The sequence below is a fragment of the Capricornis sumatraensis genome, chromosome X (genome assembly GCF_032405125.1).
Source record: "Capricornis sumatraensis isolate serow.1 chromosome X, serow.2, whole genome shotgun sequence".
NCBI classification, from domain to species: Eukaryota; Metazoa; Chordata; class Mammalia; order Artiodactyla; family Bovidae; genus Capricornis; species Capricornis sumatraensis.
This window is the reverse complement of record NC_091092.1, coordinates 81,149,224-82,218,903: the sequence shown is the minus strand read 5'-3', so window position 1 is coordinate 82,218,903 and position 1,069,680 is coordinate 81,149,224. Positions and strand designations below refer to the sequence as shown.

The 1,069,680-nt window shown below is 38.2% G+C and overlaps 1 protein-coding gene across 1 annotated transcript; it reads right to left on the bottom strand.

Moving 5' to 3' along the window:
- Window positions 1-468,330: 468,330 nt before the first annotated feature.
- Window positions 468,331-1,062,534, bottom strand: OPHN1 (oligophrenin 1). The gene is made up of 24 exons (XM_068962396.1): window positions 1,062,432-1,062,534; window positions 1,062,129-1,062,286; window positions 897,320-897,415; window positions 851,920-851,981; window positions 832,197-832,268; window positions 783,363-783,464; window positions 773,424-773,534; window positions 766,697-766,801; window positions 764,225-764,354; window positions 761,626-761,729; window positions 743,307-743,398; window positions 738,317-738,395; window positions 735,634-735,667; window positions 735,028-735,090; window positions 730,522-730,596; window positions 621,151-621,235; window positions 615,855-615,913; window positions 614,610-614,715; window positions 588,095-588,254; window positions 507,988-508,135; window positions 491,151-491,474; window positions 473,614-473,779; window positions 472,486-472,536; window positions 468,331-468,364 (listed from the first exon to the last, which is right to left on the bottom strand). The coding sequence occupies exons 2-24, from the start codon at window positions 1,062,280-1,062,282 to the stop codon at window positions 468,331-468,333; spliced, it is 2,412 nt and encodes an 803-aa protein (XP_068818497.1). The 5' UTR covers window positions 1,062,283-1,062,286; window positions 1,062,432-1,062,534.
- Between the last annotated feature and the right edge of the window lie 7,146 nt (window positions 1,062,535-1,069,680).

The following is a 1,069,680-nucleotide window of genomic DNA, read 5'->3' as shown; positions in this document are numbered from 1 at the left end:
TTTTTAAGGGCAGGGAGGGAGCAAACATTAGTGCCTCTTTGGTAACCTATCCAAAAACAGACTAAAGGACTTTGCTGGTGACTGACTTATAAGTTTTGTGGGGTTTCCCCCTCCACAATATACATGTTTAGAACAGTGGAAGATAATTTTGAAAAATAATGGGATTATGGGTCCTTCAGTAAGTGATTTTTATAAACAGAACTAGCTTTCCTTTCATGTAGTAGTTGCTGAGCAAATTCTTAAAGCTCCATCATTGAATGGTTGGAAATGGAGCTGTCTTGGCCACTGTGTTTGCTAGTTCTGATGTTAGCTTATCTGAAGATGTGAAGCCCTTGCTGAGAAGGGAGCATTTAAAGGATTAGATTTTGCACTAGAGGGACAGCAGGCAGAAATCCTCATTTCTGCCCACTTTGAATGGCACAAAAAATTTCTCTGCAGTTTAAGGCAGAAGGTTGAAATATATTGTAAATGAGTATTTGTATCCATGTTTCAAAATTGAATTATATATATATAGATATAATGTGTTCTAATAGCTTTACCTCTCTCTGCACCTTTATATTTGGTTCCAGGTCATAGCTAATACCATGTACTTGTAAGAGAGGCCACAGCTACATTTTAGAAGCTCTCTCAGAATGGAAAAGACACCTGGCTTGATCAGATAACCAAGAGATCTCTGTTCCTATTGAGGCCTGACTCAGGCCTTGCAAAGGAACAGAGAAGGGAAAAGGGTAGGGTACATTATGTGTTGCACTTTACTAGCCCAAGACAGATGAATGTGTAAAGGGTGGTGAAGTCCCATTGAAACGGACTGGGATTTACCATAGGGAAGGCCCATACTTGGGGGCAAAGACCCACCAAAACGATTAGCCAGTGGCCCCCTAATGGGACCTGTGCAGCTGGAAGAAGAAAGGGTATTCTTTGTTCTTCATCACCCCAGTGAGAAAAGGGCAGTTTCCTGCACTTGGGAACCTGGAGCAAGTGCTCCATTTCAAACAATTCACTCACCTGCAATTGAGGTGCTCTTGCTACTGGGTGTCTATGTGCTCTAATTCTGATTTTGGATATGTTCTGTAAAGATTTTGACAATGAAAATGTGTTTCTATTTGTTAAAAAATTATCAGTGTACTAGAAGTAGTATATCTGTAGGTACAGGTCCATCTCTGCCCACAGGTAGGGATGTTTTTCTTCAGAGATTGACATTGGGGTCTGTTGCCCAGAGCCTCCCAATCCTTAACCTTTTCTAGGTGAAGGCAGGAAAATCCACAATTAGTCACTCCTCTAAAAACACTTCAGCTGAGGTAACAAACCATTCAGAATGTTCCCATTCCAAAAATAAGTGGTAAATATTTTAATTTAACAGGTAAAGTTTTAAAGGGAAAAGTAGCCTTTGACTCATCTTTGATTTTTCCTCATTAGATTTGGCCATAAAATAAATGATACACATTGATTGGTTTCCAACCCCAATTCAGTTGAGCAAGAGTACTGGTTCCTTTCTTTATCCCACTTCTCTCTTAGCTTTTTATGGAATTAAATGAGAAGCTATGGTCTGAGTAGCCCTTGTGGTTTAAAACAGTTTGCACATGCATTACTTTAAAAGGCTGTCACATAGCTACAGATTCCATTGGCCACCAATACTGGAACTCACACCCGTTCCCAAAGGAAAAGAAATTCTGGAATGATACTGCTTCTCTGTTGGTGCCCTCCTGGGCTAATGCTTCACATTTTGGAACTCTGTTCCTTGTACAGTAGATAAACCAAGCCTGCAGTCTCTCCCAGCTTTAGCCCTTGGTGTTGTACTGCAGTGATGTGCCTGTGGGGTTGTTCAATCCCATATGCCACTCAGGTGCTGAGAGTACCCACCATTGGGATGACCCAAGCTACAAAAATAGTTTCTCCCCCCATTCATTGACACCTTTCTGCTTTTCCCTAGACTGGAGTATTGATTAGGGAGTGCCTCAGACATGACATTCTTGGGCTGTCCTCGAGGTTAATTTGGCAGCAGAAGAGAGCAGATTATGTAACCAGATATAAGAATTTACTTTATGCTGAAGGAAAAATTTAAAAGAAAGAAAGCATCATATAAAGTTTGTTTTTTTTTTTCTTTTAAAGAAACATTCATTTTGCTTGAAACATCTTTCGATGGGGCTTCAGTTCTCACAACGACACTTGGCCTCCACTGGGCAGCAGAACCAGCCCCAAGCACTAGTGTTCTATTCTCTTTTTGTAATCTTGGAAACTTTTGTTGCTCTAAATACAATTAAAAATGGCAGAAACTTGTTTGTTGGAGTACATGTGTGACTCTGGGTTTGTCTCTGTCTCTGCTTTCAGAAATGTCATCCATTGTGTAAAATACTGCCTTGCTGGCCTGCCAGCTAAAACTTGGCCACAGCCCCTGTTGTGGCTGCAGGCTCAAGTTATTGTTAACAAAGAGACCCAAGAAAAGCTGCTAATGTCCTCTTATCACCATTGTTAATTTGTTAAAACATAAAACAATCTAAAATTTCAGATGAATGTCATCAGAGTTCTTTTAATTAGCTCTTTTTATTGGCTGTCTTTATTGAAGTCGAGCTGGTATCATGCCCAGTGACTTTTTAATGCTACTTTGATTTTCATATATTTTTAAAAATCTTTGCACAGGGGTTATAAATTTGTCCTGCTTTGGCCTTTAGCATAGTTTGACCTGGGACCACCAAAATATCAAAGGGTCTGTGCTAGCAAGCACAGATGGACGCTGGCTGCCCATTACAACATCTCATCAGAAAACCTGAGTTTGTCAGGAGAAAGCTACACAAAACCCAGCTGTTCACCCTCATTCTCATCTTCGTGGGAGCATAAAATAATTGGAGGCTTCACAGCCCAGTTCTTGCCAAGCTTCAGATTAAGCTGGGCATGTTCACATCCTCAGTGATTTTCAGGGCCAATATCATCCTTGACCACCAATGTAAAACCTGAGCCAGCCTTCTTTAGGGTTTACAAAAGTTCAAGCAAAGCCTCCTCCCATCTCCTCTCAGTGTGAATACTTAACGAGATCCTAAATTGAACTCTAGGCTTGAGATACAGGCCATCAGTGAAGTGTGGCAGATGTATTAAGGAATAATCAGAATAATCTGTGTCCTCACATACAATAGGAGTTGTCACAGTGCCTCTTTACTAGTCCAGCTTGGGGATTCAGTAAAAATGTATATGATCCAACTGGTGGGCTTATTGCTGTGGCTTTGATCCCTGCTAAAATGCCAGAACCCCTGGGGCGGATCTTACATTGAGCCATGTTTATCATTACCTCACAGTAGATGCATTTCTCAAACTTTTATGGAGAGCAATGCTTGATAGAGAGGAGAAGAAAACAAGAGCTTCTTAGGATGTGTATTTGTGTGTGTCTAAGTAAAGGGAGAGAATATGAATGTTTGTGGGTTGTGTGTGGAAGTCAGAGTCTGCCTCCAGAAGAGTCCCATCTGACCATTGCTTAGTTCCACTTCTCTTGGACCTACAGAGAGTGACCTAACAGCCACCCTACCTGGTTTCATTGACCACTCAGCTTGTGATACAGTAGTTATCATCATCATAGATTTTCCAAAATTATAACAGCACAGAGGTCAGGGGTAAAAGGTCACCTAGTGGATTAAAAAGAGCCTGGAGGCAGGAGTCTTATATGTGACTTAATCATGATCATATAGTGTATAGCTAGAATTCTGGCCTGCTGATTCACTATATGATACTGGGCAACCCTCTGCCCTTTTCTGTACTTTAGTTTTCTCATCTATAAAACGAATGTGCCTGAAGATATGAAATAGAACTAGAAGAGATGGAGAGCCCCTTCCAGTGTAGATACTACAGTTATTGCAAACTACAGCAACACTTTAAAAAATTGTAACATAAAGGGGAAAGCAAAGGGCCTTTTATTATCCCTAGAACACATAGTTTTGTAACTAGAATTCTGATGTTTTGTACTCAATAAAAATTTACCAAACACCTGGGGCAGGGGGTCAAAAAAAAAAATGAATCCTGTGTAATAGATGCTGTCAACCCCCTTGATGGATGGGGATACTACTCAAAAGTAAAATAATTTGTTTACCATTTAGATAATCTCATAAATAGCAGAGATAAGTAGGATTTAAGCCACAGTCCATGCTTTCAGTGAGTTTACAGTCTATTAAATACCTTAGACCAGGCCATTCCAGGACTTAAACCCATCACATCCATCCCAAACCCTCCCACATCTATCCTCCAAACAAGATTGTACTAACCCTTGATTTGTAATTATTGCCTTTTAGAGCTAGAAGGGGTCTTAGATAGCATCTAGCCCAAATTTTACATTCTTCACATGAGAAAGTCCAGGCACAAAACTGTGGCAAAGGACTAGCTCTAGCACACCAAGCTCACAGCCCCTTCAGGTGCCTGCAGGCACATCCCCTTGCATACTGGTGCAGAGCCTTGGTTAAAGAGCCTCCACTTTTCATCTGTGGTTCCCATGTACACAGCCCAAGGATCTCTACTCCAACTGCAGTACCTACTTTACTGACTCTCAGAGGTTTTCTTCGTATCACTGCAGGAAAGAGTGAGATGAGAGAATTACTGGGGGAGCTGGAATAGGAACTGTAGAAGCAGTGAGAAACATTCAAAAGACACCCTGAAGTATGAAAACCTAGTTTTCTGAGTTAATAGGCAGATGCTGACAATTCGAACCCTCAGATTCTTCTGCCACCATTTTTCAGGCCACAACATCCCCTCTTCCTTCAACTTCTTTCCCAAGGTGCTTCAAGCAAGAAGACCATTTGCAGAACTTTGAGTGCCAAGCAGCAAAACTACCCCAAAAACTGACTTAAGCCAGACTCTATGCAAATAGTCCCCCAGTCCACATTGGAGCACTTCAAATCTAAGACTGAAAAAGAGGTCAACAGAGCAGAAAGGTGCTGTGGGTGTCACACATTTACCACCTGAGCAGAGATGCTTGTCCCCAAAGGAAACAAGTCCTGATGCCTAAACACAGTGCCAAGAGTAGATAATTTCAAAGTTGGACTAATAGTATGAGAGAATCCCACCACCTCAAAAGACTCCTGGGACTCTTCACAAGGGACAATATGCAGTTATATGATACACTTGTTCTTTCATTTATTCAACTATCGTTTGTTTAACCACTATGTAATTGACATAAGAACAAAATAGACATGGTCTCTGTCCTCATGGAACTTCTAGTCTAGTAGGACAGACAGACACAGACAATTGTAATGAATGCTATGGTAAGAGAAGGTATGCTAAGGTATGCAATATTCTGTTGGGGTGCAGAAGAAGGGTGCCTAGCCCAGTCTAGTGGGAAGGTCAGAGAAGACTCCTTAGGCTGTGTCCAGGCTGTGATTCAAGTTCAATGAAGAAAGGGTTGAAGGGGAGAAAGGGGCATTCTTTCTCAGGCAAGAGACAGCAACCTTGCAAGGGAAAAGACAAATAGTCTAGCCTGAGTGAAAAAGTTTGAAAAAGAGGGTGATTGTGAGAGAAGAGAATAGAGAAAGAGGCAAATGCAAAAGTCAGTGAGTGCACATGTGTCACACTGAAGAGTTGAGCCTTTATTTCAAGGTTAAAGGAGAGCTATATAAATCCTTGCCACCATTTCAGTTCCCAGACAAATGATTTCATCTATTCCTCATAACATCCTGAATTCAGGCCGGCCAGAGATCGAGCCTATTTTGCAGATAGGAAAACTGACACTCAGAACAGTGATGTGATTGGCCCAAAAGCTGTTCTGAATAATTAACAGTCCTAAGTCTGAACTGGAAGCCCTGAATCTCCTGATTTCCAGTTTTAGGCTGCTCACATTAGAACGATCTATCAAAAACCTGGAGCTGGTATAACTCTTTGAATGTATTCAACAGTCTCTGTGGTGACAGCATGCACTGTTTACTATGCCACATATACCTACCATGGCCTTCCTGCATGCATGCTAAGTCGCTTGAGTTGTGTCCAATTCTGTGAAGCCCTATGGACTGTAGCCTGCAAGACTCCTGTCCATGGGATTCTCCAGGCAAGAATACTAAAGTGAGTTGCCATTTCCCTCTCCAGGTGATCTTCCCAACCCAGAGATCAAACCCATGTCTCTTACATCTCCTTCATTGGCAGGCGGGTTCTTTACCACTAGCAACACCTGGGAAGCCATTGTCTTCCTGAGGTGACACTCACTGGCACTAGTTTTAAAGATGGCAGACAAGACATCCCAGAGAGGATTATTAGCAGTTTCATAAGGGATAGTTGATGCTGTGGGAAGCCTGCCAATTTGGTGCTCTATGGATGTGGGGCCTCATTCATTCATCCAAAGAGGAATGTCAAAGAAGATGCTGGACAAAAATATATAACATTTCACCTTCCTAGAGGTAATGGTATCTGACTCAGGTCTTGGACAATGACATGAAAATTCACAGGAGGAAATGCAGCTGAGCAGGCAGGAAAGAATATATGTATTCTGCTTTGGAACAAAGCAAAAGGAACTAGTAAGAAGTAATAGTTGGATGAATCTGAGCAACGTTCCATTGTGAAAAGCCTGCATGTCCTGCAAAGAAATGAAATTTCTTCTGTAGGCTAGTCATTCTCAGTTAAGACATGTGAAAGATAATGGCCACATGTGTAACATTCTCTCAAGGGAGCCTCCAGGATTATATGCAATACCTGATACATAACTATCATTTAGTCCCTTTCTCTCCCACTTAAGAAAGCAAATATGAATACAAGTGAGATTGACAATATTGAAGGGAAAATCTTGAACTTCCTATAGTATAAATAACAAAGAATTCTACCAGTTTCAATGCTTAGGATATTATCAACATGCTACTTGCCACACCTAATAAGTAATGAGAGAACACCAGTTGAGATAACTAAGGACTTTTGAACAAAGCTATAACATACTTAGTTTCAGGATTTGAAACTTATGTTAAACCATATTGTATAAGAATACAATAAAAGGTGACACAGAGATTGACTCAAGGGAATAGTGATAGTAGTAGTAGTGGTAAATGTATTGAGCATACACTATGTGAAAAGAAGTGCTAAACAAAGATCTTTATATTGTGTCTTACATAATTCTTACATTAACCCTATGAGTTGAGCACAATTACTCCCATGATATAAATGAAGAAACTGAGTTCCTGACCCAAATTATTTCTGGCTCAGACCCAAGATTACTTCTAAGTAATAAATCCTGAACTCTAAAGTACATTTATTGTCAAAGCCTACAGTTTTGATCACTGCCATATAGTTTGCTTGTTTTATTTATTTGTGATTTTCTCAGTCTTTGCATAGAGGCCAAAAGAACTGAAAGCAGGCTGCATTACAGATAAAAATAAGGAAATAACAAATGGAATTGTCTTTACAACTACCCATCTCAGGAGTGAAACTGTTGTCTGGTATGAGCCCATGATTTCTTCAGAGCAGCCACCTACTCCCCAAACTTCAAATGAGTACTTTTGGGACGAAAAATTGTCTTCTCCAGCCCTACCATCTCCCAAATGTCTTTCCAAGCCTCTTGCTTTCATTTCTGTCTCTGGTTAGAGATCACTGGAATACAGCAATTCACTGGGTGTCCACAAAGCCTATGAGCATCTTTGTCTATAAAGGCATAATGGCATTGGATAAGAAATCAGAATACCAGCTTCTGCCATTAACCAGCAGGTGAACTTTAGCAGTCCTCTACTTCTTCTGGTCCTCAGTGTCCCCATCTGTAAAGCAAGGGAGGTAAAGACTAGGCTGGTTCCTTCTCTTATAAGCCTTTTTAGATTCTGTGAAAGTTTTGACTAAAACCAGAATTTTGTCAGTCTGGGAATTTCCGGCTTTATCTCACTCCAATGCCTGTAATCTTATTCCTATATTTTAGAATTTCTACCATAGAAAAAGCTTATAGTTTTTGCTGTACTTGCAAATGTCCAGTCATCAGAATTTTTGGCAACACACTCAGTATTACACTGCTTGTGTTCCACAACAGCCTCCACCCTACAGCATGCCACCTTGGCTAAGACACCTGCCAGTCTCAGCGATAGTACATTTCTACTAATACTTCTTGGGTCATTCTGTACCTGGACAATTTTGATATGGACCAGAGACTCTGATAGATATATCTCTTATCAAGAATAAACATGGGCGGTTGTGACTGTCTGGGGAGTCTCTGAGATGGAGGTGGTATGGACTTTATTAATGGTTCAGATCAGAAACCAGTGTATAGGCAATGCCACTGTTATTGTTCAGTCGCTAAGTCATTCCCAACTCTTTTGAGACCCCACAGACTATAGCCTACCAGGCTCATCAGTCCATGGGATTACCCAGGCAAGAATACTGGAGTGGGTTTCCATTCCCATCTCTCACAGATCTTCCCAACCCAGGGATCGAACCTGTGTCTCCTGCATTGGCAGGCAGATTCTTTACCACTGAGCCACCTGGGAGACCCTAGGCAATGCCATTATATAAGCACTAATGGACAAGAGACCAGACCAATGTCTTCCTTTTGGGAATAGAGCAATATATTCTATTAGTCTTCATTTTTGTGGTTCCCTTCATGTGAAATGATAGCCTTCTTTTCTGCCTAAGTTAATCTTTCTTATCCATTAAGGGCTCAGCTCAAAAGCCAAATCCAGTATGTTTTCCTGATTTCCTCACTGGGAAATCAGTTTTCTCTCCTTTTAACTTTCAACCTCCTTCCCCTAAGCCCACACTATTGCTTTGGCTTGCACTTAGTTGTAACAATAGCAATCCATTGTCATTTAAATAGTGCTTTATACATAATAGAACTTTGATATCAGCTATCTCATTGGAGACTCACATGAACCCTATAAGGAAAGTGCAGCAGGAATTATTAATATTCCAATTAAATATGTGACAGGAAGAAAGCATTGTTATTTTAGAAGCTGGCTAAAGACTTTTTATTTCTAGCAGTGTGTTTTACTAGATACCCTGAATGACCATCCCAATGAAATCAATTAAAATATAAGTTAAAATATAAAATGAATATTTTAAAATAATATTTTAAAATTCACTTTTTAATTAGTATGATAATAAAAAAAAATATCCATGGTCAAAAAGGAAGTTAAAGCAGGAACTCTGGAAGTAATTGAGTATCAAAGCCAAATTTGAATTTCTACATTGATGACTGTGGTTTTTAGTCCTAATTCAAGATACTAATGACATCTGAAAAACCAAAAGATGAGATCCCAGATTGGCAGTTCTTACAGATGATTGGCACAAGCAAATCCTCTGTAGAAGAATGCAACTTTCATTTAAGCCTCAAAAATTTCTATGTATGAAATCCCAAAGAAAATGAACATCTCACAGTAAAAATTTACAAAATATACAAAGAAACAAGACACCCTGTGTAACAACCTTCAGAAACAACAAACATCATAATCAGACCTACAGATCATAAAATATAAAACCATCACATTTAGAATATAAAATTTACTTTATGTAAAGTGATTAAATGTCTTTATAAAATAGTTAAACAGAAACAAGGAAGAACAGAGTATAAGGGAAAAAAAGCATATTAGAAAAAGAATAAAATAGAATCTCTCAAACTAAAAAATAGAATAGTAGAATTAAATATATACTGATAAATTAGAAAACATATATATACCGCTAAAGAGAGAATTAGGGAAATGGAAGATGGATGCAAACAAAGTATCCATAATATATAGCATAAAAAGTGGAAAATATCAGAAGTTAGGAGATAAGAAAGTAGTGCAGATAAACCTAATATATATCTAACTAGATCTAATACATATATCTAACTAGACTTCCAGAGCACAATCATGGAGCAGGGAAAAAGGCAACATTCAAAGACAAAATAACTGAGAATTTGTCAACATTGTTGAAAGACATTCATCTTTAAGACCTACAGTCCTGACAAATCCCAAGCTAGACAAATAAACGAAATTCACATGAGACACATCACAGTGATGTTACTATAGAATGCTAAAGAAAAAGAATATTACAAAATCAGTCAGTGAGGGCGGGAAAACTTGAACAAAACACTAAAAATAAATTATATTAAGTATCAGTTAGAACTGGACATGGAACAACAGACTGGTTCCAAATAGGAAAAGGAGTACATCAAGGCTGTATATTGTCACCCGGCTTATTTAATTTATATGCAGAGTACATCATGAGAAACACTGGGTTGGAAGAAGCACAAGCTGGAATCAAGATTGCTGGGAGAAATATCAATAACCTCAGATATGCAGATGATACCACCCTTATGGCAGAAAGGGAAGAGAAACTAAAAAGCCTCTTGAAAGTGAAAGAGGAGAGTGAAAAAGTTGGCTTAAAGCTCAACATTCAGAAAACAAAGATCATGGCACCTGGTCCCATCACTTCATGCGAAATAGATGGGGAAACAGTGGAAACAGTGTCAGACTTTATTTTGGGGGGCTCCAAAATCACTGCAGATGGTGATTGCAGCCATGAAATTGAAAGATGCTTACTCCTTGGAAGGAAAGTTATGACCAATCTAGAGAGCATATTCAAAAGCAGAGACATTACTTTGCCAACAAAGGTCCATCTAGTCAAGGTTATGGTTTTTCCAGTGGTCATGTATGGATGTGACAGTTGGACTATGAAGAAAGCTGAGTGCGGAATTGATGTTTTTGAACTGTGGTGTTGGAGAAGACTCTTGAGCGTCCCTTGGACTGCAAGGAGATCCAACCAGTCCATTCTAAAGGAAATCAGTCCTGGGTGTTCATTGGAAGGACTGATGCTAAAGCTGAAATTCCAATACTCTGGCCACCTCATGTGAAGAGTTGACTCATTGGAAAACACCCTGATGCTGGGAGGGATTGGGGGCAGGAGGAGAAGGGGATGACAGAGGATGAGATGGCTGAATGATATCACCGACTCGATGGACGTGAGTCTGAGTAAACTCTGGGAGTTGGTGATGGACAGGGAGGCCTGGCATGCTGCAATTCATGAAGTCACAAAGAGTCGGACACGACTGAGTGACTGAACTGAACTGAATAATAATAGTAGCAGAAGAGAGTGGTAAATGACTTTTGATATACTGAGAGAACTCTCTACCCAGCAGAACTATCATTCAAGTTAAAATAAAAATGTTTTAAATCAGATCTTCCATAAAGGCAATTCTAAGTGATGTACTTCAGATATTTGGAGAAAGATCTTAGATAGAAGATTTGAGACCTTAGAGTTAATAGTGAACAAAGGTATTCATAAACATGGATAAATCTAAACATACATTGACTATAAGCAAAAATACTGTGATTTCTATCTAATATTGTGAGAAAAGAGCAAGATAGAATTAATTTGGAAACTGCATATATATTGATAGGGAGTCATTACAGTTATAAAAGTTAAGTCCTTAATTTGCTAAGAAAGAAGATAAAGATACTCACTAACTTTATTTTTATCCAGTTATTTTATTTTTCCAATTTTATTGATATATAATTTACACACAGAACTCTGTAAGCATATGGTGTACAGTGTAATAACTTGAGTTTCATATATTGTGAAATGGTTAACACAGTAAGTTTAGTTAAGATCCATCATCTCATATAGATACTAAAAACTGCTTTTTCCTTTATATGATGAGAACTCTTAAGGTCTACTCCCTTAACAATTTTCAAATATACTAAATGGCAATCTTACTATAGTCATAGTATAGTCATACATCCCCAGTACTTATTTATCTTATAACTGAAAGTTTATGTATTTTGAACACGTCCATCCAATTTCCTTGCCCCTCACCCCTGCCTCTGGTAACCACAAATTTGATTTCTTTTTCTTTGAGTTTGGTTGGTTTTTGTTTTGTTTTATTGTCTTTTTTTTTTTGTTTCTTGTTTTGTTTTATTTACATTCCACATATAAGTGACATGTATTTGTCTTTATCTGACTGATTTCACCTAGCATAATCCCCTAAAGATCCATTCATGTTGTCACAAAAGGCAGGATTTCCTGTAGCTGCATAATATCCATTGTCTATATATACCACAACTTTTTAATCCATTTATCTGTCAACAAATAGTTAAGTTTATTCATATCTTAGCTATTCTAAACAATGCCTCTATGAATGTGAGGGTGCAGATATCTCTTCAACATAGTGTTTTTGGATATATCCCCACATGTAGAATTGCTGGACCATCTGATAATGCTATCTTTAGTTTTTTGAGAAATCTCCATACTATTTTTAATGTTTTGTATATGGGACTGTTTTCTTTATTTCTTTTCCAGACTTGTTGTTAGTGTATAGAAATTCTGATTTTTATATGCTTATTTTATATCCTGCAACATTATTGAACTTGATCAAATGCAATGGCTTTCTGTTGCAGTCTTTAGGGTTTTCTCTATAGAAAATCAGGTCATTTACAAATAGAGACAATTTTACTTCTTCATTTCCAATTCAGATGCCTTTTCTTTATTTTTGTTGCCTGACTGCTCTGGTTAGGACTTCCAGCGCTATGTTGAAAAGTGGTGGTGACAGTAGGTACCTTTGTCTCATTCCTGATCTTAGAGGAAAAGTTTTCAACCTTTCACCACTGAGTACAATATTAGCTGTGGGCTTGTCATATATAGACTTTATTATGTTGAGGTATGTTTCTTCTATATCTAAGTTGTTAAGAGCTTTTATATGAATGGATGCTGAATTTTGCTCCTTAACTTTAGACTTTATTGAATCAAATATCTACATAATATTTTTGAAAATAATAATCAGAAAGTTTGATAGTCACAGAATGGAAAATATACACTAGGCAAATACCAACCAGAGAAATCTTATTTATTTATATTATTGATAGACAAAATTATATGACAAAAGCATTACTACAAATAGATAAGTTTGTATTGATAAAAAGTCCAGTTTACCAGGAAGATGACATCATTTATAATTTGTATGCCTTTCATAAAAAGGCCTCAAAATACATAAAGCAAATATGAAATGACACAGTTAACAGTCTTAATATATAGTAGGTGATTTTAACATATTTCAGTCATAAATTGACAGATTAAAGAGACTAAACATAATAAGGATAACAATAAGGAAAAGTTTTGAGCCACAAAATTAAACAAAAAGATTTTTTTGTCATATGTAGAGCTTTAGACTCAACATTGGGGACTGTATATTCTTTTTAAGCACATGTAAAACATGTTTGAAAATAGTCCATGGGCTACGGCAATGGTCAGGAAACCATAGCCCTTTGGTGAAAATCAGCCTGCTGTATGATGCTTTTTTCTTCTTTAATAGCTTTATTGAGATACAACTTACATACCACACATTTCTCTCATATAATTCAGTAGATTTAATAGATTCACTGAGTTGTGTGTCCATTGACACAATTATGAAACAATTTCATTGCACCAAAGGAAGCCCCATACCTCTTAGCTATCACCATCTGATCTCCCCATACCCTGTCCCTCCAGCCTAGGCAACCAATAACCTACTTTTCTCTTTGTAGATTCACCTACTCTGTACATTCTATATAAATGGAATCATAAAGTGTTTGTCCTTTATGACTGACTTCTTTCACCTAGCTTAATGTTTTTAAAGTTCATCCATATTGAAGAAGGTATCAATGTCATTAGTTTTATTGTTAACAGAATTTCATTACATGGACAAACTGCAGTTTGTTTATCCATTCATCAGTTGATGGATAATTGGCCTGTGTATACTTTTTGGCAGCTATGATGCATGCTAACAACACTTATGTATACGATTTTGTGTGGACATCTGTTTTCATTTCTCTTGAGTATATACCTATATGTGAAATTGATATATCACATGGCAACTCTTTGTTTAAAATTTTGAGGAACTGCCAGCCTATTTTCCATAGTTGCTGCAACAGTTCACATTTCCACCAACAGTGTATAAGGGTTGCAAATTCTCCATATCCTCAGCAGCACCCAATAACTTTTTTTTTTTTATTTTTATCATTGCCATTTTGGTGGGTATGGAGTAGTAGCTCATTGTGGGTTTGATTTTAACTTCCTTGATGGTTAATGGTATTGGCCATCTTTTCATGTGCTTGTCCATGTGTACATATTCTTTTGAGAAACATTCATTCAGGTCATCTGCCCATTTCAAACTGACATGTCTTTTTATTATTGAATTGTAACATCTTTTATATATTCTAGATATAAGGCCCTTATCAAATGTATCATTTGCAAAAATTTCCCCTTATCCTGTAGAATATCTTTTCACTTTCTTGATAGTATCCCTGAAATGCAAAAGTTCATTGTGATAATGTCCACTTTATTACTTCTTTTGTTGCTTTTGCCTTTGGCATCAAATCTAAGGTATCATTACCCTAATTCATGGTCCCAAAGATTTATGCTTATCATTTCTTTTAAGAATTTTACAGTTTGAATTGTTAAATTTAAGTCTTTGAGTTAATTTTTAAACATAGTGTGAGGTGGAAGTCCAATTTCATTATTTTGTATGTGGATATCTGGGTGTCCCAGCTCCGTTTCCTGAAAAGATTATTTTTCCCCATTGAATTTACTTAGCACCCTTGTCAAAAATCAATTTAAAATATATTTAAAGGTTTATTTCTTGACTCTCAATTCTATCCCGTAGCTCTATATGTCTGCCCTTAAACAAATACTATATTCTCTTGATTACTGACACCCCATTATATCACCATATGCATGAAAATCCTACAACACGTCTTCTGTCAAAATCCCCTTAATGACTCCTTTCCACCCATTTCTTCTCTAGGGCTCAGGATAAGATATGCCCACGTGGCAAATTAATTTAGTTGGTTCCAGGTCCTCATTCATTTTCATTATCCTTCCTTCCTCTCTAATTTTATCTTTCATTCTGTCTTTGTCTCTTTTTCCTATCTGTTCCCTTCCCTCTCAGTTGCCCCACCTATCTCCTTCCCTCTTTTTTCTCCCTTTCCTTTTATTTTTTCCTATCTATCTTTTTTCTCTCTCTATTGTTTTTCCTTCTCTTGAGGTTTTTTTTTTCTTTATCATTTTACTGCCCATTCTGCTCTCCCTGTTCAGTCTTACTCTCTCCCCAATCTCAATCTCTCTCTTCCCCTAGTCTTCAGCTGTGAGCTCTCCTAGGTCCCGTATTTTAGAATCTTGCCAATTCCTGCTAGGTGCCTGTGCAAAACCATCCAAAGAATGTAGTTAGCTTTGAATTGTACTAGGGCCAATCTCTACATCAAAGAGATCTCAAACATTGCTCCAAATATTTCAATTTAGCAAATATTTATAGAGAAACCACATATATCAGACATTATGCTCAGTTTCATTATGCATAATTTCATTGACTCTTCACATCAAATTTGAAAAGAAATAAGGAGCTATTATCCCCATATTACAGACAAGGAATCTGAAGTGAGAGTTGAAGTTCATTGAAGAAAAGAGGCATGACAAGAATTGCATATGAGAATGAAGATTTGTGTCTGGTTCCATAATCCATGCTATTTTTACTGTGCTGGGCTGGGAATGATCACTATCTATCCCCAAGAGCTAAAACCGAGAGTAGCAGTAGAGCATAAGTATAAAGATAGGTTGGAAGGGAGAGGAATAGCCAGGTGTTGTATAACCCCTAGCTCCCATCCTGCCCAAGTTTCCAACCAAATTTTGCCACATCCTTGACTTCACCCTCAGACCTCTTACTGCCACAAGTCCTTAGCCAGTCTTGATCAAGGGAGAAAGAGTCTTAGAATTTTTATTCCTTTCAGTGAATGCCGCCTGGAAAGAAGTTAACACTCCTCAAACTGAGACCTGACATTGGGTTACTATGTTATATCTACCACTTCTACTAGTCTTTTGCTGCTAATTGAATTTGACACTTGGTGGGTGAGGATTAAGACAGAAGCATCTGTGTAACCCTTAAGATTCAGTATTCTGTCCCCTTACCTCATGGTTGTCCAATGCATAACCTTGGCCTCTTTCCTGGTTATCTTGCTTCACACATCTATAGGCCTGGAACTCTGAACACATGGTCATATCTACCTCCCAATCCAGCCTTCCTCCTCTTAGAGTAGTTTTCACTCCTGTGCCTTCCATTCTTCCCATCTGTTACCCACAGCCAGGTCTTTCATCACTTATCATGCAAGATGTGTAGTAGCCTACAACACTTCCCTGCACTGACTTGTCAAGACCAGGCTACCTGTATCTACTAGGCCCTAAAATTGCAGTCAAGATAGCCTTCCCTTAGGTTATCTTCTTCCTACCAGGCCCACATCACCAAGGTCTTGGGGACCCTGGAATTCTTGCAACTAAGTCATGAAGAAATCAGCCTTAAATGAAGGTTTGAGCCTGATCTCCTCCCCCACCACATTATCTTGCTTCTACAGCCACAATCCAGACTGGAATTAATTAGGTAGTACATGTTTTTCAGGTACAGCATAACCTTTCCATGGGGAACTCTGACTGACAGATTCTAATTTATAAGCTTTATTCCAGTGCATAGGCAAACACTGCCATGCTCAGACTGTATCTTTTGAAGGTTATAGCATTTAAATCCTAAAGCTCTTAATTTTATTGGAAATGGGAGAAAAAATGTCATACAAATATTTCATTTTGAAGCATAATGATTTCAACACACACCTCTTACTGCAGTAATTGCCACCCACCCATTTGCATCATAATTTGATAGTCAGTTATAGAAGGGCCTAACTTGCCATTATGTCTGTTTTTGGTGTCTTAAAGCAACAGAAGTGGGCTTTCTCTACCCCATGATAGTTTTCAGAATATTAGCTTCCCTGTATATACATGGGAATATTAGCTTCCCTGTATACACATATTGGGGGTGAGGGAACCTGTATACACATATTGGGGGTGAGGGAATTCCTTTTGATGCAAGTTTTGTATTAAGTGTAAACTGGAATATCCTTCCAAATATACTGCAGCCATTGAAACTTATTCCTGGGTTAGAGCTCCCTGGCAGGCTAGCTGGCAGAAATGCTTTGATCATTCCATCCTAGATGAAGTAAATGTTGCCTAGAAGGAAAAGAAGAAAGAGAAACCAGCAAGCGGAAGGGCACAAAGAGTTTGGAACTAAGAGAGCTGAAGGGAGAGAGCTTGGAATCCTAAGAGGGCCATTGGACAGAAAACTCCAGTGAGAAAGGCTGAAAAGTGAGACTGGGGGCAAAGACTATGCTGGTTAAAGCAGGAATGATATGAGAATGGAATAGGAAGTAGTGGAGCAGATGTCTGGGTAAAACATGATTCAAGAGAAAAGGCTGGAACAAGCAAACTGGAAATGATAGAATAGAAATCAGAGTTGGAAGAGCTGCCTGAGGAGCAGTTCTAGCCAAAATTCTGGTGGTGGCATTCAAACCTGCAATGAGTAGCCATATTTCTTGGAAGATGACAGGGGAAGAGTGAACCACTCAACTAGAGGTTAGTTTTTAATAGTCAGAAGTTTGGCTTGAACTTCCTGTCAGAGTGTATACACATGTGTCACTACAGTGGCAGAATTTATCCTTGTCAGTGCAACAGGCCCTGGATTTGTCCACTAAAACCTTGCCCAAAGGGGAGGTTGTAAATAATGACTTAAGAAGCCAACTGTTGAAGAGAAAAGGGTTGGAGATGCCTTTCTTACCTTTTAATTCCATATGGAGTCTTCTCTTTGGCACCCCTTCTCTTCTTCATCCCAAGAAGTCTTCATTATAGTCAGACATACCCATCTTCCAGCTCCATTTCCATCACCAGATGACAGTGGATGAGTCACTTTATAAGCCTTAGATTCCCTTTCTGGAAACTAAAAATAATATCACAATGTTATCATTGAGGTTTCTCAGCGTTAAGTGAATTTAATGCAACCCTTTCTCCTGCTGACCAGGAAAGAGCAGTACAGTAAATCCCAAGATTATAACACCTCTTATCCTTTGCTGCTGGGTGGTCTGGGCTTTGGGTCAAATTGTTCTTCTATTGGACAAGTGGAGCAAGGGTCTGATAACCCCTGTCACATTGAAGATAAGATAGATGTTAGGGTAATGGAAAAATTACCAGAGTGAAGGCCATCCTCAAGTGGAAGTGGAAAAGAGATAGCAGCTATAAGTATGTCCAATTCAGCTGAGAGCTCAGCCTCTTTACTACTTCTACACTGAAACAGAAAGTGTCATTGATCTACATCAGGTGGGAGTTGTCTGGTTCTGAGTCATCCAGTTTTTCTGACACCTGGCACAAATCCTTCTCCCTCCCTCTTCCCTGGCTCTACTCTACTCTTTGGAATAGCTATAGGAATGATTCTTTCCGGGGCTCTACTAGGCCTCCAGATTTCCACTTTCTTTACCAACATTTGTGGCCATGTTAGTGAGGGTGCATGTGTGCATGCTAATTCACTTTAGTCGTGTCTCACTCTTTGCCACCCTACGAACTGTGGCCTGCCAGGCTCCATTGTCTATGGGATTCTCAGACAAGAATACTGCAGTGGATTACCATGCCCTTAGCCTAGATTTTAGTAAATATGGGAGAGGGCACTAGAATTTGTAGAATGCTGAGCATATTCTGAACATAGCCAAATACATTACATTTGTTATCTCATTTAATCTGTGCAAAGGTCTTTCAGTTCAGTTTCACTTTCAGTTCAGTTTATATCACTTTCAGTTCAGTTCAGTCACTCAATCATGTCCAACTCTTTGCAAGCCAGGGACTGCAACATGCTAGGCTTCCCTGTCTATCACCAACTCCCGGAGCTTGCTCAAACTCATGTCCAGTGAGTCAGTGATGTCATACAACCATCTCAGCCTCTGTCATAATCACTTTACAGATAAGAAAAATATGACAGATAGGAATATGACAAACTTATGAAAAGTCACATAGTTAAGAAGCTACAGAGTCAAGATTTTGGCTTTTTGACCCCAAATCCAATGCCCTTGCCACTGTGAACACCTCTGGGAAAGCCTAACCTTCAGTTTCCACTACAGTCAGGCCTATGTAGCAAAAAGTCCCCTTCTGATTTCATATATTCATAGGCCATCACTTATGGTGGAGATGAGGAGACAATTACAGATAACTTTCTCTCACACTAAGCATTCTTTTAGTTTGCATGCCTCAGCTTAGATAATCAGGGAGCAGGTACTGATAACTCCTATTTTCACTGTTATTCCATAGATCTCTCAGCTTCTCAGTATCTGCTTGAATAAGCTGCCTTCTCTGACCTGGACCAGATGCCACAGTCCAGAATCCTTTCTTTCTTATTCCCATCCAGTTGCCACTATCCCTTGTAAGACCAGCTGTCACTCTTATTTTTCATCTAGAGACCCCTGGTAGACAGGCAGAAACACCCCGATTGTTCCAGTCTGGATGGAGTAATTGCTGCCTGGAAGGAAAGAAACCTTAGTCTTATACCCACGGATGCCAGAAATGAAGCCTAAAGGTCCACCTCCTGTGCCCTTCATTGTTTTCTGTGTATGAAGTTAGAGTTTCTAATAAGGTAGGCCACCAAAGTTAACTAATTTCTGCCATTTGACTCTGACCTGGCCCAAACTAGTACCCTGGAAGAATGGTGAACCAGCCATGCCTGAGAGCTCAGTCACAGCTGCTCTGGGAGCCCACAGCTTGTGTCTGGCCCATTCCCTATCCCTGCAGTTTTATTAGCTTGATTTTTTTATGTGCTTTTTAACTTCCTGAATGCAGCCAAAACCAACATCAAATAACTTCAAGGAACACAAGTTCATGATTTCTCAAACCCCTAGTGCTCAGCCCCCCAAGTCACTTAGAGGCAGGGTGGGTAGAATGCACCACAGTTTTCCCCTTGCCTGTCTTTTTAGAGGGTGGAGAAGACTGCTGCTGTTCTGTGAGCTATTCTCAGACACTGCCGCCTCAGAACTCACTGAGAGAAACGGTTTCGGGTCACCATAACCCAAAGAGCAGGAGGAGGGAAAGGGAGGGAGGAGAAAACCCAGCCAGCAAGCAATCCTCAGATTCCAGCCTCCCTGAGGCCATAAGTGCTGGGCCTAATGGTCCTGGCCAGTGCCTGCTGGGAGGAACAGTTGGAGAACCCAACCCCCTGCCTGTTTGCCTCCTTGCCTTACTCACTGCTTTTCTTCCTTTCTCCTATTTCCTTCCAGGGCCAGCTAGGAACTAGCATTCTAGCAGGCCTCCCAAATGGGCTTCAAATCCCAGCCACACCAAGGGATTCAGCAGTCCTTTCCCTTGAACTCTTAGTGAAGCCAAGAGCTGCAGACAGGTCTGGGAAGTTTCCCATCCCTGCAAGCTTGGCACCAGGCCTGAAATCAGATGCAGAAGCCAAGCTGCCTGTGTTGAAGGAGTTCCTCAGCCTAAAGAAATTCAGAAAACAAGTTCATATTATGGCTTTCCTGAACCCTGCTGCTAGGAAGTATAGGCAGGATTCTTGGATTGACTGGACAGAGCTTGGGCCTGTTAGTAGATCCATGTGCTCTAGTCCTGAGTATGTATATTTGAAACATTCTTTTCCTTCCTTGGTCTCAGAATCTCCCAGAAACATAGCAACTTCCTTTGATCATATTCTCTTGAAGTAGAAACTTTCTAATTTTTTGAAAATAGATTAATATGTTGATATTTTGCTTGTTAAGACTTTGATGAAGAGATTTTTGAAATAGCAATGTAAAGCAAGGCCATATGACAAAAGAAAGGCAATTCTAGAACTTTTTTTTATGCTTGCTTCCTTAGCAAACAAAGACTTAGGCCCTGCTTCTGTGTCCCACTATCCCATTAGAATCTGCCGAAATCTTTGCTGATCTCATCTGTAATGTGGACAGAAGGTCTCTAGATACCCGACTACCTTAACACTCTATTATTATTTAGCCTCTGAGTTTTCTTTCTTACCCTTCTTAATGAGAATATTTAATAGTTTAATATTTTCCTTTGTGCATAATTATGAATCTATATATTTATAAAACCTCCATCTCTATCTATCTTTCTATTTATCTACTTACCTACCTACCTACTTACTTATCTGTGTTAAGCATAGCATCTAGTATATGAGTTTCTTAAAAACCATGGGGCTTCCCTAATAGTTCAGTTGGTAAAGAATCCACCTGCAATGCAGGAGACCCCATTTTGATTCCTGGTTTGGGAAGATCCACTGGAGAAGCAATAGGCTGCCCACTCCAGTATTGGGCTTCCCTGGTGGCTCAGTTGGTAAAGAAGCTGCCTGCAATGCGGGAGACCTGGGTTCAATCCCTGGATTGGGAAGATCTCCTGGAGAAAGGAAAGTGTACCCACTCCAGTATTCTGGCCTGGAGAACTCCATGGACTGTATAGCCCATGGGGTCGCAAAGAGTTGGATACGACTGAGCGGCTTTCAGTTTCTTACAATTAACTAGATGACAATTCTTATTTTGATTATAATCACTTTTTGTGGGCCCTTTTTTCATAAAATAAGCTGAAAATGTAGGTTAATCTAGAGACAGATCAGATAATATAGAAATTCTTATTCAGATCCCCTATTTCCACACTGATCCTCCCCTCCCCCCAACATTGAGAAGTCAGAGACAGGAAAAGAGAAACTTGAAGGAAGCTCCAGGCAGTCTTGTGGCTTCTAACACAGCAGGGATAAAGGCAAGAGAGGAAGGATTTAGGGCACCTTCCCATCTATTTCTCTTCATTTATCAGGTTATATCAGAAGTTCTCAAGCTTCCTTGGTTACCAATGCCCTTAGCATCTCATTATTTTTTTTTATAGTGTCTGTAAGCCTAAAGAAATATCCAATAGTCCCATTTAGTAGATAGTCAAGTTCAAACAAGTTGAAAAATTCATGCCTTAATAACTTAGTAGCTACTTGGAAATGATACACATATATTAAAAGAGAAATATTGATACACATGTTAATATACAGTAATATATAATTTTATTTCATTTTAAATAATCATATTTTGGGCAGTGTATAATTTCTCAGATCCTTGAATCAGTTGATATGACTACTTCCATTTCCTGTTCCATAAGGATTTTCACACAATACTTGATTTTATCATGACAGCCATGAAAAGGAATGTTGCACAATAAAATGTTGAAATTTTTAACTATCTTAAGCTAGTAACTTGCAGGATGTCTTAAAGATGTCAAGTACTACTGTGTTTCCCTCAAAAAATTAAAATATGTTACATGCCCCTGTGAGTTCACTGTGGTACCCTGAAGAACCTCAATTCATAATTTAGCAACCCCATCATTATATTCTTGGGCCTTCTTAGTTGTAACTGCCTCATTTTCCCCTCCATTGGCTGACATGTCTTTTCTTAGCTCTGTTTCACCAGCATGTCCTTTGTTGCAATTGCAATCTAAGATAAAATAAAAAGTATGTCTATATCATCCATAAAATTGCTGCTGAAGATGTGGTCCATTTGCCCCTTCCACTGCATAGAGCTGGGGATATTTTTTTTTTTAATTGCATATCTGACTTGCCCATCAAAAAATATTTTAAATTTCTGATAACAAATATTTTAAAATATTTGTTGTTTTAAAAATATTTTAAAACCTGATAACAAGTGATGGTAAGAATATAAAGGGAACTCTCATATACTGCTGGTGGAAATACAAATTGATATAAACACTTTGTGAAGACGTTTTGAATTATTTATTAGAGAGGGACATGTTGTTCAGTTTCTAAGTTGTATCTGACTCTTTGTGACCCTATGGACTGTAGCCCACCAGGTTCCTCTGTCCACAGGATTTTCCAGGCAAGAATACTGGAGTCAGTTGCCATGCCCTCCTCCAGGGGATCTTCATGACCCAGGGATTGAACATCTCCTGCATTACAGGTGGATTCTTTACTGCTGAGCCATCAGGGATGCCCAAGAGTAGAGATGACAGAGAATCAAATCAGTAAACTTGGGGATGAAACAATATAACTCACATAATATGTATAACAGAGAGAAAAATGAATATGTGGAGACCTGTGGGACAATAACAAAAGATCCAACATTTGTATCTTTGGGATCCAAGAAATGGAGGACAAAAGAAAGTGATACATTTTTAAGTACTGATAGGAAATAACTGTCAACCTAGTTTTCTATATCCAGCTAAATTATACTTCATTATGCAAGGAAAATAAAGACATTTTAAAATGAATAAAAATTGAGAGAATTTGTCATCAGCAGACCTAGCTGAAAAGAATGGCTAAAAGTTCTCTGCATATAAAGTAAATGATGACAAAAGAAAGCTTTGAACCATTTAAAGGAAAGAACATTAGAATGGGTAAAACTAGGGATGACTATAGTAGACTGTCTTACTTCTCATGAGTTTCTTAAATCAATATTCATAAGCAAACCAAAAAATCTAAAATCTGATATAGTGCTCAATGTATGGAGAAGAAATACTTAACAAATTATGTTTTTAAAGTGGGGGAGGTAAAAGCATCTAAAGAAAGTAAAGTTGATACACTTAAATTGAAATAATGAAATGGTAATAGCAGAAAACTGTGATAAGTTATGTAGGTATATCAGTATCTAGAGCCACCACTAAGAAAATGATACAAAGTGATGTAATTTAAAAAACACACTATAAATAAATCAAGATAGAATACTAAAAAAATGTTCAAGTAACCCAGAATAATGTTTAAAAAGAGAGAGAGAATGGGAACAGAAAACAGATCAACCAAACAGGAAAAAATATGACAGACATATATCAATAATTATGTTAAATGTAAATCGTCCAAATATAATTGAGACAAATATTCCCAGAATGAAAAAATAACTTATGCAGTGAAATACTTTCTTTGGGAAACTCTTTAGATACAGTGACATCACTACGTTGAAAGTAAAAGCATGGAAAAGATAGGCCATATAAACATTAATTTAAAAAGAACAGCTAATAATATATGATGAAGAACAATTCAGAGCAAAAAAATTACTAAAGGGACTCCCCTGGTGGTACAGTAGATAGGAATCTGCCTTCCAATACAGGGAATAGAGGTTCAATCCCTGGTTTGGAAAGATTCCATATGCTGTGGAGCAACTAAGTCTGTGGGCCACAACTACTGAAGCCACATGCTCCGGAATGAGTGAGCGAACTGCAACTTCTGACCCTGCATGCTGCAACTACTGAAGGCCATGTGCCTAGAGCCTGTGCTCTGCAACATAAGAAGCCACTGCAATGAGAAGCCTGTGCACTGCAACTAGAAAGCAGTCCTGACAGTTATATGCATTTCATTCTAAAAATGTTCATGGATTACACAAATCATTTTTATGCAGCTTTCTACATACATGCTATGTATCATAATGAAAAAATTACTTGAAATATATATTGGATCATTTTTATTCACTTGCTTAAATTTCTCCATTGATTTCCTTTGTACATAAGATGAAATCCAAACTCCTCAACAAAGCTTATGGGGCCTTCTTCACCTATCATTTTTCTCCTTATGTTATGTAGTCCTGACATTGTTTTTGTTGTTCAGCTGCTAACTCGTGTTTGACTCTTTGCAACCTGGTGGAGCGCAGCACACCAGGCTTCCTTGTCCTTCCCTGTCTCCTTGGGTATTCCTCAAATTCATCTCCATTGAATCGCTGATGCTATCTAACCATCTCATTCTCTTCCACCCCTTCTCCTTTGCCTTCAATTTTTCCCAGCATCAGGGTCTTTTTCAATGAGTCAGCTCTTTGAATCAGGTGGCCAAAGTATGGGAGCTTCAGCATCAGTCCTTCTAGTGAATATTCAGGACTGATTTCCTTTAGGATTAACTGGTTTGATCTCCTTCAGTCCAAGGACTCTCAAGAGTCTTCTCCAGCACCACAATTCTAAAGCCTCAAGTCTTGGGTGCTCAGCCTTCTTTATCGTTCAACTCTCACATCCATACATGGCTACTGGAAAAACCACAGCTTTGACTCTACAGACCTTTGTTGACAAAGTGATGTCTTAGCTTTTTAATACACTGTCTACGTTTGTCATAGCTTTCCTTCTAAGGAGCAAGCATCTTTTAATTTCATGGCTGCAGTCACCATCTGTAGTGATTTTGGAGCCCAAGAAAATAAAATCTCACTGATTCTACTTTCTTTTATTCTATTTGCCATATAGTGATGGGACCAGATGCTATGATCTCCACTTTCAAACGTTGAGTTTTAAAAGCCAGCTTTTTCACTCTCCTCTTTCACCCTCATCAAGAGGCTCTTTAATTCCTCTTCACTTTCTGCCATTAAAGTCATATCATCTACATATCTGAGGTTGTTGCTATTTCTCCCAGCAATCTTGACTCCAGCTAGTGATTCATCCACCCAACATTTTGCATGATGTACTCTGAATAGAAGTTAAACAAACAGGCTAACAATATACAGCCTTGACATACTCCTTTCCCAGTTTGGAACTAGCCAGTTGTTCCACATTCAGTTCTAAGTGTTGCTTCTTGACCCGCATACAGGTTTCTCAAGAGACAGGTAAGGTGATACGTTCTTGGCATAGTAAAGTTTTTTTTCAAGTCTTCCCACCACAGGATTTTTGCATGAGCTTTTCCATCAGCTTGGAGAGTTAGTTTTAGCACTCTCCCTGTCCTTCACTTACAGATTTAACTCAAACCTCAAAGATTTTATCAAATTCAGTTATATGCATTTTCTCCCTTATTAACACTTTCATAATTTATAATAAAATATTTTAAATATTTTGAGTATGATCTGTGTCCTCCTTAACCCCTTGACCTCCAAATCATAAACTCTGTGACTAGAATCCTATTTATTTTGTTTCCTACAGTGACTAGAACAGTGCCTGGCATCTAGGACATTCTCAGTATGTGTTTGTGGAATCAATGGAACAAAATTTCATTATGTCACCTTGTGTTACTTTTGGAGGTAACATACTATGCTATAAAAACTTTTACAATGAAATTTATCAAATCTTGATCAAATATTGATTCTATCATTTACTAGCTATTGACTTAAGGCAGGATTATTTACTTCTCCATTCCTTAATCTCATCATCTTCAAAATAAAACTAATAATTCTTATCTCATAAGGTTGTCACAAATTTGAAAAACAGTATTTTATGTCAAGATGCCTATCATAATGATGAAACATATGAAGCACACAATAAAATTTTTCCTGCATGAATTCCCTTTCCATTTAATCCAGGAAAAACTTTGTTACTCCTAAACAACTAATTTTCTTTTAACAAATATGGAAATTATATAGTTCACTATATGTCCCTTTTTCTCTAGCCTCTAGGAAGCTCAAGCACTAAGCTTCTAAGTGCAAGTAGTACAAGTGCTTCAGTAACACTAGATAATCTCTAAGGACACTTTCAAGTCTCTCTCTTCTGGTTCTTTTCAGGACAGTACTCGGTATAAAAGAAGAACATTTGTTAAATAAGCCTCTGTAAACTTACTGAAACTTTCAACTACATGCTTTGCAAACATGGAGCAGATGGTTGCCTATTGGAAGGACTGATGCTGAAGCATAAGCTCCAATGCTTTGGCCACCTGATGCGAAGAACTGACTCATTGGAAAAGACCCTGATGCTGGGAAAGGTTGAAGGCAGAAGGAGAAGAGGGTGACAGAGGATGAGATGGTTGGATGGCATCATCAATTCAATAAACATGATCTTGGGCAAACTCTAGGAGATGGTGAGGGACAGAGAAGCCTGGTGTGGTGTAGTCCATGGGGTTACAGAGTCAGACACAACTTTCAACAACATGATCTGATAGGCCTAAGCAGGGTTGCAAATATAGTTTTTCATTCCCATGTTTATCCATTTACAGATGATGTTTCTGAGACAGTATTTAAGTTCTGTAGAAGAAAGTGGTATGATCAATTAGTGATTTGTACACAAGCACAGAATGGGGTGTTATTGTTCAGTCATTCAGTTTTGTCTCTTTGCCACCCCCTGGACTGTAGAATGCCAGGCTTCCCTGTTCTTCACCATCTCCTGGAGCTTGCTCAAACTCGTCCATTCAGTCAGTGATGCCATCCAATCAACTCATCCTCTGTTATTTCCCCCTCCTCCTGCCTTCAATCTTTCTCAGCAGCAGGGTCTTTTCCAATGAGTCAGTTCCATGCATCAGGTATTGGAATTCCTTGCATCATACTATTGCTAAAGTATTGGAGCTTCAGCATCAGTCCTTCCTCTGAATATTCAGGGTTGATTTCCTTTAGGATTGACTGGTTTGATCTCCATGCAGTCTAAGGTACTCTCAAGAGTCTTGTCCAATACCACAGTTCAAAAGCATCACTTCTTTGGTGCTCAGCCTTCTTTATAGTCCAACTCTCAAATCCATACATGACTACTGGAAAAAACATAGCTTTGACTATATGGACCTTTGCAGGCAAAGTATTGGGTAATGAGGCATATTTACTGCATGACGATCATTTCAGATCTTGTCATATATCTTCCCAATACCTGACCCAAAGCCTGAAATTCCACTCTTCATGTTTCATACTTTTGGGAGGAGCCAAGGGAACAACCTGAGACTTATTAGCAGGCCTCATAGCAATAACTGATTGAGAGCCAGCTGACACCTGATAATAATGGCACATAGGAAAAGACTGGCTGCTGAAGGTTCATGGAATGGAAGAGAAATGAAGTTTCCTATCTGCCTACTATATTCATTGCTTCTCTGGACCTCCTGGGCTACCCAGTCTTTAGAAGCCACTACACAGAGGTAATTGCTGGTAGCCACTATTCAGAGGATGAGATGGCTGGATGGCATCACTAATGCAATGGATAAGAATGTGGGCAAACTTCAGGAGATGGTGAAAGACAGGGAGGCCTTGTATGCTACAGTCCATGGGATTGCAAAGAGTCGGACATGACTAGGCAACTGAACAACAACGACTATGCAGAGGTGATAGAGCTGGAATTGACTCACTTTGGTCCTTTAAATCATGTCAGGTTCTAAGGCAAGTCATATGATGCCTTTGGGCCTCAAAGAACAAAAGACTGTAGAAAATAATATATTGACAACCTTGTTTCTACATACTGGCTAGGAAGACTTCCCTTCTTCTCTTTCTTACCCTTTCCCTCCTTCCTTCCTTTCTTCCCTTTTTATTGCCTCTTCTCTGCTGTCCCCAGTCATCTCCCTGACTTCTTTTATACGGTTTCCTTCCCAAATCCTTGGGCTTCCTAGGTGGTGCTAGTGGTAAAGAACCCATCTGTCAGTGCGGAAGATGTAAAAGATATGGGTTTTATCCCTAGGTCAGGAAGATCTCCTGGAGGAGGGCTTGGCAACCTACTCCAGTATTCTTGCCTAGAGAATCCCCATGGACAGGATAGCCTGGTGGGCTACAGTCTATGGGGTTGCACAGAGTTGGGCATGACTGAGCTACTAACACTTCCACAATCCTTAGTCTGTGTCTCCTCTAGAGCCATCAGGATATGTCTCTAGTTACCTTCACACCCTGGGCCCTTTTGAAGAGTTTTGATTCAGGATTTATGATTTATAGATGCCATGTGATTACTCTCCTCTTGCCTGAGACTCAGGGCAGGTTAGTATGGTCTTCTGCCCTCATTAAAGTAGGAGCTTTGTGAGGGAGAGATGGTGTCTTGCTCACACAGGGCCTGACATTGAGGAGGTGATTACTGAGTGAACATATTTAGACTGAATGAATGAATGAGCTGCAAGAAAATTTAATAGTCATCTAGCTGAAGCCCCTGGTCTGTATTTTATTACATATTGTATTACAAATGAGGAACCTAGAATCAGGAAAGGGAAAGGTTACACAGTGACTTAGGGGGAAGAACTAAGGCTTAATCCTAATCCTTTAGATCTTCAGACAAGGGCTTTTTTTGCTAAAGAAAACACAGATGTTATGAATTTAAGCCTTGGCTCTGCTGCTTTCCTAGCTGTGGTAACTCAGTCCTACAGAGAATTTCAGTTTCACTCTGCAGCTATTCTCAGTGCACCCTCACTTCCTGTCTGTTGGGGCTGCCTGCCTATCTAGCATGCAACAGAGAAACTTGACCTGTGCTACTCCATAAGGCAAAGCTAGGGCAAATGAGTGACATTTAATGGAGAGGCAAATTTAGATTCAATTTAAAGAAGAATTTTCTAATAACTTAGGTATCAGTCTAGCAACAGCCTGGATAGACTGCCTTGTAATGTGGGCATGGTCTCAATTAATGGGATGGGGACAGAGGCTGGAAGGCCCTTTGCTAGGGGCTTTGGAGAGGCATTTCTTGATTCTTCCATCTCTGAGAATTGATTAATTCATAAGTTAAAAAAAATCTTTAAAAATCTTCCAGCGGATCCCACTGCCTACCTTGGTGTTTCTCAAAGTGTGGTTTATAGACCCTCTGCATAAGCATCACGTGAGGCACCATGTGGGACCCAAGCCCCATCCTATGCCTACTGAATCTGAATCATTGGAGAATGGTATGTAGGAATCTGAATGTTTACCAAATTCCTTGGCTAGCTCCTACCCACTTTAGGAGCTTATTTGCACTCCAGAACCTGCACCATTTTGTCATACTAAATATTGACTTCTTTCCTTCCTATCTGTGTTTCCATAACTCACCCAAACATTTACTTTTCCTTTCAGCTTTTTCCCAGATGCTTAGCCTTGTGACCTTTGGCAAATTACTTAATTTCTCTGAGATTAAGAAGCCTGGCATATAACGCATGTTCCTTATATCTCAATTTCTTTCTGCCTTTTACTTCCTTCTTTAGTGTTCTTTTCCATTCTGGACCCTTGGTTTTAAACTCCTTCTTGTAATTTGTCATGATCTCCAGTACACTGATTCTCCACTCCCCTACCTGTTTTAGCACATGTGTGTATACACACACACACACCAACAGTTAAATAAAAAGGGAAGAAAAAAATCAACATAATTGAGAATCATCTGAGTACTTATTATACAGCAGACCCTCTGATAGTCACTGGAGCTACAAAGATAAATATATCATGGTCTCTGCCATCAAAGTGATCACTTTCCAGTACAGGAACATTCACATATACAACCTGTTCATCCCACACCCAGAATGCTATTGGAGCTGAGAAAGAGGGATCAGTACAGGAACATTCACAATACAACCTGTTCATCCCACACCCAGAATGCTATTGGAGCTGAGAAAGAGGGATCACGTATTCTGAACTGCATGTGAGAAGGAAAGAGGATCAGGGAAGGCAGTAAGTATCTACAGGTCAAAACTTCAGAGAACCAAGTAGTGTGTGAAGAGTGGAGAGAGAATATTCAGGTCAAATAGCAAATGTACAGCACATTTGGGGAATATTGGCAGGATTAGTGGTTTGGAAAGTACCCTGAGTGTGAGGTACCTGAATGCTCTCCAGATGGAGATGGTACGTAGATAGTTAGATAATATCTTTCTGAAGTTTAAGAGTAAAGTAGGACTGAGTTCAGTTCAGTTCAGTTCAGTTGCTCAGTCATGTCCGACTCTTTGTGACTCCATGAATCGCAGCACGCCAGGCCTCCCTGTCCATCATCATCTCACGGAGTTCACTCAGACTCACGTCCATCGAGTCCGTGATGCCATCCAGCCATCTCATTCTCTGTCATCCCCTTCTCCTCCTGCCCCCAATCCCTCCCAGCATCAGAGTCTTTACCAATGAGTCACCTCTTCACATGAGGTGGCCAAAGTACTAGAGCTTCAGCTTTAGCATCATTCCTTCCAAAGAAATCCCAGGGTTGATCTCCTTCAGAATGGACTGGCTGGATCTCCTTGCAGTCCAAGGGAGGCTCAAGAGTCTTCTCCAACACCAAAAAGCATCAATTCTTCGGCACTCAGCCTTCTTCACAGTCCAACTCTCACATCCATGCATGACCACAGGAAAAACCATAGCCTTGACTAGATGGACTTTAGTCGGCAAAGTAATGTCTCTGCTTTTGAATATACTATCTAGGTTGGTCATAACTTTTCTTCCAAGGAGTAAGCATCTTTTAATTTCATGGCTGCAATCACCATCTGCAGGGATTTTGGAGCCCCCAAAAATAAAGTCTGACACTGTTTCCACTGTTTCCCCATCTATTTCCCATGAAGTGATGGGACCAGATGCCATGATCTTCGTTTTCTGAATGTTGAGCTTTAAGCCAACTTGTTCACTCTCCTCTCTCACTTTCATCAAGAGGCTTTTTAATTCCTCTTCACTTTCTGCCATAAGGGTGGTGTCATCTGCATATCTGAGGTTATTGATATTTCTCCCAGCAATCTTGATTCCAGCTTGTGTTTCTTCCAGTCCAGCGTTTCTCATGATATACTCTGCCTAGAAGTTAAATAAGCAGGGTGACAATATACAGCCTTGATGTACTCCTTTTCCTATTTGGAACCAGTCTGTTGTTCCATGTCCGGTTCTAACTGTTGCTTCCTGACCTGCATACAGATTTTTCAAGAGGCAGGTTAAGTGGTCTGATAGTCCCATCTCTTTCAGAATTTTCCACAGTTGATTGTGATCCATACAGTCAAAGGCTTTGGCATAGTCAATAAAGCAGAAATAGATGTTTTTCTGGAACTCTCTTGCTTTTTCCGTGATCCAGCAGATGTTGGCAATTTGATCTCTGGTTCCTCTGCCTTTTCTAAAACCAGCTTAAACATCAGGGAGTTCATGGTTCACGTATTGCTGAAGTCCTGGATTAAGGACAGATAAACATGAAGGTAAGACTTAAAGCTTTGAAATAGAAAATACCAGAGGGTTAAAGTGAGTGATCAGGGAAAGGTCTAGTTTTCAGAGGTCTCTGTTTTGGAACTCTGATCAGCCCAGAGAAGCTTCTGGAACATTTCTTAAGAGACACAGATGTATAGAACAGGCTTTTGGACTCTGTGGGAGAGGGAAAGAGTGGGATGATTTGGGAGAATGGCATTGAAACATGTATAATATCATATATGAAAAGAATCGCCAGTCCAGGTTCAATGCATGACACTGGATGCTTGGGGCTGGTGTACTGGGACGACCTAGAGGGATGGTACAGGGAGGGAGGAGGGAGGGGGGTTCAGGATGGGGAACACGTGTATACCTGTGGTGGATTCATGTTGATGTATGGCAAAAACAATACAATATTGTAAAGTAATTAACCTCCAATTAAAATAAATAAATTTATATTTAAAAAAATAAAAAGAGTTATTCAGGTCTCATCAGTGCTTCCCTAGCCTATGCAGTATTAGTTAGAAAAAAAAATCCTTTTTAGGCAAACCCATTACATGTTCTTTCAAAGAACACAAAGTTGTCCCTTTTGGGTGGATGCAGCACTATAAGTGAACAGTCACCAGATAAGACAATCTCTCTAAACTAAGCAACTTTGTTGTCTAATAAATAGTGAAACCCTACAATGTGTCTTTGAGTATACCACCACCAGGAAGGTGGATGTAGGTGAAAAATGTCTTCAGGTACCCATCTGGCCTTCCCTTGGAGAGAACTACCCAGACTCTCACACAATGAGCAGGGCTTCAAGTCCTTTGCTTTTGCTGGAAAAATTTGAAATTTTCCCCAGAATTTCATGGTTCTCATTCAAAGGCCACTGGCTTTGGGATTTGTGTTACTTCACCAGGGAGAAGTTTCCCTGAGGAAACTGTAGAATAATTCAATGAAGAATGTTGGGGTTTTGGTATCATTTTAATAACCACTCAATAGAATAATCCTGAATGATCTGCAGCTCTTCTGTGATGTTCATCTTTTTCTCCCTCAACCTTGTGACTGAGTGAAAGGACTTTGTAGCATCCTTAAAAGCCCAGCTACTCAGAGATGAATTCAGATTTCCTGGATCTAGGCCATACAAACATGCTGCTTGGTCAGGTTCAAAATCACTGAACAAGCTGCTACCTGGTCAGACTCATAATCCCTGAATGACACCCCTGGGATGGAGGCAAAATGTAGGTGATCCAGGAAGGAAACTTAATGCCAGAGTTGGGCACCCAGAATAGTACCATAACAGTTGTAAAAGGGAAACAAGTGGCACTTGTTTGAGGCTAGGGCTAAAGCCTCAATTTAAAGTCATGCTGGACTTACAGGTCAGGTCAATGGATTCTAGCTGTTCTTAGAGAATAAGATTAGAATAAGGCAGCACAATAGGAAAAGTTCAGGGTTCTTTGTTGTCTACAGCTGCTCTACGAGCTGTGTGCCACATCTTCTCTGCCTAAACCAGAGAGCTGGCTTGAGGAACAGCTATGCATGCAGACCACATTCCTCTCCCCCACCCTTTTCTTAGCTAGGATGAGCATGTAATTAGACACTGGTTCTGCTGACAGGAGCTGTCAGCAGCAGAATGGGTTGCTGATAACAAGGTATGTCAAATACGCTAGTGCTGATACTGACATACAGAATCCAGTGGAGGTTGATTAAATTTTGTCCACTGGCCCATGCACTAGGACCCAAATGCTGGTGAATATTTTGTGCCAGCTTTGGTCTGTGGGGCTTGCTATGTGGGAATAAACCCTGTCTTGCCACAATTCTCCTTGGCAGGAATATGCTCCAGACTACAGGTCAAGAGCCTCAGGTTATAACTATGGCTCTGTCACATATTTAAAATATGGCCTTTAGCAAGTCGTTTCCTTATCTGTATCCCAGTTTCTCCATGAATAGCATGACAGATTTGGACCCTTCTAGTTCCATTGTTTCGTGACTTCCCAGAGACTCTGACTTGGCCTATTCTACTAGTGTCAGGCCTTTCCCTCTCTTTCTCCCTCACTTCCTACTCCTGTCATCTGCACATTCTTTAGAGAAACTTCTTGCCTTAATTTGTGGCATTATCTATCCCAGGGAAAACTCCTATATTTTAATGAGTCTTTATGAGGTAATACCTTAAACCAGTGTTTTTCAAACTGTGGGTCACAGCAAAATAGTAATTATGATTATGAAATCAACAAAATGAGCAACAACTGGCCCTTCTTAAAAATGAAATAGAATAAATAGGAAGTATAACAGTGATTGCACATACTAAAGATACTGAAACTTTTATATTTGGTCAAATATAAAGCTGCCAATATTTAGCAATTTTGTCATATAAAAGCTTCAATCCACAAGTACATGAAAATATATATATGAAGATACATGCAAGTAGACACACAGGTGAAAGCATTCATTGGTTCACTGTATAAAATGAAATTTTTACTGTGGGCCAAAATTAGAAATGTTTAAAGACACAGCCTTAAACAGAGGAGATGGCTAGAGGTGAGCCATAGGTAAACCACTGGGGAAATGATTTTGGGCATAGGTATTTTGGGATTCAGCACTTCTCAAAGAATGACAACAACTCTCTCTTATCTGTAGAGTCTTCCAGTTCTATTTATACACTAGTTCTGGTGTATTTTAGGTAGTCCTAACCTCCCTGACAAGACAATGGAATGTATTCAGGGGACCTTTTCAGCAGAATCATATCTTAGAAAGGAAAAGGTCAACTGGGCCTTCTAGGATTAGTGAAATGTGGCTTCCATCTTTGGTCCTCAGTATTTGCTGAGCCACTAGACTCCATTCATTCTGGTGCTCCCTACAAGTGGTAATAACAAACAGGACACTCCAGAACTCTCAAGGGACAGGTAAATTGGTCTGGTATTCCTATCTCAAGAATTTTCGACAGTTTGTTGTGATCCACACAGTCACAGGCTTAAGTGTAGACAATGAAGCAGAAGTAGATGATTTTTTTCTGGAATTCCCTTGCCTTATGATCCAATGGATATTGGTAATTAGATGTCTGTTTGGTTCCTCTGCCTTTTCTAAAACCAGCTTGTACATATGAAAATACTTAGTTAATGCACTACTGAAGCCTAGTTTGAAGGATTTTGAGCATTACCTTGCTAACATGTGAAATGAGCACAATTGTGAGGTAGCTTTAATATTTTTGACATAGATCTTCAGGATTGGAATGAAAACTGACTTTTTCCAGTCCTATGGTTACTGCTGAGTTTTCCAAATTTGCTAACATATTGAGTGTAGCACTTTAACGACATCATCTTTTAGGATTTGAAAAAACTCAGCTGGAATTCTGTCACCTCCACTAATTTTGTGGTAGTGCTTCCTGAAGCCCATTGACTTCACACTCCAGGATGTCTGGCTCTAGGTGAGTGATTACACCATCATGGTTGCCCAGGTCATTAAGACCTTTTCTGTGGAGTTTTTCTGTATATTCTTGCCACCTCTTCTAAATCTCTTTTGCTTCTGTTAGGTCCTTGCCATTTCTGTTCTTTATTGTGCTCATCTTTCCATGAAAATTTCCTTTAATATCTCTAATTTTCTTAAAGAGATCGCTAACCTTCCCCATTCTATTGTTTTCCTCTCTTTCTTTGCATTGTTCATTTAAGAATGTCTTATCTCTCCTTGATATTCCTGTAACTCTGCATCCAGTTGGATATATCTTTCCCTTTCCCCCTTAGTTTCCACGTCTCTTCTTCCCTCAGCTATTTGTTAAGCCTCCTCAGACAACCATTTTGCCTTTTTGCATTCTTTTTCTTGGAGATGTCTTGATCACTGCCTCCTGTACAATGTCATGAACCTCCATCCATAGTTCTTCAGGCACTCTGTCTACCAGATCTAATCCTTTGAATCTATTGATCACCTTCACTGTGTAATCATAAGGGATTTGATTTAGGTTATACTTGAATGGCCTAGTGGTTTTTCCTACTTTCTTCAACTTAAACTTGAAATTTGCAATAAGGTGCTGATGATCTGAACCACAGTCAGCTCCTGGTCCTGTTTTTGCTGACTGTAAACAGCTTCTTCAAAGACTATCAGTCAGTCAGTTCAGTCGCTCAGTCGTGTCTAACTCTTTACGACCCCATGAATCACAGCACGCTAGGCCTCCCTGTCCATCACCAACCCCCAGAGTTCACTCAAACTCACATCCATCGAGTCAGTGATGCCATCCAGCCATCTCATCCTCTGTTTTCCCCTTTTCCTCCTGCCCTCAATCCCTCCCAGCATCAGAGTCTTTTCCAATGAGTCAACTCTTCGCATGAGGTGGCCAAAGCATTGGAGTTTCAGCTTTAGCATCATTCCTTCCAAAGAACACCAAGGACTGATCTCCTTCAGAATGGACTGGTTGGATCTCCTTGCAGTCCAAGGGACTCTCAAGAGTCTTCTCCAATACCACAGTTCAAAAGCATCAATTCTTTGGCCTCAGCTTCCTTCACAGTCCAACTCTCACATCCATACATGACCACTGAAAAAACCATAGCCTTGACTAGACAGACCTTTGTTGGCAAAGTAATGTCCCGGCTTTTCAATATGCTATCTAGGTTGGTCATAACTTTTCTTCCAAGGAGTAAGTGTCTTTTAATTTCATGACTGCAGCCACAGACTATAATTAATCTTATTTTGATTTTGACTGTATGGTGAGGTCCATGTGTAGGGTTGTCTGTTGTGTTGTTGGAAGGGGGTGTTGCTATGACCATTGTATTCTCTTGATAAAACTCTGTTAGCTCTGCTCTGTTTCATTTTGTACTCCAAGGCCAAACTTGCCTGTTACTCCAGGCTTCTCTTGTCTTCTTACTTTTGTATTCCAATACCCTGTGATAAAAAAGACATCTTTTTTGGTGTTAGTTCTAGAAGGTCTTTTAAGTCTTCATAGAACCATTTTACTTCAGTTTCTTTGGCATTAGTGGTTGGGGCATAGACTGCTGTGATTTTGAATGGTTTGCCTTGGAAATGAAACAAGATCATTCTGTCTTTTTTGAGACTGCACATAAGTACTGAACTTTGGACTCTTTTGACTATAAGGGCTACTTCATTCCTTCTAAGGGATTCTTGCCCACAGTAGTAGACATAATGGTCATCTGAGTTAAAGTCTCCCATTCCTGTCCACTTTAGTTCACTGATTCCCAAGATGTTGTTTATTCTTGCCATCGCTTGCTTGACCACATCCAATTTACCTTGATTCATGGATTTAACATTTCAGGGTCCTATGCAATATGGTTCTTTACAGCATCGGACTTTACTTTCACCACCAAACACATCCATGACTGGGCATTATTTCTGCTTTGTCCCAGCCTCTTCATTCTTTCTGGCACTATTTCTCATCTCTTCTCTAGTAGCATATTGGACACCTTCCAACCTAGGGGCTCATCTTCCAATGTCATATCTTTTTGCGTTTTCATACTGTTCATGGGGTTCTCAAGGCAATAATATTGGTGTGATCTGCCATTCCTGGCTCCAATGGTCCATGTTTTGTCAGAACTCTTCACTGACCCTGTTTGTCTTGGGTGGCCCTGCACAGCATGGCTCATAGCGTCATTGAGTTACACAAGCCCCTTTGCCACAACAAGGCTGTGATCCATGAAGGGTTATCCTTAATATAATTTAATTGTTCCTAAGATAAAGGGGGACCTTAAATCTTTAATGACTACAACCTGGTGTTAACCACATAAATCAATTCCATAATTGTGGGAGATTTAATTTCTTGGCTGAAATCTTCCTTATTGCTCTAAATGAGCTTGACTAACTTAGAAGAAGATGGTGATTGCAGCCATGAAATTAAAAGATGCTTACTCCTTGGAAGAAAAGTTATGACCAATCTAGATAGCATATTGAAAAGCCGAGACATTACTTTGCCAACAAATGTACGTCTAGTCAAGGCTATGGTTTTTCCAGTAGTCATGTATGGATGTGAGAGTTGGACTGTGAAGGAAGCTGAGTGCCAAAAAATTGATGCTTTTGAACTGTGGTATTGGAGAAGACTCTCGAGAGTCCCTTGGACTGCAAGGAGATCCAACCAGTCCATTCTGAAGGAGATCAGTCCTTGGTGTTCTTTGGAAGGAATGATGCTAAAGCTGAAACTCCAATGCTTTGGCCACCTCATGCAAAGAGTTGACTCATTGGAAAAGACTCTGATGCTGGGAGGGATTGGGGGCAGGAGGAGAAGGGGACGACCAAGGATGAGATGGCTGGATGGCATCACTGACTCGATGGACATGAGTTTGAGGGAACTCCGGGAGCGGGTGATGGACAGGGAGGCCTGGCATGCTGCAATTCATGGGGTTGCAAAGAGTCGGACATGACTGAATGACTGAACTGAACTTAGAATAAATTCATATTTTATTGCCAGGGTCAGAGCAGCTATTATTAATTGGCCAAGTAAGAAGGTCCCAGCTAGTAATATTAAGATAGCCTAAATAGAAGTGAACTTTCTTTCTTCTGAAAAATTTTTGAAGGTCATCCATTTAGAGCCTTGGAGTGGACAAATCCACTAAAGTAATGTAGAAGTACTAGACACAGATAATTGGCCAAAACCCACCAACTGGATTGATTAAAAAACAAACAAACAAACAAACAAACTAGCACAGGATTGTGTCCATGATAGAAAATATTTGATCTATATGCAAAGGTGCAAGAAGTCAAGAAAACATTATAAATGACTACACAGATCAGGTCCAGCATCTTGGGTAAGCTGTCTGCTTCTGATGTCATCATCTTCTCCTAGTGTAGTTGTAGTTCAGACAGCCCTCTAAATTGTCTTTTCCAGTATACATAATCCCATGTTACAAGTCCCAAATTTACTAAGATAAGGTTAAGAAATAAAATTTAGAGTGTCTTTTTATTAATTCAATTAACTTTACATTAATATAGCATAACAGCAAGGAACTATCTAGGAAGTAAGTCAGTAAATGCAGACCTACATCAACAAAACTGGAATTAACATCCACTGAAACATGATCTTTTTCTTTTCAAAATTATCCCCATTTCTACCAAATATATCAAAATTAAGACTAACCTGTTGCAAAATAAGTCCGGTCTCAAAAAAACTTGGCCTGATAATTTATATAACTATAATTGATATAGACTTTTGCTTACTGAATTTTTTTATAGTCTTAGACTGAACTTAAAAAAACTCTCATGGCTAGGAAGGTCACACCAACCAAGGGCTTATCACATATCTCACCTATCAATCTAGGTGAATTCCTCCCTTTATAATGTCTCCAAAATATCTTGAGATTTCTGTACCTGTTGGTGAGATAGCTTTCCTAACTTATCTGATAAATCTGCTGGAAACCTAAGAGTTTACAGTCTCTAGAGGGAGCAGATAGAGAAAAAAGATAAATGTTTCAATTCTGCTTACAAAAGTATAATTTACCAAATTACTGTGTCATAATGAGTTTAAGGGAAAACTTTTCATTACACCTATAAAATACAGTTTCAAACCAGTAATTTTCCAGACAGAAACCATAAAAATTATAACCATTTTCACCAGTTCACTCAGTCTTGTGTAATTAATTCTTTTTGTTAACAGTTTTACAAAACCATCAGGTTTTCCCATTAGGATTCTTTAATTTCTTACCGAGTTCAGCATTACTGGCTGAAAGTCAGAAAATTGTATTTATCCTGAAGTTCTTTCTGTTATCCATCTTGAAGAGGAAGCATTTTTACAAAGAAATCAGAATAAAACTGCAACTGTCTATAATGACAAAGATTTAAGAAAGCACATTTAAAATCTGATTACAATTCAGTTAACAAAGTAACTTTGTTACTGCTGTGACATACAACACTTTCAGATAATAACTAGAATTATGACTGATAACAATTTGCCAGAACATGTCAGAATTTTAGGAACTTCATATAAATTTGAGAATATCTATATTAATAACATTTACCATTCACTATAACCTGAGATTTATTACTCATTTGACAATACTTCCCATGTAATTTAATGTATCAAATAAACCTAATTAAACCTAGTTTAATATCTCACTTTGGAATGTTTCAAGGGCCCCTTGAAGCATCCCAAATTTACCTAAAGGTCAAAGGCTTTATTAAATTTTGATTTAGGAAGTTTTTTCAATAAATATCCAAAAGGTTTAAAACACTTAGTCAGATAGGATCATAGGTCACTTGGAAAAAATAAAGTTTTTCACTCAGCAAAAGTAGCAATAAGAAATTTATGGCAAAACCAATACAAGACTGTAAAGCAATTAGCCTCCAATTAAAATAAATACATTTATATTAAAAAAAATCAAAGGCAAATACAGAGTCGATCACTTAAAAGTATAATAACTTAAAACATGTTAACAAATGCAGTTCAAAATCTTAAGAAAACTTAGTACCGTGCACAAAATTCTTCTCTCAGGATCCACTTTCCACAAACATTTCTATAGCTATCACTTAATTTGTCCATTAAAAACAGTTACCTGTAAGTCAGACCTACTTCCTTTTCATTCAATAAAATGCAACTCAATTTCTCATGTTTTTTTTTTAATTGGAAGCTAATTACTTTACAATATTGTATTGGTTTTGCCATACATCAACATGAAACCGCCACGGGTGTACACGTGTTCCCCATTCTGAACTCCCCTCCCACCTCCCTCCCCATACCATCCCTCTGGGTCATTTTACTGAAAACACATATCCTTATTTTCCTTAAGAAACAATGAACTAACTTTTATATTAGCATACTTAAGATTGCTGAGTATAAATATCAGTGATAATTTCTTCCTTTTTTTAAAAATATAAATTTATTTAATTGGAGGTTAATTACTTTACAATATTATATTTGTTTTGCCATACATCAACATGAATCTGCCACAGGTATACACGTGTTCCCCATCCTGAACCCCCCTCCCTCCTTCTTCCCCGTACCATCCCTCTGGGTTGTCTAAGTGCACCAGCCCCAAGCATCCAGTATCATGCATTGAACCTGAACTGGCAATTCGTTTCATATATGATATTATACATGTTTCAATGCCACAGTGATAATTTCTAAAATACATTCACTTTCTTATAGAGAATATCTCAGGATGGTACCAAACATATTCATTAATTGTTCAAAATACCTTTAGTTTCTCTGTAAGAGGAAGCCAGTGGTCAGTAGTTAATGTTTCAGTATCTTATTTTATTTGTAAGTGATATAGCTATTCAATAATCTTCCGTCACTTAATTTAGCACAACCCTAGAAATTCGATTTACCAAATTCTGTATAGAATGCAACATAGCTACTCTTAATAGAGTTTATTTAAAAGCTCTTATCTCATTTACATTTTCCTTCCTTAAAATTTTGTTCTATTATTTACTTTCCTTGCTAACAAATTTGTAACAGATATAACAAGATTTTATTTAACTTATATTAAATCTAAGCACACTGAAATTACTATACTTAATATCATATTTAATGGTTGACTCAAGACATGTCTATATTAGTTAGATCAACAAACTTAAACAAAACTCCCAAATACCAATTTAATATTGAATACTTCCCAGTTCACCTGAAACTGAAATTCATTTAGCTTAATTTCTCTTGTATTTAGAATTGTTTGATTTGTAGGCACTTACTTTTCTTTTGTTTGGTGATGTTGTTTAGTCCCTAAGTCATGTCTGACTCTTTTGCGAACCACCAAACTCCTCTGTCTATGGGATTTCCCAGGAAAGAATACTGGAATGAGATGTCATTTTCTTCTCCAGGGGATCTTCCCAACACAGGGATCTAACACGTGTATCCTGAATTGGCAGGCAGATTCCTACCACTGAGCCACCAGGGAAGCCCATTTAATTTCTTTTAGTTCAGTTTTTCAGTAATGTCCGACTCTTCGCGACCCCATGAATCACAGCACGCCAGGCCTCCCTGTCTATCACCAACTCCCGGAGTTCACTCAGACTCATGTCCATCAAGTCCGTGATGCCACCCAGCCATCTCATCCTCGGTCGTCCCCTTCTCCTCCTGCCCCCAATCCCTCCCAGCATCAAAGTCATTTCCAATAAGTCAACTCTTCGCATGAGGTGGCCAAAGTACTGGAGCTTCAGCTTTAGCATCATTTTTTCCAAAGAAATCCCAGGGCTGATCTGTTTCAGAATGGACTGGTTGGATCTCCTTGCAGTCCAAGGGACTCTCAAGAGTCTTCTCCAACACCACAGTTCAAAAGCATCAATTCTTCGGCACTCAGCCTTCTTCACAGTCCAACTCTCACATCCATACATGACCACAGGAAAAACCATAGCCTTGACTAGATGGACTTTAGTCGGCAAAGTAATGTCTCTGCTTTTGAATATGCTTTCTATGTTGATCATAACTTTTCTTCCAAGGAGTAAGCATCTTTTAATTTCATGGCTGCAGTCACCATCTACAGGGATTTTGGAGCCCCCCAAAATAAAGTCTGACACTGTTTCCACTGTTTCCCCATCTATTTCCCATGAAGTGATGGGACCAGATGCCATGATCTTCGTTTTCTGAATGTTGAGCTTTAAGCCAACTTTTTCACTCTCCTCTTTCACTTTCATCAGGAGGCTTTTTAGCTCCTCTTCACTTTCTGCCATAAGAGTGGTGTCATCTGCATATCTGAGGTTATTGATATTTCTCCCGGCAATCTTGATTCCAGCTTGTGTTTCTTCCACTCCAGCGTTTCTCATGATGTACTCTGCATAGAAGTTAAATAAGCAGGGTGACAATATACAGCCTTGATGTACTCCTTTTCCTATTTGGAACCAGTCTGTTGTTCCATGTCCAGTTCTACCTGTTGCTTCCTGACCTGCATACAGATTTCTCAAGAGGCAGGTTAGGTGGTCTGGTATTCCCATCTCTCTCAGAATTTTCCACAGCTTATTGTGATCCACACAGTCAAAGGCTTTGGGATAGTCAATAAAGCAGAAATAGATGTTTTTCTAGAATTCTCTTGCTTTTTCCGTGATCCAGCAGATGTTGGCAATTTAATTTCTGGTTCCTCTGCCTTTTCTAAAACCAGATTGAACATCTAGAAGTTCACAGTTCACATATTGCTGAAGCCTGGCTTGGAGAATCTTGAGCATTACTTTACTAGCATGTGTGATGAGTGCAATTGTGCCATAGTTTGAGCACTCTTTGGCATTGCCTTTCTTTGGGATTGGAATGAAAACGGACCTTTTCCAGCCCTGTGGCCACTGCTGAGTTTTCCCAATTTGCTGGCAAGTTGAGTGCAGCACTTTCACAGCATCATCTTCCAGGATTTGAAATAGCTCCACTGGAATTCCATCACCTCCACTAGCTTTGTTCGTAGTGATGCTTTCTAAGGCCCACTTGACTTCACATTCCAGGATATCTGGCTCTAGATGAGTGATCACACCATCGTGATTATCCAGGTCGTGAAGATCTTTTTTGTATAGTTCTTCTGTGTATTCTGGCCACCTCTTCTTTATATCTTCTGCTTCTGTTAGGTCCATACCATTTCTGTCCTTTATTGAGCCCATCTTTGCATGAAGTGTTCCCTTGGTATCTCTAATTTTCTTGAAGAGATCTCTAGTCTTTCCCATTCTGTTCTTCCCCTCTCTTTCTTTCCATTGATCGCTGAAGAAGGCTTTCTTATCTCTTCTTGCTATTCTTTGGAACTCTGCATTCAGATGCTTATATCTTTCCTTTTCTCCTTTGTTTTTCACCTCTCTTCTTCGCACAGCTATTTGTAAGGCCTCCTCAGACAGCCATTTTGCTTTTTTGTATTTCTTTTCCATGGGGATGATCTTGATCCCTGTCTCCTGTACAATGTCATGAACCTCATTCCATAGTGCATCAGGCACTCTATCTATCAGATCTAGGCCCTTAAATCTATTTCTCACTTCCACTGTATAATCATAAGGGATTTGATTTAGGTCATACCTGAATGGTCTAGCGGTTTTCCCTGCTTTCTTCAATTTGAGTCTGAATTTGGTAATAAGGAGTTCATGATCTGAGCCACAGTCAGCTCCTGGTCTTGTTTTTGTTGACTGTATAGGGCTTCTCCATCTTTGGCTGCAAAGAATATGATCAATCTGATTTTGGTGTTGACCATCTGGTTATGTCCATGTGTAGAGTCTTCTCTTGTGTTGTTGGAAGAGGGTATTTGCTATGACCAGGGCATTTTCTTGGCAAAACTCTATTAGTCTTTGCCCTGCTTCATTTCGCTTTCCAAGGCCAAATTTGCCTGTTAGTCCAGGTGTTTCTTGACTTCCTACTTTTGCATTCCAGTCCCCTATAATGAAAAGGACATCTTTTTTAGGTGTTAGTTCTAAAAGGTCTTGTAGGTCTTCATAGAATCATTCAACTTCACCTTCTTCAGCCTTACTGGTTGGAGCATAGACTTGGATTACCATGATATTGAATGGTTTTCCTTGGAGATGAACAGAGATCATTCTGTCATTTTTGAGACTGCATCCAGGTACTGCATTTCAGACTCTTTTGTTGACCATGATGGCTACTGCATTTCTTCTGAGGGATTCCTGCCCGCAGTAGTAGATATAATGGTTTCTAGGCCAATTCAATTACAGCTTATTTACAAATTAACTTCAGCAATGCTATCCAAAGAGAAAGACATACTGAGACATATATATATATTCACGGAGACACAGCTAGAGGTGTACCTTCATTTTCTAAACTTAGTCATGAATCAGATATGTCAATATATAATTCACAAGTTTATAAAACAAAGCCACAAAGAGTCAGACATGACTGAGTGACTGAGCATGCATGCAGTTTATAAAATATATTTTTAAAGGCTTCATTCCCTCTCTTCTTTTTCTTTGCTCTAGTAATTAGAGATGGTCTACATAAGTGACCCTGAGTCCTCTGGTCTCAAGGCACAGGGAGCAAAAATCAGGTTTTCCTAATTCAGACTTATTTCATATATATATATATATATATATATATATATATATAGATATAGATATAGATATAGATATAGATATAGATATAGATATATAGATAGATATATATAGATATAGTCAGATCAGTTCAGTCACTGAGCCGTGTCCGACTCTGTGAACCCATGTCCTATAGCATGCCAAGCTTCCCTGACCATCACCATTTGCTGGAGCTTGCTCAAACTCACGTCCATGAAGTCGGTGATGCCATACAACCATCTAATCCTCTGTTGTCCCCTTCTCCTCTTGTTTTCAATCTTTCCCAGCACTGGGGTCTTTTCCAATGAGGAAGTTCTTCTCATCAGGTGGTCAAAGTATTGGAGTTTCAGCTTCAGCATCAGTCCTTGCAATGAATATTCAGGACTGATTTCCTTTAGAATTGACTGGTTTTATCTTCTTGCAGTCTAAGGGACTCTCAAGAGTCTTCTCCAACATCTCAGCTCAAAAGCATCAATTCTTCTGCACTCGGCTTTCTTTATAGTCCAACTCTCATAACCACAATGACTACTGGAAAAACCATAGCCTTGACTAGATGGACCTTTCTTGGCAAAATAGTGTCTCTGCTTTTTAATATGATGACTAGGTTGGTCACAGCTTTTCTTCCAAGGAGCAAGTGTCTTTCAATTTCATGGCTGCACTCACCATCTGCAGTGATTTTTGAGCCCAAGAAAATGAAGTCACTTTCTGTTTCCATTGTTTCCCCATCTATTTGGCAAGAAGTGATGGGACCAGATGCCATGATCTTAGTTTTCTGAATGTTGAGTTTTAAGCCAACTTTTTCACTCTCCTCTTCCACTTTTATCAAGAGACTCTTTAATTCTTCTTCACTTTCTGCCATAAGGGTGATGTCATTTGCATATCTGAGGTTATTGCTATTTCTCCTGGCAATCTTGTAGAGCTTGTGCTTCATCCAGTCCAGCATTTTGCATGATGTGCTCTGCATATAAGTTAAATAAGCAGGATGACAATATACAGCCTTGATGTACTCCTTCCCCGATTTGGAAACAGTCCATTTTTCCATGTCAGGTTCTAACTGTTGCTTCTTGACCTGCATACATGTTTCTTAGGAGGCAGGTAAGGTGGTCTGGTCTTCCCATCTCTTGAAGAATTTTCCACAGTTTGTTGTGATCCACACTAGACTTTGGCATAGTCAATAAAGCAGAAGTAGATTTTTTTTTTTTTCTGGAACTCTCCTGCTTTTTCTATAATCCAATGGATGTTGGCAATTTGATCTCTGGTTCCTCTGCCTTTTCTAAATCCAGCTTAAACATCTGGTTGTTTTCAGTTCACATACTGTTGAAGCCTGGCTTGGGGAGTTTTGGTCATTACTTTGCTATCCTGTGAGATGAGTGCAAATGTGCAATAGTTTGAACATTCTTTGGCATCACCTTTCTTTGGGATTGGAATGAAAACTTTTCCAGTCCTGTGGCCACTGCTGAGTTTTCCAAATTTGTTGGCATATTGAGTGAAGCACTTTCACAGCATCATCTTTTAGGATTTGAAATAGCTCAACTGGAATTCTGTCACCTTCACTAGCTTTGTTCATAGTGATATGTCCTAAGCATCACACTCCATGATGTCTGACTCTAGGTAAGTGATCACACCATCATGATTATCTGGGTCATAAAGATCTTTTATGTATAGTTCTGTGTATTCTTTCCACCTTTTCTTAATAGTTTCTACTTCTGTTAGGTCCATACCATTGCTGTCCTTTACTGTGCCCATCTTCGCATGAAGTGTTCCCAGTTATCTCTAATTTTCTTGAAGAGATCTCTCAGTTCAGTTCAGTAGCTCAGTCGTGTCCGACTCTTTGTGACCCCAGGAATCACAGCACGCCAGGCCTCCCTGTCCATCACCATCTCACAGAGTTCACTCAGACTCACGTCCATCGAGTCCGTGATGCCATCCAGCCATCTCATTCTCTGTCGTCCCCTTCTCCTCCTGCCCCCAATCCCTCCCAGCATCAGAGTCTTTTTCAATGAGTCAACTCTTTGCATGAGGTGGCCAAAGTACTGGAGTTTTAGCTTTAGCATCATTCCGTCCAAAGAAATCCCAGGGTTGATCTCCTTCAGAATGGACTGGTTGGATCTCCTTGCAGTCCAAGGGACTCTCAAGAGTCTTCTCCAACACCACAGTTCAAAAGCATCAATTCTTTGGCACTCAGCCTTCTTCACAGTCCAACTCTCACATCCATACATGACCACAGGAAAAACCATAGCCTTGACTAGACAGACCTTAGTCGGCAAAGTAATGTCTCTGCTTTTGAATATACTATCTAGGTTGGTCATAACTTTTCTTCCAAGGAGTAAGCGTCTTTTAATTTCATGGCTGCAGTCACCATCTGCAGTGATTTTAGAGCCCCAAAAAATAAAGTCTGACACTGTTTCTACTCTTTCCCCATCTATTTCCCATGAAGTGATGGGACCAGATGCCACGATCCTCTAGTCTTTCCCATTCTATTGTTTTCCTCTAATTCTTTGCACTGATCAATGAGGAAGGCTTTCTTATCTCTCCTTGCTATTCTTTGTAACTCTGCATTGATATGGGTATATCTTTCCCTTTCTCCTTTGCCTTTATCTTCACTTCTTTTCTCAGGTATCTGTAAGGCCTCCTCAGACAACCATTTTATATATATATGTTTTTTTTTTTTTTTTTCTGGCTGACTTTCTCTACTGGTTGCAATTAAACTGATTGGGGGTTAGCTAACCTAGAGTGGCATTGTGTACTTAACTGGCACAATTGAAGTTTCATAGTTTTTGTAAATACCCCTCTATTTTTTTCTTTTATTAGTTCTGAAAAGTTGGTAGGCCAGTGTAACAAGTGTTAGTGTATAGCTCAGAACAACCTAGATTATCTTTTTGACTAGAATAGCCAAATCCTCATCTAAGCCTTCTAAAAGGCAAAATTAAGCAAAGCATCATTTTGATGGTTAGAGAATGACTCAGGTGTTAAACCAGAATATTGCTTAGCTTTTTGTTTTTATAATCCTCCTTTGCTGGAGAAAGTGGAGCAGCAGAAGGCGGAAGGGTTGTAAGAGAGAGAAAAAAAAAAAAGCATCTGGCCAAGTAATTCAGATAGAGGAGGATACCTTGAGTGAGAGACAGCTGATGATGAACTGCTAGCAGTCTTTTTGTTGTTGTTCTGATATAGTTTCAAGAGAAGCTTCTAGATAGCAATTGAAGTAGGCATTCCATTCAATCTGTTTGATCTTATGGCCACTTTTTCTAACTATGTGTGCATAAATATTAATTTTGGGATATGAAAAGAACCCCAATTTGTTCATTTTAGGTTGGGATGTCCTTTAGTATAGTCTCCCCAATTAAGTAAGTACTTTCAAGTATAAGTTTTGTACATGTATAACTTTGGGTGAGGTGCTAACAGGCTGGCTTTCTGATGCTCCTTGTAAAAGTATCAGATCAGCCTCTTATCTAACCACTCAGCCCAGACTACTCAGTCTCCTACGGCTGGGCAAATCCTGGTATGTTCCAACCATTCCCTTGGGTGGGTATTCCCTTGGTATTTTTCAACACTGCCCCCCACCCCCCACCCCGCCCCATGCAGTATTTTTCAACTGGAAGGGGGCAGGTAACATGCTCCACTGCCAAATAAAACTCAGGATCTTCAACCAATATGGGAGATTTGAGAACAAGGAGGTGGATTCTTGCCTGGAGAATCCCAGGGATGGGGGAGCCTGGTGGGCTGCCATCTATGGGGTCGCACAGAGTCAAACACGACTGAAGTGACTTAGCAGCAGCAGCAGCAGCAAAGGGCTGTTGCTGGTACCAAGACTCTGGTTCCTCACATAGTTTAGGCAAAGGAGGAAGTCTACTCTGGATCCCTCGTTGTCACCATAAAACTGCTGCCTTAAAAAAAATGCACAACATGAGAGTTGCAAGTTAAGTTTTATTGGGGGCAAAATGAGGACTGCAGCCCAGGAGGCAGTACCTTAGATAGCTCTGAGAAACTATTCCAAAAAAGTAGGGGAAAAGGTCAATATATATGTGATTTTGGTAAGGGAGGAATACATGCAACCAAGCACATATTTTCCCAGAAGGTTTCTGCTGATCTCATGAAGCTTCTGCTAGTTATAAGAAACAGTCATCACCATGGAGGATTTTACTGCTTTTCTGGATATGGGGAGATATAAGAATTGGGCTCATAAAATTGGCTTCTGAAGATATTTAACTGTCTGAAGTCCTATCCTACCAGTTTTTCCCCAGACAGAGTACCTCATTTCTGCTCTCCAGTTTGAACTCCTTTCAGGGCATATTGAAGGCCATCAGTTACAGCAGCACATGACTTAATCCTTGTACAAATAGATAGGTAGATAGCAAACACCCATGGCAAGTGCTAATTTGTAGTTGATAGATTTTAGAATTGTTAGACAAGAAATTTAAAATAATTACAATTAATATGTAAAAGACTAATGGTAAATGTGGACAACATTCAAAAACAGGTAAGTACTGAAAGTAGAGATATGGAAATTCTAAGAAAGAATCAAAGGGAAATTCTAGGAATTAAGAATTCCTAGAAATTAAGAATCAGTAGAGTGGACACAGCCAAGAAAAGAATCAGTGAGCTTGAAAATATGTCAACAGAAACTTCCCAGTGTTAAAAAGAATACTACAGGCCCAAAACGGCATCATTTATGCTGAAGTGTATGATACTGAACCAGATTTAATACTTAACCTAATTGCAGTTTTTATCTTCCCCAGAAATGTAATCTTAATCAGCCTGAAATTTTGTTGTCAGCACAATTGGAGGTAACCTGTCACAGGAGCCCTCTTTATGTGCCAGAGGAAGAAGACACAAGCTGTGCAATGAAAACCCATACTGTTCCCTTCCCCCAAAGTATTTCCTGACCCCAAATACCCCTTCTTTTCTTTTACTAATGAGTTCCTTGCTCTATCGTCCTTTTCATAGTAACCCTCCATTTTGTACCGCTCTTCAAGGTGCCTTTTCAGTTGCTAGACAGCATGCTGACCAATTCATGAATTCTAAAAAAAGCCAATTATATCTTCAAATTTACCTGATTGAGGTGTTTTGTTTTTTTTTTTTAACCAATTGGTAGCAGTCATGGAAAAAACACAGGATGTGGTGCCCTGTTGACACTTTTGAGTCCAATGTCTTTCTCACTGTTTCTCATAGCCATTGGTGAATTCCCCTTGGTTTGAGTTCTGCTTTCTTTGTGGTAAGCTCCCAATCTAATTGGTTTTCTATAGCTCTCTATTTTGAGTGGAAAATCCTAGTCACTTGATTTTTTTTCCCCTTGTTTAGTTTGTATCTCCACGTTTGCTTGAAATCCTTCCTCAGATTCTACTTTGAGAACTAGTGGCAGCAGCTGCAGTGCTCCATTTTCTTGGAATCAGTCTGCAGCTCTCATTCTTTGGGGCCTGCTGGTTTATTCCACCCTCCAATCCTCAGGTTCCACATAGGGAACACTTGATTGTTGCTGGCCTAACTTGGACTGGGTTCAACCTAAAAAACAGACTATGTCTGGGATTAGACTGGATCCAATTTAGGCTATAGTATTGTTTAAATCCTGGCCCTTGGTTTTGTTCCTGGATTCCATATTGTGAACTCTTGATGCATAAGTTTGTGGTTCCCCATTTGTTTGGAATCATTCCCCAGGTTCCATGTTGGGAATTGTTTGTGGCAGCGCACTTCTCCATTTTTGTGGGATAAATATCTATTCTTTGAGGTCTGTTGATTCAATCTTTTCTGTAATTTCTAGATTTTTTGTTTTTTGATGAGTTCTGTTAATGAGCACATAAGGTAAAGGCTAAATGGGAATCTCAGAAGTGAAAAAGCTACAAAAATCGGTGGGCATGAGACAAGCATTTAAAATCTGACAATACTAGCCACCTCAAGAAGACTCCCTTGATTAGATAACTTGGTCACAAAATAGGTTAGATTGACACTAGGTCACACACCAACCTCAAGAAAATTTCTGTGCAATGAGGTATACTCTAAAGCACCCCATAATCCCCAACCCTGTGGCATATCATTCTTAGGTATTAGTTTGGCCCTGAGAAACCCAAAGTCTGAGCACAAAAAAATGTGATCATTTATATCCAAAGATTTGAGTGCACCATCTTTCATCACACCTGCTTATTTTATGTTTAACAATTATAGTCCTAGAAGCTGCAGTATCTAACAAGATGGTAAGATTTTACTATTAATAAAGATAATCTAGAATTACAATGGCCATTATGAGTAATGTTCCAAATAGGTAAGATAATTTTAAAAGTGTACCTAAAACTGGGCCTCACAAATCAAACAGACAAAATGAAACACTTATTTAAATGAGTATGCAGAAGACTCCAGAAGTTTTTAAAGTTCTAAAATAATCTCATTGAAAGATTAATTGCCAAAAGTACTGAAAAATTAAATACACAAAATGTACCTGAAACAACACCTAGGCATCCCTCATTTCACTGTCCTAGGGGTCTATTATCAAAGCACTAACACCAAACTTAATGTCTATTACAACTTGGATACTGTAAAAGAGAGTGTCCTCAAAAGCACTATGGAAATTCTTCAACAGCAACTTAAATATGCTCATATGGGGCCATTCCAAAGTTGATGAAACTTAGAGGGAATTGCTTAAGGGAATATCCTAGCAGTTTATCAAAAAATAAAAAAAATCAGCCTTTTTATCACTCAGATCACAACACAGTTCTTGGGGAACTGGGAAAAACTGTCTTTATCTTGCAAATCTCTTTAGGGTCAAAGGTGTGTCTCTAGATATAAAGTTCACCCGCACTTTTTGCCAAACCTCTCCTCTTCATCTCAAAATGCTTTTAAAAACAAACTAAAATAAATAAACGTATATTTTTAAAAAACAACCAAGGTAGTGGAAACAGAATTTTCCTGCACTTAATATGTACCTTTGTAATGTAGAATTTCTACCCCTATCTTCTCTAGGACCTAAGAACCATTCTTTGAAAACACAAAATTTAGGCAGAAGCTTCTTCTAAGAAAAGAAAAAACAAAAAGAGAGAGAGAGAGATTTGGAAATTGAAAAAAATGAAAAATCTTAAGCGTTTTCTCCACAAACACTAAGATCTCTCTGTTGCATCTGTCTTTATGTTATGGGGAAACACTGACTGAAACTGCGCACTCTGGCTGTGTACCACAGTAACCATTTGTATGAGGTATTTTATGACAGGAGGTCTTAGTAAGGAACATAGAACTAACAATCCACCACCAACTTGAAGAATTTGGGAAAAGTCAAGAGAAGCCACATGTCATACCAACCTCCCAGAATCCTCCTTGCTGGAATCCATCTTGGCTGAGCAATGCCTGCATCATCAGGAAGAACTGAGTCAGAATGACTGGGCAGATACAACCCAAAAACTAATCCCATCACCATAGACCTAAGACTATGAGCCTCGTGGCAGAGCAGTCTTCCTGAATGCCCTTAACCTCTTGTGCTCCACCGGGATGCCCATTTCCAATAAAATCTTGTTTCATCAACACATGTGTCTCTTCCAACAATTCATTTCCTAGTGTTAGTCAAGAGTCCCCTGTAAGGCCCTGGAAGGTGTCTCCCTTTCTGGAACAGTTCTATGGGTTTGTATAGATAGATGATAGACAGATAGATAAATAAGAACCCAAATGCTTTTGAAGTTCATATATTCTGGAATGATCTGCAGTAAATACATGTTAGTTTAAGTTTGCTAATTTAATTGAAGCAGGCATGTCTTTAAAGTTATCAGCATTAAATAAAATGTAGATAAACAACTTTCATTTTACCTAGGTTTATTAGTCAAATAAATTCCTTTTATCATTGTTGCAAAATTTGTCGCCAAAAGTAATTAATTAATTAAATACTAGTATGACATAATTAGTAATTCATAATTACTCACATGAAATTAGGGATTCTAAGGGTTTAAATTAGAATATAGGTAACTGGATTAATATTAAAAATAATATATACAAGGAAAATAGAATGTGTTTTGGATTAAAGAAAGATAAGAGAAATGAAATGCATTTTTGTTAAGGAAAATGGGAGTAAATTTGCCTAAACTAGAATTTCTAGTTATTTCAAAATGAGAAGCAAGAAAATAAAGGACAAGCTAAATGCATATAGAAAGAGAGAGAATTTTAACTTGTGTAATAAAACTGGCTAATATTGAATTGTTATTGTAAGGGTTACAACAAGATGGGGAACACGTGTATACCCATGGCAGATTCATGTTGATGTATGGCAAAACCAATACAATATTGTAAAGTAATTAACCTCCAATTAAATAAATAAATTTATATTTTAAAAAATTAAGCAATAAAACAAAAAATTCATTAAAAAATTTCTATTTGCTTACTCGTTTACAAAACAGAAACAAATTCACAGACACAGAAAACAAACTTAGATAGTTACCAAAGGAGATGCAGGGTGGTGGGATAAATTAGAAGTTTGGAAAATCATATACAAACTACTATATATGAAATAGACAAACAACCAGGTCTTAGCTTACAGCATAGGGAACTATACTGAATATCTTGTAATAACTTGCAATGAAAAGGAATGTGTATATATATATATATATATATAATCTGAATCACCTTACTGTACAGCAGAATCTAACACAACATTGTAAATTTAAAAATAATAAATTGAGCTTTAATATCAGTAATGTACTTATGTAAAACAAGTTAATGTCCTTTTATTTGCTAAAAGTTTCTTGGATTATTGATCTGCTCTTGATAATAAGAGATTGTGAAAAGTTTTCTTTACCTTTGAGGTAATCTACATAAAAGCAAAAATTCTTGGTTTACTAAAAATATTTTTTGTTTTAAGGTGTCTTAATTGGGTCTTTGATTACTTAAGTAAACCAAGTCTTCTTAATACTAACAGACCTACCTAAGTTTTGCTAATAGATAATTAAGTAAAGGTTCATAGTAGTCTGTGATTCTATTTAGGCAAATATTTCAAGACTTTTAAATTTATTTTTGGCAAACTTTCCAAAATCAAATTGTAACTGAAGTATTTTGACAGCAGACTATGAAATTTCCCAGAGGATTTCTGGAAAATTTCAAAAGAATTTTTCTCTCTCCATATAAAAAGGGAGCTATTAAACCAATAGGTGCTTCCAGGTGGAGCCAGTGCAGGAGACATAAGAGATGTGGGTTTGATCCCTCGATCAGGAAGATCCCCTGGAGGATGGCATGGCAACCCACTGCAGTGTTCATACCTGGAGAATCCCATGGACATAGGAGCCTGGCGAGCTATAGTCCATACGGTCTCAAAGAGTCGGACATGACTGAGGTGACGTAGCATGCAGCATGCACAGGCGTATTTGATATATTAAATTACATGAGAAGCATTGTCAAATAATTGATGCTAAATTGATTATATTTGTGTAGACATATGTTATTAATACAGATATTCCAGAAATTGTGTAATTCTTAGAAATCTGATATACTCTGGTATAATGTTTTCACTTGTAATTCTAGTTTATTATCTTTAATTATTGTATGATGTCCTCTGAGACCCCAATCAGAAATGGTCAATGAGCAAATAATCTTCTTAATGTTTTTTCTTACCTTCTGACATTGCTGTCATCAAAACTGAAGCCCACACTAAAAGGATACACCAAAAGTATCAGGGAAATGCCCTTACTGGCTTTTATGTAAAATCAGCAGCAACAGAATCTATAAAGATTATAGCACATGTAGATGAAGTCCATTTTGCTTCTGGAAAAAAATAAACCCTCATTGCCAGGCTTTTGCCATTCTGATGTCCTTGTAACATGGCAATAGTCTGCTTCTGAATCAAACAAATTAGGATGGGTTAACAATGGGTGTAAATTAAATTGAAAGTCAGGGCTATGAGAAACTCAAAATAATCACTTGGTTCTTCACGGCTGCCTGGCAAATCTCAATTTTTGGCTTTTACATTACTTCACCCATCATAGTGCATTTAAGAAAAAATATTTTTGTCCTCAGAGGCTTGAATTTTAATAACTGCAACTGGACTTCATTCAACTGCTACTTAGTATGGGTTATCAATATGTTCTTGTTATAGTGTTTATATTTTCTGGATGGGTTGAAGAATTCCTCCTGTTGTAAGGCCAAAGTCCTTAAGTGACAGATAAATTGTTAGAAGATGTATTTTCCACTTGGAATATACCTTCCACAATTTCCAGTGACTAAAGCACTCCCTTCACTGGGTAAATCATATAAGTCTAAACAAAAGTCTTTCAAACTTATTGGATTTATCACTATCCCTAATTATCAGGCAAGGTTGAGAAAACTAATGGAAAAACAGGGGTCAAGTAGGACAAGTATTAATAACATGAGACTGAATGAAGTAATGAAGAAATTATAATTTTTATGAATTCATTTAAAATATAACTGGTTCTTTAATGCTTTTTTTCCCAGATTTAAATAAATCTTTTCTCTTAAGTTAGCAACTTTGTAAGCTATAATATTATGAACAAAGATGAAACATTTACTTTTTCCTCCTTCCTGGTCCCTCCAGAGTTAAGAAATTCTCAGTGAGTATCACTGACTCGATGGACGTGAGTCTGAGTGAACTCCGGGAGTTGGTGATGGACAGGGAGGCCTGGTGTGCTGTGATTCATGGGGTCACAAAGGTCGGACACGACTGATCGACTGAACTGAACTGAACTGATTCTTTATTTTTGGCTGCACTAGGCAGCATGTGGGATCTTAGTTCCATGACCAGGGATCAAACCCATACCACCTCAATTGCGAGGGTAGAGTCTGTAACCACTGGACTACCAGGGAAATCCTTCAGTGAGTATTCTTTATCTTGGGTTTCCCAGGTGGCACTTTTGGTAAAGAACCCACCTACCAATGCAAGAGACATAAGAAACACAGGTTTAATCCCTGGGCTGGGAAGATCCCCTGGAGAAGGGCATGGTAGACACCATTATTCTTGCATGGAGAATCCTTTGGGCAGAGGAGCCTGGTGGGCTACACTCCATGAGTTTGCAATGAGTCAGAAACAACTGAAGTGACTTAGCACATAGCACACACATTCTTAACCTTATATAAATAATCAGGCTAAGTTCATTACAAAAAATGGCTTTACTGTGATTATCTTTGATTTTAAAAAAATGAGGGTAATTGCAGAGAGGAAAATTGAACTTTTGTAGGTATCAAATTCTAGTCCTGTTAATTGTCTTTGAGGTTTTGTTACATGTCTATAAATTGGACTGGATCCTGAGTTCTTGTAGTTTTCTCAAGTATTTGGTTGCAACTTACCAAATTAACATTTCTAATTTTCTCCCACTTTTCTGATTTGTAATCACTAGGAATGAAGGCTGTCTTCAAGTCCCTTTATCAGGGACTTTACCAATTGCTCCTAAACACTGACACTATTACAAAACTAGAAAATATAGAGCCTTGGGAACACATCTCATAACTAAGGAGGATTCCAACTGACATCTGGCCCTGTACAAACTCTAGACACTTCTAAACAAACCAGTATGTTTTACTCATACAATTGTTCTCCTAATCTAAGTTAATAAGACTATGTATTTGTTTGGAAACCAGCCTTTCTTCAAGCTTCATGTCAATCCTTTTATGGCACAGGATGACTCATCTTGTGCCAATGTTATCTCAAGATACATGTTGTGGTTGAGGGGCCTGGTGCCACTCTCTGAGTGTTGAGACATTTCCTTTCTCTAATTAGCAGCCTGCTAGTCGGTATATAACTTCCTGCTAAAGACTAGCAGGTGGGGGCACTCTTTCTCCCCCTTCTGATGTCTATGTTAGAATCTTTCTCTATCTTTTTTCTACTTTAATAAAACTTGATTACACACACACATACACAAATCATATTTAGGAGGAAAAGAAGTAGCTGACATTGAGGTAGACTGTTTACACCCAAGAATGGATCAATACTTCACACTTTACCTAAACATAAAATCTTTTCTTTCATTACTTTACTCTGGTATTGGCCTAGAAAGATAACACCAACATTCATATCTCTCAGGCCATTGTTATAGGGGCAACTTCTGGAATTTAGAACAACTTTTTTTTTTTTTTTCAGGTCAGGAGAAAATCTAACTAACCCCTGGCTTGAATAGGCAAAGGCAGTAATTCCTGTAAATAAATCAATTAGTAGTGCCAATGTAAGTAGTTTTGAGGCAAGAGATAGATGGGCCCCAGACTGAACAGTATCCTCTGTGGACAGATACTCCAAGATGAACAGGAAAAAGATCTGAGCCCTGCCCAGATAAAAGACAGCAACAACATATTTCTCATTCTAGAGGTCAAGGAGACATTCCCAACTATACATACTCAGAAAAGTTCCTGGAGGTCAAAAGGAGAGAGATGTCAATCTATCCATTGGCCTCTTCACTGGAATCCATCTTGGCTAAGAGATGGAGGATCCTGAGATACACCAAATATGGACTCAGAATCAGGCAAAGCAAGACAATTGGCCAAAGGAAATCCAGATGAAAGGCCCACGTAAGTAATTCAAACTACTACGAGGGTGCAACTCTTTAAGTCCACGCATGTGTCTATCTACACATACTCCTTTTCTTCCTAATAAACACTTTACTTGATTCACTACTTTCTGTCTTTGTAGGAATTCATTTCTGCAAAACTGAAGGGCCAGGACCTTGTCACTGACCATTGATCTAGTTGCTAGCATTTGGTTCTCTAACTACCATCACCTGATCTCTATCTCTGGCCAGAAACCAAAGCCCAGTTTCAAGCTGCTGCAGGCCAAGGTTCTCAAGATCACATTGTGCCCTGACACAATTTGTCTTTGTCTGTCATGGTTACCATTCTCCTTGGTCCTATGAATGCTTAGGTAGCTGACACATAAACTAGCAATGCCCCTTAGGTGATCTAGCTGTGCCCCTAAATATTCTAGAAAATAAAATACCAGGAGGAATTTATAGTTCAGGAATAGTTTTCTTTAGCACAGCCATATTTTCCTGGTTAGGAGTAAATACACCTTTTTTTTTTTTTTTTAATTGAGCTACATCCAAAGATGACAGATAGTTAAAAGTACAGGAAAATATGCTGAACATCATTAATTATTAGAGAAATGCAATTCAAAACTGTAATGAAGTATCACCTCACATCATTCAGAGTAACCATCATCAAAAAGTCTACAAACAACAAGTGCTGGAGAGGATGTGGAGAAAAGGGAACCCCCATCCCCTACACTGTTGGTGGGAGTGTAAACTGCTACAGCCACTATGGAGAACAGTATGGAGTTTCCTTAAAAAAACTAAACATAGAGGTACCATATGATTCAGCAGTCTCATTTCTGGGCACATATCTGGAGAAAATCATAATACAAAAAGATACATACACCTCAGTTTTCCTTGTAGCACTGTTTACAATAGCCAGAACATGGAAACAACATAAATGTCCATCAACAGAGGAGTGGATAGTGAAAATGTGAAGTGAAGTGAAGTTGCTCAGCCATGTCCAACTCTTTGCGACCCCATGGACTATACAGCCCATGGAATTCTCCAGGCCAGAATACTGGAGTGGGTAGCCTTTCTCTTTTCTAGGGGATCTTCCCAACCCAGGGATCAAACCCAGGTCTCCCACATTGCAGGCCAATTCTTTACCAACTGAGCTACCAGGGAAGCCAAAGAATACTGGAGTGGTAGCCTATCCCTTCTCCAGCGGATCTTCCCAACCCAGGAATTGAACTGGGGTCTCCTGCATTGCAAGAGGATTCTTTACCAACTGAGCTATCCCATATACATTAATAGAATATTTATTACTCAGCCATAGAAAAGGATGAAATAATACCTTTTGTAGCAACATGGATGGAACTAGAGATTATCATACTAAGTGAGGTAAGTTAAAAAAAGACAAATATTATAGATGTCACTTATATGTAGAATCTAAAAACAATGATACAAATGCACTTATTTACAAAGCAAATAGAGTTACAGATGTAGAAAATAAGCTAATTTTCTATTTACTGGGGTAAAGAGGGGAGAGGGATAAAGCAGAAGACTGAGACTGACACATACATACTACTATATATAAAATAGATAACTAATAAACACAGGGAACTGTATAGCATGGGGAACCCTACCTAATACTCTGTAATGGCCTATATAGGGAAAGAATCTAAAACAGAGTGGATATATGTGTATGTATAAGAGATTCACAGCAGGACCTTCAGTAGCTCAGTTGGTAGAGCAGAGTACTATAGTGAGATTCATTTTGCTGTACACTAACTAACATGACACTAACTAACTCCCGAAACTAACACAACATTATAAGTTATACACACATTATATACAACATTATAAGTTATAATACAACATTATAAGTTATAAAATTCCAGACTAGTTGATTAAGATCATAATTCTGAGGGTTTAAACCATAATTAGATTAAATTTAGGTTTGGTATCATGGGCCTTAACAGAAGTGATGCCATTTTGGGCCTGTGATTTTCTTTGCAATAATCACTGCCCCCCTTTTGATCAGACTCTCAGCTTAACCAAGAGATATGATCAAGATTTAAGGAATTAGCATTACTCCCAGCTACCACGCTGTTGCTTTGATGATCTTTGTCATGTTACTTATTGTCATGATATTTTTGTTTAATCCTCCTGATATTCACAGATCACAGTTCCAAGTTCATAATCCTTACGTTGGAGTTACTCTCTTTGTTTCCTTTTTGATGTTCCAGACTTAGGGTGATCATTTTTCTGGTGGTTAATGGCTGTGGACATGCTTTAAATAAAACTTTTAAGAGTATATGACATGCTGTAGTTCCCAAGACCCATCAAAGAAATACCCTATTGATAGACTCATCCTTTTAAACCAAGGATGTAGCACTATTTCATTGCTCAGTGACTTTATGAACTGACTTTCGACTTCCCCAGAAGTGATGGGAAGCTACTCAATTAGTGAATTGCTTATTAAAGCAAATTAGATCTTCAAATTTATTCAGTTGAATTTTTTTAATATAAATTTATTTATTTTAATTGGAGGTTAATTACTTTACAATATTGTACTGGTTTTGCCATACATCAACATGAATCCACCACAGGTATACACGTATTCCCCATCCTGAACCCCCTCCCTCCTCCCTCCCTGTACCATCCTTCTGGGTCCCCTGCTAGAACCTCCAAACAAGCTCTCAGTTGAGTTTCTTAAACACAGCATAAAATGCAAAGAGGGCTTCAGGTGGCTCAGTGGAATCTCAGGAGAATTTTCCTGCCAAGGTAGGAGACACACATTTGATCCCTGAGTCAGAATGATACCTTGGAGAAGGAAATGGCAACCCACTCAAGTATTCTTGCATGGAAAATCCCATGGACAGAGGAGCCTGGCTGGCTACAGCCCATGGAGTTGCAAAACAGTCAGACATGACTTAACAAATAAACAAAAATAAACATGCAAAGAGCAAAAAGCAAATCAGAGTATCCAAGAACAATGAGAATATCAAAAAGTGGACTTGAATTACCAGAGAAGAAAGTAAAAATGGAGCAGAATAAATATTTGAGGTATTAATGGCTGATAACTTTCCCAAATTAATAACAAACACTGAAACACAGATTCAGGAGGCACAGAGATCTTATCCAATGAGGTAAATGCTCCTCAAATGCACAGCTAGATGTGTCATATTCAAAATGCAGAAAACCAAAGACAAAGAGAACATCTTGAGAGATGTCAGGAAGTGGGGGTTAGTGTGATAGAAAGAATATCTATAGGTGAACAAAGATAATAATAATACCAGACTTCTCATCAGATACCATGCAAGCAAGAAGAGAGTGGAGTAAATAATTTAGTGTCTTAAAAAAAAACCTGTGAACCTAGAATTCTATCCAGCAAAATGATCCTTCAAAAGTAAATGAAAAATGAAGACTCTCAGATGAACGAGAACTGAGGGAATTAATTGCCAGCCAATTTGCTTTGCAAGAGATTTTAAAAGAAGCTATTTAAGAAGAAGTAAAATATAGGTCAGAAATTTGGATGCACATAAAGAAAGGAAGAGTAAAGTAGAAGGAATAAATGAAGGTAAAATAGATTTTTTTTAAAACTCTGAATTGATCTAAAACTGTTTAAAGTGATGTTAGTAACCCTGTCCTGTGTTATTATATAATAGCACATAGGAAAGTGAAGTTAGAATTGAAGACATGAGGGCTGAAGAAGATGGAGGAGGAGTAAGATGGGGTGATCACTGGCTTCCCCACAAATATATCACAAATTAATCAGAACAACACCTACAATCACCTGCCTCCCCCAAAATATACTAAAATTCATCAGAATATGGAACAACACCTACAGAACAACTTTTCAACAATAATAGAAGACCTCAAACTTCCAAAACAGCAAGCCAATCTCTTTAGAACAAGGTAGGACAAAAGATAAAGACATAAAAGGAGACAAAGGATTTCAGGACATGGATGTGTGCCCCAAGGAAGAAAGTCATGAAGGGGGAAAAGCTTCTGCACACTAAGAAACTCCCTCACAGGTGGGGCCAGGGAGGAACTACAGAACCTCAGAGTGTGGTACAAAAGTTGGGGCTCAGAATGCAAAACACAGAGAAAATTCACTACACAAATCACTGCCAAACATCACTTCTCAGCTCATAAGCCTCAGCACAGAGCAGAGGGTAGAGGAAGGGAACTGAGAGAAGTGGCTAACAAGTTTTGGTCTGCAACAAAGGGCAAGGGTTGGGAACCAAAGCTCCAGTGAAGATCCCAGGGAGAGGTCAGATGTGGCAGCCTTGAGGATACACTGAGAGGGCTACTTTGACAAGGTTGCAGAATTAGACATGACTGTCGCTGCCAAAGCTGGGGAAGATGCCTTAGGCAGCAGACAAAACACTACTGATGCAGTCCTGACCCCAGGTGGCAGCTACCACCAGGCTGTGATCAGGCACAGATCTGGGTGGGGAACAGACTGTGAACTTTAGGGGCAACTGTGAACTTTAGGAGCAAGAACAAGCTGGAATAAGGCCATATCTGAGGCTGAACTGACCCCACACTGCCCACAACAGGCCAAGAGCCCTTCCTAGAAATATTAGAGGACCTTGGAGTAAGTCTCATTGAGTGTTCTGGGCTGTTAAGTGTTGCCCTCACCATGAGTCTTGGAGACTTTTCTTCCTCACTGCGTGGCTTGGGAGGTCTTCATGCTATACTAAGGGTCGAGCCTGAACCCTTGAGGTGGAGGACCTGAGCCCAAGAATTTGATCCACCAAAGAACTGCTGACCCCAGGGAACATTAATAGGCAAGAGCCCTCCCCAAAATCTCCATCTCAAAACCCAAATCAAGCTCACCCAAATGCCAGCAAATGACAGTGCCTGGATGCCCCATGCCAATCCTTCAACAAAATAGGAACATTACACTGCACATTAGCAGACAGGCTGCCCAAAGCCGTACCAAACCCATAGACACTCCAAAACTCACTATTGGACACGGCACTGCCCTTCAGAGAAACAAGATGCAACTCCATTCACAAGAACATAGGCAAAAACCCCCTAATTGGGAACCTTCAAAAGGCACTGGTCCATCCCCACCCACAGAGGCAGACTATGCAATTAAGAAGAACTAAAACCCTCTAGCCTACAGAAAGGAGATCCTAAGCACAATAAACTAAACAAAATGAAAAGACAGAAAAATATGCAGCTGGTGAAGGAACATGGTACAAACCCTCCAAACCAACAAACAAGGAGGAAATGGGAAGTCTGCCTGAAAGAGAATTCAGAATAATGATAGCAAAGGTTTCAAAATCTTTTTTTAATTTAAATTTATTTATTTTAATTGGAGGTTAATTACTTTACAATATTGTATTGATTTTGCCATACATCAACATGAATCCACTACGGGTGTACACGTGTTCCCCATCCTAAATATACTGCAAACATGGATGGAGAAGATGCAAGAAATGTTTAATGAGGACCTAAAAGAATTAAAGAATAAGCAATCAACAATGAACAATGCAATAACTGAGATCAAAAATACACTGGAGAGAATCAACAATTGAGTAACTGAGGCAGAAAAATGGATAAATGAGCTGGAAGATAGAATGGTGGAAATAACTGAGGCAGAGAGGAATAAAGAAAAAAGAATAAAAAGAAGTGAAGGCAGCCTCAGAGACCTCCAGAATAATATTAAGCACCCCAACATTCAAATCATAGATGTCACAGAAGAAGATAAAAGGAAAGGGCATGAGAAAATATTTGAGGAGATTATAGTCAAATACTTCCCTAAAAAGGGGAAGGAAATAGCCAACCAAGTCCAGGAAGACCAGAGATTCCCATATAGGGTAAATCCAAGGAGAATCACATCAAGACACATATTAATCAAGCTAACAAAAATTAAACACAAAGAACAAATATTAAAAGCACCAAGGGAAAAGCAACAAACAGCATAGAAGTGGACCTCCATAAGGCTAATAGCTAATCTTTCAACAGAAACTCTGCAGGCCATAAGAGAAAGACAGGATATACTTTAAGTGATGAAAGGAAAAAAAAATCTCACAATCAAGATTACTCTATCCAGTAAAGATCTTATTCAGATTTGAGCAAAAAAAAAAAAAAAAAAGCTTTGCAGACAAGCAAATGCTAGGAAAATTCAGCACCACCAAACCAGCTCTTCAACAAATGCAAAAGGAACTTCTCTAGACAACAGAAAACACAGAAAAGGTCTACAAAATCAACCTCAAAAGAATAGAGTAAGTGGTAATAAGATCATTAATTCTTTAGACTTTCTGCTGGAATTAATTTAAGGGTATCTGATTAGACACATGGTGAACAGAAGACCGAGATGACCTTCGAGTGACAGTGTCATTATTTTCTTATGACTTTAGCTTGGTGATTAAGATGTGATTCTGTTAAAACTAAATGGCATAAGTTATTAGTTTACCAAATTGGAAATTACTTTAGTGATTGTTGCAAATAAATATGAAGCCATAACAGAAGTCATAATTTTTATTTTGGAGTGCTACTTGACAGAATACAAAGAGGTTATTAGAAAGATGTAGAACTATTCAATATTTAATCATGCTTATTAATGATATTTATTATCAGTGTTTTTAATATGGGAAATTTTTTCACCTCCTCTTAAGAAGAATAATCTTTATTGATTAAAGATGGGAAATGGTTAAGAAGAAACCAGTTCTATTTCAGATCTTTGACTATATTATGTATGCATTATATCAATATGTTGAATTTCATTTTTCATAAAAAGTATTGATAAATGAAGACTTCCCTGTATCTAAAATGGTAAGGAATCTGCCTGTGATGCAGGAGACCAGGGTTTGATCCCTAGGTTTGGAAATTCCTCTGGAGAAGGGGATAACAATCCACTCCAGTATTCTTGCCTGGAGAATTCCATGGACAGAGAAGCCTGGTGGGCTATAGTCCATGAGGTCGCAAAGAGTCGGCCACAACTGAGTGACTAACACACACAAACAATAGGATCATACTTATCAATAGTTACCTTAAATGTAAGTGGACTAAATGCTCCAACCAAAAGACACAGATTGGCTGATGGATATAAAAACAAGACCCCTACATAAGCTATGTATAAGACATCCACCTCAAACCTAAAAGACCTAGACACATACAGACTAAAAGTTAGGGGCTGGAAAAAGTTATTCCATGCAAACAGAAATCAAAAGAAAGCTGGAGTAGCAGTACTCATATCTGATAAAATAGATTTTAAGATGAAGACCATTACAAGAGAAAAGGAGGACACTACATAATGATCAAGGGATTAATCTGAGTAGAATATATAACAATTATAAATATATATGCACCCAACATAGGAGCCTTACTATATATAAGGGAAATACTAACAATAATTAAAGGGGAAATCAATAGTAACACAGTAATAGTGGGGGTCTTTAATACCCGACTCATACCAATGGAGAGATCATCCAGACATAAAAAATTAATAAGGAAATACAAGCTTTAAATAGTACATTGGACAAGTGGACCTAACTGTTATCTATGGGGCATTTAATCCAAAAACAATAGATTTCCTTTTTTTCTTAAGTTCATATGGAACATTTTTCAGGATAGATTACATCCTGGGCCACAAATCCAGTCTTGGTAAATTTTTAAAAATTGAAATCATTTTAAGCCACTGCTGGGCATACACACCAAGGAAACCAGAATTGAAAGAGACACGTGTACCCCAGTGTTCATCACAGCACTGTTTATAATAGCCAGGACATGGAAGCAACCTAGATGTCCATCAGCAGATGAATGGATAAGAAAGCTGTGGTACATATACACAATGGAATATTACTCAGCCATTAAAAAGAATTCATTTGAATCAGTTCTAATGAGGTGGATGAAACTGGAGCCTATTATACAGAGTGAAATAAGCCAGAAAGAAAAACACCAATACAGTATAGTAACGCATATATGTGGAATTTAGAAAGATGGTAACAATAACCCTGTATGTGAGACAGCAAACAAGACACAGATGTATAGAACAGTTTTTTGGACTCTGTGGGAGACGGAGAGGGTGGGATGATTTGGGAGAATGGCATTGAAACATGTTTAATATCATATATGAAACAAATCACCAGTCCAGGTTCAATGCATGACACTGGATGCTTGAGGCTGGTACACTGGGATAACCCAGAGGGATGGTACGGGGAGGGAGGAGGGAGGGGGGTTCAGGATGGGGAACACATGTGTACCTGTGGTGGATTCATGTTGATGTATGGCAAAACCAATACAATATTGTAAAGTAATTAACCTCCAGTTAAAATAAATAAATTTATATTAAAAAAATAAACATCTTTTCTGATCACAGCACTGTAAAATTAAACATCAACTACAAGACAGCAACTATAAGAAACACAAGCACAAGGAAGCTAAACAATATGCTTTTGAATAACCAACAGATCACTGAAGAAATAAAAAAGTAATCAAAACATACCTAGAACCATTGACACTGAAATAATGACAACTCAAAACCTGTGGGATGCAGTACAAGCAATGCTAACAGGGAAGTTTATAGCAATACAAGCCTACCTCAAGAAACAAGAGAGACATCAAATAAACAACATAATTTTATTCCTGAAGCAACTAGAAAATGAAGAACAAAAAACACCAAAGCTAGTAGGGGGAAAGAAATCATAATGATCAGAACAGAAATAAATGGGAAAAAAAAAGAGAGAGAGACTATAGTAAAGATCAATAAAACTAAAAGCTGATTCTTTGAGAAGATAAACAAAATTGACAAACCATTAGCCAGACTCTTCAGAAAGATTCACATCAATAAAAAAAGAGAAATGAAAAAGGAAACAACAGACAGCACAGCAATACAAAAGATCATGAGAAAGTACTATGAGCTACTATATGCCAATAAAATGGACAACCTGGAAGAAATGGACAAATTCTTGGAAAAGTATAACCTTCCAAAAGTGAACAAGGAAGAAATAGAAAATATGAACAAACCAATCACAATCACAGAAATTGAAACTGCAATCAAAAATCTTCCAACAAACAAAAGTCCAGGGCCAAATGACTTCACAGAGGAATTCTAACAAATGTTTAGAGAAGAGCTAATAGCTATTCTGCTCAAACTCTTCCAGAAAATTGCAGAGGGAGGAAGACTCCCAAACTCATTCTATGAGGCTGCCCTCACCCTGATACCAAAACCAGACAAAGATGCCACCAAAAATAGAAAATTATAGGCCAATATCACTGATGAACATGAATGCAAAATCTTCAAAAAGCTTTAGGAAACAGAATCCAACAGCACACTAAAAAGATCATACATACATCATGATCAAGTGGCTTTTATCCCAGGAATGCAAGGATTCTTTAATATACACAAATAAATCAATATGATTCACCACTATAACAAATTGAGAGATAAACACCATCTGATCAACTCAGTAGAAACAGAGAAAGCTTTTGATAAGCTTAAGTACACATTTATAATTAAAACTCTCCAGAAATTAGGAATAGAAGGGACATACCTTAACAACCTCAAGGTCCATCTGGTCAAAGCTGTAGTTTTTCCAGTAGTCGTGTATGGATATGAGAGTTGGATTATAAAGAAAGCTGAGTGCCAAAGAATTGATGCTTTCAAAATGTGGTGTTGGAGAAGACTCTTGAGAGTCCCTTGAATTGCAAAGAGATCAAACCAGTCAATCCTAAAGGAAATCAGTCCTGAATGTTCATTGGAAGGACTGATGCTTAAGCTGAAGCTCCAATACTTTGGCCATCTGATTCGAAGAACTGACTTACTGAAAAATGCTTTGTTGCTGGGAAAGATTGAAAGCAGGAGGAGAAGGGGATGGCAGAGTGTGAGATGGTTGGATGGCATCACCAACTCGAGGGACATGAGCAAGCTTTGGAAGTTGGTGATGGACAGAGAAGCCTGGCATGCTGCAGTCCATGGGATCACAAAGAGTCAGACACGACTGAGCAACTGAACTGAACTGACCTGACCTCAACATAATAAAAGGCCATATATGACAAACTCACAGCAAACATCATCCTCAGTGGTGAAAAACTGAAGGCATTTCCTCTAAATTCAGTAACAACACAAGAGTGCCCACTCTCACCACTATTATTAAACGTATTTTTGGAAGTACTAGACACAGTAATCAGTGAAGGAAAAGAAATAAAGTAATCCAGATTGAAAAAGGAGAAGTAAAATTCTGTTCGCAGATAACAGGATTCTCTATCTAGAAACCCTAAAGATGCCATCAAAAAATTAGTAGAGCTAAATGATGAATACAGTAAAGTTGCAAGATACAAAATTAATACACAGAAATCCTTTGCATTCCTATACACTAACAAGGAAAAATCAGAAGATAAATTAAGGAAAAATCCTATTTGCTGTTGCAACAAAAAGAACAAAATATTTATTAATAAATTTACCTAAAGAGACAAAAGATCTGTGTGCAAAAAATTATAAAATACTGATGAAAGAAATCAATGATGAAAAGGAGATGGAGAAATATACCATGTTCTTGGATTGAAAGAATCAATATAGTGAAAATGACTATACTTCCCAAAGGAGCCTAGATTCAATGCAATCCTTATCAAACTATAAATGGTATTTTTCACAGAACTAGCACACAAATTTCACAATTCGTATGAAAACACAGAAGACCCAAATAGCCAAATCAATCTTGAGAAAGAAGAATGGAACTGGAGGAACCAATCTTTCTGACTTCAGACTATACTACAAAGCTACTGTCATCAGGACAGTATGGTTCTGTCATAAAATCTGAAATACAGACCAGTGGAAAGGGGTAAAAATCCCAGAGATAAACCCATGCACCTATGGATACCTTATTTTTGACAAAGATGGCAAAAATATACAATGGACTATAAACAGTCCAAGTGGTGCTGAGAAAACGGGTCAAATACCTGTAAAGAGATGAAATTGGAACCCTCTAACACCATACACAAAAATAGACTCAATATGAATTAAAGACCTAAATGTAAGACCAGAAACTACAAAACTCTTAGAGGAAAACATAGGCAGAACACATCTGACATAAACCACAAGAAGATCCTCTAAGACCTACCTCCCAGGGTAATGGAAATAAAAACAAAAATAAACAAATATAGCCTAATTAAACTTAAAAGCTTTTGTACAACAAACGAAACTGTAGGTAATGTAAATAAAACCCTCAGAATGGGAGAAATTGGTATCAAATGAAACAATTAACAAAAGATTAATCTCCCAAATATACAAGCTGCTCATGCAACTCCATACCAGAAAAAAAAAAAAAAACAATCAAAAAGTGGGCAGAAAACCTGCAGGGCAACAGTGGAGAAATGGACATAGAAAATAGACTTATGGACATGAGGAGAGGGGAGGAGAGGGTGAGATGTATGGAAAGAGAAACATGGAAACTTACATTACCATATGTAAAAAAGACAGCTAATGGGAATTTGCTCTATGGTTCAGGAAACTCAAACAGGCACCAAGAGGGGTGGGATGGGGAGGGAGATGGAAGGGAGTTTCAAAAAGGAGGGGATATATGTGTACCTATGGTTGATTCATGTTGACATTTGACAGTTCAGTTCAGTTCAGTTCAGTTGCTCAGTCGTGTCCGACTCTTTGCGACCCCATGAATCACAGCACGCCAGGCCTCTCTGTTCATCACCATCTCCCGGAGTACACTAAGACTCACGTCCATCGAGTCAGTGATGACATCCAGCCATCTCATCCTCGGTCGTCCCCTTCTCCTGCCCCCAATCTCTCCTAGCATCAGAGTCTTTTCCAATGAGTCAACTCTTTGCATGAGGTGACCAAAGTACTGGAGTTTCAGCTTTAGCATCATTCCTTCCAAAGAAATTCCAGGGTTGCTCTTCTTCAGAATGGACTGGTTGGATCTCCTTGCAGTCCAAGGGACTCTCAAGAGTTTTCTCCAACACCACAGTTCAAAAGCATCAATTCTTTGGCACTCAGTTTTCTTCACAGTCCAACTCTCACATCCATACATGACTACTGGAAAAACCATAGCCTTGACAAGACGTACATTTGTTGGCAAAGTAATGTCTCGGCTTTTCAATATGCTATCTAGATTGGTCAAAACTTTTCTTCCAAGGAGTAAGCATCTTTTAATTTCATGGCTGCAATCACCATCTGCAGTGATTTTGGAGCCCCCCAAAATTAAGTCTGACACTCTTTCCACTGTTTCCCCATCTATTTCCCATGAAGTGATGGGACCAGATGCCATGATCTTCGTTTTCTGAATGTTGAGCTTTAAGCCAACTTTTTCACTCTCCTCTTTCACGTCATCAGGAGGCTTTTTAGCTCCTCTTCACTTTCTTCCATAAGGGTGGTGTTATATGCATATCTTAGGTTATTGATATTTTTCCCAGCAATCTTGATTCCAGCTTGTGTTTCTTCCAGCCCAGAGTTTCTCATGATGTACTCTGCATAAAAGTTAAATAAGCAGGGTGACAATATACAGCCTTGACATACTCCTTTTCCTATTTGGAACCAGTCTGTTGTTCCATGTCCAGTTCCACCTGTTGCTTACTGACATGCATACAGATTTATCAAGAGGCAGGTTAGGTTAAGTATTCCCATCTCTTTCAGAATTTTCCACAGCTTATTGTGATCCACACAGTCAAAGGCTTTGGCATAGTCAATAAAGCAGAAATAGATGTTTTTCTGGAACTCTCTTGCTTTTTCCATGATCCAGTGGATGTGGGCAATTTGATCTCTGGTTCCTCTGCCTTTTCTAAAACCAGCTTGAACATCAGGGAGTACATGGTTCATGTATTGCTAAAGCCTGGCTTGGAGAATCTTGAGCATTACTTTACTAGCATGTGTGATGAGTGCAATTGTGCAGTAGTTTGAGCATTCCTTGGCATTGCCTTTCTTTGGGATTGGAATGAATACTGACCTTTTCCAGTCCTGTGGCCACTGCTGAGTTTTCCAAAGTTGCTGGCATATTGAGTGCAGCACTTTCACAACATCACCTTTCAGGATTTGAAACAGCTCCACTGGAATTCCATCACCTCCACTAGCTTTGTTCATAGTGACGCTTTCTAATGCCCACTTGACTTCACATTCCAAGATGTCTGGCTCTAGATTAGTGATCACATCATCATGATTATCTGGATCGTGAAGATCTTTTTTGTACAGTTCTTCTGTGTATTCTTGCCACCTCTTCTTAATATCTTCTGCTTCTGTTAGGTCCATACCATTTTTGTGCTTTATCAAGCCAATCTTTGCATGAAATGTTCCCTTGGTATCTCTAATTTTCTTGAAGAGATCTCTAGTCTTTCCCATTCTGTTGTTTTCCTCTATTTCTTTCCATTGATTGCTGAGGAAGGCTTTCTTATCTCTTCTTGCTATTCTTTGGAACTCTGCATCCAGATGCTTATATCTTTCCTTTTCTCCTTTGTTTTTCACCTCTCTTCTTTTCACAGCTATTTGTAAGGCCTCCCCAGACAGCCATTTTGCTTTTTTGCATTTCTTTTCCATGGGGATGGTCTTGATCCCTGTCTCCTGTACAATGTCACGAACCTCATTCCATAGTTCATCAGGTATTGTATCTATCAGATCTAGGCCCTTAAATCTATTTCTCACTTCCACTGTATAATCCTAAGGGATTTGATTTAGGTCATACCTGAATGGTCTAGCGGTTTTCCTGACTTTCTTCAATTTAAGTCTTTATTTGGCAATAAGGAGTTCATTATCTGAGCCACAGTCAGCTCCTGGTCTTGTTTTTGTTGACTGTATAGAGCTTCTCCATCTTTGGCTGCAAAGAATATAATCAATCTGATTTCAGTGTTGACCATCTGGTGATGTCCAGGTGTAGAGTCCTCTCTTGTGTTGTTGGAAGAGGGTGTTTGCTATGACCAGTGCATTTTCTTGGCAAAACTCTGTTAGTCTTTGCCCTGCTTCATTCCGCATTCCAAGGCCAAATTTGCCTGTTAGTCCAGTTGTTTCTTGACTTCCTACTTTTGCGTTCCAGTCCCCTATAATGAAAAGGACATTTTTTTTAGGTGTTAGTTCTAAAAGGTCTTGTAGGTCTTCATAAAACAGAAAACAGCAAAAATCTGTAAAGCAATTATCCTTCAATAAAAATTTAAGTTGGTTAATTTATTTTAAAAAGTGGGCAGAAGACCTAAACAGACACTTCTCCAAAGAAGACACACAGATGGCTAACAAACACATTAAAGATGCTCAACAGTACTCATTATTAGAAAAATGCAAATCAAAACTACAACGAGGTATCATCTTACCCCTGTCAGAATGGCCATCATCAAAATATCTACAAACGGTAATTCTTGGTGAGACTGTTGAGAAGAGGGAATCCTCATACACTCTTGGTGGGAATGCAAATTGATGAGCATCTGACCCTGGGCCTTTGTTTTTTTGGGAGACTTTTTATTATAGTTTCAATTTCTGTGATTGTGATTGGTTTGTTCATATTTTCTACTTCTTCCTTGTTCAATTTCGGAAGGTTTTGCAAATTGGAGAAAAGAATGGAGATTTCTTACAAAACTAGACATATAACTGCCATATGAACCAACAACCCCGCTACTGGGCATATACCCTGGGGAAACCATAATTGAAAAAGACACATGCACCCCAATAGCACCAGCACTATTTACAATAGCTAGGACATGGAAGCAACCTAGATGTCCATCGAAAGGTGAGTGGATAAGGAAGTTGTGGTACATATACACAATGGAATATTACTCAGCTATAAAAAGGAACATATTTGAGTTAGTTCTAATGAGGTAGATGAACTTAGAGTCTATTATACTGAGTGAAGTAAGAAACAAAAAAATATATTGTATACTATGGCATAAATATGAAATCTAGAGAGATAGAACTGATGATCCTACATACAGGGCACCAAAGGAGACATGGACATAAAGAACAGACTTTTGGACACAGTGGGGGAAGGAGAGGGTGGAATGATTTGAGAGAATAGCATTGAAACATATACTTTACCATACATAAAATAGATAGCCTTTTGCAGTTCGATGCATTATGCAGGGAATGCAAACAGGTGCTCTGTGATAAACTAGAGGGATGGAAAGGGGAGGGAGTGGAAGGGAGTTTAAAGAGGGTGGGGACATATGTATATCTAATGTCTGTTTATGTTGATGTATGGCAAAATCCATCACAATATTGTAGTTATCCTCTAATTAAAATAAATAAATAAAAATTTTAAGAAGTTAAATGAATGACAACAATGTTATAAAGGAGGGTTTGGGGATACGCTAAGGTACTTATACTGCACATGAAAGTGGTATAGTGCTATTTGAAAATGGATTAGCTGCAAATTAGCTATATTTGGTTCATGGGGGTCACAAAGAGTCAGACACGACTAAGCGACTGAACTGAACTGAACTGAACTGAAACTAATTAGATTAGTTGTATTTAATGCCAGATAGGTTATTTGAAAGTCGACTTAGATTAGTTGTTCAACATCAGAACCACTAATTTTTTAAAAAGTATGATTGATGTGTTAAGAGAAAAGGGAAAATTAAATTATATAAAATGCTCAAAGTAAAATGCTCCATTACAACCAGAAAAAGCAGAAAAGAGGGGAAAAGGAAAAAGAAAGTAAAGAGATGGGAAATGATACATTGAATATAATGAGAAAAAGGCTTTTACATAGTTAGAGCTCAATGAATGGTAGCTATGAGTTCTTTGTTGGAGTTTTTGTTGTTGTTATCAAACTTGGAGCTCCTAGAGGGCCTGGACCTAATCTACTTTATCTCTGCTTTGCAAATAGCTGGCATGGATCAAGTGGGGAAGAAAAGTCAAATCAATTCTCATAAAATGGATTAATTGACCACTCTGTGCCATACCTTATTTGGGAAAGATAAAGATGATTTAGACTCAGATTCTGTCCTTGAGTAGCTCACAGTCAAATGGAAAAGAGGGACTTTCACTTTTTCAATAAATATTTATATGTAAGTCTATAGTTGATGTATGGCAAAAACCATCACAATATTGTAACATAATCCTCCAATTAAAGTAAATTAAAATAATTTTTTAAAGAACAGTGTAATGGGAGAAAATAATAGCAAATGAAGCAACTGACAAACAACTAATCTCAAAAATATACAAGCAACACCTGCAGCTCAATTCCAGAAAAAAAACGAACCCAGTCAAAAAATGAGCCAAAGAACTAAATAGACATTTCTCCAAAGAAGACATACAGGTGGCTAACAGACACATGAAAAAATGCTCAACATCACTCATTATCAGAGAAATGCAAATCAAAACCACAATGAGATACCATTTCCCGCCAGTCAGAATGGCTGTGGTACAAAAGTCTACAAGCAATAAATGCTGGAGAGGGTGTGGAGAAAAGGGAATCCTCTTACACTGTTGGTGGGAATGCAAACTAGCACAGCCACCATGGAGAACAGTGTGGAGACTCCTTAAAAACTGGAAATAGAACTGCCTTATGACCCAGCAATCCCACTGCTGGACATACACACCAAGGAAACCAGAATTGAAAGAGACACATGTACCCCAATGTTCATCGCAGCACTGTTTATAATAGCCAGGACATGGAAGCAACCTAGATGTCCATCAGCAGATGAATGGATAAGAAAGCTGTGGTACATATACACAATGGAGTATTACTCAGCCGTTAAAAAGAATTCATTTGAATCAGTTCTAATGAGGTGGATGAAACTGGAGCCTATTATACAGAGTGAAATAAGCCAGAAAGAAAAACACCAATACAGTATGCTAATGCATATATATGGAATTTAGAAAGATGGTAATGATAACCCTGTATGCGAGACAGCAAAAGAGACACAGATGTATAGAACAGTCTTTTGGACTCTGTGGGAGACGGAGAGGGTGGGATGATTTGGGAAAATGGCATTGAAACATGTTTAATATCATATATGAAATGAATCACCAGTCCAGGTTCAACGTATGACACTGGATTCTTGGGGCTGGTGCACTGGGACGACCCAGAGGGATGGTACGGGGAGGGAGGAGGGAGGGGGTTTCAGGATAGGGAACACGTGTTTATCTGTGGTGGATTCATGTTGATGTATGGCAAAACCAATACAATATTGTAAAGTAATTAACCTCCAATTAAAATAAATAAATTTATATTAAAAATAAAATAAAAGAACAGTGTGATAAGTTTTTCACATTTTGGGGCCTTTGAAATTGTGAGACATCTTGAGACTATTGGTGACTTAAGTGTGTTGTAATTTAATCTACAGTATGTTTTTTCCTCTGTATTATATAAAATGACAATGTGGTTTCATTCAATGGCATCTTATATTTGATAAAATATGATAATAGATTATGCACAAGGTCTTCAACAACCTTAAGCCATGGGTTTTATTTATGAGAAAACTGAAGTTTAGAGAGGTTAAGTAATTTGTTCAAGGTCACACAGCTGGCAAGTAGCAAGACATTATATTATATGTCTAAAACTCCTTTCTCTTTTACTAGAACTCTTCAAGAACTGAGTAGGCATTCAATATCACTTTGAATGTTGTAATAAATGAATATATAATAGTAAATATCAGTTTTTAAATAAAGTATTTGATGATATTTTGTTGCTGTTTCTTCATCTGTAAAACAGAGTTAAGATAGCTATGACATTGAGTTGCGACTCTTCAATGAGATAACTCCAGATAACTCCAGCTCTAAGCATAGTGTCTGGTGCATAGTGTGAACTTACTGAACTATGAGATGGTAAAAAAGGAAGTCTGAACTAATCAACTAGAGCAGATTGGTAGCCTTAATTGTTCCACGTACTGTTTTATTGATATAGCCTATCAGTGCCTTAGCTTTTGTGGATAGTACTATCTCAATATTAAGCCAAGCAACTTATTGCCAATTTTCAGAACTGCTGCTACTGAGTCCTGACTTTGCAGCTTGTGATTGTACCTGTACCTTTATCCTCTAGCAAAATTATCTCTCTCTGCTTAGATCTTTATTGTCTCAGGCTCAGATGGTTGTACAGTCTCCTAACAGGTTTCCCTGTCACCATTCTAGACCTCCTCCCTTCTATTGGCTTTCAGGTTTCCAGATTCTGAGAGAATGGCCAACTCTACTCCAGCTCCCTCAGGAATTTGAGAGAAGTGGAAATAACAGTGGAAGGCATCAGAGGATGAGATGGCTGGATGGCATCACTGATGCAATGAACATGAACCTGGGCAAACTTCAGGAGATGGTGAGGGACAGGGAGGCCATGGCTTGTGTCCATAGGGTCACAGAGAGTCAACACCATTGGGTAACTGAACAACAATAACGATAGTAGAAGGACTGAGATGAAAGATGATCACTACTCCACCCCAGGGCATTTTATGGAGAATGATGTATTTTCTTAACTGATTTTCCTGTTTCCAGGTGAAATGAGAGGGAATGGGGCTGGGCACAACCAGTAAAAGAATAACATGGTCCTTTAGGATACAACATAAACTCATTAGAACAAACTAGATCCAAGATGGTGGAAGATTCAACTTCCAGAGGACCTTGAACCTTATTATATGTTCATTGTAAAGCATTAGCATCTAAATAACATGCCTACCAGTGCCATGAAAGTTCTGAGGCAAACCATAAAAGGCCAAAAAGTGAGTGTTGACTCAATTCCTGGAAATCCCCACCCCTTTCCCAAAATAGTTGGAATAATTCTTCTACTCATTATCCTATGAAATTACCCAACCACACTGCATTTCAGGGCCTATCACCTTCTGAGATGGCTCACACTCTGTGGATTGTGTTCTTTCCTAAATAAATCCACTTTTTATCACTTTGTCTCATTGACTTCATTTTCTGACAAGGCATCAAAAATCTGAACTTCATTAAGACTTGAGATCAGGTGTGTGATTTCAATTAAAGATCAGTGGGATCAAGTCTAAACTTGGATTTGACTGGGTTTAAGTCCCAACACGTGGGTTGAAGTTCCATCAGAAATGCACAGTTTCGCAGGTGCTCCCCTTCAATTTATCCTCTACAAGCCACCAGAGTGATCTTTGTAACAGAGATTCACATGTCAGTCCCTTTCTCAAAACCCTTCAGAGATATCCCTTATTCTCTAGAATAAAGTCCAAGTCCTGAACACAACACTCGAGTTCCTCTGAGACCTGGCCAAAACCTCTAGGCATTTCCCATCTCATTAACAGTAAAAGCTAAAATTATTATGGTAGCCTGAAAGACCCTACATGCTCTAACACCTTGCCCTGCCTCATAACCCTAACCTTTCTGACCTGTGTTTAACTATCTACCCTACCTCATTCTGCTTCAAGCATACCAGTCTCCCTACTTTTTTCCTTGAATATAACGTGTGTACTCACATTGGAATATTTATACTTGTCACTCCCTTTTCCAGGAACTCTCTACCCCTGGATATTCATGTGGCTCACTTTTTTAAGATCTTTATTCAAATATTACGTTCTCAGTGCTTGTATTTTATTTAAAATGATATCTCCTATCCCCACACATCTCATCCTTTTTTTTTTTTTCTTTATTGGAGCAGTGGCTGCGCGGGTGCAGGAGGGCCGAGAGGAGCTACTCTACGTTCAAGGTCAGGAGGGGCGGTGGTGAGGAGATACCCTTCGTCCAAGGTAAGGAGCAGCGGCTGCACTTTGCTGGAGCAGCTGTGAAGAGATACCCTACTTCCAAGGTAAGAGAAACCCAAGTAAGACGGTAGGTGTGGTGAGAGGGCATCAGAGGGCAGACACACTGAAACCATAATCACAGAAAACAATGAATCTAATCATGTGGACCACAGCCTTGTCTAACTCAATGAAACTAAGCCATGCCGTGTGGGGCCACCCAAGGCGGCCAGGTCATGGTGGAGAAGTCTGACAGAATGTGGTCCACTGGAGAAGGGAATGGCAAACCACTTCAGTATTCTTGCCTTGAGAACCCCATGAACAGTATGAAAAGGTGAAATGATAAGATACTGAAAGAGGAACTCCCCAGGTCAGTAGGCGCCCAATATGCTACAGGAGATCAGTGGAGAAACAACTCCAGAAAGAATGAAGGGATGGAGCCAAAGCAAAAACAATACCCAGTTGTGGATGTGACTGGTGATAGAAGCAAGGTCCGATGCTGTAAAGAGCAATATTGCATAGCAACCTGGAATGTTAGATCCATGAATCAAGGCAAATTGGAAGTGATCAAACAGGAGATGGCAAGAGTAAACGTCGACATTCTAGGAATCAGTGAACTAAAATGGACTGGAATGGGTGAATTTAACTCAGATGACCATTACATCTACTTCTGTGGGGAGGAATCCCTTAGAAGAAATGGAGTAGCCATCATTGTCAACAAAAGTGTCCAAAATGCAGTACTTGGATGCAGTTTCAAAAATGACAGTATTATCTCTGTTTGTTTCCAAGGCAAACCATTCAATATCACGGTGATCCAAGCCTATGTCCCAACCAAAATGCTAAAGAAGCTGAGGCTGAATGGTTCTATGAAGACCTAAAGACCTTTTAGAATTAACATCCAAAAAATATGTCCTTTTCATTCTAGGGGACTGGAATGCAAAAGTAGGAAGTCAAAAACCACCTGGAGTAACAGGCAAATTTGGCCTTGGAATACAGAATGAAGCAGGGCAAAGGCTAATAGAGTTTTACCAAGAGAATGCACTGGTCATAACAAACACCCTCTTCCAACAACACAAGAGAAGACTCTACACCTGGACATCACCAGACGGTCAACACCGAAATCAGATTGATTATATTCTTTGCAGCCAAAGATGGAGCAGCTCTATACAGTCATCAAAAACAAGACTGGGAGCTCACTGTGGCTCAGATCATGAACTCCTTATTGCCAAATAAAGACTTAAATTGAAGAAAGTAGGGAAAACCTCTAGACCATTAAGATATGACCTAAATAAAATCCCTTATGATTATACAGTGGAAGTGAGAAATAAATTTAAGGGACTGATAGACAGAGTACCTGGTGAACTATGGATGGAGGTTCATGACATTGTACAGGAGACAAGGATCAAGATCATCCCCATGGAAAAGAAATGCAAAAAAAGCAAAATGGCTGTTTGAGGAGGGCTTACAAATAGCTGCAAAAAGAAGAGAAGCAAAAAGCAAATGAGAAGAGGAAAGATATAAGCATCTGAATGCAGAGTTCCAAAGAATAGCAAGGAGAGATAAGAAAGCCTTCCTCAGCGATCAATGGAAAGAAATAGAGGAAAACAACAGAATGGGAAAGACTAGAGATCTCGTCAAGAAAATTAGAGATACCAAGGGAACATTTCATGCAAAGATGGGCTCGATAAAGGACAGAAATGGTATGGACCTAACAGAAGCAGAAGATATTAAGAAGAGGTGGCAAGAATTCACAGAAGAACTCTACAAAAAAGATCTTCACGACCAAGATAATCACAATGGTGATTATTAGAGCCAGACATCCTGGAATGTGAAGTCAAGTGGGCCTTAGAAAATATCACTATGAACAAAGCTAGTGGAGGTGATGGAATTCCAGTGGAGCTATTTCAAATCCTGAAAGATGATGCTGTGAAAGTGCTGCACTCAATATGCCAGCAAATTTGGAAAACTCAGCAGTGGCCACAGGACTGGAAAGGGTCTGTTTTCATTCCAATCCCAAAGAAAGGCAATGCCAAAGAATGCTCAAACTACCACACAATTGCACAATTAAAGTAATGCTCAAAATTCTCCAAGCCAGGCTTCAGCAATACGTGAACCATGAACTCCCTGATGTTCAAGCTGGTTTTAGAAAAGGCAGAGGAACCAGAGATCAAATTGCCAACATCTGCTGGATCATGGAAAAAGCAAGAGAGTTCCAGAAAAACATCTATTTCTGCTTTATTGACTATGCCAAAGCCTTTGACTGTGTGGATCACAATCAACTGTGGAAGATTCTGAGAGAGATGGGAATACCAGACCACCTGACCTGCCTCTTAAGAAATCCTTATGCAGGTCAGGAAGCAACAGGTAGAACTGGACATGGAACAACAGACTGGTTCCAAATAGGAAAAGGAGTATGTCAAGGCTGTATATTGTCACCCTGCTTATTTAACTTTTATGCAGAGTACATAATGAGAAACGCTGAACTGGAAGAAACACAAGCTGGAATCAAGATTGCCAGGAGAAATAGCAATAACCTCAGATATGCAGATGACACCACCCTTATGGCAGAAAGTGAAGAGGAATTAAAAAGCCTCTTGATGAAAGTGAAAGAGGAGAGTGAAAAAGTTGGCTTAAATTCAACATTTAGAAACCGAAGATCATGGCATCTGGTCCCATCACTTCATGGCAAATAGATGGGGAAACAGTGGAAACAGCATCACACTTTATTTTTTTGTGCTCCACAATCACTGGAGATGGTGATTGCAGCCATGAAATTAAAAGATGCTTACTCCTTGGAAGGGAAATTATGACTAACCTACATAGCACATTGAAAAGCAGAGACATTACTTTGTCAACAAAGGTCTGTCTTGTCAAGGCTATGGTTTTTCCTGTGGTCATGTATGGATGTGAGAGTTGGATGGTGAAGAAAGCTGAGTGCAGAAGAATTGATGCTTTTGAACTGTGGTGTTGGAGAAGACTCTTGAGAGTCCCTTGGACTGCAACGAGATCCAACTTGTCCATTCTGAAGGAGATCGGTCCTGGGTGTTCTTTGGAAGGAATGATACTAAAACTGAAAGTCCAGTACTTTGGCCACCTCATGCAAAGAAAGATCCTGATGCTGGGAGTTATTGGGGCCATGAAGCGAAGGGGACGACAGAGGATGAGATGGCTGGATGGCATCACCGACTCGATGGACGTGAGTTTTGGTGAAATCCAGGTGTTGATGATGGACAGCGAGGCCTGTCGTGCAGAGATTCATGGCATCGCAAAGAGTCAGACACGACTGAGCAACTGAACTTAACTGAATAGCATTTAATATAAACCATTTTTTAATTTTATTATCTGTCTCCCTCTACTGGAGTGTAAATTGCATAAAAGCAGTGATTCTTGTTTATTCTTTACTGTCATATCCTTGACATTCCCTCAACCTTCTCATCTAGATATATTAATAGTTTTCCCCATCTCAGTGCAATGCCCTATATTTATCCTTTGGATAGCACTTATAACGCCAGACTATTATTTTTTCTCCTTGTCTGCCTTCTGCACTATGTCTAGAGCTCCTTGCAAGGTTTTCACTATGTCAGTGTCTATTGTTTAACTGAATTTTACAGGTGGGTTTTGTAGCTGATGTGCAGGACTTTGCACTTAAGTAAGACAAATGCATCCTTTTAGCTGTGGCCCAGAACTCCAGTCTACACACACCCTCCTTGGACTGATGATCACCTCCTGGGTTATTGTCCCCTAAATCCACTCTTTCATAGCTTCTTGGCATTTGTGATTTTGTTTGGCATGTTTTCTAGTTCAATAAGGCAACTGGCAAAATTATTATATACTAAGGTAGGATTGGGGGTAGGGGAATACCTTGCGGCAAACTATCAAATGTATCATCTGAAAAGACTATTCTATTTCTAAATGCTGTATAAGTGCACTCATGCAGTCATTCCAGGCATACCTGCCACAACTAGTCATTAAATTGGCCTTTGCTGTTCTCTTGGCTTGTCCATAGGTAGGCAAAAAGTCTTGACTCATCCCCCATATACACACATCCCTCTGGGCTTTAATACTATTGTCCCAATAACCCAGGATTTTCAGAGGTCTGAGGAACTGCAATATTAAGACATGTAAGTCATCATATATTGCCAGAGGCTTACCATGTCTTAAGACCTGTGAAGAGTAGCCTGAGAGCTTTTGAGGGGAGGCACCTTACCTTATTCACCTCTGTATCCCTAAAATCTGGAAATTGGAAAAGAGTGTGGTGCAAAATAGACATGCATCAGATGATTAATAGTAAATGGATGAGTGAATGAATAAACCAATAAATTAAGCTGCTCACAGTCTAGAATACAGAGGAGGAAAGAGAACTATTTGTTAGAATCATTAACCAAAAAAAAAAAAATCATATCTAGAAACCAAGGACTGAAAGTAGAAAACCATGTGAAGATTCTAGAGACCATGTGCCTTCCCATTCTTTTTAAATTTTTTACCAACTTACATTTTCCTGAAGAAATTATCAAGAAGTGACTCAAGGCTCAAAAGTAAATCTAGTGTTGATGAGAATATGGCAAAATGAGAACTCATATTCTGTCTGTATTTAGACAGAATATGAGTATAAATAATTTTAGGGAAGCAGTCCTAGCTCAGCAGTTCCATCTCCAGGAACTGAACACAAGGAGAAAAACAGGCTATTTATTAGACTACAGGCTTCAGGATGATGGGAAACAAGTCTGCTTTGTCCATCATATTTCTCTAGAGCTTAGCATGATAAGAACTTGTAAGCATTCAAACTTTTGTTGCATTTCTTTTTATTGGGGATGGTTTTGATTACCACCTCCTATACAATATCATGAATCTCCATCCATAGTTCTTCAGGCACTCTGTCAATCAGATCTGATCTCTTGAACCTATTTGAATCTCCAAGAAAAAGAAATGCAGAAAGGCAAAATGACTGTCTGAGGAGCCCTTACAAATAGCTGGAAAAAAAAAAAAAAAGAGAAGTGAAAGGCAAAGGAGAAAAGGAAAGATATACCCATCTTAATGCAGAGTTCCAAAAAAAAGCAAGGAGAGATAAAACCTTCCTAAGTCATCAATGCAAAGAAATAGAGGAAAACAATAGAATGGAAAAGAGTAGAGATCTCTTCAAGGAAATTAGAGATACCAAGGGAACATTTCATGAAAAGATGGGCACAATAAAGGACAGAAATGGCATGGACGCAACAGAAGCAGAAGGTATTAAGAAAAGGTGACAAGAATACACAGAAGAACTATACCAAAAAGATTCTAATGACCCAGATAACTATGATGGTGTGATCACTCACCTAGAGCCAGACATATTGGAGTGTGAAGTCAAGTGGGCCTTAGGAAGCATAACTACAAACAAAGCTAGTGGAGGTGATAGAATTCCAGCTAAGCTATTTCAAAGCCTAAAAGATGATGCTGTGAAAGTGCTGCACTCAATATGCCAGCAACTATAGAAAACGAAGCAGTGGCCACAAGACTGAAAAAAGTCAGTTTTCATTCCAGTCTTAAAGAAGAGCAGTGCCAAAGAATATTCAAACTACTGCACAATTGAACTCAGTTCACATGCTATCAAAGTAATGCTCAAAATTCTCCTAGCCAGGCTTCAACAGTATGTTAACTGAGAACTTCCTCATGTTCAACCAGGATTTAGAAAAAAAAAAAAAAAAGGATTTGTTCCTGTTGAAACAAATGAAGGATTTCTAGTAAAGCTGCAAGATATAAAGTCAAAATACATAAATTAGTTGCATTTCTATACATTGATAATGAAATATGTGAAGAAGAAATGGAGAAAAATCACTGCATTCACAATAGCCTCAAAAACAACAAAATATGTAGGAATAAATTTAACCAAAGAGATGAAAGATCTGTATGACAAAAACCATGACTTTATTTAAAGAAATTAAATAAGAAACAAACAAATACAAAGACATCTCAAGTTCATGGGTTGAAAAAATTAATATTAATATTAATATTGTTAAAATATCCTGGATACTCATGGGCATGTCTGGGCCAGTTTCTTGTGGGGGTCACTGCTCCTAACTCCTGGGTCCTGGTGTGCACAAAGTTTTGTTTATGTGCTCCAAGAGTCTGTTTCCCCAGTCCTGTATAAGTTCTTATGGTTTTATGGTGGGGTTAATGGCGACCACCTCCAAGAGGGCTTATGGCATACCCAGGTCTGCTGCACCCAGAGCCACTGCTGACCCATACCTCCACAGGAGACACTCACAGTTCTGGCTCAGTCTCTTTGGGTTGGGCGTGCATTTTGTGCCCTTCCCAGGTCTGAGCTGCTCAGGTGACCAGGTGCTTGGTGAGCACACTGTCTCAGGTGGGCCGTGTGTCAATCACCTCCGTGGTTCCGGCTGCTTGGTTTCCCAGGTACACCACTAGAGCACCATCTCAGGTGTGCTGTGTGTCTCCTCTGGAGAGCTGATCTCAGGCTGTGACCCTCCTGGTGAATGTCAACCATCCAGGATCTCAGGAAGACATGGTTAGCAGGTGGGACCCTGCTCACACTTAGGTGGCAGATTCCATCTCTGGGGCTGAGATTGTAGCAGCCCCTTGCCTTCTGGCTCTGATTGCAGCAAGCCTGCCTCTCTGCCTCTGGATCGGGAGGGGCTGGTGCATAGCCTACTAGCTCTCCTTTGTTATTACCTCAATCCTTTGTTCTGTGAAGGGGGCAGGATCCAAGTTATGTTTTTAGATTAGAGTCTTTCATGGGAAAGTACTCTTTTCCAAAGTTGCAGTTAGGTGTGTATTCTGTGGTTTTGTTTTGTTTTTTTCTTTCTCCCATTTATGCTGCCTTCTGAGATTCCAAAACTCCCTGCAGACCTGCTTGTTGGATGGTTCCTGCTATGTGGAAACTTCTCCTTCTTCACGACTCCCTCCCCAGGACAGGGCTCTGTCCCTAAATCTTTTATCTCTCTTTTTGTCTTTTATATTTTGTCCTACCTCCTTTTGAAGAGAATGGGCTGCCTTTCTGGGTTCCTCATCTCCTCCACCAGTGTTCAGAAGTTGTTTTGTGGAAGTTGCCCAGACATGCCCATGAGTGTCCAGGAGTCTCCTATGGAAGCATGGGTGGGTGATGGCCTGCTTCAGGGTAAGAGGCACTGAGTGCAACAGTGTGTGCATGGGACGATCTTCCCTGGTGGCTCAGAGGTTAAAGCGTCTGCCTCCAATGCAGGAGACCCGGGTTCGATCCCTAGGTCAGGAAGATCCCCTGGAGAAGGAAATAGAAATCCACTCCAGTATTCTTGCCTGGAGAATCCCATGGATGGAGAAGCCTAGTAGGTTACAGTCCATGGGGTCGCAAAGAGTCGGACACGACTGAGCGACTTCACCTCACCTCACCTACCATTATCTTCATTATATCCACCATAGTTTGGAATCAGATCCAGCAATAGGGAGGGAACAAAGCCTCAGGCATCAACAGAAAATTGGATTAAAGATTTACTGAGCAAGACACCTGCCCATCAGAACAAGATCAAGTTTCCCCCTCAGTCAGTTTCTACCATCAGGAAGCTTCCATAAGCCTCTTATCCTTATTCATCAAAGGGCAGACAGAATGAAAACCACAATCACAGAAAACTGACTAAACTAATGACATGGACCACAGACTTGTCTAGCTCAATGAAACTATCAGCCATGCCCTGTAGGGCCACCCAAGACAGATGGGTCATGGTAGAGAGTTCTGACAAAACATGGTCCACTGGAGAAGGGAATGGCAAACCACTTCAGTATTCTTGCCTTGAGAATTAAATGAATAGTATGAATGGGTTAAAAGATATGACACTGAAAGATGAACTCCCCAGGTCATTAGATGCCCAATATGCTACTGGAGAAGAGTGGAAAAAATAACTTTGGAGCCCTCAAAAATAAAGTCTGTCACTGTTTCCACTGTTTCCCCATCTATTTGCCATGAAGTGATGGGACCGGATGCCATGATCATCGGTTTCTAAATGTTGAGTTTAAGCCAACTTTTTCACTCTCCTCTTTCACTTTCATCAAGAGGCTTTTTAATTCCTCTTCACTTTCTGCCATAAGGGTGGTGTCATCTGCATATCTGAGGTTATTGCTGTTTCTCCTGGCAATCTTGATTCCAGCTTGTATTTCTTCTAGTTCAGCGTTTCTCATGATGTACTCTGCATAAAAGTTAAATAAGCAGGGTGACAATATACAGCCTTAACGTACTCCTTTTCCTATTTGGAACCAGTCTGTTGTTCCATGTCCAGTTCTACCTGTTGCTTCCTGACCTGCATAAGGATTTCTTAAGAGGCAGATCAGGTGGTCTGGTATTCCCATCTCTCTCAGAATCTTTCACAGTTTATTGTGATCCACACAGTCAAAGGCTTTGGCATAGTCAATAAAGCAGAAATAGATGTTTTTCTGGAACTCTCTTGCTTTTTCCATGATCCAGCAGATGTTGGCAATTTGATCTCTGGTTCCTCTGCCTTTTCTAAAACCAGCTTGAACATCAGGGAGTTCATGGTTCACGTATTGCTGAAGCCTGGCTTGGAGAATTTTGAGCATTACTTTAATTGTGCAATTGTGTGGTAGTTTGAGCATTCTTTGGCATTGCCTTTCTTTGGGATTGGAATGAAAACAGACCCCTTCCAGTCCTGTGGCCACTGCTGAGTTTTCCAAATTTGCTGGCATATTGAGTGCAGCACTTCCACAGCATCATCTTTCAGGATTTGAAATAGCTCCACTGGAATTCCATCACCTCCACTAGCTTTGTTCGTAGTGATACTTTTTAAGGCCCACTTGACTTCACATTCCAGGATGTCTGACTCTAATAATCACCATTGTGATCATCTTGGTCGTGAAGATCTTTTTTGTAGAGTTCTTCTGTGAATTCTTGCCACCTCTTCTTAATATCTTCTGCTTCTGTTAGGTCCATACCATTTCTGTCCTTTATCGAGCCCATCTTTGCATGAAATGTTCCCTTGGTATCTCTAATTTTCTTGACGAGATCTCTAGTCTTTCCCATTCTGTTGTTTTCCTCTATTTCTTTCCATTGATCGCTGAGGAAGGCTTTCTTATCTCTCCTTGCTATTCTTTGGAACTCTGCATTCAGATGCTTATATCTTTCCTCTTCTCATTTGCTTTTTGCTTCTCTTCTTTTTGCAGCTATTTGTAAGCCCTCCTCAAACAGCCATTTTGCTTTTTTTGCATTTCTTTTCCATGGGGATGATCTTGATCCTTGTCTCCTGTACAATGTCATGAACCTCCATCCATAGTTCATCAGGTACTCTGTCTATCAGATCTAGTCCCTTAAATTTATTTCTCACTTCCACTGTATAATCATAAGGGATTTTATTTAGGTCATATCTTAATGGTCTAGAGGTTTTCCCTACTTTCTTCAATTTAAGTCTGAATTTGGCAATAAGGAGTTCATGATCTGAGCCACAGTGAGCTCCCAGTCTTGTTTTTGATGACTGTATAGAGCTGCTCCATCTTTGGCTGCAAAGAATATAATCAATCTGATTTCGGTGTTGACCATCTGGTGATGCCCAGGTGTAGAGTCTTCTCTTGTGTTGTTGGAAGAGGGTGTTTGTTATGACCAGTGCATTCTCTTGGTAAAACTCTATTAGCCTTTGCCCTGCTTCATTCTGTATTCCAAGGCCAAATTTGCCTGTTACTCCAGGTGGTTTTTGACTTCCTACTTTTGCATTCCAGTCCCCTAGAATGAAAAGGACATATTTTTTGGATGTTAATTCTAAAAGGTCTTTAGGTCTTCATAGAACCGTTCAGCCTCAGCTTCTTTAGCATTTTGGTTGGGACATAGGCTTGGATCACCATAATATTGAATGGTTTGCCTTGGAAACAAATAATGATAATTCTGTCATTTTTGAAACTGCATCCAAGTACTGCATTTTGGACACTTTTGTTGACAATGATGGCTACTCCATTTCTTCTAAGGGATTCCTGCCCACAGAAGTAGATGTAATGGTCATCTGAGTTAAATTCACCCATTCCAGTCCATTTTAGTTCACTGATTCCTAGAATGTCGACGTTCACTCTTGCCATCTCCTGTTTGATCACTTCCAATTTGCCTTGATTCATGGATCTAACATTCCAGGTTGCTATGCAACATTGCTCTTTACAGCATCGGACCTTGCTTCTATCACCAGTCACATCCACAACTGGGTATTGTTTTTGCTTTGGCTCCATCCCTTCATTCTTTCTGGAGTTGTTTCTCCACTGATCTCCTGTAGCATATTGGGCGCCTACCGACCTGGGGAGTTCCTCTTTCAGTATCTTATCATTTCACCTTTTCATACTGTTCATGGGGTTCTCAAGGCAAGAATACTGAAGTGGTTTGCCATTCCCTTCTCCAGTGGACCACATTCTGTCAGACATCTCCACCATGACCCGTTTGTCTTGGGTGGCTTAGTTTCATTGAGTTAGACAAGGCTATGGTCCATGTGATCAGATTGGTTAATTTTCTGTGATTATGGTTTCAGTGTGTCTGCCCTCTGATGCCCTCTTGCCACACCTACTGTCTCTTACCTTGGACGTGGGGTATCTCTTCATGGCTGCTCCAGCAAAGCACAGCCACTGCTCCTTACCTCGGACGAGGTTGCCCCTCCTGACGTTGAACGTAGAGTATCTCCTCTCGGCCCTCCTGCGCCCGCACAGCCGCCACTCCTTGGACTTGTGGTTGCTCCTCTGGGCCGCTGCCTCTGACCCCAGAAGATGATATGGAGATTCCTTAAAAAACTAGGAATAAAACCACCATGTGAGCTGACAATCCCACTCCTAGGCATATACCCTGAGGAAACCAAAATTGAAAAAATACACAAGTATGCCATTGTTAATTGCAGCACTAATTACAATAACTAGAAAATGGAAGCAACCTAGATGTCCATTGACAGATGAATGGATAAAGAAATTGTGGTACATATACACAATGGAATATTACTCAGCCATAAATGGAACTCATTAGAGTCAGTTCTGAAGAGGTGGATGAACCTAGAACCTATTATACTGAGTCAAGTAAGTCAGAGAGAGAAAGATAAATATTGTATTCTAACACGTATATACAGAATCTAGAGAAATGGTAGTGAAGAATTTATTTGCAGAGCAGCAATGGAAAAATAGACATAGAGAAGAAACTTATGGACATGGGGAGAGGGGAGGAGAGGGTGAGATGTATAGGAAGAGTAACATGGAAACTTGCATACTATATGTAAAATAGATAGCCAATGGGAATTTGCTGCATGGCTCAGGAAACTCAAACAGGGACTCTGTATCAATCTAGAGGGGTAGGATGGGGCAGGAGATGGCAAGGAGATTCAAAAGGGAGGGGATATATGTAAACCTATCGCTGATTCATGTTGAGGTTTGACAGAAAACAACAGCATTCTGTGAAACAATTATTTTTCAATAAAAAAGTAAATTAAAAAAAAATGAAACATGCATCCCAATGTTCATTGCAGCACTATTTACAATAACCAAGACATGGAAGCAACCTAAATGTCTGTCAATAGATGAATGGATAAAGAAGGTGTGGTAGAATACAGACAATGGAATGCTGTTGTTGTTGTTCAGTTGCTAAGTTGTCTCCAACTCTTTGTGACCCCATGAACTGCAGCATGCCAGGCTTCTCTTTCCTTTACTACTTCCCAGAGTTTGTTCAAACTCATGTTCATTGAGTCGGTGATGATATCCAACCATCTCCATCCTCTGTTATCCCCTTATTCTCCTGCCCTCAATCTTTCCCAGCATCAGAGTCTTTTCCAATGAGTTGGCTCTTTACATCAGGTGGCCAAAGTATTGGAGCTTCAACTTCAGCATCAGTCTTTCCAATGAATACTCAGGGTTGATTTCCTTTCAGATTGACTGGTTTGATCTCCTTGCATACTTAATTACTACTTCGGCATAAAAAGGAATGAAATCATATCATTTGCAGCAATATGAATGGACCTAAAGATTATATTAAGTTAAGTGGGCCAGACAGAGAAAGACAAATATTTGGTTATACTTATATGTAAGATATATTTTTAAAAAGACACAAATGAACTTATTTACAAAGCAGAAATAGACTCAGAAAACAGACACAGAAAGTAAACTTATATTGCCAAAGTGGAAAGTTGATGGAGAGTGGCTCAGCAAGGATACTTTAGGAAGTTTGGGTTAAGATATACACACTACTATATATAAAACAGGTAACCAACAAGACCTACTGTATAGCACAGGGAACTATCCACAATATTTTGTAATAATCTATAAGGATAAATAATCTTAAAAATAATATATATATGAAAATATATATAAGATATGAATGAGGAGGACATGGCAACCCACCCGAGTATTCTTGCCTAGAGAATCAATATTGACAGAGGAGCTTGATAGGCTACATTCCATGTGTAGCAAAGAGTTGGACACAACTGATCATAGCATGGCATATATATATATATATATATATATATATATATATATATATAGAATGCATATATATATATATATATATAGAGAGAGAGAGAGAATGTATATATAAACACACACACACACACACACACAGATATATATATATATAAATGGATCACTATGCTCTACACCTGAAACTAACATGACATTGTAAATCATTTTAATCAAAAATGTTTCATTTTTTTTTATTTAAAGAGCTTCTGCTCAGAAATGGACAGAATTAACAAAATGAAAAATTAACCTAGAGAATGGGAGAAAATTTTGGCAAATCATCTATCAGATAGAGGAGGGCGTGGCAACCCACTTCAGTTATTTTTGCCTGGATAATCCCATGGACAGAGGCACCTGGCAGGCTACAGTCCATAGGGTCACTCAGTCGTGTCTGACTCTTTGTAACCCCATGGACTGCAGTACACCAGGCTTTCCTCTCCATCACCAACTCCTGGAGTTTACTCAAACTCATGTCCATCGAGTGGGTGATGCCATCCAACCATCTCATCCTCTGTTGTCCCCTTCTCCTCTTGCCTTTAGTCTTTCCCAGCATCAGGGTCTTTTCCAATCAGTCAGTTCTTCACAACAGGTGGCCAAAGTATTGGAGTTTCAGCTCCAGCATCAGTCCTTCCAATGAATATTCAGGACTGATTTGCTTTAGAATTAACTGGTTTGATTTTCTTGCAGTCCAAGGGACTCTCAAGAGCTCTCCAATATCACAGTTCAAAAGCATCAGTTCTTCAGTGGTCAGCTTTCTTTATGGTCCAACTCTCACATCCATACATGACTACTGGAAAAACCATAGCCTTGACTAGATGGACCTTTGTAGGCAAAGTAATGTCTCTGCTTTTTAATATGCTAAGGTGTATAACGAATGATTTCAGTGAGCCCAGACTCTTGCGTCTTCTTTAGAAAAGCACTAAGTTCTTTAACTTGGGATATCTGATTTTCTTTAATTTGCAGTAATCTTTTGATGTTCAGACCGCCTGTCCTTTGTTGCAAAACTTCTATAATTCCTGTCTCCCCCCCCCCCCCCGCCTCATTGGAGCAGTTTTCTCAGTGTTACTTGAGATGCTGTCTTCCCCCTCCACCAGCTTAAGTCTTAAAAATTTCCATTAAATGAAACATAACTCTAAACTTTTATGTTTTGAATATTTTTAAAATTCACAGCAACACAGTGTGATGTAAAAAAAGAAATCTAATGGGAATTCAGGCTGCATTAATATAACTATAGTGTCAGATCAAGGTAAGTTACAATTCCTTTCCATTCTGCCCTGTTTAGCCTCTTACTGAAGGGCTGTATCCAGCTCTGTTTATCATACATCTATAGGGTCGTATTTGAGATCTGTTCAGAAAGAAGTGTACAGTCAGAGGAGGGAGCTAAAAGGGTTGTGACTTTCTATGCTGGAGAATAGAACTCTTATGGGAAGTGGTCTTTGACTTCAAACCTCTAAGGAGCTGGTAAAGGCAGAGAAAGAAGATGAGTTCAGGAAGCCCCAGAAGGCAGAGTTAAGACCCATGGGTAGAAGCCATAAGGAGACAGATTTCAGCTCACCAGGAGGAAGAGCTTTCTGAATGGGCTACAGATGTAACAAGTTGCCATTATGCGGAGTGAGCTCTTGTCATGGGAGATGTTCAGGAAAGCTCCAGACAATTGATTCTTTAGGATGTTGCAGAGGAGAACCACATTTCAGCTAAGGAGCATAGACATAGTGTAGGTGGTTTCTTAGCCTTCCCTCAACTGTGTGCCTAGTTTTCTGGGCTCTATGAAGCTGAGAATTTCCCCTGTACAGGCTCAAAAATAGCCTGTCTAACAGTTCATAGAGGCTGAGATACCAACTTCTGTCTCAGAAGATTCTGTGGGATGATCCACAGCCTTTCCTCTGGGAGTTCAGAAGCTTATGTGCTGAATTATCTACTGACAATTTACTTTGCCATTTGGAATTACAAAAAGCATCTTCTACAAACTGTTTCTCAGGATGAGAATTGAGAACCAGAGGAAGACTGAGAGAAAAACTGTCAAATATTATGATTAGGTCAGCCAGTAAGGGTAGACTGAGAGGAGACACATAAGATGGGCTTGGAGACAGGCAGATGACAATTAAGACAAGCGCAACTTGCAATGAAGGTGAGGCAGATGAGGAGAGGAGTGAGGAGAGAACAAAAGAAGCCAACCTGCTTAAATTGAACATCTATTGGACTGTCATTACAATGACAAAGCTCTCAGTCTCATGTACTTGGTAGTTAACCTTTGAATTTCTGAGTTTCATAAGTACCAATCACTTCTGAATTCATTCTACCAAAGGATGCTCAATTGCAAATAAATCTATCATGTATGCTTCTTATGGATTATATCTTTGTTTTACATGAGGAGAAAACACAGCACTTTCAACTTCCACCTATGGAAAGATCCCACCATCCAAGGAAAACAGAAACAGGTCTAGACTGATATAACTTCCTGACTTCCTACACTAGCTCCCAGTCTGGCCCTTGTACATGGTCACCAACTTTATGACCAGGAATGCCACAACCTCACCATGGCATAGGGTGGGGAGAATGAGCAGTGGCTGTGAAGGCATGCCAAGGAGATGGACAGGTATTCAGCTATACCACACACTTGCCACACAGTACAAGAAGAGCCCAAGAGAATTCTCAAAGTGAGAACTTCCTATAAATTGGGCACTCCCATTTTTTTTTCCTCTTATTTAATCCTCATTCATTCATTCAACAGCTTTTCATTGAGAAGACACAAAAAATCAAACACTGTTATAGGTGCTGGGCATACAGAAATGGATGAAGTAGCCAAAAGTCCCTATCCTCAGGCAGCTGACATTCCAATAGAAAATTGGGAAAGTAATAAGCAAACAAATGATAAAGTATGCAAGAGAGTGAAAAATGCTATGAAAGAAATGTGAAGCCTGAAAAAGAGGAATAAAGAATGCCCAGTGTGGTACTGTCCTTATTTTACAGATAAAATAGCTGAACTTTGAGACATGATTTGCCTGTCACCATCCTGGCAACTGTTGCATCTGATATTTAAATGAAGTTTGTGGGACTCTTTCCTTTTTGCAATACTGCTTCCAAGGGCACATAGCTAAGGAGTTGAGAGCTAGAGCATTGACCTGGTGGCAGGGTTTGGGGGTGTCCTATATTAGGCATGAGATTTAGGAAGAAGACTCTGGTGGGGCCTAACGAACCCACTAGTCTAACAGTTTTGCCTGCTGGCCAGGGCTTCAAAAAGAGATTTCAGCATCACCCTAGACAGGGCAAAAGACAGCCAGGTGAAGTATAGCATGATAGAGAAAGCTATGATTCATATGTACTTGGGGCACAGTTCTAGTTCCTTAAGTTCTTGTGCTGACAGGTCTATCCCTCTTTCTCTCTCGATCATAGGACCCCTTTTGTGTCATCAAGGAGTTAAACTTGATGAATTTTCTAAGATCTTTTCCCCTTCTGATATTTCATGGGCCACTAAGCTTAGTAATAGAAGACAGCCAGTTACTAAAAAAATTCTGTAAGATTCTTTATTTGGCATGGTTCCTCCATGGTCCACAAGTGAGTAGCACTAATACCCAAAGTTTCTTGACACTTAGCTTTAGGGAAGGCTAAAAAGCAAAGAGATGAGGAGGTTGTGTTCAAACACAGAGTTAAAGTCCAAATGGGCCTATGGGATAGAACTTAAGAATGCTAAGTCAGTCATAATACTGGAAGAAGTAAGCAGATCCTGGAGTCAAAGAAAAATAGGAAGAAGAGGCCTCAGACAGACAAACATAAGGCATTCAGGCAACTTCCTCAGCAGACTTCTGGATTTCCTGATTATGGTTCCCTCACATTCTCCCCTCCAGCCCAGTCTATCACTTATAAATGCAGTCTGGACTACACTTGCTTCCCAGCTCTAGCTTAGTACTGTCATTACCTTCTATCCTTCTCTGTGCCCAGGGAACTACAATTTGAAGAGAAAGGTTTAATAGATTATTACATAGTGTAAACAGTGTCTCCTTTTGTGTCAGAGGTATGAGTTCTAGTCCCAGTTCTGCTCCTAACTAACTCTGTCAGCTTTGGGCAAGTTCTCCATCCCCTTTCTCAGTGACTCATTTGTAACTTTAAGGGTTTGGAATGCTTCTTAACTTTTTGTGGGATCACAGATTTCTGAGAATCTGATGAAGTCTGTGAATGTAGATGCCACAATTTTGAATAAAATTTTAGGTGACTCATGGATCCCCAGGCTAAGAATCCTTGCCTGATAGTTAAGAGCTTTTTCAGCTCTAATCTGTGGTTCTGTGATCTGGGTATGAGACCAAAGTCTTCCTGCCCCTTCCAGAGGAAGAGGAGGAGGAATTCACCTTCCAAATATATCTCTTGGTCGGTGTTTCCAGCTGCTTTTGGCTTTAACTCATGACACTCTGGCATTATGTTGAGTTCCTACTTCTCCCACAAAGCCTGAAACTGAGTTAAGTTCAGTTGCTCAGTCATGTCTGGCTGTTTGTGATACCATGGACTGCAGCACACCAGGCTTCTCTGTCCATTACCAACTCCCAGAGCTTGCTCAAATTCATGTCCATTGAGTCAGTGATGCCATCCAGCCAACTCACCCTCTGTCATCTCCTTCTCCTCCTGCCTCCAATCGTTTCCATCATCAGGGTCTTTTCTAAGGAGTCAGTTCTTCGCACCAACTGGCCAAATAACTGGAGCTTCAGCTTCAGTATCAGTCCTTCCAATGAGTATTCAGGACCGATTTCCTTTAGGATTGACTGGTTTGATCTTCTGGCAAGTTTCAAGTCTGATCTCCTTGAAACAGTAATAAAGACAAAAACAGGGTGCTACAGTACCCTTCAAAATTCAATGCCTCTGAGCTCCCTTCTTATGACTTCTTAAGTCTCAGTCCAAAATTAAACAGTAGTAGGAGGGCTTCTGGTCTAGACAATAAATGACTCTCCAGGAGAACTTGTTTGTTCTTCCTGTTGGCAAGGCTTTTCCAGACTGTGTTGTCCTCTGGTGGCTGTGAACTTGTATAGGTGCTTAGTTGAAGTCCCCAAGCTTTAATAGCTGTATAGGGACAGGAACAAGTTGGTAACAAACCTAAGGGAAGTCCCAGAAGGAGTTGAAATTTTGTCCATAGCTACTGCTATAAGGCAAGATCAGAATTTGGGCTGTGGATAATGAAGGCTGGGTAGAGTACCATAAGCACATACTGAAGTTAGCCTGAGTAACTACTGACTTACAGCCTTGAAGACATTATCGTTGATTCTAGGGAGGCTGTTCTTTTCTTGCTCCTTGCTATTCTATCCCTGGGACCCTGAAGTAGAGCTCCCTTTTTATGACACTGCCAATATATTAGGCATAAGTAAGGAGAGAGTGGTCACAATGGATAGCCAGGCCTCCAGAAACAATGAGGAGTAGGACTCCTTCCCCAAGATCAAAGAATCTCATGTCTTCTTTTGGGCTCATACTTATATAGCCAACTGTTTGTTTGGCATCGCAAACATAGATGTGCCACATTTTTTTTTTTTCCTAAACTCACCATATCCCAACTTAACTCATCACTTCCCTTTCCTAAACTATTTGTATCAATTAGGAAGTTTTAAGGTATTGCCAACAAAGGTCCATCTAGTCAAGGCTGTGGTTTTTCCAGTAGTCATGTAAGGATGTGAGAGTTGGACTGTGAAGAAAGCTGAGCACTGAAGAATTGATGCTTTTGAAATGTGGTGCTGGAGAAGACTTTTGAGAGTCCCTTGGACTTCAAGGAGATCCAACCAGTCCATTCTGAAGGAGATCAGCCCTGAGTGTTCTTTGGAAGGAATGATGCTAAAGCTGAAACTCCAGTACTTTGGCCACCTCATGTGAAGAGTTGACTCATTGGAAAAGACTCTGATGCTGGGAGGGATTGGGGGAAGGAGGAAAAGGGGACGACAGAGGATGAGATGGCTGGATGGCATCACCAATGCGATGGATGTGAGTTTGAGTGAATTCTGGGAGTTGGTGATGGACAGGGAGGCCTGGCGTGCTGCAGTTCATGGGGTTGCAAAGAATCGGACACGACTGAGTGACTGAACTGAACTGAACTGAAACAGAAATTAAGTAAATTGATTAAATTATGATAAAATGTATAAAAATTTGTTGCCTGTAACAGACATACTGGAGATGGTCACATATGTTGGCCAATACATTCACTCAATAATATCAAGAATCTAGGTCCTTTCCATCTGTTTGCTCTGTTATCATCAGTATGTCAACTACTCCTCTTATGATCAAATAATGGCCACAGTAGTATCACACATTAAGTTTTCATGCAATAATGTCCAAAGACTGAAAGACAGGGCAATTGTTCCTTTTGACACCTTTTAGAGAGAGTTAAATCTTACCTAAATCTCTGCAAAAAATTTCTCTTCACTCATCACTAGCAAAAATTGTACCACATGGTATATACATTACAAGTTAGGCTTAGATTCAGCAGCAACACAGTAGAAAAACAAACAAATCAAAACAGATGACCTAAGTATGATAAAAATTGTATCCATAAGAACAGAGGCAAGCAGTTCAAGGCTGAAATCATCAGAGACCCAGAATCCTTACAGCCTTCTATTTTGCCATCCTTAGGGACTTCCCATATCTACATGATCCTAGATAGCTGGTGAAGCTCCAGTCATCACATCCATATTCAGGAAGGAAGATGGAAGAAATAAATGTAAAGGTATATTCTCTCCATTTAAAAGTCTTCCCAGAAGCCCCATACAATTAAATTTCATTGGCCAGTGTCATCACTCCACCCAACTGCAAGAAAATCTGCCAGTAATGTACCAGGCTAAAAATTGGCACTCTATTGCTAAGAAAGAAATGGAAAATGGATACTTGGGGTTGACCAGTGCTCTGAAGAACAAACTATTTTTAAACAATCACTGGCAAAGGAAATTAAATTTCCATTATTAGTTTATCCCAGTGGCCCGTAGCCAGGGGTGATTTTGCCCACTAGGAAATATTTGACAGTGACTGGAGGCATTTTTAGTTATCACAACTTGAGGAAAGTATTGCTATTAGTACCTGGTGGGTAGAAGCCCAGGATGCTGCTAAACATCCTGCAATGCAAAGGACAAACCACTGCATCAAAGAATTACCTAGCCTAAAATATGAATTAGGTGGAAAATTGAGAACCTCCAGCTTAGACTTATCAAGATCTACCACATACCTACCTCTAGCTCTTGGGCTGAAGAAGGATCCAGGCTTCTCTAGGTTTCCCTAGGTCAGTGAATGGTAAGTAACGTATCCAACTGCCCAGGCAAAAATTATGGATCTGTTTAAAACTCTATAGTAGCTTCTCATTGCTCTAAGGATAAAGACAACACCCCTTAATATGACCTGAGGGAACCTGTATGGACTGGGCCTTATCAGTTTTATAGCATACAAAATTGATGAAGGTTAAAGAGGAGAGCAAAAAAGCTGGCTTAAAATTCAACATTCAAAAACTAAGATCATGGCATCCAGTCCCATCACTTCATGGCAAATAGATAAGAAAGAATGGAAACAGTAACAGACTTTATTTTCTTGGTCTTCAAAATCACGGAGGATGGTGACTGCAGCCATGAAATTAAAAGATGCTTGCTCCTTGGAAGAAAAGCTATGACAAAGCTAGACAGCATATTATAAAGCAGAGACATAACTTTGCCAACAAAGGTCCACATAGTCAAATTTATGGTTTTTCCAGTAATCATGTATGAATGTGAGAACTGGACCATAAAGAAGGCTGAAGGCCAAAGAATTGATGTTTTCAAGCTGGTGCTGGCAAAGACTCTTGAGAATCCCTTGGACAGCAAGGAGATCAAATCAGTCAATTCTAAAGGAAATCAACCCTGAATGTTCACTGGAAGGACTGATGCTGAAGTTGAAACTCCAGTACTTTGGCCACCTGATTCAAAGAAATGACTCATTGGAAAAGACCTGATGCTGGGACAGATTGAGGACAGGAGGAGAAGGAGGTGACAGAGGATGAGATGGTTGGATGGCATCACCGAATAAATGGACATGAGTTTGAGCAAACTCCAGGAGACAGCGAAGGACAGGGAAACTTAGCATGCTGTAGTCCATGGGGTTGCAAAGACTCAGAGACAACTGAGGGACTGAACAACAACAACAACAACTCTCCCCATGCTCTCTGTGGTCCAACTGCCTTTTTGTTTCAGTTTCTCAAATGTCTTATAGTCTTTCCCATCTCTCCTCATTTGCATCATATAGATCCATCTTGCATAGATTAATAGCATTAGTGGTCTCAATTTTTCACTCTTCCATATATCCATGCCCACTGGCATTTAATATTGTAGTATTCTTCCACTCTCACTAAAGACCTGCATATCTTATTTGCTTTAGCCAATGGAAAGTTAGCATAAGTGACAGTGCACCAATTTAAAACCTAGACATTGAGAAATATTTTATGTCTTCTCATCCTTGTTATCAAATTCAGACTTAAACAGAAGAAAGTAGGGAAAACCACTATACCATTGAGGTGGAAGTGACAAACAGATTCAAGGGGTGATATCTGATAGACAAAGTGCCTAAAAAACTATGGATGGAGGTTCGTGACATTGACAGGAGGCAGTAATCAAGATCATTCCCCGCCCCCCCCCCAAAAAAAAAAAGAAATGCAGAAAGGCAAAATGCTTGTCTGAGGAGGCCTTACAAATAGCTGAGAAAAGAAGAGAAATGAAAGGAAATGGAGAAAAGGAAAGCTATATCCATCAGAATGCAAAGTTCCAAAAAATATCAAGGAGATATAAGAAAGCCTTCCTCAGGGATCAATGCAAATAAATAGAGCAAAAGAATAGAATGGGGAAGACTACAGATTCCCTTCAAGAAAATTAGAGATACCAAGGGAACATTTCATGCAAAGATGGCACAATAAAGGACATAAACATTATGGACCTGGCAGAAGAGATTAAAAAGAGGTGGCAAGAATACACAGAAGAATGATACAAAAAAGATCTTCATGACCTAGATAACCATGATGGTGTGATCACTTACCTAGAGCCAGACATCCTGGAATGCGAAGTCAAGTGGGCCTTAGGAAGCATCACTATGAGCAAAGTTAGTGGAAGTGATGGAATTCCAGATGAGCTATTTCAAATCCTAAAAGATGAAGCTGTGAAAGTGCTGCAGTCAATATGTCAACAAATTTGGAAAACTCAGCAGTAGCCACAGGACTGGAATAGGTCAGTTTTCACTACAGTTCCAAAGAAAGACAATGCCAAAGAATGTTTAAACTACCTCACAATTGCACTCATCTCACATGCTAGGAAAGTAATGCTCAAAATTCTCCAAGTTAGGCTTCAAGAGTATGTGAACCGAGAACTTACAGATGTTCAAGCTGTATTTAGAAAAGGCAGAGGAAGCAGAGATCGAACTGTCAACATCTGCTGGATCATAGAAAAAGAGAGTTCCAGAAAAGCATCTACATCTGCTTTATTAACTATGCCAAAGCCTTTGACTGTGTGGATCACAGCAAATTGTGGAAAATTCTTAAAGAGATAGGAATACCAGATTACCTTACCTGCCTCCTGAGAAATATGCATGCAAGTCAAGAAGCAACAGTTAGAACTGAACATGGAACAACGAACTGGTTCAAAATTGGGAAAGGAGCATGTCAAGGCTGTATATTGTTATCCTGCTTATTTAACTTATATGCAGAGTACATCATGTGAAATGCCTGGCTGGATGAAGCACAAGCTGGAATCAAGATTTCCAGGAGAAATATCAATAACCTCAGATATACAGATAACACCACCTTTATGGCAGAAAGCTAAGAGGAACTAAAGAACCTCTTGATGAAATTGAAAGAGGAGAATGAAAAAGCTGGCTTAAAACTCATTCAAAAAATGAAGATCATGGCATCTGGTCCCATCACTTCATGGCAAATAGATGGGAAACAATGGAAACAGTGACAGACTTTGTTTTCTTGGTCTCCAAATTCACTGCGGACAGTGACTGCAGCCATGAAATTAGAAGACACTTGCTCCTTGGAAGAAAAATTATGACTAACCTAGACAGCATATTTAAAGGCAGAGACATCACTTTGCCTACAAAGGTCTGTCTAGTCAAAGCTATATTTTTTCCAGTGATTTTGTATGGATTTGAGATTTGGACCACAAAAAAGGCTGAGCACTGAAGAATTGATGCTTTTGAACTGTAGTGTTGGAGAAGACTCTTGAGAGTCCCTTGGACTGCAAGTAGATCAAACCAGTCAATCCTAAAGAAAATCAATCCTGATATTCATTCATTGGAATGATTGATCCTGAATTTGTAGTTCCCATAATTTGGCCATCTGATGCCAAGAAGTAAGTCATTCGAAACGACCTTGATGCTGGGAAAGATTGAAGAAAGGAAAAGAAGTGTACGACAGAGGATGAAATGGATGACACCACCGACTTGATCGACATGAGTTTTAGCAAGCACTGGGAGTTACTGATGGACAGGGAAGCCTGCCATGCTGCAGTCCATGGGTTCGCAAAGAGTCAGACATGAATGAGCTATTGACTTGAACTTAACTGATCGCTGTTACCAATCCAAAACAATCCCAGACATAATCGGTAGAACCTCAGATGACCTGCTGATATTTGAATGCAAAGTAAATGCTTATTGTTATATGACATTGAGATTCTGTGATTTTTATGCAGCATTAATGTGGCAGGATCTGACTGATAATCTCCTCAATCCAATATTACATAGATTTTGTTTATTCTAGTGCCTATCATACCACTGATTCATTTCTGACATTTAAAATATTCTAACTAGTCTCCCTATTTCTAGGCCTTCCCTCCTCCAGCTAAACCTCCACACTGCTTCCATAATTGTCATTCAAAACAACACAAAACCCCCAATAATCATGTTACTATCCTGCTTAAAATTCTTCACTATGTCTCCATCGCCTTCAGGAAAAGATCCAAACCCATAATCCTCTCATTTCAGGCTTCCTTTCTATGCTACTTTTACTTTTAAAACCTCATCTGCTCTGTCCTCTCTGGCATCCTCCAATTACAATGCTCAAACCTTTTCTGTATTTTAAAGCCTATATACCATTACTCTTCCCTCTGTTCCCTTTATTTCCTTCATTTGGATAATATCCACTGTCAGTTTTTTGAAAGTGAAGTCGCTCAGTTGTGTCCGACTCTGCAACCCCATAGACTGTAGCCTACCAGGCTCCTCTGTCAGTTTTTTAGGTGAACTCAAATATCAGCTTTTCTGTGCAGCCTTCCCTGATTCCCTTCACTTCTTCTCAGATAGAAGATATCATGCCTCTCCTTTGTGCTTCCATGAAGAACTGTTTAGCTCACATTTCCTTTCACCTTGGGTTATAATTAGTTCCTTAAGCAGTCACCTTCCACACTCCCTGGGAACTTCCTCACGTTATTTTTCCCCAGACTCCTTCCTCACTCCCACAACCTCCCCATATCTAACACAGAACCTCAAACAGAATAAGTAATGTGTGTTGCAAAGAAAGAATACTCTAATTTTAAGCCCTTAATGATAGACCTTTAAGGTATTATATTAGGGGCAGTTCAGTTAGTTCACTTCAGTCACTCAGTCACGTCTGACTCTTTGCGACCCCATGGACTGCAGCACGCCAGGCCTCCCTGTCCATCACCAAGTCCTGAAGTTTACTCAAACTCATGTCCATTGAGTCAGTGATGCCATCCAATCATCTCATCCTCTGTGGTCCCCTTCTCTTCTCGCCCTCAATCTTTCCCAGCATCAGGGTCTTTTCCTATAAGTCAGCTCTTCGCATCAGGTGGCCAAAGGATTGGAGTTTCAGCTTCAATATCAGTCCTTCCAATGAATATCCAGGACTGATTTTCTTTAGGATGGACTGGTTGGATCTCCCTGCAGTCCAAAGGACTCTCAAGAGTCTTCTCCAACACCACAGTACAAAAGCATCAGTTATCAGTTCTTCGATGCTCAGCTTCCTTTATAGTCCAACTCTCAAACTATCTTCCCTTCCCTGCCTTCACATGTCCAACCATAAATGTCCACTAATAAGAAAGTAATTGGGATAATGAGCTCTCCTTTGGAAAGTTATATAACCCCTGGGAGCAGGGAAGAGTCTTCATTAGTGTGTAGGTCTTTCCTCTCATGTACTTACCTGAGATAAGTTAACAAGCACTTTGTTGTATAAAGAAATTGAGCAAGGATGTTGTATAGATTTTTATAGGATGCACATTCCAGCTGTAAGGGATGCCATTCAGATAGATCCATGGTAGGGTAGGAAGGAGTTGGGGCTAAGTATGGTGACTCTGAAACACCGGTAACAGAAGGGAGAGTAACCAGAGAGTACTGAGGAGGCCAAGAGAGGAGAAGAGAAGTGAAGAGAGATGAGACAAGGAGACGAGTAATAAAAAACAAAGGCTGGAGTCTATAGCAATTTTTCCATGTGCCTCTGGCCTACAAGCCTTTATTCTGCAGCAATATTTGTACATGAAGACCATGATCCCACACAGAATTGCCTTTACAGTAAACACACAATTTGTGGGTTGTCTGCCTACTAAGCCCCTGGTGCCAGATAGCCTCAGCCTTTGCTTCCATCTCCAACTTTATGCTTCAGGAAGTTTCCAAATACTTCTTAGTCTGTGTCTCAATTTTCCAGCTTACCACTGATTCTCTGTGTGACCTTGGATGGATATGTTCTCCTCTTTAGGTTTCTGGGTCTCCATTTATAGTGTGAGTGAGGGTTGATAAAATGATTTAAAAGGATTTGGCTCAAGGATACTGTGTATCTCTGATTCCATAATGGTAAGGTCTGTTTATGAATGTGAGGGTGTAAGTATGTATATGAATTTGGACACATCTCTGCCCCTTAATGTTATTTAAGTTAAAAAATGGGTATATTTGATCCAAATAATCTCTTAAGGCCCTTCTAGGTTTTAAGTATCATAATCCCACAGTTCTGCAGGCCAAGCCATTTCCTTTAAGTCAGATCCTAAGGCTTCTCCTATTTTTTTTTAAATATATTTATTGTCTTCCTATCCATTTTCCCTGTAGCTCAAGGATGCTTCCCCTCTTGCAATTCCCAGTAACATGAAGACTTCCAGGCCCTGCCCTAGATCTGGGGAGCTGCATTCCCCTCTGGCCACACCACTCTCAGCTCCAAAGAACTATAAAAATGCCAGCTGCTTGGAGCAGTCTCCCACTGCTAATAGGTTTTTTCCAGTTATCTTGAGAAATTAAATTATTCTCCAAATAAAGTCCACTTAGGTTTATAATAAATGTGATTTAAGTGAAAAAAATTATCACTCTCTTAGGCTGAGAAAACCATTCCAATCTCTCCAGGGAAGAAATACCTTTATTAACCAGGGCCTCTCCCAGACTCTTCAAGGCAAGGACTTCACCCTGGGGGTTGCACTCAGATAAATACAAAGGCTGTTGGACTGGAGTCAGCTCACAACTAGCCCCAGCCATGCTGGGAAACACAGACATTCAGGGCCCACTGAGTCCTCAATGGGATCATCCTAGACAGCTCCCTGCCTTCACGATGAGCAGCCTTTCATCCAAGCCAGACAGTTGAGAGAGATCTCTCCTATTTGTAAGGATATTTAGTCAAGGCTATGGTTTTTCCAGTGGTCATGTATGGATGTGAGAGTTGGACTATAAAGAGGATTGAGTGCAGAAGAACTGATGCTTTTGAACTGTGGTATTGGAGAAGACTCTTGAGAGTCCCTTGGACTGCAAGGAGATCCAACCAGTCCATCCTAAGGGAAATCAGTCCTGGGTGTTCATTGGAAGGACTGATGTTAAAGCTGAAACTCCAGTATTGTGGCCACCTGATGTGAAGAGCTGACTGATTTGAAAAGACCCTGACGTTGGAAAAGATTGAGGGCAGGAGGAGAAGGGGACGACAGAGGATGAGATGGTTGGATGGCATCACCAGCTCAACGGACATGAGTTTGGGTAAACTCTGGGAGTTGGTAATGGACAGGGGGGCCTGGTGTGCTGCAGTTCATGGGGTTGCAAAGAGTCAGACACGACTGAGCGACTGAACTGAACTGAACTTGGATATCTCATTACACTGTTTATGCCACAATTTAAATATCTGTAAGGATTCTTAAAGATCATCAGATCTAACTGCCTTATTGAAGAGATGGGGAGACTGAAGCCTAGGGGGAGAAAGGACTTGCTTAAGGTCACACGGTCAATCAGTGGCAAAGCTAGAATCTTCTCAACCTGTGGAAGAGCAACAATCACATAGTAGTTTGATTTTTGCAAAATTTCCCTACCACATTCTTTGCACCTTATCAACCAGTGCTCTAGTCTAAATCATCCTTGTCAGCTTTTGGTTTTGTATGAGTCCCCAATTTCTGGATGCAAGGGAAACTATCAGATAGTGGGACCTACACCTTTCTATGATCTGGCACAAAGCATTTACCAGCCACACCTGATTATGCTTGGGACCTTGGTTATCTAACAGCATAAGCATATTATGAGCCCCTGGTATTTTTTTAATGACTCCTCTGGCTGAATTCCCAGCCCCTTTATCCATAATCAAGGACAGCTGCCCCATCCTTCCCACAGAGAGGAGCTGCTATCACCCATGAAATTTCTGCTTCTCCCTAAGGAATACCTCTAAGAGCATGCCACATAGAAGAAACTGGAATGGAATTTTTCAACTCTGGAAAACTTGGTGACTTAGCACTTTTCCATTCCAACTTCTGTTCTCCTCAGAACCCACCCTTACAACCAGTCCCCTATGCTGATAGTTAGCCTAGTGCATTCTAGAACCATTTTGTTGTTCAGTCACTCAGTTGTGTCTGACTCTTTGTGACCCCATGAACTACAGCACCCCAGGCTTCCATGTCCTTCACTATTTCCCAGAGTTTGTTCAAACTCATGTCCATAGAGTCATTGATGCCATCCAACCATCTCATCCTCTGTCATCCCCTTCTCCTCTTGCCTTCAAACTTTCCCAGCATCAGGGTCCTTTTCAATGAGTTGGCTCAGTGCTTCAGGTGGCCAAAGTACTGGAGCTTCAGCTTCAGCATCAGTCCTTTCAATGAATATTCGGGGTTGATTCCCTTTGGATTGACTGATTTGATCTCCTTGCTGTCCAAGGGACTAGCACCATATATTGTCATAAACAAACCAGGAGGCCTGGTGATACATTTTAGGACAGTGTGAAAGAGGGACTTATAAACTCAGTCACTGCAAAGTCTAGGGCACACAGAGAATATGATTCCCATTGCTACATTCTATATTCATTCATTTATCAATAGTTCACTCATTCCTTAACAGTCACCAAGTTTCTATTGTGGTCAGGATATGTGTGAAATGCTGGGAACAAAGAAATAAAGCACAAACCATTATCTTCAAGGAGTTTGCAGATTAGTGGGAGTAGGTATGACAGTGTTATAATAAACAGTGATTTGTGTCAGATCAGGGTTAGGTACAAAGTGTTGAGTATATATAAATGTCTTATTTTGCTTAGGGAATTCAAGCAACATTTCATGAAGGATATAATTTTTCAGTAATTTTGTAAGGACAAAGGGAGTTTGCTGACAGACGAGGAAAAGAGTGCCCCAGAGGGACTACCATATCAAAAGCCCATGGCTGAATTTTAATAACTACCACTTATTGGAAACCTACAATGTGTCAGGTACTTTATGCATTAACTCATTTAATCCTGACAGTAACCCTATTAAGTAGGTAATATTGTAACCTTATTTACAGATGGGTATCTGAGGGACAGAAATGTTAAATGACTTGCCCAAGGGTATTTTAACTAGGAAATAGGGGAGGCATTACTTGTATCCAAACAGTTGGACTTCAGAATTGGAGCTGTTAACCACCACATGATATTGCTTCTTTCAGACAGTATTGGGAAGCAACTTTACTGGCATGTAAGACTGGAGGAGTAGAGACACAGAGGGTGAAAATGTCAAGAAGCAAGTTGCAAAAATTCTACTCAAAAGGTCATGTAGAAAAACAAAAAGGAGACATTAGAATGTGGGAGGCATTAGCATTAGTTATGACTTTCAGGCACAAATTCAGGTCTATGTGGAATACCCCATTTATTTACCTCTGTGTAAAACATTATTATCCCCTCCCAAGGAGACTTATGCAGGTGTCCAGAAAAATGGAAGAAGGACCTCTAATATCCAGTTTCTCGTGGCCACCTCTGACACCTGCCAATACTTGGCAACCTGATGTGAAAAACTGACTCATTAGAAAAGACCCTGATGCTGAGAAAGATTGAAGGTGGTCTCCTCCCTTTTTTTTTTTTTTTTTGCAAATCATCAAAGCTTCTTAATCTTCTTGAAAGGAGATGACATATTCCCATGGTCCTATTTCAATCACCTTACTCAGACTACCTCACAGTATATGTGTCACACATATAGAAGGGAACAACAGAGGATAAGATGGTTGGATGGCATCACCGACTCGATGGAGGTGAATTTGAGTAAGCTCTGGGAATTGGTGATGGACAGGGAATCCTGGCATGCTGCAATCCATGGAGTCGCAAAGAGTCGGACACGACTGAGTGACTCAACTGAAAGTCTATGAATGAGGCAAGTTGGAAATCGCTTGTGGTAATAGGGCCCCAGGCAACTGCTGTCTTTGGCCTTGTTCTGGAAAGAGTTTTGTTAGGCTCAACAGAGGTAGTATTTGAGATGTGGAAGGAAGCTAGGAGGGAAAAGAAGTCATCTCCTGAGATGTGGTGCCAATGAGGCACCACTGAGTTACCTCAGAGATGGTTTGTCTTCTGGCCACAAAAATTTGCTTTTGAAATTTGACTTCATTAATAAGATTTCTTTTTCCATCATTCTTTCTGTTTATCTTTTTTAGCAGTTATTTTTTTTGCGTGTGTAAAATAGCAGTCACTTTCACTTACGATGTAAAGAAGCAGAAAAGTTGTGTGGCAGACACTGCTTGTCCTTACCCAATATTCATTCTCCTCTCCTTTCTGCCTAACAGAAAACTCTGGGCCCAGAAGCGATGGGGAAAACCTACATCTCTTAGCTTCCCTTGGTTTGCAGAGGGTAGCCAGAAGACTTAGTTCTGACCAATGATATGCAAGCAGAAGTCACTGTGTAGCAACTTCAAAAAAGAGTTTTTAAAAGAAGGTAGACTCAATGGACACATAACTTTTTGCTTTTCCTGTCCTTTCTTCCTATCATGCAGACATGATACCTGGTGCTACAGGGGCTATCTGTCTTATATATAGACTCTTATACCTGACACTGCAGGAAAGAATAGTAGAGTATAAAGACACAGGGGCCTGTTGGCAACCAGTAACCAAATTTCTGTCTTTATGAATTTGTTTTTTCTGGATATTTCATATAAATATAATCATGTAATATGTGGTCTTTTGTGTCTGGCTTCCTTCATTTAGCATAAAATTGTTAAGGTTCATCCATATTGTAGTTCATTCATACTTCATTCTTTCTAATGGTTGAATAATACTCAACTGTATAGATACATCACATTTTGTTTGTCCATCCATCAACTGATAGCATTTGGTTTATTCCAGGTCTTTAGCTACTACGAATAATGCTCCTGTGAATCTAGAAGAATTGAAGGTCATATAGTGACTCTATATTTAGCATTGTAAGAAAGTACTGGATTATGTAATGAGGGGCATTTTTAAGTATGGGAAGTTTTAGGTTTATTTTTTGGATTTATTTGGTGAATATAGCTACCAAGAATCTACTCTGTGTATAAGAAGATGAAAATATTGGGTTGGCCAAAACGTTCGTTCAGAACCCAAATGAACTTTTTGGCCAACACAACATATCAAATAAATACAGTTCAGGTAAGATGAAAGGGAAGAGGTGCTTCATTTTTGCTGATGGAATCAGAGAGGGCTTCAGGGAGAAAGTGTCATTTGGTTAATCCTTGAAAGATGAATAAGATTTCCTTAAGTAGATGAAAGGGAGTGAAATAGGAAGGACAGGGTTTTCCAAGTAGCAGGAGCAGTATAGCAAAAGCAGCAATTTTGGAAAGGATGTGACAATGTCAACTGAAGCACAGGCTTCAGAAAATGATGAGTTGATTAGTAAAGGAAGGCAGGGCTAGATCATAGAAAGCCTCAAATGCCATGCAAAGGATTTGAGAGTTTATTTCACCTATGGCTGATTCATGTTGATGTTTGACAGAAAACAGAAAAATTCTGTGAAGCAATTATCCTTCAATAAAAAATAAATTAAAAAAAAACAATGAAAAGCCACTGTAGATTTTTGTTAATACAAGTTACATTTTGAGTTGGGTGTTTTAGGAAACCCAATACTGGTGCACTGTTTTTCTTTCCATAAGATTACTGTGACATTGACTAGAAGATGAAGCTAGAGAATGTTAGTGCTGTGAAACATGTACTATGAAGTATTCTGAGTAAGGTGATTAAAATAGGTCCAAGTGGAGTACAGAAATATATGTGTCTACAAATTCATGGGAATAGGTCATCTCCTTTTAAGAAGATTAAGAAGCTTCTATGATTTTCAAAAAATAAAAATAAAAAAAGACACAGGGGCCTGAATATCCAGTGGATCTTGGACTCTAACACTTGATTTCTTGTTAAATATATATGCATGTATATGAACCCTGCTTGTTTAAACCTCTGGGTTTGTTTGTATGTTTGTTTGCTTTTATTAGTAGTAGTTGTTGCCAAATGCAACCCAGATTGGTAAGTTTGCATACCTTCTTAAACTGGAGTTTAAAGAATAGTGGGATAACATAATCCTCTAAGAAAGAGATGAAAGAGGTGATACTGAGGGGAAAGTTGGAGGAAGGCACTCCTTCCTTCCTGTAGGCCTTTCTTCCCAAGCTCCTCTTTATCCAAACCAGGGAATTTCTTCTGTTCTGATTAAATCAGGGAGGCTGTTCCCTTACAAGGGGTGGCAGTGAGAAAGAGCCTTCAAGAGAGAGCGAAATCCAGGAGGTAAAATATGGGCATCTGATACAAGCTGTACTTTCCCTCCTACATCTCTGTCTTTTGGAACTCTTCTCTGGCAAAACCTAGGATGTTCTCTGTTCTATTTCTTTTTAAATATGCAAATGTAATGATTTAATGACTACAAACAAGACAAAGTGATAAAAATGTGCTTCTTTTAGAGATTGGTGACAATGAGATGTTTAGCTATAATTTTCCCATACCAACTTGAAACAATATTAATATTGAATAAACACCTTCACGAATGAATCATGAGTGATGAATACACACAGAGTTTGAACAAAGCAAATCATAAATTGAAAATTATTGGAATTATTCATATTTCAATTCAACATGTTTTTCGTATTTAAAATTTGATACCTGTAGATGATCACAGTAAAATGATTGTATTTTCAGACATTACAGATAAAGTATATCATCATTTATAATCATTAAAGTACCACTTAAATTAGAAAATATTGCTATATCACATATCAAAAACAAAAATCCCAGTTTGTTTAAAATATAATAAACATTTTGGAGCCTTTCAAGATGGTGGAGAAATAAGACGAAGAGATCACCTCCCTGCCCCCCAAATACATCAAAAATCTATCTGCCTGCGGAACATACAGAATACCTCATGAATGCTGGCAGAGGATCTGAGACATCCAAAAAGGCAAACCAATCTCTTCAAAATGAGGTATGGCAAAAGATAAAGATTTAAAAAGAGACAAAAGATTTTGGGACAGGGACCTGCACCCTGAGGAGGGAGTCGTGAAGGAGGAAAAGTTTCCACACACTCGGAAACCCTCTCATGGGCAGTGTCGGAGGGACTTTTGGAACCTCAGGGGAAAGTGCAGTGACAGGTGCTCTGAAGGCAAAACTAAGAATTCACCACAGAGATCATTGCCAAGCAGCACTTCCCAGCAGAGAGGCGGCTCACATGCCCATGTTTGGAGTCAGTAGGGGCTGGGTGCTCAGGCTCGGGCTTCAGAGGTTGGACTTCAGGGAGAATACCAGGGTTGAATTCCATGAAGATACTCTCAGGGAGCTAGTATGACACAACTGAGGGAGCCCAGAGAAAAGCCTGGGCCTGCCAGAGAGGCAAAATGTTATTGCCTCAGGAATGCTCTCTCTGCATGCGCAGAACACAGGACCTTACATTTGCGAATGCCGAAGGGGGATGAGCTGGCTGTGACTCCAGAGGTAGAAGAGCTGGTGCCAATGCCAGAGGTGGAAAACAGGTTGCTGCTACAGTCTCAGCTGCCGGGAGCCAGCGTGAGGAACTCCGCCCATGGCAAAGGTCATGAGGAAGGAGCCTTGGCATACGCAAAGGCGTGATCAAGCCTCAGGAAACCCCCTGTTCCCGAGCATCTAACCTCAAAACCAGAGTCTGTTTTATGCTCTCACCTACACCTCTGACTTTATGGGGGGCTCTCCTCCATAACCATTTCTCTCTGAGAAGGAGTTAACTTGCAGCTCCAAGGCAATAAAAATTCCTGGGCGTGACAAGAGTGGTTCAGCTTACGGACTGCTCTGAAGGTTATCTAGCCCACTTGTATAGGTTCGTCCGGCCACATGTGATTGTTTATAGCCTCCCAATCTGAGAGGCACAAGATTTTTTAGACTTACTAAAGGCAAATTCTTTTGGGGAGTTAGAAATTATTAGTATAGTGGGTTGGTTAGGAATTATATTGGTGAAGGGTTTTTCATTTGTTGTGTCAATAATTGCTGTTAATTCCCTGCTCTGGGTGGGACAAGGATGTCTCAGGTCAAACCTCTCTGCTGACAGACTAGCTTGTGTGACAGGATTATCCATACTCCTGGCACATGATTGTTTACTACCTCTCAACCATAAACAGCACAGAGAGTTTTGGAGTATTTTGAGAGTCTTAATTAGCATAGGGCTTTTTCTTCTTGTTGAGTCAATGATTGCCGCCAGGCCTCCATATCCTTAGGCACCTGGGAATATATTAATCAATGTATTTGGACTACAGAAAAGGAAATATAGTAGTTTTTAAGGTTAGCAATACTAGACTTTTTGAGTTAATGGATTTTCTCTTTTGTAATAGATCACTGTACTTTGTTATAAATCACTGTGTCCTTGCTATGTAAAAATGTAACTATTCATATCTTAAGACTAAATAGATCTTAAGGGGAGCATTGGTGAAAGGATTTTCATTTGTTGGGCTGATGTTTGCTGCTAAATCTCCATGTTCCCTACCCTTATAATGAATATAACTAACATATAGGAGAAATAAGTATTAACCTTTAAGCATATAGGAGAAATAAGTATTAACCTTTAAGACTAATCATGTTAACCTTAGGTTAAATAAATTCCTTTCTTGATTGTAACTCACTACACCCTCACCCTATAGGAATGTAACTTTATTTGGAGGGTGGTGCCTGGTTTAAGAAAAAACACTCTTGGAAAAAATAAGTTTTTTGGTTATCAGAAAGAAAGGATCATAAAATCCCTAAGACCTTTTTATGTGAAGCACCTGATTTTGATAAAGGTCAGGACTGCTGACCCCCTCTTCCCCGTGACTCTGTATTCATCCCTATGTGTAACAAAAGGTATATAAGCAAACCCCAAAATAAAGAAATCGGATCAGTTTCCGGAAAGACTGATTCCCCCATGTCGCTTCTTTCTTGCTCCCATTTTTCTGGCTGAATTCCCATCTGGAGCATGGATGCTATTCCACGTAATCCAAGTTATTCAGCCTCTTTTTCTCCACTAATCTTCCTACTACACTATCCATTTCTAATCTCTCTATATCTGTGATTAAATATGTATTTTTCCAAAGATGCTGACTCTGTCCCCACCTTCGAATTCCCTGGATCCACTGGGGCTGGACCCCGGCACTCAGCCCCCGGGTCACAGGTGCCACCAAGCTGTGAGTGGGCACGGGTTGCTGCCCATATCTTCCTGGGAGCCTGAACAGCTGGGTTTTGCCAAAGGACCCACAACCCAGGGCCAACTCCCCCCGGGGAGGTACACAAATTTCTTTAGACTGTGGCTACTTTCTGCAGGTCTCAGGCATGGCTGGCACTCTGCACACACCCCAGCTATGTCTACCATACCCCTCTCTCTCCCTAGCTCAACTAAGCAAGTGAGCACTAATAAGCTTCTACTTTCACCACTCCCCCATGTCTGGATAGAGAACAGACACTGGAGGGTGACTTACAAGCAGAGGCTGGCCCAAAACCAAAGTGGAACACCAGAGGCTGTGTGAGTAAAAGAGAGAAGGGGAAAGTGCTTCTACAGCCACAGGTACAGTAGATTAAATCTCCATAATTAGCCTGAGACCATGGAATTTAGGGGCAACTGTACACTATGAGAGCAGTTACAAGCTGGAGTAAAGCAAGTTCTGAGTAAGAGCTGATCCCCACTGCCCAAAAGAGGTACAGAGACCTTCATAGAATTATTGGAGAACTTTCTAAGTAGGAAAATTGGCTGGAACATATTGTATGGAGAGAAAATGAGAAATCACAAGGATATTCTTCTTACTACCACTCTATATTTTCCCCAGTATTTCCTATTTTTATCATTTTCATATTGTTCTAATGTTTTTTATTATTTTTTTAAATTTTTATTTATTTATAACTGAACATTTCCTTTTTAAAAACACCTTACTTTAAAAATAAATCTATTTCATCTTCTCCCTGGTTTTACAGTACTGTTTAGTTATACTGCATTTTTATCCTGTTTTTTATTTTGTATTTTTGCTAGTATAATTTTTAGTACTCATTTTCATTTAGGGTTTGTTTATTGGCTAGATTACTCTCTTCTTGTTGACTCCTGTTTTTCCCAACTTTTCCCCCTTTTTTGTCTCCTCTCTTTACGTGTGAGTCTCTTTGGGTGTTCTTTGCTGTTGACTGTCATTTTACCATTAATATTAGGATTTTGTCTTCTGTGCTATGTGGCCTATAACGTATTGGTGCTATAGTAAGGAGTTGGGCCTGAAACCCATGGTGGGAGCGCTAAGTCCAAGCCATTGGACCACCAGAGAACTGATGACCCAGTTGAACATTAATCAGTGAGAGCCCTTCCAAAGGCCTCCATCTCAACACTAAGACCAAGATCCATGCAAAGACCACCAAGCTCCAGTATCTGATGCGTCATTCAAAACCTTTAGCCAAACAGGAACAGAACCCTTCCCATTAACAGAAAGGCAGCCCAAAGCTATACAAAACCCACAGACATCCAAGACATATTACTGGACATGGTGCTACTCTTCAGATAAACAAGATCCAGCTTCATCCAGCAGAAAAAAAAGGCACAAGTTCCCCAACTAGGATACCCTCAATGCATTGGTTGAACCCTACCCATGGGGAGCAGACACCACAATTAAGGGGAACTACAATATTCAAGCCTGTAGAGAAGAGACTCAAAACATAGTAAGTTAAACAAAATGAAAAGACAGAGAAACATACAGCAGATGAAGGAATAGTAAAAACCCACATGAATAAACAAATGAAGAGGAAATAAGCGTCTATCTGAAAAAGAATTCAGAATATTGATAGTAAAGATGATCCAAAATCTTGGAAATAAAATGGAGGCACAGATAAGTAAACTGGAGGCACTTATCAAGAAGATGCAAGAACTGTTTAACAAGGATCTAGAAGAATTAAAGAATAGACAATCAATAATGAACAACACTGAGATGAAACAATAACTGAGATGAAAAATACACTAGAAGAAATGAATAGCAGAATAACTGAGGCAGAAGACTAGATAAGTGAACTGGAAGATAGAATAGTGGGAATAACTGAAGAGAGCAGAGTAAATAAAAATGAATAAAAAGAAATAAGGAGAGTCTCAGAGACCTCTGGAACAACACCAATTGCACCAAAATTTGAATTATAGGTGTCTCAGAAGAAGAAGACCAAAAGAAAGTATATGAGAAAACATTTGAGGAAATTATAGTCAAAAACTGCCCTAACACGGGAAAGGAAACAGCCACCCAGTCCAGGAAGCTCAGAGTCCCATACAGGATAAATGCAAAGAGAAACATGCCAAAACACATTAATCAAACTAGCAAAAATTAAACACAAAGAAAAAAATATTAAAAGCACCAAGGAAAATAACAAATGATTATGCAATTTGATCCCCATAAGTCTAACAGCTGACATTTCAACAGAAACTCTCAGGCCAGAAGGGAGTGGCAGCATACACTTGAAATGATTAAAGGGAAAAATAATTGCAACAAAAATTACTCTCTCCAGCAAGAATATGTTTCAGATTCGAAGGAGAAATCAACAGTTTAACAGACAAGCAATAGTTAAAGAGAATATAGCACCATGACCACCCAAAGAACTAAAGAACCTCTTTAAAAAGGTGAAAGAGGAAAGCTTAAAATTGAACATTCAAAAAACAAAGATCACGGCATCTGGTCCCATCACTTCATGGCAAATAGATGGCAAAACAGTGGAACAGTGTCAGACTTTATTTTGGGGGGCTCCAAAATCACTGCAGATGGTGATTACAGCCATGAAATTAAAAGACGCTTACTCCTTGGAAGGAAAGTTATGACCAACCTAGACAACATATTAAAAAGCAGAGACATTACTTTGCCAACAAAGGTCCATCTAGTCAAGGATATGGTTTTTCCAGTGATCATGTATGGATGTGAGAGTTGGACTCTGAAGAAAGCAGAGCGCTTTTGAATTGATGCTTTTGAACTGTGGTGTTGGAGAAGACTCTTGAGAGTCCCTTGGACTACAAGGAGATCCAACCAGTCCATCCTAAAGGAAATCAGTCCTCAATATTCATTGGAAAGATGATACGCTGAAGTTGAAATTCTAATACTTTGGCCACCTGATGCGAAGAGCAGACTCATTAGAAAATACCCTGATGCTGAGAAAGACTGAAGACAGGAGGAGAAGGAGAGGACAAAGCATGAGATGGTTGGATAGCATCATCAACTCAATAGACATGAGTTTGAGCAAACCCTGGGAGATAGTGAAGGACAGGGAACCCTGGTGTGCTGCAGTCCATGGGGTCTCAAAAAAGTGAGACACGACTGAGCAACTGAACAACATCTTTTCTCTTAGTGCTTTCAAATATTTTCCTGTTTCTTTGACTTTTGATATTTTAATTATAAAGTTTATTCAGTTTATCCCTATCAGGTTCAACCTATTGGGGTTTTTTGGCCTCATGGATGTAGATGTCCATTTCTTTCCCCAGATTTGGCAACTTTTCGGTCATTACTGCTTTAAATATACTTTCTGTCCCTTTTACTTTTTCTTCTTTTTCTTGGATTCAACCAATGAAGACATGGTTAAATAATGTCCCAAGAGTTCTATAGGTTTTCCTTTTATTCTTTCTTCTCCCCTGACAGTAATTTCAAATACTCTGTCTGCTAGATCACTGATTCTCCTGTATCATCAAGTCTACTGCTGATTTTCACTATTTAATTCTTCAAGTTAATCATTTTATTCTTTAGCTGTAGCATATCTGAACTGGTTTTTTATGGTTTATATTTTTGTTATTGATCCTATCTTTTTGTTCATACATTATTTTCCTATTTTTGTTTAGTTGTCTGTATTTACATTCTTATAGCTCACTAAACTTCAGTAGGATTATTCTGAATTCTTTATCTCACAGTTCATAGATCTTCATTTATTTGGGATCAGTTATTGGATCTTAATTAGAGTCCCTTTGTGGTTCTATGTTTCCCTGATTTTTCATGATCCTTGATTCCTTACATTTGTATCTGTATATTAGAGTAAGTGGTCTCCTCTTCCTGACTTTACAAGTTTGCTTTGGCAGGGAACCCTTCACAACTCTTCACCTGAACAGTCAACTCAAGTTTCGGTCCTTGTAGTGTGACCTGATATCATCTGGCAGGTGGGGATTGCTATGTGTGTCCTTCTCTGGGAGAGCTTACTGCTCAAGCTCGAGGTCAGATGGAGTGCCTCTTGCTGAAAACATTTGAATAAGACCTCATGCTTGCTTCCCTGTCCAAGTGAAGCTATAGGATGGGCTCCATGATTTCCAATTTTCTCTGATAGATTTTCTGGATGGTCAGGAGTGGGTACTATATTCATAGTTTATAGAACTATGAATTAGTTCTTCTGTCCATGCAGGGCAGCAGAATGGGTACCAAGGCCAGCAAGTCTTGTAGTTTATGGACTCAAGTCAAGTAGAACTATGTACGGAATTCCGTGGCTATATGGGCCCACTTACTTTGCTCTGTTGTTAGGGAGAGTCATTGGCTTGGATATCTGCTCAAGTGCCGCCTTAAGCAGGGGTTTAAGGATGGATAGATTACTCAGCTTAGTATATACGGTTATTAGGTTTCCTGTTTGAGCAGGCTGAAGGGTGTATGTAGCAGTCGCTGAGGCTACAAATTAATTTCCCTTCCCAGGTGTAGCCACCATCAGTTCAGTTCAGTCTCTCAGTGTGTCCGACTCTTTGTGACCCCATGAATAACAGCATGCCAGGCCTCCCTGTCCATCACCATCTCCCAGAGTTCACTCAGACTCACGTCCATTCAGTCCATGATGCCATCCAGGCATCTCATCCTCGGTCATCCCCTTCTCCTCCTGCCCCCAATCCCTCCCAGCATCAGAGTCGTTTCCAATGAGTCAACTCTTCGCATGAGATGGCCAAAGTACTGGAGCTTCAGCTTTAGCATCATTCCTTCCAAAGAAATCCCAGGGTTGATCTCCTTCAGAATGGACTGGTTGGATCTCCTTGCAGTCCAAGAGACTCTCAAGAGTCTTCTCCAACTTCACAGTTCAAAAACATCAATTCGTTGGCACTCAGCCTTCTTCACAGTCCAACTCTCACATCCATACATGACCACAGGAAAAACCTTAGCCTTGGCTAGACGGACCTTAGTCGGCAAAGTAATGTCTCTGCTTTTGAATATACTATCTCGGTTGGTCATAACTTTTCTTCCAAGGAGTAAGCATCTTTTAATTTCATGGCTGCAGTCACCATCTGCAGTGATTTTGGAGCCCCAAAAAATAAAGTCTGACACTGTTTCCACTGTTTCCCCATCTATTTCCCATGAAGTGATGAGACCGGATGCCATGATTTTCGTTTTCTAAATGTTGAGCTTAAAGCCAACTTTTTCACTCTCCTCTTTCACTTTCATCAAGAGGATTTTTAGCTCCTCTTCCCTTTCTGCCATAAGGGTGGTGTCATCTACATATCTGAGGTTATTGATATTTCTCCTGGCAATCTTGATTCCAGCTTGTGTTTCTTCCAGTCCAGAGTTTCTCATGATGTACTCTGCATAGAAGTTAAATAAGCAGGGTGACAATATACAGCCTTGACGTGCTTCTTGTCCTATTTGGAACCAGTCTGTTGTTCCACGTCCAGTTCTAACTGTGCTTCCTGGCCTGCATACAGATTTCTCAAGGGGCAGGTTAGGTGGTCTGGTATTCCCATCTCTTTCAGAATTTTCCACAGTTTATTGTGGTCCACACAGTCAAAGGCTTTGGCATAGTCAATAAAGCAGAAATAGATGTTTTTCTGGAACTCTCTTGCTTTTTGTATGATCCAGTGGATGTGGGCAATTTGATCTCTGGTTCCTCTGCCTTTTCTAAAACCAGCTTGAACATCTGGATGTTCATGGTTCACGTATTCCTGAAGCCTGGCTTGGAGAATTTTGAGCATTACTTTACTAGCATGTGAGATAGAGCATTCTTTGGCATTGCCTTTCTTTGGGATTAGAATGAAAACTGACCTTTTCCAGTCCTGTGGCCACTGCTGAGTTTTCCAAATTTGCTGGCATATTGAGTGCAGCACTTTCACACCATCATCTTTCAGGATGTGAAACAGCTCAACTGGAATTCCATCACCTCCACTAGCTTTGTTCGTAGTGATGCTTTCTAATGCCCACTTGACTTCACATTCCAAGATGTCTGGCTCTAGATTAGTGATCACATCATCATGATTATCTGGGTCGTGAAGATCTTTTTTTGAATAGTTCTTCCATTTATTCTTGCCACCTCTTCTTAATATCTTCTGCTTCTGTTAGGTCCATACCATTTCTGTCCTTTATCGAGCTCATCTTTGCATGAAATGTTCCCTTGGTTTCTCTAATTTTCTTGAAGAGATCTCTAGTCTTTCCCATTCTGTTCTTTTCCTCTATTTCTTTGCACTGATTGCTGAAGAAGGCTTTCTTATCTCTTCTTGCTATTCTTTGGAATTCTGCATTCAGATGCTTATATCTTTCCTTTTCTCCTTTGCTTTTCACCTCTCTTCTTTTCACAGCTATTTGTAAGGCCTCCCCAGACAGCCATTTTGCTTTTTTGCATTTCTTTTCCATGGGGATGGTCTTGATCCCTGTCTCCTATACAACGTCACACACCTCATTCCATAGTTCATCAGGCAGTCTATCAGATTTAGGTGCTTAAATCTATTTCTCACTTCCACTGTATAATCCTAAGGGATTTGATTTAGGTCATACCTGAATGGTCTTGCAGTTTTCCCGACTTTCTTCAATTTGAGTCTGAATTTGGTAATAAGGAGTTCATGATCTGAGCCACAGTCAGCTCCTGGTCTTGTTTTTGTTGACTTTATAGAGCTTCTCCATCTATGCCTGCAAAGAATATAATCAATCTGATTTCGGTGTTGACCATCTGGTGATGTCCATGTGTAGAGTCTTCTCTTGTGTTGTTGGAAGAGGGTGTTTGCTATAACCAGTGCATTTTCTTGGCAAAACTCTATTAGTGTTTGCCCTGCTTCATTCCACATTCCAAGGCCAAATTTGCCTGTTACTCCAGGTGTTTCTTGACTTCCTACTTTTGCATTCCAGTCCCCTGTAATGAAAAGGACATCTTTTTTGGGTGTTAGTTCTAAAAGGTCCTGTAGGTCTTCATAAAACTGTTCAGCTTCATTTTCTTCAGCATTGCTGGTTGGGGCATAGACTTGGATAACTTTGATATTGAATGGTTTGCCTTGGAAATGAACAGATATCATTCTGTCGTTTTTAAGATTGCATCCAAGTACTGCATTTCGGACTCTTTTGTTGACCATGATGGCTACTCCATTTCTTCTGAGGGATTCCTTCCCCACAGTAGTAGATATAATGGTCATCTGAGTTAAATTCACTCATTCCAGTCCACTTTAGTTCGCTGATTCCTAGAATGTCGACGTTCACCTTTGCCATCTCGTTTGACCACTTCCAATTTGCCTTGATTCATGGATCTGACATTCCAGGTTCCTATGCAATATTGCTCTTTACAGCATCGGATCTTGCTTCTATCACCAGTCACATCCACAACTGGGTATTGTTTTTGCTTTGGCTCCATCCCTTCATTCTTTCTGGAGTTATTTCTCCACGGATCTCCTGTAGCATATTGGGCACCTAATGACCTGGGGAGTTCCTCTTTCAGTATCCTATCATTTTGCCTTTTCATACTGTTCATGGGGTTCTCAAGGCAAGAATACTGAAGTGGCTTGCCATTCCCTTCTCCAGTGGACAGGCCTAAAGTTAGTAAGGCTCTTGTTTGGGAACCAAACTAAGCACAACTGTCACAAAATTCCCCAGACTGGTGGGCCATTGCTTGACTTTGCAAATGGGCAGGCTGCCTGCTGGGCTCTCCACTCAAGTGCCAGTGTAATGAGGGTTGTAGGATGGACTACACAGATTCCTGGGAGTTCTGATTAGGTTTCCTGGTAAGGTAGGGTTCATGGCTATACACGACTATGAGGGCTATGGACTACCTTATCTGTCTATGTAGGCCTGTAGAACAGGCCCTGAGGCTGGCATGTTTCTTGTTTGGGAACCACATCACACTCTTCTCTTGGATGCTATTAGACTTGGTAGACTTCTAGATGCTCTGACCAGGCTTTCTGATCAGGTGGGACTGGGAGCTTCATTAAGCAGCAGGCAGAACTGTTAACCTCTCTGCACCATGGGGCAGCAGAACAGCTCCAAGTCTGAAAAGGCATGTTGCTTGAGGATCCTGAATCAGGCAGACTTGTGCCCTGTCAAGTTCTCTGGTAAGACCGGGCCACCGTCTTGGCTCTAAAGATGAGTAATTCTGCAGGTTGAGATTTCCATTTGGGTGCTGCTGTCAGTAGGAACTCAGTCTGCTAAGACTCAAGTGCTTGTTGATGAAAGCCCCGTCTCTATCACTATCTGACCCCAGTAGTCAAGTCCCACAGATACTCTGGTGATCTCATGAGGCAAGATCTGAGTGGATCTTCTGAGAAGTAACCCACAACATTGGAGCAGCTGAATGTCCACCTTGGGCTCTCTTTTTCCCAATGAAGACGCTGTAAGCTCATGGGGGCTCTCTCAGTGCAGTGCAGTGACAGCTAAAACTGAGTCAATTCAAAGAAACTTAACCTGTCAGGGTTATAAGTTTGATTAGAGTAGACTATATAGTCTAATGTCCTATGAATATGGAAATAGAACTCAAGCATAAAATTTAGTAGTAATACCAAGCTTCATACTCTTAGTCTAGTTTTCTTTCTAATATGCCTGGCCCAGAGAACATGCATGGGGATCATTCACTAAAGGAAAGAATAAATGGGTTAATGTTATACCTAAACTGAAACAAGTGGTTCTGACAATGCTGTGGGAATGGAGATAAATAGAGCAGGCTTATTAGTATCAGACCAGAAACTTTTAGAAGACAAGAGCAAGGTTTCCTGATCTCTTCCTACATACTTATTTTACTTTAATATAGCCCAATAAGAACTATCAGAAACCTAGAAAAATGCCTAATGAGGACAATGAATGATTCTGTTCTCAAAAAACTCTGTCTCTGGCTCTTTGCCTTTCTCTGTTCCTCTCTCTCTCATACACACACACACTTCCTCTTTTGCCAGGAAGCAGGTTATCCTGTAAGGAAGCTGGCATATTGTGGCATTAAAAAGAGCACTGGAGCTGGACTCAGAGAATTCTAAGATTGGATTAAAGCTCTGCTACTTACAACCTGTATGACACATTATGTAACTTTTCTGAACTTGTTTCCTCATTTGTCCAATGAGAATTAAAAAACCTCCTCACAGTGTTGCTGGGATGAGTAGATGAGATGATCTAATAAAAAGTTGATTACATAATGGTTAATAATGTATTGAGTCCCTATATGACCAACCTAGATAGCATATTCAGAAGCAGAGACGTTACTTTGCCAACAACGGCCCATCTAGTCAAGGCTACGGTTTTTCCAGTAGTCATGTATGGATGTGAGAGTTGGACTGTGAAGAAAGCTGAGTGCTGAAGAATTGATGTTTTTGAACTGTGGTGTTGGAGAAGACTCTTGAGAGTCCCTTGGACTACAAGGAGATCCAACCAGTCCATCCTAAAGGAGATCAGTCCTAGGTGTTCTTTGGAAGGAATGATGCTAAAGCTGAAACTCCAGTACTTTGGCCACCTCATGTGAAGACTTGACTCATTGGAAACGACTCTGATGCTGGGAGGGATTGGGGGCAGGAAGAGAAGGGGACGACAGAGAATGAGATGGCTGGATGGCATCACCGACTTGATGGATGTGAGTTTGAGTGAACTCCGGGAGCGGGTGATGGACAGGGAGGCCTGGCGTGCTGCGATTCATGGGGTTTCAAAGAGTCGGACACAATTGAGCAACTGGACTGAACTGCACTGAGTCCCTATAATAGAAATTAAACTAAAATGACTAAAATAAATAGGGACTTTGTGTCACTAACAAAAATCTAGAAGTAGATCTCAGAGGTGTGGGACAACGGTTTCACAAAGTCATTAAAGACCAGATTCTTGTGGTTTTTGACTCCACTAACCCAAGCATATATCTTTTTTTCTTTGTGCTCTCATGTTGACATCACTTTCTAAGCATGAAATGGAGGAGGACAAAAAGACATTCCAGCTGAGTCTATCACTTTTCACCAGGAAATTTGTTTCTGGAAGCCCCAATCAGGGATCTTTTGCTTGTATTTCATTGACCACAACTGAGTCATATGGCTAATACTAGCTGCAGTGAGTCTGGCAAAGAGAATTTTAAGTCAGTGCATTGTTGACCCTAGTTAAATCATGATTCTATAAGGAAGAAGGAAAGAATGGATAAATGGTAGGCAACTTGCAGAGTTTATTACAATGGTGTATCTGAAAGATTTTATACATAAGGACAGTCTGGGATGTAAGAGATGTTCAATAAATGTGAGTCATTGATCTCTGAATCTGAGAAAAGTTCAGCTGATGGATGAAGACAAAGTCATTCTGGCCTATTGGATTGGGGTATTCAAGAGTCAGATTTTCAGACTGGAGCTCCCCACCAAGGTGTCTACTTACATTTTGTTTCTTAAAGAATTTGAAAGATATTGGGGAAATACCTGAAAAAAAAATAAGAAAAGATTGTAAAACCTCACACCTCAAGATCTTTCCTACTGACTTCAAGCAACTCCTGAAATTATCATTCAGCTTATTCTTTTGAACTAAGGCATTGCATCTAGTTTAAGATACCAACTTGTCACCTTAGAGTGGATAATATGTTGGTCTTTTAAGCCCTTTGCAAATCATCACAACTAAAAATGTAAGACATAAGATATGCCCTGAAAGAATGATGATGTGGGTACTTATGGAAATGTGAAGATGAGGCGTAAAAAGCCCAAACCAGGGGAAAACTCAGGGTAACTCTGTGAAGACAGACAATCAGATTTATACTTAGATGGTGGGCACAGGAACCCACAGAGTAGTATAAACCCCTAAAGATCAATTTATTCTTTTCCTCTGGAATCAACCTGCTCAGTCATCATGATCAAGTTTTTAAGCCATTTGTGGGACACAAAGGCCACCAACAGGTTTTTCATGTTGTCATGTTCTACCCTGTTCTCCAATTCACTGACAAAGCTTAACCTAACTTTCTTTCCTATTATCATGGTTGAAATCCCTTTATGGATAAAGAAGGAAGGCTAGAACAAGAGTCAGGAGATTCAATTTCCAACTTTGATGCTGATTTTTTGATAACATGGGGAAGTTGTTTAAAATAAATATTGCAAAGTTTTACTTTTCCCATCAGTCAAGTGAGGATGAGAATCCCCATCTAGCTCAGGGGATGATTGTGTACCATCCTTCAGATAAGTGAAAGAAAGGGCTTTGAAAGGAATAAATCCTGATGTTTAGTAAAAATGTAATACATTATTTTCTGGGCTTGTTGTTCAGTCACTAAGTCATATCCAATTTTTTGCAGCCCCATGGACTGCAACACTCCAGGCTTCCCTTCCTTAACCATTTCCCAGAGTTTGCTCAAAGTCATGTCCATTATGTCAGTGATGCCATCCAACCGTCTCATCCTCTGTCATCCCCTTCTCCTGCCTTCAATCTCTCGCAGCATCAGTCTTTTCCAATGAGTAAGCTCTTTGCATCAGGTGGCCAAAGGATTGGAGTTTCAGCTTCAACATCAGTTCCTCCAATGAATACCCAGGACTGATCTTCTTTTAGCATGGGCTGGTTGGATCTCCTTGCAATCCAAGGGACTCTCAAGAGTCTTCTCCAACACCACAGTTCAAAAGCATCAATTCTTTGGCGCTCAGTCTTCTTTATGGTCCAACTCTCACATCTATACATGACTGCTGGAAAAATCATATCTTTGACTAGACAGACCTTTGGTGCCCAAGTAATGCTTTTTAATATGCTATCTAGGTTTGTCATAGATTTTCTCTCAAGGAGCAAGTGTCTTTTAATTTCATGGCTGCAGTCATTGTCCACAGTGGTTTTGCAGCCCAAGAAAATAAAGTCTGCCACTGTTTCCATTGTTTCCCCATCTATTTGCCATGAAGTGATGGGACTGAATGCCATGATCTTCATTTTTTGAATGGTGAGCAAAAAGAGAGGGCACTTGACAAAGGTTTTAACAGTTTTCTCCTGACAGCTCAAGGGGGAAAATGGCTCTAGACAAAATCAACCTATTATTATTATTTTTAACATAAATTTATTTATTTTAATTGGAGGTTAATTACTTTAAAATATTGTATTGGTTTTTCCATACATCAACATGAATCCTATTATTAATGGGGCATGATATTAATTTTAGCTCTAAAGTGCTTGAGACATAAGGCTTATTACTTAGCTTGATCATTAACAGAAAAAATAGCAGATGACACTTGGATAATAAAGGAGCAATAAAGTATCTAAAATGGTTATTAAGGAGTTACTTGTTGAGCTATCAGGAAGAGTACTGAGATGGTACAATTCCCAGAGTCCATAGATTCAGCTCCAGGTACTTAGGCATAAGGAAGCCCAGAAAGAAAAGAGACTCAAGGATTCTACTTGTTTTCCAATAGAGAGAAGAGGTGGAGGGATTATTGTCTTTTTGGTCTCTGAGTAACATAACCCTGAAGTCTCCTTTTCCCCAATGTCCTTCAGTTTTATGTTAAGAAATATCAATTGGTACTATACTTACTGGGCTTCCCTGGTAGCTCATTAGTATAGAATCCATCTGTCAAGGCAGGAGATGCTGGATTGATCCCTGCATCAGGAAGATCTCCTGGAGAGGGAAATGGGAACCCACTCCAATATTCTTTCCTGGGAAATTCCATGGACAGAGGAGCCTGGAGGGCTACAGACCATGGAGTCACAAAAGATTAGAACATGACTTAGTGACTGAATAACAACAACAACAACAATTATAATTACTACTGTGGTCGACACATTATTCTTTGTGCACTAGATGACAATCTTGACACCAGCCACACCCACAGTTTCTTATAGATAGCTGGCTACACCTTTAGATCTTGGTCTAGGAAGACATGACTATGCTTGCATGCATAGCCAGAGCTATAGCTATTAAAATATGAATGCAAAATTAATTAAATGCAAACCTATCCATAGACTTGCATATGACTTGTGATATTGCCTACTTCAAAAATTTGATTGGGGAAATTCTCTATTCTTAAGAAGTTAGTTGAACTAAAAAATATATAGAGAAGGAGACAGTTAGTAGGAAGACTAGAATCTGAAAGATGGTGGTAAAGAGAGACAAGGGTAACCTTCATGGGCCAATTTTCAGCCTAAATTCTATGAAAACAGAGCCACATGTTTAGAGTTAATGAAAAGAGTGAGAAACTGCCTATAATTGAAATGTGAAATCACAGACTAACTAAGGGGTAGCTGCATTACCATCATAGAAAACTACTAGAATGAGGAACCAGTTGCTGAAATCTGTGAAACATTTTTGACCCATTCTATAGTTCCCTTTTACTGAACACTAGATGATTTGCTTATCCTGTGCTCCTGGGAACATGTCCCTAAAATAAGTCTATCATACTTAAAGAAACAGTGAGTTTATTATAATCAAAAAACTAAGTCTATATATAGAAACCCTTAACCTCTTGCTCTCTTCCCAGTCTCTGTTTTCTTATAACTTACTCCTTTTTAATCAAAATGTTCCTTCTTCCACAACATTTCCATATTCATAAGAACTCTTCTACAAAATATGTGAGGTCCCATATTCTTAATATGCTGCTACTCAAGTCCCAAGTCTTATATTTCTAGCAATTGTTAATATTTGTATGGAATGTTCACATTCCTTTAAAAATTTTTATCTCATAGCCCTGAGAGGTGGACAAGGTAGTTGTTCTTACCTTATTTTTCTTTTTTTTGTTTAATTAGAGGATAATTGCTTTGCATATTGTGAGTTTTTGCCATACACCAGCATGAATCGACATTATGTATAGATATGTTCCCTCCATCTTGAACCTGCTTCTCATCTCCCTCCCCATCACAGCCCCCTAGGTTGTCACAGAGCATATGCTTGGGGTTCCCTGCATCATACATTGAACTCCCACTGGTGATCCTTTGTACATATGGTAAAGTATATATTTCAATGCTATTCTTTCAAAGCATTCCACCCTCTCCTTTCCCTACTGTCCAAAATTCTGTTCTTTATGTCTGTGTCTCCATTGGTGCCCTGCATGTAGGATTCTCAGCACTATCTTTCTAGAATCCACATGTATGTGTTGGTATATGATATTGATCTTTCTCTTTCTGACTTACTTCACTCTGTATAATAGGCTTTAGGTTCACCCACCTCTTTAAAACTACACAAATGTGTTCCTTTTTATAGCTGAGTATATTCCACTGTGTATATATACCACAAATTCCATATATCCATGCACCTGTCAATGGACATCAAGGTTGCTTCCATGTCCTAGCTATTGTAGATAGTGCTGCAATGAACAGTGGTGTATATTTGTCTTTTTTATTCTGGTTTATTCACAGGGTATATGTCCAGTAGTGAAAATGCTGGGTCATATGGTAGCTTTACTCTGAACTTTTTAAGCAATCTCCATTCTGTGTTCCACAGTGGCTGTATCAAGTTGCATTCACACCAACAGTGTAAAAGGGATCCCTTTTCTCTACACCCTCTCCAGCATTTAATGTTTGTAGATTTTGATGATGGCCATTCTGACTGATATAAGGTGATACTTCACTGTAGTTTTGATGTGCATTTCTCTAATGATGAGTGACGTTGAGCATCCTTTCATGTGTTTATTAGCCATCTTGTATGTCTTCTTTGGCTAAATGTCTGTTTAGGCCTTCTGTCCATGTTTTGACTGGGTTGTTTATTTTTCTGGTATTGAGCCACATGAACTGGAGATTACTTTTTGTCAGTTGTTTCATTTGCTATTAAATTCTCCCATGCTGAGAGTTGTCTTTTCACCTTGTTTATAGTTTCCTTTGCTGTGCGAAATATTTTAAGTTTAATTACACCTGATTTGTTTATTTTTGTTTTTATTACTATTATTCTAGGAGATGGGTCATAGAGGATCTTTGCTGTGGTTTGTGTCAGATAGTGTTTTGCCTATATTTTTCTCTAAGAGGTTTATAGTTTCTGGTCTTACATTTAGGTCTTCAATCCATTTTGAGTTTATTTTCTTGTATAGTGTTTGGAGGTGTTCTAATCTTATTCTTTTACATGTAGCTGACCAGTTTTCTGAGGACCATTTGCTGAAGAGACTATCTTTTCTCCACTGCAAATTTTTGCCTCCTTTGTCAAAGATAAGGTACCCATAGGTGGGTGGATTTATCTCCAGGCTATCTCATTCCATTGGTGTATATTTCTATTTTTATGCCTGTACCATACTATCTTGATGAGTGTAGCTTTGTAGAATTGTCTGACATCAAAAGCTTGATTCCTTTCTTTCTCAAAATTGCTTTGGCTATTCGGTGTCTTTTTGTGTTTCTATACAAATTGTGACAAAGCACTGGTTTGCAATCAGAAAAGGAGTAGCTCAAGGCTGTTTATTGTCACCCTGCTTATGTAACTTATAGGCAGAGTTCATCATGCAAAATGCTAGGCTGAATGAAGCTCAAGCTGAAATCAAGGTTGGTGGGAGAAATATCAATAACCTCAGATGTTCAAAAACACCACCCTAATGGCAGAAAAATAAGAGGAACTAAAAGAGCCTCTAGATAAAGGTGAAAGAGGAGAGTGAAAAAGCTGGCTTAAAACTCAGAATTCAAAAAATTAAGATTATAGCATCCAGTTCCATTGCTTCATGAAAAATAGAGGGAAAAAAAGGAAACTGTGGGTTTTATTTTCTTGGGCTCCAAAGTCACTGCAGACTGCTACTGCAGCCATGAAATTAAAGGATGCTTACTCTTTGGAAGAAAAGCCATGACAAACTTAGAGGGCATATTAAAAATCAGAGACATCACTTTGCTGATAGAGATCCACATAGTCAAAGCTATGTTTTTTCCAGTAGTCATGTATGATTATGTGGTTTGAAACATAAATAAGGCTGAGTGCTGAAGAATTGATGCTTTCAAATTGTGGTGCTGGAGAAGACTCTTGAGAATCCCCTGGCCAGCAAGGAAATCAAACCAATCAATCCTAAAGGAAATCAACTGAGGATAATATTTGCTGTGGGTTTGTCATATATAGATTTTATTATGTTGTGATATGTTCTTTCTATGCCTACTTTCTGGAGACTTTTTTTTCATTTAATCACAAATGGACTTGGAATTTTGTCAAAGGCTTGTTTGCATCTATTGAGACAATCATATGGTTTTTATCTTTCTATTTGTTAATATGGTGTATCACACTGATAAAGCACACTTGATCATGATATATGATCTTTTTAATATGTTGTTGGATTCTGTTTGCTAGAATTTTGTTGAGGATTTTTGCATCTATGTTCATCAGTGATATTAGCCTGTAATTTTCCTTTTTTGTGGCATCTTTGTCTGGTTTTCATATCAAGGTGATGATGGCCTTGTAAAATGTGTTTGAGAGTTTTCCTTCTTCTGTAATTTTAAGTTTTTACCTAGGATAGGTGTTAGCTCTTCTCCATTTTTTTTTTTTTGTAGAATTCACCCATGAAGCCATCTGGTCCTGGGCTTTTGTTTGTTGAAAGTTTTTTATTTATTTATTTTTTAATGGAAGGATAATTGCTTTACAGAATTTTGTTGGTTTCTGCCAAACATCAACATGAATCAGTAATATGTACGCATGTGTTCCCTCCCTCTTGAGCCTCCCTCCCATCTCCCTACCATCCCACACTTCTAGATTGTTGCAGAGCCCCTGTTTGACTTCCCTGCAGTTTGTCCATGCTTGTTATTGGTCTGATCATATCTTATATTTATTCCTGATTCAGTTTTGGAAAGTTATGCTTTTCTAAGAATTTTTCCATTTCTTCCAAGCTGTCCATTTTATTGGCATTTAGTTGCTTATAACAGACTCATATGATCCTTAATGTGTCTGTGTTGTCTGTGGTATCCTCTTTTTCATCCCAAGTTTATTGATTTGAATCTTTCTTTTTTTCTTCATGAGTGTGGCTATCAGTTTGTCAATAATGTTTATCTTCTTAAAGTACAAGCTTTTAGTTTGATGGATCTTTGCTATAGTCACCTTCATTTCTTTTTCATTTATTTCTGTTCAGATCTTTACAATTTCTTTCCTTCTACTAGCTTTGTGGGGTTTTTTGTTCTTTTTCTAGCTGCTTTGGCTGTAAGAGTTGATCCTTTATTTGATGTCTCTCTTGTTTCTTGAGGTAGGCTTGTATTGCTATAAACATCCATCTTAGCACTGCTTTTTCTACATCCCATAGGTTTTGAGTTGTCATGTTCTCATTCACATTCATTTTTAAGCATATCTTGATTGCCTTTTTGATTTCTATAGTGATTTGTTGCTTATTCAGAAGTGTGTTTTTTAACCTCCAAGGGATTGATTCTTATACTTTTCTTTCCTGTAGTTTATATCTTATCTTACATCATTGTGATCAGAAAAGATGCTTGTAATGATTTCAGTTTTATTTTTATATTTACCAAGTCTTGATTTGTTGCACAGGATGTGGTCTCTACTGGAGAAGGTTCCACTTGCCTTTGAGGAAAAAAAAAAGTGCAGTCTATTATTTTTGGGTGAAATGCCCTGTAGATATCAATTAAGGCCAACTGATCCAATGTATCATTTAGGGCTTGTGTGTCCTTATTAATTTTCTAGCTGGATGATCTAACCATCAGTGTGAGTGATGGTTGATATCTCCTTAACTAGTTCAGTTCAGTTCAGTTCAGTAACTCAGTTGTGGCAGACTCTTTGCAAGCCCATGGACTGAAGCACTCCAAGCTTCCCTGTCCATCACCAACTCCTGGAGCTTGCTCAAACTCATGTCCATCAAGTCGATGATGCCATCCAACAATCTCATCCCCTGTTGTCCCTTTTTCCTACTGCCTTCAATCTTTCCCAGCATCAGAGTCTTTTCCAATGAGTCAGTTCTTTGCATGAGGTGGCCAAAGTATTGGAGTTTCAGCTTCAGCATCAGTCCTTCCAATGAATATTCAGGACTGATTTCCTGGTTTGATCTCCCCACAGTCCAAGGAACTCTCAAGAGTCTTCTCCAACACCACAGTTCAAAAGCATCAATTCTTCAGCACTCAACTTTCTTTATAGTCCAACTCTCACTTCCATACATGACTACTGGAAAAACAAGACAGACCTTTAACTAGACAGACTTTTGTTGGAAGACTGCTTTTTAACACCACAGTTCAAATGCATCAAATCTTCTGCACTCAGCCTTCTGTATGGTCCAATTCTCACATCCAAACATGGCAACTGGTAAAACCATAGCTATGATTATATGGATATTTGTCGGTAAAGTATTGTACCTACTTTTTAATATGCTGCCTAGGTTGGTCATAGCTTTTCTTCCAATGAGCAAGCATCTTTTAATTTCATGGCTGCAGTCACCATCTGCAGTGATTTTGGAGCCCAAGAAAATAAAGTCTGTCACTGTTTCCATTGTTTCCCCATCTAGTTGCCATGAAGTGATGGGACCAGATGCCATGATCTTAGTTTTTCAAAAGTTGAGTTTTAAGCCAGCTTTTTCACTCTTCTCTTTCACTTTCATCAAGAGGCTCCTCAGTTCATCTTTGCTTTCTGTCATAAGGGTGGTGTCATCACATATCTCAGGTTGTTGATATTTCTCCTGGAAATCTTGATTCCAGCTTGTGATTCATCCAGCACAGAATTTTGCATGATGTTCTATGCCTATAAGTTAAATAGGCAGGGTGACAATATACAGCCTTGACCTATTTCCATCCCAATCTGGAACCAGTCTACTATTCCATGTCCAGTTCTAACTGTGGCTTCTTGGCCTGCATACAGTTTTCTTAGGAGGCAGGTAAGATGGTCTGGTATTCTCATCTCTTTAGGAATTTTCCAGTTTGTTGTTAAGCACACAGTGAAAGGCTTTGTCATAGTCAATAATGTAGAAGTAGATGATTTTTTTTCTGGACATCTCTTGCTTTTTCTATGATCCAACAGATGCTGGCAATCTGAACTCTGGCTCTTCTGCCTTTTTTAATCCAACTTGAACATCTGGAAGTTCTTGGTTCACATACTGTTGAAGCCTGGCTTGGAGAATTTTGAGCATTACTTTGCTAGCATGTGAGATGAGTGCAATTGTGCAATAGTCTGTACATTCTTTGGCATTGCCTTCCTTTGGGATTGGAATGAAAGATGACCTTTTCCATCCCTGTGGCCACTGATGAGTTTTCCATATTTGCTGGTATATTGAGTGCAGCACTTCACAGCATCATCTTTTAGGATTTGAAATAGATCAAATGGAATTCCATCACCTCCACTAACTTTGTTCATAGTGATGCTTCCCAAGACCCACTTGACTTCAGACTCCTGGATATTTATCTCTAGGTGAATAATCACACTATCGTGGTTATCTGGGTCATGAAAATTTTTTTTGTATAATTATTCTGTATATTTTTGTCACCTTATCTCAATATCTTCTGTTTCTGTTAAGGCCATACCGTTTCTTTTATTGTGCCCATCTTTGCATGAAATATTCCCTTTGTATCTCTAATTTTCTTGAAGAAATCTCTAGTCTTTCCCATTCTATTGTTTTCCTCTATTTCTTTGCATTCATTACTTAGGAGGGCTTTTTTATCTCTCCTTGTTATTCTTTGTAACTCTGCATTCAGATGGCTATATCTTTCCTTTTCTCCTTTGCCTTTAGCTTCTGTCATTTTCTCAGCTATTTGTAAGGCCTCCTGAGACAACCTTTTTGCCTTTTTCCATTTCTGTTTCTTGGGGATGGTCTTGATCCCTGACTCATGTGCAATGTCATGAACCTCCGTCCATAGTTCATCAGGCACTCTATCTATCAGATCTAGTCCCTTAAATCTATTTCTCACTTCCACTGTATAATCATAAGGGATTTGATTTAGGTCATACTTGAATGGTCTATTGGTTTTCCCTACTTTCTTCAATTTAAGTCTGAATTCAGCAATAAGGAGTTCATGATCTGAGCCACAGTCTGCTCCTGGTATTATTTTTTACTGACTTAATAGAGCTTCTCCATCTTTGACTGCAATTAATATTATCAATCTGATTTCCCTGTAGACCATCTAGTGAAGTCCATGTGTAGAGTCGTCTTTTGTGTTGTTGAACTCATGAATGTTTATTAGTGGCTCCCCATAGAGTTTATCAATGAAGTTTTTACCCCTTATGTCTTTGCATTCAGTCTGTATCCAGCTGATGCAATCCTTACCCCCTCCCTCCTCTCTACCACCAGCTGCCAGTGCTCAGTATCCACACAAGCAAACAGCACAGGACTGTGGTGCACACACGTAAGATTCCTGTGGTATTCCACTCCCACTATGCATGTGTTCATGAATAAGCCCTCCAGCTGTGCACCTACAACCCACCTCCCACCATTGGCCTCCACTGCCATACACATGCTCATGGCAAGACCCTACAGCCATAGGAGTACACATTGATAGCAAGAGTCCCCACAGCTTCTAGTGCATTCATAGCTGATCCCAAGTCCTTATACTGGTTCTGGCTTTTGCCACTATGTGTGTATCAGCAAATGACACCTGCCACTACAAAGGCAACTGTAGCTGGCCCCTGAAACCAAGTGTAGACATGCCGCCAGTTCCAACCAAACCACCACCTGCTTTGGTCCCTAACCACTGGACCTGAAGTCACCACTGAGGACCATAATAGACTCTGCAGGCTCAACAGAACCTTTGAGAACTCTCCAAGAACCACACAGTTGCCAATGTCTTGGAGCACAAACTGAGCTAATGAAGTATAATGTCCTCTGAATACAAAAATGCAGCATGCCCTGAACCACTAGAATTAGGTTCACAACATGCTCTAGTGTGCCCCTATCCACAGATAAACACATTTCCTTACTGAAGTCAATGTATAAAGTCTGGAAGAGGTGGAGCCTTCTTATTCTTCTTCTTCTTTTTTTAAAATACATATTTACTTATTTTAAAGTGAAAGTGAAGTCACTCAGTCGTGTCTGACTCTTTGCGACCCCCATAGACTGTACCCCACCAGGCTCCTCTCATGGGATTATCCAGGCAAGAATACTGAAGTGGGTTGACATTTCCTTCTCCAGGGGATCTTCCTAACCCAGGGATTGAACCAGCATGCCCTGAACCACTAGACTTGGGTTCACAACATGCTCTAGTGTACCCCCATCCATAGATAAACACATTTCCTTACTGAAATCAAAGTATGAAGTCTGGAAGAGGTGGAGGATTCTTATTTAAAAAAAAAATTATTTACTTATTTTTTCTTGCTTCAATAGTATTTTAAAATATAAATTTATTTTATTTTATTTTTTAACTTTTTAAAATATAAATTTATTTATTTTAATTGGAGGTTAATTACTTTACAATATTGTATTGGTTTTGCCATGCATCAACAGGAATCCACCAAAAAAAAAGGGATAAGGAGATTAAATATTTGATAAACATTTCATAATATTATAAATATACTAATATAATAATAATTAAGAATTAAAAATACTTACTCGTTTTAATTGGAGGATAATTACTTTACAATATTGTAGTATTTTGTGCCATACATTGGCATGAATCAGCCTTGGGTGTACATGTGTCCCCCAGCCTGAAACCCCCTCCCACCTCCCTCCCCATCCCATCTCTCAGGGTCATCCCAGTGCACCAGCCCTGAGCACCCTGACTCATGCATTGCACCTGGACTGGATATCTGTTTCACATATGGTAATATACATGTTTCAATGCTGTTCTCTCAAATCATCCCACCTTCGCCTTCTCCCACAGAGTCCAAAAGTTTTGTTTTGTTTTTTTTTTTAATCTCTGATTCTCTTTTGCTGTCTCACATACAGGGTCATTATTGTCATCTTTCTAAATTTCATATATGTATGTTAATATACTGTATTGGTCTTTTTCTTTCTGACTTACTTCACATTGTATAATTGGCTCCAGTTTCATCCACCTCATTAGAACTGATTCAAATGTGTTCTTTTTAATAGCTGAGTTATATTCCATTGTGTATATGTACCACAACTTTCTTATCCATTCGTCTGCCAATGGACATCTAGGTTGCTTCCATGTCCTAGCTACTGTAAACAGTGCTGTGATGAACATTGGGGTACACGAGTCTTTTTCAATTCTGGTTTTCTCAGTGTGTATGCCCAGCAGTGGGATTGCTGTGTTGTATGGCAGTTTGGTTTCCAGTTTTTTAAGGAATCTTCACACTGTTCTCCATAGTGGCTGTACTAGTTTTCATTCCCACCAACAGTGTAAGACAGTTCCCTTTTCTCCACACCCTCTCCAGCATGTATTGCTTCTAGACTTTTGGATAGCAGCCATTCTGACCAGAGTGAGATGGTACCTCATTGTGGTTTTGATTTGCATTTCTCTGATAATGAGTGATGTTGAGCATTTTTTCATGTGTTTGTTAGCCATCTGTATGTCTTCTTTGGACAAATGTCTGTTTAGTATTTTGGCCCATTTTTTAAATTGGGTCATTTATTTTTCTGGAATTGAGCTGCAGGAGTTGCTTGCATATTTTTGAGGTTAATTCTTTGTCATTGCTTCATTGACTATTATTTTCTCCCATTCTGAGGCTGTCTTTTCACCTTGCTTATAATCTCCTTCATTGTGCAAAAGCTTTTAAGTTTAATTAGGTCCCATTTGTTTATTTTTGTTTTTATTTCCATTACTCTGGGAGGTGGATCATAGAGGATCTTGCTTTTTTTTATGTGAGAGAGTGTTTTGCCTATGTTTTCCTCTGTTTTATAGATTCTGGTCTTACATTTAGATCTTTAAATCATTTTGAGTTTATTTTTGTGTATGGTGTTAGAAAGTGTTCTAGTTTCATTCTTTTACAAGTGGTTGATCAGTTTTCCCAGCACCACTTGTTAAAGAGATTGTCTTTTCTCCATTGTATATTCTTGCCTCCTTTGTCAAAGATAAGGTGTCCGTAGATGTGAAGATTTATCTCTGGGCTTTCTATTTTGTTCCATTGATCTATATTTCTGTCATTGTGCAGGTACCATACTCTCTTAATGACTGTGCCTTTGTAGAATAGCCTGAAGTCAGGCAGGTTGATTCTTCCAGTTCCATTATTCTTTCTCAAGATTGCTTTGACTATTCGAGGTGTTCTGTAAATCCATACAAATTGTGAAATTATTTGTTCTAGTTCTGTGAAAAATGCCATTGGTTGCTTGATAGGGAATGCATTGAATCTATAGATTGCTTTGGGAAGTATACTCATTTTCACTATATTGATTCTTTCAATCCATGAACATGGTGTTTTTCTCCATCTATTTGTATCATATTTGATTTCTTTCATCAGTGTTTTATAGTTTTCTATATATAAGTATTTTTTTTCAGTAGATTTATTCCTAAGTATTTTATTCTTTTCATCGCAATGGTGAATGGGATTGTTTTCTTAATTTCTCTGTCTGTTTTCTCATTGTTAGTGTATAGGAATGCAAGGGATCTCTGTGTATTGATTTTATATCCTGCAACTTTACTATATTCATTGATTAGCTCTAGTAATTTTCTGATGGTGGTGTCTTTAGGGTTTTCTATGTAGAGGATCATGTCATCAGTAAGCAGTGACTTTTACTTCTTTTCCTTCTGCATTCCTTTGTTTCTTTTTCTTCTCTGATTGATGTGGCTAAAACTTCCAAAACTATGTTGAATAGTAGTGGTGAGAGTGGGCACCCTTGTCTTCTTTCTGACTTTAGGGGGTGAAAGGGATCAAAGTCTTCAAAGGTGTATGTTGTGCTGGTACTTGTTATTCAAAGTAGATTAATTTGAATATGGAAGGCACTGACTATTTTTTTTAAGATAGCTGACTTTTTGGCAGTTGTTTCACAGAAATCCTTTGAAGCATTAGCATGATGTGCCAAACCAAACTATGTTTTGAAGCAAAACAGATTAATAGGGTTCATTCTCTAAATGCTAGAATTGTTATTTTCAATAAATAGTACACTGATTTGGAAATATGCAAGATTTTTAATATCTAATAATTCTGTGGCAATTAAATTATTCATAAACTTCGTTTGGAATGCAAGGATAGGTAAAAGATTAAGTGAAACAATGTAAGTAATACCAGACCACCTCACCTGCCTCTTGAGAAATCTGTATGCAGGTCAGGAAGCAACAGTTAGAACTGGACATGGAACAACAGACTGGTTCCAAATAGGAAAAGGAGTAGGTCAAGGCTGTACATTGTCACCCTGCTTATTTAAGTTATATGCAGAGTACCTCATGAGAAACGCTGGACTCGAAGAAACACAAGCTGGAATCAAGATTGCCGGGAGAAATATCATAACCTCAGCTATGCAGATGACACGACCCTTATGGCAGAAAGTGAAGAGGAGCTAAAAAGCCTCCTGATGAAAGTGAAAGCGGAGAGTGAAAAAGTTGGCTTAAAGCTCAACATTCAGAAAACGAAGATCATGGCATCTGGTCCCATCACTTCATGGGAAATAGATGGGAAAACAGTGGAAACAGTGTCAGACTTTATTTTTGTGGGGTCCAAAATCACTGCAGATGGTGACTGCAGCCATGAAATTAAAAGACGCTTACTCCTTGGAAGGAAAGTTATGACCAACCTAGATAGCATATTCAAAAGCAGAGACATTACTTTGCCGACTAAGGTCCATCTAGTCAAGGCTATGGTTTTCCCAGTAGTCATGTATGGATGTGAGAGTTGGACTGTGAAGAAGCCTGAGCACTGAAGTACTGATGCTTTTGAACTGTGGTGTTGGAGAAGACTCTTGAGAGTCCCTTGGACTGCAAGGAGATCCAACCAGTCTGTTCTGAAGGAGATCAGCCCTGAGATTTCTTTGGAAGGAATGATGCTAAAGCTGAAACTCCAATACTTTGGCCACCTCATGTGAAGAGTTGACCCATTGGAAAAGACTCTGATGCTGGGAGGGATTGGGGCAGGAGCAGAAGAGGACGACAGAGGATGAGATGGCTGGATGGCATCACGGACTCGATGGACGTGAGTCTGAGTGAACTCCAGGAGTTGGTGATGGACAGGGAGGCCTGGCTTGCTGTGATTCATGGGGTTGCAAAGAGTCGGACACGACTGAGCAACTGAACTGAACTGAACTGAAAAGTAGAAAAAATGAGACACTAGTTAACATTTCATGAATGGCAGTGATGTGTAAGATACAATAAGCTGTGAAGGAGTAGTGAGTTAGTGGGGAGAGGAGGACATGAAACTTATTTTTTGAAATAAGAGTCTGTAGGTTATCTTAACATAATAAAAGCCATATATATCAAACCAACAGCAAACAGTATCCTCAATGGTGAAAAATTGAAAGCATTTCCCCTAAAGTTAGAACCAAGACAAGGGTGCCCACTCTCACCACTACTATTCAACATAGTTTTAGAAGTTTTGGCCACAGCAATCAGAGCAGGAAAAGAAATAAAAGAAATACAAATTGGAAAAGAAGAAGTAAAACTCTCACTATTTGCAGATGACATCATTCTCTACATAGAAAAGCCTAAAGACTCCACCAGAAAATTACCAGAGCTAATCAATGAATATAGTAAAGTTGCAGGATATAAAATCAACATGCAGAAATCCCTTGCATTCCTATATACTAATAATGAGAAAATAGAGAAATTAAGTTAACAATTCCATTCACTATTGTAACGAAAAGAATAAAATACTTTGGAATACATCTATCTAAAGAAAGAAAAGGCCTATATATAGAAAACTATAAAACACTGGTGAAAGAAATCAAAGAGGACACTAATAGATGGAGAAATATACCGTGTTCATGGATTGAAAGAATCAATATAGTGAAAATGAGTATACTACCCAAAGCAATCTATAGATTCAATGCAATCCCTAACAAGCTACCAACGGCATTTTTCACAGAGATAAAACAAATAATTTCACAATTTGTATGGAAATCAAAAAACCTCGAATAGCCAAAGCAATCTTCAGAAAGAAGGATGGAACTGGAGGAATCAACCTTCCTGACTTCAAGCTCTACTACAAAGCCACAGTCATTAAGAGAGTATGGTACTGGCACAAAGACAGAAATATGGATCAATGAAACAAAATCAAAAGCCCAGAGATACATCCATGCAACTATGGACACATTATCTTTGACAAAGGAGGCAAGAATATACAATGGAGAAAAGATAATCTCTTTAACAAGTGGTGCTGGGAAAACTGGTGAACCACATGTAAAAGAATGAAACTAGAACACTTTCTAACACCATACACAAAAATAAACTCAAAATGGATTAAAGATCTAAATGTAAGACCAGAAACTATAAAACTCCTAGAGGAGAACACAGGCAAAACTTCTCCGACATACATCATAGCAGGATCCTGTATAACCCACCTCCCAGAATATTGGAAATAAAAGCAAAAATAAACAATGGAACCTAATTAAAATTAAAAGCTTCTGCATGACAAAGTAAACTGTAAGCAAGGTGAAAAGACAGCCTTCAGAATGGAAGAAAATAATGGCAAATGAAGCAACTGACAAAGAACTAATCTCAAAAATATACAAGCAACTCCTGCAGCTCAAATGTAGAAAAATAAACGACCCAATAAAAAATGGGCCAAAGAACTAAACAGACACTTCTCCAAAGAAAATATACAAATGGCTAACAAATACATGAAAAGATGCTCAAAATCACTCGTTATCAGAGAAATGCAAATCAAAACCACAATGAGGTACCATTTCATGCCAGTCAGAATGGCTGCTATCCAAAAGTCATGAAACATGTATAATATCATATATGAAATGAATCACCAGTCTAGGTTCAATGCAGGATACAAGATGCTTGGGGCTAGTGCATTGGGATGACCCAGAGAGATGGTACGGGGAGGGAGGTGTGAGGGGGGTTCAGGATTGGGAACACGTGTACACCCGTGGCAGATTCATATTGATGTATGGCAAAACCAATACAATAGTGTAAAGGAAAATAAAATAAAATAAAAAGTCTACAAGCAATACATGCTAGAGAGGGTGTGGAGAAAAGGGAATCCTCTTATACTGTTGGTGGGAATGGAAACTAGTACAACTACTATGGAGAACAGTGTGGAGATTCCTTAAAAAACTGGAAATAGAACTGCCTTATGACCCAGCAATGCCACTACTGGGCATACACACCGGGAAAACCAGAATTGAAAGAGGCACGTGTACTCCAATATTCATTGCAGCACTATTTATAATAGCCAGGACATGGAAGCAACCTAGATGTCCATCAGCAGAGGAATGGATAAGAAACCTGTGGTATATATACACAATGGAGTATTACTCAGCCATTAAAAAGAACACATTTAAATCAGTTCTAATGAGGTGGATGAAACTGAAACCTATTATGCAGAGTGAAGTAAGCCAGAAATAAAAACATCAATACAGTATACTAACACATATATATGGAATTAAGAAAGATGGTAATGATAACCCTGTATGCAAGACAGCAAAAGAGACACAGATATATAGAACAGTCTTTTGGACTCTGTGGGAGAGGAAGAGGGTGGGATGATTTGGGAGAATGGCATTGAAACATGTATAATATCAGATTTGAAACGAATTGCCAGTCCAGGTTCGATGCATGATGCAGGATTCTTGGGGCTGGTGCACTAGAACAACCCAGAGGGATGGTATGGGGAGGGAGGTGAGAAGGGGATTCAGGATGGGAAACACGTGTACATCCGTGATGGATTTATGTTGATGTATGGCAAAACCAATACAATATTGTAAATTAATTAGCCTCCAATTAAAATAAATTAATTTAAAAAAAGAGTTTGTAGGAGATAATCAGAGTTGTATTCTTACTCACATTCTAATAAACGGAGACTTTGTTTTCAGATTTTTCAGGTTGGGATTCTTCTAGTTTGAACCTCAATAATGAGATGTATCAAAGAGCCAGGCATTTGCAAGTTGATTATCAGTGTCCATTGGTTTCACACTCAATGACCAAAAATCAGTCAGCATCCACAGAATTTGGACAGATCGCCTTAATAAATAAAGAAAAGGTGAATATTGGAATCACACGCTCCATGACCTGTATAAGTCTCAGCTGCCAGAACACAGAGAAAGCAAACAAGGTAATGAAGCCCAGAGCACTCAGCCCTGGGCCACCTGGACACTGATGTTTCCAAAATCAGATTTTGTGGCAAAATCAACCTTGCGCTAACTCCTTTTATGCAACCTACAGCCAAACACTATTTCTTAGTAAGGTGTTTGCATTCTTCCTCTGGCCATAGTAAGGCAATAAATGACAAAGAGAGCTGGAGAAAGTAAGTTCATTTAGGCTAGTATTTAGCATATACCTGAGAGTGGGTGGCAGGATTATATTTAGAATTTTGGGTCTCGTTGGGAGACCTAGGTAGACATCTAGAGATTGCCTTCTCAAAATGTGGCTTCCTAGCTATATTTTTATATAGATCTGTATTCATAAGTACTAGCTATAAGTTATATTAAGTATGACTGCAAAAGCACTTCTAAAACCAAATACTAAAATATTTCTTGTGTTTTCTATGACTATATATTTTACAATTGGCTTTCCCAGTGATAATGGGAGTCATGGGAAAGTTGCTACATAGTACCTCCTCAGTTGTATCCACCTAGTATATCAACTTGTTTTATTATTTGTAATGAATTAATATTTAAGAAGGGATGTTGGTTTTAAGCAGTGCTGTACCATTTAAAAGCAGCATATAGAAAATTAATTTTTATTCTACTGAATGCCCAGTCTATTAAGTAACCACATTTAATATGTATTGTCCATAAATATGAATTAATTTAGTGCCTTTAATCAGTCATATTATTAGGGCTATAGTAAGAAATTATAGTTTCTTTTTTCACTCCTATAGTTATTTATTTTATTTTATTTTTCCTTCTTCAACTGTAGAAGTTACCTTTGCATTTACAAAAGATTCTAAGTTATCTCCTAAAATAGTGACTACAAGCTATAAACTCAAAGTGCTTTAAAAAAAAAAATCTCTACAAGTGACTTGTTTTTGCTCTTGTTTCCCAATAAGCTTGGTAGGTCCAAGAAGCACAAATTCATATAAAACACCTACATGAGTCCCTTCAACACTGGAAGATGTGAAATAGGAAAAATACCAAATAAATAGAAGCAACTTCAGACAGTTCACGTAGATCATTTCTCTTCTCAGTCGATACCTTCTTAGAGTAACTAGCAGAGTCTACTCATTCAGGGTCCCAGGATTTGTACATGTATTCATTTCATAAGGATTTATTCTATACTCGACCCAGAAAGTTTTATATCCTAAATGTTTCTGGAAACACTCCCCCAGCTCAGGCCTGCATCACCTTTTTTATTTCATTATTAATGCCTTGAGATTCGTCTCCCTCCATTTATTTGTATGCCCTTCAAATTCATCCCTCCCATAGTGTTTAGAGTCACCTGTCTCAAAGCACATGTGACCATGAACCACTCCTCAAATCACATTAATATCTAGACATCTTAAAGTGACACATGATGGTTTCATAATCTGACATCTACCTGACTCTCCATCTCTTGCCTTTTCTCTCTTTTGCTCTGGAATCCTGAACTGCTGATGATGCCCCCGTCTCCTATCCCAAATCTACATGAGACTGCAAAACACACAAAGCATCAGGGAAACATGACATCAACAAAAGAATACAGTAAACTTTCAGTAACAGATATCCAAGAAATGGAGATTAATGAACATACACGAACTGGTTGACAAATCATTCAAAATAACAATTCTAAAGACGTTCTAAAGATCTGGTAGACAGACTGAACAATTATGGGCAGAATTTTGACCAAATCCATCCAGAAGAAAAAGAAATACAAGAAGGCAAAGTGGTTGTCTGAGGACGCCTTACAAATAGGTGAAAAAAGAAGAGAAGCAAAAGGTAAAGCAGAAAGGGAAAGATAAACTCAAATGAATACAGAGTTCCAGAGAATAGGAAGGAAAGATAAGAAAGCCTTCTTAAGTGAACAATGCAAAGAAATAGAGAAAAACAATAGAATGGGAAAGACTACAGATCTCTTCAAGAAAATTGTAGATACCAAAGGAACATTTCATAAATAGATGAGCACAATAAAGGACAGAAATGGCAAGGACCTAACAGAAGCAGAAGGCATTAAATAGTGGTGGCAAGAATATACAGAAGAACTATACAAAAAGGTCTTATTGACCTGGATAACAATGGTGTGGTTGCTTATCTAGAGATAGACATCCTGGAGTGTGAAATCAAATGGATCTTAGGAAGCATTACTACAAAAAAAGCTAGTGGAGATGATGAATTCCACCTGAGCTATTTAAAATCATAAAAGATGATGCTGTTAGGAGGGTTACATCCAATATACCAGAAAATTTGGAAAACTCAGCAGTGGCTACAGAACTAGAAAAGTTCAGTTTTCATTCCAATCCCAAAGAAGGGCAATGCCAAAAATGTTCAAACTACCATACAATTATGCTCATTTCACATGCTAGCAAGGTAATGCTCAAAATCCTTCAAGTTGGACTTCAACAGTACTTGAACCATTTGAACCAAGAACTTCCAGATGTACAAACTTGGGTTTAGAAAAGGCAGAGGAACCAGAGACCAAATTACCATCATTCTTTGGATCATAGAAAACACAAGGGAATTAAAAAAATAAAAATTAACTTCTGCTTCATTAACTACACTAAAGCCTTTGACTGTGTGGATCACAAAAAAATTGTGAAAAATTCTTAAAGAGATGGGAATACCAGACCATCTTACTGTCTCCTGAGAAACCTGTATGATGGTGGAGAAGGAACAGTTAGAACCAGACATGAAACAATGGGCTGGTTCACAATTGGGAAGTGAGCATGTCAAGGCTGTATATTGTCACTCTGCTTATTTAACTTTTATGCATATTGCATCTTGCAAAATGCCAAGCTGGATGAATCACAAGCTGAAATCAAGATTGCTGGGAGAAATCCCAACAACCTTAGATATGCAGATAATACCACCCTAATGTCAGAAAACAAAGAGAAACTAAAGAGCCTCTTGATGATGGTGAAAGAGTGTGGATGAACTAGCTTAAAATTTAACATTCAAAAAACTGAGATCATGGCATCCAGTCCCATCATTTCACGGCAAATAAATGGGGGAAAAGTGGGAACAGTGACAAATTCATTTTCTTGGGCTCCAAAATCACTGGGGATGGTGACTGCAGTCATAAAATTAAAAGATACTTGTTCCTTGGAGAAAAAGCTATGACAAACCTAAACAGCTGAGACTTCAATTTTCCAACAAAAGTGTGAGTAGTCAAAGCTATAGTTTTTCCAGTAGTCATGTACTGATGTTAGTATTGGACCATAAAGAAAACTGTGTGCCAAAGAATTTATACTTTTAAGCTGTGGTATTTGAGGGAACTCTCAAGAGTACCTTGGACAGCAAGGAGATCAAACCAGTTAATCATAAGGAAAACGACTCTGAATATTCACTGGAAGGCCTGATGCTGAAACTCCAATAGTTTGGCCACCTGATGTTAAGAGCCAACTCATTGGAAAAGATTGTGATGCTGGGAGAAATTAAAGGCAGGAAAAGGGAATGAAAAGCAATGAGATGACAGGACGGCACTTACCAACTCAATGAATATGACTTTAAGCAAACTCTGGAAGATGGTTAAGGACGGAGAAGCCTGTCCCTTCTGTGTGCTGCAGTCCATGGGGTCACAAAGATTCAGACATGACTTAGTGACTGAACGACAACAAAGATGCTCAGAGAGCAAGAGAACACATAAAAAACCACTTCATGAATTTAGGAAAATAATACCAGAACAAAATGAGAAGTTCACCAAAGAGGAAAGAGAAAATAATCAAATAGAAGTTTGGGGTTTAAATAAATTCATGACTATATTGAAGATTTCATTCAGTTCAGTTCAGTTGCTCAGTCGTGTTTGACTCTTTGCAACCCCATGAATCGCAGAACCCCAGGCCTCTCTGTCCATCAGGGAGTTCACTCTCCCAGAGTTCAGCCAAACTCATGTCCATCGAGCCAGTGATGCCATCCAGCCATCTCATCCTCTATTGTCCCCTTTTCCTCCTGCCCCCAGTCCCTCCCAGCATCAGAGTCTTTTCCAATGAGTCAACTCTTCGCATGAGGTGGCCAAAGTATTGGAGTTTCAGCTTTAGCATCATTCCTTCCAAAGAACACCCAGGGCTGATCTCCTTTAGAATGGACTAGTTGGATCTCCTCACAGTCCAAGGGATTCTCAAGAGTCTTCTCCAACACCACAGTTCAAAAGCATCAGTTCTTTGGTGCTCAGCTTTCTTCACAGTCCAACTCTCACATCCATACATGACCACTGGAAAAACCATAGCCTTGATTAAACGGACCTTTAGGGAGCATCAAAAATAAACTGGACCTCGAAAAAGAAAGACTCAATGAAATCTACCACAAATAAATTAAAATCATGCAGTCAAAAAAAGAAAAAAAAATGAGTGAGAAAGGCTATGGAATATCATTAAGGGAAGCAATCTACAGATTATTGGAATTCCAGAAGGAGAAGGGAGCGAGATTGGGTAATAAAACTTTATTTTAAAAATAATGGCTGAAAAAAAAAAAAAAGGCTGACAATTCCCTAAATCAGAGGAGAGATTTGTACGTTCAAGTTCGTAAAGTTCAAAGATACTCAAACAAATTAAACTCACAATATGTTAGTGACAACTTTCATTTCTTTCATCACTGTCTTATAGTTTATTTATTTTGCATACAAGTCTTTTGCCTCCTTAGGTAGATTTAGTCCTAGGTATTTTACCCTTTCTGTTGCATTGGCCAACGAGATTTTTTTCCTTAATTTCTCTTTTTTGATCTTTCACTATTAGTGTGTAGGAACACAAGTGATTTCTCTGTGTTAATTTTGTATTCTGTGATGTTGTTAAATTCTTTGATTAGCTCTAGTAGTTTTCTGATGGCATCTTTAGGATTATCTAGATACAGTACCATGTCATTTGCAAACAGTGACAATTTTACTCATGTTTTCCAACCTGTGTAATAAAGTTTTATTAAAGTATAAAGGAGATAGATAAAGCTTCTGACACAGGCATCAGAAAGGAGCAGAAAGAGTACCCCCCTGCTAGTCTTCAGCTGGATGTTATATAGTCACTAGCAGTCTGTTAATGAAAGAAAGGAATGTCTTAAAACTCAGAATGGCATCAGGCCCCTCACCCATAAGATGCATTTTGGGATAATCTTGGCACCAAATGGTTCATCCTGGGCCATAAAATGATTAATTTGAATCTTGAAGAAGGGCAGATCACCATACAAATAGTTTCATTTACATAGATTAGGGGAACAATATCTGAGTATAACATACTGGTTTGTCAAGTAAGTTCTGAGCCAAAAGGCGAAACCAACTTAAAGTTAGAGTTTGGGGTAAATGCATAGTACATTAGCATAGCTTAAGCCAAATATTTCCATAAGAAAAAGGCATTGGTTATCTCTAGGTTTGAGAATAGTTAACTTCAGGTGAAACCAGGTGTCATTATGGCAACACAGTATTTTAAGAGAAACCTCCTTTTAAATTTGTATAGAGAAGGGAAAAATATCGCTAGTTTGTTTCCTCCTGCCCCTTAAGAGAGATAAAAATGTCTGACAGTTGCAGGCTATTTCCTTGTTTGGAAACCCCTGGCCTTCCTGCCTGTTACTCTTTCATTCCTCTCTTTTCTTTTAGGAGAATTATGTTGCCTCATTTTATTTCTTTTTCTTTTCTGATAGCCATGGCTAGGACTTCCAAAACTATGTTGAATAATACTGGACATCCTTGTCTTGTTCCTGGTCTTAGAGTAACAAACACTAGAAAAGTTGCTCAACATCACTAATTATTAGAGAAATCCAAATCAAAACTACAACAAGATATCGCCTCAGGCCAGTCAGAATGGCCATCATTTAAAAATCTGCAATCAATAAATGCTGGAGATGGTGTGGAGAGCAGGGTAATGTTTGGTAAAATTCTCCTGTGAAGAAATCAGCCCTGTACTTTTGTCTGTTGGTAGCTTTTTTATTACAGATTCTATTTATTTACTTTTGGCTGCCCTGGGTCTTTATTGCTGCATGTGGACTTTCTCTAATTGTGGCAAGTTAAGTCTACTCTTTAATGGAACTGAACAGAATTCTCATTTTGGTGGCTTCTTTTGTTGGATTGCACAGGCTCTCGGGGTTCAGTAGTTGTGGTGCACAGGCTTAGCTGCCTTACAGCATGTGGGATCTTAGTTCCCAGACTAGGGATTGAAACTGGGTCCCCCACATTGGCAGGTGGATTAACCACTGGACAACTAGGGAAGTCCCACTGATTCTAGTTTGATAATATTAATAGTAATTGATTGTTCAAGTTTTCTTCCTGATTAGTCTCAGAAGTGCATATGATTCTGGGAATTCATCCATTTTTTTCTCAGTTGTCCAATTTGTAATCATAAAACTGCTTGTGATATTCTCTTATGATTGTATATTTTTATGTTGCTTGTAACTTCTCTTTCATTTCATATTTTGCTTATTTGGGTCTTCTCTGTTTTTCTTCTCGATGAAACAGGATAAGAATTTCTCAATTTTTTTCTTATCAAAAATCCAGCTCTTGCTTTCATTGATGTTTTTAATTTTTTGGACTCTTCTCTTTTATTTACTGCCACTGTGATGGTTATTATTTCCTTGTTTCTGCTGTCTTTCCACTTTGCTTTTTCTAGTTCCTTTAGGTGGTATGTTAGGTTGTTTATTTGAGATTTTTCTTGTTTATTGAGGTGAGCAGGTATCACTATAAATTCCCTTTTTGGAATTGATTTGGCTGAACCACATAGATTTTGGAAAAATTTTACTTTTAATCATCTAAAGGAATTTTGGGTTATCTCTTTGATTTTTTGTTGACTCATTGTTCTTTTTAACAGCATGCTGTTTAGTCTCCAAATGTTTGTGAGTTCATTTTTTTCCCATTTTTCTTCCTGTAATTCATTTCTAGTTTCATACCATAGTTGTTGGAAAAGATGTTTGATAAAAAATCAACATACATAAATTTATTAAGGTATGTTTTGTATTCTAGCATGTGATCTATGCTGGATAACATTTCATGTGCACCTGAAGAGAATGTGTATTTCCAGAGGACAAGTAGGTGGTTACCAGAGGGTAGAGGTGAGTAGAAAAAAATAGGTTAGGGAGTTTAAGAGGTACAAACTTTCCATTACAAAAAAATATAGTTATTAAATGTACAATGTGTGGAATATAGTTAATTATTATGTAATGTCTTTCTTTGGTGAAAAATGGTTACTAGAATTATCATAATGATCATTTTGAAATGTACAGAAATATGGGATCAGTATGTCATGTAACAAGAACTATCATTGTATTGTAGGTCAATTATACTTCAAAGACAATCAAGCAAGCAAATAAGCAAACTCATAGAAACTGACATCAGATTTGTGGTTATTAGAGGCAGGGGGCAGGAGAGAGGGAATTGGGTGAAGGGATTTAAAAATACAGACTACCAGTTATAAGATAAATAAGTACAAGGGATATAATGTATGACACAATACAATTAACCCTGTTGTATGCTATATATGAAAATTTTTAAAAGAGTTATCATCACAAGGAAAACAATATTTCATTCATTTTTTATTTATATGAGATGGAGGATATTAACTCAACTCATTGTAATAATAATTTTGTGATGTATGAAATACAAATAATCATGCTATACAACTTAATCTTACATTAAATAAATATTGTATATAATTTATATCAATAAAAATGAAAGAAAAGTGAAAATTAAAATTTTTAAATGTTAGAAAAAGAGAAAAGAATGTGTATTCTGCTATTTTATGGATGAAATTTCCTGTAGATATCTATAATACTAAGTTTATCTGGTCTAGTGTGTCATTTAAAGTCACTCTTTACCTAATGATTTCTGTTTGGATAATCTATCCATTGACATAAGTGGGATGTTAAAGTTTCCTATTATTATTGTATTAACATCAATTTCTCCCTTAATGGCTGCTTGTATTTGCTTTATATATTTTGATGCTCCTTTATTAGATGAATATATGTTTAGGAATGTTATATCTTCTTGCATTGATGCCTTTATTTTTATACAGTATTTTTATGCCTTTTATTATAGATTTTTAAAAACTTGTATGTGTCTAATATGAATATTGCTATGCTACCTTTCTTTTTACTTATGGAATATCCTTTATCAGCCTCTCACAATGAGTCTCTTCTAGGCAGCATGTAGATAAACCTTACTTTTTCAATTGGGCATCCTATGTTGTTTGGAGCATTTAGTCCACAAATATTTAAAGTGATTACTCAGGTATGTACTTATTGCTATTTCATTTTTTTTCTGATTGTCTTTGTAGTTCCTCTTTGTTATTTTCTTTTTCTTTTAGTATATTCCTTTGTGGTCTGATGATTTTCTTTAGTGTTCCATATGGGTTCCTTTCTCTTTATTTTGTGTTTATCTATTATAAGCTATGATTTGTGGTTACCATGACATTTATAATGTTGACCTTTAACTATGTTGACCTTTAACTATGTCTGAAAGTGAAAGTGAAAGTTGCTCAGTCGTGTCCAACTCTCCACGACCCCATGGACTATACACTCCATGGAATTCTCTAGGTCAGAATACTGGAGTGGGTAGCCTTTCCCTTCTCCAGGGAATCTTCCCAACCCAGGGATTGAACCCAGGTCTCCCGCATTGCAGGCAGATTCTTTACCAGCAGAGCCACAAGGCAATATAACTAAACAGCTATGTCTACTTGTTTCAAACTGACAGTTAAGTTCAAACACATTTTAAATGTCTACATTTTTCACTCTTTCCAAACATTTTATGTCTTTTGGTGTATTTTATACCTACATGCCTATTTCATAACTGTTTACTGCACTTATAAATAATTGTATGATTTTTTTCCTTTAACTTTCATACTATCTTAAGTGTTTGATCTCCTACCTTCTTTATATATTTGCTTTTACCAGTGGATTTTTCCCTTCCTATGCTTTCTTATTTCTGGTTACAGCTTTCTCTTTTCAAAGAAGAATTAGAGAAGCCCCTATAACATTTCTTTCAAGGTCAGTTTAGTGGTAAAGAACTCCTTTAGTGTCTGCATGTCTGAAAAATTCCTTCTCAATTTCAATTCTGATTGATAGAGTACCCTAGGTTGTAGGTGTTTTTCCTTTAAGCCTTTTAAATATATCATACCCTGCCCCTCTGGCCTGCAAAGTTTCTGCTGGAAAATCAGCCAATAGCCTTATGTGGGTTCCCTTGTGTGTAACACTTTGTTTTTATTTTACTGCATTTAGACTTCTCTAACCTTAGCCATTTTAATTATGATATGTTCTGGTGTTAGTCTCTTTGCATTCATCTTGATAGGGATTCTCCATGCTTTCTATACTTGAATATCTGTTTCCTTCTTCAGGTTCAGGAAGTTTTCAGCCATAATTTTTTCAAATACATTTTTTACCCCTTTTCTCTGTATTTTCCTTCTGGGACCCCTATAGTGTGAATGTTAGTACACTTGATGTTGCCCCAGATGTCCCTTTCAGTATTCGTTTCTTTTAAAATTTATTTTTCCTTTTTGCTCTTTTGAATAGGCCATTTCTATTTTATCTTCCAGATCACTTACACATTCTTCTGCTTCACTTAATCTGCTATTAATTCCTTCTAGTGTATCTTTATTGTATCCCTCAGCTCTGACTGGTTCTATTTTATATTTTTCTACTTTGTTAAAATTTTCTTTGTGTTCATCTTTTCCTCAATTCAGTTAATTTTCTTATCATTACTGCTTTGAAATCTCTATCAGGTAAACTATTTATCTGTTTCACTAGGAGTTTTTCAGGATTCTTTTCTTGTTGGAAACGTACTCCTCTGTCTTTTCATTTTGATAACTTTTTCTGTCTCTATGAAATTATGTCTCCCCTCAAGGTGCACTGACAGCCATCAGGTAGGCTAGGCTGGAAACAGAAGCTCTGCACCCAGAACCAGGTGCAAACTGAGGATTCTGCTAGGATGAATGATGATCACCATCCTATCTCTGGGGCTTTATGTGCTGGAGCATGGGTTCTGAGGGATTTGAATTTCTCCCTGTTGTGATGGAAGTCTTTGCTTTATTTGGAGGTGTTCTTAACCACTGAATTTGAGGCTGCATTTTTATATTTGTTTCACTTTTTCCTCAGTTTGCATGCTTTGGTTAGAGATGAGGTTTAGCCATAGGGATTGGAGCTACACTACTAAACTCTTTCCACTTCTTTCTTGGTACATGCATTTGCCAGCTATGGTAGTCTCTGCCTTGGCTTGAGGCAGGGCTGGTGCCTGAGCTGGTTCTGCTCCTTCTCCAGTGTGCACACACATATAGATACCAGCAATGGCTGCCTCTACCTGGGTAGAGATAGGGTCAGAGCCTAAGCTGGCTCTTCTCTTTCACAACAGGGTCCATGCGCATTTGCCATCATGACCTCCCTCTTTGTTCTGGCAGTGCCAGAACAGGAGGTGCTATAGTCAGAGCCCAGTGTAGACTGGGGGGATATGCTAGGTATTTCTGGCAGGCTGGCCAGAACACCAGGCAGTTTTTAACCTTCTATATCTATACTGTGACTGGAAGCAAGCAAATCTGTGTATGCACTATTCAAGAGTGGAATCTCAGTTTCTTACCGTCCTCTGGTAAACCTCACTGGTTTTCAAACCAGCTAAGAGGGCTCATCTTTCTGCTATTGAACCCCAGGGCTTGAGTGCCTAATGTGTGTCATAAACTCTTCACACTACCCCCCACCCCAGGGATGATCATAAAGCCTAATGTATCACCCTACTCTTCTGGGTCACCTGCTAGAGTTGTGGGTCTAAATTAGATAGTTTCTCCTCCCCTCCTGAGACTCTATATGGTTCTCTTTTTACAGCCTTGGATGTAGAAGAGCCATTCTACTAGTCCTCAAGTCATTCTCAGTGAGAGTTGTAGTTTTGAAGTGTACATAAGAGGAGACAAGCTCAGAATCTTCCTACTCTGCCAAAGTGATCCTGCTCCAACTGCTACCATTTTAATTTCAGTTAATAGGAAAGGTCCCAGCCAAAACAGTAAACTAGGAAAAATGAATAAAAATTGAAAGCATTAAAACTTTTAAACTGCTATTACTTACACAAGATTATTAATATAGAACAAAACAAAAGGAAAGTCATTAAAAGTAAATTATTAGAATTAAATAGTAACGTTGCTTGATGAAAAATGAATATGCAGAAGTCAACTGCATTCTGATACCCCCAAAACAAGAAAGTAAGTTTAAAATTTAATTGAAAAAGATACCATCAAAAATATGTGGAGGGCCTTATGCTTAGAGAAGTAAAACAGAGAAAGACAAACACTGTATTTTTCACTTATATATGGAATCTAAAAATTAAAACAAATGAATACATACAACAAAACAGAAACAGATTCAGATCAGAAAAAAAAAATAGTGGTTATCAATGGGGAGAGGGATGGGAGGTGGGACAAGATAGGGGAAGGGGATAAATTTCAGCTGGTAAAGAATCCGCCTGTAATTCAGGAAACCTGCATTTGACTCCTGGGTTGGAAAGATCCCCTGGAGAAGGGAAAGGCTACCCACTCCAGTATTCTGACCTGGAGAATTCCATGGACTATATAGTCCAAGGGGTCACAGAGTCGGACATGACTGAGCATAAACAAAATTTTCACTTTCACTAGAAAAAAATAATAAGATACAAAGATGTAATGTACAACACAGAGAATACAGACAATATTTTATAAAAACTTTAAGTGAACTATAATCTGAAAATATCATCACTATGTTGTACTTCTGAAACTAACATAATATTGTAAATTAACTATATTTCAATTAAAGGAAAGAACAGAAAAAGGGGGCTTGTTTCTTCCTTTTAAGGATATGACACAGAATTTGCATGTTACCTCCATTCCCATTGCATTAATCACAATTTAGTTTTATTACTGTTTTGCTACTATGTAATAAGATTAAAACGGATATTTAAGAACTTGTCACTTTTAACATTTAACCCTATTTATCATCCAAATATGTGGTCCTCTCCCAACACATCAGACATGTTCAACCCTGTCTTCAAAAGAAAGACTTGCATCAAGTTCAATGTCTCTGAGTAGTGAGAAGTTAGCTTCATCATGTATAGATGTGGCTTCCTGTGGTGATGACAGTATACTAATGGACAAATTATTTGTACACACACAGTATACAATGAAGGAAAAGGAACAATATGCCTGAAATAAAAAAATATGTAAAAGAAAATAGGAGATTACACAGAAGTCACTGATCTTTTATATTTTAAAATATAAAATTATCAAATTCTGCTGGGTAGGAATTGTTAAAGCTCTCTTCCTTATTGGTGAAGCATTCTTAATGAGCTCATGTTTCTGAAGTATTGAAGGCATTCATTCCCTTGTCCATTATCTTTGTTGGTCCTTGTCCCCCCACCCCCCCGCCACCCCGCCAACTTTGGAAGGTTCTCCTTTATCAGTTATCCTCTAGTGAACATTTCTTCTCCACTTCTAGAATCTTATCTCTCTTCATGGAATTAACAGTTAAATCTGACAGCATCCTTCTCTTCCATAAATCTCAGAACTTTACAGTCTCAAGTGTGTACTGAAAGACCAGTCAGCATGCCAGTTGGTTGTTGGGCTACTGCAGAGAAATAATTATAAAAGAGAGTTGCCTAGAGTCTACAAACTTCTAGAATCCCTATTAGACAGTAGTAATGTTTAGATTGCAAAAGCCTGGAATTAACTAAATGTCTCCTGATAAGGAAATGACTAAATTATAGCTTATACATATTATGTATATGTAGTCATTAAATAGTATAATATTGGCTTATATGAACTAGAGTGGAAAATGATTCATATGCTATTTACGTGAAAGCATAAGTTTTAGAGGCATATATATTACACTTTTCTATTTATAGTACTGATTTTAAAAAGCATGCATGCTTGTCAATTCATGTCTGAGTCTTTGGGACCCAGTGGACTATAGCCCACCAGGCTCTTCTGTCTATGGGATTCTGCAGGCAAGAATACTGGAGTAGGTTGTCATGCCTGCCTCCAGGGAATCTTCCCAATCCAGGGATCAAACCCACATCTCCTGTGTTACCTGCGTTGCAGATGGATTCTTTACTACTGAGTCACCAGAAGTGTGTCGAAGTGTTAGTTGCTCAGTCGTGTCCAACTCTTTGCAACTCCCTGGACTGTGGCTCACCAGCTCCTGTGTCCTAGGGGTTCTACAGGCAAGACTACTGGAGTGGCTTGCCATTCCCTTCTCCAGGGGATTTTCCCAACCCAAAAATCAAACACAGGTTTCCCACATTGTAAGCATATTCTTTACCATCTGAGCCAATGGGGGATCCCTTAAAAAGAAGAGAACAAGATAATATAGAAATATATTAAAATTATTAACTCTGGTGAAGAAGTATGAATAAGACTAAAGTGATAGTAGTAAAGGGAATCTCTTCCTTCTTAAGTATTCATATTATGGCAATATTTTACTGTTACAAAACTCATTTTTAACTCCTTACAGTTCCTGTTACCCTAGAAAATTTCCCCCATTTCAGAGTGTTTATGAAATACTGTCTTATTGCCCCAAAAAGAGACCACAAAAGAATAACAAGTGATAAAAGCTATTTTTTGGATTTTTATTTTCAATATAGGCTTTTGAATACCAAGAATCAATGTCTACTAAATGGTCTGTAGATTAGGAAGAATGAATAAAGGCATAAGAGCCTGTTATTCTACTCTAGTGGTGAGAGTTAACAATCTAGACATAGGGATTCAGAAAGGAAATGAGACACAGATCAGTGGGGTGGGGGGGAGTCACTCAGAGGGCCCCAAAGCAACCTGGTCCCTCAAATTGATAGAGAAACACAAACCACCCAATGGGTTTGTGCAGCTGAGAAACATGTATGTTTGTTCCACTTTCCGCTGCTTTTTAAAAGGTGTATAAGAGAGCAATGTTAGTGGCATGGAGTACCTAGGCAACTGGGCATAAACTCACTGAATCCTGTTTTCAAGGGCCAAAGCTAAAAATTTTATCACAAGATATACTGAAACCAAGGGAAGTTTCATAAGCATTGTGATCAGGTTGAGAACCCTAGAGAATTTTCTCAGAACAATGAAAAGAGATTGGTTGGGGTCCCACAATTCTCAGTAGAAGTCAGTAGGTTATAGATGTCAACAATTAGAGACTAGGTAGCTTATCCAACCTGGAATGTACCACCTTGTTAGTCTCCTAGAACATAAAATCAAGCCAGGGAAGGTGGGAGGAAAATAACCCTGAATTACCTTGGACTTGATTGGAAAAAAAAGAAGCAAATTTGATTTAAGGGGATTTCAATCTAGATACTAATTTAAGTTTTCAGTTACACAAAATAAAGTCATCTTCAACAAACAAAGCTTGTGGTCTATAAGAACTTCTAACTTCTACATTATTCTAAATTGTTTGATTAAAATATAGATTTATAAACAACAAAATAAGATTTACTAATAATAGATCTTAACAAAGAGAATATAAGAGAGTATTGAGAATATTTTTAACAAAGGGTATTGAGAACATTTTTAAGAAAAATAATATAAAGCTATTTTAATTTTAAAGTGATTAACATAAGAGGATAAGGAAAGATGACATAATGTTTTAACCAAAAACATAACAGATATATTATTAGAATTTATGAGCCATTGCTGTTGTAGTTGATTCACTAAGTCGAGTGTGATTCTTTGTGACCCCATGGACTGCAACCCCCTGGACTGTCAGACCTCTCTGTCCTCCAATATCTTTCGAGTGTGCTCAAATTCATGTCCATTACATTGGTGATGCTATATAACCATGTCATCCTCTGTGGTCCCCTTCTTCTGCCTTCAGTCTTACCCAGCATCAGGGCCTTTTCCAGTGAGTCGACCCTCCACATCAGGTGGCCAAAGTATTTGAGCTTCAGCATCAATCCTTCCTATTCAGGGTTGATTTCCTTTAGGATTGACTGATTTGATCTCTTTGTGTCCAAGGGACTCTAAAGAGTCTTCTCCAGCACCACAGTTTTAAAGCATCAATTACTTAGCACTCAGCCTTCTTTATGGTCCAACTCTCACATCCGTGCATGACTACTGGAAAGATCATAGCTTTGATTATACAGACTTTGTCTGCAAAGTGATATCTCTGCTTTTCAATAAACTAAGTTTGTCATAGCTTTTCTTCAAAGGAGCAAGCGTCTTTTAATTTCATGGCTGCAGTCTCCATCTGCAGTGATGTTGGAGCCCAAAAAAATAAAGTCTGTCACTGTTTCCAATTTTTCCCCATCTATTTTTCATGAAGTAATGGGACTGGATACCATGATCTTCATTTTTTGAATGTTGAGTTTTAAGCCAGCTTTTCACTCTCTCTTTCACTTTCATCAAGACGCTCTTCAGTTCCTCTTCATCTTCTGCCATAAGGGTGGTGTTATCTGCATGTCTGAGGTTATTGATATTTCTCCCAGCAATCTTGATTCTAGCTTGTGCTTCATCCATCCCGGCATTTCACATGATGTACTCTGCATATAATTTAAATAAACAGGGTGACAGTATGGAGCATTGACATACTCCTTTCCCAATTTTGAACCAGTCCATTGTTCCATGTCCAGTTCTAATTGTTGCTTCTTGACCCACATGCAGGTTTCTCAGGAGACAGGTAAGGTGATCTGGTATTCTCATCTCTTTAAGAATTTCCTACAGTTTTTTTGTGATAGACACAGTCAAGTCTTTAGCATAATCAATGAAGCATAAGTAGATGTTTTTCTGGAATTCCTTTGCTTTCTCCATGATCCAATGAATGATAGCAATTTGATCTCCAGTTCTTCTGTCTTTAATAAATCCAGCTTGTACATCTGGAATTTTCAATTCATGTACTGCTGAAGGCTAGCTTAGAGGATTTTGAGCATAATCTTGCTAGAATGTGAAATGAATACAATTGTGCACTTGTTTGAACATTCTTTGGCATTGCCCTTCTTTGGGATTGGAATGAAAACTGACCTTTTCCAATCCTGTGGCCACTGCTGAATTTTCCAAATTTGCTGGAGAAGGAAATGGTAACCCATTCCAGTATTCTTGCCTGGAGAATCCCAGGGATGGGGGGGGCCTGGTGGGCTGAGGTCTATGGGGTCGCACAGAGTCAGACATGACTGACGCGACTTAGCAGAAGCAGCAGCTGGCATACTAAGTGTAGCACTTTAACAGCATCGTCCTTTAGGATTTTAGTAGCTCAGCTGGAATTCCATCCCCTCCAAGTACTATAGCTTTGTAATAATGCTTCCTAATGCCCATTTGACTTCACACTTCAGGATGTCTGGTTCTAGATGAGTGAGCAACCATTGAGGTCATCCAGTTCGTTAAGACCTTTCTTGCATCATTTTTCTGTATATTCTTCTTAATATCTCTTCTTAACATCTTCTGATTCTGTTAGGTTCTTACCATTTCTGCCCATTATTGTTCCCATCCTTGTATGAAATATTCCTTTGACATCTCCAATTTTCTTGAAGAGATCTCTACTGTTTTCCATTCTGTTGTTTTCCTCTATTTCTTTGTATTGTTTAAGAAGGCTTTCTTATCTCCCCCTCATATACTGTGGCATTCTGCATTCACTTGAGTCTATTTTTGCCTTTCTCTTTTGCCTTTCACTTCTTTTCTCAGCTCTTTGTAAAGCCTCTTCAGACAACCACTTTCCCTCATTGCATTTCTTTTTCTTTGAGATGGTTTTGGTCATTGCCTCCTATACAATGTTATAATTTTCTTCCCATAGTTTTTCATGCACTCTGTCTACCAGATCTAATTCCTTGAATTTATTGGTTACCTCTTCTGTATAATCATAGAGGGTTTGATTTTGGCCAAACTTGCTGGTTATTCCAGCTTCCTCTTCACTTCCTACTTAGTTATTCTAGTCCCCTATGAGGAAAAGGACATCTTTTTTTTGGCGTTAGTTCTAAAAAAGTCTTGTAGGTCCTCATAGAACTGATCAGCTTCACCTTCTTTGGCATTAGTACTTGGAGCATAGATTTGGTTTACTGTGATGTTGAATGGTTTGTCTTGGAAAAGGACCTAGATCATTCAGTTGTTTTTTGAGACCGCACCCACATACTGTTTTTGGAGTCCTTTGTTAACTATGAGGGCTACTTTATTTCTTTTAAGATATTCTTGCCCATAGTAGTAGATAAACTGTAATTTTTAACAAATAAATATTTTAACAAGCTAATACCTTCTTTTATACACTAGAAATAACCAATTAGAAAATGTATCAAGAAATAATCTATTCATAATATCAGTGAACATTAGAAAATATGATGGCATAAACTTTATGTGATATGTGTAGGAACTACATGAACAAGGTACAAAATTGTGAATGACATAATGATAAAATTCATAAGTAAGGATGAGTACCGTATTTCTGGATGGAAGATGAATAAGAGTATTTCTTATCAGATATTAAAATATATTTAACATGACTGTATTATGATTGTATGGTACTAGTATAATCTCAAAGGAATAGAGCAAAAACCCAAGGTAAGGTTAAAAAATATATCATAGAGGAGTATGTCATCATCATGACAATATAAATTATTGCCAACTTTAGTTCTCCTCACATGAAGACTAACTAGCAACCGTTTATAGACAAGACCTCATTGTGAAAATCCCAGAACATGAGGGTGAGGGTGAAAAACTCTTCTTGGATCACAGAGACTGAGGAAGACCATATGTAAAGAGTAAGACAAATAGCTACACTCTAACCACAGAACAGCAACACACTGAGAGGACCAACCGTACCACCCCACCCCCCACCCCCAGAGGGCCACAATTTCTCTAGTAAGATGAAAGAACCTCAAGTTAACCTCTAGCTTTCAAAGCACTGTGGCATTGTTTCCCAGGCGGCCCACTTGTTTTTCACTTTACAGGGACCATTGGAGCATCTGTAGAACCTGAATAATGGAGATCCAACTGGGATAGAGAAACAATCAGCACTTAGAGTTTGGCAGATGACATTCCTCCTCAAAGGTGGAACAGAATAGAGATCCCAACCACCAATCTTTCTATCTACAGAGACCCACTATTGAACCCATATAGCTAAGGAGTTCCGTGTACAGTTCTGCCTAATTCATGTACAGAATTCTTCCTAGTTCTGCCTAATTCCATGTACAGTTCTGCCTAATTCATCCAATAATCCATACAGGCCTTAGAAGCCAGACATGTGAAGCTAATTTGTAGGCTTGTTTAGTGCTAAATACCACCTTTAGACCTATCCAAACAAGAAACCGACTCAGAACATCTAGGAAACTGCATAGCTTATCCTATAGCCTCACTTACAATGATGATCTAATAGAAATCCCAGTCAGTGGTTCTGCTCATCTGCAGAGACAAGCCAGTGTACCTAACTGTCCAGGGAGCTTGGTGGCAGTTCTGCCTGATCCAGGTCACCAACCAGTGAGTCATACTGGCTGAGGAGCCTGTTCTATGGCCTTCTCTCAACAAAGAAGTGGATTAAAATCTCCATCTACAGCTGAATATAGCCTACAATCCAGCCTGGCCAGGTAGCCTTGCCAGAGGACCAGTGAGGCTGTGTGGCCCATTCTCCACCCCTACTTATGATAAAGCAGAGAGCCCGGCCAGCAGTTATGTTCACCCTGCACAGCTAAATCAGTGACCTTTTACTGTCCACGGAATGCAGCCAGAAGTTCTGCATGATTCAAATCCCTAACAGACTAGTTATACTGGCTGGGTAACTTGTTCTATGACTGTATCAAAACTATGAAACAAATTTGAAGTGGTACTTATCAATAAATATAACCTCTAGGCCCAACTAACAATGAAGTCAAACAAGAACATCTAGGAGGCTGTGTAGCCCATCTTACAGTTAAAAGGATCCTGAGCAAGGAGCCCAACTAGTGACACTGTCCATCTGCAGAACTAAATTGATTTATTTATCCTGGCAGGGAGTATAGTGGACAGCTTTGCTTGATTCAGGAATCCAGTCATTGAGCCATAATAGCTATGGAAATATTTCTAACACATTGTCAGGAAAGGAAGCAAATTTATATTCCTGCCTGACTGCTAATTATAGCATGCAGTGCCTCCTGATTAGGAAGGTTGACCAGAGAGTCTAGGCACCTATGGAGCCCATCTTACAACCATGTTTGAGCAGGGAACCAAGCCAGTAGTCTTATCCAACTGTTACCAGCCAGCAGATCTCAGGAAGCAGTCTTGCCAAAATAGAGACAATAGCAAGCCACACTTACCCAAAGATGTTACCAGCTGAATTTTCCATAATCCTAAAATGAACTGACTGATGAAGAAGAGTTACTGCCAAAGTGAATCTGTAATGTCTTGACGAAGAGATTATTTACTCAAATGCACAGATATTAATGTAAGAAATGAAGTATCATCAAAAATCAGGTAAACATAATATCACCAAAGAAAACTGATAAAGTTCCAGTAACTGACCCTAAATAGAGATCCATGAAATATATGACAAAGAATTCAGAACAAATCCTCTAAAAGGAGTTTAATTAATGACAGGAACATAGAAAACTAAGCAAAATTAGAAAAATGAATAATGAAAAAAAGAAATAGAAACCATCAGAAACAAACAGAAATCCATCAGGTGTAGAATGCAATAAGTGAACTGAAGAATTAAAGAATTTCAACAGCAGACTCAATCAAGTTAAAAAAAGATGTAATGAATTAGAAGATATATCATTTGAAATTATCCAGTGATAGGGAAAGGTAAAATTTTAAAAATGAAAAAGAGTTAAAACAGCCTAAAGCATTAATAAAACATGAGAAAAGAATAAATAAGCATTATAGAATCCTAGAGGGAGAAGAAAAACAGAGAGAAACAGAAAATTTATTTAAAGCAATAATGGCTAAAAATTTCCCACACATGTACAGACAAGTGAATATTCAGATTCATGAGACTAGAGAACCCCAAATAATTTTAACCTAAAAAATGGATATACTGAGAAACATACTTAAAATTTCCAAAGTAAAAGAACAAAAGAGCAGCAAGAACAAAACAGAGCAGCAAGACAGTATATATTATGAACTTCCATAAAACTATAGGGAATCTCTCAACAGAAACTGCAGACAAAGAGAATGGGGAATGATATTTCAAAATATTAGAAGAAAAAAAGACTGTCAATTAATATTACTATTCATTGAATGATACTACTACCTGGCAAAACTGTCCTTCAGACATGAAGGAAAGATAATGATTACCCCCCAAACCCCGAAAGCTAGGGAAGTTCATTACCACTGGACCTAATTTATCAAGTAATGCTAAAGGTAATTCTTCGAAGGAAAATAAAAGGATTATAGTGGGTAATGTAAAAATATAGAGGTATATGTGTAAAACTCACTGATGATGGCAAATATACAACTTCAGATTGTCTAATATTTCAATGGTACTGCATAATTCACTTACAACTCTACATTTACAGTTAAAAATGGCAAAACCAATACAATATTGTAAAGTAATTAACCTCCAAAACAAAAAATAAACAGAATCCAAAAAAATCCATACTAAGAATAACTATAGTGACAGTAATTTGATAGTAGATACAAAATATCTAAAGATGTTAATAGTGATTTTAATAACAAAAAAGTGAAAAGGGAGAAATTATAGTACAAAGTTTATGTGTGCAAATGATGTTATCAAGTTAACATAAGATGCTATCAATACATTTGTAAGCCTGATAGTAACCAAGATAGAAACATTTGTAGAAGATATACAAAGTATTATGATTAAGAAATCAAAGTGTACTGTTAGTAATTGTAATCAAATAACAAAAGAATATAGCAAGATGAGGAGTCAAGATGGTGGAATAGGAGGACACTAACAAGTACAAGTACATCTACAAATGGAACAATTCTCACAGAGCACCTGCTGAACACTAGTAGAGGACCTTAGACACCTAAAAGGACAAGAAAAATCCCACACAACTGGTCAGGATGAAAGAAAGAAAAAAATCAATGGGAAAAGAACAGCTCCCCTGAAGAGAGGGGGCAGAGGTGAAGGAAAGGAAAGGTTCCCACATTAAGAGAAGACCCCTCACAGAAGGGGAATAAACTGAGAAAGAGAGGGACTTTGGAGGGGAATGCAGCAACCAGTCTGTGGAAGGCAGAATAGAGTAGGATCTATGCACTCGGTCTGTGCTGCTTTCCTGTGCACCTCAACCTGAGTTGTGAGTCTCCTGGTACAGAGAGGGTCTGGGTGTTGAAAAGTGGACCTTGGAGACTGAACTCAGGGAGGGGACATCAGTTGCTTTGAGAAGACATTCTAAAAGGAAGGGAGTGGGGAGCTCCACAACTCGAAAATTTTGCAGAAGAGAGCCAGGCCTCCATAGACGCAAGATGTCATTGTTCAGTGACACACAAGGGGAAGGACCACCATTGCAAACTTCTTTCCCACCCAGCAGCTTCTGCCTTCATGGACACCCATCTGAGCAGATTTTTACCACCTCAAGCTAAAGCATAATTTGGCCCTCATGGGCCCATATGCTACCCTTGCCAGGACCTCCTGGGGAGTCAGCCCTGGAATGGCCCAATCTGAGACAGGTGTTTGCAAATGTTGGCAGAGACTAGGTGCTAAATGTGGGGACAGGAGAGAGGACCTAGGGAGAGGACTGCAGTTGACTGTAAAGAGATAGCCTGAAGAGATGAGAGTGAGGAGCTCCAGGACTGGGAATGCTCCTAGAGGAAGTGTGATCCGCCTCTGAAGTGAGGAACCACTGTTGAGTGGCATGCAAGAAGTGGGACTGCCATTATGGACTCTCTCCCTAACAAGCCAGCCTCTGCCTTCACAAGCACTAGAAGGGACTCCCAGCAGAGCAATCCCATCTCAGTCTGTTGCAAACTCCTGCAGGCCTCTGCCACCTTGGGCGTTAGAAGGGGTTCCCATCAAAATAAGCACACACACCCCAGTTGTGGCTGCTTTGTCCGTTCTCTGCCTTAGTGATTATGTGATTCCCAGTTTGTTGCTGCTTCTTGTCCCTCCCATCTAAGTGAGAAATTGTGCCCCAGTCAGTTCTGACTTTGTCTCCTGTCACCTAGGGTTTTGGTTTTGAGGCCAAAACCAAAGCTGAATCTCAGGGACTGTGTGAGTAAGGACGAGGACCTGAAATCTGTCCATACAGCTGCACAAGCTGCAGACTAAACTCCCATGATCAACTAGGGAAACCTACTGTTTGAAGAATATCTGAATAAACAAGTAATCCCACAACTGAGACCAAACTAGCTTTACCAGATGTGGAGTTTATGGGCAAATATACATGGCAGTTGGGCCAGGACAGAGTTTGAGATTGCCCCCACAGTGCACAGAGGGGATCCAGAGATATACCTAGAGGTATTAGAAGGCATTGTGGAAAGGCGGAAGTCAGCTGTGTTTCACCATTAAGGGAAGGAGACTGACAGTAGAAGCCCCAACAACAACAAAATTTGTTAATTTATTTATTATATTTTTTAAATTTATGTTTAGTTTAATATTTTTTTTTAATTTTAATGTTTTTTAGAGTTTTTCATGTTTTTGTTTAGTTATTTTAAACTTTTTTCTTCTATTCAGGTTTTTTTTTTTTCTTTTTCTTTTTTTTTGTTTTGCCTTTATCTTTTTTTGATCATTCTTCAGTGTTTCCTTTGCATTTCTTTTAAGTTTACTTTTTTTTTCTTTTCTCATTAGCTTTGCTTTTATTGTTTGTCTTGGTTTTTGAGTTCTATTTGGTTGGTTGTTTTCTTATTTTATATTTTCTTTGACTTCTTAATTTTTGTTTTTGTTTTTTTGGAGGGGAGTGTTTCTTGTTTAGTTTTGATTGATTTTAATTTTACTATTTGTCTTGAGTACTGTTTGATTGTTTTGTTATTTGTCTTGGGGGTTTTGATCATCTGTTTGTTTTCTTTTCTTTTCTTTTTTGGCCATGATGCATGGCTTGAAGGATCTTGGTTCCCTGGGAAGAGTTTGAGCCTTAGCCCCAAGAGAGGGAGCACCAATTCCCAGCCCCAAGAATTACTAATAGACATGAGCTTTCCTGGAGGTACTCAAGACTCAGTTCCATGCAACTGCCTGCAAGCTCCAGTGTTGGTTGCCTCAGGCCAAACAACCAGAAAGACAAGAATACAGCCCAACCCATCAGCAAACAGCTTGCAAAAAGTTATAGTAAACTCATGGACACCCCAAAACACACACCCTGAGAAGACATTGCCCATCAAGGGAACAAGACTCAGCTCCACCTACCAGAGGCCAGGAACCAGCCCATTATACCAGGAAGCAAACATAAACCCCCAACTACAAGACAGCAGAAGCAAGACGAACTACAATTCTACAGCCTGTGGAAAGGAAACCACAACATAGTAACTTAGACAAAATGAGATGACAGAGAAATTTATTGAAGATGAAGGAATAAGGTAAAAACTCACAAGATCAAACAAATAAAGAGGAAATAGGCAATCTACCTGAAAAATTCAGAATACTGATAGTAAAGGTGATCCAATATCTCAAAAATAATATGAAAGCTTTGAGAAGATAGAAGAAATGTTTAACAAGGACCTAGAATAACAAACAAGCAAACAAACAGACAGTGATAAACAACACAATAAATGAATTGAAAAATGCACTAGAAGTAATCAATATCAAACTAAGTGAGGTAGAAGTAAACAGAAAAATAAAGTGGTGGACATAATTGCCACAGAGCAGAATAAAAAGAAAAGAATGAAAACAAGGACAGTCCCAGAGACTTCTGGGACAACATTAAGTCCACCAACATTTGAATTACAGGAGTTCAATAAGAAAAAGAGAAAGAAAAAGAGTCTGAGAAAATATTGGAAAAGATTATAGTTAAAAATTTCCTTAACATGGGAAAGGAAACAGTCACCCAAGTCCAGGAAGTATTAGAGAGTCATATAAATCTACAGGATAAATCCAAGTAGAAACACATCAAGGCACAAATTAATAAAACAGAAAAAATTAAATACAAAGAAAAAATATTAAAAACAATGAGGGAAAAGCAACAAACATACAAGGGAATGACCATAACGTTATTAGCTGATTTTTCAGCAGAAACTGCATTCCAGAAGGGTGTGGCAGGATATATTTAAAATGATGAAAGGGACAAAACAACAGCAAAAATTACTCTAACCAGCAAGGCTCTCATTGAGATTTGATGGAGAAATCAAAAGCTTTACAAGCAAGCAAAAGTTAAGACAGTTCAGCAACACCAAACCAGCATTGCAATAAATGATAAAGTAACTTATCTAGGAAGGAAAAACAAGAGAAATACAAAGACCCATAAAAATAAACCCAAAACATGTGAGGAAATGGTAATGTGAATAAACATCTCAATAATTACCTTAAATTTAAATGAATTAAATACTCTAACTTAAACCCCACAAAAGCAAGACAGACATATATGCTATCTATGAGAGACCCTTTTCCAACATAGGAACACATACAGACCACAAGTGAGGGGATGGAAAAAGATACTACATGCAAATGGAAATCAAAAGAAAACTGGAGGAACAATACTCAAGCAGACAAAATAGATTTTAACATAAAGACTGTTATAAAAGACAAGGAAAGACATTACATAATGATCAAGGGATCAATCTAAAGAGAAGATATAACAATTGTAAATATTTTTGCACCCAACAAGGAGAACCTCAGTAAATACAAGAAACACTAACAACCATAAAAGGGGAAAGCAACACTAACACAACAATAGTGGGGAACATTAACACCTCACTTACACCAATGGACAGATCGCTCAGACTGAAATGTAATAAGTAAACAGAAGCCTTAAATTACACATTAGGCCAGATAAACTTAATTGATATTTATAAAGCATTCCATTTGAAAGCAGTAGAATAAACTTTCTTCTCAAGTGCACTTGGAACAGGATAGGATATCTATGATATCCTGCTAGATATCCAGGATAGACAGACCACATCCTGGGTCACAAATCAAGCTTTGGTAAATTTAAGAAAATTGAAATCACATCAAGCATCTTTTCCAACTACCATGCTATGAGATTTAAGTCAACTACATGAAAAAGAAAGCTATAAAAGACACTGACACATGGAGGTTAAAGAGTGTGTTACAAAACAACCAATGGATTAACGAAGAAATCAAAGAGGAAATTTAAAAAATATCTAAGTTATGATAAAAACTCTCCGGAAAGTGGGCATAGAGGGAAACTACTTCAATATAATTAAGACCATATACAACAGACCTACAGTAGCAATCATTCACAATGGTAAAAAACTGAAAGCATTCTCTCTAATGTCAGGAACAAGACAAGGATATCTGTTCTCACCACTGTTATTCAACATGTTGGGTCTTCCAAGAAGTTTGTTCAGGTTTTTCCATTATATCTTACAGAAAAATCTAAGCAAAGTTTTTGGCCAACCCAATAGATTTAGATGTCCTAGCCATAGCAATCATAGAAAGGAAAAAAAAAGAATCAAAATTGGAAAGGAAAAAGCAAAACTGTCACTGTTTGCAGATGACATGATACTATGCACAGAAAATCAAAAGGAGGCAACTAGAAAAATACTGGTACTATTCTAAGAATCTGGCAAATTTGTAGAATATAAAATTCATTCACAAATGCCTCCTGCATTCCTATACACTAACAATGAAAGAACAGAAAGAGAAATTAAGGAAACAATACCATTTACCACTGCAATAACAACAGCAAAATACTGAGGAATAATCCTACCTGAAGACATAGAAGACCAGTACTCAGAAAGCTATAAGATACTGATGAGGGGGGAAAGGAAGATGATGGAGGAATAAGAAAGGGAGATCAATTTCTTACCCACAAATACATCAGAAATTCATTTACATATGAAACAACTCTTACAGTACACCTTCAGAACACTAGCAGAAGACCCTAGACTACCGAAAATGCAAGTCAATCTCTTTAGAATGAGGTAGGGCAAAAGATGAAGATAAAAAAAAGAGAAAAGTATTTCTGGACAGGGACCTGCACTCTGGGGAGGGAGTCATGAAGGAGAAAATTTTCACAAACTCAGAAACCCCTTCACAAGTGAGAACAGGAGGGAACTTCAGAACCTCAGAGAGGAGCACAACAGAAGGTTCCCAGAAGGCAAAATGAAGAGAATTCACCACAGAGTTTGTTTCTGAACAGCACTTCCACCTGAGAAGTGGCTCACATGCTTGTGCACATAGGAGAAGGTGGGACACAGAGTGCCAAGGCTCAGGCTCGGGTATCAGAACCCAGGGAGAGGACCATGGTTGACTGCCATGAAGATACTCTGAGGGGGCTAGTACAACAGCTGAAGGAATCCAGGGAAAAGACTGGGTGTCACAGAAAAGCAGGATATCATGTCATTGGGACACTTTAATTCCATGCACATTCACAGTGGCTGTGTGCCCTGGTGGCCACCAAAACCAGCAAAACCAGTAAGAGTGCCAGCAGCAGAATTAGAAGTGACTTGCAATTTACAACCCCAGAACAGCAAACGTAAACTAATAGCCACTGTCAAAGCCAGCAAAAGTGCCTGAGGCAGCAGACACAATGCCACCTCTGTGATCCTGACCCCAGAGGTGGCAGCTGCCACCAATCTGTGATTATGCACAGGTTACTGCCAACACCTTCCTGGGAGCCCAAGAAGCTTGGATTTTCCTGGGGACCCATGACATTGGACCAAATCCTCTGGAAGAGTGCACAACTCACCTCAAACTAACAACTGGCAAGTTTCTACCACTGGAGGCACTCATTGGTACATCTCAATTGCAGCTGCCTTACCACTCCCTCTCCCCGGTTGGGGTGAACAAGGGAGCCCTAATAAGCCTCAAACTTTGGCCCCTCTTTCCTCAGGAGCAAACACTGGAGGACAGCCTACAAGCAGAGCCAGGCCCAAAACCAAACCAGAACACTAGGGAATGTGTGACCGAAAAAGAGAAATGGAACTAGTTACTGTATTTGCAGGGGCAGTGTATTAAATATCCACAAACAGCTTGAGATTGTGGACTCTAGGGACAACTGTAGACTTTGAGAGCAAGTACAAGGTGGAGTAAGGCCAGATTTGAGAATGAGTTGACCCCACACAGCTAAAAACAGGTCCAGAGACTTTCCTAGAAATATTGGAGGATTTTGGTGTGAGTGTCTTTAGGTATTCTAGGCTGTTGAGTGTTGCTTTCACCAATAGTCTTGGGATACTGTCTTCTGTGCTGTGCGGCCTGTGACGTCTTGGTGCTACAGTAGGGGGTTGTGTCTGAACTCCTGACATGGGAGACCAGACTACAGGACTGTGAATCACCAGGGAACTCCTAACCCATGAAATATTAATTTGTGAGTGCTTTCCCAAAGGCCTCCACCTCACCAATAAGACAAGGTGCCATCTAAAGGTCAGCAACCTGCAGTGCTGAATGTCCCATGCAATCCTTCAGCAAAAAAAAAAAGGGGGGGGGGCACAAAACTTTACATTAGCAGACAAGCTGCCTAAAGCCATAACAAATCCAGACACCTAGACACCCCAAAACTCACTACTGGACACAGCACTACCCTTTAGAGAGACAAGATCCAGCTCCACCCACAAGAATACAGGCACAAGTGCCACCAATCAGGAAACCTTCACAAGGCACTGGTCCAGCACCACCCATCGAGGGCAGACTCCACAAGTAAGAGGAACTATGACCTTCCAGTCTGCAGAAAGGGGACCCAAAGCACAGCAAATTAAACAAAATGAAAAGACAGAAAAACATGCAGCAGATGAAAAAACATGGTAAAAACACACAACCAAACAAATGAAGAGGAAATAAGCAGTCTACCTGAAAAGAATTCAGAATAATGATAGTAAAGATGACCAAAATCTTGAAAATAAAATGGAGACACAGATAAGTAGATTGGAGTCACAGATTGAGATGATACAAAAAATGTTTAATAAGGACTTAGGAAAATGAAAGAATACACAACCAGCAATGAAAAACAAACACTGAGATTAAAAATACACTAGAAGAAACACATAGCAGAGTCACTGAGGCATAAGAATGGGTAAGTGAGCTGGAAGATATAATGCTGGAGATAACTCAAACAAAGCAGAATACAGAAAAATGAATAAAAAGAAATGAGGACATTCTTAGAGACCACTGGGATAACATTAAGTGTAACAACATTTGAATCAAAGTAGTCCCAGAAGAAGAAGACAATAGAAAAAGCATGATAAAATATTTGAGGAGATTATAGTAGAAACTTACCTAAAATGGGAAAGGAATTAGTCACTCAAGTCCAAGGAGTCCAGAGAGTCCCATAAAGGATAAACTGAAGAAGAAACATGCCAAGACATGTCTTACTCAAACCAAAAAAAAATCAAACACAAAGAACAAATATTAAAAACAGAAATGGAAAAGCAACAAATAATATACAAGAGAATCCCTATAAGAGTAACATGTGATCATTTAACAGAACCTTTCCAGGCAAGAAGGAAGTAGCATGATATACTTAAAGTGATGAAAGGAAAAAAACCTACAACCAAGATTACTCTACCAGCAAGGATTTCACTCATTCAAAGGAGAAATCAAAAGCTTTACAGACAAGCAAAAATTAAGAGAATTCAGCACTGCCACCACCACTGTAAAGTTGTAATTCAGCTTTACTACAAATACTAAAAGAACTTCTCTACATAAGAAACACAAGAGAAAGAAAAGGCCTACAAAAACAAACCCAAAACAATAAATGGTAATGTAAATGGACTAATTGCTCTAACCAAATGACAAAGATTGGCAGAATGGATATGAAAATAAGGAACCCTACATATGCTTTCTGCAAGAGATGCAACTCAGATGTAGGGATATAGACAGACTGAAAGTGAAGGGCTGGAAAACACATATTTCATGCAAATATAAATCAAAAGTAAGTGGGAGTAGCTATACTCATATCAGATAAAATAGACCTTAAAGTAAAGACCATTACAAGAGACAAGGAAGAACGTTACATAAAGATCAAGGGATCAACCCACAAAGATATAACAATTGTAAATATTTATGCACCAAACACAGGAGCACCTCAATACATAAGGCAAATGCTAACAACTATTAAAGGAGAAATTGACAATAATACACTAACAGTAGGAGATTTAATACCCCACTTGAACCAACGGACAGATCATCAAGACAGAAAATTAGAAAGGAAACACAAACTTTAAATGATACATGGATCATTTGGAGCTGATTAATATTTACAGGGCATTTCATCCAAAAACAGTAGATTTCACATTTTTCTCATGTACATAGAATTTTCTCCAGGATAGACTAGAAATTGGGTCAGAATTTTAAAAGCTGAAATAATTTCAATCATCTTTTCTGACCATAACACTATAAGATTAGATATCAACTACAGGGGAAAAAAAAAAAAACTATAAAATCTACAAAGACATGGAGGCTAAACAATACACTTCCAAATAACCAACAGATCACTGAAGAAATCAAAAAGGGAATCAAAATATACTTAGAGACAATGACAATGAAAATATGACAAATCTAAACCTATGGGATGCGGGGGTGGGGTGGGGCGGGGAACAGTGCTCAAACGGAAATTTATAGCAATACAAGTCTACTTCAAGAGAAAGGAAAAGCATTGAATAATTAGTTTCACATTACACCTAAAGCAATTAAAAAAAGAAGAACAAAATCCCCAAAAGTAAGTAGAAGGAAAGACATCAAAAAATTAGAGCAGAAATAAATGAAAAAGATATAAAGAAGACAACAGCCAAGATCAATAAAACTGAAAGCTGATTCTTTGACAAGATAAAATTCACAAATCATTAACTAGACTCATCAAGGAAAAAAAGAGAGATGATTCAAATCAATAAAATTAGAAATGAAAAGGAGAAGTTAAAACAGATAACACACAAATACCAAGGATCATAACAGAATACTATGAGCAACTGTATTCCAATAAAAGGACAATCTGGAAGAAATGAAAAGATTTTTTAGAAAAGTATAACCTTCCAAAGCTGAACCAGGAAGAAATACAAAATATGAACACACCAATCAGAAGCACAAAAATCGAAACTATAATTAAAAATTTTCCAACAAACAAACTCTAGGGCCTGATAGCATCACAGGCAAATTCTATGAAATGTTTACAGAAGAGCTAACACTGAAATTCTCAAACTCTTCCAGAAAATTGAAGAGAAAGAAAACTTCCCGAACACATTCTACTAGGCCACCATCAACCTGATACCAAAAACAGATTAAAAATGCCACACACAAAAGAGAAAACTACAGGCCAATATCATTGAAAAACATAGATGCAAAACTCTCAACAAATTTCTAGCAAACAGAATCTAACAACACATTAAAAGAATCACACATCATGATCAAGTGGGCTTTGTCCCATGGATGCAAGTATTCTTCAATAGATGCAAATCAATCAATATGATACATCATATTAACCAATTGAAAGATTAAAAAAACATATGATTATCTCAATAGATGCAGAGAAAGCTTTTGACAAAATTTAACATTCATTTATGATAAAGAACTCTCTAGAAAATAGGCATAGAAAGATCATACCTCAACATAATGAACACCATATATGACAAACCCACAGCAAACATTAATCTCAATGGTGAATAAATGAAAGCATTTGCACTAAGATCAGGAACAAGATGAGGGTGCCCACTCTCACAACTATTTTACAACATAGTTTTGGAATTCTTTGTCACAGAAATCAAAGAACTAAAAGGAATAAAAGGAATCCAGATAGGAAAAGAAGAAAGAAAACTTGCACTTTTTACAGATAACATATATATAAAGCCCTGAAGATGCCAGCAGAAAATTACTAGAGCTAATCTATGAATATAGTAAAGTTGCATGATGTAAAATTAATACACAAAAATTCCTTCATTCCTATACACTAACAATGAAACATGATAAATAGAAATTAAAGAAATAATCCCATTCACCATTGCAACAAAGAGAACGAAATGCCTGGGAATAAACCTACCTAAAGAGAGAGATCTTTATGCAGAAAATCTTAAAACATTGATGAAAGAAATCAGAGATGACACAAACAAATGGATAGATAAACCATGTTCTTGGATTGCAAGAATCAATATTGTGAAAATGACTATAAAACTCAAAGCAATCTACAGATTCAATGTAATTCCTATCAAACTACCAATGATATTTTTCATAAAATTAGAACAAAAAATTTCACAATATGTATGGAAGTGCAAAAGATCCTGAATATCAAAAGCAACCTTGACAAATAGAACTGAAGGAATTAACCTTCCTGACTTCAGACTATACTACAAAGCTACAGTGATCAAGACAGTATGGTACTAGCAGAAAAGCAGAAATGTAGATCAATGGTACAAGACAGAAAGCTCAGTAGTAAACCCACGCATCTATGGGCACCTTATCTTTGACAAAGGAGGCAAAAATATACAATGGAAAAAAGACAGTCTCTTCAACAAGAGGTCCATCAGGAAACTGGTCAACTACATGTAAAAGAAAGAGATTAGAACACCTCCTCTACCACACACACAAACAAACTCAAAATGGATTAGAGATATGAATGTAAGATCAGAAACTATAAAACTCTTAGAGGAAAACATAGGCAGAACACTCTATGTCATAAGTCACAGCAAGGTCCTCTATGATCCACATCCTTGAATAATGGAAACAAAAACAAAATTAAACAAATGGGACCTAATTAAACTTAAAAGCTTTTACACAATGAAGGAAACTCTAAGCAAGGTGAGAAGACAATCCTCAGAATGGGAGAAACTAATAGCAAATGAAAAACTGGCAAAGAGTTAATATCCAAAATATACAAGCAGCTCATGCAGCTCAATACCAGAAAAACAAACAAACCAATCAAAAAGTGGGCAAAAGATCTAAACAGACATTTACCCAAAGAAGACATAGCGAAGATGGATAAGCCAGATGGCTAATAAACACATGAAAAGATGCTTAACATTGCTCATTGTTAGAGTAATGCAAATCAAAACTACAATGAGCTATCACCTTAAAATGGCCAGAGAGGCCATCATCAAAAAAAAACCTACAAACAATAAACAGTGGAGAGTGTGGTGAAAAAGGAACCCTCTTGCCCTGTCAGTGAGAATGTAAATTGATACAGCCACTATGGAGAACAGTATAGAAATTCCTTAAAATCTAGGAATAAAACTACCATGTTGTGCTGTGCTTAGTTGCTCAGTCATGTCTGACTCTTTGCATCCCCATGGACTGAAGCCTGCCAGCCTCCTCTGTCCATGGGGATTCTTCAGGCAGGAATACTGGAGTGGGTTTCCATGCCCTCCTCCAGGGGATCTTCTCAGACCAGGGAACAAACCCAGTTCTCCCAGATTGCAGACAGATTCTTTACTGTCTGAGCCACCAGTGAAGCCCAAGCACAGGGTTCCTCCTGACCCAGGAATCGAACTGGGGTCTTCTGAATTGCAGGTGGATTCTTTACTAGCTGAGCTACTTGGGAAGCCCCAAACTACCATATGACACTGCAATCCCACTTCTGGGCATATACCCTGAGGAAACCACTATTGAAACACACACCCGTGCCCCAGTCATTCCAGCACTACTTACAATAGCCAGGACATGGAAGCAACCTAGGTGTCCATTGGCAGATGAATGGATAAAGAAGTTGTGATACATACATACAATGGAATATTACTCAGACATAAGAAGGAACATATTCAATTCACTTTAATGAGGTAGACAAACTTAGAACCTATTATACTGAGTGAGAGAGATGAGATACTTGTGCTCAGTTGAGTCTGACTCTTTGGGATGCTATCGACTAGCCCACCAGGCTCATCTGTCCATGAAATTTTCCAGGCAAGAATACTGGAGGGGGTTCCATTTCCTTCTTCAGAGGATCTTCTGGACCCAGGGATCAAATCCAGGTCTCTTGCATCTCCTGCATTGGCAGGCCAATTCTTTACCTGTAGCACCACCTGAGAAGCCCTATATAGGGTGAAGTAAGTAAGAAAGAGAAAAACAAATGTTATATATTAGCATATATATATGAAATCTAAAAAGATGACACAGATAAGCCTATTTTCAAGGAAGCGATGGAGATGCAGACATAAAAAACAGACTGGTGGACAGGGTGAAGGAGGAGGAGGGACGAATTGAAAGAATAATGCTGAAACATGTACCTTACGATATGTAGAAGAGATAGCCAGTGGGAATTTGCTGTATTATTCAGAGAGCTCAAACCTGGTGGTCTCTGACAACATAGAGGAGTGGCCTGGGGTGGAAGGTAGTATGAGGTTCAAGAGAGATGGGACATATGTATACCTATGACTTATTCATGTTGATGTATGGCAGAAACTAACAGAATATTATAAAGCCATTAATCCTCCAATTAAAAATAAATCTCAGAAAAAATCCTGATGAAAATGTCAAAGAAAACACAAACAGATGGAGAGATATGTCATATTCTTAGTTTTGAAGAATCAATATTGTAAAAATGACTATACTGCCCAAAGCAATCTACAGATTCAATGCAATCCCAATTAAATTACCAAAGACATTTTTCACAGAATTACAAGAATTCTACACTTGATATGGAAACACAAAAGACACTGAGTAGCCAAAACAATCTTGAGAAAGAAGATTCCTGGAGGAATCAGGCCCCTTGACCTCCAGACTATACAAAGCTACAGTCATCAACAACAACAAAACAAGTGGGATACTTACAGAATAACAGAGATACAGATCAGTGGGACCAAGTCCAGAAATAAAGCCACACACCTATGCCCACCTAATCTATGACAAAGAATACACAATGGGGAAAAAGCAGTCTCATCAATAAGTAGTCCTGGAAAAGCTGGAAAACCACATGTCAAAGAATTAAATTAGAGCACTCCCTAACACCATGTGGTGTGTGTGCTCATTAGTGTCTGATTCTTTGTGATCCCATAGATTCTAGTCCACCAGGTTCCTCTCTGTGTGGAATTTTCCTGGCAAGAATACTGGAGTGGGTTTCCGTTTCCTACTCCAGGGGATCTTCCCACACCTGGGATCAAACCTGCATCTCCTGTCTCCTGCATTGGCGGGCGGATTATTTACTACTGAGCTACCTGGGAAGCCCATCCCTAACACCATACACACACAATAAAAAAAAACCTCAAAATGGATTAAAAACCTAAATGCAGAGGCAGATACCATAAAACTCTTACAGGGAAATATAGATAGAACATTCCAGCATAAATCTCAGCAAGATATTTTTTCTGTCCACCTCCTAGAATAATGAATATAAAAGCAAAAATAAGCAAATTGGACCTAATTAAACTTAAAAGCTTTTGTACCATGATGAAACCATAAACAGGATGAAAAGACAAAACTCACAATGAGAGAAAATATTTGCAAATCAAACAACCAACAATAAATTGATCTCCCAAATAAACAAACAGCTCATGCAGCTCAATATCAAAAATATGAACAACCCAGTCAAAAAATGGGTAGAAGACCTAAATATACATTTTTGCATAGAAGACATATAGATGGCCAAAAAACATATTAGAAGATGTTCAACATTATTAATTATTAGAGAAATGAAAATCAAAATTAAAATGAGTTCTCACCTCACAGAAAACTGAGTGGTTGCTATCAAAATTATATAAACAATAAGTGCTGCAGTGTGTGGAGAAAAGGGAACACTCCTACACTGTTGGTGGGAATGTAAATTGTTGCAACCACTATGGAGAACAGTATGGAGACGCCCTAAAAAAAAAAAACACACAATTAAAAATAAAGATACCGTATAATCTAGTAATCCCATTGCTAGACATATAATCAGAAAAAAAATCATCGTTGAAAAGGATGCATGCACTCTTATGTCCATTGCAGCACTATTTCCAGTAGCCAGCACAAGGAACTTCCCAATTGCCCATCGACAGAGGAATTCATAAAGAAGATGTGGTATATACATATATATATATATATACACACAATGGAATGCTAGTCACAGAAAAAAAATAAAATAGTGTCGTTTCTAGAGATGTGGATGGACTTAGAGATTGTCATACAGAGTGAAGTAAGAAAGAGAAAAATAAGTATAATACTAAATATCATATAATACCACTTGAAAGTAGAGTCACAGATGTAGAGATCAAACTTCTGGTTACCAAGAGAAAAGGAGTGATGGGATGACTTGGGAGATTGTGACTGGCATATATTCACTCACATGCGTGCTAAATAGCTTCACTCATGTTTGACTCTGCAACCCTATGGACTGCAGCCCACCAGGCTCCTCTGTCCATGGGATCCTCCAGGCAAGAGTAATGGAGTGGGTTACCCGGCATTCCTCCAGGGGATCTTCCCGACCCAGGGATCTAACCCGCATCTCTTCTGTCTCCTGCATTTGGCAGGTGGGTTATTTACACTAGTGCTACCTAGAAAGTCCATATATTGATTACTACATATAAAATAGATAATTAAATGAGAACCTAATGTACAGCACAGGGAACTTTGCTCAGTGTTCTGTGATGGCCTAAATGGGAAGGAAATCTAAAAAGGAGTGGATGTATGTATGCATATGACTGATTCATTTTTCTGTACAACAAGAAACTACCACAATATTATAAAGCAAATGTACCCCAATAAAATTTAATTTAAAAGAAGTTGATGTAGATTAGTTATCAAATCTTCTAGGAAATGATTATTCAACCAGCTGGAAATCAATATAACTTGCATATTTGCTATACATCTCTCCATTAATCAACTAGGACACTATAAATGATTTTTTGTCTAAGATACTAAGAGGTACATTCACTGCTTTGATCTTCCAATCCAATCATGCTTTAAAACAAAGAAGTTATTAATCAATCCTATTTATACTTCACCATTCATATTTTCTTGAGCACCTTTCTTTCACCAACTCTTGACTTTTCCTCCTGGCCTGTGGCTTACCTAGCATCAGACATTGGTCCTATCAAGAAGCTTCCTTCCTTCTTTTTTTACTCTAACTGTACAACGCAGCTTTTGTCTCCCTAAATACATTATCAGTTCAGTTCAGTCACTTAGTCGTGTCCAACTCTTTGCGACCCCATGAATTGCAGCATGCCAGGCCTCCCTGTTCATCACCAACACTTGGAGTTCACTCAAACTCACATCCATTGAGTCGGTGATGCCATCCAGCCATCTTATCCTTTGTCGTCCCCTTCTCTTCCTGCCTTCAATCTTTTCCAGCATTGGGGTCTTTTCCAATGAGTCAATTCCTCACATCAAGTGGCCAAAGTATTGGAGTTTCAGCTCCAGCATCAGTCCTTCCAATGAATATTCAGGACTGATTTCCTTTAGGATGGACTGGGTGAATCTCCTTGTAGTCCAAGGGACTCTAAAGAGTCTTCTCCAATACCACAGTTCAAAAGCATCAATTCTTCGGTGCTCAGCTTTCTTTATAGTCCAACTCTCATATCCATACATGACTTCTTGAAAAACCATAATTTTGACTAGATGGACCTTTGTTGGCAAAGTAATAACTCTACTTTTTAATATGCTGTCTAGGTTGGTCATAGCTTTTCTTCCAAGAAGCAAGCATCTTTTAATTTCATGGAAACGATCACTATCTGCAGTGATTTTGGAGCCCCACAAAATAGTCTCCCATGGTTTCCATTGTTTTCCCATCTCTTTGGTATGAAGTGGTGGGACCAGATTCCATGATCCTAGTTTTTTGAAAAAGTTGTGATCACTTGAGTCATATTTTAAGTACACAATGAACTGTTTCTATTTCATCAGTAAAGGTATTGATCATTAGAAAACAAGGTAGCAAGGTAGGAAAGAAGAAGCAAAGGATATACAAAGAGTCAGAAAGCAATAAAGAAAATGGAAATAGTAAGTCTACCTATTAATAATTAGTTTAAATTAAAGGGATTATTATAGTAAAAGATGTGGGATTGCTGAATTGATTTTTCAAAAGCCCAGTAGCCAATGATATACTGCCTACAAAAGACATTTTGGTTTTAAAGACACATATAGACTGAAAGTGAAGGAATGGAAAAAATATGAAGTAAGGGTAGCTATAATTATATCTGATAAAATAGACTTTAGGAAGAAGGTCATTATATAATGATAAAGAGGCCAATTATTGGTAAGAAAATATACTGGAAAATTCTATCCATCCAACATCACAGCACAGAAATGTATAAAGCAAATATTAAAATAAGTAAAATGAGAAATAAGAAGCAATGCAATACTTTAATACTCCACTCTCAACAATGAATAGACAATCCAGACAGTGAATTGATAAGAAAATAATGGATTTCAACATTTTAGAGTAAGTGGACCTAACATACATACATAGAATATACCACCCCAAAACACCAGAATACACATTCTTTTAATGTGCATATAAAACATTTTCTAGGCTGTATAATCTTTTAGGCCACAAATCAAAAGTGAGCAAATTTAACAAGATTGAAATCATATCAAGAATCATTTCTGAGGCTCAATGCATGAGACAGGGTGCTCAGGGCTGGTACACTGGGATGACCTAGAAGGATGGGATGGGGAGGGAGGTGGGAGGGGGGTTCAGGATGGGGAACATATGTACACCCATGGCGATTCATGTCAATGTATGACAAAACCACTACAATACTGTAAAGTAATTAACCTCCAATTAAAATAAATAAATTTATATTTAAAAAATAAACTAGCAACCAATTGACAGGAAGAAAGCAGAAAAACCACAAATAAGAAATTAAGCACATCCAAAGTAAACAATGGGTCATTTAAATCAAAAGGGAAATTTTAAAATTTCTTGAGAGATAGGAAAATGAAAATCAAATGTACCATAAATAATGGCATAAAGTAAAAGAAGTTCTAAGATAAAGTGGATTTTTTATTCATGTTTTTGTTATTGACATACAATCAATACATAACATTAGTCCCACGTTTACAACATAATAATTCAATACTTGTATATATTGCAAATTTGTCACCAGAATAAGTATAGTTAACACCCATAACCAAGCATAGTTACAATTTTTTCTTTTGAAGAACACTTTTAGGTTCACAATTTTAGTAACTTTCACTTATACAATTCAGTTTTATTAACTATAATCTCCCATGAAACATGTTACATAACCATGACTTATTCATTTCATAAGTGAAAATTTGTACCTTTCACCACTTTCACTCATTTCTCCCACACCCATCTCCCCATCTTCGGCAGCCTCAACAATCTATTCTCTGTATCTGTAAGATTGTTGTTCTCGTTGTGTAAAATTTCATATGTAGGCAAGATCATATTGATATTTCTCTGTTTCTCTGACATTTCACTTAACATTAGCAAAATGCCTTCAAGGTCCATCCATATTTTCACAAATGGCAAGATGTCCTTCATTTTAAAAGTTGAAATACATATACATATGCATACACATATGTATCTCCCAGAGGAGAAATGGCAATCCACTACAATATTCTTTTTATTTATTTATTTTTAATTGAAGGATAATTGTTGTATAGTATTGTGTTGGTTTCTACCAAACATCAACATAAATCAGCCATATGTCTACCCATGGATAAGTTTACCTTTGTCTTAAAAATTCCATGGATAGAGGAGCCTGGAGGGCTATAGTCCACAAGGTCACAAGAGTTGGACATGACTGAATGACTGATCACACACACATGCACAATCATATGTGTGTGTGTGTGTGTGTGTGTGTGTGTGTGTGTGTAGCTTTCCTAGGTGTTGCTAGTGGTACAGAACCCATCCACCAATGCAGGAGGCATAATAGACATGGGTTTGATTCCTGGGTTGAGAAGATGCCCTGGAGGAGGGCATGGCAACCCACTCCATTATTCTTGCCTGGAGAGTTCCATGGACAGAGGAGCCTGGCAGGGGTTGCAAACTCTAAGACATGACTGAACAACGATGCACATATGCACATACTTATTTTAATTTTGGTGAGTGTTTTCTGGCTAGTTTGTAGTTCTTCTTCTTATTTCTTCTTCTCGTGTTCCTTTCCTTTGTAATTTGATGATTTTCTCTAGTGCCAATGTTTGGATTCCTTTATCTTTGTAGTAGATACTATAGGTTTTTGCTTTGTTGTTAGCATGAGGTTTACATGCAACAACTTATATTTATAAAACAGTTTTTTAATGCAAACTAGTACAGCCACTATGGAGAACAGCGTGGAGACTCCTTAAAAAACTGGAAATAGAACTGCCTTATGACCCAGCAATCCGACTGCTGGGCATACACACCAGGGAAACCAGAATTGAAAGAGACACGTGTACCCCAATGTTCATCGCAGCACTGTTTATAATAGCCAGGACATGGAAGCAACCTAGATGTCCATCCACAGAGGAATGGATAAGAAAGCTGTGGTACATATACACCATGGAGTATTACACAGCCATTAAAAAGAATACATTTGAATCAGTTCTAATGAAGTGGATGAAACTGAAACCTATTATGCAGAGTGAAGTAAGCCAGAAATAAAAAAACCAATACAGTATACTAACACATATATATGGAATTTAGAAAGATGGTAACAATAACCCTGTATGTGAGACAGCAAAAGAGACACAGATGTATAGAACAGTCTTTTGGACTCTGTGGGAGAGGGAGAGGGTGGGATGATTTGGAAGAATGGCATTGAAACATGTATAATATCATATATAAAATGAAAAAATAAAATAAAATTATTGTGCTTATGTTTACTTTTATTATTTTCTTTTAATCTTCATACTATAAGTGATTAACCCATCTCCTTTACATTAGATTATTCTAAATTTTACTATGTGTTTACATTTACCAGTGAGATTTATACTTTCATATGTTTTCCTGCTACTAAAGCTGCTCTTTCTTTTCAGCTTAAAGAATTCCCTTTAAAATTTCTTTTAAGTCCAGCTCATAAGTAATAACAAACTCATTTACCATTTGCTTGTCTGGAAAACTTTTCACCTCTCCTTCAATTTTGAAGGCTAACTTTACAAAACAGAATATTCTTATGGGCAGTTTTTTTTTTTTTTTAATCACCTTGAATACATTGTAATGCTTTCTTCTGAACAGTAAAGTTTCCATTGAAAATCTGCTGATAGTCTTATGGGAGTTCCCTGGTACATAATGAGTTGTTTTTCTCTTGCTGTTTTTTTTAAGATATGTCCTTGTCTTTAAAGATTTTTTCTATATTTTTAATTTTCACTTGGAGGATAATTGCTTTACAACGTTGTGTTGTTTCTGCTATATAACAATGTGAGTCAGCCATAAGTATACATATGCCCTCTCCCTCTTGAACCTCCCTCCCACCCTCACCCCATCTTACCTCTCTAAGTTGTCTTTAGCTTTTGACATTTTAACTATAATGTTTTTGTATAGTTCTCTGGTTTCATCTTCTTTGGAACTTTCTGGGCTCTTTGGATCTGTATATCTCTTGCTTTCCTCATGTTAAGGAAGTTTTCAGTCATTTTTTCTCCAAATAAGTTTTCTACCCCTTTCTCTCTCTTTTCTCATTATAGGACCACTACAATGGGAATGTTGGTCCTCTTGATGATGTCTCACAAGCCTTGAAGCTGTAGTCATTCTTGCTTCGTTTTGCTACTCTGAGTCCCACTACCCTGCCTTGGAGTTAATTTATCTTTTCTTCTGCTCCATCTAATCTTTTCTTAAACCCCTCTATTATATTTTTCAACTCATTTATTGTTTTCTTCATCTCTGTGATTTTTATTTGGTATTTTACCATATTTTCTATGTTGAAATTCATACTTTGTTCATCCATTCTTCTTCTTGAGCTCATTAACAACTTTATGAGCATTATTTTAAATTCCTAATTAAGTATATTACATATCTCTTATCAAGTTATTTTTCTGAGATTTATTTTTGGTTTTAAACACATTCCTCTATTTCTTCTTTTCCCTTGACCTTCTGTTTTGGTTTCAATGCACTGGATAAAACAGCCACTGTACCAAATCTTTTTTAAGATTTATCTATTTATCTATTGACTGCAGTGGATCTTTATTGTTGCACATGGGCTTCCTCTAGTTGCAACGAGTGGGAGCTACTCCTCATTGCAGTGTGCAGGCTTCTAATTGTGGTGACTTCTGTTGTTGCATAGCATAGGCTCTAATTACACAAGTTTCAATAGTTGGAGCACATGGGCTCAGTAGCTGTGGCTCATGAGCACTAGAGAACTGACTCAGTATTTGTGATGCTCAAGTTTGGTTGCTCCACAGTATGTGGGATCTTCACAGACCAGGGATTGAACTGGTGTCTATTGCACAGCACAGCAGATTTTTAACCACTGTATCACCAGGGAAACCCCTGATCCCAGTCTTGAAGGAGTGGTTTCATGTTGGAGATTAACCTTATTGTTCAACCCTGCCTAAGCCCTAGGCTGTCTCTCAAACCTATGTACTATAGAAGTAGACTACTTCATTTTATTGGATCCCAATAGTTCAGGGAGTGGTGGCTGCACGGGTGAAGGAGGGCCGAGAGGATCTACTCCATGTTCAAGGTCAGGAGGGGCGTCTGTGAGGAGATACCCTTCCTCCAGGTAAGGAGCAGTGGCTGCACTTTGCTGGAGCAGCCATGAAGAGATATCCCACGTCCACGGTAAGAGAAACCCAAGTAAGATGGTAGGTGTTTTGAGAGGCATCAGAGGGCAGACACACTGAAACCATAATCACAGAAAACTAGTCAATCTAATCACACTAGGACCACAACCTTGTCTAACTCAATGAAACTAGGACATGCCATGTGGGGCCACCCACAATGGGCAGGTCATGGTGGAGAGGTCTGACAGAATGTGGTCCATTGGAGAAGGGAATGGCAAACCACTTCAGTATTTTTGCCTTGAGAACTCCAAGTATGAAAAGGCAAAATGATAGGATACTGAAACAGGAACTCCCTGGGTCGGTAGGTGCCCAATATGTTACAGGAGATCAGTGGAGAAATAACTCCAGAAAGAATGAAGGGATGGAACCAAAGCAAAAACAATACCCAGTTGTGGATGTGACTGGTGATAGAAGCAAGGTCCGATGCTGTAAAGAGCAATATTGCATAGCAACCTGGAATGTTCAGTTCAGTTCAGTTCAGTCGCTCAGTCGTGTCCGACTCTTTGCAACCCCATGAATCACAGCATGCCAGGCCTCCCTGTCCATCATCATCTCCCGGAGTTCACTCAGACTCATGTCCATCGAGTCCATGATGCCATCCAGCCATCTCATCCTCGGTCGTCCCCTTCTCCTCCTACCGCCAATCCCTCCCAGCATCAGAGTCTATTCCAATGAGTCACTGCTTCGCATGAGGTGGCCAAAGTACTGGAGTTTCAGCTTTAGCATCATTCCTTCCAAAGAAATCCCAGGGTTGATCTCCTTCAGAATGGACTGGTTGGATCTCCTTGCAGTCCAAGGGACTCTCAAGAGTTTTCTCCAACAACACAGTTAAAAAGCGTCAATTCTTCAGCACTCAGCCTTCTTCACAGTCTAACTCTCACATCCACACATGACCACAGAAAAAAAATCATAGCCTTGACTAGACAGACCTTAGTCGGCAAAGTAATGTCTCTGCTTTTGAATATACTATCTAGGTTGGTCATAACTTTTCTTCCAAGGAGTAAGCGCCTTTTAATTTCATGGCTGCAATCACCATCTGCAGTGATTTTGGAGCCCCAAAAAATAAAGTCTGACACTGTTTCTACTGTTTCCACATCTATTTCCCATGAATCAAGGCAAATTGGAAGTGGTCAAACAGGAGATGGCAAGAGTGAACGTCGACATTTTAGGAATCAGTGAATTAAAATAGACTGTAATGGGTGAATTTAACTCAGATGACCATTATATCTACTCCTGTAGGCAGGAATCCCTCAGAAGAAATGGAGTAGCCATCATGGTCAACAAAAGAGTCCAAAATGTAGTACTTGGATGCAATCTCAAAAATGACAGAATGATCTCTGTTCATTTCCAAGGCAAACCATTCAGTATCACAGTAATCCATGTCCATGCCCCAACCAGTAATGCTAAAGAAGCTGAAAATGAACATTTCTATGAAGACATCCAAGACCTTTTAGAACTAACACCCCAAATAGATGTCTTTTTCACTATCAGGAACTGGAATGAAAAGTAGGAAGGCAAGAAACACCTGGGGTAACAGGCAAATTTGGCCTTGGAATACGGAATGAAGCAGGGCAAAGGCTGCTAGTTTTGCCAAGAGTCACTGGTCATAGCAAACACCCTCTTCCAACAACACAAGAGAAGACTCTACACATGGACATCACCAGATGATCAACACCAAAATCAGATTGATTATATTCTTTGCATCCAATGATGAGAAGCTCTATACACTCAGTAAAAACAAGATCAGGAACTGACTGTGGCTCAGATCATGAACTCCTTATTGCCAAATTCAGACTTAAATTGAAGAAAATAGGGAAGATCACTAGACCATTCAGGTATGACCTAAATCAAATCCCTTATGATTATATAGTGGAAGTGAGGAATAGATTTATGGGACGAGATCTGATAGATAGAGTACCTGATGAACTATGGACGATGGAGATTCGTGACATTGTACAAGAGACAGGGATCAAGACCATCCCCATGGAAAATAAATGCAATAAAGCAAAATGGCAGTCTGGGGAGGCCTTTCAAATAGCTGTGAAAAGAAGAGAAGTGAAAAGGAAAGAGATAAGCATCTGAATGCAGAGTTCCAGAAAATAGCAAGCAGAGATAAGAAAGCCTTCCTCAGCGATCAATGGAAAGAAATAGAGGAAAACAACAGAATGGGAAGACTAGAGATCTCTTCAAGAAAATTAGAGATACCAAGGGAACATTTCATGCAAAGATGAACTTGATAAAGGATAGGAATGCTACAGATCTAATAGAAGCAGAAGATATTAAGAAGAGGTGGCAAGAATATACAGAACTGTACAAAAAAGATCTTCATGACCCAGATAATCACAACGGTGTGATCCCTCACCTAGAGTCAGACATCCTGCAATGTGAAGTCAACTGGGCCTTAGAAAGCATCACTACAAACAAAGCTAGTGGAGGTGATGGCATTCCAGTGGAGCCATTTAAAATCCTGAAAGATGATGCTGTGAAAGTGCTACACTCAATATGCCAGCAACTTTGGAAAACTCAGCAGTGGCCATAGGACTGGAAAAGGTCAGTTTTCATTCCAATCCCAAAGAAAGGCAATGTCAAAGAATACTCAATGCGCTCATCTCACACATTAGTTAAGTAATGCTCAAAATTCTCCAAGCCACATTTCAACAATACGTGAGCCGTGAACTTCCTTATGTTCAAGTTGGTTTTAGAAAAGGCAGAGGAACCAGAGATCAACTTGCCAACATCCGCTGGATCATCAAAAAAGCAAGAGGGTTCCAGAAAAACATCTATTTCTGCTTTATTAACTATGCCAAAGCCTTTGACTGTGTGGACCACAATCAACTGTGGTAAATCTGAAAGAGATGGGAATACCAGACCACCTGACCTGCCTCTTGAGAAACCTATATGCAGGTCAGGAAGCAACAATTAGAACTGGACATGGAACAACAGACTGGTTCCAAATAGGAAAAGGAGTACATCAAGGCTGTATATTGTCACCCTGCTTATTTAACTTATATGCAGAGTACATCATGAGAAAAGCTGGTCTGGAAGAAACACAAGCTGGAATCAAGATTGCCGGGAGAAATATCAATAACCTAAGATATGCAGATGACACCACCCTTATGGCAGAAAGTGGAGAGGAGCTAAAAAGCCTCTTGATGAAAGTGAAAGAGGAGAGTGAAAAAGTTGGCTTAACACTCAACATTCAGAAAACGAAGATCATGGCATCTGATCCCATCACTTCATGGGAAATAGATGGGGAAACAGTGGAAACTGTGTCAGACTTAATTTTGGGGGGCTCCACAATCACTGTAGATGGTGATTGCAGCCATGAAATTAAAAGACTCTTACTCCTGGGAAGCAAAGTTATGACCAACCTAGATAGCATATTAAAAAGAGACATTACTTTGCCAACAAAGGTCCATCTAGTCAAAGCTACATTTTGCTAGTGATCACGTATGGATGTGAAAGTTGGACTGTGAAGAAGGCTGAGCGCCAAAGAATTGATGCTTTTGAACTGTGTTGTTGGAGAAGACTCTTGAGAGTCCCTTGGACTGCAAGGAGATCCAACCAGTCCATTCTAAAGGAGATCAGTCCTGGGTGTTCTTTGGAAGGACTCATGCTGAAGCTGAAACTCCAAAACTTTGGCCACCTGATGCCAAGAGTTGACTCATTGGAAAAGTCTCTGATGCTGGGAGGGATTGGGGGCAGGAGGAGAAGGGGACAACAGAGGATTAGATTGCTGCATAGCATCACCGACTCGATGGACATGAGTTTGTGTGAGCTCCAGGTGTTGGTGATGGACAGGGAGGCCTGGCATGCTGTGATTCATGGGGTTGCAAAGAGTCGGACATGACTGAGCGACTGAACTGGACTGAATAGTTTAGGGTGTTGGATATGATTTAGACACTGAACAACAACAACAAAACCTGTCAATGTCCCAATCAGGAGGATCTGAGTCAGCACTGAGATTAAGGCAGACTGGAATTCAGACACTCAGGAAGGTACTTTTAAAGTATGGAAATATACACAGTGCTGTGAGACTCTGCACAATATCTGCTGGCCACCAGATCCAGAAGATATAGAGTAGTCCAAGGAAAGGGTTGCAAAATTAGAGGTGCCAGATAAATTTAGAAATTTCTTTCTGAAATATACCAGTGACCAGGAGCGAGGCAGAGGGATAGTCAAAGATGGCCTCCACTTGCCTCTGTCCATAGGCAGCACTTCAGTATGTCCCTAGATATATGCCAAACCAGTAGCCTTCCCTTCAGCTCAAAATTCTGGGACCAGCAAATATGCCTCTTTCACAGAAAATGAAGTGTTATATTTCATTCTGCTCTCTGTGCTGTAGGCAGCTGAGAACTACTTCTCTGTTTGCATGAGTCTCATATTCCCATGGGACCCACAAAAAAGCCCTGCTGGCCAGCAAACAAGGGGCTTTCCTTGGGTGGCAGACACCAAAAGCAGAGCACCAGGTGTAAAAAACAGGGCACAAGAAGTGTGTACAAGTTCAACTCTAGGAGATACTAGAAGAAGAAATTTTATGGAAATAATTGAATACATCAAGAAACAAAATTCAAATAATAATCTAATTTTGCACTTCAATAACTACAAAAATATGGAACTCAGCCCAAAGGTAATTGAAGTAAGAAAATAACAAAATTATAGCATAAATAAATAAAATAGAGACTGAAAAAATAATACTAATCATCACCCAAAGTAAAGACTTTTTCTGAAATGTCTTTAATTCTTTGAAAATGTAAAACTATTAGCTAGACTAAGGAAAAAAGAGGAGTTTAAAAAATAAAAACAGAAATGAAGTAGGAGTTATTACAATCAAAGACACAGAAACTCAATCATAAGGAAATACTTTGGAAAATTATATGTTAACAAAATGGAAAACCTAGGAGAAAGGGATAAATTCTTGGAAAAATGAAGCTGTCAAAACTGATAAGAAATAGGATATTTGAACAAAAGAGTAATGAGTAAGGAGATTAAAACTCTAAACAGATCAACAAAAAGTAAGAATATTGAATCCATAAAGAAAAAATTCCCAACACAAGAAAGCTTAGGAATAGATGGTTTCACTTGTGTATTTTAACAGACATGTAAAGAAAATTATTGACAATTCCTAAATTCTTCCAAAATATTGAAATGCGAAGATTCTCCAAAACTCATGTTACAAAGCCAGCATTACACTTATACTAAAGCAGATAACACAATATGAGAAAGAAAACTACATGCTAATATCTCTGAAAATAATAGACATAAGCAGTCACCAAGAAAATACTAACAAACTGAATTCTATAGCACATTACAAGGATCACATTGCTTGATCAAGTGGTATTCATATCTAGGATGCAAAGATGGTTGAACATAATCAAAACAATAAATGCAATATATCACATTAATAGAATAAAAGATAAAAATCAAATTATCTCAAGAGATGCAGAGACAGTATTTGACAAAATTCAATAGCCATTCCAGAAAAAAAAAAAAAAGTACCTTTAGTAAATTTGGTATAAAAAGAACTACCTTAGAGGGAGATCAAGATGGTAGAGTAGGATAATGTGGAATTCATCACCTCCCAAAAAGCACATCAAAACTACGTCTACATGTGGAACAATTATCATAGAAAGCTAACTGGAAACTGGTAGAAGAGCTCCAATACAACCAACACTGCAAAAAAGATCTTCATATAACTAGGTAAGGTGGAAAAAATACAACAGTCAGTACCTGTGCCCCTAGTAGGGATCTCTAAGGGAGAGAAGGCACACACAGGTGGACATTTGCTCTGGGGAGTGAGAAAGTCAACTCACAATCTGGACATCCTAGTCCTGGTGTCCTGCATAGAGGAGACACACACTCTTTCCTACTAGGAAATCTACTGAGCCAGAGAGAAGGGTTGAAGAAGCCTAGACTCTACTCTTGAAATACATGAATGTTGGCATGCTAACAATGAGGACAGAGAGAGCCTTAGACTGGTGCCTTCCACCTTGCTGTACTTTCCAAACTGAAGGGACTGACATTCTAGACCCATTCATTCCATACCACAGCCTGGCATGAGATCAGGGCAAAGATTCTGTCTGGCTACTCAGAAACAGACTGGGTTACCTGGGGTGTGATCAAGGAGGAGGAGCCATAGAAACCATTGACAGTGTGTGTGCTGGGTGGTGCCACAATTAGTTCAGTTCAGTTCAGTTGCTCAGTCATGTCTGACTCTTTCCGACCCTATGGACTGCAGCATACCAGGCTTCCCTGTCCATCACCAACTCCTGGAGCTTACTCAAACTCTTGTCCATTGAGTTGGTGATGCCATTCAACCATCTCATCCTCTGTCATCCCCTTCTCTTCCCACTTTCAATCTTTCCCAGCATCAGGGTCTTTTCAAATGAATCAGTTCTTTGCATCAGGTGACCAAAGTATTGGAGTTTCAGCTTCAGCATCAGTCCTTCCAATGAATATTCAGGACTGATTGCCTTTAGGATTGACTGGTTGGATTTCCTTGCAGTCCCAGGAACTCTCAAGAGTCTTCTCCAACACCACAGTTCAAAAGTATCAATTCTTTGGTGCTTAGCTTTCTTTAAAGTCCAACTCTCACATCCATGCATGACTACTGGAAAAACCATAGCTTTGACTAGATGGACCTTTGTTGGCAAAGTAATGTCTCTGCTTTTTAATATGCTGTCTAAGTTGGTCATAGCTTTTCTTCCAAGGAGCAAGCATCTTTTAATTTCTTGGTGGCAGTCACCATCTGCAGTGATTTTGGACCCCCCAAAAATAAGGTCTGTCACTGTTTCCATTGTGGTGGTGCCACAGGAATTTCCAAATGCTAAGTGGTGAATATCAGACAAATACGCCATGTGAGAGAACTTGATCTAACTATGTAAAGACAGTCCAGATAGCCTGGGGTGTGATCCAGGTGGAATTTCAGAGTTCATTGCCTGAACGCACATAATGGCAGAGGATTTAGCCATAGGAGACGTTGTCAGTGCTCACACCAGGCAGCATCACAAGAGCACGTAGCAACTCAGTGCTAAAACTTGGGCAGACAGGCCATGGCCACAACTTTACACTAGATCTGGGAAGAATACAACAAGGAACTTTGCTGCTACTGAGCAAAAACGAGGACTCCTCAGTTTTGTGGGTTTGCTGTGACCCCACAGGCCCCAATTGCTTCAGCAATCATATCCTTTGGGGGCACGGCACATACTCAAGGGTAATGAAGCCTTATGGATCATGACTTTCAGAACTTCTCCTCCAATTGGGAGCAGACCCACCCTTGGCAGGGTGGTGATAGCCATGAAGCAAAAAAGAAGCCCCACCTCACATCCAGCAAGTCTAGATACTACAACACCAACCACACTCCCTATCACTGGGAAAACTGACAACACCCTCTGAAGAAAGATGGGGCTGGCATGCATATCAGAACAAGACCTCATGCAAAAAATATTGGATGAACACAGTATACACAAGAATACCCCAACACAAAAACACCCTTTTAAGAACACAGTAGATAATTGATATTCCCAAATTCATACAGACAGAGAAATTAAAGTAAAATGAAAAATCAGAGGAACTATTTGAAATTACAAGGACAAGGGAACTCCCCTAAAAGAAAAAATAATAATAATAAGAAACAGACCTCACCATTGTCCTAGACTCTGAGTTCAAAAATGAGGTAATTAAAATGTTAACTTAATTAAGAAAGATTATCAATAGAAATGCAGATTACTGTAACAAGGAATTAGAACTTATAAAAATAAACCAATTAAAAATAGACAAATTGCTGAGATAAAAACCGATCTAGAAGCACTGGATAGCAGATTAATTGCACAGAATGAACAAGTAATCTGAAAGTAGAATAATGGAAATCACCCAATCAGAACAGCAACAGAAAGACAATTTAAAAATGAAAGCAACACATCAGATTTATGGGATAATATTAAGCCTGCCAACCTATGCATATTAGGACTTATAAGAGAGTAAGAGAGAGAAGCTGATAAAAATGTATTTGAAGAAATTATGGCTTAAAAATTAAAAAACTTAAAGAAGGAAAGAGATATCCAGGTACAGGAAACACAGAGGGTCCCAAAGAAGATGAACCAAAAAAGACTTACAAAAAGATATATCATAATTGGCAAAATTTAAAGGGAGAACTCTAAAGGCAGCAAGAGAAAAACAAAAAAAGTCAGTTATAATAAAATCCCCATAAGGCTATCAGCTGATTTCTCTGTGAAAAATTTGTAGGCCAGGAGGGAGTGGCATTTAAATACTAAAAGGGAAAAATCTGCATCCTAGGATACCCTATGTAGAAAGATTATAATTTAGAGTAGAAGGAGAGAGTAATAATTTTTTAGATAAGCAAAAACTAAAAGAATTCAGCAATACTAAACCTACCTTACAAGAAATATTAAAGGGCCTTGTCTAAATAGAAAAGAAGCAGGAATCTATTAGAAAGGGAAAATCACAATAAGAAAGGCAAATATATAAAAGTATTAGCGATCACTTTAAAAGCCAGTACATGAAGTTAAAAACAAGAAAAAATTGTAAAAGTTACTATAATTGTAATTAACATTTAAAAAGCATGAAAATAAAATACGATATCAAAATCACAAAGCATGAGGGAGAAAAGTAGGAAAATATAGATCATTTAGAATATGTTTGAACTTGTATAACTGTCAGTTTAAAGCAAGTAGATATATTTATGGGTTAATAAACGAGCTAAATGGTAACTATGAATCACATACAAAATAGATTCACAAAAATAAAAAGAAAGCAACTTAAGCACACTACAAAAAAAAATCAACAAACCACAAAAGGAAAAACAAAAAGAAGAAATGAACAAAAACGAACTATAAAAACAACTAGAAAACAAGGATCAACATGGAAGTTAGTGTATACCCATCAGTAATTATTTGAAAGGTCAGTGAACTAAAAACATACAGAGTGGAAGACTGGATTAAAAAATAAGAACCTACAATATGCTGCCTACAAGAGACTCATTTCAAGGTAAAAGAGACACAAACTGAAAGTGAGAAAATAGAAAAGGATATTTCATGCAAATGGAATGGACAGAAAAGTAGAGGTTTTAAAATAGATTTTAAAACAAGTACCATAGATTTTAAACAGATTTTAAAACAAATACCATAAAGAAAGAAAAAGATAGGCATTATATAAGGTTAAATGGGTCAATACAAAGAGAAGATATTATACTCATTAATATTCAAATAATACATCCAAAATATGAGCACCTAAATATATAAAACCGTACTAACAGATATAAAGGAGAAATGGATGAGATAGTAGGAGAATTTAACAATCCACACACATCAATGGAAAGATCATGCAGACACAAAATCAATAAGGCAACAGAGGTTTAACTTATGCAATAGACCAGTTGGACTTAACTAATACCTACAGGACACTATTGGAGAAGGCAATGTCACCCCACTTCAGTACTCTTGCCTGGAAAATCCCATGGATGGAGGAGCCTGGTAGGCTGCAGTCCATGGGGTCGCTAACAGTCACACACGACTGAGCGACTTCACCTTCATTTTCACTTTCATGCATTGGAGAAGGACATGGCAACCTACTCCAGTATTCTTGCCTGGAGAATCCCAGGGATGGGGGAGCCTGGTGGGCTGCCGTCTATGGGGTCGCACAGAGTCGGACACAACTGAAGTGACTTAGCAGCAGCAGCAACAGGACACTATATCTGAAAAAAATAATAGAATGTACAATGTTTTCAAGAGCACATGGGGTGTTCTCTAAGAAACCACAAACTAGGTCATAAAAAAGCCTTAACAAATTTAAGAAGATAGAAATTATCTCAAGAATCTTTTTTGAAAACAATGATATGAAACTAGAAATCGGCCACAGAAAGAAAAATGGGAAAGGAGTGAATGTATGGAAACTAAACAACACACTGTTAGAAAAAAAATGGCTAAATGATGAAATCAAAGAAGAAATCAGAAAATATCTCAACACAGTTGAAAATGAAAACACAGCCTTATAAAATCTATGGGATATAGCAAAAGTAGTTCTAAGATTAAAATTTATAGTAATACAGACCTTCCTCAAGAGACAAAAAAAAAAATTTCAAATAAACAATCTAACCTACTACCTAAAGGGATCAGGAAAAGAACATATAAAACCAAAGGTCAGCAGAAGGAAAGAAACAATAAAGATCTGAGAGGAAATAAAATAGGGATAAAATAGAAAAGATCAATATAAAAAAGAGCTGAGTTCTTAAGATAAAATTGACAATCCTCTAGCTAGGCTCATCAAGAAGAAAAGTGAGGAGACTGAAATCAATAAGATAAGGAATAAAAGAGAGTAAATAACAACCAACTTATACCACAAATTACAAAAAATTATAAACAAATATTATAAACAGTTATATGCCAACAAATTGGACAACCTAGAAGAAATGGACATGTTTCTAAAAATGTAAAACTTGTCAAGGCAGAGTAAAAAGGGAACATAATTGAAACAGACCAATAGAGTCTGTAATTTTAAAACTCCCTCCAAACAAAAATCCACAACCAGATAGTTACACCAGGGAAATTCATTCAAACATACAAAAAAGAACCTATACTTATCCTGTTCAAAGTATTTCAAAAAACTGAAGAGATGAGAACACTTTCAAATTCCTTCTATGAAGCCACCATCAACCTGGCACCAAAACCAAAGATAACACACAGAAAATTACAGACCAATATCTTTGATGAATATAGATGTAAAAATTCTCAAAATATTAGCAAGCTGAATTCAACAATACATAAAAAGGATGATCAAGTGGGATTCACTCTGGGATCATGGGACGGTTCAACAGATACAAATCAACTAATGTAATAAGGAACATTAACAAGAAGAAAGATAAAAATCGTATGACCATTTCATTGGATGCAGGAAATGCATTTGACACAATTTAGCATCCATTTATTTTAAAAACTCTCACCAAAATGGGTGTAGAGGAAACATATATGTACAAAATAAAAGCCACATATGACAAATCCATAGCCAACATTGGTAAAAAGATGAAAGCCTTTCATTCACATTCTCAGTGGTGAAAAGAAATTTAGCCTTTCTGCTAAATTCAGTAAAAAAAATAAAGATGCCCAGTCTCACCACTTCTACTTAACATAATATTGGAAGTCCTAGACACAGTAGTCCAAAAAGAAAAAGAAATAAAATATATTCGAATTTGAAGGGAAAAGTTAAAATGGTCACTATTTGCCAATGACATAAACACTAATATAGAGAACCCTCAGTCTCCATACAAAATTATTAGAACTAATAAAGGAATTCAACAAGGTAAGAGGATATAAAATTATTATACAGAAATCTGTTGCATTTCTTCACACTAAAATGAAATATTGGAAAGGAAAGAATAAAACCTTATTTAAACCTTGTCACAAAAAAAAACAAAAACCTAGAATAAACTTAACCTAGGAGATAAAAGACTTATCCACTCAAACCTATAAATATGGATAAAGGAAATTGAAGATGGTTCAAAAAAAATGAAAATATATTCGATGCTTTGGAGTTGGAATAATTAATATTGTTATAATGGCCATACTATCCAAATTAACCTACAGATTTAATGCAATCCCTATCAATTTCCCAAGACATTTTTTTCACAAAGCTAGAAGAAATAATCCTAAAATTTACATGGAACCACAAAAGACACAGAAATGCCTCAGCAATTCTGAGGAAAAAGAACAAAGCAAGAGGCATAACCCTCTTGGATGTCACAAAATACTATGAAGCTACAGTAATCAAAACAGCATGGTATTGGTGATAAAAAAAACTTACATGTAGGTCAATGGAACACAATTGAAATTCCAGAAACAAACCCACATACCCATGGCTAATTAATCTATGACAAAGGAAGCAAGAATATACAATGGAGGAAATACAGTCTCTTTAACAAATGGTGTTTGGAAACCTCAACAGCTACCTGTAAATCACTGCAGTTAGAACACTTCTCACACCATATATGAAAATAGTCTCAAAATATTTTAAAAACCTAAATATAAGACATGACACATAAAACTTCTAAAAGAGAACTTAAGCAAAATATTTTCTGACATAAATTGTAGAAACATTTTTTAGATCAGCCTCCCAAAAGGAAAGAAATAAAAGCAAAAATTAACAAATGGGACCAAATAAAACTTACAAGCTTTTATGCACAGCAAAGAAAATCAATAGAATGAAGAGACAACCTATGAACTGAAAGAAGATATTTATAAATTATGCTACTGACAATGATAATATCCAAAATATACAAATGGCTTACACAACTCAATATTTAAAAAAATTCAACCCAATCAAAAAATGGGCAGAAGATCTACATAGACATTTTTCTGAAGAAGACATACAGATGGCCAGCAGGCACATGAACATATGCTCTGCATTGCTAATTATTAGAGAATTGAATGCAAAACTACAATGAGTTATCACGTAATATGTGTCAGAATGGTTGTCCTCAAAAAAAATCTACAAATAATAAATACTGAAAATGTTTAAAGATAGCCCTTTTATACTGTAGCTGGGAATGTGAATTGGTGCAACTATTTTTGAAAAAAGGTGTGGAACTTCCTTAAAACTAAAAATAGAGCTACTATATGATTGAAAAATCTCATTTCTAAGTATATATTTGGAAAGAAGAAAATCTCTAAACAAAAAACACTTCATTGTTCATAGCAGCACAATTTAAATAGCTAAGACAAGGAAACAATCCAAGTGCATCAACAGATGATTGAAGAAGATGTAATACATACATACATACATATATATATATACATATATATACACACACATATATATATATACACACACACACACACACACATATATATATATATATATATATATATATATATATAATGGAATATTACTTAACCATAAGAAAGAGTGAAATATTGCCATTTGCAGCATTATGGATTGACCTCAGACAGTTTAGTCACTCAGTCATGTCCGACTCTTTGCGACCCCATGAATCACAGCATGCCAGTTCTCCCTGTCCATCACCAACTCCCGGAGTTCACTCAGACTCACGTCCATCAAGTCCGTGATGCCATCCAGCCATCTCATCCTCGGTCGTCCCCTCCTCCTCCTGCCCCCAATCCCTCCCAGCATCAGGGTCTTTTCCAATGAGTTAGCACTAGCATGAGGTCGCTAAAGTATTGGAGGTTCAGCTTTAGCATCATTCCTTCCAATGAACACCCAGGACTGATCTCCTTTAGGATGGACTGGTTGGATCTCCTTGCAGTCCAAGGGACTCTCAAGAGTCTTCTCCAACACCACAGTTCAAAAGCATCCATTCCTTGGAGCTCAGCCTTCTTCACAGTCCAACTTTCACATCCATACACGACTACTGGAAAAACCATAGCCTTGACTAGACAGACCTTTGTTAGCAAAGTAATGTCTCTGCTTTTCAATATGCTATCTAGATTGGTCATAACTTTCCTTCCAAGGAGTAAGCATCTTTTAATTTCATGGCTGCAATCACCATCTGCAGTGATTTTGGAGCCCCCAAAAATAAAGTCTGACACTGTTTCCACTGTTTCCCCATCTATTTCCCATGAAATGGTGGGACCAGATGGATTGACCTAGACAGCACTATACTTAATTAAGTAAATCAGAGAGAGAGAGAGATATATGATATCATGATATGTGGAATATAAAAAATAATACAAATTAAAATATAAATCCTAGGCTTCCCTGGTAGCTTAGAGGGTAAAGAATCTGCCTGCAATGAGAGAGACCTGGGTTCAATCCCTGGATTAGGAACATCTCCTGGAGGAGGGCATGGCAACCTACTCTAGTATTCTTGCCTGGAGAATACCCATGGACATAGGAGGCTGGCAGGCTACAGTTCATGAGGTCGCAAAGGACAGACATGACTGAGTGACTAAGCACAGCATGATATATGCTACAATATGATAAAGATAATTTTAAAAGGAGTAAATTTCAGATGAATATCACTTATAAATATTGATGCAAAAAGTTCCGTGTACACCCATGGTGGATTCATGTTGATGAGTGGCAAAACCAATACAATATTGTAAAGTAAAAAAAAAAAAAAAAAATCCAAAATAAAATTTTAGCGAGCAGATTTCAACAGCAAGTTAAGAAAAAATCTATTAATATAAACTACTACATTAATATATTAATAGATCTGAAAAAACCTTTAAAAACATTCAACATTTGCTGCCAGAAACTAGGATGAGAGGAAATGTGGAAAAAATGCTCAGTGACTATAGGGCTTTATTTTCTAGTGATGAAAATGTTTTGTTTCTAAATTATGTGAATGTTTTAAATGAAATGTGTTCACTTTAAATTGTTATTTTTAAATTATGTGACCAGGTGGTGCAGTGGTAAAGAATCTGCTTGCCAATGCAGGAAACAAAAGAGACGTGTTCATTCCCTGTGTCAAGAAGATCCCCAAGAGGAGGAAATCCAACCCACTCTAGTATTTTTTTTTTAATTTTTATTTCTACTTTATTTTACTTTACAATACTGTATTGATTTTGCCATACATTGACATGAATCCACCACGGGTGTACATGAGTTCCCAAACATGAACCCCCCTCCCACCTCACTCCCCATATCATCTCTCTGGGTCATCCCCGTGCACCAGCCCCAAGCATCCTGTATCCAGCATCGAACATAGACTGGTGATTCATTTCTAACAAGATAGTATACATGTTTCAGTGCCATTCTCCCAAATCATCCCACTCTCTCCCTCTCCCACAGAGTCCAAAAGTCCACTCTACACATCTGTGTCTATTTTGCTGTCTCGCATAAAGGGTCATCATTACCATCATTCTAAATTCCATATATATGTGTTAGTATACTGTATTGGTGTTTTTCTTTCTGGCTTACTTCACTCTGCATGATCAGCTCCAGTTTCATCGATCTCATTAGGACTGATTCAAATGTATTATTTTTAATGGCTGAGTAATACTCCATTGTGTATATGTACCACAGCTTTCTTATCCATTCATCTGCTGATGGACATCTAGGTTGCTTCCATGTCCTGGCTATTATAAATAGTGCTGCAATGAACTTTGGGGTACATGTGTCTCTTTCTATTCTGGTTTCCTCAGTGTGTATGCCCAGCAGTGGGATTGCTGGGTCATCAGGCAGTTCTATTTCCAGTTTTTTAAGGAATCTCCACACTGTTCTCCATAGTGGCTGTACTAGTTTGCATTTCCACCAACAGTGTAAGAGGGTTCCCTTTTCTCCACATCCTCTCCAGCATGTATTACTTGTAGACTTTTGGATAGCAGCCATTCTAACTGGTGTGAAGTGGTACCTCATTGTGGTTTTGATTTGCATTTCTCTGATAATGAACGATGTTGAGCATCTTTTCATGTGTTTGTTAGCCATCCGTATGTCTTCTTTGGAGAAATGTCTATTTAGTTCTTTGGCCCGTTTTTTGATTGGGTCGTTTATTTTTCTGGAATTGAGCTGCATAAGTTGCTTATATATTTTTGAGATTAGTTGTTTGTCAGTTGCTTCATTTGCTATTATTTTCTCCCATTCAGAAGGCTGCCTTTTCACCTTGCTTATATTTTCCTTTGTTGTGCAGAAGCTTTTAATTTTAATTAAATCTCATTTGTTTATTTTTGCTTTTATTTCCAGAATTCTGGGAGGTGGATCATAGAGGATCCTGCTGTGATTTATGTCGGAGAGTGTTTTGCCTATGTTCTCCTCTAGGAGTTTTATAGTTTCTGGTCTTACATTTAGATCTTTAATCCATTTTCAGTTGATTTTTGTGTGTGGTGTTAGAAAGTGATCTAGTTTCATTCTTTTTTCACTATATTGATTCTTCCGATCAATGAACATGGTATATTTCTCCATTTATTAGTGTCCTCTTTGATTTCTGTCATCAGTGTTTTACAGTTTTCTATATATAGGTCTTTAGTTTCTTTAGGTAGATATATTCCTAAGTATTTTATTTTTTTCATTGCAATGGTGAATGGAATTGTTTCCTTAATTTCTTTTTCTACTTTCTCATTACTAGTGTATAGAAATGCAAGGGATTTCTGTGTGTTGATTTTATATCCTGCAACTTTACTATATTCGTTGATTAGCTCTAGTAATTTTCTGGTGGAGTCTTTAGGGTTTTCTATGTAGAGGATCATGCCATCTGCAAAGAGTGAGAGTTTTACTTCTTCTTTTCCAATTTGGATTCCTTTTATTTCTTTTTCTGCTCTGATTGCTGCGGCCAAAACTTCCAGAACTATGTTGAATAGCAGCGGTGAAAGAGGGCACTCTTGTCTTGTTCCTGACTTTAGGGGAAATGCTTTCCATTTTTCACCATTGAGGATAATGTTTGCTGTGGGTTTGTCATATATAGCTTTTATTATGTTGAGGTATGTTCCTTCTATTCCTGCTTTCTGGAGAGTTTTTATCATAAATGGATGTTGAATTTTGTCAAAGGCCTTCTCTGCATCTATTGAGATAATCATATGGCTTTTATTTTTCAATTTGTTAATGTGGTAAATTACATTGATTGATTTGCAGATATTAAAGAATCCTTGCATCCCTGGGATAAAGCCCACTTGATCATGGTAGCAATCAGAATCCAACAACACATTAAAAAAACCACTCTAGTATTCTTGCCTGGAGAATCCCCGTGGACAGAGGAGCCTGGTGAGCTACAGTACATGGGGTTGTGAAGAGTCAGACAAAACTGAGCAACTAAGCACTAATGCATATTCAAAACAAAAACACAACTACAGACATAGGAAAAAAACTTATGGTTATCAAGAAGAAAGGGAAAGAGAGGGACAAATGGGGAGTAAGGGACTAAGAGATAAAAACTATTATGCATTAAATAAATAAGCAGCAAGGTTTTATTGTATAGCACAGGAAATTATATTATCTAGTAATAACCTATAATGGAAAATAACCTGAAAAAAAATATATATATAATTGAATCACCTTTTTGTACACCTGAAATAACAAAATATTGTGAATCAACTATATTTCAATTTAAAAAGAATTATCTCAATATATAAAGGCAATATATCACAAACCCACAGTTAATATCATCAGTTCAGTTCAGTTCAGTTCAGTCGCTCAGTCGTGTCTGACTCTTTGCGACCCCATGAATCGCAGCACGCCAGGCCTCTCTGTTCATCACCATCTCTCGGAGTTCACTCAGACTCACATCCATCGAGTCCATGATGCCATTCAGCCATCTCTTCCTTGATCGCCCCTTCTCCTCCTGTCCCCAATCCCTCCCACCATCAGAGTCTTTTCCAATGAGTCAACACTTCTCATGAGGTGGCCAAAGTATTGGAGTTTCAGCTTCAGCATCATTCCTTCCAAAGAAATCCCAGGGTTGATCTCCTTCAGAATGGACTGGTTGGATCTCCTTGCAGTCCAAGGGACTCTCAAGAGTCTTTTCCAACACCACAGTTCAAAAGCTTCAATTCTTTGGCACTCAGCCTTCTTCACAGTCCAACTCTCACATCCATACATGATCACAGGAAAAACCATAGCCTTGACTAGACGGACCTTAGTCAGCAAAGTAATGTCTCTACTTTTGAATATAATATCTAGGTTGGTCATAACTTTTCTTCCAAGGAGTAAGCATTTTTTTAATTTCATGGCTGCAATCACCATCTGCAGTGATTGTGGAGCCCCCCAAAATTAAGTTTAACACTGTCTCCACTGTTTCCCATCTATTTCCCATGAAGTAATGGGACCGGATGCCATGATCTTCATTTTCTGAATGTTGAGCTTTAAGCCAACTTTTTTACTCTCCTCTTTTACTTTCATCAAGAGGCATTTTAGCTCCTCTTCACTTTCTGCCATAAGGGTGGTGTCATCTGCATATCTGAGGTTATTGATATTTCTCCCAGCAATCTTGATTCCAGCTTGTGTTTCTTCCAGTCCAGCGTTTCTCATGATGTACTCTGCATATAAGTTAAATAAGCAGGGTGACAATATACAGCCCTGGCATATTCCTTTTCCTATTTATAACCAGTCTGTTGTTCCATGTCCAGTTCTAACTGTTCCTTCCTGACATGCATACAGATTTCTCAAGAGGCAGGTCAGGTGGTCTGGTATTCCCATCTCTTTCAGAATTTTCCACAGTTTATTGTGGTCCACACAGTCAAAGGCTTTGGCATAGTCAATAAAGCAGAAAAAGGTGTTTTTCTGGAACTTTCTTGCTTTTTCCATGATCCAGCAGATGTTGGCAATTTGATCTCTGGTTCCTCTGCCTTTTCTAAAACCAGCTTGAACATCAGGGAGTTCACAGTTCACGTATTGCTGAAGCCTGGCTTGGAGAATTTTGAGCATTACTTTATTAGCATGTGAGATGAGTGCAATTGTGCGGTAGTTTGAGTGTTCTTTGGCATTGCCTTTCTTTGGGATTGGAATGAAAACTGACCTTTTCCAGTCCTGTGGCCACTGCTGAGTTTTCCAAAGTTGCTGGCATATTGAGTGCAGCACTTTCACAGCATCATCTTTCAGGATTTGAAACAGCTCCACTGGAATTCCATCACCTCCACTTGCTTTGTTTGTAGTGATGCTTTCTAAGGCCCACTTGACTTCACTTTCCAAGATGTCTGGCTCTAGATTAGTGATCACATCATGATTATCTGGGTCGTGAAGATATTTTTGTACAGTTCTTCCGTGTATTCTTGCCACCTCTTCTTAATATCTTCTGCTTCTGTTCGGTCCATACCATTTCTGTCCTTTATCGAGCCCATCTTTGCATGAAATGTTCCCTTGGTATCTCTAATTTTCTTGAAGAGATCTCTAGTCTTTCCCATTCTGTTGTTTTCCTCTATTTCTTTGCATTGATCGCTGAAGGAGGCTTTCTTATCTCTCCTTGCTATTCTTTGGAACTCTGCATTCAGATGCTTATAGCTTCCCTTTTCTCCTTTGCTTTTCACTTCTCTTCTTTTCACAGCTATTTGTAAGGCCTCCTCAAACAGCCATTTTGCTTTTTGCATTTCTTTTCCATGGGGATGGTCTTGATCCCTGTCTCCTGTACAATGTCACGAACCTCATTCCATACTTCATCAGACACTCTATCTATCAGATCTAGGCCCTTAAATCTATTTCTCACTTCCACTGTATAATCATAAGGGATTTGATTTAGGTCATACCTGAATGATCTAGTGGTTTCCCTACTTTCTTCAAGTCTAAATTTGGCAATAAGGAGTTCATGATCTGAGCCACAGTCAGGTTCTGGTCTTGTTTTTGTTGACTGTATAGAGCTTCTCCATCTTTGGCTGCAGAGAATATAATCAATCTGATTTCGGTGTTGACCACCTGGTGATGTCCATGTGTAAAGTCTTCTCTTGTGTTGTTAGAAGAGGGTGTTTGCTATGACCAGTGCATTTTCTTGGCAAAATTCTATTAGTATTTGCCCTGCTTCATTCCACATTCCAAGGCCAAAATTTCCTTTTACTCCAGGTGTTTCTTGACTTCCTACTTTTGCATTACAGTGTCGTCCACTGGAGAAGAGAATGGGAAGCCACTTCAGTATTCTTGCCTTGAGTACCCCATTAACAGTATGAAAAGGCAAAATGATAGGATGCCAAAAGATGGACTCCCCAGGTCATTAGGTGCCCAATATGCTTCTGGAGATCAGTGGAGAAATAACTCCAGAAAGAATGAAGGGATGGAGCCAAAGCAAAAACAATACCCAGCTGTGGATGTGACTGGTGATAGAAGCAAGGTCCGATGCTGTAAATAGCAATATTGCATAGCAACCTGGAATGTCAGGTCCATGAATCAAGGAAAATTGGAAGTGGTCAAACAAGAGATGGCAATGGTGAACGTCAACATTCTAGGAATCAGCGAACTAAAATGGACTGGAATGGGTGAATTTAACTCAGATGACCATTATATCTACTACTGTGGGCAGGAATCCCTCAGAAGAAATGGAGTAGCCATCATGGTCAACAAAAGAGTCTGAAATGCAGTACTTGGATGCAATCTCAAAAATGACAGAATGATCTCTGTTCGTCTCCAAGGCAAACCATTCACTATCACAGTTATCCAAGTCTATGCCCCAACCAGTAACGCTGAAGAAGCTGAAGTTGAACGCTTTTATGAAGACCTACAAGACCTTTTAGAACTAACACCCAAAAAAGATGTCCTTTTCATTACAGGGGACTGGAATGCAAAAGTTAATATCATACTTAAGGTGAAAAACTGAAAGCATTTATTATAAAAATTTCAGGAATAAGGACAAGGGTGCCCTCTTTCAGCATTCTATTCAACTTAGTCCTGGATGTCCTAGCCAGAGCAACTAAACAAGGAAAAGAAATAAAAGGCATCTGAATCAAAAAGGAAGAAATAAAATTGTCTTTGTTTGAAGATGATGCTACGTTATATAGAAAATTCTAAATACTCCACCGAAAACATTTTAGATACAATCAAAGAATTTCAGTAAAGTTGAAGGATACAAAATCAATGTAAAAGAATCAGTCGTGTTTCTTAACTTAACATGAAATATCAGAAGGAAATTTAGAAAACAATCCCATTTATACCAGCATCAAAAACAATAAAAAAATACTTAGCCAACATTCATTGGATCATTGAAAAAGCAAAAGAGTTCCAGAAAAACATCTACTTCTGCTTTATTGACTATGCCAAAGCCTTTGACTGTGTGGATCACAATAAACTGTGGAAAATTTTTAAAGTGAGGGGAATACCAGACCACCTGACCTGCTGTCTGAGAAATCTGCATGCAGGTCAAGAAGCAAAAGTTAGAACTGGACATGGAAAAACAGACTGGTTTCAAATCAGGAAAGGAGTATGTTAAGGCCGTATATTGTCACCCTGTTTATTTAACTTATATGCAGAGTTCAACATGAGAAATGCTGGGCTGGATGAAGCACAAGCTGGAATCAAGATTGCCAGGAGAAATATCAATAACCTCAGATATGCAGATGACTCCACTCTTACGGCAGAAAGTGAAGAAAAACTAAAGAGCCACTTGATGAAAGTGAAAGAGGAGAGTGAAAAAGTTGGCTTAAAGCTCAACATTAAGAAAATGAAGACCATGGCATCTGGTCCCATCACTTCATGACAAATAGATGAGGAAACAGTGAGAGACTTTATTTTGGGGGGCTCCAAAATCACTGCATATGGTCAGTGCAGCCATGAAATTAAAAGCTCCTTGGAAGAAAAGCTATGACCAACCTAGACAGCATATTAAAAAACAGAGAGATTATGTTGCCAACAAAGGTCTGTCTACTCAAAGCTATGGTTTTTCCAGTAGTCATGCATGGATGTGAAAGTTGGACTATAAAGAAAGCTGAGCACAGAAAAATTGATGCTTTTGAACTGTGGTGTTGGAGAAGACTCTTGAGAGTCCCTTGGACTGCAAAGAGATCCAACCAGTCCATCCTAAAGGAAACTAGTCCTGAATATTCATTGGAAGGCCTGATGCTGAAGCTGAAACTCCAATAATTTGGCCACCTGATGTGAAGAACTGACTCACTGGAAAAACCCTGATGCTGTGAAAGATTGAAGGTGGGAGGAGAAGGGATCGACAGAGGATGAGATGGTTGGATGGCATGACTGACTCAATGGACATGAGTCTGAGTAAGCTCCAGGAGTTGGTGATGGACAAAGAAGCCTGGCATGCTACAGTCTATGAGGTCACAAGAGTTGGACATGACTGAGCAACTGAACTGAACTGAGGAACAAATTAAACTATGGGAGTAAAAGATCTCTGCAGTGAAAACTATAAGATATTGATGAAAGAAATTGAATCAGACACAACTGAAGAAAAATACATCTTATGTTCATGGCTTAGAAAATTAATATTGTTAAAATATTAATGTTACTCAAAGTCATCTACAGATTCAATGGAATCCCTATCAAGATATCAGTGGCATTTTTATAAAAATAGAAATATCCAACCATACAATTTGTATGAAACCACAAAAGATCCTGAACAGCTAAATCAATCCTAAAAAAGAAGAGCAAAGCAGAAAGTATCACACTTCTTAATTTTAAACTATATTACAAAGCTAAAGCAGTTTTAAAAATATAGTATTGGCATAAACACAGAACAATGGAAGAGAACTAAGAGCTTAGAAATAAACCTATGCATATTTGTTCAACTAATATTTGACAAGAAATCCAAGAATATTTAATGCTAAAGATGGCTTCTTCCAAATGGTTTAGAGAAATTTGGATATTTAAGTGTGAATAAATGAAACTAGGCCACTATCTACACCATTCACAAAAATTATCCCAAAGTGGATTAAGGACTTATATGTACAACCTTAAGTTATAAAATTCCTAGGAAAAAATAAGGGAAAATCTCCTTGATATTGGTCTTGGCAATGATTCTTTTTTTTTTTTTTTTTTTGCATATGATACCTAAAGTACAGGCAATAAAAGTAAAAATAAATAATCATGGCTACATCAAAGTTAAAAGCTCTTGCACAGCCAGATAAATAATCAGCAGAATGAAGAGGCAACCTATGGAATGGAGGAAGATATTTGCAGTTCAAATATGTGATAAGGGGTTAATATAAAAAATTTATACATAACTCATATAATAGCAAAATCATCATCATCACCATATATTCAATCATGGCCTCAGCCTAAATAGTGATTTTTCCTAAGAAGGTATTCAAATTGCTAAGAGACGCATGAAAAGGTGCTCCACATCACTAATCATCAGGGAAATAAAAATAACACTACAATGAGATACAGCCTCACACTTGTTAGAAAGGCTATAATCAAAAAGACGACAAATAACAAGTGTTGCCAAAGATGTAGGAAAAAAGAGAACCTTAGGATACTATTGATGGAAACATAAATTGGTATATCCACAGTGGGAAAAAAAATATAGAGGTTTCTATAAAACTAATATATAGTTATCAAATGACACAGCAATTCTACTTCTCGGTATATATTTGATGGAAATAAAATCAATACCTTGATGAAATATCTGCACCCCCATGTTTATTGCCACATTACTTTCAGTAGCCAAGACATGGAAACAACTTGTGTCCATTGTTAGAGGACTGAGTAAAGAAAATGTGATGTACATATAAGGAATGAAATATTATTCGACCACAAAAAGAAGGAAATCTTGCCATTTGTGATAACATGAAAAATCCTGAAGGTGTTATGCTAAAAGTGAACTGTCAGACAAAAAAGACAAATTTCATGTGATCTCACTTATATAGGGAACTAAAACATCTAAACTGAGAAACAGAGAATAAATTGATGGCAGCTGGAGTTGGGGATAGGCGTGAGTAAAATTGTTGAAGGAAGCAAAAAGGTACAAAATAGATTTATAATACAAAGTTACAGAGATATATTTAGCATGGTGGCTACAGTCAATACTGTATTGTATATTTGGAATTTTCTAAGAGAGTAGATATTAAAAGTTCTCATCACAAAAAAATCAATTATGTGAAGTAATAAGTGTTAACTAAAGTTATTGTGGTTATCATTTTGCAATATAGTCATTTATCAAATCATTATGCTGTATACCTTAAACAATAAAACTAAAAAAAAAAGAATATACTGCGATTTAGTGTAGAATTAAGACAGCTTCCATATCAATAGGGAATGTATAGATTACTAAATAAATGATACTAAGACAATTTATTCATTATTTGTGTTTGTCACAGTGGGCTTGTGACAGAGTTCAGGTCATTGAGATGCAAGTAGAAGACTTTAGATTGGGCTTCTAGAAATGCTCTTTAAGTCAAAATGATTCATATTGCATATTTTTTCACTCTCTGCCCTTTCTTTTTTCCTTATGTTTAAGTGTATATGATACAGGAAATAGAGTAGCCATCGTACTGTCTTGAGAAGATATAACTAACCACAGGCAAATCATATGGTACCTTTGTTAGAAAGTGAAGGTGTTACCTCCACACACAGGGTCAATTAATTTCAGCTTTAACTTACCCCCTCACTGGGCATCACTGGACAGTGAAGATTGTCACAACCAAATATGACAGTCCAGGCTGAGTGGAAGACCAGAAACAGATTCAATTTCTCAGAACATGAAAGTGGCACCTACAATGTACTTATCATTATGTGAGAAAAATAAGACCCATAATAAATAGAAAATACCATTTTTTATTGTTTAACTTATATGGGTAAATACATTGTTTAACTTACATATCTATGGACAGGGCTCTTTGGTGAGGGCCATCAATGACAGGGCAAGAAGAAATCTATATCTTTTTCTGGGCACTTGGGAAAAATGGATTTTCCCTTGTTATGTGAAGTGCTTATTTGAAAATTGGGAAGAAATTGTTGGGTTTGGTTGCAAAAAATGTAAAATAAATTATTTCTTAGAAGTTTACTTCCCTCTAAGATGCCAAGAAAGAAAAAAAGTGATGAGCTCTTATAATGGCCCAACAGATATTTGAGTATGGTCATATAAACCAAGAGTTTGCATAAGCTGGCATTTTTGTGTTCCTTTATCCTATCAGTCATGTTCTGACCCTGGACTGGGCACACACAAGCCAGAAAATACATAGTGGTAGAACTTTCTTATTGTCTGCATAGTGCACTTCCTCCCTGATCTCCCAACATCTGTCTCCTAGACGGAAGACCACAGTCCTAGTACTGACTTCATCATGGAATCCTGAGAGCATGTCCAGTATTCAAGAATACTTTCTTACAGGCTGTCCCAAAGTTAGTGGGATGAGTAAGGGTTACACTAAGACTTGGGACTGATGTAAAAGTCAGTATCTCAAACAAGTAAAAATCAAAGCCAAATGTATTCTCAAAGCACTTATCCAAAGTGGCTCATCCCAGTCAACAAATATACAAACCATATACTGCCACTAATAATCCACCATCAATCCACTCTCTTATGATATTCTGTACTAATCAGAGTACTCCCTCCCACCAAGCCCAGATAGAGTCAGATAATACTTTGCAATATGGTGTTCCAAGCAGTCACAACTAATTGATTTTCCAGTACATTAAATACTATCTATGTGTCACTCTGGGACTGGATAGAAAGGGAGAATCTAAACACCATGAAGTAATGAGATGGTAAATGAGGATCAAGACAAAAACAGAAAGATTAAAAAATTGAGTGCAGAAATGTAGCCTTCAGAAGGTTTGTGGAAGGTAACTGAGGATTAGACAAGGAAAGGACAAAACTGCTAGGGTTGCTGATTCAGTCTAGACAGGGGCATTTAAACAGTGCTCTCTTATAGGAGCCTTCAGGAGACAAAGCCTGTAGGTAATGCAAGACTGAAGGTCAAGTCAGATAATTTTTATGTTGGGACTATGGAGAAGAGAAAGGAAGCAAGAAAAGAGGACACTAGGTTTCTAGCCTATGTCTGGTCAAGTTTTCTAGGAGTTTAAGCATCCTATCCCCTGACTCTGGCTTGCATTTGCTGGACTATGGCCTATAATGTAAATATTCTTATTTCCTCAAAACCTCTCTGGACTGGATCCTGTACTCTTGGCCCCTTTCTATAAGGCTGTTTTATAAAATTTGTTCCTTCAGATTTTTTGAGGCCTATTTACATTGATACCTTATTCTGTCAAGCTCTGAGCTGATTCTGAAAAATAGAATCTGCTCAACTGCTCCTCAGAAAGATGTTTCCCTGAATGGACTTCAATTCACAAGGCTAAACTTGCAAAAGTCCCTCTTTATGAGGCCACAGTTATTTGGAGGCCCCCAAAAAGCATTCAAGGTTTTTTTTTCAGAAACTTATCAAAAGAAATTCCTTAGAGACCGAACATCATCCTTTGTTATGTCCCAAACATCTTTCAAAACTGAGTAACCCATGGTTTTAAGATTAGGTACTTGTGTGTTTGATTTTTTTCTACTCCCTTAGGATGAGTATCCTGCTCTCCAGGGGCAATTGCTGCCTCCATGCCTCTATTGGCTCATTTGTTGTCCTTTCTTTTTGTCCCAGAGTCTAATGTTTATTATCAGTTACAAAATTGTCCTCACTATATTTCCCAGGAGAGCTCAGACCTTTGTTTAACTGATTCCCCTGGTTTTAGTATCTACTAGCTTGAAATTCCAGAGTTGGGTATGTAGATTAAGCACTCTGCAATAATAATAATAACACATGTGTAAATAGAGCAGTAAAGCTTTTAAGGCACGCATGCTCATGATTTATTTTAATCCTTCCCTGTGAAATAAATGGATCAGAGGTTATTATCCCCATTTTCAAAATGAAAAAACTATGTTCCAGAGAAAGGTTATGACTTGTGCAAGGCCACATTGTACAACTATGTAATTCCCACTCTAATGTTCTTTCTGCTCTGCCATGGACCTCTGAATCAGGATAGTTTACACCCACAGTGGGATCAGCTTTCCACTGACAAGCCGTTATTTCCAGGGCCAAGGAGCTGGCAGCCTTAGAGCCCATCTGGTCTCCAGTGGATGAAGCTTTCAGTGATTGGTGACAGGCCCCACCCTCCAGTCCACTCCATTAGGAGCATTCTGTCTGAACTGCTGGAAGCACGCAAAGCTCTGCAGTATGTGAGTATGCAGCAGAAATCTGCTTTGCATTTGCAGTTTGAAAACTGCAAACCCCGAAGCACTGGATTGGGGCTCAAGAGGCATGAGAATGTTTGAGTGTGCCCACAGTCTAAGAAAAGGGAAACATTTCCAGTGCCAAATTCTTGGAAGAAGACAGGGAAGGTGTATTTAAAACAGAAACTAAAAAGATAGAAGTAAGTGCTAAAGTGGATCATTGAAATCCACCATGCACCATTTTTCCAGATGAGGGAACACTGAGACATAAAAGATGGAAGGGCCTGGTTGAGGTTCTACTATCAATACCTGACAGTGGTGGTGGGATTTGAATTCAATTTGTGTGTCTGCAACCTGGTACTCTCTCCACTGTACTGCACTGCCATGCTAGGTGCCCTCACAGGAAATTTTCCTATTCCTGTTCATGTCCTTCCTTCCCTTAAGTCAAGGCCTAAGGTGCTCAACCTTCAAGTCCCTAAGAGACACTGGTGAGGAAGAAGCAGGCAGCAGTGGTAAAATGACTTTGGCTTGCTCTGCATGTATGATGAGAGAAGATGAAGGTTCCAGTTTCCAGTGTGCTCAGAAGAACAGCAGTTCCTGCTGGCTTTCAGGCTAGCTTATTTAAATTGTTTTTACATTATTTAATAATTCATAGCAAATGATTGATAATGTGCCTCACTCAGATACTCAGACAAAGAGATTTCTGATACCATGACTCTGTAAGTGAAATAAAAAACAACCTAGTCTTGGCAAAATCATTACCTGAAGTATAAGCTAGAAAGCCTCACGATTGTTCACAGCTAAATATCTGGAGAAGGAGGCTGTGGCTAGGTTCAAATTCTGAATGTGCCTCCCAATTGCCTTGTGAATTTTGGGTCGTCATTTAAGTCTTTGTTTCCTCTGAGAAGGAAGAGATGCTGTCTATTTTTCCAGTGCAGGACTATGAAGGATTGGGATTGGTTCAAATGTCTCTTTTCCTCTTTGAGCCTTAGTTTCTACATTAAATCATAAAGAGATGGATTAACTATTACCTAAGTTTTTCCAGTAGTCATGTGTGGATGTGAGAGTTGGACTGTGAAGAAAGCTGAGTGCTGAAGAATTGATGCTCTTGAACTGTGCTGGAATTGGTGCTGGAGGAGACTCTTGAGAGTCCCTTGGACTGCAAGGAGATCCAACCAGTCCATTCTAAAGGAAATCAGTCCTGGGTGTTCTTTGGAAGGAATGGGGCTAAAGCTGAAACTCCAGTACTTTGGTCACCTCATGCAAAGAGTTGACTCATTGGAAAAGACTTTGATGCCGGGAGGGATTGGGGGCAGGAGGAAAAGGGGACTACAGAGGATGAGATGACTGGATGGCATCACCGACTTGATGGACATGAGTTTAAGTGAGCTCCGGGAATTGGTGATGGACAGGGAGGCCTGGTGTGCTGCAATTCATGGGGTCTCAAAGAGTCAGACACGACTGAGCGACTGAACTGAACTGAACTGAAGGGCCTTTCTATTTCTGAAAGATTTCTTTGTGACTTCACTGCACGCTCATACACACTTTGAAATGCTTTAATTTTTAAAAATCATATTAATACAATATTATAAATTTACCATGCAACAATAAGAGAATGTAAACAACAACATAAAAATAAAATAGAAAATAAATTAGAATTTCATTACTTAGAGATAACTATTGTTAAAATTGAGAGCTATCTACACTTCTAAACATTTTTCTATGCAAATTTGCCTGTTTATTCTGTTTCAATTTTTTAAAACATACAATCATGACACACAGACTATTTTTAAATAAATTTATTTATTTTAATTGGAGGTTAATTACTTTACATCATTGCATTTGTTTTGCCATACATCAACGTGTATCCTCCACAGGCCACAGGTATACACATGTTCCCCATCCTGAACCCCCCTCCCTCCTCCCTCCCCGTGCCATCCCTCTGGGTTGTCCCAGTGCACCAGCCCCAAGCATCTGCTTTTTTCACTATGGAGTGCATCATGAATGTTGCATGGAAAATGTATGCCAATCTTCATGCTGTGGATTTAAAATGAGGAGACCTCTGTTCTCTTTCCCCACAGAGTTTCATGCTAGTGAGGGACTTATTTCTTCAAAACCTCACTAATCCCCTGTTTGTTCATACACACACACACAAACACACACACAAACATTTAAATATATATTCAGTTCAGTTCAGTCGCTCAGTCATGTCCGACTCTTTGCGACCCCATGAATCGCAGCACGCCAGGCCTCCTTGTTCATCACCAACACCTGGAGTTCACTCAGATTCACGTCCATTGAGTCAGTGATGCCATTCAGCCATGTCATTCTCTGACGTCCCCTTCTCCTCCTGCCCCCAATCCCTCCCACCATCAGAGTCTTTTCCAATGAGTCAACTCTTCGCATTAGGTGGCCAAAGTATTGGAGTTTCAGCTTTAGTCCCATTCCTTCCAATGAACACCCAGGGCTGATCTCCTTTAGAATGGACTGGTTGGATCTCTTTGCAGTCCAAGGGACTCTCAAGAGTCTTCTTCAACAACACAGTTCAAAAGCATCAATTCTTCAGCGCTCAGCCTTCTTCACAGTCCAACTCTCACATCCATACATGACCACAGGAAAAATAGTACTTAAAAACAATATCCTTCTTTTCATTTTCTGTGCCTAGACACTTCTGACCTTCTTCCATATCCTATCTGTAAGATAAAGCACTAGATAAGAGCCCATAACCTGCTATTTAGCTATCTTTTGTCCTAACTCTCTTCTGCCTGCAATTGAAGTATGTAGCAAACTTTCATCCTCATTCATGGATGAATAAATGTACCCAAGCCCATTTTTGCAGATTCATGAGAGGGAAAATGCCACAATTCAGCGTCAAACTTTCACTACTTTCTCTAAATCAAAGCTCTATTTGACAGTTATCTTGAGTAAAATTAGCATTTATTTTACACTTGGCTAGTGACCTTTGTGTATGCATCCCATTTTGAGAAATCTGAAAAAACAAACAAACAAAAAAATGAATGGCATCCTGATATTTAACTATGAATATATATATACACACACACACACACACACACACACACATATATATATATATAAACTACATTTCCACATTGTCAGTTGAATTGGCTACAGGTTACCTTATTGTAACTATGTCTCATATTTATTTTTAAAATTCCCTATTGTTGACTATTTAAACTGCTTCCTTTTTTGTCCAGGTTATAAGATCCACATGGTGAAAATTACAAAGTGCTGATAAAAGACATTGAAGAAAAACTAGACAGCAAAAGAGACACAGATGTAAAGAACAGACTTTTGGACTATGTGGGAAAAGGTGAGGGTGGGATGACTTGAGAGAATAGCACTGAAATATATATATTACCATATGTAAAATAGATGACCAATGCAAGTTCGTTGCATGAAGAGGGCACACAAAGCCAGTGTTTTGAGACAACCCAAGGGCCCGGTGCGGAGGGAGGTGGGAGGGGGGTTCAGAATGGGAAGACACATGTACACCCATGGTTGATTCATGCTGATGTATGGAAGAAACCACCACAATAGTGTAAAGTAATTAGCCTCCAATTAAAATAAATAAACTAATTCGAAACAAATAAAACCTAAAGAAATGGAAATACCATGTTCATGGGTTGGAAGATTCAGCATGGTAAAGATGTTGATTCCTAAAATAATTCCAGCAAGATTTTTGCATATGCATAAAAGATTATGCTCTTGATAAAATGTAAACATAAAGGCAAAGAACCTAGACACGCTAAAATAATTTTGGAAAAATGCTATAAAATGAGAGTAATAATTTTATGAGATATGAAGTCTTCCTATATAGCTACAATAATCAAGGCTGCAGTACTGTCTGTGAGTAAATATAAAGATCAGTTCAGTTCAGTTCAGTTCAGTTGATCAATCATGTCTGACTCTTTGCGACCCCATGAATCACAGCACGCCAGGCCTCCCTGTCCATCACCATCTCCCGGAGTTCACTCAGACTCACGTCCATCGAGTCTGTGATGCCATTCAGCCATCTCATCCTCGATCGTCCCCTTCTCCTCCTGCCCCCAATCCCTCCCAGCATCACAGTCTTTTCCAATGAGTCAACTCTTCGCATGAGGTGACCAAAGTACTGGAGCTTCAGCTTCAGCATCATTCCTTCCAAAGAAATCCCAGGGTTGATCTCCTTCAGAATGGACTGGTTGGATCTCCTTGCAGTCCAAGGGACTCACTCTCAAGAGTCTTCTCCAACACCACAGTTCAAAAGCATCAATTCTTCGGCACTCAGCCTTCTTCACAGTCCAACTCTCACATCCATATATGACCAAAGGAAAAATCAGAGCCTTGACTAGACGGACCTTAGTCGGCAAAGTAATGTTTCTGCTTTTGAATATGCTAACTAGGTTGGTCATAACTTTTCTTCCAAGGAGTAAGAAGTACTCCAAGTAATTTCATGGCTGCAGTCACCATCAGCAGTGATTTTGGAGTTAAAAAAAAATATAGCCTGACACTGCTTCCACCGTTTCCCCATCTATTTCCCATGAAGTGATGGGACCAGGTGCCATGATCTTCATTTTCTGAATGCTGAGCTTTAAGCCAACTTTTTCACTCTCCTCTTTCACTTTCATCAGGAGGCTTTTTAGCTCCTCTTCACTTCCTGCCATAAGGGTGGTGTCATCTGCATATCTGAGGTTATTGATATTTCTCCCGGCAATCTTGATTCCAGCTTGTGTTTCTTCCAGTCCAGCTTTTCTTATGATGTATTCTGCATAGATGTTAAATAAGCAGGGTGACAATATACAGCCTTGACATACTCCTTTTCCTATTTGGAACCAGTCTGTTGTTCCATGTCCAGTTCTAACTGTTGCTTCCTGACCTGCATACAGATTTCTCAAGAGGCAGGTTAGGTGGTCTGGTATTCCCATCTCTTTCAGAATTTTCCACAGTTTATTGTGATCCACACAGTCAAAGGCTTTGGCATAGTCAATAAAGCAGAAATAGATGTTTTTTCTGTAACTTTCTTGCTTTTTCTATGATCCAGTGTATGTTGGCAATTTGATCTCTGGTTCCTCTGCCTTTTCTAAACCAGCTTGAACATCAGGGAGTTCATGGTTCACGTATTGCTGAAGCCTGGCTTGGAGAATCTTGAGCATTACTTTACCAGCATGTAAGATGAGTGCAATTGTGCAGTAGTTTGAGCATTCTTTGGCATTGCCTTTCTTTGGGATTGGAATGAAAACTGACCTTTTCCAGTCCTGTGGCCACTTCTGAGTTTTCCAAAGTTGCTGGCATATTGAGTGCAGCACTCTCACAGCATCATCTTTCAGGATTTGAAACAGCTCCACTGGAATTCCATCACCTCCACTTGCTTTGTTCGTAGTGATGCTTTCTAAGGCTCACTTGACTTCACTTTCCAAGATGTCTGGCTCTAGATTAATGATCACACCATCATGATTATCTGGGTCATGAAGATCTTTTTTGTACAGTTCTTCTGTGTATTCTTGCCACCTCTTCTTAATATCTTCTGCTTCTGTTAGGTCCATACCATTTTTGTGCTTTTTCAAGCCCATCTTTGCATGAAATGTTCCCTTGGTATCTCTAATTTTCTTGAAGAGATCTCTAGTCTTTCCCATTCTGTTCTTTTCCTCTATTTCTTTCCTTTGATCACTGAGGAAGGCTTTCTTATCTCTTCTTGCTATTCTTTGGAATTCTGCATTCAGATGCTTATATCTTTCCTTTTCTCCTTTGCTTTTCGCTTCTCTTCTTTTCACAGCTATTTGTAAGGCCTCCCCAGACAGCCATTTTGCTTTTTGCATTTCTTTTCCATGGGGATTGTCTTGATCCCTGTCTCCTGTACAATGTCATGAACCTCATTCCATAGTTCATCAGGCACTCTATCTATCAGATCTAGGACCTTAAATCTATTTCTCACTTCCAATGTATAATCATAAGGGATTTGATTTAAGTCATACCTGAATGGTCTAGCGGTTTTCCCTACTTTCTTCAATTTGAGTCTGAATTTGGTAATCAGTGGAACATAATAAAAGCATCAGAAATAGACCCACAGAAATATGCTCAACTGAGTGTTTTAGAAGGTGCAAAACAACTCAATGGAAGACAGATAACTTTTTCCACAAATGATGCTGGAGCAGTTGGATATTCATGGACAAAAATAACCAGGAACTTTGATCTAAAATCATAGCTTATACAAAAATTTATCAAAACATCATCAACTTATATAAAAAACACAAACATTAAAATTTTTGTAAAAGTAGGAAAAAAATCTTTGGAATCTAAAGCAAGCAATGAGTTATTTGATTTGCCATCAAGGCATAATTCATCAAAAAAATTGATAAGTTGGAGCTCATTAAAAAGATAAAAGCTTTATTTTCTGAAAGACCATGTAAGAAGAATGAAAAGACAAACTACAGACCAAGATAAAATATTTGCAAAACACATATCCAATTGAACATATACATATATACATATATATATAGGCTTTCCTGGTGGCTCAGTTGGTAAAGAATCTGCCTGCAATGCAGGAGACCCGGCTTCATTTCCTGGGTCAGGAAGATCCCCTGGAGAAGAGAATGGCAACCCACTCCAGTATTCTTGCCTGGAGAATTCCATGGGCAGAGGAGCCTGGCAGGCTACAGTCCACGGGGTCACAAGAGTCGGATACGACTTAGCGACTAAACCGCCATATATATATATATATAAATATATTCAATACTAAAATTGCTTTTGCCATGACAGCACTGATCAAGTCCCCAGAGAAACTCATGACTATTACTTAAAAACAATCATTTAAAGACACTGGAAATGGTCTCAAGGGCAAACAGCAAATGAAACAATATCTATTCAAGAAAAGATATGAAAATTAGATACAAAAGTCAAGAGTCTGTTTGAATCATTATCGAACTCTCCTATTCTGCTACCAGATTAGTAAGATGAAGATGCCATTCTAAATAACTGCAGCTAAGAATACAGGGTTCCCTCTTCCCCCAACTACCAGTAAGACAGCATTCTTCCCTGGAGGAACAGGACTGCAGGAAACAGCATTTCTCATGTTGCCACCACATGCTTGTTGCTGAGGCTAAATACAAGTTGTGTTCAGTCTAGAGGTGGAGGCTCCCTTATGCATAACCTCTACATATGGAATGGAGTCTATACCTTGAGCATGGCATGTTGATAATACTGAAGTACCAATAGCTTTCACTCTAGCATGTGAGATAGTGGTTCAACACCAAGAGGAACAAGATGAGAGGATTTCAGGCTACTGACCAGCTTCCTCACCACCACTGACAACTCAGCTTCTCTAATAGGATTGTCACTCAGACATATGCTTGCCATTGTGGCAGCTCCAGAGCCTAGCTCAGAGATTTTGCTTGGGTAGAAAAGGAGGATTTAAAACTGATACCTTTTAATCCCTTCTTAATGGAAGCAACAGTGGGTAAAGAATCTGCCAGCAATGTAGAAGATGCAGGGAGATGCTAGTTTGATTCACAGGTAGGGAAGCTCTCCTGGAGGAGGGCACAGCAACCCACTCCAGTATTCTTGCCTGGAGAATCCCATGGACAGAGAATCTGGTGGGCTGCAGTCCATGAGGTTGCACAGAGTTGGACACGACTTAGGCAACTTAGCATGCAATGGAAGCAACTTCATTCATGAGAATATGGAAAAGTATAAAACTAAGAGTACTGTCAAACCCATTGAGGTTGTGGTAAAGGGAATTGAGAGTAAATTCACATATCTAATGAACAAACAATATAAAATGTAGACTGGATAATTTGGAGGATAAAACTAGGGGAAAAGAGAGCCAGGAGGAGCTCTGTTGAGGTCAGAACAAATATCAAATACTAATCACTGAAACAGTTCCATAAAAGGAGCACAATTTTATTATATTAGTTTTTAGGTGAATTTTACACTCCATCACATTATGTAAGCAATAGATCAATGAAGGACCAATTAGTGGAGCTTAGCAGCTGAATGGAGAAGGCAATGGCAACCCACTCCAGTAGTCTTGCCTGGCAAATCCCATGGATGGAGGAGCCTGGTAGGCTGCAGTCCATGGGGTCGCTAGGAGTCAGACACGACTGAGCGACTTCACTTTAACTTTTCACTTTCATGCATTGGAGAAGGAAATGGCAACCCACTCCACTGTTCTTACCTGGAGAATCCCAGGGACAGGGGAGCCTGGTGGGCTACCGTCTCTGGGTTCACATAGAGTCAGACACGACTGAACTGAAGCAGCAGCAGCAGCAGCAGGAGCAGCAGCAGCTGAATATTGTCAGAGAAAGAGAGGAAGCAAGTCCTACCATTACCACTATCATTCCCTGGTAACCATAGACATACCCAAAGTTTCATCTCACTGAGGTATATCAGAGATTTAAAACTGAAAAGTTGGAATGTAGTAGACTTCAGTAAAATAATTAAGACATTCATTAAACAAGTTAATAATAATAACAACTTCCAGGATAGGAGGCCTAGTACACATAATTGCTAAAACATATAAAATTTCCAGTTTCCAACAAAAAATATTACAAAGACTACAAAGAAATAGGAAAACATGACCATAAAAAAGAAAGCAAGAGAAACTACCTGTTAGAGTCACTATATGTTAGATTTAAGAAGAAAATATTTTAAAGTAGTCATTATAAATGTGTTCACAGAAACAAAGAAAAGTTTGAATAAAGAAGTAAAAGAAAATATGAAGAAAGTATTGATCAAAATGATTATAAATATATAAGAAAAAGAAGAACAAGCAAAACCTAAATTCAGCAGAAGAAAGGAAATAATAAAGATCATGGAGGAAACAAAATAGACATTAAAAAACAGAAGAAATCAATAAAATAAAGAGCTGGTTCTTTGAAAGAGTAAACAAAAGTGATCAACCTCTGTCCAGGCCCACCAAGAAGGAAAGAAAAAGAACCCAATAAACAAAATTTTTAAAATGAAAGAGAAATACCTCCACTGATACCACAGAAATGCAAAAAACCCTAACAGAAAACTATAAAAAACTATATGCAACAAATTTTGCAACCTAGAAGAAATGGACAACTTTCTAGAAATATACAGCTCACCAAAATTCAATCAACAAGAAATAGATAATTTGAACAGATCAATTAGAAGAAGTGAAGTAGAATCTGTGATTTTAAAAAACTCCCTACAACAGTAATTAACCTCCAATTAAAATAAATAAATTTATATGAAAAAATTAAAATAAGTAAAAAAAAAAAAAAAACTCCCTACAGAAAAAAATCCAGGACCAGAAAGCTTTACACATGAAATCTATCAAACATACAAAAACTTATACTGATTCTCCTCAAAGTCTTCCAAAAAATTTAAGGGAAGGGAATACTCACAAGGACATTCTATGAAGTCACCATCACCCTGATACCAAAACCAGACAAAGATGCCACCAAAAAAAGAAAATTACAGGCCAAAATCTTTGATGAAAATACATGCAAAATCTCAACAAAATATTGAAAAGTCAAATCCAACATAAAAAAAGATCATACGCTATGACCAAGTGGGATTCACTCCAGTGTCACAAGGATGGTTCAACATATGCAAATCAATTGATATAATACATCACCTTAACAAATGTCAAAAATCACATGATCATCTCAATAGATGCAGAAAAAGCATTTGACAAAATTCAACATCCATTCATGATAAAACAAATAAACTCTTTCCAAAATGAGTACACCAGGAATATTTCTCAACATAATGAAAACTACATATGACAAACACAGCCAATATAATTGTGAAAAGCTGAAAAATGTCAAGTGAAAATCACTCAGTCATGTCTGACTCTTTGCAACCCCATGGGCTGTATAGTCCATGGAATTCTCCAGGCCAGCATATTGGAAATGTTAGCCTTTCCCCTCTCCAGGGAATTTTCCCAACCCAGGGATCAAAGCCAGGTCTCCCACATTGCAGGCAGATTCCTTACCAGTTGAACCACCATGGAAGCCCAAAAAGCTGAAAGACTTCTGCTAAAATCTGGAATAAAACATAGATACCCACTCTCACTGCTAAAATCTGGAATAAAACATAGATGCCCACTCTCACCACTTATTCTGTCATTTCATTTTCTATGTTGTTGTTTATTTTATTTTTTGATTAAAGGGTAATTGCTTTATAGAATTTTGTGGTTTTCTGTCTTACATCAACAAGAATCAGCCACAGGTAGACTCATGTCACCTCCCTCCCATCTCCCTCTCCATCCCACCCTTCAGCCTTGACACAGAGCCCCTGTTTGACTTCCTTGAGTCACACAGCAAATATATGGAATATAAAATATGGCACTGATGAATTTATTTTCAGGGCAGGAATGGAGAAACAGACATAGGGAACAGACCTATGGACATGGTGGGAGGAGAGCAGGGAAAAGGTGAAATGTATATAGAGAGTAACATGGAAATTTACAATACCATATGGAAAATAGATAGCCAGTGGGAATTTGCTGTGTGACTCACCGTTTTTATTCAACATAGTATTGGAATTCCTAGCCATAGCAGTTAGACCAAAAAATTTAAAAAATAATAAGTACCCAAATTGGAAGGGAAGAGGTAAAATTGCTACTATATGCAGATGGTATAATATTGCATATAGGAAAGACTACACACAAAAACTACTAGATCTAGTAAATGAATTTGGCAAAGTAGCAGGACACAAGTTTAACATTTAGAAATTGATGGTATTTCTTTACACTAACAATGAAGTATCAGAAAGGGAATGTAAAAAATATGCCTTTTAAAAATTGCACCAAAAAATACCTAGGAATAAACCTGACCAAAGAGGTGAAAGGCTTATAGGCTGTGAACTATAAAACATTAATAAAGGAAATTAAAGGTAATTCAAAGAAATGGAAAGCTATCCTATGCTCTTGGATTGCAAGAATTGGCATTATTATAATGTTAACTCCACCCAACTGAAAGGTCCGTTTTCATTCCAACCCCAAAGAAGGGCAATGAGAAAGAATGTTCGAACTACTGCACAATTACACTCATCTTACACACTAGCAAACTAATGCTCAAAATTCTTGATGCCAGACTTCAACAGTATGTGAACTGAGAACGTCCAGATGTTTAACCTGGATTTAGAAAAGGCAAAGGAATCAGAGATCAAATTGCCAACATTCAATGGATCATAGAAAAAGCAAGAAAATTCCTGAAAAAAAAATCTTCATCTTTATTGATTATGCCAAAGCCTTTGACTGTGTAGATCACAACAAACTGTGGAAAATTCTTCAACAAATGGCAATACCAGACCACCATAACTGCCTCCTGAAAAATCTGTATGCAGGTCCAGAAGCAACAGAACAGGACATGGAACAATAGACTGGTTCCAAATTGGGAAAGGAGTATGTCATATTGTCACCCTGCTTATTTAACGTATATGTAGAGTACATCATGTGAAATGCTGGGCTGGATAAAGCACAAGCTGGAATAAAGATTGCTGGGATAAATATCAATAACCTGAGATATGCAGATAACACCTTTTTTATGGCAGAAAGAGAAGAACGAAAGAGCCTCTTGTTGAAAGTGAAAAAGGAGGGTGAAAAAGCTGGCTTAAAACTCAACATTCAAAAAACTAAGATCATGGCACCTGGTTCCATCACTTCATGACAAATAGATGGGGAAACAATGGCAACAGTGACAGACTTTATTTTCTTGGGCTACAAAATCACTGAGGATGGTGACTGCAGCCACAAAATTAAAAGACACTTGCACCTTGGAAAAAAGCTATGACCAAACTAGACAGCATATTAAAAAGCAGAGACATTACTTTGCCATCAAAGGTCTGTCTAGTCAAAGTTATGGTTTTTCCAGTAATCATGTATGGATGTAAGAGTTGGACTATAAGGAAAACTGAGCACTGAAAAATTGATGCTTTTGAACTGTGGTGTTGGAGAAGAATCTTGAGAGTCCCTTGGACTGCAAGGAGATCCAACCACTATATTCTGAAGGAGATCAGCCCTGGGATTTCTTTGGAGGGAATGATGCTGAAGCTGAAACTCCAATACTTTGACCACATGATGCAAAGAGCTGACTCATTTGCAAAAACCCTGACGATGGGAAAGGAAGGCAAGAAGAGAAGGGGATGACAGAGGATGATTTGGTTGGGTGGCATCACTGACTCGATGGACATGAGTTTGAGCAAGCTCCTGGAGTTGGTGATGGACAGGGAAGTGTGGCATGCTGCAGTCCATAGGGTTGCAAAGAGTTGGACATGACTGAGTGACTGAATGCAAAAGCAATCTTCAAATGTAATGCAATCCTTATCAAATTATCCATGACATTTTCCACAGAACCAGAGCAAATAATCCAAATATTTGTATGGAACAATAAAAGACCCAGAACTGCCAAAATAATTCTGAGGAACAAATGTAAAACAAGAAGTATAACTCATCCAGGCTTCAGACAATGCTGCAAAGCTAAAGTACTCAAAGCAGTGTAGTACTGATACAAACATATCAGATCAATAGAACATGACAGTGAAACCAGAAATGAATCCACACATCTATAGTCAATCAATCTTCAACAAAGGAGACAAGAATATAAAATGGGAAAAGACATTCTTCTCAGCAAGTGGTGCTAGGAAAGTTGGAAAGCTGCATGTAAATCAATGAAGTTAGAACACATCCTCATACCATGCACAAAAATAAACTTAAAATGGATTAAGGACTTAAACATAAGACATAACACCAAAAAACTCTTAGAGCAGAGACAAAACATTCTCTGACATAAATCATGTCAATGTTTCCTTAGGTCCATCTAGCAAGGCAATTGAAATAAAAGCAAAAATAAACAAATAATACCTAACCAAACTTACAAGATTTAGCACAGAAGATGAAACAATAAACAAAACAAAAAGACAACTAGGGAATGGGATAAAATATATGCAAATAATGTGACTGACAAAGGCTTTAATGTAGAGTGACTGAGACAGCTCATTCAACTCAACAAAAATACCAAACAAATCAATCCCCCCCCCAAAAAAAAATGAGCAGATCTAATAGACATTTCTCCAAGTTGCTCAGTCGTGTCTGACTCTTTGTGACTCCATGGCCTGCAGCATGCCAGGCCATGTCCTTCACTATCTCCTGGAGTTTGCTCAAACTCATGTCGATTGGGTCAATAATGCCATCAAACCATTTCACCCTCTGTTGACTCTTTCTCCTCCTGCCCTCAATCTTTCCCAGCATCAGAATCTTTTCCAATGAATTGGCTCATCACATCCAAGGATGGCCAGTAGGCACATAGAAAGATGCTCAACATTGCTCATCATTAGAGAAATGCAAAACACAACTACAATGAGAACAACCTCACATTGGTCAGAATGGCCATCATTAAAGGTTACAAATAAATGCTGGATATGGTGTACAGAAAAGTGAACCTTATTATAATATTGGTGGGAATATAACTTTGTGCAGCTCCTATGAAAAAGAGTATACAGGTTCCTCAGCAAACTAAACATAGAATTACCATATGGTCCAACAAACCTATTATTGGGTATATACTCAAACAAAGCTATAATTCAGAAAGAAACACACACCCCTGTGTTCATAGCAGCACTATTCACAGTAGCCAAAACATGGAAACAAACTTAATGTCCATCAAGAGATGAATGGATAAAGATGTGGTGCATGTATACAATGGAATACTACTCAGCCACGAAAAAGAACAAAATAATGCCATTTGCAGCAACACGGACACTCCTTAGAGATTTACATACTAAGTGAAGTAAGTCAAAAAGAGAATGAAAAATGCCATACGATATCACTTATATGTGGAGACTTAAATATGATACAAATGAACTTATCTGCAAAACAGACTCAAAGACAAGGAGATCAGACTTGTGTTGGCCAAGGGGAGTTGGGGGAGGGAGACTGATGGACTTGGAATTTGGGTTTGATCAGTGCAAAGTATTACATTTAGAATGGATAAACAACAAGGTCCTACTGTATAGCACACAGTACTATATCCAGTCTCCTGTGATAATGGAAAACACAATGGAAAAGAACATTTTTTAAAGAATGTATATATGTTTAAAACTGAGTCCTCTTGCTGTACATCAGAAATTGGCACAACATTGTAAATCTACTATACTTCAATAAAAAAGATAATGCATAAATAGATAGGAATTTTTTTTTAAACTTAAAGAATCAAATTTTTAAAAAGAACCAAATGTAAATTCTGAACTTTAAAACTGCAATAACTGACATAAAATTCTTACTAGAGGGGTTAAACAATAGATTTGACAGGCAATAAAAATAATTAACAAATTGAACACAAATGGATAGATTAACAGAGCTAAAGAACAGAGAAAAAGGAATGAAGAAACATTAACAGAGCTTTGGAGAAATGTAAGACAACACTGAGAAAGTTAACATGTGCCTAATGGGGATAACAGAAGGAGAGGGGAAAAATAAGATGAAGAAACTTATTCAAAGAAATAGTAGCTGAAAACTTCTCAAATTTGTTTAAAAAATTATAATATACATATCTAGGAAGCTCAACGAAGACCAAGTGGATAAATTCAAACAGACTGATAAACAGACACATGATGGTAAAAGGCTGAAAATCAGCAATAAGAAAATCTTGAACACTGTAAAAGAAGAAAATATTTTTATTATAAAAGAACCCCAATAAGGTTAGAAGGTGATGTCTCAGAAGAAACAATGGAAGCCAAAAGGCAGTAGGATAATGTATTCAAAGTGTTCAAGGAAAAACACTTTCAACCAAGGATTCTACATACAGCAAAATTAATATTAAAAATTAAGCCAAAAGAAAGACTATACAAATAAACAAGAATTGAGAAAACTCATTGATAGAAGACTTGCTTTATGAGAAACACCTAAAAATGTTTTTCAGGCTGGAAAGAATTGACTTCAGATGATAATTTGGTAATTTAAATTTGCATGAAGCAGAAGAAGATACTTGTAGGTATTCTTATGTAATTGTAGTAGACACCATTAATACATACTTTACTCATTTTTCTCTTAATTCATTTAAATAGAAATTGTTTAAAATTATATATATCATATATACTTGATGTTACATATGCAACTATCTAAAATTATATATTTATTGTTGTTCAGTCACTAAGTCATATCTGACTCTTTGAGACCCCATGGACTGCAGCTTGTCAGGCTTCCTTGTCCTTCAACTTCTCCTGGAGCTTGCCCAGACTCGTGTCATCCAGCCATCTCATTTTCTATTGTTCCCTTTTCCTCTTGCCTTCAATCTTTCCCAGCATAATGGTCTTTTCTCATGAGTTGGCTCTTCACATCAGGTTGCCTAAGTATTGGAGCTTCAGCTTCAGCATCAGTCCTTCCAAAGAACATGCAGGGTTGATTTCCTTTAAGATTGACTGGTATGATCTCCTTGAAGTCCAAGGGTCTCTCAAGAGTCTTCTCCACCACAGCACAAAAGCATCAGTTCTTAGGGGTTCAGCCTCCTTTATGGTCAAGCTCTCACATCTGTACATGACTACTGGAAAAACCATGCCTATAACTATATGGGCCTTTGTCCACAAAGTGATGTGTCTGCTTTTTAATACATTGTTGAGATTTGGCATAGCTTTTTTTCCAAGGAGCAAGAGTCTTTTAATTTCATGGCTTCAGTGATTTTGGTACCCCCCAAAATAAAATCTGTCACTGTTTCCAATTTTCCCATTTATTGACATGAAGTGATGGGACCAGATGCCAGCTTTTTAATTCTCCTCTTTCACTTTCATCAAGAAGCTCTTTAGTTCCTCTTCACTTTCTGCCATTGGGTAGTATCATCTACATATAGTGTATATTATACTGTGTATTATATATTATAAAATTCTTATATAAATTGTATGCAGTCTTATTGAAGTTTACTTGATTTACACTAGGCAGAACTTGGAAAAAGTGCTTTAATTTTCTTTAAATAAGTACCTATGAGTAGAACTGCTAGATGATATGGTAGTTTGTTTGTTGTTGTTGTTGTTGTTGTTGTTTTGATGAACCACCATACTGTTTCCACAGTGGCTCAACTAGTTTACATTCCCGCCAACAGTGTACTAAGGGTTTCCATTTTTGCAGTCCTTACCAGCATTTGATATTTGTAATCTTTTGTTGATAGCCATTCTGACTGGTGTGAGGGGATATCTCATTGTAGTTTTGATTTGCATTTCCTGAGGATTAGCAATGTTGCATGTTTTCTCATAAGCCTCTTGGTCATCAGTATGTCTTCTTAGGAAAGATGTCTATTCAGATCTTTTGTCCATTTATTGACTGGGTCGTTTGTTTTTTGATGTTGAATCTTATGAACTGTATATATTCCAACATCTACTGGTTATATAGCATGCAGATACATTCTCCCATTAGGTAGATTATCTCTTTTTGTCAAAGGTTTTTTGGGTTTTGTTTTGTTTTGTTTTGTTTTTGCTACGCAAAAACTTTTAAATTGGGTCCCATTTATTTTTGCTTTTATTTCCTTTGCCATAGTAGACAGACATTATAAAAAAATTATTGCTACAATTTATGTCAAAGAGTGTTCTATGTTTTCCTCTAGTAGTCTTATGACTTACAGTGTTAAAATTAGGGTTTTAATTCATCTTTATTTTCTTTTGCATAAAAGAAAATTTTCTTTTGCTGTGAGAAAATATTCTAATTTCATTATTTTAACTGTAACTGCCCAGTTTTCTCAAGACCACTTATTAAAGAGACTTTCTTTTCCCCACTGTATATTCCTGCCTCCTTTGTCATATACTAATTGACCACAAGTGGGTTGATTTATTTCTGGATTTAGTATTCTGTTCCAAGGATCTATATGTCTGTTCTTATATAAATATCTTACTGGTTTGATTAACATAGCTTTGTAGTGTAGTCTGAAGTCGGCACATGATACCTCAGCTTTGTTCTCTTTCTCAAGATTGCTTTGGAAATTCAGGGTCTTTTGTTGTTCCATATAAATTTTAGGATTATTTATTTTAGTTCAGTGAAATATGTTATGGGTATGTTGATGGGATTGCATTACATATGTAGATAGCTTTGTTTAGTGTGGAAATTAAAGCAATATTCATTCTTGCAATCCATGAATATGGAACATTATTTCTCTGTATCATTTTCAGTTTCATCAATATCTTATCATTTTCAAAATATGAGGCTTTGTTCCTTTGTGTTTTATTCTTTTGGGTAGGATTTTAAATGGGTTTGTTTTTTATATTTTGTCTTGGATAGTTCATTATTAATGTATGGGAAAGCAACAAGTTTCTGTATATTAATCTTCTGTCTTGAGTTTTACTGAATTCACTGATTAGTCATAATAGTTTTTTTGGCAGAGACTTTGAGATTTTATATAATGAGATTTTCTATAGTGGCATGTCATCTGCCAATAGTGACATGGTTTTATTTCTTCCTTTCCAACTTAGATGCCTTACATTTCTTTCTTTAAAAAAATCAATTTATTTATTTTAATTGGAGGCTAATTACTTTACAATGTTGTAGTGGTTTTTGACATACATTGACGTAATCAGTCATGGGTGTACATGTGTCCCCCATCCTGACCCCCCCTCCCACCTCCCTCCCCATCCCATCTCTCAGGGTCATCCCAGTGCACCAGCCCTGAGCTCCCTGCCTTACATTTCTTTTTCTTGTCTGATTGTGTGATTTTTAAAAGCTTCAAGTACCATGTTAAATAGAAATGATGAGAGTGGACATCTTTCTTTTGTTCATGATATTAGAGAAAAAGCTTTCAGCTTGTCCCCACTGAATATAGTGTTAGCTATGGGTTTGTCAAGTATGATCTGTATTATAATGAGGCATGTTCCCTCTATATCAACTTTCAGTTCCGTTCAGTCGCTCAGTCGTGTCTGACTCTTTGTGACCCCATGAATCACAGCATGCCAGGCCTCCCTGTCCATCACCAAATCCCAGAGTTCATTCAGACTCACATCCACCGAGCCAATGATGCCATCCAGCCATCTCATCCTCTGTCGTCCCCTTCTCCTCCTGCCCCCAATCCCTCCCAGCATCAGAGTCTTTTCCAGTGAGTCAACTCTTTGCATGAGGTGGCCAAAGTACTGGAGTTTCAGCTTGTGTTATTCCATGAATGGATACGGAATTTTGTCAAATGCCCTTTTCTACCTCTGTTGAGGTGATAATGTGATTTTTATTATTCTTTTGTTCATGTGGTATAGCACATGGGTTGATTTGTGGATATTGAACTATCCTTGATTCTTGGAATACATCCCACTTGACCATGATATTTTAAATATATTGGGAGGTAGTTTGCTAATATTTTGTTGAGGAATGTTCACCTATGTTCATTAGGAATACTGGTCTGTAAATTCTTTGGGGATAGTGTCTTTGTCTGGTTTTGGTATCAAGGTTATGGTGGCATCATAGCATAAATTTGGGAGTGTTCTCCCTGGAGAAGGGAAAGGCTACCCTCTCCAGTATTCTAGCTTAGAGACTCCCATGGACTGTATAGAGTCGGACATGACTAAGTGACTTTCACTGCTTTAATTTTCTTTTGGAATAGCTTGATAAAGATATGTATTAGTCTTTATACCTTTGGAAGGATTCCTCTGTGAAGAGGCACAGTTCTGGATGTTTCTTTGCCTAGAGTTTTTTTTTTTTTTTTCCCTAATTCAATTTCAGTAACATTGATTGGTCTGTTCATATTGCCTATTTTTTCCTGATTCAGTCTGTGAAGATTACATGTTTCTAGAAATGTATCTATTTCTTCTTCTCGGTTATATGTCTAATTGTTGACATATAACTGGTTTTAGTATTTGCTCGTGAATTTTTATATCTCTGTGATATTGGTTGTAATTGCTCTCAATTACATCTACTTCTGCTTCATTGACTACACTAAAGACTTTGTATGGATCACAACAAACTGTGAAAAATTCCTAAAGAGATGTGAATACAAGACCACCTTACCTGCTTCCTAAGAAACCTGTATGCAGATCAAGAAGCAACTGTTAGAACTGGGCATGGAGCAATGGACTGGTTCAAAATTGACAAAGCAGTTCGTCAACACTGTATATTAACAACCTGCTTATTTAACTTCTATGCAGAGTACATCATGTGAAAATGCTGGGCTGGATGAATCACAAGCTACAATCAAGATTGTGAGGAGAAATATGAATAACCTATGATATTCAGATGACAACACCCTAATGGCAGAAAGTAAAGAGGAAATAAAGAGCCTCTTGATGAGGGTGAAAGAGGAGAATGAAAAAGCTGGCTTAAAACTCAACATTCAAAAAATAAAGATCATAGCATCCAGTCCCATCACTTCAAGGCACATATATGGGGAAAAAATGGAAACAGTGACAAACTTTATTTTCTTGGGCTCCAAAATCACTGAAGATAGTGACTGCAGGCATGAAATTAAAAGACGTTTGCTCCTTGGAACAAGAGCTATGACAGACAGTGTATAAAAAAAAATAGAGACATCACTTTGTGAACAAAGGCCCATAGAGTTAAAGCTATGGTTTTTCCAGTAGTCATGTACAGATGTGAGAGTTGGACCATAAAGAAGACTGAGCAATGAAGAATTGATGCATTAAAATTTTGGTACTGGAGAAGATTCTTGAGAGTCCCTTGGACAGCAGGGATAGCAAACCAGTCAATCCTAAAGAAAATAACCCCTGAATGCCCATTAGAAGGACTGATGCTGAAACTGAAGCTTCAAACTTTTGCCAGCTGATGCGAAGACTGACTCATTGGAAGAGACCCTGATGTAAGGGAAATGAGAGCAGGAGGAGTAGAGAGAAACTGAGAATGAGGTGGTTAGATGGCATCATCGACTTAATGGACATGAGTTTGAGCAAACTTCAGGAGATAGTGAAGGACAGGAAGCCTGGTGTGATGGGGTCCATGGGTTAGGAAAGAGTCGAACATGACTGATTGAACAACAAATTTTTGTCTTTATTTTTTCACATGAGCAGGGTCAAAGGCTTATCACTTTGGTTTATCTTGTAAGAAAACAGCTCTTTCTTTCACTGATAGTTTCTTTTATTTTGGCCTCTGTTTTATTTATTTCCTCACTGATCTTTATTGTTTCCTTCCTTCTACTGACTTTGGGCCATATTTACTCTTATTTTTCTAATTTCTTCTCATGATAAGTTTCATTAGTTGAGATTTTTCTTATTTCTCGAGTAGACCTGGGTTACTGTCAACTTCCCTCTTTACACTGCTTTTGCTGCATCTGATAGATTTTGGAAAGTTGTGTTTTGATTTCAGTTTGTCTCAAGGGATTTGTTGATTTCCTCTTTCATTTGTTCATTAACTGATTGGTCTTTTAGTAACCAACTGATTTGGTCTTTTATGTTTAGTCTCCAAGTATTTGTGTTTTTCCCATTTCTCATTCTGTAATTGAATTCTTGTTTCATTCCATTCTGGTTTGAAAAGCTACTTGATAAAATTTCTATCCTCTAAAACATTTTAAGACTTGTTTTGTGGCCTAACATTGGATCTATAGTAGAGAAATCCCTTATGCACTTGAAAATAATCTACACTCTCCTGTTTTTGCATGGAATGTCATGTAGATAATTATTAAGCCCTATAGTGTATTATTTCATGTGGAACCTTTGCTACTTTATTGGTTTTCTCTCTGCATTTATCTGTCAATTGATGTCAATTCCCTACTATTGCTGTATTATTTTCAATTTCTCCTTTTATGTCTGTTATTATTTGCTTTATACATTAAGGTACTCCTATAATTAGGAGCATATATCAATGAGTATAATATTATCTTCTTGTATTGATCTTGTATTCATCATTTTATAATGCTTGCTTAATCTTTTGTTATGGACTTTATTTTAAAGTCTACTTAGTCTGAGTATTGCTATCCTTGCTTTCTTGTTATTTCTATTTACATAAATATCTTTTTTTCCATCCCCTCACTGTCAGTCCTTATGTATCTTTACATCTGAAGTGAGTCTCTTGTAAGCAGCATATAGATGGTTCTGATTTTCATATGTAATCAGCCATCTTATTAATTTTGATAGGAGCATTTATTCATTGATATTTAAAGATGATTTTTAGCCAATTCTACATAATTAAGATTTATACAATTTTCACACAATGGTAGGATACAAATTCTATTCACTTTCCCATAGGCTATAAACTAGGAGACACTGGAACATATCCAGAGACATAGAATAAGGTGTAAAAAATTCACAGTCTAGAGATGTTGAAATCATAGAGTCTGTTCTCTTATCACTGTGGAATTATGTTAAAAATCAATATTAAAAGATTAAAAAAAAAAAACACGAATTTTTCAAGGAACTTCCCAGGTGGCACTAGTGGTAAAGTACCTCACTGCCAAAGCAGGATACATGAGATGTAGGTTCAGTCACTGGATTGAGAAAATCCTCTAGAAGAGGGCATTGCAACTCACTCCAATATTCTTTCCAGGATAATCCCATACAGAAGAGCCTGGAGGGCTAGAGTCCATAGGGTCACAAAGAGTCAAACAAGAATGAAGTAACTTAGCATGCATGCATGCACTTATTTTCAAGTGCAATGTGACATTTACCAAGAGAGATGTTTGACTTAGCTACTGAAAGCCTCAATAAAGTTAGAAGACTGAAAAAACACAGAGTAATTGAAAAGAAGAATGCATTTAAATGAGAAACTGATATCAAAATTAGAAATTAATGTCAAAGATAATTTTAAAACCCATGTATTTGGAAATTAAATGCCCACTTTGAAATGATAGGTGTATCTAAGAAGTCATACAAAGGAAAATTAGAAAGTGTTTACAATAGAATAGAAATGTAAAGAGAATTTATCAAAATTTGTTCCATGCAGCTCAAGTTGCGCAATGCAATTAAATGCAACGTGGAGTCTTGAATAAGGTATGAAAACAAATAATGGACATGCATAAAATTTTGTGACATTTGAACAAAATCTGTACTTTAGTTAATTTACTGTGTGACATGTTGATTTCTTTTTTAAAAAATGTAGTATTTCTTTATATTCTCAGAATTGGAATAGAAGTTTCAAGTCTCATTCAAATTTTTTTAAATAATTAGATAATAAACTTTCTAGACTGTTAGCAGAAATACTAGATGCCAAAATACCTGGAGTTATATCAAATTTTTGAGTAAATATAAATTTGAAATCTAGCATTCTGTTCATACTAAGTCAATAAAATGGAAGCAAAGTATAATTTTTGGCTATGTAAAAATTTATGTTTCATGAAATATGTATATTATATTATGTATACTATAAACATATGGGCTTCCTGATAGCTCAGCATCTGCCAGCATTGGCAGGAGACCCTGGTTCAGTCCTGGGATGGGAAGATACCCTGGAGAACGGATAGGCTACCCACCCCAGTATTCTTGGGCTTCCCTGGTGGCTCAGACAGTAAAGAATCCACCTGCAATGGGGGAGACCTCGTTTTTGATCCCTGAGTTGGGAAGGTCCCTTAGTGGAGGGTATGGTCACCCACTCGAGTATTCTTGCCTGGAAAATCCCCATGGACAAAGGAGTCTGGTGTGCTGCAGTCCGTGGGGTTGCAATGAGACAGATAGGACTGAGCAACTATGAACAGCACACACACACACAAACACAAGCTTTTCTACTCTGCTTGATAAAGTCTTGAGAAAGGCAACAAAAAAAGAGATGGAGAAATTGTAAAACATAAACTAAATCTCAATGAAATGATAGCACTGAATATGAAATAGAAAAAGTGAAACAAATTAGATAAAAGTAAATGATCATCATATAGTCCAGTTGTTTTTAAACACGGATGCTCATTAGATACATATCTGGAGCTTTGGAGAAAAAAGAAATACCTGGGCATTTATATTATTTAAAAAATTTCAAGATAATTCTGATATGTATCTGAATCTTAAAATGTGATTACAGATTTTTCTAGTAATGTTTTATTGATATTGGACTTCCTTGGTGGCTCAGATGGTAAAGAATGTGCTTGCAATGCCGGCGACCTGGGTTTGATCCTTGGGTTTTGAAGATCCCCTGGAGAAGGAAATAGCATCCCACTCCAGTATTCTTGCCTGGAGAATCCCATGGACAGGCTACAGTTCATGGGGTCACAAAGAGTAGGACACAACTGAGTGACTAACACTTTCACTTTCACTTCACTTTACTAATATAGAATTCTATTATTTTTTGTCGACCAATCATGATACAATGGTATCAAGCAAATAATAACTACATAATCACAATAGGAAAAGATGTTTATCAACTTTCCCAATCAATAATCAGAACCAAATTAAAAGATAGTTAAAATCGCAAGCCATAATTGAAACATGATTAATGTAACAATATAAAATAATTACACACAATGTGGGGAGTTGAGTAGAGAGATGCGGTAAGTGGAAGTGCATACATGCACAGGTTTTCATCTACCCAGGCAGTCTATGGTTTTGTTTGGTGCATTTAATCCATTTACACTTAAGGTAATTATCAATAGGTATGATCTTCTTACCTTTTTCTTAATTGTTTTGGGTTTATTTTGTGTAGATCTTTTCCTTCTTTTGTGTTTCTTGCCTGGAGAAGTTTCTTTAGCATTTGTTACAGCTTGTTGGTGCTGCTGAATTTTCTTAACTTTTTCTTGTCTGAAAACTTTTGATTTTCCATCAAATCTGAAAGAGATTCTTGCTTTTTCAAGTTTTCTTGGTTGTAGGTTCTTCCCTTTCATCACTTTAAATGTATGATGACATTTTCTTCTGGCTTGTAAAGTGTCTGTTGAAAAATCAGCTAACTTTATGGGAGTTCCCTTTTATGTTATTTGTCATTTTTTTCCTTGTTGATTTCAATACTTTATCTTTGTTTTTAATTTTGTTGCTTTGATTACTATGTGTCTCTATGTATTCTTCCTTGGGTTTATCCTGTCTGGGACTCTCTGCACTTCCTGGACTTGGTTGACTATTTCCTTTCCCATGTTAAGGAACTTTTCAGCTGTTATTTCTTCAAATATTTCCAGGTCCTTTATCTCTCTCTTGTCTTTCTGGGACTCCTACAATGCAAATGTTGGTGCATTTAATGTTGTCCAGAGGTCTATTTAGTTCAGTTCAATTCAGTCGCTCAATCGTGTCTGATTCTTTGCAACCCCATGAACTGCAGCACACCAGTCCTCCCTGTCCATCACCAACTCCCGGAGTTTACTCAAACTTTTGTCCATTGAGTCGGTGATACTATCCAACCATCTCATCCTCTGTTGTCCCCGTCTCCTCCTGCCCTCAATCTTTCCCAGCATCAGGGTCTCTTCAAATGAGTCAGCTCTTCACATCAGGTAGCCAAAGTATTAGAGTTTCAGCTTCAACATCAGTCCTTTTAATGAACACCCAAGACTGATTTCCTTTAGGATGGACTGGTTGGATCTCCTTGGAGTCCAAGGGACTCTCAAGAGTCTTCTCCAACACCACAGTTCAAAAGCATAAATTCTTTGGCTCTCAACTTTCTTTATAGTCCAGCTCTCACGTCCATACAAGCCTACTGGAAAAACCATAGCCTTGACTAGATGTACCTTTGTTGGCAAAGTAATGACTCTGCTTTTTAATATGCTGTCTAGGTTGGTCATAACTCTCCTTCCAAGGAGTAAGCGTCTTTTAATTTCATGGCTGCAGTCACCATCTGCAGTGATTTTGGAGCCCCCCAAAATAAAGTCAGCCACTTTTTCCACTGTTTCCCCATCTATTTCCCATGAAGTGATGGGACTAGATGCCATGATCTTAGTTTTCTGAAAGTTGAGCTTTAAGCCAACTTTTTCACTCTCCTCTTTCACTTTCATCAAGAGGCTCTTTAGTTCTTCACTTTCTGCCATAAGGGTGGTGTCATCTGCATATATGAGGTTATTGATATTTCTCCTGGCAATCTCAATTCCAGCTTGTGCTTGTTCCAGCCCAGCGTTTCTCATGATGTACTCTGCATATAAGTTAAATAAGCACAGTAACAATATACAGCCTTGATGTATGCCTTTTCCTATTTGGAACCAGTCTGTTGTTCCATGTCCCATTCTAACTTTTGCTTCCTGACCTGCATACAGGATTCTCAAGAGGCTGGTCAGGTTATCTGGTATTCCCATCTCTTTTAGAATTTTCCACAGTTTACTGTGATCCACACAGTCAAAAGCTTTGGCATAGTCAATAAAGCAGAAATAGATGTTTTTCTGGAACTCTCTTGCCTTTTTGATGATCCAGCAAATGTTGGCAATTTGATCTCTGATTCCTCTGCCTTTTCTAAAACCAGCTTGAACATCTGGAAGTTCACGGTTCATGTATTGCTGAAGCCTGCTTGGAGAATTTTGAGCATTACTTTTCTAGCGTGTGAGATGAGTGCTGTTGTGTGATAGTTTGAGCATTCTTTGGCATTGCCTTTCTTTGGGATTGGAATAAAAACTGACTTTTTCCAGTCCTGTGGCCACTGGCTGTCTTCATTTCTTCATTCCTTTTTTTTTTTCCTGTTATGTGGCAGTGATTTCCACCACTCTGTCTTCAAGGTCAGTTATCCATTCTTCTACCTCAGTTATTCTGCACTGATTCGTAGTGTATTGTTCATCTCTCTTTGCTTGTTATTTAGTTCTACTTGATTTTGGTAAACATTTCATGCATCTTCTCCATTCTGTTTCTGAGATCCTGGGTCATCTTCACTATCATTATTCTGAATTCTTTTTCTGGAAGGTTGCCTATCTGCATTTCATTTAGTGGCTTTCCTGGAGGTTTACCTTGTCCCATCATCTGGGATATAGTCCTCCACTTTTTCATTCTGATTAACTTCCTGTAAAGTGGTTTCCATTGTAGGTGCTTCAGGATTGTGGTTCTTCTTATTTCTTCTGTCTTCCCTCTGGTGGATGAGGCTAAAAGACTTTTGTAAGCTTCCTGTTGGGAGGTACTGGTGGTGGCAAAATCTGAATCCTGCTCTGGTTTTCAGGGCTGTACTTAATAAAACTTTAATCATATTATCTACTGATGGATGAGTTTATGCTCTCTCCCTGTTAGTTGTTTAGCCTGAGGCAACCCAGCTCTGGGGTCTAGGGGCTTTATGGTAGGGTTAATGTCAACCTCTAAAAGGACTTATGCCAAGGGCCTCCTTCCAGTACTTTTGCTCTCAGTGCCCCTATTCCTGCAGGAAGCCACTTCTGACCCACACCTCCACCATAGACCCTCAAAACTAGCAAGTAGGTCTGGTTCAGTCTCCTTATGGAGTCACTGCTCCCTTTCCCTGGGTCTTGGTGTGCACAAGACTTAATTTTTGCCTTCCAAAAGTGGAGTCTTTATTTCCCCCAGGGTCCCATGGAACTCCTATAATCAAATCTTGCTGTCAGAGTCAGATTCCTTAAGGATTCCAAGTCCCTTTGCCAGATCCCCAGGCTGGGAAGCCTGATGTGTGGCTCAGAACCTTCACAATAGTAGGAGAACTTCTTAGATATTATTATTCTCCAGTTTGTGAATCACCCCCTAGTGGTTTTAGGATTTGATTTTATCATGTTTGTGTCCCTCCTACCATCTTATTGTAGTTTCTCCTTTGTCTTTGAATGTGGAGTATCTTTTTGGTTGACTCCTGCATCTTCCTGTTGATTATCATTCAATACTTATTTGTGATTTCAGTTTTCTCACAAGAGGAGGTGATCATACGTCCTAAAGATGATTTTTGATAGGTATGTACTTATTGACATTTTATTGCTTATTTTACGGTTTCTTTTGCAGTTTTCTTTTTCTTTTGGCTTCATCCATTTTTTTATACATTGTCTTATGAATGAAACTACTTTTTTAAACTGACAGTTAAAAACATTATAGGACCTCTACATTTTTACTTGTTTCCATGTCTTTTGTTTTTTTTGATATAATATTTTACATCTTTTGTTTTTTGCTAACTCTTTATTGTAGATCGTCAGTTTTATAATTTTTGTCTTTTAATCTTCATACTAGCTTTTATAAATTGATTGTTCCATAGTCTTTATTGTATATTTGCCTTTACTAGTGGGATGTCTTATGAATTCTTACTTCTTATTGTAAATATTTATTTTCCACTTAGAGAAGACACTTTTACACTTTTCATTGAGTCAGTTTAATACTGACAAATTCTTAGCTTTTTCTTGTCTAAGAAGTTCCTTATATCTCCTTTAATTCTGAATGTTAGACTTGCTGCACAGAGTATCCTAGATTTTAGGTTTTTCCCTTTTAGCACTTTAAATATATCATGCCATTCCTTTATGGCCTGAAAAGTTTCTGCAGAAAAATCATCTGATAACCTTATGGGGATTCCCTTGAGTGTGAATCTCTCTCTCTCTCTCTTTCTGCATTTAGAAATCTCTCTTTGCCTTGAAATTTTGTCATTTTAGTTATAACATGTCTTGATGTGGGTCTCTTTGGGTCTATCTTTTTGTGATCTCTGTAATTCTTGTACCAGAATATCTATTTCCTTCAGGTTTCAAAAGTTTTACAGCCATCATTTCATCAAGTACATTTTCAGCCATTGTCTCTGGCACCCAATAATGCTTGATATTGTCCCCAAAGTCATATAAACTATCATTTCATTTATTTATTTACTGGTTGTTCTTATTGGGTGATTTCCATTATTCTGTTTTCCAGATTATTTATGTTTCTCTTGTTTCATATAGTCTGCATTTTATTTATTTTGCGTGCTTTTTATTTTGGTATTGTATTCTTCAGCTTGACAGGTTCTCATTTTAATATTTTTAATTCCTTGTTAAACTTCTCCCCATGTTCATCTATTCTTCTCCCTATTTCAGTTACCATACTTATTGCTAATTTTTTGAATCATTTATCTGGTAAGTTACCTCTGTTTCATTAGTATTTTTAGGATTTTTCCCTTGTTTTTTGATTTGGGACAAATTTCTGTCCTCTCTTTTTCCTTAACTTTCTGTGTCTCTGTTAAGTTAGTTGAAATAGTTACCTATCTTGTTCTTGATATGGTGTCCTTGTGTGGAAGTATCCTTATGCAGTCTTCCAGTGTTCTGTGGCTTTGTTGGGAGTGTTGGATCTGAAGTTAGAATGGGTCACTTCTTGCCCCAATGTTTACTGACAGCTATCACCTTGGTGGGTGGTAGGGCTGGAGATAGAATGGATATATCCCAATCCAGGTGTAAACCAGAGTTTCTTTTCTAAACTATCATGGAGAGAACTCGGTCTTAAAGTGCTGAAGCTGAAGCCCTGAGAATCAATCTGATCTGGTTTATTCCCTCAATATGTGCGCTCTCTCTCCACCCAGACATAGCACTTTCTCACCAGAGGGGAGCAGCACTGGTCCAAACAGGGGCCAGAGTGCATGCTCAGCATGAGATGTGGCCTGGTCTGTGGCAGTCTTAGAACACCAGTGAACTCCAGACTGCTCCCTATCGGATGCCGCCAAGAATGCCAGCAATGGTCATTCTTGCTCAGTTTGGCTGTTGTGCCAAGTCCAAACTGCTCCATCTCTAACAATTGCATACCCTCTTCAGTAGTGGCAGGCTTCTCCCTTTTATGAAGCTGCAACAGAGCAAATAGGGCCAGAGTGGGTCCTCAGCATTGGCCTACACACATGCTTGGGGGTCCTGGCCCATTAGTCAGAGTTCCAAACCTCTCCTAACCTGTTGCCAAGTGAATGCCAGTAATGGACACCCTTGCCTTATTTGTATGCTGTACCAAGTATTGGATGCTGTGCCAAGTTTCAGTTGGCTCTGTCCTCCGAAACTGTACTCTCTTTGGCAATGTTAGCCTTTGCCCTAGTGTGGAGCTGCTCTGGGCTAAATGTTCCAGAGCAGGCACTCATTGCCAGAAGAGGAACTCATATGCTGAGGTGGTCATGGAAAAATGACCAGAGTTGCAAGCACTTTCAATCTTCTCCCTCCTCCTTGTACCTGGGAGTAAGTAAGCATATGTGTACTCTTCACAAGTACAATCTCAGTTTCTTTCATCCCTCTAGTAATTCCTACTGGTCTTCAAACCAGCTAAGGTGACTCAGTCCTGGTGCCATACCCCAAGGTTGTGGTGCCCAATGCATAGTTCAAATTGCTCACTTCCTGAGGTAGAATCTCTGAACCCAAGATATCCCTCTCCTCTTCTGTGTCCTTGCCTAGGAGCATAGGTCCCAACCTGTTTCTCTTCTCTTCCTATCCAACTCCATGTGGACCTTTTCTTACAGCCATGGTTATGTAAAAGTCTTTCTGACAGTCTCCAGTTTATATTCAGTTTGAATTGTTCCAAGTGTAGATGTGTTTTTGATGTGTTCATGGGGTGAGGTGAGCTCAGCATCCTCCTACTGTGCTATCTTGATCTCCTTCTATATATATTGTTTTAGAATACTGATTTTTAAATGAGTTAAAAGAAAAAAAGTAGTAAAATAAGGGAATAAATATAAACAATTCATTTTATGTATAAACATATTATATGTAATGTATTACTTGGTCTGTGACACACAGAAATTAATGTATGGGTAATATATTTGCCAATAACAGCACAGAGTAATTGGATATAAACAAAGTTGCAGTGGGCTTAGAAAATTACATAATAGACAATATAATGACATACATAGGTAACAATAATTATAACCATATATTATTGCATTCATAGTGTCAATAGAAGTAATATGTACACCAAAATATAACAAAGAAGAAAAGTGAATGTAGGTATACAAGCATAACATTTCAGCATATAATCTTGGAATTTAATAAAGATCTGAAACTGGTTCTAATAAGAGATATGGTGAACACAAAACCACTAAAAAATAATTCAAAAATATGAAGAAAAATCATTAATGAAAGTAAATTCTACATTAGAAAATATTCACTCAACACAAATAAGTTGGTGAAGGAAAGGAGATTCATAAAGATATGAGATTTTGGAACACAAAAAGATGGCAGAGGTAAATCCAACTATACTTGTAATAATTTAAAATGTGAATGGTACAAGTAATTTAACCAAAAGATAGATTAAAAACATGATCCAACTATACTTTGTGTATAGAAAACAAATTTTTGATTTAAAAAGCACAAATTGAAAGTAAAATGGCTGAACTACATATCATGCAAAAAACAGGAAAACTGGAGTGGTTATACTATTGTCAGGCAAAGCAACATTAAAACAAAGCTTTGCTGGAGATTTCCCTTAAAGGAAAAAAATCAGTCACAAAAGACCACATACTATGTGATTTTATTCATAGGAATTTCACAATAGTAAAATCTATAGAAACAGAAGGCTTCCCAGGTGGCTCAGTGATAAAACATCTGTCCACCAATGCAAGAGACATAGGTTCAATCTCTGGGTCAGGAAGATCCCCTGGAGAAGGAAATGGCAATCCACCCCAATATTCTTGCCTGGGAAATCCCATGCACAGAGGATCCTGGTGGATTACAGTCCATGGGATCACAAAGAGTCAATAATGACTTAGCATCTGAGCATATAAGCATGCATAGAGACAGAAATAGACTAGAGTTGGACTTCCCTGGCAGTCCAGTGGTTACGACTCTGCACTTCCAAAGCAATGGGCACAGGATAAATCCCCGGTTGGAAATTAAGATACGGCATGCCACCATGTCATGCAGCATGGCCAAAACAATTTTTCAAAGCTAGATTGAAGAAAGAACCCTAGGTGTATCAGAAAGTAGCTTAGTGTCTGCTTGGATCTAAGTTGGGTAAGGCAAATAGGAAGATGAATAGGAGGAAATAGTTTAAAAAATATTTGATTCTTTTCTTTATTGATGAAAATATTATAAAGTTGAATGATAATGATTATACATGTCTGTGAACATAAGAAAACTCATTGAATTGCATACTTTATGAGTGAATTGGATGATATATGAATTCTGTCAAAGAAACTCTTTTAAAAACAACTGAACAGCAAAGAAAAATATATAATTAGAAAATAGGGAAAATATATGTAAAAAGAAATTTTACTAATGATATACAAGTGGCAAATGAACAGATGAAAAGATGTTCAATATAATTTTCAACCAGGGAAATGCATACTAAACCACAATGACATATCATCATATATGTACCAGAATGACTAAAATAAAAAATATTTACAATACCAAATGATGACACAGATGTACCAGTCACTCACACAATTTTGATTGGACTGCAAGATATTACAGCCACTATGGAAAATAGTTTGACAGTTTCTTAAAAACTAAAGTGTGGCCATCACTTGACCTAGCAATTGGACACCTAGGCATTTATTTTTTTAAAAAGAAAAGAAAACTAATGCTCCCAAAGAAGCCTATAAACTAATGACCATAGCATATTTATTTGTAATATCTTAAAACTGGAATCAGCCTGGATGTGTCTCAATTGGTGAATGATAAAAGAAAAAAGGCTAAAGTAGCACTCAGTTCAGTTCAATTCAATCGCTCATTCGTGTCCGACTCTTTGCAACCCCATGAATCGCAGCACACCAGGCCTCCCTGTCCATCACCAACTCCCGGAGTTCACTCAGAGTCATGCCCATCGAGTCAGTGATGCCATCCAGCCATGTCATCCTCTGTCGTCCTCTTCTCCTCCTGTCCCCAATCCCTCCCAGCAGCAGAGTCTTTTCCAATGAGTCAACTCTTCGCATGAGGTGGCCAAAGTACTGGAGTTTTAGCTTTAGCATCATTCCTTCCAAAGAAATCCCAGGGCTGATCTCCTTCGGAATGGACTGGTTGGATCTCCTTGCAGTCCAAGGGACTCTCAAGAGTCTTCTCCAACACCACAGTTCAAAAGCATCAATTCTTCAGTGCTCAGCTTTCTTCACAGTCCGACTATCTCATCCATACATGACCACAGGAAAAACCAGAGCCTTGACTAGACGGACCTTAGTCGGCAAAGTAATGTCTCTGCTTTTGAATATGCTATCTACGTTGGTCATAACTTTTCTTCCAAGGAGTAAGCGTCTTTTAATTTCATGGCTGCAGTCACCATCTGCAGTGATTTTGGAGCCCCAAAAAATAAAGTCTGACACTGTTTCCACTGTTTCCCCATCTATTTCCCATGAAGTGATGGGACTGGATGCCATGATTTTCATTTTCTGAATGTTGAGCTTTAAGCCAACTTTTTCACTGTCCACTTTCACTTTCTTCAAGAGGCTTTTTAGTTGGTACTCAGCAATAAAATAGAACAAATTATTGAAACATGAAACCACTTGAATGAATATCCAAGTAATTATGCTAAATGGGAAAAAAAGGCCAATAAGAAAATGTTATACAGCGTATTACTCCACTTAAATGATACTTTTGAAATAAAAATTTAGGTTAGGTTTGAAATAGAGGAAGGAGGCAGGGGGATAGTAGGTCTGGTTATAAAAGAGCAACATGATAAATCCTTGGAATAGATCACTAACTTGTCTCTGGCATGAAACAGGGATGTTGAGACTATCCGTAATTTGACTGTGATGTGTCTATAGGAATCTATACCATTGATACAATATTATAGAACTAAATATACACACCTAGGGGCTTCCTTGGTGGCTCAGTGGTAAAGGAGACCTGGGTTCCATACCTGGATTGGAAAGACCCACTGGAGGAGGACATGGAAACCCAGTCCAGTACTCTTGCCTGGAGAATTCCATGGACAGAGGACCTGGAGGACTACAGTCCAAAGTATCACACAGAGCCAGAGAAGACTGAAGCAACAAAGTAGCAGCAGCAACATGCACGCCTAGTTGTTGTCTTTCAGTCGCTCAGTCATGTCCGACTCTTTGCAACTCCTTGGACTGCAGCACACCAGGCTTCTCTCTCCTTCACCATCCCTCAGAGCTTGCTCAAACTCATGTCCATTTAGTCGGCGATGCTATTCAACCATCTCGTCCTCTGTCTTCCCTTTCTCCTCCTGCCTGCAATCTTTCCCATCACCAGGATGTTTTCTAATAAGTCAGCTCTTTCCATTAGGTAGTCAAAGTATTGTAGCTTCAGCATCAGTCACAAATGAATATTCAGGACTGATTTCCTTTAGGATTGACTGGTTGGATCTCCTTGCAGTCCAAGGGACTCGCAAAAGTCTTCTTCAACACCATAGTTCATATGCATCAATTCTTTGGCACTCAACTTTCTTTATAGTCAACACTCACATCTATACATGACTACTGGAAAAACCATGGCTTTGACTAGACAGACCTTTGTTGGCAAAGTAATGTCTCTGCTTTTGAATATGCTATATAGGTTGGTCGTAGCCTTCCTTCCAAGGAGTAAGTGTCTTTTCATTTCATGGCTGCAATCACCATCTGCAGTGATTTTGGAGCCCGGGAAAATATAGTCTGTCACTGTTTACATTATAAATATAGTCTGTCCATTGATTTCCCTATCTAGTTGCCATGAAATTATGGGACTGGATACCATAATTTCCATTTTTTGAATGCTGAGTTTTAAGCCAACTTTTCACTCTCCCCTTTCACCTTCATCATCTAGACACACACACAAATGATTAAAAATCCAAAGAAATCTGAATAAGATCTACTGTTGCTGCTGTTCAGTCACTAAGTCAAGTCTGATTATTTGCAACCTCATGGACTGCACATGCCAGGCTTCCCTGTCCTTCACTATCTCCTGGAGTTTGCTCAAACTCATGTTCATTGAGTCAGTAATGCCATCCAACCATCTCATCTTCTCTCACCACCTCTTCCTCCTGCCCTCAATCTTTCACAGCATCAGGGACTTTTCCCATGAGTCGGCTCTTCACATCAGGTAGCCAAAGTATTGGAGCCTCAGCTTCAGCATCAATCCTTCCAATGAATATTCACAGTTGATTTTCTTTAGGATTGACTGGTTTGATCTCTTTGCAGTCCAAGGGACTCTTAAGAGTCTTCTCCAGCACCATAGTTCAAAAGCATCAATTCTTAGATTGTATCAATGTCAGTATCTCCAATATTATGCTATAGTTTTGCAAAATGTCACCATAGAGAGAACCTAGACAAAGTACACAAGGAATCTTTCTGTCTTACTTCTTACAATTGCATGTAAATCTACAATTATGTAAATTAAAATTTCAATTAAAAATAATCCTAATGAACTTTCTGGTGGGCCTCTACAGTCTATCTCACTTATGATTTCAACTAAAATCTCTGGACAAAAATGCAAAAAGCAACTATCTGAAAACTTTAAATAGTTAATAACAGTGAGTAGATTCATGAAGGAATTAAAACCAGAATGATCCCTATGGGAGGGAGTTTACTGGATTTTATCCCCATTTTCCTTTCTTGGCTTTGTCCTTAAGTCAGGCCTAGTGCAGAAATACACAGCAGGCAGGGACAGCAAAAACTCTGAAAGAAACATGTCTTGCTGGCAGTAGGATTGGGAAAGAAGGTCATCTTGAGCCAGAGAGTGTTGAAATAAGCCCTGTTTTTATCCTTTTTTCCCCCTCTGGTTCTCTCCAGGCCCTGAATCAAGGGTAGCCTCAATCATACAGTTGTACTGTAGCAGCTGTGGTACAGTGGTACCTAAAGCTACAAGAGAAAATTCATCTTTTTTGTTGAAGAAAAGGGAATAGAAGATCCTGTGGTTCTGAGACTGTCTATACAATTTTATCTTTTTCTCCCACTTTTTCCCTCTGAGAATGGCCTCAGATATATGTAACTGCATGGTACCATGAGTGAATCAAACACTGAAAGACAGACCATCTTTGCAATTAGAGTATAACTAGATTGTAAATCCAAGGAATCTGTAAATCAGCCTCATTCTCACTTAAGGTAATCCAGGTGAGGGGGATAAAACAACCTAGATAGGGCAAAACTGAGCAGCTATCCATGGGCAGGAGAGAATTTGTGAAAGTTCAGCCTGCCTGAAGGGGGATTCCCACACACCCATCAGAATGGGTTAGAGACAACTTTGGATACAGAAGAGAGGGAAGAACACACCAAGGCACCCCCCCACCCTTGCCAGGATGACACTTCAAAAGTCTAGGCATTTGACCACAGCAGCATCAACTTTTTTGGCAGAGAAGGTGGAAAGTGGTGAATGTTTCCATGAAAGAGGTGAAAAGTGAATTTGGTAAGCGACTGTCCAGATACCCAGATGTGCATGTCATAACTGAAGCAACCCCTTTCTCTCCAAAAGCATTTGAGTTGCTGAAGAGGGCCCTTCATGTCTGAAGTAAGTGAGGCAGCAGATAAGAATATCAAAGAGCATTAAAAGAATGTGTTCCCTGATGTTTACTTCAGGACTTCAGAAGGAACTGTGCTCAGAGAACTCTAGGAATACCTCTACTCAAGGATGCCTCCACTAGGCCTATGGGTACCATGAAAACCTGATGAAATAAATCCACAATTCACCCCAGTCTGCTGCCAGGCCCTTGTGATGCTTCTGAGTGCACTTATGAATGTAAGCTCTGGTAGACACAGAATGAACTCAGAAAAAAGCAAAGTCCATGGGCAAGGGAGAAACCACTAACATGAGCTATAATGCCACCTTCTGGAAAACAAAATAAATAAAGCTAATAGCCAGCCTGCTAAATTGCACAAAACAAAAAAGGTATCAAAAACTTAATTAAGGATCTATCTGTTACTTCAAATGCTAAATCCAAAGCACATACCTACAAACACTAAAAACATAAAGGAAAAATTATATAAAAAAATTATAATTATCCAGCGACTGAACTCAAAGGCACAGAATATTGTGATCTAACTGATAAAGAATTCCACAATAGCTATTATGAAGAAATTCAATGAAGTACAAGAAACCTCATAACACAATTCAATGGACTCAGGAATAAAATTGATAAACCTAAGGAATTCTTTATGAAAGAGGTTGCAATTATAAAAAAGAACCAAACAGAAATCTGGAACTGAAGAATTTGATGAAGCGAAGAATGTAAGAAAGCAAATCAGTACTAGGACAAACCAGATGGAAGAAAGAATAGGTGACTTGGAGGATAGAAATACAGCAATAACTCAGTGAGATGAAGAGAAAGAAGTAGGACATTTTAAAAGTGAAGAAACTATGAGAGTTATCAGAGTCTATAAGAGAGGCAAAAATTAGAATAATTGGTGTCCTAAAAAGAGAAAAGAAGGGGAAGGAGGTATAGAGTTTAAAGACATATATACACTATCATGTGTAAAATAGATAACTAGTGGGAAGCTGCTATACATTAGGTTGGTGTGAAGGTAATTTTAGTTTTTGCATTGTTGAAATTTACTACTTGATATTGGAATATATTCTTAAATAAATGTGATTATGTTATATGCCATTTTAAAGCACATGTCTTGCTTTACTTTTTTGCTAATGACTTATTACTTGCTGTGTATTTTATATTTGTTTTATTATTATTTAAATAATGTTAGACGAAAATTTGAGTGGTTTTCTTATTTGAATCAAAAATTGGTTGTAAAGCAGTGAAGAGAACTTACAACATCAACAATGCATTTGACCCCAGAACTGCTAACAAAAGTACAGTGCAGTGGTGTTTCAAGAAGTTTTACAAAGTTTTGAAAATGAGAATTGTAGTGGCTGACCATCAGAAGCTGACAACATCCAGTGAGAGCCACCATCAAAGCCAATCTTCTTACAACAACACGAGAAATTGCTGGAGAACTCAGCATCAGCTATTCTATGTTATTTGGCACTTGAAGCAAATTGAAAAGGTGAAAACGGTCAATAAGTGGATGCCACATGAACTGGGTGGAAATTAAAAAAAAAAAAACAATGTGTTTTAAAGTGTTGTATTATTTTACTCTATGCAACAATGAACCATTTCTTGATTGTATTGTGATGTGTGACAAAAAGTGAATTTTATACGACAACTGGTGATGAAGACCAGCTCAATGGTTGGACCAAGAAGATGATCCAAAGCACGTCCCAAAGCCAAATGTTCACCCATAAAAAGGTCATGGTCACTGTTTGGTGGTCTGCTGCTGGTCTGATCCCCTAAAGCTTTCTGAATCATGGCAAAACCATTACATCTGAGAAGTATGCTCAGCAAATCGATGAGATGAACCGAAAACTGCAACATCTGTAGCCAGTATTGGTCAATAGAAAGAATCTAATTCTTCTCAATGACAATGCCTCCCCAACTACACGTTGCACAACCAGTGCTTCAAAAATTGAACAAACTGGGCTATGAAGTTTTGCCTCATCCACTATATTCACCTGACCTCTCTACAATTGACTATCACTTCTTCAAGCACATCTAAAACTTTTTGCAGGGGAAAAGCACTTCCACAACTAACGGGATACATAAAATGCTTTCCAAGAGTCCGTTGAATCCCAAAGCATGGACTGTTATGCTACATACAAACTTATTTCTCATTGGCAAAAATTTGTTGATTGTAATGGTTCCTATTTTGATTAATAAAGATGTGTTTGAGCCTAGTTATAATGATTTGAAATTCAACATCTGAAACCGCAATTACTTTTGCACCACCTAATAACAGAGGGGTACCATGCTCTGTGATGACCTAGAGGGGTGGGTTGGGAGGGAAAGAGAGGATCAGGAGGGAGGGAAGATATATACAAACACACACACACACGTGTGTGTATATATATATATATATATATATATATATATATATATATATATATATATATATATAATTATGACTGATTTGCATTTTTGCCATGTAGAAACAAACACAACACTGTAAAGCAAGTATTCTCTAAAAAAAATAAAAGAATAAAATAAAGAAAAAAAAGAAAAGAAAAGAAATAATAACTGAGAACTTCACAGACGTGGGAAAGAACTTTTACATACAATCCATGAAACTACCACAACACTCTATTATCTCAATGCCAGAAGACCTTCTCTAAGTCACATTATGCTTGCTTTTAATCTATTTTATTGAAGCATATTTGATTTATAATTTGTGTTACTTTCTGACATACAGCAAAGTGATTCAGTTATACATATATATAATGATTTGCACTTGTTAATCTCAAACTTTCAATTCATCCATCTCATTCTCCCCTTCCCCTTGGCAACCACAAATTCTGTACCTTATGTCTGTGAGTCTGTTTCTGTTTAAGTTCATTTGTGTCATGTTTTAGATTCCACATACAAGTGATATCATATGATATGTCTTTCTCTTTCTGAATTTGTTCACTTAGTATGAAACTCTCTAGGTCCATCTGTGTTGCTGCAAATGGCAATATTTCATTATTTTTTAATACCAAGTAGTATTCCATTTCATACATATGTACCACATCTTCTGTAGCCATTTATCTGTTGATGGACATTTATGCTGCTTCCATGTCTTGGATACTGTGAAGAGTGCTGCTATGAAGATAGAGTTGAATGTATCTTTTTGAATTATAGTTTTGTTCAGATATATACCCAAAAGTCAGATTACCAGATCATATGGCAATTCTATTTTTAGCTCTTTGAGGAACATCCATAATCTTTTCCATAGTGGTTGCACCATTTACATCACCACCAACAGTGAAGGAGATTTTCCTTTTCTCCATGCCCTTTCCAGTATTTGTTAATTGTAGACATTTTTTAAAATAATGAACATGTTGACCAGTTTCAGGTGGTACCTCAAGCTTGCAAAACTTTCAGTTTTGGTTTGCATTTTTTGCAAGGGGTTAAAAACAAGTCATTGATGAATGATAACAAGTTTTAGTACAGTTCATGCAATTACTTATCTGCATTGGAAAGTTACTGTCGAAATCACAAAATGTATGCTCTGTCACAAGATTATATATTAAAATCACTTCTTAAATTACTTTATATTTGGTGCTGACAGAGCTCTTGAGAAAGTTCTATACAAACTGAAGGTTATAGAAATTTTAAAATTATAATCTGAAAAAAACATACAAAACTGTGTAAACAAAAAGAAGCTTTAGAGTTGCAGGGCATTATAAAATCCGTAATGTGGTTTAAAACAAAACAATCACCTCTTGTATGTTTTAAAAAATAGCTAGTATAATCCTAAAAGTTCAGAATTGTGTTGTCAACAGCAAAAGGCCCTGGGTGTGGGGAGGCCACACTGCCCAGGGAAGGGGGGTGGGGTCCTGCAGCTGTCAGCTCGAGCCCACCACCCACATGCAGGGACAGGGAAAAGATACCATGACCAGTTCCACCTGGGAGGGGCTCTAGCACTAATGCATTTACAATCCTCTTTCATCTACCCTGTTAGAGAGGAAAGCTGCTTTTAAAAGAGATTATCAACAGTATAAATTCTGATAAAGCACTGAGAATTAGGTATGAGATTTTTGGCACAAAGCACTTTTAAATTTAACCTCATTTTGCAAAATATCTACCTGGAATTTCTCATTTGAAAATAAAACTTAGAACATACACATAACTGTGTAAATGGTTTCATGAATGAACAAGTTAGATTCCACGTTTCCTTAAACACTGCACATACCTTCCTTTACTCCAGAACGAGGGATCTGCGTGAATACTCAAACTACCACACAACTGCACTCATCTCACATGCTAGTAAAGTAACACTCAAAATTCTCCAAGCCAGGCTTCAGCAGTACGTGAACCGTGAACTTCCAGATGTTCAAGCTGATTTTAGAAAAGGTAGAGGAACCAGAGATCAAATTGCCAACATCCGCTGGATCATGGAAAAGGCAAGAGAGTTCCAGAAAAAACATCTATTTCTGCTTTATTGACTATGCCAAAGCCTTTGACTGTGTAGATCACAATAAACTGTGGAAAATTCTTCAAGAGGTGGGAATACCAGACCACCTGACCTGCCTCTTGAGAATCCTGTATGCAGGTCAGGAAGCAACAGTTAGAACTGGACATGGAACAACAGACTGGTTCCAAATAGGACAAGAAGTACGTCAAGGCTGTATATTGTCACCCTGCTTATTTAGTTTATATGCAGAGTACATCATGAGAAATGCTGGGCTGGAAGAAGCACAAGCTGGAATCAAGATTGCTGAAAGAAATATCAATAACCTCAGATAGGCAGATGACACCACCCTTATGGCCGAAAGTGAAGAGGAAGTAAAAAGCCTCTTGAAAGTGAAAGAGGAGAGCAAAAAAGTTGGCTTAAAGCTCAACATTCAGAAAATGAAAATCATGGCATCTGGTCCCATCACTTCATGGCAGATAGATCAGGAAACAGCGGAAGCAGTGTCAGACTTTATTTTTGGGCGCTCCAAAATCACTGCAGATGGTGATTGCAGCCATGAAATTAAAAGACGCTTACTCTTTGGAAGGAAACTTATGACCAACGTAGATAGCATGTTCAAAAGCAGAGACATTACTTTGCCGACTAAGGTCCGTCTAGTCAAGGCTATGGTTTTTCCTGCGGTCATGTATGGATGTGAGAGTTGGACTGTGAAGAAAGCTGAGCACTGAAGAATTGATGCTTTTGAACTGTGGTGTTGGAGAAGACTCTTGAGAGTCCTTTGGACTGCAAGGAGATCCAACCAGTCCATTCTGAAGGAGATCGGTCCTGGGTGTTCTTTGGAAGGAATGATGCTAAAGCTGAAAATCCAGTACTTTGGCCACCTCATGCGAAGAGTTGACTCATTGGAAAAGACTCTGATGCTGGGAGGGATTGAGGGCAGGAGGAGAAGGGGACAACAGAGGATGAGATTGCTGGATGGCATCACGGACTCGATGGACGTGAGTTTGAGTAAACTCTGGGAATTGGTGATGGACAACGAGGCCTGGCATGCTGCGAATCATGGGGTTGAAAACAGTCAGACACGACTGAGCGACTGAACTGAATTGAACTGAATAAGTAGCAAAGTTGAGCATTTTTTTATGTGTCTATTGGCCATTTCTTGTTTTCTTTAGAGATATGTCTATTGAGGACTTCTGCCCATTTTTTAATTGGGTTGCATTTGTTGTTCTATTATTGAATTATATGAGCTCTTTGGATATTTTGGAAATAAAACCCTTATTGGTTATATCATTTGCAAGTATCTTCTCCCAGTTCATGTGTCTTCCAATGAACATTATAATGAAAATGTCAGAAATCTATAAAAAAAAGATATTAAAAGCAGCTAGGGTAAAAAAGAAAGTAACCTATAAAAGAATCCTCATTAGAGAGGGAGAGGGCGGGATGATTTGGGAGAATGGCATTCTATCATGTATACTATCATGTAAGAATTGAATCGCCAGTCTATGTCTGACGCAGGATACAGCATGCTTGGGGCTGGTGCATGGGGATCACCCACAGAGATGTTATGGGGAGGGAGGTGGGAGGGGGTTTCATGTTTGGGAACACATGTAAGAATTAAAGATTTTAAAATTTAATAAAAAAAAATAAATAAAAGTAAAAAAAAAAAAAAGAATCCTCATTAGGCTATCAGCAGATTTCTAAAGACAAATTTCAAGTCAGGAGAAAATTGTAGCTGTTCAGTTGCTCAGTTGTGTCTGACTCTTTCCGACCCCATGGACTGTAGCATGCCAGGCTTCCCTGTCCTTCACTATCTCCAGGAGCTTGCTCAAACTCATGTCCATTGAGTCAGTGATGCCACCCAACCATCTCATACTCTGTCCTCCCCTAGTCCTCCTGCCCTCTATCTTTCCCTGCATCAGAGTATTTTCTAAGGAATTTAGAAATTTAGGGTATTTGGCTCTTCACATCTGGTGGCCAAAGTATTGGAGCTTCAGCTGCAGTATCAGTCCTCCCAATGAATATTCAGGGCTGATTGCCTTTAGGATTGGCTGGCTTGATCTCCTTGCAGTCCAAGGGACTCTCCAGAGTCTTCTCCAACACCATAGTTCAAATGCATCAATTCTTTGGAGCTCAACTTTCTTTACGGTCCAAGGCAATGACACCCCACTCCAGTACTCCTGCCTGGAAAATCCCATGGACGGAGGAGCCTGGAAGGCTGCAGTCCATGGGGTCGCTGAGGGTCGGACACAACTGAGCGACTTCACTTTCACTTTTCACTTTCATGTATTGGAGAAGGAAATGGCAACCCACTCCAGTGTTCTTGCCTGGAGAATCCCAGGGACGGGGGAACCTGGTGGGCTGCCGTCTATGGGGTCACACAGAGTCGGACACGACTGAAGTGACTTAGCAGCAGTAGCAGCACATCCATACATAACTAAGGGTAAAACCATAGCTTTGACTAGATGTACCTTTGTTGGCAAAGTAATGTCTGTTTTTTTAATATGCTGTCCAGGTTGATCATTGGAGAAGACGATGGCACCCCACTCCAGTACTCTTGCCTGGAAAATCCCATGGATGGAGGAGCCTGGTAGGCTGCAGTCCATGGGGTCGCTAAGAGTCGGGCACAACTGAGCGACTTGACTTTCACTTTTCACTTTAATGCACTGGAGAAGGAAATGGCAACCCATTCCAGTGGGCTGCCGTCTATGGGGTCGAACAGAGTTGGACACGACTGAAGTGACTTAGCAGCAGCTAGGTTGATCATAGCTTTTCTTCCAAGGAGGAAGCGTCTTTTAATTTCGTGGCTGCAGTCACCATCAGCAGTGAATTTGGAGCCCAAGAAAATAAAGTTATGTTACTGTTTCTATTGTTTCCCATCCATGCGCCATATGTGATGGGACAAGTTGCCATGAACTTTGTTTTCTGAATGTTGAATTTAAGCCAGCTTTTTCACTCTCCTCTTTCACCTTCATCAACTTTAGTTCCACTTTGCTTTCTGCCATAAGGGTGGTGTCATCTGCATATGTGAGATTATTGATATTTCTCCCAGCATCTTGATTCCAGTTTGTGCTTCATCCAGTGTAGCATTTCCCATGATGTACTCTGCATATAAGTTAAATAAACAGGATGACAATATATGGCCTTGTACTCCTTTCCCACTTTTGAGCCAGTCCATGGCTCCATGTCTTGTTGTAACTGTTGTTTCTTCACCTGCATACAGGTTTCTCAAGAAGCAAGTAAGGTGGTATTCTGGTATTCTCACCTCTTTAAGAATGTTCCAAGGATCTTGTTATCCACACAGCCTTTGGTGTGGCTTTAGTGCAGTAAATGAAGAAGAAGTACATGTTTTTCTGGAGTTCTCTTGCTTTTCTATGATCCAAAGGAAGCTGACAATTTGATCTCTGATTCCTCTCTATTTTCTAAATCCAGCTTGAGCATCAGAAGTTCTTGGTTCATGTACTATTCAAGCCTAGCTTAGAGAATTTTGAGCATTAGTTTGCTAGCATGTGAAATGAGCACAATTGTGTGGTAGTTTAAACATATTTTGGCCTTGCTTTTCTTTGAGATTAGAATGAAAACTGACTATTTTCAGCCCTGTGTCCACTGCTGAGTTTTGTAAATTTGCTGGCATTTTGAGGGCAGCAATTTAACAGCATCACCTTTTGGAACTTCAAATAGCTCAGCAGGAATTCCATCACCTCCACTAGCTTTGTTCATAGTGATGCTTCCTAAGGCCCATTTAACTTCACATTCCAGGATGTCTGGCTCTAGGTGAGTGATCACACCATCGTGGTTATCTAGGTCATTAAGATCTCTTTTTTTGTATGGTTCTTCTGTTTATTCTTGGCATCTTTTCTTAATGCCTTCTTCTTCTGTTAGGTACATACCATTTTCGTCCTTTATTGGACTTACTTTTGCATGAAATCTTCCCTTGATATCTCTAATTTTCCTGAAGAGACTTCTAGTCTTTCCCATTCTATTGCTTTTCTCTATTCCTTTGCAGTTATCACTTAGGAAAGCTTTCTTATCTCTCTTTGTTATTCTTTGGAACTGTTCATTTAGTTGGGTATATCTTTACTTTTCTCCTTTGCCTCTCACTTCTCTTATTTTCACAGCTATTTGTAAGGCCTCCTCAGGCAATTCTTTTGTCTTGTTGCATTTCTTATTCTTGGGGATGGTTTAGATTACTGCCTCTAGTATAATGTTATGAGCCTCCATCCATAGTTCTTCAGGCATTCTGTCTATCAGACCTAATTGCTTGAATATATTTGACACTTACACTGTAAAATCATAAGGGCTTTGATTTACATCATACCTGGTTGGCCTAGTTGTTTTCCCTACTTTCTTCAATTTAAGTCTGCATTTTGCAATAAGGAGTTCATGATCTGAGCTGACTGTATAGAGATTCTCCATTTTTTAGCTGCAAAGAATATAAGCAATTTGATTTTGGTATTGACCATCTGGTGATGTCCATCTGTAGAGTCATCTCTTGTGTTTTTGGAGGAGGGTGCTGCTATGGCCAGTGCATTCTTTTCTCAAAACTCTGTTAGTTTTTTCCCTGTTTCATTTTGTACTCCAAATCCAAACTTACTTGTTACTCCAAGTATCTTTTGACTTCCTACTTTTGCATTCCAGTCCCCTATGATGAAAAAGACATCTTTTATCAGTATTAGTTCTAGAAGGTCTTGTAGGTCTTCATAGAACCACCCAACTTCATCCTTTCCAGCATTACTGATTGGGGTGTAGACTTGGATTACTGTGATATTGTATGATTTGCCTTGGAAACAAATTGAGATCTTTCTGTCGTTTTTCAGATTGCACCAACATACTGCATTTCAGGCACTTTCGTTGACCATAGGGCTACTCCATTTTTCCTTAGGGTCTTGCCCACAGTAGTAGATATAATGGTCATCTGAATTAAATTAGCCCATTTCTGTCCATTTTAGTTCACTGATTCCTAAAACATTGATTTTCACTCTTGCCATCTCCTGTTTGACCACTTCCAATTTACCGTGATTCATGGACTTAACATTCCAGATTCCTACACAATATTCTTCTTTACAGCATCAGACTTTACTTTCACCAGAAGACAACATCCACAATGGGGTGTTGTTTCCACTTTGGCTCAGGATCTTCATTCCTTCTGGAGCTATTTCTCTGTTCTTCTCTAGTAGCATATTGGGATCTGTGGGGTTCATCTTTCAGTGTCATATGATTTTGCTTTTTCATACTGTTCATGGGGTTCTCAAGGCAAGAATACTGACGTGGCTTGCAATTCCCTTCTCCAGTGGACCACATTTTGTCAGAACTCTGCACCATGACCCATCTTTCTTGGGTGACCCTACACAGCCTGGCTCATAGTTTCATTGAGTTAGACAAGTTTGTGATCCATGTGACTAGTTGGTTTCGTTTTCTATGATTGTGGTTTTCATTCTGCCTGCCCTTTGATGGATGAGGATAAGAGGCTCATGGAGGCTTCCTGATGAGAGGAACTGGCTCCCGGGAAAACTGATTCTTGTTCTAGTGGGCAGGGCCATGCTCACTAAGTCTTCAATCCAATTTTATGCTGATGGGTGGGGCTGTGAGAGTGGAATGATATAACTTAAGTATTGAGAGGCCTGAAAATTACCAACCAAGACTATCTTATCCAAAAAGTTATCCTTCATATATGAAAGAAAAATAAAAGTTTTCCCAGACAAAAGCTGAGAGAGCTCACCACCAAAATACTTACCTTGCAAACAATATTGAAAGTTCTTCAAGCTGAAATGAAAACATGTTAATCAATGACATAAAAAGACTCTAATAAGTTTAAAAATAATCAGAATTAGGAAACTGTCACTGTATTAGGATGATGTGGATTATAGATTGCTGCTACTGCTGCTAAGTTGCTTCAATCTTGTCCGACTCTATGTGACACCATAGACGGCAGCCCACCAGGCTCCCCCATCCCTGGGATTCTCCAGGCAAGAACACTGGAGTGGGTTGCCATTTCCTTCTCCAGGATTATAGATTATGATGATGTTAATCACTTAACTATTTTATGAACCTGGAAAGAAAAGAGTAGTGGGAATAATCATAGCTACTAAAATTTTTAATAAATATGCAAGATAAAAAGTGGTAAGTTGTGATATTAAAAATATAAATCGGAAAAACATAAAAGGGGAGAAGTAAAGAAGGTAGATCATATATGGGCAATAAATGTATGCTGCTATCAACATGAAATGTGCTCTCTTATCTATGAGAATTTTTATTTAAGCCATATGAAAATCACAAAGTAAAAATCTAGAGTTGAGTCACAATACATAAAATGGGAAGGCAGAACACACTACAATGGAAAACCACTTATTTGCCAGTAGAAACAGGGAAAAAGAAATGATGGAGATCTAAAATCAAAAGAAGGCAAAAAATAAGATGGCAATAGTAAGACTTTAGATATAAATAACTATTCTAAATGCAAATGGATTGAATTCATCAATCAAAAGTCATATTGTGGCAGAACAGATACCAAAAAAAAGAGAAAAATAAGACCCAACCATATGCTGCCAATAAGAATCTCATTTCAGCTCTAAAGATACTCATAGACTTTACATAAAAGGAAAGAAGAAGATATTCTAAGCAAGTGGAAACCAAAAGGAAAGGGGGTTATCCACAGTTATATCAGACAGACTTTAAAGCAAATACAGCACTGAGACATAAAGGTTATTATATAATGATAACAGGGTCAATATATAATGATAACAGGGTCAATATATCAAGAAGATATAAAAACATAAATACATAATCACCCAACATCAAGGCTTTACCTCGTGGCTGAGATGGTAAAGAATCAGCCTGCAATGCAGGAGAACTGGGTTCAATCTCTGGGTTGGAAAGATCTGCTGAAGAAGGGAATGGGTAACCACTCCAGTATTTTTGCTTGGAAAATCCCATGGACACAAAGGAGCCTGGTGGGCTACAGTCCATGGGATAGCAAAGAGTCAGACATGACTTAGCAATGAAGCATGCACACAACATCAAAGCATATAAATATATTAAGCAAATACTAACAGATATTAAGGGAGAAATATAAAGTAATACACTAAGAGGGGACCTAAATATCCTTTCTTTTACAGATCATTCAGACAGGAAATCAATAGTGAAATGTTAGAACTGAGTGATACTTTAGAACAACTGAACTTATCACAAATATATAGAACATTCCATTCAACAGTGGCAGAATACACATTCTTCTCAAGTGCACATAGAACATTTTCCAGGACAGGACAGATGATATAAAACAGATAAACATCTTTTCTAAGAAAAGTGATATAATACCAAGCTTGTTTTCTGAATATAATAGTACAAAACTGGAAATCAACAGAAGGAAAACTGGAAAATCTACAAATATATGAAAAGTAACCACAGTTCTGAGCCACTGATGGGTCAAAGGGGGCGGGGGGAGGGAAGAAAGAAAGAAAAACTTATGTAAAAACAAGTGAAAGTAAGATCTTCCCTTCTAACAAGTTCCCAGGAAATGCAATGCTATTGATCTTGGGGCTGCATTTTGAGAAACAGTGATTCAACGCATGAAAATGTGAAAGCTCAGCAAGATGGCATCACTAGCCTGAGTCTCACAGCCAGTGAGTGATGAGACAGAAAAGGTAGAGAAGGTTGTTACAGAGACCTACAGAATTATTAATCAAGGATACACTCAATGTTGAGAGATCAAGCCCTGAGCCTTTGGAGTAGGAACACTGACTCTAAGACCCTAGACTACCAGAGAACTAACCCTAGGGAGTATAAAATAGTGAGAACTCACACAAAGGAAACCATTTGAATACAATACCCAGCATCACCCAATCGCCAGTAGCATCCTGTGCAGGATGCCTCATCCAAACAACAAACAAAACAAAAATATAAATCCAATAATCAACAGACAGGATTACCACCTAACTCAGCCTTGCCCATCAGAGGAAAAACAAAACAAAAAACTCAGCATAAATCTCACCCTATACGAAGCTTAAATAAATCACTGCACCAAATTTAGAGGGACAGAAACCAAAAGGAAGAAAGAATTTAACCTTGAAGCCTGTGAAAAAGAGACCTCAAACACAGTATGTTAAAAAAAGAAAGAAAGAAAGAAAAGGCAGAGAAATACTGCACAAATGAAGGAACAAACGGGAGACACAGAAGTCCAAATAAATGAAGAGAAAGCAGGAAAACTACTTGAAAAAGAATTCAGAATAATGATAGTAAAGATGATCAAAACCCTTAAAAACAGAATGGAGAAAATTCAAGAATCAAATAACAAAGACCTAGAAGAACTGAAGAATAAACATACAGAGAGAAACAGTACAATTACTGAAATTAAAAATACTCTAGAAGGAATCAACAGCAGAATATCTGAAGCAGTAGAACGAATTGTTGAGTTGAAAGATAAAATGGTGGAAATAACTTCTGAAGAGCAGAATAAAGGAAAAAGAATGAAAAGAACTGAGAATAGTTTCAGAGACCTCCATGACAATATCAAACACACCAATATTTGAATTATCAGGGTCCCAGAAGAAGAGAAAAAGAAAGGGTGTGAGAAAATTTTTGAAGAGATTATAGTTTAAAATTTCCCCAACATGGAAAAGGAAATAGTCAATGAAGTCTAAGAGGTGCAAACAGTCCCATATGGGATAAACCCAAGGAGAAACACACTAAGACTAATCAAACTAACAAAGATTACACACCAGGAAAGAATATTAAAAGTAGCACGGGAAAAGCAACAAGTAACATACAAGGGAAACCCCATACATTTAATAGTTGATCTTTCAGCAGAAACTCTGCAGGCCAGAAGGGAAAGGCAGGATATATTTATAGTACTGAAAGGTGAAAATCTACAACCAAGATTACTCTACCTGGCAAGAATCTCTTTCAAATTTGATGGAGAAATCAAAAGATTTTCAGACAAGCAAAAGTTAAAAGAATTCATTACCACCAAAAAAACTTTACAACAAATGGTAAAGGGACTTATATAGTAAAGAAATACAAGAGAAGAAGATGATCTACAAAATCAAACCCCAAACAATTAAGAAAATGGCAATTGGAACATATATATCAACAATTACTTTAAATGAAAATGGATTAAATGCTCCAACCAAAATATACAGATTGGCTGAACGGATAAAAAAACAAGACCCCCCCCCAAAAAAAGAAAAGAAACAAGACCCATATATATGCTGTCTATAGGAAACCCACTTCAGATCTCAAGACACATACAGTCTGAAAGTGAGAGGATGGAAAAATATATTCCATGCAAATGGGAAGCAAAATAAAGCTGGAACTGCAATCTTCATATCAGACAAAATAGACCTTAAAATAAAGAAAATTACAAGAGATAAGGAAGGGCACTACATAATGATCAAGGGATCAATCCAAGAGGAAGACATAACAATTGTAAATATCTATGCACCCAACATAGGAGCACCTCAATACATAAGGCAAACACTAACAGACACGAAAGAAGAAATTGACAGTAATGCAGTAATAGTAGGAGGCTTTAACACTTTATTCCCACCAACGGACAGATCATCAAAACAGAAAATTAATAAGGAAACACAAGTCTTAAATGATACATTAGATGAGATGGATCTCATTAATATTTTCAGGACATTCCATCCAAATGCTGAGAATACACCTTCTTCTCAAGTGCACATGAAACATTCTCCAGGATAGACCATATCTTGGGTCAAATATCAAACCTCAGTAAATTTAAGACAATTTAAATTGTATCAAGCATCTTTTCTGACCTCTACACTATGAGACTAGATATTAATTACAAGAAAAAAAAACAGTAAGAAACACATGGAGATTAAACAATAGGTTTCTAAATAACCAACAGGTTACTGAAGAAATAAAAATGGAAATCAAAAAAAAATTCTAGAAACAAATGACAATGAAAACACAACAACTCAGAACCTGTGGGATGTAGCAAAAGCAGTTCTAAGAGGGAAATTTATAGGAATACAATCCTACCTCAAGAGACAGGAAAAACATTGAATAGACAACCTAATTTTACACCTAAAATACCTGGGGGAAAAAGACCCCCCAAAAATCCCAAAATTAGCAGAAGGAAAGAAAACATCATAGCAGAAATAAATAAAAAATATTTGAAAGGAACAATCGTAAAGATTAATAAAATTAGAAGCTAGTTTTTTTTTTAAGACATAAACAAAAATTGGCAAATCTTTAGCCAGACTCATCAAGAAAAAAGAGAGAAGAATCAAATCAACAAAATTAGAAATGAAAAAGGAGAGGTTACAACAGGCAGTGCAGAAATACAAAGGATTATGAGACTATTATGAACAATTATATGGCAATAAAATGGATAACCTGGAAGAAACAGACAGATTCTTAGAAAAGTTCAATCTTCCAAGACTGAACCAGGAAGAAATACAAATTATGAACAACACAATTACTAGCACTGAAATTGAGTCTGTGATCAAAAATACAAAAAAAAAAAAGCCCAGGATCAGATGGCTTCACAGGAGAATTCTATTAAACATTTAGTGAAGAGCTAATGCCTATCCTTCTAAAACTCTTTTTAAAAATTGTGGAGAAAGGAGCACTTTCAAACTCGTTCTATCAGGCCACCGTCACCCTGATACCAAAACCAAAGACAACATACAAAAAGAAAGCTACAGGCCAATATCACTGATGAACATAGATGCAAAAATCCTCAACAAAATTTTAGCAAACAGAATTCAACAACACATTAAAAAGCTCATACACCATGATGAAGTTGGGTTTATTCCAGGGATGCAAGGATTCTTCAATATACACAAATCAATCAATGAGATACACCATATTAACAAACTGAAAGAGAAACACCATATGGTAATCTCAGTAGATGCAGAAAAAGCCTTTGACAAAATTCAGCACCCATTTATGATTAAAACTCTTCAAAAAATGGGCATAAAAGGAATCTGCCTCAACATAGTAAAGGCCATATATGATCAGCCTACAGCAAACATTATTCTCAATGGTGAGAACCTGAAAGCATTCCCCCTAAGATCAGGAACAAGACAAGGGTGTCCACTTTCACCACTATTATTCAACAAACTTCCTGGAAGTTCTAGCTACACAATCCAAGAAGAAAAAGAAATAGTGGGAAGTGGGAGGGGGGTTCAGGATGGGGAACTCATGTACATCCATGGCTGATTCATGTCAATGTATGGCAAAACCAATACAGTATTGTAAATCAAAATAAAGTAAAATATTTTTAAAAAACTATTAAAAAAAATTTTTTAAAAAAGGACTCCAGATCAGAAAAGAAGTAGCAAAGCTCTCACTGTTTGCAAATGACATGATACTGTACATAGAAAACCCTAAAGATAGTATCAGAAAATTACTAGAGCTAATCAGTGAATTTATAAAAGTTACAGGATACAAAATCAATATACAGAAATCAATTGCATTTCTATATACTAACAATGAAATATAAGAAAGACAAATTAAGGAATCAATCTCATTCACCATTGCAACAAAAAGAATAAAATATCTAGGAGTAAACTTACCTTAAAGACAAAAGAACTGTACACAGAAAATTATAAGACATTGATGAAAGAAATTAAAGACAACATAAACAGATGGAGAAATATTCCATGTTCCTGGGTAGGAAGAAACTATATTGTGAAAATGATTATACTACCAAATGCAATCTACAGATTCAATGCCATCCCTATCAAATTATCAATGGTAATTTTCATAGAAATAGAACAAAAAATTTCACAATTTGTCAGGAAGCATTTAACAGGGGGCTTCCTGTGTGCTGTTTTGGATCTGTCATGAATCTTCTGTCCCTTATTAATTCCTATTAAGTGGAGTAGCAAACTACTCCCGGGGGCTGAAGAATGCCTGCATTTCCTTCATCAGTTTTCCCATACGGTGATAAGTAACTATTTATGACCCTCTTCCTTTTTATGAACCATATGGTAAAAGTGATTATTTACAACCCTCTCTCTTTGATATGGATCTCCTTATGTTTTCTTTAATAATTTGTAAGTCTGGACTTCTGATTTTTATCTCTGCTGAAAATAGCTACCTTGTAAGACAGTATAAATACCCACACAATGTTGAATAAAACACCTTTGCTCCATCAGAGCTTGGGTCCCCGTGTCTGTCTTTCTTTCTCTCTCTCTCTCTCTCTCTCTCTCTCTCTCTCTCTCTCTCTCTCTCTCTCTCTCTCTCTCTCCCCCCTCTCTTTCAGGCAATTCTCTGGAGCTCAGAAACCCGACGTGCTCACTCTCCTGGTCAGGCTTCTAAGACCCTCTTGAGAAAGCGTACTGTGTCTTTGTGAGTGATGCAAGCCCTGTATCAAGGACTTTATTGGTTTTCTGCATAAACCAAGGAATATCAGCCTCTTTCTCTCTCTCTTTTACTTTCTTATCATCGACTCTGGACCACAAGATTCTGGTCCATTAAAGGACCTCAACAACAATTCACATGGAAACACAAAAGACCCAAATAGCCAAAGCAGAGTTGAGGAAGAATAACAGAGCTGGAGGAAATAAATGTTCCTGACATTCGATTATACTACAAAATTGGAGTCATCAAGACAGTATGTTAATGGCACAAAAACAGAAATATAGAGCAATGAAACCAGATAGAAAGCTGAGAAATAGACCGATGCTCCTATGGATACCTTATTTTTGACAAAGGAGGCAAGAATATACAATGGTGCAAAGACAGCCTCTTCAATAAATGGTCCTGGGAAAACTGGACAGTTACATGTAAAAGAATGAAACTAGAACACTTCCTAACACCATAAACAAGGATCAACTCAAAATGGTTAAAATACCTAAATGTAAGACCAGAAACTATAAAACTCTTAGTGGAAAACATAGGGCAGAACACTCAATGACATAAATCAAAGCAAGATCCTCTATGATTCACCTCCTAGACTAATGAAAATAAAAACAAAATTAAACAAGTGGGACCTGACTAAACTTGAAAACTTTTGCACAACAAAAGAAACTATATGCAAGGTGAAAAGACAACCCTCAGAGTGGAAGAAAATAATGGCAACTGAAACAACTGTAAAAAGATTAATTTCTAAGATATACAAGCCGCTCATACAACTCAATAACAGAAAAACAAACAACACAATCAGAAAGTAGGAAAAAGACAAACAGACATTTCTCCAAAGAAAACATACAGATGGCTGATAAACACATGAAAAGATGCTCATTATTAAAGAAAACATCACTCATTATTAGACAAATGCAAATCAAAACTACAATAAGATATTTCAGTTCAGTTCATTTCAGTCACTCAGTCATGTCCGACTCTTTGCAACCCATTGGACTGCAGCACTCCAGGCCTTCCTGTATATCACCAACTCCTGGAGTTTACTCAAACTCATGTCCATTGAGTTGGTGATGCCATCCAACCATCTCATCTCCTTCTCCTCCTGCCCTCAATCTTGCCCAGCATCAGGATGTTTTCAAATAAGTCAGCTCTTTGCATCAGGTGGCCCAAGTATCAGAGTTTCAGCTTTAGCATCAGTTCTTCCAATGGACAATCAGAACTGATTTCTTTAGGGTGGACTGGTTGGATCTCCTTGCAGTTCAAGGGACTCTCAAAAGTCTTCTCCAGCACCACAGTTCAAAAGCATCAATTCTTTGGTGCTCAGATTTCTTTATAGTCCAACTCTCACATCCATACATGACTACTGTGAAAACAGTAGCCTTGACTAGACGGACCTTTGTTGGCAAAGTAATGTCTCTACTTTTTAATAAGTGGTGTAGGTTGGTCATAACTTTTCTTCCAAAGAGCAAGCATCTTTTTCTTTCATGGCTGCAGTCACCATCTGCAGTGATTTTGGAGACCCCAAAAATAAAGTCTGCCACTGTTTCCACTGTTTCCCCATCTATTTGCCATGAAATGATGGGACTGGATGCCATGATCTATGTTTTCTGAATATTGAACTTTAAGCCAAGTTTTCACTCTCCTCTTTCACTTTCATCACGAGGCTCTTTAGTTCTTCTTCACTTTCTGCCATAAGGGTGGTGTCATCTGCATATCTGAGGTTATTGATATTTCTCCTGGAAATCTTGATTCCAGCTTGTGCTTCATCCAGCCCAGCATTTCCCATGATGTACTCTGCATATAAGTTAAATAAGCAGGGTGACAATATACAGCCTTGACATACTCCTTTCCCTATTTGGAACCAGTCTGTTGTTCCATGTCCAGTTCTAACTGTTGCTTCTTGACCTGCATACAGACTTCTCAAGAGGCAAGTCAGGTGGTCTGGTATTCCCATCTCTTGAAGAATTTTCCACAGTTTATTGTAATCCACACAGTCAAAGGCTTTGGCATAATCAATAAAGCAGAAATAGATGTTTTTCCGGAACTCCCTTACTTTTTCGATGATCCAGCAGATATCACCTCACACCGGTCAAAATGGCCATCATCAAAAAGTCCACAAGCAATAAATGCTGGAGAGGGTGTGGAGAAAAGGGAATGTTCTTGCTCCATTGATGGGAATGTAAATTTATACACCCACTATGGAATACGGTAAGGAGATTCCATAAAAAAAAAAAAAAAAACTAGAAATAAAAGCACCATATGACCCAGTAGTTATAATCCTAGGCATATACTCTGAGCAAACCAAAATTGTATGTATCCCATGTATCCCGTTATTCATTGCAGCACTGTTTACAATAGCTGGAAGCCAGAACATGGAAGCTGGAGAAGGCAATGGCACCCCACTCCAGTACTCTTGCCTGGAAAATCCCATGGATGGAGGAGCCTGGTAGGCTGCAGTCCATGGGTTTGCTAAGAGTCAGACATGACTGAGCGACTTCACTTTCAGTTTTCACTTTCATGCATTGAAGTAGGAAATGGCAACCCACTCCAGTGTACTTGCTTGGAGAATCCCAGGGATGGAGGAACCTGGTGGACTGCCATCTATGGGGTCGCACAGAGTCAGACATGACTGAAGTGACTTAGCAGCAGCAGCAGCAGCAGCAGCAGCAGCAGCAGAACATGGAATCAACCTAGAGGTCCATTGACAGATGAATGGATAGAGAAGTTGTGGTACATATACACAATGGAATATTACTTACCCGTAAAAAGGAATGCATTTGAGCCTGTTCTAATGAGGTGGATGAACCTAGAGCCTATTACACAGAGTGAAATAAGTCAGAAAGAGAAAGAGAAATATCATATATTAATGCATATACACAAAATCTACAAAAATGGTACTGAAGACTTTATTTGCAAGGCAGTAAAGGAGAAACAGACATAGAGAATAGACTTATCAATATGGGGAGAGGGGAGGAGAGGGTGAGATGTATGGAAAGAGTAACATGAAAACTTACATCACCATATGTAAAACAGATAGCCAGTGGGAATTTGCTGTATGTCTCAGGAAACCCAAACAAGGGCTCTGTATCAATCTAGAGGTGTGGGATGAGAAGGGAGATGGGAGGGAGTTTCAAAAGGGAGGGGATATATATATATATATACATATACCTATGGCTGATTCATGTTGAGGTTTGACAGAAAACAACAAAATTCTGTAAAGCAGTTATCCTTCAGTTAAAATATAAATAAATTTTTAAAATTAATGAAAGTGGAAACACAGCATATTTAATTATATAGTATGATGGAAAAGCAGTTTCTAAGAGGAAATGTTATAGAAATAAATGCATATATTATGAAACTTTAAAGATCCATAATAACTTTGAATGTAAATAGGTTTAGCCACTATGGAAAACACCATAGAAGTTCCGAAAACACTAAAATTAGTGCTACATATTACCGATAATTCCCACTTATTGACATATATCCAAAAAAATAAAAAAAAAACTAATTAAAAAAAAGAAAAACTAAATGCTCCACAATATTCATAGCAACACTATTTACAATAGTCAAGACATGAAAACAACCCTAGTGCCCATCAACAGATGTTTGATTTAAGTGTTACAATATAATACTATTCAGCCATAAAAAGTGCTGGAATATCATCATTTGTAGCAACCTGAATGGACCTAAAACATATCATATTAAGTGAAAGTAAGAAAGTGAAAGAAAAATATTATATGATATCACTTACATGTAGAACCTAAAAAATTTAAATGAATCTATTAACAAAACAAAAACTCACTCATAGATGTAGGAAAAAAATTATGGTTACCAAAAGGGAAAGGAAGAGGAGAAATAAACAGGAGTATGAGATTAACAGATACAAGCTACTATACATAAAATAGATAAGCAAAAAGGATTCACTGTATAACACAGGGAACTATATATAATATCTTATAATAATCTATATAAAAATAATCTGAAATATGTATATACCTCCAGTAAGTCTACATATGAACGAGTTCCATTCTGAGAGCAGGTTCATAAGTCCAATTTGTACATAAGTTCAACAAAGTTAGCCCAGGTACCCAACTAATACACTTGGATATATAGTACTGTATTATAATAGGTTTAAAATACTTTCCAAAAGGATAATTGATAAACAAACACAAACAAACATTTTTAATCTTATAGTACAGTTTCTTGAAAACTATAGTAGTACAGTACAAAACCGCCTGAGCCACCAGGGAAGTCCTACAGTACAAAAGCTGGCATACAGGTCCTGGCATCAAATGAACAGGTAAGAAGAGTTACAAATGGGAGGAAGATCAGGTGGGACATGTTAGAGTTGAAAGATCATCAGCAGTAAGAAACAGAGGGCAATCTACAATGTCACTCATGCTTGATGTTGATGGAAAACACATTCACATCTTTGAAAGTCTGCAACTTTAAGGTTCATATGTAGGGGACTTGCTGTACATATATAGCTGAATCACTTTGTTGTACAACTAAAACAAACACAATAATATAAACCAATCATGCATCAGTAATAAATAAGTAAATAAATAAATTCTATAACCTAACTTTAAAAGTCAAGGAAATAAAATAAAGGTCAAGGAAATTTTTAAAAGTAATCCCATATTTAGCTGAGGAAAGGAAGCTAAAAGAAAAGAGCTGAAAGAAATTTAATTGAGAACAAAAGGAAAAAAAAAACCAGAATGGATCAGCAAAACTAAGGGCTGGATTTTGAAAAAGATAATCAAAACTTTAGGTATACAGAAGCAAAAGAGATTAAGAAGAGATGGCAAGAATACACAGAACTATCCAAAAAAGATCTTAATGACCCAGATAACCATGATGGTATCATCATTAACCTAGAGTCAGACATCTTGGAGTGTGAGGTCAAGTGGGCCCTAAGAAGTATTGCTACAAAGAAAGCTAGTGGAAGTGATGGAATTCCAGCTGAGCTATTTCAAATTCTAAAATATGATGCTGTGAAAGTGCTGCACTCAAAATGCCAGCAAATTTGGAAAACTCAGCAGTGGCCACAGGACTAGAAAAGATCAATTTTCATACGAATCCCAAAGAAGGGCAATGTCAAAGAATGTTCAAACCCCCATTCAATTGTGCACATTTCCCATGCTGCCAAGGTAATGCTAAAAATCCTTCAAGCTAGGCTTGAACAGTATGTGAACCAAGAACTTTCAGATGTGCAAGCTGGATTTCGAATAGACAGAGGAACCAGATATCAAATTGCCAACACCTGTTGGATCATAGAAAAAGCAAAAGAATTTCAGGAAAAAAAATCTACTGCTATTTCATTGACTATGCTAAAGCCTTTGATTGTGTGGATCATAACAAACTGTGAAAATTCTTAAAGAGATAGGAACGCCAGACCACCTTATCTCAGGTTTCTTGAGAAATCCGTATACATGTCAAGAAGCAACTGTCAGAACTGGACATGGAACAGTGGACTGGTTCAAAATTGGGAAAGAAGTACGTCAAAGTTGTTCATTGTCACCCTGCTTATTTAAATTATATGCAGAGCACATCAGGTGAAATGCCAGGCTGGATGAATCATTACCTTACATCCGTGGCGGATTAATGTTGATGTATGGCAAAACCAATACAGTGTTGTAAAGTAAAATAAAGTAAAATTGTTAAAAAAAAAAAGACTGTTAGTATAAATATCAACAACCTCAGATATACGGATGATACTACTCTAATGGCAGAAAGTGAAGAAGAGCTAAAGAGCCTCTTGATGAGGTTGAGAGAGGATAGTGAAAAAGCTGGCTTAAAACTCAACATTCATAAAACTGTGATCATGACATCGGGACCCATCACTTCATGGCAAATGAAGAAAAAGAGGAAGCAGTTACAGATTTTATTTTTTAGGGCTCCAACATCACTGCAGACAGTGAATACAGCCATGAAATTAAAAGATGTTTGCTTCTTGGAAGGAAAGCTATGACAAGTCTAGACAGCAAATTAAAAAGCAGAGATATCACTTTGCCAACAAAGGTCTGTTTTGTCAAAGCTGTAGTTTTACCAGTACTCATTTACAGATGTGAGAGTTGGACAGTAAAGAAGGCTGAACACCAAAGAATTGATGCTTTAGAACTGTGGTGCTAGAGAAGACTCTTGAGCATGTCTTGGACAGCAAGCAGATCAACCCAGTCACTCCTAAAGGGAACCAACCCTGAATATTCACTGGAGGGACTGATACTGAAGTTGATGCTCCAATATTTTGGCCACCTGATGTGAAGAGCCACATTGGAAAGGACCCTGATGCTAGGAAAGTTTGAAGGCAGGAGGAGAAAGGGACAACAGAGGATGAGATGGTTGGATGGCAGCATCAACTCAATGGACATGAGTTTGAGAAAACTCTGGGAGGTAGTGAAGGACAGGGAAGCCTGGTGTGCTATAGCCCATGGGTTTGCAAATAGCCAGTCACATCTTAGACACTGAACAGCAACAACTAAGAAAAAAAGAGAGAAGATTGAAATAAGTAGATGAAACAGAACACATTAACATAATGCTACAGAAATACATAGGATCATAAGAATTTACTGTGAACAATTATATGTCAACAAAACTAGTAACCTAGGAGAAATGAATGAAATCCTAGAAATACAAGACTAAATCTGAAATAGAAAATCTAAAGAGACAAATATAGTATATGGAGATTGAATCAACAATCAAAATCTTCCCAATGCAAAACAAAAATCCAGTACCAGATTGCTTCACTGATATGCTATTATCAAAAATTTAAAGGAAAAATAATAAACACTTATCAAACTTTTCCACAACTTTGAATAAGAGAGATCACCCCAAACTCATTCCACCAGGTTAGGATTACCTGACACCAAAGCCAGATTTGACACTATGAGAAAACTACTGGCCACTGCCCTGATGAATATAAATGCAAATATTATCAATAACATATAGCAAATTGAATTCAGTAACTCATTTGAAAGCTTCCACCATGACCAAGAAGGACTTATTCATTAGATGCAGTGTTTAACTTATGAAAATCAATAAATGTAATTAATGCATCACATTAATAGAATAAAAGAAAAAAATTACACGACGATTGCAATAGATACAGGAAAAAAAATTGACAAAATATAGCATCCTCTCATGATAAGAAATAGAAAAGGACATACAGAACAAAAATCACAGGTAACATCATACTTCATGGTGAAAGTTTGAAAGTTTTTCCTCTAAGAACAGAAAAAAAAAAAAAAAGGATGCTAATTCTCACCCCTCATTCTATATAGTATTAGAAGTCTTAGCTAGAGCAATTAGGCAATAAAAGCATCCAAATCAAGAAAGAGGTAGTAAAATTGTTGCTATTTGAAGATGATATGATTTTGGAAATTCACAAAGACTCAACTGAGAAAAGGTTGGAACTAATCAACAAATTCCAGTAAATCTGCAGGATATAAATCAAGGTACAAACTATGGTTGCATGAATTTCTATGCCCTAACAACAAAATATCTGAAAATGTAATTTTAAAATTCTATCCTATATAACAATATTGCAATTTATAGCATTAAAAACGATAAAACAGCTAAGAAAAAAGTTATCCACAGAGATAAAATATCTATAAAATGCAAATTACAGGCTTTATTGAAAGCAATTGAAGACACAAAAAAATAAAAAGACATCCATGTTCATGGATTGGAAGAATTAATATTGTTAAAGTGGGCGTACTATAGAACCCATCTATCAATTCAATTCCCATCAAAATGACCATGGAATTATTCACAGAAATGGGGAAAAAAATCCTAAAATTTGTATGGAACCTGAAACGACCATGAATAGCTAAAATAATTCTAAGGAAAAAGAAGCAAATTAAATATGTCACACTTCCTGGTTTTAAACTGTACTATGAAGTTATAATGATAAAGATTGTATGGAGTTTGCATAAATATAGACTAATGGAGGGCTTCCCAGGTGGCTCAGTGGTAAAAAAAAAAACAAGCAAACAAACAACAACAACAACAACAAAACTCACTACTTATTAAAGCAGGAGATGTAAAAGACCCCAGTTTGATCACTGGGTAAGGAAGATCCCCTAGAGGAGGGCATGACAACCCACTCCAGGATTCTTGCCTGGAGAATCCAATGGACAGAGGAACCTAGCAGACTACAGTACATACATAGGGTTGAAAAGAGGTGGACACTACTGAAGCAACTTAACATGCACACATGCAGACTAATGGAACAAGTTAGAGATTCTAGAATTAAAGCCTTACATATATGTCAGCTAATATTCAAAATCAGGTTGGTTATATTCTTTGCACCTGAAGAAAGGTGGAGAAGCTCTACACTGTCAGTTAAAAAAAAAAAAAAAAAAGATTAAGAGCAGACTGTGGTTCAGATCATCAGCTCCTTATTGAAAGATTCAGCCTTAAATTAAAATAGATAAAACCTCTAGGCCACTCAGGTATGACCTAAATGAAATTTCATGATTATACAGTGTGAAATGAAGTGAAAGTCACTCAGTTATGTCTAGCTTTTTGTGACCCCATGGACTATAAGGTCTATGGAATTCTCTAAGCCAGCATACTGCAGTGGGTAGCCTTTCTCTTCTCCAGGGGATCTTCCCGACCCAGGGAAAGAACCCAGGTCTCCTGCATTGCAGGGGGATTCTTTACCAGCTGAGCCACAAGGGAAGCCCAAGAATACTGGAGTGGGTAGCCTATCCCTTCTCCAGCCGATCTTCCCAACCCAGGAATTAAGCCGGGGTCTCCTGTGTTGCAGGTGGATTCTTTAACAACTTAGCTATAGGGGAAGCCCTGATTATACAGTGGAAGTCACAAATAGATTCAAGGGATTAGATCTGATAGTGTGCCTGAAGAACTATGGTCAGAGGTTCATAACAGTGTACAGGAGGAAATAACCAAAATCAATCCCAAGGGGAAAAAAAAGCAAAAAGGCAAGATGGTTCTCTGACGAGGCCTTACAAATAGCTGGGAAAAGAAAAGAAGCAAAAGGCAAAGGAGAAAGGCAGAGATATAACCAACTGAATGCAGAGTTCTAAATAAGAGCAAGGAGAGGTAAGAAAGCCTTCTGAAGTGAACAATGCAAAGAAATAGAGGAAAACAATAGAATTGGAAAGACTAGCGATCTTTTTAAGAAAATAGGAGATACTTAGGGAACATTTCTGGAGAAGGCGATGGCACCCCACTCCAGTACTCTTGCCTGGAAAATCCCATGGATGGAGGAGCCTGGTAGGCTGCAGTCCATGGGGTCACAAAGAGTCCAAAATGACTGAGCGACTTCACTTTCACTTTTCACTTTTCACTTTCATGCATTGGAGAAGGAAATGGCAACCCACTCCAGTGTTCTTGCCTGGAGAATCCCAGGGACAGGGGAACCTGGTGGGCTACCATTTATGGGGTCGCACAGAGTCGGACACAACTGCAGCGACTTAGCAGCAATGGCAGGGAATATTTCATACAAAGAAGGGCACAATAAAGGAGAGAAAAGACAAAGATCTAACAGAAGCAGAAGATATTAAGAAGAAGTGGCAAGAATACACAGAACTGTACAAAAAAGGTCTTAATGACCTGGATAACAACAATGGTGTAGTCACTCATCTAGAGCAAGACATCCTTGAGTGTGAAGTCAAGTGGGCCTTAGGCAGCATTAAAATGAATAAAGCTAGTGCAGATGATGAAATTTCAGCTAGCTATTTCAAATCCTAAAAGATGATGCTATTAAAGTGCTGCACTCAGTATGCCAGCAAACTTGGAAAACTCATCAATGGCCACAGGTTTGGAAAAGATCAGTTTTCATTCCAATCTCAAAGACAGGGAATGCGACAGAATGTTCAGGCTACCACACAACTGCCCTCATTTCACATGCTACCTAGGTAATGCTCAAAATCTTCCAAGCTAGGGTTCAATAGTATGTGAACTAAAAACTTCCAGTTGTACAAGCTACATTTAGAAAAGGCAAAGTAAGAGGGGTTGCAAGATGGCAGAGGAATAGGACGGGGAGACCACTTTCTCCCCCACAAATTCATTAAAAGATCGTTTGAATGTTGAGCAACTTCCACAAAACAACATCTGAACGCTGGAGGACACCAGGCACCCAGAAAGACAGTCCATTGTCTTCGAAAGGAGGTAAGACAAAATATAAAACACAAAAAACAGAGATAAAGGACTTAGGGATGGAGACTTGTTCTGGAGAGGGAGTCATGAAGGAAGAGAAGTTTCCACACAATAGGAAACCCTCTCACAGGTGATTTAGTAGGGAGCTTTGGAATCTTAGAGGGCAACATAGTCAGAAAAAAAAAAAAAAAAAACAGAATATGCACCTAACCACAATAACTTGCAGAAAAGTAGCTCAGACGCTTGTATCCATCAGCAGTGAGGGGGCTGGGCAGAGAGGCATGGGCTGCATCATTAGTCCTTAAGGTAAGAACCAGGTTTGTATACCCTGAGGACAATCTGAGGGGGCTAATTTGACATAAGAACCCTAACCATGGGATCACCAAAGAGATGATTAAAAAAAAAAAAGGACCTTTCCCACGAAAGGCTCTAACACTCCATGGTGTCCCTTGGCATGCTCACAGAATAAAGGATTGTGCCCTAGCAAATACCAAAGGAGAGAAAACCAGCTGCCATTTATCACTCTCCCTCATCACGAGTAGAGAGGCACGTGTGTGATGGCCAGAGATGGAAGGCAAGGAATTGCTCCAATCTCAGCCCAAGAGACTACATCTTCCACCAAACTATGAGCAGGCTGCCAGTTGCTAACCATGTCTTCCTGGGATCCTGGATTGTTCACATCTGCCAGAAGTGTCACAGCCTGAGACCAGCTCCCCAGAGGGGACACACAGCACACCTGGTACTGTGCCCTCAGGGCACACCCAGGAAGCTGAACGTCTGGGATCAGGAGGTGCATAAGACAAATGACCCACCTGGGACAGTGTGCTCATCAAGCACCCGGTCACTTGAGCATCTTGGACCTGGGAAGGTTACAAAACGCACAGCCCATCTGAGTCTGTGCCCTTGCAGAGCACTTGAGAACCTGAGTGACTTATACCTGGGAAGTGCACAAAACGTAGGGCTCACTTGGGACAGTGCTCTTGCAGAGCACTGGAGGCTGAACTGTGTGGACCTGGGAAGTACATGCCACCTTGGGCTGTGGCAAACCCAGTGTGGTCCATCCACTGTGAGCACTCCCCACATATGCCAGCAATATTTATTTTCAGTGTTCCTCCCTCTCCACAGCACAACTGAACAAGTGAGCCTAAATAAGTGGCCACCTTCATTCTATTGTGTCAGGCCAAAAATTAGACACTGAAGAAACTTGCAAACAGAGGAAGTCAAGATAAGCAAAGAAGGGGAAACCATCCCAGAAGTGACAGGTGAAATAGATTAAAACCTTGCAGTTAATGCTGAAACTGTGCATTTGAGGGGCACCTATATATCTTGAGAACAAGTACGAGCCAGAACAAGGTACTATTTGTCAATGAACTGAACACACACTGCCCACAACAGATCCAGAGAAGTTTCTAAATATTTTTTTACTATTATCAACTTTTTTTTTTACTTTATTTTACTTTACAATACTGTATTGGTTTTGCCATACATCGACATGAATCCACCACAGGTGTACATGCGTTCCCAAACATGAACCCCCCTCCCACATCTCTCCCCACAACATCTCTCTGGGTTATATTTTTTAAAAATCTTAGTTCTTTATTACTCCTTTAACTTTCATTTTTATTGCTTACAATTGCCTATTCCACAATTAAGAGGAACCATGAACTTCCAGCCTGTGGAAAAGGCACCTTTCTTTTAAAAAAGCTATTTTAAAAACAAATTCTACAGATTTTTTTTAAAAATTGTGATCAGTTTTGTTTTGTATTTTTTAGATTGTATTTTTGAGAGTCAAACTTCTGTTCTCAGCTTTTAATCTTTGCTTTTTGATATTTGTTATCAGTTTTGTACCTTAAACAATCTAATCTTCAGTATCCATTTTCACTTAGGGATTTGATAACTGGCTTGATTTCTCTCTCCCCTTTTGACTCTACCTTTTCTCCTCCTGGCCACCTCTATTGCACTCCTCCCTCTTCTCTCCTCTGTATAACTCTGTGAATCTCTCTGGTTATTCCTGGCTGTGGAGAGTTGTTTCACCATTAACCTAGGAATTTTATCTTCTGTGCTGAATGGATGGATAAGTCTTGAGGCTACTCAAGTAAGAGAAGGACAGAAAGCCAGAGGCAGGAGGCTCAACTCCAGAATTTTAGAACATCAGAGAATTCCTGGCTCCAGGGAACATTAATAGACAAGAGCCCATCCAAAAGTCTCCATAGCTACACTGAAACCAAGCTCCACCCAAGAGCCAACAAGTTCCAGTGCAAGACACACCATGCTAATTATCTAGCAAAACAGAAACGCAACCCTGAACATTAAAAGGCAGGCTGCCCAAAGCCATACTAAACTCATTACTGGATACTTCATTGCATTCCAGAGAGAAAAGATCCAGCTCCACACACCAGAACACAGACATAAGTTCCTCCAGACAGGAAACCTTGGCAAGCCATTGGTCCAACCCCACCCATAGGTAGCAGATTCCACAATTAAGAGGAACCATGAACTTCTAGCCTGTGGAAAGGGTACCCCAAACACAAAAATATAAACAAGATTAAAAGACAGAGAAATATCCAGCAGGTGAATGAACATGATAAAAATCCACTAAATCAAACAAAAGAGGAGGAGATAGGGAGTCTACCTGAAAAAGCATCCAGACTAATGATAGAAAAGATGATCCAAAATCTTGAAATAAAATGGAGATACAGATAAATAGACTAGAGACAAGGATTGAGAAGATGCAAGAAATATTTGACAAAAACCTAGAAGAAATAAAGTCAATCAATAATGAGCAATGAAATAACTGAGATTAGTAACACTCTGAAGGGAACCAACAGTAGAATAACTGAGACAGAAGAGAGGATAAGTGAGGTGGAAGATAGAATGGTGGAAATAAATGAAGCAGAGGGGAAAAAAGAAATTCAAAAAATGATGACAAACTCAGAGCCCTCTGAGACAATGTTAAATGCTGCAGCATTTGAACCACAGGTGTCCCAGAAGAATAAGACCAAAAGAAAGGGCATTAAAAAATACTTGAGGAGATAATAGTTGAGAACTTCCCTAATATGTGGAAAGAAATAGGCACCCAAGTCCAAGAAATCCAGAGAGTCCCAAACAGGATGAACCTAAGGCCAAACATGCCAAGACACATATTAATCAAACTAACAAAAATTAAACACAAAGTACAAATATTAAAATCAGCAAGGGAAAAGAAACAAATAACACACAAGGGGATCCCCATAAGAATAACAGCTGATCTTTCAATAGAAACTCTCCAAGCCAGAAGGGAATGGCAGGACATATTTAAAGTGATGAAAGAGAAAAACCTACAACCCAGATTACTGTACCCAGCAAGGATCTCATTCAAATATGAAGGAGAAATCAAAAACTTTACAGACAAGCAAAAGTTGAAAGAATTCAGCACTACCAAACTAGCTCTTCAACAAATGCTAAAGGATCTTCTCTAGACAGGAAACACAGAAAAGGTTTATAAAAAAGAACTCAAAACAACAAAGTAAATGGCAATGGGATCATACTTATCAATAATTACCTTAAATATAAATGAGTTAAATGTTCCAACCAAAAGACAAAGACTGGCCAAATGGATATAAAAACAAAACCCTATATATGCCATATACAAGAGATTCACCTCAAATCTAGGGACATATACAGATTGAAAGCGACAGGCTGGAAAAAGTTATTTCATGCAAATGGAGACCAAAAGAAAGCAGGAGTTGCAATATTCATATCAGAGAATATAGACTTTGAAATAAAGACAAAGCAGGACACTACATAATGACCAAGGGATGACTCCAAGAAGAAGATATAACAATTATTAATATATATGCACCCAACATAAAAGCACCCCAACACATAAGGAAAATGCTAAAAAATATGAAAGGGGAAATTAAAAGTAACACAGTAATAGTGGGGGACTTTAATACCACAGTCACCTACAGATAGATCAACCAAACAGAAAATTAGCAAGGAAACACAAGCTCTAAATGATACAGTGGACCAGTTAGACCTAATTGACATCTATAGGGCATTTCATCTAAAAACAATGGATTTCACCTTTTTCTCAATTGCACACACAACATTCTCCAGGATATATCACATGCTTTCCCACAAATTTAGCCTTGGTTAATTTTAAAAAATTGAAATCATTTCAATCATTTTTTATGCTAACAATGAAGTAAGATTAGCTATCAACTACAGGAAAAAAAAACTATAAAAAAACCACAAAAATATGTAGATTAAACAACACACTTCTGAATAACCAACAGATCATGTTAGAAGTTAAAAAGTAAATCAAAATATGCATAGAGACAAATGAAAATTAATACATGACAACCAAAAATTTATGGGATTCAGTAAGAGCAGTGCTAAGAGGGAGATTCATAGCAACACAAGCCTACCTCAAGAAAAAAGAGAAACATAAAATAAACAACCTAACTTTGCACCTAAATTAACTAGCAAAAAAGAACAGAAGGACCACAAAGTTAGAAGGAAAGAAACTGTGAAAATCTGAGCAGAAATAAATGAAAAATAAATGAAAGAGTCTGTAACAGACATCAACAAAACTAAAAATTTTTTATCTTTTTTTTAAATATTTTTATCTTATAGACAAACTGTTAGCCAGACTCAAAAGAAAAAAAGGGAGAAGAATCAAATTAATAAAATTATAAATGAAAATGGAAAAGTCACAACAAAAAACACAGAAATACAAAATATCATAAGAGACCTCTATGAGCAATTGTATGCCAATAAAGTGGTCAAGTTGGAAGAAATGGGCAAATTGTTATAGAAGTGTAACAAGGGGTTTATTCCCAAGAAGTGAGGATTCTTCAATATTTATAAATCAAGCAATGAGATATACCATATTAACAAATTGAAAGATAAAAACCATATGATTATCTCAATAGATGCAGAGAAAGCCTTTGACAAATTTTAACACCATATATGATAAAAACTCTCCAGAAAGCAGACATAGAATGAACATACCTCAACATAATAAAAGTCATATACAACAAACCCACAGCAAACATTAACCTCAATGGCAAAAAATTGAAAGCATTTCCTCTAAAATCAGGAACAACACAAATGTGCCCATTCTCACCAGTACTATTCAACATAGTTTTGGAAGTCCTAGACACAGCCATTAGAGAAGAAAAAGAAATAAAAGGAATCCAGATTGGAAAAGAAGAAGTAAAACTCTGTTTGCAGATGACATGATTCACTACTTTGAAAACTCTAAAGATACCACCCAAAAATTTCTAGAGCTAATCAATGAATATAGTAAAGTTTCAGGATATAAAATTAATACACAGAAATCCCTTGCATTCCTGTACACTAATAATGAAAAAAAGGAGAAATTAAGGAAATAGTTTCAGTCTCCAGTGCAGTGAAAAGAATGAAATACTTAAGAATAAATTAACCTATAGAAACAAAAGATCTATATATAGAAAGCTGTAAAAGACTGATTAAATCAAAGATGACACAAATAGATGAAGAAATATATCATGTTCGTGGATTGGAATAATCAATATAGTGAAAATGAGTATACTACCCAAAACAATCTAGACATTCAAAGAAATCCTTATCAAGCTACAAATGGCATTTTTTCACAAAACTGGAACAATTTCACAGTTTGTGTGCAAGCACAAAAATAACCTCGAATAGTGAAAGCAATCTTGACAAAGAAGATGGGAACAGGAGGAATCAACTTCAGACTATACTACAAAGCTACAGTCATCAAGACAGTATGGTACTGGCACAAAGAAATATAGATCAATGGAACAAAATAGAAAGCCCAGAGATAAAACCAAGCACCTATGGACACCTTACCTTGACAAACGAGGCAAAAGTATACAATGGAGAAAAGACACTCTCTTTAAAAAGTGGTGCTGGGAAAACTAGTCAGCCACCTGTAAAAGAATGAAACTAGAATACTTTCCAACACCATACACAAAAATTAACTCAAAATGGATTAAAGATCTAAACATAATACCAGAAAGTATAAAACTCTTAGAGAAAAACATAGGCAGAACTCTGTTTGACATAAATCACAACAAGATCCTCTGTGACCCACCTTCCAGAGTAATGGAAATAAAAACAAAAATAAACAAATGGGAACTAATTAAGTTTAAAATATTTTGCACAACGAATGAAACTATAAGCAAGGTGAAAAGGCAGCCTTCAGAATGGGAGAAAATAATAGCAAATGAAGCAACTGACAAAGAATTAATCTCCAAAATATACAAGCAACTCATGCAGCTCAATAACAGAAAAATGAACAACCTAATCAAAAAGTGGGCCAAAGAACTGAATAGACATTTCTCCAAAGAAGGCATCTGCTAAGTTGCTTCAGTCGTGTCCGACTCTGTTCGACCCCATAGACAGCAGCCCACTGGAGTGGGTTGCCATTTCCTTCTCCAATGCATTAAAGTGAAAAGTGAAAGTCAAGTCTCTCAGTTGTGCCTGACTCTTAGCAACCTCATGGACTGCAGCCTACCAGGCTCCTCCATCCATGGGATTTTCCAGGCAAGAGTACTGGAGTGGGTTGCCATTGCCTTCTCTGAAAGAAGGCATACAGATGGCTAAAAAACACATGAAAAGAATGCTCAACATCATTAATTATTAGAGAAATAGAAATCAAAACCACAATCTCATGCCAGTCAGAATAGCTGCCATCAAAATCTACTAACAGAAAATGCTGGAGAGGGTGTGGAGAAGAGGGAACCCTCTTACACTGTTGAGGGAATGCAAGCTGGTACAGCCACTATGGAGAACATTGTGGAGATTTCTTAAAAATTGGAAATAGAACGTGTTATAGTTAGTTAGTTAGTTAGTTCAGTCGCTCAGTCGTGTCCGACTCTTTGCGACCCCATGAATCGCAGCACCCCAGGCCTCCCTGTCCATCACCATCTCCCAGAGTTCACTCAGACTCACGTCCATCGAGTCCGTGATGCCATCCAGCCATCTCATCCTTGGTCGTCCCCTTCTCCTCCTGCCTCCAATCCCTCCCAGCATCAGAGTCTTTTCCAATGAGTCAACTCTTCACATGAGATGGCCAAAGTACTGGAGCTTCAGCTTTAGCATCATTCCTTCCAAAGAAATCCCAGGGTTGATCTCCTTCAGAATGGACTGGTTGGATCTCCTTGCAGTCCAAGGGACTCTCAAGAGTCCTCCAACACCACAGTTCAAAAGCATCCATTCTTCGGTGCTCAGCCTTCTTCACAGTCCAACTCTCACATCCATACATACAATCCAGCAATCCCATTTCTGGGCATACACACTAAGGAAACCAGAATTGAAAGAGGAACAAGTACCTCAGTGTTCATTGCAGCACTGTTTACAACAGCTAGCACATGGAAGCAACCTAGATGTCCATCAGCAGGTGAATGAATAAGGAAGTCATGGTACATATACAAAATGGAATATTACACAGCTATAAAAAAGAATGCATTTGAGTCAGTTCTAATGAGGTGGATGAAACTGAAGCCTATTTTACAGAGTGAAATAAGTCAGAAAGTGAAACACCAAAACAGTATATTAAGACATATAAATGGAATTTAGAAAGACAGTAACTATGATCTTAAATGTAAGGCAAAAAGAGACACAGCTATAAAGAACAGACTTTGGGACTCTGTGAGAGATGATAAGGGTGGGATGATTTTAGAGAATAGCACTGAAACATATATATTACCATATGTAAAATAGGTGACCAATGCAAGTTCTATGCATGAAGCAGGGCACTCAAACCTGGGGTTCTTGGAAAATCGAGAGGGATAAGTTAGAGAGGGAGGTGCGAGGACATTTCAGGATGGAGGGGCACATGTGCACTCATGGTGGATTCATGTCAATGTACGGCAAAATCCACCAAAACATTGCAAGTAATTAGCTTCCAATTAAAATAAGTAAATTAATTTAAAAGAAGAAAAGCAGAGGAAGCAGATATAAAATTGCCAACATCCATTGGATTATAGAAAAAGCAAGAGAGCTCCAGAAAAACATCTGCTTCCACTTCACTAACCACACAAAAGTCTCTGAATATGTTTATCACAACAAACTGTGGAAAATCTGAAAAAAGATAGGAATACCAGATCACCTTACCTGCCTCCTTGTGTATATATGTCAATAAGCAGCAGTTAGAACTGGACATGGAACAGTGGACTGGTTAAAAATGGGGAAAGGAGTACATCAAGACTTTATGTTGTCACCCCACTTATTTAATGTATATGCAGAGTACATCATGTAAAATGCTGGGCTGGATGAATCACAAGCTGTAATCAAAACTATCTGGATGAATAACCTCATATATGCAGATGCCAACAACCTAATGGCAGAAAGTGAAGAGGAACTAAAGAACCTCTTGAAAAAGGTGAAAGAGGAGAGTGAAAAGCTGGCTTAACACTCAACATTAAAAAAACTGAGATTATGGCATCCGGTCCCATCACTTCATGGCAAATAGATGGCAAAAAAATGGAAACCACTACAGACTATTTTCTTGAACTCCAAAATCACTGCAGATGATGACTGCAGCCATGAATTAAAAGATGCTTGCTTCTTGGAGTAAAGAGGCTGTATATTGTCATTGGGGAAGGCAATGGCAACCCACTCCAGTACTCTTGCCTGGAAAATCACATGGACAGAAAGGCCTGGTAGGCTGCAGTCCATGGGGTCGAGAAGAGTTGGACATGACTGAGCGACTTCACTTTCACTTTTCACTTTCATGCATTGGAGAAGGAAATGGCAACCTACTCCAGTGTTCTTGCCTGGAGAATCCCAGGGACGGGGGAGCCGGGTGGGCTGCCGTCTATGGGGTCGCATAGAGTCGGACCCTACTGAAGCAACTTAGCAGCAGCAGCAGCATATTGTCATGCTGCTTATTTCGCATTACATGCAAACTACATCATGCAAAATGCCAGGCTAGATGAAGCACAAGCTGCAATCAAGATTGCTGGGAGAAATATAAGTAACCTCAGATATTCAGATGACACCACCCTTATGTCAGAAAGCAAAAAGGAACTAAAGAGCCACTTGATGAAAGTGAAAGAGGAGAGTGAAAAAGCTAGGTTAAAGCTCAACATTCAAAAAATGAAGATCATGACATCCAGTACTATCAGTTCATGGCAAATAGATGGGGAAACAATAGAAACAGTGACAGATTTATTTTCTTGGGCTCAAAATCAATGCAGATGGTGCCTGCAGTAGTGAAGTTAAAAGACACTTGCCCCTTGGAATAAAATCTCTGACCAACCTAGACAGCATATTAAAACGTAGAGACATTACCTTGCTAACAAAGTTCCATCTAGTCAAAGCTATGATTTTTCAGTAGTCATGTATGGATGTGAGAGTTAGACCATAAAGAATGCTGAGCACCAAAGAATTGATTCTTTTGAACTGTGGTGTTGAAGAAGACTCTTGAGAGTCCCTTGGACTGCAAGGAGATCAAACCAATCAATCCTAAAAGAAATCAGTCTTGACTATTCATTGAAAGGACTGATGCTGAAGCTGAAGCTCTGATACTTTGGCCACCTAATGTGAGGAACTGACTCACTGAAAAGACCCTGATGCTGTGAAAGATTGAAGGCAGGAGGAGGAGGGAATGACAGAGGACGAGTTGATTGGATGGCATCACTGACTCAATGGACACGAGTTTGAGCAAGCTCTGGGAGTTGGTGATGGACAGGGAAGCCTGGCGTGCTGCAGTCCATGAGGTCACAATGAGTCAGACACAACTGAGAAACTGCACTGAAGTGAATTGCTTCTTGGAAGGAAAGCTATGACAAACCTACACAGTGTATTAAAAAACAGAGACATCACTTTGCCGACAAAGGTTCATATAGTCAAAACTATGGTTTTTCCCTTAGTCATGTACAGATGTGAGATTTGGACCATAAAGTAAGCTGAGTGCTGAAGAACTGATGCTTTTCATCTGTGTTGGTGAAGATGTTTGCAAGTCCCTTGCATAGCAAGAAGATCAAATCAGTCAATTTTAAAGGAAATCAACCTTGAATATTCATTGGGGGGACTGATGTTGAAGTTGAAGCTCCAATATTTTGGCCACTTGATGTGAATTGTTAAATCATTGGAAAAGACTTTGATGTTTGAAAAGATTGAAGGCATGAGGAAAAGTGGATGACAGAAAATGAGATATTTGGATGGCATCATCGACTCAATGGACATGAGTTTGGTCAAATCTTGGGAGATAGTGTTGGACAGGGAAGCCTGGCATGAGGCACTCTATGAGGTCACAAAGAGTTGGACATGACTGAGCAACTTGACAACAACAACAATATTATACAAGGAAGTCAAGAACACTCAATTGACAATAAATTAGACCCCTATCTTACACCAATCACAAAAGTTAACTTTAATGGATTAAGACTTAACCTACCAGAGGGATGATACGGGGAGGGAGGTGGGAGGGAGGTTTAGGATGGGGAACACGTGTACACCCGTGGCAGATTCATGTTGATGTATGGCAAAACCAATACAATATTGTAAAGTAATTAGCCTTCAATTAAAATAAATAAATTTAAATTTAAAAAAAGACTTAACCTAATATATAATACCAAAAACTTCCATAGGAAAGCACTGCGAAAAATCTCCTTAACATAAATGTTGGTAATGAAATTAAAAGACGCATACTCCTTGGAAGAAAAGTTATGACCAACCTAGATAGCATATTCAAAAGCAGAGACATTGCTTTGCCGACTAAGGTCCGTCTAGTCAAGGCTATGGTTTTTCCTGTGGTCATGTATGGATGTTGAGAGTTGAACTGTGAAGAAGGCTGAGCGCCAAAAATTGATGCTTTTGAACTGTGGTGTTGGAGAAGACTCTTGAGAGTCCCTTGGACTGCAAGGAGATCCAACCAATTCATTCTGAAGGAGATCAACCCTGGGATTTCTTTGGAAGGAATGATGCTAAAGCAGAAACTCCAGTACTTTGGCCACCTCATGTGAAGAGTTGACTCAGTGGAAAAGACTCTGATGCTTGGAGGGATTAGGGGCAGGAGGAGAAGGGGACAACAGAGGATGAGATGGCTGGATGGCATCACAGACTCGATGGACGTGAGTCTGAGTGAACTCTGGGAGATGGTGATGGACAGGGAGGCCTGGTGTGCTGCGATTCATGGGGTCGCAAAGAGTCGGACACGATTGAGCAACTGAACTGAACTGAATGATTTTCTAGATGAACATCAAAACCACAGACAACAAAAGCAAAAATCAACAAATGGGGTATATACAACTTAAAAGTTTCTGCACAGAAAAACAAATTATTAACCAAAGAAAGTGTAACTTGTAAAATGGGAGAAAGTTTTGCAAACTATATATTGGATAAGGGGTTAATATCCAAAAAATATAAAGAACTATTACAACTCAATAACAAAAAACAATATAATTATAAAATGAGCATAGTGACTAAATAGACATTTTTCCAAAGACATCCAAAAAGGCCAACAAATGCATGTAAAAGTATTCAGCATCACTACAATCTCCTGGAGAAGGGAATGGCTACCCACTGCAGTATTCTTGCCTAGAGAATCCCATGGAGAGAGGAGCCTGGAGGGCTATAGTCCTTGTGGTTGCAAAGAGTTGGACACGACTGAACTAACACTTTCACTATCAATTACCAGAGAAATACTAGTCAAAATCCTGTTAGAATAGCTATTATCAGGAAGACAAGATCTAACAAGTGTTGGTAATTATGTGGATAAAAGGAACCTTTGTGAAATGTTGGTGGGAGTTTAAGTTGGTTCAGCTCCTATGGAAAACAATATGGAGGTTCCTCAAAAACTTAAATATATATCTGTCATATGATCCTGCAATTCCACTTCTGGGTATACACATGAGGGAAATGAAAATAGGATATTAAAGAGATACATTCTTTCCCAGGTTTACTGCTGCATTATTCACCATAGCCAATACCTGGAAATAACCTAGGTTCCCATTAGTGGGTGAACAGATAAAGATATATGATTATATAGGTAGATAGATAATGATATAATATATAAAAATGATCTATATAAAATATATATAGATGTGTATACACACACACATATATGCATGTGTAGAGAGACACAGAAAGAATAGTATAGAATGATATTCAGCTATGAGAAAGAAGGATATTCTGCCATTTGCAACAATGTGGATAGACCTTGAGGGCATTAAACTAAATCAGATAATTCAGAAAGTGAAAGCCAACACTGTATCATATTATTTACATGTGGAATCTAAGAAAAAGTCAAACTCACAAAAAAAAAAAAAACAGAAGAAATGGGGGTATAGGACAGATTTTTTTTTTAAGGGTATAAGCTTGAAGGAAGTAGCTAACAAGTCTTAAAGATCTAATTCACAGTATAGAGAATATAGACAACAGTACTCTATTAATATAATAATCATCAAAACTTGCTAAGAGACTAGAACTTAATTATTCTAATCATTAAAGAGAAATGATAATTATGTATTTAAAGCAAACTGGGGTTCAGAATAAAATCAGAAGGTATAACATTAAGGTTGCTGCAGTCCCAGAAGGGGAGAAAAAAGATATTAACAAGAAAAAATTTGAAGAAGTTATCTCCAAAGTTTGACTAAATTTGGTAAAAGGCAAAAATCTATAAATTCACAATTGCACACATTTAAATTGTATACTTTAAATATGCACAGTGTTTTGTGTTTGAATTATACCTCAATGAAACTTTTCAAAAGACCTGTCAATGTTAAAGCTTAGTTTTACACATGAATTACTTCACTGTTAAAAACAAGATATTAGTATTATTATTCATTAGAGTAATGCAATTAAAATCATAGTGAGGCAGCAATATACAGCTACTAGAATAGTGAAAGTTTTTTTTTTTTTTTTAAATAGCAGCAATACTATATGCTGAGGAGAAGTAGGAGCAACTGGAATTAACATACATAGCTGATTGGAATGGAAATTGCTACAGCCACTTGGAGAAACAGTTGTTTCTTATAAAATTAAATGTACTTTCACCATATGACTCATTAATTCTATTCTTATGCATTTACCTAGGAGAAATGAAAACTTATATTCACAAAATAACTGTACAGTGATTACAGTAATTTTATTTGTAATCACCAAAGCTTGAAAAATCCAAATGCAATTTAATTGGTGATGATGGATAAAAAAACTGGTACATTAATAAAATGTGGCACTACACAGCAATAAAACATATGAAATGTAGATTAATCTCAAATATATTAGGATAAACAAAAGCATATTGTATAGTATGACTACATATTTTATAATTTAATTTATATAACATTCTGGAAAATGTTTTAAAATTTCATTTATGTTATAAATTTCACTTATATAACTACAGAAATGGTTTCCATTTGTTGGAAATGAACTGAAGGCTCAAATACAAAGTGGCAACACAAAATAATTTTTTCAAAGAATGTTTCATCTTAACTGTGCAGGTGATTGAAAGATTTGCAGAACCACACACCAAAAAAATTAAATTTTAATGTATCAATTTTTAAAATAATAATTTAAAATATAAAATTAAGAAGTGCCACCACAGCCAAGTCTTGTCACCATTCTTAATATTTACCCAAAAATATTCCTAGACATATATTTCCTTTAAAAATATGCACACATTTGAAGATCTTCAAAAATATACTGTATTCTCCCAATGAACCGACTAGATTATCTTTCACCAGAGAGCTGTCCTGGAGATAAAAAGGTGACAAGTATTTCACCTTAGGTTCTTGAGCAGAGCTTGTTTAAATTTAATGAGCTGATGTTTTGATTAATAGTGTTTTCAATACCTATAATGATCATGGATTGTAGACATTTACACCTTAACAGCTAAGAGGCTTAGATCTGAACTCAGAAACTGCATACATGCAAATCTGAGCTAAAAAAATGCCTTAGCTATATGACTCTGAGTAAGTTCTTTAACTTCTTCAAGCTTGAGTTTCCTTACACATATCATGAAAATCAATTTATGCCCATCTCAGAGGGTGTCATTGTTTTTGTTCCATGGTAAATAATAAATAGTAATAAAAATGTTAGTTGTTGCTGATACTGATGATGATGATGAAGATTTATAATTTGAGAATTCAACAATATCTGTTTAGCAGATGTATAGCATAGGAAGTTCTACATGCTTGCTTCTTACACTGACCCCTTCTCAAGAAGCAGCCTTAGGCAGTTGTTTCTGTATAAGATTGTCATGCCATGTGACATGGGACCCTGATATTCTGGCCACAAGTAACTGAAACAGGGATCTATGCAAAACCCAAAAAGAATCCAGAACAAAGTTTCTTAACCTATTGAGGATAATGAAATTTTTTCCTGCTAAAAAAGCTACTCATTAATTCAATTCAGTTCAGTTCAGTCGCTCAGTCATGTCTGACTCTGCGCCCCCATGAATTGCAGCATGCCAGGCCACCCTGTCCATCACCAACTCACAGAGTTTACCCAGACTCATGTCCACCGAGTCAATGATGCCACCCAGCCATCTCATCCTCTGTCATCGCCTTCTCCTCCTGCCCCCATTCCCTCCTAGCATCAGGGTCTTTTCCAATGAGTCAACTCTTCACATGAGGTGGCCAAAGTATTGGAGTTTCAGCTTCAGCATCAGTCCTTTCAATGAACACATTAATTATACTTTGCCAAATATTTTAGGAAGTCTGTGGCCCTCTTAAATATCCCTCTAATCCAAATGCTGTATGACATATACTGACACAAAAACAAAAAATATAGATCAATGGAAATGCATAGAAAGTTCAGAGGTAAAACCATGCACCTATAGTCACTGAATCTAAGACAAAGGAGGCAACAATATACAAAGGAGAAAAGATAGTCTCTTCAATAAGTGGTGCTGGAGAAACTGCACAACTACATGTAAAAGAATGAAATTAGAATACTCCCTAACACCATACACAAAAATAAACTCAAAATGAATTAAGATCTAAATGCAAGAATGGATACTATAAAACTTTTAGAGGAAAACATAGGCAGAACACACTCTGACATAAATTGCAACAAGATTTTGTTTTCATACACCTAAAATAATGAAAATAAAAAATGGGACCTAGTTAAACTTAAAAGCTTTTACACAGCAAAGGAAACCATATGCAAAATGAAAAGACAGTCCTCTAGGTTATTATTGAACCCCAGTCTGAGTTCCCTGAGTCATACAGCAAATTTCCATTGGATATCTATTTAACACATGAAAATGTATGTTTTCATGGAGGGGTGGAATGGAGAGGGAGGTGGGAATGATGTTCAAGTAAGAGAGGATATGGGTAAACCTATGGCTGATTCATGTTGGTGCTTGGTAAAAACCAATGCAATACTGTAAAGCAATCATCCTTCAATTAAAATTTTTAAAAAAGATATAGAAAAGAAAAGACAAGCCTCAAAATGGGAGAAAATATTTCCAAACAGAACCACCAACAAGGGATTAATCTCCAAAATATACAAACAGCTCATGCAACTCATATTAAAACAAAATAAAAAATGAAGATCTAAACAGACATTTCTCCCAAGAAGACATATAGATGATTAAAATGCACATGAAAATATGCTGAACATCATTAACAATTAGAGAAATGCAAATCAAAACTACAGCGAAGTATCACCTCACACAGGTCAGAGTACCAGTCATCAAAAAGTCTACAAACAACAATGATGGAGAGGATGTGAAGAAAAGGGAAATCCGCTACACTGTTTTTGGAAAAGTAAATTGCTACAGCCACTATAGATAACAATGTGGTGGTTCCTTTAAAAAAAAAAAATTAAAAATAGAGCTACCATATGATTCACCAGTCCCATTCCTGGGCATACATCTGAAGAAAACCATCATTTGAAAAAGCTTCCTCAACACCTCATCTCTTGAATTATTGAACTGCCTTGTGGCCAGCAGAGTGAGCTTGGAGTCAGTAACATATTGTTGGTTATAAATTCTGTGTTGTTCATTAGATCTTTAGAACTTATTTATCTTCTAATTGTAAGTTTGTACACTTTGACCAACATCTCCCAATTCATTCACTCTCCAGCCCTTGTAATTACTATTGTACTTTCTGTTTTTATAAGTTTTTTCTTTTAGATTTTACATGTAAGTAGTACAGTACTTGTCTTTTTCTGACTTATCTCACAGATCATACCCTCTTCCAGTTCCATGAATATCGTCACTATAGTAGGAACACCTTCTTTCTCATAGATGAATAATATTTCATTGCGTTGGATGGCAAGGAGATAAAACCAGTCAATCTTAAGGGAAATAAACCCTGAATACTGAATACTTCCAACCCTGTTGGAAGAACTGATGCTGAAGCTGAAGCTCCAGTGTTTTGGTCATCTGATGCGAACAGCTTACTCACTGGAAAAGTCCTTAATGCTAGATGGCATCACCGATGTAATGGACCTGAACTTAAGCAAGCTTCGGGAGATGGTGAGGGACAGGGAGGTCTGGCATGCTGCAGTCCATGGGGTCACAAAGAGTCAGACATGACTGGGTGACTGAACAAAAACAACATAAATAAGTACCACATCTTTTTATCCATTCATCCATTAATGGAAATAGGTTGTTCCATATCTTAGCTATTGTGAGTAACAATGCAATAAACATTTGAATGTGGTTATCTTTTTGGTATCCTGATTCTCTTCCTTTAGTTATATACTAAGAAGTAGGATTGCTGTGTGATATGGTAGCTGCATTTTTCTTTGAAGAACCTTCATATTGTTTTCTGTAGTGGTTGAACCAATTTATATTCCCACCAATGGTGCTCAGTGGTTCCCTTCTCTGCACATCCCTGTCAACACATGTTATCTCTTTTTTCTTAATTATAACCATTCTAACAGGTGTGAGGTGATATCTCATCTTGGTTTTGATTTGCATTCCCTTAATTATTAGTAATGTTAAGCATCTTTTGATGCATCTGTTGACCATTTGAAGATGTTCTTTGGAAAATTGTCTGGTCAGTTTGTCTATTTTTAAGTTGATTTGGTTTGTTGTTGTTGTTATGGAGTTGTATGAGTATTCTGCATGCATTTTTATATTGACCCTCATCTAATATACAGTTTGCAAATATTTTCTCCCATTCTGCAGGCTGCCTTTTCATCTTGGTGATTATTTACTTTATTTGCAGAAGCTTTTTGATTTGATGTAGTCCCACTTGTTGATTTCTGTTTTTGTTAATAATGCTTTTGATGTTATATCCAAAATATCATTGCCAAGACAAATGTCAAGGAGCTTATTCCCAAAGATTTCCTACATAAGTTTTTGGTAACACATCTTATAGTTAAGTCCATAATCCATTTCAAGTTAATTTCTTGAGTGTTATAAGATAAGGGATCGATTTCACTTTATGTGATTATCTAGATTTCCCAGATACCATATATTGAGGAAACTATTCTTTCTCATTGAGTAAACTTGGCTCCATTCTCAAATATTAGTTGATCTCATATGTGTGTGCAGGGATAATTTCTGGGCTCTATATTCCAATCCACAGTATAACATGTCTATTTTTATGCCAAAACCATACTGTTTTATTAATAATTACTATGGATTTACAATATAGTTTGAAATCAGGAATTGATATTAATATTAATTATTTTGATCCATGAACAAGCATATCTTTCAACATGATTGTATTTTTCCATTTCTTTCACCAAATTATTATAGGTTTTATTGTACAGATCTTTAAATTGCTTGACTAAGTTTATTCCTAAGTATATTGTTATTTATGGTGCTATTGTGTATGGTAGAGCACTCTGTTTCTTTCCAGATATTTCTTTGTTCAGTTCAGTTGCTCAGTCATGTCCGACTCTTTGCAACCCCATGAATCACAGCACGCCATGCTTCCTATCCATCACCAACTCCCAGAGTTCACTCAGACTCACGTCCATCGAGTCAGTGATGCCATCCAGCCATCTCATCCTCTGTCGTCCCCTTCTCCTCCTGCCCCCTATCCCTCCCAGCATGAGAGTCTTTTCCACTGAGTCAACTCTTCACATGAGGTGGCCAAAGTACTGGAGTTTCAGCTTTAGCATCAGTCCTTCCAAAGAAATCCCAGGGCTGATCTTCAGAATGGACTGGTTGGATCTCCTTGCAGTCCAAGGGACTCTCAAGAGTCTTCTCCAACACCAAAGCATTGATTCTTCGGCGCTCAGCCTTCTTCACAGTTCAACTCTCACATCCATACATGACCACGGGAAAAACCATAGCCTTGACTAGATGGACCTTAGTCGGCAAAGTAATGTCTCTGCTTTTGAATATACTATCTAGGTTGGTCATAACTTTTCTTCCAAGGAGTAAGCGTCTTTTGATTTCATGGCTGTAGTCACCATCTTCAGTGATTTTGGAGCCCCCCAAAATCAAGTCTGACACTGTTTCCACTGTTTCCCCATCTATTTCCCATGAAGTGATGGGACCAGATGCCATGATCTTCGTTTTCTGAATGTTGAGCTTTAGGACAACTTTTTCACTCTCCACTTTCACTTTCATCAAGAGGCTTTTTAGCTCCTCTTCAATTTCTGCAATAAGGGTGGTGTCATCTGCATATCTGAGAGTATTGATATTTCTTCTGGATATCTTGATTCCAGCTTGTGCTTCATCCAGCCCAGCATTTCTCATGATGTACTCTGCATTTAAGCTAAATAAGCAGGGTGACAATATACAGCCTTGACGGACTCCTTTTCCTATTTGGAACCAGTCTGTTGTTCCATGTCCAGTTCTAACTGCTGCTTCCTGACCTGCATACAGATTTTTCAAGAGGCAGGTCAGGTGGTCTGGTATTCCCATCTCTTTCAGAATTTTCCACAGTTTATTGTGATCCACACAGTCAAAGGCTTTGGCATAGTCAATAAAGCAGAAATAGGTGTTTTGCTGTAACTCTCTTGCTTTTTCCATGATCCAGCAGATGTTGGCAATTTGATCTCTGGTTCCTCTGCCTTTTCTAAAACCAGCTTGAACATCTGGAAGTTCACGGTTCATGTATTGCTCAAGCCTGGCTTGGAGAATTTTGAGCATTACTTTACTAGCATGTGAGATGAGTGCAATCATGCAGTAGTTTGAGCATTCTTTTGCATTGCCTTTCTTTGGAATTGGAATGAAAACTGACCTTTTCCAGTCCTGTGGCCACTGCTGAGTTTTCCAAATTTGCTGGTATATTGAGTGTAGCACTTTCACAGCATCATCTTTCAGAATTTGAAATAGCTCCACTGGAATTCCATCACCTCCACTAGCTTTGTTCGTAGCGATGCTTTCCAAGGCCCACTTGACTTCACATTCCAGGTTGTCTGGCTCTAAATTAGTGATCACACCATCATGATTATCTGGGTCACGAAGATCTTTTTTTACAGTTCTTCTGTGTATTCTTGCCACCTCTTCTTAATATCTTCTGTTCTGTTAGGTCCAGACCATTTCTGTCCTTTATTGAGCCCATCTTTGCATGAAATGTTCCCTTGGTATCTCTAATTTTCTTGAAGAGATCTCTAGTCTTTCCCATTCTGTTCTTTTCCTCTATTTCTTTGCATTGATCGCTGAAGAAGGCTTTCTTTCTCTCCTTGCTATTCTCTGGAACTCTGCATTCAGATGCTCATATCTTTCCTCTTCTCATTTGCTTTTAGCCTCTCTTCTTTTCATAGCTATTTGTAAGGCCTCCCCAGACAGCCATTTTGCTTTTTTGCATTTCTTTTCCATGGGGGTGGTCTTGATCCCTGTCTCCTGTACAATGTCATGAACCTCATTCCATACTTCATCAGGCACTCTATCTATCAGATCTAGGCCCTTAAATCTATTTCTCACTTCCACTGTATAATCATAAGGGATTTGATTTAGGTCATACCTGAATGGTCTAGCAGTTTCCCTACTTTCTTCAATTTGAGTCTGAATTTGGTAATAAGGAGTTCATGATCTGAGCCACAGTCAGCTCCTGGTCTTGTTTTTGTTGACTGTATAGAGCTTCTCCATCTTTGGCTGCAAAGAACATAATCAATCTGATTTTGGTGTTGACCATCTGGTGATGTCCATGTGTAGGGTCTTCTCTTGTGTTGTTGGAAGAGGGTATTTGCTATGACCAGTGCATTTTCTTGGCAAAACTCTATTTGTCTTTGCCCTGCTTCATTCCACATTCCAAGGCCAAATTTGCCTGTTACTCCAGATGTTTTTTGACTTCATACTTTTGCATTCCAGTCCCCTATAATGAAAAGGACATTTTTGGGGGGTGTTAGTTCTAAAAGGTCTTGGAGGTCCTCATAAAACCGTTCAACTTCAGCTTCTTCAGCATTACTGGTTGGGGCATAGACTTGGATAACTGTGATATTGAATGATTTGCCTTGGAAATGAAAAGAGATATTCTGTCGTTTTTGAGATTGCACACAAGTACTGCATTTCTGATTCTTTTGTTGACCATGATGGCTGCTCCATTTCTTCTGAGGGATTCTTGCCCGCAGTAGTAGATATAATGGTCATCTGAGTTAAATTCACCCATTCCAGTCCATTTTAGTTCACTGATTCCTAGAATGTCGACGTTCACTCTTGCCATCTCTTGTTTGACCACTTCCAATTTGCCTTGGTTCATGGACCTGACATTCCAGGTTCCTATGCAATATTGCTTTTTACAGCATCAGACCTTGCTTCTATCACCAGTCACATCCACAACTGGGTATTGTTTTTGCTTTGGCGTCATCCCTTCATTCTTTCTGGAGTTATTTCTCCACTGATCTCCAGTAGCATATTGGGCACCTACTGACCTGGGGAGTTCCTCTTTCAGTATCCTATCATTTTGCCTTTTCATACTGTTCATGGGGTTCTCAAAGCAAGAATGCTGAAGTTGTTTGCCATTCCCTTCTCCAGTGGACCACATTCTGTCAGACCTCTCCACCATGACCCGTCCGTCTTGAGTTGCCCTGCGGGCATGGCTTGGTTTCACTGAGTTAGACAAGGCTGTGGTCCTAGTGTGATTAGATTGACTAGTTTTCTGTGAGTATGGTTTCAGTGTGTCTGCCCTCTGATGCCCTCTTGCAACACCCACCATCTTACTTGGGTTTCTCTTAGGGGTGTGGGGTATCTCTTCATGGCTGCTCCAGCAAAGCACAGCTGCTGCTCCTTACCTTGGATGAGGGGTATCTCCTTACTGCCATCCTCCCTGACCTTCAACAGGGGATGGCTCCTCTAGGCCCTCTTGTGCCCGCTCAGCTACCAATTCTCGGGTTGCTCCTCCCGGCCGCTGCCCCTGGCCTCCCAGCGTGGGGTGGATCCTCCTGGCCGCCACCCCTGACCTCAGGCGCGGGGTGGCTCCTCAGAGCCACCGCCCCTGGCCTTGGGCGCGAGGTGGCTTCTCCTGGCTGCCCCTGGCCTCAGACGCAGGGTAGCTCCTCTCAGCCGCCCCCCCGACCTCGGACTTGGGTAGCTCCTCTCCGCCGTTCCTGTGCCATCACAGCCTGGCACTCTCGGCCGCTGCCCCTGACCTCAGACATGGGGTAACTCCTCTCCCCTGCACTTAGGGTGCCACGTCACAGCCGCCCGCGCTTAGGGCGCCGGGTCGCAGCCAAAATGCCACTAATTTCTTTGTGTTAATTTTGTATCCTGCAACTTTACTGAATATGTTAATTAGTTCCAACTTTTTTTGTTGTTGAGTCTTCAGGTTTTTCTATTTATAAAACTTTGCTGCTGTTGCTGTTTAGTCACTAAGTCTTGTCCAACTCTTTTGTGACCCCATAGACTGTAGCCTGTCAGGCTCCTCTGTCTATGGGATTTCCCAGGCAAGAATACTGGAGTGGGTTGTCATTTCCTTTTCCAGGGTACTCTCCCTACCCAAAGATCAGACCTACATCTCCTGTATTGGCAGGCATATTCGTTACTGCTGAGCCACCAGAAAGCCCCAAAAGATAATTTTCAATAACAACAGTTTTAGACTTCTACTGAAGTCTAGTTATTAAGACTCCATACTTCCAATGCAGGAGGCACAGGTTCAATCCTTGGTTAGGGAACAAAGATCCCACATGCCACACAGCATGACCCAAAAATCCAATTTTATGTCCTCTTTATGATTTAGATGTATTTTTTTCTTTATCTTGCCTAATTGCTCTAACTAGGACTTCCAGTACTGTTTTGAATAATGATTGTAATAGTGGGCTTCTTTGTCTTGTTTCTAATATTAGAGGAACAGTTTTAAATTTATCGTCATGGATATGTCAGCTGTGTATTTGGCACCCCTGACTTTATTATGTGAAGATGTGTTCCTAGAAGTAACAAATTGCTGAAGGTTTTTAATCACAAAAAATGGCTGAATTTTGTCAAATGATTTTTCTTTATCTATTTAAGTGACCATATAACTTTTATTACTTATTCCATTAATAACTTTTATTATTTATTCTATTAATGTGACATGTCACATTTATTTTATTTATTTTGGACCACAATCAGAACCCGGGGTTAAATCCCACTAGATCATACTTGATTCTTTCCATGTGAATTTTGAAATTAAAATATAGTTAATTTACAAAATTATATTAGTTCCTGGTGTACAGCTTAATGATCCAGTACTTTTACAGATTATATTCCATTATAGGTTATTACAAAGTAATGACTAAAATTACCTTGTCACTTCTCTATTTTATACATAATGGTTATATCTGTTAATCCTATACCCTTGATTTGCTTCTCTCTCCTTTCCTCGTCCCTTTGTAACCACAAATTTATTTTCTATATCTGTGAGTCTATTTCTGTGTTGTAATGTGTTATTGAATTCAATTTGGCGTTATCTTGTTGAGAATTTTTGCATCTATATTTACCAGGGATAGTGTTCTCAAGTTTTCTTATTGTGTCCTTATGTGGGTTTGATATCAGGGTAATGCTGGCCTCATAAAATAAATTTGAAAGTATCCTTTCCTCTTAAATTTTTTTGGAAATGTTTGAAAAGTATTGGAATTAATACATTTAAGGAGGAATGAATACATTCCTCCTTAAATGTTTGCTAAAATTCACTAGTAAAACCATCTGCTCCTGGGCTTTTTCTTTGTTGGAAGGTGTCTGATTACCATATTTTTGTTGTTGTTGTTGTTGTTGTTTATTCACCTTACTCTTTATTGGTATATTTGGATTTTCTATTTCTGATTCCATTTTGGTAGGTTGTATGTTTCTAGCAATTGATTAATTTCTTCTAGGTTATCAAATTTGTTGGCATATAATTGCTAATATTAGTCTCTCATGATTACATTTTTGTGATATCACTTGCAATGTCTCCTCTATCATTTCTGATTTTATTTTTGTGCCTTTTTGTTTGTTTGTTTTTTGCTTTATATAAGACTAGCTAAATGTTTTTTAAAGTTTTTTATCTTTCCAAAAAAGGAAGTTATTTTTCTTGGTCTTTTCTACTGTTTTTTTTGTTTGTTTGTTTCCATTTCATTTATTTCCATTCCAAACTTTGTTATTTACTTCCTTCTGCTAATTCTGGCTCTTTTTTTTTTTTTTTTTTTTTTTTTACTCTTTTAGTTCCTTGACATATAATGTTAGGTTGTTTATTTGAGATCTTTCTTTTTAATGCACACCTTTATTGGTATAAATGGCCCCCTGAGAACTCCTTTGGCAGGAATTCATAAGTTTTTGTGTGTTCCATTTTAACTTTTTCAAGATATTTTTAACATTCGTTTTTATTTCTTCAACCCATTGGTTATTTCATAATGTTTTTTGGTTTCCACATGTTTGTAAATTTTCCAGTTTTCCTCTTATTTTGTTTTTAATTATTTTATGCATTTCTTTATTTATTTTGGGTGTGCTAGATGTTTGTTGCTGCATAGGCTTTTCTCTAGTTGTGGGGACCAGAGGCTACTCTCTAGCTGTGGTATTTGGGCTCCTTATTGTGGTAGCTTTTCTTGTTGTGGAGCATGGGCTCTAGGATGCATGGGCTTCAGTGGATGTGGTACATGAACTCAGTAGTTGTGGTTTGGGGGCTCTAGAGCACAGGCTCAATAGGTAGGGTGCATGGGCATGGGATCCTCCTAGATCAGGGATTGAACTTATGTCTCCTGCATTCTCAGATGGGCTCTTTATCACTGAGCTACCAGGGAAGCTTTCTTCTTGTTTTTAATTTCTAATTTCATATCACTGTAGTCAGACAAGTTCCTTGGTATGATTTCAATCTTCCCTAAATTTGCTAAGACTTGTTTTATGGCCTATCATATAATCTATCCTATTGTATTTTATGTACACTTGAGAAACATGTAAATGAAATGCTGTATATATGTTTGTTAGATCCACTTATCCTTATGTTTAGCCCAAATCCAATGTTTCATTGTGATATTTTGTCTGGATGATCTGTTCATTGCTGAAAGTATTGTGATACTCTAGTATTATTGTGTTGTTATTTATTTCTTCCTTCAGATCTGTTAGTATTTACCTAGTATATTTAGGTGCTCTGATATTGAGTGCACATATATGATTGGTTTATCTTGTTCATGAAGTGACCACTTTATATAATGATCTTTCTGTCTTTTGTTCCTGTTTGAGGCTTAACATCTATTTTGTCTAATAAGAGTATTAATTCTCATACTTTCTTTTGGTTTCACCTGCAAGGAATATCTTTTTCCCTCCTTCCACTTTGTTGAACATATGTGTGTCTGCAAAGGTGAAGTAGATAGCATATAATTGGATTTTGTACTTTATCCATCCAGCAACTCTGTGCTTTTTAATCCATCCATTTAAAGTAATTATTGACATATAAGCTATTACTGTCATCTTATTAATTGCTTTCTGCCTGTTTTGTAGTTTCATTGTTTCTTTTTATAATTTTTAAATACTTTAGCATGAATTTTTTAAAAGAAATTTATTTATTTTAATTGGAGGCTAATTACTTTACAATATTATAGTGGTTTTTGCCAAACATTGACATGAATTAGCCATGAGTGTACATATGTTCCCCATCTTGAATCCCCCTCCTACCTCCCTCCCCATCCCATCCCTCAGGGTCATCCCAGTGCACTGGCCCTGAGCACCCTGTCTCATGCATTGAACCTGGACTGGTGATCTCCTCTGTCTCTTCCTAAACTTGTGAATTGGTTAATGACCATGGTCGTATGCGCTGATCTGATTCCTCTTTTTACCTTTTGCAAATCTACTGTAGGTTTTGTTTTGTATTTACCATGAGGTTTACATAAAATATCTCACTTAGGAAGTTCATTTTTAGCAAATAGCAAGTTAACTTCAATTGCATGAAAAACTATACTTTTCCTCCTTTTATGCTTCTAGTGTTAAATGTATCTCTTTTTATGCTGTGTATTCATTAACAAATTATAGTAGCTACAGTTATGTTTGTTACACTTTTTAGAATCTTTATATACAAGTGCTTAAAACAGCACAATATGTATGATTATAGTTTTATAAATATGACTGGATATTTACCTTTGCCACTATGTTGTATATTGTACTATGTTTTCATGTTACAAGGCAATGTTTTTTATTCACCTTGAAGAACTTCTTAAAAGATAGCTGTAGTGGTGGTGAACTCTCTCAACTTTTCGTTTTCATGAGAAAGTATTTCTCCTTCATTTCTGAATATAACTTTGTCAGTATTCTTGGATGGCATTTTTTTCCCCAAATTTTGAATATATCATTCCACTCTCTCCTAGGTTGTCAGGTTTCTGCTGAGAAATATACCTAATGAGGGTCCTTATGTAGGTTACAATATTTTTTTTTTATTGCTGCTCTTAGGATATTCTCTTCATCTTTTCATTTTGATGGTTTCATTATAATGTGTCTTGGAGAGGTTATTTTGGGATCTGGGGCTTCTTTTTATGATAAATTATTGGAGTATAGTTGATTTACAAGGTTGTGTTAATTTCAGGTATATAGCAAAATGAATCAGTTATCTGTATACATATAACCACTCTTTTTTATATTATTTTCCCATATAGGCCATTACAGAGTATTGAGTAGAGTTCCCTGTGCTATACAGTAGGTTCTTATTTGTTATCTACTTTATACACAATAGTGTGTATATGTCAATCCCAATCTCCCAAATTATCCCTCCCCTCTTATTCCCTGGTAACCGGAAGTTTGTTGTCTACCTCTGGGACTCTACTTGGATAATTTATTTTGAATTATGATAATGGGATGATCTATTTACTTCATAAACTGAGATGTCCAAGCCTCTCCCAAGGTTTTGGAGTTTCTCATTACTATTTTTTCAATAAAAATTTTGCCTCATTTCCCTCTGTTTTCTTTCTGGTGCTATAGTGATTGTGATATTTTTCTCATTTGATGATGTCCATTAATACTGCATAGCTTTTTTCTCTATTTTCAGTCTTTTATTTTCTTTGTTCTCTCCTGACTGTGTTATTTTAAAGTTCCTATGCTCTTGATCATAGATTCTATCTTCTGTCAGGTCTATTCTGCTTCTAATGTTCTCCATTGCAAGGTTTTTCCCATTCATTGAATTCTTCAGCTCCCGAATTTCTGTTTAACTTTTTTATGAATTTTATCTCTTGGTTAAATATCTCAGTTAATTCGTGATATTTTTCTTGAGATTATTGAATTGTCTTTATGTATTTTTATATATCTTACTGAGTTTCCCCAAAACAGCTATTTTAACTTCTTTATTGGGTAAAGTATAGAATTCTGTGTCTTTGAGTTCAGTTACTGGAAATTATGGGTATTTTTTATGTTTCCTTGATTCTACTTATTCCTTGGTGTTTTTCATTTCTGTTTTTGTAATTGACATTACACCCACCACTTTCAGTCTTTTTTAGTTGCCTTCAAGATGGAGACATTTTCCATTGGTCCTGCTTATTTCTGAGACTTTCTCTGACTGTGTGGATACATTTGTTTCACACTTCTTATTCCATCTTGTAGCAGAATTTTTTTAATTACATGACTTTGGTCTTACACTTCACCAGGCTGGCTGTTTGAAACCTTTCTTTTGTTTTCAGAAGGTAATCCTGCAGCTCAAGTTTGTTGTTTCACTCTTACCCACAGGCCACGGCCTATTTTCTGCATGCACTCTTTGTCTACCAGAGACTGCACTTGGACAAGAAGCTCATTGCAGAGTGGGAGGATGTGTTGATTTAACTCTCTGAGCATTAGTGTGACTGATGACCAGATGGGGAATCTTCAGACGAGGCTGAACCAATGGCTAATGGGTAGGCTACTTCCTCAAATCCTAAATTCAATCAGTAGAAATAGACTCTCGTTAATACCCTCATACATTTAACTTCCCTTTTCTGGATCTCCCTCACCCTACCAATAATGGAGGTCTCACCTCAATACTCTGAGTGCTGTGGCAGAGAAATGGGTTTCTTTCACAATGTCCCACACAGCTGGGGCATCTGGGCACTTACTCCCCATTCTTTTTTCCCCAAAAGTATTGTAGTTATTGACTTGTTCAGACTCATACTGTGCCACCTTGAGGCAAAGTTCCTCTTACCCTCCCCAATGCATCAAAATTCATATTTTTGTTCCATTGAAGTGTTTGAATTTCTCAGGATACCTAGACTTCTACAAAAGTTCGCCTGTAAGTAGGTATTAGCCCAAGTCTTCACTCTATAGGTTTCCCCACACTGTGGTGAGAAGGGTGGAACTGGTTCACAATTACCTGCTTATTCCACAACCCATACTGAGATCTGTTTGCATTTTATCTGATTCAAATGTGGGAGTTATCCCCTAACTTGTACAGAGTTTCAAGTGCCCATAGAGGATGGCATATTTTATTGTTAAAAGGGAAGGAGACCAAATGAAGAGGTCTTCTTTTAAATTAGAGGGTAAATTACCTTAAAATATTGTGATCTTTTTGCCATACATCAACATGAATCAGCCATAGGTATACATATCTCCCCTACTTCTTGAACCCCCCTCTCACTTCCCTTCCCATCCCACCCCTCTAGGTTGCCATAGAGCACCAGCTTTGGGTTCCCTCCATCATACATCAAATTAACACTGGATATCTATTTTACATGTGGCAATATATATGTTTCAATATTATTCTCTCAAATTATCCAACTGTCTCCTTCTCCCACTGTGTCCAGATGTCTGTTCTTTATGTCTGTGTCTCCTTTGCTGCCCTGCAGGGAAGATCATCAATACTACCTTTCTAGATTCCATATATATGCATTAACATATGGTATTTGTCATTCTCTTTCTGGCTTACTTCACTCTGTATAATAAGCTCTAGATTCATCCACCCCATTAGAACTGACTCAAATGCCTTCTTTTGTATTCAGTTCAGCTCAGTTCAGTCATTCAGTCATGTCCAACTCTCTGCGACCCCATGGACTGCAGATGCCAGGCCTCCCGGTCCATCACCAACTTCCGGAGTTTACTCAGACTCACGTTCATCGAGTCAGTGATGCCATCCAACCATCTCATCCTCTGTCATCCCCTTCTCCTGTCTTCAATCTTTCCCAGCATCAGGGTCTTTTCAAATGAGTCAGCTCTTTGCATCAGGTGGCCAAAGTATTGAAGTTTCAACTTCAACAACAGTTCTTCCAGTGAACACTGATCTCCTTTAGGATGGATTGGTTGTATCTCCTTGCAGTCCAAGGGACTCGCAAGAGTCTTCTCCAACACCACACTTCAAAAGCATCAATTCTTTGGAGCTCAGCTTTCTTTACAGTCCAACTCTCACATCCATACACGACCACTAAAAAAACCATAGCCTTGACTAGATGGACCTTTGTTGACAAAGTAATGTCTCTGCTTTTTGATATGCTGTCTAGGTTGGTCATAACTTTCCTTCCAAGGAGTAGGTGCCTTTTAATTTCATGGCTGCAATCACCATCTGCAGTGATTTTGGAACCCAAAAAAATAAAGTCTGCCACTGTTTCCACTGTTTCTCCATCTATTTGACATGAAGTGATGGGACCGGATGCCAGGATCTTAGTTTTTTGAATGTTGAGCTTTAAGCCAATGTTTTCATTCTCCTCTTTCACTTTCATCAAGAGGCTTTTTAGTTCTTCTTCAGTTTCTGCCATAAGGGTGGTATGATCTGCATATCTGAGGTTATTGATATTTCTCCAAGAAATCTTGATTCCAGCTTGTGCTTCATGCAGCCCAGCAATTCTTATGGTGTACTCTGCATATAAGTTAATTAAGCATGGTGACAATATACAGCCTTGATGTACTCCTTTTCCTATTTGGAACCAAATAAAGAACCAATATTTTATATATATATAATTGAGTAATATTCCATTGTGAATATGTACCACAACTTCCTTATCCATTCATCTGTTGATGCACATCTAGGTTGCTTCCATGCCCTAACTATTGTAAATAGTGTTGCAGTGAATGTTAAGATAAATGTGTCTTTTTCAGTTATGGTTTCCTTAAAGTATATGCCCAGTAGTAGGATTTCTGGGTAGTATGGTAGTTTTATTCTTAGTTTTTTAAGGAATCTCCATACTGTTTTCCATAGTAACTCTATGGTGGGAAGGATAGATATCTTATGCTGCCATGATAGACATGTCACATTTATTTTAGTGATTTTTGTTATCATTTTATTAATTCTTTTATTCTGCTAGTTTTGTTTTTATTTTTGTCTCTTTTTTCAAGTTCCTTTAGGTAGAGACTTAAGCTATGGATTTGAAACTTTTGTTCTTTTCCAATGTAAAGAGTTGGCATCACACATTTCCCTCTCAGCACTGAATTAGCTGACTGCCACATTTTTTGATACGTTGCATTTTCATTTTCACTCAGTTCTAAGCATTCATTTAAATTTCCTGTAAGGCGTCCATTTGACTCATGGATTATTTATAAGTATATGGTTAATTTACAAGTTTTTCATAAATTTTCTATCATCTTTCTATCATGATATCTAGTTTTATTTCATTATGATTACAGAACTCTTTGTATTTTCAATTTGAACTTTTTTAATGAAGGAAATTCCTTAATGACTGAGGAAATTGAACAGTTTTAGTATGTTTATTGGCTACTGAGCTAATCTCTTTTCTAAAGTTCTTCAAACTTTTAGCCCATTTTTCTTGGGTTGTTAATTTTTTCCTTATTGATCTATAAATTTTCATATATTCTAAATATATAATTATCAATATTTGTTGCTAACATTTTTCCCACTATGTATCTTTCTTTTTCCATCCTCTTCTTAAGGTATAAATTGCATTAATAATTGCAATGTCGTATAATATACCAATTTTATGCTTAGCATTTGTGTCTTATAAAGAAATCATGATGATATTTTCTCATATTTTCATCTGAAAACATTGTTGCTTTACCTTTCATATTTTTCCATGACCACTTCACTGTTCTCCTCAGTTTGAGCTTGGCAATGTATCTAGAGAGGCCAGGACCTGGGAAAAAATGCCATGTAGAGATGCATAGGTGACCTAGGGGCCCTGAGGCTTAGCCCAGGTGAGGCAGTTGTGGCCATTCTTGGTACTTATTCAAGCTGTTCCCCAGAAGCAGTTCAGAATTTTGAACAGCAGTGCTGCTGTTGAATTTCCTGTGATCACCTTGCTCTATGCCCCAGCCTAAATAGAGCAAACAATTCAATCACACTCACTCTTTGCCACAGCCTAACTAACACTAGATCTGGAATAGCCACAAAAGTGAGAAAGATGCAACCATGGATTTCCTCTTAGCAGAGCCACAAGTACTTATACAGAGCACTGGACCTTAGTAAGTGCATGAACCCCATTTGCTTCAACACTTCCCTCCTTTGAGGCAAAAGCCCCAGTGTGGGAAGAAGGAAACACTTGGAAGGAAGCTGAACCCGGCCACTGACATGGTGGTCACAGACACTGAGCAGAGAGGAAGCCTGCCTCACACCTTGTGCAGGCTCCAGCTCTCCCATCATTAGCCACCTTGGTGAAAGTAGCCAACACACCTTGAGGAAAGATGTGACTGGTGACTACATCAAATTTAGCTGTCTCACAGAAAATAATGCATGCATGCAGTCTATATGTAGGGAAGTTCCCACATAAAAACACACATTCAAGACCACAATAGGTAACAGTGGTTAACAGTTTCAGTTAAATTCAGGGATGGAGAAGGTTAAGGAAATTCAAAAGTCTTTCAATTGAGAGAACATGATAAAAACCCTAAAAAATAAATAATGAAACAGAATCAGACAATTTACCATATAAAACAATTTTTTAAATGCTAACAAAAATGTTAACTGAGTTAGGGAAGAGAATTGATCTAAACACTGATCTTTTTAACAAAGAATTACCAAATATAAAGAAGACTTTATCAAAAACAAATTCAATATTTGAGATCAAAAGCACTCTAGAAGCAATGAATAAGAGACTATATGACAGAAGAACACATCACAATAGCAGACATAAAGACAAATTTTAAAAATGGAAACTATAAGCAAGGTGAAAAGACAGCCTTCAGAATGGGAGAAAATAATAGCAAATGAAGCAACTGACAGAAAATGAATCTCAAAAATATACAAGTAACTCATGCAGCTCAATTCCCAAAAAATAAATGATCCAATCAAAAAATGGGACAAAGAACTAAACAGACATTTCTCCAAAGAAGACATATAAATGGCTAACAAACACAGATGGCTCAACATCACTCATTATCAGAGACATGCAAATCAAAACTACAATGAGGTTCCATTTCAAGCCAGGCAGAATGGCTGCTATCCAAAAGTCTACAAGTAATACATGCTGGAGAGGATGTGGAGAAAAGGGAACTCTCTTACACTGTTGATGGGAATGCAAACTAGTACAGGCACTATGGAGAAAAATGTGGAGATTCCTTAAAAAACTGGAAATAGAACTGCCTTATGAGCCAGCAGTCCCACTGCTGGGCATACACACTGAAGAAACCAGAATTGAAAGAGCCACGTGTACCTCAATATGCATTGAAACACTGTTTACAATAGCCAGGACATGGAAGCAACCTAGATGTCCATCAGCAGATGAATGGATAAGAAAGCTGTGGTACATATACACAATGGAGTATTACTCAGCCATTAAAAAGAACACATTTGAATCAGTTCTAACGAGGTGGATGAAACTGGAGCCTATTACACAGAGTGAAGTAAGCCAGAAAGAAAAACACCAGTACAGTATACTAACACATATATATGGAATTTAGAAAGATGGTAATGATAACCCTGTATGCAAGATAGCAAAAGAGACACAGGTGTATAGAACAGTCTTTTGCACTCTGTGGGAGAATGGCATTGAAGCCTGTGTATTATCATATGTGAAACAAATCGCCAGTCCAGGTTTGACGCATGATACAGGGTGCTCGGGGCTGGTGCACTGGGATGACCCAAAGGGGTGGGATGGGGAAGGAGGTGCGAGGGGGGTTCAGGATGGGGAACACATGTACACCCGTGGCAGATTCATGTCAATGTATTGCAAAACCAATACAGTATTGCAAAACCAATACAGTATTGCAAACTAATTAGCCTCCAATTAAAATAAATAAGTTTATATTTAAAAATAAATAAAAAGTAAAAATGAGTGCAGCATAAGTGTTCTCTCATATAACAACAAACTTGGAAACATTCACATTATAAGAGTTCCATGAGGAGAGAAAGAGAGAAAACAGTATTGTAAATGCATTGGAAGTAATTATGACTGAAAACTTGCCAAGCTTAAAGAAGGAAAAAGATGTCTAAGATATGTCATAATTTAATGGCAAAAGTTTTAAAGAGATAATTCTAAAGACAGCAAGAGGAAAGCAGTCATATACAAGGGAATCCCCATGAAACTATCAGCTGATTTCTCTGCAGAAATTTTGCAAGCCATAAGGGAGTGGTGTGATATAGGCAACATGCTGAAAAGGAAAACCCTGCAACCCTGGATACTCCACCCAGCAAGATTATCATTCAGAATAGAAGAGTAATAAGAACTTCTTAGACTAGCAAAAACTAAAAGAATTAATCAATACTACATCTACCCTAAAATAAATATTAAAGTATCTTCTCTATAGGGAAAAGACGTAAGATATATAGGAAAGGGAAAATTCCAATAGGAAAAGCAAATATATAGTAAGGATTGAAGGTCACTCAAACCTGTACATGCGTTAAAAGACAAAAAATTATAAAAGCTACTATAACCACAGTAAGCATGAAATAAGCGTGAAAATATGATATCAAAACAGCAAAATATAGGGGAGCATAGTAAACAATGTAGATCTTTTAAAAATGTGCTTGAGTTTAAATGACTACCAGTTTAAATCAAGTAGATGTAATTATGGTTCAACATATTTGAACCCCATGGTAATGACAAATAAAAAAGCCTGAAATAGATGTACAAAAACTAAAATAAAAGGAACCCAATCATACTATTAGGGAAACCAATCAAACCACAATGTGAAAAAAGAAATGAACAGAGAGGAACAACAAAAACAACTGCAGAACAAATGATAAAATGACAATAATATATACTTTAACTTTCAATGGAATAAATGATTTGATCAAAAGACATAAGGTGGGAATTCCCTGGTGGTCCAGTGGTTAATAATACAGGTTTGATCCCTGGCTCAGAAAGATTCCACATGCTGCAGGGCAACTGAACAATGTGCCACAACTACTAAAGACTACATGCCCTAGAACCCATTCTCTGCAACAAGAGAAGCCACCACAAAGAGAAGCCCATGCATTGCAACTAGAGAGTAGCCCTCAGTTGCCGACTAGAAAAAGTCCATGCACAGCAAAAAAGACCCAGTGTAGCCATAAATAAATAAATATAGAAAAAAACACAATGTATTAAAAGACAAAGAGTGGCTGATTAGATAAAAATAACAACACCCTTCAATATGCTGACATCAAGAGACTAACTTCAGAGCTAAAGACACACAGAGACTGGAAGTGAGGGGAAAGAAAGAGATGTCATTGAAATAGCAATTACAAGAAAGCAGGGATAGCAATATTCATATTGGAAAAAATAAGCCATAAAATAAAGGCTATCTCAAAAGGCAAACAAGGTCATTAAAAATATAAATGAGAGTCGCATAAGAAGAGAATATTACTTATTTTAATGCATACACATCCAATACAGGAGCATCTAAATATATAAAAAAAGTACTAACAGACATAAAGGAAGAGCCTGACAATAATACAATCATTGTAGAGAAATTTTACACTCCACTGACATCAGTGGACAGAAAATCAATAAGGGCATTGAAACAGAAAATTGATCAGGCAATAGTGGTCTCAAATAAAATGAGAGACTGGTTGCACTTAATTGGCATCTACAGGACATTATATCCAATACAGCAGAATATGTGTTCTTTTTAAGTGCACGTGGAGCGTATTCTGTGATAGATCACATAATATGTTACACAACAAGCTTCAACAAATTTAAGATAATAGAAATTATATACAGCGTTTTTTTCTGACCATAAGAGTACAAAACCACAAATCAAATAGAGAAATAAAATAGGAAAGAACAAATACTTAGAAACTAACTTGCATGTTATTTTTAAAAATCAATGAGTAAATTATGACATCAAAAGGAAATTGAAAAAAAAAACTTTGAAAAAAATGGAAACACAATTTTCTAAAATGTATGAGATACAGCATAAACTGTTCTAAGAGTGAATTTTATAGTGACACAGGCCTATTCTAAGAGTGAATTTTATAGTGACACAGGCCTACTCAAGAAATAACAAAACTCTCAAACAAACTAGCAAGCCTGCTATAAAAGAAGAAAAAAATCAGTAGAAGGAAGGAAATAATAAAGATCAGAGAGGCTTTGAGAAAGCAATAGTAAAGATCAATGAAACCAAGAGCTGATTTTTTGAAATGAAAAACCTTTGAATTGATAAACCTTTAGCCAGGCTCACCAAGAAGAAAAGTGAGTGGACCTAAATAAACAAAATAAGAAATTACAGAAGATAAATAACAATTGATACAACAGAAATGCAAAAAAAAAATCATAAGAGAATACTATTAGCAGTTGCATGCCAATGAATTAGACAACCTAGAGGAAAAGGATATAGTTCTAGAAACATGCAGACGGCCAAGTCTGAATTAAGAAAGAATAGACACATTAAAAAAAAAATGTTGGAGGAATAAGATAGGGAGATCACCTTTCTTCCCACAAACACATCAAAGATTCATCTGCATACAGAACAACGCCTGCAGAATAGCTTCTGAATGCTGGAAGAAGACCCTAGACTTCTAAAAATGTAAGCCAATCTTCTTAGAATGATGTATGGCAAAAAATAAACATTTGTATAATATCATATATGAAACGAATCACCAGTCCAGGTTCGATGCATGATACTGGATGCTTGGGGCTGGTGCACTGAGACGACCCAGAGGGATGGTACAGGGAGGGAGGAGGGAGGGGGGTTCAGGATGGGGAACACGTGTATACCTGTGGCGGATTCATGTTGATGTATGGCAAAGCCAGTGCAATATTGTGGAGTAATTAGCCTCCAATTAAAATATATAAATTTATATTAAAAAAAATAAAGAATTTCAGGCCAAGGACCTGCACCAAGGGGAGGGAGTTTGGAAGAGGAAATTTCTCTGCACACTAGAATACCCCCTCACAGGTGGGGTCAGGAGGAGTTTCAGAACCTTGGAGGTTTTTGCCCTCTGACTGTAACAACGTGCACTCAGAAGGCAAAAGAGACAGAATTCACCACAGACATCAGTGCCAAACAACACTTCCCAACCCAAAAGCAGCTCACATGCCTCCATCTGCAGCAGAGTGTGGGGGTGGAGTGCCAAGTAAACGTGAAAGTGAAAGTCACTCAGCCTCAGTGGTGTCCAACTTTTTGCAACCCCATGGACTATACAGTCCATGGAATTCTCCAAGCCAAAATACCAGAGTGGGTAGCCTTTCCTTTCTCCAGGGGAGCTTCCCAGGTCTCCCGAATTGCAGGTGGATTCTTTACCAGCTGAGCCACAAAGGAAGCCCAAGAATATTGGAGTGGGTAGCTTATCCCTTCTTCAGTGGATCTTGCTGACCTAGGAATCAAACCAGGGTCTTCTACATTGTAGGCAGATTTTTACCAACTGAGCTATCAGAGAAGCCCAGGCTTAGATGTCTGACACCAGGGAGAAGACCAAGGTTGGCTATCATGAAGCTATTCTAGAGGGGTTAGAAGGACACAGCCGACAGAGTTCAGGAGAAAGACTGGGCATCCAAGAGTGGCAAGAGGTTGTTATCACTAGGACTCTAAATCCATACTCAGTGACAGCAGCTGAGTGCCTGCTGGTGGCCACCTAAATAGGAAAAACCAGTCAGAGTGCCAGCAGTGGAATTAGATGTAAATGCAGTTTAAGATCCCAGAGGAGAAATGTAAGCTCCTAGCCACCACCAAAGCCAGTGTTAAGTGCCTGAGGAAGCAGACAAAATGCTGCTGCCATGGTCCCAATCCCAAAGGTGACAGCTGCCACATGGCTGTGAGCAGGCACAGGTTACTGCCAATACCTTTGTGGGAGCCTAAACAGCTTTGCTCTTCTTAGGGAACCACAACCTGGAGCCAGTAGGAGAGTGCACAACCCAGATTGTAAAACTATCTGGCAGGTCTCAACCACTGCAGGCACTTCCCAGTATATCCCAGTCTTGACTGCCTAACCCCTTACTCTCCCCAGCCCAAGTGAGCAAGTGAGCCCTAATAAGCCTGAGCCTTCACCCTCTCATGTCTGGGTGAGGAAGAGTCACTGGAGGGTGGCCTGCAAGCAGACTTGGGCCCCAAACCAAACCAAACACCAGGGACTGTGTGATGGAAGAAAGTGAAAGTGAAAATATTAGTTGCTCAGATGTATTTGGCTCTTTGCAACACCATGGACTGTGGCCTACCACACTTCACTGTCCATAGGATTCTCCAGGCAAGGACACTGGAGTGGGTTGCCATTTCCTTTTCCAGGGGATTTTTCTGACCCAGGGGTCAAACGTTATTCTCCTTCATTACAGGCAGATTGTTTATTGTCTGAGCCACCAGAAAAGGGAATTAGCTCCAGCAACCAAAGGTGCAGTGGATTAAATCCCCACAATTACCCTGAGACTATGGACTCTAGGGAAAACTGTGGACTTTGGGAGCAAGTGCAAGCTGGAGTAAGCCAGATCTGAGACTGAGTGGACCCCACACTGCCACAACAGATCCAGAGATCTTCTTAGAAATATCGGAGGACTTTGGTGTGAGTTTCTCTGAGTGTTCTGGGCTGTTAAGTGTTGCTTTCACCAATAGTCTTGAGGTTTTGTCTTCTGTGCTGTGTGGCTCGTGAGGTCTTGGTGCTATGTAAACAGTAGGGCCTAAATGCCTGTGATAGGAGACCCAAGTCCAGAACTTTGGACCACCAGAGAACTCCTGCCTCCATGGAATATTAATCAATGAGAGCTCTCGCAAATGACTCCGTCTCAACACTAAGACCAAGCCATACTTAAAGGCTAGCAAGCTCCAGTGCTGGATATCTCACACCAATCCTTCAGCAAAACAGGAGCACAGACCTGCACATTAGCAGACAGGCTGCCCAAAGCACTACCAAACCCATAGACATACCAAAATACACTACTGGACATGTCATTGCACCTCAGAAAGACAAGATCCAGCTGCATCCACAATAAAACAGGCACAAATTTCCCCCAATCAGGAAATCTTTCCAAGATATTGATTCAACCCCATCCACAGGGGCCACACTGCACAATTAAGAGAAACTATGACCTCTAGCTTACAGAAAGGAGACCCCAAATACAGTAAATTAAACAAAATGAAAAGAGAAACATGCAGCAGATGAAGGAACATGGTAAAAACCCATGAGACAAAACAAATGAAGAGGAAATAATTGAGAGTAATGATACTAAAGATGATATAAAATCTTAAAAATAAAATGGAAGCACAGATAAATAGATTTGAGGCTATTGAGAAGATTGAGAAGATATAAAAAAATGTTTTAAAAGGACCTAGAAGAATTAAAGAACAAACAATCAGTGATGAACAATGCAAACACTGAGATTAAAAGTACACTGTAGAGAACCAACAGTTGACCAACTGAGGCAGAAGAATGGATAAGTGAGCTGGAAGATAGAATGGTAGAAATAACTGAAGCAGAATGAAATAAAGAAAAATAATATAAAGAAATGAGGATGGTCTCAGAGACCTCTAGGGAAGTATTAAGTATAATAATATTCAAATCATGGGAGTCCCAGAAGAAGACAAAAGGAAAATACGTGAGAAAATATCCAAAGGGATTATAGTAAAAAATTTCCCTAAAATGGGAAAGGAAATAGCCACCCAAGGCAGGAAGCCCAGAGTCCCATACAAGATAAACCCAAGGAGAAATACACCAAGAAACACATTAATCAAGCTAACAAAAATTAAACACAAAGACAAATATTAAAAGTAGCAAAGGAAAAGCAATAAATAATATACAAGGGGATTACCACAAGGCTAACAGGTAATCTTTCAACAGAAACTCTGCAGAACAGAAGGGAGGGGGCTGGATATACTTAAAGTAATGAAAGGAAGAAAAACTACAACCAAAATTACACAATCCTGCAAGGATTTCATTCAGATTCAAAGGAGAAATCAAAAGCTTTACAGCCAAGCAAAGTTAATTCAGCACCACCAAACCAGATTTACAACAAATACTAAAGGAACATCTCTAGACAGAAAAAAAAAGAGAAAGAAAGGGCCTACAAAAATGAAAACAAACCTAAAACAATAAATGGTAATAGGATCATACAATAATTAGTGTAATCAATAATTATATTAAGTGTAAATGGGCTACGTGCTTCAGTGAAGACACAGAATGCCTGAACGGATACAAAAACAAGACGTCTATATTGGTTGTCTACAAGAGATCCACCTCAGACCAAGAGATACATACAGACTGAAAGTGAGGGCCTAGAAAAATATATTCCAAGCAAATGGAAATCAAAAGAAAGCAGGAGTAGCAATACTCATATCAGAAAAAATAGACTTGAAAATGAAGACCATTACAACATAAGACAAAGAGGGACACTAAACAATAATCAAGGAATCAATCCAAGAAGATATGCATCTAACATAGGAGCACCTCAACACATAAACCACATGCCAACAACTATTAAAGAGGAAATGGACAGTAACACAATAATAGTGGGGGACTATAATACACCACCCATACCAATGGACAGATCATTCAGACAGAAAATTAATGAGAAAACACAAGCTAAATATGACACATTGCACCAGTTGGATCCAATTGATATCTACAGGGCATTTCTTTGATCTTCTTTCCAGCCAAAGATGGAAAAGATACAGTCACCGAAATTGACCAAGAGCTGACTGTGGCTCAAATCATGAACTCCTTATTGCAAAATTCACACTTCAATTGAAGAAAGCAGGGAAAACCACTAGGCCATTCAAAAAAGTGAAAGTTGGTCAGTCATGTCCAACTCTTTGTGACCCCCATGGACTATAGTTAACCAGGCTTCTCTGTCCATGGAATTCTCCAGGACAGAATACTGGACTGGGTAGCCATTCCCTTCTCCAGGGGATCTTCCCAACTCAGGAGTGAACCCAGGTCTCTCACATTGCAGGCAAATTCTATACCACCTAAACCATCAGGGAAAGCTCAAATCTAATCCTTTATGATTATACAGTGGAGGTGACAAATACCTTCAAGGAATTAAATCTCATAGGAAGAGTGCATGAAGAGCAAGGGACATAGATTTGTAAAATTGTCCAGGAGGTGATGACCAAAACCATCCCCAAGAAAAAGAAATGAAAGAATATAAAAATGTTGTCTGAGCAGGAAGCCTTACAAATAGCTGAGAAAAGAAGAGAAGAGAAAGGCAAAGGAGAAAAGGAAAGATATACCTATCTGAATGCAGAGTTAACAAAGAATAGCCAGGAGAGATAAGAAAACATTCTTTTTTAAAAAAATATAAATTTATTTATTTTAATTGGAGGTTAATTACATTACAATATTGTATTGTTCTTAAGTGAACACTGCAAAGAAACAGAGGAAAACAATAGAATCGAAAAGACTAGAGACCTCTTCAAAAAAATTAGAGATACCAAGGGAACATTTCATGAAAAGATATGCAAAATAAAGGTCAGACAGTAAGGACCTAACAGAAGCAGAAGGTGTTAAGAGGTGGCAAGAATACGCAGAAGAACTGTACAAAAAAGGTCTTAATGACCAGGATGGTCAATGACCAAGGTCACGCCATGATGGTGTGACCACTCACCTAGAGCCAGACACCGTGGAGTGTGAAGTCAAGTGGACCTCATGAAGAATTACTATGAACAAAGCTAGTGGAGCCGATGGAATTATAGCTGAGCTACTTCAAATCCTTAAAGACGATGCTGTGAAAGTGCTACGCCCAGTAGGCCAGAAAATTTAGAAAACTCAGCAGTGGCCACAGGACTGGAAAAGGTCAGTTTTCACTCCAACCTCAAAGAAGGGCAATGCCAAAGAATGTTCAAGCTATTGCTCAATTGTACTCCTTTCACATGCTAGCAAGGTAATGCATAAAATCCTTCAAGTTAAGCTTCAACAATATGTCAGCTGAGAATGTCCAGATGTACAAGCTGGATTTAGAAAAGGTGGAGGAACCAGAGATCAAGTTGACAACATCTACTGGATTATTTTAAAAAGCAAGAGAATTACAGAAAAACATCTGTTTCATTGGCTATGCTAAAGCCTTGACTCTGTGGATCACAACAAAATGGAAAATTTTTTAAGAGATGGGAATATCAGACCATGTTACCTGCCTCCTAAGAAACTTGTATGCAGGTCAAGAAGCAAAAATTAGATCTGGGCATGGACCAATGGACTGGTTCAACATTGGGAAAGGAGTACATCAAGGCAATATATTGTTACCCTGCTTATTTAACTTCTATGCAGAGTACATCATGCCAAATGCCAGGCTGGGTGAAGCTCAAGCTGGAATCAAGATTGCTGGGAGAAATATCTATAATCTCAGATATGCAAATGACACCACCCTAATGACAGAAATTGAAGACAAACTAAAAAGCCTCTGGATGAAGGTGAAAGAGGAGAATGAAAAAGCTGGCTTACAGCTCAACATTCAAAAAGCTAAGACATCACTTCATGGCAAATGGAAGGGGGAAAATTGGAACCTGCGCCAGACTTTATTTTCTTGGGCTCCAAAATCACTGTGGACAGAGACTGCAGCCATGAAATTAGAAGACACTTGCTTCTTGGAAGAAAAGCTGTGACAAACCAGATGGCACATTAAAAGCAGAGCTATCACTTTGCTGACAAATGTGCATATAGTCAAAGCTATGGTTTTTCCAGTAGTCATATATGGATATGAGAGTTGGACCATAAGGAAAGCTGAACATGAAAGAATTGATGCTTTTGAACTGTGGTCCCAGAGAAGATTCTTGAGAGCCCCTTATACAGCAAGGAGATCAAACCAGTTAATCTTAAAGGAAATCAACTGAATATTCATTGGAGGAACTGATATTGAAGCTCTAATACTTTGGCCACTTGATGTGAAGAGCCAATGTATTGGAAAAGACTTAGACCTTGGGAAGGACTGAGGGCAGAGCAAGTGAACAACAACAACAAAAGGACACTTCATCCAAGATATAGTAGATTTCACTTTTTTCTCATGGCACATTCTCCAAGAATTTTGACCCCACATCTTGGGTCACAAGTCAAGCCTTGGTAAATTTTTTAAAAAGATTAAAATTATGTCAACTCTTTTCTGAACATAATGCTATAAGATTAGATATCAACTATAGGGGAAAAACTATTAAAAAATACAAATACATGGAGGCTAAACAATACACTTCTGAATAATCAACAGATCACTGGAGGTATCAAAAAGGGAATCACTTCAGTTCAGTTCAGTCGCTCGTCCTGTCTGACTCCTTGCGACCCCATGAATCACAGCACGCCAGGCCTCCCTGTCCACTACCAACACCCAGAGTTCACTCAGACTCACGTTCATCGAGTCAGTGATGCCATCCAGCCATCTCATCATCTGTTGCCCCCTTCTCCTCGTGCCCCCAATCCCTCCCAGTATCAGAGTCTTTTCAAATGAGTCAACTCTTTGCATGAGGTGGCCAAAGTACTGGAGTTTCAGCTTTAGCATCATTCCCTCCAAAGAAATCCCAGGGCTGATCTTCAGAATAGACTGGTTGGATCTCCCTGCAGTCCAAGAGACTCTCAAGAGTCTTCTCCAACACCACAGTTCAAAAGCATCAATTTTTCAGTGCTCAGCTTTCTTCACAGTCCAACTCTCACATCCATACATGACCACTGGAAAAACCATAGCCTTGACTACATGGACCTTTGTTGGCAAAGTAATTTCTCTGCTTTTGAATATATTATCTAGGTTGATCATAACTTTTCTTTCTTCCAAGGAGTAAGCGTCTTTTAATTTCATGGCTGCAGTCACCATCTGCAGTGATTTTGGAGCCCCCAAAAATAAAGTCTGACACTGTTTCCACTGTTTCCCCATCTATTTCCCATGAAGTGATGGGACCAGGTGCCATGATCTTCATTTTTTGAATGTTGAGCTTTAAGCCAACTTTTTCACTGTCCTCTTTCATTTTCATCAAGAGACTTTTTAGTTCCTCTTCATTTTCTGCCATAAGGGTGGTGTCATCTGCATATCTGAGAGTATTGATATTTCTCCCAGCAATCTTGATTCCAGCTTGTGCTTCCTCCACCCCAGCGTTTCTCATGATGTACTCCACATATAAGCTAAATAAGCAGGGTGATAATATACAGCCTTGACATACTCCTTTTCCTATTTGGAACCAGTCTGTTGTTCCATGTCCAGTTCTAACTGTTGCTTCCTGACCTGCAGATAGGTTTCTCAAGAGACAGGGCAGGTGGTCTGGTTTCAGAATTTTCCACAGTTTATTGTGATCCACACAGTCAAAGGCTTTGGCATTGTCAATAAAGCAGAAATAGATGTTTTTCTGGAACTCTCTTGGTTTTTTGATGATCCAGAGGATGTTGGCAACTTGATCTCTTGTTCCTCTGCCTTTTCTAAAGCCAGCTTGAACATCTTGGAGCTCACGGTTCACCTATTGCTGAAGCCTGGCTTGGAGAATTTTCTGCGTTTTCTAAAGCCAGCTTGAACATCTTGGAGCTCACGGTTCACCTATTGCTGAAGCCTGGCTTGGAGAATGTTGAGCGTTACTTTACTAGTGTGTGAGATGAGTGCAATTGTGCGATAGTTTGAGCATTCTTTGGCATTGCCTTTCTTTGGAATTGGAATGAAAACGGACCTTTTCCAGTCCTGTGGCCACTGCTGAGTTTTCCAATTTTGCTGGTATATTGAGTGTAGCACTTTCACAGCATCATCTTTCAAGATTTGAAATAGCTCAACTGGAATTCCATCACCTCCACTAGCTTTATTAGTAGTGATGCTTTCTAAGGCCCACTTGACTTCACATTCCAGGATATCTGGCTCTAGGTGAATGATCACACCATCGTGATTATCTTGGTCGTGAAGATCTTTTTTGTATAGTTCTTCCATGTATTCTTGGCACCTCTTCTTAATATCTTCTGTTCTCTTAGGTCCAGACCATTTCTGTCCTTTATCGAGCCCATCTTTGCATGAAATGTTCCCTTGGTGTCTCATTTTCTTGAAGAGATCTCTAGTCTTTCCCATTCTGTTGTTTTCCTCTATTTCTTTGCATTGATCATTGAGGAAGGCTTTCTTATCTCTTCTTACTATTCTTTGGAACTCTGCATTCCATGGGGACGGTCTTAATCCCTGTCTCCTGTACAATGTCATGAACCTCAGTCCATAGTTCATCAGGCACTCTATCTATCAGATCTAGGCCCTTAAATCTATTTCTCACTTCCACTGTATAATCATAAGGGATTTGATTTAGGTCATACCTGAATGGTCTAGTGGTTTTCCTTACTTTCTTAAGTTTAAGTCTGAATTTGGCAATAAGGAGTTCATGATCTGAGCCACAGTCAGCTCCTGGTCTTGTTTTTGTTGACTGTATAGAGCTTCTCCATCTTTGGCTGCAAAGAATATAATCAATCTGATTTTGGTGTTGACCATCTGGTGATGTCCAATGTGTAGAGTCTTCTCTTGCGTTGTTGGAAGAGGGTGTTTGCTATGACCAGTGCATTTCCTTGGCAAAACTCTATTAATCTTTGCCCTGCTTCATTCCACATTCTGAGGCCAAATTTGCCTGTTACTCCAGGTGTTTCTTTACTCCCTACTTTTGCATTCCAGTCACCTACAATGAAAAGGAATAAAAAAAATAAATAAATAAATAAAAAGGGAAATCAAAACACACCTAAAACAAATGACAATGAAAACACAGCAACTCAGAACCTATGGGATGCACTGAAAGGAGTGCTAAGAAGGTTCAGTTCAGTTCAGTCACTCAGTCGTGTCCGACTCTTTGAGACCCTGTGAATCGCAGCACGCCAGGCCTCCTTATCCATCACCAACTCCCAGAGTTCACTCAGACTCATGTCCATCTAGTCAGTGGTGCCATCCAGCCATCTCATCCTCTGTCGTCCCCTTCTCCTCCTGCCCCCAATCCCTCCCAGCATCAGAGTCTTTTCCAGTGAGTCAACTCTTTGCATGAGGTGGCCAAAGTACTGGAGTTTCAGCTTTAGCATCATTCCTTCCAAAGAAATCCCAGGGCAGATCTCCTTCAGAATGGACTGGTTGGATCTCCTTGCAATATATGGGGCTGTCAAGAGTCTTCTCCAACACCACAGTTCAAAAGCATCATAGTTAATGGCAATATAATCCTACCTCAGAAAATGAGAGACATCGAATAAACAACCTAAACTTATACCTAAAGCAACTAGAAAAGGAAGAACAACAGCAACAAAAACTCCAATGTTATTAGAAGGAAGGAAATCACGAAGATCAGAGCAAAGATAAAAGATGAAGAAATGAAGGAGAAAACAGCATAGATCAATAAAACTAAAAGCTGATTCTCTGAGAAGAAAACAACATTGAAAAATCACTAGCCATACTAATCAAAAAAAAAAAAATGGAGATTCAGTCAACAAACTTTGAAGTAAAAAGTTACCACAGACAATGCAGAAATACAAAGGATCATAAGAGGCTACCATGAGCAACTATATTCCAATAAAATGGACAACCTGGAAAAAATGGACAGTTTCTTAGTAAAGCATAACCTTCAAAACCTGAAACAAGAAGAAATGGAAAATATGAACAGACCAATCACCAGTTGTAATTGAAACTGTAATAAAAATTTTTCCCCACAAACAAAACTCCATGCCCAGATGATTTTGCAAGTGAATTCTACCAAGAGATTGGGGAAGAGATAATATCTATACTGCTCAAACTGTCCAGAAAATTTCACAGGAAAGAAAACTATCAAGCTCATTCTATAAGGCTACCATCACCCTGATACCAAAACCAGACAAAGATGCCACAAAAAATAAAACTTTATGCCAATATCACTGATGAGCATGGATGCAAAAATCCTGAACAAAGTTCCATCAAACAGAAACCAAGAACACATAAAAAGGATCATGCATCATGATCAAGTAGACTTTATCCCAGGGATGCAAGGATTGTTCAATATATGCAAAGAAATCAATGAGGTAGGGTATATTAACAAATTGAAATGTCAATAAATGAAAATAAACCTTTTGACAAATTCAATACCCATTTATGATTTTTTTAAAAATAGTCTCAAAAAAAGTGACATAGAAGGAACATGATGCAACATAATAAATACATGACAAAACATATATAACAAACCCACAGCAAACATTATTCTCAATGGAGAAAAACTGATGGCATTTCTACTAAGGTCAGGAATAGGACAATAATCACAACTATTATTCAACATAGTTTTGGAATACCTACCCACATCTCTCAGAGAAGAAAAAAGAAATAAAAGGAATCCAAATTGGAAAAGAAGTAAAATTCTCACTGTTTGCAGTTGACGTGATACTTCGCATAGAAAAACAAAGATGTCATCAAAAAATTCCTAGAACTAATCAAGGAATATAGGACAGTCTCAGTAAATAACGTTAATAAGAAATCCCTTTCATTCCTATATACTAAGAATAAAAATATCAGAACAAGCAATTAAGGACAGAATTCCATTCACCATTGCCAAAAAGAAATAAAATACCTATGAATCAACCTACCTAAATGGAAAAAAGGTATATGCAGAAAACTGTAAGACACTGATGAAAGAAATCGAAGATGACACAAACAGATGACACAAATATCATGTTCCTGAATTGGAAGAATCAATATTGTGAAAATGACAATACTACCTGAAACAATCTACAGATTCAAACTACCTATGATATTTTTCATAGATGTATAGCAAAAAAAAAAAAAAATTTCACAAATTGTATGGAAACACGAAGGACACCAAATAGCCAAAGCAATTTTGACAAAGACAATCAGAGCTGGAGGAATCAATCTTCCTGACTTGAGACTATACTACAAAGTTGGGTGGGAGGGGTGTCAGGATTGGGAACACATGTACACCCGTGGTGGATTCATGTTGATGTATGGCAAAACCAATACAATATTGTAAAGTAACTAGCCTCCAATTAAAATAAATAAATTTAAATTAAAAAAAAACAGTATAGTATTGGCACAAAACAGAAACATAGAACAATGGAACAAGATAGAAACCCAACACATCTATGGGCACCTTATCTTTGACAAAGGAGGCAAAAATACACAATGCAGAAAAGACAGCTTCTTCAATATGTGGTGCTGAGTAAACTGGATAGCTATATGTAAAAGTATGAAACTAAAATACTTCCTAACACCATGCATGTGTGCTGTCATGTCTGACTCTTTGCGACTCCCTGGACTGTAGCACCCTTATGGCAGAAAGTGAAGAGGAACTAAAAAGCCTCTTGATGAAAGAGAAAGAGGAGAGTGAAAACGTTGGCTTAAAGCTCAACATTCAGAAAAAGAAGATCATGGCATCTGGTCCCATCACTTCATGGCAGATAGATGAGGAAACAGTGGAAACAGTGTCAGACTTTATTTTGGGGGGCTCCAAAATCACTGCAGATGGTGACTGCAGCCATGAAATTAAAAGACACTTGCTCCTTGGAAGGAAAGTTATGACCAACCTAGATAGCATATTCAAAAGCAGAGAAATTACTTTGCCAACAAAGGTCCATGTAGTCAAGGCTATGGTTTTTCCAGTGGTCATGTATGGATATGAGAGTTGGACTGTGAAGAAAGCTGAGTGCCGAAGAATTGATGCTTTTAAACTGCGGTATTGGAGAAGACTCCTGAGAGTCCCGTGGACTGCAAGGAGATCCAACCAGTCCATTCTAAAGGAGATCAGTCCTGGGTGTTCATTGGAAGGACTGATGCTAAAGCTGAAACTCCAATACTTCAGCCACCTGATGCGAAAAGTTGACTCATTGGAAAAGACTCTGATGCTGGGAGGGATTGGGGGCAGGAGAAGGGGACGACAGAAGATGAGATGGCTGGATGGCATCACTGAAACGATGGACATGAGTTTGTTTAAACTCCAGGAGTTGGTGATGGACAGGGAGGCCTGGCGTGCTGCGATTCATGGGGCCGCAAAGAATCGGACACGACTGAGTGACTGAACTGACTGAACTGTAGCCCATAAAACTCCTCTGTTCATTTTATTTTCCAGGCACAAATACTGCAGGGGATTGCATTAACTCTTCCAGCAGATATTCCTGACCCAGCAATCGAATCCACATCACTTCTGTTTCCTGAATTGGCAGGCAGTCTTTAACATTGCAACATCTGGGAAAACCTAACACAATACACAATAATAAACCCAAAATGGAGTAATGACTTAAATGTAAGGCCAGAAACTATAAAGCCCCTGGAGGATAACATCAACTCATGGATCACAGCCTTATTGTGGTGAAGTGGTTTGCATAATTCAATGATATTATGACAATGCTGTGCAGGGCCACCCAAGGTCAACAAGGCATAGTGGAGAGTTCTAACAATACTTGGTCCACTGGAGAAAGGAATAGCAAATCACTCCAGTATTCTTGCCTTAAGAACCCTATTAACAGTATGAAAAGGCAAAAAGATTTGACACTTAAAGTTGAACTCTGACCCCCCCCCCAGGTGAGTAGGTGTTGAATGTGCTATTGGAGAAGAGTGGAGAAATAGTTACAGAAGGAAGAGGCTGAGCCAAAGCGGAAACCATGCCAAGTTGTGGATGTGTCCAGTGGTGAAAGTAAAGCCTGATACTGTAAAGAACAATATGGCATAAGAATCTGGAATGTTAGGTCCATGAATTAAGGTAAATTGGAAGTGGTCAAACAGGAGATGGCAAGACTGAAGATCAACAATTTTGGAACTAGTGAACTAAAATGGATGAAAATAGGCGAATTTAATTCAGATGAATAGTATGTCTACTCCTGTGGGCAAGAATGCTTTAGAAGAAATGGAGTAGCCCTCATAGTCAATAAAAGAGTCTGAAAATGCAGTGCATGTTAACTCACTTCAGTCGTGTCCAACTCTGTGCAACCCCATGGACTGTAGCCCACGAGGCACAGTGGCACCATAGCCCATCAGGCACCAGTCCATGGGATTCTCCAGGAAAGAATACTAGAGTGGGTTGCCATTTACTTCTCCCCAAAATGCAATACTTGTGTACAATCTAAAAAATGACAAAATGACATCAGTTCACTTCCAAGGCAAACCATTCAACATCACAATAATCCAAGTCTATGCCCCAATAACTGATGGCAAAGAAGCTGTTGACCAGTTCTGTAAAGATTTGCATAGAACTTCTAGAACTAGCATCAAGAAAAGATGTCCTTTTCATCGTAGTGAACAGGAATGCAAAATAAAAAGTTAAGAGATACCTGGAGTTACAGGCCAGTTTGGCTTTGGAGTGCAGAATGAAGCAGGGAAAAGGCTAACAGAGTTTTGTCAAGAGAACACACTAGTCATAGCAAACATCCTCTTCCAACAGCACAAGAAACAACTCTACAAACGGAGATTACCAAATGATCAATACTGAAATAAGATTCATTATATCCTTTGCAGCCAAAGATGGAGAAGCTCTATACTGTTAGCAAAACAAGACCTGGAGGTGATTGTGGCTAAGATCATCGACTCCCTATTGCAAAATTCAATCTTAAATTGAAGAAATTAGGGAAAATCAATAGGCATTGAAGTATGACTAAATAAAATCTTTTATGATTATACAGTGGAGGTGATGAATAGATTCAAAGGATTATTTCTGGTAGATAGACTGTCTGATGAATTATGAACAGAGGCTTGTAACATTGTACAGAACGAAGTGACCAAAATCATCCCAAAGAAAAGAAATGCAAGGAGGCAAAGTGTTTGTCTGAGGAGGCTTTACAAATAGCTAAGGAAAGAAGAGAAGCAAAAAGCAAGGGAGAAAGGGAAAGATATATGCAACTGAATGCAAAGTTACAAAGAATAGCAAGGAGAGATAAGAAGGCCTTCTTAAGTGAACAATGCAAAGAAGTAGAGGAAAACAATAGAATGGGGAAGGCTAGAGATCTCTTCAAGAAAATCAGAGATACTGGAAAAGACTTTGATGCTGGGAGGGACTGGGGGCAGGAGAAGAAGGGGACGACCGAGGATGAGATGGCTGGATGGCATCACTGACTCGATGGACATGAGTCTGAGTGAACTCCGGGAGTTGGTGATGGACAGGGAGGCCTGGCATGCTGCGATTCATGGGTTCGCAAAGAGTCGGACACGGCTGAGCGACTGAACTGAACTGAACTGAAGGGAATATTTCATGCAAAGTGAAAGTGAAGTCGCTCAGTCGTGTCTGACTCTTTCAACCCCATGGACTGTAGCCTACCAGGTTCCTCCAGCCCTGGATTTTCCAGGCAAGAGTACTGGAATGGGTTGCCATTTCCTTCTCCAGGAGATCTTCCCAGCCCAGGGATTGAACGTGGCTCTCCCGCATTGTAGGCAGATGCTTTACCATCTGAGCCACCAGGGAAGTCTGAGCCACCAGGAATTTCATGTAAGGATGAGTGTAATAAAAGATAGAAACAGTAAAGACCTAACAGAAGCAGAAGAGATTAAGAAGAGGTGGCAAGAATACACAGAAGAACTATACAAAAAAGTCTTAATAACCCAGAAAACCACGATGGTGTGATCACTCACCTATAGCCAGACATCCTGTAGTGTGAAGTCAAGTCAGCTAGTGGAGGTTGTAATTCCAGCTAAAATATTCAAAATCCTAAAAGATGATGCTGTTAAAGTGCTGCACTCAATATGCCAGCAAATTTGAAAAACTCAACAGTGGCCACAGGACTTTAAAAGGTCAGTTTTCATCCCAATCCGAAGGAAGGGCAATGCCAAAGAATGCTCAAACTACTGGACAATTACACTAGCTAACAAACAAGGTAATGCTCAAAATCCTTCAAGCTAGACTTCAGCATTATTTGAAACATGAACTTCCATGTTTACAAGCTGAATTTAGAAAAGGTAGAGGAATCAGAGAATAAATTGCCAACATTTGTTGGTAAGAATATTCCAGAAAAACATCAGCTTCTGCTTCATTGACTATGCTAAAGATTTTAACTATGTGGATCACAACAAACTGAAAAATTCTTCAAGAGATGGGGATACTAGACCACCTTACCTGCCTTCTGAGAAACCTGTATGCAGGTCAAAAAAACAACAGTTAGAGCCTTACACGAAACATCTGACTGGTTTAAAATCGGGAAAGGAGTATGACAAGACTGTACATTTTCACCTTGTCTATGTGACTTATATGCAGAGAACATCAGGCAAAATGCTAGGGTGAATGAATCACAAGCTGCAATAAAGGTTGCTTGAGAAATCTCAAAAACCTCAGATATACAGATAATACTACCTAATGGCAGAAAGTGAAGAGGAACTAAAGAGCCTCTTGATGAGTGTGAAAGAGGAGAGTGAAAAATCTGGCTTAAAACTCAACATTCAAAAAGCTGAGATCGTGGCATCTGGTCTCATCAGTTCATGGAAAAAAAAAAAAAAGAAGGTAAAAAGTGAAAGCAGGAGCATACCTGTGGCGGATTCATGTTGATGTATGGCAAAACCAATACAATATTGTAAAGTAATTAACCTCCAATTAAAATAAATGAATTTATATTTAAAAAATAAAATAAAATTCATTCCCAGTCTGCCAAAAAAAAAAAGTCAAAGCAGGTACAAATTTTATTTTCTTGGGCTCCAAATTCACTATAGACATTGACTACACCCATGAAATTAAAAGACGCTTGCCCCTTGGAAGGAAAGCTATGACAAAATTAGAGAGTATATAAAAAATCAAAGACATCACTTTTCCAACAAAGGTCCGTATGCTCAAAGTTATGATTTTTCCAGTAGTCATGTATGGATATGAGAGTTGGACCATAAACAAGGCTGAGCACCAAAGAATTGATACTTTCAAACAGTTGGAGAAGTGTTGGAGAAGACTCCTGAGAGTCCCTTGAACTGCAAAGAGATCAAACCAGTGAATCCTAAAGACAATCAGTTCTGAATATTCATTGGAAGAATTGATGCTGAAGCTGAAGCTCCAATACTTTGGCCACTTGATGCAAAGAACTGACTCACTGGAAAGTACCTTGATGCTGGGAAAGCTTGAGGGTAGGAGAAGAAGGAGACAACAGAGGGTGAGATGGTTGGATGGCATCACTGACTCGATGAACATGAGTTTGAGCAAGCTCTGGGAGTTGGTGATGGACAGGGGACCCTGGCATGCTGCAGTCCATGGGATCACAAAGAGTCAGACATAACTGAGAGACTGAACTGAACTGAACTAAGCTTTGCACCTTAAGAATGGGTAAACAAACAAGGTCTTACTGTACAGCACAGGGAACTATATTCAATCTCCTAGGATAAATCATAATGGAAAATAATATAAAAATAGTAGGTATATATTGCTATATTTAAAATGGATAACCAACAAGGAGCAGTTGTTAGTACAAGGAGCTCTACTTAATGTTTTGTGGCAGCCTAGACAGGAGGGGAGTCTGGAAGAGAATGGATGCATTTTTATATATGGCTGAGTTCCTTTGCTCTTCACTTGAAGCTATCACAACATAGTTAATTGGCCATACTCCAATACAAAGTTTAATTTTAAAAAATGATGTGAAAAATGCAGATGGAAAAATTTTAATGAGCAAAATAAAAACTATGGTGCTGAAAAGTACAATAAATGTAAAAATTACTGGAAGGGCTTAGCAACAGATTTTAATTTTGGCAGCAAAAGAATCAGTGAATTTAAAGGTATTTGACTTGATTGGAATTTATTCAGTCTAATAAGCACAAACAAAAGGGAATGTTGAAAAGTTAACAGAGCTTAAGGGATTTATTGAACATTATCAAATATACCAACATACATGTAAAGGGAATCCCAAAGGAGAGAAGAGATAAAGGACACAGAAAGAGCATTTGAAGGAATACTGGCCCAAATTGCCCAAATTTGACTAAAAACATTAATCTACACATCTAGGAAACTCATTGAACTTTTATCAGATCAGTTCAGTTCATTTCAGCTCTTTGTGACTCCATGGGCTGCAGCACACTAAGGTTTCCCTGTCCATCACCAACTCCCAGAGCTTGTTCAAACTCATGTTCATCGATTTGTTGATGCCATCCAACGATCTCATCCTCTGTCATCCCCTTCTCCTTCTGCCTTCAATCTTTCCCAGCAAGAGGGTATTTCCAAATGAGTCAGTTCTTTGCATCAGGTGGCCAAAGTATGAGAGTTCAGCTTCAGCATCAGTCCTTCCAATGAATATTCAGGACTGATTTCCTTCAGGATTGACTGCTTTGATCTCCTTGCAGTCCAAGGGACTCTCAAGTCTTCACACCAAAGTCCAAAAGCATCAGTCTTCAGCTCTCAGCCTTCTTTATAGTCCAACTCTTACCTCCATACATAACTACTGGAAAAACCATACCTTTGACCAGATGGACCTTCATTGGCAAAATAATGTCTCTGCTTTTTAATATGCTGTCTAGGTTGGTCATAGCTTTATTTCCAAGGAGCAAGCATCTTTTAATTTTATGGCTACAGTCATCATCTGCAGTGATTTTGGAGCCCAAGAAAATGAAGTCTGTCACTGTTTCCATTGTTTCCCCATCCATTTGCCATGAAATGATGGGACCATGATGCCGTAATCTTAGTTTTTTGAATTTTGAGTTTTAAGCCAACTTTTCCACTCTCTCTCCTCTTTCACTTTCATCAAGAGGCTCTTTAGTTGTTCTTCGCTTTCTATCATAAGGGTGATGCCATCTGTGTATCCGAGGTTATTGATATTTCTCCCAGCAATCTTGATCCCAGCTTGTGCTTCATCCAGCCTGGCGTTTCTCATGATGTACTCTGCATAAAAGTTAAATAAGCAGGGTGACAATATATAGACTTGACATACTCCTTTTCCAATTTGGAACCAATCTGTTGTTCCATGTCCAATTCTAACTGTTGTTTCTTGACCTGCATAAAAATTTCTCGGAAGGCAGGTAAGGTGGTCTGGTATTCCTATCTCTAAGAATTTTCTACAGTTTGTTGTGATACACACAGTCAAAGGCTTTGGCATAGTCAATAAAGCAAAAGTAGATGTTTTTCTGGAACTCTATTGCTTTTTCAGTGATCTAACAGATGCTGGAAATTTGATCTCTGAACTTTTATAAGGCAAACTAAAAGATTTCCACCCATAGATATACAGAAAATCTATTAAAAGTCAAAGCAAAGAATAAATTTCGATAACAGGAAAGAAGCAACTCATCATATAAAAGGAAACCTCAATAAGTCAACAATTCTTCACCGTCTCCCCCCACCCCCACCCCCCCGCCCATGGAAACTATGGAGGCCAGAAGGATGTGAAATGACTTGTTCAAATAAAATATGTTTCAATTCTATATCGGTTCTATATCCAGCATAGCTTTACTTCAAAAATCAAGGAGAATAAAGACATTCCAAGATAAACAATGGCGAAAATTTATTGCTAGCAAACCTGACCTATAAGAAAAACTAGAAGAAGTCTTTCAGGCTGAAATCAAAAGACATAAAGAGTTATTCAAATCCATATGAAGAAATAAGTAGGAATAAGAAAAACACACTGGCAAATATCAGTTTACTGTAAGTATTTTTAGTGGCTCTTTTTTCACCCTATCTCATTGAAAAAACAAGTGCATAAATTATTATAAATCTGTGTTTATGGGCATGTAATGTATAAAGGTATAACTTTGTGACCATACCAGCACTAAGAGGAGGGAGGTAATAGTGATATAAATTTTTAAATAAATTGTATTGAAAAAGGATTCACATCCTGGCTTGCAAAAATCCATTATCATTTAACATCTGAATCAACTATGGGCTCCATATCTGAGTCAAGGGGAATGAATACAAATGCTGAATTATTCTCCAATGACCACTTCAGAACTGGCATGGGTAATAATGAACACTGAAGAACCAGGGGCTGTAGAGAAGGCTAGACCAAAGTGTCATTCTCTACCAATAGCCAGGAACCTCCAGGGTTAAGCTATAAACTTACTTACACTTCTTTGGCAGGGAAGTTTTACTGTTCCTGTCCATTGAGACTTGATAATTATTTTGTACCAATGACTACTGTGTGTTTCTAATTATTCCCTTTTCCATATGAAAGTATTATTACATTTGTCTGTTCCTACTTCACCAATATATTTTGGATTTGGGAGATGAAGAGGTAAATAATATATCCCACAGTTTCTAGATCACTAGACTATATGACGATACATTCAAATCTGATAGAACTGTGTATAGTCCAGATATTCTGGCTTTAGGGCCAAATTTAGCAACTGGGAGAAAATTTGACTTGTCTTCCCTGGGAGTGGGTGATTGTGCCCTATGTCGAGAGAAGAACTTAGGTGCTCAAGTCAAAGGAAAGTATCAGTAAAGACTTTTAGTTTCTTCCCAATTATCCATCTCACCTTCACGATCTCCCATTTCCCCTGGTTGGAATGTAGATATGATGATAAGGACTGAAGCAGTCATCTAGCACCATAAGATGGAAGTCATGTTTTATTTTAAATGACAAATAACAAGGTACATCTCACTGTCAAATCCCTATACCTATGATGTCCTGGGATAAATATAAGCAGTCTATCATATGAGAGAGAAATAAATATTTCTCTCAGTTAAGCCATTGTATTTTGAACTTTATATTAGTCAGTTATTCATCCTAAATAATACAAGATATGTGTGTTGAGAAGTGCAGTTTGAAATCAAGTGGTGAGGGAAATTATACAATGAGAACAAAACACAAAGTAATACCTCAGTCAGTCATTCTACCACAATTCTCCACAGAGGAAGAGGTGTGCTGAGTTCTGACAAGTCTCTAAAGAGGCTTCCTCTAATGGCTCTTTTCTTTTTCTGGAATCAAAATGGCTTACTTAACAGTTGTTTATTCAGAGTAGGAATAGAACTATGGTATTATTTTGTGCTGTGAGTTTGGGAAATCGGTCTCGGAAATTTTAAAGAGGAACCCCACTGTCATCTCCTTTCCTCTGCTCATCATTTTGAGTGGGTCCTACAGGGCTCAAAGAGGTTTAAGTTATTAGCTAAAATTACACATCTAGGAAGACACAGAGGCAGAACTGGAACTCAGGTCTGCCTGATTCCAAATTATTTTCTCTTAGCCTCTATGCTTTCCTAACTTGTGACTGTAATCTGCCTCCCACGGACAGACTTCCTGGTTAGTAGAGCAGTGAGGTTCCTCTTTAAAATTTCCAAGGCCAATTGCCCAAATTTACAGGACAAAATAAAACCACAATTCTATTTCTACTCAGGATAAGCAACTTTAAGTAAGCCATTTTGATTCCAGAAAAAGAAAAGAGCCATTCGGGGCAGCTCTTTAGAAGTAGCGGGCACTGCCCTGATTGGCTGTCTGCCTGACTGACTCTCAACTGAACCATGACTATGTCTCATACCTCTACCGCTGTGCTTGGCCTGCCTGACTGCATATCTGGAATTGGCCTCTATTTTTTTTTACCATATGGGACTCATGCTGAGTACCTATGCCCTCTTCTGCATTGTTGCAAGAAAACATCATGTCTTATATTCTGATACCAAGCAACCCTCACATTCTTCTATGCCTCATCTGTTTGGGCATAGAAGAACAAGCCTTTACTTATCTTCTAGAAACATATGTAGACTGATAGAAAGGGTATGAGGAAGGTCTTCTGCTTTGAGATACCAACTACCCCTTGTGCCTCAGACTGAAGTATGGACGTTCAGTTCAGTAGCCCAGTTGTGTCTGACTCTTTGTGACCCCATGGACTATAGCATGCCAGGCTTCCCTGTCCATCACCAACTCCCAGAGCTTGCTCAAACTCATGTCCATCGAGTCAGTGATGCCATCCAACCATCTCATCCTCCATCATCCCCTTTTCTTCCTGCCTTCAATCTTTCCCAGCATCAGGATCTTTTCCAGTGAGTTAGTTCTTCGCATCAGGTGGCCAAAGTATTGGAGTTTCAGCTTCAGCATCAGTCCTTCCAATGAATATTCAGGACTGATTTCCTTCCGGATTGACTGGTTTGATCTCCTGGTAGTCCAAGGAACTCTCAAGAGTCTCCTCCAACACCACAGTTCAAAAGCATCAATTCTTTGGCACTCAGCTTTCTTTATAGTCCTTATAGTATAGAGGTATTTCTTATAGTATAGAAGTATGGAAATCTTATATATATTCTATGGAAAGTATATAAGAATTTTGTATAGTATAGAAGTATGGAAATTTCAACTGAATCATGACTGTGTCTCATACCACTGTGCTTGGCCTGCCTGACTGCACATCTGGAATTGACCTCTATTTTTCTTACCAGATGGGAATCATGCTGAGTACCTTCCTATGCCCTCTTCTGCATTGTTGCAAGAAGACATCATTTCTTTGATTTAAAAATATTATTTTCTTACATTGGATTTTAAGTAAATAATTTTTAGCTTTCTTTTTTATTTTTCAAATTACAAAAATATAACACATTTACAGGAGATTTGGAATATACAGAACAAAGCTATATATAGTTCTACTATATATTACAATTGTTTGATTTAGGTAGATAAATTAAGATTTTTAGTAAGAGTTTAAGTATCAAATTCTCATAAATTAATAGAATGAATGTACAGAGAAGTATAAAAATATAGTAGACCTGAAAAGCATTATGAACCAATTTGACATAATTAAGATTTTTACAATTTTCACACAACAGTAGGATAAAACTTCTATTCAAGTTCCCATAGACTATAAACTAGGAGACACTGGAAAATATCCAGAGACATAAGTTCAGGTGCAGAAATTTCATGGTCTAAAGATATTGAAATCATACAGAGTCTATTCTCTTATTACTGTGGAATTATGTTAGAGATCAATATCAAAAGATATTTGAAAATAACCCACATGTTTTCAAGTGTGACATTTATAAGAGAGATCTTTGACTTAGCCATTGAAATCCTCAATAAAGTTAGAAGACTGAAAAAAACACAGAGGGTGACTGCAGAGAGAAAAGCATTTAAATGAGAAATTAATATCAAAGATTTTTTTTAATCCCATTATTTGGAAATTAAATGTGTGCTTCTAAGTGATGGGTATATCTAAGAAGCCATAACAAGAAGTTTTAGGAAATACTTGTAATAGAAGAAAAATGAAAAGAGAATTTACCAGAATTTGTTTCATGTAACAGAAGCTACTCAATGCAATTAAATACAATATGAAGCCTTGAATAAGATATGGAAACAAATAATGGACACTAGTGAAAAACTTTGTGAGATTTGAACAAAATTTATAATTTAGTTACTAATTCTATATCACATGTTAATTTTCTGTTTCCTTACAACATAATATTTCTTTATATACTCAGAATTGGATTAGAAGCTTCAAGCCTCATTCAAATTTTGTTTTTAATCACTAAGATAATAAACTTTCTAGACTTTTAGCAGTAATGGGCTATGCTGTGCTTAGTCATTCAGTCATGTCAAACTCTTTGCAACCCCATGTACTGTAAGCTGCCAGGCTCCATGGGAATTTGCCAGGAAGAATACCTGAGTGGGCAGCACATCCCTTCTCCAGGGGATCTGCCTGACCCAGGTATTGAACTGGGGTCTCCTGCATTGCAGGTGGATTCTTTACCAGCTGAATTACCAGGGAAGCCCTTAGCAGTAATACTAGATGCCAAAATACATGGAACTATATCAAAATTTTAAGTGACTGTAAATTAGAATTCTAGCATTCTATTCATACAAAGTCAAACAAGTGGAATCAAGATATCATAATTTTTTTAGCTAGTCAAAAATTTGTAAGTTTTCTAAAATATATATATAATACACCCATTTTTTTAAGTCAAGAACTTCTTTTATTTTAAAATAAACATTGAAGATTCCCCCTTTCCCCACCACCCTACAAACTTTTGAATATGGAATGTTCAATAGCCTATCCATTTTAAAAGGTTACAAAACCATCAAAAACTCCAGTTGTCTAATGATGAATGTTTGAGAATAGTTTTATGGGTTTAAGTAGATGAGCACCTACCGGAAAAGTCCTTAGCTAAAGGCTGAAAACTAAATTCAATTTCTGCACAGAAAATACCATTAACTCAGTAGCCTTTGCTTAATATAGTGAAGTGAAGTGAAGTCGCTCAGTCATGTCCGACTCTTTGCAACCCCATGGACTGTAGCCTACCAGGCTCCTCCATCCACGGGATTTTCCAGACAAGAGTACTGGAGTGGGTTGCCATTTCCTTCTCCAGAGGATCTTCCTGACCCAGGGATTGGACAAGGTCTCCTGCATTGCGGGTAGACGCTTTACCATATGAGCCACCAGGGAAATTCCCCTTGCTTAATATAAGGTGGGGTTAATTCCCCATGAAGTCAAAGTGGGATACAACAAGCAACATTAAGTTCATAGGCACACAGAACTAGTGCTTCAACTGCTGGCACAAATTTCAACATCGTACATAAATTACTAAACTGTCCATTGTCATCAGACTTGGGACTCTCCCTATACATATCTATGGGAAGGAATCACCATTTTTAATATAAATACCTCCATGTGAAACAGATAATTCAGTTAGGGTTAGACAAAAGATAAGGGCAAGTACTGTAGAAATAGCTGCTGGAGATAACCATAAAATTGGTAACACTAAACTGCAAGGGGTGAACCACATAAGCTGCTAACTGTTGAATGCCAGTGTTTCAAGGTACAACTTTTATAAACATGTTTTATTTGTTTGCTTATACCATCAGAAGTGAAAGCTGTTGACTGTCATTTCCCTAAAATAGGGAAATCAGTCTAAAACACATACTGGTGCTTTCCAAAAGATAGCAATTTAAAAGAGTGGCAGCAGCAGGCATTTGATATCTTTTTCTTTTAAAAACTTTCAGGCTGCAGGAAAAACATGTGACCAAGAGTGTTATGCTTATCCATTAGATTTTCCTCAGTGCCTGTAGCAATTAAGGTGACAAGACAGCAAAATCCAAGGATTATATACTATCAATCCTTATAAAAGTCATTTTCAAAGAAACTATTAAGTGTTTGAAAGGTATCTAAATATTTCACATTAAGTACAGAAGTGGCCATCCAGATTATATCCCTTAATTGTTCCATATTTTTCAAAAAGTGCCACTCAAAGCCTAATTTTGCATTCCGTCTTTGTCTTATGCAGTATCAGCTGTTAAAAAGTATGTGTCTTACACATGTAACCCAAATATTTATTACAGCACTGTTTATAATAGCCAGGACATGGAAGCAACCTAGATGTCCATCAGCAGATGAATGGATAAGAAAGCTATGGTACATATACACAATGAAATATTATTCAGCCATTAAAAGAATACATTTGAATCAGTTCTAATGAGGTGGATGAAACTGGAGCCTGTTATACAGAATGAAGTAAGCCAGAAAGAAAAACACCAATACAATATACTAATGCATATATATGGAATTTAGAAAGATAGTAATGATAACCCTATATGCGAGACAGCAAAAGAGACACAGATGTATAGAATAGTCTTTTGGACTCTGTGGGAGAGGGCGAGGATGGAATGATTTGGGAGAATGGCATTGAAACATGTATATTATCATATGTGAAATGGATCGCCAGTCCAGGTTTGATGCATGAGACAGGGTGCTCAGGGCTGGTGCACTGGGATGACCCAGAGGGATGGGACTGGGGAGAGAGGTGGTAGGGAGTGTCAGGATGGGGAACACATGTACACCAGTGGCTGATTCATGTCAATGTGTGGCAAAACCATTACAATATTGTAAAGTAATTAGCTTCCAATTAAAATGAATAAATTTATTTAAAAAATAAATAAAAGATAAAGCCAAAACCTAAAAAAAAAAAAAAAAGTATGTGTCTTAAACCACAGCCATCTGGCTAGAGGATGAATAGTGCCATGTCAAAGCCTAAGGTTGATACCCAGACTTGTACATACATACATTTTTAATATATATGTATACAAAAGCTTTTCTACTATGCTTGATAAAGGCTTGAGAAAGAACATTTTTTTAAAAGATGGGTAAATTGGAAAATGTAAACCTGAATGAACTGAAGAGCACTGAATGTGAGATAGAAAAAGTGAAACCAACTTGATAAAAGTAAAATAGCATCATAATCCAGTTGTTTTTAAACATGGCTGCTCATTAGAGACAAATCTGTAGCTTTGGAGAAAAAAAAAAAAAACAGGAATACCTGGGTGTTTGCATTTTTCAAAAAATCCCAAGATAATTCTGATATGCATCTGGATTTTGAAAAGGGATTACAGGTTTTTCTATCAAATGGTAATTTTAGTGATATAGAATTCTATAATTTTCTATTGAATTCTATAAAATTCTATAATTTTCTATTTTCTATTTCTATAATTTTCTATTGTATTAAGCAATAATTGTATCATGATAAAATTATTGTATTAAGTAAAAATCACAATAGTAAAAGGCATTTATCAGTTTTCACAATCAATAGACAGACAAAAAGTAAAAGATCACTACAATTGCAAGCCATGATGGAAACATGATTAATCTAACAATATTAAATAATTACATACAATTTGAAAGATTAAGTAGAGTGATGTGGTAAGTAGAAGTGAATACACGCACAGATTCTCATCTGCCCAGGCAGTCTATGAATATGTTCATGCATTTGATCCATTTACATTTAAGGTAATTATCGATATGCATGATCCTATTGCCATTTTCTTAATTGTTTTGGGTTTATTTTCTGTATGTCTTTTCCTTCTCTTATGTTTCCTGCCTAGAAAAGTTCCTTTAGCATTTGTTGTAAAGCTGACTTGGTGATGCTAAATTTTCTTAACTTTTGCTTGTCTGGAAAGCTTTTGATTTCTCCATCAAATCTGAATGAGAGTCTTGCTGGTAGAGTATTCTTGGTTGCAGGTTCTTCTTTTTCATCACTTTAAATATATCATGCCATTCCCTTCTAGCTTGCAGAGTTTCCATTGAGAAATCAGCTGATAATCTTATGGGAGTTCCCTGGAATATTATTTGTTGTTTTTCCATTGTTACTTTTAATATTTATCTTTGTCTTTAATTTTTGTCAGTTTGATTGTATGTGTCTCAGTGTGTTCCTCCTTGGGCATATCTTGCCTGGGATTTTGTTGCCAATTTCTTTTTCCATGTTAGGGAACCTTTCAGCTATTATCTCTTCAAATATTTTCTCAGGTCCTAACTCTCTCTCTTCTCCTTCTGGGACCCATATAATGTGAATGTTGGTGCATTCAATGTTGTGCCAGAGGTCTCTTAGGTTGTTCTCATTCTTTTCCTATATTCTGTCCTACAGCAGTGATTTCCACTAATTTGTCCTCCAAGTCATTTATCTGGTCTTCTGCCTCAGTTATTCTGCTATGGATTCTTTCAGTGTATTGTTCATGTCTTTTTTTAGCTCTTCTAGGTCTTTGGTAAACATTTTTTGCATATTCTCCCTTGTTTTCCTGAGATCCTGGATCCTCTTCACTATCACTATTCTGAATTCTTTTTCTGGAGGTTAGCCTATCTCCACTTCATTTAACTGTTTTTCTGGGGTTTCATGTTGTCCCTTCTTCTGGGACATAACTTTCTGCTTTTTTATCCTGATTAACTTTCTTTAATGTGTCTTTTGTTCTAGCTGCTGTGGGATTGTGGTTCTTCTTACTTCTGCCTCCATCTGGTGGAGAAGGCTAAGAGGTTTGTGTAAGCTTCCTGATGGGGTTGACTGGTGGTGGCAAAAACTGGATCTTGCCCTACTGGGCAGGGCTGGGCTCAGTAAAGTTTTAATTCAATTGTCTGCTGATGGGTGGGGCTGGCTCCCTGTTAGTTGTTTAGCCTGAGGCAACCCAGCTCTGGGATCTATGGGCTCTATGGTAGGATTAATGGTAAACTCCAAGAGGACTTATGCCAAAGGATCCCTTCCAGGACTACTCCTGCCAGTGCCCCTGTCCTCATGCTGAGCCACTGTTGACCAATGCCACCCCAGGAGACCCCCCAACACTAGCAAGTAGGCCTGATTCAGTCTTCTGTGGGATCACTGCTCCTTTCCCCTGGGTCTTGGTGCACACAAGAGTTTCTTTGTGTTCTCCAAGGTAGAGTCTGTTTCCCCCAGTCCTATGGAAGTCCTGTAATCAAATCGTGATGGCCTTCAAAGTCAGATTCCCTGGGAATTCCCAGTCTCTTTCAAGCCTATATGCCCAGGCTTGAAACCCTGACATGGTCGTCAGAATCTTCACAAGAGTGGGAGGATTTCTTTAGTATATTGCTGTCCAGTTTATAGGTCACCTACCCAACAGGTACAGTATTTGATTTTATCATGATTGAGTACCTACCACCATCTCATTATAGCTTCCTGTCTTTGGACGTGTGCTATCATTTTTTGGTGGGTTTTTCAAAAGCTAGTTGCAGTTTTGGTGTTCTTGCAGGAGGAGATGAGAACACATCTTTGTACTCTGCCATCTTGAACCCAAAGTCTTAAGTAAATATTTTAAGAAATTAACATTAAATATTTTTTATGCACCTAGCTTTGTGCTTGGGACATAATGTGTGTTATCCAAATAGCTATCCCTTTGTAGCTAGGACTGATGATGACTTCTATACTAAAAATTTCCTCCTCTTCTTTGCTGTTCTATCTCTAATGGGCTGAGTGTTGAGTACTGATTTGTCTAAGTTTAAAATGTTGTTTCATTGTCCTTGTCAGTGAGTGTTTTAAAGATGGGCTTGTAACCCAATTTTGAAACATGAAAAGTCTTCTTAGAAGCATAAGAGAAAGTATAACTCCTTTTCTTTTGCTGAATCAGGTTTATCAATAGCTGGATTACTCAGTGATATATGAGACTAGATAATTCTTTGTTGTGTGGAGCTTTCCTTTGTGTTAGAGAATAGTTAGCAACATTCATGTTTTCTAACTTCAAGATGACTGTAGCAACCCTTCTGATTTGTGACAATTCACTGATGTCTCCAAACATTTTCAAATGTCCCTTGGGAGGTAGAGTTACCACTAGGTGAGAGCCAGTCTGCTACATGTCATTAGCTCTAAATGTGATGCCTGAAAGTGTGGCATCAACTTGATTACTGAAGGGAGCTGACCTTGAGAAGAGCTGACATACTGAGAATATGATAGCAGAAAGGTGGAAAGAACCTGGGATCTTGTATTTGTATAACCACTGAATTACCAACCCTTGAGTTGCCTTACTTAGGACTTCTTCCTAAGAAAAATTGTGGAGTTGGTACTATTTGCATCAGGTGAGTTGAGATTTTATGGTTCCTTGCAGATATTCCTTTCATCTTCCTCTTTAAGCTCCCTCTTTCCAACAGAATCTTATTGAACAAAGGAATTGTTAAATAATACAAATCTTGACTAAAAAAAATTAGAGGAGATGAAGGGATGAATTTATATCACACACTCCTCAGCAAAGGAATTCAAAGTTACCATCAATGACCATATTTAATATCTCAAATTCATCCTTTCTCTACTTAGTCATACACTGTTCCCATATCTCCCTCATTTTTTCCTTTATGAACATTGTGCTCAATGTTCACATGCTCCTTCCTTATGAAATATGCAAAGAAATTCTGCTCTACCTTAAACTTGGAAACTATCCTCATCTCATTGAGAGAAAATACTCTTGAGATTAAATAGATCCATCATCCTCAGATGGATAGATCATTTCTTTTCATGTCAGCATACAATCACGGGCCTCAGGTAATGAGTAGAACAGTTTGTAAGGAGAGTGTTGAAAGGAAAAGCAAATTCTTATTGGTACAGGAGCTGATACCCTGATACAGGCTTCCATTTTGCCTCAAAACTCTCGTCTTCTGTTTCTTTCTCCACATGGTTTAGGGGAAAATTGGAAAATAGATTGAGACTCAGGAAATGTTAGTTCCAGGTCCATCACCAATTATTTGCTTGCCTTTAGGAAAGTTACATGACTGCTATAGAGTTCCAGTTTAACAACTTGTAGGATTATCTGAGTAATTTATAAGGACAATGGCACTGACATTCTTAAATCTCATAATGCAAGATATCTAGTTCCTAGTTGAGCTATCAGTTCAGTTCAGTCACTCAGTCATGTCCGACTCTTTGTGACCTCATGGACTGCAGCAGACCAGGATTCTCTGTCCAAAACCAGCTCCCAGAGCTTGCTCAAACTCATGGCCATCGAGTCAGTGATGCCATCCAACAATTTCGCCCTGTAGTCTCCTTTTCCTCCTGCCTTCAATCTTTCCCAGCATCGAAATATTTTCCAATGATTCAGTTCTTCAAACCAGGTGGTCAAAGTATTGGAGCTTCAGCTTCAGCATCAGTCCTTCCAATGAATAATCAGGACTGATTTCCTTTTGGACTGGCTGATTTGATCTCCTTGCAGTTCAAGGTACTCTCAAAAGTCTTCTCCAACACCACAGTCCAAAAGAAGCAATTCTTCAGTGCTCATCTTTCTTTATGGTCGACCTCTCACATCCATACATGACTACTGGAAAAACGAGAGCTATAATTATACAGACCTTTGTGAGCAACGTAATGTCTTTGCTTTTTAATATGCTGTCTAGGTTGGTAAGAGCATTTCTTACAAGGAGCAAGTGTGTTTTAGTTTTGTGGCTGCTTTCACCATCTGCAGTGATTTTGGAGCCCAAGAAAATAAAGTCTGTCACCGTTCACTGTTTCTCCATCTATTTGCCATGAAGTGATGGGACCAGATGTCATGATCTTCATTTTTTGAATGTTGAGTTTTAAGCTAACTTTTTCACTCTCCTCTTTAACTTTCATCAAAAGGCTCTTTAGTTCCTCTTTGCTTTCTGCCATAAGGGTGGAGTCATCTATATATCTAAGGTTATTGATATTTCTCCAGGCAATCTGGATTCCAACTTGTGCTTCATCCAACCTGGCATTTCGCATGACATACTCTGCATAAAAGTAAATAAGCAGGGTGGCAAATACTGCCTTGATGTACTCCTTTTCCAAGTTGGAACCAGTCTGTTGTTCCACATCCAGTTCTAACTGTGGTTTCTTGACCTGCATACAGATTTCTCAGGAAGCAGGTAAGGTAGTCTGGTATTCCCTTTTCTTTAAGAATTTTCCAGTTTGTTGTGATTCACACAGTCAAAGACTTTGACGTAGTCAGTGAAGCAGAAGTAGATGTTCTTCTGCAATTCTTTTCCTTTTTTCTATGATGCAATGGTTGTTTTCAATTTGATCTGTAGTCCCTCTGCCTTTTCTAAATCCAGCTTGAACATGTGGATGTTCTCAGTTCATGTACTGTTGAAGCCTGGCTTGGAGAATTTTGAACAGTACTTTGCTAGCTTGTGAAGTGAGTGCAATTGTGTGGTAGTTTGAAGATTCTTTGGGATTGCCTTTCTTTGGGATTGGAATGAAAACTGACCTTTTTCAGTTCTGTGGCTCCTGCTGAATCTTCCAAATTTGCTGGCATATTGAGTACAGCACTTTCACACCATCATATTTTAGGATTTGAAGTAGCTCAGCTGAAATTCCATCACCTCCATTAACTTTATTCATAGTGATGCTTCCTAAGGCCCATCTGACCTCACACTCCAGGATGTCTGGCTGTACATGAGTGATCACACCATCATGGTTATCTAGGTCATTAAGATCTTTTTTGTATACTTCTTCTGTGCATTCTTACCACCTCTTCTTTATAACTTCTGCTTCTGTTAGGTCCATACTGTTTCTGTCTTGTATTGTGCCCATCTTTGCATGAAATATTCCCTTGATATCTCTAATTTTTTGAAGAGATCTCTAGTCTTTGCCATTCTGTTTTTTTCCTCTATTTCTTTGCATTGATCACTTAGGAAGGCTTTCTCATCTCTCCTTGCTATTCTTTAGAACTCTACATTCAAATGGATATAGCTTTCCCTTTCTCCTTTGTCCTTTTCTTCTCTTCTTTTCTCTTTGTAAGGCCTCCTCAGACAACCATTTTGCCTTTTTGCATTTATTTCTCTTGGTGATGGTTTTGATCACTGCCTCCTGTACAATATTTCGAACCTCTGTCCATAGTTCTTCAGGCACTCTGTCTATCATATCTAATCTCTTGAATCTATTTGTCACTTTCACTTTATAATCACAAGGAATTTGATTTAGGTTACACCTGAATGGTCTAGTGGTTTTCCCTATTTTCTTTAATTTAAGGTTGAATTTTGCAATAGGGAGCTGATGATCTGAGCCACAGACAGCTCCCAGTCTTGTTTTTGCTGACTGTATAGAGCTTCTCCATATTTGGCTGCAAAGAATACAATCAATCTGATTTCAGTATTGATCATCTGGTGATATCCATGTGTAGAGTTGTCTCTTGTGTTGTTGGAAGAGGGTGTTTGCTTTGAGTGTGTTTTCTTGACAAAACTCTGTTGGCCTTTGCCCTGCTTCATTTTGTACTCCAAGGCCAAACTGGTCTGTTACTCAGGTATCTCTTGACTTCCTAATTTTGCATTCCAGTCCCCTATGTTGAAAAGGACATATTTTTTTGGTGTTAGCTCTACAAGATGTTGTAGGTATTCATAGAACCATTCAACTTCAGCTTCTTTGGCATTAGTGGTTGGGGCATAAACTACTATTACTATGATATTGAATGATTTGCCTTGGAAATGACCACAACCGGGTATTGTTTTTACTTTGGCTTGGCCTGTTCATTCTTTCCTGAGCTATTTCTCTGCTCTTCTCCAATAGCATATTGGACACCTATAGACATGGGGAGTTCATCTTTCCATGTCCTATCTTTTTGCCTTTTCATAATGTTCATGGGGTTCTCAAGGCAATAATACTGATGTAGTTTGCCATTCCCTTCTCCAGTGGACCTCATTTTTTTTCCCCCCAGAACTCTCCACCATGACCCGTCTGTCTTTGGTGGCCCTAAATGGCATGGCTTATAGTTTCACTGAGTTAGACAAGGCTGTGATCCATGTGATCAGTTTGGTTAATTTTTTTGTGATGATGGTTTTCATTCTGATGGGAAAGGATAAGAGGCTTGTGGAAGCTTCCTGATGGGAAGGACTGGCTGTGGGGGAATCTGGGTCTTTCTCTGATGGGTGGGGCCATGCTCAGTAAATCTCTAATCCAATTTTCTTTTGATGGGTTAAGCTATAAGCCAAGATATTGTTCTATAATGTGAAAGATGATGGGAGAGAGCAAGAATTAGAAGGAAGGAGTGAGGAAGGAAATCCAACTTAGCAGTAGGATGAGCAGTTGAGGAGTCATAACAAGCAGCAAATAAAATCTCTTTGGAGAAAACTAAGTCAATATCACCTTGGAATTCCAAAAAGGCCTACTACCAGAACTTCAGCTCAAGGCTTTTGTCAGGACTAACAATACAGCTGAAATACTTATGAATTATTTGATCTCCACTCCCATCAATATGGCTTTTTACATTGCTGAACCAATGTCTGCAATTAAAGCAACATAATGTGTAACAGTCATTTTGATGGTAATGCTTGAATACAGAACTCTCTGGCTAGTATGCTGGGGAGAGTTCTATTGCCCAAGTTGTTTATATAATTACCATAGAACCCTTGAAAGACCTCAGGGGTGCCCCATGGCTCTATCCTTTTTCTCTGGCATATTCAATCTATTTGATTACTTCTCAGCATCAGCTAGTCTTTAATAAGCTGCATTTTTTCACTTCACCATTATGCAATTCAATGACTGCTGTGGAAATAAGAACACTTACATTCTAGCTCTGAAGATTCTTGGAAATGAACAGGGAATGATTTATAGCTTAGGGATAGAGGCAAAGAAAGAAAGGTGTTAGAAAGGATTGGGACTTAGGCTTGACTCTGCCACTGAATCTCCGAAGAGCTTTGGCTGGTCAAGATCTTCCCCTCCTTGAGTTCCAATTACCTTAACAATAAAATGTGAGTGATGGCCTGGATTAGTAGACTTGATAATGTACTTTTAAAATCCAATAATTCTGTGGAGTTCTTCAAGTAACACATGGAAAAAATAATGTCTATGTGTGTCTGTGTGTTTATATTCTTTGTGAGACTTCCTTTTTATTTTTTTGAGACTTCCTTTTTAAACACACACACACACACACACACACACACACACACATATATATATACATATATATGTATATATATATATACATATATATGTATATATATATATATACTTTTCTTCCTCTTCTTTAAAAGTTACCCAAAAAAATAGTCAGCCAGATAGTCTTTAAGAATTTTGGCTCCTTTGACATTCTAGAATTATCATTTTTCTAGCACTGAGCCTCATCTCTCTCTCCCAACTAGCCTCAGAAAACTATCATTAATGGAGGGAGTGGTAGTGGTGAAAGAAAGAGAGTTTATACAATACCTTGGATTATGTTGTGCTGCTGCTACTGCTGCTAAGTTGCTTCAGTCATGTCCGACTCTGTGTGACCCCATAGACAGCAACCCACCAGGCTCCCCCATCCCTGGGATTCTCCAGGCAAGAACACTGGAGTGGGTTGCCTTTTCCTTCTCCAATGCATGCAAGTGAAAGGTGAAAGTGAAGTCGCTCAGTTGTGTCCAACTAATTAGGGGGAAATCATTTCTAAATCTGAAATAGAAGAAAATTAAAAGAGAGAAAAAGAGGGTGGAGACAAGCATAGATTCCCTTAACTGTGCATAATACGTTGTGAGATTACCTATTACGCTATCACAATGGACTAAGAAGCCTCTTTCTTTCTACCACCAGTGTCCTCCATACTTCTTTATAATAGAGCTTGACTACTCAAGAAAAGTTCTTTTAGAGGTACTCCATAAGGCTATCCCATTGTTTACATTTTCTTTTTGTTTAAACTGGAAAGAAATGTTTTCTTTTATTATTAAAAAGTAATACAAAGAAGTGATATCAGCAAAAATGACAAGGGCTGGGAAATTCAGAGCTTGTCCTTCTACAGAAACATGGGGAAAATTGTCATAATAAACTTTTTGGCTGAAACCTAGTAGGAATTCTTTGCTATATCTTACCTTACACATTCCATATCTCACCTTACACTTTCCATATCTCCCTTGTCTGACTTGGCAGTCTTGAAGATGGCATCCTGCCTTTATGGTGTTGCTTACTGGTGCTAGAGGGAACAAATTAAAACTTATTCTCAAATAACCGTTTTGATGCATTTGCTAGCTCCCAAAAAGACTAATGTAAAGGAAAGTGAAGTCGCTCAGTTTTGTCCAACTCTGCGACCCTGTGAACTGTAGCCCTCCAGGCTCCTCCATCCATGGGATTCTCCAGGCAAGAATACTGGAGTGGGCTGCCATTTTCTTCTCCAGGGCTTCCCAACCCAGGGATCGATACCACATCTCCTGCATTGCAGGCAGATGCTTTAACCTCTGAGCCACCAGGGAAGCCCAACTCGGAGGTGGCACCACAGGTCGAGTCAGCCAGACAACACCACACAGGAGCCAGTGCATGGGCCCAGGTGGGCGGCTCCAGCGGCAAGGGCCAAATCAGGCGCCAGCTGGTGGCCCAAAAGCCCAGAGCCCCACATGCGTCCAGAGACCCAAAGTCCTCAGAGCAGACACCAAAGGAGACCGTGTCAGCAATGTAAAGGGCTTACCTTTATTTTACCTGACTTGAATGCTCTTGGTGTGACAAACACAAAAAGTGTTTGTCAAAAATATTTAGACAAATAAATCAGCCATTGCTGCTCAGGACTAAGGATATCAATCAGGGCAAAGAGTAGACACACCCAAAGCCAGAAAGGAAATATGTGGAGAAGTAAAATGCTTTGAGGAATAAGAGCTTTGGAAGCTTCAACATATCCTTGAGAATCTGTAAGTCCACATGCATGCCCAGGGCAGAGCATACACTCAAAAAAGACCTAAGAAAGTCCTAAGGTTTTTTCCCAGGCAAGAATGCTGGAGTAGGTTGTTATTTCCTTCTGGAGGGGATCTTCCCTAACCAGAGACTGAATATCTCCTGTTGAGCAGGTGTATTCTTCTACCACTGAGCCACTTGGGAAGTTCAAATAAAACTTTATGGCTATGAATTTAAGCTGTTATTTCTAATCCCTGAGGTAACCAAAAATTAGTAAATATATAGAAATATATTTCAGAAAAAATTGAAATAATACACTATAAAAACCTACTAAATTACAAAAGAAAGCATTGAGAGAAATTGGAAAAGCAAAAAGTATGAGACATAGAGAAAATAAACAGCAAAATGGCAGGAATCTGTCCTTTCTTATTAGTAACTAAACTGTAAATGAATTAAACTCTTAAAAGGCAAACACTAGAGAAATGGGGTTCACTTGCTCTTGTGGTAGTCTCTCCCAGTGCCTGCAGAACCAGGAACTGGCATATGGGCGTTTTGGCAGCCTTGCCCCACCATATGTGGTTGGGGCATGTCAAAGTCTTAGCTAGCCTGACAGGGTCCACAGTAGATCCAGAAACATATTTAGAAGCACTGGATGTCCTCTTGGGGAGGTGGGGTTTTTGTGGTTCACTGTGGGTGTAATGACACATGGTGGAGAATGCCTGGAAAAATATTCCTATTACTATAATTCTTTGTTTGTTTCACTTTGTTCTGATGTTGATGTTCTTGATTTTATTTTAATGTATTATTTTCTTATTTTTATATATTTTTACTTTTTGTTGTTGTTGTTGTTGTTTTGTCTGGGTTTTGTTCTTTAGTTTTTTAAAAAATTATTTAAAAAAATATATATTTTTTATTTTCATTTCTGGTCACTTTTATGTGTTTTTGTATACATCCTTTTTTCCCCCAACTTTGCTTTCTGCTGTTCTTTATTTTTCTTTTTTTTTTCTTTTTGTTAATTTAATCCTTATTAACTGTTCTCATTGTTGAGTTCTTCTGTTTGTGCTCCTGATTTTTTTTTCTTCTCTATCTGCTTTTTTTTTGTTTCAGTGAGCTTGGTTTTGTTTTCATTTGCCTTGGATTTAGTGTATCTGTTTTCTTTCTTCTTTGTGTATGTGTGTGTTATGTTGTTGTTATTGCTGTTTGTTCTCATTTTGTTACTTGTCTTGAATATTTTTTGGCTGTTTGCTTTCTTTTCTATTTTATGTCTTTCTTTTCCTTCTTTTTTCTCTGGCCACACTTTATGGTTTGTGGGCCCTAGTGCCCTGTGAGAGGTCAGCCCTGGGCCTTCAGGGTGAGAACACCAAGTCCAGGAAACTAAATTGCCACAGGACTCATAGCACAGAATATTAATCAGCATGTACTCTGTTGAAGACATTCATCTCAAAACCAAAACCTGGCATCACCCAACTGCCTGCAGGCTCCAGTGCTGGACTTCTCACACAAAACAACCAGCAAGACAGGAACACAGACACACCATTTGATGTGGCTTTGTCCATCAGTGGGAAGTGACTCAGCTACACCCACCAGAGCAAAGGCATCAGTCCCTTGCACCAATAAGTCCACACAAGCCCCTGGACAAACAGCATCCATCAAAGGTCAGACAAAAGAGCCAAGAGAAAATATGCCCTGCAGGAAGAAGAATATAATCAAAATAAGCCAGAGAAAAAAAATCACATGACAAAAAAATACATTGTGGAGAAGCAAGGATAAACCAAGAAGACCAAATGAATGAACAGGAAATAAGCAATATTCCTAATAAAAGAATTCAGATTAATGACAGCAAAGGTGATCCGAGATCATGGAAATAAAATGGAAGCATGGATTGAGAAAATATAAGAAAAGGTTCACAAGCACCTCGAATAACTAAATAAAAGAAACAAACAAATATTAACAATACAGTAACTGAAATGAAAAATACACTACAAGGAATCAGTAGCAGAATAACTGAGGCAGAAGGATGGATAAGTGAGCTAGAAATTAGATGGGAAAATAACTGTCAAGGAACAACGTAAAGAAAAAAGAATGAAAAGAAATGAGGACACTCAGAGACATGTGGGACAACATTAAATGCCCCAACATTAGAATTACAATGGTGTAAGGAGAAAAGAGAGGGAGAGAAAAAATACTTGAATAGATAGTAGTTGAAAACTTTCCTGACATAGGAAAGGAAATAATCAATCAATTCTATGAAGCACGAAGATTCTCATACAGGATAAACACTAGGAGAAACACTGAGATACACATTAACCAAACTAACAGAAACTACAAAGAAAAATATATTAAAAGCAGCAGGGAAAAGCAACAAATTTGGGTTCGTCAAAAAGTTCATTAGAGATTTTCTTTAACATCCTACAGAATTATCTAAATGAACTTTTCAGCCAAACCAACTACATACAAGGGAATCTCCACAAGTTTATCAGCTAATTTTCCAGCAGAAATGCTACTGGCCAGAAGAGAAGGACAGGGCATATTTTACTCTACCCAGCAAGTATCTGCTTCAGATTCAAAGGGGAAATCAAAAGCTTAACAGACAAGCAAAAGCTAAAAGAATTAAGCACAATCAAGTCAGCTTTATGACAAAAAAAAAAAAAAAACTTCTCTAGGTGGGAAAAAACAAGAGAATAAAAAGACTTACAAATAGAAACACCAAACAGGGACTTCCTTAGTATCCAATGGTTAAGAATCTGCACTGCCAATGGAGGGGGTTCAGATCCAAGTCACTTAAGAAAATGATAATAAGAATATACATATTGATAATTACCTTAAATGTAAATTTATTAAATGATCCAACCAAAATACACAGATTGGCTGAATGGATAGAAAAACAAACCAATATATATACTACCTACAAGACACTCACCTCAGACCTAGAGACATACACAGCCTGAAAGTGAGGGGATGGAAAAATATATTCCATGCAAATGAAAATCAAAAGAAAGGTGAAATATTAATACTCATATCAAAAAAATACTTAAAGATTACTACAGGAGACAAGGAAAGAAACTATACAATGATCAAGGGATCAATCTAAGAATATGCAATAATTTTAAATACTTATGCACCCAATACAAAAGACAAATGCTAACAACCATAAAAGAGGAAATCAACATCAACACACTAATACTGCAGAAATTTAACACCCACTGACACCAATGGATAGATCACCCAAACAAAAAATTTGTAAGAAAACACAAGCCATAAATGACACAGTAGACAAAATAGAGTTAATTGTAATTATAGAACATTCCATAGGAAAGTAATAGAATACATTTTCTTCCCAAATGCACATGGAACAGTCTCCAGGATAAATCAAATCTTGGACCACTTTACTTCAGTATATTTAAGAAAATTGAAATCTTATCAAGAATCTTTTATGAACACAAGAGTACATGAAAAAATAATCAGCTATAGGGGAAAAAAAGGAAAAGATACAAACACAGAGAGGCTAATCAATATGCTAATAAATATCCAAGAAATCACTGAACTAATCAAGGAGGAATTTACAAAAAAAAAGAAAAGAAAAGAAAAAAATGACAATGAAAAGATGATGACCCAAAACCTATAGGATGCAACAAAAGCATTTCTAAGAGGGAAGTTTATAGCAATACAATCCTATCTCAGAACAAAAGAAACAAATAAATAGACAAACTAACCTTACACCTGAAGAAACTATAGAAAGAAGAACAAAAAAAAAAAAAATCAAAAGTTAGTAGAAGGAAAGCAGTCATAAAGATCAGAGCAGTAATAAATGAAATAAAAATGAAGAAAACAACTCCAAAGATCAATGAAACTAAAAGTTCTTTCATAAGATAAACAAAACTGATAAACCATTAGCCAGATTCATGGAGGAAAAAAAAGAGGACTCACATCAATAAAATTAAAAATGAAAAAGAAGTTACAAGTATTGTCATATAAATACAAAGGATCATAAGAGACTAGTACAAGCAACAGTATGACAATAAAATGGATAAACTGGGGGAAATGAACAAATTTTTAAAAAGTACAACCTTCCAAGGCTGAACCAGGAGGAAACAAAGTATGAACAGACTAATCGCAAGTACTGAAATTGAAACTATGATGAAAAATCTTCCAACATAGAAACGTCCTGGAGCAGATGCCTTCAATGATCAATCCTATCAAACATTTAGAGAACATTTAGCACCTGTCTATCTCAAAATCTTCCAAAAAAATGACAGAGTGAGGAACACGAACAAAGTCATTCTAAGAGGCCACCATTACACTGATAACAAAGCCAGACAAAGATGTCACAATAAAAGAAAATTACAGGCCAATATCACTGATAAACATATATGCAAAAATCCTCAACAAAATGTAGCAAACCAAATCCAACAATGCATTAAAAGAATCAGATACTATGATCAAGTGGAATTTATCCTAGGGATTCAAGTTTTCTTCAACATATGCAAATCAATTAATGTGATACATCACTTCAACAAATCAAACAAAAAATATGATCATCTCAATATATGCAAAAAAAGCTTTTGATAATATTCAACATCAATTTTTTATTAAAAATTCTCCAGAAACTGTGCATAGAAAGAACTTAACTCAACATAATAGAGGGCATATATGACAAATTCACAGCAAACATCATTCTCAATAGTCAAAAAAATGAAAGCATTTATCTCACCACTATTATTGAACATCATTTTGGAAACTCTATACACAATGGGGAATAAAAAGAAATAATGGGAATCCAACTTGGAAATAATAAGTAAAACTGTCACAGTTTGCAGATAACATGATAGTTTACGTAGAAAATCCTAAAGATGCCACCAGAAAACAACTAGAGCTTATCTATAAACTTAGGGAAGTTGCAGGATCCAAAATTAATACACACAAAACTCTTGCATCCCCATACACTAACAATGAAAGATCCAGAAGGAAAAATCAATGAAACAATCCCATTAACCACTGGATCAAAATTAATTAAATATCTAGGAATGAACCTATCTAAGGAGACCAAAAACCTGTACTCAGAAAACTAAACGATCTTGATTAAAGAAATGAAAGATAACACAAACAGGTGTTCTTGGAAGAATCAACAATGTGAAAATCAAAGCAACTGCAAATTTAGTGCATACATATCAGATTACCAATAAATTTTGATAGAACTTGAATAGAATATTTTATGACTTGTACAGAAACACAGAAGACCCTAAATACCCAAAGCAATCTTGAGAAAGAAAAAAGGAGCTGGCCAAATCAGGCTCTCGGACTTCAGACTATACTACAAAGCTACAGTAATCAAGATAGCATGCTACTGGCACAAAACAGAAATATAGATCAAGGAAACAAGGTAGAAATCCCAGAGATAAGTCCACCACCTATGGTCACCTAATCTATGATAAAGGAGGAAAGAATATACATTGAAGAAAGACAGTCTTCAATAAGTGGTGCTGGAAAAACTGAACAACTACATGTAAAATAATGAAATTAGAAAACTCTCTAATATCATACACAAACATAAATTTTAAATGGATTACAAACCTAAATGTAAGGCTAGACACTATACAAATATAGAGAAAAACATAAGCAGAACAGTCTTTGAGATAAATCACAGGAATATCTTTTTCGATCCACCTCCTAGAGTAATGAAAATAAAAACAAAAATGAGCAAATGAAATTTTTTGCACAGAAAAGGAAGACCATGCACAGAATGAAAACACAATCTTTAAAATGGGAGAAAATATTTGCAAATGAAGCGACTAACAAAGGATTAACCTCCAAAATATACAAGTAGCTCATGCAGCTCAATATCAAAAAAGTGAACAACCCAATGTAAAAATGGACAGAAGAGATAAATAGACATTCTCAAAAGAAGACATACAGATGGTTAAAAAGCACATGAAAAGATGCTTGACATCACTAATTATTAGAAAAATCAAAAAAGAACTGCAAGGAGGTATCACCTCACAGCAATCAGAATGGCCATCATCAAATAAAACAAAATACAAACAACAAATGCTGGGGAGGGTGTGGAGAAAAGGGAACGCTCTTACACTATTGGTAGCAATGTAAATTGATAAAGCCACTATGGAGACCAGTATGGAGGTTTCTTAAAAATTAAAAATATGACCCAGTAATAAAATAGTAGTAAAAAATACCATATGACCTAGTAATACCACTACTGGGCATATATCCTGAGAAAACCATAACTTTAAGTGACACATGCACTCCAATGTTCATAGCAGCACTATTTATAATAGCCAGGACTTGCAAGCAATATAATTGTTCATCAACAGAGGAATGGATAAAGAATATGTGGTGTATATATATATATATATATATATATATATATATATATATATATATATGTATATATATACATAGCATTATATATATAGTGATATATATATATACATACACATATATATATAGCTTTCCTTTTTCTCCACACCCTCCCCAGCATTTGTTGTTTGTATTTTGTTTTATTTGATGATGGTTATTCTGATTGCTGTGAGGTGATACCACCTTGCAGTTCTTTTTTGATATATATAATAGAATATTACTCACACGTAAAAAGGAACAAAATTGTCTATGGTCCAATTTTAAGTCAGGAAGAGAAAAACAAATATTATATATTAATGTATATATCTGGAATCAAGATAAATGGTACTGATGGATCTATTTCCAGGGCAGGAATATAGATGCCCTGGACATGGACTTGTGGACACAGCAGGGCATGGGGAGAGTGAGATGAATTGGGAGATTGGAAGAGATATCTACACTACCATGTGTAAAATAGATAGCTATATGAAATCTGTTGTATAGCACTGGGAATCTAGCTCAGTGCTCTGTGACAACCCAGATGAGTGGGATGGGTGGCCATGGGAGGCAGGTCCAAGAAGCAGCTTATATATACATATATATATACGTATATATATATATATATATATACATGTATATATATGTATACATGTACATATGTGTATATATATATAATGTGTATATATATATATATATGTTGTACAGCAGAAACTAACACAACATTGTAAAGCAATTATACTCCAATTAAAAAAAAAAAAGACACATGATCCCTAATGTTCATTGAAGCACTATTTTCAATAGTCAGGCCATAGAAGCAACCTTAATGTCCATGAACAGAGGAATAGGTAAAAGAGATGTGTTTTATATATGGAATATGAGAGAGCTGAACCATAAAGAAGGCTGAGTGCCAAAAAAGTGATGATTTTGAACTGTGTTGTTGAAGAAGACTCTTGAGATTCCCTTGGACTGCAAGAAGATCAAACCAGTCAACTCTGAATATTCACTGGAAGGACTGATGCTGAAACCAAAGCTCCAATACTTTGGCACCTGATGTGAAGAACTGACTCATTAGAAAAGACCCTGACGCTGGGAAAGACCGAAGGCAGACGGAGAAGGGGGTGACAGAGGGCACAATGGTTGGGTGGTATCACTGATTCAATGGAAATGAATTTGAGCAAACTTCAGGAGACGGTGAAGGACAAGGAAGCCTGATGTTCTGCAGTCCATGGGGCCACAAAGAGTCAGACATGACTGAGCAACTGAACAACAATATCAATATTATCTTGGAATTATTTGAAAAATATAAATGTCCAGGTACTGCTTTTGTCCTTCAAAGCTCCAGATGTGTTTCTAATGAGCAACCATGTTTAAAAACAGCTGGACTATGTGATGATCTTTCACTTTTTCTATTTCATATTCAGTGTTCTCATTTTATTTAGTATGTTTTACAATTTCTCCTTTTCATTTTGTTGCTTTTGTTCTTCCTTAACAATAGTAGAAAAACTTTTGTGTGCATATATATATATATATATATATATATATACACAATATATTTTTTAGAAAAATTTTGCCTAGCTAAAATTTATATTTTGATTCCACTTGTTTGACTTTGTATGAATAGAATGCTATTAATAGATTTCTAATTTATACTTGGTCAAAAATTTGATGTAGTTTCATGTATCTTGGCATCTAGTATTATTGCTAAAAGTCTAGAAAGTGTATTATCTTAGTGATATAAAAAAAAATTGAACAGGGCTTGGCATCTCTAATCCAATTCTGAAAGTATAAAGAGGTACTATTTTAAGAAAAACAGGAAATCAACTTGTGCTGCAATATTGCTAATTTGTTCAAATTTCACAAAATTTTATGCTAGTGTCTACTATTTGTTTTGATACCTTATTCAAGATTGCACACTGTATTTAGTTGCACTGAGCAGGTTCAGCTGCATGCAACAAACCTGGCAAACTATCTTTTCATTTTTATTCCATTAAAAATATTTTCTAATTTTCCTCATTATGGCTTCTTAGACACACCCATCATTTAAAAGTGATGAGGTGGAGAAATCTCTGTTTCGTTCTTTGGCCCATTTTTTGATTGGGTCATTTATTTTTCTGGAACTGAGCTGCAGGAGCTGCTTGTATATTTTTGAAACTAATTCTTTGTCAATTGCTTCATTTGCTATTATTTTCTGCCCATTCTGAAGGCTGTCTTTTCACCTTGCTTATAGTTTCCTTCCTTGTGCAAAAGCTTTTAAGTTTAATTAGGTACCACTTGTTTATTTTTGCTTTTATTTCCATTACTCTAGGAGGTGGGTCATAGAGGATCCTGCTGTGATTTATGTCAGAGTGTGTTTTGCCTATGTTTTCCTCTGGGAGTTTTATTTTTTCTGGGCTTACATTTAGACCTTTTTTAAAAAAAATAAGTTTATTTCTTTTAATTGGAGGTTAATTACTGTACAATATTGTATTGGTTTTGCCATATATCAACATGAATCCACCACAGGTATACACGTGTTCCCCATCCTGAACCCCCCCTCCCTGCTCCCTCCCCCTACCATCCCTCTCCATTTTGAGTTTATTTTTGTGTATGGTGTTAGAAAGTGTTCTAGTTTAATTCTTTTACAAGTGGTTGACCAGTTTTCCCAGCACCACTTGTTAAAGAGAATGTCTTTTTTCCATTGTATAGTCTTGCTTCCTTCTTCAAAGATAAGGTGTCCATAGTTGCATGGATGTATCTCTGGGCTTTCAACTTTGTTCCATTGTTCTATGTTCTTTCTCAAGATTGCTTTGGCTATTTGAGGTTTTTTGTAAACCCATACAATTATTTGTTCTAGTTCTGTGAAAAATACCATTGGTAGCTTGATAGGGATTGCATTGAATCTATAGATTGCTTTGGGTAGTATACTCATTTTCACTGTATTGATCCTTCCAACCCATGAACATGGTATATTTCTCCATCTATTTGTGTCATCTTTGATTTCTTTCATCAGTGTTTTATAGTTTTCTGTATATAAGCCTTTTGTTTCTTTAGGTAGAGTTATTCCTAAGTATTTTATACTTTTTGTTGCAGTGGTGAATGGTATTGTTTCCTTAACTTCTCTACTTTCTCATTATTAGTGTATAGGAATGAAAGGGATTTCTGTGTGTTAATTTTATATCCTGCAACTTTATTATATTCATTGATTGGCCCTAGTAATTTTCTGGTGGAGTCTGGCTAACAAACACATGAAAAGATGCTCAACATCACTCATTATCAGAGAAATGCAAATCAAAACTACAATGAGGTACCATTTCACGCCAGTCATAATGGCTGCGATCCAAAAGTCTACAAGCAATAAATGTTGGAGAGGGTGTGGAGAAAAGGGAACCCTCTTACACTGTTGGTGGGAATGCAAACTAGTACAGCTACTATGGAGAACAGTGCGGAGATTCCTTAAAAAACTGGAAACCAAACTTCCATGTGACCCAGCAATCCCACTGCTGGGCATACACACCAAGGAAACCAGAATTGAAAGAGACACGTGTACCCCAATGTTCAATGCAACACTGTTTATAATAGCCAGGACATGGAAGCAACCTAGATGTCCATCAGAGACAAATGGGTAAGAAAGCTGTGGTACATATACACAGTGGACTATTGCTCAGCCATTAAAAAGAGTACATTTGAACCAGTTCAAATGAGGTGGATGAAACTGGAGCCTATTATACAGAGTGAAGTAAGTCAGAAAGAAAAACACCAGTACAGTATATTAACACATATATATGGAATTTAGAAAGATGGTTATGATGACCCTATATGCGAGACAGCAAAAGAGACACAGAAGTATAGAACGGTATTTTGGACTCTGTGGGAGAAGGCGAGGGTGGGATGATTTGAGAGAATAGCATTGAAACATATATATTATCATATGTGAAACAGATCGCCAGTCCAGGTTCAATGCATGAGACAGGGTGCTCAGGGCTGATGCACTGGGATGACCCTGAGGCATAGGATGGGAAGGGAGGTGGGAGAGGGGTTCAGGATGGGGAACACATGTACACCCATGGCTGATTCATGTCAATGTATGGCAAAAAAACACTACAATATTGTAAAGTAATTCACCTCCAATTATAATAAATAAATAAAATAAACACAGTTCCACTTTTGACTAAAAAAAATAAAATAAAAGTGATGAGATTGTTAGATAGCATCACTGACTCAATGGATATGAATTTGAGCAAACTCTGGGAGATAGTGAAGGACAGGGAATCCTGGTGCGCTGCAGTCAATGGGGTCGTGAAGAGTGGGACATGACTTATCAACTGAATAACAATTTAATTGCCAAATGCATGGGATTTTGTTTAAAGTATATTTAATATTATTTGTGATATTAATTCTCACTTTGATATTAATTTCTCATTTAACTTTTCTCTTCTCTGCAATTACCCACTATGTTATTTTCAATCTTCTAACTTTATTGAAAGTTTCCATGGCTAAGACAAAGATTTCTCTTGGTAAGTGTTATACAGCACTTTAAAATATGTGGCTTATTTTCAAATGTCTTTTGATAATGGTTTCTAACATATTTCTACAGTGATAAGCGAACAGACTCTGTGTGATTTCAATACCTTTAGACCATGAAATTTTTGCACCTTGTTTATGTCCCTGGATATTTTCCAGTGTCTCCTAGTTTATAGTCTATGGAAACTTGTATAGAACTTGTATCCTACTGTTGTATCTTAAATGTGTTGAATTGGCTCATGGTACTTTCCAGGTCGACTGTATCTTTCCAATTTTCTGTGTATATATTCTATTGATATTGAAATTTCAACTTGCTTTTGTTCAGTCACTCAGTCATGTCCAACTCTGCAACACCATGGACTACAGCTTCGCTTCGACCCAAGGACATCACATACTGCAGCCATGGACTCCAGGCTTCCTTGTCCTTGACTAACTTCTGGCTTTTGCTCAAACTCATGTCCCTTGAGTCGATGATACCATCCAACTATCTCATTTTCTGTTGGCCCCTTCTCTTCTTGCCTTCAATCTTTGCCAGCATCAGGGTCTTATCCAATGAGTCAGCTCTTCAGGTGGCCAAACTTTGGAGCTTCAGCATCAGCATCAGTCCTTCCAATGAATATTCAGGGTTTATTTCCTTTAGGACTGACTGACTTGATCTCCTTTCTGTCCAAGGGACTCTCAAGAGTCTTCTTCAACATCACAATACAAAAACATCAATTCTTCAGCACTTAGCCTTCTTACTGGTCCAACTGTCACTCCATACATGACTACTGGAAAAATCATTGCTTTGACTAGATGGACTTTTGCCATCCAATTGATGACTCTGCTTTTTATTATGCTATCTAGGTTTGTTGTGGAGAACGAAATCCCAACCCACTCTGGTATTCTTGCTTAGAAAATCCCATGGACCGAGTTGTTTGGTGGGCTACAGTGCATGGGGTCTCAAGAGTCAGACACAACTTAGTGACTAAGCAAAGAAACAAACAAACAAAGGTCTCTCAAAGCTTTCCTTTCAAGGAGAGAGTGTCTTTTAATTTCATGGCTGCAGTCACTGTCCACAGTGATTTTGGAGACCAAGAAAATTAAGCCTGCCACTGTTTCCATTTTTTCCCCATCTATTTTCCATGAAGTGATGGGGCTGGATGGCATGATCTTAGTTTTTTGAATGTTTAATTTTCAGCCAGCTTTTCCACTCTCCTCTTTCACCTTCATCAAGAGGCTCTGTTTTTCCTCTTTTCTTTCTGCTGTTAAGGTGGTGTCATCTTCATATCTGAAGTTATTGATATTTTTTCTGGCAACCTTGATTCCAGCTTGTGCTTCATCCAGCCTGGAATTTCACATGATGTACTCTGTATATAAGCTAAATAAGAAAGGTGACAACATACAACCTTGACATACTTATTTTCCTATTTTGAACTAGTCCATTGTTCCATGTCCAGTTCTAACTGTTGCTTCTTGACCTGCATACATGTTTCTCAAGAGGCACATAATATGGTTTGGTATTCTCATCCCTTTAAGAATTTCCCACTGTTGTGATCCACATAGTCAAATGCTTTCATATAGTCAATGAAGCAAAAGTAGATATTTTTTCTGGAGTTCCTTGTTTTTTCTATGATCAAACAGATGTTGGCAATTTGATCTCTGATTCCTCTGCCTTTTCTAAATCCAGCTTGTACATGTGGAAGTTATCAGTTCATGTACTGTTGAAGCCTCACTTGAAGGATTTTGAGCACCTTGCTAGCATGTAAAATGAAGGCAGTTGTGCAGTAGTTTCAACATTCTTTGGCATTGCCCTTCTTTGGGACTGGAATGAAAACTGACATTTTCCAGTCCTGTGGCCACTGCTGAGTTTTCCAAATCAGCTGACATATTGAGTATAGCACCTTAACAGTATCATCTTTTAGGATTTGAAAAGCTCAGCTGGAGTTCCATCACATCCACTAGTTTTGTTTGTTGTAATGCTTCCTAAGGCCCACATGACTTCACATACCAGGATGTCTGACTCTTGGTGAGAGCCAGAAATTCCAACTAAAAATCTAAATTCATCTACTTAAAAAAATAATTTCATCATATGGTGGAAATATATGTAACTTTGATCTTTATTTTTGAAGTCTCCTTTAAGTGTTATCATACTTTCATAATCTAAAAATCATGTAAGAAACGAAGTGCCAGTCTATGTTCGATACAGGATACAGGATGCTTGGGGCTGGTGCATGGGGATGATCCAGAGACATGATATGAGGTGGGAGGTGGGAGGGGGATTCCGGATTGGGAGCTTGTATACACCCGTGGTGGATTCATGTCAATGTATGGCAAAACCAATACAGTATTGTAAAGTAAAATAAAGTAAAATAATAATAATAATAATAATAAAATAAAATTAAACTCATGAGAAAAAAATAAAAATAAAAAAGAAAGAGAATATATACATATATGTAAAAGAAAATAAATAAATCAGATGCATTCTTTACACTAACAATGAAATATCAGAAAGGAAATGTTAAAAAAAAAAAAAACCTTTAAAAATTGAATCAAAAAATACCTAGGAATATACCTGACTAAAGAAGTGAAAGATTTATATACTTAGACAATGAAAACAAGAAAATTTAAAAAGATTTGATCTTCCCAGGTGGCACTAGTGGTAAAGAACCCACCTGCCAGTGCAAGAGAGATGTAAGACATGTGAGTTCAATCCCTCAGTTAGGAAGATCCCCTGGAGGAGGGCATGGCAGTTCACTCCAGTATCCTTGCCTGAAGAATCCCATGGACAGAGAAGCCTGGTAGGCTACAGTCCATAGGGTCAGAAAGAGTCAGACACCACTGAAGCGACTTAGTATGCAAAAGGATTTGAAGAAATTAAAAAGATATCCCATTCTTTGGTTTGGAAGAATTAATTTTGTTAAAATGGCAATACTACCAAAGTATTCTATTAAAATTTTCCATCATTTCAAACATTCTCTCTTTGGTGAGATATCACTCTTCAGACATATTTTTCTTGATTTAATATATTTAAAGTAGACTATTGACAGTCTTCATCTAGTAAGTTCAATATCTGGGCCTTCACAGGGAAAGTTTGTACTGATTTCTCCATATATAGGTCATATTATCTTGTTTGTCTTGTAATTTTCATTGTTGAAAGCTAACATTTTGAATATATATTGACAACTCTAGAAATCAGATTTTTACATCTCATCAGGATTTGTTCTTGTTTATGTCTATTGTGATGAATTTTTCTGCTTATTGACTTTTTGAACTAATTCTGCATTCTTTTTTCTTATGGTCATTGACATCTCTGCTTGGCTAGATTAGTAGTCAGGTAATGATTGAACAGAAATTCTTTTAAATGTCTGGAATTAACGAGCCTTCAAGTCGTTGGCAATGGGATCTGTGTATGTATTGGGATATGACTTCAACACTCAGCCATGTAGCTGACAGCTATGCCTTAGCCTTCAGTTCTTATTTGTGCAGAGCTTCAAGTTTAGCCAGAGGTGAGAAATTGGGGCCTTGGCATGTTTTTCCTAAGCATGCACACTGCTCCTTGTACATGCACACAGCCTTAGAGATGTATCTGGTTTTATAAATTCTTAGAACTATGTCATAGCTTTTCAAAGCCCTTATGGATATCTCATTGATCATCTTTTCCTTAAAGAATTTTGTTTAACCTATTGTTTGCCCCAATTGTTATCCATCTCCTCAGGCAACAGTGAAGTTAGATTACCTCTAAATGCTTTCAGCTGATGCCCCCAGTGAAAGATCTTTTCACACAGGGCAAGCTTGAGTCAATTCAAAGATATCCTTGCAGGTGGCATTTTCAACCCATATACAGGTTAATAAAGACAGTTCTCTGGGAATGAAGCTTTGAAGGAGAACATACCCCATTCTGCTGCCTCCAGTGGTTGCCATCCTGAATTGGTTTACACTGTGATTGCAGACTCAGTTTTCAAGGCTACCACAGAGCTGACAACAGAGGAATGAGAATAGGTCAACTTGAACTGCTGCAAATCTCACTGTTTACTGTTACTAAGATTCATCCATTTTTCTTAAATAAATACTCCCCAGACTGCTGTCTGTGTGTGTGTTCAGTGCTCACTCGTGTCAGTCTCTTTGTGATTCATGAAATTGTATCCCACCAGGCTCCTCTGTCCAAGGGATTTTTCAGGCAAGAATCCTGGAGTGGTTTGCCACGCCCTCCTCCAGGGGATCTTCCTGACCCAGGGATCGAATCCACATCTCTTATGTCTGCTGCATTGACAGGTGGGTTCTTTACCACTGAATCACCTTCAAAGTCCATCCCCAGATTATACAAACATTTAATTTCCAGAATTTTGGAAAACATGAAGTTGAACATTTTGACAGTTTTCTTATTGATTTTTTTTTTTGTTTGAGTGGAGAGTTTTTGGAGATACCTAATCTTTAACTTTTCTCAACATCCAAGAAATAGTTTTTACACTTTAAAACTTTAATTATTTATGTATTTGCATTTGTATTGTTTATGCCCCCTTTCTCTTATCTTAATGGCAGTTACTTTGAGGCTATCTGAAACAACCTGATCTTTGGTGCTAGGCTGGCTACCACTGTCTGACTGAAATTTTTCAAAAGAGCTGGCTTGAGAAAGTTTGAGGGCCACTTGGTTATCTCCTGCTGAAGCTGCTTCTTCAGAGTTACCACTTAAATCAGCTTAAGTGTGTCTCTTTCACAAGACTTTGCTAAAAGTGGCAAGAAGCAGCTAACACATTATAACATGATATTTTGCAACCAGTACCACTAGGCAGCTAGAGACTCTTTTAGAATGTGATTTGTTTTACAAGAATGAGTTGTAATATAATTCATAAGTGTTTTGCCATGATATGACTAGGATTATCAGCTTTCTAACTTGCACTGTTTGTGTTTTCTATGCGTGCTACTCATGCTTAATACTGGTAGTATCTCAACTCTGGTAACAAATTCTGTTAGTGAGTATACATGGTTGGTTGATTTAACAGAAAGTCACCCTAAAATATAGTGCCTTAAAATAGAGTCTTAATTCTTATAAATTCAGGTCAGGAGCTCAGGGTTAGTATAGATACTTAATAGTGTTGAACACTTGCAGTATGGACATTTGAAGATTGAGGCCCTTTCTATATAATTATTATGCTATTCTTAAAAATGCCCAAATATTCAATGATTGTTCCAGCTTCCATCATCACTCCTGCATTTCAACCATCAGGAAGGGGAAAGAGAAAGAAGGAGGAGAATATTCTTTACCTTAAAGAGAGGAACTGGTGGTTGCACGTATTGATTTGGATCACAGTCTGTTGGCCAGAGAGCTACACAAAGCTGAAAAGAAGCCTGGAAAATATATTATTTATACTGGGTGGCCGTTTGCCCAACTGAAAGTTGGGGACTCTGTTAATAAGGGGAAAATGGAAGAATTGATATTGAAGATTAGCTATAGTCTGAATACCCTCCAAGAAGTATCATGATCATGTGTTCGCTTGTGTCAAAGGAAGTCTGTGTTCCTGAACAAAAAGAAATTGTCTGCAGAGAACTCACTTTTCTGGTTTTCATCATCCTAAATGTTTTGAGGTGGGGAAGGATTTGGATAGACGAAGTGAGGAGTGAAATAACTGACTTCTGTGTGAGAGTAAAAGCACTAAGAAAGAGAAATTTTCATAGATTAGGAAAGGGATTAAATCTGTTTTCCCATAGGCAGAGAGCATCCATACCTTGATCACTGGCTGAGCCTTACAATTATTGCAGAATGTAAGTGAGTGGTGGCATGGAGCACTCTGGAAATATGGACCTTATATATAAGGATGCTAAGCCTCAGTAAGGTTTGACACACTTTATCTGGCATAGGAACTTTGTGAGCTTAGAGCAAGAAGATTTGCCAGCAATGATGGATTGAAGACTGAAATGTTTTCTCCCATTTTATAGATACCACCAAAATTTTCTGGATTTTTGTGAGACCTTTGGGAGAAGAAGGGATCTTTCTAGCATTGAGGGTGAATTTCCCATCACCCCAGAAGGGATTCATTTCAAGTATATATAATAGTTCTTATACAGTTAAGTATGTGGTGTAAGATTCATACACTTCTGAATGAGGAGAAACTTTGGAGTATATGGGCCCAGCAGAGATTTCCAAGGTAAGGGATCATTTCTCTTTGGAAACTCAAAACACAACAGAACAGTTGATAGCTCCAGTTACAAGGCCCAAATTAGGTCATAAAAAACAGAGTGGGAGTAGTGAAATTCTCATTTATTACCTCAACTAGAAGGGTCCTCCTGCATCCCACAGTACTTGAAGGAGCTGGAGGCTGGCTATACAGCTGAGGAGGACTAGTTGCTCTCCATTTCCAAAGAGCAAGACACTGAAGGAATAGACTGGAGCAATTGATGAAATGGAGGCCAGACACAGGGAAATATTGCTTTTCATAAGCACCCAAAGGGGTAAATGAGAAAGTCCAGGAGGACTGCTAAAAGTTTTCCAGTGGATTTCCATTTTATTCAGAGGAAAAACCAAATGACTTACTATGGTTGTTAAGAGTCTACATAATCCTGTTATTCTCCTATTTGCTCTCCCTGGCTCACTTTGTTTCAGTCACACTGATCTCCTTGCCATCTTTCAGACACATCAGGCATATTGTAGCTTTTAGACCTCAGCATTGACTATTCCCTGTGTCTGGAAGGCTCTTCCTTTAGAAAACAGCATGTCAACCTTCCATACTTCCTTCTCATTCCTCAAATTTCATTTACTTAGTGAGGTCTATATCAAACACCTTATTTAAATTACAATCTTCCTTCTCTCAGAACTCCTGATATCCCTTACCCTGTTCTATGTTTTTCATTGCATATAAGCATACGTGATTGTTTGACTGATTGATTCAGTTTATCGTTTTCATTTCTCTTCACACAATAGAATGCAAGCTCTATAAAGGCAGGGATTGTATTGTTTTGTACACTGATGAATTTGAGCTCTTGGAATAGTGAGTAGCACATACCATACAATAAATATTTGTTGCATGAATTATTATTTTATTTTTATTTTTTTATTTATTATTATTTTAATTGGAGGCTAATCACAATATTGTAGTGGATTTTGCCATACATTGACATTAATCAGCCATGGGTGTACATGTGTTCCCCATCCTGAACCCCTCTCCCACCTCCCTCCCCATCCCATTCCTCAGGGTCATCCCAGTGCATCAGCCCTGAGCACCCTGTCTCATGCATCGAACCTGGACTGGCGATCAGTTTCACATATGATGATATACATGTTTCAATATCATTCTCTCAAATCATCCCACCCTCGCTTCCCACAGACTCCAAAGTCTGTTCTATACATCTGTGTCTCTTTTGCTGTCTCGCATATAGGGTCATCGTTACCATCTTTATAAATTCCATATATATGCATTCAGTTCAGTTCAGTTCAGTCGCTCAGTCGTGTCCAACTCTTTGCGACCCCATGAATCGCAGCACGCCAGGCCTCCCTGTCCATCACCAACTCCCAGAGTTCATATGCATTAGTATACCGTATTGGTGTTTTTGTTTCTGGCTTGCTTCACTCGATATAATAGGCTCCAGTTTCATCCACCTCATTAAAACTGATTCAAATCCATTCTTTTTAATACCTGAATAATATTCCATTGTGTATATGTACCAGTGCTTTCTTATCCATTCGTCTCTGACGAACATCTGGGTTGTTTCCATGTCCTGGCTTTTGTAAGCAGTGCTGCGATGAACATTGAGGTACATGTGTCTCTTTCAATTCTGGTTTCCTTGGTGTGTATGCCCAGCAGTGGGATTGCTGGGTCATATGGCAGTTCCATTTCCAGTTTTTTTAAGGAATCTCCACACTGTTCTCCATAGTGGCTATATTAGTGTGCATTCCCACCAACAGTGTAAGAGGGTTCCCTTTTTTCCACACCCTCTCCAGCACTTACTATTTGTAGACTTTTGGATAGCAGCCATTCTGACTGGTGTGAGATGGTACTTCATTGTGGTTTTGATTTGCATTTCTCTGATAATGAGTGATGTTGAATATCTTTTCATGTGTTTGTTAGTCATCTGTATGTCTTCTTTGTTGAAATGTCTGTTTAGTTCTTTGGCCCTTTTTTTTTTTTTTGATTGGGTCATTTATTTTTCTGGAATTGAGTTGCAGGAGCTGCTTGTATATTTTTGAGACTAATTCTTTGTCAATTGCTTCATTTGCTATTATTTCTCCCCATTCTAAAGGCTGTCTTTTAACCTTGCTTGTAGTTTCCTTCTTTGTGCAAAAGCTTTTAAGTTTAATTAGGTCCCATTCGTTTATTTTTGCTTTTATTTCCATTAGTCTGGGAGGTGGGTGATAGAGGATTTTGCTATGATTTACGTCAGAGAGTGTTTTGCCTATATTTTCCTCTAGGAGTTTTATAGTATCTGGTCTTAAACGTTTAGATCTTTAATCCGTTTTGAGTTTATTTTTGTGTATCGTGTTAGAAAGTGTTCTAGTTTCATTCTTTTATAAATGGTTGACCAGTTTTCCTAGTACGACTTGTTAAGGAGATTTTCTTTTCCCCATTATGTAATTATTGACTCCTTTGTCAAAGATAAGGTATCCATAGATGCATGGATTTATCTCTGGGCTTTCTATTTTGTTCCATTGTTCTATAATTTTGTCTTTGTGCCAGTACCATACTGTCTTGATGAATGTAGCTTTGTAGTAGCTGAAGTCAGGCAGGTTGATTCCTCCAGTTCCATTCTTCTTTCTCAAGATTACTTTGGCTATTCAAGGTTTTTTGAAAAACCCATACATATTGTGAAATTATTTGTTCTAGATCTCTGAAAAATACTGTTGGTAACTTGATAGGGGTTGCATTGAATCTATACATTGCTTTGGGTAGTATACACATTTTCACTATGTTGATTCTTCCAATCCATGAACATGGTATATTTCTCCATCTATTTGTGTCATCTTTGATTTCCTTCATCAGTGTTTTATAGTTTTCTATATATAGGTCTTTTGTTTCTTTAGGTAGATTTATTCCTAAGTATTTTATTCTTTTCGTTGCAACGGTGAATGAAATTGTTTCCTTAATTTCTCTTTCTGTTTTCTCATTGCTAGTGTATAGGAATGCAAGGGATTTCTGCATGTTAATTTTATATCCTGCAACTCTACTATATTCATTGATTAGCTCTAGTTATTTTCTCATGGTGTCTTTAGGATTTTCTATGTAGAGGATCATGTCATCTGCAAACAGTGAGAGTTTTACTTCTTTTCCAATCTGGATTCCTTTTATTTCTTTTTCTTCTCTGATTGCTATGGCTAAAACTTCCAGAACTATGTTGAATAGTAGCGGTGAAAGTGGGCACCCTTGTCTTGTTCCTGACTTTAGAGGAAATGCTTTCAATTTTTCACCATTGAGGATAATGTTTACTGTGGGTTTATCATGTATGGCTTTTATTATGTTGAAGTGTTTTCCTTCTATGCCTGCTTTCTGCAGGTTTTTTTGTCATAAATGGATGTTGAATTTTGTCAAAGGCTTTCTCTGCATCTACTGAGAAGATCATATGGTTTTTATCTTTCAACTTGTTAATGTGGTGTATCACATTGATTTGTAAATTTTGAAGAATCCTTGCATCCCTGGGATAAAACCCACTTGGTCATGATGTATGATCTTTTTAATATGTTGTTGGATTCTGTTTGCTAGAATTTTGTTAAGGATTTTTGCATCTATGTTCATCATCTATGTTCATATTGGCCTGTAGTTTTCTTTTTTTGTAATCTTTGTCTGGTTTTAGTATTAGGGTGATGGTGGCCTCATAGAATCAGTTTGGAAGTTTATCTTCCTCTGCAATTTTCTGGAAGAGTTTGAGTAGGATAGGTGTTCAGTTCATTCCAGCCCAGTCTCTCAGTGGTGTCCGACTCTTTGCAACCGCATGAACGGCAGCAAACCAGGCCTCCCTGTCCATCACCAATTCCAAGAGTCCACCCAAACCCATATCCATCGAGTTGGTGATGCCATCCAACCATCTCATCCTCTGTCATCCCTTTCTCCTCCTGCCCTCAACCTTTCCCAGCATCAGGGTCTTTTTCAATGAGTCAGTTCTTTGCATCAGGTGGCCAAAGTATTTAGTATCAGTCCTTCCAATGAATATTCAGAGATGGTTTCCTTTAGGACTGCCTGGTTTGACCTCCTTGAAGTCCAAGGGACTATCAATAGTCTTCTTCAACATCACTGTTGAAAAGCATCAGTTTTTCAGTGCTTAGCCTTCTTAATGATACAACTCTCATATCCATACACGGCTACTGGAAAAACCACAGTTTTAACTTTAGGGACCTTTGTTAGCAAAGTAATGTCTCCCCTTTCTAATATGCTCTCTAGGGTTTGTTATAGCTTTTCTTTCAAGGAGCAAGCATCATCTGTCACTGTTTCCATTGTTTCCCCACATATTTGCCATGAATGATAGGACCAGATGACATGATCTTCATTTTTTGAATGTTGAATTTTAATCCAACTTTTTCACTTTGATCAAGTGGTTTTTTAGTTCCTCTTCACTTTCTGCCAATAGAGTGATATCATCTTCATATCTGAGGTTATTGATATTTCTCCTGGCAGTCTTGATTCCACTTGAGCTTCATCTAGCCCAGCATTTCACATTACATACTCTGCATAGAAGTTAAATAAACAGGGTGACAATATACAGCCTTGACATGCTCCTTTCCCAGTTTTGAACAAATCCATTGTTCCATGCCTGGTTCTAATTATTGCTTCTTCACCTACAGGTTTCTCAAAAGGCAGGTGAGGTGGTCTCATATCCCCATCTCTTAGAATTTTCCACAGTTTGCTCTGATCCACACTCTGGTCACTCATTACCGACACCTTTTCTGACTCTTTCCTCCCCTGGGTTCCTTGGCACTTAATTTCCTACTATGGCATCTTCTATTTTATTTTCACATGTTCTTCCCAGGTGCTCTCATTCATCAATGGCCTTATAAATGTCATCTGTAGGTAAACAACACCTGTATTTAAATATCTAGCCCATATTTCTTTTCTGACATTATATATCCAATTGCTTATCTAACATCTCAAATAGAAAATTTTGCAAATGTTTTAATCTTAATATATTCCAAAAGGATTTCTTGATTTCCACTACCCCTTCAAAACTTCATTATCTTATGAATCTCAGTAAATGATACAACTATCTATCAGTTACTCAAAGCAGGAATTTGGGAATACTCGACTTCTCCCTCTCTGTGCTTTAAATTTTCTTGAGTAATTTCTTTTTATTCTACTTACAAAATGTATGCTATACCCATGCTCTTGTCTCCATTTCCACCACCACTACCTTATTCCAAGCTACCGTCATTTCTTGCTGAACTTTTTGGTCCTATTGCCTTTACTGCTCTCTCCACTTAATTGCTACAAGATAGACAGAGTAAACTTTTACAAATGTAAATTGGATATCACTCCTCTGCTTTAACCTCACAATTATTTCCCACTGCACTTGGAATAAAATCCAAATTCTACATCTTGGCTTACAAGGTCTTTCATCATTTAACCCATGCTTACCTCTCCAACTTAATTTTATACTTCCCCCTAATTTTTTTCTGCTCTGCTGTTCTTTAGTTCTTGGAATACTTCCTAGCATTAGCAGTTTTGAACATGCTATTACCCTTTCTTGATGCTCTTTCTCAAAATGTTTACTACTGTTACTCTTTCAGGTCTCAGCTTAATAGTTAAATATTCTCTGAGGTTTCTCCTAAACAAACAATCTACAAACAAGGTTAATAAATTTCCTGTCTTCCACCACATGATTATTCTCCCAGTACTTGTTTATTTTTATAGCATTTCAAGTTGTGTGTATATGTTTTTATTTATTCATTTATTTACTTGTATATTCCCTGTGCTCCCTACTGGGCTACTAAAATCCATAAAGGGAGAGATATTTTGTACTCACAAATATACACCAAATTCCTGCACATTCCTGTCACATTCTAGGGATACAACATATGCTTCTGGAGGAACTGAACTAAAATATCAGTTCAAATATCACCATGGCTCATCTATTAAGATAAGAGATAGAATTTTCTAACTTTTTAGTCTATGTGTCCTTCTTACTCTGACATGCTATAACTCTGTAATTTCATTATTCCATTAAATTAAAATTTTCAGGCTCCTTGGTGTAAATCTCTGTAGTTATATTCATTCAAAAAAGAGCTTATTTAAAAGCTGTGGTTTCAAAAATATGTCTACTATATAGCACAGCAAGAGACTCTCTGCTCTTAGATCTTAGCATCCAAGATGGAATAACTTATGTTACTCTCCTTTCTCACATAAAAAAAAAATGAGAAGAAAAGAAATAATTATGTAGTATTTTTCAGCCATGTGCTGACTATTCTCACATCCAAAATCTTGTTCACTCTCCTCAAGTTTTTGGTTGTCTGAAAAGGGGAGATTTATCTCCACCTTCCTCAAATCAGGATATATATATATATATAACTTCTTTATACGTCCATCCATCCATGCACACTTAATTAGTTTCCATGTCTCAGCTATTACAAATAATGCTTACATGGTTCTATGAATATGCTTCAATTCATAAAATAGCTCTTCAATATTGTTTTTGTATCCATTAAATATATTCCCAGAAGTGTAATTGGTGAATCATATGGTAATTCTATTTTTAATTTTTTGAAGAATCACTATACAGATTTCTATGGTTGCTGTAACAATTTACAATCTTGCTAATAATTCAGAGGATTACCTTTCTTTTATAACCTTGCCTACATTATCTTTGGTCTTTTTGATTATAGTCATTCCAACAGACATGAGGTGATATCTCATTGTGTATTTGATTTGCATTTCCTTAATGATACGAGGAGAATGAAAAAGTTGGCTTAAAGCTCAACATTCAGAAAACGAAGATCATGGCATCTGGTCCCATCACTTCATGGGAAATAGATGGGCAAACAGTGGAAACAGTGTCAGACTTTATTTTTTTGGACTCCAAAATCACTGCAGATTGTGATTGCAGCCATGAAATTAAAAGACACTAACTCCTTGGAAGGAAAGTTATAACCAACCTATTTAGCATATTCAAAAGCAGAGACATTACTTTGCCAACAAAGGTCTGTCTAGTCAAGGCTATAGTTCTTCCAGGAGTCATGTATGGATGTGAGAGTTGGACTGTGAAGAAAGCTGAGTGCCAAAGAATTGATGCTTTTGAACTGTGGTGTTGGAGAAGACTCTTGAGAGTCCCTTGGACTGTGAGGAGATCCAACCAGTCCCTTCTAAAGGAGATCAGTCCTGGGTGTTCTTTGGAAGGACTGATGCTAAAGCTGAAACTCAAATACTTTGGCCACCTGATGCCAAGAGTTGACTCATTGGAAAAGACTCTGATGCTGGGAGGGATTGGGGGCAGGAGGAGAAGGGGACGACAGAGGATGAGATGGCTGGATGGCATCACTGACTCGATGGACATGAGTTTGGGTGAACTCCGAGTGTTGGTGATGGACAGGGAGGCCTGGCATGCTGAAATTCATGGGGTCACAAAGAGTCGGACACGACTGAGTGACTGAACTGAATGATTAGTTGAACATCTTGACTGCTTGTATATCTTCTTTGGAAAATGACTGGGTCCTTTGCACGTTTTTAACTGTATTGTGTAGGTTTCTTTGCTATTGAGTTTTATGAGTTCTTTGTATATTTTGGATATTAACTCCCATTAGATAAATGGTTTTCAAATAATCCTTTTTCATGCCATAATGTTTCTCTTTTCATTTTTTCTGCATTTCTTTTACTGTGCAGAAGCCTTTTATTTTTATTTATATATATATATATATCTTTTTTTTTAATTTTAAAATCTTTAATTCTTACATGTGTTCCCAAACATGAACCCCCCTCCCACCTCCCTCCCCATAACATCTCTCTGGGTCATCCCCATGCACCAGCCCCAAGCATGCTGTATCCTGCGTCAGACATAGACTGGCGATTCAATTCTTACATGATAGTATACATGTTAGAATGCCATTCTCCCAAATCATCCCACTCTCTCCCTCTCCCTCTGAGTCCAAAAGTCCATTATACACATCTGTGTCTTTTTTGCTCTCTTGCATACAGGGTCGTCATTGCCATCTTTCTAAATTCCATATATATGTGTTAGTATACTGTATTGGTGTTTTTCTTTCTGGCTTACTTCACTCTGCATAATCGGCTCCAGTTTCATCCATCTCATCAGAACTGATTCAAATGAATTCTTTTTAACGGCTGAGTAATACTCCATTGTGTATATGTACCACAGCTTTCTTATCCATTCATCTGCTGATGGACATCTAGGTTGTTTCCATGTCCTGGCTATTATAAACAGTGCTGCGATGAACATTGGGGTGCATGTGTCTCTTTCAATTCTGGTTTCCTCAGTGTGTATGCCCAGCAGTGGGATTGCTGGGTCATAAGGCAGTTCTATTTGCAATTTTTTAAGGAATCTCCACACTGTTCTCCATAGTGGCTGTACTAGTTTGCATTCCCACCAACAGTGTAGGAGGGTTCCCTTTTCTCCACACCCTCTCCAGCATTTATTGCTTGTAGACTTTTGGATCACAGCCATTCTAACTGGTGTGAAGTGGTACCTCATTGTGGTTTTGATTTGCATTTCTCTAATAATGAGTGATGTTGAGCATCTTTTCATGTGTTTGTTAGCCATCCTTATGTCTTCTTTGGAGAAATGTCTATTTAGTTCTTTGGCCCATTTTTTGATTGGGTCGTTTATTTTTCTGGAATTGAGCTGCATAAGCTCCTTGTATATTTTTGAGATTAGTTGTTTGTCAGTTGCTTCATTTGCTATTATTTTCTCCCATTCAGAAGGCTGTCTTTTCACCTTGCTTATATTTTCCTTTGTTGTGCAGAAGCTTTTAATTTTAATTAGATCCCATTTGTTTATTTTTGCTTTTATTTCCAGAATTCTGGGAGGTGGATCATAGAGGATCCTGCTGTGATTTATGTCGGAGAGTGTTTTGCTTATGTTCTCCTCTAGGAGTTTTATAGTTTCTGGTCTTACATTTAGATCTTTAATCCATTTTGAGTTTATTTTTGTGTGCAGAAGCCTTTTAGTTTGTTTAAATCCCTCTTGTTTGGCTTCTATTTTGTTTGCTGTACTTTGAGTATCACTTCCAAAAAACTAATTGCCAAGAACCATGTCAAGGAGATTTTTCCTGTCTTTTCTTTAGGAGTCCTGTGGTTTAATATATTACATTTATGTCTTTAAATGATTTTGAGTTAATTTATGTTAGTGGCATAAGATGGGGTCTAGTTTCATTCCTTTTAATGTGAATATCCAATTTTCCCAGCACTATTTATTGAAGAGACTGTCTTTTATCCGTTGAGTATTATGGGCTCCCCCATCAATTATTGATTGACCAGATGTGAACAGGTTTATTTCTGAGCTCTCTATTCTGTTCCATGGGTCCATGTATTTGCTTTTATGCCAGTACCATACTGTTTCAATTGCTATAGTTTTTTAACAAAACTTGAAATCAGAAAGTATATGTAATCCACTTTGCTCTTCTTTTTCAAGATTGTTTTGAATATATGGATTCTTTTGTGGTTCAATCTAAATTTTAGAATTTTTTCTATTTCTGTAAAAAATACTGTTGGTATCTTTATTGCATTGAACTGAATCTGTATGTGGCTTTTGAAAAACATTAATTTTTTGACCCATGAACATAAGATACCTTTCATTTGTTTGTGTCTTCTTGGATTTCTTTTATCAGTATCTTGTAGTTCTCTTTTGGTTAAATTTATCCCTAAATATTTTATTGTTTTTGGTGATACTGCAAATGGATTATTTCCTTTATCTTTCAAATAATTCATTATACACTACGATTTTTGTATGTTCATTTTGTTTGCTGTGAATTCACTAAATTTGCTGATCAGATCTAACAACTTTTTTTTGGTACAATCTTCAAGATTTTCTATATGTAAAATTATATCATCCACAAATAGCCAATTTTACTCCCTCCTTTCTAATTGTGATGTCTTTTATTTCTTTTCCTTGCCTGATTGCTGTGACTAGGTCTTCCAGAACTATGTTGAATAGGAGAAATGGAAGTGGGCACTCTTGTCTTGTTCTTGATCTCAAAGGAAAAGCTTTCAACCTTTCACCATGGAATATGATGTTAACTGTGGGCTTGTGATATATGGCCTTTATTACACTGAGTTATGTTCCTTCTCTAATTTTGTTTTATCATGAACCGATTGAATTTCACCAAATGTATTTTTTTCTCTTTTGAAATTATCATGTGATTTTTCTTTCATTCTATGCATACAATGTATCACATTTATTGATTTGTACATGCTGAACCATTTTTACATCCCAATGATAAATCCCTCTTGATGGTAGTAAATTATCCTTTTAATGTTCAGCTAAATTAATTTGCTAGTATTTTATACAGAATTTTTACATCTATGTTAATCATGAATATTGTCCTGTAGATCTCTTTCTTGTGCCCTTTTCTGGCTTTGGTATCAGGATAATGTTATCCTTGTAAAATGAGTTGGGAAGTGTTACCTGTGTTCAACTTTTATGAAGAGCATGAGAAGGATTGATACTGATTCTTTAAAAATTTGGTTAAAATTCACTGGTGAAGCCATCTGGTCCAGGATTTTTCTTCACTGGGAAATTCTTGATTTATTGATTTAGTCTCCTTTCTATTCAGACTTTTCTATTTCTTTCTAATTCAGTCTTGGTAGATTCTATGTTTCTAAGAATGATTCCATTTCTTTTAGGCTGTCTAGGTTGTTACTGTATATATATTGATAGTATCCTCATAGGCTCCCTTTAATTTCTGTGGTGTCAGGTATAATGTCTCCTTTTTCATTTATAATTTTGTTGACTTGAGTCCTCTCTTTTTTCCTTGGTAAATATAGCTAAGGGTTGTCAAATTTGTTCATGTTTTTAATCTTAGTTTAGTTCATCTTTTGTATTGTTTATTGTTTTCTTGTTGAGTAATTCTTCTCTTGTTGTTGTTCAGTCACTCAGGCATGTCTGAGTGACTTCTGTACTCTGCATAGAAGTTAAATAAACAGGGCGACAATATACAGCCTTGACATACTCCTTTCCCAGTTTGGAACCATGTTCCCAGTTTGGAACAATGTTCCATGGACAGTCTTCCATGTCTGGTTCTAACTGTTGCTTCTTGACCTGCATACAGATTTCTCAGGAGAAATCTTTCAAACATTCCAACTCACTTGTAGCTAAGATAGAGGGAAAAGGATTTGGTCACACTTCAACTGACCTAAAGGGATGGGTGAGATCAAATGTGGACAAAGTTTCCTAAGTTTAGCATCTTAAAAAATTTGATGAACTTGGGCAGAGAAGGAGGTGAAAATCCAGAAGAGGTAAATATTGGCACAGTTATTGAAATATGTTCCATTCTATCCAGTGTTTGCTTTCCAATTAGTTGTTGGGAGTTAGCTGTATAACTCTCTCCTTGAATCCTATGATCCTTGGACACCTTGTGTGTCCCTTTGTTTTATGTGTGTGTGTGTGTGTGTGTGTGTGTGTATGTGGGGGGGGGGATGTTGAACTGACAGAACCACCTCAATGTCAAGTCTTTGTCTCTCAAAGAATCTCAACTACCACACTTGGGAGGATCTATCTGTAGAATTAGCTAGTTGAATGGCTCTCAATCATGGCTATTAACATCAGAATTTTCAATGATAGAGGTGAACCTTTACAAAAATATCAGTCCTTTCAGCTTTATCCCTAGAAATTCATATTTGATTAGTCATGATTGGGACTTCAGGCATCAGCATTTTAAACAATTCATAAATAATTCTAATGTGCAGTCAAGGTTGAGAACCACTGATACAGTCCAATCTTTTCATTGCATGTCAGCAAATTGAGGCTCACAAAGGTGAAAAGAAATGTCAAAGATGTCATAACAAGTGAGTGAAATAAACTCGAGTATAAGTCTTCTCATTTCTAATCCTGTACTCTTTCTAGTGTTCCACACCGCTTCTCCATGTAGAAAGCAAGTACAGTTCAGAGTTCCCTCAAAGCATTACACTTATCTGGTTCTATATGGCTTGATGCCTACTACTACCACTTCACTTAAACTTCTTAACATACACCTCATGTAACCTTACACTCAAAGAATGAAAGGTAAAGTGTGGAAGAATGGCTTCTTATGTGAAGTGACATAGCCTTGTGTCTGACCACTCCCAACCTGAAGGAGCCCTTAACACTAGCAAATGGGAAAGGTTTTTTTTTTTTTTTTTTATGAGATAATTCTGGACATTTTTATTTGTTTTTTTTTTTAAATATTATTTATTTTTTAATTGAAGATAATTGCCTTACAGAATTTTGTTGTTTTCTGTCAAACCTAAACATGAATCAGCCATAGATATACATATATCTGCTCCCTTTTGAACCTCCCTTTCATCTCCGTCCCCACTCCACCCCTCTAAGTTGATACAGAGCCCATGTTTGGGTTTCCTGAGACATACAGCAAATTCCCATTGGCTATCTATTTTACATATGGTAATGTAAGTTTCCATGTTACTCTCTCCATACATTTCACCCTCTCGTCTCCTCTCCCCATGTCCATAATTCTATCCTCTACATCTGTTTCTCCATTGCTACCCTGCAGATAAATTCTTCAGTACCATTTTATTTACTTTTTATGAAGATTTCCCTCAGTAATTAAATATGGTTGCAAAGTCTATTTAAAGATCTAATTTAATTAACTAATCCCACATTATTGTTACACTTAGGTGCTTTCTAATTGCTTTGCTATTATAAAGAGGGCTTCAATGAATTTCAAAGTATAAAAATATGAGTAATAATATTTTTAATCTTCAAGTTGATCTTATGAAAGATTCTCTCTCTCTCTTCATCACTTTGTTGTGTCCAACTTTCTGTGACCCTTTGGACTGTAGCATGCCAGGCTCCTGTGGCCATGGGATTTTCCAGGTCCACTGGAGTGGGTTGCCATTTTCTTCTCCAGGGGGTCTTCCTGGACCAGGGATTGAACCTGTGTCTCCTGCATTGCAGGTGGATTCTTTACCTGCTGAGCCATCAAAGATGTAAGCTGTCATGTCAGTAGGTAAAAATGGTAAATTCTTCACATTCTGCCCAATACTGAGCTATCAGTCTTTTTAACTCTTTACCAATCTGACAAAGGGGAAAGTGGCAACATTTTAATTGCACTTATTTTATTACTATTATTTTCCAGGTCTTTAATGGCAATTTCTATTTCTTGCAGTTTCCCTATTCATGCCTTTTGCCCTTTATGATATGAAAATTTCTAAAATGAAAACTTTCAAGATTCTCAGTACTTGGTGAACATGTCCTTCACTAGAGTGTGAGTGGGACTTATGAATATGATGGGTAGTTGATATCAGGTTACACTATATTACAAATATGATGAGATAGTCAATGTCACAATTACTTATAAGCCCTTGAAATAGCATACTGAAAAAGGATTCTTTGCAGAAGTAAACTGTCGTGTAATCAGAGGGCCACATGGCTTAGGCCTGAGGATGGAATCTAGGAGTAGAGAAAAATCCTTCCCTCTGCAGTTGGCAGCAAGAATATGGATACTCAGTTCTACAACCACAAGGAATAAATTCTGCCAATATCCTCCATGAGCTTGGAAGAAGTTCTTGAGCTCCAGTGGAAGTGGTATTCTGAGACCTCAAAAGCTAAATTATAAGAAGCCTTTCAACTTCATCTGGTTCTTTTGCAGTGTTCTCTAAGATCCAGGCTCTAAGCTGTGAGAAAGCCAAACCACATAGTTAGATAAAATGTAGGCATCCCCAAAGACAACCTAATCTGTAGCATCAACTGCCAGTCATACAAGTGAGCCATCTTGGACATTCCAGCCTCGTTGAGCTCCCAGCTGATTGACACCTTAGTAATCCCAGATAATTACAAGATATAATAAGAATAATCATTGTCTTAAGCCACTATATTTGTTTATTTGTTATGTAAAAGAAGAACAGGAACAGAAATTGTCATTTGAAATAGATTTTAACCAATGTAGACAAATACCTGTTGCATCTTTTATACAGTAAAAGATAACTAAAATGTATATGAGTATATTTAATCATTTTAATAACCATAGAGAATAAATACAATTATTATCCCTATTTTACAAATGGTGAAAGGAAATAAGTAATTTGTCTAAGATCACAGGGCTAATAAATGATTAAGCCATAATTCAAATTCAGATATTTTCACTACAGAATCCATAATTCTAACCAATATGCAATAATGCTGCTTATTAACACAAATGAAAAAATCTAAATAAAACATTGACAAATTAAGTCAGTAGCATATTAGGAAAATAATAAAGCATAGCTAAGTGAAGTCTGTCTCAGAAATGCAACGACAGAAAATCAGGAAGTCTATCTTTAACAGATTAAAGGACAAAATATTACATGATCATCTCAACAGATGTGGAAAAAGTAGTTGGTAAAAATCTCACATCCATTATTTCACAGAAAAAAAACCTTGGCAAGCTAACATATAACAGAACTCCCATAAGTTGAAAATATGTCCTTCAAGAAACGTGCAGGACATATGAAGCATAAAGTTGAAATAAAATCATTTTCATCAAAACCAGAAAAATATCCAGATAAACCTACAACAAAGAATAAAGATGTTTTCAAAGAGGAACAACTATCATATTAAGAAAATTGTTTTTCAGTTGCTACGTTATGTTCAGTTTATTGCAACCCTATTGACTGCAGCACGCCAGGCTTCCCTGTCCTTCACTATCTCTTGGAGTTTGCTCACACTCATGTGCAGTCAGTGATGACATTCAATCATCTCATCCTTGTCACCCCCTCAATTTTTCCCAACATCAGAGTGTTTTCCAATGAGTCAGCACTTTGCATCAGTTGGCCAAAGTATTGGAGTTTCAGCTTCAGCATCAGTCCTTCCAATGAATATTCAGAGTGATTTCCTTTAGGATTGACTGGTTTGATCTCCTTGCAGTCCAAGGAACTTTCAAGAGTCTTCTCCAGCACCACAATTTGGAAGCATCAATTTTTCAGCACTCAGCCTTCTTTATGGTCCAACTCTCACATCCATATATGACTACTGGAAAAACCATACCTTTGACTATAGGGACATTTGTTGGCAAAGTGATATCTCTGCTTGTTAACACACTGTCTAGTTTTGTCATAGCATTTCTTCAAAGGAGCAAGGATCTTTTAATTTTATATTACCTATATTAAGAAAATATGTAGCCACAAAATATAAAAAATAATAGCTTTCCTACGAATCATTCATTGTCAATTAAAAATGTAAGAGTTATATAACTTATAATCACAATAACAACATAAAAATAAAGAAATTAGAAATAAGCATAAGAAGAAATACTCATGGCCATTGTAGAGAAAAATATGAACTTTCACTGATCATCTAAAGATGATCTAAGTAAACAGAGAGCTAGACCATGTTCATGAATGGTAAACTACTATATGGGTAAAACTCTTTAAAAAGTGCAATATGTACATGTATAATTGATTCACTTTGCTGTACAGAAGGAATACAGCACTGTAAACAAGTTATACACAAATAATTTTTTAAGAAAATGAATGGTAAACTAGGTATTGTAAAATTATTCTATATTTAAATTATATAATATTTGTTAGTTGTATCAAATCATTTCATACATAGACTACTTACTCTGAAAATTTTGAAACTTGATAATGGTACAAATTTTGTAAATGTTTAATGAACACTGGAAAGTAAGATTTTGTCTCTGTTTTATAGGGTAAAATGTTCAATATAGTTATTAATAATTACATGTTTCAAAAGCCTTGTAGCCTTAATAATATTTGGCTACTTGACCCTTCAAAAACTGTGTTATATTAAAATTTCACACTACCAGGTTTATTTCTATAAGTTTGTACCTCTACAGAAATTTCATTTTATATATTCAAGTACCTTATTAGCACATAAATATGCCTTATAGTTATCTACTAATTGGAAAATTAATTTAAAATGCCTTCACACTATATGGCAAAATATAATGCAATAGCTAACAAAATAACAAAGCCATTTTAATCTGCCTCCTAGAGTAATGAAAATAAAAATAAACAAATGAGACCTAATTAAATTTAAATAAAAAGCAAAAGAAACCATTTACACAGCAAAGGAAACCATAGACAAAAAGAAAAGACAACCCACACAATGGGAGAAAATATTTGCAAACAAAGCTACTGACAAGGGATTAGCCTCCAATATATACAAAAAGCTCATGCAGCTCAATATTAAAAAGAAAATCCAATCAAAAAATGGGAAGATCTAGATATTTCTCCAACAAAGACATATAGATGGTCAGTAGGCATATGAAAAGATGCTCAATATCACTAACTGTAAAAGAAATGCAAATCAAAACTACAATGAAGTATCATCTCACACTGGTCAGAATGGCCATCATAAAAAAATCTACAAACCATACATACTGGAGAAGATGCAGAGAAAAGGGAACTGTCCTATACTGTTGGTGGGAGTGAAAATTGGTAGAGCCATTAGGGAAAACAAACAGTATGAAGTTTCCTTAAAAACTAAAATGGAGCTAATATATGATCCAGCAATCTCACCCTTAGGCATGTATCAGGATAAAAACCATAATTCAAAAAGATGCATGTATCCAAATGTTCATTGCAGCACTATTCAAAATAGCCAGGACATGGAAGCAACCTAGCTGCCCATTGACAGAGGAATGGATAAAGAAGATGTGGTACATATATACTATTACATATATATTTGGTACATATATACTACTCAGCCATAAGAAAGAAGGAAATAATACCATTTTCAGCAACATGGATTGTTGCTAAGAGATTGTTATACTGAGTGAAATGTCAGACAGAGAAAGACAAATATCATATGATATTGCTTATATGTAGAATTTAAACAATGGTACAAATGAATCTATTTACAAAACAGAAACAATAGCACAGATGTAAAAAACAAACTTACGGTTACCAAAGGGGAGAAAGGGGGATGGGATAAATTGGGAGATTGGGATGGATATATACACACTACTATATATGAAACAGATAACTAATAGGAAACTATTATATAGCATAGGGAACTTTACTCAGTACTCTGTGATGATTTATATTGGAGCAGAATCTTAAAAAGGGTGGATATATGTATATGTTTAACTGATTCACTTTGCTGTACAGCAGAAACTAACACAACATTGTAAATCAACTATAATAATAATATTCATCCTCAGTCGTGTCTGACTCTCTGGGACCCCATGAACTGTAGCCTGCCAGGCTCCTCTGTCCACGGGAATTTTCAGCAAGAATACTGGAGTGGGTTGCCATTTCCTTTTCCAGGGGATGTTCTCAACCCAAAGATTGAACCCGTGTCTCTTGTGTCTCCTGCATTGGCAGACAGATTCTTTACCAAGTGCACCACCTGGGAAAACAACTACAGTCCAATAAAAATTAATTTAAAAATATAAAATTAATTTAAAAACATAAAATTTAATTTATAAAAGAATAAGTCAGCACTACATGGAAAGGGTTTCAACACATTAAGTTAAAGTTACAATGTGTAGAAAAGTGCAAAATTAATATTTGTGAAGAAAAAATGATGTGTGTATAAATACATAGATCTCTGAAAATATATACAAAATTGGATAACAGTTGCATTAAGAAAGGGGAACTGGGTGACTGGGATCAGAGGAAGAAAGTCAGAATTACTTTTAATTGTATATCATTTTATGTCATGTGATTTTCCTTTACTCTGTTCATCTACTTTTCAAAAAGTGAAGTAAATTGAAATTTTTAAATTATATCCAATAGTAAAACAAAATATTTTAAGTAGGAAAGAAGTCACCAAAGGAAATGAATCACCAATTTACAGAATAGAAATATGTATGTCTAATGAACATATGAGAAAATACTCAACATCATTAGTAGTCAGGAATATGCAAACCAAACAATTAAAACAATAAGTTTTATTTCTCACGCATTAGATTGAGAAATATTATGAAAGATATCATTTTACATCTTGGCAAGAAGGTGGGTAAATAGAAACCTACTTTCACTGCTGGTGGAGATGAGAATTGCTCTAATCATTTAAGAAATCTATTTGACTGTAAATAGAAAAATGGAAAGCTCACATACCCTAGGATCCAGCAAATGTATTTCTTTAATCTCTAGTTAAACTCTTGTACATATAGGGACACATGTAGAAGGATGTTTATTGCAGTAACATTCGTATTAGAAAACAGTTGGGGAAAACCTAAACATTCACTCTATAGCTGTGGTATATGTACTATATATATATATATATATATATATATATATATATATATATATACACACACATACCTATATATCATGTACATATATATGATGTAACGGTGCATGATATATATGTACTCTTGAGAAACCTGTATGCAGGCCAAAAAGCTACAGTTAGAACCGGAAATGGAACAACATGGACTGGTTTCAAATTGGGGAAAGAATACGTCAAGGCTATATATTGTCACCCTGCTTATTTAACTTCTATGCAGAGTATATCATGTGAAATGCCAGGCTGGATGAAGCAAAAGCTGGAATCAAGATTGCTGGGAGAGATATCAATAACCTCTAATATGCAGCTGACACCACCCTTATGGCAGAAAGCAAAGAACTAAAGAGCCTCTTGATGAAAGTGAAAGAGGAAAGTGAAAAAGCTGGCTTAAAACTCAACATTCAAAAAACGAAGCTCATGGCATCCAGTCCCATCACCTCATGGCAAATAGATGGGGAAACAATGGAAAGAGTTAGAAACTCTATTTTTTCTTTTTCTCCATAATCACTGGAGATGGTGACTGAAGCCACAAAATTAAAAGACACTTGCTCCTTGGAAGAAAAGTTATGACCAACCTAGACAGCATATTAAAAAGCAGAGACATTACTTTGCTGGCAAAGGTCCATGTAGTCAAAGCTATGGTTTTTCCAGTAGTCATGTATGGATGTGAGATTTGAACCACAAAGAAGGCTGAGCTTTCTTTCATCAATTGAAGAGTTGATGCTTTTGAAATGTGGTGTTGGAGAAGACTTGAGAGTCCATTGGACTGCAAGTATATCAAACCAGTCAAGCCTAAAGGAAATCAATGCTGAATATTCATTGGAAGGACTGATGCTGAAGCTGAAGCTCCATTACTTTGGCCATTTGATGCAAAGAGCCAACTTATTAGAAAAAGCCCTGATGCTGGGAAAGATTGAAGGCAGGAGGAGAAGGGGATGACAGAGGACAAGATGGTTGGATGGCATCACCGACTCGATGGACATGAGTTTGAGCAAGCTCTGGGAAACGATGAAGGACAGGGAAGCCTGGAGTGCTGCAGTCCATGGGGTCACAAAGAGTCAGACACTAGTGAATGACTGAACAGCAACATATGTACATGATAGACTATATAGAAAAAGTAATGCATTATATGTTTGTAAAAACATATAACCAGTCAACATAAAAACTTATAAATATCAATTGATCCCTAAAATATAACATCAAATAATATTACTGATGTACACTTTTAAAGCACACACAAAACATTACTATATATTGTTCATGGATATAGGAATATGTAAAAAAGAGGAAAGCATGCATTAAATTAATGATCACAACTGCTTAGAAGGAAAAAAAAGAGTGAAATGGGAATGAGGATAGGAAAAAAGTGAGATTTAGCTTTACCTATAATAATGTACTTAGACTAAAAACACTTGAAACAAATATGATAAAATGGAAAATAGCAGCATTAACTATTTCAATATTAATTGCCAATTCTTCATGATTAATGGAGATGTTTGTTCTACTTTTCCTGAAATTTCTGTTTGGGATCGCATGTACACCCATGGTGGATTCGAAATAAATTATTTTTTAAAAAAAATTTCCCATATAGTAAATATATCCAAAAGTCATAAAAAATGTATTTTTGAACTAACAGAACAAATAATTAAACTGAGGTCGATCTAACTTTTAGTCTATACTTTTTTTTTTCTTTCTCCCTCTCTGTTTCAAGTAATAACAGAAAATCTGATTCCTCACAGTACATGATACCCATAAAATACAGAGAACAGCAACAGGTAATGATTCAAATGATCAATAGATTCCAAAAGATCCTGCAGTTAGCAATAGAGGGATTACTGGACATATGGTGTACAGTGATGGAGAGGCCTGGAATAGAATTTCCTGAGAGATCCGGCAACATCTTAAATGTCTGTCCATGGGCAGTGGAGAAAAACAGGTTAGAGCAAGTGTGAGGTTGGGAAACATACTATGAACTGGACTAGGATCTGAAGAACTGAGTTCTCAATATCTGTTACACTTTCCAAGCTACAGTGAACACATTTCACATTTCAGAACTTCAAGTTAAACACTAAAATAAAATGAATGTCTGCTCACATCTGCCAACAATTAGAAGAGATACTGGCTCTGACTCTAGTTGTGTCTCTTATGGGAAGAGATGTTGGCTAGGACCCTAAAACTCCGATTCTTTACCAGCTGCAGACCATCATACTAAATCCTCAAAGAACATAATGGTTAGATGACAAGCTGACACTCTAGGCCAACATAGAATTTTTATTCCATGTCAGGGGTCTAGACCCAAATTCCAAGGTTGTTTCCTATCACTAAGATCAGAGTTTATCAGGTTGGGCTGACAGGGACCAGATACAGGGCTAAGCAGCTTGTCCTATGCCCTCCTTCCTCAAAAAGCCCTCAGAATTTTACAGAGATCATGGTTTTCTGGATCTAATTGCCATAATTACTAGTGGCGCCCCTGAACAGTGAGCCCAAAGAAAAAGCCTCTGTTTAATTCTTGATTTCATGAATCCAGTGACCTCATTTTTATATCTTAAATGAGTCTGTTTTGCTGTTGTCTCTTTTGTTAAAAAAGAGAGAGAGAGATGAAGAGAGGAGAATAGGAGAATCTTTGGACTCCCCCAAGGGGTTAGAAAATGCCACTATTGCTGTTCACATAATGTAGAGGTCTTATAAGACAGGAAAGTTGGGAATCTGCTTCATTTGGATATTTGAGTGTCCTTTAGGATTATATTTTACTTTATTTTTTAGCATAAATAGAACTAACATTTCCAGAGCATCTATTTTGTGTCAAGAACTTTAGACATACAGCATGATGGAATGAGCTGAGAGTATTCCAGGTAAGGATGAAACAGAGAACATAATACCATAGCAGCAGTAGCCATATCTACTTCCCAGAAAAAGACCAGTATGGAACAATCAAAGACAGTAAACTTCCATTAAATACAATAGGCATTGGGATCTAAAAGGATCCAGTGAGGATAAAATGCTAAACGAATGAGGGTATAAAGAGGATATTATTGGCCATTGATCATTCTCAGAACAAACCAAAATTTAGTTTAATTTACACAAGAAAGAGAACTGGATTCAGCCAACTAAAGAAGAGGGCTAAAAGGAGCTCAGTCAGGATTTTGGCCTGCCAGTTGACTAATAGAACATCATTCACCCAAGTATGTGAGGCGTATGTGAGGACTTAAGAAATTAAGTAACATAGATCTGATCAGCCACTGTGTAGTAACAGAGCTCAGACACAAAATAAACATTCATTGGTAGTTATTAATTAGGAAATGTTACAGACAAAAATATAATGATTATAATGCCAACCAGAACTACAAAATATCTAGGAATAGATTGAGTGAGTGAGTGAAGTTGCTCAGTCGTGTCCGACTCTTTGCGACCCCATGGACTATAGCATACCAGGCTCCTCTGTCCATGGGATTTTCCAGGCAAGGGTACTGGAGTGGGTTGCCGTTTCCTTCTCCAATCTAGGAATAAACATAACAAGAAATATGTAAGACATATATGAAATAAAAACCAATAAAACATTATTTAACAATAAAAAAACCACAAATAAGTAGAGAGACATGTCCATTTCAAAGACAGAAAATATTAAAGAGATGATAATTCTCTCAAAATTGCTCTGTAAATTTAAAGAGATCTCAATAAAATCTAATATGTCTTATTTAAGTGGAAATTTTAAAATTTGTTCTCAAGAAGAAATGCACCTATATATATATATATATAATATTTTTGAAAATAAAAGTAACATAAACATTTTCCCATCAGATATCAAAACATGAAGCTTTAATTATTGAAAAAGTATAATCAGCACAAGAACAGACAAATCAATAGAACAAAATGGAGTCTAGGAACAGACTATATGTTTATAGCCATAAACATAGATAAAGATATGAATTGATATGTAACAAAGATGGTATTTTACATTAGTATTGAAAGAATGGTTGAGTTTACTAAATAGATTGGGAACAATTGGTCATATTATTTTTAAAAAAAAGAAAGAAAGAAATCCCCATCTGATACCAGTTACAAAAGTAAATAATTTCACAGTAATTAAACAGTTAAATGTGGAAAACAGTTATTGATTTTAGCAAATAATTGTAAATGTGGAGTATGAAATTCTTATATAAGATTAAAAATCCTAATTTTAAAGGAAAAGATTTATAAATTTGACATCAAAATGCAAAAACTTTCTAAAACAAAAAGCAAACATAAAATAAAACTAATAGATTTAGAAAATTATTTTCATGGAATTAACATCTGGAATGTAAAAAGAACACTTACAAACCAAGATAGAAAAGAGAAACAATTCAATTGGAAATGGAGAAATAAGAAAAGCAATTCACATAATAGGGAATCCAAAAGGCTAAAAAACAAATTAAATGATGCTCAAAGATCACTTATAATATTGGTGATTCTAATCTAATTAGAATGCGATCTGTTCATCCATCAAACTGACAAGAATTTTAAATGATGGTAATATAAAATACTGATGAAGGTGATGGGAAAAACATTCTCATACATTGTTGATGAAAATATAATAAATTCATACAGAACTTTGTGGAAGGCAGGTAGTGTTCATTAAAATTAAAAAAAATTGTATGTACCATTCAATGAAGTAATGGCATTTGTGAAAGACTAAAAGATAAATATTTGTACATAAAAAAGCGTGTATAAGAAGCATTTTCAAAAATGTTTGATGTGAGGTTGCAGTTCAAGCAGAGTAGAAGGATGTGTGTTCATCTCTTCCGGCAAGAATACCAAAATTGCAACTAGCTATTGAACAACCATCAACATGAGGACACTGGAACCCACTGAAAACAGATACCCCACGTCCAAAGACAAAGAAACTGCAGCAAGATGGAAGGAGGGGTGCAATCATGATAAAACCAAATCCTATAACCTTCTGATGGGTGAGTCACAAACTGGAGAATAATAATACTAAAGAGGCTCCCCCACTGTTGTGAAGATTCTGAACCCCATGTCAGTCTTCCCAGCCTGGGAATCTGACAAAGGGACTGGGAATACCCAGGGAATCTGACCCAATGGAATTTGATTACAGGACTTCCACAGGACTGTAGGAAACAGAGACTCCAGTATTGGAGGGACTGGAGGGACAAACAAAATATTTCACACACTAAGACCCAGAGGAAAGGAGAAGTGACCCCACAGGAGACTGAACCAAAACTACCTGCTAGTGTCAGAGTGGCTCCTGTGGAGGTGCAGGTCATCAGGGCCTCACTGAGGTAGAAATTACTAGGCAGTCAGTGTAGAATTCTGAAACCTGGGTCTTGTTTGCAGTAAATATCCTGCTCCATTGTTCTGAATTCCTGGAATGTGTCTTTAGCCTGATAAATTATCAGCACTCAGATCCAGGAAAGAGCAGAAATTAAATTATGTTCCATATGCTTGAGGGAAAAACAATTGGAGATCATTAATCTTAAACCCATACATCTGGTTCATGGTAAAATAGCCAGAGGGCATGAAAAAGGGTGGTAATTTAATCCAAGAATCAAGAGAGGCCATAAAGATGTTAGGTATCTTGACCTTAAATTCATTGGTTAGAAATAATGTGATTTAAGGAAGGATATAAAAACTGCTTTAAGTGCCACCTTGAGGGCACTCATTACCCCCTCCCAGTGTCTATGCTAAGAGCTTTGCACTTGCCTCATCTTTAATAAATCCTGTTTGCTTGCTACCATGAGTGTTTGCATGTTTGTGGATTCCATTCTTTGCTCCATGGACAAGAACTCGGGATTCCTGTCTCATCTTTTGGGGGCTCATCCAGGATTCTTCAATGCCTACTCAAAGTAAACACAGACACTCTCAACACTGTCATTCACCTCTTGTTACCTAATCTAACTGCAGGTCTCTTGAGCCACTCTTTGTTTCACAAGCCTGCATGAATTCCAAAGGCAGACAGAGTTAGTAGACAGTGGCCTCAGGTCTCGGTATTGGCCAGTCAACCGACCTGGAGGTGCTGAGCAAAACCTCTGCTAGGCTGCTGCCTCAGTGAGAACCTCCAGACATCTATCATTTCTCTTTCCTAACATTTAGAGGTCATGAGATTTTTCACTTAAGGTAGGATCATTTTGGAGTGTGGGTAAATGCTGCAAAACCTTGTGCACTGCATAGCTTGCTTAAGGGAAACTCCACTTCAGGCATACCCAATGTTCAAGAGCATAGGAAGTCCACCTATGCTATAAAAACATGGCATGTGGAAGTCTCACTCTACCTATCTCTAGGTGAAAGCGAAGATAGAGACAGGAAGAGGACAAAGGCCCAGGGCACCTGGACAAGGGTGGTCAAGCTTTGGTCCACACCAAAGTTGAGGGAAGCATACGTTATTGGTGCTTCTTTGCTCCCACTCCTCAAGTAGGAGACACCCTCTATCAGAGGAACCAGTGAAAAGACAAAGAGTGCTGTATGCTGGTCTTCTCTCTTTCAGATAGAAGCAACGTCTTCGAGTTCCCTACCTGGCTCAAAGTGGATGCCTTTGGCATGTATACTGAAGAACTGGAAGAAGTTTGACCCTCAGACCCTGTTAAAGATGTGTATAATCTTTTTCTGTACTGAGGCATGGCCTCAATATGATCTACCTGATGGTGAAAAATGGCCCCCTGAAGGCTCACTTAATTATAATACCATCCTCCAAATAGACCTTCTTTGTAGAGGAGAAGGAAAATGTTCAGAAGTCCCATATATATAGGTTTTCTTTGTCTTGAGAGAAAACACCCTCTTAGGCAGGAGTTGTGGGCTTGTTCCTTCTATGTTACCTATAACTTACACCAAACCCTTGGGTTCAAACTCTCCCCCTTATCCAGGGCTGCCCAATCCTAGCCAAGAGGAGCCACCACAATCTCTGGCAATGCCTCTGGAACCAGCAGCAGCTCCTACCCCAGTGGCTCCTAAACAACTTTGGTAATCTCTAGGCTGTATCCTTCCCTCCTTCCATTACAGGAAGTTCCTAATGGGGACTTGGGACCCATGCAAAACCATATCCTTTTCCCTCTCCAAGAAAAGACAAATTAAATTAGACCTGGGAAGCTTTACTAGAGATCCTGATAATTATATGTGTTTTCCAGAGTCTAAGCTAATCTTTTGAAATGGCAAGGAAAGATATGCTAATCCTGACAATGAAAGAAGTAGAGTAAATAAAAATGCCCAGGAATGGGGAAACGAATGGTACTCTATTAACATGCAGGGGAGAGCTGACAGTGAATCAGCCTGGTTACCTACAGGACTCCAGGCAGTGCTCATAGCTGATCCTAATTGGGCACACGACAAAGACAGTGATGACTGGAGGAGAGTTCACTTCACCGCTTGCATTAAGGCTTTTGAAGATTGTGAGCTAAGTCTTTAAACTACTCCAAACTATCTGGATTGACTCAGGAAAGGGAGGAAAATCGCATAGCTTTTCTGGAAGGGCTCAGGGAGACACTGAGAAACTACACTTATTTGGACCCAGATTCCTCAGTTCAGTTCAGTTCAGTTCAGTTCAGTCGCTCAGTCATGTCTGACTCTTTGTGACCCCATGTACTGAAGCACATCAGGCTTCCCTGTCCATCAACAATTCCTGGAGCCAGCTCAAACTCATGTCCATCAAGTTGGTGATGTCATCCAACCATCTCATCCTCAGTCATCCCCTTCTCCTACCCTCAATCTTTCCCAGAATCAGGGTGTTTTCCAGTAAGTCAGTTCTTTGCAACAGATAGCCAAAGCATTGGAGCTTCAGCATCAGTCCTTCCAATGAATACTCAGGACTGATTTCCTTTAGGATTGACTGGTTTGCTCTCCTTGCAGTCCAAGGGACTCCCAAGAGTCTTCTCCAACACCACAGTTCAAAAGCATCAATTTTTCAGTGCCCAATCTTCTTTCTGGTTCAACTCTCACATCCATACATTACTACTGGGAAAAACCATAGCTTTGACTATATGGACCTTTGTGAGCAAAGTAATGTCTCTGCTTTTTAATATGCTGTCAAGGTTGGTCATAGCTTTTCTTCCAAGGAGCAAGTGTCTTTTGATTTCATGGTTGCAGTCACCATCTGCAGTGATTCTGGAGCCCAAGAAAATGAAGCCTGTCATTGTTCCAATTATTTCCCCATCTATTTGCCATGAAGTGATGGGACTGGATGTCATGATCTTCATTTTTTAAATAATGAGTTTTAAGCCAACTTTTCACTCTCCTCCTTCATCAAGAGGCTCTTTAATTCTTCTTCACTTTCTGCTATAAGGATGGTGTCATCTGCATATCTGGGGTTATTGATATTTCTCCTGGCAATCTTGATTCCAGCTTGTGCTTCCTCCAGCCCAGCGTTTCACCTGATGTATTTTTCATACAATATAAAGCATTGACGTATTCCTTTCCCAATTTGGAACCAGTCCATTGTTCCATCTCTGGTTCTAACTCTTGCTTCTTGACCTGCATACAGATTTCTCAGGAGGCAGATAAGGCAGTCTGGTAGCCCCATCTTCTTAAGAATTTTCCAGTTTGTTGTGATCCATAAAGCCAAGGCTTTGACATAATCAATGAAGCAGAAGTAGATGTTTTTCTGGAACTCTCTTGCATTTTCTATGATCCAATTGATGTTGGCAATTTGATCTCTGGTTCCTCTGCCTTTTCTAAATCCAGCTTGAACATCCGGAAGTTCTTGGTTCACATACTGTTGAAACCTGGCTTGGAGAATTTTGAGCATTACTTTGCTAGTGTGTGACATATCCCAGGGGGCCAACTTATCCCTAAAGACTAATTTATTACTCAATTGGCTCCAATTATTTGGAGGAAACCAAAAATTGGCCTTCGGCCCCAATATGGATTTAGAGTGTCTCCTAAGAGCTGCCATATCAGTATTCTTTAACAGAGATCAAGAGGAGCATAGGGGAAAAGAGAGGAGAGAAAACAGAAAGGCTGAAGCTCTTTTTATGGCCCTACAGGGAGTTAACTTTAAGACTCCAAAGGTGGGAGGATAAAAGCCAAATGCTAGAGTCTGTTTCCATTGTGGGAAGGATGGACACTTTAAGGCACAATGCCCTCAAGGCAAGCAGAGGCCACCACAGTGGCCTTGCCCCATTTGCAAAGGAGATCACTGGAAGAATAACTGTCCCCAGGGATGTAGGTTTCAGGGCTCAGAAACTCAGACCCAGGATCAAGACTGACGGAGCCCAGGGCTTCCCATTTTGGCTCCTGGTCTCATCATCGCACAGGTGCCTTGGGTGACTCTAACTGTAAGAGGCCATCCTGTTAACTTCCTACTCAATACAGGAGCCAATTTTTCAGCCCTCCTCTCTAATCTGGGTCTTCCTTATATTAAGTCAGCTGCTAGAGGTGGCATTTCTGGAAAGCCGATTACAAAATTCTTTACACAGCAGTTGAGTTGTAACTGGCATTTTATTCTTTTTTCTTATGCCTTTCTGATAATACAAAATAGCCCAACCCCCATCCTAGGAAGAGATATTCTATGTAAAATTCACGCTTCCATTCATATGGAAGTGGAATCTACAGAAAACTTATGCTTATCCCTGACAAAAGTAGAAATTAACCCTGAAATCTGGGCAACCGGAGGAAAGATAGGAAGAGCCATCTCAGCTCAACCAGTACAGATAACTCTTAAAAATCCTAATAACTTTCCTCATCAGAAGCAATACCCTCTAAAGCCAGAAGGAAAACAGGGACTCATTCCCTTGATTAAAAATCTCAAAGGGCAGGGGCTCTTAATCAAATGTAACAGCCCATGTAATACACTTATTCTGCGAGTCCAAAAGCCTAATGGGAAATGGTGTCTAATTCAGAACCTCTGCCCCAGTAAAGAAGCAGTAATTCCATTACATCCTGTCATGCCTAACCCCTATACTCTACTCTCCCAAATCCCAGAAACAGCCACTTATTTTACCATTTTAGATTAGAAGGATGCCTTTTTTTTGCATACCCTTAGCTCAAAGTTCACAATTTTTGCTTCCTTTTGAGGATCCAACTAATTCCTCTACTCAGTTAACTTGGGCAGTATTGTCTCAAGGATTTAGAGATAGCCCTCATTTATTCAGGCAGGCTTCAGCCAAAGACCTAGCTGCCTTTGGACAACTGAATCTTCAAACTCATTCAATATGTAGATAATATTCTCCTTTGTGCTGACACAGAGAAAAAATGTAACCAAGCCACCTGTGACCTTCTTAACTATCTAGCTCGATGTGGCTACAATATATCAACATCCAAAGCTCAAATGTGCCAAGAAGTCAGATATTTAGTATTCAAACTCTCCCATGGAGCAAAAAATAATGGAATCCACTTTACAACATAATCTCCCTAATACTATTAGACAACTCCATGGTTTCCTTGATATAACTGGCTACTGCTGGATTTGGATTCCCAAATATGAAGAGCTGGTTCAACCTTTATATAAGTTACTAAAAGAGACTCAACAATCAGGACAAAAGATATCACAATGGGAAAATGGAGAAATACATGCATTTAAGACTTTAAAACAAGCTTTTCTTCAGGATTCTGCTCTCAGCCTGCCTGAAGGAGACCAATTTAATATTTTTGTAACATAGAGATCAGGAATAGCACTGGGAGTTCTAACTCAGCCCAAAGGAAGCCCACAATAATCTATTTCTTATTTAAGAAAAGAGCTCGATTCTGTAGCCCAAGGATGGCCACGTTGTCTATGAATAGTAGCCTCAGTAGCTCTATTAATTCCTGAAACTACTAAGTTAATTATAGGCCAAGATCTGACAGTCTATATTCACATGATATCTCTGGAATTTTAAACTCTAAGGGAGGGCTATGGTCATCTGACAATCGGAAGAATTCTACAAAAAAGATCTTCACGACCAAGACAATCATGATGGTGTGATCGCTCACCTAGAGCCAGACATCCTGGAATGTGAAGTCAAGTGGGCCTTAGAAAGCATCACTATGAACAAAGCTAGTGGAGGTGATGGAATTCCAGAAGAGCTATTTCAAATCCTGAAAGATGATGCTGTGAAGGTGGTGCATTCAATATGTCAGCAAATTTGGAAAACTCAGCAGTGGCCACAGGACTGGAAAAGGTCAGTTTTCATTCCAATTCCAAAGAAAGGCAATGCCAAAGAATGCTCGAACTACCGCATAATTGCACTCATCTCACACGCTAGTAAAGTAATGCTCAAAATTCTCCAAGCCAAGCTTCAGCAGTACGTGAACCGTGAACTCCCAGATGTTCAAGCTGCCTTCAGAAAAGGCAGAGGAACCAGAGATCAAGTTGCCAACATCTGCTGGATCATCGAAAAAGCAAGAGAGTTCCAGAAAAACATCTATTTCTGCTTTATTGACTATGCCAAAGCCTTTGACTGTGTGGATCACAATAAACTGTGGAAAATTCTGAAACCAGATCACCTGACCTGCCTCTTGAGAAGCCTATCTGCAGGTGAGGAAGCAACAGTTAGAACTGGACATGGAACAACAGACTAGTTCCAAATAGGAAAAGAGTACATCAAGGCTGTATATTGTCACCCTGCGTATTTAACTCCTATGCAGAGTACATCATGAGAAACCCTGGGTTGGAGGAAGTACAAGCTGGAATCAAGATTGCCGAAAGAAATATCAATAACCTCAGATATGCAGATGACACCACCCTTATGGCAGAAAGTGAAGAGGAACTCAAAAGCCTCTTGATGAAAGTGAAAGTGGAGAGTGAAAAAGTTGGCTTAGAGCTCAACATTCAGAAAAAGAAGATCATGGCATCTGGTCCCATCACTTCATGGCAAATAGATGGGGAAACAGTGGAAACAGTGTCAGACTTTATTTTTTTGGGCTCCAAAATCACTGCAGATGGTGACTGCAGCCATGAAATTAAAAGACGCTTGCTCCTTGGAAGGAAAGTTATGACCAATCTAGATATCATATTGAAAAGCAGAGACATTACTTTGCCAACAAAAGTCTGTCTAGTCAAGGCTATGGTTTTTCCAGTGGTCATGTATGGATGTGAGAGTTGGACTGTGAAGAAAGATGAGCACCGAAGAATTGATGCGTTTGAACTGTGGTGTTGGAGAAGACTCTTGAGAGTCCCTTGGACTGCAAGGAGATCCAACCAGTCTATTCTGAAGGAGATCAGCCCTGGGATTTCTTTGGAGGGAATGATGCTGAAGCTGAAACTCCAGTACTTTGGCCACCTGATGCGAAAAGTTGACTCATTGGAAAAGACTCTGATGCTGGGAGGGATTGGGGGCAGGAGGAGAAGGGGACAACAGAGGATGAGATGGCTGGATGGCATCACTGACTCGATGGACATAAGTCTGGGTTGGTGATGGACAGGGAGCTCTGGCGTGCTGTGATTCATGAGGTCGCCAAGAGTCGGACACGACTGAGCGACTGAACTGAACTGAACTAAACTGAAGGGATGGCTATGGTTATCTGACAATCGGCTTCTCAGATACCAATCTCTGCTCTTAGAAGGACCCATAGTTCAGCTAAAAACTTGTTCAGCCTTAAACCCAGCAACATTCCTTCCTGAGTGATTAGATAAGAAGCCAGAACACGATTGCCATCAAGTCCTAGCTTTAAATTATTCAGCCAGGGAGGGCTTAAAAGATAAGCATTTAGAAAATCCTGATGAAACTATGTTTACAGATGGCAGCTCCTTCGTGGATAAAGGAGACCATAAGGCAGGTTTTGCAGTGGTCACATTATCTAAAATTTTCTAGAGTAAAATTTTAGCACCTGACCCTCTGGTGCTAAATTAGCTGAATTGATTGCTTTAAGCAGAGCCTTACAGCTGGGGACTAATGAGAGTGAACACCTATACTGACTCTAAATATGCTTACTTAATCCACCATGCTCATGCTGCCATGTGGAAGTAAATAAACTTTAAAACCTCAAATGTCATCCCCATTAAATACTACCAAGAAATTATGCACCTCTTAGATGCACTTAAGCTACCCAAAGAAGTGGCAATAATATACTCCTGGGGGCATCAAAGGGATAATTCTGACATAATGGAGGGAAATAGGAGAGCCAACTGACAAGGGAAAAAGGCAGCCACCCACCTTTTAATACTCAGGCTTCCCTCCTCTGTGATAAGTTTCCCACTGACATAAAACCCAAGTATTCTCCCGAGGAACTTCAATACTCTTTTTCTCGTGAAGATTCTCTACTCCCCTCTGAATGACTTCAAACAGAAGATGAAAAACTTGTGTTGCCCTCTCTCTAGCGCCCAACAGAAAATTCTTAAAACTCTACACCAAACTTTCCATTTGGGAATTGAAAATACTTACCAACTTCCTAAGAGTCTTTTCAAGGGAAAAGGATTAATACATTTTTATTAATAAGTTTTTATTAATCTTGTTTTTATAAGCCAGATTGTTAAAGGATGAAAAGCCTGTCAGAATAATTCCCATAACAACCACTCAGTTCTCCCAGGCTTACAGTGTACAGGAAGATATCCTGGAGAGGACTGGCAGATAGACTTCACTCATATGCCAAAAGCCAAGGGACATCAAAAACTACTGGTTTGGGTTGACACCTTTACCAGGTGGATAGAGCCATGAAATTAAAAGATGCTTGCTCCTTGGAAGAAAATCTATGACCAACCTAGACAGCATATTGAAATGCCCACAAAGGTCCATATAGCAAAAACTATGGTTTTTCCAGTAGTCATGTATGGGTGTGTGAGTTGGACCATAAAGAAAGCTGATGCTGAAGAATTGATGCTTTTGAACTGTGGTGCTGGAGAAGACTCTTGAGAGTCCCTTGGACTGCAAGGAGATCAAACGAGTCAACCCTAAAGGAACTCAGTCCTGAATATTCATTGGAAGGACTGATGCTGAAGCTGACTCTCCAATACTTTGGTTATATGATGCAAAGAGCCAACTCATTGGAGAAGACCCTGATGCTGGGAAAGATTGAAAGCAAAAGCAGAAGAGAGCAGCAGAAGATGAGATGGTTAGATAGCATCACTGACTCAATGAACATGAATCTGAGCAAATTTCAGGAGATAGTGAAGGACAGAGGAGCCCAGCATGCTGGGGTCCATGGGGTCACCTAAAGCCAGACATAATTCAGCTACTGAACAATAATAACAAGACAACCTACTTAAGGAGATAAAAGACCTGTACTCAGAAAACTGTAAGACACTGATGAAAGAAATCAAAGATGACACAGAGATGGAGAGATATACCATATTCTTGGATAGAAAGAATCAATATGATAAAAATTACAAATACTCCCTGAAGCAGTCTATAAATTCAATGCAATCACTGTCAAATTACCAATGGCATTTTTCACAGATTTAGGAAAAAATTTTTTACAATTTGTGCATGTGTGCTAAGTCGCTTCATTTGTATCCTACTCTTTGTGACCCTATGGACTTTAGCCTGTCAGGCTCTTCTGTCCATGGGATTCTCCAGGCAAGAATACTGGAGTGACCCCGGGATTGAATCTCTGTCTCTTATGTTTCCTGAAATAGCAGGTGGTTTTTTTGCTTGTTTGTTTTTTACCACTATCACCACCTGGGAAGCCACCAAGAAGCAATCTACAAATTCAATGCAATTCCTATCAAATTACTGATGGCAGTTTTCACAGATTAGAACAAGAAACAATTACAATTTATATGGAAACACAAAAGACCCTGAATGACCAAAGAAATCTTAAGAGACATGGAAGTGATGGAATCAGACTCCCTACTTCAGAGTAAGCTACAAAGGTAGTCATCAAGGCAGTATTGTACTGGCACATAAACAGAAACATAGATCAATGGAACAGGATAGAAAGCCCAGGGATAAACCCATAAACCTATGGTCACCTAATTTATGTCAAATCAGGCACTAATATACAGTGGAGAAAAGACAGTCTCTTCAATAAGTGGTACTGGGAAAAACCCATAAACCTATGGTCACCTAATTTATGTCAAATCAGGCACTAATATACAGTGGAGAAAAGACAGTCTCTTCAATAAGTGGTACTGGGAAAACAGAACAACTCCATATAAAAGAATGAAATTAGAATAGAATCCCTTGGACTGCAAGGAGATCCAACCAGTCCATTCTGAAGGAGATCAACCCTGGGATTTCTTTGGCAGGAATGATACTAAAGCTGAAACTCCAGTGCTTTGGCCACCTCATGCGAAGAGTTGACTCATTGGAAAAGACTTTGATGCTGGGAGGGATTGGGGGCAGGAGGAGAAGGGGACGACAGAGGATGAGATGGCTGGATGGCATCACTGACTCGATGGACGCGAGTCTGAGTGAGCTCGTGGAGTTGGTGATGGACAGGGAGGCCTGGCGTGCTGCGATTCATGGGGTCGCAAAGAGTCGCACACGACTGAGCAACTGAACTGAACTGAACTGAACTGATAACACCATACCAGAGAAGGCAATGGCACCCCACTGCAGTACTCTTGCCTGAAAAATCCCATGGACAGAGGAGCCTGGTAGGCTGCAGTCTGTGGGGTCGGGAAGAGTCGGACACGACTGAGCAACTTCACTTTCACTTTTCACTCTCATGCATTGGAGAAGGAAATGGCAACCCACTCCAGTGTTCTTGTCTGGAGAATCCCAGGGACGGTGGAGCCTGGTGGGCTTCCATCTATGGGATCACACAGAGTCGGACACGACTGCAGCAACTTAGCAGCAGCAGCAGCAGCATAACACCATAGACAAAAATATATTCAAAATGGATTAAAGACCAAAATTTAAGGTCAGACACTATAAACTCAGAGGAAAACATAGGCAGAGTACTCTTTGACATAAATTACAAGAATTTTTTTGACCCACCTCCCAGATTAATGAATAGATATTCATATATAATGAATATAAAAGCAAATATAAATAAGCAGGACCTAATTAAATTTAAAATGTTTTGCACAGAAAAGAAAACTATAAACATAACAAATAGACAACCCTCAGAATGGGATAAAATATTTGCAAATAAGGCATCTGATGAGGGATTAATCTCCAAAATATACAACAGCTCATGTAGCTCAAATCAAAAAAATAAGCAACCCTACCAAAAATTGGGTGGAAGACCTAAATAGACATATCTCCTAAGAAGATATATAAATGGCCGACAAATACATGAAAAGATGCACAGCATCACTCATTACTAAATAAATTCAAATAAGAGCTACCGTGAGATATCACCTCACAATGATCAGAGTGACCATCATCAAATAATCTACAAACAATAAATGCTGGAGAGAATATGGAGAAAAGGGAACACTCTTGTAATGTTGGTGGGAGTATAAATTGAAATAGCCAGTATGGAGAGCAGTATAGAGTTTAAAAAAAAAAAAAAACAACTAAAAATAGAACTACCATATAACCCAGCAATTCCACTACTGAGAAAACCATAATTTTTAATAATACATACACCCCAATTTCATAGCAGCACTATTTATAATAGCCAGGACAAGGAAGTAACCTTAAATGTCCATCAATAAAGGAATAGATAAAGATATGGTACATATGTAATGGAAAATTGCTCGGACATAAAAAGGGACAAAATTGTGTCATATGTAGAGACATGGATGGACCTAAAGTCTGTCGTACATTGTGAAGTAAATCAAAAAGAGAAAAACAAATATCATATATTAATGCATATATATGGAATCTAGAAAAATGGCACAGATGAGCCTATATGCAGGGCAGGAATAGAGACACTGGCATAAATGGACATGTGGACATGGTGGAGGAAGAGGGTGGGATGAATTGGGAGATTGGGACTGACGTATGTGCACTGCCATGTGTAAAAGAGACAGCTAGTGCAAATGCTGTATAGTACAGAAAACACATCTCAGTGCTATGTATTGAGCTAGATGGGTGGAACTGGGGTGGGGTGTGAGGGAAGTTCAAGAGGTAGAGGATATATGTATACATATAGCTGATTAATTTTGTTGTACAGCAGAAAGTAACATAACTTGTAAAGCAATTATATCCCATAGTTTTAAAAAATTATTATGTTTTTTGCATTGTCATAGAAATTTTAGATTCATCTTGCCAATTATTTTAAAAATGTACTAAAATTTCTATTTAAATTATGTTGAATCTGTAAAACAGTTTAGCAAGACTTGACATATTAATAATATTGAGGCCTTCAATTCATATACATAATGTATCTCCACATTTATTTAGTCCTTCATTTATTAATCTCAGCACAGTTTTAGTAAGTGTTTAATCCTAAGTGTACTGTGGTTTTAGTGCTATTTTAATTTTTTTAATAATTCATTTTCAAATTGTTTAACATGCTTATATAAAAATGTGAGATTTACTTCTTCCTTTCTAAAGTTTATGCCTTTTTGTCCACTTCACTATTATGATGAGTTGGATCGCCAGTACAGTCTTGAATAGAAGTGGTGAGGGCAGGAATTGTTTTATTTTATTTTTTGATATTGAGGGATGTCCTCAATATTACATCATTATAAATAATTTAAGCTGTAGTTTTACTCACAGTTTCCTCATTTTGGCGAAGTTGTACCTATTCCTATTTTCCTGAGGGATTTTAATCATGAATTGTTTTTCATTTGCTAAGTCATGTCTGACTCTTTGTGACCCCATGGACTGCAGCATGCCATACTTCTTTGTCCTTCACTATCTTCTGGTGTTTGCTGAAACTCGTGTCCATTGAGTTGATGATGCCGTCCAATCATCTCATCCTCTGTTGCCCCCTTCACTTTCTGCCCTCAATTTTTCCCCACATCAGGGTCTTTACCAATGAGTCGGCTCTTTGCATCAAGTGGCAAAAGTATTAGAGTTTCAGCTTCAGACGGATTTGAATCATGAATGAGCCCTGAATTTCGTCAAATAGTATTTCTGCACTTATTAAAATGATATTTGTTTGTTTCTCATTATTCTGCCAATATGGTAAATTACACTGAATTTTCAAATGCAAAACCAACCTTGCATTTCTGGGATAAGCCCCACTTGGTCACTGTGTACTGCCTTTATGTATATTGTTTGACTTGAGTTGCTAATATTTTGTTAAGGATGTTTGGATCTATATTCATGAATTTTACTGACCTGTAATCTTATTTCCCCATCCCTTTTTTTCTACCCCTCCTCCTTCTCCTCCTCTTTTTTCCTTTATATTTATTTATTTTAAATGAAACAAAGATAAATATCTTTAATGAAAAAAGGTACAACTCACAAAGAATATAGACATCATAAAACATTAGACACCTAACAACAAAGAAAAAAAGATATATAAAGCAAAAGTCAGATGATATTAAGGGAAAATAAAAAATATATAATCATAGTGAGACATATTAATATTTTTCTGAATATTTTATCAAGTGCAGAAAAAATAAGAGGAGTATATTAAATGTTGTCATATTGATAATTTTAAAATATTTTTATATTTAACTTTATTAATTGTATATCCTACGCAACTATATTTAAAATTTTATATCTCACACATTGTTATTAGATATCCATAGGACATTTAGAAAAACTGGCAAAAAAATAAACAATAAAATTTCAAAAAGTAGAATTATTTTTTCTGTGTGATTCAGTTATAAATAGACACATATATTATATTTGAAATTATTTTGCATTATAGGTTATTACAAGATATTGAGTATAATTCCTGTGCTATACAGTAAACTTTTGTTGGTTGTTGCACATCTATCTTTAAATTAGAAATCTAGCATTCTATTTACATTAACTCAAACAAATAGAATCAAAATTTCATAAATTTCAGTTAGGCAAAAATTCACAAGTTTTGGAGAGAACAAGATGGCAGAAGAGTAGGTGGACATGGAGTACATCTCTCTCCATGGATACATCAGGAACACAGCTTCAGACACAGAAGTGCATGCAGAACACCAGCTGAGAGCAAACAGGAGTACCTGACCAGTGGATAAGAATATATAGAACCATGCAAAACTCCATAGGACAAAGGGACTAGGGGAAAAAAACAGGAGGGTTAGTAGGACTGGACCTGCCCTCAGCCAGTGGGGGAACTGAAGCAGGGGTCCAATCCCCACATTGGGGCAATTGTCTGAGTCAGAGGAGAAACATTTAAAGCTAAGAGTGAAACAGCTGATTTGGGGCAGCCTAAGTGGAATGAGAATCAGACAGTCCTTGAGCAGTCATACATACCCTGGATAAGGATGCAGGTCCCCTGGAAGGTACAGCAACTGGGAGCTGGAGTTTAGGAATTATGGCGCAATCCCAGGGTGAGGGCTGCTGTTGACTGTGGAGAGACAGATCGAGGGGATGTGAGGGAGGAGACTGTGGTGGGAAATGCCTGTGGAGGAAAGCTGGGCAGCCATGGAAGCAAGGCGATACTGCTGAGTCATGCATCCGGGTAGAGCCATCACTATAGCCTCTCTCTCCCCACAGGTCATCAGCAGCAGCTAAACAATAGAGAGGCTGGCCCATCAAACACCTGATGTACTGAACTACAGAGTAGGACCCCATCCAAGGTGCCCCTTTAAGTGTCTAATGAGCCAATGTACAGAGTAGGACCCCAGACAGGGAGGCCCTTCTATGTGCCTGATGCACCAAATTACAGAGAAGGACCCCAGGCAAGGGAGCCCTCTAAGTACCTGAATAGAGGGAGCTACAGAGAAAGACTGATCAAAGAGGCCTTCACCAGCTACAAGAGGCTTGAAAAAAGACTCTGATAGGGCCATAACTCCTGCCATGGAGGCAGTCCATGTCCCTGAACACTTGACACCACCAGAGTCCCAGCAAGCCAAACAGCTGCACCACTTTCATGCTCAACTCTTACTGGGGCTGAGCTGCCACAGGCAAAAAAAAAAAGTCTTGTGTGTCCATGCGTGCAGGATTGCTTTAGTAGTGTCTGACTCTTTGCGACCCTGTAGACTGTGGTCTGCCAGCCTTCTCTGTCAGTGAGGGGGGTTCTCGAGGCAAGAATACTGGAGCATATTGGCCAATACTGGTTGCCCTACCCTTTTTCAGTTCAGTTCAGTTCAGTCGCTCAGTCGTGTCTGACTCTTTGCAACCCCATGAATCACAGCACGCCAGGCCTCCCTGTCCATTACCAACTCCCGGAGTTTACCCAAACTCATGTCCATCGAGTTGGGATGCCATCCAGCCATCTCATCCTCTGTCGTCCCCTTCTCCTCCTGCCCCCAATCCCTCCCAGCATCAGGGTCTTTTCCAATGAGTCAACTCTTCGCGTGAGGTGGCCAAATTATTGGGGTTTCAGCTTTAGCATCAGTCCTTCCAATGAACACCCAGGACTGATCTCCTTTAGGATGGACTGGTTGGATCTCCTTGCAGTCTGTAGTCCAAGGGACTCTCAAGAGTCTTCTCCAACACCACAGTTCAAAAACATCAATTCTTTGGCGCTCAGCTTTCTTCACAGTCCAACTCTCACATCCATACATGACCACTGGAAAAGCCATAGCCAGAGCACTATATTTCCTGCTTCCCTAGCCACCAACCCCCCTGAGTACCTAGTGCTGCCAGAGCCCCTGCACCCCAAGCAGCTGCACCACCTCCACACCTGGCCCTGACAGGGGCAAACCCAAGTCCTCCAAGGCAAACTCAGAAGCAAATCCCAGTGGACGACACACATGCAGAGGTCGAAATAAAACCATAATTGGAAACCCAGGGGCAGTGTGGCTAAGGAAGAAGACCCAAAACCTTCTTGCCAGCTGTACAAGGTGAAAATTAAATCTACACGATCAACTAGGCAGACTCTGCACCTATGGAATTTATGAAAGGTCATTGAGAGTGCCCACAAAAGAAAACACAGTTCTGATAGTTCTCATAGCTGTGGACATTGGAGGCAAGAACACACAGGAGTAGGACCAGATCAGAATCTGAGCTTCCCACACAGCAGAGGTCAGCACAGTGTTGGAGGGCATCCTAGGGAGGTGAGGTGGACTGTGACTCCCAGTGAGGGAAAGTGCTCTGATAGCAGCGACTCAAGAAAAATATTTATTACTGTTATGTTTTAACTTGTTTTGTAGATTCTTTTGAATATTTTTCTTTTTCTTTCCTTTTCCCTCACTCTGTTGTATTTGTTGATTATTGGCACTATGAAATCCAATTAAGTTTTTTAGCTTTTTTTTTTCTCAGTCACATTTTTTGCTGTTGTTATAAACCTCTGCCCCCACATTGGGCTTTTGCAGTTCTGTGGAGTTTTCCTTTTTGTTCTTTTATAATTTTTTTAAACCTATTATTATTATTCTACATTTATTCATTTGTTTGCCCTGCCTACTGTTATTTGCCCCTTGTAGTTAATCTTTAATGTATATAAATCTTTATCTACCTCTATTTAACTTTGTATATCTATTATTTCTTTTCTTTCTTTCCTTTCCTCTTAACATATTTGTTAGTTTTATTTTTATTGCTTTATTCCTCAATTGGCAACTTGCTTTAGTTTTATTTCCCAATTTGTGTTTTAGTGAGTTTTCTTCTGGTAGATATAATTTTTCATTTCCTCTGTTAGCCAGTTCAATCTATTGTACTTTATTTTTGTTGGACTGTTTTGATTTTGCTTATGGGTGTATATGTATATGTGTATATTCAGTCACACTTTTTTTATTGTCATTATAAACTTCTGCCTCTATTTTGAGGTTTTGCAGTTCTGTGGAGTTTTCCTTCCCTGCCCCCCACCTTTTTTTTTCCTTCCTCCATTTTTTTCTTCTTTTCTCTTTTTTATAATTTTAACTTTTAAACCTATTATATTTTTTCTACATTTATTCCTTTGTATAGCTTTCCTACTGTTTTTCTCACCTTGCAGTTAATCTTAATGTATATAAGTATTCTTCATTTACCTCTATTTAACTTTGCATAGCTATTCTTTCTTTCTTTCCTTTCCTATCAACATATTTGTTAGTTATATTTTCATTGCTTTATTCCCCACTTGGCACCTTACTTTATTTTTGTTTTCCAGTTTGTGCTTTAGTTAGTTTTATTCTCAACGCATAAATATATTTTTTTTAATTTCCTTTATTTGCCAGGTCAATCTTTATTTTTGTTGGACTATTTTGACTTTACTCATGGGTGTATATGTACGTGTGTATATTCCATTATTTTAATTATTATTTGCCTGGTTTTGTAACCACTATTTGTCTTGGGTTAATCTTTGGTTTCTTCTTTTCTTGCTATTTGTTTTAATCTCACTTAATGCCATAACAAAACACTTAGGGAATCTTTATTCCTGACTAGAGATCAAGCTCTGAGCCTTTGGAATGGGAGCACTGACTCCAAGCCCCTAGACTACCAGAGAACTAACCCTAGGGAGTATCAGATAGTGAGAACTCACACAAAGGAAACCACTTGAATGCAAGACCCAGCATCACCCAACCACCAGTAGCACTCTGTGCAGGATGCCTCATCTAAACAACAAGCAAAATAAAAATACAAACCAGATCATTAGCAGACAGGAGTACCACCTCACTCAGCCTTGCCCATCAGAGGAAAAATAAACAAACAAACAAAAACTCAGCACAAATCTCACCCTATATGAAGCTCATACAAACCACTGGACCAACCTTAGGAGGGAAGAAACCAAAAGGGAGGGAAAATTCAACATTCTTCAAGGAAAGAATTCAACTTTCCTTGAAGCTTGGGAAAAGCAGACCTCAAACTCAATAAGTTAAAAAAAGTAATGAAAAGGCAGAGAAATACTACACAAATGAAGGAATAAACTAGAAACACAGAAGTCCAAATAAATGAAGAGGAAACAGGAAAACTATCTGAAAAAGAATTCAGAATAATGATAGTAAAGATCAAAAACCTTGAAAACAAAATGGAGAAGATGCAAGACTCAATTAACAGAGACCTAGAAGAATTAAAGAATAAACATACAGAGATAAACAGCACAAATGCTGAAATTAAAAATACTCTAGAAGGAATCAATAGCAGAATATCTGAAGCAGAAGAACGAATCAGTGAATTGACAGATAAAATGGTGGAAATAACTTCTGAAGAGCAGAATAAAGTAAAAAGAATGAAAAGAACTGAGGATAGTCTCTGAGACTCCTGGGACAATATCAAATGCACCAATATTCGAATTATAGGGGTCTCAGAAGAAGAAGAGGAAAAGAAAGGGTATGAGAAAACTTTTGAAGAGATAATAGTTGAAAATTTCCCAAACATTGAAAAGAAAGCAGTCAATGAAGTCCAAGAGGCACAAAGAGTCCCATACATGATAAACCCAAGGAGAAAAATGCCAAGACACATACTAATCAAACTAACAAAGACTAAAGACAAAGAATATTAATAGCAGCAAGGGAGAAGCAACAAGTAACATACAATGGAAACTCCATAGGCTTCACAGCTTATCATTCAGTGGAAACTCTGCAGGCCAGAAGGGAATGGCATAATATATTTGAAGTACTGAAAGGGAAAAATCTACAATGAAGATTACTGTACCCACCAAGGAGCTCATTCAAAACTGATGGAGAAATAAAAAGCTTTTCAGATAAGCAAAAGTTGAGAATTCAGTACCACCAAACCAGTTTTGATCTTCCCTGGTGGCTCAGAGGTTAAAGCGTCTGCTCCAATGCGGGAGACCGGGTTTAATCCCTGGGTTGGGAAGATCCCCTGGAGAAGGAAATGGCAATCCACTCCAGTATTCTTGACTGGAGAATCCCATGGACAGAGAAGCCTGGTAGGTTACAGTCCACGGGGTCGCAAAGAGTCGGACACAACTGAGCGACTTCACCTCACCTCAAACCAGTTTTATATCAAATGTTAAATGGAATTATATAGTCATGAAATTCAAGAGAAGAAAAAAGATCTACAAAATCAACTGAAAACAATTAAGAAAATGGCAATAGGAACATATATATCAATAATTACTTTAAATGTAAGTGGATTAAATGCTCCAACCAAAAGAAAAGACAGGCTGAATGGATACAAAAACAAGAGCCACATATATGCTGTCTACAAAAATCCCATTTCAAACTTAAAGACACATATGGACTAAAAGTGAGAGGATGGAAAAATATTTTTATGCAAATGGGAAGCAAAAGAAAGCTGGAGTCACAATCCTCATATCAGACAAAATAGGCCTTAAAATAAAGAAGATTACAAGAGATAAGGAAGGACACTACATAATCAAGGGATCAACCCAAGAGGAAGACATAAAAATTGTAAATATCTATGCACCCAAAATAGGAGCACCTCACTACATAAGACAACACAAACAGACATAAAAGGAGAAAATAATAGTAACAATAATAGGAGATTTTAACACCTCACTCACACCAATGGACAGATCATAAAAAACAGAAAATTAATAGTGAAACACAAGTCTTAAATGATACATTAAATGAGAGAGATCTCATTGATATCTTCAGAACATTCCATCCAAATGCAGAAGTATACACCTTCTTTTCAAGTGCACATGGAACATTCTCCAGAATAGACCACATCTTGGGTCACAAATCAAACCTCAGTAAATTTAAGAAAATTGAAATCATATCAAGCATCTTCTCTGACCACAATGCTTTGAGACTAGATATCAAATACAAGAAAAAAAACTGTAAGAAACACAAACACATGGAGATTAAACAATACGTTTCTAAATAGCCAACAGGTTACTGAAGCAATTAAAAGAGAAATAAAAAAATTTCTAGAAACAAATGACTATGAAAACATGAAAACACAAAACCTATGGGATGCAGCAAAAGCAGTTCCAAGAGGGAAGTTTATACCAATACAATCCTACCTCAAGAAACAAGAAAAGCATCAAATAGATGATCTAACTTTACACCTAACACAACTGGGAAAAGAAGGAGAAAAAACACCAAAATTAGTAGAAGGAAAAAAAGCATAAAAATCCTAGCAGAAATGAATGAAAAAGAAATAAAAGAAACAATAGTAAAGATTAATAGAACTAAAAGCGGGTTCTTTGAGAAGATAAAATTGACAAACATTTGGCCAGATTCATCAAGAAATCAAATTTAAAAATTAGAAATGTAAAAGGAAAGGTTACAACAAGCAAAGCACAAATAAAAAGGAATATAAGAGCCTATTATGAACAACTACATGGCAATAAAATGAATAACCTGGAAGAAATGGACAGATTCTTAGAACAGTTCAATCTTCCAAGACTGAACCAGGAAGAAATAGAAATTACAAACAACCCAATTACAAGCACTAAAATTGAAGCTGTGATCAAAAGTCTCCACAAAATTAAAAGCCCAGGACCAGATTGCTTCACAGGAGAATTCTATCAAACATTTAGAGAAGAGCTAATGCCTGTCCTTCTAAAACTTTTTTTAAAAATTGCAGAGGAAGAAACACTTCCAAACACATTCTACAAGGCTACCATCACCCTGATACCAAAACCAGACAAAGACAACACAAAAAGAAACTACAGGCCAATATCACTGATGAACATAGATGCAAAAATTCTCAACAAAATTTTAGCAAACAGAATTCAGCAACACATCAAAAAACTCATGCACCACGATCAAGTTGGTTTTATTCCAGGAATGCAGGGATTCTTCAATACATACAAATCAATCAGTGGGATACACCTTATTAACAAATTGAAAGATAAAAATCATGATAATCTCAATAGATGCAGAGAAAGCCTTTGAGGAATTTCAGTACTCATTTATGATTATAACTCTTCAAAAATAGGCATAGAAGGAACCTACCTCAACATAGTAAAGGCCATATATGACCAGCCTACAGCAAACTTTATTCTCAATGGTGAAAAACTGAAAGCATTCCCTTAAGATCAGGAATAAGACAATGGTGTTCACTTTCACCACTATTGTTCAACATAGTCCTGGAAGTCCTAGCTATAGCAATCAGAGAAGAAAACGAAATAAAAGTTATTCAGATCAGAAAAAAAGAAGTAAACCTCTCACTCTTTGAAGATGACATGATACTGTACGTAGAAAACTCTAAAGATAGTATCAGAAAATTACTAGAGCTACTCAGTGAATTTAGGAAAGTTGTAGAATACAAAATCAAGACACAGAAATCACTTGCATTTCTGTATACTAACAATGAAAAATCAGAAAGACCAATTAAGGAATCAATCCCATTCACCATTGCAACAAAAAGAATTAAATATCTAGGAATAAACTTACATAAGGAGACAAACAATTGTGCAAGAAAAATTATAAGACACTAATGAAAGAAATCAAAGATGACATAAACAGGTGGAGAGATATTCCGTGTTCCTAGGTAGGAAGAATCAATATTGTGAAAATGACTATGCAACCAAATGCAATCTACAGATTCAATGTGATCCCTATCAAAATACCAAAGGCATTTTTCACAGAACTAGAACAAAAAAATTTCACAATTCGTATGGAAACACAAAAGACCCAGAATAGCCAAAGCAGCCTTGAGAAAGAAGAATGGAGCTGGAGGAATCAACCTTCCTGACTTCAGATTATACTACAAAGCTACGGTCATCAAGACAGTATGGTACTGGCACAAAAACAGAAATATAGACCAGCTAAACAAGATAGAAACCTCAGAAATAAACCCATGCACCTATGGGTATCTTATTTTTGACAAAGGAGGCAAGAACATGCAATGGGGCAAAGGCAGCTTCTTCAATAAATGGTTCTGTGAAAACTGAACCACTCCATATAAAAGAATGAAATTAGAATACTTTCTAACACCATGCTGCTGCTGCTAAGTCGCTTCAGTCATGTCTGACTCTGTGCAACCCCATAGACGACAGCCCACCAGGCTCCCCCGTCCCTGGGATTCTCCAGGCAAGGACACTGGAGTGGGTTGCCATTTCCTTCTCCAATTACACAAAGATAAACTCAAAATGGATTAAAGACCTACATGTAAGGCCAGAAACTATAAAACTCTTAGAGGAAAACATAGGCAGAACACTTGATGATATAAATCAAAGCAAGATCCTCTATGACCCACCTCCTAGAGTAATAAAAATAAAAACAAAAGTAAACAAGTGGGACCTGACTAACATATAAGCTTTTGCACAGCAAAGGAAACTATAAGCAAGATGAAAAGACAGCCCTCAGAATGGGAGAAAATAATAGCAAATGAAACAACTGAGAATGGATTAATTTCCTAGATATACAAGCAGCTCATACAACTCAATACCAGAAAAACAAACAATCCAATCAAAAAGTAGGAAAAAGACCTAAACAGACATTTCTCCATAGAAGACATACAGATGGCTAACAAACACATGAAAAGATGCTCAACATTGCTCATTATTAAAGAAATGCAAATCAAAACTACAATGAGATATCACCTCACACAGGTCAGAATGGCCATCGTCAAAAAGTCTACAAATAATAATAAATGCTGGACAGGATGTGGAGAAAAGGGAATGCTTTTGCACTGCTGGTGGGACTATAAATTGATATAGCCACTAGGGAAGACGATATGGAGATTCATTAAAAAACCAGGAATAAAAGCACCATATGACCCAGCTATCCCACTGCTAGGCATATACCCTGAGGAAACCAAAATTTTAAAAGACACATGTATCCCATTGTTCATTGCAGCACCATTTACAATAGCTAGAACATGGAAGCAACCTAGATGTCCATCAACAGATGAATGGATAAAGAAGTTGTGATACATATACATAATGGAATATTACTTGGCCATAAAAAGGAACACATTTGAGTCAGTTCTGATGAGGTGAATGAACCTAGAACCTATTATACAGAAAGAGAAAGATAAATATCATATTCTAACACATATATTCGGAATCTAGAAGAATGGTACTGAAGAAGTTATTTAAAGGGCAGCAGTGGAGAAACAGACATAGAGAATAGACTTATGGACATGGGGAGAGGGGAGCAGAGGGTGAAATGGATGGAAAGAGTAACATGGAAACTTACATTACCATATGTAAAACAGATAGCCAGCGGGAATTTGTTGTATGGCTCAGGAAACTCAGGGTTCTGTATCAACCTAGAGGGGTAGGATGGGGAAGGAGATGGGAGGGAGGTTCAAAAGGGAGGGGATATATGTATACCTATGGCTGGTTCGTGTTGAGGTTTGACAGAAAACAGCAAAATTTTGTAAAGCAATTGTCCTTCAATAAAAAAATAAATCAAAAAGAAAAAGAAAATCCTGTTGGCCGTCAAGGTCAGATTCCCTGGGGATTTCCTGTCCCTTTGTTGAGTCCTCAGGTTGGGAAGCCTGATGTGGGGTTCAGAACCTTAACAACAGTGGGATAACTTCATGGTATTATTGTTCTCCAGTTTGTGAGTCACCCACCTGGCAGGTATGGAATTTTATTTTATTGTGATTGTGCCCCTCCTACTGTCTCACTGTGGCTTGTCTTTTGTCGTGAGGTATCTTTACTTTTTCTTTTTTTTTTTTTTTGTAGGTTCCAGTGTCCTCTTGTCAATAGTTATTCAACAGCTGGTGCTCTGGCAGGAGGAGATGAGTGCACATCCTTCTTCCTCACCATCTTGAACTGGAAGCCTTTTTTGTTTGTTTTTTTCCTTTTTTAATGCCTTTATCAGCTTTTGGTATTGAGGTTATACTGGTCTATTAAAATGAATTGGGAAATCTTCCTTCATCTTCTATTCTCTGAAATTTTTTTGTGTTATAAATTGGTATTATTCATTCTTTTAATGTTTGACAGAATTCAACAGTAAAAATATATGAATGGCCTTGCAATTTTTCTTTATGAAAGAGCTATTAATGATAACTGCAATTTCTTTAATAGACATAAAACTATTCAGATTTTCTGTTTAATGTTGAGTCAATTTTGGTAAATTAAAAAAAATAAATTTCATTTAAATTGCTCAAATTTTGGAATAGACTTGTCCATATTATTGTATACTAGTGTTTGTAAGAAATGTAAGTGGTAATGCTGCTTTCATTGCTGATTTGTTTTCCTTGTTTAGTCTTGCTAGAGTATTATCAGTTTGTTGAATTTTTTTATTTGTTGAACTTTTAAAAATTATTTATTTATTTATTTGGCTGTGCTGGGTCTTAGTCATGGCCTGCAGGATCTTCAACCTTCATTGCTGCATGTGGGATCTTTAGTTGTGCAATGCGAACACTTAGTTGTGACATGTGGGAACTAGTTTTCTGACCAGGGTTCAGACCTGACATCCCTGCATTGGAAGCTTGGAGTCTTAGCCACTGGACTACCAAGAAAGTCCCTATTTATTAAACTTTTTAAAGGAACTAAATTGTGGCCTTCTTAATTTGTTCTATCATTTGCTTGTTTAATATTTCATCTATTTCTGCCTCTATCTTTATTTTTGTATGTCTTTTTCTTAGTTTAGTCATACTTTACTTTGTTTCTTTTTCCTAGATTCTCAAAATTAAGCTTCAGTTCATTAATTTAAAACATTTCTTATTTTCTAATTTAAACATATAAAGTTATAAATTGCCATACAAGCACTGCTTTTAGCTGGATCCCACACATTATGATATGTTGTATTTCACTGTTCCATTCAAACTATGTTCTAATTCCCTTTGTGATTTCTTCTTTATTTAGAAGTTTATTGATTAATTTCTAACTACTTATTGTTTTTCTAGCTATCTTGCCACATTTGTAGCTTAACACTATTATGGTCATAGAACATTCTCAATATGATTTCATTCTCTATATGATTTAAATTTCTCAATTTATTGCGACTTGTTTTATGAACCAGTCTCTTGGGGAACTTGTTTTATGGTCTCTCAGTGAATGTACAATGAGCACTTGAACAGAGTATGCAGTCAGAAGATTTTGCATAGTCTTTTCTATAAATTTAAATGTCAAGGTGTTTGATTGTATTGTTTAGATCCACTATATCTTTACTGACTTTTTGTTTTCTTTTTCTATAAATTTCTGAGAGAAAGGTAGTAAAGGTAGTAAAGGCAGTAAAATCTCTTACTACAATGGTTCAATTGCCTATTTGTCCCATAAGCTCTGCTAGTTTCTGCTTTACGTACTTTGAGGCTTTTTTATTAATCGTATCCATGTTTATGATTTTTATTCCTGATGAATATGTCATTTTGCATTTATGAAATAGCAGTCTTTGGGGTTAATATTTCTTTTATGGAGTCTATTTTATCAGATATTAATATAGCCATTTCAGACTTCATATGATTATTTGCCAGGCATAGCCATTTGAATCCATTTTCTTTCAACCTTTCTGAGTCTTTACGTTTATAGTGGGCTTCTTGTAGATAACATATAGTTTGATTTGTCTTTTTAATTCATTTTGATAATCCCTACCTTTCAGTTAGAGCACTTAGTCTATTAACATGTAATGCAATTAATTGAAATGGTAGGATTTAAGAATATTATTTTATTCTTTTTTTTCCCTATTTTTCTCTTCTAGCTTTTGTCCTACTATTTCTTTTTCCTGTCTTGTTTTGGATTTGCTAACTTTTTTCACTGTAAACATCTTTTCATTTTATCTATTAATGGCAATCCACTCCAGTACTCTTGCCTGGAAAATCCCATGGATGGAGGAGCCTGGTAGGCTATAGTCCATGGGGTCATGAAGAGTCAGACACGACTGAGCACCTTCACTTTCACTTTTCACTTTCATTCATTGGAGAGGAAATGGCAACCCACTCCAGTGTTCTTGCCTGGAGAATCCCAGGGACAGTGGAGCCTGGTGGGCTGCCATCTATGGGGTTGCACAGAGTCGGACATGACTGAAGCAACTTAGCAGCAGCAGCAGCAGCAGCAGCATTTGCATTTTTAAGTGGTTATCCTACAGATTGTAGCATACATACCTAACTTCACCATGTGTTTGGAGTTCATAGAAAATATAAAATTGGCAACATATACATTTATTATTACAGCAACCCTCAATCTTTTATACAATATTTAATACATATAGCTATGTATACTAATCTACATACATTATAAACTTAAGTCAATCTTATTCACACACATATACAGTAAGTCGTGTTTTAAAGAAAGTAAGAGGAAAAATACTTTTTTTAAAAAATATAAATTTATTTAAATTGGAGGTTAGTTACTTTACAGTATTGTATTGGTTTTGCCATACATCAACATGAATCCGCCACAGGATATACGTGTTCCCCATCCTGAACCCCCCTCCCTCCTCCCTCCCCATACCATCCCTCCTTATCATGTGAATATATATATATATATATATATATATATATATAGCTTAAGCACATCTGTGTATATTCATGATGCAAAACCACTCCACAACACATCCCGTCCTTTTCGTTTTCAAAATAATTAGCACATATCATTTTCCCACCTGTCTTCTTGATAAACTCAACCAATTCCAATATATGCTTCAATTCAATTTAGAAAGTTTTAATTCCCAGTGTCTCCCAGGTAAAATGACAGGTATAGAAGGTAGCACTGTTTAGTGAAAAGAGGAAGATTGGCTTTTGAATAATAGGACCTCAGCTCAAATCTAAATTCTGTCCCTTACTAGCTGTGTGATCTTGGGCCAGACATTAAGCCTTCATTTCTAGGTTTATACAATTAGAATTACAGTACATTCATCGGGGTTGTTGTGGGAGCCAAATGAAATAGGGTTTATAAACATTTGGCAAATAATGACTGAAAAAATAAATACATATTATTTACCTCTCCATCATAGACAAGAGTTGGGGAACTTCTAGATACAAGATTTTCTAGTTTATGATTCAGCCAATTGAGCCTTGTGCTTAAGGAAGAGCACCTGTAGCCACCACATCTGAGTGTAAATTCTAATCCTGCTGCTTCCTGGTTGTTTTTTTTTTTCAGCTCTAAAACTGAGATAATAATTATGATGATAACACTAATAGCTATCCAATGATAGACTTAAATGAATTAATATGTGTACATACTTATGATAACAAATACATAGTAAGTGCTCAATAATTGTTACTGTTCTCATTCTCCATATGTACTTTTGAAGTTTATAATGGAATATAAACTCTATAAGTATAGAAAAATTTGGTCTGCTTTATTCACTGCTGTTTCCCAGCACACGAACAGTTCTTAGAATACAGTAGGTGCTTAGTATGTGTTTGTCGAATGAATAAATTAGTCATGTTTATCTTCTTTCCTCACCCACACAAGTCTGGTGACTGAGCATTAGTATTTGACATGACCAGTAATCTGACAGTCAAGAGCAACAGAAGACAGCTTTTCTCCCATATCTCCCACATCTCCCACATCTAGCCTTTCTCCCACATCTCCTACATCTAGCCTTTCTCCCACATCCAGCCCAGCCTACACAGAGTTGTTAGCACCTCTGCAACTAGATCCTCTTGTTGACATGGCAGCTGTGCTGTAGTCTTGGTAGCAGGATACGTCAAAAGGAAAATTATGGTGCTTTCTTTTCTCTGGATATTGGTATCTAGAATGAATAGGCATGTCTGTCCTAGACATGTTAACTGTGATATCTGTCACATATGTACAGTGTTTTCTAAGGGAAGAAGCCCTTCCAAAGCCCTATTAGGGCCATCCTTAGGTAACTATGCTTTGGGTCACATGATGTGCCCCCTCTCCAACTTAGCCATCACTAACTGAACCAAGGTGACCACCTAACTAAGGGGAAAAAAAACTATACATAGGCTACCCAATTATAGGTGTAATCTGACATCAAACGTTGACCTAAGCCAATTAAGTTATCTCACAGAAATTTGAATTAGGATGTTCTAAGAAAAGAAATCAGTTAACAGCAGGCACAAAAGCTGAAAGATCATGATGAAGAAAGACTGGAAGAATCATGAAGGGTTATTATAGGCTAGCTGTGCTAGTCACTTAGTCATGTCCAACTCTTTGAAACACCATGAGTTATAGCCCACCAGGCTCCACTGTCCATGGAATTTTCTTGGCAAAAATACTGGAGTGGGTTGCCATTCCCTTCTCCAGGGGATCATTCTGACCCAAGGATTGAATTTGGGTCTCATGCATTGCAGTCAGCTTCTTTAGTGTCTGAGCCACCAGGGAAGTCCATTATAAGGTAACTACAAGCCAAAATTAGAAGAGAATAGAGTATATTAGGGAGCAAAAGTTAGCAGTGAAGAAAAGATACAGAGAAAAGAATGGAGCAGATACTGGGTCATGTTCATAACTGCATATAACAGATGATAGAATCTAGTACTTCTATCTAGAATGACCAGAAAAGCTGGATAAAACAAAATATTCTATTTGAATGTAATAGAAAACTGAGACAACAGAAACTAGAGAAGATAACAATACAGAGATAATATTAACTTGTAGGGGTGAACAAAGTTTTGTAGCCACTTCTACCCTGGTAAAATTTGCCTGTTCTAGGTATGGATATGGACCTGGTAATCCAGTAGTCAGTAATGTGGGCTGCTGCTGTAGGTCATAGAACCAGCAGAGCTTTTGGTGGAGATGGAGACACTTCAAATGTATGGCTTGTATCCCCTCATATAACTGGTAGATACCAGGAATACTTGGCGGAGAAGGCAATGGCACCCCACTCCAGTACTCTTGCCTGGAAAATCCCATGGGCAGAGGAGCCTGGTGGGCAGCAGTCCATGGGGTTGCAAAGAGTCAGACACTACTGAGCGACTTCACTTTCACTTTTCACTTTCATGCATTGGAGAAGGAAATGGCAACCCACTCCAGTGTTCTTGCCTGGAGAGTCCCATTGACAGCGGAGCCTGGTAGGCTGCCATCTATGGGGTCGCACAGAGTTGGACACGACTGAAGCGACTTAGCAGCAGTAGCAGCAGCAGCAGGAATACTTGGAGTAGAAGACAAATCCTATGAGATCCTGAAAATTAGAGCACTTAAGTTATGACACTAACATTAATCAAAAATTAGTTGAAGATCCACTAGAAATTACAAATTACACCAGGACTAAGTTGAAAACCTTGAAAGTCCTACAGCAAACCAGATAAATATTGAGCCTTACCAGGAGAAGTGCAACCCAGAGGTAACTTAGCACAGTTCTTGATTGGAATAAGGTAATCACTCACAATGCTATCTACCTAATGTCTACCTAATAGAGTGAAGACGGAAGCTTTTCTGAAGGAAGATAATCCTAATTTGACTTAGCAAAATTGTTACACCATATCTGACGTTCACTGAAAAAGAATTGTGTTGAGCTAAAACAAAGACCACTTGATGAAAAGTGGAGAGAATAGGCATTAAAGATATGCCCAAAGATTGTCTAAATATTAGGGTTAATTTACAAGAAGCCTAAAATGATTACAACCATTAAGTTCAAAACAAGTAATAGGTAAATAAAATAGATAAAAGAGAATTTCTTCAGATATTTGAAATGCACAAAAGAGTCATAAGAAAATTTTAAAACTGCAAAATATAATACCTAAATTTAAGAATGAATTTGATGACTTTAACTGAGGGTCCTTTGAACATGATGTCAAAGATACCCATATGTAAAAGAAGACTTCATTACAAAATACAGTTTTCTCTTGCTGCTCTTAAGATTATCTTCTTGGTTCTTGCTTTCAGCATTTTTACTATGGTGTGTCTATTTGTGGGTATCTTTATGTTTATCCTACTTGAAGTTGTTGAGCTTCCTAAATGTGTAGGGAATCTCAGTAAGGTTAGCAGCTGATTTCCCAGCAGAAACAACAGAAGCCAAAATGCAGTGGCATAACACATTCAAAGTAGAAAAGGGAAAATAAAAAACTGGTCAGACAAGAAATCTACCCAGGCAAAACTACCCTCTGAAACTGAAGGCAAAATAAAGGCACTCCCAGATAAACAAAAAGCTGATAATATTTTGCTAATAATCTGCTTTTCAAAAATTACTGAATCAAATTCTTTAGGCTAAAAGTGAGTGATCCCAGATAGCAACTGAAATTCACAAACAAAAAATGAACAGCACTGGTAAAGGAAAATTTGTAATTATAAAAGATAATATAAATTAACATAATTTCCCCTCTTTTCTTTACTGATTTAAGAAACAGCTCCTAGAGGTAAATCCATGCACCTATGGATACCTTATCTATGACACAGGAGGCAAGAACATACAATGGAGAAAAGACAATCTCTTTAACAAGTGGTGCTGGGAAAACTGGTCAACCACTTGTAAAAGAATGAAACTAGATCACTTTCTAACACCATACACAAAAATCAACTCAAAATGGATTAAAGATCTAAATGTAAGATCAGAAACTAAAAATCTCCTAGAGGAAAACATAGGCAGAACACTCTCTGACATAAACCACAGCAGGATTCTCTATGACCCACCTCCCAGAATGTTGGAAATAAAAGCAAAAATAAACAAATGGGACCTAATTAAAATTAAAAGCTTCTCCACAACAAAGGAAACTATAAGCAAGGTGAAAAGACAGCCTTCTGAATGGGAGAAAACAATAGCAACCAAAACAACAGAAGAAGAATTAATCTCAAAAATATACAAGCAACTCCTGCAGCTCAATTCCAGAAAAATAAAAGACCCAATCAAAAAGTGGACCAAAGAAGTAAACAGACATTTCTCCAAAGAAGACATACAGATGGCTAGCAAACATATGAAAACATGCTCAACATCACTCATTATCAGAGAAATGCAAATCAAAACCACAATGAGGTACCATTTCACGCCAGTCAGAATGACTACTATACAAAAGTCTACAAGCAATAAATGCTGGAGAGGGTGTGGAGAAAAGGGAACCGCCTTACACTGTTGGTGGGAATGCAAACTAGTACAGCCACTATGAAGAACAGTGTGGAGAATCCTTAAAAAACTGGAAATAGAACTGTCATATGACCCAGCAATCCCACTGCTGGGCATTCACACCAAGGAAACCAGAATTGAAAGAGACACATGTACCCCAGTGTTCATCGCAGTACTGTTTATAATAGCCAGGACATGGAAGCAACCTAGATGTCCATCAGCAGATGAATGGATAAGAAAGCTGTGGCACAGATACACAATGGAGTATTACTCAGCCATTAAAAAGAATACATCTGAATCAGTTCTAATGAGGTGGATGAAACTGGAGCCTATTATACAGAGTGAAGTAAGCCAGAAAGAAAAACACCAATACAGTATATTAACACATATATATGGAATTTAGAAAGATGGTAATGATAACCCTGTACGCAAAACAGCAAAAGAGACACAGATGTATAGAACAGTCTTTTGGGCTCTGTGGGAGAGGGAGAGGGTGGGATGATTTGGGAGAATGGCAATGAAACATGTAAATTATCACATGTGAAACGAATTGCCAGTCCAGGTTTGATGCATGATACAGGGTGCTCAGGTCTGGTGCACTGGGATGACCCAGAGAGATGGGATGGGGAGGGAGGTAGGAGGTTGGTTCAGGATGGAGAACACATGTACACCCATGGCTGATTCATGTCAATGTATGGCAAAATCAATACAATATTGCAAAGTAAGTAAATAAATACATAAATAAAACTGAGATTAAAAAAAGAAACAGCTGTGTAAAATATTATGTATATATTGTATTTGGGGGGCCTATAATATAACAAAATGTAGCATATTTGCCAACTGCAGCACAAAGAAGGTTGGGTGTGAAGAAAAAGATACATTTTGCTAATTAAATGAGCCTATATGACAACTCAAACACAAGGATAAGTGAAGGGAACCAAAAATAGTAAATAAGGGTATTAATATAAGACAGATAAAAATATATTCTTGTTCTCTGTTCTTCTTTCAATTTCTTAAAAGACATAAAATTATATAAAGTAATAATTGTTGCAATGTATTATTGAATTTGAAACATGTATACATGTAATATGTATAATACCATAAAAGAAGGAGAATGGGGAATGTGTGTGTGTGTGTGTGTGTGTGTGTGTGTATGTATGTATTTCTATATCACACTGGAATGGAGATATTAATAACATAAATCTGAAGCTGATTCTGATCAGTATGTACATGGTAAGCTCTAGTGCAACCATTAGGGAGATAATTCAAAAATATAAATGTCATTAAAGAAATTAAAATGATACATTAGGAAATATTCACTTAATTCAAAAGAAAGCAGTAAAGGAGGAAAAGAGGAAGGAAAAAGATATATGACATAGAAACAACAAGTAAAATGACAGATGTAAATCCATGTATATTAATAATATCATTAAATGGGAATGGATTAAATAATCCATTCAAAACACTAAAATTATTAGAATGGATTAAGAAAAGATCCAATTTATGCTGTTTACAAAAAAAACACTAGAGGTTTAAAAATGAAATATAGTGAAAGTCAAAGACTAGAGATAGAAATATCACACAAATGGCAATCACAAGAAAACCAATGTGACTACAATAATATCAGACAAAATAGACTTTAAAACAAAAAAAAAATTAAAGACATAAAGGGTGGAATTTTCTAATGATAAAATGTTAATCCAGTAAGAATATATAACAATTATAAATGTGTATGTATCTAATGATAGAACACAAAAATGCATGTAGTAAACCCTAATAGAAATGAAGTGAAAATATACAATTCAACAGTAATCATTGGAGATTTCAATACTTCACTTTCAATAATGAATGGAACAACTAGGCAGAAGATCAACAAGGAAATAAAAGACTTGAGTAATACTATAATCCAACTACATCAGATATCGATAGAACACTCCATTCAACAACAACAGACTATTCTTGGCAAGTAGACATGGATCATTCTCCAAGATAGACCATATCTAGGCCATAAACTATATCTTAATAAATATACCTTAATAAATTTAAAAGAATGTAAATAATACAAAGTACATCATCTAATCACAATGGTGTGAAATTTTAGAAATCAATAACAAAGAGAAATATGGGAAAGTCAGAAATATGTGAAAATTAAACAACCTCTTCCTAAATATCCAATGAGTCAAAGAAGAAATCAAAGGGAAATTAGAAAATATTTTCAGATAAATAAAAGTGAAGATACAACATATTCAAACTTACAGGATACAGCTAAAGCAGAGCTTTGAGGGAAATTTATAGCTATAGATGCCTATTTTAAGAAATAAAGTTTATTTCAAATCAAGAACCTCATTTTCCACCATAAGACACTGGAAAAATAATGGTAAAAATTAAGCCTAAGGCAAGGAGATGGACAAAATAATATAGATTAAAGAAGAAATTAATGAAATAGAATATGCAAAAATATAGAGAAAATTAATGAAATAAAACTGTTCCTTTGAAAAAATTTAAAAAATTGACAAACCATTAGTTAAATTGATGAAGAAAATAGTGAGAAAACTGAAATTACTGGAACCAGAAAATTAAAGAGAGGAGATTACTAGTGGCCTTACAGAAATTAAAGGTAGGAATGCTATGAAAAAATGTGTGCCAATAAATTAGAAAATAAATGAAACAGATAAATTCCTAAAAAGACACAAACTAGCAACATTCATTCAAGAAGAAATGAAAATTATGAATAGATCTATAACAAATAAAGAGACTAAATTGGTAACCAAAAATTACCTACAAAGGAAAGCCTGGGCCGAGAAACCTTCACCATTCAGTTCTATCAAAAGTTTTAAAATAATATATATAAATTTCCAGAAAATAGACATGGTAGGCAAACTTTCCAATTTCTATGAGCCCAGTATTACCTAATATCAAAGCAAAGACATCACAAGATAAGAAAACTAAGATCAACATATCCTTCAAATATAAATGCAAAAATACTAATAACACCAATTGAGAAACATTTTAAAAACCTATACAAAATGACCAAATGGGATTTATCTCAGGGATGCAAGGTTGTATCAACATCCCCCCAAAATCAATTAATGTAATATATATATACCATATCAATAGAATAATAAACAAAAACCACATTGTCACCTCCATACATGCAGATAAAACATTTGACAAAATCTGTCAAGTTATTATGGTAGAAACATTCAATACACTAGGAATATAAAGAAACATCCTCGCCTGGAAAAAATTATCTATGAAAATTCTACAACCTCTCACTTTTTCTCTCTCCCATTCTCTCCATCTCTTCTCTATCCCCAACCTTTCTCTTCATTTATTCCTTTCCCTCATCCAAAAAAAAAAAAAAAAAAATCAAGTGCCTTCCACAAAAGTCATGCCACTAAACATGAATGGCTTCCAAACTCAATGAGAAAAGTCAAAGCCATTTAAATGTCCATAAGAACTCTTTGACCTCATCTCTTACTATTTCCCCCTTCACTGTGCTTCAATCACATTGGCATGCTTTCTCTTCCTCACCAAGCATGTGTCCTTCTCAGAACCTTTGCCTTGATCATTCCCTTTTCCTTCTGCCTGGAATCATCTTTAATATATATGTCTCATTCTTTCAATTACTTCACATCTCTGCTCAAATGTAGCCTTGTCAAATAGTCCATTCTTGACTACCTTGTTTAACATAATACATCAACCTTATCATTCTCTCTTCCCTTTCAGTTAAGTTCAGTTCAGTCGCTCAGTTGTGTCCGACTCTTTGCAACCCCATGAATCGCAGCACACCAGGCCTCCTTGTCCATCAACTCCCAGAGTTCACTCAGACTCGCATCCATCGAGCCAGTGATGCCATCCAGCCATCTCATCCTCTGTCGTCCCCTTCTCCTCCTGCCCCCAATCCCTCCCAGCATCAGGGTCTTTTCCAATGAGTCAACTCTTCGCGTGAGGTGGCCAAAGTACTGGAGTTTCAGCTTTAGCATTAGTCCTTCCAAAGAACACCCAGGGCTGATCTCCTTTAGAAGGGACTGGTTGGATCTTCTTGCAGTCCAAGGGACTCTCAAGAGTCTTCTCCAACATCACAGTTCAAAAGCATCAATTCTTCAGTGCTCAGCTTTCTTCACAGTCCAACTCTCACATCCATACATGATCACTGGAAAAACCATAGCTTTGACTAGACGGACCTTTGTTGGCAAAGTAATGTCTCTGCTTTTCAATATAATACCTAGGTTGGTCATAACTTTCCTTCCAAGGATTAAGCGTCTTTTACCCAGCATTATTTTTCTCCCTATCCCCACAACTAGAATTAGGGCTCCAAGAAAATAAAACTTTGGGGTTCATTTGTTTGCTTTTTTTTAACCTCTGTACACCAGCACATTGAATAATACTTGGCACTGATCAAGACAAAAACGGCTCCTGATGTCCACAACTGATCTTGTATTTATGATTCAAACTCAGTATTATTACATGCTGGTCAGACACACAGCCAGGTGATTTTCTTCTCCTGTTGGACAGAAAATATTTCATAGAATACCAGCCCAGGCAATATTACTCTGAAACCAAGTCAAAGTGAAGCAAAACAAGGTTTCTTCATAATTTTGTCTAAGCAGACACAAAAGCCAGTTCATTGGAAAAGACACTGATACTGGGAAAGATTGAGGGCAGGAGAAGGGGGAGATGGAGGATGAGATGGTTAGATAGCATTACCAACTAAATCGACATGAGTTTGAGCAAACTCCAGGAGATAGTGGAGGACAGGGAAGCCTGGTGTGCTGAAGTCCATGGGGTTGCAAAGAGTTGGAGATGACTTGTAGACTAGACAACAACAACAGAGACAAAATCAAGGTGACTGTGTCACCTATAGCATATCTAATCTTAAAATTGCTCCCCCCCACCCATATTTTCAACAGCTCCTAAAGCAAACGTCCACTCTCTTAGACCCTCTCTAAAATCACACAAAAGCCCAAATCTTATAACAGTTTCTTTCTAACTAATTTTTTTTTTCACTGAGCTACCCCATGGTTATACATGATTTGTGTTCTCTCTTGCTGCAATGAGTAACAAACTCAACTTGTTTAATTACAAGATGTCCCTGGTGGTCTTTGGTTGACTTGTATTGACAGAATTTGAGGTAACAAAGATTTCCCAGAGAAACTCATTCCCTTGGACTGAGAACTTTAGTATATAACACTGTGCACATTTGAGATCCCTTGTGTCTCTATCTGAACAAAGTTTCACATGCTATTGACTAAGCAATAAATCCATGCTGAATTGGCTCCACCATTTCACAGAAGCCTTTTAGCATTGAGTTAAATTTTTGCTTTCCTAAGAATAAATCCCTCTTTGAGATTTTGGTTATTGATTAGATTTGCATTGTTGTTTGATGAAATATTTTCTAGCATCTAACACCAACTCTCTAATGCCTTTTTTGTCTATATTCTTGTATAATGTATTGACTGTTACCTTTTTATCAGATGAAAAGTCTACAGAGAGAGGAGGAGCACTTGTCCAATAAGTCTGTCCTCACACTAACCTTAGGAGATGAGAAATTAATTTTTTTTTCCTTAGGACAAACTTTGTCTTAAGTCACCATAACAAAACATAATAAGGACTTTTTCAGTCTCATTTTTGTGTTCTTGAGAATTTCTGATATTTAGTTCAGTCTGCCGAGAATTGGGAAGTTTTGTCCACCTCTTGAGCAATGACTACGGGTCATTGATCAAGCTCTGGATACATAGGTCATAGAAACACCTTTTTATGGACATGGTGTAGTTTTGTGGAGTCTTTTCCATCTAAAACTGCTTCCTTCAGGTCAAACACCTGCTTATTTTGCTTTCTAACTAGAAGTTAATATGCATAACTTTCAAACTGTCACAATCTCACCACAGAAAATTTGAAATTACGTGGTAACATTGGGGGAACTTTGATATGGACAGATTGTTTTTAAAAATGTCTTAAAACAAAAGGAGATAAACCTCATCAAATAAACTATTTTAATTGGTATGAAGATGCTTTTAAATACAATTCAGACTTAAAAATTGCTTTACCAAAAATAAAATATTACTATAATATTTTGGTTTCTTCAGAACCAACAGTAAATTTCTCATGATTTAAACTTCCAAATAGCCTGAAACTACTTGTATGAGTTAAATAATATTTCACTGTTTCCATAACTTTTCTAATTTAAAAATATATTTAATTAAATATAATTACAGTGAATGTCTTTTTAAGGGTTTAGTTTTTAAATGCTACAATTCAGAAAGACTTAGTGTGATAACTAAATTGTAATTTCTAGATTAATTAACCTTACTAAGTTAATAAATTGTAAGGATTTGATTTAGGGCATACCTGAAGAATCTAGTGAATTTCCCTATGTTCTTCAATTTAAGTCTGAATTTTGCAATGAGTTCATGACCTGAGCCACAGTCAGCTCCTGGTCTTGTTTTTGCTGAATGTATAGAGCATCTCCATCTTTGGCTGAAAAGAATATAATCAATCTGATTATGGTATTAGTCACCTGGTGATGTCCATGTGTGTAGTCATCTCTTGTGTTGTTGAAAGCAAGTGTTTGCTATGACCAATGCATTCTCTTGGCAAAACTCTGTTAGCCTTTTACCTGCTTCATTCAAATAGATTCAAAGGATTATATATGATAGATAGAGTACCTGAAGAACTATGGATGGAGGTTCATGACATTGTTCAGGAGGCAGTGATCAAAACCATTCCTAAGAAAAAGAAATGCAAAAAGAAATGGTTGTCTGAGGAGTTCTTACAAATAGCTGAGAAAAGAAGAAAAGTGAAAGGCAACAGAGAAAAGGAAAAATATATCCATGTGAATGCAACATCAAATGAATAGCAAGGAGAGATAAGATAGACTTCCTACATGAACAATGCAAAGAAATAGAGGAAAATAATAGAATGGGAAAGACTAGAGCTCTCTTCAATAAAATTAGAGATTCCAAAGGAACATTTCATGCAAAGATGGGCACATTAAGGACAGAAATGGTGTGGACCTAACAGAAGCAGAATAAATTAAGAAGAGTTGGCAAGAATGCACAGAAGAACTGTACAAGAAGATCTTCATGACCCAGATAATCACAATAGAGCCAGGCATTCTGGAATGCGAAGTCAAGTGGGCTTTAGGAAGTACCACTATGAACAAAACTAGTGGAGATTATGGAATTTCAGCTGAGCTATTTCAAATCCTAAATGATGATGCTGTTAAGGGGTTGCACTCAACATGCCAGCAAATTTGGAAAACTCAGCAGTAACCACAGGACTGGAAAAAGTCAGTTTTCAAGTCAATCCCAAAGAAAGGCAATGCCAAAGAATGTTCACACTACTGCACAATTGTGCTCATCTCACATGCTAACAAAATAATGCTCAAAATTCTCCGAGCTAAGCTTCAAAAGTACATGAACCCAGAACTTGCAGATGTTCAAACTGGATTTAGAAAAGGCAGAGGAACAGAGATCACATTGCCAACATCCATGGGATCAAAGAAAAAGCAAAAGAATTCCAGAAAAACATATACTTCTGCTTCATTGACTATGCCAAAGTCTTTGACTGTGTGGATCACAGCAAACTGTGGGAAATTCTTAAAGATACGGAAATACCTGACCACCTTATCTGCCTCCTGAGAAATCAGTATGCAAGTCAAGAAGCAACAGTTAGAACCGGACATGGAACAACAGATTTCCAAATTGGGAAAGGAGTACGTCAAGTCTGTATATTGTCACCCTGCTTATTTAACTTATATGCATCATGCAAAATTCCAGGCTGGATGAAACACAAGCTAGAATCTGTTTTGCCAGTATGGGAGCAGTACCAAGATGACAGAGGAATAGGACAGGGAGACCACTTTACCCCCCACAGTTTCACCAAAAGATCATTTGAATGTTAAGCAACTTCAACAAAACAACTTCTGAATCCTGGTGGAGGACACCAGGCACCCAGAAAAGGCAGCCCAATCTCTTCAAAAGGATGTAGGACAAAATATAAAAGACAAAAGCAGGGACAAAAGATTTAGGGATGGACACCCGTCCTGGGGATGGAGTTGTGAAGGAGGAGAGGTTTCTACACAGTAGGAAACCCTCTCACGGGCATATCTGTGGGGAGGTTTGGAATCTTAGAGGGCAACATAGCTGGGAGAAAAAAAAAAAAAAACAAACACAGAATAAGCCCCTAACCACAACTGCCAGTGAAGAAGTGGCCCAGATACTCCCGTCTGCCACTAGTGAGTGCAGGCTTGGCAGGGAGACGTGGGCTGCATCATCAGTCCTTAAGATAAGGACTGGGCCTGAGTGCCCTGAGGACAATCTGAGGGAGCTAACGTGAGATAACTGATGTGGGATCACCAGAGAGACAAAAAAGAAAGAGAGAGAGAGACTTTTCCTGCAAAAGGCTCTGATGCCTTGCTGTGACCCCTGACATGCTCATAGAAAAATGGACTGAGCAAATAGCAAAGGAGAGCAAGTTTGTTGCCATATAGGGCCCTGGAAGCAGAGATGCAGGCGTGTTACAGCCAGAACCTGAAGGCAAGGGGCTGCTGCAGTCTCAGCCCCAGAGACTGCATCTTCCACCAAACTGTGAGCATGTTCCCCATTGCTACCCCAATCTTCCTGGCATCTTGGATAGTTGACATCTGCCAGGAGTGTCACAGCCTGAGATCAGCTCCCCAGACACATGGCACACCTGGGACTGTACACTCATGGCACACCTCGGAAATCCAGCAGCTAGGACTGGGGAGATAAATAAGACACACAGCCCAACTGGGACAGTGTACTTGTCAGGCACCTGGTTATCTGAGCAGCTTGGATCTGGGAAGAGCACAAAATGCACAGCCCATATGAGTCTGTGCCCCTGAAGAGCACCTGAGAACCTAAGTGCCCTAGTCCTGGGAACTCCATGAAACACAGGGCCCATTTGGGACAGTGCCCCTGAAGAGCACCCTGAAGCCTGAGCAGTGTAGACCTGGGAAGTACATGCCACCTTGAGTTGTTGCAAACCCAGTGTGGTCCATCCACTGTGAGCACTCCCCACACATGCCAGTAGTATTTGTTTGCAGTGTCCCTCCCTCCCAATAATACAACTGAACAAGTGAGCCTAAATAAGTGGCTACCTTCACCCTCTTGTGTCAGGGCAGAAAGTAGACCCTGAAGAGATCTGCACACACAGGAAGACAAAATAAACAAAGAATGGGGAAACTGTACCTGTTGACAAGTGCAACAGATTAAAACCCTGCATTTAATACTGGAGACTGTGCATTTGAGGGGCACCTATAAGCCTTGAGAACAAGTACAAGCCAGAAGAAGGGACTATCTGACACTGAACTGACCCCACATTGCCCACAACAGCTCCAGAGAAATTCCTAGATACATTTTTAGTACTATGACCTTTTAATTTTTAAAAAAATATTTTAGTTCTATATTACCCCTTAAACTTTCATTTTATACCCTGCTATTACCATTCAAAAAACATCTTTTTTAAAAAAAGCAAATTCCATATATATATATAAATTTTGTGATTATGTTTTGTATTTTTTATATTGTATTTTTGAGAGTCTAATCTCTATTCCAGGGTTTTAATCTTTGCTTTTTGATATTTGTTTTCAATTTTGTACCTTTAAGAATCAACTTTTCAATATCCATTTTCACTTAGGGATTTGATTACTGGCTTGATTGCTCTCTCCCGTTTTGACACCCCCTTTTCTCCTCCAGGTCACCTCTGTCTCCCACTTCCCTCTGCTGTTCTCTGTATGTCTCCATGAATCTCTCTGGGTGCTCCTGGCTGTGGAGAATTATTTCACCAATAACCTAGGGGTTTTATCTTCTATGCTGTGTGGATGTAGAAGTCTTGAGGCTACTATAAGAGAAGGACTGAAATCCAGAAGCAGGAGGTTTAACTCCAACATGTTAGAACATCAGAGAACTTCTGACTCCAGGCAATATTATTAAACAAGAGCTCACCCAAAAGTCTCCACACCTACACTGAAACCAAGCTCCACCCAAGAGACAAAAGTTCCAGTGCAAGACACACGATGCTAATTCTCCAGCAAAACAGGAACACAACACTGAACATTAAAAGATGGGAGGCTTAAACCATGCAAAACCCACAGACACCCCCCCCCCAAAACTCAGTACTGGACACTTCATTGTACTCCAGAGAGAAGAGATCCAGCTCCACCCACCAGAACACAGACACAAGCTCCCCCAAACAGGAAATTCTGACAAGACATTACTCCAACACAACCCACAGGGAGCAGACTCCACAGTTAAGAGGAACCACAAACCTCCAGCCTGTAGAAAATGCACCCCAAACACAACAATCTAAACAAAATGAAAAGGCAGAGAAATATTCATCAGGTGAAGAAACGTGATAAAAACCCACCAAACCAAACAAAAGAGGAGATATAGAACCTGCCTGAAAAAGAATTCAGAATAATGATAGTAAAGATAATCCCAAAATTTGAAAACAAAATGGAATTACAGATAAATAGTCTGGAGACAAGGATTGAGAAGATGCAAGAAATGTTTAACAAGGACCTAGAAAAAATAAAGAAGATTCAATCAATAAGGAATAATGCAATAACTGAGATCAAAAGCACTCTGGAAGGAACCAACAGTAGAATAACTGAGGCAGAAGAGAGGATACATAGGTGGAAGATAGAAGGGTGGAAATAAATGAAGCAGAGAGGAGAAAAGATAAGGCAGTTAAAAGAAATGAAGACAACCTCAGAGGCCTCTGTGACAATGTTAAACACCCCAAACATTCGAATCATAGATGTCCCAGAAGAAGAAGACAAAAAGAAAGGCCATGAGAAAATACTTGAGGAGATAATACTCAAAACCTACCCTAATATGGGGAAGGAAATATCCACCCAAGTCTAAGGAACTCAGAAAGTCCCAAACAGGGTAAACCCAAGGTGAAACACCCCAAGACACATATTAATCAAACAAAGATTAAACACAAGGAGCAAATATGAAAAGCAGCAAGGGAAAAGCAACAAATAACACATAAGTGTATCCCTATAAGGATAACAGCTGATCTTTCAATAGAAACTCTTCAGGCCAGAAGGGAATGGCAGGGCATACTTAGAGTGATGAAAGAGAAAAACCTACAGTGAAGGTTACTCTATACAGCAAGGATCTCATTCAGATATGAAGGAGAAATAAAAAGATTTACAGACAAGCAAAAGCTGAAATAATTCAGCACCAACAAGCCAACTCTACAGAAAATGCTAAAGGATCTTCTCTAGATAGGAAACACAGTAAATGTTTATAAAAATAAACCCCAAATAACAAATAAAATGGTAACGAGGTCATATTTATCAATAATTACCTTAAATGTGAATGGTTTACATGCTCTAACCAAAAGACAAAGACTGGCTGAATGGATACAAAAACAAGACCCCTATATATGTTGTTTACAAGACACCGATCTCAAACCTTGGGACACACACAGAGATAAAGTGAAGCACTGGGGGAAAAAAATGTTTCATGCAAATAGGGACCAAAAGAATGCAGGAGTAGCAATACTCATATCTGATAAAATAGACTTTGAAATAAAGACCGTGATAAGAGACAAAGAAGAACACTACATAATGATCAAAGGATAACCCCCAAGAAGAAGATATAACAATTATAAATAAATATGCACCCAACATAGGACACCTCAATATGTAAGGCAAAATACTAACAAATATGAAAGGGGAAATCAACAGTAACACAATAATAGTGGGGGATTTAACACCCTACCTTCACCTATGGCTAGATCAGCCAAACAGAACATTAGCACGGAAACACAAGCTCTAAATGATACAATGGACCAGTTAGACCTAATTGATATCTATTGGGCACTTCACCCCAAAACAATGGAATTCACCTTTTTCTCAAGTGCATATGGAACATTCTCCAGGATAGATCACATCATGAGCCATAAATCTAGCCTTGGTAAGTTTAAAAAATTTTAAATCATTTCCATCATTTTTCCTAATAATAATGTGGTAAGATTAGATGTCAACTACAGGGGAAACGATATTAAAAGACAGACATATGGAGGCTAAATAACATGCTTCTGAGTAATCAACAGATCACAGAAGAAATAAAAAATGCATAGAAACAAATGAAAATGAAAACACAACAACCCCAAGCCTATGGGATTCAGTAAAACCTGTACTAAGAGGGAGTGTTCATAGCAATACAAACCTACCTCAAGAAACTAGAGAAACATAAAATAAACAACCTAACTTTACACCTAAAGTAACTAAAGAATAAAAGAAGAACCCCAAAGTTAGTAGAAGGAGAGAAATCATAAAAATAAGAGAAGTAAATAAAAAGAAACAAGGGAGACTATAGCAAAATCAACAAAACTAAAAGTTGGTTCTTTGAGAAGATAAATAAAATAGATAAACCATTAGCCAGATTCATCAAGAAAAAAGGAAGAAGAAAGAAATCAATAAAATTAAAAATAAAAATGGAGAAATCACAACAGACAACACAGAAATACAACAAATCAGAAGACACTATTTTGAGCAATTATATGCCAATAAAATGGGCAACTTATGAGAAATGGACAAATCCTTAGAAAAGTACAACCTTCCAAAATTGACAAGGAAGAAATAGAAAATCTTAACAGACCCATCACAAGTACAGAAATGGAAGTTGTAATAAAAAAATATTCCAAGAAACAAAAGCCCAGGACCAGAGGGCTTCACAGTTGAATTCCACCAAATATTTAGAGAAGGGCTAACACCTATTCTACTCAGACTCTTCCAGAAAATTGCAGAGGAAAGTAAACTCCCAAACTCATTCTATGAGACCACCATCACCCTGATACCAAAACCAAAGAAAGATGTCACCAAAAAAAGAAAACTAAAGGCTAATATCACTGATGAACATAGATGCAATAATCCTCAACAAAATTCTGGCAAATAGAACCCAACAACATATTTAAAAGATCATACACCATGAACAAGTGGGCTTTGTCCTCGGGATGCAAGGATTTTTCAATATTCGCAAATCAACCAACATGATACACCATATTAACAAACTGAAAGATAAAAACCGTATGATTATCTCAATAGAGGCAGGGACAGCCTTTGACAACATTCAGCATCCATTTATGATTTAAAAAAATAAACTCTCCATAAAGCAGGCATAGAAGGAACATATCTCAAAATAATAAAAGGCATACAAGACAAACACACAGCAAACATTATACTCAACAGTGAAGAACTGAAAGTATTTCCTCTGAAATCAGGAACAAGACAAGGGTGCCCACTTTCACCACTACTATTCAACATGGTTTTGGAAATCCTAGCCACAGCAATTAGAAAAGAAAAAGAAATAAGAGGAATCCAGATTGGGAAAGAAGTAAAACTCTCTTTGCAGATGATATGATGCTCTAATAGAAAACCTTAAAGATACCACCAGAAAATTACTAGGGCTAATCAGTGAATATAGCAAAGTTGCAGGACATAAAATTAATACACAGAAATCCCTTGCATTCCTATACAATAACAACAAGAAACAGAAAGAGAAATTAAGGAAACAATTCCATTCACCATTGCATCAAAAAGAATAAAATACTTAGGAATATATTACCTAAAGAAACAAAATACCTATATATAGAAAACTATAAAACACTGATGAAAGAAATCAAAGATGACACAAATAGATGGACAAATATACCATGTTCGTGACTGGAAGAATCAATATAGTGAAAATGAGTATACTCCCCCAAAGCAATCTATATATTCATAGAAATTCCTATCAAGCTACCAATGGTATTTTTCACAAAACTGAAACAAATAAATTCACAATTTGTATGGAAGCACAAGAAAACCTTGAATAGACAAAGCAATATTGAGAAAGAAGAAAGGAAGTGGAGGAATCAACCTGCCTGACTTCAGATTATACTCCAAACAGTCATCAAAACAGTATGGTACTAGCACATGACAGAAATATAGATCAATGGAACAAAGTAGAAAGCCCAGAGATAAATCCATGCTCTTATGGACACCTTATCTTTGACAAAGAAGACAAAAATATACAATGGAAAAAAGACAATCTCTTTAACAAGTGATGCTGGGAAAACTTGTCAACCACCTGTAAAAGAATGAAACTAGAACACTTTCTAACAGCATACACAAAAATAAACTCAAAATGGATTAACAATCTAAAATATAAGACCAGAAACTTTAGAACACTTAGAGGAAATCATAGCAAGACATAAATCACAGCAAGATCCTCTATGACCCACCTCCCAGAGTAATGGAAACAAAATTAAAAAAAAAAATTGGACCTATTTAAACTTTAAAATTTTTGCACAACGAAGGAAACTATAAACAAGGTGAAAGACAGCCTTCAGAAAGAGAGAAAATAATAGCAAATTAAACAACTGATAAAGAATCAATCTCCAAAATATACAAGTAGCTCATGCAGCCCAATACAAGAAAAATAAACTACCCAATCAAAAAACGGACCAAAGAATTTACAGACATTTCCAAAAAAGACCTATAGATGGCTAACAAACAAATGAAAAAATGCTCAACATCACTCATTATCAGAGAAATGCAAATCAAAACCACAATGAGGTATATCTCGCACTAGTCAGAATGGCTGCCATCAAAATGTCTACAACCAGTAAATTCTGCAGAGGGTGTGGAGAAAAGGGAACCCTCTTACACTGTTGGTGGGGATGCAAACTAGTACAGCCGCTATGGAGAACAATGTGGAGATTCTTAAAAAAATGAAATAGAATTGCCATACGATCCAGCAATCCCACTGCTGGGCATACACACCAAGGAAACCAGAATTGAAAGAGATACATGTACCCAAAAGTTCATTGCAGCATTGTTTACAACAGCTAGGACATGGAAGCCACCTAGATGCCCATCAGCAGACAAATGGGTAATTAATTCTTGTACATATACACAATGGAATATTGCTCAGCTATAAAAAAGAATACATTTCAGCCAGTTCTAATGAGGTGGATGAGACTGGAGTCTATTTTACATAGTGAAGTAAGTCAGAAAGAGAAACACCAATACAGTATATTAACACATATATTTGGAATTTACAGTTTTGGACTATGTGGGAGAAGATGAGGGTGGGACGATTTGAGAGAATAGCATTGAGACATGCATATTAACAAATGTAATATATATGACCAGTGCAAGTTTGATGGATGAAGCAGGGCACTCAAAGCTGGTACTCTGGACAACCCAGAGGGATGAGGTATGGAGGGAGGTGGGAGGGGTGTTCAAGATGGGGGGGGCACATGTGCACCCATGGCTGATTAATGTCAACATATGGCAAAAGCTACCACAATATTGTAAAGTAATTAGCTTCCAATTAAAATAAATCAATTAATTAAAAAAAAAAGATTGCCAGGAGAAGTATCAATAACCTCAGATTTGCAGATGACACCACCCTTATGGCAGAAAGTGAAGAGGAACTAAAAAGCCTCTTGATGAAATTGAAAGAAGAGAGTGAAAAAACATGGCTTAAAACTCAACATTCAAACAGCGAAGATCATGGCATCAGGTCCCATCACTTCATGGCAAATCAATGGGGAAACAATAGAAACAGTAACAGACTTTATTTTCCTGGGCTCTGAAATCACTGCAAATGGTGAGTGCAACCATGAAATTAAAAGACGCTTGTTCTGTGGAAGAAAAGCTATGACCAACATAGACAGCATATTAAAAAGCAGAGACATTTCTTTGCTGACAAAAGGTCCATCTAGTCAAAGCTATGGTGTTTCCAGTAGTCGTGTATGGATGTGAGTTTTGGACCATAAAGAAGGCTGAGCAGCAAAGAATTGATGCTTTTGAACTGTGGTGTTGGGGAAGACTCTGGAGAGTCCCTTGGACTATAAGGAGTTCAAATCAGTAATTCTAAAGGAAATCAGTCCTGAATATTCTTAAGAAGGACTAATGCTGAAGCTGAAGCTCCAATACTTTGGCCACTTGATGTGAAGTACTGACTCATTGGAACAGACCTCGAGGCTTGGACAAATTGAAGGCAGGAGGAGAAAGGGTTGACAGACAATGAGATTGTTGGATGGCATCACTGACTTGATGGACATGAGTCTGAGCAATCTCCAGGTGTTGGTGATGGACAGGGTGCCTGGCATGCTGCAGTCCATGCAGTTGCAAAGAGTCAGATATGACTGAGTGACTGTAATGAACTGATTTGAACTTAAGTTCATAAATAAATACTCTCTGAGTGTTTGAACAGTTTCTAAAAAGAAAATAATTACAAAATACTGGTTACTAAGCTTAAATTTTATTTTTTCTCATTTCTTATTATGTCAGGAGATTAACAAAATATGCAAATAGTTTTGATTAATAATGTGTCTGTGTCTGTTTATGACCTTCAAATTGTTTAAATAATATGAATGAAGCTGAAAAATAATAACTGAATGGCTATTAACTTTCTCTCCTTAGGAAGTTTTGTGTCTTCAGCAAAAAAGAGCAAATTGCTTACCTTAATTAAAGATATTAGTGAATGTAGACAGTTCTGCTAGGTACAGTAATTGCAAAGTCAGAGGTATGTGAATAACAAATTCGATTTTATCTTTGTTTATTTTAAAAGTTACTATGATTATACAGTGGAGGTGAGAAATAGATTTAACGGCCTAGATCTGATAGATAGAATGCCTGATGAACTATGGAATGAGGTTTGTGACATTGTACAGGACACAGGGATCAAGACCATCCCCATGGAAAAGAAATGCAAAAAAGCAAAATGGCTGTCTGGGGAGGCCTTACAAATAGCTGTGAAAAGAAGAGAGGTGAAAAGCAAAGGAGAAAAGGAAAGATATAAGCATCTGAATGCAGAGTTCCAAAGAATAGCAAGAAGAGATAAGAAAGCCTCCTTCAGCGATCAATGCAAAGAAATAGAGGAAAACAACAGAATGGGAAAGACTAGAGATCTCTTCAAGAAAATTAGAGATACCAAGGGAATATTTCATGCAAAGATGGACTCGATAAAGGACAGAAATGGTATGGACCAAACAGAAGCAAAAGATATTAAGGAGAGGTGGCAAGAATACACGGAAGAACTGTACAAAAAAGATCTTCATGACCCAGATAATCATGATGGTGTGATCACTAATCTAGAGCCAGACATCTTGGAAAGTGAAGTCAAGTGGGCCTTAGAAAGCATCACTACAAACAAAGCTAGTGGAGGTGATGGAATTCCAGTTGAGCTGTTTCAAATCCTGAAAGATGATGCTGTGAAAGTGCTGCACTCAATATGCCAGCAAATTTGGAAAACTCACTGGTGGCCACAAGACTGGAAAAGGTCAGTTTTCATTCCAATCCCAAAGAAAGGCAATGCCAAAGAATGCTCAAACTACCGCACAATTGTACTCATCTCACATGTTAGTAAAGTAATGCGCAAAATTCTCCAAGCCAGGCTTCAGCAATATGTGAACCGTGAACTCCCTGATGCTCAAGCTGGTTTTAGAAAAGGCAGAGGAACCAGAGATCAAATTGCTAACATCTGCTGGATCATGGAAAAAGCAAGAGAGTTTCAGAAAAACATCTATTTCTGCTTTGTTGACTACGCCAAAGCCTTTGACTGTGTGGATCACAATAAACTGTGGAAAATTCTGAAAGAGATGGGAATACCAGACCACCTAACCTGCCTCTTGAGAAATCTGTATGCAGCTCAGGAAGCAACAGTTAGAACTGAACATGGAACAACAGACTGGTTCCAAAAAGGAAAAGGAGTACGTCAAGGCTGTATATTGTCACCCTGCTTATTTAACTTCCATGCAGAGTACATCATGAGAAATGCTGGACTGGAAGAAACACAAGCTGGAATCAAGATTGCTGGGAGAAATATCAATAACCTCAGATATGCAGATGACACCACCCTTATGGCAGAAAGGAAAGAGGAGCTATAAAGCCTCTTGATGAAAGTGAGAGAGGAGAGTGAAAAAGTTGGCTTAAAGCTCAACATTCAGAAAATGAAGACCATGGCATCCGGTCCCATCACTTCATGGGAAATAGATGGGGAAACAGGGGAAACTGTCAGACTTTATTTTTCTGGGCTCCAAAATCACTGCAGATGGTGACTGCAGCCATGAAATTAAAAGGCGCTTACTCCTTGGAAGAAAAGTTATGACCAACCTAGATAGTATATTCAAAAGCAGAGACATTACTTTGCCAACTATGGTCCGTCTAGTCAAGGCTAAGGTTTTTCCAGTGGTCATGTATGGATGTGAGAGTTGGACTGTGAAGAAGGCTGAGCACCGAAGAATTGATGCTTTTGAACTGTGGTGTTGGAGAAGACTCTTGAGAGTCCCTTGGAATGCAAGGAGATCCAACCAGTCCATTCTGAAGGAGATCAGCCTTGGGATTTCTTTGGAAGGAATGATGCTAAAGCTGAAACTCCAGTACTTTGGCCACCTCATGAGAAGAGTTGACTCACTGGAGAAGACTCTGATGCTGGGAGGGATTGGGGCAGGAGTGGAAGGGGATGACTGAGGATGAGATGGCTGGATGGCATCATGGACTCGATGGACGTGAGTCTGAGTGAACTCCGTGAGATGGTGATGAACAGGGAAGCCTGGCGTGCTGCGATTCATGGCGTCGCAAAGAGTTGGACACGACTGAGCGACTGAACTGAACTGAACTGAACTGAACTGAACTGAAAGTTCATTGAGGAGCAGCAATGACACCCCACTCCAGTACTCTTGCCTGGAAAATCCCATGGACAGAGGAGCCTGGTAGGCTGCAGTCCGTGGGGTCGTGAAGAGTCGGACATGACTGAGTGACTTCACTTTGCCTTTTCACTTTCATGCATTGGAGAAGGAAATGGCAACCTACTCCAGTATTCTTGCCTAGAGAATCCCAGGGATGGGGGAGCCTGGTGGGCTGCTGTCTATGGGGTCGCACAGAGTCAGACATGACTGAAGCGACTTAGCAGCAAGATAGTGTAGGAGTATGTGGACATGGAGTACATCTCTCTCCATAGATGCATAAATAGTTCATCTACAGATGCTTCAGCTCTCACAGAACACAACACACATAACTAGGTAAAGCAAAAGAAAGAGGGGGAAAGTGAGGAGGAGAACTAGCAGAACTGGACCTGCCTCTGGGTAGGGGGGAGAGCCAAAAAAGACAAGAGATCCCACAACTAGGGAAATCAGTTGGGATACAGGTGGAGAATTTGAGTCTGTCAGATGATATGACAATCTTAAAAGAGTGAGAACCACACTGACAATCAATGCCATGGCCCTACATACCTCAGACAGGGACCCATCTCCACTAGTGTGGATGGAGCTAGGAGCTGGAGTATGGAGATTAGAGAGCAACCGTGGGGTGATGACTATTGTTGACTGTCAGGAGACAGCCTAAGGGAATGGGAGGGAGAAATGTGCAGCAGGGAATGGGAGTGAGAAAATGTGCAGCAGGGAATGCTTTTGAAGGAAAACTGAACTGGCAATGAAACAGGACACTACTGATGATTCACACACAGTGGATACCACTTTAGCTTCTCTCTCCCTATACACCAGCTGCTGACGGCGAAACAGTAGTAAGGACCTCAGCAAGGATGCCCCTTTGACTGCTTGGTGTGCCTAGCAATAGAGAAGTACCACGCAGGGTGGCCCTTTGATTGCCAGCTGCTAGAGGCTAGAAAAGACTCCTAATAGAGCCATATCTCCTGCACCCAAGGCCACTGGCTTCCTTGCATATCTGGTACTGCCAGGGTCCCTGAAATCCAAGTAGCCATGCCACCTCCATGCCATGTCCTCACTGGAACAGACCCAAGTCCTACAGGGCAGCCTTGAGGTCAGGCTCCTGTGGATGGTCCATATGCAGAGGTGGGGATAAAATCACAACTGAGCTCCAAGGGCAGAGCAAGGAAGGAAGAGGAACAAAAACCTTTCCATCACCTGCAAATGTTACAGATTAAATCCACAAAATCAAATAGGTAGAGTCTGTATCTATGGAATGGGCTTTCCCAGTGGCTTAGTGGTAAAGTATCCACCTGCAATGCAGGAGATGCAGTAGACACAGTTTTGATCCCTGGGTCAGGAAGATCTCTTGAAGGAGGGAATGGTAACCCACTCCAGTATTCTTGCCTGGAGAATCCCATGGACAGAGGAGCCTGGTGGGCTATAGTCCATGGGGTCACAAAGAGTCAGACACAAATGAAGCAATTTAGCACACATGCATGTATCTATGGAATATATTAAAGGACAATGAGTGTTCCCACAAAAGAAAATGCTCTACCTCTGACAACTGTGGACGTTGGAAACAAGAATACACAAAATATGGTCAAACTGGAGTTTGAGCTCTCTCCTGACAGCAGGTTCAGAGACAAGCCCTCCTCTACGTTGGAAAGCCTACTAGGGAGGCAGAGATTGTGCTGTGTGGCTCAGCAGAGGCAAAGATGCTGACAGCTGAGTTGCTAAAAAAACAAGTATTATGATTTTATATTTTGATTGGTTCTGTTGTTGGTTCAGTTTTTGTTTGTTTGTTTGCTTTTTTTGGTTTTGTTTTTCTCTACTGTTGTGATTGTTGTTTTTATTATTATTACTTCTATTTAGACTTTTGTGTTTTTTTAAAATAATGCACTTTAATTCTTTTAAATATTTATAATTCTACTTTGGCTTTCTGCTATTGTTTTTTTTATAAATCTGCTTAGTTTTTTGGTTGTTTTACTTTGATCTTTTTTATATACATAGATAAATTTTATATACTTCTATTTAAATTTGATTTTCTATTTTTCACCATTTTTATTTCCTTTGTGTTTCTGTGCTTTATTTCTCAGTTGGCACTCTGCTTTGGTTTTGTTTTCTGTTTCAGTTGTTTTTTTTTTTAATTAGTTGATTTCATTTTTGGTTTCTTTTGTGCACCAGGTCACTTTCTTGTACTTTGCTTTTTTTGCTCTGTTTTGGTTTCTCATGTGTGTGCATGTGTGTGTGTTTGTGTGTTCCTTTGTTTTGTTTCTGTTTGTCTGATTTTGCTTTTATCATTTGTCTGTTTTTTCATTTTTTGCTTTTTAGTGGTTTTTTGGGTTTTGTTTTTTAAAATCCATTTTATTGCCATGATACATGGCTTGGGAGGTCTTGGTTCCCTGAAGAGGAGATGGATCTGAGCCTCTGGGGTGAGAGGATAGATTTCAGGGCACTAGTCTGTGACAGAACCCCTGACCCCAGAGAGTATTAATCAGTAAATATGCCCACGAAGGCCTCTACCTGAACTTAAGACCTGGCACCACCTAACAGCATACAGGACCACAGCACTGGACACTTCAACCAAACAACAAATAATACAGGAACACAAGCACAGCCATCAGCAGACAGACAGCCCACAGATACCCCAGAATACATTACCTCACACAGCTCTGTCCATCAGAAGGAAAAAAAAAAAAACTCACCTTCTCTCACCAGAACACAGGCAAAAGTCCCTTCCACCATGAAGCCTACACAAGCCATTGAACCAACCTCACTCACTGAGGACAGAGACCAGACTAGGGTCAAGTAGAACTATGACCCTATAGGCTGGGGAAAGGAGAACTCAAACACAGTAAGTTATATAATATGAAAAGACAGAGAAACACTAGGCAGATAAATTAATAAGGTTAAAACCCATAAGACCAAATAAGCAAAGGAAATAGGAAATTACCTGAAAAAGAACTTGGAGTAATGATAGTAAAGATCATCCAAAATCTCAAAAATAGAATGGAGATAATGCAACAATCACATTTAGCTAGGACCTAGAATAAATGAATAAACAAACAGTGACAAACTACATAATTACTGAAATTAAAAATACTCTAGAATTTGGGAGAATGGCATTGAAACATGTATATTATCACATGTGAAACGAATCGCCAGTCCAGGTTTTTTGCATGGTACAGGATGCTCAGGGCTGGTGCAATGGCATGACCCAGAGGGATGGTATGAGGAGGGAGGTGGGAGGGGGGTTCAGGATGAGGAACACATGTACACCCATGGAGGATTCATGTCAATGCATGGCAAAACCAATACAATATTGTAAAGTAATTAGCCTTCAATTAAAATAAATAAATTTATATTTCAATTCTGGTTTCCTTGGTGTGTATGCCCAGCAGTGGGATTGCTGGATCATAAGGCAGTTCTATTTCCAGTTTTTTAAGGAATCTCCACACTGTTCTCCATAGTGGCTCCCTGTGTACCCCACTGTTCATCACAGCACTGTTTATAATAGCCAGGTCATGGAAGCAACCTAGATGTCCATCAGCAGATGAATGGATAAGAAAGCTGTGGTACATATATACAATGGAGTATTATTCAGCCATTAAAAAGAATACATTTGAATCAGTTCTAATGAGCTGGATGAAACTGTAGCCGATTATACAGAGTGAAGTAAACCAGAAAGAAAAACACCAATACAGTATACTAACACATAGATATGGAATTTAGAAAGATGGTAATGATTACCCTGTATGAAAGACAGCAAAAGAGACACAGATGTGTAGAACAGTCTTTTGGACTCTGTGAGAGAGGGAGAGGGTGGGATGATTTGGGAGAATGGCATCGAAACATGTATAATATCATATATAAAATGAATCGCCAGTCTAGGTTCAATGCATGATACTGGATGCTTGGGGCTGGTGCACTGAGAGGACCCAGAGAGATGGTACAGGGAGGGAGGAGGAAGGGGGGTTCAGGATGGGGAATATGTGTATACCCGAGGCAGATTCATGTTGATGTATGGCAAAACCAATACAATATTGTAAAGTAATTAACCTCCAATTAAAACAAATAAATTTATATTTAAAATAAATAAATAAATTTATATTTAAAAATCTTTAAACTATGGTTTACAACTTTCTCTGCTCTTTTATTTTATAATTTATCTTTTAATTGGCAGAAAATTGCTTTACAATGTTGTGTTGGTTTCTACAGTGCAACAATGCAAGTTAACCATAATTATACGTATATCACCTCCCTCTACTCCCCCTATCTCACTCCTCTAGGTCATCACAGAGCATCAATGCAAAAACCAAACTGGTAATCATTGGAATATACTGAAAAGATGTTGAGACACCAAATAAAACCATTTCTAACAGGAAAAAAAAAGACATTTTATATAGAATAAAATTATTCCAACAAATGAATAAATGAACATCAGTATGGTGATGGCAGCAATGTTTCATTGAGAAGGAGAGACATACTGCACAAAACTTGAGAGAGCTCTGATTTTCATTCTTTTTATTCAACATAATAATTTAGCATCAACCATGGGGCAATAGTGTACATAATCGTGAGAAATAGAAACCCACTCATACTTTCCTAGAGCTTACAATCTAGTTAAAGAAACAGTGTAAATGATTAAGGTGGTCATGAAAGGTCACTCTGGTAGTAACTAGAAATTATTTTGCTCCATTTCTTATAAGAAGCAACTCTTAAACTACAAATAAAGTATGCACACAGACAAAAAATAAAAATCAGTTAGTATACATCCAAAAATTCTCCACATTTTTGCTACCAATGGAATAAATAAAAATTACTGCCTCAAATCCCACTTTTATATGTCCTTTAATACCTTAGTTTCTGGATGGCAAAACATTTAGCTAAATGCATTCTGGTCCAGGTGTTCAAGATATTGGTCCAAAAAATCACGAATCTACAGTCCATGCACATTCAATCCTTAACTACTCAATCTCTAGATATCTGTAGTATTGAACTGAATATTTTTAAAAATATGAAATATATCCCAAGGGGATATTGCAAAACGTTCAAGACACAGATGCTGCTATAGAAATTAAGCTAATCCCTATTGGAGAAGAAAGAGTTGAAGCTTCCATTCTTACAGACTATAAGATAACTCATGGACAATAAATTTATCTACATGAACGTCAATCTGTGTGCTTTAATGTAAGTAATATATATCAGGGAGTGAGAATTAACACAATTTTAATAAGTATTAGACATTTTAATGCTAAAAAAAGAGTTAAGAGAATTTAGCACCACCAAAGCGGCTTTACAACAAATGCTACAATGACTGCTCTAGGTGGGAAATACATGAGAATAAAAAGAACCACAAAAATAAACCCAAAACTATTGAGGGAACGCCAGCAAGAACACACACAAATACACACATGCATGCATGTGTGCGCACGTGCACACACACACACACACACACACACACACATATGATTACTTTAAATGTAAATGGATTAAATGCTCCAAACCAAAAGACATAGACTGGCTGAATGGATACAAAAATGACTCCTATATATGCTATCTACAAGAGACCCACTGCAGACCCAGGGACATATACAGACTGAAACAATGAGAATGGAAATCCAAAGAAAGCCAGAGTAGCAATTCTCATGTCAGACAAAACAGACTTTCAAATAAAGAATATTACAAGAAACAAGGAAGGACAACACACAGTACATAATGATCAAGGGTTCAATCCAAGAAGATATGACAAATAAATATATATGCACCCAACATAGAAACAAAGGCAAATATTAATAACCATAAAGGGAGAAATCAACAGTAATGCAATAATAGTGGAGGAATTTAATACTCCACTTTAATCAATGGATAGATCATCTGGACAAAAAATTAATAAGGAAACACAGACCTTAAATGACATTTTAAACCTGTTGGACTTAATTGATACTTATAGAATATTCCATCCCAAAGTAGCATATTACACATTCTTTTCAAGTGCACACAGAGCCTTATCCAGGATTGACCACATGCTGGTCCACAAGGCAAGCCTTGGTAAATTAATATCAAAATTATATCAAACATCTTTTCTGACCACAATGCTATACAATTAGAAATAAACTAGAAGGAAAAAAACCTTTAAAAACCACAAATACATAGCAGTAAAAAAAAAAAAATGCTACTCAACAACCATTGAATCACTGAGGAAATCAAAGAGTAAATTAAAAAATATCTAGAGACAAATGGAAATGAAAGCACAATGGTCCAGAACATATAGGATGCAACAAAAGCATTTCTAAGAGAGAATACAATCATACTTCAAGAAACATGAAAAATGACTTCCCTGGTGGCTCAGTCAGTAAAGAATCTGCCTGCAATGAAGGGAACCACCTTCAATGCAGGAGACACAGGTTTGATCCCTGGGTTGGAAAGATCCACTGGGGAAGGAAACAACCTAACCTTGCACCTAAAGCAACTAGAGAAACAAAAACAAACAAAACCTAAGTTTAGTAGAAAGAAGGAAATCATAAAATAAAGACAAAGAAGACAATTGCAAAGATCAGGAAACTAAAAGCTGATTCTTTGAAAAGATTAAAAAATGATAAACCTTTAGCCAGACTCACCAGGACTTTTGGACTGTGAGGGAGAGGGAGAGGGTGGGATGATTTGGGAGAATGGCATTGAAACATGTATGCTATCATGAAAGAAACGAAGCGCCAGTCTATGTTTGATACAAGATACAGGATGCTTGGGGCTGGTGCACGGGGATGATCCAGAGAGATGATATGGGGTGGGAGGTGGGAGGGGGATTCAGGATTGGGAGCTCGTATACACCCGTGGTGGATTCATGTCAATGTATGGCAAAACCAATACAGTATTGTAAAGTAAAATAAAGTAAAAATAAAATTAAAAAAAAAGAAAACTCAAATCAATAAAATTAAAAATGAAAAAGAAGCTACAACTGACTCCACAGAAATACCAAGGATCATAAGAAACTACTACAAACAACTGTATGCCAATAAAATGAACAACCTGGAAGATATGGACAAATTCTTAAAAAGGTAAAGTCTCCCTAGACAGAACCAAGAAGAAATAGAGTACTGAAATTGAACCTGTGATTAAAATCTCCAACAAACAAAAGTCCAGGACCTGACAGCTTCAAAGGTGAATTTTAGCTAACATTTAGAGAATAGTTAACACCTATCCTTCTGAAACTGTTCCAAAAAATTGGAGAGGAATGAAATCTTCCAAACTTGTTTTATAAGGTCACCATCACTCTGATAACAAAAATATACCACACAAAAAAAGAAAATTACCGGCTAATATCACTGATGAACATGGGTGCAAAAATTCTCAACAAAATGCTAGTAATCTCTATCAGACAGCACATTAAAAAGATCATATACCATGGTCAAGTGGGATTCATCCCAGGGATACAAGTATTTTTCAACATCCACAAATCAATTAATGCAGTACATCACATCAACAAATTGAAGAATAAAAACCATATGATCTCAATAGATGCAGAAAAAGCTTTTGACAAAATTCAGCACCCATTTATGATAAAAAAAAAACCTCTCTATAAAGTGGGAATAGAGGGTACATACCTCAACATAACAAGAGCTGTATATAACAAACCTATAGCTAGCATCATACTCAATGGTGAAAAGCTGAAAGCATTCCCTCTACGAGCAGGAACAACACAAGTATGTCCACTCTCACCACTTTTACTCAACATAGTTTTAGAAGTCTTAAATACAGCAATCAGAGAAGAAAAAGAAGTAAAGAGAATCCAAATTGGAAAAAAAAAAAAAAACTAAACTGTCACTGTTTGCAGATGACATGATACCATATACAGAGAACCCTAAAGATGCCACAAGAAAATCAATGAATTTGGTAAAGTTGAACATTACAAAATTAATACACAGAAACCTGTTGCATTTCTATACAATAATAACAAACGATCAGAAAAATAAATTCAAGAAATTCACTATGGAGAATAGTATGAAGGTGCCTTTAAAAATTAAAAATAGAGTTACCATAAAAGTGAAAGTGGCACAGTCATGTCTGACTATTAGCAACACCATGGACCTATACAGTCCATGGAATTCTCCAGGCCAGAATACTGGAGTAGGTAGCTGTTCCCTTCTCCAGGAGATCTGCCTGATCTAGGAATTGAACTGGGGTCTCCTGCATTGCAGGCAGATTCTTTACCAACTGAGTTATCATAGAATCCCAGAGCTACCATCAGTTCAGTTCAGTTCAGTCGCTCAGTTGTGTCTGATTCTTTGCGACCCCTTGAATCACAGCACGCCAGGCCTCCCTGTCCATCACTAACTCCCGGAGTTCACTCAAACTCATGTCCATCGAGTCGGTGATGCCATCCAGCCATCTCATCCTCTGTCGTCCCCTTTTCCTCCTGTCCCCAATCCTTCCCAGCATCAGAGTCTTCCCCAATGAGTCAACTCTTCGCATGAGGTGGCCAAAGTACTGGAGTTTCAGCTTTAGCATCATACCCTACAAAGAACACCCAGGGCTGATCTCCTTCAGAATGGACTGGTTGGATCTCCTCGCAGTCCAAGGGACTCTCAGGAGTCTTCTCCAACACCACACTTCAAAAGCATCAACTCTTCGGCACTCAGCTTTCTTCACAGCCCAACTCTCACATCCATACATGACCACAGGAAAAACCATAGCCTTGACTAGACGGACCTTTGTTGGCAAAGTAATATCTCTGTTTTTCAATATGCTATCTAGGTTGGTCATAACTTTTCTTCCAAGGAGTAGTGTCTTTTAATTTCATGGCTGCAGTCACCATCTGCAGTGATTTTGGAGCACAAAAAAAAATAAAGTCTGCCACTGTTTCCACTGTTTCCCCATCTATTTCCCATGAAGTGATGGAACCAGATGCCATGATCTTTGTTTTCTGAATGTTGAGCTTTAAGCCAACTTTTTTGCTCTCCTCTTTCACTTTCATCAAGAGGCTTTTTAGTTCCTCTTCCCTTTCTGCCATAAGGGTGGTGTCATCTGCATATCTGAGGTTATTGATATTTCTTTCAGCAATCTTGATTCCAGCTTGTGCTTCCTCCAACCCAGCGTTTCTCATGATGTATTCTGCATAGAAGTTAAATAAGCAGGGTGACAATATATAGCCTTGATGTACTCCTTTTCCTATTTGGAACCAGTCTATTGTTCCATGTCCAGTTCTAACTGCTGCTTCCTGACTTGCAGATAGGTTTCTCAAGAGGCAGGTCAGGTGGTCTGGTATTCCCATCTCTTTCAGAATTTTCCACAGTTGGTTGTGATCCACACAGTCAAAGGCTTTGGCATAGTCAACAAAGCAGAAATAGATGTTTTTCTGGAACTCTCTTGCTTTTTTGATGATCCGGTGGATGTTGGCAATTTGATCTCTGGTTCCTCTGCCTTTTCTAAAACCAGCTTGAACATCTGGAAGTTCACGGTTCACGTATTGCTGAAGCCTGGCTTGGAGAATTTTAAGCATTACTTTATTAGCATGTGAGATGAGTGCAATTGTGCGGTAGTTTGAGCATTCTTTGGCATTACCTTTCTTTGGGATTAGAATGAAAACTGACCTTTTCCAGTCCTGTGGCCACCGCTGAGTTTTCCAAATTTGCTGGCATATTGAGTGCAGCACTTTCACAGCTTCATCTTTCAGGATTTGAAACAGCTCAACTGAAATTCCATCACCTCCACTAGCTTTGTTCGTAGTGATGCTTTCTAAGGCCCACTTGACTTCACATTCCAGAATGTCTGGCCCTAGGTGAGTGATCATACCATCGTGATTATCTTGGTTGTGAAGCTCTTTTTTGTACAGTTCTTCTTTGTATTCTTGCCAGGCTGTTTGCTATGACCAGTGTGTTCTCAGAAAAACTCTATTAGCTTTTCCCTGCTTCATTCTGTATTCCAAGGCCAAATTTGCCTGTTACTCCAGGTGTTTCTTGACTTCCTACTTTTGCATTCCAGTCCCCTATAATGAAAAGGACATCTTTTTGGGGTAGTTCTGAAAGGTCTTGTAGAGCTACCATATAGCCCTTCAATCCCACACCTGGGCATATATCCAGAGAAAAATATGATCAAAAAGTATTACACGCACCCCAATATTCACTTCAGCACTGTTTACAATAGACAATACATGGAAGCAACCTAAATGTCCATCAACAGAGGAATGGATAAAGAAGATGTGTTATACTTATACAATGGAATATTACTCAACCATTAAAAAGAATGAAATAATGCCATCTGCAGCAATATGTGTCCAACCCTTGTGATGCCATGGACTGTAGCCCTCCAGGCTCCTCTGTCCATGGGATTTTCCAGGCAATAATACTGGACTGGACTGCAATTTCCTTCTCCAGAAGATCTTCCCGACCCAGGAATCGAACCCAGGTCTCCTGCATTGCAGGCAGATTCTTTACTGAGTTATGAGGGAAAACCAAAAGGGTGTGTTGCCTCCCCGTTGGGGAATCAAACCCTGGTTTCCCATATGACAGGCGGGGATACTCACCACTATACTAACAAGGACAGGATACTCTGAGGAAAGCATAATTCAAAAAGATACATGTACCCAAGTGTTTATTGCAGCAGTATTTACAATAGCCCAGACATGGAAGCAACCTAGATGTCCATCAACAGGTGAATAGATAAAGAAACTATGGTACATATATACAATGGCATATCACTCAGCCACACAAAAGAATAAATGTGCGTCAGTTGAACTGATGTGGGTGAACCTGGAGCCTGTTTTACAGGATGAAGTATATCAGAATGAGAGAAACAAATACTGTAGGTAAGCACATATATATGTTATCTAGACAAATGGTACTGATTAATCTACTTACAGGGCAGAAATAGAGACACAGAATGATCTCTGTTCGTTTCCAAGGCAAACCTTTCAATACCACAGAAATACAGGTCTACTAATGCTGAAGAATCCGAAGTTGAACAGTTCTATGAAGACCTACAAGACTGTCTAAAGCTAAAACCAAAAGAAGGAGTCCTTTTCATGATAGGGGACTGGAATGCAAAAGTAGGAAGTCAAGAGATACCTGAAGTACTAGACACGTGGGACATTGGAGTACAAAATGAAGCAGGGCAAAGTCTAACAGAGTCTTGCCAAGAGAATACATTGGCCATAGCAAACACCCTCTTTCAGCAGCACAAGAGATGACTCTACACATGGACCTCACCAGAGGGTCAATACCAAAATCAGATTGATTATATACTTTCCATTCAAAGATAGACTGGGAGCAGACTGTGGCTCAGATCACGAACTCCTTATTGCCAAATTCAGACTTAAATTGAAGAAAGTAGGGAAAACCACTAGACAATTCAGGTATGATCTAGATCAAATCCGTTATGATTATACAATGGAAGTGACAACTAGATTCAAGGGATTAGATCTGATTGATTAAGTGCCTGAAGAACTATGGACAGAGGTTCATGACATTGTTCAGGAGGCAGGGATCAAAACCATCTCCAAGAAAAAGAAATGCAAAAATGCAAAATGGTTGTCTGAGAAGGCCTTACCAATAACTGAGAAAAGAAGAGAAGAAAAAAAAAAACAAGGGGGAAAAGGAAAGATATATCCATCTGAATGCAGAGCTCAAAAGGATAGCAAGGAGAGAAAGAGAAACAAGCCTTCCTAAGTGATCAATGCAAAGAGATAGAGGAAAACAATAGAATGCAAAAGACTAGAGATCTCTTCAAGAAAATTAGAGATACCAAGGGAACATTTCTTGCAGAGATGGGCACAATAAAGGATAGAAATGATATGGACCTAACAGAAGCAGAAGATTTTAAGAAGAGGTATCAAGAATACACAGAGTACATCATATGAAATGCTGGGCTGGATGAAGAATAGGCTGGAATCAAGATTTCAGGGAGAAATATCAATAACCTCAGATATACAGATGACACCACCCTTATGGCAGAAAGCTAAGAGGAACTAAATAGTCTCTTGATGAAGTGAAAGAGGAGAGTGAAAAAACTGGCTGAAAACTCAACATTCAAAAAATGAAGATCATGGCATCTGGTCCCATCAGTTCATTGCAAATAGATGGGGAAACAATGGAAAGAGTGACAGAGTTTATTTTGGGGGGCTTCAAAATCACTGGAAGATGGTGACTGCAGCCATGAAATTAAAAGATGATTTAATCCTTGGAAGAAAATCTAAGACAAATCCAGACAGCATATTGAAAAGGAGGGACATTACTTTACTAACAAAGGCTTGTATAGTCAAAGCTATGATTTTTCCAGTAGTCATGTATGGATGTCAGAGTTGGACAATGAAGAAAGCTGAATGCTGAGGAATTGATGCTTTTGAACTGTGGTTTTGCAGAAGACTCTGGACTGCAAGGAGATCAAAGCAGTTAATCCTAAAGAAAATCAGTCCTGAATATCCATTGGAAGGATGAATGCTGAAGCTGAAGCTCCAATACTTTGGCCATCTGATGCTAAGAACTGACTCACTGGAAAAGACCCTCATGCTCAAGGCAGGAGGAGAAGGGGATGACAGAGGATGAGATGTTTGGATGGCATCACCAACTCGATGGGCCTGAATTTGAGCAAGTTCCAGGAGTTGATAATGGGCAGGGATACCTGGCATGCTGCAGTCCATGGGGTCACAACGAGTTGAATGAGGCTGATCAACTGAACTGAACTGAACTGAATAATTGGCACTCTCAGGATTGCCAACTGATAGCATCAAACAATTTAAAATGGAATTTAGTAAAAATGTTTCATGTCATTATTAACAATTGCAGACATAACCTGGCAACAATATTAAACCATCATTGGTGGGGTAATTTTAGTGGTATTGCCAAGGATGACCCAAAACATGTCCTACTTGCCAGCAAATCAATCCTGGAAAAACTGGGAAGATAGGACGTGGGCAGAAACCAAAGCCTCAAAAGCCCTTTAAGCACCTCCAAATGGATTTCATACAAATGCTTTATGCTACAGGCTATGATATTTTCCAGTTATTTTTGTTTATTCTTAGAATGGGTTAAAGCTTTCCTTACTGGAGAGCTACAACACTGTAAACCACCTCCCCAACCCCAGTGATTCCTTTATCCAACCCAGGTAATTCCTATCTATCTATCAACATAGATTCTCATTTTACCAGTATATTATCAGGGAAATATGTAAAATTTTAACTTTTACCCAAAATAGTCAAGGGCCTTTTTTTCCACAGTCATTAGGGAGAAAAGAAAACTAACAGAATTCTAAAACTAAAATTAAAGACATTCTCAGAAATTCTTGAACTTTCATATTCTAAAGTATTGCTATCACCTTTAATGTATAGAAGATCAACTCTCTCTAGAATCTGAAGGTTATCTCCTTATAAAATATCAATAGGCCACCCCAAGAATTCTATATTGCAAGCAGATATGATTAATTACCTCGAGACTCATGTGACTCATGTGACACTCAATACACTCCATTTCTAAAACATGCACAAAAATAAATCTTTTTGTGATCTTCAAATCTGAGATTTAATCTTTCGGAAAAAACACTGCCCTTTAGGCTTGATGAAAAGGACCTTATCAGATACTGCTAACAACTGACACAGAAATAAAGCTTGAAGTTATAGACCCTTACATGCATATTTCCCAGCTCAAAGTAGCTACATTCCTCTTTCCTGACTACTGAGTATCTATTCTAACTAAAATCTAAACAGGATTCTTACAAATCCCCTGGAAACTATCACATCCGATAGGGACAGCTTCCCTCTGTTCCCTGGTTCAAGACAGTGGAATAGTTTAGTTTCTTGATTCTTCAGCACTGTTTCCTGTCCCTTTACTACTAAACTGCCTATTAATCCACTTTGAGGGATTGGTTAACTAAACCACTAAGATGATCTCCTGATCTCCCTTATCATTATCCTATTATTTCTGATCCTTATGGTCTCCTATCATTGAAGAGGACTCAAAATTCTCTTATATATTTTCCCCAGATGATAGCTACTAAACACCCCTCACCTGAATTATATAACAAACATTTAATAGCTGTTCCTTTAAATCTTTCAAAAGACAACTTCCTTTTAAAAGTCCCTTTAGTACTTAACTTTCTCTAACAACACTAGTCCAAACCTTCAGTCTTATAAAAATTAAACTTTGACTTCATGTTAGCAAAATGTGGAGGTCATTATAATCCTAGCAGCAAGGCCTAGTCAATCAAAAATGGGGGGGGGGGCGGTGCGGTATCTTGACTATGATAGTCATTTTGTTCTCTTCAGAGGCACTTCAGTTTGCTTTAAATAAATGATTTGATTCCACTCAAAGTTTCTGTGCATTTTAAGGAACAAAAATTCATCACCCTTATGATAATAAATTATATTTATGCTCTCAATACAAACTGTGCTCTGTTGGGATACTATTTCTTATATGGAGAGCAGGCTTATACCTGTCTACAGCACTCTAATATAACTCTTGTTAGAGATTTCCAGATATTTCAGAATTTCAGCCCTCCTATTCATACTGTTCATACTGGGGTTATCGAGCCAAGAATACTTCAGTGGTTTGTCATTCCATTCTCCAGTGGACAACGTTTTGAAAGAACTCTCCACCATGACCCATCTGTCTTGTGTGGCCCTGTATGACATGGCTCATAGCTTCATTGAATTACACAAGATTGTGATCCATGTGTTAATTTTGTTTAGCTTTCTGTGATAGTGCTTTTCATTCTGGAGGTTGTGGGAAAAGCAAGGGAATTCCAGAAAAACATCTACTTCTACTTTATTGACTGCGTTAAAGCCTTTCACTGTGTGGATTGCAATAAACTGTGGAAAATTCCTAAAGAGATGGGCACACAAGACCACCTTTCCTGTCTACTGAGAAACCTGTATGTGGGTTAATAAGCAATGGTTAAAATTGGACATAGAACAATGAACTGGTTCAAAATTGGGAAAGAAGTACATTAAGGCTGTACATCGTCACCCTGGTTATTTAACCTATACACAGAGTACATCATGTGAAATGCCAGGCTGGAGAATTGCAAACTGGAATCAAGATTGCCAAGAGAAACATCAACAAACCCAGATATGTAGATGATACCACTCTACTGGCAGAAAGCAAAACAAAAAGCCTCTTGATGAGGGTGAAAAGGGAGAATGAATAAGCTGGCTTAAAACTCAACATTCAAAATACTAAGATAATGGAATCTGGTCCCATCACTTCATGACAAATAGATGGGGAAAAGGTGGAAATAGTGGCAGATTTTATTTTCTTGGGCTCCAAAATTACTGCAGACAGTGACTGCAGCCATGAAATTAAAATATGCTTGCTCCTTGGAAGAAAGCTATGACAAACCTAGACAGAAAATTTAAAAATAGAGACGTCACTTTACTTTGACTAAAGTTCCATATAGTCAAAGCTATGGTTTTTCCAGTAGTCATATATGGATGTGAGAGTTGGACCATAAAAAAGGCTGAGTACCAAAGCGTTGATGCTTTTTAAATGTGCTGGAGAAGACTCTTGAGAGTCCCTTGGAATGTAAGGAGCTCAAACCAGTCAATCCTTAAGGAATCAACCCTTAATATTCATTGAAAGGATTGATGCTGAAGTTGAAGCTCCAATAATTTGGCCACCTCATGTGTAGAGCCAACTCATTGGAAAAGACTCTGATGCTGGGAAAGACTGAGGGCAGGAGGAGAAGGGGGTGACAGAAGATGAGATGCTAGGATGGCATCATCAACTCAATGTACATGAATTTGAGCAAATTCTGGGATATAGTGAAGGACAGAGGAGCCTGGTGTGCTTCAGTTCAAGAGGCTCCAATAAGTCAGACACGACTTAGCAACTGAACAACAAAAACGACTGATGCACCTGGGTGGTGAGTGAGAGAAAGGAGCCATTAAAATTATGCCCAGTTATCTTTGACATGAGCAATTGTATTAATAGATGGAGATTACTATTTATTAATAGAAGGAAGAACATATTTAGACTGAGATAGGAAATAAATCAAGTGCTTGGTTTTAAACATGTTTATTTTGAGATGCCAGAGTCTTTCAGATGGAGATGTTAAATGGATAGTTGGATTAGTAAATCTGGAGCTCAGAATAATTGTATGGGCTGAAGAGAGAGATTTCAAATTTTTTGACAAAAAGATGCTATTTAAAGCCATGAGCATGTATGAATCTCCAGGAAGAACATGTATAGAAGAGATGAAAAGGGCTTAAGACTGATCTCTAAGGAAAGTCCAGTAATAACCAAAAGAGGAGATGAAGAACAAATAGACAAGAGGCAGAAGGAGAACTAAGATATTGTCCTGGGAAGAATTTCAATGAGTAAAGACTGGACACTGGTGTCAAATGTAACAGGAAAAATAGAATCAGCACTGAAAAGTGTTATTGGTTTTAATATCACTGGGGTACTTAGTGACCTTGGCAAGAGCAATTTTTGTTAAGTGGTAGGAAGGGAAGCCAGACTGTAGTGGGTTGAAGTGTGAGAGAAGTTAAGGAATTTGAGACTTTGAGAATAATCAAGTCTCTCAAAAGCCTTCCCTTGTGGCTCAGATGGTAAAAGCGTCTGCCTACAATGCAGGAGACCTGGGTTCTATCTCTGGGTTAGGAAGATCTGGAAAAGGAAATGGGAACCCACTCCAGTATTCTTGCCTGGAAAATCCTGTGGACGGAGGAGCCTGGTGGGCTACAGTCATGGGGTCGCAAAGAGGCGGACAAGACTGAGCAACTTAACTTTCTTTCACTTTCTTTCAAAAGCCTTGGTTGGCTATGTACAGAAGAACAATGGAGCAGGAACTAGAAGTGTGTAGAGAGAGAAGAGGATGAGAAGGAAATATTGGTTGTGGGAGAAATTTTTTTAAGATAGAAGATATTTGAGTATGTTTATAGGACTTCAGATGGAGGAGCCTCTTGGGCTGCCGTCTATGGGGTTGTGCAGAGTTGGACACGACTGAAGTGACTTTGCAGCAGCAGCATAGGACTTCAGAGAAGTGATTAGTTTAGAGGGAGCTACTGAAAATATAATAAAAGGAACACAGTCACACTGACTAAATATTTTAAATTTTTTTTGCATTAATACCTGCCACCCCATTCTTACTGAGATTGTCTTAGTTGAAGTTCTTATAATTTCTCACTTGTATTATCTGCAACCATCTCCTTACTGGTCTTCTTGTTTCCAATAATCCATTCTTTCAAAACACCTCTGTATAAGAAGTTCTCAGAGAAGAGAACTGTGGTCTCATGGAGGTCCCTGAGATAATTTTAGGGTGTCCATTCTTCTCTGGTGGCTCAGTTGATGAAGGATCTGCCTGAAATGTAGAAGACCCAGCTTCAATCTCTAGGTCAAGAAGATTCCCTGGAGAAGGGAATGGCAACCCATTCCAGTATTCTTGCCTAGAGAATTCCATCGACAGAGGAGCCTGGCAGGCTATTGTCCATGGGGTCAAAAAGAGTAGGACATGACTGAGCAACTAACACTTTCATTTTCACTTTGAGGTCAAATTTGACAGAGCAACTGAGAGATAAACTATGCTTATTCAGACTTAGATATTTGGCAGACATTTTCTTTAAAATGAATGATGTGAGCTTGTCACTTTACAGAAAACAAGTGACAATATTTGTTGTCAATGATGACATTTGAGTTTTCAAGTAAAAATTGGAATTTTCAAAAAATTTTATCTTCCACCATGAGCTTGAGTTTCCCACAATATTTTTGATAAGATCAATGGTATTATTAACACAGTCTTTTAAAATCAGTGTATAATGAAATGTACATGCAGGATTTGTGTTACTAAGTGTACTAAAGTTTTCCAAATGACCAAGGCATGGTGCTACAAAATCATTCCTGGGTAAATGATTCACTCAAAGTGCAATATAGATCAATGGATTTTAATGTCATAGAATATGAAAAGTTCATTAAGATAGTTTTTGGATCCACACTGTAACTAAAGTTTAAAAAACTATACTTGTGGAGTTTTGGTGTAGTATTTTGACAGTCTACAGTCCATAGGGTCGCAAAGAGTTGGACATGACTGAGCATGCGTGCACAAAGATTATCCACACACCCGAGTAAGGCCAGATTTTCTTTATTTCCTTCAAATAAAATGACATCATAAGAGATTGAATGCAGAAACAGCCACTAGAATCTGGCTGTCTTCTACTAAACCATAGAGAAAGGGTTTTTGGAAAAATCTGAAATGATACCATTCTTCTCGGTATGTTTTATTTTTGGAAAATATATGAAGCTTTTGCACAGCAAAGGAAACCATAAACAAAACAAAAAGACAACCCTAAAAATGGGAGAAAATATTTGCAAATGAAGCAACTGACAAGGGATTAATCTCTAAAATATAAAAATAGCTCGTGCAGCTCAATATGAAAAAAAAAATAACTGAATCAAAAACGGGCAGAAGATTTAAATAGATATTTCTCCAAAGAAGACATACAGATGACCAAAAAGCACATGAAAAGATGCTCAACATAATTAATTATTAGAGAAATTCAAGTCAAAACTATGAGGTATCATCTCACACATGGCAGAGTGGCTATCATCAGAAAATCTACCAACTATACATGTTTGCGAAGGGGTGGAGAAAAGGAAATCTTCCTATTAATATATTGTTGGTAGGAATGCAGAGAATATTATGGAGGTTCCTTAAAAAGCTAACAATACAGTGTCCATATGAGCCAGCAATCCCACTCCTGGGCATAAACTGGAGAAAACCATAATTCAAAAAGATACAACTCTGAAATTTATCAGAAATGTATACTTGTCTAATAGTCCTTTCTATGAATCTTCTTTTTTTATCATTAAGGCTTACAACAATTTAGTAAATTATATTTTAAGTAGATTTTTTAAAAAGATACATACACCCCAGTGTTCATTGAATCACTATTTACCATAGCCAAGGCATGGAAGCAACCTAAATGTGCATTAAACAGAGGAATGGATAAAGAAGATGTGTTACATATATACAGTGGGATAGTACCCAGCCATTTAAAATAATGAAATAATACTATTTACAGCAACATGGGTGGACTTAGAGATTGTCATAGTGAGTGAAGTAAAACAAAAACAAATATCATAGGATATCACTTACATGCGGAATCTAAAAAAATGGTACAAATCAACTTATTTATAAAACAGAAGTAGAGTTACAGATGTACAAAACAAACTTATAGTTACCAGGAGGTAAGAGAAGGAGGGATAAAGTGGGATGTTGGGATTGACATATACACACTACTATACATAAAATACTAATAAGAACCTGCTGTATAGCACAGAGAACTCTCTACTCAATACTCAGTAATGGCCTATATGGGAAAAGAATCTGTAAAAGAGTGGATATATGTATCTGCATAACAGAGTCACTTTGCTGTACACCTGAAACTAACACAACATTGTCAGTCAACTATATTCCAATAAAATTTTTTAAAATGAAAAGAGAAAATATATTTTTAAATAAAAATATGTTAATATACATTGGTTTAATATTGTTTTTGTTGGAGTATAATTGTTTTGTTATTTTTTCAATGAAGCAATAAAATTTTTTTAATTTCCCAGTTTTAATTTGCAATATGGTAAACATTAATAGATATCAACCACAACATCAAAGCCTCTTTGAAGTCCTCAGTAATTTTTAAGAGTATAAGTGTGATACTGAGATCAAAACATTTGAGAACAATTCCCCTATACTACCCATGTCATCTACCTGGTTCTTAAGCTTTAATGGCCTTTAAGAATTCAAGGCCTTTTATAGACAGGCTTAAAGCTCCCTTTTATGTCTCATTTCATATCACTCCCCTCCATGCACTGCTTTCCACACATCAGCTGCATCTGTATCAGGTAACTTGCTAGTCCTTCCATTTGCCATTCTCATTCTTACCTCCATGCCTAGGACATCTAGCCAATTTGAATATCATATTTCTCTGGGTCCCCCTTCCCTACTTGGCAGCTTTATTGATCTCTTCTTACTTTCTCCAATGTACTTTATGAGTACAATGTACTTACTTATTCCAATGTACTTACTTTCTCCAATGTACATAACTGTCTTTTTCATTTTCACAAATAACAAAACTGAAATCCACAGAAAAGAAGGAGACATCTAAGTTCCACAGCAAGTGAGTGGCAGAGCTAGAGCCTAAATTCCCGCCATTCTTTGCATACTTCTCTACATGGAAGCTGTTACATAGAGCAGAAACTATTGAAGGCTCTGGAGAGAAGGAGAATTAACTTATGTGGATCAAAATAAACTGTGGAAAATTCTGAAAGAGATGGGAATACCAGACCACCTGACCTGCCTCTTGAGAAACCTATCTGCAGGTCAGGAAGCAACAGTTAGAACTGGACATGGAACAACAGACTGGTTCCAAATAGGAAAAGGAGTACGTCAAGGCTGTATATTGTCACCCTGCTTATTTAAATTATGTGCAGAACATCATGAGAAACGCTGGGCTGGAGGAAGCACAACCTGGAATCAAGATTGCTGAAAGAAATATCAATAACCTCAGATATGCATATAACACCACCATTATGGCAGACAGTGAAGAGGAACTAAAAAGCCTTTTGATGAAAGTGAAAGTGGAGAGTGAAAAAGTTGGCTTAAAGCTCAACATTCAGAAAACTAAGATCATGGCATCTGGTCCCATCACTTCATGGGAAATAGATGGGGAAACAGTGGAAATAGTGTCAGACTTTATTTTGGGGGCTCCAAAATCACTGCAGATGGTGATTGCAGCCATGAAATTAACAGACACTTACTCCTTGGAAGAAAAGTTATAACCAACCTAGATAGCATATTCAAAAGCAGAGACATTACTTTGCCAACAAAGGTCCGTCTAGTCAAGGCTATGGTTTTCCTGTCTTCATGTATGGATGTGAGAGTTGGACTGTGAAGAAAGATAAGTGGTGAAGAATTGATGCTTTTGAACTGTGGTGTTGGAGAAGACTCCTGAGAGTTCCTTGGACTGCAAGGAGATCCAACCAGTCCCTTCTAAAGGAGATCAACCCTGGGTGTTCTTTGGAAGGACTAATGCTAAAGCTGAAACTCCAGTACTTTGGCCACCTCATGAGAAGAGTTGACTCATTGGAAAAGACTCTGATGCTGGGAGGGATTGGGGGCAAGAGGAGAAGTGGACAACAGAGGATGAGATGGCTGGATGGCATCACTGACTCGATCGACAGGAATTTGAGTGAATTCCGGGAGATGGTGATGGACAGGGAGGCCTGGTGTGCTGCGATTCATGGGGTCGCAAAGAGTCAGACACAACTGAGCGACTGAACTGAACTGAACTGAACTGAGCTTTAAAAAATTCTGTGTTGGAACATTCTTAAAGGAAGTAACCCTTGACTTTGGCCTGATCTAAGAACAATAAGTCTTTAATCATGTTGACACAGATGAAAAGCAACTCATGGGACATATTCTTATTCTTTTTATTTTGTTTTTTAAAATATAAATTTATTTTAATTGGAAGTTAATTACTTTACAACATTGTATTGCTTTTGCCATACATGAACATGAATCTGCCACACGTATACACGTGTTCCCCATCCTGAACCCCCCTTCCTCCTTCCTCCCCGTACCATCCCTCTGGGTCGTCCCAGTGCACCAGCCCCAAGCATCCTGTATCCTGCATCAAACCTGGACTGGCGATTCCTTTCATACATGATATTATACATGTTTCAATGCCATTCTCCCAAATCATCCCACCCTCTCCGTCTCCCACAGAGTCCAAAAGACTGTTCTATACATCTGTGTCTCTTTTGCTGTCTCACATACAGGGTTATCATTACCATTTTTCTAAATTCTATATATATGCATTGGTACACTGTATTGGTATTTTTCTTTCTGGCTTACTTCGCTCTGTATAATAGGCTCCAGTTTCTTCCACCTCATTAGAACTGATTCAAATGTATTCTTTTTAATGGCTGAGTAATATTCCATTGTGTATATATACCACAACTTTCTGATCCATTCATCTGCTGATGGACATCTAGGTTGCTTCCATGTCCTGGCTATTATAAACAGTGCTGCGATGAACATTGGGGTACACGTGTCTCTTTCAATTCTGGTTTCCTCGGTGTGTATGCCCAGCAGTGGGATTGCTGGGTCATCAGGCAGTTCTATTTCCAGTTTTTAAAGGAATCTCCACACTGTTCTCCATAGTGGTTGTACTAGTTTCCATTCCCACCAACAGTGTAAGAGGGTTCCCTTTTCTCCACATCCTCTCCAGCATTTATTGCTTGTAGACTTTTGGATTGCAGCCATTCTGACTGGCGTGAAATGGTACCTCATTGTGGTTTTGATTTGCATTTCTCTGATGAGTGATGTTGAGCATCTTTTCATGTGTTTGTTAGCCATCTGTATGTCTTCTTTGTTGAAATGTCTATGCAGTTCTTTGGCCCATTTTTTGATTGGGTCATTTATTTTTCTAGAATTGAGCTGCATGAGTTGCTTGTATATTTTTGTGATTAGTTCTTTGTCAGTTACTTCATTTGCTATTATTTTCTCCCATTCAGAAGGCTGTCTTTTCACCTTGCTTATAGTTTCCTTTGTTGTGCAGAAGCTTTTAATTTTAATTAGGTCTCATTTGTTTATTTTTGCTTTTATTTTCAATATTCTGGGAGGCGGGTCATAGAGGATTCTGCTTTGATATATGTCGGAGAGTGTTTTGCCTATGTTCTCCTCTAGGAGATTTATAGTTTCTGGTCTTACATTTAGATCTTTAATCCATTTTGAGTTGATTTTTGTGTATGGTGTTAGAAAGTGTTCTAGTTTCATTCTTTTACAAGTAGAAGGAACATACCTGAACATAATAAAAGCTATATATGACAAACCCACAGCAAACCTATATCCTAAATGGTGAAAAATTGAAAGCATTTCCCCTAAAGTCAGGAACAAGACAAGAGTGCCCACTTTCACCACTACTATTTAACATAATTTTGGTAGTTTTGGCCACTGCAATCAGAGCAGAAAAAGAAATAAAAGGAATCCAAATTGGAAAAGAAGAAGTAAAACTCTCACTCTTTGCAGATGGCATGATCGTCTACATAGAAAACCCTAAAGACTCCACCAGAAAATTACTAGAGCTAATCAATGAATATAATAGAGTTGCAAGACATAAAATCAACACACAGAAATCTCTTGCATTCCTATACACTAATAATGAGAACATAGAAAGAGAAATTAAGGAAACAATTCCATTCACCATTGCAATGAAAAGAATAAAATATTTAGGAATATATCTACCTAAAGAAAATAAAGACCTATATATAGAAAACTATAAAACACTGATGAAAGAAATCAAAGAGGACACTAATGGATAAATATACCATGTTCATGGATCAGAAGAATCAATATAGTGAAAATGAGTATACTATCCAAAGCAATCTCTAGATTCAATGCAATCCCTATCAAGCTACCAATGGTATTTTTCACAGAGCTAGAACAAATAATTTCACAATTTGTATGGAAATACAAAAAACCTTGAATAGCCAAAGCAATCTTGAGAAAGAAGTGTGTAACTGGAGGAATTAACCTGCCTGACTTCAGGCTCTACTACAAAGCCACAGTCATCAAGACAGTATGGTACTGGCACAAAGACAGAAATATAGATCAATGGAACAAAATAGAAAGCCCACAGATAAATCCACACACCTATGGACACCTTATCTTTGACAAGGAGGCAAGAATATACAATGGAGTAAAGACAATCTCTTTAACAAGTGATGCAGGGAAAACTGGTCAACCATTTGTAAAAGAATGAAACTAGAACACTTTCTAACACCATTCTTATCCTTTTTAGTTTCTTCAGTTCCATCCACACTGTCTAGTCATTATCCTTAAATGAAATGTCTGAGGGACCTGCAGGCATTCAGGAGGCCCTCTGAAAACTATTGCTCCAATCTGAAGAAGATTAATTGAACTGATGTTCTGTTACCACTGCCTGTTACACACAATGCCTTTATTTGGCTCCCTAGGCCTGGATAAAAAACACTAGGAGAGGCCTGTGTGTATGCATGCTCAGTAGCTTCAGTTATGTCTGACTCTTTGAGACCCCATGGACTGTAGCTTGCTAGACTCCTCTGTCTGTAGGATTCTCCAGGCAAGGACACTGGAGTAGGTTGCCATGCCCTTCTCCAGGAGGTGAAGCCTAAAGCAATATTTTGAATTTGGTGAAAAATGTAATTGCCTGTTTCAGAGAACTTTGCTTTTCCCATAATTTTTCAAATGGCATATACTGTGAATATTCTCTTTGGCTAAAATTTGTTTTAAAAGCATTTGTTAACTGTCAAGAGAGAGTTTCTGTGCATCCTCCAAATGAAGCTAACTCTAAAGCATGCTGCTTGTTCTATAGCATCTGGCTAGTTAAGAAAGGCTACCCCAGGGACAGGGGTCTAAAGGATGTTAATGAAAATTAATTTGGTGTTTGGATGTCTTGTAGACACTGTCCTATGGTAAAGCTTCTAGGGTGGAGTTTATTCGGTCAATTTAACCCATTTAATTGGGAGTACATTTGAACCATACCTTCTGCAAAGAGCTTGAAATACAGACTTGAATAAAACTAAGCTCATACCCCTGAAAAGTTTATATTCTCTTCAGGAAATCAGGCAGAAATACATAGTATACATAGTATAATACATAGTATTATCAGAACTAAAATCAGTATGATTGGAGAAGGAATGACTAAAATGAAATGGAAAAGGCTTTTTTTCAATACTGAAATGAAAGTGAAAATGGCTCAGTCATGTCCAACTCTTTGTGACCCCACAGACTATACAGTCCATGGAATTCTCCAGGCCAAAATACTGGAGTTGGTAACCTTTCCCTTCTCCAGGGGATCTTCCCAACCCAGGGATCAAACACAGGTCTCCAGTGTTGCCGGCAGATTCTTTACCAGCTGAGCAACAAGGGAAGCTCAAGAATACTGGAGTGGGTAGCTGATCCCTTCTCCAGGGGATCTTCCTGACCCAGGAATCAAACTGGGGTCTCCTTCACTGCAGGCAGATTCTTTACCAACTGACCTATCAGGGACAGACTAATGAAATAAAGCCCACTACATTTTTATAATGAAATGGAGAAGGAGTGACTATAATTAAATGAACAAGGTGAGCAGGACCTTAAGATGAACAGGTATTCATTGGTTCACAAAATATCATTACAGTTTTAGGGAACCAAATATGAAAGGCATGGAGATAGGAAAGCTGAGCTTACCTAATAGTTATTCTTCGGCTGTCATCTGCCACCTCCAGATCCATTCTCTGCCATTATCTTCCCTCCTCTGTCTTCCAAGAGGCTAATCTTGTGATTCTATTAATTTGTCTAATGGCTTCTGGCTGGGTTTGGCTAACGAGAAGCACTGACAAGTCAAGAGTGGGAGGAGAAGAGGTCTTGCTATTTCTTCCTCACTACTTTACTGCTCTAGTTCTCATTTCTGACACTGCCTGGAGTTTTCCCTGATTATATTTTCTACTAGGAATTTCTTTACAGCTCCAGCTCTCTCTAGGTGCTGGTAACACTTTCCCATTTATTTACTCCTCCAGTTCAAAGGTGTAATGGCTTCCTGTTATTCCTAGACCTTGAGTGCTTCACCATGTCTTGCTGATACCACTAAGCCACAGTTTTGAAAGTTATCAATTTAATTCCTGCAGGACCATTGCAAATGTAACTGAGAACATTCACAGGTCCAGTTTTCACAGAATTTAAAGTGTGTGACTGGGGAGAACAGAAAGAAGATGAGGCAGAGTCTACATGGCAGAGTCTTGTATGACTCTTTTCATGAAAGACTTTGTGAGTAGGTCATGAAGAGCTTTTATGAACCAACTTTGTTCTCAGTTGGGAACTCCTGAGGTTTGTTGATTTGTTACAGAGATGAGGCCAGAATTAAGATCTACAATTTACTGAATATTTTTTGTGTGCCAGACATTTTATCTCCATTATCTCATCGAATCTTCACAACTCTTAAAAGTGAGCACTTATTGATCTCAATTTTACAAGTGAAAAAAACTAAGTCTCAGAAAAGAGAAATAACTTGCCTACTAGATTGCTAATCAATAGAAAATGAGGATTTGAACCTGTTCCTGCTTAAGTCTAGCATTTGGGTGCTTCACTAGACCAAGTTGGATGATAAATTAGTCTATATGACCTTTAGAGTGTCTTTCAGCCCTACAACTTTATACTCTATGGGGTAAGAAAGATATCTCCACCTAAGTTCATTGGCCCATCTATTAACTAAAGGTGCTGGTGGTACCTTGTGGGGTACGTGCAGGAGTGTGAATGAGACTTCTTGGTTGGGCACAATGCCTTCATTTCCTGTAAATGTCCCTCTGCTGGCCATGTCTTCCCCATGTCTGTGCAGAAACAGAACCATATAGCTAAATAATTCTGATAGAATTCTGTCTTTAGAAATGCCGGTTATATCATCTCTTTTGGTGGAAATATAGCACTCCAGCAGAAGTGAATGCCACCAATAGTGCCAAGCAGTGTTTGCTTAGTTTAACTCTGGCACAGTCTAAGTTGATGTGGCTATTGAGTTTGGATATTAAATCAGTTTTGTATCAAGTCTTAGGAAAATGAAAAGAAGAATCAACTTAGAATACCTACTCTGGGCTGAACATTTTCCATTTATTCCTTACTACAACCCTGAGAGGCATGTGCTATCACCCTCATGTTACAGGCGAGGAAACTAAGGCTTAGTGGAAATGATTTACTAGGGTGTAAAGTAGCTAACAAGTGCCAGAATAAGCATTGGAATTCAGATGCTACTTGACTTCTAAAGCCAATATTTCTCCTACAGTATCACATGAGCAGTACAATATACTGGTTAAAACCTCAGAATTAAAAACTTGGTTTTGAATCCTTGTTCCTCCATGTCTTAGCTATATGACCATGAGCAAGTCAAGTATAACCTTTCTGTGTCTCAATAGTATCTACCTCATAGTATTGTTGTAGGATTAAATGCATTAATATTTGTAAAGCACTGAGAAGAGTGACACAGAGTCAATGTCATATTTTTAAAATATAGAGCCATTTCTATTCCTTTAAAATCTCTTGATTCTTCCATTCTTGGGCCTGGAGAAGAAAAGAAAGGAACTAGATCAGGAAGCAGACTCTCCCAGAAGAAAATCAGCTTTTCTCCTAAACCTGGAGAAAGGCTAAGGCTAATGGCTGAACTAGAGAGACCCAATCTGAAAAGCTTGAGAGAAAGTATGTGGTTTCTCTGTCTTGTGAATTTTTGTGCCCACCCTCCCTTGTTCTCTCACTACAGCTTGATGTTGGTTGGCTAGCTCTCTCTGACCTCTATTTTACCTTCATATCTGGAAATGGCTGCTGAGATGATAGCAAGAATGGAGATAATCATCTGGAGGATTGGAAGTTTTGACTATAGATTATGAAAGCAGGGCTTGAGAATCAGAACACTATCTGGTTCAAAAAAACCCCAGAAACTTACACGTTTAAGATTCCTTCACACTAGAGTCAAATTAGCAAGGGAAAAAAAAAATTCCATGGCCATACCTTCTTGACCCAGAACTGATAAAGATATATATCATTCATAGATGTGTATATGTCTATGGATACCTTAGGGTTTCCTGGAAATCTGGGGTGGGAAGGGAGGAAAGTATGATCTCCACTTACCACTGAAAACCCTTCTGTGAGTGGGGTAAAGCTGATGGTCACTAGGGAGACTCTCACTGCCCTGTACAGGTATGATTTCAATCATTATGGTCTGAGTATTGGTTATTACCCTTTGCTCAGTCAAGGATCATGCACTCCTGAATATGATTTGTGGAGCTTCTTTATTCTCTAGGGCTGCCAGCAACCTAATGCTTCTGACTGATTGAATGCACACCTAAATGCCCAATAGTAAAGTACTATTTCTTGTGTTAGACACACCTGGGGGCAAATCCTAGGATCACCATCTGTGTGATCTAAGGTAAGTTATTTAAACTTAGAGCTTCAGTTTTCTCATATCTAAAATTAAGATAATACTATCTTTCCCATGACTGTTGTGAAAGTGAAGTCGCTCAGTTGTGCCCAACTCTTTGTGACCCCATGGACAGTAGCCTGCACCAAGCTCCTCCATCCATGGGATTTTCCAGGCAAGAGTACTGGAGTGAGTTGCCATTGCCTTCTCCAGAGAATCTTCCCGACCCAGAGATCGAACCCAAGTCTCTTGCATTGCAGACAGACGCTTTACCGTCTGAGCCATGAGGGAAGTCCATGACTGTTGTGAGGAGTATATAAAAAAGTGTAAAAGTTTTAACAGAGGACCTTTCCCTCCCCCATTGACCAGTTCTTTCTCTCAGCTCCCAATCAGCATCCTAAAACTTTCAGGGCTTTGAAAATGTAATTTAATTCTATAAATTCAAAGCCCCTCCTTCCCATTAACTAAGCTCCATAATCCCTTCTCATTTAGAATTGCTTAGGCTATAATCTGTAGAATGACTGTCTAGGCCTTACATGGATCTGAGGCATACTCATTAATGTTTCAGTTAGCCCCATGATTATTTCACCTCCTTGGGGCTATTGAATGCAGTTAATATGGCCACATCTAGCAGTGTCTCTCACATATTAATAAGAGATTTATGTATCTGTTACAATTTTATGGAAGATGTTATAAAGTATCATGAGCAAGGGGTGCTTTGTCTAGTTCACACAAAGTCTCCATATAAGCTATAAGTGGTCCTTCACCTTTCCTATCACAACTTGCTTCAGGTACTGGCCACAACCTTATTTACTCTTTCCTTGCTCCACCTCCAGCATCACAGCAAAAGCAATGAAAAGTTCTTTCTCGAAAACTGGTTCAACCCTAGGTACTTGAGTCTTCTGTGTTAGAGAATGTTTTAGTAATGAAAATATGCTTTGTATAGGCTTAGGAGTCCATTCCTATCTAGGCTTTTACCTTTTGCTCTCTATGAAACTTTGAGCAAGTAACAATCTTTCTGTATTTCAAGTCTTTATAGGTAAAATGGAACTAAAATGAGGTGGTTAAAAGGCTCAAATGAGACAATGTATAGAAAATGTATGCAATGTGCCTGTCCAATTGTAGTACATTTTTTAACCCAATTACCACCCTAACTCTTTTGCCAGATCTACTGGGAAGGCTCAAGGATTCAGGCCTCTCCCAGCTATGCTTGACACAATAAATGCTGAACAAGTTTATTTCCTTCCCTTGGTCCCAGGGGACACCCAGTTCCATTATGGGGCTTGTTTCAACTTCCCAGGCTCTGAATTCTAGAAGGACAAATTATGCAAATGTTCTGGATCAGATTCTCATAAACTGTTCACTTGCGGTCAGGATTAAGTCCACTTTCCTCTTTGCCACGGTGGAACCAGTTTGGCTACTTAGCTTCCTATGTTTCTTTCCCAGAGCTCTTCAAATTCATTGAAAGAATCTTTACACCCATATCCAAAGGTATTTTGTGATGTCTTATTCACTTCAGGGAAAATAATGTGATTTCTTACTGGATATGAATGTACCCTGGACAGCCAAGAGGCAAGATTAATTTCTAATTAAGTGTGAAACCAGCTGGTAGCAGGATAGTGCTTTTCTTCTATATCTCCTTCAAGACCTACCCACTTGCTCACTGAAGACATTTGAGGAAACACAATAAGCACTATTGTAATGACAATAAGAGTGAAAAATGTAGAGAAACAGAGAGTAAGCAATGTGGGAAAAACAGCTGTTCCCCAGAAGATTGATCTTTATGAGGGTGAAGGTACCTAAGTCACATAACCAAGAGTTTAACGGCCATAGCAGTGAGTCTCTATTCCTCAAGTCATGGGAATGCTTCAGGAATGTTTCATAGACCTGACTGTTGGAAACTGCACAGGGCAGAGTAGTGGGCCTGGATTATTGACATGAAACTTCTGCATAAGAGAATAAGTATTTTGGGGAAACTGAACCATGCATGAGGACAGGTTCCACAGGGTGATGGGGATCAAGGTGGCTAGGTATAGGGCCAATGAACATGACTGTTTCCAGACAATCATTTCACTATACTGAAGAATTCAAGAATCGAGTGATAGATAGTTAACATTTGGGAAGATTTTGAATGGCAGGGCATGTTCCACTAGCCCTGAATAGGTATAGAGAAGAACCCATTCTTATATAGCAACTAAGGCAGCCACTGCTATTGCTGCTGCTACTACCACCACTTGTTAATATTAATTGAGCATTATTTAAAGGCCAATCATGGTTATTTTGATAAAGTAACTTGCCAATGGTGATTGAGGCATGAATATGGATAATAGTGTTTGAGTTCCTTTCAGGGCATTTAGAGGCCAGGGCTAGCAAAGGAGACATGGAGAATAGAGGATCTCAACTTCTACTGAGTCCCTCTAGATCTCAAGCTCAGAAAGGAGACAGAATTCTGAGTATTAAGGGATGGTAGCAGGGGTGGAGAAGAGGTGAGTGACAGGACTGAGGTTGTCCATACCCTACCTACCTCACATCATGATAGCTCTGGAAATTACAGTAGAGTGGCACCTGCCAGCATCATGGTACCTAGATGGAAATAACTGAGGAAGTAGAAATAAGAGGAATAAATCCAGGGCTGACAATATGAGTGGAAACTTAGTAACCACAGTCTTGTCAAATGCTGGGAAATGTAAGGTATAGTGAAAGTCTTTGTGTAGCCCTGTTCTCCAGAATCAGGAAAACTCTTTGTTGCAGCCTTAATTTCAGGCACTTTTTAGGGGCATGCTCAGGGCCTGGGTCTTCAAGAAATGGGCTTCATAGAGTTTCAGAGGAAATGACACAACTTGAATGCACACCACAACAGGGAGGCCCACCTGTCTCATGGGGAATCAGTGGAAATATTACTCTGCAGAGAGTATTCCTGGGGCTGCCCCATCTTTAAAAAAAAAAGAAAAAAAACAACTTAAATTATTTTAATTGGACAATAATTACTTTACAATATTGTGATGGTTTTTGCCATACATCGACATGAATCAGCCATGGGTGCACATGTGTACCCCCATCCTGAAGCCTGCTTTCCACCTCCCTCCCCACCCCATCCCTCTGGGTTGTCCCAGAGCACTGGTTTTGAGTGCCCTGCTTCATGCATGGAACGTGCAACTGGTTATCTAGTGTACATATGGTAATATAAAAGTTTCAAGGCTATTCTCTCAAATCATCCTACCATTGCTTTCTCCCACAGAGTCCAAAAGTCTATTCTTTATATCTTTGTCTCTTTTGCTGCCTTGCATGTAGTAACGGTCCATCTGTTCTTGAAAAAAGATTAGTTCATTTTTGCTGTACTGGGTATTCGTTGCTGGGAAGGTTTTTCCCTAGTTGCGGTGAACAGGGACAACTCTCTAGTTGCGGTACACAGGCCTCTCATTGTGGTGGCTTCTCTTGTTGTGAAGCACAGGCTATAGTGAGTGCAGCCTTTAGTAGCTGTGGTGCATGGGCTCAGTAGTTGTAGTGCACAGGCTTAGTTGATCTGTGGCATGTAGGATCTTCCCAGATCAGGGATTGAACCCATGCTTCCTTCATTTGCAGGTGGATTCTTTGCCACCGAGCTAACAGGGAAGTCCCTGGACCAACCCATCTAGACCCCACCTACCTGGACTGACACGCTCCTTTTCTTCCAGTCTCTGAAAAGTGTTCGGCACCTTCACTTTGTACTCCATTGGCTCCATGTGTGCATGCATGCTCATTTGCTTCAGTTGTGTCCAACTCTTTGTGACCCTATGGACTGTAGCCTGCCAGGCTCCTCTGTCCATGGGATTCTCCAGCCAAGAATACTGGAGTGGGTTGCCATGCCCTCCTCCAGGGATCTTCCTGGCCCAGGGATTGAACCTGCATCTATTGCATTGCAGGAAGATTCTTTACTGCTGAGCCAATGGGAAAGCCCCCATTGACCCCATAAAACACAGCAAGTCTCTGACTCCTTCAGGATACTCAGCTGTGCTGACTTGGGTTATCAGAATGCCAGGGCTCTGAGGGCAAGCTTAGAGCATCAAAGGTGCAAGGGACATTAATTTGACTTTTACATCTCCTCTAGGAGAATTTTCTCAGTCTTATAGAAGACACAAGGACTTAGTTAAGGGAATGGTCTCAGTTTGTGGGATTCCCAGGTGGCTCTAATGGTAAAGAAACCACCTGCCACTGCAGGAGACGTTAAGTGATGTGGGTTTGATCCCTGGGTTGGGAAGATTCCTGGAGGAGGGCGTGGTAACCCGCTCCAGTATTCTTGCCTGGAGAATCCCACGGACACAGGAGCCTGACAGGCTACAGTCCATAGGGTTGCATAGAGTTGGACATGAGTGAAGCAACTCAGCACACATGCACAAAGTCTGAATTTGAATCCTGAATTCACCCTTTTCTGGCTTAGGGAATGTGAGCAAATTATGTAGCTATTCTGTGCCTCAGTTTTCTCACCTGTAAAATGAGGCTAATGCCAGTACTTACCTCATAGGAATATTATCTGGACAAATTCAGTAAACTCATGCAAAGTACTAAGGCTCACATTTGGCATATAGCAGATGGTGGCTCACACAGTAATGAATCTGCCTGCAATGCCGGAGACCTGCATTGGGTTAGGAAGATCCCTTGGAGAAGCGAATGACTCCCCACTCCAGTATTCTTGCTTGAAGAATTCCATGGACAAAGGAGCCTGATGGGCTACTAAGTTTGTCATCATGTGTTACAGCAGCAATAGAAAATTAATACAGTGGTTTTGTGCCTCACTTTGTACATGTCAAATGAGGGCTTAATACCTTATCTTACATACTTTATGGGTCTGAGAACAAAATGATGGACATAAGTGTGCTCTGCAGAGTTACAAGTTATAAAGCTGTTAGTATATTCTCCAGTAGGGAAAAAATTGATCTGTTTTGAAACAACTGGATTAAAGCAATTAAAAGCTTAGAGCTCCTGACATTTCCCAGGAGAAGTGCTGAGGGTTTGGAGGGCTGCTTCTCTCCTAGAGAAGTAGTACAGCATAGGTGAAATCAGAAAACCTAGGTACAAGTCTATTTCCTATCTGTGTGACCTTGGGCAAGTTATGTTATCTCTCTGAGCCTCAATAAAGAAATGAGTGTGAATATCTGATGGAAGCAAAGTACTCAGATGGAAGGCATATTCATCCTTCCCAGTGTGTGCCTTACTGCTGGAAGCAGAGATCTTGATTCTGGTAAACTAGTCACCCAAAGAAAGTAGAGTTGAAAGGCCCTTGGGGTGGTACACTGAGCACCTGTTTTCTGCCACTGGCTTTGGCATGTGACCTTAGATCAGTTCCTTCTCCTCTCTGAGTCTGTTTCTCCATTTTAAGAGGTTAGATTATAACTAGTTGTTTTCAGCTAATGAGCATCAGAATCACCTGGAGAGATGCCAGCTGGAGGATGAACAAGAGTCTTCTCTTTTTTACAAGTCTCTCCTACCCCGAATAAACTACCCCCTCATCCCAAATTAGAGGAGTTTTATTAAATTTTGTTAAGTATGCCCTATTCAGGATATAAGAGTTGATTTCCAAGTATGTGGTTTGAAGCAGCTGGTTCTCAAAGGAATATGGATACCTTAGTTATACATTAATAAAAATACTTGCCAATTTCAAATCGGTTAACTAGAGTCATGCTCCTCCCAGTTTCTTGCAATTTCCATTAACGTAGCTTTGTCATGACTGTGGTATTTCCTCTCAGAATACTCCTTCTCATGTGAACTAAGATACTAATCTCTAGGCAAACAAAACCTGGTAGAATTGTCCATGCTTTCATTACAAGGTTGACTGTAGTTAAAATCCACAGCTGAGAATAACTGAATGTCAAGACTGAAAATACCTTTTGAGACTACCTGGTTTAAAGGCAGATAATTTAGAGAAGACTTGCTCAGCATTACAAACAGGCAGTGAGGAGTGAGTCTGGACCCCCAACACTCCTGAATGAACTCTTTACAATGCTCCATGTTGCCTTTCTACTGCTTTTAATGCTCAGAGATTTGAAACTCAGGTAACTTTCAGTCTTAAGGTGGTTTCACTATTCTTTGAAGTAGAAAAACTTCATTTATATTTCATCAAAGTATAAGACCATGTACAAAGCAATGTAAGAAGCAGGCATCTATGGACATAATCTTTGTAAACATTTCCAACATACCAGATTAGTCTTATCTACCATTTTTGGTCTTTACCTAACCAAGATCTCTCCTTCCTCAACCTACTTTGGCTTACAATCTGTGCTTCTCAAATTTTAATGTGCATAGTTAGCTACTGGATATCTTATTAAAATACAACTTCTGATGTCAGAGGTCTGGGAGGGGGCCCAGGAATCTGTATTTCTCATAAGTTCCCAGGTAATACTGATGCTGAGGCTGATTATGGACCGTTATTTTGAGTAGCAAGACTTGCAGATGTTGTTAGTCTCATTTCTAAACATCATCTCCACTTACTGTCGGAATTCCTTTACCACTTGGAGTAGTGTGCTATATTAGAAACAAGATTGCTCCTGTAGCTTCTAGTGCTGGGTTTTTAATCAATCCCTAACTGTATGACATTGGGCAAATTATTTCTCATCTTCCTGAGTCTCAAGTTTTCTTATCTATAGAATGGGGCTATCACTTTCACACAGTGATGTTGTGAGGCCTTAAGGAATAACTGGACTTGGTGCAAAATAGACTGCAGATGGAGATCCCTAGGTACAAACAGATTCCGGGCCATATATTTCCTTAGAATTACAGAAGACAATAGGAACAATGATTGGATCATGCATAATATGCTCAAAGATTGTTTCCATGACAAACTGCAGATAGAGGCCATTAATACTAGACAGTCTGTATACTTTATTAAAAGTCATGTGAATGTACTCCAGGATCTAATTCTTTTTCTTCTGATGTTACACATGTATTTCATAAAGGCATCTTTCTAGGATCTATTAATTTCCTTGGTATCAAATGATTATTTTCCTTATGAAAATGGAGGCTTTTCTTCATCAAAAACGTCTCTTCAAGTTATCTTGCTTTTCTCTGCAATTTTTAAATGCTTCTGAAGCTTTTTCTGGGCCTGTAATATGTCAAGGCCATTAGAGGCAGCTACATTAAACATAGTATCATTGATCTACATTCTCTCAAAAGCAATTTTTCTAGTCACAGAAGTACTTTTTCATTACTTTATTTATTCTAGTTATTACAGCATTAAAGAACTTCTTGAAAAGGGAAGGATTCTTTCACATAATAGCAACTTATTTTAGAAATAGTCTACATGACAACACTTATTACTCAACTTGGATGCTGAATTTTGTCCCTCAGTGGCTGGACAATATCCCTCATATTTTTTAAAGAAAAAATTCAATAATATTTTTTATTCTAAATCATCTCTTAATTTTTGCCATCACCAGAGAAAACCTTTAATAGGGATTTGATCCCAAGGCATCAAGTATTGCAGAAGCACCAAGATCATTTCATCTTCTCAAACTACATGTATGGATGTCACCAGTCTCAGGGTGACACTGCACATGCTAGAACTTTGGGGAAGTAACAGACATATAGAAGGGCCTTTTCTTCTTTGAAAAGCAGCTAAGCCAAGGATTTGACAACTACCAACAAAAAACAAATCCTTCATGTCACAATGTAAAAGTAAATGATTTTTTTTTAAACCGTAAGAAATGGTCATACTGAATGGGAGGAGGAAACATAACAGAAATTGCTTTCAGCCCAGTTTTTTTTTTTTTTCCCAGTAAATTGGACCTACATTCCCTCCTTCCCCTCAAATGCTTGCCTTTCAATATTTTGTTAATCAGGCAAGAGTCAGAGAGTCATGTCAGCTCCAGAAATATGGCCTTTATATTACAAAAGGAAAACAATATGGGGTGCAGAATCAGAGAGATCCGGATTAGAATAACAATTTTTTACTTGTGTGACCTTGCGCCAGTTATTTTAGCCTGCTGGGCCATAAATCCTTTATCTGTAAGATGAGGATAGTACCCACTTGTATGATTGCTGTAGGGACTAAAGGATATAAGGTATATGAAGCACCTAGCACTTAGTAGGTGCTTAATAAATGCTATCACTGTCAGCTCAAGATTTACATTGCCAGTTTCTCTAGCCTCCTGACTGAGGTATGCAGATAATTTCCTATAGTTGACACACTTCAATTATCACCCCCTTGCCGTAGCCTCTTGAATGACTATCCATCAACCCCAGGTCAAGTCAATCTCTTCTCACAGAAGCTTTTTCTTTAAATCAGAGAACAAAAGGGTAGATGCTGAGGTTCATTCTTTGTAATTCTTTGAGTATAGCCCAGGGCAGGAACAGAGCTAGCCAGTCACTGCTCTTGGCTTCCAGCCAGACTGGTGGTCCCAACACTTTAGACCAGGTTCTTGATCTGTTTCCAGGGAAACACATAGCAATCTCACAGCCACATTTTTGGGACACATATTCCACTAGAATTGTGGTATCTTTCTCTGGTTCTTGGGCTTCCCTTGTGGCTCAGCTGCTAAAGAATCTGCTTGCAATGCAGGAGACCTGGGTTCGATCCCTGGGTTGGGAAGATCCCCTGGAGAAGGGAAAGGCTACCCATTCTAGTATTCTGGCCTGGAGAATTCCATGGACTGTACAGTCCATGGGGTCGCAAAGAGTTGGACACAACTGAGTGACTTTCACTTTCTCTGGTTCTCAATAATCTCTCAATATTTATGGTGGAATAAAAATTGATTGTGGAATTTCCCCCCAAGGAAACCACAGTGGAACCATATCTCTAATATCTTCAAAAGTACTGAGGCTTGAATGGACACTGCTTCTGTGGCTAAAATCTGCATACCTGCTTGGTTTAGTTAGTCATCTAATGGAACAGAGCAGAGAGTCCACAGCTCTGAGATTAGGGCTCAATGAGTACTTCCTGACTGAGTCCACCAGGCCTCACAGAGATTCTGTTTGGGGGTGAGCAGCAGGTAGAATGGTAGCCACTTGGCTTACTTGCTCCTGGTTTCTAGCAACTTGGCCTTTGAGACTGGGTAGAGCTGAGAGTTCAATATGGCCACTTGGGTACACCTTCATTAAGAATGTTGTCAAATTTCTACTAAATTATTTCCACAAAGGTTCTCAGTGTGTTTATGTCAGATAACATGTCACTAACTCATCAATAAGCCATATTTAGAGTTAAATCTCAGGGAAGACAATGGCAACCCACTCCAGTACTCTTGCGTGTAAAATCCCATGGGCGGAGGAGCCTGGTAGGCTGCAGTCCATGGGGTCACGAAAAGTCGGACACAACTGAGTGACTTCACTTTCACTTTTCACTTTCACGCATTGGAGAAGGAAACGGCAGCCCACTCTAGTGTTCTTGCCTGGAGAATCCCAGGGATGGGCGAGCCTGGTGGGCTGCCGTCTATGGGGTTGCACAGAGTCAGACACGACTGAAGTAACTTAGCAGCAGTAGCAGCAGCAGAGTTAAATCTTGAAAGTAGCTATTGCCTTTCAGTAACACTGTTCCAAAGGCATCTCAGAGTTGGTTAGTGCATGTGTGCATTCTCTTCTCATCATCCCATCTCTCGCCTCCTCTTTTCCCCATGGCTATGCTTCTTCTTGGTTCTATAGTAAGTGCACTAGTGGGGCCTTGCTAGAAGAGTCCAATAGGAAAGTCCTTTCTCTCACACTGGACCACATTATATTGGGCTGGTCAAAAAGTTCATTTGGGTTTTTCTGTATCATCATATGGAAAAACCTGAATGAATTTTTGGCCAACCCAATAATTACACAGATCCGACAGAGGATGAGATGGCTGGATGGCATCACCAACTCGATGGACATGAGTTTGAGTGAACTCTGGGAGTTGATGATGGACAGGGAGGCCATGTGTGCTGCGGTTCATGGGGTCGCAAAGAGTCAGACATGACTGAGCAACTGAACTTAACTGAAAGACAGGCTATCTTAAAACCTATCCTTAAATCAAGGCACCTGTGTGGAAACAAGTGGTGACACTTTTTCCAGCAGCTTCTCTTCAACAAATAGGAATCAGAAATGTCTACTTGTCAGATTTCTGACTCACTTCACTAATTAATTGTGTTTTAGTTCCTTTTTAATGATTGAAACATCAAATGAGGAAGACCAGGAACTTAGTTCTGGAAGTCCCATTTGGTGGCAGTATATGTGGCTCAAGAAAGAGGGTAAAAGCCAAACTCTCAAAATGGTGGTCCCTAAAGCTACCAATCATGAGGCCCTTTGCTTGATAAGCATGGTATAATTGAAAGAACCTTGAGTAGGGATATTGGATCTTGTTTAGGCACAGCTGCTAACTTGCTCTGCCTCAGTTTCCCCAATAGTAAACTAAGCAGTTTGACTAAATAATACTGAAAGGCCTTTCTAATCAATTATTTTAGGAATTGTAAAAAGAGTCTTTTGTCTCAAGGGCTGTGGTTCTTAATCTTTATTATGTCACAGGTCCAATTTGCAATTCACTAGAATGTTATGGCCCATTTCCTCAGAAAAGGCACATTGTTGTGGAAGTCTACATACCATTTCAGAGGCTTTATGAAGTTCCTGAGTCCATAGATAATGGGTTAAGAACTGTTTCTTTCAGGTGATAAAAGAGCTTATCTTCAAAAAGCAAACATGAAACAACAATGACAACTACCTGGCCTTTATCCATCTTAACAATTTTCCCCAGCATTTGATCCCAAAATGGAACTCCTACAGAACAAACACAGTCTGCCTTTAAAAAAAAAGAACTGTTTTAAACATTTGTTTGTTTCTGATTGCTTGGAAAGGAAGCTGTTAGGACAAAGCAGGAAGAAGAATAATTCAAACAGACATAGGCTTTGACATGCAAAACATGCTTTGCAGATTTGTCCTAAGTATATAAAAGCAGGAAGGGCACCTTCCTGAGTCCACATTGGAGGGATTATAGAGGCATCACTCTTTCTGTCTGGGCCATAGGAGCAGATGCATTCTTGGCAATGTAGTACTATGCCAGAGCTCCAAACTGGCACTAAAGTCCATATCTTTAGTAAGAGAGACATGGTAAGAGCCTCCGAAGTTCAGCAAACATTCCTACTCCCTTACTTCCAAGGTAAGCAATGGCCCCAACTCAAGTAATTTTTAGTTCAGGGTAAGACTTCTAAGATCAATCTTTAGCCCCAAATCTTTCAGAGATAGATGGCCTTTTGAGGAGGCAGGAAGTTCAGAAAACAGTTGAAAACTGAGCTCCTCTCTTCGACTCAGGTCAGTGGACAGCTTGGTTTCTGCAGTCTGGCTTGAGGAAGTTCAGCCATTCACAGTCTTATAGGAGCTCAAGATAGACCTTCTAGGGGAATGAAGAGAGAATACAAAGGAGAAATAAACGTGTATAGGACATGTGCCTCTTATTTTATAGCCTCCCAGAGCCTGAAGGTGCAGGGACAGGAAGAATCTGCTCTTCAGCACACAAGGATTTGAAGAAGACCCTTCTAGAACCTGGAAAGGGTCCCCTGAGGCCAAGGATTTTACAACCTGAAAGGAAAAGAAGAGAGTAAGGAATTAGCTATGACTGGTTAAGCACTTAATAGCCACTGGGCAGTAGGGCCTCTCGTGGTAGGTAGCAAATCTGCTGAGTAACAGCAGCTGGCTAGGAAAAAGCCCTTATAACTCAGATTCCATAGACCAGGCCCAATATGGTGCTATAATCAGGGCTGGAAACCCTGTGCCTTTAGCTTGAACTCTAATCCTCAAAAAGTCTACAGGGGATATAGAAGCCTGATATCTCTGAGATTACCCCCCCCCCTTGCCGAATGGTCACTGCCTTTATGGCCCTACAATAACTCCAGATTTCCTTTTACTGGGACTTTACCTTCAGCTTTACCGAGAGCTGATAAGAAAAAGCTTATCTACCCACAGACCTCTGAGGACTGGCAGTGATAGGAAGAAAAGGAAGGCTGAGGAGTACATGGAAAGCTCTGCTCCAGATACCTGGATCTTGTTTATGCATGTATTGGTTTATATCATGCCAACACTCTGATTGTCAATCAGAACTTCTAGGCAGAGAAAGAAATTTCCATGATCTCCATGGCTCTGGTGATCTTAGTAAGTTACGTATCCCCTCTGAACCTCAGTTTCTTTATATGTTTAGTGAAAGTACATATTATCTTCCTTATTTCTGACATTTGATACGGACTAAATGAGCTAATGGATGTGAAAGTGCTTTGTATTTGACATATATAAAGAACTAAGGATGAAGGTTCAAGGAATATGAAATAGTGATTTGGGCTGAAGGAATGAAATCCCTCTACAAATACTAAGGTAGACTCTTGGGACTTACCAAAATATCAAATGAGAGTTTACTGATATTCTTACAGACCTAAAGGATGTCAGAATTAAAAGGTTCCAAACGTTTCATTTTACATATTAGGAAATTGAGGCCCAGGAAAGGAAATGTAATTGCCCCAAATATCACAACCTAAGATTTCTAATGACCTTGATTCAAAGGCAATTCATAAAATTATACTGTAGTTTGGCTGAGAGAGAAAGAAAGAAAAAGTAAACTTAAAAACAGAGAACCTCAGTATTAAATGACAGTAAGTATAAGGGTCATGTAATTACAAAGTAGTAAACTGAGCCACAGAGGTGAATTCCCACCCTCTGGACTTACATGGCATTCCAGTTCTCAAAAACTCAGATCTCATAAAAGAAGGCATATGTGTAACAAGATTTTATAATCAGAAGAGGATACTACATACCTGAGGCCTCAACTCTCATCTCCAGGAAGTCTGCCTTGAGAACTGCGGGTAAAGGATGAAAGACATTTCACTAAGACTCTAGAAATCAGAACTGGAAAGGCAAAACAAGTGGGTGGGTAACCCTTCCAAGACAGTGCCAATCAGGCCATTTGAAAAATTAGGAAGTGATTCCATCCAGATATTTCAAAACATCTCACTCCATGCTTATAGGTTAGGCTACCTTTCTAGCAGATTTAGAGAGCCCAGTGTCCCAGACACAAAAACATCTTTCAGGTGCTACCACAATCCTTTGAGTGTCATACAATGGGAGCTAGGGGAGACCAGAGAAATTGCCCTAAGACCAAGGACTACATTCTATGATTATCTCCAATGAGAGAAGGGCAAAGAGGAAAGGCAAATACCTTCTATGAAACATGAATCTTCCTTTGCCTCAGAGACCAAACAAGCTTTGCCTGGCCTCTTGATGTCTTTAGATCAGTCCTATGGTCACCTTGTCTAGAGATGGTTGGAGGAAAGAGAAAACCCTGGAGAATTAAGGTCCATATAATGTGGGCAGAAAATCCCAGACAACAGCTGGTCCCAGGGCTATGTTCTCAACATTGTTTTTCTCCTCTCTCTTGAGTCTATTTATACCTACTCCCTGAGTGATCTTATTCCCATTCACGATTTCAATTCCCATCAAGCACTGAGACCCCACTCCCACCCCAAAGGATACTATTCATATTGTAGTATATGTGAATAAATTTGTACAGTGTCTGTACTCAATAATTCTACCCCTAAATGTATGTAGGTCCAGTACCAATTACTAGTCTAAGTTGTAGTTACCCATTGGTCATTACTATCTGGATGTCACACAGAATCTTCATACACAGTGTCCAAAATTGATCAGAGAAAGTTTTCCACAAAACCTGTTCCACCATGATTAACTATTGCTACCATCTACCCAGCTATCCAAGTTAGATTTTTTCTCTCTTAATCCTTCTCCAATGTTCCATATTTGAAAAGTCATTAAGGTCTTACTGAGTCTACCTCAAATCTATCCTTTCATTCTATTCCTGCTAACAATGCCATATATCAAGACCTCATCAACTCTTGCTAGGATGACTGGCCTCCTAATTGGTCTCACTGCCTTCAGGTTTTACTCTCCTATCTTCCTCATTACCAACAGAATGTGTGTGCCTTTCAAAATAATTCATGCAGATTAGAATATGCATTGTCATTTTTTAAGCTTTTAAGCTCTCCATAATGACTGGGGAATAAAGACTGAACTCCTTGGTATGTTATATAAGGCCTTTACAATCTGGCCCCAATCCATCTTCCTGGCCTCACTTCCAGCTGAGCTTCTTCCCCTCAACCCCACATTCCAGCCAAAGTGGAACACTAAGCTCTGTGTGAACTTGCATTGAATAAGTGGTTCTGCCTTACTGAAATATTTCCCCCTCCTTTCTCTTCTTTTGAGTTTTTAATTTTTAAATTGTTGTATATGGGAGATAAATGAAAAGTGAGGTCATTCAAATATCAGGTTATATATAGTCAGGTGTACAAATTGGAGGCAAAAAGGGGCACAGCAAAGGTTAAATAGATTATCATTTTCATTAGCAATGAGATGAGATTGACTGTGGCTAGTCTAAGAATTTTGACCAGCAGCCAGCATGTAGATGCACTGATGAAAATGGTGGTTACAAAACTGGGGTCAGAAAGAAAAACACCAATACAGTATATTAACACATATATATGGAATTTAGAAATATGGTAATGATGGCCCTATATGCGAGACAGCAAGAGAGACACAGATATAAAGAACAGACTTTTGGACTCTGTGGGAGAAGGCAAGGGTGAGATAATCTGAGAGAATAGCACTGAAACATGTATATTACCATAGAGGAAATAGATCACCAGTCCAAGTTCAATGCATGAAACAGGGCACTCAAAGCTGTTGCACTGGGAAAACCCAGAGGGGTGGGATGGGGAGAGAGAAGGGTGGGGGGTTCAGCATGGGGAGGACATATGTACACCTGCGACTGATTCATGTCAGTTTATGGCAAAACCCACTACAATATTATAAAGTAATTAGCCTACAATTAAATTACTTTTTAAAAACGGGTCTAGATGGAAGGGGTGCTTTTGTCATGTGGATGCTGAATGGGAGGACTCTGTAGGTACCTAGGAAGGTGACTCATGACATATTGGAGGACTGGTGTACCCACCTTGGTCTTACACACTCCTGCCAAGATAGAATCTGGGGATAAGGAAGAGGATTAAATTTAGGTTCCAGAGGCCTGAATATAGGACTGGTAGGGTCATCCTCCATCCTGAAGTGCCTGCTTTGGCCATAGTACCCTATTTTGCAGTTGGTTCAAGACTTCTCTGAGCACTATGACAAAGCCTAGGCAATGGTTACCAATCTTTCCACATTTTCAACATCAGTTTGGCTATAGTTTCCCTATTAGAAATCAAGCTGCCTTAAAGATTCTACTGGACTTTGTTCATGCCTAGTACATATACAGCTCAATGCCTTGGTTCCCTGTTCAAGACTACAGAACAATAGTTCTCATTTTCAGTGTATTCTACCCATCTTTCAAGCTTCATCTCAGATACCACTACCTCTAAAAAGCTTTCCTTTAGATATGCACACTTCATTCTATTAATTCAAGATTGCTTTATTCTATTTTCCTCTTATTTATTTATCATATGGCTTATCCTAGGGAGGGAGGAAGGACTACCCAGAAGTAGTAAATAGTCCTGCTTATAGGCAGATGCTTTAAGAATATTAAGGTGTCTCTTTCTGTTTTTCTTTTTTTTCCCCCCTCAAGCCTATCTGATTAAGCCTGCTTCAAAAAATATTCTAGGTAAAAACTTTACCTTCATTATATCAGTAGGAGAAATCTAGGGCTTTGACCTCGCTTTCATCTGTTATGGTAGAATAAATGGTAAATTATTGTCTAAGGAGAATTTGGTCTAGACTAGAGTTCCATGTGACTGACTGCCAAGCAGAATTTCAGTGGCCTGCTATTCAGAATCATGTCCTGGTGAGTCAGGGCCCACAGTTTTAACTAAATGATGTCTAACCTATCCCAGCTCCAGTGCTGGTAAAGGCATATTACTCTGCTTTTAATTGAACACCCAGAAGAGTTACACTCCTATCACCCACCAGGAAACACAATTTTGATCTCTCTGATAAGCAACACTAAGTGAACTCACAGAAGAGTCCCTGAAGGATAAGCAATCATTTCTCCAAGTGTTCCAATCTAAAGGGCCCCAAATGATAGGCCTTGAAAAGTCTATACTAGCATTTGAAGAATTTTAAAAACAAATTAATTGGAAAGAAGAAAGGAAAGAAATGTAAAAACCTAGATTCCCAGGTGCTACTCCTGGAGATTCTGTTTTAATGAGTCTAGAGTGGAAGGCAGGAATCTGTGTTCATTTTTTTTTCCCTCAAAAATTTCCAGGTGATTTATATGTGCAGCCAGTTTGAAAACAGCCACCTAAGTCTAATGGTTACCTCTGAAATCAGGACTATGCTCATTCTAAGGCCACTTATGTTAGAATATTGCACTCTATATATTTCTATCAGTTGCCCTTTTAGAATAAAATAGGATCTAAATAAGCAAACTAACAAAAAAAGACCTACAATGAGCATAATATTTTTGCAATACCCCTTGGCATGTGAGTACTCTGTGTGTGTGTGTGTGTGTGTGTGTGTGAGAGAGAGAGAGAGAGAGAGAGATTGAAAAACAGAGTCAGAGGAGCAGAGACAACAAATACAGAGATAGACAAAGAAAGAGACATGGAGAGAGAGACAGAAAGAGTCAAAGAGATAGGGAAACTGAGAGACAAAGAAACAGAGACATAAGTAGAAAAACACAAAGAGAAAGAAAGAGACTGAGAATTACAGAGACAGAGAAAGAAACAGTGTAAAAGAAACAAATAGGTAAGAGTGACATAGGCAGAGAGACACACAGGTATAGGGAAAAGGCAGAAACACAAGTTAAGATTGGGGAGACAGAAAGACAGTGTTGAGGGAGAGAAAGGAACAAACACAGTCAGACAGAGACAGAGCTACAGGAAACAGAAAAGGAGAATGTTAAGACAGTAAATGACACACTCATGATGCATTTATTAAAAAGTGATTTGGTTGAAGTTCTGTCACGTGCATCTCTTACCTTCCTGTTTTCCGGGAAGCTGTTTCAAAGAATCTGGTCCTGGAAGCCACTCTGCAAACAGAAGTCAACCAAGTCTCATGAACTGCTCTGAAATATGTGTGAGAACCAATGGCCAATGGAAATGAGAATAAAATATGAACCAGACAGGCCACCAATGTCACGTTCTGCCTTAGCTTGCAAAGGATCTGGGTCTGAGGGAAAATCTACATATCAGAATGTGAAATGGCTCAGACACCATAGGCACTCCCAAGGCTATGGCTGATACTTTCTGCTTCCCCTTAGTTCAGAATGGTCTAAGTATGATATGCATTCAGGCTACTCTTGGGAGAAATAAGTAAAACAAGTTATTGGTCTCAGAGTATAGTTTTTGGCATTTTATAAATACACTTAGTTAATCAGTCCAAATGGTAGAGGCTTTTATTTTCTTACTTCCTCAATTTTACAATTATGAGACAATAAACACAAGAAAAAGGAAAACCAGGAAGCAGGATACTGAGAGGGGTCCCAGGCACTGGCTATGGAGAAGCCAGCCAGGTTAGTTTTGTGGCCAAGCAAGGCTGGTCCCTAACGGGTGCTGTGGCCCCACCTTAGCTGCTCTATCCCTGCTCTCTTGGCTTGCAAACCAGCCTCAGAAAGACCTGCTGGATATTAGTTCTGTTCTTACCCTGTAAGATGCTCTTTGGAGAATGAGAGTCATTTTGGAAAAATTTTTAAATCATACTTTCCTTTTTTTAAAAAAAGCCTTAAAGTACAAGTAAAATGAACAAATCTGTTCATTAAATTACTTTTAAAACAAGTAGTAATAATAAGACAAAAAATTTCCAGGCCAAGGAAGCATGAAAGCAGCAGGTAATCTTATTACCCTACAGAGGTCAGGGCAACTAAGAAAAATGGGTGTCCTATCAGGCATTAAGTTTTAAACACTTCAGCTTAGGAAAACTCTCAGGAAACTCTCCCAGTAGAAAACTCTGAACAGGGCTGGTCTATGACAGTTCCTTTCACTATGAAGTGAATGATGCCCCAGGGTTGTGCATTGTACACCCTTTATAACCATAATGATAATCTTAAAAGCATTCTTAGTGATCTAAGGTGGGCTTTAGGTCAAGGTTGAAAAACAGCCCTACTTACACAGATGATGGGATTTCCCCTGCATTGCCAGCCATAACATCTGGCTTTGGTTCTGGTTTCTGGGAAATAGTTGCCCGGCAGGGAGGGTCTGGAGGCCTCACTGGGGGTCTGATGATGGTTGGCTTTTCTCCCGGAGGCCGTACTTTGCTGAAACTGTCAGAGTCTCCTGGAAGAGAGAACAACAAGAACTTGAACAGTTAGCCAAACTGAACACTACTCCTCAGGAGATACTTGATATTGCAGTGATATTGGCCACCTTTCTTGGTCCCCATTTCTTTTTGGTTGCTAACAACTCTGGATTAAAAAATTATTCTAGCAGCTATCCCTTCAGATAGTCTATGTTTGAACTCCAGCTCTGAAATTTCATATTTGTGTCACCTAGGGCATGAATTTGCTCAGTCTCAGTTTCTTCAACTATATAAAGACCAATAATACACATAGCAGGTGCTTAGTCAATATCTGATCACTGAATAGATGGACATGAGTTTGAGTAAGCTCCAGGAATTGGTGATAGACAGGGAAGCCTGGCATGCTGCAGTACATGGGGTCGCAAAGAATTGGACACGACTGAACGACTGAACTGAATTGAACTGAGGGTATCAATTTGCTCAGTCTCAGTTTCTTCAACAATATAATTAAGACCAATACTACATTACCTTACAGAGGCATTGGGAGAATTTACTTAGGTACTGGCTCAGATGGTAAAGTGTCTGCAATGCGGGAGACCCGGGTTCGATTCCTGAGTCAGGGAGATCCCCTGGAGAAGGAAATGGCTAGTCCACTCTAGCACTCTTGCCTGGAAAATCCCATGGATGGAGGAGCCTGATAGGCTACAGTCCATGGGGTGGTAAAGAGTTGGACACGACTGAGCGACTTCACTTTCACTTTTCACTAACATGTTTAGTATTGTGACTGACACATAGCAGGTGCTTAGTCAATATCTGATGATGAATTTGTTATAGTCATCATCACCAAAAAATCAGGTTCTTTTTGCTTAAACCTTGACTATTGTAGCAGTCTCCTAACTGAACTTTCTACCTCTATGTCTCTAGTCTCCATGTGACTCAGCACAAAATAAATACACATAATTTTTTTTAATAAAACAGTTCTGGCAGGAATATATTGAAACAGATGCATGCACACATTGCTCGTAGCACTATACAGTGGGCTTACTCTATCTAGATAGCCTGACATCAAGGATTGTGGAACAATGTGGATGAAATGCAAAAAATACATATGAGACAGTCCATGCTCATTGATCCAGTTGATCCACTTTGAAGAACAGACCCAAAGAAATTAACCCAAGAGGAAAAAATAATCAATCAGCACAAAAACATGCTTCTTAATAGCACAAAGTCAGACTCAAGCACAAAGGAAATAATTAAATTCTTACAGGCATTTAACCAATACATATTATGCATGAACTAACAAGGATTTGGGCTAGGTGAAAAATGTATTCATATAAAATAATATTAACTGAAGAAAAGGCCACAGAAATATTCATGGCCTGATGAACCCCATCTGGAAATAGACACATGTGCAAGGGTGTTATCAGATTTTGATATTCACTCAGTTTTTGTCAGTAAACCCTGATAATCACTTTTTCTTCTACAAAACTTTTTAAGGTAAATGTAAAAAATATCAACTTTTATCCATAATCCTTAAGTATTTGAAAATTGTTTTTCTAGATTTTCTCAGTGGCTACAAAACGTACAGGATAAAGTTCAAACTCCCTAGCAAAAATTCAAGGCCTTCTATGAGTTGGTACCAAATTATTATCCCAGGCACTAACACTGGACTTTAACTCCAGCTCTACTTTTGTTAAACCAGTCTCCTAACTGGCCCTATCAAAGCAATCCCTTGGTTCTTCTAGATGAGACAGTATGGTACAGTATGAAAAGCAGAGTCTTCAGTTGGGCAGATCTGGCTTTCAGGCCTTGTTCTGCTATTTCTAAGCTGTGAGACCCTGGACAGTTATTTCAACTCTTTGACTATGAAGGTATTCATCTGAGAAATCGGTATCCTCACGAGGTAGTTGTAAGAACTAAATTAGATGGCTGATAGAGAGTACCTAGCTGACAGCTGGGATAAGTGAGTGTTAGACTCTGTCCTGCTTCTTGTCCAATATATACTCTTGTTTTCATGTTTGATCTGTATTGAAAGAAAAAGAAAAGAAAGAAAGTGAAGTCGCTTAGTCATGTCTGACTCTTTGCGACCCCGTGGACTGTAGCCTACCAGGCTCCTCTGTCCATGGGATTCTCCAGGCAAGAATACTGGAGTGGGTTGCCATTTCCTTTTCCAGGGGATCTTCCTGATCCAGGTGTCAAACCTGGGTGTCCCGCATTGCAGGCAGATGCTTTACCCTCTGAGCCACCAGGGAAGCCCGATCTGTATTGAAACCACCCCTAAACACTCAGCTCAAATCTCAATCCTCTGAACACTCCACCTGGCATAGGTAATTTCCATCCATGTAAATGCTCATAAAGTACATATATTGCTCTGTAGGGTTTTTTCATTCCTCTAGCTAGTCATTCTTGTGAGGAGACAGATATGAAAAAAATGATAATGATAATACAGTATGATTTGTGCTCTAATGGTGATATGAGCCAAGTACTATTCAGTCACACACAGAGAAATTCTGTCTCCCCATCTAGGCTGTATCTTACATTTCTGGACACACCATTCCCCTTAGCACCAGGTCATGTACACAGAATTGTAGCTAAATAATGACCAAAATAATAATAATAATCTATTTGTTCTAAAATGTTATACCATTCAAAGTACTCTTCCAGATAACTACTGATGTTCACAATAAGCTTGTAAGGAAAGAATAGTAGATGGGTCTTATCTTCTCCATTCTACAGAGAAGTAAACTGAGGTTTGGAAAGGTGAACTCACTCATCCACGATCACATAATTAGGTAAGTGGTAGAGAGAGGACTAAGACTTATAACTCCTATTTCTGCATCCACTGTTTTTCTCAGTGTTTGGTGTTTTGTTGTTAGTAGTAGTAAAAGTGAAGTGAGTCAGAAAGAGAAAGATAAATATAGTATTTTAATGCACATATATGGAATCTAGAAAAATGGTACTGAAGAATTTATTTACAAGGCAGCAATGGGAAAACAGACATAGAGAATAGACTGTGGACATGGGAAGAGGGGAGAAGAGGGCGAGATGTATGGAAAGAGTAACATGGAAACTTACATTACCATATATAAAATACATATCCAAAGGGAATTTGCTGTATGGCTCAGGAGACTCAAACAGGGGCTCCGTATCAATCTACAGGGGTAGGATGGGGAGGGAGATAGGAGGAAGGTTCCAATTGGAGAGGGTATATGTATTCCTATGGCTGATTCATGCTGAGGTTTGACAGAAAACAACAAATTTCTGTAAAGCAATTATCCTTCAATAAAAAATAAATTAAAAAGGAAAAAGTTATAAATGATAGCAATAATGATAATGGTAATAAAATAAGTAATAAAAATTTAGCTACCATTTTTTATTGAATACCTGCTCTGTTCTAGATACTATGATACTATACTCAGTCCCTTATGCACATATTCTCATTTAACACTAACCATAACCCTGAAAGATAAAAAGTATTAACTGTTCTATAGCTGAAGAAACAGAGAGATGAGAAGTAACCTCATAGTTAATTGGCAATAGATCCTGGTCTATCTACTTTCCAAAGCCCAAGTAGTCACAAGTACCAGTGATTTTCAACCCTGGATAAACATAGAGAACATTGAAATTATATAGTACTGGAGACGCAACAGCCAGAGATCCCAGTTTAATTGATTAGGGTAGGACCTGGGTATGGATATTTTCTAAAAGTTCCCCAAGTGACACTATGTATAGCCATAGTTGAGAACCTCTAGCCACATGATGGTGCTTGCTCACCTGCAGATCAGATTATAACAGTTGACAACACTGTTCCATTTCTACTGGTTGCTGGAGTGAGTACTGGATAGGAAGCATACACTTCAATCAGAGCCAGAAAACATTTCTACCTGAAGCTGTGTCCACCCTAAGGCTATCATTTCCTTTGATGAGAAAACTGGATGACACTCCCTGATGACACCCCATTCATTTACCAGTTGCAGGCACATCCAAATAGACATCTACCTAAGGCCTTGGAAAACAAATGTCATTAGACTTGCATCTTCCTAGGCTCTTTATGAAAGTGAAAGTCACTGTCATGTCTGACTCTTTGTGACCCCATGTACTGTAGCCTGCCAGGCTCCTCTGTCCATGGAATTCTCCAGGCCAGAATAAGGGAGTGAGTAGCCACTCCCTACTCCAGGGGACCTTCCCAATTTTGCGATCAAAGCCAGGTCTCCCACATTGCAGGTGGATTCTTTACCATCTGAGCCACTAGGGAAGCCTGAGAATACTGGAGTGAGTAGCCTATCCCTTCTCCAGGGGATATCCCCCACCCAGGAATTGAACCATGGTGTCCTGCATTGCAGGTGGATTCACCAGTTCAGCTGCCAGCCTCCTTATTGGGAGCTACAAATTGATGTTTCATTATAAGTCGAACTTCAGAATAGTAGCAAAGGGCTTTCTTGGTTGAAAGACCCCAATGTTGTTCTCTCCTACCTCTAATGTGTCACAGCAAAGCCACAAGTCAAACAGGCAGAGAGGGAAGAGTAATAATACCCAAGAGTTGAGAGACCTAGATTCCAGTATTAATACTAAAACTAACTTGCTGTCTGACCTTGAATGGATCATTTCCCTACCTTTACAACGTGGACTTGGACTGCTTTCCAGATCAATGGGTCCATGATATAAGTCTATAGGCCTATATCTTTCCCTGCTGACCTTCATATGCTACTCTAAAAGCCTGTTCTGATCATGTACCTAATCAGTTTGGAAAAAAAAAAATCTACAGATAGCTAGATAGATAATAGTTGGTTTTAGATTTCACAGCTCCCTGTTATCTGCAGTATACGCACAAACATTTTTAAACCTGGAATTTATTACCTTCTTTGGTCTCAATTCAACTGATCATTCTGGTCTACCTTTCCACCATTCCTCTTCACATATCCTATAGTCCACATAAATAGTATTACTTCTTGTTCCATGTACACATCATACAATTAATAATCTCTTTTTAAGATGCCCTCTACCCCTTCTTATATACCGCAATTTGCATCATCCATCAAGATTCAACTTAAGTTTCATATCTTTTGGAAGCCTAATATGCTGCAAATTCCTTTCTCTCACTCTTACAGCACTAATCACCTTGTACTTTAATTCAGGACTCTTTGTTTTGTTGGCTTTACCTCCCCGATTAAGATGGAGCAACCTGAGAGCTAGATCTAGGTGAGATCTCTCTCTTTATTCAGCAAGGGCCCAAGTAAATTGCCTTGCATGTAGATGCTATTTAATACTCACTGAGAAAAGAAAAATGTAGCTCAGTCCACTAGAAGGACAGTGGGAAAAGCTTTCCTTTTTGAAGTCCCCATTTGTGCCATCTGTGACACACACAAACATGATATACCCAAATTTGAGGGTTATTCTAAAACATAAACTGAAAGGTATTCAATTTATTGAGTGTTTCCTGAGGGGTTTTGTGCCCAGGCTTATGCTCTCACAAGAGATGCAAAAAAATGATTTGACATAGACTTTGCCATCCAGAGGCTTAAAACTGAGTTTAAGAATGAGTCATACTCATGGGAAATAAGCATGAGTATTGTAACTCAGCATCCACACTAAAGGGTCAAACTTGGGTGCCAAAAGAAATGAGTTAAGGGAGAGTTCCCTGGGGTAGGATTGTCAAAAGGCTGGACTTTGAGGTAGGATTGTCAAAAGGCTGGACTTTGAGGAAGATGGCTAAGAAGCCTTCCTTGCCCCTTCCCCTTATCAATTGTCCTCCTATTCCTGAGTGTTTGGCATGGTCAGAAATAGGCTGAGGGTGGAAAAAGTAGCTCTGAGCTCCTTTATAACCTCTACATTTAGAGCTTGAGGCTTCTCATCAGCTCTAGAATATAGAAGAGTAAACATCTACCATCTTCCATGCCTGCCATTTCCTAAGAGGCTGTTACCCAATCAGTAGCACTACCATTTTTTGAACTTCTATTATATTACCAGAAATTCTGTATGCCTAATCTTACTTAAACACCAAAAAAAAAAAAAAAAAAAACTCATTTGCAATATAGGCATTGTCTTCACTTACAGTTGAGAAAACTGGCTCAGAGAAGTGAAGTTTACCTCATTAAGATCATGTAGTTAGTAACTGGATTCCTGTAAAATCAAAACAAATGCTACCTTAAACTGAGTACTCCTTATGTGCTAACTATATAGGTATCTCATTTCATCATTATAGCAATCCTATACACATAAATATCTTCATTTTAGAAGTTAGAAAACTGGGCTCAGAGAGGCTGTGACTTCTCCAAGGTCCCACAACTAGGATGAGGCAGGACCAAGATTCAAATTCATGTCTCAGGGACTCTGGAGCCTAAGTCACACCTGAGACTTCACTAAGCCTTTTCAGCTTAGTGGTATTTATACCAAATTGTACTTCCTTGTAATTTATGTTTAACCTTGGACTTTAACGTGACTTACTATAAATTTTATCTGCCTCTCCAGCTCAACTTGTTCCCTCCCTCCCCATTCTCTATCAAATGACCATAACTAAAGAATCATAGCATTTATAGATTTCTCAGGACTTGAGTAGCCCTCATTGTCAACAAAAGAATCTGAAACGCAGTACATGGATGCAATGTCAAAAATGACAGAATGATCTTGGTTCATTGCCAAGGTAAACCATTCAACATCACAGCTGCTGTTTTTATTCAGTTGCTCAGGTGTGTCTGAACTTTGTAACCCCATGGACTGCAGCACTCCAGGCTTCCCTGCCCGTCACCATCTTCCAGATCTTGCTCAAACTCATGTCCATTTAGTCAGTGATGCCATCCAACCATCTCATCCTTTGTGGTCAACATCACAATAATCCAAGTCTATGCCCCAGCCACTAATGATGAAGAAGCTGAAGTTGAACAGTTCTATTAAGACTTTCAAGACCTTCTGGAACTAACACCAAAAAGAGATGTCCTTTTCATCAGTGGGAACTGGAATGCAAAAGTAGGATGTCAAGAGATACCTGGAGTAACAAGCAAGCTTGGCTTTAGAGTACAAAATGAAGCAGGGCAAAGGCTAACAGAGTTTTGCCAAGAGAACACACTTGTCAGAGCAAACACCCTCTTTCAATAGCACAAGAGAAGATACTACACGTGGATATCACCAGATGGTCAATATATAAATCAGATTGATTATATTCTTTGCAGCTGAAGATGGAGAAGCTCTATACACTCAGCAAAACCAAGACCTGGAGCTGACTGTGGCTCAGATCATGAGCTCCTTATTGCAAAATTCAGGCTTAAATTGAAAGAGGTAACCGGTTGGATGGTATCACTGACTCAATGGACATGAGTTTGAGCAAACTCCAGGAAATAGTGAAGGACAGGGAAAGCTAGCACGCTGCAGTCCATGGTGTCACAAAGGGTTGGACATGATTTAGTGACTGAAAAACAACAACAAAGTGAGAAATTGTTAGCAACACAGCAATTGTAGGGGACTTTAACTCCTCACTTACATCAATTAATAGATCATCCATACAGGAAGTTAACAAGGAAACAGAAGTCTTAAATGAAACAGTAGAGCAGATGGACTTAATAGGTTCGTACAAAACATTCTAGGAGAGGGTGGGATGATTTGGGAGAATGGCACTGAAACATGTATACTATCATGTAAGAATTGAATCACCAGTCTATGCCCGATGCAGGATACAGCATGCTTGGGGCTGGTGCACAGGGATGACCCAGAGGGATGTTGTGGGAGGGAGGTGGGAGGGGGGTTCATGTTTGGGATCGCATGTACACCCGTGGTGGATTCATGTCATTGTATGGCAAAACCAATACAGTAGTGTAAAGTAAAATAAAGTAAAAATAAAAATTAAAAAATAAATAAATAAATAAATAAATAAATGTAGCAGAATATATGTTCCTCTCAAGTGCACATTGAACATTCGCAAGAAAAGACTATATGTTGGGACAAAAAACAAGTCTCAATAAATTTAAGAAAATTGAAATCATATCAGGCACCTTTTCCAATCATAGTGGAATGAAACTAGTAATCAACTACAAGAATCTTTAAGAATTATAAATATGTGGAGAATGAAAAACATACTACTGAACAACTATTGAGATAACAAATAAATCAAAATAGACATTGAAAGTTACCTGAAGACAAGTAAAAGTGAAAACATGGCATATTAAATATATTAGATGCAGCAAAAGTGGTACTAGAGAGAAGTTTATAGCAATAGAGGCTACCCCAAGATATAAAATTTAGGGTTTCCCTTGTGGTTTAGTGGTAAAGAATCTGCCTGCCAATGCAGGGACACAGGTTTGATCTCTGGTCTAGGAAGATCCCACATGCCACAGAGCAACTAAGCCCATTCATCACAACTATTGCACCTGTACTCTAAAGCCCAGGAACCGCAACTACTGAGCTCAAGTGCTGCAACTACTGAAGCTTGAATGCCCTAGAGCTCACGTCAGCAACAAGAGAAGCCACTGAAATGAGAAGCCTGTACACTGCAACTAGAGAGTAGCCCCCTCTTGCTTCAACTAGAGAAAAGTCCACACAGTAATGAAGACTGAGCACAACCAAAAATAAATAATAAAGAAAGAAACTTTTAAAAACAGAAATAATAAATCTCAAAGAAACTATCTGGAAACTATCTAACCTTACACATAAATGAACTAGAAAAAAAAGGGGGAAAAATGAAGCCCAAAGTCAGTACAAGAAAAGAAATAATAAAGATCAGAGTGGAAGTAAATTGAAACAGAGACCAAAAAGACAATAGAAAAGGTCAAAGAAACTAAGAGTTGATTCTTTGAAATGATGAAAAGAAATATTAACAAAGCTTTAGCTAGACACTAAGAAAAAAAAGAGAAAAGTAAAAGTCTCTGATAAATAAAATTAGAAATGAAAGAACAGAAATAATAACAGATACCACAGAAATAATAACAGATACCACAGAAATACAAATAATTGTAAGACAATGATATGAACAAATAAATGTATATGTCATCAAATTGCCCAACCTAGAAGAAATGGACAAATTCTTTGAATCCCAATCTTCCAAGACTAAGTCATGAAGAAATAGAAAAATCTGAATAGACTGATCACTAATACAGAGATTAAAACAGTAAACAAAACCTCTAATAATCAAAAGTCCATGACCAGACAGCTTCCCAGGTGGTTTATACCAAACATTCAAAGGCGATGTAATATGTATTTTCCTCAAGTTTTTCTAAAAAAGAGGAGGGAACACTTCCTAACTTATTTCACAAGGCAAACATTATCTTGATACCAAAATCAAACAAGGACAACACATGCACACACACACAATTACAGGCCATTATCCCTGGTAAACATGGATGTAAAAAAATCTCAAAATATTAGTAAATCAAATACAATATCATCTCAATAGAGGCTGAAAAAGTATTTGACAAGATTCAATACTCACAAATGATAAAAATTCTCAACAAAATGGGTATAGAAGGAAGTACTTCAACATAGTGAAGGTCATAGACTACATATTATACATGTGTAGCTAACATCATACTCAATGGTGAAAAACCGAAAGCTATCCCTTCAAGAAAAGGAGTAAGACAAGGATGCCCACTCTCATCACTCTTATTAAACATAAAACTGGAAGTCTTAGCCAGAGCAAGAAAAATAAATAAAATGCACCTAAATTGGAAAGGGAAAAGTAAAACTGCCACATTTGAGGATGATATTATTTTATCTAAAGAAAATTCTAAAGATTTCATCAAATAACTATTTTCATTGATAAAATGCAACAAAATGAAAATAAACAAAGATGAGCCTTGGCAAATTTAAAAAATTTGAAATGATATCAAGACTCTTTATAGATTACAACGCTAGGAGATTAGAAATAAACTGCTAGGAAAAATTATAAGAAACCAAACACATGGCAGTTAAACAATATGTTACTAAACAGCAAATAGGTCACTGAAAGAATCAAAGAGGATATTAAAAATACCTAGAGACAAATGAAAATGAAAGTGCAATAGTCCAAAACCTATGGGGTGCAGCAAAAGCAGTTCTAAGAGGGAAATTTATAAAATCTTACCTCAAGAAACAAGAAAAATCTCAAACAACCTAACTTTACACCTAAAACAACCAGAGAAAAAAGAACAAAAAAATCCCTAAAGTTAACAGAAGGAAAGAAATCATAAAGATCAGAGCAGAAATAAATGAAGTAGAGACAAAGAAAACAACTGGAAAGATCAATGACACTAAAATCTTATTCCTTGAAAAGATAAACAAAATTGATAAACTTTTAGCCAGACTCATCAAGAAAAAAAGGGAGAGGACTCAAAAAATTTGAAATGAAAATGGAGAAGTTATAATTGATCCACAGAAATATCAAGGATCATAAGAGACTACTATGAGAAAACTGTATGCCTATAAAAAGGACAGCCTTGAAGAAATGGACAAATTTTTAGAAAGGTACAGTCTCCCAAGATTGAAGCAAGAAGAAATAAAAAATATGGACAGATGACTCACAAGTACTGAAATTGAAACTATGATTGAAGAACTCTCAACAAACAAAAGTCCAGGACCTAAGGTCTTCACATCAGGTGAATTATATCAAACATGTAGAGAAGGGTTAAAACCCATCCTTCTCAAACTTTTTCCAAAAAAAAATGCAGAAGATAGGAAACTTCCAAATTCATTCTATGAGGCCATCATCACCCTGATATCAAAATCAGAAAAACATATACCAAAAAAAAAAAAAAATTACAGGCCAATATCACTGATAGCACTAGTGGAAAAGACCCCACCTGCCAATGCAGGAGACCTAAGAGATGTGGGTTGGATCCCTTGGTCAGGAAGATCCGTGAAAGGAGGGCATGGCAACCTTCCACCATTCTTGCCTGGGGAACCCCATGGATAGAGGAGCCTGGTGGGCTATTGTGCATAGGATCAAAAACAGTTGGACACAACTGAAGCAACTTATGCACACATGCATCACTGATAAACATAGACGCAAAAATCCTAAACTAGCAATACTAGCAATCTGAATTCAACAATACATTAAAAAGATCATACAACATGATCAAGTGGGATTCATCCCAGGGATGCAGAGTTTTCAACATCTGCAAATCAATCAATGTGATAAAACCACATCAACAAATTGAAGAATAAAAAACATATGATCATCTCAATAAATGCAGGAAAAGCTTTTGACAAATTACAGCACCCATTTATGATAAAAATCTTTGCAGAAAGTTGGCACAGAAAGAACATACCTCAACATAATAAAGGCTATATATAACAAACTGACTCATTGGAGAAGACTCTGATGCTGGGAGGGATTAGGGGCAGGAGGAGAAGGGGACGACAGAGGATGAGATGGCTGGATGGCATCACTGACTCGATGGACGTGAGTCTGAACGAACTCCGGGAGTTGGTGATGGACAGGGAGGCCTGGCGTGCTGCGATTCATGGGGTCACAAAAAGTTGGACACGACTGAGCGACTGAACTGAACTGAACTGATGACAAACCTACAGCTAACATCATACATAATGGTGAAAAGCTGCAGGCATTTCCTCTAAGTCAGGGCCAAGATAAGGAAGTCCACTCTCACCACTTTTATTCAACAGTTTTGGAAGTCCTAGCTACAGAAATCAGAGAAGAAAAAGAAGTAAAGGGAATTCAGTTGGAAAAGAAGTTCAATCACCACTCTTTGCAGATGACATGATGCTATAAATAGAATACCCTAAAGATGACACCAGAAAACTACTAGAGCTAATCAATGAATTTGGTAAAGTTGCAGGTTACAAAATTAACACACAGAAATCTTTTGCATTTCTATACACTTACAAGGAAAGATCAGAAAGAGAAATTCAAGAAACAATTCCATTTACCATCACATCAAAAAGATCAAAATAACTAGGAATAAATCTACCTAAGGAGTAAAAAGACCTATATTCCAAAAACTATAAGATGCTGATGGAAGAAATTGAAGAAGACACACAAAGATGGAAAGATATTCCATGCTCATGGATTGGAAAACTCACTTTGTCAAAATGACTATACTACTCAAGGCAACCTACAAACTCAACACAATTCTTATCAAATTACTGATGACATTTTTTCACAGAGCTAGAACAGAAAATCTCAAGATATTTATGTAGACACAAAAGACCCTGAATAGCCAAAGCAATCTTGAGAAAGAGCTGGAAGAATCAGGTCCCCGACTTCAGACTATACTAAAAAGTTACTGTTATCAAAACAGTACGGCACTGGCACAAAAATAGAAATATAGTCCAAGGAACAGGATAGAAAACCTAGAAATAAACCCTTGCACCTATGGTTAATTAATTTATGACAAAGGAAGCAGGACTATGCAATGATTGAAAGAAACTCTCTTCAACAAATAGTGCTGGGAAAACTGGAAAGTTACATGCAAAAATGAAATTAGATCATTCTTTAACACCGTACACAAAGAAGGCTCAAAATATATTAAAGGTCTAAATGTGAAAACAGACACTATAAAACTCCCAAGGGAAAACATAGGCAGAACACTCTCTGATGTAAATTGCAGCAATATCTTTTCTTAATCCAACTCCCAGAATAACGGAAATTAAAACAAAAATAACCAAATGGGACCTACTTAAACTCAAAAGATTTTGCATAGCAATGGAAACAATAAAAAATGAAAAGACAATCCACAGGTTGGGAGAAAATATTTGCAAATGATGTGACTGACAAGGGATTAGACTCCAACATTTATAAACAGCTCACGACACTTAACAGCATCAAAACAAACAACCTAATCAACAAATGGGTAGAAGACCTAAGTAGACATTTCTCCACAGAAGACATACAAATGGTCAAGAGGCACATGAAAAGATGTTCAACACTGCTATTTATCAGAGTAATGGAAATCAAAACTATAGTGAGTTATCACCTCACACCAACCAGAATGGTTGTCATCAAAAAATCCACAAACAATAAATGCTAGAGAGGGTGTGGAGAGATGGGAACCCTTGTGCACTGTTGGCGTGAATGTAAGTTGGAAGAGTCACTATGGAGAATGGTATGGAGGTTCTTTAAAAAACTAAAAATTGAGCTACCATATGACCCTGCAATCCAACTCCTGGGCATATATCCAGAGAAAAACATGATCCAAAAGGATACATGCACCCTAACATTGTAGCACTGTTTACAATAGCCAAAACACGAAAGCAACCTAAATGTCCACCCATAGGGAAATGGGTAAAGATGTAGTACATATATTCAATGGAATATTACTCAGCCATTAAGAAGAATGAAATAGTGCCATTTGCAGTGACATGAATGGATCTAGAGATAGTCATACTGAGTGAAGTAAGTCAGATAGAGAAGGAGAAATACCACATGACATCCATTATATGTGGATTCTAAAAAGAAATGATACAGATGAACTTACTTACAACACGGAAAGAGACTAATAGACTGAGAGAATGAATTTATGGTTGCTGGTGGGAGGGGTGGGGAGAACTTTGTGATGGACATGTACACTTTGCTATATTTAAAGTGGATAACCAACAAGGACCAACTGTATAGCACATGGAACTCTTATCAATGCTATGTGGCAGCCTGGATGGGAGAGGAATTTGGGGGAGAATGGATACATGTATATCTATGGCTGAGTCCCTTTGTTGTTCACTTGAAATGATCATAACATTGCTAACCATCTATACCTCAATTCAAAATAAAAGTTTAAAAAAATAAATCAAAAAATACTAGTATACCCATGGTGGATTCATGTTGATGTATGGCAAAACCAATACAATATTGTAAAGTAATTAGCCTCCAATTAAAATAAGTAAATTCATATTAAAAATAAATAATAAAATACTCATATTACCAAAAGCAATCTACAGGTTTATAGCAAGGCTTATCAAAATCCCAATGACAGATTTAATAGAAATAGAACAAACAATTCTAAAACATATGGAACCATCAGTTCAGTTCAGTTCAGTCGCTCAGTCGTGTCCGACTCTTTGCGACCCCATGAATCGCAGCATGCCAGGCCTCCCTGTCCATCACCAACTCCCAGAGTTCACTCAGACTCACATCCATCGAGTCAGTGATGCCATCCAGCCATCTCATCCTTGGTTGTCCCCTTCTTCTGCCCCCAATCCCTCCCAGCATCAAAGTCTTTTCCAATGAGTCAACTCTTTGCATGAGGTGGCCGAAGTACTGGAGTTTCAGCTTTAGCATCATTCCCTCCAAAGAAATCCCAGGGTTGATCTCCTTCAGAATGGACTGGTTGGATCCCCTTGCAGTCCAAGGGACCCTCAAGAGTCTTCTCCAACACCACAGTTCAAAAGCATCAATTCTTCAAGAAGTCAAAAAGTTAAAGCAATTTTGAGAAAAAAAAAAAAAGAACAAAGCTGTAGGTATTATAATCCCTGATTTTAATCTATATTATAAAATTCTTATAATCAAACAGCATGGTGTTGATAGAAAAACAGACACATATATCAATAAAACAAAATTGAGACCCCTGAAATAAACCCACAAATATATGGAAAATTAATTTATGACAAAGGATTAACGATCTTAGAATGGACAAAGATATTTTCTTCAATAAATGGTGCTAGGAAAACTGCACAGCCACAAAAAAAGAACGAAACAAACAAACTAGACCACTATCTCACAACATACAAAAAACTTTCAAAATAAAGACTTGAATGTAATGCCTGAAACCATTATACTCCTAGCAGAAAACATATGCAGTACACTCTTTGACAGTGATCTTAACAATATCTTTTTGAATATTTTCCTCAGGCAAGGGAAGCAAAAGCAAAAATAAGCAAAAAGGATTATATCAAACTGAATAGGACTATATCAAACTTCTGCACAGCAAAGGAAACCTTCCACAAAAATGAAAAGACAATCTACTGAATGAGAGAAAATATTTTTGAATCATATATCTTATAAGGGGTTAATGTCCAAAACATTTAAAGAACTCATGTAACTCAACAACAAAAAACCCTAAACAACCTACTTTAAAAATGGAGAGAAGAGCTATATGGACATTTTTCCAAAAAGACATAACAATGGCCAACAGGAATATTAAAATGTGTCCAAGATCATTTATTATTAGGACAATGCAAATCAAAACCCCAGTGAGATATCACATCATGCCCATCAGAATGGCTATTTCCTAAAAGACAATAACAAATTATGGAAAGGAGTGTGGAGAAAAGTGAACCCTCTTATACTGTTGGTGGGAATGTAACTTGGTATAGCCACTATAGAACACAGTATGGAGATTCCTCAAAAATTAAGACTAGAACTACCATATGATACAGCTATTCCACTTGTGGATATTATACAAATAACATGAAAATACTAATTCAAAAAATATATGTAACTCTATGTTCATCACACCATTATTTATAATAGCTAAGATATGGGGGAAAACCTAAGTGCACAACAATGGATGAATAAGTAAAGATGTGATATATACAAAGGAATACTACTGTGTCATAAAAAGATGAAATACTGTCATTCACAACAACATGGGTGAACCTTAAGCATATTATGCTAAGTGAAAGAAGAGAAAAACAAATACTGTATGATTTTGTTTATGTGGAAAAAGATAAAAAATAATCAATGAACAAAAAAAAACAAAATAAATGAACAAACCAAACTAAAACAAAACAAACATGCAGATGCAAAGAACAGAGCAATGGTTACCAGAGGGGAAGGAGCGGGTGAAATGAGTAAAGGGAATAAACTGTATGGTGATGGATAGAAACTAAATTCTTGGTGGTGAGCATGCCATAATGCATACAGAAGTAGAAATAAATAAATGACAGCAAAATTATATTAATAAATAATATCAATTCAAAAAGATACATGCACACCACTGTTTACAGGAGCATTATTTATACTGCCAAGACATATGGAAGCAACCTAAATGTGCATCGAGAGATGAATGGATAAAGAAGATGCAATATATGTGTGTGTGTCTGTGTGTGTGTCTGTGTGTGCATGATCAGTTACTCAGTTGTGTCTCTTTGCGACCCCATGGACTATAGCTTGCCAATCTCTTCTGTTCATGGAATTTTTCAGATAAGAATACTGGAGCAGGTTGCTATTACCTACTCCCGGGGATCGTCCCAACCCAGGGATCAAACTTGAGTCTCTTGTGTCTCCTGCACTGGCAGGCAGATTCTTTACCACTAGGGCCACCTGGGAATCCTCTCTCACTCTGTGTGTGTGTGTGTGTGTGTGTGTGTGTATGTATGCATATATTGTATGGAATACTAGTCAAACAAAAATAGAATGAACTAATGTCATTTGAAGAAACATGGATAGATCTAGAGACTATCATAATAAGTAAAGTAAGTCAGAAAGAGAAAGACAAATATGGTATCACTAATATTCATGGAATCTAAAATATGACACAAATGAACTTATTTTATGAAACCTTAAAAGAGTCATAGACATAGAGAACAGCCTTGCGGCTGCCAAGGGGGGAGTCATGTGGAGGATGGATGGATTGGGAATCTGGGATTAGCAGATACATACTATTATATATAGAATGGATGAACAAGGTCATACTATATAGCACAAGGAACTATATTCAATATCCTGTAATAACCTATAATGGAAAAAATAATATCATTATTATTAATTTATTTCACAAATAATGAGTACCTACTATGTGACAATCAGGCATTGTTCTAAGTACTTGGGATATAGAAGTAAATAAAACAGTCAAAAATCCCTCCCTCATAAAGCTTACATTCTAGTGATTATTGTGAATGGTTTCTATATTCTTGGGCTTCCCTGGTAGCTCAACTGGTAAAGAATCCACCTGCAGTGCAGGAGACCCTGGTTCAATTCCTGGGTCAGGAAGATCCCCTAGAGAAGGAATAGGCTAAGTGAAGTCGCTCAGTCGTGTCCAACTCTTTGCGACCCCGTGCACTGTTGCCCTCCAGGCTCCTCCGTCCATGGGATTCTCCAGGCAAGAATACTGGAATGGGTTGCCATTTCCTTCTCCAGGGAATCTTCCCAACCCAGGGATCAAACCCAGGTCTCCCGCATTGCAGGCAGATGCTTTAACCTCTGAGCCACCAGGGAAGCCCAGGAATAGGCTACCTACTCCAGTATTCTTGGGCTTCCCGGATGGCTTAGCTGGTAAAAAATCTGCCTGCAATGTGGGAGACCTGGGTTCAATCACTGGGTTGGGAAGAGTCCCTGGAGGAGGGCATGGCAACCCACTCCAGTATTCTTGCTTGGAGAATCCCCACGGATAGAGGAGCCTGGCAGGCTACAGTCCATAGGGTCGCAAAGAAGATTTCAACATTAGTAGTAATAAACCGGAACAGATTTCTACTTAAATACCTACAACCTCATAAGTGTTTCAAGGTGCAAAGTAGTTGAGGTCATTTCTCTTCCTCTTGGAATTCCCAAGCACTTACCCTCCTTGTGGTGAGCCAGGGGCCGAGGTGCTGATCTCTTTATGTGGAAAGAGGGGGCCTTAGTGGTCCCAGGGCCTGGCACAGGTCCATTGCTGGCCTTTGGTATGGCCTTGGTCCCTCCATCCTGCAGCCTAGACACCAATTTCCCCACATCCACCTCGAGGCAGGTCTCCAACTTGACATCTGAAACAAGCCTGCTTGGGGACTTCCTCCCAGGATCTGCTTCCACACTTTTTTGCATAGGCATTTTGGGGTATTGTGGTGGCTTGGGGGGTTCTATGCTGCTGATGATAGTACCATTGGGTGTTCTATGTTGAATTTCATCTAGGAAAAGTTGGTGTAGAGGAAAGATTAATGACAACCTTTATCACCTTTTCATTTTTAGACATGTAGACATAAGATTACAAAATTATATACATATTCAAAGGAGCTTTTGTTATGGAACAAATCAATGATATCCCACAAAAATCAGTCTCTACCTACCCCACTTCATGTGGAGACACAGGTCTCATAATACAAGGAATTCAATTATTTTCATGACCACAATTGAGCAAAACCACAATATGCCAAGATTATATTACTTTCAAATACAGACATCAGGTAATCCTCAACTATTTCTATTTATCTCAAAAGTTATTTATAAATATCTCTAATATTTCAGTGTAATGTGCTAAACTGAATTTAACTTCTTTTCCCATCCTCAACTAGCCACTTTATGGCCTTCCCCTAGCTATTGTGATTTACAATTTCCTGTGACAATAGCATATGCTTTTCAGTTGTCTTATGTCTTAATTAAAGTTTTGAGACTCTAATGAGAGCCAAGGATATTCTCCCTAGAAAAATTAACCTACACAAATACATGTAAAATTTTGAAAACCAATTTTAAGAGATTCATAGAGCCCCCTGAATCTGTTAACGAACAGCTAATTGAGAACTCCTGCTATATGGAAATTGTCACCTTCCTTGGTAATAGAAAACCTGTGTCAGAGTGTAGTGGTTAAGAACAGAGGTTCTGGTCAGCTAAATGAGACCTGAGAGATATGTCAAGCAATTAAAACACATGGGTCCTATTTGGATCCTGATTAATTTTTTTTTTTTAATGTAAGAAGGAGAATTAGGACACTGACCAGATAGTTACTGCTTTTAAGGAATTACTATTTAGTTTAGTTTCTTTTATGTATGATAATGGTATTGAGGTTTTGGTTAAAAAAGAGTCTTCATCTTTTACATGTACATACTGAAGCGTTTATGGAAGAAATGACATAATGTCTGTTTTAGGGAAATGGGTAAGGGTATAGATGAAACAAGATTGGGCATGTAGTTGTAAATGTTGAAGCTGGGCAATATGGACACGTGGAATATGTTATGCTGTATGTTATACTGTATTTTTTTTATTAAATATACAATTTCCTTTTACATTTGAAACTCTCCACAATAAAGTTTTAAAACAACTGCAGGTTCTGGAGCCAGTTGTGCTACTTACCAACTGCGAGATCTTGGGCAAGTTCATAATCTTTCTATATCTAAAATTTTCTCCTCAGTAAAAGAAATAATAGTAGTACCTACCTCATGAGGTTGTGGTGATGATTACATGAGGTAGTATACTTATTTCAGTGCCTGGTACATAACAAACACTCAATAATTGCTAGTTATTATTTATACTATTATGTTCTCAGTAGGCAGTGGGGCAAGAGTTTCCATGGGGAAAGAAAGAGTAAGTCTTATTTCAAAGAATTTTTCCACAAGAGTTTTCTTTTTCTTGGGAGCTTTTATTGATGACTGCCTGCTGCTACCACCATAAGGGTTAGAGCCAAGGAGTTCCTCTATAGCTCCCCTACTTTGGTCCCAGGGTAGATACATAGCCCTGCTTTTATTAACCCTAGTACAACTGCCATCAGACTAGTCAAACAAAAAATATCAAAGACTCATTAATAATAATACTACTGACATAGCTCAAAAGTGCAATGTAATTAGATCACATGCTTCCGGAAGATGCCTTGTGGCAGAGGCCATCTAACCCACAGCACTTAGGATTAACCTTAAGCACATGTACCTTCTAGAAAGTATGAAGTAAATTCTTATGTCACACATGAAGTGATATAAATTCATTCTCCCACATGCTTTGAGTCTAACATCTCAGTTACATGTTTCTATCTGAATGCTTTCTTTTGGTGAAGAAACTCTAGGAAATTCCATCCCTGTTCTCATTTAGGGAAAGCAACAGCGATTGGTCATGCTCTATGGTATCATCACCATCTCAATACAGTAAAAGAAGGTCCAATCTCATAAAGATGATCCACAAACACAGTCTCAGGCCACTACCTTCCACATTGGAAAGGATCTCTTCCTGGCTTGGAAATAAGACATATGATGATAGCAGCAGTAAGGATTTGGAACTAGGCCATTCTGCCAGGAAAACCATTTCAAGGCTCTGGGATATGCTGAATAATAAAGATAAAATGGTAATAATTATAATAATGACAATGATAATAATAATGCTAGCAGATACCATTATTTAAACACTTTCTTTGTGTCAGGGCCTGTTCTAAGTGCTTTACATGGATTATCTCTCATAACCTTCAACACTACTCTGTAAAATTGTTATCAGTCCCATTTTACAGATAAGAAATCAAAGGCCCTAAAAGTCTCAGTGTCACAAAACTAATATGTTAGGGCCAGTTTTCATAGCTTGAAGTCTGTTTTCAGAGTACATACTCTTTCTGAAGACAGCGTTCATTGCTCCTGTTGGGTAATAAGAGCTCAGCATCATCCCCTTTCTCTAACCAGCCATCTTTTTCCATGGGAAAACACAAAAGCCAGCTTCAGAAACTGCAGAGAACTAGGAGTGAATAAGTATCAGAAAAGGAGGCCTCATAAATAGGCAAGTGGCCAACTAGAGGCCTCTCTTCTAAGTGTAGGCAAGTGATGGGGAATAGCTTTAAGAGGCTGCACACTAGTCCAGCAGGAGAAATAGATCAATTATTATAATACAGGTAGAATCATGCAAATAAGCACTATGAGAATGACAGTGCTAATTCTTTCTGGTGATGTTGAAGAAAATTTTGTGAAAGAGGTAATGTTGAGCTAGGCCTTGAAGGATTGCAATAGATGGAAAAAAGAAGGAAAGGGAATTTCAAAGAGAGAGCAACTTGAAAGAATGAAAGTTCATGGTTTGTTTACAAAAATGTAAAAGAAAATACTTAGTATGGTTTGAGCATAGGAACGAATTTTAGATAAAAAGTGTGAGTAGTTGGAGAAGAGTTATTAAGGTAGGGTGGGGCTATATCATGAATGCCATGTTCAGGGATATGAATTTTATCATTGGGCTGCAGAGGACCATGACTTTTTTTCACAGAAAAGTGGCACTATCACATGTATTTTTTGAATATACCCTTAGGTTCATGACGAAGAGTAGACTGAACTAAACAGACTGGAGGAGACTGGAGGTAGGGAGACCAAATGGGGGCTGCTGGATCTAAACTGGAGCGGCAGCAGCAGCAAAGAGAGACAGATTTAAGGGCCATTAAGGGAGTGGAATGCACAGGGCTTAGATATGGAGATGTGAGGGAGTCCATGATGATAGTGAAAGAACTCATTATAATACTATATATGAGGGGAATAACAAGTTTAGAGGTAAGATAATGAAATGCTACTGGTGAAGAACAGTGGTGAGTAGAGGGATTTGTTCTTTCTCAGAACAGCATTCAAAGAGGTTATAGGAAGTACAATATTACAGTAGATAAATGAGCTCTGGAATAAGACCAATGCAAGTTGCTTTTCTGTAATTCATTAGCTGTGTGAATTAGGCAAACTACACACCATCTCTAAGCCTCTAATGCTTGTTCTATGAGAAGTGATGAGGATTAAATGAATATGAATTCACACCCATTTAGGATGGCTAGAATTAAAAGATAACAAGATATGGAAACAACCTAAGTATCCATCAGTGGATGAATAAATACTTTGTTTGTTTCAGACTTAAAAAAGAAAGATCTCCTGCCATTCATTTGCTATAATATATATGAACCTAGAAGATATTATGCTAAGTGAAATAAGCCAGACAAATAAAGAAAAAAATTACATAACTTCATTTATATGTGGAATGCTTAAAAGTCAAATACTTAGAAGCAGAGAGCACAGTGGTTACCAGGAGCAAGAGGATAGAGAAAATGGGGAGATGTTGGCCAAAGGATAGAGTTGCAGTTATATAGGATGAATAAGCCTAGAAATCTAATGTATACCATAACAAGTATAGCTAACAATACTGCATTGAATAATGGAAATTTGTGGAGAGTGGATTTCAGGTACTGTCATCCAAAATAAATAAATAAATACATGTCTATTAGCTTGACTGCAATAATCAATTGACTATGCATATGTGTATTAAATCATCACTTTGTGTAACTTGAACATATACAATTTTACTAAATCAAGACACAAAAGAGTGCTGGCAAAAATGCAGAGAAATTGGAATTGTCATACATTATTGGTGGGAAAGTAAAATGGTACACCTGATTCTAAAAATAGCCTCAAAATGATTCCTCGAAGATAAAATATACAGTGATTGTATGACCCAGAAATTCCACTCTTATATATACACCAAGAATCACTGAAAACATACATCCACATAAAAATCTGTGCATAAAGGTTCATAGCAGTATTATAGCAAAAAGTGGAAACAATCCAAGTATCCAGCAAATGATGAATGATAAACAAAATGTGTTATAGCCATATAATACAATATCACTCATTCATAAAAGAGAATGAAGTATTGATACATGCTTCATAATGGATGAACCTTGAAACAATTATCCTAAGAAGCCAGCCACAAAAAGACCACAGATTGTATGATTCCATTTATATGAAATTTTCTCAGAATAGGCAATCCATAGAGACAGAAAGTAAATTAGTGATTATCAGGAATAAGGGAGGAGGGAAGTATTGGGAGGTACAAGGCTCTTTTTGGATGATGAAGATGTTCTGGAAATAGACTGTTGCACAAGCTTATGAATATACTAAATGCACTGACCTACCTTTGAAAAGGGTGAATTTATGTCATATGAATTACATCTCAGTTAAAAAAAAAAAAAAAAGGTATGGCTAGGGTAGGTGCCCAATGGTGAACTTCTGGCATGAAGGCCTCATCACACAGAGGGGCAAATTAAGACCCAGAATAAGGAAATGATTAGCCCAAGTTATTGAGCAAGCTAGGAGCCAAGAGGAAATTTATCCCAGGTCTACCAACACCTAGTTCATTCATTTATTACACATATTTATTGAGGACATATGATATGCTGGATACTATGGGATACAGAGTGAAAATTTTCTGCTGGCATAGAAATTATATATTTTCTGATGTGTATTTGGGGAGATGTGAATAGACAAATAAGTGAGTTTATCCAATTAAAATGAGATTATGGAACAACAGGGTAAGCATTTAATGTTCCCTTTCACTTTTCCCTAAATGCTACATCATTTCCTAAGGAGGTGATCCCTTAAGTTGGGTGATCTTTTTCTCTTCATTATTCCCTCTACACCCACTCATTTATTCTACAAGTATTTACTGAACACATGCAATATACAGGAATTGTTCTAGAGGCTGGTGATGAAAGTGGATCTGACATTCTATTGAGAAAGACAAACAATAATCATGCTATTAAATATTAACGGCAGCAAGTGATATGAATAAAATAATACAGTTTAAAGGACAGACAGTAATGGAGGAGGAGAAAGATCTATTTAAATAAAGTACTCAGAGAAGGTCTCTATGAAGAGATGTCATTTAGCAGAGATCTGAATGAAGGAGTGAAATTGCAAAGTTTTGGAGGAAGAATGTTCAGGACCAAGAAAACAGCAAATGAAAAGGCCCTTGGGTAAGTTTGACATCTATAAGAAACAGCATAACCAGTGAGATCAGAGCAGAGAACAAAGGCTGCATAGAGATAGTGAAGTTCAGAAATGAGATAAAAAACGTATGTGCAGACCATATAAAGCAAAATAAAATGTAAATTTTCTTCTAAAAATTAAGAGAAATCACTGGAAATTTAGATCAGAGAGAATGATATGATCTGCTTTCCAGTTTTAAAAGACTGTATATCTTACTGGCTGCTGCAGAGAACAAACTGTTGTCAGGCAAGAAGAAAAGTAAAGATAATAGTTTGGAAGCTCCTGTAGCCACTCAAGTAAAAGATGATGCTAGCTCAGCTAGTAAGGTAGCAGTAGGAATTAGTAGGTTCAGCATATAATGTGCACATAGAGCTAACAGGAATTGCTGATGAATTAGACATGAGGGAAAAAGCAAAGACAATAGTCAAGGATGATCTGAAAGTTTTTGACCTTACTAACTAGGTGACTGGTACTGCCAATTCATCTGGGCTGAGTGAAACACAATCTGGAATCAAGGTTGCAGGGAGAAATATCAACAACCTCATATATGCAAATGATACCACTCTAATGGCAGAAAGTGAAGAGGAAATAAAGAACCTCTCGATGAGGGTGAAAGAGGAGAGTGAAAAAGCTGGCTTAAAACTCAACATTCAAAAAACTAAGATCATGACATCTTGTCCCATCACTTCATGGCAAGTAGATGGGGAAAAATGGAAACAGTGGTAGATTTTATTTTGGGGGGCTCCAAAATCACTGCAGATGTTGATGACTGCAGCCATGAAATTAAAAGATGCTTGCTCCTTGGAAGGAAAGCTATGACCAACCTAGACAGCATATTAAAAAGCAGAGACATCACTTTGCTGACAAAGTCCATATAGGCAAAGCTATGGCTTTTCCAGTAGTCATGTATGGATGTGAGAGTGGACTATAAAGAAGGTTGACTGCCAAAGACCTGGTACTTTCAAGTTGTGGTGCTGGAGAAGAAGTCTTGAGAGTACCTTGGACTGCAAAGAGATCGGAAATCAACCCTGAATATCCATTGGAAGGACTGTTGTTGAAGCTGAAGCTCCAATATTTTGGCCACATGATGTGAAGAGGTGACTCACTGGAAAAGACCCTGATGCTGGGTAAGACTGAAGAAAAAAGGAGAAGGGGGTGGCAGAGGATGAGATAGTTAAGATAGTGTCACCAACTCAATGGACATGAATTTGAGCATACTTCAGAGACAGTGGAGGACAGAGGAACCTGGCATGCAACAGTTCATGGGGTCACGAAGAGTTGGGCATGACTTAGTGACTGAACAACAACAAAAACATTGCCAATTACTTAGACGAGGGAGACCAGAGGAAAACCAGATTGAGGAGGAATAGGCAATCTAGGGTATTTGTACATTTTAAAATTGGAGATTTCCTTGAGTCATCTAAGGAGAACTGTTGTGCAGTGAGTTTAAGATGGGAAGAAGGAAGATAATATTCCCAGATATATAAATTTGGATTCCATCCTCATATTTAAAAGATATTTAAAGCTGTGAGACAATGCAATCATGCAGGAAACAAATATAGACAGAAAAGCGGACTGAGAAATACAAAACACAACTCTGGGACCTTCCAACATGCAGAAACTGAGAAGAGAAGGAGAATCAAGAGGAGACTTGAGATGGAATGTCTAGTGAGGCAGAAGGAGAGTTTGGTGTCCTGAAAGCAAAATGAATAAAATGTTTCAAGAAGGAAGAATTAGTAAACTGAAATGCTGCTCACAAGCTGAGTATGTTAAGAATAGTGGAATAGCACATGGAGATTGCTGGTTATCTTGACAAAAAATGGTCTCCACAGAGTACTGAGGAGAAAGGCCCATTTAGAATTGGTTCAGGTTCCATACTAACAATTACTCTACTCAATGGCATTTATTTGTTTATCTGTCTATTATCTATTTCCATTTAGCCTATAAACTCCTTGAGGCCAGGGATGGTGTCTTAATTCCACCTAACCCAGTACTTATTCAATCCATGTGAGCTGATTTCCTCTCCAACTTTATTGGGATAAAATTGACAAACATTGTATATGTTTAAGGTATACAATATGATATTTTGATATATGAATATATGTTAAATGAGTACCACACTCAATCTAATTAACATATCAATCACCTCACATAGTTTCCATTTTTTATGTGTGATAAGAACAGTTAAGATCTACTCTTTTCATAAACTTCAAGTATACAATTAGTATTATTACCGACAATCACAGTGTTGCATCATATTTCCAGAATGTATTCATCCTGCACAACTGAACCTTTGTACTCTTTGATCAACACCTCCCCATTTCACTCTCCCCCAAGTCTCTGGCAACCACCATTCTATTCTCTGCTTCTATGAGTTTGACATTTTTAGATTTCACATATAAGTGAGATCATGCAGCATTTGTCTTTCTGTGCTTGGTTCATTTCATTTAGCATAAAGTCCTTCAGGTTCATCTATGTCACAAATTACACACTTTCCTTCTTTTTATCTAAGCTGAATAATATTCCATTATGTGTGTGTGTGTGTCTGTGTGTTTCTGAGTAAGTATCTGTGTACCTCTCTCATTTTCTTTATCCATTCACCTGTTGATATTTCACTTTGATATTTCCATATCTTGGCTATTGTAAATAATGCTGCAATGAACATGACAGGGCAGATATCTTTTTGATATACTAATTTCATTTCCTTTGGATATATATTCAGAAACAGAATTACTGCTAGTGTTGTTTTTTAATTGACACAGTTGGTAACTATTATTCTATGGGCAACCAAAAAGAAGTAGCATGATCACAAAATATGAAGAATTATTAGTAAGTGGCGTGAATGAAACAAACTAAGGGCATAGGCAAACAACCAAGGAGAGCCACTTTGGGTGTGGTTAAGGAGGGTCTTTTGGAGAGGTGGCATTTATCTGGACCAGGTCTCAGGACCTGGAGCATGAGAATGACCCAGTCATGTGAAGGTGCAGGGGAAAGTGTCCAGCAAAGGGAATGGCAAGTGCAGAGGCCTGGATTATGAGGCATGCTAGAGATCTTGAAAGAACCTGATATACCTGGAGGATAGGGATGATTTATGTATCAGTAGTTCATTCCTGTGTGTTATTGCTGAGTAGTACTCCATTGTATGTATATGCCACAACAGGTTTGTTCATTTGTCAGTTAACAAACATTTAGGTTGTTTAAAGCTTTCGGCTGGTATGTACAAAGCTGCTATAAATATTCAAATGTTAGTCTTTGTGAAGCCATGTTCTGACTGTTTTTTGTTTTTCTTTTTGGGTATGGGTCATGCTTTCTTGTTTTATTACATATCATATTTTTATTGAAAACTGGACAGTTCAATATAGCATCTCTGGAAATCAGATTCTCTCTCCTCCCCGATTTGTTGTTGTTGCTATTTGTTTTAGTTATTGTTGTTATTTTGTTTACTGACTTTTTCCACCCATTTCTGTTAAATCTTTATCATTTGTCAAGTGTGGCCCTCAAAGACAATGCTTAGTTAGCTTTTTGGTTAGCTAATGATTAGGCAGAGATTACTTTAAAACACCAAGCACCAATATGACTCCAAGTCTTTGAAAAGGGGTTTTGTATGAATGTTTGAGCATACCTTGGACATTCAACCAGGCAATTGACAAATTTATATGGTAGTTTTTAAAAAATTTTTTGAGAAATCTACATACTGTTTTCCATAATAGCTGCACTAGTTTGCATTCAGTTCAGTTCAGTTCAGTCAAAGAGGTTCCCTTTTCTCCAAATTCTTCTCAACACTAATTATCTTTTGTCGTTTTTTGGTAATAATCATCCTAATAGGTGTGAGGTGATATTTCATTGTTGTTTTGATTTGCATTTCCTTGGTGATCAGTGATGTTGAGCAACTTTCCATATATCTTTTGACCATTTATATGTCATGTTCTAAGAAATATCTATTTAGGTACTTTGACCTTTAAAAACTGGGTTAATTCTTGAGTAGTATGAGTTCCTTATTTATTTTGGACATTAATCCCTTATTAGATATATGGTTTGCAAATATCTTCATATAATTCTGTAGGTTGTCTCTTCACTTTCTTGATTGTTTCCTTTGCTGTGAAGAAGCTGTTTAGCATTCTGTAGTCACATTTGTCTATTCTACTTTCGTTGCTTGTACTTTTTGAGTTATATCCAAACAAATCACTGCCCAGATGAGACAGTTCCAAGTAGCTTTCCCCCTACCATTTCTTTTGGTAGTTTTACAGCTATAGGTCTTACATTTATGTCTCTAATCCATTTTGAGATCTTTGTACACTGTGTGAGATAAGGATCCAGTTTCTCTGCATGTGGATATCCATTTTCCCCAATACCATGTATTGAAAAGACTATACTTACCCATTGTGTAATCTTGACCCCATTGTCAAAGGTTAACTGACCATAAATGTGTGTACTTTTTCTCACTCATTATTCTATTTCATTGGTCTATATGTCTGCTTTTATGCCAGAACTATACTGTGCAGGTTACTATAGTTTCATATTATATTTTAAAATCAGAAAGTGTGGTATCTTCAAATTTGCTCTTCTTTCTCAACATTGCTTTGCATATTTGGAGTCTTTTTCTTGAGGTTTATATAAAACATAACAGTTTGTTTGAAGCTAGCAAAGTACAATTGACTATATACAATAACTGTACATTTTAATTTTCCTTACCTCTCCATTTTATGTTATTGATGTCATAATTTATAGATTTTTAGATTGTGTATCTATTAATAAATTATTGTACCTAAAGTAATTTTAAATACTTTTGTATTTTCACTTTCATACTAGAGTTAAAAGTGATTTACACATCACTATTACAGTAGAATATTGTGAATGTGGTTATATTCTTATCTTTAAAAATTTGGTTTATACTTTCAGGTTTTCATATTGTTTATGTCCATTAATTTCAACTTGAATACCTGTTATAGTCAACAAAAGAATCTGAAATGCAGTACTTGGATGCAATCTCAAAAACGACAGAATGATCTATGTTTGTTTCTAAGGCAACCATTCAATACCACAGTAATCCAAGTCTGCCCTGACCAGTAATGCTGAAGAAGCTGAAGTTGAATGGTTCTATGAAGACCTACAAGACCTTCTAGAACTAACACCCCCAAAAGAAGTCCTTTTCATTATAGTGGACTGGAATGCAAAACTAGGAAGTCAAGAAATACCTGTAGTATCAGGCAAATTTGGCCTTGGAGTGGAGAATGAAGCAGGGCAAAGGCTAATAGGTTTTGCCAAGAGAATGCACTGGTCATAGCAAACACCCTCTTCCAACAACAGAAAAGAAGACTCTACACGTGGACATAACCAGATGGTCAATACCAGAATCACATTGATCATATTCTCTGCAGGCAAAAATGGAGAAGCTCTATATAGTCAGCAAAACCAAGACTGGGAGCTGACTGTGGCTCAGACCATGAACTCCTTATTGCCAAATTCAGACTTAAATTGAAGAAAGTAGGGAAAACCACTAGATCATTCAGGTACGACCAAATCAAATCGCTTAGGATTATACAATGGAAGTGAGAAATAGATTCAAGGGATTAGATCTGATAGACAGGGTACCTGAAGAACTATGGACAGAGGTTTGTGACACTGTAAATGAGGCAGGGATCAAGACCATTTCCAAGAAACAGAAATGCAAAAAGGCAAAATGGTTGTCTGAGGAGACCTTACAAATAGTTGTGAAAAGAAGTGAAAGGCAAAGGAGGAAAGGAAAGATAAACCCAATTGAATGCAGAGTTCCAAAGAATACCAAGGTGAGATAAGAAAGCCTTCCTCAGCGATCAATGCAAAGAAATAGATGAAAACAATAGAATGTCAAGAAAATTAGAGATACCAAGGGAACATTTCATGCAAACATGGGCACAATAAAGGATAGAAATGGTACAGAAGCAGAAGATATTAAGAAGAGGTGGCAAGAATACACAGAACTATACAAAAAAGATATTCATGACCCAGATAATCAGGATGGTGTGATCACTCATCTAGAGCCAGATATCCTGGAATGCAAAGTCAAGTGGGCCTCAGGAAGCATCACTACGAACAAACTTAGTGGAGGTGATGGAATTCCAGTTGAGCTATTTCAAATCCTAAAAGATGATGCTGTGAAAGTGTTACACTCAATATGCCAGTAAATTTGGAGAACTCAGCAGTGGGCACAGGACTGGAAAAGGTCAGTTTTCATTCCAGTCTCAAAGAACGTGTGTGGTCGCTCAGTTTTGTCCGACTCTTTGTGACCCCATGGACTGTAGCCTACGAGGCTCTTCCATCCATGGGACTTTCCAGGCAAGAGTACTAGAGTGAGTTGCCATTTCCATCTCCAGGGAATCTTCCCAACCCAGGGATTGAACCTGGGTCTTCTGCATTGCAGGCTTTACCCTCTAACCCACCAGGGAAGCCCCAGTCCCAAAGAAAGGCAATGCCAAAGAATGCTCAAAGTAGTGCACAATTGCACTCATCTCACATGCTAGCAAAGTAATATTCAAACTTCTCTAAGCCAGCCTTCAACAGTGCATGAACCATGAACTTCCAGATGTTCTAGCTGGATTTAGAAAAGGCAGAGGAACCAGAGAACAAATTGCCAACATCCATCTGTTGGATCACTGAGAAAGTGAGACAGTTCCAGAAAAACATCTATTTCTGCTTTATTGACTATGCCAAAGCCTTTGACTGTGTGGATCACAACAAACTGGAACATTCTGAAAGACATGGGAATACCAGGCCACTTGACCTGCCTCCTGAGAAATCTGTATGCAGGTCAGGAAGCAACAGTTAGAACTGGACATGGAAAAACAGACTTGTTCCAAACCAGGAAAGGAGTACATGAAGGCTGTATATTGTCACCCTGCTTATTTATCTTATATGCAGAGTACATAATGAGAAACACTGACCTGGAAGAAGCACACGCTGGAATCAAGATTGCCTGAAGAAATATCAATAATCTGAGATATGCAGATGACACCACCCTTATGGCAGAAAGTGAAGAGGAACTAAAAAGCCTCTTGATGAAAGTGAGGAGAGTGAAAAAGTTGGCTTAAAACTCAAAATTCAGAAGACTAAGATCATGGCATCTGGTCCCACCACTTCACAGCAAATAGATGGGGAAGCAATGGAAACAGTGACAGACTTTATTTTGGGGGGCTCCAAAATCACTGCAGATGGTGACTGCAGCCATGAAATTAAAAGACGCTTCCTCCTTGATAGAAAAGTTATGACCAACCTAGACAGCATGTTAAAAAGCAAAGGCATTACTTTCCCAACAAAGGTCTTTCTAGTCAAAGCTATGGCTTTTCCAGTAGTCATGTATGAATATGAGAGTTGGACTATAAATAAAGCTGAGCACAAAAGAATTGATGCTTTTGAACTGTGGTGTTGGAGAAGACTCTGGAGAATCCCTGGGACTGCAAGGAGATCCAACCAGTCCATCCTAAAGGAAATCAGTCCTGAATATTTACTGGAAGGTCTGATACTGATGCTGAAGCTGAAACTCCAATACTTTGGCCACCTGATGTGGAGAACTGACTCATCTGAAAAGACCCTGATGCTGAGAGAGATTGAAGGCAGAAGGAGGAGGGGACGACAGAGGATGAGATGGTAGATGACATCATCCACTCAATGGACATGAGTCTGAATAAGCTCCAGGAGTTGGTGATGGACAGGGAGGCCTGGCGTGCTGTAGTCCATGGGATCGCAAAGAGTCGGACACAACTGAATGACTTAACTGAACTGGACTGACCCTCTTTTAGCATGTCTTATTGATTTATTTACTTATTTTATTGAAATACAGGTGATTTACAATGTCGTGGTAGTTTCAGATGTACAGCACTGTGATTCAGTTACATATATTCTTTTTTATTGGAATATAGTTCCTTTACACTTCTACATCAGTTTCTGCTGTATGTCAAAGTGAATCTGCCAAATGTTTACACATATACCCTCTTTATTAAAATTTCCTTCCTAGTTAGGTTACCACTAACCTGGTTAGGTTAGAGCAGTGAGTGGAGTTCCCTGTGCTATACAGCAGATTTTCATTAGTTACCTCTTTTACACATAGCAGTGTATGTATGTCAATCCCAGTCTCCCAATTCATCCTACTTCCCTTTTCCTCCTCCCATACATTTGTTGTATAAGTCAGTGTCTTTATTTCTGTTCTGCAAAAAGATCAACACTACCATATTTCTAGATTCCGTGTATATGCATTAATATATGATATTTGTTTTTCCTTTTTGACTTATTCTCCTCACCTTCAGCTTCCTGCCAGAGTTACTGGTCCCTTTTTTGATTCCTCTTTTCTTTTTTCACTTCTTTCAATCTATCCAGTTTCAAGGGCAGTTTTCTTTTCTTTTAGTTGTCCAGTCTTCCACTAGTGTTTAGCAGGTGTTCTGTGAGAATCGTTATATTTGTATATGTATTCCTGATGTACTTGTGAAGAGACATGAATTCTGCATCCTTTTATCCCACCATCTTGACTCCTCTCTCTCTCTCTTTTCCCTTATAGCTTATTAAAAAGACTGAGTGCACTTTCTTGTGTTATACAGTAGGTCCTTATTGACTATCTATTTTTTTAATATATTTTAACTAAAGGATAATTACAACATTTTGATTTTTTCCATACATCAACACATATATCTATTTTATATACAGTAATGTGTATGTGTTAATCCAAACATCCTAATTTATCCCTTCTCCACTTTCCCCTTTGGTTATCATAGGTTTGTTTTCTATGTCTGTGGGTCTATTTCTGTTTTGTAATTATGTTCATTTGCATCTGTTTCTTTATTGAGATTTTACATATAAGCAAATTTTGTATGACATTTGTCTTTCCCTGTCTGGCTTACTTCACTTAGTATGCTATCTTTTATTTATTTATTTATTTTTATTTTACTTTACATTACTGTATTGGTTTTCCCATACATTTGAACCAAGTCTATTGGTGATCAATTCCTTCAGGTTTGTTTGTCTGGAAAAGTTTTCTCTCTCCTCATTTCTGAAGGATTACTTTGTCTAATATGGTATTCCTGATTGGAAGTTATTTCCTTTCAGTACTGTGAAGACATCATCCCACTTTCTCCTGGCCTGCAAGGTTTTAGATGAGGAATCTGCTAATAGTATTATTGGAGTTTCCTTTTATTTGATGATTTGCTTTTCTCATGGTATGTTCAAAATTCTCTTCATCTTGGAATTTTGAGAATTTTATAAAAATGTTTCTGGCTAAAATCTCTTTATAATTTATTTGCATTTCTTTGGGCTTCGAGGATCCAGGTTTTCATTTCCTCCTCCAGATTTAGGAATTTTTTGGTCCATTATTTCTTTAAATAAGCTTTGTGCCCATTTTACTTTCTGTACTCCTTCTGAGATTCCCTCCCATATGTGTATATTGGTCTGTATATGGTATCCCATTAGTTTCTTTTATAATATTTTTTCCTTTTTTTCCTCTGACTGGTTAATTTTAAGTGACTGTCTTTGAGTGCAGTGACTCTTTCTTCTCCTCAGTTCCAGAATTTCTTTTTGGTTCTTTTTTATAATTTCCATGACTTTCTTGAACTTCTCATGCATCATTTTCCTGATTTTGTTTAGTTGTCTGAGTTCTCTTGTAGTTCACTGAGCTTCTTTAAGATGGTTATTTGGAATTCCTTTTCAGACAGTTCATAGATATCCATTTCATTAGGACCAGTTCATGTGCCTTATTTGGTCCCTTTGGTAGTGTCATGTTTCCCTGATTAATCCTCATCCTAGTGGCCTTTAGTTGGTGTTTCCCTATTTGAAGAACTAGGCACATCGTCCAGTCTTTATAGACTGGCTTTGGTGAGGAAAGCCTTTTATTCATCAGCACAACCAGGCCACCTGGCAGGCTCCACAGGTGAGCTTGCTGCTGGAGTCCTTGAGTAGGCTGATCTGGTGCCTGGGTCAGTGAATGGGCAAGCTTTCAGCCTGGATCTGCAGGGGATCAGCCTGGATCTTGAAGCCTAGGCCCAGGGGGCTAGCCTGGCACTGAGACAGACCTAGAGGCTTGGTCCACAGAAGACTGGACTAGAAGCTGAGCTGTGGTTACACCCTGGTGATTAGAGCCACAGGGCCAGCCTGGCATGTGTTGGCCCTGGATACTGGGTCTTTAGGGGCAGGCTTAGAGCCTGAGACCACATGGAATGGCCTAGTACTGGGGCAGGTCTAGAGCCTAGCTTTGTAGAGGCTGGCCTGGAGTCTGGAAAAATGGAGGATGAGTTGGTGCTTGAGTTTACTGGGGTAGGCCTGGTGCTGCAGTCCAAGGTAAAGTTGATTGCTCCCCTCACTCTCCTTTCTCCATGTGGAAGGGATCTCTCCCTGGACTACACAGTGTGAGCTTTGGGGAAGGGTGACATGGGTAATATGAAAGTGTCATTTCTAGCATCTGCAATGCACTTTTTCTTATTTCTGTACTCCACCCAGGTATTCTTATCTGTCATATGGATTCCATAGCTCTCATTGAAGGAATTTTATTGCATAGATAGTTGTTTGAATTCATTCACATTACTGTGAAGGGAAAAGCACTAGAAACTCTTGTTAAGCCATCTGTCCCCTGGGTTAGCAGAATTTTATTTAAAATCTCAGAATATTCAGAAAACACATTGCTCACCTATTTCAATGTATTGAAGTACAGATTTAAGAACACCTTGTATCTTCCACTGATCTGCTAAGGGAAAATAATTTCACAGATTCATCTGTAAATTGATTAGGATGGGTTCATCTCTGTCCTATCCACTGCCAAAAGACTAATTCACTTTTTGGGCACAAATTTTACAAACCTTGCCTTTCCTGGCTCAGGACCCAGAAAAAGTCTACCTTTACATGGAAAAAAAAATGATTATGCCTCTACTTCTGCTTTTCAATATACTTCTTATCTCCAGTCACTATTAAGAAGATAAGGGTAAACTTTAATACTGACCTTCACTTTCATCCAGGGAAGAAGTATAGAAAACTGTCCTTTCCCGCAGCAAGCGCTTTGAAATTGTAATTGGTTTGTGTCTTCTTGCTGTTACTCGAGGTGGAGGCACTGGGGGTGCAGTACTTTCCTCAGGTGGACCTGAATAGATCTGTAGAAGGGGAGTATTTCCAGAAAACAATTAGAAAGGTCAACTTTTTGTATTCCTAATGCTAACTACCAGTTGATGCCCATCAGCATTACACCTAGTGTCTGCCATAGAAATTCTAATATTACTAAAGGAATTGGGGATATTTTCTTAAACACTCTAACCACCAGCAAGTAGAGATTTCCCACCATGTTTGAGGTGCAGGACCTGGGATTTCTCAGTGTGGAGGAAAGAATGCAGACAAAAACGGCAACATCAGGAGTGTACTCTTCTATATATTAGGTGGGATTGCTGCATGACATATTCACTGAACAAAACCAATTAAATTATTATTAAAAGAATTGTGCAACATCAGTCCTGAATTTTCCACTTACTGCCTGGGAAACTGTAAAAAAGCTTTTCCCAACAAAAACTGTAAAAAAGGTTTCCAAGCAAAACTCATTAAAAAATCACCTCCCATCTCTGAGCCTTAGCTTCTTCATCTGTAAATTACAGGGAGCACCACCTATCACAGGATGTGTTGAGAACCAAGTGGAAAGGTAGTCAAAGTACATTGTATGGGTAGAGGTGGGTAGAGGTAGGGTGTGAAGAATGATTAAAAATAACCACATGCATTCAATATTTCTGAAAAGATACAAAGAAACTGATTACATTGTTGCACAAGACAGGAATAATGAGTGGCTCAGGGAAGGATGGAGGAAACTTATTTTTCACTCCTATATCATTTTGATCTTTAAAAATTTTCAAACCATGTATGCATTACTTATTCAACAGAGAAAGGATAAAAACAAAGTTCCTTGAAGTTATGATAATTGCTGGATAAGTGAGGGAGGAGCTGTGATTAAAATTTGTATATAGTGTCTTATATGTACTTAAGGATCTTCCTACACCTGAGGAGAATGACCTTTTGGCCAGAGTGCACACAGTTTGGAAAGACACACATATGTGATGATGGAGGAAGGGAACTGGTTACATTGCAATAATAAAATCAATCCCAATGATTTGTGCAAAATAATGTCATAGCCCAACATTCTATCAGGCAAGAATCAACATAGTTTGCATAGACACAGAACTTACATGATTGGGAACACAAGGCAAGCCTGTGTGAAAGCTGCACAATGATAGAGAACAAAGTAATAAGAACCATAAGGCAGTACATGTTTCAGTATTTCATGGAATAGGGAAAAAAGAATATGACATAGTAGCAAGCAGATGAGCTTTGAGGCCATATACTTTTAGGTCATATTTCTGGTGTCATCATTAGTAATAATATTCTAAATAGCTACCATTTTGTGAGCATTTTAAGCAGATGTAGTAGTTGTTACAAATATCCCTTGTTATTTATCAGGTGCACCAGGGTCTTTGCACTGAATGTTTCATCTATCTGGAGTGCACTTCTTCCAGGTAACCATATCCTTAGCTTGTGCTCTTGATTTCAGTAGTATTAATGATCAAATACACTCCTCTCAGCGAGTCCTTGCAGATAAATGTATCAAAATTTTGACATGCTTCCCTCTGTTGTGCTTTCTATCCCCCATCTCTATTTAACTTATTTTCTTATCACTTTCTAACACTGCTGTTGTTGTTGTTCAGTTGCTAAGTCATGTCCAACTCTTTGCAACCCCATGGACTGCAGCACGCCAGGCTTCCCTGTCCTCCACTATCTCCCAGGGTTTGCTCAAGTTCATGTACATTGAGTCGGTGATGCTATCTAACCATCTCATTATCTGCCTCCCTCTTCTCCTTTTGTCTTCAAACTTTTCCAGCATCAGGGTCTTTTAACACCATATATTGTACTTATTTAGCTTTTGGTTATCTGCCTCTCTACTTGATTGTATACTATACTAATGTAGATCATCATGTTCACTGTTGTATCTCCAGAAGTTAGAAGAGTGACTAGAATTGCTGGGCCAAAAAACTAACACATTTAAAATTCTGATATAAAAGGCCAAATTGTCCTCTGAAAATAACATGACAGCCACTTTCCCTTCTAGCCAAAATAGGGTAAAAGGGCCTAGATTTATATCATCAGCATGGAACAATTAAAAAGCTAGAAAAAAATGTAATAATGATTCTGATCATTATTAGGGCATTTGAAACCTGGCAATGAAGGACAGTGATCCATGAGAGAGGAAAAATAAATGAAGTGAACTCCATGATTGTCCCAGCATAAAGCCTAGAAAGATTCTTCAGGCCATACTACAAGACAAGGAACCCAGAAGAGCCCAGCAGTCTCCATAAACTGCACAGAGAACGCTGGAGATCTTCAGGTGTCCTCTTTAAGAATTTAGCTGCACACTGATCAATACATATGTGTAAGGCAAGAACCACAGGACTAAATTAAAGGGAAACACAGTGGCTGGAAGAGTTCCTATTCTCACTAGCCACAGTGAGCTATTAAATAATTCACAGAGCACTGAGTAGAGTACACAGACAAGTTTTGCCTCATTCACAAAGAAAAATTAACATAACTAAATACTATTCTTTTTCTGCTTAAGCTTAAAGGAAATACTTGTAAATATTAAGCTGTATTTGGGTAACAACTGCACCCCAGAAAAAGCTCAAGAATATTACCTATAGTAATTAAAAAATAGCCAGAATTCAAGAAGGTAAAATTAATGTCTTGTGTCTGATAAAAAATTATCAGAAATAAATTATTCATAGCTATTTCTTTTTAAACTTCTTATATTTATATTTAAGTATAGCTAATTAACAATGCTGTGATAGTTTCAGCTGGATATCAAAGGAAATTAACCAGACATATACATGTATCCATTCTCCCTCAAATTCCCCAATAGCCCATTCTAATTTTGGTGTATTTTATTTCTTTTTCTTGCTCAATTGCTCTGGCTAGGACTGTGGTACTGTATTGAATAGGAGTGGTTACAATGAATATTCTTATCTTATTCCTGATCTTAGCAACAGTTGTCTACCTTGCCAGTCAATCCTAAAGAAAGTCAGTCCTGAGTATTCTTTGGAAGGACTGATGCTGAAACTCCAATACTTTTGCCACCTGATGCAAAGAGCTGACTCATTTGCAAAGACCCTGATGATGGGAATGATTGAAGTCAGGAAGAGAAGGGGACAACAGAGGATGAGATGGTAGGATGGCATCACTGACTCAATGGACATGAGTTTGAGTGATCTTCAGGAATTGATGATGAACAGGGAAACCTGGCATGCTGCAGTTCATGAGGTCACAAAGAGTTAGACATGACTGAGACACTGAACTGAACTGATGATGTTAGCTGTGGGCTTTTCCTATATGGTCTTAGTAATGTTGAGGTCTGTTCTTTCCATACCAAATTTGTTGAAAGTATTTATCACAAAAGGATATTTAATTTTGGGAAATGTATTTTATGCATCCTGAGAATTTTATTTTTCATTTTATTAATGTGGTATATTAATTGATTTTCATATGTTGAAGCATCCTTGCATCCCAGGGATGAATTCCACTTGATAATAGTCTATGATTCCGTTAAAGTGCTGTTCAATTAAGTATGCTAGTATTTTGTAGAGAATATATGCTTTCTGTATTCATCAGGTATGTTGGCCTGTGGCCTATAGCTTTCTTTTCCTCCGTCCTCTTTCCCCCTCCTCCTCTTCCTTCTCTTTTTTTTTTTAATAGACTACTGCAGATGGTGATTGCAGCCATGAAATTAAAAGATGCTTACTCCTTGGAAGAAAAGTTATGACCAACCTAGATAGCATATTCAAAAGCAGAGACATTACTTTGCCAACAAAGGTCTGTCTAGTCAAGGCTATGGTTTTTCCAGTGGTCATGTATGGATGTGAGAGTTGGACTGTGAAGAAGGCTGAGTGCTGAAGAATTGATGCTTTTGAACTGTGGTGTTGGAGAAGACTCTTGAGAGTCCCTTGGACTGCAAGGAGATCCAACCAGTCCATTCTGAAGGAGATCAATCCTGGGTGTTCTTTGGAAGGACTGATGCTACAGCTGAAACTCCAGTACTTTGGCCACCTCATGAGAAGAGTTGACTCAGTGGAAAAGACTCTGATGCTGGGAGGGATTGGGGGCAGGAGGAGAAGGAGACGACAGAGGATGAGATGGCTGGATGGCATCACTGACTCTATGCACATGAATCTGAGTGAACTCTGGTAGTTGGTGATGGACAGGGAGGCCTGGTGTGCTGTGATTCATGGGGTCACAAAGAGTCAGACACGACTGAGGGACTGAACTGAACTGAACTGAAACTGGCTTTGGCATCATGGTAATGTTGGCCTCATAAAATGAGTTTGGGAGTGTTCTCTCTCTTTCAACGTTTTTAACTGAGAATAATTGACATGAATTCTTCTTTTAATATTTGGTAGAATTCACCAATAAAACAATCTGGACCTGAGCTTTTCTTCTTTGGAAGATTTCTGAATACTGATTCAAGCTCCTCACTCACTATTTGTTCAGATTTTCTATTTCTTCATGATTCAGTTTCACTAGGTTATGTATTTCTAGGAACTTACCAATTTTTCTAGGTTATCCAATTTGTTGGCATAGGTTTATTTATAGTAGTCTCTTATTATCCTTTCTATTTCTGTAGTGTATCTTTGTTTATTTCTGATTTTATGTATTCAGGTCTTCTCTCTTTATTTCTTAGTCTAGTTAAAGTTTTTCAGTTTTATTTATTTTTTTTAAAACTCAACATAATTTCATTTATCTTTTCTATTGGGTTCCTGTTCTCTATTTCATTGATTTCTCTCTTTTTTGCTCTGATCTTTGTTATTTCCTTCCTTGTGCAAACTTTGGGCTGAGTTTGTTCTTTTACCAATTGTTTGAGATGTTAAGTTAGGTTATTTGTGATCTTTCTCTTGTCTTAATGTAAATGCAGTGTAATGTAATGTAATGTAAATGTAGTGTAAATGTACAGTTTTGTAGAAGTCCCCTCTTAGAATTGCCTTTCCTGCATTTCATAAGTTTCGATTGGTTGTTTTTCTATTGTCATATTTCTAGATATTTTTTTATTTCTTGCTTTCTCTCTTTTGATTTCTTGCTTGACCCTTTGGTTGTTCAGAAGTGCGTTGTCTACCACATATTTGAAAATTTGTGTTTTCTTCCAGTTATTGATTTCTAGTTTCATACCATTGTGACCAGAAAATACTTGATAAGATTTCGATCTTCATACATTTGCTTATTTTATGACCTAACATTAACTATCCTAGAGAAAGTTCCATGTCCACGTGAGAAGAATGAGTATTCTGGTGGTGGGTAAATGTTCTGTATATGTCATTCAAGTTCATTTGGTCTAAGGTATAGTTCAGGTACAATGTTTCTTTAATTGAATTTCTGTCTGAATGATCTATGCAAACTTGAAAGTAGAATATTAAAGTCTTTCACTATTATTTTATTGTTTATTTCTCCCTTCAGAACTGTTAGTATTTGCTTAATATATTTAGGTGCTGCAATGCTAGGTGCACACATATGTACAATTGTTATAGAATGCTCAAACTACTGCACAATTGCACTCATCTCACATGCTAGTAAAGTAATGCTCAAAATTCTCTAAGCCAGGCTTCAGCAATACATGAACCATGAACTTCCAGACATTCAAGCTGGTTTTAGAAGAGGAAGAGGAACCAGAGATCAAATTGCCAACATCTGCTGGATCATGGAAAAGACAAGAAAATTCCAGAAAAACATCTATTTCTGCTTTATTGACTATGCCAAAGCCTTTGACTGTGTGCATCACAATAAACTATGGAAAATTCTGAAAGAAATGGGAATACCAGACCACCTAATCTGCCTCTTGATAAACCTATTTGCAGGTCAGGAAGCTACAGTTAGAACCTGACATGGAACAACAGACTGGTTCCAAATAGGAAAAGGAGTACGTCAAGGCTGTATATTGTCACCCTGCTTATTTAACTTATGTGCAGAGTACATCATGAGAAACGCTGGGCTGGAAGAAGCACAAGCTGGAATCAAGATTGCCGGGAGAAATATCAATAACCTCAGATATGCAGATGACACCACCCTTACGGCAGAAAGTGAAGAGGAACTGAAAAGCCTCTTGATGAAAGTGAAAGAGGAGAGTGAACAAGTTGGCTTAAAGCTCAGCATTCAGAAAACGAAGATCATGGCATCTGGTCCCATCACTTCATGGGAAATAGATGGGGAAACAGTGGAAACAGTGGCAGACTTTATTTTTTGGGCTCCAAAATCACTGAAGATGGTGACTGCAGCCGTGAAATTAAAAGATGCTTACTCCTTGGAAGGAAAGTTATGACCAACCTAGAGAGCATATTCAAAAGCAGAGACATTACTTTGCCAACAAAGGTCTTTCTAGTCAAGGCTATGGTTTTTCCAGTGGTCATGTATGGATGTGAGTTGGACTGTGAAGAAAGCTGAGCACTGAAGAATTGAAGCTTTTGAACTGTGGTGTTGGAGAAGACTCTTGAGAGTCTCTTGGACTGCAAGGAGATCCAACCAGTCCATTCTGAAGGAGATCAATCCTGGGTGTTCTTTGGAAGGACTGATGCTACAGCTGAAACTCCAGTACTTTGGCCACCTCATGTGAAGAGTTGACTCATTGGAGAAGACCCTGATGCTGGGAGGGACTGGGGGGCAGGAGGAGAAGGGGACGACAGAGGATGAGATGGCTGGATGGCATCACCGACTCGATGGACATGCGTTTGAGTGAACTCTGGGAGTTGGTGATGGACAGGGAGGCCTGGCATGCTGCAATTCATGGGGTCGCAAAGAGTCAGATACGACTGAGCGACTGAACTGAACTGAACTTGATGAATAGACCACATTATCATTAAATTATGACCTTCTTCATTCCCTTAAATCAGTTTTTGATTTAAAGTTTATTTTGTCTGATATAAGTATCCCTGCTTTCATTTGGATTCTATTTGCAGGAAATAACTTTTCCAACCCTTAACTTTGAGCCTATGTGTCTCCTTGAATTTGAAATGTTTCTTTTAGGCAGCATACCATAGGGTCCTATTTTTAATCCATGCAGCCCCTCTGCCTTTTGATTAGATAATTTAATTCATTTACATTCAAAGTAATTATTGAAGGCAAGGAGTTATTAATTCCATCTTAATTATTTTCTGGCTATTTTGAAATTCCCTTATTTCTTTCCTCATCCCTTGTTGTCTTTATTCTTATGAATTTATCATTTTCTGTAATGTCATGCTTTGATTTCCTTCTCTCTATCTTTTGTCTTTTATCTATCTTTTATCTACTACAGGTTTTTGCATTTGTGGTTACTATGAGGCTTATAGAAACAAAACTATAGATATAAAAATCTATTTAAAGCTGATAACAGCTTATCTTTGATCATATACCAAGACCCTACCATTTTACATCTCCCTCTATATTTGTTTCAGACATCACAACTTACCCAATTTTATATTGTATATTCATTAACAAATTACTGTAGCTAAGTTATCATTAATATATTTGTCCTTTAACCTTTATATTAGAGTTACATAATTAACACAGTGCCATATTACAGTATGAGAATATTCTGAATTTGACAATATATTTATCTTATCAGTAGGTTTTATACTTTCATATATTTTTGCATTACTAACTAGCATCCTTTCATTTCAGCTTGAGGAACTCCTTTCAGTATTCTCGAAAGGCAGGGCTAGTGTGGACAAACTCCCTCAGCTTTTATTTGTTTGGTTAAGTCTTTATCTTTCCTTCATTTCTTGAAAGATGACTTTGCTGGGTAAAATATTCATGGTTGGAAGTTTTTCTTTTTTTGAGCAGTTTGCATATACCATCCAACTCTCTTCTGGTCTGCAAGGGGTCTGCTGAGAAATCTTTTGATAGCTGTATATGTGAGGGTATGTTTTTTCTCTTGCTGCTTTTAACATTCTGTCTTTGATTTTAAACTCTTTCATTACAATATGTCTTGGAAAAGACTGTTTTGGGTTGACATTTTGAGATAACTGTTGGCTTCATAAATTTATCCCTAGGTTTAAATTCTCAGACATTACTTCCTTAAAAAGTTTTCTCTCATTCTTCTTCTGGGACATCTGAGACTCCAACAATTCATAAACTCTTTCTTTTAATGGACCCCATAATTCACATAGACTATATTCATTCTTTTTCATTATTTTTTTCTTTATGCTACCCTGAATATTGATATTGTTGTTCAGTCCCTCAGTCATGTCCAACTCTTTGCAACCCCATGGACTGCAGCATGCCAGGCTTCCCTGTCCTTCACTATCTCCTTGAGTTTGCCCAAACTCATGTCCATTGAGTTGATGATGCCATCCAATTATCTCATCCTCTCTCACCCCCTTCTCCTGCTGCTCTCAATCTTTCCCAACATCAGGGTTTTTTCCAGTGAGTTGGCTCTTTGCATAAGATGGCCAAAATATTGGAGCTTCAACTTCAGCCTCAGTCCTTCCAGGGAATATTCAGAGTTTATTTCCTTTAGGATTGACTGGTTTTACCTTCTTGTTGTTCAAAGGATTCTCAAGAGTCTTCTTCAGCACAGCTCAAAAGCATCAATTCTTCAGCACTCAGCCTTCTTTATGGTCCAACTCTAACACCCGCCCATAACTACTGGAAAAGCCATAGCTTTGACTATACAGACCTTTGTTGGAAAAGTGATATATCTGCTTTTTAATATGCTATCCAGGTTTGTCATAGCTTTTCTTCCAAGGAGCAAGCATCTTTTAATTTAATTCTGTGGCTGCAGTCACTATCTGCAGTGATTTTTGGATCCAAAGAAAATAAAGTCTGTCACCATTTCCACTTTTTCCCCATCTAGGCTCCCGTGAATAGATGATCTCAACAACCTGTCTTCTAATTCACTAACTCTTTCTTCTTTTGGATAGAGTGTAATATTGAAGTTCTCTATTGTATTCTTCAGTCCAGTCATTGTTCCTTGAACTCTAAGATTTCTGTTCTGTTTTTGTTTTTTAATGATTTCCGTTTATTTGTTGAACTTGTTTTGTTCATGCCTTGTGTCCCTAATTTCATTTAGTTGTTTATCTTTGTTTTCTTATAGTTTACTGAATATCTTTTTTAATTAAAGCATAGTTGATTTACAATATTATACTAGTTTCAAGTATACAACATAGTGATTCAATAATTTTATAGATTATACTTAAAGTAATTATAAGATATTGACTATATTATCTATGTTATATAATATATCCTTGTAGCTTATTTATTTTATATAAAGTATACATCAGTTCAGTTCAGTCACTCAGTCACGTCCGACTCTTTGTGACCCCATGAATCACAGCTCGCCAGGCCTCCCTGTCCATCACCAACTCCCAGAGTTCACTCAGACTCACATCCATCGAGTCAGTGATGCCATCCAGCCATCTCATCCTCTGTCGTCCCCTTCTCCTCCTGCCCCCAATCCCTCCCAGCATCAGAGTCTTTTCCAATGAGTCAACTCTTCGCATGAGGTGGCCAAAGTACTGGAGTTTCAGCTTCAGCATCATTCCCTCCAAAGAAATCCCAGGGCTGCCACAACTGGGTATTGTTTTTGCTTTGGCTCCATCCCTACATATATCTTAATCCCCTACCCTATACTGCTCTCCCCTCTTTCCCTCATCACATTGATAACCATTTTTTGTTCTTTATATCTGAGTTTGTTTCTGTTCTATTTTATTCAATTGTTTTAGCTTTTAGATTCCACATATAAGTGGTAACATATACTATTTGTTTTTGTCTGACATTTCACTTAGGATAATACTTTCTAAATTATTCATGTTGTTGCAAATGGCAAAATTTTCATTCCTTTTTATGGCTAATAGTCCACACACAGCTGCTTTATTCATCAGCGATGGACATTTAGGTTGCCTTCATATCTTGGCTATTGTAAATAATGCTATGATGAATATTGGGGTATATATATCTTTTCAAATTAATGTTTTAATTTCTTTCAGATATATACCCAGGAATGGACTTGCTGAATCATATGGTAATCTTTTTTTTTTCAGTTGCAATTTTTTTATTTTTATAAAAACTTTTAATTTCCTAAGCCTTTTACATAAGTAAACTTCAAGTTCACAGTCTGTCAATTTTGAACTATTTATGATTAAGGAGAGGCTTAACACAGTAATATCTCAGACAAGGAAGAGGGCATTAATTCTGCAGGCAGTTAGCAATAAAAATGCTAACCCTGAACAATTAGTCACTGACCATTTCCTTATACAATTGGAGTAGAGATGTAGACTACAGAATGGAAACAAAAGTAAACATAAAACTTGTCTTCCCCAAACACAGTTTTCTACTTTATACAAGTCTTGACATTTACCCATGACATCAACAAAAATTACTGCACTCAGGGAATTAGTTCTCCCCCCACCCCACCCCACCCCCATCAAAAAAAAGCATATATATTTTTAAGTTAGAAAAAGTGAATGGCAATTTGCAAGCAAAAGAAAACCAGATTCACATTCTACTATTTACATTTCTTCTGATTCAGTTTCAATACAGTATAATGAGCAAGGATTACCTACAGGGGAAGCCATTGTTGCCATGATAAACTACAATGAAGCTATGGCTGCTACATATGGTAATCTTATTTTTAGTTTTTTAGGGAACATCCACACTGACTTCCATATTGGCTGCACCACCTTGCATTTCCACCAGCAATGTACTACCTAAGCTAAGTCGCTTCAGTAGTGTCCGACTCTGTGTGACCCCATAGACGGTAGCCAACCAGGCTCCGCCGTCCCTGGGATTCTCCAGGCAAGAATACTGGAGTGTGTTGCCATTTCCTTCTCCAATGCATGAAAGTGAAAAGTGAAAGTGAAGTCACTCAGTCATGTCCGACTCTTAGAGACCCCATGGACTGCAGTCCACCAGTCTCCTCCATCCATGGGATTTTCCAGGCAAGAGTACTGGAGTGGTGTGCCATTGCCTTCTCCTAAGTCTAAAACCTGGTAATTACCCTTGCCAGGTTTGGCAAATAAAAATGAAGGTGCTAGTTAAATCTGAATTTCATATAAACAATGAATAGGGTTCTTCCCTTTTCTTCACATTCTTATCCTGAGATTCTAGGTGGGCCATCTGGTGGTGTCTGGGGGAGACTAGCTGCCTGAGTTCTTTAGAAGTCAAATTTGGTGCCTTGGTCATCAGGTGGGCAAGCTTGGTGTTTGGATCCACTAGGGCAAGCCTGGTGCCTGGGTCCAAGTGTATGGACTGGGGCTTGGATTCACTGGGATAGGCCTAACACTTGAGTTTGCAGTGATAGGCTTATGATTTGGGTTCATGTGAATGAATCTGGATCTGGGTCCATGAGGGCTGACCAAGATAAGGAATCACTGGGTGGGCCTACAATCTGGGTCCACAGGGACTATTCTGGTGCTGGATGGGCCAGGAGCTTGATTTCATAGGAACTGGGCTAGAACCTAGGGCAATGGGGTTAGTTTGCCCTTTGGGCACACTGGGAGCCAAGGGCCATGGAAGATGGCCTGTCATCTTGGGCCTCAAGGGCCAGCCTAGAGATTAAGTCTATGGGGTTCAGCTTGTTGCTGATACAGGACAGGAGTATGGTTCTCTGGAAGCCAGCCTATAAGCTGAGGCCACAAGTGCTTGTTTGACACTGAGGTTGGCCAGAAGCTTGGGTCTACAGGAGCCTGTCTGGACCCTGAGCCATAGGAGCAATCCTGGAATTGAGGTAGGCTGGGTGCCTCAGTCTATGCAAGCTGGTCTAGAGGTTAGGTCTGTGGGAGCTGACCCATTCTGGAATGGGCCAGGAATCTGCATTCAGGAATCCACTAGAAGCCTGGTGACAGAGCTGGCTGACAGTGGGGTCATCCAGGAACCTGGGTTTGTGTGAGCACACACAGGCCTCAGGAACTGTCTGGGGATATAGGTGCTGGGCAATGTTGAGAGTTTTGAGAGCTTGAGTTGGCAGGAACCTCCTGGTAGCATGGTGCTGCAGGAGCTCTCTTGGACTTTGGGAAATGCCTGGGGCCACAGAAGCTGGTGGATAACAGCGTAGGGCAAGGGCCTGGGTTTGCCTGGGATACCATTGGGAGCCTGGGGCCATGAGAGACATCTGTCTGCAGGAGTTGGTCTGATGCTGAGGTGGGCTGGTACTGGGGTTTAACAGTGAAATCAAGTGTTCACTTCATTCTCCTCCCCCAAGAAGACTGTCATTCTCCACACTGGGCTGAATCTTGGGAGAGGGATGAAAGACAGTGACTCTATCTTTCTTCCTCATTGTGTCTTTTCTCTTTGCTTCACTAAGTGTTATAATCCCTCACCTGAATTCACCAGGTGTTATAATCCCTCACCTGGATTCCTTATATATATAAAATTGCTTACTCAATACCTACATCTGGATATCCCAGAGGCATCTCAACTTCAGCATTTCTAAAATTACACTATTTATTTTCTTTTAATTGTTTATTCCTTAAAACAATGCTAATGTCCAATCCAGAAATCTGGGTATTGTTATCCTAGCATCTTCCCTCTCTCTCACATCCCATATCCATTTAGTCACCATGTTCCATCAGTTATACTTCCTTAATATTTCTCTAATCTAGTCTCTCTGTTCAATACCACTGCCTCAGTTCAGAGTTTCATCATGTCTTTCTAATATTACCACAGTGGTCTTGTAACTATTCTCTGTGTCTCATGTCACTCTTTTATTTAATCTGTCTATGAAAGTATGAATAGAGGGACCTTCCTAAACTCAAAACATAATTGTCTTACCCTTCTGCTTATATTTTAGTGACTCCTCACTATCTTTGAGACAAAGTCCAAACTCTGTAGCTAGTAAACAAAGTGCTGTATAATCTGGCCCCTGACTACAATCTCCAATTTCATCTTCCTCTATTCTTACCCTCACTTTATACTATGATATCCATCCACCCTTCTTCCTTTTACTAATATTAATGGAAGTCATTGAATTTTAGCTGAGTACCCATGCTTACATGTCCCAGCTTCCCTTAAAGCTAGGTAAGGCCATGCACTTAAGTTTTAAACAATAAAATACAGGAGGAAGTGATTTATACAAACTTCTGGATCACGTTTTTATAAAGAATTTGTCTGCATTCCATTCTGTTTCCCTTTCTCTTTCATGAAGACTGATGGAACAGGTACATTGGACCCAAAGATTAAGGCCAAGCAGTAAGGATAGCAGAACTACTCCACCAATTTTGGACTGTTTCCCTCTGGACTTTTGCAGGAATGTAAAATGAACTTGTCTTTTATTTAAGTCACCAAATTTGCTCTTCTTTGTATTACAGGAAGTTAGACTGTACCTTAATTCATTCATCCCCTTTTAACTTTTGTGTCTTAACTCATGTACTAACGTGAGTTAGTACTGAGGCTATGGGAAGCCTTAGCTGATTCCCAGGCCAGCGATATGTTCTACTTCCACTTGCTCCCATAGCATCTGATGTACATCTTCATATTACTTATTACACTGAATCCTGAGTGCTGATTACCCCCCAATTTCCTCTCAGTATCATGAGCTTCCTGACAGTAGAGACTTTTGTCTCATTCATCTCTACAAACTAGAGCCTTATTAGGATACCAGACAAAAAAAAGCAGTTCAGTGACAGTTTTTATAATGAATGGATGGGTTTTGGCTGCCAGGCCCCTTGAGGCCTATTAAATACTAGAGACTTTTCTCACTTGTTTCTTCTTCAACTGGAAATGGGGAAAGAGAGTATAAGTCAGAGATTAAAGAACTAGCTTTGAGCAAGAATCAGCTGTGTAGACGCTTTGCCACTTGCTAACAATGCAACCTCAGGAAAGGTACTTAAACTATATGTACCTCAAACGTGAAGCTCAGTTTGCATTTTGCAAACCTCAATTTCCTAAATAGTGATAATAATCACTATAACCACCTACCTCATATGGTTGTTGTGATGACTGAATGAGAAAATAAATGTAAAGAGCCTAGTCTGGAACATGTTAAGCACTCTATAGATGGTAACTACCGCAACCCTAAAAATGACTTAAACTCATGTTTCCTTGGAGAGAAGCAGGGAGAGAGGGATGGAGAGATTAGATGGAGGGGGTAAGGAATAGGGGACAGAGGGAGGTTGAGACTAAAGCAATAAGGGGTGAAGTGGTTATGTGCTATGCAAATCAGAAGTTGTGGACTTGATGGCTCTTTGAGGTCTCTGTCAGATTAAGTTATTTTATTTATTTCCTCTAGTGATAGCAGTTATTTGTTTCTCATTGGCAAAATTCCTTCCTCACAGCCTGCTCATCTTCAAAGAGCTACCCAGACCCCAAGAAGGATATGGGATCACTACTTTTTAGGGTTTGCAATGAAAGCCAGCAAAATCCACCTGGACAGGCTGCTATCTATAGGCTCTGTCTCCTCCAGGTAGACTGAGACATTGGTTGGGAAAGTTTTGAGACAAGTTCTGCCAATGTGCCCATGGGCCGGGCTCAGAGAAGTTGCTCAGTAGGCTTAAAACCAGTCTTTCTAAATGAGAAAAGTCTAGAAAAGCCGAGGGGATACTTCCTATTGTGTGTCCTTTCTAAAATTAAAACATGGCCTGGATAAACCTAGAGTCAACATGGATTGCAACATTCATCCCAAAGCTGGCCTACAGATGTAAACCTTGAAGCCAAGATTTAATGTGGAAACACTGGCAATTACTGTGGTAGGGAGATTCCATTTACCTCTCTCTCTGTTCTGTGGGCCCTCAAAAAGCCCGACATCAGATCTATTTTTAAATGATGAGCTTTAACCTATATATTACTGCTATTCCCTTTGGTAAAAGAAATGGAGTAAATTTGCCTTCCTTGCTCATTCAACCTTAGCCAGGTTAGCCTCATTGCTGTTCAACATGCCAAGGACAGTTCTGCCTCATGAACTTTGCATTCACTGTTTACTATTCCTGGAACTGCTCTTTCTCAGGCTATCCACCATGGCTAATACTCTTTATTTAGTTTTCTGCCTACAAATCATATTAATACCACCTTCTATAAGATAACCACAGATAACCATCCTTTACTTTGTTATTCACAGCACTTATCACCACCTGACAATATATTGAATTGTTTATCATCTGCCACTTCCCAATAGAATACAAGACCCATGAAATAAAGGCCTTTGTTTTATTCACAAGTATATCTATCTTAAGTGCCAAAAACTTTGCCTGGTATGTGATAAGAATTTAGTGTTTATGAAATTTAAATTTTATCATTAGTTCTTTGAAGGAGGAATACAAACTACAGATATAACTAGTGTCCTGGGAATGAAAACCTGGCAAATATCCATAGTTTCTCTTAAGAGAGGAAGAAGAAGAAATGATGGGCCCAAGATCTCTGAACTTAGTTTTGACAACTCAATTTTAATGTTAAGAAAGGCCTAAGAAAAGAAACTCTGTTTTACTCAATTCCCTGTTGACTTCTTGAGTATCCATGAAAAGTATGTTCTAAGAGAGGAATCACAATGCACCCTCTGATGATAAAAAAAATAAATTCTAAAAGAATGGGAAAATCATAATGTGTGGGGCTTTCTTATAGGGGTGGATGGAGTGAAATACCAGGTGGCAGAGGATGCACAACTAGCTCCTCTGTATCTCATGCAATCTTTGAAAAAGGGAAGTGATACCAGTAGCAGGAGAAGGCCTAAGTGGCAGAGCTATGACATGAACTTAAGATTTGTCTGACATTAAGGTTAATATTCTTTCTGCTATATAACACAGAAGAAAACATTTTAAGTTTAAAAATAATTCCTTGGGTGGGAACAGTATCAGGCCAAACTTGTTTTCCCACCTTGCAAAACTCCTGAAAGAGGGTGAACTGATTTGGCTTTCTGCAAACTGGTTAAGAACACCTAGAATTTTGTGGTCTTTAATACTGACTTTGGGAAAAGTCCCAGAGAATAATCAGTACAGAGTCTGGGAGCAAACCAATGATATTTGTTTTCTGGGCACATGGCTGGCCCTGAATGTTAGCTGAGTTGAATTCTAAAGACTCAGTCTAAGAGAAATCAATATACAAGGATATTATTTCACTCTGTTGGGCCTTGGCTATTGTCTGGGATGGTCATCATGAGTCCAGCTCCTGGAAATCCTTTCCCTGAAGGCTCCTGAGGACTAAAGCTGGATGATAACATTTGTTGGGCTTTGAGGCACAGACAGGAGAGGAATCACTTTCACTGCAGAGGGAGTTAATGAAACTCTTGCCTGAATTTGATAACATATTAATCCCCCCAAAGTTTCTTCTCTATCATGTCTTTAGGCATGAAAGATAGAAGAAAATTTAACATAAGATAATCATTTTTCAATTGCCAAAAGCAATAAGATCCACAGTCATCTAAATTCTTGGAAATTTTGACAGAACTCAGTAACTATCCAGATTCTCCCCAGATGCTGCTTCAGGGTTGCAAATATCAGACTGTATAAAAAGCATCTTGTCTTTCTATAAATCAAAGATATAAGACTTGGCCCTGATGAAGCTCAGCTTTCTACTGAGCCTCCATTTACACTCTGGCTGAGGCTGTGCTACACTTTCTGAGGTCTCGTTATATTAGCAAAAACTGCACTCTGAACTTCATTAGAAACAAAGGTGGTGATTGGCTAAAAAATAATGAGCTCTTAGCATTTGGCAGAGACCACTTTAAACATCAAGTGTGTCAACAAGTTCTCTCAGAGTTTGCACAGAACTTTGAAAATATCATGTCTGTTGTTACTAAGAGCCAAAAACTTTTAAAGAGGGCTGTCACCAGGCTTGTCTTTGGTCTCTGCAACATATAGACTTTAAGGTTCTTCTACATGACACACAACCCATACAACATACTTAAGGTAAAACTGATATCCAAACAGAGGAAGCGGTTTGCTCATGTCTCCAAAGCTAGTAGGTGGTAAAACTTCGATTAGAACCCCAAAATTCTAATCCTCAATCTAGTGCCCTATCCCCTTAAAACATAGTACCTCCTTTGTGAAACTGTTTTATACTTCTGTTGATTGTATCTAACATGTCTAATCCATGCTCTATCAGTCCATTCCCCTTCTAGTTGCCTTGGGAAGAGGATACTTAGGAAAGAATTAAGTCAGAATCTGCTAAGGACACCTCCATCCACTTGGCAAGGATTTATGTGTTCTACTAAGAATGCAATGGCAGATTTCAAGTGGAGTTTTCTCTTAAGACCTACTTACAATACCTTCAGACTAGGGAAGTGAAGAGCTCTGCATCATTTAGCAACTATGAATTAACAATGATCTCAGTTCATTCAGTTCAGTCACCCAGTTGTGTCCAACTCTTTGTGACCCCATGGAATGCAGCACGCCAGGGCTCCCTGTCCATCACTAACTCCCGGAGTTTACTCAAACTCATGTCCATTGAGTCGGTGATGTCATCCAACCATCTTATCCTCTGTCGTCCCTTTCTCTTGCCTTCAGTCTTTCCCAGCATCAGGGTCTTTTCAAATGAGTTAGTTCTTTGCATCAGGTGGCCAAAGTTTTGGAGTTTCAGCTTCAGCATCAGTCCTTCCAAAGAATATTCACGACTGATTTCCTTTAGGATGGACTGGTTGGATCTCCTTGCAGTCCAAGGGACTCTCAAGAGTCTTCTTCAACATGACAGTTCAAAAGCATCAATTCTTCGGCACTCAGCTTTCTTTATAGTCCAACACTTACATCCATACATGACTACTTGAAAAACCATATCTTTGACTAGACAGACCTTTGTTGGCAAAGTAATGTTGCTGCTTTCTAATATGCTGTCTAGGCTTCAACAGTACCTGAACTGTGAACTTCCAAATGTTCAAGCTGGATTTAGAAAAGGCAGAGGAACCAGAGAACAAATTGCCAACATTCGCTGGATCATTGAAAGAGCAAGAGAGTTCCAGAAAAACATTGATTTCTGCTTTATTGACTATGCCAAAGCCTTTGACTGTGTGGATCACAATAAACTGGAAAATTCTGAAAGAGACGGGAATACCAGGCAACTTGACCTGCCTCTTGAGAAATCTGTATGTAGGTCAGGAAGCAACAGTTAGAACTGGACATGGAACAACAGACTGGCTCCAAATAGGGAAAGGAATATGTCAAGGCTGTATTATCACCCTGCTTATTTAATTTATATGCAGAGTACATCATGAGAAATGCTGGGCTGGATGAAGCACAAGATGGAATCAAGATTGCTGGGAGAAATATCAATAACCTCAGACATGCAGATGACACCACCCTTATGGCAGAAAGTGAAGAACTAAAGAGCCTCTTGGTGAAAGTGAAAGAGGTAAGTGAAAAAGTTGGCTTAAAACTCAACATTCAGAAAACTAAGATCATGGCATCTGGTCCCATCATTTCATGGCAAGTAGTGGAAACAATGTCAGACTTTATTTTTTTGGCTCCCAAATCACTGCAGATGGTGACTCCAGCCATGAAATTAAGAGATGCTTACTCCTTGGAAGAAAACCAGATGGTAAAGCATCTGCCTACAATGCGGGAGACCTGCGTTCGATCCCTGGGTTGGGAAGATACCCTGGAGAAGGAAATGGCAACCGACTCTAGGACTCTTGCCTGGAAAATCCCATGGACTGAGGAGCCTGATAGGCTACAGTCCACGGGGTAGCAAAGAGTCGGACACGACTGAGAAACTTCACTTCACTTCACTTCACTCCTTGGAAGAAAAGTTATGACCAACCTAGACAACCTAGACAATGATCTAAGGACTTCTAAAAAGTACCACTTTGACTACTTAGTTTATACCGTAGATTATGGAAGAGTGTCATCACTGAGATAAAGTTAGTTTCCTATCAATATACTAAAGGGATGGGAAGGTATTATTGGGTTGGCTATAAAGTTCATTCTGTTAGATATTAGGGAAAAACCCAAAGAAACTTTTTGGCTAACTCAGTAGCATTTAGTGGGCAATACTATGTACAAAGTACTTAATATATTTATCTCATTGAACCTTCCCAACAACTGAGTGAGGTAAGTTTAATTATTAGTCCCAATTTTAAAATGAAGGAAACAAGTTTCAGGGAGGTAGATTGGCTTGTTGAAGACTACCTGGCTAGCAAATATTGGAGCTGGAATTCAGCCTCAGGGTCATCTGGTTCCAAAGTTATTTTCCATTATTTCCATAATACTCTCATCTTTATGGTTATTTGGAAAACCTATAGATGTGGGCTAGGCATTTTCAGTTTTCAGTCTTAATCCCAAAATAGCAGTGACAGCCATTAGTCCCAAAATCTCAGAGCAAAGAAAAAGTTTACCCAATCTCAATGCTCCTCTGCTGATACCTGATTTCTGAAATTCCTACGGGTAGTGTCACCAGACTGAGGAACCTTGGTCTGCTTCATGTCTAGCTGCCAAATTATACCTATCTGACCCTCTAGCACAGTGGCCCCAGTCTTATTCAGACTCTGATGTTCAAACCTGAGATTCAGACCACCCAAAGGAGAATAGCTAAGACAAAAGTATATGATATGGGAAAATCATTGACCACTGAGGGGAATGGGCTATATGATATGGGGAGATCTTATTAAATTCTCAAAAATCTCTGATTATATATTAATTCTCTCATTCTCTCTCTCTCTCTCTCTCTCTCTCTCTCTCTCTCTCTCACACACACACACACACACACACACACACACACACAAGCAAATCAGAAGCCACCAAAAATACAATAAAAACAGATAATTGACTTTGAAATCCATAACAAATTTAATCCCTTCAGGTCTCAGTTACCTGTAAGTAAAATAAGGAAATACTTCATAAAAGTTATGAGAAGTCAATGAGACACTGAAGATGTTGAATATCAAAATTTCAGCACAGCCAGTGGCACAAGTAGTAGTGGCACTAGTAGCAAAATCTAGATAAAGGCCAACTATTATTTGTACTATTGTGACTTTTGTTTCAGTGCCAGCTGGAGACAGGAAAAGGAAGGGAGAGGGTATTCCCGCTTTTTACTGAATCTTGACAATAACTCTTAGGACGACAAGAATCAAAAGGATGACTCATGAGGAAGGTTTCAGCTCTCTGAACACTGAGGGGTAAACCCCAGCTTACAGCTGTATCCTACACTTATCACACTATCTCATCAGGTTTGGACATGCTTATTCACTTCAAACAGGTCCTGACCTCACTTCAAAGCTAAGAGAATTAGGCTTTTGGAAAGTGTGTGAAGATCTTCTTGATTTAGTAAGAATTGGAAACTTAAAGCTGTGTTTTCAAAGATTCACTATGACTGATAAACATATTTGAAATTTCTCAATCGAATCATTCTTTGCTCAAAGATATTTTTCTTCAGGTTATACTTTGCTTTTAATATTCACTACTTAAAGTAATTTTTTTCTGAAGATTCATTCGAAAATGTTTGCCAAATCCCTAGATAAGTACATTTTATATTCTCATATACTGTCTTTTTTTATACTCTTTATACTGTTCTCATATGTACAGACTAATACAAATGTTATTTTTAATAGCTTTTAGCTTAACGCTATCATTTCAGGATTTAAAGGCAATGATGTATAAACCTGGCTTAATTAGATTCTCTCTCTCCATTTGTGTACATGTGTGTGTTTTGTATCTATATGTATATGTGTAGATAGATACATAAAGACATATTTTAAGATACATAAAATACAAATCCATAAAGTATAAATCTATATTTATATTTATACATATTTTAAAATAATTATCTCTCTACCAACCTGCTTACCTATCATTCCAGAAAGCAGAGGTAGAAGGAAATATTCATCTATTCCTTTGCTGCCCTCTTGTGGCAGAACAAAATTGACAGAAGCCATATTTCAGAGAGACAGGAGGCATAGGCTACGACTAAAAGAAATATGTTTCCTCTAAGTTGCTAGACTGAGTGTCTGAAGAATAACATAAACCAGAGCTGGTCCTTAAAAGGAAGTCTTGTTTGCCTCCCTAAATCCATTCCAATGTTGGGTTTTTTTCTGGACAAGATCCCATTTGGCCATTTGGGAACATAGGCAGCAATTGAGTTCCCACAAACTCTGCATTGAGAACAACCCAACTTTCTGTGGCCAATTTATAGGAAAAAACTTTTCTTAACCATCTATATCTTCAGCAAAGACTGTACCATTCAGTTCCCTCAACCATGGTTTCTAACCATACATTTTTAGACATAAAAATAAAATCCATTTTCATATACATTGATAATAGATTTTCTAATTACTTTGAAAATAATTATTCACCTAGAAAACTGTACATAAGGCAATAAAGAAGGAACTTGTTGGATTAAAAAGCAGCTTGAAAAGTGAAAGTAAAAGTGTTAGTCGTTCAGTCTTGTGTGACTCTTTGCGACCCCATGGACTGTATAGCCTGCCAGGCTTCTCTGTCCATGGAATTCTCCAGGCAAGAATACTGGAATGGGTAGCCATTCCCTTCTCCAGGGGATCTTCCTGACCCAGGAATTGAACCCAGGTCTCCTGCATTGCAGGCATATTCTTTACCATCTGAGCCACTAGAAAAGCTCACAAAAGCAGCTTACCACCCAGTAAAAGAGAAAAATTAGCAGTTGGAAAGGAACTCAAGAGAAGAGTTAAGGTTAGAAGAGCTAAGTCAATGTCAGTGATGAAAAGACAAGTACAAGTCGCTGTTGTCTTTAACATCTCATGTAAAACAAGTCCCCATTCCCTGAAGTTCAGGCTTAACCCAACAGACCTAGAGTTAAGTCTCAACTTGGCCACTTACAACACTCTGTGCCTCTGTTTCCTAATTAAAAAAGGAAATAATAGTATCTATCATTCACAGAATTAGAATAATGACTGAATGAGATAAAAGTACATTGCCCCATTTATGGCACCTAGCCTGATTTCATGTTCCCTGAATACAAGTCTAAATTTAAGAGGTTCCTAGCCCCAATACAATGATCCCAGCAATAATAAAGGAAGGAAATGTCCAGTGCCAGATTGCATAACTAAGAAGATGAGTTTGCAAAGTGCAAGTGAGACAAGAAGAACTGTGGGGCTAGGTTAGTGGGGGGTGAACTAAAGTTCCAAAGAGTAGATGAGTAGGAATGGAGTTAGAGAAAGAAAAATTTGCCACCACTACTGCAGCATGCACAAAAGGACTTTTGTAAAATGAAGAGCCTGTACCAGAAGGTTTTCAAGGTCCCTTTATAGTTCTAATACTCAAATGGTTCTATTCCACATTTTGTCCCCTTAAGTTTAAAATAAATAATTGTCCTCAAAAAAACTGCTAAGAACTGCCTTCAGGACTGACCTCTCTATTCCCCTGTAATTCACCACATTTCCCCAAAACAAAATTTTCAGAAACAGAAGTCAACATTCCTCTGTCTATCTAAATGGCTTCTTTGTCTCAAAGCATCAGCATTAGATTTGGGCACTTTGATAGATACTGTTCAGTGAGATTGAAGTGAGAGAACTTAAGAATCATTGACACCATTGAGGGATCAGTATCGAGGTAGATTTTCTTACCCTGTAACTTACTTACCCACCAACTCAGAAAATAAGTAATTTAAAGATGATGATTCAAATTGTTTTCAAATACTCTTTTTAAAAGACTTAAGAATGGACTCCTTTAAGTATCAATACTTTTGATTCACTTAAATTTTATTTACAGAACATAGATATTCTTAAAAGAGAGGCAAAAGGAAGAGAAGGACAAGGAAACTTAAAACCAATGTGTTTAAGCCTTTTTCTATTAAAGAGCAAGTGTAAATGGAAAAAAAAAAACCACATTACTGAAATTATAATATATGTCAACTGAAAAGTCATATCCCATTAACAGAACAATGTGGCAGGAACATATAATCCCTGATATTTGTAAAGAAGCATAACTCTTCTCTTTTAATCTCCACAACCATCCTATGAAGTTACACATACATAAAGTCCAGAATTTCTGAAACAATCTCACCCACATTTCATTTTGTTCTTTTTTGAAAAATGCAATTTGATAAATGTTTATTAAGTTGGTACTTTTTATATCTCCATAATCTTCATATAAATAAATTCATAAATCAGAAAAATCTTTGATTACCATGTCTTTGTTTGGAAAATATGATCACAGTTCATCTCTAGTATCATACGAAGGTCAGAACTTCAATAATTCAATACATATTTATAGGTTACAAGGGTGTAACAACTTCACTTAAAGCTGACCACTGGTTAACAGAAATAATCTCTTATTAGGTCAGAGCAATAACAGGTAACTAGCACTTCAATTGCTCTGCAAATCACCCAACAGAATACACTTCTGATATCTTGGTCAAAATCGTAGCAAAATCACACTTTCAGAAACTCAATAGGGATTGAGCTCATTCATTGAAAAATGGATTTTCTGGAAAAAACTGAAGTTGGCAATTCACCTAAGACATTGTAAAGAATAACAACAAAGAGGTTTTAGGGTGCATAAGCCAACCATCTCTTTGAGTGGCTCTGCAACAAGCCTTTCTCTGCTCCAAACTCTGACATTTAGGTATTGTTTGGCTGGGGCTGTGATCACAGAGGGTGGCCTCACCCCCATGCCTGGAATGCCCCTCCAGGATGCCCCTTGAGGCAAGGCACTGCACCGAGCTCTTGGGAGCTTCCTCCCAGGTGCCCCCACATCCCTTCCTGAATGACTAAGGGCCAGTGGCCCCATCCCTGCTGCCAGGTTTGGAGCCCTGGTCCCTGCAGGGCTGAAAATCCTGGCTCAGTGTCTTTTCCCTCTGCTGTCATTAAGCTGTCCAAGAACTTGAGAGGAGAGCAGTGCAACCCCCAACGCTGCCCACAGCCACAAGGCCACCATTCTTGGAAGGGACTTCCCCAGCTAAAGCCCTATTTGCAGCCAGGAATGGCTGTCAGTCTGAAAGACGGAGCAGTCAAGATGGTGGAATAGGAAAACCTGGGGTTAAGTTCTTCCCACAAGTACATCAAAGATACATCTACAAGTGGAACAGTTCACTCAGAGGAACTACTGAACACTAGCAGAGGACCACAGACACCTAAAAAGACAAAAGGACCCTCCTATAATTAGTTTTCATTGTTTTGGTTTCAGGGTACTTTTGTTTGATTGGTTGTTTTTTTCTTTTTTTGTTCTCTGGATTTTTCTGTTTGTTTGTTTGTTTTTGTATGTTTGTTTTTCTTATTGTTTGTCTTGCTTTTTACTTGCTTTCTTTTCCTTTTTTAGATTTTGTTTTGTCATTTCGTGAGTTTATTTTTATGTTATTTGCTTTGTTTGTTTTCTTTGCTTTTTTGTTCCAGTTTGGGGTTTTGTTTGTATTCTTTTTGGTTTTGAAGTGTTTTGATTTTTTCTGTTTTCTTTGTGGTTTTTTTTTGTTGTTGTTGTTTCTTTATGTCCTTGTTTGATTATATTTATGCTGTTTGCCTTTTTTTTTTGCCTCTTTTCCTTATTTGGGTTTTTGTTTTTGTTTTGCAGTAATTTTGTGAATTAATTTTTATTTTCTATGCTTTTTTGTTTTAGTTTTTCTTTTCTTTTTTATTGTGCTAATTTTGTTTCTATTGTTTGTGTTGGTTTGGGGATTAATTGTTTGGATGCTTTTTGTTGTTGTTGTTTTCTCTGTGGTTTTTTCCTTTGTTTGTTTTGTTTAGTTATGTTTGTGTTGTTTGCCTTCATTTTTGCTCGTCTACCCCTATTCTTTTTGTTGGTTACACCACATGGCTTATGGAGCCTTAGTTCCCCAGTCAGGGATCAAAACTGAGCCCCTGTGGTAACAGCACCAAGTCCTCGATGCTGGATGGCCAGAGAATTCTTAGCTGAGGAAATATTAACTGGCATGAGCTCTCCCCCAGGTCCTCCATTTCAGCACCAAAATAGGGCTCCACCCAACTATGTACAAACTCCATTGGTGAATGCCTCAGGCCAAACAATCATCAAGATAAGAATACAGCCACATGCATCAGCAGACAGGCTACATACTAAGTTCACAAAAAAGATTTTATAATCCAAGGTGGCAGAGTAGAAAGACATACACTCTTTTTCTCTTGTGAGAACACCAAAATTTTCAACTAGCTTTTCAACAACTATTGACAGGAAGATGTGGGACCCACCAAAATGATACCCCACATATAAGGACAAAGGAGAAGCCACAATGAGGTGGCAGGAGTGGAGTAATCGTGATAAAATCAAATCCCATACCCACTGGGTGGGTGATACACAAATTGGAGAACAATGATACCAAAGAAGTTCTTGCAGCATTGTGAAGTTTCGAGGCCCCATATCAGACTTCCCAACCTTGAGATTCAGCAAAAGGATTGGGAATCCCTAGGGCATCTGACTTTTAAGGACAGCAAGATTTGATTACAGAAATTTAACAGGAATGGGAGAAACAGAGAATATTAGAGGGCACAAGAAAAACCTGGTCACACCAGGACCCAGGGGAAAGGAGCAGTGACCCCGTAAGAGACGGAGCCAGGCTTGTCTGTGAGTGTTTCAGGGTCTCCTGCAGAGACATGGGACAGCAGAGGCCTGCCATGGGGATGGGGGACTAGAAGCAGCAGTCCTGGGAGTCTCATGTTGTCATGAGGTAGCCAAAAGACCTAACATAAAGCCTGCAGACTCCAGAATTGGGTTGTCTCAGGTCAAATGATGAACAGGGAGGGAGCACAGCCTCAACCATCAACAGGCAATTGGATGAAAAATTTACTCTGCATGGTCCTGTCCACCAGAACAAGTACACAGTTTTCTCCAAAGCCAGTCCCACCCATCAGGAAGCTTGCACAAGCCTAATCCTTATCCATCAGAGGGCAGACAGAATGAAAACCACAATCACAGAAAACTAAACAGAATTATCATATAGATCATAGCCTTGTATAACTCAATGAAGTTATGAGCAATGCTGTGCAGGGCCACCCAAGACAGATGGGTAATGGTGGAGAGTTCTGACAAAATATGGTTCATTAGAGAAGGGAATTGCAAACCACTTCAGTATTCTTGCCTCAATTACAACATGATAAGTATGAAATGGTAAAAAGATATGATACTGGAAGGTGAGTCCCCCAGGTCAGTTGCTGTCCAATATGCTACTGTGGAAGAGCAGAGAAATAGCTCCAGAAAGAGGGAAGAGGGTGTTCCAAAGTGGAAATGATGCTCAGTTGTGGATGTGTGTGGTGATGAGAGTAAAGTTCAGTGCCGTAAAGAACAATATTGCATAGGAACCTGAAATATTAGGTCCATGAGTCAAGGTAAATTGGATGTGGTCAAGCAGGAGATGGCAAGAATGAACATTGATATTTTAGGAACCAGTTAACTTAAATAGACAGGAATGGGCAAATTTAATTCATATGACCATTATACCTATTATTTTGGAGTAGGAATTCCTTAGAAGAAATGGAGTAACTCTAATAGAAAACAAAAGAGTCCAAAATGCAGTATTGGGTGCAATCTAAAAAAATGACAGAATGATCTTGGTCCATTTCCAAAGCAAACCACGCAAAATCAAAGCAAGTCTATGCAAGAATCACTAAGGCCAAAGGAGATGAAGTTGAATGGTTCTATGAAGACCTACAAGATCTTCTAAAAATAACACCAAAAAAATGTAATTTTTATCATAGGGGATTGGAATGCAAAAGTCAGAAGTCAAGAGATACCTGAAGGATGGGATGGGGAGGGAAGTGGGAGGGGGGTTCAGGATGAGGAACACATGTACACCCATGGCTGATTCATATCAGTGTATGGCAAAAATCACTACAATATTGTAAAGTAATTAGCCTCCAAATAAAATAAATTAATTAATTAAAAAAATGAAAAATACTGTCCCTTAAAAAAAAGAGAGATATCTGGAGTAACAGACAAATTTGGCCTTGGAGTACAAAATGAAACAGAGCAAAGGCTGATAGAGTTCTGTCAAAAGAACACATTGGTGATAGCAAACATCCTTTTCCAACAACACAAAGAGATGACTCTACATATGGATATCACCAGACCGTCAACATTGATTGATATATATAATGAGACTGATTATATTCTTTGCAGACAAAGTTGGAGAAGCTCTACACAGTCAAAAAACAAGACATGGAGCTGACTGTGGCTCAGATCATGAGTTCCCTATTTCAAAACTCAGGCTCAAATTGAAGAGAGTAGGAAAATCACTAGGCCATTTAGGTGTGACCTAAATCAAATCCCTTATTATTTTACAATGGAGATGACAAGTAGATTCAAGGCATTCAATCTGATATAGTGCCTGAAGAACTATGGACAGAAGTTCATAACACTCTACAGGAGGCAGAGATCAAAATAATCCCTAAGAAAAAGAAATAAAAGAAGGCAAAGCAGTTGTCAGAGGAGGCCTTACAAATAGTTGAGGAAAGCAGAAAAGTGAAAGGAAAAGAAAGGGAAATACATCTGTAACTGAATGAAGAGTTCCAGATAACAGCAGGAAGAAATAAGAAAGTCTTCCAAAGGGAACCATGTAAAGAAATAGAAGAAAACAATAAGATGGAAAAGGCTACAAATCTCTTCAAGGAAATTGGAGATATCAAGGGCACATTTCATGTAAAGATGGGCACAATAAAGGAACAGCAATGGCAAGGACATAACAGGAGAAAATATTAAGAAGAGGTAGCAATAATACACAGAAGAACTATACAAAAATGGTCTTAATGATCTGAATTGCCATGATGCTGTGGTCATTCACCTAGAGCCAGACATCCTGTGAAGTCAAGTGGGTCGTAGGAAGCATTACTATGAACAAAACAAGTGGAGGTGATGGAATTCCAGTTGAGCTATTTCAAATCCTAAAAGGTGATGCTGTGAAAGTGCTGCACTTGATATGCCAGCAAATTTGGAAAACTCAGCAGATATTAAGAAGAGGTGGCAAGAATATGCAGAAGAACTGTACGAAAAAGATCTTCACAACCCAGATAATCATGATCCTATGATCACTAACCTAGAGCCAGACATCCTGGAAAGTGAAGTCAAGTGGACCTTAGGAAGCATCACTACGAACAAAGCTAGTGGAGGTGATGGAATTCCAGTTGAGCTATTTCAAATCCTAAAAGATGATGCGGTGAAAGTGCTGCACTCAATATGCCAGCAAATTTGGAAAACTCAGCGGTGGCCGCAGGACTGGAAAAGGTCAGTTTACATTCTAGTCCCAAAGAAAGGCAATGTCAAAGAATGCTTAAACTACCACATAATTGCACTCATCTCACACACTAGTAAAGTAATGCTCAAAATTCTCCAAGAGAGGCTTCAAAACTACATGAACCGTGAACTTCCAGCTGTTAAAGCTGGTTTTAGAAAAGGCAGAGGAACCAGAGATCAAATTGCCAACATCCGCTGAATCATGGAAAAAGCAAGAGAGTTCCAGAAAAACATCTATTTCTGCTTTATTGACTACACCAAAGCCTTTGACTGTGGATCACAACAAACTGTGGAACATTCTGAAAGAGATGGGAATACCAGACCACCTGACCTGCCTCCTGAGAAATCTGTTTGCAGGTCAGGAAGCAACAGTTAGAACTGGACATAGAACAACAGACTGGTTCCAAATAGGAAAAGGAATATGTCAAGGCTGAATATTGTTACCCTGCTTATTTAACTTATATGCAAAGTATATCATGAGAAATGCTGGGCTAGATGAAGCACAAGCTGAAATCAAGATGCTGAGAGAAATATTAATAACCTCAGACATGCAGATGACACCCCCCTTATGGCAGAAAGTGAAGAAGAACTAAAGAGCCTCTTGATGAAAGTGAAAGAGGAGAGTGAAATTGTTGACTTAAAGTTCAACATTCAGAAAACAAAGATAATGGCATCCAGTCCCATCACTTCATGGCAAAGAGATGGAGAAAGAGTGGAAACAGTGACAGACTTTATTTTGGGGGGCTCCAAAGTCACTGAAGATGGTGACTAAAGGCATGAAATTAAAAGATGTTTGCTCCTTGGAAGAAAAGATATGATCAACCTAGACAGCATGTTAAAAACAGAGATATTACTTTGACAACAAAGGTCTATCTAGTCAAGGCTATTGTTTTTCCAGTGGTCATGTATGGATGTGAAGAGTTGGACTGTAATGAAAGTTAAGCGCTGAAGAATTGATGCTTTTGAACTGTGGTGTTGGAGAAGACTCTTGAGAGTCCATTGGATGGCAAGGAGATCCAACCAGTGCATCTTAAAGGAAATCAGTCCTGAATATTCACTGGAAGGAAGGATGCTGAAGCTAAAACTCTAATACTCTGGCCACCTGATGCAAAGAGCTGACTCATTTGAAAAGACCCTGATGCTGGAAAGATTGAAAGGCGGGGAGGGGACAACAGAGGATGAGATGGTTGGATGGCATCACCGACTCAATGGGCATGAGTTTGAGTAAACTCTGGGGGTTGGTGATGGACAGGGAGGCCTGGTGTGCTGCAGTCCATGGGATCACATAGAGTCAGACACAACTGAGTGACTGAACTGAACTGAACTGAACTGAACAGCAGTGGCCACAGGACTGGAAAAGGTCAGTTTTCATTCCAATCACTAAAAAAGGCAATGCCAAAGAATGTTCAAACTACTGTACTATTGCACTCATTTCACATGCTAGCAAAGTAATGCTCAAAATCCTTCAAGTTAGGCTTCAACAGTATGTGAACTGAGAACTTCCAGATATACAAGCTGGATTTTAAAATGCAGAGGAATCAGAGATTAAATTGAAGAATTCCACTGGATAATAGAAAAAGTAAGGGAATTCCAAAAAAACATTTACTTCTGCTTCGTTGACTATGTGAAAGTCTTTGACTGTGTGGATCACAACAAACTGTTTAAAATTATTAAAGAGATAGAAATACTAGACCACTTTACTAGTCTCTTGAGTAACCTATATGCAGGTCAAGAAGCAACAGTTAGAACCAGACATGCAACAATGGACTTTTTCAAAATTTGGAAAGGAGTATGTCAAGGCTGTATGTTTTCACCCTACTTATTTAACTTATGCAGAGTACATCATGCAAAATGCTGGGCTGTATGTATCACAAGCTGGAATCAATTTTACTATGAGAAATATCAACAAACTGATATCACTCTAATGGCAGAAATCGAAGACGTACTAAAGAGCCTCTTGAGGAAGATGAAAGAGGAGAATGAAAAGAACTGGCTTAAAACTCAACATTCAAGAAACTAAGGTCATGGCATCTGGGCCTATCACTTCATGGCTAATAGATGGGGGAAAATATGGAAACAGTGACAGACTTTATTTTCCTCGGCTCCAAAATCGCTGTGGATAGTATTTGCTGCTATGAAATTAAAAGCTGCTTGCTCCTGGGAAGAAAAACAAAGGTCTGTATAGTCAAAGCTATGGTATGATCATCTTAAAAGATGTCAAGAAATTGTGAAAAAATTCAACACCCATTTATGATAAAAAATTTTCCGGGAAGTGAACAGCAAGGGAACATACTCAACATAATAAAGGCCATATATGACAAACCTACAGCTAACATCATGCTACTGCTACTGCTGTCACTTCAGTCATGTCCGACTCTGTGTGACCCCATAGACGGCAGCCCAACAGGCTCCCCCATCCCTGGGATTCTCCAGGCAAGAACACTGGAGTGGGTTGCCATTTCCTTCTCCAATGCATGAAAGTGAAAAGTGAAAAGGGAAAGGGAAGCCACACAGTTGTGTCTGACTCTTCGTGACCCCATAGACTGCAGCAGACTAGGCCCCTCCGTCCATGGGATTTTCCAGGCAAGATTACTGGAGTGGGGTGCCATTGCCTTCTCCGACAGCTAACATCATACTCAATGGTAAAAAGTTAGAAACATTTCCTCTAAGATCAGGAACAAGCCAAGGATGTCCACTCTCATCATTTATTCAACATAATTATGAAAGTCCTAATCATAGCAATCAGAGAAGGAGAAGAAATAAAGGGAATCCAAATTGGAAAAGAAGTAAAACTATCACTGTTTGCAGTTGACATGATAATATACAAAGAGAAATACCAGGAAACTGCTATAGCTCATCAATAAATTTAGTAACACTGCAGGATAAACAAATGATACACAGAAATCTCTTATATTCCTATACATCAACAAGGAAAGTTCAGAAAGAGAAATTAAGAAAATAATCCCATTTACCATTGCAACAAAAAGAATAAAATATCTAGGAATAAATCTATGTATGGAAGCAAAAGACCTGTACACAGAAAAATATAAGATACTGATAAAAGAAATAGAAAATGACACAAACAAATGGAGAGATATCCCAGGTTCTTGGATTGGAAGAATCAATATTGTCAAAATGACCACACTACTGAAAGCATTCTAGATTCGATGCAATCCCTGTCAAACTACCAATGGCATTTTTCACTGAATTAGAACAAAAAAATTTACAATTTGTATGGAAACACAAAAGTCCCTGAAAAGCCAACAATCTTGAGAAAGAAAAACAGAAGTGGGGGATTTATGCTCCCTGACTTTGGACTATAATACAAAGCTACAGTAATCAAGACAATATGATACTGGCACAAAAAAATAAATACAGATGAATGGAAAAGGATAGAAAGCCTAGAGATAAACCCATGTACCTGTGGTCACCTAATATATGACAAAAGAGTCAAGAATATATAATGTAGAAAAGACATTCTCTTCAATAAATGGTTCTGGGAAAACTGGTCAGCTCCATATAAAAGAATGAAACTAGAACATTCTCTAACATCACACATAAAAATAAACTCAAAATGGATTAAAGACCTAAATGTAAGACCTGATAGTATAAAACTTTTAGAGGAAAACAGGAAGAACAGACTCTGATATGAATTGTAGGAAGATCTCTTCTGACCTATCTCCTAGAGTAATGAAAATAAAAACAAAAATAAACAAATGGGACCTAAATAAACTTAAAAGCTTTTACACACCAAAGCAAACCATAAAACAAAAATCAATACACAGAATGGGAGAAAACATTTACACACTAGTTTTGAGCAGTGTTTTAGGAGAGGTAAGAGGCCAATGGGATGATACCACTCTAGATTTATGGTGTGCATTTTCCTTCAATAACAGCCCTTTAACATGTCCTTGGTTACCTCTCTTTCCATTCCCTTCACAAAATCTTCTAAATCTTTTTACTTTCCTCAAGCATCCAGCCCTACATCCACTTTCTTTTACTCTCAGCAGGTATGAGAAACTTACATTTTACGTGAGAAAATGATTTAACTTATATGCAGATGACACCACCCTTATGGAAGAAAATGAAGAGGAACTAAAAAGCCTCTTGATGAAAGTGAAAGAGGAGAGCGAAAAAGTTGGCTTAAAGCTCAATATTCAGAAAACGAAGATCATGGCATCTGGTCCCATCACTTCATGGCAAATAGATGCAGAAACAGTGGAAACAGTGGCAGACTTTATTTTTGGAGGCTCCAAAATCACTGCAGATGGAAAGAAAACTTATGACCAACCTAGACAGTATATTCAAAAGGAGAGATGTTACTTTGCCGACTAAGGTCCGGGTAGTCAAGGCTATGGTTTTTCCTGTGGTCATGTATGGATGTGAGAGTTGGACTGTGAAGAAGGCTGAGTGCTGAAGAATTGATGCTTTTGAACTGTGGTGTTGGAGAAGACTCTTGAGGGTCCCTTGGACTGCAAGAAGATCCAACCAGTCCATTCTGAAGGAGATCAACACTGGGATTTCTTTGGAAAGAATGATGCTGAAGCTGAAGCTCCAGTACTTTGGCCACCTCGTGCAAAGAATTGACTCATTGGAAAAGACTGATGCTGGGAGGGATTGGGGGCAGGAGAAGACGGGGATGACTGAGGATGAGATGGCTGGATGGCATCACAGACTCGATGGACGTGAGTCTGAGTGAACTCTGGGAGATGGTGATGGACAGGGAGGCCTGGTGTGCTGCGATTTATGGGGTCGCAAAGAGTCGGACACGACTGAGCGACTGAACTTTCAGACACTGCTTCCTCATGCCTATAGCTTAAAAATTTATATGCATCTGATTCTATTTTCCTCTCTCTCCCTGAAAGATAATAAAATAATCTAGAGGTCATATGCTCAAAGCTTATCAGGGGCCTCCCTCCATCAATTATTTTCTATCTTACTTGGATCTTCAATCTCTTCCTCCATACGAGCTTCAGTGTCCCTGGGAATATGTACATGTTTCCCAGCCTTAAAAAGATTCTCTCTTGAATCAAGGCCTCTATAGTCATTGCCTCCAATTGTTCTTTCCCTTTACAAGCAAACTGCTTGATATTAATTTCCTCAGGTCAGTTCAGTTCAGTCACTCAATCATGTTCAACTCTTTGTGACTCCATGGACTGCAGCACCCCAGGCTTCCTTATCCATCACTAACTCAGGGAGCTTGCTCAAACTCATGTCCATAGCGTCAGTGATGCCATCCAACAATCACATCCTCTGTTGTCCCCTTCTCCTCCCGCCCTCAATCTTTCCCAGCATCTGGGTATTTTCCAATAAGTCAGTTCTTCCCATCAGTTGGCCAAAATATTGGAGTTTCATCTTCAGCATCAATCCTTCCAATGAATATTCAGGACTGATTTCCATTAGGATGGACTGGTTGGATCTCCTTGCAGTCCCAGGGACTCTCAAGAGTCTTCTCCAAGACATGAGTTCAAAAGCATCAATTCTTTGGCACTCAGTTTTCTTTATAGTCCAACTCTTCATTCATAAATGACTACTGGAAAAACCATAGCTTTGACTAGATGAACCTTTGTCAACAAAATATGCTGTCTAGGTGAGTTATAACTTTTCTTCCAAGTAGCAAGCGTCTTTTAATTTCATGGCTACACTCATCATCAGCAGTGATTTTGGCGCCCCCCAAAATAAAGTCTGTCACTGTTTCTCCATTTATTTGCCATGAAGTGATGAGACTGGATGCCATGATCTTTGTTTTCTGAATGCTGAGTTTTAAGCCAACTTTTTCACTCTACTCTTTCACTTTCATCAAGAAGCTCTTTAGTTCTTCTTCACTGTCTGCCATAAAGGTGGTGTCATCTGCATATCTGAGGTTATTGATATTTCTCCCAGCAATCTTGATTCCAGTTTGTGCTTCATCCAGCCCAGAGTTTCCCATGATGTACTCTGCATGTAAGTTAAATAAGCAGGGTGACAATATAAAGCCATAAAGCCTTGACATACTCTTTTCTTGTTTTGGAACCAGTCTGTTGTTCCATGGCCAGTTCTAACTGTTACTTCTTGACTCACATACAGATTTCTCAGGAGGCTTTTCAGGTGGCCTGCTATTCCCATCTCTTGAAGAATTTTCCAGTTTGTTGTGATCCGCACATTCAAAGGCTTTGGCATAGTCAATAAAGCAGAAGTAGATGTTTTTCTGGAACTCTCTTGCTTTTTTGATGATCCAACATAATTTGATCTCTGGTTCCTTTGCCTTTTCTAACTCTACCTTGAGCATATGGAAGTTCATGGTTCACATACTGCTGAAGCCTGGCTTGGAGAATTTTGAACATTACTTTACTAGCATGTGAGATGACTGCAATCATGCAGTAGTTTGAGCATTCTTTGGCATTGCCTTTCTTTGGGACTTCAATGAAAACTGACCTTTTCCAGTCCTGTGGCCACCGCTGAGTTTTCCAAATTTGCTGGCATATTGAGTGCAGCACTTTCACCGCATCATCTTTTAGGATTTGAAATAGCTCAACTGGAATTCAATCACCTCCACTAGCTTTGTTAGTAGTGGTGTTTCCTAAGGCCTACTTAACTTCACATTCCAGGATGTCTGGCTCTAGGTGAGTGATTATACCATCGTTGTTATCTGGGTCATGAAGATATTTTTTGTATAGTTTTTCTGTGTATTCTTGCCACCTCTTCTGAATATCTTCTGTTTCTGTTAGGTCCATACCATTTCTTTCCTTTATTATGCCCAAATTTGCATGATACGCTCCCTTGGTATCTCTAATTTTCTTGAAGAGATCTCTAGTCTTTCACATTCTAGTGTTTTCCTGTATTTCTTTGCATTGATCACTGAGGAAGGCTTTCTTATCTCTTCTTGCTATTGTTTGGAACTCTGCATTCAAATTGGTATATCTTACCTTTTCTCCTTAGCCTTTAGTGTATTTTCTTTTCTCAGCTATTTGTAAGGCTTCCTCAGACAACCATGTTGCCTTTTTACATTTCTTTTTCTTGGGAATGGTCTTGATCTCTGCCTCCTGTACAATGTCATGCACCTCTGTCCATAGTTCTTCAGGCACTCTATGAGATCTAATCCCTTGAATCTATTTGTCACTTCCACCGTATAATCCTAAGTGATTTGATTTAGGTCATACTTGAATGGTCTAGTGGTTTTCCCTACTTTCTTCAACTTAAGTCTGAATTTGGCAATAAGGAGCTCCCAGTCTTGGTTTTGCTGACTATAAAGAGCTTCTCCAACTTTGGCTGCAAAGAATATAATATATATGATTTTGGTATTGGCCATCTGGCGATTTTCATGTGTACAGTCTTTTTTGTTGTTGGAAGAGTGTATCCTATGACCAGTGCATTCTCTTGGCAAAAATTGTTAGCCTTTGACCTGCTTTGTTTTGTACTCCAAGGCCAAATTTGCCTGTTACTCCAGGTATCTCTTGACTTCTTACTTTTGCATTCCAGTCCCCTATGATGAAAAGGACATCTTTTTTGGGTGTAGTTTTACAAGGTCTTGTAGGTCTTCATAGAACTGTTCAACTTTAGCTTCTTCAGCATTACTGATTGGCGTATAGACTTGTATTACTCTGATGTTGAATGGTTTGCCTTGGAAATGAACAGAGATCATTCTGTCATTTTTGAGACTGCATCCAAGTACTGCATTTCAGACTCTTTTGTTGACTATGGTGGCTACTCCATTTCTTCTAAAGGATTCTTGCCCACAGTAGTAGATATAATGGTCATCTGAGTTAAATTCACCCATTCCAGTCCATTTTAGTTCACTGATTCATAAAATGTTGATGTTCATTCTTGCCATCTCCTGTTCGAACACTTCCAATTTGCCTTGATTCATGGACTTAACATTCCAGGTTCCTATGCAATATTGCTCTTTAAAGCATTGGACTTTACTTCCATCACCAGTCACATCCACAACTGGGTGTTGTTTCTGCTTTGGCTCTGTCTCTTCATTCTTTCTGGAGTTATTTCTCCACTGATCTCTAATAGCATATTGGGCACCTACCAACCTGGAGAGTTCATATTTCAGTGTCCTATCTTTTTGCCTTTTCCTACTGTCCATGAGGCAAGAATACTGAAGTGGTTTACCATTTCCTTCATTTCCTCATCTCTCATTAAATGATTTTTTAAATGATTATGAAATATTCTATATAGATAAGATTAAAATATTCTGTGAAACTACCACTTACTTTAAGAGCAATAACATTTCCCAGTTATACTCCCTTTCCTTTCACAGAGGTAACCACTATTGTAGAGTTTTCAGTGATTGAAGGTTAAATGAGTGCACGAAAAGGAAAGGCACACATTCAAATGTCAATCCAATAAAAACAATAAATATGCCACCCCATCTCTCAACTGAAATGGACAGTTGTTAAGGACTGAAATGTATCCCCTCAAAATTCATATCTTAAAGACTTTACCTTTAATGTGACTGTATTTGGAGATAGGGGCTCCAAATTACCTTGAGGTCATATAAGTTGAGCCCAAGCCAATATAATTGGTGTCCTTTTAAGATAAAGCAGCGACACTAGAGAGACACATACACGTGGGTGAGTCTGCACGAGGACACTGTGAGAAAGCAACCAATGAGAGAAGCCTGGAGAGAAACCAACCATCCCAGTATCTTGACTTACAAATTATGCCACTTAAGCTATGTTATATGTGGCATTTCGTTACTACAGCCCTAACAAATTAATAAAACAACCAATATATGTATGGAAAGATATTAAATTTCATCCATAATTTAATGAAATATAATTATTTACTTATGAGCTGAATGACATCAAAATATTTGGGAATATTCAAATTTATTAACTATGTGAGGAAACAGGATGGTGGCAGGATACATCAATAAAACCTTTTTTAAATGTTTTAATTTGAAATGATTTTAGACTTACAGAAAAATTGTGATTTATTACAGAGTTTCTGCATAACCTTTATCCAAATTCCCTTAAAGTTAACATCTTACATAGCCATTGTGCAATTATCAAAACCAGGACATTAATATTAGTACAATAATATTATCTAATCCACAGAATTTACATAAATTTTGTTAGTTTTAACATTAATATCATTATTTTATGATTTAGGATATAATCCAGGCCCACATAAAGCATTAAAGTGTCATGTTACCTTTTTCTTCTCCAGTCTGTGGTAGTTCCTTAATCTTTCTGTCTTTAATGACTAAGACTTTTTAAGAGTACTGGTGTGGTATACAGAATAATGATACTCAAGATGTCCATGTGTTAATCCCCAGAACCTGTTAGTATGTTACCTTACATAGAAAAAGAGACTTTGTAGATATGATTAAGATAAGGATTTTGAGGTGGGAATATTATCCTGGATTATCTGGATAGGCCCAATGTAATAACAGGGTACTTATAAGAGAAATACAGGAGATTCAGAGAGAAAATATCATCAGATATCATCAGATATGATGACAGAGGCAAAATTAAGTGAGGGAGACAGTAAGAGTAATAGTGGGAATAAAAATGAGGGAAAGATAAATTATATGCTTTGAAGATTGAGGAAAGGTCCACAAACCAAAGAATGCAGGAGGTTTCCAGAAGGAGGGAGGTGGGAGGGTGGTTCCGGATGGGGAACATGTGTATACCTGTGGCGGATTCATGTTGATGTACGGCAAAACCAATACAATATTGTAAAGTAATTAACCTCCAATTAAAATAAATAAATTTATATTAAAAAAGGATAGGAAAGACAGACACAGAATCGTGGACAAATTTTATCCTTTTGACATCCAGAAATATTAAGATAATGCATTTGTTTTAAGTTACAACAGATTATTTTGGGGGGCTCCAAAATCACTGCAGATGGTGACTGCAACCAAGAAATTAAAAGACACTTGCTTCTTGGAAGAAAATTTATGACCAACCTAGATAGCATATTCAAAAGGAGAGATATTACTTTGCTGACGAAGGTAGGTCTAGTCAAAGCTATAGTTTTTCCAGTAGTCATGAATGTATGTGAGAGTTGAACTATAAAGAAAGCTGAGTGCCAAAGAACTGATGCTTTTGAATTGTGGTGTTGGAAAGACTCTTGAGAGTCCCTGGGACTGCAAGGAGATCCAACCAATCCATCGTAAAGGAAATCAGTCCTGAATATTCACTGGAAGGACTGATGCTGAAGCTGAAACTCCAATACTTCGGCCACCTGATGCGAAGAACTGACTCATTGGAAAAGACTCTGATGCTGGGAAAGATTGAGGGCAGAAGGAGAAGGGGACAACAGAGGATGGCATCACTGACTCTATGGACATGAGTTTGAGCAAACTCCGGGAGTTTGTGATGGACAGGGAGGCCTGGTGTGCCGCAGTCCATGGGGTCACAAAGAGTTGGACACAACTGAGTGACTGACCTGAACTGAAGTCACAAATTTTGTACTGATTTGTTACAACAACAATAGGAAATTAATATAAATTTTGATGCCTGGAAGTAGTATGTTTCTGTAAAAAGAATACTTAAAAACAATGGAAGTCAAAACTTTACAAAAGGAATCTCCATACTGGCTATATCAAATTACATTCCCACCAACAGTACAAGAGAATTCTATTTTCTCCACACTCTCTCCAACATATATTGTTTGAAGATGCTTTGATGATGACCATTCTAACCTGTGTAAAGTGATACCTCATTGTAGTTTTGACTTGCATTTCCCTAATAATGAGTGATGTTGAGCATATTTGGGGGCTTCCCTATTGGCTTTAGGAAACCATAATTGAAAAAGACATATGTGCCCCAATATTCATCGTAGGACTATTTACAATAGCTAGGGCATGGAAGCATCCTAAATATCCATTGACAGATGAATCGATAAAGAAGTTGTGGTACAGAGAGACGGTCCTAAGATGGCAGAGGAATAGGATGGGGAGACCACTTTCTCCCTCACAAATTCATGAAAAGAACATTTCAACGCTGAGTAATTTCACAAAAAAACTTCTGAATACTGGCAGAGGACATTAGACACCCAGAAAAGCAGATCATTGTCTTCAAAAACAGGTAGGAAAAAATATAAAAGACAAAAAAAGAGACAAAGGAGGTAGGGAGGGAGCTCCGTCCCAGGAAGGAAGTCCCGTCCCGGGAAGGGAATCTTAAGAATAGAGGTTTCCAAACACCAGGAAACACTCTTACTGCCGAGTCTGTGGTGAGCCTTGGAAGCACAGAGGGCAACATAACAGGAAGGAAAAATAAATAAATAATTAAAACCAACAGATTATGAGCCCAACAGTAACTGCCCCAGTGGAGAAGCTGCGCAGACGCCTGCATCCGCTACTAGCAAGTGGGGGCTGGGCAGGGAGGTCCAGACTGCAGTGCTTTTTAAGAATTGGGCCGGAACGCCCTGCGCATAACCAGAGCAAACTAACTTGGACTAGCAAACCAGACTGTGGGATAGCTACCACGCAAAAAGCTCAAACATAAGACACCACCAGGACCACACACAGAACAAAGGACAGAACAGAAATAGCCAGCTGCAGACCATCCCTCTCTGGTGACAGGCAGCCAGAGCCATAAGGGCTGGAAGGGGGCAATTGTAGCCCAAGAGAAACATTACCTACCAAAATGCAAGCAGGCTTCTTTGCTAACTAAGACTTCTGGGGGTTCTGGACAGTCATCATCCGCCTGAGAAGGGACGCCAGTGGTACACCCAGAAAACTGAGCAGCAGAGACAGGAAAGGCAATAAGTCGCAGCGACTGTGCTCACCAAACACCTGAGCTACTTGGACCTGGGAGGCCCAACCGAATCTGTGCCTCTGAGGGCTACCTGAGTGCTGAGCCTGAGCAGCTTAGACCGGGGAGGTGCATGCAGCCTAAGGCCGGCCTCAGACGGTTCCCAGTGGAGCAACATAGAGCCTGAGCGGTGTGCGCCGCGAGCAGGGGCAGGCCCAGTGGGTCTGAGACACTGCGAGCACACGCCAGTGTTATTTGTTAGCAGCATCCCTCCCTCCCCACGGCGCGACTGAACAAGTGAGCCTAAAAAAAGAAAAAGTGTCCACCACCGCCCCCCCTGTGTCAGGGCGGAAATCAGACACTGAAGAGACCAGCAAATAGAAGAAGTTAAACAGAGGGAACCGCCTTGGAATTGACCCCACACTGCCCACAACACCAGAGAAAGGGCCAGATATATCTTTACTATTTTTACGATCATTCCTTTTTTTGTTGTTGTTGATGTTGTTGTGTGATTGTTTTTTCTTTTCTTTTTCTTCTTTTTTAACTTTTTTAAAATTTTAAGTCCTCTATTTCTCCTTTGTTTTTATTTTTATAACCTATTATTACTTTTCAAAAAAAAGACCCTATTTTTAAAGCAAATGCCATATATAGTTTTTCTGTGGTTGTTGTTGTTTTTTAATAATTCTTGAGGCTTTTTTTTTTTTTCTTCTTCTTCTTCTTTTCTTTAATATTGTATTTTTGAAAATCCAACCTCTACTCTAGATTTTTAATCTTTGCTTTTTGGTATTGCTGTCAATTTTGTACATTTAAAAACCCAATCTTCAGTACCCAATTTTATCTGAGAGTGAGATTACTGGCTTGACCACTCTCTCCTCCTTTGGACTCTCCTTTTTCTCTACCAGTTGGCCTCTGTTTCTTTCCTCCCCCTTCTCTTCTCTACCCAACTCTGTGAATCTCTGTGTGTTCCAGATGGTGGAGAACACTAAGGGAACTGGTTACTGGCTGGATCTGTCTCTCTCCTTTTCATTTCCCTCTTTTATCCTCCTGGCCACCTCTGTCTACTTCCTCCCTCTCCTCTTCCCTGTATAATTCTGTGAACACCTCTGAGCGGTCCAGACTATGGAGTGCATATAAGGAAGTGACTACTGGCTAGCTTGCTCTCTCCTCTTTTGATCCCACCTCATCTCATTCCAGTCACCTCTAACTACCCCCTCCCTCTTCTCCTCTCCATGTAACTCAGTGAACCTCTGGGTGTCCCTCATTGTGGAGAAACTTTTCATCTTTAACCTAGATGTTTTATCATCAGTGCTGTATAGATAGAGAAGTCTTGAGGCTACTGTAAAAATAAAACTGAAAACCAGAAGCAGGAGGCTTAAGTCCAAATCCTGAGAACATCAGAGAACTCCTGAATCCTGGGAACATTAATCGATAGGAGCTCATCAAACGCATACATACCTACACTGAAACCAAGCACCACCCAAGGGCCAACAAGTTCCAGAGCAAGACATACCACGCAAATTCTCCAGCAACACAGGAACACACTCCTAAGCTTCAATACACAGGCAGCTCAAAGTTACTCCAAAACCACTGACATCTCATAACCCATTACTGGTCACTTCATTGCATTCCAGAGAGAAGAAATCCAGCTCCACCCACCAGAACTCCAACACAAGCCTCCCTAACCAAGAAACCTTGACAAGCCACTGATACAACCCCACCCACAGTGAGGAAACTCCATAATAAAGAGAACTCCACAAATTCCCAGAATATAGAAAGGCCACCCCAAACGAAGCAATATAACCAAGATGAAGAGACAGAGGAATACCCAGCAGGTAAAGGAACAGGAGAAAAGCCCACCAAACCAAACAAAAGAGGAAGAGATAGGGAATCTACCTGAGAAAGAATTCTGAATATTGATAGTGAAAATGATCCAAAATCTTGAAATCAAAATGGAATCACAGATAAATAGCCTGGAGACAAGGATTGAGAAGATGCAAGAAAGGTTTAACAAGGACCTAGAAGAAATAAAAAAGAGTCAATATATAATGAATAATGCAAAAAATGAGATCAGAAACACTCTTGAGGCAACAAATAGTAGAATAACGGAGGCAGAAGATAGGATTAGTGAAATAGAAGATAGAATGGTAGAAATAAATGAATCAGAGAGGAAAAAAGAAAAACTAATTAAATTAAATGAGGACAATCTCAGAGACCTTCAGGACAATATGAAACGCTCCAACAGTCGAATTATAGGAGTCCCAGAAGAAGAAGACAAAAAGAAAGACCATGAGAAAATACTTGAGGAGATAATAGTTGAAAACTTCCCTAAAATGGGGAAGGAAATAATCACCCAAGTCCAAGAAACCCAGAGAGTCCCAAACAGGATAAACCCAAGGCGAAACACCCCAAGACACATAATCAAATTAACAAAGATCAAACACAAATAATAAATATTAAAGGCAGCAAGGGAAAAACAACAAATAACACACAAGGGGATTCCCATAAGGATAACTGCAGATCTTTCAATAGAAACTCTTCAGGCCAGGAGGGAATGGCAAGACATACTTAAAGTGATGAAAGAAAATGACCTACAGCCCAGATTAGTGTACCTGGCAAGGATCTCATTCAAATATGAAGGAGAAATAAAAAGCTTTACAGACAAGCAAAAGCTGAGAGAATTCAGCACCACCAAATCAGCTCTCCAACAAATGCTAAAGGATATTCTCTAGACAGGAAAAACAAAAAGGGCATATAAACCTGAACCCAAAACAATAAAGTAAATGGCAATGGGATCATACTTATCAATAATTACCTTAAACGTAAATGGGTTGAATGCCCCAACCAAACTGGCTGAATGGATACAAAAACAAGATCCCTATATATGCTGCCTACAAGAGACCCACCTCAAAACAAGGGATACATACAGACTGAAAGTGAAGGGCTGGAAAAAGATATTCCACACAAATAGAAAGCAAAAGAAAGCAGGACTAGCAATACTCATATCTGATAAAATAGACTTTAAAGCAAAGGCTGTGAAAAGAGACAAAGAAGGCCACTACATAATGATCAAAGGATCAAGCCAAGAAGAAGCTATAACAATTATAAATATATATGCATCCAACATAGGAGCACCGCAATATGTAAGACAAATGCTAACAAGTATGAAAGGGGAAATTAACAAAAACACAATAATAGTGGGAGACTTTAATACCCCACTCACACCTATGGACAGATCAACTAAACAGAAAATTAACAAAGAAACACAAACTTTAAAAGATAAAATAGACCAGTTAGACCTGATTGATATCTATAGGTCATTTCACCCCAAAACAATGAATTTCACTTTTTTCTCAAGTGCTCACAGAACCTTCTCCAGGATAGATCACATCCTGGGCCATAAATCTAACCTTGATAAATTCAAAAAAGTCGAAATCATTCCAAGCATCTTTTTCGACCATAATGCATTAAGATTAGATCTCAATTACAGGAGAAAAACTATTAAAACTTCCAACGTATGAAGGCTGAGCAACACGCTTCTGAATAACCAACAAATCACAGAAGAAATCAAAATATGCATAGAAACAAATGAAAATGAAAACACAACAACCCAAAACCTGTGTGACACTATAAAAGCAGTGCTAAGAGGAAAGTTCATAGCAATACAGGCATATCTCAAGAAACAAGAAAAAAGTCAAATAAACAACCTAACTCTACACCTAAAGCAACTAGAAAAGGAAGAAATGGAGAACCCCAGGGTTAGTAGAAGGAAAGAAATCTTAAAAATTAGGGCAGAAATAAATGCAAAAGAAACAAAAGAGACCATAGCAAAAATCGACAAAGACAAAAGCTGGTTCTTTGAAAGGATAAATAAAATTGACAAACCATTAGCCAGACTCATCAAGAAACAAAGAGAGAAAAATCAAATCAATAAAATTAGAAATGAAAATGGAGAGATCACAACAGACAACACAGAAATACAAAGGATCATAAGAGACTACAATCAGCAAATATATGCCAATAAAATGGACAACATGGAATAAATGGACAAATTCTTAGAAAAGTACAACTTTCCAAAACTGAACCAGGAAGAAATAGAAAATCTTAACAGACCCATCACAAGCACGGAAATTGAAACTGTAATCAGAAGTCTTCCAGCAAACAAAAGCCCAGGTCCAGATGGCTTCACACACCTATCCTACTCAAACTCTTCCAGAAAATTGCAGAGGAAGGTAAACTTCCAAACTCATTCTATGAGGCCACCACGACCCTAATTCGAAAACCTGACAAAGATGCCACAAAAAAAGAAAACTACAGGCCAATATCACTGATGAACATAGATGCAAAAATCCTCAACAAAATTCTAGCAATCAGAATCCAACAACACATTAAAAAGATCATACACCGTGACCAAGTGGGCTTTATCCCAAGGATGCAAGGATTCTTCAATATCCGCAAATCAATCAATGTAATTCACCACATTAACAAATTGAAAAATAAAAGCCATATGATTATCTCAATAGATGTAGAGAAGGCCTTTGACAAAATTCAACATCCATTTATGATAAAAACTCTCCAGAAAGCAGGAATAGAAGGAACATACCTCAACATAATAAAAGCTATATATGACAAACCCACAGCAAACATTATCCTCAATGGTGAAAAATTGAAAGCATTTCCCCTAAAGTCAGGAACAAGACAAGGGTGCCCACTTTCACCGCTACTATTCAACATAGTTCTGGAAGTTTTGGCCACAGCAATCAGAGCAGAAAAAGAAATAAAAGGAATCCAAATTGGAAAAGAAGAAGTAAAACTCTCACTATTTGCAGATGACATGATCCTCTACATAGAAAAGCCTAAAGACTCCACCAGAAAATTACTAGAGCTCATCAATGAATATAGTAAAGTTGCAGGGTATAAAATCAACACACAGAAATCCCTTGCATTCCTATACACTAATAATGAGAAAGTAGAAAAAGAAATTAAGGAAACAATTCCATTCACCATTGCAGCGAAAATAATAAAATACTTAGGAATATATCTACCTAAAGAAACCAAAGACCTATATATAGAAAACTATAAAACACTGATGAAAGAAATCAAAGGAGACACTAATAGATGGAGAAATAGACCATGTTCATGGATTGGAAGAATCAATATAGTGAAAATGAGTATACGACCCAAAGCAATCTACAGATTCAATGCAATCCCTATCAAGCTACCAGCGGTATTTTTCACAGAACTAGAACAAATAATTTCAAGATTTGTATGGAAATACAAAAAACCTCGAATAGCCAAAGCAATCTTGAGAAAGAAGAATGGAACTGGAGGAATCAACTTGCCTGACTTCAGGCTCTACTACAAAGCCACAGTCATCAAGACAGTATGGTACTTGCACAAAGATAGAAATATAGATCAATGGGACAAAATAGAAAGCCCAGAGATAAATCCACACACCTATGGACACCTTATCTTTGACAAAGGAGGCAAGAATATACAGTGGAGTAAAGACAATCTCTTTAACAAGTGGTGCTGGGAAAACTGGTCAATCACTTGTAAAAGAATGAAACTAGATCACTTTCTAACACCACACAAAAGAACAAACTCAAAATGGATTAAAGATCTAAACGTAAGACCAGAAACTATAAAACTCCTAGAGGAAAACATAGGCAAAACACTCTCCGACATACATCACCCCAGGATCCTCTATGATCCACCTTCCAGAATACTGGAAATAAAAGCAAAAATAAACAAATGGGATCTAATTAAAATTAAAAGCTTCTGCACAACAAAGGAAACTATAAGCAAGGTGAAAAGACAGCCTTCTGAATGGGAGAAAATAATAGCAAATGAAGCAACTGACAAACAACTAATTTCAAAAATATATAAGCAACATATGCAGCTCAATTCCAGAAAAATAAACGACCAAATCAAAAAATGGGCCAAAGAACTAAATAGACATTTCTCCAAAGAAGACATACGGATGGCTAACAAACATATGAAAAGATGCTCACCATCACTCATTATCAGAGAAATGCAAATCAAAACCAAAATGAGGTACCACTTCACACCAGTCAGAATGGCTGCGATCCAAAAGTCTACAAGCAATAAATGCTGGAGAGGGTGTGGAGAAAAGGGAACCCTCTTACACTGTTGGTGGGAATGCAAACTAGTACAGCCACTATGGAGAACAGTGTGGAGATTCCTTAAAAAATTGCAAATTGAACTGCCTTGTGACCCAGCAATCCCACTGCTGGGCATACACACGAAGGAAACCAGAATTGAAAGAGACACATGTAGCCCAATGTTCATCACAGCACTGTTTATAATAGCCAGGACATGGAAACAACCTAGATGTCCATCAGCAGATGAATGGATAAGAAAGCTGTGGTACATATACACAATGGAGTACTACTCAGCCATTAAAAAGAATACATTTGAATCAGTTCTAATGAGATGGATGAAACTGGAGCCAATTATATAGAGTGAAGTAAGCCAGAAAGAAAAACACCAATACAGTATACTAACACATATCTATGGAATTTAGAAAGATGGTAATGAGAACCCTGTATGCGAGACAGCAAAAGAGACACAGATGTATAGAACGGACTTTTGGACTCTGAGGGAGAGGGAGAGGGTGGGATGAAGTGGGAGAATGGCATTGAAATATGTATACTATCATGTAAGGAACGAATCGCCAGTCTATGTTCGATACAGGATACAGGATGCTTGGGGCTGGTGCACAGGGATGATCCAGAGAGATGATATGGGGTGGGAGGTTTGAGGGGGGTTCAGGATTGGGAACTCATATACACCTGTGGTGGATTCATGTCAATGTATGGCAAAACCAATACAGTATTGTAAAGTAAAATAGAGTAAAAATAAAAATTAAAAAGAATAAAAATAAAATAAAATTCTTTCCACACTAAAAAAAAAATTGTGGTACATATGCAATGGAATATTACTTAGCTATAAAAAGGAATGTGTTTGAGTCAGTTCTAATGATGTGGATGAACCTAGAACTATTATACAGAGTGAGGGGTAAGAAAGAAAAAAAAATCATATATATATGTTAAAATGGAATCTCATAAGATGATACTGATGAACCTATTTGCAGGCAACAGAGGAGACATAGACATAAAGAACAGACTTGTGGACACATTGGGGGAAGGAGAGGGTGGAACGAATTTAGAGTGTAGCACTGAAATATACACATAACCATATATAAAATAGATAGCCAGTGGGATTTGATGTATGATGAAGAAGTTCAAATCCAGTGCTCTGTGACAACCTAGAGGGGTGGGATGAAGTGGGAGGTGGGAGGGATGTTCAAGAGGGAGAGGATATATATATACCTATGGCTGATTCATGTTGATGTGTGGCAGAAACCAACACAATATTGTAAAGCAATTATCCTCCAATTAAAAGTAAAATAAAAACTGAAAAAAATGTGGAAGTTGCTTTGTAATGGGCAGTGAGAAGATGCTGGAAGAATTTAGAGGAGCATGTCAGAAACAGTCTTGATTGCTTTGAACAAACTGTTAAAAGGTGCAAAGTAACAATTCTGCTAGTGAGGGCTCAGAAGTGAGGAGCACAGTAGAGAAAAATGTATACTGATGTAACATGTGCTCAGTTGCTCAGCTGTATTTGACTCTTTGTGACCCTATGGACTGTAGACCACCAGGCTACTCTGTCCATGTGATTTTTCAGGTGAGAATACTGGAGTCGGTTGCCATTTCTTCCTCCAGGGGATCTTCCTGACCCAGGGATCGAACCCATATCTCCTGCATTAGCTGGTGGGTGCTTTGCCACTAAGCCACCTGGGAAGCCCCTAAAGGAACACTTAAATCATTATAAGCAGACTGTTCATAGAAATATGGATGTTAACAGTGCTGCTGCTGAAGACTCAGAAGGAAATAATGAACATGTTATTACAAACTTGGGGAAAAGGGGATCCTTGTTATATATGGCAGAAAACTTAGCTGAATTGTGTTGTACAGTTAGGTGGGAAGCAGAACTTGTAAGCCATTAACTTGGTTATTTAGCTGAGATTTCCAAGCAAAGTATTACAGGTATTGCTTGGCTTGTTCTTGCTGCATATAGTAAAATGTGTGAGGAGAAAAATTGAGGCAAGAACTTTTAAGCAAAAAGGAACTAGGACTCCTAGGACTATTAATATAGGAAATTCTCAGCCTATGCAGATTACAAAAAATGTCAAAATTAGGAGATTTATTGTCAGGAAGGCATGTTCTTAAGAGAAAGCCAAGGGTGGGGCCGGACAGTCTTTTGCTAGTGGTTCAGAGTGTCAAAAGATCACAGTATTCAGTTATACAGTGCATGTGTACATGCTAACTTTCTTTAGTCGTGTCCAACTCTTTGCAGCTCTGTGGACCATAACCCACCAGGCCCCTCTCTCCATGGGATTCTCCATGCAAGAATACTGGAGTTGGTTGCTGTGCCCTCCTCCAGGGGGTCTGGGGGGCTCTTTAAAGAGATGAGGTATGTGACTGTCAACTGGTGCTTGCCAAGAGCATTTGCCATCTGCCTTTGAGAAGACTGAATCCTGTGCTGTTGAAGCTGTTCACCTTCCACACACCCTGAAGGAAGTTCAGGCTAAATAACAGGAATAGGCACTTTGTGTTCCAGGAAAACTGGTGGAACTGGTTTTTAGACAGTTAGATATTTTCAGGAACTGAGTTTATGAACCCAATTCTTGCATCTCCTCATAACTAGAAAAACACTACATCCTTTCATGATGACATTAACTCCTTGTGACTAGCAGAAAACCTTTTGTGAGAAAAATGCTTGATTGCATGAACTCCCCCTTCACCAAAATCACATATATTGACCTCCCTCCACCTACCTCTTTGGAGCAGTTTCTCATAGTTATCTGAGGTGCTGTCTCTCAGGCTGCAGTGCTCATTTTGCCTCAGATAAAACTTAATTCACAACTCTGACAGAGTGAATCTTTTCTTAAAGTTGACATGACTCATGGATCCCTTCAGCTATCTCAGTAGAAACCATAATCAGAGAGGGGATGGACAGCTAAGGCAATTATTTAAGAATGACTTGTGGAGGATCCTCTTGCCAAATTAGATGAATCTCAATGACATACTGGGGGACCCACAAAATGTTGAGGATGTTATACCAATATAAACACTGCCAGCTTACCTAAAAGGGACAGAGATAAGGTGAAATAAAAAGAAGTCTCTCAGATCCCCATAATTCTACAAGCAAGAAACAGGCTGATAAGATTACTCAGTTTCAAACACACAGCTACTTACAAAATAGGAAAGATGACTAAGAGGGTGGAGCTGCAAGCTGAAAGGATTGAGCCACATTCACAGAGGGTTATTCCAGGTCTTGAGATCTAAAGGGATTTGCCCACTAGACCTCAAGATTACTTGATATTGGTGACTCATCTTTTTCTCTTCCATTTTCTCCCTTTTGGAATGGGAATATCTTTAATTGTTATCCTATACCTATCCTATTACTGTGTTTTGGGAGCAAATCCATTGTTTTTTAGATTCACAGGTGAATAGAGAGTAAGGAATTTTACCCAGTGAATCACAGCCAGAAACTTATCTTACCCAGCTTGGATGATTCAGATGATGATATTTGGGACTTTTGAGCAGATTATAATTAGGTGAGATTTCGGACTTGAATTGATGCTATAGTCAGTTAAATCTTTTCGGGAGGTTGAAATAAGATTGATGTAAATTTTTTGAGGCCAGAGAGTGAACTGTGGCAGACAGAATAATGACCCTAAAAATGTCCACATCTTAGTACCCCCAAACCTATAAACATATTAAATTACATGGCAAGATACATACAATTTGTCAGTTATTTTATAGAATTCACTCAACTTGGGTTTTTCTGATGCCTTCTCACGAATATATTTAGGTTAAACATTTTGGAGAAGAAGTGATGCTGAACCCCTCTCAGTGAATCATACTAATATTATAAGATGTTGCTATATCTTATTACTGGTGATGCCAGTAAAGATATTATCTACTGTAAAGACATTATTTTTCCCCTTATCATTAATAGATATCCTGAAGTGAGATATTTGAGGTTATGCATACATCCTGATTCTTGCCACATTTTCACCTGCTATTTTTAGTCTTTGTTGATGATTCACATCCACAAATGACTGTTGCATATATTGTAGTAATTTTCCACTTTGCTCATATCTTGTTTTAAATGATAGTTTATTGTAAGAGCAAGCCATTCTTTCTCCATTGTGTGTGTGCATTTGTTAGTTTATTTTATTCTATGGGCTATAGTCCAGGAATATCCTTATTTGTCTTGTTGCTCAACTATTCCCACTTTGACCACTGGGACCAGTTCCATGTTGGCTCCCATGTTCTTTTATCATATTTCTGTATTTTTTTTAGCACTTCCTTACTTTTTGGCACCATAAGATATTCCAGTCTCATATTTTTCTGTGTCCCATCCCTGGAATCAGCTATTTTTCCAAGAAGCCCAGGATATTTTACAGGAGAATATTATTTAAAAACCAAGGCCTGTGTTCTAAGTGAGTTCATTGCTACTAGAGTGGCATTGCTTCTAGGTATTCTATGAATATACAAATACTTACCTATATTTACTTTTGTATCTATCTGTATATTTGTAAAACATGAGTTTTAAAAACATTGACTGCTTCCATTCTAATTCAATACTACAGTGATAAATTTAGCACTTCTTATTTGCTTATTTGAAATGTTCTTCTTCAATAGCAAGAAATCTAGTTTTCATTATTCATAATATATTTACTTATTTATTTAAACCCACAATGTAAGTATATTAGTTTCAGAGTTGCTAACCCATATCCCTGTGAGCTATATATTTACCAACCAGGGCAGTGTTTGTAAAAAGTTCTTTTTCATCCTTAGTCCTAAAATATACAGTAGAAATACTGCTTTCCGAAATTAATTTGGCTAGTTCATCCCATCCTTTTCTGTATAGCTATGTTCCTAATTTGTAATATAATTAGGTTGATTTGTTACACTTTATGCTTCACTTTGGGTCCTTCCAACTGTAAGGTTGATTTTTTTTTTATTTAGTTTGAGTACAAGAAACAATACTATGAGTCTATAAATCAGACCTATGCAAAAAAAAAAAAAAAAAAGCCAACATCCATTGGATCATCAAAAAAGCAACAGAGTTCCAGAAAACCATCTACTTCTGCTTATTGACTACACCAAAGCCTTTGACTGTGTGGATCACAACAAACTGTGGAACATTCTTAAAGAGATGGGAATACCAGAACACCTGACCTGCCTCTTGAGAAACCTGTATGAAGGTCAGGAAACAACAGTTAGAACTGGACATGGAACAACAAACTGGTTCCAAATAGGAAAAGGAGTACGTCAAGACTGGATATTGTCACCATGCTTATTTAACTTATATGCAGAGTACATCATGAGAAATGCTGGGCTGGAGGAAGCACAGACTGGAATGAAGATTGCTGGGAGAAATATCAATAACCTCAGATATGCAGATGACACCACCTTTATGGCAGAAAGTGCAGAAGAACTAAAGAGCCTCTTGATGAAACTGAAAGAGGAGAGTGAAAAAGTTGGCTTAAAACTCAACATTCAGAAAGCTAAGATCATCGCATCTGGTCCCGTAATTTCATTCCAAATAGATGGGGGAACAATGGAAACAGTGACAGACTTTATTTTGAGGGGCTCCAAAATCACTGCAGATGGTGACTGCAGCCATGAAATCAGAAGACACTTGCTCCTTGGAAGAAAAGTTATGACCAGCCTAAACAGCATATTAAAAAGCAGAGACACCACTTTGCCAACAAAGGTCCATATAGTCAAAGCCATGTTTTTTCCAGTAGTCATGTATGGATGTGAGAGTTGGACTATAAAGAAAGCTGAGCACCAAAGAAATGGTGCTTTTGAACTGTGGTGTTGGAAAAGACTCTTGAGAGTCCCTGGGACTGCAAGGAGATCCAACCAGTCCATCCTAAAGGAAATCAGTCCTGAATATTCATTGGAAGGACTGATGCTGAGCTGAAACTCCAATACTTTGACTACCTGATGTGAAGAACTGACTCACTGGAAAAGACCCTGATGCTGGGAAAGATTGAAGGTGGGAGGAGAAGGGGACAACAGAGGATGTGATTGTTGGATGGCATCTCCGACTTTATGGACATGAGTTTGAGTAAGCTCCAGGAGTTGGTGATGGATAGGGAAGCCTGGCGTGCTGCAGTCCATGGGGTTGCAAAGAGTCGGATATGACTGAGTGATTGAACTGACTGATGCAAAAAAATGTACATTCAAAGAGTTGCTCCTCTCTCATTATTGCTGTATTAAGGTTATTATCCCATTGTTACCACCCCATACCTGCTGAACCCCTGTGTGTGTGTGTGTGTGTGTGTGTGTGTGTGTGTGTGTGTGTGAGTTGTTTAGTCGTGTCTGACTCTTTGTAACCCCACAGACTGCAGCCCACCAGGCCCCTCTGTCCATGGGATTCTCCAAACAAGAACACTGGAGTGGGTTGCCATTTCCATCTCCGGCTGAACACCTATAGGTAACCAATTCATTAGGTTCTGGTTTACCTGTCTTGTAAATCCCCTTCACAATAAACGAATCCATTTATATTTTCTTATATCCCTTCCTTCCTTCCTTCCATAAGGGTATCATATTATAGACACATTTCTGCACTCCGCTGTTTTCAGTATATAATAGAAAGCATTCCATATGAGGTTTTCATTTAAATTTTTTAAAATATATTTTATTAAAATAAAAAAAATGTAAATTTGAGTTGGTTTATATTTTCTAAATTTTTATTTTGAAATAAAATAGATTCATAGGAAGTTGCAAAGATAGTACAGAGAGGTTGCACATTCTGCTCACTCAGTTTCCCCCAAAAGGGGACATCTTACATAACTCTACTACAATGTCTAAACTAGGAAAATAACATTAGCACAATGTGTATAAATCGTGCTCTACCATTTTATCACATGTGTAGGTTCATGTAACCACCACCAGAGTCAAGACACCATTCCATTATCTCAGATATCTCTCTCATGCTACCCCTTTATAGTCATACCCACCACCCTCCAACCCTACCATCACCTAAACACTGGCAACCATCAATCTGTTTTTCATCTCTAGAATTTTTTCCTTTTGAGTGCTGAGTGGAATTATGCAGTATGTGTCTCTTTGAGATAGGCTTTTTCACTCAATATAATACCCGAGTTCCATCAAACTTGTTGTGTGCATGAAAAATTCACGATTTTTTTAAACTACTGAATAGTATTCTAGAATATGAATTACTGTAATTTGTTAATCATTCATCCATTGAAGGACAATCTGGATTATATCCAGTTTTTGGTTATTACAAGTAAAAATACTATGTACACATCTGTAGAAGTTTTGTGTGAACAAGTTCTCGTTTCATTGAATTAAATGCCCTGGAGGATAAAATGATGGGTTGTACAGTAAGTACTTTTTTTTTTTTTTTCAAAGAAACTTAAGAACTTTTCCAGAATCAATTTGTTCTCACCAGAAGTATAAGAGAGATCCAGTTTCTGTATACCCTGGTCATATTACTGGTTGTATTGATGCTTTTTGAATTGTGGTGTTGGAAAAGACTCTTGAGAGTCCCTTGGACTGCAAGGAGATCCAGCCAGTCCATTCTAAAGGAGATCAGTCCTGGGTGTTCTTTGGAAGGAATGATGCTAAAGCTGAAACTCCAGTACTTTGGCCACCTCATGTGAAGAGTTGACTCATTGGAAAAGGCTCTGATGCTGGGAGGGATTGGGGGCAGGAGGAAAAGGAGACGATGGAGGATGAGATGGCTGGATGGCATCACTGACTCGATGGATGTGGGTTTGAGTGAACTCCGGGAGTTGATGATGGACAGGGAGGCCTGGTGTGCTGCAATTCATGGGGTCACAAAGAGTCGGACACGATTGAGTGACTGAACTGAACTGAACTGAACTGAACTGAATGGCTAGTGATCTTGAACATCTTTTGATGTGTTTATTTGTCATACAGTTATCTTTTTCACATCTTTTGCTCATTTTAGAATTGGATTGTCTGATTTTTTTTTCTACCATTGAAATTTGAGAGTTTTTTGTATATTCTAGTTTTGCTTAATTGCTCATTCATGTCTGAATCTTTGTGACCCCATGGACTGTAGCCCACCAGGCTCCCCTGTCCATGCAGAGTCTCCAGGCAAGAATACTCAAGCAGGTTGCCATGCTCTCCTCCAGGAGATTTTCCTGACCCAGGAATAGAACCAGGGTCTCCTACATTCCAGGCAGATTCTGTATCAGCTGAGCTAATATTCTAGTTATGAGTCCTTTATCAGACACATGGTTTGTAAATATTTTCTCCATGTCTGTAGATTGGTTTTTTATCTTTATAATTTACAGAGCAAATATTTTTATTTTGATGAAGTTCAATTTATTAATGTATTTCTTTGTGCTTTTGTGTAAACACAAAAATCTGCTCAATAAAACTCTTCAGTAGGTCCATATATTTCCTCTTATATTATCTTCTAAAAGTTGTATACTTTTGCATTTTTATGTATGCTGATTTTAAGTTAATTTTTCCATAAGATGTGAGTTTTAGGTCAATGTTCACTTTTGTTGCCTATAGATATGAATTGCTCCACCTGGTTCAGAGCATCTGCCTGCAATGTGGGAGACCTGGGTTCGATCCCTGGGTCGGGAAGATCCCCTGGAGAAGGAAATGGCAACCCACTCCAGTATTCTTGCCTGGAGAATCCCATGGACGGAGGAGCCTGGCGGGCTACAGTCCACGGGTCGCAAAGAGTCGGACTCGACTGAGTGACTTCACTTTCACCATCTTTTATTAAAGATTATCCTTCCTCCTTCTACATGCTTTTGTAACTCTGTCAAAAACAATTTGGCCATACTTTATGAGGCTATTTGCTTTTTTGGCATTTCTTTTTCTTGGGGATGGTCTTGATTCCTATCTCCTGTAAAATGTCACGAACCTCTGTCCATAGTTCATCACGCACTCTGTCTATCAGATTTAGTCTAGTAGACAATTATATCCACTACTGCGGGAAGGAATCCCTTAGAAGAAATGGATTAGCCATCATAGTCAACAAAAGAGTCTGAAATGCAGTACTTGGATGCAATCTCAAAAATGATAGAATGATCTCTGCTCGTTTGCAAGGCAAACCATTCAATATCACGATAATCCAAGTCTATGCCCTGACCAGTAACACTGAAGAAGCTGAAGTTGAACGGTTTTATGAAGACCTACAAGACCTTTCAGAACTAATACCCAAAAAAGATGTTTTTTTCATTATAGGGGACTGGAACACAAAAGTAGGATGTTAAGAGATACCTGGAGTAACAGGCAAATATGGCCTTGGAGTACAGAATGAAGCAGGGCAAAGGTTAATAGAGTTTTGCCAAGAGAATGCACTGGTCATAGCAAACACCCTCTTACAACAACACAAGAGAAGACCCTACACATGGACATCACCAGATGGTCAACACCAAAGTCAGATTGATTATATTATTTGCAGCCAAAGATGGAGAAGCTCTATACAGTCAGCAAAAACAAGACCAGGAGCTGACTGCGGCTCAGATCATGAACTGCTTATTGCCAAGTTCAGACTTAAAATTGAAGAAAGTGGGGAAAACTACTAGACCATTCAGGTATGACCTAAATCAAACCCCTTATGATAATATAGTGGAAGTGAGAAATAGATTTAAGGGACTAGATCAGATAGACAGAGTGCCTGATGAACTATGGAGGGAGGTTCATGACATTGTACAGGAGATAGGGATCGAGACCATCCCCAAGAAAAAGAAATGCAAGAGAGCAAAATGGCTGTCCGAGGGGGCTTTAGAAATAGCTGTGAAAAGAAGAGAATTGAAAAGCAAAGGAGAAAAGGAAAGATATACCCATTTGAACAGAGTTCCAAAGAATAGCAAGGAGAGATAAGAAAGCCTTCCTCAGTGATCAATGCAAAGAAATAGAGGAAAACAACAGAATGGGAAAGACTGGAGATCTCTTCAAGAAAATTAGAGATACCAAGGGAACATTTCATGCAGGGATGGGCTCAATAAAGGACAGAAATGGTCTGGACCTAACAGAAGCAGAAGATATTAAGAAGAGGTGGCAAGAATACACAGAAGAACTGTACAAAAAAGATCTTCATGACCCAGATAATCACGATGGTGTAACCACTCACCTAGAGCCAGACATCCTGGAATGTGAAGTCAAGTGGGCCTTAGGAAGCATCACTATGAACAAAGCTAGTGGAGGTGATGGAATTCCAGTTGAGCTATTTCAAATCCTGAAAGATGATGCTGTGAAAGTGCTGCACTCAATTTGCCAGCAAATTGGGAAAACTCAGCAGTGGCCACAGGACTGGAAAAGGTCAGTTTTCATTCCAATCCCAAAGAAAGGCAATGCCAAAGAATGCTCAAACTACAACACAATTACACTTATCTCACATGTTAATAAAGTAATGCTCAAAATTCTCCAAGCCAGGCTTTAGCAATACGTGAACCGTGAACTTCCAGATGTTTAAGCTGGTTTTAGAAAAGTCAGAGGAACCAGAGATCAAATTGCCAACATCCGTTGGATCATTGAAAAAGCAAAAGAGTTCCAGAAAAACATCCATTTCTGCTTTATTGGCTATGCTAAAGATTTTGATTGTGTGGATCACAATAAACTGTGGAAAAGTCAAGAGATGGGAATACCAGACCACCTGACCTGCCTCTTGAGAAACCTGTATGCAGGTCAGGAAGCAACAGTTAGAACTGGACATGGAACAACAGACTGGTTCCAAATAGGAAAAAGAGTATATCAAAGCTGTATATTGTCGCCTTGCTTATTTAACTCATATGCAGAGTACATCAAGAGAAACGTTGGGCTGGAGGAAGCACAAGCTGGAATCAAGATTGCTGGGAGATATATCAATAACCTCAGATATGCAGATGATACCATTCTTATTGCAGAAAGTGAAGAACTAAAGAGCCTCTTGATGAAAGTGAAAGCGGAGAGTGAAAAAGTTGGCTTAAAGCTCAACATTCAGAAAACGAAGATCATGGCATCTGGTCCCATCACTTCATGGCAAATAGATGGGGAAACAGTGTCAGACTTTATTTTTGGGGGCTCCAAAATCACCGCAGATGGTGACTGCAGCCATGAAATTAAAAGACACTTACTCCTTGGAAGAAAAGTTATGACCAATCTAGAGAGCATATTAAAAAGCAGAGACATTACTTTGTCAACAAAGGTCTGTCTAGTCAAAGCTATGGTTTTTCCAGTATTCATGTATGGATGTGAGAGTTGGAGTATAAAAAATGCTGAGCACAGAAGAATTGATGCTTTTGAATTGTGGTGTTGGAGAAGACTCTTGAGAGTCCCTTGGACTGCAAGGAGATCCAGCCAGTCCATTCTAAAGGAAATCAGTCCTGGGTATTCATTGGAAGGACTGATGTTGAAACTGAAACTCCAACATTTTGGCCACCTCATGCGAAGAGCTGACTCATTTGAATAGACCCTGATGCTGGGAAAGATTGAAGGCAGGAGGAGTGGGGACGACAGAGGATGAGATGAGTAGATGGCATCACCGACTCAATGGACATGAGTTTGGGTAAACTCCAGGGGTTGGTGATGGACAGGGAGGCCTGGCGTGCTGTGGTTCATGGGGTCGCAAAGAGTCGGACACGACTGAGCAACTGAACTGAACTGAACTGAACTGAACTATAAGGCTATTTATAGATGGTTCTCTTACATCGATGTATGTGTCTATCCATCTGCCAATTTCAGACTGTTTGACTTCTGAAGCAATATAATAAACATTAATAATATCTCCTTATTTTTTATTTTAAAAATTGTTAGCTCTTCTAGTTCCTCTGTGTACATGGATGTGTGTTTATATGTATATATGCATACTATATTGTCTGTGTGTGTATATATATATATGTGTGTGTGTGTGTGTATGTATATATACACATGTTAGTATAACCTTGTCTCTTTCTGCAAAAAATCTTGCTCAGGTTTTCATATTAATTACCACATATATATATATATATATTGAAAGAAATGAAAACCTTCACTATATTGAGTTTTCTACTCCTTATGTCTTTCTGTTTAAATTTTCTTAAACTTCTTTTATCAGCATTCTATAATTTTCAGCATATAAATCTTATAAATGTTTTATTAGACATATACCTAAGCATTTCAGTTGTTTTGAGAGATTATAAATGGCACTGTTTCTTAATTTCATTTTTCACATTTTCATTGCTAGTATAAAAATTCAATTGATTTTTGCATGTTGGCATTGTATCCTGTAACCTTGATAAATTCCCTTTCTATTTCTGGAAGTTTTTTTTTTTTTTTAAATGTCCTCCTTAGAATTTTCTATGTAGACAATCACGTCATTGGCAGGTAAGGACTTGTATTTCCTCGTATCCAAACTATGCTTTATTTCCTTTCCTCTTTTCTTTTTTACTTTCTAAAGTTATTTCATTTTTTAAATTGAATTATAGTTGATTTATATTGTGCTAATTTCAGGTATACCACAAAGTGATTCAATTTCATATATATATATGTGTGTGTGTGTGTGTATACATATATATATACATATACACTCAAAATATTGAGTATAGTTCTCTGTGCTATAATGTGTATATGTTAATCTCAAATTCCTAATTTATCCCTCTCCCACCCTTTCCCCTAAATTCCATTCCTATAAGGAATAGCAGTGACAAGAGCAAACATTCTCATGTTATTCTCAATCTTATATGAAAAGTATTCAACAAATCAACATTAAGTATGATGTTAGCTACAGGGTTTTCTTTAAGATGTTCTTTACCAAGCTGAGGTGATTATTTCCTATTCCTAGTTTGTTGAGGATTGTGTGTGTGTGTGTGTGTGTTTACAAATGTGTGGTAATTTTTTCAAGTACATATTCTGCATAAATTTATGTAACTAACATGTTTTTGTGATTTTGCTTCTTCAGCCTGTTAATATATAAAATGATTTATTTTAAAATCAACTGAACCGCCTTGCTTTCCTGTAATGAACTCCATTTTATCATGGTGTATAGTTTTGGTTTTTTAGTTTTTATGAATTCTATCTTCATACTATTAATGATATTTGCACTTATATTTATGAGGGATATTATTAGTCTATAATTTTCTATAACTTTCTTTTCTCTATATCATTTTTATTTCTGGTTTTGATGTCAGACAAATACTGCCTTTATACAATTTAGGAAGTATTTTCTCCTATTCTGCTTTCCAGGAGATATTTTGCATAATTTATGCTAATTTTTATTTAAATTTTTGGTATAATTCTCCAGTAAAACAATCCAGGCCTAATGATTTCTTTTTCAGAGATTATTTAAATATGAATTCAATATGCTTAGTAGTTTTAGGGCTATTCAAATGATCTATTTCATATTGAGTGAGTTGTAGTACTTTTTACTTTTTAAGGAACTCATCCATATCATCTAAGTTACCAAAGTTATGTGTATAGAACTGTTCATATTATTCTTTTATTATCCTTTCCAGATTCACACGATCAGTATGATACCTTCCACTTTGTTCCTGACATTGGTAGTCTGTGTTCACTCACTTCCTTTGCTTCTTCTGTTCTGCTTCATTAGCCTTCTAAAAAATTATTAATTTTATTGATTTTTAGATATTGTTTCTCTTATAACCAACTCATTCATTGATTTTTCTGTATTGTTTCTCTGTTTTCAACTCCAGGGATTTTTAAAACTTGTATCTTCATTAATTATATTTATTTCCCTCTTTCTACTATGTTGCTCTTATTTTTCTAAGTTTCTGAAGTGACATTTTGGTTTATTGATTTAGACTTCTCCTCTTTTCTAAGGTAAGCATTCAATCCTATGAGTATGCCTCTCAACAAACGATTTAGTTGTTTTCCATAAATTGAGATATATTTATACTGTCATTCAGTTCAGTGTTATTCTTATTTCTCTTGAAACTTCCTTATTTACTCATGCATTATTGAAGAGTGTGTTTAATATTTAAGTGTTTGGAGAATATTCACATTTTGCTTCTTTTTTTCTAGCTTTATGAGTTGTAACTGACATATAACATTGTGGAAGCTTAAGGTATACAGTCTGTTGATCTGATACACTGTATGTTACAAATGATTACCCCCATAGCATTACCATTTCTTTTTGTGGTTAGAACATATAAGATCTACTGTCTTGGCAACTTTCCAGTATATAATAAAGTATTACTGACCACAATCACCATGCTGTACATTAGATCCCCAGAACTTATTACTCTTGTAACTGGAAGCTTGTACTCCTTGACAGTATTTTCCCATTTCCCTTACCTCCCAGTTCCTGGTAATCACCACTCTATTTCTCTGAGTTTGGTTTTTTTAGATTCCACAAATAATTGATATCAAATGGCATTTGTTTTTCCTCTGTCTTATTAATTTCATTTAGCATAATGTCCTGAAGGGTCACCCAGTTATTGCAAAGCAGCAGAATTTCTTTCTTTTTCATGTCTATATATGTTATATTTAACCTCACAACATCTTTTTTCACTCATACTATTTATAATCTCATAATCTCACAAATTCTTCATTCATCTGTGATGGACACTTCGATTGTTTCTATATCTTGCTATCATTAATTATGCTGTGAACACGTGGGTGCGGATATCCCTTAAAAATCAGTTTCTGTTTCTTTTGGATATAAACCCAGGAGTGAGATTGCTGGATCGTATGGTAGTTTTATTTTTAATTTTTGAGGAATCACCATACTATTTTCCATAGTGGCTGTACCAAGTTTACACTCCCACTAACAGTGCACGTGTTCCCCTTTTCTCTATACCCTTGGTAACACTTGTTCAGTCAGTCAGTTCTGTTGCTCAGTTGTGTCTGACTCTGCAACCCCATGGTCTGCAGCACCCCAGGCTTCTCTGTCCATCACCAACTCCTGGAGCTTGCTCAAACTCATGTCCATTGAGTCAGTGATGCCATCCAAACATCTCATCTTTTTTTGCCCCCTTCTCTTCCTGCCTTCAATCTTTCCTAGCATCAGGGCTAACACCTGTTATCTCTTGCCTTTTTGATAATAGTCATTCTAACTGGTGGGAAGTGATATCTCACTGTGGTTTTGATTTGCATTTCACCAATTAGTGATGCTGAATATCTTTTCATATACCTGTTGTTCACTTGTATGTATTCTTTGGAAAACTGTCTATTCAGTTCCTTTGCCCACTTTTCAATAGGTTTTTTTTTTTTTTAATAATGAGTTATATGAGTTTTTTATATATTTTGGTTATTAAGCCCTTACCCAATATATGATTTGCAAACAATCTTTCCTATTCCTTATATTGCCTTTTCATTTCATTATCTGTTTCTGTTTATTTTTTCTTTTGCTGTGCAGAAGTTTTTTAGTTTGATGTAGTTCTATTTATTTGTTTCTTCTTTTGTTACTTATGCTTTACAGGAAATAACTACAAGATCAATGTCAAAGAACATTTTCCTTATGTTTTCTTCTCAGATATCTACAGTTTCAGATCTTATGTTTAAGTATTTAATTCATTTTGAGTAAAATTTAAGATGGGGTTCCAATTTCACTCTTATGCATGTGGTAATCTAGTTTTCCCAACACTATGGAAAAAACTATCCTATCCCCAGTGAGTATTCTTTCAGATACTAGTTAACTGTATATATAGAAGGGTATCTCTGGGCTCTTGATTGAGTTCCATTTGCCTATGTGTCTAGTTCTATGTCAATACCATAGAGTTTTGTTTACTATAGTTTGTTTAAATAGTATAGTTTGAAATCAATTAGCATGGTGCCTCCAGCTTTGCTCTTCTTTCTCGGGATTGAAAATGGATCCAGCAATTCCACTCTTGGATATATAACCAACAAAAACAAAGAACACTAATTTGAAAAGATATACATACCCCAACATTCATAGCAGCATTATTTACAATAGCCAAGATATAGAAACAACATAAGTGCCCATCAAGAGATGAATGGATAAATGTGATATATATATATATATATGTACATACACAATGGAATACTAATCAGCCATAAAAAGAATAAAATTTTGCCATTTGCAGCAACACAAATGGACTTGGAGGGTATTATGTTTGGAGCAAAATAAGTCAGACAAAGAAAGACAAATACTGTATGATGTCACTTTATGTGAAATCTAAAAAATAAACAAACTAGCGTATATAACACAAAAAAGAAGCAAACTCACAGATACAGAGAACAAATTAGTGGTAACCAGTGGGAGAAAGAAGCAGGGAGGGTAAGGGGATTAAGAGGTACAAACTATTATGTATAAAATAAATTACAAGCATATATTGTTCTGTACAGGGAATTAGCCAATATTTTATCATAACAATAAATGGAGCATAACTATTAAAATTGTGAACCACTATATAACACATCTGTAAGTTATATAGTGCTGTACATCAACTATACTTCAATGAAAATTAAAGATAAAAATAAGTAAAAAAAAAAAAAAAAGGAAGTTGAAACAGCCTATTGCTGATATGGAGAAAGTTTTAGTGGCTTAGATAGAAGATCAAGCCAGCCACAACATTCCCTTCAGCCAAAGCCTAATCCAAAGCAAGATACTAACTCATCAGTTCTGTGAATGTAAGAGAGGTGAGAAAATTATATAAGTCTGAAGCTACCAGAGGTTGGTTTGTGAGGTTTAAGGAAAGAAACTGTCTCCGTAACATAAAAGGGTACAGTGAAAAAGAAAGTGCTGATGTAGAAGCTGCAGCAACTTATTCAGAAGATCTATCGAAGATAATGAAAGTGGTTACACTAAACAACAGATTTTCAATATAACCAAGACAGTTTTTTATTGGAAGAATGCCATCTAGAATTTTCACAGCTAGAGAGGAAAAGTCAGTGCCTGGCTTTGAAGCTTCAAAATATAAGCTGGTTCTCTTGTTATGGGTGAATGCAGATGGTGACTTTAAGCTGAAGTCAGTGTTCATTTACCATTCTGAAAATCCTAGGGCTCTTAAGAATTATGCTAAATCTACTCTGCTTGGGCTTTTCAAATGCAACAACAAATCCTGGATGACAGCACATCTGTTTACAACATAGTTTACTGAATATTTTAAGTCTACTCTTAAAACCTACTGCTCAGAAAAAAAGGTTCCTCTCAAAATGTTACTGCTCATCAACAGTGCACCTAGTCACCCTAGAACTCTGATGGAGAATGTACAATGACATTAATGTTTTCATGCTTGCTAATACAACATTCATTGTGCTGCCCATGGATTAAAGAGTAATTTCAACTTTTAAGTCTCATGATTTAACAAAAACACTTCATGAGGTTATAACTGACATAGATAGTGATTACTCTGATGGATCCACACAAAGTAAATGAAAACATTCTGGAAAGAATTCATCACTCTAGATGCCATTAAGAACATTTGTGATTCATGAGAAGAGGTCAAAATATCAATATTAACAGGAGTTTGAAAGGAGTTGATTCCAACCCTCACGGATAGCTCTGAGGGGTTCAACACTTCAGTGGAGGAGGAACTGCAGATGTGATAGAAATAGCAAGGTAACTAAAATTAGAAGTGGAGCCAGAAGATGTGACTGGATTGCTACAATATCATGATAAAACTGTAATGAATGGTGAGTTACTTCTTATGGATGAGCAAAGAAAGTAATTTCTGAAGAGGGAATCTACTCTTGGTGAAGATTCTATGAAGATTGTTGAAATGACAAAAAGGATTTAGAATATTACAAATAAGCTTAGTTGATGAAGCAGTGGCTGGTTTTGAGAAGACTGATTCCAGCTTTGAAAGAAGTTCTACTGTGGGTAAAGTGCTACCAAACAGCACTTCATGCTGCAAAGAAATCATTCATGAAAGGAACAACTGATGTGACAAACACCATTGTTGCCTTATGTTAAGAAACTGCCACAGCCACTCGAACCTTCAGCGACCAACACCCTGCCATCACCACTGAGGCAAGATCTTCCACCAGCAAAAAGATTACAACTTCCTGAAGGCTCAGATGATAGTTAGCATTTTTAAGCAATAAATAATTTGTAAATTGTAAAGTAAAAATAAATAAATAAATAAATAAAATTAAAGTGTGCATGTTGTTTTTCAGACATAATGTTATCCCACACATAATGGACTGCACTATACTATAAACATAACATATGCATTGGGAAAGAAAAAGTTTGTGTGACTCACTCTATTACAATATTCACTTCATTACAGTGGTTTGGAACTGAACCCACAATACATGCAAGCTATGTATATGTATGTCTGTTAGTTCCATTTGGCCTAAAGTATGGTTCAAGTTCAACATTTCCTTGTTTATTTTCTGCATGGATGATATATCCATTGTTGAAAGGGAGGTATTAAGGTCCTTTACTGTTGTATTTTTGTCTATGCCTCACTTCAGATTTCTTAGTGTTTGCTTAAAATATTTAGGTGCTCCAATTTTTAAAAAAGATATTTAGGTACTCCAATCTTGGGTACAAATTTATTCATAATTGTTATATATTCTTGACGAATTGATCTTATCATTATATAACGACCATCTTTGTCTTTTGTTACCATTTTTGTTTAAAGTCTGTTTTGTCTGATATTAATATAAGTCACCCATGCTTTCTTTTGGTTCCTATCGGCATGAAATGTCTTTTATCCTCTTTTCACTTTGAGCCTATGTGTATCCTTAAAGCTGAAGTAAATCTTTTCAAGTTAGCATATGGTTGCTTTTTTTTTTTTTAATCCATTCAGCCACTCTGTCTTTTGATTGAAGAATTATATCTACTACTCATTCAGAGTAATTATTAACAAGTAAGCACTTAGCTTTGTGCATGATCAGTTGCTTCAGTCATGTCCTACTCTTTGCAACCTCATGGACTGCAGCCCGCCAGGTTCCTCTGTCCATGGGATTCTCCAGGCAAGAATACTGGAGTGGGTTGCCAAGCCTTCCTCCAGGGAATCTTTCTGATCTAGGGATCGAACCCATGTCTTCTGTGTCTCCAGCACTGAAGGCAGATTCTTTATTGCTGAGCCACCTGGGAAGCCCTAAGGACTTAACTAATGCCATCTTATAGTTTTCTGGCTGTTTTCTACTTCTATTTTTCTTTCTTCCTTTCTTTGCTGCCTTCCTTTGTAAACTGATGATTTTCCATTGTGGTGTGTTTTGATTGCCTTCTCTTTATCTTTTGTGAATCTACTGAAAGTCTTTGTTTTGTGGTTACTATGAATTTTACGTAAAGCATCTTATATACAAAAGTCTATTTTATGCTAGCAATTTAAGTTCACTCCCATGCAAAATGGGTTTCCCTGGTGGCTCAGATGGTAAAGAATCTGAGTGCAATGTGGGAGAACCAGGTGAACCAATGAGACCAATGAGAACCAGGAGAACCAATGGTGAACCACTGATGTAACAAGGAAATATTGTAGTCTTCCTTTTGTAAACACTTCAGATGGAAAATGCTCCTGGATATTATGAAAGAAAAATCAAAATGAAGTTAGTATTGCTCAGAGAGCTCTGTAAAATGGAGCTGGGAGGCCATAAAGTAAGTGTGGCTTATGTATTAATACATCTCAGCCTGGATAGAATCTGACTTTTTGACCACTTGTTCTCCTAATGAAGTCATTCAGAACATCTGCCAGAAACTCAAGATACTTCTTAGACCTTTACTCTAAAATAACTTATGACAGCCTGTCTACTTCTCAGACATCTACCCTAAAATAACCTGTGATGCCTTAACAGCAAATATTTCCTGATTTGTATTAGAGTCAGTCACAATTCTCACCAGAAAACAATGAACATCTTTGTAGCTAATTTTGTCTTTATAAGTTCTTAACTTTCTCTTCCCCAGATTACTCTTTCATTTTTACCCAAAGCTGTGTCTCCTAAGACCCCAAATAAACTATTTTTTCCACCCCCCCAAAAATCTTTATCTTCACTTTTAGACAGTTTTATTATTATGTATCTTGGAGAATATTGCTGTGGATTGAAATTTTGAGGTGATCTAAAATTAACTTCATGATCGTGGATACAGAAATATTTCCCTGGGTGTAGGAAGTTCTCAGCCATTAATTTAAATAAACTTTAAATCTATTTTTCCTTCTGAGACTCCAATCATTAGTACATTATTTTTGTTGATATTCATTCATAGTCCTGCAGGTTTTCTTCATTATTTTTCATATTTTTTTCTTTTTATTCTCTGATTAGATAATTTCAATTAGTCTGTCTTCTAGCATATTGATTCTCTCCTACATATTCAAGTCTGCTCTTGATTGAATTCTGATTGAATTCGTTAGTCATATTCTTCAGCCTCAAAATCTGTTTCTTTTTTATGTTTTCCATCTCTTTATTGAACTCCTCATTTTGTTTTCCTGATTTGATAAAACATTTGTCTGTTTTCTCTTATAACTCTCTGGTCACTGTAGAACAATTATTTGGAATTCTTTGTCAGGCAATTCCTGGTCTCCATTTCTTTGGGGCCAGCTGTTAGAGGTTTACCATGTTCTTTTGGTGGAGACATGTTTCTCAAATCCTTCATAATCCCATGTAGCCTTTCATAGGTGTCTGCTCATTTGAAGAAGCAGTCATATTTTCCAGACCTTATGGATTGACTTTGGTAAAGGTAAAGATTTGGTAAAGATTGACTTTGCCTTTCACCTGTGAGTGGAGGCATGCAGGGTTGTGCTATGACCCCCAGTCTTGTAGTATAGTGTGCTAAGTTTAGGAGCACGTCAGGCACTGTGGGGGCATGATGTCTCTTTGGCTGAAGCTACCGGGGTCCACAGTATCATCAACTCCGTGGTGCTTGGTAGGTAACTGTGGGGGGTCAACAGTAGCTGCAAGGATTATTGGCATCCTAAGTGGAACCTCCAGGACCAATAGCTAGGGACCAGGGCAGTCAGCAGTGATGGGTGGAGTTGCTGGTGTACACAAACTCAGCTAAAGGGACCAGTTGCAGGTGCTTGTTTATAGGCAAGGGCTAATTGCAGACAGACATGTAAAGTGATGGGAACAAGGGCAAATTGCAAAGGTCAGGGCCAACTATGAGCTCACTGACAGCTGTAGAGGCCCTAGATGTCAGAATGATCTCCTATGGCTGCACACTCTTCCCCCAAGTATGCACACTTCAGTAGAGGCTTGTGACATAGTTCAGGTTAGAGATATGCAGGCCCACAGATGGAAGGATGGGTGCTATTGTGTTGGCCAGTGACAGAAGGCGTACATAGCCTGATCTGAGCCCATAAGTAGTGGTGGAGTCCCTGGATATTGGTGTACATTCCTGCAGCTGCATACACTGCCCCTCCAACCCCCGCCCCAGGCATGCATGCTGCAGTAGCAGCTGGTGATTTGAGTTGGGCTTCGGGTATGCAGGTACATAGCCAGAAGGGCAAGTTACAGCTGGGCACAGTGATGCTGGCCAGTGACAGAAAGCAGAGCTTGATTCAGGTCCACAAGCAGTTGTCATCCATGGCTGCATGCCTTTCCTCCAGGATGTGTGCATTATGGTGGAGGCCAAAGATGAGGATCAGGCCAGTGGAATGCAGGGGCACAAATGGGTAGGCTAGCTCCAAATGTGGGCACAGTGGCAGTGGGGACCCTAGGGTCTGTAAGCTGGTGTACTAAACCAGCCCTATTCAGACAGCTGCAGGCCCACACTGGCTGTAGGCATGGTTCCTGGGCTCCAGTGGGGTGAGGAGGGTCTCAGGCAGCTTGTGTTTCACACTTGTGCAGCTGCAGACACTTTGGATGGCTGCCAATGTGGTTCCTGTACTCATCAGGGGTGAGTGGGTGGAGAGAGTGGAGACTGATTCAGTTGGCTGGCATTAGGGAACATGAATACCTGTGAGGAGAAAGCTGATGAGATCTATAAGGGGTCCACAGCAGCTGTGCTGACCACTGGCTTCATCGATGGTGAAATCCTCTGAGTTTTGTCTGCAGAGCAGGTCTCTGTGGAGTTTAATCAGTCCCACTGCATGTCTGCTAATAACAGCCTCTGCTTTTCTTCTTTGTTCCCAGTCAGCTGTATACATTTCTGCTTTGCGGGTCTGAATAGTATGAAACCAAAGTAGAACCTTTACATAGTACCATGAGAGGCTGGAGAAGCTGGTCACTCACCTTCCTCTTTCCTTCCTGGCAAAAGGAACTCTTTCTAGCTGGGAAGTTCTTTCTTGGCACAAACAATGCTGACTTGAAGGATGGGGATGATGCAACCAAAATGCAATTTCTTCCTTCTCTTTTTGTGAAATTATTCTCTTTTTGTTGTTTTTGTTGTTCTAATGTGTTTCTAAAACTTCTTAAGTAGACTATAGAAGCCTCCTAGAGGTTTTTGTTCATGGATAGCTATCCAATCATTGATCAATATGAGGGGACAAGGAAGTTAGATTTTCTACCATCACCATTTTTTCTGCCAAGCTTCATGTTGCCTTTCTGTTATTGATTTCTAGTTTGCTTCCATTGGAACCAGAGAAATCATGCATGATTTCAATTTAAAAAGACTGAAGCTTGTTTTATAGACTAGGATATTGTCTACCTTGTTATATGTTCTATGGTCACTTGAAAATAATGTATATTTTGCTATTGTTGGGTATAGTATTCATAAATATTGATCAGATCCTGTTGTTTGATGGTGCTCTTGACTTCTAAATCATTTCTTATTTTCTGTATAATTGCATTTTCAGTTGTTGGGAGAGGAGGTTGTTAAAGTTTAATTATGGATTTTCTTCTTTCTTCTTTCAGTTCTAAAAGTTTTTGCTTCATTGATTTGAAGCTTCTTTGATTATTTTGTGCATAACCATTTAGGATTGCTATGTTTTCTTGAACATTTCTTAGAATTCCAATTTCATTGATTTATAGGGTTTCTGAGTGCATCTCTTTATATAGGTGGTTAGTGGTTACTTTAGGTATTATATTGTACATACATAACTTATAGGCTACTAAGTGTCAACATTTCATGTGTTTGGTGAAATGTGCAAATTTCTTTTCACTTGATGTTCTTTGTGTTCCATCTATTATAATACAACTATCAAGTATTATCTTCACATACACTGAGACTCATATCAGATCACATTATAATTTTTGCTTTATCTCAATAAAGCTGGAAAATTTATTTTATGCGTTAAGCATCAAACATAATTGAGAAAACTCAAGGGGAGAAGAAAAATCTATTAAATGTATCCACAATTTTGCTCTTTCTGTTGTTTTTTATTCTGTCCTGCTATTCCAAAAGCCCTTCCTTTATTGTGCCCTTTCTGTTTAGAGAACTTTCTTTAGTCATTCTTTCAGGATGCATGTGTGTGTCCTCAGTCGCTTCAGTCATGTCTGACTCTTTGTGACCCTATGGACTGTAGCCCACCAGGCTCCTCTGTCTATGGGATTCTCTAGGCAAGAATATTGTACTGGGTTGCCATGTCCTCCTCTGACCCAGGGATCACACTCATGTCTCTTATGTCTCCTGTATTGGCAGGTGGGTGTTTTGTTTTTGTTTTTTTTTTAACCACTTAACCACCTTGGAAGTCCATCCCCAGACTGCTACAAACCTTTAATTTCCAGAGTCCTAGAAAATATGAAGTTGACAATTTTGACAGTTTTCTCATTGATTTTTTTTTTCCAGAGCAGAGAGTTTTTGGATATACCTAATCTTTAACCTTTCTCAGTATCCGAGAAATAGTTTTTATACTTTAAAACTTTAATTATCTCTGTATTTGCATCTGTATTGTTTATGCCCCCTCTCTCTTATCTTAATGGCAGTTACCCTGAAGCTATCTGAAACAACCTGATCTTTGGTGCTGGTCTGGCCACCACTGTCTAACTGAAAATTTTCAAAAGGGCTGGCTTGAGAAAGTTTGAGGGCCACTTGGTTATTTCCTGTTGAAGCTGCTTCCACAAAGTTACCACTTAAATCAGCTTAAGTGTGTCTCATAAGACTTTGCTAAAAGTGGCAAGAAGCAGCTAACACATATCAACATGATATTTTTCAACCAGTACCACTACAGCTAGCGGGTCTGTTAGAAAGTGATCTGATTTATAAGGAATCAGTTGTAATATAATTAACAAGTGTTTTGCCATGATATGACTAGGGTTATCAGCTTCTTTGCCACTAGTACCACCTAGGAACCTCTCTTTTAGAACATGTCTGCTGTAACAAATTTTCATAATTGTCTGTTGTTTGGATAGCATAATTTCTGTTATTCAAAAAGTTCACTGTTTCTATTTCCTAGCCTTTCTATTGTATTGTTTAGTCCATCCACTGAATCTAAAAATTTCACTCAATGCATTTTCCCATTCTATATTTTCAATTGGTTCTTATTTATATCTTCTGTTCCTTTGCTGAGTCTTTGTACTTCTCTACAGAAATTTTCCATTGTTGTTCAGTCACTAAGTTGTGTCCAACTCTTTGCGACCCATGGACTGCGGCATGCCAGGGTTCCTTGTCCTTCACTATCTCCCTAGGTTTGCTCCAACTCATGTCCATTCAGTTGGTGCTTTCCCAGCATCAGGGTATTTTCCAATGAATCTGCTCTTTGCTTCAGATGGCCTAAGTATTGGAGCTTCAGCTTCAGCATCAGTCCTTCCAGTGAATGAATATTCAGAGTTGATTTCTTTAGGACTTATGGGTTTGGTCTCCTTGCAGTCCAAGCAACCCTCAAGAGTCTTCTCCAGCACCACAATTCAAAAGTATCAATTCTTCAGTGTCCAGTCTTCTTATGGTCCAACTCTAACATCTGTACATGACTACTGGAAAAACCATAGCTTTGATTATATGGAGCTTTGTCAGCAAAGTGATGTCTCTGCATTTTAATATGCTGTCTAGGTCATACTGAGAGAGCTAATTCTTAGGTGGGTTGATCAAAGAGTCCTCAAGGAGGGAGGGGTCCAGGGATCTCAAGGAGGAGAAAGGACACAGTCCATAAGACATTTTTTCTTAAATTCTGAGCTGTTATGAAAACAATATTTTAAGATTAACTTTCTTTAAGCCTAATTGGGGGCAGGAGGAAAAGGGGACAACAGAGGATGAGATGACTGGATGGCATCACTGACTCGATGGACGTGAGTTTAAGTAAACTCCGGGAGTTGGTGATGGACAGGGAGGCCTGGCATGCTGCTATTCATGGGGTTGCAAAGAGCCAGACACGACTGAGCAACTGAACTGAACTGAATGATTACACAACAGAGCAACTGATCTTGCTCAAGGGTATGTTTTTCCTCAAGCTCTGTGCTAATGATTATATAACAATGTATCTTGCTTGTTTCTCCTAATAAGAACATTCTGACTGATCTTGTTATTTTAAGACTTATGTTGTGGGAGTGGGTCTGGTAAAACCTTTCTGCTGTTAGTTCTAATCTTGTTAATTTAAGATGTATGTTGTGGGAGTGAGTCTGGTAAAAATATATAAGGCCTTGATAAGACTAGCAAGTGGGGCACTCTCTGTCCTCCTTCTGATGTCTATGTCAGAAGCTTTCTCTGTCCTTTTCCACTGTAATAAAACTTCTGCCACACAAAAGCTCTGAATGATTAAGCCTGGTCCCTGGTCCCCAAGCTAAATCTTCAGGGATTAGGCAACTAACACTGTTCACCTATCAACACCTTTCCTTCCAAGGAGCAAGGCTTCCATTTGTTTCAAATGTATTCCTAATTGCTCATTAAAGCATTTTTATGGTGAATGCTTTAAAACTCTTATCAGATAATTAACAATTATATCATCTGTCATCTGTGTTGCTACTGGAGGTCTTTTCTCATTCATGTTGAGATCTTCCTGGTTCTTGGTATGGAAAATAATTTTCAACTGAAGTCTGTACATTTTGAGAATTATGCAAATCTTGTTTTTGCTTATACTTTCTGTTAGTGCAGGCCTCCTCTGACAGTGTCTCTGATGGGAGAAGCACTATCTTATTATTACCAGGATGCCTGGAAATCCAGATTTTCAACTTTCCCTCTACATCCCCATGGGAAGGAAAAAATTCTTGTCACTGATAGGCAAAAGTAGGAGTTGAGGCTCCTCACTACACCCTGTTCTAGAATGTGAAGACAAGTGGACCTTAGGAAGAATTACTAAGAACAAAGCTAGTGGAGGTGATAGAATTCCACTTGAGTTACTTCAAATTCTAAAAGATGATGCTGTTAAAGTGCTTTACTCAATATGCCAGAAAATTTGGAAAACTAAGCAATGGCCACAGGACTGAAAAAGGTCAGTTTTCATTTCAATCCCAAAGAAAGGCAATGCCAAAGGATGTTCAAACGATCATACAATTACACTCATTTCATATGCTAGCAAGGTAATGCTCAAAATCCTTCAAGCTAGGCCTCAACAGTATGTGAACCAAGAAATTCCAGATGTACAAGATAGATTTAGAAAAGGCAGAGGAACCAGAGATCCAATTACCAACATCCGTTGGATAACAGAAAAAGAAAGAGCATTCCAGAAAAACATCTACTTCTGCTTCATTGACTACTACATGAAAGCCTTTGACTGTGGATCACAACTGTGGAAAATTCTTAAAGAAATGGGAATGCCAGACCACCTTACCTGCCTCTTGAGAAACTGGTATGCAGGTAAGGAAGTAAGTTAGAACTGGACATGGAACAATGGATTGATTCAAACTGTGAAAGGACTATGTCAAGGCTGTATATTGTCCCCTGGCTTATTTAAATTATACGCACAGTACATCATGCAAAATGCTGGGCTGGATGAATCATAATCTGGAATTAAGATTGTCAGGAGACATGTCAACAACCTCTGATATGCAGATGACACCACCCTAATGGCAGAAAGTGAAGAGGAACTAAAGAGCCTCTTGAGGAAGGTGAAACAAGAGAGTGAAAAGGCTGGCTATTATACAGAGTGAAGTAAATCAGAAAGAAAAACACCAATACAGTATATTAACACATATATATGGAATTTAGAAAGATGGCAATTATGACCCTATATGAGAGACAGCAAAAGAGACACAGATGTAAAGAACAGACTTTTGGACTCTGTGAGAGGAGAGGGTGGGATGATTTGAGAGAAGAGCATTGAAACATGTATATTATCATATGAGAAACAGATCGCCAGTCCAGCTTTGATGCATGAGACAGGGTGCTCAGGGCTGTTGCACTGGGATGACCCTGAAGGATGGGATGGGGAGGGAGGTGGGAGGAGATTTCGGGATGGGGAACACATGTACACTCATGGCTGATAAATGTAAATGCATGGCAAAAACTACTACAATATTGTAAAATAATCAGTATCTAATTAAAATAAATAAATTAATTAAAAAAAAACAAACCTCCACATTCAAAAAACTAAGATCACGGCATCTGGTCCCATCAATTCATGGCAAATAGATGGGGAAAAAATGTAAACAGTGGTGGATTTTATTTTCTTGGGCTCCAAAATCATTGTGGATGGTGAATGCAGCCGTGAAATTAAAGGATGCTTGCTCCTTGAAAGAAAAACTATGACAAACCTAGACAGCGTATTAAAAAGCAAAGACATCCCTTTGCCAACAAAGGTCAGTACAGTTAAAGCTATGGTTTTTCCAGCAGTCATGCATGGATATGAGAGTTGGACCATAAAGAAGGGTGAGTGCCAAATAATTGATGTTTTTGAACTGTGGTGCTGGAGAAGACTCTCGAAAGTCTCTTGGACAGCAAGGAGATCAAACCAGGCAATCCTAAAGGAAACCAGTCCTGAATATTCATTGGAAGGACTGACACTAAAGCTCCAATACTTTGGCCACCTCATTCGAAGGGCCAATTCATTGGAAAAGACCCTGATGCTGGGAAAGATTAAGGGCAGAAAGAGAAAGGAGTGACAGAGAATGAGATGGTTGAATGGTATCACTGACTCAACAGACCTGAGTTTTGAGTATACTCTCTTAGATAGTGAAGGACAGGGAAGCCTGGCATGCTGCAGTCCATGGAGTTGCACTGAGTCAGACATGACTTAAGTGACTGAACAACAACAACAACTAGGCCCTGTTGATACCACTCTGGCTGGAAAAGAAGGGTGTCCATTACTTTTCCCCACATGGTCTTCTTTCCTTTGACACCAGTGTGGTAGACTTATTACCACTGAGTGATAATGTCCTGTATTTCCAGCAGGCCTCCTCTGACATAATAGATGGTGGGGGAGGTTGAGGATGAAGATGAGGATGAAGTCTGGTTCCCAACTGGCCTCCTTGAGATAATCACATGGAGCAGGAAGAGGTTGGTTGAGGTGCCTTGTTACAGACTGGCTTTCCACTCTGCCTTTGCTGAGACTGGGGGTGAGGCCTAAAGTTTTTGGTGGCATTTTGGTGTGAAGGGGTTATCAAAAATTTTTTTCTTTGTTGTGAGGCTGTTTTTCTCCAGTTCCCTTGGATAGTGAGAACAGGTTTTTGCTGGGACCATTTCGACTGTACCCATTGATGTTCTTAGTTTGTCAGCTTCTATACCACTCAATCTGGGAAACATGAGGCAAAACCAAACCTCTGATGACTTGCGGCCCCATCATTCCTCAGGTCCCAAGATCCATAGCTGGTCTGGTGTGCCTTATTCCCTTCAAATTTTAGATTCTTCATTTTTAAATTTTTTAAAAATTTTATATTGGAGCATATTTGATTAACAATGTGTTAGTTTCAGGTGGCTCAGTTATACATATTCATGTATCTATTAATTTTAAAGTACTTTTCCCATTTAGATTACAGAATCTTGGGCAATGTTCCCTGTGCTATAAAGTAGTTCCTTGTTATCTGTTTTAAATATAGCAGTGTCTACTTGTCAGTCTTAAACTCCCAGTTTTTCCCTGCCCTTTACTCTACTCCCCTTTAACCATAAATTTGTTGTCTAAGTCTATGAGTCTGTTTCTGTTCTGTGCTGGTTTCATATATAGTGTCTAGTGTTTTTAACCTTTTCAAGTAGAGGAATAAAATATGCACATTAATGCATTTGTGTATGTGTATATGTACTGCTTTTCTTTGACAGAATGACAAAGAAGAAATTATTGAAATGACAATTGGAACTAGGAGTTGAGAATAGGTAAAGGGTGGAATTCTCTTCTATTCTACACTTTCTTCATGGTTGGAAATTTTTACCATGTATTGCTCATATTTATGGAGAAGGCAATGGCACCCCACTCCAGTACTCTTGCCTGGGAAATCCAATGGACGGAGGAGCCTCATAGGCTGTAGTCCACGAGGTCGCTAAGAGCGACTTCACTTTCATGCATTGGAGAAGGAAATGGCAACTCACTCCAGTGTTCTTGCCTGGAGAATCCCAAGGACGGGGGAGCCTGGCGGGCTGCCATCTATGGGGTCGCACAGAGTCGGACATGACTGATGCGACTTAGCAGCAGCAGCAGCAGCTCATATTTAAAAATTTTTAAAACACTTAAAACAGTAGATACTTTTCAGTACCTGTCTTACATGACATGTCTTGGGAACTGGAAACCACTGTCCACTTGTTCTTTCCCAAAACCATCTCCTTTCCAGGAGTCTATGACTCCCTAGCTCCTCATTCTCCTGTAACTGAACGTTCTTTTTTTTTTTTTTTTTAATTTATTTTGTGGTCTCTTCTAATGGCCCTTAAAACATTGGCACTCCCTAGGTTTCAATCTTTGGTCTAACATTTATTCTCCTGCTTCAAGTATTCCCTAGGCAAGACTATTTGCTCGCATGGTTTTAACCACTGCTTCTATGCTATAAAAGGCCAACTGTATGTCCCTAATCTTGTTCTCCTATCTTACCTCAGAGGTCTCACAGGCCTATCTATCATAACTTGTCTCAAACTGAACTCATGCTCTTTTTTTTTTTTTTCCAATTCTTCTCCTTCCTCAGCCTATCCATCACAGTAAAATGGCAACTTCATCCTTCCAGTTGCTAAGATATAAAACCTCGAAGTTATCAATGACTCCTCTTTGTCTCCCATATTCCACATATGATTTGTCAGCAAGTCCTGACAGCTCTGCCTTCAAAATTATTTAGAATCCAACCATTTTTCACCATCTCCACTGTTTGTACCACCATCATCTGAGGTACAAACCACTTCTTAATTCCATTATTGAAACAGGTTCCTAATCAGTCTTCTTGCTTCTACCCTTGTTCCCCTACAGCTGTTATCCATCCAGAATATTCCTATTAAGTCAAATCATGTCATTTCTCTAGTCAAAAACATCACTTTATCCTACTCAGATAGCAAAGTCAAATTTCTTCTTTTGATTCATCCATTCTAGCCAATCTGGCCTCATTTTTGTACCATGAACATGATAAGCACATTTCTGCCTCAGACATTTTCTACTTAACATTTCTTCAGCCTAGATTGCTTTCTCCACTGACACCTGAATGAACTATTCCTTTATTTCTTGTAGGTCTCTTCTCAGAAGAGGTAGGTCTTCTCAGAAGACCAATGAGGTCTTCCTGGGCACTGTATTTAAAATTTGAAAATCACTTCTCTCAACAATTCCTATGCCCCTTTTCTGCTTTACTGTTCATCTTAATGGTCATCACCATTTAATATACTATATATTTTACTTACATGGACACTGCTTTTCTAATTTACATAAAAGTTGTATCTCCAGCGCCTAAAACAATACCTGGCAAATGTGGGTTCAGCTCAGTTCTGTTCAGTCGCTCAGTTGTGTCTGGCTCTTTGCGACCCCATGAACCGCAGTACGCCAGGCCTCCCTGTCCATCACCAAATCCAGAGTCCACCCAAACCCATGTACATTGTGTCGGTGATGCCATCCAGCCATCTCATCCTCTGTTGTCCCTTTTTCCTCCTGCCCTCAATCTTTCCCAGCATCAGGGTCTTTTCAAATGAGTCAGCTCTTCACATCACAAATGTGGGTACTCAATACATATTTTCTGAATGAATGAACCAAACCAGTTAATCAATATATAATATTTGCTCTTCAGACCATGAGTCAGAAAATTACAGCTCACAGGTCTGCTGCCAGTTTTGCCAATGGAATTTTACTGGTTTGACAGAAAACAACAAAATTATATAAAGTAATTATCCTACAATAAAAATATAAATTAATTTTTTAAAAGTTTGTCAATTCCTGCTTTGGATTCATAGTCAACTACTTCTAAGATATTGATCTCTGGATATATTTCAGAAATCTCAAATCCAATATGGCCCAAATTGAGCTTTTTCTCCATCCCTCCAAAATTTTCTCATTCTGTATTTCTTACATGTATGAAGTACAGCCCCATCCACACAGTATCCCAAATGTAAGTCTATTCATCATACTACTTAAGTTTGAAGCAAGGCTTTCCCAAGCTTGTAAGAGAGTCAATTTCTAGGCCAGTTGATAAGAAGTCCGGGGTCCCCGAGGAGCAGAAAGGGGTCTGGGGTTCTCAAGGAGGAGATAGTGGTCTGGAATTCTCAAAGAGGAGGAAAGGACAAACATTTTTTTCTACATTACTTAGTCACATAAAATGTTTTTTTTCTTTAAGCCCAGAGCTAATAATTACATAACAAAATAACTCAGCTTAAACTTTGTACTAAGGATTATATAACAATAATGTATCCTGCTTGAGAACAGTTTCTCCTTCTTGAAAACCTTCTAACTAATCCTGTTATCTTAAAATGTATATTATGGGAGTGGGTCTAGTTAGATCTTTCTATTGTTAGTTCTAATCCTATCATCTTAAAATGTAAGTTGTGGGAATGGGTCTAGTAAGATCTTTACAACCTTGAGACATTCTTTTGATTTATTATAATAATCAATTAAAAAGTAGCTCCCTTGCTAAGACTAACGAGGGGGGCACTCTTTGGCCTCCTTCTGATGTCTATGTCAGAAGCTTTCTCTGTCCCTTTTTCAGTTTAATAAAAATCTGCTACACAAACGCTTTTGAGTGATCAAGCCTGGTCCCTGGTCCCAAAGCTAATTCTTCTTTGGAGATCAGACTCCAACATCTTTCATCATAAGCTATCACTTGCAAGAACTATTTCAAACATTCCAAACTCCTTAATGAGTCAAAGTCTAGTCATTTTAGGTTATGGCCACTGTCTGCCTCCAATCACATCTCCTGCCACTCCTATTTCCATTTCATGATCCAATAACATAAAATGGTTAGGGATTTTAGGCCCTTGGGCCTTAGTTCATGCTGGACCATCTTCTGGAAATTTCATTTCCCTATTTTCCTTTCTTTCCCACTTTAAATACTGATATAGGTTGTACTTCTCTGCAAGTACCCATCTTTGATAAACCCAAAGTGCCCTGTATATACCCAGTAATACAACTGTACCAAAATGATTGCTGAGGCAGCACAGCATAGTGATTAAATACTTCAACTCTGAGCCAGGTACTTGGATTTAAATTCCAGGTTTGTCACTAGCTAAGTTTGGGGCATGTAACTATCACATGTGGGTGTGTGCTCAGTTGCTTCAGTCATGTCTGACTCTTGCTACCAGTACCATGAACAGTAGCCCACCAGTCTCCTCATTCATGATATTTCCCAGGCAAGGATACTGGAGTGGGCTGCCATTTCCTCCTCCAGGGGATCTTCCTGGCTAGGGGATTGAACCAGAGTCTCCTGCAGCTTCGCATTGTCAGGTAGATTCTTTACCATTGAGCCACCTGGGAAGCACAACTATCACACAGCATGTGTTTATTATCACCTTCACATTTCATCTGAAAAAAAAATGACTACCAGAGAAGTTACATTATTAAAAGTAACAAAGATAATATGGCAAAGAATACCAATTGTTCTCCAAAATCCATTCTCTATTTCTTTTAGTAAAAAAACTAAAGTCTTAGCTGGACACATGGCTGCCCCAAATAAAAACTAAATTTCCCTGCTTCTCTTATAGCTAGTGGAGAAGACAATGGCAACCCACCATGGATGGAGGAACCTGGTAGGCTGCAGTCCATGGGGTCGTGAAGAGTTGAACATGACTGAGCAACTTCACTTTCACTTTTCACTTTCATGCATTGGAGAAGGAAATGGCAACACACTCCAGTGTTCTTGCCTGGAGAATCCCAGGGACGGTGGAGCCTGGTGGGCTGCCATCTATGGGGTTGCACAGAGTCGGACACGACTGAAGTGACTTGGCAGCAGCAGCTTATAGCTAGATGTGACCATGAGATTAAGTTCTGATAAATGGTATGTAAATAAAAGTAATATGTGAGACTTCCAGGTCATTGCCTTAAAGGAAACAGCTATATCCTCCACTTCCTTTCTTTCATCCTTCCCAGTTGATATAATGTAGAAAATACTTGGTCATGTAAGTGAAGCAACACCTTAGGGATGACAGAACAACAAAGAAGTAACCTGAGTTATAGTCCTTGTGAAATCACCATATCAGGCCTGGACAAACTTGCTGAACTGTTACAGAACCAAGAAATAAATGTCTTGAAGCTGTTGTGGTGTCTTAGCAGCTTAATCTATGTATCTTACCTAATGTATCCTATCCTAAGAGCTTGGATTTGAACGGTACATACCACCTGGACTGTATCACCAGTCCCCTCCCCATGAAGAAACTTTTTTATTGAATTGTGCTCTGCTAAGGATTGGGGGCAGGAGGAGAAGGGGACAACAGAGGATGAGATGGCTGGATGGCATCACTGACTCGATGGACCTGAGTCTGAGTGAACTCCAGGAGTTGGTGATGGACAGGGAGGCCTGGTGTGCTGCAATTCATGGGGTCGCAAAGAGTCGGACATGACTGAGTGACTGAACTGAAGAGGGTACTGGCTGCTAGAAAGCTAAGAGTCAAATGTAGGGTCATTCACAGCAAGTGTATGCTGCTGCTAAGTCACCTCAGTCGTGTCCAACCCCATCAGGCTCCCCCGTCCCTAGGATTCTCCAGGCAAGTGTATAGGACTTGTCAATAAGTATTTCTTGTCTAGCTTCACCCTTGGGTTTATTTTCTGTCTGTATCATTATTTTTCACTTTTGATTTGACCTAATTATAATGTACACTACCTCATATTTTACATACCATAAAAATATAACACCTTAAATTCTTTCAGAATGTGATGGGATTTAAATAAGGGGATTTAAACCATTTCTTTATGGTTTAATTGTACATATACCATTTTTACACCTATCATTTTCCTTTGTTTACATAATTGTCTCCATATTATACAATTAATTCCTTAAAGGTATGGACTGTGATATTTTTCTTCTTCTATACATTCTTGCATAGAGCTTGACAAAAGAATAGTTGACTACTCAAGCAATGTTTGTTGAATAAATGAATTTCACAAGGTCAACAATGCTATTAAATGTCACTATATCATACAGAATTTCCTTCCATTGTAACCTGAGCCAGAGAGAAGATACAGCTTTAAAAATTGGCTAGGGGAAAGTGTCACATGTTTGGAGGAGTGATGGTGAGGACAGGAAATACATACCTTGACAAAGTGCTCAATTAGGATTTCCACCACAATATTCTGGAATTTGATGTTCATCATGGCAGCCACAGTGTCCTCCTGAGCTCTCATGAGAGTGGGCCCAAAGATCACCCCCATGTTAGAGGGGGTCATAAGATTCTCTTTGCTGTGCTCACACACACTGCCAGAAGAGAAAGATAATGATTAACAAGATTTTTTCCAAGACCCTCTTGTAACTAAAACTATGTTAGATGCTTTAGGGGGTAAGAGAAACTACAAAGCAGAAGAAAAGGAGAGTTCCAAAATATAAATGGTAAGAAAAGATTACAAAGGAAGCAACTAGCAAAGAATACAAGATAGTGTTTAATTAGGGGCCAAAGTGAAACATAGCTAACTTAGTTCGTAGCACTGTACAAGTCACGAGAAGGGAAGTAGATGGCTATAGTGTCTGGAAAGACAGGTGAGAAGCAAGATGGCATTCCAGGGCAAGAGTTACAGCATATATAAAGAAAAAGCACATAGAGAAAGTTCCTACCACTCTTAGCAGTCAGGAATCTAGTCTCTTCCTCAGCTCTAGCTAGAGAGGCAAAGAGCTCAAAGAACCAAAAGAGATCTTAAAGAACAGCACTTTTGCATTATCCTTACTTTATAGATGAGAAAATAGAGGTCCAATGAATGGGATTTGGCTGAAGCCATAATCAGTTAGCTTGATTACTGAAGGGCCTGTAATCCAAAATTTTCTTGTCCTTAATTACGTTCTTTACTTAAATTACCTTTAGTGGCTTCCTATTACTTATAGGGCACTGCCAATTGTCCTTAAAGTAGCAATTAAACTCTACAGTAACTTGACACCTACTTCCAATCTCAATGCACAGCCTGGGCTCTGAAGCTGACCTGGGTTTGAATCCCAACACTGTCACCCATTAGATGTGTAACAGTGCATGTTGGTGACCTAACCTCTCTGGGCTTAAACTTTCCCACTTGTGAAAATAGTATACATCTCAGAAGGTTGTGAAATAAATAGAGCTAAATTGCATTAGAAAGGTATCCTAGAAATATTTAATTAGAAGTATCTACTATTATAATGACCTCTCCGGGAGGCTCCATCTAAAAATTGCAGACATATAACACCCATAGGTTGTTGTTGTTCAGTCTCTAAGTGGTATTTGACTCTTTGCAACCCCATGGACTGTAGTAACTGGGCTTCCCTGGTGGCTCAGAGGGTAAAGTGTCTGCCTGTAATGTGGGAGACCTGGGTTCGATCCCTGGGTTGGGAAGATCCCCTGGGAAAGGAAATGGCCACCCACTCCAGTACTCTTGCCTGGAAAATCCCATGGATAGAGAAACCTGTAGGCTACAGTCTATGGTAGGCTACAGTGGACTGCAGTAAGTCTGGCTTCCCTGTCCTTCACTATCTCCTGGAGTTTGCTTAGATTCATGTTCATTGGATCAGTGATTCCAACCAATCATCTCATCCTCTGTTGCCTGTTTTTCCTCCTGCCCTAAATTTTTCCAAGCATCAAGGTCTTTATCAATGAGTAAACTCTTCTCTTCAAGTGGCCAAAGTATTGGAGCTTCAGTTTCAGCATCAGTCCTTTCAATATTCAGGGTTGATTTCCTTTAGGATTGACTGGCTTGATATCCTTGCCATCCAAAAGACTCTCAAGAGTCTTCTCCAGCACCACAGTTTGAAAGCATCAGTTCTTTAGTACTCAGCCTTCTTTATGGTCCAACTGTAACATCTGTACATGACTAATGGAAAAACCATAGTGTGGACTATACGGACGTTTGTTGGCAAAGTGATGTCTCTGCTTTTTAAGATGCTGTCTAAGTTTGTCACAGCTTTTTTTCCAGGGAGCAAGTGTCTTAATTTTAAGACCTCAGTCACCATCCACAGCCATCTTGGAGACCAAGAAAATAAAATCCACTGTTGTTTCCATTTTTTTCCTCATCTATTTGCCATGAAGTGATGGGACTAAGTGTCATTCATGATATTAGTTTTTGAATGTTGAGTTTTAAGCCAGCCTTTTCACTCTCCTCTTTTAAACTCATCTAGAGGCTCTTTAGCTCCTCTTCACTTTCTGCCATAAGGGTGGTATCATCTGCATATGTGAGGTTGCTGATATTAATCCCAGCAATCTTGATTCCAGTTTGTGATTCATTCAGCCCAGCATTTCATATGATATATTCTGCATATAAGTTAAATAAGCAGGGTGACAATATACATCCTGATGTAATCCTTTCCTAATTATGACCCAATCCATTGTTCCATGTCCAGTTTTAACTTTTGCTTCTTGACCTGCATACAAATTTCTCAAGAGGCAGGTAAGGTGGGTATACCAGAGTATACCCATATCTTTAAGAATTTTAAAAAATTTGATGTGATCCATACAGTCAAATGCTTTCAAGTAGTCAATGAAGCAGAAGATGTTTTTCTGGAATTCCCTTGCTTTTTCTATGATCCAACAGTTGTTGGCAATATGATCTCTGTTACTCTGTATTTTCTAAACCTAGCCTGTACGTCTGGAAGTTCTCGGTTCATGTACTGCTGAAGCCTAGCTTGAAGGAGTTTGAGCATTATCTTCCTAGCATGTGAAATGAGTGTAACTATGAGGTTGTTTGAACATTATTTAGCATTGCCCTTTGGGACTGGAAAGAAAACTGACCTTTTCCAGGCCTGTGGCCACTGCTCAGTTTTCCAAATTTGCTGGCATATTGAGTGCAGCACTTTAACAGCATCACTTTTAAGATTTGAAATAGCTCAGCTAGAATTCCATCACCTCCACTAGCTTTGTTCCTAGTTATGCCTCCTAAAGTCCACGTGACTTCACACTCTAGGATGTCTGGCTCTAGGTGAGTGACCACACCATTGTGGTAATCCAAATCATTAAGACCTCTTTTTGTATAGCTATTCTGTGTATTCTTCTCATGTCTTCTTAATCACTTCTGCTTCTGTTAGGTCCTTACAGTTTCTGTCCTTTATTGTGCTCATCTCTGCATGAAATGTTCCCTTGATATCTCTAATTTTCTTGAAGAGATCGCTGCTGCTGCTGCTGCTGCTGCTAAGTCACTTCAGCCATGTCCGACTCTGTGCGACCCCACAGACGGCAGCCCATGAGGCTCCCCCATCCCTGGGATTCTCCAGGCAAGAACACTGGAGTGGGTTGCCATTTCCTTCTCCAATGCATGAAAGTGAAAAGTGAAAGTGAAGTCGCTCAGTCGTGTCTGACTCTTCACGACCCAATGGACTGCAACCAGGCTCCTCCACCTGTGGGATTTTCCAGGCAAGAGTACTGGAGTGGGTTGCCATTGCCTTCTCCGAGATAGACTAGTTTATATATACATACATATATATATACCCTTTTTTTTTCAAATTACAAGCACTATATAAATATGAAAAAAAAGGTTAACAAATTATGGAAATAATTTCTAGCCTACATATAAAGTTACAAATATTTAGAGTTGGAAGGAGCCATAAGGGACACAGTCTCTGACCTTCCTGGTGAATTACCTGCACTGAGACACAGAATGATGAAGCAGCTTGCCCCAGGTCACTGAGTTAAAACACAACAATGCTGAACAAGAAAGCAGAGCAAAAAAATCCAGTTCATGGCACTTTCTACTGTGCATTCAGTTCAAATAACGTATGAGTGTCTACTATGTGCAAAGTACTGTATAAAAAATGAAAATACCCTTGTCTCTGCTATCAAGAAGATCACAGTTTACACGGGGAGACAGGCTAGTAGTAGTTACAAAATAAAGCATAAGTAGAATAATAAAAAGTACAGTTAACTATCTTTTGAATCAAATATAATTTGCTTTTTCCTCCTATTGGGCCTTTTCCCACAATTTAATCAAAATCTACCTATCCTGTCTAATAACAAAAAAGGTACATATTAAGAATCATACAAATAAAATGTGAGGAGTAGGGTAACAGTGGTTTTGTGCTTGGTACACCTCTGTTATGTTTCATTTCTTATTACTACTGTACATTATTTTTGTAACCTTTTAAAATGCTTAAGGTCAACACATTCCTTCATAACATTCTGAGTTAAAAATTTTATATTACTTTATAAAATTACATTATAAAGACTGTAGCAAAAAAGAAATATGCCACACATCACTGAAAAAGGAATGAAATGATGCTGTATGCATTAGCTTTGCTAGTTGAAGAGATCGTTAGTCTTTCCCATTTTATTGCTTTCCTCTAGTTCCTTCCATTGATCATTTAAGAAGGCTTTCTTTTCTCTTCTTGCTATTTTCTGCACCTCTGCATTCAGATGGGTGTATCTTTCCCTTTATCCTTTGCCTTTCTCTTCTATTCTCTCCTCAGCTATTTGTAAGGCCTCCTCAGACAACCATTTTGCCTTGTTGCATTTATTTTTCTTTGGGATGGTTTTGGTCACCACCTCTTGTTCATTGTTACAAACCTCCATCCATATTTCTTCAGGCACTCTGTCTACCAGATCTAATCCCTTGAATCTATTTGTCACTTCCATTGTATAATCATAAGGGATTTTATTTAGGTCATACCTGAATGGCCTAGTGGTTTTCCCTACTTTCTTCAATTTGAGTCTGAATTTTTCAATAAGGAGTTCATGATCTGAGCCACAGTCAGCCCCAGGTCTTGTTTTTGTTGACTGTATAGAGCTTCTCCATCTTTGGCTGCAAGGGACATAATCAATCTGATTTCAGTATTGATTATCTGGTGATGTCCATGTGTAGAGTTGTCTCTTGTGTTGTTGGAAGACGGTATTTGCTATGATCAGTGCGTTCTCTTGGCAAAACTCTGTTAGCCTCTGCCTTACTTCATTTTGTACTCCAAGGCCAAACTTGCCTGTTGCTTTAGGCATCTCTTGACTCCATACTTTTGCATTCCTGTCCCCTATGCTGAAAAGGAAATCCTTTTTTGGTGTTAGTTCTGGAAGGTCTTGTAGGTCTTCATAGAACCATTTAACCTATATTTCTTCCACATTAGTGGTTGGGGCATACACTTGGATTACTGTGATGTTGAATGGTTTGCCTTGGAAATGTACTGAGATCATTCTTTCATTTTAGAGAATGCACTCAAGTACTGCATTTTGGACTCCTTTGTTGACTATGAGGGATACTCCATTTCTTCTAAGGGATTCTTGCCCCAGAATAGTAGACATAATAGTCATCTGAATTAAATTTACCCCTCCTGTCCATTTTAATTTACTGAATCCTAAAAAGTTGACACATATACTACACTGCCTAGATAAGGTTTTCTGGCTGTATTATGCTATTTCAGATCTCCATATATTTGCTTCATGCTATTTCCTCTGTTTCTAATGTCTCCATCCTCCTATATCCAAAGAATGTCTATTTATCCTTTGAGATTCACTTTAGGTGACATCTTCTTCAGGGCTCTCTTAGCCCACTGTCCTCATCTTGATTGACACCATTGGTAAGTCTAGCATGTTGCAATTTTCTGTTTCCTATCTGCCTTTCCTACTAATTGGTAAATAACTTCCAAGTGTGTGTGTGCCTCACACAGAGCAGATACTGATAATTATTTTGATAGAACTGAGAGACTCTAGTGCTCTTTTATGTAGTTGTAGTTCAGGCAGCCAAGTAAAAACTGTTTGGCCCTTGGTCACTTTGGTTGTGAGTTGAGGGGATAAGGCAGTGGAATAGCTCACTGAAAACCAAATTGAAAATCCTGTCCAGATCAAGGCCCTTGAAAGATTCACTGGCATCAAGAGGCAGGCTCTAGTCACTGAGTAAATTGACAGGGACTGAATCCTTAAACAAATCCTAACGAAATCTGTTAATCCCATGACAAAGGCTGGGTACCATTCAGATGATAATGAACAGTAACTATTCACTGGCCTTTGATATAGCTGGACTGGTGATGGATCCCTTTCAACCTTAAATACTTATACAATTAATTAACCTTTATTCTTTAGTGACAGAATTGTTTAGATGTTGAAACAGAAAAGCAACTCCATGCTACCACCAAGGGATCCAGAATGGCTAAACCATTAGTAACAAATCAAGGACACTAGTGAGACAACAGCCTCCAGCATATATGATTGCTTATCTCCTTCTTAGAGTTTTGCAAGAAAGTTACTTTGGTTGAATATGCAGTTCACCTAATCCCATAACTCCAAAAGGCATAGTATTTGATCTCTGAAGCCTAGTTTCACAGAGGGAAAAGCACTTAGTCAAGGTCAATTTGTGAGTATATGGCAATACAGGGATTCAAACCCATATCTGTTGGGCTCCAAGTCTTACAGTCATCTCATTGCATCCCACTGCCTCCTTATCTAGTATCTAGTTCCTGTCAAGAAATCAGCCCCAATGGGATCCTTTTTAAGCTAAAGCTACCTTATATTTCTCTGATGTATTTGCTTGGTAGTTCATTTAAGACATTCTTTTCCTTCTTGGTCTTCTTATGAGATTTGAAAGTTATTCTATTCTCTGGGGAAATTTCTTTCCATGTGATATATCTCCTTTTATTATACATTTTGAAAACCATTAAGAGGCATAATTTTTGGTTAATAAGATGAACAAAACCAAAAATAAGGGCATCATGAGTAGTGAATTATGTAGGAGTTGGTAACATGAATTGAGAGCAAAGAAATCTTAAATTCTCTAGGTCACTTAGACTAGAGAAAATGGGTACAACTTTTGAAGATCAAATTTAAAACAAAGAAACAGGTATTATAGGGAGGTTATAAGAAGGGCTTCCCTGGTGGCTCAGACAGTAAAGTATCTGCCTGAAACAGACCTGGGTTTGATTCCAGTTTGGGAAGATCCCCTGGAGGAAGACATGGCAACCCATTTCAGTATTCCTGCCAGGAGAATCCCCATGGACAGAAGTGCCTAGTGGGCTACAGTCCATGGGGTTGCAAAGAGTTGGACATAACTGAGTGACTAATCACAGCACTTAAGAAGCCTCAAGTTTAGGAAAAAATAACTTTGATTGAATGGTTTAGATAGGAGGTTATAAGTTTTGTTTTTATAGACATTTTAATTTATAACCTCTGATCTAAACCATCTAATCAAAATTCCTACTTTATTATCCAATAATCCCAGTTCTAGGTACATATCCAAAGGAAATGAAATCAAAATTTCAAAGAGAATATCTGTATTCCTATGTTCCTTGCAGCATTAGTCACAATAGCCTGTGTCTTTAGATGGACAAACAGATAAGTGTATACATACAATGGTTTATCAATACACCTTTCAAAAGAAGGAAATCCTGCCATTTGCAATAACATGGATCAACATGGAGGACACTATGTTAAGTGAAATAAGCCGGACACAGAGAGTGAAATGATGGTAGTTGCCAGAGACTGAGGAGTGTGGTGGAAAAATGGGGTGATATTGGTCAAGAGGTACAAAGTTTCAGGTACATAAGATGAGTAAGTTTGGAGATCTAATATATATCAATATGAATGTAGTTAACAATATTGCATTTTCCTCTTGAAATTTACTAACAGGGTATATCATAAGTGTTCTTACTAAAAAGAAAGAAAAAGAAAAAGTGAGGAAGGAAGGAAGGATGGAAGGAAGGGAGGAAGAAAGAAAATGGTAACTATATGAGGTGATGTTGTTATTTAGTCACTAAGTTGTGTCCAACTCTTTTGCGACCCCATGGATTATATCCTGCCAGGCTGTTTTGTCCATGGAATTTCCCAAGCAAGAATACTGGAGTGGGTGGTCATTTCTTTCTCCAAGGGATCCTCACAAGCCAGGGATCAAACTGGTATCTAATTAGCTTTATTATGGCATTTATTTCACAGAATATAGATATACCAAATGTCATTATGGTATATAAGTTATACAGCATAAATTATACAACTTTATTTGTCAATTAAACCTCAACAAACATGAAAAAATAAAAGCAAAACCTAAATAAGTTCATTAAACTGGTTCCATCAATAATGTGTTATATGACTTTGGGCATATCTTTTTCTATCCCTAAGTATCTGTTCCTTCACATCTAAAATAAGATTACTGTGTAATCCAAAAAGCCTTTTGGCTCTGCCATTCAGTGACTCTATGAGCATCCTCTCTGGAAAATAATTAGAAAAAAAGACAGTCACACATTATGTGTCTACTGTTGGAAGAACACAGAACCATTTATTAAGTATGTTTGCCCTCCTTACTTGAAACACCCTCTCAAAGAAAATCCAAAATAACAACAACAACAACAAAAACTCAAATCGCGCAAATAAGAAATAAAAAGAACTTGAATCAGAGCAAGCCTTTTGATTCAACTATGGTAAACTAAAGAACAAATTACCTGCTTTATTTAACAAATAAGTTATAAGAAAAAAGAAAAAGATGAAGAAGGAACTAATAGTACTTCTGATGGGCTCAATAAAGGACAGAAATGGTAGGGACCAAACAGAAGCAAAAGATATTAAGAAGAGGTGGTGTGGCGGATTCATGTTGATGTGTGGCAAAATCAATACAATATTGTAAAGTAAAAAATAATAATAATAATAAATAAAGTTAAATAAATAAAAACGGAAAAGAAAAAGAAAAAAAATACACAGAAGCAATGTACATAAAATATCTTCAGGACCCAGAAATCACCATGGTGTGGTCACTCACCTAGAGCCAAATATCTTGGAATGTGAAGTCAAGTGGGCCTTAGGAAGCATCACTACAAACAAACCTAGTGGAGGTGATGGAACTCCAGTTAAGCTATTTCAAATCCTGAAAGATGATGCTGTGAAAGTGCTGCACTCAATATGCCAGCAAATTTGGAAAACTCAGCAATAGCCACAGGACTGGAAAAGGTCAGTTTTCATTCCAATCCCAAAGAAAGGCAATGCCAAAGAATGCTCAAACTACTGCACAATTGCACTGATCTCACACACGGGTAAAGTGATGCTTAAAATTCTCCAAGCCAGGCTTCAACAATATGTGAACCAATAACTTCCAGCTGTTCAAGCTGGTTTTAGAAAAAGCAGTGGAACCAGAGATCAAATTGCCAACATCCACTGGATCATCGAAAAAACAAGAGAGTTCCAGAAGAACATCTATTTCTGCTTTATTGGCTATGCTAAAGCCTTTGACTGTGCGGATCACAATCAACTGTGGAAATTTCTGAAAGAGATGGGAATACCAGACCACCTGACGTGCCTCCTGAGAAATATGTTTGCAGGTCAGGAAGCAACATTTAGAACTTGACATGGAGTAACAGACTGGTTCCAAATAGGAAAAGGAGTACATCAAGGCTGTATATTGTCACCCTGCTTATCTAACTTACATGCAGAGTACATCATAAGAAACGTTGGGCTGGAGGAAGCACAAGCTGGAATCAAGATTGCCGGGAGAAATATCAATAACCTCGGAGATGCAGAGGACACCACCCTTATGGCAGAAAGTGAAAAGGAACTAAAAAGCCTGTGATGAAAGTGAAAGAGGAGAGTGAAAAAGTTGGCTTACAGCTCAACATTCAGAAAACAAAGATGAAGGCATCCGGTCCCATCACTTCATTGGAAATAGATGGGGAAACAGTGGAAACAGTGTCAGACTTTATTTTTCTGGGCTCCAAAATCACTACAGATGGTGATTGCAGCCATGAAATTAAAAGACACTTACTCGTTGGAAGGAAAATTATGACCAACCTAGATAGCATATTGAAAAGCAGAGACATTACTTTGCCAACAAAAGTTCGTCTAGTCCAGGCTATCAGTGGTCATGTATGGATGTGAGAGTTGGACTGTGAAGAAAGCTGAGTGCCGAAGAATTGATACTTTTGAACTGTGGTGTTGGAGAAGACTCTTGAGAGTCCCTTGGACTGCAAGGAGATCCAACCAGTCCATTCTGAAGGAGATCAGCCCTGGGTGTTCTTTGGAAGTAATGATTCTAAAGCTGAAACTCCAATACTTTGGCCACGTGATGTGAAGAGTTGACTCACTGGAAAAGACTCTGATGCTGGGAGGGATTGGGGGCAGAAGCAGAAGGGGACGACAGAGGATGAGATGGCTGGATGGCATCACCGACTCGATGGACATGAGTTTGAGTGAACTCCAGGAGTTGGTGATGGACAAGGAGGCCTGGCGTGCTGCAATTCATGGGGTCACAAAAAGTCAGACAGAACTGAGCCACTGAACTGAACTGAACTGAACTGATGCTTGGAATGATTGAGGGTGGGAGGAGAAGGGGACAACAGAGCATAAGATGGCTGGATGGCATCATCGACTCAATAGACATGGGTTTGGGTGGACTCCGGGAGTTGGTGATGGACAGGGAGGCCTGGTGTGCTGAAGTTCATAGGGTCACAAAGAGTCAGACACGACTGAGTGACTATACTGAACTGAACTGAGGGTTTCCTTGGTGGCTTAGTGGTAAACAATTTTCCTGGCAATGGAGGAAACTCCGGTTTGATCCCTGGGTCAGGAAGATCCCCTGGAGGAAGAAATGGAAACCCACCCCAGTATTCTTGCCTGGAGAATTCCATGGACAGAGAAACATGGATAGTTATAATCCATGGGTTCACAAAAATGTCGAACACCACTTAGTGACTCAACAACAAAAGTGGTCCAGTGGAGACAGGAATGGGGCAGGAAGGAATGACATTGCCCAAAGACACTGCAGACTGGCTAGAACTAAGTATGTCCAAGATGGTGGGAAGTCGGCCTCCGCTAGAACTGGAGCCTTAGTATCAGTTCAGTTCAATTCAGTCGCTCAGTAGTGTCCGACTCTTTGCAACCCCGTGAATCGCAGCACACCAGGCCTCCCTGTCCACCACCAGCTCCTGGAGTTTACCCAAATTCATGAACTTTAGTATATGCTCATTGTCATACATGTGTGCTCAGTCACTCAGTCACGTCTGATTCTTTGTGAGCCTATGGACTGTTGTCCACCAGGCTCCTCTGTCCATGGGATTTTTCAGGCAAGAAAACTGATATGGGTTACCATTTCCTCCTCCAGGGATCGAACCTGACCCTGGGATTGAACCCACATCTACTTTATTGGCAGGCATATTCTTTACCACTGAGCTACCTGGGAAGCCCCATTGTAATACACTAGCAGGCTAAATGACACACTACAGGCACCATGACAGTCCTGAGGCTGACCATGAAAGTTCAGAAAGTGGGCAGAGCCCAACTCCCTGATATCCCCACCTCTTCCCCCAAATAGCTTGAAAAATCCTCCCACTCATTAGCCTATAAATTACCCAGTCCTATAAAAACTGTCAACCCTGTGCTTTCTCTCTCTTGCCTCTTGCATTCTAAGATGGCCCACACTCTGTCTATGGGTCTATGGAGTGTGTATCTCCCTGAATAAACTTTCTTTTTCTTTATTATGGCTCACTCTTGAATTCTTTCCTGTGCAAAGCCAAGAATCTGCACTTGGTGGCCATCTCAGGGACTTGCCTGAGGCGTGGGACATGACCATCCACTCACAACTCACTCTCTTGAAACACAGCAGTAAAGAATCTGCCAATGCAGAGGACATATGGGCATGGTTCATTTCCTAGTCCAGGAAGATTTCACCTGCTTCATAACTACAGAAAGCCATTCACTCTGGAGCTTGTGTTCTGTGACGAGAAGCCACCACAATGAGAAGTCTATGTACTATGACTAGAGAGAAGCCCCCATTTGCTGCAACTAGCGAAAGATTGCATGTAGCAAAAAAGACCCAGGACAGCCAAAAATAAATAAATAATTTCATTCAAAAGAAGGAACTTATAGATTAGGAACATGACAAAAAAATCATGGAGACTCTATCCTATTAAACCTTGGCCTCTATGTTCTTTATTAGCCCTCCAAGTGATTCTGATGGGCTTCCCTGGTGTCTCAGATGGTAAAGAATCTGCCTGCAATTCAGGAGACCAGGGTTTAATCACTGGCTTGGGAAGATCCTCTGGAGAAGGCAATGGCTGGACGGAGAAGGCAATGGCTGGATGGAGAAGGCAATGGCTGGATGGAGAAGCCTGGCAGGCCTGAGTCAATGGGGTTGCAAAGAGTTGGACTAAGTGACTAATACACACACAAGTGATTCTGATACACACAAAAGTTTGAGAACCACTGCTATAGATAAGGAATCACCAAACTGTGGCCCTTCAGCCAAATCCAATGTTTTTGTAGGTAAAGTTTCACTGGAGAATTGTTTTGTGTATTCATCCACATATTTTAATGGCTGTTTTATATTACAATGGTAGAACTAAGTAGCTTGGAGGAAGTCCATATACCTCACAAAACCTTCAATATGCATTATCCTTTCCAGAAAACGTTTTGCTGATTTCTGCTAGAGATTAAGAGAATTAAAAAAAAATATTAGAAAAGATTTCTATGTGTGGATACTATTTGGATCCTGATTCAAAGAAAAACATATAACAAATTTGAGACTATTGGAAAATTGATCACAGAATATTTAATAATATTAAGTAATTGTTAACAATTTTTTTAAGATATGATAAATTATATCACATTTATAAGTACAAAGAACTTTAATTTTAAATATACATACTGAAATATTTATGGATAAAGTAATATAATGTCTTAGACTTCCTTCAAAATAAAATAGAGGAGGGGAAAATAATAAATAATAGGGATATAAATGAAACAAGATTTGCTACATGTTGATAATTGTTGAATCTGGGTAGTAGGCATACGAGAGAGAGTTCCTTTTACTATTCCTTCTGTTTTTTATGTTTGAATATTAAATACTCAACAACAACATATCAGTATTAAATATTGCATATACCTAAAGTCTTGAATAATATAGTTTTTAAATGAATGAGATTGAGTCAGTGTCTGTCACTAAGTGAGCAGTCCCTGAAACCAAGCAGGGCCCTGTGGGGCTCCCAGGCATGGAGGCCTTTTTTTGTCACCCATTACTTATAGACAAATTCCAGCCTTCATGACTTTCCTTGCATCCAAAGGGCAGATTTGAACAATTGCTAATCAAGTGAGGATCAGCCAAGTAACTACCTGAGACAAGATTAAAGAGACCAGAGAAGCTCATCAAGATTAGAAGTTTACAGTCTGTAGGAACTTGCTGCTGCTGCTGCTAAGTCGCTTCAGTTGCGTCTGATTCTGTGCAACCCCCTAGATGGCAGCCCACCAGGCTCCGCCATCCCTGGGATTTTCCAGGCAGGAACACTGGAGTGGGTTGCCATTTTGGAATAGAACTTCATTCTACTGTTGTGTGAAAACTGTATAAATCTTAATTATGTTGAATTGGTTCATGGTGCTTTTCAGGTCTTCTATATCCTTCTACTCCTCTGTATATTTATTCTATTAATTTTAAGAGTTTGATATTGAAACTCCAACTAAAAATCTTAATTTATCTACTGAAAAAGTAATTGTAATATATAGTGGAACTATATGTAACTTTGTTCTGTATTTTCTAAGTCTTCTGTAAATGTGTTATCATAATTTCATAATTCAAAAAGAAAGAGAAAACAAAACAAAAAGATTAGAAGACCAACCACTTGAGATGAGATTAAAGGAGCACAAGCCCTGCTCACACCCTAATCTTGTCAGAGACCTTATCTTTGAACCATTGTTATAAAACCCTTTATCATATCCTCTGGGGTTGTGACAGGCAGTTTTTTTTTTTTTTTTGAAGCAGGAACCTGCTGTGTCCCCCTTTGCCTGGCAAAATAATAAAGCCATTCTTTTCTACTTCACCCAAAAACTCTGTCACCAAGATTAGATTCAAAACAGTATACAGAGAAGCTGAGCTTTTGCTAACATTACCATCCATGTGTAGACAGCTTTGGTTTCTTCCACTGGTGTTATACTGGTGTTAGGTTATCCATAATTTACTTTAAACACTTACACATAGCAGGTGAAATGTCCTGAATTTCACCAATGTCATTAATTGCAATGACATCATTATTGTATTGTGTACTACTAAGAAAGAAAAAAATTTCACTATCAACTCATTATGCTTTTGAAGACATTTTAAATAGAAAATAAATTCAACAATGAATACAATTTAACTAAAATGACTACAACATGAGCAGCAATGACCGTGTTCATGCATGTAGAAGTTATGACAATTACATAAAAACTGCCACCTGATAACAGTGATTTTAAGAAGCCATTGTTTCTAAGAGGGAGCCAGAATTCATGTTACAATCTGAAAAAGATAAGGGCTCCTAATAATGGAAGGAATTTGATATATGTATTTGTTAGTTTTTTTGCACACTCTAGGACAGGTGCATAACAGAAGCAGAAGAGATGAAGAGGTGGCAAGAATACACAGAACTATACAAAAAAGGTCTTAATGACACAGATAACCATGATGGTGGGATCACTCACCTAGAGCCAGACATCCTTGAGTATGAAATCAAGTGGGCCTTAGGAAGCATTACTCTGAACAAAGCTAGTGGAAGTGACAGAATTCCAGTGGAGATATTTCAAATCCTAAAAGATGAAGCTGTTGAAGTGCTGCACTCAATATGCCAACAAATTTGGAAAACTCAGCAGTGGCCACAGGACTGGAAAAGGTCAGTTTTAATTCAAATCAAAAGAAGGGAAATGCCACAAGATGTTCAAACTACCATACAATTGTGCTTATTTCACATACTAGCAGGTTATTGGTTTCAACAGTATGTGAACTGAGAAATTTTAGATATGTGAGCTGGATTTAGAAAAGGCAAAGGAACCAGAGATCATATTGCCAACATCCACTAGATCATAGAAAAAACAAAGGAATTCCAGAAAAACGTCTACTTCTGCTTCGTTGACTATTCTAAATCCTTTAATTGTGCGGATCACAACAAACTGTGGAAAACTCTTAAAGATATGGGAATACAAGACTACCTTACCTGCCTCCTGAGAAATCTATATGTGAGTCAAGAAGCAACTGTTAGAACCAGAGAGGAAACAAAGGACTGGTTCAAATTTGGGAAAGGAATATGTCAAGGCTGTATATTGACACCTTGCTTATTTAACTTCTATGCAGAATACATCATGCAAAATACTGGGCTGGATGAAACACAAGCTGGAATTAAGATTGCCAGGAGAAATATCAACAACGTCAGATATGCAGATGATACCACTCTGTGGCAGAAAATGAAGAGGAACTAAATAGCCTCTTGATTAGGATAAAAGAGGAGAATGAAAAAGTTGGCTTAAAACTCAACATTCAAAAACTAAGATCATGGCATCTGGTCCCATCACTTCATGGCAAATAGAAGGGGAAAAATGGAAATAGTGACAGACTTTATTTTCGTGGGCTCCAAAATCAACTGTGGATGATGACTACAGCCAAGAAATTAAAAGACACTTGCTCCTTGTAAGTAAAACTATGAAAAACTTAGACAGCATTTTAAAAAGCAGAGATATCACTTCGCCCACAAAGGTCCATATAGTCAAACTATGATTTTTCCAGTAGTCATGTACGGAGGTGACAGTTGGATCATAAAGAAGGCTGAGTGCTGAAGAACTGATGTTTTCAAACTGTGGTCCTGGAGAGAAGACTCTTGTGAGTTCCTTGGACTGCAAGGAGATCAAACCAGTCAACCACAAAGGAAATCAACCCTGAAATTTCATTGGAAGAACTGATGCTGAAGCTGAAGCTCCAATACTTTGGCGACCAGATGGGAAGAGGTGGTGCATTGGAAAAGACCCTATGCTCAGAAAGATTGGGGGCAGGAGGAGAAGGGGGCAACAGAGGATGAGATGGCTGGATGGCATCACTGACTCGATGGACGTGAGTCTGAGTGAGCTCCAGGAGTTGGTGATGGACAGGGAGGCCTGGCCTGCTGCGATTCATGGGGTCACAAAGAGTTGGACACGACTGAGTGACTGAACTGAACTGAAACATTCTTGGCAAAAATATTTGTTTATGTTGTATACGTCTTACCATATCCCATCAGGTAAGTTTGTATTATTATCAGTGATGCTAAATTTGATCAATTAATTAAGGCAGTGTTTGCCAGATAACTTCATCATAAAGATAAAGTTTTTCGTTTGTAATTAGTAAGTAATCTGTGGATAATACTTTGAAACTTTATGCATATCTTGTTCCTGAAAAATCTTTTACCCAATGGTATTGATCTATGCCTGAAACAGGGCACTGAGGTTGCAAACTAGTAGTTTTTCTTTTAAAGTATAGTTGATTTACAATATTAGTTTCAGGAGTACAATACATTGATTCAATATCTTTATAGATTATACTCCATTCAAAGTTATAAAATATTAGCTATATTTCCTGTGCTGTAGGATATATCCTTGTAGCTTAATTTTATACACACTACTTTGTATAGCATTTCCCAGGTGGTGCTACTGGTAAAGAACCTGCCTGCCAGTGCAGGAGACATGAGAGGCAGGTTCGATCCCTGGGTCAGGAAGATCCCCTGGAGGAGGGCATGACAACCCACTCCAGTATTTTGTCTGGAAAATTCCCATGGGCAGAGGACCCTGGGGGACTACAGTCCATAGGGTCACACCGAGATTGCCAGGACTGAAGTGACTTAGTAAGCATACACTTTGTACTTTAGTCCCCTACCACTATCTTACCCTTCCCCCTTTCCCTCTACCCACTGGTAACCACTAGTTTGTTTTCTATATCTGTGAGTCTGTTGTGGCTTTGCTATGTACATCCATTTAATTTTTTTTAGATTCCACATATAAATGATAACAAGGAGTATTTGTCTTTCTCTATCTGACTTATTTCACTTAGCATAATACCCTCCAAGTCGATCCATGTTGTTGCAGATGACAAAATTTCATTCCTCTTGTGGCTTAGTTGTATTTCATTGTACATATATATACCATGGCTGCTTTATCAATTCATCTGTTGATGGATACTTAGGTTGCTTCCACATCTTGGCATTTGTAATTGACATGGTTATGAACACTGGAGAAGACTCTTAAGAATTTCTTGGACAGCAAGGTGATCAAAGTAGTCAATCCTAAAGAAATCAACCCTGAATATTCATTGGAAGGACTGATGCTGAAGCTGAAGCTCCAATACTTTGGCAACCAGATGGGAAGAGGTGGTGCATTGGAAAAGACCCTATGCTCAGAAAGATTGAGGGCAAGAGGAGAAGGGGGTGACAGAGGATGAGATGGTTGGATGGCATCACTGATTCAATGGACATGAGTTTGAGCAGACTCCAGGAGATGGTGAAGGACAGGGAAGGCTGGCATGCTGCAGTTTATGAGGTCACAAAGAGTCAGACATGACTTAGCAACTGAACAACAACAACCCCATGTTCACTGCAGCACTATTTACAATAACTAGGACATGGAAGCAACCTAGATGTTCATCGACTGGGGAACGGATAAAGAAGCTGTGGTACATATATGCAATGTCATGTTACTCAGCTATAAAAAGGAATGAATTTGAGTCGGTGCTAATGAGGTGGATGAACCTAAAACTTATAATAGAGTGAAGCAAGGCAGAAAGAGAAAAACAAATATTGTATATTAACACATATATATGGAATCTAGAAAGATTATACTGACGAACCTATTTGCAGCACAGCAATGGAGATGCAGACATAGAGAACAGACTTATGGACACACTTTCTACATGGTAGAAAGGACAGGGTGGGATGAATGGAGAGAGTAGCATGGAAACATATACACTGCCATATGTAAAATAGATAGCCACTGGGAATTTGCTGTGTGACTCAGCGAACTCAAACCAAGGCTCTATAACCACCTAGAGAGATAGGATGGGGCGGGAGGAAGTCTTAAGAGGGAAGGGACATATGTATACCTATGGTTGATCCATGTTGATGTATGGCAGAAACCAACACAATATTGTAGTTATCCTTCAATCCAAAAAATAAATAAAGAAAGAAAAAAAAGCATCCCTTAGATCCAGGATGTTTCCACTTATCCTTATGATACACTGTTGAACTTGGAGAAAGTTACAAATCATGCAGGAACTGGAGCATCCCTATGGAATTCCTTATTATTAATTCTCCTCAAAAATAATTAGTGACATTAAGCATACATTCATATCCAAAGTCTTATTTATTTTTTCCATAAAAGCTGGATTTTGATTTTTAAATTCTGCCAAATGCTCTGTATGAAAAGTGTAGCAGGTTAAACTGTGTCACATTTTACTGATTCAAAACATATTATAAAATTAATACTTTTCTGAGCTATCAATTAAAATTTATTTTCCTCCTACTCACCCTTACACCCTTGCTTTTGCAATGAGTATCTTTTACTTAAAATACTGCACAACACTTTGTGCTTTTGTGCTTACCTTTTCCAACATAAAAAAAGTTGCTGTTGTCTATGTTTTTTTCCCCCCAAACTTTAAACTTTTTGTTTTGTATTGGGTATATTTCCATATAAATTGTGAAATTATTTGTTCTAGTTCTCTGAAAAATACCATTAGTAGCTTGACAGGGATTGCATTGAATCTATAGATTGCTTAGGGTAGTATACTCATTTTCACTATACTGATTCTTCAAATACATGAACATGGTATATTTCTCCATCCATTTGTGTCCTCTTTGAATTCTTTCATCAGTGTTTTATAGTTTTCTATATATAGGTCTTTTTTTCTTTAGGTTGATTTATTTCTAAGTATTTTATTATTTTCACTGCAATGGTGAATGGAATTGTTTCCTTAATTTCTCTTTCTGTTTTCTCATTGTTAGTGTATAGGAATGCAAGGGATCTCTGTGTGTTAATTTTATATCTTGCAACTTTACTATATTCACTGATTAGCTCAAGTAATTTTCTGGTGGAGTCTTTAGGGTTTTCTATGTAGAGGATCATGTCATCCACAAACAGTGAGAGTTTTACTTCTTCTTTTCCAAGTTGGATTGTTTTATTTCTTTTTCTGCTCTGATTGCTGTGGCTAAAACTTCCAAAACTATGTTGAATAGTAGTGATGAGAGTGGGCACCCTTGTCTTGTTCCTGACTTTAGGGGAAATGCTTTCAACTTTTCATCATTGAGGATAATGTTTGCTGTGGGTTTATCATATATGGATTTTATTATGTTGAAGTATGTTCCTTCCATGCTTGCTTTCCAGAGGGTTTTTGTCATAAATGGATGTTGAATTTTGTCAAAGGCTTCCTCTGCATCTATTGAGAAAATCATATGACTTTTATCTTTCAATTTGTTAATGTGATGTATCATATTGATTGATTTGCAGATATTAAAGAATCCTTGCATCCCGGGGATAAAGCCCACTTGGTCATGGTGTATGATCTTTTTAATATGTTGTTGGGTTCTGTTTGCTAGAATTTTGTTAAGGATGTTTCATTTATGTTCACCAGTGATATTGGCCTGTAATTTTCTTTTTTGTGTGGCATGTTTGTCTGGTTTTGGTATTAGGGTGATGGTGGCTTCATGGAATGAGTTTGGAAGTTTACCTCTTCTGTAATTTCTTGGAAGAGTTTGAGTAGGAGAGGTATTAGCTCTTCTCTACATTTTTGGTAGAATTCAGCTGTGAAGCCATCTGGTCCTGGGCTTTTGTTTGCTGGAAGATTTCTCATTACAGTTTCGATTTCTGTGTTTGTGATGGGTTAAGATTTTCTATTTCTTCCTGGTTCAGTTTTGGAAAGTTATACTTTTCTAAGAATTTGTCCATTTCTTCCAAGTTGTCCATTTTATTGGCATATGGTTGCTGATAGTAGTCTCTTATGATATGTATTTCTGTGTTGTCTGTTGTGATTTCTCCATGTTCATTTCTAATTTTGTTGATTTTGTTTTTCTCCCTTTGTTTCTTGGTGAGTCTGGCTAACGGTTTATCAATTTTATTTAACTTCTCAAAGAACCAGCTTTTGGCTTTGTTGATTTTTGCTATGGTCTCTTTTGTTTCTTTTGCATTTATTTCTGCCCTAATTTTTAAGATTTCTTTCCTTCTACTAACCCTATATAGCTGATTAACAATGTTGTGGCAGTATCAGGTGAACATCAAAAGGACTCAGCCATACATATACTTGTATTCATTCTTCCCCACACCCCACTCCCTTGTCATCCAGGCTGGCACATAACATTGAGCAGAGTTCCATTTGCTATCAATAGGTCTTTGTTGGTTATCCAGTTTAAATATAGCAGTGTGTATATGATGTTCCAAAGTTCCTAACTCTCCCTTCCCCCCAGGCAACCATAAGTTCATTTTCTAAGTCTGTTAGTCTCTTTCTGTTTTGTAAGTTAAGTTCATTTGCATCATTTCTTTTTAGATTCCACATATAAGAGATGCCATATATTTCTGCTTCTCTAACTTACTCAGTGTGACACTCTCTAGGTTCATTCATGTTACTGCAAATGACATTCCTTCATTCTTTTGATGGCTGAGTAATATTCTATTGTATATATGTACCACTTCTTCTTTATCCATTCCTTTGTTGATGGACATTTACACTGTTTCCATATCTTGGCTATTGTAAACAGTGCTAAGATGAACATTGGGGTGAATGTATCATGTTTTTATTTTTCCCAGATATATGCCCAGGAGTGGGATTGCAGGGTCATATGATAGCTCTATTTTTAGTTCTTTAAGGAACCTCCATGCTATTCTCCATAGAGACTGTACCAATTTACATTCCTACTAAGAGTGTAGGAGGGTTCCCTTCTCTCAAAACTCTCTTCAGCATTTGTTTTTTGTGGATTTTTTGATGACAGTCATTCTGATTGCAGTAAGGTGATATCTCTTTATAATATTGATTTGTATTTCTCTGATAGTGAATATCTTTTCATGTGCCTATTGGCCATCTGTATGCCCTCTTTGGAGAAATGTCTATTTAGGTCTTCTGCTCATTTTTTGAGTGGGTTGTTTGTTCTGATGCAATTAAGCCTCATAAGCTGTTTGCAAGTTTTGGAGACTAATTTCTTATTGGTCACATAATTTGCAAATATTTTCTCCCAATACGTGGGTTGTCTTTTCATTTTGTTTATTGTTTCTTTTGCTGTGCAAAAGCTTTTAAGTAGGTTCCATTTATTTTTAATTTTATTTCCATTATTCTAGGAGATGTATCAAAAAAGATGTTGCTGTGATTTATGTCAGAGTGTGTTCTGCCAATGCTTTCCTTTAGGAGTTTTATAGTGTCTAGTCACACATTTAGGTCTTTAAATCCATTTGAGCTTATTTATGTGTATGAAGTAAAGGAATGATCTAAAATATTCTTTCACACGTGGTTATCCAGTTTTCCTAGCACCACTTGTTGAAAAGCTTCTTTCCAACATTAGGTAGTCTTGTCTCCTTTGTCATAGATTTATTTACCATAGGTGCATGGGCTTGTCTTTTTTTTTTTTTAATTTTTCTTGGAGTATAGTTGCTTTACAATGCTGTGTTAGTTTCTGCTATGATGCAAAATGTACCAGACATACATATAAATATGTCTACTTTTTTGGAGATATTCTTCACATTTAGATTACCATGGAGCACTGGGTAGAGTTCCCTTTGCAATATAGTAGGTTCTCATTAGCTATCTATTTTACACATAGTAGTAATCCCAATCTCCCAATCCCCACTAATGATAGTCATTCTGACATGTTCATGAAGTGATATCTGAATGCGATTTTATTTGCTTTCTTTGATTATTATTAGTGTTGAGCATCTTTTCATGCATCTGGTGATCATCGTATATCATCTCTGGAAAAATGTTATTCCTTTTTCTGTTTTTTAATCAGGTTGTTCACTTTTTTGATATTTAGTTGCATGAGTTGATTATATATTTTAGATATTAACCTCTTATTAGTCATATCATTTACTAATATTTTCTACAATTCAATAGAATGTCTTTTCATGTCATTGATGGTTTCCTTTGCTGTTAGAAAGGTTTTATGTTTAATTAGGTCCCAGTTTTCTTTTGCTTTTGTTTACTTTGCCTTAGGAAACAGATATAAAAAAATTGCTAAAATTTATGTCAAAGAATGGTTTATCTACGTTTCCCTCTAAGACTCATAGTATCAGGTCTTATATTTAGGTCTTTAATTCATTTTGAGCTTATTTTTATGTAGAGTGTTGTTGCTGCTCAGTCCTTCAGTCATGACCAACTTTGTGCGAACTCACGGACTGCAGCATGCCAGGCCTCCTTGTCCATCAAAAACTCCTGGAGTTTGTTCAAACTCATGTCCATTGAGTTGGTGATGCCATTCAACTGTCTCATCCTCTGTCACCCCCTTCTCCTCCTGCTTTCAATCTTTCCCAGCATCAGTGTCTTTTCCAATGAGTCAGCTCTTTCCATCAGGTTTTGGAGCTTCAATTTCAGCATTGATCCTTCCAATGAATATTCAGGGTTGATTTCTTTAGGATTGACTGCTTTGATCACCTTGCAGTCCAAGGGACTCTCAAGAGTCTTCTCCAACATCACAGTACAAAAGCATCAATTCTTTGGTGTTTGGCCATCTTTATGGTCCAATTCTCACGTCTGTACATGGCTACTGGAAATACCATAGGTTTGACTAGATGGACCTTTGTTGGCAAAGTAACGTCTCTGCTTTGTAATATACTGTCTAGGTTTGTCATAGCTTTTCTTCCAAGAAGCAAGTGTCTTTTAATTTCTCAGCTGCAGTCACCATCTGCAGCGACTTTGGAGCCCAAGAAAATGAAGTCTGTCACTGTTTCCATTTTTTTCCCCATCTATTTGTCGTGAAGTGATGGGACTGAATGCCATAATCTTGGTTTTTTGAGTGTTGAGTTTTAAGCCAGCTTTTCACTCTCCTCTTTCACCTTCATCCAGATGCGCATTAGTTCCTCTTCACTTTCTGCAATTAAAGTGGTGTCATCTGCATATCTGAGGTTATTGATATTTCTCCTGGCAATCTTGATTCCAGCTTGTGATTCATCCAGCCCTGCATTTCACATGATGCACTGTGGAAGATCCCCTGGATGAGGGCCCAACAACCTACTCCAGTATTCTTACCTGGAGAATCTCATGGAGAGAGGAGCCTGACAGGCAACAGTCCATAGGGTCACAAAGATTTGGACAAGACTAAAGCTACTGAGCACACACTCACACACTCTGCATATAACCTGAAATAAGCAGGGTGACAATGTACAGCATTTTCATTCTTTACCAATTTCGAACCAGTTCATTGTTCCATGTCTGATTCTAACTGTTGCTTCTTGATCAAATACAAGTTTATCAGGAGGCAGGTAAGGTGATATAGTTTTCCCAACTCTTTCAGAATTTTCCACAATTTGTTGTGATCCACACAGTCAAATGCTTTCATGTAGTCAATGAAGCAAAAGTAGATGTTTTTCTGGAATTCCCTTGCTTTCTTTATGATCTGACAGATGTTAGCAATTTGATCTCTGGTTCTTCTGCTTTTTCTAAATCCAGCATGTACATAGGGAAGTTCTTGGTTTATGTACTGTTGAGGCCTAGCTTGAAGGATTTTGAGCATTACCTTCCTAGCATGTGAAATTAGTACAATTGTGCAGTAGCTTGAACATTTTTTTGGATTGCCCTTCTTTGGGATTGGAGTGAAAACTTAACTTTTTCAGTCCTGTGGCCACTGCTAAGTATTCCAAATTTGTTGGCATATTGTGAACAGCACTTTAACAGCATCAACTTTTGGGACTTGAAGTAGCTTAGATTGAATTCCATCACCTCCACTAGCTTTGCTTGTAGTAATGCCTCCTAAGGCCCACTTGAATTTACACTCCAGGATGTCGGGCTCTAGGTGAGTGATCACACCATCATGATTATCTGGGTCATTAAGACTTCTTTCGTATAGTTCTGTGTATTCTTCACACCTCTTCTTAATCCCTTCTGCTTCTGTTAAGTCCATAATGCTTCTGTCGTTTACTGTGCCCATCTCTGCATGAAATGTTCCCTTGGCATCTAATTTTCTCGAAGAGATCTCTAGTAATTCCCATTCTGCTGATTTCCTCCAGTTCTTTGCATTTTTTACTTAAGAAGGCTTTCTTATCTTTCCTTGCTAGTCCTTGGAACTCTGCATTCAGATAGGTATATCTTTTCTTTTCTCCTTTGCCTTTAGTTTCTCTTCTTTTCTCAGCTATTTGTGAGGCCTCCTCAGACAACTGTTTTTGCTTTGTTGCATTTCTTTTTCTTGGGGATTGTTTTGGTCACCATCTCCTGTACAATGTTACAAACCATCATCCATAGTTCTTCAGGCACTCTGTCTATCAGATCTAATCCCTTGAATCTATTTCTCACATCCACTATATAATCATAAGGGACTTTATTTATCTCATACCTGCATGGCTTAGTGGTTTTCCCTACTTTCTTCAATATTAGTCTGAATTTTTCAATAAGGAGTTCATGAATGTGAGCCACAGCTAGCTCCAGGTCTTGTTTTTGCTGACTGTATAGAGCTTCTCCATCTTCAGCTACAAAGATTATAATCAATCTGATTTCAGTAATGACCATCTGATGATGTCCATGTGTAGTTGTCTCTTACGTTGTTGGAAGAGAGTGTTTGCTATAACTAGTCCATTCTCTTGGCAAAACTTGTATGAATAATAGTACTAATAATCCTATTGGGTGATGCTTATAACTTTTTCACAGCTTTTCTTATTTTCAGAATATATTTTATTAGCATGAATTAGCAGCTATGTTGACAAGTTTGATGAAATAACTGTTTTCTCTCTACTAGTATGCTATGAATTTGATATTTAGAATAATTTGCTTTTTTTGCATTTCATTTCAGAGTTTGTAATATTTTCCTTTTGATTTAACTTTACTATTTGGATACATAAAATATTAATATGGCACAAAAGTCAAAAGGAGGCAGACTCAGGGGAGTCTAGCATCCATGCCTATCCCTTCCACCCTATTCATCACCTATCCCCTAGTGTTTGAGATATTCTCCAACAATAAGTGACTACCTGTATAAATAATTGTGTATTCAAACAATATGGCATTATACAGGAATGAAAAACAATGAGGAAATATGAATGTTGTTTTTGAAGTGATTTCCAGATGCATTTTTATGAGTGTACTGATAGCTTAATTTTCTTACATAGACTTAGAATACATCACAATTTTTCTAAGCTTGTTGTCTCATTTATTTACTTTTTAACACAGTAGGAGGGGCCTTAAGAGTGACCTGTCAATGATCATCAAGAAAGCAAGTAGCAGAACTGATGCTGGAACCCAGGTTTGCTCACTCCTGGCTACAGTACTTTTTTCTGTTCCACATTGTTTCCTTAGAGCAGCCTTTTTTTTTTTTTCTTTTTTAACTTTATTTTACTTTATAATACTGTATTGGTTTTGCCATACATCAACATGAATCCACCACGGGTGTACATGAGTTCCCAATCCTGAACCCCCCTCCCACCTCTCTCTCCATACCATCTCTCTGGGTCATCCCAGTGCACCAGCCCCAAGCATCCTGTATCCTGCATCGAACCTAGACTGGCAATTTGTTTCTTACATGATATTATACATGTTTCAATGCTATTCTCCCAAATCATCCCACCCTCTCCCTCTCCCACAGAGTCCAAAAGACTGTTCTATACATCAGTGTCTCTTTTGCTGTCTCACATACAAGGTTATCATACCATCTTTCTAAATTCCATATATATGTGTTATTATACTGTATTGCTGTTTTTCTTTCTGGCCTACTTCACTCTGTATAATCAGCTCCAGTTTCATCCACCTCATTAGAACTGATTCAAATGTATTCTTTTTAATGGCTGAATAATACTCCATTGTGTATATGTACCAGAGCTTTCTTATCTATTCATCTGCTGATGGACATCTAGGTTGCTTCCATGTCCTGGCTATTATAAACAGTGCTGTGATGAACACTGATGAGTCAAGTAAATTTATCTGTATTCACAACATTGAACCCTCTGGTCAGGAAGCACCACAGTGGGGCACACATGCCCCTTATACCCACCCAACTTAGAGCCTATCACCAGATCTATTCTGAAATGCTGCTCTCTTCCTACCTGCCATACCCAAGCAAAGAAGATGACTATAATCATGACTCCCATGCCTTGAGAACTTCCTATTTCTCAGCCACTTTACCTGTGTTCATTCAAATCCACACAACAGTCGTAAGGGGCAAACAATACTACTCTTATTTTAAAGATGACCAAACAGAGGTTTGGAGAAGGCAATGGCACCCCACTCCAGTACTCTAGCATGGAAAATCCCATGGACAGAGGAGCCTGGAAGGCTGCAGTCCATGGGGTCGCTGAAGGTCAGACATGACTGAGCGACTTCACTTTCACTTTTCACTTTCATGCATTGGGAAAGAAATGGCAACCCACTCCAGTATTCTTGCCTGGAGAATCCCAGGGACAGGGAAGCCTGGTGGGCTGCCATCTATGGGGTGGCACAGAGTCAGACACGACTGAAGTGACTTATTAGCAGCAGCAGCAGCAGCAAACAGAGGTTAAGAGAGCTTTCGTAAGATTATAAAGCTAAAGGGTAGAGCTGGTATTTGAAACCAGATTTATCTTACAGCAAAGCAACTGAGAAAACCCCTCAAATAAGATGCACGATGACCTGGATAAGATACATACAAGGGTAAAGGCAAAGTCTTGTTTCTCACCGAGCACTCAGATTGCCTAGGATGAAGTAATTGGGGGTCAGGACTTAATGAGCTTAAAGAAAGTTTATCTGCAGTGCTATCATGTGGGTCATTCTTCTAACAGGAACTCTTCCTGAAAACCTAGAAGTTACTTACTTGACCAAGTGTCTTATAAGAAGTTCCAACATCTCTCGGTTCTTTTCTGGTAGCTTATATACCAGGGAGTGAATAGCTCCCAATCGATAATCCAGGTTGTCAGACTCTGAGAGAGAACAGAGAGAGAGTTTTGCCTTCTGGGCAACTGGATTAAGCAAATTCTCATGCACAGACACACATACACACACCCATGCATGTGCACATGCAGAGATAATCAGAGACACATAGAAAGTCTGAGAGATGAAAAGAGAGATATATAGACACAGGGACAAAATGACAGAAAGAGACCAAGAAACAAAGACACTGAAGGGGGAAGAGAGAGACTGACTAAAAGATAAAAACATAGATTTAAAACAAATAAATTAGTCTAGAAAGGAGAATAATATACAAGAGAGAAAAGAAAACAGAAGAGAGAAGAGAAGACTGTATCAGAACAAGTCAGAATTCTAGATACAGCAGGTTGCTCTTTCCGCATGTAAACTTCCAGCTGGAAATGCTTGCCCAGCAAATTTCCTTGTGGAACTGGGAGGTGTGCTGCTACCTCTAGGTTCCTATGAAAATTACTGAGAGAGCTCAGAGTAAAAATCAAGGCTCTCTTGCCTCAACAAAGATTCATTATGAGGACAAATCCCCTGAATCTTTTTCCTCAATACCATACAAGGCACAATGCAAAAGAGTCACATGGAGGTAGGGAGGGATACTCATACAGTGGCCTCAGCCAAAACTTCTAATGCTTCTTCAGCTGCCAACTTTTTGAGTGATTCTATATACCTTATTTCCTATGTACTCCTCCAGTCTCACCATTGGTCTCATAATCTAAACATTGTGATGCCAGCACTAAAAAATTAAGAGTAATAATTCACAACACAATTGAAAAGCATTTGAAAGGGCAAAGTGTTGAAAAAAAGCTGAAACAATAACTGTAATGGAACCATTTTGCTGTTTCCTGACAATGTGAGCCAATATGCTTGTTCTGATATAAGGCACAATCAATCAAGTCCTCAGAACTTTTGCATCCCTCAAGTTAGCCAGTTTTCTCCAATTTACTCAACTAACACTGATTTATGAAAACTAATACAGCACGTGAGTTAGCAAGTAAGAATATCCTCATGTGACAGTGGACAAAACCTGTAAGTATGTTTGTTTTTTCCTTTACTTTCCCTCAAGCAGTCTTCTAGGCTTATTGTTGTAAATATTAGTTAGAAGCCAGGAAAACACAATCAACTAAGTAACATAAATACTTACTGGCAGCAGAGACCAGCTCTTTGTGAAGTCTATAGGTCATGACAGGTTCAGAAAGATTCCTGAAATTAATGAAGACTGTAAGTTCCTTTGGGGAGGGAGTAGTGAGGCCTTAGAATCTCAGTTCTGTGAGAAGCAAAGCTGAAGTTTCTGAGCTCACAGATTGATATGACTATATGCATTTTTTGTTCAACTGAAAATTTATTAGAGGAATCCTCATTTCTCGTAATTCAACAGAAGAAAGTATGAGCCAAGACCTTGAGCAGGGTCTCCAACTAGTTCCCCAAAGTGAAAAGAGGCATAGACCAGCCCTGCAAAATTCCAAAGTGGACCCACTATGATTGATACTATGAAGTCCTTACAGTTTGTTAGTTCCTCAGTTTCCAAGTTCTTTTACATCTGTCCTGCCATTTGATCCCTTCAAAAATCCTGTGAAGAAGTAATTCAAATCCCTGTTTAATGGAGAAGGAAATCGAGGCTAAGATAGGTTTCTTTATTTAGACAAAAAAAATACTGGTTGAGTGACTTCCCTAGTGACCCAGTGGTTAAAACTCTGTAATTCCACTTCAAGGGGCACGAGTTTGACCCCTGGTCAAGGAACTAAGATCCCACAGGCTGTGTGGTGTAGTATATATATATAGAGAGAGAGAGACTGAACACCTACTTGTGACTGGCATTGTGCCAGGTATTGGGAATCCAGATGAATTAGACTTAGTCTAAACCTTCAAGCAGCTAACAGTCTAGTTGGGGAGAGTATCATACACAAAATTTGCAATGTAACGTAACAAGTATAATGATAAAAGTGTGTAGTATGTGGCCCAGAAGAAGGAAGCAATCCACTAATAATAGTAATAATAGCAAACTCGTCACTGTTCTAAGTGTTTAACATTTATTTACTCATTCAATTCTCATGACAACCCTGTAAGTTAGATACTAATATTATCTCCATTTTCTAGATAAGGAAAGTGTACTTCAGAAAAGTTAAATAGTTCGTCCTAAGCCACATAGTTAGTAAGTGGTAGAAGTAAGCAGTTTGTCTCAAGTCCATGTTCTTTATCATTATGTTATACTGCTTGCCACTGCTCTTATTGTAGTAATATAGGCAAGAGATAATAAAAGCCTAAATGAAAATAGTGCCATTAGGGGTAGAAAGAAAAGGTGAGGAGAGTTATTTGAAAGACATTAAAGACAGCTCCTTCAACAGTTATAAGGGAGAGATCAATGTTGATGAGGGACAGAGTAATCTGGTTTGGGTACACAAAACCAGAGTAATCTGGTTTGGGACTGACCATATTAGAAATTGATTCAGAGGGAAGTAGAGATGCCATGTCTGAGGGGTTTCTGGGATAGCCAAAGGCAGATGTTTATTAGGAAGATGGATGAAGTGCTTTTCCAGATCTGAGAAGCAGGGCTTATTAGAACGATAAGAACGAATACCATGGCTCAAGAAGAGATGGCAAACTGGCAGCCAACAGTTACATGAGGTCTTTCAACATTTCTTTCCAGTCCAGAATAGTGTGTTAAAAAGAAATGGAATTGAATCAGTCATCATAATATGAAGAAAATTGAGTATTTCACATATAAGATCAATATTATCTGTCTCTATTGAAAAATGGAAAGATCTGTCTATATTGGGTTCCTATGGTTGTTTGTGGGAGTAAAGAATATTGCTGTTTATATATAAACAAAGGGATTGCCATGCAAGTAAGGGTTTTATAGGCAACAAGTTTAATATGAAAGTAGTCCTTCAGTCATTTTCATGTCCTTATTCCTGTAAATATTTGTATTTTCCATTCCTCCCGTATAGCAAAATGAGAAGAAAGCCCTGGGAAATACCAGGTAGAAAGCCCATAAAAGGGACTTTTAAAGTGATTAAAGAGGTGAGAGAAAATCCAAAAGTAATGGATTAACAGAATCCAAAAGAACAAAAAGTTTCAAGGAGGGCTTGTTAACAGCTTCAAATGCTACAAAGAGATCAAATAAGGTAAAGGTTGACAAACATCCATTGTGTTTAGCATTGAGAATCACTGGTGACCTTGGCAAGAGCAGCTTCATAGAGGAGAGGGCGTGAGTCAGATTGCAGTGGGTTAAAAAGTAAACTCAGATTAAAAGTAAAGGTGGGGGTGTGTATTACTTCATACACTGAAGCTAGATTGCGAAGGGGTGAAATATCTCACTAGGCAATTTCATCTAAGCTCCTGCCTCCTATTGTCATCTGCACTGTTAATGATCCCCAATTTCTTAACTCAAGCCCAGAATTCTGAGTTACATTCCTATATATTTCCTATATATCAGAGTGCCTACTTAAAATTCTTGCCCTAGTTTCTACAAAGACACCTAGATTTGACATATTTAAAACCTAATTTGTCATCTCCCTCAAATGAGGTAATTTTTAAAATGTTTCCCAAATCAGTAAATGTATGACCATCATTTGGTTGCATGGGCTGGAAATGTGGAAGTCATTCTTTTATCTCCCTCTCCTCCATCTTCATATCTAAGTTTATTCCTTAATTCTCTTGACTATGCTTATTTCTGTCTATTCCTAATGCTACTCCCTAGTCCCACAGAATCATCATCTCTTTCCGGTACCACAGCAGTAGCTTGCTAATTGGTTTCCATCTCTACTTATTTCACCTCTCTCTAATCTCATCTCTCTATATTTTTTCAAAATGCAAATCTCATCATATAACCTCCTGCTTAAAATCTTTCAGTATATTCCCATTCCTTTAAATATATATTCATACTCCAATTCTAAACATATCCTAAAAGACCTTGAATGATCTGGCCCTACATATCTCTCCCTCCCTCTACACTCAATACTCCACATATACTGATACATGTAGTTCCTTAAAAGGGTCCTCCTTGTGCTTCAAGGTCTTTGCATATGAAGTTATTTCTGTCTGGAACTGCCTCCCCCTGCCAGTTGACTCCAAGTTATAATTCAAACCTCAGTTCAAAATGAAAACCAGAATAAATCAGGCTTTCTTATTATATGACTGCATAGCACTTTGCAGTTTTCATTCAGAGCACTTATTACAGTTCATTATATTTGTATAATTGTTTTTTGTCTGTCCATTCCACTGGACTATAACTTAAAAAAAATGTTTTATTTATTTGTTTTTGGCTGTGCTGAGCTTTTCTGTAGTTGCAGTGTAGGGGCTACTCTTTACTGTCATATCCCTCAAATGCAGTTGCAGCACACAGGCTTAATTGTGCTGTGGCATATCGGTGACCCTTGCATTGGCAGGCAGATCCTTAACCACTGGACCACCAGGGAAGTCCCAACTATAACCTTTTAAAGGTCATATCTACTCACGACTGTGTACCAACTGCCAGATACTATGCTAGGCACTTGAGTAGGTACTTATGAAATGTTTACTAAATGGTTTAGTGAATGGTGGAATAAATGAATAAATGAAACAAAACACAAGGTTAGAGAGATGTGCAATGTTGGATCATATTTGTTCATGGGGTTCTCAAGGCAAGAGTGCTGAAGTGGTTTGCCATTCCCTTCTCCAGTGGACCACATTTTGCCAGAACTCTCCACTATGACCCATCTGTCTTGGCTGGCCTTACATGGCATGGCTCATAATTTCACTGAGTTACACAAAGTTGTGATCCATGTGATCATTTTGGTTAGTTTTCTGTGGTTGGGGTCTTCCTATTTGTATGTTCAGAGGAAAGAATCCATTAAATGAGAAAGGTTAAAGATGCAGAAGAGAGAAGAAGGGATGGTTTTTAGAGTAATTTTCTAGAAATATTGGAGACAAGGCATGAATTGGGTGTCTAAAACACAAATGAAGCAAGTTCATTTTGAAGATACCAACACAATTTTTTAAAAAAGAAATCGAAAAGGTGTTAACTGGCTAGTACATATTAAAGGCTCATAAGACTCTCAACAATAAATATCTCTTATTGGAGGTGCTGGCCATTCAAAGTTTCAGGTTCATATTTCAAATGGGCTTCACTGCTTATTATACAATGAGCTGGGAAAGATAAAATGTGGGAGGGAATTACCCTACATAAATCTATTTAAAAAGTAACTCCTTTTAAAGAGGCTAGAGACATAGAATCATTTATTTGCACTATTATCATCATCATAAGTCTCCTGAAAGTGTGCATAGCAGATTGCTCTGTCTTTACTAAATTACCCAAGCAATTCCAAGAAAGTCACAGCCCCTGGGATGTGGAGAATAGCGAAATAAGAGGCTCTAATACCAGTGGCTTTACAAGTTAGAGATACTTAGGTTCAAATAATATGAGTTGTGATCATAAATATTACTTAACGACGGAGAAAGTATGTTGTAATTCTTCATCTGTAAAATAAGTATGGTAACACCTACCTCATAAGATTACAATGATATTGTCAACATAAGCAACTAGAACATTGCCTAGCACAGAATAAACCCTCCTAGAACAGTGATTTTTCTTCTTTGGCAAATGCAAGAGAAATACTCCTGGAAAGAGCATTCATATTTACTTAAAGTTCTAAGATGATGCAATAGCAGAAGGTCATTTAATAATAATATCTGGGACCCAATCTATTTGGATTAATGATATTTCTCATATTGTAAATAGCTATTTTAATGACTAAAGAGTACAATAATTTGAAAGGACATTTTAGCACATAAAGTATGGTGCATACTATGGGACATAGAAAATAGTAAGAAATGAATGAGTTTAAAAAGTATATATGTCACAAATAATTTTATGCAATATAAAGTTATACCAATAAACTGTCATTGTGTATCCCCAAATTTTGCTCATGAGTTAATTTTTTCCTACTGCCATCACTTCATTTAGTTCTAACATTTGTTTTTCTTTTTCAGTTCTAACTTTTTTATATTTATTTTTTGGGGGGTTTTATTCACATTATTAAAAAATACATACAAATACACAAATTATGTTTGTGTAAACGCAATTTAATGTTTCAAAATTATTATTATTCAACAATACAGGTTAACAACCTTGAGTTTTCACAACTCCTGAGTTTGCTGGTGAACCCACTGTGATATCACTCTGTGCACAAAGGCAAACCTTCAAATTGTTTTTAAAGCAAATTTTCTTCAGAAATCCACATTTCAATAATAATTCTATTATTTTGATGTTTCCCTTGCTTAAATTCCCAATTTAAAAAAGGCTCCTAATGCACATTTTTCTTTAACAAAAATTCTTTTCATTCTTTTTTCTTTAGCAATTCTATCTAACCTCCCAAAATTGGGACTACATTAACTCCATCTCCATCCATCCAAATTCCATCAATTCTGAAAAGCAATGCTCCAAATCATATCAGACATACCTGAGGTAGAATTTCAAGGAGCTGGTGATTGTCTTAATGTCCCAGTCACTATTATGAAAATCAATATCTCCTGGGCATTTAGGATCTATTCAAGAGGAAAAAAAAATGAAAAAAAGTTATTTTTCAACAAGATACTAGATTTTACCCCTTTAAAGAAAAATAAAGTACATTAATTAAAAGATAGTTACTCTAACCAGTTTTCACAAAATGAAAACTTTACAACAAACATGTCTTTGAGGTATCAAAAAATTCCCTTGCATTCCAGTTAAGCATGCAAGGAGCTTGGAAGTCAACTCTTTCATTCACACAAGAAGACAAAAAATGGAACAACCTGAAAATCAACTCCTCTTAGCTCCATCAGAGAACTGAGGTCATAGGGCAAGCTGAAAAAACAGACAAGCAGACACAGAGAATCAAAACACATAGGGCAGAAGCCCAAGAGCAGGTAAGTCCTTAGGAACCAGTGCAGGGTTATGAAAACCTAATCAATAATTGGCAAATTGCTAGAAGCTCAGTGTGAACAGGCTTGAGAGTTAAAAATTTTAAGCAGGCCCAGTCCTAGGGGACTCCTAAGCTTTTGGAAGTTTCACCTACAGGAGCCTTATCAGATTCTCACAGTGAAGATCTGAGAAAAATTCCATCATGTTACTGTCATTCTGAAAAGCGGATAAGAAAATTAGCCATTTAAAAATATGCACAGAGCATTTCATTTTTCTTAATGAGACCTACCCTCAAGAGAAACTATTTTACCAGAGCTTGACTGACCTTGGAAAGGGGAAATTCACAACTTGAGAACTGGAATGCCTCCCTGTCTCTAAGGGGGAAAACTGAAACAAAACTGAACAACATTTGTGAAGATCATAAGCGAGAAGCACAGGTTCAGTAAAATACTGAGCATTCACCCCAAGGAAACCAGAATTGAAAGAGACACATACACCTTGATGTTCACTGAAGCACTATTTACAATACGAAGGACATGGAAGCAACCTAGATGTCCATCAGCAGATAAATGGATAAGTAAGTTGTGGTACAGATAGACAAAGGACCATTACTCGACTATAAAAAGGAATGCATTTGAATAAGTTCTAATGAGGTGTTTATGAACCTGGAGCCTATCATACAGAGTGAAGTAGGTCAGAAAGAGAAACACCAATACAGTATATTAATGCATATATATGGAAATTAAAAAGATGGTAACGACAACCTTATATGCAAGACAGCAAAAGAGACACAGATGTAAAGAAGAGACTTCTGGACTCTGTGGGAGAAGATGAGGGTGGGGTGATTTGAGAGAATAGCATTGAAACATGTATATTACCGTATGTAAAATACATGACCAGTACAAGTTCGATGCATGAGGCAGGGCACACAAAGACAGTGCTCTGAGACAACCCAGAGGGATAGGGTAGGAACGGAGGTGGGAGGGGAGTTCAGAATGGGGAGACATGTGTATACCTGTGGCCGATTCATATTGATGTATGGCAAAAATCATCACAATACTGTAAAGTAATTATCCTCCAATTAAAATAATTAAATAAAAAGAAGTGCTGAGACATGATTGTAGAATTATATAATGCTACCTCTCTCCTCACAATTTACCACCACATCAACAGACTTCCTGGATAATAACAAAGGAAAGTGACTAAAAGAAGTATTCTCAGAAACATTTAAGAAGACTCTAAGGAAAACAAAAGACAATCAATATAATAAAAAGAACACCAGAGGTAAGTTGAGCTTCTGACATGTACAGAAAAAGCAAACAAAAAACAGATTAAACTCTAGTCAGATAAATAAAACCTCTCACTAAAACCTGTTTACCTCAGTTCCTTTTACCCATCATGTCTGGCTTGGAACAAAAATCATTAGAAAACACTAAAAGATGAGGGCAGTCCTAAGATGGTGGAGGAATAGTACAGGGTGACCACTTTCTCCCCCACAAATTCATCGAAAGAACATTTGAACGCTGAGCAAATTCCACAAAATAACGTTTGAACGCTGGCAGAGGACAGCCAGAAAGGCAGCCCATTGTCTTCGAAAGGAGGTAGGACAAAATATAGAAGATAAAAAGAGAGACAAGTTAGGGACTGAGCTCCTTCCCGGGGAGGGAGTCATAAAAAAGAAGTTCCCAAACAAAAGGAAACTCTCTCACCAGCTGGTCTGTGGGAAGTTTTGGAATCTTGGAGGGTAACATAACTGGGAGGAAAAATAAATAAATAAATAAATAAAACCCACAGATTACATGCCCAATGGCAATTCCCAGTGGAGAAGTTGCCCCGACATTTGCATCTGCCACCAGCAAGCAGTGGATGAACAGAGAGGTGCGGGCTGCATTGCTTAGGGTAAGGAACAGGACTGAATGCTCTGAGGGTAAGCTGAGGGAGCTAACGTGAGATAGTAATCCAAACTGTGGGATAGCCAGAGAGAGAAGTAAAAAAAAAAAAAGAGAGAGAGGGAGAGAGAGAAAAAAACTTTCCCACAAAAAGCCCTAACATAAGACACTGCCAGGCCCACTCACAGAACAAAGGACTGAGCTAATACCAGAGGAGAGCTAGCCAGGAACAGACTGGCCCAGCCCCCGCCGGAGGCAGGGAGGCAGGGAGGCAGGCAGGTGGCAGCCAGAGCCTAAAAGGGGCAAACTCAGCCCCAGAGACGGGATCCTCCACCAAACTACGAGCAGGTTCCCAGTGGCCAACCAAGTCTTCCTGGGATCCTGGACAGATGACATCTGCCGGGAGGGTTGCAGCCAGAGATCAGCTCCCCAAAAGAGACACACAGCACACCTGAGATGGTGCATCCTGGAAACCAAGCAGCTGGGACAGGGGAGGTGATAAGATTCACTGCACCTAAGGAGAGCGCGCTCGCCAAGCACCTGGTCGTCTGAGCTGCTCGGATCAGGGAAGGGCATAAAACGAAGGCCAAACCAAGTCTGCACCTTTGTGGAGTACCCAAGAACCAGAACCTGAGTGGCTTAGACTTGGGAAGTGCTCACAACCCAGGCCCCGCTTTAGACAGTTCTGCAGAGCAACCCAGAGCCTAAGCAGTGTAGACTGGGAAAGCACACACACCATGAGCAGGGGCAAACCCAGTGTGGCCAAGACACTGTGAGCACTCCCCACACACACCAGTGATATTTGTTAGCAGTGTTCCTCCCTCCCCTCAGCACGACTGAATAAATAAGTGACCAACTTCACCCCCTTGTGCCAGGGCAGAAATTAAGACACTGAAGAGACTTGCAAACAGAAGAAGCCAAAATAAACAGAGGGAACCGCTTTGGAAGTGACAGGTGCAACAGATAAAAACCCTGTAATAAGCACCAAATACGTAGGAAGGGGCCTATAGATCTTGAGAAGTATAAGCTGGAAGGAGGAACTATCTGAAACTGAACAGACCCCACACTGCTCTCAACAGCTCTAGAGAAATTCCTAGATATATTTTTACTATTATCATTTAATTTTTTTAAATTTTAAGTCCTCTAATACTCCTTTAATTTTAATTTTATAACTATTACCTTGCAAAAAAAAGATCCTATTTTTAAAGCAAACTTCATATATATATTTTATAATCTTTGTGATTTTTTTTAATGTTGTATTTTTGACAGTCTAATCTCTACTCTACATTTTTATCTTTGCTTTTTGGTGTTTGTTATCAATTTTGTACCTTTAAGAAGCCAATCTTCAGTACCCATTTTTACTCAGGAGTGTGATTACTGGCTTGACTCCCCTCTCCCCTTTTTGACTCTCCTTTTTCTTCCCTAGGTAACCTCTATCTCCTCCCTCCCCATTCTCTTCTCTACCCAACTCTGTGAATCTCTTTCAGTATTCTGGGCTCTGGAGAACACTTAGGGAACTGATTACTGGCTAGATCTGTCTCTTTCATTTTAATGCCCCCTCTTCTGAAAGAGATGGGAACATCAAAGCACCTGACCTGCCTCTTGAGAAACCTATATGCAGGTCAGGAAGCAACAGTTAGAACTGGACATGGAACAACAGACTGGTTCCAAATAGGAAAAGGAGTACATCAAGGCTGTATATTGTCACCCTGCTTATTTAACTTATATGCAGAAATATCAATAACTTCAGATATGCAGAGGACACCACCCTTATGGCAGAAAGTGAGGAAGAACTAAAGGGCCTCTTGATGACAGTGAAAGAGGAGAGTGAAAAAGTGACTTAAAGCTCAACATTTAGAAAACTAAGATCATGGCATCCAGTCTCATCACTTCATGGCAAACAGATGAGGAAAAAGTGGAAACAGTGGCTGAGTTTATTTTTCTGGGCTCCAAAATCACTGCAGATGGTGACTGCAGCCATGAAATGAAAATATGCTTACTACTTGGAAGGAAAGTTATGAGGAACCTAGACAGCATATTAAAAAGCAGAGACATCACTTTGTCAAAAAAGGTCCGTCTAGTCAAGGCTATGTTTTTTTCCAGTGGTCATGTATGGATGTGAGAGTTGGACTATAAAGAAAGCTGAGCACTGAAGAACTGATGCTTTCGAACTTTGGTATTGGAGAAGACACTTGAGAGTCCCTTAGACTGCAAGGAGATCCAACTAGTCCATTCTAAAGGAGATCAGTCCTGGGTGTTAATTGGAAGAACTGATGTTGAAGCTGAAACTCCAATATTTTGGCCACCTGATGCAAAGAGCTGACTCATTGGAAAAGACCCTGATGCTGGGAAAGATTGAGGATGGGAGGAGAAGGGGATGACAGAGGATGAGATGGTTGGATGGCATCACCGACTTGATGGACATGGGTTTGGGTGGACTCCAGGAATTGGTGATGGACAGGGAGGCCTGGCATGCTGCAGTTCATGGGGTCACAAAGAGTCAGGCACGACTAAGCGAATGAACTGACTTCTCCTCCTGGTCACTTCTATCTCCTTCCTTCCTCTTCTCTTCTCTATGTAACTCCTTGCATCTCTCTGGGTGTTCCAGGCTGTGGAGAGCACATAGGGGTTTGATTACTGGCTAGACTGCTCTCTCGTCTTTTGATTCCCCCTCTTCGCCATGTAATTCAGCAAACCTTTCTGGGTGTCCTTCATTGTGGAGAATGTTTTCTCCATTAACCCATATGTTTTATCATTGGTGTTGCATAGATGGAGAAGTCTTGATGCTACGGTAAGAATAAGACTGAAAACCAGAGGCAGGAGGCTTAAGTCCAAAACCTGAGAACATCAGAGACCTCCTGACTCCAGGGAACATTAATTAATAAGAGCACATCCAAAAGCCTCCATACCTACACTGAAACCAAGCTCCACCCAAGATCCAACAAGTTCCAGAGCAAGATATACCATGCAAATTCTCCAGCATCTCAGGAACACAGCCCTGAGCTTATATATACAGGCTGCCCAAAGTCACAACAAACACACTGACATCTCAAAACTCACTACTGGACACTTCATTGCACTCCAGAGAGTAGAAATCCAGCTCCACCCAATAGAACACAAGGTTCCCTAACCAGGAAAGCTTGACAAGCTACTCATCCAACCACACCCACAGGGAGGAACCTCCACAATGAAGAGGAACCACAAACTGCCAGAATACAGAAAGGGCACCCCAAACACAGCAATCTAAACAAGATGAAAAGGCAGAGAAATACTCAGCAGGTAAAGGAACATGATAAATGCCTACCAAACCAAACAAAAGAGGAGGCGATAGAGAGTCTACCTGAAAAGAATTCGGAATAATGATAGTAAAAATGATCCAAAATTTTGAAAACAAAATGGAGTTACAGATAAATGGCCTGGAGAAAAGGACTGAGAAGATGCAAGAAATGTTTAACAAGGACCTAGAAGGAATAAAAAAGAGTCAATCAATAATGAATAATGCAATAAATGAGATGAAAAAATACTCTAGAGGGAACCAACAGGAGAATAACTGAGGTAGAAGATAGGATAAGTGAGGTAGAAGATAGAATGGTGGAAATAAATGAAGCAGAGAGGAAAAAAGAAAAAGCAATTTAAAGAAATGAAGACAGCCTCAGAGACCTCTGGGACAATGTCAAATGCCCCAACATTCGAATCATAGGAGTCCCAGAAGAAGAAGACAAAAAGAAAGGCCATGAGAAAATACTGAGGTGATAACAGTTGAAAACTTCCCTAAAATGGGGAAGGAAATAGTCACCCAAGTGCAAGAAACCCAGAGAGTCCCAAATAGGATAAACCCAAGGTGAAACACAACAAGACACATATTAATCAAATTAACAAAGATCAAACACAAAGAACAAATATTAAAAGCAGTAAGGGAAAAACAAAAAATAACACACAAGGGGATTCCCATAAGGATAACAGCTGATTTTTCAATAGAAACTCTTCAGGCCAGAAGGGAATGGCAGGACATATTTAAAGTGATGAAAGAGAAAAACCTAAATCCCAGATTACTGTACTCAGCAAGGATCTCACTCAACTATGAAGGAGAAATCAAAAGCTTTACAGACAAGCAAAAGCTGAGAGAATTCAGCACCACCAAACCAGCTCTTCAACAAATGCTAAATGATCTCTAGAAAGGAAACACAGAAAAGGTGTATAAACTGGAACCCAAAACATGAAAGTAAATAGCAATGGGATCATACTTATCAATAATTACCTTAATTGTAAAGGGGTTGAATGCCCCAACCAAAAGACAAAGACTGGCTGAATGGATTAAAAAGAAAAAAAAAAAAAAAGACCCCTATATATGCTGTCTACAAGAGACCCACCTCAAAACATGGGACACATACAGACTGAAAGTGAAAGGCTGGAAAAAGATATTGCATGCAAATAGAGACCAAAAGAAAGGAGGAGTAGCAATACTCATGTCAGATAAAATAGACTTTGAAATAAAAGCTGTGAATGGTCAAAGGATCACTCCAAGAAGAAGATATAAGAATTATAAATATATATGCACCCATCATTGGAGCACTGCAATATGTAAGGCAAATGCTAACAAGTATGAAAGGGGAAATTAAGAATAACACAGTAATAGTTGTAGACGTTAATACCCCTATGGAAAGATATCCACACCTATGGATAGATCAACTAAACAGAAAATTAGCAAGGAAACATAAACTTTAAATGATACAATGGACCAGTTAAACCTAATTGATATCTATAGGACGTTTAACCCTAAAACAATGAATTTCACCTTTTTCTCAAGAGCACACGGAAACTTCCCCAGGATAGATCACATCCTGGGCCATAAAACTAGCCGTGATAAATTCAAAAAAACTGAAATTATCCCAAGCACCTTTTTGCTGATCACAATGCAGTAAGGTTAGATGTCAATTACAGGAGAAAAACTATTAAAAATTCCAACATATGGAGGCTGAACAACACGCTTCTGAATAACCAAAAAATCACAGAAGAAATAAAAAAAAAAGAAATCAAAATATGCATAGAAATGAATGAAAATGAAAACACAACAACCCCAAACCTGTGGGACACTGTGAAAACAGTGCTAAGGGGAAGGTTCATAGCAATACAGGCAAACCTCAAGAAACAAGAAAAAAGTAAAATAAATAACCTAATACTACACTTAAAGCAAATAGAAAAGGAAGAAATGAAGAAGCCCAGGATTAGTAGAAGGAAAGAAATTATAAAAATTAGGGCAGAAATAAATGCAAAAGAAACAAAAGAGATCATAACAAAAATCAACAAAGCAAAAAGCTGGTTCTTTGAGAAGATAAATGAAATTGACAAAACATGAGCCAGAGTCATCAAGAAACAAAGGGAAAAGAATCAAATCAACAAAATTAGAAATGAAAACGGAGAAATTACAACAGATAACACAGAAATACAAAGCATCATAAGAGACTACTATCAGCAACTATAGGACAATAAAATGGACAACTTGGAAGAAATGGACAAATTCTTAGAAAAGTATAACTTTCCAAAACTGAACTAGGAAAATATAGAAAATATGAACAGACCAATCACAAGCACAGAAATCAAAACTGTAATGAGAAATCTTTCAGCAAGGAAAAACCCAGGACCAGATGGCTTCACAGCTGAATTCTACCAAAAATTTAGAGAAGAGCTAACACATATCCTACACAAACTCTTTCAGAAAATTGCAGAGGAAATTAAACTTCCAAACTCATTCTATGAGGGCACCATCACCCTAATACCAAAACCAGACAAACATGCCACACACATACATACACACAAAAAAACTACTGGCCAATATCACTGATGAACATAGATGCAAAAATCCTTGACAAAATCTAGCAAACAGAATCCAACAACATATTAAAAAGATCATACATCACGACCAAGTGGGCTTTATCCCAGGGATGCAAGGATTCTTCAATATTTGCAAATAAATCAATGTAATACACCACATTAACAAGTTGAAAGATAAGAACCATATGATTATCTCAACAGATGCAGAGAAAGCCTTTGATAAAATTCAACATTCATTTATGATAAAAACCCTCCAGAAAGCAGGAATAGAAGGAACATACCTCAACATAATAAAGGCTATATATGACAAACCCACAGCAAACATTATGCTCAATGGTGAAAAATTGAAAGCATTTCCCCTAAAGTCAGAAACAAGACAAGGGTGCCCACTTTCACCACTACTATTCAACATAGTTTTGAAAATTTTAGCCACAGCAATCAGAGAAAAAATAGAAATAAAAGTAATCCAGATTGGAAAAGAAGAAGTAAAACTCACTGTTTGCAGACAACATGATCCTCTACATAGAAAACCCTAAAGACCACCAGAAAATTACTAGAGCTAATCAACGAATATAGTAAAGTTGCAGGATATAAAATTAACACACAGAAATCCCTTGCATTCCTATACACTAACAATGAGAAAACAGAAAGAGAAATTAAGGAAACAATTCCATTCACCATTGCAATAAAAAGAATAAAATACTTAGGAATAAACTGACCTAAAGAAACAAAAGACTTATATATAGAAAACTATAAAACACTGATGAAAGAAATCAAGAGGACACTAATAGATGGAGAAAATAGACCATGTTCATGGACTGGAAGAATTAATATAGTGAAAATAATTATACTACCTAAAGCAAACTATAGATTCAATGCAATCCCTATCAAGCTACTAATGGTATTTTTGACATAGCTAGAACAAATAATTTCACAATTTGTATGGAAATAAAAAAACCTCAAATAGCCAAAGCAATCTTGAGAAAGAAGAATGGACCTGGAGGAATCAACCTGCCTGACTTTAGGCTATACTACAAAGTTTCAGTCATCAAGACAATATGGTACTGGCACAAAGACAGAAATATAGATCAATGGAACAAAATAGAAAGCCCAGAGATAAATCCATGCACCTCTAGACATCTTATCTTTGACAAAGGAGGCAAGAATTAAACTAGGCAAGGATTAAAGACTATCTCTTTAACAAGTAGTGCTGGGAAAACAGGTCAACCACTTGTAAAAGAATGAAACTAGAACACTTTCTAACACCACACACAAAAATACACTCAAAATGGATTAAAGATCTAAACGTAAAACCAGAAACTTTAAAACTCCTAGAGAAAAACTTAGGCAAAACACTCTGACATAAATCACAGCAGGATCCTCTATGACCCACCTCCCACAGTAATGGAAATAAAAGCAAAAATAAACAAATGGGACTTAATTAAACTTAAAAGCTTTTGCACAACGAAGGAAACTCTAAGCAAGGTGATAAGACAGCCTTCAGAATGGGAGAAAATAATAGCAAACGAAGCAATTGACAAGGAATTAGTCTCAAAAATATACAAGCAGCTCCTGCAGCTCAATTCCAGAAAAATAAATGATCCAATCAAAAAAAAAAAGGGGGGCCAAAATACTAAACAGACATTTCTTCAAAGAAGACATACAGATAGCTAACAAACACATGAAAAGATGCTCAACATTACTCATTATCAGAGAAATGCAAATCAAAACCACAATGAGGTACCATCTCATGCTAGTCAGAATGGCTGCTGTCCAAAAGTCTATAAACAATAAATGCTGGAGAGGGTGCGGTGAAAAAGGAACACTCTTACACTGTTGGTGGGAATGCAAACTAGAACAGCCACTATGGAGAATGGTGTGGAGATTCCTTCAAAAGCTGGAAACAGAACTGCCATACGACCCAGCAACCCCACTGCTGGGCATACACAGAATTGAAAGAGACACATGTACCCCAGTGTTCATCGCAGCACTGTTTAAAATAGCCAGAACATGGATGTAACCTAGATGTCCATTGGCAGATGAATGGATAAGAAAGCTGTGGTACACATACGCAATGGAATATTACTCAGTAATTAAAAAGAATGCATTTGAATCAGTTCTAATGAGGTGGATGAAACTGGAGCCTGTTATACAGAGTGAGGTAATTCAGATAAAAAAAAAAACACTAATACAATATATTAACACATATATATGGAATTTAGAAAGATGATAACCATGATGCTATATGCGAGACAGCAAAAGAGGCACAGATGTTAAGAACAAACTATTGGCCTCTGTGGGAGAAGGCGAGGGTGGGATGATTTGAGAGAAAAGCATTGAAATATGTGTATTATAATATGTGAAATAGATCGCCAGTCCAGGTTTGATGCATGAGTCAGGGTGCTCAGGGCTGGTGCACTGGGATGACCCTGAGAGATGGAATGTGGAGGGAGGTGGGAGGGAGGTTCAGGATGGGGAAAACATGTATACCCATGGCTGATTCATGTGAATGTATGGCAAAACCACAATAGTGTAAAGTAATTAGCCTCCAATATAAATAAAAATTTTAAAAAATACTGAGGGTTGATTGCCTTTAAAATTGACTTGTTTCATCTCTTTCCTGTCCAAGGGACTCTCAATAGTCCTCTCCAGCATTACAGTTCAAAAGCATCAATTCTTCAGCACTCAGCCTTCTTTATGGTCCAACTCTCATATGGGTACCTGACTACTGCAAAAACCATAGCTTTGACTACATGGACCTTTGCGGACAAAGTGATATTTGTGCTTTTTAATATATTGTCTAGGTTTGTCTTAGCTTTCCTTCCAAGGAGCACTTGTCTTTTAATCTCATGGCTGCAGTCATCGTCCACAGTGATTTTGGAGCCCAGTAAAAGAAAACCTTACACTGCTTCCAGGATCAGGATGGGGAACACATGTACACCCATGGCTGATTCATGTCAACGTATGGCAAAGCCGCTATAATATTTTAAAGTAATTTGCCTCCAATTAAAACAATAAATTATTAAAAAAAAAGCAAAAAAAAAAACCCACTAAAAGACACACACACACACACACCCCAAAAAACCCCTTAAAACCACAGAAAACATCAGAATCAGATATGGTAGACACTTTAGAATTATCAAACTGGGAATTTAAATAACTGATTAGTACACTAAGGATCATAATGAATAAAGTGGTTAACATAAAACAATGAATTGGATTAAGGTAAGTGGAGAGATAGAAACTGTAAGAAAAAATCAAAAGGAAAATTTAAAAATCAAAAACACCATAACAGAAATGAAGAATTTCATTGATGGACACAGTTGAGAAACCTGAAGAAATGTCAGTAGGAACTTCTGAAACTAAAAGGGATAGAGAAAGGTATACCATACTAACATTAATGAATAAAAAACTGAGGTAGTTCCATTCATTTCAAATAAAGCAGATTAAGGAAAATTATCAGGGGTAAAGAGGGTCAATAAACAGAAGGATTAATTCTCCAAGAATACGTGTCTCTGTATATATAAAGTCGCCCAGTTGTGTCCAATTCTTTGTAACCCCATGGATAGTAGCCTTCCAACCTCCTCTATCCATGGGATTTTCCAGGCAAAAATACTGGATTGGGGAGCCATTTCCTTTTCCAGGGGATCTTTCTGACCCAGGAATTGAACCTGCATCTCTATGTCTCCTGTATAGGCAGATGGGTTCTTTACCACTGCACCTCCTGGGAAGAAGACCCAGGTTTGATCCCTGGATCAGGAAGATCCACTGGAGAAGGAAATGGCAATACACTTCAGTATTCTTGCCTGGGAAACCACTTGGACAAAGAAGCCTGGCAGACTATAGTCCATGGGGGTACAAAAGACTCAGGCATGACTTAACGACTAAACAAAAACAAAACTATATATATTAATATATATATATATATATCTACAACTATAAATATATATATATATATATTATATATATGCATACATATTCACATACACAACAAGGATATATCCAACAAGGATAATATATATCTATTATATAATATTTCTATATTCAAAATATAAAAATAAATCATATATTTGACTTTAAAAAGAGCAACAACTCAATTTAAAAAATGACAGAGGACATGAATAGAGATTTTTCCAAAGAAGATATACAGATAGCCACAGGCACATGAAAAGATGTTCAACATCACTGATCATGAGGGAAATGCAGCTCAAACGAGCTACAATGAGCTAACACCACACATCTGTCAGAATGGCTATTACCAAAAAGACAAGAAATAACAAGTGTTGGTGAAGATATGGAGTAAAGAACCCTCACTCACTGTTGGTAGAAATGTATACTAGTGTAGGCCCTAGAAAATAATATGGAGATCCCCTAAAAAACTGAAAAACTACAATACAATCTAGAAATTTCATATGTGAAGAAAATGAAAATACTAATTCAAAAAGATACATGGATCATATATGCAGCTTTATTTACAATAGCCAAAATATGGAGGTTCAACCTAAGTGTCTATAGATAGATGAATGGATAAACAATAAGTGGTATATATACACAGTGAAATACTACTCAGCCATGAAAAGAATGAAATCTTGCTATTTGTCACAACTTGGATGAACCTAGAGGGTATTATGTTAAGTGATATAAATCAGACAAAGAAAGACAAATACTATATGATTTCACTTATATGTGGAATAAAAATAAAAACAAATGCAACAATATAACCAAACAAAGAGGTTATTTATCAGTGGAGCAGTAGTTGAGGGGAGGAGAGAAATAGGTGAGGGAGATTAAACTGCCAGATACATTATGAAATGTATAGTATGGGGAATATAGTCAATAATTATATAATATCTTTGTAAGCTGACAGATGAAAACTATAATTATCTGGTGATCACTTTGAAATGTGAAGAAATATCAAATTACTATTTTGTGTACCAGAAACTAATACAGTGTTGTAGGTCAACTGTACTTCAAAAACACACAAATTCAGAGAAAACGAGATCAGCCCTGTGGTCACCAGAGACAGGGGATGGGGGAAATGGGCAACTAGATGAAGGTGGTCAAAGCTATAAACATCTAGTTAGAAGATCAATAAGTACTCAATATGTAATTTACAACATGACAAAGATAATTAACTCTGCTGTATCCTATACATGAAAGTTGTTAAGAGAGTAAATTTTATTTTCTACTTCTTTTACGCTTTATTTATATGAGACTATGCATTTTTACTAAGCTTATTGTGGTAATCATTTCATGATATAAGTAAGTCAAATCAGGCTTCCCAGGTGGTGCAAGTGGTAAAGAACCTGCCTCCCAATGCAGGAGACATAAGAGATGTAAGTTCATTCCCTGGGTCAAGAAGATCCTCTGGAGGAAGCCATGGCAACCCATTCCAGTATGCTTGCAAGGAGAATCCCATGGATACAGGAGCTTGGCAGGCGACATGGGGTCGCAAAGGAGTGGGACATAACTGAAGTGACTGAGCATGTAAATTAAATCATTTTTCTGTATACCTTAAACTTCATTTCAGTCATTCAGTCATGTCAGACTCTTTGTGCCCCATGGACTGCAGCACACCAGGCTTCCCTGTCCATCACCAACACCCACAGCTCGAGTCAGTCATGCCATTCAACCATCTCATCCTCTGTCAACCTCTTCTCCTCCTGCCTTGAGTCTTTCCCAACATCAGGATCTTTTCCAATGAGTCAGTTCTTCACATTAGGTGGCCAAAGTATAGGAGTTACAGCTTCAGCATCAGACCTTCCAATGAATATTCACCACTGATTTCTTTTAGGATTGACTGATTTGATCTCCTTGCTGTCCAAGTGACTCTCAAGAACCTTCTCCAATACCACAGTTCGAAAACAACAATTCATTGGCGCTCAGGTTTCTCTATGGTCCAACTCTCACATCCATACATGACTACTGGAAAAACCATAGCTTTGACTAGACGGACCTTTGTCAGTAATGTCTCTGCCCTTTAATATGGTATCTAGGTTTGTCATAGCTTTTCTTCCAAGGAGCAAGCATCTCTTAATTTTATGGCTACAGTCACCATCTGCAGTGATTTTGGAGCCCAAGAAAATAAAGTCTCTCACCATTTCCATTGCTCCCCCATCTATTTACTATGAAGTGATGGGAGTGGATGCCATGATCTCTGTTATTTGAATGCTGAGTTTTAAGCCAGTTTTTTCACTCTCTTCTTTCACTTTCACCAACAGGTTCTTTAGTTCCTCTTCACTTTCCTGCCATAAGGGTGGTGTCATCTGCATATCTGAGCTTATTGATATTTCTCCTGGCAATCTTGATTCAAGCTTGTTCTTCATACAGTCTGGCATGTGGCATGATGCACTCTGCATACAAGTTAAATAAGCAAGGTGACAATATACAGCCTTGACATACTCTTTCCCAATTTTGAACTAGTCTGTTGTTCCATGTCCAGTTCTAACTGTTACTTCTTGACATGCATACACATTTATCAGGAAGCAGGTAAGGTGGTCTGGTATTCCCGTCTGTTTAGAATTTTCCACAGTTTGTTGTGATACACAAAGTCAAAGGATTTAGCGTTCTCAGTGAAGCAGAAGTAGATGTTTTTTTCTGGAATTCTCTTGCTTTCTCTATGATCGAACAGATGTTGGCAATTTGATCTCTTCTTCCTCTGCCTCTTCTAAATCCAGCCTGAACTGATTAAGTTATCAGTTAGTGTATTGTTGAAGCCTAACCTGGAGATTTTTGAGCATTACCTTACTAGTGTGAGATGAGTGCAATTCTGCAGTAGCTTGAACATTTTTTGGCATTGCCTTTCTTTAGAATTGGAATGAAAATTGACCTTTTCCAATCCTATGGTTGTGGCTGCGTTTTCTAAATTCGCTGGCATACTGAGTGCAGCACTTTCACAGCATCATCTTTTAGGATTTGAAATAGATCAGCTGGAATTTCATCACCTCCACTAGCTTTGTTCATAGTAATGCTTCCTAACGTAAACTGACTGCACACTCCAGTATATCAGACTCTGGGTGAGTGATCACACCTTCATGGTTATCTGGGTCATTAAGATCTTTTTTTGTATAGTTCTTCTGTGTATTCTTGCCACCTCTTCTAAATATCTTCTGCTTCTGTTAGGTCCATACCATTTATGTCTTTTATTGTGTCCATCTTTGCATGAACTATTCCCTCGGTATCTCTAAAGTTCTTAAAGAAGTATCTTGCTTTTCCCATTCTATTGTTTTCCTCTATTTCTTTGCATTGATCCCTGAGGAAGGCTTTCTTATCTCTCCTTGCTCTTTCTTGGAACTCTGCATTCAGTTAGGTATATCTTTCCTTTTCTCCTCTGTCTTTTGCTTCTCTTTTCTCAGATAATTGTAAGGCCTCCTCAGACAACCATTTGCCTTTTTGCATTTCTTCTTCTTGGGGATGGTTTTAATCACCACCTCCTGTACAATGATACAAATCTCTGTCCATAGTTCTTCAGGCACTCTGTCTATCAGATCTAATCCCTTGAATTTATTTCTCATTTCCACTGTATAATCACAAGGGATTCAATTTAGGTCACACCTGAATGGCCTAGAGGTTTTCCCTACTTTCTTCAATTTATGTCTGAATTTTCAAAAAGGAGTTCATGATCTGAGCCACAGGCAGCTCCTGGTCTTGATTTTGCTGACTCTATAGAGCTTTTCCATCTTCAGCTGCAAAGAATATGATCAGTCAGATTTCTGTATTGACCACTATCTGGTTTTGTCCATGTGCAGAGTCGTCTTTGTGTTGTTGGAAGAGGGTGTTTGCTACGACCAGTGCATTCTCTTGGCAAGACTCTGTTAGCCTTTGCCCTGCTTCATTTTTTACTCCAAGGCCAAAGTTGCCTGCTACTCCAGGTATCTCTTGCCTTCCTACTTTTTCATTCCAGTCCCCTATGATGAAAAGGACACCTTTTTTGGTGTTAGTTCTAGAAGTTCTTGTAGATCTTCATAGAAACATTCGACTTCAGTTTCTTTGGCATTAATGGTTGGTGGATAGACTTGGATTATGTGATATTGAATGTCTTGTCTTGGAAACGAACAGAGATCATTCTGTCATTTTTGAGATTGCACCCAAGTACTGCATTTAAGACTCTTTTGTTGACTATGAGGACTACTCCACTTTTTCTAAGGGATTCTTGCCAACAGTAATAGATATAATGGTCATCTGAGTTAAATTTACCCATTCTGGTCCATTTTAGTTCATGGATTCCTAAAACGTGGATATTCACTCTTGTCATCTCTATTTGACCACTTCCAATTTACCTTGATTCATGGACCTAACATTCCAGGTTCCTATACAATACTGTTCTTTTCAGCATTGGACTCTACTTCCATCACCAGTCACATCCACAAACTGGGCATTGTTTTCACTTTGTCTTAATCTCTTCATTCTTTCTGGAGCTATTTCTCCTCTGTTCTCCAGTAGCATATTGGACACCTACCAACCTGGGGAGTTCATCTTTCAGTGTCCTATCTTTTTGCCTTTTTATACTGTTCATGGGGTTCTCAAAGCAAGAATACTGAAGTAGTTTGCCATTCCTTTCTCCAGTGGACCACGTTTTGTTAGAACTCTCCACCATGACCCCTCCATCTTGGCATGGCTCATAGTTTCAGTGAGTTAGACAAGGTTGTGATCCAAGTGATCAGTTGGGTTTGTTTTCTGTAATTGTGGTTTCCATTTTGTTTGCCCTCTGATGGATAAGGATAAGAGGCTTGTGGAAGCTTCCTTATGGGAAAGGCTGGCTGTGGGGGAATCTTGGTCTTGCTCTGATCCAATTTTCTGTTGATGTGTGGGGCTGTGTTCCCTCTCTATAGTTTGGCCTCAGGCCAAGTTACTGTAGGGGTAGTGGTGTTAACCTCGACCTCCTTCAAAAGGACTTCTGCCAGGATGTTGTATTCAGTGTCTCTGACTCCATGGCAGGTCATGTTGACCCACGTCTCCATTGGAGATTCCTAGACACTCAGAGACAAGTCTGGCTCAGTCTCTTGTGGAGTCACTGCTACTTTCTCCTGGGTCCTGGTGCATAAAAGGTTTTGTTTGAGACCTCCAAGAGCCTCTTCCTCCAGTCCTGTGAAAATTCTGTAATCAAATCACACTGGCCTTTAAAGTCAAATTCCCTGGGGGTTCTCAGCCCCTCTGCTGGATCCCCAGGTTGGGAAATCTATTGTGGGCCCTAGAACTTTTGCAACTGTGCATGAACTTCTTTGGTATAATTGTTCTCCAGTTTGTGGGTTATCTGCTCAGTGGCGCTATGGTGGGGCTCACACGCTGTGCCTCCTAGGTCTGCGGCAGCCAGAGCCCCTGTTCCCGCAGAAGGCCCCTGCTCACCCTTATCTCTGCAGGAGATACCCAAACACTCAAAGTCAATTATATCTCAATAAAAGTGGAAGGAAAAAGTTATTTTGAATTGAGATATTATTTACATATCAAATAGACACCATATTTTGATCAATTAGTACAAATTATAGTATAAAATACCTCATTAATAATTTATTATATTACACATTAAATTGATAATATTCTTAATATATCAGATTAAATAAAAATCTATGATTTTAAAAATGTCTAAGTTGAATGCCTCAGCTACATATCATATAAATCAGATATGGGTAAGATAATTCATCCTGAGGCAATGTGCTCCCTAGCTGGCAACCTCTGAAAACAAGTTAGATGCTTCCAAAATAGATATGGGACAGGCATAGAACAAACACTCTCACTCTAAAAGATAGAAATAGAAAAATTGAAAGGGGGTACTAGTATTGATCAAGTCCCACATCTTAAGGCCACTTTGAGTAGGGATCTTGCCTTCTAGACATATTTGGTAGTGGTCAGGTCCCCAAGGCTTTGGACAGCCCTGCTCCCATGGTTTGGGTGGCACAGCCTATTCAGCAGCTCTCTTGGGTTAGAGTTCAGGACAGGTGGCTCTCTAAGGTTGGAACTGCATACATGTGGTTTTATAAGACTGGGGTAATGGAGGCAGCCCCATCCCCACAGCACCACTGGGCACTGCACCAGTGGGGGCAATCTGTGATGGCCATACCTTCACAATAGTCCTTTGTCTCCATCTACCAACATGCATGTGGAAGTAGTCATATCTCCATAGCTCTTGCACTCTGCATGCTGGCACTTGCATTGGTGCCCACAAAGTTTAGTGCCTGTGCCCTCTAGAGGGGTAACCACTTCAAGCCTGTGCCTATGCTTCTCCTGATATAACCCTTTTCTCTCAGAAGGGTGTCTGGCATATAGTAGGTAAGCTTCATCCTTTTGCACTCAGTTCAGTTCAGTTCAGTCGCTCAGTCGTGTCCGACTCTTTGCGACCCCATGAATCGCAGCACGCCAGGCCTCCCTGTCCATCACCAACTCCCGGAGTTCACTCAGACTCACATCCATCGAGTCAGTGATGCCATCCAGCCATCTCATCCTCTGTCGTCCCCTTCTGCTCCTGCCCCCAATCACTCTCAGCATCAGTCTTTTCCAATGAGTCAACTCTTTGCATGAGGTGGCCTTTTGTACTAAATAAAGGCAAAAGATTCCTGTCTACAGAATCAACACTTCAACTGCTTGAATGAAAATATTTTCCTATATAAATTGGTAACCAGTATATTCTGAAGCTTACTGCAGCTTTATTCATGTAAAAGCTTGGCCCTGTCTAAGAGCTGTCCATTCTCAGTGTAAGTAAAATGACCACCAATTTAGCCATGTGTCCTATTCAGACTCCTTAATTTTCATAAGAATCTATCAATCCAAATTTCAGCTCACTTGATTGTAAAGCATCTGCATGTAACTGACATGGTTATGATTTCTGCATTCCAATTACTTCTCAGAGAATGACAATTTTAGATTTATATCAGCTAATTTTTATACATAACTTTGTGACAAGGTGGTATTTATAGAGAATTATTAGAGAGACATGCAGTCAAGATACTCAAGTGACTGAAATTTTCCTTTCTACCCAAACTACCCTCTGAATCTGTGGATAACCACAGCAGTCATTGTTGGAGTAATTCTTCTGTCTTCTACTCATTTGGACCTGAAAGTTTTGAGCAAGAATTTAAACCAAAATCTTACAAACCCAAATTTGACACCTCCATGTCTATAATGCAATCAAAGCAACAAACTGAAAAGTTATTAGATCTAGGAAAAGCCAATGCAGTTCAAAACAAGGGAGATACTCTGAAGAATCAGAATATAGGGATTCCTCTGGAAAAAAAATATTGTAAGAAATAAAAAGTTTTAAAATTTTGGTGATAAGTTGTCAATATGATGAAAGGTAACTTCAATAAAACTCAAATAGTAATGAAGATAAAAATTATTCTTAGCCTAGGAATAGAAGATAAAGATTTACAACGATGTGCTGGTAAATGTTTAATGACCAAGTTGGCTGGGGAAGGAGGCGAGCCTTGATTTGCAACATATACCAACTTCTGTGGTGTGGGGCCAATTCCAAGTTACCACATGACTTCAATAAACTCGGGAAATAATGTGCAAAATCAGGTCTCATGAGCCAGTATGTGCTCATCCAGTACACCCCTGAATCTGTCTCAAATGATCAGTTGATATCACAGTTAAAGCTTAAGGTCAGAAGCCAGAAAGGAATCCTTCTTTGTTGTTGTTCAGTCACTAAATCACGTCTAACTCTTTGCAACCCCATGAACTGTAGCATGCCAGGTATCCCTCTCCCTTTCCCAGAGTTCACCCAAGTTCATGTCCATTGAATCAGTGATGCCATCCAACCATCTCAACCTTCTTTTATCATTACTACTTATCATTGGATCAGAGTGCTTTGAACAATGATTCTCAAAACTAGCTTCTAGAAATTTCTTGAGAAGCTTTTTAAAAAAGAATGCCCAGGTTCCATTCTATGTAAGTTAATCAGAATCTTGGGAGGCGAGTCTTGGTTGTTTCCTAAAGTCTCCAGATGATTTTAATGAATGGCAAAGACAGTGAATACCTAGGATGCGTAATGTAATTAAACAAGATTGGGAACTTAAAGCTGTTAGAAAGGAGACAGAGTAACATTTATTTATCTAAGATATAAGTTTCTTCCTGAAAAACCCAAAATAAACAATAAAAAAGTTGTTAAAATACACAGGAAACCTTGTTAAAATCCCTGGTCAGAAAGTAAAGATATGAGAATTATAAGCATCTTAAATACAAGCAATAATCAATTCAAAAGTTTATTAGGAAAAATGGTATACTGTACATGTATGTGTATTATTTATATAATCAAGCCTAGGAATAAATATGCATAAATATTTAGGACTTATCTAGATAAAAGTCCAAAATATAAAAATAAAACCACATAAATGAAAACAAGTCCTGTGATTTTGGACATACAGGCTAAATATTGAAAAGTTATCAACTTGACTCCAACTAAGTTTTAGATTTAACATGATTTAAATAAAAATATCAAAAAGCTTCTGTTTTCTGGAACATGATAAAAAGTTTATGGGGACAATCAGTGGGGAAAAATGGCTAAAACATTTTTTCAAAGAAGAATATGTAAGGAGGATTTGTGCTACTTGATAAGAAAATAATTAATGATGCTACAACAGTAACAAGGTCATACTAGTACAAGAACAAGTGGAAAAAGTGAAGAGCTCATGAAAAGATCATCATGTAAATATAAGAACTTAATACACAATAAGTTCAGTCACTCAGACATGTCTGACTCTGCGACCCCATCGACTTTAGCAAGTCAGGCTTCCCTATCCATCACCAACTCCCAGAGCCTACTCAAACCCATGTCCATTGCGTCAGTAATGCCAACCAACCATCTCATCCTCTATCGTCCCCTTCTCCTCCCACCTTCAATAATATACAAGAAACATTATAAATTAGTGAAAAAAGAAGACATGTTCAATAAATGGAGCATAGAAAATTAACAATTTGGAGAAAATAAAGTTAGATTCCTATTTTACAGCCAAACAACATAGTCAATTTCTAATTAACAGAAGACTTAAAATGTAAAAAATAAATAAATAAATAAATAACCATTCAATTCACACACACAAAAAAAACCACAAATGAATTTTTACAGGCTCTTGGTTTTGGAATAGCATTCTGAGTATTTTAGAAAGTTAAGTTATGTATGCACCCTGGAGCATGTCATGAATATACTGCAAAGTTGGCAAGGTCTAGAAATTGACACAGAAATGACCACTTGGGAGATATAATGGGGTCATGATTTGATGAAGAACTTTCACTGAAACTATGCATCCCCAAAATGAGCCTACAGTCAGGTGAGAAACTGCATCAGAGTCATTTGGGAAACTTTGTGAAATACAGATTCTTGTATCTCAATACAAGAGATTGTTTCATCAGGTTAAGGATTAAGCCTGGGATGTTTTGTTTTGATTTTTAATAACAACTTCTCACATGTGATTCTAGGATGAGCCTGTTTTCCTATTGTGTAATGTGATAGACAGGGCTTCCCTGGTGGCTCAGCAGTAAATAATCTGCCTCTCAATATAGGAGACGTGGGTTCAATCCCTCGGTTGGGAAGATGCCCTGGAGAAGGAAACAGCAACCCACTCCAGCATTTTGCCTGGGAAATTCTATGGACAGAGGAGCCTGGTGGGCCACAGTCCATGGGGTCGAAAAGAGTCAAACACAACAATGACTAAACAACAACAAAAGCAATAACAAAATGAAAGATCATAAGATTGGGAGTAAAAATAATCATATCTTGGTCAAAGTTCTAAAAACCACTCCAAATGAGGGCATAAAGATTTTTTTCCCTCACATTTAGAGGTTAAACAAAACCCAAACAAAAACACAATAACAAAAACACCCCCCAACACCAAATAGCAAGAAGGTTACAGTGGTTCCTCTAAAACACCAGAGTCACGTCAGAGTATAACAATTAATGAAGAAAACATTAGCAACATAATATTACTATGAAAATTCTGGTTGCATTAATAGTTAAGACAAGTTTGGATTACTTGCAGTTGATGAAACTGACAGAGTGACAGGAAGAAAAGAGAAGTGACTAACAGAAAGTGGACAGAAAAAGAACCTATGGGGCTCTGACACAAGTGGTAAATGCAGTAATGACTAATGTGAAGATTGATTAATTTCACCAAGTTAGAATCTTGCCAGCTCAGGCTCTTGCTTATCCCTCTTCTTTAGTTATAAAACCCAGGGATGGCAGACTAAAGGACAGCTGAAATAAAGGTCACTTTTCTTTTGTTGTTGCTATATGTGTGTGTCTCAAGCACAGTAATAAAAGACAATACATCCATAGGAAAACAAATGCTATAAACAATGGCTGCAGTAGACCTTCAAATATTTAATAACTATTAATGGCACATGGTTCCATCAATAAGCAGAGGTGCTGGCTGTAAGCATCAGAAATAGCCAGACTGATGCATCTCAGCTATTTCAGACCTGGTTCCTGCTATATATATAGAAGAGAGGGATGTTATCTGAAGAAAAGGTAGAAGCTAACTTAGCAGATTAAAATAACTCCATGAGTGACCTATTGGTTCTTTCTGGATTCAAATTATACAAAGATTGTTAATAATATTTATAACCTTGAGGCACTAATTCTACTTTGGCAAATCTATGCAAAGTATACATTAAAACTAACTCATCCACAAATTACATAATCACTAAAAAGGAGACAAATGAAATGCTGAAAAAGAAGGACATTATCTGATAAATTTTGGTTCTTTTATCTATCATAATATTATGCAGCCATTAAAATACATATAAAGAATTTTTAATCATATGGGAAATGCTTATGTCAAGGTAATGGTGGTCATGAAAACTCTAAATCCCCATACTAGACATCTTCCATAAAACAACACAGAAGCACTAGAAATACCTAAAAGTACACAAAGCCATGCCTTCCACATAAAAACACAGAGAACACCCAAATTCCAAGTTAACTGTAACTAGGAAAATGAACACTAAATCCTAGTGAGATATCACTCAGTTTCTGCCCATAAATCTTTGTAGGAAGCAACGGCAATCCTGGTAGAAGTTCATTCATGAGAAAGAAAGAGGAATAGAGGCCTAAGATTAATTTAAAGCCATCACCTGCACTCAATATGCCAGCAAATTTAGAAAACTCAGCAGTGGCCACAGGACTGGAAAAGGTCAGTTTTCATTCCAATCCCAAAGAAAGGCAATGCCAAAGAATGTTCAAACTACAACACAATTGCACTCATCTCACACGCTAGTAAAGTAATGCTTAAAATTATCCACGACAGGCTTCAGCAATACACGAACTGTGAACTTCCAAATGTTCAAGCTGGTTTTAGAAAAGACAGAGGAACAAGAGATCAAATTGCCAACATCTGCTGAATCATCGAAAAAGCAACAGAGTTCCAGTAAAACATCTAATTCTCCTTTATTGACTGCCAAAGCCTCTGACTGTGTGGATCACAATAAACTGTGGAATATTCTGAAAGAGATGGGAATATCAGACCACCTGACCTGGCTTTTGAGAAACCTATATGCAGGTCAGGAAACAATAGTTAGAACTGGACAAGGAACAACAGACTGGTTCCAAATAGGAAAAGGAGTAGTCAAGGCTGTATATTGTCACGTGTCATCACGAGAAATGCTGGGCTGGAGGAAGCACAAGCTGGAATCAAGATTACCGGGAGAAATATCAATAACCTCAGATATGCAGATGATATGACCCTTATGGCAGAAAGTGAAGAAGAACTAAAGAGCCTCTTGATGATAGTGAAAGAGGAGAGTGAAAAAGTTGGGTTAAAGCTCAACATTCAGAAAAAGAAGATCATGGCATCCAGTCCCATCACTTCATGGCAAATAGATGGGGAAACAGTGGAAACAGTGGCTGACTTTATTTTTCTGGGCTTCAAAATCACTGCAGATGGTGACTGCAGCCATGAAATTAAAAGACGCTTACTCCTTGGAAAGTTATGAACAACCTAGACAGCATATTAAAAAGCAGAGACATTACTTTGCCAACAAAGGTCCATCTAGTCAAGGCTATGCTTTTTCCAGTGGTCATGTATAGATGTGAGAGTTGGACTATAAGAAAGCTGAGCCCCAAAGAATTGATGCTTTTGAACTGTGGTGTTGGAGAAGACTCTTGAGAGTCCCTTGAACTGCAAGGACATCCAACCTGTCCATCCTAAAGGAGATCAGTCCTAGGTGTTCACTGGAAGGACTGATGTTGAAGCTGAAACTCCAATACTTTGGTCACCAGATGCAAAGAGCTGACTCATTGGAAAAGACCCTGATTCTGGGAAAGATTGAGGGCAGGAGGAGAAGGGGACGACAGAGGATGAGATGGTTGGATGGCATCACTGACTCAATGGACATGGGTTTGGGTGGACTCCAAGAGTTGGCGATGGACAGGGAGACTTGGCGTGCTGTGGTTCATGGGTTTGCAGAGTTGGACATGACTGAGCGACTGAACTGAACTGAACTGAACCAGAAAGAAGGTCTATACAAAATATGAAAATTCTGAAAAACAGTCAGGGTAGATCACAGCACTTAGGGAAAGGTGTTATAAGAAGTATTTAAAAGGCAGTCTTTGAAAGGTATTGCTTCTAAAAAGAGGGAGGCAAAAAATAAGGAAAAACACCCTTAGAAGGTTGAGCAGACAAAGGAAAGTGAAACACAGGAGGAAATTTTAGAAATGGGCAAAGATCTACCAGGCAAACAGAATCAATACCAGACAAAGTAAATTTCAAGCCAAAAAGCATTAAATGGGACAAAGGATATTTTTAAATGCTAACAGCCATACTCAAAATAGAAAAAAAAAAAAAGAATAGCTATAAATATCGGTGCATCAAATAATACAACAACCAACTTTATAAAGCAAAAATACAACAGATAAAAGGAAATGTCATTAGAAACACTAAAAGACTTTAAACATACCAGTTCTATCACACAATAGATCAAGTGGACAAAGAACAAGTTAAAATACAGAGGCTAAATAATATAATCAATATGGTTGTTATTATAGATGTATATTAAATTATATACCTTGATAATAGAGAATACACTGCTTCTCAAGTGCACATAAAACACATAAACTAACCACATACTAGTTCACAAAGATAACATCAATAAGTTCCACAAAATTGAAATGTAAACATTTTCTAATCACAGTGCAATAAAACTAGAAATGTCCAATCTACCTGGAAACTTTTACTTTCTATTAAATAGTTCTTGAGTAAAGGAAGGAATGCAAGCTAAAATCACAAAAATTCTGAAAAAAATATCATGATAATAAAAACACTACATGTGAAAACCTATGAGATATATTTAATGAAATGATAAGAAGAAAGGTTCACTAACTTAAATGCATTTATCAATAAAGTGAAAGAGTAAAAATAAATTGTAAGCTCAAAATGCTAAGGAAAGAATGGCAAAGCAAATCAAAAGTAAGAAAAGAAGAAAAAAGTCAAAATTAATGAGGCAGGGAATAAAAAACAGTTGACCTAATTAATAAATTTAAATCCTTTTTTGGAAAAACCATTACAAAATAGACAAACCATAGCATAATTTTATCAAAAAAGAAGAAATATCCAAAAAGCACACATATACAAAAAGGAAAAAAAATATCACTGAAATGGAAGAAATTTTAAAAGTCATAAGAGACTCAGAACTCATTGCTAATAAATGTTAAAGCTAGATGAAATTTTACCAAGGTTGATCCCATTAGAAGTAGATAGCTTTAAAAGATAATTTTTCACAGTGGCAATAGAGAAAGTTATCACTGAACTAATGTGGGGACACACACATACACACTTACAGAGGAAATTTTACTAAACATAGAACAGAGAGTTCCAATGATTCATAAATCATTCTAGGTCATTGAAAACAAAGAAAAAGTCTGCACACCTTTGTATAAAGTATAATAATCATAATAAAATCTAATAAAGATAGTACTAGAAACTCACAGAACAATATCACCTATAAATAATTATGCTATATCTAAAATAAATTATTAGCGAACATTATCCAATACCATATTAAGGAAATAATATACCATAGCTAAACTGGATTTATTGCAAAAATGCAGAATTGCATCTAGAAATATACAGTGGTTCAGTATTGGGAAATTGACTCATATGCCATTTTAATAGGTTTAAAGAAAAATCATGATTATCCCCAAAGATATTGAAAACACCTTCAACAAAATTCAAAACAAAATTTCCTGACTTTAAAAAAGATTACAATTAGAAATTGATAGATTAGAATTCTTAACATGATAAAATACACACACACACACACACACACAGACACACACACACACACATACAAAGAGAGAGAAGCGCCTAAGAACTGGAAAACACAAGGCACATTATTTTTATTTGCAGATAATATGAGAGTATACCTAAAAAACCTATAGAACAAATGAGAAAGTTAAAACAATTGAAGCATTCAGTAAGGAATGTCTTTGGAAAAATGTGTTATCATTGGATTCCTTTGTCTTTTTTGGTATATCCGTTAGAGACTTTTGGTTTGTGGTTACCATGAGGGGTGTGTGTGTGTGTATAAATTCAAATACATTTGAACATCACATCACTGATTTTTACTCCACCCCTCCACATTTACTGTTTTTGACAACATATTTTACATCATTTTTTCTTTGTGCCTCCCTTAATTACTTTTCTCTTTTAACCTTCCTAATAGCTTTATATGTGGTTGATTTACTACTTTTACTATGTATTTTACTTTACCAATGAGGTGTTTCCTTTCATAATTTTCCTATTTCTAGTTGTGGCCTCATTTTCACTGAGAAAAGTCCTTTAAACATTTCTTTTAAAGCTGGTTTGGTGGTGCAAAACTCTTTTACCTTTTTCATATCTGTAAAACTTTTGATTTCTCCACCAAACTTGAATGGAATCCTTGCCTGATAGAGCATTTTTTTACTGTAGATTTTTCTCTTTTATCACCTTAAATATCACGTGTGACTTTTCTATGGTATGCAGAGCTTCTGCTAAGAAGTCAGCTGATAGTCTTATAGGAGTTCCCTTGTATGTAACCTGTTGCTTTTCCCTTGCTTGCTTTTAGTATTATCTCTTTAATTTTTTTTTTTGCCATTTTACTTACAGCATGCCTGGATGTGGTCCTCTTTGGTATGATCCTATTTGGGACTCGCTCTACTTCCCAGGTTAGGGAGGTGTTCAGCTATTATGTCTTAAATTATGTTCTCTGCCCCTTTTATGGTGGTCTCAGACACTATAATGAAAATTTTAGTATGCTTGATATTGTTGAAGAGGTCTCAAACTGTCCTCATTTCCTTTTAATCTTTTCTCTGTTTTCTGTTCAGCATCAGTATTTCCAGCACTCTGTCTTCCAGCTTGTTGATCTGTTCCTCTGTATCATCTAACCTATAGTCAATTCAGTCTAGTGTATTTTTCATTTCAGTTATTGTATGTTTCAACTCTCTTCTTTACCATTTCTCCTTGCTAGAAAGTTCTCTAACTTCTCAGTTTGTTCATCCAATCTTCTGCATTCTCTGAACATCTTTATGATCATTACCTTGAATGCCTTGTCTGATAGATTGCCTATCTTCACTTCACATATTTTTTCTGGGCTTTTATTCTGATCTTTGGTTTGGAACATATTCCTTTGTAGTCTCACTTTGCCTAATTGCTGTTTTCACTGTTATGTATTTGGTAGGTTGAATTACAATTTCCTATTTTAGCAAAGTGGCCTTTTGTGGATGTCTTATGGATTCCACCAGTATATATCCATTTGGTCAACAGAGCCATGTGCTCTTGCATACCCTCTACGTGGGTGGCATTTGTCCTCCTGTAGCTGGCTGAGTACTATGGGCAGGCTTAGAGGTGTGGCTGTTTCCCACTCCAGTTGACACAAGGCCATCTTGTGTGGAGCCTGCTGGCCACTGGAGGGTGGGGCTGGGTCACAAGCAAGCTGGTTTCAGGGCCCTGTGTGGTCATGGGGGGTAGTGCTGGCCCACTGTGTGCAGAGCTAGGATATTGGGTGGGTGGTTGTGGGGCTGGGGGTACTGGGTCTAATGTCAGTCTGCTAGTGGATAGAGCTGGTTTCTGACATGGTTGGCTGCCAGGTCCATGGTTTCTCAAAACTGGTGTTGGCTGTCTGATGAGTGGGACTGAATCATAGGGGAACTTGTTGAGGGGTCCAAGGTATTTCAGAGCAGGTGCTGGTTTGCTGGTGGGTGGGTGGGGCTGGGGGCTCCTACAGCTGGTATGAGCCTCCTGGTGATGGGGCAAGGGCCCTGTGTGTGGGTAGCAGGGCTCATTCTTACCCACTGGTGGGCAGAGCTGGATCATGGGGTCACTGGCTGTCAGGCCCTGGGAATGCAGGGACTAGTACCAGTGCACTGGTATGAAAGGCTGGGCCATACCTGGACAAGCCCAGGTGCCAGGGTGGTTATGGACTCAGGGTATCTTAAGACAGCCAGCCTGTTGGTGGATGGGCCTGAGTCTCCAGCTGGCTAGATGGTAGTCCTGACACATTCCAGTACTGGTAAGACAGGCTGGTGGGTGAGGTTTGGTTCCAGAAATAATAACCTAGAGGGAGGATTCCAAAATGGAACTTGCTAACACAGTGTTTTTGTGATAGAACTAGCTCCCACAAAGTTCTGCTACGCATGACTATGTCCCAAAGATGAGCTCCACTTGCTTTCTGCTTCTCCAGGAGGCTAAGATCATCAGGTCGGTCTGACCTAGGCTTTTCAAATTACTGCTTCTGCCCTGGGTCATGTAGTATATATGAGATTTTGTGTGTGCTCTTTGAGAACGGAGTCTCAAATCCCCACAGCCCACTGGCTCTCCCAAAAGTAATCCCCCTCTCAAGGCTTTCAAAGGCAAACATTCTAAGGGCTCATCTTCCTGGCACAGGATACCTGACTGAGGAGCTCAATGGGTGGCTCAGACTCCTTTGTCCTTGGGAAGAACCTCTGCAATTTTACTTATCCTCCCATTTGTGGGTTGCCCACTTGGGGGTATGAAAATTGAATATACTACATCTTTACTCCTGCTAAAATCTCACTGTGGTTCCCTCTTTATATAAATATCTTTTGCTGTAGAAGAACATTTATGCTAGTCTTCTGTTCTTTCTCATTGATGACTGCTCTGTAAATAGTTGCACTTTGGTGTTTCTATGATAGGTGGTGAGCTCAGAGTCCTCCCATGTTGGCCACTCCTCCAATAAGCTCTTAAATGCATTTGAGATATAAATGTAAAACACGAAACCACAGAAGTGCTAGGAGAAAACTCAGATCTTGTGTGTAGGGAAAGTCTTTCTAACTATGATTATAAATCTAGGTGCAATAACGTAAAATACTGATACAATTCACTACTCAGAAAGCTTTTAAATACGGGCCAGAATTATTATAAATTAAAATGGCAACCTACTCCAGTGTTCTTGCCTAGAGAATCCCAGGGACAGCAGAGCCTGGTGGGCTGCCATCTATGGGGTCGCACAGAATCGGACATGACTGAAGCGACTTGGCAGCAGCAGCATACTAACAGAAAATTGACACTGGGAGGAAATATTTAACACATATATAGCAAATACGTTAAATAAGCAGTGTGACAATATAGAGCCTTGATATATTCCTTCCCCACATTTGAACCAGTAAATTGATCCATGTCCGGTTCTAACTGTTGCTTCTTGACCTGCATATAGATTTCTCAGGAGACATGTAAGGTGGTCTGGTATTCCCATTTCTTTAAGAATTTTGCACAGTTTGCTGTGATCTACAATGTCTGACAAAATGTGGTGCACTGGAGAAAGGAATTAAGTATTCTTCCCTTGAGAACCCCATTAACAGTATGAAAAGGCAAAAAGAAATGCCACTGAAAGATGAATTGCCCAGGTTGGTAGGTGCCCAACATGCTATGGAAAAGAGTAAAGAAATAACTCCAGAAAGAATGAAGAGATAGAGCCAAAGCAAAAACAACACCCAGTTGTGGATGTGACTGGTGATGGAAGTAAAGTCCAATGCTGAAAAGAACAATATTGTATAGGAACCTGGAATATTAGGTGCATGAATCAAGGCAAATTGGAAGTGGTCAAACAGGAGATCCCAAGACTGAACATAGACATTTTAGGAAACAGTGAACTAAAATGGACTGGAACAGGCGAATTTAATTCAGATGACCATTATATCTACTACTGAGGGCAAGAATCCCTTAGAAGAAATGGAGTAGCCCTCATAGTCAACAACAGAGTCCAAAATGCAGTACTTGAGTGCAATCTCAAAAATGACAGAATGATCTCTGTTCGTTTCCAAGGCAAACCATTCAATATCACAGTAATTCAAGTCTATACACCAACCACTAATGCCAAAGAAACTGAAGCTGAATGGTTCTAGGGTGACCTACAAGATTTTCTAGAACTAACACCAAAAAAAGATGTCCTTTTCATCATAGCAGAAGTAAAAGTAGGAAGTAGGAAGTCAAGAGACATCTGGAATAACAGGCAAGTTTGGCCTTGGAGTAAAAAGTGAAACAGGGCAAAGGCTAACAGAGTTTTGCCAAGAGAACACATTGATCATAGCAAACACCCTCTTCCAATAACACAAGAGACAACTCTGCACGTGGATATCAACAGATGGTAAATACTGAAATCAGATTGATTATATTCTTTACAGCCAAAGAGGAAGAAGTTCTACACAATCAGCAAAGACAATACTGTGAGCTAATTGTGGCTCAGATAAAGTACTCATTGCAAAATTCAGACATAAATTGAAGAAAGTATAGAAAGCAACCAGACTGTTCATATATGACCTAAACAAAATCTCTTATGATTATACAGTGGAAGTGAGAAATAGATTCAAGGGATTAGATCTGATAAGCAGAGTGCCTGAAGAACTATGGATGGAGGGTCGTGACATTGTAGAAGGGGCAGTGATCCCCAAGAAAAAGAAATGCAAAAAGGCAAAATGTTTCTCTGAGGAGGCCTTAGAAATAGCTGAGAAAATAAGAGAAGCTAAGGGGAAAAGAGAAAGGGAAAGATATACCCATCTGAATGCAGAGTTCCAAATAATAGCAAGGAGAGAGATAAGAAAGCCTATCTCAGTGATCAATGCAAAGAAATAGAGGAAAAATATAGAATGGGAAAGACTAAAGATCTCTTCAAGAAGATTAGAGATACCAAGGGAATATTTCATGCAAAGATGGGCATGATAAAGGACAGAAACGGTATGGACCTAACAGAAGCAGAAGATATTAAGCAAAGGCGGCAAGAATACACAGAAGAATTATACAAGAAAGATCTTCATGATCCAGATAACCACGATGGTGTGATCACTCACCTAGAGCCAGACATCCTGGAATGTGAAATCAAGTGGGCCTTAGGAAGAATCACTACGAACAAAGCTAGTGGAAGTAATGGAATTCCAGCTGAGCTATTTCAGGTCTTAAAAGATGATGCTGTGAAAGTGCTACACTCAGTATGCTAGCAAATGGAAAACTCAGCAGGGGCCACAAAATGGAAAAGGTCAGTTTTCATTCTAATCCCAAAGAAAGCAATGCCAAACAATGTTCAAACTAACATACAACTGCACTGATCTCACATGCTACCAGAGTAATGCTCAAAATTCTCCAAACAAGACTTTAAAAGTACATGAACTGAAAACATCCATATTTTCAAACTGGATTTAGAAAAGGCAGAGGAACCAGAGATCAAATTGTCAACATTCATTGGATCATAGAAAAAGCAAGAGGGTTCCAGAAAAAAATCTACTTCTGCCTTATTGACTCTGCCAAAACCATTGACTGTGTGGATCACAAAAAAACTGTGGAAAATTCTTCAAGAAATGGGAATATCAGACCACCTTACCTGCCTCCTGACAAATCTGTATGGATGTCACGATGCAACAGTAAGAACCAAACATGGAACAACAGACTGGTTCCAAATTGGGAAAGGAGTACATCAAGGCTATATATTTTCACCTTGTTTATTTAAGTACATCATGCAAAATGCTGGGCTGTATGAAGCACAAGCTGGAATCAAGATCACTGGGAGAAATATCAATATCCTCATATATACAGAAGACACCACCCTTATCACAGAAAACAAAGAGGAACCGAAGAACCTTTGTTGAATGTGAAAAAGGAGAGTGAAAAACCTGGCTTAAGAGTCAACTTTCAGAAAACTAAGATCATGACATCCAATCCCACCACTTCATGGCAAATAGATGGGGAAACATTGGAAACAGTGACAGACTTTATTTTGGGGGTCTCCAAAATCGCTGCAGATGGTGAGTGCAGCCATGAAATTAAAAGACACTTGCTCCTTGGAAGGAAAGCTATGACCAACCTAGACAGCATACTATAAAGCAGGGACATTACTTGGCCAACAAAGGTCCATCCAGTCAAGGCTATGGTTTTTCCAGTAGTCCTGTATAGACGTGAGAGTTGGACCATAAAGAAAGCTGAGTGTTGAGGAATTAATGCTTCTGAACTGTGGTGTTGGAGAAGACTCTGGAGAGTCCCTTGGACTGAAAGGAGTTCCAACCAGTCAATTGTAAAGGCAATCAGTCCTGAATATTCATTGGAAGGACTGATGGTGAAGCTGAATCTCCAATTCTTTGGTCAACTGATGCAAAGAACTGACTCTTTGAAAAAGATCCTGATGTTGGGAGAGACTGAAGCAAGAAGAGAAGGGGACAACAGAGGATGAGATGGTTGGATGGCATCACCTACTGAATGGACATGAGTTTGATCAAGCTCTGGCAGTCTGGAAGCCTAGCGTGCTGCAGTCCATGGAGTCATGAAGAGCTAGACACGACTAATTGACTGGATTGAACTAAACACAGTCAAAGTCTTTTGCATAGTCAGTGAAGCAGAAGTACATTTTTTTTTTTCCTGGAATTCCCTTCCTTTCTCTATGATCCAATGAATGTTGGCAATTTTATCTTGGGTTCCTCTGCATCTTTGAAACCCAGCCTGTGCCTCTGGAATTTTCAGTTCATATACTGGTGAAGTCTAGCTTGAAGGATTTTGAGCATAACCTTGCTAGCATGTGAAATGAAAGCAACTGTGTCATACTTTGCATACTCCTTGACATCGCCCTAGTTGGTGACTAGAACGAAAAATGACCTTTTCCAGTTTTGTCACCACTGCTGAGTTCTTCAAATTTGCTGACATACTGAGTTTAGCACTCTAACAGCATCATCCTTTAGTGTTTTAAAAAGCTCAGCTGGAATTCCATCATGTCTACTAGTTTTATTCATAGAAATGTTTCATTAAGCCCACTTGACTTCATACTCCAGGATGTCTGGCTCTAGGTGAGTGACCACACCATCATGGTTATCCAGGTCATTAGGTCAGTTCAGTCGCTCAGTCTTGAATATAGTTATCCTGTGTGTTCTTGCCACAGTTTCTTAATATCTTCTGCTTCTGTTATGTCGCCAACATTTCTGTCCTTTATCATATTCACCCCTGCATGATATATTCCCTTGATATCTCCAATTTTCTTGAAGAGATTGCTAGTCTTTTCCATTCTATTGTTTTCTTCTATTTCTTTATACTGTTCATTTAAGAAAGTCTTCTTATCTCTCCTTGCTATTCACTGAAATTCTGCACTCAGTTTTATGTCTTTCCATTTTTCTCTCGCCTTTCACTTGTCTTCTTTCCTCAGTTATTTGTAAAGCCTCCTCAGACAACCACTTTGCCTGTCTGTGTTACTTTTTCTTTGGGACTGTTTTGGTCACTGCCTCCAGTATAATGTTACAAACCTTCCTCCATAGTTTTTCAGGCATCCTATTCAATCTAATCCCTTGAATCTATTTGTCATCTTCACTGTATAATCATAAGGGATTTGATTCAAGTCATACCTGAATGGCCTACTAGTTTTCCCTACTTGCCTCAATTTAAGCCTCAATTTTGCAATAAGGAGCTCAGGATCTGAGCCACAATCAGGTTCTGATCTTGTTTTTGCTAACTGTATAGAGCTTCTCCATCTTTGGCTACAAAGAATATAAACAGTATGAAATACTGAGCTGGATGAATCACAAGCTGGAATCAAGATTGCTGGCGAAAGTATCAACAACCTAGTTATGCAAATAATACCACTCTAATGCCAGAAAGTGAAGAGGAACTAAGCCTGATGATGAGAGTGAAAGAGGAGAGTGGAAAAGCTGGCTTAAAACTGAACATTCAAAAAACGAAGATCATGGCAGCCAGTCCCATCACTTCATGGCAAAGAGAAGGGGAAAAATTGGAAATATTGGCAAATTTTATTTTCCTGGGCTCCAAAATTATTGTCAATGGTGACTGCAGCCATGAAATTAAAAGACACTTGCTGCTTAGTAGGAAAGCTATGACCAACATAGACAGCATATTAAAAAGCAGAGACATCACTTTGCTGACAAAAGTCCATATAGTCAAAGTTATGTTTTTTCCAGCGAAAGTGAAGTTGCTCAGTCATGTCTGACTCTTTGCGACCCTATGGATTGTAGCCTACCAGGCTCCTCTGTCCATGGGATTTTCCAGGCAAGAACACTGGAATGGGTTGCCATTTCCTTCTCCAGGAGATCCTCCTGACCCAGAGATCAAACCCAGGTCTCCCACATTGTAGGCAGATGCTTTACCATCTGAGGCACCAGAGAAGTAGTTATGTACAGATGTGAAAGATCCACCATAAAGAAGGTTGAGTGCTGAAGAATTGATGCTTTCGAATTTGTGGTGCTAGAGAGAAGACTCTTGAGAGTCCCTTGGACTGCAAGGAAGTCAAACCACTCAATCCTAAAAGAAATCAACCCTGAGTACTCATTGGAAGCACTGATGCTGAAGTTTCAATACTCTGGCCACCTGTTGCAAAGAGCAGACTCATTGAAAAGGGATTCTGGGAAAGACTGAAGGCAAAAGGAGAAGTAGGCAATGGAGCATGGGATGGTTAGATAGCATCAGGAACCCAATGAACATGACTTTGAGCAAACTCTGGGAGACAGTGGACAGGGGAGCCTGGCATGCTAGTCTATGGAAACACAGATTTTGACATGACTTAGTGAATGAACAACAAACCTATTGTTTAGCCTCCCTGTTTTTTGTGTTTTTACAGTTTTTCCCTGCAAGTGATTTCTGGACTCATAGTGTTATCATCAGAAAAGATACTTGATATAATTTCAACTTTCTTAAATTTACCAAGGCTTAATTTGTGGTCCAAGATGTGATCTACTCTAAAGAATGTTCCATTTGCAGTTGAGAATAAAGTTTACTCTACTGCTTTCACACGAAATCTCCTATAAATATCAATTAAGTCTGTCTGCTCTAATGTGTCATTTAAGGCTTTTGTTTCCTTATTGATTTTCTGTCTCTATGATCTGTCCATTGGAGTAAGTGGGGTGTTAAATACCAACCCCACCATTATGTGTTATTGTCTATTTCATTTTTTATGGCTTGTTAGCATTTTGCTTATATACTTATATATGCTTGTATGTTGGGCACATATATATTTAAAATTGTTATATCTTCTTCTTGAGTTGGCCCTTTGATAATTATATTGTGTCCTTCTTTTTAACAGTCTTTATTTTGAAGTCTATTTTCTCTGATATGAGTATTGCTGCTGCTGCTGCTGCTGCTGCTAAGTCACTTCAGTCATGTTCGACTATGCTGACCCCATAGACGGCAGCCCACCAGACTCCCCCATCCCTGGGATTCTGCAGGCAAGAACACTGGAGTGGGTTGCCATGTCCTTCTCCAATGCATGAAAGTGAAAAGTGAAAGTGAAATCACTCAGTCGTGTCTGACTCTTAGCGACCCCATGGACTGTAGCCTACCAGGCTCCTCCATCCATGGGATTCCAGGCAACAGTACTGGAGTGGGATGCCATTGCCTTCTCCAATGAGTATTGCTACTCCATCATTTTTGGGTTTTGGTCTCCATTTACATGGAAGTTTTCTATTGCATCTCCTCACTTTCACTTTCTGTATCATTAGATCTGAAGTGAATCTCTTGTAGACAGCATTTACATGGGTCTTGTTTTTGTATCCATTCAGTGAGTCTATGTCTTTTGGTTGGAGCATTTAATCCATTTACATTTATGGTAGTTATTGATATGTATGTTCCTATTGCCATTTTCTCATTTGGTGTTTGTTTTTGTAGTTCTTTTTCTTCCCTTCCTCTTTCATTCTCTTGTGGTTTGATGACTATTTTTGGTGTCATGTTTTGGTTGCATTTTCTTTTTTGTATGTGTATCTGTTGCAGTTTCTTTCATTTGCTTTTCCCATGAAATTTTGATAAAGAAGTTTGTGTGTGTAAAGGTTGTTTTGAGTTGCTGGTCTCTTTCTCACCTAGAGAAATTCCTTTAACACTTGTTTTAAAGCTAGTTTGGTGGTGCTGAATTCTGTTAGCTTTTGCCTGTTCATAAAGTTTTTGATTTTTCCATCATTTCAGAGCCTTGCTGGATAGAGTATTCTGGATAGTAGGTTATTTTTATTTCCTCATTTGAAATATATTATGCCACTCCCTTCTGGCCTGCAAATTTTCTGCTTAAAAATCAGCTGATAACCTTATGGGGATTTCCTTGTATGTTATTTGATGCTTTTCACTTGTTATTTAAAAAAAAAGTTTCCTTGCCTTTTAATTTTTGTTGGTTTGATTAATATATGCCTCAGCATGTTCCTCTTTGGATTTATACTATATGGGATTCTCTGTGCTTCCTGGATTGGAGTGTTTCATTTCTCATGTTAGGGAAAATTTTGGTTACAATATCTTTAAGCATTTTCTCAGGCCTTTTGTCTTTCTCTGATGGGACCCCTATAATGTGAATGTTGGTGCATTTAATGTTGTTCCAGAGGTCTTTGGGAGTGTCCTTATTTCTTCTCATTCTCTTTTCTTTATTCCATGGCAGTGATTTCCAGCACTCTTGTCTCCTAGCTTACTTATCCAGTCCTCTGCCTCAGTTATTCTGTTATTGATTCCTTCTAGGGCAATTTTTCATTTCAGTTATTGTTTGTTTCATTTGTTTTTTTTTTTTAATCTTTTAGCTCTTGGTTAATAAATTTCTTATACCTTCTTGATCCATTCATCTATTCTTTTCTGCAGATTTTGGATCAGTTTTACTATCATTACTCTGAATTCTTTTTCAGGCAGATTGCCTATCTCCTCTTCATTTAGTTGTTCTTGTGGGTTTTTGTATTGTTCCTTCATTTGCAACATATTTTTCTGTCATCTCATTTTGTCTAATTTCCTGTGTTTGTGGTCTCCTTTCTGGAGGATGCAGGATCGTAGCTCCTGTAGCTTATTTCGTCTGTCTCCTGTTGGATGAGGTTGGTCAAGGGGCCCATGATGGCTTCCTTATGGGATGAACTGGTTCCTGCCCTCTGCCGAGTGGAACTGGGTCATGTTCCTCTGATGAAAAGGCTGTGTCAAGTCCTGTGTTTGAGGTAACTGTGAGCCCAGTATGACTTTAGGTAGCCTGTCTGCTGTTGGATGGGGCTGTGTTCCTGTCTTGCTGGTTGTTTGGCATGAGATGTTCCAGCTCTGGAGCCTGTAGGTTATTGGGTGTGACTGGGTCTTGGTACAAAAATAGGGAACTTTGTGAGAGCTCACACCAATTAATGTTATCTGGGACCTCCGCCACCAATGTCCTTGCACCCAGACAGAACTCCAGTCTATCCCCACCTCCCCAGGAGGCCCTCCCAGACCCATAGTCAGGTGTATCCCTGGTTTGCATGAAGGTATTGTTTTATGCTAGCTCCTAATGCATGTATGAACTTATGCGCACTTTTCAAGAGTGGAGTCTCTTTTTCTCCCAGCCCTATGGCTCTCTTGCACTCAGGCCCCAGTAGCCTTCAAAGCAAATGCTCTGGGAGTTCTTCCCAATGCCTGACCCTCAGACTGTCTTAGAGGGATATTTTTATGTGGGAACGTCCCTGTGTATTCCCTATGTGTTCCAAATTTTTGGGCATGAGAGCTGCTTTTAGTATGGATGCCTGCCACCACTTTCCTCAGTTTATGCTGGCCATTATCCCCTTGATTGAAGGTGGGGGAACTGATGATGTGGTGACCTAAGCCTCCCCTGCATATTAAGCAGGTCCTCCCCTTTTCTCTGTGGTTATTACTGTCCTGCCAGGGGCAGGGTCTACTCCTTAGCTGTTGGGATAGAGGCTCACATATCTGTTTCAGAGCTGTGTTTCTGATCATCCATGTGAAGTAGGTGGGATTTGAGCACTCCCACTTGGAGAGAAGCCTCTGAGTATTCCTCCTCTGGAGCTGTGAGTGTGCTCTCATATCACTTTTCACCCATCATGCTTGCTCATAAATATCATCACTGAAACTAATCTCAGCTCCACCTTAACCATGGATATGCCGGCAAGAAGACTTGATCCTCATGTCTTTCAGGTGCTGTTTTCACCAGGCCACCAGTGCACATCTACCAAAGTCATGTCCCAGAACTGCATTAACTGTTTACCTGAAACTACTGTGTGAGCTTTTGAGGCATCTCAATTCTGATCTGACTCAATCCTTATCCATGTGTGCCCACAAAGTCCATCACTGGTAAAGCTAGACCAATCTGAGCTGCAGGAGCACTCATCCATTCAGACATTGTGCAGGCACTGGGTTTACAAAGCCAGCAGCTGGGGTGTGAATCCGTGGTTCCCTCAGCCATGAGGAGAGATTTCAGTTCTTCTTCCTTAGTTGCATTGTCCCAGGGGCTTAGCTGTGGTTTAAGCCCCACCTCTGTGTGTGTTCCTCTCACCAGTGTCTGCTCCCAAGATTGCCTAGAGCACAGGCACCCAACCAGGAAGAAGGAGGTAAAAGCAGAGGAGGATTTGGCAGGGAGTAGTGCACAGGCAGTTCTGCAAGCCTGGGTAGAGAAGGCTTTGGTTTGAGGGGCAAGGAAGGCTGCTCAAGACAGGTGCCCCTCCTAGTGCCCATGGAGGTAGGGGCTGGCATATGGGGAAAAGGGCTGCAATGGGGGCCCCTCCCCTTTTGCACCACTGAACAGTGGTGCCTGATCCTATGGTGGCTTCTTCCACAATCTTTCCCAGTTGTGGAGCTCCTTAGTCCTATCCCTTCAGTCTGTCTCTTCACAAACCACTGTCTCCTCCCTTGTCCATTCCCCAGACCACATATTCCAGCACCTAGAACTCTTGTGCACTGGGAGACACCTATCTCAGGCTGGGGCACACAGGGCTGTGGCACAGATCATCTGTGTAAGTCTTACTATGTCCTGCCTGGCACGGATCCCTGCTGTGCTCTCCTCTGATCCCTTGAAGCTCCTTCTCTGTCCTAGCTGAGCTCCCCATTGGTAGACGGGCTTCCCTGAGTGTGGGAACCTGTCTTCTCCTTTAGTTCACCAACCCAGGGGTGCAGGATTTGTCTCATTTCCTCTTTTCTTATCCTATCCTGTTACATGAGAGGTTTTCTTGTACTTTGAGGTGTCTGAGATCCTCTGCTAGTGATCAACAGGTGCTCTGTGAGAACTGTTCCACTTGTAGGTGTATCTTTGATGTACTTGTGGGGAAAGGAAAACTCCATATCTTCCTATTTCATCATCTTGACCTTACAATCTATCTTGCCTTAGCATATTTTTTCAGGCTCCCTGTTTGATTCTATTTAGATAATTAGACCTAGGGTGCCTCTTTCACTAATTTCTCGGCAAAATTATTGTCTCTTGGCACTCTTCATTCTGGTATCTGCATGCAGGAGACACATGAATTTAATAAGTCCTTAGGCACTTAGATTGAGAAGAATTTGGTTCCATTTGTTAGTGTTAACTGCAAATGACTTGTATCACAAGATATCAGAAGTCTACAAAAGGAATCTCAAGAAAGATGTCAGTATCTCTCCATCACCATTTATTTTGATACTGCTTATGATGCCAGATGGGGTGTAATTGGGAGAGAACTGAAAAAGTTATTATAATAAAGACAGATGTATAGCTCTATAAGCCTTTCTAAAAGACATGGAAGAAGTCAGTAAACTTTTCTAAGATATTAAAAAGCAGACTGGTCTTGTCTACATTGCCAGCACCCCAGGGAGGTCACTGGAGTAAGTAGTGGAATTAGAATCTTCACATTGTAAAAGTTATACTATATCCTGGATCACTACAATGAATCAGAGGTTAAAGAAGCTCAAAATATCTAAGAGACATCTCCATGACCTAAAACAGAAAGAAAAGGTAGATTAATTTCTAAGAAAAAGAAAGAAAAAGTATTCCTGTTTTGGGAAAGGAAAGATTATAAACAAGCCAGAGAAGATCAGGAGGGAGTTACAATGTTCATTATAATCCAAATCATAATGCTAACAACCATTTATTTTTAATAACTAACAAATGTGGAGTATTTAGCTATATGATAGAAAATTTGCTGAGTATTTTACATAGATTATCTTATTAAATCCTTGAAACTTTATGAAACAAGTAATCTTAAATGTCTCATTTTATACATAAAGAAACGTGCATTGAGAAATTCTGTTACCTGCTAAGGACACACAATTAGTAAGCAGAGGAGCTATGATTTGAATATGCCTTCACTCTCAAGCCTAATGGTACACTGCTGATGCAAGGGGTGGCTCAGATGGTAAAGACTCTGCTTGTGATGTGGGAGACCTGAGTTCAATCCCTGGGTCAGAACGATATCCTGGAGAAGGGAATGGCAACCCACTCTAGTGTTCTTGGTTTGGAGAATTCCATGGACAGAGGAACCTCGTGGGCTACACTCCAGGGCGTTGTAAAGAGTCCGACAAGATTGAGTGACTAACACTTTCACTTTCTTTTAAGAAAAAAACATATATCCATGTAACCAATAGCTCACAAGTCAAGTTTACTGACTCCTTATGAATAAGTTAATTTTTAAATATAAGCAAGAGTAATTTAGATAAAATGACTTAATATTCTTTGAAACCTATCAAAATATGTTTAAGCATATGGGTTAAGAATACATAAGGGCCACCACCAATAAAATAATTGATTCAGGCAGGCCAGAATCATGAATAGATTGTAAGGCCATTGCAAATAAGGTTGTTAGGAAGCAGACTATTCAAATGATGCCAGAGTATCACTTAATAAATTAATTACTAAATACAAAAGAGAAATACACTTTTATATTGGGGATATCTGGCAATCACTAGCTCATGCAGGAGATCAAACTATATCACTAACAATGGTACAAGAAGGTTTCTCTTGATATGATACAATGAAAAGTATGCAATCTCATCTATTAAGCATTCTCGCAAAAATGTTTATGCTGATATAGTCAATCTTTCAGACCCAACCTCCAATTTGTAGGAAACATGGGTGAGAAAAAATTAAATAAAATGATGAACTGATCAAAACATGAGACAAATCTAGAACATGGGATATTCTCTGAGAATACTGGATAGGACTCGGCCAAAAGTCAACATCATAGAAAAAAAGTTTGAGGGACTATTCTAGATTAAAAAAGATTAAAGATGTAACAAAAATTATTTTAAAACAGGATAAATCTGACTATGAATTAATATAAGACAATCTTATGGAAATAACTGTTTAGGCCAATAATACTATAGTTACATATGAGAATTATTCTTAGGAGTTCCATGTTGACACATTTGGGAGTGTTGTGTGTATGTGGGTGTATTCTCTCTCCCTGTCTCTAATATAAAATAAGATAAAGATATATAAATAATACAGATAGAGACAGATATCATGACAGAGACAGAGAACACTTGTAAATGTGGCAAAATGTCAATCAATATAATCAAAAATTATGGGAAAAATTAGGATACCCACTAACAAAGCAGAGACATTACTTTGTCGACAAAGGTCTGTCTAGTTAAAGCTATGGTTTTTCCAGTAGTCATGTACGGATGTGAGAGTTGGACCATAAAGAAGACTGAGCACTGAAGAATGATGCTTTTGAACTGTGATGCTGGAATAGACTCTTGAGAGTCCCTTGGACAGCAAGGAGATCAAACCAGTCAATCCTAAAAGAAATAAACCCTGAAGATTCATTGGGAAGATTGATGGTGAAGGTGAAACTCCAATATTTTGGTCACCTGATGTGAAGAGCTGATTTGCTGGAAAAGACCCTGATGCTCAGCAACACTGAGGGCAGGAGAAGAAGTAGGCTACAGAGGATGAGACGGTTGGATGGCATCATCAATTCAATGGACATGAGTTTGAGCAAACTGCATGAGACGGTGAAGAACAGTGAAGCCCGGCATGCTGCAGTCCATGGGGTCACAAAGAGTCAGACACAACTGAGCAACTGAACAACAACAGAATATAATATTATATAAATTCTTCAAATTTTTAGTGGAAAAAAAATGGAACAAAGAAGATTTAATGAAACCAACAAAAGGTGAGAAAGAAGAAAAAATAATACAAGAAGGCAATTTATTGAAAAAAATGGTAGAATTTACTTAAGCAATTAAGGTATTAAATTAAGGATTCCTTTAAAACACATAAAAGAATCATGTATCAATTTTCAGGAAAAATATAGTTTTGGAAATTTAGACTCTTTCAAGACTTTAAAATGTAAACATAATTTTAAAGTTAAAAGTGACTATTAAACTGAAATAAATTTAAGAGAACAATTTCATTTACAATAGCATCAAAAATAAAATATTTAGGAATAAATCTAATATAAGAAGTACTAAACTTATTTCTGAAAACTGCAAAACATTGTTAGAAAAGAAGACTCAAACAAATGGACAGACAGGCCATGTTCATCAATTGGAAAACAATATTGTTAAGATGACACCATTTCACAAATTGATCTACAGATTCAATGTGATCCTTTTCAAAATCATGTTGGCTTCATAGCAGCACTATTCATAACAGATAAAATGTGGAAACAAACCAATGTTCCTCAACTGATCTGCAGATAAGCAAAATGTGGGTATATGGTTGAATATTATTCAGCCATACAAAATGGAGATAGTTAGAAATGGTAAAGTTATATAGAAACATTTTGAAGAAAGAGCTGTAGAATTTGTTCATGCATAGTTATGAGAATAAAAAGTGAAGTTAAAGATAACTCTACAGTTTTTAGCTATACAGTTTTTAACTCAATGTTCAGAAAACTAAGATCATGGCAACCAGTCCCCATCACTTCATGGCAAATAGACGGGGAAACAAAGGAAACAGTGACAGACTTTCTTTTGAGGGGTTCCAAAATCACTGCAAAATGACTGCATCCATGAGATTAAAAGACACTTGTTCCTTGGAAGAAAAGCTATGACCAACCTAGACAGCATATTAAAAAGCAGAGACATTACTTGGCCAACAAAGGTCCATCTAGTCAAATATATGGTTTCTTCAGTAGTCATGTATGGATATAAGAGTTGGATTGTAAAGAAAACTGAGCACCAAAGAATTGATGCTTTTGAACTGTGGTGTTGGAGAAGACTCTGGAGAGTCCCTGGGACTGCAAGGAGATCCAACCAGTCCATCCTAAAGGAAATCAGTCCTGAATATTCATTGGAAGGACTGATGTTGAAGCTGAAACTCCAATACTTTGGCCACCTGATGTGAAAAACTGACTCATTGGAAAAGACCATGATGGTGGGAAAGATTGAAGGCAGGAGGAGAAGGGGACAACAGAAGATGAGATGGTTGGACGGTATTACTGACTCGATGACCATGAGTAAGAGTAAGCTCCAGGAGTTGGTGATGGACAGGGAGGCCTGGCGTGCTGCAGTCCATGGGATCACAAAGAGTCGGACATGACTGAGTGACTGAACTGAACTGAACTTTTAGCTTGAGAGTTAAAAAAAAAAACAAACAACTGAAATTGAGAAATCTGTGGAAACAATAGATTCGGAGGGGTAAATCAGTAGTTCACTTTATACATAATAAGTTTGGAGGCGCTCCAAATAAGCAGTTTAGGGGAGAGATCTGGGCTGGAGAAATAAACCTGAGGGCCATTCCTTCATCCAACAAATGCTTACTTCATGTCATCCCTATGCCAGGTATTGTGCTAAAACCTGTGCTATTCATTACAGTCACCACTAGCTACATATGGCATGTTAAATGTTCAGTTCCTTATTCTCACTAGTCATATTTCAAATGCTTAATAACATCTTATGCCTGCTGGCTTCCATATTAGACAGTACAGATAAAAACCGCTTCCATCAGCAGGAAAGTTCTTTTGGACTATGCTGTACTAGATCCTATCAGCCAAGTTGTAACAGAAAGAAATAAAGGCAAGCCTAACAAGTCACAATTTTAGAAGCAAAGTGAAAGTGAAGTCGCTCAGTCATGTCCGACTCTTTGCGACCCGGTGGACTGTAGCCTACCAGGCTCCTCTGTCCATGAGATTCTCCAGGCAAGAATACTGGAGTGGGTTGCCATTTCCTTCTCCAGGGGATCTTCCTGACCCAGGGATCAAACCCGGGTCTCCTGCTTTGGAGTCAGACGCTTTAACCTCTGAGCCACCAGGGAAGCCCTTAGAAGCAAAAGTGGCAGTGTATTACATAAGGTAGTTTTAAAATCATGGACACTAGACACAAAAAGGTTGGGTTCAAATCCTGGTTCTAACTTTTGGAATCTACTTAAATTTTGTGCCTTAAGTTATTTCATCTGTAAAATGAGATAATAATAAAAAATCTGATTCGATGACATGATGTGAGGTTTAAATGAATTTATATTTACAAAATGTTTAGCACATATCATTGCATACAGTAACTGCCAAATCAATGATATTTCTTTGTGGTGTAAAATCACAGTGACAAATTGGTTGATTATTTTTGGAATATATCACTAGATGCCAACAATTGAATTTGAGTCAGGGCAGAGTATGAATAAATAAATGTTTTACAAGAAAGGTTTTGAGAAACATGTGTTTGGAAGATTTCATGCCAGTGTCTTTTTTTTTTTTTTTTTCCCCTGGCCATACTATGTGACATGTAGAATCTTAGTTCCCTGACCAGGGACTGAACCAGTACCCCCTGCATTGGGAGCTCAGGGTCTTAACTGCTGGACCACCAGGAAAGTCCTTCAAGCCAATGTCTTGAAAAAGGCTCAGAATTTTTCAATATATTGTCTATGTGTGTACCAGTGTCACTGCTATGATGAATAAGTAAATATGTGTAAAATTTGCACTGTATAAAAATTATTGAATAATAATACATCTATGAATATAAGCAGGTGTGTTATTGGTGGGTGATATATGAGACAGGATGAATCAATACATTACAGTGATTTCTATATTTGCCAGGGCTAACTCTGTCAATTTCCATTGTATTGTCAAAGCACGACAGCATATCTTTGGTAGATTGAATGGTTATAGGTAATACTAACTAAGCCTATATCATGAAAAAATGAATTAAATCATAGGAAAGGAAGACAAGAGAGACTGGTTTATAAAGAACATTTTAAAATTTGAATTTGCATTTGCCCTCATGGATAAGCTTGGGTAAAGCCTTGACTGGCTTATGACCCATAAGCAGACCTTAGTCAACAGAATGGTGACCTTAGATAATACAGATTATCAAATCGACCCCTACTTCAATATCAAGCATATTCTGGTTCAATCTGAAACTGATTTATGGTTAATGGTAATTATCCAGAATATAATAATTAAATCACCAGAGAGTTTTCTTGGGCTTTCCTAAATGCTCTGTGTAATAGGACCTTGCTGGGCACACTCCATCTAAACCACCCAATAAGCTAAATTTGCTATTGCTTCAACTAAGCCCATGGCTGACTTTTAATGAACGGATTATTGTAACTATATATTATTTAGGTAGTTGGGCATGTATGTATGTATGTGTGTGTGTGCATGAGTGAATTAGCTGTGAGTTAGAAAACTTTAAAAATGAGGATTCTGCATTCCCTAATTCTTTGGTGTCACATTTGTGAAAATTATATTGTCTTTTAGTTAAATTAGAAAGGATACGAGTAAGATTTTATTAGTGACTGATTTCTTCTCCCCTCTCACTTGCCCTCTTGAGTGCAATCTAGAAAGATGTACTTTTCCATTAATGGCTCCCATGCTAGAACCGAGGAAAAACAGAGAAGTAAATTGCTCCCAGAGGAACTATTAAGCTTGGCAACAATTAAGAAGTCCAGATTTTTTTAGGCCACTCCACAGGGTCTTCATTCTGAAGGCATCTATCTTGCATTGCTTGGCCATATTTTAAGGAAAGATACAGAAAAAAAAATTGTGAGATTGCTGAACATGACTACATGGGTAACTAGGAATAGAGATGTCTAATTTGCCGGTATGTGACTGAAAACCTCAACTCTCCATGGATGTATACTATGGAATGTTAAGTGGAATGCACCAAAGACACTTGATCTTAACATCACAAGGCTAGGAGAGAGGTTGTATGAGCAGTATTGTTTAGCTCTGACTTTAAAGGGATATGTACATATGGGTGCATATACATGCACATTTCAAGGAAGAGGAGGATAGAAATAAAGCAGTTGATATATATGTTTGCTAACAAGAAATTCACATGGAGACTAAATCTTGTTTGCAAAATATTGCTGGAAAACATAAAAGCTGAACAATGTGAGGCTACATCTGGGTTTCCACATACGGCCACACAGACTGTACAATGTATACTCTACCAGATGAACATCATTCACAATGCCCAGAAATAAATGGTGATCCCTGGAGTTTGGTAATATGGAAATTCTGGCTATACCATATCAGATGATACAGAAATAAAAATATAACAGTCTAATAGTTAGTAAGCATTAACACCTATCATGTGCCAAGGTACTATTCTAAATGCAGTACACATATTTAACTGTTATTCCTCACAAAAACATTATGAATTAGGTGCTATTACTATGCCCAATCTATAGATGAGAAAAAGTGCAATAAGAGGTGGAATTACTTGTCCAAGATTATACAGGAACTAAGCTATGACACTTGGATACAAACTCAGGCAATTTGGTTACAGAGTCTATGCAGTTAATCAAAATGCTATAAAAAATAAAATAAAATAAAACAAAAACAGGCAATTTGCCTGATTTATCCATAATATTAAAACTGAATATAGCCACATAAACACTGCCTATAAAGTATGTGTCATAAATAGAACCTACCACACTGATCAAATCTCTAAATCAAAATGGCAGCTTATAGAACAGAGGTTTTATTTGGTGACAGACAGACTGTATCTGGTGATGAAATTATAAAAATGTGGAATATTCTACAGGATAAACAATCCAGTTTATTTACACAAATAAACTGAAAGAAAGAAAAAACAGCCAGGTGTGGCAGCCTACTCTAGAGCTCTTGCCTGGGGAATACTGTGGATGACAGGGCAGGGGTGGGTGGGGGGTTGGGGGCTGCAGTCCATGGGGTCATGGGGTGTTGGGCACGTCTGAGGTGACTTAGCAGTCATGAACAGGGAACTATATCCAGTATCTTGTAATAACATGTAATGGAAACTAATCTGAAATACATATATATATGGAAATGAAAGTCAAGTCACTCAGTCATGTCCGACTCTTTGTGACCCCATGGACTGCAGCTTGCCAAGCTCCTCTGTTCATGGGATTTTCCAGGCAAGAATACTGGAGTGGGTTGCCATTTCCTTCACCAGGGGATCTTTCTGACCCAGGGATCTAATCCGGGTCTCCTGCATTGCAGGTAGACTCTACCCTTTGAGCTACCAGGGAATCCCCGCTCAGCTGGTAAAGAATTCGCCTGCAATTCAGGGGACCTGGGTTTGATCCTTAGGGTGGGAAGATCCCCTGGAGGATGGCATAGCAACCCACTTGAGTATTCTTGCCAGGAGAATCTCCATGGATAGAGGAGACTGGCGGGCTACAGTCCATGGGCTCGCAGTCAGACTCAACTGAGCAACTAAGTACAGCAACTGAATTACTTTGCTGTACATCTAAAACTAAAATAACATTGTAAATCAACTATATTTCAATAATTTTTTTAAAGGAAAAATAAATAATTCAGCAGATGGAGGAGAAAGTGGGTGATGGTATAACTGAAACAAGGCTAACTACTTGTTGACACATGCTGAATCAAGGTGCTGGGTAGAGAGGTTCAATATATGTTCAAAATATGTCAGTTATATCTCAACAAAAAATTTTAAAAAGGAAAAAAACCTCATCATGGGCAGGCACATATCAAGAGAGTGAATATTGGGTACTTGTTGTATCAAGGGAAAGTGGTTATACATAAAACATAGAAGACTAAGAAAACAGGTAGGGCACTGAGGTATATCTACACAGACACCAATCTCTTGAGAATAACTTAAGTAACAGCTCCCCTGTAGGGCAGAGCAAGTGCTAGCTGACACATTCTCTGAGCAATACTCCTTGGAACTATTTAAAATTATTATTATGAGTAATGAGAAAAATCAAACCCTGAGGAAATTGTATTTGGACTTGTTATAGTTCCTTTGAAACAGACTGGATCTGCACATTAGGAAGAAAAACTTAGAGAGATAACTAATGATGCCATGAAAGAGATAAATCAACTTGAAGTGGTCAAGTCAAACTGTTGCCATATCTTTACAGGTTCATTGGACACAAGTCCAAAATGATCACCCAGAATAGTTTTTTCCTTGTGAAAGATGGAAAAATTGAGGAATCTATGTACTGCTGGAACCAGTGAATGATCTGGCCTATTATCAGACCAATTTATAATTCTAATCAATAACACTATCTTAAAAGAGTCTATAATCAAAACAGCAAAAACTATTTCTGATTTTGCTCATCTTTCTATCCTTACCACCATGCTTGGCTCATAGCAAATATTCAGCAAACATTAAACTGGCAGACTCAAGAGAGACATATATAACAGGGAAGACTCAGACCAGAGTGAAGGCTGTTTGTTATTCTGATTTAACAGGCCAGTATGAAGCAATGTGGTGAGGTCAGGCAAGAAAAGAGAAATTACATGCAAGCAAAATTTGTGTGTGCAGGTTACCAGTGTAACTTTGTGTATTTTTTTAAAAATCACTGCTACTTCAAATCTAACATGGCTTTAATTGTAATTTCCATCTTCATTTTTATACTACTAAGAAAGAAAAAAACTCTGCCAACTATACTGTGACATATGAAAAATTATAAGACTGAATTCAAATTTAACAGAAGTTAAAATGTGAAAACGGTGTAATTCCTAGAATCAATGAAATATGAGGTTTATAGTTGTTTGGACTGGCTCATTCCCATTGGGAATATAGTATTTCACAAAAAAGGGTTTGAAATCTGAGATTTCTGGACAAGAAAGTCCCTAGAAGAAACCGAAAGAACATTCTGGCCAGGAAAGGAAAAGCCAAAAATGGAAGAGAAAATGAAGTTGGTGACAATTTAATAGCAGAAAATGTGATGCTGCTCAGAAAAAGGGAATTAGAGAGGGAAGCACAGAAGAGTTAAAAATGAGACAGTTGCCTGGACAGTTGCCAGACAGAGTCTGGACAGTCCCAGGGATGATGCCCACGACTAAGCCCCTGGCAAATAGGCCCTGGGGTTCTGATATTGTCCCCTTCCCTAATTCTCCTCCATGGTCTTTCAAATGTTGGTTAAGCATCTATTTAGCTGACTGAAATCTAAGAGTGCCTAGTCCATATTTTGATGGTGCTGACACAGGACTTATGACACAAACAGCAATCTTCCAGGCCATGAATACTCTGGGAAATTCTTGCAAAAGCATGCTGACTTTTATAAAGGTGTTTAGGTGTTACACAAATGAAAATGAGAAAGGATTATTCAAAGTCTTAAAGAACATATAGTGTAGTGTAAGAGTCATACATGAAAATAAAGCATTATAATAAAATGAGATAGGGACAAGTATGCAATTAATAGTTAAAAGGAATGAAACATTTTCCCAGCTGGCTTTAATTTGGGAGAGGATGAATATTTATTGGTAAATGGTATCATTATTTTAGAGATTTATGAAATAAAATCTTGAGATAAATTATCCATACTCGCTAATCTGTGGTGAAGAATATAAAAAAGGAGAACAATTAGGAAGTAGTTAAATTAGGTAAAATCTGAGCGTAAATCACTCAGTCGTGTCTGACTCTTTGTGATCCCATGGACTCTAGCCTGCCAGGCTCCTCTATCCGTAGAATTCTCCAGGACAGATACTGGAGTCAGTAGCCTTTCCCTTCTCCAGCGTATCTTTCAATCCAGGGATAGAACCCAGGTCTCCTGCCTTGCAAGCGGATTCTTTACTGTCTGAGCCGCCAAGAAACAGGACTCATCAAAGTTTTACTTTATACATTGCCCTAGTCTCTTTTATATTTGACTTTACCTCTGGAAAGTTAAGAAAAGTGACTAGGAATTATTTATAACAATATTGGGAATATTCGAGATATAATATACATGTGAAAGTTTTGCTAGGATGGAGTATGGCCAGCACTTGAATTGTGGCTATGCTTCTTTTTCTTTAATGAAAATCTACTATCAGACTCACTCCATAAAAATTAAAATGTCAAATGGAAATCATACATTCAAGTTCAAAAACTTAGATGAAAAGTTAGCCACTGTTCTTGGTACATATTGTCCTGTAAGGATCATTCTGTCTTGTCTGATTTCAGTTGCTTAGTTTCCCCATATTAGTCAACTGATATGGTTTGTGGCCTGTTATCTTCTATACTAAGTGCCATATAGAACAAGTCTTCTCCATAAGTTTCTGTATCTTGGATTCAAACGTGAAAACCTCCTCTTTTCCTAAGGAATACTGGGCTATCAGTGAAGATTCTGGAAGCCCCCAAAATACCTACAGAAATCAATATATGATAATACTTTTTAGAATCACACCCTATGTGTGGCATATAACAAGACTGCTCAGTGCTTGGCATCAGTGGAAACTTTCTAATAAACATGCTATATGTATAACAGTGTACTAAATATAAAATCAACAAGCTGCATTCTGAGATAGAATGTAGGAAAAGGAATCTTCACATTAGTTAAAGAGAGAAGCTGATTAGAGGAAGTTTGAAGTTCTGCTTAGTGGTAAAGGCATAGAGTTGAAACTATCAAGGAGGAGAAAAAGGAAAAGATCTTAAGTAACAACAAAATGAAATTTGATTTCATCTTTGGGGAACTGGGGTTTGGTAATGACAAGGGCCCATCTGCAGTTGAGATAGTGAGGCTAAGTGAGGAGATAGTGAATACTCAAAAGGTCAGCAGACATACCATTTCTGGGATCATACTGACAGCATTCTAAATGGGATAATTGGTATAGTCCAAATGAAGGTATACCTATATCTTCTGTTACTGGAGGCTGACAGATAATCACCACTTTTGAAATTTTAAAACATGGGGAAAAGGACCTGGATAAATTCATAATCTAACAAACCAATCAATGATATTAATATCCATTTACCTTACAAACATTTTTATGTGTTATGAGCTTCTATCTTCTCCCTTTCACTGATAGGCAGTATGCCAAAATAGGCTTCCTATATTAAGCTAATCACTTAGGGAAATTCATATAGAATTATATTCATATTGTGTACAGAAAGAAGTTAACGTAACAGACCTGAGACTGCTATCCTTAGAAAGGCCTCCTCTCAAGGTATGTCCTAGGCTGGTGTCTGGGAACTTCGAATTTTGGAAGTGTTTCCATCATTTCCAGAACTGATAAAAGTGGCTCATTGTGCCTAGACTGGTTGTACAAACACCATGGTTTATGCTGAACACCTGCTTTTCACTGGCAGTCTAGAATTCTGGTGCATGCTGGGATGAAGCTGTCTTCATGACCAGCTACCAATAAAAACCTAATGAGCTCCTGTGGTAGACAATACTTCACATGTATTGTCATAATTCAGTGCTGGAGGAATCAAGAGCACACTCTTGTTGCTCCACTGGAAGAGAACTCTTGGAAACTTGTGCCAAGTTTACCCCATGTGCCTTTACCCTTTGCTAATTTTCCTATCATTTGACTATAAAAAATCATAGTTATGAGTATGACTATATTCTGAATTCTGACTCCTGTTAGCAAATAACCAAATTGGGGGTAGTTTTTGAGATCCCCAATACATATAGGTAGTACATTTTCAGGACTAGTTTAAGAAGAGATAAAATTTCCTTTTCAGTCTTTAATAACTCAATTGACACTGACTAGTTGCACTGTACCATAAAGGGTGGCAAGTATAGAGAGTAATGTACTAAAATGCCATGGAAATGATAACATCACAGATATAAATATTAAGTATAAAGAAAATTGGCATAGTTATAAAAACAAATTTCAGTTAAGAAACCACAAGTTGGCATTTGCATGTTTAGGTTTATAAAATCTATCTAACACATGAAATTGAATGAAGCAACACATAGCATATTATATACAATCTGATATATACACACATATGAATAAGAAGATAGCAGGAAATAAAGCAAAATCTCTGCCTTAATAGAGCTCAATATATGGATCACTTCATGACTCTTAACAGGATCAAGGCCAACAAAAAAGCTACCCAGCCTTGATATTGGACCAAGAAAAACAAAGGTTATAAAACATCATATTGTTAAAAAGGCACAATGCTTTCCAAATTTTCTAGGATAGTGCTGGGATGTCTAGAGGCAAGTCTGAGAAAAGGCTTCCATGATGAGGAGAGGTGGTTAACTGGATTTTGAAATAATTAGTTCTAACTGGAACAAGCTGAGTCTAAGAATCTGCAAAATGACAGAGGAAATGGAAAGCTAGAGAATAAAATCATAAAACGGTAACTATGATATATATGTTGTCAATAACTTCTGTAACAGTTTTGCAAAGAAAGAGAAAGGTTATATTGATGAAAAGTAGCTTACATTCTGGTTAATATCCAGAGCACCTGTCAATGACTGTTAACACATTAAAACCTCCAGATACATATGGAATAGATTCCAACCTGTTAACATAAAGACTCATTATTTTCCATGATGTTGGTATCCTTTAGAATGCTTGGATGCATAAACAGCAGAGGTGGCAAAGTGATGGCATCTGAGTCAAATTCAGCCTGAAAATATGTTTTGATTGGCTTTGCCAGTGTAGTTTTTATTGTAAAATATTTCAAACATGAAGATACAAAGAAAAAATAAAGCAAGCACTCATATACTAATCATATTTTAAGATGATGCCATATTTCCATCAGATAGCTCTTATAAAGAAATTAAATTTACTCACTCTACTAAACAATAGGTATCATGAATACAGTGCTCATCATCCCCATGCATACGTGCACACACACAAATGTAGGTGTGCACACACTCACACACACATATACATAAACATATACATTGCAGGTATTTAAACTTTTCCAAATGGCAATACAATCTATGAATCTTTCTAGTAAATTACATGTCTGATACTTATACATGCTGATATATTCTGCTTTAGTTTAAGGGTCAGCAAATTATTATCATTGGGCCAAAAACAGTCTACCGCCCGTTTTTGTAAATGAAGCTTTATTGGAACAGAGCCACTCTCATTAGCTGACATATTATTTACAGCTGCTTTCTAACTACAGCAGCATAGTAAAGTAGTTGAGACAAAGACCATACAACCATAAATAATTAAACTATTTACTGTTTGGCTCTTTATAGAGTTTTCCAACTCTTGTAACAGTTTGTTCACGGTAATCACTGTGTAGTATTTCATTGTGTGAATTTATAACATGCTGATTTTTATTTCTTCCATTTTTTTACAATTAAAAAAAATCCTCACTTGTGTGAATTTTTCTTTTCCAGCCTGTGTTGTCATGTCTCCCTAGTGCTGTCACTGGACATCAAATGGACTCAACTTGATTCTTTGAAATATATTTAAACAAAAATAATATGCTAAACCAAAGGCTTGATCTGAGAAGACCTTCCCAACATCTGAGAGCTCAAATGGTAATATTGCAAAAATGGCAGGATATTAAATAGAAAATGAAAATGAAACGGAAAAAGCTGAGATTCTAAAATAGTTCTTATTCCATAATGAAACTGATGAAAAAATATTTCATCATAGTTTCAATATAGTTTAAAGGAGGCTTCCCTGGTGGCTCAAATGGTAAACCATCTGTCTGCAATGCAGGAGACCCAGATTTGATCCCTGAGTCAGGAAGATCCCCTGGAGAAGGGAATGGTAACCCACTCTAGTATTCTTGACTGGAGAATTCCATAGACAGAGGACGTTGGCAGGCTAAGTCCATGGGGTCACAAAGAATCAGACACGACTGAGTGACATACACACACATTCAGTTGTAAAGAAAATTATTAATATTACAAGGAAGTAATCACAGTAATGGTTAACGATTCATAAGTCAATGACAATAAAAATCACAAAGGGCAATAATATATATCATGAGGAATATGTCCATATATCCAAGGTTGACATCCACTACACACAGTAATAAGTTTTATGTCTAGGGCCCATGATATTTTTAGAGGCCCATGAAATGTTTTAATTACTTTTAAAATTAAAATAAAATATCAATATAATCCAGTCTGCAAAATATTTGTCTTGATACTAAAACAGTCATAGAATAGAACTTTACTGGAAGAAGAGGCTTATTAAAGAGAAAGAGCGTATAACTGTTGGAAAACATAATTTGGTCCTGCAGATGCTTTGCGAAAATTCCCAAATTTAGGAATATTATTATGAAGACTAACAAAGCCACATTTGACGTTTTGATGAATCAGACCCTGCCAGTCTTAATCACTCCACTAAGTAATTCCTTGGTCTTGCACCTGCAGCCCTGAAACCCATGCAATTGAAATAACTGATTAAGCCACAAGAAAAAATCACCACATACACTTACCTTTCCAAGTCCCTTGCAAACTGTCAAAATATTATTACATCATTGAGTGGCAGGATATAGAAGAAACAAATTTATGAGAATGAATGAATGAATGAATATAGAAGAAACCAATTCATGAGAAGCTATACCAAGTTGTAGCCAACACATATTAAATTAATGTCCAGGCATATTGTTCATGGCAGGTATAAAGCCATTGAACTGAAGGCTCAGAATTTTCCACCAGCATAATTTTTCTGAGATTCTCTCTATGTGAATGCAGCTTGTTCCTTTCAGTTGTGATGGAGGTCAGATTTATCCTTGGGATGCAAGGATAGTTCAAAATATGCAAATTAATATATATGATACACCATGTTAAAAAAAAAAACAAAAGATAAATATATGATCATTTCAACACCTGCATAAAAAAAAACATTGAACAAAATTCAAGACAATTCCACGATTTAAAGCTCTCAACAAACTAGGTATAGAAAGAAATTAAACATAATAAAGACCATATAGGAAAGTCCCATAGCAAACATCCTCAATGTGGAAAACCTGAAAACTTTTTATCTAAGATCTGGAAAAAGATAAAGATGCCAACTCTTACCATTTCTATTCAAAATAGTACTGAAAGTCTGAAGTGAGCAATTAGGCAAGAAAAAAATTCATAGCATCCAGAACAGAAAGGAAGTAGGAGAATTGTCTCTGCAGATAACACAATCTTATGTGCTGATAATCAAGTTTTAGAACTAAAAACTAATTCAGTGAAGTTGCAGGATAGAAAATTAACGTATAAATCAACATATCAACTGAATTTCTATAGACTAACAAGGAACTACCTGTAAAGGAATTTAAGAAAACAATCTCCTTTAACTGTCACCATTAACAAGTGACAGGACACTGTACAGAGAAAATCCTAAATATGCTGCCAGAAAACTACTAGGACACATCAATGCATTCTGTAATGTTATGGGATATAAAATTAATATACAGAAATCTGTTGTATTCCTATACATTAACAATGAAAGATCAGAAAAAGAAACTAAGGAAACCATCCCATTTACCATCACATCAAAGAGAATAAAATACTTAGAAATAAACATACGTAAGGAGGCATTACTTTGCTGACTAAGGTCCGTCTAGTCAAGGTTATGGTTTTTCCTGTGGTCATGTATGGATGTGAGAAGAAGGCTGAGCACCGAAGAATTGATGCTTTTGAACTGTGGTGTTGGAGAAGACTCTTGAGAGTCCCTTGGACTGCAAGGAGATCCAACCAATCCATTCTGAAGGAGATCAGCCCTGGGATTTCTTTGGAAGGAATGATGCTAAAGCTGAAACTCCAGTACTTTGGCCACCTCATGCCAAGAGTTGACTCATTGGAAAAGACTTTGATGCTGGGAGGGATTGGGGGCAGGAGGAGAAGGGGACAAGAGAGGATGAGATGGCTGGATGGCATCACGGATTCGATGGACATGAGTCTGAGTGAACTCCAGGAGATGGTGATGGACAGGGAGGCCTGGCGTGCTGCAATTCATGGGGTCACAAAGAGTCGGACACGACTGAGTGACTGAACTGAACTGAAGGAGGCAAGAGACCTATATTTGGAAAACTATATGACACTGACGAAAGAAATTGAAAACAACACAAACAGAAAGATATACCATGTTCTTGGATTGGAAGAATCAATGTTATTAAAATGACTATACTGTCCAAGGAAATCTATAGATTCAATGCAATTCCTATCAGAACAAATGGCATTTTTACATAGATAGAAAAAATAATTTAAATTTGTATGGAAACACAAAAGACCCTGAATAGCCAAACAATTCTTAAGAAAGAAGAACAGACTTCTCCTTGGACTTTTTGTGAGACGAATGGTTTTCTTCCATAGCCTTTGGACACTTTAGTAGAACTGAACCAGGGGGTAAGGTTTCCAGAGAAGTCCTAGAGGTATATTTGTCTTGCTGGTCCTCATAGATACTATCATCTTGACTAAAACTGTCAACAGGTAGGTCTTGAGTCTCCCGGCCTTCTGGAGTGCTAGGGGAATTGGAATTAGAATTTACAGTCTGAGGCGGGTTGGAGACAGGCAGGTGGGTTGAAGGCAGCATCAAAAATATAAGGATTTTGAACTAATGTTGATACAAGTTGTATCGTCTTATTGTATTGTTTTTCAAAGTGCTGCCAGTTTAAAAGGGAAGCATTATGTTTACAAATATGTTTTGAAATGTTTGCCAAAATTTTGGTGGTATCTTTAATAAAGATGTTTGTCTCTAGCATCCAAAAAAAAAAAAAAAAAAGAAGAAGAACAGAGCTGGAGGAATCATGATTCCTGACTTCAGACTATACTACAAAGCTACAATAATCAAAACAGGATGGTACTGAAGATGAAGGCAGCAAGAACATAAAGTGGAGAAAAGACAGTATCTTCAATAAGTGGCACTGGGAAAATTGGACAGTTACATGTAAAAGAATGAAATTAGAACATTCCCTAACACCATACACAAATATAAACTCAAAACGTATTAAAGACCTAAATGTAAGGCTGGGCATTATAAAACTCTTAGAGGGAAACATAGGCAGAACACTCCTTGACATAAATTACAGCAAGATCTTTTTTGACCCACTTCCTAGAGTAACGAAAATAAAAACAAAAATAAACAACTGGGACCTAATTAAACTTAGAAGCTTTTGCACAGGAAAGGAAATCATAAACAAAACAAAAACCTCAGAATGGGAGAAAATATTTGAAAATGATATGACTGATGAAGGATTAATATTCAACCTATATAAACAGCTCATAGAATTCAACATCAGAAAAATCCCACACAATTGAAGTTAAAAATGGACAGAAGAATTAAACACATATTTTTCCAAATGGGAAATGCAGATGACCAACATACACTTGAAAAGATGTTGAACATCACTGATTGTCAGGGAAATGCAAATCAAAACCACAATGAGATATCATCTCACACCTGTCAGAATGGCTATCATCAGAAAGAGCACAAATAACAAATATTGGTAAGCATGTGGTGAACAGGGAATCACTCCTTATACATTGTTGGCAGAAATGTAAATTGGTATGCAGCCTCTGTGGAAAACAGTATGGGGATTTCTCGAAAACAAAAATAGAACTACCATATGACCCAGCAATTTGACTTCTGGGTATAAATTTAAAAAAATAAAAAATAGCAATTTGAAATGATACATGAACCCTAATGTTCATAGCAGTATTATCTGCAATTTACAGAATATGGAACCAACCTAAGTGTCCACAAATAGATGAATGGATAAAGAAGATGTGGCATGTAGATACTGATGATGATAGAGATAAAATGGAATGCTATTCAACCATAAAGAAGAACAAAATTTTGCCATTTGCAGTAACATGGATGGAATTGGAAGACATTGTGCTAAGTGAGGGTTTCCCAGGTGGCACAGTGGTAAAGAATCTTCCTGTCAATGAAAGAGATGCAGGAGACGCCAGGTTTGATCCATTTCTAGGGAAGATTCCCTGAAGGAGGATATAGCAACCCACTCCAGTATTTTTGCTGGGAGAATGCAATAGACAGAGTAGCCCAGCAGGCTATAGTCCATGGGGTCACAAAGAGTCAGACATGACTGAGCCACTGAACATGCATGCTAAGTGAAGTAAGTTAGACAGAGAAGACAAATACTGTATGATACTATGTATATGTGGAATCAACAAAATACAAAAAAAAAAAAAAACCCTACTGAATATAACAACAAAAAAAAAAGCAGACACAGATACAGAGAACAAACTAGTGGTTATCAATGCAGAGAGGGTAGTGGGAGGGACAATAAAATGGTTGAGGAGTAAAAGGTACAAACTATTATGTATAAAATAAGCAACAAGGATATACCACGCAACATGGGGAATATAGCCAATATGCTATAACTATAAATGTAGTATAACCTTTAAAAATTGTGAGTCACTATATTGTGGACCTATAACTTGTATAATATTGTATAGCTGCTGCTGCTGCTGCTGCTGCTGCTAAGTTGCTTCAGTCGTGTCTGACTCTGTGCAACCCCATAGATGGCAGCCCACCAGGCTCCCCAGTCCCTGGGATTCTCCAGGCAAGAACACTGGAATGGGTTGCCATTTTCTTCTCCAATGCATGAAAGTGAAAAGTGAAAGTGAAGTCGCTCAGTCATGTCCGACTCTTCAAGACCTCATGGACTGCAGCCTACCAGGCTCCTCCATCCATGGGATTTTCCAGGAAGAGTACTGGAGTGGGGTGCCATTGCCTTCTCCGACTGTATAGCTACAAAAACTAAAGAAAACAATCCCCTTTACTATACCATTAAAAAAATAAAATATTTAAAGTACCTAGGAATAAACTTAACAAAAGAAGTAAAAGACTTATACACATAAAATTACAAAATATTAATGAAAAATTAAAGCCACAAATATGTGGAAAGGCATTTTATTTTCATTTACTTGAAGACTTAATATTTTTTAAAGTATTCATATTACCCAATGTGATCTACAGATTCAATGTCATCCTCATCAAACCCTCAGTGGCAGTATCTAAACAAATATTTTAAAAAATCATAAAATTCATATGGGACCATAAAATACACCAAATAGCCAAAATTATCTTGAGAAAAACAAAGGTGAAGGCATCAAATTTCTTAATTTCAAAATACATTACAAATCTACAGTAATTAAACAGTATGGTATTGGCATAAAGTGATACATATAGGTTAACAGAAAAGGACAGAAAGCTCAGAAATAAACCCACATATATAGGGTCAACTGATTTGCAACAAAAGAGTCAAGAATACCCAAAAGGCAAAGAGTAGTCTCTTAAACAAATGGCGCTGGGAATACTGGATAAATAAGTACTAGGAATATAATGTACAACATGATAAAGGTAATTAACACTGCTGTATATTACAGATAAAAGTTTTCAAGAGTGAATCTTTAAAATTCTCATCACAAGTAAAATATTTTTTCTATTTCTTAAATTTTGTATCTGTATGAGATGACAGGTGTTCAACAAACACTGTGATAATCACTTCATGATGTATGTAAGTCAAATGATTACACTATCCACCTTAAACTTATAAGATGCTGTATGTTGATTAATCTCAAAAAAACTGGAAGAAAAAAACAGCACAGGATTTTCTTTAAGGAAAACCAGGTGCCTGATGTCCACACAGCCATTTACTACCTATTAGAGAAGGCAATGGCATCCCACTCCAGTACTCTTAACCAGAAAATCCCATGGACGGAGGAGCCTGGTAGGCTGCAGTCCATGGGGTCGCTAAGAGTTGGACATGATTGAGCAACTTCACTTTCAATTTTCAGTTTCATGCATTGGAGAAGAAAATGGCAACCCACTCCAGTGTTCTTGCCTGGAGAATCCCAGGGACTGGGGAGCCTGGTGGGCTGCCGTCTATGGGGTCGCACAGGGTCGGACATGACCAAAGTGACCTAGCAGCAGCAGCAGTCTTTTGGCAACCCACTCCAGTACTCTTGCCTGGAAAATCCCATGTACACAGAAGCCTAGGAGGCTACAGTTCATGGGGTCGCAAAGAGTCGGACACAACTGAGTGACTTCACTTCACTTCAGTCTATGTCAAATTTTGTAATCATTCTGAAACTCAGTTCCTTGTCTATAAAAATTGATAGGATTAGTGAATTTCTGATGATTAAATGAGACACTATATGTAGATCCCTTCACTCACAGAATCACTTCATTAATGATGATGATTATTTTAATAGCAATATTTATCTGATGTACTGTACAGAGTTCAAAATATGCATTTAAGATTCCTACTTTAAAAATTGGGAGAATGGCATTGAAACATGTATACTATCATGTAAGAAATGAAACGCCAGTCTGTGTTCGATACAGGATACAGGAAGCGTGGGGCTGGTGCACAGGGATGATCCAGAGAGATGATATGGGATGGGAGGTGGGAGGGGGGGTTCAGGATTGGAAACTCATGTACACCCGTGGCTGATTCAGGTCAATGTATGGCAAAACCAATACAGTATTGTAAAGCAAAATAAAGTAAAAATAAACATTAAAAAATAAAAAAAAAATCAGCTAACATGTATTGATTACTTATTATATTTTGGGCATTGTGTTAAATGCTTCACATGGGTGTATTCCTCAATATAACCATATGATGTGGGTACTATTATTTTTCTCCTTTTACCTATGGAGGAATAGATGCCCAGAATTATTAGTTAACTCAACTAACAACATGACTAGGAATAGGTAGGGTCAGAATTTAAAGCTACACAGTCTGATTCCAGAGCCTGTACTATTTTCTTTCACCTATTAAAAAAATAGCCAAAGATGAATAAAAATTTAGCAGCAATAATACTGTATACACACACACACAATAGACGTTTTGTCCATAGAGCAAGATGAATTACATACTGACAAAGTTAATTAGTCCAGAAATCAGAGCAGGGAAGTGGGCAGGACTAAAAGCATAACTAGACATAAAAATGGCAAAAGTACAGTTCTTATTAAAACAGCAAGATGAAGTAAAAACAAACAAATAAAACTTAGGAGCTTCAAGCATGGAAGCAAAAGTCTAACATTCCTAGAAAAAGCAAGTTCTGATGAGATGGATGAAACTGGAGCCGATTATACAGAGTGAAGTAAGCCAGAAAGAAAAACACCAATACAGTATACTAACACATATATATGGAATTTAGAAAGATGGCAATGATGACCTTGTATGCAAGACAGCAAAAAAGACACAGATGTGTATAGCGGACTTTTTGACTCAAGAGGGAGAGGGAGAGGGTGGGATGGTTTGGAAGAATGGCATTGAAACATGTATACTATCATGTAAGAATTGAATCGCCAGTCTATGTCTGATGCAGGATATAGCATGCTTGGGGCTGGTGCACGGGGATGACCCAGAGGGATGTTGAGGGGAGGGAGGTGGGAGGGGGTTCATGTTTGGGATTGCATATACACCCGTGGTGGATTCATGTCAATGTATGGCAAAACCAATACAGTATTGTAAAGTAAAATAAAGTAAAAATAAAAATTTTAAAAATAAATAAATAAATAATACAAGAAAAATTAGAAGAAATTTAAAACTCTTCTCAAGTCGTATATTAGAAAATTCAACGACAAAGATCATTACATAAGTCAGTGGTTCTTAAACTTTGGTATGTATAATATTTATGCAGATTTCTAGGCTCTACCTTTGGAGACTTTGAATCTTGGGTTCAGGGAAGTTTAACAAACATTCTAGATGATTCAGAAACAGGTAGCCTACCACCACATGTAGATATACACTGGCCTATGTAGGCTATCTTGCAAATATCTCAGTAGATAACCCAACCCACCATCTGAGATGCATATAACGAAATAGGAAGATTGGGCTTCGCTGGCAGCTCAGCTGGTAAAGAATCCATCTGCCATGAAGGAGACCACAGTTCAAGACTGTGTACCTGGAGGAGAGAAAAGGCTACCCATGTCAGTGTTCTTCCCTAGAGAATTCCATGGCCTGGCGGGCTACAGTCTATGGGGTTGCAAAGAGGCAAACATGACTGAGCAACTAAGCACACAGGATAATGTAGAGAAAGTGCTTTTACAATTACTTTGAAACCTATTGCAGAGGATATATTATAAAAAATATCGACTTTAGTTTTGAAAGGAAAATCAAAGAAAAAGAAATTTCAACTGAGAAGATAAAGCCATTTAAGTTCCCCACAGCAACTGTCATGGTCTGCCTAAAGTAGCAGTGACCTGTCATTTAGAGAAAATGTGTCAACATCATCCAGATCTGAATTAGTTCAAAATATAGCCAAGGAGGCCAAGGTATTAGTATATACCAAAGATAAAGATATGCACCACCTTACTTCAGCACAAATTTCTTTTTTTAAAAAAAGTAAAACAAGAAATAAACATTCTTGCCTAAGACAGTATTTCTCAAATAAGTTTTGGTCATCTGGGTTAAAACTGAATTGTTTAAAATACAGACTCCCATCTTAGGTCTACTGAATCAGAATTGTCTATGGGAGGAGGCCAAGAAAAAAGCATATAGAAGTACATTTATGCACACACATAAATAAATATTTAACTATACAATTCAGTGACCTTTAGATAAAATTCACAAAGTTGTACAAACATCACCACAATAATTTATTAAAGAGTTTTACCATTTGTAGAAGAAAGACCATACTTTTAGCAGTCACTATCCATTTTTCTTTTCTCTTCCCCACCCCCCACTCTATGGAAAAACTAATCTACTTTCATTCTGTATGAATTAGTCTATTACAGAAATTATATATAAAAGTAATCTTATAACATATAGGCTTTTATTATTGCCTTTTTTTCAATCAGTATGTTTTCAAGGTCTATTCATGTTTTAACATGTATCAGTAATTTATCCTATTTGCAGAAAATATTGCATTAAATGTACATACAAAAATGTGTATCTTAAATACTAATTATTTCATATGAAATGAACGATGGGGATAAAATTAGATGTTGATTTTCAAAATCAAGCAAAACTGAGGATTTGATTTCATTTGTAGACAAGATTTCAGAATTCTCAACTTTGTTTATTAATAGCTATTATAACCAAAGGGAGTTTCTGTAAAGACCTAAGAAGCTTACACCATACACAGTATATAGCATAAATGATAGCAGTGTCAGGAATGGTAGAATTAACACTATGAATGAAAATTTAAAAATTAAAAATAAGCCATGTAAAGATTCCATGGCAAGGCATATGACTTTCTCAACCTGGGTTGTCAAGCAACCGTACCCATTATTTGGTTATTTTAATCTAAATTAAATTAACTAAAATTTAAAATATACTTCTACAGTTGCACTAGCCACACTTCAAGTCTTCAATGGCCAAACGTAGCTAGCAGTTATTGTACTGGACAATGCAGACAGAGAACATGTCCATCATCGCAGAAAATTCTATTAGACAATGCTACTCTAAAGATACATAAAACTGTCATAGTATGATTCATTCATTCCTTCAAATAATAATAATGAAAAGTCTACTATGTAAAAGACACTGCTCTAGGTACTGTTATTGTGTTTAGTCGCTAAGCTGTGTCTGTTTTGTGCCCCATGTACTATAGCCCACAAGGCTCCTATGTCTATGGGATTTCCCAGACAAGAATACTGGAGTGGGTTGCCATTTCCTTCTCCAAGGGACTTCCCAGACCCAGGGATCAAACCTGCATCCCCTGCATTGGCAGGCGAATTTTTTAACCACTGAGCCACCAGGGAAGCCCACTCTAGGTACTAGAGATACTTTAATACACAAAACAGGCAAAATTTCTACCACTGTGGAGTTTAAGTGCTAATGATGGGAAAGAGAAGATAAACAAATAAACAAAATATATTACATAGAATATATTAAATGGTGATAAAATAGAAAAAGTGTGAGGGAACAAGAAAGAGGAGATGAGATCCTATTTTAGATAGAATGGTCTGGGGAAATCTCAAATGAGGTTTGTGTAGAGAACTGAAGAAAATGCAGAGTAAGCCTTATAAATATATGAGATAAAAGCACTGCAGAAGGGCAAAATAGCTAGAGCAAAGGCCTGAAGCAACTATAGGCTGGGCATGCTTCTAAATATAGCATGGCAGCTACTGTGGCTGGCGGACAGTGACATATAAAAGATTGAGAAAAAATTAGTGTAGGAAATAAAGATTTGGGGGCAGAGACCTTTAATGGTGTTCAGAAAGCTTGGTTATGTTGTTATTAATAAAGTACATTTTTCATATGTCAAATGATTCTCCAAGTTAGGAGATGTGAAATGGCAGCAAGAGGTGCTCCATGGATCCTCTTCCCAGTGAAACAACCATTTCTGTGTTTAGAGAAAATCATTTAAACAAAAATATATCCATTTATAATCTCTAGTGAAAGTGAAAGTCACTCAGTTGTATCCAAATCTTTGCAACCCCATGGACTATATAGTCCATGGAATTCTCTAGGCCAGAATACTGGAGTGGGTAGCCTTTCCCCTCTCCAGAGGATCTTTCCAACCCAGGGATCGAACCCAGGTCTCCCACATTGCAGGCAGATTCTTTACCAGCTGAGCCACAAGGGAAGCCCATAATCTCTAGAAACTCCAGCAATGTCATATATGGATAAATACATTTAGCAAAATCTAATAAATATCTGTGAAAACAGTGAGAGTCTATGGCATTTGAGCCCCAATATCTGCCACTTTCAATCTTATCCTGCCAGTTCAGCAAGACAGAAGCCCTGCTCCTGCCACATGCAGCCAAAAGACAGGTCTCTCTCTCCCCGAGAAAGTCTTCAACATTTCTATTATTACTCTTAGCACCAGTTTTCAGAAGTTCTATCCAGGAAAGCATGTCAAAGAGATTTAGAGCTCTCTCCCTCAGCACAATCTCCACTCATATGGCATAATTTTGATTCTAGAAACAGCAGGACTAGAATAATGGGTCTAAATTATCTCTGTGCCTGCTCACTCACAGGGAAATAGTTCCATGCAGGGAGAGAGAAACTGAGAAGACCAAGAGATTGTGCTTCTACTGAAGCAGAATCATAGAGCATGAGTGTAATTCTGTGAGAAGCATGTCACTGTCCCCATCCCCACCTCCCAGTTCATTTGTGTAGAGGTTCTATCCAGGGGGAGGGGCAGGCAATAAAAAGTTTCAAATCTGTCCCCAAAGAGACTGACTTTATTTAAAAGAGCATATTAGGAAGTTCAAGCCTAAAGGTACTCTCAAATATAACGGAACTTTTGATGGTAACCAATTAAGAGGAAGGTGGTATCTTCATGGGGCTTCCCAGGAGGTGCTAGTGATAAAGAATCTGTCTACCAATGCAGGAGAAGTAAGAGACACAGGCTCGATCCCTAGGTAAGGAAGATCCCTGGGAGGAGGGCATAGAAACTCACGCTAGTATTCTTGCCTGGAGAATCCCATGGACAGAACAGCCTGGTTGGCTACAGTCAATAAGGTCACTAAGAGTTGGACACAACTGAAGTGACTTAACACACATGCATGCATGGTATCTTCATGAGCTCTTTAAACCACAAAACAGCCAGTTTAACACAAACAAACAAGGAAATGGATAGCTAAGAACAGCCCAAGAAAAGATAGATCAAGCCTGAAACAATGGCCTCGAAGACTCCCTCTGGAAGTGAAGTGAAAGTTGCTCAGTCATGTCTGACTCTTTGCAACCCCATGAACTATACACTCCATGGAATTCTCCAGGCCAGAATACTAGCGTGGATAGTCTTTCCCTTCTCCATGGGATCTTCCCAACCCAGGAATTGAACTGGAGTCTCCTGCATTGCAGGTGGATTCCTCACCAACTGAACAATCTGGGAAGGGACCCAAATTTGACTGAAACACTGTGAAACAACTTATGTCCCTGGGTATTTTTAAAGTCAATGTAGCAATCAGCTAATAATTATTCAGGGCTAATAGCTCAGTTTGATATCAAAAAAAGGCAAATGATTTAATGCAGAGATCAGAGAGATAGTTAAAGACAGCCTTGGTAAAACTATTGCCATGTCAGACTGAATAAGCACATGCCCAAGGCAGTGCTATTTGAGGAGCAACATCAGAGGCTATACACTACAGGGAAAATGGTCTTTGCTTGAAGAGTCCAGACAAGTCACTAAACAAACCAATAAACAGCTAAATAAAGCCACTAAGCTCTCAGTTTACAGAGGGGATGGTACATTAGAAATCAGAGTTGCTATAATATATGTGTATGTGTATATATATATATATATATATATATATACACATATATATACATATATATATATATGTATATAATCTAAAATGTTCAGTTACAGACCAAAAAATTGCAAGATATGCAAAGAAAAAGAAAAATTTGGCTGAATCACATGGAAAATAGCCTTTGAAAAGGCCTGGGTATTGAACTTGCAGAAAATTATTTTTAATATTTTCAAAGAACTAAAGAAGAAAAACCTGCTTTAAAAAAGTAAAGGAAGGTATGAGAACAATGCCTCTGCAAATAGTGAATGTCAATAAAGCAAAACAAGTTATTTTAAAGATAATTAATTTCAAATTTTGTAGGTGAATGGTACCAAAAATGAAATAAAACAATTCTCTTGTTGATTTTGTTTAGTCGCTAAGTCATGTCTGACTCTTGCAATCCCATGGACTGTAGCCCACCAGGCTCCTTTGTCCATGAGATTTCCCAGGTGAGAATACTGGAGTGGGTTGCCATTTCCTTCTTCAAGGGATCTTCCCAACCCAGGGATCAAATCTGCATCTCCTGCATTGGCAGGTGGATTCTTTACCACTGAGCCACCAAGGAAGAGGGACTCAATAGTAGACTTCAATTGGCAGAAGGAAAAATTAGGAAACTGAAGATAGACGGGTAGAAATTATGCAATCTGAAGATGAGCGAAAATATAATGAAGATAAAATATAAAGACAAATAAACAGATTCAAAGAAATGTAAGACACTGCTGCTGCTACTGCTGATGCTGCTAAGTCATATGAGTCATGTCCGACTCTGTGCGATTCCATAGATGGCAGCCCACCAGGCTCCATCGTCCCTGGGATTCTCCAGGCAAGAATGCTGGAGTGGGTTGCCATTTCCTTCTCCAATGCATGAAAGTGAAAAGTGAAAGTGAAGTCACTCAGTCATGTCCGACTCTTCATGACCCTATGGACTGTAGCCCACCAAGCCCCTCTGTCCATGGGATTTTCCAGGCAAGAGTACTGGAGTGGGTTGCCATTGCCTTCTCTATAAGACACTGTTAAGCACACCAACATATATGAAATGGCATTACCAGAAAAACGAGAGAGTAGTATATAAAATATATTTTAAAATAATGGTTGAAAATATCCCGTATTTGATTAAAATTATTAATCTACATATCCAAGAAGGCTAGTGAGATTGAAGTAGGATAATCTGAAAAATATGTACACCTAGACCCAGGCCTCCCTGGTGGCTCAGATGGTAAAGAATCAGCCTGTAGTGCAGGAGACCCGAGTTCAATCCCTGGGTCAGGAAGATCCCCTGGAGAAGAGAATGGTTACCCGCTCTAGTATTCTTCCCTGGAGAATTCCATGGACAAAGGAACCTTTCAGGTTACGTCCACTGAGTCACAAAAAGACATAGACAACTGAGTAACTAACACTTACACCTAGATATATTACAGCAAAAATGTCATAAGGAAAAAAATTATTGTGAAAGCAGCAAGAGATAAGTGACTTGTCTCATACAAAGGGATCTTAAAAGATCAATACAGCCCATATCACCTTAGGAACAATGGAGGACAGAAAGCAATGAGATGATGTAGCCTAAGTTAAAAAGGAAATTTAAAAAATCCATCACAAATTTTATCTTACGTAAAACTGTTTTCTGAGAGCATATATGGAATAATGACATTTCAGGATCTCTAAAAACCTGAAAGAATTCTTTTACCAGCAGATTCAATTTTCAAAAAATGGTAAAGAAAGCTCTTGAGACTAACGCCATTGCCTTCTCCAACTAACAAAAGTGCAAAACAATAATTTGAGTACTCACACAGACACAGACACACACAAAAGTACCAATAAAGGTAATTAGGCCATCATAAAGGGATTCACAAGTGGTTCAGCTGGTAAAGAATCCACCTGCAGTGGGAGACCTGGCTTCGATGCGAGGGTTGGGAAGATCCCCTGAAGAGGGAATGGCTACCCACTCCAGTATTCTGGCTTGGAGAATTCTGTGGACTGTATACTTCATAGGGTAGCAAAGAGTTGGACACGACTGAGCAACTATCACTTTCAGGCAATTATAAAAAGCACTGTGAGATGGCGGAGGAATAGTACAGGGAGACCACTTTCTCCCCTATAAATTCATCGAAAGATCATTTGAACACTGAGCAAATACCACAAAACAACTCCTGAACACTGGCGGAAGACACCAGGCACCCAGAAAGGCAGCCCATTGTCTTCAAAAGGAGGTAGGAAAAAATATAAAAGATATAAAGAGAGAGAAAAGAGTTAGGGATGGAGACCCATCCCAGGGAGGGAGTCGTAAAAGAGGAGAAGTTTCCCAACACCAGGAAACAGTCTCACAAGCAGGTCTGTGGGGAGTTTTGGAATCTCAGAGGGCAACAAAACTGGGAGTAAAAAATAAATATATGAAACCCACAGATTGCACACATAACTGAAACTTCCAGTGGAGAAGTATCCCAGAAGCTCAAATCCACCACCAGCAAGTGGGGGCTGAACTGGGAGGTGCAGGCTGCATTGCTTAGGGTAAGGACTGGGCCTGAATGTCTTGAGGACAATCTGAGAGAGCTAACATGAGATAGCAACCCAAACCATGGGATAGCCAGAGAGAGGATAAAAAAAAGGAGAGAGAACTTTCCCATGAAAAGCTCTAACCTAAGGCACTGCCAGGCCTGCTCACAGAACAAGGGACTGAGCGAATATCAGAGGAGAGCTAGCTGGCAGTGGACCAGCCCATCCCCCACCAGAGGCAGGGAGGCAGGTGGGTGACAGCCAGAGCCAGAAGGCAAAGGGCAAACTCGGCCCCAGAGATAGCATCCTCTATCAAAATCCATGCAGGCTTCCAGTTGCTAACCAAGTCTTCCTGGGATCCTGGATGGTTGACGTCGACCAGGAGGGTCACAGCCAGAGATGAGCTCCCCAGAAGAGACAGAGGTCACACCTGAGATGCCGCTCCCTCTGTGCACCCAGGAAACTGAGCGACTGGGACGGGGGAGGTGATAAGATGCACCGTCCCACCTGCAGAGTGTGCACTCGCCAAACACCTGGTCACCTGAGCTGTTTGTACCTGGGAAGGGCAGAATACACAGGCCCAACTGAGTCTGTGCCTTTGTGGAGTACCCGAGAACCTGAACCTGAGCGGTTTAGACCTGGGAAGTGCACGCAAACCAGGGCCCGCCTTAGAGAGTTCCCCTGCAGAGAAACCTGTAGCCTGAGCAGTGTTGACAGCAAAAGCACACACACTATGAGTGGGGGCAAACCCAGTGTGTCCCAGAGACTGCGAGCACTCCCCACACACACCAGTGATATTTGTTCGCAGGGTTCCTTGCTCCCCGCAGGACAATTGAACAAGTGAGCTTAAATAAATGACCACATTCGCCCCCTTGTGTCAGGGTGGAAGTTAGATACTGAAGAGACTTGCTAATAGAGGAAGCCAAAACAAACAAAGAGGAGGGAACCACTGTGGAAGTGATAGGTGCAACAGATTAAAACCCTGTAGTTAGCATTGGCTACACTGGAAGGGACCCATAGACCTTCAGAAGAAGTATAAGCTGAAACAAGGAACTATCGGAAACTGAACAGCTCCAGAAAAATTCCTAGATATATTTTACTGTTATAATTTTTTTTAATTTTCAGTTATTTATTACTCCTTTATTTTTCATTTTTAAAGCCTATTATTACCTTGGAAAAAATAACACCCTATTTCTAAAGCAAATTTCATATATATATTTATAACTTTTGTGATTTTGTTTTTTTTTTTAATATTGTATTTTTGAGAGTCTAACCTCTACTCTAGATTTTTAATCTTTGCTTTTTGATATTTGTTATCAACTCTGTACCTTTAAGACTCCAATCTTAGGTACGCATTTTTACTTAAGAGTGTGATTACTGGCTTGATCACTTTCTCCCCTTTTGAATTTCCCTTGCCCACCAGGTCACATCTATCTCCTCCTTCCACCTTTTCTTCTCTACTTAACTCTGTGAATCTCTTTGGGTGTTCCAGGCTGTGGAGAACACTTAGGGAACTGATCTCAGGCAAAATTGGTCTCTCTCCTTTTGATTCCCCCTCCTCTCCTCCAGGTCACCTCTATCTCTTTCCTCCTTCTTCTCTTCTCTATGGAAATCCATGAACCTCTATGAGTGTTCCAGACTGTGGAGGGCAAAAAGGGAATTGATTAATGGCTAGATGGCTCACTCCCCTTTTGATTCCCCCTCTCATCCTCCTGGTCACCTCTATCTCCCTATTCCCTCTTCTCTTCTCCATGTAACTCTGTGAACCTCTCTGGGTGTCCCTCACTGTGGAGAATACTTTCACCATTAATCTAGATGTTTTATCATCAATGCTGTATGGATGGAAAGTCTTCAGGGGATTGTAAGAATAAGTCTGAGAGCAAGAGGCAGGAGGATTAAATCTAAAACTTGAGAACACCAGCAAACTCCTGACTCCAAGGAACATTAATTGACAAGAGCTCATCCAACAGCCTTCATACCTACACTGAAACCAAGCTCTACCCAAGAGCCAAAAAGTTTCAGAGCAAGACATACCAAGCTAATGCCCCAACAATGCAGGAACATAACACTAATAACAAAAGGACAGGCAGCCAAAAGTCACACCAAAATTGCCATTTCCTTCTCCAGTGTATGAAAGTGAAAAGTGAAAGGGAAGTTGCTCAGTCCTGTCTGACTCTTAGCGACCCCATGGACTACAGCCCACCAGGCTCTGCCGTCCATGGGATTTTCCAGGCAAGAGTACTGGAGTGGGGTACCATTGCCCTCTCCGAAAATGAAAATAAAACAACCCAAACCTATGGGATTGAGTAAAAGCAGTACAAAGGGGATGGTTCATAACAATACAAGCCTACCTCAAGAAACAGGAGAGAAATCAAAAAATAACGTAACTATACACCTAAAACAACTAGAAAAGGAAGAAATGAAGAACCCCAGGGTTAGTAGAAGGAAAGGAATCATAAAAAATTAGGGGAGAAATAAATGCAAAAGAAACAAAGTAGACCATAGCCAAAATCAACAAATCTAAAAGCTGATTCTTTGAGAAGATAAATAAATTAGACAAACCATTAGCCAGACTCACCAAGATAAAAAGGGAAAAGAATCAAATTGGCAAAATTAGAACAAAAATAATCACAGCAGACAACACAGGAGTACAAAGGATCATAAGAGACTACTATCAGCAACTGTATGTGAATAAAATGGACAACTTGGAAGAAATGGACAAATTCTTAGAAAAGTACAACTTTCCAAAACTGAAACAGGAAGAAACAGAAAATCTTAACGGACCCATCACAAGCACAGAAACCGAAACTGTAATCCAAAATCTTCCAACAAACAAAAGCCCAGGACAAGATGGCTTCTCAGCTGAATTGTATCAAAAATGTAGACAGGAGCTAACACCTATCCTACTCAAACTCTCACTTTCTATGAAGCCACAATCACCCTAACACCAAAACCAGACAAAGATGCCACAAAAAAAGAAAACTAAGGCCAATATCACTAATAGGCCACTATCACTAATGAACATAAATGGAAATATTCTTAACAAAATTCTAGCAAACAGAATCCAACAAGATATTAAAAATATCATACATCATGACCAAGTGGGCTTTATCCCTGGGATGTAAGGATTCTTCAATATTCATAAATCAATCAATGTGATACACCACATTAACAAATGGAAAGATAAAAACCATAGGATTATCTCAATAGATGCAGAAAAAGCCTTTGACAAAATTCAACATCCATTTATGATAAAATCCTCCAGAAAGCAGGAATAGAAGGAACATACCTCAGCATAAAAAAAGCCATATATGATAAACCCACAGCAAACATTAAAGTAAAACTCTCACTGTTTGCAGATGACATGAATCTCTACATAGAAACACTAAAGACTCCACTAGAAAATTACTAGACCTAATCAATGAATATAGTAAAGTTGCAGGATATAAAATTAACACAGAGAAATCCCTTGCATTCCTATACACCATCAATGAGAAAACAGAAAGAGAAATTAGGGAAACAAGTTCAATCACCATTGCAACAAAAAAAAATAAAATACTTAAAAATAAATATACCTAAAGAAACAAAAGACCTATATATAAAAAAACTATAAAACACTAATGAAAGAAATCAAAAAGGACACAAATCGATGGAGAAATATACCATGTTTATGGATGTGAAGAATCAATATAGAGAAAATGAGTATACTACACAAAGCAATCTATACATTCAATGCAATCCCTATCAAGCTACCACCGGTATTTTTCAGAGAATTGGAACAAATAATTTCACAATTTGCATGGAATTACAAAAAACCTCGAATAGCCAAAGCAATCTCAATAAAGAATGGAACTGGAAGAATTAACCTGTCTGACTTCAGGCTATACTACAAAGCCACAGTCATCAAGACAGTATGGTACCGGCACAAAGACAGAAAGATAGATCAATGGAACAAAATAGAAAGGCCAGAGATAAATACATACACCACTGGACATCTTGTCTTTGACAAAGGAAGCAAGAATATACAATGGAGAAAAGATAATCTCTTTAACAAGTGGTGCTGGGAAAACTGGTCAACCACTTGTAAAAGAATGAAACTAGAACACTTTCTAACAGCATACACAAAAATAAACTCAAAAAGGATTAAAGATCTAAATGTACGACCAGATACTATAAAACTCTAGAAGAAAACATTGGAAAAACACTCTGACATAAATCATAGCAGTATCGTCTATGACCCACCTCCCAGAGTAATGGAAATAAAAGCTAAAATAAACAAATGGGACCTAATTAAACTTAAAAGCTTTTGCACAACAAAGGAAACTATAAGCAAGCTGAAAAGACAGCCTTCAGAATGGAAGAAAATAATAGCAAATGAAGCAACTGACAAAGAATTAATCCCAAAAATATACAAGTAACTACTGCAGCTCAATTCCAGAAAAATAATTGAACCAATTAAAAAAATGGGACAAAGACCTAAACAGACATTTTACCAAAGACATACAATTGGCTAACAAACACATGAAAAGATGCTCAACATCACTCACCATCAGAGAAACGCAAATCAAAACCACAATGAGGTACCATTTCATGCCAGTCAGAATGGCTGTGACCCAAAAGTCTACAAGCAATAAATGCTGGAGAGGGTGTGGAGAAAAGGGAACCCTCCTTACACTGTTGGTGGGAATGCAAACTAGTACAGCCTCTATGGAGAACAGTGTGGAGATTGTTTAAAAAACTGTAAATAGAACTGCCATATGACCCAGCAATCCCACTGCTGGGCATACACCCCAAGGTTACCAGAATTGAAAGAGACACGTGTACCCCAATGTTATCACAGCACTGTTTAAAACAGCCAGGACATGGAAGCAATCTAGATGTCCATTGACAGACAAATGGATAAGAAAGCTGTGATACATATACACCATGGAATATTACTCAGCTATTAAAAAGGATGCATTTGAATCAGTTCTAATGAGGTGGATGAAATGAGCCTATTATACAGAGTGAGGTAATTCAGAACAAAAAACACCAATACAGTATATTAACGCATATATATGGAATTTAGAAAGATGGTAATGGTGACCCTATATGCGAGGCAGCAAAAGAGACAGATGTAAAGAACAGACTATTGGCCTCTGTGGGAGAACTCAAGGGTGGGATGATTTGAGAGAATAGCATTGAAACATGTATATTATCATATGAGAAATAGATCACCAGTCCAGGTTCAATGCTTGAGACAGGGTGCTCAGGGCTGGTACACTGGGTTGACCCTGAGACATGGGGTGGGGAGGGAGGTGGGAGGGAGGGTCAGGATGGGGAACACATGTACACCCATGCCTGATTCATGTCAATGTATGGCAAAAGCCACCTCAATACTGTAAAGTAATTAGCCTTTAATTAAAATAAACTTTTAAAATATCTTCAAAAATTATGAAAAAAAAGCAGTGTAACTGCATTTTTGGTATTTTCTCATAGCTGAGGCAAAAATCAATTCTTTAAAATCTCTATTATTATATTTGGGGGTCTATAACAAATACAATGCAATATACTTCACAATAACAGCCCAAGGATGCACTTGGTACAAAGCTGTATTGGATTCAGGCAAAATAGGTATTATAATAATATTTGACTAAAAAAGGAAGAGGAAATAGGAATGCAGGGAATAGGATAATAGTGGTGGCCATTTCTATATCTCTTTCAGTGTCCTATCTTTTTGCCTTCTCATAGTGTTCATGGGCAAAATAATAGAATACTGAAAGATGAACTCCCCAGGTTGGTAGGAGCCCAATATACTACTAGACAGTGGTGGAGAAATAACTCCAGAAATAATGAAGAGACAGAGCCAAAGCAAAAACAACACCCAGTTTTGGATGCAACTGGTGATGGAAGTAACATCCAAGGCAGTAAAGAGCAATATTACATAGGAACCTGGAATATTACGTACATGAATGAAGACAAATTGGAAGTGGTCAAACAGGAGATGGCAAGAGTGAATATCAACATTTTAGGAATCAGCAAACTAAAATGGACCAGAATGGGCGAATTTAACTCAGATGACCATTATATCTACTACTATGTGCAAGAATCCTTTAGAAGAAATGGAGCCATCATAGTCAAGAAAAGAGTTCAAAATGCAATACTTTGATGCAATTTCAAAAACTACAGAATGATCTCTGTTCGTTTCCAAGGCAAACCATTCAATATCACAGTAAACCAAGCCTATCTCCTGACTGGTAATGCTGAAGTGAATGGTTTGATCACGATCTACAAGACCTTCTAGAGCTAACACTCAGGAAAGACATCCTTTTCATTATAGGGGGCTGGAATACAAAAGTAGGATGTCAAGAGATAAAAGGAGTAACAGATAAATTTGGCCTTGAAGTTAAAAAAGAAGCAGAGTAAAGGCTAATAGAGTTTTGCCAAGAGAATGCACTGGTAATAGCAAACAACAACTTCCAACAACACAAGAGAAGACTACACATGGACATCAACAAATGTTCAATACTGAAATCAGATTGATTATATTCTTCACAGTCAGTGAGGGAGAAGCTCTATAGAGTCAGCGGAAATAAGACTGGGAGCAGACTGTGGCTCAGATCATGAACTCCTTTTTGCCAAGTTCAGGAGTAAATGGAAGAAAGTACGGAAAACCACTAGACCATTCAGGTATGATCAAAATTAAATCTGTTATGATGATACACTGGAAGCGACAAAAAGATTCAAGGCATTAGATCTGACAGAGAGCTTGAAGAACTATGGACAGAGGTTCATGACATTGTGCAGGAGGCAGTGATCAAGAGCATCTCCAAGTAATAGAAATGCAAACAAGGCAAAATTTTTGTCTGAGGAGGCCTTAAAATAGCTGAGAAAAGAAGAGAGGCTAAAGGCAAAGAAAAAAATTAAAGATAGACCCATTTGAATGCAGAGTTCCAAAGAATAGCAAGGACAGAAACTAAAGCTTTCCTCAGCGATCAATGAAAAGAAAAAGAAGAAAACTATAGGATGGGAAACACTAGAGATCTGTTCAAGAAAATCAGAGATACCAAGGGAACATTTCATTCAAAGATGAGCACAATCAAGGGCAGAAATCGTATAAAACTAAGAGAAGAATAAGATACTATGAAGAGGTGGCAAGAATCCATGGAAAAACTATAGAAAAAAAGATCTTCATGACCCAGATAACAACCATGGTGTCCTCACTCACCTAGAGCCAGACATCCTAGAATGGGAAATCAAGTGGGCCTTAAGAAGAATAACTAAGAACTAAGCTAGGAGAGGTGATGGATTTCCAGTTGAGCTATTTCAAATCCTAAAAGATGATGCTGTGAAACTGCTGAACTCAATATGCCAGCGAATTTGGAAAACTCAGCGATGGCCACAGGACTGATAAAGGTCAGTTTTCACTCCAGTCCCAAAGAAAGGTAATGCCAAAGAATGTTCAAACTACCACACAACTGCACTCATCTCACCTGCTAGCAAAGTAATGCTCAAAACTCTCCAAGCCAGCCTTGACCACTACATGAACCATGAACTTCCAGATGTTTAAGCTGGATTTTGAAAAGGCAGAGGAACCAGAGATCAAATTACCAATATATGTGGGATCATCGAAAAAGCAAGGAAGTTCCAGAAAAACATCTACTTTTGCTTTTTGACTATAGTCAATACTTTTGCTACTTTTGCTTTATTGACCAAAGCCATTGACATCTGGATCAAAACAAACTGTGGAAAAATTTTCAAGGTATCGGAATAATGGACCATCTGACCTGCCTCCTGAGAAATCTGTATGTAGGTCAGGAAGCAACAGTTAGAACTGGACTTAGAACAACAGACTGGTTCCAAAAAGGAAAAGGAGTATGTCAAGGCTGCATATTGTCACTCTGCTAATTTAGCTTATATGCAAAGAACATCATGCGAATAGCTGGGCTAGATGAACCCCAAGCTGGAATCAAGATTGCAGGGAGAAATATCAATAACCTCAGATATGCAGATGAAACCACCCTTATGGCAGAAAGGAAAGAACTGAAGAGCCTATGATGAAAGTGAAAGAGGAGAGTGAAAACATTGCCTTAAAGTTAAACATTGAGAAATTCAGAAAATTAAGATCATGGCATCTGATCCCATCACTTCATTGCAAACAGATGGGGAAACAATGGAAACAGTGGGAAATTTTATTTTGGGAGGGGGCTCCAAAATCACTGCAGATGGTGACTGCAGCCATGAATTAAGATGCTTGCTCCTTGGAATAAAAGCTATGAACAATCTAGACAGCATATTAAAAAGCAGAGACATTAGTTTGCAAAGATCTGTCTACTCAAAACTATGGTTTTTCCAGTAGTCGTGTATGGATGTGATAGTTGGACTATAAAGAAAGCTGAGATCTGAAGAATTGGTGCTTTTGAACTGTAGTGTTGGAGAAGACTCATGAGAGTCCATTGGACTGCAAGGAGATCCAACCAGTTGATCCTAAAGGAAATCAGTCCAGAATATTCATTGGAAGGACTGATGCTGAAGCTTAAACTCCAATACTTTGGCCAGCTGATGTGAAGAACTGACTCACTCTAGAAGAGACTTCCAGAAAACATCTATTTCTGCTTTATTGACTATGCCAAAGCCTTTGACTGTGTGGATCACAATCAACTGTGGACAATTCTGAAAGAGATGGGAATACCAGACCACCTGACCTGCCTCTTGAGAAATCTGTATGCAGGTCAGGAAGCAACAGTTAGAACTGGACATGGAGCAACAGGCTGGTTTCAAATAGGAAAAGGAGCATGCCAAGGCTGTATATTGTCACCCTGCTTATTTAACTCATATGCAGAGTACATTGTGAGAAACGCTGGGCAGGAAGAAGCACAAGCTGGAATCAAGATTGCCGAGAGAAATACCAATAACCTCAGATATGCAGATGACACCACCCTTATGGCAGAAAGGGAAGAGGAACTAAAAAGCCTCTTGATGAGAGTGAAAAAGGAGAGTGAAAAAGTTGGCTTAAAGCTCAACATCCAGAAAACGAAGATCATGGCATCCGGTCCCATCACTTCATGGGAAATAGACGGGGAAACAGTGGAAACAGTGTCAGACTTTATTTTTTGGAGGGGGGCTCCAAGTCACTGCAGATGGTGATTGCAGCCATGAAATTAAAAGATGCTTACTCCTTGGAAGGAAAGTTATGACCAACGTAGATAGCATATTGAAAAGCAGAGACATTACTTTGCCAACAAAGGTCCATCTAGTCAAGGCTATGGTTTTCCCAGTGGTCATGTATGGATGTGAGAGTTGGACTATGAAGAAAGCTGAGTGCCGAAGAATTTATGCTTTTGAAATGTGGTGTTGGAGAAGACTCTTGAGAGTCCCTTGGACTGCAAGGAGATTCAACCAGTCCATCCTAAAGGAGATCAGTCCTGGGTGTTCTTTGGAAGGACTGATGCTAAAGCTGAAACTCCAGTACTTTGGCCACCTCATGTGAAGAGTTGACTCATTGGAAAAGACCCTGATGCTGGGAGGGACTGGGGGCAGCAGCAGAAGGGGACGACAGAGGATGAGATGGCTGGATGGCATTACTGATTCGATGGATGTGAGTTTGAGTGAACTCCAGGAGTTGGTGATGGACAGGGAGGCCTGGCGTGCTGCAATTCATGGGGTCACAAAGAGTCAGACACGACTGAGTGATTGAACTGAACTGAACTGAACTGAAAGGCCAAACAGTCAAAGCCTCTGGATGATATTGAGAAATGGAGCATTTCTTGCCATATCAGTAAACAAGGATGTCACAGTCTTCAGTGATTACAGCCCTACAATGTGAGCTGGTGAGCCCTAAGTGTACTCAGAAAGAGAAAAATACTGGTGAATTAGCAGCCATCTGACTGCAGTCATTCCCTAAGGTGAGCCCCAGTGGAGCTCAGGATGTAAAAAACACAGGATACTGGCCTGGATAAATGAAAGGAATGGTTTCCGTGAGCCCAGACTTTTGCATCTTCCCATACATATAAAAGTGTTAAATTTGACTTAGGATATTTGGTTTTCTTTATTAAGAATAATCTTTTGATGTTCAGATGACCTGCCCTTTGTTGGAAAATTTCTGTATAGTTTGGCTCCTCAACTCCTAAGAAGCAATTCTCTAAGGGTTACTTGAGATGCTGTCTCCCAGGCTTGAAGTCTTAAAAATTCCCACTGAATAGAGCATAATTCTCAACTTTTGTTTGTGATTTTTTTTTAAGTTGACAGTATAAAAAGTATTATCAGAACTGCTAAAATAGAAAAAGAAATGATTTTAGAATATAAGCTGAGGAGAATGGAAGAATTATTTCCCAAAATTATTCCTCTTTAATTGCCAAGAATCTATAAGATATAGCTATATAATTTAAAATTATGCCTTCCAAAGTGTATATTCAACAGTCATTATATGGGAAATAGTAACTTTTCAATTTTTCACAGGAAAAATAATTTTAGAAATGTGTTTTATACTGTGAACCTGATTATTATGTTCCTTAATCCAATAGGAATTGTGTCATAAACTATTACTAGAATACAAAGGAGTTGATCACATAATTGATTGTATTTACCAGTCATTTCCCTTAACAACTCATGTGGTCATTAAATAATAAAATTTACTTTTTAGGCTAGAGGATATTGTATTTTATTTTTACTACATAACATATAACTAGAATCCCCTTCAGGGTAGGCTCATGTGCGTGCTCAAGCACCACCCCTACCCCAGTCCCACAAGAGTAGGCTCCTGCACTCTAGGGCAGCCTCAGGACCAGATGTTGGTTGGTTGCTCACATGCAAAGGCAGGGCTGAAACAATAGCAGAGTCCCAGGGGCTGTGAAACTAAGGAAGGAGAGCTAAAATCTCTCCTCTGCTGCTGCTGCTGCTGCTAAGTCGCTTCAGTCATGTCTGACTCTGTGCAACCCCATAGACTGCAGCCCACCAGGCTCCGTCCCTAGGATTCTCCAGACAAAAACACTGGAGTAGGTTGCCATTTCCTTCTCCAAAATCTCTCCTCACACCTGTGCAAAATACAGACATACACACCCGCTCTTGGCTTTGGAAAATCAGTGTCTGTGGAACATCTAAGCAAACCATGAATGCCTCTGCATCTGAGACAGGTCTAGCTTTAACAGCTATAGGCTTTGTGGGTACATACATATAGGTGTGGAACAGGCCAGAGTCTGAGCTGTCCCCACAGTGCACACAGCATGTACTGGTCCATGATTACTGCAGTACAGGGACATGACATCAGTGGATCTATGCTGATGGCCTAGTGAAAACAACACCTGAGAGGCACCAGTACAAATTGACAGCATACTGACAGTTAAGATGGGGCTGAGAGAAGTTACAAAAACAATGCAACTTGCACAACTTGTGAAAGATGACAGAACAGAGTACACTCACAGGTGAGCAGAACCAGAGGAAGAATACTCAGTGGCTACTCTCCCAGTGGGAATGTTCCAATCCTGTGTACCTTGCACTACAGATCAGAAACAACACAGAAACAGATCTCAGGGTCTATACTCCAACAATTAGGGAGCAGACTCCATCGCTAACAGTGCAATGACAACCAGAGAGCAAAGGGCAAGCCCAGCTCAATATCCAGGGCAGGCTCTGGTCACTATAATATTGGCTACACCTATCAAGGGGATAATGGCCAGCATACACTGAGGAAGGAGGTGGTAGACATCCATACTAAAAATAACACTCTCACTAAAAAATATTAAAGCATGCAGGCTACACAAGGATGTTCCCACATGAAAATAGCCCTCTAAGGCAGTCTGAGGGTCTGGCATTAGGAAGAACTCCCGTGTCATCTAGTCTTGAAGATGAGAAATGGAGTATTTCCTCCCATATCAGTAAGCAAGGATGTCACACTCATCAGTGACTCAGGCCCTCCAAACGTGAATTTTTGAGCCCTGAGGGCACAGAGAAAGAAGAACAATACCAGTGATCTGGCAGCCATCAGGCTGCAGCCACACCCCATGGTGAGCACCAAGGAACTCAGGATGTATAAAACAGAGGATAGAGGCCCCAGATAGCTGAGATACATATGAAACAAATGATTTCAGTGAGCCCAGATTCTTGCATTTTCCCATGCATAGAAAAGTGCTAAATTCCTTAGCTTGCGGTGTCTAATTTTCTTTAATTAACAAAAATACTTCTGATATTCGGACTACTTTCCCTTTTTTGTAAACTTGTATGTAACCTGACTCCTTCCCCTGCCTCCTTGGAGCAATTCTCTCAGAGTCACTTGAGATGCTGTGTCCCATGCTTAAAGTCCTTAAACTTTCCACTGAATGAAAAACTCTTAACTTTTATGTTTTTTTACGTTGACAAAGCAAGCAGGGTTTCAGTGCAGGAACTCCACAGGGCTGGGGTACATACAGACTCCACTCTTGGTGGGTGCACATAAGATCTAAAGAGCACTGGGACCCAGCACAAAGAAGTACCTCTATAGGAACCTAGGCTAAATCTACCTAGGATGTTTGGAGAGTCTCTGGCGAAGATAGGGATCAGCTGCAGCTCACTGTAGGAGCAAGGACATTGGTAGCAGGGAAACCAGGAAATATTTATTGACATGAGCTGTCCAGGAAGTCCCCATTTTGGAAACAAGACCCAGATCCATACAATGGCTTACATGCTATAATGCTGGAATGCCTTAGGACAAACAATCAGGAAAATAGGAAAACAACCCACAACCCCACCCATAAACAGACAGGTTGCCTAAAGTCATACTGTGCAGCACAGCCATTTCAAAACACACTCCTTGACACAGCTCTGCCCACGAGAGGGATGAAATCCAGCTACACCCACCAAAGGGAAGGCATGAGTCTCTCTAGCCAGGAATCCAGCACAAGCTCCTGGACATAGCTCATCCACCAGGAGACAAACACCAGAAGCAAGAAAAACTATAATCCTGCAGCTTGTAGAAAGGAAACCACAAATGCAGAAAGTTAGACAAAATAAGACAACAAAGAAACAAGTAGCAGATGAAGGAACAAGATAAAACTCCACAAGAACAACCCAACAAAGAGAAGGTAGGCAATATACCTAAAAAAATTCTAAGTGATGATAGTAAAGATGATTCAAAATTTTGGAAAAAGAATGGATGCACAGTCACAGATACAAGAAATGTTTGACAAAGAGAAGAATTAAAGAACAAACAGACAGATGAACAACACAATAACTGAAATGAAAAATACAGAAGAAGGAATCAAAAGCAGAATAACTGAGGCTGTAGAACACAGAAGTGAGAAGGAAAATGGTGATTGATAGAAATCACTGCCACAGAACAAAATAAAGAAAAATGAATGGCAAAACCAATACAATATTGTAAAGTAATTAACCTCCAATTAAAATAAATAAATTTATATTTAAAAAAAGAAAAATGAATGAAAAGAAAGGAGTACAGCGTCAGAAACTTGTGGGACAACATTAAACACATCAGTATTCACATTATAGAGATTCCAGAAGAAGAAGAGGAAGACAAAGAGCCTGGAAAATATTTCAAGAGATTATAGCCAAAAACTTCACTAACATGGGAAAAGAAACAGTCACCCAAGTCCAGAAAGGACAGAGAGTCCCATACAGGATAAAGCCAAGGAGGAACATGCCAAGACACATATTAATCAAACTGACATAAATTAAAAGCAAGGAAAAAATATTAAAAGCAACAAAGGAAAAGCAAGAACATGAGACTAACACAACATTGTAAATCAATGATATCCCCCCCAAAATTAAAAAACAAAATGAACAAACAATCCTCAGAATGGGAGAATTTATTTACTACCAGAACAACCAATGTGGAATTAATGTTCAAAATATACAAACACTTCATGCAGCTCAACATAAAAAAACAAGCAAACAACCCAACCAAAAAATAGGCAGATATACATATATCCACTTGTTTTTAGATTCTTCTCCCATATAGGTCATTACAAAGTAATGAGTAGAGTTCCCCGAGGTATACAGTTGATCCTGATCAGTTATCTACTTTACGTATGTATATGTTAGTCCCAATCTTTCAAATTATACACCCCAACTTATCCTCTGAGAACCATAAGCTTGTTTTCTACATCTATAATTCTATTTCTGTTTTGTAGATAAGTTCATTTCTATCCTTCTTTTAGATACCACATATAAATGATTTCATATAATATTTGTATTACTGTATGATTTACTTCACTCTGTACAACTGAAATTAACATAACATTGTAAATCAACTACACTCCAATAAAATTTATTTAATTGAAACAAAAAAAATGTGAAAAAAAATGAGCAGAAGATCTAAAAGAAGACATACAGATGCCCAAAATGCACATGAAAAGATGTTAAACATCACTGAATACTAGAGAATTGTGAATCAAGCCTACAATGAGTTATCACATAACACTAGTCAGAATGGCCACCATTAAAAAGTCACCAACGCACACTTCCCTAAACAGGAAACCTAGATAAGCCAGCTATCCAACCCAACCCACAGCGAGGAACCTCCACAATAAAGAGGAACCACAAATTGCCAAAATACAGAAAGGCCACCCCAAACACAGCAAATTAACAAAATGAAAAGGTAGAGAAATACTCAGCAGGTAAAGGAACAGGATAAATGCCCACCAAATCAAACAAAAGAAGAGGAGCTCAGGAGTCTACCTGAAAAAGAATTCAGAATAATCATAGTAAAAAGGATCCAAAATCTTGAAAGCAAAATATAGTTACAGATAAATAGCCTGGAGACAAGGATTGAGAATATGCAAGAAATGTTTAACAAGGACCTAGAAGAAATTAAAAAGAGTCAATCAATAATGAACAATGCAAAAAATGAGATCATAAACACTCTGGAGGGAACCGACAGTAAGATAATGGAGGATGAAGATAGGATAAGTGAGGTAGAAGATAGAATGGTAAAAATAAATGAAGCAGAGAGTGAAAAAAGAAACAAGAATTAAAAGAAATGAAGACAAGCTCAGAGACCTCTGGGACAATGTAATGCCACAACATTAGAATCAAAGGAGTCCCAGAACAAGAAGACAAAAAGAAAGGCCATAAGAAAATGCTAGAGGAGGTAATAGTTGAAAACTTCCCTAAAATAGAGACGGAAATAGTCACACAAGTCCAAGAAAACCAGAGAGTCCCAAACAGGATAAACCTAAGGTGAAAAACCCCAAGACACATATTAATCAAATTAACAAAGATCAAACACAAAGAAAATATTAAAACCAGCAAAGGAAAAACAAAAAATAAGACACAAGAAGATACCCATAAGGATAACAGCTGATGTTTCAATAGAAACTCTTCAGGCCAGAAGGGAATGGCAGGACACACTTAAAGTGATGAAAGAGAAAAAGACACAACCCAGATTACTGTACCCAGCAAGGATCTCATTCACATATGAAGGAGAAATCAAAAGCTTTACAGACAAGAAAAAGCTGAGAGAATTCAGCACCATCAAACCAGCTCTTCAACAAATGCTAAAGGATCTTTTTTAGACAGGAAACACAGAAAGGGTGCATAAACTCAAACCCAAAACAACAAAGTAAATGGAAACAGGATCATAAGCATAAATATTTACCTTAAATGTGAATGGGTTGAATGCCCCAAGCAAAGACAAAGGCTGGCTGAATGGATACAAAAACAAGACGCCTATATATGCTATCTACAAGAGACCCACCTCAAAACAAGGGACACATACAGACTGAAAGAAAAGGGCTGGAAAAAGATATTCCACTCAAATAGAGACCAAAAGAAAGCAAAAGTAGCAATACTCCTATCAGATGAAATAGACTTTAAAATAAGGCTCTGAAAAGAGACAAAGGACACTACATAATGATCAAAGGATCAATCCAAGAAGAAGAAATAACAATTAGAAATATATATGCACCCAATATAGGAGCACCACAATATGCAAGGCAAATGCTAACAAGAATGAAAGGGGAAATTAACAGGAACACAATAATAGTGGGAGTCTTTAAAACACCACTCACACATATGGATAGCTCAATCAAGCAGAAAATTCACAAGGAAACACAAACTTTAAATGATACAATGGACCAGGAAGACACAATTGATATCCATAGGACATTTCACCACAAAACAATGAATTTCACCTTTTTCTCAAGGGCACATGGAACCTTCTCCAGGATAGATCACACCCTGGGCCATAAATCTAGCCTTGGTAAATTTAAAAAAAATTGAAATCACTCCAAGCATGTTTTCTGACCACAACATAGTAGGATTAGACGTAATCACAGGAGAACAACTATCAAAAATTCCAACATATGGAGGCTGAAAAACATGTTTCTGAATAAAAAATATATCACAGAAGAAATAAAAAAATAAATAAAAATATGCATAGAAATGAATGAAAATGAAAACACAACAACCCCAAACCTATGGGACACTGTAAAATCAGTGCTAAGGGGGAGGTTCATAGCAATATAGGCTTACTCAAGCAACAAAACTTAGTCAAATAAGTAACCTGACTCTACACCAAAAGCAACTAGAAAAGGAAGAAATGAAGAACCCCAGGGTTAGTAGAAGGAAAGAAATCTTAAAAATTAGGGCAGAAATAAATGCAAGAAAAACAAAAGAGACCATAACAAAAATCAATAAAGTTAAAAGCCAGTTATTTGAGATGATAAATAAAATTAACAAAACATGAGCCACACTCATCAAGAAACAAAGAGAGAAGAATCAAATCAACAAAATTAAAAATGAAAATGGAGAAATTATAACAGATAACACAGAAATACAAAGCATCATAAGAGACTACTATCAGCAACTATATGCCAATAAAATGGACAACTTGGAAGAAATGGACAAATTCTTAGAAAACTATAACTTTCCAAAACTGAACCAGGAAGAAATAGAAAATCTTAACAGACCCAGCACAAGCATGGAAATTGAAACTTTAATCAGAAATCTTCCAGCAAACAAAAGCCCAGAACCAGACAGCTTCACAGCTGAATTCTACCATACATACAGAGAAGAGCTAACTCAAACTCTTCCAGAAAATTGCAGAGGAAGGTAAACTTCCAAACTCATTCTATTAGACCAATGTCACCCTAATATCAAAAGAAGACAAAGATGGCACACAAAAAGAAAACTACAGGCCAACATCACTGATGAACATAGATGCAAAAGTCTTTAACAAAATTCAGGTAAATACAATCCAACAACATAGTAAAAAGATCATACATCATGCATGACCAAGTGGGCTTTATCCTACGGAAGCAAGGATTCTTCAATATCCATAAATTAATCAATGTAATACATCACATTAACAAATTGAAAGATAAAATCCATATGATTATCTCAAAACCTTTGACAAAATTCAACATCCATTTATGATAAAAACAGTCCAGAAAACAGGCATAGAAGGAACATGCCTCAACATAATAAAAGCCATATATGACAAACTCACAGCAAACATTATCCTCAATGGTGAAAAATAGAAAGCATTTCCCCTACAGTCAGGAACAAGACAATGGTGCCCACTCTCATCACTACCATTCAACATAGTTTTGGAAGTTTTGACCACAGCAATCAGAGCAGAAAAGGAAATAAAAGGAATCCAGATTGAAAAAGATGAAGTAAAACTTGCAATGTCTGCAGATGACATGATCCTCTAGATAGCAACCCTAAAGACTCCACCAGAAAATTACTAGAGCTAATCAATGAATGTACTAAATTTGCAAGATATAAAATTAACATGCAGAAATCACTTGCATTCCTATACACTAACAATGAAGAAACAGAAAGAGAAATTAAGGAAACAATTCCATTCACCATCACTACAGAAAGAATAAAATACTTAAAAATAAATCTACCTAAAGAAACAAAAGACCTATATATAGAAAACTATAAAACATTGATGAAAGAATTCAAAGAGGACACAAATAGATGGAGAGATATGCCATATTCATGCATTCAAAGAATCAATGTAATGAAAATGAGTATACTACTCAAAGCAATATATAGATTCAATGCAATCCATATCAAGCTACTAACACTATTTCTTTAGAGAACTAACAAAATTAATTTCACTATTTGTATGGAAATACAAAAAACCTTGAATAGCAAAAACAATCTTGAGAAAGAAGAATGGAATTAGAGGAATTCACCTGCCTAACTTCAGGCTATACTACAAAGCCAGTCATCAAGACAGTATGGTGCTGGCACGAAGACAGAAATATAGATCATTGGAACAAAATAGAAACCCCAGAGACATACCCACTCACCTATGGACACCCTATCTTTGATAAAGGAGGCAAGAATATACAATGCAGAAAAGACAATCTCTTAAAAAAGTGGTGCTGGGGAAACTGGTCAACCATCTTTAAAAGGGTCAGGAAGCAACAGTTAGAACTAGACATGGAACAACAGACTGGTTTCAAATAGGAAAAGGAGTACGTCAAGCCTGTATATTGTCACCCTGCTTTTTAACTTCTATGCAGAGTACATCATGAGAAACGCTGGGCTGGAAGAAGCACAAGCTGGAATCAAGATTGCCGGGAGAAATATCAATAACCCCAGATATGCAGATGACACCACCCTTATGGCAGAAAGTGAAGGGGAACTAAAAAGCCTCTTGATGAAAGAGAAAGTGGGGAGTGAAAAAATTGGCTTAAAGCTCAACATTCAGAAAACGAAGATCATGGCACCCGGTCCCATCACTTCATGGGAAATAGATAGGGAAACAGTGGAAACAGTGTCAGACTTCATATTTTGGGGCTCCAAAATCACTGCAGATGGTGACTGCAACCATGAAATTAAAAGATGCTTCCTCCTTGGAAGAAAAGCTATGACCAACCTAGACAGCATATTAAAAAGCAGAGACATTACTTGGTTGACAAAGGTCCATATAATTAAACATATGGTTTTTCCAGTAATCACATAGAGATGTGAGAATTGGACCATAAAGAAGGCTAAGCACCGATGAACTCGTGCTTTTGAACTGTGGTGTTGGAAAAGACTCTTGAGAGTGCCTTGGACTGCAAGGGGATCCAACCAGTCCATCCTAATTCATCCTAATTAAGCCAAATTCAGACTTAAATTGAAGAAAGTAGGGAAAACCACTAGACCATTCAGGTATGTGAAGAAAGTAGGGAAAACCACTAGACCATTTAGGTATGATCTAAATAAAATCACTTATGATTATATAGTGGAAGTGAGAAATAGATTTAAGGGCCTAGATCTGATAGAGTGCCTGATGAACTACAGATGGAAGTTTGTGACACTGTACAAGACGTAGGGATCAAGACCATCCCCAAGACAATGAAATTCAAAAAAGCAAAATGGCTGTCTGAGGAGGCCTTACAAATAGCTGTGGAAAGAAGAGAAGCAAAAAGCAAAATAAAAAAGGAAAGATATAAGCATGTGAATGCAGAGTTCCAAAGAATAGCAAGGAGAGATCAATGCAAAGAAATAGAGGAAAACAACAGAATGGGAAAGACTAGAGATCTCTTCAAGAAAATTAGAGATACCAAGGGAACATTTCATGCAAAAATGGGCTCAATAAAGGCAGAAATGGTATGGACCTAACAGAAGCAGAAGATATTAAAAAGAGGTGGCAAGAATACACAGAAGAACTGTACAAAAAAGATCTGCATGACCAAGATAATAATGATGGTGTGATCACTCACCTAGAGCCAGACATCCTGGAATGTGAAGTCAAATGGGCCTTAGAAAGCATCACTACAAATAAAGCTAGTGGAGGTGATAGAATTTCAGTGGAGCTATTTCAAATCCTGAAAGATGATGCTGTGAAAGTGCTGCACTCAATATGCCAGCAAATTTGGAAAACTCAGCAGTGGCCACAGGACTGGAAAAGGTCAGTTTTCATTCCAATCCCAAAGAAAGGTAATGCCAAAGAATGCTAAAACTACCACACAATTGCACTCATCTCATGCACTAGTAAAGTAATACTCAAAATTCTCCAAGCCAGGCTTCAGCAATACATGAACCATGAACTACCTGATATTCAAGCTGGTTATAGAAAAGGCAGAGGAACAAGAGATCAAATAGCCAACATCTGCTGGATCATGGAAAAAGCAAGAGAGTTCCAGAAAAACATCTATTACTGCTTTATTGACTATGCCAAAGCCTTTGACTGTGTGGATCACAATCAACTGTGGAAAATTCTGAAAGAGATGGGAATACCAGACCACCTGACCTACCTCTTGAGAAACCTATATGCAGGTCAGGAAGCAACAGTTAGAACTGGACATGGAACAGCAGACTGGTTCCAAAAAGGAAAAAGAGTATGTCAAAGCTGTATATTGTCACGCTGCTTATTTAACTTATATGCAGAGTACATCATGAGAAAACCTGGGCTGGAGCAAGCACAAGTTGGAATCAAGACTGCCGAGAGAAATATCAATAACCTCAGATATGCAGATGACACCACTCTTATGACAGAATGAACGTGAAAGAGGAGAGTGAAAATGTTGGCCTAAAGCTCAATATTCAGAAAACTAAGGTCATGGCAAATAGATGGGGAAATAGTGGAAACAGTGTCAGAATTTATCTTTTTGGGCTCCAAAATCACTGAAGATGGTGATTATAGCCATGAAATTAAAAGACACTTACTCCTTGGAAGGAAAGTTATGACCAACCTAGATAGCATATTCAAAAGCAGAGACATTACTTTGCCAGCAAAGGTCCATCTAGTCAAGTCTATGGTTTTTCCAGTGGTCCTGTATGGATGTGAGAGCTGGACTGTGAAGAAAGCTGAGCACCAAAGAATTGATGCTTCTGAACTGTGGTGTTGGAGAAGACTCTTGAGAGTCCCTTGGACTGCAAGGAGATCCAACCAGTCCATTCTAAAGGAGATCAGTCCTGGGTGTTCATTGGAAGGACTGATGCAAAAGCTGAAACTCTAATACTTTGGCCACCTCATGCAAAGTGTTGACTCATTGGAAAAGACCATGATGCTGGCAGGGATTGGGGGCAGGAGGAGAAGGAGACGACAGAGGATGAGATTTCTGGATGGCATCACCGACTCGATGAACATGAGTTTGGGTGAACTCCGGGAGTTGGTGATGAACAGGGAGGCCTGGCGTGTTGCAATTCATGGGGTCGCAAAGAGTCAGACATGACTGAGCGACTGACCTAAACTGAAAGAGACAAAGGACCTGTATGCAGAAAACTATAAGACAATGATGTAAGAAATCTAAGATGACACATATGGAAAGATATACCATGTTCTTCGATTGTAGAATCAGTATTGTGAAAATTACTATACTACCCAAAGCAACAAACAGATTCAACACAATCCCTAACAAACTACCAATGGTATTTTACATAGAACTAAAACTAAACATTTGACAATCTATATGGGAAAACAAGAGATCCTAAATAGCCAAAGGAATCTTGACAAAGAAAAACAGAGCTGGAGTAATCAACCTTCCTGATTTCAGACTAAAGTACAAAGCCAAATCCCTCAAGACAGTATGGTACTGGCACAAAAACAGAAATATAGACCAATGGGACAAGATAAAACGCCCAAAGACAAACCCATACACCTATTGGCACCTTACCTTTGACAAAGGAGGTAAGAATACACAATGGAGAAATGTCTCTTCAATAAGTGACACTGGGTAAACTGGACAGGTACATGTGAAAGGACCACTTCCTAACACCATACACAAAAACAAACTCAAAATGGACAAAAGACTTAAATATAAGGCCAGAAAGTATAAACCTCTTAAAGGAAAACATAGGTAGTAGACTCTGACATAAATGAAAGCAAGATCCTCTTTGACCCACCTCCTAGAGTAATGGAAATAAAAACAAAACTAAACAAATCAGATGTAATCAAATTTAAAAGCTTTTGCATAGCAAAGGAAACCATAAATAAGATTAAAAGACAACCCTCAGAATGGGAGAAAAATAATTGCAAATGAAACAACTTAAAAAAGGATTAATCTCCAAAGTGAATAAATAGCTCATAGAGCTCAATATCAGAAAAACAAATAGCCCAATAAAAAAATGTGCAGAAGACCTAAGGAGACTTTTCCAAAGGAGACATTCAGATGCACAATAAACACATTAAAAGATGTTCTGTTGCTGCTGCTGAGTCGCTTCAGTCATGCCCAACTCTGTGCGACCCCATAGACGGCAGCCCACCAGGCTTCCAAGTCCCTGGGATTCTCCAGGCAAGAACACTGGAGTGGGTTGCCATTTCCTTCTCCAATGCAGGAAAGTGAAAAGTTAAAGTGAAATCGCTCAGTCATGTCTGACTCATAGCAATCCCATGGACTGCAGCCTACCAGGCTCCTCAGTCCATGGGATTTTTCCAGGCAAGAGTACTGGAGTGGGTTGCCATTGCCTTCAACATCACTAATTATTAGAGAATGGAAATAAAAACTACAATGAGGTATCACCTCACACCAGTCAGAATGGTCATCATCATCAAAAAATATACAAACAATAAATGCTGGAGAGGATGTCGAAAAAAGGGTACCCTATTGTACTGTTGGTAGGAACATAAATTGGTGTAGCCTCTATGGACCACAGTAAGGAGATTTCTCAAAAACCTAGGAATAAAACTACCACATGACTCAGCAATTCCACTGCTGGGCATACCCTGAGAAAACCATAACTGAAAAAGACATACACCCCAATGTTCATAGCAGCACTATTTACAAAATTTAGGACATGGAAACAACCTAGATGTCCATTGACAGATGAATAAAGATGAAGTGCATATACACAATGAAATATTACTCAACCATATAAAAGAACACATTGAGTCAGTTCTAGTGAGTTGGATGAACCTAGCACCTATTTAACAGGTGAAGTAAGTTAGAAAGAGAAAAACAAATATAGTATATTAATGCATATATATGGAGTCTAGAAAAACAACATAAAGAATGGATTTATAGACACAGTGAGGGAAGGAAAGAGTGGGAAAAATAGAGAATGTAGCATCAACATATATACACCACCATGTGTATAATAGACACCTGGTGAAAAGCTGCTATATGACACAGGGAGTCTAGCCTGGTGCACTGTGATAACCTAGAGGAGTGGGATAGGGGCAGGGGATGGAGGCTCAAGGGGGAGGTGATATATGTTTAATTAGGGCTGATTTGTGTTGTTATATGGCAGAAACCAACATAATATTGTAAAGCAAAATGAATATCCAACAAAGTCCTACTGTATAGCATAAAGTGAAGTCACTCAGTCATGTCCCACTCTTTGTGACCCCATGGATACCAGGCTCCTCTGTCCATGGGATTTTCTAAGCAAGAGTACTGGAGGGGGTTGCCATTTCTTTCTCCAGAGAATCTTCCTGACCCAGGGATCAAACCCAGGTCTCCCGCACTGTAGACAGACACTTTACCATCTGAGACATTGTATAGCATAGGGACTGCTGAATATGGCAGCTTGGATGGCAGGGGAGGTTGGGGAGAACTTATACATGTTCATGTATGACTGACTCCCTTTGCTGGTCACCTGTCACAACATGATTAATCGGCTATATTCCAATATAAAGTTTAAAGTGTCTATTAAAAATATACATTTAAGATCCATGTATAACCCTTAAATATACATTTAAGATCTGTCCAATAGTGAAGTGAAGTCGTTCAGTCATGTCCAACTCTTGGTGACCCCATGGACTATAGCCTACCAAACTTCTCAGTCCATGGGATTTTCCAGGCAATAGTAATGGAGTGGATTCCCATTTCCTTCTCCAGGGGATCTTCCTGACTCAGGGATTGAACCCAGGTCTCCCACATTGTAGACAGATGCTTAACCATCTGAGAATAATTATACCTCAATTTTAAAAACCATAGCTTTGCCTATACGGACCTTTGTCTGCAAAATGATGTCTCTGCTTTTTAGTAGTACTCTGTCTAGGTTTGTCATAGCTTTTCTTCTAAGGAGCAAGCATCTTTGCCATGTGACATTTATTGGGTAGGCTTCTGTTTTTATTTTTGTTTCTTGGACTTTGTCCTTTTTTTCTCGTTTATATCATCTTTGTGGTGCATCTCACCCCAATAAAACAGATACTCAAGTAAATGAAATAAAATAAAAAGGGTAAATAAAAGCCAAAAGCCTATCCTTGAAACACTGAAAAAATGTTCTTACTATCAGAAGTGGCTTTTTTTTTTTCCTATTAAAGACACATTTTCTAACTATGCAGCTATATTCTTTTGTTGTAGCCCTGTCATTTAAATTGTTCTTGGACTTTTTTTACTATCAGAAGTGGCTCTTTTCTTCCTATTAAAGGCACACTTCTTAACTATGCAGTCATATTCTTTTGTTATAGCCCTGTCATTTAAATTATTTTTGGACTTTTCCTTATGTGTTATGAAGATTACTTTTGTACTAACTCTAAAAATAGAACTTCAACATTTGAGAGGAGAAAAAGTCAAAACCAGACTTTTTAGGAATGATTCATCTAAAACCCAAGAAACTATTAAAAAATTCAAAATTTCTAATTTTTTCACATAATTATGGATGTTTTATAGCTCTTTGGATTTTAGATGAATCATTCCAAACAAGACTTGTTTTGATTTTTTCTCATCCCAAATATTAAAGTTCTATTTTTAGAGTAAGTCCAAAAGTAATCTTCATAACACATAAGGAAAAACCCAAGAATAATTTAAATGACAGGGTGATAGCTCAGTTGGTAAAGAATCCACCTGCAATGCAGGAGACCTCGGTTTGATTCCTGAGTCAGGAAGATCCACTGGGGAAGGGATAGGCTACCCACTCCAGTATTCCTGGGCTTCTTTTGTGACTCAGCTGGTAAAGAATCTGCCTGCAATGTGGGAGACCTGGGTTTGATCCCTGGGTTGGGAAGATTCCCTGGAGAAGGGAGAGGGTACCTACTCCAGTATTCTGGCCTAGAAAATTCTATGGACCGTACAGTCCATGGGGTCACAAAGAGTCGGACACAATTGCGTGACTTTTACTTTCACACATCATTATTTGTGAGATTATCTCAACAATCAAAATGGAGATACAGGTTTTGGAACAAACTTTATACTGTAAACCTAATAATTATGTCATCTAAGCACATTAAACAAATCAAACTGTCTTCTGAGTCACACACAAAATATTATCTTGCAAGGCAAGCAGAGTTACTTAAGTACATAATTGCTTGTATGTTTAATGTATTTAGTTGGAAAAAATAAATTATAGCATGATTAAAAAAGGAATGTAACTATTTAAGCCAAAGCAAGTTTTTTTCCTATTCAAACACCTAAATAAATATCTTTAAAAAGTGAATCATTATCTGTTCAAAATCCAGGATAGTATTAATATTTTAATCCAAATTCTGACAAAGAAAAAAGGTCAATTTAAGTATAGTGACAATGTTGAACTTTACTTGAACCCTATGTTCCAAGGAAACAGGGATAATTAAGAAATCACCCTCATTATTTTTGTATCCAGAACAACAAACTTCAAAGGACCACCTTGCCCTTGAATATGACACATCTCTGTCCTTCCACATGACCTACATAAAATTCATGCTGACTCCCTTGCTTATCTATTATACAATACAATAGGCATTATTTCTCCTTTGAACAATATATATAAGTCCATTTCCCATATGGTCACCTTTTTGTTCATTAAGGACCAGCTGAACCATCTATTGTGATTTAGCAGTAGGACAACTAGTTGAGAAGATTTCTAGGTGTTGAAATTAAAGCATCCCAAGTGGCATACACAGCAGCAACTCCAGACATATATCTCAGACAGCTCTCAGTTTTACACTTGGTAGTGTATACATGTGATGCTACTTTAATCACTCATCCCACCCTTTCCTTCCTCGACTGTGTCCACAAGTCTGTTCTCTATATCTGCGTCTCCATTCCTTCCCTGTAAATAGGTTCATCCATATCATTTTTCTAGATTCCATATATATGAGTTAATGCACTATATTTATTTTTCTGATTTACTTCATGCTGTAAAATAGGTACTGTTGCTGCTTAATCACTTCAGTCGTGTCCGATTGTCTGCAACCCTATGGACTGCAGCCCACCAGGCTCCTCCATCCATGGGATTTTCCAGGCAAGAGTACTGGAGTGGTTGCCACTGCCTTCTCTGAAAATAGGTGCTAGGTTCAGCTAACTCACTAGAACTGACTCAAATGCAATCTTTCTTTATGGTTGAGTAATACTGCATAATAACATTAAATAATACTTCTATAAACCCCAAATTTCCTTCCTTTTCTATGATAGGTATTTGAGATGCTCATTATTAATAAAGGTTCTGGCTATTGCAAAAGACTGAATAAAACTATTTTCTTAATTGTCTGGTGCACTTGTCTTTCACAATGCTACCGTAATCAAAGTGTGGTACTAAGAGAGTAGATCTTAGAAGCTCTCATCACAAGTGAAAAAATAACTATGGGGAAAAAACAGTGTACTGAATAAAGACAACTAAAGGAAAAGAATAGAGAAAAAAAATCCTCCCCAAAATAAATCCTCCCACATGTGGTGAAATGATTATTGACAAGGGTATCAAGACCGTTTAATGGGGAAAGGCAGTCTTCAATAAATGGTACTTGGAAAATGGTATCCACATAATCTGAGATTCTTTACAGAAAGTTCCAGCAAAGCAAATTTAAAAAGGCCTATATAGTCAATCAAAATTCTTGCTGTGCTTATGTAAATAATAAAAATTTAACAACCTTAAAATTTTCTAAACAAGAATCTAAAAAGGGGAGGACTCTACAGAGACATTTTATGTTTCAATGGAAAATTATTATACATACATATGGGTCATTGTAGCTCAGTTGGTAAGGAGTCTGCCAGCAGTGCAGGAGACCCGAGTTTGATTCCTGGGTTGGGAAGATCCCCTGGAAAAGGAAATGGCAACCCACTCCAGTATCCTTGCCTGGAAAATATCACAGACAGAGGAGCTTGGTGGGCTGCAGTCCATGGGGTTGTAAAGAGTCTGGCACGACTGAGTGACTAACACTTACTTACTTACTTATGGGTCATTAGATTCTGGAATAAAATTCTTAATATGACTGACAAGGTCTTGCAGACAAAGCCCCAGACTGAGATTGGCAAATAAAATACAGGTTGCCTAGTTCAATTTGAATTTCATGTAAACAATGGTTAATTTTTTTTTAATATAAGTATGTCCCTAATCTGTTGATTTGAAATTGGAATTTTATTGGGCATAAATATACATCATCCTTATCTTAGGATTATTTTCCACTCACATGTCAAATCTGAATTTCAGTCCATGGGGTACACAAATCCCATGTCTAGTACCTTGACCAGTGGCTGGATGACTAGAGATATTAGCAGGTAATTAGTCTCTGTAGAAGGCAGTTATTTAGCTGAGCAGGTGGGCTTAAGAGCAGGCTGATCTCCCAGAACACTGGCAAATGCACACAGATATAGGGTAGTTGTTGCACCTTAGGCTCAAGAGTAAAAAACAGATTAGAGGTATGCAAACAATTACAGTTTGATAAAATCTTAGGATAAACTTAATAAGAAGGGCTGTGGTTTCTTTTCCTAAAGTAGAGGTTTCTCCACTGGGGAGCCTACATGTGTGCAACAACCAATATCCACTGAGAGGGTCCTATCCTGAATATGTTTAGGGAAATAAAAGGTTTGGGGGTAACTGAGTGCTTTGGGAATAAAGGCATCCTAAGACAGAAGGAATCACATATGAAAAGGATAAAAGAAAGAGAAGCTGGGTATGGAGAAGAAAAAAAGAAAGAAGGGAGAGGGGGAAGAGGAAAAAGAGAGGCTCATTGGGAGAAGAGAAAGAGCAGGATCCTCTCTGGACTTTTTGGAATTTTAGGTGTCACAAGCATTTTCTGTACAAAAACTAAACACAGATACAAGCATCTAACTGGGACTATGCAATGGAAAGCAGACTATTCTAAAGGGTCCTTAGAAGAACTGAAGTTGATATTGAAACAAGAGGAACTGCCAAGAAGCTTTGTCATCTCTACTGCTGATATATTATATCTAAATATTATTCAGGTAATTTGGTGGTAGAAGTGTCCCAAATTTTAGACATTTCCAGGAATTTCAGAGGGAAATGGAGTTGATTAAAGACCTGTAGTCATATTCCACTAAATTAAAAGTCTAGAAATTTTAGAGACGTACGTACACATGATTCTCAACCAAGATTAAGAAATAGTCCCTCTTCCTCAAGACTAGTCTTTCTTCCTCAAGGTTAAGAAATAGTCCCTCTTCCTGCGCACTCGCACAGGTCAGATAAACTCAGATGTAATTATGTCACAGCAAGAAATACACAATAATAGAAACAGTCCAAAGTGTAAAACTGGTAGAGAAAAGGAAGTGATTAACTCTTTTGGTAAGATGAGATTTGGCTTCAAAGGATACAATATCAAGAGAAATCTGATGATGAACAAGAATTCACATGGTGGACAAATGTGGAAGCATGAATGACCAAATGACCAAACAGTCTGATTTATATTGCATTGGTTTCTTTCCCTTTTATCTGAGACCACAGTTTTTCCACTAGAAGGAGACCACAACATGTCTAAAAATGGAATGAATAAAAAACACGACTGGAATAGGGAGAAATATTACAACTGAACTAACTACCCAGGTAAGAAGAGCCAACAGGAAAACTGGACATGATCATCGGGCCAGCAAATAGGAAGAACAAATAAAAGATGCCCTCAAACAGAGAGAACAGCTGCAATTTCCCTTTGTCCATTATCCTCTATATAGTTCAAATGAAGAATTGCATCTAATTGGAATTTAGGCATCTTTGAAAATTCTAGGCCCTATACAGAAAAAAAAAAAAGAACAAGAACAACCTAATGACTTGCTAATTCTGTTATTCCCAAATATTAATTACATGTCAGTTCAAATAACTTGATGCTATCTGTAGTGATTCATAGCAGCTTTGTGAAAGTATACAGGGTAGGAACTTGTACAAGAGTATTAAGTACAAGCTTCCCAGGTGGTACTAGTGGTAAAAAATCTGCCTGCCTATGCAGGAGTCGCAAGAGACACAGGTTTGATTCCTGGGTTGGGGAGAGCTCCTGGAATAGGAAATGATACCCCACTCCAGTATTCTTGCCTGGAAAATTCCATAGGCAGAGGAGCCTGGCAGACTATAGGCCATGGGGCCCCAAAGAGTCAGACACGACTGAGCAACTGAGCACAGCACTCCAAGCCACATCTGGAATGGTTCCTGCTTCTGATAAAATATATATATCTATATCCTGGGAGAGACATGCATCAAGAAATAATGTCAAGAGGAGGGGTTGAAGATGGCAGAGGAATAAGACATGAAGATCATCTCCCCACAAATGCATCAAAAATACAACTGCATGTGAAAAAGCTCCTACAGATCAACTATTGAATGCTGGCAGAAGACTTCAGGCTTCCAAAAAGATAAGCTAATCTCCACATAAAGCAGTAGGGAAATAGCACTGAGGGAAAAAAAAAGAGAGAGAGAGAGAGAGAAGAAACCAGACAGGTCCTGCATCTCAAAGAGGGAGCTGTGAAAGAGGAAAAGCTTCTGCATACTTGGAAACCCCCTTACAGGTGGGGAAGCGGGGAGCTTTGGGGAATGATACAGTAGATACTTGGAAGGCAAAATGGAGAATTCACCACAGTGATCACTGTTGACCATCACCTCCCAGCCAAGAAGTGGTTTGCACACCCACTGTGGTAAATGCAGTCTGCTGTGAAGGCTCAGGAACCAGGGGTCAAACCCCAGGGAGAGGACCAGAGTTGACTTCTGTGAAGATACTCTGAGGGGGTTAGTACAACACAGCCAAGGGAGTCTAGGGAAAATGCCAGGCCCACCAGAGAGACAAGATCATTGTTGCAGGGACCCTCTAACTCCATGCACTCACAGATGGCAGGTACCCACCTTCAAAAGTGCCATAGGTGGGATGAGCTGGCTGTGGTCTATGACCCCAGAGGTGGATATATGGACCTGCTGCTGCCAAAGCTGGCATGAGTGCCAGAGGTAGGGGAAAAGACAGGGCTGTGACTTCAGAGGTGGGCATGATTGTTGCTGCACTGACTGCCAAGCTGTGAGCAGGCACATTTCACTACCCACAACATCTTGGGAGACTATGTAGCTTGGCTCATCCAAGGGACCTATGACCAGAACCAGTACCTCTGAGAGAGTGCACAACCCACCTCAGACTAGCAATTTCTGGCAGGTCTATACTGCTGCAGGCACTCCCTAAACTGTCATACCACTTCTCCCCAGCCTGACTGAGAAAGTGAACCCTGATAAGCCACAGCTTTTGCCACCTCTTGTACGGGCAAGGAACAGATTCGGGGGTGGGGGTGGGAGGCGTGGCCTACAAGCAAAGGTGGGGCCAAAACAAAAGCAGAGTACTAGGGGCTGTGGGACCAAAGAGGAGGAAGGGAATTCATTCCTGCAGCAGCAGGTGCAGCAGATTAAATTCCCACAATTACCTTGAGACTGTGGACTTCGGAGGCAACTGTGGACCTTGAAAGAAAGAACAACCTGGAATAAGGCCAGATCTGAGTAGGAGTTGACCCCACATTGTCCACAGACCTTCCTAGAAATACAAGGGGACTTTCTGAGTAGGCAGGGCTTCCCTGATAGCTCAGTTAGTAAAGAATCCACCTGCAATGCAAGAGATCCCAGTTTGATTTCTGGGTTGGGAAGATCTGCTAGAGAAGGGATGGGCTACCCACTCAAGTATTCTTGGGCTTCCCCTGTGGCTTCCTGCAATGTGGGAGACCTGCATTTGATCCCTGGGTTGGAAATATCCCTGGAGAAAGGAAAGGCTACCCACTCCACTATTTAGGCCTGGAGAATTCCATGGACTCTATAGTCCATGTCGTCACAAAAAGTCAGACATGACTGAGTGACTTTCACTTTCATTGAGTAGGCAGATGACTCATATTGAACAACTAACAAAGTAGGAACACAACCCTACCCATTAGCAGACAGGCTACCCAAACTCATACCAAGCTCACAGACACCCAATAATGCATCACTGGGCATGACACTGACATTCAGAAAGACAAGATCCAGCTGCAGCCATCAAAACATAGGCACCAGTCCCCCTCACCAGGAAAACTTCACAAGGCACTACAAAAACCACAGCACTGGAGGCAGAAACCATGAACTATGATGTGGCAGCTTGTGTAAAGGAGACATCAAACATAGTAAATGAAACAAAATGAAAAGACATAAAACATGCAACTGAGGAAGGAGAATGGTAAAAACCCACCAGACCAAACAAATGAAGAAGAAATAGGCAGTCTGCCTGAAAAAGTATTCAGTGTAATGACAGTAAACTGTGGAAATGAAATGAAGGCACAGATAAATCAAATGGGGCCATGGATTGAGAAGACACAAGAAATATTTAACAAGGACCTAGAAGAAATAGATGACAATCAACAACATAACTGAAATTAAAAAAAAATATGCAAGGAGGAAGGAATAGTGGAATAACTGAGGCAGAAGAACAGATAAGTGAGATGCAAGATACAATGATGGAAATAAGAAGCAGAGCAGAATAAAGAAAAAATAACTAAAACAATTGAGGAGAGTTTCAGAGACCTCTAGGACAACATTAAGCACACCAACATTCAAATCACAGGGGTCACAATGACAGTGGAAACATTAACACCCTAAATGGACAGATCATCCAGACGGAAAATTAACAAGGAAATACAAGACTTAAAAGACACATTGGACGAGATAGACCTAATTGATGACTACAGGATATTCAAACCAAAAACAGCAGAATACACTTTTTTTCTCAAGTGTACCTGTAACATTCACCAGGATAGATCACATCATGGGTCGCAAATCAAGCCTTGGTAAATTTAACAAAATTCAAATTTGTATCAAGAATTTTTTGACATAATGATATAACATTACATATTAATTACAGAAAAATAACTGTAGGAGAAAGGCCTACTAAAAGGCCTGGCAAAAGAATTAAACAATCTTGCTGAGAGGACAGGACTCCAGTATGTGACTCCCAAAGGAATCCAAGAAGGAACAAAAAAACATCTTGACAGCAGGATGTATGCCTGGGGGCGCTGCTGCTGCTGCTGCTGCTAAGTCGCTTCAGTCATGTCCAACTCTGTGTGACCCCACAGATGGCAGCCCACCAGGCTCCCCTGTCCTTGGGATTCTCCAGGCAAGAATACTGGAGTGGGTTGCCATTTCCTTTTCTAATGCATGAAAGTGAAAGTGAAGTCACTCAGTGGTGTCCAACTCTTAGTGACCCCATGGACTGCAGCCTACCAGGCTTCTCCGTCCATGGGATTTTCCAGGCAAGAGTACTGGAGTGGGGTGCCATTTCCTTCTCCAATGCCTGAGGATGAAAAGCCATCAACAGACTGTTCCTATCTTTGGCACCTGGGAGGTAAATAAAGATTAACTGGGTCTTTGTCCATGAGGCAGAAAAACAGGGATACAAAAGTGTTAAACGTTAACAGCACAGGATTATCATTGAAGGCCACCTGGCCTGCTATGCTCGTGTCCAACTCCTTGTGACCCCATGGACTGTAGCCTGTCAGGCTCCTCCATCCATGGGATTTTCCAGGCAAGAGTGCTAGAGAGGTTTGCCATTTCCTTCTCCAGGGAATCTTCCTGACCCAGGAATCGAACCCAGGTCTCCTGCATTGCAGGCAGACACTTTACCATCTGAGCCACCAGGGAAACCCAAACATGTACAAGCAAGTCTCAAAAAGTAGAATAAAGCAGACTTGAGATAGTTTGGGCACCTTCACCTCATGGTGGCTTTGGTGCCCTTATCCCTGCTGTAACTTTCTTGACTGTTTCTCATTCTTTTGCTGTGCTGCGCTTTCAGGAACCTGTGCTGTTGAGCTGGACTCAACAAATAACCATAAAAAACACAAACACATAGAGGCTAAACAATATGATTTTAAATAGCCAAGAGGTCACTGAAGAAATCAAAGAGGAAATTTTTAAAAATACCTAGAAACAAATGACAATGGAAACATGACAACTAGTAAAAGCAGTGTTAACAGGTAAGTTTAGAGCAATACAAGCCAGATCAGAACACAAGAAAAACCTCAAATTAACAACCTAAACTTATACCTAAAGCAATGGGAAAAAGAAAAAAAAAATCCCAAACTTAGTAGAAAGAAAGAAATAATAAAGATCAGAGCAGGAATAAATGAAAGAGAAATTAAGGAATCAACTGAAAAGATCAATAAAACTAAAAACTGGTTCTTTGAGAAGATTAAAAAAATGAAAAGCCATTAACTAGACACATCAGGAAAAAAGGAGATGACTCTAATCATTAAAATTTAAAAGGAGAAGTTACAACAGACAGGCAGAAATACAAAGGGTTATAACAGACTACATGCAATGAGTAACTACATGCAATAAAATGGAAAACTTGGATAAAATGTACATTTTCTTAGAAAAGTATAACCTTCCAAGACTGAACCAGGAAAAATTAGAAAATATGAACAGACCAATCATAAGCACTGAAATTGAAACTGTGGTAAAAATTTTTTCCAGCAAATAAAAGCCATATGGCCTCACATGCAAATTCTATCAAATATTTAGAGAAAAGCTAACATTTATCTTGCTTATACTCTTCCAAAAAATTTCAGAGGGAGGAAATCCCCCAAATTCATTCTGCGAGGCCACTATCACCCTGATACCAAAAGTAGACAAATATATATATCAGAAAAAAAGAAAATTACAAGCCAGTATCATTGATGAACATAGATGTAAAAATCCTCAAAAAGTTCTAGCAAACAGAATCCAACAATATATTAAAAGAAGTGGGATTTATCTCAGGGATGAAAAGATTCTTCATATATGCAAATCAATCAATGTGATATGCCATATTAAAAAATTGAAAGAAAAAAAAAACTATGCTTCTCTCAATAAATGCACAGGAAGCAATCAACAAAATTCAACACACATTGATGATAAAAAAAATCTCCAGAAATATGTCATAGAAGGAGCCTACCTTAACACAATAAAAGCCATATATGACCAACCCACAGCAAATATTATTCTCAATGGTGAAAAATTGAAAGCATTTCCTCTAAGATCAGGAACAAGACAACGGTACCCACTCTGGTCGCTATTACTAAACATAGTTTTAGAAGTCCTAGACACAGCAATCAGAGAAGAACTATAAATAAAAGGAATCCAGATTAGAAAAGAAGTAAAACTCTACTGTTTGCAGATGACATGATACTATAGATAGAAAACTCTATAACTGCCATCAAAAATCCCTAGACTTTTTCAATGAATTTAGTAAAGTTGTAGGATATAAAATTAATACACAAAAATCCCTTGCATTCCTATACACGAACAATGAAAACTCAGAAACAGAAATTAAGGAAACAGTCCCATTCACTACTGTAACAAAATGAATAAAATACATATGACTAAACCTCCCTTAAGAGACAAAGGACCTGTATGCAGAAAACTAAAAGACACTAACAAAAGAAATCAATGATGACTCAAACAGATAGAGAGAGATACCATATTCTTGAACTGGAAAAATCAACATTGTGAAAATGATGATACTAATCAAATGAATCTACAGATTCAATGCAATTACTATCAAATAAACAATAGTATTTTTCACAGAACTACAAAAAAAAATCTATAATTTGTATGGAAACAAAAAAGATCCCAAATAGCCAAAGCAATCTTGAGAAAGAAAATCAGAGCTGGAAGAATCAATTTCCCTGACTTCGGACTATACTACAAAGTTACAGTCATCACAACAGAATGGTATTGACCCAAAAACAGCAATAGAGACGAATGGAACAAGATAGAGCAGCCATGCACCTATGGGTACCTTATTTTTGACAAAGGAGGCAAGAATATACAATGGAGAAAAGACAGTCTCTTCAACAAGTTTCAGTGGGAATACTGGACAGTTACATGTGAAAGAATGAAATTAGAACACTACCTAACACCATACATGAAAACAAATTCGAAATGGATTAGACTGAAATGTAAGGCCAGATGCTATAATGCTCTTTGTGGAAAACATATGCAGTATACTCTTTGACATAAATGACAGCAAGATTCCTTCTGACTCACCTCCTGGATTAATGGAGATAAAAACAAAAATTAAAAAATGGGATCTAGTGAAACTTAAAAGTTTTTGACAAGCAAAGGAATCTATAAATGAGATGGAAAGACAACCATCAGAATGGGAAACAATAATTACAAATGAAGTAACTAACAACTGGTTAGTTTCCAAAATATATAAGAAGCACATACAGCTCAATATCATAAAAACAAACAATCCTAACAAAATATGGGCAGAAGACATAAACAGACATTTCTCTGAACAGGACATACAGATGGCAAATAAATATATGAAAAGATCCTCAACATTGCTCATTACTAGAGAAATGCAAAAGAAAACTACAATGAAGTATCACTTCACACCAATCTGAGTGGCCATCATCAAAAAATTCACAAACGATAAATGCTGGAGAGGATGTGGAGAAAAGGGAACTCATCAGCACTGTTGGTGGGAAGGTAAATTGATGCAGCCATTATGGATAACAGTAAGGAGATTCCTTAATAAACTAGCAACAAATCTATCATATGACCCCAGCAATCCTACTACTGGGCATATACCCTGAGAAAATCACAATTCAAAAAGACATATGTATGCCAATGTTCATTGCCGCAATAGCTACAATAGCCAGGTTATGAAAGCAACCTAGATGCCCATGGACAGATGAATGGATAATGAAAATGTGGTGGATAATGGAATATTACTCAGCCATAATAAGGAACAAATTTGAGTCAGTTGTAGTGAGGTGGATGAACCTAGAGCCTCTTACACGGAGTCAAGTCAGAAAGAGAAAAACAAATATCTATTAACACATATGGAGTCTAGAAGAAGGGCACTGATGAACCATTCTCTAACGGACTTGTGGACAAAGCAGGGGAAGTTGAGGTTGGAAGATGTGAGAAAGCACCATTGACATATATACACGATCATGTGTAAAATAGATAGTGGGAGGTTACTATGTAACACAGGGAGTGCAGCCAGGTGTTCTTTGATGACCTAGAGTGGTGCTATGGGGGAAGAAGGAGGCTCAACAGGAAGGGAGACTAAACTGAACTGAACTGATATTACTATTTCACACTGTTGTATGGCAGAAACCAGCACAACACTGTAAAGCGATTTTTCACCAATTAAAACTCATTATTGAAAAAACTAAGATTATGTTATGCAGTCCCATCAGTTCAGTTCAGTCGCTCAGTCGTGTCCGACTCTTTGCGACCCCATGAATCACAACACGCCAGGCGTCCCTGTCTATCACCAACTCCCGGAGTTCACTCAGACTCACATCCATCAAGTCAGTGATGCCATCCAGCCATCTCATCCTCTGTCGTCCCCTTCTCCTCCTGCCCCCAATCCCTCCCAGTATCAGAGGCTTTTCCAATGAGTCAACTTTTCGCATGAGGTAGCCAAAGTAATGGACTTCCAGCTTTAGCATCATTCCTTCCAAAGAAATCCCAGGGCTGAGCTCCTTCAGAATGGATTGGTTGGATCTCCTTGCAGTTCAAGGGACTCGCAAGTCTTCTCCAACACCACAGTTCAAAAGCATCAATTATTCAGTGCTCAGCTTTCTTTGTTGTCCAACTCTCACATCCATACATGACTACTGGAAAAACCATAGCCTTGGCTAGACGGACCTTTGTTGGCAATGTAATGTCTCTGCTTTTCAATATGCTATCTAGGTTGGTCATAACTTTCCTAGCCAGGTTCAATTTCATCAAAGACTTCAGTTAATATATCCAGTTTCTTCACTCTCTATGCCTCATCCCCTCTATCTACTCACATCATTGTCAAATACTTAGTCTCTGAAGCACAGCATTATTTTAGAGCTTCATTGAAGGAACAGTTACTGAGTGAACACAGTGGACTAGGTATGTGGCATTATCAAGAGCATAATTTTGATTATCAAGATTATAATGATAACAGTAGGCATTATCATTGATAAGTTGCCTATGACTTGGTAAAAAGGTGAACAAGCAGAACTCTTAGTTGAGGTACCAGCTATCTCGGAGGTAAGCAGATTAGTTTCTCTGTGACCAAGTTAGCTTCTGATGGATCTACTGCAAGTGTAGACTCTATTCCTCACAGTTTATAAGATCTATTCATGTAGGGTATCATGCAACAATCTAGGGTAGGGGAGAAATGTGATTACTCAACCAACAAACTGATTGAAAAATAATTATAAATTGTGGATATATCCCTTTTGATTGTTATATTTTATTTGCCAAAAAGACATATTTTCAGGTAAAGGAAGTATGAAAGGCTCTAGTAAAGAACAGAAGAACGCTTACAGTTAAATATTATAGATGTCATAGAAGGTAATCTATAGTATACAGATTTAGGGGTTAAAAATAGCTAGAAAAGAGCATGAGACATAAGAAAAGAATTAAGGACAAGATATACTGATAAAAGAAAATGAATGCTTTTCTTCCTAGATAAATTATGGTGAGCCTACATGAAGCCAAGGCAGCCAATTCATAGTGGTGTGGGAAAAGATCAGGATAGGTCAAAAGAAGCAGGGAAATTGAGTATCCCAATGAGAATCTCCAGAAGACATAATACGAGAGAAGCTTTGAAAGGAAGTCTCCTTACATAAGTATAGATTATGTGCTAGCTGAGTCTTCTCCATAGAATGTAAGTCACACAAAGATAGGATATACAAGTAGGGTGTTCAGTGTTTAAGCTATAGCCCTGAGTGTAATGCTTGGCCCTTTGTAGGCACTCAAATGTTAGCTAAAATTAATGAATAAATGAATTAGGATCATCACCAGATCTAGAATTACTTAGATAATGGGCCAGGGATCAAGGTTTACCAGTTTTATGCACACATAAGTAAATTAACACTATTTTACATTTATAAATATTTATATTCATAAGTTCTTTGTCTATTTTTTAGATATTCCTATTTGGAGGTTGATGTACACAGATGCACTATACCAACTGAATTGTACTGTCATGTGTGATTTGAATGAACCATTTTGGTCCTATTGAACCCTATAACTGAATCAGTGGGATGAGTAGTATGACATTTTGTTTTAGCTTATTATATATCAGGTAGAAGAATGTAGTGATACTGGAAATAGAATTCTAAATAACTTATGAGAGTAAATAATTTTTCAGAGACTAAATATCCTGGGCCATGTTGTCAATTGTTTTATATATGAAGTGTCCTTTAGCTTATAAAATGCAATGTTAATTGTCCAGGAAAACAAAACTTACATTTTTAAAAGTCAACAGTGTAAAGTGATAAACAAAGACATATATTGAGGCATCAGTGATGTAATCTGCAATGCAAAATCTACATTACTGTTATTACTGGATACTATAGCACCCTCAAGTGCTAACAGGTTGAGATGTCAGGTCTGTAAGGTTGTGGAAGTTAAGCTATGCACCACAGAAAAGACCAAAAATATATGCTTTATCCAAACTGCATCTTTCCACACTCAACTTGTTCTATGAAACTTTATGAGAACTGAGCTTAGCAGACAGTTCATCACCATTCAAAAAAAGGAAGAAGAGCAGGTTTTCAGGAAGACATAAAAAATGAATTTAGTTTTGGGCATGTAAATCATATGGACCTGTATCTATGTACAGAGATCTTGTACAAAAATTCCAGTACTGATTTCCTCAGCCTTTGGGGATTACTGCCTCAGCCATGATCAGTTTTATCCATTTACCAGAGTGTGTTACATAGATATGATCATTTTAGTGCATAGCTGTTGTTGTTTAGTTACTAAGTCATGTCTGACTCTTTTGCAACCCCGTGGACTATAGCCTGCCTGGTTCCTCTTTCCACAGGATTTCCTATGCAAGAATATTGAAGTGGGTTGTTATTTCCTTCTCTAGGAGATCTTTCTGATCCAGGGATAGAACCCTCATCTCCTGCTTTGGCAGGTGGATTCTTTACCACTGAGCCACCAGGGAAACCCAATGTGTGCCATGATCTAAATATGTTTAAAAAGCACAGGTCCAGTGTGAAACTGGATCCATTAGTTTAGAACTCATGATATGATGTCTGGATTAGTGATTTTGGTGGGTTGACAGCACAGAGGTGCTAGTAAAAACCAAAGAGATTTGAAGTAACTAGAACCAGACTTTCTCTCCTGTGGTAACAATTAGAATCTGGGACAAAATATATGAAATAGTTGTTTGTAGTACTTGAACAATACACAGTATAGAACCCTAAAACAGTGGGAGGGAAGCAAGATAAGCCTTATCATTACCAGTTTGCTACCTGAAAACATTTTTTGAATGGTAACATGGGGAGTGAGAGCTCAAGCTGAGCATGGACGTCTTGCTCAGTTGAAGAGACAAAGATCAGAGGTCAGAAAGGCTGAGTAAACTAGAAGTTCAGTACCAGAGAAGAGGGATCTATGTAGAAAAAGAACTGAAAAACCCTTAGCTGTGGGTCCACTTGTGTCTGTCACTGAATACAAAAAACCATGAGTGCCTAAGATGAAAATCCATGAGGCCAAAGAAATACCAAGAAGCTTTATTCTGAAGAATACCCAGAACTCACACAGAGCTGGCAACTGTTTAAGTTCCAAACACTAAAAATGAAGAGACAAAAGAAATTAGACCTTAGATGTAAGGGTAAACTAACCAGGAAAGAATACTTTATATCTGTCCTAATAAGATTAAAAATAATCCTCAAATGAAGCAAGCTGATACACAAATAACTGACTGCAAAACAAAATTCAACACACTAAAAAAGAAATCACCAAAATTGCAACACTCAAGTCACGATGTACAGCATGTAACAAAACTTACCAGACTTATGTAAAAAAAAAAGAAAAATATGATCCATAGCTAGGATAAAAATCTAATCATTAGGAAAACATGTAGAAGAAGTGAATGGGGGGCAAAGATAGAAGGCTGGGAAATACCCAGACAAGATTTAAAAAATAAGAAGAAAAAGGACCTGACAAAAGTCACTTGAAAGGAATAATGCATGTACACCCATGGTGGATTCATGTCAATGTATGGCAAAACCAATACAGTATTGTAAAGTAAAATAAAGTAAAAATAAAAATTTTTTTTTAAAAAAAGAGACTGTTGAATCATAAACGTCATTTAGAGAGAAATTCAAAAGGAGGGAGTGGTCAATAAAGATATCAACTAAGACAGAAACTGAAAAGAGTTCACTGAATTTCATAAGAATATACCTTCTATGCCTGGCCAGAGTAGTTCCAATGGAGAGGTTGGGGTAGAATCCAGATTTGAGAAGGAGAGATGCTAATCATTATTTCAAGGAAAGGTGTCTCTGACTCAGCATAGGCAAGTAAGTGTAAACTTTATATTTAAAAATATGTTCTACAACCTTTATCAATGTCTCCTTTCTCTTATAGCCATATTTCTTTCTAATATACAAACAACTCTCCAAAAGAATTATGAAATTAAAATTGTTACCAAAAAAGGCATTCAGCAGCTTCTGAACCTGAATATTGCTGCCCACGGTACGGTACAATCCCTCTGTCTTGATTCCTAGAGAAAGAAAACCAGGTCAGTTTTATTAATATAGCTAGAACTTTCATCTCCCTCAAGGTAGAGAAAGTGGGTACTTACACAATGGATTCAGGTCAAACAAGAAATGATCTCCCTACTGTCTCCAATCTCTCCAGCCCTCCTCTACAATAGGGAAACAGTCCTGAAACATCTCTGCAAATTATTCTGTCCATATTTTCATTTGGATTGTACCAAGCCCTCAATAACATGACTAGAAAAGAACACATTCTATTGTAAATAGGAAAAAAAAAATGTTTATGTGAGTAGCAGCGGATAACAGAGAACAGTGTCGTCATGTTGGAAAGAAGCTTGGGTTTAGTTGAAAAAGGAGGAGATATCAACCTTCAAGTTGTCCCTGGGCAGAGATATAAAGTAAGAGAGAGCTACAGTATGGCAGGTGTGAAGCAAATAAACATTTTGTGTATTGAGAAAGATTGAAGCAACATTTGGGGGGGGGGGGAGAAAAGAGCCCTGGCGAATACACTACTATTGCCTACATTCAAAATATTCTCAGAAATAACAAAGTATCATTAATCTGGAAAAATATTAATGCCACATTTGCTTGATTTTAACTTTGTCCCCAACAATTTTTAAATCAATATGTATTGTGGCAGAAACTGAACTCTTATTTATTTAGGGTGGAACTATCATAACACTGCTTCAAAAGTACCAGATAGTATTTAAAAGTATTTTATATGCCATTTGAATTTCTTTATAACTAAAAGCAGGAAACCACAAATTATTCACATTTGGTTCTAAGTGTTGCTTCTTGACCAGCATACAGTTTTCTCAGGAGAAAGGTAAGGTGGTATGGTATTCCCATCTTTTTAAGAATTTTCCACAGTTTGTTGGGATCCACACAGTCAAAGGCTTTGGCATAGTCAATGAAACAGAAGTACATGTGTTTTTGGAACTCCTTTGCTTTTTCCATAATCCTAAGAATGTTGGCAATTTGATTTCTGGTTCCTCTGCCTCTATGAAACCCACCTTGTACCTCCAGAAGCTCAGTTCACATACTGCTAAAGCATAGCTCAAAGGATTTGACTATAACCTTACTTGCATGTGAAATGAACATGATTGTACAGTAGTTTGAACATTCTTTGGCATTTCCCTTCATTGGGATTGGAATAAAAACTGACCTTTTCCAGTCCTGTGGCCATGGCTGAATTTTCCAAATTTGCTGACATATTGAATGCAACACTTTAACAGCATCATATTTTAGTATTTTAAATATCTCAGCTGGCATTCTGTCCCCTCCACTAGATTTGTTCATAGTAATGCTTCCTAAGTCGCACTTGACTTCAAACTCCAGGATGTCTAGTTCTAGATGAGTAACCACACACCATCATGGTTATCTGGGTCATTAAGACCTTTCTTGTATAGTTCTTCTGTGTATTCTTGCCACCTCTTCTTAATATCTTCTACTTCTGTTACGTCCTTAATGTTTCTGTCCTCTATTGTGCCCATCTTTGCATGAAATGTTCCCATAATATCTTCAATTTTCTTGACAAGATCTCCAGCCTTTCCCATTGTATTGTTCTCCTCTATGTCTTTGCACTGTTGGTTTAAGTAGGACTTCTTCTCTCTCTTTGTCATTCTCTGGACTCCACATTCTGTTTGGTATGTCTTTCCCTTTCTCCCCTGCCTTTGCTTTTCTTCATTCCTCAGCTATTTGTAATGCTTCCTCAGACAACCACAGGGCCTCCTTATATTTCTTTTTCTTTGGAATAGCTTTGGTCACTGCCTCCTATACAATGTTACAAACCTCCACACATAGTTCCTTAGATATTCTGTCTCCCAAATCTAATTCCTTGAATCCATTCATCACAGCTGTATAATCATTAGGGAATTGACTTAGGTCATACCTAATGGCCTAGTAATACTCAAAATTCTCCAAGCCAGGCTACAGCAATATGTGTACCATGAACTTCCAGATGTTCAAGCTGGTTTTAGAAAAGGCAGAGGAACCAGAGATCAAATTGTCAACATCCACTGGATCATCACGAAAGCAAGAGAGTTTCAGAAAAACATCTATTTCTGCTTTATTGACTATGCCAAAGCCTTTGACTGTGTGGATCACAACAAACTGTGGAAAATTCGGAAAGAGATGAGAATACCAGACCACCTGACCTGCCTCTTGAGAAAACTATATGCAGGTCAGGAAGCAACAGTTAGAACTGGACATGGAACAACAGACTGCTTCCAAATAGGAAAAGGAGTACGTCAAGGCTGTATATTGTCACCCTGCTTATTTAACTTATATGCAGAGTACATCATGAGAAACGCTGGACTGGAAGAAACACAAGCTGGAATCAAGATTGCCAGGAGAAATATCAATAACCTCAGATATGCAGATGACACCACCCTTATGGCAGAAAGTGAAGAGGAATTAAAAAGCCTCTTGATGAAAGCGAAAGAGGAGAGTGAACAGGTTGGCTTAAAGCTCAACATTCAGAAAACAAAGATCATGGCATCTGGTCCCATCACTTCATGGGAAATAGATGGGGAAACAGTGGAAACAGTATCAGACTTTATTTTTTGGGGCTCCCAAATCACTGCAGATGGTGACTGCAGCCATGAAATTAAAAGACGCTTACTCCTTGGAAGGAAAGTTATGACCAACCTAGATAGCATATTCAAAAGCAGAGACATTACTTTGCCAACAAAGGTCTGTCTAGTCAAGGCTATGGTTTTTCCAGTAGTCATGTATGGATGTAAGAGTTGGACTGTGAAGAAAGCTGAGCGCCGAAGAATTGATGCTTTTGAACTGTGGTGTTGGAGAAGACTCTTGAGAGTCCCTTGGACTGCAAGGAGATTCAACCAGTCCATTCTAAAGGAGATCAGTCCTGGGTGTTCTTTGGAAGGAATGATGCTAAAGCTGAAACTCCAGTACTTTGGCCACCTCATGAGAAGAGTTGACTCACTGGAAAACACTCTGATACTGGGAGGGATTGGGGGCAGGAGGAGAAGGGGACGACAGAGGATGAGATGGCTGGATGGCATCAGTGACTCGATGGATGTGAGTTTGAGTGAACTCTGGGACCTGTTGATGGACAGGAGGCCTGGTGTGCTGCAATTCATGGGGTCACAAAGTGTTGGACACGACTGAGTGACTGAACTGAATGGCCTAGTGGTTTTCCCTACTTTCTTTAAGTTAAGCCTGAATTTTGTAATAAAGAGCTCATGATCTGAGCCACAGTCAGCTCCAGGTTTTGTTTCTGCTGACTGTACAGAGCTTCTCCATCTTTGGCTGCAAAGAACACAATCAATCTGAGTTTGGTATTGACCATCTGGTGATGTCCATGTGTAGAATTGTCTCTTGGGTTGTTGAAAAGGGTGTTTGCCATGACCAGAATATTCTCTTGTCAAAACTCTGTTAGCCTTTGCCCTGCTTCATTTTTTACTCCAAGGCCAAACTTGCCAGTTATTCCAGGTATCTCTTGATTTCCTACTTTTGCATTCCAATCCCCTATGATGGAAAGGACATTTTTTGGTGTTAGATTTAGAAGGTCTTGTAGGTTTTCATAGAACTGTTCAACTTCAGCTTCTCTAGCACTAGTGGTTGTGGTATAGACATATTACTGTGGAGTTGAATGGTTTGCCTTGAAAATGAACTGTTTGTGCCCTTTTTGCAGTTGCACCCAAATACTGCATTTTGGACTCCTTTGTTGACTATGAGTTCTACTCCATTTCTTCTAAGGGGTTCTTTCCCACAGTAGTAGATATTATATACACACACACACACACACACACACACACACACACACACATATAATGGTTATCTGAATTAAATTCACCCATTCTTGTCCATTTTAGTTCAATGATTCCTAAGATTTTGATGTTCATGCTCTCCATCTCCTGCTTGACCATGTCCAAGTTTGCCTTGATTCATGGACCTAACATTCCAGGTTCCTATACAATATTGTTCTTTACAACATTGGACTTTACTTTCACCACCATCTATAACTCAGCATCATTTCCACTTTGGGCTGGCTGCTTCATTCTTTCTATAGATATTAGTAATTGCCCTCAGAACTTCTGCAGTAGCATATTGGACACCTTTTAACCTGGGGGACTCATCTTCCAGTTCCGTATCTTTTTGTCTTTTCATACTGTCCATGGGGTTCTCCAGGCAAGAATAGTGATGTGGTTTGCCATTTCCTCCTCCATTGGATCACTGGAGGTTTTTGCTTTGTCAGAACTCTTCACTGTGACCCATCTGTCTTGGATGGCCCTGCATGGTATGACTCATAGCTTTATTGAGTTATGCAAGCCTCTTTGCCATGACAAGGCTGTGATCCTAATATTGCACATCAACTATACATCAATAAAAATTAAATATATTTTTTAAATCATTAAAAAAAGAATAATCAGATTCAAACAATGCCAAGGCTATGGCTCATATCTTACCTTTGGTCTCAATTATATTGATGCACTTCCTAACAAACTTGAACCCCACTTCATTCAGTTCCACTGTTTCAAGCAAAAGAAAGCAGAGTTAGATCCTGCTGTAATAAGCCTCACCTAACAAACCTTCAGGGATCTGGTTAAGAGACTACAGTGAGAGAATTAGGGGTTTAGTCTCTCTCCTTCAATCACCTTTAAATGGAAAGATTCTTCGTTTGGGTGAGAGAAGGGGTTAGAGTTTTTACTCTTATAACACAAAATGTTTTTACTTGACCCTTTTTGTATATCTGCTTGAGGCGTGAGCTACATCAAATGTGAAAAATTAAGCTGGAAATGCACATAATTTCTATTGTGTGTCTAGAAAAAGAAGAATATAATTAGTGTTTCTCTATATTACTACAACTACCCCACCAAAAAGCTAAGATAGATAAAGTGACTTCCTTAGCTCAATCGAAAGACACATTCTAAAAAAACAGGTCTGAATTTCATTTCACACAAAGGTATCCATAAATACATTTGTATCAATATTGCAAATTATTGATGATAGCATTTACTGTGATTAGGACAGCTAACAGTTTACAATGCCAGTCGATCAGAAATCTGACTTACTTTCTTCCTGTTTTGTTATAGGGCTGTGGTAGATCTACAAAAAAAGAGACAGAAAGAGCCATGGATATTGTGAATCACTATGAGTAAGTACAGCAAATACTAAATATCTTTCCTCAAATAAGCCATCAAAAGCATTAGTGACTTTACGAGTTTAACAAGTAATAAAATGGGCTAAACAGAATCATCTTTGCCTAGGTCACTAGAAACAGTAGGATTAACAATCCCAGAAGATTACATTGGATTTCACACAGCTCACTGTAGTGGTAGCCTACCCATCTTAGACATTTACTTACGTAAAACTTAGAGAATTTTCCTGATGGAGCAACAGAGTATGATAGAAAGGAAGTGGTTTTCTCCAGGTTAGTGACAGAAGAAAGCAGAGTTAGATCTTGCTGTAATAAGCCTCATCAAACAAACCTTCAATGATCTGGATAAGAGACTGTAGTGTTGAATAGCTGATGGTAAAGTTTAAATATTACTAATACCAATCTTCTTACCCAAAGGTGTTAGTGGGTATTTTCTACCCAGATGGGTAGAAAAGCAAGTGCCCATCTGAAAGAGATCCATGTATTCACCAAACTTTCTCTGAGTCATCTTGAAGTATGAATTGTGATAGCTATGTGAGAAACAAGAGAATATCCTTGACTCTTGAAGCCTAGTCTTGGCTTTATGGCTACATCATTATGAAACTTAGGCATGTGCCATTCATTCTCTAGACTTCAAAATTCATATCTCTAAAACGATCAGTGTTGTGGTAGATGTTCCTTCAAGAACTGATCTTCTTACTATGTATAATATTAGTGAATTGGGGAGGGGGTTGTTAGTAGAGCAGAAGCAACATTAGTAATGCAGGAAATAAGTCCTCTATATGCCATCTGTATAATCTGCTTTAACAATCTCTCCTTTTAAAATAAAATTTTCTGCCTATATGTGTATGCCCATGGATAGGTCACTGAGACAGGTCAAGTTGATAAGGATCCACATTCAGAGGGCCCATGTTCTAACATCATTCTTCACAAGAAGCCATCTGTACCCTTTGATTTAAGGGTGGGATGATTTGGGAGAATGGCATTGAAACATGTATAATATCATATATGAAACGAATCGCCAGTCCAGGTTCGATATATGATACTGGATGCTTGGGGTTGGTGCACTGGGACGACCCAGAGGGATGGAATGGGGAGGGAGGAGGGAGAGGGTTTCAGGATGGGGAACACGTGTATACCTGCAGTGGATTCATGTTGATGTATGGCAAAACCAATACAACATTGTAAAGTAATTAACCTCCAATTAAAATAAATAAATTTATATTAAAAAAAGAAAAAAAAACTTTAAAGGGAGAGCAAGTTCAGGAGAGGGAATTAAGAGTAAAATGACTTACAACATTGTAAATTAACTATATTTTGATTAAAAAATAAGAAATAAATATGAACAACAACAACAAAAAGAATAAAATATCTTGCTGGGCTTGCTAGTATCCTGCTAGAAAAATATCATAGGCATGTAATGGTTAAGCTCCAAGTTTCTGTGAGACAAGGGAGCAGAGAAAGGCCCTGGCCTATTTTCTGGATGACAGTCCTTACAACACCACTTCTTTCCTGCTATCTTCTTGGTTGCTATACATGCAGTCTTATAGCTGGGCCTTCCTCACTAGTCTTCAAGGCACTAGAAACCACAGAAAGAAGTCCCTGTAATATATTCTCCATTTTAGCAGGCTTTTGCCTTGCATAAAGCAAGAAGATTAGATTGTACCCAAATACTACTGAATTTCAGTAGCTTTGCACCAAGCCTTCAGACCAGTGAGAAGAACTTCAAACTGATATAGCATATTATGGCTGACAAACTGGCTTTCAATTGATTTTTTTTTCAAGGCAACTCTGTGAGATAGCTAGAACAGAAATTATTAAAGCCATTTTACTGAAGAGAAGAATCTCAGAGAAATTAAATAAGTAGCTCAAGGTCACACAATCATTGAATGGCAGAACCAGACCCAAATATAACCTTTTGGGATTCCAAAACTAAGAAGCTGACATTATGTCATATGCCACAGGAAGAAACCTACACAGAAGATACTGAAGAAAAAAAATGCTTTTTGGTGACCTGACTGTTCATATTGGTCTTTCTATGATAATTGTTAGCCCTGTTAAAGTATTGCTTGTAATCCTATGTAACAGCGTTCTAAATGGAATGATGCATTTTGGGATATAGGATGACAATGCGATCTCCTGCCCTTAAAGAGAATAAGTTGACTTAGGAATGTAAGGGAGAAGCAGTAAAACCATTCTGAATAAAATCTTAATAAATGCTTGTTCACAGTTATGAAAATTATTTTCCATCCTTATATATGAACACATATTAATGCTGTAAACTACAAACAGGCTTAATTTCTTTCTTAAGAAAACCTTGTGTGCATAGCTGTATAAGAAGAAAGAAGCTGAGAGACCTAGTTTCTAGGTCCATTGCGATGCCTTTCTGAGGCTAATTCTAGAGAAGTCCTTTATCATCTCTGGAACTCAAGTTGCCTAACTTGTTAAACAATAAATGTTATTCAGCATTTCCTTCTAACTCTAAACTTTTGAGTATGAATTATCTATCACCATTTAATTGTCCTGGACTCACTGCTACCACTAGAGCACACTCATATACTGGCCTATGTTACTGACGTTTCCCCAGGGTAACTTACAGGTTCTTTTCCATCCATAGCCTCCATCCATAGTCTTCTGTTAGCTTCTGAAAGAGCTTGCAGAGTGATGGTTCCTGGTCTAAGGAATAAATGACAAGTTGAGAGCAGAAAAGTTAACTGAGAGAATGGAGTCTTATAATCTAGGGTTCCTCTCAGCCCTGGGAGTTTATGACACTGAGCAGACACAGGAATACAGATTTCCAATTTTTCAAAATCTTTGTTTACTCAGAAAAACAGTGGAACTTAGAGAACAGTAATTTTGAAAACATTGGTGGAGGTAGTATCTTGGTGGCTTCATGCCAGGGTCAGGCAAGGAAATATGAAGGCAGATGCTGACTTCTCACCATAAAATAGACTTAAATTGACCCCATTGTGTGCTTAAAACAAACTGAAGCTCTCCCTGCCTCTTGCTCTTAGAAGCCAGTCATTTGGTCTGAATTCAAACGGGTTTGAGCATGTTCACTATAAGTACATATATCAGGAAAATGGCATTGCTACTTCTACCACCTAGGATGTCCAAGGAACATTCGGATGGAAAGAAGTCAACAACATGCACAGGGAGGCCTTCTGGCTGATTTAAGCAATCTTATAAATAATAACAACAACTACTAGTTACTGAATGCTCAGTAAGTGCCATAGTACTATAAGTACTTTATAGGTATAAATTCACTTAATCTACACAAGAAGCCTATAAAGCAGGGACTATAGAACTCCCTATTTTACAGAAGGGAAAACTGAGGCACAGAGAGGTTACCTGAGTCCATCGTAAGTGTAGAGCCAGGGTTTTGATTTAGGAATTTTATTCCAGCAGCCATGTTCTTTCTTAGCTAATACATTATAAGGCCTCTTCTGCATGACATACAACTTGAAATCCAATTTTATTTATTTGCAGTAACTGCAACTATATACCCAGATATATCCCAATTTGGTATACACTGTTCTTCTCGGACCTTCAAAACCAAACTGGAATTTGAGGATTAATCATATTACTTGCAGGCATAAGGTCTCTTCCATTCTCGGCCTAGTTGTACCACTAGGAGATATTTGTTCCTCTTGCTCCTTCCATGTTAAGATGAGACCTCTCTGAGTCATGAAATAGTAACAGAGTAATGACAAGAGAGTTCAGTGGGAAAGTCACTGTGCCTCAATTTCTTTAGCCATAAAAAATTTGGATCTAATGAACTGGTAGGTCCTTTTTAGTTCTGACACCATGGGATTCCTATTCTACCTGTCCTTCTGTCTCTTACTACATTAGTTCAGTTCAGTTCAGTTCAGTTGCTCAGTCGTGTCCGACTCTTTGTGACCCTATGAATCGCAGCACGCCAGGCCTCCCTGTCCATCACCAACTCCTGAAGTTCACTCAGACTCACGTCCATTGAGTCAGTGATGCCATCCAGCCATCTCAAGCACTCCTTAATAAGTAAAGCCCCCAAATGATCTTTAAGCCAGAATCAACTGAAAACTAGAACTTGGCTTTCAGTACTGGGCTCTTTCAAGTCTACCTTTCTCTAAGAAATATCCAACCTTTTAGACATATCTTATGGGGCTAGAAAGTCTACAACTCTCTGTAAAAATAATGACCCAGCTGGATCCTGAAGCTACAAAGAAGGAAAGCAAGAAAATGGGCAAAAAACATAAAGCAGATGTTGTAGACTAGATATGAAGTTAAACCTATTACAGACACATTTTTCCTATTTAGGAAATCAGAGAGCTGGTATGTATCCTTCCTTGATCATACAGAGAAGCTGAAAGAATAAATAAGTGACTATTCAGGAAGCATTTGGAGATTCTCTGGTGCCTCTAAAAGTCAAATTCAAAGAACAATATTGCTAAGAACAAAATTACAAAGTAGAAAGAGTACTGACTTCTAGGCCAGGCTTTTCCATCATGATTTTAGACAAATCCTGTGCCCACCCTGAGGTCTCAGTCACTCCTCTAAACCAAAAAGGCACATATATTTGCAGTAGAGTTCAGTGGTTAAGAATGTGGGCTTGGAAATTAGTATGCCTGGATTTGGATCCTAGCTCTAACATTTACTAGTTGTATAATCTAAGTGCTTAACTTCTCTCTGTCTCCTGGTCTTTGTGAGACTGGGATAGAAACACCACCTGCTTCATGTGACTGTGATGAAGACTAAAGGAAATCATACATTTAAAATGAGGTGGATGAAAATGGAACCTATTATACAGGGTGAAGTAAGTCAGAAAGAGAAACACCAATACAGTATATTAATGCATATATATGGAATTTAGAAAGATGGTAATGACAACCCTATATGGAAGACAGCAAAAGAGACACAAATGTAAAGAACAGACTTTTGGACTCTGTGAGAGAAGGCAAGGGTGGGATGATTTGAGGGAATAGCATTGAAACATGTATATTACCATATGTAAAACAGATGACCAGTGCAGGTTTGATGCATGAAGCAGGGCACTCAAAGCTGGTGCTCTGGGACAACCCAGAAGGATGGGGTGGGGAGGGTGGTGGGAGGGGGGTTCAGGATGGGGGGACACATGTACACCCTGGCTGATTCGTGTCAATGTATGGCAAAAACCACCACAATATTGTAAAGAAATCAGACTCCAATTAAAATAAATACTTAAAAAAGCAAAGAAAAACAATAAAATAAAGCCTGAGAATGGTGCCTAGCACACAGAGGCACTCAGTGAATGTTAGCAGTTGTTGCTGTCATCGTCATCATCAATGTTATTATTATTATTACTATAATTACTGTCCTTCAAGTTCTGGTGGGCTATGAGACTGTGGCTTCAAATATTGGTAGGAACCAAAAAAAAAAAGTTATCCTCTATTCCAGAAATAGAAAAGGGGATTCAAAGTGTCATCTGTTCAATTCAGCAGGGAACATGAGTACAGGAGCCTGATGTCTACTGCGAGGCCTGCCTCTGTCCCTTATATCAGATTGACCAGCCAGGAAAGCAGATGCAGATGTCATATTACTCAGAAAACTTCACATGCACAGAGGCACCTCAGCATCTGTGCATTATTATATTTGACCCCCTATTTCACAACATATTTATTCTGCTTATAATAGACGATGGAATAAAATTTAAAAGAACATGGGGTTTGGAGACCTACAGACCTGAGTTTGAGCTCAACCTTGCCACTATGTGACTTTGATTAGGCAAGGCAGTTAAACATATACAAGTCCCAGTCTCCTCACCTGTAAAATGAGGGTGGAGTTCAGTGGAGGAATATTTTTTAAATGCCCAATATGTGGTAAGTAAAATCATAGCTATATCAAAACTTTAATCCTGGGTTCTAGTTTCAGAATTCCCCAGTATTCTTGGGTAGGGAAAAATTTTTTAAATGAATACCAGATTCAGTATCTACCATGAGCCATACATAGCACTAGATGCAATGTATCTATAGATAGATAGATCCTTATCAATATATAAATATATATTGATCCTTGCCCTTAACCTCAGGGCCAAACTGTTTGCAAATGCTTTGAGTCTATGAGAATAATACTTGCAAAGTGGCTTGCAAATTTAAGCTGAAAATTGAATCAGAATGGAATTAGACACAGAAAAATTAAACTTTATTTAAGTACATTAATTCAGCAGACCCAAAGACACTAAAGGTTCATAAAAAGGAAGCCACAGCCAACAGTTCCTTTCCCCTTCCTACTGAGCTCAAACTTGTGGGGTGGAAATGAGTGACAGCCTCATGATTATCACTAACACTGTTTACTATTACAGCCATCTTTGATTGGGACCATCCATTCTTAACAAAGAAAGCATATAGATTTACAAACGTAAATTTAAAATGGGGAAGAGAATTAATAGCTACTTATACCAAGACAAAAAAAAAATGCCTTATTTTATTAATCTGATCTATATGATTCTAGTTACTGATAGTTTTGCTCATGCTTCTACTGCTAAGTCACTTCAGTCGTGTCCGACTCTGTGCGACCCCACAGACGGCAGCCCACTAGGCTCCCCCATCCCTGGGATTCTCCAGGCAAGAACACTGGAGTGGGTTGCCATTGCCGTCTCCAATGCATGAAAGTGAAAAGTGAAAGTGAAGTCACTCATTCGTATCTGACTCTTAGCGACTCCATGGACTACAGCCTACCGGGCTCCTCCATCCATAGGATTTTCCAGGCAAGAGTACTGAAGTGGGATGCCATTGCCTTCTCCCAGTTTTGCTCATATGATATTGTAATTCAACCAAGTTCCTTTCTAGCAATCTGATCTTTTGTTAAATTCTATTATAATACTTAATGCCTAATATATAGGAATAATGGATGGAAATAAAATATAGAAACACATTTACTCACTAAATTCTGGATCAACTTCCCAACTATATAACATGTCTTTTTCCAAAGTAACTCCAAATGCTCTCATTTTAAAATTCAAAAGTAAAAGTTACAGTTCCCTACCAATAAATTGTCCAGGTTAAAAAGATGAAAAGAGAAAATTGGATAGGAACAAATGCAACCAAGTCCAAAGATTGCAAGCTTTGCTGAAATCAGAAAGTTGATAATTAAACTATTTACACTTTATGTAAATATCTGCAAGGTAGGAAAAGTCCACATTATTTGTACCAAATGGGGGAAAAAAAGCGTCCCCAATACTACTACCACCCTCCATCCAATCTACGTTCCCTTAAATATGTGTTTTAATTAATTTGTTCTTGTATATTGGGATAAAAAAGAATGAGTTTTGTTATCCTATTCTTTTGCAGCACCACCAAATACTGACTTTTTGCATATATCATAGCAAATTAAATCCTAGGAGTAACTTCTGCCTACAGCAATTAAGGCAAAGCTGACTGAACCTTGAACAGAGAGAACCAGCTCTGGTCCAGCTCTAACAGGGATCCCTGGGAGGGGCAGCCAAAAGAGCCAAGAAAATGGTGTCATGAATAGTTTTGCTCATTTTTACCAAAAAGAGATGACAGATGAAAATAAAATGCCTACCCAGGCTCAGAAACTGGAACATGGGATGCTGCCAGTTCACATCCTTACCTTTCATTTGTTTCTATATCGAAACAGAATCTCTTATCGATAGACTCCGTCTTCCTTCTCACGCAGTACTTCAGGGTTAAGTCCAAGGGCCCCTGAAATAACAGAAGGATTAACAGGCAGTTTGTAAAAAATACACAGAAGCTTCTTCTGCTTACTGCAATGTCCTTAATGTCACTTGGAAGGCATCTGTTACAGCAGCAGGAACAATGTTTAGCCTCACTGAGGACCATGTCCCCTCAAAGGGTAATTGTAGCAAAGTGGCAGATGGTTTTTCTCTGTTCCAAAAATCAATGACTGAGTTCAGAAGAAACTGCTCAGGATAAACCAGTGTTCTTTTCCAAGTATGGTATATTAAATAGGGAACTCATAAGGGGGATGTAGGAGAAATGGGGTGTAAAATGGTATTAAGCATACAAAATAAAATTTCATGAGACTTCTAGGTAGGGAGATTAAACTGAGTAAGTGGTTTTCTGAAATGTCCCTTCCATTACAGCGGCAGATAGAAGATAGGAGGAAAAACATTTTTGGTTCCCCACTTCCAGAACCTTTAAGATGATGGGAATCACAAAAGCAGTCTCTCCAAAGATAGGGCAGGAGTAGGGAAAATAAGGATATCTGTGTGATAGTCAAGGTGGAATTTGGTATTTCATGTGTGCAGGACAATGTGTCCCATATTAGTCTTGTGGGCACTTAACAAGGCCATAGAAATCCATTGGGTTCACAGGTTGAGTGTGTTAAGTTGCTTCAGTCATGTTCAGCTCTTTACCACCCCATAGACTATAGCCTGCCATGCTCCTCTGTCCATGGGATTCTCCAGGCAAGTATACTGGAGTGGGTTGCCATGTCTTCCAGGGGACCTTCCTGACCCAGAGATTGAACCTGTGTTCCCTGTGGCTTCTGCACTGCAGGCAGGTTATTTACCACTGAGCCATAATGGAAGCCCATGTTAACAGATTAAAATTCCTCAAATCCCACCTAGTTCAGTTTACAACAGAGGCAATGTGGTATAGAAAAGAGAAGTAACATTTATTGATTACTAATACATGCCACATATTATGCTAGGTATTTTTAAACCACTTTTCTTCATAACAGCCCTCAGAGGGAAGTGAAGCTCAGAGAGGTAAAATGGCTCACCCAGTCATCAAAGTCGGTATAATAGAAATATCAATAAACTAAGAAGTTTAAAAGCTGGGGTCTTGTCTCAGTTATGACTTTTACTAGGTATGTGGCCCAAGGTAAATAATTTTTCCTCTCTGAATATAAACTTCATAATCAATTAAATGGGAATAATACTACCAACCTTGCTGTCTCAAATTCAGAAACACTGAATTTGTGTTTCTGCCCAAAGTGCCAAGTCTGTACCTAAGCACTATACTGTCCTAACTGGCCCATACAGTTGATCATCAAATAAATTTTCTCTCATTGTCACACTCAAGCCCTTTGCAGGTCTATCCTTTTTCTTGCTTCTGCACTATAGAAACACAACTCCATATTCATCTTTCAATCTGCCTTCTAAAACTCCAATACTTAGGATATTAAGCATTGTCAGCCTTGCAAGATAAGAGTAATTAACTACATCATGTGCTCACATTCCCTTTTTAAACTCTCATCTCTGTTAGATTTGGTGAGATGACATCACAGCTCAGGGTACAACATCCTGCCCACCACTCCAGGTTCACCTTCAACCACCCTCATCTAATTTATGATGTCCCATCAGTGTAAAAGTACTCCTGTTTCACACATGTATTATGCTCTTTCATGACTCCAACTTTGCATATATTGTTTCCTCCACCCAAAATGACTTTATCTATAGTCTTTGACTGACAAACTCTTACTTGTGCTACAACCTGCAGTTCAGCTTTCATTTCCTCAAAAATCTTTCCCCAATATATATACTGTCTGCTTTGTGTTTTCTGCACTGTATTAAAGCCTCTCTTTTCCATGTCTGATTCCCCTACTTGACTAAGAACTCAAGGATGTGGGCAGCGTCTTATTTATCTTTATATCTCTAGCACCTAGTAAAAAGTTAATGCTCAATAAATATTTATAAACTAGACTATCATCCTTGACATTTTTTTTCTGATGAGAAAAATGATGGTGAGCAACCATAACTGATTTACTCAAGATCACAATTTACTAGGCCTCGGAACTAGGATTTCAGACTAGTTCTTGAAACAAGAGTGTCCAAGATGATGGAGTAGGAAGAACCTGAGCTTACCTCCTCCCATGGGCCCACCAAAATTACTGAGACAGACAGACCTCAGACCCTTTGCTGCAATGTTGCAATGCCTGCACATGGCCATACCACTCTTTCAGCAACAAAATACAAGCAAATTGTATGGGACTAAAAGTAACTGCATGCATGCCCAGTTGGGACAAATTATGGACAAAAGATACAAAGAGACAAAAAAAACCCTGCCTCTTTTGAAGAGCCTGGAGCGAAAGCAGGGGGATGGGAGCAAAAGCAGAGTATTGTGCACGCCCCCTACACATACCACCACCTATGGTGTGGGCAAAACACCTAAGTTACCCCTCTGCTCCAACCCATGGACACACTTCTACACTCACCCCTAAAAGAAACAGCCTTGCCCTGCTTTGGGAGGTGATCAAGAAAGGGAACTTGTCTGTTCTTGCTGCCCCTGCTGCATCAGGAGCCACAATAAAGCCTTGCCTGAACTTCTTGTCTGGCCTGTAGTTGATTTCTATTGATTGGGGAAGGCCAAGAACCCTGTTCGGTAACATTACAACTATTTACAGAGCAACAGTGAATGGTGAGAATGACCTGAAGACTAGCAGGAAAGATCTCCTACAATTACAGATATAAGGAAAGAATCACAACTAGATAGGTAGGAGGGGCGTATGCATAGTATAGTCAAGGCCCACACCTCTAAACAGGTGATCTGCAAATAAGAGGATAGTTACAATTGTAGAGTTTATCCCCAAGGAGCAAGGGGTTTGATCCCCATATTAGATTCCTAGTCAAGGGGTCCTGAACCTAGAAGACAAGGCCTCAGAACATATAGCTTTGAAAGCCAGCAGGGCTTGCTTTAAGGAGAGCCAGAGTTGTACAGGAAATAGGTATTCTATACTTAAAGGTTGCACAGAAAATCTCACATGTTCTGAGAACCAGGACAAAAGCAAGGTGGAAGGTGCCTGGGTCATACTGACCTGCTGATAGTAGAGAGCCATACAGAGACATGAGACAAGTGGAACTCACCCTGGGGACATAGAAGCTGGAGGCAACCATTCTGAGGTGCTAATTCTACCATGAGGAAAAAGATGCTAGAAAGCACCATTTTGGAATCCGCCCTGTAGCTTATTAATGTTGGACATGGCCCTATCCACCAGCCAGTTGGCATGCCTGGTGTGGATATAGCCACAACCACCAGCAGGCTAGAGGCAGCAATAGGTCCCCCTGGACTACCCAGACACTCCAGGACCCAGCCCCACCCACCAATAAGCTGGCATGAGCCCCAAGGAACTCGTTTACTCTGCAGCAGATAGATAACAGCCCTAGAACATATTGGGCCCCAACACTGCCAACCAATGTGCTACTTTGAGATACATCATGTCCTACAAACAGCTTACCCAAGATCCACCAAACAACAGGCTGATACCAAGCCCCAGGCCCCAGCTTGATCCAGCAGCAGCTTGACAACCATTCTGGGACACTTTCTTTAGGCCTCACAAGAAGCCAACCAGTGCCCAGCTAAGCCCACCAGTGGGCCAGGACCAGGACACAGCCTAAACTACCAAGGGGCATTAACCAGTAACAGGACTCCTTAGGCCCCACCACCAAATGCAATAGAACTCAGACTGGCCCATCAGCAGGAAGCAGCATCAGCAGTAGATAAACAATCAGGTGGAGGGGATCAGCCCATGCTCACCAGTGTGCCCACAACAGTACAGTTCAGTTCAGTCACTCAGTCGTGTCCGACTCTTTGCGACCCCATGAATCACAGCACGCCAGGCCTCCCTGTCCATCACCAACTCCCGGAGTTCACTCAGTCTCATGTCCATCGAGTCAGTGATGCCATCCAGCCATCTCATCCTCTGTCGTCCCCTTCTCCTCCTGCCCCCAATCCCTCCCAGCATCAGAGTCTTTTCCAATAAGTCAACTCTTCACATGAGGTGGCCAAAGTACTGGTAGGCCCCACCAAAAGAAGGGGCATATTTTTATATATAAAACATTCTATTCAAAAGCTTGCTGCAGAATGTACATTCTTTTCAAATATACAGGAGCCATTTTCAAGGCTAGATCACAAGCTAAGGCACAAAACAAGTGTCAGTAAATTAAAGGAGATAGAAATCACACTAAGTATCTTTTCTAATCACAACATTATGACTAGAAATCAACTAAAGGAAAAAAACTGCAAAAAACATAAATATATAGAGGATAAACAGTTGAACAACCAAAAGAATCACTGAAGAAATCAAAGAAGAAATAAAAAATATCTAGACACAAAATAACAATGAAAACACAACAATCCAAGTTTTATGGAATGCAGCAAAAGTAATTCAAAAGTAGAATGTTATAGCAATATAAGCCTAACTCATAAAACAAGAAAAATCTCAAACAACCTAACCTTACACATAAAGTAACAAGAGAAAGAATAAACAAAAGCCAGTCACTACAAGAAAAGAAATCATAAGGTAGAGCAGAAAAAAATGAAATATAGACAAAAATTAACAAAAAACAGAAAAGATTAATGAAACTAAGAGCTAGTTGAAAATATAAACAATATTGATAAATATTTCCTCAGAGTCATCAAGAAAAAAACAGAGCCCAAATCAATAAAATCAGAAATAAAAATGGAGAAATTACAACAAACAACACAAAAGTATATCAGATCATAAGAGATTACTAATACCACTCACATACCAAAAAAATGGACAACCTAGGAGAAATGCCTATGAATAAATGTACAATCTTCCAAAATGAAATAAAAAAGAAACAGATATGCAAACAGGCCAATTACCAGTAATGAAACTGAATCAGTAATTTTAAAAAAATCCCACCATACAAAAGTTCACAACCAGATGGCTTCACAGGTGAATTCCATCAATCATTTAAAGAAGATTAACACCTATTGTTTTCAAATCATTTCCAAAAATTCAGTGGTAATACATTTCCAAACTCATTCTAAAAGGCCAAAACCAGACAAAGATACTACAAAAACAGAAAATTGCACACTAATATCACTGATGCACATAAATGAAAATATCCTCGACAAAACTTTGGCAAATCCAATTTAACATTAAAAAGTTTGTACACCATGATCAACTAGGATTTATCCCAAGAATGCAAAGATGGGTCAATATCTGCAAATGAATCAATGTGATACAACACAGTAATAAACTGAAGACTAAAAATCATGTGATCACCTCAATAGGTGCAAAAAGAACTTTTTTCAAAATGTGACATCCATTACGATAAAATAAATTCTTAATAAAGTTGATATGCAGGGGACATACCTCAACATACCTTTATTATTAAAACCCAAATATGATGAGGCCAAAACTAACATCAGTCAATGGTGAAAAGCTAAAAGCATCTTCTTCAAGAGCAGGAAAAAGGCATGGATACCAACTCTTGCTACTATTAGTGAACATATTGGAATTCTAGTCGACAGCAATCAGAGAAGAAAAAATAAAATAAAATAAACCAAATCCCAACTGGAAAAGAAGAAATAAAGTGCGAGTATTTGTGGATGACATATCACAAATACAAAATCCTAAAGAAATCACCAAAAACCTATTAGAACTCATCAATGAATTTAGTAAAGTTGCATGATACAAAATTAAAATACAGAAAAGTTATGAAACAATAAATACTGGAGAGGGTGTGAAGAAAAGGGAAACTTCTTGCACTGTTGGGGGGAATGTAAATTGATACAGCCACTATGGTAAACAGAATGGAGTTTCCTTAAAAAGGGCAGAATAAACCTACCATATGATCCAACAATTCCACTACTGGACTTACACCCAGAGAAAATTATGAAGGAAAAAGACACAGGTACCCCAATGTTCATTGCAACACTATTTATAATACCTAGGACATGGAAGGAACTTAGATGCCCATCGACAAGTGAATGGATAAAGAAGCAGTGGTATATATACACAATGGAATATTACTCAGGCATAGAAACGAACACATTTGACTCAGTTCTAATGAGGTGGATGAATCTAGAGCCTATTATAGAGAGTAAAGTAAGTCAGAAAAAGAAAAAAAACTACTGTAAATTAATGAATGTATGTGGAATCTAGAAAGATAGTACTGATGAAACTATTTGCAGGGTACCAACGGTGACTGCAGCCATGAAATTAAAAGACGCTTACTCCTTGGAAGAAAAGTTATGACCAACCTAGATAGTATATTCAAAAGCAGAGACATTACTTTGCCGACTAAGGTCCATCTAGTCAAGGCTATGGTTTTTCCAGTGGTCATGTATGGATGTGAGAGTTGGACTGTGAAGAAGGCTGAGCGCCGAAGAATTGATGCTTTTGAACGGTGGTGTCGGAGAAGACTCCTGAGGGTCCCTTGGACTGCAAGGAGATCCAACCAGTCCATTCTGAAGGAGGTCAACACTGGGATTTCTTTGGAAGGAATGATGCTAAAGCTGAAGCTCCAGTACTTTGGCCATCTCATGCGAAGAGTTGACTCATTGGAAAAGACTCTGATGCTGGGAGGGATTGCAGGGCAGGAGAAGAAGGGGACGACCGAGGATGAGATGGCTGGATGGCATCACGGACTCGATGGACGTGAGTCTGAATGAACTCCGGGAGATGGTGATGGACAGGGAGGCCTAGCGTGCTGCGATTCATGGGGTCGCAAAGAGTCGGACACGACTGAGTGACTGAACTGAACTGAATGGAGACACAGACAAAGGAACAGATTTGAGGACACAGGGGAGGAAGGAGAGAATGCGACAAATGGAGAGAGAAGCATGGAAACATATACGCTACCATATGTTAAATAGACCAGTTCAGTTCAGTCACTCAGTCCTGTCTGACTCTGCAACCCCATGGACTCCAGCACACCAGGCTTCCCTGTCCATCACCAACTCTTGGAGTTTACTCAAACTTATCTGCATAGAGTCAGTAATGCCATTCAACCATACCATTCTCTGTTGTCCTCTTCTCCTCCTGCCTTCAATGTTTCCCAGCATCAGGGTCCTTTCCAGTGATTCAGTTCCTTGCATCAGGTGGCCAAAGGATTGTAGATTCAGCTTCAAAATCATTCCTTCCAATGAATATTCAAGACTGATTTCTGTTAGGATGGACTGGTTGGATCTCCTTGCTGACCAAGGGACTCTCAAGAGTCCTCTCCAATACCACAATTCCAAAGCATCAATTCTTCAGCACTGAGTTTTCTTTATACTCCAACTCTCATATACATACATGACTACTGGAAAAAACATAGATTTGGCTAGATGTACCTTTGTTGGCAAAGTAACATCTCTGTATTTTAATAAGCTGTCTAGGTTAGTCATAGCTTTTCTTCCAAGGAACAAGCGTATTCTAATTTCATGGCTGCAGTCACCATCTGCAGTGATTTTGGAGCCTGAAAGAATAAAGTCTGTCACTGTTTCCACTGTTTCCCCATCTATCTGCCATGAAGTGATGGGACCAAATGCCAAGATCTTAGTTTTCTGAATGTTGAGTTTTAAGCCAACTTTTTATTCTCCTCTTTCATCGTGAGGATCTTTAGTTCTTTGTTTTCTGCCATAAGTGTGGTGTCATCTGAGCTTATTGATATTTCTCCTGGAAATCTTGATTCCAGCATGTGCTTCATCCAGCACAGCACTTCGCATGATGTACTCTGCATATAAGTTAAATAACTGAGGTGACAATATACAGCCTTGACGTACTCCTTTCCTGATTTGGAACCAGTCTCTGGTGCCACGTCCAGTTCTAACTGTTGCTTCTTGACCTGCATACAGATTTCTCAAGAGGCAGGTCATGTGGTCTGGTATTTCCATCTGTTTAACAATTTTCTATAGTTTGTTGTGATCCACACAGTCAAAGGCTTTGGCATAGTCAATAAAGCAGAAGTAGATGTTTTTCTGGAACTCTTGTGCTTTTTCAATTATCCAACGGATGTTGGCAATTTGATTTCTGGTTCCTTTAACTTTTAAAAATCCACCTTGAATATCTGGAAGTTCATGGTTCACGTATTGTTGAAGACTGGCTTGGAAAATTTTCACTATTTCTTTGCTAGCATGTGAAAAGAGTGAGATTGTCCAGTAGTTTGAGCATTCTTTGGCATTGCCTTTCTTGGGGATTGGAATGAAAACTGACCTTTTCCAGTCCTGTGGCCACTGCTGAGTTTTCCAAATTTGCTGACATATTAAATGTAGCACTTTCACAGCATCATCTTTTAGGATTTGTAATAGCTCAACTGGAATTCCATCACCTCTACCAGCTTTGTTCACAGTGATGCTTCCTAAGGCCCACTTCACTTCATATTCCAGGATGTCTGGCTCTAGGTGAGTGATCACACCACTGTGGTTATCTGGGTCATGATGATTTTTTTTTGTATAGTTCTTCTATGTATTCTTGCCACCTCTTAATATTTCTGCTTCTGTTAGGTCCATACAATTTCTGTCCTATATTGTGCACATCTTTGCATGAAATATTCCCTTGGTATCTCTAATTTTCTTGACGAGATTTCTAGTCTTTCTCATTCTATTGTTTTCCTCTATTTCTTTGCATGATCACTGAGGAAGGCTTTCTTTGGGACTCTGCATTCGAAGGGGTATATCGTTCCTTTTCTCCTTTGCCTTTCACCTCTCTTCTCAGCTATTTGTAAGGCCGCCTCAGTTAACAATTTCACCTTTTTGCATTTCTTTTTCTTGAGGATGTTCTTGATCACTGCCTCCTTACAATGTCAGGAACCTCTGTCCATATTTCTTCAGGCACATTGTCTATCAGAACTAATCCCTCGAATCTATTTGTCACTTCCACTGTATAATCATAAGGAATTTGATTTAGGTCATTCCTGAATGGTCTAGTGGTTTTCTCTACTTTCTGTGATTTAAGTCTGAATTTAGCAATAAGGAATCCATGGTCTGAGCCACAGTCAGCTCCCGGTCTTGTTTTGCTGACTGTATAGAGTTTCTCCATCTTTGGCTACAAAGAATATAATCAATCTGTCTTTGGTATTGACCATATGGTGATGTCCAGGTGTAGAGTCTTCTCTTGTGTTGTTGGAAGAGAGTGTTTTTTATGACCAATGTGTTCTTTTTGCAAAATTCTGTTAGCCTTTGCCCTGCTTCATTTTGTATTCCAAGACCAAATATTTCTGTTTTCCAGGTATTTCTTGACTTCCTACTTTTCCATTCCAGTCCCCTATAATGAAAAGGACATCTTTTTGGGGGTGTTAGTTCTATAAGGTCTTATAAAATAGATTGCCAGTGGGAATTTGCTGTATGATTCAGTGACCTCAAATGGGTGCTCTGTGATAACCTAGAGGGTTGGGATGGGGTGGAAGCTGGGAGGGAGGTTCAAAAGTGAGGGGACGTACGTATACCTATGGGTGATTCATGTTGATGTATGGCAGAAACCAACATAAAATTGTAAAGCAATTATCCTTCGATTAAAAATAAATAATTTAAAATGAAATCGGTGGCATTTATGCACACTGAAAACAAACTGTCAGAAAGAGAAACTAATAAAACAATTTACAATCACATAAAAAAGACTATAAAAACCTAGAGATAATCTAAGGAGGTAAAATACCTGTACTCAGAGAAGTGTAAAGCACTAATGAAAGGAACTGAAGATGATACAAACAAATGGAAAGATACTCCATACTCGTGGATTAGAAGAATTAATATTATTAAAATGACCATACTATCCAAGATAATTTACAGATTGTATGTAATCACTATCAAAATAGCAATGCCATTTTTCACATAACTAAAACAAGTAATTCTAAAATTTGTATGTACATGCAAAGACCTTGAATAGCAAAAACAATTTTGAGAAGGAATAACAAAGCTGAAGTTAACATACTCCCTGATTTCAAGCTATACTATAAAGATAAATGGCAACCCACTACAGTATTCCAGACAGGTAGAGGAGCCTGGTGGGCTACAGTACATGGGGATGCAAAGGGCTGAAAACAAATGAGCAACTAAGAATGCGTGCAGAATAATCGAAACAGTATTTTATTGGCACAAAAACAGACACAAAAATCAATGCAACAGAACACAGAGAACAGAAAGGAACCCACACTTATACAGTCCAATTATTCTGTGACAAAGAATGCAAGAATATACAATGGGAAATATTCTCTTTAGTAAATGGTGTTGGGAACCTGGACAGCTACATGCAAAATAATTAAACTGGACTATTTTTCACACTGAAAACAAAATTAAATGCAAAATGAATTAAAGACTCAGGTGGAGAATTTGAAAGCATAAAAATCCTAGAAGAAAACATAAGTAGTTCTCTTTGACATTGGGCTTTAGCAATATTTTTTGTTTTGTTAATTAATTTATTTATTTTAATTGCAGGCTAATTATTTACAATATTGTAGTGGTTTTTGCCATACCTTGACATGAATCAGCCATGGGTATACATATGTTCCCCATCCTGACTCTCCCTCCCACCTCCCTCCCTATCCCATCCCTTAGGGTCATCCCAGGTTTTTTTTTTTTTTTTTCCTAATCTTCTCAGGAAAAAGTAACAACAGCAAAAATAAACAAATGGGACTTCCTCAACCTAAAAAGCTTTTGCAAGGCAAAGGAAACTATCAACAAAATGAAAAAGCCACCTTCTGAATGGAAGACAATATTTGTAAATGATATACCTGATAAAGGGTAAATATGTAAAATATACAGGAAACTCATAAAATTCAAAATCAAAGAAAATATTAAAGAGTGCACAAGGGAGATAATTTTTTTGAAACAAACAAACAAACAAATGGCCAACAGGAACATTAAAAGATGTTCAGTTTCACTAATCACTGGGTGAATGAGCTTTCACCAGAATCAGCTTTCACCTCACATCTGTCTGAATGGCTATCATCAAAAGGAACACAAATAACTCAATTAAAAGGGCAGAGGGAAAGAACAAGTGAAAGAAGGGCTTGCTCTAATCTGCTAAGAAGCTATGTTTTTGTTGTTCAGTCACTCACATATCCAACTCTTTGCAACCCATGGACTGCAGCACACTAGGCTTCCCTGTCCTTCATTACCTCCTGGATTTAACTCAAACTCACGTCCACTGAGTCAATGATGCCATCGAAATATCTCATCCACTGTCACCCCATTCTCCTATTTTCAATAATTCCCAGCATCAGGGTCTTTTCAATTGAGTTGACTCTTCCCGTCAGGTGGCCAAAGTACTGGAGCTTCAGCTGCAGCATCAGTCCTTTGAATGAATATTCAGAGTTGATTCTTTAAGAACTGACTGCTTTGATCTCTTTGAATTCCAAGAGACTGTTAAGAGTCTTCACAAGCAACACAGTTTGAAATCATAAAACTCAGTTTTCAGCCTTCTTTATGGTTCAACTCTCACATCTGTACACAACCATTGGAAAAACCATAGCTTTGACTATAGGGACCTTTGCCAGCAAATAAATGTCTCAGCTTTTTAATATGCTGTCTCAGTTCAACTGAGTTCAGTAGCTCAATCATGTCTGACTCTTTTTGACCCCATGGACTACAACATGCAGGCTTCCCTGTCCACCACCAATTCCCAGAGCTTACTCAAACTCATGTCCATGAAGTCGGTGGTGCTATCCAACTATCTCATCCCCTGTCTACCTCTTCTCTTTCCGCCTTCAATACTTCCCAGCACTAGGGTCCTTTACAATGAGTCAGTTCTTCACATCAGATGGTCAAAATATTGGAGTTTCAGCTTCAGCATTAATCCTTTCAGTGAATATACAGGACTGATTTCCTTTAGGATGGACTTGTTGGATCTCCTTGCAGTCCAAGAGACTCTCTCCACCACCACAGTTCAAAAGCATCGATTCTTCAGCTCTCAGCTTTCTTTATAGTACAACTCTCACATGTATACATGACTACTGGAAAAACCATAACTTTGACTAGATGGATTTTTGTTGGCAAAGTAATGTCTCTGCTTTTTAATATGCTGTCTAGGTTGATCATAGCTTTTCTATCAAGAAGCAAGGGTCTTTTAATTTCATGGCTGCAATCACCATCTGCAGTGATTTTGCAGCCCCCCCAAATAAAGTTTGTCACTGTTTCTGGTGTTTCCCAATCTATTTGCCATAAAGTGATAGGACCAGATGCCATGATCTTAGTTTTTGTAACGTTGAATTTTAAGCGAACTTTTCCACTCTCCTCTCACTTTCCTCAAGACGCTCTTTAGTTCTCTACCTTCAGCCATAAGGGCAGTGTCATCTGAATATCTGAGGGTCTTGATATTTCTCCTGGCAAACTTGATTCCACCTTGTACTTCATCAGCCCAGCATTTCGTATGGTGAGCTCTGCACATAAATAAGCAGGGTGATATTATATGGCCTTGACATACTCCTTTCCCGATTTGGAGCCAGTCTGCTCTTCCGTGTCCCATTCTACTGTACTTCTTAACCTGCATACAGATTTCTCAGGAGGCAGGTCAGTTGGTCTGGTATTCCCATCTCTTGAAGAATTTTCCACTGTTTGTTGTGATCCACACAGGCAGAGTCAATAAAGCAGAAGTAGATGGTTTTTTGAAACTCTCTTGCTTTTTTGATGGTCCAATGGATATTGGCAGTTTAATCTCTGGTTCCTCTACCTTTTCTAATTCAGCTTGAACATACGGAAGTTCACAGATCACGTATTATTGAAGCCTGGCTTGGATAATTTTAAGCATTACTTTGCTAGCATGTGAGATGAGTGCAGTCATATAGTAGACTGAACATTCTTTGGCATTGCCTTTCTTTCGGATTGGAAAGAAAACTGACCTTTTCCAGTCCTGTGCCCACTGCTGAGTTTTCCACATTTGCTGGCATATTGAGTGCAGCACTTTCACAGCATCATCTTTTAGTATTTGAAATAAATATAGAACACTGAAAGATGAACTCCCTAGGTCAGTACATGCCTAATATGCTACTGGAGATCTGTAGAGAAATAACTTCAGAAAGAATGAAGAGACAGAGCCAAAGCAAAAACAACACCCAGATGTGGATGTGACTGATGATAGAAGTAAAGTCCGAGGCTGTAAAGAGCAATGTTGAATAGGAATCTGGAATGTTAGATCCATGAATTAAAGCAAATTGGAAGAGGTTAAACAGGAGATGGCAAAAGTGAACACTGACATTTTAGGAATCAGTGAACTAAAATGGACTGGAATGGGTAAATTTAACTCAGATGATCATTATATCTACTATTGTGGGCAAGAATCCCTTAGAAGAAATGGAGTAGCCATCACAGTCAACAAAAGAATACGAAATGCAGTACTTGGATGCAATCTCAAAAATGACAGAATGATCTCTGTTCATTTCCAAGGCAAACCATTCAATATCACAGTAATTCAAGTCTATACCCCGACCAGTTAATGCTGAAGAAGCTGAAGTTGAAGAGTTCCATGAAGACCTACAAGACCTTCTAGAACTAACACCCAAAAAAAGATGTTCTTTTCATTATAGAGGACTGGAATGCAAAAGTAGGAAGTCAAGAGACACCTGGAGAACAGGCAAATTTGGTCTTGGAGTACAAAACGAAGCAGGGCAAAGGCTAATAGAGTTTTGCCAAGAGAACACACTGGTCACAGCAAATACCCTCTTCCAACAACAGGAGAGAAGACTCTACACCTGGACCTCACCCGATGGTCAATTTCAAAATCAGATAGATTATGTTCTTTATAGCCAAAGATGGAGAAGCTCTATACAATCAGCAAAAACAAGACCAATAGCTAACTGTGGCTCAGATCATGGATTCCTTATGGCCAAATTCAGACTTAAATTGAAGAAAGTTTGGAAAACTACTAGACCATTCAGGAATGACCTAAATATAATCCCTTACAACTATACAGTGGAAGTGACAAATAGATTCAAGGGATTAGATCTGATAGAGTGCCTGAAGAACTAAGGACAGAGGTTTGTGACATTGTATAGGAGGCAGTGATCAAGACCATCCCCAAGAAAAAAAAATGCAAAAAGGCAAAATGGTTGTCTGAGGAGGCCTTACAAATAGCTAAGAAAAGTAGTGAAAGGCAAAGGAGAAAAGGAACGATATACCCATTTGAATGCAGAGTTCCAAAGAATAGCACAAAGGATAAGAAAGCCTTCCTCAGTGATCAATGCAAAGAAACAGAGGAAAACAATAGAATGGGAAAACTAGAGATCTCTTTAGAAGAAAATTAGAACATTTCATGCAAAGATGTGCACAATAAAGGAGAGAAATTGTATGGACATAACAGTGGAGAAGGCAACGGCACCCAACTCCAATACTCCTGCCTGGAAAATCCCATGGACGGAGGAGCTTGGTGGGCTACAGTCCATGGGGTCGCTAAAAGTCGGACACAACTGAGCGACTTCACTTTCACTTTTCACTTTCATGCATTGGAGAAGGAAATGGCAACCCACTCCAGTGTTCTTGCCTGGAGAATCCCGGGGACAGGGAAGCCTGGTGGGCTGCCGTCTATGGGATTGCACAGAGTCGGACACAACTGAAGCGACTTAGCAGCAGCAGCAGCAACAGTGGAGAAGGAAATGGCAACCCACTCCAGTATTCTTGCCTGGAGAATCCCATGGATGGAGGAGCTTGGTGGGCTACAGTTCACGGGTTACAAAGAGTTGGACACAACTGAGCGATTTCACTTTCACTCTCTAACAGAAACAGAAGATATTAAGACAAGGTGGCAAGAATACACAGAAAAACTATGCAAAAAACTATCTGAGTCTTCATGACCCAGATAACCACAGTGGTGTGATCACTCACCTAGAGCCAGACATACTGAAATGCGAAGTCAAGTGGGCCTTAGGAAGCATCACTATGAACAAAGCTAGTAGAGGTGATGGAATTCCAGTTGAGCTATTTCAAATCCTAAAACACGATGCTGTGAAAGTGCTGCCCTCAATATGTCAGCAAATATGTTGTCTAGCTTTTCTTCCAAGGAGTAAGTGTGTTTTAATTTCTTGGCTGCAGTCACCATCCACAGTGATTTTTGAGCCCAAGGTAATAAAGTCTGTCACTGTTTCTACTGTTTGCCCATCTATTTGCCATGAAATGATAGGACCAGATTCCATGATCTTTGTTTTTTGAATGTTGAGTTTTAACCTAGCTTTTTCACTCTACTTTTTCTCCTTCATCAAGAGGCTCTTTAGTTCCTCTTCACTTTCTGCCATTATGGTGGTGTCATCTGCCTATCTGAGGTCATTGATATTTCTCCAGTATATGTTGATTCCAGCTTATGCTTCATCCAGCCCAGCATTTCACATGATGTGCTTCAGCAGAGAAACCTTGACATACTCCTTTCCCAATTTTAAACCAGTCTGTTGTTCCATGTCCAGTTCTAACTCTTGCTGCTTTACCTGCATACAGTTTTCTCAGGAGGCAGGTAAGGTGGTCTGGTATTCCCATCTCTATAAGGATTTTCCAGTTTGCTGTGATTCACACAAAGGCTTTAGTGTATTCAATGAAGCAGTTGTTTTTCTGGAATCTCTTTGCTTTTTCTATGTCTTTCTGGAATCACTTTGCTTTTTCTATGATACAGTGGTTGTTGGCAATTTGATCTTTCATTCCTCTGCCCTTGCTACACCCAGCTTGTACAACTGGAAGTTCTCAATTAATGTATTGCTGGAGCCTGGCTTGAAGGATTTTGAGCATTACCTTGCTAGCATGTGAAATGAGTACAATGTTGAGGTAATTTGAACATTCATTGGTATTATCCTTTTTTGGGACTGGAATGAAAACTGACCTTTCCAGTCCTGTGGCCACTGCTGAGTTTTCCAAATTTGCTGGCATATTGAGTGTAGCACTTTAACAGCATCATCTTTTAGGACTTGAAATAGCTCAGCTGGATTTCCATCACCTCCACTAGCTTTGTTGGTAGTAATGATTCTGAAGGTGTACTTGACTTCACACTCCAGGTAGGCTGGCTCTAGGTGAATGACCACACAATTGCGGTTGTCTAGGTCATTAAGACCTTTTTTTTTGTATAGTTCTTCTGTGCAGTCTTGCCACCTCTTGTTAATATCTTTTGCTTCTCTTAGGTCCATACCATTTCTCTCCTTTATTATGCCTATCTTTCATGAAATGTTCCCTTGGCATCTCTAGTTATGGACAGAGTTTCATAGCATTGCATAGGAGGCAGTCAACAAAACCATCCTCAAGAGAAAAAATGCAGAAAGGCAAAATGCTTGTCTTCAGAGACCTTATAAATAGCTGAGAATAGAAGGGAAGTGAAAGGCAAAGGAGAAAAGGAAAAATATACCCATCTCAATGGAGAGTTCCAAGGAATAGCACAAAGAGATAAGAAAGCCTTTTTAAGTGAACAGTGCAAAGAAATAGAGGAAAACAATAGAATGGGAAAGACTAGAGATCTCTTTTAAAAAATTAGATATACCAAGGGAATATTACATGCAAAAATGGGCACAATAAAGGGCAGAAAATGTATGCACCTAACAGAAGCAGAAGATATTAAGAAACTATGAAAGTAGTATTAATATCTGCTGCCTGTGGCTTGATCTTTGTTGTAGGGCCTAAGAAAGCAATTTTGAAGTCCAAGGTTTGGAAAGTAATATGTGTAGAAAAAGAGAAGGAAGAGATTACAGGTTGCTTAAAAGCATTTGTTAGTCAGATATTAATACTTAAGCTAACTTCTCACAGAAAAGGAACAAATTCTATGTGACAACACACCTTACTGGAACCACATTTAAAAATTCTTCAGCAATTGGCAGACCAGAAACTAAAGAGTACCGAAGTCATGAATGAGCAACTTGACCTACATATAAACATGGGTGAAGACTGTGAAAACCCCATTTGGTATGCTCTGTGAGAGGTGCATCCCATGTCTAAACCACATTCAAAGTAGAATCCCAAAATTTCTTGTTAATGACAAAAAAAGAAAAGCAGTTTTCTTCTAAGAGTTTTATAGTTTCTCACCTTACATTTAGGTCTTAAAATCCATTTTGAGTTTACTTTTGTGTTTGGTGTTAGAAATTTTTCTAGTTTCATTCTTTTGCATATAATTGGCCAGTTTTCTCAGTACCACTTGCTGAAGAGACTGTCTCTTGTCCATTGTATATTTTTATCTCCTTTGCCATAGATAAAGTGTCTTTAGGTACGTGGATTTATCTCTGGACTTTTTATTTTGTTCCATTGATCCATAATTCTGTCTTTGTGCCAGTACCATACTGTCTTGTTGACTGTAGCTTTGTAGTATAGTCCTATGAACAAGCCACACAAGAGCGATCTTCCATGGAAATCACCACCAATGGCCCCAAAAGTCTCCAAATTTCTGCCTATGGAAATTGGGTCTTCGTGCATCACAACTTTCAATGCTAACAAGTAAACCTTGTTTCATTTTGTAAACAATTTGTAAATAATGGAAACTTTTATAAATTAAGCCCTAAGGCCCTGTCTGAAAGACAGTTAAAGTGATATTACTTTTAGAATATGAATAGTCAGTCTATTAGCTTTTATCTTAAGAAACCTTCAGGGTTCTATGTATGTATGTTCCCAAAACCCCTACAAAGATAGGAAAAAGTGAGATGACAGACTAAATTTTTTAGCTGGGTGGTCATATATGAAATAGTATAGAATTTATAATATAATATAAATAGTATCAAATTCCTCCTCATGATAGTAAGTGAACTATCATGTCAGTGTGTCAAACTCACCTTGCCATTTTGGGGAGTAGAGGAAAGTCTGGAGGCCTTTCCAGAAGAATTAAGTGCTTAAAGATATTTGAGCATTGCATAAAATGTAGTATATAGGTTGTTTCAAATTTAGATGACAGAATACTCCTTTAAAAAAGGAATTTTGGAAAATGCTTCTTTTTAAACACTATTTAAAAGAATCCATAGTAGAGCCTTCTTAAAAGCAAGTAATACTCTCCTCCTTCAATTTATCCATATTTTTTTGTAAATTTTCTTTGTACAATGAGATAGACACTTGTAAAAATGATCTAAAAGAGTAAAGGCACCTTCTGAAGGCCTGAAATCATTAACAGAGATTCTTCACTCAACTGAGTAGTATCTGGGCCAATGCAAACTTAGGCCAAGGAAAACATATGAAGACATGGGTTCATGTGACAGTGGTAGACTCAATTCTTTGACATGAAGTCAATATATATTCTTTTCTGAGATTCAGTCACAGATGCATTTCAAAAAAATGTGGCCCATAAAAGAACTGACCTGCTGCTTAGCACCTGGCTTCTGATCCATAGGCGTCATAGTGAACGTTTTGGTCTCTTTCTCATATTGGCAGTAGTATTTCACCCAGGATATTCCCAAAGCCCCTACAAAGACAGGCAACAGTGAGATGATAGAATAAGTATTTTGGCTGCATGGTCAGTTTACCTGTAAGACAGAACCTGTGCACAGTTTACTTTTCATGGTCATGATCCAGATCTAGTCCTACCATTCCCCTGAGCTCCAGCTATGCAGTACCACCAGCCCACTACACATATGGTTATTGTAATCCTCATCAACTACTTTCCACATCTATTCTGGCTTGCTCCAAACCACTCTCCTTACTGTGTTCCCTGTGAATGCTCCCATTATACATTTTATTGTATGAGCTAGGAACATCTGTAATCTTCTGCTTTCTCTTCCCTATAACCTGCCCTATTTGATTGGTGGTAGGGTTCTGCTCATTCTACTCCCTACATGTCTCTTTTTTCACTCCTTTTATAGCTGAATTCATTCAAGAATCTATTTCTGATGTTTGGCAAAAAAAAATGTTTTATAAGATATACCAAGAAAAACAAAAATTCACTATTTCTCCAATTAATGATTTCAGTGGCCTTCTCTGATCACTCCTTTCTAGCCTATTCTCTACTCTTTTGTTAAAGAATATTTTAAAAGTATATATCTCTATTTATATCATTCCTCTTATTATAAACCACCTATGGATTTCCCATTCTCTCCAAATTCCTTAGGTTGGCTCACAAAGCCTTTTATAATGTGATTGTATTTAGCTTTTCAACTTGGCTTTTTGCCCCCTTCACCTCTATGCCCCTGACTCATTGAATTACATTCAGTTATCAAATAAATAATTGGGGATATAATTGATAGACCAAGTTCAGGACATATTTAATAGTGAACAGGGCACTATTAATAATTGTATATGGACAACAAGTATAAACCAGGACTCTTCCTGGATAACCAAGACCCTACAAATATAACACACTCTCACATACCTCTGTGCCTTGACTCATGCAATGGTATACACCTGGAATTTTCTTTGCCTTTTTTTACCTGTCAAACTCCCACTCTTAATTCACATTTCAGTTCATATATCACTTCCTCAGTGAAGCCCATAGATATATTCTCCAAATGCACTGCTCAACACACTTCATTATAATTCTTAATATACTTGTGTCTTCATTAGACCGTAAACTTCTTGAGGTCAAAAACTAAGTTTGATCTATTTTTTGTACCCCCAATGCATTACACATTGTCTGGCAAAAAGGATTTTTGGTAAACATACATTCAACTGAGTAGGAATGTCATATCCATTTTAAAATTTAAAAAACTGGGGAATAGAAAGATCACATAGTTAGTTGATATTAGAGTCAAGACAACATACACATTACTCTGCCCCTTGTATAACACAGCAGTGGTTCTCAACTAGGAGCAGTTTTGCCTCCCAGAGGACATTTGGCAATGCCAAGAGACATCTTAGGTTATCGTAGTTTGGAAGTACTATCAGAATAAAGTGGGGAGAGGCTATAGATGCTTCAAAACAGCCTATAACGCATAGGATGACCTCTTAAAACAGAGAATTACCCAACCTGAAATGTCAATAGCACTGAGATTGAGAGATCTTGCAATGGAGGGGTGAAGAACTGAACCTGACAAATAGAACACACCTTTGAAAATCATCAAAGTGGACTGCTCTAAGGGAGGAAAAGTATGATAATACCAATGCTGAAATACCATGGTTTGTGGATTTCAGTGGGTTTTGCCACTGGTAACCTCTGAATAGTCTCTTCTACCTACTCACTAGGTCAGAGACTGAAGTCACAGGCTTTGGAGACATTTTATCACAGTTCAAAAGGAAATCAAATAGCACATACAGGTTTACATAACATTAGGAGGCAGAAAAGCTTAAACCTCTGAAATATTCAGTAAGTGAATAAGATAAGCCATTTCCCTTAGTTAGTAATGAACAACTGTGTTGTTCACTGAAATCACAATGGTTGGGTAGTGCTTTAAAGGCAACCTTGTGATCCTAAGGTAATGGAAGGTATAGGGTACAGTTGTAGGAGCATAGGTTTTGGCATTTCAAAAACCTGACTTTACACTTAGCCTTATTACTTGATAGTTAGGTGACTTTCAGTTAGTGATGTCTCTAAGCCTCCATGGCTTCATGTGAATATGGGTATGGTAAAGTGTTTTCAAAGGTTACATGAAGTAGTATATTTAAAGCACTTAACACCATGCCTAGCACATAATAGGTATAATAAATATTATTTTATGCCTCCTCTCTCCTACCTTCCTTTTAGTCTAAGTCAGAGTCATTGAAAGCATTAAGCCATTAACAACCCTCATTTTGAATCTCAGAGAAAATCTTAAGTCTTATCATCCCACAGCCTTTGTAATACACATCCTTAACCTCCCCCTTTAATTTCGCCCTCCTTTTTATTTTCTCTGTTCTCATGCTGGTTTCCAAAGAGGTATAGCTGGAAGGGGTCTATGAACTATATGGGTGCCTGGAGTTTGGAGAGGCCAAGTGGCTGTGTGTATCAGCCTACTTAAACCCAGTGGCTATCCCTGTATTGCTACACACATTTTTCTTGCGTATAGAGATAGCCTTCAATGGTTGGCTGTCCTGGAAGTTTGCATGTCTGTGGAGCTTCTTTCATCCTTTTCTTAAGTTCTTCCATCTCTTCTCGGGTACTGGAGAAATGATTTCTTGTCTGTCAAGATATTATCATAATCATTATCATCAGGACCATCATCATTAACAAGCATTCAATGATCAGAGACTTAGTGCAGAGTTTTCTCAGCTTTTATCATGTGCTACAACATAGCAAAAAACAAGTGTTGAGTGGCATAGTAACTAGAAAACAATTTAGTGTAGCTTAACAGTACTAAAGGGTAAAAGAGAGAGAGAAATGTAAATAACAATGTACCTGGGAGACATTTTCTAATGGAAATCACAAAAGCTTCCAAGAAATAAAAGCTCTAAGGATTCTGAGCTTCACACTAACTCTGCCTTACAAAAAGGAAGGCTATAAAAAAGGTTCCTTAGGATAATATTATCATGGCAACTTCTACATTCTACCTCAGGTAAAGTTACTGATTACTTGACACTGAATCAAATCCTGGCCATTAGAATAAAGGCTATGAGAGTGTGCTCTCTTTGAACATAGGTCAACAGAAAACCTATGTTTTCATGCTCATGAAAAAGAAAAGCTAATATTAAGAAGTAGTATGTTTAAAAGTACATTACTAAAAAACAATGGCAAAACACAGTTTGAAATGTGTGTATCAGAATCACTAGAGATAAGTCTTTAGTGTTTAGTCTCAAGATTGTCACATGATGTCATTGAAAAAGGTGATGTGGGCTGTCCTACCTAGTTGAACTCACTCTGTAGATTATCTTGTGAGTTTGATATATATATATATATGAAAGTGAAAGTGAAGTCTCTCAGTCGTGTCTGACTCTGAGACCCCGTGGACTGTGGCCTACCAGGCTCCTCCATCCATGGGATTCTCCAGGCAAGAATACTGGAGTGGGTTGCCATTTCCTTCTCTAGGGGATCTTCCCAACCCAGGGATCGAACCCAGGTCTCCCACATTGGAGGCAGACACTTTAACCTCTGAGTCACCAGGGAAGCCATATATGTGTGTGTGTGTGTGTGTGTGTGTGTGTGTGTATATATATATATATATATAAATATATATATATTAATAAAGACCAATATATATGTGTATATATATGTATATATATATGCAAATATTTGTTGCTAAACTCAGACTTTTCAAGTTATATTTGGAGGAAGATTAAGTAACTGACCTAGTTATAGAAATATTTTGTAAATCAGAAGAAGATAGGAATTCTAACATTCTGGTGAAAGAGAGTACCCAGAAAGAAACAAGTGTAAGTCAGGAATCTCCTAAACAACAAATTGTTTTCATCCAAAAATTCATCTATAAATTTTATGCAATGCAACAGGTCCAAAATCACTACCTCAATGGTGCCTTCTTTTACTGTATCAGACAATTATTCTATACTCTGTGCTTTTTTAACTTTTTTGGTCTTAACTCTATTTTAGCACTTTTCATAATAAGTAATCATGCTGTATCTCTGTTTATCTCTCTAAGCTCTGAGACTGAATAATCCCTGAAGACAAAAGCTAACGTGCCTCATTATGGTATGTTCAGTGTATTTTACAATGCCTGACACAAAGCATTCATTATATACCTACTGCTAAGTCACTTCAGTCGTGTCCGACTCTGTGCAACCCCACAGACGGCAGCAAACCAGGTTCCCCCGTCCCTGGGATTCTCCAGGCAAGAACACTGGAGTGGGTTGCCATTTCCTTCTCCAATGCATGAAAGTGAAAAGTGAAAGTGAAGTCGCTCAGTCATATCTGACTCTTAGCGACCCCATGGACTGCAGCCTACGAGGCTCCTCCGTCTATGGGATTTTCCAGGCAAGAGTACTGGAGTGGGGTGCCATTGCCTTCTCTGCATAAGTAATTGTTAAATGTGGGTTAAATAACTGAATGAGAAAAATGATATGCGACAAGGAAGGGAAGGCTGTGCCTATGCTCATCTATAAGGGACAGCATGGGAAAGAAGTTTGAAATAATCTTTCAAGATAATTTAACTATATTAATGTAATGAGAAAAGAAATGAGAAAAGGAAGGGAGGAATGGGCATTCATATTAATAAAACCTACAAAGAGAGTATCTTGACTAACTAGCATAAGACCTGACCTGTACTTAAATAAGCCCATAGATGGGTTCTAATCTGGGAGAGATATAGCAAATTAGCAACATTTAATAAATATTGGATAGATAGATGTGTTAGTGGGTGGAAGGGTGGGTTTGAACAACAGCCTCAAAGATAAAGAATAGTTGAAACTGGAAGAGTAAAAACAATCTATTACACTAAAATATTTGTGATCCACACCAGTTGGTCCTCACAAATTAGCTGGGATATAATAACCTAAAATTCCAAAGTCAAGATATTGAGAGTGAAATCCAACTGTAATGCAAAGACTGGTGAAGAAACCCACATGCAAACTCACATTCTGTAAACTGAGCTGAAGCTGTTGTTTATACGGGAGGAAATCCTGTGTTAGTTCCACAGTCAAGCTGTTGGAAATGAAGAGGCTATGAAGAAAGGCCAAGACCTAGAGAAAATGTATAAAAATAACTTTATCACCACCATCTTCTCATTAATCAAATAAAGGGAAATAAGATACACAAAAAAGAAACTTCACAGTGTTTAACCAGTATAGTGTCAAAAGCGTAATGCAAACACAAATAGGTCTACACATAGCTATTCTTTCAATTAGGTTAAACATTCACACTGGACTCAAATCCAGAAAGTAAGAACTACTAACAAATTTATTCAACAATACCCTTTTCAGATAGCATATGAAACCAATCAAAATGTGGACAGGATGAACATAATGTGGGAATAGCTGTATTTATATCTTCAGGACTGGCACAGAGTAAGTACTCATAAATACATGCATGTTCAGTCACTTCAGTAGTGTCGGATTCTTTGTGATCCCATGGACTGTAGTCTGCAAGCTCCTCTGTCCATGGGATTGTGCAGGCAAGAATACTGGAGTGGGTTGCCATTCCCTCCTCCAGGGGATCTTCCAGACCCAAGGATTGAACAACTGTCTCCTGCATCTCCAGCACTGCAGGCAGATTAATGCTGAGCCACTGAGGAAGGAGACTCAAATATTTGTTGATAAAAACAATAAGTAAAAATGGAAAAATGATCATAATGAACAATATCATAATGCTAAAATATCCAAGGATCTCTTTTTGAAAAACAATCTTTAAATTAGAAACGTATTGGGGAGGGGGTGAGACATTGCAGAAGACACAGATATGATCAATAAACTATATTTTTAATGTTTCAAATGTTCACTCCAATAAAAATCAAATATATACAAACAACAGAAAAAAAATTCATCTGTGAAATACAAACATATTAAAAATCAATGCTAAATTCTGGCAATACTAAAGTGCAATGTGTGTGTGTGTGTGTGTCTGTCTGTCTGTCTGTCTGTGTGTGTGTTGGTTGCTCAGTTGTGTCAGACTCTTTGCGACCACATAGGCTGGGGACTGCCAGGCTCCTCTGTCCATGGGATTTCCAAGGCAAGAATACTGGACTGAGTTGCCCTTCCCTTCTCCAGGGGATCTTCCTGATCTAGGGATAAAACACAGGTCTCCTGCACTGTAGGAGGACTCTTTACCATCTGAGCCACCAGGGAGTAAAGTGTAAGAGGAAGTAGTAAAAACTGCTCTATTCTTTTTGAAGAAAGCTGAGCACCAAAGAATTGATGCTTTTGAACTGTGGTGTTGGAAAAGACTCTTGAGAGTCTCTTGGACTGCAAGGAGATCCAACCAGTCCATCCTAAAGGAGATCAGTCCTGGGTGTTCATTGGAAGGACTGATGGTAAAGCTGAAACTCCAATACTTTGGCCACCTCATGCGAAGAGTTGACTCATTGGAAAAGACTCTGATGCTGGGAGGGATTGGGGGCAGGAGGAGAAGGGGATGACAGAGGACGAGATGGCTGGATGGCATCACCGACTTGATGGACATGAGTTTGGGTGAGCTCCAGGAGTTGGTGATGAACAGGGGGGCTTGGCGTGCTGCAATTCATGGGGTCACAAAGAGTCAGACACAGCTGAGTGACTGAACTGAACTGAATTCTTTTTAGAAAGTAAACAACAAAGCACATATAAATATGTACTTATATACTATATGCATACATCTATATGTGAGTATTAATATATATGTTCAGTTCAGTTCAGTGGTTCAGTCATGTCCAACTCTTTGCGACCTCATGGAATGCAGCACACCAGGCCTCCCTGTCCATCACAAACTCAAACTCATATCCATCAAGTCGGTGATGCCATCTCATCCTGTCATCCCCTTCTCCTCCTGCCCCCAATCCCTCCCAGCATCAGGGTCTTTTCCAATGAGTCAATTCTTCACATCAAGTGACCAAAGTATTAGAGTTTCAGCTTCAGCATAAGTTCTTCCAATGAATATTCAGGACTGATTTCCTTTAGGACTGACTGATTGGAACTCCTTTCAGTCCAAGGGACTCTCAAGAAACTTCTCTAACACCACAGTTCAAAAGCATCAATTCTTCGGCACTCAGCTTTCTTCACAGTCCAACTCTTACATCCATACATGACTACTGTAAAAAACCATACCTTTGGCTAGATGGACTTCTGTTGGCAAAGTAATGTCTCTGCTTTTTAATATTCTGTCTAGGTTGGTTATAGCTTTTCTTCCAAGGAGCAAGTGTCTTTTATTTTCATGGCTGCAGTCACCATATACAGTGATTTTGGAGCCCAGAAAAATAAAGTCTGACACTGTTTCCACTGTTTCCCCATCTATTTGCCATAAAGCAATGAGACTGGATGTCATGATCTTAGTTTTCTGAATGTTGAATTTTAAGCCAACTTTTTTACTTTCCTCTTTCACATTCATCAACAGGCTCTTTAGTTCTTCTTCACTTTCTGCCATAAGTGTGGTGTCATCTGCATATCTGAGGTTATTGATATTTATCCTGGCAATCTTGATTCCAGCCTGTGTTTCTTCCAGTCCAGCGTTTCTCATAATGTACTCTGCATATAAGTTAAATGAGCAGGGTGACAGTATACAGCCTTGGCATACTCCTTTCCTGATTTGGAACCAGTCTGTTGTTCCAAATTCAGTTCTAACTGTTGCTTCTTGACCTGCACACAGATTTGCAGGGGGCAGGTCAGGTGGTCTGATATTCCCAACTCTTGAAGACTTTTCCACTTTCTTCTGATCCACACAGTCAAAGGTTTTGGCAGAGTCAATAAAGCAGAAGTAGATGTTTTTCTGAAACTCTCTCGCTTTTTTGATGATCCAACAGATGTTGGCCATGTGATCTCTGGTTTCTCTGCCTTTTCTAAATTCAGCTTGAACATCTGGAATTTCACGGTTCACATACTGTTGAAGCCTGGCTTTGAGAATTCTGAGCATTACTTTGCTAGCATGTGAGATGAGTGCAATTGTGTGGTAGTTTGAACATTCTTTGGCATTGGCTTTCTTTGGGATTGGAATGAAAACCGGCCTTTTCCAGCCCTGTGGCCACTGCTGTGTTTTCCAAATTTGCCAAATATATATATACATAACCACAAACTATGGGCTTCCCTGGTAGCTCAGATGGTAAAGAATCCGACTGCAGTGTGGGAGACCCAAGTTTGATGCCTTAGTAGGGAAGATCCCCTGGAGAAGGAAATGGCAACCCACTCTAGTATTCTTGACTGGAGAATCCCATGGACAGTGGAGCCTGGCAGGTCGCGAAGAGTCAAAAATGACTGAGCGACTAACAAACACAAAAACACACAAACACAAACTAAATATATTGGGTTAGCCAAAATGTTTATTTGGATTTTTCTGTAAGATTTTATTATGGGAAAACTTGAACAAATCTTCTGGGTAACCCAATATATGTATATATACATAAACATATTAAAAACTATGTGCATACTTATGTACTATATACATGTGTATATGTGTGTGTGTATATATATATATACACACTCACACAGTGGTGGTGATGGTTTAGTCACTAATTCAAGTCCAACTTTTGTGACCCCATGGACTGTAGCCCACCAGTCTCCTCTGTCCATGGGATTTCCCAGGCAAGAATACTGGAGTGGATTACCATTTCCTTCTCCAGGGGATCTTCCTGACCCAGGGATCAATCCCTAGTCTCCTGCACTGCAAACAGATTCTTCACTGACTGAGCTACCAGGGAAGACCTAAATATACATACATACATACAGTTATATATGTGTACATGTACAAATATATATATAAATGCACATGAGTGTATGTACCACACACATAGTTATGAAGACAGCCTTCCTTTTCCTTTTCAAATTTTCCCATCCAAAGAAATGATACCACCACCTACTTACTTAGTTAATCAAGCCAAAAAGCAAATAATTCTGGTTTTCTTTCACTCACATCTTAGTCTAATCAATCAGTAAGCCCTGCCAGTTTTGCTTCCAAAATATATCTCTAATCCAATCATTCTTTCTATTTCTACTACCACCACCCTAATCCAAAGCAATATTTTCACTTGCTTAGACCACTGGGATAGCCTAAGTCATTTCCTAATTTCCAACATTGTCTTCTTCCAGGCTATTCTCCACACAACAAAAACAGTTCATGTCATATCCTATTTAATATACATCAGTGATTTTTCTACTACAGTTCAGGCTAAAATCTAACCCCTTCACCATGCCTACAGGCCCTATGCCTTTTGGTCAGATATTATTTCCTGCCACCCGCCTTTTCTTTCATCAGTGATACTCACCATTCTGTACTAAATTAAGGACTTACTAACACCGTTCAGTTCAGTTCAGTTCAGTCATTCAGTCGTGTCCGACTCTTTGCAACCCCATGAATCACAGCACACCAGGCCTCCCTGTCCATCACCAACTCCCGGAGTTCACTCAGACTCACGTCCATCGAGTCCGTGATGCCATCCAGCCATCTCATCCTCTATCGTCCCCTTCTCCTCCTGCCCCCAATCCCTCCCAGCATCACAGTCTTTTCCAATGAGTCAACTCTTCTCATGAGGTGGCCAAAGTACTGGAGCTTCAGCTTTAGCATCATTCCTTCCAAAGAAATCCCAGGGCTGATCTCCTTCAGAACAGACTGGTTGGATCTCCTTACAGTCCAAGGGACTCTCAGGAGTCTTCTCCAACACCACACTTCAAAAGCATCAATTCTTCGGCACTCAGCTTTCTTCACAGTCCAACTCTCACATCTATACATGACCACTGGAAAAACCATAGCCTTGACTAGACGGACCTTTGTTGGCAAAGTAATGTCTCTGCTCTTCAATATGCTATCTACTTTGGTCATAACTTTCCTTCCAAGGAGTAAGCATCTTTTAATTTCATGGCTGCAGTCAACATCTGCAGTGATTTTGGAGCCCCAAAACATAAAGTCTGACACTGTTTCCCCATCTATTTCCCATGAAATGATGGGACCGGATGTTATGATCTTCGTTTTCTGAATGTTGAGCTTTAAGACAACTTTTTCACTCTCTTCTTTCACTTTCATCAAGAGGCTTTTTAGTTCCTCTTCACTTTCTGCCATAAGGGTGGTGTCATCTGCATATCTGAGGTTATTGATATTTCTCCCGGCAATCTTGATTCCAGCTTGTGCTTCTTCCAGCCCAGCGTTTCTCATGATGTACTCTGCACATAAGTTAAATAGGCAGGGTGACAGTATACAGCCTTGACATACTCCTTTTCCTATTTGAAACCAGTCTGTTGTTCCATGTCCAGTTCTAACTGTTGCTTGAGTGTTGTTCCTTAATGGTGTTGTTCTAACTAACACCATTAAGGACTTACTAACACCATTCTCACCATTCTTTACTAACTTAAGGACTATGTACATGTGTTTTTTTCTGTGCCTCGAAAGTTCTCTTCTCATTATTCACATTGCCTTATCTTTTCCTTCTTTAGATCTCATCTTACATGACACTTTCAGAGATCCCCCTTGACCATTGGACCTAAAGTAGCTGTCTGCTCCTGTTCTTTGTTTTAGCCATTATCATAACACAAATTGGAGAAGGAAATGGCAACCCACTCCAATGTTCTTGCCTGGAGAATCCCAGGGATGGGGGAGCCTGGTGAGCTGCCGTCTAGTGGGTCACACAGAGTGGGAGACACCTGAAGTGACTTAGCAGCAGCAGCAGCAGCAGCAGCAGCATAACACAAATTATTTTATTTATGTATATCCTTCTTTCCACCCCATGAAAATGTAGTCTTCACAAAGACAGAAACTGAGTCTTTTTCACTGTATGATACCCAGTGTTTAGCACAGTGCCTGCATATAACAGAGGCTCAATAAATGATTATTGGATGAACGAATAAATATTTGTTTGCAAATGTATATATACAGATATATACAGCTGTGATCACAGATAACATGTACACAGATATACAGGCTTATGTGTAATATGTGTACACACACATGCACATGTGTACACACACCCACACCAACAAGCACATAGGCATAATAGATAAACAAAAGAATATAACAGACACACAGAATTCAGGAGGTAAACACCACAATATTAACAGTGATCATCTCTGTATGGGGGATATGTTGTATTTGTTTTACACATATTAAAAATTTTTTCTAGCTTTTTCTGCAACTGTTTTTACATTGTTTTTTATAATAAAAAAGAAAGTTGCTAAAAATCAAAATACTTATCAAACCACAGTACATCATCTTCTATAATATATTAAGGATATTTAATTAGAAAAATATTCAAAGGATAGAAGTAAAAATAGAATGGGAAGTCATTGAATGCAAGAAACATGCATTCTTAGAACAGTGTCTGGGATATGATGGGTATTTTCAGAAACCTTATGAAAGTGTGAGAGAAAGGAAGAGAGGAGAACAAGGTAAAATGAAGGGTGACAAAAAATCAAGGAACAGGAGAACGGAGAGGAGGAAAAGAAATATAAAGAAAAATCATAGCTATAGAGAGAAATCAGAGGAGGAAGGAATGTGGGGAAGAGTGAGGAAGAGTGAGAGAGAGAACATTGGTTGGAGAGCAAGAATAACACAAGCCAGTGTGTCTATTTCTTTGACATTCATTATTAAGCATTGACTATATTCATATTCTTTGAGACTCCAATTTTATAATCAAAGTTCTCTACATTTACTTGACATTTGGTAAATATTTTTAGACCATTCATCATTAGAACTTACTGGCTCCACAATATTGAACTTCTTAGACTCTTGAACTTCCTGGATTTGATAAACATAATCAAGGGATGACTCAAAGAAATTGTGCCTCTCCTTGTCCACCTGGAGGTCTGCCTGAAGAAGAAGGGTAATAAATGTCACATATTGGCATAGTCATTCGTGCAAGTCAGTGTTTATGGATTCAACAGCATGCTAGGGCTGGAAGAGAATTATGCTACCAAGCAGTGATCTTATCCCTTTATTTTACAAATAGGAAACATGAAGCCAAGATAGGAAAAAGTGACTGATGCACGATATCTGGTTTCTGGCCTAAAAAATAAGAAGCTTGGAAGTTATTGTGCTCATCCTCATACAAGGAAAAGCTAAACTGAGAATCAACCACTGTTCTTAGAAACAACAGACCACTGAAGTCAAAGGAAAAACAACTGTCTCAAAAATTGGATAGATAGTTGAATATAGAGAATCTGAGATTATCAGAGCAGAAGCCCAGAAGCAGAAGCCTGTTGCTGCAACAAGTGTCAGACCTTATTTAAGATATCTTAAAAAACCAATACAATATTGTAAAGTAAAATAAATAAATTAATCAATTTAAAAAATCCAAAGACAATAGGGAAGACAAAACACAAAGATACCAGACGAGATTTTCGCTTCTAGCAAGAGCAGTTATAGCAAATTAAGCACAGTCTAAATCCTAGTCAGATAAGCATAAAACCACATAATAACATCCTTTTATCTCAGTTCCTTTTACCCAGGGCATCATGTTCAGCATTCAACAAAAAGTTACAAAGTGTACAAAAAAGTGAAATACACCAATAAACACAGTCTAAAGAACCAGCATCAGTTCAGTTCAGCTCAGTTGCTCAGTCATGTCCAACTCTTTGCGAACACATGGACTGCAGCACACCAGGCCTCCCTGTCCATTACCAACTCCCAGAATTTACCCAAACTCATATCCATTGAGTCAGTGATGCCATCCAACCACCTCATTCTCTGTAGCCCCCTTCTCCTCTCACCTTCAATCTTTCCCAGCATCAAGGTCTTTTCAAATGAGTCAGCCCTTCACATCAGGTGGCCAAAGTATTGGAGTTTCAGCTTCAACATCAGTCCTACCAATGAACACTCAGGACTGATCTCCTTTAGGATGGACTGATTGGATCTCCTTGCAGTTCAAGGGACTCTCAAGAGTCTTCTCCAACACCACAGTTCAAAACCATCAATTCTTCGACACTCAGCTTTCTTTATAGTCCAATTCTCACATCCATACATGACTACTGGAAAAACTATAGCCTTGACTAGGCGGACCTTTGCTGGCAAAGTAATGTGGGACTCTGATAGTTCTGTGGAGCTCACACAATCTGATTTTACTCACATGGAACACTTCTAAGACAAAAAGAACACTTCTAAGACGTTGGCAAAGTAATGCTATTCTTTGGAACTCTGTATTCAGATGGGTATATCTTTCCTTTTCTCCTTTGCTTTTTGAATCTCTTTTTTTTCTCAACTATTTGTAAGGCCTCTGCAGACAACCATTTTGCTCTTTTGCATTTCTTTTTCTTGGGGATGGTTTTGATCACCACCTCCTATACAATGTTATAAACCTCCATTCATAGTTCTTAGGGTACTCTCTCTATCAGATCTAATCCCTTGAATCTATTTGTAACTTCCACTGTACAATCGTAAGTGGAATGAATGGTCTAGTGGTTTACCCTACTTTCTTCAATTTAAGTCTGAATTTTACAATACGGAGTTCATGATCTGAGTCACAGTCAACTCCAGGTCTTGTTTTTTCTGACTGAATAGAATTTCTCCATCTTCAGCTGCAAAGAATATAATCAATCTGATTTTGGTATTGACCATATGGTGATGTCCATGTTTAGAGTCTTCTGTTGTTTTGTTGGAAGAGGGTGTTTGCTATGACCAATGTGTTCTCTTGGCAAAACTTTGTTAGCTTTGCCCTGCTTCAGTTTGTACTCCAAGGTCAAAGTTTCCTATTCCTGCAGGTATCTGACTTCCTACATTTGCATTCCAGTCCCCTATGATGAGAAGGACATCTTTTTTGTTGTTAGTTCTAGAATGTGTGGCAGTTCTTCACAGCACTGCTCTACTTCAGCTTCTTTGGCATTAGTGGTTAGGGCATAGATTTGATTACTGTGATGTATGGTTTGCCTTGAAAGCAAACTGAGATCTTTCTATCGTTTTTGAGACTGCACCCAAGTACTGCATTTCAGACACTTTTGTTGACTGTGAGGGCTACTCCACTTCTTCTAAGGGATTTTTGCCCACAGTATAATAAAATGGTCATCTAAATTAAATGGACCATTCCCATCCATTTTAGTTCACTGATTCCTAAAATATCAATGTTCACTCTTGCCTTCTCCTGTTTGAACACTTCCAATTCACCTTGATTCACTGACCTCATCCAAGGTTCTTATGCAATGTTGTTCTTTACAACATAGGACTTTACTTTCACCACCAGACACATGCACAACTGGGCACTGTTTCTGCTTCGGCTCAGCCTCTTCATTCCTTCTGGAGCTATTTCTCTGCTCTTCTACAATAGCATATTGGGCACCTACCAACCTGGGGAGTTCATCTTTCATTGTCACATCTTTTTGCCTTTTCATACTATTCATGGGGTCCTCACGGCAAGAATGCTGAAGTAATTTGCCATTCCCTTCTCTAGTCCAACATGTTTTATCAGAACTCTACACCATATCCCATCTGTCTTGGATGGCCCTACACAGCATTGCTCATAGTTTCATTGAGTTAGACAAGATTGCAATCCATATGATCAGTTTGTTTAGTTTTCTGTGATTGTAGACCTAGTGCAGAACCTAAAATAAAAAACTTACTGTTGGAAAACCTCACAGAAAAAAGCATATCTATTCCTGACCTATCAAATGCAATGCTAGTTATCTTTTTAAATTTTTCAAATTGAGGAATAATTACTTTACAATATTGATTTGCCTTCTGCCAAACATCAACATGAATTAGCCATAAGTACACATATGTCCCTGCACTCTTGAACTTCCTTCCCATCTCCCGCCCTTTCCCACCCCTCTAGGTTGTTACAGACCCCTAGTTTGAGTTCCCTGAGTCATACAGGAAATTTCCAATGGCTATCCATTTTACAAGTCATAGCATACATGCTTTCATGCTACTGTCTCCATTTGTCTTACCCTCTTTTTCCTCCCCTCCACCGTGTCCATACATCCATCACTCTATCTGTGTCTTCATTTCTGCCCTGCAAATGGGTTCATCAGTACCATCTCTCTAGATTCCATGTGTATGTATATATATATATATATACACACACACACGCACATATATATGTGCGTGTGTGTGTGATATATGATATTTGTTTTTCTCTTTCTGACTTAACCTACTCTGAATAATAGGCTCTAGGTTCATCCACCTCATTAGAACTGATTCAAATGTGTTCCTGTTTATGGCTCAGTAATATTCCATTGTATATATGTACCATAGCTTCTTTATCCACTCATCTGTCAATGGACATCTAGGTTGCTTCCATGTCTCAGCTAGTGTAAATAGTGCTGCAGTGAACATTGGGGTACATGTGTCTTTTTCAATTTTGGTTTCCTCATGGTATATGCCTAGAAGTGGTATTGCTGGGTCATATGGTAGTTTTATTACTAGTTTTATAAGGAATCTCCATACTGTCCTCCATAGTGTCTGTATCAATTTACATTCCCACCAACAGTGCAAGAGCATTCCATTTTCTCCACATCCTCCCCAGCACTAGTTTGTGGATTTTTTGATGGTGGGCATTCTGTGTATTGATCTTGTATCCTGTGACACTAAATTTGCTGATTAGCTTTAGTAATTTTGTTATAGTATCTTAAGGATTTTCTACGTACAATATCACGTCATCTGCAGATAGAGTTTCACTTCTTCCTTTCCAATCTTAGTCACCTTTCCAATCTGGATTCCCTTTATTTCTCATTCTTCTCTGATTGCCATAGTTGAGAATTCCAAAACTATGTTAAATAATAGTGGTGAGAGTAGGCAGGCTTGTCTTGCTCCTGATCTTAGAGGGAATGCTTTCAGTTTTTTACCATTGAGAATAATGTTTGCTGCGGGTTTGCTGTATATGACCTTTATTATGTTAAGTTCCTTTTATGTCCAATTTTTGAAGAGTTTTATCATAAATGGGTATTGAATTCTGTTAAAGTTCTTTTCTGTATCTATTGAGATTTTCATATGGATTTTATCTATTTATTAATATGATGTCTCCCATTGATTGACTTGTGTCTATTGAAGAATCCTTGCATAACTGGGATAAACCTGACTTGATCATGGTGCATGATATTTTAATCTTTCGTTGAATTCTGTTTGCTAGAATTTTGTTGAGGGTGTTTGTATCTATGTTCATCAGTGATATTGGCCTGTAATTTTTTTTGTGTGTGTGTGATGTCTTTGTCTGGTTTTGGCATCAGGGTGATGGTGACCTCACAGAATGTATTCACAAGTATTCCTTTCTTTGCAATTTTTTGGAAGAGTTTCAGAAGAATAGGCATTAGCTCTTCTCTAAATGTTTGACAGAATTCTCTGAAGCCATTTGGCCCTGGGCTTTTGTTTTATGGGGAGACTTTTTATCACAGTTTTGATTTCAATATTTGTGATTGGCTTATTCATACTTTCTATTTCTTCCTGGTTCAATCTTGGAAGGCTGAACTTTCCAAAGAATCTATCCATTTCCTCCAGCTTGTCCATATTTGGCATATAGTTGCTCTTAATAATCTCTTATGATCCTTTGTATTTCTGAATTGCCTGTTGTAACCTCTCCTTTTTCATTCCTAATTTTTTTCATTTGACTTTTCTGCCTTTTTTTCTTGATGAGTCTGGACAATGGTTTTTTTCAATATTGTTTATGTTCTCAGAGAACTAGCTTTTAGTTTTATTAATCTTTACTATTGTTTCCTTCATTTCTTTCCATTTACTTCTGCTCTGATCATTATGATTTCTTTCCTTCTACTAACTTTGATATTTTGTGTTTTTCTTTTTCCAGCTGTTATTTGACACGTAAAGTTAATTTGTCTATTCAATGTTTTTCTTATTTTTTGAGGTAAGATTGTATTGCTATAAACTTCCTTCTTAGAACTGCTTTTGCTGCATCTCACAGGCTTTGGGTTGTCATATTTTTGCTGTCATTTTTTACCTAGGAATATTTTAACTTCCCTTCTTCCTTCAGTAACCTATTCATTACTTAGAAATGTATTGTTTAACCTCCATGTGTGTGCTTTCACAGTCTTTTTTCTTCTGTAACCGATATCTAGTCTCACAGTGTTGTGGTCAGGAAAGATGCTTGATATGATCCCAATTTTCGTCAGTTCACTTGGGCTTGATTTGTGATCCAAGATGTGGTCTACCCTGGAGAATGTTCCATGTTCACTTGAGAAGAAAGTGTATTCTTCTGCATTTGGATGGAATGTCCTGAAAATATCAATTAGGTCCATTTTGTTTAAAGTTTCAATTAAGGTTTGTGTTTCTTTGTCAATTTTCTTATTTGATGATATGTCCTATGACGTAAGAGGGATGTTACAGTCGCCTACTATTATTGTGTTACTGTCAATTTCCTCTTGTATGTCCGTTAGAGTTTGCCTTATGTATTGAGGTGTTCTAATGTTGGGTGCATAAATATGCAAAATTTTTATGTCTTCTTGGATTGATCCCTTGATCATTATATATTGTCCTTTTTTATCTCTTGTAATATTTTTTTTATTTTAAAGCCTGTTTTGTCTGATATGAGAATTGACACTCTGGCTTTCTTTTGATTTCCATTTGCATAGAACATCTTTTTTCATCCTCTTACCTTAAGTCTTTATCTGTTGCTAGATCTTAAAGTGGGTTTCTTGTAGACATTATATATATGGGTCTTGTTTTTGTATCCATTCAGCCACTCTGAGTTTATTAGTTGTGGTGTTTAATCCGTTTACATTTAAAGTAATTATTTTTATATATGTTCCTACTGGCATTTTCATAATTGTTTTGGTTTGTTTTTGTAGGTCTCTTCTCTCTCTTGTGTTTCTTGCCTATAGTAATACCTTTAACATTTGTTGTAAAGCTGGTTTGGTGGTGCTAAACTCATTTAAATTTTGCTTGTCTGTAACACTTTTGATTTCTCTATCAGTTTTGAATGAGATCCTTGCCAGGTAGTGCAATCTTGGTTATAGATTTTTTTTCGTTCAGTACTTCAAATATATCCTGCCATTTCCTTCTGGCCTGCAGAGTTTCTGCTGAAAGATCAGCTGTTAATCATATGGGTTTCCCCTTGTACATTACTTGTTCCTTTTCCCTTGCTGCTTTTAATTTTTTTCTTTGTATTTACTATTTGTTAGTTTGATTAGTATGTGTCTTGACATGTTTCTCCTTGGGTTTATCCTGTATGGGACTCTCTGCGTTTCTTGGACTTGATTGACTATTTTCTTTCCCATATTAAGGAAGATTTTTTTTTTTACCATAGCCTTTTCAAAAATTTTCTCAGACCCCTTACTTTTCTCTTCTTCATCTGAGATCGCTATAATTAGAATGTTGGTGCATTTAACATTGTCCCAGATGTCTCTGAGGTTATCCTTAATTATTTTGATTCCATTCCTTTATTCTGCTCTTCAGCAGTTATTTCCACCATTCTATCTTCCAGCTCACTTATCTGCTCTGCCTCAGTTATTCTACTATTGATTCCTTCCAGAGTACTTTTAATTTCAGTAATTGTGCTATTTGTCTCTTTATTTCTTCTAGGTCCTTGTTAATTGTGTTAATTTATTCTTGCATTTTCTCCACTCTATTTTTGAGGCCTTAGTATGTCTTTAATGTCATTACTTTGAATTCTTTTTCAGGTAGTTTGCCTATTTTCTCTTCATTTATTTCGTCTTGTGAAATTCTACCTTGTTCCTTCATTTGTGCTATATTTCTCTGTTTTTTCATTTTTTTCTAACTTAATGTGTTTGAGGTCTTCTTTTCCAAGGCTTTATGGTTGTATTTCTTCTTCCTTTTGGGTTCTGCCCTCAATCGTTAAGGTTGGTCTAGTGGTTGGTGTTACCTTCATGTTGGGGGTGACTTGCGCCTGCATTTTCTCCCCTCTGATAGGCAGGGTTGTGTGAGGTGATATATTTTGGAGTGTCTGAGAGAATACTGTCTGCTGATGATTATTTTTGTGTTTTTGTCTTCTTTGTTGCTTGGGTGAGGCATCCTGCACTGGGTGCCATCAGCAGCTGTGTGATACTAGGTTTTGTATACAGGTGTAGGCCTTCATGGAATTTCTCACTAATTAATACTCCCTGGGATTAGGAGTTCTCTGGCACTCTGAGGTCCTGGATTCAGTACTCCCACTCTAAAGGCTCAGGCCCAATCCCTGGTCAAGGGACTGAGATTCCTCAAGTTGTTTGTTATGGTATTCAATGGGATTAAAACAAACACACAGAGATAAATAACAAAACATTAAAAGAAACAAAAGACCAACCCAGACAAATGGTAAATACAAATCAGACAGATAATTAAAAAAATAGTGGAACACATATACATACTTACACACACACAAACATAACAAAAATATTCCAAAGAAATTAAAGTACAAGAGATTGACTTGGCAAACAAAGGAAACCAAAAATATATCAATCAATTAAAAACAGAGCCAATTAAAACTTAAACTGGAAAACAGAACCAAAGCAGAGTGCCAATTGGGGAATAAAGCAAAGAAAACAAAACAAATTAACAAACATGATGAAAAAAGAAGAATAAAATAAGGGAAAAAAAGAAAAAGAAAAGAAGAAAAAAGAAAAGTGAGATTAAATAGAAGTATGCAAAAATGATTTAAATATATTAAACTACTACAGCAGGAAAGAATAATTTTTTAAAAATTCAAACAGAAGAAAAACAAAAAATTCAAAAAGGAAAAAAAAAATCCACAGCACCACAGAAGGCCAGTGCAGAGGTAAAAGTATATAATGGAAATGAAGATTGTGATTTTTAAAAAAATAATAAAGTCTCAAGGTCATTATTCTTAGTTGTGGAGTCAGTCGCCCATGAATGAGGTTGGACCAGTGCCATGTAAGGGTTTCCTGGTTGGGAGGACTTGTGCCTGTGTTCTGGTTGATGGAGCTGGATCTCATCTCTCTGATGGGTAGCACCATGTCCAATAGTAGGTTTTGGGGTGTCTATGGGTTCAGTGTCATTTTGGGCAGCCTGTCTGCTAGTGTGTAATGTTTTATTTCTGTTTTCTTGAAGGATTAGCATGGGGTATCTGGGTATTGGTGCTTGCTATCCTTTGGGTGGGTTTGGCTTTGGTGTTGAGATGGAGGCCTTTCGAGGGTCTCTCATCCATTAATGTTCCCTAGGGTCAGGTGTACTCTAGTGGTTCAAAGCCCTGGGCTTGCGTCTCTACCTCAGGGGTTCAGGCTCGTTGCCTATTGAAGCTCCAAGACCTCACAAGCCACACAACGCAAAAGACAAGTTCCCTATACTGGTGGTGAAGGCAACACTCGGCAGCCCAGAATACTCAGTGAAACCTACACCGAAGTCTTCTAATACTTCTAGGAAGGTCTCTGAAACTTGTGGGCAGCATGGAGTCAGTATCACATCTGGCCTCATTTCAGTTTATAGTTGCTCCTAAAGTTCAGTTTCTCCTAGAGTTCACAGTCTGTTCCCCACCTGGACAAAAGAGAGTGAAGGCTGAGGCTCATTAATGCTCACTTGCTCTCTTGCGCTGGGGAGAGAGGAGGATATGGCAGCCACATATAAGTTGTACAGGGGAATGCCTGTGAAAGTAGTAAGCTATTGGATGCTGTTACAGTCTAAGGCAGCTTGTGAATTTTCCCAAAGAAAACTGGGGTCTAGGGACCCCAGTTCATGGGTCTCTAGAAAGAGACAAGCTGTTTAAGTTCCCTGCAAGGTGTGGGCAGTAACCTGTGCCTGCTCATGGCCTGGTGCTAGCTGCAACCTCTGGGACTGGGAACGTATCAGTAGTGTTTTATCTGTTGCTTCCAGCACCTTTCCTGGCTTTGGCAGTGGCAGGCATGTCTAATTCCTCAGCCTTGTCAAAGTAGCACTCTCAGCACTTATCATCATGGCCACCAGCCCTCTACCTCTCCCTGGAATCTTCATTGGAGGCTTGGCTCCCTGCACGGCTACTCCCCAATTCCAGGTTGGGGCTTGTGAGCTGCTTATGGGCTGAGAAGTGCTGTTAGGCAGCTTTCTCAGTATTTTGCCTTCTGAGTCGCTGCTGTTGCACAGCACTCTGAGGTTTCACAGCTCCCCTCTTGGTCTCGCCTGTGAGGGGCTTTATAAGTGCTCAGAAACTTTTCCTCCTTCATGATTCCCTCCCTCTCTTGGGGCACAAGCTCCCGCCCTGAAGTCCTTTGTCTGTGTGTGTGTGTGTGTGTGTGTGTGTGTGTGTGTGTGTGTGTGTGTTTGAGTGTGTGTTTATCCTTTGTCCTATCTCATTCAGAGGAGATTTGCTTGCCTTTTTTGGAGGTTTGGGGTTTTCTGTTGTCATTTAGAAGTTGTTCTGTAGGACTTGTTCCATATTCTGATGAATTTTTTATGTATTTGTGGGGAGGCAGATGATCTCCCCATCTTACTCCTCCACCATCTTCTGTCCTACAATGCTAATTTAACTCTATAACCTCATCTGGAATCAGAAACTTAGAACTGGAAGGGATCTGTGAGTAGTACCACACTTCCTTTGACAAAGAAACTGAGGCCAAGAAAGAAATATCTTATCCAAAGTAACACTGTGAGTTTGTGGAGGAGCTGACTTAAGAACTCAGGAGTCCTGAGACCCTGGCCATAGTTGAATCTGCAAGCACAACCATTATACATGGTTCTCTGCTGAGGCAGAGTAAGAGACAACCCTTGCAATAGGAACCTGCCATGTACCAAGGCATACCTGGTAATAGAAGGCAGGGAGAGGCTTTTTGAACATACCTCTTGTAACTGAGATTCTTTCTTTTTGGAAGACAGATGTAAGTGCCGATCCAGCAAGGAATAAAACCTCTCTCCATCCTTTTCAAATTTCTTTTTCCGCTCCTAGAGGTGGGAGAGAAGGTAAAGAGTAAGATGTCTGTGATTTTAATTCAATCTGCTCAGAAATGAGAATGAACAACACAGTGTCAGAAAAGCAAGTCAGGATTTTGTCTCAGCAGTTTCAGCTTCTTCAAATATAACCTTGAACAACTTCACCTACACAAAGGGTAGTTACTATTGGTATAGCTAAAGGCTCTGGGAGCTAATGCTCAGACAATGACACTTAAAATTCACCTGTATACCAGTTAATTTTTTTCTCTCCTCAATATTTTTCACATGTATTAACTACATTAATTTTTGAAAAGAAGAGGAAGGAACACAATATTCAACAGTGAATATGCCTTTCAAATGTTAATCTACAATGCATTTAGACAGTCTAATAATAAGTAAAACATTTCGAAGAAAATTGGAATCTAAGACTGACTCTGTAAATTATAAGTTTTTTGATACTGTTTAAGCATTTCAGTACTACATGTTAAAAGATGATGTTAAAGATATGGAAAAATCCTGCAAGGCTTAACTGAAAATCAGGAGTTGAAAAGCCTTATGAGGGATGGATGACTCACTCGTTATTTGTGTTAAGCTCTCTGCCTCTCAGCACAACAATTAATAGAAATCACACAGTCTCCAAAGGAGCACTAAGAATGCTAGCTTGTCACAGACTAATGCTGGCATCCTGCAATGCTCTCAGCACCACATTTGGAAATTCATGTAAAAGGCTTGTGTTGTCACATAGGAAATCTAAACTCACTGAGTACCTATAGCGTGCCAAGTATTAGATGAGGCAAAGCAAGTGACACACAGGAAAAAAATATATATACCTCACCCATGGTTTATTTCTAGAGGCAATCTATTGCTGGTCAGGAAGTCAAGGCAAAACTGAGTGACCTCTTATCTGTCAAGAATGTGCTTTTTACATAAACTCAAAATGAATTAAAGATGTAAATATAAGACCAGAAACTATAAAACTCTTAGAGGAAAATATAGGCAGAACACTCCATAACATAAATCAAAGTAAGATCCTCTCTGATCCGCCTCCTAGAGTAATGGAAACAAAAACAAAAGTAAACAAGTGGGACTTGATTAAACTTAAAAGCTTTTGCCCAGCAAAGGAAACTATAAGCAAGGTAAATAGACAACCCTTAGAATGGGAGAAAATCAATAAAACAGCTGACAAAGGATTAATTTTCAAAATATACAAGCAGCACATACAACTCAATACCAGAAAAACAAACAACCCAATCAAAAAGTGGGAAAAAGACCTAAACAGACATTTTTCCAAAGAAGACAGACAGAAGCCTAGCAAACACATGAAAAGATGTATAACATCGCTCATTATTAGAGAAATACAAATCAAAACTATAGTTAGATATCATCTCACACCAGCCAGAATGGCCATCCTCAAAAAGTCTACAAACAACAAATGCTGGAGAGGGTATGGAGAAAAGGGAATGCTCTTACACTGTTGGTGGGAATGTAACTTGATACACCCACTATGAAAGACGGTATGGAGATTCCCTAAAAAACTAGGAATAAAACCACCATATGATCCAGCAATCCCACTCCGAGGCATATACCCTGAGGAAATCAAAACTGAAAGAGACACATGTATTCCATTGTTCATTGCAGTACTATTTACAATAGCTAGAACCTGGAAGCAACCTAGGTGTCCATCAACAGAAATGGATAAAGAAGCCATGGTATATATACATAATGGAATATTACTCATCCATAAAAAGGAAGACATTTGAGTCAGTTTTGATGAGGTAGATGAACCTAGAAGCTAGAACAGAGTGAAGTGAGTCAGAAAGAAAAAGATAAACACCTTATTCTAACAAATATATACAGAATATAGAAAGAATGGTACTGAACAACTTACTTACAGGGCAGCAATGGAGAAACAGACATAGAGAATAGACTTATGGACATGGGGAGAGGGGAGGAGAGGGTGAGATGTATGGAAAGAGTAGAAAGAGTAACATGCTGCTACTGCTGCTAAGTCGCTTCAGTCGTGTCCGACTCTGTACAACCCCATAGATGGCAGCCCACCAGGTTCCCCTGTCCCTGGGATTCTCCAGGCAAGAACACTGGAAATAGTAACATGGAAGCTTACATTACCATATATAAAATAGACAGCCAATGGAATTTGCTATATGGCTCAGGAAACTCAAACAGGGACTCTGTATCAACCTAGAGGGGTTAGATGGGGAGGGAGATGGGAGGGAGGTTCAAAAGGAAGGGGATATATGTATATCTATGGCTTATTCATGTTGAGGTTTGACATAAAACAGCAAAATTCTGTAAAGTAATTATCCATCAATAAAAAATAAATTAATTTTAAAAAATGCTAGGAATGAAACCACCATATGACCCAGCAATTCCACTCCTAGGTATATACTCTGAGAAAATCAAATTGAAAAAAAATATATGTATCCCATTGTTTACTGCAGCACTATTTACAATAGCTAAAACATGGAAGCAATCTAGATGTCCATAGACCGATAAATGGATAAATAAGTTGTGGTTCATATACACAATGGAATATGACTCAGCCATAAAAAGGAACATATTTCAGTCAGTTCTAGTGAGGTGGATGAAGTTAGAGCCTACTATACAGAGTGAAGTAAGTCAGAAAGAGAAAGATAAATATCATATTCTAACGCATACATATGGAATCTAGAAAAAATGGTACTGAAGAATTTATTTACAGGGCAGCAATGAAGAAACAGACATAGAGAATAAACTTATGGACATGGGGAGAGGGGAGGAGAGGGTGAGATATAAGGAAAGAGAAACATAGAAACTTACATTCAGTTCAGTTCAGTCGCTCAGTTGTGTCCGACTCTGCGACCCCATGAATTGCAGCACAACAGGCCTCCCTGTCCATCACCAACTGCCGGAGTTCACTCAAACTCATGTCCATCGAGTTGGTGATACCATCCAGCCATCTCATGCTCTGTCATCCCCTTCTCCTCCTGCCCCCAATCCCTCCCAGCATCAGAGTCTTTTCCAAAGAGTCAACTCTTCTCATGAGGTGGCCAAAGTACTGGAGTTTCAGCTTTAGCATCAGTCCTTCCAATGAACACCCAGGAATGATCTTCTTTAGGATGGACTGGTTGGATCTCCTTGCAGTCCAAGGGACTCTCAAGAGTCTTCTCCAACACCACACTTCAAAAGCATCAATTCTTTGACACTCAGCCTTCTTCACAGCCCAACTCACACATCCATACATGACTACTGGAAAAACCATAGCCTTGACTACACGGACCTTTGTTGGAAAAGTAATGTCTCTGCTTTTTAATATGCTATCTAGGTTGGTCATAACTTTCCTTCCAAGGAGTAAGAGTCTTTTAATTTCATGGCTGCAATCACCACCTGCAATCTTACATTACCATACGTAAAATAGATGACCAATGGAAATTTGCTGTATGGCTCAGGAAACTCAAACAGGGACTGTATCAACCAAGAGGGGTGGGATAGGGAAGGAGATTGACGGGAGGTTCAAAAGGGAGGGGACATATGTATATCTATGGCTGATTCATGTTGAGGATTGAAAGGAAACAACAAAATTCTGTAAAGCAATTATCATTCAATTAAAAAATCAACTAATTAATTTAAAAAAATAGAGATAATTCATTTGTTTTTTTTAAAAAGAGGAATATGTATTTTAACCAGAGGGAAAAATGTCAGAGAGGAAGCTAACATTAACTCAGGCCTAAATCAGGCCAGGCAGTTTGCTAGGTATTTAAAATCCTTATCTCATTAAGTCTTCACAACCCTGAAAAGTACACATTATAAAGGAAATTAAGGTTCAAAAAAGGTGAAGTAATTTGTTGAAGGTTGCATTATATCTGGTCTACTTTACTGGACCTAAATCAAATCCCTTATGATTATACAGTGGAAGTGAGAAGTGGATTTAAGAGACTAGATCTGATAGATAGAGTGCCTGATGAACTATGGATGGAGGTTCATGACATTGTACAGGAGTTAGCGATCAAGACCATCCCCATGGAAAAGAAATGCAAAAAAGCAAAATGGCTGTCTGGGGAGGCCTTACAAATGGCTGTGAAAGGAAGAGAAGAGAAAAGCAAAGGAGAAAAGGAAAGCTGTAAGCATCTGAATGCAGAGTTCCAGAGAATAGCAAGAAGAGATAAGAAAGCCTTCTTCAGTGATCAATGCAAAGAAATACAGGAAAAGAACAGAATGGGAAAGACTAGAGATCTCTTCAAGAAAATTAGAGATACCAAGGGAACATTTCATGCAAAGATGGGTTCGATAAAGGACAGAAATGGTATGGACCTAACAGAAGCAGAAGATATTAAGAAGAGGTGGCAAGAATACACAGAAGAACTGTGCAAAAAAGATCTTCATGACCAAGATAATCATGATGATGTGATCACTAATCTAGAGCCAGACATTCTGGAATGAGAAGTCAAGCGGGCCTTAGAAAGCATCACTCTGAACAAAGGCAGTGGAGGTGATGGAATTCCAGTTGAGCTCTCTCAAATCCTGAAAGATGATGCTGTGAAAGTGCTGCACTCAATATGCCAACAAATTTGGAAAACTCAGCAGTGGCCACAGGACTGGAAAAGGTCAGTTTTCATTCCAATCCCAAAGAAAGGCAATGCCAAAGAATGCACAAACTACCACACAATTGCACTCATCTCACATGCTAGTAAAGTAATGCTCAAAATTCTCCAAGCCAGGCTTCAGCAATACGTGAACCATGAACTTCCAGATGTTCAAGCTGGTTTTAGAAAAGGCAGAGGAACCAGATATCAAATTGCCAACATCTCCTGGATCATGAAAAAAGCAAGAGAGTTCCAGAAAAACATCTACTTCTGCTTTATTGACTATGTCAATGTCTTTGACTGTGTGGACCACAATAAACTGTGGAACATTCTGAAGGAGATGGGAACACCAGACCACCTGACCTGCCTCTTGAGAAAACTATATGCAGGTCAGGAAGCAACAATAAGAACTGGACATGGAACAACAGACTGGTTCCAAATAGGAAAAGGAGTACGTCAAGACTGTATATTGTCACCCTGCTTATTTAACTTCTGTGCAGAGTACATCATGAGAAACACTGGGCTGGAGGAAGCACAAACTGGAATCAAGATTGCCGGGAGAAATATCAATAACCTCAGATACGCAAATGACACCACCCTTATGGCAGAAAGTGAAGAGTAGCTAAAAAGCCTCTTGATGAAAGTGAAAGTGGAGAGTGAAAAAGTTGGCTTAAAGTTCAACATTCAGAAAACAAAGATCATAGCATCCGGCCCCATCACTTCATGGGAAATAGATGGGGAAACAGTGGAAACAGTGTCAGACTTTACTTTTGGGGGCTCCAAAATCACTGTAGATGGTGCTTGCAGCCATGAAATTAAAAGACGCTTACTCCTTGGAAGGAAAGTTATGACCAACCTAGATAGCACATTGAAAAGCAGAGACATTACTTTTCCAACAAAGGTCCATCTAGTCAAGGCTATGGTTTTTCCAGTGGTCATGTATGGATGTGAGAGTTGGACTGTGAAGAAGGCTGAGTGTCAAAGAATTGATGCTTTTGAAGTGTGGTGTTGGAGAAGACTCTTGAGAGTCCCTTGGACTGCAAGGAGATCCAACCAGTCCATTCTGAAGGAGATCAGCCCTGGGATTTCTTTGGAAGGAATGATGCTGAAGCTAAAACTCCAGTACTTTGGCCACCTCATGAGAAGAGTTGACTCATTGGAAAAGACTCTGATGCTGGGAGGGATTGGGGGCAGGAGGAGAAGGGGACGACAGAGAATGAGATGGCTGAATGGCATCACAGACTCGGTGGACGTGAGTCTGAGTGAACTCTGGGAGATGGTGATGGACAGGGAGGCCTGGCATACTGCGATTCATGGGGTCGCAAAGAGTCGGACAGGACTGAGTGACTGCACTGAACTGAATACTAAAAGTGAGAAACAGAATGGTTGTGTTGGTACAGAATGGATGTAAGTGTATCAGTTGTTTACCGTCATGAATGTATATATAGCTGACTGGGAGCTGAAGCTTGCCAGTATTGAAAAAGAGTACTGTTTGACATATGGCTAGCCAGGGAAAACATCAAAACTCAAAATTTGAAGTATGGCTTCTACTGAATGAGTATTGAACCACTATAAAGCTGAACGTCGTTACTAAGTTGAGGAATATCTGTATAACCATTATCAAGTTAAGAATTTTCCCTTCAATTCTAGATGAAGATAACCGTAATTTTTTTTTTCCTTTACACTAAAAATTAAGTGAATTGCATGACTGATTTCTAAAGATGATTTCCTTGGATTCCTGATTATATATATATATATATATATATATATAAGTGTATGTGCATACACACACACACATATATGCATTCCTTGTTTTATTGCATTGTGCTTTATTTAACTTCGCAGATTGTGTTTTTTGCAGATTAAAGTTTTGTGATAACCGCATGTTTAGTAAGTTTACTACAATCATTTCTCCAACAGCATTATTTTTAAATTAAGCTATATACATTATTTTTTTAGACATAAATCTATTGAATACTTAGTAGACTACAGTATACTGTAGGTGTAACTTATATGCAGTGGGAAACAAAAAGAAATCATGTGACTCATTTTATTGCAATAATCACTTTAAGGATCTGGAACCACAATATCTTCAATGTGTGAGTGTGTGGTTGTGTGTGTGTGTGTGTGTTTTTGTTGTTGGATTCAGTTAGCTAATACTTCAGCATTCTATTTTCATTAAGTAAAAGAAGTCTTTGTTTTTTTCAAAGACTTTATTTATTCAAAGCAGTTTTAGGTTCACAGCAAAATTAAGAAGAAACTACAGAAGTTCCCATCTACTCCCTACAAGTATAGCCTTCCCCAATAACAACATCCCCCACAAAAGTGGTACATTTGTTACCACTGATGTAGTTACCACTGCATTAACACATAATCACCCAAATTCCATAGCTAACATTTGTGTTTACTTGGTGTGGTATATTCCATGGGTATGGACATGTGCATAATGACATATATCCATCATTATAGTGGTAAAATAAAGAATATTTTCACTGCCCTAAAAATCCTCCATACTCCACTTATTCATGATTTCCCCCATCATCTCCTGATCTTTTTACTATCTTCATAGTTTTGCAGTGTCACAGAATTGAAACCATAGAGTACGTAGCCTTTGAAGATTGGTTTCTTTCACGTAGCAATATGCACTTACATTTCCTTCATTTCCTTTCATGGCTTGATAGCTTATTTCTTTTCAGTGGTGTATACTATTGCATTGCCTCTATGTACCACAATTTATGTACTCATTCACCTACTGAAGAGCATCCTATTTGCTTCCAGATTTTGGCAATTATGAATAAAGCTGCTATAAACATCTATGTGGAGGTTTTTAAGTGAATATGTTTTCAACACCTTCAAGGAGTGCAAGGAGTGCTAGTTCATAAAAGTATGTTTAGTTTGCTAAGAAACTGCCAAACTGTTTTCAAAAGTAGCTGTCCCTGCTAAGTCGCTTCAGTCATGTCTGACTCGACAGTTATGGACTGTAGTCCACCAGGCTCCTCTGTCCATGGGATTTTCCAGGCAAGAATACTGGAGTGGTTTGCCATGCCCTTCTCCAGGGGATCTTCCTGATTCAGGGATCGAACCTGAGTCTCGGATGTCTCCTGCATTGGCAGGTGGATTCTTTACCACTAGCCTCACCTGGGAAGCCAAAGTAGCTGTACCATTTTACATTCCCATCACTGGTAAATAAAAGTTCCTGTTGCTTCACACCCTCATCAGTGTTCTGGATTTTGGTCATTTTACCAGGTGTAAAGGAGTATCTCCTTTACAGAGATAATTATTCTTGTTTCAATAATACCTTTCATGATGCAGAAAATCTTTTCATATGGTAATTTTTCATTGGTATATCTTCTTTGGCGAGGTGTCTATTAAGTTCTTTAGCCCATATTTAATCCAGGTGTTTGCTTTCTTCCTGTTGATCTTTAAGAGTTGTCCATATATATCTTTATCAGATGTCTTTTGCAAATATTTTCTCACAGTCTTTGGCTTGTCTTCTCACTCACTTGACATTGTTTTCAATGGTGTAGTTTTTAATTTTAATGAAGTCTACGCTAACAATTATTTCTTTCATGATTTATGCCTTTGATATCATATCTGAAAAGTCATCATCATCCCCCAAATCATCTAGTTTTTTTTTTTTTTTTTGCCTATTTTATCTTCTAGAAGGTTCATAATTCTGCACTTTATACTTAGGCCTATGACCTATTTTGAGTCAATTTTTGTGAAGTGGTAAGGTTTCTTTTGCATGTGGATTCTTTTGTGTGTGTCTGTGAATGTCATGCAACTCCAGCATCAATTGTGGAAAAGATTACCTTTGCTTCATTGTATTTTCTTCGCTCCATTGTCAAAGATCAGTTCAGTTCACTTCAGTCACTCAGTCGTGTCTGACCCTGCAATCCCATGGACTGAAGCATGCCAGGTTTCCCTGTCCATCACCAACTCCCAGAGCCTACACAAAGTCATGTCCACTGTGTCAGTGATGCCATCCAACCATCTCATCCTCTGTCATCCCCTACTCCCCTGCCTTCAATCTTTTCCAGCATCTGGGTCTTTTCCAATGAGTTGGCTCTTTGCATCAGGCGGCCAAAGTATTGGAGTTTCAGCTTCAGCATCACTCCTTCCAATGAATATTCATGACTGAGCTACTTTAGGATGGACTGGTTGGATCTCCTTGCAGTCCAAGGGACTCTCAAGCCACAGTTCAAAAGCATCAATTCTTTGGCACTCATCTTTCTTTAAAGTCCAACTCTCACATCCATACATGATTACTTGGAAAACCGTAGTTTGACTAAACAGATCTTTGTTGGTAAAGTAATGTCTCTGCTTTTTAATATGCTGTCTAGGTTGATCATAGCTTTTCTTCCAAGGAGAAAGTGCCTTTTAATTTCATGGCTGCAGTCACCATCTCTATTTGGAGCTCAAAAAAGTAAAGTCTCAGATCACTTTCTAACACCGCACACAAAAATAAACTCAAAATGGATTAAAGATCTAAATGTAAGACCAGAAACTATAAAACTCCTAGAGGAGAATATAGGCAAAACACTCTCAGACATAAATCACAGCAGGATCCTCTATGATCCACCTCCCAGAATTCTGGAAATAAAAGCAAAAATAAACAAATGGGATCTAATTAAAATTAAAAGCTTCTGCACAACAAAGGAAAATATACGCAAGGTGAAAAGACAGCCTTCTGAATGGGAGAAAATAATAGCAAATGAAGCAACTGACAAACAACTAATCTCAAAAATATACAAGCAACTTATGCAGCTCAATTCCAGAAAAATAAATGACCCAATCAAAAAATGGGCCAAAGAACTAAATAGACATTTCTCCAAAGAAGACATACGGATGGCTAACAAACACATGAAAAGATGCTCAACATCACTCATTATCAGAGAAATGCAAATCAAAACCACAATGAGGTACCACTTCACACCAGTCAGAATGGCTGCGATCCAAAAATCTGCAAGCAATAAATGCTGGAGAGGGTGTGGAGAAAAGGGAACCCTCCTACACTGTTGGTGGGAATGCAAACTAGTACAGCCACTATGGAGAACAGTGTGGAGATTCCTTAAAAAATTGCAAATAGAACTACCTTATGACCCAGCAATCCCACTGCTGGGCATAAACACCGAGGAAACCAGAATTGAAAGAGACACATGTACCCCAATGTTCATCGCAGCACTGTTTATAATAGCCAGGACATGGAAACAACCTAGATGTCCATCAGCAGATGAATGGATAAGAAAGCTTTGGTACATGTACACAATGGAGTATTACTCAGCCATTAAAAAGAATTCATTTGAATCAGTTCTGATGAGATGGATGAAACTGGAGCCGATTATACAGAGTGAAGTAAGCCAGAAAGAAAAACACCAATACAGTATACTAACACATATATATGGAATTTAGAAAGATGGCAATGACGACCCTGTATGCAAGACAGGAAAAAAGACACAGCTGTGTATAACGGACTTTTGGACTCAGAGAGAGAGGGAGAGGGCGGGATGATTTGGGAGAATGGCATTCTATCATGTATACTATCATGTAAGAATTGAATCGCCAGTCTATGTCTGACGCAGGATACAGCATGCTTGGGGCTGGTGCATGGGGATCACCCACAGAGATGTTATGGGGAGGGAGGTGGGAGGGGGTTTCATGTTTGGGAACACATGTAAGAATTAAAGATTTTAAAATTTAATAAAAAAAATAAAAATAAAAAAAAAAAGTAAAGTCTCTCACTGTTTCCATTGTTTTCCCATCTATTTGCCATGAAATGATGGGACCAGATGCCATGATGTCAAAGATCAGTTGACCATATTTATATGTGTTATATCTGGGCTTTCGAGATTGTTCCATTGATCTGTCTATTCTTTCACTAATACCACAGTGTCTTGATTACTATAGTTTTATATTAAGCCTTGTAGTCAGAGTGTTCAGTTCGGTTTAGTTCAGTCACTCAGTCGTGTCTGACTCTTTGCCACCCCATGGACTGCAGCACACCAGGCCTCCCTGTCTATCACCAACTTCCAGTGTTTACTCAAACTCATGTCCATTGAGTCGGTGATGCCATCCAATCATCTCATCCTCTGTCATCCCCTTCTCAGATAGTGCTAGTCTTCCAATTTTGTTCCTCTAAGCCACAAATGAAGTTCCAATACCCTGGACACCAGATGTGAAGAGCTTACTTATTGGAAAAGACTTTGATGCTGGGAAAGACTGAAGGCAGGAGAAGTGGGTGTGAGAAGACAAAATGGTTGGATGGCATCACCAAGTAAATGAACATGAGTTTGAGCAAGCACCGGGAGATGATGAAGGACAGGGAAGTCTGGCGTGCTGCAGTCCATGGGGTCGCAAAGAGTCGGACATGACTGAGCAACTGAACAACAAAACCACAAATGTTGTGTTGGCTACTAGGTATATTTGCCTTTCCATATAAACTTTAGATTAATTTTGCTGTTAAGCACAAAATAACTTGCTAGGAATTTGATTTGGATTGCACTAAATCTCTATATTAAAGTAGGAAAGAACTTACATTTTGACATTGTTTTCCTATCCATGAACATGAAATATGTCTCTGTTTTGCTTTTTTAATTTCATTCTTCAGAGTTCATCTATGTCCATAAGCAAAACGGGATGATTTTTTTATCTCATTTTTGAAATCAAAATTATGATACTACTATAAATTATTCTGAGAGCTTTCACTCTTATGTTATTCCTTGGAATAATTTATATACCAATAACAATTAACTGTTATCTTAATTGCTTGTTACAACTCACCAACAAAGCCAACTAGGACCACTTTTGTTTGTGATTAAAGAGAAGAGGACATCTTTGTCTTCTATTTCAATTTCTTTAAAATGTATTAGTCTAGGCGGTCCCATGATGGCAGAGGAATAGGATGGGGAGACCACTTTCTCCCCCACAAATTCATCAAAAGAACATTTGAACACTGAGCAGATTCCACAAAACAACTTCTGAATGCTGGCAGAGGACATCAGGAACCCAGAAAGGCAGCACATTGTTTTCAAAAGAAGGTAGGAAAAAATATAAAAGATAAAAAGAGAGACAAAAGAGGTAGGGACGGAGATTCCTCCCGGGAAGAAAGTCTTAAAAAAGAGAGAAGTTTCCAAACAGCAGCAAACATTCTCACCGGCAGGTCTGTGGTGAGTCTTGGAATCTCAAAGGGCAACATAACCGGGAGGAAAAATAAATAAATAATTAAAACCCACAGATTACCTGCCTAACAGCAACTCCCAGAGCAGAAGCAGGATGCTTGCATCCACCACAAGCAAGCGGGGGCTGGACAGGGAGGCTTGGGCTGCATTGCTTAGGCTAAGGACCAGACCTGAATGCCCCAAGGGCACTCTGAGGGAACTAACATGAGATAGCAACCCAGACTGTGGGACAGCCAGAGAGAGAGAGGAAAAAAAGAGAGAGAGAGAGAGAGAGAGAACTGTACTGTGAAAAGCTCTAACCTAAGACACTGCCAGGAATGCTCACAGAACAAAGGACTGAGCAGAGCTAGCAGGCTGCAGACTGGCCCATTCCCCACATGAGACAGGCAGGCAGAGGCAGCTAGAGCCAGAAGGGGGCAATCTTGGCCCCAGAGAGGCATCCTCTACCAAAATGCAAGCAGGCTTCATTGCTAACCAAGACTTCTTGGGATTCTGAATAGCTGACATCCACCGGGAGAGTCACAGCCAGAGACCAGATCCCCAGAAGAGACACACAGCACACCTGAGAAGGCGCACCTGTGGTACACCCAGGAAAACTGAGCAGCTGGGACGGGGGAGGCGATAAGACGAACCCTCCACCTCGGGGTGACTGTGCTCACCAAGCACCTGCTCACCTGAGCTACTCGGACCTGGGAAGCGCACAAAACACAGGCCCAACTGAGTCTGTGCCTTTGTGGAGTACCCAAGAACCTGAACCTGAGTAGCTCAGACCTGGGAAGGGCAAGCAAACCAGGGCCTGCTTCAGACAGTTCCCAGCAGAGCAACCTAGAGCCTGAGAAGTGTAGACCATGAAAGCACACACGCCGTGAGTGCGGTCATACCCAAAGTAGCTAAAACTCTGCAAGCATTCCCCACACACGCCTGTGATATTTCTTCCCAGTGTTCCTCCCTCCCCACAGCACGACTGAACAAGTGAGCCTAAAAAAGTGATCACCATCGCCACCTTGTGTCAGGGTGGAAATTATACACTGAATAGACCAGCAAACAGAAGAAGCTAAAATAAACAGGGGGAACTGCTTTGGAAGTGACAGGTGCAACAGATTAAAACCCTGTAGTTAGCAGCAACCACATAGGAAGGGGCCTATAGATCTTGAGAAGTATAAGCTGGATCAAGGAACAACCTGAAAAATGAACTGACCCCACACTATCCACAACAGCTCCAGAGAAATTCCTAGATATATTTTTACTATTATCACTTTTCTAAACTTAATTTTTTTAATTTTTAAGTCCTCTATTACTCCTTTAATTTTCATTTTTCTAAGCTACTATTACCTTGCAAAAAAACCCCCTACTTTTAAAGCAAATTTCATACATATATTTTATAATTTTTGTGAATTTTGTTTTTTTAATATTGTATTTTTGAGAATCTAACATCTACTCTAGATTTTAAATCTTTGCTTTTTGGTATTTCTTATCAATTTTATACCTTTAAGAATCCAATCTTCAGTACCCATTTTGACGTGGGTGTGAGATTACTGGCTTGATTGCTCTATTCCCCTTTTGAATCTCCTTTTTCTACACCAGGTCGCCTCTATCTCCTTGCTCCCTCTTCTCTTCTCTACCCAACTCTGTGAATCTCTTTAGTATGTTCTGGGCTGTGGGGAACACTTAGGGAACTGATTACTAGATGGATCTGTCTCTTCCCTTTTGATTCCCCCTTTTCTCCTCCTGGCCACCTCTGTCTCCTTCCTCCATCTTCTCTCCTCTGTGTAACTCTGTGAACATCTCTGAGGGGTCCAGACTATGGAAAGCACATACGGAAGTGATTACTGCCTAGCTTGCTCTCTCCCCTTTTGATACCCCTCTTCTCCTCCTGGTCAACTCTATCTCCTTCTGCCCTCTTCTCTTCTCCATGTAACTCTGTGTACCTCTCCAGGTGTCCCTCACTGTGGAGAAACCAAGAAACAAAGGGAGAAGAATCAAATCAACAAAATTAGAAACAAACATGGAAAAATCACAACAGACAACACAGAAATACAAAGGATCATAAGAGACTACTATCAGCGACTATATGCCAATAAAATGGATAACTTGGAAAAAAATAGACAAATTCTCAGAAAAGTAGAACTTTCCAAAAATGAACCAGGAAGAAATAGAAAATCTTAACAGACCCATCACAAGCACAGCAATTGAAACAGTAATCAGAAATCTTCCAGCAAACAAAAGCCTAGGACGAGACAGCTTCACAGATGAATTCTACAAAAAATTTAGAGAAGAGCCAACATCTATCCTACTCAAACTCTTCGAGAAAATTGCAGAGGATGGTAAACTTCCAAACTCATTCTATGAAGCCACCATCACCCTAATACCAAAACCTGACAAAGATGCCACAAAAAAAGAAAAATACAGGCCAATATCACTGATGAACATAGATGCAAAAATCCTTAACAAAATTCTAGCAAAGAGAATCCAACATATTAAAAAGATCATACATCATGACCAAGTGGGCTTTATCCCAGGGATGCAAGGATTCTTCAATATCCACAAAACAATCAACCACATTAGTACACCACATTAACTAACTGAAAGATAAAAACCACATGATTATCTCAATAGATTCAGAGAAAGCCTTTGACAAAATTCAACATCCATTTATGATAAAACCCCTCCAGAAAGCAGGAATAGAAGGAACATACCTCAACATAATAAAAGCTATATATGACAAACCCTCAGCAAACATTATCCTCAATGGTGAAAAATTGAAAGCATTTCCCATAAAGTCAGGAACAAGACAAGTGTGCCTACTCTTACCACTACTATTCAACATAGTTTTGGAAGTTTTGGCCACAGCAATCAGAGCAGAAAAAGAAATAAAAGTAATCCAGATTGGAAAAGAAGAAGAAACTCTCTCACTGTTTGCAGATGACATGATCCTCTACACAGAAAACCCTAAAGACTCCACCAGAAGATTACTAGAGCTAATCAATGAATATAGTAAAGTCTCAGGATATAAAATTAACAGACAGACATCCCTTGCATTCCTATACACTAACAATGAGAAAACATAAAGAGAAAATAAGAAAACAATTCCATTCACCATTCCATTCACCATTACAACGAAAATAACTAAATACTTAGGAATATACCGACCTAAAAAAAGTAAAAGACCTATATATAGAAAACTATAAAACATTGATGAAAGAAATAAAAGAGAACACAAATAGATGGAGAAATAAACCATGTTCATGGATTGGAAGAATCAATATAGTGAAAATGAGCATACTACCCCAAAGCAATCTATAGATTCAATGCAATCCCTATCAAGCTACCAACAGTATTTTTCACAGAACTAGAACAAATAATTTCACAATTTGTACGGAAATACAAAAAAACCTCGAATAGCAAAAACAATCTGGAGAAAGAAGAATGGAATTGGAAGAATCAACCTGCCTGACTTCAGGCTATACTACAAAGCTACAGTCATCAAGATAGTATGGTATTGCCACAAAGACAGAAATATAGATCAATGGAACAAAATACTAAGTGCAGAGATAAATCCACACTCCTATGGACACCTTATCTTCAACAAAGGAGGCAAGAATACACAATGGAGAAAAGACATTCTCTTCAATAAGTGGTGCTGGGAAAACTGGTCAACCACTTGTGAAAGAATGAAACTAGAACACTTTGTAACACCATACACAAAAATAAACTCAAAATAGATTAAGACCAGAAACTATAAAATTCCTAGAGGAAAACATAGGGAATACACTCTCTGACATAAATCACAGCAGGATCCTCTATGACGCACCTCCCAGAGCATTGGATATAAAAGCAAAAATAAACAAATCTGACCTAATTAAACTTAAAAGCTTTTGCACAACAAAGGCAACTATAAGCAAGGTGAAAATATAGCCTTCAGAATGGGAGAAAATAAGAGGAGACGAAGCAACTGACAAAGAATTAATCTCAAAATATACAAGTAACTCTTGCAGCTCAATTCTAGAAATATAATCGACCCAGTCAAAAAACGGCCCAAAGAACTAAACAGACATTTCTCCAAAGAAGACATACAGGTGGCTAACAAAGACATGAAAAGATGCTCAACATCACTCATTATCAGAGAAATGTAAATCAAAACCAAAATGAGGTACCATCTCATGCCGGTCAAAATGGCAGCTATCCAAAAGTCTACAAGCAATAAATGCTGGAGAGGGTGTGGAGAAAAGGGAACCCTCTTACACTGTTGGTGGGAATGCAAAGTAGTATAGCCACTATGGAGAATAGTGTGGAGATTCCATAAAAAACTGGAAACCGAACTGCCATATGACCCAGCAATACCACTGCTGGGTATACACACTGAGGAAACCAGAATTGAAAGAGAAACATGTACCCCAATGTTCATCACAGCACTGTTTATAATAGACAGGACATGGAAGCAACGTAGATGTCCATCAGCAGACAAATAGATAAGAAAGCTGTGGTACATATACACAATGGAGTATTACTCAGCCATTAAAAAGAATACATTTGAATCAGTTCTAATGAGGTGGATGAAAACGAAGCCCATTATACAGACTGAAGTAAACCAGAGAGTAAAACACCAATACAGTATACTAATGCATATATATGGAATTTGGAAAGATGGTAATGATAACCCTATATGCGAGATAGCAAAAGAGACACAGATGTATAGAACAGTCTTTTGAACTCTGGGGGAAAGGGAAAGGGTGGAATGATTTGGGAAAATGGCACTGAAACATGTATATTATCATATGTGAAATGAATTGCCAGTCCAGGTTTGATGCATGAGACAGGGTGCTCAGGGCTGGTGCACTGGGATGACCCAGAGGGATGGCATGGGGAGAGGGGTGGGAGGGAGGTTCAGGATGGGGAATACATGTACACCCATGATGGATTCAAGTCAATGTATGGCAAAACCACTACACTATTGTAGTTAGCCTCCAATTAAAATAAGTAAATTTATATTAAAAAATAAATTAAATAAGCAACTAGTTAAAAAAAATAAAATGTATTAGTCTACTGACTATTTTTTTCTTGTGCCACTTTTATAGTTTTATATTTTCTAGGAATTTAATCCTTCAAATATGTTATCATATAGCTATTGATAATTCTTTTGTCTTTTAAAAAATCCGTTGTATTTATAATATTCCATTTATTTTATTCTATATTTGTATTTTTTTCTTTACATCTTTTTCCTTCGTCAGTCCTACAGGTGGTTTATCTTGCTAAACTTTTCAGGCTTTCAATTTTGACTTGTTAATAATCTCTGCTATTTTTATTGTTATTCTAGTAATCTTTTAACTTATTTAATTTCTACCCTTAACTCTTGTATGTTGAGTCTGTCTTGTTACATTGGGTGTTCTCTGCTATTTCCAATGTATTCAATTAAATGCTCATCAAATTTGTTTTTAACCTTTGCTTGATGACCAATATATTTCAAGTATTAAATAGTTTTCCACAAATGCTGATGTATAGTAACTTCATTATTCCATTCTAAAATGTATTTCCTTTTTTAACTCAAAGAATATTAAACATTATGATAGTTACCAAACATGGGATATTTTAATATTTATAATTAATTTTCAGTTTTATTATCATGGTTGGAGAACACAGTCTATATGATATTGATTCCTTGGAATATGAGAGGCTTCCTGTATAGCCTAATATATACTTTACTTTTGTAAATGTTCCCTGTATTCTCAAAAAGAATATGTATCTTCTGTTTATCCTCTTTGTATTTAGAATATCTCAAGATTAGGGTTGGGGGAGCCTGGTGGGCTGCCGTCTCTGGAGTTAAACATTGAGTCAGGCATGACTGAAGTGACTTAGCAGCAGCAGCAGCAGCAGCAACTAGTATTGCTGCTTATTTTGCTCTATTACAATTGATTTCTGAGAGGCACATAAAATCTTCCAATACAATTACTGTTTTAACTACTTCATTAATTTCATTTATCATGAGGATGTCTTATTAAATTATTAGTAAGAGAAAAATCAAACAAAACCTAAAAACAGCATGTTTCCTAAATTATAACTTATTTATATAAGAGAACATCATGAGTCATTGTCATTTATATTTATTGACATAAAGAGTGATGGCCATGAGATTGGTAAGTAGAATACAAAAGTTACAAAGCAGCATGACATATGATTCCAATAATGTAAAATCATCTATAATTATGCATATATACACATACACATGCAGATGGATGTACTGAAATCAGATTGATTACATTATTTGCAGCTGCAGATGGAAAAGCTCTATACAGTCAGCAAAAACAAGACCTGGAGCTGACTGTGCTCCAGATCATCGGCTCCTTATAGCAAAATTCAGGCTTAAAACTAAAGAAAGTGGGGAAAACCACTAGGCCATTCAGCTATGAACTAAATCAAATCCTTTACGATTATACAGGGGAGGCAACAAATAGATTCAAGGTAATAGATCTGGTAGAGTGCCTGAAGAGCTATAGACAGAGGTTCATAACACTGTACAAAAGGCAGTGAACAAAACCATCCAAAATGAAAATAAATGCAAGAAGGCAAAGTGGTTGTCTGAGGAGGCTTTACAAATAGCTGAGAAAAGAAGTGAAAAGCAAGTAAGAAAGGGAAAGATATACCCAACTGAATGCAGAGTTCCACAGAATAGCAAGTTGAGATAAGAAGGCCTTCTTCAATGAACAATGCAAAGAAATACAGGAAAATAATAGAATGGGAGACTAGAGAGCTCTTCAAGAAAATTGAAGATATCAAAGTAACATTTGATGCAAGGATACACATGATAAAGGACAGAAACAATAAGCCTTAACAGAGGCAGACGAGATTAAAAAGAAGGAGAAAGAATACACAGAAGAACTGTACAAAAAAGGTCTTTACGACCCAGATATCCATGATAGTGTAGTTACTCACCTCAAGCCAAACATCCTGGAGTGTGAAGTTAAGTGAGTCTTAAGAATCATTACTACTAATAAAGCTAGTGAAGTGATGGAATTTCAGCTCATATATTTTAGTATTTAAAAGAAAAGATGATGCTGTTAAAGTGCTGCACTCAATATGTCAGCAAATTTGGAAAACCCAGTAGTGGCCACAGGATTGGAAAAGGTCAGTTTTTACCCAATTCCAAAGAAGGGCAATGAAAAACAATGTGCAAACTACCAGATAATTGCTAGTAAGGTTATGCTCAAAATCCTTCAAGCTAGGCTTCAGCGGTACTTGAATCAAGAACTTCCAGATGCACAAAATGGGTTTAGAAAAGGCAGAGGAATGAGAGATCAAATAAGGCAGGACCTTATCCTGAGGACATATACACTGGAGGCAGTGATTTTAGGGAGCTTCCTCAATCAAAAGGACATTAATGTTGGCAAGCGCCTTTTTGGAATCCTCTATCTAGCTTATTAGCACCAGAACACAAACCTGCCCATCAGCCTTTAGGCAACAATACTGGGACAGCTCAGGCCAAGCAGATAGCAGGGTAGGAAAATAGCCAAAATCCACCAACAGGTTGGCTGCCAAAGAACCCCTGAGCTCACAGTCACCCCAAAACCCAGCTCTGTCTACCAGATGGCATAAGATACCGCCCTGCATACCAGTATGCTAGAACCAGCACTTGGGCCAGTCTCACCCAACAGTGGGCAGGCACCATTGACAGAACCCCCTGAGCCCTACCCTCAACCACCAGTGAGAAGAAATACCAACTCCAGGATACCCAGGCCATACAGACAAAGTTCCCAATACTGAACTCCCACCCACCAGTGGGTGGGCACCAATCCTGAAATTTCCTGGGCCCTAGCCCAACCACCAGCAGGCAGACAACAGCCCCAGGACCACCTTAGCCCCACAGCAAGTGTTATCAGGAACCAGATAACACACCAGTAGGCAGCTGTAGCCCCAGGTCTCATTGGGCCCCAGACCTATACAGCATCAGGCCAATACCAGCTCTCAGATACTTTGGGTCCTTTAGCCAGTTGCTTTGGGAACTGGCCCTACCTACCAGGAGGACAATACTATATTAAGAACAAGAATGCTCATGCTTACCATCATTATTCAACATAGTATTGGAAGTCCTTGCTACCACAATAAGACCAGAAAAAGAAATAAAAGGAATCCAAAGTGGAAATAAAGGAAGTAGTAAAACTGTTATTATTTGCAGATGACACAATACTATACACAGAAAAGTCATAAAAATGCTATCAAAAAAACTACTAGAACTTATCAATGAACTTGGCGAAGTTGTATGATGCAAAATTAAGTAGAAACCTGTTGAATTTCTATACACTAAGAACCAACTATCAGAGAAATTCACAAAGTCTTTTTAAAATTACATCAAAAAGAAAAATATATACCTAGGAATAAATCTAAACAAGGAGTTAAAATATGGAAAAATACAGCATGGATTAAAAGAATTAATATTGTTTAAATGACCATACTACCCAAGCCAATCTACAGGGTCAATGCAATCCCTGTTAAAATATCAATGACATTCTTTCATAGAATTAGAACAAATTATCTACAAATTTGTATGGAAACACAAAATACCCAGAAAACCCAAACCAATCTTAAGAAAGAAGAACAAAGCTGATGGTATCATGCTTACTGATATCAAGCTATCCTACCAAGTTACAGCAGTGGAAAGAGTGTAATAAGGGCAAAAAAAAAAAAAAATCCAGATACATAAGATCAATGGAATGGAGCAGAGAGCCCAGAAATGATATCACAATTATATGGGCAATTAATCTACAACAAATGAGGTAAGAAGATACAACAGGGATAAGACATCCTCTTTAGTAAATGGTGATCAGAAAACTGGACAGCTATAACCAACAGAATTAAACTGGAATACTCTATCAATATGCACAAATATCAAATGAAAATGGCTTAAAGACTTAAATGTCAGACTTGCAATAATACAACTTCCAGAAGACATAGGAGTAAATTCTTTGACATTGGTCTTAGTAATATTTTTTGTATGTTTCCTCAGATAAGGAAGACAAAAGCAAAAACAGACAAGTGGAACTACATCAAATTAAAAAGGGTCTGCAAAGAAAAGGAAACTATCAACAAAATGAAAAGCTACCTACATTTCATTCAATAAATCCAATAAATGGTTAATATCCAAAATATAAAAAGTCATACAATGAACATCAAAAAAAATCTGATTGAAAAATAGGTTGAGGATATGAAAAGATATTTTTCCCAAGAAGACATACAGATGACTACATGCACATGAAACGATGCTCAACATCACAAATCATCTGGAAAATGCAAATCAAAAATCAAAACCACAATAAAATATCACTTCACATCTGTCAGAATAGCTATTACCAAGAAGATAAGAAATGGTAAATGAAGGTTTGAAGAAAAGGGAACCCCGATGCATTTTTGGTGGGAATGCTCATTGGAGCAGCAACTACAGAAAATAGTATGGAGATTCCTAAACAATTTAAAAATAGAGCTTCCATATGAATCAGCAAGTCCACTCCTGGGTGTTTGTCAGAAAAAAATGAAAACACTAGTTAGAAAATACCTGCACTGCAGGTCAGGAAGGAACAGTTAGAACTGGACAAGGAACAACAGACTGGTTTCAAATAGGAAAAGGAATACATCAAGGCAGTATATTGTTACCCTGTTTATTTAACTTCTGTGCAGAGCACATCATGAGAAATGCTAGGCTGGATGAAGCACAAGCTGGAATCAAGATTGCCAGGAGAAATATCAATAATCTCAAATATGTAGATGACACCACCCTTATGGCAGAAAGTGAAGAAGAATTAAACAGCCCCTTAATGTAAGTGAAAGAGGAGAGTGACAAAGTTAGCTTAAAACTCAACATTCAGAAAACTCAGATCATGGCATTTGGTCCCACCACTTCATGGCAAATAGATGGGGAAACAGTGGAAAACAGTGTCACACTTTATTTTTTTTTGGACTCCAAAATCACTGCAGATGGTGACTGCAGCCATGAAATTAAAGGACACTTACTCCTTGGAAAAAAAGTTATGACCAACCTAGACAGCATATTAAAAAGCAGAGACATTACTTTGCCAACAAAGGTCTGTCTAGTCAAGGCTGTGGTATTTCCAGTAGTCATGTATGGATGTGAGAGTTGGACTATAAAAAAAGCTGAGTGCCAAAGAATTGATGCTTTAGAACTGTGGTATTGGAGAAGACTTGAGAGTCCCTGGAACTGCAAGGAGATCCAACCAGTCCATCCTAATGGAAATCAGTCCTAAATATTCATTGGAAGGACTGATGTTGAAGCTGAAACTCCAATACTTTGGCCACCTGATGCGAAGAGCTGACTCATTTGAAAAGACCCTGATGCCAGGACAGATTGAAGGCAGGAGAAGAAGGGGACAACAGAGGATGAGATGGCTAGATGGCATCACTGACTCAATGGACATGAGTTTGGGTAAACTCCAGGAGTTGGTGATGGACAGGGAGGCCTGACGTGCTGCAGTCCATGGGGTCACAAAGAGTCAGACACGACTGAGCGACTAAATGGAACTGATGTTCACAGCAGCATTATTTACAATGGCCAGTATACAGAAGCAACCTAAGTGCCTAGCAATAGATGAATGGATAAAGTGTGTGTGTGTGTGTGTATATATATATATATATATATATATATATATACACACACACAGTAAACTTTATTCCTTAGCTTTAAAAAAATTTGCTATTTGCAAAAACGTGAATATACCTAGACGGTATTATGCTAAGTAAAATAAGACAAAGTGAAGTATTGCAGAATTTTGCTTATATGTGGAATCAGTATAACAAAATAAATGAACAGTTAACATAAGCAGAGTTATTAATTCAGAGAAAAAAACAGTTGTTGCCAGATAGTAAGGGAGTAAGGTGTGGAAAGAAACAGTTTATGAGATTAAGAGGCACAAACTTTCTTGTGAAATAAATGATTCACAGGTACAAAAAAACAATGTGGAGAATACAATCAATGACTATGTGTAATCTCTTTGTATGATGACATATTGTAACTAGACTTATGGTGATGATCATTTTGAACTCTACAGAAATATTGAATCACTATGTTGTTCACTAGGAGGTTATTATACTTCAAAAACAAAGAAAGTCATAAAAAAAGATATCTGATTTGTAGCTACCAGATGCATGGGATGAAGAGAGGGGTGATTGAATGGAGGAAGTCAAGAGATATGAAGCTGCAGTTATGAGATAAATAAGTACTGGGAACACAATGAAGGGACATGTTAAATGGAATTAATACTACTGTATGTTTTATATGAAAGTTGATAAGAGAGAAAATCCTAAGAATTTTCATTAAAGGAAAAAATTTTCTATTTAATTTTCTATCTACATGAGATTATACATGTTCACTGAACTTATTGTGATAATCATCTCATGATGTATATAAGTCAAATGATTATGTTCTACACCTCAACTTAAAGTCTGTATGTCAATTATATCTCAATAAAACTGTAGGGGAAAAAAAAAACTCTAACTGCATCAATCTAAAAATTGCTGTATATTTAAATATCTTAAAATTCTAACATGTACATTTAACACATCTCCCCACTCATTGAAAAATAACCTTCATATATACCTTGAGGAATTAGAACAAGAAGAGCAAAGTAAGCTCCAAAGCTAGTAGAATGTAGGAATAAAACTTAGAGCAAACAGAATGAAATAACAAGAAGAGTAGAATATAAAAAGACAAAAGTTTGTTCTTTGGAAAAAACTGACAACTCTTTAAGCAAATGGACAAAAAAAGAAAAGAGACAAAGTAAAATAAAAAGTAAAATTGGTGTCATTACTACCAACTTTACAGAAATAAAAAGGATTATAAAAGAATATTGTGAAAAATGAAATGCCAACAAATTAGACAACCTAAATGAAATGGACAAATTGCAAGAAACAACCAAAGTACATAAGCCACCTCAGGAAGCAATAGAAAATATTAACACACCTATAACAAGCACAAAGATTGAATCAGTAATCACAAACTTCCCAACAAAGAAAAATCAAGGCCTTCCTTGGTAAATTCTACTTCATTGTCTGAGGTCAACATTGCTGTTTAGTCAAGAAGTCCTGGCCAACTTTTTGCGACCCCATGGCCTATAGCCTGCCAGGGTCCTCTGTCCATGGGATTTTCCAGTAAAGAATGCTAGAGTGGGTTCCCATTTCCTTCTCCAAGGGAACCTGTTTCTCCTTTATTGGCAGGTGGATTCTTAACGACTAAGCCACCAGGGAAGCCCCAAGGCCAACATTATCCTGATACCAAAGTCAGATAAAGACACCACAAGAAAATAGTTATAGACTGATATCAGCTATGAATATAGATTTTTAAAAATCCTCAATAATATACTAACAAACTAAATTTAAGAGAATTTAAAAGGATTATACACCATGACCAAGTGAATTTTTCCCCAGAAGTGTGAGGATGGTTCTACATAAGAAAACCAATGTAGTATACCACACTAATAGAACGAAGGGGAAAAAAGCCATATGATCATTTCAATTAATGTGGAAAAGTCATTGAACAAAATTCAAAATAGTTGATTGTAAAAACACTCTGAAAATTAGAAATAGAGAGGAACTTCTTCAACATAATAAAGGGTAATTATAAAAAATGCAGAGCTAGCATTGTATTAAATGGCAAAAAGCTGAAAATTTCCCCCTAAGGTCAGGAACAACGCAAGGATGCCTGGCTTCACCACTGTTATTCAACACTGTACTGGAAGTTCTAACCAGAGCAATTGGGCAGGAAAAAGAAATTAAAATGCATTCACATTGCAAAGGAAAAAGTAAAATTATCTCTGTTCATAGATGGTGGTGGTTGGTGATTTAGTCACTAAGTCATGTCTGACTTTTGTGACCTCCGTGGATTGGAGCCCATCAGGATCCTCTATCCATGGGATTTCCCAAGGAAGAATACTGGAGTGGGTTGGCATTCCCTACTTCAGGGGATGTTTCCAACCCAGGGATTGAACCCAGGTGTCCTTCATTGCAGGCAGATTCTTTACTGACTGAGTCACCAGAGAAGCCAATTCATAGATGACATGAAAATCCCCAAATCCCAAGATTCACTGGAAAGTCATAATAACCAATAACTGTATTCAGCAAAGTCGAAGGTATGCAAATTAATCTTCTTTCCTAGCTGGAGGAAGTTAACATAAATTGCCAAAGTTTTAAGACATTGTTTATCATTCAGCAAATCTCCCCTCTAAATGTTGAGGAAGCTCCTCTGGCCAAATAAATAAGTCTGGGATCACTTGGGCTGGCAAGAAAAGCTGTCGAATTGGCAGCTGTTGACTGTCTCCTCCTCCCACTTGGAAAGGGATGTTAAGTTATATAACCTCCTCCACCTACTTTTACCAATCCCTGAGGATCCCAGCATGCAGCAAACAGGACTGGGAGCTTTATGTGTAGAGTGCATTAATCCTTGTAAAGAAGGATGATGATTCTGTTCACAGAACATGACTAGCATTTAGCAACATACTGAGGCCCTTCCATACAAGGGCAGCAGCAAAGATTTAACAATTTCTTTCTGGGGGTTCAGAGAAGAAATAATAAACATAACAAATTAAACAACTCAAAACTATAATGTAAGATTCACCTTCAACACTACATATAAAATTCAGATTCAGTATCATCTTTTTAAAAAATTGTAGGATAATTGCTTTATAAAGTTGTGGTAGTGTTTGCCATACGTCAAACTGAATTCATCATAATTGTCTGTGTGTGTGTGTGCGTGCATGTGTGTGTGTGTATGGGGCTTCCCTGGGAGCTCAGCTGGTAAAGAATCTGCCTGCAATGCAGCAGGAGACCCTGGTTTGATTCCTGGGTTGAGAAGATCCCCTGGAGAAGGGATAGGCTACCCACTTCAGTATTCTTGGGCTTCCCTGTGGCTCAGACTGTAAAGAATGCACCAGTAATGTGGGAGACCTGGCTTCAATCCCTGAATTAGGAAGATCCCTGGGAGGAGAGGATGGCAAACCACTCCACTATTCTTGCCTCAAGAATCCCCAGGGACAGAGGAACCTGGCAGGTTACAGTCCATGGTATCACAGTGAAATACAATTGAGTGACTAAGCACAGCACAATACTATATTACCTTCCCTATTGAGCCCCCACCCCCCAACCCCAATTCCATCTTTCTTATTCATCACAGAGTGCCAGGTTTGGCTCCTTGTGTTATATACCAGCTTCCTGCTACTTATCTGTTTTACACATGAGAGTATGTATATGTCAATGCTACTTTCTTATTTCTCCTAGACTCCCCTTCCTGCACTGTGCCCACAAGTCCATTATCTATGTCTGCATCTCCATTTCTCCTCTGTAAATAGGTTTATCAGTACTATTTTTCTAGATTCCATATATATGTGCTAATATATGATATTTGTTTTTCTCTTTCTGAGTTACTTCACTCTATAACAGGCTCTAGGCTTATCCCCCTCATTACAACTGACTCAAATTCATTCCTTTTTATGGCTGAGTAATATTCCATTATATATACATATATGTACCACAACTTCTTTATCCATTCATCTGTTGCTTGACATGTAGGTTGTTTCCAGGTCCTGATTGTTGTAAATAATGCTGCAATGAACATTAGGTACATGTGTCTTTTTGAATTGTGGTTTTCTAAGGGTATATGTCCAGTAGTGGGACTGCTGGGTCATATGGTAATATTATTCCCAGTTTCCTGAGGAATCGATATACTGTTCTCCATAGTGGCTGTACCAATCCACATTCCAATCAACATGAAGGAGGGTTCCATTTTCTCTACATCCATTACAACATTAATTGTTTGTAGTTTTTTGATGATGCCCATTCTGATTGGTGTGAGGTGATACCTCATTGTAATACTGATTTACATTTCTCTAGTAATGAACAATGTTGAGGATCTTCTCATGTGTTATTGGCCATCTGTATGTCTTCTTTGGCGAAATGTATGTTTAGGTCTTCTGCTCATTTTTTGTTTGGGCTTTTTCTTTTTCTGATATTGAACTGTATGAGCTACTTACATATTTTAGAGATTAATCCTTTGTCAGTTGCTTAGTTTGCAATTATTTTCTCTCATTCTGAGGGTTGTCTTTTAATATTGTTAATGTTGTTTATGGTTGCCTTTGCTGTGCAAAAGCTTTTAATTAGGTCCCAATTGTTTATTTTTGTTCTTATTTCCATTATTCTAGGAGGTGGGTCAAAGAGAATACTACTGTGATTTATGTCAAAGAGTGTACAGTCTATGTTTTCATCTAAGAGTTTTATAATTTCAGGCCTTATATTTAAGTCTTTAATCCATTTTTAAAGTATCACCTTTAAATTCAAGAAAAATTATGGAAAGGGAGATGGCATAATTCAGCAACTGCCCAGACACCAAGATATATGGGGTCACTGGCTTTCAATCTCTGTTCTGAGGGAAATTCTATAAGGTAGGTATTATTACTTACCCCATATAGTTAAGGAAACTAAGGCCCAGAGAAAATAAGTGACTTTCCTAAGCTCAAGAGCTAGTAAATGGAAGAGACGGGATAAAAATCCAGGTAGTTTTACTTGTATTATACAGTTGAATCACTATACTATATAAAATAATACTATGTATTGCTTTGGGAAATTCACATATGTGGGAAAAGGGAAGGAAAGTCATAATGGAGTAGGAAGGTTCATATGTAAAGATAATTAGGAGGATAAACCCAGAGCTTCTCTCAACCACTGCCTCCTTATATGTACATACACACCAGACTGTCAGTGGAAAACATGCTATAAGGAAATACTAATATCTTAAAATTTTTTGAAATAAAAAAACTATAACATATACTCTGAAAAATACTTTGCATAAATCTCAATAAATGTTCACCAACTGAACACACTTGTGTAATCAGCAGTCAGATAAAAAAAAAATACCAACACTAGTAAAGGCCCCCTTGTGCTATTTTTTGTTACTATTGCCCCACTCTGAGGTAACACTTATCCTGACTTCTAATACCATTACTTAGTTTTCTGTTCTTGAACTTTACAGAAATGGGCTCATGCAGCAAGTAATATTTTGTGACTGACTTTCCCCCTCTGTTAACCCTGTATTTGTTGGATTCAATCATCGTGGTATACAATATCTCTAGTTCATTCATTCTCATGGCTAAAACAATATGAATTTTACCACAAATTCCATTACTCCTTGGAAGGAAAGTTATGACCAACCTAGATAGCATATTAAAAAGCAGAGACATTACTTTGCCAGCAAAGGTCCATCTAGCCAAGGCTATGGTTTTACCAGTAGTCGTGTATGGATGTGAGAGTTGGACTATAAAGAAAGCTGAGCACAGAAGAAGTGATGCTTTTGAACTGTGGTGTTGGAGAAGACTCTTGAGAGTCCCTTGGACTGCAAGGAGAGCCAACCAGTCCACCCTAAAGGAGATCAGTCCTGGGTGTTCATTGGAAGGACTGATGTTGAGGCTGAAGCTCCAATACTTTGGCCACCTGATGCGAAGAGCTGACTCATTTGAAAAGACCCTGATGCTGGGAAAGATTGAGGGCAGGAGGAGAAGGGGATGACAGAGGATGAGATGGTTGGATGGCATCACTGACTCAATGGACATGGGTTTGGGTAGACTCTGGCAGTTGGTGATGGACAGGGTTTCATGGGGTTGCAAAGAGTCAGACACGACTGAGAGACTGAGCTGAACTGAACTGATTCAGTTATTCAAAGAAATTATTGATTTTTTTTTTAATATCCATCCATCACAGCCCCACAAAGTTAGGTTCAGAGTGCAGTAGAGTGGAAAGAATATAGTTTCTGTAGCAACACAAATTTGGTTGAAGCTTGCTTGTTAATAACTGTGTCCTTGGACAAGCTATTTGACTATTATGTCTTTACATTCTCATCTATAGGATGTGGACAATAATGCTTAACATATGACGACTTCCCTTGTGACTCAGTGGTAAAGAATCTGCATGCAATGCAGGAGACACAGGTTTAATCCTTGGATCAGGAAGATCCCCTAGAAAAGGAAATGGCAACCCATTCCAGGCAGCCCATTGCCTGGGAAATTCCATGGACAGAGGAGCCTGGTTGGCTACAATCTATGGAGTTGCAAGAGTCAGACACGACTTAGCAACTAAACCACCAGCAAGAAAACATATAGCAAGTACCAAGTAGGTGATAATTATAAGCCTTGTAAAATATTCAATATTAGCTCATAAATCATTTATGAATTACTATCACAAAGCTTAGCTTTTGGGTACCTTAACTACTTGATTCTTCTTGCTAATGTGATCTTGTGGCCACTGAGACCCTAACTGGAGCAGGGGCCAACTAAAATGCAAGTCGTTTGTGGCACATGATGGCGATTTGCAGCTGTTTTCTTCCTCTCCTAAGACACTGGCCTTTGGAATGCACGGCAGACTAACATGCTTGTTTGCATCTACCCAGAATAGCATGTTTGTGCCTTGTTCTATCTTCTGCACATTTTCAAACCAATCTTCCTCCAGAATAAGCCCTTTGCCTAAAGTTCTTTCTTTGATCTTTGTTCATTGAGAAGAAATCTCTTCGGTGAGAACACACTGTATCATAACTATAACACGAGCATCATAAAACATCATTTATTGAAAAGGCTGTCTAATTCCCCATTTTATCTTCTTGCCTCCTTTGTTATAAATTAGTTGACCATATGTGAGAGTTCATTTCTGGCCTCTGTATTCTGCTCCATTGGTCTATTTGGACTGTTTTCGTGCTTTTACCATACTGTTTGGATTTCTATAGCTTTGTATTATAGTGTGAAAATATGAAGTCTGATGCCTCCAATATTCGTCTTTCTCAGTATTACTTTCACTATATGAAGTCTTATGTGGTTCCAAACAAATTTTATAATTATTTGCTTTAGTTCTGTGAAAAAGAGCATTGGCATTTTGATAGGGTTTGCACTGAATCTGTAGCTTGGCCTGGGTAATATGGACATTTAAGCAATATTAATTCTTTCCATCCAAGAACACAGTATATCTTTCCCTCTGTATCATCTTCAGTTTCTTCCATTGGTATCTTAATTCTTCCCCAGTTTTAAGTCTTTTAATTCCTCACTTAGATTTATTCCTAGGTATTTCATTCTCTCTGCTTGATTCTAAATAGGATTGTTCTCTTTATTTTTCTTTCTGATAGTTCATTGTAGATGTATAGAAATGCAACAGATTTTGTATATTAATCTTAAATCCTACAACCTTACCAAACTTATTGATGAGTTCTAGGCAACAAATAACAAATTTTGGAGACAATGTGGAGAAAAGGAAACCCTCGTGCACTGTGGGTAGGAATGTAAATTGGTTCAACAACTATGAGGAACATTATGAACATTCTTCAGAAACTTAAATGTAGAGCTTCAATATGATCCAGCAACTCCATTCCTGGGTATCTATCTGAAGAATATGAAAACACTAATTTCCTTGCAGTATTACTTACAATAGCCTAGATATGGAAGCAACCTAAGTACCCATCAATAGATGAACAGATGAAGATGTAGCATATACACACAATGAAATATTATTCAGCCATAATTAAATGAATTCTTCCTATTTATGTCAACACGGAAGGACCTAGAGAGTATCATAAGTGAAGTAAGTCAGACCAAGAAAGACAAATTCTGTACAATTTTACTTATATGTGGAATCTAAAAATTGAAACAAGTGAACAAATGTAACAAAACAAAAATGAGTTCTAGATCAGGAGAGCAAGCAAATGGTTGCTAGAGGGGAGAGAAGTTTGAGGAGAAAAAAAATAGGTGGGGGAGATTAAGAGGTACAAACTTCCAGATACAAAATAAATGAGTAATGGACATGACATATACAGTATGGAGAATATAGTCAGTAACAATATAATCTTTGTATGGTGACAGATAACAACTGGACTTATCATGGCAATTATTTTGAACATACAGAAAAATCAAATCACTATGTACCACAAACTAAGACAATAGCATAGGTGAGTTATACTTTAAAAACAAACTAACCAATAAACAAACTCATAGAAAAAGAGAGTTTTGTGGCTACCAGAGGCTAGGGGTGAAAGATCGGAAGAATTAGATGTATTCAATCAAAAGGTACAAACATCTGTTTCTAAGATAAATAAGTACAAGAGATATAATGTACAACATAATAAATATAATTAACATGCTGTATATTATATATGAAAGCTGTTAAGAGAGTAAATCCTATGAGTTTTCACCACAAGGAAAAAAAAATCTTTAATTTAGTATCTATGTGAAGTTGATTGATATTCCCTAAATTTATTGTAATAAACATTTTATGATGTAAGTCAAATCATTATAGTATAAACCTTAAACTTATGTAGTGATATCTGTCAAGAAAACTGGAAAGAAAAAGGGTATGAAAAAGAATATTGATACACACACAAAAAAGAGAACTTGATGAGTAGGAAATAGTTGTTTATATTATTTAAAGTAACAGAGTTAATCAACAGAGGAAGCAAAAAGGGTTTTATAATTATTCAAAAGAATTTTAAAGGGAGGAAAAGACAGGTGTCAACAATGCTTTCTTGTATTTAGAGCATGAAGAAATATTTTTAAATTTGATAAATCAAGAAACAGCAATACAAGTATATTTTAAATAGGAAAATAACTACCAAGAGAGTACAAATGAAACTGGTTAAAAATAGATGGCTCTGAGAAATGTAAATCAGAACTACAATTTGGTACCAACTCACACTGGTCAGAATGACCATCATTAAAAATTCTGCAAATAACAAATCCTGGAGAGGCTGGAGAGAAAAGGGAAGACTTCCACACTGTTCTGGGAATATAAACTGGTGCAGCCCCTATACAGAACATTATAAACGGTTCTCAAAAAACTAAAAAGAGAGTTGTCCACCAATCCCAATTCTGGGCATATATCTCAACAAAACTATAACTCAAAAAGATATGTGCATCCTTATATTCATAGCAGCACATCTTACAACAGACAAGACATGGAAGCAACCTAAATATTTATCGACAGATGAATGAATAAAGAAGGTGCAATATGTGTATAAAATTAGGTATTCAATTCAGTTCAGTTCAGTCACTCAGTAGTGTCTGACTGTTTGTGGCACCATGAACTGCAGCACACCAGGCTTCTCCATCCATCACCAACTCCCGGAGTCCACCAAAACCATGTCCACTGAGTAAGTGATGCCATCCAACCATCTCATCCTCTGTCATTCCCTTCTCCTCCAGCCCTCAACCTTTCCCAGCATCAAAGTCTTTTCCAATGAGTCACCTCTTTGCATTAGGTGGCCAAAGTATTGGAGTTTCAGCTTCAATATCGGTCCTTCCAATGAACACTCAGGCCTGATCTCCTTTAGGATGGATTGGTTGGATCTCCTTGCAGTCCAAGGGACTCTCAAGAGTCTTCTCTAACACCACAGTTCAAAAGCGTCACTTCTTCTGCGCTCAGCTGTCTTTATAGTACAAATCAGCATCAATTCTTCTGTGCTCTGCTTTCTTTATAGTCCAGCTTTCAAATCCATATATGACCACTGGAATAACCAGAGCCTTGACTAGATGGACCATTGTGGACAAAGTAATGGCTCTGCTTTTTAATATGCTGTCTAAGTTGGTCATAATTTCCCTCCAAGGAGTAAGCATCTTTTAATTTCATGGCTGCAATCACCAACTGCAGTGATTTTGGAGCCCAGAAAAATAAAGTCAGCCACTGTTTCCACTGTTTCCCCATCTATTTACCATGAAATGATGGGACCAGATGCCATGATCTTAGTTTTCTGAATGCTGAGCTTTAAGTCAACATTTTCACTCTCCTCTTTCACTTTCATCAAGAGGCTCTTTAGTTCTTCTTCACTTTCTGCCCTAAGAGTGGTGTCATCTGCATATTTGAGGTTATTGATATTTCTCCTGGCAATCTTGATTCCATCTTGTGCTTCCTCCAGCCCAGCGTTTCTCATGATGTACTCTGCATATAAGCTAAATAAGCAGGGTGACAATATACAGCCTTGACGTACTCCTTTTCCTATTTGGAATCAGTCTGTTGTTCCATGTCCAGTTCTAACTGTTGCTTCCTGACCTGCATACAGATTTCTCAAGAGGCAGGTCAGGTGGTCTGGTATTTTCATCTCTTTAAGTATTATCTGGCCATTAAAAAAGAATAAAATGATACCATTTACAGTAACATGGATGGACAAAAGATTATTATACTAATTGAAGTAAATCACAGAAAGACAAGTGATATGACTTATAGGTGGAATTGAAAAAAATTTACTAATGAATTCATATACAAAACAGAAATAAACTCTAAGACATAAAAAATAGACTTGTAGTTGCCAAGGGAGATGGGGAAGAGGAGAGAATTTGATTGGGAGTTTGAGACTACCAGAGGCAAATTATTATATATAGAATGGATAAATACCAAGGTCCTATTGAAAGCACAGGGGACTATATTTAATACACTGTAACAAACAATAATGGAAAAGAAAAAAAAAAAGATGCCTCTGAGAAGGAATGAAAGAGTGGAGACTGCTGAGTCTCTTTACAGATCTTATTATACTATGGACTAAGAAGGTCTACTGCCATTTCAGCAAATGAAAGCTGTTGCAGCCATCAAGTCATCACCCATTGCATCCACCTCCAACTGTGCACTCTGAGGGAATTCAGGATTGAGTAAAACAGGATACTGGCCCTAATAGTTATGATACATATCAAAGGAATGATCTCAATGAGCCTAGGCTCTTGCTTCTTTCCATACACTAGAAAATTCATATGCTGGTTTCATTAACCTGAGATGCCCACTTTTCTTTAATTAACAGTAATCTTTTTAAGTTCTAACTGGCCGATTTTTGCTGCAAAAAAAACCAACATATCCTGGCTCATGCCTTACCTGATCAGAGCTGTGTCTTTTCAAATTTCAGGTGGTGCATTTTTTTCAGTCAACAATACTATATCATTTGAAATTATATATGTTGGGAGGGACTATATGTAATTTCAATCTTCAGAATGCAAAAACTACAAACTATTTTTTGAAAAGTGAAGCATTATAAAATGGGATTAGTCTAATATGACTAGAGAAGTCTCTACATATGGACATCACCAGATGGTCAACACCTAAATCAGATTTATTATATTTTTTGCAGCCAATGATGGAGAAGCTCTATACAGTCAGCAAAAACAAGACCAGGAGCTAACTGTGGCTCAGATCATGAACTGCTTATTGCCAGATTCAGACTGAAATCGAAGAGAGTGGGGAAAACCACTAAACCATTCAGGTATTACCAAAATCAAATCCCTTATGATTATACAGTGGAAGTGAGAAATAGATTTATGGGACTAGTTCTGATAGACAGAGTGCCTGATGAACTATGGACCGATGTTTGTGACATTGTACAGGAGACAGGGATCAAGACCATCCCCATGGAAAAGAAATGCAAAAAAGCAAAATGGCTGTCTGGGGAGGCCTTACAAATAGCTGTGAAAAGAAGAGAAATGAAAAGCAAAGGAGAAAAGGAAAGATATACCCATTTGAATGTAGAGTTTCAAAGAATAACAAGGAAACGTAAGAAAGCCTTCCTCAGTGATCAGTGCAAAGAAATAGAGGAAAAAATAGAATGGGAAAGAGTAGAATTCTCTTCAAGAAAATTAGAGATACTGAGGGAACATTTCATGCAAAGATGGGCTTGATAAAGGACAGAAATGGGATGGACCTAACAAAAGCAGAAGATATTAAGAAGAGGTGGCAAGAACACACAGAAGAACTGTACAGAAAAGATCTTCACGACCCAGATAATCACGATGGTGTGATCACTCACCTAGAGCCAGACATCCTGGAATGTGAAGTCAAGTGGGCCTTAGAAAGCATCACTATGAACAAACCCAGTGGAGGTAATGGAATTCCAGTTGAGCTATTTCAAATCCTAAAAGATGACACTGTGAAAGTGCTGCACTCAACATGCCATTAAACTTGAAAGACTCAGCAGTGGCCACAGGACTGGAAAAGTTCAAGTTCCATTCAAATCCAAAAGAATGATAATATAAAAGAATGTACAAACAACCACACTACAGCCCTCATCTCACACGCTAGTAAAGTAATGCTCAAAACTCTCCAAGCCAGGCTTCCGCAATACGTGAACCATGTACTTCCAGATGTTCAAGCTGGTTTTAGAAAAGGCAGACGAACCAGAGATCAAATTGCCAACATCCGCTGGATCATGGAAAAAGCAAGAGAGTTCCAGAAAAACATCTATTTCTGCTTTGTTGACTATGCCAAAGCCCTTGACTGTGTAGATCACAATAAACTTTTGAACATTCTGAAAGAGATGGGAATACCAGACCACTTGACCTGCCTCTTGAGAAATCTGTATGCAGGTCAGGAAGCAACAGTTAGAACGGGACATGGAACAACAGACTGGTTCCAAAGAGGAAAAGGAGTATGTCAAGGCTGTATACTGTCACTCTGCTTATTTAACTTATATGCAGAGTACATCATGAGAAACGCTGGGCTGGAGGAAGCACAAGCTGGAATCAAAATTGCTGGGAGAAATATCAATAACCTCAGATATGCAGATGACACCACCCTTATGACAGAACGTGAGAAAGAACTAAAGAGCCTCTTGATGAAAGTGAAAGAGGAGAGTGAAAATGTTGACTTAAAGCTCAGCATTCAGAAAACTAAGATCATGGCATCCGGTCCCATCACTTCATGGGAAATTGATGGGGAAACAGTGTCAGACTTTATTTTTCTGGGCTCCAAAATCACTGCAGATGGTGATTGCAGCCATGAAATTAAAAGACGCTAACTCCTTGGGAGGAACGTTATGACCAATCTAGATAAGATATTATAAAACAGAGCCATTACTTTGTCAATAAGGGTCCATCTAATCAAGGCTATGGTTTTTCCATTAGTCAAGTATGGATGTGAGATTTGGACCATAAAGAAAGCTGAGCTCTGAAGAATTGATGCTTTTGAACTGTGGTGTTGGAGAAGACTCTTGAGAGTCCCTTGGATGGCAAGGAGATCCAACCACTCCATCCTAAAGGAGATCAGTCCTCGGTATTCATTGGAAGGACTGATGTTGAAGTGAAACTTCAATACTTTGGCCACCTGATGTGAAGAACTTTTGCATTTGAACAAAACCCTGATGCTGGGAAAGACTGAGGCAGAAGGAGAATGGGACTACAGAGTATAATATGGATGGCATCACCGACTCAATGGACCTGAGTTTGGCTAAACTCTGGGAGCTGGTGATGGACACAGAGGCCTGGTTTGCTGCGGTTCATGGAGTTACAAAGAGTCGGACACTACTGAGCGACTGAACTGAAGTCTTATAAAGTTGTAGATGACACATTAAAATTAGAAGAAGACAAATGTCTATCTAACTGCATAAATACACAAATTGCCATATGGAGGTTGAAAGACATATGCTCTTTAATTGGAAAAGTGAAATGGATCAGATTTTAGCAAAAAGAAGTGGTTTATGGACTTTTTACCTAATAGAGTTCTGTTTAAAAACAAATACTGCCCCAAAAATCTGGTTTATAAAACAGACCCAAAGGAAACTCCCGTGCTTGAAGGAGAGAATTAGGAGCTCCAATCAAAAGATCACATCTACACAAAAAACTACAATAAAGAGGACATGTTTGAGATCACTTGACCCACAATTTTGATGCCAAAACCCTGGCTCTTTGTGCATCGATTCTCAACAGAAACATGGATACAGAGCTATAGAGAAGACAGAAAGAGTGGCTATATTCCTTTGCCAGGCAAAGGGGGATCACAGTAGGCCAGCACCTCAAGAACTGTACCCCCCACGCCCTAGGGAATAAGGAAAGGTTATATAGTTAGGACTCCTGGTCTGAGGTAATGTGATAAGGATCAAGCAGTAACAGTCTTACATTCTTCTTTCTTCTGCAGAGATTCAAAAGGGTGTGGCTGCTGAAAAAATTAAAATGTCTAAGAGTGAACGTCAACATTCTAGGAATCAGTGAACTAAAATGGACTGGAATGGGTGAATTTAACTCAGAGGACCATTATATCTACTACTGTGGGCAGGAATCCCTCAGAAGAAATGGAGTAGCCATCATGGTCAACAAAAGAGTCCAAAATGCAGTACTTGGATGCAATCTCAAAAACAACCGAATGATCTCTGTTAATCTCCAAGGCAAACCATTCAATATCACAGTTATCCAAGTCTATGCCCTAACCAGTAACGCTGAAGAAGCTGAAGTTGAACAGTTCTATGAAGACCTAAAAGACCTTTTAGAACTAACACCCAAAAAAGATGTCCTTTTCATTATAGGGGACTGGAATGCAAAAGTAAGAAGTCAAGAAACACCTGGACTAACAGGCAAATTTGGCCTTGGAATGCAGAATGAAGCAGGGCAAAGATGAATAGAGTTTTGCCAAGAAAATGCACTGGTCATAGCAAACACCCTCTTCCAACAACACAAGAGAAGACTCTACACGTGGACATCACCAGATGGTCAACACCGAAATGAGATTGATTATATTCTTTGCAGACAAAAGTGGAGAAGCTCTATACAGTCAACAAAAACAAGACTAGGAGCTGACTGTGGCCCAGATCATGAACTTCTTATTACCAAATACAGACTCAAATTGAAGAAAGTAGGGAAAACCGCTAGACCATTCAGGTATGAACTAAATCAAACCCCTTATGATTATACAGTGGAAGTGAGAAATAGATTTAAGGGACTAGATCTGATAGATAGAGTGCCTGATGAACTATGGAATGAGGTTCGTGACATTGTACAGGAGACAGGGATCAAGACCATCCCCATGAAAAATAAATGCAAAAAAGCAAAATGGCTGTCTTAGGAGCCCTTACAAATGGCTGTGAAAAGAAGAGAGTTGAAAAGCAAAGGAGAAAAGGAAAGATGTAAGCATCTGAATGCAGAGTTCCAGAGAATAGCAAGAAGAGATAAGAAAGCCTTCCTCAGTGATCAATGCAAATAAATAGAGGAAAACAACAGAATGGGAAAGACTAGAGATCTCTTCAAGAAAATTAGAGATACCAAGGGAATATTTCATGCAAAGATGGGCTCGATAAAGGACAGAAATAGTATGGACCTAACAGAAGCAGAAGATATTAAGGAGAGGTGGCAAGAATACACAGAAGAACTGTACAGAAAAGATCTTCATGACCCAGATAATCATGATGGTGTGATCACTCATCTAGAGCCAGACATCCTGGAATGTGAAGTCAAGTGGGCCTTAGAAAGCATCACTACGAACAAAGCTAGTGGAGGTGATGGAATTCCAGTTGAGCTGTTTCAAATCCTGAAAGATGATGCTGTGAAAGTGCTACACTCAATATGCCAGCAAATTGGGAAAACTCAGCAGTGGCCACAGGACTGGAAAAGGTCAGTTTTCATTCCAATCCCAAAGAAAGGCAATGCCAAAGAATGCTCAAGCTACCGCACAATTGCACTCATCTCACATGCTAGTAAAGTAATGCTCAAAATTCTCCAAGCCAGGATTCAACAATACATGAACCGTGAACTTCCAGATGTTCAAGCTGGTTTTAGAAAAGGGAGAGGAACCAGAGATCAAATTGCCAACATCCGCTGAATCATGGAAAAAGCAAGAGAGTTCCAGAAAAACATCTATTTCTGCTTTATTGACTATGCCAAAGCCTTTGACTGTGTGGATCACAATCAACTGTGGAAAATTCTGAAAGAGATGGGAATACCAGACCACCTGACCTGCCTCTTGAGAAATCTGTATGCAGGTCAGGAAGCAACAGTTAGAACTGGACATGGATCAACAGACTGGTTCCAAATAGGAAAAGGAGTACGTCAAGGCTGTATATTGTCACCCTGCTTATTTAACTAATATGCAGAGTACATCATGAAAAACCCTGGACTGGAAGAAACACAAGCTGGAATCAAGATTGCCAGGAGAAATATCAATAACCTCAGATATGCAGATGACACCACCCTTATGGCAGAAAGGGAAGAGGAACTAAAAAGCCTCTTGATGAAAGTGAAAGAGGAGAGTGAAATAGTTGCCTTAAAGCTCAACATTCAGAAAACGAAGATCATGGCATCCGGTCCCATCACTTCATGGGAAATAGATGGGGAAACAGTGGAAACAGTGTCAGACTTTATTTTGGGGGGCTCCAAAATCACTGCAGATTGTGATTGCAGCCATTAAATTAAAAGACGCTTACTCCTTGGAAGAAAAGTTATGACCACCTAGATAGTATATTCAAAAGCAGAGACATTACTTTGCCAACTATGGTCCGTCTTGTCAAGGCTATGGTTTTTCCAGTGGTCATGTATGGATGCGAGAGTTGGACTGTGAAGAAGGCTGAGTGCCGAAGAATTGATGCGTTTGAACTGTGGTGTTGGAGAAGACTCTTGAGAGTCCCTTGGATTGCAAGGAGATCCAACCAGTCCAATCTGAAGGATATCAGTCCTGGGATTTCTTTGGAAGGAATGATGCTAAAGCTGAAACTCCAGTACTTTGGCCACCTCATGAGAAGAGTTGACTCATTGGAAAAGACTCTGATGCTGGGAGGAATTGGGGGCAGGAGGAGAAAGGGACGACCGAGGATGAGATGGCTGGATGGCATCACTGACTCAATGGACGTGAGTCTGAGTGAACTCCAGGAGTTGGTGATGGAAAGGGAGGCCTGGCATGCTGCGATTCATGGTGTCGCAAAGAGTCGGACATGACTGAGTGACTGAACTGAACTGACAGCAACTCTAATGGCCAGGTCTCTTAATCTTGATGAACTTCTCTAGTTCCTTAAATCTTGCCTCAGGTGGTTTCTGGGCTGCTCCTCACATGATTAGCAAGGGTTTGAATTTGCCCTTTGGAACTCAGGGAAGATCATGGAGGCTGGAGTCCTGCCTACAGGAAATAGGGAAGAAAATGTCTTCCATGTCCAGGAACTCAACAGTGCCCTGATTGGCATCTATATGATATTTGGGAAGGGAACCATCTGACAACCATTTATTTAGAAGCTACTGTATAACAGAAATCACATTGGCTAATCTGATGGGAACCACTGTCTTTGTGAAATGACTCAGCTACAAAACAGCTTTCTGACATTCAGAGTATTGAAAGAGCCTATCCACTGGGGCCTAAACAAACAAGTTAAAGTGACAATAGATTCAACTGGCATACAAATTAACTCTGCAAATGGATTGATTTGCATTATCTAGCAAAAGAGTCCCTGAGCAACAGCTCAAAATCTGTCCATTCAGGACCCACAAGAGATTACTGAGTATCACGAGTCACCCCTTATGATGCTTGACCCATCACCGTTTCACAAATTTCACATAAGACATTTTACTATTTCAGTGTTGTTTGAAGAGTATCACCCCATTTGCAAGTCTGATACTGTAAAAAACAATATTGCATAGGAACCTGGAATGTTAGGTCCCTGAATTAAGCTAAATTGAAAGTGGTCAAACAGGAGATGGCAAGAGTGAACGTTGACATTTTAGGAATCAGTGAACTAAAATGGGCTGGAATGGGCAAATTGAATTCACATGACCATTTTATCTACTACCGCAGGCAAGAATCCCTTAGAAGACATGGAGTAGCTCTCAAAGTCAACAAAAGAGGCTAAAATGCAGTTCTTCAGTACAATCTCAAAAATGACAAAATGATTTCTGTTCTTTTCCAAGGCAAACCATTCAATATCACAGTAATCCAAATCTATGTCACATCCACTAATGCCAAAGATGCTGAAGTTGAATGATTCTATGAAGACCTATAAGATTTTCCAAAATTGACACCAAAAAAAGATGTCCTTTTCATCATAGGGGACTGGAATACAAAAGTAGGAAGTCAAGAGATATCTGGTGTAACAGGCAAGCTTGGTCCTTGACTACAAAATGAAGGAGGGCAAAGGCTAACAGAATTTTGCCAAGAGAACCCACTGCTCATAGCCAACACCATCTTCCAACAACACAAGAGAAGACTCTACACACGGACATCACCAGATGGTGAATACCAAAATCAGATTCATTCTATTATTTGCAACCGAAGATGGAGAAGCTTTATACGGTCAGCACAAACAAGACTGGGAGCTAACTTTGGCTCAGAATGTGAACTCCTTATTGTCAAATTCAGACATAAATTGAAGAAAGTAGTGAAAACCACTAGATCACTCAGGCATGACTTAAATCAAATCTCTTACACAGTGGAAGTGACAAATGGATTCAAGAGATTAGATCTGATAGATTGAGTGCCTGAAGAACAATGGACTGAGGTTCATGACACTGTACAGGAGGCAGCGATCAAGACCATTCCCAAGAAGAAGAAATGAAAAAAGGCAAATGGTTGTCTGAGGAGGCTGCTGCTGCTGCTAAGTTGCTTCAGTCATGTCCGACTCTGGGTGACCCCATAGACGGCAGCCCACCAGGTTCCCCTGTCCTCAGGATTCTCCAGGCAAAAACACTGGAGTAGCTTGCCATTTCCTTCTCCAATGCATGAAAGTGAAAAGTGCAAGTGAAGTCACTCAGTGGTGTCTGACTCTTTGCAACCCCATGGACTGCAGCCTACCAGGCTCCTCCATCCATGGGATTTTCCAGGCAAGAGTATTGGATAGTCTAATACATACAAGGTCACTGACGCTGAAAAGAGTCACTGCATGTCTCATCCTATGACCTCAGTCCTCAGAACTGTGTGCAGCTTTACTCAATTCTTGGAATAGGAACTGATAAGGAACAGAGAATCTTTGAGGAATAGAAAACAACATGCAGGAATCCTCCTGTTAAATGTTCCCTGACAAATCCAATTTACCATTGCAACAAAAACAATAAAATACTTAGGAATAAATTTACCTAAAGAAACAAAAGACTTATATACAGAAAACTATAAAACACTGAGCAAGAAAGCAAAGATGACACAAATAGGTGGAGAAATATACCATGTTTTTGAATTGGAAGAATCAATATAGAGAAAATGAGTATACTACCCAAAGCAATCTATAGAGTCAACCAATCACTATCAAGCTACCAACAGTATTCTGCACAAAACTACAACAAATAATTTTACAGTTTGTATGGAAACACAAAAAACCTTGAATAGCCAAAGAATCTTCAGAAAAAATGGACCTGGAGGAATCAACCTTCCTGACTTCAGAATATATTATAAAACTACAGTCCTCAGGACAGTATGGTACTGGCACAAAGACAGAAATATAGGTCAATGAAAGAAAATAGAAAGACCAGAGATAAATCCATGCACCTATGGACATCTTATCTTTGACAAAGGAGGTAAAAATATACAATGGAGAAAAGACAATCACTTTGACAAGTGGTGCTGAGAAAACTGGTCATCCACTTGAAAATGAATGAAACTAGAAACCTTTCTAACACCATACACAAAAATTGACTCAAAATGTATTAAAGATCTAAATGTAAGACCAGAAACTATAACACTTTTAGAAGAAAACAAAGGCAAAACACTCTGACATAAATCACAGCTGGATCATCTATGATATACCTTCCAGAGTAATGGATTAAAACAAAATTCAACAAATGGGAACTAATTAAACTTAAAAGGTTTTGCACAAGGAAAGAAACTACAAGCAAGGTGATAAGGAAGCCTTTAGAATGGGAGGACATAACAGCAAACGAAGCAACTGACAAGCAAAATTAATCTCCAAAATATACAAGCAGCTCATGCAGCTCAATACCAGAAAAATGAACAACTCAATCAAAAAGTGGGCCAAAGAACTAAACAGACATCTCTCCAAAGACATACAGATGGCTAATAAGCACATGAAAAGATGCTCAAAATCACTCATTATTTGAGAAATGCCAATCAAAACCACCGTGAGGTATCATCTCATACTGGTCAGAATGGTTGCCATCAAAATGTCTACAAACAATAAATGCTGGAGAGGGTGTGGATAAAAGGGAACCCTGTTACACTCAGTGGGAATGCAAACTGGGACAGCCAACTATGGAGAACAGTGTGAAGATTCCTTAAAAACCTGGAAATAGAACTGCCATATGATCCAGCAATCCCACTGCTGGGCATACACACCAAGGAAACAAGAACTGAAAGAGACACGTGTACCCCAGTGTTCATTGCAGTACTGTTTACAACAGCCAGGACATGGAAGCAACCTAGATGTCCATCGGTAGACGAATGGATAAGGAAGTCATGGTACATACACAAAATGGAATATTACTCAGTTATAAAAAAAGGACACATTTGAATCAGTTCTAATTAGGTGAATGAAACTGGAGCCTATTATACAGAGTGAAGTGAGTCAGAAAGAAAAACGCCAACACAGTATATTAATGCATATGTATGGAAAATAGAAAGACAGTAATGATGATCCTATATGCAAGGCAGCAAATGAGACATAGATGTAAAGAACAGATTTTTGGACTATGTGGGAGAAGGCAAGGGTGGGATGATTTGAGAGAATGGCAGTGAAACATGTATATTATCATATGTAAAATAGATGACCAGTTCAAATTCGATGTATAAAGCAGGGCACTCAGTCGGTGCTCTGGGACAACCCAGAGGGTTGGGGGTGGGGAGGGAGATGAAGGGAGGTTCAGGATGGGGGGTCACATGTGCACCCACGTCTGATCTGTGTCAATGTGTGACAGGGGCCACCAGTGTTGTGAAGTGGTTGTCCTCCAGTTAAGATAAATAAAATTTTAAAAAGTAGAAATTAAAAAAGAAACGTACAAATGATAGCACAGAAATGAATCATAGAAAACTACTACAAGAATTATATGTCTGTAAAGTGTACAACTCATAAGACATAAGGAATTTTGTAGAAAGCCTTCGAAGACCAAACCAGAAAGAAAAAGAAAACATGAAAAGAACAATCACAAGTACTGAAATTGTACCATAACTTTAAAATTTCCAACAAACAAAATTCCATGACTACAGGGCTTGAAAGGTAAATACTATCAAATATTAAGACGAGATAACACCTATCCTTCTGAACTCTGAAAACTTGCAGATGAAGACTCAAGCTCATTCTATGAGGCCACCATCAGCCTGATAGCAAAACCAGAAAAAGATATCACACACATACACACAAAATTAAATGCCAATATCACTGCTGAACATATAAGCTAAAATCCTCAGGAAAATACTAGAAAATTCCAATCACCAACACATTAAAAGGATCATACACCATGATCAAATGTGATTTATTCAAGTATGCAAATATTCTTCAATATATACAAATCAAAGCAATGTCCCACGTTAACAAACTGAAGAATAAAAAACATAATCATCTCAAAAGATGAAGAAAAAGCTTTTTAAAAACTTCAACAACCATTTATAATAAAAACTCTCCATAAAGTAGGCATAGAGGGAATGTATCTCAACACAAAGGAAAACAGACAAACACACAGCAAACATCATTCTCAATGTTGAAAAAGTGAAAGCATTTCCTGTAAGATATGGAAAAAAACAAGAATATTCACTCTCACCACTTTAGTTCTACATAGCTAGCCACAGCAACTAGAGAAGAAAAAGAAAAGAAATCCAAAATGGAAAAGAAAATTGTCACTGTTTGCCCATGACAAGATACTATACATAGGAAATCCTAAAGATGCTACAAGAAAACTACTCGAGCTTATCAATGGATTTGGAAAAGTTGCAGGATACAAAATTAATACATAAAGATCTCTTGCATTTCTACACACTAACAACAAAATATCAGAAAGAAAAATTAAGGAAATAATTCCAATTCTCATCACATTAGAGAGAATAAATACAATGAACAAATCTACCTAAAACAACAACAACAACAAAAAATCGTACTCAGAAAATTAAGTCACTGATGAAAGAAATCAAAGATGACAAAACAGATGGAGAGATATACCATGTTCTTGGATTAGAAGAATCAATGCTGTGAAAATGACTATACTACCCAAAGAAATGTACAGATTCAAGCAATATCTATCAAATTATCAATGTTGTTTTTCATAAAATTAGAACAAAAATTTTTACAATTCATATGGAAACACAAAAGACCACAAATAGCCAAAGCAGTCTTGAGAAAAGAAAACAGATTTGGAAGAATCAGGCTCCTTGACTTCAGACTATACTACAAAATTATAGTAATCAAAATAGGATGATACTGGCACAAAAACAGAAATATAGATCAATGGGATAGGGTAGGAAGTCCAGAAAAAAACTTATGCAACTAAGGTAAACTAATCTATGCCAAAGGAGGCAAGAATATATGATGGGTAAAAGATAGTTTCTTTAGTAAGTAGTACTGGGAAAATTGGATAGCAACATGTAAAACTGAGATTAGAACACTCCCTAAAACCATACAAACTAGTCAGCCTAAAGGAAATCAACCCTGAATATTCATTGGAAAGATTCATGCTGAAGCTTCAATACTTTGGCCATCTGATGCAAAGAGAGAACTCATTGGAAAAGACCCTGATGCTGGGAAAGATTAAAGGCAGGAGGAGAAGGGGATGACAGAGGATGAGATGCTTGGATGTCATCACTGACTTATTGGACATGAGTTTGAACAAACTCTGGAAGATAGTGAAGGACAGGGAACCCTGGCATGCTGCAGTCCTCGGGGTCGCAAAGAGACAGACACGACTCAGCAACTGAACAATACCACCACCACCATACATAAAAGTAAACTCAAAGTGGATTAAAGACAACGTAAGATCTGATACTATAAAACTCCTAGAGGAAACTATAGGTTGAACACTCTCTGACATAAATGACTACAAGCCTTTTTTTGACCCACCTCTTAGAGTAATGAAAAAAAAAAATAAATTAATTAAACTTAAAAGCTTGTGCACAGCAAAGGAAACCATAAATAAAACAAAAGGACAACCCATAAAATGGGAGAAAATATTTGAAAATGAAATGTCCAAAAAGGAATCAACCTACAAAATATAAAAACAGCTCCTGTAGCTCAATATCAATAAAATCAGTAACCCAATCAAAAAATGCACAGAAAACCTAAGGATACATTTCTCCCAAGAAATCATACTGATGGCCAAAAAGCACATGAAAAATGCTCAATGTCATTAATCATTCAGTTCGGTTCAGTTCAGCTCAGTCGCTCAGTCGTGTCTGACTCTTTGCGACCCCATGAATCGCAGCACGCCAGGCCTCCCTCTCCATCACCGACTCCCGGAGTTCACTCAGACTCACATCTATCGAGTCAGTGATGCCATCCAGCCATCTCATCCTCGGTCGTCCCCTTTTCCTCCTGCCCCCAATCCGTCCCAGCATCAGAGTCTTTTCCAATGAGTCAACTCTTTGCATGAAGTGGCCAAAGTACTTGAGTTTCAGCTTTAGCATCATTCCTTCTAAAGAACAACCAGGACTGATCTCCTTTAGAATGGACTGGTTGGATTTCCTTGCAGTCCAAGGGACTCTCAAGAGTCTTCTCCAACACCACAGCTCAAAAGCATCAATTCTTCGGTGCTCAGCTTTCTTCACAGTCCAACTCTCACATCCATACATGACCACAAGAAAAACCGTAGCCTTGACTAGATGGACCTTTGTTGGCAATGTCTCTGCTTTTGAATATGCTATCTAGGTTGGTCATAACTTTCCTTCCAAGGAGAAAGCGTCTTTTAATTTCATGGCTACAATCACCATCTGCAGTGATTTTGGAGCCCCCAAAAATAGTCTGACACTGTTACCACTGTTTCCCCATCTATTTCCCATGAAGTGATGGGACCAGATGCCATGATCTTCGTTTTCTGAATGTTGAGCTTTAAGCCAACTTTTTCACTCTCCTCTTTCACTTTCATCAGGAGGTTTTTTAGTTCCTCTTCTCTTTTTGCCATATGGGGGTGTCATCTGCATATCTGAGGTTATTGATATTTCTCCTGGCAATCTTGATTCCAGCTTGTGCTTCTTCCAGCCCAGCATTTCTCATGATGTACTCTGCATTAATTATTAGAGAAATGCAAATAAAAACTACAATGAGGCATCATTTCAAAAACTTCAGAATGGCCATCATCAAAGAAATCTATAAAGAATAAATGCTGGAGAGGGTGTGGAGAAAAGGGAATCCTCACACACTGTTGGTGAGAATGTAAAATGACACAGCCACTATGCAGAACACTATAAAGATTCCATAAAAATCTATTAATAAAAGTAGAACTACCATATGACCCAGCAATCCCACTACTGGGCATATACCCATAGAAAAAAGGAATTCAAAAAGATACCTGCACCCCAATATTCATTGAAATAGCTAGGAGATGGTATGACAGGGCTGTATATTGTCACCCTGTTTATTTACCTTACATGTAGAATACATCATGTAAAATGTTGGGCTGCATGAATCACAAGCTGAGTCAAGACTGTCAGGGAAAATATCAACAACCTCAGATATGCAGATGATACAAATATAATGGCAGAGAGTGAAGACAAACTAAAGATCTCTTGATGAAGATGAAAGAGGAGTATGAAAAAGCTGGCTTAAAACTCAACATTCAAAAAACTAAGATCATGGCATCCAGTCCCATCACTTCATGGCAAATAGATGGGGGAAAAGTAGAAACAATGGTAGATTTTGTTTTCTTGGGTGCCAAAATCACTGCAGATGGTTACTGCAGCCATGAAATTAAAAGATGCTTGCTCCTTGGATGAAAAACTATGACAAACCTACACTGCATAGTAAAAAACAGAGACATCACTTAGCAGACAAAGGTCCATTTAGTCAAAGCTATGGTTTTTCCAGTTCATGTATGGATGTGAGAGTTGAACTATAAAGAAATCTGAGCATTAAAGAATTGATGCTTTTGAACTGCGGTGCTGGAGAAGACTCGAGAGTTCCTTGAACTGCAAGGAGATCAACCAGTCAATCTTAAAGGAAATCAATCCTGAATATTCATTGGAAGGGCTGATGCTGAAGCGGAAGCTCCAATACTTTGGCCACCTGATGCAAAGAGCCAACTCATTGGAAAAGACCCTGATGCTGGGAAAGATTGAAGGCAAAAGGAGAGTGGGTGGCAGAGGATTAGATCATTAGATAGCATCACGAACTGAGTGGAAATGGGTTAGAGCAAACTCTGGGAGAATGTGTAGGACAGGGAAGCCTGGCAGGCTGCAGTCCATGTGATAGCAAAGAGTTGAACACAGTTTATCAACTGAACAACAACAGGACATGGAAGCATCTTAGAAAACTCATTGGCAATAATTTATCCATCAATGGAACTTTGGGCTGTTTCCAGTTTGAGGGCTATTATGAATAAAGTTTCTCCAAATATTCTCATGAAAAAGAAGAAATTTGACAGTTATTCAGGCCCCTTCACAAGACACTGGGGAATCAGAGAGATCCATGGGAATTTGACATTATCTGGTACAATGCTGCCAAGTAGAAATTTCTACAATAATGGAAATGTTCTATGTTTGCACTATCCAATACAACAGCCACTAGCCACATGTGACTCATTAAGCATTTGAAATGTGACTAGCATGTCTGAGAAACTAATTTTGTTTTCTTTATATAGTTTTTGGCTACCATATTGGATAGCACAGATATAGACAGTATAGTTTAATGGAAAGAATGTGGGATTTGAAGCTAAATAGATCCTCAGTTTTAAATCTCAGTGACTGTCAGTTACTAATTACATCATGATAATTTTGGTCATGTTATTAATCTTGTTCAAACTTCAGTTTCCTTATTTGTAAAATGGGGATAATATCAGAACCTCACAGGTTTGTTGTGATTAAGAGAATGAATGTAAAACACCTAGCCCAGGGCTTGGCACATAGTAAGTCATCTTTAAATAATATCTATTATTATCAAGTTCCCCATTTGCCATATGGAGAATCTGAAGCTCCAAAAGGAGAAGTATCTTGTCCACCGTTACAGAGGTAGCTGGAAGCACAGTCAGGAGCCAAATCCAGATTTTCTCACTTTCTGATAAGAAGTTTTCTTATAGAGATGAATCCTCCTCAAGCTTGAAGGGTGAAGGGTGGTAGCCCAAACAACTATCCACATGCTATATATATAAAAAAAAAAATCTACACACATAGAGAAAATGTACCTTTGTGAAGCCTATTTGTTCCTTCCGGAAATTTTCCAGGGGTTTGATCAGCAAATCACTAGCATTGTGTACCTAGAGAAAAAGAAAAAACATAAAAATAACTTTCAAATTAGCAAGGTTCAGATTCAAGATTCATTGTTACTAAAATATTTCCTTATAATACACCATCAATGCGTATTAGTGCAAAATGTTACCTGGTGCAAAATGTTAACTAGTTTGCTGGTTTGTTGGGTTTTGTTACTGTCTTCCCATATTGGTCTTTTAAAATCCAATGCTTTCAGAGAAAATGAGAAAGGAAACATTAGGGGCCTTTCTCTGTAACTTTACTGGTAGTATGATCTGAGTTTTTAATTGATAAATATCCAGAGTTATGACCAGAAACAGACACAGGAAGCCTGAAGTATATGTGGAAAAGAGACAAAAAGGGGAATGCAAAAACACATGAAAAGGGCAATTGCACCAAGTACAAATCATTTCATGGGAAGAAAACGAGTTAATAGTAATAGCACCAGGAAATATCCCAGTATAAACTGTTTTCTAGCCCTGCCCTGGTTTGTCATAAAGCCAGAACATTTCCCTCAGAACTAGGAATTTATTACAGCATCACAGAGAATACTGGACCAGGCCTTCAAAAGACGTAACTGTATGCTCAGAACCTGACAGGAACAGCCTTTCCACATACTAAAAATATTGGCAATATTGGTTTTGGAAATTAAAAACATCATTGCCAAACCAAAGCCCTTGTACACTGGGAAGGCAGAGATATACAAAGCTTTGTTGGTCATATAAACCTCTTGGGAATTTGCATCTATCCAATGCAACAAGCAGGGTTTGTTTTTTCAGAGGTGCAAGTTAGCTATGCTTTAATTTTGATCTATTACAAGGCAAGAAAAAAAAAAAAAGAGGGACTAGTTTCCTTATCTGATGAGACTGAAGTATCAGTAAGACAAGAAATATCTTTATAACAAAAACAGAAGACAGACTAGAAAGCCAGTTTTGACCAGTCCTATGTTTTCCAAAAGTGAAAGTCGCTCAGTCGTGTCCGACTCTTTGCAACCCCATGAACTATACAGTCCATGGAATTCTCCAGGCCAGAATTCTAGAGTGGGTAGCCTTTCCCTTCTCCAGGGTATCTTCCCAACCCGGAAATCAAACACAGCTCTCCTGCATTGCAGGCAGATTCTTTACCAACTGAGCTATCAGGGAACCCCTTATTTTCCAAACTAAGAAGCAATTTTTAAACTATCAACAAAGAGCAAGGCAAGTTGAAGCATTAATACATATTGCATTCATGTCCTACAAGCAGGACCTCTTATTTTGCAACCAGGTATGATTTAAGGTTCAAATAAATGGGCAAACTCTCATCCAATCAAAGCTCCATGACTATCTTCAATTGAAAACAATAATATTCTTACTAAAAGTACCAGCCTGTCTCTCTTGCCTAATACATGCTACTTTTCCATGGATTGTGAATTATGTGCTATCAACTTTGTGTACCCACCTGGAAATAAACTAATCTTTGGTGTCATAGATCACATACAGGGAGTAATTTTTTTTCTTTACTACAGTGGAAGTTTTAAAGCATGGCCACCAATTCTATGATGCTCCTCCAACTGAGAAGAAAGGCCTCTATTCCCTCTACCTTGAATTCAAGTGAGTTTGTTCCTGTTCTGAACCAACAAAATACAGCAGAAGTGATACTACATGACATCTCAGGCTAGGTCATAAAAAGCCAGTAACTTCCACTTGCTTGCCTTGGAACAGTCCTCATAAGAACTGAGCCACAGTATAAGAAGTTGAAATATCCTGCCACTACCAAGCTAGAGGGGTCAAATGTAGACATTCTTGTCAGTAGTTCAGCTGAGTTCAGGCTTCCAGTCATCTCACTAAGGAGTCAGATATGTAAATGAAGCTATGTTTTATCTTCCATACCACCCCATATCCCAAGTGAATGCCACCACATAGAGCAGAAGAATCTCCCAGGTGATCCCTGCCTGAATTCCCGACCCCCCAAAAAAAAAACATGAAATAAAATTAAATAGTTTTAGTTTAACTTGATAAGTTTTAGAATAGGGTGTTATGTAGCAATAGATCATTAGTAAATGAGTCTTTGATGGTTAACATATTACAAAAAGAAGGCATTGAAAGTACACTGTTTAAGTTCATTTTTGGCAGTCCTCAAAAACAGACCTTACTGTTGCCAATAGAGTTCCCTTCAGAGTCAGAATGGCACCTAGCCAAGCCTCCTATCTTTAATTATAGAGAAAGTTTGTTATTGAGATTTTTAAAGGACACTTTCAGAGGTACTACTACCTCCTCCACTGTACTTGTTAAGAAATAAAGCCTTCTCTTTGTTTGTTTTCCCCATAGTTTCTTCCACATGTTAAAACTTGTTTATGAGAATGACTAAATATTTGCAGTTGTCACATGCTAGGATTGTGATCTTCCTCCTTCTTCTACTAAAGCTTTTTTTGGCCTCCTCTTAGAGAAATGATAAAAAGCTCTTTAACAGCTACCATACTGAGGTACACAAGTACTTTTACTACACTTCCAGGAGATGAAAGAGATGCAGTCAAGCAATAAATTCCTGGCATGTTGTAAAAGGCCTTCATTTAGCCCTACCTTCACAGCAGCATTCCTGGAATTAAATAGGAAATGGGAAGCCAACACTCAATATATGATTGAAGAATTGAGTGAGCACACTATAATTAAAGACAGAAGAAAATTAGCTAGTCCTGTGGAAAACAGCCAGAAGAATGGTGAGGAAAACATCTCAAAAGGTGCATATTTTAGAGCTTTGGGATCAATAAAAGAGGTCAAGAAACAAATAGAGCTTAAGAGCTGTACAGATGACATTTCTAGTGGCATCTGAATGAAATGGGGGTGAATGTCTTTGAGATCAAATTTGTAGCAGTCCAAAAACTCTTGTGATAGAAGAAAACATTAAACTAGTGGGGCATCTAATAGGCTCCTGGAAGACTACCCATATTGAACTCTTAAGTATCTTTTCAAAAGCAAATTTCTTAAATGAAGAAAATTCCCAAAGTCACATTTCCACAAGCCTAATCTTTTAGGTAACAAAAGATAACTAGAAACATTTATATGATCGGTGTTTTTTCTATTTATGCAACACTTCCATATTCATTTTATCATTTGATGTATATACAACAAACTTGGGAGGTGGGAAGTATTTTCTCACTCTACATATAAAAAAAGGGAGACTAGAAGAAATAAAGTGATTAGTGTGAAGTCAACAACCAAGTTATTGGCACAGCAATTATTTCCCTGCTTAAAGGCCCTGCTTTCAATCCTAACTCTCCAGGAGCTGAGATAAAATGGTAGCAGTATTCTGAGAAATCACACTGTTGAAAAGGAAGAGTGATTACTTCCTGTTGAAGCAGGAAGAGTGATTACTTCCTGTTGAAGCAGGAAGATTAAAGAGCTCTTGCTATCAGAATAAATGGGTTTAACAAAACTGAGCTGCCAATAGAAAGTCATCTAATGACAGAAAGGGAAGATAGACCATTTTGTGGTCCTTTACATTGCTTCCAATTCAACCACATACTCCTAATAAAAATAAATATTGAACAACATAGGTACTTCCATATTTAAGTCTCAAACAACTTTGGAGTGTGGCTAAAGACATGCATTTCTACCAATTTTTCCAGGTGGCACTGCTGGTATGGGTCTAGAGTTTTTTATTTTTTTGTTTTTTTCAACTGTTAAAATAGTTCACAAAAAAATATATCCAAAAAAGTAAATCTAATAGGAGGGAACTATAAAACTCTAATGAAAGAAATCAAAGAAGGTATAAATAATGAAGAGATAATTGATGCTCATGAATAGTAAGACAATATTTTTAAGATGTTAGTTTGTCCCAACTTAATCTATAGATTCAACATAATACCCAAATCCCAGCAATTTATTTTGTGGATATTGATAAATAGGTTCTAAAGTTCCTACCCTACTTCACAATTTATTTACAAAGTTACATTAAATCAAGATAGTGTGGTGTTGGTCCATAACATTTTTCACAGAGCTAGAACATATAATAGACAAAAGTTTCAGAATTTCCAAAACAATCCTGAGGAAAAAGAACAAAGCTAGAGACATAACTCACCCAGACTTAAGACAACATTACAAACCTACAGTTATCCAAACAGCATGGTATTGGCACAAATGCAGATCAATAGAAAGGAATATCAATTCATTGGAAGGACTGATGCTGAAGCTGAAGCTTCAATACTTTGGACACCTGATGCAAACAGCCAACTCATTGTAAAAGACCTTAATGTTGGGAAAGACTGAAGGCAGGAGGAGAAGGGGGTGACAGAGGATGAGATGTTGGATGGCATCACTGACTCAATGGACATGAGATTCAGCAAAGTCCAGGACATACTGAAGGACAGGGAAGTCTGGCATGCTGCAGTTCATGTGGGTCACAAAGAGTCAGATACAACTTAGCCACTGAACAACAACAACAAGAAAAGAATAGAGAGCCCTGAAGTAAATCTACAGACACATAGTAAATTAAACTATAAGAAAGGATGCAAGAAGAATATACAGTGGATAAAATATAGTCTCTTCAATAAGTGGTGTTGGAAAAGCTGGACAGTTACATGTGAATCAATGAAATTAGAATGCCCCTCACACTCTATATAAAAATGAACTCAAATGGAAGAAAGATCGAAATATAAGACCTGATACCATAAAAATTCTAGAAGAGAACATAGGCAAAGCATTCTCTGACATAAATCAGCAATGTTTTCTTAGCTCAGTCTCTGAAAACAAAATAAATAAAAACAAGAATAAACATGAGACGTAATGAAACTTAAAAGCTCCTGTATGGCAAAGAAATCATCAAACTGAAAAAACAACCTACAGAATAGAAGAAATTATTTGCAAACAATGTGAATAACAAGGAGTTAATAGCCAAAATATACAAACAGCTCACACAATTTAATATTTAAAAATTAAAAACTAGACAAAAGATCTAAATAGACATTTTTCCAAAGAACTATATATGGTCAACAGTCACATGAAAAGGTACTAAATATCACTAAATAAGTAGAGAAATGCAAATCAAAACCACGAGGTATCACCTCACACATTCGCAGGATCATAGAGAAAGCTAGGGAATGCCAGAAAAACATCTACCTCTGTTTCATCGACTACACAAAAGCCTTTGACTGTGTGGATCATAATAAACTATGGAAAGCTCTTAAAGAGATGGGAATACCAGACCATTTTACCTGTCTCCTGAGAAACCTATATGCAAGTCAAGAAGCAAAAGTTAGAACTCTGTATGGAATAACTGGTTGGTTCAAGATTGAGAAAGAAGTACAACAGGGCTGTCTGCTGTCACCCTGATTGTTTAATCCATATGCTGAGCACATCATGAGAAATGCCAAGCTGGATAAGTTGTAAGCTGGAATCAAGATAGGTGGGAGAAAGATCAGCAACCTCAGATATCTGGATGATACCATTCTAATGGCAGAAAGCAAAGAGGAACTAAAAAATCTCTTGATGGGGGTGAAGGAGGAGAGTGAAAGAGCTGGCTTAAAACTAAATATTAAAAAAAAAAAAACTAAGATCATGGCATCCAGCTCCATTACTTCATGGTAAATAGAAGGGCAAAAAGTAGAAACAATGACAGATTTTTTCTTTGGGGGCTCTAAAATCACTGCAGATGGTGACTGTAGCCATGAAATCAGAAGACGTTTGCTTCTTGGCAGGAAAACAATGGCAAACCTAGACAGTGTGTTGAAAAGCAGAGACATTATTTTGTTGACAAAGGTCCATATAGTCAAGGCTATGGCCTTCCCAATGGTCATGTACGGTTGTGAGAGGTGGGCCATAAAGACCGCAGAGCACTGAAGAATTGATGCCTTCTAACTGTAGTGCTTCCCTGGTGGCTCAGAGGTTAAAGCGTCTGCCTGCAATGTGGGAGACCTGGGTTCGATCCCTGGGTCAGGAAGATCCCCTGGAGAAGGAAATGGCAACCCATGCCAGTATTCTTGCCTGGAGAATCCCATGGACTGAGGAGCCTGGTGGGCTACAGTTCACAGGGTCGCAAAGAGTCAGACACTCTGAGTCACTTTCACTTTCAACTGTGGTGCTGGAGAAGACTCTTGAGAGTTCCTTGGACAGCAAAGAGATCAAACTAGTTAATCTTAAGGGAAATCAACCCTGAATACTCATTTAGAAGGACTGATGTTGAAGCTGAAATTCCAGTAATTTGGTCATCTGATGTGAACAGTTGACTCATTGGAAAAGACCCTGATGCTGGGAAAGATTGAGGGTAGAAGGAGAAAGGGGCATGAGAGGATGAGATGGCAGGATGACATCACCAATGTAATGGACATGAACTTGGGCAGATTTTGGGAGATGGTGAGGGACCGGGGGACTTGGTGTGCTGCAGTCCATGGGGGTCACAAAGAGTCAGACACAAGGGGGCAAGTGAACAACATCACCTCACACTGGTCAGAATGGTCATCATTAAAAATTCTACAAATAATAAATACTAGAGAGTATACAGAGAAAAGGGAACCCTTACACAGTTTGTGGGAATATAAAGTGGTGCATCCACTATGGAAAACAGTATGGAGGTTCCTTAAAAAACTAAAAATAGAGCTACCATATGATCTAGCAATCACAATCCTGTGGATATATCCAAAAAAATGAGAATTTAATTCCAAAAGATACATGCACCCCAATGTACATAGCAGCACTATTACAACAACCAAGACACAGAAACAACCAAGTGCCCATCAACAAATGTTTGGCTTAAGAAGATGTGATATATATATCACCTCTTACACATATTGTATATATATATATATATATATATATTCATTCTGTGCTTAGTCGCTAAATCATGTCTGACTCTTCGCAAGCCCATGGACTGTAGCCCATCAGGCTCCTCTGTCCATGGGGATTTTCCAAGCAAGAAGAGTGAAGTGGGTTGCTATGCCCTCCTCCAAGGGTTCTTCCCAACTCAGGATCGAACTCAGGGCTCCCACATTGCAGTCAGATTCTTTACTGTCTGAGCCACCAGGGAAGCCGATACACATGTGGTATGTATATACACTATATATATATGTATATATACACTATATATATGCATATATATTATATATATGTATATATAAAAATATACACATATATGTATATATAAGCATAGATTCATACAATGAAATATTGCCATTTGCAGCAACAGGGATGGACCTAAAGATAACCATACTAAGTGAAGTAAGTCAGACAAGTATCATATAATATCATTTACATGTGGAAGCTAAAAAATAATACAAGTGAATCTATATACAAAACAGAAACACACTCACAGACATAAAAAGTAAATTTACAGTTACCAAGGGGATAGGATTAACACAAACAAGCTACTATACCTAAAATAGATACGCAATGAGGATTTACTGTATAGCACAGGGAACTATATTCAACATCGTGTAATATCTGATAATGGAAAATAATTTTAATGTATATGTATCTGAATTATGGGTTTGCCCAGTGGCTTGGAAATAGAGAATCCACCTGCAATACAGAAGACATGGGTTCAGTCCCTGATTCAGGAAGATCCCCTGGAGAAGGAAATAACAATACACTCCAGGATTCGTGCCTGGGAAATCCCACGGACAAAGGAGCTTGACAGGCTACAGTCCATGGGATCGCAAAAGATTCAGACATGACTAAGTGACTAAACAAAAGCAACATATATCTGACACAATATTTAAATTAACTATATTTCAATATTTTTTAACTTTGCAAAAAAATGTATAATATTGGTGAAGAAATAGACAAATAGATCAGTGGAAGAGAACAGAGCCCAGATATAGATTCACACAAAAATAATCTATTGATCTTTGCCAAAGAAGCTAAAGTAATTCAATGGAAAAAGGACACTCTTTTCAGAAATAGTGATGAAACAACCAGATATCCACATTTAAAAAAAAATATGGAGACAATCTTTACAGTTTCTCAAGAATTAGCTCAAAAGGGGAAAAAGGCCAGAAAAAAGATGGCAGAGGAGTAAGATAGGGAGATGGTCAGCCTCCCCACAAATACATCAAAAACTCAATAAGATATGGAACAACTCCTACAAAGCAACCTGTAGGTGACAGCAGAAGACCCCAGGCCTCCAGGGGGCAGGCTAAGCTCCCTGGAATGAGGTAGGAGAGAAAATGGAGACATACAGGCCTCCAGGGGGCAGGCTAAGCTCCCTGGAATGAGGTAGGAGAGAAGATGGAGATATAAAAAGGGAAAAGGCACAGAACATCTGGACGGGAGCTTGTGCACTGAGAGAGGGAGGGAGGGAATTTGGAAACAGGGGCAGTTGCCATGAGCTGGGAGGCAACCTCATTGTGGGGAGGGGTATCTGCACAATCTCAGAAGGCTGGACAAAGCAGAGACTTAGAGGTCGGAGAACAGAGAAGGCTGCACTTCTCAGCCCATAGACAGCTCACAGACTGTGGTCCCAACCAGACACTGGGCTCAGGGAACTGAAACAAGCCCACAGAAGCCCTGTGGTACAGAGGGTGGGCCCAGGGTGCCAAGAAAGGCGTGGCATACAAACCTCTGTAACACACACAAACCTCACAGCATAGAGAGCAGACCTGGGGATCCAAAAGAACACACAAGCCCTGCGACATAGAGGGCAGGCCCAGTGAGACGGGACAAGTGCACACAGGTCCCCACCTCACCCACTCCACGCAGAGAGTGGGCCTGAGACAAGTGCACACAATACCTGCAACATAGAGGGTGGGTCCAGTAAACTAAGCAAGCAAATGCACACAAGCCCTGTGACATATAGGGCAACCTCAGGGGACTGAGGGAAGCCCATACACGTCTCCGTGATACAAAGGGAAGGGTCAGGGAGCAGAGAAAGATCCATACAGGGCCCGACTTGGCAAGCTTTGGTCTGCAATCCAAGGCAAGACCAGGAAACAGAAGCATCAGAGAAGATTCCAGGGACAAGTAGGGGGCTGGTGACAGTAAAATTATCCTGAGAGGGCCACTTTGAAATGGCTGTGGAAATAGATGTGTCTAACACTGACAAAGCCAGAAGGATTGTCCAAAGGTATACTGAACCAACAGACACCCCCCAAACCGACCAACGTACACTGCACTGCCCTTCAGAGAGACGAGATTCAGCTCCATCAACCAGAAGAACACAGGCACAAGCTCCGACAACCAGGAAAACATCACAGGACATTAATCCAACCCCATCCACGGGGGCAGACTCCACAAACAAAAAGAACTACCATCTTGAGAACTTTTTTTTTTCCTTATGAATCACTGTTTATTCCCCCTACATACTTCCATGTTCACATTACCCTTTTGCAGTGCTGTATAGTTTTCCTCTTTTTTTCTTGTTAAAAAAATTCTTTTAAGATTTTTTTCACCATTTTTTGTGATTTTTGTGATTTTGTTTTTTATATATTTGACTGCTTTCTTAAACTTCTTTATCAGCTGTAGCTATTCCTGAATATATATAAACCTTTGTCATATGTCTCTATTTATCTTTGCTTTGCTATTTTTTCTCTGTTATTTACCCTCTCTTTCATGCCCTTCCTTTTCTCTTTTCTCTCCCTTCTCCTCTTTCTTTGCTCTTTCTCTTCTCCCTTTTTTCCTTCCCTCACTCTTTCTTTTTTCATCATGTAATTTAAATTGTTGTGCTATCTTTGCTATATTCCCCAGATAGCACTCTGCCCAGGCTCAGCTTTAAATACTGAACATTAGTGAGCTCTGCTTTCAATTGGTCATTATCAACTTTGGTTTCCCTTGTTTACTAAGTCAGTCACCTGTACTCTTTTCTTTAGAATATTTTGGTTATAACTGTGAGTGTGGAAGTATGTATGTGTCCCATTATTTCTGTAATTACCTGCTTGATCTGCTTGATCTCCTCTAACTAGAACACAGGCACAAGTCACCCCTAACAAAAAGTCAATGCAAACCACTCAACCAACCTTTCTCTCCAAGGGCAAAAACCAAAAGGAAGAAGGAATACAATTATAAAACCTGTGAAAAGGAGACTTCAAACGGAGCAAGTTAGAAAAAAGCATGGAAAGACAGAGGAATAGAGAACAAATGAAAGAATAAGGTAGAAACTCACAAGAAAAAATAAATGAAGAGGAAATAGGCAATCTACTTGGAAGGGAATTCAGAACAATGACAGTAAAGATGTTCCAAAGACTTGAAAATAGAATGGAGAAAATGCAAGGAACAACACAGTTAATATAATCACCAAGGATGTAGAAAAAAATAAAGAATAAACAAACAGATAATGAATAACACAATTACTGAAGTTAAAATATTCTAGAAGGAAACAATAGCAGAATAACTGAGGCAGAAGAATGGATAAGTGAGCTGGAGGACAAAATGGTGGAAATAACTGCTGAAGAGCAGAATAACGGAAAAAGAATGAAAAGAATTGAGGATATTCTCAGAGACATTTGGGACAACAATAAATGCACCAATATTCGAAATATAGGTGTCCCAGAGTAAGAAGGAAAGAAAGAAAGGCACTGAGAAATATTTTTGAAGAAATTATAGTTGAAAACTTCCCCAACATGGGAAAGGAAATAGTCAATCAAGTCCAAGAATCACAGAGAGTCCCTTAGAGGATAAACCCAAGGAGAAACACATTGAGACACATATCAATCAAGCTAACAGAGATTGAACACAAAGAAAGAATACTAAAAGCAGCAAGGGAAAAGCAACATACAAGGGAAAACCCACATGATAAACAGCAGATCGTTTAGCAGAAACTCTGTAGGCAAGATGGGTATGGCAGGATATATTTAAAGTACTGAAAGAAAAAAAAAATCTACAACCAAGATTACTATACCTGGCAAAGATCTCATTCAGAATTGATGGAGAAACCAAAAGCTTCACAGACAAGCCAAAGTTCAGAGAGTTTAGCACCACCAAACCAGCCTTATAACAAATACTAAAGGGACTTACATAACCAGCAAACACAAGAGAAAGGAAAGACCTACAAAAACAAACCCAAAACAATTAAGAAAATGCCAATAGGAACATGCAATGCACAAATCAAAAAATACAGAATGGCTGAATGGATATAGAAACAAGACTCATATATATGTTGTCTACAAGAGACCCACTTCAGACCTAAAGTAAAAGGAAGAAAATAAAAGCATGAAAAAAGATATTCCACGAGAATGGAAACCAAAAGAAAGCTGGAGTGGAAATCCTTAATTCAGACAAGACAGACTTATTACAGGAGGCAAAGAAAGACATAATGATCAAGGATATAATGATAAAGGGATCAATCCAAGAAGACATAACAATTGTAAAGATGTATGCGCCCAACACAGGAGCACCTCAATACAGAAGGGAAACACTGGCAAGCATAAGAGGGGAAATTGACAGCAACACAGTGATGGTAGGGGACTTAAACACCTCACTTATACCCATGGACAGATCATCAAAACAGAATCAATAAGGAAACACAATGGACCAAATTGATATCTTCAGGATTTTACATCCAAATGTAGGATATACTTTCTTCTCAAGTGCATATGGCACATTTTTCAGGATAGACCATATCTTGGGCCACAAATCAAGCCTCAGTAAATTTATGAAAATTGAAATTGCATCAAGTATCTTCTCTGACCACAATGCTGAGACTAGAAACTCAGGGTGATTAAACAATATATTACTAAATAACGAAGATGTTACTGAAGAAATAAGAATGGAAATAAAAAGATTCCTAGCACAAATGAAAACGAAAACATGATGAGCCAAAAATTATGGGGTTCAGCAAAATCAGTTCTAAGAGGGAAGTTTATAGTAATATAATCCTGCCTTAGGAAACAAGAAAAACATTGAATAGACAACCTAATTCTACATCAAAAGCTGCTGGAAAAAGAAGAACAAGAAACCCCAAATTAATCAAAAGGAAAGAAATAATAAAGATTAGAGCAGAAATAAATGACAAAGAAATGAAGGAATCAAGTAAAGATTAATAAAACTAAAAGCTGGTTCTTTGAGAAGATAAACAAAATTGACAATTTACTAGCCAGACTCATCAAGAAAATTAGGGAGAAAAATCAAATTAAAAAACAGAAATGAAAAGGAAAGTTCACAACAGACAACACAGAAATACAAAGGATCATAAGAGAATATTATGAGCAATTATATGCTAATAAAATGGACAACCTACAGGAAATGGACAGATAATCAGAACAGTTCAACCTCTCAAGACTGAATCAGAAAGAAATACAAATTATGAACAAGGCAATTACAAATACTGAAATCAAAACTGTGATCAAAACTCTCCCAGGAAACAAAAACCCAGGGGCAGATGGCTTCACAGGAGAATTCTATCATACATTTAAAGAAGCACTAATGCCTATTTTTCTGAAACTATTCCAAAAAGTTGCAGAGGAAGGAACACATTCAAACTCATTCTACAAGTCCAAAATCACTATGATAACAAAATCAGGCAAAGGCAACACACAAAAAAAGAACACTTCAGGCCAATATCACTGATGAACATAGATTCACTCCTCAACAAAATTCTAGCAAGCAGAATTAAACAACACATTAAAAAGCTCATACACCATGACCAAGTTGGATTTATTCCAGGGATGTAAGGATTCTTCAATATACACAAATCAATCAATGTGATCCACTATATTAAAAAACTAAAAGATAAAAACCATATGATAATCTCAATAGATGCATAAAAAGTCTTTGACAAAATTCAGCACCAATTTATGATTAAAATGCATCCAAAAATGGGCAAAGAAAAAACCTACCTCAACATAGTAAAGATCACATATGATAAGCCCACAGCAAACGTTCTCAGTGATGAAAAACTGAAAGCATTCCCTCTAAGATAAGAAACAAGACAAGGGTGTCCACTCTCATCACTATTATTCAACATAATTTTGCCTAGCTATGGCAATTAGAGAAGAAATAGAAATAAAAGGAATCCGGATCAAAAAGAAGAGGCAAAGCTCTCACTGTTTGCAGATGACATGATACTATACATAGAAAAGCCAAAAGAAACCATCAGAAAATTACTAGAGCTAATCAGTGAATGTAGCAAAGTCGTGGGATACAGGGTCAATACACAGAAATGGCCTGCATTCCTATACAGTAACAATGAAAAATCAGAGAGAGAAATTAAGGAATCAATCCCATTCACCATTGCAACAAAAAGAATAAAATATCTAAGAATAAACCTACCTAAGGAGACAAAAGAACTGTATATCAAAAATTATAAGATACTGATGAATGAAATCAAAGATGACATAAACAGATGGAGAGATATTCCATGTTCCTGGGTAAGAATATCTACACTGTGAAAATGACTATACTACCAAATTCAATTTACAAATTCAATGTGTTTCCTATCAAATTACCAATGGCATTTTTCACAGAACTTGAACAAAAAAGTTCACAATTCATACAGAAACACAAAAAAGCCCAAATACCCAAAGCAGTTTTGAGAAAGCGGAATGGAGCTGGAGCAATCAACTTTTCTGACTTCAGACTATACTACAAAGCTACAGTCATCAAGACAGTATGGCAATGGCACAAAAGCAGAAATATGTAACAGTAGAACAAGATAGATAGCCCAGAGATAACCCATGCACCAATGGGTATCTTATTTTGACAAAGGAGGCAAGACTATACAATCGGGCAAAGATAGCCTCTTCAATAAGTGGTGCTGGGAAAACTGGACAGCTACATGTAAAACAATGAAATTAGAACACTTTTGAATGCCATACACAAAAATAAACTCAAAATGGATTAAAAACCTAAATATAAGACCAGAAACTATAAAACTCTTAGAGGAAAATACAGGCAGAATACTTGAAAACATGCTAAAAGCAAGATCCTCTATGACCCACCTCCTAGAGTAACAGAAATAAAAATAAAGGTAAACAAGTGGGACCTAATTAAACTTAAAAGCTTTAGTATAGAAAAGGAAGCTGAAAACAAGGTGAAAAGACAACCCTTCAAAATGGGAGAAAATAATAGCAAAGGAAACAACTGATAAAGAATTAATTTTGAAAATATACTATCCACTCATATAACTCAATACCAGAAAAACAAACAGCCCAATCAAAAAGTGAGGAAAAGACCTAAAGAGACATTTCTCCAAAGAAGACATACAGATAGCTAATTAAGATGTGAAAAGATGCTCAACATCACTCATTATTAGAGAAATGCAAATCAAAACAATGAGATACCACCTCACACCAGTCAGAATAGCCATCATCAAAAAGTCTATAAACAATAAATGCTGGAGAGGGTGTGGAGAAATGTAGATTGATACAGCCACTATGGAAGACAGTATGGAGATTCCTTTAAAAACCAGGAATAAAACCACCACATGACCCAGCAATCCCATTATTAGGCATATAACCTGAGGAAACCAAAACTGAAGAAGACACATGTATCCCAGTGTTTACTGCACTACTATTTACAATAGCTAGAACATAGAAGCAACCTAGATATCCATTGACAGATGAAAGGATAAAGAAGCTGTGGTATATATATACAATGGACTATTACTCAGCCATAAAAAGGAATGCATTTGAGTCAGTTCTAATAATGTGGACATACCTAGAGCCTATTAAGCAGAGTGAAGTAAGTCAGAAAGAGAAATATAGATATCATATACTAAGGCATATATATGGAATCTAGAAAGATGGTACTGATGAATTTATTTTCAGGGCAGCAACGGAGAAACAGACATAGAGAACTGACTTATGGACATGAGGGGAGGGGAGGAGGGAGAGGGTGAGATTCATAGAGAGAGTAACATGGAAACTTACAATACCATATGCAAAATAGATAGCCAATGGGAATTTGCTGTATGGCTCAGGAAACTTAAACAGGGGCTCTGTGACAATCTAGAAATAATTTTTAATTGAAGGGTCATTGCTTTATATAATTTTATTTTCTGTTAAACATCAACAAGAATCAGCCATAAGTATACCCACATCCCCTCCCTCATGGATGTCCCTCCCATCTCCCTCCTGATCCCACCCTTCTAGATTGTCACAGAGCCCCTGTTTAAGTTTCCTGAGCCATACAGGAAACTTAAACAGGGGCTCTGTGACAATAAGTTACTATTTTAAGAATGCAAGATAGTTAATCTAGTTCTCATGAATGCATTACCTCTCCATCAGAGGACTTTTCAGAATTAGTATAAGTATTGTATTTTGGTTTAAATGAAATGTCCACTATGATTTATGCCATCCTCAAATTTTGACATTTGGAACAATATAGACCCTTTTGTATGCTAGGTCCTGATATCAGAAATCTGTACAAATAATTTAATATTTGTAGGGAAGAATTTTTATTAGATTTTTTAAAAGCAGTGCCCACAAACCCTTAACAATACAACATACAAATTTTTAAGTGTTTCTATTAGCTTGGCTCTAAATCCTTTGATTAATGTAGGGGAGTTGAGATTTCACAGTTGGTTTATCTTTTCAAAAATGCTTTGTTGTGTCAACTGAAAAAAGTTCACAGCTTAAAAGGTGAGAATTATGTTTTATTTGGTGGGTTTTCTGAGAACTTAAGCCTGAGGGACTGCTCTGAGGAGGTCAGGGAGAAGCTAGGATACATAGAGAGGGGCTTTGCACTAAAGACCAGATAGCTGGAACATCAAAAGGTAAATGCTTATTAAAGAAATGTCTCAAGGTAAAGAAAAAAAAATAAATAAAAATAAATAAATTTTTTAAAAAAGAAAAAAAACAAAAAAATAATTAGTTCAAAAGGGTCATAGACCTAAATGTATAACATAATTATAAAACTCCTACAAGATCTTATGCCAGTGCATAAGTGTGTCCAATTCTCTGTGACCCTTTGGATTGTAGCCCATGAGGCTCCTCAACATGGGGAATTTTTCAGGCAAGAATATTGGCTTGGGTTACCATTTCCTCCTCCAGGGGAATTTCCCAACCCAGGGACTGAACATACATCTCATGTATTTCCTGTATTACAGGCAGACACTCTACCCATTGAGCCTTAGGGAAGCCTTACAAAGTAACATATGAAACCATATAGATGACTTGTTTGGTAATGCCTTTTTAGATACAACCCCAAAAGCATGATTGATGAAAGACCTGATAAAATGGACTTTATTCAAATTCAAAACTTCTGCTCTGCAAAAGACTTTCTTAAAAAATGAAAAGATAAGTCACAGACTGAAATATTTTATGCAAAGAACATTTCTGATAAAGGACTGGCATCTGAAATATACAAAGAAATCTTAAAACTTAACAATAGGAAAAAGAAATTAAGACAAAGAGTTGAACACTACTGAGAGACTTTCACTTTCAAGAAGTAGGCAAAAGACATGAACACGTCCCTCATGAAAGATGATGTATAGATAGCAAATAAGCATATGGAAATATGTTCCAAATCAAATGTCATCAGGAAAAAGAAAATTACAACAGCAAACATTTACCATTATACACAAAGGAACATTTCATATAAGGATGGGCATGATAAACGACAGAAACGATAAGTACCTAACAGAAGCAGAAGACATTAAGAAGAGGTGATAAGAATACACAGAAGAACTATACAAAACAGGTCTTAATGACCCAGATAACCACGATGGTGTGGTCACTCACTCAGAGCCACACATCTTGGAGTGTCAAATCAAGTGGCCTCAGGAAGCATTACTAAGAACAATCCTAGTGAAAGCAATGGAATCACAGCTGAGCTATCTCAAATCCTGAACAATGATGCTATTAAAGTGCAGCAATCAATATGTCAGCAAATTTGGAAAACCTACCAGTGGCCACAGGACTACTGGAAAAGGTCAATTTTCATTCCAACTGCAAAGAAGGGTAATGCTAAAGAATGTTCAAACTACTGTACAATTACACTCATTTCACACGTTAGCTAGGTAATGATCAAAATCCTTCAAGCTAAGCTTCAGCAGTATGTGAACTGAGAACTTCCAGATGTACAAACTGGATTAACAAAAGGCAGAGGAACCACAGAATGAATTGCCAACATTTGCTGGATCATAAAGAAAGCAAGGGAAGTCCAGAAGAATACCTACTACTGCTTCATTGACTACACAAATGTATTTGACTGTGTGGACAACAACAAACCATGGAAAATTCTTAAAGAGATGGGAATACAAGACCACCTAACCTGTCTCATGAGAAACTGGTATGCAGGTCAAGAAGCAACAATTAGAACCAGACATAGAAAAATGGACTGGTTCAACATTGGGGAAAGAGTATCTCAAGGCTATATACTGTCACCCTGCTTATTTAACATGTATGCAGAGTACCTCATGTGAAATGCTAGACTGGATAAAACACAAATTAGAATCAAGATTGCTGGGAGAAATGTCAAAGACCTCAAATATGCAGATGATACCACCAATGGCAAAAACTGAAGAGGAATAAAAGAGATTCTTGATGAGGGTAAAAGAGGAGAGTGAAAAGCTGGCTTAAAACTCAACATTCAAAACACTAAGATCATGGCATCTGGTCCCATTATTTGCTGGCAAATAGAAGAGAGAAAAGTAGAAGCAGTGACAGATTTTATTTTCTTTGGCTCCAAAATAACTGTGGGTGGTGATTGCAGCCATGAAATTAAAAGACACTTGGTCCTTGGAAAGAAAGCTATGATAAACCTAGACAGCATACTAAAAATCAGCAACTTCATTTTGCCAACAGAAATCTGTATAGCCAAAGCTATGGTTTTTCCAGTAGTAATGTACTGATGTGACAGTTGGACCATAAAGGATGAGTGCTGAAGAATTGATACCTTCGAATTCTAGTCCTGGAGAAGACTCTTCAGAGTCCTTTGGGCTGCAAGGAGATCAAACCTTGCAGTTAATCATAAAGGAAATCAGCCCTGAATATTCACTGGAAAGACTGAGGCTAAAGTTCAAGCTCCACTGCTTTGGCCATGTGATGCAAAGAGCCAACTCATTGGAAAAGAACTTAATGCTGGGAAATTCTGAAGGCAGGAGAAGAAGGAGGCAACAGATGACGAGATAGTTAGCATCATCAACTCAATGGACATGAGTCTGGGCAAACTCCAGGAGATAGTAAAATACAGGGAAGTCTGGCACGCTGCAGTCCATGGAGTCACAAAGAGCTGAACATGACTTAGAAACTAAACAATAACGAAAATACATATTAGAGTGGGTGAAATCCAAATCACAGCCAAAATCAAAAGCTTGCAATGATGTGCAGCAACAAGAACTGTCATTCATGGCTGGTGAGATTGCAAAATGGTACAGCCACTTTGGAAAACAGTTGGGCAGTTTTTTACAAATCTAGACCTACTCATCACACAATCTAGAAATTGTATCCCTTAGAATTTACTGAAAAGAGCTGAAAATTTATATCCACATAAAAATCTGTACACAGATGTGTATGGAAGTTTTTTCATAATTGCCAAAACTTGGGAGTAACCAATATATTCTTCATAAGGTGAAACAATGAAGAAATCATGGCACATCCATATAATGGAATATATACTATAATATATGCATACATATTATTCACTGACCAAAAGAAATGAGTTATGAAGCCACGAAAAGACATAGAGGAACTTTAAATGCATGTTGCTAAGTCGAAGGAGCCAATCTGAAAAAGCCATATTATACAACTCCAATTATATGACATTCTAGAAGAGGCAAAACACAGTAAAAAGATAAGTGTTTGTCAGGGGTTTGGGTATCAGAAAAGGTAGAGGCAATCACAGGAGATTTTTAGGGCAGTGAAAATATTCTCTATGGTGAGACTTTGATGTTGTATATATGCCATTAAATATTTGTCAAAAGTGATAAAATATTCAACACAGAAATTGAACCCTAAAGTAACTATGGACTTTAGCTAATAATATTGTGTTGATATAGGTTCATTAGTTGGAACAAATGCAAGTTGTTAATAATAAGGGAAACCACACATGCATGATATTAATAATAAGGGAAACTATATGGGGAGTGGTGGCAAGGAGAAAGGGAGTACAGTTTACCTTTGAACAGTGCAAGTGTTAAGGGCATAAGCCCCAACCCTGTGCAGTCAAAACTCTGCATATAGCTTTACACTCAGTCCTCCAGCATCAGAGGTTCTGTACCCATAAATTCAACCAAAGTCAGATCATGTAGTACTGTAGTATTCACTGAAAAGTACCCACATATAAGTGGACTCACAGAGCTCAAACACAGGTTCAAAGGGCATCTGTATATGAAATCTCTGTATTTTCACTCAATTTTTCTGCAAAACTAAAACTGCTCTAAATATCAAAGTCTATTAATATTAAAATGAATTAGATTTTAAATGTAAGAAAAAGTTATCACATAGATATAAATAAAACTATCACATTTAAATGTAAACATATAAATATAAACTCATTATTCCTAAAAGCAGATAAACACAAATAGATAATTTGTTTAAGAACACTAAAGACCACAATTTTTGTCAATATGTTCAACAGCCAAATTTAATGTCCTCTCAAGTATTATCTCACTGAAATGAATAGAGTGATTTCCCTTTAAACTCTCAGAATGGGAACTTGAGATAGAATAACCAAATCAAATTCCAGTCTTTATAGTACCCAGGTTGTAATGAGACAGAAATTCAAACAAAAAAGCAACACTCCATCCAACTAATGAGGACAGAAAAAATGTCCAAAGTCAGCCATGATCCTGGCTCCACGCCAAGTGTTAATGACCTACCATCATCATCCTCTCGTTTTCTACTTCGTTGAGCAATTCAGCAAATTCTTTGAAGGATTCAGCTGAAAGGACAGAATAAAAGATAAACCAAATTAATTATGGTACTTGACGGGCAAGTGGGCAGAGGTCTAAGGGAAAGGAGATAGAAACCAGTGCCACAATGCAATGGCATCACTACAGGAACCAGTGCCACAACCCAATGGCACCACTACAGGTGTCAAATCTAAGGACAAAAGAAGAAAAGTTCAGTACCTATTCAATTCAATATTGATTTCCTTTTTCCTTCTCTTTTCTTGGGGGAATGTTCCTACCTCAGCTTTTCCCTGCAGTTTTGATATATAATTGACATATAACATTCTGTAAGTTTAAAGTGACTTTGACAAGTGCTAAAAAAATAAATAAAAGTTAAACATATAGTTATCATATGATTCAGCAATTCCATGCCTTGTATATTCACAAAAGAACTGAAAACATATCCAGACAAACATTTCTGTACAAATATTGTTGACTGTTTTATTCACTGCTGTTTGTTGCTCAGTCAATTCAGTATGTCCGACTCTTTGCAACCCCATGGACTGCAGCACATCAAGCTTCCCTGGCCTTTACTCACTCCCGGAGTTTGCTCTAACTCATGTCCATTGAGTCGATAATGCTATACAACCACCTCATCCTGGCCCTCTTTTCCTTTTCTCTTCAATTTTGACCATCATCAGGGTCTTTTCAATGAGATTGCCCTTTTAATCAGGTGGCCAAAAGGCTAGAGCTTCAGCTTCATTCATACCGATGAATATTCAGGGTTGATTTCCTTTAGGATTGACTGGTTTGATGTCCTTGCTGTCCAAGGAACTCTCAAGAGTCTTCATCAGTATCACAGATTGAAAGCATCAATTCTTAAGCACTCAGCCTTCTTTATGGTCCAAATCTAACATCCTTACACAATTACTGGAGAAAAGAAAGCTTTGACTATACAGACCTTTGTCAACAAAGTGATGTTGCTACTTTTTAATATGTCGTTTAGGTTTGTCATACCTTTTTTTTTTTTCCGAGAAGCAAATGTCTTTTAATTTCATGGTTTCAGTCACTGTCCACAGGGATTTTGGAGCCCAGGAAAATAAAATCTACCACAGTTTCCATTTTTTCCCCATCTATTTGCCATGAAGTGATGGGACCAGAGGCCATGATCTTAGATTTTAAACGCTCAGTTTAAGCCAGCTTTTACACTCTCCTCTTTCACTATCATCAAGAGGCTTTTAAGTTCCTCTTCATTTTCTATCGTTAGGGTGGTATCATCAGCATATCTGAAGTTATTGATATGATTCTCTGCAATCTTGAAACCAGCTTGTGATTCATGCAGCCTAACGTTTTGCATGATGGATTCTGCATAAAAGTTAAATAAGCAGGGTGACAAGACACAGCCTTGACATACTCCTTTCCTAATTAGGAACCAGTCTGCTGTTCCTTGTCTGCTTCTAACCATTGATTCTTGACCTGCATGCAAGTTTCTCAAGAGGCAGGTAAATTGGTTAGTATTTCCATCTCTTTAAGAATTTTCCAGTTTCTGGTGACCCACAAAATGGACCAGTACAAAATGAAGCAGGGCAAAGGCTAACAGAGTCTTGCCAAGAGAACACACTGGTCACAGCAAACAACCTCTTCCAATAACACAAGAGAAGACTCTACATACACATGGACATAACCAGATGGTCAATACTGAAATCAGATTGATTGCATTCTTTGCGGCCAAACGAAGAAGCTCTATACACTCAGCAAAACAAGATCAGGAGCTGACTATGGCTCAGATCATGAACTCCTTATTGCAAAATTCAGCCTTAAATTGAAGAAAGGAGGGAAAACCACTACACCATTCAGGTATGCCCTAAACCAAATCCTTTATTATTACACTGGAAGAGACAAATAAATTCAAGGGATTCTATTAAATTCAATAGATTCAAGATCTGATAGACAGAGTGCCTGAAGAACTATGGACAGAGGTTTGTGACATTGTACAAGAGGCAGTGATCAAGACGATTGCCAAGAAAGACAAATGCAAAAAGGCAAAATGGTTGTCTGAGAGGACCTCAAAATAGCTGAGAAAATAAAAGCTAAAGGCAAAGGAGAAAAGGAAAGATATATCCATTTGAATGCAGAGTTTCAAAGAATAACAAGGAAAGATAAGAAAGCTTTCTTCTATGATCAGTGCAAAGAAAGTAGAGGAAAACAACAGAATGAGAAAGACTAAAGATCTCTTCAAGAAAATTAGAGATACCAAGGGAACATTCATGCAAAGATGGGCACAGTAAAGGACAGAAATGGTATGGACCTAACAGAAGCAGGAAATATTAAGATGTGACAAGAATACACAGAACTATACAAAAAAGATATTCATGACCCAGATAACCATGATGGTGTGATCACTCACCTAGAGCAAGACATCCTGAAATACGAAGTCAAGTGGGCCTTAGGAAGCATCACTATGAACAAAGCTACCGGAGGTGATGGACTGCCAGTTGAGCTACTTCAAATCCTAAAAGATGATGCTGGTAAAGTGCTGCACTCAATATGCTAGCAAATTTGGAAAACTCAACAGTGACGACAGAGCTGAAAATGGTCAGTTTTCATTCCAATCCCAAAGAATGGCAATGCCAAAGAATGTTCAAACTACCACACAATTGCACTCATCTCACACACTAGCAAAGTAATGCTCAAAATTCTCCAAGCCAGGCTTCAACAGAATGTGAACAATGAACTTCCAGATGTCCAATGGATTTAGAGGAACAAGAGATCAAATTGCCACCATCCGTTGGATCATAGAAAAAGCAAAAGAATTACAGAAAAACATCTACTTCTGCTTTATTGATTATGCCAAATCCTTTGACTATGTAGATCACAACAAACTGTGCAAAATTCTTTAAGAGATGGGAATATCAGGCCACCATACCAACCTCCTGAGAAATCTGTATGCAGGTCAAGAAGCAACAGTTGGAACTGGCCATGGAACAACAGACTATTTCCAAATTGGGAAAGGAGCACATTAAGGCTGTATATTGTCAGCCTGCTTATTTATCGTCTATGCAGAGTATATCATGTGAAATGCCAGGCTTAATGAAGCACAAGCTGGAATCAAGATTGCCGGAAGAAACGTCAGTAACCTCAGATACACAGATGACACCACCCTTACTGCAGAAATTGAAGAGGAACTGAAGATCCTCTTAATGAAAGTGAAAGAGGAGAGTGAAACAGTTAGCTTAAAACTCAACATTCTAAAAGACCATGGTATCAGGTCCCATCACTTCATGGCAAATAGATGGGGAAACAATGGAAACAGTGACAGACTTTATTTTCTTGGGCTCAAAAATCACTGCAGATGGTGATTGCAGCCATGAAATTAAAAGGTGCTTGCTCCTTGGAAGAAAATCCATGACCCACCTAGACAGCATATTAAAAAGCAGACACATTACTTTGCTGACAAAGGTCCATCTAGTCAAAGCTATGGTTTTTCCAGTAGTCATCTATGGATGTGAGAGTTGGACTATAAAGAAAGCTGAGCCCTGAAGAATTGATGTTTTTGAACTGTGGTGTTGGAGAAGACTCTTGAGAGTCCCTTGGACTGCAAGGAGATCCTACCAGTCAATCCTAAATGAAATCAATCCTGATTATTCATTGGAAGGACTAATGCTGAAGCTGAAACTCCAATATTTCAGCCATCTGATGTGAAGAACTGACTCATTGGAAAAGGCCCTGATACTGGGAAAGATTGAAGGCAGGAGAAGAAGGGGACAACAGAGGATGAGATGGTTGGATACCATCACCGACTTGATGGACATGAGTTTGAGTAAGCTCCGGGAGCTGGTGATGGACAGGGAAGCCTGGCATGCTGCAGTCCATGGGTTTCCAAGAGTCAGACATGACTGAGCAAATGAACTGAACTGAACTATGATCCACACAGTCAAAGGCTTTAGCGTAGTCACTAAAGCAGAAGATGTTTTTCTGGAATGCCCTTGCTTCCTCTGATCAAACGGATGTTGGCAGTTAATCTCTGGATCCTCTGCCTTTTCTAAATCCAACTTGTATATCTGGAATTTTTGATTTCATGTACTGTTGAAGCTTAGCTTGAAGGATTTTGAGCATAAGCATGTGAAATGAACACAATTGCTAAGTAGTTTGAACACTGTTCATAATAGCCAATAATAGAAAGAATGAAAGTATTCATCAATTGCTGAATGGTGACACAGTTGTGACACAGGTATACAAAGGAACAATTTGAAGCAGTAAAAAGAAACACAGGATTGACACTCAGAATAACATGAAATAATCTTGAAAACATGCTTGGTCAAAGAAGTCAGTCAGAAAAAGCCACATATTATATTATTGTTTAAATGAAATGTCCAGACTAGGCAACTTTATAGAGACAGGAAGCAGATCAGTGGTTCATTGAATGTAGGGGGAAGGTGGCAATGGGGATTGATACTAACGGTTTGTGGTTTCTTTTAGCAGTGATGAAAATAATTTGGAATTCTATGACAGTGATGTTTGTACAACTTTCTTCAAATATTAAAAGCCATTGCACTGCACACTTTTAAATGGTACATTTCTGTGTAAATAATATCTTGATTTATAAAATAATCATTTAGCCAAAGCTCATTTATAGGCATCCTTCAGTTCAGTTCAGTTCAGTCACTCAGTCGTGTCCGACTCTGCGACTCCATGAATCGCAGCACACCAGGCCTCCCTGTCCATCACCAACTCCTGGAGTTCACTAAAATTCATGTCCATAAAGTCAGTGATGCCATCCAGCCATCTCATCCTCAGTCGTCCCTTTCTCCTCCTGCCACCAATCCCTCCCAGCATCAGAGTCTTTTCCAATGAGTCAACTCTTCACATGAGGTGCCCAAAGTACTGGAGTTTCAGCTTTAGCATCAGTCCTTCCAAAGAAATCCCAGGGCAGATCTCCTTCAGAATGAACTGGTTGGATCTCCTTGCAGTCCAAGGGACGCTCAAGAGTCTTCTTCAACATCACAGTTCAAAAGCATCAATTCTTCAGTGCTCAGCCTTCTTCACAGTCCAACTCTCACATCCATACATGACCACAGGAAAAACCATAGCCTTGACTAGATGGACCTTAGTCGGCAAAGTAATATCTCTGCTTTTGAATATGCTATCTAGGTTGGTCATAACTTTCCTTACAAGGAGTAAGCGTCTTTTAATCTCATGGCTGCAATCACCATCTGCAGTGATTTTGGAGACCAAAAAAATAAAGTCTGACACTGTTTCCACTGTTTCCCCATCTATTTCCCATGAAGTGATGGGACCAGATGCCATGATCTTAGTTTTCTGAATGTTGAGCTTTAAGCCAACTTTTTCACTCTCCTCTTTCACTTTCATCAAGAGGCTTTTTAGCTCCTCTTCACTTTCTGCCATAAGGGTGGTGTCATCTGCATATCTGAGGTTATTGATATTTCTCCCGGCAATCTTGATTCCAGCTTGTGTTTCTTCCAGTCCAGCGTTTCTCATGATGTACTCTGCATATAAGTTAAATAAGAAGGGTGACAATATACAGCCTTGACGTACTCCTTTTCCTATTGGGAACCAGTCTGTTGTTCCATGTCCAGTTCTAACTGTTGCTTCCTGTCCTGCATACAGATTTCTCAAGAGGCAGGTCAGGTAGTCTGGTATTCACATTCTTTCAGAATTTTCCACAGTTAGTATGGTTTAATTTTGAAGTTTTACTTCATGAATAATGAAGCCTTAGTCATTTTAAAAGCCTAGCTCCTGATAGTAGCAGCTCCTCCCAACTCTGTTCGATCATCTGTTTAAATAGTATTTAATAAGCCTTTTTTTTGGTTACCTCTACCTGAAGGTGTAGTGCAGGCATTGTGAAAGTGGCAAGAACTTAGCTCTGCAGCAAGATGGATCTGAATTTGAAACCTAGTTCTACCATTTATTTTCTGTGTGCCCTTGAACAAGTTACTTAGCCTCTCTGAGTCTTAGTTTTCTTCCATTCAAATTAGGGATAATTACATGTATCTAATAAATTCATTGTGAGGATTAAACTCTGAATCAAAGGGCTTGACACAATTACCTTTTAGGAAATTACAATTTCCCTTTAAATGTTCCAATATTAAATAATTACATTTCCTCTGTAGCCAAACTGATCTTCCCTCAAAAAGTACCAGAATAACAAAAATATCTCTCTGATTCCTTTTGTAACATAAAGTATTTAGATACAGGAGATCAGTGAATATTTTCATTTTTCCGATTTATTCTTTCTGATTGTTATTCTTCTTTATGCTCAATTTGAGATTTAATTTTCTATATTTACAACTGTGACTTCCTTAGGAGTGTGCAGCAACTTAAGTCCCCAAAGAAAGAAATGCCATTGTCTGATGTCCTAAACTAATCTGGGTTTTTATCTTCTATTTCTCTATCCTGTCCCCTCACTTAGAATCCTCTTCATCTCTTCAGTTCAGTGCAGTAGTTCAGTCATGTCCAACTCTTTGCGACCCCATGGACTGCAGCACACCAGGCTTCCCTGTCCATAACCAACTTTTGCAGCTTACTCAAACTCATGTCCATAGAGTCAGTGATGCCATCCAACCATCTCATCCTGTCATCCCCTCCTCCTCCTGCCTTCAGTCTTACCCAACATCAGGGTCTTTTTCTGATGAGTCAGTTCTTTGCATCAGGTGGCCAAAGTACTGGAGTTGCAACTTCAGCATCAGTCCTTCCAATGAATATTCAGGACTGATTTCCTTGAGGATGGACTGGTTGGATCTCCTTGCAGGCCAAGGGATTCTCAAGAGTCTTCTCCCACACCACAGTTCAAAAGCATCAATTCTTCAGGTCTCACATTTCTTTATAGTCCAACTCTCACATCCATACATGACTACTGGAAAAACCATAGCTTTGACTACTTTTTTGTCAAAGTAATGTCTCTGATTTTTACCACATCTCTTACCACATCTATTGTTCTTTCTAATATACCACATGCCTTTTGGATCTACAGTCCTAAAAGAGCTCTTTAGGAACCCAAGGAGAAATAAAAGCAGAATGCAGGAAGATGGTTTTAGGTTTAATATGAAGGAATGGGTTTTCAGTGGAGTCATGCTGAAAGTGAGAAATGGCCTGCCTCAGAAGAGAATGTGGCCCTGTCAGTTAGGGTGGGTTAAGAGTCCTGGTCAAAGTGGCACTGGAGGTTTTCCACAGATGTGGGTTGCTAAGTTTTATAACTGTGATAGTCCTGGGCACACCTAGAAAAGTTTGTTACCACTATTATCACTAGAGGTGTGTGATGAGGATGGCTGTTAATGGATGTTGCATGAAGAGCTATATAAAACCATCTGAGTGGGGAACACATATACACCCATGGCTGATTCATGTCAAAGTATGGCAAAAACCAATACAATATTGTAAAGTAATTAGCCTCCAATTAAAATAAATTAATTTTATAAATAAACTAAAAAAAGAAATAAGACCATCTGAGTCCTCTCTGTTACTGTGGACAGACTCTGTTACTATTTATATTGTTTTTGTTTTGGGCCTATTCAAATTCTGATAGAACTGGGTCAAGGAGCTGATAGTTAAATATAATAAGAAAGAGACAAATATTAATAATCTTTTTTTAAATTTAAAGTTTAAAAAAAAAAAACACAGAAAGAAAAAGAGGCCAACTGGGGTTTATGGTTCTTTGTACTACAAGAATAGAGTTTTATTGTTGCTGTCATTTTCTTTTGTTCAATCATTTTTTGTTTCAATATAAGAACACACTGTCAGGTAATTAAGCTTTATTTCCTGGCTCAACCTCTGGGTGTTCACTTCTACTTCTACTGTGGTATTATTTCACACCAACTAGGCTTTTTGAAACTTAGCAGATGGATCTGGGTATAAGTGTTATGAGGAAAGATGAAGTATTGCTCCCTAGATTATTCTAATATGTAGCCAGGGTTGAATATCTGCCTTACATTCTAGAAGGAGCAAAACTAACATTTTAAAAAGGCTTTTGTTGGTGCTTAGAGTTATGCATGTATTATCTTATTTAATCACAAAGCTTCCCTGACGGTTCAAATGCTAAAGAATTCACCTACAATACAGGAGACCGAGTTCAATCCTTGGATTGGGAAGATCCCCTGGAGAAGGAAATGGCAACCAACTCAACTGTTCTAGTTTGAAAAATCCCATGGACAGAGGAACCTAAAAAGCTATGGTTTCAAGAAGTTGCAAAGAGTTGGACATGACTGGATGACTAACACATTCAACACAAACATGAAGTAACTCTATGAGACAGGAAATATTATTTCTAGGTAACAAACCTGGGTCTCAGAGAATTTGAGTAACTTGCCAAAGGTCACAGAGTTAGTAATTCATATGTGCTTTCTATTCAACCACAGTGCTGTTAACACAGGAAAAATGACACAGTATTTTACAAAAATTGTTAGAAACTAATTGTTTTATTCCATATTTATAATGACTCTGAAGTAACAATTAGTAATATCTTTGTTTTATGGGCAAGTAAATTGAGGCATGAAAGGGCTAAATTGAGAGAAATTTCTCTAGATCAATGAGTACTGTGGGGAACTAAACTCAATTCTCAGGATTATTGTACCATTTTCCTTTAGAAAGTATATCCATTACTACTCCCTCAATCTATGCTTATCTATGAAATGAAAGTAATTCTAGCTACTCCTAAGGGTGACTGTGAGGATAAAATGAGTTAGATATAAAAGAACTCTCAGAAAATTGCAGGCAAATATCCTTGATGTACATAGATGCAAAAATTCTCAAAAGTATACTAGTAAGCAGAATTCAGCAGCACATTAAATGGATCATATACCATGTTCAAGTAGGATTCACCTCTGGGATGCCAAGAGAGTTTAACATAAGCATATCAATAAGTGTGATATGTCACATTAATAGAATGAAAAATAAAAATCATATGATCATCTCAATAGATGTGGAAAAAGCATTTGAAAAAACTGTGTTTTGTCATTAAAACTATCAAAAAATTAGGTACACAGGGAACTTACCTCAACATAATAAAGGCTACATATGACATGCCTATAGCTAATGTCATGCTGCTGCTGCTGCTGCTGCTGCTAAGTCGCTTCAGTCGTGTCCAAATCTGTGCGACCACATAGACAGCAGCCCACCAGGCTCCCCCGTCCCTGGGATTCTCCAGGCAAGAACACTGGAGTGGGTTGCCATTTCCTTCTCCAATGCATTAAAGTGAAAAGTGAAAGTAAAGTCGCTCAGTCATGCCCAACTCTTAGCGACCCCATGGACTGCAGCCTACCAGGCTCCTTCGTCCATGGGATTTTCCAGGCAAGAGTACTGGAGTGGGTTGCCATTGCCTTCTCCGCTAATGTCATGCTCCATGGTGAGAGGCTGAAAGGTTTTCCTCTAGGATGAGGAACAAGACAAGTGTGCCCATTCTCAACATTCCTATTAAACAGAGTACTAAAAGTCCTAGCCAGAGCAATCAGACAACAAAAAGAAAAAAAAATGCAACAGAATTAGAAAGGAGGAATTTAAACTGTTTTTATGAACATGACATGATTTTATATACAGAAAAATCCTAATGATTCCACCAAAAAACTGATATATAACCAACAAATCCAGGAAAGTTAATGGATACAAATCAAAATACAAAATTCAGAAAAATTTCTATATACTAATAGTGAATTAGCTGAAAAAGAAAGAAAATGATACCATTTACAATAACAGCAAAAAATAAAATAAATAGAAATAAATTTAACTGAGAAGGTGAAAAACCGCTATGCTGAAAACTAAAAAAAATCCCACAAGAGAAAATGAAGAGATACAAATGGCAGAATATCCTTATCTTCATGGATTAGAAGAATTAAAATTGTCAAAATGACAATAATACGTAAAGACATCTATGAAGTGAAGTGAAGTGACGTGAAGTGAAGTGGCTCAGTCGTGTCCGACTCTTTGCGATCCCATGGACTGTAGCCTGTCAGGCTCTTTATGTACAATACAATCCCTATCAAGATCCCATTGCCATTTTTTTCAGTAGTAGAAAAAATAATTCTAAACTTTGTGTGGAACCACAAAAGACCTCTAATAGCCTAAGTAGTCCTGAGAAAGAAAAACAAAGTAGAAGACATCACACTTCCTGATTTCAATCTATATTTTAAATCTATAGTAATAAAAATAGCACAGCATTAAAAACAGATACTTATGGGACAAAAGTAAGACCCATAAATACAGCCATGCCAATATTGGATAAGAGAACCAAGAATATTCAATGAAGCAAAGACATTTTTTCCCAATAAATGATGGTGGAAAAATTGGATGTTCACATGTAAAAGAATGAAACTAGACCTTATCTTATGCCATTCACAAAAATTAATTTGAAATGGATTAAAGACCTAAATGTGAAACCTGAAGCCATAAAACCAGAAGAAAACATAAAGGAAAAGCTTTTCAACATTCGTCTTGGCAGTGAGTTTTGAATATGATACCTAAAACACAAACAACAAAATTTTAAAAGTGAGACTACATCAAACAAAAGACCTTCAAACAGCAAAAGAAATGAGTAGCAAAATTAAAAGGCAACCTGTGAAATCAGAGATAATATTTGCAGATCCTACATCTAATAAAGGGTAAATATCCAGAATACATAAAGGATTCATCAACTCAATAGCAACAATAATAATTCAATTAAAAATAGATGAAGGAACTGAACAAGAATTTTGCCAAAAAAGATATTGAAACAGCCATCAGGTAAATAAAAAAGTGCTTAGAATCACTATACATTCAGTTCCGTTCAGTTCAGTCATTCAGTCATGTCCGACTCTTTGCGACCCCATGAACTGCAGCACACCAGGCCTCCCTGTCCATCACCAACTCCCGGAGTTCACTAAAATTCATGTCCATAGAGTAGGTGATGCCATTCAGCCATCTCATCCTCTGTCGTCCCCTTCTCCTCCTGCCCCCAATCCTTCCCAGCATCAGAGTTTTTTTCAATGAGTCAACTCTTCGCATGAGGTGGCCAAAGTACTGGAGTTTCAGCTTTAGCATCATTCCTTCCAAAGAAATCCAAGGACTGATCTCCTTTAGAATGGACTGGTTGGATCTCCTTGCAGTCCAAGGGACGCTCAAGAGTCTTCTCCAACACCACACTTCAAAAGCATCAATTCTTCGGCGCTCAGCTTTCTTCACAGTCCAACTCTCGCATCCATACATGACTACTGGAAAAACCATAGCCTTGACTAGACGGACCTTTGTTGGCAAAGTAATATCTCTGCTTTTGAATATGCTATCTACGTTGGTCATAACTTTCCTTCCAAGGAGTAAACGTCTTTTAATTTCATGGCTGCAATCACCATCTGCAGTGATTTTGGAGCCCAAAAAATAAAGTCTGACACTGTTTCCATTGTTTCCCCATCTATTTCCCATGAAATGATGGGACCAGATGCAATGATCTTCGTTTTCTGAATGTTGAGCTTTAAGCCAACTTTTTCACTCTCCTCTTTCACTTTCATCAAGAGGCTCTTTAGTTCCTCTTCACTTTCTGCCATAAGGGTGGTGTCATCTGCATATCTGAGGTTATTGATATTTCTCCCGGCAATCTTGATTCCAGCTTGTGCTTCTTCCAGCCCAGCGTTTCTCACTAACCATTAGAAACGTGCAAATTGAAACCATAATAAAACATACAAATCAAAATCAACTTATGCCTCTTATAATGAGTAGTATTAAAAGGATAAAAGATAGGAAGTTTGGAGACAAGATGATGGAGTAGAAGTACTTGAGCTAACCTCCTCTCATGAAAAGACCAAAATCACAACTAACTGTTATCCAACCATAGAAAGTAAGACTCAAACCTACCAAAAATGGTATTTTACATATAAGGACAAAGAAAATACCACTAGATAGTAGGAGTGCACTCTCTATACAGTCAAATCCCATACCAGCAAGATGGGCAACCCATGAATTGAAAATAATTATATAGTAAAAGTTTTCCCATAAGAGTGAGAGTTCTGAGCTCCATGTCAACTTCCCCAGTCTGGGGTCAGGAGGCAGGAAGAGAGATCTCAGAGCATTTAACTTTGAAGGCTAGCAGAACTTGATCATAGGAAGTCCACAAAACTGGGGGAAACAGAAACTCTATTCCTAGAGGGTGGACACAAGGACTCGTGTGCACAGGGCCTCAGAAAAAGCAATGACCTCATAGGAACCTAGGCCAGACCTACCTGAATTTCTTTCAGGGTTTTCTGGGGTGCTTAAGGGTAGCTGTGCTTCTTTCTAGGGGACAAGGACACTGGAAGTGGAAATATTAGGAGTACTCATTCAACTGAGCTCAACTAAAGACCAGCATTATGTCAGTAAGATCTGGTCCCACCAAATACCCTGTAGGCTCTAATGCTGAGATGCATCAGCCCAAACAACCAGCACAGTGGGAATGCAGCCCCACCCATTAACCAACAGGCTGCTTTAAGTCTTCCTGAGCCCACAACAGCCTCTAAAATCACTCCTTGACATGGCACTGCCCTCCAGAGGGACAAGATGCAGTTACACCCACCAGTAGAAGGGCACCAGTCCCTCCCACCAGGAAGCAAGTAAAAGCATATTAGGCCAGCCTCACTCACCAGGGGACATACACCAGAAGCAAGAGGAGTGACAATCCTGCAGCCTATAGAACAGATATCACAAACACGGAAATTTAGACAAAATAAAACACAAGAGAAAGCAACAGAGTAAAAACCCATAAAACAACTAAGTGAACTGGAGATAGACAATATGCCTAAAAAAGAATTCAGAGAAATGGCAGTAAAGATCCAAAGCTGCAAAAACAGAACAGAGGAGAAGATACAAGAAATGCTTAACAAAAAGCTAGAAGATAAAGTGAACAAATAGAACTGAACATTACAATAACTGAAGTGAAAAATACACTAGAAGGAGTCAATAGGAGAATAAATGTGGCAAAAGAATGGATAAGTAAGCTGGAATATAGAATGGGGAAAATCACTGCAAAGGAAGAGAGAATAGGGGAAAAATTTTAATGAGGACAGCTTAAGAGCCCTGTAGGACAACTTACACACACCAATATTTGCATTATAGGGGCCCTAGAAGGAGAAGAAAAAAAGGGCTTAATAAAATATTTAGAGAGATAATAGCTGAAAACTTCATTAACATGGGTAAGGAAATAGTCACCCAAGTTCTGGAAGTGCAGAGAGTCTAAGGCAGGATAAACACAAGGACAAACATGATGAGACACATAGTAATCAAATAGACAAAACTTAAAAACAAGGTGAAAATATTAAAAGAAACAAGGGAAAAGCAACAAATAACACATGAGAATTTCCATAAAGTTATTAGCTGATTTTTATCAGAAACTTGGCAAGCCAGAAGGGATAGAATGATATATTTAAAAGGATGGGGGACTTTCCTGGTGATTCAGTGATTAAGACTCCATGCTTCCAATGCAGGGAGCATGGATTCAATCCCTCATCAAGGAACTAGGCTCTCATATAATACGTGGTGTGGCAAACATAAATAATTAAATAAAAGTGATGAAAGGGAAGAACCTTCAACAAAGAATACTCTATCCATCAAGGTGCTCATTCAGTTTCAACGGACAAATAAAAAATTAACAGGGAAGCAAAAGCTAACAGAATTCAGCACAGCTAACACAATTCAGTTGGTTTGGAAACCAACTTTACAACAAATGCTAAAGTAATATCTCTAGGCAAAAAAGAAAAGGGCACAGCTAGAAAAAGAAAATTATGAATGGGAAAGCTCATTAGTAAAGGCAAACATACAATAAACCATACACACACAAATAAGATATCAAAACCAAACAACATAATACGAGGAGAGTACAAATGAAGGGATATTGGTAATGCATTTGAAATTAAGAGGCCAGCAACTTAGAACAATCTTGTATATATGTAGATTGCAATATAAAAATCTAATGGTAACTGCAAACCAAAAGTCTATAACAGATATATACACACACACAAAAGTGATCCAAACACAACACTGCAGATAGTCATAAAAACTAAGAGAAGAGAACAAATGAGGAAAGAAAGAAAACAGACCTACAAAAACCAATTCAAAACAATTAACAAAATGGCAATAAGAACATACATACTGGTAATTAACTTAAATGTGAAAGGATCAAATGCTCCAGCCAAAAGACATGGACTGACTGAACAATTATGAAATCAAGACCTGTATGTATGCTGTCAGAGAAATTAATTTCACATCTAGGGGCACATACTGAAAGTGAGGGGATGGAAAAGGGTATTCCAGGAAAACTATAATCAAAACAAAGACAGAGTAGCAATATTCATCACTAATAAAATAGGCCTTAATATATAGATTGTTAAAAGAGACAAAGAAGGACACTACATAATGTTCACGATCAATCCAATAAGGAAAAGATATAAAAATTATAAATATATATGCACTCTTTGCAATCCCATGGACTATAGCCCACCAGGCTCTGCTGTCCATGGGATTCTCTAGACAGGAATACTGGAGTGGGTTGTAATTTCTTCCTCCAGGGGATCTTCCTGACCCAGGGATCAAATCTGCATTTCTTATGTCTCCTGCATTGGCAGGCAGGTTCTTTACCACCAGTGCCACCTGGGAACATGACTGAAGGGACATAGCACAGTAAATACATTCACTCAACAAAGGAGCACCTCAATACATAAGGCAAATGCTAACAGCCATAAAAGGACAAACAGTGGCACAATGATAGTGAGGGACTTTAACATTTCACTTGCAGCAATGAACAGATCACCCAGACAGAAAATCAGTAAGGACACAGACCTTAAATGACATGCTAGACTTAACTGATATTTATTAACCCAAAAGCAATAGAATGCACATTCTTTTCAAGTGCACATGAAACATTCGACAGGATAGATCTTATTCTGGGCCAAAAAGTAGGCCTCAGTAAATTTAAGAAAACTGAAATATCAAACATTTTTTCAGACCACAACACTATGATATCAGAAATTAACTGCAAGAAAGAAATAACTGTAAAAGAAACATCAACATGTGCAGGCTAAAAAATATTCTACTAAACAATAAATGTATCACTGAAGATATCAAAGAAGAAATCAAACTATATCTAGAGATAAAAGACAACGAAAACATAATGATGAAAACCTGTGCAAACAGGAAAAGCAGTATTAAGAGGGAAGTGTATAGCAATAATACCTTACCTAAAAAACAAAATTTTCAAATAAACAAACTCACCTTATATCTACAAGAACAACAACAACAACAAAAAAAAATCTCAAAGTTAGTTGAAGGAAATAAAGAACAAAACAGAAATAAAAGAAATAGAGATGAAGAAAAGAACAGTAAAGATCAATGAAAATATAAACAAAATGGATAAACATTACCCAGAACCACACACACAAAAAAAAAAGGAAGGAGGGCTCAAGTCAGTAAATTCAGAATTGAAAAAGAAGTTACAACTGACAACACAGAAATGCAAAGAATTCTTAAAGACTACTAAATGCAACTGTATGACATTAAAATAGAAAACCAAGAAGAACTAGACAAACTCTTAGAAAGTATAAGCTTCCAAGACTGAACCAGGAAGAAATTTAAAAAAAAAAAAAATGAACAGATCAACCACAAGAAATTAAATACAAACTGTGACTTAAAAGCTCCCAACAGTCAAAAGTCCAGGACAAGATGGCTTCACATGCAAATTCTATCAAATATTTATAGAAGATTTAAAACCTATTCTTTTCAAACTACAATGCCAAAAAATTGCAAAGGAGGAACACTCTCAAACTCATTCTATGAGTCCAACATCACCCTGATACCACAACCAAGAAAATATACCATAAAAAAGAATATTAAAGGCCAATATCACTGATGAATATAGATGCAAAGATGTTCAACAAAATAACAGTAAACTGAATTCAAAAATACATTAAAAGGATCATAGACCATGATCACATGAGATATATTTCAGGGATACAAAAATTTTTCAATATCCACAAATCAATTACTGCAGTACACTCCATCAACAAATTGAGGAATAAAAACCATATGATCATCTCAATAGATGTAGAAAAATCTTTTGACAAAATTACCCATATATGATTTAAAAAAAAAAAAAACCTCTCCACAGTATTTCCCAGGCAATCTAGTTAAGACTTTGTCTTTCAATTAAGGCTTCTGGGTTTGATCTCTTGCTGGGGAGCTGAGATCCCACATGCTCCATGTCCAAAAAAAAAAAAAAAAACAGAAGTAATATTGTAAGAAATTTAATAGAAAAAAAAACTGAAAACATTCTTCTAAGAATAGAAAGAAGACAAGGATGTCCACTCTGAATTCACACATTTTTATTCAACATAATATGGAAGTCCAAGTCACAGTAATTGGAAAAAAAAAGAAACAAAGCAATACAAATTATAAAAGAAAAAGTAAAACTCTAACTGCTACAGATGATAGGATACTATAAATAAAAAGCCTAAAGATGCTACCAAAAAACTACTAGAGCTCATCAGTGAATTTAGTACAGTCAGTCAGTCAGTTCAGTCGCTCAGTCATGTCCGACTCTTTGCGACCCCATGAATCGCAGCATGCCAGGCCTCCCTGTCCATCAACATCTCCCGGAGTTCACTCAGACTCACGTCCATCGAGTCAGTGATGCCATCCAGCCATCTCATCCTTGGTTGTCCCTTTCTCCTCCTGCCCCCAACCCTCCAAGCATCAGAGTCTTTTCCACTGAGTCAACACTTCGCATGAGGTGGCCAAAGTACTGGAGTTTCAGCTTTAGCATCAGTCCTTCCAAAGAAATCCCAGGACTGATCTCCTTCAGAATGGACTGGTTGGATCTCCTTGCAGTCTAAGAGACTCTCAAGAGTCTTCTCCAACACCACACTTCAAAACCATCAATTCTTCGGCGCTCAGCTTTCTTCACAGTCCAACTCTCACATCCATACATGACCACTGGAAAAACCATAGCCTTGACTAGATGGACCTTAGTCGGCAAAGTAATGTCCCTGCTTTTGAATATGCTATCTAGGTTGGTCATAGCTTTCCTTCCAAGGAGTAAGCATCTTTTAATTTAATGGCTGTAATCACCATCTGCAGTGATTTTGGAGCCCCCCTCCAAAAAATAAAGTCTGACACTGTTTCCACTGCTTCCCCATCTATTTCCCATGAAGTGATGGGACCGGATGTCATGATCTTCGTTTTCTGAATGTTGAGCTTTAAGCCAACTTTTTCACTCTCCTCTTTCACTTTCATCAAGAGGCTTTTTAGTTCCTCTTCACTTTCTGCCATAAGGGTGGTGTCATCTGCATATCTGAGGTTATTGATATTTCTCCCGGCAATCTTGATTCCAGCTTGTGTTTCTTCCAGTCCAGCGTTTCTCATGATGTACTCTACATATAAGTTAAATAAGCAGGGAGACAATATACAGCCTTGACTTTCTCCTTTTCTTATTTGGAACCAGTCTATTGTTCCATGTCCAGTTCTAACTGTTGCTTCCTGACCTGCATACAGATTTCTCAAGAGGCAGATTAGGTGGTCTGGTATTCCCATCTCTTTCAGAATTTTCCACAGTTTATTGTGATCCACACAGTCAAAGGTTTTGGCAGAGTCAATAAAGAAGAAATAGATGTTTTTCTAGAACTCTCTTGGGTTTTCCATGATCCAGCAGATGTTGGCAATTTGATCTCTGGTTCCTCTGCCCTTTCTAAAACCAGCTTGAACATCTGGAAGTTCACGGTTCATGTATTGCTGAAGCCTGGCTTGGAGAATTTTGAGCATTACTTTACTAGCATGTGAGATGAGTGCAATTGTGCAGTAGTTTGAACATTCTTTGGCATAGCCTTTCTTTGGGATTGGAATGAAAACTGACCTTTTCCAGTCCTGTGGTCACTGCTGAGTTTTCCAAAGTTGCTTGCATATTGAGTGCAGCACTTTCACAGCATCATCTTTCAGGATTTGAAACAGCTCAACTGGAAGTCCATCACCTCCACTAGCTTTGTTCGTAGTGATGCTTTCTAAGGCCCACTTGACTTCACATTCCAGGATGTCTGGCTCGAGGTGAGTGATCACACCATCATGATTATCTGGGTCGTGAAGATCTGTTTTGTACAGTTCTTCTGTGTATTCTTGCCACCTCTTCTTAATATCTTCTGCATCTGTTAGGTCCATACCATTACTGTCCTTTATCAAGCCCATCTTTGCATAAAATGTTCCCTTGGTATCTCTAATTTTCTTGAAGAGATCTCTAGTCTTTCCCATTCTGTTGTTTTCCTCTATTTCTTTGCATTGATTGCTGAAGAAGGCTTTCTTATCTCTTGTTGCTATTCTTTGGAATTATGCATTCAGATGCTTTTATCTTTCCTTTTCTCCTTTGCTTTTCGCTTCTCTTCTTTTCACAGCTATTTGTAAGGCCTCCTCAGACAGCCATTTTGCTTTTTTGCATTTCTTTTCCATGAGGATGGTCTTGATCCCTGTCTCCTGTACAATGTCACAAACCTCATTCCATAGTTCATCAGGCACTCTATCTATCAGATCTAGGCCCTTAAATCTATTTCTCACTTCCACTGTATAATCACAAGGGATTTGATTCAGGTCATACCTGATTGGTCTAGCAGGATACAAAATTAATACAAAAAAGTCTGTTGAATATCTATACACTAACAACAAAAGATCAGAAAGAAAAATTAAGGAAATTATCCCAAATCATCACATCAGCAACAAAATAAAATACCTAGGCATAAAGGTACCTATGGAGGCCAAACACAAGTACTCCAAAAACTGTAATGAAGGAAACTGAAGATGACAGAAACAGGTTTGGAAAGATATAACATTTTCTTCGACTGGAAGAACTGATTTAGTCAAAATGACTCTAATACCCAAGGCAATCTACTGGTTGAATGAAATCCCTATCAAAATAACATTTTTTTTTTTTTGCTAATCTAAAAGCAAAAATTCTTAAAATTTCTATGAAAACACAAAGAACTCCAAATAGCCAAAGCAATTTAGAAGGAAAAAAAAAAAAAAGATCTGGAGGAATCAGGAAGCAAAACATATGGTACTGGCACAAAGATAGGCTTCTGGATGAGTGGAACAAGATAGAAAGCCCAGAAAGAAACCCAGACACATTTAGTCAATTGGTCGAAGATAAAAAAAGTCAGGAATATACAATTGAAAAATGACAGCATTGTCAATTATTGGTGCTGGGAAAACTGGAGAGCTACATGTAAAAGAAGAAATCAGGACATTCTAACACCATACAGTTCAAAGTTCAATTGATGTTTTTGAACTGTGGTATTGGAGAAGACTCTTAAGAGTCCCTTGGACTGCAGAGAGATCAAACCAGTCCATCCTAAAGGAAATCAGTCCTGAATATTCACTGGAAGGACTGATGCTGATGCTGAAATTCCAATACTTTGGCCAGCTGATGCAAAGAACTGACTCAGTGGAAAAGACCCTGATGCTGTGAAAATTTGATGGTAGGAGAAGAAGGGGATGACAGAGGATGAGATGGTTGGATGACATCACCGATTCAATGGACACGAGTTTGAGTAAACTCCGGGAGTTGGTGATGGACAGGGAGGCCTGGCATGCTGCAGTCCATAGGGTCACAGAGTAAGACACAACTGAGCAACTGAACTGAACACCATACAAAGAAATAAACAAATGTAACCTAATTAAACTTAAAAGCTGTTGCACAGAAAAGGAAACCATAAACAAAGATAAAAGACAACCCAAAGAATGGGAGAAAAGATTTGCAAACAGCACAAGGAATTAATGTCCAAAATATACAAACTGCTCATGCAGCACAATATCAAAAAATAAATAGCCCAATTAAAAAAAATGAGCAGAATATTTCAATATGTATTTCTCAAAATAACACATGCAGATGGCCAAAAACACATGAACAGATGTTTAATAGCACTAATTACTAAAAAAATGCAAATTTAACCTGCAATGAGGTATCACCTCACACTGGTCAGAATGGCAATCATCAAAAAGTCTACAACAATGATGGAGAGCATATGGAGAAAAGGGAAGTCTCCTACACTCTTGGTGGGAATATAAATTGGTATGGAGGTTCCTTAAGAAACTAAAAATAGAGCTACATACAGATGGCCAAAAATCACATGAAAAGATGCTCAACATCTCTAACTATTAAAGAAATGAAAATCTAAACTGCAGTGAGGTATCATCTCATATTGGTCAGAATACTCATCAAAAAAGTCTACAAACAATAAATGATGGATTCCCACCAACAATGCAAAAAGGTTTCCTTTTCTGCACATCCGCTATGGCATTAATTTTTTGTAGATTTTTAAATGATGGCCATTCTGACTGGTGTGATGTGATACCTTGTTGTAGTTTTGATTTGCATTTCTCTAGTAACAAGCAATGTTGAGCATCTTTTCATGTGTTTGTTGCCCTTCTGTATGTATTCTTTGGGAGAATGTTTGGGTTTTTCACTCATATTTTTTTATTGGGTTGTTTGTTTTTCTGGTATTGAGGTGCATCAGCTGTGTATGTTTCGGAAATTAATCCACTGCCAGCTGTTTCGCTTGAAATTATTTTCTCCCATTCTGAGGGTTGTCTTTTTAAACTTGTTTATTTTCTTTGCTATGAAAAAGCTTTTATGCTTAATTAAGTCCCATTTATTCACTTTTCTTTTTAGTTCATTACTCTAAGTGAGGATCTTGCGTGATACATGTCAAAGAGTGCACTGCCCATGATTTCCTCTAAGAGCCTGATCGTTTCTGGCCTTACATTTAAATCTTTTAACCATTTTGTGTTTATTTCTGTGTATGGTGTTAGAAAGTATTCTAGTTTCATTCTTTTACATGTAGCTGTACAGTTTTCCCAGTACCACTTATTGAAGACATGGTCTTTTCTACATTGTGCATTCTTGCCTCCCTTGTCAAAGATAAAGTGCCCATAGGTGCTTTCTAACTTGTTCCACTGGTCTTTATTTCTGTTTTTGTGCCAATACCATGCTGTTTTAATGACTGCAGTTTGTAGCACAGTCTGAAGAAACAAAAGTTGTTGGCAAGTAAAGTCCATCTAGTCAAAGCTATGGTTTTTCCAGTAGTCATGTATGGATGTGAGAGTTGTACTATAAAGAAAGCTGAGTGCCAAAGAACTGACGCTTTTAGAAGACTCTTGAGAGTTCCTTGGACTGCAAGGAGATCCAAACAATCTATTCTAAAAGAATCAGCCCTGAATATTCATTGGAAGGACTGATGCTAAAGCTGAAACTTCAGTACTTTGGCCACCTGATGCAAAGAACTGACTCACTGGAAAAGATCCTGATGCTGGGAAAGATTTAAGATGAGAGGAGAAGGGGACAACAGAGGGTGAGATGGTTGGATGGCATCACTGACTCAATGGACATGAGTCTGAGTAAACACTGGAAGTTGGTGATGGATAGGGAGGCCTGGCATGCTGCAGCCCAAGGGGTTGCAAAGAGTCGGACATAACTGAGCGACTGAACTGAACTGAAGGGAGGTTGATTCCTCCAGCTCCATTCTTCTTTTTCAAAGCACTTTGGCTTTGTCTTAATGACTGTAGCTTTGTAGTATAGTCTCAAGTCAGGAAGCTTCATTCCTCCAGTTCCATTCTTCTTTTTGAAAGTACTTTGGCTATGCAGGCTCTTTGTCTTTCCATACAAATTGTGAAACTGATTGTTCTAGTTCTGTGAAAAATACAATTGGTAGATTGATAGGGACTGCACCGAATCTTTAGGTTACTTTGGGTAGTATAGTCATTTTCACAATATTGATTCTTCCTATTCAAGAATATGATCTATCTCACCATTTGTGTCATCTCTGATTTTTTTCATCAGTGTCTTATAGTTTTCATAATGTAAACTGATACAGCCACTGGAGAACAGTATGGAAATTCCCTAAAAAACTAGGACTACAACTACCATATAAGCCAACAATCACATTACAAGGCATATACCCTGAGAAAACCATAATATAAAGAGACACATGTACCAAAATGTTTGTTGAAGCATTTTTTATAATAGCTAGAACATGAAACCAACCTAGATGTCCATTTATAGATGAATAGATTTTATATATATATATATATATATATATATAATGGAATATAACTGCTATAAAAAAGAACACATTTGAGTAGTCTTAATGAGGTGAAGTAACTCGGAAAGAGAAAGACAAATATTGTATATTAACACATGTATATGGAATCTAGAAAGATGTAGTGATGAATCAATCTGCAGGGTAGCAATGGAAATGCAGACTTAGCAGACAAATGTGCACACATACATGATCCAGCAATCCCATTCCTCAGCAAATATCCAGAGAAAACCATAATTTGAAAAGACATATGCATAAAAATTTCATTTCAATACTATTTACAATAGCCAAGATATCCATTAACAGATGAAGGGATACTGAAGATGTGGTACATAAATGTTGTTTTTGTTCAATCACTAACTCATGACTGACTCTTTGCAACCCCAGAAACAGCAGCGTGCCAGGCTCCCCCGTCCTTCACTATCTCCTATTCAAATTCATGTCCACTGAGTCTGAGATGCTATCTGTATATATAGCACATATATAAAATGTAATTATTACTCAGCCATAAAAATATGAAATATTTCCACTTGTAGCAACATGGATGGACATAGGGACTATCATACTAAGTGAAGCAATCTGACACAGAGAGACAACTATCATATGATATAACTTAGTGAAGTGAAGTCACTCAGTTGTGTCTGACTCTTTGCGACCATATGGACTGTAGCCTACCAGGCTCCTCCATCCATGGGATTTTCCAGGCAAGAGTACTGCAGTGGGTTGCCATTTCCTTCTCCAGGGAATCTTCCTGACCCAGAGATCGAACCTGGGTCTCCCACATTATGACTTATGTGGAATCCAAAACTATATAAATGAATTTATCTTAAAAACAGAAACAGAATCACAAACGTAGGGAAAAAAAAAAAAACACTTATGTATGGTTACCAGAGTGGAAAGTTGGGGAGGAATAAAACAGGAGGTTGAGATTAACATATATACACTACTCTATATAAAACAGATAATCAACAAGGACCTATGGTATAGCACAAGGACTCACTCTATATGAGAAAAGAATTTGAAGAAAATAAACACCATCTTCCAACAACACAAAAGATGACTCTATACATGGACATCACCAGATGGTCAATACAAAAATCAGACTGATTATATTCTTTGTAGCTGAAGATGGAGAAGCTCTATACAATCAGTGAAAACAAGACTGGGAGCTGACTGTGGCTCAGATCATGAGCTCCCTATTGCAAAATTCAGACTTAAATTGAAGAAAGTAGGGAAAACCACTAGACCATCCAGGTATAACCAAAATAAAACCCCTTATGATTATACAGTGGAGGTGACAAATAGATTCAAAGGATTAGATCCGGTAGACCAAGTGCCTAAAGAACTATGGATGGACGTTTGTGTGTTAACCAAAATCATCCGAAAGAAAAAGAAATGCAAGACAGAAAAGTGGTTGTTGGAGAAGGCCTTTCAAATAGGTGAGAAAAGAAGAAAATTGAAAGGCAAAGGAGAACGGAAAAGATATACCCAACTGAATGTAGAGTTCCAGAGAGTAGCAAGGAGAGACAGGAAAGCCTTCTTAAGTGAACAATGCAAAGAAATAAAAGAAAACAATAGAATGGGAAAGACTAGAGATCTCTTCAAGAAAATTGGAGATACCAAAGGAACATTTCATACAATGATGAGCACGAGGACAGAAACAAGAAGGACCTAATAAAAGCAGAAGAGATTTTTAAAAGGTGGCAAGAATACACAGAAGAACTATACAAAAAGGGTCTTAATGACCCAGGTAACCACAATGGTGTGGTCACTTGCAGCCAAACATTCTGGACTGTGAAGTCAAGTGGGTCTTAGGAAGCATTACTATGAACAAATTTAGTGGAAGTGATGGAAGCCCAGGTCAGTTATTTAAAATCCTAACATTTTAGTGTTCAATTGCTGCACTCAATATGTCAGCAAATTTGGAAAACTCAGCAGGGGCCACAGTAATGGAAAAGGTCAGTTTTTATTCCAATCTCAAAGAAGGACAATGGCAAAGACTGTTCAAAGTATGTACAATTTCACTCATTTCACATGCTAAGGTAATTCTCAAAATGCTTCAAGCTAGGCTTCAGCAGTATGTGAACTGAGAACTTTCAGATGTACAAGCTAGATTTACAAAGGGCAGAAGAACCAGCGATCAAATTGCCAACATTTGTTAGATTGTACAAAAAGCAAGGAATTATATGAAAACTACTTCTGCTTCATTGACTACATAAAAGCCTTCGACTGTAAGGAGTAAATCAATCTGCAGAAAATTCTTAAAGAGATGGGAATACCAGACCACCTTACCTGTCTCATGAGAAACCTGTATGCAGGTCAAGAAGCACAGTTAGAACTGCACATGGAACAGCAGACTGGTTCAAAGTTGGGAATGGAATACATTAAGCCTGTATATTGTCATGCTGCTTATTTAGCTTCTTTGTAGAGTACATCATGTGAAATGCCAGGCTAGATGAATCACAAACTGCAATCAAGACGGTTGGGAGAAATATCAAAAACCTCAGATATGCAGATGATACCAATCTAATGGCAGAAAATGAAGACGAACTAAGGAGTCTCTTGATGAGGGTCAAACAGGACAGTGAAAAAGTTGGCATAAAACTCAACATTCAAAACACTAAGATCATGGTATCTGGTCCCATCACTTCATGTCAAATAGATGGAGAAAAAGTAGAAAGAGTAACAAATTTTATTTTAACAGGCTCCAAAATGAATGTGGACAGTGACTGCAGCCATGAAATTAAGACACTTGCTCTTGGAAGAAAAGTTTTGACAAACCTAGACAGAGCATTAAAAACAGAGAAGTTACTTTGCCAACAAAAGTACGTATAGTCAAAGCTATGGTTTTTCCAGTAATCATGTACGGACATGAACATTGGACCATAAAGAAGACTGAGTGCTGAAGAACTGATGGTTTGAAACTGTTGTGCTGGAGAATAGTCTTGAGAGTACCGTGGGCAGCAAGGAGATCAAACCAGTCAATCATAAAGGAAAATAATCCTGAACTGGAAGATGTGATGCTGAAAAAAAGAAAGGTAAAATGGTTATCGGAGGCGGCCATACAAATAGCTGAGAAAAGAACAGAAGCAAAAGGCAAAGGATAAAAAGAAAGATATACCAAAGTGAATGCAGAGTTCCAAAGCATATCAAGGAGAGATAAAAAAAGCCTTCCTCAGTGATCAATACAAAGAAATAGAGGAAAACAATAGAACAGGAAAGACGAAAGATCTCATCAAGAAAATTAGAGATACCAAGGGAAAATTTCATGTAAAGATGGGCACAATAAAGGACAGAAATGGTAAGGATCTAACAGAAGAAGAAGATATTAAAAGAGGTGGAAGGAATACACTGAAAATCTATACAAAAAAGATCTTCATGACCCAGATAACCACAATGGTGTGATCACTCACCTAGAGCCAGACATCCTAGAATGAGAAGTCAAGTGGGCCTTAGGAAGCATCGTTACAAACAAAGTTAGTGGAAGTGATAGAATTCCAGTTGAGCTACTTCAAATACTAAAAGATGACGCTGTGAAAGTGCTGCACGCAATATGCCAACAAATTTGGAAAACGCAGCAGTGGCCACAGGGCTGGAAAAGGTCAGTTCTCATTCCAATTCCAAATAATGTTCAAACTACTGCACAATTGCACTCATCTCACGAGCTAGCAAAATAATGCTCAAAATTCTCTAAGCAAGGCTTCAGAAGTATGTGAACCGAGAACTTCCAGATGTTCAAGCTGGATTTAGAGAAGGCAGAGGAACCAGAGATAAATTTGCCAACATCCATTGGATCATCAAAAAAGCAAGAGAGTTCCAGGAAAAAAAAAAAATCTAATTCTGCTTTATTGACTATGCCAAAGCCTTTGACTGTGTAGATCACAACAAACTGTGGAAAATTCTTCAAGAGATGGGAATACAAGATCACCTTATCTGTATGCAGGTCAAGAAGCAACATTTAGAACCTGACATGGAACAACAGACTGAATCAAAATTGGGAAAGAAGTACATCAAGTCTATACATTGTCACTCTGCTTATTTAACTTATATGCAGAGTACATCCTGTGAAATGCCGGGCTGGATGAAGCACAAGCTGAAATCAAGATTGCCAGGAGAAATATCAATAACCTCAGATATGCAGATGACACCACCCTTCTGGCAGAAAGTTAAGAGGAACTAAAGATCCTCTTCATGAAAGTGAAAGAGGATAGTGAAATAGTTAGCTTAAAACTCAACATTCAAAAAACTAAGACCATGGCATCCAGTCCCATCACTTCATGGCAAATAGATGGGGAAACAATGGAAACAGTGAGAGACTTTATTTCTTGGGCTCCAAAATCACTGTAGATGGTGACTGCAGCCATGAAATTAAAAGACGCTTGCTGCTTGGAAGAAAAGCTATGATGAACCTAGACAGAATATCAAAAAGCAGACGTTACTTTGCCAACAAAGGTCCGTCTAGTCAAGGCTCTGGTTTTTCCAGTAATCATGTATGGATGTCAAAGTTGGACTATAAATAAAGCTGAACGCCAAAGAATTGATGCTTTTAAACTCTGGTGTTGGATAAGACTCTTGAGAGTCCTTTGGCCTGCAAGGAGATCAAACCAGTCAATCCTAAAGGAAATCAACCTTGAATATTCATTGGAAAATGATGCTGAAACTAAAGTGCCAGTACTTTGACCACCTGATATGAAGAACTGATTCATTGGGAAAGACCCTGATGCTAGGAAAGATTGAAGGCAGGAGGAGAGGGGGATGACAGAGCATGAGATGGTTGGATGGCATCACTAACTAGATGGACTTGAGTTTGAGCAAGCTCTGGGAGTTGGTGACAGGTAAGCCTGGCGTGTTGCAGTACATGGGGTCTCAAAGAGTTGGACACGACTGAGTGACTGAACAGAACTGAAATTATGCTGAAGCTCCAATACTTTGTTCTTCTGATGTGAAGAGCCGATTCTTTGGAAAAGACCCTGATGCTAGAAAGGATTGAGGGTCCAAGGAGAAGAAGGAGACAGAGGATGAGACAGTTCGATGGCAACACTGACTCAATGGACATGAATCTGAGCAAACTCTGGGAGATAGTAAAGGACAAGGAAGTATAATGTCCTGCATTTCATGGGGTTGCAAAGAGTCAGAAAACACTTTGTGACTGAACAACAAGTAGTTTTATGTTTTTCTGTCTTACATTTATGTCTTTAATCCGTTGTGAATTTATTTTTGTATATGGTGTAAGAGAATTTCATTCTTCTACATGAAGCTGTCCAGTTTTCCCAGTGCCATTTATTAAAGAGATTTTTTCTTCATTTTATATCTGGCCTCCTTTGACAACATTCATCGATCATAAGTGTGTGTGTGTGTGTGTGTTTGTTTTTCCCCCCCAAGGTGCTCTATACCGGTCCATTGATCTATTTGTCTGTTTTTATGCAATACCATATTTTTTTCTATAACTGTTTCTGTTGGTCAGTCATTAAGTCATGTTCAACACTGTGACCACATGAACTGCAGCACTCCAGTCTTTTATATAGTCTGTAGTCTGAGAGTACAATCCCTTCAGCTTTCTTCTTCTTCCTAAAGATTCCTTTGGTTATTTGGGATCTTTTGTGTTTCCATACAGATTTTAAACTTGTTTATTCTAGTTCTGTGAAAAATGTCCCTGGTATTTTAGTAGCAATTTCATTGAATCTATAGATTGTCGTGGGTAGTATGCTTATTTTGATTACTTAATTTTTCCAATGCGTATCTTTTCAATTGTTTGTGCCATCTTCATTTTCTTTCATCAGTGTCTTATTGTCTTCCATGTACAAGTCTTTCACCTCCTTAGACAGGTCTGTATCCCTAGGTATTTTATTATTTTTGATGCAATAGTTTCAATGGGATTATCTCCTTCATTTCTCTTTCTGATAATTGGTTGTTAGTACATGGAAACATTACAGATTTCTGTATATTACTTTTGTATCCTTCAAGTTGACCAAATTCTTTCATGAGCTCTAGTAGTTTATTGGTTCTTTGGAAGGAATGATGCTGAAGCTGAAACTCCAGTACTTTGGCCACCTCATGCGAAGAGTTGACTCAGTGGAAAAGACTTTTATGCTGGGAGGGATTGGGGACAGGAGGAGAAGGGGACGACCGAGGATGAGATGGCTGGATGGCATCACTGACTCGATGGACGTGAGTCTGAGTGGACTCCAGGAGTTGGTGATGGACAGGGAGGCCTGGCGTGCTGTGATTCATGGGGTCGCAAAGAGTCAGACATGACTGAGTGACTGAACTGAACTGAGAGCTGGCACTTCCCTTTGAAAGCACTCTTGGTTATACCCTGCACTGTGAATCTTAGAACACTGACAACATTGAACTTATTCTGAGCTCTGGGCTCCAGGACAGCAGAGACTATTAAGAAATACCCTTTCATGTGCTGAAAAACAACAAACCACAAAGGACCACCCTGCCCTCACATACAAGACCTATCTCTATCTTTCTCATGACTACCATAAGACTCACAAATGACTTCCTTGTTTACCTACCTCTACAATACCCCCAAGTATCCTTCTTTTTCGTTAAAATGTTCCTCATTAATGAAGGTTTTCCCTATGACAAGATTGTGCATACAACTACCTTCTTAAACTGGCCAGTGCACAGTTTGGGTACTTTTGATTTTATCATTTGGGTTGCATAGGAAACACTGTCAAATCAAATAAATGCTTAGCCTTCCCTGGGTTAAATGTGTGTGGGTAAAATGTTTTATTACACATATTTCAAACATTATATGTTGTACAGGAAGTTACTAGAAAATTGTCAACGCTCTCATTGTCCATGATATGTTTCTTGGTGCTTCCTTGCCTGATACTGCTGCTGCTGCTGCTGCTGCTGCTGCTGCTGCTAAGTCGCTTCAGTCTTGTCCGACTCTGTGCGACCCCATAGACGGCAGCCCACCAGGCTCCTGTCCCTGGGATTCTCCAGGCAAGAATACTTGAACGGGTTGCCATTTCCTTCTCCAAAGCAGGCATGCATGCTAAGTCGCTTCAGTCATGTCTGACTCTGTGCGACCCTATGGAGAGCAGCCTTCCTGGCTCCTCTGTCCACAGAATTCTCCAGGCAAGAATACTGGAGTGGGTTGCCATTTCCTACTCCCTGCCTAATACTAGAAAGCAGTATAGTCTTATCAGCTGTAATCTATTTTTTTAATATCAACTTGAATGTAATGTTGATTCTTTAATTTGAATTTAGTGTCTTCAAATCAGTGGTTTCAATTGGGGACTCATTTCTCTTACTGTTGGAATCTTATTAATATAGAGATGTTTAGGACTACCCCAGATTATTGATTCCATTTGCATGATATTTTTAATGTATTTCTGGTATACTCTAACTATATGGTTGGTATATTATGCCATTATTATTACCTTGTACCTGAAGATTTTTTTCTAAAGATTATATTCACCCATTTTATAAATTAGATGCAACATCCACCCTTCCTTGGAGCTAGAAATCATTATGTTCATAAATATTTTGTCCAAAACCTTTTTTTGGATTGACTTTATTTGTTCTGTATATCACAGAAATAGTCACAAGTCTTTGTCTGTTGCATTATTATTAATGAACTCTCATCATATCTCTCACTTTTGAAAATGCCTAGTGGAAAGTTAGCCACAGCTATGAGAATCTTTTCCTCATCTATAGATATAACTTTATATTTTAATCTAATACATCCCTGAAAGTGCTTGCAATTGTTTACAGGCCAGAGTACTTCACTGTTAACAAACAAGGACTTTCTCAGAACCCCAAAGAAAAGGACTATACCAATCCTTTTGTGTACAGGCTTCTGATAAAACCCTTTAAAATACTTTGAGATCATACCATTGAACTGAGTCAGGATTCTGAGAACTCTAATAGAGGATCAGATGAATTTATGGGTTTGCTAATACAAGGTTTAGTAAAACAAGAACGACATAGGACTGAATGAATTAATGAAGGATGACTGAGGGTTTCGTCTGTAATATTACTGATGTGGCTGTGACTTAGTTGCTAAGTCATGTCGCATACTTGTGATCCCATGGGGCTGTGGCCCACCAGGCTCCTCTGTCCATGGGAATACTGATGCTATAAAGTTTTATTTTTGGATATATAAAGGAACCCATTTCTCTTATTCTGTAACTACACATATAGATTTGGTAAGTTATAAATATTATAATTCAAAACAATTTAGATTATTCTATTGTTAAGTGGGGATGAAATGACTTTCACCTTTAAATTACATTTGTAAGTCAAATTATCTCTGCCAAATCCCCTCCGGGATTCAGAAACTGAAATTAAATAATCTCATTTACATAACAGTATCATTATTTACATAGGTTAAATTAGGGTCTGTCCTCTTTATTATTAGGAAATGATTGGAAACATTAAATTACGCAACCAAGGCCTTACCTGTAATGACATATCTGAAATGATTCTCATTGAAGCAGATATGACCAGATACGTTTAATGAGCAAGGTTGACTATGGGGCTAACAAAGATTACAAAGCCCTCTTGGGAAAATCAGGTTAATACCTGGCTTGCAGAGTTCCTGGCCTTATAGTTGAGTGAGGACAGTCTCTTCCTGGCAGAAATGAAAACTTCAGGATATTTTGCCTATCTAGAGAAGAACTCACTCAAGTTTTTAGGTTCTGCAGGTGAAATGGTATGGGGAGGGAGGTGGGAGGGGGGTTCAGGATGAGGAACACATGTACACCCGTGGTGGATTCATGTTGATGTATGGCAAAACCAATACAATATTGTAAAGTAATTAGCGTCCAATTAAAATAAATAAATTATATTTAAAAAATTACAATCTACAATTCTTGAAAACTTTCAGTAATGCAAACTTAAACAGACCCATATATCAAATGATTATCCTTATTGCAACTACAAATAATTAGGCCAAATCTAATGAGACTAGTCTTATTTTTTAATCAAGAATATTTTTTCTTTGAGATTAACTTTCATCAAAAGGGAGAACTTTTGTGTTTCAATGGAAAATGATAATTGTCTAGATCACATCCATTTGTTTTTTTTCTTTTATTTTTTAATATAAATTTATTTATTTTAATTGGAGGTTAATTACTTTACAATATTGTATTGGTTTTGCCATACATCAACATGAATCCGCCACAGGTATACACGTGTTCTCCATCCTGAACCCCCCTCCCTCCTTCCTCCCCGTACCATCCCTCTGGGTCGTCTCAGTGCACCAGCCCCAAATATCCAGTATCATGCATCAAATCTGGACTGGCGATTTGTTTCATATATGATGTTATACATGTTTCAATGCCATTCTCCCAAATCATCCCACCCTCGCCCTCTCCCACAGAGTCCAAAAGACTGTTCTATACATCTGTGTCTCTTTTGCTCTCTCACATACAGGGTTATCGTTACCATCTTTCTAAATTCCATATATATGCATTAATATACTGTATTGGTGTTTTTCTCTCTGGCTTACTTCACTTTGTATAATAGGCTCCAGTTTAATCCACATCATTAGAACTGATTCAAATGTATTCTTTCTAATGGCTAAGTAATACTCTATTGTGTATATGTACCACAGCTTTCTTATCCATTCATCTGCTGATGGACATCTAGGTTGCTTCCATGTCCTGGCTATTATAAACAGTGCTGCAATGAACATTGGGGTACACGTGTCTCTTTCAATTCTGGTTTCCTCAGTGTGTATGCCCAGCAGTGGGATTGCTGGGTCATAAGGCAGTTCTATTCCCAGTTTTTTAAGGAATCTCCACACTGTTCTCCATAGTGGCTGTACTAGTTTGCATTCCCACCAACAGTGTAAGAGGGTTCCCTTTTCTCCACACCCTCGCCAGGATTTATTGCTTGTAGACTTCTGGATCACAGCCATTCTGACTGGTGTGAAGTGGTACCTCACTGTGGTTTTGATTTGCATTTCTCTGATAATGAGTGATGTTGAGCATCTTTTCATGTGTTTGTTAGCCATCCGTATGTCTTCTTTTGAGAAATGTCTATTTAGTTCTTTGGCTCATTTTTTGATTGGGTCATTTATTTTTCTGGAGTTAAGCTGCAGGTGTTGCTTGTATATTTTTGAGATTAGTTGTTTGTCAGTTGCTTCATTTGCTATTATTTTCTCCCATTCTGAAGGCTGTCTTTTCACCTTGTTTATAGTTTCCTTTGTTGTGCAGAAGCTTTTAAGTTTAAATAGGTCCCATTTGTTTATTTTTGCTTTTATTTCCAATATTCTGGGAGGTGGGTCATAGAGGATCCTGCTGTGATTTATGTCTGAGAGTATTTTGCCTATGTTCTCCTCTAGGAGTTTTATAGTTTCTGGTCTTACATTTAGATCTTTAATCCATTTTGAGTTTATTTTTGTGTGTGGTGTTAGAAAATGATCTAGTTTCATTCTTTTACAAGTGGTTGACCAGTTTTCCCAGCACCACTTGTTAAAGAGATTGTCTTTAATCCATTGTATGTTCTTGCCTCCTTTGTCAAAGATTTATCTCTGCTTTTGCCTTCTATTAGTGTCTTCTTTGATTTCTTTCACCAGTGTTTTATAGTTTTCTATACATAGGTCTTTAGTTTCTTTAGGTAGATATATTCCTAAGTATTTTATTCTTTTCATTGCAATGGTGAATGGAATTGTTTCCTTAATTTCACTTTCTATTTTCTCATTATTAGTGTATAGGAATGCAAGAGATTTCTGTGTGTTGATTTTATATCCTGCAACTTTACTATATTCATTGATGAGCTCTGGTAAAAAGCTGGTTCTTTGAAAGGATAAATAAAATTGACAAACTATTAGCCAGACTCATCAGGAAACAAAGGGAGAAAAATCAAATCAATAAAATTAGAAATGAAAATGGAAAGATCACAACAGACAACACAGAAATACAAAGGATCATAAGAGACTATTATCAGCAATTATATGATCACATCCTTTTGGATTATCAGAAGTTTGCCCTATTCTTTGTCTTTGAGCTAGCTGAACATTTGCACCTCTTGTTACTGGAGGGTAACCTATAAGGATGCACACTCAGACCTGTCTGGTTGAGATTTAAATGACTTGCACCCCTTCTGTAAAAAAAAAAAAAAAAAAAAAAACTGTTTTGGTATCCATCTGTAAATTGAACTGGATCCTGTTACTTTACCCAACTTATATTTAGCCTATCTTCAATCCCTTCTATTTCTTCCAATATCTAGTTATAATACTCCAAACTAGCAATCCTAAATTTCCCCTTCTCATCTGACCTGGAATCAGAGAGACCTGAGACTTGATGATCCAGATCCCTATAAGGATTCAAGGTCACCATGCAATCGACCCTTTCCCCATGATCTGAAGAAGATCTATAAACTAAAATCTGATGACTTGATATAAATCTCTAAGTGCTTGCCACCATAGCAGACCATGCACTGGGCTTAAATTTTCCCTGGACAAACCACTATCTGAGTTAAGGAAGTCTGGTAAAATGTTCAATTCATATATGCCCTTATAGGAAAGACTGCCAGGACTGTGGACAATGTCACCTAGAGGACTAGCATCCTACCTTGAGAGCTTCAAGAAACTCTAATGAGTGACACTATGTAATCAAAAATAAATGTCTACTACTGACCAGTTAGAAATCACTGGACCCTCAGGGTTCAATTCACATCTCTTTTCTGTAGTAGAAGCTTTTGCTTTAAATGACAAGGTCCTACTGTATACAACAGGGAACTGTTAATATACTCAATTTCTTATAATAAAACATAATGGAAAAGAATATGAAAAAGATTATATATATATATACATATATAACACAATCATTTGCTGTATACCAGAAATTAATACAACACTGTAAATCAACTATACTTCAATAAAAATAAAACTTAAATAATTTTAAGTTTTATATTAATATTTTTCTTTTTCATTTAGGGCATCCCTCTTCTTTTAGGATAACTGAATTTCAGGACCCTAAAACAACTGACCATCACAATCTAAAAAGATGGTCTAACTGATTTTATAGAAAAACACTAACAAACATCCTCAAGAGACTATTTCTTAAGCCCTACTTTATCCCAATCAGATTTATGATTACCTATGAGTTATTAGCAATTAATAATATTCACGTTGAATATAAGTGTGGGGGCTTGGGGGAATAGACAATGTAGAACGTCCTGAGTCCTATGCTCCTATAAAGCAGTAATGGGTGGCTGATGGAACTTCTACTTGCAAGTTTGATTTTAAATCAATCTGCTTGGTCTGCAAAGGACTTATGTCAAATATATTACAATGACAAGATTAGAAATTTGATTTGCAGTCTGAGACTTGGAAACACTGCTTTTTCTTTCTCCACGCACAAATAAACAAACTGATTCATTTCACCTAAGATGGGTCCTGAGACTCTGGATCAACATGCTTTCCAGGTAATTCTGATACAAAGCTATATTAAGATTAACTGAACTAGATGCTTCCTAAGGTCCCTTTAAACATTGATTTTTTCTACCTTTTCATTTTGTAGTAAACTTAGGCAATAATTTCAAACTAACATCTTTCTCCAAAAATTAGGTTCTCCACGTTCTTAGTAGGATCACCAGAAGCTGAGAAAAAGGATTTATATAAACCCTCTGATATATTTATTTATATAATTTACTCCTCGCAATTCTGGGAAGTAGATTATACTCTCTACTTTACAAATGAGGAAAACAGAGACCCAAGTAATTTTTTCAAGACCTCATAGCCAATAACTAAACATCAAACCTGAAACAGACACCCACTACCTAAATACTTAGAATTTCCTCTAGTTACTGGGCCATAGAGATAGAGAAAAGGTCAGGCAATGTCAGTTGAAAGTATACATGTCATACTCTAAAGCAGTGACAAATGTCATAGTCAGGGCAGTCAGACACTTCCTCTCACTTGTCTCTGTTATATATAGACTGTGAGACCTAAAGGCTGATCAACAAAGGAAGAAACTGTTCAGAGAAGCTTCAGACTTTCCCTAGAAATCACTACCATCTCTGTTGCTCAGCTGGTATCTACAAAGGGGTTAATGCTACTGATTACTGTGGTGCTGGAGAAGATTCCTGAGAGTCCCTTGGACTGCAAGGAGATCCAACCAGTCTATCCTAAAGGAGATCAGTCCTGCGTGTTCATTGGAAGGACTGATGTTGAAGCTGAAGCTCCAATACTGCTTGATAAAATCCACATCCTTCTTTTATGTAAAATATATTAAATCAATTCCCACAGCCCTACAAGTCTTAACTCATCCCAGCATTAACTCCTAGATTAAAAGTTCAAATTTTATCTAAATATCTAAATCAAAATGGGTGAAACTCAAGGTACAAATTGTATGAAGGCAAAATTGCTCTCTAGCTGTCAACCTGTGAAAACAAACAAGGTATGTGCTTCCAAAATACAATGATGGGACATGCATAAGATAGACATTCCCACTCCAAAATGGAAAAAGTCAAGAAGGACAGAGTGATAGGTCCCAAGCAAGCCCAAAATCTAGCAAGGCAAGTTCCATGTGATCTTAAGTTTTGAGAATAAGGCTCTTTGGCTGTATTTTCTACTTTCTTTCTCTTTTTCTTTTTTTTTTTTTATTTTAACTTGAGGCTAATTACTTTATAATATTGTAGTGGTTTTTGCCATACATTCACATGAATCAGCCATGGGTGTACATGTGTTTCCCATCCTGAACCCCCCTCCCACTTCCCTCCCCATCCCATCCCTCAGGGTCATCCCAGTGCACCAGCCCTGAGCACCCTCTCTCATGCATTGAACCTGGACTGGCGATCTGTTTCACATATGATAACATACATGTTTCAATACTATTCTCTCAATCATCCCACCCTCGCCTTCTCCCACAGAGTGCAAAAGTCTGTCCTTTACATCTGTGTCTCTTTCGCTGTCTCACATATAGGGTCACTGTTACCATCTTTCGGTGATGGACAGGGAGGCCTGGAGTGCTGCGACTCATGGGGTCGCAAAGAGTCGGACACGACTGAGTGACTGAACTGAACTGAAATTCCACATATATGAGTGTCAATCTACTGTATTGGTGTTTTTCTTTCTGAATTACTTCACTCTGTATAATAGGCTCCGGGTTCATCCACCTCGTTAGAACTGATTCAAATGCATTCTTTTTAATAGCTGAATAATATTCCATTGTGTATATGTAACAAAGCTTTCTTATCCATTTGTCTGCCAATGGACATTTAGGTTGCTTCCATGTCCTGGCTATGGTAAACAGTGCTGTGATAAAAATTGGGGTACATGTGTCTCTTCCAATTCTTATTTCCTCGGTGTATATACCCAGCAGTGGAATTGATGGATCGTATGGCAGTTCTACTTCCAGTTTTTGAAGGAATCTCCACACTGTTCTCCATAGTGGCTGTACTAGTTTGCATTCCTTCCAACAGTGTAAGAGGATTCCTTTTTCTCTGTACCCTTTCCAGCATTTATTGTTTATAGACTTTTGGATAGCAGCCATTCTGACTGGCGTGAGATGGTACCTCATTGTGGTTTGATTTGCATTTCTCTGATAATGAGTGATGTTGAGCATCTTTTCATGTGTTTGTTAGCCATCTGTATGTCTTCTTTACAGAAATGTAGTTTAGTTCTTTGGCTCAGTTTTTGATTAGGTCACTTATTTTTCCAGAACTGAGATGAAGTTGTTTGTATATTTTTGAGATTAATTCTTTGTCAGTTGCTTCATTTGCTGTTATTTTCTCCCATTCTGAAGGCTGTCTTTTCACCTTACTTATATTTCCTTCATTGTGAAAAAGCTTTTAAGTTTAATTAGGTTTCATTTGTTTAATTTTGCTTTTATTTCCATAACTCTGGGAGGTGGGTCATAGAGGATCCTGCTATGATTTACATCAGAGTGTTTTGACTATGTTTTCCTCTAGGAGTTTTATAGTTTCTGGTCTTACATTTAGATCTTTAATCCATTTTGAGTTTATTTTTGTCTATGGTGTTAGAAAGTATTTTGGTTTCATTCTTTTACAAGTGGTGGACCAGTTTTCCCAGAACTTCTTAAAGAGATTGCCTTTTCTACATTGTATATTTTTGTCTCCTTTGTCAAAGATAAGGTGTCCATAGGTGCGTGGATTTATCTCTGGGCTATTTTGTTCCATTGATCTATATTTCTGTCTTTGTGCCAGTACCATATTGTCTTGATGACTGTAGCTTTGTAGTATAGCCTGAACTAGGGCAGGTTGATTCCTCCAGTGCCATTCTTCTTTCTCAAGATTGCTTTGGCTATTCGAGGTTTTTTGTATTTCCATACAAATTATGAAATTATTTGTTCTAGTTCTGTGAAAAATACAGTTGGTAGCTTGATAGGGATTGCATTGAATCTATAGATTGCTTTGGGTAGTATACTCACTTTCACTATGTTGATTCCTGGAATCCATGAACATGGTATATTTCTCCATCTATTAGTGTCCTCTTTGATTTCTGTCATCAGTGTTTTATAGTTTTCTATATATAGGTCTTTTATGTCTTTAGGTAGATATATTCCTAAGTATTTAACTATTTTCATTGCAGTGGTGAATGGAACTGTTTCCTTAATTTCTCTGTTTTCTCATTGTTAGTATACAGGAATGCAATGGAATTCTCTGTGTTAATTTTATATCCTGAAAATTTACTACATTCATTGATTAGCTCTAGTAATCATCTGGTGGAGTCTTTAGGGTTTTCTATGTAAAGGATCATGTCATCTGCAAACAGTGAGAGTTTTACTTCTTTTCTAATCTGGATTTTTTTTCTTCTCTGATTGCTGTGGCTAAAACTTCCAAAACGATGCTGAATGGTAGTGGTGAGAGTGGGCACCCTTGTCTTGTTCCTGACTATAGGGGAACTGCTTTCAATTTTTCACCATTGAGGATAATGTTTGCTGTGGGTTTGTCATATATAGCTTTTATTATGTGGAGGTATGTTCCTTCTATTCCTGCTTTCTGGAGGGTTTTTATCATAAATGGATGTTGAATTTTGTCAAAGGCTTTCTCTGCATCTACTGAGAAAATCATATGGTTTTTAATCTTTTAATTTGTTAATGTGGTAAATTACATTGATTGATTTGCGGATATTGAAGAATCCTTGCATCCCTGGGATAAAGCCCATTTGATCATGATGTATGATCTTTTTAATATGTTATTGGATTCTGTTTGCTAGAACTTTGTCAAAGATTTTGCATCTATTTTCATCGGTGATATTTGCCTGTAGTTTTCTTTTTTGTGGTATCTTTGTCTGGTTTTGGTATTAGGGTGATGGTGGCCTCATAGAATGAGTTTGGAAGTTCACTTTCCTCTGCAATTTTCTGGAAGAGTTTGGGTAGGATAGGTGTTAGCTCTTCTCTAAATTTTTGGTAAAATATAGCTGTGAAGCCATCTGGTCCTGGGCTTTTGTTTGTTGGAAGATTTCTGATTACAGTTTCGATTTCTATGCTTGTGATAGGTCTGTTAAGATTTTCTATTTCTTCCCGGTTCAATTTTGCAAAGTTGTACTTTTCTAAGAATTTGTCCATTTCTTTCAAGTTGTCCATTTTATTGGCATATAGTTGCTGATAGTAGTCTCTTATGTTCCTTTGTATTTCTGTGTTGTCTCTTGTGATTTCTGCATTTTCATTTCTAATTTTATTGATTTGACTCTTCCTTTATAATTTGATGACTCTGGCTAATGGTTTGTCAATTTTATTTATCTTCTCAAAGAACCAGCATTTAGCTTTCTTAATTTTGGCTATGCCATCCTTTGTTTCTTTTGCATTTATTTCTGCCCTAATTTTTATGACTTCTTTCCTTATATTAACCCTGGGGTAGTTCATTTCTTCTTTTTCTAGTTGCTTTAGGTGTAAGGTCAGGTCATTTATTTGATGTTTCTCCTGTTTCTTGAGGTAAGCTTATATTGCTATGAACCTTCCCCTTAGCACTGTTTTTACTGAATCCCATAGATTTTGTGTTGTTTGTTTTCATTTTCATTCGTTTCTATGCATATTTTTATTTCTTTTTTTATTTCTTCTGTGATTTGTTGGTTATTCTGAAGTGTCTTTTTTAGCTTATATATGTTTGTATTTTTAACAGCTTTTTTTCCTGTAGTTGACATCTAATCTTACTGCATTGTGATCAGAAAAGATGCTTGAGATGGTTTCAATTTTTTTGAATTTACCAAGGCTAGATTTATGGCCCAGGACATGATCTATCCTGGAGAAGGTTCCGTGTGCACTTGAGAAAAAGGTGAAATTCATTGTTTTAGGGTGAAAAATCCTATAGATATCAATTAGGTCTAAGTGATCTATTGTATCATTTAAAGTTTGTGTTTCCTTGCTAATTTTCTGTTTAGTTGATCTATTCATTGGTGTGAGTGGGGTATTAAAGTCTCCCAGTATTATTGTATTCCTGATAATATCCCCTTTCATGCTTGTTAGCATTTGCCTTACATATTGCAGGGCTCCTATGTTGAGTGCATATGTAATTGTTATATCTTCTTCTTGGATTGATCCTTTGATCATTATGTAGTGTCCTTCTTTGTCTCTTTTCGTGGCCTTTATTTCAAACTCTATTTTATCTGATATGAGTATTGCTACTCCTGCTTTCTTTTGGTCTCCATTTGCGAGAAATATCTTTTTCCAGCCCTTCACTTTCAGTCTGCATTTGTCCCTAAGTTTGAGAGGTGATTACTGCAGCCATGAAATTAAAAGATGCTTGCTCCTTGGAAGAAAAGCTATGACCAACCTAGACTGCATATTAAAAAGCTGAAACATTACCTTGCCAACAAGGGTCCATCTAGTCAAAGCTATGGTTTTTCCAGTAGTCATGTATGGATGTGAGAGTTAGACTTAGAAGAAAGCTGAGTGCCAAAGAATGACGTTTTTGAACTGTGGTGTTGGAGAAGACTCTTGAGAGTCCATTGGACTGTAAAGAGATCCAACCAGTTCATCCTAAAGGAAATCAGTCCTCTATATTTTTTGGAAGGACTGATGCTGAATCTGAAACTCCAATACCTTGGCCACCTGATGTGGAGAACTTACTCATTGGAAAAGACCCTGATGCTGGGAATGATTGAAGGCAGGAAGAGAAGGGGAAGACAGAAGAGGAGATGGTTGGGTGGCATCACCAACTTGATGGACATGAGTTGGAGTAAGCTCCAGGAGTTGGTGATGGACAGGGATGCCTGGCATGCTGTAATCCATGGGGTCACAAAGAGTCAGACATGATTGAGTGACTGAACTGAACTGAACCATGTGTTAGTGGCCTAGTTCAGTTCAGTTCAGTTCAGTTACTCAGTCATGTCCGACTCTTTGTGATCCCATGAATTGTAGCACACCAGGCCTCCCTGTCCATCACCAGCTCCCAAAGTTCACCCAAACTCATGTCCATCGAGTCGCTGATGCCATCCAGCCATCTCATCCTCTGTTGTTCCCTTTTCCTCCTGCCCCCAATCCCTCTCAGCATCAGAGTCTTTTACAATGAGTCAACTCTTTGCATGAGGTGGCCAAAGTACTGGAGTTTCAGCTTTAGCATCATTTCCTCCAAAGAACACCCAGGGCTGATCTTTAGAATGGACTGGTTAGATCTCCTTGCAGTCCAAGGGACTCTCAAGAGTCTTCTCTAACACCACAGTTCAAAAGCATCAATTCTTCGGTGCGCTGTCTATGGGGTCACACAGTCGGACATGACTGAAGTGACTTAGCAGCAGCAGCAGCTTTCATCACAGTCCAACTCTCACATCCATACATGACTACTGGAAAAACCGTGGCCTTGACTAGACGGACCTTTGTTGGCAAAGTAATGTCTCTGCTTTTCAATATGCTATCTAGGTTGGTCATAACTTTCCTTCCAAGAAATAAGCATCTTTTAATTTCATGGCTGCAATCACCATCTGCAGTGATTTTGGAGCCCAAAAATAAAGTCTGATACTGTTTCCACTCTTTCCCCATCTATTTCCCATGAACTGATGGGACCAGATGCCATGATCTTCATTTTCTGAATGTTGAGCTTTAAGCCAACTTGTTCACTCTCCTCTTTCACTCTCATCAAGAGGCTTTTTAGTTCCTCTTCACTTTCTGCAATAAGGGTGGTGTCATCTGCATCTGAGGTTACTGATATTTCTTTCGGCAATCTTGATTCCAGCTTGTGCTTCCTCCAACCCAGCGTTTCTCATGATGTACTCTGCATAGAAGTTAAATAAGCAGGGTGACAATATACAGCCTTGACATACTCCTTTTGCTATTTGAAACCAGTCTGTTGTTCCATGTCTAGTTCTAACTGTTGCTTCCTGACCTGCATACAGGTTTCTCAAGAAGCAGGTCAGGTGGTCTGGTATTCCCATCTCTTTCAGAATTTTCCACAGTTTATTGTGATCCACACAGTCAAAGGCTTTGGCTTAGTCAATAAAGCAGAAATAGATGTTTTTCTGAAATGCTTGCTTTTTCGATGATCCAGCGGATGTTGGCAATTTGATCTCTGGTTCCTCTGCCTTTTCTAAAACCAGCTTGAACATCTGGAATTTCACAGTTCACATATTGCTGAAGCCTGGCTTGGAGAATTTTGAGCATTTCTTTACTAGCGTGTGAGATGCTCAGTGGTGTCCAACTCTTTGTAACCCCATGAACTGTAGCCCTCCAGGCTCCTCTGTCCATTTAATTTTCCAGGCAAGAATACTGGAGTGAGATGCCATTTTCTACCCCATGGGATCTTCCTGACTCAGGGATTAAACCCTTTCCTGACTCAGGGATTAAACTTGTGACTCTTGCATTGACAGGCAGATTCTTTACCACTGCACCACCTGCGAAGTGCAATAGTGTTTTCTTCCAAATAAGCTTCCTCATGTTTTGTAATATGGACAAATCTTTAAGTTATGGTTCCTTTCTCCTTACAAATTTTACCTTATGTTCATTTCTTTCCTCTCACATTTTAGTATAATAGCCAGTGGAAACCAAACCCCTCTTTTAACACTTGCTTAGAAATTGCATAAACCAAATTTTCAGTTTCATTGCTTACAAGTTTTGCGTTTCACAGAACACTAGAATACAAAAAATGTAGCCTAGTATTTGCCTCTTTATAACAGGGATCACCTTTTCTTCATTTTCCAATAACATGTTGCTCATTTTTGTCTGAGACTTTATCAAAATGGAGTCTACCATCTATATTCTACTAATATTTCATGCATGATTACTTAGGTATTCTCTAAGAATATTGAGGCTTTCTCTACCCTTCTCTTCTTTCATAGCTCTCTCCAGAATCACCCTTAAAATTCTATTCACAGCAATCTAGGCTTTCTATATCATGTACCTCAAAACTTTTCCAGCCTCTGTCCATTATCCAGTTCCAAAGCCACGTCCACATTTTCAGGTGTTCATTGTAGCAACACCCTCCAAATCTCAGTACAAATTCCTGCTCTTTTTTTGTTTGTTTGTTTGTTTGTTTGTTTGAGTTCAGGATGCTATAGGGAAATACCATAGACTGGGTGGGCTTATTTATTTCACACAGTTCTGGAGGTTAAAAGTCTGAGTCAAGGTCAGTTTCTCATGAGCATTCTCTTCCAGGCTGCAGACTACCAACTTCTTACTGTATCCTCACATGATAGGAAGTGGGTGAGAGAGTGCTCTGGAATCTGTTTTCTTTTCCCTCTCTCTTTTTTTTTTTTAAAAAAATTTAATTGAAGGATAATTGCTTTACAGAATTTTGTGGTTTTTTGTCATACATCAACAAGAATCAGCCCTCTTTACATCCATGTCACCTCCCTCCAGAACCTCCCTCCCATTTCCCTCCCCACCCCACCCTTCTAGATTGTCACAGAGATAAGGATACTAATACCACTCATGAGGGCTTCACCTTCATGACCTAATTAACTCCCAAAGAACCAACCTCCTACTACTGTCACAATTTCAACATATGAATTTGTGGAGATACAAAAACATTCAGTCCATTAAAAAGTATAAAGTAGTCAAACCTTATATTAACAACAATGATTAAATAGCTAAAATTTATTTAGACGCTGAACACCTGGCATTGATTACCTCACTCCCATTTTACAGATGAGAAATGTTACACTCTTAGGGGTGAAGTTACTTGCCAAGATTACATAGCTAATACATTGAGAAACTAGAGTTCAAACTGGGGCTATCAAACCCTCACAATATTGACCTTTAAATAAGCCATGCCCTCAGACCAAGATAGATACGCAGAAGTAGAATGATGTGGCATGAGTAAAGAAATAATCCAAATACAAATTCTGTCTCACTGGTTATACTGCCACATTTATCCAAAACATTAGTCATCAACCTCATAAAAATATCCAATGCAGGGTTATTTATAATCATGAAAAATTAGAAATAAGCCAAATTTCTAACAATAGTTGAACAGCATGTAAAGTATAGCTCCTATAATAATGAATCTCAAATGCATCCATTACTCATTCATTCAACAAACATGTATTGATTATCTACTATATGCTAGGTACTCCTCTACATGCTAGGGAAATAGAAATGAATGAAACAATGTCCTTGTCCTACACTCCCATGAAGCATTCAAAGATTTTTAAATGATATGAGAAAATGCTTGATGAAATGTTCAATTAAAATTAGATAAAATTATATATTTAGTATGAATTAAATTACATACACACAAAACAGTTCTATGTTGGAATACCTTATTAGTATAGGTAATTTCATATTTTATACACTTATATATTATTCATATTTACTGCACAAGCATTCAATATAATAATAATACATTTTTATATTTTATGTCTCGGGTTCATACACATAATTATTTCAGTGACATTAGATCATTCATAATAGTTCTGTGCTCTCATCTAGCAAATGTTTTGCACTAACTCTTTAACTCAGTGGTTACAAAAACTTTTTTTAAATGGCCAGACAGCAAATATTTGAGGCTTTGAAAACCATGTAGCCTCTGCAACTACTACTCAATGCTGTTATAATACAAAACCACCCATAGACAATATTTAACTGTATTTCAGTTAAGTCTATGGGCCATATTTTGCCCCATGGACTGTAGCCCACCAGGCTCTTCTGTCCATGGGATTTTCCAGTATTCTAGTAAGAATACTAGAGTAGGTTACCATTTCCTTCTCCAGGGGATCTTCCTGACCCAGGGATTGAACCTGCATCTCCTACGATGGCAGTCTCCTGCATTGCAGGCAGATTCTTTACCAGGGAAGACTTATACTTTGCTGATACTACTTTAACTTCATAACTGACACAAACACAAAGCTCTTTTTATTTCCACTGTTCAATTTCCTAATTATAACATCTTTGAGAGATACACATTAACCACATTTTACAGAGGAAAACACTAAGGCAAGTCCTTAAATTCAGTTCCCAAGGGAGATGCCAAATCTCCTGTTGCCTGAAAAGTATACATACATAAATGCTAATATTAAACTTTCTAGGGGATTTGTTCCTTAGAAGAACCTTATTCTGAATTATTTGGGGAAATAAACCAGGAAATTAATTTTCATTCTTCACCAAAAATATATATATTTTCATGTGTTTTGCTCAGTCATATCCAATTTTGCAACCCCATGAACTGTAGCCCACCAGGCTCCTCTGTCCATGGAATTTTTCAGGCAAGAATACTGAAATGGTTTACCATTTCCTTCTTCTGGGGATATTCTTGACTCAGGGATCAAACCTGTGTCTCCTGCATTGGCAAGTGGATTCTTTACCACTGCACCACCTGGGAAGCTCCATTTTCATGTTTTAGATTTTTTTAAAGAAAAATTCTGCAAACTGAGTCAAAGACCTAAATGGAAGATTAAGGGATATTTTTTAAACATATATTTTTTATTTATTTATTTTTGGTTGTGCTAGGTCTTTTTTTCTGTGTGTGGGCTTTCTCTCATTGCAGTGAGCAGGGGCTATTCTTCATTGTGGTACATGGGCTTCTCATTGTGGGGGCTTCTCTTGTTGTGCAGCACAGGCTTCAGTAGGTGCAGCACATGGGCTCAGTAGTTGTGGCTCACAGGCTCTAGAACATGGGCTCAGTAGTTGTGGCACATGGGCCTGTTGCTCCAAGGCTTGTGGAATTTTCTGGGACCAGGGATCAAACACATATTCCCTGCATTGGTAGGCAGATTCTTATCCACTGTACCACCAGGGAAGTCCAAAGGGATATCTTTTGATTGCTTTTGTATGAGGAAGAAATGGGACTAGCAGGGAATGTTTCTTTATGTTTCTTGAGCAGTCTCCCAGGAACTTAGGACAACAGGTGACAAAGGGGGGATCAAAGATTCTCACGTTCTCTATATCCACCAAGGAGGCTGCTTTTTTTCAGACCTGCTTTGAGAGTCACATGTCTACAAATAGCTGAAGACTTACCAATGTTAATCTCGTCATCAGTCAGTGTATCTCCAATGAAATCAAACTGAAAAGACTGCAATGTCTGAGAAAATTTCTGAACAGCAGAGGAATAATCTGCAAAGGAAGGGAAATGGGAGAAATGGTCAGTGCTGCAGCCTTTTGTCTGATTTCCTCATCTCTGTTAGGACAGACAGGAGAAAGACAAAGGGAAGTGTTCCTGGCAGGTAGCAAATTGCATTGGAAGATGTTAAAGAAAAGATCAGACCTTCCACAGAAGATTTGAGCAACTAAAATCACATATTAAAGATGAAGTAGGGCAGCTTAGTGAAGTCCTCCATTTAAGTTATTGGACATGCTTTATCCTCAGTCCCTGTCCTATGTGACCGACATGTGAGACCTGTGCTTAGTTCTACTCTTAAGAGTCTCCTTAAGCTTTTTTGAGTACCTATTATGGACAATGGACTAGATACTTTCTCAAGTCTAGTAAACAAATATTCACAGTCATTTTACAAAGGAAAAAAAAAAAAAAAAGCTCCAGGTTCCAAAGTTAGCTGGGAGAGATGGAACTAGAAGCCTAGTGGTCTGTCTGCCTTTCTGGGGCCTTTCCTATGACCATATAAACAACACTTTAACATTTTACACATTAACCAGATGGCAGCTTTAGTGAAGGTACTATCTGGCAGAAACACAAATTTAACTTCTTCACTGAGTATTTACTAAGGGATCTAAAATACGGAAATAGTTGATGAAAAAATTGAGGGTGGTATGCCAGACATATGTATGTGATTTTTGGTCAATGATTTTAAATTGCATCATACAAAAGTTTATTGATGATGTAAAATTAAACACAACTAGCTACCATTATGACAAATTAACCTTATTGAAAATTTTAAAATATGACCTTCACCAAGATCTTCAGTCAAATCTCCAACTTTGTTACTCTAAGAGAGGTTCTTAGGCCACCAGTATCATCATCATTTGGGAGCTTAATGGAAATACACATTCCCAGGTCACACCCCAGACTTGCTGAATCAGAAACTGCATTTTTATATAACCCCTAGGGGATTCACATGCTCTTTAGAGTTTGAAGAGCACTGCTCTCACCAACTAAAGTAACACATTAAGACCATATTCTAGGAAATATCAAGCTTCTTATAATTTTTGTTCCCCCTTTCTTATTTCTTCTTTCACTCCTTAGTTTCACAATCCCCCAACTTCATATCTATCAGATATACAAGCTACAGAAAATTTTTGCTCTCACCCTAACAGAAAGAGAGACAATACAAACAACAGTACCTATCCCTTTCAGTGAAAATCTATCATGGTTAGACTATCATGGTTAAATACAATAAAACATGCTCAAGCATTTGTTTGAAACAGATAAACCTGCAAAGAGTTTTATCATCTTTTTGTCTATGTCCTGTTTTCAGAAGTTCTTATTTTCATTATTTAGAACCTTGATCCTTTGAACACATCAATGGCAATAATAACAACAAAAAAAATACTTCACAGAGATTGGAGGCTGCAGACCAGGTTACCATGCCTTTTCAAATTTCCACATTTTAGAATCACGTTTCCACTTCAAATCTAGGCCACATAAATATGAGAGGAGTATGCATACACTGCCTTCCACATTTCATCAGCAAAGAGAAAACAAAACTGGTTCCATATCTGAAAACCTTTTCTTTGGCCTCTTTGGCCAGCAGCAAAAAAAAAAAAAAAAAAAAAAGGCAACCCCAGAAGTTCCCATGCACTCTGCTTGACTCTGGGAAATTAAATATAATATTCATTATATTGCTCTTTCATAAATACCAGGATTTCATAAATTGAGCTAAGCTAAGTACAGTTACAAATGACTTCTCATTTAGAATTATATGAACACTTCAAAAACCTCAAATATTATAATTTTCAACATTTACAGTATTTTGTAAGTAAAGGCATGGAGTGAGAAAGGAGTTACATTCATTCCCCTTTTCATTATTTGCACCAACACTCTTCTCCAGATTTCTGGGACTTCAAAATCACTACACTTACATCTGCACAGAGCTTGAAAATGTTTATGAAAGGCTTTGCACAAATACCTTTCATTTACCTTCCCCAAGTATCTAAAGATTGGTATTACCATCCTCACCTTATAAACAAACCCAGAAAATGAGACAATGCAGCAAGTCACATGCACAAAAATACAAACATAAATTAACAGCTCTTCATGAAAACAGTGTTTCATTTATTTGGACTCTGTATTAAGGGAAGTGCCAGGAAAGATTCATATTTTAGATAAAACTGTTGGGGAATTTCTTGACTACACAGAATCAACAGATAACTTAGAAAGGCTTGTCATGGAAAGGACATTTATTTTCTTATCATTCTGAAGTTCACTGTATCATGCAGACCATGTAAACTCACCCTTATATCCTCCCTGATATTTCCCCATCCCCACCCAAAGAGCCACTCTCTCATAATTTTTCAAACTATCTTTGTTGGTTCTCTCTCCATCAACTACTTATTTATTCATGTGTCTTCTATAATGTTTTACCCTCATCTTTTTCTAATTCATTTAAGAATGTAGTTGAATAGTGCCTATGAGGCAATTGAAGTTTTATGGGAATGAGGTAGAACATAAATGGGATTGATTAGTTAATAATTAATTCATGTTACACAGATTACAATTTGGTTATCACTATACTTTTCTACAGAATTATACAGAATATCTTCTTTTATTTCTAGCTTGTTTAAGTCTGCACAATGTCTTAGTAATTTATTAACCTGTAATTCATTCTTTTTGTTGAAAAGTGGTATCACATTGCATAAATATACCGTAATTCATTTATTCACCTATTCAGGGACATTTGCAATGTTTTTAGCTTTTCATTGAATAAAAACTGTTATAAATGCTCATGTAAAAGTCTTTCTGGTTCATATGCTTTCACTTCTCCCAAGGAGTGCCCTCTAGGAGTGCAGTGAATAGTTAATTGGTAAGTGCCTATTAATTAAAATAAACAAGAAAAGGTCAAACTGTCTTCCAAAACAACTGTACCATTTTGTGTTCCTATTAACAACATATGAGAATTTCAGCTGATCCACATACTTTCCAGCATCTGGTTACTTCTGCACGTTAACTTTAGTTATTCTAATGGGTATATAGTGGTTTTTAACAAGTTTTACTTTGCATTTTCCTGATGATTAATGGTGCTGAGTATCTTATCATATACTTATTGGGCATTTGTCATATTTTTTGCATGAAGGATCTGTTCAAACTTTTGCCTGTTTTATAACTATGTTGCTTGTTTTATTATTGAGCTATAATATTTCTTTATATATTCTAGATATGTTTTTTGTATAAATAAATATATATATATATATCTCAGATACTATCTAAATTAACTAAAGTTTTAATAATCTGAGGACTGTCTATTGAAGAAAAATGAGTGAATTTTGATTTTAAAAACCAATGAACTTTTGGTATATCAAGTTACCCTAATCAAATCACCTTCTTTCCAGCTCTGTAATAACCACTGAAAACCAACAGCCTCATAACTATAGTACCTATGAAATCAACAGTTTAGCAGCCACTGGAGAAGGCAGAAGGGTGTTAGAGGTTCACAAGGCCCCACTCTCAGAAAATTATCACTATTTGTCCAGTTTGACAGATACAGAAACCTCCATTCTTAGAGTTTATCTTTGCTTGCCTTAGCCCAAAGTTTATTCTCTGTAAGCAATGCTGCCATTGGAGCATTTATCAAAAACAATCATCTGAAATCATTTAAGACTATGATGACCTAGGGCAATGTACAAATTGGAGTTATAAAGAGATGGACCAAAACACTTAAATAAATGGGGGAGGGTGACAGATTAGAGAATGACATGTCCACAGGGGTCTTAATAAAGATTCAAACTCTTCCTAGAATCTAGAAAGACACATTCATGCAAAGAAACATATGCACACTCTGGGTTGTGTGTTTGCCCATGAAAGAATTCCCTTTCTCTTCTGCCTGAATTTGAGGCCCCATATAAGCAGGAAGAGAGTGGTAAGGCAGAGCTGTAAATTTACTGGCTGAATATTTAAGAAATGCCTCAACACATACAGAAAGCCCTTCAGCAAAGCTTGGAGACTTACAGGTTCAAATTATTTCATAAATTCACTGCCCAATCATTAGCTGAACACTAAGCTAACCTATCAAAGGCTTCAATGGCTTCACACAACAAAAACTACGGACTTTAACACAGAAATAGTCCAGGAGTTCAAAACACAAACAAACAACAACAGTCACTTACAACAAACCCTGAGGATTGGGATATGATCTAACTTTCAGAGTTGTCACACTATGTTATTTTTCTTATATGATATTATACATGTTTCAATGCCATTCTCCCAAATCATCCCACCCTCTCCCTCTCCCACAGAGTCCAAAAGACTGTTCTATACATCTGTGTCTCTTTTGCTCTCTCGCATACAGGGTTATCGTTACCATCTTTCTAAATTCCATATATATGTGTTAGTATACTGTATTGGTATTTTTCTTTCTGGCTTACTTCACTCTGTATAATCGGCTCCAGTTTCATCCACCTCATTAGAACTGAATTAAATGTATCCTTTTTTAATGGCTGAGTAATACTCCATTGTGTATATGTACCACAGCTTTCTTATTCATTCATTTGCTGATGGCCATCTAGGTTGCTTCCATGTCCTGGCTATTATAAACAGTGCTGCAATGAACATTGGGGTACATGTGTCTCTTTCATTTCTGGTTTCCTCTAATGACTTTAAAAAGATAATTACCATGAATAAAAAGAAGTAAATGTATGTGGGAATTGGGATTTTATCAACAAGCAAGGGTAATATTTTGTAGGAGGTGAAAGCTAGAATGAAGTTTCTGCATGAAACACACTGGCCTAAAATGTTGCAGGGAATACAGCAGACAGTCAGTCTAACACTAAGGTAAAATTAATAGTAATCAAGAACCACAAGCTTTTGTTGGTTGAGGTTCAAATTTGTACTTTGCAAATAGGTGAAAAGAAATTAATTTTAAAACTGATCATGAACCCGCACCAGCAAGCTCTAAGATGTAAAAGGATAACTGCCCCATTAAAGATGCCTCCAGAATCCAGGGTACATGAGGAAATTTCAAAGATCTCCCACCCAGGAGAATTCAATAGTCAAAAATTACAACTGATACTGGGAAAGTAACATAAGAGCCAAAATAAATCAGAATACTATTTTCTGAGAGAATTAGAATTACAGTACAATCTAAAAGGTATTTTAATAAGTATATTTATAATATTCAGACATAAAGTAAAAAATAAAATCTATGTGTATATTATCTCAGAAGGGACAATAATCAAACATACCATTTAATAATAACCAATATAAATAATAAAATGAAGTATTAATTTTAACATGATAAGAGAAAATAACAATCAACCTACTGATACTGAACTGGAAAACAGACCTGAGAATATCACCCCCAGAACAGCATAGAAAAATAAGCATAAAGAAAATATAAAAGACAATGAAAGAGGCAGAAAGACAAGAGGCCCTAATAGGAATAACAAAAGAAGAGAGCAAAAGAGATGGGGGTAGAGGTCAGCAAAATGACAGGCTGTGAAACTCCAGGATCTTAGTCCACCAGAGGAACTTCAAAACAAACAAACAAACGAAAACAACCAGAAGCTGTCTAAACCAACTGTGTAGGAGCTCTGGGAAACAGTCAAAGGTTTATTACAACCAAGCAAAGGCTGAACCAAGAAAAATTCATATTAATTAGAAGCCCTACCTACAGCGGTCAAAGTAGAGAAAGAAATAAAAGTTATCCAAATTGGAAGGGAAGAAGAACAATTCTCACTATTTGAGGAGAACATGATATATGAATAACTCTAAATGTCCACCAAAAAACAATTAGAATTAATAAATTCAGGAAGGTTACAGGATACAAGATTAACATACAAAAGTGTTTCTATACACTAATAATGCAACATCAGAAAGGGAAAGTTAAGAATATATCACTTAAAATTTCATCAAAGAGTAAAATATCTAGGAATAACCTTAACCAATGAACAGAAAGACCAATTCTCTGAAAACTATAAAACACTCATGAAGGAAATTAATGATACAAAGAAATGAAAAGATAACCTGTACCCCTGAATTGAAAGAATACTGTTAAAACAGCCATAATACCCAAAGCTATCTACAGACAATGCAATCATTTTCAAAATGCCCATGACATTTTTCACAGAACTAGAGCAAACAATCCTGAAATTCTTAGGGAAACACTGAAAACCCCAATTGACAAGGCAATCTTCAGGGAAAAAAAAGACAAAAATCTAGACATGTGAAAAATCCCAAACTTTGAACTATATGACAAAGCTACAGTAATCAAAACAGTACAGTACTGGCACAAAGACAGACACACAGATCATTGGAACTGAATAGAGAACCCAGAAATAAAGTCATGCACCTATTAGTCAACTAGTCTACTACAACAAAGGAAAAAAAGAATATACAATTGAGAAAAGACAGTCTCTTCAGTAAGTGGTGCTGGGAAAACCAGACAGCTCCATGTAAAAGAATAAGATTAGAACATTCTTCACACTATATATACAAATGCACTCAAAATGGATTAAATATGTAAATGTAATACTTGAAAACATAAAACTCCTTGAAGAGAATATAAGTGGAACAGTCTGACATAAATGGTAGCAATATTTTTTACTCTGTCTCCTAAGACAAAAGGAACAAAGAAAAATAAACAAATGGGACCTAATTAAAATTCAAAGCTTTTGCATAGCAAAGGAAACCACTGACAAAATAAAAAGACAACTTACTGAATGTGAGAAAATATTTACAAATGGTGTACCTGGCAAGGGGATAGTATCTAAAATATATAAACTGTTCACACAATTCAATATCCAAAAATTCCTAAACAGCCAAATTAAATGGGCAGAAGACCTGAACAGACACTTTTTCAAAGAAGGTACAGAGATGGCTAACAGGCACATGTAAAGATGATTAACATTGCTAATTAGTAGAGAAATACAAATCCAAACAATAATATTACCTTATCCCTGTCAGAATGGCTACAAATATATACAAATAACAAATATTGGAGAGGATGCAGAGAAAAGGGAACCCTTGTACACTGTCGATAGGAATGTAAATTGGCACAGCCACTATGAAAAACAGTATGGAGGTGCCTCAAAAAACTAAAAATAGAATTACCACATGACCCAGTAATTCCGCTTCTGGGTATATATCTGGAAGGAACTAAAATACCAACTCAAAAAGATATATGCACAACAAAGGTATGGAAGCATCTAAGTGGCCATCAACAACCTAACCTATACAGATGATATGGTAGGTATAAAAATACATATATACAATGAAATATTATTCAGTCATAAGAAATAAATTATGCCATTTGCAGCAATGAGGATGAACCTAGGCGATATGCTTAATGAAATAACTCAGACAGAGAAGACAAATACTGTATGCTACCACTTATACATGGAATGTAAAAAATAAAGTGAATATACAGTAAAACAGAATCAGATTCACAGTTATAGAAAACATACTAGTGGTTACCAGTGGGAACAGGGAAAGCTGGAGAGGCCCATTAGAGGCATGATATGAAGAGATAAACGCTAATATGTATAAAATAGGTAAATAACAGGATACTGTATATTATATAATACAAGGAATTACAGCCACGATCTTATGATAACTTTTAGTGGTGTACAACCTAAAAATTAAAAAAAAAAAAAAATTGAATCACTATGCAGTATACCTGAAACTAATATAATATTGTAAATCAACTGTACTTCAATAGAAAATTTAAAAATAAACATGAAAACTCAACAGAATTCCTATATGTCAAAAATAAACTATTATAAAATATAATTTAAAAGGATTGATTATAACAACTAAAAGAATAAGCTACCTTAAAATACATCTAAGGAAAGATGTGCATGAATTTCATGAAAAAAAAAAATTTAACAATATTGAAAGGCATAAATTCCCCCTAATTGGGGAAATAATTATCCATTTCCAAACATGGGAAAACATGATATAATAAGGGGTCAGTCTATAAGCTTAATGCAATTATAATCAGTAGATCTTTAATAGAACTTGATAAATGCATTCATTCAATAGAGAAGTCCCAAACCAAGAACAGTCAGGAGAATATTTAAGAACAAGTTAGTCAGACTCTCCCTATCAATAGGCTAGACTTGTTACAAGCTATAATAATTAAGACGGTATAAGTACAAGGAGAGGCAAGTAACTAGATAGAGTAGAAATAGAAATCCCAGAAACAGATCCACATATATATGGGAAAACAGTATAAGACACAGAGGACACAACAAACCAGTGCAAAAAGGATATGTTATTACATAAAATATATTAGGACAATTGTCTATCCATACAAAAATTTAGATACCTATTCACATCGTACACAAAAATAAAACTAGATGGATTCTAACCTAAATGTGGAGAGCAAAACTTTAACACATGTAAAAAAAAAAGAGGAGGATCTTCAAGACAGCAGAGGAGTAGGATGTGGAGATCAATTTCCCCCAACAAATATATCAAAAATACATCTGCATGTGAAACAACTCCTACAGAACACCTACTGAATGCTGGCAGAAGACCCCAGACTTTCAAAAAGGCAAGCTAATCTCCACACAATGGAGTAGGGCAAAAGAAATAAGAAACAAAATACAAAGGAATCAGGATGGGACCTGCACCCCTGGGAGGGAACTGTGAAGGAGGAAAAATTTCTGACACTTGGAAAACCCCTCATGGAGGAGCTTCAGAACCTCAGAGGAGAGTGCAGTAACATGTGCAGAAGGTAAAGCAGAGAGAATTCTGCACAGAGATCAGTGCCAAAGTAGTATTCCCCACTCTGAAATGACTATCTGCATGCACACCAGGGCTGGTGGGGACTGGGTCCTGAGGCTCAAGCTTCAGAGGTGAGACCTCAGGGAGAAGACTGAGGTTGACTGCCATAAAGACTGTCTGAGTGGGTATTATGAAACAGCTCAGAGTGCTCAAAAAAGTCTGGGGGTGCCAGAGATGCAAGAGATCTCAACGCCAGGTAGGCAAGAAGGGCGGGTCAGCCAGGGATGTTCTAACTCTGTGCACTCACAGATGGTAGGGCACTGCTTTCCGGAGTGCCAGATGTGGGGTGACCCATGGCTGTGGGCTCTGACCTAGAGGTGGGAGCAACAGCCCTGCCACTGCCACTGAGTGGTGAGCAAGTGCAGGTCACTGCCCATACCCTCCTAGGAGCCTGTGCAGCCTGACATTGCTGAGGGACCCATGACCTGGGGCCAGTTCCCCTGGGAAAGCACACAACCCATTCTAGTCTGTAGCAAATTCCTGCAGGCCTCTACCAAAACAGGCATTCCTCCCACACATCCCACATGTGTCCACCATATTCTTCCCTCTCCCTGGTCCAAGTGAGCAAGTAAGCTTTAATCAGCCACTGCATTAGCCCCCTTTTGTCTGGGTAGGGGAGGAAACAGACACCAGAGGACAACATACAAAAAGAGACTATGCCAAAACCTAAGCTAACAACAAGGAGCTGTATGACCAAATAACAGAAAGGGATTTTACCTGTGTAGCCACAAGAGTAGCAGATTAAATCTCTGCAATTTGCTTCCTAACCCTGCATGTGTGAATCGTCAGAAAAAAGAATGAGGGTTCCCACACTGAGGCTGTGGACATTGGGGGCAATTATGGACTTAGCAACTACAATCGGGACTAAGGTCAAATCTGAGTCTGAGCTGGTCCCAAGGTGCTCACAGCAGGTCCAGAGACTTTCCTAGAAATACTGGAGGACTTCTGAGAAGGCAGATTAGCTGGAGATCACTGTGGTGGTGAGGACACTGACAACAGAGGCAACAGGAAAATATTCTTACTACCACTTTGGTGGTGGTTTAGTCGCTAAGTCCTGTCTGAGTTTTGTGACCCCATGGACTGTAGCCTGCCGGGCTCCTCTGTCCATTGGATTTTTCAGGCAAGAATACTGGAGTGGATTGCCATTTCCTGCTCCAGGGGATCTTCCCAACCCAGGAATCAAACCCAGGTCTCCCACATTGCAGGCAGACTCTTTACCAACTGAGCTATGAGGGAAGCCCACTACATATACACCTTTTTGTTCATTTTGTTTCATTGTTCTTTTGTTGTATTATTCTTTAATTTTTATTATTTACCATTTCAGTTTTTATGCTTTTATTTTTAAATAAATTTACTTTATTTCCTAACTCCACAGTGTATTTATTACACTGCATTTTTTCCTTGCTTTTGGTTTTTTCCTTATTTTTGTCTATTTTAACTATAGTTCATGCTTTGCTATCTTTAATTCTTTGATGTTTTACACTTTTTTCCTTTTGTTTTCATCTCTCTTTTATTTCTATATTTTTCCTTATCATTGTATTGATGGCTTTGTTTTATGCTTTCCTTGCAATTTTTTAGTTGGCTTTCTGCATTTCTTTACATTTCAGTTTTTTTTGCTACTTTAGTTTTTAGTGTTTGTTTCATTTATGGGTTTCCTTATTGGCTTGATTGCTCTCTTCTCTTTTGTTTCCCCTTTTGTGCTTTTCCTCTTCTCTTTTTTTTTTCAGTTCATGTCTTTTACTGAGTGTGAGTATGTGAACTTCTTTCTGTGCTTTTGTCTGTTTAGTTTTACTTTTACCACTTCTCCTGGAGTTTTGTCTGTTCGTTCTTTTTTGTTTCTTTCTTTTTCATTCTCTTCTGTGTCATGTGGCTGGTGGGATTTACCCCAGAGATGTACTAATTCTTCAATATACAAAACTTAATACATGTGATACACCACATTAACAAAGTGAAATATAAAAACCATATGATCCTATCCACAGATGCAGCTAAAAGCTCTTGACAAAATTCAATGCACATATATGATAAAAAGTCAACAGAAAATTGGTGCAGAAGGAACTTACCTCAACATATTAAAGGCCACATATGACAAAATCACAGCAAACATTATTCTCAATGTTGAAAAACTGAAAGCATTTCCTCTAAGATCAGGAACAGCCAAGGGTGCCCACTCTTGCCACTATCATTGAACATAGTTTTGGAAGTCCAAGCCATGGCAATCAGAGAAGAAACAGAAATAAAAGGAATACAGATTGGAAAAGAAGAAGTAAAACTCAAAATATTTGCAGATAACATGATACAATACATAGAAAACCCTAAAGAAGCCACCAGAAAATAGAGCTGATCAATGACTATAGTAAGGTTGTAGGATATAGAATTAATACATAGTGTATTTCTATACACTAACAATGAAAAATCAGAAAGAGAAACTAAGACAGCAATCTCATTCAAAATTACAACAAAAAGAATAAAATACCTAGGAATAAACCTACCTAAAGAGACAAAAGACCTGCATGCAGAAAACTGTAAGATACTGATGAAAAAAATCAAAGACAACCTAAACGGAGAAATACACCTTGTTCTTGGATTGGAAGAATCAATATCACGTAAATGACTATACCACCCAGAGCAATCTACAGATTCAATACAATTCCTATCAAATGGACAATGGCATTTTTCAGAGAACCACAATAAAAAATTTTACAATTTGTATGAAAACAGAAAGTCACCAAATAGCCAAAGCAATGTTGAAAAAGAAAAACAGAGCTGGAGGAATCAAGCTTCCTGACTTCAGGCTATACTACAAAGCTACATTCATCAAGACATCAAGTCATCAAGACAGTATGTACCAGCTAGATTCAGAAAAGGCAGAGGAACCAGAGATCAAATTCCCAACATTTGCTGGATCATAGAGAAGTCAAGGGAATTCTACAAAAACATGTACTTCTGCTTCATCAGCTACAGCCTTTGACTGTGTAGATCACAACAAACTGTGACCAATTCTTACAGAGATTGCAATACCAGACCATCTTACCTGTCTCCTGAGAAACTTGTATGCTAGTTAAGAAGCAACAGGTAGAACCAAACATGGAAAAACAGACTGGTTCAAAATTGGGAAAGGAATATGACAAGGCTGCATACTGTCACCCTGATTATTTAACTTCTATGTAGAGTATATCATATAAAATGCCAGGCTCAATGAAGCACAGGGTGGAATCAAGATTGCTGAGAGAAATATCAATAACCACAGATATGCAGATGATACCACTCTAATGGCAGAAAGTGAAGAGGAACCAAAGAGCCTTTTGATGAGGGTGAAAGAGGAGAGTGAAAAAGCTGGCTTAAAACTCAGCATTCAAAACTCTAAGATTATGGTATCTAGTCCTATCATTTCTTGTCAAATAGAAGGGGAAAAAGTATAAACAGTGACAGATTTTATTTTCTTGGGCTCCAAAATTACTGCAGATGGTATCTGCTGCCATGAGATTAAAAGACACTTGCTTCTTGGAAGGAAAGCTATGACAAAACTATAGAGCATATTAAAAAGCAGAAACATCACTTTTCCAATACATGTCTATAGACTCAAAGGTATAGTTTTTCCAGGAGTCATTTACAGATATGAAAGATATATAGAAAATGTGGAGCATTAGAGAATTGATGCTTTCCAACTGTGGTGCTGGATAAGACTCCTCTGAGTCCCCTGGACAGCAAGGAGATCAAACCATTCAATCCTGAAGGAAATCAACCCTGAATATTCATGGAAAGACTGATGCTGAAGTTGAAGCTCCAGCACTCTGGCCACCTGAAGCAAAGAGCTGAGTCATTGGAAAACACACTGAGAGTGGGAAATATTGAAGGCAAAAGGAGAAGGGAGCGGCTGAGGATGAAATGGTTAGATAGCATCACTGACTGAATGGACCTGAACTTTAGCAAACTCCGGAAGATAGGGAAGGACAGGAAAACTTGGCATGCTGCAATCCCTGGGGTCACAAAGAGTCAGATATGCCTTAGTGACTGAACAACAACGACAAGGAAGACAGGTCCTATTTCACTGTAACCTGGGAGCTTTGCCTAGGCCCCTAGTTAAATCTTAATTGCCTGCTTATCATAGAGATAAGAAAAGTTTCATTTTTTTCCTTCCTTTGGACAAAGGGAATTAACTAATTCATGGCCACCCCAATTGCTAGATGCACTTTGGTTAAACTCTGTACAGCAAATAGTGCTGTCAAGTCATTTTACTTGAGGTCAGTTTATGGTTTATCTTGGAACATCTACATAATGGATTATATTTGGTTAGCTATTTAATAGAGTTAAGATTTTTTTCTATCATTGCAGTCTTCTTGGACTGCTTGTCACTTGCAACCCAGTTTGGTTTAATGCTTTGTTGTGGTTCAGTCACTCAGTCATGTCCAACTCTTTGTGACCCAATGGATGCAAGGCTTCCCTGTCCATCATCTCCCAGACTTCACTCACAGTCAAGTGCATTGAGTCAATGATGCCATCCAACCATCTCATCCTCTGTTGTTCCCTTCTCCTCTTCCCTTCAATCTTTCCCACCACCAGGGTCTTTTCTAATGAGTTGACCACCTTTGCATCAGACAGCCAAAGTATTGGAGCTTGAGCTTCAGCATTAGTCCTTCCAATAAATATTCAGGGTTGATTTTCTTTAGGATTGACTGGTTAGGGACTCTCAAGAGTCTTCTCCAAAACCACAGTCTGAAAGCATCAATTCTTTGGTGCTCAGCCTTCTTCATGGTCCAACTCTTCTTTATGGTTTAATGCTTATTTAATCATAAAATGGTTTTCTTTCTTTTCTACATCTATGAAAATACTTCCTGGATTGGTAGAAATTTTTATTTTTTAATTTTCCCCAATAACATTCATAACAGTTGTATTTTCATTATATAAAAAGAAAAGGGATTATATATATGTGTATATATATATGTATGTATCTCAATGTTAAAACATCTAAATATCTAAAAGGAATAAAGCTAAGTAAAAAAATTAAGTTCAATGGTACTTGTTGTATGATGCCACTTGAGAAAAAAAATATATATAAAGTAATCCTAGACATATGTGTGTATACCCCAGAAATATATATGAATGTATTTCATATATATATATATATATATATATATATATATATATATATATATATATGTACACATATCTCACACAATTCAGGGTTGTGGTTCCTTTTATTGAATACTGGTAATAGGGTTAAAAGCATATTTCACTATCTCTGTAATGTTTTGTTGAGAGAAAGAGAGCAATGAAGCAAACATGACAAAGTGTTCATCTTCAGGGATAAATCCAAAAATCTTTTTTCTATATGACTCTTTGTGCTTTTAAATTTGCATCAATAGTATGAGTAGTGATGATACTAATAAAACAAGTAACTGGGTTTCCCCTGAGCTCTTGTGCTCTTTCTAAAGCAGAGTTTTTTCCCTCAAGTTTCCTATATAATGTTTGTGGCAGCAGTTGGCAGTTCAGCACTCACTAACAGCCAAGGTTAGGGACATAGAGAAAACCAAAGAAAATGTGAAAACTTGGCACCCAAAATGTTGCCTGATGTTGTCAGTACTTTTTCACTCACTGTGACTTTTGGGAGTTGTTCTGAATTCCAAGTTCGGAGTGATGCCATCTGGGGGATTTCTACCTTTGTAATCCTTTATTGCAGTTATCACCAACAATACTAAGAACGTGGCTATAGGCCAGGGAAAGGTTATACTGCTTATGTATTTAATCTGCCCCCTAGAACACAAAGAGTCCTGGGTCCTGCTTAGACTCATTAACATTTGAAAAGCTTTTCTTTCTTCAAATTTGCTGAGTACTACGCCTTTCCTGATTCCCAAGGGAAAACTCCAATTCTGCTTGGCAAAGCCTCTGCAAAAGATTCAGTTTTTGAGAAAACAAAGGAGGAGAATTCTGGGCCAAAGAGGATAGAGGGGAAATCTTTATAACCACTCCAATATTTTTCCTACTCTAATTTTTCATTTGTAGAATTTATTTTAAGCAGAAAGATTAACGTTTCAAACCATAAGAACATAGGCTGTTGCTATACCTATATACATATCTACAGGAGGTAAAGTGAACAGATTCTGCTGCCTGAATGCAGGGACAATAGCAAATGTCCCTTGGGGTCCAATGTGTTTCTTTACCACAGGAAGACAGTTTCTTCAGAGACTGACTACTCTATCAATCAGCTAGTTTCCAGTCTATTCAAACTTACAGAGAAAGGAACCAAAATGCTGCAGCTTCAAGTTCACACTCTAGCCCCTGTTAAAGTAATATTACAATACATATATATAATGGTGACCAAGAAATGCATATAAATACTACATATAATGTAATACTATACAGCTAACAATATTGGTACTTCAAAGCATCTATATACGTGTACACACATACACACTCACAACCTATATATTAAAGGGCTATGATAAAATATAGAAAATGAGCACCATCACACTGACAGCAACTCATCACACAAAAAGTAACTCTTTATCCATTGGATCATAGAAAAAGCAACAGAGTTCCAGGAAAACATCTACTTCTGTTTTATTGACTATGACAAAGCCTTTAACTGTTTGGATCATGACACACTGTGAAAAATTCTTCGAGATGGGAATACCAGGCCATCTCACCTGCCCCATGAAAATCTGTATACAGGTCAAGAAGCAACAGTTAGAACTGGACATGAAACAATGAACTGGTTCAAAATTGGGAAAGGAGTACGTCAAGGCAATATATTGTTACCCTGTTTATTTAACTTTTATGCAGAGTACATAATGTGAAACAACAGGCTGGATGAGGCACAAGCCGGAATCAAGATTGCTGGGAGAAATACAACAACCTCTGATATGCAGATAATACCACCCTTATGACAGAAAGTGAGGAATTAAAGAGCCTCTTGATGAAAGTGAAAGAGGAGAGTGAAAAAGCTGGCTTAAAACTCAACATTCAAATAACAAAGATCATGGCATCTGGTCCCATCACTTCATGGCAAATAGATGGGTAGACAATGGAAACCATGACAGACTTTATTTTCTTGGGCTCCAGAATTACTGCAGATGCTGACTGCAGCCATGAAATTAAAAAGATGCTTGCTCCTTGGAAGAAAAGCTATGATGAATCTAGACAACATATCAAAGAGCAGAGACATTACTTTGCTGGCAAAGATCTGTCTAGACAAAGCTACGGTTTTTCCAGTAGTCATGTATGGATGTAAGAGTTGCACTATGAAGAAAGCTGAGCACCAAAGAATTGATACTTCTGAACTGTGGTGTTGGAGAAGCCTCTTGAGAGTCCTTTGGCCTACAAGGAGATCCAACCAGTCCATCCTAAAGGAAATCAGTCCTGAATATTCATTGGAAGGACTGATGCTGAAGCTGAAGCTCTAGTACTTTGGCCCCCTGTTGAGAAGAACTGACTTATTGAAAAAGATCCTGAGGCTGGAAAAGATTGAAGGCACGAGGAGAAGGGGACAACAGAGGATGTTGTCATCCGACTCAACGGACATGAGTTTGAGCAAGCTCCAGGAGCTGGTGATGGATAGGGAAGCCTGGAGTGCTGGGGTCACAAAGAGTCAGAAAGGATTGAGCAACTGAACTGACTGAACCTACCGAACTCTATATCAGAAAACAAGTATCATTAATTTCAGGCTTATCTCTCACTTGTAAGAGCCTCTAATCATACTCTAAGGCCCAATTTTGACAGGGAAATTTTCCCTAATTCAGCTGTCATTTTCTACTTCAGTCCAATACAATCCAATAAATCTTAATCTGATATTGACACTGATAGTTAAGCCATACCAGAAAGATACTTACTTCTCTAATTCTTAAAGTTCACTAGGGAAAAAGTTCTTATAGCTTTTAATAATCACTAAATTTCACACCTTAGCACATACTAAACAAACAGATGAAATTTAAAAGGATATTTTAAAGATTTTTTGGTAAAACAGCTTATTTTAAAATGAAAAGATTGAAGTATAGGAAGAAAGCATGATTTCCCCTAAATCAAAAACATAATTAGTGTAGTATCATAGCTAAATTTTAACAGACTCTAGCTAATGATAAGACAAGTCACAATTGTGTGCTTTTCTTGGTGAAGAGGTAGAAGAGTGCAATAAAATGCTCTTAACACCCTTAATAAACACCATTCCTCGTCTATCTCTCCTATTGGATTTTGATATACTTGAATTTTTATTTAGTCATGGATTTCAGTGTAGTTGGATTTTTATATAATTGGTTTTTAATGTTGGATTTCAATGTCTGTATTCCAATAGAGTTGGAAAATAGATTGCTAACTTATTCTATCACTACTTGTAAAACATTTAGGGACTAAGTGAGATAACATATACAGTTTCTCAGAATATATGCTCAAAAAATTGTAGTTCCCTTTGTTCACAGTGATGTCTTACATATGCATACAGGCTTAATATCAGTAGTCTACAAAGGGACATTGATACCAGGCAGAACCCTGTGGGGCTCCTGGGCACAAAAGCAGCATTCCTTTGTCCCTCATTTCTTTGATTACAGAAAATGGGCTTCATATAGCCTCCATGACCTATCCTGAATTCCAAGGGACAGGTTCAAACAGTAGGAGTAGGGAAGGAGTTCAAACAGCAGGGAAGGTAGGAGATGTGAGACAAAGGAAGAACAGTCAAGAGAAACAATAGTGCCCACCAAAATTAGACTTGCAGAGAAACTATCCATGAGAAAGACCTGAGGACTAGCAAAAAATATCTTCTGCAACTAAAGATGAAAAGAAAGAACCACAAGGAGATGGATAAGAGGGGCAGAGACAGGTATACTCAAGACACAAAACCCTGGGTAGGTTACCAACAATTGGGAGGATAACTAAATTACAGAGGTTCTCCCCAAGAAGCAAGGGATCCTAATCTCATGTCAGGCTCCCTAACCCAGGTGTTCTGCATGGGAAAGATAAACACCCAGGATATTTTGCTTTGAAGGCCAGCAAGGCATATTTTTGGGAGATGCCAAGGACAGTGGGAAATAGAGATTCCCCTCTTAAGGTGCACCAGAAACTCACACACTCTGGGACCCCCTGGTAAAAGCAGCAATGTGAAAAGAACAAACTGCTGATTTGGAGAGGCTCCTGGATAAGCAAGTAGAAACTGAAGCTAACCCTGGGAACAGAGACACTGATGACAGCCATTTGGGGTAGCACATTCTACCATGAGAACACTGGTGCTGGCAATCAGTATTTTGAAAACTTCTCTCTAGCTTATTAGAAAAAGAAAAAGGCCTACGTACTAGTGTCTCAACATGAGTCTTGGGCTGCCTGAGGTCAAGCAGCTATCCAGAGAGGGACATAGCCCAACTCTCCAGCACTCCACCAACCTGAACACCCTTTCAGTTCACAGTCATACCAGGAGCCAGCTCTGTTGATCAGAAGGCCCAGGACCGAGGTCCACATAGCAGTGCACCATTAGTATCCCTGCAACCACCTAGGATCTGCAGGCAGATACTGGGACATGGACTCACCCAAAAGTAGACTGGCAACAACTCCAGGAAACCAAGGGTCATGCAACCAGAGACCCCAGGCCCTGACTCTACCCAAATGTTGGCTGACATGAGCTCCAGGACCAGCTTCACATACCACTGGATGGACATCAGCACCAGGATTCACTGAACTGTGGATCAGCATTCGCCAGGCATCAGCCCAGGGACTCACCAAGACTAGGAACTACCCATCAGCAGAGAAACACTTTGGGCCTTGGGCCCCTCAGTCACTGGTCCCAGAAACCAGCACTATGCATTAGCAGGCCAACACGAACTGTGAAACACCCTAGAACCCTCAGTCAGCTGCCCCTGGATCCAACAGCACTCATGAGTTTTGGGAAACACTGAACACCACAATCAGTGGTATCAAGAATTGGCCTGCTTACCAGCAGGGTGACAGTAGTCCTAGAACCCCCAAACCCACAACCACCCACCCAAGAATCCAGCTCCGCCCCAAACTGGACCAGCACTACCCCACCAAGGAATTCACAATAAGAAACTTTGTGACCTATCCCACCAACCAGTAGCCTTCGGCCTCCATACAAGGTAGGGCCTGGCATCAACTATACCAGGGGTCAATCACATCTACTAGACAGCCCACAGCAGGCAGTGCCTCACAACTGAGGGATCCACACAGATGACATAAAAGTCACCACAAGAGCATCTAGTTCAGGTGATGAGTGGAAAATGCACTGCAGTATACACAGGACATCTCCTATAAGAGGCCATTTCTCCAAAGTGGGAAATGCAACCAACCAACCAGATAGATAAAAATAAAGACAACAAGTTTGTCAAAATGATTTGACAAAAGAATACGTTAAAAGAAATGAATAAAATAAAACCCTTTAACAAGAACTAAGTGAAATAGAGATAGGTAATCAATCTGATAAACAGTACAAACTCATGAAAATAAAGATATCCAAAGAATTCAGAAGAAGAAGAGATGAAAAGAGGAAAAGTTAGAAGTCTTAACAAAGAGCTAAAAATATAAAGAGGAACCAAACAGAGATGAAGAATATACTTATGGAAATTTAAAAAAAATAGAAAGAAAAAACAGCAGATTAAATGATACACAGGAAGTAAACAGCAACCTAGAAAACAAAGTAGTGGAAATTACTGAAGCTGAAGAAGAAAAAGAGAAAAAGAATGAAAAGAAATAAGGACAATAAAAGAGACTTCAGTGACAACATCAAGTGTGCTGACATTTGCATTATAAGAGTCCCAGAAAAAGAAGGGGGCAAAGAACATAGTTGAAAACATAGTAGCTAAAAAAGTACCCAACGTGAGAAAGGAAACAGGTATCCAGTTGCAAGAAAAATAGAGAGTCCAAAACAGGATCAGGCTAATGGTGACCAAATCAAAACGCATTTTAATTAAAATTGAAAAAAATAAAGAGAAAGGGAAAATATTAAAATTAGCAAAGGAAAAGCAGCACATTAAATACAGTTCAGTTCAGTTCAGTCACTCAGTCGTGTCCGACTCTACGACCCCATGAATCGCAGCACACCAGGCTTCCCTGTCCATCACCATCTCCCGGAGTTCACTCAGACTCACATCCATCGAGTCAGTGATGCCATCCAGCCATCTCATCCTCTGTCGTCCCCTTCCCCTCCTGCCCCCAATCCCTCCCAGCATCAGAGTCTTTTCTAATGCGTCAACTCTTCCCATGAGGTGGCCAAAGTATTGGAGTTTTAGCTTTAGCATCATTTCTTCCAAAGAAATCCCAGGGCTGATCTCCTGAAACTCTTATTAAGCTATCAGCTAGCTAACTTTTAATCTGTGGCATAGATCATGAGCTCCATACTGAAAAATTCTGGCTTAAATTGAAGAAAGTATAGAACACTACTAGACATTTCAGATATGACCTAAATTCATTCCCTTATGATTATACACTAGAGGTGATGAATAGATTCAAAGGATTAGATCTGGTAGACAGACTGCGTGAAGAACAATGGACAGATGTAGAGAAGATGGCAGAGGAGTAGGACAAGGAGACCACTTTTCCCCCTACAAATTCATCAAAAGATCATTTGAATGCTGAGCAACTTCCACAAAATAACTTCTGGATGCTGGCGGAGGACACCAGGCACCCAGAAGGGCAGCCCATTCTCTTTTAAAGAAGGTAGGACAAAATATAAAAGACAAAAAGAGTTAGGGATAGAGATCCGTGCTGGGGATGGAGTCAAGAAGGAGGAGAAGTTTCCAAACAGTAGGAAACCCTCTCACAGGTGGGACTTTGGGGAGTTTTGGAATTTCAGAAGGCAACATAACCAGGAGGGAAAAACAACAACACAAAATATGTGCCTAACCACAAATGCCAACCAAGAAGTGGCCCAAACACTCACGTCTGCCACCAGCAAGTGGTGGCTGGACAGGAAGGCATGGGCTGCATTATCAGTCCTTAGGGTAAGGACCAGGCCTGAATGCCCTGAAGACAATCAGAGGGAGCTAACATGAGATAGCAACCCAAACTGTGGGATCGCCAAAGAGAAAAAGAGAGAACTTACCCACTAGAGGCTTTAACGCACAGCCTGGCCTGCCCATAGAACAAAGGATTCAACAAATACCAAAGGAGACCTAGCCACTCCGAACAGCACATCCCACCCCTCCTCCCGCCCCCATAACTGGAGGCACAGAGGCAGGCATGCCACAGCCAAAGCCGGAAGACAAGGGGCTGCTCCAATCTCAGACCCAGAGACCAGCATCTTCCACCAAACTCTGAGCAGGCTCCCAGTTGCTAGCCATGTATTCCTGGGATCCTAAACAGTTGACATCCACCAGGAGGGTCACAGCCTAAGATCAGCTCCCCAGAGGAGACACATGGCACACATGAGACAGTGCTCTCATGGTGCACCCCGGAAACTGAGTGGCTGGGACCAGGGAGGTGATTAAGATGCACAATCCACCTGGGACAGTGCACTCACCAAATATGTAGTCGCCTGAGATGCTCAGACCTGGGAAGGACACAAAACGCATGCCCAACTGAGTCTGTGCCCTTGTGAAGTACCCAAGAACATGAGTGGCTTAGATCTGTGTAGTGCCCAAAATGCAGGACCTGTTTTGGACAGTGCCCCTGCAGAGCACCCTGGAGCTTGAGCAATGTAGACCCAGGAAACACAAGCTGCCTTGAGCTGGGGCAAACCCAGTGTGACCCATACACGGTGAGCACACCCCACACATGACAGCAATATTTGTTTGAAGTGTCCCTCCCTCCACACAGCTGAAAAAGTGAGGCTAAATAAGTGACCACTTCACGCCCTTGTGTCACGGTGGAAATTAGACCCAGAAGAGAACTGCAAACAGAGGAAGCCAAAGTAAACAAAGAAGAAGGAACTGCTCTGGAAGTGACAGGTGAAACAGATAAAAACCCTGTAAGTTAACATTGACTAAGCATTGGAGGGCACCTATAGACCTTGAGAACAAGTACAAGCAGGAACAAGGAACTATCTGTAGCTAAACTGACCCCACACCGCCCACAATAGCTCCACAGAAATTCCTAGATATATTTTTACTATGATCACTTTTTAATTTTTTAAGTTCTTTATTACTCCTTTAATTTTCATTTTTCTAACCTACTACAGTCCATGGGGTCACAAAGAGTCAGATACGATTGAGCAATTTCATTCATTCATTGCCTTGGAAAAAAGACTCTGTTTTTAAAGCAAATTTCATATATATATATATATATATTTAACGATTTTTGTGGCTTATTTTGAATTTTTAATAATTTTTTAAATTTAAATTGATTTATTTTAATTGGAGGCTAATTACAATATTTTATTGGTTTTGCCATACATCAACATGAATCTGCCACAGGTGTACACATGTTCCCCATCCTGAAACTCCCACCCTCCTCCCTCCCCATACCATCCCTCTGGGTCATCCCAGTGCACCAGCCCCAAGTATCCTGTATCTTGCATCGAACCTGGAATAGTGATTCATTTCTTATAGAATATTATACATGTTTTAATGCCATTCTCTCAAATCATCCCATCCTCTCCCTCTCCAACAGAGTCCAAAAGAGTGTTCTATACATTTGTGTCTCTTTTGCTGTCTCGCATACAGGGTTATCATTACCATCTTTCTAAGTTCCATATATATGCATTAGTATACTGTATTGGTGTTTTTCTTTCTGGCTTACTTCACTCTGTATAATATGCTCCAGTTTCATCCACCTCATTAGAACTGATTCAAATGTATTCTTTTTAATGGCTGAGTAATACTGCATTGTGTATATGTACCACAGCTTTCTTATCGATTCATCTGCTGATCGACATCTAGATTACTTCCATGTCCTGGCTATTATAAACAAGGCTGCGATGAACATTGGGGTATATGTGTCTGTTTCAATTCTGTTTCCTCGGTGTGTATGCCCAGCAGTGGGATTGCTGGGTCATAAGGCAGTTCTATTTCCAGTTTTTTAAGGAATCTCCACACTGTTCTCCATAATGGCTGTACTAGTTTGCATTAATATTGTTTTTGTGAGTGGAAACCTCTACTCTAGATTTTTAATCTTTGCTTTTTGGTATTTGTTATCAATTTTGTCCCTTCAAGAATCTAATCTTCAGTATCCATTTTCACTTAGGGGTATGATTACTGAATTGATTGCTCTCTCCATTTTTGACTCTCCCATTTCTCCCCCAGGTCACCTCTATCTCCTCCCTCCCCCTTCTCTTCTTTACTTAATTCTGTGAATCTCTCTGGGTGTCGTGAGTGGTGAAGAACACTTAGGGAACTGATTACTGGCTAGATTTGTCTCTCCCCTTTTGAATCCCCTTCTTCTCCTCCTGGACACCTCTATCTCCCTCCTCCCTCTTCTCATCTCCATGTGACTCTGTGAACCTTTCAGGATATCCCTCACTGGGTGTCCCTGTCAAAAACCCCAAGACACATATTAATCAAACTGATGAAGATCAAGTCCAAAGAGCAAATATTAAAAGCAGCAAGGGAAAAGCAACAAATAACACAGAAGGGGAGCCCCATAAAAATAAACTCTTCAGGCCAGAAAGGAATGGCAGGATATAGTTAAAGTGATGAAAGAGAAAAACCTACAACCTAGATTACTAAACCCATCAAGGATCTCATTCAAACATGAAGAAGAAATTAAAAGCTTTACAGACAAGCAAAAGCTCAGAGAATTCAGCACCACCAAACCAGCTCTTCAACAAATGCTAAAGGATCTTCTCTAGACAAGAAATACAGAAAAGGTGTATAAACTGGAACCCAAAACAACAAATAAATGGCAACGGGATCATACTTATCAATAATTACCTGAAATGTAAATGGACTGAATGCCCCAACCAAAAGACATAGACTGGCTGAATGAATACAAAAACAATACCTCTATATATGCTGTCTACAAGACACCAATCTCAAACCTTGGGACACACACAGACCTAAAGTGAAGAACTGGAAAAATATATTTCATGGAAATGGAGACCCAAAGGAAGCAGGAGTAGCAATATTCATATCAGATAAAATAGACTGTGAAATAAAGGCCATGAAAAGAAACAAAGAAGAACACTACATCATGATCAAAGGATCAATTGAAGAAGATATAACAATTATAAATATATATGCACCCAACATAGGAGCACCACAATATGTAAGGCAAATGCTAAAAAGTATGAAAGGGGAAATTAACAGGAACACAATAGTGGGAGACTTTAATATCCCACTCACACTATGGATAGATCAACCAAACACAAAATTAGCAAGGAAACACAAACCTTAAATGATACAATGGACCAGTTAGACCTAATTGATATCTATATGACGTTTCACCCCAAAACAATGAATTTCACCTTTTTCTCAAGTGCACACGGAACATTCTCCAGGACAGACCACAATCTGGGCAATAAATCTAGCCCTGAAAAATTTTTTTAAATGAAATCATCTCAAGCATCTTTTCTGATCACAATGCAGTAAGATTTAGATGTCAACAACAGAAAAAAAAAACTATTAAAAATACAAAGACATGGAGGCTGAATAACGAACAAATCACAGAAGAAATCAAAAAAGAAATCAAAATATGCATAGAAACAAACAAAAATGAAAACACAACAACCCAAAACCTATGGGATGCAGTAAAAGCAGTGATAAGGGAAAGGTTCAGAGCAATACAAGCTTAGCTCAAGAAACAAGAGAAAAATTAAATAAATAACCTAACTTTACACCTGAAGCAACTAGAAAAAGAAGAAATGAAGAACCCCAGGGTTAGAAGAAGGTAAGAATCATAAAAATTGGGGCAGAAATAAATGAAAAAGAAACAAAGGAAATGAGTGAAAATCAACAAAAATTAAAAGCTGGTTCTTTGAGAAGATAAATAAAATACAAAAACCAGTAGTCAGACTCGTCAAAAAAATACAAAAGGAAGAAGAATCAAACCAACAAAATTAGAAATGAAAATGGAGAAATCACAACAGAAAAAATAGAAATAGAAAAGATTATAAGATACTACTATCAACAACTATATGACAATAAAATGAACAGTTTGGAAGAAATGGGTGAATTCCTAGAAAAGTATAACCTTCCAAAACCTTACCAGGAAAAAACAGAAAATCTTAACAGACACATTACAAGCACAGAAATTGAACTATAATCAAAAATCTTCCAACAAAAAAAAGCCCAGTGCCAGATGTTCATGGGCTAGAAGAAACAATATTGTGAAAATGAGTATACTACCAAATTCAATCTACAGATTCAATGTGTTTCCTATCAAATTACCAATGGCATTTTTCACAGAACTAGAACAAAAAATTTCACAGTTCATATGGATACATGAAAGACTCAGAAAAACCAAAGCAAACTTGAGAAAGAAGAATGGTCCTAGAAGAATTAACCTTCCTGACTTCAGACTATATTACAAAACTACAGTCATCAAGACAGTATGGTACTGACCCAAAAACAGAAATATACACCAAAGGAACAAGACTACGAGTACCTTATTTTTGAAAATAGAGGCAAGAATATACAATGGGGGAAAGATAGCTATTTCAATAAGCAGTGCTAGGAAAACTAGACAGCTACATGTAAAAGAGTGAAATTAGAATACTTTCTAACATCATACCCAAAGATGAACTCAAAATAGTTTAAGTGCTAGATGTAAGACTGGAAACTATAGAATTTTAAGAGGAAAACATGGCCAGAACACACAATGACATAAATCAAAGCAAGATCCTCTATTATCTACTTCTTAGAGTGATGGGAAAAAAAATAAACAAGTGGGACCTAATTAAACTTAAAGCTTTGGCACAGTAAAGGAAACTATAAACAAGGTGAAAAGACAGTTCTCAGAATGGGAGAAAATAATAGCAAATGAAACAACTGACAACAGATTAATTTCCAAAGTATACAAGCAGCTCATTCAAGTCAATACCAGAAAAGCAAACAACCCAATCAAAAACTGGGGAAAATACCTAAACAGACATTTCTCCAAAGAAGACATACAGATAGCTAACAAACACATGAAAAGATGTTCAACACTGCTCATTTTTGAGAAATGCACATCAAAACTACAATCAAATATCACCTCACACCAGTCAGAAGAGCCATCATTAAAAGTCTACAAACAATAAAAGCTGGAGAGGGTGTGGAGAAAAGGGAACCTTGTGCACTGCTGGCGCATATGTAAATTGATACAACCATTATGGGCACATTAGAGAGATTACTTAAAGGCTAGGAATAAAACCACCATAGGACCCAGGAATCCCACTAGGTTGAGGAAACCAAACCTGAAAAAGATATATGTACACCAGTGTTCAATGCAGCACTATTTATAATAGGTAGAACATGGAAGCAACCTAGATGTCCATCAACAGATGAATGGACAAAGAAGCTATGCTACATATACAATGGAATATTGTTGTTGTTCAGTCACTCAATCGTGTCCAACTCTGCACCCCCAAGGACTCTATCATGCCAGGTTTCCCTGTCCTTCAACAACTCCCAGAGTTTGCTCAAACACATGTCCATTGAGTTGGTGATGGCATCCAACCATATTGTCCTCTGTCATCCCTTTCTCCTCCTGCCTTCAATCTTTCCCAGCATCAGGTCTTTTCTAAAGAGTTGGCTCTTCACATCAGGTGGCCAAAGTATTGAAACTTCAGTATCAGTCCTTCTGATGAATATTTAGGATTGATTTCCTTTAGAATTGCCCAGTTAGATCTCCTCTGCAGACCAAGGGACTCTCAAAAGTCTTCCCCAACACTGCACTTCAAAACCATCAATTTTTTGGCACATAGCTTTCCTATGCTCCAACTCTCACATCTATACATGACTACTGGAAAAAAGCATAGATTGTACTAGATGGACCTTTGTCTGCAAAGTAATGTCTCTGCTTTTTAATATGCTGTCTAGATTGGTCATAGCTTTTCTTCCAAGGAGCAAGCATCTTTTAATTTCATGGCTGCAGTCACCATCTGCAGTGATTTTGCAGCCCAAGAAAATAAAGTTGGTCACTTTTTCCATTGTTTTCACATCTCTTTGCCATGAAGTGATGGCATCAGATGCCATGATGTTAGTTTTTTGAGTGTTGAATTATAAGCCAGTTTTTTCATTCTCTTCTTTCACCTTCATCAAGAGACTCTTTAGTTCCTCTTTGCTATCTGTCATAAGGCTGGTGTCATCTGCATATCCAAGCTTATTGATATTTCTTCCTGCAATCTTGATTCCAGCTTGTGTTTCATCCAGCATGGCATTTTGCATGATGCATTCTGCATATAAGCTAAATAAGCAGGGTGACAATATACAGCCCTTATGTACTCCTTTCCCAATTTTGAACCAGTCCATTTTTCCATGTCTGGTTCTAACTGTTGTTTCTTGATCTGCATACAGGTTTCGCAGCAGACAGGTAAGGTGGTCCAGTAGTCCCTATGTCTTTAAAAATTCTCCAGTTTGTTGTGATCCACACAGTCAAAGGCTTTAGTGTAGTCATGAAGCAGAAGTAGATGTTCTTCTGGAATTCTCTTGATTTTACTAGGATCCAATGGATGTTGGCAATTTGATCTCTGGTTCTCCTTCCTTTTCTAAATTCAGCTTGAACATCTGGAAGTTCTCAGTTCATGTACTGTTGAAGCCTAGCTTGGAGAATTTTGAGCATTATTTTCCTGCATGTGAAGTGAGTGCAATTGTATGGTAGTTTGAACATTCTTTGGCATTGCCCTTCTTTGAGATTAGAATGAAAAGTGACATTTTCCAGTCCTGTGGCCACTGATGAGTTTTCCATATTGGCTGGCATATTTAGTATAGCACTTTTAGGATTTAAAATAGCATAATTGGAATTCCATCACCTCCACTAGTTTTTTTCATAGTGATACTTCCTAAGACCTACTTGACTTCTCACAATGGAATATTACCCAGCCATAAAAAGGAATGCATTTGAGTTACCTCTAATGAGGTGGATTAACCTAGAGCCTATTATACATAGTGAAGTAAGTCAGAAAGAGAAAGATAAATAACATATATGAATGCACATATATGGAAAAGAGCTTCTTAATGAGGCTGAAACAGGAGAGTGAAAATCCCGTCCGTGGGATTCTCCAGGCAAGAACACTGGAGTGGGTTGCCATTTCCTTCTCCAATGCATGAAAGTGAAAAGTGAAAGTGAAGTCGCTCAGTCATGTCTGACTCTTAGCAACCCCATGGACTGCAGCCTACCAGGCTCTTCCATCCATGGGATTTTCCAGGCAAGAGTACTGGAGTGGGATGCCATTGACAAATTGATGCTTTCCAACTGTGGTGCTGGAGAAGACTCTTGAGGGTCCCTCAGACACCAAGGAGATCAAACCAGTCAATTCTAAAGGAAATTCAACCCTGAATATTCATTGGAAGGACTGATGCATGAATCTCAAGCTCCAATACTTTGGCCTGATGCAAACAACAGACTCATTGGAAAAGACCTTGATGCTGGGAAAGATGAAGGGGAAAAGAGTAAGGGGGCAACAGAGGGTGAGATGGTTAGATAGTATCACTGACTCAGTGGACATGATTTTGAGCGAACTCCAAGAGGAGGTGAAGGGCAGGGAAGCCTGGCATTCATGGGGGTGCAAAAAGTTGGACACATCTTATTAACAGAACAACAACTTTTAAACAGAAACTCAGCAGATCAGAAGGGAGTAACACAATATATGTAAAGGAATGAAAGGGGGAAATCTACAACTAAGAATATTTTACCCAGCAAGGCCTTCATTCACATTTGATAGAGATATTAAAAAATTTTACAGACAAGTGAAAGTTAGAAGACTTCAGCACCACCTTACCAGCCTTACAAGAAACATTAAAGGGATCTCTACAAGCAATAGAAAAGCCACAACTTGAAATATGAAAATTATGAAATCAAAAATCTCATTGATAAAGGCAGATACATAGTAAAGTTTGTAAATCATGGATGTATAAAGCAAGTAAGACAGTTACAAGCAAAAGCAGTAAAATAACCTATATCCAGAATAACTGTATAAAGGAAACCTAAAAGAAAACAATACGAAATATGATGTCAGAAACAGTAAATGGGATTGTTGTTATTTATTCGCTAAGTTGTGTCTGACTCTTGTGCAACCCTATAGACTTTAGCCTGCCAGGCTCTTCTGTCAATGGGATTTCCCAGGCAAGAATATTGGAGTGGGTTCCCATTTTCTTCTCCAGGGGACCTTCCTGACCCAGGGATTGAACTCGCATCTCCTACACTAGCATGTAGATTCTTTACCACTGAATCACTGGGTAAGGCCAGTAAACAGGGTGGGGGAGCAAAAAGATATAGTTATTAATATGCAGTTGATTTTAAAAGATCAGCAATTTAAAATAATCCCATATATAGGTAGAGATACACATATAGATTGCTGTACATAAACACACACAAATATGGTAGAAAGGAATTCTACCATAACACTAAAGACAGTCATCAAATCATAAGGGAATATAGTGAAAAAAGAAGAAAGAAACAAAAAAGAAGCTCAAAAGCAGCTAAAAACAACAAAATGGCAATAAGAAAAACAATCTTAAATGTAAATTGACTAAATGTTCAAATCAAAAGATAAAGAGTACTTGAATGGATATAAAAACAAGGCCCATCTATATGGATACAAAAACAAGATCTATATATATGCTGCCTACAAGAATCTCATTTCAGATCTAACAACACACACAGACTAACAGTGAGAAAAAGAAAAATAAATTTCATGCAACTGGAAATAAAAATAAAGCCAGAGCAGCAATAATGCTATCATTAAAAAAAAAAAAAACACTTCTAAACAAAGGAGGTAACAAGAGCAAAAGAAGGGCATTACATAATAATCAAGGGATTCATCAAAGGAAAAAAACAATTGTAAATACATACGCACCCATCATAGAAGCACCTAAATACATAAAACACATATTAATAGATGGATCATCGAAAAAGCAAGAGAGTTCCAGAAAAACATCTATTTCTGCTTTATTGACTATGCCAAAGCCTTTGACTGTGTGGATTGCAATAAACTGTGGAAAACTCTGAAAGAGATGGGAATACCAGACCACCTGACCTGCCGCTTGAGAAACCTGTATGCGGGTCAGGAGGCAACAGTTAGAACTGGACATGGAACAACAGACTGGTTCCAAATAGGAAAAGGAGTACGTCAAGGCTATATACTGTAACCCTGCTTATTTAAGTTATATACAGAGTACATCATGAGAAACGCTGGGCTAGAAGAAGCACAAGCTGGAATCAAGATTGCTGGGAGAAATATCAATAATCTCAGATATGCAGATGACACCACTCTTATGGCTGAAAGTGAAGAGGAACTAAAGAGCCTCTTCATGAAAGTGAAAGAGGAGAGTGAAAAAGTTATTCAGAAAATGAAGATCATGGCATCTGGTCCCATCACTTCATGGGAAATAGATGGGGAAACAGTGGAAACAGTGTCAGACTTTATCTTTTTGGGCTGCAAAATTACTGCAGATGGTGACTGCAGCCATGAAATTAAGATGCTTACTCCTTGGAAGAAAAGTTATGACCAATCTAGATAGCATATTGAAAAGCAGAGACATTACTCTGCCAACAAAGGTCCATCTAGTCAAGGCTATGGTTTTTCCAGTGGTCATGTATGAATGCAAGAGTTGGACTGTGAAGAGAGCTGAGCTCCAAAGAATTGATGCTTTTGAACTGTGGTGTTGGAGAAGACTCTTGAGAGTCCCTTGGACTGCAAGGAGATCCAACCAGTCCATCCTAAAGGAGATCAGCCCTGGGTGTTCTTTGGAGAGAATGATGCTGACACTGAAACTCCAGTACTTTGGCCACCTCATGCAAAGAGTTGACTCACTGGAAAAGACTCTGATGTTGGGAGGGATTGGGGGCAGGAGGAAAAGAGGACGACAGAGGATGAGATGGCTGGATGGCATCACCAACTCGATAGATGTGAGTTTGAGTGAACTCCGGGAGATGGTGATGGACAGGGAGGCCTGTCGTGCTGCAATTCATAGGGTCGCAAAGAGTCAGACATGACTGAGTGACTGAACTGAACTGAACTGAACTGAAGGGAGATATATATAGTAACAAAATGATAATAGATTTTAACATCCCCCTTATAGCAAATGGACAGGTAATCCATACAGAAGATGAACACTGAAACATTAACAACAAAAAACTCATTAACAACACATTACATCATTGGCCTCAATAGATATATGTAGGAGATTCCATACAAAAGTAGCAGAATTTACAGTCATTTCAAGTGCATGTGGGTCATTCCCCAAAATATATCACATAGTATGCCAAAAAACAAGTCTCCATAAATTTAAGAAAACTGAAAGCACATGAAGTATCTTCTTTGATCATAACCTTATGAGACTAGAACACAACAATAAGAAAAAACATGCAGAAGAAAAAACCTGCAGAAAACATAAACATGTGGAGGTTAAACAACATGCTATTAATCAACTGAATGATCACTGAAGAAATTAAAAAGTTAAAATATCTAGAGACAAGTGAAAGGGAACACACAGTGGTCCAAAATCTATGGGATACACAAAAAGTGTTTCTAAAAGGAAAGTTTACAGGAAACCATGGCTACCACAAGAAACAAGAAAAAGCTGAAATAAACAACCTAACCTTATAACGAAAGGAACTAGGGGAAAAAAAGAACTACCAAAACCACAAGTTGGTAGATGGAAAAAATCATTAAGGCCAGAATAAAAATAAATAAAATAGAGGCTAAAAAAATAATAGAAAAGAACAATGAAATTAAAAGCCAGGTTTTTTTAATGTTAAAATAATTGATAAACTTTTGGCTAAAAGCATGAGAAAGCCCAAATAAGTAAAATCAGAAATGAAAAAGGAGACATTACAACCGACACCACATAAATACATAAGGTCATAATCAATAACTACCAATACTTACAGGCTTACGAATAGACAACATAGAAGACATGGACAAATTTCTAGAAATGTCCAGTAGCCCAAGACTGAACCAGGAAAAACAGAAAATATGAACATACCTATTTCCAGTAATGAAACTGAAACAGTAATAAGAAACAACTCTCAGCAAGCAAAAGTGCAGGACTTTTCACTTTTGTCTGTTGGGAGCTGTTTTCATTACTGACTCAATTTCAATATAGATCATTTCTACCAAACATTTAAAGGAAAGTTAACACCTATCCTTCTGAAATTATTACCAAAGAATGTATAGGAATGGATGTTCATGAAATCATTCCATGAAGCCAGCCTCATCCTGATATCAAAATCAGACAAAGATATTACCTAAAAAGAAAATTAGGACTCAAAATCACTGATGAACATATACACAAAATCCTCAACAATATATTAGCAAACTGAATTCAACAATACATTAAGAGGATCATGCTGCTGCTGCTGCTGCTGCTGCTAAGTTGCTTCAGTCGTGTCCAACTCTGTGTGACCCCATAGACGGCAGCCCACCAGGCTCCCCAGTCCCTGGGATTCTCCAGGCAGGAACACTGGAGTGGGTTGCCATTTCCTTCTCCAGTGCATGAAAGTAAAAAGTGAAAGTGAAGTCGCTCAGTCATGTCCAACTCTTAGCGACCCCATGGACTGCAGCCCACGAGGCTCCTCCATCCATGGGACTTTCCCGGCAAGAGCAATGGAGTGGGGTGCCATTGCCTTCTCCGTAAAAGGATCATACAACATGATAAACTGGGATTTATCCCATGGATGCAAGGATGGTTCAATGTCCACAAATTAATCAGTGTGATACATCACATTAACAAACTGAAGAATAAAAATCATATGATCATCTCAATGGACACTGAAAGAGTTTTTGACAAAATTCAATACTCATTTATGATAAAAAAAAAACTCTCAAAAAAGTGAGTATAGAAGTAACACACAGCAATACAACCAAGACCATATATGATATGCCCACAAATAACAACATAGAGAATGATTAAAGCTGAAAGCATTTCCTCTAAAATCAAGACAAAGATGCCCATTCTCACCAATTTGAGGGCTAACATCTTAAATACACAGAGAACTCATACAACTCAAAAAAAATACCACCTAATTTAAAAAACAGAAGAAGAGTAGACATTTTAACAAAGTCATATAGGTGGGCAATAGCCACATGAAAAGATGCCCAACATAACTAATCATCAAGGAATTTCGATTCAAACCCAAACTGAGATATCACCTTACACCTCACACCTGTCAGAACGACTATTTTCAGAAAGACAACAAATGTCAGCAATGATGTGGGAAAAAAATGGAAGCCTCATGTATTTTGTAGGAATGTAAATTGGTGCAGTCATTATGGAAAAAGTATGGGCATTCCTCAAAAAACAAAAGTTGCATATGATCTAATTCTAATCATGGGAATTTATTTGAAGAAAACAAAAATACTAATTCAAAAAGATATATGCAACCCTATATTTACAATACCCCAGATAAAGAAGCAACCTAAATGCCCATCAATAAGTAAACGGATAAAGAAGATGTCGGATATACATCCAGTGGAATATTACTCAGCCACAAAATAATGAAATCTTGCAATTTGCAGTAACAGGCATACACCTAGAAGGTATTATACTAAAATCCTCCATCCATGGGATTTTCCAGGCAAGAGTACTGGAGTGGGATGCCATTGCCTTCTCCGAAATAAGTTTGACAGAGACCCAAATATTACATGATTTCATCTGTATGTTGAATCTATAAAACAAATGAAATTACAAAACATAAACAGTCATATATTCAGAGAACAAAAAAGTGGTTGCCACTTCTATACTGCTTGTGGAAATGTAAATTGATACAGCCACTATGGACAAGAGTATGGATATTCCTAAGAAACTAAAAATTACCATATGAGTTACCATATGATTCACCAATCTCAGTCCTGGGCATATACCCAGAGCAAACCACAATTTGAAAAGATATATGTGCTCCAATGTTCATTGTGGCAGTATTTGTAATAGCCAGGACATGGAAGCAAATTAAATATACACTGACAGAGGAATAAAGATGTGGTATATAAATATATATATATTACCACATGATATTTGTCCTTCTCTGTCTCACATTTCACTCAGTATGACAATCTCTAAATCCATACATGTTACTGCAAATGGCATTATTTCATTATTTTTCTATGGTAGAGTAATGTTTTATGGTTGAATGACATATATATATAACATATATATTATTATAAGTGTATATGCTGTTATTGTTTAGTCGCTAAGTCATCTCTGACTCTTTTGAGACCCTGACTCTTCTGTCCATGAGATTTCCCAGGCAAGAATACTGGAGTGGGTTGCCATTTCTGTCTCCAGGGTATCTTCCCAACCTAGGGATCAAACCTACATCTCCTGCATTGTCAGGCACATTCTTTACTAATGAAATACCAGGGAAGCCCAATATAATTCAGCCATAAATATTACTCAGAGTCTTTACTATTGAGCCACCAGGGAAGCCCAGTATCACTCAGCCACTAAAAAGAAAAAAAAAAAAAAAAAGAAATAATGCCATTTGCAGTAACATGGATGGACCTAGAGATTGTCATACTCAGTGAAGTGAGACAGTGAAGGACAAATATTGCATGATATCGCTTATATGTTAAATCTTAAAAAGTGGTACAAATGAACATATTTATAAAACAGAAATAAAGATACAGAAAACAATCTTATGGTTACCGAGGGGAAGGTGGGGGGAGAGATAAATGGAAGATTGAGATCCCAACATATACACACTAATATATATAAAATAGGGCTACCCAGGTGGTGCAGTGTTAAAGAATCTGCCTGCCAATACAGGAGATGCCAGAGACATGGGTTTGATCCCTGGGTCAAGATGACCCACTGGAGTAGGAAATGGCAACCCACTCCAGTATTCTTGCTTGGAAAATTCCACGGACAGGGATGCCTGGCAGGCTATAGTCCATGGGATCATAAAGAGTCGGACATTACTGAGTGACTAAGCATACACACACACACACACATACACACACACACACACACACACACATAAAATAGATAAACTAATAACAACCTACTGTATAGCACAGGGAATTGTACTCAATAGATTGTAATGATCATATGGGGAAAGAATCCATAAAAAGAGTGTATGTATAACTGATTAGCTTTGTTGAACAGCAAACAGTAATACAAAAGTGTAAATCAACTATACTCCAATAAAATTAATAAAAATAAATGAATGTGAGCTTATTTTTTTATGTCCATGGGAAGTGATCCATGGTCAGTTTCCACAGTATGTCAAGGAGACGTTTTATATCTGAGTACTAATACTTTATGTTTAGTCTATAATTAATACTATTTACTGCATGCTCTGTCACTGTAATATTAATAAAACAATGATGGTTCTACAAATAAAGTTTTAATTACTATCACACATACACGCACAAAAATAAGTAGTAGAGATGTAAAGTGTGGGATGATAAATATAATTAACACTGCTGTATGTTATATATGAAAGTAGTTAAAACAGCAAATCCTGAGAATATTCATTACAAGGAAAACAGATTTTTACTACTTAATTTTGCCTCTATATGATATGATAAATATGCACTAAACATGCTGTGACCATCACATCATGATATGTGCAAGTGCTATACATGTTTTATGCTGTACACATTAAATTTAGAGTGCTATATGTCCATGATATCTCAATAAAACCAGAAGAAAATATATATATACACATATATCTTAGTTAAATTTTAGAAAATAAAAATTTAAAAAGCAATAGACAGTTGAGAGAAATCCAAATTCACATGAAAAACTGAGATTGCCTGCAACAGTAATTTTGCAATTATAAATGACTACAAATAAATAATAACTATGATACATATCTTCTCCCTTCTTCTCTTATCTGATATGAAAGGCATTTGGATAAAACTTTATGCATATGATTGCATTTTGGGGACTGTAACACACAAAGAGTCAGACACGACTGAGTGACTGAACTGAATTGAACATACAAAAACGTATTTTTTAGAATATAATCACAAAGAAGGAACGTGAAAGCAAAGCTTTAAAGCGCGACACAAAATGGTAACTTTCAAAAACAAAAAACAAATGAAGAGAACAAGAAATTACACCGAAGAAAGTCAATATAGCAAACTCCATAAATGTATGCTTATTCTCCTTTCTTCTCTCAACTTCTTTAAAAGGTAATTATAACATGAATTGTTAGTTTTCTAAATATACAGATGTAACACACATATCGGAGAAGGAGATGGCACCCCACTCCAGTACTCTTGCCTGGAAAATCCCATTGACAGAGGAGCCTGGTAGGCTGCAGTCCATGGGGTCACAAGGAGTTGGACATGGCTGAGCGACTTCACTTTTACTTTTCACTTTCATGCAGTGGAGAGGGAAATGGCAACCCATTCCAGTGTTCTTGCCTGGAGAATCCCAGGGACAGGGGAGCCTGGTGGGCTGCCATCTATGGGATCACGCAGAGTCGGATACCACTGAAGCAACTTAACAGCAACACATATATCAAAAATGGCATTTAAAACAGAAAAAAAAAACAGTAAGTGAGAAATATATGAACAAAAAAATATGAAATATATTTAAAAAGTAAAATGGCAGATAGAAATCTAACTATTTCAATCACAGCATTAAATGTAAATTGATTAAATAACTGAATCAAAAGATGGTGAGTGATATATAAAAAGAGAACATCTTATATGTGTATATCTGAGTCACTTTGCTGTACTGCAGAGATAGGCACAACATTGTAAATCAACTATACATCAATAAATAAAATAAAAGATATTGAGTGACAAAATGAATTAAAAAAATAATCTGTATGCTCTTTACAGGACACACATATCACATTCAAAGATACAAACATGTCAAAAGTAAAAAGATGTAATAGATACACAAAAGCGTTAGTGGCTATATAAGTATCAGATAAAACATATCTCAAAGCAAAAAAATGATACTAGAAATAAAGAAAAACACTGTACATGATAAAAGGCCTAATCCATCATGAAGTTATTAAAAACTATAAACCTATGTGTACCTAACAATAGAGTCATCAAAATACATGGAGCAAATAGTGACAAAATTGAAGGGAGAAATAAACAATTCAAGAATAAAAGTTGGAGAGGAACAAGATGGCAGAGGAGTAGGTGGATGTGGAGTACATCTCTCTCCATGGATACATCATGAATACACCTTCTGACACAGAAGTGCTTGCAGAACACCAGCTGAGAGTGGTCAGGAGTACCTGGCCATCAGAAAAGGATATATAGAAACATGTAAAACTCGGTGGGCTTCCCTAATAGCTCAGTTGGTAAAGAACCCACTTGGAATGCTGGAGACTCCAGTTCGATTCCTGAAATCAGGAAGATCTGCTGGAGAAGGGATAGGCTACCCACTCCAGTATTCCTGGGCTTCCCGTGTGGTTCAGCTGGTAAAGAACCACATTGTGGTTCTGCCTGCAATGCAGGAGACCTGGGTTGGATCCCTGGGTTGGGAAGATTCCCTAGAGAAGGGAAAGGCTAGCCACTCCAGTATTGTGGCCTGGAGAATTCCATGGACTGCAGTCCATGGGGTTGCAAAGAGTTGGACACAAGTGACGAACTTTCACTTTTAAAACTGGGTAGCGGGAAGGAATTAGGAAGAAAAACAAAATAGTTAGCAGGACTAGACCTGCCCTTGGTGGGTTGGGAAACTGAAGCAGTGGTCCAATCCCCACATCAGGGAAACTGTTTTGGTCACAGCAGAAACATTTGAGGCTGAGAATGAAGCAGCTGATCTGTGGCAACCTAAATGGAATGAGAATGACACAGACTATCCTTGCCACAGTCATACATACCCTGGATAGGGAACAGGTCCCATACAAGGCACATCAACTGGGAGCTGGAGCATAGGGACTGTAAAGAAACCCAAGGGCAAGGTCTGCTGTTAACTGAAGGAAGACAGCCTGAGGGGACATGAGGAAGGTGATTGTGGTGGGAAATGCCTGCAGAGAAAAGCCAGGCAGCCATGGAAGCAAGGTGATGCTGCTCTGTCCTGCGTATGGGATGGAGTTACCACCATAGCCTCCCTCTCCTCACACGCCAGCATCCACAGCTGAACAACAGAGGCTGGCTCTTCAAGCACCTGATGTGGCCTGAGCAACAGAGCAGGACATCAGCCAGGGTGCCCCTTTAAGTGCCTGACACACCAAACCACAGAGAACGACCCCATTCGAGGGAGAACTTTTAGTGCCTGACTTGTCAGCAGAGTAGGGCCCCAGCCAGGGGGCCCCTTTATGTACCTGACGAGCTGAGCAACAGAGAAGGACCACAGGCAGGGGAGCCCTCTAAATGCCTGAATGGGTGGAACAATGGAGGACTATCCAAACAGACCCTCTGATCTCCAGCTGCCAGAGGCTAGAAAAAGACTCTGATAGGGCCATAGCTCCTGCGGCTGAGGTAGTCCGTGTCCCCACACACTTGGCACTGCCAAGGTCCCCACAACCCAAGCAACTGTACCGCCTTCACACTCAATCCTCACTGGGGGAGGTGACCCAGGCGAGAAAAAGTTCTGTGCTTTCTGAGTTGCTTTGGTTGTATCCAACTCTTTGCAATCCTATGGACTATGGTCTGCCAGGCTTCTCTGTCTGGCAGATTCTCCAGGCAGCAATACTGGCATGGGTAGCCATATCCTTCTAGAGCACCAAATTTACTGCTGCCCTAGCCGCCAACTCCCCTGAGTACCTGGTGCTGCCAGGGCCCCTGCTACCCAAGCAGCTATACCATCTCCACACCTGGCACTCTCTGGGGCAGAACCAAGTCCTCCAGGGCAGCTTCAGGAGCAAACCCCTGTGGATGACACGCATGCAGAGGTGGAGATAAAACCACAATTGAAACCCAGGGGCAATGTGGCTAAAGAAGAGGAACCAAAACCTTCCCACTAGCGGTACAAGCTGCAGATTAAATCCACATGATCAACTAGGCAGACTGTGTCTATGGAATATATAAAAGGACAATTAGAGTTCTCACAAAAGAAAACACACTAGTTGCGACAATTGTGGACATTGGCGGCAAGAACACACAGGAGTAGGACCAGATTAGAGTCTGAGCTGCCCCCACAGCAGATCCAGAGACCAGAGAAGTTTGGAGAGCCTTCTAGGGAGGTGAGGTGGACTGTAACTCCCAGCAAGGAAAAAACATTTATTATTCTTATATTTTGACTTGTTCTGTAATTTATTCTGGATTTTTCCCCTTTTTCCCCCCTCTGTTGTTGTAGTTGTTGAATTTATTAGTATTATCAAATCTAATTGAGCTTTTGAGAATTGTTTTTAATCACATTTTTAATATCTAGTTGGTCTTTTGAAGTTCTGTGGAATTTTCCTTTTTTTCTCTCTCTTTTTAACTTTAATTTTTGAATTTTTAAAGTTATTAATTTTTCTACATTTATTACTTTGTTTCCTTTTACTACTGTTCTTTTCCCATTGCAGATAATCTTTAATATATATAAATCTTCCTTATCTACCTCTATTTAACTTTGCATTTCTATTCTTTCTTTTCTTTCTTTCCTTTCTCTTTCTCACCATATTTGTTAGTTTGTTTTGTTTTTGTTGCTTTGTTCCTCGTTCAGCACATTGCTTTAGTTTGTTTTCTGATCTGTGCTTTTGATAGTTTTGTTCTTAACTGGTGAATATCATTTTTGGTTTCCTTTATTTGCCAGGTCAATCTATTGTACTTTTTTTTGGGTGGGGGCTGTTTTGATTTTGCTTATAGGTGTATATGTATCTGTGTATATTCCATTATTTTACTTATTATTTGCCTGATTTTGTAATTGCCATTTATCTGGGGTGACTCTTTCGTTTCTCATTTTTGGGTCTTTGTTTTAATCTCATTTAATGCCATAAAACCACCTTTGGAATCTCTATTCACAACCAGAGATCAAGCCCTGAGCCTTTGGAGTGGGAGCACTGACTCCAAGTCCCTAGACTGCCAGAGAACTCTAGAAAGTTTCCAATAGTGAGAACTCCCACAAAGGCAACCACTTGCATACAATACTCAGCATCACCCAACTGCCAGTAGCACCCTGTGCAGGATGCCTCATCCAAACAACAAACAAGACAAAACTACAAACTCAGTCATCAGTAGACAATATTACCAACTCACTCAGCCCTGCCCATCAGAGGAAAAAAATGAAACTCAGTTACTCCCACCAGAGGAAGTCACACCCTACATGAAACTTACACAAATGACTGGACCAACCTACAAGAGCAGAAACCAAAAGGAAGAAAGAATTCAACCTCAAACCCTGGGATAGGAGACCTCAAACACAGTAAGTTTTTAAAAAATCATGAAAAGGCAAAGAAACACTGCACAAATGAAGGAACAACATAGAAATACACAAGTCCAAATGAATGAAGATGAAATAAGCAAACTATTTGAAAAATAATTCAGAAAAATGATAGTAAAGATGATCTAGGTTGCTTTAAACCTGCCCACAGGATCAGAGTTTAATCTGTTTGTTACTGAAAGAAAAGGTATGGCCTTGGGAGTTATGACACAACCCCAAGGCTCTCACCGACAACCTGTAGTTTCTATTGCCATGCTAGTGCCTGAAGCTCTTAAGTTTACTAGTGGGCGAAATCTTACTGTACTGATTTCTCATGATGTGAGCAGAATCTTAAACTCTAAAGTTCAGAGTGACAATGGCTCCACCTTTAAAGCTGCTGTAACTCAAGGGGTGTCAAAACTCTAGGAATAGATTATCACTTACACTATTACTGGACATTCCAATCTTCAGGAAAGGTTGAAAAGGCTAATGACATTATTAAGAGGCATCTGCATAAGCTAACTCAGGAAACCCAAGACAGTTGGTTTAAAGTTTTACCCATAGTTTTAATGAGGGCTTGAACTGCCCCTAAGAAGAAGGGACTATCTCTATGACAGACTGTTTTTACACATAGATATTGTTATAGATCCTGAAGCCTCAGAAATAACTATGTGACTCAGCTTTTAGCTTTTCAACAGACATTAGAGGAACTCCAGGAGGTGACTCCTGACCCAGCTGCTGAGTCAAGCAAGCCACTGTTTGAGCCAGGAACAGACATTGGTCTGATAACATATATGAGCTTGCTTCTACTGACTCCAAAAGTCCTGAGTCTGCCGTTTGACCCTCAAGACAACACCTTCCTGTCCTAGGTTCATTCTTACTCTGCAGTCCACAATTGGTCTAATTGCTGAGTCTGTGGAGTACCCCACTCTTCATCAGTTGAAAGCTTCCCATGGTGGGTTTCTCAACTTCAAGGAAAAGACTTTACTCAACTCAACATCTATGAATCCTAAGATGGACTGGTATAACATATTGTACCTTAACTATGGACTTTAATGTGACTTTTAACTTTGATTATACATTATCTTGTTTTAATAACTATTTTGCTACATATAAGAAGGTAAACAGGTCTAGATATAGTGGTTTTCTACCTGATGTTTATCAAATAAGATATGAGGTCATATGGCTACCTCCTAAAAAGGGACACCTACTATCTAACACCCCCCATATACTAAGAACAAATACAGTCATTCCCAGAAGTTAGCCAACAACTTAATTATAATAACAGGAAGCAATTGATATTTTTGCCTCAGGAAATAAGCAATGTAATCATTCCTGTTTTCCAATCTCAGTTCAGTTCCTCCTTTTGGCTGGCCAGACACTGATTGGGACTGGATCCTTCAGTCTGACTTGCTCCAAACAGGACCTACTGGATATGTGGCTGTTACCTATGGGCATGGCTTCCCCCTGGCTGGATAGGGAGATCCACCCTAGGTCTAGCTTTTACACATGGCCTCATATTTTCAAAGCTTCCAGAGAAGGCTGCTAATCTGTCACACCTTAAAACTCACTGGGCAAGGTCTGTATTTCAAAATATTCACTCCCTCTCTAAGAACTACAGACATAATGCTACGAGTTGATGCTCTGACTAACTTTACTCAACAGGTGTTACAAGATTCTCAAAAAGCTAGTTCAGCCCTTAATGCTAAACAAATACAAATTAGAAAGGTGATTTTACAAAACAGATTGACCTTAGATATTCTAATGGCTGCACAAGGAGGAACTTGTGTCATTATTCATATGTAATGCTGTATATATATACCAGATATGAGCACAACTCTTACTCACTTTACTAAACACACAAACAAGATGATTCAGGCTATGGATACTCCTGAAGCCTCAGTCACCTCACTTTGGGAAACATTAACTAACTCCCCATGGTGGAAAACTATCTTAATTGTAATAATTATAATTGTTCAGTTTTAACTGTTTGCTCCCTGCATCTGTAACTGTGTAAGTGGATTTGTTTCTAACCGTTCAAAAGCTTTAAGTTACAAATGGTTGTCCAGGCTTCTAGCAATGCCACAGCCTCCTCCAACTATTACTTGGGGCTCCTGGATCAGAAACCCTCAATATGCTACTGCTAAGTCACTTCAGTCCTGTCCGACTCTGTGCAACCCTGGGATTCTCCAGGCAAGAACACTGGAGTGGGTTGCCATTTCCTTCTCCAATGCATGAAAGTAAAAAGTGAAAGTGAAGTTGCTCAGTCATGTCCGACTCTTGGCGACCCCATGGACTGCAGCCTACCAGGCTCCTCCATCCATGGGATTTTCCAGGCAAGAGTACTGGAGTGGGGTGCCATTGCCCTCTCCAACCCTCAATATGAGGGTTAGGAAAATATCTTGCCTCAACAATTCAGGGACAGCACCACATCCCAGCAGGAAGTAGTTATAGAATGAAAATGCCGACCCTTGGCAACATACTTCTAAAAGAAACGGGGGATATGAGACTTAATGTTTAGGTAGGTTGATAAGAAGTCCAGGATTCCCAAGGAGGAGAAAGGGGTGTGGGGCTCTTGAGGAGGAGAAAAGGACATTTTTTTTATACACTCCCTCCTATTAGTCACATAAAGGTTTTTTTCTTTAAGCCCAGAGCTAATGATTACACAACAAAACAACTCATCTTGCTCATGGATATGGTTTTCCTTAAACTCTGTACCAATGATTATATAGCAACAATGTATCCTGCTCTAGGACATATTTCTCCTTCTTAAGAACTTTCTGACTAATCCTGTCATCTTAATATGTATATTGTGGGAGCAGGTCTAGTAAGATCTTTCTATTGTTATGTTTACTCCCATTATCTCAAAATGTAAGTTGTGGGAGTGGGTCTGAAAGACCTTTACAACCTTGAGACATTCTCGATTTATTGTTAATAAACAATAGAAAAAGTATATAACTCCCTTGCTAACACTAGAGAGAGGGGCAGTCTCCATCCCCCTTCTGATATCTATGTCAGAAGCTTTCTCTGTCCTTTGTTAAACTTTAATAAAACTCTGCTACACAAAAGCTCCTGAGTGATCAAGCCTGGTCCCTGGTCCTGAAACTAAATCTTCAGAGATCACGAATCCAACATCGTTCACTGTCAGGGAATGTTTAAACAGGAGGATTCCTACATGCTGTTTCTCACAAGTCCTTTGTTTATTTTTAAGTGGAACAGCACGCTGCTCCCAGGAACTGGGGTCATTGTGTGAGACAGGCTTGAATCTCCTTTAGTAAACATTCTCTTTATCACAAAACTGCTTAGTCTCAATCCCCTTTCTTGAGATATGGATTGTCTCCTGACCTTGTGACCATCATCATCCCTTGTTCCCTTGGTAACGGTTACTGTACATTTGGTTTTCTGATCTTTATCATTGACAAAAGAAACTTCTTGTACTATAGCCTATATAAACTCACAGAAAAATCATTAAAGCACCTTTGCTCCATCAGAGCTTGGGTCCCCGTGTCTGTCTTTCTCTCCCTCTCTCTCTTTTCAGCTGATTCCTTGGAGCACAGAGATCCGTCTTGCTCACTCTCCTGCCTGGGCTTCTAAGACCCTCTCGAAAAGGTGCCCTGTGCCTTCACTCCGCTTTGAGAGGACGCCTGGTGCCTTCATGAGAGACATAAGTCCTGTGTCAAGGACTTTACTGATTTTTTGTGTAAACCAGGGAGTATCAGCCTCTTTCTCTCTTTCACTTTCTTATCGTCGCCTCCGGACCGCCAGGTCCTGGTCCATGAAAAGATCCCAACAAGTGGCGCCTGAACAGGGACACTAGTGTACGTGGCATTTCGGTCGGAGGGACTCAGGACCTATTGAGGTCAGGACCTACTGAGGTCGGTTAAGTATTAAGACTTGGGTCAAATGGCTGAGGGATTCAGGACCTATTGAGGTCGGGAACTATTGAGATCAGTAAGTACTAAAACACGGGTTATACAGCTGGAAAGCCCCATCATTTCTCTACTTTACTTCACCATTTGTTTAAAGCTCAGGGACTTTTGGTTTCACATCAATGAATAGAGGCTTACTTTCAAACACTGTTTAAATGTAATCCTTGGTTCCCTGATAAAAGCAGTTTGGATTTAGAAATTTGGCACCAGATCACAGAAAATGTTGAACAAGCCACCAAGTGAGGAAAACATATTCCAATTGATTTCTGGCCATTTCAAGGTAAATTCTAACCCTCCTAATATTTGGCAACAGACAGAACACTTATTGCATGAATATGAATTAGATGATAAAACTTACAAAAGGCCCAATTAGAACAACATAAAAGATTTCAAAATTTTCTTACTAGTCCTGCCCCATTGCTCCAAATGCTCCTCCCCTGCAAACAGGCACAACTCCAAAAGTCTCTCCTTTGTTGGAACCTAATGAAAGTTATACTAATTTTTTAGCTAGATTAGAAACTGCTATTTCCTATACTGTAATTGGAGAAGAAACCAAGAAACAGCTAGAGAAATTATTTGCTTATGAGAATGCAAGTCAGGAGTGTCAGAGAGCTATCCCTGCAATTCATAAGACTGGGACTATTATTGATTATTTGAAAGCTTGTAACAATCTAGGATCAGAATCTCAAAAGATGTAAATGCTAGCTGAAACAATGGCTACTACCTTTGAAAAGGGAAATGAAGGATGCTTTACAAGTGGAGATAAAACCCATTTAAAAAGGGACTACCCTAAAAAGGCTAATAAAAAAAACCTCCAAGAATTTGCCCTCACTGCCGTAGAGGAATGCATTGAGCCAAAGATTGTAAACCTAAATTTGATGTTGAAGGAAAGCCTATTCCAAGAAACTCCAAAAAGGGGACCTGGGGACCTGGTTTACAACAAAAACCAGGGCCAAATTCTATCTTTTCCCTCAAACCCTCAACATCTGGCAGTGCTGCTGTCAATATACCAGCCCTAAATGATATTTTCCTTTACCCTCAAGCAGTCCCTTCTAGAATACCTACTGGACTTTTTGGACCCCTGCCCCCACAAAACTTCAGTCTTTTATTTGGCTGATCTAGTTTGGCTTCTAAAGGAATTACTGTCCACCCCGGAATAATTGATTTAAATTATAAAGGAGAGATTCAAATTATGATGTCATCTCAGATTCTATGGCAATTCAAAAGGGGGGACAAAATTGCTCAATTACTTCTTTTGCTTTACGTTTCTATTAACTCCTCTAATAATGTACGGACAAACGGGTTTGGCAGTACAGATCAAAAACAATCCTTATGGATATCATTGGTATCTGAATATGCCCGACCAAATGTAAATATCAAAATTAATGATAAAAGATTTTCTGGTCTCCTCAACACTGGATCTGATATTACTATTATTTCCAAACACTTATGGCACAAATCCTAGCCTATACAAAAAATCTCTTACCAAATTGCAGAAATTTCTCAAACCAAAGTACCAGAAATTTATCAAAATATTCAAATCTACCCATATGAAGGACCAAAAGGCCAGCCTATAACATTAATACCTTATTTGATAAATGCACCCCTTAATTTAAATAGAAAGAGGCTTACTTATGCAATGGCAAACTCAGATATACATTCCACATTTTTCCTAGAGGCCACTGCTCATTTAACAAACAAAGCAATTATTAAAATAACTTGGAAGAATGGCGAGCCTATTTGGACAGAGCAATGGCCCCTTATGAAAGATAAATTACAGGCTACTAAAGAACTTATAGACACACAATTAGAATTGAAACATATTGAGGAATCTTGCTCATCTTGGAACTCTCCTATTTTTGTTATAAAAAAGAAATCTAACAAATGGTGTCTCTTAACAGACCTTAGAAAAGTTAATGCATCTATGAAATCTATGAATATATTACAACCAGGGATCCCATCACCTACTACTATTCCTCAAAATTGGCACATTATTGTTACTGATTTACAAGATAACTTTTTAAATATACCTCTGCACCCTTTAGACCGGGAAAGATTCACTTTTTCTTTCCCTTATCCTAATCATATCAGGACTCATAAAAGATTTAATAGACTATGTTACCTCAAGATATGCTTAACAATCCTAATATTTATCAGAATTTTATAGCCAAAGCTTTACTTCCTATGTGACAGCAATTCCCTCATGCATATATCATTAATAATATACTGTAACTACAAAAAGGAGAAATGATATTTTTGATACTGAATGGCCATGATATTCTTTAGACTCCAGAGAAAACTGATTAAAATAAAATCTTTTTTGAAATTGCAAAACCGGTTCTTTTTACACGTGCAGTTAGGAAAAGATCAACTCCTTAAAAAACTTTTTTTGGAGCTCCAATTCTGCCCGGAAAACAAAAACAGGCCAAAGGAAAAACCCAAAGTTAATTCATCATGTCCTTGGGATACACAGCCCACTCTATCTAGGACTCCAGCCATAAATGAATTGGTGGAACTAAAAACAAATTTTTTTTAATATATAAATATATTAAAATTCAAAAATAAACCAAAAAGATATTTTAAATTTCAAGAAGAAAACTACACCTATCTATCTAATATTATCTATGCCTCAAAATATGTCTTTGTTTTTGAATAATATGAAGTTAATGAGCTCTATTTAAATTCACTTGTTTGCTAATCTAATTAAGACATGTCTTAAGTCATCAACATTATATAATACTTTCATTATGCCTAGGTTTAAGGTAAATTAAATTTGTCAACAAAAGGGTAACTTTATATATATATATATATATATATATGATGAAAACTTTTAAATAAACTTTATTAAAAATAATTATATTTTTAATAGAACAATCTGTTATTATAATCTAAAATAATCTCTTAGGATTGGGGTAACTTAAGTTTCTGGAGTTATACTAAATAATAAAAGTTTATTAAATAGCTAGGTCATTTTCAAATGAAGTAAGATTTTAAAACATTAATCACTGAACATTAACTTCCTCTTACATAAAATTTTTCTTACAGAAAAACTAAAGAGATTTTAAACTATTAATAAATATATATATAAATATATGTTTATATAAAAATAAATATATAATATATAATATGATATAATAAATATCTTCACCAATCTATAAAATACTAACATACAAGACACTTCATTGTTGCTAAAGAAAAGTAAGAGATATGCTTTTGATAAAAGGATATAAGAAATGGCAAATAAAATGATGAATACAAAAATATAAAAAAGTTTATGACAAATGAAAGAAAATTTTATGACAAATGGATATAACTCATTGCCCTGAACTTTCTTCCTCTTCCTTCTTACATGTCTCAATCGATACAAATTCTTTTTATTTTATACGGACTACACCTCTCCAAAGTGAAACTACACAATGTGTTATCACCCACCTATTAGCTTACTTTACAATAATGAGAATACCTAATTCTATAAAAACAGACAATGGCCCTACCTATATTTCTAAGCAAATTCAAACAATTTTTACATTCATTCTCTAGTACACAGAATACAGACATTCCTTATAATCCACAAACACAAGACATAATTAAACAAACACATTATACACTGTAACTACAAATAGAAAATTGAATAAAGAAAAATACACAGGAACACTTTTATCTTCCCTACCCAGAACAGACTTTACTATATTCTAATACAATATAGTCTTTAAGCCTATAACCATTATTAATATAGCTTTATTTCTATTTCCAATCTGTAAGATTCTTAAAACAAAATAACATCAACTTCAATGCCTGTTTCACAATGCAAAACAAAAACAACATAAAAAAGACACCATTTGCCAAAAAGATTGTTTGTTCCAGGAATATCAAAAATGCAAAATATTCACCTTCTTTTCAGGTATGTCTTAAAAGTATAATCATCTTCTTTGACACACTGAACAGAAAGATTCAACAACTGCCAGGCTTCATTTCTTTTCCAAGGACAAGGTCAAATATATTTGGGTATGAGCAACATTTCATTTATCAAGTTGTTCTGCATCAGCTTTTCAATAATTTCACTTAAGAAAAAATATTTGAATGTTTGCTCCTAATCCTTTGCCCCAAATAACACAAATCACTTCAAACACAGTCAGATTCCATTTCTTTTTATATCAGAAAATACATATATGCTAAATGAGAAAGAAATCAACCCATTATTTCAAAACCATAGCCAAATTTTCATGGTTACTTAATGATGAAAACAAGACTATAGTACCTCATGGAAATTAAAGCAAACTTACTTACTTACTGACACATTGCTTGGTTGGAACTGATAAACTCTGCATTAGACAGACTATGCCACTAATACCTGGGCCTAATGAAAAAAATATTTTTTAAATGGGTACATATATCTACAAAGTCTTGCTTTAAGCCACTAACTGTCCCATCTGTTAAACATGAGGCATAAACTATATCAACCAGAAAAACCTACCTCTAACAATATCAATGTTGTCAATCCCAAAATGCCCAAAGGCCAACAAATTAACTTAAAACCAAAATTGAGTCTATTTGATTTACATATATGCAAAAGAAGAACAATAGCATTGGCTGAACAAGATGATGACTCATACCTTTGACACAGAAATAAATTCATGGAAACAACATTCAAGAAGAAAGTTTTAAGTAGTCAAGAGTCAAGGTCAATTTAAAATAAAAGCTTCTCAATGTCCTCTTAGGGGACATTATCTACCAATCCCCAAACAGATCTCTAGATGATTATTTTTGGACTGAAATATTTCCTAGGAATGTTTTCATCATTATCGCTTTCCTTTCTTTCTATAACTATTGTTAATATAGCTTTATTTGTTTCAAATTTTTTAAACTTACCACAAGCAGATATTTTGACAAAAGCAGAAAAACATTTTGAAACATTAAAGGTCACCTCCCTTCCTTTGCCCATTTGATATCAAGATGGGTTAACTAACCTATGGAAGTCTAAGAAACTCATCTTACAGGGAAAGGGATATGCTTCTATTTCTCCAGATGGATCCAATGAACTCATATGACTTCCTCTCCAGAAGATTCAACCTAAGGGGGCCCCCAACATTCAGACTAGAGACAATGCAAAGAAAAAAACTCAGGAAGAAGGAATTCCAATACAAGCCACGGTGACTTTAAAAATTTCCAAAAAACGCTGCACTCGACGTCACCAAACTTATGATCTCCCTACTTGGGGACAGATAAATACCCTTACTAATCAAGCTGAAAATCTGATTTCTCAACAGGGAATGCCTCGGAATCCTGAAAATATTTTTCTTTGCTATGCTTGCTTTGCTTGCTTTTGCTTCCCCTGCTTAGGCTGACTTGATTGATCACACTTAATGGGCTTATATACCTAACCCCCCTTTTCTATTGTAGGTTATAAAATGGACAGATATAAGACTAATCATATCCACTAATGACTCAACACATATGCCCCTCCTTGGAACTTGGAGGGGCCCTCTCACCCTGAAGAAGAAGAAAAACTAAAATTAATATCTCTCTAGGTTATGAAGTCCTTTCTTGGTATATGGGCCCAACAGAATTATGCATAAATGTTAGCCGACAAACTTGGGCTTTCACCCTGCCTCTAAAAGAGGACTTTCAGACACTGCTTGGATTATTTGAACCATGTTTATACTAGTAAAACTTTAGGGAAAGAGTTAAGGAAAAAACAAAGAACACTATGCAAAGGTCAGGCCAAATCAAGAAAATTAATGTTTATGGCTAATCATACAATTGTTGATTGGGGACCCCATGGTATGTGGCTCAGAGGGTAAACAGTCTGCTTACAATGCGGGAGACCTGGGTTTGATCCCTGTGTCGGGAAGATCCCCTGGAGAAGGAAGTGGCAACCCACTCCAGTACTCTTGCCTGGAAAATCCCATGGACAGAGAAGCCTGGTAGGCTACAGTCCATGGGGTCGCAAAGAGTCGGACACGACTGAGCGACTTCACTGATTTCACTGAACTGCTCAGATGATATTAATAACACTATATAGGATTATATAACTTAAATAACATAGAAGGTTACTAATACTACAATGGAACATTACCATGACAGAGGACTTCTTGGATGGCTTGATGATGGAATGGCCCCACCTCATCCTCAAATCGTTCTTGATAAACAGATTGGGCCTGAACAATGGGACATCTGGAAACTTGCTGAAAGCATCAAGGAACTTGGGACTTGGACTGGACATTTCACAAGGACTAATCGTAGCCATAGCAATTATTTCTTTTGCTACAATTAATCATATTTTATACAAGCCTGTGTTCCACTTCCTTTTGTTGTAACTATAAGAAACTTACAATTCAATAAGACTTTATGTTCTGTAACTTGCATAAATTGTAAATTATATACTTGTATTAACACCTCTATTTCCTTGAGAAATGACTCCCTTTTGATTCTTCGATTTCAACATAATCTACGGTTACCAAAATTTCCAACGGCCCTAGGAAGGAGGTCCGATGGCTGGACTTGCTTCCCAGTTACTTACTAAATTGCTCCAATGATCTAAGCAATTCATTGGATAACTAATTTTTGGCATTTTGAGATCAATAGCTATTTGCACCACTGCTGCTGTCACTGGTATTGCTTTAAAAACCTCAATTCAAACACGTAATTTTATTCAAAATTGGACTAAAGATGCCCATACTGTGTGGGCCACTAAGTCTCAGATAGATGAGGATATTCAAGAGGAAATACAGGAACTAAAAACAGCCATCATATAGATTGGAGATCAATTAACAGATGTACAAAAACAGGTAATGTTAAAATGTGATTAGAATTATACTCAATTTTATGTTACTCCTGTTCATTTAAATAATAATGCCTATAACTGGGAACAAATCAAATTTCATTTACAAAACATACATGATAATGTCTCTCTGAATGTTCAATTATTATAAAAAGAAATATTTGAAACCTTTTCTAATAATCTGCCTTCTTTCACTAATTTGAAAACTTTAGCTGAACAACTAGCTAATCAATTATCTGGGCTAGAACCACGTGGATGGTCTCAAAGCATTACTCATAACATCGGGTCTGGAACTGTAATTTTAATGATTGTCTTGATAATTATATTTGTCATCTACCATTGCCTTCATGCAAAGATTGTTAAAATTAAACAAACTCTAATGATCAGAACTCTTTTTACAAATATTATAAACAAATAAGGGGGAACTTTATTAAAACTCTGCTACACAAAAGCTCCTGAGTGATCAAGCCTGCTCCCTGGTCCTGAAACTAAAACTTCAGAGATCACAAATCCAGCATCGTTCACCATAAGCTATCAGGAGCACATCAATACATAAGACAAACACTAACAGACATAAAAGGAGAAATTGATAGTAACACAGTAATAGTAGGAGACTTTAACATCCCACTTACAACAATGGACAGATAATCAAAACAGAAAATTATAAGAAAACACAAGTCTTAAATGATATATTAGACCAGATGGATCTCATTGATATCTTCAGGACATTCCACCCAAATGCAGAACACACCTCTTCTCAAGTGCATTCTCCAGGATAGACCACATCTTGGGGCACAACTCAAACCTCAGTAAAGTTAAGAAAATTGAAATCATATCAAGCATCTTTTCTGACCACAATGTTAAAGAGACTAGATTTTCATTACAAGGAGAAAACTGTAAAAAACACAAACACAGGGAGATTAAACAATACATTTCTAAATAATGAACAGCTTGCTGAAGAAATCAAAAGGGAAATTTAAAAAATCCTAGAAACCTCAGACACACACACACACACACATATATATATATACATATCTCAATAGATGCAGAGAAAGACTTTGACAAAATTCAACACCTATTTATGATTAAAAAAAAAAAAAAACTCTCCAGAAAGCAGGCATAGAAGGAACATACCAGAACATAAGACATGGAAGCAACCTAGATGTCCGTTGGCAAATGAATGGATAAGAAAGTTGTAGTACATATACACAATGGAATATTACTCAGCTATTAAAAAGAATGCATTTGAATCAGTTCTGAGGTGGATGAAACTGGAGCCTATTATACAGAGTGAAGTAAGTCAGAAAGAGAAACACCAACAAAGTATATTAACACATATATATGGAATTTAGAAAGATGGTAACAATGATCCTATATGCAAGGCAGCAAAAGAGACACAGATGTAAAGAACAGACTTTTGAACTCTGTGGGAGAAGGTGAGGGTGGGATGATTTGAGAGAATAGCATTGCATCATATATATTACCATATGTGAAATAGAAGTCCAGTTCAAGTTTGATGCATGAAGCCAGGCACCCAAAACCAGTGCTCTGGGACAACCTAGAGGGTTGGCATGGGGAGGGAGGTGGGAGTGGGTTTCAGGATGGGAGGGACACACGTGCACCCATGGCTGATTTATGTTCATATATGACAAAAACCACTACAATATTGTAAAATAATGATTCTCCAATTAAAATAATTAATTAAAAAATAAAACAAAGGAAGGGGAAAAATCAGAAATAAATAAAACAATATGCTATTAATTAACAAGAAAATTAGAGTGGTGGCATTCTGAGGTGATTTATTTTCCTCTTTTTTATTTCAAGGATTTTTATGTCGCACCACTGACTTATTTGGGGGGGGGGAATTAAAAAACAAATATATAAACACATATGAGTAAAATAGGTACATAAAAAATTTTTAAAGCTTACCTTATGGGTAAAATTAGTTTTCACTGTTATTACAAGAGTATTTTAGTAGTAAATAAATACCTCTTTTAAAGAAGCTATAGAGACCATTAGTAGCAGAAGTGCCAACTGAACGACCTTGAAACACACACACTGTTATAGGTGGAGCCAAACCAGCTGAAACAATAAAGGAGTGGAGTACCCTGAGCACTACATGAAAGGTGTAATTCTCATAACTGAAGAGCTGAACAGAGAGGTGACCAAGAAGACAAACCACTATTAATAGGAGTACAACAGAGTCCGAAGAGGAATGAGCAAGGAAAGAAACAACAGTGATTCAAGAGAAGACAAAGAGATCTGTAGAAATGACAAGCACAACATATCCATTAGTCTATAACATGAAACAATCTAATTAGGCAATAAGGAGATAATGGGGACCCTTCCTGGAATACAGCAGGTGGCTGAGAGAAGTGGCTGCTTCAGTAGAATGCTAAAAATGCCCCTAGAACCTAGAATATCAGTACAAGAAAACCAATGAGAGGAACCAATGTAACCTATGATTTTACACAGTTGGAAACCTAGGCCCAGAAAAGGAGAAGGACATTGTGAAAAGTCCACAGTGAGTTCTGGCTTAATGTATTCTAACAATTAATACCAGGCCAGATCTCTTTCCACAAACACCAACTGTTTTCTCCAAAGCTCTGTATGCTTACTGCTGCTGCTGCTGCGTCGCTTCAGTCATGTCCGACTCTGTGCAACCCCATAGACAGCAGCCCACCAGGCTCCCCCGTCCCTGGGATTCTCCAGGCAAGAACACTGGAGTGGGTTGCCATCGCCTTCTCCAATGCATGAAAGTGAAAAGTGAAAGTGAAGTCACTCAGTCGTGTCTGACTCTTAGCGACCACATGGACTGTAGCCTACCAGGCTCCTCCATCCATGGGATTTTCCAGGCAACAGTACTGGAGTGGGGTGCCATTGCCTTCTCCGTCTGTATGCTTAGAATGTTACTATTTTTTACAAGGGAAATCAAAAGCCTTCAAATCATTATATTCCAAATTGTGTTCATTGTAAAAAATCAGGCAATGTAATCTCAATTGCTCTCCAGAGAATTCTTCTGGGAAAACAATCCAGTTTCTTTAACTACTTTCAATAATCTCTCATATGTATATACAAGACAGAGTGTAAGAGGCAAGTACAGAACTGTAGACCACTTGACATTTGTCAGTATGATACTTGCTATGTCAGAGGAAGGACACATATCCAAAGCCCATCTCTTTCACCTATCCCCTGGCTCCTACCTAGGCATATCCTCTAATGTCTTTTAGAACAAATGACAGGAGGCCTGATCTCCTAGTACTGTCTCAGCTATTCACAGCTAAGTAATATTGCATCCAATTTCCTTCATCAGTAAATGAGAGGGCTACAGTGAGATGACTTCAAAGGTTTTTCCCACCTTTAACGTACTATGATTTTGTGAAAGCTAAATTAACAGTGCCATAATCAAATTCCTAACACCTATACAGAGTTTGAATATATTGAATATATTCGAATGTATATTTCCTTATGAGAAAATTAGGAACTCTCCTCTGGGAAATCAGTTGGTCCAATGGCCTAAATTCAAAACTTAAGAGTCCAAAATTATTGATTTTATCACTAACTCTGCTAAAAAGTTCTCTGGATATACCTGAGTACGTTCCAAAGGAAGGAGCCATTCTAATCAGGGTCAGTGGATCAGTCAAGCTATGGTATAAAGAATAGAAATTTTGCAAGAATTTTGGTGAGAGAGAAGACGTGAATTTCGGAGATAAAGGAGATCTTAAACAACACTTTAACAGAGTAACCTGTCAAGAAATACACATTGGCCTGGGAATCAGTAGACCTGGAATCTAGTTCTGAGGCTGCCAATTACCAGTTGTGTGACTTTAATAGGAACAAGAGGCTAGGATTAGGGAGGGCAGTAACACTGACTGAGCATCTACTATGTGCCAGGCATATGAGTTATACAAAATGACAAGGGAGAACTACTTTCCCCAAGATTTTTTCCAACTTAAACATTCAAATGTATTATCTATTAAAACAAAATACAGAAGCAGATGCACTCAGTCATGCAAAACTCATATTCTGAGTGTTGGTTTTATATGCAGTTTTATAACTGGAGGGCATAGCTGGCAGAGAGAAGAGCATTTAATCAAGTTTTGAAAAGGGAACTAGCAAGTGTGAAAGTGGATGATGGAGAGAAAACATAGTAGCTGTATGAACAGGACCAGAGCAAGAAACCTATTACAAGAATAATGAAACATGAGACTGAAAAAAAAGAATAGAAAAGGAGCAGTTTATTAAACATTTACCAAAACAATCAATCACCAACAGTCTACAAAATATATGATATGCATAGAGGAAAAGACTGAAGGAAAATGTCAAAAAAAAGTGGTTTTCACTGAGACTGTCCATGAGTGTTACTTTCTTATTTATACTCCTCTGTATTTTTCAAATTTTCTTAGTGAATATATACTGTTATTATTATAATGGGAGAAGGAAAAAACCTCCTGCAAATGTTTATTTACTCAGCATCTATTTTGTGTCAGGAACTGTGACAGGTATAGGGCTGAAAACACAAACAAGAGGGCGACTATTTTGGCATAGAAGAGGTTTCATAAAATAATGATTTATATTTGGCTGTAATTTCAAAGATAAAGAGAATCTCTTGTGCCTGTTGGGTACATCACAGGTGCTTTGATCTCCAACCCTCAAGAGATCTTCAAGAAGCTTTTGAGAAGTGATTGCATGGGAGTGTTGATTTCAGACAATGGAGAATCTGGGCTGCCTTTGTAAAGCAATGGTGTTTGTCATTCATCTGTGTCTGGTTGGTCCAGGTACTAATGACTTGTCCTGTTGTGTGGCATGCATGTAGTCATGTGATCCAGCCAACACTGTGCATCCCATCATGTGAAGCCACCTCATCCCCTTCCAACCCTCACTAGCCAAGTAAACATTATATTGTATTAGCTCCAACTACAGATTGAAAAGAACATTACTATTTATAATGCAGTACTTCATAGACTTGTATATTTCTAATTTAATGGTACAAATATTAATATACATACTATACAGCTCAGATTTTAAAGTTAATATTTTTATATCCCTGAAATGTAAGATGTTTGTTACACTGTAGTACTAGATTTGTTAGGGAACCAAAAACAGCATTTATGGATGAAAGTGAAAGTGAGTTGCTCAGTCATGTCCAATTCTTTGCGATCCCATGGACTGTATAGTCCATGGAATTCTCCAGGCCAGAATACTAGAGTGGGTAGCCTTTCCCTTCTCCAGGGGATCTTCCCAACCCAGGGATTGAACCCAGGTGTCCTGCATTGCAGGCGGAGTCTTTACAGGCTGAGCCAGGGAATGGATGAAATGGTCGCTTATATTTTAGTCAGGGTTTATAAGTTTAGATGGTCAAATTTATATTTCCTAGTGATGGAAAATTCATTTTTCTTTATTTTTCAATATTAAAAAGGCTCAGTATGCACAGGGCATGTGTGCGTGCTAAGTGGCTTCAGTCGTGTGTAACTCTTTGTGACCCTACGGACTGTAGTCCACCAGGTTCCTCTGCCCATGGGATCCTTCAGGCAAGCATACTGGAGTGGGTTGCCATTCCCTCCTCCAAGGACCTTCCTGATCCAGCAATCAAACCTGCATCTCCTACAACTCCTGCATTGCAGGTGGATTCTTTACCACTGAGCCACCTAAGAAGCCCATATGCACAGTGGGGCTCTGTATATACTCTTTAAAACTATGGCCCTATTAATCTTATAAGTATTACTTATGGGTCAAGCAATATAAACTGCATAAATGTAAAAACAAACAAAAAAGCTCCCCACACATACCCCTGGAATGTATGGTAAAAAAAAAAAAAAAAAAGGTAAAGAGATATTCACCCAAGTGAGAAAGGAAGTGAAATTACAGGCAGAGAAAATATCAAATAAAGAGGCAATGAATCTAGGGGGAAAAAAATAGAAAGATTCTGAGAACACAGTTGACAAGTAGGGGATATGAGGAGAAGCAACAGGAAATAAAACTGAAGAAGTATTATAAATAGAAGAAAAACTGACAAGCCTTGAATGCCACACAAAAAAATTTAAATTTCAACCTACAAAAACTTTTATGAACCAAAAAATAACCAAATCATATATTCATGGTAGGGAGAGCCTTTAACATGCTAAGTGTTACTAAGGTGTAAGATTGAAGATTGCCTCTGCCATATTTTCAAATCTCTTAGCCCACATATTATCTTTAAGTGACTTCTTTATTTATCAGAGATTCTTTTGTGTTTCCCTTAAGTAGATTTCAGCTACATGACTATGTCACAGGAAGGGGAAGACATAGGCTAGGAAGTCAGTAGCATTATTTTCTCTCTTCTCTCCAATGAGTGTACATTCAAGAGTGCTCTCAAAAGAGAATTATAAAATTCCAATTTATCTGTATATAGTTCCAGAAAGTAAGGGGAAGCACTGATTTAAAAGGTTCTATCCCTACATAAATGCAAAACATGTAAGAAATAATATGAACAGTTATATGCCAGAAATTGCACAACCTAGAAGAAACGGACAAGTTTCTAGAAACATTCAGTCTGCCAAAATTCGATCAAGAAAAACATATAATTTGAACAGACTAATCACCAGAAGTGAAATAGACTCTATAATAATAATAATAAAAGGTTCTATGCAAACAAAAGCCCAGGACCAGACAGTTTCACTGGGTAATTCTACCAAACATACAAAGAACCTATACCAATTTTTCTCAGGCTATTCCAAAAGATACAAGAGGAGGAAACACTCCCAAGTTCACTCTATGAATCATCATCCTGATACCAAAACCAGACAAAGACACTACAAAAAAGAAAATTTCAGGCCAACATCTTTGATGAACACAGATGCAAAAATCCTCAACAACATATTAGCAAACCAAATCCCACAGTACAAATAAAAAGGATCATACATCATGATCAAGTTGGCTTCATTTCAGTGTTGCAAGAACAATTCAACATATACAAATCAATCAATGCAATGCATCACATTAACAAAGGAAAAGACAAAAACCATATTATCATCTCAATAGACACAGAAAAAGGATTTGATAAAATTCAACAGCTATTCATGATAAAAACTTGTCACTGAAGTGGGCATAGAGGGAATATACCTAAGCATAATAAAAGCCATTTATGACAAACCCACAGCCAACATAACACTTAATGAAAAGCTGAAAGCCTTCCCATTTAATTCAGGAACAATACAAGGAAGGATGCCCACTCTCACCACTTTCCTTTAATGTGGTATTGGAAGTCCTAGCCACAGCAATCAGACAAGAAGATATAAAAGGCATTCAAATTGGAATGGAAGAGGTAAAACTGTCCTTATTTGCAGAAAGCATGATACAGGGAATCCTATAGACTTCACACAAAAACTATTAGAACTAATTAATGAATTCACCAAGGTAGCAGATGTAAGATTAATATACAGAGATCTCTTGCATTTATTTACAGTAATAATGATGTATCAGAAAGTAAAAAAAAAAAAAAGTCCGTTTAAAATTGTGTCAAAAAGAAATACCTCAGAATAAATTTAACCAAGGAGGTGAATATCTTATACACTGAAAACTATAAAACAGTGATTAAGGAAACTGAATGAATATGATCAACAAAATGAAAAAAAAAAAGCCATCCCCAAGTCACATTACTATTTAATACAAACTAGATAATCACCAGAGCCCACTAATTTGCTCTGCATGTATTTCTCACAGGCTTTAATCTCTATGTAAAGAAATAATATCACCAGCTCTACAATTTATACTGTGGGTGCTTTGCTATGCTGGGTCACTCAGTCATGTCCATCTCTTTGTAACTCCATGGACTATAACCTGCCAGGCTCCTCTGTCCATGGGATTCTCTAGGCAAGAATACTGGAGTGGATTGCCATGACTTCCTCCAGGAGATCTTCATGACACAGAGATCAAACCCTCTTCTCCTGCGGCTCCCGCATTGCAGGAAGATTCTTTACCACTGAGCCACTGAGGAAGCTCAATCAATGTGATACATGACATTAACAAATTGAAGATTAAAAACTGTATGATCATCTCAATAAATGCAGACAAAGTTTTTGACAAAATTCAACACCTACTTATGATTTTTTTTAAAAATAAAAGTCTTCAGAAAGTAGGCTTAAAGGAAAGTAACCTTAACATAAAAATACAGGATGTATATGACAAATCTACAGCTAACATCATACTCAATGGTGAAGAGCTGAAAGAATCCTACAAAAGTAATCCAAATTGGAAGAGAAGTAAAACTGTCAGTGTTTGCAGATGACATGACTCTTACACAGAAAATCCTAAAGACACCACCAGAAAACTACTAGAGCTCATCAATAAATTTTACAAAGTTGCTGGATACAAAATTAATATACAAAAATCTATTGCATTCCTGTACACTAACAATAAAAGATCAGAAAGAGAAATTAAAAAACAATTCCACTTACAATCACATCAGAAAGAATACAATACCTAAGAATAAATCTACCTAAAAAGATAAAAGACCTGTACTCAGCAAACTATTAATATAGGATACTGATCAAAGGAATAAAAGATGATACAAACAAATGGAAAGATATACCATGTTCTTGGATTGGAAGAATCAATATTGTGAAAATGACTATACTACCCCAAAACAATCTACAGATTCAATGCAATTTCTATCAAATTATCAATGGCATTTCTCACACAATTAGAACATAAACTTTTATGATTCATATGGAAACACAAAAGACCCCCAAAATCCAAAGCAATCTTGAGAAAGAAAAACAGAGCTGGAGGAATCAGGCTATCTGACTTCACAATATAAAGCTTTGGTAATCAAAACAGTATGGCACTGGCACAAAAACAGAAATATAGATCAGTGGAACAGGATAGAAAGTTCAGAGATAAATCAATGCACCGTGGCTTCCTAATCTATGACAAAGGAGGCAAAAATATACAATGGAAGAAAGGACAATCTCTTCAATAAGTGATGCTAGAAAAACTGGACAACTACATGTAAAAGAATAAAATGAGAACACTCCCTAACACCATACACAAAAATAAACTCAAAATGGATTAAAAACATAAGCGTAAGGCCAGATAGTCTAAGACTCTTAAGGGAAAAAATAGGCAGAACACTCTTTGAACTAAATCACAGCGAAATTTTTCTGACCCACTGACTAGAGTACTGAAAATAAAAACAAAAATAAATGGAACTTAAAAGCTTTTGTACAGCAAAGGGAAAACATAAGCAAAACAAAAAGATAACCCTCAGAATGGGAAAAAAATATTTGCAAATGAAACAGCTTACAAGGGGTTAAACAGCTCATGCAGTTCAATATAAAAAACAAACAACCCAATTTAAAAAAAATGAGCAGTAGACCTAAATAGACATTTCTCCAAAGAAGATACAGATGGCAAAAAAAAAAAAAAAAATGCATGAAAAGATGATCAACATCACTAGTATTAGTGTAATGCAAATCAAAACTACACAATGGAGTATTACTCAGCCATTAAAAAGAATACATTTGAATCAGTTCTAATGAGGTGGATGAAACTGGAGCCTATTATACAGAGTGAAGCAAGCCAGAAAGAAAAACACCAATACAGTATACTAATGTATATATATATGGAATTTAGAAAGATGGTAATGATAACCCTGTATGCGAGACAGCAAAAGAGACACAGATGTATAGAACAGGCTTTTGGACTCTGTGGCAGAGGGAGAGGGTGGGATGATTTGGGAGAATGGCATTGAAACATGTATAATATCACATATGAAATGAATCGCCAGTCCAGGTTTGATGCATGATACTGGATGCTTGGGGCTGGGGCACTGGGACGACCCAGAGGGATGGTATGGGGAGGGAGGAGGGAGGGGGGTTCAGGATGGGGAACACGTGTATACCTGTGGCAGATTCATGTTGATGTATGGCAAAACCAATACAATATTGTAAAATAATTAACATCCAATTAAAATAAATTTATATTTTTTTAAAAAACTACAATGTGGTATCACTTCACAGAAATCAGAATGGTCATCAACAAAAAAATCTACAAACAATAAATGCAGGAGAGGGTATGGAGAAAAGGGAACTCTCCTACACTGCTGGTGGTAATGTAAATTGGTAAGCACCACCATCGAAAATACTATGGAGGTCTCCTAAGAAACTAAAATAGAGCCACGATACGGTCCAAGAATCCCACTCCTGGGCATATATCCAAAGAAAACCATAATCTGAAAGAATGCATGGACCCTGATGTACACTACAGCTCTATTTACAATAGCTAGGGCATGGAAGCATCAGCATCAGCTAAATATCCATCAGCAGAGGAATGGATAAAGAAGATGTGGTACATATATACAATGGAATATTACTCAGCCATAACAAGGGATGGAATAATGCCATTTGCAGCAACACGACTAGACCTAGACATCATCAAAGTGAGATTAAGTTAGAAATTTAATATTGCTTATATATGGGATGTAGAAAAGTAGTATAGATGAAGTTATTTGCAAAGCAGAAATAGAGTCACAGATGGAGAAAAACTTATGATTAACAAGACGATAAAGAGGGTGGGATGGACTGGGAGATTGGGATTGACATATATACACTACTATATACAAAATAGATACCTAATAAGAACCTACTGTTAAGCACAGGGAACTCTCCTCAATGCTCTGTGGTGACCTAAATAGGAAGAAAATCTAAAAAAGAGTGGATATAGGTACACTAAGTCTCCTACAGAATGGGAAAAAATATTTGGAAATCATGTTTCTGGTAAGAGTTAATATCCAGAATACATAAATAACTCCTACAACTCAATAACAAATAGGTAAATAACTCAATTTTGCAATAAAATGGGCAAAGGACTTGAATAGACATTTCTCCAAAAAAGATATACAAATGGCCAATAAACATGAAAAAACACTCATCTTTAATCATTAAGGAAATTGAAATTAAAACTATAACAATATACCCCCTTCATAACTAATACAATAATTATAAATTAAATAAATAATAAGTGTTGGTGAGAATATTGAGAAGTTGGAAACCTTATACATTGCTGGAGGATGTAAAACGCTACAGCTGCTTAGAAAACAGTTTGAAAGTTTCTCAAAAAAGCAATACATAGAATTATCATAAGACCCAGCAAATATACTCCTAGGTATATACCCAAAGGGACTTACTTAAAACATATTCAAATAAAAACTTGTACATGGATGTTTATAGCAGCACTATTCATTCACAATAGCCAGTATGTGAAATGCCTATCAATAGATAAATAAACAATGTGGTGTGTATGTGTGTATAAAATATCCATTTTTTGGCAATAAGAAGATATGTGCTACAAAATGGATGAACTCTAAAAACATTATGCTAAGTGAAATAAGCCAGATTAAAAAAATAAATAGCATATGATTCCACTTATAGGAAATATCTGGAACAGGAAAATTCATACAGACAGTAAGTAGATCAGAGGTTATTACTGGCTGAGGGGAGAGAGCAATGGGAAGTTATTTAATGCTTACAGAGTTTCTGTTTGAGGTGATGAAAAAAATGGGAAACAGAGGTGATAGTTACACATGTCAAATGTAATTAATGCCACTGAATTGAACACTTATGTTCAAAATTGAAAATAAATGTTTTGAGTAAACAATCTGCCTCAGAGCCTGTGCTCTTGACCACCATGGATGATATCCCAGGCCCTGCCAGTTGGAACACACTGACAGCACTATATCCGTAAAATATAAATAATAATCCTTGTACTCTCTCTCTCATACTTTTATAAGAATCAAATTAAATAAAGAATAGCACAGGGCTTTCTAAACTACAAAGAGTTGAAGTCAAGTGCCATTATTATCTTGAAGATTTATACCTAAATTACAACATTAAGTTGCTTTTGAGCACTGTGCAATAAAACATATGTGTTTTGTCATATCCTGCAGCTCAGGCAATTTCAACAGCATTCTAAGTTTCCAATGACAACACTCCAAGTGGTAAAACTTTACACTTCATCAGCCTGATAAGGATCTCTGGTCAGACTGGTTGTAACTACAACTTTTTCATTTAAGAGCACAAGATACCTTTTAAGGTATCTTGCACATGCTTGTCACAAAAGATTAATTCACCTAAGGATCTCATAACATTGATCAGAAAGAAAGTAAAATACACACACACACACACACACACACACATTGAAGGTGATAGCTCTTTCTCAGGGAGGCTAAGGAGACTTCCAGGGGAGCTGACACAGCATGAAATGACAGAAAGCATAGTAAGGAACAACAAAATGGCAGTGGTATCCAGCTTGTGAAATGGCTCCCAGATGAAGACCTACCACAGGCATAATCAGCTTGCTGAGAGGGTTCTTCAGCCTTTTCAGCTCTCCTGAGCAGTATGTTTTAGAAAGACTACCCAAAGAGAACCTGGCACATCCCCAGGCTATTGGCACCAAAACAACAGTGCTCACAGCAAAACAGTCTTGGACTAGATTTGTTTGGAGAACAGAGAGCAAAACACTTCATACACAGCTAGTGAAATCCATCCTAAAGTGAAAAACCAAGGCCAACACATTAAACAAAGCTATGGGGCAAGTACTCCATACACCTCAATATCCTGCTTTGGCCATACTTGAGGTCTAAAACTCTTTTGCTTTCACCTATTTAATGAGCAAGAATTTTTGAATTCTTCTTGACTTCCACAGCATCTGAATTCGCTTTTCATTTCCTGCTTTTGGCTACACACTCTTGCCTTATTGAACTGGCCTTGGACTCAGCTCCCTTCCCAATTAGAAATTGCTATCACTTCCTGATTATAAATGATTTCAGTCACCATCTCAATAGAATCCATCAGAACCCCACCTCAGCACATATCCATACACCCTAATACCCTTGGAAGGGATTGAAAGGAATAATGTATCATACGTTCTCAAATTTTCTAAATCATAAACTAAAATCTCAAAATTTAAAATTCTATAAATATAATGGCTACGACTATCTACTGTGCACTAGGTGTTTAAACATATAGTCTAAAATCCTCACTTCAGCCTTAGGAGGCAGGACCTATTAGTATCCTCAGTTTTGAGAAAATCAAATCCATGAGAGGTTAAGTCATTTCCCAAGATATTACAGTTAAGAAGTGGCAGAGATTTTCAAAAAACAGTGTGGAACAATTGGACATCCATAGGTCAAAAAAGCCCAAATAAATTTTTTAAAAAGCTCAACTTAAACCTGGTACCTTGTACTTCAGATATGCAGAAAACACCACCCTTTCGGCAGAAAGTAAAAAGGAAAGACCCTCTTGATGAAGGTGAAAGAGGGGAGTGGAAAATCTGACTTAAAACTCAACATTCAAAAACCTAAGATCATGGCATCCACTCCCATCACTTCATGGCAAATAAATGGGAAAAAAACAGAAACAGTGACAGACTTTATTTTCTTGGGCTCCAAAATCCCTGCAGATGGTGACTGCAGTCATGAAATTAAAAGATGCTTGCTCCTCGGAAGTAAAACGATGACAAACCTAGACAGCGTTATTAAAAAGCAGAGACATTAGTTTGCCTACAAAGATCATGTGGTCAAAGCTATGGTTTTCCAGTAGGCATGTATGGATGTGAGAGCTGGACAATAAAAAAAGCTGAGCCAAAGAACTGATGCCTTCAAACTGCGGTGCTGGAGAAGACCCTTTGAAAGTCCTTTGGACAGCAAGGAGATCAAACCAGTCAATCCTAAAGGAAATCAACCATGAACATTCACTGGAAGGACTGATGCTGAAGCTGAAACTCCAATACTTTGACCACCTGATGTGAACAGCTGACTCACTGGAAAAGACCCTGATGTTGGGAAAGACTGAAGGCAGGAGGAAAAGGGGACAATAGAGAATGAGATAGTTGGATGGCATCATTGACTCAACGGACATGAGTTTGAGCAAACTCCAGGAGATAGTGAAGGACAGGGAGGCCTGCTGTGTTGCAGTCCATGGGGTCGCCAAGAGTCAGACACAATTGAGAGACTGAACAACAACAACCTTATATAAAAACAAACTCAAAATATATCATATATCTAAATATAAAACCTAAAATTATAAAACTACTACAAAAAATAAAACATCTTAGTGACATAGGGTTATGTGACATCTTACACATGACTCCATAAGCACGATTTATAAAGAAAATTAAATAAATGGGACTCCATAAAAGTAAAAAATTTTGTTCTATGAAAGATCCTTATAAGAGGATTTTTAAAAAGATAAGCTACAGATTGGAAAGTCCACTCACAAAAAGTTGGGTTTTTTTAAAATTTTACTTTATTTTACTTTACAATACTGTATTGGTTTTGCCATACATTGACATGAATCCACCACAGGTGTACATGCATTCCCAAACATGAACCCCTCTCCCACCTCCCTTCCCATAACATCTCTCTGGGTCATCCCCGTGCACCAGCCCCAAGCATGCTGTATCCTGCATTGGACATAGACTGGCGATTTGATTCTTACATGATAGTATACATGTTTCAATGCCATTCTCCCACCCTCTCCCTCTCCCTCTGAGTCCAAAAGTCCACTATACACATCTGTGTCTCTTTTGCTGTCTTGCATACAGGGTCATCATTGCCATCTTTCTAAATTCCATATATATGTGTTAGTATACTGTATTGGTGTTTTTCTTTCTGGCTTACTTCACTCTGTATAATCGGCTCCAGTTTCATCCATCTCATCAGAACTGATTCAAATGTATTCTTTTTAACGGCTGAGTAATACTCCATTATGTAAATGTACCACAGCTTTCTTATCCATTCATCTGCTGATGGACATCTAGGTTGTTGCCATGATCAAAAAGTAACTAAACAGAAGTGTTGGGGGAAAGTCCTCCAAAGGGAAGCTCAACATGGAAAGCAAGGAAAAAAAAACAAATGGAAAAACAATAGACTGTCCAGAAGGGGATAAGGCCCAAGGATGCTCAGACAGCTCCAACTTGTACTTTCAATTCCTTCTCTCGTTTGCCTTAGTTTTACTGGTGACAAAGCCAAGACCCAGAAGTCACAGTCTTTTCCAGGTACCTGATCAGTTTACACTCGGATCTGGATAAAATAACTAGAAAATGAGGAGAAATCTGTTCATCATCTACAACTTATGGAGGAGGAGTGACTGAAGAAAAAAAAATGCTGCTGGTGATTCCTACTGAATACTGGGAAGGAACTATATAGAGGAAAAGAGAAAATGGATTGTAAGCATTTCATTGCATATCAACTTAAAATAGATCACTCTCTAGATGCTTAAGGAAATTTCCTTCATACCATCAGCCATTTTCATTTATATTATGTCAAGAGCAGAGGCTTCTGAGAGGTCCATTTTTCCACCTGTCACACAACAGACATGCACAAAATTTCTTGGTTGAATAAGATTAGAATATACTATTATTTGATCTCTGGTCCCTCTGACTTTCTAAAGCCAGCTTGTATATCTGGAAGTTCTCAGTTCACATACTGTTGAAGCATAGCTTGAAGGATTTCCAGCATTACCTTGCTAGCCTGTGAAATGAGCACAATTGTACAGTAGTTTGAACATTCTTTGGCATTGCCCTTCTTTTGGACTAGAATGAAAGTTGACATTTTCCACTCCTGTGGCCACTACTGAGTTTTCAAAAGTTGCTGACATTTTGAAGGCAGAACTTTAACAGCATCATCTTTTAGGATTTTAAATAGTTCAGCTGGAATTCCATCACCTCCACTAGCTTTGTGCATAGAAATGCTTCCTAAGGCCCACTTGACTTCACACTCCAGGATGTCTACCTTTGGGTGAATGGCCACAACATCATAGTTATCCGGGTCATTAAGATCTTTTTTGGATAGTTCTGTGTATTCTTGCTGCCTCTTCTTAATCTCTTCTGCTTCTGTTAGGTCCTAATCATTTCTGTCCTTTATCATGTCCATCCTTTGGACTGTAGTGCTGGAGAAGACTCTTAAGAGTCCCTTGGAGTGCAGGGAGATCAAACCAATCAATCTTAAAGGAAATCAATGCTAAATATTCATTGGAAGGACTGATGCTGAAGCTGAAGCTCCAATACTTTGGCTACCTGATACGAATACCAACTCATTTGTAAAGACCCTGAGGCTGAGAAAGACTGAAGACAGAAGGAGAAGGGGATGACAGAGGATAAGATTGCTAGATGGCATCACTGATTCAATGGACATGAATTTGAGCAAACTCTCAGAGATAGTGCAAGACAGGGAGGCCTGGTGTGCTGCAGTCTATGGGGTCACAGAGACACAACTTAGAGACTGAACAACAACATGCTATTCTTTAATTAAATTCCACTCTACTGTCCTTTCACGATATGAATGCCTAAGAATACCTTACCAGCAGTAAAAAAAAAAAAAAAAAAAAAAAATCCCTAAAACCACTAAAGGTACCAGTATGAAGTATTTAAATGAGCCCTTCAAAATAAACTGCAAGAAAGGACACTAGGCAAGGATTCAAGGGAGCTGGATTTCATTCCAGTTTTGTCAATAGTTCTATGCCTTGAGCAGGTCTCTGTGGTCCTCGGTTTTCTCCTCTGAAAGGTGAGGGGTTTAAAGTAAAGCAGTAGTTCTCAATCTCAAGGTAGTATTACCCCATGGGGCATCTGGAAAGGTGTGGAGCTGATTTAGTTTGGCACGACTCAGAGAACACTACTGGCATTTTTTGCAGGTGAGGGAGGGGCAGCTAGCAATGTCCAGAGCACAGACAAACAGTGAAGAACTGGCTGCTCAAAATGTCGAGTACATTACTTGTCCTTTCAAGAAATAACTGGATAAAATAATTAAGATCTCATCAGCCCTTAAAATCTTTCACCCCATCAGCCAAAGAAAACTGCTACACTGTGATTGTCCTTTTACTTCTGAAGAGTGGGGAAACACCAGTCATCTTTTGCTTGGTCAAAAATAGAAAAGTTTATCCTACATTTAATCATGCTCTAAAATGTGTAATTAACAAAATCTTTTCTAGAACCCAGTGCAAACAGTTCAGTTCAGTTCAGTCGCTCAGTCATGTCCAACTCTTTGCGACCCCATGAATGGCAGCACACCAGGCCTCCCTGTCCATCAACAACTCGCGGAGTTCACTCAAACTCATGTCCATCGAGTCGGTGATGCCATCCAGCCATCTCATCCTCTGTCATCCCCTTCTCCTCCTGCCCCCAATCCCTCCCAGCATCAGAGTCTTTTCCAATGAGTCAACTCTTCGCATGAGGTGGCCAAACTATTGGAGTTTGAGCTTCAGCATCAGTCCTTCCAATGAACACCTAGGACTGATCTCCTTTAGGATGGACTGGTTAGATCTCCTTGAAGTCTAAGGGACTCTCAAGAGTCTTCTCCAACACCACACTTCAAAAGCATCAATTCTTCAGTGCTCAGCGTTCTTCACAGTCCAACTCTCACATCCATACATGACTACTGGAAAAACCATAGCCTTGACTAGACGGACCATTGTTGGCAAGGTAATATCTCTGCTTTTCAATATGTTATCTAGGTTGGTCATAATTTTCCTTCCAAGGAGTAAGCGTCTTTTAATTTCATGGCTGCAATCACTATCTGCAATGATTTTGGAGTCCAAAAGATAAAGTCTGACACTGTTTCCACTGTTTCCCCATCCATTTCCCATGAAGAGATGGGACCAGATGCTGTGATCTTAGTTTTCTGGATGTTGAGCTTTAAGCCAACTTTTTCACTCCCCTTTTTCACTTTCATCAAGAAGCTCTTTAGTTCCTCTTCACTTTCTGCAATAAGGGTGGTGTCATCTGCATCTGTGAGGTGATTGATATTTCTCCCAGCAATCTTGATTCCAGCTTGTGCTTCTTCCAGCCCAGCGTTTCTCATGATGTACTCTGCATAGAAGTTAAATAAGCAGGGTGACAATATACAGCCTTGACGTACTCCTTTTCCTATTTGGAACCAGTCTGTTGTTCCATGTCCAGTTCTGACTGTTGCTTCCTGACCTGTATACAGATTCCTCAAGAGGCAGGTCAGGTGGTCTGGTATTCCCATCTCTTTCAGAATTTTCCACAGTTTATTGTGATCCACACAGTCAATGGCTTTGGCATAGTCAATAAAGCAGAAATAGATGTTTTTCTGGAACTCTCTTGCTTTTTCCATGATCCAGCAGATGTTGGCAATTTGATCTCTGGTTCCTCTGCCTTTTCTAAAACCAGCTTGAATATCTGGAAGTTCACAGTTCACGTATTGCTGAAGCCTGGCTTGGAGAATTTTGAACATTACTTTACTAGCATGTGAGATGAGTGCAATTGTGAGCTAGTTTGAGCATTCTTTGGGATTGGATCACTGCTGAGTTTTCAAAATTTGCTGGCATATTGAGTGTAGCACTTCCACAGCATCATCTTTCAGGATTTGAAAGAGCTCAACTGGAATTCCATCACTCCACTAGCTTTGTTCGTAGTGATGCTTTCTAAGGCCCACTTGACTTCATATTCCAGGATGTCTGGCTCGAGGTGAGTGATCACACCATTGTGATATTCTGCGTGGTGAAGCTCTTTTTTTGTACAGTTCTTCTGTGTATTCTTGCCACCTCTTCTTAATATCTTCTGCTTCTGTTAGGTCCATACCATTTCTGTCCTTTATTGAGCACATCTTTGCATGAAATGTTCCCTTGGTATCTCTAATTTTCTTGAAGAGATCTCTAGTCTTTCCCATCCTGTTGTTTTCCTCTATTTCTTTGCATTGATCACTGAGGAAGGCTTTCTTATCTCTCCTTGCTATATTTTGGAACTCTACATTCAGATGCTTATAACTTTTCCTTTCTCCTTTGCGTTTCACTTCTCTTCTTTTCACAGCTATTTGTAAGGCCTCCCCAGACAGCCATTTTGCTTTTTTGCATTTGTTTCCCATGGGGATGGTCTTAATTCCTGTCACCTGTACAATGTCACGAACCTCCATCCATAGTTCATCAGGCACTCTATCTATCAGATCTAGTCCCTTAAATCTATTTCTCACTTCCACTGTATAATCATAAGGGATTTGGTTTAGGTCAAACCTGAATGGTCTAGTAGTTTTCCCCACTTTGCAATAAGAAGATCTAAATCTGGCAATGAAATGAACCTTACTTCTGGAGACATATTACACACAGTCACACACATACAGAAGGAACTTTATTAACTGTAACCAGATGTTCTTTAACAATCATTTGTTTAAAAAAAAAAAAAAACAGTGAATTCCATTAGGCTGTTGTTCACATTTGAAATCCAAGTACATCTGAATTAGGGGCAAGTAAGAGAAGTTTGGAAAAGAATTCATAAAACAGCAAAATGTTCACCCTGCTGGATTCATGTGTTTCAGTCCAATAAAATTTAAAAAAAAAGCATGAATGCTTCTTTATCAGCTGCATCCCAAGAGTTGAGAGGATGCAGTTGAAGAAGCTTTGCTTATTAATTTACTATTTTTAATGTCTGCTCTGAAATTCTTCCCACAAGTCTGCATGGTATACTCTGCCTTATGGATTATAAACAATGAACTCTTTGTGTCTGCTACTTATCAATCAGAAAGTAAATCAGTTGGAATAAAAATTCTAATCCCATGGCTTTAACCACATACTTATAAATGGGCAGTTAACTCACTAATACAATACCAGCAGCCAGAGAGAGAAAATTAAAGCCTCTCACACCCCAATGAAGGGTCAACTGTTAAACAGAATCTTTTGAGAAGATGGCTTTGAGAAAAAAAATCACTCTTCTGATTTCTCTGGACACAAATGGTAATAATTCCATCCAAACCCACTGCTTATCTAAGCCAAATTTAACCCTTTCCTGAAACTAGACCAGAGGCTATAATGAAAAAGCCCTTTCCTTTTAAGGGTGTATTTCAAACAGCAGTAATTTTCTGTGGGAGAAAAAGCAGACCTCTGTGGCCAGCCCCATCTTGGCAGCAGTCTCCTACAATGTAGCCTCAAATTCCAGAAGTATAAAAATCCTAAGTTGTGCTAGTATTTTTCACCAGTGGCCTCACTAGGCTGCTGTTCAAACTCTAGGGTCTAATGTTTCAAATAAGGCCAAACCCAATACTGAACAATAATCCTTACTGCTTAGCAGTATCTTATATCTAAGAATATTTTGCTACCAGTAAATTCTCATCTATTCTGGAGGAACTAATACCCATATTTGATTCTGACAACTCAGCTATTTTCCCTGCCATCAACAAGTTAACCTATCCTGGCCAATTCTACCCACAACCTTCATAGACCTAAATAGCCCTTGTTAAAGACTAGTTGTGTCGGTCAGGTTATTTTGTAAACTGAATAAGGAAGGGGAGGGGAAAACAACATCTTGTCTCCATCTAACATTTGCAAAATGTACAATATTAAAGAAACCTGGGTAAACTTTAGCAACTTTCATGCCTCAGCAAACTGATTTTCAGAAATTTTAGACTGAATAAAAGTAATCTTGCTTTATTCATATCAAACAGGTATCTCAAATTTTATTGGGTTGGCCCAAAAGTTCATCCTTTTTTTTTTTTTTTTTTCTGTAAGATGGCTATAAATAGTGCTTAGTTGCCTTTAAACTTCATTTGAAACAATTTTGTTAGATTGTATTGTGACAGCTGTCATATCAGTGTGCATTAAAATCTTATCAAAATTGGTGAATTTTTATGTAGCCATTTTAATGCTGAAGATCGAAGAAAAAACATTTTCAGCATTTTATGCTTTATTATCTCAGGAAAGGTAAAAACTCAACTGAAAAGGCTAAAAAAAATGTTGTGTGGCATATAGAGAAGGTGCTGTGACTGATCGAACATGCCAAAAGTGGTTTGGGAAGTTTTGTGCTAGAGATTTTTCGCTGGACAATGCTCCACAATCAGATAGACCAGTCGAAATTAATAGGGATCAAATCGAGATATTAATTGAGAACAATCAACTTTTATATTACATGGGAGATAGCTGACGTACTGAAAATGTCCAAGTCAAGCACTGAAAATCATTTGCACCAACTTGGTTATGTTCATCACTTTGAAGTTTGGGTTCCATGTAAATTAAGCAAAAAAAAAAAAAAATCTTGGTCATATTTCCACATGTGATTCTCTACTGAAACATAATGAAAATGTTCTCTAACACATATATATGGAATTTAGAAAGATGGCAATGATGACCCTGTATGCAAGACAGGAAAAAAGACACAGCTGTGTATAACGGACTTTTGGACTCAGAGGGAGAGGGAGAGGGTGGGATGATCTTGGAGAATGGCATTCTATCAAGTATACTATCATGTAAGAATTGAATCGCCAGTCCATGTCTGACGCAGGATACAGCATGCTTGGGGTTGGTGCATGGTGATGACCCACTGAGATGTTATGGGGAGGGAGGTGGGAGGGGGGTTCATGTTTGGGAACACATGAAAGAATTAAAGATTTTAAAATTAAAAAAAAATTAAAATAAATAAAATAAAAAAGACTAAGAAATAAAAAAAATAAAAAAATAAAAACAAATTGTGATGGGAGATGTTTTCTGTACAAAACCATGAAACAGAAGAGATCATGAAGCAAGTGAAATAAATCATGACCAACCACAACAAAGGCCTTCATCCAAAGAAGGTGATGTGCATGTACATGGTGGGGTTGGAAGGGAGTCCTCTATTAAGAGCTCCTTCCAGATAACCAAAGGATTACTTTCAGCAAGTACTGCTCCCAATTAGACCAGCTGAAAGCAGCATTTGATGAAAAGTATCTGGAATTAGTCAACTGGAATAAATCAACAGAAAACACATAATCTTCCACCAGGATAACTTAAGACCTCAAGTTTCTTTGATGACCAGACAAAAACTGTTACAGCTTGGCTGTGAAGTTCTGATTCATCCACCATATTCACCAGACACTGCACCTTCAAATTTCCATTTATTTAGGTCTTTACAAAATTCTCAGAATGGAAAAAACATTCAATTCCCTAGAAGACTGTAAAAGGCACCTGGGACAGTTCTTTGCTCAAAAAGATAAAAAGTTTTGGGAAGATGGAATTAAGAAAGTTGTCTGAAAAGTGGCAGAAGGTAGTCGAACGAAATGGTGAGTACATTGTTCAATAAAGTTCTTGGTGAAAATAAAAAATGTGTCTTTTATTTTTGCTTAAAAACTGAATGAATCTTTTGGCTAATCCAATATTATGTCCAAACAGAACTCTCAATATCTCTCTGTCTCTGTCTCTGACTCTCTCTCTCTCTCTCTCTCACACACACACACACACATGATCCAGGTGCTCAAGCCAAATAAACTTATGACTCATCCTTGATTTTTCTCCCTTCCCCTCCCTTCCCCCGCATCTAATACATTGACAAGAAATAAGCAATAATGGCTCCACTTTCTAAGTATATCCTGAATCCCAAGGTGCTTCTCATCACCTCCACCATCATATTAGTCCAGGCCATCATCATCTCTTGACCAGATAATTGCAATAGACTTATAACTGATTTCCCTGCTTCCACCCTTACTCCTACAATCCATTAAACTTGCAGAAGCCAGAATTCTCTTTTAAAAATACGATATACATAATATTCTCTATCCTGTTATCTTGTTATATTTTCTTTATAGAACTAACAACTATCATAAAATATCTTGTTTACTAGTGTATTTTATGTCTCTCCCCATTAAAATTCAAGATCCATAGAGAAAGGACTCAGTCTCTTTCATTACTGTATCTACAAACCTAGAACTGTTCCTGGCATACAGGATATGTTCAATAAATATTTTCAGAATGAATAAATAAATGATTATTCAATAAACTGTCAGTGAGCCCTTATCTGACAAAACTCTGCTAGGTGTTATGTGCAATGGAGACAAAGAAGATATGGTCCATGACCTGGAGAAGTCACAGGATGGATTTAACATTAAATAATTACAACACAATGCTGTGAATGCAGTTTTAAAAAAGGATAGATCACTGAAAGTCACTGGAACAATATAGAGTAATCTCCTGACCGTGTTTGGGTGAGATGCATAAAGCTTCACGGGTGAGAATAAAGTTGAACTGGAACTTGAAGAGTGAGTGCATTTTCCAGACCAAGAAAATGTGTGAAGGGCATGGCAGACAAAGAGAAGAGCACAGGCAAAGAATGGCATCTTAAGCAAGGATATGGGCACAAGACTTCCAGTTATGTTCAAAAACAGTAATTAGTTTAGTATGTGGAACAGAGAATATACATATATAGAGAGAAGAAAATGATAGAAAAAGAAGCTTGAAGATATGGGCTGCAGTCAGATTATAAAGGATCTTAAACATGTCTTATTAAGAAGTTTGGTATTAGATGGGGCAGGGGTCAACTGCAAGCAAAGAGTAAAAGGGATTCATCCATCCAAGATATATCTACTGATCAGATCTGTTTTTTAGGAAGATAACCCAGGCAACAGGGGTACGAGTGCACAAACTGAAGAGAGGCAAAGCAATTGAAAGTCACTCAGTCCTGTCTGATTCTTTGTGACTCCACGGACTATATAGTCCATGGAATTCTCCAGGCTAGAATACTGGAGTGGGTAGCCTTTCCCATCTCCAGGAGATCTTCCCAACCCAGGGATCGAATCCAGGTCTCCCACATTGCCGGCAGATTCTTTACCAGTTGAGCCACAAGGGAAGCCCACCTGCTACCAATTCAGCTAAGAAATTATTTTTAAACATCATGGATTCCTAGTCCCACCCCAGAACTATTGCTGCTGCTGCTGCTGCTAAGTCGCTTCAGTCGTGTCCAACTCTGTGCAACTCCAGAGACAGCAGCCCACCAGGCTCCCCCGTCCCTGGGATTCTCCAGGCAAGAACACTGGAGTGGGTTGCCATTGCCTTCTCCAATGCATGAAAGTGAAAAGTGAAAGAGAAGTTGCCCAGTCATGTCCGACTCCTAGCGACCCCATGGACTGCAGCCTAGCAGGCTCCTCCATCCATGGGATTTGCCAAGCAAGAGTACTAGAGTGGGTTGCCATTGCCATCTCTACACCCCAGAACTAGTATATCTAAATCTCTCAGAATGTAAATCACCTTTTAGGGTTTCTTTTTTTTTTTTTTTTAATCTTTGAAAACAATATATGTTCGTGGGAAGAAACAACTCAACCTGTACAGAAGGGTATGAGTTAAAAACAGTCTCTCATCCTACCTCCTGCATCAAGGACTACAACCATTGCCCCATGATCCCCTACCACCCTGGTGTTCAACTAGGTCCCTTTGCTCCAGAATACCCAAGGCTGAGAATCACTGCACTGCTTAGCTCCATCACCTAGGCACTTTTTCAAAACTTTCACAGAAAATAAGAACTTTATTTTTTTTTTTTTATAAGAGAGCTTAGCAGGCTCCTCACATCCAGAGTTTGAGTCAGTGGATCTTATCTGAGCCTGGGAAACAGTTACCCCAGATAAGCCTTATCAAGTAATCTCAGTGACTTGTCACAATTCTAATATAAACCAACATGTCCCAAAATTTAACATGCATAGGAGTCAACTAGGGATTTTGTTTAAAATGCTGATTCTGTGTCAGCAGGTGTGGGGAGGAACCCAATATTCTACATTTCTAATAAGCTCCCAAGTGATGTCACTGCAGCTGGCACAGGAACCACACTTTGCTGAGCAATAACTATCAACACTGGCTGTCAATCAGAATTACCTGGGAGCTTTAAAAAATCTCATTGACCAATCAGTTTTAAGCTCATCAAAAACAGAAAAGGAGATAACACTTCCTAGCTGATTTTATTGGAGAAGAAAATGGCAACCCACTCCACTGTTCTTGCCTGGAGAATCCCATGGACGGGGGAGCCTGGTGGGCTGCCATCTCTGGGGTCGCACAGAGTCGGACACGACTGAAGTGACTTAGCAGCAGCAGCTGATTTTATGATGCCAACATTACACTGATACAAACCCAAATAAAAATATTACAAGAAGCCCCCTTCCACCTCCCTCTCCACCCCATCCCTCTGGGTTGTCCCAGAGCACCAGTTTTGAGTGCCCTGCTTCACGGTAAAAATCACCACAATACTGTAAAGTAATTAGCCTCCAATTAAAATAAATTAACTAATTTTTTTAAAAAACACTACAAGAAAACCATAGGCCAATATCCATTACGAATACTGATGCAAAACTCTTCAACAAAATACAAGCAAACCAAATTCAACAGCATATTAAAAGGATTATAGACCATGACAGAATGAGTTTTATTCCTGGAGTGCAAGGATATTTAAACACACACACACACACACACACACACACACACACACACATGCAAATCAATCAATCAATGCAATGAAAGAAGAAATAAATACATGATTATCTTAATCAATGCAAAAAATATTTGACAAAATTCAACGCCCTTTCATGATGAAAATACTCAAATAGGAGTAGACAAAAACCTTATCATCATTATAAAGGTCATATATGAAAAGTGCACATCTAACATCATCAGTTCAGTCACTCAGTCATGTCTGACTCTTTGCAACTCTTTGTGACCAAATTACAACTAGCTATAGCATTACTTTGCCAACAAAGGTCCATCTAGACAAGGCTATGGTTTTTCCAGTAGTCATGTATGAATGTGAGAGTTGGACTGTGAAGAAAGGTGAGCGCCAAAGAATTGATGCTTTTGAACTGTGGTGTTGGAGAAGACTCTTGAGAGTCCCTTGGACTGCAAGGAGATCCAACCAGTCCATTCTAAAGGAGATCAGTCCAGAGTGTTCTTTGGAAGGAATGATGCTGAAGCTGAAACTCCAGTACTTTGGCCACCTCACGCGAAGAGCTGACTTGTTGGAAAAGACTCTGATGCTGGGAGGGATTGGGGACAGGAAGAGGGGACGACAGAGGATGAGATGGCTGGATGGCATCACTGACTCGATGGATGTGAGTTTGAGTGATCTCCGGGAGTTGGTGATGGACAGGGAGGCCTGGCGTGCTGCAATTCATGGGGTCCCAAAGAGTCGGACATGACTGAGTGACTGGACTGAACTGAACTGAACTGATAGCAGTTATTGAAAATTTGTTATATTTTTGTTATTTTCAAATTATTTATGCTTTGTGTCTCTCTCTGCTGTATAATAACCTTATTAATGTTACTAGCTATATTACTTAGAGAAAGCAATGGCAACCCACTCCAGTACTCTTGCCTGGAAAATCACATGGATGAAGGAGCCTGGTAGGCTGCAGTCCATGGGGTCGCTAAGAGTCAGGCACAACTGAGCGACTTCACTTTCACTTTTCACTTTCATACATTGGAGAAGGAAATGGCAACCCACTCCAGTATTCTTGCTCGGAGAATCCCAGGGACAGAGGAGCCTAGTGGGCTGCCATCTATGGGGTTGCACAGAGTTCGACATGACTGAAGCGACTTAGCAGTAGCAGCAGCTATATTACTTATATCTATTTTCTATGATTGTTGCCTCTTGCATTACCTAATGTATAACCAGACCTCCAACAAAATTAATGATGGCTAATGTATTGATCACATGGATCACAGCCTTGTCTAACTCAATGAAACAATTAACCATGCCATTTAGGGCCACCCAAGACAAACGAGTCATGATGGAGAGTTCTGACAAAATGTGGTCTACTGGAGAAGGGAATGGCAAACCACTTCAGTATTCTTTCCTCATGAACAATATCTAACATCATACTAAACGGTGAAACAAAAAAGCTTTTCCTCTGAGAACAGGAACAAGACCAGGATGTCTGCTTTCACTACCTTCATTCAACATAATATTGGAAGTTCTAGCCAGAGCATTAAAGGAATAATAAGAAATTAAAAGCATCCAAATTAGAAAAGTAAAATTATCTTTGTTCACAGACTACATGATCTTATGTCTAGAAAATCCTAAGGATTTCACACAAGAAAATGTTAAACCTAATAAACAAATTCACCAAAGTGGCAAGATACAAAATCTACATGCAAAGCTCAGTTGTATTTCTAAATACTAGTAATACACAAAACAAACAAGAAGGTAAGAAAACAATTCCACTTACAGTAACATCAAAAATAATAATAATAATAAAACTTAGGAATAAATCTAACCAAGGAGGTGAAAGATTTCCACACTGAAAACTAAAATTTGCTGAAAGAGATTAAAGACCAACAAGAATGCTCATGGATTGAAGAACTTAATATTGCTAAGATGGCAATACTATCCAAAGTAATCAACAGATTAAATTTAAGCCCTATAAAATTCCCAATAGCAGTTTTTACAGAAACAGAAAAACCCCATAAGGAATCTGAATGGCCTCAATTTGGACCCCAAAATGGCCAAAGCAATTTTGAAAGAGAAGAATAAAGTTGGAGTACTCATAATTTCAGATTCCAAACCTTACTACAAAGGTATAGTAATCAAAACCATGTGGTATTGGCATAAAGACAGACATATAGGACAATGGAATAGAATAGAGATCCCAGAAATAAATCTTTGCATATATGATCAATTGATTGTCAATATAAATGCCAAGATCATTCAATGGGGAACTAACAGGGTTTTCATCATGTGATGCTAGGTAAACTAGACATCCACATACAAAAGAATGAAGATAGGGATTGCTATTACTGCCACCAGTCCCTCTAAGGGTCCTGTGAGCAAGCACAAGACAATGCTTACACCTTCCTGGGAGGGTTTGCAGTCTGCCACTGCCAAGGGTCCCATAATCCAGGGACAACATCCCTGAGAGAGCACTGGGCATGCCCCAGACTGTTGCAACTTCCTGCCATCCTCTAAAGGCTGCAGGCTTTCCCCACACATCCCAACTGTGGCTGCCATATCCATCCCTCACTTCAGCCTGCCTAAGTGTGCCCGAATCAGCCTGCTGAGCCCCAGGGATGGTACAACCAAAGAAAAGAAGGAATTCTCTCAGTGAGAAGAGAGCACAGGAACAGCAAGTGCAGTAGATTAAATCCCCACAATTGGCTTAATAACCCTTGCAGCTGTGGAATATCTGAACAAATGAAGGCTCCCACAATTTGAGGCTGGTCTAGTGTTAATAACTGTGGACTTTGGGGGCAAGTACATGGGGGAATTGGGCCAGGTCAGATCCTGAACTGGTACCACAATGTCCACAGCATGTTGAGAGACCTACCTAGAACTATCAGAGGACTTCCTGGGAAGGTGAAGATTGGCTGTGGCTCAGTGTGGGGATGAGGAAACTGACAGCTGAGGGCAATAATATTAATAGTAGTAGTACTATTTTTTGTTTCATTCTGTTCTATTGTTGTTTTCCTTTATTATTCTTTTATTTTTATTTATTTTTTCTTTTTTATGCTTCTATTAGTAATATATATCTTATTTTGTTTTACTTTCTACTTTACTTCTTTCTATATGGCAGTTTTTCCTTATTTTCATTTTTTTTGTTTTTATCACCTTTTTGAACTATATTCTGTAATTTTCCATTTTTACATATTTTTTTGTTTTGTGTTTTGTTGCTGTTTTCTTCTTTCATTAGTTCTGATTTTATCTTTTTTCTTTTTATTAATTTGCTTGCTGCTTTGTTTTTCTTACTTTAGTTTTTATAGTTCATTTTTGGTTTGAGGTTTATTTGCTTGTTTACTCCCTTCGTTTTCTTTTTTTCTTTCTTTTTTTGTCAGTTTGTGTGTCTGTGGGTGTTTCTTTGTGTGTTTTTGTTTCTTTGGTTTTACTTTTACCATTTGTCTTGGGGGATTTGTCTGTTAGCTTTCTTTTCCTTTTTCTTTTTCTTGAATGATTATTTTCTTCCTCTTCTATGCTCTGATGCTTGCGGGGTCCTGGTTCTCTGACCAGAGGTCAGGCCTGAGCCTCTGAGCTGTCCGAGCCAAGTGCAAGACCCTGGACTGCCAGCAATCTCCCAGCACCAGGGACTATTAATCACAAAGAGATTTCCCAGAGGTTTCCATATCAATACCAAGACATAGCCTCATGCAACTGGCAGCAAGTTCCACTGCTGGATGCCTCACACCAATCAACTAGCAAGACAGAAACAAAATCCCACACATTAACAGACAGGCTGCCTAAAGTCATACAAAGCTCAGAGCTACCCAAGACACACCACCTGACATGGCCCTGCCCATCAGAGGGACAAGATCAATCTCTAGCCACCAGAATGCAGGCACTAGTGACCCCCAACAGGAAGCCTACCCAAGCAACTGGACCAATGTTACCAACAGGGCGAAGACACAACAGATGGAAGAGGAACTAAGACCCTGCAGCCTGTGGAAAGGAGATCCCAAAAACAGTAAGTTAAAAAAATGAAAAGACACAGAAACGTGTTGCCCCAGAGGAGCAAGGTAAAAAAAAAAAAAAAAAAAAAAAAAAAAAAAAAACCATGCTTAAGGCCAAATAAATGAGAAGGGAACAGGCAATCTGTCTGAGAAAGAATTCAAAGTAATGAGAGTAAAGATGATATAAAATATTGAAAATAGAATGGAGAAAATACAAGAAACATTTAACAAGGAACTAGAAGCACTAAGAAACAAAGAATGATGTACAACATCTTAAAAACACACTAGAAGGAATCAAAAGCAGAATAACTGATGCAGAAGATAAGCTAGGTGAGCTGGAAGATAGAATGGTGGAAATAACTACCATAGACTAGAAAAAAGAAAAAAATTGAAAAGAAGTGAAGATACCCTCAGAGACCTAGGGAACATCATTAAACATACAAACATTCAAATTCCTGTGGTCCCAGAAGAAGAAGAGCAAGAGAAAGGTTCTGAAAAATCTTTGAAAAGATTATATTTGAAAACTTACCTAATATGGGAAAAGAAATAGTCGCCCAGTCCAGGGAAGCTCAGAGAGTCCAATACAGGATAAACCCAATGAAAAACATGCAGAGTTGCATGTAAATCAATGTAACAAAAAAGTGAACACAAAGAAAAAAAAAGCAGTAAGGGGAAAGCAACAGATAACATACAAGGGAATCCCATAAGGTTATAACAGCTGGTCTCTCAGCAGAAAATCTTCAGGCAAGAAGGGAGTAGCAAGATATATTTAAAGTGATAAAAGGGGAAAACTTACAAGCAAGATTATTCTACACAGGAAGGATCTTATTCAGAATTGACTGAGAAATCAAAAGCTTCATAGAAAAGCAAAAGCTAAGAAAATTCAGCACCACAAAACCAGCATTACAACAAATGCTAAAGGAATTTTTCCAGACACAGAATACAGGCCAGGAGGGTCGCAGCCTGAGATCAGCTCCCCAGAGACACATGGCACACCTGAGATGATGCTCTTGCAGTGCACCTGGGAAACCAAGCGGCCAGGACAAAGGATGTGATTAAGATGCACAGCCCACCTGGGACAGTGTGCTCACCAAGCACCTGGTCACCTGAGCTGCTCGGACCTGGGAAGGGCAAAATATGTATGCCCAACCAAGTCTGTGCCCTTGCAGAGTACCCAAGAATCTGAAACTGAGCAGCTAAGACCCTGGAAGTGCACGAAACGCAGTGCAGACTTTGGACAGTACCTCTGCAGAGCATCTTAGAGCCTGAGCAGTATAGACCCGGAAAGCACAAACCACCATGAGCTTGGACAAACCCAGTGTGGTCCATACACTGCGAGCACTCTTTACACATGCCAGTGATATTTGTTTACAGTGTTCCTCCCTCCCCACAGCACAACTGAACAAGTGAGCCTAAATAAGTGACCACCTTCGCCCCCTTGTGTCAGGGTGGAAATTAAACATGGAAGAGACTTGAAAACAAAGGAAGCCAAAATAAATAAAGAGGGAACCACTCTGGAAGTGACAGGTGCAACAGATTAGAACCCTGTAGTTAACATTGACTAAGCATTGGAAGGGGCCTAAAGACCTGGAGAAATACAAGCTGGAACAAGGAGCTATCTGACCCCACATTGCCCACAACAGCTCCAGATAATTTCTAGATATATTTTTACTATTATCATTTTCATTTTTTATTTTTAAGTTCTTTATTATGCCTTTAATTTTCATTTTTATATGCTACTATTACCTTACCAAAAAAGACCCTATTTTTAAAGCAAATTTCATGTATATATTTTTTATAATTTTTGTGCTTGATTTTGTTTTGTATTTTCAATATTCTTTCTTTGAAAGTCTAACCTCTAGTCTAGATTTTTACATTTTACTTTTTGGAATTTTTATCAATTTTGTACCCATAAGTCCCTTGGACTGCAAGGAGATCCAACCAGTCCATTCTGAAGGAGATCAAACCTGGGATTTCTTTGGAGGGAATGATGCTGAAGCTGAAACTCCAGTACTTTGGCCACCTCATGTGAAGAGTTGACTCATTGGAAAAGACTCTGATGCTGGGAGGGATTGGAGGCAGGAGGAAAAGGGGACGACCGAGGATGAGATGGCTGGATGGCATCACGGACTCGATGGACATGAGTCTGAGTGAACTCCGGGAGATGGCGATGGACAGGGAGGCCTGGCATGCTGCAATTCATGGGGTCGCAAAGAGTCGGACACGACTGAGCGACTGAACTGAACTGAAGAATCTAATCTTCAGTATCCATTTTCACTTAGGGGTGTGATTACTGGCTTGATTGCTCTCTCCCCTTTTGACTCTCCCATTTCTCCCCCAGGTCACCTCTATCTTCTCCCTCCCCCTTCTCTTCTCGACTTAACTCTGTGAATCTCTCTGGGTGTTCCAGGCTGTGGAGAACACTTATGGAATTGATTAATGGCTAGACTGGTCTCTCCCCTTTTGACTCCCCCTCTTCTCCTCCTGGTCACCTCTATCTCCCTCCACCCTCTTCTTTTCTCCATGTAACTCTGTGAACTTCTCTGGGTGTCCTTCAGTGTGGGGAATCTTTTTATCATTAACCTAGATGCTTTATCATCAGTGCAGTACAGATGGAGAAGTCTTGAGGCTACTGTAAGAATAAGACTGAAAGCCAGAGGCAGGAAGCTTAAATCCAAAACTTGAGAACACCAGAAAACTCCTGATTCCAGGGAACATTAATCAACAAGAGCTTATCCAAAAGCCTCCATACCTACACTGAAACCAAGCTCCACCCAAGTTCCAGAGCAACACATACCATGCTAATTCTCCAGCAATGCAGGAACACAGCCCTGAGCATTAAAATACAGACGGCCAAAAGTCATGCCAAACCCATAGAGACCACAAAACTCACTGCTGGACATTGCACTCCAGAGGAAAGAGATCCAGCTCCACCCACCAGAACACAGACACAATCCCTAACCAGGAAACCTTGAAAAGACACTAGTCCAAGCCCACCCAGAGGGAACAACCTTCACAATAAAGAGAAACCACAAACTTCCAGCCTACACAAAGGCCACCCCAAAGACATCAATCTAAACAAAATGAAAAGGCAGAGAAATATTAAACACATAAAGGAATGCCCACCAAACCATGATAAATGGCCCACCAAACCAAAAAAAAGAGATAGGGAGTCTACCTGAAAAAAAATTCAGAATAATGATACTAAAGATGATCCAAAATCTTGAAAACAAAACAGAGTTACAGATAAATAGAGTGGAGACAAGCATTGAGAATATGCAAGAAATGTTTAACAAGGACCTAGAAGAAATAAAAAAAATAATCAATCAATGATGAATAATTCAATAACTGATAACAAAAACACTCTGGAGGGAACCAACAGTAGAATAACTGAGGCAGAAGAGAGGATAAGTGAGATGAAAGATAGAATGGTGGAAATGAAGCAGAGAGGATAAAAGAATTAAAAGAAATGAGGAAAATCTCAGAGACCTCTGGGACAATGTTAAATGCCACAACATTCGAATCATAGGAGTCCCAGAAGAAGAAGACAAAAAGAAAGGCCATGAGAAAATACTTGAGGAGATAATAGTTGAAAACTTCCCTAAAATTGGGAAGGAAATAGCCACCCAAGTCCAAGAAACCTAGAGAGTCTCAAACAGGATAAACGGAAGGAGAAACAACCCAAGACATATATTAATCAAATTAACGAAGATCAAACACAAAGAGCAAATATTAAAAGCAGCAAGGGAAAAATAACACCCATTTATGATAAAAACTCTCCAGAAAGTGGGCATACAGGGAGCCTACCTCAACATAATAAGGCCCTATATGACAAATCCATAGGAAACATTATTCTAAACAGTGAAAAACTGAAAGCGCTTCCTCTAAAATCAGGAACAAGACAAGGGTGCCCACTCTCGCCACTATTATTTGCCATAGTTCTAAAGTCCTAGCCACAGCAACCAGAGAAGAAAAGAAATAAAAGGAATCTAAACTAGAAAAGAAGTAAAACTGTCACTGTTTGTAGATATCATGATACTATACACAGAAAATCCTAAAGATGCCACTGGAAAACTACCAGAGCTAATCAATGAATTTAGTAAAGTCACAGGATACAGAATTAATACATAGAAATCTCTTGTATTCCTCTACACCAACAACATAAGATCAGAAAGAGAAATTAAGGAAACTATCCCATTTACCATTGCAATGAAAAGAATAAAAACCTAGGAATAAACCTACGTAAGAAGGCAAAACTGTACTCAGAAAAATACAAGATACCAATGAAAGGAATCAAAGATGACACAAACAGATATACCACATTCTTAGACTTGAAGAATCAATATTGTGCAAATGACTATACCACCCAAAGCAATTAACAGATTCAGTGCATCCTAATCAAATTACCAATGAGATTTTTTACACAATTAGAACAAAAAATTTTATGATATCTCTGGAAACACAAAAGACCTCAAAAATCCAAAGCCATCCTGAGAAAGAAAAACAGAGCTAGAAGAATCAGGCTCCCTGACTTCAGATAATACGACAAAGCTACAGGAATCAAGACAGTATAGTATTGACACAAAAACAGAAATACAGATCAATCAATGGGACAGTAGAAAGCCCAGGGATAAACTCACACACCTATGGACACATTATCTCTGACAAAAGAGGCAAGAAATATACAATGGAGAAAAGATACCCACTTCAATTAGTGGTGGTGGGAAAACTGGACAGCTTCTGTAAAAGAATGAAATCACAACACATCCTAACACCATACACAAAAATGAACTCAGAATGGATTAAAATTTAAATAAAATCTCCAAAATATAAAATATAAAATCTCCAAATATAAAAAGACCAGCTCAATATCAGAAAACAACCCAATCAAAAATGGACAGAAGAGCTAAACATGCATTTCTCCAAAGAAGGGGTGTGTGTGTATGTGTGTGTGTGCGTGTGTGTTAGTTGCTGAGCTGTGTCCAACTCTTTGCGACCCCATGGACTGTAGCCTGCCAGGCTTCACTGTCCATGGGATTTCCCAAGCAAGAACACTGGTTGCCATTTCCTTCTCCAAAAGAGGACATACATATGTCCAAAAAGCATATGAAAAGATGTTCAACATCACTAATTATTAGAGAAGTTCAAATCAAAACTACAATGAAGTATCACCTCACAACAGGCAGACTGGCAATCATCAAATAATGTACAACCAATCAATTCAGGAGAGGGTGTAGAGAAATGGAACCCTCCTACACTGTTGGTGGGAATGTAAATTGCTAATAGAGACTATGGAGAACTGTATGGAGGCTCCTTAAAAAACTAAAAATAGAACTACCATATGATCCAGCAATCCCACCTCTAGGCATACACCTGGAGAAAACCGTAATTCAGAAAGATACAAGCACCCCAGGGTTCACTACAGCACTGTTTACAACAGCCAGGACATGGAAACAACTGAAATGTCTAATGACCGATGAATGAATATAGAAGTTGCGGTACATATGTTCAATGGAATATTACCCACCTATTAAAAAGAATGAAATAATGCTATCTGCAGCAACATGGATGGACCTAGAGATTGTCATACCGAGTAAAGTAAGTCAGACACAGAAAGCCATATAACATGATATCACGTCTATGTGGAATCTAAAAAATGGGTACAAATGAACTGATTTACAACATGGAATTTGAGTCAACCAAATGTAGATGTAGAAAACCATCTTATGGTTACCAGGAGATAAGGGGGTAAAGAATAAATTGTGAGAATGAGATTGACATATACACACTACAATATATAAATATGTAATTAATAAGAACCTACCAGACCTCTCTGGTCAATACTATGTAAAGACCTATAAGGGAAAATAACCTAAAAAAAGAACAATGGAGATATATATATATATATATATATATACACATATATATGTATGTATGTATAACTGATTCACTTTTCTGTATACCTTAAACTAACACAACATTGTTAATCAACTATACTCCAATAAAAATTTTTCAAAACAACAAAAATCCAATTAATAAATGGGCATAGGACTTGAATAGATATTTCTCCCATATAGAAATCGCCAATAACTAAATGAAAAGACTCTGAACATCGCCAGCCATTTAAGACAATATAAATAAAAACTAGAAGATACCACTTCACACTCATTAAGATGGCTACTATAACGTCAAGAAACACTGGAGTAACATGCAAATTTGGCCTTGGAATATGGAAGGAAGCAGAGCAAAGGCTAATAGAGCTTTGCCAAGAGAACATACTGGTCATAGCAAACACGCTCTTCCAACAACACAAGAGAAGACTCTCTACACATAGACATCACCAGATGGTCAACAACAAAATCAGATTGATTATATTCTTTGCAGCCGAAGATGGAGAAGCTCTGTACAGTCAGCAAAAACAAGACTGGGAGCTGACTGTGGCTCAGATCATGAACTCTTTATTGCCAAATTCAGACTCAAATTCAAGAAAGTAGGGAAAACCACTAAACCATTCAGGTATGACCTAAATCAAATCCTTTATGATTATACAGTGGAAGTGAGAAATAGATTTAAGGGACTAGATCTGATAGATAGAGTGCCTGATGAACTATGGATGGAGGTTCGTGACATTGTACAGGGGACAGGAATCAAGACCATCCCCCTGGAAAAGAAATTCAAAAAAAGCAAAATGGCTGTCTGAGGAGGCCTTACAAATAGCTATGAAAAGAAGAGAAACAAAAAGGAGAAAAGGAAAGATAAAAGCATCTGAATGCAGAGGTCCAAATAATAGCAAGAAGAGATAAGAAAGCCTTCTTCAGTGATCAATGCAAAGAAATAGAGGAAAAGAACAGAATGGGAAAGACTAGAGATCTCTTCAAGAAAATTAGAGATACCAAGGGAACATTCATGCAAAGATGGGCTCGATAAAGAACAGAAATGGTATGGACCTAACAGAAGCAGAAGATATTAAGAAGAGGTGGCAAGAATACACAGAAGAACTCTACAAAAAAGATCTTCATGACCCAGATAATCACGATGGTGTGATCACTCACCTCGAGCCAGACATCCTGGAATGTGAAGTCAAGTGGGCCTTAGAAAGCATCATTACGAACAAAGCTAGTGGAGGTGATAGAATTCCAGTTGAGCTATTTCAAATCCTGAAAGATGATGCTGTGAAAGTGCTACAATCAATATACCAGCAAATTTGGACAACTCAGCAGTGGCTACAGGATTGGAAAAGGTCAGTTTTCATTCCAATCCCAAAGAAAGTCAATGCCAAAGAATGCTCAAACTACCACACAATTGCACTCATCTTACATGCTAGTAAAGTAATGCTCAAAATTCTCCTAGCCAGGCTTCAGCAATACATGAACCGTGAACTTCTAGATGTTTAAGCTGGTTTTAGAAAAGGCAGAGGAACCAGAGATCAAATTGCCAACATCCGCTGGATCATTGAAAAAGCAAGAGTTCCAGAAAAACATCTATTTCTGCTTTGCTGACTATGCCAAAGCCTTTGACTGTGTGGATCACAATAAACTGTGGAAAATTCTGAAAGAGATGGGAATACCAGACCACCCGATCTGCCTCTTGAGAAACCTGTATGTATGTCAGGAAGCAACAGTTAGAACTGGACATGGAACAACTGGTTCCACATAGGAAAAGGAGTATGTCAAGGCTGTTTCTGTCACCCTGCTTATTTAACTTATATGCAGAGTACATCATGAGGAACACTGGCCTGGAAGAAGCACAGCTGGAATGAAGATTGCCAGGTGAAATATCAATAACCTCAGATATGCAGATGACACCACCCTTATGGCAGAAAGTGAAAAAGAAGTAAAGAGCCTCTTGATGAAAGTGAAAGAGGAGAGTGAAAAAGTTGGCTTAAAGCTCAACATTCAGAAAACGAAGATCATGGCATCTGGTTCCATCACTTCATGGGAAATAGATGGGGAAACAGTGGAAACAGTGTCAGACTTTATTTTGGGGGGCTCCAAAATCCCTGCAGATGGTGATTGCAGCCATGAAATTAAAAGATGCTTACTCCTTGGAAGGAAGGTTATGATCAACTTAGACAGCTTATTCAAAAGTAAAGACATTATTTTACCAACAAAGGTCCGTCTAGTCAAGGCTATGGTTTTTCCAGTGGTCATGTATGGATGTGAGAGTTGGACTGTGAAGAAAGCTGAGTGCCAAATAATTGATGCTTTTGAAGTGTGGTGTTGGAGAAGACTCTTGAGTGTCCCTTGGACTGCAAGGAGATCCAACCAGTCCATTCTGAAGGAGATCAGCCCTGGGTGTTCTTTGGAAGGAATGATGCTAAAGCTGAAACTCCAGTACTTTGGCCACCTCATGCGAAGAGTTGACTCATTGGAAAAGTCTCTGATGCTGGGAGGGATTGGGGGCGGGAAGAAAAGGGGACGACAGAGGATTTGATGGCTGGATGGCATCACTGACTCCATGGACGTGAGTTTGAGTGAACTCCGGGAGTCGGTGATAGACAGGGAGGCCTGGTGTGCTGCCATTCATGGGATCGCAAAGAGTTGGACACAACTAAGCGACTGAACTGAACTGATCTGATAAAAAATGAAAGAACAAGCATTGTCAGGGATGTGGAGAAATTATAACTTTTGTGTATTGCTGGTGGTAAAATTAAATGGTGCAGCTACTGTAGAAAACGGGGTGAGAGTCCTCTTAAAACTAAATATTGAAATACCATATGATCAAGCAATAATTCCACTCTGGATTTATACTCAAAATAACTGAAAGCAGGAATTCAAGCAGATATTCAATATTCAACCACCAATATTCACAGCAGCATTATTCACAATAACCAAAAGGCAGAAAAAATGTAAATGTCTATTAACAGATTGACAGATACACAGATTGGCAAATGTGGTGATACATAAATGCAATATTACTCCAAAAAAGAAATTCTGATGCATGCTACAATGTGGAATAAGCTTGAAATTTTTATGCTAAGTGAAAGAAACCTAACACAAATGCACAAATACAATATGATCCCACTTTATATTAGATATCTAAAATAGGAAAATCCATACAAACAAAATGAATAATGGTGATTGCAAGGGGCTGAGGGGACAGGGAAACAGGGAATTACTACTTCATGGGTACAGAGTTTCTGTTTGAGATAATGAAAGTTCTGAAAATGTGGGGTGGTCATGGTTATATGATATTGTGAATATTGTAAATGCCACTGAATTTTATACTTAAATATGGTTAAAAAGATTCACTTTATGTTATGTATATTCTACCAAAATAACAAAAAAAAATTATCAGGCCCCCATCCTAGACCAATTCAATCAGAATCTCTGGGAGTGAGATCAATACCTTTAAAGTACCTCAGGTATTTCCAGTGTTCAGCCAAGATTAAGAACCATAGATCTGAACTTTTTCCCCCTCTTGGAATACACAAAATTTTCTTTTGCAGATCATGGAGGATAGACATCTAACTGTGCTTTTTCCAACCAAAGTGAGATATTAGCTCTACCTGGTTGTCTCTGAATACTCATTTCTAGGGTAACTTGAATTAGTAAGCTACTAGGATACTATCACTCTAACTGTAGAGTATAAAAACTGTGTTCAGTGATAAAGTATTTACAGATGAAATGACAGTCTGCAAATTTTGAATCAAAGTAATCCAGGCCCAGGGGAAAAGTACTGCATGAGGGTTATAGATAAAACAGATAGGCCATATATTAACAATTATTGAAGCTGAATGATAGGTACATAACTGCTCTTTATATTATCCTCTCTACTTTTGTGCATATTTAGATTTTTCCATGTTAAAACTGGAAATAAATTTAATTACATGTGCAGTGGAAATAATCTGAAATATTTAGTAATAAAGTCTTAGACCTATAAATTAAGAATAGATACATATAATGGAACATTAAGCAACATTTTTATAGGATAGAAAAATTTCATAATCATACAAGGAGATATTTATGATGTTTAATTTAGTAAAAAAGCAAGTTATCAAAATTAGCATATACGATATGATCCAATTTGTGGGTTGACAGTAGGATGGAGCAGTTTAGTGATAGATCTGACAGAACTAGGTTTCTGCCACTTACTGTGACCCAGAAAAAGGGAGAGTATAATAGCATCCAATCCCATGAGGTTTTCATAAAGATTAAGTTGAAATAAAGTAATTACAGCACTTAAGAGCTTAGTGGTAGTAGTAGCAGTAGGAATAGCAATAGCATTATCAGCTATATTTTAGCTAGAGCTACTTAAAAAAAAGCAAAGCACTGGAAAAATATCTAATATCTTAACATCTAAAATGAAATAATAGTAAGATATTGCAAATTCACTGACATTCAATGAGTAGCCAGTAAGGGCCCACTGTGAAAAAGACAGTGGAATTCTAATGCTGATCAAGACATAAACAGAAGGCAGTTATACCTTCTTATATAGCACCACTATATAAAAATCAGCTACATCTATATATAGTAACAATGAACTAATCAGAAAGATAAATAAAGAAAACAACCCCATTTATAATAGCATCAAAAGGAATGAAATACCTAGAAATAAATTTAACCAAAAAGATGAAAGATCCATACACTGAAAATTATAAACATTGATGAAAAAACTGACAAACACAAATAAATAGAAAGATATCTCCTGTTCATAGATTGCAAGAATTAGTATTATTAAAATGCCCATTATTACCTAAAGCCATAAACAGAATCAATGCAATCTCTACCAAAATTCCAATGGCATATTAGAAAAAATAGAAAAAAAAATCCTAAAATTCATGGAGAACAACAAAAGACCCACATAGCCAAAGCAACCTGAGCTAAAAGAAAAAAACAACCTGGAGAAATCATAATACCTGATTTCAAACTTTATTACAAAACTATAGTAATCAGATCAGAATGCTACTGGCATAAAAACAGACACATAGAACAATGAAAAAGAATTAAGAGCCCAGAAATAGACCCATGTATATACATGGTCAACTAATATTTGACAAAGGAGTCAATACTCAATGGGAAAGGATAGCCTTTTCAATAAATGGTGTTGGAAAAACTAAATACACACAGGCAATGGAATGAAACTGGGCCCCTATCTTATAACCACTCACAAAAATTAACTCAGAAAGAAGCAAAATTCTGTAAAGCAATTATCATTCAATAAATAGATTAATTTTTAAAAAACCCAAAAAAGATTTACCATGTTAAAATTTGAAAAAAAAATTAACTCAAAATGGCTTAAAGATTTGAATGCAAGACTTCAAAGTGTAAAACTGTTAGAAGAAAACAGATGAGAAAAGCTCCTTGACATTGGTCTTTAAAACATTTTTTTGATATGACAATAAAAGTGAAAGAAAAATAGACAAATGTGACCAAATCAAGCTAATAAAGTTTTGTAAAGCACGAGAAACAATCAAGAGAGTGATGAGACAACATACAGAATGGTAGAAAATATCTGCAAACTAGACATCTGATTAGACATTATCCAAAATGTATAATGAATTCAAATTCAACAGCCAAAAGAGTAACCTGATTTAAAAATTAGCGAAGGACCAGAACAGATATTTTTTCCAAAAAAGACATACAAATGCCCAATATGTTCATGAAAAAATGCATAATATCTCTAATCATGAAATGAAATCAAAACCACAGTAAAATATCACCTCATGCCTATTAAAATGGATAAAAAATTTAATACAATAAATGTTAGAGAAGATGTAGAGAAAGGAACCCCTGTGCATTGTTTATAGGAACGTAAGTTGGTGCACCTACTAAGGAAAACAGTATTTAAATTTGTCAAAACATTAAAAATAGAACTACCATACAATCCAGCAATTTGACTCCCATATATTTTTCCAAAGAAAATGAAAACTCTATCTGAAAGAGATACCTATATCCCCATGTTCACTGCATTCACAATAACCAAGACACGGAAACAACATAATGTTGCCTGGAAAACTATAACATAATATTAATCAGCCATTTAAAAAGAATGAAATCCTGCATTTTGCAGCAATATGGATGGACCATGAAGGCATTATGCTAAGTGAAATAAGTCAGAAAGAAAAACAAGTTCTATATATTCTCCTTTATACGTAGAATCTAAAAAAAAAAAAAAAGGCGAATTTAGAGAGTAGGGGAGAGAGATAAATATAGCTGAGCAGGAGGAGGCTGAGCTCACCTCCCCTCACAAACACATCCAAAATACAACTGCATGTGAAAATAACCTGGCAGAACAGCTCTTTCACAACCAAGACTGTAAAGGAAGATCCACACAGAATCTGACAGGAAGGAAATTAGGCACCCCAGTCCTAGGATCTGGTTTGAAAATAAGTCAGGTTTACCAGAAAGCTGGAAGAAAATAAGACTCTACTCTTAAAGAAAGCACATACAGAGGCAGCATACTCAAAGCTGCCTGGGCTCTAGCCAGCTTGGTAGGACTGCTCCACTACGCACACCCAGCCGATACCAGGATCCTGCTCCAGCTCCTCTTTCTCCAGTGCTGCTGCCCACTAAGGCAGAGGCTGCTTTTGCCAATTAGTGTGCTCACACTTAGAGGAATGGAGCCAGCTTGGACTACAGCCTTGCCTCTAAACAGGGCAGAGGAAGTCACTGTCAGTGTACATGTCCAAACCAAGATTACAGAGGAACAAACCTAGCTCTAGAGTAGAGACCACCATCTGCAGCAGGAAAGAAAGCAGCTCATTAGTGTGGCACCAACCCCTCTAGCCCCAAATCAGTCTCTAACCAAGGCATACACACAACAGAATGAAACCAGCACAAAACTGCAGTCCCAAGCTCCAACCATGATCCCAACCAAAGCAAAGAATACCATTACACCCAGGAGAACCCAACTCCCTCAGGACTCCTGTTTCAGCCTCTCACATCCTGTCACTTTCCCCATTATGACAATAATGGCCACTGAGAATAGGAGAAGCTCTGGCTCACACATGGCTCTATCTCCGGCTCTGGCTGCTTCAACTCCAGCCCTACCTCCCACCAAGGTGGTGGCTGCCAGTGTACCCCAGGCAAAGATGCTGCCATTGCCCACTTAAAGTCCAGCTCTCCCACGAAAGCCACTGGACACATGTAGACTGCATAATGGAGCTACCACTCAAGAACACTTTTCAAGACTAGGATAGGTCACTGTTTCACCTAACATCATAGCGACAGAAAAAGTTAAAATGAAAAGACAGAGGAATGTGTTTCAAACAAAAGAACAAGGCCACATATGAAAAAAACCATAATGATACAGATAATCTACCTGATAAAAGAGTTCAAAGCAATAGTAATAAGAACACTAAATGAACTGAGAAAAGAATAGATGAACGCAGTGAGAATTTTAACAAAAAAACTAGAAAATATGCAAAGAACCAGTCAGAGCTGAATAATACAACACCTGAATTTAAAAATTCGCTAGAAGGAATTAACAGATTAGGTGACAGCAGATAATGCATAAATGAACTGGAAGATAGAATAAGAATATTTGAAATTACCCAATAAAAACAGTAAAAGGGAAAAAAATTTGTAAGAGGATAGTTTAAGGGACCTCTGGGACAATATCAAGCATAATAACATTCATATTATGTAAGGCCCAGAAGGAGATGAGAGAAAGGGATAGAAAATGTATTTAATGAAATTATGGCTGGATACTTCCCAAACAGGGAGAAGGAAACAGATATTCAGGTACAGACAGTCCAAAACAAGATGAACCCAAAGAGACCTACACCAAGATGTATCAAAATGTTAATGGCAAAAGATGAAGAGAGAATTTTAAAGGCAGCAAGAGGATGAGATGGCTGGATAGCATCACGGACTCAATGGATGTGAGTCTGAGTGAAGTCCAGGAGATGGTGATGGACAGGGAGGCCTGGCGTGCTGTGATTCATGGGGTCGCAAAGAGTCAAACACGACTGAGCGACTGAACTGAACTGAACTGAACTGAAGAGAAAAACAAAAAACCACATACAAGAGAATCCTCATAAGGCTATCAGCTGAATTTTCAGTAGAAATTTTACAGGCCAGAAAGAGTGCATGATATATTTTAAATGCTGAATGGAAAAAATGTCTACAACTTAGGGCAGTCTACCCAGCAAGGTTATCATTTAGAACTGAAAAAGATAAAGAGCTTCTCAGATAAGCAAATACTAAAAGAGTTCATCAACACTAAACCATCTCACAAGAAGTGTTAAAGGATCTTCGTTAAGTGAAAAAAGCTGGGGCTGCTGCTGCTGCTGCTGCTGCTGCTGCTGCTGCTGCTGCTGCTGCTGCTAAGTCGCGTCAGTTATGTCCGACTCTGTGAAACCCCATAGACGGCAGCCCACCAGGTTCCCCAGTCTCTGGGATTCTCCAGGCAAGAACACTGGAGTGGGTTGCCATTTCTTTCTCCAATGCATGTAAGTGAAAAGTGAAAGTGAAGTCGCTCAGTACTGTCCGACTCAGAGATACCATGGACTGAAGCCTACCAGGCTCCTTCGAACATGTGATTTTCCAGGCAACAGTACTGGAGTGGGGTGCCATTGCCTTCTCCAGGTGATAAAGGCTACAAGAGATAAATTGTAAGAAAACGAATAACCAATAAGTAAGGGCAAATATATAGTAAAGAACTGTGGATCAATCATTTAACTAAGCAAGTACAAAGATTAAAAGACAAAAATTGTGAAGTCAACTATAACTACAATAAGCAGTTAAGGGGTACACATGAAGATGCAAAATACATCCAAAACACAAAATGTGAGGCAAGACTGAACAATGTAGATTTTTAGAATGTGTTTGAATTTAAGGGATTATCAATTTAAAACACAAATGAAAAATGTACAATCAGTTCAGTTTACTCGCTCAGTCATGTCCAACTCTTTGCAACCCCATGAATCGCAGCACACCAGGCCTCCCTGTCCATCACCAACTCCCAGAGTTCACTCAAACTCTTGTCCATTGAGTAGGTGATGCCATCCAGCCATCTCATCCTCTGTCGTCCCTTCTCCTCCCGCCCCCAATCCCTCACAGCATCAGAGTCTTTCCCAATGAGTCAACTCTTCGCATGAGGTGCCCAAAGTACTGGAGTTTCAGCTTTACCATCAGTCCTTCCAATGAACACCGAGGACTGATCTCCTTTAGGATGGACTGGTTATATCTCCTTGCAGACCAAGGGACTCTCAAGAGTCTTCTCCAACACCACAGTTCAAAAGCATCAATTCTTCGGCACTCAGCTTTCTTCACAGTCCAACTCTCACATCCATACATGACTACTGGAAAAACCATAGCCTTGACTAGACGGACTTTTGTTGGCAAAGTAATGTCTCTGCTTTTGAATATGCTATCTAGGGTGGTCATAACCTTCCTTGTAAGGAGTAAGTGTCTTTTAATTTCATGGCTGCAATCACCATCTGCAGTGATTTTGGACCCAAAAAGAAATAAAGTCTGACACTGTTTCTACTGTTTCCCCATCTATTTCCCATGAAGTGATGGGACCAGATGCCATTCATTTTCTGAATGCTGAGCTTTAAGCCAACTTTTTCACTCTCCTCTTTCATTTTCATCAAGAGGCTCTTTAGTTCTTCTTCACTTTCTGTCATAAAGGTGGTATCATCTGCATATCTGAGGTTATTGATATTTACCCTGGTAAACTTAATACCAGCTTGTGCCTTATCCAGCCCTGCATTTCACATGGATTATTCTGCATATAAGTTAAATAAGCAGGGTGACAATATACAGCCCTGACGTACTCCTTTTCCTATTTGGAACCAGTCTGTTTTTCCATGTCCAGTTCTAACTGTTGCTTCCTAACCTGCATACAGGTTTTTCAACAGGCAGGTCAGGTGGTCTGGTATTCCCATCTCTTCCAGAATTTTCCACAGTTTATTGTGATCCACAGAGTCAAAGGCTTTGGCATAGTCAATAAAGCAGAAATAGATGTTTTTCTGGAACTCTCTTGCTTTTTCGATGATCCAGCAGATGTCAGCAATTTGATCTCCAGTTCCTTTGCCTTTTCTAAAACCAGCTTGAAATGTACAATAGATACACAAAAATTAGAAAGGAACACAAATAAAACACAAAAGAAGATCATCAAACCACAAGGGACCAATACCTAAAGAATAAGAAACACACAGAAAATGAGAAAAATGGGAAAACAAGTAACAAAATAGCAGCAAGCCTATCTCAAATAAACAACCTAAATTACCATCCAAAGGAATTAGCAACAAAGAACAAAGCTCAAAGTCAGAAGAAGAAATGAAATTATAAACATGACAGTGGAAATAAATGAAATAGAGAACAATGGAAAAAAAAAAAGATCAATGAAACCAAAAACTGGTTTTCTGAAAACAAAATTGATAAGCCTTTAACCAGGCTCAGTAAGAAAAAAGCAAGGAACCAAATGAACAACATAATAAATGGAACAGGAGAATTCACCCCAGATATCACAGAGATACAATCATAAGAGAATACTATGAACAGTTATATGCCAACAAATTGGACAACCTAGAAGATATGCATAAATTACTAGAAACATACATTCTTCCAAAACTGAATCAAAAAGATATAACCTGAACAGACCAATTACTAGGATTGAAATTGAATCAGTAATCAAAGAACTCCTCCCCAAAAAAGTACAGGACCATAAGTCTTCATGGGAGAATTCTATTGAATACCAAGCATACAAAGAAAACATAATACTTCTCCTTCCCAAACTACTGCCAAAAAAAAAAAAAATTGAAGAGGAAACATTGCCAAATTCATTTTTTGAGGCCACTATTACCGTGACACCAAAGCAAAGATATTACCCAGATTGTACAGTGGTAAAGAATTCACCTGCCAATGCAGGAAATACAAGAGATGCAGGTTCGCTCCCTGGGTCAGAAGATCCCCTGTAAGATTTCCAGTATCCTTGCCTGGAAAATTTCATCGATAGAGCAGCCTGGCGGGCTACAGTACACGGAGTCACAAAGAGTAGGACACATTGAGGGATTCAGCACACACACATCTCTCATCATTACAGAAGCAAAAATCTTCACAAAATCTTTTAGCAAACCAATTTTAACAATATATAAAAGGGATCATATACCATGATCATGTGATTTATTCCAGGGACTCAAGGATGGTTCAATATTCACAAATCAATATGATGCACCATATTAACAAAAGGAAAGAAAGATAAAATAAAATCACATGACAATCTTAACAAATGCAGAAAATGCATAATCTCAACATACTAAAGACCATTTATGATAAACCCACAGCTAACATCATACTCAATGGTAACAAGATGAAAACTTTTCCTCTAATATCAGGAACAAGACAAGAATGTCCATTTTCATCACTTCTAGTCAATACAGTATAGGAAGTCTTCAGTTCAGTCACTCAGTCGTGTCCAACTCTTTGCGACATGAAAATCGCAGCACACCAGGCCTCCCAGTCCATCAATGACTCCTGGAGTTCATCAAACTCATGTTCATCGAGTCAGTGATGCCATCCAGCCATCTCATCTTCTGTCGCCCCTTCTCCTGCCCCCAATCCCTCCCAGCATCAGAGTCTTTTCCAATGAATCAACTCATCGCATGAGGTGCCCAAAGTATTGGAGTTTCAGCTTTAGCATCAGTCCTTCCAAAGAACACCCAGGACTGATCTCCTTTAGAATGGACTGGTTGGATCCCCTTGCAGTCCAAGGGACTCTCAAGAGTCTTCTCCAACACCACAGTTCAAAAGCATCAATTCTTCAGCGCTCGCTTTCTTCACAGTCCAACTCTCACATCCATACATGACCACTAGAAAAACCATAGCCTTGACTAGATGGACCTTTGTTGGCAAAGTAATATCTCTGCTTATGCTATCTAGGTTGGTCATAACTTTCCTTCCAAGGAGTAAGCATCTTTTCATTTCATGGCTGCAATCACCATCTGCAATGATTTTGGAGCCCCAAAAAATAAAGTCTGACACTGTTTCCACTGTTTCCCCATCTATTTCCCATGAAGTGATGGAACCAGATGCCATGATCTTCATTTTCTGAATGCTGAGCTTTAAGCCAACTTTTTCACTCTCCCCTGTCACTTTCATCAAGAGGCTTTTTAGCTCCTCCTTACTTTCTGCCATAAGGGTGGTGTCATCTGCATATTTGAGGTTATTGATATTTCTCTCGACAATCTTGATTCCAGCTTGTGCTTCTTCCAGCCCAGCATTTCTCATGATGTACTCTGCACAGAAGTTAAATAAGCAGCGTGACAATATACAGCCTAGATGTACTCCTTTTCCTATTTGGAAACAGTCTGTTGTTCCATGTCCAGTTCTAACTGTTGCTTCCTGACCTGCATACATGTTTTTCAAGAAGAAGGTCAGGTGGTCTGGTAGTCCCATCTCTTTCAGAATTTTTCACAATTTATTGTGATCCACACAGTGAAAGGCTTTGGCATAGACAATAAAGCAGAAATAGATGTTTTTTCTGGAACTCTCTTGCTTTTTCAATGATCCAGCAGATGTTGGCAATTTGATCTCTGGTTCCTCTGTCTTTTCTATAACCAGCTTAATCATCTGGAAGTTCACGGTTCATGTGTTGCTGAAGCCTGGCTTGGAGAATTTTGAGCATTACTTTACTAGCATGTGAGATGAGTGCAATTGTGCGGTAGTTTGAGTATTCTTTGGCATTGCCTTTCTTTGGAATTGGAATGAAAACTGACCTTTTCCAGTCCTGTGGCCACTGCTGAGTTGTCCAAATTTGCTGGTATATTGATTGTAGCACTTTCACAGCATCATCTTTCAGGATTTGAAACAGCTCAACTGGAATTCCATCACCTCCACTAGTTTTATTTGTAGTGATGCTTTCTAAGGCCCACTTGACTTCTCATTCCAGGATGTCTGGCTCGAGGTGATTATCTGGGTCGTGAAGATCTTTTTTGTACAGTTCTGTGTATTCTTGTCACCTCTTCTTAATATCTTCTGCTTCTGTTAGGTCCATACCATTTCTGTCCCTTATCGAGCCCATCTCTGCATGAAATGTTCCCTTGGTATCTCTAATTTTCTTGAAGAGATCTCTAGTCTTTCCCATTCTGTTGTTTTCCTCTGTTTCTTTGCATTGATTGCTGAAGAAGGCTTTCTTATCTCTCCTTGCTATTCTTTGGAACTTTGCATTCAGATGTTTATATCTTTTCTTTTCTCCTTTGATTTTCACTTCTCTTCTTTTCACAGCTATTTGTAAGACCTCCTCAGACAGCCATTTTGCTTTTTTGCATTTCTTTTCCATGGGGATGGTCTTGACCCCTGTCTCGTGAACAGTGTCAGGAACCTTCCATAGTTCATCAGGCACTCTGTCTATCCAATCTAGTCCGTTAAATCTTTCTCACTTCCACTGTATAATCATAAGGGATTTGATTTAGGTCATACCTGAATGGTTTAGTGGCTTTCCCTACTTTCTTCAATTTAAGTCTGAATTTGGCAATAAGGAGTTCATGAAGTCCTAGCCACAGCAATCATAAAAGAAAAATAACAGGCATCACATCATCTGCAATTAATGACATTTTTACTTCTTCCTTTCAATTATATAACCCTAAAGTATCCACCAAAAAAAAATTCTATTAGAACTAATAAAGTCAGTAAGGTTGCAGGATATAAGATTAATATATAGAAATCTGTTGTTTTTCTATATACTAATCAGAAAAAGCAAGAAAACAATCCCATTTAGAATCACATCAAAAGAATAAAATACCTAGGAAAGACAAATGGAACAGAATGGAGAGTCCAGAAATATATCCATACTTGCATGATCAATTAATCTATGGCAAGGGAGGCAAAAATATACAATGAGGAGAAGATATTTTCTTCAATAAGTGGTCTTCGGGAAACTGAACAGCTACATGTCAAAAAATGAAATTACAACATTTTCTCACACCATATACAAAAGAAATTGAAAATGGATTAAAGATCTAAATATAAGACCAGAAACCATAAAATTAATAGAAGAAAATGTAGGCAGCACACTCATTTGACCTTAAGTTTTACCAATATATTTTTCGGATCTGTCTCCTCAGTCAATTCAAACAAAAATAAATAGAACCTAAGAAATATAAATGCTTTTGCATAGTAAAGGAAACCATCGACCAATGAAAAGACAACCTGGTGAATGAGAGAAAATATTTACTAGTGATATGTCTAACAAGTTGGCTTCCCTGGTGGCTCAGATGGTAAAGAATCTGCCTGCAATGCAGGAGACCTGAGTTTGATCCCTGGTTCAGGAAGATACCCTGAAGAAGGAAATGGCTACCCACTCCAATATTCTTGCCTGGAGAACTCCATGGACAGAGGAGCCTGGTCAGCTACACTCTATGGGGTTACAAAGAGTCAGACACGACTAAGCGACTAACACTTTCACTTTTGTCCAAAATAAAGAGCTCATACAACTTAAAATGAAAAAAAACACACACAAACAATACAATTAAAAAATGGGCAGACCTGAATAAACATTTCCCTGAAGAATAAACACAGATCACTAACAGGCACATGAAAAGATGCTCAACATCACAAATCATCAGGAAAAAACAAATCAATACCACAATGAGATATTACCTCACATTTGTCAGAATGGCTATTGTCAAAAAGACAACAAATAATAAATGTTGGTGAGGATGTGAAGCAAAGGGAACCCTAGTACATTGTTGGTGGGAATGCAAATTGGTACAGCCACTGTGGAAAACAGTATGGAGAGTCCTCAAAAATCTCAAAATACCATATGATTCAGCAATTCTACTCCTGGGTACATATCCAAAGAAAATAAAAACACAAATTTAAAAAGATATATGCACTCCAATGTTTCATAATAGTATTATTTGCAGTAGCCAAGATGGAAGCAAACTAAGTTTCCAACAACAGATGAAACAATGAGGAAGATGTGATATACACACACACACACACACAATGTAATATTATCAGCCATAGAAAAGAATAAAATTTTGCCAGTAATTAACCTCCAACTAAAATAAATAAATCTATATTAAAAAATAAATAAAAGGCAAAAACATCGGTGGACCTGGACAATATTATGCTTAGTAAAGTAAGCCAGATAGAGAAAGACAAGTACTGTGCTTTCACTTATATGTGTAATATAAAAAATAAAATGAATAAATACAACAAACTGAAACAGACTCACAAATATAGGGAACAAACTAACAGTTATCAGTGGGTTTAGGAGTGAGGGGAGGAACAAAGTAGGGGAAGGAGATTAAGAGGTACAAAGTACTAGGTATAAAAAAGCTATTAGAAAATGAATTCATTTGTTATTGACTTACTATAATAAACACAACTACTTGTATCACTGTAAAAAAAAAAAAAAAAGGAATAGAGAGGGACTTCCCTGGTGATAGAGTGGTTAAGACTCTGTGCTGACAAGGCAGGTGGCACGAGTTTGATCCCTGGTCAGGGAACTAGATCTCACATGCTGTGCACTGTGGGCAAAAGATAATATAACAACAATAAAATTTTATTTTTAAAAAAGGAGTAGAAAGTAGATTGATGGTCTCACTAGAGGTTAGGAGTTCGGGAAAACGAGGATATACTGGTCAAAGATTACCAACTTCCAGATACAAGATGAATAAGTTCTGGGGCTCAAGTGGACAGTGTGGTGATTATAATTAACAGCTCAGTTCAGTTCAGTTCAGTCACTCAGTCGTGTCCAACTCTTTGCGACCCCATGGACTGCAGCAGGCCAGGCCTCCCTGTCTATCACCAGTACAATATTAACTGTATAGTATAATTTACAGTACAGTATTATATATTGATAGTTGAAAGTTTTGAGAATAGGTCTTAAATGTCATCATCACATACCCAATAAAAGTATGTGATAAGACAAAGGTGTTAACTAACCTTATTGCAGTAATAATTTCATAATATATACACATATCTGGAGAAGGAAATGGCAACCCACTCCAGTATTCTTGCCTGGAGTATCATGTGGACAGAGGAGCCTGGTAGGCTGCTGTCCATGGGGTCACACAGAGTCAGACACAACTGAAGTGACTCAGCACGCATGCATACACATATATCAAATCATCATGTTGTGCACTCTAAACAGACACATACGTTATTAATACCTTAATAAAGTTGGGAGAAAAGACATAAATGGTCCCTGACCTTGTATAATTTAGTGTCTAGAAGAGAAAGCAAATACATAAATATTAATATTATGTAAGGTATCATTATAGTATGCACAAAAAATGTTAAAGAACATGGGGAAATGTTTATCATTTAAAGACATTGCATTAGTTTCCTAAATGTAACAAATTACCAAACTGTTAATATTTTTAACTGACATGTTTATTCTCTTACAATTCTAGAGGACAGAAGTCCAGGAGTTCAGTCATTCCATTTTTCATCTACTAACGGCTGTACTTATCCTTGGCTCCTTGTTGCATAACTGTACCACTGGTTTCCTTTACACATCACCTTCTCTCCTTCTCTTACCTTCTTGCAACCCCATCTTATAAGGATCCTTGTGACTACATTGAGTCCACCCAGATAATCCAGGATTATCTCCCTATCTCACAATCCTCACTTACATTACAAAAGTCCTTTTAACCATGTGTGGCAGCATGTTCACAAATTCTGGAGATTAGGGTTTGGATATCTTTGGAAAGCCATTTATTTTGTTTACTACAAACATAATTATGAATAGAAAAAATGATAGAAGAAAATACACCAGGAACATTAACAGTTGTTCGGCTTATATGGTTGATTATGATTAATATTTTATGCATTTCTCTTTTTTGCAATTTCTAAAATTTCTATAATGACCATATATCACATTTTTAAAAATAGAGACTACAGATACATAAACAAAAAGCACAAGAGGTTTGCAGTAGCGTCTTTGTCCTTTGTCCCTTTGTCCTTTGTCCCTCAGCCTCCAGGTTTCTCTGTCCAAAAAACATTTATCATTAGCAATTTCTTATTCTTCTAGAAATAGGGTATACAAGAACATGTCTATGGTAGGCTGCATAAGTTCTCTCAGAGATGTTCATGTCCTAATCCCCAGAACCTATTATTATCTTATCTTACATTCCTAAATGGATTTCACAGATGTGATTAATTCAATGATGTGGGGATAGGGCATTTATCACCAATTGTCTGGATAAGTCTAGATATAATCACAAAGGTCTTTATAAGAGGAAAGCTGAAGTGTTAATGGGAGAGAAGGGAGCAATGTGACAACAGAAGAAGAGACTGGAGTGATGCTTTTTAAAGATGGAGGTAGAGGCCGCAAGCCAAGGAATACAGGCAGCCTTAGAAGTTGAAAAAGGCAAAGAAGCAGAGCCTCCCCTCAGAGTCTCCAGAAGAATCCAGCCCTGCTTATGCCTTGATTGTAGCCCAGTGAAACTGATTTTGGACTTATAACCTCCAAAATTATAAGAGAATAAATTTGTGTTGTTTCAATCCACTAAATTTGTGGTAATTTATTACACTGGCAATGAAGATCATCATTGCACATATATCTTTGTGCACATGTATGGAGATATTGTGAATAGTTATAGAATAAAATCAAAGAAGTAGAATTCCTAGGTTAAGGTATGTGCATTTTAAAATTTTGACTTAAACTTCTGAACTACCTCCACAGAAGTTCTGCCAGTTTCTACTACAGCCATGTATGAAGAACACTCATTTCAGTTTTGACTTTATATGATGCTCTTTTTCCATATAGAAGTTTGAGTTTCATGGTCTTAGAGATATCAACTTTTCGTTTTATTACTTCCTAATTTTATATCTTATTTTTAAAATCCTTCCATACTCTCATTTTAAACACTCCCACTTTTTATAGAAGTTTTATGGCCTTATATTTTACATTTAATTATTTGATTTATCTGTAACTTACTTGGGTGTTAAGTATGAGGTGTATGGAAATAACTCTCCTTCCTGAAGAAGGTGTCCCAACAACTTTGTTAAATAATTCATTTTTTCCCTACTAATCTGCAATACCATCTTTATCAGATGTACCTGTACCACACTGTTTTAACTACTGCAGCTTAATGGCATTTTACTTTTAATCTCTGCTGAAACGAATTTCCCCTAACTACTCCCTGTTTCCTAATTTCTCTGGGTTTTCAGGCCTGCTTGTTTTTATTATTATTGTTTTAGTTGTGGCATGTGAGATCTTCTAATTGAGGCATGTGGGGTCTTTTAGTTGCAGCACACAAACTCTTAGTTGCAGAATGTGAGATCTAGTTCACCAACAAGAGATCAAACTTGGGGACCCCTGCGTTGGGAGTGTGGAATCTTAACCACTGGACCACCAGGGAAGTCCCATGCTTCCCTGTTTTTATATATGACTTTTACAACCAGATTAACCAAAAAATGTACCTTTATTTGAACTAAGTTTAATTTATCCTACTCTTAGGTGAACTGACATTTTTATATTATCTTTCCATTTAAGAATATGAAGTTTCTATTAGTCTAAGTCTTCTTTGGTGTTCCTCACTAATACTTACTCTCCTTCATGTACAACTTGTATATTAGGTGTTTATTCTTAGGTATTTCTCTTTTCTGTTGCTAATTAAATGGGGTCTTTTCTTCCATTATATGTTCTGTTACTATTTTATACGAAGGCAATTTCAGGATGATTTCAGGATACTTAAGGAGTCTAGGGTCCTTCTTTGAAGGCATTTTACATATTCAGACCAAGAGATTACTGAGGGTGGAGGTTGGCTGGTAGGACTCTCACCCATTCCTCCCTGAGACAGAACAAGGCAGGACTTCCCTGTATAGATAATAAGCATCAAGGCTGGGGAACCTAAGTAAAGCCACATGCCTTCTTCTTATATCTAGGGCCTAAAACCTAGTTTGATGTTGCTAGGGAGTTCCTGACTCAATACTAATGAATACTCTTGTTTGCAGTTTGAGTCCCAGTCAGTAGTAACTGGTTAGAAAGTCATGCATCGCTCCCCATCTTCTCAGAGGAGATTACCCCCAGAGGTATGTGGCTGTCTCTAGACTGAAGGGCTCAGAGAGACTGCAAAAAACTCGATCCTGTGGTTAATCTTCCTTGTGTGGCTAATAAAAACTACCTTCCCATGGTAAGTAGCTCTCACCTTGGGAGCAGTACCACGACTGCTAAGCAGGAGCTGTGTGGAAATAGCCTCCAGAACAGTTCAACACAATTTTTTTTAAATTCCCTCTCAGCCTGCAATGTAAGTTCTATTTAGATAAAATGGAACAACAGACTGGTTCCAAATAGGAAAAGGAGGATGTTAAGGCTGTATATTGTCACCCTACTTATTTAACTTATATGTAGAGTATATCATGAGAAATGCTGGGCTGGAGGAAGCACAAGCTGAAATCAAGACTGCCAGGAGAAATATCAATAACCTCAGATATGCAGATGACACCACCCTTATGGCAGAAAGTGAAGAACTAAAGAGCCTCTTGATGAAAGTGAAAGAGAAGAGTGAATATACAAGCAACTCCTGCAGCTCAATTCCAGAAAAATAAATGACCCAGTCAAAAAATGGGCCAAAGAACTAGACATTTCTCCAAAGAAGACATACAAACACATGAAAAAGATGCTCAACATCACTCTTTATCACAGAAATGCAAATCAAAACCACAATGAGGTACCATTTCACGCCAGTCAAAATAGCTGCAATCCAAAAGTCTACAAGCAATAAATGCTGGAGAGGGTGTGGAGAAAAGGGAACCCTCTTACACTGTTGGTGGGAATGCAAACTAGTACAGCCACTATGGAGAACAGTGTGGAGATTCCTTAACAAACTGGAAATAGAACTGCCTTATGACCTAGCAATCCCACTGCTGGGCATACACACTGAGGAAACCAGAACTGAAAGAGACGTGTACCCCAATATTCATCGCAGCACTGTTTATAATAGCCAGGACAAGGAAGCAACCTAGATGTCCATCAGCAGATGAATGGATAAGAAAGCTGTGGTACATATACACAATGGAGTATTACTCAGCCATTAAAAAGAATACATTTGAATCAGTTCTAATGAGGTGGATGAAACTGGAGCTGATTATACAGAGTGAAGTAAGCCAGAAAGAAAAACACCAATACAGTATATTAACACAAATATATGGAATTTAGAAAGATGGTAACGATAACCCCAATGAGAGACAGCAAAAGAGACACAGATGTATAGAACAGGCTTTGGACTCTGGGAGAGGGAGAGGGTGGGATGATTTGGGAGAAGGGCATTGAAACATGTATAATATCATATAAGAAACAAATCACCAGTCTAGGTTCGATGCAGGATACAAGATGCTTGGGGCTGGTGCACTGGGATGACCCAGAGGGATGGTATGGGGAGGAAGGTGGGAAGGGGGTTCAGGATTGGGAACATATGTACACCCATGGCAGATTCATGTTGATGTATGGCAAAACCAATACAATATTGAAAAGTAAAAAATAAATAAATAATAATAAAAATATTTCAAATGAAAAAAAAGAAAAAGTTGGCTTAAAGCTCAACATTCAGAAAACTAAGATCATGTCATTTGGTCCCATCACTTCATGGCAAATAGATGGGGAAACAGTGAAAACAGCAGCTGACTTTATTTTTCTGGGCTCCAAAATCACTGCAGATGGTGATTTCAGCCATGAAATTAAAAGACACTTATTCCTTGAAAGGAAAGTTATGACAAACCTGGACAGCATATTAAAAAGCAGAGACTGCTTTGCCAACAAAGGTCCATCTAGTCAAGACTATGGTTTTTCCAGTGGTCATATATGGATGTGAGAGTTGGACTATAAAGAAAGCTGAGTGCAGAAGAATTGATGCTTTTGAACTGTGGTGTTGGAGAAGACTCTTGATAGTCTCCTGGACTGTGAGGAGATCCAACCAGTCCTTCCTAAAGGAGATCAGTCCTTGCTGTTCATTGGAAGGACTGATGTTGAAGCCGAAACTCCAATACTTTGGCCACCTGATGCAAAGAGCTGACTCATTTGAAAAGATCCTGATTCTGGGAAAGATTGAGGGCAGGAGGAGAAGGGGATGACAGAAGAGATGGTTGGAGGGGAGAGGAGATGGTTGGAGGGCAGAGGAGATGGTTGGATGGCATCACCAACTCAATGGACATGGGTTTGGGTGGACTCCGGGAGTTGGTGACGGACAGGGAGGCCTGGCGTGCTGCGGTTCATGGGGCCGCAAAGAGTTGGACACAACTGAGCGACTGAACTGAATTGATAGCAAGAATAACAACCTTTTCCTTCTTTGTTTTTTGTTTGATTGTTTGTTTGTTTTATTTGCTCCTGACTTCTAACTGGCTATAAACTAGGGACCACAGGTGTTTCCTAAAGGATTCCCAAAAGCTTGCAAAACAAGCTTCCCCCAGTATCCCAGCCTCTTATCAGTGAAGCCAATTATATTTCACTGCAAACCTGCAGATTTTCAGGTAGCTGGAACAGTTTCCACACTGTGACCTCAACACAGCCCTAGGGCCTGTTTCTTTTGGCTTTTTATTTTTCTGTTAGGTTAACTAGTTAACACGTTTTTCATTATCACCACCAGCTTTTTTTTTTTAGCATTGGCATATCTAACATTGTTCTTCCTTTCTACTTTTTTTACTTCTTCTCAGATCTGGGTCCTTCCTATTGCATCCTGTAACATTAACAAAAATAGAATTCCATGATTCTGTTTGGGGATTCAGGGGGAAGTGGGATTCAAAGAATGACTGAGAAGCAAGATGTTATCCAGACCAGAGCATGTGGAGGATAATTACCAGACTGGGAGACAAGGTACTGCAAAGAAACCAGAGCTGATTTTGATCTTATGTTGCCTCCTGTCTTTTCTCTCCACCTCCATTTACTAGCTTTCATTTGCTATTATTCTTAGGAGACACTTTAATAGTTTTTCATGACCACATGTGTATACATTCTTCTCATGCTCTATGCAGTAGGAGAAAGTGACCTTTCTCCCACTGAAAGTGGGAGAGTTGGAGAGTGGGGTGTAAAGTCACTTCAACAGTGCCCCAGCATTTGAATAATCTTTGGATATTTTGGATTTTCATTTGCTGTTCCGTTAATTGATGTCAGCTATAGCTTTAACAACCCTACGGAATGGTTTCCAAAGATTTCAAGCCAAAACATTTTTCACTTGAAATTTTCAAACCCACAAAAATGTCTCCAACACTTTTGACCATGCATTTAATGGCAGAAAAGAAACTACATAGGAACACAGGGCTGCCAGGCTTGTAAAGAAATCACTTGCTGGATTTTGTCAAAGGCTTTTTCTGCATCTATTGAGATGATCATAGGGTTTTTATCTTTCAATTTGTTAATATGGTGTATCACATTGATTGATTTGCATATATTGAAGAATCCCTGCATCCCTGGAATAAACCCAACTTGAACATGGTGTATGAGCTTTTCAATGTGTTGCTGAATTCTGTTTGCTAAAATTTTGTTGAGGATTTTTGCATCTATGTTCATCAGTAATATTGGCCTGTAGTCTTCTTTTGCGTTGTCTGGTTTTGGTATCAGGGTGATGGTGGCCACGCAGAATGAGTTTGGGAGTGTTCCTTCTGCAAATTTTTGAAAGAGTTTTAGAAGGATAGGTATTAGCTCTTCTTTAAATGTTTGATAGAATTCTCCTGTGAAGCCATCTGGTCCTGGACTTTTGCTTTTTGGGAGACTTTTGATCACAGTTTCAATTTCATTGCATGTAATTGGGTTGTTCATAATTTCTATTTCTTGCTAGTTCAGTCTTGGAAGATTGAACTTCTCTAAGAATCTGTCCATTTCTTCCAGGTTATTTTATTACCATATAGTTGTTCATAATAGTCTATTATAATCCTTTGTATTCCTGCATTGCCTGTTGTAACCTCTCCTTTTTTATTTCTAATTTTGATGATTTGATTATTCTCTTTTTTTCTTGAAGAGTCTAGCTAAGTGTCAATTTTGTTTATCTTCTCAAAGAACCAGCTTTTAGTTTTATTAATCTTTACTATTGTTTCTTTCATTTCTTTTTAATTTATTTCTGCTTGGATATTTATGATTTCTTTCCTTCTAATTTTGCAGGGTTTTTTGTTCTTTTTTCCAGTTGTTTTAGGTGTAAAGTTAGGTTGCTTCTTCAACGTTTTTCCTGTTTCTTGAGATAGGACTGTAATGCTATAAACTTTCCTCTTAGAACTACTTTTGCTGCATCCCATAGGTTTTGAGTTGTCATGTTTTCATTGTCATTTGTTTCTAGAAATTTTTTGATTTCCCTTTTGATTTCTTCAGTGACCTGTTGGTGATTTAGAAATGTATTATTTAATCTCCATGTGTTTGTATTTCTTACACTTTTTTCTTGTAATTGATATCTGGTATCATAGCATTGTGGGCAGAAAAGATGCTTGATATGATTTCAATTTTCTTAAAGTTCCTGAGGTTTGATTTGTGACACAAGATGTGGTCTATCCGGGAGAATGTTCCATGTTCACTTGAGAAAAAGGTGTATTCTTCTGCATTTGGATGGAATGTCCTGAAGATATCAGTGAGATCCAGCTCATCTAATATATCATTTAAGACTTGTGTTTTGATGAGGTATCCATTGGTGTGAGTGGGGTGTTAAAGTCTCCTACTACCATATGACCCAGCCATCTCACTCTTAGCCATATACCCTGAGGAAACCAAAATTGAAACAGACACATGTATCCCACTGTTCATTGCAGTACTATTTACAATAGCTAGAACATGGAAGCAACCTAGATGTCCATCAACAGATGAATGGATAAAGAAGTTGTGGTACATATGCACAATGGAATATTACTCAGCCATAAAAAAGAATGCATTTGAGTCAGTTCTGATGAGGTGGGTGAACCTAGAGCCTATTATACAGAGTGAAGTAAGTCAGAAAGCAAAAGATAAATATCATATACTAATGCATATATATGGAATCTAGAAAAATGGCACCAAAGAATTTATTTGCAGAGCAGCAATGGAGAAACAGACATAGAGAATAAACTTGTGGACATGGGGAGAGGGGAGGAGAGGGTGAGATGTATGTTGAAACTAACATGGAAACTTATATTACCATATGTAAAATAGATAGGCAATGGGAATTCATTGTGTGTCTCAGGAAACTCAGAGGGTCTGTATCAACCTAGAGGGGTAGGATAGGGAGGGAGATGGGAGGCAGTTTCAAAAGGGAAGGGATATATGTGTACCTATGGCTGATTCATGTTGAGGTTTGACTGAAAACAAAAAATTCTGTAAAGCAATCATCCTTCAATTAAAAAATAAATATTTTTTTTTTTAAAAAAAGAAGACACTACTTGCTCTGGTACTTCTGTCTTAAATGAGGGTAACATTTACACAAAATCAGTAAGTTAAAGCACTGACCAAGAGGCAGTGTGCTTACTCAGACTGTGAGTTTTGAAGACTCTTCAATATATATAAATCGAACATCCAATCTTCCCTCAAACAACTGGTCCTCTCCAGGAATCCCTCATCTCATAGAATAGCCCTGCCATCCATCTAGAAACCAGGTAATCATACATGCTCTCTCTCTCTCCATCACCTTCCATATCTAATCCATCACCAAATCCCATTGATTTAAACTCACAAATATGTCTTTAACACACTTTTTTTTCCATTTCTAGTCTAAGCCATCATCATCTCTCTACTGCAGCTACCACCTAATGCCCATCCTGAAGTAATTCTCCACAGTGCAGCCAGAGTAAGCTCAGAATATCAATCACATCACTGGAACATTCCTGCTTTAAATGTTCTGATGGATTCATACTGTATCTCCCTATCTGGCCCATAGGCTCTGAATGACCAGGCAACTACTCAATACCTTCCAACCATACTGCTCCTCTTAGTATCCTGAAGGGGGAAAAAAGCAAGCTTAGAGTCTCTGCATTACTGTTTCCTATGCTTGGAAAGTTCTTCCTAATATCCTACCCAGATCTTTATGTTTGGTGCCTTCTTATCATTCAGTTCTCAAATTAAATATCACCTCTTTTAAGAAGACTTTTGTGACCACACTACCAAAATAAGGCCTCCCTCTGTTATTCTCTCAGGCTTTGTTTAGTCCCCTCACAATTTTATCATAACTTATAATCATTTTATTTGTCTGCTTACTTGTTGTTTGCCTGCCTCTGGAATATAAATTCCCTGAAGGCAGAGACCATGTTAGTCTTGTTCACCACACTATCCAATGCCTAGTATATAAAAGGTGATTGCTAACTACTTCTTAAGGACTTGAGTTCTGATTGAGCTGAATACTTCCTTATCCCTCTCACCTACCCTTCCTAAGCATCCTGAATTTGATTGTTGAGATATTCCTTTCATGAAGTTACTACCATGTGTGGTAGATATTAGTGGGTTGTGCTGTGCTATACTCAGTCACTTCAGCCATGTCTGACTCCTTGTGACCCTATGGACTGTAGCCTGCCAGGTTCCTCTGTCCATGGGATTCTCCAGGCAAGAATACTGGAGTGGGTTGCCATGCCCTCCTCCAGCAGATCTTCCCTGCCCAAGGATTGAACCTGCGTCTCCTGTACCTCCTGATTACAGGCAGATTCTTTACCCACTGAGTCAGCTGGGAAGCCCTGGTAAATATTAGTGCTGCTCACCAAATATTGCTGATTCCTCTATCAAGGCATCTACTAGGGTTGCACTTCCCCACCTCCCATAAAGGCAGCTATGGCCAGGTGACTTACTTTAGCAAATGTAATATGACCAGAAGTGATATGTGTCATTTCTAATAAAAGCTTTGAGAGCCACAAAGAAATCCCTCATGTTCTTTTTCCCCTTCCCCAGTGATCATGAAAGCATGTATAAAAATGAAGCACCATGAACCTCAGTCTGAGAATCTATAAGTAGAGTGCGCAGCCAAACCTCCAAGGACATGCATGATAATAAAAATATAAATAAATAAACCTTTGAGGAGATTTATCAAGATAGTGGAGTAAGAGAATATGGAACTCACCTCCCTCCACAAACACATCAAAAGTACATCTGCATGTGGAACAATTCTCACTGAAAACTAACTGGAAACTGGCAGAAGGACTCCTGTACAACCAAGGCTGTAAGAAAAATCCACACATAATCAGGTAGGAAGAGAAAAAAAAGTGATCAAGTTGGCAACTCTGCTCTGTCTGGGGGGATCTCGGAGGAAAAGGGAGGAAAAGGCAGAGACACACCCTAGGGTGTGATTGAGCATCCCAGTCTTGTGGTCCTACACAGGGAAGATGGAGAGTCACTGGGACTACCAGAAGGGCTGTGGAAGACTGGACTCCACTTGTGAGGAGCATGCACACCACATTCCCACTTACTTAACAAGACAGCATAACACTGGATCTAAGACTGCAATGACTAAGCAAAAATCTCAGCTGTTGAAAGCAGAGGCGAGTCAGTACTGGGGTAGCATCTGGGTGGGGAGGCAGCCGCCATTGTTGGCACATACTCAAACAGTGCTAACAATAGCCCAGAACACTGGCTGTGGCCTGTCACCTCAGTTCATAACCCATTATATACCCAGAGTCCATGCAGGGCCTGCCTGCCTTGTGGTTTGGCTCCAAAACAGGGCAGGGATGACAGGAGTACAGTGGGTACAGTGATTGGCCATGAGGGACAAAGGGAACTTTGACTCAAGGCTGCATCCAAACAGAGTGAGGGGAACAACTGCCACTGCCTGCACAGGCAACACATCAGAGATATCTCAAAACTCTGTCTACAGACAACACAAGTGGAGAACCCACCTGGGTCCCCTTTGCTTCAGCACTACTCACTTTAGGGCTAAAGTTCCAGGGTTGAGACAGAAATAACACACTTAAAGGAAACAGAGCCCACTCAGAACTGGCCCTCAGGACTACTGCTCCAACAACCTGGGATTATAGTGCACTCCCACTAGGGTGGTGATGGCCACTGAGAAGAGAGGAAGTCACACTTCACACCGAGATCCAGCAATAGTCCCTCCAACTTCAGCCCCATACCCTACAAAGGTGATAGCTGTCAGCACAACCTGAAGAAAAACATGACTTGTGTCCTCATCAAATACAGCTCTCCCACCATAGGCACTAGCATGTGCAGTCTGCATAGGGATGTTCCCACCTAAGGGCAAACCATCAAGACCACAATAAATAACTCCTTCACCTGAATTCATTGGTTACAAGAATACCTACCTTGGAAAAAAGTGAAAACAACATAACAACTAAGATAATTGTATTGAAAGAGTTACTCAATTCACCTAAGGGTAACAATGTTTTCTGTGAGCCAGGTATTGTACTAAGTGGCATGAGATATACAAAGATCAGTCAGAACCAATGCCTCTCTCATGAAGGTAGGGAATATATTCACAAATATGACTAAGATAGATGGCTATATAAACAACATATAAGTCACAATCAAGTGGGGAGTGGTAATTCTAACTCAGAAGGTGGTATTTGGGACTGGTCTACAAAGACTCAAAATAAACTTGGAGCAATTAAAAAAAAAAAACTAAAGAAAACAACTCTGGTTGTGCAAATAAACTGAAAACTGGATAGTCCCAAGATTTCAGGCCTCATATTATTTAATAACATGAAGATTATTAAGAAACATCTCTTGTCTTCCAAAGACAGCATCCAATGTAGCAGTGAAGATGAGTGTATAAATATCTAACATCAAAGCTTACACAAGCATCATGTGACACAGATAACAATTCAAATGAGGAAGAAATCATATTCAATTGAGAGTACCTGGGAGGAATACAAGAAGGTGAGATTTGAGATGGGCCTTATAAGATGGTCGGATTACAACAAACAGAGATGGATGGAGGTAACAGCATTCCAGGAAAAATAAATGGCTTGAGTAAAAAGGACTGAAGTGGAACAAAGCTGAGCACAGTTTTGGAGAACACTGAGGAATCCAATTTAGCTTGGAAGCAAAGGATAGAAATGGAAGTGGCAGAAAACAAGACGGAGAAAGACAGCTGAGTGCATAATCTGGAAATTCCTGAAGGTCAGGCTGAATATTCCTTTAAAAAAAACAGATGTTCACAGAATGATAAGCCACTTAGCCTACCTACATAGGAAGGGGTATGATGGATGCTTTGGTTTGGAATACTTCGTCTGGAATTAGTAAAGTATGAACTAAATGAAAAAGAGAGGAACAGCTGGGGAACAGTTTTTGCTCAGGCAAAAAGTAAAAGGGTTGGTTGAAATGTGGTGTGAGGGGGAAGCAGAAAGAAAGATAGAGTGATATGCAAAAGACATTGCTGGAGGTAAATTTCCCAGGCTTTGCCATTTATTGGATGTGAGGTTCTTGGCACAAAGAAAGAGAAGCTGTCTTTGAGGTTTCAAGTCTGGCCAACTCACAAAATTGGGGACGCCATGAATCAAATAAAGAAGTCAGCAGGATGTGGGGAAAATGCATAGCTGGGTTTGACTCAAAACAAAGACAAAGAAAATGCTGACTAAATGTCAGCATAAATCAAAACATTAAAGCCCAAGTATAAATAATCCTGTTGCATATCTTATTTTGACAGGTATCATGATCTGTTCTCTTCAAACTGCCCAATAAGAGTTATAGATAGTGCTATACCAAGAACTAGAGACCTAAGAAATAAGCCCTGATAAGACATTCAGATGAGTTCTTATAAAATCAAGTTTTCAAATAATTCCACACATATTCATAATGAAAAGGACCAAGACAGGTTCAACATATAGCCAGGAGGGTTTTTTTTTTTTTTTGGTATTATGGTTATGGTTTTCTTGTCCAGTTTTAAAGAAATGTAATTGATATGCAGCACTGTATAAGCTAAATGGTACAGCATAATGATTTGACTTTTACATCATGAAATAACCATAATAAGTTTAATGACTATCAATCATTTCATATAGATAGAAAATTAAAATGGAAAAAAGTATTTCTCCTTGTGATAATTATTTGGATTTACTAAATGATTTACTCTTTGTTCAATTCTTCTGTCCATTTTTAATTGGGTTGCTTGTTTTCTAATGTTGAGTTATATAAGGTTTTAGTATATGTTGGATGCTAACCTATTGTCAAATATACCATCTGAAAGTATGATTTGAGCCCTCTCTCTTTTTCCTTGATAAGTCTGATTAAATACTTTCAATTTTACCTTTCAAAGAGCAAGCTCTTAGTTTCATTGACCTTACCTTTTTTTTTTTAGTCTCTATTTCATTTTTTTCTGCTGTGATCTTATTATTTATTTCCTTCCACTAATTTTGGGTGTCCTTTGTTCTTCTTTTTCTAGCTCCTCTAGATGTAACTTTAGGTTTTTTATTTGAATTTTTTCTTCTTTTCTGAGTTAGGCTTCTATCATCATAAACTTTCCTTTCAGCTGATTTTGCTGCACCCCATAGATGTTGGATCATTGTGTTTTTGTCTACATTTATTTTTTAATTCTTCTTTGATTTCTTCAGTGACCCACTGGATGTTTAATAGCATATATTTTAGCCTCGAAGTTTGTATTTTTGCAAGTTTTTTCTTATAATTGATTTCTAGTCTCACAGCATTGGGTTCAGAAAAGATGTTTGATATAATTTCAATCTCTTAAATGTACTGAGCCCTGTTTTGTGGCCTAGCATGTGACCTATCCTTGAGAAAGTTCAATGTGCACTTGAAAAGAATGTGCATTCTGCTGCTTTGGGATGGAATATTATGTGTGTCTGTGTGTATGTGCATTCCATCTCATCTAGTGTATCATTTAAGGCCAGTACTTCCCTACTGATTTTCTATCTGGATGATCTGTCCATTGATGTAAGTGGAATATTAAAGTCCACTACTATTATTGTTACTCTTATTTTCTCCCTTTATATCTACTAATATCTGCCCTCTGCATTTAAGTGCTCCTACATTGGGTGCACATATATTTACAATTGTTATATCTTCTTAGATTAATCCTTTTAGAGTTATATAATGACCCTCTTTGTCTCTTGTTACAGTCTTTGTTTAAAAGTTCATTTTGTCTTATATAAGTAATGGTATCCCAACATTCTTTTAGTTTTCATTTACATGGAATGTCTTTTCCATCTCTTTACTTTAATCTGTATGTATCTTGGCCCTGAAGTGAGTCTCTTGCAGGCAGCATATAGATGGGTCTTGCTTTTTTATCCATTCAGCCACTCTATTTTAAAAAAAGTTTTATTTTATGTTGCTGTATAGACAAATAACAATGCTGTGATCATCTCAGGTGGCGAGCAAAGGTACTCAGCCATACATATACATGTATCTTTTCTTCCTCAAACTCCCTTCCCAACCAGGCTGCCACATAACACTTAGCAGAGTTTCCTGTGCTGTACAGTATAGGTCATTGCTGGTTACCCATTTAAAATATAGCAGTGAATACATGTCTTTTGATTATAGCATTTAGTTTATTTACATTTAAAGCAAATATTGATAGGTATGTATTCATTGTCATTTTATTATGTTTGAGGATTATTTGGATACTTTTTTGTTCCTTTTTTCTTCTTTCACTCTCTTGCCTTGTGATTTCATGACTATCTTTAGGGTTATACTTAAAAGCCTTATTCTTTTTGTGTATATGTATCTACTATAAATTTTTGGTTTGTGATTACCATAAGGTTTACATATACCAATCTATATATATGTGATTAAGTTGCTGATCTCTTAAGTTTGAATGCATTTTAATAACCCTACATTTTTACAACCCTCAACCACATTTAACATTTTTGACACCATATTTTACATCTTTCTGTTTTATAAATCCCTTAACTTCTTATTGTGGATATAGATGACTTTACCAATTTTGTCTTTTAACCTTCCTTCTACCTTTACAAGTGACTGATGTCCTACCTTTACTGTATATTTGCCTTCACCAATGAGATTTTTCCTTTTATAATTTTCATATTTCTAGTTGTGGCCTTTTCATTTCTACTTAGAAAAATTTCTTTCACATTTCTTATAAAGCTGCTTTTATGGTACTGGCCTTTTAAAATGTTAGCTTGCCTGTAAAACTCTTGATTTATTTTTCAAAAGTGAATGAAAACCTTGCCAGGCACATATTCTTGGTTGTATGTTTTTACTCTCATCACTTACATATATCATACCACTCACTTCTGAATATGGCCAGCAGTTTTTAAACTTTGTGAATTGAACTCTATAGACTTATTCCCTGAGAAAAACATACATTAGCACTTATTCACACATTAAAATATAAAACTGAAAGGAATTTCCACAAAACTCTACAAAGAGTTATACAGAAGTATTTGAAATAAAAATCTAACCTTTTGATAGCCTGCCTAGAAAAAATGATAACTTCCTGGAAGACAGAACTTTAATAGGCCAGCATGAAGTGGGTGAACTGGAAAGATGATGAAGGAAACAAAGCCTAGGACAGAGAATTAAGACACAATTCCAGCTGCCAACTGCTCCTGTGTGCTGAATAGGAAAAAGAGAACAATGCCAAATATTTTAAGTTTGCAGACTCCAATAGGACACCTTATTCAGGAATCTGTAAGTCAGAGGTCTCATGTTAGAAGCTTTCACACTACTACATCAGAGCCCAGTTTAAAAGAAAAAAAAAAAAAACACAGTCAAATGCCTTTAACTTTAACACAATAGATTACTGAGATGATCCTTATGGAAAGAGGAAAAGGCACCAAATAAAATGGAAACCAAATTTTAAAAATTCAAATCAGGGAGAAACAACTCCTGATAGGAAATATCCTAGAGAAAATGATAGTGTTTACTATTACAATTGGAATATAGAAATAATTTGCTTTTTTTTAAAACTGTCACTCATCTCTACAGATCAGCAATCATTTTGCATGAGTGCAGGAGTGTGTTATATTTGGGGAATTTTATGTTGAAATGATATCTGCTTTAAATCTGTAAAAATATAAAGAGAGACTCGGTGCTCAGCAGCTAAATAAAAAAAAAATTGTGCCTTTTAACTCTAAAAATGGAAAACTCGCTATCAATGAAAAAGCTGTGCCAATTGGCAGCTTCCTCATATATGTCCTCTATGCATTCCCAGGCTCAAGAGCACAATGCAAAGGAGAAGTAATAAGTCTCAACTGAAGCAGCATTCTGACCACTATGACATCAGGAACTGTACCAGAAACAATGCCTGATTAGTAGAGAATTTCTTGAGCAAAGGAAACAGCTGTACCACATAGGATCAAGGAAAATTCTAAAAGAAAAGTGCCATAATCACATCTCAAGAACACTGGAGGGATGGCACAAACATCTTCATCGGGTCTAGGTGGTAGGTGAGGTTCCAGAGAGGAACCTCAAGCAACCTGAGGTGAGTACAAAGTAAAGTGTGCCCATGTTCCCATTATTATCTTTTAATTCATTTTATGTACATCTTTCATCCAAGAAATGTTTCATAAAGTTTTAGGAGAAAATGGGCTAAGGGAAGCAACAAGTTATTATATAAAGAGTAATAATCCAGTGAGAAATAAAAGCAATTCATAATCTTAGACTAGGACCTGGACAAACAGCCATAAGGTCAATATTAGAACATTAGTGAAATTTGAGTATGGACTTTATATTAGATAGTAGTAGTATATCAGTGTTAAATATCCTGGTTTTAATAGATATACTGTGGGTTTTTAATAAAGGTCATTAGTTTGATAAATAAGTGTCTCAGTGTGTTTCTCTTTGGGTTTATCCTAATAAGACTCTCTGCTCATCCTGGACTTTGACTATTTCCTTTCCCATGTTAGGAAAGTTTTTGACTATAATCTCTTCAAATATTCTCTCAAACCCTTTCTCTTTCTTTTCTTCTGGGATCCTTATAATTCAACTGTTGCTGTGTTTAATATTGTCCTTAGAGGTCTCTAAGACTGTCCTCAGTTCTTTTCATTATTTTTTCTTTATTCTGCTCTTCAGCAGTTATTTCCACCATTCTATCTTCCAGCTCACTTATCTGTTCTTCTGTCCCAGTTATTCTGCTATTGATTCCTTCTAGAATATTTTTAATTTCAGTAATTGTGTGTTTTTCATCACTGTTTGTTCATTATTTCTTCCAGATCCTTGATAAATATGTTAAATATTTCCTGCATTTTCTCCATTCTATTTTCAAGATTTTAGATGATCTTTACTGTCATTACTCTGAATTCTTATTCAGGTAATTTGCCTATTTCCTCTTCATTTATTTGGTCTTGTTAGTTTTTACCCTGTTCTTTCATCTGCATCATATTTCTCTGACTTTTCATTTTTACTAACTTACTATGTGTGAGGTATCTTTTCCCCAGGCTGTAAAGTTGTAGTTCTTGTTTCTGGCCTCTGCCCCTAGTGGGTGACTGTGTTTCAATGGCTTGTGTAGGTTCATGTTGAGAGGAACTTTTTTCTGCATTCTGGTGGGTGAAAGTGAGTTTTTTCTGTCTGATGGGCAGAGCCCTATGACATGCTGTGTTTTGGGGTATCTGGACAGTCTGTCTGCTTGCTGATGGTTGAGTCTGTGTTGCTGTCTTGTTTGTTGTTTGAGTGAGGCATCCAGTGCTGGGTGCTGCTGGCAGGTGGGTAGTGCTGGGTCTTAGATTTGGATGGAGGCCTTCATGGGAGTTCTCACTGATCATTACCCACTGGGGTCAGGAATTCTCTGACAGTCTAGAGTTCTGGACTCACTGCACCCACACCAGAGGCTCAGGCCCAACTTCTGGTCAGGGAACCAAGACCCCACCAGCCATTTGTCATTTCAATAAAAAAGATTTTTTAAAAAATATAAAAAAACAAAATCCAGACAAATGGTAAAAACAAAACCAGACAAACAGAAACAAAAATGAAGGAACATACACACACAAAAGAAACCAAAACAGACAAAAGAAAACAAATTATAAGAGAGCAACCTGGAGAACAAAAGAAACCAAAAATGAAATCAACCGATTAAACACAAATCTTACTAAAGCACAAATTAGAAATCAAAACCTAACCAGAGTACCAGCTGAGGAATAAAGCAAACAAGACAAACAGACAAAAATGGTAAAAAAAAAAAAAAGAAAAAATAAAGAAAGAAAAGCAAAGTTAAAATAGAAGTATATTTTAAAAAGATATATATATTTAAAAGACACAGAACAGCAGAAAGCCAAAGTTGTAGAAATATATAAAGAAAATCAAAAGTATGATTTTTTTAAAAATCCCAAAAGCCTAAACAATAATAATAATAATAACAACCACAACAGCAGAGGAAAAAGAAAAATAAAATAAAAACAGAGCCAACAACAGAATGAATCAAAAAAACTAATATGTATTTTCCTAGGGTCCCAGCTTTCAATGCCCTTGCTCCTGCTATAAGTCATAGCCCACCTCTGTCTCCCTAGGAGTCCTTCCAGTGCTGGGGAGGTCTGGTCTCCAGGCATGGGGACAGCTCAGACTCTAATCGGGCCCTACTTCCACATGTGTTTGCCTCCAATATCCACAGCTTCCAGAGCTAGAGTGTTTTCTTTTGAGGAACACTCATTGTCCTTTCATATATTCCATAGATACAGTCTACTTAGTTAATCATGCGGATTTAATCTGTAGCTTGTGCAGCTGATAAGAAAAGTTTTCAATCCTCTTCCTTAGTTGCTCCACCCCTGGAGCTCACTGTGGTTTTATCTCCACCTCTGTGTGTGGGCCACCCACAGGAGTCTGCTCCAAGAGGATACCCTGGAGTACTTGGGTCTGTTCCAGTGAAGGTACAGCAACGAGGTGGCATGCCTGCTTGAACTGCAGAGAACTCAGCAGGGCCAGGTGCACGGGAAGCCAGTGGCCATAGGCACAAGAGATATGACTCTATTAGGAGCCTTTTCTAGCCTCCAGCAGCAGGCACTCAAAGGGCTTCCCTTGCTGGGACCCTTCTCTATTTCGCAGCTACTGGTGCCTTCTTGTAGACAGAAAGAGGCTATAGTGGTGGATTTACCCCTTGCATATGACTCAGAAGTAGCTCCCTGCTTCCATGGCTACCCAGTTTCTCTCCAAAGGCATTCCCTGTTGCGGATTTCCTCCCTCCAGTGCCCTCAAGCCATCTCCCCATGGTCAACAGCAGTCTTCGCCCCAGGATTTCTCTCCAAACCCCACGCTCCAGCTCCCAGCCCCTGCATACATCAGTAGACCCGCAACCTTGTCCGAAGTGTGTAGGACCATGGCACAGATTATCTGTGTGATTCTCTCTATTCAGACTGTCACAGATCAGCTGCTTCACCTTCCTCTGATAGCCTTAAATGCTTTGCTTCTGTCCCAACCAATTGCCCTGGTTATAGGAGTCTCTCCCCTACTTCAGGTCCCCCACCCCAAAGTGCAAGTCCAGTCCTACTTGCTCTCCTCCTCCTTCTGCCTTCTTTCTTTTGTCCTACCCAGCCATGTGTGGATTCATATAATCCTTTCCAGTGGTCAGGGACTCCCACTAATATTCAGCCAGTGTTCTGGAGAATTGTTGTAGATATATTTGTAAGGCACCCATGGAGAGAGATGTATTCCACACCCAACAACTCTTCCACCATCTTGATTCCATTCTAAACATACTTATTATTAGGAAATACATGTTGAATAATTCAAGGGAAAAGCTAATGATATATGCAACTTATTCTCAAATGGCTGAGAAAAAATAATAATATGGAAATATTCAGAGACAGAATTAGCAATATGTTAACAATCAGTGAATCTGAATGAATGATGTACTGAAGTTCTTTGTATTATTTTTAAACTTCACTGTAAGTTTGAAAGTATTGATAATTCAAAATAAAGAGTTGGTGATGGGCAGGGAGGCCTGGTGTGCTCGATTTATGGGGTCGCAAAGAGTCGGACACGACTGAGCGACTGAACTGAACTGAACTGAATGTCCCAGAAATCAGTAAACCTGGATTCTAGCCATCATGTGACCCTTGGCAATTCACATGGATTGATCTTCCCATTCAATCTCCTCAGACAATAAAATAAGAGTAAGGATGCCTATAAGCCCTAACTTCCTTTCCAGAAGTGTTCTAAAACACAAAGCAAAAGATGATACCCATGTGGAAGACTTGGTAAAAACAAAAGCTATAGAATCAAAGACGAAATTTAAATCCAGTGCTTTACCACTTATATGATCAGACTGTATTGATCCTAGAAGCCTCAGCATTCTCATTTGTAAAACAGCAGTAACAATGTGTACCTCAATGGATCATGATGGAGGTAAAATGAGACTATGCCTATAGGAAAGTTCTATACAATTTATAATTTATAGACCTTGGTAATATACCAGAAGAAAGAACCATATATTCCTCTCCTCTCCCAGTGATGCTATAAGCTTGGCATAATAATACCCTGTCAATGCTCTCTACCTATACATTAGGAATAAAAATTAAAAATTATCCAACTGCAAGAAATAAAAATAATCATATAATATAATGACTAATGAAATATTAATACAGTGATATCCTATTTATTTAGCATTATGAGATAAACTTAAAGAAAACTAATTACCAACATCAATAAAGCTTATCCTTTTAAGCACTGAGAATTTTTTTTATTTTAACCATTTTAATGGAAACCTAACATTTAATACCTTCCCTAACTTCTTAAATGAATTTTACATAACTGAATTTTATCATCATGACATCAACAATTAATTTGAATTTGTCATAGACTTGTTGAGTGTTCAAGTATGTAGAACTACTTACTCCTACATAAAATGTGCCCAAAGCACAATGATTTAGATACTTTATATCTGTTTTTCAGGTATTTCCAGTCTCTTGCTGAATTTCACTTCAATTGCGAATAACTTTTTATTTCAAAGTTCTGTTTCTATACTTCTTCCCACTTCACATTCATATCCCTAATTTCTACTTCTAAACTTCTCAGGAGTAGGAAAACATATCCTCTACCATGAATTAGAGTGCCCACTGAAAATCACTTTATGTCTTTGAGGCCTTTGGGGGTGAACTGCTATAGAGTGCCAGTTGTATTCTAGATGTTAAGGTTAGAATAACAATGTCCAAATGCATAATGCTATTACTGTAATGAAGCAATGAGATCAGTGTTATGAATGATAAGCTGATTATTCTTAGCAACTGGTCCAAGGGCCAGAATAAATTAAGCCAGGGAAGCAAAATTATCTGATACACCTTCCAGTATTTTAGGGAGCTCTGCAGGCTGCACTAGTGGTAAAGAACCACCTGCCAATGCAGGAGACTAAGACATGCAGGTTCAATCCCTGGGTTGGGAAGATCCCCTGGAGAAGGAAATGTCAACCCACTCCAGTATTCTTGCCAGGAGAATCCCATGCATGGAAGAGCCTGGCAGGCTTCAGCCCTGGGGGTCACAAAGAGTCAGACACAACTGAAGTGACTTAGTACACACGGATGCCAGTATTTAAGGGGCTTCCCTGGTGGCTCAGCAGTAAAGAATCAGCCTGCTAATGCAAGAGATACAATTTGATCCCTGGGTCAAGAAGATACCCTGGAGGAGGAAATGGCAACCCAATCCAATATCCTTGCCTGGAAATTGCAATGGGCAGAGGAGCCTGGCAGGCTATTGTCCATGGGGTCACAGAAGAGTCAGATACAACTTAGCAACTAAAAACAACACAGTACTTAAGTCTCAATTATTCAACATTTCTTTCAAGTACTTAATAAGAAAATACTCTAACTTCTATGATCTCACTAGATTCTCAGAATAATCTTGTGGGGTAAAGAGTACAAGTGTTTTTAATCCTGTTTCACACACAAGGAAACTGAGATTCTAAAAGATTAGCTGTACATAAGATCTGGATGGAATGGGTGAATTTAACTCAGATGACCACTATATCTACTACGGCCGGCATGAATCCCTTAGAAGAAATGGAGTAGACATCAAGGTCAACAAAAGAGTCCGAAATGCAGTACTTGGATGCAATCTCAAAAATGACAGAATGATCTCTGTTCGTTTCCAAGGCAAACCATCTAATATCACAGTAATCCAAGTCTATGCCATAACCAGTAATGCTGAAGAACCTGAGTTTGAATGGTTCTATGAAGACCTCCAAGACCTTTCAGAACAAACACCCAAAAAAGATGTCCTTTTCATTACAGGGGACGGGAATCCAAAAGTAGGAAGTCAAGAAAAACCTGAAGTAACAGGCAAATTTGGCCTTGGAATACGGAAGGAAGCAGGGCAAAGACTAATAGAGTTTTGCCAAGAAAATGCACTGGTCATAGCAAACACCCTCTTCCAACAACACAAGAGAAGTCTACACATGGACATCACCAGATGGTCAACAACAAAATCAGACTGACTATATTCTTTGCAGCCAAAGACAGAGAGGCTCTATACAGTCAGCAAAAACAAGACCAGGAGCTGACTGTGACTTAGATCATGAACTCCTGATTGCCAAATTCAGACTTAAATTGAAGAAAGTAGGAAAAACCAATAGACAATTCAAGTATGACCTAAATCAAATCCCTTATGATTATACAGTGGAAGTGAGAAATAGATTTAAGGGACTAGATCTGATAGATAGAGTACCTAATGAACTATGGATGGAGGTTCGTGACACTGTACAGGAGAAAGGGATCAAGACCATCCCCATGGGAAACAAATGCAAAAAAGCAAACTGACTGTCTGAGGAGGCCTTACAAATAGCTGTGAAAGAGAAGCAAAAAGCAAAGGAGAAAAGGAAAGATATAAGCATCTGAATGCAGAGTTCCAAAGAATAACAAGGAGAGATAAAAAAGCCTTCCTCAGTGATCAATGCAAAGAAATAGAGGAAAACAACAGAATGGGAAAGACTAGAGATCTCTTCAAGAAAATTAGAGATACCAAGGGAATATTTCATGCAAAGATGGGCTCGATAAAGGACAGAAATGGTATGGACCTAACAGAAGCAGAAGATATTAAGAAGAGGTGGCAAGAATACACAGAAGAACTCTACAAAAAAGATCTTCATGACCTGGATAATCACGATGGTGTGATCACTCACCTAGAGCCAGACATCCTGGAATGTGAAGTCAAGTGGGCCTTAGAAAGCATCACTATGAACAAAACTAGTGGAGGTAATGAAATTCCAGTTGAGTTATTTCAAATTCTGAACGATAATGCTGTGAAGGTGCTACACTCAACATGCAAGCAACTTTGGAAAACTCAGCAGTGGCCATGGGACTGGAAAAGGTCAGTTTTCATTCCAATGCCAAAGAAAGGCAATGCTAAAGAATGCTCAAACTACCACACAATTGCACTCATCTCACATGCTAGTAAAGTAATGCTCAAAATTCTCCAAGCCAGGCTTCAGCAACACGTGAACCGTGAACTTCCAAATGTTCAAGCTGGTTTTAGAAAAGGCAGAGGAACCAGAGATCAAATTGCCAACATCCACTGGATCATGGAAAAAGCAAGAGAGTTCCAGAAAAATATCTATTTCTGCTTTGTTGACTATGCCAAAGCCTTTGACTGTGTGGATCACAATCAACTGTGGAAAATTCTGAAAGAGATGGGAATACCAGACCACCTGACCTGCCTCTTGAGAAACCTATATGCAGGTCAGGAAGCAACAGTTAGAACTGGACATGGAACACCAGACTGGTTCCAAAGAGGAAAAGGAGTATGTCAAGGCTGTATATTGTCACCCTGCTTATTTAACTTCTATGCAGAGTACATCATGAGAAATGCTGGGCTGGAGGAAGCACAAGCTGGAATCAAGATTGCTGGGGGAAATGTCAATAACCTCAGATATGCAGATGACACCACCCTTATAGCAGAAAGTGAAGAGGAACTAAAAAGCCTCTTGATGAAAGTGAAAGAGGAGAGTGAAAAAGTTGGCTTAAAGCTCAACATTCAGAAAACTAAGATCATGGCATCTGGTCCCATCTCTTCATGGGAAATGGATGGGGAAACAGTGGAAACAGTGTCAGACTTTATCTTTTGGGGCTCCAAAATCACTGCAGATTGTGACTGTAGCCATGAAATTAAAAGATGCTTACTCCTTGGAAGGAAAGTTATGACCCACCTAGGTAGCATATTCAAAAGCAGAGATATTTCTTTGCCAACAAAGGTCCTTTAAGTCAAGGGTATGGTTTTTTTTCCAGTGGTCATGTATGGATGCAAGAGTTGGACTGTGAAGAAAGCTGAGCACCAAAGAATTGATGCTTTTGAACTATGGTGTTGGAGAAGACTCTTGAGAGTCCCTTGGACTGCAAGGAGATCCAACCAGTCCATTCTAAAGGAGATCAGCCCTGGGTGTTCATTGGAAGGAATGATGTTGAAGCTGAAACTCCAATACTTTGGCAACCTCATGCAAAGAGTTGACTCATTGGAAAAGACTCTGATGCTGGGAGGGATTGTGGGCAGTAGGAAAAGGGGACGACAGAGGATGAGATGGCTGGATGGTATCACCGACTCGATGGACGTGAGTTTGAGTGAAATCCAGGAGATGGTGATGGACAGGGAGGCCTGGCGTTCTGTGATTCATGGGGTCGCAAAGAGTCGGACACGACTGATCGACTGAACTGAACTGAACTGAACTGAAGATCTGGTTACCGAAGGTTTGGGACTTGAATTCTGGTTCTAGGAATCCCAGGCCAGTGCTCATGCTGCTGACTCTGATGGACACTCTGGAGCATCTCTACAACTACAGTATCTCTGAGGAACATTTTATAAGCTACAGTCCTAGAGAGGAGGAAGTATGGACTCCTTCCCAAAAAATACAAGCCAAAGTAAACGGGGATCATCACCAGGCAGAGGATTATAAACTTTGAAGGCTAAAATCTCTTTCCAAGGATTGGCAATGAGCTGAAATGCTAAGGACAATGTTCAGAACCTCATATGCGAGCTGGAGATGATCCAGAGATAGGACCAAAATAAACTGGCCAAGAAACTAATATATTTAAAAATGAGGTGCAAATAGAAAAATTACAATTCTTTTGTCTGAAAAGTTAGAGGCTAATGGCTGAAAATAGAAAAGTTTAGAGTCACACAAGGTAAGGAAATGTTAATATATTTTTTAGCAAGTCTAAAAACAAAAAAAAAAATAATCAATAACCTCAGATATGCAGATGATACCACCCTTATGGCAGAAACTGAAAAGGAACTAAAAAGCCTCTTGATGAAAGTGAAAGAGGAGACTGAAAAAGTTGGCTTAATGCTCAACATCCACAAAACTAAGATCACAGAATCTGGTCCCATCACTTCACGGGAAATAAATCAGGAAACAGTGCAAACACTGTCAGACTTTGTTTTTTGGGGGGCTCCCAAATCACTGCAGATCGTGATTGCAGCCATGAAGTCAAAAGACGCTTACTCCTTGGAAGGAAAGTTATGACCAACCTAGTTAGCATATTAAAAAACAGAGACATTATTTTACCAACAAAGGTCCATCTAGTCAAGGCTATGGTTTCTCCAGTGGTCATGTACGGATGTGAGAGTTGGACTGTGAAGAAAGCTGAGTGCTGAAGAATTGATGCTTTTGAACTGTGGTGTTGGAGAAGACTCTTGAGAGTCCCTTGGACTGCAAGGAGATCCAACAGTCCATCCTAAAGGAAATCAGTCCTGGGTGTTCATTGGAAGGACTGATGCTAAAGCTGAAACTCCAATACTTTAGCCACCTCATGTGAAGAGTTGACTCATTGGAAAAGACCCTGATGCTGGGAGGGATTGGGGGCAGGAGGAGAAGGGGACGACAGAGGATGAGATGGCTGGATGGCATCACCAACTCGACGGACATGAGTTTGAGTGCACTCCGGAAGTTGGTGATGGACACGCCTGGCGTGCTGTAAATCATGGGGTCGCAAAGAGTCGGACACAACTGAGTGACTGAACTGAACTGAACTGAACTGAAAAACACAAAAGTTAAGGAGGTATCCTATTGAAGTTTCAAAATAATCAATTTAAGGACAAATTAAAGAATGTAATATTTTCATGTGGTAGACTCATGGAATTCTTTACTCTAAGGTATGTGGAATGCAATTGTAAGAAAAATTAATATGGAATCAAGACAGAGAAATCAGATTTTTTTAGTATCTAATAATTCTGTGAGGTGATGTAACTCTGCCCATAAACCATTTATAATGGGTTTAAATCAAAACAAATGTCCAATGTCCAAAAACCTTGGGCTGAACAGATCATGGGTCTGAATCAAAGTGGTGTAACTAATGCTTTTATGACTAGTCCATGCAAATATTTATCAAGTTCTTCAAAAAATAAAAATAGAACTATCATATAATTCTGAAATTCTACTTTGGGGTATATGTCCAAAAGAACTGAAAGTGTGGTCTCCAAGAGATATTTGTACATCCATGATCACAGCAGTGTTATTCACAAAAGTGAAATGGTAGAAGCAAGCTAAAGGATTTCATCACCACTAAACTGGCCTTATAAGAAATTTTAAAGGGACTCCTTTAAGATGAAAAAAGGGTGTTAATTACTAACAAGAAAATATATGAAATTATAAATCTCTCTGGTAAAGAAAAACATAGTCACCGTAGTGGATTAATCATTTATAAACCAAATATGAAGCTTTAAGGGCTTCCTGGGTGGCTCACACAATAAAGAATCTTCCTGTAATGCAGGAGACCTGGGTTCAATCCCTGGTTTGGGAAGAACCCACTCCAGTATTCTTGTCTGGAGAATCCCCATTGACATAGGCTCCTGGTAGGCTACAGTTCATGAGGGCACAAAGAGTCGTACACAACTGAGTGACTAAGCACAACATATGAAGCTTTAAAGGACAAAAGTAGTAAAGATAACTATAGGTACAATAAAGGATACACAAGATAAAAAGATGTAAAATGTGACATCACAAACATAATATGTTGGGGGAGTAAAAATATAGTTTCAGAATGCATTTAAAATGTTATCAACTTAAAACAGACTGCTATAAAAATAGATTGTAATATGTAAGCTTTATGAAAACCACAAAGCAAATTCTATAGTATATACAAAAAACATGAGAAAAGAATCTAAGCATACCTCTAAAGAAAATCATCAAACCACAAAGGAAGGGACAAGAGAAGAAAATAAAAGAAAGAAACTATAGAACAGCCAGGAATCAATACACACATGTGTATCAATAAACTACTTCAAGTGTAAATGAACTAAATCGAGAAATGAACCTTCAATTGAGAGAGGCATAGTGAGTAAATGGATAAAAAGACAAGACCCATCTACATGCTGCTTACAAGAGACTCACCTCAGATGTAAGGACAAACAAAGAATGAAGTAAAAGGATGGAAAAAAGATATGCCATGCAAGCGGAAACTAAAAGAAAGTTGGGATCACTATACTTACATGAGACAAAACAAATTTCAAAACAAAGACTGTAACAAGAGACAAGAAGGAACATTACATGATGATAAAAAGTATCAATCCAAGAAGAAAATGTAACAATTATTTATGCACCCAACATAGGAGAACCTAAATATATGACAAGCATTAACAGACCTAATGGGGGTTCCCTAGTGGCTCTGCCTGCCAAGCAGGAGACCCGGGTTTGATGTGCCACAATTACAGAGCTTGTGCTCTCAGGCCCAGGAACTACAACTACTGAGCCCACTTTCCACAACTACTTAAGTTCACACACCCTAGAGCCTTTGTTCCACAACAAGAGAAGACACTGCAATAAGAAGCTGGTGCACTGAAACTAGAGAGTAACCTCCACTCACTGCAACTAGAGAAAAGCCTGTGCAGCAACAAAGACCCAGCACAACCAAACATAAATTTAAAAATAATTTTTTTAAAAAAGAAGAGAAATGGAAGAAATACAAACATGTAGAGCGAAACAAAATACTGCTAAACAACCTATGGGTCAACAAGGAAATCAAAAAATATCTTCAGAATAATGAAAATGGAAATATACAAAATTTTATGGGATACAACACAAGCAGTTCTAAGAAGAAAGTTCACAGTGATACATGCCTACATCAAGAATAAGAAAAAAGTTCAAATAAACAGCTTACTTTACTCCTCCAGGATAGAAAAAGAAGAATAAAAAAAACCCAAAGTCAGTAGAAGAAAGGAAATAACAAAGAACAGAGTGGAAATGAATGAAATGCAGACTAAAGAGACAACAGAAAATATCAATGAAGCCAAGACCTGAAAGATAAGCAAAAATTGACAAACCTTTCGGTAGACTCACCAAGAAATCAAGATATAGCTCAAATAACAGGATGCTTGGGGCTGGTGCACTGGGATGATCCAGAGAGATGATATGAGGAGGGTGGTGGGAGGGGGGTTCAGGATTGGGAACTCATGTACACCCATGGCAGATTCATGTCAATGTATGGCAAAACCAATACAGTACTGTAAAGTAAAAATAAATAAATAAATAAATAATATTTTTAAAAATAAATAAAGTCAGAAATGAAAGAGGAGACATTAAAAACTGACACCACAGAAATACACAAATCGTAAGAGAATACTATGAACAATTATATGACAAAAAGTTAGACAACCCAAAAGACGTGTCTAAAGTTCCTAGACACATAGGACCTTCCAAGACTGAATCTGAAAGAAATCTAAATAGATTGATTACTAGTAAGGAGATTGAATCAGTAATTGAAAATCTCCCAGCAAACAAAAGTGCAGAATCATATGGCTTCACTGGTGAATTCTACCAAGCACTTATAGAAGAAATAATACCAGTCATTCTCAAACTCTTTCAAAAAATTAAAGAGAAGGGAATACTTCCAAACTCATTTTATGACACCAGCATTACCCTGACCCAAAGCAAAACCAGACTAGGACATCACAGGCCAATTACTACAAGAAAATTGCACGCCAGTATCCCTGATGAACATAGATGCAAAAGTCCTCAACAAATGATAAACAAAACAAATTGAACAACACATTAAAAGGATCATACACAATGACCAATTAAGATTTATTCCAGGGATGGCTCAACACCTGCAAATCAATGAACTTGATATAGCACACTAATAGAATAAGGGATAAAAATCACACGATCCTATTGATAGATGCATAATAAAACATTTGACAGAATTTACTACCCTCATGACAAATGTTCTTTAAAAATTTGGTATAGAAGAAACATATCTCAACATAATAAAGGCCATAGATGAAAAACCTACAGCCAACCTCATACTCAATAGTGAAAGCTGAAGAAAGTATGTCCTCTAAAATCAAGAGTAAGACAAAGCTGACTACTCTCACCTGTTTTATTCAACACAGTATTGAAAGTATTGGAATCAAACACAGCAGTCAGACAAGAAAAAAAAAAGAAATCCAAATTGGAAAGGGAGAAGTAAAACTGTCTCTGATTGAAGATGACACTATACATAGAAAATCCTAAATATACCGCAAAAAGACTACTAGAGCTCATCAATGAACTTGGTAAAACTGTAGGATATAAAATTAATATATAGAAATCTATTGCATTTCTATGTACTAATAGCAAACCATCAGAAACAGAAATTAAGAAAGCAATTCATTTACAATTGCATCAAAAAGCATACTATACTCTAGGAATAAATTTAACTGAAGAGGTGGCTCAGACAGTAATACAGGAGACCCAAGTTAAATCCCTGGGTCAGGAAGATTCCCTGGAGAAGACAATGGCTACCCACTCCACTATTCTTCCTTGGAGAATTCCATGGACAGAGGAGCCTGGCAGGCTACAGTCCATGGGATCACAAAGAGTCAGACATGACTGAGCAACTAACATCTTTTTTTAAAGACCTGTACTCTGAAACCTGTAAGATACTGAGGAAAGAAATTAAAGAAGATACAAAGAAATTAAAAGCTATTCCATGCACATGAACTAGAAGGATTAATATTTTATTATGTCCATATTGCCCAAAGCAGTCTGCAGATTCAATGTGATCCCTATCAAAATATTAATGGCATTTTTGACAGAACTGGAACAAATAATCCTAAATTTGTACAGAACCACACACACAAAAAAAAAAAACTTGAATAGTGAAAGCAATTTTGAGAAAGAACGAAACTGGAGGAATCACTTCAAACTGTACTGCAAAGTTATAATAATGAAAACACTATGATACTGGCTTCCCTGGTGGCTCAGAGGTTAAAGCGTCTGCCTGCAATGCGGGAGACCTGGGTTCGATCCCTGGGTCGGGAAGATCCCCTGGAGAAGGAAATGGCAACCCACTCCAGTATTCTTGCCTGGAGAATCCCATGGACAGAGGAGCCTGGAGGGCTACAGTCCACGAGATCACAAAGAGTTGGACACGACTGAGCGACTTCACTTTCACTTTCACTGGCGGAAAAACACACATTTTGTTCCACACCTACCAGTGGAACAAAATAGCCCAACATTAAACACACTCACACATATGGTCAATCTGTAACAAAGGAGACAAGAATATACAGTGGGAAAAGGCAGTGTCTTCAATAAAATGATGTTGGGGAAAATGGATACCTACATGTAAAAAAACTAATCTGGACTAATCTAATCTTAAAAACTAATCTTACACCATATATAAAATACAACTTTACAAAACTGAACTTAAAATGGATTAAAAACTTAAGCCTTGAGACTATAAAACTAAAAGAAAGCATGGGTACTTTGTTATATCATTCTTAGCAATGGTTTTTAGATCTGTCACCTCAAGCAAAGACAACAAAAACAAAAATAAATACATGAGACTACATCAAACTAAAGAGTTTTTGCACATTGAAGGAAATAACAAAATGAAAAGGTGACCTAGTGAATGGAAGAAGAAATTTGAAGACAATAACTCTGATGGGGGATATATCCAAAATAAACAAAAAACTCACAACTCAACAACAAACCTGCAAATAACACGATTAAAAAATGGCCAGAGGACCTGAATAGACATTTTTCCAAGGAAGATATACAGATTGCAAATAGACACATGTAGCAATGCTCAACATCACTAATTATCAGGGAAATGCAATTCAACATGACAGTGAGATACCACCTCACACCTGTCAGAAGGGCTATCAACAAAAAAACCAAAAAACAAGTACTGGTGAGGATGTGGCGGAAAAGGAACCCTCATGTACTTTTCATGGAAATGTAAACTGGTGCAGCCACTATGGAAAATAATAGAGAGTCCTCAAAAGGTTAAAAATGCACTACCATACTATGTAGAAATTCCTAAATATTAAAACAAACACTAATTTCAAAAGTGGAAGACTTTAATACCCCACTCACACCTGTGGATAGATCAACTAAACAGAAAATTAACAAGGAAACACAAACTTTAAGTGATACAATAGACCAGCTAGACCTAACTGATATCTATAGGACATTTCACCCCAAAACAATGAATTTCACCTTTTTCTCAAGTGCACACGGAACCTTCTTCAGGATAGATCACATCCTGGGCCATAAATCTAGCCTTGGTAAATTCAAAAAAATTGAAATCATTCCAAGCATCTTTTCTGACCACAATACAGTAAGATTAGATGTCAATTACAGGAGAAAAACTATTAAAACTTCCAACATATGGAGGCTGAACAAGACGATGCTGAATAACCAACAAATCACAGAAGAGAAATCAAAATATATATAGAAATGAATGAAAATGAAAACACAACAACTGAAAACCTATGGGACACTGTAAAAGCAGTGTTAAGGGGAAGGTTCACAGCAACAGGCTTACCTCAAGAAACAAGAAAAAAGTCAAATAAATAACCTAACTATACACCTAAAGCAACTAGAAAAGGAGAAAATGAAGAACCCAAGGGTTAGTAGAAGGAAAGAAATGACAAAAATTAGGGCAGAAACAAATGCAAAAGAAACAAAAAAGACTATAGCAAAAATTAACAAAGCTAAAAGCTGGTTCTTTGACAAGATAAATAAAATTGACAAACCATAAGCCAGACTCATCAAGAAAAAAAGGGAGAAGAATCAAATGAACAAAATTAGAAATGAAAATGGAGAAATCACAACAGACAACACAGAAGTACAAAGGATCATAAGAGACTACTATCAGCAACTATATGCCAATAAAATGGACAATGTGGAAGAAATGGACAAATTCTTAGAAAAGTATAACTTTCCAAAACTGAACCAGAAAGAAATGGAAAATCTTAACAGACCCATCACAAGCACAAAAATTGAAACTATAATCAAAAATCTTCCAGCAAACAAAAACCCAGGACCAGACGGCTTCACAGCTGAATTCTACCAAAAATGTAGAGAAGAGCTAACACCTATCCTAATCAAACTCTTCCAGAAAATTGCAGAGGAAGGTAAACTTCCAAACTCATTCTATGAGGCCACCATCACCCCAATACCAAAACCTGACAAAGATGCCACAAAAAAAGAAAACTACAGGCCAATATCACTGATGAACATAGATACAAAAATCCTTAACAAAATTCTAGCAAACAGAATCCAACAACATATTAAAAAGATCATACATTATGATCAAGTGGGCTTTATCCCAGGGATGCAAGGATTCTTCAATATCAGCAAATCTATCAATGTAATACAACACATTAACAAATTGCAAGATAAAGACCATATGATTATCTCAATAGATACAGAGAAAGCCTTTGACAAAATTCAACATCCATTTATGATAAAAACCCTCCAGAAAGCAGGAATAGAAGGAACATACCTCAACATAATATAAGCCATATATGACAAACCCACAGCAAACATTATCCTCACTGGTGAAAAATTGAAAGCATTTCCTCTAAAGTCAGGAAGAAGACAAGGGTGCCCACGCTCACCACTACTGTTCAACATAGTTTTGGAAGTTTTGGCCACAGCAATCAGGCCAGAAAAAAAAAAAAAAAAAAGGAACCTAGATTGGAAAAGAAGAAGTAAAACTCTCACTGTTTGCAGATGACATGATCCTCTTCATAGAAAACCCTAAAGACTCCACCAGAACATTATTAGAGCTAATCAATGAATATAGTAAAGTTGCAGGATATAAAATTAACACACAGAAATCCCTTGCATTCCTATACATTAACAATGAGAAAACAGAAAGAGAAATTAAGGAAACAATTCCATTCACCATTGCAACAAAAAGAATAAAATAATTAGGAATATATCTACCTAAAGAAACTAAAGACCTATATATAGAAAACTATAAAACACTGGTGAAAGAAATCAAAGAGGACACAAATAGATGGAGAACTATACCATGTTCATGGATCGGAAGAATCAATATAGTGAAAATGAGTATACTACCCAAAGCAATGTATAGATTCAATGCAATCCCTATCAAGCTACCAATGGTATTTTTCACAGAACTAGAACAAATAATTTCACAGTTTGTATGGAAATACAAAAAACCTCGAATAGCCAAAGCAGTCTTGAGAAAGCAGAATGGAACTGGAGGAATCAACCTGCCTGACTTCAGGCTTTACTATAAAGCTACAGTCATCAAGACAGTATGGTAATGGCACAAAGACAGAAATATAGATCAGTGGAACAAAATAGAAAGCCCAGAGATAAATCCACGCACCTATGGACACCTTATCTTTGACAAAGGAGGCAAGAATATACAATGGAGAAAAGACCATCTCTTTAACAAGTGGTGCTGGGAAAACTGATCAACCACTTGTAAAAGAATGAAACTAGAACACTTTCTGACACCATACACACAAATAAACTCAAAATGGATTAAAGATCTAAATGTAAGACCGGAAATTATAAAACTCCTAGAGGAGAATATAGGCAAAACACTCTCCGACACAAATCACAGCAGGATCCTCTATGACCCACCTCCCACAGTAATGGAAATAAAAGAAAAAATAAACAACTCAGATCTAATTAAACTTAAAATCTTCTACACAATGAAGGAAACTATAAGCAAGGTGAAAAGATAGCCTTCAGAATGGGAGAAAATAAAAGCAAACGAAGCAACTGACAAAGATTTAATCTCAAAAATATACAAGCAACTCCTGCAGCTCAATTCCAGAAAAATAAATGACCCAGTCAAAAACTGGGCCAAAGAACTAAACAGACATTTCTGCAAAGAAGACATACAGATGGCTAACAAACACATGAAAAGATGCTCAACATCACTCTTTATCACAGAAATGCAAATCAAAGCCACAATGAAGTACCATTTCACGCCGGTCAGAATGGCTGCAATCCAAAAGTCTACAAACAAAAAATGCTGGAGAAGGTTTGGAGAAAAGGGAACCCTCTTACACTGTTGGTGGGAATGCTAACTAGTACAGCCACTATGGAGAACAGTACAGAGATTCCTTAAAAACCTGCAACTAGAACTGCCATATGACCCAGCAATCCCACTGCTGGGCATACACACCGAGGAAACCAGAATTGAAAGAGACACATGTACCCCAATGTTCACTGCAGCACTGTTTATAATAGACAGGACATGGAAGCAACCTAGATGTCCATCAGCAGATGAATGGATAAGAAAGTTGTGGTACATATACACAATGGAATATTACTCAGCCATTAAAAAGAATACATCTGAATCAGTTCTAATGAGGTGGATGAAACTGGAGCATATTATACAGAGTGAAGTAAGCCAGAAAGAAAAACACCAATACAGTATACTAACGCATATATGCGGAATTTAGAAAGATAGTAATGATAACCCTATATGCGAGATAGCAAAAGAGACAGATGTGTAGAACAGTCTTTTGGACTCTGTGGGAGAGGGCAAGGGTTTGATGATTTGAGAGAATGGCATTGAAACATGTATATTATCATATGTGAAATGGATCGCCAGCCCAGGTTCAATGCTTGGGACAAGGTGCTTGGGGCTGGTGCAGTGGGATGACCCAGAGGGATGGGATGGGGAGGGAGGTTGGAGAGGGATCCAGGATGGGGAACACATGTACACCCGTGGCTGATTCATGTCAATGTATGGCAAAACCACTACTATATTAAAAAGTAATTAGCCTCTAATTAAAATGAATAAATTTATTTTTTAAGCTATATGCATGCCTATATTTATTGCAGCATTATTTACAATAGCCAAGACATGGAAGCAACCCAAGTGCCGATCAACAGACAAATGGATGAAGAAGATATCTTTATGCTACATACATGCTACAGTCCATGGGGTTGCAAAGAGTCGGACATGATTGAACAACTGAACAACATACATCCATAAATACATACAGTGGAGAATTACTCAGTCATAAATATGAATGAAATTTTGCCATTTGCAACAACATGGATGGTCCTAGAGGGTATTATACTAAGTGGAATAAGTCAAGCAGAGAAAGACAAACACCACATGATTTCACTTACAGTTGGAATCTCAAAAACAAAACTAATGAACATAATAAAACAACACAAAAGATTAATAGATACATGGAGCAAACTGGTAGTTGACAAAAGAGTGGGGTGGGGAGGATGAGTAAAATAGGTGAGGGAAATTAAGAAGCAGAAAGTTTCACTTATAAAATAAATCACAGAGAAGTAATTATTATTTGGTATAGGGAATATGGTCAATAGCATTGTGAAAACTTTGTATGGTGACAGATTGCAACTAGACTTATTATGGTGATCATTTTGTAATGTGTAAAAAATATTGAATAATTGTGCTGTATATCTGAAAGTAATATAATATTGTAAGTCAATTATTCTTCAGTTTTAAAAAAGAGGGAATTCTGATACATGTTACAGCATGAATAAACCCTTAAGGACATTGTGCTAAGTGAAATAAGCCAGTCACAAAAAGACAAATAGTGTGAGTCCATAATATGGAGTACCTAGAAGAGTCAAATTCACAGAGACAGAAAGCAGAACGATGGTTACCACGAGCTGAGGCAAAGGAAAATGGGAATTATTATTTAATAGGATAGACTTTCAGGTTTGAAAGATGAAATTAATTTGGAGATGGATGGTGGTCATGGTTGCACAATATGAATTTATTTAAATCCACTGAATTGAACCCTTAAAATGTTTACACTGGTAAATTTTATGTTATATATGTTTTACCATAGAAACAATATTAAATTATTCATCAGACTCTATTAAACATACCTCTTTCCTGACCTCATAAGGAGTACTGATAATCAGAAGGAACTATGAACAGAGAAGAATTTGTCTAAAACAGTATATGAAAGAAAGACAATAAGCCCATCTCAGCTGTGTACTTGGGACCTGAAAGGGAAAGAAAACAACTAAGCAACTAAGGCTTGCTTTTCATATAGAAGTGTTTAATTTTTTGTCTAGTATTAATTCTAAAAGCTTGAACTTCCCTGGTGGCTCAGATGGTATAGCGTCTGCCTACAGTGTGGGAGACTGGGGTTCGATCCCTGGGTCAGGAAGATCCTCTGGAGAAGGAAATGGCAACCCACTTCAGTACTCTTGCCTGGAAAATCTCATGGACGGAGGAGCATAGTATGCTACAGTCCATGGGGTCGCAAAGAGTTGGACATGACTGAGCGACTTCACTTCACTTCACTTCAATCCTAAAAGCATTTCTTCATTTATACAAGTTACAGGAGCATTCTGAAGGTAGTCCAGATGTCAGATCAGAAATCAAAATGCCTGGGTTCCATTCCCTCCTTGGCCAAGGCTCCCTACAATCATAAAGAGCTGTTGCAATGACTCAACATCAGACAGGAAGCAAAGGGAGAGGAAAGACAAACAGGCCAAACAGTCTGTCATTAAATGTGAAACTATTCCTCTCCAACTTAAGCCTGGTGTGTAATAGACCTTGTTAACGTATTTCTTCTGGGGCTTCTAAATTACTTCTGCAACAACTGGAGCATAGTGATAATTTCAAAGAGAGGCCAGCTTTCTAGAGACAGAGGATGTCTGGCATATTGAAAGAGAGGATTTCTACACACAGCTCCATTAATGTACATTAGCCTTCCTCCTATGACTTTCTCTATCAGAATAAGCAACTTTAAGTAAATCAATGCAAAGTCCCTGGGGAATGTAACCAGATTCAAAGATTCAGGCTGTAAGAGGAGATATACTCTCTATAACCCCCCACACACACCACTGTTAGTTTGTTTTTCTTCCAAGCCAACACCATCTGTCTATAAAAATCTATGCCATGACCACCCATCCTTTTCCACAGCCCTGCCCAAGACCCTTTGTTCAACCTCAGCTCTGATGAAACAGACAAAAAGTGTTGTCCCTGTTTGTTGTGATTTCAACTGCAAAATCCTATATAAAACATTTGAATTGCCATATACACTCTGACTGCATTTTAACCCACTCCCCTAATTTAGGTAAAAGCAAATCACCAGCTGGAAAGGGGAAGGAAGTCTTTATACTGCAAAATATGCTTTGAGTAAGAGGAAAGACAGGCTAGAAACAGAAGGATGTGTGTTAAGAAACCAGGGAAGGAAACCAGGTCCCATACGGACAAGGCCACAGTCTCTGTGTGTTAATTCCTGGATAAGCTATTTAACTGTTCTGTGTCTCAATTCATCTGCTGTAAAATAAGGTATCCCTACTCAATTCAAATAAAACATTTAGAGAATACTAAGGATTAGGCACTTTGACCAGACCTACCAAGTGTTCTCTTTCTCAGTGCCAGTAGAATCAAAGCAAAGATATTATGTAACATCACACTCAAGGGCACTACAAATAACAATGTTAATCTTACTCAATGGTTATTATAGAAAAAGAGACCAAGACCAGGCATACCCATACTTTCTTTGTGAATGAAGTTGCTTTTATAAGCCAGCCTAGAAGGTTTTCTGATCAGTCCCTACTTTACTGTCACTAGAGTAACTGCAGAGCTGTATGACAGAAAGCAATATGACTCACATTCTTTGCTCTTCTCTTTGTAAAACATGTTCTTGAATTCTGGAGAAACGGCCCATATCCAAACTCGAACCAAGCTGCTAATTAAATTAAAGTTTATTCATGCCACAAGTAAAGCCATAAATGTTTTTTTAACTGTATAACACAGATAACTATACTCAATATTTTGCAATAACATATAAGGAAAAAAAATCTGAAGAGGAGTGAGTGTGTGTGTGTGTGTGTGTGTGTGTGTGTGTGTGTGTGTGTACAAAACTGAGTTGCTGTGTTCTTCACCTGAAACTAACATGATATTGTAAATCAACTACACTTCAATAAAAAATATGTTTTTTAAGAAAATTCCTAGCTAACAGAGACTAACATTTATTAAAGGCATGCTACTTTTAAATGTTATTTTATTAATACACTTAGTGACCCAATGTTGGTATTACTGTCTCCATTTACAGTTGAGGAAACTGATACTTTAAGAGGTTGGTAGCTTGCCAAATGTCACCCAACTAATCCATGGCAGATATGGAATACAAACATAGGTCTGTGTTCTTTCAGTGACAACACTTATTCCCACAAGAGCAACCACTGTGCTAAGCCTTACCATGCTGCCTTACTGATGAGCTAGCTCTCTTTCCTAGATAGAGAATATGCTGAAATACCTAAACTCAATACCATAACTTCAACCAAAACTGTATCTTTGACCACTTAGTCCCAAATGTCATTTGAAATTTTTTTTAAAAAAAGAAGAGTTAATTATAAAGCCCTGGGGTCCAAAAGTTATATTTTCCCTAACAAACTAGTTTCTAGTGTTCCCAAAGGACAGAAATTAATCATGAAAAACATCACCAAGGCAACAATCTAATTTTTTCTCTAGCTCTTACCTATACTGGTTGGTTTTGATGCCTGGGAAACAAAGCACTCCCACTCCAGTGGACTCCATGAACTCCCAGACCCCCACCCCAACACTATAGCTCTTATTCTCTTTGCCCTATTTATATAGGAGAATAAAATATAGGTTAGTCTATACGACCGGGTTTTAGATGCCTAATTGGTCCACTTTAGTAAAGTACCACCAATAATATGAAATTGCATCCAGCAACTGTCACATTTTAAAAATTCCTTTTAAATTATATCAGAATAATCACAGCAAAATATCATAATCATACCAATCAATCACAAGGAATGAATAAGTACCATGGAAGCTGAGAGGTACTCCTGTTCATGATATTTCATTTCTTTAGACCTCAGTGAAATATTATCTGACCAGTGGAGAAAGTCTGACTAGGCAACATGCCCTGTTGTGACTTTTGTGGTTCTTGTCCTGTCACCTTCACTACTTGGTATATTACATCATTGTTAACTATAAAGGGAAATGCTGGTCTAGCCCCTTTAATGAACCAGCAGTTGCCAAATTTGTCAGAGAGAGAAGGAGATTCCTGTCATTTAATTTATCTCATGATAAATAATACATCAGAAATCATGGGTTTCCCTTCCAGCAGAGCCATACATTATTTATATATTATTTAGTTGTACCATATACTGGGCTTCTCTTGTGGCTCAGCTGGTAAAGAATCTTCCTGCAATGCAGGAGACCTGGGTTTGATCCCTGGGTGGGGAAGATCCCCTGGAGAAGGGAAAGGCTACCCACTCCAGAATTCTGGCCTGGAGAATTCCATGGAGTATAGTCCATGGGGTTACCAAGAGTCAGACACGACTGAGTGCTGTCACTTCCACTTTCATATACCTTGAGCTTCCCTGGTGGCTCAGATGGTAAAGAATCTGCCTGCAATGCAGGAGATCTGGGTTCAATCCCCAGGTCTGGAACTTCTCCTGAAGAAGGGAATGGCTACTCACTCCAGTATTCTTTCCTGGAGAATTCCATGGACACAGGAACCTGGTGGGCTACAGTTTATGGAGTCACAAACGGTCAAACACGACTGAGCTACTAACACACACATACACCGTATACCTTGGGGCTTAATATTTAATAGACCAGTTTAAAATTCAAAATCAATAAATGTATATAAACTATGCAGGGCCTTTGTAAAAAATCCAATGACTGTCTATAATGGGAAAGAAATGAAAGAAATAAGGGTCCATGATGAAATAACAACAGACAATCAAAAAGAGCAAACTGTTTCTACATTGGAGAAGTAGTATGTTTCTAATTGGCCACTGGGAAAAACAGAACCCCTGGATGATAGCTTATTGATACCAGAGCTGAAATTGTGTCAGGCCCTGGGGTAGGTACTAGGAATGCATCACTGATAATGGAGATTTTGCCCATTCAAACAAGAAAGAAAACACCTAGTAGCATCATATGGATTCTAAAAATCTTCATTATTTACGAGGAAGTAGGCTATTTCCAAAACCACTTCCCTGCATATCTCTCTTCACATACTCAGCTCAAGATGGAGAACAATAAGAAGGTCCAGGAAACACTCAACAAACTCAATGTCCTGCCCTATCCAACAATAGCCAATAAATTCACAGCTTAATTTAGTCTTTGAGAAATATAATGGCTCTCAACTCTGCCATTCTAGAGGAAAACCAGCTGTAGACAATATGTAAACAAGTGAGTGTGGCTACATGCTGATAAAATGTTAAGAAAAACACCAATACAGTATACTAACGCATATATATGTAATTTAGAAAGATGGTAATGATTACCCTGTATGCGAGACAGCAAAAGAGACACAGATGTATAGAACAGGCTTTTGGACTCTGTGGGAGAGGGAGAGGGTGGGATGATTTGGGAGAATGGCATTGAAACATGTATAATATCATATATGAAACGAGTCACCAGCCCAGGTTCAATGCATGATACTGGATGCTTGGGGCTGGTGCACTGGGAAGACCCAGAGGGATGGTACGGGGAGGGAGGAGGGAGGGGGGTTCAGGATGGGGAACACGTGTATACCTGTGGCGGATAATTGTTGATGTATGGCAAAACCAATACAATATTGTAAAGTAATTAACCTCCAATTAAAATAAATAAATTTATGTTTAAAAAATAATAATAAAATTTTTAAAAATCTAAAAAAACAAACAAACAAACAAAACAGACATTATTTACAGAAACAGGTGGTGAGCAGAATTAGGTTCATGGGCCCTAGTATGCTGACCCTTCTTTAGTGCAAAGTAAGCAAGGAGACCTCTTTGAGAAATCAAGTTACTCTTTGTTCTTCCCTTGCCCTTCTGCCCAGAACTCCTGAGAAGGAACAAAGACCAAAGGTGCAAGGCTAGAAGGTTCCTCAATCAGTTATTCTCAACGTTAGAGACTATAAAATACTTCACAGTAAACAAGGCCTGTGAGTATCCATTCTACTTAATTGTACTTATCACCATTAGAAAATAAAAACCTTCACTGGTCCAATGGACAGATCAGAAATACCTTCTCTGGTATGCCAATGGGAGGACAAATGGATTTTATTAAATATCATGTTAATAATTCCAGCCTGATGCAGAAATTCAGATAACATCCCATAAGAAACATCAAAGCTACAACTGGTCAGCAGGCTTCAGAACACCCAGAAATTCCTGGAGGGCCACACTTTGAGAAAGTCAGTCCTGAAGGGGGCTACTAACTCCTTGAGGGTGAGACCACTAACAGAAGAAAAGAATTCTCTCTGGAGAGACTTGCCAAGCAAGTGCCTCCTTGCAATGCTTCAATCAGCAAGACCTGCTGGACTTGTTAGACTTGATAAAACAATAGCAATCACCTTGGTAATAATGCCAGATATGGCTTCTCTGGTGGCTCAGCTGGTAAAGAATCCGCCTGCAATGTGGAGACCTGGATTTGATCCCTGGGTTGGGAAGATCTCCTGGAGAAGGGACTGGCTACTCACTCCAGTATTCTGGCCTGGAGAACTCCATGGACTGTATAGTCCATGTGTTTGCAAAGAGTTGGACACGATTGAGTGACTTTCACTCAATGCCAGACATGGACTAGGGCAAAATTGCCTGCTGTCAGAGAAATCTATATAATGGGCTCTGACTAAGAAATAAGCCAATTATTCCCATACTGCCAGGGAAGCAGAAGCTGATTAAAGGCACAGGGTTAAGAGAAAGGAAAAAGAATTGGTCCTAAATAGCACCAAAGCCCACCAATATTTTTGAGCTCCTTTGAAAGGGGGCTAACATGTGGCATGAGAGGGTCCAGTAGAATTTAAATCATAATTTGGAGGTTGGCAGATGACACATCAGAGTAAGGACAGGTAACCAGATGTAAAAACAAGGAACATTAAGGCAAGGTCTCTGAAAGGGAGGGAGAAGGAAATGGCAGCTGGCAACAGGTAACAGTGAGGGTTTTACAGAGAATGAGTTGCATTGGAGATGGTGTTAGGAGGAAAGGCTCAAGGAACAACAGAAGGCTGGATGCAAAGCCAGGTCAGAGCTGAGACAGACATCGGGAAGAATCAGATTGTTAGGGGAAACATACTGACTAAAACCGCCCACCCTGGCACCATAGTAACCATTTGTGTGAGTTATTTTATGACAAGAGGTCCTGATAAGGAACACAGAAGTAACAACCCACCACCAAATGGAAGAATTTGGGAAAGGCCAAAAAGAGATGCCATGTGTCCTACTACCTCCCAGAATCCTCCTGGCTGGGATCCATCTTAGCTGAACAATGTGTTCACCACGAAGAAGGATCCATAAATCAAAATGATTGGCCAGAAACTAATCCCATCATCATAAAACCCAAGACTGCGAGTCATGTGGCAGAGCAGTTCTCCTGGGATTCCTTACCCTACTGCTCTTGACCCGGGTGCCCCTTTCCAATAAAGTCTCTTGCTTTGTCAGCCCATGTGTCACCTTTGACAATTCATTTCTGAATGTTAGACAAGAGCCCACACTTATTTTCCTCATACATAAGAGGCTAATATAGAGAGGTGGTCCAGAGAATTTTGGATACTGTTTTAGGGCCTAATCCAGTAACAACACATTGAGTGGCCTATCAGCAAATTCTTTGCCAGACCTGAGAATGAGCATTCCCAGCATCATGGGATGAAGTGGTCATGAAATGCACCACCCAAACCATGATCAAATTTATGACCATGAATAAGCCCTGCCAATTGGAAACTGGCACTTGTCATCTACCTCTACAAAGATTAGACCATGGCCACTGCAACTTCTGACCTGCAACACTCCCTGAAAGAAGTTCAGGGTGGAGATCAGGAATGAGGCACTCTGTGCTCTGGGAAACACTGGCAGAACAGGCCTTCACATAGTTAGATATTTTCAGGAGATTTTATGAGTCCCAATTCTTGCATCTTCTCATACTTAGAGAAACACTAACATTGTTAATGGTGACATCTGCCTTGGCTGCTAAGGATAATCGAAGTCAAAATGGAGTAGTTATGGTTCAGACATCCAAGGAAATACCTAGGTGACATTATGGGTATAATTCAGACAAGTTTTTTTACAGGAACTTGAGTTTTCTGAGCTGTGTCAGACTTATGGATCCCACCAGATGTCCCTGGATATTCTCAAAACAATGTCTGCTGGCAGCCAGTAACTGTAACCTTACTTTTTAAAGGTTTCTTCTTGTATTACATTTTTAGACAAGAAATTGCTTTAGATCATACATTAACAAAAAGAAGAGACATGTATGATTACCAATAGCACCTGTTATCTGTACGTCAATACTACTTTAAATGTTAAAACCTACTTAGATAAAACTAACGGAGAAGGCAATGGCACCCCACTCCAGTAAGTACTCTTGCCTGGAAAAATCCCATGGACGGAGGAGCCTGGTAGGCTGCAGTCCACGGGATCGCTAAGAGTCGGCCACGACTGAGCGACTTCACTTTCACTTTTCACTTTCATGCATTGGAGAAGGACATGGCAACCCACTCCAGTGTTCTTGCCTGGAGAATCCCAGGGACAGGGGAGCCTGGTGGGCTGCTGTCTATGGGGTTGCACAGAGTCGGACACGACTGAAGAGACGCAGCAGCAGCAGCAGCAGATAAAACTAAACAACTGGCTACCTGGCTATAAGTCCCCCCAAAATGCCAGGTCCAGACTGGATTTCAGGCTTATTCTTCTGAAAAGAAATGAGATTTATTTTGTCTATTAAAATTCTAGTTGTCACTCCTCTGACTATTTCTAATTGGGTCTGTTACAATAAAATGGTACACCAAGGGATTGAGGTTTTAATCATACAAGACTCACATCCAGGGCTTGGAACTCAAATACTTCCAATTCAGTGTCTGTTCTCCAAACTGAAGGCAGCACTATGCCCCATTTTGACAGGAAGTTGTCAGAGCCATAGTTGCCCAGTTCCCTGAATTAACACTGAGCAGGACTCTGGGACTCTTCAGTACAAATCCTTTCTGTGTCCCCTATTTCTTGTTTGTAGGATATAGGCTTTGTTCAGCATCCTTGACCTTCCCTGAGTTCCAAAGGGCAGACTCAAACCACTGCTGGTCAGGGAAGGGAGGGGATACAGAAACAGGGGAGGAGCAGTAAAGTGGTGGTACAGCCTTGGGGCAAGGTCCTGGTTCCTATTCAAGGAATATCCATAGCAATGCCTTTGATTTCATTGCAGAACTGGAGTCCCCACCCAAGTGGAGTATGGTAACCAGGCTGAGTGCAAGATTCCAGGAGTACTACACTGCTACCTCACCACCAATCAATCAGAAGAAAGTCACATATCCTGCATCCCTCACTCCAAATGTTGCCTTCCTTTTCTAGGCCCGGTGATGACTGTCCTGTTAGGCCTCCTGTTTGGCCCCTATCTTTTTCATCTCTGACAGGGTCCAACAGTTTCTGGCTGAATTGCTGTTACTACGTGGGTGAAAACTGGTTTCAGGCACAGAATACCTCGATTTAGATCAGGTAGAGGGAGACTTCTGCTCTACTAGGCAGGACTACAACAACTCTCAGCTGTAAGTAGTTACAGATGAAAGAAACCTCCAACCCAATTCCCAAGAAGTATCTCAAGGGGAAGTTGTTACAGGAACACACTGACTAAAACCACACACCCTGGCCAGGTACCACAGTAACCATTTGTGTGAGTTATTTCATGGCAAGAGGTCCTGGTAAGGAACACAGAACTAACAAGCCACCACCAACTGGAAGAATTCAGGAAAGGTCAAAAGGAGATGCCATGTGTCCTACCACCTCCCAGAATCCTCCTCACTGCCATCTATATTGGCTGAGTGATGCATGCGCCACCAGAAAGGACCCTGAGTCAGAATGATTGGCCAGAGACAACCCAGAAACTAATCTCAACACCATAAAACCTGAGACTGTGAGCCACATGACAGAGTAGTCTCCTGGGTTTCCTTAACCTACTGCTCTCTGCCAGGGTGCCCCTTCCCAATAAAGTCTCTTGCTTTGTCAGCACATTTGCATCCTCAGACAATTCATTTCCAAGTGTTAGGCAAGAGTCCACTCTCAGGCCCTGGAAGGGCTCTCCCTTCCTGCAACAAGGTAACTGTTACAGGAATGTACCATACAGGAAAGGCCAGAGACACAAACTTCCCATACACATCCTGTAAGGTATAAGTACTGACCCCTTTCTACAGAGCATACATCAGAACATAGTAGAAAATTTGCATCCCTTAGGAAACAGAATATCTGGGTTTTGATCTTATTTGCCACACACTGCTGAGTAGCTCTAAGCAAATCACTTAACTACTCTGAATTTCAATTTCCTTATCTATAAAACTGTGAAACCATTATCTTCCCTTTGTTAATTTATCTATATAAAAAGAACATTAACAGTACCCTGCTTGATTGGTTCACAGGGTTGTTGTAGAGATCAAACTGTTTGGTGAACTGAAAAATATGAAGAAAGATGTTATACTTTTATTATTCTTATGAAATGTCATTATTTATGGTAACAGTTTAAACAAATAACTTCACATAAAAATTAAGCTGGTTTTAAACAAGATGTGTATTAGCCCCAAAATTCAATACTCACAGATAACTTGGGCTAAAAAAATGTCTGTACCACCTATGAAACTTTCAGAATCAAAAACCAAACAGCCTATTAAAATATGTCCCTATTTTTCTTCCTTGTTAACTAATTTACAATTTTAGGTTTATATTCCATCCTAAAGATATAATCAAAAAAGCCTAGGATCACCCTCTCTCTCTTCCAGTATGAAGCTTCCCTAATTCCTTTTAACCACCTCCACTGAGAATGGTTCAGAGAATTTTCCTTTTAAGGCCTCTACTTTGGTCTAGATAGTCTTCTCGACAGGAACCTTCACAGAATAGCCCAAGTTTGATGACGCCAGAAACTCTACCACAAGCTCTGTTCTATTAGTCCTATTCGCTACCATTCATCCACTGCTGTTCTCCAGCTTACAAGCCTATCCTAATGGCTACTTCCTGTAGAGGTGTGTACTGGAAATGGCTGCTCCCATTTCTCTACAGAAGGCCCTATGTCTCGTCTTCATAACTCTACTTTCTGAACCCCATGCTCCTCTGAACAGCACTTATATTCTCTTTCATTATTAAAGGAAATAAAATAAAAATGGAACAGTGCAAATATTCAGAAAATCTAAGTCTTAGTTCTACTACTGACTAGCAGCATGAAAGTTCTTAAACTCTGTTAAGCCTTAGTTTCTTCATCTACAAAACAGAAGTAACACTTTTCCTCCCAGATTAAGTTAAATATGTATGTGAAAGTGCCTTGTACATTATAAAGTGCTCTGCAAATATTAGCTTATGCCCATATCTATATCTATTGCTCACATCCAGGTAATTCGTCAACTGAGTGAGATCATGTTCATGGATCCCAGCCTCGCTATCGCCCAGTACGAACATGACCACTCCTAAATCTCAACTCAATTTGTATTAGAGTTGCTTCTTCCTCATTTGTAATTGGATTCTCTAAATTCCACATATCTAGGGGTAAATGTTCTATCATAGAAGGTCTGTTTTTTCATCTTCCATTTCATCAAATTCCTACTAAGCAAGGGCCAATCAGAAAAAGTACATCAGTGACTTCAGATTTCCTGACCTTCCCCTACTCCATTCTTGCAGGTCTGTGAAATGCTTGGCTGCCTTCAGATCAACACTGGAGGTGCATTCTTGGCAAGAAGAAGTGAAGAGGAAATAATTATTTTCTTTCACAAGCTGAAACTGATTCTGAAAAAAAATCACAGGCTCAGCAAAAAGGAGGTTGGTGAAGGGTAGAGACTGTTTTCAAAAGGCACAGTGACACTGCACAGAGCCCAAGAATGGGACTGATTATTGGGTTCCCATACTGACTTTGTGATTAACTGTCTCAGTGACCTTAGACAATGAACATCCCCTCTTAGGTTTGTTTCCTCATCTGAAATATGGAAGAGTTAAACGAAATGTTCTCTTAATTCCCTTAGAATTCTATGAGTCCATTTCCAGCAAGATACTGGCCATTAATCAGAAAGAAAAGGGAACAGTTACACAGCATCTGCTTTTCACAAAGGAAATGCAAACAAAATGCCAAGAAACCCCAGATTTCCCTCCCCTTTCATTCTGCTGATTCAGCCATATACTCCCTGACTGAGTTGTTACCCAACTGCTTTCCCATTTAGTACCACAACAGAACATTCACTTCCACAAACCCTGGAACACTGGGCTTAGAATCTAGAAGACAAATCACTTCAGATAAACCAAATATGGAAAGATATCAGTATTTCCAATGTGAAGAGCACGAGAAATTCAGTATAGTAATAATGGTAGCAGAGACATTCTCTTAAGAACTCTCTTTTCAGTTTTTTTTTTTTTTTTTTCCTGCTCTAAGCAAAAGTTGTAAGGGGCAGCTATAAAATACCTCAATGGCTTGTTATCCATCCTCCTCCCCCCACCTAATGAATTCAGGATGGATGAGTTCAGGATTAGTCTCCAGCTGTCAACTGCCACATGCATAATACATATTTTTTTCAATCACAGGGAAAGGCTCTTTCCACAATAGCCTGACTCTGGAAAGAGAGCTGGAAGCTGAAATGTGGCTCTCCTGCTTCTGGGAAGTCCTTTTAATGAAAACCTTTTGCAAAGAACTGCCTTGAAATTCCTAATAGGGTAGTATAGGGCTGGGCCTACTGCTTGCCTCTCGTGAGAAATTCCATGCAGCCTAGGGATAAAAATAACATGGGGGGAGAACTTTGTCACCCTTTAGTAACGCCACACATTTTCCAATATACACTATATTCTACATGAAAAGCAGCTGCATTTGCTGTAAAAAGCCAACAGATGAGCAGAAAAGACGAGAAGCCTCTGGAACTGCCCAACCAGCTGGTGTAGGCTCTTGGAGCAGGAAACAAAGGGGACAGGTGGCACACCACCAAGATGTAATATACTGCCATTCTTCTGGGACAAAAAGAAAACATAACCAGGCCCTAATTAAATTGGGGCTAGATTGCTCAACAGGGACACCACCTGATCACAGCCATGATAATGGAGGGAAAAAAAAGAGAGGAAACTTTCCATTAGCACAGTTCTTCACTGCCAAGTGAGTCACTTCAAACAAAAGCACCCCCAGCCCCAGTAAAGAACATCCAGAGTTTTAATGCAACGTACCTACTTTGGAGTACAGTATAGAAAGAGCCTTAGAATGGGAAACCAGAAAACCTGATTCTCGTCCCAATTCATACTCTAGCTCTAGATCCCTGGCAGTTCTCTCTCTTTGCTTCCTTTCTCTAGATATAAACTCAACAGAATGGATGGGAAGCTTTCTAAACAACTTCCCAGGTCTTTTGTTCTATAAGGAAGAGCCAAAGGAAGATGTAGGTACATAAGCCAAGGACCTCTGTTTCTCCAAGCACAGTCTTTAAAAAAGAAATGGCTTTGAGATATGACTCACATACCATAAAATTCATGTATTACAGTGTACAATTAAGTGGTTTTTAGTATGCTCACAGAGTTGTGCAACTATCATCACAATCTAATTTTAGAAAAATTTCACAATCCCCGAAAGAAATCCTTTACCCATTAGTAGTCAAAATAATCCTAACCCTCTCTCTCAGCCCGAGACAACCAGTCACTTAACATACATAGTTCATTTAAATTTTTTAGCATAATAAGGTAGTGGACTTTTAAAAATACCTGCATCTGTTGATATAATAATGTTTTCCCCTTATTCCAATTATTATGTATGATATAAATATTACACTATTATACTGAAAGATTTTCAGATATTAAACTAACTTTGCATTCCTGGAATAAATTTAACTTGCTTATGTCGTAGAATTCTTTTTATATGCTGCTGGATTTGGTCTGGCTAGTATTTTGTTAAGGGTTTTTGCATCTATATTCTTTTGAATATATTTATTTATTTATTTTTGACTGTACTGGGTCTTCACCGCTGCATGCGAGTTTTCTCTAATTGTGGTGAGCAGGGGCTACTCTTCATTGTGGTGGGTGGGCTTCTCATTGCTATGGCTCCTCTTGTTGTGGAGCATTGGCTCCAGGGCACAAGAGCTTTAGTAGCTGGGGCACACAGTCTCAGTAATTGCAGCTGGTAGGCCCTAGAGTACAGGCTCAGTAATTATGCCTGGGCCCAGTTGCCCCACAGCATGTGGAATCCTCCTGGACCAGGGACCCAACCGATGTTCCCTGTACCAGCAGCTGGACTCTCAACCACTGGACCACCAGGGAAGTCTGCTTCTATATTCTTAAGGGAATTAGGTCAATAGTTTATTTGTGATGTCTTTGGTTTTGGTATCTTAATTAGAGTGGCCTCAATGTGTTAAGAAACTGCTAACTTTTGGAAGTTTGAGAAGGATGGGGTATTAATTTTCCTTTAAAAGGTTGGAAATATTCATCAGTGAAGCCATCTAAGCCTAGGCTTTTCTTTGTGGGCAGTACTGCCCACTAATTTTTAGTTGTTATAGGTCTATACAGACTTTCCATTTATTGTGGAGTCAATTTTGGTAGTTTGGGTCCTCCTAGAAATTTGTCCATTCTATCTAAATTATATAATTTATTAGCATACAGTTATTTATAATATTTCCATTTGTTCTTTTTAATTTTTTTAGTTTGGTAATAGTGTCTCCTCCTTCATTTATGCCTTTAATAATTTGAGTCTTTTCTCTCTTGTCTAGTTAATGTTTTTTCAGTGTTGTTATTTTTAAAAACCAACTATTGATTTTTAAAATTTTCTGTTTTATATAGAGAAAAGAGATCTTCCTATTCTTTATTTCATTTAGTTCTGCTGTAATTTTATCATTTCTTTCCTTCTACTTGCTTTCAGATTTGTTTGTTTTTTTCCTAGTTTCTTAATGGTCAGGTTATTGAATTATGATCTTTTTTCTTTCCTAATATAGTTGTTTAAAGCTATAAAAATTTCCCCTAAGCACTGCTTTAGCTGCATCCCATCAGTTTTGGCACATTGAGTTTTCATTTTTTATTCATTCCAAAATATTTTCTAATTTCCCTTGTGATAGCTTCCTTGACCAACTGGTTATTCAGGAGTGTGATATTTAATTTGCACATATTTATGAACTGCATAAATATTCTTCTGTTTTTGATTTGTAATTTCATCCCACTGTGGCTACAGAACATAATTTGTATAAAGAAATATATTCAGGCAAGTTTTATGGCCTATCAGACGGTCTGTGTTGGAAAACGTTCCATGTGCTCTTAAGAAAAATGTGTATTCTGCTGCTGTACGAGTATTCTACAGATGTCTATAGAAGATCTACTTGGTTTATAGCGTTGTTCGATTCCTCTATTTACTCATTGAGTTCTGTATAGTAGTTCTATCCATTACTGAAAGTACAGTATTAAAGTCTCCAACTATTACTGTTAGACTCTCTCTTTCTCCCTTCACTTCTGTCTACTTTTGCTACATGAATTTTGGGGCACTGTTGTTAGGTGTGTATGTTTATAATGGATATTCTCCTGATATATTTATGGTTTTACCATTATAAAATGTCTTGTCTGTATGTCATGAAAATTTTGTCTTAAAATATATTTTGTCTGATGTTTATATAGTCATCCTAATTCTCTTTGGTTACTGTTTGCCTGGTACATTTTTCCATCCTTTTTCTTTCCACCTATTTGTATCTTTGAGCACAAAATGTGTATCTTAAAAGACAGCATGTATTTCAATCAATTAATCCATTTTTGATCAGTTTATCAACTTTGCCAATCTGTACCTTTCTATTAAAAGTGTGCATTTCATTTACATTTTATCTTACTGATAAGATTTGTCTGCCATTTAGTTTGTTTTCTATATGTCATCTTTTTTCCTCTACTTTCCCATTACTAACTTTGCGTTAAATATTGTCTACTGTACTATTTTGATTCTCATTACTACTTTCATTATATTTTTTTATTTTCTTAGTGACTGATCTCAGAATTTAAATTACAATATTGTTTAGATTAATTTTAACTTAACTTAGAAAACATACAGAAATGTTAAGTAAGTAAGTAAGTAAGTGTTAGTCGCTGAGTCATGTCTGACTCTGTGACCCCATGGACTGTAGCTCCCCAGGCTCCTCTCTCCATGGAATTCTCCACGCAAGGATACTGGAGTGGGTTGCCATTCCCTTTTTCAGGTGATCTTCCCCACCCAGGGATCGAACCGGGATCTCCCCCATTGCAAGTAGATTCTTTACCATCTGAGCTACAGGGAGGAACCCAACAGAAATGTTACTACAATATAATTGTTTCATCCCCCTCCTTTGTGCATGTTGCATTTTTATATATTATAAGCTGATTAAGTTTTCTAACTACTGCACAATGCAGTTGTCATTTAAACCAGATGGAGAAGAAAGGAGTTACTAAAAAAAAAAACAAACACAGTTATACCATCTTTCATATATACCTATGTAGTTACATTTACTGATACTCTTCCTATTTTGTGCAAATTTAAATTACCATACATCATTGCTTAACTCATCCTGAAGGACTCCCATTAGTATTTCCTGTAAGGCAGTCCTGCTAGCTCAGTTTTGGTTTCTGTTATTCTGAGAATGTCTTCAGTTCAGTTCAGTCCCTCAGTCCTGTCCGACTCTTTGCGACCCCATAGACTGCACCATCGTTCACCATCTCCCAGAGCTTGCTTAAACTCATGTCCATTGAGTCAGTGATGCCATCCAACCATCTCACCCTCTGTCGTCTCCTTCTCTTCCTGCCTACAATCTTTCCCAGTATCATGGTATTTTCTAATGAGTTAGTTCTTCGCATCGGGTGGCCAAAGTATGGGAGTTTCAGCTTCAGCATCAGTCCTTCCAATGAATATTTAGGACTGATTTCCTTTAGTGTGGACTGGCTTGATCTCCTTGCAGTCCAAGAGACTCTCAAGAGTCTTCTCCAACACCACAGTTCAAAAGCATCAATTCTTCATCATGCAGCATTCCTTATGGTCCAACTCTCACATCCATACATGACTAAAAACCACAACTTTGACTATATGGACTTTTGTTGGCAAAGTGACGTCTCTGCTTTTTACTATGCTGTCTAGGTATGTCATAACTTTTCTTCCAAGGAGCAGGTGTCTTTTAATTTCATGGCTGCAGTCACCATCTGCAGTGATTTTGGAGCCCAAGAAAATAAAGTCTGTTAATGTTTCCATTGTTTCCCCATCTATTTGCCATGAAGTGATGGCACCAGATGCCATGATCTTAGTTTTTTGATTGTTGAGTTTTAAGCCAGCCTTTTCACTCTCCTCTTTCAGTTTCATGAAGAGGCTCTTTCGTTCCTCTTTGCTTTCTGCCATAAGGGTGGTGTCATCTGCATATCTGAGGCTATTGATATTTCTCCCAGCAGTCTTAATTCCAGCTTGTCCTTCATCCAGCCCAGCATTTCTCCTGATGTACTCTGCATAGAAGTTAAATTAGAAGGGTGACAATAGATAGCCTTGACATACTCCTTTCCAATTTGGAACCAGTCCGTAGTTCCATGTCTGGTTCTAACTGTTGCTTCTTGACCTGCATACATATTTCTCAGGAGGCAGGTAAGGTGGTCTGGTATTCCCATCTCTTTAAGAATTTTCCAGTTTATTGTGATCCACACAGTCAAAGGCTTTGGCATAGTCAATAAAGCAGAAGTACATGTTCTTCTGAATGTTCTCCCTTATTTTAAAAGAATAGTTTTGATAAAGAATTCTTAGTTTACATCATTTTTCTTTCAGCATTTTGAATATGCCAAGCCACTGCCTTCCCGTCTCCATGGTTGCTGATGGGAAATCAGCTCTCAATCCTATTGAGGGTGCTTTTCAACTGATGAGTTAGTTTTCTCTTGCTTCTTTTAAGATTCTCTCCTTGCCTTTGGTTTTCATCAATTTGACTATAATGTATCTTAGGTATGGATATTCTTGAGTTTATCCTACTTGGGTTTTTTAGCTTCTTGGATCTGGATATTAGTGTTGTTTATCAAATTTGGAAAGTTTTGGCCATTATTTCTTCAAATATTCTTTCTGCTTTTTTCTATCTTCTTCTGGGATTTTCATTACACCTATGTTGATACACTTGATGGCGTCACATAATTTCTGGGGTTCTGTTCATTTTCTTTTCATCTTTTCATTCTTTTGCTTAGATTGGATAATCTCAGACTGGATTATCTTCAAGTTCTATGACTCTCTTCTGCTAGTTCAAATCCACTGTTGAAACTCACTAATGGATTTTTCATTTTAGCTATTTTATTTTTCAACTCTAGAATTTTTATCTGACTCTTCCTTATTATTTTCATCTCTTTATATTGTCTCAGTGAAACACTGTTCTCAGGCTTTCCTTGTCCCTTTGGCGAAACACTGTTCTCAGGCTTTTCTTTAAATCTTTAGACATGGTTTCCTTTAGTTCTTTCCCTGGTGATTCAGATGATAAAGAATCTGCCTGCAATGCAGGCAACCTGGGTTTGATCCCTGGGTCAGGAAGATCCCCTGGGAAAGGGAACAGGCTACCTACTCTGATATTCTTGCCTGAAGAATTCCATGGACACAGGAGCCTGGCAGGTTACTAGAGTCTGTGGGGTCACAAAGCGTCAGACATGACTGAGAGACTAACACACATATTAGCTGACTTAATTTTTTTGTTTAAATTCCAACATTTAGACTCCAGCAGGGACAGTTTCTATTGACAGCTTTTTTCCTATGTATGGACCATACTTTTCTGTATCTTTGCATATCTGATCATTTTTGTAGAAAATGGGAAGTTTAGACACAATATAATATGGTTCTTCTGGAAATTAGATTTCCCCCAGGTTTTGTTGTTATTGTTTTTGTCACTGTCATTGTCGCTGTTTGTTTAGACATATTTCTTAGACAGATTCTATAATGTTTGTATTCCTTGGAGTGTGTCCCCTGAAATCTCTGCCTGGTTAGATAAGTGGCCAGCTAATAATTGTTCACAGATCTCCTTAAATGTCTTGAATCATTAAGTCTACTTTTTTCTGAGGTGCTCTGTGTTGCATGTTGGATCATTTCTTCAACATTTAGCCAAACAGTTTATAACTACCTCAAGTTCAGCCATAGGAGATAAATTATTAAAAGGCCTTCTCAGGTCTTTTCTAGGCACATGTACAGCCCAGGGCATGCACGTGGCCATTTAGATCCCAGGAATATGTCAGATCTTTTCAAAGCTCCCAGTATATGTTTCATTCCCCTTTTATGTTTTTGGCCAGGCTTTTGTTTGCCCTAGTTAGTTTCAGTTAGTCTAAATCACCTGAGATGTTAAACATTTTGGGGATAGAACTTTTCCCTCTGAGGTAGCTCTAAGTCAGGTAAAGTAATGAGAAGCTGTGTGAATGAGGCTTCTCTAGCTAGCTTTAAGACATATTAAATAATGACAAGACTATAGGCTTGTGAGTTTTTGAGGAACTACAAACTCAGTCTCCCCACTAAGGTGTTAAAAGGTTACTGGTTTCCATAGCTACTGTGGTCAAAGGGCTGTTAGTTTTCAAGGTTACCACAAAGCTCTGGAAAAGGGAATGAGAGGCAGGGTTAAGTTAAAATGCCACAAAATCTGCTGCTACTAAGGCTCAATGTGTTTCCATCAATAAACTCTTCAGATTGTCATGAGCCTTTTGGTTCATTTACAGAGTTCTGAAAAAGTTGATTTTATCAATTTTTGCCAGTGCCCTTTTTGTTTTTATGGAGGAGTTGATTTTATGAGATCTTTAATTTACCATTCCCTCCAAGTACAACCCTAAAGAAACCTTGCTCCAGTATGACTAACAATTTGCCTACAATGAACACATTCCTGAGTACTGGAAGCTGAAAAAAGCACTAGGAAAAGTCTTTCCAAACGGTAAGCAAAAAATCGCCAGTTGTTACCTCTAGTGTGAAGAACTGGGGAACTGGGACACAGGAGACAAAAAAAGGTTTACCCTTTTGTATCTTTTGAAATTTTTACATGTTCATGTGTTACTTACTCAAAAAACATTTTTAATATAATTATAAAAGGAGAAGGAGGGGAGTTGCCTGGTGGCTTTAGTGGTTAGGATTCCATGCTTTCACTGCTGTGGCCCAGGTTCAATCCCTGATCAGGGAACTGAGATCCCACAAGCCATGCAGTATGACCAAAGACACCATGAGATATACTACACCCTACTGAGAGTTTAACCGGCACTCGTCATTCACTTAAAGAGTCTTGCTCGTTATTATGACCATTAACTACCACGGCAATAGAGCAGATATCTTTGACTTAATTCTTTCCCTCAGTTTATTCTTTTTTGCTATGGACAGTTGTATCCCCATGGTCTAGCTCATTTTTCCCCTACAGTGATCCACTTTTATAATATGTGACAGAATATATATCATATCCTGAACTTCTTCATAGCTCTTCTCATAACTGTAATTATATTATGTGAGTAATCAGACGTTTAATGTATGCTCCAAGAGGGCAAAGCCCGTATCAGCCTTATTCACCATTGTATCTTCAGTTGCCAGACACAGAGTGGATGCTTCATAAATCCTTTTTGAATTAAAATTAATTACCTTTACATTGTGTAAGGCTTTAGCACTTGATACAAGCCCAGTAAAGCATCATGAGGGCCCTCCACCCGATGGAGGTAGGAGGTGAAAAATTCAGCTCTAGATTTCCAGAAAACTCCTCTGGAAAAGCATGTATCTTTCCAGATCATTATGAACTTTTAGGAAATTTCTATAGTAACTGATTAGAGAAACAGATGTCAGATTAAACAGAAGGTTTGGGTTATGCTTTACAAAACAAGGCTATAAAAATGAAGCTGAAAACTAATTTTCCTTCATCACTTTAAGCTCTGAAAAACTTTTCTTAATAAGCAAATCAAGGCATAATCTTCCCTGTACCATTCACCATCCATTTTTAAAAAACCGCTTCTTGTAAATGGTCACACACTGAAAGGCTGGCTCAGTTCACTTTTGCACCCTAGTCCCCACAGCACTCGTCTGACTACTTTGGAATCTGGTCTTCCAAGGGCCTTCTATGAATATAGTAATACTGCCTTCCGCAAATTCCATTTGACTTTGCTTCATACCTACTAAGAGCAATACCATATAAAATACTCATTACATTGATCTGAGCTACTCTTCAGAACATCTAAAATACAGTCCTTCCCTCAGTATCTGTGGGGAATTGGTTCCAGAACCCCGGTGGATACCAAAATCCACAAAATATTCAAGTCTCTATATACAATGGAGAAGTATTTACATATAATCTACCCACATCCTCCTATTACTTATAATATCTCATGTAAATACTATGTAAATAGTTGCTAGCATGTGGCAAATCAAGTTTTGCTTTGGGGAACTTTCTGGAATTTTTTCCAAATATTTTCTATCCCCAGTTGGTTGAATCCAGAGAGGTAAAACTTGCAGATACAGAGCCGACTGTAACAACATGTCCTCCAAGGCACTGATTAACTATCACCAGGATAATGACAGGATATCTGCTGACTGAGAATGTATATATTACATCCTCAACTCCTCCCTGCACACCATATAGCACTACACCCACTCCAAAGGGATTAAAAGCTTTGGTCTCCCTCAGTATAGATCTATTCAGGACAGAACTGAAAGGCACTGGGTTGGGACCTCTCAAGAAGCATTCATCAAGAGGATAATCAAATAGGCTAGCATGATTCATGTTATTTATTCACATCGAACATATCAGTTCAATTTTCATTTTGTCCGTTCTCTCAGAGGAAAGGCGAATTTGCTCCAAAGTTTACAGTGGAATCAATTTAGGTTGCTTGACTGTGCAATACAGTGGCAGCCCAGAAAACCGAATGAGGAAACCAGGAGGAACCCTAAAGCTCACTGACAAAACCTCTAATTTTAGAAATGGGAAAACTCAGGTTCATGAAACTAAAGACGTACTCAGAGTCATATAGCTAGGAGGTGGCACAGTTGGAACCAGCACCCAGGTTCTCTGTGTGTAAAGCTAGAGATGGTTCCATAAAGTATATTCAATATGAAATTTGCCTCAAAGATGGAACTGACCCATCCTTTCAGGAAAACAAAAATTTACCAAATAGGTGTCCCAGTTGCCAAAGCAAGAGCTGAACAGGTACCCCAAAAGGTCACCTTAATGTAAACATCTAAAACTCTTTATCTTTAAAAGTACAGAATGTAAGAAAGTGACATTTTTGCATTCTTTTAAAACATAAGTTTCCATTAGTCCAAGACAGCCTCTGTGTTTGTGGTTTGTGCATGTATATGAGTGAGCTTAATGATATAATTCTTTTTTCTGACATCTGTTCTATACATATAAAGTACGTTATCCTTGGTTTTTGAAAGATAACTTTAAATTTCTGTTAAATTTTTTGTATTTAATTAAATACTGTCAGTACACTAATATAATGTGAAAATGTATGTAGGTATAAAATAAGATCCTATAATTAAGTTACTCATTCCCTTCCCAAATGATTAAATTATAATATGCAATGAAAAAGTCATGGAATGTTAGATGTGAAAATGGGCTTACATATCCCCTATCCATCCTCACTTATGTAAAGCTGCAGACCAAGAACCCCAGCAAAAAGACTTACCAAGGTCACAGATCCTATTAGTAGCAGAACCATCACCATACCCATCACATCTAGGGTTTTTTCCCACTATACCATCATTCTGCCTCTCTCCATTTGCAGTGTCTAGTGGTGCTTCCCCAGAGAAATCTCTTTCTGGAGACTATCACTTTTCATTTTCCTAGCCCATTTCCAATACTCCTAGACTGTTAGAAGTAGATCATCTAGCTCAGGAATTGCAACCTGTTTGAATCCAGGCTGTGAATACATTTCATTTAGCTACCACAGTTTTAAAGAAAGTGAAGGCTTCTGTAATGAGATGAAGCTGCTGTATTTTACCCCAATTACTCCAGTCCTATTAACCCACTTCCAATAGCTTCATACTTTTCTGTTTTCTCTTTGGCCACGGAGACAGCACTGGAACCTGTGAACCCTGAATCCAGTGTAGGCATAATTAACAGCACACCAAAGTAAAATAAACTAAATAAACTAATGGAAAATATTAAATATGGCATTATGTTTTACCTATAACTTTATTCACGGCCTTACCAATAAAAAAGTCCATTTAGGTTAACTACTCATATTAAAGTTCTGCAAACTACAACCACTGAATCAAACCCAGCCCATAGCTATTTCTGTATGCCCCTGCTCTAGCTAAGGTGAAAACGGTTTTTATATTTTTAAACAGCTGAAAAATTCAAAGGAAGATAATATTTTGTGACATGAAAATTATGGGAAATTTACTTTTCAATGTCAATAAGTAAAGTTTTATTAGAACACAGCCACTCTCATTTCATGTGCATATTATCTATAGCTGCTTTCTCACAACAATGGCAATTAAGTAATTGCCACAGAGACTACATGCCCTCAAAGCCTAAAATATTGCCCTTTACAGAAGAGGTCTGCTGACCCCTGAGCTATATCAAAGAAAATTTACAGTTCCTAATAATCTGCAGACAAGTCACAAATATTTGTTTAGAATTGGAACATCTTATATCACTCGCAGATCAATCTTCCTAAAACACAGTTCAGACCATGCCTCTGTGCTACCAAAAATGTTTTTAATACTCCCTGCCTGTAAAGAAAAGCCTAAAGTACTTAACAGGTCACGCACAGTCAAGGTCCTCAACCTTCCATTTCAAGGTCATCTCCCAAACTTCTCTTCTTGCACCATATAACCCAGATGACCTGAATTATTTGCTATCCCTTTACATTCTCTATGTCATTCCTACTACATGAAATTCCCTGTCCTGAATATAGTGCAATGCAGGGCCCTCCGAGTCAGATCTGGGCTCTAATTCAGACTCCTGCCCTTATCAACTGAGAAAGTTACTTAATTCCTCTGAACTTCAGTTTTCTCACATAAAGAGTGGAAATAATAATCCTTGCCTCATAAGTCTATTATAAGATTTTAATTCTTGGCATACAGGAACATTAAAAAGCAGAGACATTACTTTGTTGACAAAGGTCCATATAGTCAAAGTTATGGTTTTTCCAGTAGTCATGTATGGATGTGAGAGTTGGACCATAAAGAAGGCTGAGGACCAAAGAATTGATGATTTTGAACTGTGGTGTTGGAGAAGATTCTTGAGAGTCCCTTGGGCTGCAAGGAGATCAAACCAGTCAATACTAAAGGAAATATTCATCGGAAGGATGGACGCTGAAGCTGAAGCTCCAATACTTTGGCCACCTGATGCAAAGAGCCAACTTATTGGAAAAGACCCTGATACTGGGAAAGATTGAAGGCAGGAGAAGGGGATGACAGAAGACGAGATAGGTGGATGGCATCACTGATTCAATGAACACAAGTTTGAGCAAGCTCCAGGAGATGGTGAAGGACAGGGAAGCCTGGTCTGCTGCAGTCCATGAGGTCGCAAAGAGTAGGACGTGACTGAGCAACTGAACAACAACAACATATAGGAACAGCTAAACAAGTGATAAGTCAATTCTCCCCAATTACAATGCTACTTTCTCCTTTGCTTTCCCTTATCCTTCCACAGGGAAATGACCTCTCCGTCATGTTGTATACCATAGTATCCACCTGTCCCACTCTATGGCTCTGATCCATATCTACTACCTTATACTTCAGTGATCTCTACACATATCTTATCTCCCTTACCAATCTAGGACCTCCTTGAGGGCAGGATCCCATCTGTGACTTTCTCTGTAACATTTGTAACAACCCTGAGAACAATGGCTTGAATTTAGTACATGAATGAGTATTTACTGAATGAATGATACATGTTCACTGAATTCTATAACATTTATTAGGTGTATCACGTTCACTTGTTGTAAATACCAAGCCTAAGTGCATAGAAAATATTCATACAACATCAAGGACCAAAGCTGCCAATATAAAAACAAAGAACAGGGATTTCCCTAGTGGTCCAGTGGTTAAGAATCCACCCTGCAATGCAGGGAACATGGGTTCAATCCCTGGTGGGGGGGACTAGGATTCCACATGCCATGGAGCAGCCTGCAAACCACAACAAAAGATCGCACATGCCCAATGCAACCAAATAAATAAATATTTTTAAAAATAGAACAAAAAGAAAAGTGGGCAATATATTCACCTTTCAGGGTGCCAATGTTTTTATTTGTCATTGATTTAAATTATAATCACCATTTTTTACTCCAATGATTATGAATAGATCACATTTAAGGGGAGGGAGCAAATCAGTCACTTTCCCAAAGAAGACATAATGAATATCATTCATAACATCAATTACCTCTGAGCACAGATCTAAGAAAATCTAGATATTCAAATAGAATCCATATTTAATAAACTAATTATCACACACAGCTGTGACTAAAACCTTATCTAGAGCTCTGTACAAAATCAAACACAAGCTGGAAATCAATTTCCAACTAGCTTAACAACTTAAACAAAAACTGCAGCTGATTTTTGCAGCGTGAAGCACCAGGTTTCATTGGTTACCAGAAATACTAACCAGTTGATTTGATGGCCAATTTAATAAATTAAATGAAAAAATGCCAATAATTCTTCTTTACTTTTAATGCCAGATTCCAAATGACAAAATGAATCCACACACATATACAAAATTAATCACTGAGCCATGCCAATATAGGGAATGAATTTTCCAACAAGATCACAGCAAAAAGAATGTTTCCAACTACTTTTGTTTATGGATTTCCCTTTAGAAACCTACCAAAAAGTATATTCAGCCAGTATATTATTAACCTGAAGATGTATTATCAACAACTTAAAATATTTAGCCGTTTCCACTTACAAAATACTTTCACAATCCATTAACTCCTTTGAGCCTCAAAGCAACTCTGTGAGGTGCATATAATTACCCTCATTTTGTATCTGAAATATATGATATGTGCCTTCCTATCCCAAAATGGTGAAGCCAAGATTGTAACCCAGGTCTTCTAATCTAATTCCAGTGTTCTCTCTTCCTTTTTCCTCCATACAAAGCAAAAGTATACCTTTGTTTTGCGTCTACCTCACTTACTCTAAAAAAGCTGCCCAGCTAGCCCATTTTGAGGAAGCAGAGTGGGAGTATAAACATTACTGTGGTCAAGACAGCGGGAAACATCCTGTCTTTGCCTCTAGCAAATCATGTTTTTAGAATCATGTAACTTAAAGAAAAGAAATGGAGTCTGGGTTAGCTGCTGGGTTTTATTTCCTAACTGTCCTATTTTTGGCTTTCTGTGTATACTCAAGAAAGGAAAACCACCATAAATACCAAGAACCCCCTGAGCCAAAATAACTCTTGGATCTTCTGCCCATATGCAAAGGTTTAAACCTGCATAATTGTCGACTCTCACCACTTTTAATCCCCCAAAAGGAAAGAATAAAAACCGCAATTTACCACTTGCCTAGAAAGCTTTTGCCCTTCCTCCACCATTTTATTAACTGTATTTTCACAAATACTTTCAGCTTATCCTATACTTCACAAAGCCAGTCCCTTCTGGGGGCTTAGATGAGCTTCATTTAACTATGAATACTGCACTAAGTAGTTTACTGTAACGAGTAAACAAAACAAAACAAAAAACCCAAACATTTCCCGCTTTTCCTTTCAGGAACCCTCACCTTTCTAACTACTTTTGTAGCACAACCAGCATATCTTTAACCTCTCAATGAAGTCTATTAAGTCGCAAAACACCCCAAACCCTGGGCTAAAAGTCTCTACGGATCAGCATTTCAAATACCCCATCTTTAAGATGCAACCAAGAGTTTACTCTTGTTCAGACTAAAATAAGACACACCATCACATGATCCAATTCAATGAAACAACAAGTAGGAACTTGCAACACTTACGACCAAAGTAGGCAGACAACATATACAGGGAAAGCCCAGACTCCAAGGGGCAAATCAGGAGAGCTGCACAACAAAAACCACTGCACTGTGGCTCCCAATCTTTCTCCTTGCTCTTGGTTGGCTGTATTTGCCTTAAGAAGGTCCCCACGCTGGATCAGGCACACTATTTGTGGGATAAATCCACTCAGAAAAAAAATATTACAGGTATACAGAATATATTTGCCAGTGACTTTGACTTTATTTTTAATAATCATCCTTCAACCAAGAAGAGAAAAAATGGATTATTACCACCCATTCCCTATCTTCCATTCTTCTGGGTATATACTTTGGCACAATGGATTGATCTGCCTGCACTCTTGTTGGGGATGTTTATTATTCTTTCTCTTACTCCAAACCTTCTGCCAACTAGCAGAAATAAAAAATCTATACACAGTGGGGAAGCAGGGGAGGATCCCAGAGTTCTTAGTTCTGAGGACCTGGAAAGCCAAGCTAGGTGAGGTTCCTTCAACCTGCTGACTCCCAACCTGAGTTCTCTATGCTCCCAGGGATCTGGGCTCCTCCTAATAGGGACTAGGCAAATCTTTGTTCCACCTGCAAGGAGAATTCAGTGGCACGTGAGGTCATTTAATAATTCTAAACTTAGACCAACCTTGAACACAACCATAACTCAGTAACTTAAAGAGCAAAGGTGCTTTCCTTAGAAAATAACTTGCCATTGGCAATTTTTCACTACCCCCATATTTATCTGCAGCAACCAGAGGCCAAGCAGGAACAAAACCCTGACTCAAGCTGCTGGCCTGAATTCCCAGTTCTTTAGGAGGTTGTGGGGCAGTTCCTTGGTCAGCTTAGATGTCCCTTTCATACATGGGTATAAACATGTCTGGCAATACAAGCGGCCTGTCCCTTTAGAACAGGAGTCTGACAAGAAAGGATAGCTGCTAAACAAGACAGTCCCTCAGCTACAGATCCTGTCTTATAAAACCAAAACCACTAAAGGGGAAAACCCCAATTCTAATTGTAGCCACCAACTTCCACTTCTACTGACCCCACTTCCAAAATATCCGGAAAACCATGAGCCTCAGACACTTGGGCTGGGGTGTGGAAGATCTCCAAAGGCCAGAACCACCAGCTCACGGAAACTGCTCATCTAAGTCTTCCACTTACTTCTCATTGCGCTGATAAGCGCGTTGCCGTCTTTGATCACATCTTTGATGAATTTATTGGTCCTCTCCAGTTCCTGCTCATAACACTTGAGCCTCTCACGGAAATCAGGACTGTCCAGGTAGCAGTCGCTGAACTCCAGCGGGGGATGCCCCATGGTTCTGATGACAGGGATTGGAAGGAGAAAGGAAAGACATAAAGACCAAGAGCATCAGTGGCACAGTAGGAGGAAAAGATGGTTTGCACAGAATGCAGGACCCGTTTAGGAAGCTGCAGCCTCCCTCCCTTTAGAGGACAGATACCTACCTGTTCAGATGAGATTCCTGGGGAGAACTGGCTGGTCTGTACCGGAAACGGGCGGCCCGGCGATTGCTTCAGGTGACGGGGAGAGCTAACTAACGTAGTTGGATCCCGGCGGGGTGCTGCCTAACAAGCAACATGCCCCCTAGTCATAGCTCCCCTTACAAGCAGCAGAAACCAACTCGTCTCTTCTCTGGAGAGCGGCTGGATCCTTCCCGAGCAACTGCAAACGTGACACTTTGGCCCGCCCAGGGTGTAGGCGGGGGTGAGCGCTGAGCGTGGGAGGTGCCTCTCCTTGCTCCCAACTGCCGAGCCAGCCCAAGATTTCCTTTGCCGAGCTCCGCGGGTAACCCGGAGTGCACTGTCCCCTCCCCCTTCTTAAAGCCAGCGCCTCCGCCCTTCCCCGGCGAAGCCCATGTACCGAGGCAGGGTACTCGGGTTCCTTAAACTGTATCTTACTTGCACCCTAGGGTCTCTTTACCAGAATCTGCCGTCTCCTAAAGTTCTTCCTGGTCCGAGGGAGCGGCCTGTTGTCCTGCTAAGCGCCAGAGGTGTTAAGCCGGGCGACAATGAAACGTAGCCTTCCTCCAAAGACGCCCGAACGGGAAGAGGAGGGCAACAGCGCGACGCACAATAGCTGCGGTAGCCCGGCGCTTCCCTACGGAAACTGGGGAGCAGTCAGCGCCCTAGACTCCAGTTGGAAAGCGTGGCGGCTTGGGAGATGTAGTCTTTCCGTTTCGCGCCCTGTGACTCCTTCCTGCTATCTCCGCATTACCCCGCCAGGGCGCCCGCTCTCACAAAGAGTATTCCCAGCCCACCCCAGCTAATAGCTGTCCCAGCGCAGCCTCCAGAGGCAGGTGCGCCCGCACTAGTTGTTGTTTTTCAGTCGCCAAGCCGTGTGGGAATCTCTTGCGACTCAATGGACTGTAGCCCACCAGGCTCCTCTGTCCATGGGCTTTCCCAGGCAAGAATACCGGAGTGGGTTGCCATTTCCTTCTCCAGGGGATCTTCCCCACCATCTCCTGCATTAGCAGACAGATTCTTTACCACTAAGCCACCTGGGAAGCCCCTAGAGTATTCCTGGAAAGTTTCCAAAATGGGAGGGAGTGAGAACCCAGGAGAGATCAACTGTGGGATGATGTCTCTCACTTCTCTTTATTTGGCTGGATTGTTTGTTGTTGTTTTTTCCCTTCCTTTTTCCAGCTTCCCTCTGACGGACCCACTTCTATTTCTCCGCCCTTTCCCATTTCTATGAGCTCTAATTCCCATGTGCCTTCTACCTGAAGGGTTGACTCCTGCTCTTGGATCTCTGTGTTAAGCTCAGAACCCCCTGCCAGAGAAAAGGAGGCCATAATTAGGAATTCATTTTTCCCTGAATAGGACCACAAAGTGTGGTTTTTGTGATCCAACTCATTGCATTGGCTGTTGATTAAAGCATGTGATTTTCCATGTGTAACTAGAAAAGCTATAAAGAGGATGTTATAAACTGTCTTGCAGCTTCCCGGAGAGGCCTCTTGTAGGAGAACTAGGGCTACTCTTACAGGTGGCTGCCTTTAGACTAACAGTAACTAGGGGCTGGAAAATAGTGTGTACATGAGCAAAAAAGATTGAATTCAATTTTGGGAAAGTGTTTAGATTACATTGCCTTGTGAAGAAAGCCAGAACTAAAGGAGATAGTAAATAGAATAGTAACAGCTTCTCTACCTGTATTAGTATCTTATTGCTGCTGTAACAAATTATCACAACTTTGATGACTTGAAATAGCACAAATTTATTATCTCACACTTTTGGAAGTCAGAAATTAAAAATACAACTCTGTGGGCCACATCAAGATACCAAACAGGCTGTGTTCCTTTCTGGAGACTCTAAGAGAGAATCCATTTCCTTGCCTTTTCCAGCCTCTAGAAGCTGTCCACATCCCCTGGCTCATAGCCCCCTTCCTCCATCTTTAAAGCCAGTAGTAGCCAGTCAAGTCTCTCTCCCACTGCATCACTTTGACACTGACCCTCCTGCCTCCCTCTTTCTCTTATAAGGACCCACCAATAACCCAAGATAATCTCCCCATCTCAAGATACTTAAGCCTGAAAAGTCCTTTTGCCATGTAAGACAATACAGTCACACATTCTAAGGATTGTGACATGGATGTCTATGGAAGAAATATTCTTTACTTTCCACACAGTCTATAATCCCACAACCCAACTTGCACATGTATGGGGGCATGCATGCTCAGTGGCTCAGTCATTTCCAACTCTTTGGGACCCCATGGACTGTAACCCACTAGACTCCTCTGTCCATGGAATTTTCCAGGTAAGAATACTGGAGTGGGCTGCCATTTCCTACTCCAGGGGATCTTCGCCACCCAGGGACCAAACGTGCATCTCCTGCATCAGCAGGCAGATTCTTTACCACTAGAGCCACCTGGGAAGCCCATAACCGACTTTGTGATTCCTCAAAACAATCTTATGAAGTTAGTATTGTTATTATTATATCCATTTAAAGATGAGACAGCTGAGTTGAAGAGAAGTTAAGTGACTTAACCTCAACTAGTTTAAACTTGAACCTACCCTGCTTTTTTAAAAAAAATCTTTTTTTTAATTTTTTCAATTGGAGTATAATTGCTTTAGAGTGCCATGTGTACAGTTCTGCTGTACAACAATGTGAATCAGCTATATGTATACATATATATACTCCTTCTTGAGCTCCCTCCCTCTTGAACCTCCCTCCTACCACCCATCTCACCCCTCTGGGCCATCACAGAGCACTGAGCTGAACTTCTTGTGCTATATAGCAGCTTCCCACTAGCCATCTGACCTACATGTGGAGCCTACCTTGCTCTTAACCACTACACTGTATCACAGTAATGGACAAGAGTCCAGTGAGGAAACTTTCTGAGAATTAATAGGTAGCCACATCCCAGGAAAGGATTTTATTTCCTACTCATTTTTCTTTATGAGAAAATATCCATTTTCTTTAAAAACACCAATGCAGATACTAAGGGAAGATGCCCAAGGAATGGGTAAATGGTCTTTCATTCTAGGAAGATTCCCTATAACATTCATCAACTAATTCAATAAACATTTATTGAACACCTACTTTATTTCTTGATTTATAGAGCCTATGCCTATATTTTCATCATGATGAAAATTATCATTAACCTTACTAATGTTTAGCTATCATCTAATCCCTGCACTCAAAGTGTTTTACAGTCATCTGTGTTATCCTTTATAAAAGTGTCCTGGAACAAATACCAAGGAAGAAAGAGGGTTAAAATTAGAACTTAGTCCTTCAGTTAATAGCAGTATTAATTGTTATCCTAGATGCTTTGCACACACTAAACCTAACCCTGACAACACCCCCTATAGTATTGGGATCTTCAAATGTCTGTTCACATATTCTTAAAAGTTTTTTGAGAAGCTATTTACTCCCTCATTCGTTTCTAAGTTAACATCTACATTTTTTCATCATGTTTAAGCAGTTGCAAAAGGTATAATTTCTAGCATACTATACATGGTGACAATTCAAAATAGAACTGTTACATTACATATTTAAAGATATTCATTGGATTCTAGAAACCAGGGCAATTGATGTCTATCATCAAACATTAAACTTGAAAGTGTTAACTTTTCTTTAACCATCAGGAAAAATGCATTGTTTCTTTTTTCTCCTTGAAATCAAATATCCATTACATTCTTCCTATAGAATCATAGCCTATCACAATATATTTTTATAGTTGAAAGTCCTCTACTGAAATCCATATTGAATTTTTCTGCAACAAAATAGGTACATAAATAGAAATTGAATTATTTTTATTTCCTTGTAGCCATAAGTGTCTAATTATCAAAAGTCTTCTAGATTGAGTTATAGTTGCAATTGTTATACATACACAATAGGTAAGAATAGCATGAAGATATTATACATCGTGATTATTATTAAAAAATAAAATATAAAATTTTATTTGAAATGCATCCATTAGTGAAATGGATGAGGAAGAGGTAGGTTACAGGGTCTTGAGTTAAAGAAGATTCCTGGCTGTGAATATTTGAATTGTTGTTTTACTTAGCCTCAAGGGTTTATGCAGCCTGAGTCAAAGTATCACAGTAAGATTCCTGACATTTGAAAGGTATGCTTTTCTTTTTAGAGACTGGGGAAAAGAGATGGGGAAAAGAAGTGGGAAAGGCAAATCATTTTTAGCAACTATTTAGCAAACATCATTTAGCAAATAGTACTAAATGAATTTAGTGATTTGAAAATTGTTCCCCTTTCAACTTTATTCATAATTTGTAAATGGATAAATAAACTATGATACATCCATGGAATGGAATATCATTCGGAGCTAAAAAGAAATGTGCTATCATGATATCACTTATATGTGGAATATAAAAAAATGATAAAAATGAACTTATTTAAAAAACAGAAACAGAGTCACATATGTAGAAAACAAACATGGTTACAGGAGTGGGGTGGAGGGTAGGAGGGGGAATAAACTGGAAAATTGGGATTGACATATACATACCACTATGTATAAAATAAGGACAGGGAACTTGTCCTGGGATATATAATATAGCACAGGGAACTCTAATCAGTACTCTGTAATAGCCTATATGGAAAAATACTCTATAAAAAAGAGTGGATGTATATGTATGCTACTGCTACTGCTGGAAATGGTCAGTTTTCATTCCAATTCCAAAGAAAGGCAATGCCAAAGAATGCTCAAACTACCACACAATTGCACTCATTTCACATGCTAGTAAAGTAATGCTCAAAATTCTCCAAGCCAGGCTTCAGCAATACGTGAACCATGAACTCCCTGATGTTCAAGCTGGTTTTAGAAAAGGCAGAGGAACCAGAGATCAAATTGCCAACATCTGCTGGATCATGGAAAACACAAGAGAGTTCCAGAAAAACATCTATTTCTGCTTTATTGACTATGCCAAAGCCTTTGACTGTGTGGATCACAATAAACTGTGGAAAATTCTGAAAGAGATGGGAATACCAGACCACCTGACCTGCCTCTTAAGAAACCTATATGCAGGTCAGGAAGCAACAGTTAGAACTGGACATGGAACAACAGACTGGTTCCAAATAGGAAAAGGAGTGCATCAAGGCTGTATATTGTCACCCTGCTTATTTAACTTATATGCAGAGTACATCATGAGAAACGCTGGACTGGATGAAGCACAAGCCGGAATCAAGACTGCCGGGAGAAATATCAATAACCTCAGATATGCAGATGACACCACCCTTATGGCAGAAAGTGAAGAGGAACTAAAAAGCCTCTTGATGAAAGTGAAAGAGGAGAGCGAAAAAGTTGGCTTAAAGCTCAACATTTAGAAAACGAAGATCATGGCATCCAGTCCCATCACTTCATGGGAAATAGATGGGGAAAAAGTAGAAAGAGTGTCAGACTTTATTTTTGGGGGCTCCAAAATCACTGCAGATGGTGACTGCAGCCATGAAATTAAAAGACGCTTACTCCTTGGAAGAAAAGTTATGAACAACCTAGATAGTATATTCAAAAGCAGAGACATTACTTTGCCGACTAAGGTCCGTTTAGTCAAGGCTATGGTTTTTCCAGTGGTCATGTATGGATGCAAGAGTTTGGCCACCTCATGAGAAGAGTTGACTCATTGGAAAAGACTCTGATGCTGGGAGGGATTGGGGGCAGGAGGAAAAGGGGACGACAGAGGATGAGATGGCTGGATGGCATCACGGACTTGATGGACCTGAGTCTGAGTGAACTCCGGGAGATGGTGATGGACAGGAAGCCCTGGCGTGCTGCAATTCATGGGGTTGCAAAGAGTCAGACACGACTGAGCGACTGAACTGAACTGAACTGCTGCTAAGTCGCTTCAGTCGTGTCCGACTCTGTGCGACCCCATAGACGGCAGCCCACCAGGCACCGCCATCCCTGGGATTCTCCAGGCAAGTGATGTATGTGTATAACTGATCCATTTTGCTGTACAGCAGAAACTAACACAACAATGTTAATCAACTATACTCCAATAAAAATTTTTAAAAAAAGAAATGAGCTATTAAGACATGAAAAAATATGGAGTAAACACATGCACATATTGCTAAGTGAAAGAAGTCAATCTGAAAAGACTACATACAAAATGATGCCAACTATGTGATATTCTAAAAAAGGCAAAACTACGGAGACAGTAAAAAAGATCAGTTGTTGCCAGGACTGTGAGGAGGGAAGAGAGAAAGGAATAGGTAGAATACCAGAGGATTTTTATAGCAGTAAAAATGCTCTGTATGATATAATAATGGTGGATACATTTCATTATACATTTGTCCAAACCCATAGAATGTACAACACCAAGAGTGAACCCTAGTGTAAAATTTGGACTTTGAGTGATTATGATGTGGTTTCAATGTAAGTTCATCAAATGTGCCACTCTGGTGGAGGATGTTGATAATGAGGGAAAGTTATGCATATGTTGGAGGCAATGATATAGAGGAAATCTCTGTACCTCCCTCTCAGTTTTTGTGACCCTAAAACTACCCTAAAAATAAAGTCTTTAAACTTTTGTGGAAGGACAGAAATCTTATTTCCCATGCATCTTGTATGTCAAAGTAACAACACCTCCACAGTCTTAATTCACAACAAATACCTCATCCCTAAAGAATCATCCTATTTCAGCTGTGATGCTGTGGAAAGAATACTGAATTTGAAGAAATACAAGTAACAGAGGCCTGATGTTGAATCTGACTCCATTCTTTAGAAATGCTGTGACCTTGAGCAACTCATGTAAACTATCCTTGGAATAGTACCTTCTTCTAAGGATTAACCATAGGTAATGTATATGGAAGTCCTTAGCACATCAAGTTATTGCTCCTTGATAAATGTTGGTTGAATCCAGTGATTTTTCATTGTTCTTGTTCTGATGGATAGCATCAGAGGCAGGGAGGAGTCATTATTCACAACGATATTCCTAGAAAATATTACTCTCTCTCTCACTCTCTTTCTAACAACATAATTTGATTCCTGTTCATCATCATCATAGGAAACTAAAAAGGCACATTCAGAGTAATTAACATTTCAACTCACATAGAAACTCTAATCTGGTTTGTGGTGTAATTAATATGCTATCTCAACTTTCAGACTACTCACAGGGTCTGCAGCTTTGTAACATGGCAAAGATTCTCAGAGTTTAAGAACTAGAACATGAAACTGAGTTAATCATTTTAGTGGACTACTCCAAGGTGGAGTTGCAGGACAGCTCTAAGGGTCAACAGTGTTCAGTTCAGG

Bases quoted from the DNA above. Each gene is read 5' to 3' on its own strand.
- OPHN1 (XM_068962396.1), bottom strand. From the start codon at position 1,062,282: ATGGGGCATCCCCCGCTGGAGTTCAGCGACTGCTACCTGGACAGTCCT. The intron at 764,355-766,696 runs GTGAGTTTGCAT...ATATCTTGACAG, and splicing joins TTCAGCTCAGTTTACAGAAT to ACAAGAAATCATTTCTCCAG. The intron at 614,716-615,854 runs GTAAGTATTTAT...GTTCTCTCTCAG, and splicing joins AGAGCTGGTCTCTGCTGCCA to AGTCTGACAACCTGGATTAT.